The 1,153,433-nt window shown below is 39.1% G+C and overlaps 5 protein-coding genes, 3 long non-coding RNA genes and 2 pseudogenes across 17 annotated transcripts; 5 read left to right on the top strand and 5 right to left on the bottom strand.

Annotated features, from left to right (window-relative positions):
• Positions 1-127,004: 127,004 nt before the first annotated feature.
• Positions 127,005-484,187, top strand: NR3C2 (nuclear receptor subfamily 3 group C member 2). Of its 4 annotated transcripts, none has more exons than XM_086704130.1 (9): positions 127,005-127,779; positions 135,797-137,555; positions 303,447-303,598; positions 381,362-381,478; positions 412,691-413,038; positions 414,771-414,915; positions 440,616-440,746; positions 446,333-446,490; positions 481,445-484,187. In XM_086704130.1, exons 2-9 carry the CDS (start codon positions 135,799-135,801, stop codon positions 481,598-481,600), a joined length of 2,964 nt encoding a protein of 987 aa, XP_086560256.1. In that variant the 5' UTR covers positions 127,005-127,779; positions 135,797-135,798; the 3' UTR covers positions 481,601-484,187. The 4 variants fall into 4 exon arrangements, with proteins under 4 accessions (XP_086560256.1, XP_086560257.1, XP_086560255.1 ...); XM_086704131.1 differs by lacking the exon at positions 127,005-127,779 and adding an exon at positions 129,271-129,410; XM_086704129.1 differs by lacking the exon at positions 127,005-127,779 and adding an exon at positions 129,714-130,097.
• LOC147581716 (uncharacterized) lies at positions 181,679-189,626 on the bottom strand. Its single transcript, XR_015250181.1, has 2 exons — positions 189,513-189,626; positions 181,679-181,881 (listed from the first exon to the last, which is right to left on the bottom strand). It is a non-coding gene; the product is annotated as an uncharacterized LOC147581716 (long non-coding RNA).
• Positions 484,188-490,418: 6,231 nt separating the features above from the next.
• On the bottom strand, positions 490,419-815,657 carry ARHGAP10 (Rho GTPase activating protein 10). Of its 3 annotated transcripts, none has more exons than XM_086704135.1 (23): positions 815,306-815,655; positions 733,616-733,711; positions 733,481-733,542; positions 710,509-710,580; positions 702,189-702,290; positions 695,523-695,633; positions 693,155-693,259; positions 682,167-682,296; positions 678,833-678,939; positions 676,544-676,638; positions 647,769-647,850; positions 645,764-645,809; positions 642,877-642,942; positions 622,491-622,565; positions 615,432-615,519; positions 606,376-606,434; positions 594,771-594,876; positions 592,945-593,104; positions 545,420-545,570; positions 519,590-519,749; positions 501,402-501,554; positions 500,149-500,240; positions 490,419-490,641 (listed from the first exon to the last, which is right to left on the bottom strand). In XM_086704135.1, the coding sequence occupies exons 1-23, from the start codon at positions 815,457-815,459 to the stop codon at positions 490,553-490,555; spliced, it is 2,361 nt and encodes a 786-aa protein (XP_086560261.1). In that variant the 5' UTR covers positions 815,460-815,655; the 3' UTR covers positions 490,419-490,552. The 3 variants fall into 3 exon arrangements, with proteins under 3 accessions (XP_086560261.1, XP_086560263.1, XP_086560262.1); XM_086704137.1 differs by lacking the exon at positions 815,306-815,655 and adding an exon at positions 736,708-736,800; XM_086704136.1 differs by lacking the exons at positions 693,155-693,259; positions 695,523-695,633 and having other exon boundaries at positions 815,306-815,657.
• On the top strand, positions 563,332-564,353 carry LOC112858196 (L-lactate dehydrogenase B chain-like; annotated as a pseudogene).
• On the top strand, positions 814,754-909,761 carry PRMT9 (protein arginine methyltransferase 9). 4 transcript variants are annotated; one of them, XM_086704133.1, is made up of 13 exons: positions 814,754-814,871; positions 874,513-874,661; positions 879,265-879,501; positions 880,366-880,533; positions 882,763-882,865; positions 885,522-885,628; positions 889,148-889,340; positions 891,472-891,655; positions 894,510-895,227; positions 897,675-897,731; positions 904,916-905,069; positions 908,160-908,282; positions 908,581-909,761. In XM_086704133.1, the coding sequence occupies exons 1-13, from the start codon at positions 814,776-814,778 to the stop codon at positions 908,794-908,796; spliced, it is 2,505 nt and encodes an 834-aa protein (XP_086560259.1). In that variant the 5' UTR covers positions 814,754-814,775; the 3' UTR covers positions 908,797-909,761. The 4 variants fall into 4 exon arrangements, with proteins under 4 accessions (XP_086560259.1, XP_086560258.1, XP_025777795.1 ...); XM_086704132.1 differs by lacking the exon at positions 814,754-814,871 and adding an exon at positions 871,491-871,922; XM_086704134.1 differs by lacking the exon at positions 814,754-814,871 and adding an exon at positions 872,472-872,849.
• LOC147581717 (uncharacterized) lies at positions 828,109-855,542 on the bottom strand. The gene is made up of 5 exons (XR_015250182.1): positions 854,231-855,542; positions 835,624-835,697; positions 835,266-835,509; positions 829,084-829,125; positions 828,109-828,360 (listed from the first exon to the last, which is right to left on the bottom strand). It is a non-coding gene; the product is annotated as an uncharacterized LOC147581717 (long non-coding RNA).
• LOC112858845 (large ribosomal subunit protein eL42-like) lies at positions 858,496-859,118 on the top strand (annotated as a pseudogene).
• An 828-nt stretch (positions 909,762-910,589) lies between the features above and the next one.
• On the bottom strand, positions 910,590-936,170 carry TMEM184C (transmembrane protein 184C). Its single transcript, XM_086704138.1, has 10 exons — positions 935,459-936,170; positions 928,758-928,888; positions 928,623-928,659; positions 927,677-927,882; positions 917,887-917,961; positions 916,409-916,502; positions 913,675-913,787; positions 912,212-912,311; positions 911,565-911,736; positions 910,590-911,354 (listed from the first exon to the last, which is right to left on the bottom strand). Exons 1-10 carry the CDS (start codon positions 935,675-935,677, stop codon positions 911,089-911,091), a joined length of 1,413 nt encoding a protein of 470 aa, XP_086560264.1. The 5' UTR covers positions 935,678-936,170; the 3' UTR covers positions 910,590-911,088.
• A 101-nt stretch (positions 936,171-936,271) lies between these two features.
• Positions 936,272-973,013, top strand: LOC147581718 (uncharacterized). 2 transcript variants are annotated; one of them, XR_015250184.1, is made up of 3 exons: positions 936,272-936,468; positions 937,717-937,871; positions 972,292-973,013. It is a non-coding gene; the product is annotated as an uncharacterized LOC147581718 (long non-coding RNA). The 2 variants fall into 2 exon arrangements; XR_015250183.1 differs by lacking the exon at positions 972,292-973,013 and having other exon boundaries at positions 937,717-940,172.
• A 40,741-nt stretch (positions 973,014-1,013,754) lies between these two features.
• EDNRA (endothelin receptor type A) lies at positions 1,013,755-1,073,203 on the bottom strand. Its single transcript, XM_025921467.2, has 7 exons — positions 1,072,701-1,073,203; positions 1,044,082-1,044,209; positions 1,029,178-1,029,376; positions 1,025,928-1,026,080; positions 1,019,897-1,020,030; positions 1,019,362-1,019,470; positions 1,013,755-1,016,186 (listed from the first exon to the last, which is right to left on the bottom strand). Exons 1-7 carry the CDS (start codon positions 1,073,118-1,073,120, stop codon positions 1,016,046-1,016,048), a joined length of 1,284 nt encoding a protein of 427 aa, XP_025777252.1. The 5' UTR covers positions 1,073,121-1,073,203; the 3' UTR covers positions 1,013,755-1,016,045.
• Between the last annotated feature and the right edge of the window lie 80,230 nt (positions 1,073,204-1,153,433).

A 1,153,433-nucleotide genomic window follows, 5' to 3' on the forward strand; every position in this document is an offset into this window, starting at 1 on the left:
CTTTCTAAAAGTATCAAACCATCCTTTGCTGGCATTAAATTCTTCAGCTTTAGTTCCTTCACCTTCGTTTTGCTTCAAATTGACATATAATGACTTTGCTTTTTCTCAAATCGTATTAGAGTGTGTAAGTATTCCTTTCTTATAGTAACCCTGCACCCACATAAAAGCTGCATTTTCAGTATGAGATAAAAAATATTTCACAAAAAGTACAAGGTTTTCATGTCTGTTGGCAAAACTGCAGTGATGGCTTCATGAATTTTCTTTTTTCTTTTCTTTTTTTTTTTTTTACAATGGTCCTTACACTGGATTCATTTATTTTGAAATGGTGGGCAACCACAGTTACAGATTTCAATTTATGGCTACATATCAAGCAATCCAACATTTTCTTGTACCGTTGCTTTTCTCTGTCTCTTGGGAGAACTTCTAGCATCACTAGTGGCACTTCGTATGTGTCCCCTGGTGTTATTCAGTGTTTACAGTATTACACTAAACGTGGTGAAAAATACATGAGAATTGTGAGAGATCACTTTTTACTGCAATATGCAATTTACTTGAGACAAACTGCTTAGGTGAGGATGATTAGTATCACATGGCATCCTAAGCAGACACTTGGACCACCTGGGCTTATGACAATAGCATCGGCAGGTGTCTAGTAAATTATTGTAGTAGCACTGTAGGTACTACAGTTGAATTTATGCAGTTATCATATGGTATCTTCACATTTCTTTACACTTTTCTCAACTGTGAATGGTGTCATATATGGTGTGTAAGTGTTTTTAGTGCATAAGCTTTGATTAACTTTTTATAATAGATTCATATGCATTTTATGAAAGTAAATGATAAAACAGACTAGTATCTACATATATTTATGCATTCATGCCATACCTTTCTCTTTATTTTTTTGACATGTCGAAGCTATGTGGTTCATCTGTGAGTTTTTTCAAATGATCACAAATCTCCAAAATAATTCCAATATTTTGTATGAAATTATACATGTATAATTGGACCCATGCATTTCAAACCCATGCTGTCCAAGAGTCAACTGTATTTGTAAAAGTGATTTCCCAGGCACCTGGGTGACTCAGACGGTTGGCCGTCCAACTTCAGCTCAGGTCATGGTCTCGCAGTTGGTGGGTTCAAGCCCCACGTTGGGCTATGTACTAACAGCTCAGAGCCTGAAGCCTGCTTCAAATTGTGTCTCCTCCTCTCTCTGCCCCTCCCATGCTCATGCTCTGTCTCTCAATAATAAATAAATGTTAAAAAAATGTTTTAAGTGATTTCCCTTTTTGTATCCTAAGTTTCCATGCTTCTACAAATGGGTAGGTTAATTGTATCTAGAACTTTGTAATAAATTGGTCGAATCTTTCATTTTTTCCTCCTTCTGCAGATGTTAAACACATGGTGTTCAGATGTGAATTTTCCTTTGACATACAATAATCTTCAGACATTATGACTGAAACAAGAACTTTTTCATGTTTCCATTTCATAAAGTAAAGGCATTATAAGACTCCCTGGCCATTTGAAGCTCTTTTACACAATGAAATGAGTAAAATGCTGTGGGTTAGGGATTGCTAGTTGATTTCAACATACAGTTTAAGCTATCATAGCTACCTTATTCTGACTATGGTATTTCTGTTACTACATTTTATATTCTTTAAAAATAACAGTGCTGAAAGACAATGAAAACCTTTTAGCAATGCATTCTTAAACTCCCCCATGCCTAATATCATAATAATAACCTATTTGTTTGAACTCAGAACTCAAGCTTCCTTTAATTCTTTGCTGTACCATTTTAATTTCCTATACCTATTTTGTTAACCTGTCAGGAGTTATGAAACAGATAACATAGAAGAGATGAGCATTAATAATCCATTTTTATAGATGTGCTTCTCTCTATTTCATGAGCAGACTTAATCCCATACAACTTTCCATAGAAAAACCACATCTCAATGAATTAGACACCAATATTAAGTCTATCTTACAGAAAAAAAAGTGCATATTTTCTCCAAAAGTTTACTTATCTAGTTATTTCCCATTTTCACAGTTATGAGTATGATTTATCTGACTATCTAGGTGATACCTTTGGATCTAAGAAACTCAGAGTGATAGGTAATGGAATAAATCTTCAAAGATACAGGCCAAGACATATAAGCCAGACTTGTAAACTGATTGTTTAAGACAATGACTAGGAAAATAACAAGGACAGATTTCACCTAATTCACAGTTTTTTGAGACTATTGGTAGTTATTAATAACTGTTAGTGTAACAACAAGTCCCTCAGAGAGGATGGACATATTAAACTTAGGAAATCAGTGATGTGATGAAATGAACACACCCTTTTTGAAGCTCTGACTCCAGACTTCGATCTATCACTTGTCAACTATGTGACCTAGGACAAGTTATTGAGCCTCTGTTTCACCATCTGCCAACTGTGGGTAGTAATATCTACCTCAGAGAATTGTGAAAATTAAGTAATGAAGCACACAATATCCAGCACATCATAAGGGCTCATTGAATGTTACTTTTTTTTATAAAAATCTATTTTAATAGAAAAAAATCCTGCATTTAGAGGGTTATTCAAGATGATTTCTTAAAGCCCTCCAGTTCTCTTTCTGATTCTATGATTAGAAACAAAAACAGAAGAATCAGGGAAACAATTCATGCTTGGCTCTTATGTATATGTTCAAATGCCACCATACATCCCATCTACACCATGGTGCTCTCCTGTACTGTTGATTTCAGCTTATACAGAGCAATTTGACCATGTAGTGTATTCACTAGACCACTGGGACAAGAACAAGCATTCTAGTTAAACAGACTTTTCCTGGATTGGAATTACAGTCCCTAAATTCAAACTTAACTCCCAGGATATATCCCTTTCCAACATGCCTGAGAACACAAACTAATCAAATCCATATATCTCCTACCTTAAGGGAAGCTCTGCTAACAACTTTGTAAATACTGCTTTATACAAATCTTAAAAGTCAAGTTTAACAATAAAATTAAATGCATACTCATGGGAGATGCTGATGGGAAAAAATGATAATGAGATTGCCTCTAGGCCACCTCCTGATGGAAAGTTTTTAATGGTTCTGTCTGGATTTACAGTTGTTTTGTTAAAGCCTGTTCTGTTTCTCTTATATTGTTTTTGTGGGGTGTCTTTTTAATTTTTAAAAATTTTTTTTAGATAGCGGATAAGAGCAGTATAACAATTATGTTGTACATGAGATTACTTGATGTTTCATTGGATGCCATTGGGTGTATGTTTTAAAGAGCACTGCTTATTAGTGCCTTATTAACCTGGTTTGAATTCTAATCTCTCCAGTGCTAAGTGACCTTCTACAAAGGCTTACCATCTAAAACCTTAGTGTCCTTATTTGCATAAATATGGAATCACAGGTAATTAGTTCAGAAAGAATAAAGTGAAAATAGTGTGGTAGGTGGCACAAAGTTCTTGCTTCCCATTGCTGTATTTCCTCTGTATTACCATCATGAGAATCCAACAATGCTTAATAAAAAATATTCTCTCATCTCCTGCCTTCATTTATATCGTTTACAATTTTCTCTGTTGCTTCCATGTTCTAACACCACTAAAAAGACAGCATCAATGAAAAGCAAGTAAAGACTAAATTAAAGGAAATTAAAGAGTCATGACAATTAAATGCAACATATGATTCTGGATTGCATCCTGAAATACAAAGGGCATTAGTGAAATAGTTGATGAAATATAAATTAAATCTGTAGCTGTAATAGTACTTTATCAAATTTATAAATAGTACTTTATCAAGGTTGTGACCATTGTAATAAAGTTATATAAGATAATGTTCTTGTTTTTAGAAAATACACACTAAGATATTTAGGACTAAAAAAGTATTACATGTGCAACTGACTTTCAAATGTCTCAGTAATGCGTGTGTGTGTGTACACACACACATACATATATGCCTACATATAGTCAATTCTAATTATTCATGGGTTCCATATTTGCAAATTGATTTAATTACCAAAGTTTATTTGCATCCACAAAATAATACTTGTGGCACTTTTGCAATCATTCATGGACATACGCAGTGCGTTGAAATATCTGAGTCACTCTGCACACTTCCCAGTTGGTGTCAAACAAGCGATGTTCTGCCATCTTCAACTCTCATACTGTAAATAAGTGTCCTTTTCACAGTTAATTTAGTGCCATGTGCTTTTTGCATTTTTGGTTTCTGTTGGTGATTTTACTGTTTAAAATGGCCCCAAACATACTGCTGAGGTGCTGTCTAGTGTTTCTAACTGTAAGAAGGCTGTAATGTGTCTCATGGAGAAAAGATGTTCTTAGATAAGCTCCCTTCAGGCATGGATTATAGTGATGTCGTCTGTTAGTCCAATGTTAATGAATCAACAGCATAAGTTTTTTTTTTTTTTAATTTTTCTTTCAACGTTTATTTATTTTTGGGACAGAGAGAGACAGAGCATGAACGGGGGGAGGGGCAGAGAGAGGGGGAGACACAGAATCGGAAACAGGCTCCAGGCTCTGAGCCATCAGCCCAGAGCCTGACGCGGGGCTCGAACTCCCGGACCGCGAGATCGTGACCTGGCTGAAGTCGGACGCTTAACCGACTGCGCCACCCAGGCGCCCCTAACAGCATAAGTTTTTAAAAGTGTCTTAGGGGCACCTGGGTGGATCAGTCAGTTAAGCCTCCGACTTCAGCTCAGGTCATGATCTCGAGGTTCATGAGTTCAAGCCCCCCTTCGGGCTCTTTGCTGGCAGCTCAGAGCCTGGAGCCCATTTTGGATTCTGTGTCTCCCTCTCTCTCTGCCCCTCCCTGCTCACTCTCTGTCTCTCTCTCCTTCAAAAATAAATAAACATTTAAAAAAATTTTTTTAAGTGTCTTAAACAGAAACACACATTAAACAAGATTTTGTATTGACCAGTTGAGGGAAACGTTGTGGGCAGAGGCTCATGGGAATCTAATCCTACATTTCCCCCAGGAGCTCAGTATTTGCTAATTCAGTGTTTGTTGTGACTATACAGAACAAACATACCTTGAATAATGACAATATAGAAAGAGTGGAAATGAGAGCAAATGATAAAGCAAAAGTGGCAAAATGTTAATTTGGAGAATCTGAAAGAAGACTATAGACGAATTATTTCTACTACTTTTTTGTAACTTTTTCTATGTAAGTCTGGAGTTTTAAATGATGTTTCAAAAACACTGAACCCTTGGTCTAGAACCCTTTTTCAGGGCCAAGAATAATCTAAGGACACTGGAAGAGGGTGAGAGAGGCTAAGCCAAGAATAGGATGTTGAGAGGCGGATTTACACAGGATGACCATTGCAGCATGGTTAGGAGGGGATAGTCATGGTCAGAAAAGAGAAGGGATACAAGAGATGTGTAGATTCCTGAATGTGAGAAGAATCATGGTGTCAGAAGCCACTCAGATTTGCAGGAAATTGGGAAGCAAGATTTGAAATGGATTAGAGAAGAACTCCAGGTCTGAAACCTTAAACAATGCAAGGTCTTTCGAAATTCTGCTTTTATGGATACTGCTTACATGGCATTGGGTCAGCCTGATAGCTGTAAAAGAAGCAGGCAATAACAATACTTTCTTCCTCTGCATTAATAGTCATCTTTCCTCAACATTATAATTCTTCCAGAGTCATTTGTCAAAACCTCTTTTGGTAAAAAACAAAATTAGGTAAAGAAAATAATTGATGAACAGCAAAAACCATCTGTTCCATCTGAAGAAAAATATTTATTTGTGTACTGAAATTGATGTATGTGTTTATTTGGTTATGTGATTGGGAGTGGTTTTTGCTTGCTTGTGTAGAAAATAAGTAAAATTAACAAGAATATATCCTGAACACATTCTTAACTGTATTTGTTGCCAGAGTGTAACACAGGCATAAAAGAGTTCATAGATCATAAGCATAAAGCTTAATAACTTTTCACAAAGTGATCAACAGAGAGCATCATCAATACTGCATTGGCCATTTTATTCCTTCCCATTCATTATTTCCCCTAAGGGCACCACTATCCCAACTTCCATAAATTAGTTTTGCCTATTTTTGAACTTTATATAAATGATATTATACTGTCTATACTCTTTCTTAGCTGGTTCCTCTTTTTAATATTATCGTTATGAAAGTCTTCAGTGATTTTCTTTGCAACAATTCTTTGTTCTTCTCATTACTATATAGTATTTTATTGTTTGGAGATACCAAAATTTATTTATGCAGTCTACTATAGAAGGATATTTGGGCTATTTCTAGTTTGGAACTATTATAAATAGTAATACTACGTATATTCGTGTTTTGGTACACATTGTCCATAGGGCTTAGACTTAGTTGTCAAATTGTTGGGTATGTGTATATTCAGTGTTGAGCTTTAATCTTTTAAATAGTTTTCAAAGTTGTTAAACCAGTTTATACTTTCAAAGAAGTGTATGGAAACTATCCTGGAAAACTATTTATTATTACTTTCTTTCTTTATTTGATTATATTCAGAGAACGTGCTTTGAAAGTGTCTACATTTTAAAGGGAAAATAGTTTTTGTGACCAAGTGCACAGACAACTATTTAAAATATTCCAAGGACATAAAAGAAAAATCATACAATCTATGTTTCTTTATACATACACACATTCACAAAATTGAGACCTGAATAACTTTGGATACGTAGCATATTCCTAGATACAGAGACAATATCATACAAATGTCAGTTATCCCTCAAACTAATATATAAATTTAATGCATTTCCCAATAAATTACAATAAGGAATTTTTGTAATATAAAAATTATATTTTTAATTTCATATACAAAAGCAATTATGAAAAACTGATAGTAACTAAAAATTAAAAATAAAATGGTAAAGGGATGCTTGTCCTACTAAACACAATGCATTACTATAAAGTTACCATAATCTTAATAGAATATGTTGGCACAGAAATAGTCATATGGGAGTCTACCAAAAAAAATCAAGAGTTGGACGCTTAATGGACTGAGCCACCCAGGTGCCCCTGTATAATGCTTTTGAGATTTACCTCTGCTTCTGTGTGGATCAGTAGTTTGTTCCTTTATTATTACACAGTATTATTCTATTGTGTGGATTTACCAGATTTGTAAATCTGGTAAATTAACAGATTTGTTAATCTGTTTACCAGTTGATGGACATTTTAGGGTTTTTCTTGTTTTGGGCTATTACAAATAAAACTGTGCTAAATGTAGGGCGCCTGGGTGGCTCAATCAGTTGGGTGTCCGACTTTGGCTCAGGTCATGATCTTAGAGTCCTTGGGTTTGAATCCCACATCAGGGTCTGTGCTGACAGCTTGGAACCTGGAAACTACTTTGGATTCTGTGTCTCCCTCTCTCTCTACCCCTCCGCCACTCACACTCTGTCTCTCTCTGTCTCTCAAAAATGAACAAGCATTAAAATATTTTTTTAAGAAATTGTGCTGAACGTGTCTGGCTCCCAGATAAATTCATGCAAGGGGAAATCCAGTACTTACAGCTCTTCTCCTTTGAGCGTTGTCTCCCTACCAGAATCTGTCAGTTTTTGTTCACTCAGCAGTGCTTTCAAGCAACCTGCTTTTTTCATTTTTGAATTATGTACTTGTATTATAGTTATTTTTTATTTGAGAGACAGAGAGAGAGAATAGCTCATGAGTGGGGGAGAAGAGCAGAGGAAGAGAGAGAATCCTTAGGAGGCTCCACACACAGTGTAGAGTCTGATGTGGAACTTGATCCCATGACCCTGGGATCATGGCCTGAGCAGAAATCAAAAGTTGGATGTTCAACCCACTGAACCAGCCAGATTCCCCATAGTTGTTTTTTGATCTGTTGGGAAATTAGTTTGCCATTACCTAAAGTATTTGTTCTCATAATGATGATATTCTTAATAATGATACTATTTCATTTTCATTTATAATTTTATTTGTTTAATATATATTTTTTACCAAAGAGTCAACTCCCACATATACTATTTAAATACCCATTGGAATGACAGGATAAATGCTTGGTTCTGCCTTTTTATTTACCGTTTTCAAAATGAATTGAATTCTAGTCATCTCAGAATATACTAATAACTTTCCAAAACAAAAAGCACAGGTCGAAATGGGTTCACTGGTGAATTCTACCATACATTTAGGAAAGAAATTATACCAATTCTCTCTAATCTCTTCCAAAATAGTGAAACAGAGGAACACTTTCTAACATTTTCTGAGTACAGCATTACCCAAATTCTAAAACCAAGGACAATAGAAGGAAAAAAACCTATAGACTAATGTCTCTCATGAACATACATGCAAAAATCCTCAACGAAATAGTAGCAAATTGAATCCAATAAGATATAAAGAGAATGATATACTATGACCAAGTAGAATTTATCCCAGGGATGCAAGCCTGAATCAATATTTGAAAATTAATTAATGAAATCCATCATACCAATAAAGAAGAAAAATCACAAGGTCATATCAATAGATGCAGAAAAAGCGTTTGACAGAATTGAACACTTATTCATGATAAGAACTCTCAGCAAACTAGGAATAGAGAACTCCCTCAACTTGATGAGGAGCATCTGCAAAAAAAACCCAAAAAACAAACAAACAAAAAAAACCTAGAGCTAATTGTGAGCAACTTGAAGCTCTCTCACTAAAATCAGGTAAAAGGCAAGGATGACCCCTCTCACCACACCTTTTCGACATTATACTGTAAATCCTAGCTAATGAAGACAAGAAAAGGAAAATGTCATTATGAAATCATGTTTTTAAACATATGCACTGAGTTTTAATACACTGCAATTCTAACTTACTGAAATTCAAAATTTCTATCTTTGGATAGTGGACTCTTCTTTAAGCTGGCTCTTATAAATATATAATAATCCTGTTTTTAATAGTCCTATGCTATCTGGTACATGTATATACTACATGCTCGTTTTGTTCATCTCCTTTTTGACCAGAATCAGTTAAGTTTCAGGAAGCACCACCCCTCCAAGCTTTTACTGGGAAATAGCATTTCAAGGCTACAATCTGGGTCCCCATTGATGCTCTTTGTTGCTGGATTGTTTCTAGACCTTTTCAGTAGACATTTAGGACACACACACAGTTAAAAAATACCTCATATGTTTTTAATGATATTTTTGATTAAGATTCAATACAACATGGTTTTTACTTAATCTGGTCTGTATTATACTGCTATATATTTTTTCTTATATTCTGAAAACCCTGTAGAGTCATAGGAAATACTATAATTAAAACATCCCATTATTATTTGTTTTACTCTAAACGTATGAATTTTATAAAAATACTAATACTACTACCACTAATTATGGTTACTGGAAATATTTTAAAAATTTTTATATGCTGTCTTACCCTTTATCTCTTTATAGTTATAATACATCTACATGTGAGATGTTTATTTAGAATTAGTTCTATATGTATTCATATATTTGTTTCTTACATTAGTCTTTATGTAAATGTCCCTTTGGTCATTACGGTTGCTTTAAGTCATCTTTCTAGCAGATTTCTTAAGAAGTTCTCATGGCAACAATAGTCTCTGAATTATTGGTTATTGATAATAGCTAGTGCTTTTTAATTTTAAAGATCCCTTTCACTGGATAGAAATTACATGGTTCACATATTACTTCCCTGACTACATTAAATATATTACTTTATTTTCTTCTGGCATAAAGATAGTAGAAATTACATGGTTCACATATTACTTCCCTGACTACATTAAATATATTACTTTATTTTCTTCTGGCATAAAGATAGAATGACAAAATTCTGATAATAATATACTTTTATACTTTTTATAAAGTCATGTGCTTTCTTCTCTTGAACACCAAAGGTTATAAGTTGTCTATTATAAGCATAACAATTTCACTAGAATGTCTTGGTTTGTTGCTCTGAGTCTATATTCTTGAGTACACATTATTTCAATATACAGTTACAAAATTTTTTTTATTATTATTTTAGGTAAGTTTTATAAACTTTTAGTTATGTTGCTTTTCCTTGTTAGGACTCCTCTTATCCATATATTGGATTTTTTTTTTTTTTTTTTTTTTTTTTTGCCTATCTTTAAATGTGTTACTATCTGAAATCTTTCTTATTTCCTTTAGATTTAAAAAAGTATTTCCTCCTTCTCATCATTTATATTTAAAGATAATTTTTCTTCTGTTAATTAATTCCTATTTCCTTCCAGGTTAGTTTTTAGTTCTAAAATGATTTTATATCTTTTTTCTAATTTGTGAAATTTGTCATCTCAGTTTTGGATTCTAATATTGAATTATACTTGTTTTTCATATTTTGTACATTTTCTTAATGTTGTTTAGTTTGTTTTGAAATAGTACTTTAATATTTTTTACTGTCTTTTGAATGTGTCTTTCTAGCAAGTCTTTATTGGCTATGGAGATGTCATTCTGGTTATTATTCTTTTTTTTAAGTTTATTTATTTATTTTGAGACAGAGAGAGAGCAAGGGAGGGGCAGAGAGAGAGGGAGAGAGAGAATCCCAAGCAGGCTCTCCATTGTCTGTGCATAGTCTGTCATAGGGCTTGATCCCATGAACCTTGAGATCATGACCTTAGCTTAAATCAAGAGTTGGACCCCTAACCCACTGAGCCACCTAGGAACCCCTCTTATTTTTTTTAATGCAGTATTTTTGAATGGGATTTGATTTCAGTAATTTATATTGCTCACCATAATATTAATAATTTCAGTTCTTCTGAACTTTTATGAGGAGCCTGGCTTATTTGGCTTTCTGTTTTCACAAAAGTTCCTTTTCTGCTTTCGTATAGTGTTAAAAATATGACATAATGCTTTCTAAGATTTCCTGGCTTCATTCACTTTGTTCATTTTTTCTTTGGCCTCTTCTCTTTTCTTTGTCCCACTTTTCCCAGTGGTATCAGTTTTCATTTTGTTCCCTCCATTTTTCCTGTTTGTGGCACTGTCCTATAAAGGAGCCCTGCTAATTCAATTTCAAGAGTTCACAGCCAGGGGCCAGCCTGCTCTAAACTCTCTAGCCCCAACCATGGCTCTTCACGCTTATATACTAAGATTGCAAAACCCTTTCTGGATGTAGCTACTGTTCTTAAACTGGCCTCACAGAGTTTAGTTTGACTATTCTGTGTTATACAGTTCTTAGATCATTAAGGTGTAATCTGGCTCCTCTCTGCTTTCTCTCATACAAATGTCAATAACATTTAGATCTTGTAGTTGTCGGTGGTTTGTCTGTATCTGTATTTTGGGATTCACTTATTATTGATTTTGTTGTAAATATTTTGTTTTTGCTTTCTAGTTACTTACTTGGGTTGTTTTCACATAAGAATTCAGAAATATCCAAAAGCTGTGCTATTGCCATCATTTTCTCAGAATCCATATTTTTTCCTTCTTAAAACACATGGCCAGGGTGGCTCAGTCATTGAGTGTCTGACCTCGTCTCAGGTCATGATTTCATGGTTTGTGAGTTCGAGCCCCATATCGGGCTCTGCACTGACAGTGCAGAGCCTACTTGGGATTCTCCCTCCCTCTCTCTCTCTCTGTCTCTTCCCTGCTTGCTCACTCTCTGTCTCTCTCTCTAAGAAGTAAATAAAATTAAATTGTGTGGTGGATATCCTTCTTTTAAAAGTAAAAAGCATTATGTAATGTTAGATAAGACAAATACAAAAGACTACATAGTGTATGAGTTCATTTATTTAAAGTTATAGAAAAGGCAAAATGATAGGATAAAAAGATCAGTGGTTTTCAGGAGATGGTGGATGGGTACAGGAGGTATAGAGAACTTTTTGAGGTGATGGAAGTGCTCAGTATCATCATTGTTATAGTTTCTTGGATACACATTATCTATCAAACTCATCAAATATCACATTTAAAATTGGTGAATTTTATTGTATATAAATTACATAACAATAAAACTGATTTAGAAATAAAGGAAAAGCTGTGGAGTACCTAGGTGGCTCAGTCGGTTAAGTGTCCAACTTTGGCTCAGGTGATGATCTTCCGGTTCAGGAGTTCAAGCCCCAAGTCAGGCTCTGTGCTGGCAGCTCAGAGCCTGGAACCTGCTTCAGATTCTGTTTTCTCTCTCTACCCCTCCCTCACTCATGCTCTGTCTCTCAAAAATAAGTAAACGTTAAAAAAAAAAAAAATAGAGAAAAAGCCAGACTTCATGTACTTCATGCTGAAGAATTCAAACCATTTCTGCATTTGCCAAAGTTCTTGGATGTGAGTCTGAGTAAGCCTCTTGATCCAGCTTTTATTTGAAGAAATATAAAAGACAAATGACTGTGTTAAACTGGACAAATATTATAAAATCAACAAGATCCAGGTTATGAAAACTCTACAGGTCAAATGACCAGGATTCTTTAACAGAAAATTTTTACAGACTTAAGACATATCAAATTGGGACATTGGGAGAAACAAGCTTGGTCAATAGTGTATAGGGAGGGGCACCTGGTGGCTCAGTCAGTTAAGTGTCTGACTCTTGATCTCATCTCGGGTCTTGATCTCAGTGTCATGAGTTCAAGCCCTGCATTGGGCTCCACATTGGGTATGAATCCTACTTAAAAATTAACTAATTAATTAATAATTATGTGTAGGGATTCACAGTTGGGTAATAAAAACATAAAGCACATTCCCAGATTCCAGTCCAACATGTAAGAAGCTTAGAAGTCACCACTCCATCATAACAACAAGTAAAAACTTGAACCAACTGGAAATTAAACAATTCTTCTTATATCCATCAGAGAAGTGAGGTCACAGAACTGTTGCCTCCAAATTGAGCGACAGATAGGCATATACTGGGAATCACAACTTACTAGAGCAGAAACCCATGAGCAGAAATGTCCAGAGAAACTAGTGCTGGGGCACAAACATTTAGACTGTAAATGACAAGTTACTGGAGGCTCAGTGTGGATAAGTCTGAGAGTTCAAAACTCCAAGGGACCCAGTCACAAGGCAGCCTTCACACTTTTATGAGTTTCATCTCTAAGAGTTCTACAAGGTCCTCACAGTAAATATCAGAGAAAAATCCCCTCTGTGCTTCCATTATGAAGAGGGGAAAGGTAACCATCTTGCAGTATGCCAGAGCATTCTGTTCTTTTTTAATAACCTGCCCTCAGACAAAACTATTTTACTAAAGTGTAATCTGCTAGAGTTTAATCAGAACCTAACCAACCTGGGAGAAGGGAAATACCCAACTCCGGCTTCCTTTGGCCATCCTGTCCCACCTAAGAGGAGAAAAACAACTGAAGAACACTGGTGAAGTTCACATTCCAGAGGCCTGCTCACCAAAAGACTGAGGCCTAATCACAAGACTATAGAATGTTTTCCTTCCCCCCATAACTTATGACTACATTATTAAAGGCCTATTTGTCATATTTCTTTTTACTCAGAACATCACATCCATTTTCAACAACAACAAAAAATTACAAGTGATATTAAAAAGCAAGAAGCACAGTTTAAGAGACTGAATAAGTATCAGAGCCAGAGTCAGATATGGCAGGAATGTTGAGATTTCCATACCCTTAATTTTTTTTAACTATGACTAAAATATGCTAAGGGCTTTAATGGGAAAAGTAGACAACATACAATAACAAACAGATAATATAAGCAGAGAGATGGAAATCCTACAAAAAAGCCCTAAAAGAAATGCTAGAGTTAAAAAACATTGTAACATAAATGAAGAATGCCTTTAGTGGGCCTATTAGTAGACTGGATAGGACTAAGGAAAGAGTCTCTGAGCTTGAGGCTATGATAGTACAAACTTCAAAAACTGAAAAGCAAAGAGAAAAGAAGCTGAAAAAAGACTACTGAATATCCAAGAACTGTGGGACAACTATAAAATGTGTAACAAGTGCAAAATGGGGATACCAGAAGAAAAGAAGCTAAGAACAGAAACAATACTTAAGACAGTAATGATTGAGAATTTCTCCAAATGAATCTGACACTAAACCACATTTCCAGGAAGTTGGGAGATACTAAGAAGGATAAAATGAAAACAAAACAAAACGAACAAACAAAAAGTATACCTAGGCATATCACATTCAAACTACAGAAAATCAATGATCAAGAAAAAAATTTGAAGGAAGTCAGAGAAAAAAAGCACCTCCCTCACAGAGGACCAAAGGTGAGAGTTGCACCTGATTTCTTCTCAGAAATCATACAAGAAAAAAAAAATTGAAATATTCAATGTTAAGAGAAGAAAAAAAAAAAACACCAACCTAGAATTCTGTACCCTGTGACATTTAAATTGCAAGAATTTGTTGCCAGTAGATCTGCCTTGCAAAAAAATGTTAAAAAGATAAGGTCAGCAACACAATAGGGATGTCCACTGTCACCACGGTTTTTCAACAGAGTACTGGAAGTCCTAGCCTCAGCAGACAACTTAAAGAACTAAAAGGGATCCAAATCAGCAAGGAAGAAGTCAAACTTTCACTCTTTGCAGATGACATGATATTCTATGGGGAAAACCCAAAAGACTCCACCAAAAAACTGCTAGAACTGACACACGAATTCAGCAAAGTCACAGGATATGAAATCAACATACAGAAATCAGTTGCATTTCTATACATCAATAATGAAGCAGCAGAAAGAAAAATCAAGGAATTGATCCCATTTACCAAAAGTCATAAAATACCTAGGAATAAACCTAACCAAAAAGGTAAAAGAGCTATACACTGAAAACTATAGAAATCTTGTGAAATAAATGGAAGAAGACACAAAGAAATGGGAAAACACTTCATGCTCATGGATTGTAAGAACAAGTATCGAAAAATGTCAATACTACCCAAAGCAATTTACACATTTAATGCAATCTCTATCAAAATAACACCAGCATTCTCGACAGAGCTAGAACAAACAATTCTAAAATTTGTATGGAACCAGAAAATACCCTAAATAACAAAAGTAATGTTGAAAACTAAAACCAAAACTAGAGGCATTACAATTCCGGACTTCAAGCTGTATTAAAAAGCTATAATCATCAAGACAATATGGTACTGGCACAAAAACAGACACATAGATCAATGGAACACAATAAAGAGCCCAGAAATGGACCACAACTGTATGGCCAACTAATCTTCAACAAAGCAGGGAAGAACACCCAATGGAAAAAATACCAGTCTCTTCAGCAAATGGTATTGGGAAAACTGGACAGCAACATGCAGAAGAATGAACCTTGGCCACTTTCTTACACCATACACAAAAACAAACTCAAAATGGATGAAAGACCTAAATGTAAGACAAGAAACTATCAAAACCCTAGAGGAGAAAACAGGCAACAACCTCTTTGACCTAGATCACAGTAACTTATTAGACATGTCTCCAGAGGCACAGGAAACAAAAGCAAAAGTGAACTATTGGAATCTCATCAAGATAAAAACCTTCTTCACTGTAAAGGAAACATTTAATAAAACTAAAGGCAACCAATGGAATGGGAGAAGATATTTGCAAATGACATATTGGATAAAGGGTTATTATACAAAATCTATAAAGAACTTCCCAAACTCAACACCCAAAAAACAAATAATCCAGTGAAGAAATGGGCAAAAGACATGAACAGACACTTTTTCAAAGAAGATATCCAGACTGCTAACAGACACATGAAAAGATGCTCAACATCATTCATCATCAAGGAAATAACAAATCAAAATCACAATGAGATATCACCTTAAACCTGTCAGAATGGCCAAAGTTAACAACTTAGAAAGCAACAGATGTTGGTGATGATGTGGAGAAAGGGAAACCCTTTCACACTGTTGGTAGAAATGCAAACTGGCACAGCCACTCTGAAGAACAGTATGGACGTTCCTCAAAAAATTAAAAATAGAGCTACCAACAACACAGCAATTGCACCACTAGGAATTTGTCCAAAGGATACAAAATGCTGATTTGATGGGGCACATGCACCCCAATGTCTGTAGCATGCTATCAATAATAGCAAAATTATGATAAGAGCCCAAATGTCCATCGACTAATGAATGGATAGAGATATGGTATACGGGCGCCTGGGTGGCTCAGTTGTTGAACGTCTGACTTTGGCTCAGGTCATGATCTCATGATTCATGAGTTCGAGCCCCATATCAGGCTCTGTGCTGGCAGCTCAGAGCCTGGAGCCTGCTTCAGAGTCTGTGTCTCCCTCTTTCTGCCCTCCCCACTCACACTCTGTCTTTGTCTCTCTCAAAAATAAATAAACATTAAAAAAATTTTTTTTAAGATGTGGTGTATATATACAATGGAATATTACTCAGTGATCACAAAGAATGAAATCTTGCCATTTGCAACAACGTGGATAGAACCAGAATGTATTATGCTAAGCAAAATAAGTCAGTCAGAAAAAGACAAATATCATATGATTTCACTCATAGGTGGAATTTAAGAAACTAAACAGGTGAACATAGGGGAAGGGAAAGAAAAATAAGATAAAAACAGAGAGGGAGGTAAATCATAAGAGACATTTAAAGACAAAGAACAAACTGAGGGTTGCTGGAGGGGAGGTAAGTGGGGGTAATGGGATAAATGGGTGATGGGCATTAACGAAGGCACTTGTTGGGATGAGCACTGGGTGTTCTATGTTAAGTGATGAATCACTAAATTCTACTCCTGAAACCAGTATTACGCTATATGTTAACTAACTTGGATTTAATTAAAAATCAGTCAATCAACCAATAATGAAAAAAAAATATTTTTTTAAATTAAAAAGAATTTCTTCCAGGAGAAAAAAATTGAAATGTCAGAAACTTGGATCTACATAAAGAAAGGAAGAGCACTGGAGAAGGAATAGGTAAAGGTGCTTTGGATTGAACTATGGAATTGTTCAAAAAATAGACAAATCGATCAATGGAACAAGATAGAAATCCTAGAAATAGACCTATAAATATAATCAACCGGTCTTTGAAAAAGAAACAAAGACAATACAATCAAGCAAAGATAGTCTTTTCAACAAATGTTGCTGAAGTGAGTGGACATTCTCATTCAAAAAGAAAAAGAAAAGAAAAGAAAAATCTAAACATAGGCCTTACACCCTTCACAAACATTAACTCATTATAGACCTAAATGTAAAAGACAAAACTATAGAACTCTTAGAAAATAATATAGGAAAAAAACTAGATAGCCTTGGGTATAGAGACGCTTTTCAGATACAACAAAAGCACGATATGAAAGAAATAATTGATAAGTTGGACTCGATTAAAATTTAATACTTCTGCTCTGTAAAAAATGTTAAGAGAATGAGGATACAAGACACAAACTAGGAGAAAATATTTGCAAAAGACATCAGGCAAAGGACTGTTATCTCAAATATACAGAGAACTGTTCAAATTCAACAATAAGAAAATGAACAATCCAATTTAAAAATGGACAAAACACTTCACCAAAGAAGATATGTAGATGTCAAATAAGAATATACAAATGTTCAGGGGCACCTGGGTGGCTCAGTTTGTTAAGTGTCCAACTTCGGCTCAGGTCACGATCTCTTGGTTCCTGGTTTCGAGCCCTGCAATGGGCTCTGTGCTGACGGCTCAGAGCCTGGAGCCTGCTTCTGATCTTGTGTCTCCCTCTCTCTCTCTGCCCTTCCCCTGGTTGTTTGTTCTCTCTGTCTGTCTCTCTCTCTCTCTCTCTCTCTCTCTCTCTGTCTCTCTCTGAAAAATAAAAATAAACATTAAAAAAAATGTTCAACTTTCTATGTCATTAAAGAATTACAAATTAAAACATGCAGTTCCATTACACACCTATTAGAATAACCAAAATCCAAAACACTAAAAACACCAATGCTGGTCAGAATGTAGGGCAATGAGAACTCTCGTTCATTGCTGGTATAAATGCATAATGGTACAACCACTTTGGAAGACAAATTTCTTACAAAATTAACCGTTTCTTGGCAAACGCAATGCAGACATTGTTCTCCGTGGTAGTTACCAAATGAATTAAAAATTTATGCTTACACAAAAACCTGCACACAGATGTTTGTGGCAACTTAATTCATAATTGCCAAAACTTAGAAGCAACCAAGATGTCCATCAGTAGGTGAATGAGTATATAAACTGCAGTACATGCAGATAATAGAATATTATTCTGCACTAAAAAGAAATGAGTTATCAGGAAAAGACATGAGGAATGTCACGTTTTTAACATGTTGCTAAGTGAAAGAAGCCAATCTTAAAAGGCAATATACTGTATGATTCCAACTATATGATATTCTGGAAAAGGCAGAACTACAGAGATAGTAGAAAGATGGGTGGTTGCCAGGAGTAAAGGGGCAGAGAGGGATGAATAGGCAGAGCACAGAGGACTTTTAGGGCAGGGGAAATATTCTTTGTGATACTATAATGATAGACACATATCATTATACATTTGTCCAAACCCAAAGAATATATAACACCCACACAGAAGGAGCCCAAATGTAAACTATGGACTTCAGGTATAACTAATGGAATATATCACTATGGTGCAGGATGTCAACAGTCAGTGAGTTTGTGGGGGTGAGAAGGGCAGGGGTTACATGACAACTTTCTTGAACTTTCCACTCAGTTTTGATATGAATCTAAAACTCCTCTAAAAAATAAGTTTATTAATTTTAAATATAATATAGATGAGGATTTTACTGACATGGAAACACACTATGTTGTGGCATGTACAAACAGTGTGTCCAAAATGATCCTAATTTGTTTAATAAAAAATATGTTCATGAGAAAATAAAACACAAAGCAACACAAGAAAGTGATTGAGAGTCAGGATAGTGGTTACCCTGGAAGGCTGAGAAGAACTCTTGTTAGAAGGGGCTACACGGAGGGTCTTGTCAGTGGCAGCAGAGTTCTATTTTCTCTCCTGCCTTGTGTTTATTAGATATTCATCTTATAAATAACTCACTAAGCCTGAGGTTCTCCAAGTTTTGTCCCAGATACACAGCATCAGTATCACCTGGGAACTTGTTAGAAATGCACATTCACAGACCTTGTCCAGGCCTATTGAATCAGAAACTCTTGAGATAGGACAAGAAATCTGTGTCTGGACAGTCTATCCAGGTGTTCAGATGCATGTAAAGTTTGAGAATCATTGCATTGAGCTCTACATTTGTTCTGTGCAGTTTGCTGATTCTACATTTTATTTTACAATAAGAAGGTTAAAAGTTGTTTTTTTTTTTTTTTTTTTTTAATTGCAGAGTAAAGTGTTTTTTAGAAAGTCAAGGATGGGTAGCACCTGGGTGACTCAGCCAGTTAAGCTTCTGACTTTGGCTCAGGTCATGAGCTTGCAGTTCGTGAGTTCAAACCCCGCATCAGGCTCCACACTGGCAGTGGGGGTCTCTCTCTCTCTCCCTTTCTTCCTCTCTCTGTGTTCCTCTCTTGCTTGTGTTCCCTCAATCTCTCTCTCTCTCTCTTTCTCTCTCTCTCTCTCTCTGTCTCCCTCCCTCCCTCTCTCTCCCTCTCTCTCAAAATAAATAAACTTTAAATAATTTTTTTTTCAACGTTTATTTATTTTTGGGACAGAGAGAGACAGAGCATGAACGGGGGAGGGGCAGAGAGAGAGGGAGACACAGAATCGGAAACAGGCTCCAGACTCTGAGCCATCAGCCCAGAGCCTGACGCGGGGCTCGAACTCACGGAGCGCGAGATCGTGACTTGGCTGAAGTCGGACGCTTAACCGACTGCGCCACCCAGGCGCCCCAAACTTTAAATAATTTTTAAAAAGTAAAGGGGTCGGGGGGGAACTTCTATTATATAGGTAGTTACAAGTTTTATATGTTGATATGCTAAGAATATGAAAGGGCATACATCAAATCCTTAGCATTGACTAATGCAGGGAAGTGGAATTAAAAGAGATACTTTAATTTCTTTAAATTTCTATCAGGGATTTATTAATTTGAGCTGAATGTCACTTTAATAGCTTAAAAGAATTATAAGATTTAGAAGATTAAAAAAATTAACTTTAACTTATGCATTTTTTTAATTGTCTTTCCTAGAATACTAGTATCCTACCTTAGGTTAATAGGTATTTCAAGTAAAATGCTCAATAGTCAAAAAATGTATAAAGGATATCTTAGAATTACAAAGTATAAATTAGTATTCTAAATGCTACAAGAGTTCTCACATGTTTCACCTAACCTTAATTCTCTAAGTATTTACCCAGTATTTCCCATTTTTTTAAAAAAACTATGAAAGCTTTCTTTCCAAAATTCCTGTTAACACCTAGCAGCCATGGTGTATTCGAGCCAGCTTGTGCAGAGATCCAACTGGGCTCATCTCTTCCCAGCTCTGTGTCCAGTGAAATTGGGTTGGCAGCTTGAAATCAGCTATGGTGAGAGTATGTATGCCATAGAAATCAGCAAGCATTACAAATCAAGACTCCACCTATCCCCCCCGAGCCGGTTGTGAAGCAACTTTCAGCACACCACCCTAGCAGATTCAACATGTTAGGGGGCACAGGAAAACTCTTTACATTATTTTTTACATTATTTCAAAATTATTTACATTATTTCCTTTTATTGGAATCTGGTTGTCCTCGATAATTTTAAATTTGTTATCTTCTTCATTTCTAATCCATAAAATCAAGTCAAAATTGTATTACTCCTAGCATACTGGAATTTATCCATTAAGAAAATTTTAAAACACTGAAAAGAATGTTGGGGAAGAGTAGAAGTTGAGAAAGCAAAAGAAGTAGAAAGGCATCTCCCGCTGTGTTGCCATACAAGTGTAGAAATCTGAGGGTAGAAGGAAACATTTCTAGCATTTGCAAAGCAGCAGAAGGAGACAATTTTAAAATTGTATGTTTCTGCCATACTGCTTTTCTTAGCTGGCATAAAGTTCTAATTACTTTTTTCTCCAATTGCAACAAGTGCTGGTCCCATCCGGGAGAAACAGTTCCACTTCCCCACAGGACAGCGTATCAAAGTAGTTCGAGATTGGTGTGCTTTTGGCTAGGATGACCAGGGTCCTAAAGAATGTTGTCCCATCCATGTCGGAGCAGTAAGCAACTTCTTCTGTCAGACTGGGCTGAAATACAGTTCCCGTAAACACCATCCTTGCTGGCACATACGTCATTCCTTTATCCGCTCTCAACTACTTTTACACGGACTCTTCAGAAATTAAAACATAGTACACCAGCAGAAGAGTGGGACAGGGGCCAGTGGTTGGAGATTTCTGAACAGGTGGTGGCCTGCCAGAGTGTGACACTTAAAGCTCATCTGTATAATGGAAGATTCATATTATTCCTTAACCTTATAACAAAAGAGACAGATGTTATATAACCAACGTCCCCCCTTGCCAAGCCTGGATTGCTGGCAGCCACCCTCCTTAAACAGAATTAGAACACACCACACAGATAAACTATGTAGCATGCGTCTCTGAAAGCAGAAGTGGGAATCCCAGCAGCAGGAAAACAAACCCGTTGCCCAGCAACACCGTGGCCATGTGCTGTACAGTAACATCGAGCCCAACCCTTGAAGCAGGACTCCAATTCCTCATCCATGGAGTCATGCATACCAGAATTACAGGCTTGCATGCCATAGGCTTCTTAGTGAAATAGGAAACTCTGATTGTGAGTTGTACGCTGGGCTTTCCTCACACACAGTAGTAGAAACTGACCATGAGTTCAAACAGAATTCTCCTTCCTACATGACTGTACAGGGATGAGGCACCCGCCATTCACAGATACATGGTAAATCACAACACACACATAGATACAAAGTATATTACCATGTTGACAGTAACATTTACATCCTTATTATATTTATATTATCTTATTTTCATAAATAAATTTCATAAATGTTATAGACACTACATCATATTTACATGTGATTCTGGAGAACATTAAATAAACAGTTGGGTTTTTATAATTCAACCTCCTTATAACACATACACACTCATAGAGACCCACAGAAACCATGAAGATGAGTGAGTGCTACCAAAAGTAAAACCCACTTCTAGTCATTTCCTCTACTGTCAAAGCATCTTGGACATATAAAAGCTCCATTTGTTTTCAGTAATTATCCTGGATGTCTCCCTGCTGACAGGTGAACTTCAAACATCTTTTCAGGCTTATGTGAGAAGCATACATCGATCTTATTTCATAATGAGACCCACAGGAGTTGAAAATTCTCCAAGGAATTCTTAGGACTTTTTTAAGTCCCTGATGTCTACCATTTGCCTCCAAACTTTAACTCTTTATCTGACTCTTAAAAATAAAGCTATCTACATCCAAATTTCACAAGAGAGAATTTTCTAATCTTGGTGACATTTTGCCTTCATTATAATAGCTACCAGGTACTGTAGCACCTTTTCAGGTACTTTATTTACATTAGTTTATGTATTTATTACAACAACCCTATGGATCCGATAGCTTACAGATAAGAACACTGAAATTCAGAAAAAGTACAGAACTTGCCAAGGGATGCATGGTCAGCAAGAGGTAGAGCTAACATTTTAACTGTCTTCCTAAAACTGGTCAATGTCCCCATTTCAATATCCTCCCTCAACATGACACCAAATATCCACTGCTCCTCTTAACTCTTGCTTCTTTCATTTCCTGAGTCAGCAAGACATAGGCACTGTATTCAACCGTTCTTGTGAAAATCAAGAACATGAAAATAAGGATCCTAGTTTGTTTACAATCTTCTAGGGTATCCCTGCTGGGAAGGAGCCCAAGGAAAAAGGACTGAACTGCCTCCCAGATTCCCTTCCGAGAGTGTAGTTCAGAGGAAGGCAGCCATTGCTGTGTTGTAATTGAGACGGGCTGACTTTTGTGCTATCTCTGTGAGATCTGTCCTGGCACTCACATTTCCTGGCCCTTAACTTGATGAATGTTGGCACAGCACAGTGGCCGTTGCTTGCAGGAGCCTTAATGAATGATTGCATTCTGATTGACTTCTAGCCCAGATAAAATGCTGAATATACTCACTTTCAATACCCAGTGGCTCTTCCATTAATGCTTGGCTGAGTTTTATATGTAGACCAAACTCCCTAATAAATGTAGCATTAGATTCAGTCACAAAATTGCACACCATCGGATGTGACTAGGGGCATGTAGAGAGACATCAATAAAACAGGTGTAGTCCCTACCCTTCCATTTTTCTGTGAATCTAAATCTGCTGTTAAAAAAGAAAGTGTCTTTTAAAAAATAATAGGTGTAAGTTTACAACTGTAGGTCGATTGTATGTGCCTCGAAATTGGTAACCAAATGAAAATTAAAACAAAAGGAATATGAATTTTTCTTGGTAACCAAGAAAGTTTGTATCACTAATTTTTATGATATATCACGCCTAGGAATAAAATGTTTCTCCATATTTGTTAGGTATGTCTACACAATAGCAATACTTGTGTATCCTAATAAACAAGAAAAACTGAATCTGAATGAAAACTTCAGAGAAAGAGGTACTGAGGAAAGTGCAGTGTGAGGAAGTGTCAGGGGCACTTTCAAATACCTGCGTAAACAGTGCAGGTGGAATGCTGGAAAGAGTCCAGGACTTTATCTGTGTGTCCTTGGGCAAATAACTTATATCTTATGAGTCTCTTTTCTCACCTGTAGATTGGGGGATAACAGTATCACTTTGTTCAGGGATTGTTGTGAAAGTTAAATCAGGTGGTAACTGTGGAAATATTGTCCAATATCCAGAGTCCTATATAAATTCTAATATTTCTTAATATGATAGGGAAAACTTGTGGTTATTTGGCTGATGCTCCAATTTTTCAGTCATACTCAGTGTTTTTTACAAGTCTTAGGGAAGGAAGACAATAGAGTAGTCCATTTGTTTATAGGTATTATTTAATGACAAAAACCTAAAGAATACTTCAGAAAAGGTACTTTTCAAAGGATTCCATTCTGCACACCTGTTTGCCAATACTCTCCATGCTCTTTCTTTTCTAAATATTTTTTTTTAATTTAAGTAATATATACTTAATGAAAAATTAGAAAACATACAAAAGAGAACATGAAAAATCACTCCTGATACCACCTAGACATCAACAGTATTAATAATTACCATATTTAGTTTTAGACATTTTTCTATACACTTCTATTTTTTAAACCAAAAAATAGAACCATACTACTTATTGAATCTTGTGTAATAATTTTCCTTTATAATAGTAATAAATATTATTTTTCTTTTTCCTGTGTCAAACAATATTCTTCAAAAATATTATTATAGATAATCTCAAGTATAACATTTTAATATGTGCAAAATCAATTTCCCTAACCATTTTTCTACTAACGGATACCTTATTTACAGTATTTTTCTATCATAGAATTATGCAAAATTTATATATTTCTAACAGATGTATTTTGGATATTATATTTATATATATATATATATTTATAACAGATATATTTTTGGATATTAACCTCTTATCAGATATATAATTTGCAAAAATTTTCTACCATTAGGTAGGTTGTCTTTTTATTTTATTGATAGTTTCCTTTGCTGTGCAGAATACTTTTAGATTGATAGAGCCCCTTGTTTAGTTTTGCTTTTGTTGACATTCTTTTGGTGTCAAGCCCAAAAAAGCTCCTGTCATGATTGATGTTAAAAGGCTTACAGTCTGTATTTTCTTCTAGGAATTTTATTTTCCAGGTCCTATGTTCAAGTCTATAATCCATTTTGAGTTAATTTTTGTGTATGTTGTAAAATAGTGGTCTAGTTTCATTCTTTTGCATGTAGCTGTCCAGCTTTCCCAACATCATTTATCGAAGAGACTGTCCTTTCCCCATTGTACATTCTTGGTTCCTTTGTTGCACGTTAATTGACCATATATACAAGGGCTTATTTATGGGCCTTCTATTCTGTTCCACTGATATATGTGTCTGTTTTTATTCATATACCATACTTGTTTTATTATCATAGCCTTGTAATATATTAACTAGTATACATTTATTGGTTTAATTAGTCCTTGGTCGTACCTCTACCAATATGTATTTTCTTTTTATTCTTCTAAAAATATTTTCCTGCTGATTTTCCTCTACTTATTTTCCCTACGTAGAAGTTTGGTTGGGGGGGATTGGGTGTTTGTTTTTGTTGCTGTTTATATCTTTGACTTACAAAGAAAAATATCTATACTTATCCCGTAAGTAATTACCTTAAACTTTTCAAAGACAGTTATAAGATGATATTAAAGTAACCATAAGAGTTAGATCAAAATAATCATTTGTTAACTGCCACTGACAGAGAAAAAAATGTTTTGTGCCTTGCTTATGAATATTCTCCAATTTCTAGATTTTAATTTCATTTTTTCTGCATTTTTATCCCTTTAATACATTATGCAATGAAACGCAAATTTTGTAATCCATGTGGTACGTTAGACTAAATTATAAGTCTAATCATTTTTACCAATAATTTAGACTAGTTGCTTTTTGTAAGCACTATTTCCTTTGTCAAGGAAACTTTGACACTATTTACATTGTTATAACTCAGATTTTCAAATTATGTATTTATGTTGTCAGGATAGCATATTTTTAATTCATACATACCAAAGAGTACCATTCTGTTGCTCTCATACATTGATAACTTCACTGGGATTTTTAAGGATTGCACCAGAATATGTGCAGTTTTTTGGTTCTGTTTTCATAAAGGTGACCTATAATTTACTTCAATAGATTCTATCTTTTGAGGATGAGGTCATCCTTTTTGCCATGATGGAGTTTTCATTTTTCCTTTGATCACTGCTCTTGATTCATTCTTGCTATTTTTCTATTTATAGAATTCTATTTTATATAGGTCAACCTTTTGATGGGTCATCTATGTCTCATTTTTCTCCTCCTTAATCTCTGAATTATGGGTGAATATATTTAATTCATTTTTTATTTCATCAATTCAACTTTCATCGTTTTGCTTCTACTGATTCTGTTTTATCTATTCATTAAACAATTAGGTTTCCCATATATATGCAATATTTCCAGAACATAGATTGTTAGATTGTTTTCTCTTTCCATAATGCCCCCATATCCATATTTCATATTCTCTCTCTCTCTCTCTCTCTCTCTAAGCTTCAATGATTTTTCATAAGTCTTATGGTTTTTCTAATTATTCATCCTACAGAGAAGAATCCATTCTCACTTAGTAGCAGCTTATAATCAAATACAAGACTGATAGAATTTATATGGGTCCCTGCTTAAAGCTTTTACATTTTTAAAGACCATAGTTTAAGGCAGAATAAATTAAAAAATAAAGGGGAAATTACGTTTAAAGTAAATTTGCATAGTATGTTCAGAGATTCGGAAGTCTAGAGGAAGGGGGGGTGGGGAGGGGAACTAGAGCCATAGACAATTATGGCAAAGACCTTCATTTCAGCATTTGTATGGATGCCCTCCCGGAAAAGCAGGCTTTGGCATCACCAAATCTCTTAAAGGTAGCAGCTTCTGGTATCCGAAACATGTCCTATCTCAGTCACTTCCAACAATTCACTGTTTCTTCTACCTATCACCTTGCTCACCATCCACTCCTGCAGGATCTTCCTATAATTTGCTGAACACTGAACTAATCACTAGCAGCATGCTGGAGGGAAGCAGACTTTTCCTGCTCTTGATGGACTGGTGGAGGATGCATGCTAAAAACAGTGTGTTTCAATATTATATGACAAGGTCTATGATATGTAAATATTGGTACTTTGATAGTTTAGTGAATGCACACATATTATCAGGTTGTAATATACCACATGTAAGTAAAACTATTTATATAGAGTTACTAATTGAACTCACTTTGATTGAATTGATCTTTGAATATGTTGAGACCAATTTATTTGCTGGTTTGGTTTCACTTTTTTTTTTTTGAATGTCATTAACCATCAGGTTATTTTGTTCTTAATAAAATGTCACCTCTTTTCTACTTTTTCAGACATCTTATACCAAAATCGGGGTAAGAAACTGTTATTTTCTCCTTATATCTTCACCTATCTACATATCTCAAAAACTTATTTAAACAGTTGCATCCTGTGAGGTTGGAAGGCCAGAGACAAAACAATCAACTTGTTCTACTCATACATTGATTGGTAAAGCAATTTGCACAATGAAACAGCCATTATCACCAAACTGTATCTAAGGCTAGACACCATCTTATTATAGTTTGCATAGCCTTGAGAAAATTATTTAGTAAGTTAAACATGAATTTAAAATTTAAAAAAATTTTTTTTCAACGTTTTTATTTATTTTTGGGACAGAGAGAGACAGAGCATGAACGGGGGAGAGGCAGAGAGAGAGGGAGACACAGAATCGGAAACAGGCTCCAGGCTCCGAGCCATCAGCCCAGAGCCTGACGCGGGGCTCGAACTCCCGGACCGCGAGATCGTGACCTGGCTGAAGTCGGACGCTTAACCGACTGCGCCACCCAGGCGCCTCTAAAATTTTTTTTAAAATATTACCTGGTTTTATATATATAATATCTTCAATATTTAATGCATTAAAATATATACATATTTTGTATATAAACTATCTAAGTATATAGCTATAATAGCATCTACCAATATAAGATACACACACACACACACACACTCATATATATATATGTGCATATAGGTCAATGTCAGTTTGAAATTGACAATTCATTGGTGAGAACATGTGTATAAGCATTTGCAAGGGAAATCTATTCACTATGAAAACCATTACCCCTACATGACAATAAGGCAGATACCAGAAGATAAATCAGAAAGGAAGAACGAGGATGAAAACTCAAAGCCTTGACAAATCACTGTAATAAGAGATTCTTTTTTCAATTTGCTGATGGTCTGTTTCTCCAGATTAATAGTAATCCGATACCATATGTTTAGTTCAAACCCTTTAGCTTTTAGTGCAGGCCTCTTTCAGATTCAGGCTGCCAGGTCAGCGGCTTCAGCTGCTTTTGGCAGTGTTTTGATTTTTCACAAGAATTGTTACAGTAACTCTGAATCTAACAGAGTTTCTTAGATAAACTTTGAAGCTAAGTGCTTTTATCTCTTCACTAGGGTATAAGACGGCCAGAGAAGCCAACAGTGTTCATGCGTATTTATATTTATTTACAGATACTTTGAGAGTTTATCAAGAAGTTTGAAAAACTGTCATTCTACTCTGACATTTGTATTTATGTGTCCAAGTAAATTTTTTGCATTTTTTAACCAATAATTTTATTTGGATTTTTAGATAGTATCTAAATAAAGGTAGGCTCTCAAATGCATAGAAAAATACCATTCTCTGTACATTTCATCATAAAGTCAAGTCTTTTCATAGAAACAATATTGGTTGCTTTGGGGGAGAATAAGAGAATCACATGCGAGTAAGTGAAAGACAAAGTAAATGAAAAAAACAGTCCCTAATTTATGAAAAATGTGCCTGATTAATTTTTAATAAGCAAAAGAGTCAATAAAATGGATAAGCAAGTGGACAGCTAGAGAAGATTGTTTTAGAGTTCTCTGGAAGACAATGGATAGTCTCAATTTATAAGTATGGCTTTCTAGTCTGTTTAGAGTTTTCTAATTATTTTTTTTCCAGGTGAGAAAATAACACTGTATAGCTTTCCCTGAAAATGGTGTAGACCATGACTTCAATGTTCTCAGGGAATATTCAACCTCAACTTTTTGAGAGTGAACTGACTCAGAAAGAGATTCTCTGGGACAGTTTTTGCCAACTCCTGGGGTTGAAAAATACTGCTCAGAGAAGTCTACTTCTTATATTATCTCTAATAATTCATTTAGGGAAAATGACCTTGTTGTGCAACTCTGGAACTGTTAATTAAGATTAATGAGGATCTTGCTGTTTGCACTGGCTTGTTTCTTCGATCAAGCTAGTTGAATCCGGACTGGTCTGACGTCCTGCCTGGACAGGGCTGACATCTTGCCAAGGAGCCAGCAATAGGCTGGGGAAAGGTTAAAACACAGAGCTGGCAAGTAGCAACATTTTGAAAGTTGAATTTGGGGCATGAACAACAGAAAGGAGGCCTGGCACCCAGAGGTAAAGGTGACAGAATCTAAGTTGAAGACACCTCTCCTTCTTTATCAGAAACATTTATGCTTTCTTCAGTTATCAACTAAAAACTACCCACAGACATTTAGAAAATCCCAACAATTAGAGTTACCACTGAAAAACATGCAGAGTCAAGAAATTCTGAAATATTCCATGCCAGAGACCTGCACTAAAGATCATCTATTTGCCTGTTCTACATTTTTTTACATTTATTTATTTATTTGAGAGAAAGACAGGATGAGTTGGGGAGAGGGGAGAGAGAGAAGGAAAGAGAGAATCTCAAGCAGGCTCCACTCTGACAGCATAGAGCCCAGCACAGGGTTCAAACTCATGAACCATGAGATCATGACCTGAGCCAAAACTAAGAGTCCCACACGTAACCGACTGAGTCACCCAGGCACCTCTACCTGTCCTACATTTTTAAAAATAATAAACTACATTTTTTCCTGTAAGTATCCCAATTTTTGATTTTAGCAGTAGGGAGTATTTCACTTTGGAAACATATTTTAAGAAGTAATGACTTTTTTAACAACTTACTGTATTCCATAAAGACTCACAAATGATATATAATTTATATTTGGCAGGTACAGATATTTGATCACATAGGGGAAACTAGTAAAGTTTGAGGGAGCAACAGCAAAACTCAAATATCATTGTTTTCTCCAGACCAAGAGACACTATTTCCTCCTCCTAGGCAACAACACAAGGTTGTATTACTTTGGTTGATACTTATATGCAAACCTGGGAAACAAGCGTTTGCAATTTTCTAACTATGCTGGCACACTTTAAAAACATGTCTTCCTTTCATTATATTGCTTATGTTCAGTCCCTCTATGTGATGACTACAAGTGATAAAACAAGGGGAATGTTGTTACAATGTCAGTCTTCCCCCAAAATATGCTATAGAGTCAATAGAATTCTAGTTAAAGTCCAGCAAGATTGTTCTTTGGAAATCCTTAAGCTGATTCTAAAATGTATATGGAAACATAACAATAACAATTTTTTTTACAAAAGAACAGAGTTGAAAGGATAACAGTACATTATTTCCAGATTTTTTATAAAACTATAGTAATTAAGACAATGTACTGGAGAAACAATAAGCATGTAGTCAAAGGAACACGGTAGAAAGTACAGAAACAGACCCACACGTATATGGTAAATTGATTTTTGAAAAAGGCGTAAAAGCTATCCAATGGTGAAAGGATATTTTCAACAAATGGGCTGGAACAATTAGCTATCCATTTTCTTTTTTGTTATCTTGATATACACCTTGCACTTCATACAAAAATTAACTCAAAATGGATCATATATCTTCCAGTAAAACCTAAAATCATAAACGTTTTAGAAGAAAATCTTTGTGACCTGGGGTTAGTCAAAGATTTTTAGGCATGACACCAAAAGCACAAACCATAAAAGAAAAATGACAAATTGGACTCCATAAAATTAAGAACCACTTTAAGAGAATGAAAAGCTTGGCCATGTCCTGAAAGGATATGTTCATAATACACATATCTGATTTGAAAAAAAAAAAAAAAACAAAAAACTGTGTGGCACCTGGGTGGCTCAGTTTGTTGAGCATCCAACTTAGGTTCAGGTCATGATCTCATGGTTCATGAGTTCAAGTCCCGCTTCAGCTCTGTGCTGACAGCTCAGAGCCTGGAGCCTGCTTCAGATTCTGTGTCTCCCTCTCTCTCTCTGCCCCTCCCCTGTTCGTGCTCAGTCTCTCTCAAAAATAAATAAACATTAAAAAAATTATTACAAAACCAAAAACCTGTATATGCCTAATATAAAAAGACGTCTCAAATTTCAATAATAAGAAAGCAAATAACCCAGTAAAACAAATGGGCAAAAGATTTAAACAGATATCTCACCAAGGAAGATATACAGATTCAAGTAAATACATGAAAAGATGTTCAGCATCATTTATGACTAGGGAAATGCATTAAAGCTACAATGATAAAACACTAAATACCTATTAGGATGGCTAAAAAGTATTTTTTTAGTATCAAGTTCTGGTGAGAACATGGAGGAAATAACGGTGGGAACGCAAAGTAGTAAAGTCAGTATCTAAAACAGCTTGGCAATTTCTTAAAAAGTTAAACATACACTTATAATAAGAGTCAGTAATCTGACTCCTAGGTATTTACCCAAGTGAAATGAAAACCTTTGTTCATACAAATAGCTCTATGCAAATGCTTATAGCAGCTTCCCTGTAATCACCACAAACACTGGAAACAACCCAAATGTCCCTTAGCTAGAGAATGGATAAACAATGGTGCAGCCATACAATGGAATCCTACTCAGTTATAGACAGGAATGAACTACTGATACCACAATTTGATTCTCAAATGCATTATGTTAAGCAAAAGAAGCCAGACTTAAAAGGCTATAAATGGTATGATTCCATTTATATGGCGTTCTCGCAAAGTCAGAACGATAGGGAAACAAAAGAATTCAGTGGTTGCCAGAAGCTGGAAAGAGGGAAGAGAGGCTTACTGCAAAGGGCCATGGGGGAATGTTGAGGGTGATAGATTTTATATAGCGACTATGGTGGTGATCATTGTCCACAGGGATGTATGTATTTGCCAAAACTTGCAGAAACACTACACTATAAAGAGCAATTGGGGAGTGGGGGGATGTGAGGAGAGATATTCCAAAAAATAGCAAGATGGAAGGCCAAATTTAGAGCCATTAAGGAAGCATGAAGAATAGTGGAACTAGGTGCATGGGCCACAAAGGCCAGGGTAAGAATCTGTGTCAGCCATTTGTGACCTTTGTCTTTTGATATATTGTTTCTTGAGCAAGTTACTTAACCCCTCTAACCTCCATATCTTCTTCTATGAGATGCAGGCGCATAAGATCCACTTCATGGGGAACTGTATGGCTAGATAAGAAAAAGCATATGCTTTGTCATAGCACAGTGGTACATAATGATTATTCTAAGTAAACTAGAAGATACCTCTGGTGCTTGGCATCTCATCCCCTAGGCCCCTCTGATTTCAACCATAGATGGGATGGACAGATTTATGTGTCTCAGACTCAAGATGCACTGACAGCATCCCATCTCAGGAAAGTGCCTCGGATCTTTCTGCATTCTGCCCCAGATCCTGGGAATACTGCTGGGCCAGCCTGAAGTGCAGCCTGGAATGTAGGGAGTTCAGACCCCTGAAATAACCCTCGGCAAACAGCTGATAGTAATTTCTTGTCCTTCAGAAGAACTGCGGAGGTTCCAGCAGAATAGAGACCCCTTGCCCACAGCAGCTGTCCATAATAATGTACCCTCATATTGTCTTCCTCCTCCCCATCTCATACTTCTTACTCCCTCTCTCCAGATTTCTGAGATCACCTCTCAAATCAACTGTCTCTCCCACTGCCCCACTTCTACTTCTGCTTTCCAGAGAACCCAGACTGACACACAAGCTTATCACCAGAAAGCTGCATTTTTAAATTGATGCAATGACTTAACAAAATGTCCATTCCTTTCCTTATCATGTCCTCTTCCACAAGTGATATTTAAGCTATGATGTGCAACTTGCTAAATACCTATATCCATGTTATCTCACTCTGCAATGTCACCCAGGTGTGGAGTACAGAATTTACAGATGCTGCCTGTGGCTTCCAGTCACAGTTCTGTTCCCCTCTGGGCCCCTACAGCCTTTGCTATCCAACAGAAAAATCTCTGTTCAACAGTGAAGGGGAGGGGCCCTGTTCTCCCATCTCCAGTCCCGCCTTCTTCCCCTCCCATGTCTTGCTTCTCCACATTCATGACACCATCACATCATTGAGCTACTCTGTAAATGGGGTCCTATGGATACAAACTTAGTATCAGCACTCACAGGAAGCTTTCACAATCCATGCAGAGCAGAACAGTGGAAAGAACTCAGGTAGAAACGGCTGCCCCATCCCAAGAAATTAATGCTTTGAGGTTCTCCACACATCTTCTGCTACTGTTTCCTTTACCTCTCACCCCCATTCGTAGTTATTTGGAAAACAGCTCATAGCTATGGGCAACACTATTACAAAAGAAAATTTATCCCAAGGCTGTGTAGCAAATAAGTCCCATTGTAACAAGATTTAACAAACACAAATGCTGTCTTGAAATATTGTTGTATTCTTTAAAATGAAATTATTATCTATATATGGCACTCCACATCTGGTTATGACACCAGGCTGTGCTTTAGATGGTTTTATAGCCTATACCAGTGCTGTCTAACAGAACTTGCTGAGATGATGGAGAGGTTTTCATCTGCATTGGCTATTGAGCATTTAAAATGTGACTGTGGCCGGTGAGACTGAGGCATGGAACTTGAAACTTTATTTAATTTTAATTAATTTTAATTTAATAGTCTCACTTGGCCACTTGGGAATACTGTATTGAACAGACCTATAGTTTCATCACCAAAATTAACTTCTGTCTCCTAGGAGAATTATTTTTTGTTGGTTTTTTTCTTTTGTTTTTTTTTTTTTCTTTTGTTTTTTTGGTTTTTTTGTGTGTGTTTTTTGGCTGGGATTGACAGAATATGATTTTTTTGGGTAATGCTGGCACTTGAATTTCAAGTGTAATTTTCAATTACCATTGAGTGTAATTATAAGTATATAGAAAAACTTTCATGCTTTTAGATTTATCCACATCCCAAGAATCATAAACAAGCCATATTTCCTTTTAAAGCATTTCAAGAACACAACAAAAGCTAAAGGCCTCTTGGACAGGAAGACTTTCCTCAAAAACTGAATATATGGTTTGAGAGCAGACTTCACTTACTCTCTGTCTCCCTTAGGAAGAATAGTTTTAAGCAGATGATTAAATAACTCTAAGCCTCTCACATTATTGTTTCTCTAATCTGGGAATACAATGAATCCCCAACAGTGCCCTGCCCTGCTTCTTTATCTATGGTGCCTATCATTGTTGAAAGCCTGAAGACGTACGTGATATTTTTTCTAGACAACCTAGCCTACCTAGAAACGAGCAGAATGTAGGCAACTGATGGCATCAAGTAACTTATTGTGATCAGTGAAAATGTAGTCTAAATTAAGGTCTTAATCTACCTGTTTCCTAAAGCTGTACTCTCCGGTGTCGAGTGACTTTGTAAGGACAATACACTGATCTGCATGCAGCCCCTTTTCTCTGTGTGCTCTTGCAACATCACATAGTATCAAAGACATCTTCCTTCCTGGTCTTCTCTTCTGCCCCGCCTTCCCATAGTGCATGCTCTTTGTTTTGGTCCTCCCTTCCAGACCATTCTTTCTCTTGTTCTGTCTGGGTTTTAGTCTGCCTCCACTGTTTGGTTTTCTCCTTATTCTCCCGCCCTTCTTACTCTCTGTCTCTGCAGAACTTAAGTTGCCCTTATCTCTAGTCTAGCTCTCAGCTCCAAGCTGATGACTCCCAAAACTGAGCCCTTCTCATAAATTTCAGACCATGTTCTGCAGTCCTGTGCCCAGACATCTCAGTGCTATGCCAGCTCTAGAATTTGACTCGTCACCTGCCTCCCATAAATAGGTCCTCATTCTGACAGTCATCTAGACCAAGAAAATGGCTCCTCTTTGATTCCTCTTTCTTCACCTCTGATAGCTGACAAGTACAGCTTCCTATCATCCTCACTTTGCATCAGTTTCTAGACAAACCACAGCCTCCTCATTTAGCTCCAACTCCACCTTTCCTCACTTCGACACAACTTGTCCTGTTACCATATACATCTTCCCAGTTTATTGCTTTTAAATCACTCCCCTTATCCAAAAACTTCAGTGGGTCCCCATGACCTACACAGTATTGAATCTAAACCCCTCAGCTTTGCACTCAAGAACCTTATTCTTGACATTAGTCCTCCCCCTTTAGCCACCATAACTTCCTTCCTAATATAAATTCTGTTCCTGCAGACTGCAGTTTCCCACCGCTAAGTTTTTTCCCACAGAGCTTCTCCCCATCTCTTTGCCCCCAAATGCCTTATCTCCTCATGCTGTCTACCCAATTCTGGCTCATTTCTGCTCCTAGCTCATCCACCTTCTCCATGTGACTCTTCAGGTGTTAGGCCTCTTCTGATCTTAAAAAACAAATATCACTCACATCACTCACATGTCGTTTATTGTTAGGTGACTGTCTGGTGTACATATCTGTGTACAAAAGTCAGAATACATGTAAAGAACTTAGCATGGTTCCTGACACACACAATAAATGTTCAATCACTGTTAGCAGTTATCAGTATGAGTATTCTTATTATTACTATTACTAATATTATTTTCATGGCAATGACCTACCAATGCACTCTACAGGGTCTAGCATTGTGTGTTGGAATTAGTATGTGCTCAATAAACATAAATCCTATGAAGTAACTTTTATGCATGGATGCTTTGCAAAGCAATTCATAGAAGCGTAGAAAGAAGTGAGTGATGGAGGGGGCTTAACTAACTATTATGAGTGTGGAAAATAGATTTTTGCATTGAAAATTCTTTTATGAAAATCTTTATCCAGTCTGTGTATACATCCAAATTATAATATATTTAGTCTCTTCTCAGAGATAACAGTGCTCCTCCTACCCATCTGTCATGTCAGGTTGCACTGAGAAAATGCTAATTTACCTTTTTGATATACCATTTGACAATTTCTGGTTTCGGATATCACACACAAGGTTGCACATCAGTGAATCAAATTTGAATCCATATTGTCAAGTTCATATTTAGAATAAAATTATGTTGCATCTTTCATATAAACTTAAAAGTGAAGTTGTATATCAAACGAGTGTGTGCATGTAACTTGAATGCAGAAGATAAAAGTAAGGCAAAGAAAGACATTATTATCTTATTGGCTATGAAATTACTGAACCAACTCAGTTGATTTATGGAAGAAGGTTTAACCAGCTTCAGCTGAACTTTTGCAGTGCAACTTCTGGATGCCCTTCCATTAATTCATTAAATAAAAAGAGCATTCTTTTCATTCTAATTATCTTAGCTACACATGTTAAGTATGCTAAAAGCTAAACACAAGCAATAATATTCCTGTCATTTTTTTTCATCTGCCAACTCCTCAGAAATAATTAAACTATATTGAGAGAAGTAATTCTTCACTCAAAATGATTTTTTTACCAATGCAAAAGAAGCAGCATGCAATAAAAATTCATATAACCTAGTCATTCGGTATAAAAATAGAACTGGAAAAGCATTAACAGCAATTTAGTTCAATAGAAAAGAGAAAATGCTGTGTTTACTTTAATTTCATAAGATAAATATGTATTTCAGATTTTCCATATTCTTAAGGAACTTTGAGGGGTTTTGTGACTAATTCTATTGTAATCAGAGGTATTAGAGATTTTAAAAATTTTGAATCAAGAATATCAATTTTGAACTTATTTGAATCAAAAAATACCAACATGGTTTCTGAGCTCCAAAGTAAATAATAGAGGCAAAGAGTCACAGATATGAGAAACAGCTTCAAGCAATAAAAGATCCAAATGGGAGTTCTAAGGTGCTACAGTGACAGGAGGGATCACAGTTTTCTGGGCACTGAGAGGGAAAGACTCATTTTAGGAACATCATCAGTCTCTCATGCTCTGTAGATATGTAGATAGGTAAGTGGGTAACTAGGTAGGTTGACAGACCAACAGACAGATGATAGACTTATGAATGGATGGATGATAGATGGATGGGTGGATGGAAGGAAAGAAAGTTACAATTCATAGATTCTCTACAATGCCACAGCTTGTACACAAAAGTCATCTTGTTTCATACATGAACTTTCTCATCCCCTTAACATTCTGTGTCACTGAGTAACAACAGTTGAACACAATACAATAACACAGCTAACTGCAGCAGGCTGCAAACAGATACAGTACTATGCCCAGTGAAACAAGCACTATCTTGGAAGCACTTGGTGGGAGGTCTTTATCGTCTTTTTTGCAAAACCTGAAATTGTTCTTCAACCTGCAGCTTAACTCTCTTTCCTTATTTCCATAATTCAGATGCTTCGACCCTCCCTTACATTCACCTCCACCCAGATTCATCCACCTTTTATGCCCCAAGGGTGAAATCTAAAATGTACTGTAGTGCTCTTTTTAAAAAAGTATTGCATATCTTTTTAACTGAAATAGAGTTTGTAATTAGTATTGTTATTTTTTGTTATGCACAAGTTGTAAGTTGTACAGGTTTGGAATGACCTGCCCCAATTCTATTTTTCCATTAAGGCTTTGTTATTTTTCAGAGATGATTTTGCCAAACATGAGGTTTTTCAGAAAAATGTGTATCGTTCAGTCGCAGAAGAAATATCTATATTCTCTTATAGAAGTTCTCAGTAGTATATTTTATCCTTACCCTAAATCAAAATCCTTACTCATCAAAAGGGTGATTATCAAAAATTATTTTTCTTAAAAATATTATTTGATATTAATTGGTTAAGTCATTAAAATTTTCTACTCTACCAATAATCTGTGATTTACAATGTTCTACCTATCTAATTACAGCACTGTGACTCATCTCTTCTGTTTCATTGCACAAGACTTCTTTTAAAAGATAAAAGGTTTTTGTTCACCTGTCATCTCTCTTTTCACTGCCTTCTCTTCGTTCCCCATGTTGGCCCCAGTCATGTGGACTTTGGGATGCTAGTCACCTGCCTGCTATCTTTCTGACATATTTTTGCAAGTATTTTTGGAATATCACGGTGCGCCACGCTTGCCCTTTCTCTCACACAGGCTACATACTTTAGCGCTTTCCCCCTCCACTGAACCCTTCCATCTGTCTAATAAGCAATTAATTCCCTTGGCAAAAAAAAAAAAAAATAGGCACGGTGGTAGCTTCTAATATACTAGTTTTGAATACATCAAGAGAATGTTTAGGTCCAATTCAAGTGCTACTTCTTGAGCTGTTTTATTCTTTTATTTTGGTTTTTTGTTGTTGCTTTTTTTTTTCAGATCACTAGAGGTTTTTTGTTTTTGTTTTTGTTTTTTGTGGGTTTTTATTTTTATTTTTTTTTCAAACAGTAGGAGTACAATGTAGAAGAACGTGAACTTTAGAGCTAAGCTTTGGAGTTCACATTCCTTTCCACTATTTACACACTCTGTCATCAAATTATTTAACCCTCCCCCCCCAGCCTCCATTTCCTCAGAGAGTTGTGGGTGTATTTAAATGAGTACGTATGGATAAAGTGCTTATAACATCGCCTGGCATGCAGTAAGACTAAATAAGTGTATGTTGCTATCCCTACAACTGTTATCTTGCCATATCACTGCTTTTGTGTGGTGTCATTCCTTGGCGCTCTTATACTGCGTATTTGCAGGGGCTGAGATATGAAGTATACTTTGAGATTCACATACCAAGATGTGGCAAATCAAAGTTAACCTCTTCAAACACACACACATACACACACACTCCCTACATCCCAGACAAGAACATCTTAAAATCTTATCAGCCACTGTACAACATTGACACATTGACCAGAAACTCAATGCATTAGACAGTTGGTAAACTGGGATCTCACATCCTTGGCAGGTTCTTCCTAAATAACTATCAACTGGGGCGCCTGGGTGGCTCAGTCGGTTGAGCGTCCGACTTCGGCTCAGGTCACGATCTCACGGTCCGTGAGTTCGAGCCCCGCGTCGGGCTCTGGGCTGATGGCTCAGAGCCTGGAGCCTGCTTCCAATTCTGTGTCTCCCTCTCTCTCTGCCCCTCCCCCGTTCATGCTCTGTCTCTGTCTCAAAAATAAATAAACGTTAAAAAAAAAAATAACTATCAACTAATCTGTAACAAGAAGAAATATGGATTTGAATTATACTTTGTAAGTGACTGGTGTGTGAGAAGGCATTTCATTAGATCATTTATTCACTGAGTAAACAGTAGTTCCCATCCCTTGCCAAACACAGTGCAGGTTGCTGAAAGTATAAATAGGACCAAAGAGTTCATGGGTCTTATTGTCTCAGTGTTTATAATCTACTAGAGAAAAACTACAAGGAAAGCAATAACATAAGAGTGAAAATGCAAAGTTTCATGAGAGTGGATGAGAAGGGCAGATACGTTGAATTTGTGGGTCAGAGGAAGAGTCATCTAAATGGAGACATAAAGGGTAAATAGAAATCAGTGAACGTCGGGGTGAGAAGTTTTTGAAGCAGAATGAATAGCGAGTGTGAAAATTACTGTATCTGTTCATGGCATTAAGCACATAATTGTTCTCACTGTATGCATCCCTTCCTCCACTAGATTCAGGGCAGATCTGTCTGATTAGTGTACTGCTGTACCTACCTCCCAGCAAAGTGTATAGACAGTGATATCTAGTGGGAGCTCTATAAATATTTGTGGAATGAATTAATCAATTCAACACAGCCCTGTTATTTCTGCTTATGGCTTCCAACCAGGAACTCTGGTGAGTTCAGTCTGATGGTTAAACTTGAGGGTTTGCAGTGGTATCATGTATGCATGTCAAGCACCTACTGCACAAGTAAGAGTATATGACATCCTTGTGTTCATATCAAATCTCTGGCTTATTTTTCAGTGTTATTAAAGGACAAAGAGACAATATTATACTTGTTAAGAAAAAATGATACTAAAATCTCTTATCCTTCCATGAGTGTTATAAACTGCCTTTAAGGTTCGCATACAGAGGCACCTGGGTGGCTCAGCCAGTTAAGCATCTGACTTCTTCTCCGGTTATGATCTCGCAGTTTGTGGTTCCAGTTCCACATCGGGCTCTGTGCTGACAGCTCAGAGCCTGGAGCCTGCTTTGGATTCTGTGTCTGCCTCTCTTTCTGCCCTCCCCTGCTTGCACTCTGCCTCCCTCTCTCCCTCCCTCTCTCTCTCTCTCTTTCTCTCTCTCTCTCTCTCAAAAATAAATAAACACTAAATTTTTTTAAAAAGATTTGCATACAGATACAAGTGTGGGTATGTTCAAACGTCTGTACACTAATATTTAAGGCAGTTTCTCATCTGCCCTCCCATCACAATCATAGAAAAAAATGGAGGAAAGGAACATCCAATGTCTTAAATACTGGTCAGAAAATTTGCATTGAATATGAGTTAAAAATGCAACAATAGAGTCAAGATAAGAATTTTACCAGAGTTTCTGAGTGAGTCCTAGTCTTCCTGAGGAACTGCAGTAAAATGCTGAATTGAAGTAGCAAATGTGAAAGATAGATGAGCTCCATTCTAAGAATCAGTAATTCTGATGCATGCATGGGGGGAACTGGGAAGCAACCAGTCCACTTCTAGAACCTTTCCGTTTTTCCCTTCAGAAACCTTTGCCTTCTCACTGCCCAAGCCAACCCCCTGTTCAGTCCCCACTTAGGGGTGATCCTTTCAGGCAACACCTCCAGTTCTCCACTTCTATCCTTATGCTCTTATCTTTCAAAAGGTCAGCCAGATTGGAGATTTCCCTTCTGTGTATTTGAGGTGTACATGAAAGACAGTCTGACCCAGTAAACAGCACAGTTGAAAGCCCAGTTAAATCACCTACATGCTGTGCAGTCCTGGACAAGTTACATGAGGTCTCTGATTCCTCATCAGTTATGATAGTGTGCTGTAAAAAGAAAAAAAAAAAAAAAAAAGGAAAGGAAAGCCCTAGTTGCTATCTCATTGGGAAAATGTAACCAATGATTCCACACCGGGCAGTTAATAATTAAAATACTCAATACATCCTTCCAGAAATACCCACATGTTCAAAGGACATAAGACCAAAGGAAGAAAATGCTTACAGGAAATTTTCTGGCATCAGAAAAAAGTAGTAGGGATAAAGACCTTCCCAGAGAACTTTAACCCACATTTCATGGACAGCTACCTACTCCACCCATTCCAACTGGTATAACGTGGTACACATAGAAGATTACAAACAAATAGAAATTTCTAGATAATTAAATGGTTCTAGTCCAGTTATGGACCAGGATTTAGCCCAGAACTAAGCATATTTAAAGTGCTTAGTTAATTTATAATTCAGTTATAAAACTGAATGAAATTGTCCGATGCTTTATATACTTTAGTGTGCAGTATGCCTTTTGAGTATATTTGTATACTTTCAATAGTGCTAGTACTATTCATTAATTCTACAATGTATATTTTTCCTCACTTTTACATCTCTGAAGTTAGGATATTGCTTCCAATTCATTGAAATTCATTAGTATCTTTCTTCTTTCTTGATGGAAAATTGATGGAATCTTAGATTCCGGATCACATATAAAATTCCAGACAATGAACACTCATTAAGTCCTGAATGAAAGTCAAATAGCAAATATGCAGTTTAGTGGACCAGAGTGATCTATTTTATTTCTTGGATTTTAGTCTCTGAGTATCAACTTTAGGAATATTTAAAAAGACAGCTTTGAATATGTACATGTGTAAAAAAGAGTGTGCTTCAGACTGCTTATTGCACAACCTCCAATAGATTAAGACACCATTCAAGCTTTATAAAGAGTTGACATCCTAGCAGTTTTTGTTTCACATCTTATTTTTAAACAATTAAGATAGGTACTTGTAAAAACTAAAGTTAATTTATATTCATCTTATTCTGAAATTTGTTCACACCCCTTGAAATAATTCTATATTACCTAGGTCATCACAAAACCTGAGTTTGAAAATCAGTACCTCGGATTCATCAATATTTATTTTTTTTATGTTTATTCATTTTTGAAAGACAGAGACAGAGCACAAGCAGGGGTGGGGTGGAGAGAGAAGGGGACACAGAATCCAAAGCAGGCTTCAGGCTCCTCCGAGCTGTCAGCACAGAGCCCAACCCAGGCTCAAACTCAAGAACCGCAAGATCATGACCTGAGTCAAAGTCGTTCGTTCAACCGACTGAGCCACCCAGGTGCCCCAACCATCAATATTTATTTTTAAATGCCCAAAGTATTGTGGTTCTTTTAAGCAATTTCCAACTGTTTATTCTACTCAGGTGACTTAAGGGAAATCATAGAAGGAAGGAAGGAAGGAAGGAAGGAAGGAAGGAAGGAAGGAAGGAAGGAAGGAAGGAAAGGGAAGGGAAGGGAAGGGAAGGGAAGGGAAAGGAAGGAAGGGAGGAGAGGGGAAGGAAGGGAGGACAGAAGGAAGAAAGGAAGGAAGGTGGGAAGAGGGGAAGGAAGGAAGAAAGGAAGTCATGCATTGACAACATAAGCACGGCAGGTTGATATTTAATTTTACAAATCTTCCATTATTTAGGGTTAATGTAAACATAGCCTTGTGACACCCCCCCCATGGCATAATTAATATTCTTGTATAGTAGAAAGGTCAGTGTTGACTCTCATGTATTCACATTCTCTAAGAAATTACTTGTTTTTAAAATGACATTTCTGTGTCTGTTAAGACTCAAACACCCTTATTACCTTGATATGTTTTGGTTTTATATTTTGATTTTCCATCTTGGGTGTAGTCATCCACAGATCAGATGAGAATATATTATGTAAAAACATATAACATAAAAATTCCAGCCTCACACCACAATTTCACACATCTGTGCCAAAGACTATAATCAAGTCCAGATGCTCTGGTCTAAGATATTATCTGTAGTCACAGAAAATACCACACTAGACAGACCTGTTATACCACAGATTTTGTGCCACCTGACAAAATCTAAATTGCTTATCACAACATCCAATATACCTTTATATTAAACAATTCCCATGTGAAAGAAACGATTTAGATAAAAAACAAGGATAGATCAATGAATCCAAAGAAATTTCAAAAGCAAAATAAAATCCTATAACTACTAAAACAAGCAGGGTATATTCTTTGCTTTTCTCTAAAGCTTGACCGTAGACAATAAACATAAAATTGACAAAAATCTATTTTAGAATGTTACCTTTACAAAAGTCAGTGGAAACAATCCACATGTCCATCAATGGTGAATGTACAAATATAATATGGAGTACCTACACAGTGCCATAATTTTTAGCAAGGAAAAAAGGAATGAAGTATGATACATGCTACAACATGGGTGAACCCTAAAAATATTTTGCTAAGGGCAAGAAGCCAGTCACAAAAGGCCATGTAGTACATGATCCCATTTAAATGGAATGTCCAAATCCATAGAGAAAGAAAGTAGATTAGTGGTTACCTAGGGTTGAGGGTAGGTGACAAATGGGCGTGACTGCTTATAGGTACCAGCTTCCTTTTTGCAGTGATGAAAATGTTCTGAAGTTAGGTTGTGATGACAGTTGCACAATTCTGCATATACTGAATCATGCACTTTAAACTGTATACCGTTACTGTAAGTGGGTGAATTGTATGGTGTATGAATTATATGTGAATAACACCATTTCAAAAGACAATAGCTCAAAGGCAAAACTTTTTCCTCCTAGTAAATGGCAAAAACTTTCTCCATGGGTAGAGATGGAAATGCTCTGCTGCAAGTACTGAATAATGAAAATTTGCAAAAGAAAAGGGGAATCTTCAGCAGAAATTTACTGTAGAAAGCTCAAAATGGAGGCAGTTACCCAATTCTATTATCTGTGTTTAAACAAATGATTCCAGTAACCAGGAAACAGTTCTTGGGGCCTGAGTAGTGTTGCCAGATAAAATACAGGAAGCTCAGTTAAATTTGAATTCCAGACAATGAATAGATTCTTAATATAAATGACGCCAAATATTATATAAATATTAAATCAAATATTATAAAAATATTACATACCTGGGGACATACTTATAGTAAAATATGATCCATTGTCTGCTTGAAAGTCAAATTTATCTGAGTGTCCTGTACTTTTTGTTGTCTTTATTAAATCTGGCAATGTAGGCTGGTAATTTTTTTTAGAGTACTTTCTTACCAAGAGCTTAGAGCAGTTGAAAACAAAACCAGGGTAGGTCTAGATAAGAATGGAAGAAAATTGTTCCAAACCTTATGCCACCCTTTCATTTATTCAGTGTTTTGTATGCCCCACACTAAAGATACTACAGTGAGCGAGATGGACTCAGAATGTAGAATCTGGCCAAAGAAGACAGAAAAATGAAACCATGGTAACAATGTAGTATGATAAATGATCAAAGATGACAAGCAGACAGCAAGCAAAGACGAAAAGTAAGAAGAAATGGGCAAAAATTCAGAGATCAACAAGAATAAGGCTAATGCAAAGAAACAAAGAAGTTCCATATAAAACAAAAAAATACGGCAAGGGCAGAATGGAGAAGAGATTATTTTAAAGAGGGATAGAGAAGTTACACCATGGAGGGTTGGATTTTTTTAATAGATTTTATTTTTGAAAGCAATTTTGGATTCACAACAAAATTGAGCACAAAGTACAGAAAGTCCCCATATACCCCTGTCTTTACATACCACAGCCTCTGCCACTATCAACATCCCATAGTTTACCTTAAGTTTCACTCCTGGTGTTGTACATCATATGGGCTTTAACACATGTATAATCACATGCACACACCATTATAGTAACATACAGGGTAGTTTCACTACCCTAAAAATCCTCTGCACTCTACCTATTTATTCTCCCCTCCCCCTTAACCCCTGGCAACCACCTATCTTTTTACTGTCTCCATAGTTTCACCTTTTTCAGAATGTTATACCATTGGAACCATACAGTATGTAGCCTTTTCAGATTGTCTTCTTTCACTTAGTAATATGCTGAAAGTGAAAGTTTCTTCCATATCTTTTCATGCCTTGTTAGCACATTTCTTTTGAGTGTTAAATGATGTTCCATTGTCTGGATATACCCATGAAGGATTTTTAAGTCATCTTAAAAGTAATGACTTTAAATAGGAGAGAAACAGTATGATGTTGTTTAAAAAAAATCACTTTGGTTCTAATTGGAAACTAGACTGGAGGGATATCAATTAGAAGACTATCGTAGTAATTAGGAAGAGAAATGATGGTGGCCTGAAATGGTGTGTTAGTGGCTGTGGAGAAAAGTAAGCATAATCAAGGCATAATAGGCAGCAGGATCCTAGGATTTGCTGATAGATTGGTTGTAACCATGAAGGACTGGGAGGGCTTATGTCAGAATCCCAGCTTTCTGGTTTGGACTGTAGTGCCATTCACCAAAATGAGCACTGAGGAGAAAGGAGAGAGTTGTGGAGAAACACACTGAGATCATTTAAGAGCACACTGAACTTAAGTCATCTCCAAGATACGTATCTGAGCAGTGACTTCCAATAGATAATTAGTATACTAACAACTCAGGAAAGAGGTCTAACACAAAGATGTGCTTTTAGGAGGCATCATCCTATTCCAGAAAGATAAACTGAAGCTGAGATGTGGATAGCCTCATCCAGTGAGTGAGGTTACAGTGAGAAAAGAAGACAGGTCAAAAGAAAAAGAAAACCCCAAAGAACACCAACATTTAAAGTCCCTGCTGGGGCACCAGTGGGTTAAGTGTCCAATTCTTGATATCAGCTCAGGTCATGATCTCATGGTTTGTGAGATCAGGCCCCACGTCAGGCTCTGCACTGACAGCATGGACCTGCTTGGGATTCTCTCTCTCTCTTTCTCTCTCTCTCAAAATAAAAATAAATAAATAAACATTTAAAGCATGAAACCAACACATATGTTTAAATTAAAATAGTTTCTTTATAAACTTCCAATGGAAGAATTTAGGTAAATTCAACAAAGCTAATTTTCTTCGATTTTTCCTTAATTTGCAAGAGCCACAAGCATGTGCTTAGTCTATTTGTTGGATAATCTTATTCTGTTGAAAGGGATGGTTAGCAGTATTAAACGTTCAAGACAATAAAATAAAAACTTCAAAATGTCCATTGGCTTTAGAGACCAAGGATATTGGTAAAACCTTGACAAGGCCTTGACAAGTTTAAGTAGAGAGATGGGTCAGAATTCGTAACGAAATGAGTTGTAGACTAAATAGAAAGTAAGTCAGGACAAAGTAAATGAATATATACAACCCTTTCAAGAAACTTGGCTCAAAAGCAAAAGAGAGAGTTAATGCAAAAAGTGGACTGGCATGTGAGGTTACAAGATGGGACAGTCTTGAGTATGTTCAAATTTTAATGGGGAGACACTGAGGTCTGGAGAAAAACAGATTCTAGACAAAGTTTCCAGGTTAGGCTTTAGAGAATGGACTCCTCCTACTTTGTGAGAGGAAAAAGAAGACAAGAAAGAATATAGTTCCTAAAAAGTAATCAATCTCATGTCAGGAAGTTAAAAGTGTTTGTTCTAATAGCTTTCTTTTCTTATAACACAGAAGGAAAAATAATTTCCTCAACATAAAGGAAAAAATGGAGCAGTCAGTAGTTCAAGGTGAATAGTTGAGAAATGGGCTGCTGGGAAGAATGAGGATGTTGACTAGGAATCTGTTGTATTTAGGGAAGAAAGACAGTGTAACAAAAAGTTAATGATATAACTCTTCTTTCACTGAGTGGATATTCTTAAAGTAATATAAGACCACTTTTATACATATACATACATTGATGATAGAAATATCTTCTTAACACTACTCTTGATGTATTATAAAGACGCAAATGAAAAGAACTCCATTTATAGAAGATAATCTCTCTTTCAAAGCAGAATATTCCAAAATGAGAGTGCAGGAAAGTCTATTGCTACCACCCAGCTGCTTATAAATGCAGAGAATCAGGTTCAATTTACTAATCATCTACAACTCTATTACCCATGGTTAGATGCTAGAAACATTGACCTGAATAATCAAAAACAGCAGATATCCCAAAATGATTTAAATTGTGTTTTGAAAAACATAATTATTTACATTAAATTTACATTCCTAATTTACCTCACTTAGGAAAATATTAAAATTAGTTTAAATTTTCTAGGAAAATACTCAGTGGTATCAGGCTAGAAGAGGATTAGAGTTTAGAAAGAATCCCACCAGACATCAAGAGTTGGCCACCAATAATAAAGAAAATAAATCCCCTCAATTGTGATGAGACAAATGCCTAACAGAGCTCCTTTTTCAATTATAAAATAACTGATAAATGGCCTCAAAATTTCAGAACCAGAGCTGTTCCCATTCTCAAACTGACCTTCATTCTTACACTCAGCTCAATCTTGACTTAAACTCCATGTGCATTCCTTCCAACACCCAGGCTTACATAATTTACTTCTGAATAATAAATAGTTCTACCGTGTGTGGGGTGGAAATATAGCCAGGGCAGGTGGACAACTCTAATCTAATTATACTCTCCTCACATCCTTCATTAATTGACTCATTCATTTAACCAATTCATTCAATCTCAAGATGATCCAAGTAAATTACCAGTTAAAAACTATGAGATGTGACTTATGATAGTATGTACCACATAAGGGAAAGCAATGAACCACCCACCTAAGCCTGGGGTTAACTTATGAATACTTCCCAAGGAAGACAGCCTTTGAGTTCTTAAAGAATGAGCAAGAGTTAATCAGGTGGAGAAGGAAAGGGATCAGGAAGGATAATAAAGACGGGGGATCCGTTTGGACAAAGAAGTGAGAGATGTTATAAAGCATCTCCGCAGTTTCCTCTGATGGAGCACAGGGGTCAGATCCTGGAGAGATTAGTAAGCCAAGATAAGGAAGTGGATCATATCCTGAAAGTTATGGGGATTTTTTTTTTGATGGAAGGTTTGGAATGACATGATGAAATTCACATTTTAAAACAGTTTCTATAGATCTTGGATTTTGAAAACATAATTGTTTACATTAAATTTACATCCCTACCTTGTTTGAATTCTCTAGCAATTCAATGGATTGGAGGCATTTGCAAAAAAGTTGAAAGCAGATAGATGAGCTGAGGACTCTGATTGGGACAGATGCAGTGGAACCAAAGGAACTGAAATCCAGAAATATCAAGGGGGCAAAACCCACTTACCTGGTGATAGATGAAAAGGAGGCAATGATGGGAGGGAAGGAAGAGCCTCAGCTAATTCTCCACTCTCTAGTTTGGACATGGAATAAATTTTGACATTGCCATTCACTAAGTTAGAGACTGCAGTAGGAGAAAAATGTTTGGACAGATGACAATGAAATCAGATTTGGACACGTTGAGTTTGGAATACCCCTGGGGAAAGCCCTCTAAGGATAATCAAGGAGTCAATTAATTAAATACCTCTGTCACTCAAAGGACAGGTCAAAGTTGAAGATATAGATTGGGAATTATTATAATATAGGTGATGGTGTGTAGATGAAAGTAGAGATCATTTAGAGTAGAGCAAAGAGAATAAGCAAAGAAAGAACAACAGAGACCTATACACATTATACCAACTAAAAATTATGTTCTACTTAGTGGGGCTGAAAAGGCTTTACCTTAGAGCTAAGGCAGGGTTCAGCTTTTCTTTATCCTAACCAACTTGCCCTGATTATTCTACTCAAATAATTTTTAAATGTTTATATTTTTTTCTTAATGAAGTATGTTTCTTAATCTCTAATTATAAGTAAATGTTACTTTTCAAAAACACCTCATAGGGGTGCCTGGGTAGCTCAGCCAGTTAAATATCTGACTCGATCTTAGTTCAGGTCATAATCTCAGGGTTCTTGAGTTCGAGCCCTGCTTGGGATCCTCTCTCTCCCTCTGCCCCTCCCCTGCTCATGCATAGGTGATCTTCTACTCTCTTTCTCTCTCTCAAAACAATAAACAAAACAAAACAAAACAAACAAACAAAAAACACCTCCTAGATAAGAACCTGAATCAATCTACAAATAATCTAACATCTACACAATCTTATGCTCATTGGCATTAATTCACAGAGAAGAGTAAAACTTATTGTAGAACACTGTACAGTAGATTACAAATAAATCACTACAAATTCCCCCCATTCCTATAAAAACACCCCTACACAACGTGACTTGTTTGTTCCTCCCAACAAGGGGGAGAATCTTTACTCCACTCCTTGAATCCTGGGCTGTTTGTGGCTTGGGGTTTTTTACTTGGTTTGGTCAAAAAGCCATCAGCAAACATGAATGTGGGCAAAGACTTGAAAAGGACTTGTTCCTTGGGACTTGCTCTCTCTTGCATCAGGGACATTTTCTACCACCATGTGAAGAAGCCCAGGTTAGCCTACTGGAAGATGAGAGACCCTGTGGACAAAAATGAGCCATCCCAGCTGAAAGGCTCTAGTCTAACCAATCTTCCAGCTAACAGACATGAAAGTGAAATGATCCCAGATCATTTAGCTTCAGATAAACTGCCCATTTACTGTAGAGATTAATAAAGCTGGCTCAGAATCAAAGAACCTCCCAGCCTACCTAGAAAAATGTGAGCAAATAAAATGATTATTATTTTAAGTCACAAAGTTTGGGGATGATTTGTTAGGCAGCAACAGATAACTGACATTACCATCTATTAGAGATGAATAAGACATCATTTAACTTATTTTAAATAATTTGTAAATTTTAATCTATGGTAAAGGAAGAGAATCTCACATTGGGCAAACATTACCTCCTCTATGACTTTAACCAGAAAAACATATTCCACTTATGCACATTGTAGAATGCATAGACATATTCTAAATCATGACAATTAAGTATCTTAAATTTTAGTTAAATAGTTAATAGCCTGGATTAAGTTTGAGTTAAAGGACAAGCAGCTCTAACAAGTTTTTACCCTATAGCTAAACGATTTTAAACTTCATAATTATAATGAAGACACATAATCAGGTTTTTCATCCAAATAGCACATTGATGCATATTACTGACCTTTTGCTTTATTTTTGTTTAAAAGGCAATAGAAGGGCACCTGGGTGGCTCAGTCAGGTAAGCGTCCATGATCTCACTGTTCATGGCTTTAAGCCCTGTGTTGGGCTCTGTGCTGAGAGCTCAGAGCCTGGAGCCTGCTTCGGATTCTGTCTTTCTGTCTCTCTCTCTGCCACTCCCCCACTCACACTCTTTCTCTCAGAAATAAATGAACATTAAAAAAAATTTTTTTAAGGCAATAGATATTCTAAAAACTATTTTGAGAAGGATGTCGTGGACCTTTCCCAAAAAATCTAGGATGAACATATCACATAATAGATATTAATATTGCCACAGAACCTTGTAAGAATTCTCTTAAAGTACCAATCTCACAAAATCAAACTAGTTTTCTTAGGATATTATGGACAAAGTTTATGAATTATTCATCTTTATATGACCTATAATCCTTCCAGTTTAGGAGGTACTGGATACGTGTTTGTTAAGTGAGTGAGTGAGTGAATGGTTAATAGGCCAATTGCGTTGTTTCAGGCTTTATTACATGTGGATGTTTTACTTCAGGAGGTGTGATTTGACCCATGATATAACTGACTTGATATAATTAATGATTCATTCATAACAAGGTTCTTCTGGTATTGTACTCATAAGTGAGCCCACAATAAATGACTCTGAAAGAATCATCTCAATGAAGAGATCCCTCTACATGATGTTAGATTTACCAGTTTCTACCCAGGGTCTATGATGGATTGTATTCTTTGTTAATTTTTTTTTTTTTTTTTGAACGTTTATTTATTTTTGGGACAGAGAGAGACAGAGCATGAACGGGGGAGGGGCAGAGAGAGAGAGGGAGACACAGAATCGGAAACAGGCTCCAGGTTCTGAGCCATCAGCCCAGAGCCCGACGCGGGGCTCGAACTCACGGACCGCGAGATCGTGACCTGGCTGAAGTCGGACGCTTAACCGACTGCGCCACCCAGGCGCCCCAATGGATTGTATTCTAAAAGAGCAAAATCAACCAACCTAACTTCCACTTAGTTTGCAAGGTATGTATATTGTTATAGACATAGATATATAAAATATATATTTATCTTTACATGCAGAGATACCAGTGCTGGCGATTGCTATCTGCGTGAACAGGTGTGGCTGAAAAAACCTTTGCCTGACCAACTGTTCTTTCCACACTATACACACATAAAGGCTGTTCTGTAGTTGGCAGCTGTAGCCTTATTTGCAGAGCCCAGAGCTATTCGTGACTCTACAAATTAAAATCATACTCTGCCCATTGCCATTATTCATATATAGCTATACTTCTAACTGATGCAAGTAAAGATGTTCTGCCTGTTATCACTTGGAATTCCAGAATTACACTGAGTCATATGAAGTTTTACTTCGTGGGATCTTTACAGTTTTTCTTCCGCTCACTCTGTTTTTGCTTGCCATCCTCCAGCTTGGCAAACAGCATCTATGAGAGTCTCCTATTGTCATATATTCTTCACACCTGCCCAGTCTCAAAGCCTCCTGCTTCTGTAAGAATTACATACACTAAGTTTAGGTCTTCACTGTCTGACTTGCCTACTTTAAGGTAAACATCACTCATATCAGAGGAACTGATGAACCTATTCAAGAAATAATTTATTCGTTTACTTAGTGCTTATTTATTGGAGCACCGAGCTGTTCTGAGTGATGAGAATACAGAAGAGAACAGTCCCTTCCACAGTGGAGCTTTTTTTTTCAAATATAATTTATTGTCAAATTGGGTAACATACAACACCCAGTGGTCATCCCAACAAGTGTCCTCCTCAATGCCCATCACCCATTTTGCCCTCTCCCCCAGGCCCCCATCCACCCTCAGTTTGTTCTCTGTATTTAAGAATCTCTTGTGGTTTGCCTCCCTCCCTCTCTGTTTATAACCATTTTTTTCCCTTCTCTTCCTCCATGGTCTTCAGTTAAGTTTCTCAAGATCCACATATGAGTGAAAACATATGATATCTGTCTTTCTCTGACTGACTTATTTCACTCAGCATAATATCTTCCAGTTCCATACACGTTGCTGCAAATGGCATGATTTCATTCTTTTTCATTGCCAAGTTGTATTCCATTGTATATATAAATCGCATCTTCTTCATCCATTCATCAGTTGATGGAAATTTGGGCTCTTTCCATAATTTGGCTATTGTTGAAAGTGCTGCTATAAACATTGGGGTGCATGTGCCTCTATGAATCAGCACTCCTGTATCCCTTGGATAAATTCCTAGTAGTGCTGTTGCTGGGTTGTAGGGCAGTTCTATTTTTAATTTTTTGCGGAACCTCCACACTGTTTTCCAGAGTGGCTGCACCAGTTTGCATTCCCACCAACAGTGCAAGAGGCTTCCTGTTTCTCCACATCCTCACCAGCATCTATAGTTTCCTGATTTGTTCAGTTTAGCCATTCTGACCAATGTGAGGTCGAATCTCAGTGTGGCTTTGATTTGTATTTCCCTGATGGTGAGTGACGTTGAGCATCGTTTCATGTGTCTGTTGGCCATCTGGATGTCTTCTTTGGAGAAGTGTCTATTCATGTCTTCTGCCTATTTCTTCACTGGATTATTTGTTTTGGGGATGTGGAGTTTGGTGAGTTCTTTATAGATTTTGGATACTAGCCCTTTACCTGATACATCATTTGCAAATATCTTTTCCCATTCTGTCAGTTGCCTTTTAGTTTTGTTGATTGTTTCTTTTGCAGTGCAGAAAATCTTTATCTTGATGAGGTCCCAATAGTTCATTTTTGCTTTTAGTTCCCTTGCCTTTGGAGATGTGTTGAGCAATATATTGCTGCAGCTGAGGTCAAAGAGGTTGTTGCCTGCTTTCTCCTCTAGGGTGTTGATGGTTACCTGTCTCACATTTAGGTCTTTCATCCATTTTGAGTTTATTTTTGTGTGTGGTGTAAGAAAGTGGTCTAGTTTCATTCTTCTGCATGTTGCTGTCCAGTTCTCCCAGCATCATTTGCTAAAGAGACTGTCTTTTTTCCATTGGAAACTCTTTCCTGCCTTGTCAACGATTAGTTGGCCATACATTTGTGGGTCCAATTCTTGGTTCTCTATTCTATTCCATTGGTCTATGTGTTGGTTTTTGTGCCAGTACCATACTGTCTTGCTGATTGCAGCTTTGTAATAGAGGCTAAAGTCTGGGATTGTGATGCATCCCACTTTGGTTGTCTCCTTCAATATTACTTTGGCTATTTGGGATCTTTTGTGGTTCCTTAAAAATTTTAGGATTGTTTGTTCTAGCTTTGAGAAGAATGCTGGTACAATTTTGATTGGGATTGCATTGAATGTGTAGATTGCTTTAGGTAGTATTGACATTTTAACAATAATTATTCTTCCAATCCACGAGCATGGAATGTTTTTCCATTTCTTTGTGTCTTCTTCAATTGCCTTCATAAGCTTTCTATAATTTTCAGCGTTCAGATCTTTTACATCTTTGGTTAGGTTTATTCCTAGGTATTTTATGGTTATTGGTGCAATTGTAAGTGGGATCAGTTTCTTTAATTCTCTTTCCGTTGCTTCATTATTGGTGTACAAAATTTCTGTACATTGATTGTGTACCCTGCAACTTTGCTGAATTCATGGATCAGTTCTATCAGTCTTTGGATGGAGTCTTTCGGGTTTTCTATGTAGCATATCATGTCATCTGCAAAAAGTGAACATTTGATTTCTTCTTTGCCAGTTTTGATGCCTTTTATTTCATTTTGTTGTCTGATTGCTGATGCTAGGACTTCCAACACTAAGTTAAACAACAGTGGTGAGAGTGGACATCCCTGTCATATTCCCGATCTCAGGGGGAAAGTTCATAGTTTCCCCCCCATCCACAATGGAGTTTTAATCACAGTAATGTATATTGCTCTTCCCACTGTGGAAAGATAGCCTCTCTTCTTTAAATCACCTAGACAACTCTTTTACAGCTAATAAGTGCTTAATATATGTTGATAAGACAGGTCAGAAAGCCTCATTTTATGCTAGAGTCTGAATATATATGTATATTCACATATGTATATGTACACACACACACACACACACACACACACACACACACCTTACCTGACAGTAAACCTTGGAGAACACTAGACTTCTTTTTTGTTTGTTTTTTTTTTTTTTTTTCGTTTAAATTCCAGTTAGTTAACAATGTGTAATAATGGTTTCAGGAGTAGAATTTAGTGATTCATCATTCATCTATCACACCCAGCACTCATCCCAACAAGTGCCCTCCTTAATGCCCATCACCCATTTCAGTCCATCTTCTGCCCACCTCTCTTCCAGTAACCCTCAGTTTGTTCTCTGTATTTAAGAGTCTCTTATGGTTTGCCTCCCTCTCTGTTTTTATCTTACTTTATTTTTCCTTCCCTTCCCCTGTGTTCATCTGGTTTGTTTCTTAAATTCCACATATGCGAGAACACTGGACTTCTGGTTGATTCCACTTTCCACACCTGCATCCTGGATCTCATGGATCTCCATGCTGCCTAGGTAACAAAAATCATGATGGCTTTTAGATATCTATCCCTTATTAATCAAAACAAATAACTGGCTACTTTGTTTTCTCTCTTTAAGCTGGGATATGACTGTTCTTCCCAGATTTAGATGCTAAGTCTGTGGTCCTATATGTATTCTGCCAAGATTTCCATGTAGTTTATTAGCATTTTTCCTGAGCACCTCAACTGTATTCTAGGAGTGCAAGTATGGGTTCTTGACATGGACTTGTCATGGAGGCTTGTACCAGGCTTAACATGCTCCCTCACCTTCCCTCCATGTTTTTCAAATACTAATATTTACCAGCACACCCACATCAGTTGGTGACACATAACAAGTGAGTAGTAAACACAAACATGAGTCTAGCATTCATTTACCTTCTTTCTATGCCCTATGGGCTCAAGCATCTTAGAAGTTTGTTGGCCAGTTGGTTATTTATTCCCCAGACTATATTTTAGGAATCCCCAAAAGAGCTACTGACATATTCCTACTATAAAAGTTCTTTGACAACGCCTACTTATACCCAACTTCATGTTTCTAACTCAGCAAAAATCCTCCCCCCAAAAAGGACTTGTTGGTTATATTCCTAAATTTGGATTCAAAAAGGTTAAACATCTTATTACCCAAGTTTCATCTCCCTTTGGACTTTTTATAAATACCATATTATTTTACAGCTTTTGCCCTCTATTTAGGCTAAGACAAAGTTGGAGTGGGAGGGAAAGAAAACTCAAAAATGTGTTAACAACTAACAAGTATACTAATGGATAACTAGGAATAGAAATTGTGTGAATTGCTTGTGTCATGATTTGGACATTAGAATGTACGTGAATATATTTTTTTAAAAAAGAGTTGATCATGATCTCTGTCCCTCAAGACTCAAACCATAGAACACAATCAAAAGACAAGCATTTATTTTACACTTCTCATATTCATAGCAATATACTAGTTCCTATGAAAAGGAAAAGATTATTATCCTCTCCCAAGGATCTCTAAAATTTTAATGAAGAGAGAAACCCAAATAATTAAACACATGGCCACCGATAAAATGGAATTTCATACTATTTTAGCAAAATCACAAACATCATTAAAAAGGCAAAATCAATGGCTCATTGAATGGTACCACTAATGAGTACTAAAGGAATTTAGAAACAAGGAGGTACTGAGTAGTTTAGGTGCTTCATGCAGAGCAAGTACTCTCAGAAGAGGAACCACATTTATACAGCTGCACCCAGGGTGTGGGGCCTTTTGTTGGCATACAATAATATGAGGCACTGAGGCAAGAATTAGCATGAATATGACAGGTGGTAGAGGATGGGAGGACATTTTGTTACACTTCTATGGCTGTCCAGGAACTTTTGAACACACCCTCTATATTGGAGAGTCTTTACCTCCCCCAAGGAGAAACTAGAAAATTGCTTTTCCAACTTCACTCAGATCTAGGGTATGGGCTCGTGACCTGGGCCTCTCCAGTGCACCTCATATAAAACATGAGTTTGGAAAAAGGTGCAGAGCGTGATGGAGTGCAGTATGGAATTGATGCTAGCAAGGGGCAAAGCCAGCCAGCCTTCAGAGGCTGCAGTATCACTGTCCTACCTCCTAGGGTCCCCTGCAAAATTCAGAACGACAGCAACTTGCCCCGGGAAGTGGTGCAATAATGCAGTTTGGAGACTGTGAGTGCAAGGCCATCAAGCTTGATTCCCTGGCCATTGCCTAGATTCCGTGATGTAAAATTTATCCTTTGGTACGTTTCTTATTCTGCAGTGCAGAATAGTGCAGGTGGGTTCTGTTGTTTGCAGCTACAAACCTTAACAGAGACAAAAGTGGTGAAAGCAGAATATGCCTCTTGAGTCAGTACTTGTCTAGAAACAGAAAGAACATGAAAATGAACATAATTCATTGGAAGACTCAATATTGTAAAGATGTAATCTCTTCCCCAATTTATCTGTAGATATAACGCAAGTACAATGTAATTTCAATCAAAAAGTTAAAAAAAAAAGTTTTTGCTTGCCCTGGAAATTCTGACAGGGTGAGTTTCTATTTATGTGGAAATATAAAGGGTCAAGAATAGCCAGGATATTCTGAAAAGAAGTATGGGAGAGCTACATGAGGTATCAAGACTCACTATAAAGCCATAGTAATTAAAATAGTGAGATATTGATGGCAGGATAGATGCAAGATGGCGAATAGAATACAGAGTTCAAAACTTATCACAAATAAGGGTGTCTGCATGGCTCAGTTGGCTAAGCATCAGATTTTAGCTCAGGTCATGATCTCACAGCTCATGAGTTCTAGCCCTGTGTCAGGCTCTCTGCTGTCGGTGGAAGAGGATCTGCTTCAGATCTTCTGTCCCCCTCTCTCTCTGCTCCTCTCCCACTCATGCTCTCTTTCTCAAAAATAAATAATAAATCATTAAAAAAAACTTACCACAAATATATAAAAATTTATATTAAAGGTGCTTCTGGTGCAGCGAGAGTGGCAGAAATGGGAAGAAAAGCCTTTTAACATATAGTGCAAGATAGATTGGATATCCAAACGGAAAAGAAGTGAACATTTATCTTAACCTACTTATTATTGATGCAAGAAAAAGAATTATGAATAGTTATATTCAAGAAAAGGAATCTCCAATGTAAGACCTCCCTAGAAAGAAATAGCCAGGTCCAGTGAATGTTCCAGATATTTAAGGGAGAAATATTACCAATAGCCAATTACAAGGCCACTACAAATGAAAGGATTGATAGGCTAATTTCACTCAAGAACATAAAGACAAAAATCCTAAACTACAATATTAGCTGTAAAAATGCCACAATACGTTAACCATAGAAAACATTAACATCATGCAAAAAATAAATTCCAAATAGATTGTAGACCTAAATGAGAAAGGTAACCTGATAAAGCTTCTAGAAAATAACATGGAGCACATTTTAATGACTAAGATATTCCTAAATAGGTTAAGACCCCACCCCACCCCCAGGTTTATTGACATATAATTGGCATATAACATCATTTTAAGTTTAAGGTGTTTTTTTGGTGCACTTACATTTTGCAATATGATTACCACTGTAGCGTTAGCTGACACCTCTATCACTTCAAGTAATTGCTGTTTCTTTTTTGTGGTAACAATATTGAAAAATTACTCTTTGTAACTTTGAAGTATATAATACAGTATTCCTAACTATGACCACCATGCTATACATCACATCCCCAGCACTTATTCATCTCAAAACTAGATGTTTGTACCTTTTGACCAACAACTTCCCATTTCCACTCCTGCCCCCAAGCCTCTGGTAATCATCATCTTTTTTAAGTTTATTTATTTATTTTGAGAGAGAGAAAGAGAGAATGAGCAAACGAGGGGCAGAGAGAGAGGGAGAGAGAGAAAGAAAGAGAATCCCAAGCAGGCTCTGTGCCATCAGCACAAAGCCTAACGCAGAGCTCCATCTCATGAACCATGAGATCATGACCTGAGCTGAAATCAAGAGTCGACGCTTAACCAACAGTGAGTCACCCAAGCACCCCTGATAATCATCATTCTACTCTCTGTTTCTATGAGTTTTTGTTTATGGATAGTCAATATAATTGTTTTTCTTTGTTGGGGGACAGAGGTCAGCATTTCCTGTGTTGCCATTTTTGCTAAGATTTCTTAAATAGGATGTAAAAAGCCCTAACCATAAAAGTCTGATAAATTAAATTATATTAAAATTAAGATTTTTATTCATTGAAAGATATCATTAAGAGAGTGAAAAATTATGAACTCGAACATAAAAATAATAAAGAGTGCTATAGGTAACATTCACAATCCCATGACCCAGCTTATGAATAAGTCTTTATATGATATATATTACACATATAGTTACTATCTCTGTCTCCTGTTCACCATCCTCCAATGTAATAACTCTCGCTGTCTTCCTGTCCCCTGGGATTAGCCACTTTTTAGAATACTGTGTTTATCTTTTCCCTGCAGGTCTTTATAGTTTTGTAAGACATGTACCCCAAATAATTTATATTACTTTATTAGTCAGGATACCAGCAGAAAACTGATGGCACACTCAAATGGGTAAATGGTAGAGACCTTATAAAGAGACTCTTTGGAGAGGTATGATATATTGCAGGTAAACTGGATGGATAGGTAGTACTCTGGGACTAGTAGCTTTGGAGTTCCATTCCTATCCCTACATTTCAACAGCTAAGAAAAATTATCAAAAAAAGGATGTGGGGAGAATGAGGCTGTCTTACTAGAACCTAGCCCTTTGGTCAAGGTAGGCTTCCATCCATGAGACCTTGCATGGAGGGAGCCAAAATAGAATGGACTTCTCTGTTCTCACACTCCTGCTTCATGATGCTTCCAACAGATATCCAGAAAGCAGGGGGCCCAATGATGCAGAGGACAGAAGTCAGCCTCCCGAGGCACAAAGAAGTGAGAGAAAGGAGAAGAGTGCAGCAGGGAATGTATTCCCCTGTCAAATATGCATTAACACCTTTTACATATTACACTGTTATATTAAATTTATCATGTTTTCTTTATATCCTTTTGCCACTTGCTTTTCTCCTCAGTTTTCTAAAACTTGTTCTGAACTTAGCATTTTTACTAATATGTATTTTTCTTTCTTCTTTCTTCTTTCTTTCTTTCTTTTTTTCTTTCTTTCTTTCTTTCTTTCTCCTTCTAGACAAGTACTGACTCAAGAGGCATATTCTGCTTTCACCACTTTTGTCTCTGTTAAGGTTTGTAGCTGCAAACAACAGAACCCACCTGCACTATTCTGCACTGCAGAATAAGAAACGTACCAAAGGATAAATTTTACATCACGGAATCTAGGCAATGGCCAGGGAATCAAGCTTGATGGCCTTGCACTCACAGTCTCCAAACTGCATTATTGCACCACTTCCCGGGGCAAGTTGCTGTCGTTCTGAATTTTGCAGGGGACCCTAGGAGGTAGGACAGTGATACTGCAGCCTCTGAAGGCTGGCTGGCTTTGCCCCTTGCTAGCATCAATTCCATACTGCACTCCATCACGCTCTGCACCTTTTTCCAAACTCATTGTACTTGCGTTATATCTACAGAAATATTGGGGAAGACATTACATCTTTACAATATTGAGTCTTCCAATTAATGAACATAAAAAAAAAATTTCCAGGGGCGCCTGGGTGGCGCAGTCGGTTAAGCGTCCGACTTCAGCCAGGTCACGATCTCGCGGTCCGTGAGTTCGAGCCCCACGTCGGGCTCTGAGCTGATGGCTCAGAGCCTGGAACCTGTTTCCGATTCTGTGTCTCCCTCTCTCTCTGCCCCTCGCCCGTTCGTGCTCTGTCTCTCTCTGTCCCAAAAATAAATAAACGTTGAAAAAAAAAATTTAAATTAAAAAAAAATTTCCATTTATTTAGCTCTTTATGCCATCTCAGTGATGTTTTATAGTTTTACATGGAGATTTATTTCCATCTTTTGTTAGATTTATTACCGGGTATTTGTTGCTTTTGATGTTATTGTCCATGGTATCATTTTTTAAATTTTCTTTTCTCTTTTTTTTAAAGTTTATTTATTTAAGTAATCTCTGCCCCCAAAGTGGGGCTCAAACTTACGACCCGGAGATCAAAAGCCATATGCTTTACAGGCTGAGCCAGCCAGGCACTCTTGAAATTAATTTTCTACTTATTTGTTGCTAGTATATAGAAATAAAATTTATTTTTATATTAACCCTATTATATCCAGTTACTTCACTAAATTCATTTATTAATTCCAATTTATGTGCACATTCTTTTGAATTTCTATACCATTTATTATTTTGTCTATGAATAATGAGAGTTTGTTTCTTTCTTTCCAAAGCATATGGTTTTTTCTGTCCTTCTTTCATTGTCTAGCACCCCTGGTGCAAGGTTGAATAGGAGTAGTGACAACAAATATCTGTCTCCTATCTTAAGGAAAGAAATTTAAATATTTCATGACTATGTATTATGCTCCCTGTAGGATTTTTCTGTATGTACTATTTTCAGATTGCAGAATTCCTTTTTCTGTACCAACTATTTTTCAGTTTGAGGAATTCCCTTTTATGTTAGGAATTTTCACCATAAACAAGTATTGATTTTTAGAAAAATACTTTTACTGCATCTATTGAGATAATCCTATGGTTTTATATAAATCCCATTTATTCTGTAAATGTGATGGATTAAATTGACTGATGTTTGAATGTTAACATTATTTTCCCTTCTTGGAATAATCCAACTTGGTTATTGTCTTAGCTTGGGTTCCCCACCCATAGCTGACCCAGAGACAAAGATTTGCTTGCACATAGTTTATTGAGGAGTTGAAGAAAACTCTGATAAGGGAATGGAGAAGTGAGGCAGGGAAGAAAAGGAAGTCAACAAAGGGTGAATTATCAAGCCAGTGGCCATGGTAGGTGACTAGAGCTTAAGTCTACCAAAAAACTCTGGGAAATGGTATAGGCACATGTCTCAGAGCTATCCCACCTGAGAGAAGAGGGAACCGGAATATTTATAACCCAACCCCTCCCCATCAATCAATCATTTGTTGAGAACCATTTCTGGAAAGTGTTAATCCTCTGGTATCTGTGGCCTCCATGCCTGTGTTCCAGAGAAAGCCCTCAGGCAACAAATGAGTATACTGGAAGGTAACCTTGACCCTCCCATAGGCCACATCTGCAACACTGGTGAAATATCATCCTGTTAACATATTGTGGGATTCTTTTTGCAAATATTGTGTTTGGGAATTTTGCTTTTATGTTTATGAGTGACGTTGACCTATTGATCTTCTTTTTGTAATCAACTGATAATTTGCTATTGGTAATATTTTTTCCTTAAATATCTGGAACATTATTAGTGGGCCTGGATACTTCTTTGTGAGAAGATGTTTAAAATTTATTTTTTTCTTTATGAGAAGATGTTTAAATTTTACTTTTTTAATGTTTTTTTATTTTTGAGACAGAGAGAGACAGAGCATGAACGAGGAGGGTCAGAGAAAGAGGGAGACACAGAATCTGAAGCAGGCTCCAGGCTCTGAGCTGTCAGCTCAGAGCCCGACATGGGGCTCAAACTCACAGACCGTGAGATCATGACCTGAGCTGAAGTCGGAAACTCAACCAACTAAGCCACCCAGGTGCCCCTATGAGAAGATGTTTAAAAAGGGATTCTATTTCCTAAGTAGAATTATTCACCTGTTTTCTTACATCAGTTTTAATAAGTTATAATTTTAAAGGTGCTTATTTTTTCTGATTTTTCAAATTTATTGTCATGACATTTTATCTATAGTATCTATATTGATGCAAGAGAATTTTTTATCTTCTTAAACATAACACTAGACATCTCTGAAATAGGTAATGTCACTATCATTCAGAGCCACCCCAAGATTAAATTAGCCCTGTATTTGTGTAACTTAAGAAAGCAAAGATCTGCTCCATAGTGAATATCTGCCTCCATAAATAAAAGCTATTAGTAACTTTTCAATGTAATTCACTCACTGGAAACACAATTAACTCTCACCTCACCTAGCACTAATTACACAAGTTATAAACACGTAAGAAGCACCTGGAGACTCAAGAATGTAACTCTGATACCATATCAAAGCAAGAGATTCAGATTTTGAGTTAAGAAACTAGAAATAGTAGTAAAAGCCATAAGAAAGAGTCATATTCCATGGGACGCCTGGGTGGCTCAGTCAGTTAAGCATCCAACTCAGGCTCTGGTCATGATCTCACAGTAGGTGGGTTCGAATTGTGCTCTGTGCATTGGGCTGTGGGCTGACAGCTCAGAGCCTGGAGCCTGCTTGGATTCTGTGTCTCCCTCTCTCTGTGCCTTCCCCACTCATGCTCTGTATCTCTCTCTCTCTCTCTCTCTCAAAAATAAATAAACATTAAATTTTTTTTTAAAAAAGACAAAGCTCATATTCCAGAAAAATGTAGAGAGAAGAAAGTGCCAAGTTTGAAGAGGAAGTAAAGTGGAAAGAAACTTAGCAACAAAACTTAATTAGGAAAGGTGAAAAGTAAGGGGAAGAACCAGAGTGGTGATGTTGGACATGTCAAAGAAGGAGAATTTCAAGAGAGAAGCATTGATTAGCCAAGCCCAATATGAATAGTGGTCTTAGAGAATGAGGACTAAGGTCATTTGCTTTTGAATGACATTTGAGAAAGTTGTATTAGTAAATATAGATAATGCATTGTTACACTGGTTTCTAAGAAACGCCCATACTGAATAGCTATGGTGTCTAGTAGTCAAAGATTTTTAAATGTTTCTGTGCAAAAAAAAAAAAAAAAAAAAAGGAGGAGGGGGAGGGGGAGGGGGAGTTCTATACCACAGCCTCACCAGTTGAGATGCAAAAAGGACAAAAAGCAGTTACAAGTGAGCCAGGTCTAATACCCAAAGGTCAAGAATATTTCAACCAAAATAACAACCCTTTTTTCCAGAAACCTGATATTTAAAGTCTCACAAACTTTAATATTTTTTAAAAAGCACTGCTCTTCTTCTGTCGCTTTGTATCACTTAAAGTGTTTTAGCACTCTCTATAATAAAAGAAAAAAAAATACAACAATCCTGAGAGGACTCATCACACTCTGTCATTTTAGCTGTTTACATGAAACAGAGAAGTAATATGCACCCTGGGAATCTAGGCAGAGTGAACTCTGTTACCCTCACCCTCTTCTTAAGGACAGTCCAAACTTAAGTGATTTCTGGAAATTGTAAACATGTAGGACCCTCCTAATTCCAGAACCTCAGCTAGCACTTTGATAAGTCTAAAGATTCTGATAGCGAGAGTATTGCCCAACCCTACTCCAAAAATAAAGATTTTTAAAAGAAGACCCTTACTTTCAGGGGGAAAAAAATTCTTGTCTCTTGGAAACAAGATTTTCTAAAGAAAATCTTTTTTAGTTTTGGTACAAGGAAGGAGCTTGGCACATAAAAACCAGGGCAAGCCATCTCTTCAAAAAAGATATTTCTCATGTTCTTACAGAGTAACCTCAGTGCCTCAAAGGAGTGATCATACTGCATATAAGCATAGAGAGGCTGGGGTGCCTGGGTGGCTCAGTCAGTTAAGCCTCCAACTTCAGCTCAGGTCATGATCTCAGGGTTTGTGAGTTCGAGGCTCACATCAGGCTCTGTGCTGACAGAGCCTGGAGACTGCTTCGGTTTCTTGTCTCCCTCTCTCTCTGCCCCTCCCCTGCTATCTCTCTCTCTCTCTCTCTCTCTCAAAAATAAATAAACGTTAAAAAAAATTAAGTGTAGAAAAGCTAGCAATTTATAACAAATCTTTGTTAAACACCTATGAGTTGCAAAAATACATGCATTTCAACAGGTCCAGTCTCCTACGGTATTTTTTAGCTCTCCCCCACATTTCTTCTCTAGAACAGAGGTGGTAGAGATGAGCACATCTTCCTAGGACTGATGTTGGAAGGGGTAGCAGAGAGAATAGAAGAGGGGAATCCTCAGGACTCTACCCCCTAGACAGGTTTGGTGATTCTAGGCACCCCTCCATCCCAGCTAGAATAGTAGGGCTCATGAACTGGTAAGATCACTTCTCATTTTCTCACCTCAGTCTGCTGAAATCATGGTTTCCTAAAAATGAATATATGCATTAAAGTGAAGTATTGAATAGAAAACTTTTCCCTAACGCTATGCTTTGCTCTTTCCTGAACAACACAAACTAACAGTCCTGGGCCATGTGAGTTACACTGTCAATGTTGTAACACTGTAGAATTAGAAGGAAATTTTTAAATGTCCTGGCCAAAATCCCTTATTTTACTGATGAGGAAATGGGGACCCAGAGATGGGTAATTCCTTGTCCAAGGCTACACAGTTACTGAATGATTAAGGATTGAATCTAGTTATGTTCTACCACACCAACCTTTTCTTGCAACAATAAACAACACATATCATTTTCTCTTTCTCCCCCCTGCCTTCCATCCCTGTTGCTCGCTCACCTACTTGCTTGCTTGCTTTTCTCTTTTCTTTCTTTTTCTTTCTTTCTTTCTTTCTTTCTTTCTTTCTTTCTTTCTTCCATTCCTTTCTTCCTGTTTCATTCCTTTTTCTTTTTTTTTTTTTTTGCATTGAATAGGTATTAAAACCAAAGATTAAATGTATTGCATTCTCTAACCCACCACACTGTCTACCCCTCCAGGCACCATTAAGAAGCCTCCAACAGTTTCTTTGAACTGAAACTTGACATACAGGTTCTCAGCCTAGACACAACCTCATTATTTATTTTTTTGTTTTTTGTGGGTTTTTTTGTAATTTGAAAATAACTCCTTATGTATTTTATCATTATTTAACTTTGCAAAACTGGGTTAGTCTCTGTATTATCTGTTTTAGTATTGGTGTCTCATATGTGGATGGCCAACACAGCCATTAAAGCCGTTTCAAATGTCTCCACTGAAACAGTGAGTGAAATTTTGTGACGCAGGTCAACAAAATTTAGCAGTTTCATGGATCCTTGACCTTTACACTAATTTTACCTTGGCCTTTACATTAATAGAATTTTAAAGTTGAAAAACATAAACTTGAACACTAATCTACTTTTATGAGTAGCTGTTACCCAGAAGAGTTAAATGTCATACATGCCAAGGTCCTATAGTTAATTAACAATGGAGCCAGCACTAGAACCTAAGGCTACTAGACGAATTACCAGTTCAATTGTTTATTCTACCGCATCACATTGCCTCCCCAAAAGCAGCTTACAGATGAACACAATTATTTGCATCTTTCCCATCTTAATGTTCCTAAAATAAACTTTGAGTTTTTCTTCAATAATCATTCTTTTTATTGAGAGGATGTTTTGATTCTGTCTTCCTTTGTTGGATTCCACCTTTCTTTCATCTGTGGGCCTTTGCTGCAGTTGCCCTGCTGAAATGGTAAACAAACCTCCAGGTTCTTGCCTGATATCATCAAAGAAGAAATAAAAAAAGAAGTTCCTTGCACTTATGAACAGGTTTCCTTCCTGGTTGGCACAAGCCATCATTGCTTATGAAAGTAGCTGCATCAAGAATCTGCTGTACAATTCCTTAAGAATCAGGGCATAGTGAGTTTTTGTGTTTCAACTTCTATAGAGGCTGTATAAATAACTTCATTCTCACTGTTGTCTTTTTCACCAACATTGTCTCCTCTTAGTCAACTCTAAATCCCACCCCCATGGCTCCCAGAACATTGAGTTAGTCCTCAAATTCCACTGTTTTGCTTTCTGAACTCTCTCCCTTATCACTCCCTTTGAGAGTGGAGTTTCAGCAGCACTATTCTAATCCAGATTCAGTTCAACTCTTTGAGACTTAGACTCTTCTACTGCCCCCTAAATGTTTCCCTACTTGTATAGTCTCCTAGCCTCAATCCTTCCAAAATGTGTCCACTTTACTTGAATGTCTTTACAGCATAAGACCTTTGATCACTATTATTCTCTCCTTTCTTTGACTACAAAACCAACTCCCTCTCTTGGGTCTCCCCCAACCCTCTGACTAATCCTTAATCTTTGCAGACTCCTCTTTCTCTGCTAATCTCTTAAATATGATACCTTCCTCTCTTCTCAGTATGTAAGTTACGCTGGTCAATTGCATTTACTCATCCAGCACCTAACTGATCCCTCACAAAGCTAATCTATAGGCCAGATTTCTCTCTGTCATAGCTGACAGACAAAAATCTAGAGCTACTGTGTCTAGTACAGAAGCCCTGATACGCGGAGCTACTCAAATTCAAATTTAAATTAAGTAAAATTTAATGTAATTTAAAACCCAATTTTAAGTTATCACATTAGACAGCACATTTCCGGATGTTCAGATCCAAAACATTTTCATCAATAAAGAAAGCACTATTGGACAATCCTGGTTTAGAACTTTCTACAAGTGATATCAAGAGAAACCCACCTCTACCTTAAAATATCTAAAATTTCTCTTATATGAATGTTTAAACCTCCTCTTCCATATAAATTTCCTTCCTGCCTCCTCTACACTAACCCTATTGCTGTTGACTTAGTTGCCATAAACTGTGCAATAGTCTCTTAATTAATCTCCCTGCACACATCCTTGCACTCCCTGCTCCCCACCGAAATTCATTATTGCACAGTGCAGCCAAGGATCTCTTTCCAAAATGTAAATCTGGCTATGTTAAGTTCCTAGTAATAAGATTCAGTGGTTTCCTAGTATCTATATAGGATAGCCCCATAATTTATCATCTAAACCCAAACAATTTTGATAATAGGGGATGTTATTACTAATTATGTTGTTACAATAGGACTAAAATGGTACTCTTTCAGGTAAACCAGTTTGTATGGTCACCCTTCATCCACAGTCTAAATTTCTTAGCTTAGTTCATGAGCTCTTGTATAATCTGGCCCTGTGTATCTCTTCAGCTCTGTAGATCTACTTGTCATTCACCAAATGTAATGTCCTGTTACACTTCTATGAATTTCATTGTTTTGGTCCCTGGGTCTAGATTTCTCTCATTTTCATGCCTACTAATAGAATTTTAAAAGATATATCTAAGCACTGTATACTCTATTATTTTTAAATATATGTATTTCTTGCTTATGAAATGATACACAACTCTCAGAGTAATCTGAAAAATCTAGAACATTTTAAAAAGAACAAAACATTCATAGTCTTACCAGTGACATACAACTATAGTTAATATTCCACTGTGGATTTTTCTCTATCCATGTGTACACACACAGTGTTCTTTCAAAAATCTAATTTTTATTACTTTGTAACAGACTTTTTCATGTAATATATTATTTATTTTTTCACGTCATCGTATTCTGTTATGAGTTTTTAACGACTGGATATTAATTCATTGTAAAAAGATAACACTAGTTTAGCTCATCTTGTGTTGGGTATTGCTTAAAATTTATAAAATTTTTAAACAAATACATTTTCTCATAACAAGCAATTCATACTCACTACAGACTTTTGGAAGGAAAATACATAAAAAAGAAAAGAAACTTATCTTTTTATCCTGAAAAAGTAATTGTATATTTGAAGGATAAGTCTGTGTGAAACATAGTTCTGAAATTGCTATTAAATCCATAGAAAACTACTGCATTTCTAGAAATATGGACATGCAAATTTTCAAGAAGGCAAATATTGCATAAAGGTAGTTTTTTCACAGCTATGAATATTTTGTAAACACATTTTGTATACATACACATGCTAAACATGTTTGTAAGAAATACTTCTTAAAAAATGTAGCAGCATTCCAGAAATTCTACCCATGAACATTAAGGTGGAATGTAACCTTTCCAAAAATTTCCGCTGCATTTATAATCACAGATGAAATAGAGAGAGATTCGTTTTTTAAAAGCTATGTAAAATTTCTGACCTGGGAATTTTTGAAAATATCAATTATTTCTCCGAAAGATGTTAGACTTAACCAAGCATAATTGGATCTGAATTTGTGATTCTAGCAAACAGAAATATGATTAACATATCACAGATATAGTAACCATTTACCATTTCAGCAAGTGAAAGGTGGACTTGTGAATATATGAATATAAGAACATGTCCCAAAATGCTACCATAATTTTATTACTTGCTGCTGTTCTGCTAATTTTAAAGTGACTTCATTCAATCTGATTAAACTTTTAATATGCCACATCTTGGTACTTGTTTGGCAGGAAAATGTCACAAATTTATTCTAGTGATCTCTGCACGCTTACCTATTGCAGAAATGTTTAAGTCTCTCCTTTCAAAAAAAATATCAAAATATTTAGAAAAAAGAATGCCACTAGCTAGGATCCATAGGGACTGACTAATATTAATATGCAATTGGATTTTGGAGGAAGTAGTTCAGAACTATAAAAATACCAACAATTCTTCTCTACTCCAAGCCCTAAACATATACACAGTGGAAGACTCAGAAGTCATGGTCAAGAAAATACAACCTCCAGAAGGGCAGAATTTTAGCAAACTCATACCCATATGTGAACATAGCGCAAATCAGCACCCATGTTTGCCTAGGAGAAACAAAGAGGCATAGTGGCACTTGATCGTTCTGAACTGGCCTTGAAGAAGAGCATGAAACTCACCTCTCTCTGAGGGGTCTTGGTGTCTCTGGGAAACATCAGGGGTGAGAGTGCAGCCTGCAGCTAAACACACTTGCACAAATTAATGATAGAAATGCAGAAGTGCCAAAAACACAGCTGGGTGTCTTTGGCCAAAGAAGGAAAGAAAGCTAGCCAAGTGAATGCCTCAGAGCAAAGCTGAACACACTGCAAGATCACTGGTTATCTGAGGGGATGCAGCCTCTGTATGTTCACTGGTGAATCAAGTATGACATGTGCCAACACACGCACGAAAATAGGTACTAATCCTCACGTTTAGGAGATGGACCCAAATCAGCGAAAGTAAATTACTCCGCCTTAGTGTTCAGTTCAGTTGAGGTCATTTCAGACTGCCAATATATTGATAGGAAAAGATCCAAACTAAAGTTTGTGATAGGTACATGCCAAGAGTCTCACTGTTTTTCACACAACAGCAGAGGTAGGAGCAGGTGATGAGTGATAATAGAGCTGATACCATTTGGCTGGGCTACCGAGATTAAATACACAGCTGTCTTTGCACAACTGAACAGGCATCTCCTACACCCTACACTTTTCACCCTGAAATGTGTAATCACTCCCTTGACTAAGGCATAATGCTAACCTCTACCTCTACTTCATTTGTAAACATGCTTCTCTGCATAATTGTTCACACAAATGCAGGGGTTTTTTTTTCTCCTTTAGCTGTAAATGTTATAGACAAAACAAATATTTGTGTAGATCAAACCATTTTCCTTGGGCTTCCAAGATGAATTTTGTGGATGAGGTTCTTAAGGCACATAAGTTAAGCTGGTGACAATCACAGGCAAGTAAAAGGTGTCATACAATAATAATACTCTACGGTTGGATAGGGCTTTACAGGTTTTAAATCACTTTCATATATATTACTTTATTTCATGCTCACAATAACCTAAGAAGTAGGACAGGAGTTATTGCCATTAGTGTACCATGAATAAACTAACCCAGGTTTAGAGATATTTCATGTGTTGCTTAAGGACCCATGACTAGTAAGTGTGCAGGTTTTCTAACTCAGAATCCAGCGTTCTTTCCCCTAGAATGTAAACTAAATTGGAGTACTGCCATATTTTTTTCAAAATTCATATATATATATATATATATATATATATATATTTCTAGATAAATTTCTCCATAAAAGTTTGTCATATGTTTCTGTGCATAGACTCTAGATAAATTTCTATATGTGTTACTTACATACAGATATTTCTAGAAAGGAAAGACTTTGTCTAAATTCTCTAATTCCACCCCTATTCTAACATGAGGAGGAAACAGGAATGTAATATTTCCTTTGAAGTCAGGGAGGACTGAGAGGAGAACCCTGTCTGCTCTGGCTACATGGGAAGAAATGCAGGAGGAACTAACTCTCCATCCTGGAAATACACACAGCATGAGTCATCTATTTTAATATAGTGACAATAGTCTCTACACTCTGAAGTTACTTCATATACTTGGAGAAAGTTCGCAGAATAACCTCCAACCTGCAAGTCAGGAACTTGGGCTATTGAAAGTTGTATTTAAATGACCTTTCCCTTTAGCAAAGTCTGAATGTGAGGCTTCCTTCCATTCCTACAGGCCTCAGGCTATAAGGAAAACAGGGTATTAGAGGGAAAAAAATGTCATTATGTGTTAAGTCAATAATGAAAATGTTGATAATACCACAATAGATAATGTCCAAAAGACAGTTAAAACATGAAAATATCAAGAGAAGTGAAGGCAAGATTTCTCTTGGGTCATTTGAACTTCCAAATCTCTTAGGAATAATTTTCATTATCTGCAAAATCTTAAATATTTAATTGTATTTGTGAATGCAACATCTATTGGAGCTTATGTCCTGTTTTATTTGGCACTTTAGTAAGGCACTTTTGCACAATTATGTCAACACATTGAGTTAGCCTTTGTCAAGAAAGGCAAGCATTTGAATCCTTGTCAGTCAAGCATTTCATTTTTAAAAAAGGATCTAAGAGTCAAGAACAATAGGCAACTATTCTTGGCTTCATTAGTGCCTTTATTTTGATCTTTTCCTTTTGACATTCTTTCTCAGGCACATCTGGGCAAGTCTGGTTACACTAAACCTCATTTAAAGGAAACCAAAAATTCCACAATGAAGTTCTCCACTTTACTGAGAGATTTTTACTTTCAGGAAGAGTGGAAATTGAATGTGATTATCTTTCACTTTGAGATTCATTTATAATAGGAACAGGTGCATCAAAGTCAGGTTGGGGTTAGTAATGAATGGGGAGAAAGTGCAGCAAGTATTAGATTCAACACGCAACCAAATTTAGCAGGAGTAAGGCAGAGAGGTTGACAGAAAGATGAAATCAAGAATAGATTAAATCCCATAAATCTCATTAGTCCATACCTAAGACAATGCATAGTGGAATCTGTTACATTCTGAAATGAAATAAAACACATTGGGGAGGGGCCATAGGTTTTAACTAACTAGATACATAAATGTTATTGTTAATTAGTTCATTTTTCCCAAAGTAAATAAACACTCAGAGATGATGTTTAATTCTTTGCTAATTGATATTAATGATGGAAATGTTAAGCAAAAAAAAAGTCAGTTTCTAGAAATACTGTACCTTTGCCTTTCATTGTATCTGTAGTTTTTAATGGCTTCTTTGTAAAAATAGAAATATTCTTAATTATTTTTAATTCTAGATGTAGTCAGAGACCCCATATCTTGAGAAGCAGAGTTAGGGAAACTACCTATGGTGAGTCTTCAGAGGAATTCAGTGTATACATTTACCTACAGAGCGATGACTTTATCACTATTTTTCGAAAAGGTTGAGCACCACTAGGTATTTACCCAAAAGTACTGATTCAAAGGGATACACGCACCTGCATATTTATAGCAGCATTATCAGCAATAGCCAAAATTATGGAAACAGCCCAAATGTCCATGGACTTATGAATGGACAAAGAAGGTGTGGACACATACATACATACGATGGAATAACACTCAGCCATAAAAAAGAATGAAATCTTGCCATTTGCAATGATGTGGATGGAGCTAGAGTGTGTAATGCTAAGCAAAATAAGTCAGAGAAAGACAAATACCATATGGTTTCACTCATATGTAGAATTTAAGAAATGAAACAGATAAACATGGAGGAGGGGCAAAAACAGAGGCAAACCACAAAACAGACTCTTAATTATAAAGAACAAACTGAGGGTTGCTAGAGGGGAGGTGGAAAGTGGGATGGGTTAAATGGGGGATGGGTATTAAGGAGGGCACTGGTTGTGATGAGCACTGAGTGTTACATGTAAGTGAAAAATCACAAGATTAGTGTAACTAATCTTACACTGTATGTTAACTAAATGAAATTTAAATAAAAACTTGAAACAAACAAAAATTAATTAATTAATTTAAAAAAGAAATATCTCTGCTACCTTCAGAGACAAAATTCAAGAATCAAATTTTTTTCATAATTCTTATTTTTCTTAAAGCACTTGGAGACTTAACATAGCACCTCTCAATAATAGCCATTGTTTTTCTCCTTGCTAGAGTAGTAAACTAATAAACTCCTCCACAAGATAGTGAAAGTCCTCATTGGTAGGGGCCCCTTGTTGGCTGTGTTCATCAATGTAGACTCATCTCTTATCACAGTGCCTGGAACATAATAAAAGTTCAAGAAATATTTGTAGAATAAATGCATGAATTATACTGTATATTCAAACTGGCCTCTTGAATACCAAACATCTCTCTACACCTTCAGAATGTGTATGATGAAGAAGGAGTGTAGGCTTTATAGGTAGGCAAGACTGGATTCTAATCTAGGCTAATCGCCAAATGAACTGAGCCTCAATTTCCCCTTCTATAAAATGAGACTTACAATGCTCACTTTTCCTGGTTGTAGTATAGATTACAGATGTTGCACACACACACACACACACACACACACACACACATAGGGTCCAGCAGAATATCTGATATTTGTTATATGTTCAATAAATTGAAATTATTTTTACCATTTAATACTTAGATCATCTATTAAAATAAGTTTAAAATGAAAAGCTTAGCCACAGGATAGTGCAACCTCTCATAAATGAGAAAAATTAGTCTAGAAATAACAAGTGGTTTGCTGAAGAGTCAAAAATTAATGCTCTTCAGAGAAACGGGAGTCTGTACTAATTCCTGCTAACGGATTTGAGGGCAGATTTCACTGGATCTGTCCTCTATTTTTTTTTTTATTTTTTTTAAATTTTTTCTTTAACGTTTATTTTTGAGACAGAGAGAGACAGAGCATGAACGGGGGAGGGTCAGAGAGAGGGAGACACAGAATCCGAAACAGGCTCCAGGCTCTGAGCTATCAGCACAGAGCCCGACGTGGGGCTCGAACTCACGGACCGCGAGATCATGACCTGAGCTGAGGTTGACCGCTTAACCGACTGAGCCACCCAGGCACCCCCCTCTATTTTTAATTGTACATATATTTTGGCACAATTCAGCATATCTTTTCTTAGGCCCCACAAAGCTTAATATATGTGGATAAATTACCATAATCTCTTAATATTAATCTTAATTTCTTATATTTTTATAGCTCCTCTGTCTTTGAAACCAGATAAATAAACTTAGAAACCATGCATGATGAATCAGTTCTCCAAATGACTGTTAGCATATACCAGTTTAGATTGTCATGAATATTGGTTCAACCAGATTATTTCAAAATTTTTTGACGTATCACTTGAACTTTTTAAAGATTAATTAAGAGTAAAATAATGCTTGGTACAATACTCCCTTACCGTATCAAAATACCAGAAAAACAGTCTGTGCTAAGGCAAGGCATGATGCTGTTAGGTGGCATCATGCCACTTTACAGAGGCCTCAAATCATGCTATTTTTTTAGCAAATTTAAATTATCCTAATGGCTTGAAAACATCTGGAGAAGCCTTAGGCTCATCCACTTCTTAGCTTCCAGCACTGTGGTCTCCTCCTGTGTCTGCTTCCTCCATCGGAACTGTCTTCTCCACCATCACTGTGTGTTTTATTCCTGCCTCTCTAATCACTATGTTCTTTTTTTTTTTAAGTTTTTTAATGTTTATTTTTTTTTATTATTGAGAGACAGGGAAAGACAGAGAGTGAGCAGGGGAGGGGCAGAGAGAGAAGGAAACACAGAATCTGAAGGAGGTTCCAGGCTCTGAGCTGTCAGCACAGAGCCTGAGGCAAGGCTCAGGCTCACAAACCGCCAGATCATGACCTGAGCTGAAGTAGGACGCTTAACTGACTGAGCCACCCACGCGCCCCTCTAATCACTGTGTTCTGATCCACTGTGTGTGGTTAGGGGTCTGAACCATCAGCATATTTGTCTATAGTCCACTGTAAAATCCAGCAGTGAAACACGCTGAGCAGTGGAACCACAAGGATTCGGGACAGAATCTGTTTGTATCCTTTCATACGGAGGCATAGGCCTTGGCCACACTTAGCATCTTTGAGGCTGCCTCATCTCTATGTGAGGGTGGGGAAGACATGGACTGCTGCAGCTCCCTAAGATTATTCAGAAACCCCAAATCTTTTTTTTTTCAATATATGAAATTTATTGTCAAATTGGTTTCCATACAACACCCAGTGCTCATCCCAAAAGGTGCCCTCCTCAATACCCATCACCCACCCTCCCCTCCCTCCCACCCCCCATAAACCCTCAGTTTGTTCTCAGTTTTTAACAGTCTCTTATGCTTTGGCTCTCTCCCACTCAAACCTCTTTTTTTTTTTTCCCTTCCCCTCCCCCATGGGTTTCTGTTAAGTTTCTCAGGATCCACATAAGAGTGAAACCATATGGTATCTGTCTTTCTCTGTATGGCTTATTTCACTTAGCATCACACTCTCCAGTTCCATCCATGTTGCTACAAAAGGCCATATTTCATTCTTTCTCATTGCCACGTAGTATTCCATTGTGTATATAAACCACAATTTCTTTATCCACTCATCAGTTGATGGACACTTAGGCTCTTTCCATAATTTGGCTATTGTTGAGAGTGCTGCTATAAACATTGGGGCACAAGTGCCCCTATGCATCAGTACTCCTGTATACCTTGGGTAAATTCCTAGCAGTGCTATTGCTGGGTCATAGGGTAGATCTATTTTTAATTTTCTGAGGAACCTCCAAGAAACCCCAAATCTTTAAAAACATTCTGAAAACTGTAAGTGCTCCCCAAATATTGGTTGCTTTTAGGATTATTACCAAAAGATCTCTTCTCCCCCAGGTTTACTTGCTAGAATAAAGTGGGGGTTGAGAACCACTAAACTGATGAGATACAACATGAGTGAACTCAAGTACGCAGAAGTAAAGTGTCTTAGTCAGCTCAGTGTGCTAGACCAAAATGTCATAAACTGTGTGGTTTAAATAGCAAACGTTTATTTCTCACAGTTCTGGAGGCTGGGAAGTCCAAAATCAAGGTGCCAGCAGATTTGGTGTCTGGTGAGGCTCCTCTTTCTGGTTTGCAGTTGGCTACTTTTCTTGTTGCATCATCACATGGATGGTGCATCCATGGGGAAGAGAGAGAGCTCTGATCTCTTCCTCTTCTTGTAAGGACACTAATCCTACCATGCGGGCTCTACCCTTGTGAACTTACCTAAGTTTAACTGCTTCCTAAAGGCCCCACCTCCTAACACCATCACACTAGGGGTTAGAATTTCAACATATGAATTTGGGGGGCACATGTCCAGTCAACATAAGGGATCAAAATATTTTGAAATATCTGGGACACCACAATGTGTTAACAATGCACTGAGCTGGAAGTTGGGTATAGAATTTAAATTCCATTTCTATATCTTACTCTATAAACTAGGAAAGTCACTTAGCAAACTAGCAATTAATTATGTGTCGCATACCATATTAGGTATGTAATTCACATACATTATTTCTAATCTTAAAATATTATAGCAAGGTAATTATAATTATCCTTGCTTTGCAGATGAAGACAGGGAGACTCACAGTGGCTTAGTAGCATGCCTAAGATTACAAATATGCTAAACAGTAGCCCCAAGGCACAGACCTACTTCTCTTTTTAAAATCCCTTCTTCATGGGAATCTACCCCCCAAAACCAAGAGCACACTGTATACACTGTATGTTAGCTAACTTGACAATAAACTATATTAAAAATAAATAAAATAAAATAAAATAAAATCCCTTCTGCCCTCACTCTATCATGCTATCACTTTCTTCCTTGTTTGTCTTATCTGTGCATTGAATGATCACCCTAAAAGTTTTCTTAAGTCCCATTCAACTCTAAAATGTGATAATTGACTGTAGAAGATGAGTATTTAGAGTTCTTAGATGAGCTATGAAAGTAGCTCAACCCGTGTGCCTATGAATAGATTGTAAGTCTCCCAAGATGCTAATATTTTTATCTCTCAGGTCTGTGGGGCAGAGACAAGGGAGGCTGGAGCCCCAGGACCCATCACTGGGAGCACCTGCTTCCATTTATTCTAGTTTGCCATACGACTAAGACAATTTTTGTTGTGTCATGACCAAAAGTGTTTAGGAAGCTCTTCACTAAATGAACCATGTGGCTACATATAACAGAGAAAGTGCTTTGTAGCTTGAAACCATAGAATGTGTATCATTCAAGTCATGTTGTGAGTCTGGAAATGACTTGGTTTCCCCCAGAAAAAAACGCCACAGCATGATTTATACATTCTCCAGCTTATACAATTGAGGCAGCAAATAAATTGCAGAGGCAGACACTGATTGAGCCAAGAAAACTAAACACTGATCTTTTGAGCATTCCTAGATTACCATATTTATGTAAAAGTTTATTTAAACTAATAGTTGTGCTACATTTTTAAGACTTTATTAAGTAAACTAGAACATACGTGCCAAGTTCGTCTTCCACTGCTGACTAAAATGAGTTTTGATTTCGAGATGCAATATGAAATTATACTTAAATGGCTCTAATCTTTTCTTTCCAATGATTCAGTAAATTCTAAAGTATGTTGCATTGTAGAACTATGCAAAGCAGTAACCACAGAATATACTCATTGACCTAGTTGATGTTTAAAAGTTTATCAAGAATGTACATCTTTGAAATATTAAGATTAGAGTTCCTGGATAAATTATAAAGCCAGGACTTCCTCTTAGTTTAGAGGTCAGCTTCTACATTTTATAGCCAGAAACTGACCTTGACCCTCTTCATGAAACAGAACAGTGGAAGTATATGTCGTTGTTCCTACAATGCCCTTCTTCCCAGGCAGTCTTCCAGGAATGAGAAAGACATCAAGGGGCAAGGGATAAAGATTCAAAAATACAACATCCTGTGGGCAAAACCTCATCCATGCCATTAAGTAACACTGCAATCCCTTAAAGGGACATGTGCCCCCAAAACCAGTTCTTCCCAAAAAAACAAAAACAAAAACAAAAACAAAAAAACAGATATTGCAAAGTGCAAATGTACCACTTTAGTCTAAGACAAATAAGTATGCTCACATTGCATGCAGAAGAAACCAAACCTCTCCACTGTTTCTCTCGCTAGTCCTTTGCCAGCCTACATCTTTGTTTGGGATATTACGGCTTCACATAAAAATTTTCAAACTTGTCTTCTTCACATTGAAAGTTAGGAGAAAGGTGGATTTTTTTTTCTAATGGACAATAATAAAATCATTGGTTTCATTTATGAGTCATATATCACATTCTCTTTTAAATGCAATTCATTATTTAGGGAGTCCTAATATTATCTAACAGTTTAAAGCTGGATGCTGCTATCTGTGAAATTTAGAAAAGAAAACCAGTGATTCATGGATATTACTATGACAAAGTTTTCCTTTCCTCATCCAAACTCAAATTATTATCTCATTTTATGTGTTGTCTTAAAAATGAGAAAGTTGATTGGGGACCAAAGTTTACTATCCTTTAGAGCTTGGGCAAATTACAAAATTAAAATAAATTAGCTTTATATAAATATAAAAATATCTCTAATTTAGTTTATTTTTAAGTATAAATATTTACTTTTAAAATATAAAATACAGGGGCACCTAGGTGGCTCAGTCAGCTAAGCATCGACTGTTGATTTCGGCTCAGGTCATAATCTCACGATTTGTGGGATTGAGCCCTGCATCATGCTCTGTCTGGCAGCACAGAACCTGCTCAGGATTCTTTCTCTCCCTTTCTGTCTGCCCCTCTCCCACTCATGCTCTCTCTCTCTGTTTCTCTCTCAAAGTAAGTAAAATAAACATTTAAAAAATAACATTTAATATAAAAGTAAAATATAAAATATGATAGCCTTTTGAATAAAGTCTCCAGATTTATAAAAATCTTAATTGAGATTTTCTAGGCTAGAACATGAAAGTTATACCCACCAACATTTCTAAAAAGTAGAATGTCTATTCAATGCCTTTACAAAGATAATAACAAGTCAAACAGCTGACAGAAAAAGCTCAATAAAAAGTAACCACTATGTCACTGGACATTTGCTTGCTTTTGTTTTCTCTTTTCAGAGAAAAAAAGAAATGTACTGGGGCTCTAGTAAACTATGAGGTTTGTTTGAAGTATTCCCTGAATGTGTCATGCCATATCATGCCTCAATGCTTTTCAAAGTTGGTTCTTTCTGTCCTGAGTGCCCAGCACCTCCTTCTCCTGACAAATCTAGAGCCATCATTTAAGGTCCAGTTCCAAAGTGACCACCTCAAGAAAGCCTCTTTAAGTACTGGTTAAAATGGTCCACGGCTTTGGCACTGTGGCCACTCTTTTCCAGCATTTCTTATACCATTGTGAGACTTCCCCCACAAGCAGAAACCAAGTTAGACTTTGTTTTTGCCATGAGTTTTTGGTAGGATTAAACATAACAAATGAAACCACCTAGCACAAGATTATATGTTTTGTCTACACTAAACAAGTGCTTTCTGATGTTACTGCCATTGTTATGATTAGGCTGCAGAGCCTAGAGGACACAGCTAACACCTAGCCAACGTGGATACACTGGGCTTGCGTATGTAGCAGCACAAAAAGGTGACTCCCACATCCCCCTGTCACCCAGGTCCTTCTCTCCCCCTCCTGTGTTCTGATTGTACCATAACACACAGGATGTTCTTATGGTATGTGTCAGAGAGAAGAAGTAATAGATTAACGAAGGGAACTTTACCCAACATTTTATTTTGCAGACGTAGAATCAGGCAATTTGGTTCAATTCTCACTGATTCCTGGGAGAATCTTGTGTTTATCTGAGATATAGAAATAATGGTTTTCTTTTTGTTTTAATTCATGACATACGATACTAATATAATGATATATACTAAGGTATGACAAATTGTATATCAAATTATCATATTACTAGGTTGATGTATTTAGGAAACTTAGACACTACTAACCTTTGCTAGTATTTGCTCTTAAATAAGGAAAGCTTTTCTTATATCAAATATTTCTCCAAAAAGCAAACCAAAAGGAAAGTAAATATGTGAGGTGAAGGATGTGTTCATTAACTCATTTGTGGAAATCGTTTCACAGTGTATGTGTGTATCAAATCTTCACGTTGTACTCTTTCAGTATCTTACGATGTTATTTGTCAGTTATACCTCAATAGAGCTGGTGGGGAGCGCGGAGCCAACCAATTAAAAAGTGACCAATTAAGACCATCTATTTTTCTGTTCTTAACATTGTTTAATACCATAGATATTTGGAAATACCTACAAGTTCAGGAATACCTACATTTGCGCAAGTATATTGGCCTAGCTAAAGGCTACTCACATATTGTCATTCATATACAGTATATAATTGTAAAGTGATGAAACTAATTTCACATGTCACATGCAAAATCTAATCTTTTTTCTCTAGTCATATTAATTGCATGCTTTTCTCTGCATACACTAAGCCAATCATAAATGCCAACTGTGTGTAAAATAGTGTGTTTGAGGATCTTAAGGTTACAATGCTATAACCTTGACTTCTAGAAACATATAGTTTAGCAATAGGTATTTATCTTTGTATTTTTCCTATTCTCTCTCTCTCTCTCTCTCTCTCTCTCTCTGTTTTTTCAGTGCACATGAAATTTAACTAGCAATTTTAGAGGCTTATAAAATCATTAACAGATTGACTCTCAATCTTTAAAGATGTTAAGCAGAATTATAATAGCAGTGTATAGGCAAATATGGGAGAAAGAAAGTAACTTTTGTAAGTTAATATTATCCCCTGGCTAACTACATATATTCAGCAATTTCATACTAACAAAGGTTAATGTGATTCTAGCATTACCACGGTATCTGGGGAAAGCATTTCCCATGAGACTTAATGTGGTCGCATCTCCCTTGCAAACGCACCTTGTTTTTAGTAGTCACTGTTAGGGAGGCATTCATTGTCTGTATGTTTGGTCAGTGGCATCCAGTATGTTCTGTGGCCCCTCGCAACACTCTTTTCAGAAAGTGAATCATTTTGCCCGGTAGAGTGTAAACCAGTTCCACTCAACAGTAGGATTTCTATTAGGATACAATCTCACTAGATTTTCTCAGAGAATAAGGACCTATATATGAAAGTATTAAACATGGTACGTTAGTTGGCCAGGGCTGCTAGAAAAAAATGCCACAAGGTGAGTTGTGTAACAACAGAAATGTATTGTTTCATAGTTCTGGAGGCTAGACATCCTGAGGTCTCTCTTCTTGGCTCGTAGATAGCCGCCTTCATGCTGTGTCCTCACAAGGCCTTTTCTCTGTGTGCACGCTACTGGTGTCTTTCTCTCTTCTCATAAGGACATCAGTCATATTGAAATAGGGCTCCACCCTTATGACCTCATTTAATTTTAATTTTCTCTCTAAAGTCTCTGTCTCCAAGTACATTGGGGGTGGGGGTTAGGCTTCAACATACAAATGTTGCGGGGGGATTGAGCTTCAACATAGGAATTTAGGGAGTAGGTGGAGGGACAGGACACAGTTCAGTCCATAACATATGAAAAGAACAAAACTTCAAAATCATAAATCCCATTAAAAGAAAGTTCCCTTAATATTTCAGAGGATTCTTTCAAGTCCTCTGAGAAAGTAAATTAGGCAAAACACAAAATGCAGCTCTCATGAATTTGACTTCACATCTCACATCTCAGAAATGCCACGTTTGTCATTTTTCTAAATAATGTTTCTAAATAATCTAATCAACAGGCTATAGGAAAACTGATTTTGGTTACTAGTTGGGCACTATCACCACTACCCCCACCCCTGTCCAGGTTCAGTGTAGATCCTGAAAGTCTTACATGACTGAGAAACCCACTGTTTTTCAGCCCACACTTGCCATTGTCCCTGCTTATTGTCCAAAGCACATGGTGGCTCCAGAGCTGAGATGCAATGTGGGGCTTTGCAGACACTGAGAACCTGACACCTGGGCCCTGCCTCCCGAGGACGGCATGAGAGGGAGACAATAGCGCAGAAATTTCTACTACTATACTCATTGAGCCTCCAAACCACCCACTTGCACTTCTCAGATTCAGAGAAAACCTCTACATCTTCTTCCGGACTAGCATTTCTAATTCCCTCATCATTTGCCCTTCTACAGAAACTCTCCCCTGAGTGGGCTTTAGAAATGCATTCCTCTCTTTACATCAGTCGTTTTTTTTCTTACGATTACAAAAAACAAAAATAACAAAAGGCCTGAACTGAGCTGTCTTGTAGGTTGGCTTATTCAGTAAAGATGACAGCTGAAGTCTACACAATCCAGGAAAATGAAAAGTTCCACATGTGTCTCATCATAGCAACCAGGAGGAGATTATGAATCCTAAGAGACAGTGAGAGACATCAGAAACTAAAAAGATAAAGAAGTTGAATGAGTTTCATTATAGGCTCTTTAAATGTCTTTTAAATTATCTTGTGTTTTACTTTCTTCGCCTGCCCTATCTTCTAAGTTTGTTAGGATTATCAAAATGAGCTTTCAGTGTCTTTCATTGCAGGAGGAAAAATGACATCAAGAGAGAGTTGAAGAGGGAAGAGGTGTGACTTTTGCCACCAACACATTCTTCCCCATTAAATATGACTCTGTTGTTCTAATTAGATCCAAAGAGCTGCGAAAATCCTCACTTAGGGAAGTCTCAATAATCTAATGACTATTCTGGAATCAAACAGATACTACTTATGTATTGCTAAAGAATTGGATTGGCAGAATAGAAATGTATGAGTTAGGTAAACAGGGTTGAAAATGTTTTCCAGCACAATCAGCAAAACTAAAAGGCAACCAACAGAATGGGAAGAGATATTTGCAAATGACATATTGGATGAAGGGCTGGTATCTAAAAACTATAAAGAACGCACCAAACTCCACACCTGAAAAACAAATAATCCAGTGAAGAAATAGGCAGAAGACATGAATAGACACTTCTCTAAAGAAGACATCCAGATGGCCAACAGGCACATGAAAAGATGCTCAGCGTCACTCATCATCAAGGAAATACAAATCAAAGCCACAGTGAGATACCACCTCACACCGGTCAGAGTGGCTAAAATGAACAACTCAGGAAACTACAGATGCTGGCAATGATGTGGAGAAACAGGAACCCTCTTGCACTGCTGGTGGGAATGCAAACTGGTGCAGCCGCTCTGGAAAAACAGTGTGGAGGTTCCTCAAAAAATTAAAAATAGATCTACCCTATGACCCAGCAATAGCACTGCTAGGAATTTACCCAAGGGATACAGGAGTGCTGATGCATAGGGGCACTTGTACCCCAATGTTTATAGCAGCACTTTCAACAATAGCCAAATTATGGAAAGAGCCTAAATGTCCATCAACTGATGAATGGATAAAGAAGATGTGGTTTATATATACAATGGAATACTACTTGGCAATGAGAAAGAATGAAATCATGCCATTTGCAGCAACATAGGTGGAACTGGAGGGTATTATGTTGAGTGAAATAAGTCAGTCAGAGAAACACAGATACCATATGTGGATCTTAAGAAACTTAACAGAAGACCATGGGTGGGGGGTGGGGGGGAGGGACAAACAGAGAGGGAAGGAGGCAAACATAAGGGACTCTTAAATACAGAGAAGTGAGGGTTGATGGGGGGGGGCGGGGGAGAGGGGAAAGTGGGTGATGGGCATTGAGGAAGGCACTTGGGATGAGCACTGGGTGTTGTAAGGAAACCAATGTGACAATAAATTATATTTAAAAATAAGTAAAAATTAAAATTAAAAAAAAAAGAAAATGTTTTCCAGCTAAAACACCAGATCAACATTTGTATTCGTTGGCTATTTTACTTATTCCTACCAGCTAACTCTCAATATTTGAATAAGATGAACAAGATTATTTTTTTATTTTTTTAATGTTTATTTATTTTTGAGAGAGAGACAGAGCACAAGCAGGAGAGGGGGCAGAGAGAGAGGGAGACAGAATCCAAAGCAGGCTCCAGGCTCTGAGCTGGCAGCACAGAGCCCAACACAGGGCTCGAACCCACAAACCATGAGATCATGACCTGAGCCAAAGTTGGACGTTTAACCAGCTGAGTCACCCAAGTGCCCCAATGATTAATTTTTACTCTTTTTTGCTATCACTCAGGATTTCTATAGTCACAGTTTTTATAATATAGAGATATTTCACATGAGTATTTTTTGTAAAATTTAATAAATCAAATGTCATGATTTTAAAAATTCGTCATGTTAGGGGCGCCTGGGTGGCGCAGTCGGTTAAGCATCCGACTTCAGCCAGGTCACGATCTCGCGGTCCGTGAGTTCGAGCCCCGCGTCGGGCTCTGGGCTGATGGCTCAGAGCCTGGAGCCTGTTTCCAATTCTGTGTCTCCCTCTCTCTCTGCCCCTCCCCCGTTCATGCTCTGTCTCTCTCTGTCCCAAAAATAAATAAATGTTAAAAAAAAAAATTAAAAAAAAAAAAATTCGTCATGTTAAAAGAGTTCTCATTAAGTTTTTTCCAGATTGAGCTTCTTTCATCAAGACTTACTTTGTCATATTTTAAAAAGAGTAAAGGATGAAATAATATGATCCCTGAATTTGCTTCAAAAAAAAATCCCAAGTTGAAGGACAAATGAAACAAGATTGGCCATGGACTATTGATTTTAGGAGCTTTGGGATGATTACATGGGGGTCCATCACATCCTTCTCTCCACTTTTGTATATATTTTAAATGTTCTATGACCAAAAGTTGAAAATAGCAACTAAAACTTAAAAACCGAATGTCATACTCCTTACGAAACACAAAGACCAACAATAAATATGATAGAAAGGTAAATATAACTTTACCAGAGAGCACTAGACACGTGTCAGGATGATTTGGGAAATGTCAACTTTTTCTCCTGTTAAAGCGTCCTGAGTCCCCAGGGAATGGAGCTCTTTTATCTTCTGTCATTATTATGAAAGCTGATGGGTGTGTCAGTCACCTCTAAGCGTAGTGCTTTGGGGAATAGCATCGCTGTGTCAGCTATTGCCAACTGGTGCTTGTGCTGTTTTAATATATCTGAGGTCTTGTCAGTCAGCAGCTATACTGAGAAGAGTTTAAAACCAAGCCCCAGTGGCAACTGTCCTTGCCCTAATAGTCTAATAATGGGGTAGAGAAATAGTGAGCGGCGGTTGGCTGGGTTTTCCCTCCTTTGACCTTAATTTTGTGGTTCCCACTGATGAACAAATATACTTATTCTAGAATGATCTATTAGTTGGTGTAGGAAGCCTTGCCATGTGTTGCAAGGGATACACAAAAGCATCAACCATTCTCTCTTCCGCCAAAGGGCTTACAAACAAGTTATAGTTGGGACACATAGGGTAAATTAAGTTAAAAATGCAAGGCAGTGTAGAGTATACGCCCAATGAATAATACAGATTCCAAATACTGTAGCATTTCAAAGTAGGGAAGGGCCCATACTTGAGGGAGTAAATTGGAAAGACTTTCCTGAGATGATGGGATAAAAATGGAGATTTAACCATATCCAAATTCACAGAGTCAAGAACTGAGCTAAAGGCACATAACATAGTATGGTAGTAAGAGCAAGGGAACTGAGTCAGACAGATCTACCTTCCAACTCCAGCTGTTGTCTCTGAGCTCTATTCTTTTGTTTGTAAATCATGAGCATTTGTTATAAGAATTTAAAATACTAACATTTGGGAAAATGCCTATGGCTAAATAGATCCCCAGTAATTGCTTTTGTGTGTGGAGCATGGGGGAGCCACAGGATAACAATTTGTAAACAAAAACTACAGCCACTTTGTAGAGACCTCAATACCAGACTAAGGGATTTAGACTTTATTCCATAGGTGTCTGATGGCATTAAGCAGAGAAGGTATTGGGGAAAGACTATTGCAGTAGTTATCCAACCTGGTTGAGGGAGGAGACTCGATCCAGAGAAATTCATTAGAAGGTTAATGCAATGATTCGAGCACTAAGTATTAAAGGCTAGAATTAGGGTTGTGGCCAAAGATGAATTTACCTGAAGCTAATGAAACTTAATTTTTGGCGTCACACTTGCATGAGCCTCCTATAAGGCCTCAGAAATACCTTCGCATAGTCAATCCCTTCACATAGTCAAGTGGTTTGGTGAACTTTGCAAAAATGAGATATTGATTGGTTAAGACCACTCTCTCTTTCCACCTTCTTTTAGTCACCTTGGGCTGCCATAACAAAATACCACAGACTGGTGACTTAAATAACAAACTTTTTTTTCTCATAGTTTTGGAGGCTGGAAGTATGAGATCAGGGTGCCAGCTTGGCTGAATTCTGATGACAGCCCTCTTCCTGGTTTGTAGATAGCCCCGTGAGGTGATATGTGGTCATATAGCCTTTCCTCTGTCCTCATGGGGGACGAGAGAGAGCTCCCTTCCTCTCTTACAAGGACACTTTTAAGGACTTCATCCTGAGGGCACTATGTTCATGACCTAACCTAACCCTCATCACCTCCCAAAGGCCCTACCTCCTAACACCATCCTATTAAAGTTTAGGACTCCAACATGTGAATTGGGAAGGGATACAAACTTTCAGTCTATGGCACACCTCTATTTTCCTTCCATAGCACTTTCCTTCTGTTGTTCTCTGGAGAGGCCGTGGACATTATAGGAATTGGACTAAGAGCAATTTGTGTTGGAGAAAGATTTACCTTGGGTTTAGTATATTAAATGGTTTTCACTCACTGCCCTGTATAGTCAGGTTACTACTGTCTTTTCCTGCACAGAAGTGGTTTCAGAAATACTCCTATGCCCCAGTGCCATCTTACCTGGAGTCTGGACATGAAGATGCAGGGACACAATTTGTATTACAACATGATATGTCTTCAGAACCTTAGGCCCCAAAGGTGTGGGTGGTAAAGGAGAAATGCATTTTGAAATATGTGGAGTTGGAAGCCAAGTCTGTGGAAAATTCTACCAACCATCTGATATGTAAAGTTAGAAGTGGAAGATTTGGTTCTTTTTTTGTTAAGGTTTTTTTTTTAAGTTTATTTATTTATTTTGAAAGAGAGAGAAAGAGCATGTGAGTGGGGGAGAAGCAGAGAGAGAGGAAGAGAGAGAATTCAGAGCAGGCTTCATACTGTCAGCAGAGGGTCTGAGGCGGGGCTCAAACCCACAAACGCTGACATCAGGACCTGAGCTGAACTCGAGAGCCAGATGAGCCAGAGAGCTTAACTGACTAAGCCACCCAGGCACCCCATGGAAGATTTGGTTCTTATTGATAACTAATCAGAATAGATGTCCTCTCCTTTTTGGAATGTATTCAACAATGCAGCATATGCATTGTAACTGTTTAGCTGTATTATAATTTTAAACACCACACTTTCTTTTTAAAATGAAATCGTATAAAAGTTTTCAGAACACTTAGCTTTATAAAACACATATGTGCTTCTAGCCCCAGTTCACAAAAAGTTTAAAGCAATTGATTTATGAGAAAAAAATTAATAGGTTTTTTCATTAGTTGGAGGCTACAACTGAGAACTATTGACATGACATCCCCAGTAATCATCTGTGATGCTGAAAGAAATGTTTCTAAACTATTAGTAATTTTTTAAATTTTAATCCACCAAGCTGGAGAAAGACTGAATTGTCTTTTTAGTCTCTATAAAAAAAATATTACAGGGCGCCTGGGTGGCTCAGTCAGTTAAGCATCCAACTTCGGCTCAGGTCATGATCTCACGGTTTGTGAGTTCAGGCCCCACGTCGGGCTCTGTGCTGACAGCTCAGAACCTGAAGCCTGTTTCAGATTCTGTGTGTGTGTGTGTGTGTGTGTGTGTGTGTGTGTCTGCTCCTCCCCCACTCACACTCTGTCTCTCTCTCCTTCAAAAATAAACATTAGGGGTGCCTGGGTGGCGCAGTCGGTTAAGCGTCCGACTTCAGCCAGGTCACGATCTCGCGGTCCGTGAGTTCGAGCCCCGCGTCAGGCTCTGGGCTGATGGCTCAGAGCCTGGAGCCTGTTTCCGATTCTGTGTCTCCCTCTCTCTCTGCCCCTCCCCCGTTCATGCTCTGTCTTTCTCTGTCCCCAAAAAAATAAATAAACGTTGAAAAAAAAAATTAAAAAAAAACAAAAACAAAAACAAAAATAAACATTAAAAAAAATTTTTTAATATTACACAATCCTTAACTTATAAAGAGGTGATCAACAAATACGCAGCCAAAAATATATATATACCAGGAAAAAAAATTGTGGTGAGGTATATGAAGCAGTGAATTAATAAAAACGTCCTGTTATTTTTATGGATTTAGTAATGCCTGTCGTATTTCTAAGTGATGATTCCTTTCACCAGTCTAAACACAAATTAACTTCCATGTCTAATTTTGTATTTGTAATGTTTGACGTTTTTTTCTAAAATGGGGTTTCCTAAGCCTGGATCTATCCCCTGATGGTGGCAATGAGAATAAAACAAAAGGGGCAGATGCAGACATTAAGGAAGCTCAAAACAGTGAGCTTCAGTGAATCATACTTATTCTGTAGGAATCACATAGAAAAAAAGAACTTACTCCCCTCCTACAGAAGGTTATTTTATTGGCCATGAAAACATTTACCACCCCTCTTCGGGTGCTACACTTTTTGGAAGAGTGCTCTAATGACACAGTTTGAAACACTCAAGTGTGGTATAAAGTAAACAGAAATTCACCACATGCGTTCAGCGTCCCACTGCCATTACCCACACCACATTCTTTCCCACCTGCAGCAAACTACAACTCATTTTTCTCTCTTTGACCTTATCACCACCACCCAAAGCAATTCTCCAAACTCTGGACAAATTCATCTCTCCAATATGCAAATCAGGTTATATTGCCATCCTACTAAAACTCTATTACCTTTAGGAAAATTACCAGTTTTTAACATACAGATTTAAGGACATTGGAGAATCCTTTCTCAAGTAATTGTTCCCATTTGTCTGTATGGCCACCGTGAGAGCTGCATTGTTACTGTAGCCATAGTTTCTCAGTCTCTTCCCCTGGGTTTTAAGACTTTGGGACTAAGGAAGTCAGTGAACCTGGTTTTTGTTGTTGTTGTTGTTGCTGTTGTTGTTGTTGTTATGTGACCCTTAGAATCAGAGGTGTCAGCAGAGAGAAGGTAGATACACAAAGATGAACTAAATCAAGAGAGTGCTGATGCCTTGAGTGCATTCGAGTTTCTGGTCTCAGATGTCCCTGTAAACTGGTCCCACCCTTATCTTTGGGCTCTATAGATGGTGCAGCATATTTGTGATAAAAATCATCTCCTTTAAGTTGGTCAAGTTATGCTCCAGACCCTTGCAACCAAGAACCCTTATAAAGGCAAATGGTTTACAAGGCCTTTCATGATATAGGGCCTATTTAACCATCCCAACTCATATCTGGCTATTTCCTGCTTCATCTTTAATGTTCATTCAATACCACAAACATGTTAGGTCCCTCTCACCACCAAACCCTTGCTTTGATATGCTCTTGCTTCTGTCTGTTCATCTTTCCAGTCTCCATTAAGATGCTTCTTTCCATACAGAGATCTTTCCTGACTTATGTGCCTCTCATAGCTGCTGTCCTCCTGTGAGATGATTTATTTCACTAAGTATGTCATTTTCTGTTTACTTTCTTCCTCCACTACGTATTTCTTCACCACAAACACCTTCTGAAAAGGTGGGAACCATACATGACTATCTTATCATTCTATTCTTATGGCTTAACACATGTCAGGCACTTTCTAGGCTCTCAATACATGTTTAACATGGACAAATTAACACTAAATTAATAAAGGGTGGGACAAGCACCCATGAACCCATCCCCTACCTCAAAAGTAGAACAATATTAGAACCTAGAAACTTCCTGTATATTCTGCTTCATCCCTTTATCTTGCCATCTAGAACCCTCAGAAGTCCCCACTATCCTAAAGTTTTCCTTTTTGCCATTGGCTTGTTTTTTCTTTAGGGTCATATCACATGTGTAGATAAACTTAAACAATAAAAATGTCTTGTTCATTTTTAACTATTTTAAACTTTTAAAAAAATGGTAGCATACTGCTAAGTATTCTGCAACTTGCACTTTTAATAACACACAGTATTTCTAAGCTTCATCCATGTTAATGTGTATAGCTATGGTTCATTGATTTTTATTACTGTATAGTATTGCATTGAATAAGCTTACTACTACTGATGTATCCATTTTGTTCCCACTCTTCCAGCCACGCCACTACCTAGATCCTGACAGATTTTGTTTTCCACAGATGGTACATCAATACTCCTCATACCATGCACTCTTTTACTACATGTCTTTGCCACTATCTCATGAGGAAATGTAGTTTAATTCTCTTCTCTTTGAGTCAAGGTGGGCTTTGCTTCAACCAATAGAATATGGCAGAAGTGACACTGTGTGACTTCTGAGGCTGGGTCATAGTCTTATGATGATGCAACTTCCACCCTATTTATTGGAGCATTCATACTTGGAGATTGAGCCACCATGTAAGAAGTTCACATACCCTGAGTTCACCACATTGCAAGTAAGCCTAACTACATGGAAAGGCCATGTCTGGGAATTTCAGGTAGCAGTTCTGGCCCTAGAAGTGGTGCAATTCAACTGCCACACATGAGTGAAGGACCCAGCCAATGATTCCAGACCCATCCACTGAGTTGCTTGAGTCTTGACAGTTGAACTCCCAGGCATTGTGGAACAGGGACAAGCTAGTATCCATGTGCCCTATCCAAATTCCTAATCCACAGACACAATCAAATGGGTGCTGTTTTTAAAAACTAACTTTTGGGGAAAAAACAAAAACAAAAAACAAACCAAAAAACCCACTAAGTTTTGGGATAGTTGTTATATAACTATAGTAACTGGAATAACTGTTAAGTAATTGTCCCTCCTCTGGGCCCCATATCTTCATGATGAAAAATCATTACCCTTGCCTTCAAGGCTCTTGTAATTCTGATCAATCAATGTCCTTTTTTCCTGATACCCACCATAGCTCCTTCTAACCATGTCAATTCATAATTCTTTATTAAGTTTTTATAAAAATTATCTGTTAAATTGACTGTCTTTTTCCCATTGTATAGTTATTCTTCCTTTGTCAAAGATTAATTGACCACATAATTGTGAGTTAAATTCTGGGTTTTCTGTTCTTATTCCATTGATCTTTATGTCTATTTTGTATGCCAGTACCATATGCTGTTTTAATTACTACCACTTTGTAATGTAACTTAAAATCTGAAATTGTGATACCTCCAGTTTTGTTTTTATTTTTCAAAATTGCTTTGGTTCAATGTCTTTTGTGGTTCCATAATAATTTTAGGATTGTTTGTCCTAGTTCTGTGAAAAATGCTATTAGTATTTGATAGGAATTGCGTTAAATCTGCAGATTGCTTTAGGTAGTATAAACATTTTTAACAATATTTGTTCTTCCAACCTATGAACATGGAATGTCTTTCCATCTCTTTGCATCATCTTGAATTTCTTTCATCACTGTTTTGTAGTTTTCAGAATACAGGTCTTTCACCTCTTTGGTTAAGTTTCTTTGTAGATGCTTTATTGGTTTTGGTGCAATTATAAATGGGATTGTTTTCTTAATTTCACTTTCTGCATTTCATTATTAGTGTACAGGAATGCAATGGATTTCTGTACATTGATTTTGTATCCTGAGACTTTACTGAATGCATTTATCAGTTCTTGTAGTTTTCTGGTGGAGTCTTAGGGTTTTCTATATATAGTATCATGTCATCTGCAAATAGTGGGAGTTTTACGTCTTCTTTAACAATCTAGATGCCTTTTATTTCTTTATGTTGGCTAATTGCTATGACTAGGACTTCCAGTACTATGTTGAGTAAAAGTGGTGAGAGTAGACATCCTTGTCTTATTCCTGACCTTAGAGGAAATGACCATCTCTTCAACAAATGGTATTAGGAAAATTAGACAGCTACATGCAACAGAATGAAACTGGACCACTTTCTTTCACCAAACACAAAAATAAATTCAAAATGGATTAAACACCTAAATGTGAGACCTGAAACCATAAAAATCCTAGAAGAGAATATAGGCAGTAAGGTCTCTGATGTTGGCGGTTGCAACATTTTTCTTAATATGTCTCCTGAGACAAGGTAAATAAAAGCAAAAATAAACTATTGGGACTACATCAAAATAAAAAGTTTCTGCACAGAGAAGGAAACAGTCAACAAAACAAAAAGGCAACCTATGGATTGGAAGAAGATATTTGCAAATGACATATCCATAAAGGGTTAATATCTAAAATATATAAAGTACTTATATAACTCAACACCAAAACAAAACAAATAATCTAAGTTTAAAATGGGCAGAAGATATGAACAGACATTTCCCCAAAGAAAACATACAGATGGCCAACATACACATGAAAAGATGCTCAACATCACTCATCATCAGAGAAATGCAAATCAAAACCACAATGAGATATCACTTCACACCTGTTAAAATGGCTAAAATCAAAAACACAAGAAACAAGTGTTGATGACCATGTGGAGAAAAATCTTCTGGTACTGTTGATGGGCATGCAAACTGGTGCAGCCACTGGGAAAAACAGTAACTCCTCAAAAAGTTAAAAACATAACTACCTGGCAATCCAGTAATCACACCACTATGTATTTACCCAAAAAATATAAAAACACTAATTCAAAGGGATACATGTATCCCCCCCATGTTTATTACAGCATTATTTACAAAAGCCAAATTATGGAAGTAGCCCAAGTGTCCATAGTAGATAAATGGATAAAGAAAATGTGGTGTGTATATACAATGGAATATTACTCAGCCATAAAAAAGAGTGAAATCTTGTCATTTGCAACAACATGGACAGATCTATAGAGTTTAATGCTAAGTGAAATAAGCCAGTCAGAGGAAGACAAATACCATATGATATCACTCATATATGGAGTTTAAAAAACAAAACAAATGAGCAAAGATAAATAGATGATACATAGAGAGATAGATAGATGATAGATAGAGAGAGAGAGAGAGAGAGAGAGAGAGATAGACCAGGAAAAGACTCTTAACTATAGAGAACAAACTGATGGTTACCAGAGGGATGGTGGGTGGAAGGATGGGTGAAATAGGTGATAGGCATTAAAGAGTACACTCATCATGATGGGGAAAAAATGAAATAAAATGTTTTTTAAAAATTACCTGTTGAAATAATTTATCCCACCAATTTCACAGGACTCCCAGTCTCTTGCTCAAGCAGAACCATGTATCAACCATTTTTCTCTCATTACAAGATTCAGCTTCTTTAAAAACTTCTTTACCTTTGAGTAAATTTGTCTAAACAGTGTTTCTCACAGTGTGGTCCACAAACCATCTGCATCAGAAGCACCTGGGTCCTTATGGAAAATACAGATTCCGGGCTGCACCCCAGACATGCTGAATTGAGATCTCTAGATTTGTAGCAAACACTCCAGGTGTGGCTTAATACATTCAAGTTTAACAATCATGAGTCTCCTGGGAAGGATTTGGTGGGTTGGGGGGACGGGGAGCAGCACTTGGCCTAAACTTGAGAAAAGCAATCTGGGAGAACTCAGAAAGAAATCCTTTTCTCTTTGCCAACTAAAGTAACTAAAACCTTAGTGTTCTACATCTCCAGAACCTGCTTCTTTTCCCAAGCACTATGAAGCAATGACCCCAAAGCTATACAGCAGATGCTTAAAAAGCATGGCACATCTGGAACTTAAGATGACTAAATAAATGCATAAATGAAAGACTGTAGAACCTATTGCCTGCAACTCATTACAAAAAAGTTCTTATTTTGAGATCATGGTAAGGGTTAGTGTTTAGGTGGAGGAATATATTTTAAATTTTTCAATGATACTTAAAATAAATAATGACTATATCTATAAACATGTAGGACTAAATATTGTGACTTACTCTGGGAATGGGTATTTCAAATAATGCTAAACAACTCCTTAATGGAGTTTCTCTCTCATTGTGCACCTTTATGAACATTGTTTCAATTCAGTTTTCAAAGTTAGTTGTTTACAGGTTTGTCTGTACCCTGCCTCACTTTACAAAAATTTTTGAATATTTGTTCCATGTGTATATAGAAACAAATACAAATATTTGTCAAGAGTACTTCCGTGCTCAAGGCAACTGTTCTCCAATATCAGAGGAGCAGAACCAAGGAGCCATCTTTCTTTTACTCTGTTTATCTGCAGAAATTATAATATTTCTCTGCTGCTTAACTTGTCGTGAAAATATCTAACAGTGTTTGAATTTAACATTAAGAAATGTGTTCTTAGCTGTATTCATGTGAATGTTTTAAGTTCCTCCTTCTTAACCACTATTTATTGCTTGTGTTCTTCTTGTAAGCCACCTCAAAGTCTGTGTGAAAAAGGCAGGAAAAAAAAACAAGAAAAGATAGAAATAAAAAAAAGAGAGAGAGGAAGAGCAGGAAAGAGACAGAGGGTAACCTGATTTAGAGAAAAGTGTTCCTAAATAGAAGAACCCATCTCTTATGTCATAAGAATCTTAATTCTCTCTTTTTTTAATTTTTTTGTAATGTTTTATTTATTTTTGAGAGAGAGAGAGAGAGAGAGAGCATGAGCAGGGGAGGGGCGGAGAGGGCAGAGAGAGAAGGAAACACAGAATCTGTAGCAGGCTCCAGGCTCTGAGCTGTCAGCACAGAGCCTGACACCGGATTCAAACCCACGAACAGTGAAACCATGACCTGAGCTGAAGTCGGATGCTTAACCAACTGAGCCATCCAGCCACCCCAAAGAATCTGAACTTTTGAATCTCAGAGACTGTTTGCTAGATTGCTTCATAAGCCTGGCACTTGTCTTGCATTATTTTTTCTTACATTCTGTTTTTTTCCTACAGATTTCATCTAGTAGTTTCTAAATTCTTTGAAGATAGAAATGAAGTGCATTTTCACCAGTGAGCCTCAAGCTTATGGTATTCACTACAAGTCTTTATGAATTTCTCTTTTAAAACAAAATAGTTCATTTTGCAAAAAGAAGCTCTATGCGAAAATACTAACTACAACAGCAGTGAAAATTAACAAAATACTTAACAATATACAAGTCATGTATTTTATTTCATTTGATCCCCACAGCAATTTTATAATGAAGGTGAAAAACCAGATTCTTTTTCTCAGGCTTTTTACATATCTCCCCCTTCTTCCTGAAATGCACTTTGCCCTGATATACACATGGCTTTCAGCCTCACTTCTTTCAAGTTTCACATAAGTGTCACCTATTCAGAACCCTTCCTTCACTACCCAAACAAAATAGTATCTCACTCCCCACTTTTCACATCTGACAAAATGTGGTTTTTGTTTGTCTTTCTGTACTTGAACATAAGCTCCATGTGGATGGTAATTAATTTGGTTTGCTACTATTTCCCCAGTCCTAAAACAATCCCTAGCACATAGTAGATGCCCAATAAATACAGGAATGCATTGATCCCATTTCATAAATAATGAGCAGTAGGCTTAAAGAGATTTGACCAACTTGGCACATCTCCTGAGTGGCAGATTAGGTTCTGGGTCACAGGTGTAAATTTTAAGCCCTACTATATTTTCAGGACCTCTAGAGAGACATTGTGGTAACTTGATCTACACTATTAACCTCAGAGGCATTAATTTCTGAAACAGTGTGAGATCTGGAAACTTCTTTTACAATTTCATGAGTGTTACCTGGGGCCAAAAAAAAAAAAAAAAAAAGCAAACTTAAAGCAGGTTACATTTACTAATACTAGACAGGATGGTAGGAAAACTTTTAAGCTGTGGTATAGGTAGAGCTGTTGACACCACACTGAGAACTAATACACATTTCTTGGGCGCTAATCTTACACGGTCCCTAAATAAACCCTTTGTGAGCCATTCCAAAGTACTCTTTGTCAATAAGCAAATAGTATTTCTGCTACAATAACAGCATCTTGAGAGATGATGCTATTAAGATAACAAAAACTACCAGCTACTCTCAATGGTAAACCACTTAGCGGCGAGACAGGGATGTGCTAACGCATGAGCGCTGGAAAGGGGAACAGCCTTTGCAAATGGACCCAATAATTGCAGTGCTTCAGTCCGATCGTAAATATAGCAATAAAGAAGACTTTACATAATTTTAGATAGTACTTTCCCCTGGCTTTTAAATATCACTAACCGACTTCCGATACTACCCACAACTTTATTTAACTTAACTCACTTAGATATAGTAAACTCACCATTGACTGCCATTCTATCCACTATTAACTAGCACTTTCAAACAAATCCTAGAAGTGAGTGTTAAAATTCTAAGAGGCATGAGAGCTCTTCCATTAAAAGCCCTTCATTTTAAAGGTGAAGAAATTTAGGCTAAATTGTCTTATCAGTCATATTCAGCCAGGAAGCAGTGCAGTCAGAACTTGAATTCCCCAGTGCTCTTTCTACTACACACAGTTGGATCACATTTTGCACAAGGTCTGCCATTCCCAGTTAAATGGATGGATTCTGAAATTCATGGTCTTGAAGCATGGTGACACTGCAAAGTAATTTTCAGTGATTTGTGAATCATTATGAGGAATACAGATTCAATGATTTTCATTACACTTTTAGTGTTCTTTGGATAGTGGTCTGTCTCTGAAAATTATAATGTCAGTAAGTCTTATACATGAAAAATAGCATTCATGAAAATATTTGGTTAAGCAATAAAATCAAATTCCTGACCAATAGTAAAATTTGTTGTATGACCATATGATAATCATGTTTATTTTTCTTGAATTACCATGTTGAAAGCCAGTAAGAAATCTGGAAGGCAGGAATATCAGTATACACTGGGCTCAGCTAATGGTCATTCTCTAAGTTAATTCACTCTCACATTACAAACATATATACTAACCATATCCCATGTGCCAGTGTGGAAGACATTCACTAGTTGTTCACCAAACCATATCCCTTTTCCTTCTGGGCAGAGCAAGACTACTGTTTTCAGCCACCATTACAGTTAGCAGCACCCATGTGACTGAGTTCTGGCCACTAGGTTGTCAGCCACAGTGTCATATGCCATAGATCCCTCCCATGTGCGATCTTCCATTTATCTCCCTCATCTTCCAACCAGATGCAGTGGAACCAGTGGAATTCTCTGAGTCCCAGGAGATGGCAGAGCCACAAAATAAAAGGAGCCTGGGTCGCTGAGTCACCATTTGGAAGAGAAAAATAAATGCTATGGGAATGCATTGGAAAGTTTTAGGAAAGGCCTTTCAGAAGTCATTGTATCAGAGATAGACAGTGAAGTAAGGTTTCAATTGGAAGAAAAAAGCAAATTCACCTTGGATAGAGGAAGAAGCATACACAGAGCTTCAGATGTGAAAATCGTGGGTTAAGTTGCAGGAACAGCAAGTTGTCTGATGTAGCTCCAGGTACATTAAAAAGTTTTAAAGTTGTGGAGTGACATAAACAAAACCCTCCCTTAGAAGGTAAACTCTGATGTAGTATGAGAAACCGCTTGGAAGAGGAAGCAAATATGACAAGGGAAAACAAGTTACCAGACTACTGGAAAAGTGTAGGCAAGAAATGATGCAAGGTCTAATCTAGACTGCATCAGAAGAAATTGCTAAAAAACATACGAGAGCATTTAGAGGAGGCATTCCTAAAGCATAATGTTCAAGTAGCTGTTAGGAATAAGAAGTTAAAGTAACATTAACTGAGGTAGGGAACACAAGAGAAGGTTAGAAGAAAAAGATGATGAATTTGTTTTTAAATATGTTGAATTTGGAGTCCAAATTAGAGGAACTATCCAGTGTGCAGTTTGCATTACAAATATAGAACTCAGAAAAAAAAATTCAAAATTGGAATTATAAATTCGGGAGTTGGCAACATAGAGATGATGGTTATGCCATGGGAGTGGATGAAATCTGCCAAGAAAAGTGTATAGAGTGAGAAGCGAAGGAAGAAGAGATTTCACAGGATACTTGAAAGAATGGTTAGAGGAGTATAAAAAGCATCAGGAGAGAAGAGTATCATGAAAACCAGGCAAGGACAGGCTTTAAGAGTCCCACCCACATAGAGGAGTTCAGACCAAACCCAGCAGGGAAACCAACATGATATCTAGTCATAGAGTAGGATTATAGATCTTGGAATTACATCAGACACCGTGGGCATGTTCCAAAGATTTTCCAAAGAATGCCAATCTGTCATCAGAGTCAAGTGATAAATGGTGGCTATAAATCAGAGAGGGAGCAAGAGGTCAAACATCAATTAAATGCACAACTAGGGAGGTAGAGGAGTAAGACTGCAAAATGGCAAAAAGTCCAGAATTTTTGTCAGAGATCCTTATCAAGTTCTGGCCAGATGTAGACTGGGTATGACTAAACACAAGAGATGGTAAACCATTTCCACTAACAAGGGGACTGAAAGGTCACCAGGGATTTGCAATTAAGTATTGAAGTGATTTTGTTAGTTTTGGGAGTAGATGCCACATTGCATTGGGGTGAAGGTGAGGTTCGTGATTGAAGGCAGTGAGTGAAGATATCTTTCTCAAGGTTGCTGATGTTAAATGGAATTATGTGATGGAAGCTTGAGTGGTAGACAGAGTTCAGAGAAAGCTTGTTTAGGGTCTTTGTTATGCTAAAGGTAAGACTCTGTTGGAGGCAGAGAAGCGGAAGAGTGAAAGAGCACATAATTTAAGGAATCAAGTAGAAGTCCGAGGAGATGGGACCAAAGTACGTGTGGAGAAGCTAGCTGGGCAAAATATGTCTTGTCTTGCTTGATCTTGCCCTTGCCCTAGAAGAAGAAGAAGAAGAAGAAGAAGAAGAAGAAGAAGAAGAAGAAGGAGAAGGAGGATTAAGTGTGGATGAATGATGAAAAATATTGAGGTATTTCATAACTGACAGCCTTTATTTTCCTTGTGAAGCCAGACTGGATCATTCAATGAGAGAGCAGGTAAAAGCCTGAGAAGAGAGTCAAGTTTTGGAATGATGGCTGCAGAGAAAGAGGTCTCTGTCTGGAATGTGTGAGAAATTAGATTTGCACTGAAGACCCAGGTGAAGCAAGGGATCATAAGGCCCTAGGATGTTCTCTAGCAGTGATTAGATCCAGAAAGTTTCAGGACAGAGAAAATAACCAAAACCAACATTTTTCCCAGTGGAAACAAAGGAAAGAAAAAGAGATGAAGAATCCAAAAGTGTTGGTGAGTATGTGAAGAAAAGGACTAAGTCCACCCTGAGCTGCTTTGGGGCTGAGGTAATGACCTGTCAGGATTCCCACCACGGTGCCCAACACATAGAAGGCACTCGAGAAATAGGGAACGAAGGAACGTATGAATGAGCACACACTTGGAATTCAGAGGGGTCATGTGGGAGATGAGGAGGGAGGATGTTCACAAACTGAGAGACTAGGAAGGATTGGAGAAGCAGTAGCCGTGGGCAGTAAGACTAAAGAACAGGTTTTGTGGGAAAGAGTTTGAGAAGAGAAAGAATACAAAGGTGTGGGCAGAGAGAGTTGTTTCAAAATTCTAATTTTCAAGGAGCAGTTCCCAAATGAGTAAAAGGTCCAAAGTGTGCTTCTGTAAATGGGATTACTAAAGTAGAATGGAGGTAAATGTCAATTGTGAGGGCAGGCTGTGGGATGGCTCATAGGTCTATATCATAAAGTCACTTAAGATGACAGCAGCTGCTGGAGTAAAGAGAGAAATGGTGAGCTAAGTTCCATAGTCCCTGACGATTAAGAAAAAAATGACCCAGAGGTAACAAGAACAAGAACATGGATATTTCATCAACATAATATTGGCCCCCCCATCACCCAGCATTCTTAGGAGGATGAAATAAAAAGAAATTATACACATTCTTGTTGGGAAGTAAGAGATACCAAGAGCCAGGATGTCCTTCAAAGGAGGAGAGATTGTTAACTGAAAACTACATGAAATTTTGCCAGAAGTTGCAGGGAGCCAGGATAATGCAGAGTCCTCTTCCAGAAGCCAAAATATAGGAGCAACACCTAGAGTATTGTGGGGAAAGCAGTGTCACAAGAAGTCTGAGTTTCGGGAAAAAGAAACAGGAAAAGAAAATCATTTAGCTATTAATTATGTGCTAAGTGCTGAGAGCTTTATCTATACCATCTTGAATTTCCACAGCAGTCATGCAAGGCAGATATTATTTCCTTCAAATTACAGATGAGGAAACAGGACTGTTGTTGAGTAACTTTCCCAAGGCTGCACAGTTACTAAATAGAGTAATCAGGATTTGCACCCAACGCAGATAAAATCTCATTCCCTATCCACTCCACTTCAGTACATTAAACCAGTGTTTTATAGGGGAAATGAGAATATAAAACACTGGGATGATGCATGAAGAAACAGAAGAGGACAGAGGCAAAAGACGAGGAAAAAAAATGAGGAGGAGGAGATTAGAACATGAGCAAGGACATTTGGCAAGAGGGGACTGCCTACTACTGATCGATGGCACTGGGGATGTGAGAAGTTGGGAGATGGACAGGAGGAAAGCAAATAAAACCAACCAGCCTTGAGTTTCAACTGCAACTTTGACATTCACTGGTTGTGATGTCTTTATGAAGTCAATTCCCACTAGTTAAAGGAATGCTTTTTTTCTTTTTTCTTTTTTCTTTTTTTTTAATATACATGAACAGTCAGGCAGCTATCTTGCCACTTTAACAAGCACCCATGAGGAATCAATTAAAAATTCCCACCTCAGAGGACTTACATATGTACAGTAACAGCTTGGGTTAATTTACTAATTCATCTAATCAGCCTGCCATATTATTAGCCAATTTCCGTAAATCTTGTTAAAATTCATGCATTGAAAAGGTAATGTCTTCCGATTACCTCTCTGCAAAGTTAGAGAAAACATATACATACAGCCTTTTAGGTCATTGGTCATAATTTTAAGGTATTTATTAAGGACCATTGATTAAATCATGTTCCTAAAGTATTTAGGATGTTTGAAAATTGCTCTTTCAAGCATTTTGAGTGTCATTTTTATGATCTTATTTGTACCATTTATTTCCTTGACAAACCCTTTCTTTACATATAGCATAGAGATATACATCAGCCAGGTCCCAAATGGCTCATCAAAAATTCTGAGTTAGGGAATTTAGAATACAGAGGACTGTTATTTAGTATAAATGCTGCACAGGCAGCCTTCACAGCCAGAGATTTTTAGACATGCAAGGAATCTTATGTAACCCAAGTATGACTGGGCTTTTGGGGGCAGCTTCTTTTCTCACTTCCAGCCTGTGTTGGAGCCCCCAGGTGCACTTAGCTATATTCCTCAGGCTGTGTCCCCCACTTCCCCACCTGTCCAATATTACAACTTTAAAAGTCTTGGTGGGGAGAAACTCACATACCATACAAAACAAACTTCCCCAAATGTCTAGTGACATCTCCTCTCTCTCTTTCCTCACTTGACCTCTTGAAAAGCCTCTCCGTAGTCCTGTGCAATTCAGCATTTCTTGGCTATCTTGTAGAATGCAAAGAGGAATTAATGTTTTTAATTGCCCTCCCATGCACGGAAGTCTTATATACCAAAGCTCTCATTTTACTATTAGATCAAAACTCTCAGCTAAAAAAGGTAACATGTGACACAAGTAGGAATAAAATCGGGTTCTGCATATAATGTTGTTTTTTTCACCAACACATTCAGTAACCTCTGAAGTTCCTTCTAACTTTAAAATTCTATCATTTATCTACTCTGTGGCTCATGATGAATTTGGGGATTGATCTATAATGGCCTAAATAAGGTTATAATAATATAAAAGGTTTGGTTGGAGAAAAGGGACCTGTGATAGAATGGTCCTTGACTGCTCTGAAAATGCCCAGAAACAAGGGAGCATTGATGAGCTTTTATAATATCATGTACATATACATGGCCGACTATACATATACTGACTTTACCGTTTGTTTTTTAGTAGGTATGTGGGGCTTCTTAGGTTCATCTCTTTTGGGGTTTTTTGATGTTAAATTATTTAGTATATGAAATATGCCAACCAATCAAGCATGAATACACTTGTTTTTGGATACTTGTATACAACGTAAAGAACGTAAATGTATTTTGTATGGTAAACATTTTTTTTTAAGTACCAAAAGGCAGTGACTATCAATCTAATTTGTGTGTTGCCCTGCAAAATAAAATGTCAACAGATACGTTAAAAATGACAGTCCAGGGGTCCCTGGGTGGCTTAGTCAGTTATGCGACCGCCTTTGGCTCAGGTCATGATCTCATGGTTCTTGAGTTTGAGCCCCACATCTGGCTCCACGCTGGCAGTGTGGAGCCTGCTTGGGGTTCCCTCTGTCTCCCTCTCTCTGCCCCTCCCTGCTGGTGCTTTGTCTCTCTCTCAAAATAAATAAATAAATAACTTCAAAAATGTTATATTAATTAATTAATTAATTAATTAATGAAAAAGTAAAAATGACAGTCTATATAGAGATGTGGCTAAATGTGTTTATGTCTTTAGGCCCTGACTTTATTGATTCAGTTCTTAGGTGGCACATCACTAATTGAGGACAATGGGGTATTATCAATTTACAGTATATTTTTATCAGCTACCTATTTATTTAGCTCCAGGAAATTTAGGCTGAGCTCAGCTGGGCTTCTTCATGTCCTCAATTGGCTGTAGATCAACTTCAAGTTAGATCTGAAGCGTCAGGTCAGGTCTTGATCTTGGCTGGGTTCCCTCACGTGTCTGGGGCCTCTGTTAGGACAACTGCACTGACTTTGTTCTGGTCCCAGTGATCTTTCATCCCCTGGCTAAATAGCCAGGGCTTGTTTACCTGATGGAGGAAGAAGTTCCAAAAGAGGGAGGATAGGGACTCTGTCTCTTAAGGAACAGATCCGTGAAATCACATGGCTAAGAGCATGGATACAGGGTGGGTATGAAAATGACACCAGTAGACGACTGTAAGTACCCAGCAGAGTGCTTGGCTTCACTGACAAAAAGCGCTTGACTAGTTAATTAATCTTACCACTCTAGGGTTACCATAATCAACCAGGTGAACCAAACTAAGTAAATTCTTCACTCCTCTTAAATCTATTTTATAAACACAGAGTTGAAATCTTAGAGAGGGGCGCCTCGGTGGCTCAGTTGGTTAAGTGTCTGACTTCAACTCAAGTCATGATGTTACAGTTCATGAGTTCAAGTCCTGCATGGGGCTCTGTGCTGACAGCCCAGAGCCTAGAGCCTGCTTCAGATTCTGTGTCTCCCTCTCTCTCTGCTCCTTCCTCACTCGCACTCTGTCTCTGTCTCTCAAAAATGAATAAATTTTAAAAAAAGAAATCTTAGAGAAAATGCGAATTTCCCATTTCCTCAGACTTTGGGTAGTTGGTTTGTTTTGTGCTGTTCTGAAGGCAGTGCAGAGAAAACAGTCAAAATATTTAATGTGATATGAGTTTGTCTCTAGAAACTTCTAGGTAGACCACCACAGAGGGACTCACTCAGCCTCCTCCTATAAGATGGTCCAATCATCTTATCAACTAACTGGAGGTTGAAATAATTAAACTAGCTTCAAAAACACTTCATTGTACCAGAAAATGGGATCTCTGATTCTTCATTCTGTGTTTTATACCCTAAATGCTGTTTGAAACCAGTGTTTCATTAACAGCGCCAATGACAAGTAGTTTGTTCAGATTAAGCTTTTGACTTATTTTCATTCACATTCATATGATGAGCAAGATAAAACTTGAACTCAATTTTCAAGAATCTATTTCTGTACCGTATTTATGCCTTACAGAGATGTTGAGCTTGTGATGCAACAACACAAATGTCTATTTACCTGCTGCTTGAAAATGATGCATTGCTTTCACTTTTCACACAAAATTGTGAACTGTAATTTTTCTAGGTAGTTTGTCTTATAGCCTTGTCATTTTTGAAATCTCAGGCTATGAAGTTTTTCGGTTTGTTTGGTTCGTTGTTTCATACGCTTATTTTTTCAAGTTAGGATTTATATCTAATGATGCTATACTTAATAGCCAGATTTCTTTCCTAGATATATGCACATGTCAGAAGATATGGTGACCTTTTTTTTGACTTTTTTGCTTATAAATCAGGAATGGAGAGTAGCTGTTTCGCTGGGTCTTTAATTAGCATGGCATTCATCGCCTAGTTGTCTTAATAATTAAATGCCATCTTATTTAATATAAGAAGTTTGCCAAACCGGCTGCTTATTTATGAATTTACAAATGTATTACAGTCTTTTACCCTTAATAAAGAAAGCAGTAAACTATATTTATTACAGAGCTAAACTTTGATTCTTTTTACTTTGAAAATAGTTGCACTATTCTTTTGAAAGTAGTTGCACATACATATCAGATATGTAATATTACACAAGAGACACTGAAAAATCAAGTATAAAACAAAACCCGTACTTGAGAATTGAATATTTAATGTACGGGGGTATCTACAATTCAGCTTTTAAAAGACAATTTAATTTTTCTTATCTTCTTGCATGCAGTATATTTTAAGAAAAAAATAAGAGATTAATTTCAAAGTAATATTTTTCAATATTTTTCAATTTCAATTACAATTTTATTTTAGAAAGAAGAGTCTCAAAATCAAAATCAGAACCTTCTAAAAATTGTCACTAATCTCAAACTGTAGCAATAAGGGAAACTTTTGAGCTCAGCATAACCACTGTCTCTTTTTCAAATTGGAAACCTGGCTCTAGTAAGTGGACCAGAAACCTCTGGAAGTTGGGAGGCTGGGAGAAGCATTGTTGGGGGCTGGGGAATGAAGGTGTTAGAAATGGTGACTTAGTGTAAGCACTGATAATCCAACTAAAGAAACTAATTACTTCAATTTACAAATAATGAGGTTCACATTTTTAATTCTGTGGAGAACTTTTTATTCTGGCTTCAAGGCAATAGGAATGATTAACTATAGTGATAAAAATAATGCCCCACTCCAAATCTCAGCAGTCAGCTCTCACAATTTAATTACAACTTCTTATAGACAGGATATTATTTGATATGTAACCTAAAAGTAATTAATATGTTTATGATAACATTGTGAATTTTATTCTTGAAAACTAGCTTTTTGTTTTGATGGCATCACACTTCATATAGAATACAACTTCAAGTCGACATAAAATATGCAGATTTCTATATGCCAGAGATAAGCCAACTAAACAATCACAATGACTTTGAACTCTTCATCCCAAAGATGCATTGGGTGCATTTTTTATAAATTGAAATAATAAATAATAGATTGGGTCTAAAAGTAATTTGTGTTTTTGCTGAGCCATCTACTCCCAAAATATCTGGATTCTGAGTCTCTAATACATTACACTGTGAATTTTATTCCTATTTCAGACTCTTACGTGTGTAGGCAAAAGCAAGAGTTTGGTAGTTTTGTATTTCTTTTAAAGTTTTGTCTTTTCTTCCTGTCGGCTAAAATAGTTTCCTCTTCATTCAAAATACATAAAAAGGAAGAGGAGGAGTTTAGAAATTATCTAACATTCTGCTCCATCCATTCCAGGCTGTCGACCATTTAATTTATTAAAATATGGAATTTTCATTCAAAAGACGTAATTCCTTAATTCTAAATTCTGTAAGGGAAAAAAATTATAGAGGTGCAGGCAGCCATCTGCTCTATCTACCTCGTCATTCTGAGTGCGCCATTTTTGTCAGCCAACAAGCAGTGCTATAATTTGCTACATTGAGAAGGTAGACAAGCAGACATTTTTTGACTTTGCCCTACTGGGAAACTGGCTAGTATTCTTTTGTTTTCTGATGCCATAATGGAAATATACAGAAATGTTAATCACCCTAATTGTGCGTAAGATTTAAGTTCTCATACATCATACCACAGGTAAGAGATTCAGAATACTATCAAAGAGTGAGTGGTCTATGATTCAGTGAATCTTTGATTCTCAGATCTAATACATGGAATGTAGACAGCGTGCTGGCTCTCATTATGTGATCTTAGATGTCCTCAAGGTTCTGTCTTCACTCATTTGACAGCGATTATATACTTTTATTGTTTTGCTTTCTATGTGCTTACATATTATGTTTGCAAACATATTACCATCCCTAGGTGATTAAGGACTGCATATCCAATACATCTATGTGTTTTCTAGACTGTATATCCTATGTGTGTGTTGATTTGATCTTCCTGCTATATATATAAATATATATATATATTATATATATATATATATTTATATATATAAATATATATAAATATATATATATATTATATATATATATATATTATATATATATAAATATATATATATATATATATATAAATATATATATATATATAAATAAAAAATTCCTGCTAATTTAATGTTTGCTTTTTTTTTTTTTACAAGCCACTTCTATTTAAATTGTACATTTCTAAAAAGGCTTTTAGTTCTCGAACCCATCATAAAAAATCCCCAGTGCCATTCTCTTCACTTCCAAGTAGACCTGCTGGATGTGTTTAATTTGGAATGGAAAGAGGAAGATTGCTTAGGGCATAGTTTCCAAAAACGTGTTCTTCTGTCAGATGTTAATAGATGTTATTTTTAGGACTCCATAGTCAAATGAATTTGTGAAATGGAAGATTAAAATTAGTTAAAACAGGTTTCTTTCTGAAAAAAAAAAAACTGCTCTGGAAATTTAATATACTAATGGGCAATTATAAATCCCTGAAAAAGTGATAAAGTATGTGGTTTCCTACCTACTTGACCATAAAAACCATGATTTTAGAGGGCAACTCATATGATAGTTTTTTGCAGAACATATTTTGTGAAACCCTGATCTAGGAAACAAGACAAAAAGACTATTAATTAAGTATATATGGTAAGAAGAAGAGATCAAAGATGGCAAAAATTTGCAATCAAGACATATGGAATCAAGAGGTGGTATGAGTTGGGATACCTACTTCATTACATTACAGTGACCAACAAACAAACAAACAAACAAACAAACAAAAAACCAACCCAATAAGTTAGTGATTTAAAACAGACAGTGTTTACTTTTTGTTCAGGCCTGATGTTGATCACAGGATGGCTGAGAGCACTGCTCCACATTGTCTTCACTCATACATGCAGGTGGAAGAGCCTCCACAGATCTACAATGTCACAGATCACCATGACAATGGGAACAGAAGGTGGAGGATCACCTGTGGACTATTAAAAGTTTCTACCTAGAAGTGACCCATACAACTTCTGCTTCCGTTCCACTTGGCCAAAGCATGTAACATGGCCATACCTAACTCAAAGGACACAGGGAAATATAATGTTACTATCTGTCCTGGAGAAGAGAGTCAGAATATCTGTGTGAATGTTCCTAATGACTACACAGAGTCTGAGGAGAACTGCCTCCTCCAAGACCATGCACCTTCCCATATCCAGTGGGATTGCAGGCATGTAAAGGCCAGGGCCCTCATCCAACTCATGACAACTCTGAGGGGCAATCTTAGTTTCACAGGTTTTCAGAGGGATTGACTGAGGCCATTGTTAAGACTGGATCATGGCTTGGGGGCATCTGGGTGGCTAAGTCAGTTAAGTGACTTCAGCTCAGGTCATGATCTCACCGTTTATGGGTTCGAGCCCTGCATCAGGCTCTGTGCTTACAACGCAGAGCCTGGAGGCTGCTTCAGATTCTGTCTTCCTCTCTCTGCTCCTCCCCCCCACCCCCACTCCCTCTCTCTCAAAAATATATAAACATTAAAAAAGAATTAAAAAAAAAAAGACTGTACCATGGCTCGAACTCTCCTGCCCAGTCCTGCTTCCTTCACCTCCTTTAGGTAAGATTATGCCCAAAAGCACTCCCAAAAGAAACTTCTGCTTGGTAATCTCTATCTCAGGACCTGCTTTACAGGGACCCCAGTCCTCTGTGCTATACACCATATGTTTTTGAATAACATGAAATATTGTTTTGTATGTTTTAAGCTTTATTTTACATACTGTTGTGTTATACATATTCTACAATGCACCTTTTTCCTTTAAATTATGTTTCTGAGGTTTATTCATGTTGATTCATGCAGCTCTAATTCATTTATTTGCACTGATTTTTGGAAAATGCCACAATTTATCTATTCCCCTATTAAGAAGAATTTGGATTTTTCCCATTTTTTCAATATGAGAATTTTGCTGAGATTCTTTGCAAATATCTGCTTATTCACATATACTTAAAAATACATGTATATCATATATATATATATGTATATATATAACTAAAATAAGAATTATAATAAAATAGGGTATTTACACTCTCAATTTTATTAAATGTTATATTTCCCTGAATAAATGGCCATTTATTTTTTTCTGGGAATTTTCTATTCAACTCCTTGCCCATTTTTTTTCAGTTAGATTCTTGATTTTTTAAAACTGAGCTTTAAATATGCATGATACCATTCTTTATCAGATATATGGTTTGAAATATTTTTCCAAGTCTGTAACTTCCCTTTTAACTTTTTTAATGATGTCTTTTTTAAAATAAATAAGCCTCAAATTTTAATGTAGTCAAATTTCTTTATCGTTTTTTCCTTTATGCCTATGCATTTTGTGTTATATACAAAAATTTTCCTTCCGCCAGGTCTTAAAATATTCTGGATTTTTCTTGAAGGCATTTATGGTTTTTCCTTTCCACATTTAAGCTATTAACCCAACTGGAATTTATTTTATATTTGTAGATGATATAAAGATATAATTCTTTTTCATATGGTCAATCAATTGTCCCAAGATTATTTTGTCCAAACTAATATCCCTAATTCTTTATAATGTTTTTATTTATTTTTGAGAGAGAGAGAGAAAGAGCATGTGCACGTGCCCACAAGTGGGGGAGGAGCAGAGGATCCAAAGCAGGCTCTACACTGACAGAGTCAGCCCAATGCTGGGCTCAAACTCACAAACTACAAGATCATGACCTGAGCCACCTAGGTGCTCCAATATCCCTAATTTGTAATGCCACTTCTGCGTATATGTATGTGCATGTGTGCACATGTGTGTTGGACCCTCTGCCCTATTTATGAGTCTATTTGTCTGTTTCTACACCAACATCATCCAGATTTAATTACTATGGCCTTACAATGACTCTTGGTATCTGAAAAGTCTTCTTTAAAATTACCTTGGCCATTCTCAATTTTTAATCCCAAGTGAGTTTTAGAATCTACCTGCTAACTTTCACCAAATGAAATTCTCTGTTGGCATTTAATTGGAATTGCATCATATTTGTATATGTTAATTTGGAGATAATCGGTATCTTTACAATATTAAATATTTCCATTTATGAAAATGGTATATCTCTAAAGAGATTCTTTTTTACCATATACATGTTCAAGTCCCACTTTTTCAATATTGTGATGCATCCAAGGGAGCATGGAAGTAAAGGGGCAGGCTACACATATGCATTGCTCTCCTGTTTTCTCTTTCAGAATAAACAGTTTAAATTTGGCACAAATGTGACTCGAAATAAGTGCAGCACTTTAAGAATGACTGATGTCATATGAAGGAGCTACATAGCACCATTTGAAATTATTTGAAAGGCTGAGAAATCCAACAAAGGAAGTACAGTTATAAGGGTCAAGAGAGTTATGTCAAGGCCTTAAACATGTGCCAGAGAAGACAAAGTAAAAAGACTGGTGTTCCCTCCTGGGAGTCATAAAGGTTGGCAGACCAATAGTTATTCATTCATTCATTCATTCATTCATTAAACAAATATTCATTGAGTACCCACTATTTTCCAGGCAATGTTCTGGCATTGGGGAAAGAAGAGAAAACCAAATAAATCCCCTGCTCTTTGTGAATCTACTTAGGGAAGGGACTTCTTAATCACTTAATAGTACTGAGCACCCATTGTATAAAAAATGTAAATCACTCTTTCAGTCCTCAAGGTGCTTATGAGAAGATTAACCACCATTAAATCACAAGAGCAATAATCAGTGCTATGTGGCATGGTCCAAACTATAAATGCAATTAAAGTTCTGAGCAGAAAGATACTTGGAGATTGGTTGAGAGACACAATAGGTTTTCTGGAGAAACCGTGTCTTGTACCAGAATTTGAGGACCAGTAGGATTTGATAGGTAGAAAGGAGACTGGGAGTTTTGGTTTGTTCTTGTGTTTTTGTTTTAATGTAGGCTTCATGCCCAGTGTGGAGCCCAACAGCGGGTTTGAACTCATGACCTTGAAATCAAGACCTGAACTGAGATCAAGAGTCAGATGTTTAAACAACTGATCCACCCAGGTACCCTGAGACTGGGAGTTTTTTAGGTGAGGACAACTGCATTAAAAAGGCATTGAGATGAGAGTCTCCATGCCTTGTGGGTAGACAGAGAGGAACTCAGCATTCCTGGAAAAGAGATTATGTCTGACAAATGGAAGAGAGTTTGGATAAATCAGATGAGGTCAGATAACAAAGGACTGTGACCTTTGTGACTCCAGCAATGGAGTTTAACACGGCTGCTGAGACCAATTACAGACTCTTTTCCTCCTTTCCTCTTCCTTCTCTTCCTCCTCCTTTTTCATATATCAGGGAACTGATACAATAAAAGGAAACTTATAAGATTTATTAGCCTAACATTGATATAGAGGAAGCATTGGAAAGTGAAGAGACAAAAGATGGAAACTACTACCATGGGCTTGACACAGCATGAGAGGCTCTGAGACAGAAGACAGGATGGTCTACATCATGGAACCTACAATCAACATGGGAAGGCAAGGCTAATGTGTCTACTACTAAACTAATAAACGCTTATAACCCAGATGTTTGCCCCAGATGTAACCTTTTGCCCTTTGGCTTGAACCCCCAAATCCACACCTGATTGAATTTCAAAACTCTTTTCATACTTTCTGCAAATCCCTAGGGGCTCATATCTTTCAGGGTCACTGTCTACAGCACCTGCATCCATGTGGGTCACTTCTGTTTTCTTCCTTGACAGCCTACACCCAAAAGTCTATCCTTTCACCAATTTCCATAAAATATGCATGCTCTCCAAGCATCTAATGAGTTTATTTTAATTTCCTGGGCAATTGAGGATCATGGGAAATGATCCTATTGGGCTATGTACAACTTTCTCCTGCTTCACTGCTTTACTCTCCCTTCCCTCCCAGTCTCACCCTCTGCTCTCCATTTCTCCTTTTCTGAAATGCTTGCAAGAGCCTCACAGTCTCCTCTTCTTTTTTTATGTAGACCAGTGCAGTGTTCCCTTAATCCTCACCCCAAACTCTCATACCCAAACAAATTAAAGTGCCAACAAACAAAGGGGGAGATACCATTTCTTAAAAGTAGTTAAGTTTGGGAGTAATAAACAAACCAAAACATTACCTTACACAGAAAATATATAAGAGAACAATCTAAGGCAGAAAAATAAGTGTATTTTAGACAGCATCGTAAAAACTGGGGAAATAAGGGCTACAGTAGTTCAGAGAAGGAAAAGATCAATCAAGAAGTGTTTTAATGGAGGAGACAGATCTTGAATTGGACCCTGAAGAAAGGCTAGAATTAGTATTGCAGAGAGAGGAGGCAAGAGGTCATTCAAGGTAAGGAAATAACTGTAAGAAAACCACAGAGCAAAGAATGAGCCTGGCATCTGGGAGATGGCAGCTCTCAACTGTGAATTTAGAAGCAAGATAAGGCTGACTGGGTGCTGGAAATGCTGTATTGTCAGGCTCAAGGGCTTGGATTTAATCCAACAAAAATCAAAAGAAGCTCTAACAAAATGCCTTGAAAGGCAGGGGACGAGTGAAGCTTTGGGGCAGGGGTTGTGGGGGGGGTGGGTCCTCGGAAATAAGAACGAAGGGTACAAATGCCATCAGAATTCTCTCTTTGTTTCTGATCTCTGCTTCTTTCTGTAGGTTGGCTTCAATCTCTTCTCCTGAAAATCAGTTTTCTCTACCCAGTGAGTATGGTGATTCAGCAGATTCCTGGTTTACCATCCATGGAGAAAAGACTCTTACCTCTTGCTCCAGCTCCAAAATCCAAGAGAAGTATTCTGTTTGGCTTGGCTTAAAGCAAGACCCCATGCCTAGAACCAGCATTGCAGTCGGGAAGGTAAGGTTGTGGAAGAAGATGGTAGTTTCTAATGTGTCGCATAATAAAGCATGGCCAGATTTGGGAAAGAGAAAAAATAGGGAGTTAAAGAAGGGGTATGAAGCATGGTTGTCATCATTGTGAGAGTTGTGAGTGAGGAAACAAATACAGTTTGTCTATGATTGCACCCATTGACAATGCTTATGTAAAGAAAATTGATTTATTTTTCTGCAAGCATTTACTGATAACCTACTATTTTTAAATTGCTATCGCATCTCTCTTTGCTTTTTTTTCTCATTTTCTTCTAATTTAAGACATCAGCCAATATTTTGTGTCCTTCTAAGGCATCTTAAATTCTTTTTGGGAAAAATAGAAATAAAATTAAAATCAACTGCTTAACAGCTGTTACGAACCAATTATTATGTTAAGACACAGTTCCTGTTTTCAAGGAGCTCTTAGTCTAAAAGTAAAAATACCATGTACGCAAATAGCTCTCACAGCGGATAGAAAATGATAAATCCCACTAAAAAAAAATGGATAAAACTCTATGAGTTCAGAGTTTATCTTACTATCAGAAATGGTATTATTGAATCAGTATTTTCAAATAGAATAGATCAAATTAAGACAGGAAGATATGGCAATGAAAGACTTTCTATAGAGAGGAACAGCTTGAGACTAGAATAGAATGGGAGTAATAAAGAACAGAATATGTTGAGTAAACAGTTTATATCTGACGGGATGGACCTGATCCTAAAAGGGGAGTGGGTTAAGAGAAGTATACCCTTCCAAATCTGTATTCAATCAACACAAGGTAGCCTTGGGAAAAGTGACCAAAAAAAATACATCTAAAAATTTTTGTAGAAAAATGTATGGGACACTGTGACAGGGTGATAAAGAAGCAGCTGAGAGGGAAAAGCAAAAGTGACAGATTTTGAGGGTGATGGAGCTGAAGAATTAAAAGTGTCCTGGGCAGATTTGTGTTACGTATTAAAGACCATTCACACCATGAGAAGTGATCGGCTCCCTTTCAGGAGGCCCTAGATTCCAATCGTAACATGCTGAGAGATGTGGAGACGAGTCTGTTTTCAATATTAACCCTTGCCAGAGTTAGTGGTGCCTCCACGTGGCCTGTGGAGCCCAGACACTGTAAAACCTCAGAGTACCACTAATTAATGGTGCCACTGGAAAGTCCTTGCCCTGGAGGATACAGATAAGTTGTTCAAACCTACAATACATTCCTTTTGGAAATCCAAAGATTTTTGCACAATCCATGTTGTGAATGTTTACCTTGGTTCCAAGGTGCCATTTCCTTAATTAAGTGACCTTTCCACATGAGCTGTCCCATTCTATACTGTGTCAGCCCAGCTAGGGAATTCATTCCCTTCTTTGGTACCCACAAACTAACTGCTCTCACATGGTGTTGTTGCTTACAATAGATTTTATTGAAGGTTTGGGAAATGGAAGGGAGTTCATATAACAAAAAACGGCTCCAAATGGGATTTTAGACATATCTGTCTTTTAAAAGCCTTCAACTGTCCTATGACTAAGAATTTTTCAGAGGCCACCTTACCTCATATTGTGCTCAACCTTGCACTATCTCGAAAGCTCCTTCTACCCCACCCCAAAGTTCAATTTTACTTCTTCCATTCAGAATTTATCCCCAAGATTTTCAAACTCTTTCCAGTAAGTTTTTCAGCCAAGGGTGATTTGCTCCTTTGGGGTGATGTGGCAATGTCTGGAGACATTTTTGATTTTCAAAGCTTGGGGGCACGTTTACTACCGGCACCTGGTGAGCTGAGACTGAAGATGCTGCGAAACATCCTAGTTCGCAGGACAACCCCCAACAACAAAGAATTATTCAATCCAAAATGTTAATAGAGCCAAGGTTGAGAAAACATGACATACAGTAAGTCTGTTCTCTCCAGCATCCATACTCTCAGACTCCATGTCTTCCCATCTGAAGTCCGTAACCTATGAGGTGGTTCCCTCCATTAAACTGAAGGGGACTGATACAGACACAGGAGCAACAGAGACCCTGAAATTTCCTTTAACACAAGCTGCCCTTCTTAGAAAAATTTGTGGTTTTCAATAGAATCTTTCCTTAATCCATAGAGAATAAAGTTCTTATCCATACTCAACTCTACTTACTCTGCCAGAAAGAGAAAGAGAGAAAGAGAAAAATGTAAATAGTGTGGGTGATTCTGTTCCACGTTCCACTAGAGCATATGCCCCGAGGAGCGCAGGATGGGAGATGCGAATCTGATGTTCCCTCAGTTGGTCTCAGTTCCTGAATTGCTCTCATAGAATGAGCATCTTACCATGCTGAGTGTGATTCAAGTGTTTTAAGATACTTTTTTTTTTTTTTTTTTTTTTTGTACAACATGGCCCCTAAATGCAAGCCAACTACTTCATCAGGTGTTTAGCTGAGAAAACAGCAATCTGTTCCAATGCTGGAGGAAAAACTGGCTGAGTTGGATGCTATATCAGCCTCAAACATGCACAAAAATGGCCATGTAAATTATACTTTAAGGGATTTTTTTTTCCCTAGGGTATTTCTGACTTGGTATGATTTTTCACCTTACTCACTGACTTAAGAACAAAACGCTCTGTAAAGTGCAACTCCACATTAGAGGAGAGGTGACAGGGACGCAGAGGTCTTGGGATGGAGCCTTGAGGGAAATTAGAGTTGGGATGGTGGGAAAAAAAAGAGAAAAGAAAAGAAAAGATGGTGAACGAAGATCAGAAATGCAAAGAAGATGGAGAGAGCACACAGCTACTCTTATCAATTTTCAGGCACATCTATCTGCTCATTGAAAGGAATTTTACTAACGTTATAAAAGGGAAGCTATGCCACAGAAAGCTTAGTTTGTTGCAGTATTGATCTTTTAAAGATGTTACTGTGCAATGTAGGATCAAGGTCTGCAAACTTCGACTAATACCTATTGAATTGTTAACTCTCTTGTCTTGCATGCCTAATGTAAAATGTTGTCGTCTTTGTCATTTAATTTAATGAGTTTTGGGCTGGCTTGTTTCTTAATTTAAAAAGCCAGAAAGTATATGTCATAAATTCTAAACAATTTGTTTAAATATTAAACAAGTAACAAGGCAGTTCTCGCAGGTGTGCCTTTGAAGTCTGTGTTTATACTGTGTGTGCAAATGGCTTTTTGTGTGTGTAAACAGTGAGGTTGAAAAATAGGTGGTCACCACTTATCTCTGTCTTTGCTGGTGCACATTCTGCCAATGGCCCACACTCAGCAATTTGAAATGGAGGCTATTCTTCTGATTGTTAAGATGAGATGGGGAAAAGGAAAATTAACTCATAAATATTGCATGGGTCAAACATTTTATGTGAGGCTTGAAAAGATAAATTCTATAGTAATCATTTCAGAAATTCCCATTTTAATTAAATACAATATTTTCCAAATTGTGCTGTGGTGCATGGCATAGGCTTTCTAAGTTGGGAACTTTCTGAATAATGCACTAAATAAAGGGGAAATTGTTCTCTACTAAGTACTATTTTCAACACATAAAATTTTGTAATGATTTTCTTTTATTTGGGCACAAATTAAGGATACAGATACTTTCTCCAGACCAAATTACTACCTTTTATTGTCAAGATTTTAGTTCAGTGCTGCTATGAAGTACAATTTATGAAAAACAGTTTAGAATGGAGAATTTCAGAAATTAAATACTGGATTGGAAATATTAGAATATTGGAAAGGATACAGGGTTGGAAGATAGTTACCTAATAGGTTTTAGTTGACTTACCCAATAACACTATTAGAAAGAAAATATCACTTTGATTCCAGAGAAAGGACATATTAAAGTCAAAGTTACAACTGTTTGAGATAAAAATCAGATTTGGTTCTGGGGATTCTATAATCTATATCCTTTTCTCCACAATATTCTGCTGCCTAAATAATCAATATAGGGAAACATCCTAGTATAAATACATTCAAACTTTATTATATTACTCCCTGTGGGCTTATATTCTGTCCTATCTAAATTGATCAGGGCAATGCACCCAAATTTCATGGAATGCATACAATAAAAATTGGTCACTCACATTCCAGTACAACGCAGTTCAGGCAACTCTCCGTAGTAACTTTGCTCCAAGGAGTGTCTCAGGGATCCAATCTCCTTCCATGCTATGATAATGCCATCCTAAACTTGAGACCTCCCAGGCATTCATGGTAAGGGAAGTGACAGTTTAGACAATCAGTGAAGGGGTCTTATGACCAGTGGAGCACATCACTTCCACTAATGTAACATGATGGAAACCAGTCATAGGGACCCAACCGAAATGCAAGGGAAGCTGAGATCTGTAGCCTCTCCGTGTGCTCAGAAAATAAAAAAAGAGAGAATGAGTGGAAGAGATCAAATTTGGAGAACCCATAGAATTGTGTCTTCTACACTATTTAAAGAAATTTACTTCTTCAAATAACATAAAGACTCTATAAATATTATGTGAAAGTCAAGGTCAAGTCTATGCCATGGAACACTAGGTTACTATAGGAGGAGCGGAACTGTGCCAGGAGAGTTGCATGTTTTGTGACAGGAGGCTTGAGATATGAGAAGAAGCCAGGCAGATAGCTATGAATATCAAATAAACCAGTAAGGAAAATACAAAAAGGGAGAAGAGATCCAATAAGATCAGATGTCAAGTTAATGGACAGCAGGAAAGAATATGGGTAGAGTAATGGGTAGGAACAAACGGTTTAGGATTAATAGTATGAAAAATATCATAGTTATTGTTAATTGTTTACTACATATAATCCATTTTATAGGTTGTTAATCCCCATAACAACCTTATGAGGTAAGTTGTAGTATCTCATTTTATAGGTGACGAAACTGAGGCCCAGAGTCACACAGCTACTCAGGCAAAGCTAGGATCTAAACCCAAGCTAAATCTGGCTCCAGAGTCTATGCTTTTAACCTTTATACTTTATTGCCACTCTAAAAGACAAACCCTGCTGGATTTCCTCTTCTAAGTGATACTTGGTTTATGACATAGAGGCAACTTTTCAAAAGAAAATGTAAAAGGCTAGATGTCAAAGTTCCAATGTACTTTATCACCCACTGATTCACCAGGCTATATTGGGCCTTTCTTTCTTCCTGATCTCATTTCCTCTTTGCAAAGTAATTATTTAAAAGGCTAAACAAACTGATGGATAGCTTATCCATCACCCTGCTTACAGACCCCTGCCTTTGCCATTTCAGATCAGAGGAAATGCTACTTCTAAATTTCTCCAGAGTAGGAAGTCCACAACTTCCTCTGTAATCTGTCTCAACATTTCACATTCTGTAAGTAGATACATGGCATCTGGAATGTATGGGGAATCTAGAATGCTTCATCAAAATTCCAGAAAGGTCAGTAAATTCTGAATAGCATATGAATCAAAACTAGCAAAATGTATGCTTTCTGCAGACCTTCTACATTACTAACTCAAAGATGGATTGACAGATCAACCTGGGTGTTGTCTCTTTTTTTTCTCTATTTTATCTATCCTATATGAAGAGTTTTTGCAGATTGGAGAAGAAACTCTACCTTTTTTCTTAAGAACCTTTTTCCTGGGCCATTGTAGTTTGATCATCTCTCAAGGAAATTTTGAATAGTCTTTAAAAGTTGTTAATATTTAATGACATGTATGGCAGCATTACCAATCAGGCATGGGTATCAGCCAATCAGCAGGGCCACAGGCTGTAAGCAAGGAATTGTCCTGGTACTAACCCACTGAACATCAGGCCTGCTCTTAACCTTGTGCTGTGGTGCTCTGGCAGCATGCTAAAGGAGATTGTAATCTCCTGCACATTCCCCCTGTGTGTGCTAATATAAACACTGGGGGCCACATACTAGCTCTCTATTTCTGTGTCATGTGCAGGTTAAAATCTGAGCTCTTTTGGCTTTCTATGGAATAGTATTACTTGCATTTCAAACTCTACTGATATATCTCGAATAGCTAAAATTCTCATTATATTGCAATGATTTTTTTTTTTTTTTGAGATTGGTTTGTATTGGATATGTTTCTTCTCAGTTTAAAAAAATCATTAATTGAATCTAGCATGTTCTATAAATTTACCACGTGGCTTGGTGAAAGGTTAGCTCATCTTAACTAGAATCTTTGGTTACCACTGATTCCACAATCTAGGTGTATTGCAAAAGATGGCCCCTTTGATTTTGAGAGTATAAATCCTGATCCCAGTATCTACATCCTGGCCCCTGACCTTGCCCACCCTTCCACACATCATTTCTTATGGCATCAGCTATAACTTTAGATCTTTCTGCCACAGTTTAAGCCTGTCTCACTTTCTTCTCTGCTCAGTGGAGTTGATCATCACATGACAAAGGCTGTTAATTGTCCCCTGTACTTATTCTCCCCCTCTTCCTTTTAGTAGTAGAACTATAGTTTTGGCAGGGGTATGGCCAGTCAATCTTTCTTGAAAATTGCTCTAGCTAGTGAGATGTAAGCAGAAGTGATGTGTACAAATTACCTGGTCAAAAATTTTGGTTTTTAATAGAAAACTGTGGATATGATGCTGGTGACACAGTTTCCACCATATAGATGAGGACAACACTCTACAGAATTGGGGCTATTGGGGAGAAAATATTTTTCTTTGTCTTTCAAATTTCTCCTGGCTACTCTAAGAATTAAATTGGCATGAGACAGATTAACAGGAGAAATACCAACCAAAGTTCAATAAAATGTATATATGGGAAAGACCTGGGAAAATTAAGTCTCTGAAATGGCCAAAGCTATCATTGTAAATAGCTCCAGCAAAAGACAAAAGATGTGGAGAGTCAGTTATGGAAGGTTACCAGGAAAAGCACAGTAAAGAAGGGTAATGTTACATGGATTTAAATCCATGCCTTCTCCACTGATAACAGTTTCTAGAGAGTTAGAGTTATCTTGGAATAGCCAAGGAGACACTTTCACAAACGGACATTTCTGTTACACATGTAAATGACTTCTACAAAAAGGTAACTTCTAATTGGTTTTCAGAGATTCTCTTATGTCCACAGTTTCTTAAAAATAACCAGCTTAAAATAATCAATATGTCAAAAAAAATAATATGTCAAAGAGGCATATTTTGGGGTGGTAAAATTTGCCCCCATAAAGAGGTTCCTGAAGACCTCATGTAGCAAAACCACCTATCTACCCTGGACAAGGTTCATTTTTCTTGACCTTATGTGATATAGAATTAAACTTCTTTCCTATCTGAGCCACCCATTTATGGGAGCTTCATTTGTACCTAATACATTAGTACTTAAGAACTTAAGTTCTAAGAACTAGTACTTAAGAATACATAATACATAAGTACTTAAGAACTAGCTTGAAGGGCAACATATTACCAAATAAAATGAGCTAAATTGTGGTTAAACTCACTGAATTCCTAAGCCTTGTTGGTTTGGTCTGAATGTTTGTGTCTCCCTAGAATTCATAGGTTGAAACCCTAATCCCCAAAGTGATGATATTAGGAAGAGGACCTTTGGGAAATGATTAGGTTATAAGGGCAGAGTCCTCGTGAATGGGATTAGTGACCTTATAACAGAGTCCTCGAGGAGCTCTCTGACGTCTTCCACCACGTGAGGATACAACAAGAAGCCTGCGATCCAGAAGAGGGTTCTCATGTGACCATTTTGGCACCCTGATCTTGGATTTCCATCCTCCAGAACTGTGAGATATAAATTTCTGCTGTTTATAAACTATACAGTCTGTAGCATTTTGTTATAGAAGCCCAAACAAGCTAAGATACCTGCCCAGGTTGGACTGAACACTTTTCTCTAGGATTAGAGTCAAAATATTTAGCAATTCATACAGCATAGGCAAACCAATCAGAATAGTTCTGGTAATGAGTTAAGTCAACATGCAATGGATTATGTGAGTCTTGCATTTCATTGAAAAAAAGGTGATTGGAATCAATTGGGCTAAGAAAAAAAGATGATTAAAAAGTGACTCAAGAAGTAGTACCATTGAAATGAACTGAACTTGAATTGCTCTGTTCCAAGGATCAGTAGTCTCTGAGGTGGGCAGTTCTCATTGCCCTGAAGTCATCTTCATTCTTGAGGATCTCAGAGAGAATAGTTTGACTTTTAAATCCCTTCCCTCAATTGAAACCATGAGCTGGGATTATCCAACAACCCCACTTGGAGTGTTGTTTGCATATATTAAGAACTAATTCCCTCTTAAACTCTTGGGCCAAGAGTGCAATACCGAGGGTATATAACAGTGGGAGTGAAACTCCCAGGTGATGAAAGCCTACCCTCTATACTTTTTGGCTCCTTCCCTCTCCAACAGTAACCCCTATCAAGAAATAGGAATGTATCACTCCCATGCAGGTTTTTATACTTCTGCAGCAAATATGACAAATTGTTCCCACCTCATGATATAAAGGTGGTTGGTGACTACTTAAAGTCTGTAGGCTGTGATTATTTTTTTGGTATGCTTGAAATATTTCATGAAACATTTATAAATATATAAAATATGTTATACTTTATAATATTATAATTAAATATTAATATAGCAACATTAAAAAGCAGTCAAAAACTCTAAGTGATTTTTATAGTGGCAAAAAATAAAATGAACTCAATGGGTTACCTAACTTGTTATGAATCGTTTTGTATGATGTCACTATCTACTAGATTAAGGAAATCCAATCATTTTAATTTTTTCATGTATATCTTACTTTCAAAAACTGCTGCTGACATTAGGTTTTCTTTCTGAATTGTTTCCACAACCCATGAATGACGTAATGCTCCAATTGAGGTCCATTGCTAACTATAACACCAAGTTTCCTCCCAGATACATATTCTACTTTGCCCTTTTTATCTTGCTCATTCCAGGTCAAGTTTGATTTAAGTAATGCTAGGAATGTAGCATTATTTTATTTCTGTTGGCTTTACTTGCTTGTTCTTTAGGTGCATCTCTATAAATATAGGAATTTCATCTTTTCTTTTTTTAAGTTTATTTATTTTTGAAAGAGAAAGAGAGTGTGTGTTCAAGACGGGCAGAGAGAGAGGGAGAGAGAGAGAGACAAACACAAGCAGGCTTGCACTGTCAGTGCCCAGCCCCATGTGGGGCTTGAACAAACTCATGACCTGAGCTGAAACCAAAGGTTGGACACTCAACCGACTGAGCCACCCAGGCACCCCAGGAGTTTCATCTATCTTGATTGGATTTTATTTTTCAGCTTCTTGAGGACAGAAAATCCTACAATGACAATATCATTTCTTAATAAAGTGATAACATTATTATAGGTATAAACAGTAGGCCTGAGTTCCTGAGGAAAACATTAGAAATTTCCTGATACCATATTTGGTTAAAAACTAGGAATGAACCGTTATGACTTTATCAAAACTTGATCACATCCAATTGATCTAATATTCCTTTATGATAGAATGAAAACTGAAAAAAGAACTCAGTTAAAATCTAACTCAAGAGAAATGAACCCATCTTCATGTCACACTCAGAATTGAGAGGGAAAAGTGATCTGGACTTGACTACAATGAACTGTGTGCAATTAAAAGAACTGGGCTATCAATTCTCAGCTCCCCCAAATAAACCAAAGTTAGTGCCTTAAGATAATACAATAATAAACTAATAGGTACTTCAAGAGTCTGAAAGTGATAAAGTACTTCCCAAATACTGATTCAGAGGAGGAATCCAGAGGTCTAGAAAAATCAACATACAGTTCAAGGGCTGTGTATTTAAAGAGAAAGTCCTCAACAGCAGCTAGTCAGTCTTGTTATTCCGATAATTATGTGATTATGAAGGCCACCCCTTACCCCTACTCTTTTTTTTTTTTTTATCACTACCTGACACTTCCTTTCTTCTGTCCCCTACTTCCTGTTTCTCATCCCCACCCCCTACACTCCCAGTAGCAGCTGCCAGCAAAGGGAGCAGCCCGGAACCAATTGTTTCATTCACTGTCCCCTAGGGCAGTGGTTCTCAAAGAGTATTTTCCTGATTAGCAGCAGTAGCCTCAAGGGGGGAACTTGTTAGAAATGTAAATTATTAGGCCCCACCCCATACCTACTAAACGAGAAACTCTGGGGGGTGGAGCCTAGTAGTCTCTTTTAACATGCTCTCCAGGTAATTCTGATGCATGCTAAAATTTGAGAATCTCTGTTTTAGAAAAGAGAAGTCTCAGAAGTCAAATGCTTGAAGATCTCAGGTGAAGCTCTGATTCTCAAGGGTCCTTGAAAATCCTTTGATTGGAAGCAAGATCTTTAATTCTCCAGAGAATCAATCTTGATTTTTCTATGACAAACCTCCAGAGATAGATATTTAGCATTTTTGAGAGCACTTACTGGATCCAAGTACTATGTTAAGTACGTATCGTGTTATGGTATCAATAATCTCATTTTACAAATAAGGAAAACTAAATTTAGAAAGATTAAGTAATTTGCACTGGGTCATAAGTTTAGTAGGTGATGAAGCCAGAATTCTAAGCCATGTAAGCTGACTCTACAGTAATGCTTGATTTGCTGGTTCTATGAGAAGGGGTAGTGAAGTATAGTTCTAGACAGATCATTTTTGCTTGGATTTTTCATTCAAGAAGATTGAACTTCGGCTCTTTCTTGTACCTTGGACTTTTTGAAATATCTGCAGAAGTTATTGTTTGTTTGAATTTCCCAGTGAATGCACTTGCTGTGATTAATAATCTTGATTTAGCTATTGGGTCCATGGTTTGTTAATGTACCAGTAGTTGTGTTTTAGTATTGTAATCACATGGGGCGATGGAAATAACTTATAGTGAATAAAAAGATATGCATAAATGATACTGTATTATGTTCCTTGGAAGTTTTTATTGAATTATAATAATATATACATTTACAAATAAAGATAATTTAAAAATTAATTGTATTTTCAAACAAAACTTTAGTTCATGTGATACTCAAATTGAAAATAAAAGCAATAATTTATAAATGAATAGGGGAGTGATATATGTTGAAATGATGTAATTATAATAATTTTCCTGGAGATTTTTCTTTTTTGAGGCATACAATTATTATAAAAACATGTGCTTTTGTATTACCTCAAACAATACATTAAATATTACATTCATGGGGTGCCTGGGTGGCTCAGTTGGTTGAGTGCCTGACTCTTGATTTCAGCTCAGGTCATGATCCCAGGGTCATAGGATCAAGCTCGGAGTCAAACTCTGTGCTGTGTGTGGAGCTCCTCCTCCCTCTTCCCCCTCTTCCCCACTCATGCTCTCTCTCTCTCTCTCTCTCTCTCTCTCAAGTAAAAAGCAAAACAAAAAAAGTTACATTGATAAATATTAGAAAAATCTCAAGACTCTAGGTGCTTATTTGGTCCTTTACACAAGAAAGCAATCTCTACTGTCATTGTATAGAGGCATTATAAGTCTACTTGACTTTGGGGCCCCTGGGGGGCTCAGTCGGTTGGACTGGGCATCTGACTTAAGTTCAGGTCCTTGTTTGTGAGTTTGAGCCCCACATTTGGCCCTGTGTTGACAGCTCAGAGCCTGGAGCTTGCTTCTGATTCTGTGTCTCCCTCTCTCTCTGCCCCTTCCCCACTTGCACTCTGTCTCTCTCTCAAAAATAAATAAACATTTAAAAAAAATTTTTAAATAAGTCTACTTAACTTCTACTTAGAGGACATGGTTTTACTACATTCATGGCAAAGGCCATTACAAAACTTTTTTTTTTTTTAAAGTAATGAACTAGTTGAAATGGAAACATGTCTACTTGTTTTGCTAAAATATTAATGTCTAGCTATAATTAGCACTAAGCACTTCAAAATAGATTGTGGTTTAAATATTAATAATTTATGTGGCATATACCTTCCATATAGAAAGGGTTTATAGATGTTTCATTTTTACACATGGATATTTAATGTCCAAAATTTATGCACCAAGAAAACCATATAATGATCTGTGAAAAACTGTTAACACCAAAAGATTTGCATCTGGCAGGGGTTGGTGCTGGGAAAGAGGAAAGGATATCTAAAGTTTTTACTAAAGGATATCTCAGTTTTTACTAAAGTTGCATATATCTGTTGGAAAAAAAGTCCTACCAAGCAGTTAAAAATGCTTCATGTAGAAAGAGCTAATAGATAAGTGTCCCCAAAAGGATTAGAAAAACAAATGCAGTAATATAAAAATATCATTCGACATAAGAATGCATTAATTCCCTCACTGTGCCAGCTAGATGAAGTGGGAAATACTCAGCTGCGTTAGTTGGGACAAACTCAAAACTTGGATTAGGTCCTCAAAATGAGTAGATGACCTCTAAATAAGATGATTCAGTAGGCTGCTTTAATAATATACTATTACCCCTACTTGCCTTGGAACAGAAATCACTTGGGGAGACTATGGGTGAAAGGAACATTTGACACTTGCAGAGATTTAGTTTTGGTTTGCTTTGTAATGCATTACCCATAGCAAATTTACCTCTATCTTTAGGAAGAAAGATGACATCCACCATGAAGCTTCTTACATTTTTCTGTCTGCTATTTCCAGTGTCATATATCTGACATATGATAACCTCCCTTTATAAACTTTAATGTTGAGGAAAGATTTTATTCATTTTGGGTGCCCACATGGCTATTCTTGACCTACTTGCAAATATATGACAAGATACGCTGCACATTCTTATTCTGACGTTTCTATTTCTGACATCGAACATACCTTTTAAGAATAAAATAATCTTTATTATGTGTACCTAGGCATCAGAAAATTAAAATTTAAAAATCTACTTGGCCTCATTTTGTATGGATACCTTATTACCTGCCCTTGAGGTACTATTAACATTTTATATCGCAAAAAAAATCTTCTTTATTGTGATTTTTCATAGCTAAACATTGAAATCCTAAAAGATTTTGCTTCTTTGTAATCATCTTTGTTAGAATAAAAAAAAAATGGTGTTGATCAAAATGTTGTCTTAGTTGTTACTGACAGCTGTTAAAATGCTGCTAAAAATATAGTGCCAACTACTGAAAAGCTAACTGCTCCTGTGAAGTCCTAATGAGAAATTCTAAATGAGTTTTCATCAAGTTCAACAGAGACTCTTCTGTTTCTCACACCTGACCCACTGGATTGTTTCACTTTTCTGTGGTTGTTATTGCATGTAATATCAGAGAAACAGCATTGGTATAGTCCTAATGTGCAAACAAACCATGAATTTATTTATGTAAGGTTAGCACAGTTATTTAAAGGTGACGAATTTCCTGTACTAAAGCAAGAAAAAGAGGACAGAAAAAAAATATCTTTATTTTTATTAAAATATACTGCTCTAAGTTCCTCTCCCCCTTTTCAACTACTGTACATTATTTCTAAATTTAGAACATCAGTGTAGGCACAGTGAAATCTGATTTGCTTCTAATAATATGGCATACTAATTGTGATGCATGTGCTGTTGGGTGCTCTGTCATCTCAAAATCTGGCCATAGAAATGTATTAGGTTTTTATATTTTTATTTAAAATGACTACAAATGAAATTAAGGTAGATAGTTAGGTAAACAAATACAGAAATGGATGAATAACAAAGCTAATAAAAATATTCCAAGTAGTCTAGAAAATTGAGCTTGGTCTATTTTGGATATTAACAAAAACACTGATATGTTTTCTATTTATCTTCTGGTCCACAATTTCTTATTTGCTTGCAATGTTTATAAACTGTAACATGTGTGTTTTGCAATAAACAAGGAAAAAGCTCTATCTTATATTATTCCCCTATTTGTCTTTTCTCTCCAACACCCCCCTCCTTTCTTGCTGATTCTCTCTGTCTTTCTCAACTCTTTCCAACAGCTGGTAAGAGACAGCAGGGAAGGTGGGGAGCCTAGCTTTTTAGAAAGAAAAAAATGCCAGCATGGCTAGGCTTATTAATGACTTTAACTATGGCCAAATACTTAGCCTTTAACTTCTAAAAATTATTGAATACAATTAAATTATATGATACCTAATAGTCTTTACTTTCTTGTAAGTTAAGACATAAAGGGAGGTATTTAATACATTTCAAAATATATTCAAAACAATTTTGGGGGTGGGTGGGTAATGATTTCATGGCTAAAACTACTCTATGCCTTTTTTTCTTCCCCCAAACAGTCAGCTGTTTGAAGAAATAGGACTAGGATCAGGGAACTAATGGGTGGCTCTGCTAAAGCTAAAATAAAGAGCAAGGGAGAATTTTTCCAACACAAACTTAGATGATATTAGGCTTTGTATCTGAAGTTATATAATAGAGGATGTGATGTCACACATGTAAATTGCAAATGCTGAGTCTTGCATTTTATGGTGGCAAACCTCAGGGAATGTGACACTAATGGGATGAGGGAGGGAGGTGTCCTAAGGTACAGTGACTGTGGACCTAGGTGATCTATTATCAAAAGGGTCATAACTATTGCTGCTGCTTTAAGATTTAAGACTGTATGGCACTGGCAAATTGTCTCTATCTGAAGTTGTTTCTTTTCTGTGCTTTTCCTTTCTTAATTTTTATTTAAAAAAACCACATTTTCATCCTTTTGCAAAGAGAAAATATGCTTATCTAAAAGGATGAAAAGAACAAACTTTCTTGAGACAGCTTTAAAAACAAGCAAGTAAGGGCATTTCTAGGCATACACTTTTTTAAGGTGATAGGACTCTTTATTAATGAATATTGGCATAAAGAATATTCCAAACAACCAGAACACCCTGCATCCCCATCTTTGGTGGAGTCTCTCAGAGGCATCATCGTGGGGTGATTCCAAGCAAAACAAGCCTCACCTTCTCTTCAGATGACAGAGCCAAGATCTTATCCTGGAGATGTTCTCCTTACAGGGTGGCACAGGACCACCTCTTGTCTTACAGACAGCACAACAAAATAAAAACATGAAGAAAACCTAATTGTTCAAATGTTTGGGCAAGTATGTAAATACTCAGATATCCCCAGAGATTTGCCTGTCAATAATTGCAAGATCCCCTAACATCCCTCCCAGAAGATAAAAAAACTGCTATATATGGGCATATGCTCCCCCCCACCCCCCAGCTATTTTGGTGTGGAAAAGTTTCAAAAGAATATTTATATATGCTTAAAAACTCAATCTTAGTTTTATAATACCAAATGGTTTTAAGGCAGGGAAGATAACATTTTGAGAACGGTCAAGAAAAAACACAGGAAGAAATCTTCTAAATTTCTAAAATGTGGCACTTATAATAACCTTCTTTACACCATAGTCTGATCTCTAACAAGTTGTCTGTAATGGAAATTGATTAAAATCATGGTGGAGTATCTAGGTAAAGAATGTTTATGGTAAATCATTTTTTTTTAAAAGAGAAAGGAAAAATCAATAGCTAATTTACTAATTTTGTAAACAGAATTTATATTACATAGGTTACCTTAAATAAGAGTTTTCTCTAATATTTCATTATGTAAAATTTCAAACATGCAGAAGAGCAGAAAGAATTTTACAGTGAACACCTGTATACCCAACAACTAAACTCTACCATTAATATTGTACTAGAGTATATACATTCTTCATCACATATCTATCCATCCTTTGTGCATTTTACCAATCCATCAGTGTCAATCCATCTTATTTTTGATGCATTTCAAGATTCAGGTTTTGCAGTCAGGACACTTCTAAGTAATTATTAATGTCAATTTTGAAAATATGTTATTATCATCTTGATTTCACTTAAAACATAACACCTTAAGAACTTCACATTCCCTATAAATAAGGAAACTGAGGCAAAAAAGGTTTTATTAGAGGCCAAAATGCCACCTTCAACTATCTAACAACTGAGCAGTGCCAACACTGCGTGGGTGATGGACGCAGAGGGAAGCTCGATTTTCGGACAGTGGGAATGTGTTTGAAGAAAGGCAGTGATTGTTTTAACAGGGCAGCTCCGTGTTTAACACGGTTTTGTGTGGGAAGAGATTAGCAACTTTCACAGCTATTTAGGAAAGAAAAAGGGAAAGAACCCAGAAAAGGGCGGGGGTGGGGGCGGGCGGGTAGGGTGGTGGTCAAGAGATCCTTTAGGAAGAGTGTTAAACCGGGAAGGGGGTGTGCAGGGTCAGTTCGCGGGATTTAAGTCCTAAAGGACAAGAAGCAAGGAAGCCTGTAAGTGGTAGTGACAGTCACAATGCACCCCCATCCCCCCCCCCAATTTTCCACCAAAGGTAAGTGTAACGGTGCAGTGGGAGAGTCTGTGACTGAACGTGTATCTCACACACGTGAATGCACGTGAACACGCACACACACAAACACACACAAGCGCACACATATCCCCTGATTGGGGGGGGGGGGGGGATCTGTGTGGCAGAGAGTGACGGATGTGGGACTTTGGGCAGGCTGCGAAGCCTGGAGGCGGCAGACTGCTCCTCAGGGCAGAGGGAGTGGGAGAATCCCGGGACCCCGGGCCACAGCTTCATTCTCTGCCCCCTGCCCTGCGTCAGCCTACCCCGCTGCTTCTCCCCCCTTTCACTTTCACGTCTGCGTAGGTGTCTGCCCCGGCTGGCGCGAGGGCTCGGGGGCGCGCGGGGCGGCGCGGGGGCGCGCAGCGCTCTGCGAGCGGAGGGGGAGGGGTCCTGGCGCTGGGCCCCTTACTCAGCTCGCTCCGCGGAGCCACAGACGGCCGTGTGTCAGCCGCTGTCAGAGCTAGGGGACCGGTCACGGCCGCCGCTCCTCACCACTCTCCCCACACGCCCCCACGCGCAGACACCGGGTCCTTACCCGGCGTCCCTCCCCCCCCCCCCACGGTGGGGGTGGGGCAAAGGCGCCGCGAGCCCTGGAGAGGGGGAGAGGAGCAGCTTCACTGGGTGGGCGGCGAGGGAGCAGGAAAAGAAACTTTTCACTCCCGCCCCCCGCGCGTGGTCCCCAGCCCGCGCCGCCCCCCGCGGGTGGGGACTGCACCTGAGGCCAGGGCGGGAGCTCAGGCCCAGACTTTGGGGGGCCGTGGGAAGTGGTGGAGGGAGGGTTACGTGCCTGGGGGGGGTACCGTTTTCCCTCGGCCTCCGTGCGGCCAGGGGCCAGGGTGAGAGGGCAGCCAGCCACTGGCGCCCCCATCCCGATTTCCCACCAGCCGGTGGCTGGACGCTTTGCAGCCTCCTCCCGCCGCTGAGGGTGTGACCCGGGGAGGGGGCCGCGGCGCCGCGGGCTCCCCCTGCGGCCGCCCCCTCACATACACACAGACACACTCGCTCCGCCGCCGGAGCTGTCACCGGCCACCCCAGGCCCGAAGAGGGGGCGCGGAGAGCCGCGCTGCGGGGCACAGGCGCGGAATCATCCCGCTGTACTTCCCGGCTTCCAGGGCCGCCGCCGTCAACGCCTGGGAGACCAACAGCCCCGGGAGAGGGGCCGGCTGGAGGCCGGGCCGCCGCTGCTGGGGGCGGGCAGGCGCCCGCGTCCCCTTCTGCGCGATTTGGCGCCGCCGCCTCGCCTCCTCCTGCGGGGTAACAACACTACTGGTCTATTGCTCTACCCACCGTCAGTAGGGCGACTGCCGGGATTATCTTCTTCTCCATCCTTGCCGCCGATCTGCTAATATTGGACTTGCTGGTGGCGGCGGCAGCGGCGGCGGCGGGAGTCTCGCTGTCCTCACCCCCACCCCCCCCCCCGCCCCGCGCCCCAGCTTCCCCACCATGTCCTAGAAAAGGTGAGTGCAGCGACAGTCACTTTGCGCTGACAGCGGCGGGAGGGGGCCCGGGGAGCTCAGAGGCGGCTCTGGGAAAGGCAGGGTCCGCGTGGAGGGCGCGGGTGGGCGAACCGAGGCGGGCTGCAGGCAGGAGACCAGGTGCCCGCCGGGCCGCCTCCGGGCAGGGGTGCTGGGCGGCGGGCAAGGGATCGCGGCGGCTGACCCTGTACGGTTCTAACCTAGATTTTACAAGAAGCTGAGATCCAGGGCAAGACCGGCCCTCCGTAAGGGAGGTAAAAACTTAGTAAAAGACACACGTCCATTGCTTTAATAATGAATAATTTGTCAACGCGGGCTGCGCCGCCGCCTTCTCGCTTGCCCCGGCGCTTGGTCCGGGACTCCCTTCGTTCCTGCTCGCCGCCCGCGCTCGGCCCGGGTGCGATCGATGCCAGACTGCTCGCTTGGTCGGGAGAGTGCGCGTGACGGCGGGCCCCGCGGGAAAGTTGGGACACTTGGCGGGGACTCCCGGCTGCGGGGTCCCGGGGGCCTCTCGGCCGCTCTGCGCAGGGGACTGCTGAGCACCTAGTCGTCCCCGCCGCCAGGGAGTTCCCTACCTGCAGCGGCGGAGAGTTCGAGTCTTCCAGCGTTCGGGGTCTGGAATCCCGAAGCTTAATTATTGTAAAGAGAGGAGGGGCCTTTGGGCACAGCCAGGGTGAACCTCCCCCGCCCTCCGACTTTGGCGGGTGCAAGACAAGGGTGAGGCTGGAGGCTGCACAGCTGCCGCCACCGGGCTGCGGGTCGCCGAGGGCCGGGGGACCAGATTTAGGTGTGTACGTCACTGGTGCTGACTCCCGGCCAGCCGGGAGCCTAAAACCGAGAGTCAGACGCGGAGCTTCAAAGTCCTTAGAAATCAAAGTTAAGAAGCCCATCCTTTTGCTTAGTAACTAAAGCGTTCGGGTGGGCGAGAGGAGAGTCAAGGTGGGGGTGGTTGGAGGGAAACCGAAATTTCTTCTTGCAGACACTCGATCCTTAGAAAACTGTTTGATTCCATACCCCTCATGTATGTTTCTCCCAATTATGTGCAACCCCTCCCACCCATTATAAAGAAGTGAATATCCTTGATGGTAAGCTTTCTTTCAAATTGAGCTAGTGGAAAAATCCAATACTAAACTAATAAATGCACCAACAAAATCATAAAGGAGACCATCAGCTTTTGACCCTGGCACTTTTTTTTTTTTTTTTTTGGTGGGTGGGGGTGGGAGAGAGGCTGCGTTTAAAGGGCTTTGGCTGCATTGAAATCACCCACTTTTCCCGCACGGTTAAAACAAGGAAATTCAAATCGAGTGGGAACGTGATCCTTTTGCTCGCTGGCAGCGACGCTGCGGCTGCTCGGCTGAGAGGTAACTCGCAAGACCGAGAAAAGGGGCGGGGAGAGGAACCTCGGGGGTCTGGTAAAGCCCACTAGGAGTCCTCCCCTGCGCGTGGACGCTGTGGGCGGTGCCTGGGCCAGGACTGCCGCTCACCTGGCGCTGCAGGTGGAGAGCATGAGGGAACAACACCTTGACTGGATCTCGGGAAAACCGACTTCTTCCGCGTCACCACACTTTTCACGTCTTTCCAGATAGCCTGAGGTCGGCCAGGAGGAGAGTCAGGTGGGAGCGAGCAAGTTTGGGGCAGTGGAGCGAGAGGGGCTGGGGTCAGAGCGTGGATGGTGCCCAGTACCCAGTGTCGTAGCTTTTGCCCGGTACCCCAAGCACCCGCCGTGGCTGCGGCTTTAAGGGAGCTGCCGAGTCTAGGCTGTGTCGCAGCAACTTTGTATCAGTCATGTCGCCCTCCTGGTGACTGACAGCCACGATTGTCCAATGAGAAGCCCGCCTGACCTGTGCAGCGTGGAGCCTTGCTTCCCTCCGGGCCAATGGGAAGGGCTCAGGGGGGCGGGATAGCAACCTGAACTTTATCTGGACATGTGACCACCCCGGCCCTGGAGCTGGCCCACTCCCCCTCCGGGCTTTCGCCCGCCCTCTCTCGCTCTTTCCCTTCCCACTTCGCCCGCCCTGGCCCTGGCCCTGGCCCTGCCCCCTCCCCCTCCTCTCCGCCTCTCCGCGCCCGGGGTGTCATTGGGCCGGGGAGACGCAAGCCAACTTCAGGCTGCTCGGAGGAAGCCCGTGCAGTCACCTGGGTGCAAGAGCGTTGCTGCCTCGGGCTCTCTCGCTGCAGGGAGAGCGGCACTCGCTGGCCTGGATGTGGTTGGATTTAGGGGGGCTCCGCAGCAGGGGTGTCGTGGCGTTGGCGAGCGCTGCAACAGGTAGACGCCGAGAGACGGACCCCGGCCGAGGCAGGTGTGTAGGGGTGCGCCGCGGGGCGCCGCTTGCCGGACTCGGCTTGCGGCCGCCGCACGGGAGCGTGCACTTTGCAGGGAGAAGTGGCTGCGTAATCCGGAGGCACAGTCAGTATGGTGCTGTGTGCTTGTTGTTTTGTTTTGGTTTTCCACTTTTTCCCCCCTTTGGCCGCCAGAGGACTATTTTGGGAAAGTTTGGCCACTTTGGATAAATGCCCTCTAACGAGCAGCTTTCAACTGCCTTTGGCAGTGGGAGGTCTACCACCCTTCCCTTTCCCCAAGGATGAATTTCGGATCGTTTTCCTTTTACAATTTTTAAAGGACGTTTGAATAATATTTCTTTCCTCTATCAATTGCGGAAGCACCCAGATCTTAGTTGGAGGTGTAGCGGAAAAGGGCAGTTGAAGGAGATACAGAATCCTGATGGAGCCTGTATGAAGGGGGCTCTGGAAATTCGTGCATTTACCGTCCCCTAGTATTATAAAACTCTTGGGAGAGGCAAATGCTTTCTGTGGCATCAGTTGCAATTGTAAAGGCAGGGGAGAAGGGATGAAGCTTCTTTTGATGTCATCCGTACCCTACTACTGAATTTAGGTGCATGGCTTTTCCTACTGAATTTTAAAAGACCAGGTTTGAATCATAATGATTTAGGGTACCATCAGTTTTAACTATTTATTATAACCTAGAAGTTAGGAAAACTTTTGTTTGATAGCAGACAAGTTTTGGAAACCGCCGAATTCCTAATACACTAATTTGCTTCTTAACATTTGTATTGCCATTTCTCCAGGTGCTGTTATTGATGGTATTTACATAGTAATGATAACAGCGTTCCCCATCTGTGAAGTTCTGTGAAGTTTTAATTTTATGTTTGAGTTCAGGGCACACTGTCGCTGAAATGCCTGAGGATAGAAGTTTAAAAAAAATAATCTAAAGGAGACTTTTTCCTTTAAGGGAGAAATAGTGTGGCTTGGGGATTTTAGAAAGATCAGGTGGCTGAGTGAATTAGGTGAGTGAATAGAAATCAGGTGTGCTCAGTTCTAACTGGTTCTCCAGCACTCTTAGGTGACCTTGGGCAGGTTTCTATCATTTACCTCCTCTATAAAGGAGGGGAACATCATAATAGTTCTGTAGTGGGGGTGACATAAAAGTAGTTAAGAATGGCAAACTTTTACAACGATACAACCAGTGAAAATTGTGACTTTAAGATTCTGTCTTTAAGGTGCCATATTATAGTGAAATAACTATAGAAAATGATATGTTTTAAGTGGGACTAGGTTGGGGGGGATATTAAAAGTGAAAGTTTTCAGATAAAATATAAATTGGCAAGAATCTTTGTTAATATTCCTGAAAAAAGCTATTTCCTTATGGAAAAGAACAATTTAACACAGACTGTAAAACATAAAATTTTAAAGTCAGATTTTTCCTTTGCAGAAATAGTGTTTAAGAGCATATGCGTAGCTTAAGGTAGAACTTCTATCAGTGCTTTTTCTTTTGTGAAATTTCCTTTATGTTTTGGGGGGAGGTCATTTGCATGAAAATTAAAGGATCTTTCTGGTTCTTGTCTTTGTCCCAAGAGCGCCTCTGTTATAGTTTCCGATGTAAGGGAGACAAGTCTGATTCTATATAAGCTAGATGTGTATACCAGTGTCTGCTTCATCTTATACTTCAGTAACAAAAACTTTTCCTTTACCCTCTGGTTATTAAGTTCTATGAGGCTCATATTCATCAACTAAAATTATCATTATTTACTAGTACATTCAGGTTAACTGAAATTCTGATCAAGCCATGGTTATTGTGCCAATTCCAGAAAGACAACCTAGGTTTCTTGGACAACATAGGAAATAAATGCTTAACCTAATCTTTTTTTTTTTTTTTTTTTTTTTTACAGAGAAGACTGATTAAAGTAATAGGGGGAACTCAGTATAAAATATTTTAATAATCCTAAATTTTTAAAAAAACTCTGATCTTGAAAAATGTTTGCAGTAGAAGCCATGAAGATGCTAATGTCCTCTAGTCTTGTGCCTTACTGTTGCCAATCTTTATTTCCTTTGTTGAGAAGTGCATTAAGTTGGTAGATGAATACGGTACCTTAAATAGAACTAATTTAGATTTCAGTAAAGCCTTTTGCAAATTCTTTAACGATAGCCCTGTCAATAACGTGGTGAAATGCAGGCTGTTTTATGTTATTATTAAGGGTTCAAGGCTAGCCAAACAGGACTTGGAAAGTTGTGATCAGCTGCATATTAGCTGATAAGGTGCTTCCTTGTAGAGTGCCTTAAGATTGTACTTGCCTGCTATCTCCCATGTCGATTCTCTTCAAATCTTCATACAGCCTCACAAGTCTTAGATTTGGCTCCTGCTTTAAGGCAGTATGATGAAAGACATCCCTTAGAATATTAGTAGGTGTTGTGAAAAAAGGGGGCAGTGGCCAAATTATTTAGAGGACATTGGATTAGAAAGGAAACAGGTTTCTGTACTGGAAAACTTCTCAGGAGTTTAGCAGGCAGATTTACAGTGTGAAACTTCAAAAAAGCAGTAAGTGATCATCCTTTCCAAAAAAACGTTTGGAGGATGGATTTTGGAGAGGGATCTGGAGGTGGGGATTCTCCTTTCAGACTCAGGGTAGATAGGCCTGTTGCTTGGAGTGGGGGGGGGGTGTGGGGGTGCAGATGAATAATGCAGCTAGGTGGAAGGTGGGGAGGCTGGAGCCTTTGGAGGCCTTTGGCAAAGGTGCCTAGGCAAGGGTAACCTGCAGTCACTAGGGTATAGGGTGGTGCAGTTCACTAAGACAAGAATGTGGATTTAGGGACAGGGTTCCAGGAAAGGGGTGTGATACACAGAAGATGTTCAGTTTTGTTTTTTTTTTAAGTTTATTTTTATGTATTTATTTTGGGAGAGAGAGAGTGCACATGAGCTAGTGGGAGAGGGGCAGAGAGAGAGAGGGAATCCCAAGCAGGCTCCTCACTATCAGTACAGAGCCCTATATGGGATTCAAATTCCTGAACCATGAGATCATGACCTGTGTCCAAGTCGGATGCTTAACCAGCTGAGCCACCCAGGCACCCCAAGATGTTCAGTTTTGAACATGAATAGACGTGTTTCTTGTGGTGTTTAATGTATTTGGACCTAAAACATCTATACCTTAGATATGCATCCATTCAAGTTTGGTATGGGGTGGACAGAATATTCTTAGGTGGAAGTAGAAACACAGAATACTTGTAGTTTTCAACTTAAGTCTGTTTTTTTTTCCTCAACTTGTCTTTCATCCATACTAAATTTTTTGGCTGGAGTTACCAGATAAACAACTATTGTAATTTGTCATTTTCCCCTGTTTTGTGATTGACTTGTGATTAAGAACTTATAGAATGTTCTATAAAAAGTAGGCTACATACCGGAGTTTAATCATCACAAATTGAGTATCGATTATATTATAATGAAAGATTTTTTATTTGTACTAGGTATCTGCTTAGGATGCAGTGGTGAAATTGATAGTTTTTGCCTCTTAACTTCAAATCAAGTGTAGAATACAAAGAAGTAAGAGGTATTTATGGTACTCAGACAATTTAGGCATTAAATGTCATAATACAGCTTTGTGATGTCTATTGCCAATTTATTTAGTAGAGCCATTCTCTTATTTTTCTCTGTTAATTAACATAAGTTCTGTGGCCTGAGGACTTCCTGGTCTCTTTTTCAGGAGAAGCTAGGGAGGATGGAGGTAGTGCATGGCCAAGGGGGTGGGGGTGGGGCGGGGAAGGATGAGAGGGCCTAAAGTAATGTTGGTGTACAGATCTGCAGAAACTGCACTGGACTTTTATTTGGGTCATGGATCATTTACAGACCTGAAAGGATTTGAAAAATGTATACATAATGACTTCAGCAGTTTTGTATATTAAAATGTACAAATGAAATTTGTACTGAGAATGAGTTAATTTTCTTTAAAATATGTTTGTTGAGAGTGGTGGGTCTCAAAGTGAGGAGTGAATATTGCCCGCCCCCCCGCCAATGGCCAAGGGGCATTTGGCAATGTGGAGACATTTTTGGTCGTCACAGCTGGGGATGGGGAGTGCTACTGGAGTCTAGTGCGTAGGTGTCAGAGATATTGCTAAACATCTTACAGTGCAGAAGGACAGACCTTCACACGAAGAATTATCAGGCCCCAAATGTCGGTAGTGCCGAGGTTGAGATACCTTGCTGTACAGAGACCTGGGATTACATTTCAGCCCTGCCGTATAGCTGTGTGGCCAGAGCCTCGGTTTCCCCATTGTATCATTTGGATAATAGTTTTACTGACCTTATAGGGTTATTAGAGTAAATAAGAGGCTTATAATGTTGCATTGAGTTATATAATGCATAGAATTATGTAAGTATAGCCTATTATAATGATTTTGTCTATGAAATAAATTTATATAGAGAGTCAGTGAATATGATTGTATATCTAAGAAAAAAAAAAAAAAACAACCTTTGGGCTCCCTGAGGATGAGGACTGCACCTGTTTTGTTTATCACTATAGATTCAGTGACTCTTTATAGGCCTAGGATGTAGCACGCACTTGGTAAATATTTGTTGAATGAATGAACACATAAATTGTCAGGACTCAGACTTCCTCCATTTGCTCTTGAAAATAAAACTGTCTTTGCTAGAAGTCTTTATAGCAGAGGTACCACTAAGTAAGGATGCATGTTGAAGTCCCTGTCAGTATTGAAATACAGAGAATCTGGTGGTGACATTCCCAGCTTCTCATACTGCCTGTCTGAACTATGGACCATCTTAGTTAATCAGGATATATGAATCTTCTTTTTAGAACTGATACGGGATTATCTTCATCACTAACACATTTTAAGAAAATCTTATTTTTTTAAAAAAAAATCTCAATTATTTTTCCTGCAATAATTCACTTGATAACTTTATTTTTTAAATTTTTAAATTTTTTTTTTCAACGTTTATTTATTTTTGGGACAGAGAGAGACAGAGCATGAACGGGGGAGGGGCAGAGAGAGAGGGAGACACAGAATCGGAAACAGGCTCCAGGCTCTGAGCCATCAGCCCAGAGCCTGACGCGGGGCTCGAACTCCCGGACCGCGAGATCGTGACCTGGCTGAAGTCGGACGCTTAACCGACTGCGCCACCCAGGCGCCCCGATAACTTTAATTTTATATTGAGAAATGGTAACATTGATTGCATTTCCATATGGTTTTTAATAAAACCATGTAGATCTGGAAAGCAGCTTCCATATGCTGCAAGACTCCAAATGTTTTGGAGTCAGAAGATTTAGTTTTAAACCCATATTCATCGCTTATTATGTCTTTGACTTTGGGCAAATATCCCATATGACTGAGCTCTCAGTTTCCTCCTTGTCTGCCTCATCAGTCCCCAGGATTACTCTGAATATTACGTGAGTTGACATTTGTGAACGTTCTTTGCAAATTCTAAAACATGTATTATAGCAAATATGTTACTTTTACTTACATGCAAAATAATTTTGTATGCTTGCTGCTCATATTCTGGCCTCTGGACAAGTTATACTCAGTACTCTGTTATAGCACCCCAAAAAGGTAATAATTTTAATATAACTAGAAGTACTGTTTATAGTAAGTAGAATATGCATTTATACTTTAATAAATACAACTTTAGAATGTCTTCTAGGGTGATATGGCTATAAATGACTCTAATTCGATTTTTTAATATAAATTTATTTGTTAGCTATGGAGACCAAAGGCTACCACAGTCTCCCTGAAGGTCTAGATATGGAAAGACGGTGGGGTCAAGTTTCTCAGGCTGTGGAACATTCTTCCCTGGGACCTACAGAGAGGACCGATGAGAATAACTACATGGAGATTGTCAACGTAAGCTGTGTTTCCGGTGCTATTCCAAACAACAGTACTCAAGGAAGCAGCAAAGAAAAACACGAACTACTCCCTTGCCTTCAGCAAGACAATAATCGGTCGGGGATTTTAACATCTGATATTAAAACTGAGCTGGAGTCCAAGGAACTTGCAGCAACTGTAGCTGAGTCCATGGGTTTATACATGGATTCCGTAAGAGATGCTGACTACACCTATGATCAGCAGAACCAACAAGGAAGCATGAGTCCAGCGAAGATTTATCAAAATGTTGAACAGCTGGTGAAATTTTATAAAGAAAATGGCCATCATCCTTCCACCCTAGGTGGTGTGAACAGGCCCTTGAGATCCTTCCTGTCTGACTCTGGGAGCTCTGTGAATGGTGGGGTCATGCGTGCCATCGTTAAAAGCCCTATCGTGTGTCATGAGAAGAGTCCATCCGTTTGCAGCCCCCTGAGCATGGCCTCTTCAGCTTGCAGCCCTGCAGGAATCAGCTCTGTGTCCTCCACGTCTGCCAGCTTTGGCAGCTTCACAGTGCACAGCCCTATCACCCAGGGGACTCCGTTGACATGCTCCCCTAATGTTGAAAACCGAGGCTCCAGGTCGCACAGCCCGGCACATGCCAGTAATGTGGGCTCTCCTCTATCAAGTCCATTAAGTAGCATGAAATCCCCAATATCCAGCCCTCCGAGTCATTGCAGTGTAAAATCTCCGGTCTCCAGTCCTACTAACGTCACTCTGCGATCCTCTGTGTCTAGCCCTGCAAACGTCAACAACTCAAGGTGCTCTGTTTCCAGCCCTTCCAACACAAACAACAGATCCACGCTTTCCAGTCCAACTGCTAGTACTGTGGGATCTATCTGTAGCCCTGTAAACAATGCCTTCAGCTACACTGCCTCTGGCACCCCTGCTGGATCCAGTGCAGCCCGGGATGTGGTTCCTAGTCCAGACACCCACGAGAAAGGTGCTCACGAGGTCCCCTTTCCTAAGAGTGAGGAAGTAGACAGTGCCATCTCCAATGGTGTGACTGGCCAGCTTAACATTGTACAGTACATAAAACCGGAGCCAGACGGGGCTTTTAGCAGCTCATGCCTAGGAGGAAATAGCAAAATAAATTCTGACTCCCCTTTCTCGGTACCAATAAAACAAGAATCAACCAAGCATTCGTGTTCAGGCACCGCTTTTAAAGGGAATCCAACAGTGAACCCATTTCCATTTATGGATGGTTCATATTTTTCCTTTATGGATGATAAAGACTATTATTCTCTATCAGGAATTTTAGGACCACCTGTGCCCGGCTTTGATGGTAACTGTGAAGGCAGTGGATTCCCAATGGGGATTAAACAGGAACCAGATGATGGGAGCTATTACCCAGAGGCCAGCATCCCTTCATCCGCTATTGTTGGTGTGAATTCAGGTGGACAGTCCTTTCACTACAGGATTGGTGCTCAAGGTACAATATCTTTATCACGAACAGCTAGAGACCAATCTTTCCAACATATGAGTTCCTTTCCTCCTGTTAATACTTTAGTGGAGTCATGGAAGTCACATGGTGACCTGTCGTCTAGAAGAAGTGATGGGTATCCAGTTCTAGAATACATTCCAGAAAACGTATCCAGGTAAGTTGGCTTTTCCTCCTTTTTTGAAAATCATGGCTTTATAAAATGTTGAAAAAGTATTTACAGTTGGTAATTTTAAACACATTTCAGTTTACTGTTTTATGTTTGCTTTCAGGATGGTCATTGAGTGCTCCCCTCTTTGCTTGCTAGTATAATGTTACTGCTTTTTTGAAATAGAGGAAAAAAAAAAAAAACCTCTTAAAATCTTTTAGGAAATACTGGTGTTGATTTTCAAGGAGGGAGCCTATATGGGTGTCCCCTCTCCCGCTTCTGCATTGCCTATTGTAGGTGTTTGGGAAAGGCTTGTTTTGTACTGCCTGCTACTGTATTTACTTTAGCAGACTAGCACTAGACTGTTTCTTTAGCTGTATACCAGTTCACTAGAATTGTTTTAAATTCGTTTCTTTGTGGTTTTAGTCTTTTTCCTTAGCTTTTTTTTTTTTAAATTCATCTCTTCATTGGTTGTGAAATATGAAAGTGAACTCCAAATCAGTTACCCACAAGCTCTGCACCCTCTTGGTCCTTTTCTAGGTAGGTTAATTGTATGTAAGTTATGGTTTTCAATACAAATAAATCATTTCCTTAACTGTGAGGGCTTTTAAAGACTCAGCACATCTAAAATTACTAAGTGGACAGTCTTGTTTTCTTACTCATATTGGAAGTAAACTATGTCACAGCAGTTTTGAATTGGTAGATTTACAACTTTTATGATCTGCAAGAGGACATGCATTACTTGCTGTAAAATATCTCTTGACTTTCCTTTTTGCAGATGGCATATTGTGTATGTTTAGAAAAAAACGAGGTTTTTGGTATGACTGTAAAGGGTGGTTCTAAGTTATGTAGTGAATACTTGTATTGAACTTTGCTTCAGTACTGTTTTTATTACATGGTTGTGATAAATGATCCCTTTATTGAACATATAAAAAATAGATTTCCTAGATGTAGTTCATTCCTTTGGCATTTAGGAATACACATATTTTCCCTAAAAATTTATGTTATGGGAGATACGTTCATCCCATTAGCAACAGAGGGCTTACATGTATTTCTGTATCTTTCTTCTTCCGTTCTGCCTTCCTTATGAGCCAAAAGCTAAAACTTTAATTGGTGCACTCCTTTCCTTGTCATTGATGCACACCTTGCTCCTCTGGCCTTTATGGAAGCAAATATTCCATTTAAAGGATACGTTATAACAATTGTCCATAGCACGAACTGTCATACTGGGATCCTGCCTCTGTCTCTTAAATTCTAAACACTAATGCAACGTAGCCTAAGACAGCATGGCTTTCATCAGAAACAAACTCAGCATGTGGTCTACTGCTAGTGCTTTGTTTTACTTTCAGAGAAGGAAATTTTGCACATGATGTTGATATTTTCGTGACTGATGTTTTTAGTGAGTTAGTATGAGGGAGTGTAGCCTGGTAGTGGAGGGCATGCTGCCATGGTCGAAATCTCAGCTGTGCCACTTAATTGCTTTGTGTCACTGCCCAAATCCCTTCACCCCTGGGCTTTGGTTTTCTCCTCCCCGGGGAGGGGGGGGGGGGAGAAAAAAGGAAAGAAAAAGAATTCAGTAGTACCCATCTCAAAGGTAGTTAGGATAATTGAGTTAATTTATGAGAAGCACTTTGCCTATCATCTGGCATGCAGTAGGTATTATATACATTTTAGCTATTCCTGTTAACATTTGATTAGGTTGCACAATTTTTAGTTTTCATTTCTTTCAGTTTTTTGTTTTCTTCATTATATGAAATTACATAAAATATTTTGAAGAAATATTTTATACATAGTTGAAAGAAATATTTGTTAATTCTTATGATTGAATCCTACTCTGATTATTATTATTTTTTATGGTTAGGCACCATACATTTGCCATTATGTTTCTTTTTTTTTTTTTTCAATGTTTATTTATTTTGAGAGAGAGAGAGTGTACACCTGCACGAGCCAGCATGAGCAGGGGGAGGGGCAGAGAGAGAGGGGGAGAGAGAATCCCAAGCAGGTTCCATGATCATCACAGAGTCCCACTAGGGGCTCCATCTCACAACCAGGAGATGATGACCTGAGCTGAAATTAAAGACGCTTCACCGACTGAGCCACCCAGGCACCCCTGCCACTACATTTCTATTTATGCTTTATTAGTTTTGAAGGCAGTTGCTTTAGGTAATGATATTCTGGGTAGCAATAGTAGAGATATAGTAGATAAAATCATCATCAGTTCTCTGCTCTGTTTTGTTCTGCATCCTCTTTCCACTACTTTAATCGTAGTTTTTACACTCCTGAAGCCCCTCCCGATGTTCTAGTGACCCATAGCCTTAAACATGTTAATGTGAATCAGGACCTTGAGCCTGCTCTGTGTTTGTGGGCACTGGAGGTGTTGTGAATTGTCTCTTCAGGAGGATTCCAGAATTCTTCACGTATGTGTTAGCATCATCAGAGGGGATTCATTTTGTTTACATGCATGTTAGTGTTGTTGCTAGTTTGTAGAAGTTTCCCCCAAACTTTTAATAACAAAGCTTTATTGTCATTTGAAGCCACTTATAGCCTGCTGGTTCTTTACAGCCTTTTCTGGTGAATATTATCGAAACCTGCTATTTTGATCATTCTCAGAATAAAGGCTCAAGGATCAGAAGATATTTAGATTTTTTTTCTAGATTGCAGTCTACGTGTTATAATATTTAACCTCATCTATGCTTCATCTCTGGTCTCTTGTGTCTTTTGGATCAAAATCGAGCCTTTTTGTCTATACCTTAATGTGGGATGATGATACCCTGTTCTGGGGGATGTGGAATAGATTAAAGAATTACAGGTTGTGGAGGATCAAGGCGGTGTGTGACTGTTCCTAGGTTTTGTAATAATCATTGTCTTTAGATTGAACTGGAAACTGTTTTCTAGTAGGTGTCAAAGTGTTGTTTGGGATTCCTGAGACCCTTTCAAGGAGGGTTGTGAAGTGAAAGATCATGCATCGGTAAAAGATCCATTCAAAATGGAAGATAGACCAGTGCTAGTGTATGAAAAATTTACTAATAGGGTTTCAGATTCTACATTGCAACTAACCTTTAAGAAACTATTCACTTGCAGTTTTCAAGGTAGTGTCAAAGAATCACATCTGCATTTATCTCCAATGATCGTTAAAATGCTCCTCCTTTTTCCAACAACATATCCGTATGAAGCCAGATTTTCTTCATACTCTTGAACCAAAACCTGTCGCCACACATTGAATGCACAAGTAGATATGAAAATCCAGCTGTCTTCTATTGAGGGAGACAATAGACTTGCAAAGATGTAAAACGGTGCCTCTCCTCATTCAAGTTTTTGGGGAAACATAGTTATTTTTTTCATAGACATATGCTTATGTGAACATGTAATGGCTTCTTATTTTTAAATGATTTAAAATGAGCATTAGTTTTAAATTCTAATATGGTAAATACCATTAGATCTAGCTGACCTAAACAAAAGCTTTTTGGAATCCTCCATACATTTTTAGAGTGGAAAGGTGTCCTAAGACCCCAAAGTTGAGAATTGCCTGTCTCTTCTATTCTCTACACCCTTTGGCAGTGAATGAAAAAAGACGTTATTACTTTATTTATGTTAGCCTTCCTGAATATGATGCTGAGGAAGGAGTGCCCTATTCAAATAAGAAAAATGATTCTCCTCTAGTTAATTTTTCAAGCTGATAGAAGTGAGTAATGGCTGTGAAGTGTGTGTTGTCCTCCTCTCTGTGGGCATCCTGTAAGAGCGGTGACGAAAGCCATCTGTCTGTTAATCATTTCCAGTGAGTGGATTGCCTGAGCACCACAGTGTAAAGTAAATTATGACACAAGCTGAATGTAAAGCTTTGAGGATGGACACTGGACCTAGTTGTGTCATGTCGATTGGAGTTTCCCTGTCATCTAGGACACAAACAAAACTGTGACCATGGTGAGTCACAGCTTCTCTTGGCCTCAGTTTCTTCATTTAAAGTGGTTGTGTTGAACTCGGTGCTCTCCTGAGGGTCTGCCAGCAAAACCATGGAGTGGCTGTGCAGTTTCCTTGGAGTTCTGTTTGTGAAAAATCAAGAGTATCCTTTAACATATTTGCTAATCTGGTTTGGAGTATATTTTAATGGCAGGTCCAGATCTGTGGTTTCCAGGGTGTCCTGGATACAAAAATATTATTGTAATTTTGCCATTTGTTATTACTATTTTTTAATGTTTGTTTATTTTTGAGAGAGAGAGACAGAGCATGAGTAGGGAGGGGCAGAGAGAGAGGGAGACACAGAATCCAAAGCAGGCTCCAGGCTCCGAGCTGTCAGCACAGAGCCTGACATGGGGCTTGAACCCACGAACAGTGAGATTGTGACCTGAGCAGAGCCAAATTGGATCCAAAGTCAGATGCTTATCTGACTGAGCCACCCAGGTGCCCCACCGTTTACCATTTAAAAACAAGAAGCAGTGACTTATTTCAGTTTGAAAAGCAGAGGTTTTTTAAAATCAAATCTTTTGTAAAATTTGATACTCACTATGAATTTATTTTTCTTTTAATTTCACCATTTCTTTTGAAGACAGGGTTTTTCTGTTGACACAACATTGATGTTTATGGTGATGGTCATAGTCACCCTGATAGCATCATAACATGCGCTAACATTGACTTAGACCTTTGAATGTAAAGTTCACTGTTTCAAAGGGCATATTCTGGTAGGTTTCAAGATGAATGATCAGGTGTTTATCTTATTCTATGCTGCATTTTTTTTTCCATGATAGAGTGAAACAATTTAGTAAATAACCTATGGTTATTTTTTTTTTTTCAGTTGTGCCTAGAGTTTTTAAAAACTTACCTTCTGTAGTACACCAAAAGGTTTAGAATTCAAGGAGTTTGTTAGAATAGTTACCTGTCCCTTAGCAGACTTTCTGAGTAAACCAGTGAGATCTAAATATGTCTATGTAATGCAGAGTATGAAAGACTGATGGGTTGTTTTTTTTTTTTTTTTTTTGGAGGGGAGGTGGAATTGGAGTGATTGAGTATTCATACTTCCTATAATAAATAAATCCATTAAGAATTACTTAGGTCATTTGGAAGTGAAAACCTGGAACTTTCTTTTTCTTATTATTTGTCTTACAATATTTTGATTTTGAAATTGCTGGTGTACCTAGAATTTCTCCCGGTTAGTATTCTAAATAATATTTTTAGAAATGATTTCACAATGAGACTTGCTTCTCCTGATGATTCATCCACTTTCATTCATTTATGGTATTTCTGGTAAGAGTAGTGATAATTTTATTGAAAAAAAAAAGAAGAAAACCCTTAGTGGTTTTTAACGAACAAATCGCTATGTACAGTTTGATAAATTTTGCTTTTAACATCATAAGTGTCCTAGGTTTATATGTCAGTATGTCTACCTTTTATTAAGTATTAGATATACTTAATATACTTAGAACTGTTTACTTCATACTTTAAAAATAGAGATAAAAGCCCTGCTTTCAGTTAAATAAACTCAAATTATTCAACTTCAGACTATTCAGGCTGTTTGCATATCCAGCAGTGGTGTGCTAGAACTAAGACCAGGGGATGTAGCATTTATGGATTTGATACCTTTTGCAGGAGTAAAATTCTGGATGTGTGTGACCTTTTCTATACTTGTAATGTTTAGAGTGGTACCAGATGTTATGTTGATCACAAGCAATTTAGGAGTAACACTTCACTTCCCCTAATGCTTTGATGGCATTAATTTTTTTCTCCAAAATAATATATTTTTTTTCCAGGCTTTCAACTGTTGCTTTAGTTTAATACTACACATCTACTGATAAAATTTCAGCTCTCCTGCTACATAGTGTATCATTTTCTTTCATTTGCTAAATTCAAATCAAGAGAAAAATATTAGCTTTTATATGGAACTTAAATATAGTCATTAAATTGTATATTTTTGTGGACTGCATTCCAAAGTTTGTTAGTGAAGACCCAGGAAAAAGAATTGTGTTAAATGTGTTGGTATTTATCTTAAATTTTAGAATTTCTAGTTTTAAACTTGTCAAGTATAGGCTTTGTTTTCAGTTTTAAGAGTTTTAGAGGTAATGATGAAGTTAAAACATAATTACATATAAGCACCTGTTACTTAATGGATGTCTGGAAACCTCTGGATTTATTATTGTCAGTGGTAAGGCCAAGGCCAAACTATCTATGTAGAAAAGAGGTAGAAATCACTTGTATTTATGCAAGAAATAGAAAACTGTAGCATAAGGAAGGAAAAAGGACAAACAAAAAGTAATTTGAATACCTAAAAAGTTAATTCACTAGGGAGGGAGAGTGAGCTAATAACTGGCGATCTGAATATGTAACCATGGCTGTGACTTAATTAATGATGATATCTTCATTGTTATGTATCCTTATCTTATATATTAGGAGTTGTTGAGACTTACAAATAAAAATTATAATCTAAAACAGTGAAATAAGATTTACAATGGGCAAAGTCAACTTTGGGTATTCTGACAGTATAAGATTATCTAGGCAAGTTTTGGAAAATGAGGAGTGGGGTGGTGGTGGTCAGAGTGGATATTTATCCTTAGTCTTGAAAAATTGGCAGAGGGTAGGAGTGGTCATTTCCTGATGGAGGGAGTTACGTGAGCTAAACTTGGAGATTGGCAGAAAACACTGAATGTGTCAAGATGTATGGCTGATGTGACAATAGCGAATGAGGAGAAGAAAGGCTGTAACAGATTAGTTCTTTGGAACTAGAAGGGAATGGAACTTGAAAGTCACACTAAGAAATTTGTACTTAATTTGGTAGGTAATGAGGAACTATTGAAATGTTGGAGCAGGGAAGTGGCATGAGCTGAAGTGCACTTTGGAAAAACCTTAATTAGGCAATGGCTGTGGGGTGGAGCCTTGTTAAGAAATTTTTGCAGCAGTGCAGGGGAATGGGAACTTGGTTCTCTGGAGCAAGGATGTCCAGGGTAATGGAAAAAAAGAGACAGATGTGAGACATTACAGAAGAAGCCCTTGTAGGAGTTTGTATAAGGTTTTTATTTTGAAATAATCACAAACCTACCAAAAAAAAAAAAAAGTCCATTATGAACTAAAAAGAAGGACATTCTCTCACATAACCGCAATATAACCATCAAAATCAAGAAATTAACATTAAGTTACTTGCTTTAGGCCCATCTTGTGCTTTTTCTGCCCCAGTCCTGGAGTCAGCTATTTCTCCAAGGACTGCCCCATCCTCGCAGATACTTTCCTGTCTGCCTTTGGGATCTAACTCAGTATTCTGGGTCACAGGGCCACACTCCCCCCAACAGATGCCCTCCTTAGCCCACTCCAGCACTGACTCCCCCTGCTGGGCCATCCTCTCCCTGCTTGGGCGCTGCTCTGCACTAGACCATGTGAACGCATAGACACATGCATGCTTTCCCTCCGCCCCCCCCCCCCCCCCCCCCCCCCCCCCGCATTGGGCATCAGAGCCACCCTTGGGCTTGGTGCCCTACAGTGGGCCAAGAGACCTGTTCACACCCTACCCCCTACTGTGGATTTTTACTTTGCTATGTCTTGCCTAATGGTTTTAGGACTGAATTATTAAGAGAAAGGAGAGGACTAGATACTTAGGTAGAAATGGAGGGTAAAGTATGTGGAAAATCAGCGAAAACTCAAGTTGTGAGTTTGACTGTCATGGATAATGGTAAGCAATTAAGGGAAATGGAGAGGTCAAGAAGGAATAGGTCGGAGAAGAAGTGATGATTTATCTTGGTTCCATGAGTTTTAAGTTCCGTACTACCTCTGACAGTAAGAGTCCTCCCTATAGGTGGAAATGTTGGTCTGGAGATGTGGGAGGCCTCTTCATAGAAGTGGCAGTTGAGGGTGTCAATGTGGGTGCTACTGCCCAGGGAGAGAATGTATGTATGACTCAGGTATGGCTTACAGTGCATTGTGAGAGGCATTTGGAGGAACAGAACCCCATTTAGGAGATGAGCAACACATCCTAATAAAGGAGACAGAGTTGTTTGGAGAATTAAGATAGTGCCGAGTCATGGATGCCAAAGGGAAGAATCATGTAGTCTTAGACTTTCCAAATTAGAAGGGCTCTAAGGCTATCTGTAAATCCAGGCCTGGAACTAAGGTCCAGAGAGATTACATGCCTTTTCCAATATCATACAAAGCAGTTGGTAGCAGAGCTGGGAGTAGATCCTGCCCTTTTGTCTATTACGTCATTCTTTCCTTCAGTAGGAGGTGGTGGTTCAAAACCTGGTGATGGGGGTGAGGAAGACTAGAAATTAGACTGAGTAGTTGGCGCTGGTGATTTTTCAAGAAGGACTTCTGTAGAGGGGTAGGAATGGGAATTAGACCGTGATCGGTTAAGGAATAAGTTAGGAAGAGGAGAAACTTAGGGGAGGTGGGCACAGGATTTACCCTTGGGAGGCATCTGTTCAGTGGTAAAGAGAAAGGGTGAGAGAACAGGTGGTAGCACAAAGGAGCAGCAGGATCCGAGTAAGGATTTCGTTGGACAGGTGAGATATGACGAGGGTGGTGGAGGAGACTGTGCTGCGATTGAGATGGAAAATGTGAGAAGGAGGGCAGAGAATGACGAGGGCAGTGTCTGGGGAAGCTGAGAATAAAAGGGAGACTACGGTTAGCTGCAGGGTCAGGTATTTAACTGCCATATCGAACCAGTATATGTAAGCAGTTGCGGGCAGCCAGCATCACTGTTTTTAAGATAGGGAAACTGAGGCTCAGATGGTATTCGTGATTTGCCTAAGGCCACATAACTAAGGTAAATGAAGAAACAAATGCTTGAGATAGAGAAGAAAACTGAATGTCCTAAGAAAGATGGAAGTTTTTTTTTTTTTTTTTTTTTTGGGACAGAGAGAGACAGAGCATGAACGGGGGAGGGGCAGAGAGAGAGGGAGACACAGAATCGGAAACAGGCTCCAGGCTCTGAGCCATCAGCCCAGAGCCCGACGCGGGGCTCGAACTCACGGACCGCGAGATCGTGACCTGGCTGAAGTCAGATGCTTAACCGACTGCGCCACCCAGGCACCCCCGAGATGGAAGTTTTAAAAACAAATTATGTGGCCGATATAAAGCCCTCTGGCTGCCTCTCATTGCAAGCAGCATAAGGTAAAATAATCGAGGGTCTGAAAAGCACTGAAATATCAGAGCTCTATTTTATTTAATATCTGTTTTTCCCTTCTCATTCTGCACACTGACCTTTCTGTGACTCAAACTAACCGAGCCCCCTACCCTGTGGGGCCTCCATACTTACTGTTCTCCCCGCTGAGGCTCTGCCTCCAGATTTTGGTTGCCTGTTCCTTCTTGTCACTTGGAATTAGCTTAGCTTAAGTGTCACCCTCTCAAGGAGGTCTTCCCTGACATCCTATTTAAAGTGGTGACTCCACCCCCCCACCTTCTAACAACACGTCACAAACTTTTGTTGTCTTCATAGCACATACCTATCAGAAGTTATCTTTGTTTACTTCCTCCAATTAGAATGTAAACTTCCTGAGAGCAGGAACCTTATCTGTCCTGTTTGCCAGTGTATTTGTCATACCTAAGACAGTGCCAGGTACGTTGTTGATGTCCAGTAAATTCTGAATGAATGAATGAATGAATGAATGAGTTGCTTTGCAGAGGGACTTAGGGGCAGACATGTATCTGGAATGACTGGATAAGTGTTGGTGATTGTGTAAGACTCCTACAATTATTGTCAAATAACAGAATTGTGTTGTTAGCGAAAAGTCGTGACCCATGAACATATTTTTAAGGATTTTCACAAAAATAATCAATAGGTACTGTTCTTGTTGTATCCAATCTCAGCATAATAAGGTAGTTGGTGATGTATTACAGGCTATATAGTGACATAGTCTTTACTTACGAGGTCATTTATTTATTTTTAATTTACAAATGGTAAAATTCATTGTTTTGGGAGAAGTTTGGCCAAGTGAGTAGTCACATAACCACCATGCGTTCAAGATAAAAATAGTTCTATCTTCCACTAGGATTCTTTTGTGTTGTCCCTTCACTCCTCTTCACTACCAAACCGAAGTGACCATTTATATGTTCCCCATCATTGTAGATCTATTTTTTTGTAGATTGTCTTATAAATGGAATTACACTTTTTATAGCCTTTTGATTCTGGCTTCTTTTATTTAGCATAATGCCTTTGACATTCATCCATGTTGTTGCCCATATTATTAGTTTCCTTTTAGTGCTGAGTAGTATTCCATTTATGGCTGTACCACACAGTTTGTTCATCCACTCACCTGCTGATTGACATTTGGGTTGTTTCCAGGTTTTGCTGTTACAAACAAAGCTGCTGTAAATATTCACATACAGCTCCCTGTATGGACATAGGCTTTATTTTTCTTCAGTAAATGCGTACATGTAGAATGGCTAGATCATATGGTAGGTGTAGGTTTAATTTTTAAGAGACTGTCAAGCTGTTTTCTGAAGTGATTGTACCATTTTTACATTCCCACCAACACTGTGTGAGATCTGGTTCCATTACATCCTTGCCAGCACTTGAGAGAGTCAGTCTTTTTAATTACAGACATTATGATAGGCGTGTAATGAAAACTCATTGTCATTTAAATTGGCATTTCTCTAATGCCTAAATGAAACTGAACATTTTTTTTTCCCATGTGCTTCCTTGCCATCCATATGCCTTCTTCTCATACCTGTTAACCCTTTTGTCCATTTTTATTGGGTTGCTTTCTTCTTTTTGAGTTCTGTTATCAGTGGATATTAATGTAAACGTTTTGACAGAAGATCTAGAATGAAGATAAAATTAGCTATTTAAATTTCTCGGGGCGCCTGGGTGGCGCAGTCGGTTAAGCGTCCGACTTCAGCCAGGTCACGATCTCGCGGTCCGTGAGTTCGAGCCCCGCGTCAGGCTCTGGGCTGATGGCTCAGAGCCTGGAGCCTGTTTCGGATTCTGTGTCTCCCTCTCTCTCTGCCCCTCCCCCGTTCATGCTCTGTCTCTCTCTGTCGCAAAAATAAATAAACGTTGAAAAAAAAAATAAATAAATTTCTGGATTAACAGTGGGAAAAATAATAGACAATTTTCGGATTATTTAGTACCCGCTGTGTTCTTAATGTGGTCTTCACTGTATTCCTTTCTAGCTGTGGAAATGACTCACATGAGTATATACAGCTTTTTTTTTTTTTTTTGTGCGAGGGGGCTGGGTAGTAGTTCTGTAATCATGTGGTCCATTGAATGATGCAGGTGAGAACTGTTACCAAAGATTAGAAAGGAAAGAGTTCTCTGTGGGCTGGAATAGCCAAGAAAAGCTTCATAAAGGGGATGAGATTTCAGGCAACAATTGAAGATTGGTGATGTTTGGTGAGGAGTAGAGATGTATTAGAGGATAAGCATCAACACAGGTCAGGTGTGTGGACAGAGGACGAAGCCCCCTTGGGTTGCTTTAATTGTATTTAGGGAAAACTAGATTATAGAAAATCCGAGAGTGCCAAAAAGAAGTGTTGGGCACTTTTAACATAGCATTATTAAACATTCTTTTAACCGGGAAATGACATAAAAGGGTAGATAGGGAAATCTGATGAGGGAGATAAGAAATAGTGAATGAAACAATAGGAACAGTTGAAAGGCTATTGTATTGATAATTCAAACCTAGGGGATAAGTGCTGAGTGGTTGGGATGGTGGGCTGGGGATAGAAGTTCGAGTGTGAAGGAAGAAATAATTGAATGCCAGATCATCTGACCCAAAGCCTTTTCTTTTCCACTATACCACTAAGCCATATGTGCTAAACCCCACAAGACGTAGATTGCCACGGGGTATAAGGAACAAAAATAGTAATAAGGAAGACATTTAAACATAATTATGACTCTAAGAGAAAAGAAGTGAAATAATTTTATGTGGATGAAGATAAAACCTGATCATTTCGATACCAAAATAGAATACTTTTTTATTAGACTGTGGAGGAAAAAAAAATACCCCTGGGAAATGGAACAGGAAGAGCTGAACAGGTTTGGCAAAGTTGGAAAACAAGCTGGTAAAAGATGATATAAATGCATCAGAAGTATTATGGATTTCAGAGGTGCACACAGGTCTGTAAATGAGCAGAATCCTAGCTTGTTCGGAAGCCCGTTTATTGTGTCCCCAAGTAACTGCTGTTTGAATTAGCAGGGCTCATTCCGAAACTGGGCACATGGTTGTTTTCCTCCATCACATGTTACAGTTTGTATTTACTTAATAAATGTTTTTCTGATAAATTTGAGAAGAGATTCCAAGGACAAAGTTTGGGAGTGGAGAGATTTCATGGGAGCAGATCTCCAATTTGCTCCAATTTGGATTCTTAGCTGTATTTTTGAAGTGCAGATTCTGTTCAGAGCAGCTTTTGTTCTTGGAACTACTGTATGATGGCAGAATAATATATGTTCATCGAATGCAAAGTATTTTTTTCTTGGTTTCTCCATCATTTTCAGACCCAGCTGAGGTAAATGTGCATGTGAGGTATTCCTTTGAGATTCCTGGAAGCATTTGAGTTTTCTGTATGTGGTAGAAATATGATAATTTTGTTGACATATACCCTGTATTTTGGACTTGGTTGCTATGATTCAGGTGCAAACAGCACTTTTCCCCTGTCCTAAATACTGTTTTTTAGCAAACTGAAGAAACTGACAGATGGGTAGAGTAAGGGAAGGAGAGGTTATAAGCATGGTAACCTTTCGTAGTGAAAACCTAGACCCGAGAGCTCTTATATTTATATAACTTTTTAACATTTTTATTTTTATTTTTTTCACTTTTTTGGGAGAGAGAAAGAGAGAGAGCCCAAGCAGGGGAGATGGGCTGGGGGGGGGGGGGGAGGGAGAGAGAGAGCAAGAGTGAGAATGAGAGCGAGAGCAAGAACGAGAGAGAGAATGAATCTCAAGCAGGCTCCATTCTCAGAGCAGAGCCTCACATGGGGGTCGATCCCACAACCCTGGGATCATGACCTGAGCTGAAATCAAGAGTTGGACATTGAACCAACTGAGCCACCCAAGCACCCCTATTTATATGAATCTGAAATGGCTTCATGGGAGGGTCTTAGGTGTCCATTAGCAGGTACCCCTTATTTTTGAGCTAATGTTCACTTAAAAAGCCAAAGATTTTTATGATGAGTATAATTGTGTCAACTGTGCATTTGTTAAAGGATGAATTTTTGCCAGTACCTGAGAGTAGAAGAAGTAAAAAAAAAAAATATATATATATATATATATATATATTAACTGTGAACATGGCCTCATCTTTGTGATGTCATAACACTGATGCAATATGCTTTTTAAAACTTTTTAATTCTTTCCAACTTTTACTACAGCAGAAATCATCAAATCTGGTATCATGAGGGTTTTAAGGAGAATAGACATAAAACAATTAATGTTGTTTTAATGGGAAAAATGGCTAAATTTTTGTGAATATGTCAGAGTCTATACAGTCTGTCTCTTCCACACATGTAATGGATACTAAGCATGATAACCTGAGTTATTCAGGGCTTTTAATCAATGAAGAATGCTGAAAGTTTGCTTGTCATGCTGTTTTTAGTGTTGATACTTCAGTTGCTTGGCTTTAAAAGGGGGTGCTCTTCCCTGGTCCTTAGCCCAAGAGAGGGAAGAGAGATGATTACAAGACAGAAGACGTGGAGATTTTTCAAAGAGGAATGCACTGCCACCTATAAATAACTAATATCAATTCTATTTATTGAACTCCCTGGAATCTGTAACAAACAACAATGCACGTTAAAGGCACTTAATCCGAAAAAGTTCTGGAGAGGGATGGTGGTGATGGCTGCACAACACTGTGAATGCACTTAATGCCACTGAACTATATACTTAAACATGGTTAAGAGAGTAAATTCTGCATGCGTACATTTTATCACAAATAAAGTAGCACTTAATCTTGACAAAAATGGGAGTACCTTGCGTTGATGAAATTTGGCATCCAGAGATATGGAGGTGTACTGAAAGTCCACTGTGTGAGCCCCTCCGAGCAGAGACTAAAGCAGGGACCATGTCATCCTTAGCTTTGATCTTCTGGACTACTAAGTACAGCATCCCATATGAACTGTGTTCAATACTGATTTTCATTCAAGAAGCATTTATTAAGCACTGGATTCTGTCAAAGCATGATCCTAGGTGTGTGGTCAGAGCAAAAATGAGAAATTCCTCATCCTTTAGGACACCCGGTCAAGATACATCCAAGATCCAATTACAAAGTAGATTGTGGCAAGTTTGTTTGTTTGTTTTGGAGGTAGCAAACAATATTTTGAGCACACGGAGAGGGAATACTTCGGAATTAAATATTAATTTCACTAATGAAATTATATAATGCCCATAAGTGAGTTTCATGTAATTAATGAGAGGTCTTGGTTTGTAAACAGCACAGGAAACCATCTCTGACTAGCTTCAAGAAAACGGAATCTCTTGGCTCACAAAATGGGAGAAGTTCAAGGGGCAAACCTCAGGCTTGGCTAGATCCCAGGTTTCACATGGTGGTGTCATGAGTTTCCTTATTTCTCCATCGATTGCAGTTTTTCTCTTTTCATTCAACTTTGTTTTTCGAAGGTATGGTCGGCCTCACTCTGGGCTTGCATTTTCATTAGTTTTTTGATCCCGGTGAAAGGATCAGCCCTTTTCTTGATGGATTTTGACTGGCCTGGCTTGGGTCTCACCACAAGCTTGGAGCAGAGATAGCTCTTGTGTGCACATATGTATTGCGGGGGTGGGTGCTTGGCCTTGCCCAGCACAGTGGGCTAAGAACACAGGAAGATAGTTCTCTAGTGTTCAGGCAAACAAAAACGGTACTCTGTGTCAGTAATTTCAAAACTGATCATATAGTCAGTTATTAGTTACCCTGTATTTAATTAGAAGCATTAACTACAATGCTTGACTCTCTGTGTATTATGATTAATAAGACTTTACTATTATTGAAGTAGACTATCTAGTTGTATTGAGAACTTGTGGAGGACAGAAAATTGATGATTGGAAAGGCCACGGTGACTTTTTTTAGAGAGATCTGATAGTCTCTTTTGTGGAGTACATTTATAGATACTTTAATGATGATAAAATTTAGTAGTAACCAGAATGTGTTCCAAGAGCAGTACACTGCAGATTCAGTCCCATTCTCTGATACATATGGAAAATCAGCTTTAATGTAACACCAAAAGGCTTATTAAATTGACCCCATTAATAAATATGGCCCTAGACCATCCAGAGATGGTCTCCCTAAGAGCACCTAAGAAGTGTCCATCTTATATTATTATTTTCTTTGGTCTGTTGATTGAGAGCCTCTTCAGTTCTTGGTGCAAATGATATTTTCTTAGTGTGGGAGGATTACTAAGGAAATGGACTTCTACCTACTCACCAGCACAAATATGTGCATACTTACAATATTTTGCATAGGGCTTCAGAAGATTCACGCACCATTTTATGAACTCCCTGCTCCAGGTTAAGAACTATTTCTCTTGGTCGTTGTTAAAATATAATTGTATAACAGAAAGAGAACCGTAGTGATCCACTACCAAGAGAACATTTATAGTTGAAAATGCGGTTTGAATTGTTTGTTTGCTAGTAGTGCTAGGTTATATGTTCAGTCACAACATCTCCTAACACGTGGTAAATACTTATGCAAGATGGCTATTTGGGAAAAAGAATCCTGTGAAAGGGGCACCTGGGTGGCTCAGTTGGTTAAGTATCTGACTTCGACTCAGGTCATGATCTCACGGTTTGTGGGTTCGAACCCTGCGTCAGGCTCTGTGCTGACAGCTCGGAGCCTGGAGCCTGCTTCAGGTGCTGTGTCTCCCTCTCTCGCTGCCCCTCCCCTGCTCATTCTCTGTCTCTCCAAAAATAAATAAACATTAAAAAAAAAAAAAAAAAAAAGAATCCCATGAAATACGGAGTACTGAGTGGCCCATATAAACTGGCCAGCATTATCAGTTGATCTGATTAGTTGGTATCTGATAAGTTGAAAAGATAAAGATCAATATTGTAGATATTGTAGGTACAGGTAGCATCTTTTGGGAAGGGTATAATCAGAAGCCCGCATGGTCTTGGTACATTGGAGAAAATGTAACAAATGAATGTATAGGAGAAGAGTGGTAGATGGGAACGCCAACGTTGGGAATGCACTTCTACTTGCTTCTTGTATATTTTTAGGCAAGTTACCTAACCTCTCTATCAATGAGTTTCCATATCTTAAAACAGTGACAATAATAGTCCTTACCCTTATGGCTATTGGGAAATTTATCTGGGCTAGTCCATGTAAAGTGCTGGCATATAGTGACAGCTCAGTGAAAATAAAATATTAGTTTTTATTCTTGTTGATTTTTATTATCAGTTTCAATTAGAATTGAAATAGAGGAATAGAAACAAATAGGAACTACATGGGTAAATAATTGCTCATAAGAAAGTATGACCTAAGAGATTCCATTGTGAAAAGAATTAGCAATGTAGATTTAATAAATTCAACCACAAAACTAACATTATTTTAGAGAGAGGAAATCCTTCCAATTCTTTGTGCCCTCATGAGATCCTTAATTGAGAACTCATTCTTTTCTGAATTCCAAAAATAGAGATGATTATGAAGATAGTTTAGACTAGGGATTCTCAACTCTTTTTTAGAGCAATACAAATGAAGATTAATATTCACATATATCACAAACTCAGTGGCAGATTTGATTTAGAAGCCTTGTGTGGGTATGTGTGTGTGGGCAGTAAAGCAAATAGCACCATGAGCTTTTTGTTTTTGTGGTATTCATAAAAAATCAATACTCGGCATAAAAATATTATTCACTAAGAATTGCTTATTATGGGCTGTTGCTTAGGAATATAAGCCGCATGGTAATATACAGTAATGGCTTTAATTTCCAGTTCTTCTCCTGCTTGTGAAAACGTGAGAATGCAAACAAGTAAGTGGCTTTACTATGGGAAGAATTGTGAACTTGTTTTGTGGTTCTGTTTTGAAAGTAATTTACGAACATCAGTATCATTATTAACAAATTACTTGGCACACCACTCACAACTGATCATGCCCTATTATATAGTTCTCTGATTTAGAGGGTACCCTGAGACGTCAGTAAAAATGGCCAGACCCTTCCTCCTCCTCCACACAATTAAAATCACTGTGTAATCATGCTATTCAAATATAAAAACGATTGGGGCTCCTGGGTGGCTCAGTTGGTTAAATGCCTAACTGGCTCAGGTCGTGATGTCACGGTTCATGAATTCGAACCCCACATCTGGCTCTCTGCAGTAAGCACAGAGCCCCCTTCAGAGTCTCTCCCCCCACCCACCTCTTTGCCCTTGGCCTTTTTTGCGTTCTCTCTCTCTGTATCTCTCAAAAGTAAATACTGAACACTAAAAAAATATGTAAGAACTGGTAAGCCAATGATACTAAATATATAGTTGCTTTTTCCTTTGGACAACAGAATAAAACAAGAAGAAGGCCTGTTAGGGATTCAGATGAGCTATGAAAAATCTGACTTTTTATATTGAACATTGGGCTAGAATTATTGTTCAGGGAAGGCCTGTGACAGCTTTTACTCTGTGGGTTTTTAAAGGTAAGAATGATTTTCATGTTTGAGATGTTTTTGATGTGGCTGTAACCAGAATAGAAGTGTCTTAAATTATGGCTTTTCCTCATATTGAGTAATTCTGTTGTAATAAGTCAGCATATGTTGCTGTCTAATCTGAAATCTACATAAGGATAAAAAACATATTATGTAAAACCACCTATAGTAGCAAATCTTTACACTTCCACTATGCTTAAGATTTAATGCCAACACCATACACCAGATAATTTCCAGATGGTTTAAAGAGAACCTTGGTCAAGGAAAACATTTAGTTGAGTGCATCTCTGACCCCAGGAGAGAGAAGTGCTTTCTAAGATTAGAGGGGAGGAAGAAAGTACATACACATAAACTAAAACTTCTGACTGTGTAAAAATTCTAGATGCCTATATGCCAGGTAAAATTAAGACAAAGATGGGAAGTTGTGATTAGGTTAACTATGTTAAGAGCTAATACAAATCGATAAGAAGATCATGAAGACTTCCAGTGGGGGTGGGGAAAAACACAGGCAAAGAACATGAACAGGCAGCTCATAGAAAAGCATGTTGAGTCATGCTAGTAAATAGAGACCAATGTAAGCAACAGATAGCATTTTTCATCTATCAGATTTTCAGAGAGGGGAACGATGGATGGATGGATGGTGCTTTGGAAAGTGGGGAGTTTAAATAAAGAGAGACAAGTAATTTGACAGCATAAAACACCAGAAATAGTATGATATAGTTCTTAAGCATGAACTCTACAGCTAAATGGATCTGAGCTTTGTTTACCACTTACTGGCTGAGTAACCTTGGGCAAGTTACTTAACCTCTATGCCTCAGTTGTCCCCATTGTAAAATGGAGAACAATAATAGAATTTACCAACTGTTCTAAGGGCTCATTGAGTTAGTATATGTAAACTGCTTAGAAAAGTCCTGGACCTATAGTAACCCTACGTATGTGTATTTGCTTTATTGTTATTAGTATTATTATTATTGTCTGTACCTCATAAGGTCCAGTTTCTAGGACTGTATCATAAGGCAATTATTATACATGTGCTCAGAGATTGGTGTATAATGATGTTCATTTTAGCATAACTTATAAAATTTTAAATAGATGTTTTATCAGGGTGCCTGGGTGGCTCAGTTGGTTAGGTGTCTGACTTGATTTCGGTTCAGGTCACGATCGCACAGTTTGTTAGAGCCTTGCATTGGGCTCTGCGCTGACTGTGTGGTGTCTGCTTGGGATTCTGTCTGTCTCTGTCTGTCTCTCTCTGCCCCTCCTGGTTCTTTCTCTCTCTCTCAAAATATATTTGGAAACTTAAAAAAATAAATACCTTTTTTTCAATGGATTGATAAATTTATTTATTTTATTTTTTTTAATTTTTTTTTCAACGTTTATTTATTTTTGGGATAGAGAGAGACAGAGTATGAACGGGGGAGGGGCAGAGAGAGAGGGAGACACAGAATCGGAAACAGGCTCCAGGCTCTGAGCCATCAGCCCAGAGCCTGACGCGGGGCTCGAACTCACGGACCGTGAGATCGTGACCTGGCTGAAGTCGGACGCTTAACCGACTGCGCCACCCAGGCGCCCCTGTTTTTAATAATATTGTGTAATATAGGCAGTGATTTCTATAGAGAAAATTAATAACATGGGGAGTCATTAAAATCTAATTTTTTCACTTAACATTATATATGCAACTGCATCTACAGAATTTTTGCACATTTATGTGTGTGTATTTTATTCTCAGTGGAAATAAATGAATGTATATATTTTGTTCTTAATGGAATGGAAATTGCCTAAAAATCAATAGTGGTTATCCCCAAATAATAGGATTACTGCTCTGTTAATTTTTCTTTCTTGTATTTACCAAAGTTTTTACAGTGAGACTGTATTATGACTACTACAATAAATTATTAAAAGAGCACCAGTAATGATTTCATTTGAGAGTGGAGTAAATCTCTCCTATAAGAACAAGATCATCTTTGCCTCCAGGTGGCACTACCATTTTCAGAGAGAAATAAAGAATTCTGGGCTGTTGTGCATTTAGAATCTGTGCTTGAAGGTTATGTTTGTCTTGCTTTCTAGACCAGTCTGGAAGACCTGGTGGGTGTCGAGGGAGGACTGTGTAGGCCTGCACCTGCCTCTCAGAATATTTGCTTTGCCTCTTGGGAGGTTCTGCCTGCTTCTAGATTCTTTGAAGTTGTAGGGCCATTTGTTGTAACGTGTATCAAAACTATCTGAGAGTTAAATTGTTATGTTTATAATTATCTGAATAAGCACGCATGATGAATAAAGCAAAGTTTTCATAATTTGGTTTATTTCCTAAGCTAATACAGGAACTTAAGAGCTATTTGGGCAGAATAAAAATAGTGCATAAAAAAATCCATTATCCTCATATTTACTTCTCTACCTTAATGATCTCTCTTTCCTCTTGTTCCACCATGGGGTCTCTGTTTTATCAGGCCTGAAATCTGACCCTTTCAATTCCTATGATTGTGTAACAGTGGTTCTTTGAGGTACTTAGATTAGATGGACAGCCTTTTGATTTTTCTTTAACTTATTTTTAAAGTTGAACTGTTCTCACATAATGGTCCTTTACCTTAATGATATGAAGAGAAGTTTTAAATGTGAAAAAACAGGAAGAATTGTATTATTTGATATTGGGTGGATCGTTGGAAACCTTGCAAGCCTAATAGATTTTATTATATTTTTTTAAATATATAATATTATATATCTGGGCTAATCTGTTGCCAGATGTTTAAAGATTGGGTTTTATGTGTAATATGAAATTCTTACTATTAAAAAAGTGCCTAACATTGTTAATAATGTTATGGTTTGGAATTGGTATGCTGACCAGATATTTATATTCATTGAGCATATGATGACTGTGGAAATTGTGCCTTGTCTAGATTTATATTTATAGTTATTCTGTTGTTATTCCTAAGTAATATTTCTTTATAGGAAAAAATAAGTTTTTCATTAAACAAATTAAGGACAAATTAATGTATTTTTTTCCAGAAGTTATCATGTTTAGCATCAGTATATATGACAAATTATCTTCCAAAAGACCTTAATGTAATTAAGTTTGACCTATTGGTAATAATGTTATTGGCTGTGTTTTTTGAAAGTGGCATGAAATTCAGAATAGAATTACTGAAGGTAGATGGCAGTCAAGGTAGATTACCATTATTTTCCAGGAAGCTGAATCAGTCGAACCAAACAGAGGCTAAATCGTCTAGACAGGGATTAGGAATTTTCACTCAATGCCTTATTTGTCCTTTTTTTATTGTTTTTAAAATCAAACTGCCAAAGGCCAAAATAATATTCATATTTTGCCACCCAGAGTTAACACATGTTAATTTCTCATTTGTTTCAGATCTTTATTTAAACTTGACACAAAATATTACAGATGAATTTCAAGTCCCATTTGAATCCCTTCTCTGCCTTTCCCTTACTGTCTGTGCAGAGGCAAAGTCAAGAATGTCCTGTGTATCTTCTGCCCATGTTTTTATCCTACACATGTATATGTATATGCACATATTTAACAATTTTACAGAAATGGAATCTTAGCCTTGTAAAACATTGAGCAATTTTTGAGTTCTATGTGTGATGCATTTAGATCTAGTTCATTCCACTTTAAGTGCTTTATAGAATTTTGTTACTTATCTGGTTCCCTACTGGTGGACATTGAGGTTGTTTCCAATTTTATTACTAATAAAAATAGTGCTGCAAAGACCAATTTTATAAATGTCTCCTTATACACATGAGCAGAGATTTCTCTAGGATATATAATTAGAATTTCTGGGTAAGGGACGATGTATATATTTTAAATTTTACAAGTTTTGCGTGGTGCTTGGCAATGTGTTTGTACTGATTTACATTGTCAACAGCATGTGTGAATTCCTGGTTTCCTCAGGTCCTTGCTGACACTTTGTATTATGAGTAGGAAATAGTGCCTCATTTGTGGTTCAAATGTGAATCTCCTCATTACTAGTGAAGTTGGACTTATTTTATAGGTTTATGAGACTGGGTTTCCTCTTCTGTAAATTGCTATTCATATCCCGTTTACCCACATTTCTTTCGGCTTGTGTTCTATTTATTGATTTATAAAAACAATCCATACATTAAATCTTTGGTTATGTGAGTTGAAAATATATTCTCCCAATCTGTGGCCTGTTCTTTAACTTTGTTATGGTATTTTTTTAATAATTCAAATTTTTTGATGTAAAGTTTCAATTTTTTTTAATGTTCATTTATTTATTTTTAGAAACTGTGAGCAGAGGAGGGGCAGGGGCAGAGCAAGAGGGAGAAAGAGAATCCCAAGCAGAGTCCACTCTGTCAGCGCAGAGCCCAACATGGGACTTGATCTCATGAACTGTGAGATCATGACCTGAGCCAAACTCAACGGTCGGATGCTTAACTGACTGAGCCACCCAGATGCGCCTCAGTTTTTCTTTTTTCTTTTTTTTTCTTTTTTTTAATGTTTAAATGTTTATTTATTTTCGAGAGAGAGAGTGAGAGACAGAGTGCGAGCAGGGGAGGGACAGAGAAGGGGAGACACAGAATCCAAAGCCAGCTCCAGGCTCTGAGCAGTCAGCACAGAGCCTGATGCTGGGCTCAAACTCATGAGCCTTCGAGCTGTGAGATAATGACCTAAGCCGAAGTCGACTGTTCAACTGACTGAGCCACCCATGTGCCCTGCCCCTCAGTTTTTCTTACATTGGATGCTTTCTTAAAGAAATCCTTCCCTACCTTATATTCATGAAGATATTTTTTGATCTGTACTTCTATAGAATTTGTTATTCTTTAAGTCTGAACACTTTTCATGGTAGTAGTTGATAAAAGAATTTAGTGTTCAGAAATGAGGTTACCCTAGGAAGTGAAGTATTGCCACTACTCTCCTCAGAGCTGATCTTCACATCAATAGGAATAACTCCCTATGATATTGGTGGAGCTAAGAACCGAAAACTGTTACACACTGACTTAACCAAGAGTGACTGCTATGTAGCTATTTAGAAGCATTCAATAAACACAAGATAAAACACAGAAGTCAGGGTTGTTTATTTGTTATTTGGTTTTGGTATTCAAATATTTGTGAAAATCCTATGCTGGTGTAAGAAGATGAAAGAGAGGAAACTTCTCATTTTGATGATCGCAGTTATTCAGTGTAGATTTAGATTGTTATCTTAAGTGCCTTCGGAAATAAATATAAGACTACCCAGATGGAAAAAGCTCAAATGACACAAATTTGTACTCTGTACTCTCAACAGCATTTGCCACCTGAGGTGTGACAGAAGCACTCAATGGCCCTTTGGGGATGATTCCTGGATAGGGGGTGGATATTCATGTGGTGTGGTCTGGGTCAGAGATGGCTTCATCACAGATTGAAAGATAAAAATTACACATTTTTAGAAACTGTAAGTAAGAAAAAGAATGTTCATGAGACTGGAAAGTGCTGGCAGTTGAGTTTTTGAAGCCACAGTTGGTGTTGCCATTATAAGGCTCTCAGACAAACCCTATTTTTTCTTCCTAAGAAAGGAAGGAACATTTTTTACCCTTTCTCTTGCTTCTGCTTCTTTCTTCAATTTAAATTACCAATAGACGCTGCCTGCATTTTATCATTGAAAGGCTAAATCTGAATCCCGTAACTGTGACTACTTAGCCAAGAAAGTAGTTCGAATTCCAGCTTGATCTTTTTTTATTTCACTTACGTATTCTAACACAATTTCAGTCTTTTGAAATTTAACTAATTTAAACTGTACTTTTAGGAATGTCAGTCCCTAGAAAATAAGTCATTAAATGTAAAGGATTCATCGCTTTCTTAGCAGTAAGCAAGGCATCACTGCCGCACCCCCGCCCCCCCCCCCCCCCCCCGTGGAGAAGAAAGCCTTTTGGATATACGAGCAGCCGTTTGCAGCCGTGGAGCCGTGGTCAACCATGGCTTCATCACTGCCCATGCGCCAGTCTTAGCTGCCCTGTGCTTTCCAAGCATTAGTCTTTGTGGCAACTGTCTAGGAGACAGGTGTGCTAACTCTTGCTTTGCTTATAGGGAAACGGATGCTTTGAAGTGGCTGAGTAGCTAGATCATGAACTTAGCGAATGCTGAACTGGGCTTACAACCTAGCTCTGACAGACTCTGAAAACCCTTTTCTTACCAGTACTGCTGTCTTAATTAAAATTAGCAGTGGTTTCATAATGGTTTGACTTTGTGTCTCGGCATGAGAGGATTTTTATATTCTTGAGTAGAAGAGGAGTCGTGGGGTTTCTTCATCTTGCTATGTACCTGCAGAGGAGTTAAGTTGAGGGAAAAGAGAGTATTTATTTTAGCGACACTGAAGACTAAGTTTGCTTGTCTAGTAGTTAATGTTAGAGCTTGTCCTGGATGTGTATGCAGATGGTACCCTATGTAAGTGTCTTGTGAGGTGACGGTGTCTGAAGGCAACGTACAGTAGGACCACACGGTCCGGAATGTGTGAGAATGGGCCTCAGCAGCACTCTGTTGAGTTAGGGGGAAAAGAAAGAAAGAGAAAAAGCAGGTTGTATAACAATATATATCGTGTGATGCCATTCGTATACAAATTTAAAAGCACATAGAATATGTCCATTTATTGTTTATATGCGTGCATGATGGAAGTATAAAAATATGGAACAAAGACATCAACCAAAGTTGCTTCCAGTTTTCTGTATATGAATTTTTTTTTTCACTCAAATAACCACCACGGCAACAAATGGCCACAAGCCAGGGGGATTTGCTGGTAATTACTATACTTCCAAACAAAAATATTTTGGAACCTAGAACTAAATCGTTTCTTTAATCCTTTGTTTGAGCCATTGAAACGACAAGAAGCCTGATGCAAGCAGCCAAAAGTAGCTCTTCTTGCCAGAACTAAAAATATGTAGTTGGGAAGTAGCAAGAAACTGTTGTGTTAGGACCCCCAAATTGGATAAGGTGACACCGACTTGAGAGTTGGAATATCTGAGGCTTCTTTGTATGCTTGGGTTTGGTTTGTGTCCTTGGTAGCTATGCATGTTCTGTATGTCTGTGAATTCTGCCATCTATAAAGCATCCCTTGTCACTCCTCTTGTTGAAATACTGTGTGCCTGTACTGTGCTCTGTGGGCATATAAATAATAGAAGTACAACCTCAGGTATTATAGGTAAAGAAGTCTGAATGGCCAGTCTACGAGTACTCAGTGCTTGGAGTTACTTTTTTCTCCTCACAGTCTAAGATGTTCAAGAAGACTCAACAGGTAAGAAAAATAATTTGAGACACCCTGCTTCTTTGAAATGTAGTGAAAGGTCTCGTGTAGGTACATCACCAGACACTAACTTGTATTTTAATTTTATTTCTGTATCTTATACTTTGATTTACACTTCTGCAATTAAACTAAAATGTGGTGTTAACAGGTCCCTGAATTAAGTCTATAAATTTAAAACCCATAAACTCCTGTTATTGCTCAATTAAAGGGGAATATGCTATGAACTGAGGATTTGAGACAAGCTCATTTGTTATCTTTTGGAGGTTGGTCTGGTTTCTTGGAGCCTTCTGTGTCCATTCCTCATTTTGAGAGTAGACTTTTATTTAAAACGTTTTAAATAGATAATTTAAGCACTGTTTCATTTATTGGAAGTACAGATGACCTGATTTGGAATAGTATGGGCAAGAAGTAGCAGCTGGTCTGAGATGAGCCTAGTTCAGAAAGTGATTTAGTTACTACTTAGTATTTCATAATAACAGGAAATTCATACATATATGATTATTAGCATACTTTTCTAAAATTTCAGATGTATTGTTGAATGACAGTCTATCGATTGAGAAATGAATGAATATAGGTTGTCATTTAGAGTTTTCTTCAGGATGCCTGGGCGGTTCAGTCGGTTAAGCATCTGATCTTGATTTTGGCTCAGGTCATGATTTCCCGGGTTTGTGAGTACGAGACCCACACTGAGCTCTGTGCTGACACACGGAGTCTGCTTGGGATTCTCACTGTCCCTCCTCTCTCTGACCCTCCCCCACTTGTACTCTCTCTCAAAATAAATCAACATTAAAAAGATGGTTTTCTTTTACATTAAAAATGAGATAGCCCTTAAAAAAATTTTTTTTTCAACGTTTATTTATTTTTGGGACAGAGAGAGACAGAGCATGAATGGGGGAGGGGCAGAGAGAGAGGGAGACACAGAATCGGAAACAGGCTCCAGGCTCTGAGCTATCAGCCCAGAGCCTGATGCGGGGCTCGAACTCACGGACCGCGAGATCGTGACCTGGCTGCTGAAGTCGGACGCTTAACCGACTGCGCCACCCAGGCGCCCCGAGATAGCCCTTTAGAAGTACCTATATTTTGGGGTCCCTGGGTGGCTCAGTTGGTTGAGCATCCAGCTCATGATTTCAGCTCAGGTTATGATCTCCCAGTTCGTGAGTTTGAGCCCCGCATCAGTCTCTGCTCAGCCTACTTGGGATTCTCTCTCTCTCTTTCTTTCTCTCTCTCTCTCTCTCTCTCTCTCTCTCTCTCTCTCTCTCTCTCTCAGTTTCTCCCCTGCTTGTATTCTATCTCTTTCAAAATAAATAAAAAATAAAAGTACCTAAATATTGATGTGACTTTTACTTAATGGTTTTTGTTGTTGTTGTTTTTAGAAAACATTATATATAATGGTAGTTTTAGGAACTTATATAGAGTTTTTTTTTTTTTTAATATAAGATAATTTAAAGGACTTTAGAGACACATGTCATTTGGACTCATAACCTCGTTCTCTTGTGATGATAGGGGCATTCTTAAACCCTCCATTATGTACAGGGGAACTTTTAGTAAAGGCAAAGTATGTTTTACCTAAAGTCCTGAGGAAAAGCACTGGTAAAAACAGAATTTAGGGAATGTGGGGTGGGAGAAATGGGTACAAGGGGGTCAAAAGGGACAAACATCCAGTTAAAAAAAATAAGTCATGGGATGGAATGTACAGCATGGTGACTGTAGTTCATAGTACTGTATTGCATATTTGAAAGTTGTTAAGAGAACAGATCTTAAAAGTTCTCATCACAGGAAACATTTTGTAATTGTGTAAGGTGATGGATTAATATCACCTAGACTTATGTGATAATAATTTCACAGTGTATACAATTATTGAATTGTTATGTTGTACACCTGAAACAAATATGAGGTTGTATATCACTTATACCTCAATTTAAAAAAAGCAGCATTTAGGACTAAGTAGATTACTTTCCTTGCGATGTTTTACCATGAACTTCTGTAAGACATGATAGTTAAGAGGACCACCTAGGTAGTTAAATAAAATCATGTAATCAAATAAAATTTAAAAAATCAAATAAACATCATGTAAAATCACATTTTTACATAACTTTTAAAGATAAATGTGGTTATATTTCAATTTTAGTAATATGTTTCCAATTTTCAGTATCTTATTATATAATGTTCTCAAGTCACAAAATACTAACCTAGAAAGTGACTTCTTGACTTAATTAAGGATAATTTTGTAGGTAATTCTGTGGAAAATAAGAATAAAATTTAAAATAACATAACTATAGAAAAGTTCCATCAAGAAATGATGAAGTCTAGGTTTAAAAGTTTTGACAAAAACAAAATTGTGGCAATAAAGATATGGCCCAAGTCTAGTGGCTAAATACTTGGGAGTGTATAGCTCTTCCTGAAGGCAGAAACTCCTGGGTTTCTGAAATCAGGTTCTGAATAGTTCATGGTTCATGATAAGGACACATAGGAAGAATTTTTGTAGAGAAAGAAGAGAAAAGGATATTCCTGGGATAAGATGTTTTACCTTACTTAATATCAAAGAAATAGAAATTAAGACAATAATATTTATTGCTTGCTTTCTATATTGACACATTTTAAAATAAGTTCTGTTTTTTGGGGTTACCCAGGTGGCTCAGTGGCGCTGAGTGTCAGACTTCAGCTCAGGTCATGATGTCACAGTTCGTGGGTTCGAGCCCCACCTTGGGCTCCACGCTGCCAGTGTGGCGCTTGCCTCTCCCCCACTCACACTTTCTCTCTTTCTCTCAAGAATAAATAAATAAACTTTAAAAAAGTTATGGGTTTTTTTTGTTTGTTTTTTTAAATAAGAGATACATGTATGCTTCTAACAAGAGCATGGGAGAGGGATGAAGGGCCTTTTCTGGAGGACAGTTTGGCAGGATGTTAGTAGCTTTATTCCTTTGCCCTTTGGTCCAGTTTCTCTACTTCCAGGAAACTGTCCTGAGAGAATAATGAGAAATGTGGATATTTACAAAGATTCATCACAGAGTTAATAGGACCTAGGTTTAAAATGACAACTAAGAGGTGAATTATGAAACAAAGTTTGCTATATTCCTATTATATGGGGCTTTCTAACTATAAATATTTAAATATTTTCTAATAACTTTGAAGACCTAGGAAAATATTGAATTAAAAATGGTATAAAACAACATATTCAGCATGATCTTTTCATATATCCATATATGCAAAAATATACGTTCTCAGACATACTTACAGATGAAATAGATTTATAGATGAAATACACTGTTTCTCTGGATGGTGATATTATGAGTGATTTCATTTTTCTTAATGCTTTTATTCTGTTTCCTGTAGTCAGTCTGTTGTTTTTATAAACAGAAATTAAATTAAGCAGCTACATTTTATAAGTAAACATACCGCATAATATTTTAAAAAAAGACTCTCTTTTGGGGTGCCTGGGTGGCTCTGTCAGTTAAGCATCAGACTTCAACTCAGGTCATGATCTCACGGAAGCTCAAGCCCCACATTGGGTTCTGTGCTGACAGCTCAGAGCCTGGAGCCTGCTTCGTATTCTGTGTCTCCTCCTCTCTCTGCCCCTCCCATGATCATGCTCTGTCTCTCAATAATAAATGTTAAAAAGAATTTTTTTTAAAAAATACTCTTTTGAATTGTAAAGTTTTTGTGGGTGATTTGGTTATTTCAACTGTCTGTAATTACTGAGTTTGATGCTGTGGAAGATGAAGAAATAAGGTATGATCTCTGCCTTCCTGGAGTATAAGCCTTAGTGGGAGAGGCAAGATAAAACTTTTCTATAAGTCCTACAAATAAATTCTCTGGGTTTTCAGAAACTACCTCTGAAGTGGAGGATGGAAATCCAACTTACGTCCTTATAACTACCTGATAACTGGCAGTGATTAGTAGAATTAATGATTTTGATTATTTACTCTAATTCATTAAGGCCTGGTTTGGCCCATCTGTACCATGCCACTCCCTGTCCCCCACCTTTTCCACGTTCAGATTAAAACTTAAAAAACAAAATAAAAAAGTTACTTGCAGGTGTTGGGTCCCTGCTAGTTCATATGTGACAGGTAATAAAGGAACCTTTTAATTTTTTAAGGATATTAATTTGGCCACATGTCAGGTTTCCTCCTGCTACTACACAATAGCAGAAGGAGGGCGGTGGGAGGGAGGATTCTCAAGGTTTTGTTTTGTTTTGTTTTTTTTAATATAAAAATTGTTCCGTTTTAATTTCCAGGAAGGTGCTCCTGAGGGCCTGTCACCAGGTTGTTGGAATTCTCTTTACATTCATTTGCTAATATAAATTACCTAGAAGAAAAGACTCTAATATTTGTGCTAACATTCTAGATTGAACACTATTCCACTAGCAAATAGTGATGGGGCGAGGATACTTGAATTTTTATAAAAATGAGTGTAGCATTTTATAATCCAGTAAATTCTAGAATAGTTAAAAGAACTGCTAACTAATGTAAAAATGGAATGGCGAACTAATTTTTTTTAGAAGAATGTATTCCAACGAAGTGGGACCACTTGATAGATTTGAGTGATTTACAATTCATTTAGATTCATTATGTGCATATGCTTGCAAATCATATTCTAGCACTGTGAAAAAAATGTATTGGCGTACTTGGAAAGTCTAGTGAAATCCTGTCTATCAGTAGTAATATATGCGGACGTTAACACTGTTTTCTTTGAAGAATAAGCTGTGTAATGAATGGATCAATACAATTTCACAAAAGTAAACCATTCAATCAAAACTAATTATATGTTTGGGAGACATGATAAAATAATTTTAATATGGGAAATGATGTGAAAAGAGATATATTTTTAGGACCATGCAGTTTATGGCCATAGCCTCTGATTTTAAGACTTTGTTTAGTTGAAGAAAATATAATCAAGTGGATTCTACACGTAATGGGGTTTTTGTTGTTGTTTGTAGGCATATTTGTCTTGTGTTCTAGGTACCATCTTCCTAACAGGTATCTATGACTGTTGGTATGGTGTACTGGTGGGAATTGAAATCGTATCGACTTACATTTATATTCTGATTCTGGATAATTGCTAGTATTATGCCCTTGGGAAAGTTCTTAATTTCTATAAGCCTCAGTTTTCTCCACTTTTGATAATCTATTTAATTCACTGGGAATTTGTGAGGACCAAATAATACGCGCACAGAGTCCTTACCACAGTGCTTGGCACTTATGTAAGTGTTAACTCTATGCACATGGTTGCCATTAGTTAATTAAGATACATATTTTTTTTTTTTAACTGCTTGGTATTACGTTTTCTTAGACTAAAACCTGCAACTTAAATTTGTATCTTCCTGGGGCTGTCAACTGTCAGATTCCAACACTGAGATATATACCTATTTTGTGTTTTATAGATCACATATCCTGAAGTTCAAGAAATTAAAAAAAAATTTTGACAGTTATTTTGTATCATAACGAATGGTCTTAGTTTAACATTCGTTAAGTTTAGTATTTGAAAAATCCTAAATGTCAATATTTAGGAGCTTATCAGTCAGGATCCTTAGTTCAACCTAGTTCTTATGTGCTGAATTTCTTCCAAGTTTTCCAACAGTATGTACTCTCTTCTGTGGGCAGTTTTCTATCTCCAGGGCAGTTCTCTTTGCATACCTCCCAACCACCACAACTGCCTTGCCTCATGAGTCTGCCCTGCCTGTTAGTACTGCAGGGCTCAGCTTAAACATTTCTCCGTGAAGAAGGCATTCCAAACTTTGTGACCTTAAATTTTCCTTCTGTGTATTCATATGGCTTTTCATAGTTCTTTACCAAATATGTACATTATTAATATTGCAATTATTACTACTGCTACTGTTTTATAATTTTCTATAACCTATTGAACTATACCTCCCTTCTAGAATGCATGTCCCATTAGGATAGTGCTGGATCTCTCTTACTATTCTTATAGAGATTATTATTTGAAAGTTGGAAAGCCTGGGAGTTGGCAAATAGTGTCAAGGCCAGCGAGAGCTGCTGGAGGTACTGGGCTTCTGTTGGACAACTGTTATGTCTGCAGGTGCACATACAGGTGCTCTGCTGCCTGCCCTTTGAGTATGAAGCAGGAACTTGCCTTTAGAGACCTCTAACTTTCCAGTAGAGACCACGCATCTGTGAAGTGCTTTATAAATCCAAAGCTCTCTCAATTTTTCTCAATACAGAGCATTCAAACTTTGCTAGAAAGGGGCTGATTCCTCTTGTTGTAGGTAAACCCCAGTTCAGACTAGTTCAGGAACTGATCAGCATTTTGTAGTGATGGAATTTTGTTACATTTAGTAACTCCCAGAAGTATAATCCTTTGCCTGGGAGAAGTGAATGAAGTCTTTGCACCTCTGCTATGAATGTATCTGTAAAAAGAATTGATGTGGTTCTGGAAGTTGATGGGCACTATTATCTTGCACCTATTCCCCCTTTCCTAGTCCCAGTTTGTGAATATATGAGAAAGGGGTGTGTATGTGTCGTGTGTGTGCTGCACATGTGTATTGGTGAAAGATTTGCAAGGTATTTTTACTCTTGAGAATTGGAGAAAGATGATGGCTATATATAATGCAATTCATACAGACTTTTGGAGAGAATAGTGTATCTTTCTGTACAGAGGCATATTGCATGTCAAATTGTCACTGCCATGACTTGTCATTTCTATCTACTAAGTTTTCTTTAAGCAAAATGAGTCCATTTTGGGTTTCGAATATTATAGGAGCAGAAAACATTTCTAAAACATTACTATCTTTAAAAAAATTTTTTTTAATGTTTATTTCTGAGGGAGAGAGAGAGAGACAGCATGAGTGGGGGAGGGGCAGAAAGAGAGGGAGACAGAATCTGAAGCAGGCTCCAGGCTCTGAGCTGTCAGCACAGAGCCCGATGCAGGGCTTGAACCCACGAACTGAACCATGAGATCATGACCTGAGCTGAAGTGAGACGCTTAACTTACTTAGCCACCTAGGTGCCCCTAAAAAATTTCTGTATATTTGAATGTTTGAAAATTTATCAGTCCACTGACCTTGTATGCTGAAATAACTAGCTAAAAACTCCAGTACATGAATTTGGAACTGTTTAATTCCTCACATGCGTTATAGTTTATAAGCTTAGGAAATTCTAAATATATGCTTTTATTTCTGGTTATTTTAAGTCAGTTAAATTTGATTATAATATTTTCCTTCAGGTAACATTCTGAGAAGCAAATATCACAAATAAATTGTGAATGTAAATGAAAAACATCACATAGACTTTCATCATTACTGAAAGTATGCCCCTAAGTACATTTCCTCCTTTTTTATTATGTTTTCTTATGCTTTGATATTATGTTTTAAAATCATTTTATCATTTTCCTTCCAAAAAATTCATCAAGATCTATGTATATTAGTTTGAATTTGAATTTCTAGATGAGATGGTAGATCATAAGTGTTCAAAAACGATTCCCTGAAATTAACAGAACATTATACTAGCATGATACTTATGCTTATAGCAGGAGACCTGAAATAATTTCTGTTTGCGTTTTTGTGTGCAGAAGCTTGTCTCCCCATCACCATACAGACAGACAAACAGAAACAAAACAAGGCTCTGGGAGCCTTGAAATGGTCTTTGGCCAAAACCAAAACTTTGACTATTAAATATTAATATACTTCATTTAATAAATGTGTTCTTATTCCTCTTTTGTGAACTTAAGTTTCCTATGTCACATTTAAGGTTTACTCAGAATAACTTTAATTTTACTTTTTTATTTTTTTAAAGTTTATTTTGAGAAAGAACGTGCAAGTGGGGGGAGGGGCAGAGAGCGAGGGAGAGAGAGAATTCCAAGCAGGCTCCCTCCACACTGTCATTGTAGAGTCCCACAAACTGAACTGTGAGATCTCAACCTGAGCCAGCATCAAGAATCTGATGCTTAACTGACTAAGCCACCCAGGTGCCCCAGAAGAACTTTAATTTTAAATGAATCTTATTCTAAAGAAAAATATTATCTAATGTAAATAATCCGTGAATAATTTCTACCTTGAAATGTAAATTTTTATAAACTAGAGTTTTCAGCTAGTCTGTGCAGGTGTACCTGCCTTTAAGCCTGATGTATAAAATGAAATGGAGATAACTTAGATCTGAATGTATAATTTGCAAAGTAGTTCCAAGTGGAAAGCATCAGCACAGATTTGTGAAATCCAAAATATTTGAGTTTAAAATTTGACCCAGCTCTCTGAGCCTGAACAGAAGATACAACTGTTTTCACTCTTGGATTCCCATACAAGAAATGGGGATAATACTTAACAGAAGAGTAGACAGATATGTAAAGCTTATAGTGGAATGTGAAACTTCATATAGTTAACAAATTATCACTGGCCTCCTCTCAGTAGATAAACAGTTCCTCAGGTACATTTAAGATAGAAAGTATATAAAACAGAACATGAAGTTTTTGGCATTTGAAAAGATTTCAGAAAATATACCTTCATTTAAAACATAAAGAAACTAGCTATCAGAGGAAGTATAAAAAGTGCTCATAATTGGTAGAAACCTTGGGCTTCTATACCGGTACCTACTTTCCACTCTGTATTATTTAGAACACTTAAATTTTCAAATTACTATGATCAAATCTAGTGCAGTGAAAAGTTTGTCTTAATTTCATGGCCTTATTTTTCAATCAGTATCTGGCTCTGTATAAAAATATATTTTCTCAAGCACAAGAGTAATTTGGAAAGCATATTCTAAAATAAGATTGGGTAACATTACATGGAGAGGGCAAGCATTGAAATCTGCTAGAAGTCGATATTTTCCTTTCAATCATTAGAAAATAGAACATCTCCCTAAATTTCTGTTTTCCTTTGGGCTTCAACACTTGACTACTTAAAAAAAAAAAATTTAACGTGTATTTATTTTTGAGAGCGAGTGAGCGCCAGCGGGGGAGAGGGAGACACAGAATACGAAGCAGGCTTCAGGCCCTGAGCTGTTGGCACAGAGCCCGACTCAGGACTCGAACTCACGAGTGGTGAGATCATGACCTGAGTGGAAGTTGGACACTTAACTGACGGAGCCACCTGGGCACCCCAACACTTGACCATTTTCTAATGGAAGATTTCCTTTGGAAGCCGGGGGTGGGGTTCCCCTGGAGTAAAGATATTGTTGCCCAGTAAATGGAAAGACGGTAACAAAGTGTAAAAATTAAGGACTGGTGGAATAGAGAGAACTCTTTTTCTTTTTCAGCATCCCATATATGATTGGGTACTCAAATAGTAATTTATTGAAACATACAATTGAAGCTTTATAGTTCTATGAGAAGTGAAATGTGAGGATTTCATACTAAACACTTTTTATTTTTGTGCTTTTGGTTTTGTGAACTGATTTATTTTCATTTAGATTACTCAGGTAGTTTTAAAATTCATTTAATTTCTCTTTTACAGAGTACGTGTTTTAAAAGTATGTGTGTATCTTTATATGTGGTATATATGTATATACATACAAATACATATGTATATATGAGATAATACAGAATTATATAGACCAAAAAGTTCTCTATTGATTACCACTACCACCAACAACAATAACAACACAAAACCAAAAAACCCACCATTAAAGCCAAAGGAGCCACTATTTGGTGTATATCCTTTCAGAGGTTTTTCAGTTTTTTTAAAAATTACTCATTGTCTGTCTGCAACTTGCCATTTAAAATTTAATAATAAAATTTGGACTTATTTCCATGTCAGTCAGAAAAGCCTTTTAAGCATATTTTGTTTTCCATGGCATGTAGACATTTTAATCTTAAAACTTAAAACTTTTGGGGTGCCTGGGTGGCTCAGTTGGTTAAGCGTCTGACCGGCTCAGGTCATGATCTCGTGGTTTGTGAATTCGAGCTCCACGTCGGGCTCTGTGCTGACTGCTCAGAGCCTGGAGCCTGCTTCAGATTCTGTGTCTCCCTCTCTCTCTGCCCCTCCCCTGCTCATGCTCTGTCTCTCTCTCTCTCAAAAATAAATAAGGCATGTACAAAAAAAAAAAAAAAAAAAAACTTAAAATTTTTAAAGAAATAGTTGAGCGATTTATTTTTTCATAAAATAAATACTTATTGAATGTGTATCATTTGCCACATAGGTACTAGGGATATTGAAAAGTTATAGCTGCTTGACCTCAAGGACTTCAAGAGTGATTTTTGTATTGTTTCTGTACACAAAAAACGATACAAATGTCAAAGATGTTTTCTAACTGCAAATTAAAGAGCAGTCCATTCCGTCTGGGGTCTTTACATCCATCTTTGTGGTGCTTCTCTCTCAGATATGTGAATTTTATATCTCTACAAAACCTGAAATTCACTTAAATAACAGCTTATTGGTTTAAGAATGACAATATCTTGGCCAGATATTTCATATTCACATATCCTTTGCTACAATGCAGGTATGGTTCCTGATGATGTTCCTTTATTAAATATTAGATGCTTTTGTTATTAAGAGCTTCATCATGATTAGTTCCTCTTCCTCCTATCTCCCATTATTCCTAGTTCAGAATAATTACTGAAATGTAATTTAGTCTGGCAGTTTATTGTTAAGAATTCAAAGCCCAAAAGGTAATTTTTGTGTCTGTCTACTGTTCATGAGGCTTATTACTATACATATAGTACTGACCACTCCACTGGGCTAAGATTAAAAACCTGCACCAGTGTCCCATTTTGGAACCTACAGCCTGGATACTTCCATACTTGGAAAATGCTAGGTTAGGTATTAGAAAAATAAGTGAATAATAAGATGGTAAGTTATGGAATGACATTTAGTGGAATATTATCTTGCCATTTTTGCATAATCATGAAGCTCATACAAGTACGGAAAATGTGCACTGTAATATAAAAGCAGAATAATCTTGTATGTTTTCTGAGTATAAGTAGACATACCAAGACGTTTACACAAAGGCCTGGGGCAAGAGTAGGCAGGCAGTTTTAAGGATGGAAAGTGGTTCTGAATGGATGACAGAGCATAGAGGTTGAGCTGGGCAGTTTGGCAAGAAAATAAGCCTGGAGAGATGACCAGGAGGTGGTTTACAGAGCCTTGTCTGTGCCACCCTAAGTGTGTACATTTGTTCTTTTTTGCTAGAATGTTCTTCCTCTATGGAAATGCCTTCTCTCACGTGGTGGCTGAACAGCTAACCTCTTCATCAAAGGCCTTCCCCAGACACACTCTGAACTCCTTGGCGTCCTGTCACCACATGCACACACACACACATATGCACGTCCATGTATGTGCGTGCACACACACAGACGCACACAGAGTTACTCTCCCATACTCACCCACCATTGTATTTCTCTAGGTGACAGGTAATTGTTGTCAATTTATTAAGTTCTTGTCTCCTTAATAGAATGTAAATTCCATGAGGGAAGAGATTATCTGTTACGTTTACAGATCTGTGGCCATTCTGTATGGAACATTCACTCAATATCCTGAATGAATGAATTAGGAATTTGATTTCTAGTTAACTGTGTGGGCTATGGGAAAATTATTTAATTTTTTGAGTCTGTTTTTCTCATCTATGAATTTGGAATACTTAACCTTAGGTTCTTGTCTCCGATTGCATAATGTAGTTAAAAATGTGACGGTCCATTTTAATAGCTATCTAAGATTGGTCGCTATGTATCTGTTATACAGTGGTTATCTAACTGGTCCAGGCTGTATAGTTCTTGGGCTGTAAGCCAGGATTTAGAGCCCAGGACTACAGCTCCAAAAGCTTTCCTATTTTTACTACCTGAAGCTACCTGAAATGGGATCATGATGAAAGCCCAAGGGTTCAGGGTCAGGAGTGAGGCTGCCTGCCCTCAGGGGTGCAGAGCCCAGTCTGGTAGTTAGGCAGCCAGTCAGGGTGAGGGAAAAGGAGGAGACGGGTCCTCACTGGAATTTCCCACCATAGGACCCTGGAGGGATGTGCAGTGATAGCAGCAGCTTTGCAACATGGGATGTGATCGATGAAGTCAAATGCCAAAGTAGCTGTTCAAACTGTAAATCTCATTGGGGTTTTATGTGGCACATTTTGATATTGGAACTTCTAGAGAATATTTGTAAATGGTAGTTTACACTTGATGCTTAAAACCTTCAAATTCTTCCAAAAGAAATGTTCTTTAATGTCTGACAGAAAAGAAATGAGCACAACATCAACTTCTGTAAATTGAATTGTCCTTTATAAACAGAAGTAGGGGTTGGAGAGAACCATGTTCTTTTTTGTAATGTAATGTTGTAAGGAAAAGTTTGGAAAGTTAATGAAAAGATCAGAAATTGCTTTAAAATTATTCAAAGTTTATTAGAGTATATTAAGTTTTCAGCTAATCGAGAGTATATTTTACTTCATGGAATACATTCAGATGAGCTATTGTATGATTTCTAAATGAATTAAAAATATTCTTCAGTGCCTGCAGTTGTTTTCCAAGAAGGCAGTTTTATGGGAACCTGTTTCCAGGGACTTAAACATTTTTGTCCCTATTTTATCATTTAGGTTGAAAGAATATCAAATTCATGGTATGAAAGTTGTGCTTCTTTTTTATAGTTTAATGAAACTAACGTATTCTGTTAACTGGAAGAAAAATAATTTCTTTTGCAATTAAAAAATTCAACTTAGGCTTCAGTTATTTTTCTAGTCTTTGTTAGAAGTGCTTCAGTTATATACAACATTGAGGGTAATTTAGATGTATACAGAATGGTTGGATATAAATTTTTCTCAAATTGCCTTGAACTTTTAATGGATAAAATGAAGAAACTTTGCCCCAGGGAAAACATAACTATTTCAAGTTTTATTACTCATAAGTACTAACATATGAATTTTTAGTCTCTGTTTATATATGTAATTTATTTTATGTTCTGCTTTATATTTATAGGAGGTATCATGAAATATTGCATATGATATGTTCAGTACAACTTTGGCGTTGGGATCATTCCAGAGCTGAGAGTTTGCTTAAAATTCAAGACTGTTTTGTTTTAGACATTTGGAATAGAAGTCTGTCTAAAATAAATTGCCCGTTTTCCTGTCTTAAATAGATTGTTCTGAGCAAAAACCTTTCCTTGATGAATGATCAAACTATGGTTTATTTTAAGCTCCTTTGGAGCTTGGTTACTTACATAAGCATAGTAGTATTCCATATCCCTAGCCTAGTATGACTACCATTTCTACCTGCTTGTAACTACACTGAGGGCCAGATTAAGATTCTTAATCCCTGGCACATAACAAGGCCCATAGGCACATGGTCAGTTATTTCAGGTGAATGAATGAAACCATTATGGCAAAATATGATGCCCTTAATACCAACTGATATTTTTAGTGTACTTTGCAATCAGAATAAATGATCTCAGACTGCTGTCACTGCTTCCTGCTTTGGGGCTATAATCTTATCTAGCTTGTCGAGCTCATCCTCAATACCTTATGCCCTTTGTCATGAGTCAGGAAAATTTAATCGAGTGTGGTTTAGTATTATGTACATTGAGAGCAAGTATGCTCCAGGTAACAGCCCAACTGCCTCTACCTGTACGGGAGCACTCTCAGCACATGGATTCCAGGTCATCTGTTTTAATTACAGAGGTCTGTGTTCTTCAATTTTCCTGCCATTTGCTTTAGTCTTTTGAGAAGTGGATATGTGAGAGTCGGGATCACCCTTGTGGCACAGTTGTAATTCCACAGCAGCTTGTCACGCTCCTCATCTTGTTGGGACTTCTCATGGATGCCAGGTTTCTAAACCATGTGAAGTGAGGCTCACCTGGGCGGGGGTGGGGGGCTCATCTCCCTGAAGCTTCACTTTTTCCACCGAGGTACTCCTAAAGTGGTAGAAGGAAATAAATGCCTGTCCCAGACGATTTAGGGATGTATCCCTAACCACTAGTCCCAAGAATCAAATATCTTTGAAGTCTCTTACATTGTGTCTTAAAAAGTAATGCCAACTTAGAATCTATACGTAGTATATTTATATTTATTTTGATGAAAAACGATATTTTAAATAACTGATAGAAAAACATGTCTGCTCACACATGTGCATGTCTGTGTAAGTATATATTCCGTTTTTCTCAAGTATTACCTCTCCTTCCCTCCTCCCACGCACACAGTCATGTTGGTTATCTATAACTTTGAAAACTTGGAGCATGAGAGACAGGTTTATTTCTAACTCACCAAATCCTGGACTCTCTATTTCTCCCCGTTGCCCCTCCCCCTGCCACATTCCGCTTGCAAACTGAACAATTTCTTTTTTAGCTCTTCTTCTTTTTCTGTGCCTTTATCATAAGCGGTTTAAGGAAACTAAGTTATATTTTTGGTCTTCCTTCTGGGGTGGTCTTAGCCGCCTCAATGAGTTCATTAGGCACATTCTTTGTCTTTCAAGTTATCGGAGGCAAAATGCTATCAGTTACTTCGCCACCACAGGCTGCCGTTTCTCCAGTCTTTAATCATTGTTTCGTAATTTTCCCTGCTCCTGCCTACCATTCACTCCCAAAACTGACGCCACCTCTTTCGAGTCTTTGTTATTTTTATGGCGGTTGCAGTCTACCTTCAGTAAGGTGCCTGTAGCATTTTTCCATTTCTGCTTAATCAGCCTCCCCAAGCTTAGTGGCTCAAGCAGTAACTCTTTGGACATGATTCTGCATTTTGGGTGGGTTGAGCTGGGTCCACTCAGGCAGCTGTGGTCATGTGATAGCCTGGCCGACTGGGGCTGGAGAGATGATCTCTTCATTCACGCACTGGGGCCTCGGTGCTATGTAGCAGGTGGGCCCTCCGCTCCATGTAGTCTTTCATTACTCAGTGGCCAGCCTCACGCATGCTTATGTGGCAGCAGGGATGTTCCGAGAGGATGGAAAGCTGCAAGGCCCCTTGAGGCCCTGGCTCTGGAACACTAGACAGTGTCACTTCTGTCTTGCTCGAAATAAGTCGCCAGCCAGACTCATGGGGCAGGTAAATAGACCCCACTGCTTCTGGAAAGAGCCGCAAAATACCGTAGCCATGCTTTTTCAAACTGCCACCCCAGTATTATATACCCTTCTGAGTATTCCTGTTGAGAAGCAAAAATTATTCAACAGTGTTGATCTTACAAACCAAGGATTACAAACTGACTGCCAAGGCCTCAGTGTGATCATCGGTGTGTTTAAACATTTAGGACCCAAGAGATTTTACGTTAAACTGAACCTGAATTTCTTCTCTTTAACAAAATGGAAGCCCTGGAATACGAGGCTTGCATCCACAAGTCCCCAAGGGGCTGGAGCTAAGTAGACTGCCTCTTCAGATAGGGGGTGTCTTTTCTGGTTTGTCATAGTCCCCACCACTGCCCTTTCCCTAGTTCAGATTATCTATCCAGCTCCCAGGGCCTTTGAACCTGTGACAGCTCATCATCAACCAGCACTGTGTGTCAGAACCAGCTGTGAAGCTTGTTGTTTAAGTTTATTTATTTTGAGAGAGAGAACCAGTCAGGGAGGGGCAGAGAGAGAGGCAGACAGAAACAGGCTCTGTGCTCCAACTCATGAACCATGAGATCAGGACCCAAGCCAGAGTCGGATGCTTAACTGCCACCCAGGTACCCCAGAACCACCTGTGAAGCTTTTAAAGCTGCCAGTTCCAGGGCACTACCTAAGACCTATGGAACACGATCCACTGGGAGGCAGAGCCTGGGTATATGCAGCGGCCCATAGCTTCACAGGTGCTTCTCTCCACACCCATCATTAAGAACCACTGACCCAAGATAAGGCTCTCACATATTTGAATGATACTGAATAATCGAAAAATGGCTATGCTTTGAATATACCTATTTTCTCTACTTAACAAATGTTACATGCTTTCACACTTAATTTTTCCTCACAAGTTCTCTGTGAAAAGAATAGGTGATGAAATAAGATAGGGAAATTAATTTATGAATTGCTGGAAAATTTAATTTTGTCTCCTGAAACTCTACCTTCTTCATATTAAAAAACATCATTTATTACAGCTTGAGGGATCTTCTACTTATAGGAAACTCCAATAGCAGCAATAAATTTTGGTAGTGATCCTTTTACTAGCACTTGAATCTGTACCTATTGAGAGATGTCTTTATAAAGATGGGGGAGAATTGTGAACATTAACAGTTGATTACCTATAGAAAATTCTGTGGAGCTAGTACCATTTACCTTGAAATTAAGGTAAAGCCTTAATTTATTAAACGGACTTAGAAGCACACAAAACGTGTCTTCCTTCTGTCTCTCAGAAAGCAGCAGCTTTTATATTATTTTATTTTAGTAAAGTACTTTTATTTTACAATAATAAAATTACATAATTTTTTAGATATGGTCAGTGCTTACTTGAGATTGCTTTAAAAAAAAACAAAACAAAACACCACCACCATGTTTTGTGGTCAGGCTTTGTTTTCCTTGACCTGCCTTCTCAGTTTTGTTAGTCCAGTCTTCTCTCTCTGTAGGGTACAGATTCACAGAGTCATAAGCAAGTGCTACACTAGATCCTGGCAACACCAGTCAGACACGCATGCCCTCAGTGAGGAGAAGGTCAGGGGGTGATCGTTGTCATAAGTCTCCTAAGAGAGGGTTCCTGCTGGCTACTCTGGAAGTCAGCAAGAAATACATGGGTTGAATCTTGCTTTTGGCAAACATTTCAGAAGCACAGTAGTTTCCCAGAGTGAATTCAGTGAAGTCTGAACTTTAAAAGGGGGGTGAGCACATTATTGTCTTTCCTGTTTCATGCTTTCAGGTATTCATAGAAAATCTGAACTGGTAACATAACCTGGAAGGAATTAGGGAGTGGCTTCATTAAAGTTTTTTTTTTTTTTTTTTAAGTTTTATTTATTGTGAAAGAGAGAGATCGTGAGTTGGGGAGGGGGCAGAGAGAGAAGGAGACAGAGAATCTTAAGCAGTCTCTCCACTGTCAGCATGGAACCCGATGTGGGGCTTGAACTCCCGAAACCATGAGATCATGACCTACGCCGGAACCAAGAGTACAGATGCTTAACTGACTGAACAACCCAGGCACCCCAGGAAGTGGTTCCTTTAAAACGTCCACCAAGGTCTGTCTCTTTTGATTCAAGTCTCTCTGTTCATATTTGGTAAATGCATCTTATTTGGAAAATTATTCACTTTCTTGAGGTACCTAAGCTTCTTTGCCAAAGTTTTTTTACTATTTTATTAATTGTAATAGTTTATGACATTTAAAAAATTCTCACATGGTCTCTAGTAAAGGAGACATTTGCCCTTTGTTTAAGTAGTATTCCTTTCCACTATATGGTTTGTCAGCATCCTGCTAAATTTGGATCAGGGCTATGGAATTCTTTCATCCCTTTGGGGAGAAATCTCTTCTTTACTTGCACCAACTATTCAGTGGATGGACAAGTTTAAAAAAAAATATTGTCGAGGCCAAAGACAATATTTTTATGAATTATACAATATACTATTAAAAGATTTTCTAAAATTAAGAAAATCTTGATTTTTTCTTGCATATTATAGTTCACTTTAAATATGTAACTCCCCAGTTGTGAATAAAGAAGTAGAACAGAAAACCATTTGTGTTAGGTTTTCATGCATTGTTGCATGTTGTGGTTTTGTGAAAAAGATTTTATAAGCCTTGGGATCTAATAAGAGGCTGAGGCCCTGTTTGGTTTATAAATATGTGTGATATATTTTTTAGGTCTTCAGAAATAAAAGCAGAGAATCATTTCCTTATGTTATCAATTCCTCTATGGGAAAGCATATTAAAATGTAGAGAATATAATAGTATATAATTTAGCAACATAATATATAATGTGGGTTGAGAGACAATTACAGTGTTTTATTTCCCTATATTTTCCATTTTAACTGAATGCATTTTAGCAACAATTGGTTCCTGGCTGTAACATTATTTTAGCTGTTTCATAAAGCTTTACAGCAAATTACTGTGGTGTACCAGATAAAATAAATTCCTGACTTCACTCTTAAAAGTCATATTATGAGCAGGCATAATTTTTTACTTTTATAGGTAAGCACGTATTTTATAACCATTTTTGCATGTGTGCTGTCAAAATCCCAGTTGAAGATTGTTGTTCTTAACACTATTTCAATGGTTTCCTCTGTGTTTAAGGTTTTGTTTTATGCTAGCAAATCAAGCATCTTTTCTCTTTGGTTCTTAGTAAGCTGATATATACAGTACTGAATTCTGGGGTCACACATCACCAAGTAAACAGCATCCATTGTTTCCATTCACACAGTGCCTTTAGTGTACTGTCTCCCCAGACAGTCCTACCTTGTCCTCTTTTCAGGTGATTCGGCGCAACTCTTTGACCCTTCTGCATATGCTTCCTGCCACTCTCTCCAGTTCTTACTGCAGCCTGACACTTCTTACCTAACCTTAGCTACATCCCATTTGGTCATATTTTCTTCTGGGAATGTTATAATTCCAAGATTTTTTTTTTCATGCAGAAACGACTAGAAAATAATTGAACACACTAATAAACAGTCAGGCATTTATTTCTGATTTAATTGTCAGCATTTTGCATATTGACTGCAGATCTTTCCCCCTTCCATTTTTTTAAAGGAATGTGTAATTGAAGGGTTCCCTAATTATATTTCCTAATTATATATCCTTACCCAGATATGACCATTCTTGTGTGCCCCTCTCTAGTACATGTGTTCTTTTACCACTTTCCTATTTACCTACAAACAATACCTATTGCATTATATATTCTTAAATTTGTATATGTAAAAGGCAGTGATATTAAAAATTGAGGCATAGTGTTACAAGTGAATTTTTTAAAGACTTTGTTTTCAGAGTAGTTTTAGTTTCACAGCAACATTAAAGGGGAGGTACAGAGATTTCCTATATACCCGCTAGTTTATACATGCATAATCTCACCCATTATCAGGATCATTCACCAGAATGGTAGATTTGCTATCAGGGATGAACCTACATTGACACGTCATCATCACTCACTTCTGGTGTTGTACATTGTATGAGTTTGGACAAATGTAGAATGAGATGTATCTGTCATTATAGTATCATTCAGAGCGTTTTCACTGGCCCCTGATTTTCTGTGCTTTGCCTGTTCATCCCTTCCTTGCTCATACCAACCCCTGGCAACCGCTGATCTTTCAGTGTCTCCATAGTTTTGCTTTGTCCAGAATATCATATAGTTAGAATCATAGAGGATATAGCCATTTCAAGATTGTCTTTTTTTCCTTATTAATATTCATTTAAGGTTCCTCCATGTCCTTTCATGGCTTGATAGCCCTTTTTCTTTCTAGCACAGAATGATAATCTGTTGTCTGAACGCATTACACTTTATCTGTTCATATACTGAAGGACATCTTGGTTACTTCCAAGTTTTGGCAATTATGAATAAAGCTGCTGTAAACATCTGTGTGCACACTTTTGGGCAGATACACATTCTAAGTTCTTTTGAATAAATACCAAAGAGCACGACTGTATGCTAGGAGTGTGTTTAGTTTTGTAAGGAACTGTCAAGCTGGCCTCCATGATGGCTGCATCATTTTGCATTTCCACCAGCAGTGAGTGAGAGTTCCCGTTGCTCCCCATCCTCGCCAGCATGTAGCATCGTCAGTGTTCTGGAGTTTGGCCATGCTAATACGTGTGTAGTCGTAGCTCGTCGTTTTAACTTGCGTTTCCCTGTAACATAAGATGTATAAATGAAAGTTTTTCAATAACGTTATTATATTCGGGGCGTCTGGGTGGCGCAGTCGGTTAAGCATCCGACTTCAGCCAGGTCGTGATCTCGCGGTCCGTGGGTTCGAGCCCCGCGTCGGGCTCTGGGCTGATGGCTCAGAGCCTGGAGCCTGTTTCCGATTCTGTGTCTCCCTCTCTCTCTGCCCCTCCCCGGTTCATGCTCTGTCTCTCTCTGTCCCAAAAATAAATAAACGTTGAAAAAAAAATTAAAAAAAAAATAACGTTATTATATTCTTTACAATTTAAATTTCTTAATTCATTTTTTATAAAGTAGTAGTTTGCGAATCTAGGTTTTTTGCCTGAGCAATATCCTTTATCCTTTTAGTATTTTTGTCCTCCATGTTTTATAATTAATAACCAACAGAATGCTTTCTGTATATTTAAATGAAATAACATACATGTGAGAGTGGATTCTCTCAGTCATTATGAAATGTATCAAAGATGCAAGATACATCTAGATCAGTCCAAGGAAAGTATTTTTTTTTGTACAGTTTAGTTTTTGTAATTCACAAAGGTAATACTAAGATCTAAATAAGGAAAGAAAGACAAGAGCAAAGGACAAGAAGACTTCTAAAGCTACAAAGCTATGTATTTTTAAAATATACTATGAAAAGGACAGGCACATTTACCAAGTTAGTAAATAGTACATTTACATTGGAAACTTCTCTGTTAAATCCTGCAGCTGAACCACCTTTTATCTGTGCACTATAGGATCATGGCAGAGCACCTGCTATCCTCTTCATAATACAGATAGACCAAATTCTCTTTGCAGTGAGCCTTTTTTTTTTTTCTTTTTTTTTTTTTTAAATCTTCAGCTTTGCTCTTTCTGCAAGATGTGGCCAGGCCCCTCATTGCTGTTGAGTACAAGCTGAAATGCTTCAAAGACCTGGAGGTGTGGCTGAGATGGGCTTTTTTCAAGTCTTAGGAAGAGCCGTGTATAATGCTTTGGCAAATGAAAGTGGAAACCTTAGATGAAAGACCTTGAAATTGAATGTTGAATCAATTGAGGTACAACATATGTCTTTAAAATACTGACATGTAGTGCAACTTAATTATGATGCAGTAGCCAGGCAGAGTTTTCTCTTGTGGAGCCAGCATGCTATAGGGAGTCCTGCAGAGCCAGTGTCTATGAGTGAACATGTCCCTTTCCAGCCTGCTTGCCATGGATGTGTGCCACCGAAGTCCCCTGACTAAGCTTAGCTGAACGGTGGGGGGGCGGGTGGGGGGGATTGGGGGGAGTCAGAGAAACTCCTCTCTTTCTGGCCTGACTTTCCTACAGCCCCGTGACTAAAGAGTACCTTTCAGGCCCCAGCCATTCCCTACTAGTTCTTCTACTTATTACTCCTTTGTTAGTATTGGGTCAAGACAGTGACTGAATAGTAAGCATTTTCAAGAAATGGGTTTGTTTAGTTCCAAATAAGTGACCGTGTCATGTTTTCCTACTTATATCTAAGCATTTTGTCATTTTCTGTCTGGTTTTATATGTTGAAATTGGTATTGATGGCTGATAGATTTTTATGTGAAGTTGTGATGTGACATAAGTATACTTTTTTTTAGAGCAAAATTTTTACAATTTAAAATTTAGAAGAGGTCATTGCAGCCTCACAATACTTTGTCCAGGTATATTGGACTTTTAATTTACTTGCCTAATATTTAGAGAAAAAGTAAAGAAAACTACTGTAGCATATAAATTGTTTTCTGCAGCCATTTTCTCATTTCAGCTTATTAGAATTTGCAAGTGAGAGAAGAATAAAAATGAGTGTGTGTGGCAGAGGCAGACGTAGTAGCAGTCCAGAATTCTCGGGTGGTCTCGGGAATGACTCTGGACATAGAAACTAAAGCAACTTATCAGAAATGCAGGGTAGGTGGCCAGGTTTTCAGTAGTGTGCGCATACACTGTTTCCGGCTGCCAAGTATTTGATAGGAAATGGGGAACCAGATACCTATATGTTCTTTGCGCCGCCTGTAAAATACTGCTTGCTCTAAATTTTGGAATTAAGACATTGAGATATTAGCCGTTTAGAATAAAAACACATCTTTCTCAGTAGGAGGAGTTCATGCAGGACATGTTGTTGTCACTGTTAAATTCTTAGATCTTACCACAATTTACGTCAACTCTTCCTGGGATACAACCATTTTTAATGCTTTATACATCAGGTGAGGATATTTTTGACAGTGGGACGTACCAATACCTCTTCTAAGAGTGATCTCTCATCCCAGCAATGTTGCCCCGTTCGTCCAAAAAAAATATTAGCATTCAGGCAATGGTTGATCTAAACACACTACCATTAAAAACGTGAAGAATACAATTAAAAATATACATTTGTGATTTTCTTGTTCATGGTGACATCCAGTGATACCTGGTACATGAATCAGCAATCATTTCAGCTGCACATAACAGAAAATTAAAGCCACGGTGGCTTAATCAAACGAGTCTTCTTTTCTGTCATCTAGAGGGAGGCAGCCTGAGCCAGATAGGTAGCTTCACAACATCATGAGATCTGAGGAGCTTCCTGACTTTCTGTTCAGCCCTCCTTTTTGTTGTCCAGTTTTCATCCTCATGCTTGCTGCCTCATGATGACAGTGTCGTTGCTGGACCTCCACAATCCTCCGAGGAACAAAGAAGGTGAAAGGCAAAGAGCACAAGGCACAAACCAGTCAAGTATCCCTTAAAAAAACTGGGAGCTCCAAATGGTGCCTTCTGCTTATATCTCCTTGGCCAGAGCTAAGTCTCTTTGCCATCCATAGCTGAACCAGAGATTGGGGTATATAGTTTGTTAGCTGGGAACTGCTGCTGTGTACAAAGCAGGGGTAGTGTCACTAAGAATAAAGGGGGGTAAACTGGAGTAGGTAGGTAGAAGGATCCAGCAACCCTGTGTGTAGAGATTTCTATGGCAGAGACCCAAGACAAAGCCCAGGAAAATGGCAGATAGAAGAGAACTGCTTTTTTTTGTTTTTTGTTGTTTTTTTAAAATCCTTGATTTAGGAATGAGGCAAAGCTCTAAGGAATAATAGAGTAAAAAGAAGGTAGCCTTCTACAGTCCTTCTCTTTAAAATTGACTATAGGTAGTTCTCAAGTTAAAGCAGTCAGTAGTGCTGTAGAAATGCTACAGACCCAGTGTTTGGAGACCACAGGGTCTGGCCCTGAATCTGCTGATGTCTGACTTTGTTATGCTCAACAAATCACTGCATTCTTCTTGGCATGAGGGCTTCCTCCTTTCTTCTGTAAAATTAGGGAATTGAATGAGTCACTGTGATCCCTCTGAGGTAAAAGACGTTTTGATTATCTGGGTCTTTTGCTCACAGTTTCCTCAGTTTGACCCCAAATCTAGCTCCCTTCTGCATCCCCACATGTGAAGTTGATTAAGCGTATATAGTATTGGTGGTCATTTTTATGAAAAATTGGCATCAGGTTACTTGCTAGGGCTTTCGTTCGTATGGAGAGCTAGGATAGGCTGTTTTTCAGGCATGTCACCCCTTTGAGACTCAGCTGTAGCTTGGTTTGGACCTGTGACCACACATGCGAATGGTCCTGTTCATTTTGATGCCGAAGTAGGATTTTTTTTTTTTTTTTTTTTTTGACTGCTGTTCAGGGCTGGAGAGAGAGAGAGAGGAGGGAATTCCTCAATTTCATGTGAATGAGGGAAACCGCTTCTCAGATGTGCATCAGGGCGGTTTCCGGCTTGCAAACACCAACAACATTCCTTCATTTGCGTGGGCATTCAGCACAGACCAGCCCCCGGCTCCTCCAGCAGAGAGCACCTGTGGCAGTCCAGCCTATCTGACACAGACCATCAGCCGATGACAGTAGCTCTCTCCGTAGGGGTGGCAGGTGCCTGAAAACAGCACAGGAAGCAGTGGCATCACTGATGGGCAGCCACGCAGAAGTGTTTTTAGAAGGTGCCCTAGCAATGCTTCAGCCAGCCTTTCAGGCTGCAGAGGGTCCTGGACACTGAGAACGCCACAGGGCGAGGGCAGAACGCAGGCGGGACGGAGGTGGGGTGCGTGCGCAGCTGAGGTGCAGAAAGGATCATGATGAAACAGTGTGTCTGTCTCCCTGTCTTCTCTTTTTCTCTCTGTCCCTTCTCTCTCTTTCCCTCTGTATCTTTCTGGCTTTAATTTAGCATTTTATTCTAAACAAGTATAGCTCTGTGTTCAGTTGGAAATAGTGGATAGAAATTTGGGTTCTTAAGGCATTTGCCCTTGAATAAGGGGGAAAAAGGGGGATTTCAGATAGAAATCTGAGCAACCTGAGGTTTCTGTATGGAATATAAGAAGAGTTGCAATGAATAATTAAACAAGTTATAGCTAATAAAATATACAGCACCTTGCTTCAAACTAAAACATTCTAACTCTGCCTTAGGGATGAATGCTTTTCATTATTTTTTAATTGTTGCCAGGGTTGACCTTGAAGGTCTTTTCTGGCAGATAATTTGTTATGGTAAGAATGAGATCACTAAGCATTTTAGCACAAGCCGCATGATGCATAGAGTTTCTTCCTATTATATAATAGTGATGTGATAAGTCTGTTTTCCTGGGAATTTGTTCCTCCGTTTAGGTGGTAGCTTATTTCTCAGATCCTGCCTTTGGCAATCTCAGTGTTGCTGGCCCATAGGAGGATCTCTGGGGTCTGATGCAGGCCCCTGAATCCGTGTGCTATTCCTACTTGACTGTCTGCTAACCTCTCAAGGCCCATGAACACCACAGGAGTGTGCCTCCATTTTGATAAAATGAGCATGGCAAGGTCTAGGATCTCCTTTCTCTCCTCAGAAAACGGTGTCCAGGGAGATGATGCCTCCATGAATAGAGTTGGACAGATTTTGCCCTGATGGCCTTTGACACTATTTAGTGTTCCTTTGTAGTTATTATAAGACCCGTAATTGCAGATTGGTTACCAGTATGCCTAGTTACTGGTGTTTTGACAACTGATTTCAAAAAGAAACCGTAAAATGCGATTGAATATTTTATTCAATTGATTTGCAGTTCTCCATTTATGTTATATCTTAGGAAGAACAGATAATAGAACATCATGGCTACAAAATTGATAAAAGCATAGAAAAAAAAACTGTAGTTTTCACCACCAAAGAGAGTAAGAAAATCCTCTGTATTTGATTGGGGAATTAAGTATAAATATAGTTTCTTGTTTGTTTAGAGTGTGTACTGAATTTTGGACTTGAGTGATAAGTTCAAAACCACATGGTGTTGATGTGCATAATATTAGTAGGTTCTGTGTATAAAATTTTAATTAAAGAAACTTATTCAGTTGATTGGACCATATGGCATGTATTTTGTGTGTGTGTGTGTGTCAGTAACATCTAGAAAAAATACATTAGTATTACAATTCTCACGGTACTTTCTTACAAAGCAAATCCAGTGTGCTTTTAAATAAATATAAAGATTTATACTATATGTGAAACATATGTATAAGAATAAGATCTAGAATTACTACCAAGTATTCTTATGTTGTAAAAAGTTTTAGCTTCTGTTACATGTAGAAGATATTTGTTTTTACATTTTTAATATTTTTGGTAATAGAAAACATGAATTATTTATCATACATGATCATTTAATTTCTGTTTTGAATATGGTGGAATAATACATACCAAGTGTAATCTACATAAATTTTTTTTCTTTCCAGAAATTGCCGGTGAATCTTGGTTCATAAAAAACAACACAAATTCCTATCATTTTACTAAGCATATAGTTCCTTATTGCTGTCATTCAGCTTTAAAGGTGCTTATTTATAGACTCTGTGAAGTCAAACTGTCCTTGGCTTATTGCTTTAAAGTTGTAAACTCAGGCCCTTTGCACTGGTGATGTTAGTTTACATTTTGGTATGGTAAATCCCTAGTCAAACAGCTGTTGTTTAACATTTATACAACTTCATAAAATTGTGGCAAAGCTGTCGTGTTTAATTTCAGATACATTCAAAATATAGAAAACCCATAATTGTTAACCAAAGGCAAAAGTATGAAATGATTCTAAAAGAAATAAAGATCTATTGGAATTTCTAGGCTACTACAAGCTGGACTATAAGAAAATTATAACTAAGTTGTCTTGATTTAAATGAAGTTAAAATGCCTCTTACTACAGTAGATTTATCTCCATCCTCATTGCCTAAGGCTTATTTTTTTCTCAGCTCAGAAAGGAAAATGCTAGAAAATGATTCAGAATTACTGCCTCAGTTCATATTATTATAGCCACTTTTTATACAATATAATGAAACATGCAGCATGACGATATTTCATTCTACCTACAAGTTAGTATATAATTTTCAGGTTGTGAATATTCTAACTTTTGTAATAGCTTATTTTTGAGAATATTCTGAGTATGTTTACTTATTGTCTAATTTATACGTTGTCTTATTTACCCTTTGGATAAACGAACTTGTGGTTATAAACTGGATTTGAAATACTGTCTCTGAGTAAATTGCAACATTAACCATTTACATTTTTTTAAGAATAGGAGTACGGAGCAGGGGTTTTTTGTTGGAGAGAAGGGGTAATATTATTTCACTGCTTTACGTGCATTCCTCCTTTATTTATAAGATCTTACTTGTGTCCTGCTTTTAATAATACTTAGAGTGACTTTTATGGTTTTTTTCCATAGTAGATCTCTTGGTTGGCAGTAGGAAGTTAGTTACCTATAAACAGGTTATGTTGTAAAAACTCTACTAAATTGATGACTGCCATTCATAGCGTATTTTAAAAAGAGACGATGTTACAAATTAGAATAAAATATCCAGGCAAGCTTATTTAATGTATAATATCATGGAAACTGTAGACATTACGTTTACATGCTATAAATGCATAATGATTGCATCTGCATAATATTTATTTTATACCTTCCATATGCTTTTCAGTGGTTGAGCTGCTTGAGGCATTGAAGTGGGTGGCTTTGGGGTCGGACAGATCTGTCTTTTGATCTTGGCCTGAGTACTGGTTGGTTTGTGAGCTGGGACAGACCATTTAACTTCTGAGTTTGTTTGCTCTCTGCAGTGAGTACAATGGCAGGGTCTTTTGTGAAGATTAAAAGTAGTAGTGTGGGAGCACCTGGATGGCTCAGTTGGTTAAGCGTACAGCTCTTGGTATCAGCTCAGGTCATGATCTCATAGTTCGTGGGTCTGAGCCTCGCATTGGGCTTTGTGCTTATCAGCATAGAGCCCGCTTGGGATTGTGCTCTTGTTCTCTCTCTCTCTCAAAAATAAGTAAACTTAAAAAGATTAAAAAATAAATGAAAGTAGTAACGTGGAAGTGGAGCAACTATTACAAAATAAGTGCTTGATAATATGAGATATTTATTAAGTTCATGGGCCATCTTCTTCTTTTTATCCTTAGCACCTAGGTCAGAGTCCGGTCGGGAGGAGGTAGAATAGGTAATAGCTAACTCATCTAGAGATCCTAGAGAGGATTGCAACTACTTTTGTGCCTTGTAATTTGGTGACGGTCGCCTTTGACGTGACTCATACCTTCATAAAGGTTTATGTGGAACAGGTTGTGACTGTCTACACGGTCAGCCAAACTAGAAACTGGGAGTCATTGTCAGTCCTTCAGAATCCAGCTTCTTTTACCTACCTGTGAATATAATTGCCCTCACTGATACTTGGTGTAACTGCTCAGTGGAAGGAGCAGTCGGGACGTCTCTGTATCCAAGATGGAGCCTCTGTTGGATCTGGATAGATTGCAGTGGTGACGAAAAGAACACTGGGGAAAGGAAAATTCCAGACAAGGAGACTTACACAGACAAATGTATAGAGGCTGGAAGTATCATATGGGGGTGGGGGGTGGGTGGGGGAGTGGTCAGACCAGAACATTTAAAACACACACAGAATGTTCACAGCTCACTGGGCTTGGTTCTTTCAGTGGAAAAAAATCATGGTGTCATTTACTAAATGATAATGTGGGCATCTTCCAAATGAGTTAAAAAGTGATCGTAACCTAAGTGAGTTAACGGTTGCTATCAGCAGTACTTTTGAGTTTTTGGTTCCTTGTTTTAGGTTTCTAAAAATAGAAGCATTTTGTTTGAATTTTCCATGTTTTAAACATCAGGTTCCATACTTTTATTGTACAGAGGTCTTAAATGTCACAAGTGTGGGCAGTAATATAGTTTGTCATATGACAGAGTATATTTTCTAGTACTTAATAATGAAATGTTTCTGAATATAATTTAATATTTGGTCTAGCAAATAGAAAGGTCACAGAAGTAAACTTGAAAGCAATTTAGAAACTTTTACAAGTGATGAAACGTTGTAGTGATTATTTAGAATCAGTACATTTTTCTAGAAAAATAATAAATGGCTTTTAAACAACTAGGCTTATTCGCCTGCCACCATTTGCTACTTTGCTGTAAGATATTGAACTGCTTTTTACAGACTTTATTCTTACCCTAACGATCCTTTGATCAACCATTTTTGCTAAAGGACAGTGTATTATTATACGTATATAAATGTATAAAACCTTGTATCACTGTATGTAATTTTTTAAGATTGACTTCTTATCTTTTACTAGTTTTCTTATTCACAGAATATTCACTGATTGTACGTAAGTCTACTTAGTGAGGTCTAACGTAAAAAAATATATGTGAATTGAAAAATTATTCATTGTTACTGTTACAGCATTTGTTAGATCAGTCTAAACTATATGGAAAATTCTTATTGTGAAAATCTGTGTGCTGAAAAGATGCTCAACATCATTAGGAATTAGGGAAATGTAAATCAAGACCACAGGGGGATGTCACTTATGCCTACCAAGATGGCTATAATCAGACAGACAATACCAAGTGTAGGTGAGGATGTGGTGAAATTGGAACACTTATGCATTGCTGGTAGGAATGTAAAATGGTGCAACTTTCTTGGAAAACAGTCTGGCAATTTATCAAACAGTTGAATGTAGAATTACCATATGACCCAGAAGCTCCAAGAGAACTGAAAATATACGTTCACACAACAACTTGTACATGAATGTTCACAGAACCATTCTTTTATAATAGCCAAAAAGTCAAATGTTCATCAGCTGATGAATGGATAATCAAAATGTGGTATAGCTCTACAGTGAAGTATTATTGAACCAGAAAATGAGCTAATACATGCTGCAACATATATGAAACTTTAAAAACATTATGCCAAATGAGAGAGGCCAGCTACAAAAGGCCACATACTATCTGATACCATTTATTTGAAGTGTCCAGTATAGGCAAATTTATAGACATAGAGCATAGATTAATGGTTGTTGGGGCTGGAGACAGGCAGAAATGGGGCATGGGTGCTAATGGATACAGTGGTAAAATATTTTGGAATTAGAAGTGATGGTTGCACAACTTGGTGAATGTATTAAAAAATCACTGAGTTGCATATTTTAAAAACATGCACTATATGGCATATGAATTATATTTCAATGAAAAAAATTGGAAAAAAGATTGCGTGCATGTGTAGTGCCGTTGGTACTATATTTGCCCTAAATCATTACATTAAAAAAAATTTTTTTAAGTTTATTTATTTTGAGAGTGACAGCATGAGCAGGGGAAGGGCAGAGAGAGAGGCAGAGAGAGAATCCTAAAGCAGACTCCGCACTGTCATCGCAGAGCCTGACTTGGGGCCTGAAACAGTGAGATCGTGAGCTGAATGGAAACCCGAGAGTCAGAGGCTTAACCAACTGAGCCAGCCAGGCGCCCCTAAATCATTATATTTTTTCAAAGATAGCCTAAGTTTCCTGTATGCCTTTTTGAATAACATAAAAAGTCATTTAAATCTATTTTTGTGAACTTTTTCATGTAATTCTCAATTTTAGTTTTCCAAATTAGGTGAAAATAGAGTATTGGTTGGTATTAAAGTATTTTCATGCTGAAATATGGACTTAATAAGAGAGCATCTATGAGGGAGAACAAGGACAGAGGCCAGGTTGAAGGTTATCCTGCTTCTTAATATCCTTAAGGTTGTTGAAGTAGATTTCCAAAGTATTCTTTGAACCTTTTGCTGCGTCTCGTCTTTCTTTTTATCATTGGCATCATTAGAAATCAAAGTTCCTTATTTAGTAAATAACATGGGAGAATACTATAAAATTTTTCTTTGATTTTAAATTGGCCTGTTATCTCTTATCAACACTTGTTTCTGAGTAGTAGCTTAAGTAGTTTTTATAAAGTGATGGTGTCTTAGACCCCTTTGAAAATCCCACTTAGCAGCTCTCCTGGCGCCTTCTTGGTGCTTCTCCAAGATCTCATTTCTCAACGCAGAGACAGCCTTGCTTGTCAGCTGTGTGACTCTGGCAGGGAGGGTGGGCTCACTGCACATGTTGCTGTTAGGCTGTGTGTTCTGCTCTGCTCATGTGCACACCAGGGTCTGAATCTTTTCCTCTCTTCCTCACACGGAGGTGGGGAGGAGGTCGATCTGCCTAGATTCATTGATGAATTCCTAACCACTTCTGTTTGAGAACTTCTGTTATAAAGGATACTTGGCTTACATCCTTAAATTGAATTTTTAAGTAAGAATTATTTTAAAATGACATGCATACTCTGAGTTATCTAGATTTTCTAGAGAGTTAAATTTAGACACATGATTAAATTGAGATAAAGATTCTTCATCCTGTATTTTTCATTTATTAGTTGCTTAATCTCTTTTGTATTGTTTTCCAGCTTTTAATTTTCATGTAATATACTAGGAATTCTTTTGTAGCTTACTTTATCTTTTTTTTTTTTTTTGATCTTTTGCTTGTACAGGGTGATTCAGTGAATTTTTTTTGCATTGCCACATCATATTGTAGTATAATGAGCATAATTTCTTTTTGATGAGAATTCTTTGTAATTTTTCATTTCAAACCTTAGCGCATTGAATGTTTTTTGTGTTTCCTTGTGCAAACATACAATGGCACAAAGGTTTTTCTGAGTATATTCCTGTAAATGAAATTGACAGGGCATGGTGTATGACTATCTTTATTTTTCCTCCTAGTTGTTGCCAAGTTCTACAATTTGTAGTCCTACCCACAGTGTCTGAGAGTCCTCCTTGTTTCTCACTCTTAGCAACCCTGTTATCAGTGAGTTAAAAGTTTTTGCTGTTCTGATAGGCATGAGTATTTTCTTTTTGTTTTTCAATTGCTTTTTCTTCTTTCTAAAGAGCTCCCAAGCAACCAGATTGGAGGGAAATTGTATCTTTCTAGCTCATACTCATTATTGTTCCTCTAGCCACCTCCATGGCCAATGGGAAGGACCCAGCAATTGCACACACAGTAGGACATTTGAGGAGTTCCTCTGGTTGTCCATCTACACTTTCCCCCATATAGCTGGTGTGTCTTACCACCGGGGTCCTGTAACCATATGAAGTGACACTCAGCTGCCACGCAATGCCTTGCCTGCCTGGTCTCTATTTGCACCATGCACCCACTCCTCTCTCCTGCTATCTCCTGGGCACCAGGAGGCTCTATAGCCTGTATCCCAGAGAAGTTCTCTCCTTCATTTTTTCCCCACAGGGAAGAAACAAAACAATGGAGACAACAAAAAATAAAATCTCGGTAAACTACCCTTCTGTAGAAGTGTCTGACATTGTCTCTGGGATTCTTCTGCTTAGCTGCTCGGACTCTGACGAGAAGCCTCTTCCAGGCTGCCACAGTTTACAGACTCTTCACAAGTGTCTAGCGTCTAGCTATTGTAATAATTAGTTTTAGGGCACTAACTTTTCTCTCAACATCATTATCACCTGTCTCTTGCTTTGCTTCTCCCGTGTTCATCTGCTCTTTCAATACACCTTTTCTCCTCATAAACTTTCTAGCTGCTGGTGTTCCTTCTGACCCAGAGCCAGCTGCTTTTCTTGTTTTCTGGACAGCATCTATGTTTAGATGAAATTACCTTTGTTGTCCCCCCACCTTTGAGAAGAGCTTCACAATAGTTGAGAATACTTACATATTCCTTAGGAAACCCCAGTAGAACGAAATGTCAGTGAGAAAACTAAAAGTTCAATCAGAGATGTGTTGTCCTTTGTGTCGGTTTAGGATTAAAAAAAAAAAGTTTGACCTTAGCAAATATGTAAATTTCAACACAATTAAATTTGAATTTACAATATATTTGGGCAAAGTTTCAAAAGAAATATAACTTTGAGGGAAAAGAGTTTTTGCTGATTTTAATACTGCAGTCATAAAATTGTACCTTTAAATTTTTATTTTTATCTGGAGATAAACTAGGAATGCACTATATTAAAATAGTAATTGAGTCCCTAACATCATTTTCCTTGGTGTTATTCACTCCACTTATTTGCTAAAAATTTCTAATCGTATAATGGAAGAAATATATATTAAATCTCACTAAGAAAATTGTACCCGGGGCTCTTTTTCAGGGTTAGCTATTCTTGGAAGATAGAATTACCTATATTGTTAAACATCACGTGCTTTTAAAGCTTTTGACTTTAAAAGTTCAAGCTGAATTAATAGGTTGTATTTTTAAAAGTAAAAGAAATGGTTGTTAAAAGTTTAAGCTAAAACTCTTAGGGCAGTAAGCTGTCTCTTGCCCTTTTGTAGACTCTGACCATGTTTTGAGAGTCCTTGAGGAGAGACAGAGCTACAGAAAGCAAAGGGTCTGTTGCACGTGGACCTGCATTCCTACTCTGTACAATGTTTGAAGCACACAAAACCAGCAGCACTACACTGAGTCCTTTGTTCTTCCTGTTGGGCAAAACTCTGATAGCTTACTGTAAATATGGCCGACCGCCAAGCTGTGGCGCAGATTCTTTTTTTTAAATACTGTAAACTGGCACAGGCTCAAGAATTACAGTTCTTCCTTTTATTTGCCTTCTCCTTCCATACTGAAGAGTTTCCTCTATCGTAGATAGAAAAACAGTTGTTGTGGTCAAGGGAAAAAGTGCCCAAACAGTCCATTTTTTTTTTTTTCCTGCCTTCCTCCTTGTCTTGGATACGTTTCTGCTGAAATAAGCAGAAGTACTTTTATTACTCTTAAATTTTAAAAGGACAATGTCCTCTCATGGTAATGAAAAGAACTTGAGTAGAGCAGTGTGAACTGAGTTGAATTCAGAACACTTAACACTGTGTTGACTTTAAAAATTAATTCAGTGTTGGTGTTTCCTACTTTTCTTTGTTATCATGGTTTTACTTCCTGTTGTCCTAGAATCTTTTTGGTTTTAGAATCTAGTTTGAATGTGCCTGCTTTACTTCTGACGTTACCAAGTCACTTTCCCCTTGTGTTGGAATTTGTGTGGCTGCTGCTGAATTGAAAAGAGGTAGAGGGAAATGAAGGGTGTGTGGTTCTGCCTTTCAACTACAGGGTGTGTCCCTTTTGAAACTTTTTCTTTTAAATGTAAGAAAAGGCTTGGAAATGTTATATTTGTGGAAGGATTATTTGCTCATGATATTAAAAAAGAGATGCCAGGAAGAAGTAGATACTTTCTTGATAGAAAAATCTTGTGAAAAGTTTTAATTTTTGCAGTTCTATTGATCTTACACGTAGAAACTTCTAGACCTGAGTAGAAATGAAACGTATATTGTGATTATTTATCAAAAAATCAAGCGACAATTGAATACACTATTCTTCCTTACTTCAGTGACATTAAAATTATTTTATACAATAGACACATGTCAACATACTTTTTCTTTTGGTTCATTAATCTCTGTTTCTTATAAAAAGACAACTTCGCTAGGATGTAATTAGGGGATATTTGTCTTGTTTTCAGACATGGTTAAAGGTAGAGGAGATTATGTTTATCATCAGATAGGTTTTATGACAGTCTTTTTAGGATATGTGGAGAATTTAAGAAGGAGGAAAAGATCCTGCTTCTACAGAGATGCTCTGTCAGTTACTGTGATGAATTTTCTTTATATCCTAATATATTTTTAATATTTTGAGGGGGGATTTTCACTAAACTGATTGAAAATAATTTTAAAAGTTGGGCAAAATGATATTGGCTACTTTGGCCTCAGTTTCTTCATAAAATTTAGGTTGTTAAACTAAGGCCTAAGTATCTTGAGGTTCTTTTCGTATGTTCCTACTTCTAGTGCTTCTCTAGAAATACGTATAGAGTTCTGCCAGTACAGTGGGAAAGCAGTTAGGCTGAGCCTCAGGAGGCCAGGTTCTCATCTTTGCCTTCATTTCATGATTATATGACCTAGAGCCTCTCTACTCACTCTGGGCCCAGTTTCCTCATCTATAAAGTAGTGAGTAGAACGGGATGATCTTAGAGGTTCCTTTCAACATAAAGAGTCCAGACAAAATTCTATGGTTATTTTGCTTTTTTTGTAGACTAGAAATTAATGAATAAGTGAGAACACAATATGCTAACATAGGGAATAGCTCATTTACGTTTATTGAATGTAGATGTGTAATTTTGCAGTGTTGTATAATTCGAAGAAATTTTTACCTCCTTAGTACCCAGTCATTCCTTTTCCTTCTACTTATTATATAGGCTGCTGTCATTTGATGTCATTCACAGGGCGATTGTGAGTAAAAAATGGCATATGGATTAGGGCATTTGGTAGTTTTGAAGAGTTCCAGTGCAGATAAAACCTTCTGGGGGGTGGAATTCCATTTTGTACCTTGAGAGGCCGCTGCCAAGCACCATGCTGCAGGCCTTTGAGCCCAGGCTGTGGGTTTCAGTCCTGGTTCTATTACCCAAAAGTTTTGGTCCCTGGGATCATGCATTAAAATTCCCTGATTCTGAGTTTCCTTGTCTCTAAAAGGATAATTTAAGACAGTTTCACAGATCTGCGTATTAACTGAGTTTTAAACTAGGTTTTGTGTGTGAATATCCTTAATTTAAGTTTTAACATTTTAAAAACTCATCATTCGGTTCAAGTTGGCAAACCTTTTGTTGGATATCTAAGGTATGGTGCTCAGGGGGCACACGCACACACCTGGGTAACAGGAATGGAAGGCATAATGTGGAAGGTTAGTTGTAAAACAGTGAATGGGAGTGTAATAATATAGATGTAACAATGGATTTCAGCTGGTAATGTTTTGTAAGAGAAGGTGTAGCTGAGAAGGTGGATTTGAGCTGGGCTTGAAAGGTGGGTAGGATGTTACCAGTAGGAGAAGAAGGAAGAGCCAGGAGGAACTTCCAGTCAGGAAGAAGAGAGCCATTGAGGTTGGGGGATTTGATGCATGGATGGAACCTGGTTTCCCTAGGAAAGAAAAAACAGAAGTAACTCTAAGAGGAAATCAAGTATAACATTGCTCTATGTAGTAAGAAATAACGTTTAACCCCATTATGTATTGGAAACTTGCATTGAGTGCTGGTTTATCCTAATTCCTTATCAAAGACCTCCCTACCTTCTTCAGATACTTTTTCCAGATCATATAACAAATAGATAATGCTGAAAAATCTTTCAATTACAAGTGGCATATAAATTCCTTTAGTAGTAGAAAAGTATTATAATCCTGAGTTTTGAGTTTTTGGACAATTTAAGAGCAAAGGTTCTGTATTTTTTTTTATTTTTATTTTTTTTTAATTTCCTGCCTCTGCTTTTCTTTCTTTTTTTTTAATTTATATATGAAATTTATTGTCAAATTGGTTTCCATACAACACCCAGTGCTCATCCCAAAAGGTGCCCTCCTCAATACCCATCACCCACCCTCTCCTCCCTCCCACCCCCCATCAACCCTTAGTTTGTTCTCAGTTCTCAACAGTCTCTTATGCTTTGGCTCTCTCCCACTCTAACCTCTTTTTTTTTTTTTTTTTTTCCTTCCCCTCCCCCATGGGTTCCTGTTAAGTTTCTCAGGATCCACATAAGAGTGAAACCATATGGTATCTGTCTTTCTCTGTATGGCTTATTTCACTTAGCATCACACTCTCCAGTTCCATCCACGTTGCTACAAAAGGCCATATTTCATTTTTTCTCATTGCCACGTAGTATTCCATTGTGTATATAAACCACAATTTCTTTATCCATTCATCAGTTGATGGACATTTAGGCTCTTTCCATAATTTGGCTATTGTTGAGAGTGCTGCTATGAACATTGGGGTACAAGTGCCCCTATGCATCAGTACTCCTGTGTCCCTTGGATAAATTCCTAGCCGTGCTATTGCTGGGTCTTAGGGTAGGTCTATTTTTAATTTTCTGAGGAACCTCCACACTGCTTTCCAGAGCGGCTGCACCAATTTGCATTCCCACCAACAGTGCAAGAGGGTTCCCGTTTCTCCACATCCTCTCCAGCATCTGTAGTCTCCTGATTTGTTCATTTTGGCCACTCTGACTGGCGTGAGGTGATACCTGAGTGTGGTTTTGATTTGTATTTCCCTGATAAGGAGCGACGCTGAACATCTTTTCATGTGCCTGTTGGCCATCCAGATGTCTTCTTTAGAGAAGTGTCTATTCATGTTTTCTGCCCATTTCTTCACTGGGTTATTTGCTTTTCGGGTGTGGAGTTTGGTGAGCTCTTTATAGATTTTGGATACTAGCCCTTTGTCCGATATGTCATTTGCAAATATCTTTTCCCATTCCGTTGGTTGCCTTTTAGTTTTGTTGGTTGTTTCCTTTGCTGTGCAGAAGCTTTTGATCTTCATAAGGTCCCAGGAATTCACTTTTGCTTTTAATTCCCTTGCCTTTGGGGATGTGTCGAGTAAGAGATTGCTACGGCTGAGGTCAGAGAGGTCTTTTCCTGCTTTCTCCTCTAAGGTTTTGATGGTTTCCTGTCTCACATTCAGGTCCTTTATCCATTTTGAGTTTATTTTTGTGAATGGTGTGAGAAAGTGGTCTAGTCTCAACCTTCTGCATGTTGCTGTCCAGTTCTCCCAGCACCATTTGTTAAAGAGACTGTCTTTTTTCCATTGGATGTTCTTTCCTGCTTTGTCAAAGATTAGTTGGCCATATGTTTGTGGGTCTAGTTCTGGGGTTTCTATTCTATTCCATTGGTCTATGTGTCTGTTTTGGTGCCAATACCATGCTGTCTTGATGGTTACAGCTTTGTAGTAGAGGCTAAAGTCTGGGATTGTGATGCCTCCTGCTTTGGTCTTCTTCTTCAAAATTACTTTGGCTATTCGGGGCCTTTTGTGGTTCCATATGAATTTTAGGATTGCTTGTTCTAGTTTTGAGAAGAATGCTGGTGCTATTTTGATTGGGATTGCATTGAATGTGTAGATAGCTTTGGGTAGTATTGACATTTTGACAATATTTATTCTTCCAATCCATGAGCAGGGAATGTCTTTCCATTTCTTTAAATCTTCTTCAATTACCTTCATAAGCTTTCTATAGTTTTCAGCATACAGATCCTTTACATCTTTGGTTAGATTTATTCCTAGGTATTTTATGCTTCTTGGTGCAATTGTGAATGGGATCAGTTTCTTTATTTGTCTTTCTGTTGCTTCATTGTTAGTGTATAAGAATGCAACTGATTTCTGTACATTGATTTTGTATCCTGCAACTTTGCTGAATTCATGTATCAGTTCTAGCAGACTTTTGGTGGAGTCTATCGGATTTTCCATGTATAATATCATGTCATCTGCAAAAAGCGAAAGCTTGACTTCATCTTTGCCAGTTTTGATGCCTTTGATTTCCTTTTGTTGTCTGATTGCTGATGCTAGAACTTCCAGCACTATGTTAAACAACAGCGGTGAGAGTGGGCATCCCTGTCGTGTTCCTGATCTCAGGGAAAAAGCTCTCAGTTTTTCCCCGTTGAGGATGATGTTAGCTGTGGGCTTTTCATAAATGGCTTTTATGATCTTTAAGTATGTGAGCAAAGGTTCTTTAAAGAGATTAAATTGTCTGAAGCATACTCAGAAATCAGTGGAAAGATTGGCATATTTTTTAAAAAGTTTATTTATTTATTTTGAGAGAGAGAGAGAGAGAGAGAGAGGCAAAGAGAGAGGGAGAGAAAGAATCCCAAGTAGGTTCCACGCTGTCAGCACAGAGCCTGATGTGGAGTTCAATCCAATGAACTGTGAGATTGTGACCTGAGCTGAAATCAAAGAGTTGGATGCTTAACTGACTGAGCCCCCCAGGTACCCTAGGATTGGCATATTTAATCTTGGTTATTATCCCTTAAAATCATGCTATGACTGAATAACTTTTCTCCGAAATCGATGCAGCAAATATTTGACTTTTAAGTGTTAATAATTTGGAAAAATAAAGAAGCTATTGACTTTTTCTTTTCATGTACCTTTCATTTGGCAACAGACCATTTGAGATACTATTTCATGCTAGATTATTTAAAATAAGCTACAGTGAATAAGATTGCTTATAGGCACATTGTATATCTGGTTGCCAGTAGGAAATGTGTTTCTAAAACCTTGAGTCACATATTTTCTTCCATGTTAAGAAAGCTTCTTTGGTATTTGGCATCTGTTCATCTTTTGGGTATGCTGAGATTATCCGTTACATCACCTCCAGGGGTATGAATAGAATCACTGAGAAGTAGTGGTCAATAGTAGCTTTTGTTTGAAGAACATATTAGTAGCACAATATCAGTGGGAGGGAATATAGCATGTTTTTAAAATAAGAGATCATGGTATTGGATTTAGAATTCTGTTTCTGCCATTGTCATTACTTCAGTAGGAGATTTTCAGGAAGTGAAATGGCTTTTTGCTTTGGTTTCTTTACCCACAACACACTTTTTAAGGTGGAGTGTGGTATTTAATGTTATATTTTAATGCATCTGAACTTAAATACTCTTTATTTGCTAAAACATACAGGTGCATTTTACTTTTACTTTTAGATCTGTTGTACTAACATTATGACCATGAGCTTTTTGTATAGGAGCAATATTCATCCTGTGTTATTTCTTTTCTTTCTAGGGGGCCAGCAGTAGTTGGTGTAGGGTAGTCACAGATGTTTGCGGAATGAATAAATCATTTCCATGGGAAAAAATTGGAGAGTTGAGTTTCTCCACCTTGTTCTTTTAATCTTGTATCATTTGGGTGCTGTTACTCACTAGCTTATGATTGTAGGCAATGACCTCATTTAATATATCTAATCTTTAGTTCCTCCTTTTGCATAATCTCTATCACAGTACCTATATCAGGTTAGTGAGTACTGATAATGTTTTCATTTTAGTGAAATTTTAAGGGAAGTGTTTAGTAAATTTGTTAGGTATCCCTCCTAATAAGTTCTTGGTGCTTTTGAATGTCTTTTCCTTCATTTTTTTCTCCTCTGATAAATTGGAGACTATATTTAAAGGGACTGCTTACACACAAGGTTATTGTAAAGGTGTACAATTTTTTACTTTCTATAAGGTGGGGTATACCTGTTTAATTTTGTGGTGTAGTAGTGTCTCTGGGAGTCTCTGCTGTCTCTGAATATTTATAGAATTATAAAATTGTAAAGCCATCAAGCCAAGGGGTCCTGGGGCATTTATCTAGTTCCCTTTGCAGACAGGTCCAGAGACATTTTTACCAGCTGTCCTGTCTTACCGCATGATTATAAGATTAAAAGTAATGAAGGGAACTTAAGATTCATAACTTATTCTCTAAATAAAATGCTTACTGTTAAGACTGATTCTTTACACCAGACTGAGAGGGTGCTTTGTTTTTTCTGCATATCTAAATTTCTGCATACCCTTCCATTCATGTTTCAAAATTTCATATAAATTGCATGGGTAGGGAAACTCCTATCTAAATCTCTTGATTTTGACAGCATCCCGTATGATTTTACCCAAAATAATAAACATCCGTTTCTTTCATGTGCAGACATAGTGACACACAAATACAGTATTGAAAAAAAAAGTTAAGACTAATTATATGATTCTTCTAACCATACCACTTTCACGATTACATTCACAAGAAAGACTTTAGCAAAATAAATTGACTAGCAATGTTTTCGTTGCTTAGTAAAGTGTTTATTGTTGTCGTTGTTGTGTACTGTTGAATTATTTTAATTGGTTTGCAATGAGGTTCTTCCAAATGTTGATCCATAGGAAAATAGGTATTCAGTAGACAGGAAAAATTGCCCTCGAAGTCTTATGTTGGCTTTTTTGCCTTAGTCTATCTGACCAGGTCAGTCATGGGGTTTGTGGGGCCCAAGGTGAAGGTTTCCTTCCAGAAGAAGCAGGAATTCTGCTTTGTTAGCTGGTCAGATTGCATGGCTGACACTGGCCAGTTGTCTTGCACCTGTCACCGGCCATCTATTCCCATGGGACAAATCTTCTATCCATCATCACTGCTAGAAAAATACATCAAAGCACGTGCCTCCCAGTAGGGAAGCTGGCTGCATCATCTTGGTATACAAGAAAGCATGTTGTTACTGATTTAGAAAGTTGCTGCTTCTAAAAAGGAAGTGTTTGGTTCTAACTCCTTAGTGCCATTAATTGTGTCCGATTTTGTGTGGTTCTCTGCCACGTATGGAGAGACTGAGACAGCCAGGATAGCTAACCATGAGCTCAGAGGCAAGTCTTGCTACTTTTTGCAATGTAGCTCATCTCTACTGCTTTTCCTTTTACAAAATTATTGTTTTGTCTTGTTCTCTTAATTAATTAAGATCCCTCCAAGGAAGTAGATCGGTATCACTGGGTAAAGATTTATATAATTACATTAGAGTGGGCACAATCCGTTTGCCATACAGAAACAGAAGCTTATGCTTTAAAATTTAGAGAAACTGTGAAGGGTTTAAGAGAAATGGTGAACATGATGATTATATGCAAAGTGCTAAGGAAGTATTTAAATGTCAGTTTTCAGATCTGTTATCAGCTAAGTTCTGTCAGTTCATTTTTTTAATCCAACTCAAATTATTCATATTTCAAGTGAAGTATGTTTCTGCTAATGCTGCTATTTGGGGCATTTAAATTTCTATGGACAAATGCTGTAGTCCTAAAACGTGTGGGGGAAGTGGAAATAAGCATTGGAAGGTGGCTTATATGTGTCACTGTGAAATTGTATTCTAATATATTTTTAATTCATGTTATGGGCATCTTAAACTTTTTATCCGTTGATAGCAAATGCTTCAAAACCACATAAAATCACTAATGCCATGCCATGTATAGAATCACAATTTAGATACTTGCCCTAATAATCCATTCTGGATCATCTTTGCATAAACTCTATTAAGGGAAATGATTTTTTCCTTTGCTAACAGGTAATTGCCAAGTGTGACCCACCCTGCTGCTTGCAAAGAATTCTGAAGTGCAGACTGCATTTTTACAGAATGTAGTTAATGGCAAAAAGCTGTAGAGGGGTAGAACCAGAAAAGAACTGAAGGCAACAAGTTTAGAAAAGGCCAAAAAGGAAAGTTAGTGAGTACCCAGGAAAATATCCCCAGTATGATATAAACGAGCTCGGTTTCCACAGGGCTGCACCTTTTGGGAAATCATGCTGGGTAAAGTGGAGCAGAGACTTAGGAATTGAGATTTCTTATGAATTGAGCCCCGCTTTCTGGGATGTCTCTGTGGACATCTCCTAAATATCCCTTTGTGCCTTTTATATTGTCCTAGCTTTTCTTTTACTCTCTCCTTTCCAGTGCTGGTTTATATACTGATCCAATGTTGAGATCCCTTTCTGCTGCTTCCTCTCTCACCCGCATTTAGAAAGCTGAACGATTATGTACTGATAGAATGTAGAGGACTCTTCTTGTGCTCAGTGTAACTAGAACCAGGGAAGGATTAAAGACATAATTGTGATGTTAAAGTATCCTTTCATTTTATTAATAATAAAATACCACTGTTGGTTTTTTATTATTATGAATAGTGATGATGATACAATAATAACAGTAGCAGAGACCAGAAGTGAGGGGTTTGGTGGGAGCTAAATATCAATCCTGACATTTAAAGCACCACTGCACAGCTCAGAATTCTGTCCCCTTCTCTTGATTCTCTTCTTTGACTATGTACTAATTCCTTTGAAACACTTTCTTCTTATTAGAACACATCCAACCAAAGAAGCGAGTACCTATTTTTAGAGATCTTCCTCCTCCCACAGGAAGTAACTTGTAGGTGAAATAGGAAATACAAGGCTCAGAGACCCTGCAAGAGTCTGAGCAGGTGCAGTGGTGTCTGAGGAAGTGAAGGAGAGGAAGACAGGTGACTAGTGGTGTATGGGGAGAGGTGGGCCCACTACCCCAGCCAGGGCATCAGGCTCCCTATCTGTGAGACACTGAGGTGGAATCAAAGGTGAGTGATTGGTGAGTGAGGGTTTGGGGAGGAGGGGATATTCAGAATGATGCCCAGGACCTGGTTTGGGCATCTAGATAGATGGTAGAGGAAATGTAGCAGGAGGGCAGGTCTTGGAGGAAGATTGAGTGTTGCTATGGTGTATCTCTCGGTGGAAGCATACTGAGTAATTTGCAGTTTTTTGTTTTTGTTTTCTAAGGATACATTTCTGTTTTTCAATATGTTGGTATGGAACCTAAGAGAAATAGGTTTTTAGTGCTTTTTCAAAAGTTCTTCCTCAAAGATTGTTCTAGTTTTTTCTTCGCTGTCTCTAAAGTAATGCTGAACATAAATCCTTCATGATGTGAATAATGAAAAATTTGTGTAGTTCTCTAAACTTAGGAGGTACATTACATTTGCCTTTGTGACTTTATGGATATTAGGTTTGGATTGTGGTTAAGCTAATGAACTGAAGAACTCAAGTTGATGGTCTCATCATTCAATCCAGCAGCTTGTGTTAAATTTTAGGCTAATATCTATGTTTTTACATGATTGCTTAGCTAGAATTCTTTTGGTACGTTAACATTTTTCATATTAAACCCAAGCTGAATTTTAATAGATATTTTTTCAGTTTATTTGAGAGTATCTTTAAACTTTTTAATATTTTATACCTTCCACTTGAATGATGACACTGTTGATTTAATGTTATAGTATTTATGTAACATGATATAGGCCAAGAGGACAATTAAACTGTATAGGCATACCTTATTTTTATTGACCTTCACTTTATTGTGCTTCACAGATGAGTTTAAAGGGGTTTACTGTTTGTTTTGTTTTGCTTTTACAAATTGAAGGTTTGTGGCAACCCTACATTGAACCAGTCTACTGACACCATTTTCCCAACGACATTTGCTCATTTCATCTTTCTGTGTCACATTTTGGCAATTCTGACAATATTTCAGAGTTTTTCATGATTTCGTTTGTTATGGTGACAAATCCATGATCTCTGATGTTACTATTGTATTGGGGTGTAAACTGTACCCATATAAGACAGTGAACTTAACTGATAAATGTTGTTTTTGTTCTGACTACTCTACTGACTGACCATTCCCCCATCTCTCTCCATCTCCTTGGGCCTCCCTATTCCTTGAGACACAACAATATTGAAATTAGGCCAGTGAACAAACCCTACAGTGGCCTGTAAGTGTTCAAGTGTTCAAAGGAGAGGTTGTACATCCCTCACTTTAAATCAAAAGCTAGAAAAGATGAAGCTTTAGATGAGAAAGACATGTCAAGGTCAGCATAGGCTGAAAGCTAGGGCTCTTGTGCCAAACAGTCAAGTTGTGAGTGCAAAAGAAAAGTTCTTAAAAAGATGAAAAGTGCGACTCCAGTGAACACACGGATGATAAGAAAGTGAAACAGGCTCATTGCTGATAAGGAGCAAGTGTGAGTGGTTTGGACAGAAGATCAAACCAGCCACAACATTCTCTTAAGCCAAAGCCTGATCCAGAGCAAGGTCCTAACTCTTAATACCGTGAAGGCTCACGCAGGTGAGGAAACTGACAAATATCAAAGAGGTTGATTCATGAAATTTAAGGAGAGAAGCCATCTTTGTAACAGAAAAGTGCAAGGTGAAGCATCCAGTTATCCAGATCTAACTAAGATCATTAGTGAAGGTGGCTACACTAAACAGCAGATTTTCAATGTAGATAAAACAGCATTATACTGGAAGAAGACGCCATCTCAGACTTTACAGAGGAGAAGTCAGTGCTGGCTTTCAGGTTTCAAAGAACAGGCTGACTCTCTTGTTAAGAGCTAATGCAGCTGATGACTTCCAGTGAAAGCCAGTGCTCATCTACCATTCCAAAAATCCTAGGACCCTTAGAATTATGCTAAATCTATTCTGCTTGTGCTCTATAAATATAACAAAAAAGCCTAGATTACGGTACATCTGTTTCCAACCTGGTTTACGGAATATTTTAAGCCCACTGTTGAGACCTATGCTCAGAAAAAAAGTATTTATTTCAAAATATTGACTGCTTATTGACAGTGTACCCGGTCACCCAAGAGCCCTGATGTTGTTTTCATGCCTGCTAACACAGTATCCATTCTGCAGCCCATGGATCAAAGAGTAATTTTGACTTTCAAGTCTTATTTAAGAAATAGATTTTGTAAGGCTATAGCTGGCATAGGTAGTGATTCCTCTGATGGATCTGGGCAACATAAATTAAAAATTTTCTGGAAAATAATTCACCATTCTAGATGCCATTACGAATATTCATGATTCATGGGAAGAGGTTGGATACCAACCCTGACAGGAGTTTGGAAGAACTTGATTCCAACCCTTGTGGGTGACTTTGAGAGGGATTCAGGAATTCAGTGGAGGAACTCACTGCAGGTCTGGTAGAAATAGCAAGAGAACTAGAACTAGAAGTGAAGCCTGTAGGTAGGACTGAATTGCTATGATCTCATGATGAAACTAACAGATGAGGAGTTGCTTCTGATGGATGAGCAAGGAAAATGTTTTTTTTTTTTTTTTTTGAGATGGAATCTACTGCTGTGAAGATTATTGAAATGACAGTAAAGGATTTAGAATATTCCATAAACTCAGTTGATAAAGGCATCAGCAGGGTTTGAGAGGATGGATTCTAATTTTGAAAGAAGTTCTGCTGTGGGTAAAATGCTGTCAGATAGCACTGAATGCTCCTGAGAAATGGTTTGTGAAAGGAAGAGTCCATGGATGTGGTAGACTTCATTGTTGTCTTATTTTAAGAAATTGCCACAGCCGCTCCCAACCTTCAGTAGCCACCACGCTGATCAGTCAGCAGCCATCAGCATGGAGGCAAGACCTTCCACTAGCACAAAGATTATGACTTGCTGAGAGTTCAGATATGGTTAGCAGTGTTTTTTTTTTAGCAATAACATATTTATTTATTTAATTTGAGGGTGGGGGGTGGGGAAGAGAAACACACATGGGAGGGATAGAGGCAGGGAGAGAGAGAATCCCAAGAAGGCTTCACATTGTCAGCAGGGCTCGACATAGGGCTTGATCTGTGAACTGTGAGATACCTGAGCCGAAACCAAGAGCTGCACACTTAACTGACTGAGCCACCCAGGCACCAGCAATAAAATATTTTTTAAATTTTGTTTTTAATCTTTATTTATTTTTGAGAGAGAGAGAGACAGAGCGCGAGCAGAGGAGGAACAGAGAGAGAAGGAGACACAGAATCCGAAGCAGGTTCCAGGCTCTGAGCTGTCAGCGCAGAGCCCGACGCAGGGGGCTCGAACCCACGATCTGTGAGATCATGACCTGAGCCGAAGTCGGACGCTTAACCGACCGAGCCACCCAGGCGCCCCCCACAATAAAATATTTTTAAAGCGTGTGCCTTAGTTTTATTTTCTTTTAGATTTAATGCTGTTGTATATTTCATAGACCAGAGTATATACAACTATTATATGTCCTGGGAAACCAAAAAATTAATTTGACTCACTTTATTCTGATATTTGCTTGTTATGACTGTCTGGAACCAAATCCACGATACCACTGTGGTCTGTCTGTATTGAAAATTTATGTATAATATTGGATTGCTGTATCAGCTCAAACAAATTCATTCCTTAAGATCACCTCTTAATTTTTCAGCAGCGTTTCAGATGTAGTGAAAGCACACAATCCTATGAAAATTCCATTTTATTATATATATTTTTTGAATACTGATTTTCAAATGTAGAGTTACTGGAACCTTTTTGCATTTTTAAGTGAATTCTCTTTAAAATGGGTAACCTTTGAGATGACAAAATTCAAGACTGGTTTCATAGAGTATAATATACTTCATTCTGAACTTTTTAAGGGCTGTTTTTTAACTTAAGAAGAGATTGCAAAGTGTTAGCATATCCCCATAGAAAATAAATCCCCATACATAAAACCTAAGAATGAATTATTTTTCTTGTAGGTTGGCATGATTGAAATCACATTGCCAGTGTAGTTGTACATGTAGCTATTGTTCATAAAATTCAAACATAGCTAATAGATCATCTTTCACTGTTTGATGATTTGCCATTTTAGAAAATTCCTTTCTAGTAGAGATTTTTTTCTTTTTTGTAATTTTTAGCTTTTGATACTCAGAATGGAATGTAATCACTCAGGGTTTAAGTATGTAGGAGGAAGGAGAAATCAGAAATTTTTGATGATTTGATAGAGATTTATTTCACTTCTTATGGGAGAAGGCTTGTGAACTGATAAGGAAGAATAGAGACATTGATTTGGTATATCAATTTAGATTTTTCTAAATTAGTCCCAGTGTCTTCAAATTTATAACTGAATTTGAGGGCCAGTAACTTTTTTCTCTAGTATATCTTCTAGAATATTGCTGTGTTTTTAAAAAAAACAAGCATCTAAAACAGCAGCTGAAATTACTTCAGAAATTCCTGAGCACTTCGGTCACATAATTGGCAGAAGTCTTCCTAAATCTCCTTTATTGTGCAGTGTGTAGAGTAGGCATGTGTGCCAATTATGGTATAGGAAGGTCAACCTTATCTCTAGAGAGAGAAAGAACTTGCCTATATGTGCATTATTATGTTGCATCTTACGGATTTTCCAGGAACCTTCTGATATCAAGTATTTTGTCTAATTGTTTCCACAGATAAACTTGTCAAACGTGTTTCCTTATTTAGGGTTTAGAAACCGTGCTCCTTACTTGGGGCCACTATGAGGTCTCCCTCCAGGGGGTACTTTCCTGCTAGGTAGAATTGTATATGATATCACTGAAGTCAGGGAGCAAGCAACAAGTGCACTAAATTGTGGGGGAAAGGCACACAAACAGTGGGGGGAGAGCACCCTGGGAGGCAGGGAGGGGCTTGGAAAAGGGCATGGAAACAAGTGTTCCCTACCCATGATTTTTTAACATTCTTTTTTTTTTTTAATTTTTTTTTTTAACATTTATTTATTTTTGAGATAGAGAGAGAGAGAGAGAGCATGAACAGGGGAGGGTCAGAGAAAGTGGGAGACACAGAATCGGAAACAGGCTCCAGACTCTGAGCTGTCAGCACAGAGCCCGACGCGGGGCTCGAACCCATGGACCGCGAGATCATGACCTGAGCTGAAGTCGGATGCTTAACCGACTGAGCCACCCAGGCGCCCCGATTTTTTAACATTCTTATGTGTGGTTACATATACTGTGTTGTTGTTTCTTTTGATTTGGAAGCCAAAGTAAGTTTATCCAACATCTATGTTTTCAGCAGATCAAGTTTTTAAGAATTCCATATTTCCTGAAATCATTTTAGAGATTTATATTAAGATTTGGAATTTTAATGTTGGTGGAGGTTAGGAAATAATAGTTTTGAATTTTTGAAATTTTTTCTGGCTTTTTTTTTGGGAGGGGGGAAGGTTTCATGTTTAGATTTTGACATTGTTAGTAAGGATAATTTTTTGTCATTAATCGAAACACTGTAAGATTTCTGTGGCTATTTTATATATTGGTGAGCTTTGTTGTGAGAATTTTCAGGGGACCCACTTGGGTCAGTGGCCAAAATTCCCCGGAGTTTGTGAGCCTTCATGTGGAGAAAATTACTCTTTTATTTTCACTAGTATCTAACTGAAATTTGGCCTCTCCCTTATTTATGAATGTAGGCAATAAACTCTAGTAGTATTGGCAGCCTGTGACTTTGCCACTGATAGAAATCATATATTTTCATCTTACATTATAGTTGTTACAGATATCTCAAAATATTGAAGCTCATCACTACTTTAAAATTACAGCATTTATTAGACTCACAGCTAGAGCTTGTTATTTAATACGTTAATAAAGCAGTACATTATTATATCACATTTTAAATATTTTGATAACTGTCAATCTGATGATTTTCTTCGTAGTCTAGTAACACTCTTAAACAACATTCTAAGAAGGGGTCTGTAGACTTCACTAGACTGCCAAAGGTATCCATAAAACAGGGTCCCTGGACAGGGGAACATTGCAGGTGGGTACTGTGCTGCTGGTTTTACTATTACCTCACTGTGTGTGACCTTGGGTGCCACTACCTTGGGTAGTGGCACATGTGTGCCATATGATGACGATACCCATTGACTTGGGAAATTAATTGTAAAGATAAAACAAAGGAAATAGTATTAAAAATTTTTAGCGTTATGCATACAGAAGATGTTTATTATATGAATTTTTGCTTTTCTAAGAACAAGGCATGTATGAGTAATCATTAAGAGTATAAGCGAGGCATCTAGAGGTAATGTAAATTGTGCTTTCGTTCTCCAGTTTCAGTGTGGCTCAATGTCATTACACTTTACGATGAATTGCTACAGGAACATGCCAATTTCATTGTAGCTCCAAAACATTACCAGTCGTGGAAGAAAAGAGGATTACTTTCCTCTAAATATTTCTTTTAAAATTGATTTCTGTATTCTCCAGTCCTCTAATCCAAACTGATGGGCTTCGGTGCTCCCCAAAGCAGTATGTCAGTCAGGCAAAGCACGAGAGAAGAACACATGTTTCTTTTGCAGCAAAAACCAAAGTGTAGCAGCGTGGCTCTGTTCCTGTACCTAGTATAATTAATCAAGAAGTAAATAAATAAGAGATGGAAGAACAAAGATATTGAGCATTGTATTTGATGTTTTATGAACGTTCTCTTTTTATGACAGCCTTATGGAGCTCATCAATATTATACAATTTAATAGATGAGTCAGTTGGAGTTGGTGTCAGTTTATTAAGTGGTCACGTTACTCAGAAGCTTTAAAACTTGGATTCATATTCAAGACTAATTGTAAAGCCATATGATTGAGTTAAAATATAATTACTGAATAAAATGAATTAGGCATTAATTTTGAAATGTGATCTTTCTTTTTAGAGGTTTTATCTTTAATGCATCATTGATTTTCTTTTCATTGATGCTTGAGATTGACTGCAGTTTGGACAAGAGAGTATTTTTACCCTTTTGAAATTATAGGTGAGACTGGGTATAGAGATATATGAAAAACCAACTTTTGCTGTTAGGAGTAGTGCCCTGTTTTCATTTTTAAAATGCTATCCCCTAATGCCCGTGACTTGGATACATAACACACACAGTTTGAAGGTCTGTTCGGCGAATGAGTGACTGAAAAATGGTAGGAAGACATGTTGCGTTCTGACAAGAAGGAAACAGAAGGTTGGCTTGGGATATCTGTCCATTCTTTTCAGAGAACGCTAGCAGCAGTAAGGAGATCACTGAATGTAAGAAAACCGAAATTATAAGAGAAAAGAAAAATGTAGTGAGAAAAATAAGTTTGCACTGTTAGGGAATCCTGTAATCAAGAGTTTTGACATCTGTTACTTCACATACAGTCCTGATTCACAAGAATGAGGCACCTGGGGCACATGTCTTCCCCATCTTACAGACTGAGCCCAGGAAGATGCTGTAACTCTGTCACCTTTACAGATGAGATCTCAGAGCTAGATCTTTGGATTCAACATCTGGGCATCTTTGGGGAGGGAGGGAGAGAGAATGGAGAAAATGGAAAGCCACAGAAAGAAAGGTAGAAAAATAGAGCGAACAGAAACAGTGTGCGAGCCTTCAGTGCTGTGCCTAAATGGGTATTCCTCAGACACCCTGTCCAGCCTCCCTCACTTTCTACCCATCTCTCTGCCAAATCTGGTTTTCCTGTGGTAGGATTCACTCTCGTGCCCCACAGCAGTTATCACAACTGGTAATTATTTGTGTGGGTAATTTTTTGTGTGAAATGGCTCTTTCTTCGTCAAGCATCTGGATCGTAAATTTGATTGCAATGGGAGCTATGCCCATTTCTTCCCTGCTTTAGTCTCAGAGCACAGTGCCTGGTACTCTGTAACTCCTGAGCAGGTGAAAGCAGGAATGGCTGTATGCTATTCTATACAGGGATGGAAATAATAGAAAGACCAGTGTGGAGATAAAGACTGCAAGAAACTTCTCATAAAAGGAAATCGTGCAGACAGCTTGCAATCTTACGGTGTGCCGTGTATCGTTAACTATCCAGGAAATCTATATTTTAAATATTAATCTAGTTTTGTGGTTATGTCTCTCTGTTTTTGATTCTGAAAATTCTGGTCACCTATACCTCAATAACAATTAAAGGTAAGTCATGCCTTATAGGAATGGAAGGACAAGGAAAGGCCCTGAAGGTAGCGGGTGTTCATTCTACCTCTACAGTAGACTTTTGTACGTGGTGTTAATGCAAAATGAACAGCTGAAGACGTGGTGGGCCAAAGAGATTTAACGTGTCCAAGATTCAGATGATAAAGCGTCGGAGCTAAGATTAAAACCAGAGCCCATAATTTTCCATTAATTACATCATATTTGGGGAGGACGAAAAAGGACAACTTCAGAAGCCTCTCGGGGCATCGGCTTGCAAGACTAGGGCTGGGGCAGGTTTCCATGTGGTTCTGTCATTCTTTGGCTTATGCCATCAGTAGGTGCAGCTACCTGCAAAGTTCTGTATAATAACTGGTGTTCGCAATAATTACTGTCATTGGAAGGATGCAAATTATGTTACATTTAAGAGAAAAAAGAATATCATAGTTTAGAGATTTTTATTCAAAGTGATTAGAGGTTTAACACTTTAATTTTGTTACTGAGAATTCTCATGTATAAATTGATCCATTGTATAAATTATGGCTGGAGTCATACACTCCAGACTTGGAACCCCAGACTTCATGAGTCAAAAATATAATTGAACATTACTGTTTCTTGCCAATCCATATTTAATATTGTATTATAAAAGATTTCAGCATTATATAATTAAGGTGAAAACTTACATGAAATCTCCTATTAAAATGCCTGGCACATAGCACTTAAGAGTTTTTAAACATTTTTTTTTTTTATAAACCTAGTCAATTACTATGTGATTTGGAATATTCCAGAATCTGAGAAATCATGTTTCTAGCAGCAACTCAATAGCATGATTTTGTTTATAACCCAAACACATCCTAAATCCAAATAGGGATTATTAATCTTTAGTTAATATGTCAGATGCTTATAAGTTTTTTTTTTTAAGGGAAGAGTGGGTTTGTTATTGAAAATGTAATTCTAAATATAATACAAGTTTTGTAATGCTTTTGGCTGAGTATGTTGCCTTTTCTGTGAGTCCTTAGCTTCATTGTAAGACCCTTTAATACTTATAGCATAGAGAAGAAATTAATAAGCATACTTAAGTGTAGTTACATAGTGTATGGATCTAGGCCTACATTAGTATGATTCACTTTCAGTTTGGTTTTGTTTAAAGGAGAAAGGACACACTATTAAGTGGAGAAAACATTTATACAGCATGCTTAGGTGTATGTGTTTATAAATTGTGTTAATTATATAATTTTTATTTTTATAAAGTTTTTCCCTATAGTGCTTAATGCTAAATAAGCAAAATAATAATGAAGTGTGAAGCAAGGGGAGATGAAAATACGCCTTTGTAATCCCAAGATTTTATTAAATGACTTATGATATCTCTGTTATATTTTTGTGTTTGAACATGCTGCCTTGAAAATTCCATTTCTTTCTAGCTACTGTCACCAAGAACCTCTTCCACTTTAGTTTGCTACCTTTGCTTCCTGCTTAGAAGTAAACAGAGTACATCCACAGACCTTGCCATACCACTGTATATCAGTTCCCCATTCATACCTACCTGCCTTATTCTCTCATTCCCAACACTCACCTGTCTCCAGCCCACATAATCAATTACACAGGATGATTGAATCAGTTGTTTGTGTGTAAAGATACACAGCTCCCTCCCGTACATGATACTGCCATTTTAAAAGTTTTAAAGCCTTAATTTGGGAGCTTTTACGGCTGCTTGAAATCATACCTAAAATTTGTTATATATGTACATATGGAAGAGAAGTGGGTACATAGCTGTTTCTCAGAGGGAGTTAGGACACCAAAAGTATGGGGAAAAACTGGGAGCTAACTCTTAAATTTCCACCATTACCACCATACCTTCTCTCTCCCCCTCTCTCCCTTTTTACTTCTTCTTTCCTTCCTTCTTCCCCTCTCTTCCTCCCCCCACCCCCATTTTTAAGCTAAACTCTTATTCTTAAACAGTAGTGCAAGATACAGTGGTGACTAATTTATTTTTGGCAAAAGGTAAATTTATTGGTACTGTTTTGTTTCTCTTCCAAGTTTCATATATTTCTACATCTGCCAGTTGTGAGTGGTAAAACCAAAGATAGCTAGAATCCCTTTGTTTTGGGGAGATCCTTGTGTATAACCCAAGTGGATATGAAGAAGTAACTTCTGTTGGGAGCCTATTATAACCATGAGGTCCAGTAAAGTCTAAAAATTTTATCTAGGTTATAAGGTGTTCAAAGTATTCTTTTTTTTTTTTTAATATGAAATTTATTGTCAGATTGGTTTCCATACAACACCCAGTGCTAATCCCAACAGGTGCCCTCCTCAACTCATCACCCACCCTCCCCTCCCTCCCACCCCCCATCATCCTACTCTCCCCCCCCCCCATCAACCCTCAGTTTATTCTCAGTTTTTAAGAGTCTCTTATGGTTTGGCTCTCTCCCTCTCTAACTTTTTAATAGCTATATTGAAGGCAGGGCAGAGAAACTAAACACATTTGGTCAAAACTGGCTTGTGATCTTTTTGTATGATATCCAAGTTGAATGGTCCAGAAAAGAAAAATTAATAAAGAGACAGAACTGTATAAGGAAGTTGGGCCAAAATTAAAGATTAGCAAAAGCAATTTTATTTATCAATTCCAGCACATGTATTCTTCCTTTAAACAGTTCAGTTCTGGCATGATGATTCAAAGAAATGATGCTTGAAAAACAGATCTCTTTTATGACCTAGCAGTGAATTATATATGTAGTATTTTGGAATGTGTTTTGTACTTTGTTGTTTTTGTGAATTGTGGGTTAGCTTATTTTATGTTATCATATTTGTGTTATTGTAGATACTTTCCCTTTTTCGAGGTCAAACTTGTCTTATGGAAATACTGCTATTGGTATGCTATTATTGCAATTTAAGTAAATTACCAATTAAATATCATCGTACTAGCCAAGTACTCTAATGGGTCACTACAAGCACAGCTATGAGTGTCTTGAAAATGGAATCTTTTTTTTTTTTCCTTGAGATTCTAAGACCTACTACTTTTAGAACCTCAGTGATTAAGCAGTTTCATATAATTTAAATTTAGCAAACAAAGAACTGAGGCATGGCATTTTAATAAGGGGTTTACCTTGTATTTGGAACACATAGTTGAGTAAATATAGCCCTTTTGAAAGAGGACACTTTCAGTGCATTTTCATAATTTAAAGATATTTGTGGTTTTCTTTTATACAATACTCTATAAATTGAGAAGTAAAAGTTTCTGATCTCAGTGTGTTTATCCCTTTTTTGACTTGTTCCTCATCTTTGTAAGCCTATAATTTTGATTTTAGTATGTCAGGAACTAAAGTGGCTTATGCTTCTGTTAAATTTTTTTTAATGATAATTGGAAAGAAGATACAATGGGGATTGATAAACAGAGAAAAAGGAATATAATATGGTGCAATTTAGCAGAAATCACTAGAAATCGTTAATGTTACATAAATAATGAGCCTTTCATGGAGATTCCTTTGTATTTAACATAAAAGCTTGTCATGTTAACATTTCCCCAGATTCTTCTGGGAAGAAATTTAAAATCTGTAGGTATCACAGAAATGTTTTATATTTGGAGTAATATGTGTGTATATCATATTTGTTTTAGCTTGATAAAGTTATGATTTGGGAGAGACTTCCATGTTGTAGCTACCATGTAAAAAGACTCACACTCTAGTCATTTAAAAGTACATGAATTTACGTGGGGAAATATACCTTAGATTCAGTCCTCTCCAGAGGATGATGATGTTTTTGGCATTTATAAGCATAGATCTTGTTTCCATACATGAATGAACTTGTATTTATATTGACACTTTCAATACAGAAATGAATGCATCCTAATTTTAAAGATTTATGAGTGAAGATTTGGCCAGATTATTTGTTCCTTTGGCGTTGAGTTGTATGAGTTCTTTATAATATGTTTTGGATATTAATTTCATCAGATATGTCATTTGCACATGTCTTCTTCCATTCAGCAGGTTGCTGTTTCATTTTGTTGATGGTTTGTTTCGCCGTGCAAAAGGTTTTTAGTTTGATGTAGTTTCGATGATCTATTTTTGCTTTTGTTTTTCTGGTATGAGGAGATATATCCAGAAAAATGTTGCTAAGACCAATGTCCAAGAGATTACTGCCTTTGTTTTCTTTTAAGGAGTTTAAAGGTTTCAGGTCTTACGTTTAGATCTTTAATCCATTTTGAGTTTATTTTTGTGTATGGTGTAACAAAGTGGTCCCATTTCTTTCTTTCACATGTATCTGTCCAATTTTACCAGCACTATTTACTGAAAAGACTTGTCTTTTCCCTGTTGTATGTTCTTGCCACTGTTGTCATAGATTGACCATATATAGGTTTATTTCTGGGCTCTCTGTTCTGTTTCATTGATCTGTGTGCCTGTTTTGATTAATAGAACTTTGTAGTATATCTTGAAACCTGGGACTGTGATACCTCCAGCTTTGTTCTTCTTTCTCAGTAGTGCTTTGGCTATTCAGGGTCATCTCGGATTCCATACAAATTTTAGGATTATTTTTTCTAGTTCTATGAAAAATACTCTTGATATTTTGAAAATGATTGCATTCGATCTGTAGATTGCTTTGGGTAGTATGGACATTTTAGCAATATTAATTTTTTCAGTTCATAGACATGGAATATCTTTCCAGTTGTTTGTGTCATCTTGAGTTTACTTCATCAGTGTCGTATAGCTTCTAGAGTATGAGTCTTTCACCTCCTGGGTGAAATTTATTCCTAGGTATTTTATTCTTTTTGATGCAATTGCAAATGGAATTGTTTTGTTAACTTCTGTGTCTCCTACTTCATTATTAGCATATGGAAGTGCAACATATTGCTGTCTATTAATTTTGTATCCTACAACTTTATTGAATTTGCATTTTTTCAAAGAAGATATACAGATGGTCAATAGAAACATGAAAAGATGCTCAGCATCATTAATTGAGGAAATGCAGCCAGCCAAAATGGCTAGTATCAAAAAGACAAAAATCAAGTGTTGGCAAAGATGTGGAGAAAAAGGAACCTTCATTCACTGTTGGTGGGACTTTTAAACTGGGATAGCCACGGTGGAAAACAGTATGGAGGTTCCTCAAAAACCTAAAAATACAAATATCATATAATCCAGTAATCCCACTGCTGGGTATTAAAGAAACTAAAAACACCAATTTGCAAAGATATATGCAACCTTGTGTTTATTTGCAGCATTATTTACAATAGCCAAGATATGGAAGCAACCCAAATGCCCATTGATAGATGAATGAATACAGAAATTGTGGTACGTATATAGAATGAAATATTGCTTAGCTGTAAAAAAAAGAATGAGATCGTGCCATTTGCAACAACCCAGGTGGACATAGAGGATATTTTGTTAAGTGAAATAAGACAGAACAGGACAAATACCATATGATTTCACTTAAAGTGAATCTAAAAAACAAATGAACAAACAGAAACAAACTCATAAATAGAGAACAAGCTGGTGGTTTCCAGAGGGGAGGTTGGAAAAGGGTGGGTTAAATAGAGGGATTCAGAGGTACAAACTTCTAGTTATGAAGTCAATAAGTCACAGAGATGAAAAGTACAGCATAGGGAGTATAGTCAATAATATTGTAATAACTTTGTATGGTGACAGATGGTGATTACACTTGGTGAGCATTGAGTAATGGATACTATTGTTGAATCACTGTTGTCCACCTGAAACTAATATAACATTGTCAACTGTAACGTGTAAAAAAAAAAAAAAAAAAAAAAAAAAAAAAAAAAAAGACTTGACCAGAGTTATAAAGTTACAACCAGAGACCTGTAGGGAAGTGCAATTTTTATTTTGGTAGCAAGACTTTATTTTTACATACATATACATATGCTCCTGTGACAGTGTTTTTGTAAATGAGTCTGTTCTTGGGCTATGTGTCATATTCATAAAGTTACTTTAAGAAGTGGTCTTTTTTTATTTAGTAATATATGTGTCTTAAGTTTCCCGGTAGCAAATTCCAAGTTATAGTGGATAGTTTTATATTAATCTCCCAATAATTCACATGTAGAAAATTGTGGCTCAATAAGCTACAGCTTAGATATATAGCCTTTATGGGGGAAAGTATGAAAAATAATTCCTTTTTATTCCGAATGTCTATTTCACAGATGTTTTCCTTTTTTTAAATTTTGTTTAATGTTTATTTCTGAGAGAGAGAGGTGGGCAGCATGCTAGTGGGGGAGGAGGAGAGAGAGAGGGAGACACAGAATCCAAAGCAGGTTCCAGGTTCTGAGCTGTCAGCACAGAGCCTGTCATGGGGCTCAAACTCATGAACCATGAGATCATGACCTGAGCTGAAGTTGGATGCTTAACTGAGCCACCCAGGTTCCCCACAGATGTCTGTCTTTAAATAAGAATTTACCATTTGTACATATTTGTATCACTTTCTTCAAAGTTATATTGTGTGTGTGTATATGTATATATATGTATGTATATACACACACACACACACACACACAGGTATACTCATTTTAATGAAACTACATTTACAATGGATTTAAGTTTTCATTAGTATTTTAGTTATCATTGGTATTTTAAGTACTATAAATGAAAATTTCTCAAATATACAGAGAGCATACTTTCATTATTACAGCAACAATAGCTTTGGTTTAATAAGTATAACATATAAAATGTTTTCAGTAGGTCCGTTTTCATTCTGCTGAATGATGATCATTTTATTCTGTATATCCAAAGTATGCACATGAACATTATGAAATTTTCACTTTCAAGATCTTGACTTTCAAGATAGCGGCACTCAGGAAATGCTAGGTGCTTGTTGGGTCCCATTGCTAAGAATGTTATGCACATGGCTCATTTTATGCACACTCTGATCCAATGTGGTGGGATTTAGCCCTGCTCCATTTTAAAGCAAGGAAATACAGAAAGTTTAAGTAATTTGGCCAGGGTCAGGTAGCAGGACCAAAATTTGATCTCCAAAACCTCAACTTTACCTTTCCTCTTCAGATAAGATACATTTTTATCCAAAATGTTAGCCTTAACCTTGTGCTGAGCTTTTTTAGCAGGTAGCCTACCAGTATCTTCCAGTGATCATGGTGGACCTCCAAGCTTTAGATCAGGTTGTATATTTGTTGTTTAATAGTAATGTGTTCACAATACTGAGGGAGCATCCCTGCCCTTCCTCTGGTAGGGGAAACACCTATGATGCTGCCTGGTGGCAGATGTGTGGGCCATCCTGTTCTAGGGTGCCTTAGAAGTACTACCCCAGAGGGGATGCCACGTAGGACGTTAAGGATAGTTTTCTTCTGACTGTTACACCAACATTGAAGTTATTAGTCATTAATCTGGAAAATAACTGGAGTGGGAATAGAGTAGGGCGTTCAGAGGAAAAGATGGAATATGCAGAGACCAGGAGAGAGAAACATTATGGTGAATGCAGGGCTCTAAGCATGCTGGTGCTTTTGTCTAAGATACTTTTCTTTGAAGCATTCCACTCATAAAGTTAAAAACCTACGGTGACATGCTATAGTTTTCTTGGGATTTCTGATTGCTGGCACACCTAACTTACCCCAAAAGATGTATGAACTTCACCTTGAGAAGTTTGGTATAGGTATCCTACTGATAAATTGTGAATGGAGTGGGGCAGCAAGAGGAATCCTTACTATGTGTAGGACATTTGCATCTAGGCAATTTCTGACAATAAGAACAATTCATTTTAAACTTAAAAAAAAAAAGAGTTATTTTTTTATTATTTTTAGCGAACGAGCAGGGGAGAGGGGCGGAGAGAGAGAGAGAGACAGAGACAGAGACCGAGACAGAGACAATATATTAAGCAGGCTCCATGCTCAGCAGGGAATCCGACAAGGGCTTGATTCCATGACCCTGGGATCACGACCCGAACCCAAATCAAGAGTCTGACGTTCAACCATCTGAGCCACCCAGGAGCCCCAAAACTTTTGATTATTTAAATAGGTGGTTGTTTAATTTTGCTCAATTCCATTAAAAACTGTTATTTTATTGTTCCCTTCATGGAAATAATTTAGTGGTATTATGTGATAGAGGCATTAATTTTTAAGAACAATAGCATAAACTTGGTAAAAAAAATCAAATCGTTTCTTAATTTCCATTGTTAATTTGGAGTATTATGATTTGTTCTCATTTTATGTTTTTCCTGGTTATAAGATGAATCTATGTTATTCATAACTAGTACAGTTTTTTAAATATTTTTCATAAAAATAACTTCATGAACTGTGTTCTTTTGGAACACAGTAACCAGTAACTATATAAAAAAATATATGTACCAGTAACATATAAAAAAATCTGTCTTTTATCATAATTATTAGCATTATATCATTGTTTTGTAATAGGATCTTTTATTTTAAGATACCTTGCACAGGCTTGAAAAAAATGCCTTTATAACTATTTATCCTTCAGAGCAACATATTTATTTTCTAATACACTTCTTCAGAAAATGCATTTCACTTTTTCCTTTTTTCAGTTATTTTTCTTCATTGGGGTGAGTTGTGTAGGTTTAAAATAATTTTTACATGTCCAGATAAATAACTTAGGATTTACAATTTCTGTAATCATGTTTACACTGTGTAATACTATTTGTAAGAGATGGTGAATGAAAATTCCCATTAGGTAGAATCCATTTCATATGCAATGAAACATCACTAGGCTATGGTTCCTTAATTACAGTACATGAGTCTACCTAGGGTGAAACTTTGTTCTATAAAATAATAAAATCTTTTTTTTCCATCATATAAATTTATTTTTATTTTTTAATATAATTTATTGTCAGATTAACTTACATACAATACCCAGTGCTCATCCCAACAGGTGCCCTCCTCAATGTCCCTCACCCCTTTACCTCTCTCCCCTACACCTCATCCACCCTCAGTTTGTTCTTTGTATTTAAGAGTCTCTTATGGTTTGCCTCCCTCCCTGTCTGTAACCTTTTTTTCCCTCTTCCCTTCCACCATGGTCTTCTGTTAAGTTTCTCAAGATCCACATATGAGTGAAAACATATGATATCTGTCTTTCTCTAACTGACTTATTTCACTCAGCATAATACCCTCCAGTTCCATCCACGTTGCTGCAAATGGCAGGATTTCATTCTTTCTCATTGCCAAGTAGTATTCCATTGTATATATAAACCACATCTTCTTTATCCATTCATCAGTTGATGGACATTTAGGCTCTTTCCTTAATTTGGCTATTGTTGAGAGTGCTGCTATAAACATTGGGGTACAAGTGCCCCTATGCATCAGTGCTCCTGTATCCCTTGGGTAAATTCCTAGCAGTGCTATTGTTGGGTCATAGGGTAGATCTATTTTAATTTTTTGAGGAACCTCCACACTGTTTTTCCAGAGCGGCTGCACCAGTTTGCATTCCCACCAGCAGTGCAAGAGGGTTCCCGTTTCTCCACATCCTCTCCAGCATCTGTAGTTTCCTGATTTATTCATTTTAGCCATTTTGACCGGTGTGAGGTGATACCTCAGTGTGGCTTTGATTTGTATTTCCCTGATGATGTGATGTTGAGCATCTTTTCATGTGTCTGTTAGCCATCTGGATGTCATCTTTGGAAAAGTGTCTATTCATGTCTTCTGCCCTTTTCTTCATTGGATTATTTGTAAAACAGAAAGTCTTGATACAACGTATGAAGTCAGTAATAAGAGTGAGAATATATCCTCTACTCCTCTAACAGGAACTCTGTTGTTTTGAGTAGCAGTGATGGCTTTTTTTCATATAGGAAGATAATCATAGGACAATTATACATTTTTCTAGAAAGTGTAATTTTGTACTTTTTAAAACACATTCATTGTAGAAAACTTGAAATTCCAGGATTTACTTCCACTCTTCTTTGCCTGGGTATCCATATATTTTTTTTAAATAAAAGTGGTATAATTTTGTGCAAATTGTCTTTTTTGCAACTACTTGCATTAACATATCTCATGAAAACTTTCCCATGTTGTTATATATAATGAATATTTATGCATATATATAGAAAATTTATATATAATTTCTGTTTGTGGATGTAAGCAGTTCTCTATTATTAGACAAGTTGTTTCATATTGTAGTTTTGACGAACTATAGGTTTAGCTGTGGCTCTTGGATTTCTGTAATTCAAAAATTAAAATGAATTTGTATTAATGAAAATATATTGGTGCTTCAGTTGTATATTTATCAGGGTTTTGGAATTAATGTAACTAGTGTTTTTAATATAAGCTTCCTTACATTTTTTAGAATAAAGCAGGACATAGATAAATTTAAAATATGTTATCTGGATCAATCATATCTTAGGGGCATGTTGAAAATGAATCTACAATTATTTAGGCAAAAGTAGAAGATCTTTCTAGTTTTGTAAAAACTGATACCTTGCCATAACATGAGTACTTAATTTTTTTTTCTATGTGTAATCTATGTACACAGTTTTGAAGAATTTTTTAAAATATTAAGACCTGCTTTATTACCACTTGAGTTCCCATTAATGTTTATTCATTCAGTGTTTGACTTTTATTTTACATTATTTCAGAAAATGTGCTAAGTAACTTGTTAGCTGCCCTACATTTTTATACCGTGTTATATAAGAATCTTTATTCTTCAGGAGTTTTCTTTGTAGTTTAGCATTCACACTACTTACATATCTGTACTTAAAAAAAAATCAGAATAACCCGGTTGTTTAGCATTTCCCAAACAGTAAGATACCATCTTAGAAACATGAAGACTCTATAGTTAGCTTTTACTGGGTTTCATTGTGGAAGAAGCTTGTTGCTGATTGATGTTAGGACAAAGATTAATAGAGATCAATGACCAGAATTTCTCATCCTTTTCTAATGACCTGCTGATGCCAATAGGAGAAAATCCACAGTTTGATATTAGGAAGAAGGGCCTTTCATTTCCATGCAAGCAGCCGCCTGCAGTGAGTCACTCTGTGGTTTGCACCCCTGGCTGAATAGAATCTCAAAGATGCCAAGCAGCATTTTGGCTAGATGAGCAAGGATACATATTGTCATAGTTCTATGTAGGGTTAAGATTTATTATTTCAATTAACACAGAAAAGAGAAAACAAATACTCTTGAGTGACCTCAAAAATAAAGTATAAAGTAACATCCCATAAGTATCACTCCACAAATTACTTTTTCTCAAAATGACTTCCAAAAACTGAAAGAGAAATCCAGAACAATATTTTCAAGTGTTTCTTTGCTGGAAAATGAGTAGGACACTGTTCTTCCAGAACTAATGTTGTAAAATCCATCTCATGGCTTAAGGAAGCTTCCAAAGAAGCAGATCTGATTTATCACCCCCTCCTTCCTTTGGCAAGTCAGAAAGATTGAGTCACCTATAATTCCATTGGAATTCCAAAATTCGTTTCTTCTTCAACCACAAATTATCCACCATTTCATTGTCCTGAACTTAGGTACTTGATCAACCAAGGCTTTAAAAAGAGAATGGAGACCGACGTAGATACAGACCACACCTGGGTGATTACTAGAGGTGAGAGTGGGAGAGGTGAAGGTGGACAGTGGGCAGAATGGGTGAAGGCAGTCAGAAGGGCCGAGTGTCCACTTATAAGATTAAGTCCTGGGGATGCAATGTACAACATGATCACTATAGTTAACAGTACTGTATTACAAATTTGAAAGTTGCTAAGAGGGTAGATCTCAAAAGTTTTCATGACCAGAAAAAAATTGTAACTGTGTGAGGTGGTAAGTGTAACTAAACTTACTCTGGTAATCATTTTGCAATATAATATTTGATTATATATACAATATTTGATTGTATAATCAAATCATTATGGCATATACTGAAAACTAATGTAATGTTATTTGTCAGTGATATATATAAAAAAAATGAATGGGGACTGAATTTTGAGAATGTCTCCTATGACGTAGTAATACTACCTGCAAGATCTAATGACACATTTTTAGCTAAAACATTTATTACTCTTTCATGACTGAGGAGACCTAGACTCACTCACTGTGAGTCAATTTATTTGCTCTTTTATTCCCTCATTTACTCAACAAGCACTTGCTGATCACCTGGCAACTGCCTTGGGAAGATGCTGGGATACACAGTGACCAAGGGTCTGTCCCTGCCCTCAGGTGGTTGATAGCCTCCCCAGGGTTGTCCTTAGCAGTGGGGCCAAAGGGCCCTACAGGGCTCTTGCCACTGTGCCACTGAGAAAGGTAGAGGGTAGGGTGTTAGGGTGAGGTACTAGATGTTCCTGAGGAGCGAGAAGAAAGAAGGAAATTTACATATTAGAAAAGACAAGTTAGCCTAGAACATGAAATGGATGTTAAAACAGATTTGGATTTCTTATGCAACACCTTTTAAGTGTTACCTGAGGACATTGAAACATAAAAACAGGAGACTGGTAAGGATTTTATAGTTGTTTTTTTATTGAACACCTACACACCAGATACTTTGGCATTGAGAGATATGTACAATATAATTGTATATATGTGTACAATATAGATGTATACAATATAGTTATATATATATACACACACACATATGTATATTTGTATACATATATAGTTGTATAGATGTATACAATATAGTTGTATAGATGTATACAATATAGTTGTCTATATATATACATATGTATATTTGTATACATATATATAATTGTATAGATGTATGCAATATAGTTGTATAGATGTATACAATATAGTTTTATTCAACACCTACACACCAGATTCTTTGGCATTCAGAGATGTATACAATATAGTTTCAGGATGGAAAAAGGGAATAAAAAACAAAAAAAGAATACAAGGATAGAAGAATATTTTGTACCAAGTTTATGGCTATTAATTTAATTAATCTCTGTAAACATTGATTGAGCGAGTAAAACTTGTTAGTTTCCCACCCTTGAGTTCACACCCTTTTTTAAAAACTTGTTAGTTTCTTACCCTTGAGTTCACACCCTTTTTTAAGACAGGTGAGTGATGGGAACCAGCCACTAAGGGCTCTACATCCCATGCCAAGGAGATTAGAGTGTTTCTGTAGTTGATGGGAATCTTACAGGCTTTTAAGCAGAGGAGACACAGTTTTAAATTTGTGTTTTAGATATTTTACTGTGGTAGCTATGTAAAAAAAAAAAAAAATTTTTTTTGAGAGGATCAGTTAGGAGACTAATCTAGTAGTCTGAGAAAATAGCATGGCCTATGAATGAGGGTATAATTTGGATAATTGAGTTTAAGAATTAAAAAATAGCCATTTAGAGAGATTTCTAAACCTTTGAGCTTCTTCCCTTAATGCATTAGGGCCAGTTATTTGAAAAGTTAAAGCATACGTAGCCTGTGTGTGTGTGTGTGTGTGTGTGTGTGTGTGTGTGTGTGTGTGTGTGTGTGTGTGTGTGTATGGTCTATCCAAACGTATAGCAATTAAAAGTCTTATTCATATGTTATGGATATAAACATAGGATTTCATTCCCACCATCTGCAATTCTTAGAAATTCTCATATTCACCAATGGAAGGTCAGGGTACAAATAATTTCAAAATGGTCATCTGTAAGTGCACTAACTTTGGATTCAAACAGACCTTCTTCTGTACTTTGTAATTATTTCTTGAGCAATTTAATCTCTCTCAGCCTCAGTATTCTCATCTATAAAATGGGCATAATGTCCAATTCCCTGGCCTATAGAGTTAGTAAGGATATAACATAACACCTTTAGCACAATACTAGCTCACATTCTAAGCAATAAGTAAATGTTTCCTATTTTTATTTATAGTAAGGTACTTGTCTTTCAGGAAAGGAAATTATATTGTAATTTGGGGCCTCTTGGTTTATTTTCCCACTTGTATAATGGGACCCTTGTTTGCATATTTCCTCAACTTTATGTTTATATATCTGTTCTTCCTCCTCCAGACACTTTCCCTCAGCCTCATAACATTACATTGGGAGCAGTATACTGTAGTGTTATTTGATACCAACAATATACACTATAAACCTTTCTTTTACACTTTTCTGGGGACTCAAAGAAATTTAGCAAATAATGGAAAATTGTCTGATGGGAAATGAAGCCATGAAATTAACTAGGATATTGCATGTCATACATTAACATTGACGACAAAAAAATCAAACGTGTTGTAAACACTAAGGAAAGTGGTCATTATGAACTCCTTTCCCAAGCAACTAACATAGCCTTCACAGAAGGGAGACATTTCTCATTAACAGGTTTGTTCAGCTCTAGAGCAGGATGCATCTCTGTAGGCATTTGTGATCCCTTTTTGCAGGAACCCTGTGGGGCTACACTAAAGAAGATGATAAACATTCATCATACACCCTTCTCTGAGTACAATTTCTGTTATTTTAGGCTGGTTTTCTAGCTGACCTTAACATTTCCAACAGTCAAAATCATGAGGGGTCCCTGGAAAGTTGCTATATTTCAGACCCAAGTTATAGTACAAGAGAGACATAATGAAACCAGAAAAAAAAATGTAGAGAAAGCCAAATAAAATGATGAGCAACAAAGAGGACTCTTGTGAGGGAGAACACTTTAATACCAGGAATATGAAGGATTATGTAGTGGAATTTTCTATACCAAAAAGTGACACATTCGAAACTGTTGTTTTATCCGTGTCAGGTTCCCGGTTAATAGTGGTTAATAGTAAGGAAGCATTTCCTCCAGGCTTTTGGAAGTTGTTTCCACTTCTAAATAATAATTGGGTAAATTAGTTTAGTGTATGTTCGGCTATTTCGTTCTCTTTCTAGTTGTTTTCTTTGTGCTTGATATTATTGCTATGAATGCAGCAACGATAGAGTAACAAGTTAATCTTAAGGCTTGAAACAATCTGAAGGGAGAGTGCAGAGAAGACATTCTAGTCTTTAAAATAGATATAACAAAATGCGTTAAAATTCATGCCCTTTTCATAAAGTCAGTAAACAAGTATCAGGTTTCTTGGATTATCGTATATTTGCAGTAAATTAGGGGATAAGAACAAACATATTGGAAGTGGTAGGGTAGGACATTAAAACCCATACAAGCACTTAGCATAGCAATTAGGGAGCTATCTGTTATCCAGGCAAACGACCCTATAAACCTCATTAGCTCCCCAATGGCATCACTGCATTTACAACAAAGTACAAAAATTAGAGTTTAGAATGATGACCCTGGGAAGTTACAGTTACATTTGTTCTGCCCTATACAAGAAGGCAGATGAGAATAAAAGATTTTTCTTCGGTGAAAATAAAAGTTCGGGCCTGAACATGAATAAATTTCTTGGATTTGGGAAGTTTACTTTGATTCATTTAACTAGTACTTAATGAGTATGTTCCAGATATTTCTCTAGGTCTGAGGACATAAAAACATACAATCCCTGCCGTCATGAAATGTCTAGAACAAGTAGGTGACTCAGACACGAATCACGTAGTGTGAGTTACCACCATGATCGGTGCTGTTCAGGGAGGACAGAGCCTTGTAACATCAAGTTCAGACTTGATACAGCTGGGGGGGGGGGGTGGGGGGATATAAATTAAAGCCTAATCAGGTGATTAGATTTACTTAGGCAGAGTGTGGCTTGGAGGAGAGGCTGCTTAGTCTTGAGTTTTTTCATATTTAAAATAGACCTGAGTTGGGGCGCCTGGGTGGCTCAGTCGGTTAAGCGTCTGACTTCAGCCAGGTCACGATCTCGCGGTCCGTGAGTTCGAGCCCCGTGTCAGGCTCTGGGCTGATGGCTCATAGCCTGGAGCCTGTTTCCGATTCTGTGTCTCCCTCTCTCTCTGCCCCTCGGCTGTTCATGCTCTGTCTCTCTCTGTCCCAAAAATAAATAAACGTTGAAAAAAAAAAAAATAGACCTGAGTTGATTGTGAATGTCATATAAATTAATTGGTGTAAAGGGCTGGATGGTGCAATGACTGACAGTTGGAAGCCTTATAAACCACTGCTGCTATGATGGTTGTTATTTGTTATTATGATACTTGTTTTTTGTGCCACAGATTGGAAGCTCACTGGGGGTAGACAGTAGGTTCTCAATAAATATGTGTTGAATTAAATGCTTTGGGAAAGTCAAATTGGACAAAAATGTGCAGACATGTGCTTTTTTCACAATGGGTGCTTTTAGTGAGGCCACCATATCTTACAGGAACACTGATTTTATTGAGGATGGAATGAAGAATTAATGCGGATATTAACAAAGATGCATATAATTTTAGAATTTGGAGAATTTTGTAGATTATCAGTGATGATATGGTGATGAACAAGGATGACTTAGTAGAGGAAATATGTGACTCATGGGGCAAAAGGAGCTTTAGTTTGAAAACAGTAGAGTTTTTTTTCTTCTAATCTTTGATTTGTTTTCAGTCATCAGGGATTTCACATAATACTGAAGGAGCATTTTGGGGGTGGTGGTGACAAGGATAGGTTAATAAAAGGTGAAAACCTTTGATTTAAAAGAATATGCCATTTGGAAGTCAATACAGTAAGAATTTGAAAATTTGTGGCAAAATATACAGAAACTCAAGAAAATTAAATTATAGTAATACAATTATGGGTTTTTAAAAAAAAATTTTTAACGTTTATTTATTTTTGAGACAGAGAGAGACAGAGCATGAACAGGGGAGGGGCAGAGAGAGAGGGAGACACAGAATCTGAAACGGGCTCCAGGCTCTGAGCTGTCAGCACAGAGCCCGATGCGGGGCTCAAACTCACAGACCGTGAGATCATGACCTGAGCCGAAGTCGGACACTTAACCGACTGAGCCACCCAGGTGCCCCCAATGATGGTTTTTTTTTTTTTTAGTAAAGTAGTATTTCCCATTTATTCTTCTGTGTTCTAGTTGAAATATGCTTTTCAGTCCTTGTCTGACTTGACTACCCAGCAGAATTTGACCCTCTTGTGCAATCTCTGCTGGCCAGAGAGCCTGTGCTGGTCTTGCCCTCGACTGCACCACATTATCCAGCTTGATCCAATTCATGTTCTCTCTCAGCTCCTCTTCATCCCACTCATCTTACGTGTGTTGAATCCTGCAGCTTCAACAGAGACCGGACTCATTAATGGTCTTCCTTACTCTTCTAATTAAAAAAAATATTTTTAATGTTTTTATGTATTATTTTTGAGAAACAGAGAGAGACAGAGCACAAACGGGGAGGGGCAGAGAGAGAGAGACACACACAGAATCCAGAGCAGGCTCCAAGCTCTGAGCTGGCAGCACAAAGCCCTACTTGGGGCTCAAACTCACTAACAGTGAGGTCATGACCTGAGCCGAAAGGCGGTCGCTTAACTGACTGAGCCACTCAGGCGCCCCTGCTCTTCTAATTTTTTTTAATGCTTATTTATTTTTAAGAGAGAGAGACGGAGTGTGAGCAGGGTAGGGGCAGAGACAGCGGGAAACACAAAATCCAAAGCAGGCCCCAAGCTCTGAGCTGTCAGCACAGAGCCTGACGTGGGGCTCGAACTCATGGACCGCGAGATCATGACCTGAGCAGAAGCCGGACGCTTAAACAAATGAGCCCATCCAGGTGCCCTGACTCTTCTAAACTTCAGTTACTGTCTATACCAGTGCTACCCATAGAAATAGAATGGCAAAACTCCCATATAACTTTAAATTTTTTAGTCGAGCCACATTATAAAGGTGAAAAGAAACAGAAGATGGTGATCATTTCATAATGTATGTAAGTGTTGAATCACTATATTGCGCACCTGAAACTAATATAATACTGTATGTCAACTATCCTTAAAAAAGGAATCCATTTTAATTTTATTTCAACTGATACATCACAAATCTTATCCATTCAACATATAATCAATATAAAAATAATTAACGAGATCCTACATTTCATATAGATTTCTCTTAAACCTAGGATTTTTTTTTTTTTTTATAGCACATTTCAGTTTGGTCTAGTGGCATCCCAGGTGCTCCATAGACACATGTGGCTAATGGCTGCCATATTGGACCCTAAAGATCTGGCTCACAAAGACCAAATCCTCCTCTTTAGCCCTCAACTTTTTCAGAGCTCTAGACCCTTTATCCATGTACCTAGGAAGCACCTCAGACTTAACCTGTTTAAAGCTAAGCATATTACCTTCCTTTCCTAGTCCCAATCTGCTTTGCCTCCAATGTTCACATCCCATGAAGACACCTTCATTTACCAAGTTGCCCATGCCAGAATCCTGTGCATTTTCTTTGACACTGCTCACCCTCACATCCAATGTTACCATATGTAACAAATAGGTATTGTTGAATCTGTTTACTCAGCCATCATCAATGCCATTTCCTTGGGCCATGTCACCATCATTTCCTAACTGGACCATGGTAATAGCTTCCCCTCTGATCTTCCTGCCTCCATTCTCTCCATTAAACAATGTTACCCACATTTCCTGAGCCAGTCTAAGGATTGCTTCAGAGCTTAAGATCTTTTAATAGTTTCCATTGCTCATGTGATAAAATCCACACACGCCTAATTGTGTTCATTAAGGTCATTTCCTTGCCTTCTTTTGCAGGCTTCACCCTTCTCTGCCTCTGTTTCAGCCATCTTGGCTTTTCTTCACTTCTCACTCACACTTTGCTTATACATACTTTGCTTATACACACTTTGCTTATATAGCTAACTTCAGTTTTTCCCTCAGGTGGTTTTAGTAGAAAATGTCTCTCTGCCTCCAGCGTAGGTTTCTTTCCTAATCTTCCATATAGCATTCATCATGTTTGTAAATGTTTGTATTTCATCTTCCCTACTGGACTCTAGGCTCCAGGAAGGCAGGAGCTAGGTCTGTCCTTTGTGGTACATATAGTGTGCGGTAGGTAGGTAGGGTACCTGGCATTTAGTGAGCATTTCATGAATATCAAGAAAGATGAATGAATGAACAAATCCAGAAGAACACAGTGCGGTAGTCCCAGGTTTAATTAACCTTTATCTAGCATGTGAATTACCTTTGGAACATCCCAGCTTCTGCTTGAATACTAGTGATGGAAATCTCGCTAATTAGATAGGCATTTCTTCTTGTGAACAAGCCATTAAAAAGCTGTTTCATTATATGGAGGAAGAATTTGTCTTACGTAAAAAAGTGGTTTGTGAACACTCAGGGAATGTGCTCTCCAACTTACACCCCCCCCCCCAAAACAAAAAGAAAAACAAAAACCCATAAGGTAAAGGTTGTATTATCCCAGATATTCTGTTTTGATTTAGTGTTGTTGTTGAGTTTGGTTAATAGTTGCATCATGAATTTCATTTTCTTTTGAAAAACAACAGTGTACATATATTTTTTTACTCTTACTAATTAGTGTCTACAATGAAGAGAAGTAAAACATGTGTCAGTTCATTTTCTGTCTTGTTTACATGCATCTGTGTGTGTATGCATTCATGTGCACATGTGTGTATATGTATTGTCTGTTTCTTGCTGGAAAAAAAGAAGTGATCTTTCTAACTATAAAGCATCTAGTGTTTTCCATTAGGTCTCATTTGTTACACATTTCTGCTTTTAAATTACTTCTGAACCACAGAATCTGGCAGGCCTCATAGGAAGGCATTTGAGGATAACTACTCTATCTGGAATCCAGCCATTTACAGTATTTGAAAGCAAAGAACAAAGCGAAGCAAATTGAGATTATTTCACTGAATGTTTAAAAGTTTTGGAAAGAACAATTAAAATTAAAAAGAAATCCTTCACTGGTGCATGCTTTGAAAATACCAAGTTTTCTCAATCTTTAATTTTGTGCATCTGAAAACCAACTTGAATTTGTTTGTCTTTAATCCTTTGCTAATCAGTGGAAAGTAATCTGGAAGAATTGCTAATCCTGTATGGCCTTGGAATAATGTTAAAAGGAGCCAGCTTGTTTAATGGGTTAATTACTCTTCTTTCCATTCTTAGAGTCAGATTCAGATCCAGCAGAGAAGCAAATCTTGATCATGTGTATTGTCCTGGTTCTTCCTCAAGAGAATTCAGATTTCATCATCTAGTTTTAAAATTTCTAAACCTCTTAATTATATTAAGCGTGTTGAGCAATAGTGGCAGCGTGGACCTCAGACTAATACCAGAGGCTCAGTGGAAACACTGGGATTTTAGAGATAGACAAGATGGACTCAAATCCTGGCTGGCCACGTTCTGTTGTCCAGCTCCTGCTCTGAGCAGCCAGCACTTACTGAATGCTGACGAGGTGCCAAGCACAGTTCCATGTGCGTTAGGTATGTTCTGTCATTGGGACACAGTGGTAGCTCCGTTTTATAAATTAGAGATTGAATAACTTGCTAAATTTGTGTAGCTCCCGGTGAAGTTTGATCTCTAACCCTGGTGTCTGGCTTTAAAGCTCATGCTTTTTCCAGCCACGTTGCCTGTATGTTGTTTAGATTTCTTGAGTTACTAGCTTTGATGTTACTTAAAATTCCACTATTGCAGCATATTACATCTATAATTCAAATAATATTTTAATCAAACTGTATATGAGGAATACATTTGAGTATTTTTAGCAAGTTTAGAAACTCTAGGTGTTAGTATTTGTGAAGATCTAACCCTTCAAGTAGCCATTGGTAGTACTCGAAGAGAAATGGAATGGAAGTTTCTCTGCCTTGTTGGAGTAAAGTCAGTCTTAGAAAAAAGAGTAAGGGTTTTAGAGCTATTCTTTGTGAAGTTTTCAATAAAACATGGGTCTGTCATCCTTTTCCTAGATGTAGCTTATGGCTTACTTGTCATTCAGTTAATTTAAAGCTATATCAGGAGTTGTCAACAACTTTACTCCTTGGCCCAGCAAACAGGAATGCAACCAGCCTTGTAATTTTTGTAGCTGAACCGAGTACCACGCTGCCTCCTGACTTTGCAGGGAGAAGTCATAATTTAAAATGCCCCAACCACAAAAAGAGAAGACTGTGAGTTAATTATTACATTTTCTTTTTCCTTTGCTTTTTTTTTTTTTTTTGGACTGTGTGTGTATGTGTTTGTGAGTTTGTCACTTAGTGACTTTGGCCCTCTAATTGATGTTCGTTCTCATATACCTTTACAGTTCTTCTTTGGGGGAGTTTCATTGCTCATTCATAGGAAGTTTTCATCCTATTTTCCAAAAGCTTAGGTTGGAATTGTCTACAAACACACGGAGAAAACTGGGCTTCATACCATCCAACTCTACCGCAGACCTTGAGGGTTAAAAATAATCCACTCAGTAAAATTCAGGGGACCAACAGCATGCCAGTCAGGGCTGATGTCAGCAGGGAGAAGGCAGCCACTACTCTTACCTCTCTAACACTGGAGTTTGGGTAGGTCAGAAAATGGGGATGCCCCCCTACCACCTTGGTGCTTGATTCAGTGAGCTGCAGAGACCCTGAATTTGGGCTGAAGGGTTCAAACTTCCTTATGGCTTAGCAGTTCTTGTTCAGTGACACAGAGACTGATAAAGGCAAATAACTGATCCTGAGATTAAATAAGGACTTGAAGACATAAAAGGAAGGTGGTGGGGGATAAGTTACTCATGGCAGTAAGGAGTAGAGTACCGTGAGTTTTGCTTCAGAGCCCTGCAAGTTTTGGCGTGGTGAACATATGTTTCTGCTTTGCAGCTTGCAGAATTTGGGCTGCTTCGTAATCTTGCCTCAGTTTGACTAGGGAAAAAGCTGTGATACTTGGTTTAATAATCACCACGGAGTCAAATGAACTCCTTTCTGTGCCCAACTACCATATTAATCTCCAAAATGGGTTCTATTTTTCTTTCCAGGAATGGGCTGAAAATCTGCCCTTGTCTTTAGTAAACTAAAGAAAGATTACTTTGTATCTTAAGTAGTTGCATTAGTAATGGATTCATTCCAGGTACTTTGAAGTTTCTCATGGCCTATAAGAGATGCCAATTAACCTTATAGCTGAAGTAATTTACAGTAAAAATACAGACAAAATGACTGAAATAGTATTTCTGTGAAAATCCTACTGTTACTCTTTTAGAAATAGTGAGATTTAGAAATAAGATAAGGTTTTTCACAGTTCTTTAATGCTACAGCATGATAATTGTATGTGTTAATAATAAAGGCATAGCAGGGGATTAGAAGTTTTAGTCACTGCTAATAGCAGTTTAAAAAAATCCCACAGCAGGTTCAGATATGTGGGAAAGGATTATAGTGAAAGCACAGCTTAGCTCATAAGGGGCTTATTATGGATCAGCAAACCAGGGCCTCATCAGATGTGAAATACAGGTGTATTCTCAGAGTTGTTTTATTTTGTGCCATTTGATACCTGTCACAGTGCATGTATGGAGCACTCTAACAGAGAACTTTCTGCTGTGCTTTTCAGTGTTCAGTATCTTGCTAGTTGGTGCTTCGAGGTAGCCATGACATTAAAGAAATGATATGATAGATTTCCTCTATAAGCCTCTCCCTTTTCTCCCCCTTTCAGCTGTGCTTTCTCTTTTCCGTTGACAATTCCAGTGTTTCTTAATTTGAACTGTACTCCTTATTGCTCTTGATGGCTCCTTGCGTATGTCACAAAGCTTGACTCTGGGAAGAGTTTTATTTTGCGTGTACTGTAGTCTTGTTCTTGGGCTTTTAAATTTTTTTTTTTTTTCAACGTTTATTTCTTTTTGGGACAGAGAGAGACAGAGCATGAACGGGCGAGGGGCAGAGAGAGAGGGAGACACAGAATCGGAAACAGGCTCCAGGCTCTGAGCCATCAGCCCAGAGCCCGACGCGGGGCTCGAACTCACGGACCGTGAGATCGTGACCTGGTTGAAGTCGGACGCTCAACCGACTGCGCCACCCAGGCGCCCCTTGTTCTTGGGCTTTTAAAAGCCAAACTTAGACTCATTCTAAGTGATAGAGGAAATGCTCTCCTCACCTTAATGTTTAATTCACTTGAAATCTAAAACTCTTTGGAGTAAAGTAAAAACAACAAAAATTTAAAAATGAAACAGAACTCTATGTAATAGTTAGTGAAGACTTAGAAATAACTTATTTAAAAAGTCACCTACAGATTTTTTACTTCTAATTTTCAGTAGCTCATGTCTTCTCTAGGCTTAGGAATTATGTATTTTAGAGAAATAAATAACCACACCTTAATAACAGAAAAAATGCATAGCATCAGTTCTTAAATGCCAACTCACAAGAAGTTCAGAACAAAACCAGGCATCTCTGGTTTCTACAGTTCTTTGTGTGCATTGAGCTGAAGGTTAATTGCTGCTTCTTACTTCCTAGACACTAGTAGCTAAGAGGGAGAGGATAAAGCCTCTTATTTTCATGAGAATGTGCCATCAGCGAACAGACCCTTTATTAACATCTAGTCCATCTACACAAACATTTTGACCATAGTTACTGCCCCCAAGCTTTATTTGAGTGATTGCTTATTGGAGCAAACTTATTTTTGATCAATTCACTGATAGCTAAAGTCCTTAAACATCAGATTTTTTTTTCTGTAATTTGTTATCTGTAGTCACAGTTCTGATTTGAAGCAAAACCAAACCCTTATCTCTACCATTAGGAACTCTTAAATGTTCACAACTGATTTTCTGGATAGCTTGAGTGTTTAACCTCTTATGGAAAAAACAGACCAGTTTCAGAATTATGAGGCATGTCAGAGATGTAGACTCACCTACACAGAAACATCAGCTCTTAAAATAATTCTTACCAAGTATTTGCAGTGGCCCAGAGCCCTGCACATAATAGATTTCCTATAAATGTTTGTTGAATTAAACAGAGATCTTTCTGAAATGTAATGCTGATCAATTATGTATGTTTGTCTTAAGAACCCAGACCATGAGAGAGAGAGAGAGAGAGAGAGTGTGTGTGTGTGTGTGTGTGTGTGTGTGTGTTGTATGTTATTTATAGTACTAGTTTGAACTGTTGTGCTGAATAGAAAAACCACCACGTCCTTTTAGTAAAGACCCTTGTAATACTCTGAGCTCCCTGGGTCATATTGGGCAACATGACCCTTCCACAAAGATCTCAGGCTGTGACATTGGCTGCTTGGAGCTGTCACCCTCTGAGTCTTCCAGTTATCCTCATTCTTACCCTGAAATCTGTGATCAATGGGACTGTCTTCAGCAGCCCTACTCCACTGGCCAACTCATTGTAAAACATGTAAATCGAGAGTAAGAAAGTTAGGAGGGGGCAGCACTAGAGATTTCCATGTAAATCCAGTGCACGGATTTGTGACAACAGTGGTTTTCTGCTCAGAAGCTGCTTTGCTGGTTGGTTGACTTTGGACTACGTGTGCATGGGCAGCATTTTAGGGATATTTTGATTACAGATATGTGAGTTATTACCCTAGTTTTCAGGTACTTTTTCTTGACTTAAAAAATAAGTAGATGCATTAAAATGGATGTATGTATAATTTTTTTTCTGTTTCAAACATTCCCAAAGGATGTTACTGAAAATGTTTTAGGTGATTGGGAACACTTACATCATAGGTCACAAACTGGCACCCAGGCCAAATTTGGCCCTGTGAAGTGTTTTGTTTGGCCCCTACATTTTTGTTGTTGTTGTTTTTAATTAAATTAGTTCCTAACTCTTAAAATGGAGTTATTTTCTCATTCTTTATGGGGGGTGGCGGTGGTGAGACCAGAATGTCTGGCACTCCTGGATTTGAGTTCTGCCTTGTCCAGAGCAGCGACCTTCTTTTGATGGGACACCTCTTTAGGTCCTTGGATTTGCCACTGTTCCCTGTTACTCCTTCCTGCTAAGATGAAGGGTTGGTTGCCCTTTAATGTCAGGCTGAGCATGCCCACCCTGGCTGCTTTCCTCCTTTATTTTACCTGCTTAATATCTATAAACATTTGAGTTTTGACGCCTGACTTTTACATGAATAAACCAATCCGAGTAAATCATGAGAAAGCCTTTTCACCATAAGCAAAGTAAAAGGTACTGATAAGATGCCTTCATCTCACTGTTTAAAAATATAAACATTTTAATTTTGCCTCTTTGGAAAAAACATAGTCTTTTAAAAATCACATTACATTTAACTCTTAGATATCCTGCTTGGAATCCTACTTTGAACATTAGTCTATACATGCACTGTCTGAACTTAATACTTTTGGTAGACCAGATGTATTAAAACTTACAGAGCACTGGATCTGCTTAATTTGCTGCTTAGCATTTCTTTCTCAGTTAACTAGATATTAAATACTGTAGTCTAGTAAAGAGAAACCAGTCTATAACTGAGTGCATTTTCTTCTAAGGTAGTTTTTAATACTATAAGAAACAACTGGGAATTTCTAAACAGAAAGTGACTTTTGTGAGTTACATTACAGTTTTGCTATTGCCCTTAATGAGGGGAAGCCTTCCTTTTTTTTTTTTTTTTTTTTTTTTTTAAGCTTATTTATTTAGAGAGAGAGGGAGAGAATGCCAAGCAGGCTCCACTCTGGATCTCACAAATCATGATATCAAGACCTGAGCTGAAATCAAGAGATGGATGTTTTACCTACTGAGCCACGCAGGTGCCCTGGGAAACCTTACTTTTTGAGACCAAGTCCTGTTTCTGAAAGGATAATCACAGTAGAGTCATATATTGTTGGGTGCTCTTTGGAGCTCATTTTGCACCTGTGTACTTCTACATATAGTATTTAATCCTCACAGTATCTCAGTGAGGCCAGTTCTTATATTATCCCGGTACTACAGATGGGGAAAAAATGAGGTATGTAAAGTGTAGAAAATATATAACTGGTCACAAAGCTGGGGAGAAATCCAAGATACAAATCCAGGTTTTCTATCTTTATAAGCACTAACCACCATGCCGTTTCCCAAAATTAAGAGGAGAAACATCCCTCTCTGAAAAACCAAAGAACAGAAAATGAATTCCCATTTTTCATATTGAAATCATTGCGTTATAAGTATGTTAATGAAAATACTGATTTTCTTTGACTGAAATGTTAGCTTAATTTGGGTGGTGTACCATATATTTCTACTTTTCTGAAGGAGCATCTCAAACATTGATTTTTTTTTCAGTTGTTAAAAGATTGTCAAACCTATATATTTACCCAATACTGAAACCAAAGATTTCTAGATCAAATTAAGTCCTTTATAAAAACAGATGTTATTATGTTTTGACTGGTTATAAGTAGCAAATCTTAAGTAAATTCTTAAGTAAATTTGAAAGTTCAAATAAACGTAATGAAAAAGACCTTTTCTTCCTAATGTTTCTACTTTGTGGTATACCTGCTTAAAATCCAGTAAACCCACCACTAAACTATAACTTTTGTAACAACAAAATTTATCATGAAAGTCAACAAGGCTACATGAATCCAAAATCGACTTAATGTAGGTTTGAAACGAAAGAATGTTTTAGTCATTTGTGTTTGTTTTGAATCATTTTTCCATTTTGGCAGTACTATAACCATATCATAGAAAAAAGAAAAACAATATTCCCTCTTCCCAGGCCTCTGAAAAAGAGGACGCAGCAGCTATTGGCATTTTGATGTATTTCCTTACAGGCGTTTTTCCTTATATGCTTTAAAACAACACTATATATATATGCCATCAGACTTTCGTATATTTTTGTACTCTGCCTTTTCCCCACAACATTACAAATTTCTTCACATAATTGTAATGTTCTCATACCATTCTAATGGCTAGGTAGGACATATGATTCTTAATCTACAAACTAGGGGATGCAAGAGACTTGTACTTTTTTTCTCCTTCTAAATCTAGGAGGCTGCTCTGACAGGTTAGGGAAAGGGGTGTTCAGTTTCTCATCTATAGCTTTTTCTTCCCAGGGCCTGGCAAAGATCCTGTAGTATGTATAGGGGGGTTACATACCACTATGGAGATCCCCTAGTTAGGAGTTTTTGTGCCATCACCTCTAATAGCTCGGTAGCAAGCCACTACGATCCTCCAAAGTTTGAAGGATCTGTACCTTCACTGTCGTGTGGAGTATGGGAATCCTGGCAAATCTGTGGCCACTGGATCTCTGCAGAGCCCCACCAAATAACCCTTTCTCCTACCAGGCCACCCACCGCCATAGGGCTCCCTTGTTCCTGGCTTGGGTAGGCCTCCCTGACGCTGCCAGGATCTCACAGCTGTCAAAGGCATGCTTCTCTCTTCCATTCCCACCGACAAGAACACTTGATCTAATCCCATTTAGGAGCACAGGCTTCCAGAAGGTGTGAGGAAGTCAGATTGTCTGTAAGCAATAGCTGCCTCTGGCCTTCTGAGACACCATCCCCAGAGGCAACAGGGGGACACACACTGTCTACTCACTCTGGGAGAGCGAATAGGGGAAGCGACACAAAAATCAGTAACCTCATATGTTATTCAGTCCTAGCTGCTTAGTATTACCCTGGTGATGCTGTAGTTGGCTGACCATCTCCATTACTCACACAGTTGTTGTTCATTACTTTCCAGTGTTATAAATAACACTGCGGTGAACATTTTTATGCATAAACTTTTTTCTCTATTTATGATTTTCTTAACGTGAATTCTCAAAAGTATCATTACTAGTTATGAATTGTTTTAATGACTTTTTAGATACTATATAGCCATATTGCTTGCCAATGCTGAATTTGAAAACCGAGTGGACCATTCTGGGGAGTACAACTGTGTAGTGAGTAGAGCAGGCTTTCAAAGTCATTCTCCTTTTCATTTCAGGGTTTTCTAAAATGATGAGTGACCATTGCTAATGCTTTTAAATGTTTCCAATTTCACCAAACTCACTGAGCACAGGGAGATACTTGAGAGGACCCAGTGTATTCAGTGGATGAGTAAGTGGCTGCTGTTGTGTTCAGGCTGAATAGTAGTTCTAGTCATTACCACTAAGAGCTCTCAGCTAACTCAGTAGTTATTTGTGATCATATGATTTGTAAATTCACACGTTTCACAGACATATATATATATATAAATACAAATACAAATCAATACCAGATGGCACAATCAATTGTTAACATCCTCTTACTTTCAGAGAAGCTGACCTCTCACCAGTTGTTAATGGGTTGAGTTGTATTCTGCCAAAGTTCATATATTGAAGTCTTAACTCCTCAATGCCTCCAATGTGCCCTTATTTGGAAATAGTCATCACAGATGTAATTAGTAAATATGAATTCATACTGGAATGGGGTGGGCCCCTAACTCAATAGGGCTGGTGTCCTTAAAAATGGGGGAAATAGGGCACAGGCAGGTACTCACAGAACGAACGCCAGATGGAAATGGAGGTGGATCAGAGTGGTGGCAGCGGAGGCTGAGGAATGCCAAAGATTGCCCGCAAACCGGCGGAAGCCAGGCCAGAGACCTGGAGCCCTCTGTGTATCTCAGCACTCAGAGGAGCCAACCCTGACGACAGCCTTGGTCTTGCACTTCTGTCCTCCAGGACTGTGAAACAATAAACTTACGTTGCTGAAGCCACCAATTCATGGTACTTCGTTATGGCATTTTCAGCAAGCTAATACATCAATTCAAGAATGTTTTACAATAGTCTGATAACCCAAGGTTACATTTTTCCCCCTTTTAGATTGGTTGCACCTTTTCTTTGTCTTCTAGAACAAATTGTGGTCACATCAATGCCAAAGTTTCTGTTGTGCGCTGTTCCCCATTTTTGCTCATTCTGTTACGAATCCTTGAAGGATGCTTTATGCAAATTTCTATGTGCTCTTTTGCTTTCTCTAAATCACAAAACCTCTTACTTTAGCCATAAATGTTTTCTAGCATTCTTCATAATTTTCCTGACGGTATGCATGACCTTTGTGATCAGGTCAGTTGTGGCATTGCATGACTTCTGGTTGTTGCAAATGCACCTCGTTGTTTTGTGTATTTTCCCTTGTTTCAAGTTCACATTTCTGTTTTCTCATTATCGAGGCACATTCCCTGTTGAAAATAAATTTAAAATTATTTTGATTTTTAAAGCATACAGTCAAAAACAGAAGCAAAACATTGTGGGGTTTTTTGTTTTGTTTTGTTTTATCGAGTTTTTGTAAGTTAGTTTCAAAGAAAGTTAGCTGTGTGGGCTTCATAGGGGACTGGACCTGAAATCACAAATTCTAGCTTTCTGGTTCCTTCTGAGTAGGACTGGAGTAGGACTGGTGCAGTGGGGCGGGGTCCAGGCCCTGGGCACAGTGTGTTCTTGCCACAAAAATGTATCTGTTTTACTTTGAAACAGTCTTCACATGAATAGTGCCTGGCTTTTCCTGATTTTATTTATATTGTCTGGGTTTACATTTAGCTCCACACACAGAAAGTAATGGTTTAAATGAGATTTCCCTCTCATGTAAAAGAACCTAGGAGGTGGCTAGAGCTATCACTGGTGGTTCTGGATAGTCATCAGGAAGTCAGGAGATTTAGGGGTCCTCCCAAGTTTTCATTCTCCCATCACTAGGAATATTTTAAGGAGACTTTCTGAAAGTTCCCTGAGATAGTTCAGCTCATGCCTCATTGGCTCCAACATCCAGCTGCAAATTAGACTTGGAAGTGTCCTTTGGGTAGACAGCATTGTATGCAGTTTAAACGCAGTTATTTTTACTATTAATTATCCAACGATGGTACAGAAATGCCAATTTTTCGGCCTGTTCTCAGCATATAATGTTTATTTTTCTTTTTTAATTCTGAAGGTTTTTTAGATGAAATAGACACAAAATGAGTACGTTTGGAAAATTAAGTTCCTATCGATTTTATTTGTACTGGTGCAACCAAAAACAAGACAAAACAAACAAGCCCTCCCCCCCCCCCCAACAATCCTTTGGAAAAGAACCAACATTTTCTCCAAAATTGAATAAAATTAATACTCCATGAAGATGTATCACCATATCCATGGCTATCTAACATTCCATGGTACTGCGTGCCCTTGGGGATACCAGTATCCTAGTGTGAGAAGAAAGGCTTTCAGGTCAGATGGCAGCCTTACCCTAGCCTTGCTGTAGATAATGTGACGTTTTGACTCAGATGTTTTACCATGGATATTATCATACTAAGGACAGTTTGATAGCTATTTTCATATAGGGTATTTTGATACACATCAAAAAAGCAAACGTGTTGCAGATAACCATCGCTAGCAAATTTTTGTATACGTTCTTACAAACGTGATAAATGGGTATGTATGTTCATGTAGGTATCACCTAAGTATTAAAAAAGACACTCCCAGTGGAATTCTGCCTCAAAGGTTATAATAGTTTAAATATTAAAGCATTTTTTTGAATGGCCTCCTAAATGGTTGAATCAGTTTACTTTACCGTTGGTAACAGGCATTGTAAGTATTGTAATCTTGGGCAAAAGGTGGTAATTTTTATTTGCAGGGTTTTTTTGCCATGATTGACATACATAGATTTTTTTTTAAGACCTTCCTTTTTTCCTTCCTGACTTCCTTTCTTTCTTCTTTCTTTTCTTTTTTCTTTTCATCTGCGGAGTTTGAAAGATAATTCAGAGACCATACAATTTCCCTACTTAAACTATATAATTCAGTGGTTTTCTGAATTGTATATTCACAAATGTGTGTATTCACAAATGTGTGTAATCATCACTACCACATTTCTTTTTTGTATTTTTTTCTAACATTTTGTATTTCTTGTTCAACCCGATTTGAAAAAGCTTGGAATGTAATCATAATTTGTCACACTTATACCTTTTTCAGGTTTGTAGATTATCAATATTTTTAAGTGCTTTTTCTTTTTTTAAATATTTTTTTCAGTTTTAATAGTACTTAAACCAATGCAATAATATATTCACATTTCCAAAACACAACACAATAAACATTTGATTTTATATTTGTAAGATGTGCCACAAAAAAATAGCATCCCATTATCTTGTATTTTGAAAGTAAAACTAATTAACATTATTGTGGTATAATTTCCATAAAAATACACAAATTTTAGGTGTATACTTTGATGAAGGGTAAAAACAGCTATAACCTTGGAACTGTCATCTTAATATTATTATTTTTTAATTTAATTTAATTTTTTATTTTTAAAAATTTACATCCAAATTAGTTAGCATAGAGTGCAACAATGATTTCAGGAGTAGATTCCTTAGGGCCCCTTACCCTTTTAGCCTATCCCCCCCTCCCACAACCCCTCCAATAACCCTCAGTTTGTTCTCCATATTTATGAGTCTCTTTTGTTTTGTCCCCCTCCCTGTTTTATATTATTTTTGTTTCCCTTCCCTTATGTTCATCTGTGTTGTCTCTTAAAGTCCTCATATGAGTGAAGTCATATGATATTTGTCTTTCTCTGACTAATTTCACTTAGCATAACACCCTCCAGTTCCATCCACGTAGTTGCATATAGCAAGATTTCATTCTTTTGGATTGCCGAGTAATACTCCATTGTATATGTATACCACATCTTCTTTATCCATTCATCCATTGATGGACATTTGGGCTCTTTCCATACTTTCGCTATTGTTGATAGTGCTGCTATAAACATGGGGGTGCATGTGTCCCTTCGAAACAGCACACCTGTATGCCATGGATAAATGCCTAGTAGTGCAATTGCTGGGTCGTAGGGTAGTTCTATTTTTAGTTTTTTTGAGGAACCTCCATAATGTTTTCCAGAGTGGCTGCACCAGCTTGCATTCCCATAAGTGCTTTTTTTCTAAAGTAATAATAGCCATCAGCCTTTATGATTTCTAATTTAGCAACAAACTTGGAGAGTTCTTTCCAACCCAGAGTTCATTGGACAATTCTCCTAAATTTTCTTCTGATATTCTTAGAAACCATTGAGCTTTCAGGTTCATCTTTACCAAGTAATATGCAAAGCCAGTATTCCTACCCTGCTCTCCAACCTCATGAAGTGGAGATGAGGAAGAATGAATGAGCCCCAAGGTGAGAGTTGACAGTTGTACTCACTATTTAGTAATAAAAGATGATGTTTTTTATTTGACAGGGTCAGGAAAGATGGTATTTTATACATGACAAGGTCAGATATCCTCCACAAAATGTCATGTTTCATTTCCTCACACCCTTTGTTCACCTGGATGCAGGATATCAGAACGTATAGACATTGTTCTCTTTGGAGCACCACTACTGCCCTTGTACTGGGAAGTTACTTGTCTTCTTTTGTTTCTAAAGTCAAAGTGTATCTTTATATATTTATGAAAATGGTAGTATTTCATAGGATTTCTAGAAATTTTATGTAAGTGTGGAAGAAAAGCTTAGGTTTAAGTTGTTACTTGGGAAACCTTGTAGATATGTCATTGTATAACTTTCACCGTGGAGGTACCTTTAAAGTGTAAAAGTTTTCTAATTGTCATGTATTTATTTTTTGAATTAGAGTTACCTTGGCACTTATCTAATGTGATATTTCTATTTGAAAGACACTGTCACCTCTGTGCTACCCCTTAGGTTGATATGTATAGTGCACTGAGGGGACTTTATCGGCTGGTTCTTTCCATGTTTGGGGCAATCTTTTCTCATGGTCATTTTAGTTTTAACCCATCTTTTTTGTCATAAGAAGTAAATTCTAAAGACTACTAGATGTACCTTTTGCAAGTAGAAGAATGACCTTTTCTTTTTCTTTTTTTTTTTTCTTTTGCACCTAGGGAGAAACCTAATGAATGCCAAAGATGAGGTTTAGATCTACTTTCTATTGACTGATTTTGGAGAATATATGTGTATCATTTATATACTATGAGTGAACGTTTGAATATAAAGTGACATGGGAGACAAGAAGTGTTGGCATTTTGCATGAATGTGCACATATGCCTAAAGCTTGGAGTTAAAAAAAAAAAAAGCAAGTAGCTTTTTCTTAAATCTTTATTTGCCAAAATCAGAGAAATAAAAATATTATTAACAGTATATAAAAATTTTATATTCAATAAAAAAATTAGACTTTGATATCTAAATTGGGTTATAACTACTTGAGGCATGAAGGACGTTGTTTTCTGGGATACCGTGAGCTCGGAGACGATGGAATAGCCCAAAGGAACTCTAGGAGACACTGATGTCTGATAAATTGATGAGAGAGACCCTGTTGTTTCATCAGGACTCCAGATGGGCTAGTTGTGAATCTAGGTTGTATTTCATAATGTTTGTGGGTTGAGGACCTCATCAATTTTGAAGCCATAACTGTCTAGTTTATAAATGCCCATTGAGAACGAATCCGATCTTATGCATATTATGGGGCTTTCACTAGGATTAATTAGCTAATATTTGTTGAGTTTTATGAAGATAAAAAGCACATGTAGATGCTAGGAGGAATATTAAGTTTTTCCACGTAATGCCAAAATATTTTCATGGTCTCCCTGGCTAGTCAGAAATAAGAGATGATTAGTGACCAAACATGTAAAGGTAGGAGGTGATCATAGATTGAAAAGCTATTAAGTCAATTTGTGATTTAGGTGTCAGGTTAGACAAATGAGTTAAATAAAACATTTTCCAATTAACAGATGGAAATTCATGAAGAATCACTAGGTATTTTGAATTCAAATTTAACTTAATTTTAAAATTCTCTTTGTTAATTGAATTGTTGACTTTAGAATTGGTCAGAATTCAAATCTAGTCTTCTCTACCTTGGGCAAGTTACTTAAACTTTGTCACCCTCAGCTTCCTTGCTTGTATATAGAGAAGTTTTTATAATTTTACCAGGAGTTGCTTGAGGTTGGTGTATGTAAATCTGTTAGTGTGCTACCTAGTACATAGTAGGTATTCAGTAAAGAGAAGTTGCCTTTCTACCTTCTCCTTTTTACTTTACTTAAAAGACTGTCTTTTTACCAAAAAATCTCTTGTGATGTAAAATTGGTATTGTGGAAGAAAGGGACATGAAGTTTTAGAAGAAGGAACCAAAAAGTATAGGATCTAAGCAGTGTAGATGAAAGAAATCCTAATAGGTCCTTGGGATTGCATGTTGGATAGGACTTAGGGCTGGGGTTCCTTCATTAAGCACAGTTTTTCATTTCCTCATTCATGTGCCCGGTCTCCAGGCCCCTGAAGGTGTTTGCATTTTTGACCCTGATAGGCCTTCATCACATCCTCTTATTTTCTAATATCTTATAACTTTAGAGGTTTTAAATTTCTGCAGATACAGAGAATGAAAAGGGAGAACATAAAAACTAATTATATCATTAAGCAGTCTGGCAGAAGTGTGGTTAGAGATTGGTTGAGACTGTATGTCAAAGTCAGATTTGAAAATACAATTCTTTTGGTATCAGAAGACCCAGGTTTATAATTTGTGCTCCACCATTTATTGGCTGTGAGGCCTTGGATAAATTCTTTGAGCCAGCACAGTGCCTGGTTCATTGGTGGTTGTTAACCTGTTATTAGTTTCTTCCTTCTGTTAATTGAGACTTAGAATACAGTTCTGTATTAATGATGCCCTCTTTACTCTTCAAACTAATGGATACACATGTAAAAATCTGCATTGGCTGGGTGGATAACTCCTGAAAACTGAGGACAGGTAGCTTAGTTGCTATTACTGGGGAGAAGACTTGTTCTTTTTTGGGGAGTGAGAGGGGTCTACTCCTCTTCCCTTTACACTGTCCAAAGTTGTCGTCATTTCTGTTTCTTTGGCAGAGGAGACAAAGACAAATGCTAGGATGTTTTTAAAGGCAGGGCTTTTGGCTCTGTGTCTTTTCTTCGTTGGGAGCGGATTCTGTGTCCACCTTTGCAAGAGGTAGAATTTGTAGAGTGTTCAGGTGGGGAGCAGGTGCATTCTGTGCCATGAGAACAGATTCCTCTCTTTTCCTTAAGCATCTTCCTCCCCATGCTGATTCTTCTGCCTTCAACTTCTCCCCTCCTTCTACAGTGGGAAGTAGAACATTCCATCTTTTGCCCCACCACCTCTCTCCTTATCACTCTGGTCATTTCTATAGCAAATGCAGCCCCAGCTACAGGTGGCAGAGCTCTGGCAGGAAGCTGGTGTTGAAATAAACAGCCGTAACTGTTGGGGCCCACCATTGCCTCTGGAAAAGGACAAGCTGGGGCATAATATTAAGGCAAGAAAGGAAACCTGCAATGACCAAAATCCCCCCACAAGAACTAAGAGGTTTTAGGGGCTGGGAATGGGAAAACACTTGGCCATTAACATGTTGGTTCACATTCTTCTGCCTGGCTGAGCCATGTTCCTTTGCATACAGGTGAGACAATGCATGTGAAAGGAAAAATGTATAGGTGATGGAGAGAAAAGAGTGAAGTCTAGCAAGTAATGTCTGTGCTGAGAAAGGAGATAAGACTAATAGGCAAATACTTTGACTCCTGTAACAGAGCACACCCATCCTGCCCCTTGTCCAGTCGTATCCATGCCTGTCCCCTTGCTGTTTCTACTCCCTTAGATGAAATCATCATTAGGGTGTCAGAAAAGGGACTTTGGGAGCTCTAGTACACTGAAGTTATCAGCTAATTATTGACTATGGGAAAGAACAGGAACTCCAGAAGCCATCATTATAGTATGTTTGGAGGGGCTACAGACTATAGATAACGTTTTTGCCACAATAATAGCCCCTAAGATCCAACAGTACTATAAGGGATCACTGTGGTGAGTTTGAAGGGTACATGAAAATGTCCATGATTAGCATGTTTTCCAGGTTTTTTTCCTCTTCTTCTTTTTTCCTCCTTCTTCCTCCTTTTCTAAACCTTTCTTTCTTCTTTTTTTTTTCAGATTGGAACTATACAAGGTTGAACTTCAATTTGCAGATTCACATATCCTCAACTAGATTAGCTACATATCCTCAATTTTAAAATGTGCTTTTTCTCTCTCTTCTACTTTTTGGGCTTCCAGAAATTGAGGTGTTTCTTTTAATCAGTAAGAACACGTAATGTAGGCTTTTCTCTACATCAATTAGTGCAGAATCATACCATCAATCATGACTTAGAATTGCGGAAATTAGATATTTTTATTTATATTCCTGTTGAACCACACTGATTGTTGAAGATTAATGCCCTTACCCAACTGACATCTTTTTCTAGTTTAATTTTAATTTCTTCCCATTAATGTATCTTCTTCTTATGTAGACCTGAGAATATAGAACTGAATTATCAGATAAAAATAATTCTTACTCAACTATGGACTTATCTTAGATGGTGTATCTGTAAAGAAGTAATTAAAGTAGTGGTTTAGATCCATTTAAGTTCTGTTTTATGAGTATAATGATTTGTAGTGGTATTTTATTACTGTGCTTTTACTTCTTCTAATTATTTTTACCTATGTGTTAATTTACAAAGCAGATGTTCTTTTAGAATATTTAAACATTTAACATATTTATATTTAGTCATAAGCATTAGACAGTGAGATTTCTCAGTTGTAAGCATTAGACGGTGGGATTTCTCAAACAGCAGGCTCCGTTTTTGAAAGGTGACCATTGTTAGTAATGGTGAAGCTTCGTTTTCACAGAGGTTGACGTTTGTCAGTCCTTGTTCTAAATGTATGGTTTAAATCTATTTGTTCCATAGACAGTTGGTGTCAAAATCCTTCAAGCCCTAAAGAAAAACAAACAACCCTGAGAATCTAAAGTCTTTGAAAGATTGACATCTTGCATACTGGAACAATAGAAATAATGGGTAATAATAAAACCTTTTCCTGGACCAACTAAAGCTATGTGTAAGCTAAGGAGTTTACTCTAAGGAGTTCTAAAGAACTCATCTTGGAATAGTAATGTTAGAAAACTTGAAGTTTATAAAGGTACTCTGAAAAAGATAAATTAAAAAAAGGAAACATCTGTAGTTCTTACAACAACCTGGGTCCAGTGATCTTGCCTCTTGCTGGTTGAAGTTCACATCTAGAGTGAATTATAAGTTAGAAACAAAGTGTGTTTTTGAGAATCAAACTTGCCCAAACAGTTGTTAACAGTGGTATGATTCACTGAACAAAATAAAACAAAACTAAAATCTTGAATCTTAAACCCTAAAACTAAAACAGAATCTTGATAAATGCAAGCCAAACTCATACATGTATGTATATATGTATCTCCTACTTACAGACAAAGTAAAACAAGATCTTAGATACTGTCTACTACTGTAAGGGTTCATCTCTGAATATCTTAAAGGATAATCATTTGCTGTAATTATTACAGGTAGGGGAAGTACTTGGCTTAGTTGGCATAGCTATTGGAGAAAACTTTCTTTTATCATTTGCTACCACTTGCTTACTTAACTGCAGTAGTAAAAGTCAGGGTTGTCTCTCCCTGGTGAGTAAATTACCCCTTATTTAGATCTGTTTTGATCTTACCCTTTTCGTGCTGTAGCTCCCTTGATAGATGACAATCACACGTGTGAAAAGTCCACATCTGCCGTCGCGAGAGAATACCTAGATTTCATGCAGGGTTACTGTACTTCACCTCATGACTTCCTGCTTGCCCTAAGACCAGTCATCTCTTTCTCATTGATATGTAGCACACCTGTGTGTGATGACATCTCTGCTGTTAGAGAAGAGGCTAACAATAGGGACAGTGTACTGGAGATAAAAAAAGAGAGAGAAGCTAAGCCATACATATATACACAGATGCTGCTTTGCAATGTTAGTTACTTGGTCTGCTTACCTCCTACAGTTTTAGTGTATTGTAATATATAGGAAAGATGTCATTTTATGGATAAAAATACCAAGACCCAAGCTATCTTGCTCAAGGTCACAAAGCTATTTGGTAGCAGAGCTGAGTGATTTTTGTATGATGAAATTTGGCGTTGATTATGGTATCCCGTCCCCATGTATGCACACAGCGCTCGTATACTCAGTCCTTAGGCACAGCAGCAGGCCTTGTAATGCTTGTTTTGGAGAATTTGTGCTTAAACAAATGATTCCATAACCTGGACGTGGCCCTGCAATGATGATACTGATTTTCTTTTTCATGCCCATGTAATATTTGAAGTAACATTTGGCTTCTGTCACAGATAGTTTGCATGTCTTTAATTTGCTGGACTGAGGCAATTAAACAACAGCAGAAGACTTGCCCAGTAGTTGTTAAGGCAGATAGGATGATTCTTTATCCAGTTAAAGACAGCTGATCTTTTCTGAGCTATGCTATTTTCTTTGGTTAGTAATGGGGATACAGGAAGAGAATGGGCCGGTGGTAGATGCTGGTCTCACCAGATGGTTGTCATTCTGCACTGAGATTTAGGTGTGTTCTTGTCAGAGCTGTGTAGACTTTGGAAGTGAGTAATTTGTGGAATGAAAACATATGCAGACATTTTAAATTATGTAAGGTTTAGAAAGATCTTGGTATTGAAGACTTTTGAAAAAATGAGGCAGATGTAATTTTTACTTGTTTTTCCTACAGAACCATTAGGTTTTTATTTTTTATTTTTTACCACAACTCCTCTCCTTGTACATACATTTAAAATAATGCCTAAATGATTCATGATGTATCCCACAAGGAAAATTAAAACTAAATACCATTTTTCTTTGAGATCATTTTTTGCAATCATCAAATCCCCATACCCTCTCTCTACATTATAACCACGTCAGTTGTATTTTCTTTTATGTAGCTTCTATACTTTTTATCAGTTGTTCAAAATAGGTACAAAGCAACCTGGTTGAGTTATATTTCATTAAGTAACTATAGTTGTGAATAAACTGATAAAATGATAATGTCTTAATTTCTCTAACTGGAAAATTTTAAAATACTCTTCCACTCAGATAATTATCTTAAAATTTTTTTTAAATATTTATCCATTTTGAGAGAGAGAGTGTGAGTGGGGGAGGGGCAGAGAGAGAGAGGGGACACAGAATCTGATGCAGGCTCCAGGTTCTGAGCTGTCAACCCAGAGCCTGACATGGGGCTCGAACCCATGAACTGATCATGACCTGAGCCGAAGTCGTTTGCTTAACTGACTGAATCACCCAGGCACCCCTCAAATAACTATCTTTTATGAGACTCCTTTAAATAAATAGATTCAATTTCTAGTCTCTTAAGTATAAATTAAGGCATTAATAGGACTATGATTTCTCTTTAAAAATACTAGTCAACATTTAATTTTTTTTTTTTAACGTTTATTTATTATTTTTGGGACAGAGAGAGACAGAGCATCAACGGGGGAGGGGCAGAGAGCGGGAGACACAGAATCGGAAACAGGCTCCAGGCTCCGAGCCATCAGCCCAGAGCCCGATGCGGGGCTCGAACTCACGGACCGCGAGATCGTGACCTGGCTGAAGTCGGACGCTTAACCGACTGCGCCACCCAGGCGCTCCTCAACATTTAATTTTTAAGGGGAATATATTGGACCCCAGAAGGCATGTTTTGTTAAAATAATGTGAAGTATAAATACATAGTATCAAATTGGAGTCACAGCCATAAATCAGTAATCTATATAATTAAGCATAATTTTTGGCTCATTATAAAAATTTCATTCTTGAAACAAATTGAGAAGAGAAAATTTCACAAATACCTATTGAGTATTTCTCATAATTCAAAGTGACACTCTGTATGTTAAATTATACCAGTTTCTTTATCCCTTCCTGTTTGTAGACCTGTAGAAGATAATACTTTCCCTTAATGTTCCATAAGAATTGACATTTGTATTGGGGTACCTGGGTGTCTCAGTCTGTTGAGCGTCTGACGTCAACTTAGGTCATGATCTCACGGTTCACAAGTTCAAGCCCCACGTTGGGCTCTGTGCTGACAGCTCGGAGCCTGGAGCCTGCTTTGGATTCTGTGTCTCCCTGGCTCTCTGCCCCTTCCCAGCTCGTGCTCTGTCTCTCTCTTTCTCTCATAAGTAATAAAACATTAAAAAAAATAAAAAAGAAGAATTGGCACTTGTATTAAGTCACTGCCTTACAGAAATTTGTGTATAGCAAGTTAAAGCTATGTTTACATGGGTTGTGGCTTCTCAGAAGGTAAATAATCTCATTTTCCCCCTTAAAAGAGGGGTTAAAAATATTATATGCTCACTATAAATATATACATATTTGTATCTTAAGTTATTATGCATAATAACTATATATAACTACATATTGGGTAAATTAATATTCTCAGCCACACCAGACGATCACTATGAATATTTTACATATTTCCTTGTAATCTTTTCTCTCTGTGTGTGTGTGTGTGTGTGTGTGTGTGTGTGTGTGTGTGTACTACTTCACATATATTGAATGTAAATGAGATATATTTTTTTTTTTTTGCTTTTTTCATTTAGCATACCATAAGCATTTTTAGTATGGAAAATATTTTTAGTGCTTGCAAAAAACATATAGCCTATATCATGTGTCCTTTGTTTACATTTTCTTTTTTTGACCATTCAAGTTTGTGTTGGTTTTTTCCCTCCTCATATGACTCTCGTAATGTGCATATTTGTACTTAAATCTTCATTTGAATGCTGACACTTTAAGATGAATTCTAAGACAGGGGATTTATAAGTTCGAAGAGTGAGAATTTTTGAAAGTGTAGGTCATAAGACTTTTTATAAATGTAGTAAAACTTCCATTACAATCAGCATTAATTTTCAATTCTAATGAAAACAAAATATCCTTAAAAGCTACATGAAGAAAAATTTTCAACAGGTATCGCAGGATGTTACAATCTGAAAGCATCACTGTAACGCCACGTTACTGACTAGTCAGATAGGCAGGGGTTCAGAGCTTTCCAGAAGAGTTTGTTTTTACCTTGCTCAAATTGCATTTAGGTGTTGAAGAATCGGGGATAACAGCTAAATGCGGTTGCTCTGAGGTGGCACTGCAGATCATTTTGCCTGACAGGTGGGCCCAGACAGGGTGACAGCTTCGAACCCCAAGAGTGGTTGTGGTTTGCAGTGGAATGAACCATGCGAGGAACTAAGAACCGGGCCGGCCAACCTGGGAAGAGCCTGCTAGATTTAGGGAGGAATTGGCAGATCATAGTGACGGGATAGTGAGCCATGATGTAGGAGGAAATCTAGTGCTGGCCCTAACTATTCTGGTCCCATGACATACTGCAAAAGCTGCTTTTTAAAAATAAATTCTCATGGCAACTTTGATACTGTCAAAACATTGGTTATTTAAAACTTCTATTTGCCTGAATTACAGATAATCAAGAGTTTTCAATGTTAAAAGTACATAATTGTCATTTACTATACGATGTTTACAAAACTGTTTTCAGTGTTAGAATTTTGCATAATAGAGATTTTACATCATTTTCATTGTATAAAACACTCAAATTGTTTAGCATGTTAATTAAAGATTCCGTGTAATTACTGGATGTATGTTTTCTTAGTTATGAGAACATTATGGTAATTTATTTTGCTATCAGAAATAGGTGTAGAATTTGCCGTTGTTTTTACAAAGAAGTTGTAATTGAAGGCTTTAGATTTTAATTTTTCTTTTGAAATCTTCTGGATTTGATTAGGCTTCACCTCAGAACCAATGCGGACATTAAGATACTTCTAAAATGAGTTATCCTTTTTAGGAAATTATAAAACTATTTGTTAGTGATTGTTAGTAACCTTAAGATCATGTTTAAAATATGGACATGCAGCTGGTTTTCTAGTGTTTCATTAAACGTTGTATTGAATGAAGGCCTTTAGGTATTCGGTTTTCTGACTGTGTAAACTGTAAATAATAGATGTAAAATATAATTTTAAAGCAACCAGACCACTAATTAGGAAACATCTATAAAACTATGTGCATTGTAAACTCGCAACACCTTCTCCATGACTAAGACCAAGGAAAGCTCTTAAATGTTACGAAGGCCTTGTATTTGAAACATGGTTATAGATCTGAAAGAATATTTTTCATAGAACTAAAAAAATGCCCAAGTCTAATGCTGTGCTAAAAATAGTGTACTTGCATCTGACATGACATTGTGTTGATTTCTGGTGAAGTGTGGAAAGGTGGCTACTTCACCCCCCTCATGTCACACTTGCTCTTCCCTTTCATTTCCACCTCAAATGATGTGATTGTGTTGCTTATGAAGATCTTTTCCCCCATACAGTCCTTTTGTTGTTCCTTGTAATGGAATCCATTTTTAGTAGCTCTCTTTAGAATTTGTGATTCCTTAGTCAGGGTTGGAACTGCAGTATCATGCACTTGCTGTTACAATAAAATATACCTCTTTCAAAAGGAAGTTGGATGGGGCGCCTGGGTGTCCAACTTCAGCCAGGTCACGATCTCGCGGTCCGTGAGTTCGAGCCCCGCATCAGGCTCTGGGCTGATGGCTTGGAGCCTGGAGCCTGTTTCCGATTCTGTGTCTCCCTCTCTCTCTGCCCCTCCCCCGTTCATGCTCTGTCTCTCTCTGTCCCAAAAATAAATTTAAAAAGTTGAAAAAAAAGAAGTTGGAGTATTTGCAGCTTCTGTAAATAAGAACCTTCCATTACCTGCTTTCCTCCTAGCAAAAGTGTAAGGAACAGGTATATTAGCCATTTTCAGAAAACCTGCAAGTGGGTGCTAGCAAAAAAAGCCTTGCCATAGGATTTGGGGATCTTAGTTTTTACTGTTGAGCTTAGTGAGAAAGTTGCTATGCTATTTTTTCAGAATACGTACAGGAAAGGTAAAGCCAGCCTGCAGTAGGTAAGGCCAAAGCAAATAAAGTTTAAAAACTTGATATATGACGAACATTTGAAAACCCTGCTTAGTATGATAGAGAGAGCAGAGAATTCAGAGTCAAAACCTGCATCCCATTTTCCCACGTGACTAATAACCATAGAGGCTTGGGTAAGTCACTGAAACTCAGTTTTCTTTCATTTTTAAAATGGGGAAAATAATATGCATATTGCACGTTTGTCCTTGGCATTAAAAGGATTTTAGTATTTTGCTAAATTTACGATAACAGTGTTTAATTGGTTTAGTTTTCAAAATGTGAATTGAAAGGTTCTTCCGTCAATTCAAAATCTAGTAGGAGCCATACCAAACTGTAGTGTTGTTGTTCATCAGCTAAGTTTTCTCACAAGTGTAACACATTGGATGGCTTAAAATATTTTGTGTATCAAAATTTCAGTTAGTGAAATGGACTTGTTACAAATTTGAAGTTTTTCAGGACTAAGTATGTTAAAAAGTGATCATGTTTTATGGTGTTTTTTTTTTTAATGGATTTTAATAAATCTGCTTACTGCTCACAAGACAAATGTTATTGGACTGCAGCCCAAGGACTTTCTAAAGGCTAGCGTTTCCTTTTTCTGGTATATTATCCATCACGTTTTATCTTACTTTTGTATGGCATATTCCTTGCAGTTGGTAATAAAAGAGAATCCTCGGTCACTTAAACAAGTAATTAAGAGCATCATTTACTATTTCTTGCCTTTGAAAAGTGTTAATTTTATTTGTTGTGGGTTAATGATGCATTTATTGTCTATGCTTACAACTTATAGTAGTTCAAAGGTGAATCATTCCAATAGTAAAAAAAATTCTGTAACATTTAATTGCATTACAGATCTTTAACTAAAGATATATGCTTTTTTTTTAAAAAAAAACTTTTATAAATTTGCTGAAATGCGATACTAAATGAAACTCTGAAGCAAGGATATATTTATTTTAAAAGTATGATTATTTGGGAAAATGCCAGCTACAGCCAGATTGAGTCATCATTTTATGAGACATTTATTTGAATTAATGTGACGTTATTTAATAGAATACTATATAAAACTGTATATGACTTGTCAAATGAGAATGCATTATAGTTTTTGCAGTTTCTTTCTTCTCATTATACTTCAGCAAGTGACTTTCAGAGAAATTTATTCTCTCTTCCCTTCAATATTGTAGTGCCTACCATATGCTAGGCACTGTACGAGGTGCACAGCTACAGTAGAGTCGAGTCAGACCATCAGTGCTGTGCTGGTAACAGTAAATGTTTAACAATGGGCTTTCCTTCTGGGAGGAAAGGCCCTGGCTTTTAGTGGTTGTTGCTTTTTATAGTGTGAATACTGCCACCACCCTGATCTCAGTCTACAAATGTGATGTGATTGAATGTGTTGCGAAGGTGCTAAGTGGCACAGTTGTTACCTTCTTGATAGAACAAATGTAAATACCTAAAGGACACAGAGTAAAATAGGAAACAATAACTTTTGAGCATTTATTATTCTTTTTAACAAAATTAAATTGTAATGTTATAGAAGGTAATTTTTAATAATAGCTGTAGTTTAATGACCGATTTGCAGAATTCCTACAGATTTAAGAACTGGCTTTCCTGAGCCAATACAGGCTATCTCCAATACAGTGCTAAGGGGTGAATAAACTTTAAAAAATAAAACACATGTTAAAAGGTGACGTGTGACCAAAAACCAAAGCAGAAGCGGGAACAAGGAATTGCCGTGTTTGTGTGCACATGCACGTACCTGTGCTGTTCTGGAAAGGCTGGTCAGTAGAGGCTTTGCAAATGCCACGGGCTGACTCTAGCTGATGTATGATTTCTAAGGGACAAGGACAGAGGTATGGAAGCCTGTTGGAGGACACTCTGCAGTGATTCATGTGATGGTCACTTGGGTCATGGCGGTAGTGCTGGAGGTGATGAGACATGACCAAATGCTGCATCTTATCTGCTCGTAGAGTCAATTGGGTTTGCCAGTATGAGACATGGGAGAGAGGGAGGGTGACTCCAAGGCTGGTGCCTGAGCAGCTGGAGAAATGGAGTTATTATGAACTAAGATGAGGGAGACCACTGGAGACTTGGGGAGACAAGTATGTTTATTTGCCTATGTTGTGTTCTGCGTGACCGTGACATATTTAAGTAGATCTGTTGGGTGGGCAGTCGCATTTAGGAAACTGGGGAGAGGTTTGGGTTGGAGATACAAATTTGGGAGTCAGCAGAACAGAAGTGGATGAGGTTACTGAGAGAACAGAGAGCTAGCTGTCCAACCCAGTGGGAAGATAAGGATGAGACGGTTAAGGAGCCTGAGCAAAGATAGCCTGGGTGTTAGAAGGGAAACAGTGTCTGGAAAACAAGTCAAGTGCATGTTTCAAGGACAGAATGATCCAGTATGTCTGAAGCTACGGGTTATATAAGTGAGAACTAAGAATTGTTTCGGCCTTGGAACGTGAAGGTCCTTTTTGACTGTGGTGAGTGTGGTTCTGCTGTGGCTGGCCGTGTCCAGAGACTGGTTTAATGAGAGTCTGGGAGGAAAGAAACTGGAGACGGAGCGTGGGGAGTTCTTTCCATGGTTTTGCTGTGAAAGAGGACAGAGAATTTGGTGAGAACTGGCTGAGAAATGGAGTCAGTGTTGTTTTTTTTTCTCTCTAGAAAAAAAAATAGCATACTTGTATACTAGAATTGTTTTTTTTTCTTGTAAAGTGTTTCTAAAGCCCTCTTCCTCTATGATGCAGAGTTTATCTTTACCCTCACTCTTCTCCCATCCGGGCGTTTATTGAAAACATTTTCCTTTCTTTCAGTAGGCCCCCCTGTACGTAGGAAACACATTTGTTGTCACCTTTTGTCACTTGATTCCTGCCTTTGGGGAACAAGCTTGTTCTCCGTGTTTCTCAGCTAAGTTGGGCGTCCGCCCCCAAAGCACTGCTGGTACCATCTCTAGATCCGTATGCATGTTAAGTAAATATAAACACGAGCTCCCGAAGCAAAGATCCGGTCGTGTTTGGATTTGTGATTTGGAACGGCATGCACAAGGTGTACGTTCGTGGTGATTTTGATGTGAAGGACGTTTTAGTAGCACCGTGTCGCACACATCTCATGTTTTCTCAGTGTCTTCATTTGTCAAATGTTACTTCCCAATCTCATTTCATCCTGTTGGAAGTCTGTAAGTCAATACTTGAGGCAACCATGTTGCAGAGTCTCTGATAAAGTCTGATGGAAATATAATACAGAATAACTGATTAATTCCTTAACTCGCCGTTTTGTTTTCACTTTCTGATACACAACACATTTTAGTTGCATTAGTAAGCTGTATCTGAAATCATCAAAACTGATGGCTCCAAGAGAGAATTCAACAGAGAAAACAAATCATAAATAGGAAAATTCCTTCAAAGATGATTGCCATTTCTCTTTGCCAAGTTTTATCTTTTTTGCATTTTTTACCTAACGTAATGTGAGATAACTATATGTGTATATAACTATATATAGCTTGGTTTTTTATTAGTGAGGTAGAAATAGAAAAAAATTTAAATCCCAAAACCCTAACCTGTCAAAAAAAAATTTATGTTAAAGGGAAAAGCCTTTCCTCTTATACTGTGCTGGGATATTAAGATGTAAATTAAGGAAATAATCTTAATTGTTATTTATAAAGCTGTTCCATTTAATCCATTAATTCTATTAAAAGGGACACATAGTTGTAAACAAGTATGATCTCTTAATTATGAGCTTATCCACTACAAAATTCCTTTCATCATTTCATTTGCCCCATAAGGCATATGTGCTATAATCTATTTTTAATGTTTTGCAGCATATTTATAGGGTGAAATTATGCATTTAAATCTTTGGTATGTGTTTGGAAACCATCTGTTATAACTTACTGGAAAATAGGAACTTCCTTCATTAATGTGTTCCCTTATTTGGGGGACTTAAATATTTAATAATATCCTTCCTAGTTCACAACTGAAAGAATGAGAAACATTATTGAAAAGTAGTTTTATTTATTCCCGCAGGGGGATCCAAACTTTACTGCTTTGCATTCTGTCATATTTTAGAGTTGTGTTATAAAAATAAACATTTATGATTTACTAAGGCAGCAAAAAAAGTGGATCCAGTTAACAGTAATTTAAACTTTAGGATGTGTTCAAGGAGTATTCATGAGAGACTTGTCCTCACATAGAGAAATAAAAAGTTATTATTTATTCGAAAATATGCTTGGGCAGTTGGAGAAGGTGACATAGGGGATGGATTTGAAAATGAATACAAGAGTCCCAGATTTCAAGGAAGTTTAATAGAGTAGTAAGATATGCATAATAATTCACGAGTCTGAAAACAGGGGTAGAAGAGGTTTGTACAAATTGGTCACCTCTTGTTTTGTGTAATCAGTTTACAGGTAATTGCTTTATGAAAGTTACTCTACTTCTCTCTTTTATCCCTTTGCAAATGTATGATCATTATCAGATGTGTTCTCTCTTCTCTCAGTTTTTCTTTCTTACTATCTAAGACATTTTACCTTTTTAAAAATGTATATCAAGCCCCTCCCTTCCCCAGATTGTAGAAATGTTTATATGACTTTCGATATTAAAATAAACACACTTCCTCAAGAATTGCAACTGCAGGGACGCCTCGGAGGCTGAGTCGGTTGAGCATCCGACTTTGGCTCAGGTCATGGTCTCACAGTTCGTGAGTTCGAGCTCCGCATTGGACTCTGGGCTGACAGCTCAAAGCCTGGAACCTACTTCAGATTCTGTGTCTCCTCTCGCTCTACCCCCTCCACCACTTGCGCACGTGCGCTCGCTCTCTCTCTTTCTCAAAAATAAGTAAATATTAAAAAAAAAAAGAATTGCAACTGCACATATCTCCTTGCCTTCCTGTAAAAGTTGAAGAGTGAACAGTGAAGAGGCTGTTCCAGGTGTAGGAACCCTCAGTGCTGCCTCCGCTGTCTCGGTAAAATGGTCAGCTGAAGAAGGAGAGAGACACAGAGAGCACCCTGGGTTCCAAATCTATGTTGGCACGGTTTTCTCAACTTCACGTTGACATCTTTGTAAGTGAAATACACGTATGGAGGTGCTATAGAGAAAATGATAAAATCCACCTGGGTCAACAGATCTTCAGTGCACAGCTCAAAGTAAAATTCTGTTTTCTCGAATTCACTAAAACCAAGAATCCACTATCCCAGACTTTTCCACTTAACGGTCACTCTGTCTCCTCTTTGATTAGTATTCTTCCCATATTTCTTCTGATTTTCTGGTTTTTCCATGTATGATTTATTAGTAGAAAGGAAGGTAAGTTAGAGAATTTCATTTTGCTTGTACCACAGTTTAAGACAATCAAGTTGTCAAACAACAATAAAAGCAGGAACATCATAAGAAAGAGATGGTTGGGTTTTAGCTTGAGTAACAGAACTTCGAGAATTCTCCTTTTTAGTAGGCTTCATCTCAGAATTTTGTTTCCCCATGGATTTGGAAATATAAACATGTTATTTAACTTTTCTTTCTTTATCCTAAACAATAACAATAACAACAAAAACAAAAACAAAAAAAGTGGGGAATATTCAGAAAATTAAAGAAGGGAAGTAACCAGGATTTGGTCTTCAATACAGTGAGTTGGAGGTTGACAGACTGACATCATTCCTGGTCCTTCTCCAGCGATTATTTGTATAAATAAGTCCTTTGAGGTGAATTACCTTGCTGTTTACTTCATTAAAGCCAATTTCATCAGTTGGCAAGTTTTTACTTTAAAACCTGCAGACCTTAAGCATGGGGTCTGGCCCTGTGTTTCTGTATGGGATGAATGTTAATGCAAGCGGCTTAAATGTGTTCAGTGCATAATTATAACAGAATCTGAGCTAGAAGGCAAGGGATATATACTTGATACTAAATTTTTTGTTTAAAGTTGCTAATGCATATCATCAGTGATGGAATACTCTGATATGATGTCTCCTGATAATGACACAATAAAAAACAGTATCACCTATGTAGTATTCTTGCCAAAGCAGTTTATTGTAGGTCTAAATATGAGAAAACAAGACAAATTTAGAATGTAAACCCGATTTAAAAAGTCTGATTCTTAAAAAAAAAAAAAAAAAGATTTTTCCAAATGCAATAAGTAGACCTTGATTAGATCCTTATCAAAACAAAGTATAAAACATTTTGGGGATAACTGCAAGAATTTCAATTTTTTTAATGTTTTATTTATTCTTGAGAGATAGAGAGACTGTGAGCAAGGGAGGGGCAAGGCAGAGAGAGAGAGTGAGACATAGAATCCGAAGCAGGCTCCAGGCTCCGAGCTGTCAGCACAGAGCCTGATACAGGGCTCGAACTCACAAGCCGTGAGATCATGACCTGAGCTGAAGTTGGATGCTCAAGTGACTGAGCCACCCAGGCGCCCCATTTTTTAAAATTTTTTAAAATGTTTTATTGACAGTTTTTATGTTGATTATATTTTATCTAGTATTGAATGAATGCTAGTTTTCTCAGGTGTGATAATAGAATTATGTTCATGGAGGGGAATAGTCTTAATCTTAGGAGATACATATTAATGATAGATGGTGTAAGATTGTATGATGTCTACATGTATTTTTGCATGTTTCAGTAGAAAGAAAACTGTATATATTAGGATTTTCCAGAGAAATAGAGCCAATATAATGGATCTATATCTATGTTTATATCTGTCTGTTGAGAAATTTATTTTAAAGAATGGTCCTTGCAGTTACGGAAATTGCGAAATCTAAAATTAGCAGGATGGGTCCCCAGGCTGGAGACCCCAGGAGGACCTGATGTTAGAATTCAAGTCTGGAGGTCTGCTATCAGAATTTCCTCTTGCCTAGGGGAGGTCAGTCTCTGATCATATTTGGGCTTTCAACTCACCAGATGAAGCCCATCCACATTATAGAAGGCAATTGACTTAGAGTCCTCCAATTTAAGTGCCATCAAAAAACACTCAGAGAAATATCGTTTGACCAAGTATGTGGGCACCATGGCCCTGTCAAGATGACAATAAAATCAACATCATACTATTTCTATCCTATCTATGTATCTATAAAGAGAGAAAACAAATGTGGGAAAATGCCAACAGTTGGTTAATCTCGGTACAGGGTTTACTGTGTATATGCATCATTCAGCTTTTTTGTAGGTTTGAGCATCTTCAGACTAAAGGGTTGGGGAGAGCAGAGACAAGAGGAGTTGTTTATCATTCCCACACATTTCTTTGTGATCTAGGCTTTTGGATACCCATGGCATCTTGTGCCCCCAACTTTTCTTTTTTGGCAGAAAAAAGTTAAAGTGCTCCAGGCATCTATCTTAACTGTTCAACAAAAGAGGCCATCTTCTTTCCCTGAGTGCCAGCATACCACCAAGAGTCCCCTCAGAGGTATGTGAATGGAAGTCACACACAACAGAAGGAAGAACATTCTGTTTCAATCCAGAAAAAGCCTGCACATCCAAACCCCTGTTGTACCTCTTGCTTCCTTGGGTGGTTAGTTTTGCCTTTTTAAGAAGATGTAGGTGAGGTGATAGGCTGCAGAAGAAGAGTTCACTTTACAAAAACATGCCTTGGGGCGCCTGGGTGGCGCAGTCGGTTAAGCGTCCGACTTCAGCCAGGTCACGATCTCGCGGTCCGTGAGTTCGAGCCCCGCGTCAGGCTCTGGACTGATGGCTCAGAGCCTGGAGCCTGTTTCCGATTTTGTGTCTCCCTCTCTCTCTGCCCCTTCCCCGTTCATGCTCTGTCTCTCTCTGTCCCCAAAAAAATAAATAAACGTTGGAAAAAAAAAATTAAAAAAAAAAAAAATAAAAAAAAAAACAAAACATGCCTTAAACTGTAACGTGCTGCGCAGAAACTACAAGGTCATGGCACGGTGTGCAGTGGTGGTCAGAGGGCTGTTGTGGGCTGTTTGACTTTAAAGTGGAATCAACTCTTGTCCTTTCATTAGTCTGTCCTCAGAATCCCTTCCATGGCCTTCAGGCTCCCACAAGTCTTTCCTTTCTGAGAACTCTGGGAGCAGCTGCTTGTTTGGCTTCATATGTAAAACAAATACAACTGGAATAGCCCAGGACACATACTGAATCTGTAAATTCTCTGAATTATTATAAACTATTCATATTCCTGAGAGGATGTCCACCTGTTTTAATAGTTGTAACATTTCTTCGATTCCACATCCCCAAAATGAGTTACCTGCAGGCAAGCCCCAACTTTTCCCCAGCTCCTAGGTCCTGGGTGTTCATTCATCCACAAAGCACTGCTTTGCCCAGTCGATCGGAGGGCAGCCCTAGATGTGCACAGCCCCAGTGACGGTTGTCCCCAACTTCCCCCCAGATCATAGCCTTTTCTTCCTTTTGGAGATTTTCAGAGGAATTCTGGGAGTTGCAATTTTTCTTTTCTTTTAAAGAATGGGATACTTGACAACAGGATCGAGTGGCATCTGCACTGTTCCGTAGCCCAGCCCTGTGCCCCTTGCTGTAGCCGTGGGGGGGGGGGGTGCTCAGCACGGGGCACGGCACATGGGACTCTAGTGCTGCTGGGAAAGCCATAGCCTTAGCTTCTGCCAGTCATCTTGGGTTTTTATTATTATTACTATTCTTTGAATATAGTTGACACATATGTAATTAGTTTCAGGTGTACAACATAGTTACTTGACAAGTTTATACATTATGCTGTGCTCACCGCAAGTGCAGCTGCCATCTGTCTCCAAACAAGGCTATTACAGTATCACTGACTGTATTCTCTATGCTGTACATTTTATTCCCATACTTATTCCTTCCCTAACTGGAAGCCTGTCTCTCCCACTCCCCCGTCCCCCATGCTGCCAGCTCCTTTTCACTGTTGCTGCTGCCTTTCGTAACTGGCTTTAGGAGAAGATTTGTGTTTTATATTGAGGGGAATGGAGAAAGAGAAAAAGTGTTTTAGTTAGCCCTGGATACCAAAGATATTTGGTCTAGAACAAAACCTGAGAAAAAGCATCCAAATTACTTAGACGGAAAATGAACAGCTTCATGCTTCCCTTTTCATCGTGTATCTACCAGAATGTCAAAGTGTTCCGGCGACACAAAAAATGCTTTGCGCTTTTTTCATTATTTTGTAAATGAGAAAGTTTTTGTTTTCATTGATCACCCAAGAACTGCAAGAAATGGTAAATAGCACATAAAACTAAATACGTGTTGTTTATTCATTAAGGATAAATTCCAAATATGAAAGCCTTAGCTTATGGAAGACATGGCATATATACGATGGCATTGTAAATTCCAGAATAACTGGAATTTCTGTGCTTTGTTGAATGCAAACGTTGGATGAGGGACCAACAAGGGGTTGGAGTTCTGCAGAAAGTACTCTTCAGTATCTGCTATCGTTTCTAAGACCTCCACAGAAGTCATTTGATCAGCATATTCATTCATAGGTCAGTGTTTCAAGTTGCTGTTAGTGATTTTTAAATTAGCTATGCCTTTGCTGGTAAAGAGGAAGCTAGATTAGCAATTAATTCATTCTAGTCCCTTATTTCTCGTTAAAAAGACTATACTTTCTAAAAGTAGCAATCAAGATGCAACACATTCCGTCACCCGTGCCACTCTCCTGCCTGGCTGGTTCCCAGAGTCAGTCACTCTTCTGGCTTTTGTGTTGCTTTATTTTGTTTTTACCTTAGGTTAGTTTTGTATGTTGTAGAGCTTCATATAAGTGGAATCATGTAGTATGTTTTTCATTTACTTATCATAATGTTTTCGAGTGTTCTCAGGTATTTTTTTTTTTTTTATTGCTGTATTGTATGCTATTGTCAGAGTATACCAGTGTGTCTCTTCTATTGATAGACACTTAGAGGCTCTTTTCCAGTTTTTGGCTATTAAGAATAAAGCTTCTATGAATGTTCTCCTACATGACTTTCTGTGGACATGGTTCCCCCCCTGCTGCCTTGGGAAAATATCTAAGAGGGGGAATTATTGGATCATAGAGATATATGTTAAGTCTCAAATAAACTGCCAGACATTTTTCTTACAGTGTAGTATCTGAGGGTTTTTTTTTTTTTCTTTACTCCTTCATCAGTGTTTTAGGTTATCTGTGTTTTTAATTGTAGCCATTCTGGTGGGTGTATAGTGTGTGACTTTTTAATATCAAGGCAAATTTCTCAGAATTCTAAGGTCAGTTTGAATGTTATGAATTACTCTAAGTTATACCTACATATTTTAATTAGAAAATGTGGGCTCTTTTTAGAATTGCCCAGGTATTTTTGTTAATGGGTTTGAATTGAGAAATTTAACAATTTAACGTAATAGATAATGTTTAAGGATAAGGTAAAAGATAATGAAAGCTAACTAGGCAATTATGAGCATTCATCACATTTGAGGTGAAAACTTATGTTTTTTTAAATATTTTTAAATTTTTATTTATTTTTGAGACAGAGACAGAGCATAAGTGGGGAGGGGCAGAGAGAGAAGGAGACACAGAATCCCAAGCAGGCTCCAGGCTCTGAGCTGTCAGCACAGAGCCCGATGTGGGGCTCGAACTCGTCAACCGCGAGATCATGACCTGCACCAAAGTCGGACATTCAACCGACTGAGCCACCCAGGCGCCCCAGAAAACTTATGTTTTTAATAGGTTGGTTTGTTCATTAGCTAAGCCATTTATTTTGTTTACCCATTCATGAATACTTCTTAATGGAATTGCCTAACAACGCTGTCCAGTAGAGTTTTCCATGTTGATAGACGTGGTCATTCTGTGCTATTCAGTATAGCTGGCCATTAGTAACATGGTTATTGAGCACTTGAAATACGACTAGTGCTACTGGGCAGAGGATTTACAGTTTATCTTAATTATGACTTAACAGCTACTGCATTGAATAGTGCATGGCCAGGTAAATATATTCAGGTGTTGTCTGGTCTTATATTATAAAATAACAAAAGTGTCTGTCTCCTTTATATACTAGAAAGTGCAAGTCTGGCTGTAATCATTGCCTTTAATTCACTTAAGTTTTTGGTATTTGGAATTTTATTTCATATTCTTATTATTTTTTGAAGTTTTCACTGTGATAACTTTAGATACATATGCAGTTATAAGACTTAATAAAGATCCCATGTGTCCTTTACCCAATTTCCTCCCTTGATAACATTTTGGAAAACTATAGTACAGTGTCACAACCAGAACATTGATGTAGATACAAATACAAAATTCCTAGTATGTGAAATTACATTTTCTGTATACTTAATCTAATGCTTAGATTTAGAATAATAGCCACCGGTAGGAAATTCTTTCCACTGGTCAGTTGTTTCTGTGCATGAATTGAAATGGGCAGCCGATGCAGACCCCTTTACGTTTACGGGATTAGAAACTTTCTCATCTATTCCATTTATGTTATAGACACATGTGCTTTTTTTAATTGGTTAGATCATTACTGAGCAGATTGAAGTCATAAAGACAATGAATCATTAAAAACAATCCAGTTTTCTTAAGAATAAAGTCATTTGATTTCAATGATTATGTGATTATGAAAGGTATAATGTCTTGGTGTGAAGAAGGAAAACAAATAAAAGATTCTAATTAGACAGCAGTCTATTTTACTACTGAACCATAATGGGAGAAAATAAAATATTACTTGTTTCTGTTTTTTCCAATCTAGAATCTTTTATAGGAGTAAAAGGCATTCTTAAGGAATAACTGTGAATGCTGCTTTTTTTGGGTCAATTCCCAGAAATGTGGTAACATTGTAAGTGATGCTGGAGCACAGTTAAGTAAGTTGACAGTAAAAATATTACTATAGTCCTTCAAAATAGTCTTTTATAATAATAGGTGTTAAGTAAGTGGGTGCTGTGATAATTGATTTCGATAAAGGATATGAGCCCAAGAAGATATTTTGTGACCTTCCTAAGCTTATCCTACATCTGCCTAGTCCTGTCTTATGACACAATCTTCTTCTCTTTTTCCCTCTCTCTCAGCTCATACTAAGGGTCTCTCTGTTTCAAGGAAAGTATTAACTTGAGCAAAAGTATTAACTTGGAACAAAACTGTCCTGTGTTTTCTGTGCTTGCTGTTTTTCTGGATGAAATGGGTTGATTCTGAAATAAAAATGCAACTTTTCAAGGTCCTATCAGGCTGCAGATTATGTGTGTCGTGAGTTGTATGGAGATGAGAAGGCAGCACAGCGTTAAAGCTGTTGGTGCTTTATGCACGTGCCTCTCCTGGGAGATGTGGTGAAGTGAAGATGAATTAGGCAATAGGACTATTTCTTGTCTTTATTGAGCTTAGGTTCTAATAGAGGGTAGACATGTGCCAGATGAATTCACTGTAGTGCCAACAGTGAGGGTATGAGAAAGAGCCCTTTGCTCTTGGTGCGTGGAGGTGGCAACATTTGGGCGTGGCCTTAGAGGATTAACAAAGATGGTGGGAGTAGGCATTCATTCTAGGTGTAGGGGATGACATAGATAATGGGTCACAGACCACAAATGTTTGTGCATTTAGTCTCCAGAGTAGAGGGGACATACGGGAATTAACAAGGGGATAGAAGGGAATTAGGTGCTACAGCTGGAGCCTTATTGTGATGATTCTGAGTCAGGGCTGTGGCTTTTTGGACTTTTTGGGGGGACAATGCTTACTTTCATACTGAAATGTAATTGTCAATACATTCCGTTTTCTTAATTATACATCCTAAAATGTATAATTATACATCCTAAAATGTATCTTAAGGGGAAACTTTTCATTTTGTGAAATGTCTAAAATCAGGTATAATTTAGTGACCCTCCTCCTCTGTTTTCTCTTTTAATTTTTTCTTCTTTATGAATATATTTAAATAAGTTTTAAAATGTTTAATAGTTTTGTCAGTATTTAATACGAGAACACTTATTTCATAGTCATTTGATTAACAGCGTAACAAAGCAGCATACTTTTTATATCAGTGAGGAACTCTAAAAGGAATTCTTGAGCTGGAATGAAGGTAGAGGTACTATAGTACTAGATTAAAATTCGGATTGTCAACAGTTAAGGTCCTTGGACTAAATTACAATAGAACACAGGATAAAGGGCTATTCTGGGAGGGAGTGGGTGATGATATGCTTAAAATGTTTTCAGACAATTTAAATACTGTTTTGTCAGAAGCAGCCACGCACAGGTTGTCTGTATATGGAAAACACAAAGTGGTTTTATGTATAATGTAGCTGAAATTACTTGGAGCTCATTAAATATAAGAGGTGGAACTGCCACTCAGGACTTTTCCAAATTTACGGCCTGGAATTGAAGGTGAATACTGAGTGCTGACCATGTTCCTAGTACTTTGCCAAGCATTTGTCCCTGTTAATCCTCAAAACTACAAAGCGGCTACCATCCCCATTTTATAGGTGAGGACACTGTGGCTCAAGGTACCACATACTTAATTCAGAATCACTCGTGGCTAAGTAAGGCACTGTGATGTGAACCTGGCTCTGTTTGCCTGCGGATCTGGTGCTTGCCACCACCAGTAATTTCACTGGATCAGTTTTTGAAAGAGTATGAAGGTCCCTAGAAGAACACCCAAGAAGCCAAATCCCCTGTTTGGGGAAGGGTACTGGGAGAAGAGGGGCTTTGAGAACTAAAGGCCACTTTCATGACCTGGCGTGGATTACGGACCTTGTTCCCGGAGAGAGGGTTGTGCTCCAACACAGAGACCAGGTCAGGGGCAACCAACAAGCCAGGGTCATGTGTTGGTAGGAGGACTTTTGTCACTCTTACCAGTGAAAAATCTGAAGTGATGATCTCTAACAGGTAGATCACCAGACTGACCTCTTACACCATTAGAGGCAGTACGTGTCTTCCTTTTCCCCTTGCCCCGGAAATGTGTTGTGCATACAGGCCAGACTCTGAATAGTTGACAACAGACACAGAAGACCCTCAGATAGAACACACATTTCTCAGAATGAAGAGCAATATCAGTTCTGAATGTAAGAAATTAACTTAAATGTCAGCATTTTAGGTGAAAATACATTGTCATTAAGGCATTTCCAATCAGTAATGAGTTGGAGGAGGGAACTGCACACCCACACTTTACCAGCCTCAGCATCGTAAAGCAGAACCAGCGTCTGGCGGTTCCCAAACAATCTCTGTCTCTGGATTTCCAGAATGTTCACAGCATGATCTGATGAGATGAAATGCCATTTCATCCTTTAAATTCTGATGCAGAGATAGGTCTGAGGACTACCGTAACAAAATTATTTTCCTGCATGTGCCCAAGCAAGGAATTTGAGCTTCTAAATGAGTGGTTATAAATCAACTCCACCTTTTTTTTTTTTTTTTTTTTTTTTTTTTTTTTTTTGAGAAGGGTTTATATCTGGTTTGATCCTCTGTGATCAATCTTCTGATATTATCCATATTACATATGAATAGTGGATGTTATATATATGTATTATGTATTGCATTTGTTGAACAAGGGTTTACATTTTTACACATTATAATTCTGAGTTAAATAAAAAACAGAAAAAATGCTTGCCATAAATTCAAGTGTTCTTATTTTGAGATTTTTCAGGGTTTTTAGCCATGGAGTTAACAGTTAACCTTGTTTCGTATCCTGCATTCTTTCAGAAGCTCTAAATAGGTATATGTTTTAGTGTTCTGTACAGCTGTTACTCAATATCATCTCTCTGTCCCGTTCACCTATCTATAGCCCTGAAGTCTAGAAGCCAGTGAGTACACTTTGAATTGCTTATTGACAAGAGAATATAGGGGTGCCTGGGTGGCTCGGTCAGTTAAGTGTCCAGCTTCGGCTCAGGTCATGATCTTGCAGTTCATGGGTTCAAGCCCCGCATCAGGCTCTGTGCTGACAGCTCAGGGCCTGGAACCTGCTTCGGATTCTATGACTTCCTCTCTTTCTGCCCCTCCCTGGCTCATGCTCTGTCTCTGTCTCTCAACAATAAACAAACATTAAAATTTTTTTAAAAAGTATATGAAATAGATACATTCTAAAAGGTTATAAAATCCTATTTTTCTATAGACTTTAACCTGTCATATCAGCATTATGACTGGTTTTGTTGCCTAGTGTGTGGCAGTAGCCCTGAGTAGTCCAAAGACCTTTGAGAACAGTATTGGGGGTCAGTCAAGAACTCAGCTGTTTGACTTTTTATTTTTTATTTATTTATTTTTTTTACTTTTTTAACGTTTATTTATTTTTGAGACAGAGACAGAGCATGAATGGGGGAGGGTCAGAGAGAGGGAGACACAGAATCTGAAACAGGCTCTAGGCTCTGAGCGGTCAGCACAGAGCCCAACGCGGGGCTCGAACTCACGGACCGCGAAATCATGACCTGAGCCGAAGTCGGACGCTCAACTGACTGAGCCACCCAGGCGCCCCAGCTGTTTGACTTTTTAAAAGGCCTTACCAAAATTCTCTATATTTTGGTCCTTCACACTCATGCAAACCACAGTCTGAGAGAAACCTCATACTCTGACCACCAACCTGGAATGGATTCCTTTGGACTCTAATGGTGGTTGGGCAGGGAACTAGTATGTTTTTTATGTAGCTCCTTTCTTTCCAACTTTATAAGTCAATATAGCAACATGTCTAAAATACTAGAATTTCCTCCTTTAGATCTCTTTTAAAAATATGTGTCTTAAGGGTTTTATAATGTTACCATGGTATCTTCTATCTGTCCTCTTAAAATATCATTATATAAAGCAGTAAATATTAGTAGGCATTACTCTATGCCAGACAGCATTTCAGTGAAGAAACCATGAGAGGTAAATGTAGAACCAGAATAACAATTTCTTATAGTGAATATCAGGATGACTGCTGACTGTATGTGCATAAAGTAGTTTACCCTTTGTATGCTATAAATGACATCCAGAGAGTGGTGATAGAGTATATATAAGAAGGACTTAGAGGCTACTCCACATAAGGAAAAGAGATACATTACTAGGAATAAGTACTACAAAGCAGGGTTAAGAATGACAATGCTACTGTACTGTTTACTCAGTAGGAAACCTATGTTTTGAAAAATTTTAAGAAACTAAAGAAAAAGTAAACATCCCTGATAATAGTGAAAAGGTCAAAGAAAAAAAGGTGAGTATACTGACTTCACTATATGTAAATACAGGTGAGAACTGAATAAAAGGTAATTTTTGTAGGTAAGAATTGGGTTTCATGGACTAATGTTCAGTAACAGGCTGGAATATTGATAGTAACAAGAAAGGGTATGAAAGCTTTGTCAAATCCCAAAAGTAAGATCAATAAAAATAATACATACCAAAAAATAGAGTACAAAGCAGTCCTCTAAGATAGATTTCATCTCCTAAAATGTAAGCACGGAGACGTTTTTGGAAAATAGTGTCATAAGGCTGAACTCAGGATATTGTCTATATTGTTTTTCTGTGTAGCAGAATAGAAATTCTTGCTCTAAAGACTCAAGTGGTAAATCTTACAATTATTAGAAAAAAATTCAAAGTCATAATCTAGTTAGGTTTATAATTAGTAAGGGGGGAAATAAAACCAAAATGGAGGAGAGCATGGTTTTTTTTGGTCTTTAAATAATATGATCATTCATTTTAATTAAAAAGTGGAATAAAGAGGGGCACCTGGGTGGCTCAGTCAGTTAAGTGTCCGACTCTGGCTCGGGTCATGATCTTGTGGTTTGTGAGTTCAAGTCCCGCATTGGGCCCTGTGCTGACAGCTTGGGGCCTGGAGCCTGCTTTGGATTCTGTGTCTCCCTCTGTCTGCCCCTCCCCTGCTCATGCTCTGTGTGTGTCTCTCTATCTTGAAAATGAATAAACATCAATAAAAATGAAATAAAGAGAAGTCAGTCTAGAAAACCATGTTGTTTGTGCACCATCCTTGCAGTAAAAATGCTGATTTACTTGATATTGTTTGCAGGTAGAGAAGTGCTAAAGGCAGGCTTGTATACAAGGTTGAATAAAAGGAAATAAATAATATAGAAATGAAAAAAATCATTGTATTGCTCATTCTAATGGGTTATTATAAATCAAAAATGAAAATATTTTGCATGTATAGAGCAAAGAAGAGATCCTCCTCTCTTGAAACTGGCAAACCTCAAGGTTTTCAGTATAGTGCTTTGATGATGTAAATGCAAGGAAAAGTACCAGAATTAATGATACACTAGAACCTGTCAAAGAGATTTGAAATCAGGAATTGGGGTTTACAAGGTGAATATGTTCTAGGTTCATACGTGAGCAATTATTTGCATTAAAATAATTCTTTAATTTGCATTAAAATGATATTGACCATTTCAGGAATATATGTCTTCATAACCAGGAAAATATGGAGTAAAAATTTGAGCATATTACATTCACATAAAAAGTTTTCATGAAGTTGTTTTTCACTAGGTCCAGATGGTGAATGGTAATAACTATTTGACCTGGTATATTAGTTATCTGTTGCTGCATAACAAATTACTGCAAACTTGGCAGCTTGAAGCAACACTTATTCTCTCACTTTTTGGTTTTTTTTTTTGGTAGATCAGGAATCCAGTGGTAACTTAGCAAGGTCCTTTGCTTTAGAGTCTGTTACAGGCTGAATTGTATGCTGCTCTATATTCCTCTGTTGAAGCCCTAACTCTGAATGTGACTGCATTTGAAGATAAGGCCTCTGTAGAGGTAATTAAATTGAAATGAATCAGTTAGGGTGAGTCCTAATGAAATGTGACTGATGTCCTTATAAGAAGAGGTAACTTTCACACAAACATGTATGTGGACTGAGGAAAGTAAGGTAGCCATTTGCAAGCCAGGGAAAGGGGCCTTAGAAAAAAAACAGACCTGCATATGCCTTGATGTCAGACTTCTAGCTCCAGAACTATGAGAAAATAAATCTCTATCGTTGAAGGCACCCAGTCTGTGGTATTTTGTAATGGCAGCCCTCGCAAGCTAACACAGGGTCTCACGGGCTGCAGCCATCTTAAGGTTCTACGAGGGAAGGGGTTGGTCCAAGCCCACTCATGTGGTTGTTGTCAGGATTCAGTGCTTTGCTGGCTTTTGAGCTGGGGGCCACATTTCCCCATTATCTGCTCTTCTGAGGCCATGTGGGGCTGTGTCAGAGCAGCTTGCTTGCAACAGGGCAGCTCACTGCATCATAGCAAGCAGTCAGTCTCAAGGCTGAGAGGAGGGAGGGAGTCTGGAAGTTGCAGTCTTCTACAATCCAGTCTCCAAAGTGACCTCTCATCACTTTTGCTCTGTTCCATTGTGAATTGAGTCTCTAGTTCCAGCCTAGTGCTAAAGGGGAGAGGATTATGTAAGGGTTGAATTTCAGGAAGTGGGGCTCATTTGGGGTCCATCTTAGAGGCTGTCCCACCACACTTGGTTATAGAGTCTTTGTAAGTATATACTTGCCATGAAGTTTATCTGTATAACAGGAAGATACCAGAACATGGGTAGAAACACCATGCAGTAAAGATTATATGTAATTTATAAGCCATCTCTTTTCTTTATGGTGGTGAGTCATTTTGATGTTTTATTAAATGCTATAATAGGATTATATAACTTTTAAAGTACAAAACAAACAACCCGTATATAGTTTTAACTTGTGCAGCTGAACGAAGTTTGAGGCATGTTAAAGCCAATGAATGCTAATAGGCATTGAGCGTTTAAAAACTTTTTTTAATGAGGTATATCCAACTATCGAAAGTCAAGAGAAACATATAATTCACCCTCATCACTGAGGTTTCACAGTTCTCAACTGTCATATTTATATCATCTTTTTTTTTTGTGGCTGTAAGCATTTCAAGTATAATTACACACATCATGCTTTTTCATCTCTAAATATTTCAGTACTCTTCTCTTACAAAGGTGTATTTTGCTGCATAACATATTATCATAGTGATACATAATAAAATTAATTATTGTGTACCCAGATCATTTTTAAATTTTCCTTGGTTGTCTCAAAAATGCCTGTTTATAGTTGACTTGTTCAACTCAGGATCCTATCAAGAACCATATATTCCACTTGGTTTTTCTGTCTTACAAGTCTCTTTTAGTTGAAAGAAACTCTCATTTCCTTTTCCTGACATCAACTTGTTAAAGAATGGGACATATTTTAACTTGGTCCACCCCCCTGCCCCCCCCACAACATTCCTTGATCAGTAAAGTTATTTATTCACACCAACATCTTGCAACTGGAAGCCTCGTATGTTAAGTAGAAGGCATCAAACAGATAAAATAGAGACATCTGTTCTAATTGAGGCAAGGCTGAGAGACCTGTCCCCCCGAGCCACGCCTGTCCCTACTCTCAGTCACCTTCTTGGCTACACCCCTGTGTTTGGCACAATTTGAAGCTACTGTTTTAAATTGTAGATGGTTGAGACTGAAAGAGTAGAAAGAAAAGAAAGGAGCAGACAGAGTGAACAAGAGAGAAAAAAGTGAAGCAGCTGGGCAGGATTCAAATCTTGCAGCCTTTTGTATGCCAGAGCAACTGGCTGGTGCCCAGGAACTATGTGCTGAATGGAGGGGTGAGGACAAGTTGGCTGAGGGACTATTCGTTGGCATTTATGGCACAAGCCAACCTCTTCCTGATTATTCCTACTAGAATGACAGCTCCACGTGGCCAGGGCCTAGGACAATGCCTGGCACTTACACATGCTCAATTAATATCGGCTGAATAAATTTAATGATGAATGAATAATGAATGAAGTAGCATTTACAAATCACCTATTTTATATCAGTTATGGTTTGTGCCGGTGACATAATTTGTAAGGTATTGATGTGCTTACTAATAGATCCTTATGAGGTAGGTTATTATTGACATCCTCTTACATATAAAAAAAAAACCAAAAACTGAACTACAGACAAGTTGGAATTTACCTAAAATTATTCAAACCAGGGTCCAGCAAACTCTAAAATACATATTACTGGCTTTGGTGGAACTAGAAATAGCCATGAGAGCTGAATTTTAATTTCAGCTTTTCTACATGCTATTTACAGACTATACTGTTTCATTTTACGGAAATCATTTTGGTTTTCTATTCTTCAATCCCCTTTATGAAAAATGTTGGTAATTAAATATATTTTCATGGATTACTTACAAAGGTAAATTTGATATAAGGAAGCAAAAGTGTGCTGGGAAAAACTCAAGCTTTCCCCCAAGGTATCCTCTGCTATCTACTATAATGTTTAGCATGTAGCTGGCTTTTTAACATTTTTTGTTTGACATTAATAACTTCTAAATGATAGTTATTACATGTCATTTTGTGCATGCTATGTTTCTGTAAGGTTTTGTAACTAAAACCATTATACACTTTTCCAGGAGTTACTATGTATAACTAACATAATACACAACCAAGGAACTGTGTGGCATATTTTATATTAGAACTTAATTGAATATAATAGTAAACCTAAATGAAAATAATATGGTACCTGATTATTTTATCACATAGTTTTCTTGTAATGGTATTTGCCTTAATAGAATTTGAATTTTTTAAGCATAGTAATTTTATAGGAAAACTTTGACAGTTTAAGTTGGCAATTCCAAATCAGCCCACTCATTGTGCTCACTAAAGTGTTCTTCCAAAAATAAATGAGTAGGCTGGCATTGTGTTTTAAACATCAAGCTAATTTTGGTTAATTATATAAATCTAAAAGCCATGGGCAAGGCAGCAATTCAGTCTTACTAGATGATGATCAGTGAAATTGTAAGACAGCTTGCTGAATGGTGCACATCAGGCTAATAACCTGAATGCATTGTGTCCAAAAGGACAGTGCCTGGCAGAGCATCAGATAGGAAGCCTTCCCAGCGCTTTAATAAGGGGCTTGTGAAAGCTTGCAAAAGAGGGTACAAAGTTAGAAACAGTAGTAATGGCTCTGATCAGAATTCAAAAACATTGGAGAAAAAAATGGTTACCATGCATAGCTAATAATTCTCTGTTAAATAATGGAAAGCTGGGTTGAGCAGCCTCATGGGCCATCCCTTACTTGCTCCTTATCGCTAGTTTTTGTTTAAATAGAATGAGAGTGCCACATTCTGTGGGGCTTTCATTTAAATTAGCTGAAATTAGCATTCTGCCACAAGCAAGCAGGAAATACAGATGCAGAATAAGAATGTGTTGCGGGCAGGCAAGTTTAGTGCACTTGACTCCCTAAAGACTTCCCCATTCAGAGAAGAATCATGACTCTCTTTGTACATGATTGTAAAGTAATAATGGACAGAAGTTATGTTAGATTTTTGCTGTCACTGAGTTCAAGTGGTGGATTTATGTTGCTGTCTGTTAAATAAGCTGAATTTCTTAAAAAGCTTCTGTGATTACACATAGATGTCTTTACCCCTGTATTCCATCTGATGCCTCGAAAAGGCTGTGTACAACTTGAGAAAACATCTTTGCACTTGACAGTTGCAGGATTTCCGTATCTGGGTTGAACAGTCTGTGGTGGTTTTTTGGATTTATTCAGGAAAGAGGTTCGTCCCTCCTTCATCCAGATTCTGTTGGATGGGCCAAGAATGACTGTTCAGGCTATTCTTTTATTTCATAAAAGAATAGATTTGACTGAACTTTCTTTTTTCAGTGACCATATGGTCATTGTGAAGGTCTGTACCATTATTTGTAGAAATGAATCACAGAGAATTTCTGTTGCTCTAGAATCCAAATAGTTGATTCCTATAATCAGATTATTTTCCTTAGCTCTGTACAACCTGATTTTTACTGACCTATACATTCAGGAGCAGTTGAAAGTACCCTAGAAGACAAGAGAGACGGACTTAAAACCATTCATGGTAGCTGAGTCTTTTAAAGTGATTGCTGGTTTGCTCTGTTAATGTTATCAATTGGCTTTAAAATATAATCTTAACAGTTCAGCGTACCCCCAAAAAACTGCATTTCTGTTCATCGTGGTCTTTTATAGAATTTGAACTGCTGGCAGAAATTTAATTAACAGAATTCTTTGTGCCGCACACCTAGGCTTGGCCTGCAGTGTCACTGTAGATGAGGCAAAATTTCTCCAATTATTCTGGTTTAACACATTGTTTTCCAGCCCTCCTAGTGGACTGTCTGTTAATTATAAAACAAATGATGTATAAAATTCCTTTTGTTTTTAATCTTTTTAAGAACACATGGTAACATCATTCTTTGAATAAAACTAACATGTTAATGTTTTTCCCCTAGAACAAATTCTGTGACAGATAAATGTATTTTATGACAGACTACATTTTAAATAGATTGATAGAAATTATATAAGAAACCATCAGGCTTTTTAAGGTAACAGTATATTTGACTCGGCCCGTCACCACATGTGAGAGACAGTAAACCAACTGTAATATTTGCCCATGGAGGGAGGAGGTTTTTAATTTCAAAAGATGAAATATGCTTCCTCTCTTGCCTCTTCCATGAACCAGGCTTGTTGTTTCTCTCATTGGTTGCACTACACTGCACAACTTCACCCTCATTCTTCAGAAGGGTTGGTTTTTCTGTGTCTTCCCTAATGTAAGTTATGGATTAGACAGTCCTGAGCATTTTTTTAATATGATCATTCCATGATAAAGGCTGCAACAAAGGGGAAATCACTTCTTTCTTGGGGCACAAAACATTCTGGATTCTGGTCTCTTTTGACATCCTCAGTTCATTTTTTGACATAATGTATAAGCCTGACAGTTCTAGAGTAGGACTCTCTTGCTCTGATGCGACAGCTTACATCAAGGGAGCGGGGCTCTGGACATGAACGACATGTTATATAATCCTGGGAGATGGAAAGAGAAATGGCTTTGGAGTCTTACTAACCCAAGTTCATGTCTCCCTCTGCCAGGTACCTGCTCTGTAACCAGATAGTAGTTCTATTTCACTTTTCCTGGGCCTGAGTTTCTCATCTATGAAGTGAGAACAGTAACCGATAGCAGGAAGATTTGTCTGTAGGATTAAATAAGAGAATGCATGTAAAGTCTCTAGACCCTCAGTGCTTTTGGGTTCAGCACATGTTAATTGCCTTCCTCCTGCCCTTGAAGGTCAGAAGGTTTGGACAGTGGCCTGGGATTAACAGTGCTATAGGCCAGTGTGCCATCTGATGGCAGAAAGCACTAATTGGAGCTCTGCATGTCAGTATAAAATAAAGCTTGGTCCACAAGACAGGAAGTCATGGATCCTTTCACCTTCCTTGCTGGTCAGAGGCGGTACCAGTAAGTATTCTTGACAAGATAGATTAGCAGGAATCCTTATAGTAAACAACCTGAATGTATTTATTCATCTACCTGATTTCTTGCAAAATGAAACAACTCTGTTATTCTCCTAGGTAGAAGTCAAGATCTCTGATCAGTACCTAGACTTGGTTCTGCCTTGAGCTGTCAATGAAAACTCAGACACCTTCATTTGTTCTTTGGTTCATCTATTCATGCACTTATGTCTGCAAATCTGTATGGAGTATTAATGTATGCCACATCTTTTGCTGGGGACCTAAAAATTAGAAGGCCAGTTTCTACTCTCAAAGAGTTGATAGGCTTCTGGGGGATACATATGTATGCAAAGAGTACCCCAGAAGAATAAATACTAGTAGAGGTCTATCCACACGAGCCCTCCTCGCTGCTCCTTTAGTGCCCTGGCTCTTCAGTGCTGCATTGTCTCATTCTTCTTCACAGGCGTCTCTCTCACATGGTAGAAGGTCAATAAAATATTTCCTAAAGTGAATTTAATTGGTATGAGAATATCTTGGAAGTACTAATTACTCCCGTGGGTAGGGATAGGCTGTTAACTATCTTCATCCTCAGTTGTCTCGAAGGTGACACAAGAGGGTTCATGTCCTTTTGGATTTCTGTCGTTGCTACTGCTAAAGTTTGAATAATGATTTACCAGAAACTGATGTAATCAAATATGAATTAATGAACTAAGTTACTTGTTGTCTAAGGAGCAGTTATGAATTAACCAAGAATTGAATTACAAGTTGTTGTTTTTTGTATAGATTGCAAACTTTTTAGCATTTTTCTTGCTGGATTCTAAAAATGGAGAAAAAATATTTAAGTGCCTTTTGCCAATTGAGTTACAGATTGCCAATTGAGTTACAGAAAGAGGTAGATAGGAACTGAATATAAAACTGTAAATCCAATTCAAGTGAAAAACAATCATCTGAATTTGAAGTAGTTAATACCTAAATTTCTTGATAGTCATTTAAGATTCTTAAAACATCCGTCACAAGCAATCACAATGGGAAAAACACAGAGTTCTTGCGGTCAGTGGTGCTCTTGTGTTTCTCTTATCAATGGGTTCTTCACAAAAATACTCCTTGGCCTGAAGGAAACACAATTTATAAACCCTCAATGTTATCAGCCTGGTATCATTTATTTAAAAATTTAATACTCTTTTGAAAACACTCCTCAATTTTGCAATGTTATAATTTCTGTGAATGTAAGACTGTGACAGCGGTGCTGAGTTTTCTGATCCTTTCAGTTGGGTGTAGTGGCTAAAATTGGTTTACCTGACCATAGTTTTTTTTTTTTTTTCCATGTTGATTTATTTTTGAGGGAGGGAGAGAGAGAGAGTGAGCCAAAGAGGGGCAGAGAGAGAGAGGGAGACACAGAATCCGAAGCAGGTTCCAGGCTCTGAGGTGTCAGCACAGAGCCCAATGTGGGGCTTGAACTCACGGAGTGCGACTGCGACTTCGACCTGAGCCGAAGTCAGATGCTTAACTGACCGAGCCACCCAGGCGCCCCTACCTGACCATAGGCTTAAGCAAAGTTACTCAGGTTTTAATTACTAAAAGTTCTCTTCTTCCCTCTTCTTCCCTCTTCTTCCCTCGTGCTTCTTCTTATCTTTAAAACGACCCAGGTATTCTTATTGTCTACTTCTTTCAAGTGCCAAGTATTTGTACTCGTAGCACATAGGACGTTTAAAATAATTTTTCCTTGTAGTGTGCTGGGTGTGCTTGTTTGTTTTTTCCCCTCAACTAGTTGTTTCCTTCCTTTTCCTTCTAACCTCCTCCCTCATTTCTTTGTTTTCTTTTTCTCTTATTGTCAGCACAGTCCCTCAACTCTTGCCCTTCCTGAGCATCCCCTTTGTGTCTCTTCTCAGTCTTGCAAATCCTGTTCTTCCTGCACTGCCCTGTTCCACCTATGTCCATCTTGTCTCCCTTCCTTTCTTTTCTTTTTACCTACCCCTGTCTTTCCTTGACTTTTGTCTTCCCTCCCTCATTGCCACCCTTGAACTGTTTAGACTACTCCTGCCAAATGAGTTTTAGGCAATTTCTTGGTATTACTGTCCCTTCCGGTATCTACACCCACACATGTGCATATACTATGTTTAATTTGGGACTTTCTTGTTTCCTTGCTCCTTCCCAGCAAGGACTTTGTCACCATCCCCTCTGCATTGTACTGACTTTTGCTTAGTGAATGTTTGTTGAAAGAATAGCCTACTTGACTTTTCTACTTTTATCCCTACTCTACATACTTTTAGATTGTAAGATACGGTAGGCTTGCCTGCAGTATTTAGCTTGAACAGAGTTCCTTTTAATTTTGCTATTACAGAAAATGGTTCTGGTTTTTTTTTGTTTTTGTTTTTTTAAAAAAAAAATTTTTTTTAACGTTTATTTATTTTTTTGGGACAGAGAGAGACAGAGCATGAACGGGGGAGGGGCAGAGAGAGAGGGAGACACAGAATCAGAAACAGGGTCCAGGCTCTGAGCCATCAGCCCAGAGCCCGACGCGGGGCTCGAACTCACAGACCGCAAGGTCGTGACCTGGCTGAAGCCGGACGCTTAACCGACTGCGCCACCCAGGCGCCCCAGTTCTGTCTGTTTTTAATTGTTGTCCAAGCCTACCATATATATAAACAAATAATCTAAAAGGGATATTCAGAAAGTTAATGAAAACTTTGAGGTGTTAAAATCTTACCTGTACGTCAAGGCCCATCTTAAGTATTACTGCCTCTAAAATGAATTAATCTCTTCCTATTTTATTTCCACGATACTATTTCTATATATATTATAGCATTAATAAATATTATATATGGCTATCTTTACATATGTTTGTGGAAGGACAGGAATCATCTTTACATTTCCCAAAGCATTTAGCATGATGCCCCACATAGCATAGATACTTGCTGAATATTTGTTATACTGAATCAAGAGGTAGAAAGAATATTTTTTTAAAAAAAGGAGATTCCAATGAACACTTCTCTTCATAAGGCATAAGAAACAATGGAACCTAGAGCAAAGATTGGGATTTAAATTGAGCTAGCACAAGGTAGAGGACATATCTCTGAAAACACTGATTTTTAAAGCTTTAAAATATATACTGAGTATATGAATGTTCTGCAAGTGAAAATTCGTAACTGTGAAAGAGAAAATGTAAATAAAAATATTTGGTAATGACTAAAAGTTTATAAGTGTACATAAAGTGTTCATTTTTTTTAATTAGAAAAGGACACAGAGTAATTGCAATAATATATAAAACCATAGAATGTGCTCAATTATGTTGCAATGAATTGAAACTTCTGTTTCAATTAAATATAATTTACCACAGTTCAAACAGGCATTCCTGCATTTGCATCTAACCACAGGCACTAGTTTTATTGAGGAAAATGAAAAATGCCTTCTTTCATCTTTCACAAACTTTTTTCTCATGAGGCCAACCAGCTAGTGTCAGAGACTGTTTCTTCCCATTTGGGGATTATAATTAAACAAGGGGATAAAAGAAAACACAGAGGGGAGGTCACAGCCATGATAGCCTGATTGTAGAGAGCTGAGGAACAAGAAAGAATGAAGTATCAATGGGAGATGAAGGGAGGGACAGAGTCTGAGTGGAATTCTCAAGGAAATGGCTCTAGCCCGTGCCTACAACTCTGGCCTGAGGAGCACAGATAGCCTGGGGCTCAGTTTCTCTTTCTGCTCATTGCTTTTCCCAGCTTGCCTTCACTGCTTCTCTCAAACACATTTTCACAATCAAAAGTTAGCATAAAAGGGGAAGTAATGCACATATGGATCTGTTTCTCTTGCCTTAATAGGAGTTTACCAGAGGAAATATGATATACATGCTTTAAAATAGAACTAACTCTATGACTTGATGCATTCTGTGACTTGAGGTACAAGACTTTCAGGCCTAGTATATCTGAAAGCCTTATCCCATTCTTGAGAGAGGCATACCCCAGATACATTGCAGGTTTGCTTCCAGACCACTGCAATAAAGCTAATCAAATGAATTAGGTTTCCCACTGCAGGTAAAAGTTATGTTTACACTATACTTTAGTCTGTTAAGTGCACAATAGCACTATGCCTTAAAAGAACAAAGTACCTACCTTACTTAAAAATACTCTCTTGCTAAAAAAAACACCAAACATCATCTAAGCTTTCAGTGAGTCATAATCTTTTTGCTGGGGAAGATCTTGCCTCCATGTTGAGGCCTGCTGACTGATCAGGGTGGTGGTCAGCTCTGGCTGAAGGTTGGTGTGGCTCTAGCAATTTCTCAAAATAAGATGTGAAATCTGTCACATTCATTGACTTCTTCCTTTCACAAATGATTTCTTAGTAGCATGTGATGCTGTTTGGTGTCCTCATAGTAGGACATAGTAGGACTCATAGAAGTCCTTCAGAATTAGAGTCCATCCCCTCAAACCCTGCTGCTGCTTTATCAACTCAGTTAATGGAATATTCTAAATCCTTTGCTGTCATTTCAATAATCTTCACAGCAGATTTCATCTCAAGAAAACCATTTTCTTTGCCCATCCATCAGAAGCAACTCATCTGTTAGTTTCATCATGAGATCACAGCAATTCAGTCCCACCTTCAGGCTCCACTTCTAGTTCTCTTGCTATTTCCACCACACTGCAGTTACTTCCTCCACTGAAGTCTTGAACCTTTAATTTGTAAAAAGCGCAGTATCTGCAAAGCGCAGTAAATCAATGTGCACTAAAACAAGGTATGCCTGTATTCCTAAGTACATTACGGTTTTCTTTGCTATAATTGACATCCTTTCTGGTATTATTCGTAACTTTCTTTCCATGTTAACTCTTCTAAGTGAACAGGTAACTGTATTTTTAAACTGAAAAATTGCAGAACAAGTTATTTTTATTTTTCCCAGGACATAGGATCATGTTAACTGATAGTAGTTAGTCAAAAGTGCACTTCAGAAAAATTGTGAGGAGACATTATGCTTTAAAATTTCTTTGAACAGTTGTTGAAAACTAGATTTATTTTCCCATAGGAAAATATATAAACCTTTATGTAAATCTTGCATAAAATGCATATTTTTGGTAGTTCCTGCACTTCCAATAACAGAAAGAAAAGGAATTAAAGATAATGCTCATTTAACATTTTACTCTCCACCAAATTTGTCTAGTTTAATCACTTACTATATTGTTTTAGAATAACAATTTCTGAAAAATTTCCCCATGCCATTAGGGTGTGATTTAGCTGCTTCACAAGGCAAGAAATCAGTCTTGAATTTTTTTTTTTCCCTTTGACAGCTCTTGAGTTCACAATTCAAGATAGACTTCCAAGGCCAGAATGTTAAAGAAAAAAATGAGTAGTTTTCATTTTGGTTAAAGAATACATACTTTTAAGTATCACTGAGATATAGACGTCTACACATGTTATGTATGTGTGTATACGTGTACTTTAAGTTTAAAAACACAGTGCATTTCTTACCAGATAAGTTTCTTAAGGAGGTATTTCCTGAAAAGTCATAAGGAAAATTGAGCTTTTTTGGGAGGTGAAAGGTTTGGGGTGTGGTAGGGAGAACCAGGCATATACAAAACTTTAAAAAATATGTTGTTGTATTTACAGTCATAGGTTCATATTTAGTCTTCCCAGGTTGTTTGTAAGCAGACCATGGTCCCCTGAAAAATCTTACGCGTCATTTTGCAAATCTAAAAGCGAGTTGTCTTCAACTTAGAAAATAAGTATTTCAAAACTTGATTCTGTAACCCCTCTGAAAGGTTTCCTGAAAGATAGTTTCTTAACTAAATAATGTTATTCGTAGCAGAGTTACATCTTTGGATGCTAGGAATCTGTTTTCATTTCCTTCGAAGAAAACACACTTTGGCTCCCAGGAATTCATACAGAGATCAAAACTGTAGGCATTTCCTCTCCTGAGGTCCTATAGGTGTAGATCTGCCTATACTCTCCTGCCCATCTCCTGCCTTCGTGAGTCTTGGCCTTGGCAGTTGGCCTTAGGTGCTGATGACTAGTGTAGCTGCTGCCACAGAGCTAGCAGACTTTCTGGCATGAGTGCTGGGGTGGGGTAGAGGTAATGGGAGCAGCCTTCCGGAGGTGTGGATTATTTTAAATTCGGGCACCATTTGTAAAACTTTTACTTCCTGTTATTCACTTGAACTTCACAGCACAAATAAAAGAACACGTATAATTTTGATGTAGATTAATTTGTTAGAGATTTAGGTACTTTATTATAATATTTAAAGTCATGTAGTACTTCATATGCCTGTGAGGATGACCCATAGCCATGAGGATTCCAAGGCATATTATTTTCTATACAGCGATGATTCATATCATTTTAATAGTCTTTAAATGTCTTCTTTGGGTACTTATTATCTTGCTTAATACCACAAAGTAACAGACTTGAATTTTTTAGAGCTGAAATGTAAGCTTTTATTAGAAGATCGCATTTTGTAGGATTTCATGCTAATATTTACCCCAAAAAATTAGGTGATGCTGATCTTCAAGTTGCTACTATATATTTGATTCCCCTAGAATGTTTGATTTTTAACGTATAGCACAGAAGATCCCATTTATGAATATTTTGATTCCTTTCTTAAATTGAATCTTTGCTTCTAAAGATCAAGTGAAACAAATAATATTAAATGGTATTATCAAGTCACTGAACACACAGTAGGTTGAGTCTTAACCTTGCTTGAAACAATATGCAAACAAATGTAATCAGTTACTTTAACTAGAATATAAGCTGCCAATACTCTTGAAACCATTTATATAAAAGAGAAATTTATCACTGGGTTATGGTATTGGTGATTGGCGTTATAACTTAGTGAATTGTTTCAGTAGTGTGAAAGAAAAATAGTAAAACGATTGCCTTCCCTTATGCCTCTGTAAGTGTTACCCCGAATTTCACTTGAACAAACAATAGGAAATTGCGGTACACTTTTGAATGATTGAAATTTATTTCTCAGGAACAGCCTATTACTAATTGTGGGGAAGGGAGGGTACCCATATTCATCTGTTTTCATCCAGCTCCACTTGATAAACACCTTACTGGAACCGTTACCAGACCGTGGTCCTTTATCTAGTTTTGGGTAAGGCTTGTTGAGACTCTACTTATCGTTAGGAAGAAGAAATCCCTGCCCCAATAATACTGTCATGACATTATTTGTTTAACTCTCACACAAAGTCTTTTAACTTTGTGCAACTGTGAGTAATAAGAGTAAATTCTCCCGTCTTTGGCCTTTTCATTCCTATGTTCTGGGTCTACTTCAAGGTCTATAAAATGCATGCAAGACCCACTACATCAGACTTGTATTTTAAAAACACTCCAAAAACCAACTATTAAATATATCTAAATTAATCAGAACCTGCACTTACTAATTTGTATGCAGAATTCAAGTAGTTACTAGGGAATCATCAGGAAAGTAGCACCTTACGCCTATGTGCCCCTGCCCTGTGCACACACTCCCCACCTCCCAATCCAGGAAATGTTCTTAGGTCAGATGTATTAAGGCTGCCATAACATGTTCACAGTGAGGATTCTAAAGCTGTGAGGTGAAAATCTTCATTAGGTTCACTATATTCTGAAATATTTTAGAATGATTTTAATACTAGTTTTAAGGAAGAGATCAGAGTTTTGAGTTATACTCAAGTAGTATCACAACATTTCATAACACAGATTATCCTATTTTTATTACAATCACATTTTCTATTAATCATACTTAATGTGCCTATTTAAATAAGCCTATGGTGAAATAGGTTTCCCCATTTCAGGAATTGAATTAAAAATCTGTTCTGTGTTTGGTATCTGTTGACTCTTAGGAACTCCACATTTTCTTCCTGTTAGTTGTGTGACTTGCATATGGCGGTATCAGTTATTTCCATTATATTTAGTTTTTATATGGATTATAAAAATTAGGCTTTATCTACTTTATTAAAAAATACGTTGCCTCACAAACTCCCTTTTTACTTCCATTTTGAAAATAAAGGGAAGCAAAAATTTTTGGCTTAATTTTAGACCTCAACAAATTATTTTCTTACCCTGCAAGTGTCCAGAAAATTCCTTCTTCTGTCCTAACCAGTCCTTTCCCTACCTTTAATTGCTTACACTTACCATTTTCTAATGACCTTTCTATTTATCATGGCTCTAATTATTTCAATGAATAAATAGCCCTCTCTGCTCAGAAGGTAAACAGTGAACTTGGATACATCCTTCAGAATTATTTTGCCTTTATGACAAATTTATTTCTACCGTTATTTCCCTGTTTCCTTCTTGGAAATGCCTGCCATTTTTAGGCAACTTTTCTGACTAAGCTTGTATGTATCCACCTTTCTAGGAGTCTGATAAATTGCCGTTTGTCTCCTTGAACACCATCTGTTCTCAACAGAAGTTCCCTTAAAACACTTGCCATATTCGGAAAGTTGATGCTGCTTCTAGCTACCTCAGGTTTTTTTTTGAAAGGTTTATTTTTCTCCCTTTCCTTTCTCACCTGCATTAACTTTACTTTTTTCCCATGAACTGGCTTTCTATTACCTATTGAATGTGCTGGCCTGTTTTTTCTGCAGGTGAAGTGGTCGGGGCTGAGCACACCCAAGGTCTAGGGTGGGGCTTCAGTGTCCCTGGGCAAGCTGGGGAGGCTCCCTGGGAGAGAAGAGCTTCCAAATTCATCTGTCTCCAACATTGGTCTCTATGCCTGCCCCCCAACTCGACCCAGCCCAGGCTGTCTTTTGCCTTGGAGCTTAATGGTGTGCTTCTGCCCAGATGGTCATAATTCTGTTACCTGGTTTCCAAGGGCTTGCTGACTTGGAACCTTTCCTTTATAACTTTGGGCATCTCTGCCTTTACTGGCTCAAGCTGGTTGCCCAACATTTTCCCAGTGTGCTTTCTCTGCCTCTCATTCTTTTCTTTTGGCTTCCTGACCGCTTCATGTCTCAGCCCTGTGTTCCTTCTCAGGTGTACACGTGGGCTCTTGTAAGTTGTCTCCTTTCTCTGTCTCTCAGTGTGTTGGAATCGCAGCACCTCTGGGTGCTTTTCTTTTCTGGGTCTTTAAAAATGATCAATTTATATAAGTCTTACTAAATTAAGGGATGAGGGTAAAGGCCAACATGCCATCTGATTCCTGAACATTATTTTACTGTATTAAAAAAATTATATTGCTGACCATATTCTTCAAAGCATGGTGAAATTTGCCTAGATAGAAATACATGTATGTACACACACATGCTTTATGTTCCCTATGTGTGGAAATATTTTATATTAATCTCTCTCTGCCACAGAGCGCATATAGCATATGCATATTTGCATTGTTTCAAACACTAGAAAGAGAATATTGGTATAGATTTCAAAATTTATATTGCAGGCAGGTGTTGATAGTACAGTTTCAATACAGGGCCTAGCAGGGTCCTTGAAATCAAGTCAGGACATCTAGCAGTTTTCTGTGACACTGAAATTAAACATAGGAGGTTTAGTGCATCTTATTTTAGGCATTTCCGTATATAAGATAGAAAAAGGCCGGTCGCCCTCATATCTTTGGTGGTAGGTTATCAGGTTGGTATCAGTTGACTGTCCTTCTGTTTCTCATCTGGCAGCAGTATAATGCAGGAAGTCATTTTTGAAGCAGAGTAGATCTAAGTGACTTCTACACCACTTCTTGCCTTGTTCCATTACAACAGAAGGAATGCCCTTTCTCAACTTCTTCACCATCTTTCATCACTATTTACAGGTACACTGAAATCCTTTTTCCCCCCACAAACTCCATTGGAACTACTTCTGACCACTAAACAATGTCCCATTTGCTTTGATATCTATGCACTTTGCCTTGTTTTAAAAACCTTTTTCATCTTTTCTCAGATCTTTTCCAAAAGGAAAAGCCTAACTTTTAAACCCTTTGAGAGAAACCTCCATAATTTCTTTTAAGAACATCAGGGCGATTTTGATGTTTAAGTTAACAATTGTCTTTAATAAGTACAGATTTTTTTTGCAACCTTGGAAGATAATTAAATCTAGCATTAAAGCCAGTAGTAAAGAGGAGTACCTTTTCATTTGAGGGACTACCGTATTTCACTGAAAGCAAGGAAGACTGGCATGTTTATGTAAATAAATGCCATGGGTATTTACACACAACACACCCAGGACTCAGCGGTACGAGTATGGATCCAAATCCTGTTTATGACTCAGTACTCTTGGGAGTGTCTCCTTGAATCTCTGTGATTCACATCTCAGTTATAAGAAATAGAAGTCACAGTGAGTTAACTGAATCTAGAGCTGTCATTTTAGTTTTTCTTGATTTGAGGAAGGGGCTGTTTTAAGCAGACTTGATGTATTTTTTTAAGAGGAAAGTAATAGAAAATTGTTTCAGAGGTTATTTTACATAGTAATATTTCCTCACTTTCCAGTAGGGATTTATCTGCACTGCTGGGCCCACCACCTCCATTCTGACACTAGAATATGGTGTCCAACCGTCAGGGACTTTAGTGTATTTTGTTTGCGGGTATGTATCAGAAGAGCGTCTGGCATGTGCTAGGTACTCAGCAATGGTATTGGGTAAATGCTAAGAGGGACAAACACTTGTTCATAGCACACAACTATAGGCTCGGAGAGCTACTTGGAGGTGATTCTCCTTAGTACTTAGTACCAGAATAGCACCAGAGGTAAGATGAGGAAGGAGGTTCAAGTGAGTAGCTGGAAGAACACTGAGCCCTGATTAGTTCTCCCTTCTTCCACTCTCAACTACTGGCAAGTATCTAAATGGCCCTTTTAATTTAAATTTAAATATTTAACGAATTTTAATGTCTGCTCTAATAAGGACCAAGTATACCCACACCTCTGATTATAGTGGTAGCCATTTTCTCAAAGTCAAAATATGCGGGAGAGTGGAGTTGGGGCAACAGAAGGTGGGGACAGGGATGAGAAGAGAAAGGTAGAGAAAGGAGGAAAAGTATTGGGGGGATTTTTTTTCTTGATTTGTCCTTAAGTACAGGATAGGGTATAAGATATCTGGAAAAGATGGTAGCTAATGAAGTAAATTAATACGGCATTTGTATGTACCCTTGTGTTGACTGCGTGGAACAGTGCTAATTCAGTGGCTGTGTGTTATCACTCATGTGCCCATAGAATCTTAGCTAACCAATGAACAACCTTTCTGCAACCTTAGGTTTCAAATATTTGTAGACAGAGGAAACAGCCCCAAACTTCAAACCCTAAGAAAAACAAAGACCTAAAGAAAGTACTCAGGATTCTGCCATTGTTCGGTTCATGCCGAGTCAGGAAATGAGTGTACACTTTGGTTTATTAAAGTTATTTTTTTTTAACATCGCATTTTCACTTAAAAGTAAAAGTAATAAAATTGATGAGAAAAAAATGAAGAAAAGCATATTGCCAGAAATTTGTAAGTCTTAGCCAAAACTGGTGGAGAATGTGGTAATAGAAGGGAACTTAGCAGTGTGGGGTGGGAATAAACAATATCTAACTTCACCTCAGTACTTCCGTGTGTTACCTTGAAGGCCCAAGTCCACCATACTTAGCTGTTGCCCACATGATAGTAAATGATCATTTTATTGAGTTGGAACTGCTGTTCAATGGCAGACCCTGGTTTTATCATTAAAGCCAGAGGCCAGAAAGGTGTTACATGGAACCATAACAAATTCCCAATTTTTCAGGTCAAAAACCGTTGAAAAAAACTATTTCATATGGCTTAACCTTACAAATTATGCTTGAGTGGGAGAATTTTAAAAGAAGAGTTCTATGGGGACCTTAAAGGTGAACACAGGCAACTATTGATAGAATAGAACAGCATTGATACATCAACCCCGAAGGGCATAGGAATAAGGTAGAAGAGGTGTCTCTGAATTACCCTGCAGACTCCGCCATCTAATCCTGCTGACCTAGTGCCTATAGTTGCTCCCACTTAAAGCCTCTGCTATTTTCTTCCCAGGAAATTCTTAATGAAAAATACTTTGAAGAGCAGCAAATCATGACACTGCAGAAGATTTTTGCTTGTGTGTGTATGTGTTTCCTCTTCAATGTGTGTGTTAGTGCACACCTTATTTTCAGAGCTTACCAGTGAGGCTGGTCTGTCCCCTGAGTAGCATTTTGCAGTGTTGACCAAATCATTCTCTTTGGTGATGACTGCCACCAGGATCCAGGTACCAGTCATGCTGCCCTTCAGCACAGTAAGGACAGGGTTGCTTTGTGTGTGTGTGTGTGTGGTTATAGTGTCGGCTTCCATAAAGAAAACCCCTGAGGACTAGAAAAAATTTATTCATGTTTTGGAAAGGGACATATTTTTTTACCTGTTACAAGCTAATGTGTGATTAGGAAAGATTTTTGTTTTCTGATTCCTTACACCTTTACTGAAAGACCATCTCAGAGTATTAAGCTGACCTGAAAGCATTAATGTTATTTAAAAATAATAGAGGGATGCCTGGGTGGCTCAGTTGGTTTAAGTGTCTGACTTTGGCTCAGCTCATGAACTCACAGTCTGTGAGTTCGAGCCCCGCATTGGGCTGTATGCTGACAGCTTAGAGCCTGGAGCCTCTTTCAGATTCTGTGTCTCCCTCTCTCTCTGCCATCCCTTACTTGCACTCTGTCTCTCTTGCTCTCAAAAATAAATAAAACATAAAAAAAATTAAAAATAATAGAATTAACCCTAAGAAAATATGGTTATTACTTGGGCATTTTTTTCTCAACCTCTAGTTTTCAAGTGACACCTCATTGATTATTGAAAACCTGAATTGTCAAAGAATGAATTTAGCTAATCCCATTAATTAGAACCACTCTTCAGGAATTTTAACATCACATGAAGATGCTAATTTTAATATTTTTAAGGGTGGTATCTCTGCTCAAAGTCAGATATTGAGTAGGTTTAAAGTAAATATGGCAAGATGTCATGTCAGTGAAAGTACTATGACATTGTCATTAATTTGTAGATTTTGGAATGAGCTTCTCTGAACCTATGATATGTATACTGATGAAATAATGAAGGATAGCCTTTTATCCTACATGAAAAAAAACTTAGTATAAGACAGGTAGGAGGATGTGAGTTCATACAAAAAAGCCCTGTAATATTATGTACGAATCTTGCATAGTAACAGTGATAGTGGAATTGAGTTGGTGAATCAGAGGGCAATACCAGCAGCAAGGAAAATGATTATTTCTAGGCTGTAAGAAAAACCACTCTGGGAAAAAGCTGTTCGGAGCTTTGATAAATTATATTTCTAGAAAGAAGCTGTATTCTACTGCACAGAAAGTCCATGGTGAAGCATGTTTTACATCAACTTTTTGAAAATGTGGTAAACAGAACACACTTTGATCAGTAATTTCTAAATAACTCGGGTTCAAGGTCCATACCTAGGTTCGGTACCCATTAGTGCTCAGTGTCTCATGCCATCTGTATCAGCATCTAAGTCTGCATCTTAACATAAGGGTAGTTAACATTCAGGGGGAAAAGGTAAGTCATGTGTACTATATATAGTATGTTTCAAAAGCAAAATTACTGTAATTAAAAACACTCAAGCAAGCATTTTGTAGTAATCTTCTTAAAACCCACTTTATATGCTCAAACAAGCATTTAGAAGTAATCTCCTTAAAACACACTTTATAAAGTACTGACCCGCAGATGATGTGATAAGTTCTGGAAAGATTCCTTTCCAGAGAATTCTGGATAACTAACTTATGATGTATATAAATACACTCACATATGCCAGGGATCACAGAGGCAAAATAAAATGTGGAGGCATCTTTTTTAGCACATATATTTGGTCATTGTCTTAGCAACCACTGATTGACATAGAAATACATGCTCAATAAATGTTTCTGGAGATAATTTGACATTAAATCTTTTTACCGACTCTGCATATACTCAAGGATAGTATACTACCAGGTATAGTTTTATGACAAGGGCTACTTCTCTGAATACGAAACTCCTTAATAGAAAGATGTGGAATGCTTTTCACTTCAATATGGCTTATATGTGCATCTTATTTTTATAAGTTTATTTATTTTGAGAGAGAGCATGAAGCAAGAAAGGGGGATGGAGGGAGGGAGAGAGAGAATCCCAAACAGGCTCCGTGCTGACAGCACCGAGCTGTCTGATTTTTTTATTGACCCTCCACTCAGAAGCTAGGCCACCTCCAACCTCCAGCCTCCACTCAGTTCTCCATTTGGAGGAGTCCTCCCCATTTCAGAGTTATTAAGAGACACTCCCTGCCCATCCCCATCCTTCCTACCACATCCACCAAGGTTGTCAGCTTTGGATCCTTGGGGTCGAGCCCCAAGGAGGGTTTACTAAGGGGTCTGTAGGTTTGTGATTAAAATAATAAATGCTAGGCGTGTTTGATGCGCTTTTAACTTTGAAGAAAAAAAAAAAAAGATCATGATGCAGGACATGATCTCATGAACCGTGAGATCATGACCTGAGCTGAAACCAGGAGTCAAAAGCTTAACCAACTGAGCCACCCAGGTGCCCCTACATGCATCTTATATATGCATAAAAATGACCATCACTAAGGTCAGTGGTGTTAACCATGACAGCATCCGAGTGGTCAACCTTAAGTCTTGCTCTCTCAGTGGCATTTGACACGGTTGACCTCCCATTGAATCTGCCCTCCCTTTGATTCTAAGACTGCATTATCTTGTCTTCCTACTTCTTTGTGTACCCCCTGCCCTCCTGCCTCAGGTTTATTAGTGAGTTCGTCTTTTCCTGCCTAACCAAAAACGTTCATTTTCTATAGATTTCCATTTGAGACTTTCTTTTCTCCTCATTTCAATTTCTCCCTGGGTGAATTCATTCATTTTTCCGTAAATAAAATCTAGAGTCCTTGCTCTCCCAAGAATAACCTATCTTTTAAGTTGTGTTGCACCCTTGAATGTGTTTTTTGTGCTTATACTATCTAGCAGTGGTCCTTACTCTTCTTCCGGTTTATTGCATCTTCTTGTTTTCATTGTCTGTATTGTACACATTAAAAACTGTAAACTGGTTACTTTTATTACGACCTTTAACGTAGATTTTTATACCCACCTCCATTTTCCATGCCACATTTTCAGTTGTCTACCAGATGTTTCAACTCCTTGTCCTACAATCATCTATAACTACTTAATCTAGTATTAGAGACTCTCCATGGTTTGGGTTATTTTTCACACTTGTCTCTAGAATGCATTCCTGGAGTTTGGACCGTGGAGCACTTTGCCATTGTCTGGACTTCTTCTTCTTCTTCTTCTTCTTCTTCTTCTTCTTCTTCTTCTTCTTCTTCTTCTTCTTCTTCTTCTCCTCCTCCTCCTCCTCCTCCTCCTCCTCCTCCTCCTCCTCCTCCTTCTCCTCCTCCTTCTCCTCCTCCTTCTCCTCCTCCTTCTCCTCCTCCTTCTCCTCCTCCTCCTCCTCCTCCTTCTCCTCCTCCTCCTCCTCCTCCTCCTCCTCCTCCTCCTCCTCCTTCTCCTCCTCCTCCTCCTTCTCCTCCTCCTCCTCCTCCTCCTCCTCCTCCTCCTCCTCCTCTTCCTCCTCCTCTTCCTCCTCCTTCTCCTCCTCTTCCTCCTCCTTCTCCTCCTCTTCCTCCTCCTTCTCCTCCTCTTCCTCCTCCTTCTCCTCCTCTTCCTCCTCCTCCTCCTCCTCCTCCTCCTTCTCCTCCTCCTCCTCCTCCTCCTCCTCCTCCTCCTCCTCCTTCTCCTCCTCCTCCTCCTCCTTCTCCTCCTCCTCCTCCTTCTCCTCCTCCTCCTCCTCCTCCTCCTCCTCCTTCTCCTCCTCCTCCTCCTCCTTCTCCTTCTTCTTCCTTTTGAATTTTGATTTATTTTTAAACCATGGATGATTCTTACCATGTAATGACTTTAATATTTACCAATCTCCAGGTCTTATCTACCCTGCTCAATTTTAAACTTTGAGAGTAGAAGCCATTTGTTATCTTTGTATTCTCAAAAGGACTGTCACATAACTTGTATTTAGTAAAAGTCATTTGATTAAAATGATTCATTAATAATACAAAGGCCTATAATTATATTTGACTGTTTTCTTTGTTTTGTTAGAAAATACGTTTTAATCTTGATTAAGATATTTTTGCTTATTTTCCAAAAAATAGATGTTGCATATTTTGATCAAATGCTAATTTGTCTAGCTAGTTAAGGAGAAAAAGTTACTCAAATGCCCTCCTAACATAGATCCTTATTTTTAAAATGAAATTTGGGTCACCTGGCTAGCTCAGTCAGAAGAGCATGAGACTCTTGATCTCAGGGTTGTGAGTTTGAGCCCCACATTGGGTGTAGAAATTACTTAAAATATATATATATATATATATATTTTTAATGGAATTCTACATGTCGTAGTGTGGGCTTTAGTTTGTTTTGATCCAAAATATTTTTTTTTTCTTTGAGATCTGTGTCAAGATACTTTTTTGCTGTGCTAAAGCTATGCTTTCTTGATTATGATTTTAAGTCTTTTACTGGCAAATTTCTTTCACTTAAATGAAATTTAGAGTGTAGAAAATGCATACCTCTTTAAACAGAGCCACTCTAATATTATTAATGGTATAAACTATTATGAAAACAAATAAAAAAGTAAAGTGGAAAATACTAATCAGCCAAGGCTGTGTTTTAAATTTTAATTTCCTAATCCAGGTATATCCTTGAATTTTCTGTATATAATTTTATTCATAATTTTTCATACAACTGAAGTTGTAAGATGGTATGCCAATTTTTATCTATGGTGCATTATGAATTGCGGCTGAAGAGGATAAACTCTATTTAGTGATGAATTATCCCCCCAAAACACTAATGATTTATTTATCAACAAAGATAAGACCATAAGGGAAAATATACCACAAGTCTCACTCCCAAATATTCCCCCTAAATAATAGGAAAACTAGGATGAGATAGCACAGGTTAAATATTGTGATTCAAAATATATGCTTATTGGAGCACCTGGGTGGCTCAGTAGGTTGAACATCCCACTCTTGATTTTGGCTCAGGTCATGATCCCAGAGTCATGGGATTAAGCTCCACATTGGGCTCCATTCCAAGTGTGGAGCCTTCTTAAGATTCTCTCTCTCTCCTCCTCTGCCCTTCTCCCCCTCTTGCCCTCTCACGCTTTCTCAACAACAAAATATGTTGTTGAGAACAATACAAAATATGTATTATATTTTTTTATCAAAACAAAAGGAAATAGTCTACAAAAAGGGTTTTTCTTTTTGTTTTTTTGCTTATTTTATGTGTTGGTGAAAATAGGATTTTAGTAAACAAGTTGGTAAAGGTTAATTTATACTCTTGAAATTTTTTTTTGAGTGTTTTCCAGATTCTTATGTTTCTTAGATTTAGTGTTATTTATATAAAAGAATATATATTTGAATCTCAGTGATTATTTATCCTAATGATCTAATGTGGCTGTTTCCAAGTTGCACATTACAGACATGAGAAATACTTAAATCCATATTCACACAAAACACTAACTGCAGTAAATAACACAACATAGCTATTGTAATACCACTATTTTATAGTATATTTGAAAAAAAATTTTTAGTGTTTATTTTTGAGAGAGAGAGAGAGAGAGAAACACAGTGTGAGCTGGGGAGGGCCAGAGAGGGAGGGAGATAGAGAATCAAAAGCAGGCTCCAGGCTCTGAGCTGTCCAGCACAGAGCCCAGTGCCAGGCTTGAACTCACAAACCACGAGATCATGACCTGAGCCAAAGTTGAATGCTTAACCGACTGAGCCACCCAGGCACCCCTATAGTATAATTTTTAAAAACCTTTCTTTTGCTGCTTACCAATGTTATGCCTGCTTATAGAAATTAAAAGCAAGGGGCGCCTGGGTGGCGCAGTCGGTTAAGCGTCCGACTTCAGCCAGGTCACGATCTCGCGGTCCGTGAGTTCGAGCCCCGCGTCAGGCTCTGGGCCGGTGGCTCGGAGCCTGGAGCCTGTTTCCGATTCTGTGTCTCCCTCTCTCTCTGCCCCTCCCCCGTTCATGCTCTGTCTCTCTCTGTCCCAAAAATAAATAAACGTTGAAAAAAAAAATTTAAAAAAAAAAAAAAAGAAATAAAAAAAAAAAAAAAAAAAAAAGAAATTAAAAGCAATACAGAAAAATATAATATAGAAAAGTGGAATTACCTGTAGATCCACTACTGTGGCAGTCACTGTTAAGAATTATAGATCCAACAGTAATACTGATTAATAATCACCAGAATTTAAATAACACTGAAGGTGCGTCCGTGTTCTTAGTGTGCTTACATATATGGAGTAATGTAAGGTAGGAGCTTTGTTATTACTACTTTAAGGATGAGGAAACTGGCCCAGAAAGGTTAAGGAAAACTGGTGTGGATCACTCCCTGTCTTTCCTATGAGTAGACTATCTTTTAATTTAATCGTTACTATATTATATACAAAAGTAGACTATAACGTACCAATACTGTCCTACTGTGAGATCCAAAACAGACCCTACCTTGCCAACCTGCTCTTTATCCCAATCTTATATATTTACAGCACTGATGTCCAGTTATGCTACAAATCCTGTCACTGCTATCTGTGTAAAAACAAAAAGTCACTTCTCACAGTCTTTACTAATTAAAGCTTAATCTGTAGAAGCCATTGTCCTCTCCTAGCTGGATAATTACAGGAGTCTCCTTTGCTGTTTTCCCTGATCCCAACACCACCCCATCCTCTGGTCCATTCTCTATACAACAGTCACAATAAGATGTTTAAGTGTCAATCAGATCATGTTACCCTCTTGCTGAAAACATGTCAATATTCACGTTATGTTGATGGCACTTAGAATAGTATCCTGACTCTTTACTATAGCCTTCCAGGCCTGTGTGGTCCATTTCCACCCTCTTTTTGGGCGTCACATCCTATCACCCATCTTCCCTTCTTCCTTGTTGCCTGAATTTGAGCCACAGTGCCCTCCTTTCTGTCTCTGGAAGGTGTCACATTTATTCCTGTCTCAGGGACTTTGCACTTGTCTCTTTGTTTGGCATCTTCACAAAGCTAGCTACTTTGTCATTTCAGTCTCCCCAAAGATGTCTTCTCAGGCTACCTTTCTAAAGAACCCTATGCTCCACCACCCCATCCAATCTCAGTCTGTTACTTTCTTTCTAGCACTTATCACTTCCTAAAATTATTTGCTTACGTCTGTGTTGTCTACCTCTCTTATTACAGTAGAAACTCCACAAGAATAGGAACTTTCTCTTCCTCATCACAGTGGTGCCTATAGTAGGCCTTCAGTGAATCACCTCATTAATGAATAATTTAAACGCACCAGCATGTTCAGATACAAGGATGCTTACTGAAGTATTGTTTGCATATTCCTCAAAATTCTCACCCTGCTCTAGATAGCTGACTGAATACTGGAATTGATTACACATGGAAAAAATGTTTTTAGTAGCTGCAGGTGATGGTAGAAGCATACAGCTGATTAAGTGGCAGTACAAAAGATAGGTTTGTCAATTCATACTGAGTGAGTTTAAGAAATGAGACGGGGGGCGCCTGGATGGCGCAGTCGGTTAAGCGTCCGACTTCAGCCAGGTCACGATCTCACGGTCCGTGAGTTCGAGCCCCGCGTCGGGCTCTGGGCTGATGGCTCAGAGCCTGGAGCCTGTTTCCGATTCTGTGTCTCCCTCTCTCTCTGCCCCTCCCCCGTTCATGCTCTGTCTCTCTCTGTCCCAAAAATAAATAAACGTTGAAAAAAAAAATTTAAAGAAATGAGACAGTATTTTCATACGAAGAGTTTCCTATCACTGAATAGTGGATCAGTCACCACTGTATTGTTATATAATTGTTATAAAGACAGTGAAGGGTAGTTTTACATGTGGTAATTCCTGGAACAATGTGGTCCATTATAGTTTCTCAGTGAGCTGGTTTCCTAGTCTTGTTTTGATCAGTAAAAATCATTTTTTCTCCTATGGCTTCTTCCTAAACATCGAACCATTTCAGGGAAAAAGAAAGATAGCTCAATTGTTTTTGATGATTGGCTAATTTATCCCCTCCCAAATGTCACCAGAATTAATGTGCACCTTGAACCTTTGGTTAATCTCTTCAGGCTCTTCACTGGGTCATTAGAATTACTATATTTGGCACAAAAATAGCTGCATCTCACTTGTGTTTCCCTAAAAGAGACACTGTCTTTACAAATGGAAATATAATTTTCACAGATTTCTGCTTTTATAATATTTTAACATTTGTATGAAATCCTATGAACTGCCTTTGTTGATTATAAACTTCTTTATGTGAACATTGTTTCTTTGATTACCAAGACCAAAAATGATCATTTTGGGTAGTTTTTTACATCAATATTAAAATGTTCTTTAGGGGGTAAAGTACCATTTTAATGTGTACATTTATAAAGAAATTTTAACCAAAAACAGCATAGATACAATCGTGAAGATGTAACAAAGTTTTAAATGCTGTATGAATAGCTGTTCTAGAAAGAATAAGTTTTTACATACATATGCTTTTATCCTTGATCTAGATCAGAAAGTGGTTATTTGTGGTGTGTAATACATTGTCTTTAATTTGAGCTTGAAATTCGATTTGTATAAAACTTGATCAGGACAGGCCGTCCCATTTATCTTTCGTATCCATCTTTAACTTAAAAGGATTTCTTAAAAATAATCTTAGAGATTTTCTATTTAACCTTTTCATGATGAGAATTATCATCTAAAGAGAGGTGGTTTTGCTGTGGTTTCTCGCTCGGAAATGACTGAGCTAGAACTGGAGCTGAGGCCCCCGGCTCGAGCCTCTCTCCCCGCCTTTGCCCCTGCATATTTGGCCCTACAGTGTGGGCCTCACATTCTGTGTAGGTGCTTAGTAAATAGATTATACTGTAAAGTTGAATTTTGATCTACAGAATCACTGAGTAAACTTTGTATTTTCATAACACTCCGTGTCTAAGAAGTGAGTTCAAGGTCTGCCCCCCTGTCCTTCTCTCCCTGTCTCTCTCCTTCCCCTCCTCCTTCCCTACCCACCCCCCTTCTAAAATGTACTGATATATTGCTTAAAACTAGATATGTAACTTCCCAACACATGCCGTAGTTCAGTTTTAAAGATAACCACACGATAAGGTGTCAGTAGAGACTGGCATTTCCCTGACCCATCCACGCTCTGTGGCTTGTCTTCTGTGTTAATAATGCATATGTTTGTGAGACAGCTGGCTGAGCTTTTGAGAGAAGTCTGTGTTCCTGGATGTTTTTTTTCCCCCTGTGCAAAGCTAAATGAACCGCATGGGAATTGAACCTATAACCTTGGCCTCATTAATTTACCTTCTGTACAGTCGCCTTTTGGAAATTTATGTTCTACTGTAATGAGATTAAGAGTGCGATTTCATTCATTCAATAAATAGTAGCAACCATCCACTAATGGCAGCAGGGTGCACAGAGATGCACAGGACAAGATTTTTGCCCTCCAGGGATTAGGATAAGTGCACAGGTCACTAATGTGAGGCCCAAAGTGGTGTCTGCTGAAAGGGGGAGGGGAGGGTAGCGCAGTGCTGGGGTGAATCGGGGGAGGGAAAGCGGTGCTTGCTGCTGGGAGAACACCAGGGCTCCTAAAGGATGGATGTGCTACGGGGAGTGTGAACAGGGGTGAGGAAGCAGGGTTGTGTCAGTGCCAGTGTCCGCACCGACAGGGAGGTCAGCGTCATGCGGCCTGCACGAGGCTGGGCATGTGAGAGGACCTGCAGGGGAAGGTTGAGAGGGGGGAAGACTGAGCTGTCCTACCGAGGTCATCATTCATGGTGGTGTTGGTGGGACGATGGAAGTAATGAAGTCAAGCTCTTAAATAGGAAAAATCATTTGTCAGCCAGTGTGGAAGGAATTGGGAGGAGAGGCTGGTGACAGGGAGGATGCCTGAGAAAGTGAGAGACAGGGACCTGGATCCCTGTTCACAGTAGCCGGTGAGGCCGAACGGCAGACCTGGTGACTGTTAGATTTGCCAGTTAGGAAGGAGTCCAGGGTTTGAACCTGGGAGGTTCACAGATGGCAGTACCCTTCCAGAAGTGCATGGAACACAGATGCAGAGATGTTCTATAAAGGAAGTGAAAACAGGCCGTTGGACATGGGGGGAGTGTTTGGAGCCGGATGGGAAGATTTGGGAAGTCATTCACCAAGAGAGCTGTTTGAGCCGGGAGAGTCAATGAGATCATTAAGGGACAAAGTACAGAAATAAGGAAAAAGATGGCCAAGGGTCGAGCTCCGAAGAAAAGCTACATTGATGATCTAGAAAATGAGAAGGAGCCTGAAAAATAGAGGAGGCGTGTTAGGGAGAACAGGCTCAGTACAGTGTTACAGAAACCCAGGAGGCAGAGGGCTGCTGAGAGGCGTGTACAGGCAGATTTGCTCTAATGTCATTGAAAGATGGTAGTGAACAAGAGGGGAAAAGGGTTCGTGTTTGCTTTAGTTTTATAATGAAAAAGAAATGTTTTAATTTGAATTTCACAGTGCATCCTTTTTATGCTAGACTTTCTCTTCAACTTTTCTTAATTTGGTTCCACTACATACATCTCACTCTCAAGATAGTTAAAAACAAATCTCATTCCTTCATATAAGGACTGTGGGAGGACTTCAGAATTGACGATGGGATGGGTTTTATGGTGTCTGTTGCAATAATGCCAGTTATTCAAAATCAGTCATTTATTCAAGTGCTGACTGGGGTCCTGGTCTGCCCCAGGTACTAAATGGTCCAGGAACTGGGCACACGATCGTAAATAGCAGAAGAAAATCCTGGCTCCTATTGAGTTTACTTTTTTTGTGTGTCTGAGGAAGACAATAAACAGAGTACAGAGGTAAAGAGGACAATATATTCGATGGTAATTTGTTCCGAGAGGAAAAATAAAGCAGAAAGGGGATAGAGGGTCCTAAGGAAGGAGGCATTTTCAGCAGTGTAGTCAGGCCAGACTGAGAAGGTGACATTTGGATGAAGCCTTGAAGGAGGTGGGCGGGACTCTGTAGATATCTAGGTGAGAGGGGAGAGCAAGTGCAAAGGTTCTGAGGTGGGAGCACACCTGGTGGTTTTGGGGGCCACTGAGGAGGCCAGTGTTGCTGAGTGGTATAGGCAAGCAAGAGAGGTTAGAGAAGTCTGGGAGGCCAGATTTGGCCCTGCGGTAACATGGATAACTGACTTTTCTTTTGAGTGTGAGGGAAAGCCCCTGGATGGTTTTGAGCAAAGGAGTGAATAAAGATGATTCTGGCTGCAGAGGAAGGAAGGGGTGGCAAGGAAAAACAGGAAGATCACCTAGGAGGCTTTTGCAAATCCCTGCGAAGAGGTGTTGACAGCTGAAGCTTAGTGGTACGAGAGGAGGTGTGTGAAGTGAGTAGAATCTGGATGTATTCTGAAGGCAGAGTAAATAGAATTTAGCAGATTGGATGTGTGGAGGGAGAGAGTAAAGAGTCAGAGATGAGTCCAAGTTGCTGTTTTAGTTTGCCAGGGCCATGGTAACAAAGTACCACAAACCGGGTGGCTTAAACAACAAAGATGTATTGTCTCACGGTCCTGAAGACCCAAAGTCCAAGGTTAACGTGGGAGCAGGATTGCTTCCTTCTGAAGGCTGTTAGGGAGAATCTGTTTCTTACCTGTCTCCAGCTTCTGGTGGTTTTCTGGCAATCTTTGATGTTAACTGGCTCGTGAAAGTGTCACTGCCTTTACCTTCACATGGCATTCTCTGTGTGTGTCTGTGTCCTGATTTCCACTTTTTAAGAAGGATGTGGGTCATGTTGGAATAGGGGTCCACCCTACTCTAGAATGCTCTCATCTTAACTAAGGTATCTGCTATGACTCTATTCCCAAAAGAGATCACACTTGGAGGTTCTAGGGACTAGGACTTCAACATGGGAATTTTGGAGAAGACACAGCTCAGCCCGTAACAGTTGCCATTAACCGAGATGACAAAGTCTGTCTGTAGGAGGAGCAGGTTTGGGGCAGGGAGAAGATCAGCGAAGTTATGGACATGTTAAGTTTGAGGTGTACCTCAGACACTCAAGTGGGCATGTCAGGCAGGTGGATAAATGAGTCAGAAATTTCAGGAGGTGTCTGAGCTGGAGATAAATATTTGGAAGCCCTGGGCATATCCATGTTGTTAAAGCTAAGAAACTAGACAAGAGCACAGAGAGGATGGGTTTGACAAGAGGAGGAGGGTTATAAAAAGTGAAGTTAAGAGATTATTAAGTTTGGAGACCAAGACCAAGGCTCCCATAAATGTGAAACACAAGTCCTACCTACGCTTGTAGTTGTGAAAAAGCAGCCACAGTTAACGACGATTGTAAGTTGCATTCTAATTGTTTATGAACTTGCGATATTTCCCTGTGAGGGGTAAGAGAGGTAAGAGGGTCGGACAGAGCATGGGTTGAGTTTCTCTGACATGCTGAAGAAGTTACTGGTGCTGAAATGGAATGTTTTGAATGCCATAAAGAAGTCAAAGGACACTAATAAAAATAATAAAGAGCACTTTTCTCGGAAGGAGAAACAACTTTGGAGAACATTGTTGCAGTCCTTGATTTAAGAAGTCATTTTCTAAAAAGTCAGTCATGCTGCAGTGCTCCAGCAGCTGAATACTTTGTTCCTTCTGTTTTTCGTGAGAGCATAGTGAAAACGTCTTTAAAAAAAAAAAAAAAAAATTACCAGGACAGAATTAATCACGTTTTAGCTAATTTGGAAAACAGAGAAAGCATCACCGTGACATAACCATTCTAGTCTTCTAATGTGTTTTCTTTGAGTCTTTTCCACATGTTCCTGCTGTTTCACATGGAGACTGATGTCGTCGTGACAGCAAGGCGATGATGGTGACATACAACAGTTCTATTCAGAGTCTTCTGAACACATCCATCTGGCATTTCCCTGAGCCGTTGCACCTCTGCTTCCCCCGCACCTTTTCTTTGTCCAGCTCTCATCCTGTTGTGCTTCCAGATTCAGTTCAGTGGTCACCTTTGGGGAAGTGCTTCCCTACTGGCAGAGTCCCACCCTTCCCAGTATGTGCCGCCATACTACCCCGCACCATAGCACTTACCGTAATTGTTCAGGTCCCCACTCACTGGAGGACAGAGACTGGCTTTGGGTATTTATTTCCTTAGTACCTTGCATAGGGCCTGTGGGTACATATTCAACAAATACATGTGGACTACAAATGAATAATGTCACCTTCTTTGCCTGTTCAGAATACGTCTGTCACTGAACTGCGATGCCTTATTAGAATGTAAAATATTCTTGTTTAAATTAGCACAGTAATATAGAATGTATCACAGTATATATGAGAAGATTCCCCTTTAAAAGTATTCATAGAGGGGCACCTGGCACATGAATAAAAGTATTCATAGAGGGGCACATAGAGGGGCACCTGGGTGGCTCAGTCCGTTAAATGTCCGTCCGACTTCAACTCAGGTGATGATCTCACGGTTCGTGAGTTTGAGCCCGTGTAGGGCTGACAGCTCAGAGCCTGGAGCCTGCTTTGGATTCCGTGTCTCTCTGTCTCTCTGTCCCTCCCCTCTTCGCACTGTCTCTCTTTCAAAAATAAATAAGCAATAAAAAATTTTTGTAAGTATTCATACAGATTTTTGTCTAAAGGGCTGAATTTTCCCCTAAAAACTGATGCCCTTCATTTTCTTACCAGAAAGATACCTGAGATATTCACCACATAATGGCTTTTGTTTTTTGAGTATTGACTGTGTCCTTTTAGTAAGCAAAATGAAGTGATTTGAACATACCTATATAAGGTAACACGGAAAAATGCAGAAGCTTGGAGGGGTAGAATTGCTGGCAGTCAAGGCAAGAATTTTTACATTTTGATTAGTGGATTGTTTTGGAAATAGGAGAGTTTTTTATCTGGCATAATTGAGATATATAATGTGAGTCTGGGTGAAGAGAGTAAAGAAGTATTGTAATAGCTCTTTGATGCCAAAAATACTTCCATAATGACTCAGCTCAAGATTCTCCTCCTCCCTGCCCACCTAGAATGCAAATAATTTTTTTGGTCAACTTTCTCAAAAATAGCGGGGCCGGGGGGAATATTTATGTGATTATTGTTTCTTGGTATTGAGAAAAGGCTTTGCTGCATAGAATTCTGGATAGCATTACTCCACTGATAGGGTTTTACCTTCATTTTCTAGGTCACATCTGTGACCAGTAAATACTGAATTCATTTATGAAACTGCGAGTATTGACAAAGTTTGAGCTAAGCTGTACAGCATATCAAATTTGCTATTGTAGCGTATTTATTTAAATCTTGATTTCTTTCCCCAGCTCTACTTTACGAAGTGTTTCTACTGGATCTTCAAGACCTTCCAAAATATGTTTGGTGTGTGGGGATGAGGCTTCAGGATGTCATTATGGGGTAGTAACCTGTGGCAGCTGCAAAGTATTCTTCAAAAGAGCAGTGGAAGGTAAATGTTCATGTGGGTGTTCCTTTTACACGTTTTCTTTCCTGCTGCATAGTTTGCGTGCATAGTTAACTCTAAATCACTACTGGGAAATAGATACAAAATACTTCTGAGGCAGTCTGTCAGTGATAAATAGTAGTAATGTCTTATCTAAAAACCACCTGGAGATTTTCCACTGAGTGCTGTTGAATGGGCAGAATTTGAAATTGGGAATTGAGATCTGTCAGAAAGAACTTTTTTGTTTTTATTGGTCTTTGTTTTTCAGTGAGACTTAGAAAAATAATTCTCCATAAACTTAATTTAAATGATGTGCAAGAGCATTTTTACTAGGCACACATAGAATGTGTCACGTCTTTTCTGTGTTTTTGTATAAATATATGTGTTTGTGGCAAATTGAAATTTTAATATCAGGATCGTGTCTGTGAGTTAAGTTGTGTTCCATGCAGAATAATTGCATTGAACAGCTGCTTCAGATTCCAGGTCCCTGCTTCAGTCCTACCGTTGTTCTAACTGAAGGTTTCCAAACCAGTACACTAAATTAAACATTTGACTGAGATTCTCTAGGTATATTTAGGCTAGCTTTGCTTCTGTCCAAGTAATTGTACTTCCTGAGGAGAGGTAGTCTTTTAGATTGTGTTCTCCTTCCTCCGTCCTCACTTGTAAGCCATTAATTACCATCAGACTTAGATGGTTTTAGTAATATTGACTGTATGATTGGCTGAAGTGTAGAAGTTTTGCTCTTAGTAGCAGCATTATTGCATCATTGATGCTTATTTTATGGAGGAGCTCAACACTAAGACTCCTGTAGGTTTATTTCTCGGGCAGTTTTCTGGGGGATGAACTACTGCTTCAGAGACTTAAAGCACTTGAATGTTTCATCCTTGTTTTGCTGGTGACCACAGGAAGCTGGTGTCCTCAGTTCTGGATGGAAAAGCTGACCAACTCGTTATTTCTGTGCTTCTAGGATTGGTTTCGTGTTATTTAATTAATATTACATGATTTTACATTATTTACACTATTAATTATTTAATAGTCCCGAAACTCAGCATTGAATTGGTAATAGGAGTTCTGTATTTCTCAGAATATGGGCTCTTGGTTACAGGTGACAGAAAATCAACACAAACAGGCTTAAGCAGCAGTGGAAATTCATTGGCTCACATAACCGTAAAGCCCTGGTGTAGGCTTGGCTTCAAACAAGCCATGGTTGTAAACCAGGTGGTTAGAACTCCATTGTATTCTCTGCAGTGCTTGACTTTGCTCTGACTCTGTTCTCATCCAGGTTCTCTCATGGTGATAACTACCAGGACCTCATTAAAAAGAAGTTCTCTGTTCCCAGCAGTTCTTAGAAAAGCTCCCAGTTAAATCTCCTCTAAGACTGCACTTGGCTCCCATGTTCCCCTCCAAACCAATTACAGTGACCTGGGAATGCAGTGATCTGACAGGCTAGTTCTGGCCAGAGTCAGCCAACTTAAACTACCTACACTAACAGTGGGGAAGAGCATTTCCTGTAGGAAACCATGGATTCTGTTACCAGGAGATTGATTTCTGGAAAATAAATTTGTGCAGTACTGAGATCAATTTATTTTTTAAGACTTTCCTCACCCACCACTCCCCTCTTTCTATCCTTAACTATATGATTGGCTCAGTAGAAGATAAGATAATAAGGTAAAATTACCTTTGGTACCTTCCTAATGCCACTTTGTACCTTCCAATATAAGGACTCCCCTCTTAGGCTCACTAATTAGTGAACAAAGTAAGGCAATATATAACAATAAAGCAGTGTAGAGAGGGCATTTGGAATGGTACCCTCTGTGGTACCCTGCCTGTGGCTCAGCCTTCGTATCAGAACCCAAGTTGTGGCTGTTTTTGGAACCTGGACTTCTCTGCTTCTGAAGCAAATGGCTTTCCCAAAGGTTTTGCTTAGTTTTGTTGTTTTAAGTAGTTTCTATGGAAGTAGCTGAGGAAACAATTGTTTTTGTAACTGAGGTATAAATAAATATGGAAAAACCTTGATGTCTAGACATCCTTTTCTTCCATTGGAAATTTGATCGATAATAGATAATGAAACTTGATGAGCACCTTTTAAGACTTTTATTAATATAGCTTAGTCCTGGGGCGCCTGGGTGGCTCAGTCGGTTAAGCGTCCGACTTCTGCTCAGGTCATGATCTCACGGTTCCTGAGTTCAAGCCCTGCATTGGGCTCTGTGCTGACAGCTCAGAGCCTGGAGCCTGCTTTGGATTCTGTCTCCCTCTCTCTCTCTCTGCTCTTCCCCTCCTGACACTCTCTCTCTCTCTCTCTCTCTCTCTCTCTCTCTCTCTCTCTCAAAAATAAAATAAACATTAAAAATTAAAAAAAATATAACGTAGTCCCTATTTTGGGGGGAATTCTGATTTGATTTGACTTTACTTTTTTTAATATGAAATTTATTGTCAAATTGGTTTCCATACAACACCCAGTGCTCATCCCAACAGGTGCCCTCCTCAATACCCATCACCCACCCTCCCCTCCCTCCCACCTGCCCATCCAGGAAGTAGCGACAGCTAACAAATTGATCAAAAACTACTTAAGCAATATAACGGAACAAGAATTTAGAATAATAGTCATAAAATTAATTGCTGGGTTGAAAAAAGCATAGAGGATAGCAGAGAATCTATTGCTACAGAGATCAAGGGACTAAGAAATAGTCACGAGGAGCTAAAAAATGCTATAAATGAGGTGCAAAATAAAATGGAGGCAGCCATAGCACAGATTGAAGAGGCAAAAGAGAGAATAGGTGAATTAGAAGATAAAATTATGGAAAAAGAGGAAGCTGAGAAAAAGATAAAAATTCAGGAGTATGAGGGGAGAATTAGAGAACTAAGTGGGAATTTTGATTTTAGAGCTCACCTGAGTGAAACCAGACCATAAATTTTGAAAATAAACTTGATCAGAGTGAGGACTTACTTGTTTTTATTTTGTATTTGTATTTACTGTTTTATCATGTGTGTATGAGAGAGAATATGTGAGAAGTTGGACTCTGTATCAGAACTTTTTTGATTTAATAAAAATAAATTATTTTTATAATACTTTATAGTTGGAAGCACTAGTTTCATAAAATTATGGTATATGGATATATTATTCTTCCCCTTTTATAGATGAAGAAAGTTGGGATCAGACCCAGTTTATCAATCTATTCAGAATCATTAGACCAAACTTGGACCTGGATTAAAGTCTCAGGACTCCACACCTAGACCCAACCCAGCATCTCACAACTCTGAATCTCTCAGTCTACTTCTTTCATTTTCTATAATTTTCAAGCTCATGGAAACTCTACCCTATATGTCATTTGTTCATGCCTACTTGGTGATAATGGTGTGGTGTAAGCATTGAGAAGACATAATTTGCTCTATATTATAGTGTATCTAAAAATATATAATACATATATATAACACATAAATATATGTAATACGTGTATATATATATACACACACACACACACACACACTGTGTGTGTGTGTGTGTGTGTGTATAGATAGATATCAGGCTTTCCCTGATAACCTTAAGCTCTTCCTTAGATTATAAAAGCAGAGAATTCAAGAACCAGTAGATAGAGGGAGCTGGGATAAGGGGAGTCAGGTAAGCTGAAAAGAGCTAACCACACCAAGCGCAGAACTGGAAGCATCCACTAGAGTGGAGGCAGGAAGAAAGATGGAACAGTCTGAGCTCTGAGTTTACTGGTTTAGGGCTTTATGCCCTAGAGCACTCCACTCTAAAGCTTGGTATAATAGTGTAGTAGTAACGGTGTAAGGAGACTGCAAATCATTTGTTAAAAGTATAAATTATGGGGACACCCGGGTGGCTCAGTTGGTTAAGCACCTGACTCTTGATCTCGGCTCAGGTCATCTCATGGTTCATGAGATTGAGCCCCACATCAGGCTCTGCGCTGACAGTGCAGAGCCTGCTTGTGATTCTCTTTCTCTCTTTCTCTCTCTCTCTCTCCCTCTCCCTCCCTCCCTCCCATCCACACACTTTCTCAAAATAGGTAAATAAACTTAAAAAAAAACATTAAAAAATGTGTAAATTATGTTCTTTGTGTTCTGTTTAATGGGACATATATATGTGCTTATTTTTTTTATCTTAAACATTTAATATAAAAAAACTTAGAAGTCTCATCCAGAACAGCTTATTTTCCAATAATGTCAGTTAAGAGCCATATTATTGTATGTTACAAATGGAAGTTTATAATTTGTTTTTAAATTTGAATTGCTTATTTGCCTTGAAGTTTTGTCAAGATCTTTCTATCTTAAAAGGAAAAAGAATATGGGGCGCCTGGGTGGCTCAGTCGGTTAAGTGTCCGACTTCGGCTCAGGTCATGATCTCGCGGTCTGTGAGTTCTGGCCCCGCGTCAGGCTCTGTGCTGACTGCTCAGAGCCTGGAGCCCGTTCCAGATTCTGTGTCTCCCTCTCTCTCTGCACCTCCCCCATTCATGCTCCGTCTCTCTCTGTCTCAAAAATAAATAAACATTAAAAAAAAAAAAAAGAAAAAAAAAGGAAAAAGAATAAACATTTATATATTTGTATTTTTTAAGTAGGGTTCTCCCTTGGTGGAAACTGGACTGGTTTTAGGGTCAGAGGATTTAGTTTTTTTTTGTTTTTTTGTTTTTTTTTTTTAATTAAAAGAATCTTTATTTATTTTTTTTTCAATATATGAAATTTATTGTCAGATTGGTTTGCATACAACACCCAGTGCTCATCCCAAAAGGTGCCCTCCTCAATACCCATCACCCACCCTCCCCTCCCTCCCACCCCCCATCAACCCTCAGTTTGTCCTCAGTTTTTAACAGTCTCTTATGCTTTGGCTGTCTCCCACTGTAACCTCTTTCAGAGGATTTAATTTTAATTTCTGGCTCTGTCACTCACTAGGTATGAGAGTAAGACATTATTTAATTTTTTTAATTGAAAAAAATTTTATAACATGTCATTATTTAATTTGCCTATATAATTTCTTTATATCTAAATAGGGAAAGTAGTATTGCCCTACCTAATGCTAAGAAAAATAAAATGGAAACAAAATGTTTTTGCAGATTTTATAAATCATCAAGTGGCATCAAAATATTAGATTTATTCTGTAGAATCAAATGCTACAGTTCTCTGGTTAATGTCTTTAGAGAGAGGTTGTGTAAGTGGTACAATAATGTGGCACTTTTAGGTTTTTGTTTTTTCTTCGTTAGGTTTTTATTTTTCCTGTAATACATTATTTTCTTCATAGAGCTCCCTTGGAGGTTGTAAGATTGTTCTAGCCTAGGAGTTTTCAAAGTTCTCAGAGGGCATGTGGGAGAAGTGGGCAGAGGGTCTGCCAGAATTTTCTGGAGAGGCTGTCCCACATGTTCCAACTCAGCCTAGACTGTTGATATTTACCCCATAATTGACCCTTTGTCACCCATGCAGGCAGTCTTGCCTTTGGAAGTTGCATAGTGAGAGAAAATATTAAGAGCCACCAACCTACTGGACCTTCAGCTCCTCTGTGAGATGTCTTTAGGGTGAGACAGTCTTATCTCCAGAACGGAGCAAGACTATAGATATAGAGTAGCCACCAAATAAATGTTTGAATGTACACATGAATGTTTACACGTGGCATGAGAGCAGTTGAGGTTAAGTGACTTCCCTGCAAATCAGGAAATTAGCAATGAAACCAGCGCAAGAGTTGGTGCAGGCTTTTGACCTTCTAATCTGCAACTTGTAATTATAGTCTGAGTTTTTACTCTCTCTTTCCAACTGTAAATTGCCATTAGTTTCATCTCATGTGTATTTTATTTTGTGATCCCTCAGTGAACAGAGGCGACTACATTCACTACACTATTTTATAACCTAATTTCCTTTTTGGATACCCAGTGTACAAGCAGTGTCTGGAAGACACAGCTACCACAAATCACTGAAGAGGTACAAGGCTAGGAAAGGACAGAGCTCATTATTATGTAAAGTCAACTGGATTTATATTTTTGCAAGCAGACCTGTTAGGCTAAAGAGTGCGTATCTTGGTAAGGTCAGCCAAATCATGTGATGTCAGTTTCCATACTTAGACATTTCCTTTTAAGTAAGAGACTTACAAACCTATTTCCTGAAACAAAATAACTTTAAGAGGTACAATTGCAGATTAATCAAAAGATTCCTCAAATAGGCAGAATTTTAAGGTAACCAAGCCTCTGAACATGTATTTCAGTCTTAACATATGTAGTTCACAGCATGTAGATTTGAAAATCTTTATAGTTTATTCTTTGAAAAAAATTTTTTAAATGTTTATTTTTGAGAGAGCATGAGTGGGGGAGGGGCAGAGAGAGAGAGTGAGAGAGAGAGAGAGAAAGAGAGACAGAGTCCGAAGCAAGCTCCAGGATCTGTCAGCATAGAGCCCGATGTGGGTCTCGAACTCACAGACTGCGAGATCGTGATCTCAGTCAAAGTCAGATGCTCAACCAACTGAGCCACCCAGGTACCCCTATACTTTATTCTTTGAGGTAACTGTTGTTAAGGAAATGTGATGGTTGGTTAATAGTTAATTTCCTTTGCTTTATAAAATTAATGATTAAACTGAACAGGTCCAGAGGAACTTGTCTCACTGTGTCATATACCCACATTAGCCCTATCACTGCAATGTGAGCAAGTGGGAGGTGCAGGGGGGTGGGGATGGGCACAATACAGTTGCACCCCAAAATAGAGAACTTGAATTTAGTGGACACACATTATTCAGGGTGGCATTATATAATAATTGAAATATAGGTATTCCCTTATAACTTGAAATATAAAATTAAGGAAATGATAATGCAAGGAAATAACATATATTTATTAGATGTCTTCAGTTCATGCTACGATACAGCCCTCAGTGTCTCCATGAGCCAGGTACAGGGAGCTAAAGAACATCAAAGTCCATTGTCACTTACAGAACTGCTGAGTCAGAGATAGGAAACCAAGGACTGTTCTGGCTTACAGTTTTCTCATAAAACTCTTTAAAGATGATTTCTTTCCTTTACCAGATGTTAGGAAATGGATAACCTGGTTCTTTCTACTCACTTATTTTAAGAGCTTAAATAAATATCTATTTAGTAGATTATATCTACGGTTTTTATGAACCCTCCCTTCCTCCTTGTATAATCATAAGGCTTTAGTGTTAATTGCACGTTTGCCCAGATTTTTTGTAGCCCTTGAGTTAGTTGCTATGGGAACATGCAAAGCCATGACATTTAGGCTAACCTGGAAGGTCAGGGAAGGCTTCTTAAAGAATTGACCCCCAAACTGAATCTTGAAAGATTAAAATTGGCCATGGTGAGGAGGAATAAGGATAGTCTGTCTGCACAGGGCACCAGAAGCAATTTTGTGTTAACCACTTTGAAAATTGAGATGTGAGTAGAAGGTGAAGCTAAGTGTGCAGATTGGGTCCAGGTCTTGGACTGTTAGGCAGGGCCTGAACTTATCCTTGGGCAAAACAGAACCTCTGGATGTTTTCAGCAGAATGGCAGGCTCAGTTTTGCAGTTAATATCTGGATTTAGGGTGTTATGCTTATTTAAAGAGTTCTGGTGGCTGTTTTAAATCACTTTGGTAAGAGATGTCCAGGGAAAGAACTAGACCATCAGTGTTAGGCATTGAGAGGGGAGGGGTAGTTAACGAGACTATCTGGGAAGGAACATTAGCAGTTCTATATTGGAGGTAAAGAAGCAAAGATCTAAGATGATTCCCTAGGCTCAGCTGCTGATATTAGTAACACTGGAGAGGGAGTTTATTTATTTGATATCTACTAAATGCCAGACACCATTCGAGGCATACCTAGACATCTTGAATGAAGGGACATCTGAAATGAACAAAGATCCCTGCCCTGGTGGAGCATACATTCCAGTGAGAGGTGGTGGGGAGATTAGACACAATAAATGAGTTATTTATGTAGCACATGAAAAAAAAAAAAACGGTGGGGGGGAAGGGGCATTGCCAGGATAAAGGAGATTGGAATGAGGTTCGATTTAGGACATTGAGTTTGCAATGTCTATAGGACATTCAGGTGTGCCTAACAGAAAGTTGGAGATGAGATGCAGAAGGTTGGGGAACAAGGTAGGATTGAAAATAAAGATTTTGGAGTCATCATCCATGAAAATAGATGCATTTGCCCAAGAAATGGGTGTTTAGACAAAGAATGTGCCATGGTTAGAACCTTACAGAATATGAATGTAGGACATCGTGTGCGTGTGTTGTGTGTGTGTGTGTGTGTGTGTGTGTGTGCGTGTGTGTTATACATGTATGAGTAATTTTTTCTCTAAATTGCACACAGAAAGCCCCAGTTAACTTGGTCTCTGTTTATTCCAAGTTTAGCTAGACATCAGACATTTTTGCATATGTGGAATTTTCAATCCCAGTTTTTGTTTTTTATTCATCATTAAGCCTTGATTATTATTGAATCTCAGTCCAGAGCTCACAACTAAACATGATGTAAAGGGGATTTGATTTGTTAACCAGTGCAGAGATGATGCCAAACATGTAGCAGGTGCTCAAGCAACATTTGCTGGTTGACTACTTGATAACTATTTGTTTGTTTGTTTGTTTATGTTTTTTATTTATTTTTGAGAGAGAGACAGAGCATGAGGAGGGGAGGGGCAGAGAGGGAGACAGAATCTGAAGCGGGCTCCAGGCTCCGAGCTGTCAGCACAGAGCCTGATGTGGGGCTTGAACTCACAAACTGTGAGACCTTGACCTGAGCTGAAGTTGGACAGCCAATCGACTGAGCCACCCAGGCGCTCCTGATAACTATTTAAATCATATAATAATATAATATAAGTATGTATATATGTGTTTTATATATATATAGATATAGATATAGATATAGATATATAGATATATATATATATGGTATATATATGATTCACCCTTATTTCTGTCACTGTTTCTCTGAAGGAGAAGGAATTTATTAGAAACTGATTTCAAGTAAAGACATGGACAGGTGGGCCAAAAGTTAATTCACATTATCCAAGGAGAGCTTCTTGTAACTTAAAATTTAAGTTAAGGTGTACTTTACATAGCAAATTTGTAAAGTATAAATTAGAAGCCCAGTAATTTTCAAATGTTGATGTGTTTGTTTGCCACCCATCTTGTTTGAGAAAAACATCCAAAGGAACAGAAAACTTTATATAAGTTAAAATGAAATTTAAAATAAGAGATGAAAAACACGACAAAGGGAAGATAAGAGCAAGAAAGGGAAAAATAGAGCCAGGAATGGGGATAATACAGAGAATATATGCCCTGAGGCCTTTGTAGAGACTGGCCACTTATTTGGCTCTTGGTTTTACAATAAGCAACCCAAAGGCAACAGTGAGTCACCTCACCCAGGATGTTCTTCAAAACTGGTTTAGAGGATTGCCTGTTTATAAGAAAATTTTCCCGAACATTGGTTTCAATTTTTTTTAGTGTTTATTTTTGAGAGAAAGAGATACAGAGTGTGAGCGGGGGGAGGGGCAGAGAGAGAGGTAGACACAGAATCCAAAGCAGGCTCCAGGTTCTGAGCTGTCAGAATAGAGCCCAACACAGGGCTTCATCAACTCACAAGCTGTGAGGTCATGACCTGAGCCGAAGTCCGGCGCTTAACTGGCTGAGCCACCCAGGCACCCTAGCGAGCATTGGTTTTAATGTGTCTGTTCCTTCCACACAAATTATAATCTGAAATTTAAAAAGTAACTCTCATTTTTGCTGTTAATGGAGTGGTTTGGTTTAAGGAGCAGTGCTTTAAAAAAATGCTTTATTCTATCCCATCTACTCCTATAATATAGCTACCTTTTACTGAGCAGTTACTAGATGTTTATCCCATTTATTCCTAATTGTTTTTAATGTTTGTTTATTTTTGAGAGAGAGAGAGAGAGCAAGCAGAGGAGAGGCAGAGAGAGAGGGAGACACAGAATCCGAAGCAGGCTCCAGGCTCTGAGCTGTCAGCACAGAGCCTGACATGGGATTCGAACTCACAGACCATGAGATAATAACTTGAGCTGAAGTCAGACACTCAACCTACTGAGCCACCCAGGCACCCTTATCCCATTTATTCTTCATGCCAGCCTTCTTAAATCTGAAAGCTTGGTGAGTTTTGAAAGGTAGTATCTTTAAATCTGAACTCTAAGCAGTTGTGACAAAGAAAACACTGAATGTATTTTAACTAGCCTTTTTGGTATGGTCCTTGAATTTTTAAAACTAAGAGCAGTCATAGTAAATATTTGAGTACTTATTTTGTGCTCATTATGCTAATAATTTTATTGTATATTCTCGTTTTAATCCTCATAATAACCCTATGAAATAGGTATGATAATTATCTGCCCTCATGTTAGATATCTGCCATCTGAGACATGATGAGTAGTCATCATGAGTGAGTAGTCCAAGATCGCTCAGACTGAAGGAAGTGGGATTGGAACTCAGGAAGTCCAGGCATTTTGACTCTGTGTACTTAACACATAAACTATACTGCCTCTCACAAGAGTTACAAAGATCCCAACTATTTTTACCCACCAAAAAGTAGGGCAACATCTCTGGCTTCAGAACACTTATGAAGAGCACATTATAATTTAACAGTTATCTCGCTATACTCTAAATAATTAACTCCTAGCCATTTCAAGTTGAAACTCTAATTTGAATTTCTGTTGCCCTGATGGGAAAGAAATTGGGTAGTCTCTATTTTTTTCTTAAGGAATGATCTCCATACTTTAAAAAAAAAGTCACCATTACCATCCTGAAGTACCTCTTTAACATCTTGATATTAATCTAAAGCTTTATTTAAAAATTTTATCTTCCTGTGTTTCATTTCCTGTGTGTGATAAAAATTAGATGTAGCCTATCAGGTTCAGAGAATCATTGTGAGAATGGCCTTCCTCATACAAGGCTGAAAGCTACTAATTCCTCAGGTCTTGTTGTCTTCTTTATGCCTAGTGGCTCAGAACCATACCCAAATGCCATAGGACACAGAGCTGCTGTCACAGAACTTGCACTCACGGTGTAATCAGGATCATACAACTTACATGATGTGATACTTTGACACCGGAAATATGAAAATTGCTAAACTGAGTGCAGTCAAATGCCAAAATAGCATCCTGGAAGGATGGGGAGTATGAGGAGGCGTTTAGGCATTAAGGAGAAGTGGGCAGAGGAGGAACAGGAAGGTGGAGCCTGAACTTGAGCCTGCTTGCTTGCACAGGCCCAGATCAGGGGACAGCCTGGCCAGAGCAGGCAACTGAACAAAGACACAAGGGCCGCATTACGTAAGGCCCTCAAATTGGAATGAGAAATCGCAGCCCTTCTCCTAAATACATCAAGTCTTTTAATAAGTTCTTCACAGTGGAAAAAAATCAGTGTAGTGGCCCAGGCAGTTTTGTCCCTTGGTGTGGTACAGTGGCTTATGGCAGGTGCCCTCTAGAGGATGGATGACAACTGAGATGGGATTGTGGATGACAGAGTAGAAAGCACTTAATTTGGGACAGCATTGGTGCCCTTGAGCAAAAGGCCTGATTTGAGTGGTGACAGGGAAGAATTGGCAGGAACCGATGGTGGATTAGTTTGGGGAAGGAGGTCAGAGACTGGAGAAGGAAACACTTTAAGAACAGAGACGATGAACATTGGGGTGCCTGTGCCTCTTCGAATCAGCAATTTTGTATCGTTTGGATAAATTGCTAGTATGCAATTGCTGGGTTGTAGGGTAGTTCTATTTTTTAATTTTTCGAGGAACCTCCATGCTGTTTTCCAGAGTGGCTGCACCAATTTGCATTCCCACCAACAATGCAAAAGAGACCCCCTTCCTCCGCATCCTCACCAACACCTGATGTTTCCTGTGCTGTTAATTTCAGCCATTCTGACCGGGGTGAGGTGGTGTCTCATTGTGGTTTTGATTTGTATTTCCATGCTGATGAGTGATAGTGATAAAAAAGAATGAAATCTTGCCATTTGCAACAACGTGGATGGAGCTAGAGTGTATTATGCTAAGCAAAATAGTTTGGCAGAGAGATACAAATATCATATGATTTCACTCAAGTGGAATTTGAGAAACTCTACAGATGAACATAGGGGAAGGGAAGGAAAAATAAGATAAAAGCAGAGAGGGAGACAAACTGTAAGAGACTTAAATACAGAAAAGAAAATGAGAGTTGCTGGAGAGGAGGTGGGTGGGGAGATGGATGGGTTGTCCCATCCATAAATGGGTTATGGATCTTATGGATAAATGGGTTATGGACATTAAAGAAGGCACTTGTTGGGATGAGCACTGGGTGACATATGTAAGAGATGAATCACTGGGTTCTACTCCTGAAGCAAAGACTACACTGTATGTTAACTAACTTGAATTGAAAAAAAAAAAAAAAAAATAGACATGATGGATAAGTGGAGTTGAGAACTGGTGAATCTGTGGCAATCAGTTCTCCAAAAGGGATAAAGCAGTCCAGGTAAATAGGAATGGAAAAGCAGAGACAAAATTCTGAAAAAGTTCCCTTTCTACCTGGAAATATTTTCTTGAAATGTTTAAAACAAACGGCATAGTTAAGTATTAAGCATATTGGCAGACGGCCTTAGTTTTAGGTAGTCGATGTCAGTGGCTGCTCTGGATGTTTGGTGCAGTGTGTGGGAAGCTACACAATGAAGTTGAAAGGCTGGCGAAGGTGTTGGGCCCACAGCACCTATGGAGCAGGCTCACTGGCTGTAGTGATCACTGGGGGGACTTGTGCTGTTGTTACTTCTCATAGTAGAGGTACTAAATGATGATTTCAACAGCTTAGGGCCCCATAGGGAGCCACAAATACATGAAGCTATTTATGGTTGAGAAGGCAGAAAAATTCTGTAGCAAATAAAAAGATGCCAGTGTTTCAAGTCCCTAAAACTTTTCCTGTTTTTGCTCTTTAAAGACAGACCTATCTAGTGTAGTGATTTTTTCCCTTTTCACCTTATTCCTTGGTATCTGTTCACTGCCCATGCTGACTTCGTAGGTGGGAAACAGAGAGAGGCCGATAATGATTTTTCTAGAGACAAGTGGACAGGTGTAGCACATACACACTTCCAGAGCTCTGCCCCACCTCCCTTGATCACCCAGTGATTGCTGTTCCTCAGGCTAAGGAGCAAGGGAAACCCCGAATGTCAAGAAGAGGACTTCAGAACCACCTGGAATTGTCACAAAGCCCTCTGTGCACATGCACACATTCTCTCACACTCAACGCACCTCCTTCCAACATCATAGATCAAATCCACAACCGGAGAAGAGCAGATTGATGCTCCGGAATGGAGCTCACAGCTCTTCATGAGCAATGTAGATTGTTTCCATTTTGCCCTTGGGTTGGCCCCGTTTGAAGCTCTGCAATAAATGCTAGCTCTTGGAATTTGTTGACTATAAGGTTCCATTTACAAAGGCATCACCTTCCTGTATGTGCTGTGTTGCTAATTAACAGTGAACTTTTATACCTCACAGAGCAAAGAACAATCCCTAAGGGAAGAGTGAGAAATGTATTTTCTTTTTACAGGTAGAAGACTAAAGCCTCCATTAAATCACTGGCATTTGACAACCTAATACATGATTACAAAAATGTTTTGTTTACTTTTCTAAAGGTAAAACATGAAATAAAGCAAATGGAATAAAACAACAGATTAAAGGATATAAATCTAGAAAGGAATTGTAACTGTCAGCAAGAACTGAAGAGTCACTTCTAGCAAATTACCTGAGGAGTAGACAGGGTGAGGTTTTTAGGAAGTTCAATGTAAATTTTAAATTACATGTATCATTGTAGTATAGGTCAGGTGCATTAACTTATATTCTTTTATTTCAGTAGATCAAAACTATATAATTTGAAAACTGAAAGGGAGATATCTCCTCCTCCTCCCTTCTAATCCCTTCTTAAATTTGATTTTCTTCTCCAATTCAGGAGGAAGAACCTGGGCTTGAGTTCCCAAATTCACAACACCCTCTTCCAAGGCATCCTGATCACTTACTGATTTTTTAATTGTTGTCATCCCACAATTTGCACACTTACTGTGTGAGTCCTCTGGTAAGAGGTCGTATAATAAAACCTTACCAAGATAGGTTTTAAAGTCCATTTTTTAATGGAGAACGATAGAGCAGAAAGAGAATTAGCCTGGGGTCAGACAAGGTGGACTTGAGTCCAGAATGGTGCTACTCACTCTGACACTTTGAGCAGATAATTGAACATCTGTTTCCTCTTCTATAAACAAGAGAAATTAAATCTTGAAGTATCAGCCCTACCCATCCCTCAGAGTTAGGAAGATGAAACCGAGTACATGTATGTTTAAACTGCTTTAGAAACAATAAAGGCTCGCTTTACAAACATTACATTTAAAAAAGAATTTTCTCCTACTTAGGAAGCAATTTAATCAATATACTTTGGTTCACAATAAAATGCGGAATATGTAAACTGTAGCTACTTTATGTACATGTTAAATATTTGCTTTGAAGGAAAAACCAGTAAAAACTAAAGTGTCTATTACTTTAGGCAAGACTAGGAGTTTTGACCTCTTTGTCACTAGTTGAGGCAGATCTATATTGTTATGAGTATTGTATGCCAAAGGGCGGTGGTGGGGAAACCTTTGTGTTTAAGGTCAGGATTTAAATGTAATCCACCTGAATACAGAATCAGAGAACAAAGGATATTTCAACATCTTAACCATTTGCAAGATCCCAGCTACTTTTTACTTTTTTTTTTTTTTATTAACCATACCAAGATTTTTAAAACATACTGCATTCTCTTACTCTCCCACTCTTGACAAATGACTTAATTGGAAAACCAGTGGAGAATTAGTCTAGGTTGATTATTTTTCATCTGGCCTACACCATAGCATTTTCCCAGTTGAAACAGGCTCAGCAATTTGATATTGCTAGCATTACATAAGTACTAATTGTTTTGTTTTTCACTATCTCATATGAACTAGAGTTGAATTCAGAAAAAAAAAAAAAGAATGGAGTACTGGTAGCCATTCATTAGAAATATTTTTTAAAAATTACTGTTTTTAAAGATGAATAGATGAAGAAATAGTTACAGAAAATGCCATTATTAAATGATACTAGATAAAAAAAATTCCTTCAAACAACTTTCCCTCTCAATTTTTAAAATTAAATGTGCTTCTGACACATCTGATTAGGATTTAGATTTATTTGAAGAGCTTTAGTTGCTCTAATTGGTGATAGTTAAAATTCAAAATATTTATGTTATGTCTCCCAAATACTGAAATAGCTGACCTTTGCCTAATTGATTTAACCAGCATCTCACAGGACAGAGTTGTAATAGTGACTGAGGTCAGAAATCACTGAAATGTAGAAAGGTCCAAAGCTTGGAGAGCAGGTGAGGAGAGGGCAGGGCCAGAAGCAGGGACCCAACAGGGCCAGAGCCAATGAGGGATAACGCAGTCGTTGAAAATGGAAAGGAAAATGCCCCACCTGTGGCATAGTGTAGAGTCGGACCTCAACCCAGGCACCTTCATTCAATGCAGCAAACACTGTCGAGCGCTTACTATGCACCAGGCCCTGGGGGTGTGCTGCAGTCCAGTCCTATTGATGAAAAGACATGAGGATCCCAGATACCACCTTTTATATCATTCTAAGCAGTGTTTTGTTCTGTTTTGGTTTTTTCCCCTCTAGATTTTGAAAATTACCTATAAAGCAAACTAGGGGCACCTGGGTGGCCCAGTGGGTTGAGCATCTGACTCTTGATGTCACCTTGGGTCGTGATCCCAGGGTCCTGGGGTTGAGTCCCATGTGTCAGTCTCCGTACTGAGCATGGAGCCTGCTTGGGATTATCTCTTTCTCCCTCTGTCCCTTCCCCCTCCCCCACACTCATGTGTGCTTGCTCTCTCTTTCAAAAAAAGACAAAATAATGATGAGCCTTAGGAATTAACTTTGTCTTTCCCAGTGAAGCTGTACAAACTGTATAAAATTCAAATGGAACTAGTAAAGATTTCCTTTTTTTTACAAAGATTCTCACTGTTGAACTCCGTTTACTAAGCAGAAAATTGGGGTTTTCAAATACTGGTAGCCATTTAAGAGAGTAAGTTGTAATTTATAGTCATGATCCACAGGGAGAGGATGAGAACAAAATAGAAATTATTTTAGTATCAAAAATTAACCTCTATTGAGCCATTAACACATCTTTTGTAAAAACAAGTGAAACATTTAAAGCAATTTTAAATTATCTTAAAAAATCAAGCAAATTATCTTTACTATAGTGAGGGGGGCATGTCAGAAGTGTAACATAAAATACGGATTTTCTTTTTTTATTAGGTTTACTTATTTTTTTTTGAGAGAGAGCGTGCATGCGCATGCACGTGGGAGAGGGGCAGGCAGAGAAAGAGAGGAGAGAGAATCCCGATCAGGCTCCACACTGCTAGCACAGGGCCCGATGCGAAGCTTGAAGTCACAAACTGCGAGATCATGACCTGAGCAGAAATCAACAAATTGACCAACTGAGCCACGCAGGCACCCCTGGGTGTTTTCATTTATGTAGAAAAATGGAGTAGACTTTCCTATTTTGTATTTACCATAACTTACCATTACATAAGTAGTAATTGTGCTTTTTTTTTTTTACCATCCAATATGACTTGATATTATAATTTTAAAAACAATAGTAATTTTGTAAGAGTATTAATAGGCATTGATAAAAATCCCTGTTTTTAAGAGAAAATAGAGAAATACCATTATTAACTGGTTTTAAATATAAAATTACTGCAACTTTTCCTTAAAAAATTTTTTTTTTCAACGTTTATTTATTTTTGGGACAGAGAGAGACAGAGCATGAACGGGGCAGGGGCAGAGAGAGAGGGAGACACAGAATCGGAAACAGGCTCCAGGCTCTGAGCCATCAGCCCAGAGCCCGACGCGGGGCTCGAACTCACGGACCGCGAGATTGTGACCTGGCTGAAGTTGGACACTTAACCGACTGCGCCACCCAGGCGCCCCTCCTTAAAATTTTTTAAATGTGTTCATGTCTGATTATGACTTTTTGAAGAACCTCAATCATTGACTAGACTACAAGAGGAATATTGTTTCAGATAGTCGTGACTGTGGTGCTTCCAATAAAGATTAAAAAAAAAAACCTGTGTTAAATTTTTTTTTCAGTTACTGAGATATGTTTAAGATTTAAGTTGAAACATTTTTCAATGTATAAATAGTTTTTCCTTTAGTAAATGCATTATGACCTCATTCTGTTATGCATTATAGATGACTTGTTTTTAGGAAAAACAACTTCTAAGGGAAATGTCATTGGGACACCTGGGTGGCTCAGTCAGTTGAGCATCCAACTCTTGTTTTCAGCTCAGGTCCTGATCCTAGAGTCATGGGATCGAGTCCCAGGTAGGACTCCATGCTGAGCATGGAACCTGCTTGGGATTCTCTCTCTCCCTCTCCCACTCCTTTTCCCTCTCCTTCTCCTTCTGTCTCTCTTCACCACTTGCACACACTCTCTCCCTCTCTCAAATAAAAAAAATAATAATAAAGAAAATGTCATTATGTAGAGAGGTGTGTACTGTGATGCATTCATGCTGCCTAATGAAGAGCAGTCTTTTTTAAAATAGAAATTGCTGCCTATAGAATCACAGAAAGAGCCTCTGCTTTCTTTCGTATTTTATAACAAGGGGACAACCAACCATTTTCTTATATTCAGGTTTCTAGAACACATTGCATGTACCCACTCATTCACATTAAAGATCTATTTAAGGGGCGCCTGGGTGGCGCAGTCGGTTAAGCGTCCGACTTCAGCCAGGTCACGATATCGCAGTCCGTGAGTTCGAGCCCCGCGTCAGGCTCTGGGCTGATGGCTCAGAGCCTGGAGCCTGTTTCCGATTCTGTGTCTCCCTCTCTCTCTGCCCCTCCCCCGTTCATGCTCTGTCTCTCTCTGTCCCAAAAATAAATAAACGTTGAAAAAAAAAAATTAAAAAAAAAAAAAGAATTTTTTTAAGAATCATTTGGGGGCGCCTGGGTGGCTCCGTTAGGTCATGATCTTATGGTTCATGGATTCAAGCCCCGCATCAGGCTCTGTGCTGACAGCTCAGAGCCTGGAACCTGCTTTGGATTCTGTGTCTCCCTCTCTCTCTGCCCCTCCCCCCACTCATGCTCTGTCTCTCTCGCTCTCAAAAATAAGTAAACATTAAAACAAAACAAAAAAATGGGTTAAGCCATGACTTTGGCTCAAGTCATGATCTCATGGTTTGTGAGTTTGAGCCCCGTGTCCAGCTCTGTGCTGATGGCTCAAAGCCTGAGCCTGCTTCGGATTCTATGTCTCCTTCTCTCTCTGCCCCTTCTCTGCTCATGCTTTGTCTCACTCTATTTCTCAAAAATAAATAAATGTGAAAAAAAAAAATTTAAAAACAAAGAATCATTTGAAGGGGTGCCTGGGTGGCTCAGTCGGTTGAGTGTCTGGCTCTTGATTTCGGCTTAGGTCATGATCCCGGGTCGCAGAATCGAGCCCTGTGTCGGGCTCTGTGCTGAGCATGGAACCTGCTTGAGATTCTCTCTCTCACTCCCTCTGCCCCTCTCACTTGAGCGTGCTCTCTCTCTCTCACACAAAAATAAAAAGAATCTATTGGAAATCAGTTCTAGGCAATGATTTATTTTATATTACACAGGTAAATCATAGAATAAATACTTTGTTTAAGATCATATAATAAAATACTTTTATTGTCATATGAAAAATATGTCATAATTCAATTTCCTTAAACAAAATTTCCATCTAAGACTATATTTTCAGATTCAGTCTAATAAAGCTTAATGTTGGTTTTTGTTTTTTTTTTTTAATTTTTTTTTTAACGTGTTATTTATTTTTGAGACAGAGAGAGACACAGCATGGTTTTTGTTTTTATTGAGGTAACATTATATGTTACATATATATATATATATATATATAAATTTTACATATTATCATTTTTAAGTGTAAGTTCAGAGGTATTAAATACTTTCATGTTGTTTTGCAGTCACCACCATCCATCTCCATAACTCTTTTCATCTTGTTGAACTGAAAATCTATACCTATTAAACAAGAACTCCCCACTCTCCCCTAGCCCCTGGCAACTACCATTATGCTTTCTGTCTTTGTACGTGTTTTTTTTTTTTAAGTTTATTTATTTATTTTGAGAGAGATGGAGACAGCGCAAGTGGGGGAGGGGCAGAGAGAGAGCAGGCCTCATGTGGGGCTCGAATCCATGAAGCCATGAGATCATGACCGGAGCCTAAACCAAGAATCGGACACTTAACCAACTGAGCCACCCAGGCACCCCGTATGTGTTTTTTTTTAACAAGTGCTTTTTCTTTCTTTCTATTTTTTTTTTTTTTTTTACTATTTTTATTAGTTTTTAATGTTTATTTTTGAGAGAGAGAGACAGAATGTGAGTTGGGGAGGAGCAGAGTAAAAAGGAGACACAGAATCCAAAGCAGGCTCCAGGCTGAGCTGCCAGCACAGAGCCTGACATGGGGCTCATACTCACTAGCCGTGAGATCATGTCCTAAGCTTACCTGAGCCACCCAGGCACCCCCTACAAGTGCTTTTTCTTAATTTTAATTATAATTGAAAATAGATGATAAGATCCCATTTTTCACATTCAGTTTAGATGTATGATGTTACAGTCAGCATAGTAACCTTTGGAGCCTTGTGTTCAAATTCTAGTGTTACTGTACACAGTATATTCATCACGGTTAACATTTACTAGCTGCCATTATGAACTAGGCACCGAAATGGAGATTCTGTGGTTTTATTTCTCTACAGTTTTTATACGAATTAAGTACTGTTCTTATTTGTGATGAGGTTAATCAGAAGAATTAAGTAATTTGTCCATAGTCACACACTGAAGGAGAGAGGTAGGAATTGCATGCAGGTCTTTCCGACTCTAGGCTCTCTTTTGTTTATTTTTACCATTATGCACTACTGGCCTTGGGACCTGGGGAAAGTTATCAGCCTCTCCCTGATTCCTAGCTGTAAAATGAAGACCAGGTGATTCCTAGTTTAGCATGGTATTTTGGCAATTGGAGGTGATGTATGCCAATTACCTGGCATGTCGTAGACATTAAATAAATGATAGCTTTTCAGAGTGTTCTTATTACTTGTCAGACTAGACATAGACCACAGATTATGCAGAGCTCTCCAAGTACTACCTTGGCAGAATAGTACATAAAATGTCAGGGGAACAATAATTTTATATGTCAGATTCCACCCCCTCCCCACGTGTATTAAATATAAAATGTGTATTCAAAACCAGTAAGAGGCTTCTTTGAATCCTGGTGAGAGTAAATACCATTGGAATCAAATGCAGACCTAGGGCAAGCAACTTTTCAATTGTTAAAATAGCTCTGTTTTATTATCAAATAGGGTGATGGATGACATTAAAAGCTATAATAGTACAGTAATACTATTTTGTAGAAGAGATTCACTGCATGATATTAGGTAAGGGCACAAATCAAAAGTCCTAAATTGTACTTTTTCTAAAAGGAGACGTTTAAGTTCTAACTTTAAACAAAAATTTTACTAAAATTTAGTCCACATAGTCCTAATACGGAAGTATTCTTTTAAAAAACTTGAGAAGAAAGAGAAGGAAAAGCAGTAATTGATGAAAAGAAAAAAATATTAGGCAGTTTCTCTCCCTTCAAGACCAAGTCTTCAGAAATCCAAATACTCTGCAGCTTAGGTTAAGAAGCTGTGAGCTTGCTCCAAAGAAGAAATACACAGCAAAGCTCACTTCCATATCTTCATGTACAAGTGTGATAATAACAGCTTATGTTTGCACATGTCTTCATACCAGTAAACACTTGGAGTTGAGCGGCTTAGGCAGGCTCACACAGCCTAGTAAATGGCAAAGCTTAGATACAACACTTGGAGTGTGACATATTGGAGAAAAATGGAGAGGGGGTGCCCCTTGGTTAAAAATTTTAGCCTGCAGTTGATTTACATTGTCCAAAAATATTTTTTTTTAACTTCTAGTGGTTTTCCCTGGAAATACCAGGTATGCCTACCTCTCTTATCCCAAAGTCTATAGCTGACCCTCTATAAGCAAGTATATAAGCTAATATTAAGAGGGTCCTGTTTACTGAGGATGGCTGTTGTGTCACTGGCCTTTTTTTTTTTTTAATTTTTTTAAATGTTTGTTTATTTTAGAGAGAGACAGAGTGCGAGCAGAGGAGGGGCAGAGAGAGAGAGGGAGGGAGACACAGAATCCAAAACAGGCTCCAGGGAGACACAGAATCCAAAACAGAGCCCAACGCAGGGCCCAAACTCATGAGCCATTAGATCATGACCTGAGCTGAAGTCGGACCCTCAACCGACTGAGCCACCCAGGTGCCCCATGTGTCACTAGCCTTTTAAACCAACGGGAAGTCAATGAATGTCTCAATATGTCAAGCTGGTAGTTTTGTCTGTAGTTAATTGCCAGTTCCACCTGTATGTGTGGCTAACCCTATTAGTACGTTTTAGCCAGAATTTACTATAATGTAAACTTATTCTCTTACATAAGGGATTGTCTCTCAAACCTACCCATCTTAATACCTTTGCACAGTGCCAGTTGTAAACCATCTAACCACAGGAAACTTTTCTGTTGCAGAAATTATAGTAGGAATCATACAACACTTTTCTTCAATAAACTGGTACCAAAGTCATACTTGGCTCATTGTCAAATCAAAGATGATTTGCTTCCCAAGACTTCTAAATGCTCTACACCCTCGTAAGACATTGCAATGGCTTCATGTTTTTGACCTGTGATTAAGTCATTTAGATTTTCTTTGACATATTCAGGCCACAGGGAGCTAGTCAAGAACACTGTTGAGAGTTGTTCAAGTGTACCCCATTTAAAGGAGGCCCACTGGGGGGCGCCTGGGTGGCTCAGTCAGTTAGCGTCCAACTTCGGCTCAGGTCATGATCTTGTGGTTCATGGGTTCAAGCTCCACATCAGGCTCTATGCTGACAGCTCGGAGCCTGGAGCCTGCTGCGGATTCTGTGTCTCCCTCCCTCTGCCCTTCCCCTGCTCGTACTCTGTCTGTCTCTCAGAAATAAACATTAAATAAACAAGGCCCACTATATGGAGGTCTGTATTTGTTGAAATGAAGATGATAAAAATGAGTCTTCCCATGGTATATCTTCTATCTTCTGTCTTACTCCTGTGTATCAGGAGGTGCCATGGAACCCTTTAAAATCCAGGAATATAGGTCTGGTCTTAAACAGAACTCAGAAAGGAAACTCGGGATCCTGGAAATCCTTTTTTAAAATGAACCATTGGGGCCTGTAAATGAAGGAAAATTAGCTTTTCTTTGAGTTGTTTTTCATGATACATCAGCTTATTAGTGATACTTGAGATCCTGTTTATTATGGAACCATCTTTCCCAGAGTTAAAGAAATGCCTTTATAGCAAACTCCCTATCTTAGTTAAAATGGGGGGAAAAATCTGGAGAAATCCTTCTACCTAAAATGGTAACCTTCTTGCAACCAATTAATTAATGTTCCTACTTTTATTAGAATCATTTTAATAGCGTTTCCTTTGTGCCTTAAGTTTGTCTCTGAGTAGATACGTTTTTGATGCGCAGTATATTTTGGGAAATTAAATGTTTGAGGTTTAATGTGATTCACTCCTATACCTCGGCATCTTAAACATAAGAATTAGTTGTCTTTACTTTGTAACAGACTTTTAGACTTCTAATCCTGGGGGATAGTTGATTTGATGGTAAAATTGCATCAGTTAACCTGCTTTTTAATAAGTAGTCTTTTCCCCTGCTTATGTAAGAAAATATTTTCTGCAAAATTTTAGGAAAAAAGAATGAAGATAGAATAAATATCTGTCCTTTGAGCATAGCAAGGGATTATATGAAAGCCAGTTGGTGTTGTGATATTTGCTTTACTTGCCCAGTAAATGCAAGGCCCACAGGAATACAGAAATATATATGCTATGGGCTCTTGCCATGTGGAGGGAGAATGCTTCCAAGATTTTTCCTATATACGTCCTTATATTTATTACATCTCATAGGTCTCCAAACTAAAATTTCTTAATCACATGAGGATTTTGATTTTAGGAAGTGTTTCCAGGGATGCCTGGGTGACTCAGTTGGTTAAACATCCAACTACCACTCAGGTCATGGTCTCTGGGTTAGTGAATTCAAGACCCGTATCGGGCTCTCTGCTGTCGGCACGGGGCCCACTTCAGATCTTCTGTCCCCCTCTTTCTCTGCCCATCCCCCAGTCATATGTGCATGCTCTCTCTCTCAAAAATAAATGAACATTGTTTTTAAAAATATTAAAAAAAAATAGTGTTGCCAGATTGCTTTCCAAAGGTGGCCATAATTTGCATTCTGACCAGGAGTGTATTTCCAGCCTCACCTGTAATAGGTGGTAGCACACTCTTTACTTTATGCTAGTTGGATAGGTATCGGTATCATTGTTACCCTCTTTAAAAATGGTGGGAAAATACACCTAACATAAAATTTACCGTCTTAACCATTTCAGTGTGTGGTTCAGGGATGTTACATGCATTCACGATGTTGTGCAGCCGTCATCACAGTCTACCTCCATTCATTCCCCAGCTCGAACTGTACCCATTAAACCATGACTCCAGGTTCTCCCCTCACCCCCCGCCCCCAGTAGCTTCTAATCTACTTTCTAGTAGATTTGACTACTGTAGGTTACCTCATGTAAGTGTATTGGGTATTTGTCTTTTTGTGACTGGCTTATTTCACTTAATGTCAATAAAAATATATTTTTTATGATGAAAGAGAACTCCTCAAGAAAGGATTTGTCCTAGTAGTTACTGATAAAAATCTGTATTTGGATGACATTCATTTATTTCTGTAGTCATGAAAATTTCAAGCATCTCCTGGGTGCCAGATGCTATTCCAGGCACTGGGGGCAGAGCAACACTTTGGCCCCCATAGATAGAATGGTTTAGTGGGGAAGACAGGTTATTTACAAATAAACAAATAGGTAAAGTAAAGGGCCCCGCCGGGGGGGGGGATGGTGAAGAATTCTGAGATGGAGTATCTGGGTTGCAGGGGAAAGGTTATGTTAGTGTGGTCTCAAAAAGTTCCCCAGAGAAGTAAATGGGACTTAAAAGTTTGGGGCGCCTGGGTGGCGCAGTCGGTTAAGCGTCCAACTTCAGCCAGGTCACGATCTCGCGGTCCGTGAGTTCCAGCCCCGCGTCAGGCTCTGGGCTGATGGCTCAGAGCCTGGAGCCTGTTTCGATTCTGTGTCTCCCTCTCTCTCTGCCCCTCCCCCGTTCATGCTCTGTCTCTCTCTGTCCCAAAAAATAAATAAACGTTGAAAAAAAAAATTAAAAAAAAAAAGTTTGAAGTGGAAATAAGCCCTCAGTGTGCCCTGGGTACAGTGGAAAGAGACTGGAATGATAGAGGAATAGGCAGTGGCCCTTGTGGCTGAAGAATGGGCAAGAGGAGGATGAAATGAGGTTAGTGTAGAATGAGGGCACAGAGGTGACACCAGATCATGTAGGACCTCAAAGACCCCTGTTAGGAGGTTGGATTTTATTTTTGTAAAGGCACTTGGAAGCAAGACATGGAATGGTTTTCACCCATCACAGTTCCAGAGAAGTACAGCATTTTATCCCTAACAGTAAGTCCAGAAGGAAGGGAGAGAAATCACAAATTACCACTCTGACAGGCACAACACTTGGCATCTATAATTTTTTCCCATTTTATAGGTGAGGTAAGGAAAGCCTAAGACTTTCTTCCCAGTGTCTTTCTGTGGCAAAGAGCCAGATACATACATTCTCCTGTTTCCAGGCCTTTAGTCTTTAAAAACCATTTTAAGATGCAATTGATGTGTAAAAAGTTGTATCCGGACCTTTAGTTGTAAACAATAGGAATGAATGGAAAAGGTGTTTTGGAAAACAGAACTTAGCAGATCTTACATCTGCAATAGCTCTGTTCCTATAACTGGGGAGCTGATTTTACTTACTTAAGTCTCCCACCTGTGCTGAATCACCCCACCCCTAAGCCGGCCTCCATCCCTATTCAGTTCTTCCACTGCCCTTGGGCATTTGGGCAGGAGCCCAATGAAACTACCATCTCCTGGCAGTGAGAGCCTCCCCCTCATTCTAGGCTAGCTACTTCTGCCATGAGAAAAATGTCTGTGTATTCTGACGGCCTTATGGTTGGTGGCAGATGGAACGTTTCAGTAAAATATTCTGGACCTTCACTGTCCAGTATGGTAGACACCAGCCACATGGGGTTTTCGAACACTTGAAATGCGGCCAGTCCTAATTGAGATGTGTCGTAAATGTAAAAAACATACCAGCTTTTGAAAACTTAGTATAAAAAAAAAAGAATATAAAATACCTTTCATAATTTTTATACTGACTCTATGTTGAATAAATAACATTTTGGGGGAAATTGGGTTAAATAAAAGACCATACTAAAATTAATTTCACTTGTTTATTTTTACTTTTTAATGTGGGTACCAGGAAATTTCAAGTATTTATCTCCGTGCCTTTTAACTGTTATTCGCTGCCACCTCCCTCACACACATGCCCGTTTATGCACAGGGGACCTCGTCCCATGCTTTCCCATCAGACTGCCCTCTGCGTACTAATTGAACAGTATCCTCACGAGAGAAGAGAGGGGTGGCTCCAGATCCCATGTACGCTGTCTTCTCTGGAGCTTCTAGAGTTCGACCACAGAGAAAAATAAAACAAGCTTGGAAACGTGTCCACAGAACTTTGAAAGGTCCCACAGTCTCCCAAACAATGGAGGGAGTCTCTTCTCACACTTCAATTTTTACCTGGTGTTTTATCTCCCCAATTTATCAAAAAGCAGCCAGACCTACTAGACTTACTAGCAGGGGTTAAGAACCGTGCCTTCTGGTGCTTGTGACAATGACCCAGTTGCCCATCCTCTGCCTCTGTGTCGTTGTCCTGGTACTCAGCACGTACTAGGAATTTGGAGAGCACAGAAGACTCTCCACATTCCATCTTCACTGGGCCTTCCCTCTCAGTAGTCCAGACCAGGGGCAGACTCAGATGGCCTCAGAGGATAAGCAGCCAGGTAAAGGGCAAGGTGAGCCCCAGAGCTGAACTGAAGACCCCCTGCATCAGACCCACAGGTACCAAGTGCCATGAACCGGGTTGACAAAACTCCTCTTGCCACCTGTGAGCCTGGCCTTCATCAAAAGATGCGTGACATTTAATACCGTCACAGAGACACCACTTTGAATTGCTGTGTGGCGAGGGTGGCGCTGGGGAGCAGATGACAGAGGGTAAGTGAGTCCACCCAGCATTCCCTCTTCCACTTGGCTTGTTGCCTTTTCAGGGTTCTTCAGCATTACGTATGAGCTCTGGAACCTGCCTACCTCTCTAGCTCTGTCGCTCTCCACTCATGCATCAGAATCCGTTCTGCAGCTGCACTCAGCTTAGGAAAGTGTCGGTCCCTCCCGTGCGTCTGTCTGGCTGCCCCCTCGCACACACGGCCTTTGCACACGCAGTTCCCTGTTGGATTACTCTTCTGTCCTCCCTGTCTCTGAACGGTGCCAGCCGGCTGCTCCCAGGGCTTCAGTTCTCATTTTAGAGGTGGCTGCTTCCGGAAAGCTTCCTTGACTCCAGCGTGTCTTGTGACACCTGAGCTTGCCCCACCCCACATCTTCACAAGCTCTGTTAAACGTCTTATTTGTGTCTTCCCGCTGGACTGCTAAGAGCAGGGATCGTGCCTTGTTTAGTCTTTTATTTCTGCAAGTAACACAGTACGTAGTACATTGTAGGGGAAGGAAGGAATGAGCCATAAACCCAGATTGCCAGGGTCCCCTCAAAGTCATATGTAGTTGTTGAATGTCTGTCTTGCATCAGATCTCGGAAAATACAATATTTAAAATTTTAACTATAGGAGAAGAATGGAAGATTATTATCTTTTGAATTGGGTCTCTGCAGTTCACTGTAATTCAACACTTAATGATGGTCTTTTGATGCAATTTATATCTATTACTCCTTTAAAATTGTTCTCACAATTTTGATAGCTTACTTCAGTTCCTTTTCTGTGTTGGTTTCTCTGACCTCTCCTTTGTCTGCCAAAATGACTTTTTTTTGTTACGGGTGTTAGTCACAGTGATTTGTTCAAATTTCTCACGTTCTTACAGATGACATTAAGAGACTAAAGTCATTTTTGACATACAGGATTAGTCCAATGGTAAAATTCAGCTGAGGGAAAACATTGTTTTGGCTTTGGGAAACAGCTATCAAGGATAAATTTGAGTTTCCATCTGTGACTGCATAGTCTTCCCTGTTAAAGTACTTCTCAAGTGGCTACATGTTACCTCCTCCCTCTTCTGGATTCAAGTACTGAACATGCCAAGTGGCCATGCCTGAAAATAGAGACTCTTGCAAATATAGTTTGTAATTTTAAATAAAAATATAAAATAGTACTAGCAGATATTGTAGTGATCACTTAGGGAAATGGATGGTATCCTCAGATGGTTTGCTCTAAATATTAGTAGAAAAATTTTACTGAGGTTTTCCCATTTGGGATCCTAACAATGTGTCTGAATTTCCCCTTGTGTTGTCTTGTATAAATGCAATAAACTGTCAGAATCCATATTTAAGCTGGTATCGTCTTAATATCAGAGTGTTTAAATGAATGATGCTAATAGTTTTGGAAGTTCACTCAGAAATAGTTTGAGCATGTATTTTGCTTGTTTCTTAAGATAGAAATTCACGTTATTATTCACTCATTGTAACCCTTTTAGCTTCACAAAAAGCCTATCACACTACTCAGCTTTGTATCATGTATCAACTTTATGCATTAGTATACTTAACTTGATTTCTTAATACCCTGTATTTTATTCTGTGATTTAATTTTTAAATGTAAGTCATTCTGACTTCTGCATAAAAAGCAACAAGAAAAAAAATTCCCATTTTGTTTTTGGGCAGTGCTCTGACTTACAAAGTTACTGAAGTGCTGCAGAATGTAAATTCATTTAGTTGGACTAATAAGTTCATAAAATTGTGCCACACTTCATTATAATCTCTTTACCAGAGGAGAAAATCCTTCTGGTTTATAAATTCCAGCTGTTTTTAATTTTTTAGTTTGATTTGGGTTTTAACGTTCATGGACCTAAATGCTGCTGAGAATGTTAATTATGACGTTTTTAGTGTGAGGAGACCTTAAAAGAAATTGAAATGTTATTCAAATTCTAGGACTATCCAAATGACATAGCTAGCTGTGGGGAGTACCGCCACGTTCATTCTTTTTCTGTACACTCTGAGTCTCAAAATTGTCATTGGTATTTCATAGTGCTAGCAGGTTTTGGCAATATATTTCCAAAACAATTAAATTATCTAATTGGGAAATGAAAGCGTCTTCCCTAGAATTGGATGTTGGTTTCAAAATTTTACAGTTGGGTGAAAAAATCTTTTTTTTTTTTTTTTTTTTTTACAATTGGATGATTGTTGTAATTGTCGTTTGATAAGTTTTAATGTTTTGCTATGTTTAATATTGTTCATTAAAGTCCATAGTTCATTGACATGTATTATAAATACAAAGATAAGGATATTAATGGTACAGAGGTAAAATATCAGAGTCAAAGGATGAGATTTAAAAACAGATTCCTTTTAGCTTTTCCCATATTGGTGGCTAGAGCTTTCCAAAGGGTAGAAGTTTGAGAATAACTATTGTAGAAACTTCACTATAGACCCCAAAGAATTGGGAATTGTAGCTAAGTCCAGTTAATCTTGAATGTTTTTGCATTGACTTGCTTATATCTAAAGTGATCATGTGTCCCAGGGATAGTTTTGTTTTGTCCCAGGAATAGGATAGTTTTTTTAGTCCCATTTGCCTGGGATAGTTTTGGCTTATGCCTGTTCCTGGTACAGTATTTAACAGCACCTCCTTTCACACCCACACGTGTTTGGATAATAAACTGTGCGGCTACTCTGTTTGATGCATTATTAATTATGACTGTGAGTCTTCAGGTATATGCAGCACTTCCCCAGAAGTATTTATTTCTTCTAAATATTCAAAACAATGAAATTTGAGCATTATGACTGATTATAAAATGCCGCATATTTTATTTATGGTATCTGTAAATCTTCAAAAAAAGTTTTCTAAGCTTTTTTTTTTTTTATGTAAAGGCTATCAGTTGCAAGTTGTATATATTAATGGGGTGTGTCCAAAATGAATTATCCTAATATTAAGTTATCTTTTCACCCACATGAAAAGCCTATATAATATTTTGTTAGAAAAAATCCATTATTCTTTTTTCAGTTGAGACTGGAAATTTAAAGTGAAATTACAAACGCCAATTCCCAGAGCTGCCAGTGAAGTAACATAGAGTGATTTGTATAGAAACAAATATCAGGAGCCATTGTTAGCTAAATGATAACCGGCCTCAAGCCTCTAAGACCCGGATAGAGATGATGGTGGAGCAGGAACAAAATTGGCTTACCTGACAGCACTGTGCTGTGCAGGCCTGTGTCAGTGCATTCAGGTTTTCTTTCTTTTCCTGAGAAGTGAGGAAGATAAATTATATTCTGCTCTTCCCAAGGGGTCCTGGATTAGGGGGTGGGAACCCTCCCCAGGGCTGCCCTGGTCTAGCTGTGGAAACACAGGAGAGCCAATTCAGATCTCGTGTTTGCCCGCTGCTAGTGCTGTGGCAGTCTGCCAACAGGGAAGTTCTATGGAAAAGGGGGGTGGTTGGGGGGAAATGTGTGTTTCTTCCTCATAACTTGGCAAGGAGAAAATATGTCAGTAAAGATAGAGGAAAAAAGATGGCTTTAGTCTCAAAATCTAGTTGTTGATAAATACTGTTGTTGTTGTTGTTGTTGTTTTTTAGGATTACTGATATTTCAAAAAGAGAAAAATAGGCATGTTTCTAAAGCATAACTAAGCTGTTATGATAACCAGTATTTAAATAGAACTTTGTTTCACAACAACAAAAAATAAAAAATACTCCTTAACTGGAAAAAAAAAATTCTCCTGGCTTAAAATCGAAATCATTGTTCTGATGGTTATACAGTGGTGTAAGCCAACTAAAAGTCAATAGGCTGTGTGCTTACAGTGGGTGAATTGTATGGATGTAAATTATACTTAGTAAAGCAGTTAAAAGTTAAATAAAATCCTGTTTCAGATTAGTTTCGTTTTATCCTTAAACTAAGAAAGAAAACTAAACCATTCTGCTTTAATTCTTTCTCTCTTAAAATAAATTCTTTTAACTTTATTATGGAGAATTTTACATTAAAAATGCATGAAATTGTATAATGAACCCTCATGTATTCATCACCCAGGTTCAACATTTATCAGTATGTCCCCTTTTCTACCTCACTAGATTATTTTCAAGCATGTCTGGCATCCATAAATTCTTCAATATATATCTTTTAGAGATAGATCTCTTTTAAAAAATGTAATAAAATGGCCACTTAAAAGTGTTAAAATTGGGGCGCCTGGGTGGCGCAGTCGGTTAAGCGTCCGACTTCAGCCAGGTCACGATCTCGCGGTCCGTGAGTTCGAGCCCCGCATCAGGTTCTGGGCTGATGGCTCAGAGCCTGGAGCCTGTTTCCGATTCTGTGTCTCCCTCTCTCTCTGCCCCTCCCCCGTTCATGCTCTGTCTCTCTCTGTCCCAAAAATAAATAAACGTTGAAAAAAAAATTTAAAAAAAAAGTGTTAAATATAATTATCATTAAAAGAAAATCATTGAAATTTTCTTCAGTATCATATTATAAATATCTTTTGTATAATTGTTCACATCAGGAACCAAGCAAACTCTGCAGAGCTTAATGTCCTAAATAGCATACAAGTAGGATCTTGGGGGCCAGGAGTTGTAATTTTAAGTGTGATTTATTAACGATATCAAAGGTCTTGTAAATATTTTCATGATATCATAAAACAGCAGATGTGGTTTAGCCAAGTATCCTGTGAAAATATCTTCATACAGAGCAGATCTTTCTAGTTTATTTTAAAAGTCATTGGTGATTATGTCTCCTTCCCAAAATCTAAGGTAGAAACACTGTACACATTGGTTCAGCGTATCCAGTAGGCAGGATACTTTAAGACTCTTGACTAAACATGGCAGAAACCAAACTTGCATGTAGAAATTGTTTTTGGGGGGTTGCTTGTGAGTGATGGTCCACCTTGTTACTCAGTAAGTATGGGCCATTTATTTCAGTGATTTATAGGTAGGTTATTTCATCCTTACAATGATTATACAAGTGTTTGTTGGTGGGTGCAGCAAGTCTTGCTTACATTTTGCTTTTTAGAGCAAAAGAGCTGAATTTAAGAAGTTTCAGTTTGTTGTGCAAAATCATTAGTTGTTCATCTGGACCTAGAATCTAGCTCTTGACTCGCAGTAGAGAATTATGTCTTCCAGAGCATGGTACTCCGGTTGTCACATTAGAGCACTATGCTTTTAGCAGGATACTATTTGAGATGATTAATTTGTCATAGGAATTGGAATACTCACCAAGGGGTGAAAATTACCTTGACAAATAGGATCTAAGACATCCTTTAGATGGTACTAAGAATAAAAATCCATCTTTCTTGTTAGGTTGTGTGACTACCGTGCACATTTATGAATTTCACATTTTAGAATTCATTTTGAGTTTATATTACAAGCGCTTATTTTCGGTAACTGATATTTAAATTTTGAAAATTTGCTGAGCACATCTTTCTCATTCTGTGCTGTTGCTAAACTTCAGTGTGACACTGGGAAACCACACGGTCTGCTGAATCCAGGATTGAGACTTAAAAGCGTAATTACATTCTCCCATCATTCACGTGAAACTTGAAGTGTGCTTACTCTTACTTCATCCTACTATGTGGTTAGAACTGAACATGCAAGCTTAAATGAAGTGTAAGAGAAAAAATAGCTAAGACAAAGGTAGGATATTCTATCACTTAGGATGCTTTTGTCTGTGATTAATTTTCAGAAATTTAATGCAAACGGACTTCAATAATACAAAATAATACTGGCTCACATACTGCAAATCCAGAAGGAAGGCAGGTGTCAGGGTTGGCTAATACAAGAGAATAAAAATACCAAGATACAGGTTCTTTTCTTCTCTCTGTTCTCTCCTTTAAGTGTCTGTTTTACTCCAAGGCTGGCTTCCAGAAGTGACTGCAGTTATGCTTTCTCATCTATGCACTGGAAAAGAGAGAATTCTCATTTATAAAAAATAATAATAATAGTAAGACAGGTTTGTTTTTCCAGACATCCTCAGCAAACCTTTGGCCTTGGAGTTATATGCTCACTTAAGAACAGTTGTTGACTGGTGGGGGGATGTGGGGTGGGAGGTGGGTGTTGGTGTTACCCTGTAGAATTAAGAATTTCCCTAGGGCCGAAATTGGAGTTAGTTCCCTTGAAGAGGGAAGAGGTGCAGAGGGGGTATATTTACAGTTCTTTGGGGAAGGGAGAAGAAGGAAATGGGTAAAGTACAATAAGGCCCCCTACAAGGTCTTTTCAATTCTAGGCAGCTCATGAAAAAGAAACTTTAAACTTCTGACTTTAAATTGGCATATTTGGCCACAGGTCACCCCGGTGAATTTCATTTTGGTGTCTCTTTTCTTCACTGTGGCAGGTCTTAGAACTAGAAGACCTCAGTGTCATAGGACTTTCTGTGACCTGTCACGACATGCATCTATGAGCTGAGGATGTCCATACTCTGCAGCCATTATCTCATCCTTTTCTACAGGAAAGCCACAGCCAGACAGGATTGGTTTTTTTAGTCAGGCTCTCGAGACCCTTTTCAGGCCCAGAATTGGTCATGTATGCTGGTCTCACTTGCTTTGGCCTGCTTTCAGCACAAAGCTAAGAGATAGCTTCTCAGTCTATACCTGGTCTCTTTGCTCAATAGTGTTTCTCATGGAGTCTGGACCAGGTGTTTCTCTTAGTCCTTCCTTCTCTCACCATAATTATTCATCTCATCCATGCCCCCTGGCTCGTTTATCCTCTTCTCACCCATGCCTCCAGCTCATGTATCCACAGGGTACAGAAGTTTGGACAATGTCCTGACCTTTCTCTCTTGCCAGCAGTCCGGCTGCAGTGACAAGATACTGTCTGTTTCTCCAAAGCTGTTACTGCATAGGCTTGAATACGAGGTTTTCTAAACTGTATATAGTTTGCATATTTTCAAAAAATAAGTGTTCAAAGTTCAGTAGCTCTTCAGAGTTTTTAAAGTCTTTTTCTGCTTTACTATCTTTTCATCAAAAGTTTGAACTTCATCAAACTCTAAACTCTGTTCATCAAAAGATACTGTGAAGAAAATGCAGAGAGAAGTACAGAATGAAGTAAATATTTGTGATACATCTTACACATTATGTAAATAAGCTAGAATGAATACATATAATAGATACGGCTTTTAAAAAATACATGTCACCCAATAAACAAAATGCAGAAATTCATCGTAGCTTTATTTGTTATTATAGAATATTGGAAACAACCTAGCATCCATACGGTGGAGAGTGATTAAATCAACCGTGGGTACATCCTGCAATGGAGTACAATATGGCTTTCTGAAAGAATGACAAAGATCTCAGACTTGATATGGATGACGTTTTGTTGAGTGGAAAAAACAGAGTACAAAAGTACCTATCTATATATGCTACTGTTAATTTGAGACAGATGAAAATACAAGATCTAATATACACATATGTGCATATTTATGTTTATTTGTACAGGAAGGATAAACCAGAAACGGATTCCTTATTTGTAACAAATAAGGAGTAAACCCTGTGGTATTGGGTTGGAATTGGAAATAGCAATATCAACTCATGATTTTTTTTCATAAAAAGTAATTTTTAATAACTCTGAACTCACCACTACACAACAGATGACCTGCTATTTCACATAACCACAAATCCTATCATTACTGCTAGAGAAAAGGCATATTTTTAAATGATATAAGTATAAAACATTTTACATAAATCATATAGTAATTTGTATCCTTATATTGAAATTAAAGTGACAATGAAAAAACCGGATTAAAAACAAAACTGTAGGGGCGCCTGGGTGGCGCAGTCGGTTAAGCGTCCGGCTTCAGCCAGGTCACGATCTCGTGGTCCGTGAGTTCGAGCCCCGCGTCGGGCTCTGGGCTGATGGCTCAGAGCCTGGAGCCTGTTTCCGATTCTGTGTCTCCCTCTCTCTCTGCCCCTCCCCCGTTCATGCTCTGTCTCTCTCTGTCCCAAAAATAAATAAACGTTGAAAAAAAAAATTTTAAAAACAAAACTGTAATAAACTTACATAGGGATGATTTAGGAATTCTGTGTAGATGGAGGACCAAAGTAACCTATAATAGTTACAAAAGTTAATCGCTTTTGCTCTAATAATCTTTATCATGTTAAAACCAGGTAGAGGTTAAGGTATTTTTTTTTAAATTTACATCCAAGTTAGCATACAGTGCAATAATGATTTCAGGAGTAGAATCCAGTGATTCATCCCCTACATATAACACCCAGTGCTCATCCCAACAACAAGCTCATCTCCTTGCCCACTTAGCCCATCCTCCCACCCCAAACGACCCCCAGCAACCCTCAGTTTGTTCTCTGTATTTAAGAGTCTCTTATGTTTTGTCCCCCCTCCCTGGTTTTATACTATTTTTGCTTCTCTTTCTTTATGTTCATCTGTTTTGTATCTTAAATTCCACATATGGGTGAAGTCATATGATATTTGTCCTTCTCTGACTAATTTCACCTAGCATAATACACTCGAGTTCCATCCACATTGTTGCAAATGGCAAGATTTCATTCTTTTTGACTGGCGAGTAATATACCATTATACACACACACACACACACACACACACACACACCCCACATCTTCTTTATCCATTCATCAGTCAATGGACGTTGGGGCTCTTTCCATACTTTGGCTATTGTTGATAGTGCTGCTGTAACATTGGGGTGCAAGTGCCCCTTCGAAATAGTCACCTATATCCTTTGGATACATACCTAGTAGTGCAATTGCTGGATTGTAGGGTAGTTCTATTTTTAATTTTTTGAGGAACCTCCATACTGTTTTCCAGAGCGGCTGCACCAGTTTGCATTCCCACCAGCAGCATAAAAGGGTTCCTTTTCCTCTGCATCCTTGCCAACATCTGTTGTTGCCTGAGTTGTTAATTTTAGCCATTCTGAAAGGTGTGAGGTGGTATCTCATTCTGGTTGTTTTTTTTTGTTGTTTTTTTTTTAACGTTTATTCCTTTTTGGGAGACAGAGACAGAGTGCAAACGGGAAAGGGACAGAGAGAGACGGAGACAAAGAATCCAAAGCAGGCTCCAAGCTCTGAGCTGTCAGCACAGAGCCCGACGTGGGGCTCAGACTCACAAACTGCGAGATCATGACCTGAGTCGAAGTCAGACGCTCAACCAACTGAGCCACTCAGATGCCCCTCATTGTGGTTTTGATTTGTAGTTCCCTGAGATGAATCATGTTGAGCATTTTTTCATGTGTCTGTTAGCCGTCTGGATGTCTGCTTTGGAGAAGTGTCTATTCATGTCCTTTGCCCATTTCTTCACTGGATTATTTGTTTTTTGGGTGTGGAGGTTGATAAGTTCTTTATAGATTTTGGATACTGGCCCTTTATCTGCTATGTCATTTGCAAATATCTTCTCCCATTCCATCAGTTGCCTTTTAGTTTTGCTGAATGTTTCCTTCTCTGTGCAGAAGCTTTTTATCTTGATGAGGTCCCAATAGTTCATTTTTGCTTTTGTTTCCCTTGCCTCCAGAGACATGTTGAGTAAGAAGTTGCTGAGGTCAAGGTCAGAGACGTTTTTGCCTGCTTTCTCCTCTAGGCTTTTGATGGCTTCATGTCTTAGGTTTAGGTCTTTCATCCATTTTGAGTTTATTTCTGTGTATGGTGTAAGAAAGTGGTCCAGGTTCATTCTTCTGCATGTTGCTGTCCAGTTTTCCCAGCACCACTTACTGAAGAGACTGTCTTTATTCCATTGGATATTCTTTCCTGCTTTGTCAAAGATTAGTTGGCCATATGTTTGTGGGTCCATTTCTGGGTTCTCTATTCTGTTCCATTGATCTGAGTGTCTGTTCTTGTGCCATTACCATACTGTCTGGATGATTACAGCTTTGTAGTATAGCTTGAAGTCTGGGATTGTGATGCCTCCTGCTTTGGTTTTGTTTCTCAGGATTGCTTTGGCTATTTCGGGGCTTTTGTGGTTCCATACGAATTTTAGAATTGTTTGTTCCAGCTCTGTGAAGAATGCTGGCGTTATTTTGGTAGAGATTGCATTGAATATGTAGATTGCTTTGGGTAGTAACATTTTAACAATATTCTTCCAATCTATGAGCATGGAATATTTTTTCATTTTTTTGTGTTTTCTACAATTTCTTTCATAAACTTTCTGTACTTTTCAGTGCATAGATTTTTCACCTCTTTGGTTAGGTTTATTCCTACTAATTTTATGGGTTTTGGTGCAATTGTAAATGGGATCAATTCCTTGATTTCTCTTTCTGCTGCTTCATTATTGGTGTATCAAAATGCAACTGATTTCTGTGCATTGATTTTATATCTTGTGACTTTGCTGAATTCATGGATCAGTTCTCACATTTTTTTTTTTTTAAATTTTTTTTTTCAACGTTTATTTATTTTTGGGACAGAGAGAGACAGAGCATGAACGGGGGAGGGGCAGAGAGAGAGGGAGACACAGAATCGGAAACAGGCTCCAGGCTCTGAGCCATCAGCCCAGAGCCCGACGCGGGGCTCGAACTCGCAGACCGCGAGATCGTGACCTGGCTGAAGTCGGACGCTTAACCGACTGCGCCACCCAGGCGCCCCTCACATTTTTTTTTGGTGGAATGTTTTGGGTTTTCCACATAGAGTATCATATCGTCTCAGAAGTGTGAATGTTTGACTTCCTCCTTCCTATTTGGATGCCTTCTTTGTATTGTCTGCTGAAGCTAGGATTTCCAACTCTATGTTGAATAACAATGGTGAGAATGGACATCCTTGTCGTGTTCCTGAACTTAGAGGGAAAGTTTCAGTTTTTCTCCATTGAGGATGATATTAGCAGGGGGTCTTTCATATATGGCCTTTATGATCTTGAGGTATGATCCTCTATCCCTACTCTCCTGAGGGTTTTTATCAAGAAAGGATGCTGTATCTCGTCAGATGCTTTCTCTGCATCTATTGAGAGGATCATGTGGTTCTTATTCTTTCTTTTATTAATATGATGTATCACATTGATTGATTCGTGGATATTGAACCAGCCCTGCATCCCAGGTATAAATCCCACTTGATTTATTATTCATCGTGGTGAATATTTCTTTTAATGTTTTGTTGGACCCAGATGGCTAGTATCTTGTTGAGAATTTTTGCATCTGTGTTCATCAGGGAAATTGGTTTGTAGTCCTCCTTTTTAATGGGGTGTTTGTCTGGTTTTGGAATCAAGGTAATCCTGGCCTCATATCAACTCATGATTTTTAATAGGTGTACATATATATAGATAGGGAAGCAGATTTATATGCCTGTTTACATATGTATATACACATTTTCTTGTTCTGTCTCGTGAGAATGTCCAGAAACAGTGACACCCAGTAGCAATAAGGGCATCTAACATCTAGATCTTAATTTGCAACAAAAAGGTCACAATCTTTGGAGAATGGTTCCATTTAGTTCTGGGGCAAGGAATGTATACGATGATCCTGGAACATCTTATGGCACCAGAAAGGTGGTCTTCAAAAAATAAATGATGGGGGCATGTGCAAGAACCAAGCTGAAGGACAGCCTAACAACGAGATAAATGGATGATAGTAATGGTTTACGGCCCCTTGCATGAATTAAACATCCATAATTCCATACACAATAAACATACAAATGAGGGAAAGGGAATAATTCTTTCTCATAGTATAATTCCTTTAATAAATATTGAAGAAATGAGGGAAATAGAAAACCACTACTTGGCTAACACTGCAGTAATGATTGTTACAAGTAAGAATAATTAATGGGTACTAAATTAGTGGGTGAAAATATAAGAATCAGAATATTTGCCTTGTCTCGAAGTATCTCTCCCCAAAATATTTATTAATTACAAAAGAAAAACCTAATGCCACCACAGTGGAGAAACCTGGCAGACATCACCTTAAGTGGTTAAAGTTAATATACTTAGTAATGAGAAATGTCACCATCACCTGGTGTGATGCCCTGAGAAGGGTACAATGTTACTTTTTTGATTTTCTTGCCAAAAATAAATTTAAACATAAGGCAGTATCAGAAACATTCTACAGAACAACTGGCCAGTCCTCTTCCAAAGTGTCAGTGTCATGAACAACAAAACTGAGTGACTGTCTTCCATTGGAGGAAAGAAACTGAGCGGACCTGACATCTAAATGGAATGTGGAATCCTAGACTGGATCCCAAAGAAAAGGACCTCTGTGGGATAATTGGTGAAATATAAATAAGGTCTGTGGATGAGTTAATAGTATTGTAGCGTAAACCAGTGATAATTGTACTGTGGTTATGTGAGATGCCACCATTTGGAGAAGCTGAGTGAAGGGCTTACAGGCACTCTTGGGACTTTTTTTCAGCTTTTTTTTCTAATTCTGAAATTATTTCAAAATTAAAGTTAAAAATGTTAGCGAAAAGACTTGAACACACACTCTGCAAAAGATGCTGAGTTGGCACGTGAAAAGATGTTAGCAGTCAGAAAAATACAAATTGCAAATTAAAAATCAGTGAGACTAGTTGGCATCTATAAAATTTGATGATAAAGATGGACATCACCAAATATCAGCAAGGATGTGGGTTAGCTGGCACTCTTACAATCTGGTGGGAGCATAAAATAATACAACCACTTTGAAAAACAATTTCTCGGTTTCCTGTAAAGTTATATATGCCCTGTGCCTATATAACAGGCATATATATATATATATAACAGGCCTATCTAATACATACCTACCCTCCAACCCAGAAATTCTGCTTCTGGGTATTTATCTGAAAATATAAAAACATATATCCACACAAATATGTGTACATGAATATTAATAACATCTGTGTTAATAACAAACTGTATTCATATAACAGGATAGTCAGTGAAAAAGAACAAACTAGTGATGCATACAACATGGATGAATCTTAAAAATTGATGTTGAACAAAGAACTTAGCTCACTGCCTGTGAACTTCCATTTGTATGAACTTTGAGAAAAGGCAAATACCAAACTGTGGTGATTAAAATCAGAGCAGTGATTGCCCAGTGGTGTGTGGGAATTGGCTGGAAGACGGGGCATAGGGGTACTTTTTGGGATGATGGAGATATTCTGCATATGAATTTGATGTGTGTGTGTATTTACCCAAATGTAATGAATTCTACAGTAAACTTTATATCATTTGAACACAAGGCCCAGAATGGAGCAGACTGCATGGCATTGAATAATAAGCTCTTAGTAGAAAATTGAAGGATTTCTAACAGAAGCAAGAATGGCATGTGTAAAACTGGAACCACAGTCACAGTCTGTGGTAGATGCCTTAACAAAATTTTGCACTATATTATTTTTTCTAACATATTATTTTTTATTAGACATATCTTAGGAATGCATATTTATATTTTATCAAAATTTCATTAATCAGGGCACCTGGGTGGCTCAAACATTTAAGCATGTGACTTAGGCTCAGGTTATGATCTCACGGTTCATGGGTTCAAGCTGTGTGTCAGGCTCTGTGCTCACAGCTCAGAGCCTGGAACCTGCTTCAGATTCTATGTCTGTCTGTCTGTCTGTCTGTCTCTCTCTCCCCCTCCCCTACTTGCACTCTGTCTCTCTCAAAAATAAACATTAAAAAATTAAATTTCATTAATAAATTCTATACTGTGGATTGCAGACATCTGAAAATATCTACTCTTACTTTGGTAAACTGTATAAAGCTAGGACACTTATTAGTCATAAATGTCCTTTTTTAAATGTTTTATTTATTTTTGAGACAGAGTGCAAATGGGGGAAGGACAGAGAGAAAGGGAGACACAGAATCCAAAACACATTCCAGGCTGTAAGCTTAACACAGGGCCCGATGCGGGACTCGAACCCAGGAACCACAAGATCATGACCTGAGCTGCAGTTGGATGCTCAACCGACTGAGCCAGCCAGGTGCCTCATAAATGTCCTTTTCGAAAGGGAGAAAATGACCCAGTGAGAAAGAGTTAGAATGCTAGATGTGTAAGTAGCTTAAGTTAGAGTGTAAAAATATTAGGAGTATAATCTGGGCGAGTCTGCCATTAAATGCCTTGCATCCATTTCCTATGAAGACTGGGTTTTGTTAATAAAAATGGTTTTGGTGTGTTTTTTTAGTGTCGTTTTTCTGGAACCGAGTACATCTGTTGCAGTATAGAAGTGATATTGGTATTTTCTTTTCAAAAGGGCTCTATTTATTTCAAAATTAGTCAAGTTTTAATATTCACAAATTCTGTATAATTCATTAGGAGGTGATGGGAATGGATAATTTCTAAGTGAATAATTGTGTCAGTTTCAGCAGAGAAAATATTAAGCTACAGGATTCATAAAATTATTACATATAAACTTTTGAAAACAAAGTTCTGGAGACAAGGGAATTTATATTTTTATATCTATTGAGGCATTATTTTGTTGTTTCATAACGAATTGCATTGGCAGACATGAATTAGTATTTTGTGATACATAGATAAACTTTTCTGGAAACTCAAACAGAATTTTTATAAGTTTATTTATTTTGAGAGAGTGCTTGTGTGAATGGGGGAGAGGCAGAGAGAGAGAGAGAGAGAGAGGATGAATCTTAAAAATTGATGTTGAACATGGGGCGCCTGGGTGGCGCAGTCGGTTAAGCGTCCGACTTCAGCCAGGTCACGATCTCGCGGTCCGTGAGTTCGAGCCCCGCGTCAGGCTCTGGGCTGATGGCTCAGAGCCTGGAGCCTGTTTCCGATTCTGTGTCTCCCTCTCTCTCTGCCCCTCCCCCGTTCATGCTCTGTCTCTCTCTGTCCCAAAAATAAATAAACGTTGAAAAAAAAATTAAAAAAAAAAATTGATGTTGAACAATCAATTTGTTCAACATCAATTGAGACAGTCCCAAGAGATTAAGAATCCCAAGCAGGCTCCATGCTGACAGCGGGGCTCAATCTCATTGAACCACGTGATCATGACCTGAGCTGAAATTAGGAGTTGGTTGCTGAACCGACTGAGCCACCCAGACGCCCCACACAGCATTTTTTAGACTCTAGTTTTGTTGATCATTCAGCAGAAGGTTTCTGTAAGGTGTCAAGCTTTACCAGAAATTTCTGGATTTTGTGACAGGATTCTCTTGAATCTTGTGTCAGCTGGGGTGGGGGTTGAGGAGATTCTAGTTAGAAGAGGAGGCCTTTAGGAGAGAGAAAAATAATTGGTGTTCTGTCAGCAATATATGTCTTTATGGCCTCTAGTCAGCCCAATGAAGATGTAAGGTTCCAGTTTTCTAGATGATACCCTTTTTAAAGTTGTAGTTTTTAATACATAATTCCCAGTAATACATCCCTCTTTGTTCAGCAGTTTTGTCTTGATTCAGCAGGAAGAGGAAATACTTGATTAAAATGGAAACAAGATGCTGGAATCTCAATGCTAGGAGTTTTTTTCTGGAGGTAGTTTCCCTGAAATAAGAGGGAAAATGAACTTTTTTTTTTTTTCTTTGAGTCAGGCCCTCTCACTGTATCTTACACTAACATTTTTAAATAAGGACATTGAAGTTGTTACTTCCAGAAGCTTCAGAGTTTTAAAATAAATGGCCAAGTTGGTATTCTAACCCATTTTGTTCACCTCCAAGTCCCAAACATTTTCCCACATGTCACATAATCTCTTGAAGTTTAGAACTGAAATCAATGCAAAAAACTTCTAAATGATCTCCAGCTATGGAATGGACTCACTGTATACAGGACTCACTATAGAGCTGAGAGTCTCATTTTCCATTGTCGGTATAATCCACAACGTAATGCTTCTTCACTATTTGTAAGTTGGAAACGTTTTTGCATGTTTACATGAACACTTATTCACTGTTTTCTTTGAGCTTTACTGTGAGGGCTGAAGAAGTGAAGGAGATAAAATCATCGTGCTTTGAATGTCATTCTAATACATTCCATTTTGACCAGCGTGTGTGTGTCTGTGTGTGTAGTCTTTCATAAAATCCTTTCACTAAAATTCAGTATGCCCCTTAATCATAAAATTCTTGACTGTCCACCTCAATTAAATGTGTTGCAAGATAACCTATACTTCTTCCCAAGATCAGGCAGTCCATGTTGTCTCTGCTTATTCACTTTTCCTCCCCACTTCTTTTTGTCTTTTCGTTCTTCCTTCATATTCTTCCCACATAACTTGAGGTTCTTGACTCTCTGGTCTTTTCCTTTTTTGACTTAATCTCTTTGGTGTATTCAGTCAACATATGCTTGTGAACACTGCCAAATCAGCATACTCAGCTTCAATTCTCAGTCATGTTCTATCTGTTCATTTGCCCATAGGATCTTTGTATGCATGGATTTTGCAGATGCCTAAGACAAAACAAGATGAAAATTTAACTTCCAGCCCCCTGCAAACATGGCAGCTCTTTCCAACTTCCGCATTATTATTAATGATAACGCCATTATTATTTTAGGCGCTAAGGTTTATAACCCTAAAGTCATTTGGATATATCTCTTGCCTTTGTTCTTTAAGTAAAATCAGTCTCTAACTCTTTAGTAGCTCTTCCTTCAAAGTATCTCTGCCTTCTCTTCTCCTGTTTATTCAGATATTGATTTTCTATCAATTGGCAGACTCTTCCCTATCCCCAAACTAACCATACTATTGCTCAGCTGGTATCTCCCCAGTGCTTATTTCCTTGTGCCTTTCTCTAATAAGAGCTTATCATAGCTTAATAGCAGTCTGACTTTGCTCATAAATCAGATTCTACCTTAATCAACTACCAAATATTTATTGAAAGCCTGCCAGGCGCTGTGGAGAATACACAGATTTGTATAACACGCAGTCTATGTGCTCAAGCAGTTTATGGTCTAGTTAGAGAATTAACACATATGTGTGAAAACAACACTAACAATAGATGGTAGTGCTTAATGAGGGCCAAATGAGTGCTTCTTTATGGGTCTTAAAGCTGAATCTTGGTGAATACTAAGAATTATAGATGCAGAGAGTAGGGATCTCTGGGGACAAAGAATGAGTGAAGATCTGAAGAGGACGTAAGGAATATTTGGAGCTTAATGCATAGCTCTAAAATATTGCTGAAGGGGGGATGCCAGTGTAGGGCCGAATGGATGGATAAGGTTGAAAAGTGGGGCTGGAAGTAGAATACTTTACACTTCTGTAGCTATTCAATTTCTAGCCCCTTTTTAATATTCTTTCTCTCTATAGTATTTGTAAAGTATTCTAGTTCACATTCTTTTCTTTTACCCAATTGCCTATTTTATCTTTACCACACATTTTTACCCTTGATATCTTTCTCTTTATGCTCTCACACATTGATGTATTAGATCTTGTCACATTCAATCTATTCCGTGAACTCCCAAGGGCATAAAATGTTATCTGAAATGTCTTCGTATTCCCATAGTATCTAAAAAGCTGGTGGGCACACAGTACATGATCAATAAAAACTTATGTTATTGGATTGCAGTAAAATAAATGGCAAAATTTCTACCTTCTCTGCTCCTTCCTAGTGAATATTTCACATGATGAGCTATACAATTATCTGAATTAAATAAGGAATCTTAAATAGAACGTATAACTTGTATTTTAAATTACGTCACTTTTATTATGTTTTATTAATGTCCTAAATGCTACCATTTGTAATACAGTATACTGCAAATTTTCGGTTATTGAGTGGCAGAGTGGCTGTTGAAAAAAATATGAATTTGACCAGCTTTTCTTTAGTAGCATTGGATAACCAGGGTGCAATTCTTTCAGGTGAACATTGTAGGATAAAGTGGGCTTTGGCTCATTTACTAAATCAATAGGGTGGGGCGCCTGGGTGGCGCAGTCGGTTAAGCGTCCGACTTCAGCCAGGTCACGATCTCGCGGTCCGTGAGTTCGAGCCCCACGTCAGGCTCTGGGCTGATGGCTCAGAGCCTGGAGCCTGTTTCCGATTCTGTGTCTCCCTCTCTCTCTGCCCCTCCCCCGTTCATGCTCTGTCTCTCTCTGTCCCAAAAATAAATAAATGTTGAAAAAAAAAAATCTAAATCAATAGGGTTTTGTGTACTTAACGCCCACCTCCTAAGAAATAGGAGTACATTGAGGAATTTTACTTGTTTATGCCCCCTTGCTCTTATAATTGCAAATAATGGAATATTAGTCATTTTATATGGTGTTTTATGACTCTTCCTACAGTATATCCTAACTGCAGTGATGTTTCTTTTAATTTCAAGATAATATAATGATGATGTTCCATAGATTAAACAGACAAAAGTCTTACTTGGTATCAGTGAGTTTCCTTTTGTATTAGTTACAATCATAATAATAGCTAACCCTTACTGACTGCTTAGTCAACTATTAATCGAGGAAGCAAGTAAGCTGAGTGATTGACAGGCACAGTTTTAGCTCTTTATAGATTATATTAACTCATTTATTGCACATATACACACACAAATCTGTTATGTTATTATAATTATTCCATATTAGAGTATTAAGATTATAGTACTGTTTCCAAACTGACTTTAAAATGTAATTAAGATATGTTTTACTTTGGAATAAATCTTCTAGTTATTAGAGGTTTTTTTCATTTCTAATCTGAATAATGGAAGAAAATAAGTAAACTTTAATCAGTTTGTTTTGAAGAAGTTTACCTAACTTACTCAGTTCTTTCTTTTTCCAACTTTTATCTTCCATTTTTTCATTTGTAGTATTTGATGACATATTATGACTAGTAATTAAACATAGTCCCCTTCAAACTCCAGGATATCTGAGAATAAATTATAGTGATTGAGAAAGGATGACTCTATGAATTGTACATCTACTTCATATGACTTTATAGTGCGACTTCTCTGGAAATGTTGTTTAAGATTTAGCACATGTATTACAAAGAAAATTATTGGTAGGTTTGCATAATAATAAGAACCTACAATTTACCTTTCAAACCTTCAGCCACTGTCTTCTGACAAGTGACCCAGGAGGCAGATGATCAGTTTAACATTGCATTAGCATCATGACCCAGAGGCCATCTGTTTTAGACTCATATAATACATAGAGTTTAATAGGTTTCAACAATAATCTCATCAGAAATTTGGTCTCACCTTCAGATATTCTTTGCACATATTTTCTTTTTTTTTTTTTTTAATTTTTTTTTTTCAACGTTTATTTATTTTTGGGACAGAGAGAGACAGAGCATGAACGGAGGAGGGGCAGAGAGAGAGGGAGACACAGAATCGGAAACAGGCTCCAGGCTCCGAGCCATCAGCCCAGAGCCTGACGCGGGGCTCGAACTCACAGACTGCGAGATCGTGACCTGGCTGAAGTCGGACGCTTAACCGACTGCGCCACCCAGGCGCCCCTGCACATATTTTCTTATTTGCTAGTGTTTCTATTTCACTCTTCAGCATGTGATGGCAAAGGCCTCAGAGCGTTTAAAAACATTTGTTGGATCTGAAATAAAGAAGCAGATGTTAAAAACCTGGAATTTAATCAGAGTCCACTCTGTGTATTCTTTTACATCAACCCAGTGCTGTATCCCCATGCTCCCCTATCCCTTCCACCCCAGTCCAGATGAGGGACAGAGATCCCTGCCACCACGTCTGCCCAGGAGTGCACTCAGCCTCTCCATATTTGAGCCACTTTCTTGTTTGTTGCCCCTCAGCTGGATTCCATGAGGAAATTCTCCCTTTGATTATAGATTTGGTGTGCCGGACTCTGGCATGTGAAAATGCTTTCTGGTGACCTCTATAATCATCAGTCACTCCAATATTTTCTTGACTTATGGTTTTTCTACCTCAGTGGTTCTCAAGTTAGGTTGCAGGATTCCTTGACGCATTTAAGAATAGTGAAGATCTGGGGCCCTTGGGTGGCTCACTCAGTTAAGTATCTGACTTCGGCTCAGGTCATGATCTCATGGGTCGTGAGTTCAAGCCCCGTGTTGGGCTCTGTGCTGACAGCTCGGAGCCTGGAACCTGCTTTGGATGCTGTGTTTCCCTCTCTGTCAACTCTTCCCCCACTCACACTGTCTCTGTTTTTCTTTCAAAAAAAAAAAAAAACAAAAAAAAAAAAACTTTTGCTTTTTTTTTTTTTTTAATGAATAGTGAAGATGGGGCGCCTGGGTGGCTCAGTCGGTTAAGCGGCCGACTTCAGCTCAGGTCACGATCTCACGGTCCGTGAGTTCGAGCCCCGCGTTGGGCTCTGGGCTGATGGCTCGGAGCCTGGAGCCTGCTTCCGATTCTGTGTCTCCCTCTCTCTCTGCCCCTCCCCCGTTCATGCTCTCTCTCTGTCTCAAAAATAAATAAAACGTTAAAAAAAAAATTAAAAAAAATGAATAGTGAAGATGCCAAAAACCTTTTGTTCATGTGAGTTATATCTATTGATATTTTTTGTGTCAGGAACTAGAACAGACATTAAAAAATTAACTTCTTTAAGAATAACAATAAATCCATTACATGTTAACATACATTATATACTTCTTATGAAAAATAACTGCTTTCTGGAAAAAAAAAAACAGAAGAATGTCATTGGTGTATATTTTTGAAAATCTCCCTAATGTATGGTTTAATGGAAGACAGCTGGAGACTCATGTTGTTTTGTTTGAGGTATTTGAAGAAAATCTGGCTTTACACAGATAAATAGTTGAAAAAGGGGAAAAGTATTTAAGAGCCTTTTTAGATAATTGTGAATACTTCTAGTCTCTGGAAAACTCCATTGTATACTCATGAAAGAATGAGAATGAAAAGGGCAAATAATATTCTGGTATAATTATGACAATGCTTTGACCTCTTGGACTCTCTAAAATAGTCCTAAAGGGGCGCCTGGGTGGCGCAGTCGGTTAAGCGTCCGACTTCAGCCAGGTCAGGATCTCGCGGTCCGTGAGTTCAAGCCCCGCGTCGGGCTCTGGGCTGATGGCTCAGAGCCTGGAGCCTGTTTCCGATTCTGTGTCTCCCTCTCTCTGCCCCTCCCCCGTTCATGCTCTGTCTCTCGCTGTCCCAAAAATAAATAAACGTTGAAAAAAAAATTTAAAATAGTCCTAAAAACCCTGGATCACAATTTGAGATCCCCTCCTCTAGCTCAACAAATGAAAGTTTAATTTAGAGTTCCAAGCAAAATTAGACATTAGTTGGGCACTTGTGTCTAGAATATGTAAAGAACCCCTAGCACCCAATAACAAGATGACCGACAACTCTTGTAAAAATGAACAAAAAACCTGAATAGACATACACCAGAGAAGATACATGAATAGCTAATAATTCCATGAAAACATGTTTAGCACAATTAATCATTAAGGAAATGAAATTTGAAGCCACAGGGAGATTCCACTTCACACTCATTAGAGTGACTGCAATAAAAATATAAAACAGATAATATTAGGTGTCAGGATATGGAAAAACTTTGAACCCTCTCACATTGGTAGTGGAAATGTAAAATGATATAGCTAGTTGGAAAAGCAGTGTGGCAGTTTCTTAAAAAACTAAACAAACTTAGAAGAAATTCCGCTCCTAAGTATCTTACACCCAAGAAAAATGAAAATATAAGCCCACACAAAGATTTATAAACAAATGTCCACATGAACATTATTTGGTATAACAACAATGTAAAAAGCATCCAAAGTCAATCATTTGGTGAAGGAATAAACCATGTGGTATATCCACATAATGGAATACTTTTCAGCAATTAAAAAACAAACAAACAAACAAAAAAAAGCCTGGCCACTAGTGCATGCTGCAACGTGGGTGAACCTCAGAAGCATTGTGTTGAGTAGAAAACACCAAAAGCAAATTATTGTCTGTTATGATTCCATTTATATGACGTGTCCAGTAAGGCAAATTGAAAGAGACCAAAAATAGATTAATTGGTGATCAGGGTGGAGGAGATGAGAAGTGTCTGCACATGAGCATAAATGCACCTTTCTGGGGTGATGGGAATGTTCTAGAACTGGACCGTGGTGATAATTACACAGGTCTGCAAAATAATAATCACTGAGTTATACACTTAAAATGGATGAGAAAAATATATTTTTGTGTTTTAAAGAATGCGTACTTGAAAAATAAGACACGGGAAACCACCAAAATATTAACCAAAGCTAGAAAACCATGAGACTAATACTGAACTCTTGTTAACCTATGAGAGGGCATGTGGTTATATCCTGTAGTCTTTTAGATTCCTTAAAACATAGCACTTTCTATGATTCTGCAGAATCCTGCGTCATTTGTATGATGGACTATTCAACTATGACACGTTTTTTTGCTTGGGGATCTCTTTGGACCGCACTCTCAAAGTATTATTTTGTGTTTGCCAGTCTATTTTTTTATATATATTTTCAATGTATTCATATATTCTTGTTGCTGAAATCTTTTCTTATTTTCATTTTTTCTCATTAAGGTAACACTTATTAATTGTAACTATGATATTTACCCTTGTTTTTGTACTTAAGCTTGTAGCAAATTTATAGTCTTAACACACTCCAGACACTGGCTCCAAGTGTATTAAAAAGTTAAGATCAAATGTTGGTAACTTTTTCTTTTGTACTGCTTTGCTGAAGTTACAAGGTACTCTTTAAAAAAATTAAAACAAGACAACAAAACTATTTATCTGATTGAGTAAACCTCTAAGCAAGTAAAAGGCATGTAGCTGCAGTAGATTTGCCCTGGTTTTAAGAGGCTTTCATTGTCTTTTATATTCAAAGGTTGCCATTGTTGAAGTTTCCTGCCAGTGGCAATAGACATTCATTACAAGAGCTACAGTTCATTACATATACATTCTGTCTACCCCTTTAGATAGACAGTTCTTTTTCATATCTGTCTTCATTCTTTGTAGCTCTAAGCTTCTTGAATACTTGATAAGCAGCAACAACTCAATCCCAGTGAAAGAGTGAAAACCTGTAGAGTACTCTGGGTCACAGGGTCCTGGACCCACATTTGGTGTCAGAGCCAAGTTAAATAAAAAGGAAGGAAAGATTGCCTGATGTCAAGAGACAGTGGCAAGTGTATCAGCATGGGTCATCAAAAAGAAAAGATGGGTGGGGGGGCGCTTGGGTGGTCCATTCGGTTAAGCGTCTGACTTTGGATCAGGTCATGATCTCACCATTTGTGAGTTTGAGCCCTGCATCGGGCTCTGCACTGACAGTGTGGAATTGCTTTGGATTCTCTGTCTCCCTCTCTCATGGCCCCCCCCCCCCACCCCCAGCAGTGAATAAATAAACATTAAACAGTTTAAAAAAAAGAAAAAAGTTGGAAGGAGGCAGAAAGTCCATTGCAAGGTCAAGTCACAGTAGGAGAATGAATCTGCCCCAGGAAGACCTCAGTAAGGACAGTCACATCATTCAAGTGAGTTCCATATAATCTGTTGTACTGTTGACCTCTGACAAGGGGAAATTCAGGCCCCTCGCCTGTCCCCAGGTTGAAAATCTCTGAGGTGTATAGGTTGGATTCTCTGGACCATGAGAGATTTTTCCTGTGCATGTCCTAGGAGTGTTCCATTATTTTTGTTCTAAGGTAGAGGCACATTCCCTGGGCAGGTTACATTCTTGTGAGGTTGCCATTGGGATAAATCTAGCAAGGGAGATCACAGCAGCTTCCTATGGTGAATTCTCTGAGGCAGAGGCTTAATTACAGGAGTTCCCAGAGCTATAGGGGAGAATTCTGACCACTAGGAACCCATTGCAGTCATGCACATAAAGGCTTTGCCCCAAATCAGGTTGGTTTATCTATGCCTATCCTATTTAAATGTATTTAAAGTTCTTATATGATTTGTATTGCCTTTTCTAGTTGTCTTGCCACTTTTTGCTCTTGATATGGTTTAGGCATACAGTTTTAGTTCAACTTTGGCTCATCCCCAGTTCTGTGGCAGTAGTTTTCAGCAAATATGGCTTTGGTAATAAGACTCTGGGCACCATCTGGGACTTAGCTTCTTGTGAGCCTGATCTATAATTTGAAGCTTTTTAAGAATTTGCCTATGATTATGAACATGAACTAAGTAACAGGTCCAAATAGGGTGGTTTACATTCAAGATATGTACGCTCTTTATTAGGAGGACAATGTCTGATAGTCCTAGGCATATAGTAGGTCTAGGCATATAGTAGGTCCTCATTATATCCCAGAACTAGTGGGAAACTATATTTTGTTGACATCCAGATGCCTTGGTTTCTTCATGTTCAGTGATTCCAATCTGGTAAACTGGGATGCTAGGGAAGCTGGGGGCAGGGGGTGAATCTGGGTATCTGTATTTTTGAAAACTCTCCAGTAAGATTCTGATGCCCACCAGGGTTGAGAACCACTATGGCTTATGGCCCTCAGCGTGGAACCCACAGTCTGTGCTTGGGTTCAAATCATAGCTTCTCACTTCCTGTCTGTATACACTTAGACAAGCCTCAGCATTCTCATATGTAAAAAGGAAACTAAAAGAATATTTCATAGGGTTGTTATCCCAGTTAAACGAATTACGGTAATTGACCAGGAAATATAATTTCCTCTTGCTTGATTATTTCTCTAGATCAGGGGCCAGATTTAGCCCACTGACTGATTTTGTATGAGCTAAGAATGGATGGAAAAACAAAAGGAAAATAATAGTTTATGATACATAAAAAAATACATGAAATTTACATTTTGATGTCCATAAATAAAGTTTTATTGGAATACAGCCATACTCATTCATTTACATATCTTGCGTTGTTGCATTCACACTACAATAGCGTAGTTGAGTACTTGTAACAGAAGCTATATGTCTGTCCCACAAAGCCTAAAATATTTAGTTTGGCCCATTTACAGAAAATTTGTCTACCCCTTCTCTAGATAGAGCCTTGCAGTACTCAAAGCTTGGCAGGGTAATCATACCTTCTCTCAAATAGGGTACAGAATGAGGAAGCCCTCTTGCCTTGATATTCTTGTCTTTGATGCCCGGTGTTACTTACCAGGGTATGTCAAAAGAAGCACAAATTTAATAGCTATTTTAATCCTGATGTTACAGATGCATATCTTTGGTCATGTGTGGCATTACTGATATTTGAGTTAATAAATGACCTCCACTTTCTCCATATTGTTTATCTACAGTATTTGCTTCCTCACGAGGAAGGCCTGGATCAGCTTCTGTAAGCTTGCTGAGCACAGTCTCCACCAGCATACAGCAGTTCGTGGATAAACGCCTCAAGGGCATTTAATAACATTTGCAGCTTAGTGAACTGGAATGGCTTTCCCGAGAACTGAGAGTCAATTTGAATGTTTTTCCCAATGCTCTATGAAACACCAGAGGCATATAGCAGTGAATCCCAAGGACATAAGGGTGACGAAATTCAGGGACATGCCTCTGTTCTAGATGCCCTGTTTTCCTTCTCATACCCTGGACGGGGTTTATATTATCTGTCCTAATGCCAGTTTCCAGGATTTGTTGTGAATTCTTAGACATAAAAATAAAAATCCAGATACAGAAGGCCAGATTCCTGCCCAGCAGCATTTCGTTTGCTTCTCGTTCCAAGCCCCATCTAGTTATTGACGGCTGCGTGAAGCCCCAGCCCCCACACCTGGGTGTTCTTGTCCTTGTAAGGGTCTTACCGCTGATTTCCTCAGACTGAAATTCAGCTTGCTGAGGTGTTTCATTCGGCCTATACAGTATTTCTTTTTGAATTTGTGAGTTCGTTGCCAGCATTTAGGAGTCGGGAGATTTCACATAAAATCTGGATGCCCAGCTTCTCTTGAAGCAGTGGAGGATCTGGCATCGGTGCCCCTGCATTCCCGCATGCCAGCACTTGGCACGCCCGTGGTAGCAGCTGTAGCAGCTGCTCTTTCCTTGAGCCAGGGCCTGCAGTCTCCTGCTGTTTCACGAATTTCAGTATCTCATGGCCCCAGCCTCATCTCAACGTGCCGGGCCCCACCGTTCCTACATGGGACTCTGGCGGTTCTTCAGGAGTACTGTCTAGTCTTCCCTGCTTCCTTAGTCACAGGCAACCTTCAGTGATCCACCCGAAATGCTAAGTGGTCACAGAGCCAAGTGCATTCATTTTGAGCTAGCCTGTGATTTGGGAAATCTTTTTGTTTTGTCTTACTTTGTTTCTAGGGTTGAAAAACAGCTCAAATTGTAGAAAGTGGGTACATGGTTATTATATTACTCTTTAGTTTTCTGTGTGTGTGTGTGTTTAAGGCAGAGCAAATAAAAACAGCCCAGACCATATGGTGAACTGACAACCAGGAGGTCTTGCGTGGTTCAGGGCTCAACATTATAATCCATATTAAAAACTAAGCTGGTACATACCTATTCTGCTAAGCACTATACTTTGCACCTTAAATATATTTTTCCCCTGTCCTTTACAATACTCTAGCAAGGCAGATTATATTTTTACAAATGTACAGGTGAAGAAACTCACCCATAAGAAGTAAAGGAACTTGGCACCTGGGTGGCTCAGTCGGTTAAGCATATGACCCTCAGTTTTGGCTCAGGTCGTGATCTTACAGTTTGTGGGTTCAAACCTGGCATCAGGCTGTATGCTACACCATGGCGGTCTGCTTGGGATCCTCTGTCTTCTCCCTCTCTCAGCCCCTCCACCACTTGTGCTTTCTCTCTCTCTCTCTCAAAATAAATAAATAAACATTATTTTTTTTTTAAAGTAAAGTAACTTGTCCCCGGTCACACAGCAGGTGATTAGATAAGTTTGATTTTAAACCTAGCTCTTCTGATTTAAAGTCTCCCATCTCTCTGTTATCTCTGTGACCTTGGTTAACCCCTAGGTTGGAAGGAACTATTTTCCTCCAGTTCTAAAATTATATAATTTTCTACAATAAACAAAAAAACTATTGTCCTCTAGAAGGAACAAAATCCTCAATCTAATCATTGAAGGTAGTGCCTAGTATTCAGAGTTGCAGGAGAGCCATTTGTATGGCTTCCCCCTTCCTTTTTAGAGTTTAAGAAGAATTTACACAGAGGACTGTGTAAGTGAAAAGTATTCTACCGGCGGCCACAGTGACTGCAGTTTCATACCGCATTCATTATATGGTTTTCCTGGATGAAACAGAATCAGATTACAAAGATCTCATTTGCAAAAGTTCTAAGAACCTTGCATGCCCTATTGAAGAAGATTTTATTTTAACTTTAATCAGAATTCAATTTAAATAATTTAGAGTGTTTTTAGGCAGAATGGCTGTCTGAGATGTAATGTCTTCTTTTCTTAAACGATTGGATTGTATTGACTTAAAGGTTGAGTACATGTGAAAGACCGTATCCTTTGAAAGTGCTGCATAATAATACTCAACTTTAATTTCATACGAGATAAACATATTCAGTTCAGAATACTATAAATATTAAAGTGGAAAACAGATTCTTTAGTAAGTTATCATGTAACTTCAGACCTACAAAAGCATTTCATCGGTTTTAGGGGTCAGTTTCTCACCTTTTCTTGGACATCTCTTGGACTTTTAGAATCATGTCTGTTGATTTCTGTTTTTCCCTTGGCTTTAGCAATATGATTGTCTTTACTAATATTTTTTGATATCTTTATTATCCTGATTTTAAAATTAATTCCATGACTTCATTGAATTTCACCATACACTTATGCAACTGATTTGTTCGGAGTCCTCTGTGGAAGGCACTGAGTGTGCTGTGAGACCATGTCATGGCAGCTGAGGCCCTAGATGGACAGGTGTGATCTTGTCTGAAAGCACCAGTGTCCTTCCCTCTTCTTTCTCAGCTGGGGAAATTGCATTTCTCCTTTGAGGTCCATATAAAGGTGACCTCTTCATCAAGCTTCTCCAGTCACCACTGGCTATCTCCCCTCCTTCCCTCAGTAATTTCTTCCTCCTCTGTGATCTCATAACACTTTTCTCCCCAGACTTATTGAGGTAAAACTGGCAAATAAAATTATAATACATTTAAAAGTGTGTGATGATTTGACACACATACACCTTGTGAAAGAATTCCCGCCATTGAGTTAATGAATAAATGCATTACCTCATGTATTTGTCTTAAAAAAAATTTTTTTTTCCTTTTGTGAGAACATTTAAGTTCTACTCTCTGAGTAAATTTCACTTATACAATACAGTATTATCAGTTACGGTCACCATATTATATATTAGATTTTCAGACCTTTTTCATCTTCGTACCCCTTTATCAGTTACTTCCTATTTTCCCATCTCCTAGCCTCTGGCAACCACCATTCTGCTCTGTTCCTATGAGTTTGACCTTTTTTTTTATTTTTTTAATTTTTATTATTATTTTTTTTAATCCCACATATAAGTGATACCAATCAGTATTTGTCTTTCTCTCTCTGGCTTATTTCACTTAGCATAATGCCCAACAGTTTCATCCACTTTGTTGCATACAGGCTTTTTCTTAAGGATGAATAATGTTCCACTGTGTGTATCACATTTTCTGTATGCATTTATCCATCAGCAGACACTTAGGTTGTTTCCGTACCTTAGTTTGTGAATAATGCTGCAGTGAACGTGGAAGTATAGGTAATTCTTTGAGACAATGATCTTAATTCTTTTGGATATATATCTAGAAATAGGATTGCTAGATCATAGGGTAGTTTTATTTTTGATTTCTTGAAGAACTATTTTCCATAGTAGCTCGTACCAGTTTACATTTCCACCAACAGTGTATAAGGGTTTCCTTTTCTCCACATCCTCTCCAACACTTGTTAATAACAGCCATCTTAATAGGTGTGAAGCTTGTAACACTTTTATACACAAAGTGCATTTTACTATGTATGTATGTATGAAGTTCTTTGTGAACAACTTTGTACTTTTCTTACACCCCATTGTATGTCAGTAAACACAATGCCTGTCACACAGGTGTTTATAAAAGGGACAGAGGCTGAAACCATAGAATTAGAAAATATTTTTGTTTTATCACGGGTCATTTTGTATCCTAAGATTAAACTTTGGTTAAATGAGAATCTATTTTTCAAAATCTTGTTGTAGACTACTAAAAATCGCAAAATGTACTTTTTGTTTAAATTTCGCTTTCATTCAGGCACCTGGGTGGCTCAGTTGTTTAAGCATCTGACTTCAGCTCAGGTCACAGTCTCGCATTTCGTGAGTTCAACCCTGCATTGGGCTCTGTGCCAACAGCTCAGAGCCTGGTGCCTGCTTCGTATTCTGTGTCTCTTTCTCTGTCCCTCCCCGGCTCACTCGCTCGCTCACGCGCTTGCTCTCTCTCTCTCTCTCTCTCTCTCTCTCTCTCAAACGTAAATAAAGATTAAAAAATTAAAAAAAAAATTTTCCTTTCATTCAAATGAACTTCTCATTCACTTTCAGATATTTTCTTGCCCCCCCCCCCCGTGTATATTTGTTTTATTATATGGTGACACAATAACCACTGACTCCTCTAGTGCAAGACTTTAAATGTTAACCCCTACAGCTCTGCCAGCCAGGGCATTGAGAAGTTTGGGAGGAAACTGCCATTATCACAGGGCATGTGCATCAGCTGAGAAGACAGAGCCTCCCTGCCCCAGACACTAGTTTGGTGCCAAAGAAGAGGACCACACTCTTCTGGGAATGGTATAAATGCATCTTTAACACTTACCATGTACTCTGCACCATGAGGCTCTCTACCTTGAAGGTTTTCTGATACAGATACGAAGAACTGGCTCACAAACACCCAGCCTTCACATAGGGAAGAAAGCAGTAATTGCCAGTGAGAATTTGCCAGGGCAATAAGAACAACATGAAATGGGAATAATTTTAATAGTGTATGGTATTCTTACAAATCTTAATTAATGCAGCACTGTGGGGCCCAGCTCATAACAGTTCTCAGCTAATGTAAGCTAGATCCCTGAGGTTCAAATAATGTGTGAGGATGTTTCAGAGAGAAGATGTATGTGTCCAAGGTCAGTTAAGTTTGCAGAGAATGGTGAGGTTTAGTCAAGACCTTAGTCTCTAGAAAGGGAGAAGGAATGGGCTGATGATAATGTCCAAAGCCTCCATTACATAAGAATTTACACAAATCCCATTAATTGGTGGTTGATTATTTTTATGGGTAATAAAACTTAAGTCCCCCAGAGGATTAAATCAGTCCGGCTCTATTCGCATTGCTGGTATCTGATGAATGCCATCCACCTTATTCTGACAGATGGAATTCTGAGCTGGGAAAAGCTAGGCTATTTTTGGCCTACAAGCTGTATTTTGTTTGTTCACCATGCTGCTTCATATAGGCATATTATGCCACGTTACTTGATCTGAGGTGTTAACCACAGTATAACTCTTTCCTTAATATTCTTCCAGGGAAGCCACAGCTTCTCAAGTATCATCATCTCTGATTTTTCTCTGACTTAGAATATTACTTCTAGACTTTTTGCCAACGTGTTTTATCAATTTTATAGTTGCAGCATAAAGATAAATACATAAACACAAGCAGCCTCCCTAAAAACTTGTAGGGGTGAGCACAGAAAATGAGGGAGGAGGGCAGATCTTCCATTTCTGCATTTTTTAAATCTTGGAATACCAAGTGAAAAATTCTAGATTTTTTTTTAACATAGCGTCAAGATTGTAATGTGATGGCTTTCTCACTTTCAGCAGTGTTACAATTATTTAAAATGGATGGATGGATAGATATCTATATACATATATACACAATCTTAAGATTTTGTTTGCTTTTTATCTCCTGGAGTACTTTTTTTTTTTTTTTTTTTTTTAATTTATTTTTTTGGGACAGAGAGAGACAGAGCATGAACGGGGGAGGGCAGAGAGAGAGGGAGACACAGAATCGGAAACAGGCTCCAGGCTCCGAGCCATCAGCCCAGAGCCTGACGCGGGGCTCGAACTCACGGACTGCGAGATCGTGACCTGGCTGAAGTCGGACACTTAACCGACTGCGCCACCCAGGCGCCCCTGGAGTACTTTCTTTAGAAGTATTTTCAAAAAAGTAAGTTCTGTTATCTTTGACTAGTCGCCTTTCTCATCAAAGGCCATAGTGGCTGCTTTTGAATTCTTTTAACTAATTTGCAATTCTAAGACTCTTGTGTGGGATAAGGACAGTGGTTACAGCTCCCTGTCCTGTCTTTAGCACTTTGCTCTTAGTTTGGCTTTGCCAATTACACTGTGTATTTACATAGGCCACAGGGTAAGGCTACATTGCCCTATTTGCTGCTTGTTCTATCTAATGATGACTTTGTATCTTTCCTTCAACCTCAACCGTTGCTCTTTTCAGAACCATAGAAGCAGCGATAGAGCCACAGTCACAATGCAGATCATCCAATTCCATGTCTACATTGTAAAGTGAAGAAGAGGGATTTAGAAAGGCTGTCACTTGACCAGGACGACCAGCAAATTAGGGATTTACAAAGATTGCTGAAGAACTTCTATACAAGATTATTTAACTTATTAAAGTAGTCATTTTTTGGCACTGTGGATAGAAAAGGTTTAAAAACCACATTATGATTTCTTTGCATTTGTTATGTCTCCAGATTTCTTCATTCTCACCACATGGCACTGTACCAACAGCATATCTTAGGACAAATAGGAATGAAGTCAAGAGTCAAATGGGTACAGCATTCCCCAGCCGCAGTCCAGGCATATGGTTGGTATGAGGCTTCAGGGACCATGTAGCAGATGGACAGACAGGGCGTAAGAGTAAGAACCCACGTAGACAGTTGGAATGTTGGAGTTTTGCCCATGGTTCATGGAGCTTAAGCCATGTGGTAGAGTACAGTGATAAAGCGTAGGGAGTGCTGAGGACACACCAGCAATATCAGACAAGTGCCTGGGAAAACAGCTTCGATGGGGGATCAAGACCAAGGCCCAACCTGCCTCAAATCCCAGGTCTTTTTCTCTCCTTAGGGGTTATGCATAAGGAACCCTGGCAAGTGGGGAAGCAAATTGCCTTGATCCAGTGCACTGGGCTTGCATCTCGAGAGGATATTAGAAACTCAGCCAGTCAGGTGTCACACCAAAGCTGGCCTCTGCCTGCGTACTTTCATTCCGTATTAACAAAAGAGGGTTACCATCTGGAAGCTGACCTACCCAGACCCTCTGAGGAGAAGAGGACACAGCATAGAACTTGCTGACTTGGGACCCGGGGTCCAGTAGGGAAATTAAGGCGTGGGAAACTCTTGTCTAGTGAGAGAACATCAGGCAGCAGGGCAGCTCTGGGCCAACTCAGGAGACCAGCATCATAGATGTGGAGTAGGGGGTAGGAAGGGCTGGAATGTTCTGTCAACTTTTGGCCAAAAGTAGTATCCACCCCAAACCTGTGGCTGGATGAGTCCTGGAGATGGCAGACTTGGAAGAGTGGGGAAAGGCCCAGACTGGTAAGGGCTGTGAGCGAGCATCCCAGGCCTAATTAGATTGTCCAACTGAGCTAAAAATCAGCTGGCCATTTTCCAGCGACTTGGGCCACTGAAGTGAATGTGTCTCTGTGATTTAAAAATGACTACAGTGATCATTAGGCAATCAGTTTGTAAATCTGCATGCTTTCTTAATGATCGAATAACACAATTGTTTTTTCTATTCCTCATGACAGGCTCTTGCTTTTTGAGAGAGGGAAAAAAAGCACCGTATAGTTGCAAATAAGCTAGATGCTTATTTCTTTGTCTTATCTCTTCTGTGTAACAGAAATGGTGACAAGAATTAAAGAATATAGATCATTGGTGAATAAGTAACGGTGGGGCAAACTAGAAAGGCCTGGGTTATGAAACTGGACCTGCTCACCAGTGCGGGACAAACCAGTGTGGACACTAATGCTGAAAGAAAATACAGTCCAGAAGGCAGAGTGCAGAAGCCCCTGTGGTCTGGGCAAGACATCATGAGAGCCTCTGGGTGCAAGAGGAGCCAGGTGGGCTCTCGAGAAACAAATGTCAGAACCTCAGTCTTGGAGCTTGACTTTGGAGGGAGCCAGGGTGTTGGGAATTTTGTTCTATAAGAATTGAGGGTGCTATGCAAGCCAGAGAACAGAACAACGGGACACAGGGGAATGAAGACATAAGCCCAGTTAGCAGAAAGTGAACCCAGAATACAAATATAATTAGAGATTATATTAGACTTCACACAGAGATCCCAGGTTTAGAATAGAGGGACTAGTTCCTTCCTGCTCAAAGTCAACATTGGCCTGGACAGGGCTGCCCTAAGGGAGAGGTACTGTTATTCTTCCCATTTTATAGGTGGGGATCTGAAGGCTTCGTGAGGAAAACCAACCAGCCCTCACAGACAGGGCATGGTGAAGCAAAGTGGGAGCCAGGCATTCTGCTCCAGGAACAGTACTCTACTCCCCTATCTCCCATCTCAAGGGTATGACCTTGGAGGAGAAGGTTTTTGGAGCACCAGTTGTGTTCCAGTCATGGTGCTAAACATACTATTGCATTTCCTCTTTATAATCCCCCATGAGATACATTTGGTTACTCTAACTTCATGGATGAGAAAATGTAAGGTTAAATGGCTTCCTCAGCATTACACAGCTGATAAGTGACAGTGTCTGGATATAACCCACATGTGTCTGACCTGAAAGCCCATCACTACATTAGGAACTATAGTTAGGAACTTTTCATATCCTGGGTTTCAGCTGTAAATAAGGACTAAGCAGTTTTCTAAATGGGAAATTCTTTGATTTCACTCAACGTAGTCAAATGATCAAATGTACAAGGTTAAAATGTGTAAGTACAAAGCTTTCTTAGAAGGCAAGAATGAGCTACTGTTGTGCCTCTTAAGATTTCAGGACTGTTTCTGAGTGACTCACCCAGCAAGCATGGGTTTTGTCCGATCTGGATTCAAATCCTGACATCACCACTGGCCATGAGAAGCACCATGGACAGCTGCTTAACTTATTTCCTTGTCCAGAATGTAAGGATACTATTACCTATCAAAAAGGTTATCATAAATATTGAATATGATTATAATATAACTTTCCCAGACTAGTAGCTTAGAGCATAGTAGTTCCTTACCAAACGTTAGCCCTCTGCATTTCCATCTCATGCTATTATTCTCATATTCTCATGACTGTTCCACACACTTGTGAGCCGGTCTCTCATCCCCCCCCCCCCCCCCCCCCCCGCCCTTCTCATTATCAGCCAACAGGTTGTCTTATTTCTCAGGGCACTTTCCCACAGTTCCTCCACTCTCCTTTATCTGATTCTGATCTTCAACACCAAGTGGTAAAATAATCCTATGCAAAGTCCTGTTGTATGCAGATCTATGTCCTTTACCACTTCTTTCTCATAAGCACAAGAAGTTTGGCTCAAACCTAAGATTGTGAGTCATTTCTTTGGGGAATAATTAGATAAAGGGGGAACTTCCCAATTTAGAATGCTAAAAAAGAAAATACTCCTCTACTTTGGCAAGGTAAGTAGGTAACCCAAAGGCTTCCATTTTTATCTGAAGCACACATATTATCTGTTTCTTTGAGACAATGATGGAACACAGGAGGCAGAAGTCAACAACTTTGAATTATACAAGGTGTGGAATATTTGCATGGAGGACTAGAAATAAATAATTTAGCATGGCTTCAACTGTTCTCACTTGGATGATGAGTGGATGTTGAAGCAACTAAGATATAGAAAAATACATTTGGGGCTGAGGAGTAACAGGAGGATGACTAATTGGAAATTGTATCTCCTAATCACCCTCTTAAGGAGCCATACAAATTCTGAGCTTAACCAGTCTCTTCACTATACTCTGGATATTTTCCACTGACCTACCCCCTGGATTGGCTTCTCCATTGCCTAAAAATTCCTGTCGAGGCTCCACAGCATGGCATGGCAAATCTTTACAGTCTTATTTTGTACTGACTCCACATACATTCCCTGTGCTCTAGCCACGCCAAGCTCACCCATCCCTATATATGATACTCTTCGACAACATTTTTTTTTAAATATGGTGTTCTCCTCTAATTAGAAAACTTCTCTCTTTTTCCATCCAACAAACATCCCTCAAGAATCTGGCCTAATATAATTTTTTCTAGGAAGCCTTTTCTGACTTCTGAAACAACAGTCACCAGTTCCATGTTCCTATAGCACTCTGCCCACATGCTGTTCTTGTTCCGGGGTTTGATTTGCTAAGCACTCTGTCTCCCACACTGGACCATGTATGAGTCCCTCAAGGATAGAGATCTTCTCTTATTCATCTCTCGGCCCCTGTGCTGATCATAATAACTGGCATGTAATAGCCACCCAATAATTATTTGTTGAGTTAATTAGTAAAATAACAAGCAGACATGTTGAGTTAATAGTGCCTAACTCAACAAATGATATATTCACTGTGCTTAAAAAACATGTGTCCTAGAAAACCTTTGGAATGCTACAAAGACATTGATAACAGTGGTAGCCTCTGGGGAAGGGAGCTGGGTGTAGCCAGAGGATAGTGTAGAGAGAGAGAGAACCTTTACACCATATGACCCATAATGCTGCTTGAATTCTCTACCATGTGCATGCATTATATCATTATATACCCAAATTAGTTTAGTTAATTGTGTGTGTATGAGCAAAACAACCTCATATTAAATAGTTTCATAATTTCTTTTCTAGCAAAAATTTAGATTGTCAATATAAGTTTAGGATACAATTGCTCTCTGTTACGAAGACAGCTCTCATCTGGGTTTCAAGCCATAAGGGTCTTTAGAAACCAGGCTATGCCTCAGATGGCACATAAGGACCCACTGAGCTGTGTTGAGACCTTCCAATCTTAACAAATAGTTTGAGGCCAGGGTGGCTGAACAAAACCCCTTCTCTCTGCCAGGCCTCATTTCTACTTTTAAGATCTTAGGGAATTTGCTGGTTGGGCAAAAGTGAATGAAATCTGATCATTAAGAACCCAGCACACGGATTCAGTTCTGAAAGACTGTGGATTTGTTTGCTTCAAGGTCTGGGGTTTTCAGGTACATTTGAATCCGGAAGAAGTGGTTGATTAGGTACTATATAAGTTTGCCATGCTATGAAATAATCATTTGAGGCTCAGAGTTGTAGGTTCGCCTAAACTCATGCCTTTTCCCTTCCCAAGTGTCAGAGCAGTTAATGTTTTAGTCTCCTAAAACTTATCCTTTATCTGGTAGCCTAAATGTTTCTCAGTGCAGAGATTCTCTTTCTGTCCCATTTTATCCTCTAGGTACAAATATCTTACGGATACTTCTAATATGTGTGGAGCCATAGAGAGAGTAATGCAAAAACACCAAGTAGAAACCCCAGCTAAGCGAGCCACATGATTTAACCTCCCTATGTGTCTTCGTTGACAAAATGGAGAAAACATGACCAATCTCACAGGATTCACCCCATAGGATTTTAAATTAAGGATTAAATTATATGATTGGTAAAGCACCTGTCACATAATAGGAATTCAACAAATGTTAATTCCCTGCCCAGTGCCCTGAATAACTTATAAGTTTATCAAGATAACAGATGTTTTTACATAGTGAAGTAACAACTATGCTAAATTCCAACTACTGAATGTGTGTAGGACATAAGTCACTCCTCCTGAAAAAAAACCTGTTTCTTGTCAATAACATACTTGTCTTCTCTTATTGCACATCATAGTAAATGTTTCTCAAGGTTAAAAACTTACTGCACTTGGCTTTTGTCATATATTTTCTTTGATTATCTTTCACCAAAATATACAGAGTGCCTACAATGTAAGTCACAATAATTAGAAGTTATATTTTTTTAATGAAAAACTAACACCTTTCACACCAAGAAGAATGTTTATCTGGGAATTTTGTGCTTACCCACATGGGAAGAACTCTTGAAACACCGCAGGGAAAAAAATAAGTCCAATCTGACTTCTAAATTAAAATCTTAGAATCCTCAAAACATAACTTCAAAAGCTTTGTGTTTAAAGGTGGCAAAGGCAACCTATACTTACTTCTCAAGTGAGTTTTTTTTTTTGTTTTTGTTTTTTTGTTTTTTTTTTTAACCCCCTGGCATCTTAAAGCATGTTAATCCAGGCTCACTCATAAACGCCAGCAGCAGGGGATCATTGTTCATTGGTTTATTATGGGCAGACCGGACTGGTTTAAACTGAGCAGAGGAAGTTAATTATCAAACGTTTTAGCTGGCTCTAACAATGAATAACCAGTTCCTGTCGGACACCGTCTTATTCACTGTGCAACATTATAAGACAGGGGGCCAGGGGAGGCGGGGGATGGGAAATCGCCCATCAGAATCTGCAATGAGGGAATTTGCTGGGACTGCCCTAATCTGTTTCCCAGGTTGTTCAAACCAGTTCAAGAGCAGTTAAACAAGGTTATGTAAGTGACATGTGATGTAGCCCAAAATAGTGACTGCAAACACAGGCTGCTGTTGCTGGGCAGTTGTCAACTGCTTTAGAAAAAAAAAAAATCCTCCAGCAGGATAACAAATGGACCTTTAAAAATGAGAAGGAAATTTAAGCAAAAAGTTAATTCTAAGAGGGATTTGGTGAAATTGCCTTTCTGAAAATGAATGCCTTTTTTTTTTTTTTTCCAGAAAAAGGAAAACCACATTGTACGTAAAGTCTGGATAGTCTAGAGTATCCATCAGGGGTAGTTCAATAAAGAGGACTCAAAAAGTTTGTTTTTTGCTAAAGCAGAGAGTTCTCGGGTTTTAATAACAGCAACAACAAAACCATCAGATTTGTTAGTGGTTTTGGGCATATAACAAATTATTGAGCAGTGAATCTTTCAGATGGTGATAAATATTAAACTATTTTATTACTGCCCGCTCTTAAACTCTCTTGTAGTTTCAAGGTGTGACAAAGAAAACTACATTTCACATGACATGGTAAGTGTGAAAATAAAATTTTAAAGGAAAATAAGATTCTTTGGTGAAATCTCTTTGACAGATTGTTTTTAATAGGAAAACAAAAACAATAACAGAAAAGGATCTAAACTTGACTGTCATCAAGAGGTTTGCACCATGACATTTGGGTTCTCACATGACCCTATGCTCTGGGTTCCCTGCCTTTTAACATGTTGCAGGTCTGGGGAGTCAGGAATCAGGGAGCAAGATTCCATGGAAGTAGATGGAGAAAGAGCCGTAGGATAGGATCTTTGTTACAGGATTCACACAGAGGGAGCTCATGTGGTATCATATCCCTGTTGTTGAGATCTTAGTCTCAGGGACTCTGGTGTTGGATTTTCTCTTCATCTCTAAGAAACCTGTGAACTAGCACCATGTTTCCCCACCTGGATTCTGAACAAACTAAGAAATAAAGCAATAGTTGATGGTAGGTAAAATATCAGCTTGTGGGGAGTTGGGGGTGGGGGGGGATAAATAAGTTGAAAGATGTGGCTTAAGAGCAAAAAAAGGAGGACTGCTACCTGAGACACAGAATTAGAGACAGGTACAGGCAAACGCTGGATCAGGATATGCTTCCTCAAGGCTGGAGACTGCACGCTGAGGGAGTTCTCCCCCAAGGGGAAGATGCTGAGGCAAAGAAGTCAGATTTATTCTTCTCAGACTTACTGACCAAGGCAGAGTGAGTAAAGGAGAAAGAGACGGCCGGAAGTGTGACGTCTATAGAGCAGTCTCCCCTGGAAGGAAATATCAATGGGGGAGGGACGGGAGTGTTCCTCTCTGGAAGGCGCAACCTGAACGCCAGGCACAGCTTCTTTGGGGGGTGGTGAAAAGGGATCTGGGTGCTGAGGCAGGGGAGGAGTTCATGTTCAGTGTGTCCTTAGTTTCTCCAGTCCCCCGTTTGTAAAGGGCTATGCTCCCCAAGTGTCATGATAAGTCAGTTTCTCAAAATGTAGAACTTGGGACATTCTGTTAGATCTAGAATCACTTTAATCCCGTCACATTAAATACCTGCTCATCAGATTGAATTCACCTACCTCCTTCTTTGTGTATCTTTTTCAAACATTCATAAAGGTGTTTATAGGTGTTCAAGATGTTCTAAGGGCTTCTAGAACCTGATTCTTTCCACATCTAGTTTTACCTGAGAACTTTAGTGTTTTACTTGATATCAGCCATGCTTATGGCCCAGCTCCCAGGCCATAAGAGAGGATAAGAGAAGATAGTGTATTTGTTTTCACATGTAATTAGAGGAGCAGAACATTGCTGGGAATTGAAGGAGATGTGTGTGTCCACAGACACCACTGAACATGAAATTAGTTGAGCCAGAAGCATAAATAGGACTCCTTCCTAAGGTCAAAGCAGAGAGGTATTCGGGAAGATGTGCCACAGGTGCAGCCACAGCCTAGGGCTGAACCTCAGCCAGGATCAGACAGGCAAGGGATACTCGCTGCACACCGTGTTACCTGTCTGCAGTTTTAGGATTTCGCAAAGGATGGTATATAATTTGGGACCAGCCTGTGTGCCTGTACCTGCGAAGAGAGATACAAATATACAGTGACCAGTCTTCTGAATTTTTTCCATTTTGTTAAAATAAGCCACCAGATACATTGTCTTTCATGCCGATAATAGCAATAAAACGACAGTAAAAACACCATAACTAAACACCAGTAAAAATAACAGTCCGGTTTTACGGTATCCGATGCCTCTGGTCCCAGCTTTGCTTACTTTTCCTGAAATAGCAGTAAGTTTTGCTGAGCACATCTTTGAGCTCTGCCTACCCCTGCCTCCCCTTTTTGTTCCCCAGTGGCTCAGTGTCACTTGAATAAGATACATAAGAGTTTCGACTTGAAAGTTTAAGGAGTGAAGGGCCCTAGAAGGCTTTCAGTCAAAAGGATGAGATTATCAGATTTGTGATTCCAAAGGATCACTGCACAGCTCTGTGGATGATGGAGGCTCATGGCTGTGACTGTGTCCTCAGAGGAGCCCTGGTTTTCTAGTGAGTGGAGTGCCTCCTGGATCACTGACAGATACAAAATGGGGAGCAGCTCTGGTGCGGGGGGGGGGGGGTGGGCAGGGGGGCTTATGTTCATTTCCACCAGTCACTCTTCCCTTCATATTCTAAGATACTGAGATCTGTTAGAGTAATTTCTTTTAGACAGCTTTTAAATTAAAGTTTAAGAATCATTTGATTTAGAAGTGGAGACATAGTAGAGGCAGGATAGACTAGTTATAATAATAGTAATATGCAGTGCTATATGATAATAGCAATGATATCATGATAACAGTTACCATTCACCAGGTCCTTGCTGGATGCTAGTGGCTGTTCTCAGGACTTTATGTATTGTATTCGTCTTCCAGATAATTCATGACATAGGCACTTTGATAATTCCTATTTAACACAGAAGGAAACTGATGTACAGAAAAGTTAAGTAACTTGTCTCAGATGACACAGTAAGCAAGGGTTCAAACTCTGTAATTCAGAAATTTAACCAAGAGAGCTTTGAAATCAGGAGAGAAGGTACTGGTGGACATAGATGGGATTCAGGAGAAACTCAGGGGAGAGAATCGTCAGGCCCTCATGGCCAATTGAATATTTAGGATTGCAAGGGTTTGCAGGGAGGTGGGTGGGATGTAAATCAACTGTGACCCTGAAGCTTCTAGTTCCAACAGCTAGTTGTAGCTTTCACAGTGGGGGAATATAGGAAGTGCATTACGTTTGGTTTGTGAATATGGAGGATTTGAAGTGTCAGAGACGTTCAGGTCGGGATGTCCTCTGAGTTAGGTGGATGCTTGGGTCTGAAACCCAAAAGAGAGGGCCCAGGAGCCCTCGTAGCATTGACAGATCCCTGGATGTCCTCTAGTCACCAAAATGTGTAGATACAGCTTGTTCCTTCTCTGGACCCCTGTCTTTCTGGGCTTCAATTGACCAGACCAGTTGCTTCCCGCATATTTAACTGTGTCTCTGCAGTTCCCTGCCCCCATCCTCTGCCTGGGATGCCTGTATGACTGTCCCCTCTGTGTTTCAACTCCACAGCATTCTTCAAGTCTTACCTCTGATGCTTGCTTTCTGCATAAAGCCTTCCTCATCTCTCTCTTCCCAGTATAATCACCTCCTTCTTTAAAGTCCTACCACATCAGGGGCGCCTGGGTGGCTCATTGGTTAAGCTTCCGACTCTTGGTTTCAGCTCAGGTCACGATCTCTGGTTTCGTGAGTTTGAGTTCCACATCAAGCTCTGTGCTGACAGTGCGGAGCCTGCTTGGGATTCCCTCTCCCTCTCTCTCTGCCCTTTCCCCACTCATGCTGTCTCTGTGTCTCTCAAATAAACTTAAAAAAAAAAAAAAAAAAAAAAGCCGTACCACATGAATCCCACATGATTTACCTTAAGTTTCCCTAGCCTCATCCACCCTCTAGAAAGTTCGAGGAGGGAATGGACTATGTTTTGCCTTTAAAATGTGTGCCTACTTACTTTTAAGAGTTTTGATATTGAGTGATACTGGAAAACAGATAAAGCAGGTGAGGAGCAACAGTACAAGGCGGTTGTAACTTTCCAGAGTCTTCTACCACGCTTAAGGTCTTGGGCCCCAGTCTAGAATTCTTAGCTGAGTTGCAGACCAGAATCCCAGCATTTTGTCCTGTGTTTACCCTAAGGATATCGCTCACCACTCTCACATCCTTGCCAGTTTGTTGAGAAAGTCAAGGCTTGAAGATGAGATCAGAACTGAATGGTATTTGTCTCTTCTCAAGTGGTCTCTGTTCATCTACAGGTCTTCCTCATTCAGTGGTGATATTCTCTTCCCACAGGAAGTTCTTTGCTGATGTATTTAATTAAGAGTTGACTGTGTTTGTTTTTTGGATTTTCAAAATCCTTCCTTCCTTCCTTCCTTCCTTCCTTCCTTCCTTCCTTCCTTCCTTCCTTCCTTCCTTCCTTCCTTCCTTCCTTCCTTCGCTAACCAAAAAAATGATGGGTACCATCACTATCACCATTTGTGTTTTTTTGTTTTTTGTTTTTTTGGTTTTTACCTTCGGCCTGGCTTTGTGCTTCTTGTTTTGTGTATATTAATTGAATCCATCTGACAGCCTACAAAGCAGGTGTTACTGTGTTCACATCATGGATCAGGAAACTGAAGCTCAGAACAGGTTAAGCAAAGTGGCCAAGAATCTCACAGTTAAGCAAAGTGGCCAAGAATCTCACAGTTCCCTGTTGACTGAGGTAGGGTTGGAAGCCAGGTGTGTCTGGATACAAAGCTGTGCCCTTCCCACTGTGTCTCCTTCCCCCACCCCGCCTTCCATGTTTCCACTCTTTCCTTTCTAGCATTATTGATGCTTTAAGGCAAGACCCATATGTCACCCAATCTGTATTTTCTCATTTGGGACCAGCCCAAGTACAACAAAAACTTGGTTTTTGATTTCAAAGTAATTGAAAATTTTACATGACAATTTTTTTTGAGTTCGGTAACTTTTAAAATAATGACATTAAGTTTTAGGTACTTACTGAATTATTCTATAGTTAAAAGCAATACCATAGTTGAAAACAACAGGGGAAAAATGACACTTTTGATTTTTTTAATTTTTGAACTCAAACTTTGTTTTTTAAAGTCCATAGGCATTTTCCCTTTGATTTTTGTATTTCTGGTTACTCTGTAAACCCGTGAATTTATATTACATATGTACTAACTAAACTTCCTGGTACCCCCTTCAGTTTTACTGTAACCTTGGCAGCTTTCTGTTTGCTAGAATTACTGCCTTTTCTCCAAAAAGCTGCCACTTCCTCAGGCAGGAGGTACGTTGAACTAGTACACACAGATGGATGAGTGACTAAAGTTCCCTGAGCCCTACTGAACAGATTTTCATTCTTAAAACAAGATGCTTTCAGATGCAGATGGCTCTGTAATGGCTACAGTTACAGGCAACCTAAGGAATTTCAGTGGCGCATAAAGCGGGTCTCCTGGGGGGAGAATTACTTAGGACCTAGGACACCAAGAAGGCACACTCATCCCCTGTGGGATTCTGACCCTGGTTTAAGTTTTGCCTTTCACAGAAGTCTCTGCTGCTTCCTTGGAAATCCTCAGAGCTCTTTTTCTCAATTGGTGTGTGTGTGTGTGTGTGTGTGTGTGTGTGTGTGTGTGTGTGTGTGTGTGTGTAGGAGAGTCTGAAAGGTATGATGCTGGAGATAAGGCAGAAAAGATTTATATGCATCTGTCTTTTGTAAGCCAATTACCTAGGAGCCAATAAGGCCTTCTGTGAACATTCATTACTGTGGGTTTGTCTGCATATACAACACACTATATGAACGTGTACATTCTGTATGTTGTACATGACTTAGTTTATCAGAATGATTGCATTCGTTCATTGATCCTTTTATTCAGTAGCAACGATGGGCCAGGTAGTATGCTGTTTGTGCTGTATCTCTACTTTCTCCATTAGCTGGTAGGCTATTTCTTCACAGAGCCTAGTAGAATGCCATAGATGGATGCTCAGAAATTTTGTACAAAAGTTTTATTTTAAAGAACTATTTTTCTGAATCTTCAAATCCTATCCCATTTACTTGAACCTTCTATTTCCCTCCATGTTGTGGAAACGTACCTTCTTTTCTTTGGAGAATCCGTTACAGTGCTTGCTACCAACTAGCCAGATGGAACGCTCTCAAAATTTTTATGAGGAAAAGTAATCTATTTGAAAATGGTAGGACATTTGCACTTCCCATGTAAGTTTTAATTGATTTCATTTCCTTTTTTTTTTTTTTTTTCAGTACAAATTCTTGAGTACATGTGCATATGAGTATACTGCCATTGACAAAATAGGCTGTGGGTGTTTGGACTTGGGCTTGGTCACTGGAATACATTATTTATTAAAATAGTCCATAGATGCTTCTTTTCTTCTAAAAGGAAATGTAGTACACACTAGTATCTTCTCATTAACATTTTGAAAAGTTCAGCTATTTATGGAAAGGACCCTCAACATTATTAAAGTTAATTTGTCCCATAAAAAATAATGTAAATCTAACACTTCAGAGAAGAACTAATACAGAGGCTGAATTTTATGTTCTGGTTTCCCCTTCATGGAGGTAGTCCTCAGTTATGTTCCCCATCTGTTTCCATCTCTTTGCCTTCTGGGCACAAGGTAGGATTCCATTTCATGCCTCCTTTGTGGTTGAGTGCTATCATTGTACTAAATCTGAGCAATGAATAGTGAGTTGCCCTTTCTGGGCTGGAGCATTATATTTCCTAAGTCATATTCTACATCCTCTATAGCATAAGACTCACAATATTCACTATGATGACTCCTCCCAAAGTGAGAAGACATGGAACAGAATATCCAGCCTATCTGCTCTTGACTAATTCATTAATATCTTTACAAAAAAAGGTACATTTCCATAACATGGAGGGAAATAGAAGCTTAAAGTAAACGGGATATGATTTAAAGATCCAGAAAAATAATTCTTTAAAATAAAACCAACTTTTCTCTTTGCTGATTTTTTTTCTATTGCTTGTCCTTGCCATTGATTTCTATACTATATTGCATTCATTCTATTTTGCTTTGGGTTTAGTTTTTATTCTAGCATCTTAAGGTAGAATTCTAGATCATCAATTTTAAATATTTTTTTTTCTAATATGAGGATATAAAGCTAAAAATTCTTTTGTAAGTACTATAGCTGTATCCAACAAATTTTGATATGTTGAATTTTCATTATCATTCAGTTTGAAATACTCAGTAATTTCCATTTTGATCCCTTTTTTTGTCCCATAAATTATTTAGATGGGTGTTGCTTAATTTTCACATATGTGGGGCTTTTTTAGATGTTTTGTTATTGATTTCTAATTTAGTTCCTTTGTGGTCAGAAAACATACTATGCATGATTTTAATCCTTTTAGAAGTTGACACTTTCATAGCTCAGGATATGCTCAATCTCACCAAATATTCTATGAGCACTTGAAAAGGACACATGTTCTGTGTAATTGTGTGACTAAATGTTAATTAGGTCAGGTGTTTGATAATATTGTTCAAATCTTCTATATTGTTACTGTTTCTCTACATAGTGGTTCTGAGAAATTGTTACTGAGAGATGGGTTCTTAAATCTCCAACTGTGATTTTGGATTTATCTTTTCTCCTTTTTTAGTTATGTCAATTTTTGCTTGATTTATTTTGCAACTCTGCTCTTAGGTGCATTTTATAGTTAGGATTGTTATCTGTCCATTTAATCATCATGAAATGACTTTGTTTCTTTGTTGATATTCTTTGTCTTAAAGTCTACTTTGTTTCATTTTAATATAGCTACATCAGCTTTCTTATGTTAACATTTTACATTGCATGTATTTTCTCATCTTTTAACCTTCAAACTGCCTGTGCCTATATATTGAAAATGCATCTTAACACATACCTCAGTCTTCTTTTAATCCAGTCCACCATCTTTGACTTCTAATCAAAGTGTATAGACCATTTACATTTAATGTAATTATTTGCTATATTAGATTTATATCTGTTATCTTGGTGTTTGTTTCCCTTTTGTTCCATCTGTTATTTGTTCCTTTGTTTTTCCTTTACTTTTTGGGTTAAATACTTTATAGTATGCCATTATATATCTCTGCCATCTTTTGAGCCATACTTCTTAGTGTTGTTATTCTAGTGACTGCCTCATGGCAGTCTTGCAGACATTAATATGAATTAGAATCACCTGAAGTGTTATATAAAACACAGATTTCTAGGTTCTGTTCCAGAGTTTCTGAGTTAGTAAGTCTGAAGTGAGCCTGTGAATTTAAATTTAAATTTCTGATAAGTTCTTATGTGATGTTAATGTTGCTTACCCAGGAATTACAGCATGTACTCTTAATTTATCATTGTCTACCTTGAATCAATTTCAGGTATACCATTTTAAGGATAATGTAAGAAACTTAACAGCAGTAGAATTTCATTTATATCCCTCCTTATTTGTGCTATGTTCTCAGGTATTTCTCTCATACATATTTTATAAATCCCATAATACATTTTTATTATTTTTTCTTTAAACAATCATTTGACTTTTAAAGAATTTTTAGAAAGAAAATTTCTTTTACAATTTATCATCCATAATTTCCAGTTCTTGTTTTTCTTTTTGATGCATCCCAATTTCTATCTGGTATCATTTTCTTTCAGCAAAAAGAACTTTTTTTTTTTTCATACCTTATAATGTAATCCTACTAGCAACAAACTCCCTTAGCTTTAATTTATACAACAATGTCTTTATTTCACCTTCATTTTGAGAAATGTTTTCATTGGTTATTCTGAGTTGATGGTTTTTAAAGAGATGTTGTCTTGTGTCCTCAATTGCTTTGATACGAAATCATGTATTACTCTTTTCCTTGTTTCTTTTTATGTAATGTAATTTGTTTTGGCTCTGGCTGCTTATAATTATTTTTATATTTGTTTTTCAGCAACCTAACTGTATTGTGCCATAGTGCTTTTGTTTGTATTTATGTTTTAAAGGGGGCATTTGCTAAGCTTTCTAGATTTGTAAATTTTCATATAGTTTTCTGACCCATTTTCTCTCTCTTACTGGGATTCCAACTGCACACATATTAAATTGCTTAATGCTGTCCTACAAGGTATTGGTGCCTTGTTCATTTATCCTTTAATCTTTTCTCTTTATGCTTTAGTTGGGATGATTTATATTTCTTTAATTTTAATAACCCATTTTTGTTTAATGCCCAATATGTTATTAATTTTAACCAATAAATATTTTATTTTATATACTATATTTTTAAGTTCTTGAATATCCATTTGTTTTTATTTGTTTTATAGTTTCCTAACCTCTTCTGATAGTCCACAATTCTTAACTCCTGTTAATGATATTTTCTTATACAATCTGACATATCAGTTTTTAAATCCTTATTTGTTAATTCCAACCTCTGGGTCTGTTTCTATGGACTAATTTTTCTATTGACTTTGGTTCATATTTTTCTGTTTTTAAATATTGTATTCTAGACTTTCTGGAAAATCCAGATCCTGTTGTATTTCTCTGAAGAGTATTGAGTTTTCTTCTAGTAGTCAATTAAATTACCCATCACCTTAAACTTGTAGAGCCTTTGCTTTAAACTTGTTTAGGGTGATGTGCCTGGGTGGCTCAGTTATTTGAGCATCTGACTTTGAGCCCTGCATCGGGCTCTCTGCTGTCAGCACAAAGTCTGCTTTAGATCTTCTGTCCTGCTCTCTCCCTGCCCCTCCCTGCTGTTTTTTTTTTTTTTTTTTTTCTTCTTCATCTATTCTCTCTCTCTCAAAAGGAAAAAAAAAAACTTTTTTAGGATAGGTCTATTTTGGTTGTGCCTTTAACTGTAGGGTAAATGCCTCAATCCTGGAATACAGTATTTCCTCTTAAGGCAGGGATCTTCTGGTATTTCAATGGAGAGCCTGAGTTATTTAGTGAGTCCTGATTTAGTGGGATTCAGACTTTTTGTGGTGGGCAGAAGCTGAAATCATCTGCTCAGCCCTTTCAACTTTAAATTCTTTCACCCCTTGATGCTTTGGAGTTTCATGTTCAGTTTAGGGATCAGCCAAAAATTTGAGGAGAGTTCATATGTACATTTTCTCTCCCTCTACCCCCCCACCCCTCCATGACACTCGTCTTTCCAGAATGACTTCCTTCAACGTCTGGCTGCTCTGGCAGTCCCCAAATCTGTTCTCTGCCTTCTCAAGCCATTAAGACTGAGGATTTTGCTTAGTTTCTATCTACCCTGCACTGAGTAGAACACAGGCTCTCAAGGAAAAAGCCATTCAGAGGTGAATATTGTTTATGGTGATACTCTTTTTTTTCAAGAATCCATTTTCTTCCAGTTTCTGCCTGCTTTTGGTTGCTCCCCATTGCCTTTAAATCTTTCTTTCTCTCCTTTCGTGGACAGTTTATAAGTGTTATTTGTAGGAGGTTCATCTGATTCAAGCTCTTCTGCCACTACCAGAACTGGAATTCTCTCCATAATGGACATGTAATTTCAATGAGAAATCTTTGATTTTTTTCTTAACTGCAGGATTATTCCTGTTCCTTTATAGTCTGACAAAGATACAGCTACTAATTTGCTTGGAGGCCATGTCCGAGAACTTTCAAGTGGACTGTTAATAGTGTCCCCTACTTCCGTTGTGTCTATCTAGTATATCACCTTCAGATTAATGTTTCTAAAACACAGCTCTGGACTTGACATATTGTAAGCAAGATTCTTCGTTGATATCCTATAACCTGCCGAATAAAATTTGAGTCCCTTAGCTTATCATCCAAAGCCTCCACTGTCTGGTCCCCAGAACTCTGGTTGTCTGCCCTGTCATAGCATCATAGTAGAAAACCATTTACCTGAAAGAGCCTGGGACGTGACTTGCTGAGGATTAGCGCTCTTAACACTAGGAGAACACAGTGTTTAAATAGGATATGATTAAAAGTTTTGTAAATCTTCTAGATGCATTCTGTTGTTTTCATTGTGGGTTTTGTTGTTGTTGTTGTTGTTGTTGTTGTTGTTATTACTACTTTTATGTTTTAATATAGATTCAGGGATGGGACACACATTACATATTTGTGTAGCTACAGTTTAAATCTTTAATGTTTGCACAACTAAAAATATAAATGGCAGGGAATTATCTGAAAACCCTTAAGACATTCCTGCAGCAGTCCCTTACATTGCTCTCATCCTATTTTTGGAAGATGAATTGGTGGCAGTGACCACACTGTTGGTAGAAACCAAATACACAATTTCAAATATTACTGCAGGAAGGAAATTATCCTGCAGCTATTAATGTAACATGTATTTTTAAGGTGTGTTCACTTTTTTTGAATTCTTATAGAAATATCCCAGCTCAGCACAGAGCCTGCTTGAGATTCTCTCTGCCCCTTCCTCCCGCATGCCTTCTCTCTCTCTTTCTCTCTCTCTCCCTATTTCTCTCAAAAAAGTAAACTTAAAAAAAAGAAATATCCCAGCTTTTGGAAGTTTCTGTTTTTGAACACCCAAAGAACAAAGTCTTCTAGTGTGTACGTAAGTCAGTGGTGGTCATTTCTTACGCATTTTCGTATGCCTACAATCTCAGAGACTTAGTCACAGTTTATTGCACATTCACAGAAACGGAAAGAACCTTAGATTACCCCAACTCCTTATGCAAAATTTTGGCAGCCTTCCACACATAGTGGGTTCCCAATGAATACTTGCTGAATTAAAACCAATTAGGGGGCACCTGGATGGCTCAATCATTTAAGCAACTGACTTTGGCTCAGGTCATGATCTCATGGTTCATGAGTTCGAGCCCTTCAATCGGGCTCTGTGCTCACAGCTTAGAACCTGCTTCAGATCTTCTGTCTCCCAGTTGCTCTTGTTCTCTCTCTCTCTCTCTCTCTCTCTCAGAAATAAATAAACATTGAAGAAAACAATTAAAATTACATTTAGTTTTCTCTTTGGACTTTAAAGTTTGTTCAATAGGAGTTACAGATAAAATCTGTGGTTTTGTGTTCAAGTTCACACCATGCAAAAGGCAACACAACTACATGGTGCTGGTTTCCAGTGAAAATAGTGGCTGATAAAGTAGAATACTCCTCATTTAAATAATGTTACTTTGCTTATTGGTTCCAAAGAGTACTTTTAGCATCCTGTTGGACCACCAGTAAATTATATTGCAAGTTGATGTTTAAAAAAGGCTTCTGGCCTTAAGGCACACGGATACTGTCAGCTTTCCTGAATTCTTCCAATTTCACCATTTGGGGAAGCCACTTTACCAGCGCTAGCATGAATTTTTTATTTTGAGTAAATAGCAATAATAATAATTTCCTTCTGTACCGTAGGGTTGTTACAGGGCTTAAATAAGATAGTGCTATAATAGGGCCTTAAACTTTTATTTTAAAAGTGGTAACCAGTTACCTAATAATGTATGGCATCACAAAATGTTATATGAATCAGGTATTGTCTTTACCAATGGGTATTGATTGCCTTTGTGTAATTATCTATACCTACTTACACTCCCTAAGAGTCTTCATTTTTTAAAAAAGCCATTAGATTATTATAATGGTAGATTTCCATTTCTTTACTTTGATAGATTTCCCTATTCTGGTACTGTTTATTGTTGTTATTACTAAGATTTACCATAATGTTACCGAGAATGTGCTCTAGATTAAATTATTTTAATTACATTAAGCAACACATATTATTTTTATTGAGTATTTACTGTAATTTACTTAGTCTCAACCAAGAGAGCAGGAGAGTCCTAGTCTGAAGGGAGTGCTTTAGAGCTTGTTCACTGCTTTACAGTAATCAGTGAAACCCCTTCTTTCCTTTATCTGCATGTTTTCAATGACCCATGACTCAGTCCTCGGACCTCTTCACTTTTCAGTCTGTGCTCACTCTCTGTATGATCTCATCCAGTCTCATGGCTTAAAATAATGACCACAAGCTGACTACATCTCCAGCCCAGACCTCTCCCTGACACAGACCTGTGCATCTAACGGCCAACTTGACATATCCACTTAGATCCCTCTCAGGCATCTCAAACTTAACACATCCAAAACTGAACTGGGGAAGTTTCACATAAACCACATGCCCTTAAATGGCAGTTCCATTTTTCCTAAGGGTTCAGTCCAAGAATCTTAATGTCTCTAACTCCTGTTTCTCTCTGGTCTATGAGCAGATGCTAACAGTTCTGCCTCTAAGATGCATCTAGATTCTGACCACTTCTCACCACTGTCACTGCTACCACACTGACCAGAACCACCGTCATCTCTCCCCTGGATTGTGGTGGTAGCCTCCTACCCCGGATCTCCCTGCATCTGTTGAGTCAGTTGTCAGCATAGCAGCCAGAGTGATCCTGCTAAGTGTAAAGCACATCAAGTCATTTCTCTGCTCGAACCTTTCTGTTACACTCAGAGTAAAAAAGTCCAAGTCTTAAATATGATCTTTACTATGGCCTCATATGTCTGGCTCCCATTAGCTCTTTTTCCTTACCTCTTACTTTCTACTCATGCTTTCTACTCTTTCACACTTGGCTGTACCTTAAACATGCCAAGTATCCTCCCCAACCCTACCCTTCCCTCTTTCGCTTTTCCCTCTGCCTGTTTTCTCCCCAAGATATCCATACGGCGCCTTTATTTCCTTCCGACTTTTATTTAAAGCATCGTTGAGTGAGGTCTTCCCTACTCTTTTTAAAATATCAATATCCTCCCACATCCTCCCACATCTCCACCACGTTGTATGCCCCTTCTCTTCATGTCCCCCTAGCACTTAACTGTCCAACATTTGTATATTTTACCTAATTACCTTGTCTGTTGACTGTCTCCTCCCAATTGAATGAAAGTTAATGATAGCAGGGACTTCTGAGTGCCTTTCTCATTGCTGTATCCTCAGTGTTTGTTTGTTTGTTTTTTTAAGTTTATTTATTTAAGTAATCTCTACACCCAAGATGGGACTCAAACTCACAAACTCAAGAGTTGCATGATCTTCTGACTGAGCCAGCCAGGCACCCCTCTCCTCAGTGTTTCTAATAGTGCCTGGTACTTATTTTTGAAATTAATAAATGAATAATAGAACTAGGCTACAGTTTTACATTTTGCCAGCAGATGCCTCTCGCTAAGCATATTCCCACATCCGAATGTTTGAAGTTACAGTTTGGTCCACAGTATGAAATAGTTAAACATTTGCAGTTGTATAATTTAAAAGTCTTCCCACTGAAATCACACGTGTAAATGGTGGGCAGGCATAGCTTAAACAACTGCAAGAGGGCCTTCGAATAATTCACTTTGCTGCTGCTGTGATATCTGAATGAAAGTTGCACCATTGCCTGTGAGGGCTTGTGTAGCTATCAAAAATTTCAGAGAGAGGGAACGTGGCTGTACGTATATGAGAGTTGGAAATAAATGTAGTATTAATCTTATCTGTAATATAAAGTCTATTATGTTATGTTATTTTAAAGTGACTCTGTTATGTCTGTGTTAGGTTAAAGTGTTATGCCTATATTATCTGTAAATCATATTTCTCATCTATTTTTTAAAAGAAATTTCAAGGCAGGAAAGATGAAGTTTCATATTCTGATTATACATATTAGTTTATATTAGTGTAGTAGTCTTTGTTTTAACCATTTTTTTTTTTTTATTCAGGGCAACACAACTATTTATGTGCTGGAAGAAATGACTGTATCATTGATAAGATTCGACGAAAGAATTGTCCTGCCTGCAGACTTCAGAAATGTCTTCAAGCTGGAATGAATTTAGGAGGTAAGTCTTGTGTTTTTAGTTAAATAAAAATTGTTAAGATGGAAGCTCTGTATACTCCCAAAATTTAAGATGAAGCTAACATGGAGCAAAGATTCCTAAAAATCTTAACAAGTTCTATACTCATGCTAAAACATTTTAGTATTTCTTTCTTAGCACCAGTTTAAAAAAAGTATGTTATGTGGCTGTAGTCCTAGTGAAGTTTTCAACCCTGAGTTTGCGAAGGTTTCAAAACCTGGGAACATAACCAAAACCAACACAAAAATGAATGACTTTTTATATAAAACCATAACTAACAGTTTTTATTACAATGTCTGTTTAGAAATAAGCCCTATATGTGATAACACTAATCAGATATGAATACATTTCTAATCTAAGAATAAATGTAATAAAGGAAGACCTGTATTTAAACAAAAAACAAAAACAAAAAAAACTTTGAAATATCACATGAACCTGCCAAAAGGGGGGTAGGATGGGTGGTGGGATGGTAAAAGACTTGAACCAAACACAAAAGTGTACAGTGTCCATGAATGGGAAGGTCCAGTGTGCTAAAGGTATCAGTTTTCCCTGAATTAATTTATTGCATGTAACACAGTCCTAACTAAATTACCAATTGGTGATTCTAAGTTCTTAAACAACAGGCAACAAAATTCTGAAAAAGATAAATATTAAGGGCAACTAGCTCTACCAAATAATAAAGCATATGATATAGCTATAGTCATTAAAATGGTCTGTTTGTTTACTGATTGTAAGATCAACAGAAAGTCAAGAAAAAAACTAACATGAGATTTTTGTATATAGTAAATTTGGCATTCCAGATCAGTGGTAAAAGGATAAATTATTCAACAGAAATTATTGTGACAACTGGGAAGCAATCTGGGAAACAAGAAAGTTGAATCCAAACTCATAATCTCCACCCAAATAAATTGTAGTCTTTCAAAGTTTTAAACTTGGAAATATAACCATAGAAGTACGAAAGGAAAACATGGATATTTCTTTAATACTCTTCAAGTGGAGAAGACCTTTCTAAGTATAAAACTCAGAAGCTATTAAAGAAAAGAATTGAGGAAGTCAACACTATTTACAAATCAAATATTGCTTCAAAGGCAAATAATAAATAAGCTGGGAAAAAGTACTTGCGACTTATAGACAAAGGGTTTATTTCTTCATAAAAAGCTCCTACAATTTCATAAGAAAAAGAAAGTTCCTATAAAAAATGAGATTGAACAGAACAAGAAGATGAACAGAACACTTAAAAGAAATACAATTGGTACTTGAAACACATGAAAAGAGTCTCAGTCTAAGCATAATAAGAGAAACGCAAATTTAAGATATTTTTTACAAATGTCAAAAATAAAAAATGTTTATGATATATTGTTTGATCATACAGAAATAAAGTAAAATTCAGTGGTGATCTTATGCATTTGAGGTGGAAATAAGGTGATACAGCCCCTATGGAGAGGAATTTCGCTATTTCAGTAAAATGGTAAACATTTGACTCAATAACTCCACTTTTAGGAATTTATCCTAAGTATATTTTTGCAAGTAAGACATGATAAATTCATAAAATAGTTATTATAACATTGTTGACCATCAGAAATACATTATTCATGTGGTCAAGATTGATTAAATAAATTACAGATACTCTTCAGACATTAATAAGAATAAAGGAAGCTCTATATGGATTGATCTCCAAAATACTGTTTATTGAAAAAAATCAGGTTGCAAAATAGATGTTTTGTCTACTACTAGTGGTATATCTGTTTCAGAAAAAGAATATATATTGTATCAAACATTTCTGGAATAGTATCCAAGAAACAAGAAACTGGTCATGTTGTCTCAGTAGAAAGGATTGGGTAGCTGAGAGACAAGGATAGGAAGCAGAATTAGTGTCATTGTATTCTCTTCCATGGCTTTGAATTTTGTATTCTGTTTAATGCATGTGTTATGTACACATGTTGCCTAATTAAAAGAAATAAAGTAATATGAAAAAGAAATCAAATGAGACTTCATCCTTTGATGAATGAACCAATAGGCTGCTAGTCGGGACTGGTGAGTAAAATGGCAGGATGGAGAGCAGAGAGACTTTTAGAAATCCAGAGGAGTATGGACTGTGGCCAGCTGAGACTGCTCATGTCAGACTGTGGCCTGAATATGTGACACAGTAGCTCAGCCAGAGAGGCTCTTGCTGGTTAAGAGGATGGGCTCTGGAGCCAGAATGCCTAGGTGGGAATCCAGCTACTTCTTGACCGTGTAACCTCAAGGGAGCTACCACCTTTTCTGTGCCCATGTTTCCTTATCTTCAACTTGTAGTGATCAGCATGTCTGCCTCATAGACTGTGATGAAGATTGAATGAGTCAGTGTGCAAAGAAGAGAAAGCACTCAGTGCATGTTCAGTGGGTGGAGGTAATGCTCATTGTGATTTCCATAGCGCCTTCACACATGATCCGAATGATATTATTGCCCCATGTTTTGGTGATGGTGAACCTCAGGTGCCCAGAGAGGCTAAGTGACTTGCCCAGACATGTCACAGCCGGTAAAATGGTCTTATATCTCTAGGCTTGTGGTCTGGTGTTTCTAGTAACCACACTGTTCCCTTTTTCTGTTATCTGAATCAGTGCAAATGTGGCACAAAAGATCACCTTCTTAAGCGTGTGAGTGAGAATCAGGAGATATGAATCATTTAAAATCTAGATGGCACAAGGGTACAGCCATTGGTTATAAAATAAACTCTGAATCAATTTTGTAAAATCCAACATCTGAATCTAAATATACATACACACAACTGAAGTATCTTTTAAAGTGTCTATATGTAAATTTTGTATAACTTACAAATATTTACAAATATTGTAAAACTTTACTATGTAAATATTACTATAAATATTATATAACCCATTCTATAAAATATAAGTACTATTAGTTACTATAACAAAATAACCACATCTATAATTCCCTACCTCATAGTGTATTGTTAAGAATGAACTGAGCCCATTTATAACCTTTAAAACAGGGTTTCTCCCCATGGGGGAGGGGAAGGAAAAAAAAAAAGAGGTTAGAGTGGAAGAGAGCCAAAGCATAAGAGACTCTTAAAAACTGAGAACAAACTGAGGGTTGATGGGGGGTGGGAGGGAGGGGAGGGTGGGTGATGGGTATTGAGGAGGGCACCTTTTGGGATGAGCACTGGGTGTTGTATGGAAACCAATTTGACAATAAACTTCATACATTGAAAAAATTATAAATAAAACAGGGTTTCTCAACCTCTGCACTGTTGACATTTTGGGCCAGGTAGTTCATAATAAGGAACCGTCCTATGCATTGGTATATCGGCATCCCTGGTCTGTACCTACCAAATGCTGATAGCAACCTCTTCTCCCCAATTTGTGATAACCAAAAATGTTTCCAGACTTCACTAAATGTACCCTGGGTGGCATTAAAACCCACTGGTTTAGCTATAATAATAAATAATTGTAAGCACTATTCAGTTGTGAGATATTTTCTGCTAGACTGTAAATTCCATCAGGGGAAGAATTTTCGTCTATTTCGTTCATTGCTTTTTCCCCAGTAACTAGAACAGTGCCTGGCACAAAGTAGGTGTTCAGTAACCATTTATTGAATTAATTGAATGAATGATTAACTGGCATTTTTGAAGGCTTCTGTGTTCTCAGCATTTTGCCAAGACTTTATATGTGTCATCCTTTTTAAACCTCACATAAAATATGTGATACATACTTTTAATCTGTCCATTTTGGAAGTGAGTTCATGGAGGCACAGAGAGGTTAGAGGAGTGGCTTAAAGCCACAGGGCCAGGGGATGGCAGAGCCAGAACTCAAATCTCTGTCCCTGGCACCAAAGCCTGTACCCAGTGTCACTCTGCTGTATGACATAGGTCCACTATTTGTAGATTGGCATTTTTATTTATTTTTTTATTATTTTTTTAATGTTTGTTTGTTTTTGAGAGAGACAGAGCGTGAGGGGTGGGGAGGGGCAGAGAGAGAGGGAGACACAGAATCTGAAACAGGCTTCATGCTCTTGAGTTGTCAGCACAGAGCCCGACGCGGGGCTTGAACCCACAAACTGTGAGATCATGACCTGAGCCAAAGTCAGACACTTAACTGACTGAGCCACCCAGGAGCCCCTGTAGATTGGCATTTTTAAAATAGCCCAGATTATCTATTAATGGCAGCAGCAGCACCCTGCTTTTTTAATTGTGTCTGTAATGATCTGTAAGTGAGGTTTGGCACAGTACCGAATATAGAATTCACATAGTTTGTTGTTGGTTTCTGTGTATGAGGCATAGGTTTTGTGAGTTTTGGTAAAACATTTTACTAGAGAGAAAGCATATTTTGAATCTCGAGGTCATTGCAAGTAGTGAGTCAAAAATGGGAAGAGTAGGAAATAATATTTATGAAAAATACTCTTTTCTTCAGATTCAAGTTATAACTTAACCGTTTCTGGCTCAGAGATTAAATCCTTAACTTTTATTAAGTGTTGAGTTGCAGTGACCTACATTGTAATCTTTCTTTTTCTTTTATAATTTATTTTGAAGCCTTGCTTTTAGTTTCAATTTGGGCAATAGGAAATGTGAGCAATTTTATCACATTCAAAAAGGATAATGTAAAGTTTAACCTTTTAATGTGAAGCAATCTTAAAAATGTGAGTTAAGTGAAACCTTTTTACACATGTTCCAATCTCACCCGTTGTCCTAATGAAGCAGGACTGTGCAGTTTCTTTTGATCCACCCTTCTTCCCCGCTACCTCTCTTGGGGGATAAGGCAGCTGCCAACCCAGTGTACTATTTGGCTGGCATTTTGTGTCGGTGAGTGGTCATCACTCTGGGAACAAAATTAGCCTTCCCCTTCTGAAGACTTCAGGAATCCAAAATACTTGACAACGGTTTTTTTCCTAGCTTATCATCTGGTTAGTGTATAATCCTAACTGTGTCCCCACACTAGCATCTACCTTAGAAAGTGGGAGGAAGGAAGAACAAGTCGATTTTTATGTCTCGGAAGTTGAAGCCAGAAAATGTGCCTCTTCCCTTTTCTCTAGACCCACTCCCTCCTTCCTACCACAAGTACCATTCCTTTTCTTTAAAATCCTGCTGCGCTTTAGGCTGCATGCAAAGGAAAATATAGCAGAAGATGTGAGAATGTCAACAGAGAAATTGAAAGGAAAATAACAGCTTTTCTGGCCCCAAGCTGGGCCTGCCATGCTTGCTCTAGCCCCTATCAGTAGATCTAAAAAAGTCTTGGTTCCATATGCATGAGAATTTACTGCTTTACATAGCTTTCTCCAAAGAATTAATCACTTTTACATGCCAGTGTTCTGATGAGGATGATCTATATACATGTCTTTGAGAGCTTCTCCTAAAATGCATAAAACATCATTAAAGCCAAGTGGCCCTCAGACCAAGAGTAAATTTTGAGGAGCACTTCACTTGACTGCACTCTGGCCATGGCATATAGAGGAGATCTTCAAGATTTTTCTATTCCAGTCCTCCCATTTACAGCAGAGGAACTTGGAATCTAAGATCGTATCATCAGAGACTTAAAAAATGCAACGTAAGAATTCTAATTCCGTTGTCTTCCCTCTTTTCCAGAACACACCCCTCTCTTATTTCATTTCTCATTAAATAGGCTAAGTCCCCTTTCACTTTCCTTTAATGAAGCCTCTAAAACATTAAAATCTTGCTCCCTGTAGCTTTAGAAATGTAGACTTTACAAACCACAGGGCATTTCTAACCTGGGTTCCAATTTACTTCCAGCGCCTATCTGCAGCTTTCCTTAATGCCAGCAATCACTCTCACTGGGTTTAGCCAGAGCCTTCCTTTAAAGGGTGGCCGTATCAGGCAGGGCTACCTCTTCCTCCTGGAATGGATCATGTCATGTGAGAAGAGAGGGATGTCAGACACAGGAAGCAGTAGCAACAGTAGACATGATGGTTGCTTTCTGGAGACAGAGAGGAGGCAGCTCAGTGAAAAAGGGAGGGAAGCAAGATGCTGACACTAGCAGTGTTCAAAGATACACTCTCGTATATTACTGATGAGGATGGAACCAAAGAGAGGAAAATCTGTAAATTAAAATTCATCCACATAATGCAATATTAATCAGCCAATAAAATTATGGCGATGAAAATTCAGAGCAATATAGAAACTTTCTAAAAAAAGTAATAATGAAAAATTAGCATGCAAAATTATTAAAATTTTACTTATTCTGTGATTCTAGCTATATAGGAAAAGACTTGGAGGAGTCAAGAGACTGAGGAAGAAATGTTCAAGTACCAAAAGTGGTTGTGTCTTGTTTTTAATAATATGAACGTTTTATAATAAAACTTTAAAAATAGAGTTCACAATTTTGAACTAAAAAGAAGGGAAACATAAGAATAATACTGCTACTGAGCAGAAGAAGTAAAGAATTCTACAGATAACCAAAGGAGTTTTCCCTGAACAGAAAGGAAGAAAAGGGGGAAGGAGACGAGAGACATCAGTAAATCAGTCTCTTGCTGTGAAATGCTGTGAGAACTGAAATGGAGAAGTGGGTGAAAAACAAAAGACCCAAAGATCCTAGAGTGACAGAATCATAACTGATTCTCCAAGAAAAGGGATCTTTTCTACTTGAGGTAAATTGGCTTTACCTGCCAGCAACTTTTGGTCACCTGCAAAACTCACACGCGGTGTGGGTCTGGTGAGAGAAGTTATAGGATCAACGCCAGTGAAGAGTAGGTTTAATATCTGAAATCCAATAAGGAAAACAATTTTTATATCTTTAAGGGTCTCCTGAGGCAGGATATGCAGTAGTCTGTATAAGTTTAGAAAGCCCAAGTGTACTGAGTTTTATGAAGAAATACCATTGCTTGGATTTTTTTTTTCTTTCCAATTCCTCTTGCTTGGAGACAATAAGAATTTCAGTGGGACTTTTGAACAGTAAAGTGCAGAGGGAAATAACACATTTTTATAAATCAGTGCAAGTATGGTTTTTGAATCTTCACGTATAAGTTACGCCATATTCATTTTCTTAGTAATATGATTTGAGTTAAACAACTGGTATTTTTACCTTGCAAAATTCCAAAGAGGAAAGTTCAGGATTGGTCCCAAAGCAGACACAATTTCAAGATTTACTATTTTTCTTCATTTCTGAGACTTTTTTTTCTTCCAAAGTTTACCTATTATGATTATAATTTGCGATCAGTATGTGCATTTAATTTTTATTAGTTTTTTTTTAAAACTCTTAATTATATTGGTGTCTTATTTGGTGACAGATGACATCTTAGCAATAGAAACATTCGATTCAAAGATTCGTCCCTCCTAAGAACATACACATTTGTAGGCACATACTTATGTCTGGGTGGGCTTACCCAGGTAGGCCGCTTTTCTTGGATCTTTTAAAATATATGACCCAGAGATGTTTGGGAAGTTCTGCTTGGTATACAAAGGCCCCTTGTTACTTCCATGCATCCTTTAACTTTTTTGTTTGCAGTCTGTCCTGGTAGGTTGTCATCCCTTCTACTTAATGGGCAGGAGAGCTTAGCCTTTCTGACCTTTTGGGGCCAGGATAGCTTGTCACTGGCCCTGGTGATCTCCAGAGACCTGGCATCAGAGCCAGCCTCTCTCCTTCTGGGCACCACCTCGGATGTACGGTCCTCTTTTGTCTGGACTCCAGCAGCCTTCCAATTCCACACACTCAGTGCTGTTTTTTGTAATACATGATTGTTTTCTAACTCTCTGATAAACTGTGGGGAGCTTTTGTTTTTGCTCTGTTCGCAGTGCTTCCTATTGTTGCACTCTTTGAAAAGTTACTTCAGATGATAGAGGTTTATTTTTATTTTTATTTTTATTTATTTTTGAGAGAGAAGAGAGAGAGAGAGAGGGAGACACAGAATCTGAAGCCGGCTGCAGGCTCTGAGCTGTCAGCACAGAGCCCGATGCAGGGCTCAAACTCACAGACCATGAGATACGACCTGAGCCAAAGTTGGACACTTAACCAACTGAGCCACTCAGGCACCCCAGATGATAGAGTTTTATTATAAGAATATTGATAATTTCACAATTAGCCATTGGGAAATACTGGGATGTTGCTTGGGACACATCAGATTTCAATTTCTAGGGTTTTCTCTTAGATTTGTTTTCCTCTTTTTTTGGCTTCTTTTCAAGCAGGAAGCTCTCTCCTCCCTCTGTTGGTGTTTTTGCTTACTCATTATTTTCATTATACTTGTTTCTAGGCACTACCTTCTGTACCCCTTAGTTTCATTGTCATCTGAGTGTCCTGGAGTCAAACTTCCAAGAGAGGGTCTGGGCTGATTGGTTGGTCAACTATCAGAATGGAGCTTCTGATTGGGTGGAATCCTCCAGAGGATATAGACACATGGCTGCCTTTGCCTCTGCTGCCCCTACCTTACCCAGGCTGGTGTGGCAGGTTATAGATCCCTGTGCTGCAAAGTTCGATGATCTTTGACAAGAAAGATTTTGATCCCATTTTTCAGGAAGGAGCTATAAGTATAGATAGCAATCAGAGTATAATAGACTCAATGTAAACTCATTAAACAGTTACAATTAACTGTTAATTGTAGAGAATCCCTTAAATCATAGTAATTTTTTCAACACCCTGATTTTTATTCACATGTTATAAGTTACCCATATATTTAAAAGTAAAACATTTGTTTTTAGCAAGCAAATTGACAAAGGAAAACAATAACTTCATGATCTTGGAAAAAACTACTAAGGCTTTATTTTGGAGTTCAGGGCTTTTTGATATAGCTCTTCAGAAAACACACACACACACAGACACATACACACACACACACACACACACAACATAAATAAAGCAAATCTTAATTTAAAAAAAATCACCAGTTAATGCGTAAGGTAGACATTTTCTTGTAAAACATCTCTATACTAAGATAGTTCTCTGTCCCTACATGCCACGCTCTGGACAAAGGATGAGCTCTAGGATCATGGGAAGGGTAGGGAATGAGGGCTAAGGAAATATTAGGGAAGAAGATGAAACCACTTAAAATTAGGCATCATAGGTTTACCATAGTCAACTTAGAAAGGGTGCTCAGTCATTCTAGCTAAAGTCCCTGTCTGTTCTCTAGGATTCATTGCACTGTCTACCTCAAATTCTGATTTCCCACAGTGAAAATCTTGAATTCATTTACTTTTAATTAACAGGCATGTCCACTAAGGAATATAATTTAATCTTTTTCATTTGAAAACCTAGAGACTAATGATCATCTGCTTGTTGCCTTTCTGAATAAACATCTTCTTCTCCTTGTCTTCACAGTAAAATGTTATGATTGTGAAGATGGGGAGAGGAAGCTATTTATATTACAATAAAGTCCTCTGTTCTCACCTCTAGGACATACAGAAAACCATCCAGCTAACCTGCCAACAGTCTGTCAGCCTTCAGTAGTAAATATGTATGATATTTAATATCATTAGTTTCTGTTAAGGTGATGATTTTTCTGGCACAGATAACTTACCCTTTAAAGGCTAACCCAATTCTGGGGTGCCTGGGTGGCTCAGTCGGTTAAGCGTCCAACTTCAGCTCAGGTCATGATCTCACAGTCTGTGATTCGAGCCCCATGTCAGGCTCTGTGCTGACAGCTCAGAGCCTGGAGCCTGCTTCAGATTCTGTGTCTCCCTCTCTCTGCCCCTCCCTTGCTCATGCTTTGTCTCTTTCTGTCTCAAAAATAAATTAAAAAAAAAAAACATTAAAAAAAAAGAATAGTATTAGAGTAAGAATATTATAAAAAAAATAAAATAAAGGCTAACCCAATTCTAACAGATTTTTTAAAATATTTTTATTGATTTATCAAATTATACATACTTGCTACAGCAATTAATAAAGGAAAGTAATAGTTCTCTGCAATATATTGAGGGAATAAAGATGGAAGATGAGTCAAGACGTTTGCCGAGCACTTTATTTACTGATGAAAAAATAATCATTTACATTCTGGCAGGGAGGCTCTTAAAAGCTGAACTAGCAGAGCTAATAAAAATGGTTTCTTCAGAATGTGCTGCTTCATTATTTTGAAAAGAAGATCTATCAACAATAATATAAAGGCAGTTGCTGAGTTAGGTCAAAGAAGTCAGAAACTCCAAAATGTAATTGTGCTCTGTTTCTCCTTCAGTGTTTGTACAGTATTTGTTTTGAGAGGATGATAATATGGAACATGTTTAAATAGTGAGGAAGATAAGCAGTTGCTCAGTTACCAGCTAATTATTTTTTTTATATTAAGATTAATTTAATTTGTATAGGAGGGGGTCATACTGTTCCAAAAGTGCATCTCTGATGAACCCATTCGTTGATTTGTTCAGCAAATATCCATTGAACACCTCTGAAATTCCAGATGTTCCACATGATGTTGCCGATGTAGCAATGAGAAGACAGGCACTGGCCTTGTTTTCAAAGACCTAATCTTTAAGAATGAAGAGATTTATTTTGGACCCAATAAGCATTAAAAATTGCAGCAGGGTACTTAAAAAACATCCTTACCATTGATAGCGGCCCAAATCCCTGGAGTTCTTTCTCTCTGCCTTAGAGTGGTACCCATAGCTTCTTGACCTGTATTGATCAAAGTGGTGGCACCTCAGGATGACTTCCCATGACTGTGTCCCTTGATATTTGGTTGGTTCATCTTGCCTAGTTGCTTCCCATGCGCGCTGATCCCACCAAACGGCCCTGTGGCATCTGCTAATGCTTGCATGGGACATTGTCTAGAAGGGAGCAGCTGTGCAGTGCGAACTCCTGCAGAATGACCATAGCTCCTTCCCAGTTCCAACTACAGCATCTGTCAGGAAATGGAATTCTTCACTTCCTGTTGCTCCCTCAACTCAAGCTGTGAAAATAAGCTCTTCACATTCTTGCTGAAAAATTGAACTTCACTATGAAGATTTGTGGCCACCTTAGAGGTTTCTAAGTCATTTCTGGTCTTAGGACAACTGAAGCAGCTCTGGTTGGTCTCCTCAGAACATGTGCCATGTCTCTGTCTCTTTTCACTCTTGTAACGGATGCTAGGAAACGTGTGTGAAGAAAGGCTGGAACTTCGGGAGCCACTTTCTAGGAGCTCTCTCTCAGCTCCCTTCAGTTCTTGAACCACCATAGCATGTTACTATTTCCCTCAGAAACTTCAGAACTCACCTGCAGCAATGGCCTGAGAAGCCAGGAGACAAACTTGTGTGAATAATATTTTTAATGTTTTTATTCTTGAAGACCTCTCCACACAAAGTTTTCTTAATCTAGAAAGACTCAAACTAAGCCATTGCTAATTCTAAAATTAGTTCACCAGTGAAAACTCAGTTTCATCTTTATTTGGCATTTCATGATAATGACTTAGAAACATTTGCATATGTTAAGTAGCTCACTTTTTTTTTTTAATTTTAAAGCAGACACTTAAAGCCTATAGAATAAAAACACCTTTCCATTCTGTATATACTCCTATTTTTCGATAAATTGAGTTAAGTTAGAAATTTTAAGCCAAATTCAAAAGACAATGCAAAGGAACAACAGGAAGCCCAAGAGGACTGTGTAATTAAACGATCAGTCATTCTTGGTTCTCACTGTATATCACGTTCATCTGTCAAGTCTTTGTTTTAAACCCACTCACCCGTGCCCTACTCCCAGAGACCCTCATGCAGTAAATCTGAGGGAGCACGGGCATCTTTACTTTTAAAATAGTATGCATTGTACATCAGTACACTAGAGCCAAGAACATCTGTTCTAGGGGTTACTAGAACACTGGCAGCAGTTTTCTTAGGATAAGAAAGCCCTTTCATTGTTTGTTTTTTAAATGTTTATTTCTTTATTTTTGAGAGAGAGCGAGCATGCACATGAGTGAGCTTGTGGTTCGGGGAAGGGGCAGAGAGAGAGGAGTAGTTGAGAGTCCCAAGCAAGCTCTGTACTGTCAGCCCTGTCAGTGCAGATCCTAATGTGGGGCTCAAACCCACAAGTGGGAAATTATGAACTGAGCTGAAGTCAAGAGTCAGACCCTTAACCAACTGAGCCACCCGGGCGCTCTTTTTTTTTTTTTAATGTTTATTTTTGAGAGAAAGAACATGAACAGAGGAGAGGCAGAGAGAGAGAGGGAGACACGAAATCCGAAGCAGGCTCCAGGCTCTGAGGCGTCAGCACAGAGCCCAATATGGGGCTTGAACCCATAAACCATGAGATAATGACCTGAGCCAAAGTCGGAGGCTTAACCGTCTGAGCCACCCAGTCACCCCTCATTGTTTTTTTTTTTTTTAAAGCACCATTGTTTTATTTATTTATTTTTTTCTACTTAGTATTACTTTTCTCTTTTTAAGTAAATCACTAATCAGCATTTGGAAAACATTTCTTTATCAGGAGAGGTCCCCTAAAAATGATATTTGAAGTTAATATATATTTGTATTTTCCTTGTCAACTCTAACAGCCCTTCAAAGGTCCATGTTAGCTTTTAGTCCACTGACTTTATTGGTTTGTGCTTTTCTAAGCAATAACTTTTTAAATTTTACATTTAAATGCTACAAATATTTGGGGACAGAGAGTTCAGAATGCAAAGATGAAGGAAGGTTTCTTATCGTCAGAGAGGAAAAGTCTGAAACAGTGACCCTACAGCTCTCTTCTGGGGAGCCAAGAGTGAGGAAAGAGATGAGAAGGCTGAGAATAATCTCAGGAAGGAAACTGGGGGGTGAGAGAGTCCACGGAAAGGTTTGTGATTTTTTACGAGAGAAGAAACAGATTTAGAAATGCCATCTTAGGTGTCACCTCACGTTTGTTCATTTGCTCCTACCTCATACCCTGGACATGTGTAGACATTTGCCCCCACTGAGGAGAGAGAAAAGGAGCTAGGTTATATCTCCTCTCCTCACTTAGAGTGCCCCCATGCCAGCACTGTGGCTGTCCCCTCAAGCTGGTAGTCAGTGGGTCAGATGTTTGTGTATGTGGTGTCGTCCAAGACCTCAAGTGGGTCTGTTCTCCACACTGTTCTTCAGAGCAAAGGACATCTTGACCCACTTCTCCATTCTTTCCCAGTAGAGATGGTTTGGTCACATCATTAAACTCTTTTCAGATAATATTAGTGGTGACATATTGTTGGCTTTCCAGTTGTTTCATGATTAAACAAAAATCCTTATCAGTCTTTAAATATTATATAAGAGATTTGATTAAAATACTCTGGAGTCTTAAGATTCAAAATAAAACTTAAAAGACTTAGCTGTATTTGATTTATTTACTCTAAGGTTCACTAACTGCCCCATTCCCAACAAGCTTTCATATCCAGTAGGTCAGTTTTTTTCAAAATGTTTGACTCATTTTCTTCTTTAATAAACAGAATCTGAAGCCTCCCCTTAGGTTATTTGAAATTCAAAATAAATAGGATCCCGTGACTGAACATAACACAGCGAACACAAGGCTTGGTTTGTTTTCAACTCACATACACCCCTTTCGCCTCTACCTGCTTACCCTGCCCCTTGAAAGGTTCTGTGCCACTCCTAGGCTCTACCCTGTGTAACTAGTCCTTCCAGCTGCTCCAGTGTGCCCTCCACACCGCCGGTGACTTCTCCCGCCCACAGCTCCCTCTGGTCCTGCGCTACAGAGAAGTTCCTGCCAGTCAGTCTCAGTGGCAGAAAACCACCTGTATTCCTATGTGTACACGTTTCCCATCAGTGCTATAACAAAGTACCACAAACTGAAAACAACACAAATTTGTTGCCATATAGTTCTAGAGGTCAGAAATCCAAAATGGGTCTCACTGAGCTAAAATAATATGTCAGCAGGCTGTGTTCCTTTGTAGAGGCTCAAGGAGGAAATCCATTTCCTTGCCTTTTTCAGCTTCTAGAGTCTGCCCATATTCCTTGGCTCATGACTCTCTTCCATCTTCAAAGCCAGATTAAAGGCATCTCTCCTACCTTAATGTATTTCAATCTGTAGGGTCCCTTCTGCCCTATAAGATAACACATTCACGTGTCTGCCCTATAAGATAACACATTCACGCGTTCTGGGCATTAGGTGGTAAATGTCTTTGGAGGACCATTATTTTGCCATCACACTATTAACAACCTATACCCATCAAAACACACTGCTGCTTTGGGATTTCTGGATTGCTTCCTGACTTGGGCCCTCTACATACTCACCCAGCTCATTCCCCTCTCCCCTTACCCCCTGGCACCACTTCTTTCCATGAAGCCACTCTGATTTCTTGCTCACAACTTTCTGGTTGTGCCTTTGTCCACACAATTCTTAAATGGCCTACATATTCCTTCCATATGCTAATTAGTCTCCATCACCCACCCCAGGCCTGCTTCAAACACTGCATCACCTCCACATTAAGTGCAGCCCTCACAGATCAATCTTTTACACAGTTGGAAAGAACTTTCACTCCCTTTTAGGCTGTTCCAGATATTATATATGTATGTATTTTATTAAGACTTCTTGTATAGAGTTTTTTATTACTTCCTTAGATGAAGTTAATTAGTACCTCCTCTATGCTTCCAAAACCCCTATTGTAGCATTTATCAGTTTTTATTACAATTATTTGTTTATAGGTATTTCATGCCAACTAGTCAAGAATTTCTTAGGAGCAAAGTTGTCCCTTTGTCTTCATATCTAGAGCACTTGGAACAAGTCGGTTAGTGTTTAATAAATGCTTACTGAGTAAATGAGTGAATGAGCATGCAGTTAAACCTTGCACATACATAGCTAAGCTGACTTTAGCAAAAAATTGTAAGTTTGGTTATATAGTTATTAAAGGCACAGTAGGCTTCATTTTGTAAACAGTCCCATAACAAAGATTCCAAGGATGATATTTTAAGAAATTTCTATAAATATTGTTGTTTCCATCCCTTTACCAAGAAGGTACAGTTTCCAAAAAAAACATATAAGTCTTGATCATAATGTTGACTTATATAGTATAATTTGGCAACTTCTTAAATGATAACATATTGCAAAAAAGTTTTTGTGTATGTCTTCATTTACTGATGAGGAATTTTATGTGATTTTTGAACTTCCAAATTATGCTTATTTAACCACAGTTTTTGTCCCCAACATGAGAGAATGGCCATCTTGGGATAGCTCTTGTAGCTATTAAGGTGGAAATTCTAGCCCTGGTCTGGTAATTTATAGTGAAGTTTAAGTTTAAGGTCAAGAGAGGCTAGTTTGAGTTGACCTGGAGTGAAAGGGCTAGAGAAATGAGCCCCCAAAATAAATCTGAAAAGACAAAGCCAAGAGGTAATGGAAAGGAAACACAGGAGTGAGGGAAACCTGAGATGAATAGGTTAAGATGAAGATTTAGTTGAGCAGCTTAGTGAGATCCTAAATCCCAGGGATCATGAGCTACATCAGTGGAATCATGGTTTCCAGAACATTTGTAACCCAAGGTCAAAGTCAGGTATATGTACTGATTTCAGGTGAGAGAGGGACCTATCTTCCCAAGAATTTCACCAAGATTGACAGAAACAAACGCTCAGCCCATGTTTGGATGGCCAGTTGAGTAAAGCAGAAATAAGCAATGCTGTGTTCATGACCATAAACATGAAGACAGTATTCTGGCTCCATTTCTGGGAAATAGAGAAACCTACAAGCTGAAGAAGGAGAATGTTATCACACAGTATCTGTGAGGCCTCCACCCATTAGGAAAATGTGTGCCTACCTAACTGAACAGCATGAAACCACACTCATGATTGAAGTAACTCTGGGCAGGTTATACCTGGAAATTCCTTCACACAGTAGTCAGGTTTAATTGCACACTTAATTTGGCTGGGCGCAGGGCTAGCATTCATGGGATGGGGAAAAGGTGCAACTTCCGAAGATGAGAAACAGGCTATAAACCTAGGGGTGTGCACCTTTTTCCCTCCAGGTGGTGTCAGCAGGATGTTGCCCATGGGGAGCAGTGCCAGCAACACAGCTGAAGGAAGATTATGCTTTGTTTCATTACAGGAACAGATATTCTTTTAATGGATAGTTAGTAAGGAAGCCTATTGTATAAAGCCCAGCTTGAATTTTAATGTGAGAATGTTGAAGTCAGTCAGTCATTACTCATTTTTTTTTATGAGTGTAATAACCTACAGGATATGCACTTGTCAGTCAGTACACACACCCTTTGGGCGTGGTAGGGCACTTGGCCATGCCTTTTAAATTGTAAACCTGATGCTGTGATTACACTAAGCTGCAGGAACTTCTCTAGTGCACCTTATGTTGTGCCCATGTTGCTCGTAAAATATGTTTGTGGTGTGGCACTGGTAATAAGACTTGGATTTCCAGAAAACTAAACGTAAGTTTTAAATGTATGGATAGGTTCCAATCCTTTACAACACCGGTGACACAAATAAGGAATTCTGTATAGAATTCACCTATCTGTAGAGAGCAGGAGAAAACCTTCAGTGCTTCATCTGAAAGGGCATGGCCAGCTCTCAGCTCCAGACATTTGTTGCCATGGGAGAAAACAGGCAGATCTTGCCAGAATTTAAGATTTCTTTTTGAGATATCAGAAATACAATTTTTTTGTGAAATATGCCACATTCTGAATGATGAAAATGAAGGGGTTTTTTTTGTTGTTGTTGTTTTTTTAATTTTACTTAGCTTACTTTCCAGTTTGTGACTTTTGCTATCAAGGAAACTAACTTTAGGAGCATCATAAATTAGCATGCTGCTTACTTCAGTTCTCATTTGCTTGTTTTTATGTAGTCTAGGAATTTAATTATCTTTCTAGCTTACTGTTCCTGTTTTTATCAACTTCCGTAGCGTAGACCAGTGGTTCTCAATCAGCAGCAATTATATCCCTTGGAGGGATATTTGGCCAAGTCTGGAAATACTTTTGGTTGCCACAACTTAGAGTGAGAGTGTGCTACTGGCCTTTAGGGGAGTAGAGGGCCAGAGATCCCGCTAAATTGCATAGGCCTCTACATTGCATAGGACAGAACCCAACAACAAATAGTTTTGTGGCCCCAAATGTCAGTGGTGATACGATTGAGAAATCTTCATGTAGACCCTGTTTTTAATTTCTGTGTATCCCTCCTTCCCTTCTTACTTGTCTTTCTTTTAAAGCACTTTTTCCCAGATACTCTGTTTCCTCTTCCTGGAATCTCATTCAGAACCTTTAGGTTGGTAGTTCTCAATTTCAGAATGTAGAAAAAATCTACATGGGAGTTTCTAAAAAATGGAGACTCTCAGCCCCCACTTGTAGATATTCTGACATGTGGATCTGGGGTGGGCCAAGATTCTGCTTCTTGAAATAAGCAGGTGATTCTAAGGAAGACCGTGCACAGACCACAGTGAAAGTGGTAGGATAGTCCTCGTTTTCATAATATCTGCTTCTCTCCACTTTTTTTGGATCCTTTATTAGTTGAACTCCTTAACTATATTGTTACTTTTACTAAGCCTTTAAAAATTGCATATCTTTTAATAGTTATTTATACTTTGGGAAATAAACTAAAATATGGACAATCAGTCATCCAAGTAGCTGAATAATATATCTTACAGAGTTTCTTTCCAAAATTTCTGGTCCTTTTCTCTACTTTTTTTGTAATATACTATATGTCTTTTCACTGGTTGATAGTGCTTCCCTGAAAATAAAAGATTAAAAACTTGAAAATATTAGAAATAATCCATGTAAGTGATTCCTTGACCAAACTGATGCATATGAAATATTACCATGTAGTTGTTCCATGGAGGCAAAAAGGGGAGGGCATTTATGGCACATAAGAGCTATTTCTCCTAATGCTTCCTGGAACTCAGGAAAACTACATGTTTATGCAGATACCTGCCTTCAGGAGCTTCAGCTCATGACTGGCATCCCATGTATTATAAAAATTGAGTTCAAATCACAGGACTTTGATAGGTCTACAGCAGTTATTCAGTGTCTTGTTGAAATTTATAATTAGAAGGATATGTGGCAGTTATTTGGATCATTTATCAAGGCATAGCCTCTGGGATGTCATTACCAACACAGATGTCCTTCCACACAGATAAGACAACTTACAATCGTTGTAAGTTGCAAACATTGTTGGTCTGCTAACCAGCTTGCCACCAAGGGTCATGGGTAACTTTGTTATCCAACTTTGACCACTTCTCATCATAATCCCAAAGAAGCTATTTTTAAGAAAGCTGGAATTCTATCTGGATGGCTTTGTGTTTATTGGCAGATATTAAAATAGTTATCGAATGTCCTGGGGAGAGGTCATTAGCTTCTCCCTCATAATATTCATCAAATGTTTTTCATAATAAATAAATACAGGTAAATGTCTTGCTGAGCAAATGTGTTTTCACGGGTTTCCCTGAGCCCCTCCTCTGTAAAAATCCTTATGGCTGACCCTACCAACAGGCTACTGTACTTGAAATGATGAGGCCATGTGTAGAAATCCCCTTTACCAGTTGGAATCTCAGTGAATTCATCTTCCTGGAACTTTATTTCATCTGACTTAAAATGAGGAGATTAAACTGGCTGATTTGTGATGTTCCTTCTTGTTCTAGAAGGCTATAACTCTGTTAGAGTGCTCACAATATAGATATCCAACGTTGAATCGTCGGGGGTCCATCTGTGGCAGGAGAAGATCACAGCTTTTCTCTGCATCCCTACCCCTTCCCCAAGGATGTGTCAGGGTCAAGGGCAGAATCATTTCCCATGATTGCATCCACAGAAAGGAAATCATGCTGATGTGTCAAACTCAGCAGTACAAATTGGACCCTAAGATTAGGGATGGAGAGTACCTCTTTCCTGGATCCTGTCTCTAGTCTTGTTATTCTATGAAGTTAAAGAGGTAAAACACTTATTTTTGGCTTTTCCCTTTTTCATCTCTCATTAGACTTTCTCAGGGTCAGAAGTGGCAGGGCTGCCTGCCCTCTCCTACTGTACTTGGCTTGCTGCTTCTTGGAGGGCACCTGACCTGCCTTTGTTATCATACCAAGGCTTCATTGAGCCCCTGGCTGCAGTTATTTTCTGGATAGACTAGCCTAGCTCATTGGGGCTTGGGGTGAAACCTAACATACTCTCTATTTCCCTTAACAGCTTTGTTAGAGAATGGCAACTGTAGTCCTCACGTTAAGACATATAACCAGTTTTTGAATGTCAGCAAATCATTCATTTATTTATCTTCCCTTTTTTCCTCCTTTATTGCTGTGCAATAAAATGCTTAGACAAGTTCTGAGCATGAGAATACAGAAACCAAACAAATGAATGTAGAGTGTATCATTATTCTGGGCATATCTCATGATCTTTTATTCTCTGTGATCATGTCTGTAAAGGGAGAATAGTTGAATCTAAAAAATTTTTTTTAATGTTTATGTATTTTTGACAGAGAGAGACAGAGCATGAGTGGGGGGAGAGCAGGGAGAGACGGAGACACAGAATCCAAAATAGGCTCCGGGCTCTGAGCTGTCAGCAGAGAGCCTGATGTGGAGCTCAAACCAACAAACTGTGAGATCATGACCTCAGCTGAAGTCGGATGCTTAACCACTGACTGAGCCACCCAGGCACCCCCTGTTGAATCTAAAAAAGAATTTCTAGGGTTGCCTGGGTAGCTCAGTTGGTTGAGCGTCTGACTCTTGATTTCGGCTCATGTCATGATCCCAGGGTCATGAGGTCAAGCCCTGTGTTGGGCTCTGTGCTGAGCGTGGAGCCTACTTAGGATTCATATTTTCTCTCTCCTCTCCTCTCCTCTCCTCTCCTCTCCTCTCCTCTCCTCTCCTCTCCTCTCCTCTCCTCTCTCTATCACCCCCCCATTCCCCATTCCTCCCCCCTTGCGTGTGTGCTCTCTCACACACACACTCTCTCTCAAATTGAAAAGAAAAGAATCTCTAATCCTAACTCTGGGCCCAAAGAAATTGCTATTAAAGAATACAAATTCTTTGCAGGGAAGGTTATAGGCTTGTATCATCCCCATTCAGTTATGGAAGTTAAAAATTATTATGGACGCTAAAAATTGTGTTTTACATGGTGTGTAACTTAGAACCACATTGTCTGTTTGAAAATCCTAGCATGAAATTGGCGCTAACCCAAATCAGCAATGAGGAACTGACTCCTAGCAAAGACCTCTGCTCTGGGGTGACAGCCGTGGGCTACCCTATTACACTAGAAGAGACTTGTTCTAACATCAGCAAAGCCATCAGTGAAATTTATCATCAAAGACACCATGAATTCTTCCCAGTTACATATAGAAGTGTTAAAAATCACAACATGCTAGCAGACTATGTTTTAAATGAAGGGAAACCTATCTTTGGAACATAAGCAGAATACCAATAGGAAAATGGTAGGCAATTTGTGAGAAGAAGCCCTAAGTGTTTTTGTTTAATATCCTTATTGTAAATGTGACATTACTTTAAAAATTACTAACAGTGGCATAAATATGAATTACAGCACAAAAGGAAAACTTCCAGAATGGCCCAATTATCCTTCCGGAACTACTTAAATCGTCTCCAGAAGACCTCCTCAGGGCAGCTCATCTTCTAGCTCTGGCAGAGATGGGCTGACTTGTTTTCATCTAAATCTACTGTTCTTTCTCCTCTGTGAAGGCAAAATAGATTATAAGGAATCACTCAATATAAAAAGGGATCTAATGTTTACTTCTCCTAAAAGTTTCTTTTTGATGAGTTAGCATCATATTTATTAACAACTTTCTTAAATGCTTTCTTGGACCTTTTGCTTTTAGTGTAGCTAAGTGATATACATTTGAATAATATTTTTGAAACTTAAGTGGAAAGCATATTCTTTTAAAGACTCTTTTTGTCCAGCCTGCCGTGCTGAATTAGGTTTTGAGAGAGTCACCAAAGCTCTGGAATTTACACTGTGGCAGAATACCAGATGAAAAAATAGCCGTTCATCTTCTAAACAGAGCTGCGAGGTCAGGCATGTGTGTCTGCCCCCACCCTGGCATGGCTCTGCTCACCACCAGGCAGCTGAGAAGGCCTCGTCCTCAGCAGGGACCTGAGACCTGCCAACACAAGACATCATCAGAGCGCCTCAAAATGTTTTAGTACTAACTCTGTGTGCAGAGAAAAGTTGGAATGAAACCATGAGAAGCAAATGTAAGAGAATCACTTATTCAAAAAAGGCCATTTGGTTTGGCTCTGCTTTATCTGGGAGTTTCCAGACCAATTCAGCCTGTATCCTGAAGAGATCCCAGCCTAGAAAAATAATTTTTTTTCAAGTACATGCATCATTGGTTACTATTAATTCCTAATTTAGACTTATTCTGATAATGTCAGTGGAATAAAATGTAGAGTAATATTTATTTAAAATGCATAAAAGATACAAACATTGACATTCTCTCTTCCCTCAGGCCTATTTAATTGCCCCCCCCCCAACTTGAGTGGCATCCTGTTAACTCATTAACAAGTACTTATTACACTCATCCTTTTTTTATATTAGTCTTAGCTTCTAATATGAATATATATTTTTTAATTCTGCTTGGCTTCTTTGTCTTGCATTTTTAAAATGTTAAAACACTAGACTAATAGTAGTCAGAAATACAGAATGTTTTCTGTGTTATGCCAGTTGTGAAAAGTACGTGTCTATATCAATTCATGGTATTATTATTCTGTGTTTTGTTATCTAGTTTAGTTCTTTCTCTTGCTAAGTTTCAATAATATTTAATCATTCAATTATAATCTCAACATTGGTAGTCTCGACTAGAACCTAGTCAGTTTACTTTTCATGTAAATAATGTAAAGTGTTACTTATAATTTGCTTAAAATTGAGACAATTTTATATAAAATATGCTGTTAAGTAATAGTCCATAAAAGATAATTAAAAGTATAATGATGTGGCTCTAAGTAATTCTTTTACAGAAAGAGTATTGAGCTAAGGATAAAATATTTTGAAAAAAACTGGTATTGGAGATAAAACTATTCTCTTAGTCTGCATATTTTTCCATTCCACTCCATAGTTTTTAATTCTCAGGTACACAAATAGTAGTCATAAAAAAATCTGAAATTGAATTTAGGCATCTTCCCTCGTTGCATTAGAATTCTCGAATACTTGCAAGCCGTAAGGTCACTGGGTACAATTAAAGGGTCCAAGACGAAGAAGCCATTGCAATGAAGTGAGAGCAGATGCTAAGAGGGAAAAACGGAATAACTGAAACCTGCCTAAATGTGACACTCAGGCAAATGTTAAAGCATTATATTTTAAATGTGTTCTGAGAGCTTATTTACAGAATGTTTTGCTGAAAATATTATAAAGAAAAATGCCATTAACCTAGGGTAAATAACCTCCTAGTATATCTATTGGATAAACTTTTATAAATACATACATGCAACTGCTTAAGGTAGATCCTATTTAGCAGACTTGCTGGTTTGAGGAGGTGTGCATGGGGCCCTTTCTATGGGTTTTCTGCCCAGCATGTGTTCTAGCATCTGACCAGTTCTTTTTGGCCTGAGCCTATGGAGGATCGTGCTGGGGCTCAGGAAGGCACAGTAAATTAAGCTGTGCACTGTAGTCTGTTTCCAGGTCACTGCCTTCTGCCTCTTTCTCATACCTTATTCACCCTTTGACCTTGTTAGAACAGTAATGTTTCTTCATAAAACATCCTTAATGAGACTATTTACCTTGCATACCCAATGAGATCATGCTTTGTGTAATAAATTCTGTGCTCGAACATGTGCCAAGAAGGCAACCCTTGCAGCTGTTAAAGAATTAACTTTTTAACTGAGGGAGGGAACTTTTGCTTGGTGTCCACAGCTATCATGGCTCTGTTTTTCTTATTTTAAGTATGTTATAAAACTAGATGGAGGTTTTCTCTACTTTTTTTTTTTTTTTTTTTTGCTTATTTGTGTTTTGTTTTGCGTACACAGTTGTATCAATCTTGAGCATGGCATAGTTATTCCTAAAGAATGCGAATTTACAAAGCAGATAAATAATGTGTATTTTCTTAAGAATGTTCATTTGAGGGGCGCCTGGGTGGCGCAGTTAGTTAAGCATCCGACTTCAGCCAGGTCACGATCTCGCGGTCCGTGAGTTCGAGCCCCGTGTCGGGCTCTGGGCTGATGGCTCAGAGCCTGGAGCCTGTTTCCGATTCTGTGTCTCCCTCTCTCTCTGCCCCTCCCCTGTTCATGCTCTGTCTCTCTCTGTCCCAAAAATAAATAAACGTTGAAAAAAAAATTTAAAAAAAAAAGAATGTTCATTTGATTTCAAATATCTATTTGTGCAAAGAACTCAACTCTCAGGTGCAATGGAACTTAGGAACTTTATTTTTAATCAGAAGTAGTAGGTTCTTCCCCCATGAATTCTATTTTTCATACGAGACCAGTTTGAATTCTGCCTCTTGGTATCTCCTTCCATCAGGATTACGGTGTCTTCACATGGAGCAAAAGCATAAAGCCTGGGTTGCCTGCTACAGGAGCAGCCCCCGAGTCCACAGAAGTTGACTGTTCTGCCCAAGGAATTAGGAGAGAAAATATCTTGTGGATTGGTACAGGTTGTTATATGCCTCCTGTTAAAGAGATTAATAATCTCTTCAGTACAGGTAACCTAATGGTAACCTTGCCAAAAATTTAAGTCATTTGAGGGCTTGGCCCTTTTTCACACCCCTTTGGCCTCTTGGTTTGATGTCATCTGCAAACACAATGGGGTTTCTCTCTTCTGTTTTTCCATGTCATTACAGTAGCCCACCACCTGCTGACTCTGCCACAGTCACAAGTGCCATCCTTGTGACCCCCTGCGAACCACTGCACCCCTCTGTACGATGGGGATGACAGTAGTACCTACCCCACAAGGCCCTTAGGTGGATTAAATGAGATATTTTTAAAAGATGGTGTCCTAGCACTTAACACACAGATCCCCAATCAATGGTAGCTCTTTACTATTGCTTTTTCCCCACTAAGAAAATTACATAGTCTCAGGATTAGAAGAAAACCAAAGAGCCCATTTTAAACACAGAACTAAAGCAAACAGTCCTGTAGCTTATAGTGGTGAAACTGTTTCTAACAAGGTGTGACTGCTGGGGGATAGGGTGGAAGAGAGCATAGAGGACTTGACGTGTTTTTTTCCATGGTGCTGGACCTTCTTCCAGGCATGCATTCTGACATCGCAGTATTTGTCTTTTGAGCTTATTTTGGAAAAATACTTCTAAATTTATTTCTTACCACATTTATAGGGGTAAGGGATTTATTCCTGTTTCTCAAACAAATATGAACCAGAGAAGTTCCTTTCAGACAAATGAAAGGCCGGAACGTACAGTGGAGGTCTGATTTTCTTCCATTGTGGGGCCACTGGATCTCAGTAACTCATTGAATCACGTTTTTCTACCTTTGGACAGAACTGCACTCAGGCAAGCAGGATGCCTGTCTACCTATTACTTTAGAGTTTTTAGAAAATAATATTACGTGCTCTTGCTGGTAATTCATTCCAGGCTCTCTCCATAATGCATTCCAGAACACTTGAAGGAAATTCTCCTGATATCTAATCTCAATCCCTTCTTCTGCCCTTTAAACCCTTTATATCTTATCTTAACTTCAATGGGGATAGAAAGCAGATCCTCACCAGGGTTTGCCACGTGCCTTGTTAAGTTTTTGAAATTGCTATTTCGTCTCTCACGTCCCTCCTCACCCTCTACTGTAGAATAAGTCGATCCCAGTCTTTTCCCACTTTTTTTTTCCTCTTCACTAAGCATTTTTTGTCCAGGGCTTTGTGGGTAAAAGATTTGTCATTTTGTTGTTCCCCCTGAGACTTCCTTGGGGCATGTATCAGCACATAAATGGCAAGGTGCAGCTAGAAGGTGTTCCATGTAACCAGCCCACAGTCCACCCCAGCTGGCCTTGAGGTGCCGGCTACGTCCCTGCCCCACCACTGCTTACAGTTCTGCGGGCGTAGGGCCCCAGGGGTGCCACGGGCATGGTTAAGCGTATGACTGTCCGTTTCGGCTCAGGTCATGATCTCACAGTTCGCGGGTTCGAGCCGCATGTCAGGTTCTGTGCTAACAGTGCAGAGCCTGCCTGGGATTCTCTCTCTCCCTGTCTGTCTGCCCTTCCCATTCTCATACTGTCTCTGTCTCTCTCTAAATAAATAAATAAACTTAAAAAAGAAAAGAAGTCGTGCCACAGAGAGCTTTGGAACTACGATTTATGCTCAGCCCTGCCACTCAATCCTATGGCAGTCTCTTGCTTTAATACGAACCTACCACCAAGAGGCCATTTCTCTGACATTGTTTCCTCTTGTAAGATTCTTGCGTGATTTAAAGTAGTCTCAACCTGGCCAGACCTCGAAGACATGCTGCTTCACCTTCATAAGTCTGGCTGTCTATCTAGCCCCCAGAAGTACCTCGTAGGGAGGTGCTGCTGACTTTGCACCTTTCTGACTTTGTACCTCTGGCAGGGAAAGTGTCAGAATACGTCATTGGGGGTTGTCTTCAGAACCTTGTTACCCTCTCTGCACAATTAGTGGACCCCTATTCTGACTGCCTCGGATTCCCCTGAGTCTCTCTTCTGAGATTTGGCTTCTGGTCTGAGGGACTCCCCTCTTTAAGGGGAGGTCAGTTGTGCTTAAATTTGGGTGGATTCCCAACACAGGAAGGTGGCCTGGTCCACATGGGTCTTCCGTAAAACATGAATCACACTAGAAGCAAACCAGGACATGGTGGGAATTAATGGCAGAGGGGTATTGTAAATTGTGACCTCCCGTAGAAAGATACAACAACTTCTCCCTGCCATTGTCTGACCCTCCATAAATATATTGTCAGTACCACCGACCCCAAACTTATCATTGCCCGCTTCATAGACCTAATTACTTTCTTATGTATTGATCGAACGTCCCCCAGATTGTTATCTCTTGTCTAGGCTCAGATCTTGTTACTCAACATTGCACTGCTCACAAAAACAGCATACCTCTACACAGTGGGTGGATATTGGTTACCTAAGTAGTGAATAAATATATTCTACGGTAGCCACAAAATTATATTTATTAAAGATACAAAGATGTCTATAGATACCCTGTGCACATATTAAAATTAAACATATGGAGATCCACTCATTCAGAATGTCTTTTTTCCTCAGGTTTATTGAGGTTATGATTAACAAAAGAAGATTATATATATTTAAGGTGTACTACATGGTATTGTGATATAATGTGCATGTATAATGATTACTATCACCTCATATAGTTATCATCTGCGGGCCTGTGTAATGTGGAAAGTCTTTTAATGTGGTCAGAAGTTAGGTTTCAGTTTGTCTTAGCATGTGTTCTATGCTAATAACATTGATAATGCCTGTTAATTTATTAAATTTTGTACATTAACATGAGACTATTCAGAGATACTTTTTAAAACACTGTCTTCAAGTTCTTTAACCACTCAAGGAGTATTTATAAACAGTTGAAATGCACTTTTTTATTATCCATTGAGAAGCTAATCATTTATTCCTAAAGCAGTGTAGGCACATTGCCCCTGGATGGTCGCCCCACTCCCATTAGTATGTACTGCCTTGGGAACAATATGTGCTCTTTTTCCTGTTAGTACCAGTTAGAGAGGTTTTGCTGCAAAACTATTAAACCTATAGAATGGTGACATTCCTTCCTTTGGTTCTATGACACAGAAATACTCGGTTGTCCCCCTAACTCTCTGAGCATGTCTTCTCTGGCAGTAGGAAAGCAAAGAGAAGCCACGCAAACAAAGAGGATGAGGAGGATAGGGCAAACGGGAGCAAGGCGAGGGTGGCAAGAGAGAAGAGAGAGGAATGGGTGGGTACTGTTACTGTCCTGTGGCTTCAAACCAGAAATTATATTTGGCCCGTGAACAGAAAATCCATGTTTTTGTATAACCTCAGTCTATTCTCTCTAATGTTTACTGCCAAGACCTAAAACTTCAAGACATTTCTAAGATGACAGAATTCTCACTTTAAATTTCTCCAGTGAAATGTCATGATTGAAAAAATCTCATACTAGTCTTTTATTCTACCCCAGAAGGGGCAGGGGGAAGGCTGTCTTAATTACCCATTTCTTGAACTAAAATATCTCTAATTGAACATACTTGAGAAAGATCACGATGAAAGTAACATGAACCATGGGAGAGTCCCATCCCACCATCTTACTGTGAGATGAAAAAATGAAATCATTCCTATCCAGCCATCATTCTTCCACACCAGTAGTTTGTCAAAAACTATGTTACAGGTCCTGTCCACCTTGGGACATAGAGTAAACCACAAAGGAAGACCTGCCATGCCATGTCTCAAGGCCTTTGTGAATCGTGAGATCTCAATGGGAATTCTTCACACTTTTTATAAGGTTCCACCAGATGCGCCCTGCTTGCTGTTCTGCATATTGGTCAAGATAGGAAGAGGGCCTCCCCACTGCACAGCTCATGGGGTGGTGGGGGGTGGGGGGAAACAATCGTGGAGAGCCTGTAGAGTTCTGGCCTCCAGCAGTGCCGGGGAAAAGTAGCTGCCCAGATGTTGCTGGTAATTAAGGACTTGGCAGCTGAGGGCAGCCAGGAAGCACAAACTAGTTACTGTAACATCCACATAGAATGAGTGAAACTCCTTTAGGTCCAAGTGGGACTGGGACATGTTTAAATTCACATTAATGTACCCCTCCATGCAACCTCCCCCCCCCCCCACACACACACACAGCTGTTGCTGGCACTTAAGAAATGAAGTGTGGCTGTGGCCACCTGGGAGCATGGGTCCCCAAGCCCAATGCCCATTAACTCCATGTTAATTTAGTAAGGTGGTTTGTAGGCAGTGCTAAGACCCCCAATTTATGTTCACTGATGCTTTGGATAATGGAAACATGCTTATTAAGGATCTTTGGCAAAAGATTTTCCTGTGTAATTAGCAAACATCTTAATTATACACTTGGATTTGAAGCTGTGGCTAATCTTAAAGTATAAAAATAATGCAAATTAGATAAAGAAAGAAGGATTAGAAGGGAAACCATATAGCATAACTCCATTAATAGAGTATAATAATTTATTAAAGTTTCTCAAAATGTGAATTTGAAATAAATTCAGCATTTATTAAGTACCCATAAGCATAATGGAAAGGATGTTTTAGGAATGTGTAAGACACTATTACCAACTTTTAGGAACTTTCATTTTAGAATATAACACGTATTAGAAGAGCAGCATAAACTTTCCAAACACTTTAGAAAGGCTACTTCGAGTAATATAAGTATAACTAATTATGTATCTCCCCGTGCTTTTAGAAAAGATATTGGATGGATACACATGGCTGCAAAATCTACACACTGAAGATATTTATTACCTTGAGCTGTTTAAATAAATATAGATTATTACTCAGTTCCAAGCGTGTCCCACATATATTCCCAAAATCATAGGCTAAAGTTAAGTGTAACTGAAATACCAAACATAATGTTGATAATCTCTTCAATAGGTTATGCTACAAGCCATAGCCTTGTGGATAAGTGCTAGAGAAAATGTTCATGATATTTTGTAGCATTGACCTTAAGTCAGCCATGAGAATAAACACAGCAGTATAGACCTAAGGCCAAAAAGAAATATGATTTTTACAATTAATTTGCAAGCAAATATCACTTTTAATAAAATTTGAAACTATAACCCTTGGCTGTTGCTACTCAATCAAATTACAGTTATCATCAGATGTAGTCTTATAAAGAAGGAGGACATTTTAATGAACTGGAATATTTTTACTATTTGAAGAATTATGGAAAGAATGGGAGTAACACTGAAATATTACTTCAGGTGTCAGCAGTAACTTTCAACATGTTTTTATTTTTCTTATCCATTTAGCCCTCTGTGACATAGGAGAGGGGAGCCTTATCGTCTCCATTTCTCCTTGAGGCTTAGAGAAAAGTTTATGTGACCCAGGCAGTTCCCAAGTATCTAATTCCCCAAATAATCAGTATGCTATCGATGAGGCACTTTGCTGATTTTTTTTCTTGGTTGGTAGCTCACTCATTTGTTTGTCAGAAGCATCTTAGTTACATACCATAAGTTTAGCACTACTGTGCAGTACTTTGTCGACAGCTTCCCATTAGCACATGTGAATATGATACATTTGCTTTTCATTAAAACAATTCCAAACATCAGATTTTTTCTGCCAGAAATCTTTTATTGATGGAGGTAGTCTGTAAAGAAAAGAAACGATTTGAAATGACTGCTTTAAAATTGTTTTGCTAATTTTAAAACTCCTTAAAATATAGGAATTCTATCTTTTAAGCCCAGTTCCAGTATTTAATAGATGTGTGGCAGGTAGATCTATTGTTGGCCAGTGGCTTGTCGTTCATCTAAATTGGTAAGTGTTTCTGTGATGAATGTGGTAAAGATTAATGGCCATGATTGTAATCATGAATGGTTATTTCTAAAATCAAGCTAATTAGTGTGGCATATTTCTACTCTACATTAAACGTGTATGCTAGAAGTCCCTCACGTGTTTGAACTAAGTAGAGTTTTGAAATTCTTCAGTGAAATTGAAAACCTTACAGGCGGGCCTTACAGGATGGCTCAGTCAATTGAGCGTCATACTTTGGCTCAGGTCATGATCTCACAGTTTGTGGGTTTGAGCCCTGCGTCAGGCTCTGTGTTGAAAGCATGGAGCCTGGAGCCCGCTTTGGATTATGTGTCTCCCTCTCTCTCTCTCTCTGCCCCTGCCCCTCTCGCACTCTGTCTCTCTCTCAAAAATAATAAAAATAAAATAAAGAAAACCTTATAATTGCAAATAAGTTATTACTGTAGCTCTAAGCTCAATTTGGCATTTCTAAGCTTTCTTTTCTTTTTATCCTTTAAGTCATACATCAAGGGGCACCTGGGTAGCTCAGTCGGTTAAGCATCCGACTTCGGCTCAGGTCATGATCTCACGGTCTGTGAGTTCGAGTCCCACGTCAGGCTCTGTGCTGACAGCTCAGAGCCTGGAGCCTGCTGCAGATTCTGTGTCTCCCTCTCTCTCTGCCCCTCCCCTGCTCCCCTGCCCCTCCCCTGTCTCTCTTTGTCTCGAAAAACAAACAAACAAACAAACAGTTATCTGTCTACCCATTGACCCCACACACCTGCCATCCAAAACCCAACCTCCCATCTACCTTCCAGTCTCCCTTACATCTCCCCATTCTTTCATTTCTCGTCTATTTTAAGTGCCCTTGAGAAAAATGAGAAAGAAAAGCAATTTCTGTTAAAATTAATACTTTCTGATCCTTTGGTTTTAATTAAAATGACCACATTATATTTATTGTCCAAAATATGTCACTTGTAAGAATAAACAGGGCATTATTGGTAATCATGCTGGGAAAACCAGCATAAACCAGGACTGTTCTGGGTAAATCAGAACATAATGTCACTCGTACATAATAAGTTCTCCTAAAAATCTGAAGTGAGATTCTAATATCGTAGTATGATATTTTTTAGTTAGATTATATGATATGTGAATTGTTGATTTGTATTCAAAATATAGAGTGGGTCAGATTTTTAAATATTGTATATGTGTGCGTTGGTGTAATTTAAACATGGTTTTTTTCAGCATTAATTCCTATACATGTAGTTAGGTTAGTAGTTAGCTCTCCAATTTGAAATCACCTAGATATTTAATTTGTTCCATCTTGTTGCCTTGCTTTGGGGTTGATTGCTCTCCCATTAATCCAGTGGAAATCTATAAATCACTTTCTCCAGGTATACCATTCACCAGCGTGCCACGGGGGCTGTAAACGAGGAGGAACACCCAGTCTTTGTGTTTCAGTGGTTCACAGTGTAACTGGGGATTAGGGCTAGCAGAATTTATGCCAAATAACCGCATAAGCCAGAGATGACACATGGACCAGAACAGGAAGAGTAAGTGGTAGAGAAGTACAGGAACTAGGAAAGGGGCCAGCAAAGCTAATTAGAGGGAGCAGAGACTGCATTAGAATAAGACCCATTCTAGCACTTGTTGGCAACCTGGTGGAAAATAGGCGGGAGGTACTGGTTTATCTAAGATTTAATGGAGACATATGTAACTTATTAGCATATGAAGTAATTTTACCTTCCTCTGAACGCTCATCTCTATCATGTGTTCACTGTGTGATCTTTGACCTACCTATTTTATTTCTTAACCCTTCTGGCCTGTTTCCTAATTATAAAATAAGAAACTTAATGGTGCCTACTCATAAAATTGTTAAATTGGTTAATTAATATAAAACATTTAGGACTGTGCCCGATATTAGAAAATCACTGAGAAGGCTCTATTTCTGTTACTGTGACAAGACATCTTTAAAAGAAAAGTAGTCAACTAAGTCAATGTTTAATTGTAACTTACCTCATGTAAGGTATCCCAATCCTAATTTAAATTTGCCCTTATTATTTACAATTTCTTTTACAGCTCGAAAGTCAAAGAAGTTGGGCAAGTTAAAAGGTATTCACGAGGAGCAGTCACAGCAGCAGCCCCCGCCCCCTCCCCCACCCCCCCAGAGCCCCGAGGAGGGGACAACGTACATAGCTCCTGCAAAAGAGCCCTCGGTCAACTCAGCGCTGGTTCCTCAGCTGTCCACAATCTCACGAGCGCTCACGCCTACCCCTGTTGCGATCCTTGAAAACATCGAGCCTGAGATCGTGTATGCAGGCTACGACAACTCAAAACCAGACACAGCCGAAAACCTACTCTCCACTCTAAACCGCTTAGCAGGCAAACAGATGATCCAAGTCGTGAAGTGGGCAAAGGTACTTCCAGGTAGGCATGCCTCTCCTTTCAAGGTCTGCATCCTGAAGAAGAGAAGTCAGGGCAACACATTTCACCATTTCCCCAGGAGTGCAGTTGGAGTTAGCTTTCTGTCAGGTCCTCATAACCAAATTTTGTAATCGCTACCAAACTAATCAAGTGTGTAGGGAAAATCTGTCAATGTGCTCATTTCTCCTGAGCTGTTAGGGCTAAGGGTTCTGTTGTTAATCTACGTTTCTTGTGCTGGTGATTGAAATAGGACATTTCCACCTCGAATTATCGATAAGGTGAAATACAATCTGTTTGTGAAAATGCAAGTTGAGCCCATTATTAGCAGCTCATAACCAGGGCTAATCTTAGCATAGACCAGTAAACCATGACCTATCAAGTAAGTAGTAGGAGATCCTGAAAGACTGTTCTTTCTGAAAATATCATCTTGCCTCCGGCACCCTTTAAATTGTCCTTGAAATTCCTACTGTAGTCACTTTTTATGCTATAGAATTTTATTAATAAAGTCCTTCTTAATCTACAGAAACATCACTTAGAATTGTTATCACATTGCCCCAGTTCGTTAATCAAAGCAGTTTCTTGGGGCGCCTGGGGGGCTCTTTCTGTTGAGCATTTGACTGGATTTTGGCTCAGGTCATGATCTCACGGTCATGACATTAAACCCTGTGTCAGACTCTGCACTGGGCATGGATCCTGGTTAAGATTCTCTCTCTCCCTCTCTCTCTGCCCCTCTTTTCCACTCGCACTCTCTCTGTCTCAGTAATAATAATAATAATAATAATAATGTAATTTATAAGCAATTTCTTGGATTACCTATGGTCAGCCAAGAGGCATAAGAAAAAAGATTGGGGAAAGCTCTGATGATTGGGTCTGTGAAGAGGAACATGTCCTGGTGAAACTCTGCAAACAGAAGAATACCATGATGTCCCTGGAAATACAGGGGGTGAGAAAAGGAACAAAAGATGGGCTGATGTAAGCCCAGAAATGAAGACTGTAAGAGAGAGGAGGACAGATGCCAAAGACACTTACTCTACTTTATATCTTTGTTGAAGTCCAGTATTCTCCCAGACGAGGGGAAACAAGGAATAGTACTTTTTCAACCACTGCAAATTCACAAAAGTTAACTATAGATATGTAGGAGTTGACAGTTATTAAAAGTCTTTATTTGAATGTTAATGTGAATAGGATGAAGCAAGTTTTACAAGTTAACACAAATTCTTTCAGTCTAACCAAAGGTTTTAGACCATTACCCACAGTGAAGCTGTCTGAACTCCCTGGTTTTGTTTGTTCTGGCAGTTCACCCTCATTGAAAGTTTAGGGTGAATTTAAAATGAAACGTTGGAGAGTCTGGGTGGCTCAGTAGGTTAAGCGTCCAACTCTTGATTTTGGCTCAGGTCATGATCTCACGGTTCATGAGATTGAGCCCAAGTGGGGCTCTGCACTGACAGGGAGGAACCTACTTGTGATTCTGTCTCTCTCTGCCCCTCCCCTGCTCGCACACACATGCATGCATGCGCGCGCTCTCTCTCTCTCTCTCTCTCTCTCTCTCAATAAATAAACTTAAAATAAGACGTTAAACAGGGCCATGCCCATGGTGGGTGCTCCTTAAATGGCTATTGAATTGATCTGAGTCTGTTAGAGAAAGGTGACTATTTGGGGTTGCCTTAAGAAGCGTCTTCCTGGAATGTACTTAAATGCTAAGTGTATTTCTGTGATTAATTGTTCTGTTCTTCAGGATTCAAAAACTTGCCTCTTGAGGACCAAATTACCCTAATCCAGTATTCTTGGATGTGTCTATCATCATTTGCCTTGAGCTGGAGATCGTACAAACATACAAACAGCCAATTTCTCTATTTTGCACCAGACCTAGTCTTTAATGAGTAAGTACCTATTAATTAGCCTTCATAAAATAACCTGCAGAGTTATTTGTTATGCTTTTTTTTATGATTTCTAAACATAAATCATATGTATATTTGTGAAAGAATCCACTGACACTAGCATTTTTAAGAGTAGAAAATCTATCATTTAAGAATTTAAAAATTACTTTTTGCAAAATTATAATGCACATGTCTGCGTATATATAAATCAGTTTATATAGATCTCATATATTATGTGGGAATTGTCCCAAAAGAAAGATGATCCAGTTGGCTCTAAAAACTTGACTGGTACAAAGCCACGATTAATAGAAAACAGTCTCTTTTGGTATCTACTCCAGTTGAGAAGACTATCTAATTTCTAGGAAATGTGAATGTATGAAGTGTCAATTTTTACATGCATTCATACAGTGGTTCTTTTGTTAACAGTATACAGCTGCTCAATGTGTTTTCATGACAATCATAATTATCCTTCTTTGCAATCATAAAAGAAGCCGAAATGTTGTTCTGTAGTGAAACGTTTTTAGTTTTATGACGCATTTTAAAAGATCAAAAGAACTGTAAGAGATATTTCTTTGGCCATGAATTCCTTCCTATGTTACGTTTACATTTCAACGCCGTTCTTATTCCACGTTAGCACATTTCGCATATGTTTGTTTCCAGCAGTGCTTCTTTGTAATTGTTGGGTCAAGAAATACCTAAAATAAAAAGGAACATTTGAATTATGATAGTAACCACATCACTATTCTAACAGATGGCTCTGTCTAGAGATAGGAAAATAGGGGGTTCTGGTAAGGAAGGAAGCGCATAAGAAATAGATTGGTGATAAGAGCAATGCAAAAGATTGATAGTGGACACATAGTGCCGAGACACCTAAATGGTACCAGAGCAGTTTACCTAGGAAGGCCAGTTCACTCAAGTATGGCATGTCACCAAGACCATTTCATCCCAGTATAAATTGGGAACATCCACTGTTGGTTCCCAAGGTGACCCTCCTTTTGGTGATTAGTCAGAAAGAATACTTCTACTGAACATAATTTTTCACCAAAAGAGTGAAGCAAGGCTAAACAACCAACATGCACATTTTCATTTACTTGTGTTCCTCATTAATCAGTTGATATTATATAGCAAGGCTTTTTTTTTTTTTTTAATATGGTCTATAAACCAAAAGAAAAACACATTAAGGGAGGTCATTGTTTTAAATTTGTTTTACTGTCTATTTATTTTTGAGAAAGAGAGACAGAGTGTGAGTGGGGAGGGGCGGAGAGAGGGGGAGACACAGAATCCAAAGCAGGCTTCAGGCTCTCAGCTGTCATCACAGAGCTTGACATGGGACTTGAACTCATAAACCGTGAGATCATGACCTGAGCCGAAGTCAGGGGCTTAACCAACTGAGCCACCCAGGCATCCCAGAAGGTCCTTGCTTTAAATGGAAGTGTGGGTAAACAAGAATTGCTACTCGGGCCATCCAGCATGTCTCCATTTGACTTTAACAGGAGTTTTAAATGATCCGTTCAGTCCTATTTAGCACATATATTAGAAGTTTTTCTCATAAAATACATATAACTTAAAATTTTTCCATTTTAATCATTTTTAAGTATACAGTTCAGTGGCGTTAATTACATTCACAGGGTTGTGCGACCATCGCCACTGTCCGTCTCCAGGATTTTCATCATCCCAGACAGAAACTTTCAACCCATTAAACAGTAACTCCACAGTCTTCCCTCCCCCAAACACCTCATAACCTCTAGCCTATGAATTTGCCTTTTCTAGGTGTTCCCTATAAGTAGGGTCATACAGTATGTATCCTTTTGTGTCCAGCTTATTTCCCTTAAGACTCATGTTATCAGGGGTCACTCTTATTGTAGCATGTACCAGAATTTCATTTTATGGCTGACTATTATTCCATTATATATAGAATCAGTCCTTATTTGTAGATTCTGTATTTGTGAACTGACCTTCTGACTACATTTCTTTGTAACCCCAAAGTCCATACTCAGAGCACTCCCATAGTCCTTCGTAGATGTGCCCAGAGCAGCAATAAATTAGAGTTGCCCAGTGTGTACATTTCAGCTGAGACTCTCTGCCTTTTTGTTTCAGCCCTCTTGCTGTGAACAAGTGGCCTTTTCATGGTCTACTTAGTACCATGTGGGGTTTTTTTGCATTTTTGTGCTGTTTTTTGGTGATTTCATTGTTTAAAATGATGTCTAAGCATAGTGCTAAAGTGCTATCTAGTGTTCCTAAAGCAAGATGGCTATGATGTGCCTTAGGGAAAAAAAATATAGGTCTTAGATAAGCTTCTTTCAGGCATGAGTTATAGTGCTGTTGGCTGTAAGTTCAGTGTTATGAATCATATGTATATATATGTGTGTGTATATATATGTGTATATATGTGTGTATATATGTGTGCATATATATATAATAATATATATATATATTAATAAGGTGTGCTTAAACAGAAATGCACATAAAACAGGATTATATATAAATTGGTTGATAAAGGTGACCAGTGGCTCTCGAGAACCTATTACCCTTAGGAGGAGCAGTTCAGTAGTCACTCATTCAGTATTTGCTGCAACTTTATAGAATATAACTACCTTATTTATTTTTACCAAATAGAGAACATTGACCACATTTTATTTATCCATTCATCTGTTGATGGACACGTGGGTTGTTTATACCTTTGGCTATTGTGAATGTTGCTACTATAAACATTTGTATATAAGTATCTATTTGAGTCCCTGCTTTCATTTCTTTTGGGTATATACCTAGGAGTGGAATCTCTGGAGCATATTGTAATTCTGTGTTAAACTTTTGAGGAGGTGCACCCAGGTGGCTCCATCAGTTGGGCGGCCGACTCTTGATCTCACCTTAGGTCATGATCTCATGGTTTGTGAGACAGAATCCCTCACTGGGTTCTGCGCTGATGGTGGGGAGCCTGCTTGGGATTATCTCTCTCCTCTTTCTCTGCCCCTCCCCCACCAGCTCTCTCTCTGTCACTAAATAAATAAATAAACATTAAAAAGTAAAAAAAAAAAAAAAAACCTTTTGAGGAAACACCATACTGTTTTCCACAGCGGTTGTAGTGTTTATATTCCCACCAGCAATGTAACAAGAGTTCCAATTTCACCACATCCTTGCTAACACTTATTTTCTGTTTTTGGGTTATTATTTTTTTTTAATAGCCATACTATTAGGTATAAAATGTTTTGGGGTGGGATTTTTTTTTTGAAATATATTGACATATAACATTGAGTAAAGGTAAGGTGTACCTGTTGATTTGATACATTTATATATTGTAATATGATTGCCCTTGTAGCCATCTTAGTACCTCTATCAAGGCACATAATTCTTTTCTTTCTTTTGGTAGGGGTAATTAAGATCTAGTCCATTTGCAACGTTGAGGATTATAATATAATATTTTATACATTCACTATACTGTACACTAAACCTGCAGAACTTAGTTATCTACTAGTTGCGGGTTTATACCCTTAAAACGGCATCTCTCCTATTCCCTCCCCCTCACTGCCCCCGTAACCACTATTGTACTCTCTGTTTTTACAAGTGAGCCTTTTTTAGATTATACATAGAAGTGATATCATACGGCATTTGTCTTTCTCTGTCTGACTTATTTCTTAGTAGTTGTGAAGTTGTATCTCATTGTGGTTTTGCTTTGCATTTCCCTAATGACTAATGATGTTGGGCCTCGGTTCATAAGCTTATTGGCCATTTGTAGATCTTCTTTGGAGAAATGTCTATTCAAGTCCTCTTAGTCATTTTTAATTGGGTTGTTTGTCTTTGTGTTCTTGAGTTGTAGAAGCCTTTATGTTTTCTGGATATTAAACTCTTCTCAGAGATACAATTTGTATATTTTTCCCATTCTGTGGGTTGTCTTTTCACTCTTCATAGTACCCCTTTAAAATTAGAGTTTTTAATATTAATGAAGTGCAATTTATCTTTGTTTTCTTTTATTGCCTATGCGTATGGTGTATTCTGTTAATTTGTAATAGTACACACATATCCAAGTGTACAGATTCTGAAAAAAGTACAGAATTGTAAGAATCCTTTTTAACAAATGAGATGTAGGGGAAAGCAGCTTATATTTTAAATCTAAATTAATGTAATTAAAGCATTTGGGAAATAAATAAGAAGCCCAAAATAGAAAAGGCCATATATGCTTTGTGTGCATTTGTTTGTTCTAAAAAAAAAAAAAAATCAAGACAAAATGGAAACACAAAGATTGTTTTCCAATGTTATAAACAGTTACATGTTATTATATAATTATTAGACTGAAAATTTTGTCCCTGTTCTCCAAACTTTGACCTCAGCCCCAACCTAGAGTTCTCTAGTTTTCTCTCAACTAAAGAGCAGGGGAGGCCTGTGTTTTTCAAAGTTGAGAAGGGGGAGAAGTGCCTCTCAGAAAACATTCGGAAATGACCTACAGCCTTTTGATCAGATCACGCCAACAAAAAGAACTTGGTGAGTGACTCTGTCACAGAACCTGTGTTTTTTCGGGAGACTACTAGGGTTAGAAAGAATGGCCTGCAACTAAAGTCTGAATGCATACTCCTGCTTCATCCTGCATTCATTCAGGGAATACTTACTAACTGCCACCCATGTTCTGAGTGGTGGTTCTCAAATAGGGAAAATACATGTATATAGTCCTCGTCTCATGGAACAGTCTAATCAGGTAGACAGATATTGACCTGAGAATCCTCAAATTCCAATTCCAAGTATTGAAAGGGAAAGTACTTTAAGGGCAGTTAATGGGAGGTATTGATCTAGTCAGGAAAGCCTTCCCTGGGATTGATTAAAGTAGTGTGAACCAGGTGTAGGGAGTCCAGGAGGAGGGAAGCTGACCTAGACTGAGGGACCAGCATGTGCAAAGCCAGTGGCAGGAAGGAACTCAATTCAGAACAGTGTGAGGATGGGACATAGAGGGAAATGCAAGGATGTGAAAGGCAGAATCAACAGGAATCACTGGTGGTCACATTCAGGTAGAGAATGGAAGGGAGGAAGTAGTGGGTGTCGGGGATGACCTCCAGACCTTCACCTTCAGTGCCAGGTAGGATTTGGTGTCATTCCCTGGGATACGGGAGCAAAGGTAGAGGACCAAACTTTGGAGGGGAAGAGGTAGGGAGTGTATGACGCCAGTTTTGAACATAAGATTGAATTGCCTTCCAATTATTCAAGAAGAGATATCAAATAAGCAGTTATTATAGACATCTGAAGCCTAAAGAGAGGAGCCAGCTGAAGATACAAATTTTGAATTCATTTTAGACGCAGTGGTTAAAGGAAGCAAGACAGGGAAGTGCTACACATCACAGATCCCAAGAAAAGTGAGGGCTTCAAGAGAGACAGTATGGCTACTAACGTTAAATGCCATGTGATCTGAGTGAACTGGAGAAGTGAACCACAAAATAGGAAGCACGTGTCACTGGTCACCTGCCAACACTTTGCACATTCATGTCTGCTGAACGTGTCCCTATACTTTCCCTCAGCCAGTTCCTGTACTCCATACCCTTCCAGCAAGTGAAGTAAGGAACTGGCATTTTGTGTAAGGGAGTAATATACGCCATTCAGCTGAGGCTAGAATGCTGTGATGTGATCCCGCCTTGCTCTCCCACTCACTGTTTTAGGCTACCTCTCACCTGCACTGGCAGCTCTTTTTCAGGTATCTGTATCCCCACTTTGTTTCACTGGTACCTCCTCAATGAAATCACGAACTTTGTCTTAATTGGTTTTTAATTTCCAGCACCTGGCATAGGCCTAGTGTCCAAGGCAAAGGAGGAACTCTATAAATATTTGCCGAATAAATGAATTATTGAACAGATGAACCAAACAATCTATTAATCAGTCTGGAAGACACTTTCTAAGTTATCATTGCTAATTATGAGGATGACATTTATGATAAAGAAGTATGATGGGGGTGCAGTTTTCATGAACAGAGGCTTTGCTGTTTAAAATGGTGAACAAAATTTTAACGGTTGATCCTTTGTGTTTGCCTTCGCCTGTGAAACAGATCTGAAAGTTACCAGAGATCTTATCTTCAGCTGTGTACTGGCTTTATTGGAGTTGGAAGAAAGGTGGGGAGCAAGGAATAATTAAGGAAAACATTCTTTCCAATATTTTTTTTATTAAACATTGGGGTGAAGATATGAGTTAATACTTTAAATTAGCATAGAACTTTTCTTATTATAAATGCAAAACTTTTCAAATATGTATTAAATGATTAATTATTCAATTGTACCTTGAAACAGCTTATCATATATTGCTACAGATAGCTGCAAGTATTCAAATTTCTTATCAATTCAGTACACATATTAAAACTCCCATTTAAGCCTGTAATGAAATTTCTTCCAATTTTTTTTTTTTTTAATTTCTGAAAGGCAGATTTAGTGTTACCACTATGTTTTAAGTCATGGCCAGCATTTTAGAATTAAAAATATATTTAAAAGGATGCTTGCATTCCCTCAAGTGGTAGCCCAACAAGAAATGTTTTTTGAATGATCTTTGACTGTCTTTGTGGTTCTGAACCATTTGTGTATGTATATATGTATGTATGTACGTATGTATGTATATATTTTTGGTTCAGAGACTGTTGGTAGGAGCAAGAGTTTAAGTCTGGGTACCACTTTCTGGACCCCTCCGAGTGAGTGCCCTGAGTGTGCCAGACAGATGCGTTAGCCTCAGTTCCTTAGTGATGGAAGATGAACCCCCGCCACTCCCACACCCCGGCTGTGTGATGGCAGCACCAGGAGGGAAGTACAAACTCAGTTATCAGTCATTGTCTGTTTCATGGAGTGCTGCCTGTCCCTGCTGTATCCCCAGGGGGGACCACTGTGCTGCCATAGTCCAGTTGTCCTTAGTGAGGGGCCCTCCCCAGTGCTCTCAAGGACCCTCTGCACCTAAGGTCCTAAAGCTCTAATAGGCCTGGCTCATACCCCAGCCGTGTGTTCCAAGGCCGTGTCATTATTGTTGGGGTGTCTTCATGAAGGCAGGCACAGATGGAGTTAGAACATGGAATGCTCCACCCACACCTCCCAAGGCATCATGGTCAGTATTCCTGAGCCACTCGAGGTGGATTCTGTGCCTGGACCCTTGCTCCAGCTGAGAGCCAGTGATGGATGAGGGACAGGAGTTCTGGTGAGAGGAGCCAGGGAAGTGGGGTGAGCCTGGATAAGCTTCCCCTTTACTGGCTGCATTTGCTTTTCCTCCTCTCTCCCCAGTGGCTCTTCCTCCTCTGTTCCCTTTCTGCTGCTTTCAGACAGGATTTCTTACTTCCCCTGTGCTCACTGGGGCACTGTTCTGTGTAGTTTCCAGTATCTGACCTCCACCCTTTCCCTTTTCCTTCCACTCCCTCTCCCTTCCCTCCTCCTCCTTCTGCTCCCCCCTCCTTCCTTCCTCCCTCTCCGTCTGCTTCTCTTTCTGTGCCTGTCTTACACACACACACACACAGGCATGCCTACCTCCTGTCTGAAAAACCAGCAGCCTTCTGAGATTTTCTCTATTTGGAAATCTCCATTTGGTCAGTATGAGGAAATAAACTTTGAAAGAAGAAAAAGTGTGCCTTATCTTTCCCTCGGACCCTGTGGAAACCAGGCCCTATCCTACCAGTTTGAGGGCCAGAGTCTGCAGCAGAATGGTGTGGCCATTTTGTGTGTTGGACGGGAGTTGAAGCTCCCCCTTTCCATGGTGCTTGCACTGCCCTTCCCCCCATGGTTCCCACCACTCCCTGCTGTTTGCACCTGGCCCTCTTCACTCAGGAGTCTGACACTCCTAAATAGAGAAAAACAATGTCACAAGTCAGCAAATGGTGAATCCTTGTCTACAAGGTTCAGAAACATGACGGAATGGAATTACCTTTCTTTTGCGTAAAGTTCAGGTGTGGAAGACACTGTGCCACCTGAAGGCGACTAGGCAGAGGGAAATCTAGGGGAAGGTACAGTGAACCCTGAGGAGATCTTATAAGCTACAAATGAGAGATAATCATCTAGTCCTATATGGGAGCAGAGGAAAGGTAGGTACAGAACTCAAAACAAGGGGTATTTCTTCCCTTCTTTTTTTTTTTTTTTTTTTTTTGATTCTTTTAAAAACAGCTTTTCCTCCCCATAATCAACCTACCACAATGATAGGAAGTAGAGTCGGAGCAAAGAGTTACTTGCAGACATTTCCAGCAAAGGAGTTTAGAGGAGAGAAGTTCTTAAATAAATGGGTAACCGCTATGGATGCTTCTGCTGAGTTCCTGCTCATCAAAGAAAGTTCCCAAGGTGAGCCCGTAGGGGCCGGGGACCACCCTCACCTGAGAAGGGTGAGAACACTGAAGAGTCCTATAAGGACTGGCACCATAGGTAGGCTTTCTAACTCACTCCTTGACACGTCTTCTTTTTCCCCAAACCCTGCCTTTCATTTTGGACTGCTCTTGGGTGAAGGAGATATGTGATATTTATTCAGTCCATTCAGCAAATATTTCCTGAGCGACTTCAATACACCAAGCACTGTTCTGGGCACTGGAACAACAGGGAACAAATGGAATTCACACTCTAGTGGTAGGTGGGTGGGGTGGTGGAAAACATGGAGGCAGCATGAAGAAGTCCCACCTGCTGTGTCCCCATGGCTCAGGTAGCATACCATCATCCTTGTAAACAACCACGAAAAAGTGGCATTTAAAACGATAAGGTGCAGTTTGGATCCTCTCAGAGGATATACTAGCACCCTTGATTAGCCACATTGACCTCCTGGTGGTGCTTTGAAGGATCTAAGTCCACTCTTGACTCAGGCCCCCTTTATACATGCTATTTGCTCTGTGCAGGAGGATGGTCCTTTCTCACCTTCTTGTCTTAGCTCAAATATTCCTTATTCAGAAGTCTGACCACCAGATCTAGAGAGACTCCTGTAGTCATTCCCTCCCCCATTATATCACACATTTATTTTCTTTGTAGTAGGTCTCCTGCCTGCATGATATAAACTCAGGGAGGGAAGGCCTGTCTGGTTTATCTTTGCATACCCAGCACCTAGAATACTGTCTGGCATTAGTAAGTGCTTGATAAACTAATTAATTTTAAAATGCTATTTTCAGCATTATTTCCTGCTGCTTCTTTGCATAAATGCTATGTGAACCAAATTAACCTTTCTCTTTTCTTAGTCCTATCTTTCCACTGCTGTGCCTTTGCTAACATTTTCCGTTTTTCTCCCTCAAGCCCAACCCAAAGGATGCCTCCTTTCTAATGACTTCTCTTCCCTTCAAAATCAGAAGGGACTTTTTTCCCCAAAAATCTTTTTTTCTTTTCTTTTCTTTTTCTTTTTTTTTAATGTTCATTTTTTTGAGAGAGAGCATGTGTGCACAAGCAGGGGAAGGGCAGAGAAAGAGAAGAGGACAGAGGATCCAAAGCGGGCTCTGTGCTGACAGTAGAGAGCCCCATGCAGGGCTCAGACTTGTGAACCACAAGATCATGACCTGAGCCAAAGTTGGTCTTTGGCCGACTGAGCCACCCAGGCACCCTAAAAACCTTTTATCCATATTACTTTCTTCTGTATCAGTTGTTTGCTGCTTTTTGTGTTTTATATACATTTTCACTCCAGATACACTGAAATTTCTAGAGCACAGAAAGTATACTTGAAAAAATTTTCCTTAATGTCTAGCAAAATGCTTTTTACATAATTGGCACTTGGTGGCTATTTTTGGTTTGTTAATAAGTACTCTTTCTAGCACAAGCATCAGATGCAAGATCCCTGATACAGGTTTACTCTGCAGTGCTCTTAGGGCTTGGCGTGTGAACTTCATGAAAAGGATTCATTTTTGTAGGGTTCTCTCAAATTTTACTTCAGGAACATTGTTATATATTAATATTTCTTACATGTTGCTTCTTGTAGCGTACCTGAGAAATTTCCTGATAGTTAATGAAACTGGGAAATTTCCAGTTTAGTATGAAATTAAAACAAAACATAAGAAACTGCAAAGAGAATGCACTGTTGAAGCCATGTGGAATCATACAGAGACTGCACAGAGTAATAATGATGCAAGAAACATGTCTAAGATTCAATCTGAATAACTAGAGGGAGCGGTTTTTTATTTTGAATAAAAGTCAGAAACAGTTTAATATGACATGTTATCTGTAAAAGGCTTAGTTAGTGTGGCTAATGCTAGCATGTTGCTTTTTATTTCAATCAACGTGCCCAAGGACTTTTGTCTCTCCAGCTAAAAATATTCTTCCTTTCAATAGAAAATAAAACCACTAGAGTGAATTTATTTTTTAAAAAATTTAATTTCAATGCAGTGATTATTATTGCAGGATTGGGGCAGGTGGTGAGGAATGGCTTAGTCAGTTACAAACAAAGGAGAGCACTAGGCTTCCTCCCTTGACACAGGTCATCCTGTGACAGAGGACGTCTGTGTCATCCTCAGACACAGATGGTGTCTTTGATCATGCTCCTCTAGGTTGTAGGAAGAGAACACTTGAATGTGTCTTGATATACAAAGTATTCACTGAACTTGCATCTCTAAACAGTTTTAGAACCAAAACCGAGCCACATAATTATCCATTTTTATCGTATCATACATGACAGATGATTTGGTTTTAATCCCTCACTTCCACCTATGAACCCTAAGCAAATTAATAGAGTTGTGTACTTGGAGAGCTCTGAAGAGGTTAATTTTTGAGGGGTGGTTCTGGGATTGATACTTTTCTGAAAAAACTAGTAGGGAAGGAAAAGAAAAAAGAGACGGCCATAGTTGGTGACCTTCAGCCTTCTTAGTAAAGCTCATCTGTGTTTCTGTAGTAGGCGTACTGCCCCAGACAGGGTCCATATTTACAGATGTGGCGACCATCGTTTAAAGGCCCATCATCTGTGCTTCCCCCACCTTGAAATGACCACTGTCTCAATAGAATCAGAGGAATTATTAGTATATAAACTCCTAATTTCCTTTTTGCTACAGGTATAATGTCACTCTCTGTTTCAGTCACCTTGGGCTGCTGTAACAAAAATGCCACAGGTTGGGTGGCTTAAACAGCAGGCATTCATTTCTCACAGTTCTGGAAGCTGAAAGTCTGAGATCTAGGTACCTGTATGGTCATGTTCTATGAAGGCCTTCTTCCTGGCTTGCAGATGGTGCCTTCTAATTTTTTTTTTAACGTTTATTTATTTTTGAGACAGAGAGAAACAGGGGAGGGGCAGAGAGAGAGGGAGATACAGAATCTGAAACAGGCTCCAGGCTCTGAGCTGTCAGCACAGAGCCCGACGCGGGGCTCGAACTCATGGACCGTGAGATCATGACCTGAGCCGAAGTCAGACACTTAACTGACCAAGCCACCCAGGTGCCCCACAGATGGTGCCTTCTTACTGTCTCCTCATGTGGTGCAAAGAAAAAGCTCTGGGGTCTCTGTTGCTGCTTCTGCTGCTGCTTTTTTCTTCTTCTCCCCCCCTCCTCCTCCTCCTCCTCGTCCTCCTCTCCTCCCACCACATCTTGGGGGCTGTGCTCATCTAAACCTGTTTACTCCCCAAAGCCTCACCTCCTACTGTCATTACCTTGGTAAGGTTTAGGACTTCAACATAGGAATTTGGGGAGTGCAGGGGACACACATTCAGTCTGTAGTATCTCCATTTACATGCATACTATGTATGGTACAAGGGCAGTCAATAGTCAAGTGGTTTAGAGGGGAAATTTGAAGGATGATGAGCTGGTGCTTTTAGAGCTTTTGTTTATATAAGTTGTAGCTATTGGTATTTACCCATATTAGAAATTAAAACAGGGGCACCTGGGTGGCTCAGTCAGTTAAGTATCCAGCTCTTGGTTTCAGCTCAGGTCATGATCTCAGAGTTTGTGAGTTCAAGCCCCACCTTGTTAGCATAGGGCCTTGCTTGGGATTCTCTCTCTCCCTCTCTCTCTGCCCCCCCCCCCCGTCTCCTTCTCTCGCTCTCTCTCTCAAAATAAGTAAATAAAATTTTTAAAATAAATTTAAAAAAAAGAAGGACAATATAAGTGAATATCCTGATCACTTCCCCTAAAGTGAAATTTAAATCTCTTAATTGTTTAGCTAAAAAAAAATGATTAACAAAGACTTGGATTTCATGAGTCATTAATAAATATGGAGAATACCTACAATATGCAAAGCACCACCATGGCTGTTGTAAGGACAGAGTTTCCATTCTCTGGAATATTTTATGGTGTGGTTTGTGAATTAAGACCTAGACATATGTGTAGTGGCCCAACAGGACGAAGACCACATGACAAGTGACAAGTTTTATTTAAGAGGGGTGTTCCTGGGTGCTCCAGGAGTTTAAAGTGAAGGTGATTCTCTTGGGCTGAAGTGATCAAAGAAAGCTGCCTAGTGGGATTGTATAATTTTAAAACTGGAGTCGGCCTCCAAAGGAGGGTGAGAATTTGGATGGGCACAGTGAAGACAATGCTTTACGGTCCACAGGTGAGGAACTGTACCTGAGCAGGAAAGGGGGTGAGTCTCTGACGTTCACAGCTGAAGTTCTCCAACTGCTCATAGGTCAGGAAGAGCTGCGGACTCACACTTCAGAATGGAGGGGGCTCTTTCGCACTCTCCTTTTCTTCTCATTAGTTCTGATTTCCCAAATCTCCTTCCCTCCGCAGCTTTTTGTTTTTGTGTGTCTTGTCTTGTCCCTCCACTTCTGCGTGACTGTTGCTTCTTCCAATTTTTCTCTTCCTCTTTTTCTCCTCTGTGTTCATCCCCCTGTGGCTCTCCAGCCCTTCACTGCCTCTCATCTATCAAATAAAAATATTACATCCCAATGTCAGCTTAGTTTTTAGGTTGAGACATAATTGACATGTAACATTGTATTAGTTTCAGTGTACAACGTGATTTGATATTTGCACATATTGCAAACGATCACCACAGTAAGTCTAGTTAACATCTGTCACCATAGTTAATGCATTTTTTTTTCTTGTGATGAGAATTTTTTTTTAATTTAATGTTTTATTTATTTTTGAGAGAGATAGCATGAGTGGGGGTGGGGCAGAGAGAGAGAGGGAGACACATAATGTGAAGCAGGCTCCAGGCCCTGAGCTGTCAGCACAGAGCATGATGTAGAGCTTGAACCCACAAACCCTGAGATCATGACCTGAGCTGAAGTCAGACACTTAACCGACTGAGCCAGCCATCCAGGCACCCCATCTTGTGATGAGAATTTTTAAGATCTACCTTCTGAGCAACTTTCAAGTTCTGAAACGAGATGTGTTCAGGTTTTCATACACCTTTGCAGGGGGAAGAAAAACAGAAAGAACAAAGTTGCTGTTTCACTTCAATATGACCTTTCTTGCTCTCTTGTTTGGAGTGGTAACCCAAAATGGGAAGCTTTTTCACTCGCGTTCCACCCATCTTGGTCTTGGTCTTAGTCTTAAAATCATTGAAATTGTTCCAGAAGCTACTTGAAGAAGTGACTTTGCTTTTCTGATTTTTATTATATTTTGTATCCTTCCTGACCACTATCCTTTGTACTTGTTGCAGAAAAACACTGCTGTCAACTGGCTGCCCGGCCCCACCCCCAGCCCTTTGTGCTGAGCAGTAGTGAGGGAGGGGTTCGAATCACAGTCTCTTTCCAGGTTGTGAGGCCCAGTGTCTGGCTGGGAATGGGGTCCTGCCTGCTTTTGAAGCATCGGCCTCTACCCTCCATGCTTCTGGTAGATGAACCCAAAAACTCCCCCCAAAATCATTTGTTTGTCATTAAAGACTGCATGGCCATTTTGTTCTGATTAGCGAATGTTCGGAAGTTCATAGAATTTCAGAGTATAAGGGAAGGTTAGGAACATCAGCTGTACTCAGCTATCTTGACTAGCAGTTTTCTGCAAGTGGGTAAAGAAGATGAGAAACATTTAGGCTGTGCTTTGAATAAGCGTTGTGTTCATGTCACTTCATGCACATGTGTAGTATGGTTTCAGTGTTGCTGTTTTACAGAGGAAACAGATGTCACTACGGGTATAGTGGCCTGGTAGTGTTATACTCACTTCACCCAGTCATGAATGATGCAGTTGTTCATAATGTCCTGAACAAAATCTGCTTTGTGACAGATGTTCAGAATAATAAGAAAGGACACGTGGCTAATGTCTAATAAATTAATTGAGTTGAACATCATCTTTTTTTATCAGTATTTAGGCAGATGACTTACCAGCTTTTAGAATGATTCAAACTCAAAAACAAAAAAACGTTTCTTCCAAAACCATGGCACCCAAAAACATTTTCTAGGACCCAGTTTGATTAATGAATTGAGTAGTGTCTGTGATAACAGTCTCTGGGGGTTCGGCTGTTTTCTTCTCGCACAGTAAGCCTTTGCAGGTAGAAGGAGGAGTCCGCGGTCCTGTCATGCGAGCACAGTTGCTTTCTGCCTTCTGTAGCCCCACTCTCACCACGCGCACACTGGCGGGCACCTCTGTGTGAGCCACACTCTGCCGTTACCTTGGAAGCCTAACTGAATACCTGGGCTTTATCGGAGTAAATGACCTTCCTTATAACCTGGGCCAGGTCTGTGGCTAGAATAATGTGACTTTGGCTTCAAGAAGACCATGACTCCATAAGTTGCGATTTAATACAAATCTTTTATTGTACTAGCAAAAGTGCTTTGCTGTCACCCTTTACCCACACAATAGTCTAGCCACACTCCTGAATTCAGCAATGAACTTTGTTGACATTCTTGAAATTCAGTGGTTATCAAGGAGAAATCTAGCCTTTTTACGGCTCCTTTTCACAAGTGAGGAAACTGTGGTCGTTTATTGAAAGTAAGCCATGTCTTTAAGTCTATACCTAAAGTGTCCCGGTTTGAGGCAGTAATAGCTCACTGAAGGTTTTCTGTCTTCTGTTGGAACATCTGTGGTCTGCATATCATTAAATCTGCAGAAATTTAGTGTTAAAGTCTACATCCTACAAAAATGAGACTTTGATAATTAAAAAAAAAAATCCTTTACCAGAGAATATTGGTTTTTTGTATCCTTTCTATGTGTCGAGCAATTGAGGTGTTAAATCTTAACATGGTTTGCATTTTATTAAGTGCTCATGAGGTTCTAAGCATGCTATTGGGTATTTTAACCTTAATATAGCAGGTAAGAGGAAATTTTCACAGTGGGTTATAGCTTCCTGTTTTCTTTCCTGTACCACAAATATGTGTCCTTGTACCAAAAGAAATTGTGCTATGTAAGTATTTTAAAACCTAAGGTACAAAAGAGTGTTTTACAAAAAACTGTACCTAAAATATATGGTGAAAAGAATTTTTTTCATGATTTCTAGGACTGTCAGTGGCAAATTATGGTCATGTAGCCAAGCCCTTTCTCAGTTTTTAGATTGTCAAATATGATGTGATCTGTGTAACATCTACTGAAGTCAGTGGCCATTTGTGATGCTTAGGTTCAAGGGTACTTCTAGAAAAACACATCCCTTCTGGAACGTCACTTAAGGTGACAAACAAAACACTGAGTTAGCTTTTAACTCTTACTAGAGTTGGCCATGTACAATTAATAGAGAATTGATGAATGTCATAAAGACCCCTGGGATACCACTCTCTGGCTCACTAGTCCAGAAAAGCAACATTCTCCAGCAATTCCTAGACCAAAGTGACTAAGTTCTGCCCTGGCTGTAAATAAATGACGTAAATACTATAACAGACATCAGAACTGCAGCTAGCCTAATGGTCCTTTTATGGATACATCTTGTTCATCGGTTAAGGAAAAATCTGGTAAGACTATGAAAAAAAATGTATATCATACACTGGAATAATTTGGATCTTTAAATTGAGTTCATTTTTATTTTAATTAAGGTTGGGGGGGGTGGGAAACCTGTTTCTGCATGTTATTTTTTAGGGAAATAACAAGCCTAAGACAGGGACCATCTGTTAACACTGACCACTTAACACGATGTTACATTTATTTGGACATAATAATGTGGTCTGCAGCATCAGATGTAAGGTCTGGTCTTTCAGATCGGCTGTGATTGTGCGTGCACCACACCACTGAAATTATTTCACTCTCTGTGTAAGACTGACAGTATTACAATGTAATACACACACACATTCCTAGGGGCAACTTATAGAAGTAAGAGCAATGTTAGCAAACTTGCTTGTGAAGTCTTGAGGCTCCAGGGAGCCTGGCCCTGAATGAGCCTTGCTGGGTGTTGTTGGTATCTATATTTTACGAGCAACTCACAGTGTGTGAAATCCATTGGATTTACCTGTTCTCAGTGGCTACCAGGTATTTATTCAGCACTGGTGTAATTTGGGATCTACACACATACAAAAATCAACCACAGATGATTATCCAGGAGAACACGCGCCTTCGAAGTGATGAGAGTTGCCTGTTGCTTAATCCATGGGCTAATGTGAAAAGTTTCTTTTTGTAGCTCCTTACTAAATAAAGTGATGTTTGACACCCCTGAAAGGTATTTAGGTGACCAGGGTACACTTTAGTGCAATATTGCTAAAGAATTTTAAGTTAAAAAATGTCACTGTACCTTTCATAGACTCCTGTAGTTGAAAGAGCTGGGGACCTTTTATGCTTTGGCATTTATAAAATCAGCCAATGTGAAGGGATTATGTTTATTAAATGTAAATTCTTGGAAAGAGAAAAGAGTGATAAAGGTAGTTGTATTTTCCCTTCTCCCTCAGGGTCCCAGAACTACAACAGACAGACCTTTGAGGAAGTGTTTCTGACTGACTTTCTGAAATTATGGTTTATTAAAGAATTTTTACTCTTACTGCTTTTAAAAAACATTTAGCACAGCCTGCAGTAAAAGTACATACAGTAAGATTAAAAATCCATCAAGACACAAAAAGGTGAAAGGCAAGTAGCAGAAACCGAGAAGAAAAGAGATTATTTTATATATTATAAAAGAAGAAGAATGAATGAAAAGCCCGAACCCTAAGAGAAGCTACATAATTAATGCACATCCTAGTTTCTTAATCTCAATCAAAGTACAGCAGATAGGATCATGGGCTGCAGAGAAGCCTTTTTGTTTCTAATAGAAATATTTTCAATTGTGATAAAAATACTCATAACATAAAATTTACCAACATAACCCTTTTTAACTCTATAGTTCACTAATGTTAAGTATATTCACACATTAGGTAAATAAGTCCTCGTTCCTTCCTTCCTCCGGCCCCTGGGAATAGCCGTTCTACGTTCTGTTCCTATGAACATACCTGTTCTGTTCCCTCCACATACCTTATATGAGTGGAATCACACAGTATTTGACTTTCTGTGACTGGCTTATTTACCTAACGGAATATCATCGAGGTTCATTCATGTTGTAGCATCTGTCAGAATATCCTTCCTTTTTAAGGCCGACTAATATTCCATTATATGAAAATAGCCCATTCTGTTCACCCATTCATCTGTCTAGGGACACTTGGACTGCTTCCACATTTTGGGTATTATGAATAATGCTGCCGTGAACACGGGTGTACAAATGTCTCTTTCAGACCTTGCTTTAAATTTCTGCAAAGATTCTTTAAGTAGAAGTTAGCTTGTGTTCTGTCTGTAGATAGCCACAGCATGAGAAGTCACAGGAGACATTCGGGCTAATACTTAGAGCTCCTGAATTCTGCAGATGCCCATAGTTTGGAATGTTTTGTAGCTTGGGCTTATCAAATATTTACCTGTAACAGAACAGAAGATAAATATGATTGCATTTAGTTTGGGTCAATAATTTCCCAAATCAGCTGCCTCCAGATAGACCTCCAGATAACTGAATGACTAAGCTTTTCATATACTTTTTTAGTAGTGTCTTGGTAAACCGATACTTGAATACCAAAACAAGAGTGTTCCTTAATGGCCAGTGGCCAATAGGTTCAAAGGACTATCCTCATAATGTAAAATAAGGCAATACTGTTAACATAATAATGGCAAGAAGGCATGGGTCCTATAGACACAAAAGTTGTTCCGATTATTTACTAAATTAAAAGCAGGAACTGGCATATGAATCATTTAAATTGTGAATGTCTTTAATACTCTGATTATAATGGGACTTTTTCTAATTCCCACTGTTATCATGAAAGTAAATTCCATTTTCAACCTCAAATTCTCTCAAAAAGCCAGGAAAAAAATATTTTCTAACTCTTGAATTATTCACTTTTGTTCCAAGTTATTAATCAGGTTTGGAGACATTAGATTATTTTAATATTTTAAAACTATTTCCAAATGACCGTATGATTTTATGGACGTTCTAAGAGAGAACCAGATGAAGTTATAGCTCTGAATAAAATTGGTTTCTTAGTTTGAGAAAATTACAAGTTTGCAAAACTATTGAAATACTTCTTTTATCTTTTTGAAGTGTTTTTTAAAAAATATTTTAGAACTATTATTCTTGTAGATTTTATCCCAAGGTCTTTGGAATCGGAACAGGTCTCTATGCCCATTTTGGTTATTGTATTTATTTATCCAAAAATAGAGTTCATTCTGTTCTGCAAATGAGATGTTTATAAACGGATGACATGTGCCCACTGTGGAGAAGGCTGTCAGTTATTCAGTCCTGACATTCACTTTAGTACAAGGATGTTGCCGACTTCAGTAATCTCTTACTGCCTTTGTATTGGTTCAGTGTTCAAGGGTGACTTTTGCATTTACTTTTATGTTTTAGGAGCATTATACAAATTTTGTCTTTTCCCCAAAGTTGCTCATGTATTTTTACATTACTGAAAATGAGGTAAGATTATAAAATGAATAAAAGCACGTAGCAAAGAGTACTTCTGTGAAGTAATATTGTAAAATTAATACCAGTATCGTGCCAAAAAGATTGTCCTTGTTTCAGCTTCTGTGGATGTACATTTCTGTGCATTTAATCTAATTGTGCAAAAATGATGTGTTGTAAAATGTGTTTTCAAGATGGCCTATTTTCTTGAGATTTCAAGCTATATTGAGTACCTGGTACTCCTCATTTGGAGAACTCAATTTCATGCAGTGGAAACAGCAGCGGCATTTGTAAACACAAAATCTTCCCACATAATGGAGGGCAAAGGGTAAACAAATGAGCGTATGTAATAACAAAACATATGAGTTACCAAATATCTCTTCATAGTTGTGAAGAGATGCTCTGGAGAAAACAGCTAAAAACTGTTGGGCCACTGGCAAGTGCGGAGAGAGATAAACGGCCTGAGTTTGAGATGGAAAACCTGGGGTTGGCTCCGGGCTGCATCGTGTACCTGTATTTCCTTATCATGAGCATGAGGATCATTCTTCACAGGGCATCGTGAGAATTGGCAAGAATAAGTTTAGCCTTGGTGTACAGTAGGCAGCCCATGCATGACAGCTACGAAGACCATGGAGGTTATTCAGGTAATAATAATACCTCAAAGGAGTTAAGGAGATGCTGTTCAGACTGAAAGGGCAAAAAAATAAAAATAAAAATAAAAATAAATGCTTTCTTTAGGTGTGCACACATTGATCTTCTAATCTGTCTTCTGGTAGAATCTGAGGTCTCTCTTTACCCTTAAATCTGTGCATGGATGTTTTGTCAACACATCTGAGAACAGAAGCACTTGAACACGGAGGTGTTTAGTCCTTATGTTCTTCTCCAGGCACGTTCCTTTTACCTTCCTGAAAATCGGCACTCTCTCTGGTTTTTCTGCATTATCAACCTACATGTAGAAATAATCATGATAATACAATATTATTTTCCTATAAAGTCATTTTAAAAATTTGATTATTGCTTGGTTTGTTTTAGGCAAAATGATCTTGGGTCTCTCAGAAAGCATTTTGTTTTCTTATACCAAAAAAACAAAAGAATATAAGAGTTGTACAGTACTTTATAATTTAAGAATTTCGAGGGGCACCAGGGTGGCTCAGTCGGTTCAGTGTCTGACCTCGGCTCAGGTTGTGATCTCACAGTTTGTGGGTTTGAGCCCTGCATCAGGCTCTGTGCCGACAGCTCACAGCCTGGAGCCTGCTTCGGGTTCTGTGTCTCCCTCCCTCTCTCTGCCCTTCCCCACTCATGCTCTCTCTCTCTCTTTCTCTCTCAAAAATTAATAAAAATTTTTAAAAGGTTAAAAAAGAATTCCCATATAATTGATTCCTACATTTCTGCAAGGTTGAAATTGTTATTAGTATCCCAGTTTGACATGCAGTAAGTCTGGGTCTCAGAAACAGAACCATCGCAGACTCACAAAGCCAGCACCCGGAAGGGCTCATGGGCTGCACATCTCCTGACCCTCCTGAGGTGAGGCCAAGGATGGCTGTGCTGTCTCCAACACAAGGTGGCCTGAGGAATCAAATGCATAGAGTCTGCTTTTTAACTTGTATAGTGTCAAATGCATGTTGTGCTGTATTCCATGGATATCCTGATTTGTAATCCACTCCACCCCATTGTACAACCTAAATCTCTCCTCTTTCTTTTTTAGAAAGTTTTGAAGAACTTCACAAATGCCATATCTATCTTACTAGACATTTGATCTTCCTTTGTGTAAGTTTTCAGTATCATCTTGCTCTAATAGCATCATCATATGCAAATCTTCATTTGGTTGTCTTCACTTTTTTCTTTCCTTCTCTCTCTCATTCATTCATAGAACATACATTGAGCAAAGATTGACACATGACACTTGGCTCTCATATTCTATTTAATATTCAGAAAGGTTAGCCAGACATGGATCCTGCCTTTAAGAATCATAATCATCATAATGGGGGAACTGAATTGAGCCTTTTTTTTTTCTCTAAGCACATAGAAATTCTGCATTTAAAAAAGAAGGTCTTAGAGGGACGCCTGGGTAGCTCAGTCAGTTGAACATCTCACTTAAGCTCAGGTCATGATCTCGCAGTTCGTGAGTTCGAGCCCCGCGTCGGGCTCCGTGCTGACAGCTCGGAGCCTGGAGCCTGCTTTGGATTCTGTGTCCACCCCCACCCCCACCCCACCCCTGCTTGTGCTCTGTCTCTCTCTGTCTTTCAAAAATGAATAAACATTCAAAAAAATTTTTTAAGTAAAAAAGAAAGTCTTAGATATATAGGCAAGCTTAAAAGGGAGAACAAACAGGTGCAAGAAGAGGGAATTCACAGCCAGAGTGGTTTAACTTGGACCCAAAGCTATAGTTGGCGCACAGACTAGTGGATGTAGATGAATGCTTTTGACAGAGAGGGTGGATATTAGGACACAAACAGGAGACAAGAACATAGACTCTGGCAAGGCTGGGGCCTAAAGTGGAGGCTCTTGTATAAAGCCACAGCTCTGCAAAGATTTCACTGTCTACTAATAAGGACAGTAAAACTCAACACACCAGCCAGCCAGCCCAGGGACATGGCAGGGAAGCTGAAAGACATAAGAAACACAAGCCTGTATCACATCAAATGTGGAGTCTAAATTTAAACTACACAAGTCTTGCAAAGAGCATGTAAGCTAAGACATTAGCATAAAAGCTGGTCCAAAACAAGTGAAATGTTTATACCCCCAACAGTCATAAATGCTGAAACTTCCCTCAGAGTCCCTTCCACAAGGCAATGCCCCGAGGATTCACCCAGGCCAGAACAGTGCTCAGACATGCATATTAGCATCCCAGAAAATTGAACACCACCACCAAAAAATCTGAAGGCAACTAGGAAACACACATGTTAAAAGTATTCAGGGATGTAGTAAGTAAAGGTGTAATTTAGGGAAAGAATATATAATAACCACAAAGTAAGAAGTACCTTATGGGAAATAACAGACGTTTGAGGAAGAACTAAGTAGTTATTTCTAGGCATCTAGACATGAAAAATGTTGTCATTAAAACACTGTAGACATTAAACATATCAGACACACAAAACATATGTATAGTTAGAAAGTGAATCTGAGAAAATCGCCTAGTTACGGTCCAGAGAGATAAAAAGATAGAAATATGAGAGGGAGGTTGATATGGAAGACATAATGAGAAGATCCAAGGCCCTGTGAATAGGAGTCCAAAGAGAAAAAGTAACAGGAAAGGGATAGGGGTGATACTTGAAGAAACAACGTAGAAGGACATTTTGGAACTGAAGAAATACCTACATCTTCAAATCAAATAAGGATATTGAGTCCTGAGCAGGACTTAGGTCCTTCATAATGAAACTGCAGGCATCAAATAAATGGAGTTTTTGGTAAGTTACCAGAGAGAAAATGGAGGCTACCTGCATTAGAATGACAACTAGCCTAACAAGAAATCTCCCCAAAGCAGCTGCTATTAAGGCCCAGCTACAGTGGAATACTATCTTCAGAGTATTGAGGGAAAGTATCAAGCTGGAAAATCTCTAACTTTTTAATTTTTTTTTAACATTTATTTCTAATTGAGAGACAGACACAGAGCGTGAGCAGAGGAGGGGCAGAGAGAGAGGGAGACACAGAACCCGAAGCGGGCTCCAGGCTGTGAGCTGTCAGCACAGAGCCCCACAAGGGGCTCAAACTCACAAACCGGGAGATCATGACCTGAGCTGAAGTCGGATGCTTAACTGACTGAGCCACCCAGGTGCCCCTCTAACTTTTTAAAGAATGAAGGTAAAATAAAGGCATTTTCAGACAAATCAAGACTGAAAGACTTGAACTTTCAGTGATTGACCGCTGTTGAAAGAATTATGAGAAAATATTCTTTAATATGTAAGAAATCGAACCCAGAAGGATGGAGTGAAGTACAGGGAACAATGGGGACCAAAAAAACACATCAAAATGAGACAGACGGGCATGTGGGTGTGAACAGAGATGGGCTGATTTCAGGGGAAATGTGAAAAACGGTGTAATGTAAATTCTAAAGAGCAGTAACGTGGAGGACTAGAAGCAGTAGACCAAAGGTATTCTACTTGTTTGTGTGTTTCTCATGGAAAAGCTATGGATTAACTTTCAATTTTTAAGTATACAAATTCACACCATGATAATTAAAGAGTAAAAATAAAATGTGTACCTTCTGAATCCATTCCTGGAGCACAGGGGGATTTTTTTTTTTTAATGTTTATTTTTGATAGCACAAGGTTGTGGCGGGGAGGGCAGAGAGAGAGGGAGACACAGAATCCGAAGCAGGCCCCACACTCCAAGCTGTCAGCACAGAGCCTGTCCCGTCCAGGGCTTGAACCCACGAGCTGTGAAATCATGACCTGAGGTGAAATCTGAATAACCGCTTAACCAACTGAGCCACCCAGGCACCCTGCAAAGCGGGATTTTTTTTTTTTTTTAAGCCGGATCAATTCAGTAAAAGGAAGGAAAGTGGCAAGAAAGAGGGAAAAGAGGAAAGTTAGAGTGATAGAAAAAAAAATCGTAAAACATCAGTAATCTTGATAAAGGAAAACAGATTAAACTAAGTTGTTAAAATACACAGACTCTCAGATTTTTTAAATCCTTTTTTCTTTTTTTTTTTTTTTTTTTTTTTGCTGTTGGTAAGAGACATGTGAAATATAATTAGGGTCTACCAGGGAAATTCTAAAGAGAGAGCAGAAGAAAATAAGAGACAGGAAAGGAGAAAGGAAGAAACAAAATTAATATCAGAAAAAAAAATTTAAGGCAAAAAAAAATACTAAGAATAAAGGTAGTGTTGCTTAGTGATAGAAGGGGAAAAAGCTTAACAGTAACATGGATAAAGATATGGAGAGACACATCACCAAACAAGAAACCCAAATGGTCCAAAAGCATTTGAAAAATGTTCAGCGGACTGGTGTTAATGGGAATGCAAGTAAAAGCACCAATGGGGCTATCCTTTCAACCCCCATCAGTTGGCAACAAATTTTAAATTAGATAATGAAAAGTATTGCCAGGGATGTGGAATAAAAGGAAATTCTTATCTCTTACTGGTTGGAATGGAAGCAGCAGATGTGTGCTTATCTGTGACTCAGCAATTCTGCTGTCATTGTGCATCCTAGATTAATGCACAAGGTATACCTTGGGCATCATTCTTGATAGTGATAAAGAGGAAACAACCCAAGTGGCCATTGGCAGTGGGATGTATAAGTAAATTGTAATATATTCAAACAAACAAAACTTGCACCAGTGTCAATGAATTAAATTACAGTTACCTGTATTAAAATAGATGCATCTCAGAATTACAACATTGAATGAAAATAAGTTGCAGAAGAATGTGTATATCTAATCTCAAATTTACATAAAACAAATCAGGTACTGTATGCTGTTTTTACAGATACATACATGTGGTAGTAAAATATGCACATCTGAGAGGAAACAGTAGATCCCCCAACGTGCGCGAGTGCCCTTCTTGAAGGAAGATGAATGGGAACCAGAAGGAAGACAGAGCAGGCTATAACTCCGCCATGTTTAATTTTTAAAGATCTGAAGTAAATATGACAAAAAAACATTAGCATTTATTTACATTGTTAGTTCTGGATAGTGGATGCCTAGGCTTCTGCTATTTGTGTGTGTGTGTGTGTGTGTGTGTGTGTGTGTGTGTGTGTGTGTGTTTGAAACATCTATTTAATTAAGAATATCTTCCAGCTTCTGGGAGACAAAAGACATATAATAATAATGGAGAGAAAATGTTCTGTGTTCCATTTTGGGTTCTGTGCAGGTGGCTTTCAGAGTTGAGATCAAAGGGTTTCTGCCAGTGAGGGGAACCCAGGAATGCATCCTGGGAGCTGTATCACAATGTTGCTGTCCCACAGACTCCTACCTGCCATCAGTCACCCTTGGAAATCTATCAGCCATCATTGACCTTTTTTTTCTGTTTCTTTGGCCTTTGTCAAGTCTGTTCCCATTTTTCACTAATAGTCTCTTTTTCTGTTGTTAAGTTCTGGTCATCATAAAGCAATAGTTACCCAGGCCCTCCCGAAAGATTTATGACTTTGAGAAGGAAAAATCTTAAAAATGAACTGATGCTTGCTTACTTCTCATGGAAAGGGACAATGGTGACTTCTGTTGTTACATAATGTAGATTTTTAGGGAAACATTTGGATTTGGTGGAAGGAGAAGATTGGTTGTTTCCATGAAAATGTGCATATATTGCCCCAAACCCCCATCTTGCTTTTTGCCTTTATCAGAAAGATTCTATTCAAGGTTCTCACATTTAAAAATTTTGTCCAGGGGCGCCTGGGTGGCGCAGTCGGTTAAGCGTCCGACTTCAGCCAGGTCACGATCTCGCGGTCCGTGAGTTCGAGCCCCGTGTCAGGCTCTGGGCTGATGGCTCAGAGCCTGGAGCCTGTTTCCGATTCTGTGTCTCCCTCTCTCTCTGCCCCTCCCCCGTTCATGCTCTGTCTCTCTCTATCCCAAAAATAAATAAACGTTGAAAAAAAAAATTTATAAAAATTTTGTCCAGTTTCCTTTTGGAATGTACTGCTGCAAACAGTTAACCGTCGTGTTTCATGACCTCCACGAGGATGGTCCATGTGGAGACAGGACTGATCATCACTGTCCTGTGTTCACAGCATCTAATACAGTTTATCAAAATGCTAATAAGCACTTGGTATCTCAAAAGGAACGGAAGTTTGTGGGCTTTACCCCACATCACAATGGCCTCTCTGCTATATAACACAACACAGTCATCCTTACTCTTGACATAAAATTATATAATGCCACCCTTCGAAAAAGTTTGGTTTCAGTGCTTCTGATACATGGTTGCAGGGTACTAGTAAATGGGATGGCAGTGTTGGCCTAGAAGCAGTTTGCCAATCGGTGTGAAATCTAACTTGTCTTTCAAATACCTATCTGCTCCATGTTGAAGCCTTTCCAAAGGAAAACTCTGAGTCATATCTCTTATTAAGCTGCCTTGGGCCACCAGTCTGGGTTTGATCATGAACCTTGTATTCTCAGACATTTTCTTCATTTCCTTTGCAGAGAGAAGATGCATCAGTCCGCCATGTACGAATTGTGCCAGGGGATGCACCAAATCAGCCTTCAGTTTGTTCGACTGCAGCTTACCTTTGAAGAATACACCATAATGAAAGTGTTGCTGCTTCTAAGCACAAGTAAGCTGATGTCCACTTGGGCCCTTTTTCTACATTATTCAATAATCTTACCTTTAGGAGATTAACCTGTTTACAGTGTCAAGTAGTAGGTATAAAAAATTTTCTGAGGAGGTGGGAGAGGGGCTTTGGTCTTTAGTGAATGAACTAAGTTACATGGAGAGTATGAAGCTTTGGGTAAAGAAGGAGCATATTCCTTCATCCACCTAACTACTAAATATATATTAAGTGTCTGTTATATATGCATGGGAGGATTAGGCAGATCAGGAACTACAGGAGTGAATGAGGTGCAGTTTCTGCCCTCAGAGTTTTACTATAAGATAGATTCAAAGATAATTTTAATACACTGCAGAAAGGGATACTCCAATCATTATAGAAGATAAAAGAATGTCGTGATGGCTCAAAAAAGGGAGAAGCATGTTTTGTTCTGGGGACCAAGGAGCGAGTCACGGTGAAGCTGAATCTTGGAGAATCCTTGGCAAGGATAATGAATTGGATATGAGGTCTGAGATGGCATTCCCATGAGGGGATGATGTGAGGGATTGTGGAAACGTGGGAAAGCATATCCAGGCAATAGAACTTAGTTTTGGAAAAGTTGTTTTGCCAATTAAGTTCTAAATTTCTATCTTATTTCTGTATTAATTTAATTAATTTTTCAAGGGGTATCAGGCTATATTTGGTTGGAGAGGAGTGGGGAATAAGGTTGGGGTGTAGGTTGGACCAGAATATTCAATGCCTGTGGAAGCCACCTGACCTTATTGGGTGGGCGGAGGAGTGCAACACCACAGGCTTTGAGCAGTGGGATAACGTGGCTTAAGCTGTGTTTTGTGTTTTTATGAAGATGTATCTGGCGCTAGACTAGATTAAAGGGCAAAGTTAAGGGGAGGCCGAGAAGCAAAGAGAATTTAGCCAGCTTAGAAGAACAGAGACCTGCTGTGAGCTGTTGAAATAATGACCTAAATGATGATGGTATGATGGACAGGAGTAAATGGATTCAAGAAACACTGCAGAACTGGCAGCTGACTAGAAGAGGAAATAAAAAGGATATGGATCAGAAGTGACACAGGTTTTGAGCATGGAGAAATGATTAAGACGGCAGTCATACCATTAAGAGGAACATGTTTATGTTGGGACTCAGAGAAGATTTGCTGGAGTTTTATAAACTGAGTTCTGTTTCAAATGGGTTAATTTTCAGATGTATCCTAATAGGCCAAAAGATAAGGAGAATTGGGGACTGGAACTCAGAAGACAGATTTGGGGATCGAGATATGAATGTGGAATTATCCTCATAGAAAATTGTCATCTAAAGTAAAATGGGGAGTGGGGTTGCTGGGGCACAGAAAGAAGAGGAATGATCCAGTTGACTTACATGAAAGGAAGATGGCAGGACCAAAAAGACAGAGATGGGACTGTCAGAGAAGCAGAGAAACTGGGATCCAAGTACTGGTTTCCAAAAGGGGCATGACTAAGAGCAAAGCTTCCCCAAGAGAAAACTTGAGAGCTCAGAGAGAAGCCTACTAGAGTTGACCATTAGACATCGAGCAGCTGCCAGATGGCCAAGGACTTGCAGATTGATGGGAAGCTTTTCTAGGCTTCTGGAACCAAGTAAGAGAGAAGAGAGGTTGATGACATAAGGTGCCAGAGAGACAACACAGGACAGGATTAGCCTTGGCAAAGATGTTGAGTACTTCTTCCTTGGGCAACGACACAGACATTTTCAAACTGAGGGGATAAAACTTGAGTAAGTTTACATCAGATGAGAGCGATGGCAGGAGACAGTATGGAGAAGAAATGTCTAAGCCAAGTGCTGTGGCCGCTGGGGAAACAGAAATGTTCTGGATGCCAGGGCGAATGACATGGACTTCAAGGGATGAGAGATTGTTGAGTGACCACCTGGAAGCAGAAAAGAGAATCCAGTGCCTGCCCAGCACCACTCCCCGCCACCTTGGTCCATGAATCAGGGACATGGGAGAAGGGGCAGTTTTGAGTAGAGTCATTTGGGAGGAAGTGGCATCACTAGCCAAGCACAGAAGGGGTAAGACGAGGTGTTATTTCCAGCAAAGAGGGACTGGATCTGAGGAGGAGTTAGCCTGAATCAAGTAGTGACGAGCAGGAAGAGGGGATGCCACGGTGACTGTGGATAAGCGTCTGCTTCCCTATGGTTAGCACCTTGCAGTTGTTGAAGTGTTCGTGTATTATCTAGTTTAATGCTTCACACAACCCTCTGAGATTGATGGCCCCATTCTAAAGTTAACAAAAAGGAGGCACACAAGTGTTTTTGTTCAGTATCCTCTGTGAGTTAGAACTCAAACCCATGGCTTTGGACTTCACATCCAGTGTTGTTCATGCTGGCCCCCAGAGCAGGGAGCAAAGGGTGCAAAGGCAGGCTGGTGGCATAGGGGCGTGGCAGGAAGAGTGGATCGGTTAGTGGGCCAGACTCAGGCTCCCAGGAAGGGGGCAAAACAGCAGCCTGGTAGGGAGGTGGGACCAGCACTTCACAGCTGTGTTTTGTTTGGCCTGCACAGGAATTTAGGTTGCTTTTGGCCTTTTGTCTTGTTTTATTTTCATTGAATTTGATCGCCCAGGGCAGGGCATGCTCTCTCCTGTTTGCCGCAGGCCTTACCATTCCTCACTAATTACACTCAGGCAGTCTCCTGTAGGGTTGTGTTTGCAACCCTCCTCTGCAGGGTCAGTAGAACCAGGCTCTTTCTCCCCGCTCTGTCCTTCCTCGAGATTTCTGATGTTCCTGATTTATCCTTTTGGAATATAACTGGAATCTATAAGTTCGGTGACTGTGATTTTATTCCCCTTTCCAAGCAAGGTCATTAACCATTACTGGCTTGAAAAATGTTTTAGATTGATATAGATGTAGATATAGATATAGACATAAATATATAGATATAGATCAAATGGGTGATAGAATTTAAATATTTTTTTCTAAAAAATGCTCATGATACCAATTCTTTACAAATCCTGACTACTCAATCTTAATTGGTGTCTTATCCTTTTATACCATTTAATCAGTCAGCCTTTAATCAATTCTGATACCATTTGAACCTACCCAAATTAATTTATTAGCTTCCAACTAGCTCAATACTTTCAATTCTAGGTTTTGTAGATGCTGGAAAAGCAAAATAAAAAGGCAAGAAAACATAAGTAAAGAATTGTATGAATCATAGAGCTGCAGGCTTTAGTAAGCTTATTTTGCTAATGTATGACAGAATGTGTGAAAATTGTTCTTCTTATTTAGGATGTTAAATTGTACACCTAATGTCCAGTGTATCAAGAATGTCTTTACCAATGACATTGAGAGAATCTTGTGTTCTTAATGCTTATGGAGGAAAACAGACGACCCTCTATCCCAATTGTCTCTTTGCTCTTCTCCAGCCCATAGATTTTGGATGATTTCCAGCAGCCCTGCTGTATTTAATAAGTAAATTCAGAAAATCTGGGCCGACCTCCAAAATTTGAGGTTTTGCTTAAGTTCTCCTTATTTGTGGGTTTGCTTCAACTCCTAAAAAATCTGGCTGGGAAATTGGTACAATATATTTCAGTTACAGATAATATATAAGTAATATTTGACATAAGTTGTTTATAATCTTGAGAATTTCCGATACAGGACTATCCATATGAAGGTCTTGGTGGATTTTAGTGGATATACCAAATAGTAGTGAAATATAGTAGTGAAATTTATTCACTCCATTCTAATTTTAGGTAGTTTTTTAATGTATAGGATGTTATCCATAAATATTTATACTGAAAAGCAAAAGGTTTACTCCATAATATTTTATAACTTAATAAATGATAACCTGTGGGTGGGCACTGTTTGCAAAGTATTTGCAGACATTCAGTGTCTTTCAGAAAGTTTTAAGTTAACATTAAAAGTTTGGTAGAAAGTAGATCTAAAGTTTGACTATTAACATCCTGGTTATTACCATCCTTCATATTTTTTATACTTTTAAAACAAGGCTTTATTTTTAAAGAAAACAAACTATTTGTTATATAATGGATGGCATTTAACTTTTGACATGAATGTCAAATATTTGAAACCACAGCCACTCTTGTGGCAGTCTCGGGAATTTGTGCAATTACTATTAGGGATTTATTTTTTCCCCACAAAAATAGACTTAGATAAACCACAAACCAAAGCCTCAACAATTAAACTCGAGAAGACTGTTAACATAATATGTGAATTTAATTTGCAAGATAATCCATATTTTTGTACGGGACAGCCAGGGTTTAATTTGGAAGCAGCAGTATTTCAGATTTCCAGGGTCCTCATAATACTCAAAAATGTACTTAGCTGTTCTAAAGGGCTGATGACCCAATTGAATTATTATTTATCCCAGTTATGATAAATTAACAAACATGCTGTATAATTAAGAAGTGAAAATAAGAGCAGTTTCAAACTCAGAACATTAATTTCACAAGATGAATTTTCTTTAGATCTTCATCTCCTAAAAATAAAGTCCTAAGTGATTTCATTTTTCAAAGTTAAAGCATGCATATCACTATTGGCTATAGTAGAAAGAAAGCAAACACGAAAGTAGATTTTCAAAGGGAGTACTTTAGTTTACACTCTGCCCTACGTACACCTCCTTCCAGGCACAGGAGCGCCTTTCCTCTGTAAAGTGCTTTCACGTGTGTCCTGGGACAAAGCATCTCCCTTCAGCAGGTCACAGAAACACTTGATATGTTTCCAAGCCCTGAATCCCAAATAAAAGTAAACACCAGCCACCACACAAAAGAAAATGTGATGCTTCATTTTCCACATCATCACAGATAAGGTGAACGTGGTTTATTCTCCGAAAAGTTTTCGATTCTGCCTTGCACGCAGAGCCACCGCTGTGTTACTCCTTTGCACACGCAAACCAGTGCACAGCACCACCACCAGGTTGTCTGGAAGGCCACGCGACCATGCCCAACTGCTCATAGGATCCTGGTACAAAGAAGATAGAAAGCACTTCTCAGCATGCCTGGCCTCCCCCTTGGTAGATGGCCAGTATCCCCAAGTGTCTTTGATATTTGAATATGGATATGGAGATGTTGCTTTCTAATTCTAGCCCCGGCTTAGACTGTTGGTGGCTCTTCCAGTTGTCCTGGAAAATCAAAGTGTATTTTCTTACCTATGAAGTACTTGCAAGTTAGGATTCATAAGAAACTTTGATGACAGGGCACAAGGCAGTGTAGCATTGTGATGAGGCAGGCTTTGGAAATTGACCTAGGTTTCTGTTCCTTCTCAGCCATTTATTTATTGTGTTTCTTGGGCAGGATTAAACCTCCAGTCTTCAATTCCCTCATCTGTAAAATGAGAATAATGGTTATGTCATAAAATTGATGTCAAGATCAAGTTAATATATGCAAGGTGTATATTAATATACATCCAATAAATAGCAGTTACTATTCTTTCATATATGGATGTGAACAAGAATTCACCAATAGATAACTGCCATATTTATTTATAAGTGCAATTAATTACGATTCAGTATCAATCTAAAAGTATGAGCCTAAAAACCCCAAAATATTCTACACCATTGTTAGAGCTGTTTCCCATCCTGGGAATTTACATGTCTGTATTCTTAAACACAGTTCCAAAGGATGGCCTCAAAAGCCAGGCTGCATTTGAAGAAATGAGGACAAATTACATCAAAGAACTGAGGAAGATGGTAACTAAGTGTCCCAACAACTCTGGGCAGAGCTGGCAAAGGTTCTACCAGTTGACCAAGCTTTTGGACTCCATGCATGACGTAAGTAGAGCCTCTTGGTGCCTGTTAAATGAAGGATCAACAATCACACACACTGTTGACCAAACAGTGGAGAGGGGAGAAAGAGTTCTCAGGGCTTTGGGAAGAATAGAGGTAAATTATCCAGTGGGAGGCAGCAAGAGGTGAGAACTGATTAGAAAGGAAATTTCCTTCAGATAACCTTTGAAACAAACCTCATTTAAAGTAAACGGTGTGGCTCTTTTCCATTCTGAGCAGGGTAAGAGTACTATGGACCATAATGGCAAAACCTCTGTGTCCTGAGCCAGGGAAAGCCCTCAGATTTGCTACAGGTGTCAGATCAAGTTTCACATTTCTGCTTACAATTTAGGAAATGTTTGGTTAATAAAAATGTTTGCTTTAACATTGCACAAATAGCGTCCATCTTCTACAACTGTTAATCTAATAACCCAATCTTCCCAAAACATTATTAGTGGTCTAGGGCCAACTGGGATCATCTCAATCTTTGCCAAATTTTGAATCCTATATTCATTCCTCACGGGAGTCACCTTTCTTGTCTTACGTAAATATAGAAAGTAAATTCTGAGCTTGTTTCTAAATCAATCAATTATAGATGTAGTCGAGGTGTTTGTTAGCAGTTTCTACAAAATATCGATTTGGATAACTTGCTTTGTTATGTCACTTGAAATATGCTTCTTGTTTCACTTTGTGAGCAGTTTTCTCTAGTTCTGGCTCAAAAAAAAAAGTTGTACACAGTCATGCTGATTTAGTTTTTGATATTTGTGAGGTTTTCATACTTTCTTCTGGAAAAGTTATTACCCAAGTTCAGCCCATATGATTTGTATAAGAATTCAAATATTTCTCCGTTGTTCAGAAAAATGTTGCCAGGCCCCATGGCTGGTATTATAACAATACTACTATTGAAATAATGAGTCATCCTTTAAAATTTTGTTTATGCCAGTGGAATGTGGTGTCTCTGTGGTTTGATTGATAAAGAATGTCATTTTCCGGTGTTTTACACCAAAGACTCCATACATATCACATTGATTTTGCTTTCTCTCAACTTTTCATGTGATGGGTCACATTCCCACAAGGTAAATTCAGTGATAATTTTGCTAATTGTCAGTGGCCTAAAGAGCATGGCCTAATGGAAAATCTTAGGACGAGAAAATGATGGCAAACACAGCTCTAGAGAACACAACTCACATGGGGCACAGAGAAAAACAGTGCCTGGAGGGCAGGTCATCTGCACAAGAACCAGTAGTACATTTACTTTCTTCTGTCAGTTTTGTTGAAAGTCCTTTCTAGTGCACTCCGAATGGGTTTTTGTGGTTCCTTCTTGATGAATTCTCATATGTGTTCAAACGTATGGACAGGCACAAGTGCAATATCAAGATTGGTATGTAATGTGTCATCATTGCAACGTATGATAATAGCTGATACATTTTGAAGCAATTTGCGTGTAAGGAGACTGACGACCAAAGTTAAAACTTGCTTATCCACAGCCTTTCAGAGTCTGTGTGCCTTAAGCAAAGTGGCCTTGTGGAAACACTTAGAGTCCACCCCAGTGGTCAGTGTGTCCAACTGTCCTCTGCCAGCTTGGTTTTCTCAGTGCCATGCTTGGCACAAGATCGGAACTCAGTGACTGCTTGACCCAAATGGCTATATCATAAATGATGATATTCTGCAAAATTCCCTGAGGGAAAAAGCGTCCTTTTAGTATTTTTTTTAATCAAGGTATAATTGATATGCAGTAAAGTGAACATTTTTTTAAATGTTTATTTTTGAGAGGCAGACACAGAATCTGAAGCAGGCTCCAGGCTCTGAGCTGTCAGCACAGAACCCAACGTGGGGCTCAGACTTACAAACCGCGAGATCATGACCTGAGCCAAAGTCGGACACATAACTGACCGAGCCACCCTAGGCGCCCCTAAACTGAACATTCTTAAAGCGTGCCTTTGGGAAATGTGACACAGTATACACCCATGAAATTGTCATCACCATCAAGATAACAAACATATTTATTACCCGAAAAATTTCCTTGTGCCCCTTTTTTAACCTTTACTTCCACCTCCTGCTCCCCAGTTGCTTTCTTTTTTTTTCAAAAATTTTTTTTTTTTTTCAACGTTTATTTATTTTTGGGACAGAGAGAGACAGAGCATGAACGGGGGAGGGGCAGAGAGAGAGGGAGACACAGAATCGGAAACAGGCTCCAGGCTCCGAGCCATCAGCCCAGAGCCTGACGCGGGGCTCGAATTCATGGATCGTGAGATCGTGACCTGGCTGAAGTCGGACGCCCAACCGACTGCGCCACCCAGGCGCCCCTCCCCAGTTGCTTTCTGTATTGCTTTCTGGCAAGTTGGACTTCTATATTCCCAAGTCTCACATACATGGAATCATGCAGTATGTACTGTGCTTTTTTTTCTTTTTGTCTGCCTTTCTTCACTTAGCATAATTATTTTGAGATTCATCCATGCTAATGCACGTATCACTAGGTCATCCCACCATACAGATATTGCACAGTTTGCTAGTCCGGTCGCCTGTTGATGGACATTAGGTTGTTTCCAGATTAGGGACTGTAACATAGAAAGCTGCACTGAAATTTGTGTACAAGTCTTGTATGGACATTGCTTTCTTTTTCTTGGGTGAAGAGCTAGCTAGTAGTAGAATGCCTGGGTCATATGGTATGTGTGTTTTCATTTTTTATGAGACTGACAAACTGTCTTCCAAAGTGCTTGTCCAGTTGTACATCCGCTTAAGACGTGTGAGTGCAGACTACTCCACTTCCTTGCTGGCAGTTACGGCTAGTCTTTCTAATTTTAACCATTCTAATAGCTACGTGGTGGTATCTCACTGTGGTTTTAATTTGCATCTCCCTCATGATTAGTGATCTTTTCGTGTGCTTATTTGCCATCTTTATGTCATCTTCTGTGAGTTGTCTATTCAGCTGTTTCACTCATTCTTAAAAGTTGGATTGCTTTCTGATTGTTGAGTTTTAAAAGTTCTAGATACGGGTCCTTTATCAGATTTATGATTTGCAAGTATTTCCTCCCAGTCTGTGGCTTATCTTCGTTTTCTTAACAATGTCTCTTGAAGAGCAGTTTCCCATTTTTTTTTATAGAGTCCAAGTGATTGTTTCTTTCTTTCATGAATCTTGTTTTTAGAAGTCTTGGCCCAGGCCAGTGTCACAAAGCTTTTCTCCTGTTGTCTTCTAGAGATCACTCTCCTTCATTGACAGATATGGAGTGTCTTAAAAACCATTTTTTTAATGTATTTCTCAGAGCATTTTTTTTTTCTTGTGGAAGGGTGAATCCAATCCTCCTTATCCCACCATAGCTGGAAGCAGAACTTTCTTTGGGGAATCACTGCTGTCATTTTAATTCTGAAACCCTCGTTTTAAATTATCAAAAATATCTGCTCTTAGAAGTAGCCCAACAGAAGCATCTTGAACGCTCTATTTATATTCCTGTTCTAGACAGAACATTGAAAAATGCATTGTAAGTCTAGAGGGACCTTTCTAACATTCACGCTTACTCAGACTTGAGACTGCCTACAGCTTTTTCATTAGAGTAAATTAGTGAATCAACATTTGTGGAATTTTCTTCCAGGGAACAAAGAGCTACACAATGACTGGCTCTGTGCTCAAGCCTAGTTTTGGTCACCTTGTGGAAAAAGAGCATTTGTTCCTGAGGTTCGCACAAATAAGAACCCTATGAATCAAATCAAAGTTCTGCTTAAATAGCGTGCATAGCATGCCACCCCTCAGGACACATGTCCATAGATCTCAGGACATGTGGATTTCTCCCACATGGTGCACACGTGTGTTGGCAGAATGGTGCCAAGGTGAGTGAAAGGAACATTCTCTGAAAAAATAGGTTGGCAGCTATTTGAATCGGTCAGCAACTTTAATGAATCATAATCCTCCTGAACATCAGTCTTTCCCCAAAGAATGTTTCAAAGAAAGCAGCTGTGGGCAGGCGGCTAGGAATAGATGTATTTTTGCATTGTAAATGTTTGGGTGGTATTTGTAAAGCATACAGATTTCTTATTCTTCTAAAGAGAATTGATCATTAATAGTCATTCTCTAGCTATTGCTAAGACTGGTGACTAATTTTCTATGTGAAAGAAGCACATTTCTGATAAATTTATTGGTAACTTCTGTTCATTCATAGAGGTCAAGGATTATATTATGATCTTTGTGTAGAACTGTTAGTAAATGTTAAATGATATTAATAGTACTTTTTAGAGGCCTTTTTCTATTAGTTTCAAGGTCATACTGTTGTGATAACTTTATTTCAACATATATACTAGAAAAAAAGGGGCCTGGTGCCCAGCAATATTGACAGGGCTACAGGGGATACAAAATAAATACATGACACCAACCCAACCCTCAGATAGCTTAGATTCTAGGCAGGTGGCTGGAGCACAATATGCATGCAGCAGAAAGTAATCAGGCACCAGAACTGGCCATCTGGGCAGTAGAACCTTGGAGAGCACATGAGTTGCATTCTTTCCTGTGCCAGTGAGTCCCCACCCTGTTCTGGAACCGCAGGTGCAAGTGTGAATAGAATACCTGTCCTTAGGAATCCCATTTGTTTGATGGGGGAAGACGTTCCACTTACTCAACAAATGTTTTCATATCTGAAAGTGCAAGGCAGCGTACTCAGGGGAAGAAACCCAAAGCCTGACCTCCAGGAGCTTGTAGTCTGCCCAGGGCACCCAGACGGCACTACACAGGCATTGTGTTTGGGAGCTCCGATGAGGTGAGCGTGCCATTAGTTGTGGATGTGGACTCACTGCAGTTTATTCTGAGTTGATAATAAGTCTAATTGAAAAGTTACAGGAGTCAGCTGTGCCACACAGGCGTCCTGGAAGGCTTGTGGGGGTGGGGGGGGTGGGGGGGGAGATTTCAGAGAATCTTTATTTCATAAGAGACAGAGACCCAGAGAGTGATTTTGCAGGGTCCATAGGTAGCCAATGCACCTGAGCCCTCTTGACTCACTGTCTAGTACTTTTCACACCACCGTCATGGTGAAGGAAAGCTTCAAGCTCAGAGCAGCTGCTCAGTTTTAGGCCGGTCTGCATCTTTGCAGATCAGAAAACTAGCAACGAGGGGCGCCTGGGTGGCGCAGTCGGTTAAGCGTCCGACTTCAGCCAGGTCACGATCTCGCGGTCCGTGAGTTCGAGCCCCGTGTCAGGCTCTGGGCTGATGGCTCAGAGCCTGGAGCCTGTTTCCGATTCTGTGTCTCCCTCTCTCTCTGCCCCTCCCCCGTTCATGCTCTGTCTCTCTCTGTCCCAAAAATAAAATAAACGTTGAAAAAAAAATTAAAAAAAAGAAAACTAGCAACGAGGAACATTAAAAACAGCTGCACCGCGCTCCAGCTCTCCAGACTCGTTTGGATCTTCCCTGGCATCTTGTGGAATGCGTTGTTTTCGTGAGGCACGCGGTTGCATCTTGAAGGCAGTGAAACCTGGCGCTGTATTAAAGTGGCACGCATGTTTAGCAGTTCCCAAAACATAATGTTGGGTCTGCCTCAGTGTAAGCTGAGCAGACTTAAGTGTGGAGGCTTTTGTCTCTGCGGACGATCGTTAAATCCAGGTAAGAACCTGGGCAGGCACTGGCATATCACTTAGAGGCTGTTCTCTGTGTGACAAAAGGAAACACTCTGAGGGCCATGTTGCTGAATAATTGCCTTCTGTGGTTCCAGAGAGAATGCTCAACAACTGAAGTGGCTTTTCTCTCGGAGCCAAGGTTTTCCTTCTGCGAGGTGGGGGGACGAGGGGGGGTGAGGAGCAGAACATCTGGTGATACAGTAAATGCTACACGTGCACACTGGGGAGACTTCATGCTCTACATGAAGAGGGCGTTAAGTTTCAGTGACACAGTCACCAACAAAAGAGATATTGCTGCAAGCAGTCGAGACTATTAGCAAATTATTTTGAGATTCTCATTGCTCATTTAATTAGTGGGTGCTTTTGCATCCGGGCTGTGGTAGTGGTAATTTCCATCATGATTACACTATAGGTGGTTTTGAGATCGACGCAAACCTATTTTCAGCATTTCTTACCGCACGCTGAAGAATGCCAGCCACAAGTTTGGCTCGGTCCACCATTTGGGCAGCCCACTTTCTTTCACATTTGATTCTGGTTTACATCTTCCCAATCAGCTTCTCCTCGGGAAGTGTTCTGAGACCAAAATAGGAGCCCACCACAGAAATGGAACCCCTGGGGATGGCCTGTGGTGCGGCACCACCATTTCACTGAGTAAACTTGGGCACTTATATTTTCCACCCTCAGTTTCTTCAACTATAAAACAGGAATAGTATCCACCTTATAGGGAATTTTTAGGACTGAATGCAATAATACAGGTATTGCATAAGGCATTTGCCACATAGCAAGCACCAAACATTCATTCACCCCTTTGCATCCCCTTTTCCCATACTTTGTTAGAATTTCCTCAAAAGCATGTCTCTGTACCACCAAAATCCTTCCATCAGGCAGTTTTAATTTACTTGTTACTTTTTTTTTTGTTTATTTTTGAGAGAGCAGAGGAGGGGCATAGAGAGGGAGACAGAGTATCCGAAGCAGACTCTGTGCTGACAGCAGAGAGCCCAATGCGGGGCTCAAACCCACGAACCATGAGATCACGACCTGGGCGGAAGTCGGTCCCTTAACTGACTGAGCCACCCAGGCTCCCCTTAATTTACTTTTAAATACAGAAACACCCAAACCTTTGAGACATAGCATGTACCTTCAAGGAAATGACAGTCTAAAAGTTGGCCAGATCAAGCAGGGAAATAGGCAGTAAAGATCATTCCACAGAATAGGGCAGGAAGCACAAAAGTTATCTGGTAGTGAGTTAATAGAATTAAGTCAGTCCTAAAGCATTTCCACGGTACTTCAGGTCCTGGTGCACACATCAGCTACACATTTACCGGGGGAGATTGGTATTGTTACAAACGTGTTGGGGTGTGTTTGAACCACTTTCTGATTCGCTAAAAGGATTAAAGGTATTTGATGATGGAATGATTGCTGTGAGGTGACCATGAGGATGATTGATCCTGGCGAACCATAAACCCTTGCCTCAGGTGTTAACCAGAATACTGCTAACAATGAAAAAAGGCTGACCATGCTGCTGCAGCACGAGGAGAGAAATTTCCCTCTCTTCCTGTTGCTCAGGTGACAAGGAAATGACACTATTTGATTCTCTATTTTTTTTTAATGGTTATTTATTTTGAGAGAGAAAGATCACAGGGTGGGACAGAGAGAGGGGGAGAAAAAGATCCCAAGCAGGCTTCTGGCTGTCAGCACAGAGCCTGACATGGGGCTTGAACTCACGAACCATGAGATCATGACCAGAGCTGAAATCAAGAGTCAGACAATTAACCAACTGAGCCACTCAGGCGCTCCTGATTCTCTATTTGTACAGTACTGGCAATAGCACACCTGGGTGTGTGCACGTGTATGTGTGTAAGAGAGTTCAAATTCAAAGCCACAGTTCTATTTCACTGAGCAAAACTTAATTATTTAATATAATTGTTAGCAGTGTTACACTGCCTTCTCCTTTGACAAGACCATGACTAAGAAAGTTTCTAAATAAAGGAAGAATTGTTTATTCCAGAGTCAGAGAAGGGAGCAAAGCCTTGTGCACCAGTGGAGGGAGGATACAAATTATGCAAAGACCCTCCCCTTTTGAAAAAGAAGTCTTCATAAGTAAAGGTTTCAAATTAAATGAATAATTGACATGGCAAATCTTACTCTTTGTCTAGTTGGTGAAACCAGTGGAACAGTTATTAATGGTTTACAACATCTGTTTCTGCACCTCTATATAGCATGTAAGGACTGTCATTTGCCTTTACAAATTTTTAATTTAAATTTAATTTAAAGAGTATAGCATGATTCAGAATGCTTTGTCCTGGGTGAGTTGTGCCAGTGAGTGCTTATTTTAAATATTCATTTAGAACATGTTTTATGTTCGTAGAGTTGAAAAAAAATCCAACGGATATAAGAAATAAGAATGGGGGGAAATGGAAAAAGATAGGTCAGAATATTCTAGTATTTCAATGTTGTGGATAAATAGGAATTTGACTTTGGGTGTGGTATAGAAAGGTCTGGGCGGTTCAAGGTTTGGCCATGAAGCCCAGATAGAAGATATAACTCCCCACAGATATGAAGGATGTCTTTACCTGTTCCTTTTTTGTTCACACATGAATTAAGGGCAGCGTCAGTGGTCATGACTGTGACTCTCCAAGCTCCCCTAGGGTTTCTGATCAGTTCATATTGTGAGAGGCAAAAGAATAGCTGAATTACTGTCTTCCTAAACCTGTTGGAAAGAGGATTTCAATAACCAGGACACTGCATAAGAAAAGATATCTTTCGATGTCTCATTGTTTTAGACCCTGTGGAATGAGACATCCCTATGTCAGTTACACTTCCTGTTTATCATCTCCACAGAGGTATGCAAAGGAAGTGCTGCTTAGGGGCTCTGCTTCAGGGACCCGAGGTCCCAGTAGAATAGGCACATGTACAGCGGCCTCCACCAGGCCAGGTACCGTACTGGTACGGAGGATACAACAGCAGCAAAGGAGCCTTGGTCCTTGACCTCAGAGTGCAGTATGATGGGGAGTATAACAATCAAACTGGGGATTAAAATCCAGCATGACAGGTGCTCAATATGGGCTGTAAGGCCCATAGTTGGAGTATCTGGAAGAGGAAGAGGCACAGTGGAGAAGGCCCAAGGCATGAGGTGAGGGAAGTGATTGCTGAGCTGAGCCCCAAAGGCAAAGTAGGAGTTTGCCAGACAGATGGAAGGAAGCTGCTCGTAGCCAAAGGAGTTAATATCCCAAGAGAGAGACAGCATGGTGATTTTGAGACATGGAGAATTTCATTGTATCCAAGAGCATTGGGGAAGAACTGAGAGAAATGAGGATGGAGACAATGCAAGAAACTGTGAATCACCTCAAGGGAGCTATTGAGGGATTTTGAGCACATCTGTGGAGAATCTAGACCTGCCCCTTTGCAGTGCAATGACCATTAGTCACATGCGACTGTTTACATGGAAGTTAATTAAAATTAAGTAAAATTTTAAGCTGAGTTCCTCAGTTGCACCAGCGACATTTCAGATGCTCAGTGGCCACATGTAGTTAGTTGCCACCATTTGGGGCAACGTAGGAAGTCTGACAACTATCCATTATTGGACAGTGCTGATCTAGAGAATCTATTAATGGAGGGCAAGAGAAACAAAGGGCCAGTTGGGGTGCTGGTGCAGTGATCCGGGGAAGGGATGGGGGACTGAGTCAGAGCTAGGGAAAAGGGACTGAGGAGATATTCATGTGGTGGAATGGACACGGAGATTGAGAAAAGAAGATGCCCCTTGGGAATTGGACATAGGTGGCTGGATGGGGTGGAACCAGAACTGACCAGGGGCCTGAGCAGGAGGAGCTTTGGGAGGGGATATGATAAGCAGGTTTTGGGTGTACTGATTTGAGGTGCCCTTATTAGCATATCCAGGGAGAAATGTCAGGTAGACTTTGGGCTCCATACAGAAGGAGATGAGGCGTGACAGTGCTGATACAGACTGGGGAGGTGGCAGCACATGGCAGTCATGAAGCCTGAGGGCAGATGGCACTGCCCAGGCATTGGTGTGGAGAACACAGGGCCTGGCACCAAACCCAGAGGGAGAAATGGCCAGTGGATCCCAAGAAGGAAGTTTACTGAGAGGCTACAAAGGAGCTGCTGCTGAGCTAAAAAAAAAAAAGGAGGCAAAAAGAGGTACAAAGGGGACAAACCAGAAAACAATGTATCTCCCACTGTGCAAATGAGGGGTCAGAAGCTGCAGAAAGGTCAGTCAGCAAACAGTCTGAAAACTTCAATAGCCAGAGCAACGAGGAGATTATTGTGAAAAACTACTGATTGATTCAACTTGTGTTAATGTTCTGTAGTTTCTAGTAACCAGTCAGAATCCACAAAGCAAACTGGGAAAATATTTTTGTAAAAAGAAGAAAATTCAAGGTATTTTCCAGTAAAGCTCCTTAGAAAAAATTGCTGTTATAAATAGGAAGTATGAATCTTTCTGTCATGTGAGAACATGTGTGTAAATGAGTATATGTGGATGAAGGAACCTGCAGTTTTTGTGTTTGAGTACAGCAAAGAAATCACAATGGCTTTGCAAACTCTATCTTTGTGAGTAACCCCAAAACAAACTATTACAGACCTCAATCCAGCCATATAGGAGTTAATTGTGCATTAGTGAAAGCTTTACTAGATAGTATATACATATACATGTATTCTGTACACTAAATATACATAGACATACTGCACAGTATATGGATCTAGACAGAGACAGAGATGGAAGGCGGGCATTGAAGGCAGCCATGGTGCTTCAAGGCTGATTTTGCATTTCAAGTCGATTTTATCAGTGATACTGCTCTTGAGTCCTTTCTCACCCATCACGTTCATATGAAACCTTAGTTACAGTGACAGTTAATTTCCACATGCAGCCACAGAACTTTATCTCCTTTGGTGTTTCATGGTTGGCCGTGGTTTCCTGTGACTGACTTAATGTCAAATCTGTGTTACTTCCTTACCTCTTTGGAAAAGGTTGATTTAAAACATTGAATATTTTCAGTGGCTAATGTTTAGACTATGGCAATATTTACCAACTGCTGGTCTATAGCCAGGCAACATTCTGAGATGCAGTTGCTTTCAGTTATAGAGAAGTGAGGAAAAAAATTCCATACAGGGTTTTGTCATTGCTTTTATTTTAATTGTGGTAAAATACATAAGCATCGAAGTTACCACTTCCACCATTTTTCGCTGTACAATTTACTAGTGCCGGGCACACTCACATTGTTATACAACCAATCTCCAGAACTCTTCAGCTTGTAAAACCAAAACTCTGTGCTATTAAACAACTCCTCATCCCCCTCCCCCAGCCCTAGCAACCTCTACTTTTTATCTCTGATTTCGACTACTCTAGGTACCTCAGATGTATAGAATCATACAGTATTTGTCTTTTTGTGACTGATGTATTTCACTTAAGTTATCCTCCACGTCCATCCATGTTGTGTCCAAATTTCCTTCCATTTTAAGGCTGAGTAATATTTGTTTTAAGTATGTGCCATGTTTTATGTATCTGTTCATCTGTTGGTGGACACTTGAGTTGCCTCCACCTCTTGGCTATGATAAATAACGCTGCTGTGAACATGGGTGTGTAGCTACCTCTTCAGGACCTTACTTTCAATTCTTTGGGTATATTCCTAGAAGTAGAATTGCCAGATCATATGGTAATTCTATGTTAATTTATTGAGGAACCACCAAGCTGGTTTTCATAGTTTTTTACATTCCCACCCACAGGGCACAAGGATTCCAGTTTTTCTGCATCGTTACCCACACTTGTTATTTGCTGTTCTTTGGTTGCTGTTTTGCTTTTGTTTTGTGTTTGTTTGTTTGTTTGTTTGTTTGGATAGTGGCCACTCTAGTGTGAGGTGGTATCTTGTGGTTTGATTCGCATTTCTCTAATGATCAATGATGTTGAGCATCTTTCAGGTGTTTATTAGTCATTTGTATTTCTACTTCAGAGAATTGTCTGCTCAACTCCTCTGCCCGTTTTTTAAATCAGTTGTTGTAGTTGTTGAGTTGTACGAGTTCTTTATTCTGGATATTAATCCCCCATCAGATACATGACTTGCGAGTATTTTCTCTCATTCCATGGGCTTTGTTGTTTATTTATTTTGGTGTCAGAATCTTTCCCCTATGAACTTATAATGATAACAGACAGCAGTTTGTGTCTTTTAATCCTTAACTGGAAAAATTAAAAGTTGTGTCTGATCCTAATTTATTTAAAGAAAGGGGGAAAGGTGTATTTTCTTGCAGTAATAACTACTCCTTTGGCTTCATTAATTAACATTTTAAAAGTTGCAAAGCCATAGAACATGTGCCATTGCTCACATTTTTGCAAGAATGCTGGGGGGGGGGGCAGGGGGGAACCAGGATCTTGCCTTGTTTGAGGACATATGAAAGAATAGTGCATTCCATTCCTACCTGATTCTATAAGACTTTTGATGCTAGAGGGTGAGCTTTCTGGGAGGAGATAGATTAGATAGATAGATAGATAGATAGATAGATAGATAGATAGATAGATAGATAGATAGATAGATAGAGATATATAGATATATAGATATAGATATATAGATATAAATATCCGGTAAAAAGAACCACTGAGGGTCCTAGAAGCCATGCTCATAGACAATCACGTTGAAATCTAACCAGACACATAGGCATCTTTTCTTAATCTAAAATCTATCTAGGGAAGATTTGGGAAAACTATCTCATTGTCTAACACCTGTGTCAATAAATCCCCACCTCTTATGCAGCCTAAATCCCTCTTCTTAAAATATAAAATAACTATATAATACCTGGGGTTTACCTAGTGCCTTTCTTTCATAAGTCCTGTCATTAAATCCTTCTACTCCCTCCATGAGGCAAGGATGAGTAAATACTACTATTTACACTTAATCACCTCATCCTAATTCCTTTCTCTATAAAAATTCCTTTCTCTATACTTTTCTCTATAAAAGTAATATTTACTCATTTTTTAATGTTTTATAGAGAAAAAATATTAAAACAGGGAGTGATTAAGTGCCCTTTCCCAGGTTCATAAATGAGGCAGGACCAGAAGGCAGGGGTGCAGGAGGGAAGGGAACATGTGTGAGAGACGTCAGTGTAGGGCCAGCCCTGTACCTGGGTAGCTCTGTTAGCCCTGGTAGATTAGGGATCACTTCAGAGCCCCGCACATAGGAGGGTCCCACTCTTGGCTTAATATTTTGCTCTCACCATCTTGAAATGTGTAGCAAACTTTGCACAAGGGGCTCCCCAAATAATGCAGCCTGTCCTGGGCATAATATTGTCCATCTAAGATCATGTTGATTAGAAGAGATGCTGAGTATGAAGAGCACTTTGCAGCCTGTGGTGCATGGTGCACATGTGTCTTTGAAAGGAGGCAGCAGAGGTTATGAAAGGCAGAAAGTTTAAAGGAAGCAGGGTATGAGAACTGAGGGAAGTAAGAGACTTGTCGATACACTGGAAAGGAGCCTTAAACAGCTAAGGCCCAACATGACACAAAAAGAAATAGTGGAGAAATTTCATAAGGGAGAGAGACATCGTGAAGCAATAGAAAGGGGGAATGTTATCATCATGTGCTGTTTTAGATGAGGGTGGATCATTTTAAATGACTGAGCTTGCAGGGACCCGGAAGATGCCAGTTGATCAATTTTGTTTACCAAGGTCATGGTTAAAGGACCTGGAAAGTGTATGTGGTTTCACACACAGTTGACTCTCATTATTTGCAGATTCTTTATTTACAAATTTTCCTACTGGTTAAAGTGTATCTGTAAACCCAAATTCCATACGGAACTTTTGCAGTCATTCACAGACATGCAACAAGTAGTAAAAATGTGCACGTTCCCAGCTAAGGTCAAACAAGGTGATATTCTGCCTTCTTGTTTCATCTCTCCTATAGCAAAGAAGTGTCTTTTTCATGATCTGTTTAGTGGCACAGGTTTTGCATTGTTTTGGTGATTTTGATGTTTAAAATGGTCCCCAAATGTAGTGCTCATGCACTGTGTCATGTTCCCAAGCAGAAAGAAAGCTGTGATGTGCCTAATGGAGAAAATAATTGTGTTCAGTAAAACTCCATTCAGGCATGAGTTATAGTGCTGTTGGCCATGAGTTCAACGTTAAAGAATCAGCAATATACATTAAATAAGGTCTTTAAACAGAAACCCATAAAACAAGGTTGTGTATTGATTGTTGACAGTGTGACCAGCAGTTCATGGAAACCTAACCCTGTATTCTCCCGAGGAACAAGGGTTCAGGATCTGCTAATTCTGTTCTCCATGACATAACAGAATGTAACTACCGTGAATAATGACAAATGGAAATGTATGTACCTACAGGGACTATAGACTCAAAGGGAAATGACTCCTGAAAGAACAGCCAGAAATGGAAGACAAGGGTGACAGTGGTTCTCCATTCAAATGACAAATTCTGGAGCCTTTAAGCTAGACAATGATGTTATAGGGATTCTTTGTAAACCCTTTCCTAAAGGCTCAGAGAATCTGGAGAGCATTTGGAAACTCAGCTCTAGCTACCAACCATATTGCTTGGTTCACTTTTTTTTTTCTTTTACATTTCAATATTTCTGAAATCAGGAGACATCTTATACTTGATTTATATATTTTAACAACCCACCAAATCTGTTCTCCCATAAACTTACAGAATCCTTGGCATGCCTTCCAGTCCAGGGCCACAAGCTTTTTCTGTAAAGGGCCAGATGGTCAACACTGTAGGCTTTCTGGGCCCCACAATCTTGCTGCAACTGCCTGGCTCTGCCATTGTAGCAGAGAGCAGCCATAAATGAATAAGCCTGGTGGTGTTCAAGTAAAAATAGTAAAATTGCTATTTCTATCATTTCTGTATGTCACAGAATACTCTTCTTTTGATTATCCTTCAATCTTTTAAAAGTATAAAAAACAGGGGTGCCTGGGTGGCTCAGTCGGTTAAGCGTCCAACTTCGGCTCAGGTCATGACCTCACAGTTCATGGGATCAAGCCCCCCGTCGGGCTCTGTGTTGACAGCTCAGAGCCTGCAGCCTGCTTCAGATTCTGTGTCTCCCTCTCTGTCACTCCCCCACTCATGCTATACCTCTCTCTCAAAAATAAACATTAAAAAAAATAAAAATAAAGTATGAAAAACCAAATGAAAAAACACATTAAAAAAAAAACAAAACAAAACAGTTCTTAGGCCAGATTTGGCCTGCAGGCTACAGTTGGCTAACCCCTGATTTATTCGGTGGCATAATAGAAACAAGGGAATGAATGAGACCCCTTGGTCTCAAGTGTTCTTAGTTGGATCAAAAGAGGTTGCCCCTGCCCAGTGGGGGTCTGCCCCTTGTTCCTTAGTGTTCCTTTTCCTTCAGAAACTGAAGTAAGGATTTTAATGGATTTAACTCTTGAGTTAACCTGATATTAAAGTTGGTAACTTACCAATACAAGCTGGTTTAGATTTTTACGTGGCTTAGTACAGTGTATACTGGCAAAAGGATCCTAGGAAATACTGAAAACAAAATTAAAAGTTCATACTTCTATATACAGTAACATGCCAATGCATTTCAAACACAGCCCTTTCCTCAGATTCCCTTTGTTCAGCAGTGTTCTAATTATCCCTTTATCTTTAAGCTCTCCTTTCTCTGTTTCCATTGTGTCATTTTTCTTTGTGTTTCTCACATGTACAATAGACCTTATGCACAAGAAGGCGGAGCTGCGATCCAGAATGAGGCTTGTAACACAAGGAAACTTAAACAGGGTGGAAATTAAATAAATTTAAGTCCAAAAAAATTGGAAGGAAATTGAACCCATCTTGCTTAGCATAGCATCCAAACAACATATTTTGAAGATACAATATTCATCACTGACCAGAGATCAGTGACTCTACTGAATTCAATATAAAAATGATAATGAAGACAAATTAAAAAGTAGCCTGAGATAACAGAGTTACTAGAAAGGCCCTTGGTTTTTCATAAGATGTGGAGCAGCTCTACTTCCCATCCCAGAAGCCAGCCTCTTTTCCTCTTGGGCACCTGGTCTGGCCCAAAATGCCCAAGCCTGCACCAGCCTAGGCTCTGGAACTATACCGTGAGGCTACACAGGACAACCCTGCCTCCTTCACTTCTCCAGGCAGCCAGGCCTCTCTGGAAGCAGAGCTAGAGGTGCCCATCCTGGCCTGGAGCCCTGGCTTCAGCCACCCTTGCAGGGGGTCCCCTTACCTAGAATTTGCAGGCAGATCTCATGTGAGAGCAGCAGCCCCATGGAGCCTTGTCCCCTGCTTCAGGGACACACTTGAACCCAATGCATTAGATCTGCAGGACTGGCTTACTGGATGTGATTTTGTACCCTCCGATGCCTCCTCAATTCTCCCACCCTTTGGAAACCACCATTCTATTCTCTGTTTTTATGAGTTTGGCTTTTTTTTGTTTGTTTTTGGTAGTGTTTTTATTTGTAGTTCTCTGTTCCTTTTTTCTTCTTTTGCTCTTTTCCCTTATGATTGATGACTTTCTTTAGTTTTCAGCTTAAATTCCTTTCTCTTTATTTTTGTGTGTCTGTTACAGGTCTGTGGTTACCATGAGGTTCACATATAACATCCCAATTATATAGCAGTCTATGTTGTTGATGGTTGGTTTAGTTTGAACACATTCTAAAATGTGTTCACTAAATTTTTACTAAGCACTAAATTTTTACTCCTCCCCTCCATGTTTTATGAACCAGATAATCATATTTGATATCCTTTTATTTTGTGAATTCCTTAACTGAATTTTTAGATGTAATTGATTTACTACTTTTTTCTTTTAATCTTCATTCTAGCTTTATAAGTGATTGACCTACTATTTTTATTGTATGTTTGCTTTTACCAATGAAATTTTTTTGCCTTTCATAATTTTCTTTTACTTAGCAGCCTTTCCTTTTCTGCTTTAAGAAGTCCCTTTAACATCGGTTTAGTGGTGAAGAGCTCCTTTAACTTTTGTTTGTCTGGGAAACTCTCCTTTGTCTCTGAATGGTCATTTCTCGGGTAGAGTATTTTTGGTCTTTTCCCTTCAGCCTTTCAACTGTATCGTGCCACTCCCTTTTGACCTGCAGAGTTTCTGCTGAGAAAGCTTAGCTGATGGCCTTTATGGGGTTTCCCTGGTATGTAACATTCCTTCTTTAATTTTTGCCATTTTAGTTATGTATCTCGGTGTGGACATCTTTGGGTTTATCTTGTTTGGTGCCTCTCTGTGCTTCCTAGACCTGAGTATCTGTTTCCTTCTCCAGATTAGGGAAGTTCTCAGCTGTTATTTCTTCAGATAAATTTGCTGCCCCTTTCTCTTTCTTCCTTCTGGGATCCCTATAATGCAAGTGTTAGTATTCTTGATATTGTCCCACAGGGCCCTTAAAATAGCCTCACCTTTATTTTTTTTTTTCCTGTTCAACTTGAGAACTCTCCATCACCCTGCCTTCCAGATGCTGATCTGCTCTTCCACATCCTCTAATTTGTTGATCCCTCCTACTGTATTTTTCATTTACATTATTCTTCAACTCTGATTGTTGTTGTTGTTTACATTTTCTGTCTGTGTTGACATTCTCGCAAAGCTCATCCTCTCTTTCCTCAAATCCGGTGAGCATCTTTATGACTATTACTTTGAACTGTTCACCAGGTAAGTTGCTTACCTCTGTTTCATTTACTTCTTTTTCTGAAGTTTTGTCTTACTCTTTTTTTTTTTATTTTTTTTAATCTTTATTTATTTTTGAGAAAGAGAGAGACAGAGTGTGAGCAGGGGAGGGTCAGAGAGAGAGGGAGACACAGGATCTGAAGCAGGCTCCAGGCTCTGAGCTGTCAGCACAGAGCCCAACACAGGGCTCGAACTCACAATCCATGAGATCATGACCTGAGCCAAAGTCAGATGTTTAACTGACTGAGCCACCCAGGTGCCCCGTGTCTTATTCTTTAGTTCAGAGCATATTCCTCCGTCTCCTCATTTCGTTTGACTTTCTGTTTATTAGGTGAAACCGCTACCTCTCCCAGTCTTGATGGAGTGACCTTATATAAGAACGTCCCCTATGTGGACTCTGTATGCCTGGCAGCTGAGGTTGGCTGGCTGGAGCTGGAGCTGGCACAGGCCGGAGGGTCCCAGGGTGTTCTGCACAGGGGGCACCCTGGAGGGATGGCTGGAGCTGAAGTGGGTGCTTCATGCCGGGCTGGCACTGGACACCTGGGGCTGAAGTGGCCACAGACCAGCGGGTCTCAGGCTGCTTCATACCAGGGTCACCCTGGTGGATGGCTTGAGCTGGGGCAGGCGTGGACCGGGGCATTTTGCATAGCAGGAACCCTGGCAGGATGCCAGAGCTGCCCTGGTGGGATGGCCGGAGCTGAAGCAGATGTGGGCCATGCTGGGGCAGCCTTGATGGAATGGCTGGAGCTGGTGTGAGCTAGGGGCTCAGAGCTTGCTGAGGCAGCAGGCTGGCTAGAGTACTGGGTCCCTGTTCCTGTCTGTGCTGTCAAGATGGAGAGTGTAAACAATGGCTCTTGCTGGCACCATTGACCCCGGAGAGAGTTACAGCAATTCCCCCACCATATGGGAGACACTCAGGATTAGTACATGGGTTTCCTTCACTTACAGTCTACTTGCCTTTTAAAATGATGGTTTTGTTTGTTTTGTTTTGTTTTTTGCAGTGCCTCGGGTCAGATGAATCTGTACGTGGCACATCTGTGATATCCCTTCCCTGCTGTAGGTTGCCACATTAGGGGTGGGGTTCCCATCATTACTGTGTCTCCCTCTCTCCTGCTGTTCTCTGTGTGGCACCTCAGTGCTTTATTGTGCAGAAGCTGTTCAGTCAGCTTTCAGTTCTTCCTTAGGAGGAATTCCTGTATATGTAGGTATAGATTTGATGTGTCCGTGAGAGGAGATGAATTCAGGATCTTCCTAAGTTGCCATCAAGTTCAGCTTTTTTAGATTCTACATATATATATATTTGTCTTTCCCTATATGCCTTGTTTCACTTAGTATAATGGCCCTTATGGGCCATCCATGCTATTACCAATGGCAAGATTTCCTTCTTTCTCATGGCTGAATAGTAATATCCCTTTGTGTGTATGTGTATATTTACCCCATCTTCTTTATCTATACATCTATTGTTGTTTCCATACCTTGGCTATTGTGAATAATGCTGCAGTGCACATGGGAGTGCAGAGATCTCTTCCATATCCTGTTTTCCTTTCCTTTGGATTATATATCCAAGAGTGGGGTTGCTGGATCACATGGTAGTTCTGTTTTTAATGTTATGAGGCATCTCCATACTGTTTTCCATAGTGGCTGAACCACTTTGCATTCCCACCAACAGTGCACCAAGTGTTCCCTTTTCTCCACATCCTCACCGACACTTGGTATCTCTTGTCTTCTTGATGACAACCATTCTAACAAGTGTGAGAGGTATTATCTCATTGTGGTTTTGATTTGCATTCCTGATATTTAGTGATGCTGAGCATCTTTTCACATACTTGTTGACCATGTGGATGCCTTCTTTGGAAAAATATCTGTTTAGTTCATCTGCCGTGTTTTTGTGTATGTGGTTTTTTTGTTCATTTTTAGTTTTTATTTTTAATTGGATTGTTTTTTTGTTATTGAGATGGATGAGTTCTTTATATATTTTTGATAGTAACCCCTTCTCTGGTGTATGATTTTGCAAATATTTTTCTCCCATTCAACAGTTTGCCTTTTCTCTCTCTCTTTTTATTGTTTCCTTTGCTGTGCAGAAACTTTTCAGTTTTATGTAGTCCCACCTGTTGAACTCTGTTTTTGTTATTTGTGATTTTGGTGTCATATCTAAATTGCCAAGACCAATGTTAGGGAGCTTCTTTCCTATATTTTTTCCTAGGAGTTTTTTTTTATGTTTATTAATTTATTTGAGAGAGAGAGAAAGCACAAGCAAGGGAGGAGCAGAGAGAGAGAGAGAGAGAGAGAGAAAGAAAGAGAGAGAGAGAGAATCCCAAGCAGGCTCTGTGCTGTCAGCACAGGGCCCGAGGCAGGGCTCAATCTCAGGAAAAGTGAGATCATGACCTGTGCCAAAATCAGAGTCAGACGCTTAACCAATTGAGCCGCCTAGGTGCCCTTTTTTTCCTAGGAGTTTAATGGTATCAGGTTGTATGTTTAAGTCTTCAACGCATGTTTGTGTATGGTGTAAGATAGTGATCCAATTTTCTCAATACCATTTGTTATAGAGACCATCCTTTCCCTATTGAGTGTCCTTGGCTCCCTTATCAAATATTAGTAGACTATAAATGTAGGGGTTTACTTCTAGGCTCACTATTCCATCGCTCTATTTGCTATATTTATAATAGCCACATATTGAAATTACTGCATAGCTCTGTAGTATAATTTGAAATCAGGAAGTACAGTGCCTCCAGATTTCTTCTTTCTCATGATAGCTTTAGCTATTCAGAGTCTTTTATGGTTTTGTATAAATTTTAGGATTTTGAAAAATTTCTATGAGAAATGCCATTAAATTTTTAATTGCAGTTGTGTTGAATCTGGAAATGTCTTTGAGTAGTAAGGACATTTTAATAACAAGTCTTCTGATCTATGAACACAGGATATCTTTGCACGTGTATCTTCGATTCCTTTTATCAAATTCTTGTAATTTTCATTGCACAGGTCTTTCATTTCCTTTGTTAAATTTAGTCATAATTTTATTGCTTGAATGCTATTGCAAATGGAATAGTTTTATTTCTTTTTCCAATGTTTTGTTGTTATTTTATAGAAATGCAACTCATTTCTATACATTGATTTTATCTCCTGCAAATTTACTGAATTCATTGATTCAGTTTGAGGTTGAGTCTTTAGGGTTTTCTATACATAAGGTCATATTATCTGCAAATAACAATTTTACTTCTTCCTCTCTGATTTGAATGCCTTTTATTTCTTTGCCTTTCCTAATTGATATAGTTAGGACTTCCATTACGATGTTGAATAAAAGAGGACACCCTTGTCTTTTTCCTCATCATAAAAGAAAAGCTGTCAATTTTTCACAATTGAGTATGTTAGCTATGGGTTTGTCATATGTGGCTTTTATTATGTTAAGGCATGTCCCTTACAGAACCAATTTGTTGAGGGCTTTTATCATGAAAATATGTTTCATTTTTTCAAATGTTTATTCTGCATCTATTTAAATGGTCATGATTTTTATATTTCATTCTATTAATGTAGTGTAACACATTTATTGATTTATGTATGTTGAACCATCCTTGCATTCCTAGAATAAATCCCACTTGGTCATGATGTGTGATCCTTTTATTTTTTATTTTAACTTGTTTTATTTTTTATTAATTTACATCCAAATTAGTTAGCATATAGTGCAACAATGATTTCAAGAGTAGATTCCTTAGTGCCCCTTACCCATTTAGCCTATCCCCCCTCCCACAACCCCTCCTGTAAACCTCAGTTTGTTCTCCATATTTATGAGTCTCTTCTGTTTTGTCCCCCTCCCTGCTTTTATATTATTTTTGTTTCCCTTCCCTTATGTTCATCTGTTTTGTCTTTCAAGGTCCTTGTATGAGTGAAGTCATATGATTTTTGTCTTTCTCTAATTTCACTTAGCATAGTACCCACCAGTTCCATCCACATAGTTGCAAATGGCAAGATTTCATTCTACTTGATGCTGAGTAATACTCCATTTTATGTATATATGCCACCTCTTCTTTATCCATTCATCCATCGATGGACATTTGGGCTCTTTCCATACTTTGGCTATTGTTGATAGTGCTTCTATAAACATGGGGGTGCATGTGCCCCTTCAAAACAGCATACCTGTATCCCTTGGATAAATGCCTAGTAATGCAATTGCTGGGTCGTAGGGTAGTTATATTTTTAGTTTTTTGAGGAACCTCCATACTGTTTTTCAGAGTGGCTGCACCAGCTTGCGTTCCCAGATGTGTGATCCTTTCAATGCATTGCTGATTTTGGCTTGCTTTTATTTTGTTGAGAATTTTTGTATCTGTATTCATCAGGGACATTAGTCTATAGTTCTCTTATAGTGTCCTTATCTGCCTTTGGTATCTGGGTAATTCTGCTCTCATAAAATGAGTTTAGAAGTGTTCCTTCTTCAATTTGGGAAGAGTTTGAAAAGAATTGACATCAGTTCTTCTTCAAATGTTTGGTAGAATTCACTCGTGAAGACATTTGGTCCTGGAGTTTTCTGTGTTGGGAGCTTTTTAATCACTAATTAAATCACCTCATGTATTGTCAGTCTGTTCATATTTTCTCTTTATTCCCAATTCTCTCTTGGCAGGCTGTTCCCAAGAATTTATCATTTATTCCAGATTATGCAATTTGCTAGCATTTAATTTGTTCATAGTAGTTTCTCATATCCTTTGTATTTCTGTAGTATCATTTGAAATGTCACTCTTCCATTTCTGATTTTATTTATTTGAATCCTATTTTTTTTTAGTGTAACTAGAGTTTCTCAATTTTACTTTTTTTTGAAAACCGGCTCTTAGTTTCACTGATTTTTTTTTTTTTTCTATTATTCTTCTGGTCTCTGTTTCATTTATTTCCGCTCTAATCTTTGTTATTAATTTCATTTGCTAACTTGGGGCTTAGTTCTTCTTTTTCTAGTTCCTTGAGATATAAAGTTAGGTTTTTTTCAGATCCCTTTAGTTTCTTAATATATGCATTTATAACTATAAACTTCCCTCTCAGAACTGCTTTTGCAGCATCCCATAGGTTTTGGAACAGTGTGTTTCCATTTTCATTTGTTTTGAGATATTTTATTTCCTTTTGATTTCTTCTTTGACCCATTGGTTGTTCAGGAGTATTTAATTTTCATGTATTTGTAGCTTTTCACATATTTCAGCTTTCCTCTTGTTTTGATTTCTGGTTTCATACTGCTTTGGTCAGAAAGGATGACTTGGTATGATTTCAGTCATCTTAAATTCGCAAGACTTGATTTGTGTTCTGTCATGTGGTCTATTCTGGAAAATGTTCCACGTGCACGTGAGAAAAATGTGTATTCTTCTGTTGGATGGAATGTTCCACAAATCTTTGTCAGGTCCATTTGGCTTAATGTGTGGTTCAGGCCCAATGTAAATGTTGGTTTTCTGTCTAGATGATCTATTACTGAAAGTGGAGTATTGGAAGTCCCCCACTATTATTGTATTGTTGTCTGTTTCTTCCTTCAGATCTATTGCTTAATACAGTTAGGTGTTCCAATATTGTGTGTGTGTGTGTGTCTGATTGTTATGTCTTCTTGATGAATTGACCCTTTTCTCATTATATATTGACCTTTGTCTCTTGTTACCATTTTGGCTTAAAGTCTGTTTTGTCTAATGTAGGTATAGCTACCTTACTTTCTTTTGTTTTTTACTGGCATGGAATGTCTTTTTCTCTCTCTTCACTCAGAGCTATGTATGTCCTTAAAGCTGAAGCAAATCTCTTGTAGGCATCATATAGTTGAGTCATTTTTTATTCATCCAGCCACTCTGCCTTCTGATTGGTTAATTCAATCCATTTACATTTAAAATTATTGCTGTGTAAGATCTTATAATGCCATCTTACTGTTTTCTGATATTTTGTTTTTCCATTGTTTCCTTTCACTGCCTTTGTAAATGCATAATTTTCTATGGCGGTATGCTCTGCTTCCCCCTTTTCTATCTTTAGTGCATCTACTCTAGGTTTTTGTTTTTGTTTTGTGGTTACCGTGAGGCTTACATATGACATAAATAAAACAGGCCATTTTAAACTGATAGCAACTTAACTTCAATTGTCTATAAACACTTTGCCCTTTACTCCCCCTTGTATATTTCTGGTATCGTTTACCTCTTTTTATGTTGTATATTTATTAAATTATAGTAGCTATAATTATTTTTAATACTTTTTTCCTTTGACATTTATACTGCAGTTAAGTGGTTAACATCCATCCAAAGTCTGATTTTGTACCTTTACTAGTGTGGTGTATACTTTCGTGTATTTTCATGTTGCTGATTAGTGTCAGTTTATTTCAGCCTGAAGAACTTTCAGCATTTATTACAAAGCAGATTTAGTGCTGAAGGAGCTCCTTCAGCTTTTTTTTGGCTAGGAAAGTCTGTTTCTCCTTCATATCTGAAGGATAACTTTGTCAGATATAGCATTGTTGGCTGGCAATTTCTTTTTCTTTCAATTCATATTCTTTGAATATGACCTTCCACTCTCACCTGACCTGTAGTGTTTCTATTGAGAAATCTGCTGACAGTTTAATGGTGGTTCCTTTGTAGGTTACAATATTTTTCCCCTCGATACTTTTAGCATTCTTTATTTCCAATTTTTTGATAGTTTCATTATAATGTGCCTTGCAGAAGGTGTTTTTGCATTGAGATAATTGGGTGATTTTCTATAGCTCTGTAAACTTGGATGTCCAGTTCCCTTGCACGTTTAGGAACTTCTCAGTTCTTACTTCTTTTTTTTTTTTTCTTTTTTTTTTTTTTACGTTTTATTTATTTTTGAGACAGGGAGAGACAGAGCATGAGCGGGGGAGGGTCAGAGAGAGAGGGAGACACAGAATCTGAAACAGGCTCCAGGCTCTGAGCAGTCAGCACAGAGCCCGACGCGGGGCTTGAACTCATGAACCATGAGATCATGACCTGAGCCGAAGTCGGAGGTTTAACCGACTGAGCCACCCAGGTGCCCCAGTTCTTACTTCTTTAATAGTATTTTAAAATTTTTTTAATGTTTATATTTGAGAGAGAGAGACAAAACGTGAGCAGGGGAGGGGCAGAGAGAGAGGGAGACACAAAACTCAAAGCAGGCTTCAAGCTCTGAGCTGTCAGCACAGAGGCTGATGTGGGGCTCACACTCATCCACTATGAGATCATGACCTGAGCCAAAGTTGGACGTTCAACCAACTAAGCTACCCAAGCATCCTATCAGCTCTTATTTCTTTAAATAAACTATCTGTCCTCTTCTCTATTTTCTTTGTGTAATCCTGATTCTATGTTCTTTTGATGAAACCCCATTAGATCATCTAGGCTTTCTTCACAGTTTTTCCTTCTTTTTTTTTCTTTGTTCTCTTCTAACTTGGTTATTTCAAAATTTCTTTTCTCTAATTCACTTACTCTGTCTTCTATTTGCTTTACTCTGCTGCATTTGTCATTTCATTTATTGAATTCTTCAGCTCCAGAATTTCTTCTTGGTTCCCTTTATGATTTATAGCTCTTTGGTAATATCTCATCTTGAATGCGCATGCTCACGTGTGTGTGTGTGTGTGTGTGTGTGTGTGATTTCAACTGTCCTTAGAGTTTTTTTGGTACCTCATTGAGTTTCTTCAATACTGATGCTGAATTCTTTATCCAAAATCCTATGTCTCTGAGCTCTGTTATTTGAGAATTATTATTTTTTGGTGATGACACATTTCCTTGATTTTTCATGTTCTTTGTAGTTTTGCATTGCTGCTTTCACATTTGAAGTAGCAGCCACCTCTTTAAATCTTTGCTTGTTGCCTTCACATTGGGTATTCAGCTCATTAGTGCTATTGCCATCTAGGGTTTTATTGGCCTTTGTATGGGTACACCTGTTCCACTCTTCTTGCTCCCTCTTGTGGCAAAATTCTTAAGCTTTTACATCTTTGGTTCTTACAACTCACCAGGCTGGCTATTGGAAACCTTTGTTTTATTTTGCAGAAGACGGTGCTATAGCTCAAGTTTGTGGTTTCTCCCTAGTCCACAGACCCTGGCCTGTTTTTCAAGCACACTCCCAAGGAGCTTGCTCTTGCCACCACACTCAGAAGTATGTACAAGGAGCCACCTGCAGAGTGGAGGAAGGTATAGATTTAGTCCTTGGGGCATTAGGGTTGCCCACAGGCCTGGTAGGGAGATCCTCAGGTGTAGTACTCTGAGAAGCTCATGATCGGACTTGCCGCTGTGTGCAGGCAGCAGGCCCTGAGTCCCTTTAGTGTCCTTTGATATTCTTATCTTTCTTTCCTCCATCGTGGAGATCCCACCTAGGTACTCTGAGTGCTCCTGGAGAGGAATGGGTTCCTCCAGCTGCATTCCATACCACTGTGGGTAGCTGGACACTTATTCACTGCTCTTCTTTTTCTCTGTGAGAGAGGTCACTACCACCTGATAGTTTAGCCCAGTGCAATGTTGCTTTGGTGGGGGTGAAGACAGCGTTGGTAAAGTGCTTTTTACCATCTCCGCTGTGTCCAAACTTGTTTTTTGCTCCATTGGCGTGCTGGAATCTCCCTTCATAAAAGCTAGGCTTAGGCACCTTCTCTGTTGTCCGTGGGTATCAGCTTAGATCAGCACTCTCTAGGTTTTTTCATGACTATGTCAAGAGGAGTTGGGGCAGGCCCACTGCTCCACGGGTTCCACCTGTGCCCATAACTGGATGCACAGGTATGTAGACTCCTCCTGAGTTCCCTGGCCTATGGTGCCAGATCCTGCAGCTCCCACAAAGGCACTTTTGTTCATGGATGGATGACTCATTCTTCATTGAAAAAGAGGGACAGAAAGGTGCCTTCTGTCACTGTGGTGCTAATGTCACTCCCTGATATCTTCTCAATCTTCTCTCTCGGTCACATCTAAGAGGCCTTCAGGACTGCTCCCAAACGCATCCTGTAGGTGAGCCCTCCAAGAGCACTCAGCAGAGTATTGGCACTGTGGGGCCTGGATTTCTAAGAGGAATCCACAAGGAAATGGTAGTGTAAACTGTGTTGTAAAAGGTTATATTGTCTTCTGGGTATAGAAGCTAATGCTACTAAATTTGGGGTGCTATTGTTACTCTTGTACGATGTTACCATCAGGTTTCACCGAGGCATCACCAACCAGAGAAAAACAGTCAGCCCTACATGGCCACAGGCACCCACCTGCGCACATGCAGGCGTCTTTCACACTGCTTGCACTGGGTGGAGAGTGGGGTTTTGAATGAAGGCCAGACTCTTTTTTTTTTTTTTTTTTAATTTAAATTTTAGTAAGTTACCATATAGTACAATATTGGTTTCAGGAGAATTCAGTGATGCATCACTTATATATAGGGCTCATCACAGGTGCCCTTTTCAGTGCCCATCTCCCACCCCCCTTCCCTCCATCAAACCTCAGTTTGTGTTCTGTCATTAAGACTTGACTCTTGTGATTTGTTTCCCTCCCTTCTCTTTTTCCCCCTTTTCATGTGTTCATCTGTTTTGTTTCTTAAGTTCCACATATGAGTGAAATCATATGGTATTTGTCTTTCTCGGACTTATTTCACTTAACATAATACATTATAGCTCCATCCATGTCATTGAAATGGTAAGATTTCATTCCTTTTGATGGCTAATATTCCTACACACACACACACCCCATATCTTCTTTATCCATTTATCAATCGACAGACATTTGGGCTCTCTCCATAGTTTCGCTATTGTTGATAATACTGCTAAGAACACTGGGATGCATGTTATGTACCCCCTTCAAATCTATATGTCTGTATCCTTTGGGTAACTACCTAAGAGTGAAATTGCTGAATTATAGGGTAGTTCTATTTTCAGTTTTCTGAGGAACCTCCATACTGTTCTCCAGAGTGGCCATACCAGTTTTCATTCCCACCAACAGTACAAGACGGTTCCCCTTTCTCTGCATCCTCGCCAACACCTATTGTTTCTTGTGTTGTTAATTTTAGCTATTCTGACAGGTATGAGGTAGTATCTCATCATGGGTTGATTTGTATTTCCCTAATGATGAGTGATGTTGAGCATCTTTTCATGTGTCTGTTGGCCATGTGTTCTTTGGAAAAATGTCTATTCATATCTTCTGCCCATTTCTTCACTGGGTTGTTTATTTTTGGGGTGTTTGATAGGTCCTTTATAGATTTTGGATACTAACCCTCTGTCAGATATGTCATTTGCAAATATCTTCTCCCATTCTGTAGGTTGCCTAAGTTTTGTTGATTTTTTCCTTCACTCTGCAGAAGCTTTTTATCTTGATAAAGTCCCAGTAGTTCATGTTTGCTTTTGTTTCCCTTGCCTTTGATGACATGTCTGATAAGTTGCTGTGGCTACGGTCAAAGAGATTGCTGACTATGTTCTCCTCTAGGATTATGATGGTTTTCCTATCTCACATTCAGGTCTTTCATCCATTTTGAATTTATTTTTAGGCATGGTGTAAGAAAGTTGTCCTGTTTCGTATTTCTGCATGTTGCCATCCAGTTTTGCCAGCACCATTTGTTGAAGAGACTTTTTTCATTGGATGGTCTTTCCTGCTTTGTCAAATATGACTTGACCATATAGTTGTGGGAAGGCCAAACTCCTTATACAATCACTGAGCAACATTTTCCAGTATTCACAGAATTATTGCAGGAACACCTGGAGTAAATAGGTGCTAGCCATTTCTATGAGTGTCACGGCATTTAGAGGTGAAGCTCTGTATCTTTTGCCTCTGACCCTATTAACGTAGCTGGCTACAATTCTGATCTTGAAAATAAACCTTTTAACCTACCCCCGCCCCAGTGCTTATTACAGGCTAAAAGCTTGATCCTAATTGGGGGAAAGTTCTGGAGTCATCAGATATCTCATGAGAAATGAGCATGCTGTTGAAAATATGTGGGACCCTATTTCAGAGAGGCTGTTATCATTCAAGTGTTCTGTCATCACTTAGTGACTCTATAACCTTAGAACAGGGCTGAGAGGCCATTGCTTGTGGTGGGAGTGGCCGTGCCCCTGGTGATGAGATGGAACTTAATGGCTTCATCTTCAGTGTGAGTAAAATACCACCATTACCTTGAGACCTTGTCAGGCTCCTCCACTGCCCTGATAGCTGTGGCCCTTCAGGCTGGATAAATTATGCCTGGCATCTAGCTAAACTTCTGTGATCCCCACAGATACATTTTGTGTAGAATGAAAAGTCAGTGCACAGGACTTTTCTCTGATTCCTAATAATGTGAGACTCATTGCTGATTATAATTAGGGTTCTTGCCTCTCCCTCTAGCCTGGTATTTACCAGGAACGGCTGGTGGGAACCAGTATCAAGGCATCAGGCCTTTCTTCTCATTGCAGTTAGGGCATTCATGCTGACAGGCCAACAGGGTAATAGAGCTTTTATCTCTCTAGCTGTGACCACCCCCTTCCCTATGCCTGTCCCTCTAATCACAGTGAGCAGTGACTGGGGCTCCTGGCACCTGTGGCATAGCCTACATATGAAGTCACATTAAAACCCAGCAATAAATGAGTTGAAGGAAATCAGACTCAGAGAGAAAGATGAAAAAGGTTAGCTTTATGTCTTGAGTCCTGCATTATTTACTTAGTGGCACTAAAGTGAGGATGCCTATTTAAAGTGCCCAGTTGGTGTTTTGGTTCATTGATTAAAACCAGCGACACGTTGCCCTAAGAAAACACTGTTGAAATTCATTAACTCTGAGCACTTCAGAGTTTGGAAGAAATCACAGAAACACAGGAGCAAGGCCACAGCAACAGTAGCTCTGGTCCCTGCAGCCCCTCACCAGGGCTGCACGGAAGGAATGGGAAGGGGGCCTCTCCGGGATGCCGTGGGGCTGAGTAGGTAGGCGGTCCCTGCCTTCAGGGAGCTTGCAGGCTGCCTCGGGACCTGGAAATGTGAAAAGTTACATCGATAGGAGATGTGATCCACCAGAAAAAAGAGAAGGTTGTGTCACCCGGCTCCATGGCTAATTATCAACTTAGAAGGACAGCAGGTGGCATCTGTGAGTTCGGAGGAGAGGAAGGCTCCTTCAGGCTGGGGCTCCAGGTAGGCCTGGGCCAGGGGTGACTGCAGGGAGCGAGGGGTGTGGAAAGAAAGAACCCAGAAAACAAGCAGAAGAAGCCAGTACTCACCTCGCTGGAAAAGAGAGAGAGTGACACTTTTGAGAAATGATTCCTTACCAAGTGAATATCCAAGGGAACTGCTGGATTATCTCTTGAAGGGCTGTCCACAGTTGTCTTGAAGTAATCTCACGTTAAAGGCCACTCTTGAGACGGTCTGGCTCTCCCCACGTGGTGCACCAGAATGGGAGCAGGTCGTGACAAACAGAGCTCTTCCCTGGTGGCTTCTGCCTTCATAGTGGAAATGGTGGTTTGAGGTTCAGACGGAAGCTATGTTCACTTAGTGATACACAACCTCCATGCAGGGCCAGCTGCCAGGTGTGACTACGGCCTCCCCCACCAGCTCTGTACCTGGAACAGCAGATGGTGTCTGAGGATGGCATGTGCGTGGTGCTTGTCTGCACCCATGTTTCCTGGCTGCTCTGGGCTCAGGCGGGGGCCTTGCCCTATTGTGTGTGCGTTGTACCAGGATGACACTTGGGAGACACCTGTGCATGTGAACAGCAGGACTGCTAGACACGTGGCTGTGACACAGAAGTTTGGCTCATACACCTGTGTTCATTCTGACTGGTCAGCATCCCTGCCCACCTAGCTGTTTGCTATGTAACTCCTGCTTAGCTGCCAGGGCCCAGTCCCCGCTTCCTCGCGCTCTGACCGCACGCAGCTTCACCCTTCCTGTGCCCTGTGTGCTCCAGTACGTGCGCTGCCCTTGTACTGCAGCAGCCCACCTCAGACACCTGTTAAGGGCCAGGTACGCATGGGTCCTGTCCTAAAAGCCCCTGACCCACAGGGTGCGGCAGGCCAAGGCTGGGGAGGGCGGTGGGAGGGCTTTGTGGGCCAGTGAACACTTGGCAGGCAGAACCTGCAACCTGGATCAGACTGGCCCATGTTCTCCTCGCCCGGCGACCAGGAGCACCTGGCTTCGATTCTCCCAAAGAACCCTTCACCTCACAGCCATGGTTAGTTGTTGGCCCAGGTCCTGCTGGGTTGAGGCCTACAGAGGTCTTCAGCTTTGCCTCAGGAGGAGTGGGCCAGGCAGACTCCTGAAGCAGCCAGCGCTTTCTGGGCGCTCCCGGCCCCATGGGCATCTTGGCCGCCTCAGCAGCAAGGGGTGAGCCCTTTCCTGAGAGAGTGATGGAGTCCCCTGACTCCCAGGTGTTCACAGGGCGAGATACCCAATCCCAGGCTGCCAGGCCTACCCCCCCCCCCCCCCCGTGCCCCAGGAAAGCCCTCATCCCTCTGCAGCTGGCTGAGGCGTTCGCTGTAAACAGAAGCCCTGGGTGTCCGCTCATGACAGGAAAGGAACTGCTGTCTCAGTCTGTGGAACAGAGGCGGTTGTGAAATGCCAGCCCCAGGTAAATATGCATGGTTGGTTAGGGACACCTGTCCTCAGCCACCCTGTCAGGGATGACAGCTGAGCCCTGGGCTCTGGTCTCTCCCCTCAGCATCTCCTAGGTGATGCTCATGAGGTGTTAAAGGTAGGTGTGTCCCCATTAACAGGGTCCCAGAGATGCTCCCGTGTGTGCTGCCTGGTGCTCAAGACCTGATTTACTCTGCTTCTCATCTCCTATCGCATATGTGACTTGGCATGTTTACAAATATAAACCCTAAGTGGCCCTGGCCCTGCCAGGTAACTTGTTTCAAATGTCAGCTGGTCACTTAACAGGTGCCGCTTCACGAGCTTCGCACTGCTCTGAACCCTCTGAGCGACCCCACACCCACCCTGATGGCTGTATAGCTCTGCTCCACCTCCTTCAGGTCATCAGCCACCACCCCCTTGGCACTTGGATCACCCTTCCAAAACTGGCACCTCCTCTGTCCCTTCTTGCACTGCCGGCACCTGACCGCATTTATCATTTCCTCTCAGGCAGAACAGAACATAGATACCCTGAGACCAAGGCTTTGTTGTGTTTGTCATGGTTTCTCTGTGCCCAGCCCAGAGCAGGTGCTCCATAACCTGGATGGACACACACGGAGGATGACTTAAGGAAAAGGACCTCCACCTCCCTGAACACCCTGTGGCCCAGGGACAGGGAGCCTTCATCTCTGGACATGAACTAGGGCCAACCCCAGAGAAGTGAAAAGGGCAGCAGAGCCAGCCTAAGGGGGGGTTGATGTTGCCTAGAAAGTGAGTGGTCTCCCTTTTTTTTTTTATTGAAGTATAGTTGGCACACAATGTTACATTAGTTTTGGGTGTACAACGTAGTGACTGGACAAGTCTGTATGTTATGCTGTGCTCGCCACAAGGATAGCTACCACCTGTCACCATGCAGCGTTGTATTGACGATACCAATGACTGTATTCTCCATCCTGTACATTTCATCCCCATGTCTTACTCATTCCATAGCTGGAAGCCTGTGTCTCCCGCCCCTCTTCATTCTGCCCGTCTCTCCACCGTGTTGTGAAGGCTACTGTCAAAGAGTACTGCCTATGTTTTCTTCTAGGAGTTTTATGGTTTCAGGTTTCACATTCAGTCCTTAAATCCATTTGAGTTCATTTTTTGTGTATGGTGTAAGAAAGTAGTCCAGTTTTCCCAGCACCACTTATTGAACAGACTGTATTTCTCGTTGTATATTCTTGTCTCCTTTGTTATAGGCTAATTGACTATATAAGCATGAGTTTATTTCTGGGCCCTTTGTTCCATTGAGCTATGATCTGTTTTTGTGCCAGTACTGTATTGTTTTGATTACTGTAGCTTTGTAGTGTATCTTGAAATCCAGAATTGCGATACCTCCAGCTTTGTTCTTCTTTTTCAAGACTGCTTTGGCTACTTGAGGTCTTTCGTGGTTCCATACAAATTGTAGGATAGTTTGCCCTAGTAACGTGAAAAATGCTGTTGGTATTTTGATAGGGATTGCATTAATTCTGCAGATTGCTTTGGGTAGTATAGACATTTGAACAGTATTTTTCCAATCCATGAGCACGGAATATCTTTCCATTTGCTTGTGTTATCTTCAGTTTCTTTCATCAGTGTTTCATAGTTTTCAGAGTACAGGTCTTTCACCTCCTTCGTTAAGCTGATCCCTAGGTACTTTATTCTTTTTGGTACAATTTTATTTTTTATTAAAAAAAATTTTTCTAATTATTTATTTTTGAGAGACAGAGCATGAACGGGGGAGGGGCAGAGATGAGAGGGAGACACAGAATCCAAAGCAGGCTCCAAGCTGTCAGCACAGAGTCCGATGCAGGGCTCGAACCCACGAAACATGAGATCATGACCTGAGCCCAAGTCGGTCGCTCAATGAGCCACCCAGGCACTCCCTTTTGGTACAATTTTAAATGGAGGTTAACATTCTTTAAAAGGAAAAATCACCCTCCTTTATAGCCCTGCAGGCACCACACAGAGAGACCTTGGGGGCAGGATGGGGGGAGGGATCAGGATGAACTTAAACTTGGTTCTTTGTACCGGCAGCTGGTGCACAGAGCTCTGCTGTCACCCACTGAAAGGCGTTCTCTGCAGTCGAAACTACTAACTCATTCGTGGCACCACACCTGGAGAGTGGCACCCAGCTTTTAGCTTTCACGGGCCACTAGCCCACTGCCTTAAAAAAATTAGTAAGAAATCTGGGATCCCAATTCTAAAAATCTCTCTCCTGGAAAGGTAAAACACAAAATTCTCCTGCGCCTCAATTTATAGAAGGGGGGACCCGAGGATACAAAATTACACAAAGATGACCCAGAGCAGATTTTGCAAACTGTGTCCCATAGAGAAAAAGGATGTTTTATGGCTTAGAGAGTTTGGGACCACTTGGGAGGATGGAATCAGAGGGGTTTTACCAGCAGTACCTGTCAACATCTTGACTGAGAATTGGCATCCATATTGTACTCGCTTTATGGCAGTTCACTCATTCCATCCTCTTAAACAACCCTGGGAGGTGGATACCCCATTTTACAGATATAGAAACTGAGAGCATTCACAAAGCAAGTGCAGAGATGTGAACGTGCCCAGACTGGACAGTGGCTTGTGCTGTTTTCCAGTTTATTTGACCCCAACCTTCTGTGAGTGAATGAGACTTATTAAAGCTCTCACAGTCCTTGGAACCTCATTAGGGTAATGTCCCTCTGCAGACAGAGGGCATAGACAGGCACAAACAGAAGCACCAGATACTTTTCCTGATGACATTTTTTTTTTTTTGTATTAAAGGCCTTTGCCATACAGTTATTTACTATTCTTAAGATTGTAAATTGAGTTTAAAAAAAAAAAAACCCTGAGGGAAAGTTATAGATGGTATTTTCACTACCATCATTTTATTAAGACTACAGAGTTCTTTTATGACCTGTAATATTGTCTGCTTTAATACAGTGGGAAATGGCCAAAAATTTCCTACAGTGAGGTATGGAAATAATGGTATATCGCATTTGTGGATAATTGGGTTTTTTAACTTACAGAATTGGGAGTGGTTCAGGTCCTGGAGGATGGAAAAGGTCCTTGGGTCACCAAGTAGGAAAAATAGCTGGACAGGCAAGTAGGCATGGAGGTGGCCCTTGCTGTTTGCTGTCCACAATCAGCCTGAAATAGAAAGCGGCTGAGAATGGAGAAGAAATACACAAACACACAGCTGTGAGAAAGTTGGAAGTCCTGCTGTTTGCAGTAACATGGATGGATCTTGAGGCTATTATGCTAAGTGAAGTCACACAAAGAAAGATTATACATCCTACTGTATGACATTACTTATATATGAAACCTAAAAAAAAAACCCCAAACTCACAGAAACAGAGAATGGAGTGGTGGTAAGTAAGGAAAGGGGAAATGGAGAGACGGTGGTCGAAGGGCACAGACTTCAGTTCTAACAAAATAAGTTCTGGGAGTGTGAAATACAGCATGATAATTATAGTTAATACTGTATTTGTTACTTGAAAGTTGCTGGGTAGATAGAGCTTAAATTTCCTTACCACAAAAAAAAAATGGTAATTATACGACACAATGAAGGCGTTAATCATTTTGCAATATAGAAGTATCAGATCAGCCCATTGGGCACCTTAATCTTACATAGTGTAGCGCATCAGTGACACCTTAATAAAGCTAGCGGTGGGTACTGAGAAGTCTCAACCCTGCCCCCCGGCTCAGGGTGAGAAGCCAAAGGAGAGAAGAAGGTGGCAAGATGAAGGCCAGCATGTGGCCACAGCCCCAACTGACAGGGCCCACCCGGGACTAGAGGAAGCATGACTCATGCCAGCAAAGGCCTGGGCACCACCTGCCCCTCCACCTCAGCCCACCTTATAACCTGGGAAGGCCCATCACTACCTTATAGAGATACACGTACACACCTGCTCCACCAAATTCACACGTTTATGAACGAGAACTTGGGGAGAGCGATTCCGTGTCCCCACCACTAGGACCTCTGTAACTGACCCTGTTCCCACTGGTATATTCAGTATTGCACACTCAGTTCTCAGCTGGGATCAGTTCTGCACGAAAGGCATGGTGACAGGAGACATGAGCACCCCATGCTCCCCCAAAACAGATGCCTTAGCCAAATTAGGCAGCTTCACGGCCACGGTTTCCTGGTCAGATTTCTGCAAGTCTCTTGAGCTTACAGCAGGGTTAGGACACAGAGGGGCATGGGGACGGAGATGAGGCCTCACTGTCCTATTCCCCGTCTGTGTTGCAGCTGGTCAATGACTTGCTGGAATTCTGCTTCTACACCTTCCGAGAGTCCCAGGCCCTGAAGGTCGAGTTCCCCGCGATGCTGGTGGAGATCATCAGCGACCAGCTGCCCAAGGTGGAGTCCGGGAACGCCAAGCCCCTTTACTTTCACAGGAAGTGACGGAAGACGTCTTACCAGGAGAGCTTTGCCTTAAGTTTCCCCATGTTATTCTACACCCACGAAGGACCCAAGGAATCATATTTTTGACATGTGATGGTTGATTCATACTTGTTCAGCAGTTTCTCAAGTTGAAAATCACGTCAAGGGTTCGGAGCCGGGAAAGCAGTTTGACACGGATTTGGCAAGACCTGAGCGGTCTGAAGGATTCTTCCCTGTCCAATCCCCAGCGCTTAGAAACATGTTCCTGTTCCTCTGGATGAAAAGCCATATCTAGTCAATAACTCTCTGATTTTGATATTTTAACAGATGGAAGTTTTAACTATGCCATGTAGTTTCCGGTATCGCTTGTTTTAAAAGGGTTCAAGGACTAACGAACTTTTTAGAGCTTACCCTTGGTTGCACATAAAACGTATAGTCAATATGGGGCATTAATATTCTTTTGTTATTTAAAAAAAAACACACAAAAAAAAATATATACAGATTCCTGTTGTGTAATAACAGAGCACGTGGAGTGAAGAGCGGCCCCCTTGGTGGCGGGGGGCTTATTCGCCCGCGTTCCTCTGCATCACTGGTATACACACCCTTTAGCGTCCATTTATTTAATTAGAATGGATAAGATGTTAAACAAATGCCTTGGTTTCAATTTCTAGTATCTATTGTGTTGGCTTTACAAATAATTTTTTGCAGTCTTTTGCTGTGCTGTACATTACTGTATGTATCAATTGTGAAGGACCTGAAATAAGGTATAAGGAAATTTTGTAAATGAGACACATACAAAAAAAAAAAAAAAAAACAAAAAAAAAAAAAAAAAACTTTAATGGTTGATAGGATGAAGGGGAAAGTATTTTTGAAAGAATTCTATTTTGCTGGAGACTATTTAAGTACTATCTTTGTCTAAACAAGGTAAAAATTTTTTTTGTAAAGTGAAATGTTCTGCATGCATAATGAACCGTTTACAGTGTATTTAAGAAAGGGAAAGCTGTGCCTTTTTTAGCTTCATATCTAATTTACCATTTTACAGTCTCTGTTGTAAATAACCACACTTAAACCTCTTTGGTTGTCTCTAAGCCTTTCTACCTTTTCTGTACTTTTGTTTTGTCTCTGGTCTCCCGCTTGGGGTGTTCTTGGGACTTGAGCACGGTTTCTGGCTTCTGCTCCATCCTGCTTCCGTCCGGGAGCGACAGGCTGTGGTGCCCGCAGCTCCTCCAAGGGGTCACCTGACAACACACGTGCGAGAGGGTGTCCGGGAGTGCCGCAGCTTTAGGAGAGTTGCCTCTTTTCCTTTCTTCCTCACGAAGCAGAATCAGAATCGGCTCCAGGAGAGTGAGACCGGAAATGCCATGGCCCAGAGAGCTGAGTCTCATCCCATTGTAGAAAATTGGATTTTCTCCTTTGGGAAAGAAATTCCATGCACTCTCTACATCGGCGGAGGTGACACGTTCACTTCTGGTCTTGGAAAGGGGTTTTGCACTCCCGGAACTGGTCATGGGAACACATAGGCCATTGCAGGACGCACTGGGAAGATGCATTTTGGCACGGTTCGGTCAGAGTGGCGTGGAGACCGCACGATAATTAGAGGGTTTTTAGATTTTTAAAAGGTAGGTTTTAAAAATAAATTTTATACATAAACAGTTTTGGGAAAAAAAATACAGATCATATAAGCAAGACAGTGGCACTAAAATTTTTAATTCATTAATTTGTTTGGCACTGATGCAATTTATCGCTTTTCTCTTGCCCCAGATCACAAACCTATATATCTTTGGGGAAACTTAACAATATGATTGCACTAAATAAACTACTTTGAACAGAGGCCAAATTAGTCTTTTAAAAGTGACGATAATCATCAGGTACTCAGTGAAATTACATTATTTTCCAGAACATAAAAGCTGTAGCTGGAGAAGCCAGGAGAAGGCAGCATTGGGATCACCACTTTACTCCAGGGTTCACCATGCAGGCAACATTACCTTGTCTTTCAGAAGACACCTGCCTTATGCAAGGGGAAGCCTGTGAAAGCTGCATTCAGAGGGAGGACTTTTTCTTACATAATTTGCAATTTCAGTAATTTAATTTATAGGCAGATCTTTAAATATAGTCAACTTACATGCACAGCAATATGAAAGCCACACTTGGAAGGTGATAAGTACTCAGCATGCAGACTGGGAGTTTCTAGAAAAGAAATGGCTTACAAGAGCAGCTTTTAGCTCAAGACTTACGTTTTATGAACTTGGAATTTCACTGTAACCAGGTTTGGGATGGAGACAGTCTGCATCAGCTTTTTGTATTAACAAAGTTACTGGCTCTTTATGTGTCTCCAGGTAACTTTGCTTGATTAAACAGCAAAGCCATATTCTAAATTCACTGTTGAATGCCTGTCCCAGTCCAAATTGTGTGTCTGCTCTTATTTTTGTACCATATTGCTCTTAAAAATCTTGGTTTGGTACAATTCATATTTCACCAAAACTTCTTCATATAATTAAAAAACACTAAATTAGTTTAAAATGAAGCAATTTATATCTTTATGCAAAAACATATGTCTGTCTTTGCAAAGGACTGTAAGCAGATTACAATAAATCCTTTACTTTAATCACCTGTTGTTTTGGAAACATTTCATTTGAATGTCCGTAGGAACACCTGGATTTTTGTGTCCCTCTCAATCTGATAACTTGCACTTCTGCCTACATCCAAGATAGCGTAACATTTCTGCCCCCCTGTGTTAAAGCCCCCCCCCCCCATTAGCCACATGTCCATTATATTCTTTTGGGACTAATTAGATGCTTATTTCTCAGTGCTAATATTTGGGGTCACTAAAACAACCTGTAACAGTTTGATAACAATAACTGCTACTAAACACTCTGTGTACATTGCCTCCTTTATCTTCACAGCCGTAGGAAAGCTCGATCATTCATTTTTCAGACTTTGAGACTGACCTGAGTAGACCAGATGCCCCACCTGACTCCAGAGTTCTTCCTCCATGCAGTTCTGCTTTGCTCCTTCCCATTAGATCCTCTTGGGCCAAGAGACTTGGCTCCCCACTGGCCATAATGCTTCTCACACTCCTTACAGGCTGCTCCCCTTAATTTCACACATATAATATGGACCACAGAAGAGCAGCAAACAATTATCAGCTCATCTTAAAATTAGAAAACATATTTCCCACCAGATAATTTCAAGTTCATTTTTAACATGTCATTTAACTGGTAGATGAAACTATTTGCTTCCAGAAAGAGAAGACTAGTTGAGCATTAAACAAATTCAACTTTGTTCTAACATGATAGATTTCTGGAACACAACATGGCCATTAAACACAGAACGGGAGAGAAACAGTTTTCGAGTTGTAAGCACAAATTTGTTTCTAAAACATCTGTACATGCAGTTAATTTTATATCTTAAAGCTAACAGAATTTGACCTACTAGGGACCAAGGCTTTTCACCAAGAGCCCCTAACTTTAAATAACGGCCACCCCAGCATGCTCCCTTTTAGAGTGGGTGTCCTTTCTGAATGGAGCGGACTCATTCTTGGGACAAGTGTCACTCTATTTCTGAGATTCTCTAAAAGTGTTCTCAGACCCAAAGAATCCAGCTGCACGTTTAGGAATCCTTAGCTGAGAACGAAGACTCTTCCCCTGAGACAGCCAGCCACTGCACACCAGAGCAGTGAAGATTATGCACAGTGATGCATCTATAATTAGGGGTTTGTTTGCTTCTGTGTGTTGAATGCCCCTCAATCAAATAGAAAACATTGTCCCTCTATGTTAAAGTCAGCTCTAACATACTTTTTATAAACTGTGAGTGTACACAGACTAAAATGACTTGATTACAAGTCTCCCTGGCACTTTAATTTCAAGCCCTCCAATTGTCAGTGCAGCAGTTTTCTTGGAAGTAACACTGTGGCTTTCCCAACAACACTGGATAAGAGAAGATTAGAATATGATCTTAACGGTCAGCATGGACCAAGACTATATCCAAAGCAAAGCAAACCACGGAGCAGAGTAGCAGGTGGGTAGCTGCAAACCACCCCAAAATGTAGTGGGGTTTGAATCAACCACCGTTTGTTATTTCTAGTGAGTTTACAAATCAGCTGGGAGGGTTCTGCCGACCTGGACCAGGCTCGGTGGAATCTGGCCTCATGGGGCATCTGCAGTTAAGCAGCAGTCCGACTGGTCTGGGATAGTTCTGCTCCACGTGGCCTCTCATCCTCCAGCGGACCAGCCTAGGCAAATTTTCATGGTAAAGGCAAGGCTCTAATAAGAAAGGAGTGGGAAGGTATAACACTTTTCAAGCCTCCGATTGCATCAAGTTTGCTCCTATGCCATTGGCCAAAACAGGTTACAAGGTCAAGTCTAGAGTCATCGTGGAGGGCTCCACAAAAAGGGACATGGATTCAAAGAGGGGTGAAATTTGGGATCATTAAATCAATCTACACTGGCAATTACCCTGATATTTTTCATAGAATTTACATCGCCAGGATAACAGTTTCCAAGTTATCCATGGTCACAGCTACAGAAAGGGTCACAGCTACTACAAAGCCGTGTTGGAGCGTGTTTCTCCTGCAGTGTTTCCTCGCTGCTGAAATCCTCCATGGAAGAAGAAATCTAGACACCAGCACATGACACTAAGCTGTCTAAATCAATATTGTGCATTTACAGCCCAAGTTCAAAGTGCAGGTCTCTTGCTAGACAAAAAGCAGAAGTCTGCTTTCCAATCAAGTTGATCTTTTCTGATAGGAAAGAGTTCTCGGAGATATTCCTCCAACCAGTAGATTGAGAAACTTTTTGTTTGCGGACATGAGCATTAGGAGACTATGCCAGGTTACCCGAGGAGGGTGGCAATAAATTACTGCCCTGGCCAGTCAAGGAAAAAGAGTGCTGACAGGCACAGTCAAGGAAGACATTTGCAGAGCTTGGAGCAGGAAAGCAGTTTGAGGACATGCTCCTGGAATGACATCTTTGGATAGGAGGAAGGAAGGAAAGTTATGTGGCTCAGGAAGATTTAAAAAAGGCATGGAAAATATCTGGCTGAGAAAGGAGTCATCAAGACCAGCATTGAGAGATTGGAGGGAAGAACAGTCAGAAGGTGAGAAGGGGGCCAGAACCGAGGTGAATAGGGAACAAAGACAAGGGCAAGATTACAGAGGCAAAGTATGCCCTTGGGAAGGAGAGGAAAGGGCAGACCATGTAGAGGGTAAGCCGAGGAATGGCCTTTGGAAAAGTACCTGGACGAAAGCAGTGAGTGGCCAGGAGACAAGAAGGGGGACAGAGACTATTCCCACCACCAGGGTACCCTGGTGTTTGCCTTCTCCCATCTCCATTTACCAAACTCTTTCCCGCTGGGCACCCTTCAGGCACTTATCTTTTGTCACAACATCTCAATGAGGTTGGTGCTGTTCTCTATTGCACAGAAGGAGACTGAAGCATAAAGAGGCAATTTCACTTGCCCAAGGTCACCAAAGTATAAAATAGTAAAAAAAAAAAAAAAAAAAAAAAAAAAAAAAAAAAAAAAAAAAGGATTTAAAATTGGTTGTTTGTAACTCAAAGCTCACACTTTTTTTAGCCACTGTCTTAGGTCCCTGGAACTGCTGTAACAATGTGCCACAAACCATCGGCTGCAAGTCCAGGAGCGAGGTGTTGGCAGGGCTGGTTCCTTCTGAGGGCCATGAGGGAGGGATCCGTTCCAGACTTCTCTTGCTTGGCTTGTGGACGACTGTCTTCTCCCTGTGTGTCTTTTCACATTGTCTTCCCTGTATGTGTGTCTGTCTCAGTGTCCAAATTTCCCTTTTATAAGGACACCAGTCATATTGGACTAGGGCCCCACCCTACTAACCTCATCTTAACTAATTACACCTGCAACCATCCTACTTCCAACTGAGGTCACGTTCTGAGGTGCTAGGGGTTAGGATCTCAACATACGCATTTTGGAGGGGAGTGCAAATCAACCCCAAGCAGCCATTGTCCCTTATTGGCTCCCAGAGGCAAGATGGTACAGCAGAAAGAACATGTAGTCAGCTGACTGAACCTGAGCAAGGCTCTTTGTCCTTGAGAGCCTCCATCTTCCCATCCATAAAACGGGATAAATTCTCCTGGCTCATTCGATCACTGTATGGCAAGAATGAGTTAACCATCCTTCACTGGCAGAGTCCACTGCTTTCCCTGCCCATACCTGCAAGTGCAGATATTTTTGCTACATAAAGGAAGGGGGAAAACCAGTACAAGGTCTTTAGCTCTGATCTCACATGGCATCTTCTTATATGGTCTGCAGAACAGGCCCTGGGCGATGAAATCAGATGCAAGCCCCACAGCCAGCCCCATGGCAAGCAGAAACGCAGCACCTGAGTGTCTGTTTTCATCCCCAATCCCCTTGGTGATTGTCTATGAATACAAGCTGGAGACCCGTTCTGAGCGGCTGCTGGATGAGGTGGGCTGAGGAGCCAGAGCCCTGCGGACGCTCAGGGGATTGGCCACATCCATGCAGCAGAAACGGAGAAACAAATATACCCTATTTCTCTTCTGGGGAAACGAAGATGATCTGCCAACGTAAGAGCACACCTCCTGATACCCTGGGCCAGACCCAGAGGGAAGCTCCCTACCTGAAGGCCTTGGCAAGCCTGGCCACACCGGTCCTGTTTGCAGAGGAAAGCACCCCAGGTCCCCTCTGGCGTTCCTCCCTCGACAGCCACAGGAGGGGACTGCAGGGCTTGGTGCTGTCGGAGCCCTTGGATCCAGCATGTTCTGAGGCTTCGTGACCACCACACTGGCATCCTACAGAACACAGATGGCCCTGACAACAGAGGTGCAAGTGACGGTCATGGTGGGAACAATACAAGGAATAGCAGCTCCCATTCACTGAACACGTACTACATACCAGGCATCCTACTTGCATTAGATCATTTCAACCCAAACCTCTGGGCATCATTTTCTTTTTAGGAGGAAGAATCACAGAATCAATTTAATTTAAACTACCCAAAATCACACAGGTAGTCACACTTTGTAGCAATTTCCTTGATCAAGCGTGTGGTGGTAAACACACTTTGGGAGTTGGTAGTCTGACGGATAACTGTGGGTAGGGGTGCACCTCACCGTGAAAGATGGAAATCTCCAAGCAAGCAAATAAATCAAGTCCTGGTGCAGTGGGTCTTATTGTCAATGCCCTACAGGGATATACCAATTAGGAAAACTGCCAGGAAATCACTCCCAGTGCTGTACTGAGCCCACTCCAACTGCCCATACGTTTGCATTTTCCCGCAGAGGCCTTTTGTAAAGTGGGACACGTCAGTAACTCCTTCTCATAAGCCAAGTTTCCCTTCCGCATCCCTTAGCAGTGGGCATGTACAGGAAGTGATAACTCAGAAAACAGGACACCGGGGCTGGCTGCTGTCGGGCGGCCCTGGGCTCCTCGGCAGTCCCAGGACTTTCCCAGTGGACAGTTCAGTACTGTAAATTACGCTGCACTGAGACTGTCTTGATGTAAAACATGGATACTTTTCAACAGGCCCATTCCCCTGTACACCCGTCACCCTAAACTGAACACTCTACATGGTCCGTGTAGGTGAATTCAGACCTGAGAGCCAGCAAACCTTGTATCAATTCATCTGGGGACGATGCGGACACATCTTTCTTGTGACAAATTATTAGGAGTAAACGTTTGACAGGCTGAGGAACCTCCTGTGGGGAAGAGAGACATGCCACGCCCCCACAGCAGGCTCTGTGGTGGGGCTGGCTTCAAAATGATGAGGCTCCTAAAAATGAGTCCCACACTCCACAGGACTCCAGAACAGAGGACAGAGAGGAATTCGGCTGAATCTGTGCCTGGAAAGAATGAGGAAGCATCACAGTGTGGCCCACCCACAGGTGGGGCACCATAACGTGTAGGGTCGTGGCTGAGGCCTGACAGCCACCCTGCGGCCGGGCTTCAGGCAGATGGAGAGACTAGTGCTGAGGCCTGGAAGACAGAGGGAACACAGGGCAGGGTGGGGACAGACTTGCACGGTGAAGCTAGTCAGCGGGGGGCCGGGGGTGGAGTGGGGTGCAGCCTCAGCCCCACTCCTGCTTGGGAGTCACATGGGCCATGGGGGAAAGGCCTGTTCCGGTGGCTGGAGGAGCCCCTCCAGGATTTCACACGTCAGGGAAGTCTGCTGCCCTCAGGAATACGCCCTGCTATGAATAAGCAAGGCTCCTTGTTAATAAATTCTACCTGCGTGTGCCAACGTCAGAGGAAAATGAGTTTCTATCCACTGGATGCCAAATCATAAAACGTTGCAGAGGGAATGAATTCCACCATCTCTTCCCCACATTATGACACAAATCAAATAGTAAATTACATTTTATTTCATTTACAGAGACCTTGGGGCAAAAAGGTGGTGTTTGGGAAAGAGCACACAGGTGAGAAGCACCAAGGAGAAGCCTGTTATAAATATGCCAGTGTGCTCTAAGTAGAGTGAATGTGGGTCCCAGCGGTGGCCATCTAGGAAGGAGCGTCTTTCTGCTGCCCTGTGGGTTTGGACCAATTCCCCGCCTGCCAGCGGCAAGCCCCCTCCACACCACATCAACCAAAGAAAGCCAAGAGCACAGCCTGCAAACAACCACGAGTAAGTGCAGTTCCCTTTTACATCTCAGCAGCACGTGTGCAGAGAAGTGCCTGGTGGGATGATCACCAACAGGGGAGGCTGGGCAGGCAGAAGACTGGATAATTAAAAATCACAGTCCAAAGTCCCCAGGCTTGACAAATGAAAAGTCCATTCTGCGAATCCTGCTACTCTTCTCCCACTCCACAGATCTACGCAGTTCTGTGCGGTGTGCCCGCTCCCCCCACCGCTGGCGGGATGTCTCCCTCCCCTCCCCTCAGGTGCCAATCCATGGTCTGAAGTTCCCGTGTCCAGGGGCCTGTGGGTCCCGCCCTGGAGGAAGAAGGCAGGTTCCCAGGAGCCAAAGGTCCATGTGGGGCCTCGCAGGCCGGACACTACAGCAGCTTGACATAATTCTGTGGAATCAGCCCCCTCTTGCCATTCAGAGTCCCTTCTAGCCAGCCAGGTTCCCTCGAGGTTTGCACTGAAAAGGAAGAGAAATTGCTTTTTACCAAAATGTCCCCAAGTACTTGCTCCCTGTGGAATTCACTGTACTGCTGGGTGTCTTAAAGGATCAACCAGAAGAGAACGGGGCCCATGTCTGGGATGTCTGGTTACAAATCTGCACAAGGGCTATTTATAGGACCTGCCCCTTGGCCACTACAGACCTCATGCAGCCCCTCGCGGCAGCCTCCTAACCGGTCCCCGAGCTTCCAGCCTGCCTGGCTCATCCTGATCCGCTATGCATAAAGGAGCTCAGTGAACTCTCTAGAACACAGAGCTGATCATGTCCCCCCGCTTAAAGTCCACTGTGTCCAGGAACAAACCCAAGCTTCTACTGGTCTGATGCACAGACACCCAGCCCACCCGAATCTCCAGTCTCCCCTCACTCTCCCCACCAGTGCCATGCCTTCCACCTGAAATGCCTTTCTCCCACCTCTTCACCAGGTGATTCTTCCTCTTCAGAGACCTTGAAATGCCCCATCCTCTGGGGAGACTCCCTCGACCATTCCCAGCACTCATCAGGCCTCACAGCGTCATCTGGGCACTTGTGTGTCTGCCACACTGGATGGGGTGCTCCTGAGGGCAGGGCCTAGGCCTAACACCCTGGGCACGGTGCCTAGCAAACTGCAGGTATCCATAAATATCCATGACGGATACAGTAGAAAATAACCACAGGCTGGACAGCAAAGGGCATCACCAGGGTTTAGAAGTAAAATACAGACGCATCTAATAACCCCCGAGTGTGGGCAAGCCGCCACTCAGGCCTTGACCACAGCAGGCCGTGTGCGGAGAGGCGAGGGGAGGTGTGGCCTAGGCCAGCACACCAGCCCAGGAGCTGGCTGAGCAATGCAGCTGTGATGGCTATCCATAAGAAGAACTACTGGGCATCAGAAGCCGGCATACACAGACATGTACACAACACACAAAAGCTTCATCAAACAACACCTCCCTCACTATGTGCAATGCACTCTCTTTATTCTATTATTCTGAAATGCTGACTGCAACTCAGGAAATGCAGTTCATAAGCCACTAACGTGTGGCAGCCCACAGTATGACCTCCGCATAGCTGTTCATTCAGCTCTGACGCTCTCCTCCCGGCCTATATATGCCTGGACAATGCCTCCTCACCCTTCAGATATCAGCTTGGGTGTCCGTCCCTCTGAGATCACTCCTAGTGCTCCAGACTAGGTCAGAGCACCCAGTTATACACCATACGTGTTCTGTGTGTGTGTGTGTGTGTGTGTGTGTGTGTGTGTGTGTGTGTGTGTCAGAGAGACAGAGGGAGGGAGGGGAAGAGAGGGAGAGGGAGATGGACTGTCTCCCTTCTAGTCTAGGTTCTAACATGAGACAGGGACACCGCACCCCGAGCACCATGCCCAGCACGTGAGGATTTGTTTGAAGGATGAACAGCGAAGGAACTAGGTACGTGCTCTCCAGGCAGTCTGGCAGCAAGTCCCCCTTTGCCTCTTTGCTCCCTCACTGATTTCCAGCCTGACGCTGTGCCTCAGAGCAGCATTTTTAAAGGCTCCCACTTATCCCAAACCACCCAAGCTGGCAATACTACCAGAGCAGCCACCAGCAGGGGAGGGGACTGGATGCCGTGGGAAAGACCCCCAGGGGTTGTGCAACATGGGGACCTCAATGGAAAGGGGCCCCAGGCTCAGGACAGAGGGCCTGGAGGGGACTCCCAGCTGACAGGTGCTAACCAGGTGCGCCTGGGGAACTACTTAACCCTCAGGGCCCCGCTCAGCCTCCTCACCTACAAGATGGGGTTACAGCACTTGGCCTGTAGGACTACTACAAGGAGGCCGTCAAATAGTTTATGGAAGAACACCTTGGATGTGCTCATCGTTTCTTCTCTGATACACACACACCAACGCCCACTCTCACACGGAGTAGGATTAACGGACACGGGCTGAACAGAAGAGAAAGAAAAGAAATTTCCCATAAAGCTAGGGGTGAAGGAGGCCCGCACACAGGAAACCAGGCTAGGTCGGGAACCCTGTACCCATCCTACCGCTAGACGAGGGGGTTTACCCATACCTCATCTGCTTCCTCTGCAGCTCTCAATTCCCCGAAGTGTAGGAAAGAAATGTCACCAACTTAGGGGACTGAGAGGACCTCTTACAGTATCCAAGAGCTTGGAAGTGGCAAGGGCTGACAGGAAGGCAGGAACGGGTGGAGGAGTGCAGAGCACCCGTAGCTGGGCCTCCCCAGGCACAGGAAAGTGCCTCGGAGGTTTCAGATGAGGCCGGTGAGGGTCTCACCACGCTCCTGGGAGCGTCAAATCCCAAAATGCCCATCCTAGACTCCTTGCTGTACTTCACTGGTCAAACCATTTCCTCCAATGGCAATGTGATAGTTTCACGTGTCAACCTGGCTAGGCCATGAGACTCACATGTTATTCTAGATGTTTAAATGTGATGAACAGGGAAACCAGCAGGCTTTGAGTAAAGCAGATTACCTTGCATAATATGGGTGGGCCTCATTCAAGAAGTTGAAGGCCTTAACAGAACAAAGCCTGACATCCCTCAAAGAAGAGGGAACCCTGCCCTTGGACACAGACAGCAACTACTCCCTGGGTCTCCAGCCTGCTGGCCTATCCTGCAGATTTTGCATCTCCACAACTGCATGAGCCAATACCTATCTATCAAAAGCGATTCACTCATTCACATACACACTCACATCCTATGTGTTCTGTTTCTCTGGAGAACCCTGATACAGGTGGTTTTGGAAATAAGAATCTCATTTTGGGAAGATTTTGACTCCTAGAGGCAGTGAAGCTAAGAGAAATGAGATGCTGGCTGAACTCTGGCTCCCTAATGACTGGGAGACCCTGAATGATTTACCTCCATCTCTCATGACCTCCATGCTCCTCATTTCTAAAAGACAAGAAGCGATCTGAAGTTGCTGCTGAGATTAAAATGAGACACTTTACATGAGATGTGATGCCAGGCACACACCATGTCCATGCCCCTGTCCAATGCAGGCAAGTAAATGTGTGTGGGTCTCAGTTTTTGTCATGCCCCTGGTGCCCGTCCCTGAGGGCTGTACACTCCCTGCCTGTCTCAGTCCAAGAGCTTGGCTCTCCTTCAACTGTGGAGCCCCTGTCAGCCTCATGCTGGGAGAAGGCCATGGGTACAGGGCGAGACAGGTGTTATGAGCTGCATGCTTGTGTCTGCCCAGGATTCATGCATTGAAACCTTAACTGCCAGCAGGACGATATTAGGAGGTAGGGTCTTTGGGAGGGATATGTGTTAGCTGACTCATGAAGGTGTCATTCCATGATGGAAGTATTCTTGTAAGAAAGGACAGGAGACGATCACTTCCTCTCCTTCCAACCTCCCTACCACTACTCCCCCCGCCCCCACACACACACACAAACCATGTGAGGAAACCGGGAAGAGAGCTCCCACCAGAACCCGACCATGCTGATGAGAATTCCCAGCCTCCAGAATGGTGGGACATACATTTCTGCTGCTTAAGCCACCCAGTCTGTGGTATTTGTTACAGAAGCCCCAACTAAGATGAAGGGTAGGGGGCCAGGGACCCCAACTAGCATTGAAGAGTAGCAAATACCTTCCTCAAATGCTCCCAAAGCCACTAAGCATGGGAATGGAATGGGGGGAGTGAACTAAAGATAGTTCCACCAAATTCCCTGACGTTGGGCTGCCACCGGCCACAATTCCCTGTCGGGGCCAGGTCGGCAGCTCCAGCACTCAACCAAGAGGCCGTGGAGAGGCAGCTGCTCACTGAAGACCCCCAGGACACAGAGGGAGACAGTATGGCAGTCACTCAGCAAGCACTGGAGAGCACTAACTATGTGCCCGGTGCCGTGGAAGGGCCTCGGCCACACCCTGTCCTGCCACATAGAGCTGTGTGGTCCTGGGCAAGTCACACACCCTTAAGAACCCAATCAGTACGTGATGACAATTATACCAATGCTCCCTAATATGTGTGGGTTTTTTTAACTGTTGTAAAATATGTAGCACTTAAAATTTACTATTTTAGTAATTTTGAAGTGTGCAATTCAGGGGAATTAAGAATATTTGCAATGTTATATAACCATCGCCACTATCCATATCCATTTCCAAAATTTTTACATCTTCCCAAACTGAAGTTCTATGTCCATTAAACACTAACTCCTCACTCCCCACCCTGAGCTCCTGGGAGCCTCTATTCTACTTTCTGTCTCTAGGAATTTGCCTATTATAGGGATTTCATATAAGTGGAATTCTGCACTATTAGTCCTTTTGTGACAAGCTTATTTCACTTAACATAATATCCTTAAGGTTCACCCATGCTGGGGCATGTATCAGATTTTCATTCCTTTTATGGATGAATATTCCATTATACATATATATATATGCCACATTCTGTTTACCCAATGAACACGTGGGTGTTTCCACCTTTTGGCTATTGTGAAAAGGCAGCTGTGAACATGGGTGTACAAATACCTGTTTGAGTCCCTGCTTTCAATTCTTCTCTGTATCTATCCAGAAGTGGAATTGCTGGATTCCATGGTAAATCTGTACTCAATTTTTTTCCATACTGCCTTCCAACAGCTACATGTAACATTTTACATTCCTACCAGCAATGCACAAGGGTTCCAATTTCTCCATATTGTCCCCGATACTTGTTACTTTCTGAGGTTTTTTGTTTTTTTTTTTTAATTTTTTTTTTAACGTTTATTTATTTTTGAGACAGAGAGAGACAGAGCATGAACAGGGGAGAGTCAGAGAGAGAGGGAGACACAGAATCTGAAACGGGCTCCAGGCTCTGAGCTGTCAGCACAGAGCCCGACGCGGGGCTCGAACCCACGGACCACGAGATCGTGACCTGAGCCGAAGTCGGCCGCTCAACCGACTGAGCCACCCAGGCGCCCCTCTGAGGTTTTTTTTTTTAAAGATTTCTTAATGTTTACTTATTTTGGGAGAGAGTGTGCACTCAAGCAGGGGAGGGGCAGTGGGAAAGAGAGAGAGAGAGAGAGAGAGAAAGAGAGAAGAGAGAGAGAGAGAGAGAGAGAGAGAGAGAGAGAGAGAGAGAGACCCAAGCAGGTTCCACACTGTCAGCACAGAGCCTGATGTGGGGTTCGAACTCAAGAACTGTGAGATCATGACCTGAGCCGAAATCAAGAGTCAGACGCTTCACCGACTGAGCCACTCAGGTGCCCCCAGAGGGTTAGTTTTTTTGTTTGTGACTTTAGATGTTTTTTTGATTAACAGCCATCCTAATGGATATGAGGTGAAATTTCACTGTGTGTTTTCCATGTCTTCGTGAATTACCACCCCATAACAACAGGGGCACGAGAGCTAGAGACAAGAATAATTTGTAAGAAGCTTCCTCCAGAAGAGAATATGGTGGGATTTTTTCTAGCATAATAAAAACAAGATGTAAGACAAATATTCAAGTCACTGAAGCATCATCATGATATAGTGAATACCCAGAACCCAGGTAATGTGTGACTGATACAGAGGCCTTGTCCTAGGCTTGTCCCTATGCCATCCCCTCACCAAAGCCCCTTCCTACCCTGAGGTGATCAGGAGCTTGAATGTTCTGTTTCTCATTCTCTTACCCTGGCTCTGGTTAAAACACAATCTCATCCCATCTGTTCATATCTCTAAATAATAGACTATTTATTTTGCTTATTTCCAAGCTTAGCCAGAACCACATTATATACTCTTCTGGCACTCCCTTTTTTTACTTCATATGTAAAGATTCCTCAAGGTTAGGAATAGATCTAGGAGTACAACTGTTGGGTTGTGGGTTCTGTACAGATTCAACCTGCCAAGATAATGCTAAATTGTTTTGCAAGGATTACTCTTTATATATTTGAGACCTTTAAAAGGAATCACCAGAAGCTTCACAAGATCAACCTGGGCCACACCTGCTCTCCAAAGCATTGGATCAATCACGTATCCAAGTGTAAATGAACAAAGTCTAGGAAGCGCGTCTGAGAGATGGCCAGCTCCTGGAAATCCTCCCACCAGGGGCCCCTCCGGTCCTGCCCGGCAGCCTGTGGAGGGATGCCACTTCCCATTGACCTGGAGGGTCTACCAGCTGAAGGGCCGCCTACCTGAAAAGAGAGCAAGACTAACTGGTCACCAGGCTAAAGTGTTTCTGGAGTTCCCAGGCCAAAAGAAAAGGGAAGGTCCATAGGACAGTCACAGGAATATAGGCTGCTCTGAGACTTTGCAAACACTGCCTTCCCTGGGGGATAGGGGAGGCATTTCCCCTGAACAATGGTTAAGCACTCATGTGTCTACCATACAGATCAATCTTTAGCCTAGAGTTTAAACCCATAACTTAAGTCCAGGTCCACACAGTAAGAGCAAAGAGCAAGGAACAGCTATCAAGCTACTTAATTACTACAGATCCCTTTCTCTTCCACACTCTGGTTTAGGGTTTCTTACTGTTGTATATATTACAAACCACATAACTACTGACAACGTGGCTCAGGGGCCATTTTGACCTGGATTTTGTCTTTACCGAAGGCCACTGAATGCCATAAACCAATTTCCTTTGTTGCCCATATGAGGGACAAAAGGGGATTATTCTGCAAGAGCATTTAATGACAGCTGCAAGACTCCAGTGGACAAGTGGACACAGCAAGAGCGTCTTGGGCATTTTAGGGGCCTAAGTATTGCTGGTGTGCAGAAAGGGTGTGTTCCCGGCCACATTCCTGTGGGCTGTGCTATAATGGTGGCCACCTGGAGCTCAGCCTTGCTCCACAGAAGCTGAGGCTGGATGAGTTGCCTATCTGTCCTATTTTGTGTCAGTCATCAGAAGGGAAGACCCCAAACCAGTCAAGGAAGTGCTTCCTTAGACAGTTTCTGAGCAAGCACACAGTTTTAACTAATTATAAATTCTCTGCAAAGAGATCATGCACAGCGATGAAGGTGCAAACACATAAAAAAGAATAAATCCTGTTCAAGGGCCTTTGATTTTCTGTACCCTTTAAGAACCAGCCCTAAGACACAGCAAGTCTGATGGTGGAGGCTCTGAATGCATTCCACTGTGCTTATTTGTACCACTACCAGAAGGTCACAGGGAGGCACGTGCAACACAAGCAGCTCACATAAAATAAGATGCTCACACGCTCGTGTAGGGAGACGGTGTCGACCCATCTGCGGAGCAGCTGGCCTTCAGGAAGAGACAGAGGAACAACTGAGACACCCTGGGTGCCCCAGCCAGTGGTCCAGACAGGGCTGGACACCAGGACTACAGAGCACTGAATGTGAGGGAGACAGGCCTTGGCTCAAAGAGGAGCCCGACCACGGCACACCGAGGTGTGCCAAGAGTGGCTCCCTGGTCGGCATCGTCCTCCACAGAGGTCTGTGCTGTTCTCAAAGCCCTACCTACCCATGGCCCCAAATGCTGTCCTACACTGCATCACTCTTGTAGACATCCTCGAAGATTCGGATGGAGAATCTGATACACAGAGAACTCAAAGAACTTGCCCAAAAGCACAGAGAAAGTAGAAAGGCCAATCTGCTCTCAGGCAAAATAACTGCAGAGTTGGCAATGCATAGATCTCTGCTAACTCTCCTCTTTCTAAACACAATGAGATACTGGTATGTGTGTACACACATGTATACGTGTATATACATATGTGTGTGTGTGTGCGCACGCAGGAGGTGTCCCTGCACCCAGTGTGGTTCAGACTGCCCTAAGTCCTTGCCAGTGATGGGTTTAAGGTGGGCACATGACCTTGTTCTGGCTACTGAAACATCAGAGCAGGTAAATTAGGAAAGAAGTTCTAGAAAAGTTTTTCTTTCTTTCTTTCTTTTTTTGAGGGCGGGATGGAGGTAGAGAGAACAAGAGTGAGTGGGGGGTGGAGAGGGAGAGAGAATCTCAAGCAGGCTCCATGCTCAGTGTGGAACCCAATACAGGGTCCAATCCCAAACCCCTAGAATCACGACTAATTGAAAATTGGATGCTCAACTGAGCCACCTCCTTCTATTAGGGTCGATGACTGGGCTGTGGCAGCCATCTCATCCCCACTGGGGATGCTGGCCAGAGGCCCCTGCCCACAAACTGTGACCACAAGAAGTTCAGCAGAGATGGATCCACTGTGGTCTTGATGATATCTTTGAGAATGTGAATTAACCAACCCTTCCGGACTTATCATTATATGAACTAATCCATCTTAATGACAATTTAGCCATTTGTGTCAGTTTCCATTACTTGCAGCCAAAGGCATCCTAATAGATAACGCCTTCTACAAAGGTAAATATCTCTCAAATGATACAGTCTAAAGGATTTCAGAGGCTCCCAGTCAAATCTAATCACACGATGGACAAATTCACCATCATTTCTCAGATGAGTGGGTTTCAACACTACTGTCTCAGCATTCCCTCATGCCATATGGTATGCCAGTATGTGACAGGGCTAGAGTAGGTGGCTATTGTACCACGCCATCCTGGCAAAATCACAGGTATGTATGTTATGGTGATAGAGGAATGATCTTGCTTCAACTCCAAGAACAAAAGTTCTCCATAGAGTATAATTCTTTCATATGTAGGGTTTTGGTGGTGGTGTTTGTTTTCTGACACTATCTAGAGTCCCTGGCTCTCAAGAGTACATGTCCTTCCTATATATGCCTCTACAGGAGACAGTTAACTTCCTTTCTAAAAAATCACCACGAGCAAATGCTACATTACTGACAATATACCACTAGGCGTTGTATTCCTATATTCCATATATTCCACACATTCTGGCTAATCGACCATTACATTCCAGGCATCTAAGACCCTCACTGTCTCCACAGAACTCTTTTGGGCAGTCCCACCCCCACGCATCACTGTTTCCACAGCAACCAATGAATTTCATGATGAGCAGGGCTGTTAAGGAAGATATCAAGAGACTGGGGGAAAAGAGATAAACAATGAACCATAGGAGAAATCTGTGAAATATTAAGCTGGGCACAGATCCTCCATGCATGTGTATGAATATTAAAGACTCGGATAAAATCCATACCCTTGTTTCAATATGCAGAGGCAATACTCAAATCTAGAGATTCACACACTATTCAAATGAAAAAAATCATGTAAAGCCTAAGAATGGTTAAGAGAAACTATAAACCAAATTTTTCGACAAGAGTATACTCTTCTGTAACTCATACTTGGCGAACCTGAAGCACTTAGGAGGCTTGGCGGGGGACTCTGGGAGAAGCAAACAAAGGATGCAAATCAGAAGTATCCAACTCCCAGTGGCACTAGCTTCTTTACATCAGGAAAAAGATGTCCTGAACGAAGATACGCAAGAGTTAAAAGGGTTGGAGAATAAACAAGATGAAACCAGAAGTTGAACTCCATAGCCCCCCGCCGGAGTTCAGTTCCTGGCAGCCAAAGGGGCCAGCTCTCTCCTGTCCAAAGTGTCAAGGGATAGATGTGTGCTCCTGACAAACCCACAACCCGAGGCTGGATTACAGACATTCTGGGGAGGACAGAATACATGCTACTACCAAGCTCCCGCTAACACTCACCATCCTCAAAAATTGCTCCTATTTCAAAAGATAATTCTGAGCTGTGTTCTGCTTCACACGGATATACTGCTCGAGCCTTCCGGTTGACAACGCTGAAAAGGGAACGTGCAAGACACAAATTAAAATATGAGAAACCGGGAGGGGGAAACCTCACCTTACCCCAACCCTCCCTTCCCAAATCTCATTTCTATAGCACCAGTGGGACAACTCCTTCCAAAAAAGAAAAAGAAAAAAAAAAATAGCAGGGAAGTGAACAGCAGGCGGAACTCCAGCACTTGATTTTCAAGTAAATGATGGGTTTCAAATTCAAATCTTTCTTCGGGGAGCTTCTCTGAGAAGCTTTCGATGAACCTCTCCACCTAATTGTCCTCTCTGCCTGGTGGGATGCCCTTTCCTCTCAGATTGTCAGAGCCACAGGGTGTGTTTATTCCTAAGCCCTTAGTTTACCTATTAAGGGAGGCACTACTATCTTGAGACAGAAGGCCAGGCGGTGAAGGGCAGAGGCGCACACACACCAAGTGACTTCAGCAGTGTGTTGCCGACATCAATCTGGCAAGACTGACAGTCTGCTTCCCACGTCACTCTGGAGGGAGCCTGTTGTTCTGAGTTGGGTCTCCCCTGTTTGACCCCCTCCCTTCTGCCTGAAAAAGGCATTTCAGGCTCAGCTTCTCACCGCTCATCAAAACACCCTCTGTGCCCTTCTGGGGAAAGAGCACACAGGCGAGGATGGAAAACATGCTGTTTAGCCAGATGCAAACTGCAGCAAAGGAAGCGTCCCACCTCACTGGAATGGGGGGAGCCGCTGATGATAAGAACTTCAGCCTACCCCCCAGGAAGAAGAGCTTGCTGGGCCAGCACCTCTGGCTCCTGCACAACTGGCCCACTAAACGGCCACGTTAATTCCTGTTCCCAATGCCCAGTTTACTTTCCTTTAAAAAACAGCGTGTGTTTTATATTCATGGATGAGAAATTCTTCCAAAATAAGCAGTTTCATAAATGCACAACAGGCACCAAAAAGACAGAGTAGGACAGCAGGTTCGAGCAGCACTCACATAGAGCCAATTTCTCCTAACAAGCTACTTGCTCTTGAACCAACACACAGTCAGAGACAAGGTTGTCGATGTTGTCCACGAGGTCCAGGAGGCCGGGAGATCCTGAGCAAGCCCCCCACAAGGAACACAAGAACCTGCTCAGGTTGGTCAAGCCCTTTCTGCGTGCTGCCTGTCTTCCACATCGTTTTCCAAACCCCGTACCTTTCAGGAGGCTTGTCCACTATGGTGGTGGGAAGAGAAACGGGGGAAGGCGGTGGCTTGGGTGAAGGCGGTGTAATCGCTGGGCTGCAGCTTGGGGTGGTCGGGGACTGCGTGTTAAGCCACTGGACCATGGGTGATCGCGTCTGGCAGGGGCTACAGGTGGAAGTTGGAAGAACAGGATTAATAGTAATAAAGGCAATAGAACACCAAATACATGAAACTGCATTCCTAATTGGCTAAGATGATAGCTTCCTCATCTCTCCTGATGACCAGAAGAGACAGAGTTCTCATTGTATCCTTCCTGGTCTTGTAGCCCCAAAAGCCACAACCCAAAAGTAGAGATGCCTAGTCCTTCTCCAGGTTTGTGGAGATCGAGTCTTGCCCATCCTAGCACCAAATCAGTTCACTAATTAGGACACCAGAATCCAATTGCCAAGACTAGCTGCTTGGACTTTTGAGATACTCGTGTTTTCTGCTTTTAAGGAAAGTGCCAGAATCTACAGTCAAACTCATTACCTGTAGCTCCAAAAATTCAAGACATGGTCTATTAATGTTTAAAGCCTTTTCATCTGGTTGTGTACATGGAACAACTCAGAAAAAAACTGCAGCCAGGAATCAAGATTCCTCTAGAGCAGACCACAGACAGCATTTGAGACAGAAACCCATGAGCAGCAAAAATCTTTGATGACCTTAACGTTTCCATTTAACTCTCATTTGCAAATTTAAAAAAAAAAAAAAGCTAACATATAAAGGTCAGTGAACAGACTCATGGAGGGGCCTAAATGTAAAAGAGAGTTCTATAAATATGGGTTGATTGGAATTAAATTATGTTTCAATTATCTCACACTGGAGGCTTGTGACTTAGTATATGAAGCTTACTTTAAAAGCACAGCGATGGAAGTTTCTCATTTCAATTACACTCTCAACACACATGTATTCAATGGCTGCTACACCCAAATGCTCTTCACCTCAAATTCACCCTCTTCAGCTAAAACCAGTTTCCATGAGCAGCTTCCTTATCCTTCCACATTCCTGAGCATTACCTATGGTTCTTTCTTCTGTAGCACAGCTAACATCGAGTTCTATCCATTTTTACTTCCAAGAGCTCCCATGCTATTCTCGTCTTTACCTCCTCCTCAGTGTCAGGAGACTCCCTTTCTCATCGCTTCATGCCTGTGTCACCTCTGTGGTCTCCTGACTAAGCCCCCAGTCTAATTCCTCCCACTTAGCTGGCTCGGCCAGCCACCCTCAGCCACCTGAGACCCAGTCTGCCCCATCCGCCTACCCAAGAACTAGTGTGCTCCCCAATGTACCCCCTCCATGTCTGCTCCCCCAGTGGTCCCCCACCCTGTGCCTCAGGTCTCTCCTCACCAATCAGGCTCCCCAACCCCTCTGCCAGCCCTGATCTGTCCCTTCCCTGGCTCAGCTCCAGACCTGCCTGCCCAAATGCTTCTCCTTTGGACTAAATTACAGATCTTCTCTGAAGGCCCATCCTTGTTCTGTGACTGTTTCAGATATTTCTCTTGCCTTTGGGTTATAATCAGGTCTTTAACTCTTTCGGTAGACCTTACAGATCCAGGCAGAGTGCTGGGCACATGAAGTCTTCCACGGACATCTTAACAACCAATTCAGACATTCTACAACTAAAACTGGATTTTATAAATCAAGTACATGAAATATTGCATTACTGACCTGATAGGTATTTAGTATGCTAGAAGGTTTCCTACCCTTTGCCCAGAAAAGGGGACAGGGGCTCACATTTAAAAAACATTATTTTTCGAACAATTTATTTACAATCCCCCTATCCAGCCAATTCATTTGGAACTCATAAAACCTATTTCATACCAAGCAAAGAAACCTATAAATCTCAGATGATCTGTACTACCAGCAGCAAAAAAGTCACTCAATTCTTTATCAGAAAATGAACCTTAAATGGTGTCTTACTAATCAAAAGGGAGAGGATGAGGGAAGGTCTGACAGAGAATTTAAGACCACACTTAGCCAAACAATTCCCATTTCATCTCCCAGCAATTATTCAAGGTGCTTCTGGGGTGGTGGTGGTGGAAGATGAGATGTTTTACCACACCCCCATCAACTCGTTCAGGTCATAAATAGCCTAGTGATTAAATGATGGCCATCCATCTGCTGAGAGGGAGGACAGCTACAGGATGAAGATAAAGTAACAATGTGACTATATTTACAAGGCTCTTAAAAAATAAAGATCATAAATTTTATAGCTATTATCTACTTAATCTTTACATATTATTTTTTTTTAACATGGCTTTGTTTTTTTGGTAAAGGAAAAACACTCCTTTTGGAAAGTGAAAGAACTGTTGGAACGGCAGGTGCAGAAAGTTTGGGCCTATCCCTTTGCTCAGCTTTCTCCATCCTGTCCCAAAACAGGGACTCAGAATCAGCAATCCTGGCTCAGGGTCAAGTTCTCAACATTAACCTTTTTGTTCCTTTGTTTTCTGTGACCCTTTTGTTGTCCTTCAACGTATAGATGTGCTATGTGATCCAGCACTCAACAGGCCACCAAGATAACCGTTCAGACTTCCCATTCAGACTTACATTTCTGTATTCAATTTCCTGGGTTTTCCCCACAATAGCTCAGAAGCCTGACCCAGTTACTTCTCCTTTGGATTTCAGAATCCCACATGGCACAACCTTTGCGAGGTGGAATATCCCTAACAGGCAGCAAAACCCAAGTCTGGGAACAATCTCTATGGAGAGGAGGCATAAGAAGTTACCTGGAGAATGGGAAGTCCTATGAAATAAGAGACCTATGTAGTAAAACAAAGTTTGGAAAACAAACAGAGTAGATGCTTGGCTGGATACAAGAAACTTTTCACAGGCTTCTTCCACAAGGAGGAGTGAGGATAAGGCATAAAGTGATTAAATAAATAGAGTCCTAAAATGAGTTCTCACTTTAGCCAACAGAGGTCAGATAGCAATATGTTTCATAGGTGTCTCCCAAAAGCACACTGTCCGTATCTTTTTGAAAGCAAGAAATGATCAGCATAAGCTGCTTTACCTAAATCACCTCCTACTTTTCAGAATTTGGTGTGGGGTTTGTTTGTTTGTTTTGGGGTTTTTTGTTTTTGTAATGGGGATCAAAAACTTTTCTTTAACTACAGTTGACCCTTGAACAATGTGATGGTTAGGGGTACAGACCCCCATGCCGTCCAAAATCCACATATAACTCTTGATTCTCCAAAAACTTAACCCTCATTAGTTGCCTACTGTTGACCTTTGGAAACCTTACCAATAACAGTTAATTCACACGTTTTGTATGTTACATGTATTATATGCTGTATCCTTACAATAAAGTAAGCTAGAGGAAAGATGTTTTTAAGAAAATTGTAATGGAGAGAAAAGACAGTTACACCACTGTACTCTATTGAGAAAAATCCACACCTAAGTGGACCTGGACAGTTCAAACACACCTGTTCAAGGGTCAGCTGTATTTAATGGTTAAAATATACTACTTATATTTTCCCAAAAAGCAATGAAGGAAAATATTAGCTTTTAAATTAAATTTCTGATAGTCTCTTTCTCTTAATACATTTGACAGAAACACTGGGCATTTTGGAAATGGCAGCCCCCACCCCCCCCTCGCCTAGACAAAGGACTCCGTTTTTCTTAGCCTGAGCCCTAGAAGAGAATTAAGCCCTAGGGCATCATGTATATCAGTCACATCTCTCCTATATATTTAGAATAGTTCCAGCTACCTATGTGGTAGGAGACAATTCTTGATGGGTTTCTTGTGTTCTGCACTTCTTACGACTGTTCTGCACTTCTGCCTTTGTCCTAGACTATCTTTACAAGGATGTCTATTGGGCAAACAGCCTGGGAAGACAGAGACTGGGTCTCCTCCTAGAGAAAAAAGCAGGCTTTAATAACCACCATGAAAGATCTGGGTTTCCTAAGCTCTGGGTTCCTCTTGTTTTTTTTGTTTTGTTTTGTTTTTGTTTTTTTGTTTTCGTTTTGAGAGAAAGAGAGCGAACGAGCACGCATGCATGGGGAAGGGGCAGGGGAAGAGAGAGAATCCCAAGTAGGCTCCACACTCAGCACAGAGTGCCACACAGGGCTCAATCTCAGTACCCTAAGATCATGACCTGTGGCAAAATGAAGAGGCAGACACTTAACCAACTGACCCCCGTCCTCTCTTAGAACACTCTATGCAGGTATCCTCCACCCGTGGGGCACCACCCTTTGTTAACTGAAGGTCAAAGAGCTGATACTGTGAGCATTGCTACCGCTGTAATTAGTAGTCTTTTCACCACGAGTCCCGTGTCTTCTGCCAAAATCCATGAAATCATAGCAGACAAATCTGGTAGCTTGTAAGCAGAGTACGATTTCAGACTTTTTTTTTTTTTTTATTTTTTAATTTTTTTAAATTTTTTTTTTTTTAACGTTTATTTATTTTTTTGGGACAGAGAGAGACAGAGCATGAACGGGGGAGGGGCAGAGAGAGAGGGAGACACAGAATCAGAAACAGGCTCCAGGCTCCGAGCCACCAGCCCAGAGCCCGACGCGGGGCTCGAACTCACGGACCGCGAGATCGTGACCTGGCTGAAGTCGGCCGCTTAACCGACTGCGCCACCCAGGCGCCCCCGATTTCAGACTTTAAAGTTCTTGACATTATCATCCTTGGGAGAGTTGAGAAAACACTCATCCCCTCCCTTTTTTTTTTTTTTTTTTTTTTAAAGTCTGTGGTTCAGAGGAGAATCCTAGTTAAAAAAAAAAGTCTTTTGGGTTAAACCAAAAATGATGGGTAATCTAAGAATAAAAAGCTTAGTACCTGCTAAAACATAACGAAATATTTTGAGTTAAGCATTAAAAAAAAATTATATTCTTTTTCCTGCTGCCCCTTTACAAATTTTTGATGAGTAAGACTGGCCTGATCACAAACCACCAATTCTATTTAATGATGAGCTGCTACCAATTTCAAAAAAGTACCTAAATGCCACATATTTCCTGAGAGCCAACTTGTGGTTTGCAGAAATGGAGGCCGAAGTCAACTCTTCCTGAAAAGCTCAGAAACCACATTTACCAAAACAGAAATAAATTAAAGAGAAGTACTAATATCTGTCTGTTTGCTATCTTCCCAATTTCATGCACTAAACTGAAAGAACCTTCTTCCAAAAGTAAAACTCTTCTCCTTTTTCAGTGCACAGGAGCCAATATCCCCACCTTCCTCTGAGGAGGAATGTTTCCTTCTCAAAGAAAAGGAACAAATGGCAACAAGAGTGTTTCACTAAAGACACATAAAGGTTTCATACTGCTCACTCAGAACCTCATTCCTGAAACTATTTAGGCTGCAAGTCTATCTGGCTATCCCTAAGGCAACAGAGAAGTCTGTGCCCTGGTGGGGCGGGTGGAGGGCTGGAAGACGTAGCAGAGAGTAGAATGTGCATCTGTGAAAGGGACGAGAGCCTTCTTTCCATTAAAAAAAAAAAAAAAAAAAAAAAAGAAAGAAAGAAAGAAAAGAAAGAAAGAAAAGAAAGAAAAGAAAGAAAGAAAGGAAAGAAAGGAAAGAAAGGAAAGAAAGGAAAGAAAGGAAAGAAAGGAAAGAAAGGAAAGAAAGGAAGAAAGAAAGAAAGAAAGAAAGAAAGAAAGAAAGAAAGAAAAAAAGAAAGAAAGGAAAGAAAGGAAAGAAAGGAAAGAAAGGAAAGAAAGGAAAGAAAGGAAAGAAAAGAAAGAAAGAAAGAAAGAAAGAAAGAAAGAAAGAAAGAAAGAAAGAAAGAAAGAAAGACAGAAAGAAAGAAAGAAAAAGCCACACTGTTGCTTTGGAGTCTGTATTGCAGGGAAAGGCCCTGCAGCTTTCACAGTGAGGAGGAATAAACCCTCAAACACATAACATTATGACAGTAGCTGTGTATGTATCCACTTTACAGTTTATATTTATAAACTGCAACAAATCAGCAGTATGTGCCGCTTCTGATTCAAACTGTGACCCGATCTTTTCCAATACCAGACTCTACGCTCCATGCATATTAAAAACTTTTTGGCAGCAGCAGAACACAAGCATTTCAGAAATGGGGGAGGGGAGTCAGGACCTTAACTGTTAAAATTCGACAACAGCTGCACCAGTCACCAGAGAACGTCTGTATCTAATGAACATTTCTTGCATAACATAGACAGGTCAGGCTTTGGGCAGCGTGGGAGATACAAGTGCCTGATTCCAGGCTCTTGGAGCAGTGACAGAGGCCATAGAAAAGGGAGAACACATATCAAGAAACGATTGCTTGTGTGAAGTGATTAAATCCCCCAAGTACCAAGATATTTGACTATGATTATATGATGTCAGAATCACATCAGAAGTTTGTGTCAGAATGAAAGATTTTAAAACCTCATTTGCAAGGTCTCCGAGCAGAAGCTAACACATTAGTGAAATGATCTTTCATTCCAGCCTGGGAAACGTACAGCATAAGTCTAGAACAGCTGTCCTGGGCAAAAGTGTTTGAAAATGTTAATAAAGACAGAAGGAAATATTGTAGATCGGTATATTATGGGAAATCTCTGTTCAAATAAATGCCATCATTATTCCTTAAGTGCCAGAGAGGGAGAATTCCACAGCCAGTACGTTTTTGGTTCCAAATGAGCATACTGAGGGGGACAGCAGTGAGAAATGCAAGCGCCTATGACAAGAGAGTCACCATTATCCAGTGCTGGGCAAGGAGGCCTTCACTGCCCATTAGGAGAGCTGGACATGGACCTTGTTCACTCATCATTCACGGTCTGAGAACTACCTGTCAGGCCCCATGCTAGGCCCTGGGGACACCCAGGGGACTGTGACATCTGCTCTCCATGAGTGCCCAGTCAAGTGAGTAGAGAATGACAAGCTGATAATCATAACACAGTGTGACGAATGCCATGCAGAGAGTTGCCCAGGGTCCTTTGGGAGAACGGAGGAGGAAGCATCTAACCATCACGTGGGCACTGGGAAGGCTTTCTGGACGAGGCGGCGTCTGCCCTGAGCTGATGCTGCCAGTGTCAATATCATCACCTGTCCACACCCAGGCTCCTGCTAGGCACAATCTGCATATGCTGATTCACTTACTGCAAGGTATGCTTCCATTCCACATGAGACGAATGAGAAGACCATCTCAGAAGGCTAAAAGGGATTCACTCAAGGTCATGTTGGTGCTCTGGGCACCTGGGTGGCTCAGTCGGTTGGAGGTCCAACTCTTAATTTCAGCTCAGGCCAGGACCTCATGGTTTGTGGGATCAGGGCCCAAGTTAGAGCCTGCTTGGGATTCTTTGTCTTCTCTCTCTCTCTCTCTCTCTCTCTCTCCTGCTACCCCTCCCCTGCTCGTGCACTCTAACTAAACAAAAAAAAAAAAAAAAAGGTTGGGTCACCTGGGTGGCTCAGTCGGTTGAGCATCCAACTCTTAATTTTGGCTCAGCTCATGATCCCAGGGTAGTGGGACTGAGCCACATGTCAGGCTCCACGCTGAGCACGGAGTGTGATTAAGATTTTCTCTCTCTCTCTGCCCCTCTCCCCTGTGCATGCGCTCTCTTTCTCTAATTAAATAAATTCATTTAAAAAAAAATTTTGAAAGAGGTCATGTTGCTGCTCAACTCCGTTTTGACTAGACTGCATGGAGCTCACACCCTCACATTCTTCTGGGTGGCTGGAACAGAATACAAGGAGAAGAACGAAGAAGGAGGCGAGTCAGACCTACTCAGGGCAGGACCGTGTGCTGAAGCACTGTGATTACACCAACTGCAAGTGCAGTGAGTGCCACCATTCCAAAGAGGGACCTGGGTTCCAAAGCCAGCTGTGGCTAATCTCCTTATGCTTTCTCCTTTTTCTGTAAACACAGACGACACTTCTCACTCGCTAGAGGCCGTGGCCAGGAGCAAGAGAATGACTTCAGAATGCCTGTTGGAGGCTGCTGTACGGTGGCACTGTTAGCCTTGGCTGAGGGTCACCCAAAACTAAAGCTTGCATGAGTGTCACACTCCCTGGTCTCAGCTTCCTTCACTGAAAAGAAAGGAATCATTAACAGGTGAAGTGGCCAAAAGACTTGAGTGGGATGCTAGGTGGGAAGTACTGCGCAGGGCCAGGAGCAAGTGAACACTCAGGAAGTGAAGCCTGTATCACCAGCATCAGGTAGTTTGCAGGCAGATCTCACCTGTGCTTTTCAGGGTTCCATCATCACTAACAAATCATTTTCTTTGCCTGAAGACAACGTATAAACTATATCAAAGAGAAAAAACCCACAGATATTAAGTGGATGTCATCATTTAAAAAAAGTTGCTGAATGCAATATGGTATCCTGGAACAGACCCTGGAAGAAAAGGGCATGAGTGGAAAAACTAGTGAAATCCAAAGAAAGTCTACAGTTAACAGAATTGTACCAATGTGAATTTCTTATTTTTTTTTAATTTTTTTTTAACATTTTTTTGTTTTTGAGACAGGGAGAGACAGAGCATGAACAGGGGAGGATCAGAGAGAGGGACACACAGAATCCGAAACAGGCTCCAGGCTCTGAGCCGTCAGCACAGAGCCCGACGCGGGGCTCAAACTCACGGACTGTGAGATCATGACCTGAGCCAAAGTCGGCCGCTTAACCGACTGAGCCACCCAGGCGCCCCTGAATTTCTTATTCTTAATAAAACTACCGTGGCTCTGCGTAAGATGTTAACAGTAAGGGAAGCTGGGTGAAGGGTCTAGAGGAACTCCGTGTAGCTTTTCTGTAAATCTAAAATTATTTCAAAATAAAATTTTTATTTTATTTTAAAGGTTTATTTATTTTTGAGAGACAGCACAAGCAGGAGAGGTGTAGACAGAGAGGGGGAGACAGAGGATCTGAAGCGGGCTCCACATTGTCAACACAAAGCACAATGTAGGGCTCAGACTCATGAACTGTGAGATCATGACCTGAGCCGAAGTAGGATGCTTAACCGACTGAGCCACCCAGGTGCCCCTAAAATTTTTATTTTTAACAATAGTTTGTAAAAAATAAAAAAGAACCCCAAATAAACTCTTGATTCAGTCAAACACTAAAGACCTTTTGAAATTAGGATCACACTTTGAAGACATCCAAAAACCATAAGGAAACCTTTTGCTTGGTTAAGTGACAAGAAAAAATTAGTAAGGGTTACATTTAAAAATCACCTGCACTGCCCATCTTAAGGCAGTTAATCTCACTTGATACAACTGGGGTGTTTTTTTCTTTTTCTTTTTTTTTTTTTTTTTTTTTTTTTTTTGAGAGAGAGACAGAGGCAGGGCTTACCTGGAGGGGGCTCATGCTCACGTGATGTGGGACTCGAACTCATTAACCATGAGATCATGACCTAAGCCAAAGTCAGATGCTTAACAACTGAGCCACCCAGGTGCCAGAAACTGGGTTTTAAGAAAAGTTCTGTTTTTTTTCCCCAAAATGATTTGTTTTATTTATAGATTAAAGTCAACAAACTTTTTCTGTAAAGAGCCAGAGAGTAAACACTTTAGTGTTTGCAGGCCATACAGTTGGGTCTCTCAACTCTGCCATCACTGCTGTGCAAAAGCAGTGACAGACAAAACGTAAGTGCCGGGGTGGCTGTGTTCCAATAAAACTTTATGTATGAAAACCGGTAGAAGTGGGCCACAGTGTGCTAACCCCTGCATTAGATGAGCCACATGAGAATCCACTTTGGAGTAGACAGCTAGGGGAGATGAAAACAGTGATGGCAAACTCCCCAGGCTTGAGAAGCCCCTGCTCCCTGCCCCCTCCATCTCCACTGGCTGTGTGGCATGGGGCTCCCAGGTGTGCACCAGAAGCTGCTCTGCAAAGGCCCAGGGCTTGCCCGCAGCAGCAGCTCTCCTGACGAACTGCTCATGATCGCCTCCCATGCACGGGGGAGACAACAACACATCAAGCCAGCACATGAAAGCAATTAGCTTGATCAAGCCTTGAGTAGAAAGTTTTTTGCAGGAGGGGTGTGGGCAGGGAGAGGAGAAAGAGCACCACAGGAAATCACTGGAGCATAGATAAGACAAAGCCTTTTGAAGTTAGACACGGCCACACTGAACACTCAGTCCTCCCCACTGTGGGATACTAAGGCTTCTGGAGAGTTCCCTCCTTAAGGAGAAAGACCACCACCACCTGGTCATCATACAGCTTACAAAGGTCACTCCAAGGGCGATCATTTTCTTGGGATTTACTATAAAAGAACTGTCTTAGAATTACATCTCTAACTATTCTTTTGCTCGAATAGTGTTCCTTGAATCCCATTTGTCTTTCTTCCGGATGATCACTGGAATCAGGTAAGAAGGTTGAACTTTAGCTTGATAGCTGAACAGAAAAGGAACTGAAGCTTCATTTCAGAAAATCATGGGGCATTAGAGGTCTCGGCACTGAGGTCCTGCAGGATAACTGACAAAAATGTTTCTGCCAGCTCAATTCTTACGTGGAAAACAGCTGCCACCCAATGTGAAGCCTGAACATATAAAATGGGAGCTACCAAGCGCAGCTCCAAAGGGGTACAACATTACCCCGCTAAGAAAAATCCTTCAGTTACTTACAAGCTGTTTTTATGAGTAATGTGTTGTGATGGGAGAGCTACCCATAGTGCTCAAAATAATCTACAGAATGACTGGGTCCCAGCAGGTGCCCCATGCCTTGGTCATGCAATACGCAAAGGCCCTTTACAGAGCACCTGGGTGCCTCAGTCGGTTGGGTGTCCGACTTCAGCCCAGATCATGAGTTTGAGCCCCGTGTTAGGGCTCCTCGCCCGCTCATGCTCTGTCTCTCTCCTTCAAAAATAAATAAAAACACTACAAAAAAATTTTTTAATTATGCTCAGAAGTTGGCTCCTTTCTGGACTCTCTTTTGGGGGATTGGGGACTTAGAGGGAGTAGAAGCTTTTTTTTCATCAGTGGCTGGTGCTTAGAGGCTGTAGAGAAGGCTTGATTGGGTACTTATTCTCTTGCATTTCCCAGGAGGACAAAGGAGCATTAATTACTGGGGACCACCAGACTTTGTTTTAGCCACTTTATAAAATGGTATTTCATCTTAATCCTTACATTAACCCAGTCAGGTAGATATATCTTCATTTTTAAAGATAGTGAAACCAAAGCATACAGAGGTAGGAAAATTGCCCCAAGCCACAAGACTAATAAGGGACAGAGGTAGAGTTTGTCCCTGAGCTGTCTGCCCCAGTGATCATGGTGCCCTTAGACTTACTGTAAGGGTTGAAATGACCTCGTTGCATATGCGAGCATTGTTTGAAGTGTGGGTTTCCCCTGGATCTGAAACCCAGTGAGATAACAGTGGCTGTGCCCTTGTTTTGAAGAGGGAGCACTGATCCCACATTAGGTCAGGTGGCTATGGTTTAGGATTATCTGTGGGGAATAAACACTTGAATCTGATTGCTGCATGTTCATCATGCCACACCTTTTGCCGAGATTTGGGGAGGAGGGCATCCCTTCCCACCAACAGAACTGAGAGGCTTGGAAATCTGAAAGTCTGCAACAGAGCAGCATTCATAATTTTTTAACGAGTAATGTGATATCCAGTTGTCTCTTTAACTTCAGTAAAGGTCTTGAAGCTAATCACAGGACCCACATACTTGACCACCAGCCATAAATGTCTGCTCACATTCATTTTTGGGGGTACGATTTTTGTCCCAGATATTTCCTTGAATCTTCTCTCCAAGTCTGTACAGAAATGATGCCATACCAACTGCCTAACGTGCTCACATCCTTCCATACATATCCGTGTGTCTTCCTAGGATATTTTTGGTATTTGTATTGTGTACTCGGATTTGCATGTGGCCTAATTCACATCTTCCTTTGTGCTGTCACTTATAGGTACTGAAATCCAAAGGTTTCATTTTCAGTTGATAATGTTGATTACTCACATTAACTTTAAAGGCCCATAATGAAAAGTTGACTTTCCAAAATGAAGACACATGTCTGAATTTTGTTATAGCTTTTGTCCTGCTTAACACTCAGAGAAAACAACGAATTCCTCTCATTATTATTTCATTGGTTTTTGTTGTTATACTTTATCATTTTCTGTGCATGGACTGGTTGCCTGTGCCTTAATATCAAAGTGTAGTCAGGGACGTCCTGAGTTCTCTGTAAATTGGAAGAGAGTTTAGGCTGGTAAAGCATTGATTTTAGAGTTAGGATGGGCTTTCATATCCTCATTCTGCTCTTAGAACCTTGGAGACTTTATATAAATTATTTAAACAAATCAAGGCCTAGCAGGATTATCTGTTGAAAGGGAATAACAGCATCTGCCCCTCTGGGTTGCTGCGAGGTTTCAAGGTATCACATATACTAAAACCCAGTTCCCATTCCCCTTGGAGCTCCAGGTGGCCCCCTGTTTGGATTTTCCTTCCCTCTGAGAACCTAATTTGATATTCTTAGTTTAAGTTGACCGGACTTCCTGGTTCATCAGTTACATAAGCTCCTTACTAAATAGCTCAGGGAAATAGCCTCTGTAGTCCTGGGGAAGCCTTAGGGGTTGGCCTGAAGTTGTCTTATTACTCCTAGTTACTGTGTTTATTCCAAGGGGACTCAGTTTGGACCTCCTCTTCCTCTCAGTGTAGGAACCTCTTTTGTAGAAGCCTCTGAGAAAAGGGCCTTTATTTTTTTTTAATTGTTTTAAATGTTTATTTTTGAGAGAGAGAGAGAGAGAGAGAGAGAGAGAGAGAGAGAGAGAGAGAGAACACAAGGAGGGGAGGGGCAGAGAGAGAGGGAGACACAGAATCCAAAGCAGGCTCCAGTCTCCAAGCTGTCAGCACAGAGCCCGACTTGGGGCTCAAACTCACAAACTGTGAGATCATGACCTGAGCCGAAGCCGGACGCTCAACCGACTGAGCCACCCAGGTGCCCCTGAGCATAATTTAAAAGTCTGCTGTGGGCTCAAGGCAAGGCCACATGCTCCCCCTGCTCATTTGGCTCCATTCTGCCTTCACTTGAGCCATCTTATCTTAGGCTTCAATCTTTCTGAATCCACCCGGGGACTTTGCTAGTCACTTTGGTAAGGAGAGGGGAGAGGGGGGAGTGGGAGGGGGCCTGGCTTCCAGTTCACTCCTCACACTACGTGGCACCAAAAAGGACACCCTTCCATATGAAGGCACTAGCTATCCTAGAGATCTCAGTCAATGTAACCTACCATGTTCTATTACCAGGGCCAGCCTACAGGTAAGCAGAGGAAAGCAATGCACTTATTAGGATACAATCTCCCCATTAACCACTAACAATGCTGGAAATTCCTATGATGGGCGATTTGTCCTTTGCCAGATCTTTTTAAATTTACAGAGCTTTCTTCCCTTTGCTACAAAAGTACTCTGTGTTCATTTTAGTCAAGTCAGGGGAAAAAAAAAAAAAAACAGATGTGGGGGGAAAAAAAAGTTTTAAAAGATAAATTCCTTATTTTCTTTTTAAACAATGATCATTTCAAGAGAGGGAAAAACATGAGATACCAATTTCTAGGGTGAACTGACTGCCCCTGGCCCAAGAAGGGTTGGGAGCTGTAAAATCAAGAAGTGATGGGGTTGAAGTAGCCCCTCCCTGAAGGGGTGGAAAAGACAGTAAATGGGAAGAAAATGAGAGGAAGAGGAGGTGGAGACAAAGCTTACCTATGACCGCGATCTTAGAGTTTCTAGGTGTATGCCAAATTTCACAGACATCTGTTAAAAGTTGTTTTAAGGTGATTAGTTTTCCAAACTTCACACAAATCACTCATGGTTTGTCATGGTACACCAAGGCACAAATCAAACTTCAAAGGTACTGTGAGATCGCCCACCAAATATTTTCATCAACTTCCAAAAAGCAATCATGGAACCAACAGTCAAGTAATTTAAAATGCCAAGTAGTTGTCTATGGGACCTCTATTTGCACAACTCAAACGAAGCAAGTGATTTCATTGATAAGAATACAAATGGTTACCAGCGAGTGCAACACTAAGCCTACAGACGACATGCAGCCCAAGGCTGTAAATGAGAGTGGGAATCTACTGTCAGATGGTTTCAAGCAACCAGCATCAAGTCTGGGTAGGCATGAATCTGTTGCACAAGAGGAGCTCTGGGCAGCAACTGGGAAAGATGGGTTAGGACTTTCTTAATATTCAGCATAAACTAAGCCAAGCCTCTAATCAGATGGGACAGAAGGATCTACTGCCCGGCTGGCCTGCCAGAGCACACAGTGAACCATACCTTGGGATACCAACATTCCCAGCTACAAAAAACTATTCTATGATGCCGCCATCTTGAAGGTGGGAAAGTGCGGGCACAAAAGGAGTTTGTTCCTTTTCATTTGAAATCTTGGGGGAAGCAGATAGCAATGGCTGCTATTTCTTACAAGAGAATTTCTTTTGGGGCTGGGAACCTAAAAGGATTACTTGTCAAGAACCTGTTCCATCATTTACAATGGAAGAAAATCTGTTTAGAGAAAACTACTTTATTGGAAAAAAAAAAAAAAAAATGACTTCGGAACATCTGAAATACCTTGACCTATGATGTAATGTCCCCCAAGGAGACTGAGCTAGCAATTCTTCACTGGCAATGAAGTCACCCATCACCTTACTGAGTGTACAGGTAAGTAATAGCTCCAGATTGATTGACTGCAATGAATAATACCCACAAGTCATAAACATCAGCAGAAACCCAAGAAATCCAATTCTGCTGTATTGTTTTCTACCTGTCAGAGGCTACTGCTGTATTTACACACTGCCCCGATCAGAATCTCTGCTGCTGTAGCTTTCCCTCTGCAAATGTGCTTTCCGGTGGCTAGGGTCATGGCATTTCTTTCCAGCCGAGCTACCGGGGTCCTATGTGATCCATATACAGTTGTCGATTTTTCAGAACATGAGATTAGGCAAGTGTATGTTTTGTAATATAGAATCACTACCCTGGATTAAAACCAGGCAGTCCAGGCATTGCCTCCTTTTTTAAAGCCCTCGGTAGAGGTTTAATGACCCCACAGCAATTTTAGTTTCATTAAAAGGAGTCTTAATCAGTATTTACTCAGAGCCTATTCTATTCAATACTGTATAGTTTGTGTGCAGAGATCATGGATTGGAAAAAAAAAAAAAAAAAAAAGAAACAAAAACACCACACAATGAGAAACAAATTTACAAATGGTAAGGAAACAAAGAAAAATGCTCTAAAGAGAAAATGGTGAGATTAATTCTGTGAAATTCCTGGAGGAAGAGCTGTTAATCTCTACAAGGAAGAAGGAAGATGGAGCAGAAATGAAACACAGTTACTTTACATTCAGTGATATACAGAAAGAAAGATTTCCAAAAGGAGACCATTTTTATAAATGCATAATGTTCTATTTCTTACTTTAATAACTACGTTAAGATCACTAAAAAGTTCGAAGAGTATAAAACTCAATTTCTATCATCAATAATTTTTATAATCTATCTTGGAATGAGGGAAAGATAGTACTGTGGACTGAATGTTTGTGTCTTTCCAAAATTCGTATGTTAAAATCCTACCTCCTCACATGTGATGCTATTAGGAAGTGGGGTCTTTGGAAAGTAAGTAGAATTCAGTGATGTACTGAGAGTAGAATCCTCATGAATGGAATTAGTGTCCTTATAAGAAGAGTCACAAAGCCAGCAAGCACTCCACAAACTGGAAGCAGGCTGTCACCAGAACCCAGCCATGCAGACACCTTGATCTTGGAAATCTAACTTTTAGAACTGTGGGAAATAAATTTCTGTCATTAAGCAGAAGTAAATAAATAAGCTCTCACAGTATTTTTGTTATTATAGCCTGCACCAACTAAAATACATAAATGGGCAGGCAGGCAGAGACACTGTTGTGAGTATATAGATACGCATACACATACACATATACCACTTAAATATCAACTAACACTAAAAGGTAAATATTACCTAATACTAGAAGGCAGTATTTTCCCAATGTCCATTATTGGGTATAGACAGAGAAAGATATTTAGAATCTTCCTGTAGACTACAGAGCTAGAGAAAGCTTCTTTAGAGTGGAAACTAAATTAGACCCTAAAGATAAGTCAGATTGCCTTGAGCAAAGAAGGGGGGAGATATTTCAGGCAAAGAGAATGAAAGTATGGGGGAGCCACAGAGGGGGACCTGAAGACAGGAACACACCATCCCAGACGACGTAAAAGAAAATAAAGTGAAGAAGAGGTATCACTTATCCTGATTGCACTCCTCAGGGAAGCTGTTTACAACCACACATGCCTGGAACCAGGGGGACATTTGTCTGTTTCACCTGGCATTCTGCTAGAAATGCATGCTCAGAGATTGGCCCTCAAACCTCAGGGTCACTCTGGGAAGGGGCCGGCAGTGGGGGCTTCACAAGCCCCCCAGGTGATCCTGATGTGTGCTCAAGCTTGAGATGCATTCCTTGCTTCATGATCAATCTGGACTGAAATATGCTTAGAAGAAAATCCCTCAAAAGACACACAAGGAACACTCTATATAATTCAGAGAAATATACATACATTTTATCCACTACACAGAAAGAACCAAATTCTTGAAGTAGGAGGAAGTCCAAATTATAACACAAATCTTTCCAGACTTGTTTCAGCTACTTATTTTCTCCCCTGCTTTTTTGGCCTCTCAGTGTCGGAGTGCTTTCCATGACATTTTAAAATTTGTATGAATAGGAAGCTGGGGAATTCACTCCTCATTTGATTTATGACCAAAAATATCAAGCTCTTCATGTTTCGGGCATGAACGTGCTATGAATTGAGCATTGGCTATATCATGGCTTATAATGTCACTTTCCCACAGAACCACTCCGGAAGAAGTAGGACTAACTAAACTATTCTCCACTATGATACACACTTACTGAAAGAAATAACTAGAAATCTGGTTTTTGCTTAAACACATGCACATGCACCCACACGCACCCATGCAAATTCTACCCCCAGAGTGCCCAGGATTAGATTCTAGGTTCCTATGTAACCACTTTCACTGGTGCTTGGAGCACTAAAGTGAAAAGAGTATTTTTATTCTGGAAAAAAAAAATAGTAAAAATGACAAGCATGTTCGAGTACTTTGCAATTTAAGTCCACAATACACAGTCTTCGGCATTTAAATATATATGTGTTACAATCTTGGGGTGGGGGGGATAAATCTCATCTGGAGAATGCTTCCATATTTTGAGTTCCACATGGACTTTCAGTTACATTTTCAAAGTCTTTAGGTCACCCCAAAATTTTAGCATACCAAATGTCTCCCAGCCTTTTAATACTTAATAAGTTCATAATGATTTCATGTGAATCCAGCAGTAACTATAAAAAGCCGAGTAATGTGAGGAACACTTTCCAATTCCATTTAAAGTCCCAAGAATGCCTAGCTAGGGTCAGATGACATCATTATCTCTGACTTATTTTAGGCAACTTTGATTTAAAAAAAAAAAAAAAAAATGTTTTTTAACTTTGAAGACAAGACGCCCAAATACTCTCAAGGCTGAATTGTAAAATGTATTTTCGGATGTAATGTGATTGACTAATCAAGTAATGGCATGTAATTATTAGTGGGATTCTTTTTTTGTTTTTGTTCTCTGAGCATTTGTTTGTAATTTGACACTCTTTTGATGTCCCATCCCACCACCAATCCGCATTTATTCCACAGCTTGGTCAACGCAGAAAGACAAACCATGTAGTCAAACCAGGACCATGGTATTGTTTGTTTTGGTATATTTGTCCTAATATACCTGAGCTGATCTGCACACGCCTGGCACTAAGCCAAACTGAGATGACAAAATCAGATATTTCATTCACCAGTTGTCAAGTATGCAGCATGTTATGGAGAAAACAGAGAACACTGGCATAAAGCTCTTGAAAATTCAAACAACTAAAATATCATTCTACTGACAGTTTCAAGAGTCTATTGATCACAATGCACACACTATCCTAGGTCTAAAAGTTTACGCTGCTGGTGAGAGGACATCCCGAGTATCTGAGCAGGACAATAACAAATTTCCTCTGTGTAAGCCAAAACTGCCACAAATTAAACTCAAAACAGATCTGAAACAGCTCCTATCCACTTTTCCACATGGGGAACTCAGAGAAGCTGTCAAGAAAGGCCTTTTTCATGTGTCCTGCTTCCTCAGGTGGTCCCACTGATTAGAGAACAAAGGTCCTCAGACCCAACACTTCAGTACCGATGCAGCACATAAACTTCAAAATGAAGGTCCCAGTCCTCCTTCCCTCAGCACCAAAGAGACACACAGCTACTTACACAGGGGATGCCCAGTCCCCAAAGCTGCCCCCATCTGTGAGAAGGTGGTTTTTGTCTGGTCCAGGAGGCCCGTGGACAGCTGCAGTCGTGGGAGATGGGGAGGAAAGTGAATCTAGATTACTGGTAGGAGTGTCCTCCTTAGGAAGGTTAGGACTGTCACCTAGGGAAGAAAAAAAAAAAATAACATGAACTTCCAAACAAATACACAGAAGATTGAAAAAAAACAAACCACTCCATTAATAATTATATGGCATCATTTGATTATACAATCAAATTAAATCCAAAATTATATTTATAATTTACCCTGAGATTATTCAGGGGTCCTATCTTTAAATTTTTTGTTTTTGCTTTTAACCAAAAATGCTTAAACTAAATCATGATAATACATAGAGAAGGGTGTTTCCCCCACAAGAAAATACAATAAAATCAGTTCCAATGAAAGATGAAAACCTCAGTTGTGGCCACAATGACTTCCTAATGTCTAAGGAACACAGTTGTAAATCAAGGATAACCTCAGGAACAATTCAGAGCAGTACACCAGCCCCAAAGTGGCCAACCTCTCACTTTCCAGTCACCTGAAGCCTCTTTAAGACACTGCTAGTCACCACTTAGTGCATAATAAATTAAACAACTCTAAAGGGACCTTGTCTTCTGAGCTGGTGTCTTAGATTACAACCTAATAGTTCAATTTATTAAAATCCCAGACATAGAGAAACTTCCATCTCCCTGTGAAGATTAGGGAGGATGTTATATAAGAATCAGGCCTCTGCAGTGACTGCAGGGATGACTTTAAACCAAAACTAAAAAGCATTTTTTAAATGGATTGCATGATTTATTCATTCACAGAGGACCATTTTATGAAATACATTTAGTATCGTTTGCACACATTATAGGCTGGGGTGGAAAAATGGAGAAGATGAAAAAGAGCTCACATCAGCAGCTGTTTTCCTCAACTGGTCTTCTTACTTTCACGGCACTCCCATCTACCATAACGTACCTGAACAGCACCTATCAGAGCCTGGACCCGTCGGCCACATTCACAGTCCCCATTAAATATTAACTGCTCCAGGCTGCCTTGCAGAGGCAGAAATATTCTACTAAGAGGCACTGATTTTGCCTTGATTTTATAGATGATGGGTCACAATAGTTGATCAACAACTATCAAGCAGATGATACACAACCTGGAGGGCCAAAACCCAGCCACGGTCCTAGAAGGAAAGCCTGCGTGAACGCCAGGAACAGCAAGGATCTTGCTCTCAGAAAACCATCTTAGATTTCAATCCTACTCATAATGAAGTACAAGAGAAATTCTGGCCTCTGATTAAGCTAGATCCCAAGATGCTAACCTTGAAAATTGATTGTAAGAGATAATTCTTATTTAACTCTGACCCAGCTTACAACTCAGGCGAAGAGAGAGAATCTTAGAAATGGAGAGCTAGAAAAGTTGAATTCAGGAAAGTAGGAGTTACAGATGGCAGTGATGGCTGGAAAAAGGAATTCTTTATGGGGGCAGTTAGGAGGGAATGCCAGGATTATCATGGGCAGAAGATTCTGGTAGAGGAGAGTTTTCTGAGCTTTTTCTTTCCTAAGTGTGTCGTCGAGAAAGGTGCGTTGAAACAAGAGATAAATGCAAGCTCTGGCGGCAGGTCTCCTCCTTGGTCTAAGTGTCCCTGTGAAGCCGTGCTCAGTGCCCATTCACAAACGCGGAACGTAGAAGGCTGGAGGATTCCTCTTTGAGTGAAGTCACTTTTTCCACAGCCCTTCACCACAAAAGTGTCTAGCTAATTGGAGTAACTCAGCCCCACATACGTGGGCCAGTTTTCAGGCAAATAAACCATAACCCGCTGATAGACCACCAGGATTTCCTTCTGATTTATTTTCATTCTGGGACACAGTCCACTTTGAAACTAAAGCTACTTCTCTTTCTATGTCTGCATAGTTCAGATCCATCCAGTTCTGTTCTGCAAATATGCCCAAGAATAAGGGGCTGGAGCTCCAGCTTCCCTGGGAACTCCTGAACATGTACCTGTACGACAGCTGCCAATTCAAGGCTTGGCTAGAAGTAGCAAAATAGGATCAGTTCTGAAGCAGAACAGGATAACCTCAGCAGTGAGTCAGACGCAAGCAGCTTCCTGGCTTCAGGAGGCTGGATCCTGGCCCTCTGCTCTCTGGGCCTCATGCCCTGTCTCTAGGGCACCGCATGACATAGCAAAAGCAGCAGCAAATGAGAGTCTGGGGCCAGTTATTCCCTGATTCATTCCTACAAGGAGAAACATTTCAATGAGAAGCAACTTTGGGGAAATGGAAAGCAAGGGTCTAGTGTTACTTTCAAAAGATGCCTGAAATGTTTTTACAACCAGATACACTAACTCATCTACATTGCTTCAAATTCTTTTCCCAAGCAGACTGACACAGCACCAACGGTCATTCAACATATTAAATCACATTCTATTAAGAGAATTTCTTTCTCCCTTCCTGCCAAACAGTAGCAATCTGAACCCTCAAGTGAAAAGAATATTGGTAGAAGGGAATATGTTTACACAAACTGATCAAATGAAGAGATACCTCACCCTACTTTCTGTGCACACAGAATTCCTTTCTCCTCCACTGTTCCGGAATGAGCTTATCTACTGGAGAATCACTGCATTTGAGGAAAAAGGCACATAAGCATTAAATACTTACAACCATTTCTGAAGCCTTAGTTCCCCCAAATCAAACTATGACTTTTTAACTAGTATGAATATAATAAAACTTATTCCAAAAACAAAACAAAAAAAACTCTCCGTTCAATGATTTCTGGAATAAAGGTTTTGAATCCTATGAAACTAATTTGTACTTGAGAATTAAGGTTGGATACTCTCATTGTTTCTCGCCTTCCATTTCTTTGGAGTGTCACACACCTGTTCCCTTAGGTGTTACCCTTTAACAGGCACCTACAGGCAGACAAATCACCTGTGAGTAACAAGACTGTTCCGGTAAGTGAGCAGAAATGGTGCTGAAGGGCTTGTGTTATGAACAGACTCCGAGATAAGAAACTCACCAGAAATAGAACTACCACCACCTAGAAGAGAAAATGACTTCTTCACAGCATCCAGCTTAATTGTCACCTTCTCCACAAAGCACTTGCCAACTGCCTTTTCTGCCTCTTCTCTCCTCTCTCACAACTATCAGCAGCAACCAAGTTGGCATTCACTAATGCCACGACCTGGTTTTAATTCCCCATTTCCATTATGCATGTTTTGAGGGTGGAGACTAAGGCCTCAGTCTTGGTAATCCTTAGAGAACATAATGCAGGGCCAGGCAAACCAGAAATCTTCAGGAAATACTGTGGATTCACTGCCATGTGGAATATTATGAATACGGAAAGCCAGTGCCTCTAGGAATTGAAGAGGAGAAAACCAAATCTGCAAACCTCAAAGCATTGTTAAAAAAATCAGCACAAAGCTTCCAATTATCATCTTCTCCCCTTTCAAGCCACAGATATCTTTCACCCTCTTTATTCAATCAACAAGCATTTACTAGGCTTCTACTTATATACAAGGCACACCACAGATGCTTAGTTATAAAGGTGAAGAATCAGGGATGCCTGATTTGCAGCAACGCGGATGGAACTGGAGGGTATTATGCTGAGTGAAATATGTGAGTCAGAGAAGGACAGATATCATATGTTTTCACTCATATGTGGATCTTGAGAAACTTATAGAAGACCATGGGGGAAGGGAAGGGGAAAAAACAGTTACAAGCAGAGAGGGAGGGAGGCAAACCATAAGAGAATCTCAAATACAGAGAACAAACTGAGGGTGGATGGGGGGTGGTGAGGGAGAAGGGAAAATGAGTGATAGGCATTGAGGATGAGCACTGGGTGTTGTAGGTAAGCAATGAACCCCAGGAATCTACCCCAAAATCCAAGAGCACACTTTACACATTGTATATTAGCCAATTTGACAATAAATTATATTTTAAAAATAATAATAAAATAAAATAAAATAAAATAAAATAAAATAAAATAAAATAAATAAAATAAAATGTGAAGAATTAGTCCTTAAACCAAAGGTGCTCACAGTACAGTGCAGAAGACAGTCAGGTAAAGACAAACACAACAGGAGGTGGTGTCGGTCGTATTATGATTGTATCAAGGAGCTTTGAGACCCAGAAAAAGAAGTTTCCAAACCTGCCAATGGTAGAGGGAGAAAGGCAACAGGAAAAGGAAGAAATTATTGCCAAGAGACAATATTAAGAAAATATTAAGAGAAAATATTAAGGTTGAAAGCATAGAAACAAGAGAGAATGTGGCAGTTTCCAGAGCCACAGGTAGCTGGATTTGGCTGGAGAATAAGATCAAAGGCAGAAAATGAGAGTACGAAGTGGGGTGTTATATATAACCTTAGGGTATCTGACTTTGTTCCATAGTCATTGGGAAGTTACTGCAGGAATGAAGCAGGGAAGTGACATGATTCAGAGAACGGACTCAAGAGATATTCAGTACTGGGGCACTTGGGTGGCTCAGTCGGTTAAGCCTCCAACCCTTGATTTCAGCTTATGTCATGATCTCATGGTTCATACGATTGAGCCCCATGTCAGCTCTGCAGTGACAGCATGGAACCTGCTTGGGATTCTCTCTCTTCCTCTCTCTCTACTCCTCCCCCACTCACACACAAGTGCACATGCACATGCTCTCTGTCTCTCCCTCTCTCAGTATAAATATTAAAGAGAGATATTCAGTAGTACAGTCACTAGAACTCTGTGAATAAAGGTGAAGGGTGAGAGAGGAGCCTAAGATGACTCTCAAGTTCTTGACTTAGGCAACTAGATGAATGGTAGAATTATTACCTGAAATAGGGAATAAAAAGCAAGGAGGGAATTGGGTGTGAGAGATCATAAAACTAGTTGCAGACATCTTGGGCTGGGCTGGAGGTGTCAATAAAAAAATCCAGGTGAAAATAGCCAGAGAAGAGTTGGTTATACACTCCAGAGCTCAGAAAAGAGGTCTGCGACAGTTACTGTTGGAGTGTGTGGGTGTGTGTGTGGGGGTGTGTGGGTGTGCGCGCGCACGCGCGTGTGTTCTGAGTGTCATGGAGGTAGAACTGAAGTCATGGTATTGGAAGAGGACAAAGGAAAGCTGCAGAAAAGTAAGAGAACCTTGGAGGAACCTCAGCTGTAACGATCAGGCTTCTCCTTAAAGCAAGATTACTGGTGGTGGTGGTGGTGGTGGTCATGATTGTTGCTGTGATTATTAAGATAAATACAGAGAAGTGTTACTTTGCAAATATTTAGGATTCCCTCACAGACATATGTTTTCATTAAAATTGGGCAAAATAGCATGTAAGAGGACATACCTTTCATGATAGACATTTCACTATTAGTCTGATTTTTTTTTTAATGACCCTGAGTACATGAACAAGGGTTTTACTTTCATGATAGACTAAAACTTCAAAGACTGGCAGAAAATTAGAGCTAGAGGAGGAAACAAGAACTTGATAGTTCTACCATATCTAACAACATAAGAGGACGCTCATCTCCTTAATTTTAATAGATGGGTAAGCTTTTACTTTAGTGGTTGAACTTCCTTGTTCTGACGATGACAAATGATTCTCTCCATTCATCTCTGGCCATTTCACTTAATTAGAACTGCTTCTGTATTGTTGGAGGGAAAAAGGCTTTGAGTTTTCCCTTCCATTTCATTTCCCTTTCATTTCTTTTTTGTCTTCCTCTCAAACGGATTTTGTAACTGTTAAGAAGTCAGGGATAGTTCCCTTTGAATCTCTTACCTGCTGTTTTCCACTTAGCCTAAAATGTTTGCATACATTATGAAACCACAGAAACTTTGTTATTCCTCAGAAATGGATTGTCTCCCTAGTAGCAAGAATATTCCACGTTTTTCTTGCTTAAACATCCTGGTTTATGTATTCGCAGATAAGAAAGAAAAGGAAAGGGGGACCGAAAAGAGGAAAGAAAAAAGCATAGAAAGAAAAGATCCAGTATCCTAACCGAACTTGAACTTAACTCCAGCAAGCCTCACAGTTGTGCTTCTGGGTTACCTGCCACCACCACAGCTACACAGGTACACAAATATGCCACCTGTCAGTCAGGATAGTCACAGGTGCTTCTAAGTCTCAAACAGTTCATCACTAGGATCAAAGAAACATTTACTGAGAATAAAGTAACTATACTTTTAACACCACAGTAATGCTTCTACAATGAAGGTCAGTCAGGAAATTTCCAGGTAAGAAGACAATGAAATTTTAAGTAGAACCCACCCGTCCCTCCCACATACACTGCTACCACCACCACCAAAATGATAAAATAACATTTTAAAAATATCTAAATAAAAAGATATACCTGCATTCAAAAATATGTTAAACCTATCTATGAAACAGAATGGAAACAGAGCTTCAGAGGTCAGTGGGAGCATAAGCCAAAGGATTACTGACTCCAGGACCTACTGACACCAGCAGAACCAGACAGACATTTAAATCCTGTGGTGTCCTAAGTACAACACACCTACGATACACCAGGCATGGGGCTGGAACCAGGTTCTCCATGTGGAACTGGGGGTTAGGAGATGTTCTCCAAACTATACGGAAACAAATAATCTATGACCAAGTTACCCACTCAGCAGGGAAACTAGATTTGACATGCCTACCCCTCCCAAATCCAGGATGTGATTTATGAGCAGGGATAATAAGACCTGGTTCTGAACCAAAGCACTTAGGTTGAGGCAAGAGCCAGAAAGGGAGTAGGAAAAAAAGGAGCAGAAAGAAGGAGGTTCCAACTCATCACAGCCACGAGTACACACACAAAATCCTCATTCACAATGGACTTATACAATTTCTAGAATGCAAAGAAAACTAAGATAGCAAACTCAACAAATAAAAAAATTCAGATATTTAGAGATCTGTAATATAGAAAAGAAGTGAAATTGCCAACACCCTGGTCGCAAAAGAAGAAATAAATCGAGATTTAAAGAAATAACCACTGGGGCGCCTGGGTGGCGCAGTCGGTTAAGCGTCCGACTTCAGCCAGGTCACGATCTCGCGGTCCGTGAGTTCGAGCCCCGCGTCAGGCTCTGGGCTGATGGCTCAGAACCTGGAGCCTGTTTCCGATTCTGTGTCTCCCTCTCTCTCTGCCCCTCCCTTGTTCATGCTCTGTCTCTCTCTGTCCCAAAAATAAATAAACGTTGAAAAAAAAAATTAAAAAAAAAAAAAAATTCTGTTTCAAAAAAAAAAAAAAAAAAAAAAAAAAGAAATAACCACTAATTCCTCAAAATTAAAGGATCTTCAGAGACCTCAATTCAAAAAATTCAGAGTGCCAAACAGGGGAATAAAGAAAATATTGCACAATGGAAAGACATGCCATGCTCATGGATTGGAAGAACAAATACTGTTAAAATGTCTAAAAGCAATCTACACATTCAATGCAATTCCTATCAAAATACCAACAGCATTTTTCACAGAGCTAGACAAAACAATCCTAAAATTTGTATGGAACCACAAAAGACCCCAAATAGCTAAAGCAATATTGAAAAAGCAAAGCAAAGCTGGAGGCATCACTATTCTAGACTTCAAGTTATATTACAAAGCTGTGACAATAAAAAAATATGGTACTGGCACAGAAACAGGTACATAGACCAATGGAACAATATAGAAAACCCAGAAATAAACCCACAATTATGCATTCAATTAATCTTTTTTTTTAACATTAATTTTTGTGAGAGAGAGAGAAAAAGAGAGAGAGTGTGCACACGCGAGTAGGTAAGGGGCAGAGAGAAGAAAGAGACACAGATTCCAAAGCAGGCTCCAGACTCTGAGCTGTCAGCACAGAAACTGATGTGGGCTTGAACCCACGAACCGAGAGATCATGACCTGAGCCGAAGTCAGACGCTTAACTGACTGAGCCACCCAGGTGCCCCGGTCAATTAATCTTTGACAAAGCAGTGAAGAATAGCCAATATGCAAAAGACAGTCTTTTCAGCAAATGGTGCAGGGAAAACTGGACAATAACATGCAAAAGAAAGAAACTGGACCACTTTCTTACATCACACACAAAAATAAATTCAAAATTCATTAAAGGCCTAAACATAAAACATAAAACATAAAAATCCTGGAAGAAACCATAGGCAATAACTTCTGTGACATTGGCCAAAGCAACTTTTTTCTAGATAGGTCTCCTGAGGGAAGGGAAACAAAAGCAAAGATAAACTATTGGGAGTACACCAAAATATAAAACTTCTGCACAGCAAAGGAAACAATCAAGAAAACTAAAAGGCAACCTACAGAATGGGAGATTATTTGCAAATCATATATCTAATATATATAGAATATATAAAGAATTTATAAAACTCAATACCCAAAAAAACAAATAATCCAATTAAAATATGAGAAAACATGAAACATTTCTCCAAAGAAGACATCCAGATAGCCAACAGACACATGAAAAGATGCTCATCATCACTTACCATTAAGAAAATGAAAATCAAAACCACGATGAAATACCTCACACCTGTCAGAATGGCTAAAATCAACACCACAATAAAACAACATGTGTTGGCAAGAATGTGGAGAAAGGGGAACATTCCTGCACTGTTGGTAGGAATGCAAACTGGTGTAGCTACTGTGGAAAACAGTATAGAGGTTCCACAAAAAGTGAAAATCGAACTACCCTACAATCTAGCAATCACTACTGGGTATTTACCCTATGAATACAAAAACACTAATTCAAAGGGAGACATGCACTCCTATGTTTATAGCAGTATTATTTATAATAACCAAGATATGGAAGCAGTCCAAGTGTTCATTGATTCAGGAATGGATAAAGAAGACATATATCTATAACTATAGATACCTATATATTTATATAGGTATATTTATATATATTTATATATATTTACATATGTTTTATATATATTTATATATATATATATCTGAATATATATGTATATATCTGAATATATATATACATAAAATGGAATATTATTTAGCCCCAAAAAGAGTAAAATCTTGTCATTTCCAACAACATGGACACAGCTAGAGAATATAATGCTAAGCAAAGTAAATAAGTCAGGGAAAGACAAATACCGTATGATTTCACTTTTATGTGGAATTTAACAAACAAAACAAATGAGCAAAGAGATAAAAAAGGGGGAGAGAGACAAACCAAGAAAACACTCTTAACCTTAGCAAACAAACTGAAGTTGGAGAGGGGGTTGGGGGATGGATTAAATAGGTGATGAGCATAGGGTGTCGTATGGAAGTGTTGAATCACTATATTGTACACGTGAAACTAATATAACACTATATGTTAACTGGAATTAAAATTAAAACTTAATAAAACATTTCACATAAGATACATTTTTGCAAAACTTAAGAGTATCAAATACAAAGAAAAAACAAAAAAAGCATCCTGATAGAGCAGATTATACAAAAAACAAACCAGATTGACATCAGAGTTCTCAACAGCAACTCTGAATGCACAATAATGAAGTAATATATTTTTTCATGTTTATTTATTTATTTAGAGAAGGAGAGAGAGACAGAGAGAGAATGAGCAGGGGAAGGACAGAGAGTGTCTCAATCAGGCTCTATGCTGCCAGCGAAGAGGCTGACATGGGACTCACACCCACAAACCATGAGATCATGACCTCAGCCGAAACTAAGAGCTGGACCCTTAACCAAGTGAGCCACCCAGGAACCCCATGAAGTAATATTTTTAAACCATTAAAGAATTTTGAGCAAGTAATTATATATTCAAAATGCCAAACAGCCATTCAAATGTGAGGCCACAATAAACATATTATTATACATAAAAACACCCAAGGTTTATCACACAAAGAACTACACTGATAACATTCTTAAAGAAAATACTAAAGTGTTTAAATCAAAGAAGTAATGTGAAATGTTCAACAAACTTGATAATGCTATTGTTAACTTTTTAAAACTCTAGGACAAAAGAAAAGTTAAAAACATAATGAAAATGATCCAGAACAAAAATTCTGGAAAATACCACGTGGTGGGGGGAATGTAGCCCAGAGCAGAAGAGAGTGCATTAAATTACTTGTCTTATTAGGGGTAGAGAGAGCAACACATATAATTAAGTATAAGAAACCAAGAGATAAATGAGATAAGTCCCAAAATAAGAGCAATCACCTTAGCAACAAAAACAGAATATTGGAAACAGAAGAACATTTGTGTGTTTTTTGGGAGGAAAAAGAAAGAAAAGGCATATCAAAGTTTATTAAATAAAAATTATAAAATAATAGAAATCCTAACACAGTGGTAAATACAGTAACAGAACTGGATTAAAATTAACAGTTAAAAGACAGTGACTTTCAGGGGCACCTGGGTGGCTCAGTTGGTTAAGCACCCGACTCTTGATTTTGGCTCAGGTCAGGATCTCGCGGTTTTTGAGTCCGAGGCCCTCTGCTGACAGTGCAGAGCCTGCTTGCAATTCTGTCCCTCCCCCTCCCCCGTGTGTGTGTGTGTGTGTGTGTGTGTGTGTGTGTGTGTGCGCGCGCACGAGCGCTCTCTCTCAAATAAACAAACTTAAAAAAAAAGAAAAAGACAGTGACTTTCCAAATATATTTTTTTATCCAACAATATGTTGACTACCAAAAAAACATGCTTAAAACAAAAGGTTGAAAGTAAAAAGTATTAACATGTGCTAGGCAAATATTAAGACAATGATCTTAAATTACATGAGAGACAGAGTCATGGTAAAGGGACAAGATGATCCAACAAGAAAATAAGCACCTAATGATATAAGCCTTAAGCAACAAGTAGAACTGTAAGGAAAAACAGAAAAAGCAACAATTGTTATTGGAGACGTTAACACACTCCTCTCAGGTCTACTATCATCAGGCAGGCCAACAACAAAAACAAAACAGAGTCAACATTACAAAGGTGATCTGTTACACACACACACACACACACACACACACACACACACACACACACACTTCGCAATAAGCAGAGGATACATATTCTTTAAGAACACATATAATAACAACAACAAAGCAGGAATAGACCCATAAATACAACTGATGGTTGCCAGGGGAATGAGGTAAGAGGATGGGCAAAATGGGTGAAAGGGAATAGGAGGTTCTGGCTTCTGGTTACAGAATGAGTAAGTCATGGGGATGAAAGGTACACAGCATAAGAAATACAATCAGTGGTATTACAATAGTGATGTAATGGGACAGATGGTAGCAACACTACTGATGAACACAGCATAATATGTAGACCTGTGGAATTACTAAGTTCTATACCTAAACTAATGTAACATCGTGTATCAATGATACTTCAATAAAAAAAAAACACATAGAATATTTTTGAAGGAAGATTAAAGTCTTAAATATCAAAGATTGAATATTATATATACTGTCTTCTCAGATCAAAATTGCAAACTATTTATAACTTCATAGACAAAAGGACAGATTTTAAAATTTCCATATGTGGGAAAACTAAATATGGTTAAAAAAGAAAATCCTAATGGAAATTTTGGAAAATTTAGAATTCAATGATAATAAAAACATTTCGTATCAAAATTTGTGAAACATGGCAAAATAATATCAATGAGAACTTTATAGCTCTAAAATGTTTACTGGGAAACAAAAAAGGTTCACAATACTTTTATGCCGATTTTAAATAGACATTTTTCCAAAATAGTGATAGTCAACAGTCATGACTGTTTAAACGGTCAAACTAAATTTAGTTTGGGTAAACTCTCAATAAAACTAAAATTTACCGAAATATATTTGTTGTATTTTCTTTATTATACTGCACTGATTCAACAAGGCTCACTTATATATTATAATTAATGTAAACAAGGTATACCAAAAAGTAAAAAGCTAATATTCTTAACTATTATTGTCATTAGTTATTGGCATTAAGACTTTCTGGGGGTAAAAAAATCTCCAAAGTCACAGTGGAAATCAATGAGAAAATGTGACTAGACAAATAAAAACTCATCCTAAGTACAGAGAAATAAGACTCATGACTAAACATGATCTATTACACTTTTGAGGGTGACTTTAATCAAAATTAGGTGGACTCTTTCAGCAGAAGGGGGTGAACAAAGCTGCTGTAGTTAATATCCTTCTCTTGGGCCTGGATCCATTTTCTTGTCATTCTTTATTTTCTATCTTTTAAAATAGGGCTGCCCAGTAATAAATAACCAGTATGGTCTTGCTTAGAGTATTCTGACATCTTTTCCCAATTGGTGTCTCTTCTCTAATGACACTGTACCCAAGGAAGACTTAAGAACCAAACATGCAGGCTTTATGACCGACGCTGAGGAGGGCTGAGCAGGTGGGAAAGAGAGAAAAGATATCCTCAAGAATAAACACCTGTCACAGATGCAGACAGACAACAGCTTTGGGAACTAAGCTGTTGGGACAAGGCTGAAAGTGGAAGGGAATTACAAATGCTGCAGTAGGAAGTTTCGTTTGTTTGTTTTGCTAACTTATATAAGCCTGTTCAAAACACAACCTTTGAACGAAGCAGGGGCATAGTCACGCCGCCCTAGTTTCCAACATGTGGCAGATATTATGACATCAATAAAATCCCTTTCGAGCCACAGACATCTTTCCTCCTAATGTTACACAGGACGTAAAGTGTACTGAAAAGGAGAGGGATGCCCTGTATCAAATACAGTACTCCCAAATCTATTTCCAGTATTTTCTGACATAATTCCTACTTCATTAAAATAGTCTGAGTTGCTATATTTCACCATGTCAAAAAACAGATTCTAATGCTGCCCTGACTGGTGTAAATTAGAATAAGCCTAAATTTGGTTTCCCTCCCCTCAGGTCAGTATGCTGTTAGACTTGGCATTGTAAATAAAACCTAACGCCGAACAAAAAATATGGAAGTGACTTGTATAAATAAAGCTAAATAAGTCCAGGAGCTGGTGAGAAGCTTCAGATATATGAAACAGTAGAAGGAAAACATTTTCCACTGATTTTCATAAAACCAACATAATAGATGGAAGGGGGACCAACAATGGAATTTTAAGGCCAAGAGCAATCAAAGAATTCATTAATGATTCAGTGCAGGGGAACAGTTAGCATGCATTAAGCAGAGCTGTTCTCTGAAAAGTGTTAAACACAGGTTCAAACTATACTACTTGACTCATGAGAAATAAGACGTCCTAGAATTGCATACTGGATCAGGATAATGACCCATCTAGGATAGAATTCTACTTTTAATAAAGACAGCCAAAGACAATCTAGTTGTCCACGGCCTCACATTTTCTATCCAAGTCTTAGAAGTACATCATTATGTCTACTTGCTCTCAGACCACTGGGTGAAATCATTGCAGACAGTGAAAAATCCAACAGTTCCAGCTCTGAGTAAGGAGTGTGACTTCCAGAGTGGTTCACTCTTACATTACTGCTCCAAAGGCAGGATTTTCAGTTTCATCCAGTGTTTTTTTGTTTTTGCACCTTGTCCTTAGCACTACCATTCCCAGAATTATTGATTTGCAGACATCAGGGTGGCAAGATACCCAGAATAATTACATCATATTATCTTATACATTAGCTTTCCTTAACTGGAAGAATAGACACACGCACACACACAGCTCCTTTCTTAAACTAATTAGAATAATAGAGATAGGTTAGGAAACTCAAAGTTTGACTTTAAAATTGAACTTTTCGAAATGCTAATGTAATTGGATATTCTTTTTAAAAAGAGCAAATCCACCCCTACCTTTCAAAGGCAATTCTTCTTAACCATCCATAGAGTGGAAAGTGGTAAATGATTACTGTTGGTAAAGTTTAGGTTCTTTGATCAGAAAAATCTTCCCTAAGTCTTACATTAGGGAAAAAGGGGGAGGAGGCCTAAGAAATTAACCGTGCCAAATGCCCATTAAGGAAAGAAAAGCTAATTGTGTTTCTCAGCAGTGGGAGGTGCACTGAGACAGGTTATAACTGCCAAGTGGAAGGAAAGGTTCCTCAAGTCCCACTTACCCAAGTTCTTAGTTCTGCTACAAGTTAAAGCAATGTCATGCTGGGTAGGGGGCAAGATGTCCCAATTCCTCTCATTTCATTTTGCCCTCGTCCAACAAGACAAACGATAATGGGAACGTTAATGAAGCTAAATAACATGCAGATTAATGACAGTCAGTGGCTAAATGAGAAGAAATAACTTGGGTAATACAATTTCTTTATCTGAAACTGTGTCTAGGAAAGGTTATCTCAACAGAATAACCTCCTACTCTCAATCCCAAAAGCAAAACAAAACAAAACTACATACAGATATGCATCTCCCAAAAAGATTACATAAGAGGGAAAAGGCAACTCCTGAACTCTAAATTAATGCATCACATTAAGGCATAAAAAGATGTAATGAAGTGGCCATAAAATTATACAGCAAATTTTATTTTCTCTTGCCCAAAGATTTAAAAAATGAAGTATGATGATTGCCCCCCAAATCTACCACACAGCTAAGATACACCAAACGTGTATGCCAGGAGAAGCTCATGAGGAAATCAGCTGTGTTAATATCACATGACATAAAACATAAGACCCCATTATAACGTTATAGCAGCAGCTAATAGGCATTAGGTTACAACTCCAGGAACCACCTCTACCACTTGCAAAGGTCCATGGAAGTCTGTAGCAATTCAATTATAAAGTGAATAAGACCGGTTCAGTTGCAATGTCAATAGAAGTCAAAGCAAATTGCTTTACTCTGTAAAGCAGAGAGCATTTTTACAACATCATCACAGTCCTGAGGTATTATTTACAGACTCAGATTTCTGCCTACATAAACAAACAAAAAATATAACAACCATGTACTATTATCCTTAGGAACCAAAAAGTAATCAGATACTGAATCAAACTGTCTTCCATAAACTTCTGAGGAAGCCTGACACTTTCACAGCTCAGGAAATTGACATCACTGCTCAGAACACAAACTCCAGTCCAGCTGAGACAATGAGGGCTGCTGGACTCCTGGCTATTTACCTGTCTTCCTCCCCTGCCAGCTGCCTCACCTAAGGAATGTTAATTATCATCAAAGGCCAAATTAAGACACTAGAAACCAATATGCGTAGGCATTATGCTTGACAAAAATAAAAGACTGAGTTACATTTTCTTTCAAAGTATACTGTATGTGAAAATATATTTGAAGCCCTCTACTTCATACATGAAGCCCTCAACAAATAAGCTCAAATTCTTGAGTATTTACAAAACAGTGGGTGGTTTACAACTCTTAACTCATATATTCTTGGCAAAAAAAAAAAAAAATCACGTGAAATTTTATTGCCCCAAACTTGTGAGGCTTGGGGGTGAATTTGCCATGATCATAAAACAGAGAAAGCACACGGATTTAAATCCAGCTTACTTAATTTTTTTTAATGTTTTTTTTTGAGAGAGTGAGACAGATGCAAGTAGGGGAGGGGCAAAGAGAGAGGGAGACACAGAATATGAAGCAGGCTCAGGCTCCGAGCTGTCAGCACAGAGCCCGATGCAGGGCTCGAACTCACAAACCATTGAGATCATGACCTGAGCTGAAGTAGGTGGCTTAACGAATTGAGCCACCGAGGCGTCCCTAAATCCAGGTTACTTTAAATCCAAACTTCACCACAAACAATTCTACCAGTCAATACAACTCTTTGCTACCTAAGTCTTTCCAGTGATAGCGATCCCCAAGATGCTAGGACAATGTGGCTCTGAGACAGCAGCCCAGGTAGAAGGTGAAATATATTAAATCAAATGGGAAACCACTAAGCAGCAAGAGCCCTCCATTCTCACAGTGGCACCAGTGAAGTCTGTCCAAGTCAGCTCTTGCCGGAACAATGGCATAGGAACAACAGCATACGCTTCTTGCTAGGGAATCTGCTTCATTCTTTCCACTTCAAATCTTAAACTTACACTTAGCACACTAAATACCGAGCACAGCTTGCATCAGTGTTAAGCTGAAACTTCTGTGACTTCAACACATAGATATTTATATATTTATGTGGTATATACTTATGTGATATACATGTATATTCATGTGTTTATATGCATATGTGTGTATAACAATATGGTGCATAAAAGTAATATGTACAAATATGTATAACAATATTTGTGTATGACAAGTAATATGTATGTGTGTATGACAAGTAACCAGTAATACAGGAAAAAGAATTACAGGTATGTATAAAGAAGAAAACCATGGCTCTCATCCTTTAAGTATAACCACTGTCATAACTGATTAATATGCTTCCAGATTTATTTCTATGCTTATACATGTACTTACACAATTTTTCCTCTAGAAGTGAGATTATTCTGAAATTTCTGTTTACAGCTTGCTTTTATTCACTTGAAAGCATACCATGTGTATTATCTTTTTTAATAAATTTTTTTAATGTTTATTTTTGAGAGAGAGAGAGAGAGAGAGCGAGCGCACGCGCACAAGCAGGGAAGACACAGAATCCAGAGCAGCTCCAAGCTCTGAGCTATCAGCATAGAACCCAACGCGGGGCTTGAACTCATGAACCATGAGCTCACGACCCGAGCCAAAGTCAGCCACCTAACCAACTGAGCCACCCAGGCACCGCCCCATGTGTATGATTTCTGGGAAAACATTTTTACTATCATCTGAAGGCTGGAAGTGTGTGTGGTTAGTAAGGGGCTTCCACCATATACTTGAGTTGGGCTATAGAACACAGGGCCCTCTTAGGAATACATCTGTACAACAGAACACATAGAATACTATATAGCAGTGAAAAGGGGGGGAAGGAAAGCTCCCTGTAGAAACATGAAAACCAACAATGAGTACATTATAATTTTTTTTTTAATTCGGTACAACTGGCTGTTGGGTGAAGAAGGTAAGAATATATTCATATCTGCTTGTAAATACATAACGGATTCTGGAAAGATGGGTGAGAAACGACAGGTTAATCATGTGAAACCACTGCTCTGCAATCATTTCTGATGCACACAAACAGCAATTTCACATGGTGTGATCCTACTAACGGTGGTCAGCAATCCAATTTGATCTCAACTCTGAAATGATTTAAGAAACTGTAGGTTGAACTACATGAAATTCCTGATGCTTTAGTACTTTTGACTTAATGAAAAAAAATTTTTTTGAAATTGCTGATATTAGATAACTTTGGAACCCAAAGATGGCACTTCCATATGGCTCAAGCCAGTACTGTCAGTGATTGCAGATGCCCTGTGCAGGTGCAGCCGGGTGAGGGGAACAAGCTGACAGGGTGGAGCAGACACTTGTCACTACATCATTGTATACTTTTTTGGGTTTCAAACCAAGGAACCTATTACCTATTGTTGTAATTTTTTTAATAAAAGGAAGAACAAAGAGGGAAAAAAAATACCAGCAAAATCCAATATATTCAGGCAGCATCAAATTGCTGATTGCATTCCCTTTACACATCTCTAACAACCCGCTGAAGCACCAGGTACCTGAGAGATCTGCATTACAGCTAACGCAAGAGCAGGTAATTGTCCATTTTGGTAAATGGTTGCATAAACCACATGAAAACAAACATGTCACTGAAATAAAATGACTGCTCCTCCCTCTCCCCCTCCCAGAAAAATGAGCACCCCCTTTTCTCTTGGAGGGCCCATTTCTGTCACCGTGCATTGTGCCCCAGGTTTACAACCATACACATCTCTGGCTCTCTCTTCACCTGCATCTCCTTCAGGAAGACCATTATTCTGATTCCAGTACTTTCTTACAATGAGAAAACTAAGAATCATTCCTAAAATTAAAAAAGAATAAACTGACATACTGTTTGAAATGCAGAGCATCTCTGAAAGACTCAGGGGCAAACAGGCTATGTCTACGGACTCCAGGGAAGAGAAGATGTCACTGCAGCACTTGTGTTCAGCACACTAGCAGCATGGAAAAGGGGCCAGGCTGTGGGATTTCACTGCCTGGGTTCAATCCTGGCATTGTCACTGGCCAGCTGTGAGACAGGTGACTTACTGATCTCTGGGCCTCAGTTTCCTGAACCATAAAATAGGGATGATCATAATACTACCTCTCAGATGGTTATGAGGATTATCTATATCTAACGAACATTGCTAAAAACAGTGTCTGGCATATAGTATGGTATAGGTCACTGATCACCATTATCAACCCTCCAAATTCTGTATCCTGTTATTGCATTAACTATTAAAATTTTTAAGAAAAGGAATATACCTGTCAAATAACTGAGTTAATAAAGACTTAATATTATTCTATTCTGACCCAAAGAGAAAAATAAAATCATGACCATAATCACATTTGAAGCCCAAAAAATCATGCTGCTGATTTTAATTTTTTTTTTTTTTGAGAGAGAGAGGGAGACAATATACGTGCAAGTGGGGGAGAGAGAGAGAGGCAGAGGGAGAGAGTCAATCTCAAGCAGACTCCACACTTGGCACAGAGCCTGACGTGGGGCTCGATCCCACGACCCTGGGATCATGACCTGAGCAAAAATCAAGAGTCAGACGCTCAACCAACTGAGTCACCCAGGCACCCAATGCTGCTGACTTTAGAGAATACTAGTATCTGCAAAACGTCAGCCTGATAATTCATTTTAATAGGTTTGAAGAATTCTTTTCATCCAAGAATAACATTCAACTTCCAGATACTGCTCGGAGGGTACACAGCAATGCCATGGAAAGCGGAATGAGCCCTCAGAGGGAACCAAGCTGCAAAGTTGCTACCCAGAGTTCACAGAGGGCAACTAGAGGGGACTAGTTACAGGAGTATTCTCCATTATTGATTCAATCTCATTCTTTTTCGTCAACAGCTGGTAAGAATTCAGTAAGTAAAAATGAGCTGCCACTGGTTTGTTTTGTTATATTAATTGTAGACAACACCCTCACTTAGTGGTAATTTTTATCACGGTTCAAAAGAGTTTCTTCTGGGTAAGAGAAGTTACCTGGAATTGGCCACATTGAGATAATACCTTTCCCTCTTTAAGATTTCTGCTCATCTTCCTGGCTATCAAAGAAAACGCTTCAAATCACTCACTCTTGACAGCCTTAAAAATTCTATTTCATTCAGGATAAACAATACTTTGGTTGGTTTGAAAAGATGTTTCTTAGACAGCCCAGCTACCTCCTACGCTGTAGGAGTTTCAAAAACGGCTATAAAGAGAATGACAGCTGCTTGAATTCAGAACTAGAAATTAAAATAAAAGCTATTAGAAGTGAAGAAAAAACCCACACCACAGGGAGACAAGCTTTAAAGAATTTTTCTCTCTTCTATAAATTCTAGTTACCTGCCATGAACTTATTTTCACCACAGAAGCAGCTATGTATTTTTTTGAAGGCGTTAAATAAGCCTTTTCCCTCCAGAGAAAGGGGGAAATGTTCATCCCACACAGAAGCATAGTTAAGATTATATAGGAAGTCATATAAGAAGTTGCCGTGTGCTTTGTCGCTGACATTAGGGGGGGCTGAGCTTCTGGGAGGCTTCTGGGGAAACGCCAATGCAGGGGAGGCAGCTTGCATGATTTATGGGTACGCCACAACTCAATTACAGCCCTGAAATTTCTGGCTGCCTTTTCCATCCCATTGATCTCATCATTGTAACAGTGAGTTAAGAAATAATCTGTCTACATATACTGTCACTGATTCAAGCCTGGTCTTAGATTTAACTTCACAATACAGTAATTCCATGTCAGGGAATCATAACATTGCCCCGAAGAAATGGCAAGGGGCCTTGGCACTCAGGAAGTTATTATCCAGCGTCCTCCCATGAAGTGTCATGCCAAAAAAATGATAAGAATCAAGGGAAGATCGCCAAGCTTGAGCCGAAGATCTGTTTGTGCCCAGTTACTTAGGGTTGGTTATAATTCTGTGTCAAGCCGATCAGCTTATGTCTACAAGAAAATGTCAATAGCTGTAGAATGTCACTGAAAATTCCCATCAGCAATGGTTTTACTGTGGTTCTTCTTACATTGTGGGGATGACAGGACAGTTACAATTCACTGATAAAAGCATGTTTTCATGAAGGCAATTTCTAAAGATGCTCTCTTGGGAACTGAGATTTGAGAGTACAGAGCTGCCATGACTGTCTGCTATCCACCCTTGACTTCTACTGAAATGATCATCTTTTAGTTTGGTGGTTGCCTCGCAACCTTTACCTTCCCAGCACATGAGTGAATGTGGATATAGGTCTGTGCGGTAAATAGGGGAAAAGAAATGAGCTCTCCATTGCTCACGGTTATGAGACTGACTATTCTTTCTCTAAGAAGACATACCATTTAGTACTATTTAATATTTTCCTCTTTCCACTGACTTTCCATATATACTATTTACACTAATACATTGTACACTATTTTTATTAAACCTATTTTCCAAAGCGGTTACATATTGCACTATGTATTGAAGATGCTAACAAAATGAGGTATTTCCTTCCTTTTGATGAAAAGGTGGTCTAAATATTAAAATATGGCTGAAGACATCGTTTTGATTATCTGCTTTCATTCTCCACATCGAGTCGGTTAAGAAGTCCCAACAATTTGCTTTAACACCTGTCCCAGATTTATCTTCTATTCCTAGTGCTGGTTCAACACCATACCAACCTAAACCTAAACTACTTAACCAGCCTTTACCATGGCCTTTCTGATTCTGACAGACAGATTTAAGTCAGATTAAACTTCCTTTAATATTATTTTCCATGTGACAACTCTCCCTTGCTGAAAAACAGTAACTTCTCTTATCATTCTATATATAAGGCACGTTTCTCTGTCTTTAATAATAATATTGAATAGCAGAAGCTAGGATTTGACTGTTTACTATATACCAGACACTATATTAAGCATATTAACCACCTAAACCTTCTCAACCATCCTCAGTAGCACACATTATAACTACTATTTTGTAGTTAATACGATAGATTTAGAGAGGGTAAGCTATCTGAGTAGAATCAGAATACAAAGTCCTCAGACCAGACTTCTAACCATCATTCCTTAGGCTGACCTCCCCTGGTTTGGCAACATCTCATTGGGTTCACTGGTCACTACTCTTCAACCCTGCCCCCGTCTGACCAAGCTGGCCTCTTCTTTACCCTCCTGCCTTATTCTTACTCACCATTGCTGCCGGGCCTTCATTCAAGCTAGTTTCCTCACCTGAAATCATGCCCCAACCAACTGCCAAAATGGCTCCACTCAAGGAAACCATGACACCTTTCTCACCTACCGCAGCCCTGGGGTTGCCTTCCTCAGGGCCCATAAGGCCGACAGCCCAGCACTGGGCACTTGCTACCATGCTGTCTCATTCTTTTACTGTATAGTGACAGAAGGAGAGTAGAATATCGACGCCTTGAAATAGAAACCATGTGTAAACATGATGCAGAGTTTATAAAAACTCTTCAACAGATACACAGAATTCTGATTTTAGTCTCTAGTATGAGAAAAATCACTAATTAATGATAGAGGCAGAAAATCTCCAAACTGCCAGGGGCATTCCATACTTTAGGATTAAAAATCTACATTTCAAAAGACCTTCCAAGAGCCTCCTTTTTAGCTTTCTATTCTCTTGCTTATGCCTCATTCATTATTCAACAAGATTCTTTCCAAATACCAAAGGTGGCTCTCAGCATCACTCTCATTGATATGGAACATTTAAATGTTAGGTAATCATTTAAAAATCTACCTGGGTGTCATTTCGGCTGAAAGGACATCTACATACAACTTATTTATGCTACTCTGATTTTAGAGACTGATCCGTATCACAGTATGTTCCTCCTTAGAACAGAAGGGAAACGATCATGCTTCGTTGTTTATCTATCTCCCTTTTAACAGTTACATTTTCACTTTATGCTTATAAGGCTCTCCATCCTTGTCACACTGTAGGACTACAATAACACATGTTCAACAAAATGTGCTGCAGTTAGCACATCCGGGATCCAAGTGTGAGAGTGCCAACCCAACGATACCCAAGTAAGACCTACTCTATAATAATATTAAATCTTGCCAACTGGCTTGCAAGATGATTCTGTTTTCAACTTGCTATAAATCATATTTTTTAAGTTGCCTAAACAAATAAACTGCTAGATCATGTACAAAAGAAGATGGGCAACAGAATACGTAACTACTCAAGAAGATACAAATAAAAACTAGTCCTATGAATGCCTCATTCTGTTTAAAATTAGAACTAGCATAAAGAAAGAGCTTGGTCAAAATTTAGATGACCACCATCTTGTCTCCCACTCCCCAAATCTCTTTTAAAATTTTTCTTTGGCCTTGAATGAGAATAACAAAGAATGTATCTCTTATAGCCTCATGAACTTCCCCTGTACTTGGGAGAATTACAACAACAAAAAGGTGTCTCTTTACATAAGAGGTAGTAAAGGACATAAATATGGAATGAGCAGGAGAAAATGAACATACATTATAAATTTGTCTGGAGTTACTTTATTATGAATTCTAAGAAAATAAAAACACAGAAAGATCATTTGAGAATGAAAGCAAACCTCTGATTTTTAGTTATCTTTTTAGCACTTTCCAGCATACCTCATATTTTTCTATTTCACAACAGACCCAGCCAAACTTCTCAACTTTGAAGTTCATGAGATTATTAAATGCTATATAAAAATGAACAATATGGCTTCTACCAAATAAAGATAAGGACTTTAGTAAAGATTTAATAGCTGCTTATTTAAAGAAATCTAGCCAGATAGTATATCCATTTCAGTTCGTATTAATCATCAACAAAGATCCTTAAGCAACTAACTAGAATTTTAAAGTCTTTCGCAAATAATAAGTTTAATATCATTTAATCATATATTACAAAGAAAAATAACGAGCACTGTGTATATAATATGGATAAATGTGCCAAAGCCAATTAAAGTCTTTAACAAAGTAAAGACACTAGGCGTCTTTAATTAAACTGGTCACCTCTCAATTGGGATGGGAGTGGGGTTGAATATATCATAATAAAATTCACATCTAACAAGCAGAGGGTTTCTCTCTCATTTTACGCCAGCTTGGATTCTCTGCTTCCAGGCCTATCCTGCTTCAGCTCATGTAATAGGCTTGCTGACTCTGTTAATAATGACTTTTTGATCTGCCTGATGTTAAATTGAAGCCAATTCTGACTGTTTTCCAGGGTTGGCTATTTGGTACATCACTTAGTTTCATACCCTACTCAATGTAGAAGAAGATAACATATTACAAACACTTAACTCAAATACCAAATCTGTGACCAAATCATAAGGCTGAAGAAAATCTCTGATCATCTAATCTAGCGCCTTGGATCTTGACAGATAATCCACCTAAATTTAAACAATAACTATTTGTCCTATATTTCATTAAGTCAAGATTAATTTATACTACACTGCATCAATGGGAGAAGGACACATCTACATTTAAAAATCTCTATCACATTCATCTAAGCTACAAAATTGGGAATAATCCACCAAAGTTGACTGTAATGCATATCTTCACCAGACCTAGTGAAACATAGGAAATTGACTCTACTACCACCAATAAGAAAAAATATTAAGAAGATTAAACTTTTTGAAACCTTCAAGTTGACAATTATAGAACTCAGGCTACTGAAAAAAAAAAACATTTAAGTACTAGGGACAACAGATTTTTTTTGGGGGGGAGGGGGCAGAGTTTTTCAATATGCTAAGTATAGTCAATAACACAGTTTTTTAGTATGCTTCCCCTGTATGCTTCCTTTCAGAAGCTCTTCTCTTCATTTTTCCTCACCACCCTGCCTTTTTTGGAAAATATAATATGTAGACCCTACTCTGTTCTCTCTGAAATAATTCTTTTTCACACAACCTGAGTTTCACTAAAGCTTACCTACAAATAATTGGGGGGGGGGGGGAGGAAATAACTTATAGTTTTTAATTGCTTTATCTTATGACCTCTAGATAAAATAAAATTACTCTGTGACAAAATCATGGACTTTCCTGATTCTGACAATTTGCAACAACAACAAATTCCAAGGCTACAATCAAGACAGATTAATGTAAAGTTATAAAATACAAAACGTAGAATAAAACACCATATAAATAATGAACATAAAAACAGACTAAAGGAATTGAATATTTCACAATCTTTTTTCCCTTATAATCAAATAATTAAGAATTATTATATGATCTAAAATCTAGGAAAGCTATGATTATATGCCATCGTGAGCATTCCCATAAAAGATGTACCAAGCACCACTTCAGCAACTTCTTACCCATTAATAATCACTTTCCAACACAATGGTCAAAAGATCAGTCACCATGTATACTGATTGGATATTATGATTCAATTCTTTAAAATACCAAAAAAGTAGATGTGATTCTAAGACAAACAGTCACTCTGGTCATTTCCTTTATGAAATACAGCCAATTTGGTTTTGCTCAGGGCCAGTGAGCCAGTGCAGATTTTATTCTACATCTCCTTGACTTCTTTTTCTCTTCCTACTTCCCAACATTTGCCTCCTTCACTATTTATTAACACTTCCACCAGAGGACAAGTGAGATACAAGAAAAGGTGCAATTCAAACCAGTCAGTTTTACTCCTTATTAGCAACTCCGCTGAGAGAGAGTGAGAGTGAGGAAAAAAAGAGAACAAAAAAAAGTTAGGTAGGATCAGAAGTTGAAACTAAGGTCTTAAAAGGAAGCTCTGAAATTATAGGTTGATTTTAAGGATTCATGCCCTTCCTCTGGAAAATAAGGATCTGATTGTAAAACTAATAGTTGTATCATATGATGCCCATCTTAAACGATGTGAAAGAATACCGGCACACGTTAGCCCCCCCCACCGTGTTATTACAGGAAGCATTCTGAGGCTTCCTGCAGAGACTCCCTAATCAGTTGTCACTTGCTTGCATGGATCTTTCGATATTAGCTACCTGGACATTTGACTATATAGCTCCTTACGATGAAAGGTACTGCATTTGTTTCTGTCTTCATTCCCTTCCTCCTTCTGACAATCACCTCATACTTCCAAACCAATATAACTTCAGTAGCTTGCAAGGATAATAAATGAAAGATGCAAAAAAGAAAAAAAGGTTATAACAAAAAGAAGAACGAAGATTAATTACGAATTCAGGAAATGTCCTCAAAAGGTCCCACAACCAAAGAGTCACAGTTTCAGACATGCCTGCTGAACTAGAGGTTCTTAGAATCACCTTACCCCTTCCATGCCAATAACCGCATGATTACAAATCGGCAGTCAGTAATTTCTACGTGACACATCGTCTTGTTTTGTAGAGATCAGTGTATAAAATTCAAATTTCCAAGCTTTCTTTAAAAAACTAGGCAATCTGACGATACTGAGACAATGTGGCCACGTGACAAGTAACTGGAACATGTTAGCCAGGACAGGACAGCAGAACTTCCATTCTGCCAGAGTCCCACTGCACCTTAGTTCACTGGGCCTGACCCCTGAAGGCAGGTCACTTCGCCAAGCCTACTGTACGATGAGGCGCCAGCCTTGCAAGAAAACGTGGGCCAAATAAGATGCAGAAGCCCTAAGCTTCAGTGCAATAGAAAACTATGCCTTTAATCTAGATGTATTTAACATTAGACTATCAGCTCCTCTCAAAAGATCTGCTTTAATTTTAGTTCCTCTTCCATTTGTCTCAGAGTTATGTAACCTCACAGGAGGTCACACAAGTTTCCCAAAAAAAGAAATTTAAGCTGTCTTTTAAAAATAAAAAAAGAAACATGCAAAACAAATAACAAACACAAACCTGAAACTCGCATTTTCTCTCTGACGAGAAGGCTTTACCCTCCTTGTTAATCTCAAAAAATTATCTTAAGGTGAAAAGAAATTAAAACACAAAGGAAGGAAAAGAATGGCCTTCCCTGAGGACATATGATATGCCATACTCTCAACATGCTGTCAAGCAGAAAAATAGAATCAACATCTTACCATCTTCCAGCTCCAGACAAAGATTATACACGGCCACGGGTCTCTTCGTCCTCTGGCCTTGTCTCTTCGATTGTCTTGGTGGAGCATTTGGGGGTGATGTTGACAGGGAGACTGGCTCCAGGAATGTCGCATCGGGCGGGGTCCTAAAAATCTGCCATCGAAGCATAAAGGACATTAATTGTTTCCCATGAACAGAAACCTGTGTGTTGCAATAGTAAACCAGTATCAAGCAACATTTGATTTGGAGCTCATCCAAAACAGGCTGGAGCCAAAAATCCATTCCTTCAAATCGTGGGTACAGGTCGTAAGTCTTTCATTTATTTTCTTAACAGAAGATTTCAAAATACAATTTCTAGTTAAAATTAAGTAAAAGCAATGTCCAATCATTATATTTCAAAATAAATTCGTTCCAAAACTAAATATGTATAATTAACTTTACCAGGTATAGACAATACCACAGCTATTCACCCACAAAGAAAGTAGCCAGGATAAAACATTAAAAGTAAATATCCCATTTAGTTTCATACAGGGTTATGTTTATGCCAAATGCTGGTCTCAATTTTTTTTCAGCTACATAAACAGAAACATATGACTGTAAATATTTTTTACACATTTAAAAATAGCTTATGCTTATGAAATTACCTTTCAGATTCCCATGTACATTTTTCATAAAATACTTTATAGATTTTATCAATTACTGCCTTCCAACTTCCCTTAATAATTTCCCTTCCATTTATGAAACCTAGAATATTAGCACCTTGATAATCTACAGTGTCACTCATATATCAGCAATAATAACATTAATTAAAATGTGCTGCTTCTTTGCTTAACAATTTTTTTTTTCTTTTGAGAAAAGCAATCTGTCCCATAAAGGGAAGCATATCATGCAGAGGTAATTTATAATAGACCTTCCACAGCTGCCAAGACCTGAGTTCAGAGGTTTCCTGTCCCCAACAACACTGGAGACCCTTCAGCCTTCAATGAAGTCATAAAATAAAATATTTAGACACATCAACCTAATAGACACTGCATCTCCAAGAGGCCTAATGCTCCCCAAGTGAAAGCAGGAAACAGGAAGAAAGCTTGCTACCATTAAACAAAACATAAATATAAAACTCACAATAAAAAAGGCACTGTGGGAAAGCCCCACTGCTGCAAGGAAATGATTATTTATGCATTTAAATAAAAAAGGCATGTGACCCGTGTATACGAGTGAGGGGATCACATATGCATATTACATTTAACAACTACCATGTCAGAGTTACGATCGCAGAGTCTAAAAGTTCTCACCTAGAAACTATTATATACCAATAAAAATAGACAATTTCAACAGAGCATTTGCTTTATATAGTACCATACTGCCCCCTCATGCGTAAATGGGATACAAAATGATTTAAATTACTGTGGACAAATATTTGCTAGTGAAAATTTAATTTAGTGCTCCAACTGGCAACCTGCTAACACCATATTTCCACAGACTCTGTGTTCCAATAGGGCACTCCAGCAAATAGCAAACTACTTATCTGCCTTAAAAAATCCTCTGCTGTCTAAACGACTGTCCACAGCTGGATTTATTACCATCTGTCACTACTCAAATTAAGGAAGGTTGTGGAGTGGTGGGAACAGGAGAGAAGTTAGGTTGAGAAGCGTATGACAATGTGAAGGAGAGAAGTTGGGAAAACTTACTTCCATTGAAAGAAAACAGCCAGTGTGTGGCCAACTGTTGGAATAGCTTCTTACCTATGTTTGATCTTTACAAATATGGGAAATGCCTCTGGGACAGTACTGGAATAGGAAACCAAACAACACACAGAGCCAATACACCCAAAGCCTAAATAAACAATGGGAAAGTTACATCCCAGAACTGATTCTGCATAGCTGATAATCTTCTGAACAGATCTTCCTCTAAGACCCACCCCGATGACTGTTGTTCCCTCCACACACACCTCAGGGTAACAAGATGGGTAGGAGTGTGGGGGGTAGGGGGGAGTTGTGGGGAGCGGCTCAAGCGTTCAGAGCCATACTGCAAGCCACCAAGCAAGGCAGGACCTGAGAGTGCAACTCCAATGCTCTCAGGGGAAAGATCTGAGACATCCCAGGGCTAAGTATGGAATTCTGCAAGCCTCCAGAATACTTATGACATCGTTTATATCAGAATATCTGCGAGAATATTATTTAGCCATAAAAAAAACACAAGGAAATCTTGCCACATGTGACAACATGATGGACATGGAGGGCATTATGCTAAGTGAAATCAGACAGAGAAACACCAATGCTTCACGATCTAACTTACATGAGGAATTTTAAAAAACCTAACTAATAGGTTAGAACAGATTGATGGCTGCCAGAGGCAGGGGGATGGGAGTAGGGGGCAAATGGGTGAAAGCAGTCAAAAGGTACAAATTTCTTCCAGCTAAATGTATGTGAGGTGACGGGCATTAAGCAAACTGATTGTGTGGTAATCATTTCACCATACATACACGTATCAAACCATTATACTGTACACCTCAAACTAATACACATTTTTTATGTCAATTATATCTGAATGAAACTCGGGAAAAATTCTATCTGGGAATGGGGACTGGGCTTCAGGTTTATTTGCTTTTCTTCGATCTGCATTTTAAAGCTTCCAGGTGATTCTTCTCTGGAGCCAAGGCTGAGAAATACCTATTCAGACAAACATTCCACAGCATTTTATACTTGTGTTGGATGGACCACAGTCAAAATCAAAACACCAGAAATATTATCTCAGAAAAACTGGCACTGAACACACACAATCGATTCCTTGGACCCGCTCAAGTCATAATTAGAGCAAAATATTTCAAAGATGCTAAATACCGACCACTTCCTCAACAAACTCCACGTTGTATTAACATTTCAAAGAGTTATCCTGTCATCTGAATTTGGTGGTACCAAGGCACATTTGCTCACTTGAGAAGGCACTATCCTGGCTCTTAAGTCTTCTCAGCTATGAATGTATAGACTACTCCTTAAAACATGTGTAATGAGGGCCATAACACCTAGATCTCATGTTATTACAGACATTAAATGAGAAAATGTTTATAAACTGTTTAGTACAGCACTTGACACATCATAACTAGAAATAAATGGGAGCTACTGGTATTTGCAATATGATCACATGTGATAATAAAAATGGATTTAGACCTTCATTACTCTGCTCAACCACTGTTTTGAGAGGGCACTAATTCTTTAAAGTCTTGAATATTCCTCAAATTCACTGTTTAGTTATTCTAAACACATGATTCTAAAATGTTTTATGGAAGAAGCTCATCAAGCAGTGGGGGTGAAAGGGAAGAAACAAATAGAGCCCCTTATCAAATTCCCAAGTCAGCTAGAATCACAAAATTATTTTGTGTATTCATTTCTGCACTTCAGCACTGAAATCTGAGATTTAAATTACTTCGTCTTTCATTAAATACATTTAACATTTAAAAGCACGTACTAGGTAGTAGGCTTTCTTTCTGTTTAATATTCTCACAACTTTTGAGGGAAGCATTGTTCCCCACATGAACATGTGATATAAGCTCAAATGATAAAAACTCAAAGATTAAACAATTAATCCAAATGTCCAGTTTGAAAATGGCAGAGTTGGTATCTTTGCTCTCAGTTCTGATTCCAGAGCCCCTACTGCTAGTTTAAAAAACAAACAAAATATAATCATTAAGGGGAAAAAAATCACCAACTATAATGTTCTATATCTGTTTAAAAAGAGTAAAACTGGAGATTATCGGTATAATTTCAGATTATATGTAAGACTCACCATCATTGTGCCATGACTTCCTAGATGTTTCACGAACACATCACTTTGTATATGCATCTACCTTATTTGCCAATGCACAAGACTCAAGTTCCCAATTACTTTTGTTTGTTTTTTAAGCTACAAAGCTATGTTCTTATGGTTCTCTCTGAAACACCAGAAATAACTTTTTTTTTTTAATATTCTTTTTAAGTTTAGGAGAGGAGGAAACAATAAACTGTTTACTTTACAATTTTGTCCTGTTTCCTGGCCATCTGATTCTAGAAGTTACAAATTTACTTATCTTGCTCTATTATGGCCAAGATGTGCGTCATCTTCGACTATAATACTGACTTCCCAATTCTAGAACCACTGCATGGATGCAAATGCCTTTGCTGCCCAGGTCTCTTGCCAAAGTCTCTTGACTCTCCTAACTTCCCTAGCATCTTATTACCTTTGTTGTAGGGCAGATGAACTCATCTTCAACAATACTAAAAGATCAAGTCTACTCAAAACATTTGTTTCAGGGTAGAAAGTGTCTTCACTGCACCTACGTATTTTACAACAAAGAAAAACTCAAACCAGACAAGACAAAGACAAAACACAAAACTCCACACATAGATATGTCAGGTAGATAAGCGCTTATTCAGATCTACTAAGTGTTAGCACAAACACAAGTCTGGCACCACTGTTAAGTCACAGATTCTGCAGACTCAATAGACTCACCAGACTCACATTTATGCCCGTGGGACTCAGCCATACATATAAATACCTCCCAGAGTCCTTCAGGCTCTGCTACCAGGGGCCACATATGGTAATGATTGGGCCACTTCTGCCAGAAATGCTTTGTAGATAACAAGAAATAAAAATGGTCTCTGAAAATTTTGCTTTAATACCCAACTCAAACCTTCAGCATTTGATTCAACTAACTAAACAAACAATATGGTTAAAGGAAATTAAGGGGGATGAGATAATTTTTTTTACATGTTTCTACAGGAGAATCCACTGGTCTTTACTGTGATAGGGAGATTACTAATATGTGTGCATACTCCCATCATCTTGAATAATAATAGTTGCAACTATTGGGTAGTTGAAATATACCTGACATATTCCTATGACCAACTGGTTGACCTACGAAGATTTGAACCCAGATTTCCTGATTCTAGTGTGGATGTGTTAGTCAGTGTGTTGCCCTGTCTCCAATGTTACCCAATCACATTAAGCCCCATTCATACTCTGTCCTCTTTGATGGTGGCCTAGCTCACATAACTATACTATCCATAAACACAAAGAGATTTAGCCAGAAGATGGTTGGAAACCAATGCCTACTCCCCTTAGTGAACATTTAACATACAAGGAGGAACAAAAATAAAATTTCCAATCTTCTTTCCACAATATTTAGCTACGAAATGGCCAAATATTCCTTTCAGCTCCAGAGTCTATAGTGTGCTTAGACCAAGGTTATATGACTCTAAGTTGGCACCAAGGTAGCATGAACCTTCCGTCTGTAACATAACTTTAGAATTCAGCTACTGTGTGAACAGTACAAAAGAACTCTGAAAACTTTCCAGCTGTCTGTCTTCGAATCAGCTCTACCCCATGACTAAATATGGGTCTATTACAGAAAATTTAACTAGAATCGATAATAGGGACTGACAGTGAAATACCAGTCAGGTTCAGTCTAGACGCTGGAAATATACTAAGGCTTCATGTTTGTTCTGGTTCATTAAAACTCAGACTCTCAGAGCGAAAAGTGTCCTACCTATCACTTAGGCCAAGCCCTTTTCTCACAGTTGAACAAACCAAGGCCCCTGTGGTTAAAGATTTGCTCATATTTATACCACTAGTTAGTGGTAAACTCAAGCTTTATTCCCAGACCAAGGCCTCAACGCCAACTGCTATTTCCCATCTGGCTGGCTCTGAACCTTTCTTCCCAAACACTATTCTTTATGCATGTGCCTCCTCATCAGGGGAGATTTTGCTTAATAGCTGCAACTCCTTGAAGTGCTTTCATATGCATTATCTGATGCAAACCTCAACACTTAGATCTGTGAGGCTGACGTTGGACCCTGCTACAAGGTTTTGTTCAGAGTCCACCTGCTACCCATCAGCATGAGGCTCCTTCCATTATGTCACAGCAGACACTGAGAAGGGCAGCCAGGAAAAATGGGATGGGAAAAGGAAGGCAGGAGACGTTCTCAGTCCCAGCCTATTCATCCTACAGGCTCAGGCTTTCACTATGGCCCTGACTTACCATGAGCTTTTTGAAAAACAACTTCAATGTTGCATTACAAACTCCCTCCCTGCCATGACCCACCCCTCCCCCCCCAAAAAAAAATAAAGCAAAGCAAAAAGTGTACTTTTTGGAATTTATCAGACTGCTAGGGTTCATGTTTTTCTTCCTTTCCAAGCTTTTAGCTTTAATTTCTAGAGACATTTTCAGACATCTTCCCAACTCCTAATGGCGTATACCGCATTAATTTCTTCAGCACTCCATGTGCTGTAAAACATAGAGTAGTACATAATTGACTTTGGTTTTTATTACTTCAAGATTTTAGTAAATGACAACTTTTATCTACCAAACAGTATTAATGAAACACACCCCAGAACTACCTACCCTAAACCATGGGTATTTTCAGTGGCATTAACTGTGTATGCAACATCGGTGCCCTGGTATTTCCAGTGTTCAACAAAAACTGACAGAGGTAATAATAATAATTAACAACTCTGATACATCGGTAAGCAAATGGCATTAAGTAAAGGTTCACAGGCTCACTAAATAGCTTTCTCTCTAACCAATTCATAAGGTAAACTCCTGATTAAGCTGAAACTACATGCTCTTACAGTCACGGTGTGAACATACATTCCCAGTTATAAAATGCTGTGTTTTCTGGTTTGCAAACCCTTAAAAACACTCCAGGTGCAGTTGTATCAGTTTGCACCTGCAAACATTTGGGAAACACAAGCATACAAACTTCTGAAGTCAGAAGAATACATTTTCCCAAACACAGCTGTAACTTTGACTTTCAAAACCCAAATGTCTACAAATATTCTTAACTAAATAAAAACCCAATGCCTACCTAGAATTTTTTTTTCTATTTGTCTTTTGCTCACATACAAAAAGTTTACATTACAGTATAAAAGTCCAGAATAAAATTAACTCCTCCTCCAATTTCGGTGTAGAACTTCTTCCAATTTTTTTTTGTTCTTTTTCACCCTTTATCTTTCCAAAACTTTTCATTCCCTTAGAAATCACTTGGTCCTAGGGTGCATGGATGGCTCAGTTGCTTAAGTGTCTGACTTTAGCTCAGGTCGTGATCTCATGGTTCGTGGGTTCAAGCCCCGGGTCGGGCTCTGTGCTGACAGCTCAGAGCCTTGGAGCCTGCTTCAGATTTTGTGTCTCCCTCTCTCTCTGCCCCTCCCCCCACTTATGCTCTCTCTTCCTCTCAAAAATAAACAAACATTAAAACAAAAATTTAAAAAAAAAAATCACTTCGTCCTAACAGTAGTACAGAGGATCAGAACACAAGAAGCCTACCATTTGCAGTCCCCAAAGGCCTGGGGATCCACAAGGAGAGACCTCCCCAACATAGGACTAGCTCTAGCCATGACAAAAAGCAGGACCCTCCCTGAATGTTACCTGTGAAACTTTATATCAAATATAAGTAAACATATTCAGAACTCACTGACTCATCATTTTTTTTTTTTAATTTTTTTTTTTTTTCCAACGTTTATTCATTTTTGGGACAGAGAGAGACAGAGCATGAATGGGGGAGGGGCAGAGAGAGAGGGAGACACAGAATCGGAAACAGGCTCCAGGCTCTGAGCCATCAGCCCAGAGCCCGACGCAGGGCTCGAACTCACTGACCGCGAGATCGTGACCTGGATGAAGTCGGACGCTTAACCGACTGCGCCACCCAGGCGCCCCTGACTCATCATTTTATGAACATTTCAAGGTGAATGACATTTTTCTTTTGGAATACAAGCTATGACCCCTCCTCGTTTAGTAGGCCACAATGACCATTTCCCTAGAAAGAAAGAATAAGCCATGGATCTATTTATTCTCTAATAGGAAATGTGTGAATTTTAATCACAGTGAAGAAAACATCTCCTGAAGGCATGTATATGATTGTATTTATCAGAATCATCTAAAACCTCAAGTATGTGTGCCCCCAGGTATGGCCTACATATTTAAGAAATAGTGCAACACACTTTTTTTCCTCCATTTTAATGCTCATAAAAATGAAATGCCTAGGGGCACCTGGGTGGCTCAGTCGGTTAAGCATCCAACATCTAACTCTTGATTTCGGCTCAGGTAATAATCTCACAATCATGAGGTTGAGGCCCATGTGGGGCTCTGCACTGACAGTGTGGAGCCTGCTTGGGAGTCTCTCTCCCTCTCTCTCTCTCTGCCCCTCCCTCTGCTTGCTTGCTCTCTCTCTCTCAAAAAAAAAAAAAAAAAAAAAGAGTAAAAAAAAAAAAAATGTCTAAGCAAAACCATGTTTTGAAGGTGGTCAATGGTAATTCTTTATGAGAAGCTGCATGGTGGGGGGACAGGGGATATTTACCAGCCTTCACATTAAATCAATAGCTTTAGGGGTGCCTGGGTGGCTCAGTCACTTAAGCACAGACTTCGGCTCAGGTCATGATCTCACAGCTTGTGGGTTTCAGCCCCACGTGGGGCTCTGTGCTGACAGCTCAGAGCCTGGAGCCTGCTTTGGATTCTGTGTCTCCCTCTCTCTCTGCCCCTCCCCCACTCACACTGTCTCTCTCTCTCTCTCTCTCTCTCTCTCAAAAAAATAAATAAATATCAAAAAAATTTTTTTTGTTAATCAACAGCTTTAAAATTTATAGGAATAGTTTGGTAATAATGTAGGGGTCAGGGTACTGATCTCCCTTCTCCCATGCAATCAAAAATCCACATAGAACTTTTGACTTTCCAAAACCTTTAACTACTAATAGCCTAGTATTGACCAGAAGTCTTACTGATAACAGTTAATCAACAAATATTTTGTGTGTCATATGTATTATACATTGTATTCTTAGAATAAAGTGAGCTAAAGTAAATGTTACTAAGAAAATCATAAGGGAAATACCATACTGTATCTTAAAAAAAAAAAAACCATGTGTAAGTGGAACTGCACAGTTGAAACTCATATTGTGCAAAGGTCAATTGTATAATTTATTCATGTTACAAAAGTGATAACTAACACATTACAGTCCTTGTAGAAGTTCCGGTAAACTCAAGGGAAAAAAAACCTCTTTAAAGAAGATAAAAACCATCCATCATCCCACACATAGGAACATTTCTGTTAAAATTTTAATGACTATTCTTCAGAGTTTTTTTTTTCCATGTAACATTTGTCTCATTTTATTTATTATTTTGGAGAGAGAAAGAACGTACAAATGGGGGAGAGAGGGAGAGGGAGGGGGAGGGGAGGGGGAGGGGGAGGGAGGGAGAGGGAGAGGGAGAGGGAGAGGGAGGGAGGGAGGGAGGGAGGGAGGGAGGGAGGCAGGGAGAGAGAGAGAAAGAATCCCAGGCAGACTCCATGCCCAGCGTGGAGCCAGATGCAAGGCCAATCCCACGACCCTGGGATAGTGATCTGAGCAGCAATCAAGAGTCGGGTGCTCAACTGACTGAACCACCCAGGCGCTCCCCATTTATCTCATTTTAAAGAAGTTAATATAAGATTGTAAAAATATATGGACCACAGTCTCCTAGAACTTGCCAGTATTCAGTCCATAGTTACACATGAGAGGTGGTGACCTCTGGCACAGACATCTGTTAGGAATAAGTTTTGGGCAAGATTCGATTTCTAAACACACTGGGCTACAGCTAGATTTCACCTCCTAACTAAACGTTTCTAATTAGCAATTTAGAAATTATTATGTATAACTTTAGGAATATTCCAAGCAGCTCAATGTTTAGACCTTCACCTGCCAATTCAAATCTCTGTGGAAGTCACACATGCTGGCTACTAACACCATCTCCTTCAATATGCACTGCACAATTCATTTGAATAAGACTTAAATACGATAAAAGCATAATCTTTACCTAGTTCTTGCACCTTCAAAGGTGAGGCTCAAAAGGTTAATGCTTATATTTCTGAATTACACATCCGTTTGGAACTTGCTAACTCTCAGTTATTATAGCTACGTTTGAAGTGCAAAGGAGAAGATCTGCCTCAATTGATCTTACTTCTCTTACCACCAGTTTTGACACAAATGCCTTAAGTGCGTTCCTTTGATTGGAAAGAAAGGATAAAACAGCAACAGAACCACATACAGAGAACAGAACCTCTTCATGTGTATTTCTGTTGACATTCTAATAATCAAGTGCTTGTTACTTATATCCGCATAAAATGTTTAGTACTTGTCAAATCGGGTCATGCAAGCTTATCTTTGTCACAAGATTATTCAAGAATCCAACACTGTCATCGTTATATGTTTATTTACTCAGAGATGAGTGTATTATGTTTAAGATTTTTATGTAATTTAAATTCCAAATCATAAATGTAGAGGAGTCATCAATGAATACTATCACTAAAGGATGAAAGTCTACTGTGGAACAGGATTCTTAAATATTCTCAGGCTATCTCCTAATGGATCACCATTAATGACAAAGAGGAAAAAAACCCTATTTTTACAATTAAGAAATCTGGCAATCATCACTTCTGGCAGTTTTAAAAATACAACCACAAATTCATGGACACTCTTCCATCTATGTCTCTTCCCCTTGAATCTGGGCAGGCTCCTGACCTTGCCAACCAACAGCATATGCATTAGTGATGCTAGAGGAATGTGGATACTAGATTATAAAAGGTCCTACCATGTCTGCCCTCATGGATAGAACACTCCCTTAGGCTGCCATGCCGTGTAAGGAAGCCCAAGCTATGTGAAGAAGCTTGTGTAGGAGATTCTGCTCACTCGTCTCAGAAGAGCCTTGCCTCTGAGTTACCCTAACCCAGGCACCAGATGTAAGTACAAAGCCTCCAGATGATCCCAGCCCGTAGCCATTCAAATGTCCCAGCTGGTTTGCTTAGAATAATCAAGATCATTTACCTCCCAAAAATACATAACCTGAATATAACCATGAAGAAAGATTAAAATTAAAGATCATTTTATAAAACAACTGGTCTAGACTTCCAGGGAAGATGGTGGAGTAGTAGGATCCTAAGTCCACCCCATCTCACAGACAACTCAACTCAAAAAGACCCACATGAGGGCAAATAAACCAGAAAATGACCCAAAGACTGGAACAGACTTCACAGCTAAATGTAGAGAAGAAGCCACATTGAAAAGGGTAGGAAAGGCAGAGACATGGTCGGGAATCAAATGGACCCACAGGACTGTCCACAAGAGGAAGAGACATGATGGGCATGGAGAGGTTAGAGGACTAGACCCCACCACACCAGGTACCCCAGGCATGGGGAACATACACTGGGAAAAGGAATCCCTGTAACATTTGGCTTTGAAAGGGCCTGGCTTCACAAGTTCTTACAATTGGTGGGGCTTAGCATCTGGAACTTTAAAAATTGGTGGGCTCAGCTCTGGGAGCTGGAGGGTGAGGAAACTGAGTTCCCAGCCTTAGCACAACAAACAGCCCTGCTGCGATACAGCATAGAAGCAGCATTGTGAAGAACACCAGGCGTATACATGAAAGAAATGTATTTACTAATCTCCGAGCAAGTGCTGCAGAGGGAAGAGATCTTTGGGAGACATCTCCAAGAACAAAAGAGCTACTGGCATACCCTCCCTGCTTCCCAATCCAGGTATACAGACACTTGCTGGAACCAGCACAGGGCCAACATTCTCCACCTAGCTTGCTAAAAGCACCTCTGCCCAGTGCACTTCTGTGGATATACTCCCCCACAACCCGGCTGGCCTCAGCAGGAATTTTCCCAAGCTGCTGCAGGCCTTCTCCCACTGTGCACCAATGTGGACCTTGCTGCCATTGTGCACCCTGCCCCCATATCATCCTGCAGCCCTGTCCCCTCCAATAAACCCTGGGCCAGAGCCCATCCAAAGTGGTGCCATATAAGCCTGGCACTGGGCAATCAGCCCTGACAGTGGCCAACACCACTCCAAAGCGACCCCTGCCCAGGGAGAGGGGAAGATTACTACATACACTACTCTAACTGTGGCCTGAGTAGTGGGCTGGGGCAGACATTACATCTAACTGCAGGATACGTCCACCAACAAAAGCTTCACAACGGACAAGTCAGGGAAGGTGCCCTGTAGTTTGGTGGTACTGTATCTCTGGAAAGTGCATGGGCTGACTCAACTCAAGCCCAAGGCAGCCTCAGACTGGCCCACTAACAACACAGGTACAAAACCCTGTCCACAACGGGGATGACTGTATTGAACAAAGGCAAATCAGCCACAATAGTAGGTCACAAACAACACACATAGGATGCACTCATGAAGCGCCAGGTCCTGGTGAATAGCAGACATTGCATTTCAGGGCACTACAGGACCTCTCATTCATAGGCCATTACTTTCAACAACAGTAGACATAGCTGACTTGACTAAATACACACAGAGAATTAGACAAAATGAGGACACAAAGGAATATGTTCCAAGTGAAAGAACAGGAAAATCACAGCAAGAGACCTAAGGAAAATGGAGACCTAAGGAAAATATCCAATAGAGAATTTAAAGTAATAGCAATAAAGATACTCACTGGACTTGAGAAAAGAGTAGAAGACTTCAGTGAAACCCTCAACAAAGAGACAAACATAAAACAACCAATCAGAGATGAAGAACTCAACTGAAATTAAAAAATACAGTATAGGGAATAAATAGTAGACTAGAGGAAGCAGAAGAACAGATCAGCGCCCTGGAGGACAGAGTGATGGAAAGCAATCCACATAACAGGAGAGAGGAAAAATAATAATAAATGAAAATAGACTAAGGGAACTCAGTGACAACATCAAGGTTAATAGCATTCATATAATAGGGACCCTGGAAAGAGAAGAAAGTAAAGGGGGACAGAAAACTTATTTGAAGAAATAATAGTTGAAAATTCCCAAATCTGGTGAAGGAAACAGAAATCCAGATCCAGGAGGCACAGAGAGCCCCCCAATAAAATCAACCCAAGGAGGTTGACACCAAGATACACAGTAATTAAAATGGCAAAAAGTGCTGATAAAGAGAATTTTTAAAGCAGCAAGAGAAAAGAAACAGTTACATACAAGGGAAAGCCAATAAGGCTATCAGCTGATTTTTCAGCAGGAACTCTTCAGGTCAGAAGGGAGTACCATAATATATTCAAAGTGCTAAAAGGAAAAAAACTTGCAACCAAGAATTCTGTACCCAGAAAAGCTATCATTCAGAATAGAAGGATAGAGAGTTTCCCAGGCAAAAAAATTTAAAGGAATTTATGACCACTAAACAAGCCCTAAAAGAAATGTTCAAGGAGACTCTTTGAGTAGAAAGGAAACACCTAAGTAGGAGTGTGAAAAGTAGGATGCACAAAGCAGTAAAATTAAATATATACACAAAAATTCAGTCAAGGGATTCACAGAATAAAAGGATGTAAAGTATGACACCGTATACCTAAAACATGGCGGGGGGGGGGGAAGAAGAGCGAAGAATGGGTTCAAACTTAAGCAACCATGAATGCTTATGTGCACAAGATAGAATGCTTAATATAGAATATAGAATGCTTAATATAGAATGCTATATGCACAAGATGTTATATGCAAACCTAATCAAAACCACAAATAAAAAACCAGTAATAGATATGCAAACACTAAAGACAAAGGAATCCAAATATATCACTAAAAAAAAATCAACAAACCATGAAAGAGTGCAAGAGAACAAAGTAACAGAGAAGAACAATAAAAACAACCATTGAGCAAGTGACAAAATGGCTACAAATACCTATCAATAATTACTTTGAATGTAAATGGACTAAATGTTCTAATCAACAGACATAGAGTGATAGAATAAACAAAAAAGCAAGACCCATCTATATACTACAACAGACTCATTTCAGACCTAACAACACAGGCAGATTGAAAGTGAAGGGATGGAAAAGCATTTATCATGCAAATGGAGGTGGAAAAGAATGCTGACATAGCAATACTTATATTGGACAAAAGAGCCTTTAAAACAAATACTGTAACAAGGGACAAAAAAGGACACTATATAACATAAAGGGAACAATCCAACAAGATGTAACAATTGTACATATTTATGCACTCAAAATGGGAGCACCCAAGTTTATAAAGCAGCTAATAACAAACATAAAGGAAATAATTAATAGTAATACAATAGTAGTAGGGACTTTAACACCTCATTTACATGAATGGATAGATAGACCAGACAGAAAATCAACAAGGAAACAGTATCTTTGAACAACACATTGGACCCCATGTATCTAACAGATATATTCAGAATATTCAGTCCTAAAGTAGCAGAATACACATTCTTTTCAAATGCACATGGACCATTCTACAGATCAGATCACATATTAGGCCACAAAACAAATCTCAACAAAGTCACAAAGACTGAACTTAGACTATGCATCTTTTCTGATCACAATGCTATGAAACTAGAAATAAACCACAAGAAAAAATTTAGAAAAAAAAAAAAAAAAAAAAAACACATGGAGGTTAAATAACATGCTACTAAACAATGAGTAAGTCAACCAAGAAATCAAAGAGGAAATCAAATAATATATGGAGACAAATGAAAATGAAAACACAACACTCCAACATGTTTGGAATACAGCAAAAGCTGTTAAAGAGGGAGGTTTGTAGCAATACAGGCCTACCTCAAGAAGCAAGAAAAATCTCAAACAACCTAATCTTACACTTAAAGGAACTAGAAAAAGAATAACAAACAAAACCGCAAACCAACAGTAGGAAGGAAGTAATAAAGACTAGAGCAAAAATAAACAAAATAAAAACTAAAACAAACAAACAAAAAAATAGAACAGATCAATGAAACCAGAAGCTGGTTCTTTGAAAAGATCAACACAACTGATAAACCTTTCGCTAGATTCATAAAAAGAAACAGAGAGAGAGGATTCAAATAAACAAAATCAGAAATGAAAAAGGAGAAATAAAAACCTGACACTCTGAAATACAAAGGATTATAAAAGAATATTATGAAAAATTATATGCCAACAAATTGAACAACCTAGAAGTGGACAAATTCCTAGAAACATATAGCATCCCAAAACTAAATCAGGAAGAAGAAAATTTGAACAGACTGAATACTAATTACCAGAAATGAAACTGAATCAGTAATCAAAAAACTTCCAACAAGGGGCACCTGGGTGGCTCAGTCAGCTAAGGGTCTGACTCTTGATTTTAGCTCAGGTCATGACCTCACAGTTCATGAGTTCAAGCCCCACATCAGGCTCTGTACTGACAGCACATAGCCTGCGTGGATTCTCTCTCTCTCTGCCCCTCCCCTGTTTGTGAGCATTCTCTCAAAAATAAGTAAATAAACAGTAAAAAAAAAAAAAAAAAAAAAAGAAAAAAAAGAAAAACTTCCAACAAATAAAAGTCCAGAACCAGATACCTTCACAGGTGAATGCCATCAAACATTTAAATAAAAGTTAATGCCTATTGTTCTCAAATTATTCCAAAAAATAGAAGGAGGAAATCTTCCAAATTCTTTCTATGAGGCCAGCACTACCATGATACTAAAACCAGATAAAGATACTACCAAAAAAAGAGAACTACAGACCAATATCTCTGATGAACACAGATGCAAAAATCCTCAACAAAATATTAGTAAGCCAAATCCAACAATACATTTAAAAAAATCATTCTCACACACATACACACAATCAATCACCACGATCAAGTGGGATTTATATCTAGGATGCAAGTGTACTTCAATATTCACAAATCAATCCACATAATACATCAACAAGATAAAGGATAAAAACCATAGTATCATTTCCATAAATGCAGAAAAAGCATTTGGCAAAGGACAACATCCATTCATGATAAAATCCTTTACAAAAAAAATTGGTTTAGAGGGAACATATCTCAGAATAAAGGCCACATATGAAAAACCCACCGCTAACATCATCCTCAATGGTGAAAAACTGAGAGCTTTTCCCCTAAGATTGGGAACAAGACAAGGATGTCCACCCCTACTATTTTTATTCAAGATAGCACTGGAAATTCTAGCCACACCAACCAGACAACAAAAAGAAATAACAGGCATCCAAATTAGTAAGAAAGGATGAAAATTTTCACTACTTGCAAATGATATACTATATATAGAAAACCCAAAAGACTCCACCAAAAAACTACTATAACTGATAAATGAATTCAGTAAAGTCACAGGATACAAAATCAATACACAGAAATCCATCCACTGCATTTTTATACACTAATAATGAAGCAGCAAAAGGAGAAATTAGGAAAACAATCTCATTTAGAATTACACCAAAAATTATAAAATACTTAGGGATAAAACCCAACCAAGGAGGTGAAAGACCTGCACTCTGAAAACTACAAAACATTGATGAAAGAAATTGAAGACAACACAAATGGAAAAAATATCCATGTTTGTGGATTGGAAGAACAAATATTTTTTAAACGTATTATCCAAAGCAGTTTACACATTTAATGCAATCTATATCAAAATATCAACAGCATTTTTCACAGAACTAGAATAATCCTAAAATTTGTATGGAACCCAAAAAAGACTCCAAACAGCCAAAGCAATCTTGAAAAGGGAGAACAAAACTGGAGGTGTGGCAATCCCAGATATCAAGATGTACTACAGACCTGTAGTGATCAAAACATTATGGTACTGCCACACACCTAGGCACATAGATCAATGGAACAGATAGAGAGCCCAGAAATACTCACATGATTATACAGACAATCTTCAACAAAAGAGGCAATATGCAATGGGAAAAAGGCTCTTCAACACATAGTGTTGGGAAAACTGGACAATTACATGCAAAAGAATGAAACTGGACCACTTTCTTATACCATACACAGAAACAAACTCAAAATAAAGATCTAAATGTGAGACATGAAAACATAAAAATCCTAGAAGGGAGCACAGGCAGTAATTTCTCTGACACTGGCAATAGCATTATTTTTCTAAATATGTATCCTGGTAGGAATGCAAACTGGTGCAGCCACTGTGGAAAACAGTAAGAAGGTTTATAAAAAAGCTAAAAATAGAGCTACCATATGATCCAGTAATCCCATTACTGGGGTATTTGCCCAAAGAATACAAAAACACTAATTTGAAAAAATTTATGCACCCCTATGTTGACTGCAACATTATATATAGTAGCCAAATTACAGCAGCAGCCCAAGTGTCCATCGGTAGATGAATGAATAAAGAGGTGGTATATAAATGCAAAATGGAGTATTATTCAGCCATAAAAAAGAACATGGATGGATCTAGAGGGTATAATGCTAAGTGAAATAAGTCAGAGAAAGACAAATACTATAGGATTTCACTCGTATGTGGAATTTAAGCAACAAATGAACAACAACAACAACAACAACAAATAGAGACAAACCAAAAAACAGACTCTGAACTATAGACAGAACTAACTAATGGTTACCAGAGGGCAGGTGGTTGGCGGATAAATAAAATAGGTGACAGGGATTAAAGAATACACTTACCATGATGAATTCTGACTAATACGTAGAAATGTTGTATCGCTATATTGCACACCAACCAAAACTAAGAGAACACTGTATGTTAACTATATAGAATTAAAATTTAAAAATCAAAACATAACAACTGGTCTATACTCTTCAAAAGTACTAGTATCATGAAAGACAGAGACTGAGGAAATATTCTAAATTAAAGGAAACTATGGAGACATGCCAATTATTAAACACAATTCAATACACTGGACTGTATCCTGCATGGATGAAAATATTTCCACAAAAGGTATCCTGGTGGCACCTAGCTGGCTCGGTTGGTAGAGCATGTGACTTTTGATCTCAGGATCATGAGTTCAAGCCCCATGTTGGACCCAGAGATTACTTAAAAAGAAAAAAAAAGCTATCATGTAACAACTAATTAAGTATGAATATGGATTGCTCAGTCCAGTGCTTCTCAAATATTCATACACATACAAATCAGGGGTCTTCTTAAGTACAGATTCTGGGCAGCTGACACTGTCTTCTTCGCATGGCTCTTAACAGCCACTTCTCTTTGGGCACAATGGCAATTCCTAAGGAAAAACTGATTGCACCAGTTGCAGAAGAAGAGGCAACCATCCTAAACAATAAGATCACTCAAGTGGGTGTTGGACAAGTTGGTATGGCATGTGTCATCAGCATTCTAGGACAGTCTCTGGCTGGTGAACTTGCCCTTGGATGTTTTGGAAGATAAATGCAAAGGACAAACGAAGGGTCTGCAACATGGGAGCTGATTTCTTGAGACACCTAAAATTGGGGCAGATAAAGATTACTCTGTGACAGCCAATTCTAAGATTGTGGTGGTAACTGCAGGAGTCCGCCAGAAGGAGGGGGAGAGCCAGCTCAACCTGGTGCAGAGGAATGTTAATGTCTTCAAATTCATTATTCCTCAGATAGTCAAGTACAGTCCTGATTGTATCATAATTGTGGTCTCCAACCCAGTGAATATTCTTACACGTTACCTGGAAGTTAAGTGGACTGCCCAAGTGCTGTGTGATTGGAAGTGGGTGTAATCTGGATTCTTCCAGATTTCACTATCTTATGGCTGAAAAACTTGGCGCTCATCCCAGCAACTGCCATGGATGGATTTTGGGAGAGCATGGTGACTCAAGTGTGGCTGTGTGGAGGGAGTGAATGTGGCAGATGTTTCTCTCCAGGAACTGAATCCAGAAATGGAAATAGCCAATGACAGTGAAAACTGGAGGGAAGTGCATAAGATGGTGGCTGAAAGTGCCTACAAAGTCATCAAGCTAAAAGGATATACCAACTGGGCTGCAGGACTAAGTGTGGCTGATCTTATCGAATCCATGTTGAAAAATCTATCCAGGATTCATCCAGTGTCAATGGTGAAGGGACTGTATGGCATTGAGAATGAAGTCTTCCTGAGCCTTCCATGCATCCTGAACACTCAGGGATTAACCAGTGTTATCAACCAGAAGGTGAAGGATGATGAGGTTGCTCAGCTCAAGAAAAGTGCAGATACTTTGTGGGACATCCAGAAAGACCTAAAAGACCAGTGACTTCTGGATTCTAAAAATTTTAAACTACAACATGATGTACGGTGAGCCTTTAGTTTTTTCATCCATATATAGGGATCACAGTTTGCTTTTATCCTCCTAAATATGTGAATCTGGGCTCACAGAATCGAAGCCCATGCTTTGTTTGGTGCTTGCAATATGAACCCTTGAGCAAATAAAATTAATTTTCATAGTGTGCTTCTAAATAAATAAAACATTAAATAAATAAGTGCATATTCTGATTCAGCAGGCCTGGAGTAGGGCCCCAAATTCTCATTTCTAACAAATTCCCAGTTAGTGTCAATGTGTTGGACTGTGGGTCACCCTTAGTGTCACAATACATTAAATAACAATATAGTGTCAGTTTCAAACTTCCTGAATTTTTCCTTGTTTTTGGAAGACACATACTGAAGTTTCTAGAAATGAAAGGGGTCATAAAGAAATCAAACTTCATCTCAAATGGTTCAACAGCAATAATAATAATAATAATATAATTACACTGTATGGGGACAGGAAATACAAATGTTTATTGCATCATGTTGCAACCTTTCTGTGGATCTGAAATTTTTCAAAAGAAAGGCTATTATGTAAATTAATATCAATAACCCTACAAAGTTGCTATTTTTATTTCAATGATATAGATGAGGAAACAGAGATGCCTAAAGAGATTAAATAACTTGTGTACAATCATATTACTAGTAAAGGGCCGCAAGGTCATAAAGTTAAGTGATAATGTTCCTTGCTATTAAATATAACATGACCTTGGGAAAGCAACACCATTATAGGCCTGTTTCCTGATTCAGCTAAATGCGGTCTGGTTGCACCAGACCACATGATGTCTAGCATCTCAAACACCATCACTCCCATAAGTCAATGCACCCTTCAATCACTAATATCCTCCTACACTTCATCTGGGCAGGTCTTTATCTCCCTCTACCTTCATGGTAGAATGAAAGAGCAAAGGGAAATGTATCTAAAAAACATATCCATATGACCAACACCAAATCGCAGACATCTATGACATTTTGAATTGGTTAGCCATATGAAATAGAATTTCAAAAATTTTAAAAAGTTCAGGAGGTGAGCCACACATTCTCTCCAAGGAATAGCACTGTCCCTTATCTGAATACCAGACTTAGGTTTCAGAAAGGAGACTTCAAAATATTCCACATAAAGTAATGTATGCTTCCATCATTTGAGGTCCTGAAAGGAAAGCCTTCTCACAAGGCCAAAGATATTTTCAAAATTTAATCTTAACTCCACAACAAAACAAAAACATAGTATCCATGAATGAAGCAAAGGAACTGAAGCAGAGGAAATCCTTCTGACAAATGGAGATCCCAAAGTGCACTCAGATTTACTACTAAAGGAATGGTGATCACTTGGAGAAGCAGACAAGGGATAACTAGAAATTACCACAAGTTAACTAGGAACCTGCCAACTAATTTCTATTCAGGTTGGGAAACATAAACACTCTGTATATTTAGGTTCTAACGAGGTCTTTAAAACTGTCACTCGATACAATATCCTTGCATATACAATGAAGAAATGTCACCTAGTCAGAAGTTCTTAAAATTCATCATCTCAGGATCTCTTTATACTACAAAAATTACTAGGATCCCAAAGAACTTTTATGTCTATTGACATTCTTAGTATTAGAAATAAAAAATAAAATTTATGAGAAATTTTAGGGGCGCCTGGGTGGCTCAGTTGGTTAAGTGTCCAGCCTCAGCTCAGGTCATGATCTCACAGTTCATGGATTCCACGTCAGAATCTGTGCTAACAGCTCAGAGCCTGGAGTCTACTTCAGATTCTGTTGTCTCCCTCTCTCACTGCCCCTCCCCCACTCATTCTCATTTTTTCTCTGTCTCTCAAAACTAAACATTAAAAAAATTCTTTTGATTTTTACATGCATTATTAGTTGATTAAAATAATATGCCAATTACATATTAACATGTTTTATGAAAAAATAACTTTTCTAATAGAAAATAATTTAGTAAGAGAAATTGTATTGTTTTCAATTTGGAAAATCTCTTTTTTAAAGTTTATTTCTTTATTTAGAGAGAGAGAGGGAGAGAGAATCCTAAGCAGTCTCCATGCTATCAGCACAGAGCCAGACAAACTGTGAACTCACGAACCGTGACATCATGACGTAAGCCAAAATCAAGAGTCAGATGCTTAACTGACTGAGCCACCCACATGCCCCAAAACTCTCTTTAATGTCAGATGTAAAAAAAAGGCAGCTAGATTCTCATATCTGCTATTGCATTCAATCTGTTTCCATATTAGATGTCACGTCACCTCTGGAAAACTCCACTCTACTCCACTCCACTCTGTAAAAGAATGAGTGGAAAAGGCAATCATCATAAAAAGAGCTCTGACCTCAGAGACCCCAAAAAGGGCCTCAGAGGACCCCCGGTTGACCCTTTGAGAATCACTGTCTTATGTGCTAATGTAATAAGTCTGATTAGCAAAATTAAAAATATCATACTCACCAGACACTGTTTCCGACAACCACATTAATCTGGACAAGGACTTCTCAACCTCAGCACCCTTGACATTTTGGGTCTGATTCTTGTTGGAGGCACCATCCTATGCATGGTTAGCAGTACCTCTGGCCTCTACCCGGTAGATACCCATACCAACCCCACTCAGTTCTAACAATCAAAAATGTTTCCATACATCGCCAAATGTCCCCTGGGAGTTGAGATCCACCACTATAAATCTAGAGAAATACTTCTAGTGTTATGCCTCAGAGCTCTAACTCAGTATTTGTTGTCTTCATACAGGACACAAAACTGGAGAGATACTGAACAATTTCCTGTGCAAGAAGTATGCCCAAGCATTTTTCAGCAGGTTGGAATCAAACAGACCAGCAATACAAGATTCCAAAGAAAAAACTATCTGGGAAGTTCTTGAACCTGTATAAAAAGCAGCCACACAAGTATAGTATGAGAACATATGCCTCAGCCACAGTGGTGAGTAAAGTCAATGTGTACAGGAAGGCCAGAGTGAGGACACACATGTCATGACTGGCAAACTGAGAACATCTCAAGTAGAATTAACACATCCTACACCTAGAACGAGGAAGATGTTGATCCCAACTGCACACCTTACTGACCAGACCACATTAGGGCAACTCAACTCAATTCTGACAATATCCAGCCAGAGATGGCATCAGATCCCACAGGTTAAGGGCTTAGTCCCACAAGACTGTCCCTCAACCCTCTCCCCCCGCCCCGCCTCTGCTTCAGATACCAACTGTAAGACCAGATTGTTACATGGGCTTCTAACTGGCTATAAATCAGAGGTTCTCATGACCCAGTCCTTGGATTCAATTTATTTGCTAGAGCAGTTCACAGAACTCAGTAAACCGGTTTAATCACTAGATAACTGGTTTATTACAAAGGATATTAAAGGATATAAATCAACATCCAGATGAAGAGACACATAGGGTGAGGTGCCACATGAAGAGAGTTTCTGTCCTCATAGAGTCTAGGATCCAGCACCATGGAATGTGGGAACCCTTCTGGTTCCCCAAACTGGAAGCGCTTGGAAACCCTCTGCTTTGGGGTTCATTATGAAGACTTCATTACATAGGCACCACTGATTAAATCACCAGCCACCAGCAACTGATTTGACCTCCAGCCTCTCTTCTCCCAGCCAAATCAGGGGTAGGACTGAAAGTTTCAATCCTCTATTCACTGTTGGTTCTCTGGCAACCGGCCCCCCATCCTTACGTACTTTTTAAAAGGCACCTTGGTTACATAAATCCAGTCCTAGTAGAAAAAGCTTTTCATGAATAACAGGACATCCATTTCACCTGAAGCAATTCAGGAACTGAAGACAAGAGATCAAATATAACAAAGATGCTCCCATTGCTCTTATGGCTCAGGAAATTCCAAGGGTTCTGGGAACTGGGGGCCAGGAACTGTGGATGAAGACTAAATATGTATTTCTTAGTATAAACCACAGCACAATGTGACCAGGAAAGTGGGAAATTCAAAGCAAAGTCATGCAACTTGCCAATTCTAAAAAACCGATTCTAAAAAACCATCATGTGAAAGAGATATTCACCTTGTACTGGGCCCAGAGATTAAAACCAGGGCTAATGGGTGAAGAATGTAAGAAGGCATATGTCAACCAAATATAAGGGGGAAAACCTTTTGAACTGTGTGAAGTTACACAACTCTTGGGCAGTTAATTTGGGAGAGAATGAGTTCCATGTCACCAAAGTTTTACAAGGTAAGACTAGGAGCATTCCAAAAGAGGCTCCAACACTACATGCAGGGCTTGAATAGTTGACCCATGAATCTATGAATAAGAAAATATATGCCCATCCCCCAAAGCCTGTCTCACTCACCAAGCTATGTGAGCCAAGTGACTGACTCCGCAATACAGAAACAAGCTCTGTCAAACTGACCTGCCACCCTTCCCTGCAGGACAGAGTAACCTCTCCCCAACCCCTGATAAATACACAGTGTACCATGCTGAGACATGAGCTCCCTTAGTTTCTGCTTCAAGTCAGGCATACTGTGGGTTCTGATTATACCCAAGATGCACAGTTAACATGACAAAGGGGTGGCCCTGACTATTTAGGGAGTAATCTCATTTTACCATCCCCTTTATTCTGGTTTTCCCTTTCCAAAGGAAGAATGTGTCAGATATTAATAAATACGTGACAAAGATTTGTGAACTGTTACCATTTCATAAATACACTCATTGCAAATAAAGTCATCCTTATTTGACCCCTGAAACGGTGATCTTACAGTTCCATGGACATGGATAGAGATGTTTGCTGAAGAGCATGATGATTGGCCCCCTTGAAGTTTCCTAAGAACCACAGCACACCAATAGGTATTTTAACCTTATTTTCCTATTTCCTAGTATGCAAAAGTATGTCAACAAAACAGAACGAAAAAACTAGATAGGTACTATAGCAGTAATACTGAACACTGCTCCAAAAGAGGCCAGAGTCCCAGGGATAAGTAAAGTCTGTGTTGGGGAAGAATGAGCAGGGGGAGCGCAGGGAGGCAGAAACCTCAGACAACTGGCTAAAGCTCTAAAACTGGGGAAAATAATATGAGAACTAATTACCTGATTGTGCTCTGTACTTTCATTTTTAGAATTTTTATCATATGAAAAGATGCAGATAACGTGTTGCTCTTTAAATATATAACCTTTAGGAGCAGTTTGGTGGCTCAGTAGGTTAAGCATCTGACTCTTGATTTCGGCTTAGGTCATAGTCTCATGGTCATGGGTTTAAGCCCCACATAGGGCTCTGTGTGGAGCATGGAGCCTGCTTGGGATTCTCCACCTCCCTCTAAACAAACAAACAAACAAACAAACAAACAAACATTAAATATATAACCTTTAAAAATATTTCCTTTTCTACCTAAAACACCCCCCCTCTGGAAGTCAATAGGGACACAGAATTCACTAAACCAAAATTCATGTTCAGTGAAATAATGGGATATTCCTTCCATTCACTGCTATGTAACCTCTCCAAAACTTACTGGTCTCAAACCACCACCATTTTATTACGCTCACAATTTTCTGGCTCAGGTATTTGGGCATGGCACAGCAGGAATGATCAGCCTAAGCCAAGGTCAGTCAAATGGGCGTGGGTGGGACAGTGACTGGGGACACATGTCTGAAACCCTAGTTTTGGTTGTCATTTGGGTTCCTCACTTTTGTCCGCTAGAGTCTGGGATGACCACGCTGTTTTTCCACACATCCTATGCCTGGGATGAGAAGACTGGAAGAACTAAGTCTGGCTGTGCATATCTCTTCCTCCCTCCTACACAGCCTCCCTACATGATAAGCATGGGCTTCCTCCCAGCTTGGCACTCTCAGGGTAGCTGGACTTCTCTACAGCGGCTGCCTTCCCCCAAAAAGAGCATCCCAAGAGGAAGGAAATGGAAGCAGTCAGCTCGTCAAACTATAGTCAAGAGTGACTCCTGTCACAGTCTAATGACCAAAGCAACACAGGGTCCACCAAGATTTAAGGAGACAGATTCTCTTATCTCTATGGAAGGAGTATAGAAGAGTTTGTGGCCATCTTTATTTACTCTGTCACAAAGAGACACATTTATTTCATTTCTTCATCTGATATCATGTACAAGCAGATGATAGTCTGGATATGAGCAAAATAACCGTTCCCAAAGTGACTTCAAAATATAACCACTTCGTAGTAAATGTGCTCAACAGATCATATATATAAATATTTCTCTCACTACTGCTTCAAGTTTTTGTCATCTAAGGACAAGACAGCCATACAAGGGCTTCATTCATCAGAAAGGAAAGACATCAAAGAATGTAAGGGGCTCAAACTCAAAAAAGAATCAGACTCATTGTTAAGTTTCTTCAAACTGAAGCCTGATTTCTTCAGCAATTTCCAGTTTCATCCAAAAAATTAGTCAAACTGACAGATATTTTTACACTCTGAGATAGAGAACTAGAGTGTTTATTCTGTAATGTAAATTTAAGTATGTGATAGTTGGCTTTTTTTAAGTCAAAGAAGAAAACTATAAATGAGCCTTATCCTAATAACACTGTTGATGAGGATACTGACACACAGAATACTGGAAAAATACTGAGTCCCTTCCAAGGTAATTAATCATTGTCAATAGTTTCTTTGATTTCTTCTAAGGAAATTTTAAAAGTTGCCTATGCCTATGCATGGGCATACACACACACAATTTCTAGGTACGTATTTTAATACACAAAGGATCATAATAGAGATACAGTTCCATGTCTCAATTTTTTTGAATTATTCAACTGTTAACTGAATGCTTTTTACGGGACCTGCAATGTTCCGGACATTGGAAACAATTAAGTGCAAAGGCCCTGGGGGAGAAATGTACCTTGCGTATTCCAGGAATGCCAAGGAGGCCAGGATGACTAGAGTTTAAGATATGAAGGTATGAAAGAAAAGTTGGGTAAGTAGTAGGAGATTTTTTAAATTTAATTCAGAGTGAGCCAGTATGCCAGTGTTTTAGCTCTCATTCAGTTTTGTGTGCTCATTTACTATTGCTGTGTAACAAATTCCCATAAACCCAATGCCTAAAAACAACACGTTTACCATTACTGTGTTTTCTGATTCTTGACGGGCATAAGAAAGCTATCATTTATCTCCTACTTTCCGTGTCAGGAGTCCAGGCACATCTTCACTGGGTCCTCTGCCCCGGTCTTCAGCTCACAGAGTTGTAATCAAAGGATCAGCCAGCCTGTATTATGGAGGCTGGACTGGGGATAAATCTGCTTCCGACCTCATTTGAGTTGTTACCAGAACTCATTTCCTTGCAGCTGTACAACCGAACGTTCTGACTTTCTGGTGAATATGAGATGGAGGCCCCCGCAGTTTCCTCTCCAAAAGCAGTTCATAACATGCCTATTTGCTTCTTCCAGGCCAGTGAGAGAACCTCTGCTTCCAGTCTGGTCCCGGGGAGTTTTACATAACAAAACAATCATGGGGAAAACATCCATCACCTTAGATTCTACTGGTTAGAATCAAGCCATGGGTCCCACAGGCACCCAAGGGCCTAGATGACTGGGCCACCTTAGGATGTGTCCACCAAGATAGGTGTTCATGTTTGTGAGTCTACTTCATTCTTTTGAACAAGCTGCTGAACATTTCTTCTCATAGTCATGACATAATTTGGATGAGAGGGTTAACCCTCTCGCCTGCCACTGAAGGCTGTTTGTGATTTTTTTTATTGTGTATTTATTTATTTTTGAGAAAGAGAGAGAGAGAGCACAAGGAGAGGAGGGGCAGAGACAGAGAGAGGGAGACACAGAATCTGAAGCAAGCTCCAGGCTCTACACTGTCAGCACAGAGCCACACGTGGGGTTTGAACCCATGAACCATGAGATCATAACCTGAGCTGAACTCGGACGCTTAACCAACTGAGCCACCCAGGCGCCACAAGGCTGTCTGATTTTTGCACTGAGAGATACAGTAGACGTCAATGGCAGCAAACACGCTCTACATTTTTGCAAAATTTTGACAGTATCTGCAGAGTACTTTGTACTAGAGAGATGGCCTTCAGGACAGGGGTGCATTCTACACCTTGCGGGACACTGCGAACAGTCACACAAAGTCCGTTCCAGTTCACACACACTTGTTTCCTCCTCCTAGAGACTTCCCTCATCTGGGAAAGTCCCATGGGTGGAACTTTATAACTTTCTTCACATAGGTGCTCTTCATCTCTTCATTTAGGCTCACACGCCAGTGATTTATCTTTTCTTGATTTAGGCTTACGTTCAGGTAATTCATCTTTTCGGATAACACTGATAATCATGCCTGTTCTCCCGCTGTATTTTCTGATGCCCTGCGGTATATAAGGAAGCTATCGATTTGGTAATTACTTTTAATCCTTCATCCCAATGAATCATTTTAGTGTACCTAAGAGCTCTTCAATCTGCTCTCTGGGGCTATCCACGTGTACAAGCATCTGTAAATAATGCAAACTCTCCCCCTTCTAGTTTTCAAACTAGCTCTGTTTTGTTTCTTGCTTTTCTTATATCATAATTCTAGGACAATAGTAACAGTGAGCCATGTCATGATTTCATCAACCTTTTAAGCATTTCAACAATTACATAGAATATGAACTTAAGGGTTAAAATATACATTTTAAATCATTTTAAGGAAGCATCCACATTTTCTGCTTTACTAAAGTATTACGTTAGGAATAATGTAAAAGCCTACAGCTTTTAGGCATCTGCTGTAAGATTTTCTCCTTAGACTTATTAATATGGCATATTATTATATTAATGTGTTTCCTAATATTGAACCACCCTTGTATTTCAGGGGTGAATTCAACCTAGACTGAAATATTATCCCGTTAAAATACTGCTGTTACTTTTGATGTATTATTTAAGGTCTCTGCACAATATGCATAAGTAAAATTGATCTACAACTTTATCTCTGACAGACTTTGGCATGAGTGCCCCACCAGCATCATAAAAAGAAGTTGAAACTTTCCTCTGCTATAGTGTGGACCAGTTTAAATACTAACTGATTAACCTATTAAATGGTTTCTTCCATCTTTAAAATTCACCTGTGAAAATATCTCTGCCTGGTGCTTTTTTTGGGGGGGGGGGAAGCAGGGGATGGCAGTTCTTTGAACGTTTTCTGTTTATTAGTACACTAATTTTATTCAGATTTTCAAAATTCTGTGCACTGTGTATCTATGGTTATTTTCACATTTGTTTCTTTTTATGTATGTGAGCCTTCTCTCCCACCCCTGTTTTTCTTGACTAGCTTAGCCAAGAAAATCTGTTTTATTTTATGCTCCCCAATCTACCAAAAATGCAAGAGGTTTTATAAAAACCACCTTTTTCTTTCCTAATTAATTTCAACTTTCATATTTTCTTCAAATTTCTGGGGATGTAGGTGGGTGGAAATTTAACTTATTTCATTCTTTCTGGCTTGGATATGCAGTTATTTAAGTCTATACATTTCCCTTAGAACATAATTTTTGCACTATCCTTTAAGTTTTGATAAGCTTGTTTTCATAATATTTTTCTAGGCATTCTACAACTTTTTTATTTCCACTTTCACCCATGAATCATGAAAGTCTTTAAACTTCCAGATGACCAAGGACTCTTTTTTTTTTTGGCTTCTAATTTCTAGATTTAGAATATTACCGATCAGGGGGGGAAAAAGATGGTCTGTGTTATTTCTGCCTTTTGAAATTTGGGATTTTTCTTTGTGGCCAAAAATAGATACTCAAGACCTATAAACACTGCTTTTATTGTCTTCTGAGTTGCTGTAGGAAAATATGAGGCAACCAGATGTATCCTCCCAGTGTTTTTTATTTTTCCTTAAAATCTAATAACTGAATCAGTTTGTCTCTATACGGATCATTCTGAAGGACTTACTATTCAGACTGATGTTTTCTGAAATTCAGCGAACATTTTGATCAGATTATGGTCTCACTCTGATTCAGAAAAAAGTTGTTTTATCATCAAAATTATTTCTGTTCCTTGTATTCATTCTGTACTCCTGTGATGACTTCTGATGGGTCATTCTTGCCCTCTGTGTCTGTTTCTTTGACTTGTGTCTCTCCTTTCATTGAATGTGACTGTTCCATTAAGGAGGGTAATTTGTTTTTTAATTTTTTATTCTATTTTGGTATTTTTAATTTGTTCGTTTTAAAATGTTGTACATGTGTCAGTCTGTTTCCTTAGCTCAGCAAGTATCTTTAAAACTCTTCCATCATTTTATTTTTTTTAACTCCCATTTCATTAAATATTTAATTCTTCTATAGAGATAAATTTTAGTAAGTTCCTTTCTTCTCTTCCTTAGACCAGTAGTTCTTAGATTTTTCAACTATAGTTCACATTTTCTCCTCTCCTGCTGCAATATAGGCTCATTGACTACACGCTGGATATTTTTGGTTGTTTCATTTCAACCATACTAGTTTTTAAATGGGCAGCTTTGTCAACACTTTATTCACACCACGACACCACGGGTGACACGTCCTTGAATCTCTTCCCATGTTGTGGACGTCTGTTTTCTTCTACACACTACAGCTTTGCCTGCCCAGTGTTCTGTCGCTGGAGAATGGTGTGTTCATCGGCTTGGGCTGCCACAACAGAACACCACAGACTGGGCGGCTCCAACAACAGAAATGTGTGTTCTCACAGCTCTGGAGGCTGGGAATCCAAGACCAAGGTGCCAGCAACGATTGTTGCTCCTGAGGCCTCTCTCTTTGGCTTGCAGATTGCTGCCTTCTTGCCGTGTCATCACACGGCCTTTCCTCTGTGCATGTGCATCCCTGGTGCCTTTTCTTCTTCTTATAACAGTCCAATTGGATGAGGGACACATCCTTATCACCTCATTTAACCTCGGTTCCCTTTTTAAAGACCCCATCCCCAAATAAGGTCACATTGGGGTTAGGGCTTCAACATTTTGAGTCCATAACCAATAAGGATGGGGAGGACAAGGACGCAGCCAGGGCTATAAGCAACCTGCTCTCTCACTTCATCTCTCTGGTTTTGCCAAAACGCCTGTGCCTGTGTTCACTCCCTCTGCCTGGGCTATACAAACTCCAGGGGAGGCCCCGGGCCCTTCAGCCCCTGCCAGAAGTCTCTGTCCTAGCTGGCCACTTTATCACCACTTCCCACCGTTTACTAGACAGAAGCTGGACCAGGTAAGAGACATGACTTCTAGATGTTCATGTTACAAGTTATCAGGGTGGGACATGGGATTCCCCTCCCTACTCTCAGGGTTCATTCTTCCCAACTTTTTCTCTTATAGAAGCTCTTTTTTAAAATTTAGTTTTGATTCTGAGGTTTTCTTTCTGATTTTCTGTTTACTGCCAGAGATCACTGACCCTGCAGTGTCTATGAGAGGAAGTCACATCCCACCTATTCTCCTTTCTCTGGTGGGAGGCTAGGATGGTCAGGAGGAACTTCTACCTTTGTGGAAGTTGCAAGTCTTACCCAAAGCTGCCCAAACCATCTTCTCCACCTCCCTCCCAAAAGGGATTCTGAGGATTACATATGCATCTGTTCCGTATCATGTCTGTGGAAGGTTGAGTTAGGAGTAAAACAGATATGGCCCATGCCAATTTTTAAAAACATCATTTGCTGATCCCTGGCCTTTTCCTCAATTTGACTGATACCAAAGTGTTTTTTGTTTGTTTATTTTTTTGTCTTTTTCCTTTAACCTATTTTTAGTTTATATTGTAAGATTTTTGAGCTCTGTCTTTGATATCTTAAAACATGTGTTTGAGATATCTGTTTTAGATAATAAGTGGACAATAAATACTACTGGTAAAGCCATAAGTAAAAGGTAACACACTATCACATGCAGAAACCTGTAAGTTGCTAAACTTCGCTAGTTCCCGCACTCCCGCATCGTAAAAATGGGCCACATATTTTTATTAAGTTATTTCAGTATCATCCAAGTTCATTTCAGCAAGGCAGGGTTCCCAATTGAGGTCTCTTAGAGAATTCAGTATTAGTGTATACCCTCAAATTGTATGTAAATGGTCCATATGCATTTGTATTTTTTCAATGAGATTGTTATCTTTCATAAAATTCTCACAGACCTATGAAACATAAAAACTCGTTAGGAACCACTAACCTATAGTAATGAGCAGGAAACCTGCCAAGAATGGGAAACAATGGAAACTTAGAAACCATTTACAATAGTTTGGATTCATCTGAATAATAAAGTCAAGTGAAAGAGTTTTCTTTTAAGCTACATAGAATTTGGATAAAGCCCAGAGGACTTCCAAAAAAGTTCAGCTGCAGGTATTTGTGGCCCTGGGCATGGCAGGTAACACCATCCTGCAGAAATTGTAGAACAGGAGTACACACAAGAAACAATGATCATTCCGAAGACCCTTCCACATCAATCCATCAGTAACTACAGCTTACTCTGTGAGCTTATTAGCACATTAAGCACAAATGACCTAATTCCTTCATTAAATTTTGAAAACGATGACTAATCCTCTTAGTGGTCATGTCCACCATTTCCATCTCAACAGAAATGACATTCGAGAGAAATCAAGGGTTTGAAGGCTTTCCTGGAGAAAAAAATGTCTCCACTTCTACTCATTGCTGAGTTAGGAAAAGAAAAACAAGTACCTTAAAAAAGGCAGAGCCTTTTCTAAATAAAATATAAATAAACTCTACTCTCAATATACAAAACAAGCCAAGTTGATTCAGCAACAAATTAAAGAGAACAGGAGGCAGATATTGAGAATCATATACTTGAGATTATGATCCAGATTTTGTGTGAGTTTCTGATGTACACTGTTTCTTTATATGAATATATACAGCACGGCTATCATTTACAAAGGATTATAAATCTTCCCCAAAACCTATTAGTTCGACCACTTTAGAGGTTTGGTTTGGCACAATCTATAGTTTGCAGCCCATGTGCACTTTTGGTAATTAAGAATAAGTAATAATGCTGGCAAACAACACACCAGCTGTGCAATGATTAATAAGAACTTTCTTGTACACACAACCAAGCACTGACATGTGTGGCTCAAGCAACTATATAAAGCTCATGACTTTATGAAATCGAATACAGAGATTTCCTTTCTGACTCCTACACATTCCAACAGAGACATACGTAAGCACTTTTGTAAAATTCAAACTTGGAGCTATCCATGTAGTAATACTGCCTGAAACACTATGAATCATTGAAGCTTAAAAAGAAAAAAATATGGTCTTGTTTTTCTTGGGACAGTAGAAAGACCGCAAGGAATTTTCTAACTGTGTGGCTTAACTGCCTGAAATCCTTTTTGGACCGAGGCAGGCTGTAAATGAATAAAGCAAGCTGTGTGACCTTGGGTAAGTTAATTTCAACTCTCCAAGCTTCCGTTTCTTTCATTAGTCTGTAAACTGCAGAAAAAAAACACTACTATCTAAAAGAAAATGAAAAAACAAAACACACAACCAATACTATCTACCCTCTCAGGGTTGACGGGTTGATCCGCGGTTCGTCTGAACGAGAGCTGGCCAGTGGTTGGAACATCGGGTGCTCAAGAAGCCCTTAGTGCTGACCCTCTTCCCTAAGCAGACTAACTAAAGTGCTTAGGGAAAGGAAATCTGAATTTTATAATTATGTCCACTAGATCTCCTATAGGCCAACACACCGCTGTGAATGGAATATCTTCTGAAGAAACAACTGGGTTGATTCACAAAGGAATGCCTACTACATTTAGTCTTCAAAGTATAGCAATGGTCTTAACCTGGCTTTGGACAGAGAAAGCTACCGGCTTCCTATAGATCCAAACTCAAACACACACTCTTCAGGCCAGGTTACTGGATTTCCACTGTGTCAGTTAGGTACACCGTTGTCTTTCTTACTAAATGCTGAACTTCCGGAAAGCAAGATCTGCTTTTTTTTTTCTTAAGCTTTTGTGCCTGTCCACAGAGTGCAAGGCATGAAAGAGCAGCTTAACAGATGTTTGCTGAATGAATTGATAACTGCATAAAAAAAATGATGCCAACACCAAAAATCAGATCATATAACTTCATCATGAATAATATGAGATACATAGATATATATAGATAGATAGATCTATATATATAAATACGTACACACACACACACACAAGTAAAAAGTAATTTAATAAACTCCTAGGGGCACATCACCTAACTACCTCAATCACTAACTGATGGCTAGCTTAATTCATCCAAGTCCCCAGATTATTTTGAACCAGATTCAAGACTTAGCACAGGTGTTTACGGAGCTTTAAGTAACTAGATTTTACTCTAGAATTCTAGATGCTTTTATCTCTATAGTAACTAGAAAGACACAATACTATGCAAAGATCGACAGAAGCCATCACTACCTGGTCAAGAGACGAGCTATGACACAAAAGGAAATCAAACTCTTCCCCTAAATCACTATGGATTAGAGGGTACTGGTGGCATGATTACATGCCAGAGAGAGAGAGAGAGAGAGAGAGAGAGAGAGAGAGAGAGAGAGAGAATAATTCTATAAATATCTGCATGAAAAGAAATAATGACTTGGGATAGCTCACAGGAGGAGGAAGACAGCATTAATACTGGATGACAAGCTCACCTAACAAATCCTGATTGAAGGATTTAACTTTTTTTAACCTTTTAATAAAAAAAAATTAAAAAAAAACTTTTTAGAGAAAAATCCAGAAGGGTAAATAGAGGAGGGAGCAGATCTGAGGAGGGTCAGTGTCAACCAGATACTACAAAGCCTAGGCCAAGCTGAGGAAGGGGGTTTTGACCAGACGCCAAGGACAGAGGGCAGGACAGACAGAGCAGCACCTTGATCCTTGAGAAAATGTGGGGCCTCCAATGACAGCGCTCAATAGAGCTGAAGGGTGAGAACAGAAATAAAGCTGACAAAACTGATTCCTGCCCTTTGGGGTCACTCTCAAGGAGAAATCAACCAACCGGAAAGTTAAAACAAGGAGAGCTTTTAAGGGACTTTTCATCCTGTGCCAAATTAGTCCAGCAACATAAGGCTGCATGGCTTGAAATTTACTTGACCTGCACTGACCACATTCATGTCGATTCCCATGCTCCTCAATAAAGTTAATCCTGTACTTCCTAATAGGCCTGACAACACACACTTCCCCAACAGAATGGAGAAGACACTTCCCAAGCAAAAAAAGAGAAAAGGCTATGACTCCCAAATACAGAGAACATCACCCCTGCCCTCACACTCTTCACACCAGCAGTTAGAAGAGGCCCAGTGAGGGGTGCCTGGGTGGCTCAGTTGGTTGAGCGTCTGATTTCTGCTCAGGTCATGATCTTGCAGTTCGTGAGTTCGAGTCCTGCGTTGGGCTCTGTGCTGACAGCTCAAAGCCTGGAGCCTGCTGTAGATCCTGTGTGTGTGTGTGTGTGTCTCTCTCTGCCCCTCCCCTGCTCATGCATGGTCACTTGCTTGCTTTCTCTCTCTCAAAAATAAACACTTAAAACATTTTTAAAAAAAGAAGAGGCCCAGTGTATAGGAGAGAGTAAACACAGCAGGCCTAAGATGGCCATCCTTAGAAAGGCCTGCTTGCAAAGTCAGCCCTTGGTTGGCATCTGGGAACTAGGCTGGTAAACAGTTGTTTAAATGGATATAAAACAGTCCCTTACAAGTTAGCATGGCCTACCATGCCTAAGCTGTTTGTACATAAATGTGCATATGCGGGGGTTATATGGAACACCTGCTTTCCTTCTGGGAGTCTGGAATCCTGGTATACAGTTGGCAAAGCATGCCTATGTGACTACCTCCCAATAGGCACTGGTCTCTAATGGGCTTTCCAGAACAGAAGTATCACAAGTGTTGCTGCATTTTCAGTGCTCGGGGAAGAGTCTGCTCTGTGTGACCCCTCCTGAGAGGAGAGAACATAAGCAAAACTACATGTGGATTTCTCCAGAGTCCACCTGGTTTGTCAAATTCTTCTCTGTGTGTCCTTACTACATCGCTATGAAGAAACTAGCTGTGAGTACAAGTATATGCTAGGTCCCCTGCCCCCTTCCAACACATCCCCAAACATGGGGGTGGTCTTGAGGACTCTAAGCACACCCAGGAAGGGCAGGCACTATATTTACTAGGAAGACTTCTATTTGGAGGGCACTATGTAGTAGCCTGCTTCATCAAATAGACATTTTATCCACTCTGACTTTAAGTTCGAGAATTTGTGGAAGCCTAGCAGAAATAGAACTGTTATGCCCCAGTGTGCATGAGCTAAAACTGTCAACCCTTAATTTAGCCATTTTTCCGGCTACCATTCATTATTCAAAATGTTTAGTTAGGTGGGACACTAGTGTTTGCCATGCTAAAGATGCAGGGACTAAAACACTAGTGCGTGGTCAATCACCGACCTAGTGCAGCAGTGGTGTCTCAGAATGGTTTTAATATCAGAGCAATTCAGAAGAATTTAAATGAGACAACAAGGTTGCGGTGTGAAAACCTGGCCGGGACAGAGGTGCCTTCATCAGACTTCCCCAAGTCAGTTGCCTTCTTCTTCCCACTCAGGCAGAAATCTGAACATCACCACATCTCAAAATAATGGAAAATGGCTGTCGTCCAGTATTTTAGCACAATGCCTTTCAGTGTGGGCTCCTTCTTTCCATAGCCAAACTGAGCCATTACTATTTTTTTTTTATTTTTTTTAATGTTTATTTATTTTGGGAAGAGAGAGAGAGAGAGAGAGCGAGCGAGCAAGCAACAGAGTGTGAACAGGGGAGGGGCAGAGAGAAAGAGAGACACAGAACTTGAAGTGGGCTCCAGGCTCCGTGCTATCAGCACAAAGTCCTATGCGGGACTCAACCTCACAAACCACGAGATCATGACCTGAGCCAGAGGTGGATGCTTAACCAATGGAGCCACCCAGGCGCCACCCATAAGTATCTCAATAAAGGGTTTCTTTGGTGGCTGGCCCCACAGAAGGCACACAAACAATAAAGTATCACTGATGAACTAAAGCAAGAATCTGAGATGAGTAACATCCTCACCTGTTCCCTCCCAGTTCCTGAGCAGAAACACAGAAAATAAGTCAACAGCAAAAGACAAGAAAGGCTAAGCCAGAAGACAGGTTCTAGACCCTAACTTCTCATGGATATACGGCAGCTCTTGGTTTCCCCATGGTTCTAGGTTCTTGACTTGGGAGTCCCTGAAATTCCTAAAATTGTACCCACGTTTCTTTTGTGTATATATAATATACTTATTTGCTGGGAACAGGACCCAAAGCTTTCATTAAACTTTCAATTGAGTCCTAATGTATTAAAGCTTCAAAACTATTGCTCTAGATAGAGGAAAAGTATGTCAGATGAAGGAGTAGACTTTAAAATGACTGACTGAATGGCAGACCAGAGGCCCAAACAGCCAGGAGACATGTAAGAATGCAACGGGGGATGAAATGGGTCTATCAGGTTGGAGAACAACAGCTAGGAAAACAATTATCTAGATAAAAGACACTTCTGGTTTAAATACTGGTCTGAGAAAAGTGAAGAAAGTTAAAGAAGCTCTAGTTAAAACCACGGGAATAGAGCAACAGGTTGAGATTTGGGTGACCTCGAAATACCCGTTTCCATCTGAAATTCTACTGACCAGATGCACCTGATCCATTTCCATAAGGACTGGGCCTAAGTAGCAGCCAGCCTCAAGAACATGCTGGAGCTATGTGACGGCACCAAAATATAAACTGAGTTAAATCAAAGTCGATGAATAAATTGTAGGTATGCTGCACTGTGAATTTTCTCACACTGTCCAAAGATGACTTGGTTATAACCAAAACTGACCAAACTGACATAAGTAAAAAGGGATTTATTAAAAGGAATAAGCAGGAAGGACAAAGAGCTGAAACAAAAGTGCTCTGAATTAGTAACCTGAGGCCATCAAGAGCCAACCAACAATTCTCCATTTCTCACCTCTGCACCCTTCCTAATTGTGTTTTTAATCTTTATTTCTGAGAGAAAGAGTGCAAGTGGGGTAGGGGAAGAGAGAGGGAGAGAGAGAGACACAGAGAATCCAAAACAGGCTCCAGGCTCTGAGCTGTCAGCACAGAACCTGATGCAGGGCTTGAACTCATGAACCATGAGATCATGACCTGAGTTGAAGTGGGACACTTAATCAACTGATCCAAGCACCCTCTTCCAATGAGACTCCCCATCCTTTCCAGCGCTCTGCCTTCTCCACCGGGCATCTGACCCACTACTGGGGTTCCTTCAGTCTGAACCCCAGGGGCAATCTCACAGTAACAGGCTGGGTTTCTCCCCATCCCAATTCCACATCTCCAGAGGAGAGACCGTGACTCAGCCCAGACTCCAGAGGAACTACTCTTGTGTGTATAGCCAGTTCTTGTCAGCAGATCGAGATTAGAGTGGCACTGAGTCTTATGAGAGGGATGAATTCCACAGTGAGCAGTTCTCAGAGATGCTGAGCTATCTTCCAGGACATATATGTACTAAATCACTGTGGGGCAGTACAGACGAGAAGGACCCAAGAGAGGTAAAAGGGGAAGAGACAGAGGTCAGAGTCTAGAAAAATACCCTTTTCCCAGCCCATCTTGTCTACCAAGTAGCAGGACATCTTTCCAGGAAAAGAAAGGGAAAAAAATTTTCCTCTGAAGGTATCCTAGTCTGATGCAAGTGGCCATATTATCACTGCACAGACTTCAACAGTATGCATACTTTATTAATATAAACATCTATTGTTTTTAATTCTAAAGTTTTTTGCTAAAAGCATGTAGCCTATTCTCAATACTCTGGATTAAAGTTTAGAAAAATCAGTTCTTTACATATTATTGAAGCAATACTTCACGTTTATATTTTCCCACTTACACTATTTGGTGTAATTTTGGATTTCTGAAAATTTGGGACACTAAAACATTCTGCTTTTAGTGATTTAGTTCAATCTTCATATCCTCTAGATCTGCTGTTGCTGAGGATCAGAATGTAGTTGTCTGGCCTATTAGGCAGTGACCACACAAAAACCTTCCACTTAAAGCTGTTTAGAATTGACAAAGCAGCAGTATAGTCTAGGCCTCCTTAAGAGTCCCACCTCCAGAGGCAGACAGTCCTGGGTTTAAATCCCAGCACTGCCATTTACCAGCTGTGCGACCTTAAGCAAATTCTTACCCTAAGCTCCAGTTTCCTCATTTGTAAAATGAGGATGAAGATAATATCTACCTCACAGAGCTGCTGAGCAGGGCATTAAATCAGATCATGATATAAAATACTTCGCAGTATGAGAACTTAGTGAATATTAGCCTTTCTATTATCATATATTAATAATCCTGATGGTGATAAACACAAGGAGAGAGATGATAACAGAGCTTCATTAGAGTTTCTGGCAACCTTGAGCTGAGCGGCCTGGCACAGCCTGATGACCCCAAAGAGACGACATGTCAGAAGCAGGCTGCCTGTCATGTGCGATGTGGCAAATGGAGAGTGACCTGAAGAAGGGGGGAGATGGCCAGTTGAGAGCAGTCGGCATTCCTGTAAAAGCCCGCCAGGTACAATGATCATATAAACCCCTTGGATCTCTCAAAATTCAAATAAATCAGCACTAAAAAGAAATAAGCTATCAAACCATGAAAAGACATAGAAGAACCCTAAATGCATATAACCAAGTGAAAGAAACCAGTCTGAAAGGCTACATACAATTCCAACTACATGACATTCTGGAAAAAGCAAAACTATGGAGATAGTTAAAAAAAAAAAAAAATCAGTGAGTGCCGGACCTGGGAAGTGGGGGGCAGTTGAGGAAAGAGACGAACAGGTAGAACGTGGGATTTTTAGGACTATGAAAATATGCTGATAATATTAAAATGACGAGTATGTGTCATAACACATTTGGCCAAACCCATAGAATGTATAGCACAAGAGTGAACCCCAAAGAAGCTCTGGACTTCAGACAATAATGACGTGTCAGTGAAGACTCCTCGACTGTATCAATGTACCACTGAGGTGGAGGGATGCAGATACCAGGGAGACTCTGTATGGGGAGGTGGAGGGGGAGACAAGGGGCATACGGGAAATCTCCATACTTCCCTCTCTGTAAACTAAAAAACTGCTCTTAAACAAAGTGAAGTCTTTTAAAAAATACAAATATGTCATTAGAGTTTAATATAAAATGTGTGTATTTATTTGTGTAATGTGTATTTATACATACATTAGCAGACAGTGACAGTGTAGGGTTAAGGGATAGGCCTTGGAGACAAACTGGGTTGAAATTCCAGCTTGGCCACTCTCTCTGGGACTATGACCTTGAGCAAATTACCGAGCCTCCATGGGCCTCATCTTCCTTATTTGTAGAACAGCAGGGAGAGGAGGAGCTCACGTGGGTCAGCTCACCTCATCTTTGTGACCACTCTAGTGAACGGGTACTTCAGTGGTTTCTATTTCATACAGGAGGAAACTGACAATGAGAGTCAAGAGGGTGCCCAGGTCACAGAGAAGTCACATAACTTAGTGGAGCTGAGATGCCAACACAAGGAATTTCATTTTAGAGCTCACTATGTATGCTACATTATGTGATACTCTCCAGAGTATTTCAGTAAAATGTCAGAGAAGGAGCTAAGCCTAGTGCCTAGTGCTTTGTCATCCCTTTGTCAATATTGACTATTATTGCTGATCTCAATTTTATATCGAGAGATGTGGCAGAGATAGCTCTGAAAGCTTTTGGGGGGGGGGAGTTATTTTATAAAAGAAAATAAAAGTGGGCATGTCCCTGCAAATAGTCCAGCCCATAAACACCCCACACTATCCTGTCCCCTAAGAAAAGGCATCTGACGGCACCTTCTCCATCACTCACCTACCCATTCCCCGCTACCCCCCCACCCCCTCACTCCTCACTCACCCCATCCCCTTATTCTCTCTTCCAAGAACTCTTGGTGTTGCTCCTAAAGGAGAGATGAACAAAAGGATCATATTCCCCATCGTTCTTAATTCTACAAATACTGATAGAATGCCAAGTTCCATGCCCCAAGCTATACTCTGAGGACCTGTCTTTGTAGCTCTGCGTCTCCAGAGACTTTGGCAGAGAATCTCTGAGTGGGCCAGACCTCCTAGGCCTGCTCGCTTTCTCCAACTCCCCAGTCTCCATCTCCAACATGAACACATTCTCATCATCAAAAATATTATGGGGGCGCCTGGGTGGCGCAGTCGGTTAAGCGTCCGACTTCAGCCAGGTCACGATCTCGCGGTCCGTGAGTTCGAGCCCCGCATCAGGCTCTGGGCTGATGGCTCAGAGCCTGGAGCCTGTTTCCGATTCTGTGTCTCCCTCTCTCTCTGCCCCTCCCCCGTTCATGCTCTGTCTCTCTCTGTCCCAAAAATAAATAAAACGTTGAAAAAAAAAATATTATGAAGTTCTTCCTTCTACTGAATCAAAAACTCACCTCCTAGCAAGTTCTGCTCGCTTATACTAAGCTTTCTTAGATAACAAAAAATAAATCTACTTCCCCTTCCATACTGCAGCTCTTCAATTTTCTTGAGATAGCCCCAGTGTTTTGTCTACACCAGACACTAAATGCTGCAGAACTTAAGAACTGTATCTCCCAAATTTTCTCTGATCAAACCACGCTAGTACCATGGGAAAATACTACCTACCCCAGAGCCACGCTACAGTGCAGAGAAGGGACTTCCTGTACCATAGCAAAATGAAGAGAGAATTGAGAAGATAATGTCATTATTATTTTATGACTCTCCTTCAAAAAAGGAGGAAGGCAGACAGAACGTTTTTTGTGGCTCTAAAACTTCTTTTTAAATACTCCAGAGAGAGGGGAGGATGGGTGATGGTCATTGAGGAGGGCACCTGCTGGGATGAGCACTGGGTGTTGTATGGAAACCAATTTGACAATAAATTTCATATTAATAAGAAAAATAAAAATAAAAAATAAACACTCCAGAGAAATGTAAGGCCCTGCTGAGAAAAAAAAAAAATCTAACAGTAAAGGAAGTCTCCACGGCTATGCCAAAGATGCCAACATTCAAGAAAACTGGAATAAGGGAAAAAGCCATCCCCACCCCCTACAATTTGTCAGATCCTCTTGCCATAAGGTTTTAACTTCTGTACTGAACCATCACTACTCAGGCAGCCATAAAGCTTTTAGAAATTTTGGAGTTTTATCATTGTTGCTGTTGTTTAAGATATTTATTTTTCTCTCATATGAAAACTGGTGGTGCCTAGCAACCCTGGGCCAGCAAAGCTTTATCAAGAAGCATTTTAGGCTGAATTTTTTAAAAAGAGATTTTTTTTCCCCCTGAATGACAGGCATGTTTTAAGACTAAAAGGTTCTTTGCACCTCAAAGAAAATGGTTGGCATACCACTCACTCGGGCCCCCTTCATATTCAAGGATGACAGAGACCAACCTGCAGAAAGGCCAGGATGTGCCTTGTCTTTGCGGCAACAGGAGTGGAGGAGTGGGCTGCCCCAAACCCAAACCAGTCCACGTATGGCTGCTTCTGAACTGCAAGTTGGGACTGAACAGGGCATCCCTTCCACCATGGAACCTGGGGGCAGAGACATATTCTTCTAGCTTTTGGCAAAGACAAGGGTGTAGGTCCAAAAGTTTGTCCCAAGGTTAGTAAGAGTAATGCAATGTGCCATTTGATACTCTTTATGTGTGCGTGTAATTTAATATTCTGAGTGTGCTGCACACCTGAGAGAAAACGTACATGCCCGTCTCACCTTGTCTCTTCTGTGACTAGAGCGACACTGGCTATCCAAGGATTTTGCAACAGATATTACAGGGAAGGTTACTGAAACCTCAGAGCAGGAACAAAACATCAGCCTTTTCCACAAACCATGATCATCACAAAAGGCCTCCATTTTCTCAGGAAAAAGGAGACGCAGACTGCCTGAGTATCTATTTCAAAGACTAAACTGCTTATTTTGACTAACTTTTAAGAATCCTCACCAAGGAAAAGTTTTATGCCAATAAAATGTGATTATCTCTCAGTACCTTGTGGTCCACAGAAACTGTAGTATATAAAGGCTAACACTAGACAAAATCTTCATGACCCACTGGCCATCACAGAATCAGTGAAAATCAGAGCAAACTGAAGCATCCCACAGAGCTAAAAGCAAGGAGGGCACCACATTTGGCATATCACCTTGAAAATCCAATTATAATCCTTAATAAGATAAATATACAGGCATATCTCAAAGATATTATGGGTTTGGTTCCAAACCACTGCAGTGAAGTGCATATTGCAATAAAGCGAGTCCAATGAATTTTCTGGTTTCCCAATGCACGTAAGAGCTGTATTTACACTGTACTGTAGTCTACTAAGTCTGCAGGAGCATTATGTTTAAAAAGACAATGAACTTACATTAAAAAATACTGCTAAAAAATGCTATTATCTGAGCTTCCAGCAAACTGTCATCACTGATCACAGATCACCAGAACAAATATAATGATGAAAAAGCCTGAGAGATGGGGAGAATTACTAGAATGTGAAATGTGACAGAGACACAAAGTAAAATGCCACCAATGGACATGTCAACGCAAGGCTGCCACAAACCTTTGATTTGTAAAGAACACAGTATGTGTGAAGGGCAATAAAGCGAAGGGCAATAAAACAAGGCCTGCCTATAATCTGGATTAAAGTTCTATATACTATCGGGACACTGGGGGGCTCAGTCGGTTAAGCGTCTACTCTTGGTTTCAGCTCAGGTCATGATCTCAGGTCTTCGTGGGCTCAAGCCCCACATCGGGCTCTGTGCTGACAGCGTGGAGCCTGCTTAGGATTCTCTCTCCCTCTCTCTCTGCCCCTCCCCAACTCATGCTGTCTCTGTCTCTCTCAAAATAAATAAATAAACTTTAAAAAAAATTCTATATATTATGTCAAGTGATTTGGTTGAAAGTAACAGATTTCTTACTTTACATGAATTGCCAATTTAAGTATTAACATGAAATAAGATAATAAAACCGCACCAATATTAATGTTTTCTTTGATGATTCCCAAAGGTTCTTCATAATCTTCCAGGGCCCTCAGGGACTTGGGGAGAGACAAGGAGGATGTTGCATTATCAACACAAATTTCTTTTATGACACTAAAAATGTATAAAAGAGCAGAATGAGCTCTATTTCAACAAACTGTTAACTCCCAGGAGGGTTCTTTACCCACCTGTCTAACTAAGCTCCTCTAAAGAGCTCCCCATCCCAGAAATTAGCTAACAGGAAGTTAGAATTAAAAGTGATTAGCAAGCTGTATACAATTCAAGTGCCAGCAGTCCTCCCCTACTCTTTCCCATCCCTGTCCTGTCTGCTCGGACTTTTCCTCCTGTCTGTTCTTGTCCTCCAGGAAAAAACACATGCAGATCTCTACTTGCTATCACCCATTCCTGAACACACACTCATTTAAACCCTTACAAGTCAACTTCGGCTCTTGCTCCCAACAGACATTTTACTCTTGGAGTCAACAGTCGTACTCTCCCACAGGGACAACATCCGGCATCACTGACAATGCCCCTTGACAACCCTAACACTGAACTTGCTTGGGTTTCTTCTGGTTCCTGTTTTATCACTAATAGAAAAATCTCAGTGTTTTGCTCAAAGATATTGTTCTTAATCTTCTCCTAGTGATGGGAAGCAAAGGTTTGGGGTCAAACCATCCTTAACTCAACCCAAGCATTGCCACTCACCAGCTGTGTGCCCACAAGCAAGCTAATCTCTCACCCTTCAGTTTTCTTACATGGTATAAAGGGACGTATGTGTAATAAGAATTGTGTATACATACAGGCACACTATTAGGTATATATGCAATACTTTAAATATTTTTTTACTTTATATATCCATTTTAAGTGTGTACATACACACACATACACACATGTAAACACTAGGGTTACAGGAGGTAAGTACCCCAGGTAGTAGACCAAAAGCATATAACACAAAGGGCGCCATGCCAATCTCTTGCCTCTTATACTTCCTTCCACTAAATTCTCTCACAAGTTTGAGCCCCACATCTCCAACTGTTACACATCCAGATGAATAAAATTCAGCACACCGTAAACTGAACTCTTGCCCCAAACCCAATTTTTTTTTCTTCTTTTTATTAATGACATTAATATTCTTCCAGCATTGGGTCCTCAGGTGTGACTTACTGACCATGATTTATGACACATTCCTCTGAGATGGCCCACAGATCCAGACCGTGGATTGTGTCTACTGTGCCTCACAAGATGATGCCCGCCACCCTTGAACTTCCACTGTCACAACCAGGTCCTCAACTACACGCCGCGCGACCCCTCACCTGGTCTGTTATTACTCTACTTTCTACTCGCTAACCCTGCTGCCAGATTAAGCAGATTAACCCTGTTTCCTGAAGCAGTTTCCTTGAAAGCCAGGAGAGGCCCTGGTACCCATAAAGTGAAATCCAAAAGTCCTATGGTGGCATTCCCAGCCTCCCTACACCTGGTCCAAACCTCTTTCCAATCTCATTTCATACCACTCACCTATGTTCCAACAGGAGCCGCATTCCCATAACACACACCTACTCTCTGTGCTTCTGTGATTACATGATTTCCCCATACCTGAAATGTCCTCTTAAAACATACTCCACCTGTTCAAACTCTCTTCTAAAACCTATTCAAACCACCTAGTCAGGAAACGTTCCAGATTCCTCACAGTTACACATAAATCCGCCTCTGAAGTCTCAGCAACTTTCTCCGCATCTCTGTGAGAGCGCTTATTCTCCACCGCATCCCGCCATTACTGTTGGACAGACCTTTCCTTTTCCCTGCCGGACTCACTGCCCTCATTTCCCCCACATCTCACATCCAACTCTGAGAAGGCACCCACCACGAACATGCCCATTAATCCATAACAAGTATACTTTGTCAAGAATGAAACTTAGGCAAACCCCATAAATTCTAAGGCAAAATCCCAACTTGAAAATCGGTGGGAATTTCACAGTACCCTTTTCCACCTGGGAAATGCAATTTTCTGGTTTGCACGGGAAGAAAGACCTTGATGATATTTTTGGCCCGTGAGTGCTTCTTTTAAAACAACATCTTAATGTACTGTGTGGGAAGGAAGCCAAAACATGTCGATTTAAGTTTCCTATAGAGTACATATGGGTTTTATGAAAACAGCAAAAAGGCTAGGATAAAATGTGATCTCCAAGGCAGATTAACTCAGGCCTTTTTCTAACTCCAAAATTAATCTAGTGTTTTCTTGCTTTAATTATATGCTGAAAGTTTCCTCTTCTGCTTTGGTGACTTTCCTGGTCAGAGGCAGCATTTTTCACATTCCTAGGATGGAAACATAAGTGAGGAAAAGAAAATGCCTTCCTTCTATTGTCACTTTCCCCTCTGTCTGTTCTCCTTCATAGACACTACTTAAGTCTCTTCATTCTCTCTCATTGCCCCTCCTTTCTACCCCCCTGTCTATTATAATTCTTTCCTCCCCCAGAAGACTCTTCTTTTTAACCCTTCTACCCTCCCTCCCTCTCTTTTATTTTGTTCTCAAGCATTTACTAAGAGGAACCATATCCCTCCCTCACAATGTTCAAGTCAAAGACAAGATCTCTGGGTGGTAAACATGGGTCTGTGGCCAAGGAAGCCTCTGGCTCCCGTGGGTCCATGCGTCCATATGAAGTTTTCCTGCACAGCCACCCTCTTCGTAGAGATATCCTTCCTCAGAGCTGGGCCTGGGCTTTGAGAGGAAGTCCAGCTGAGTGGGACAAAGAGCTGGCAGTGAAAGTGGACACGGATGAAATCAGAGTGAAAAGAGGAGGAAACGGGGAAATTAAGTTCTCAGAAATAAAAACTAATCCAAGCTAACAGCTCCCCAACCCAAGCAACCCTGTACATCCAAACCTAACCCCATGCACACAGTGAAGAATCTGAAACTCAACAGCCCCCTACCCCCTTCTTGATAGGAAACTCACTGCTTCAATTCACACTGGCTGTGCATTTGCAGCATTATCTATCGTAGCCACAGAAAGGCAGAGGGGAAACCTGCAAGCCTTCTACTTAGCTCTAGGAAGCTTCCTCTCTGAGAGTTGGTTCAGTTTCATCCGCTGTAACCATTATAATTGGCTCACCAGCGCCACTTAGAAATTCCTATAAGGTCTGTTAACAAGGTGGAAGCAGCACAATCTACTTCCCAGCAGAAAAATCATGAACTTACCTTCTCAGCTTCAAATAAAAGAAGAAAATAGGACGCTGCAGCATTAAATGGAGATCCTTTTATATGAGAGCAAGACCCAGAGCCAGTATTTTCACAAATAAACTGCATGAAAGTTCCCTAATTGGGAGTTCACCTAATGATAGTTGTACCACTAAGCATTGTTTCAAAGCCTGTGGGTCTAATTATTTCTTTTTCTAAAAATGATTAGTAGCCATCTTTCCTTGAGGCTGTCTGGATAGCTTAGGGCACCACAAACAAACAAACAAAACAAAGCAAAACAAAAACCCAAACGTCTTACACCCATAAACAAGCTGCTTATGCTACACTGGGAAAGAAAATCTCTGACTAGGTTTCACCCTTAACTCTTCAGTGGGAACCAGTATTCACACAAGCTAGAACTGCTCTAGCAAACAGCAAATGCAGCAAGGCTCTCGCTGTGCTTTGCTCATAGAGCCTAACACCTCTGTCTCCTTCCCGCTCCTCTGCCCCCTTCAAAATTTATTGAGCTCATTCATTCATCCAAAAAATATTAACTGAACATCCAACATGTACCAGGTATTATTCTAAGTGTAAAAAAAGATCTCTGCCCTCAAGGACCTGGCAGAGAGAAACAGGTAACTATGGCAATAAACAAATTACATAACATGTTAGACACGGATAAGTGCTATAAGATACAGGTCCCCAGACGGCCTGTACCCCACATACTGGGAGCTGCTTTCCATCAGGGACTGTAATGTTCGTCTTCACATCCTAGCACCTAATATATGCTCGGCACAGAATACAATCTCAGTTGAAAAGAACCAACAAATTAAAACAAACTTTTAATAAGCAAATGAGTAACCAAGGATTTTAACAGTTTTCAAATTCCCTATCTTAGAAGAAGTGAGGACAATTAGAAGCAAGGTCCTCATCTATAATGAGGATGAAGAAAAATTACATAAAAGTTCTTGAAAGAATCTATCGTATTTTCAAAAACCCCATAGTCCCCTGATTACAGAGAAACAAGTGAGCAGATGTGTCACCAAAGCGATTATTCATTTTAAACCAGAGATTCTTAATCTGGGGTTCCCAGAATCAAGGATGCATATGAATCCCCTGAAGTTGTTAGCACAATTTGGGAGACAGGGGGAGTTTCATGTGTGTTTTTCTAGGGAGAGTCTGACACAGATTGGCAAAAATATTTTCCCTGTGTGACAGAAATAGAATTTGAGAAATCCAAGGATAGGACTGAAGGCAGCAAAAAACCTGAAGATTCCAGTATTATATTGCAGATACTCATTTGCATCTGGGTTAAATGCTTCTTCCTTAAACTACTGAGGCAACAGAAGACCAAGTAAACTTCAGATTTATGGAAAGCCATCAGAAGACACAAGCTCAGTGGGAACTTCTCAGAACCAAGCTCATCATCAGAGTAATATCATCATTTAATGAGGGAGGGAGGATCTTAGAGGACAGTTTCATCTGGTGGTAAAGCCAAAAACAGGAATTTCCTTAAGGAGAAAACAACAGAGAGTTTACCTTTTCATGGTTTTCGATTAAGATTTCCACAACGATGTTCTGAAACTTCAAATCCATGATGGCAGCAACAGTTTCTTCCTGGGGCCTCATCAAAGTTGGTCCAAACACCACTCCCAAATTTGCCACAGTCATTAAGTTCTGCTTGGAGTGATGTGAAACACTACATAGACGTGGGGGGAAAGATAGGTCTCCAGTTAAAAGAGAGGCAATAACTGAGGAATGTACATTATTCTCCAACTCTGTATTTCCTTAAAAACAAGGAGTCAAGAAGGGGTGCCTGGGTGGCTCAGTCGGTTGGGAGTCCAACTTCGGCTCAGGTCATGATCTTGCGGTCAGTGAGTTCAAGCCCCACGTCGGGCTCTGTGCTGACAGCTCAGAGCCTGGAGCCTGCTTCAGATTCTGTCTCCCTCTCTCTCTGCCCTGCCCCCACTTGCACTGTCTCTCTCTCAAAAATAATACAATACAATACAATATAATACAATAAAAAAAAAAAAAAGGAGTCAAGAGACTCCATTGTCCTCAATGTCTCAATGTCTGAAATAACAGGATCTGACAAGACCCTAGATGATGAGGCCCCTGCCTACCTTCCTATTACTCTCTTTGTGACACCCTGCTCTAACCACAATGGCGTTCTTAACAAATCTATGTTTATGCTAGGCTTATGCCCCTCAAAGATCTTCATTTACTGTTGCCCTCTACTTAGAATATCCTCTCCTTCCCCAGACATGTATACCCTTGGCTTCCAGTAATGACCAGACTGTATGGCACTCTTGCAAGAACTGGCTTCAGAAGCACCCAGAACTTGAGCACCCGCATTCACCCCTTTGGCCCAATACATTGTGCACTGAGCAACCTGGACAACTGTTCTCACAAGCCCTGACACTTAATTCAGACCTCAATTCAAAGGTCTCATCCTCCAGATACCTTCCATGATAACCCTCTTTGTAGTCTTACACCCAATATATATTCTCTAACCCCTCGCTCTATTTTGTTTTTTTTAATCACTTATCTGAAATTATTTTGTATTTTTATTTGTAATCTGATGATGATTTTTTTCCTCTTAGAAAGAAGGGACTTCATGAAAGCTGGGAATTTGTCCATCTTTGTTCGTCTATGTATCCACTAGCACCTAAAAAAGGCATTCAGTAAGTATATGTTGAATGAACGAATGGCTATACCAGTAGTAGGACACTTGGCAGGTCATAATATTCCCTGGCCTTCAGTTTCTTTTTATGTAAACTAAAAATAAATAACAAAATAAAAAAATAAATTCTAAAACAGCATTTTTCAGCTTCCACTTACCTCTAAAATTCTATAATTATAGTGATCTAAGAATCATTTATATTTGAAGAAAGGACTAATTTTTCCACTGAGTGATTAGATTTTGCTTGCTTTTTAAAGAAGGAATAAAAAATAGAATGGATCCTATGAAATTACTACCTATTACTGGATTAAACAAACTTCAAGGACATGTTCAAACTTAGAGTTAGGTAGGTGTGAAACCAGGCTAAATTCGCTGACAGACTTATAATCACATTTCCAGAATCTGTGTACAGGGAAGTGTATAATATTCTCTTCTTTTACTTCCAATCAAACCCCAAGTTGCTGGCAGTGATGTTAAGAAAATAATTATACGACTTCACGAAAGCATCATATTTCAATGGTCTTGTCCAAGACATACACAGTGAGTCAAATGTCCAGCCTGCCTTTCCAGGCGTGGCCCCCGGTATTGTGTAGACAGCCCCACTTCCAACTGTTACAAATCCAAGAACCCTTCACAGCACCCAGAGTGAAACAGAAAAAGTTAGAAGGAAAAAGAGGCTTACTTTGTTAAGTGTTTCACCAAAATATCCAGCATTTCTTTATTTTTCTCTGGCAGTTTGTGTACCAAGAAATGGATAGCATTGACGCGAGATTCTGGGCTTCCACTTTCTTTAAAAAAAAAAAAAAAAAAAAAAAAAAAGAAGAGAAAGAAGAAAAAAAAACCAGATTACTCAGAATCAAATACAGTCCTAAAAATCAACCATTACAAAGGTTCATCTGTTCTACATCTTTAAACAGAGAATTTAAATGTATTTTGCCACTTCTCGAGAGAAAGAGAGAGAGAGGAAAGCTATCTTTTGCCTTATTCTCCTTAGTCTCTGAGCCTCTCCTATGAGGTAATTTCCATGCGAACGCAATTAGTGCCTCTCCCTGGGGTGATGTTTGAGAATAGAGGGCTACTCCAGCTTCTCATCCTGGCACGCTACACTTCCAGTCTGCCTGTCACTTGAAGGAGTTCAGTCACTGGCTCACTGCCCCCACGATGGAATGCAAGTAAAACATCAGCAGATAGATTCTTCCCACTTACCGGTTGCATTTTCTCTCTCCAAAAGATACACTGAAGCCCTAACCTCCAGCGGCTCAGAACATGCCTGTTTTAAAATGTGCGTGGGTTTTGTTTTCACCAGGTATGGTAAGACACACAAACATAGAAACGACTGACTTCAAGGAAGAAGTTTATACTCACACATCCCTAGAAACAGAAGGCACAGGACACCACATCGGGCTGCGCCAGGGTCAGGAGAGGGGCAGAGGGAAGAAGGGGAAAGTGCGGTCAAGGGGCTTTACTGTGGTTTCCATGTGAAGGAACAGGTGAGGCAGAGTTAGAATGACTGGTTGGCTTGAATTCTTTCAGCAGGCTCTGAGGTACAGGGGCTGTGCTCAGATGTCTGGTACCTGGCCCTGATTAGGGCAGGAGAATACTGACTTGGAGTGTAAGAGCCCAAAAGACAGAGTTTGGAAGAGAAAAGGGGCTCTGGTTTGGTTGGCATATGGAAAACATGCTCAGTTTCCTATCTCAAGGAATTGGTTAGCCCCAGGAGAGAAGGCTCCCCAGGGTCAGTAAAGCCCCAGATGCCAAAACATCAGAATAAAGAGACATGCTTAACATAATGACCTTATTTGGGAATAAGGTCATTGCAGATGACATCAGGTCAGATCAGACAGATCATTTCGGAGTAGGGTGGTGGTTTCATCTGTCTGGTGCCCTTGTAAGAAAACAAAGACACAAAGGGAAGATGGCCATATGATGGCCAAAGGGGAGAATATCATGTGACAATGGAGGCAGAGATTGGAGTGATGTGTCCACAAACCAAGAAATGCCAAGGGTTGCTGCAAACCACCATATACTGGAAGAGGCAAGGAAACAGCCTTCCCTGGACCCTTTAGAGGCTGGCCCTGTCAACGTACACCTTGATTTTGGACTTCTATTCTCTAGAATTGTGAATGAATGAATCTTACTTACTTACTTACTTACTTACTTACTTACTTACTTACTTACTGATTGATTGACTGACTGTTGTAAGCCATTCAGCAGCCCTAGAGAACTCACACATTCACTTTTTCCCTTAGACTTTGGAATGGATTATCCACAGCTTTTATCAGCAATGTGCCCAAATTCCCTTTATTGTGTTCTTAACCAAAAATTATCAAACAAATCAATAAAATGCTTATTATAGAGAATTCCACTGGTGTTTTCAGGGATGTCAAAGAAGTGACTGATAAAAATTCAGTGATCAGTTACTGCAGCAGAAAGGACAGTGACAGACTGCTTGGAGGTTCACAGAGAATTGACTGCAGCAGCAGAGGAAGGGTTTCAGGTAAGGGAGAACATTTGAGTTGGGTCTTGAGCGTTGAAGAATTTGAGGAAAAGCAGAACTGAGGCATAAGGGGCACATTCCAGATTCTGCAAACAGTATGAGAAAATACACAGCCTATTGACAGAGAGCACTTCAACCTTATAAGAAGTCCAACACCAAACTTTGGTTTATAAAAGCAAATTTGAAGAATCCATCTTCCTGTTGGTTCTAAAGTAGTCACTGTGAGTAAGGCTGGGAAAAGAGACAAACAGTTAAATTTGGGGAAGACATACCTGACATTTTTTGGAAGATGGATTAGAATGGGGTAAAAAAAAGCAAATTAGGAGGGAAATGCTATCTGAGCAAGAAGTGATGAGGCAGGAAGGGGGACGGGAAGTAGAATTACAAGGAAGGAAGTAGAGCAAAGAAGCACAGCCTGCAAGCAGGATTTAGAACTGCTTCTTCCACCTGACAGAAAGTGGCCATGAGCAAGGTACCTAACCTCTCTGGGCCTCAGTTCCTCCTCTGCAAAATGAAGTTAACAATACTATCTCAAAAAGCCATTATAGGATTCAGTGACGTAACACCTGCAAAGCACAAAACTCCACAGGAACAAACAGGCGCCATCATCTCTTGTTTGTATTACTCTTACTGAGTGAGAGCTACTACGGAAGAGGCAGAATGACAGCATCTAGCCTCAGACTGGCTGCAGATCAAAGGAAGAAGGCAAAGATGACCACTGTTTCACGCCTGGGTCATGTGATAGTATGGTCAGTCCCACTGACAGACAGGAGCAGAGGAGACGTCGCCGGTTTGAGGGGAAAGATGATGGTTGGGAGTGAAGGAGGAAGGGATGTTCAAGGGCCTGGTATCTAACTGGGAGCTGGGAACGGTAGGAGGTGTTAGAGATAAAGGTAGCAGTGTTCTTCAGAGGGAGTGGCCTCCAGCACTCGGCCAAGGCTGCCCAACCACTCCAGAAAGCTAAGAGGGCCCTGCTGGGAAAACATCTCCAGAGGGGTGCACAGGAGATGCCAACTGGGGGCTAAGCAAAGCACAGGAGGAAGAAGAAGAGGAAGGACCAGGAGGTTCACTGTCATTAGAAACTGAAGTGAGAAGAAACGTGCAAGGCCTGGGTAGCCAGTGGTATCAATAGTTAACAAGGGACTAGGGAACAGAAAGACCAGGAGGAGAGCCCAGACACCCACCTCTAAGTTTGCCAGTCGGGATCCCCTCTTTAGTAACACAAGAAGGCTAAAACATGGGTGGCTGGAGGGGACAGAGAAAGCAGAATTTCAGACCACTCGTTCAGAAAACCAAGAAATGGAAGGGAAAGGGGAAGAAAGGTAAAGCAGATCAAGAAATAGGAATTTGTTTTTTATCGAGATATAACTGAGACGTAACATTATGTTAGCTTCAGTTATACAACATGATTTGATATTTGTATATAATCCTAGATATCATCACAATATATCTAGTTAATATCCATTACCACACAGTTATAAATCTTTTTATAAGGCGCCTGGGTGGCGCAGTCGGTTAAGCGTCCAACTTCAGCCAGGTCACGATCTCGCGGTCCGTGAGTTCGAGCCCCGCGTCAGGCTCTGGGCTGATGGCTCAGAGCCTGGAGCCTGTTTCCGATTCTGTGTCTCCCTCTCTCTCTGCCCCTCCCCCGTTCATGCTCTGTCTCTCTCTGTCCCAAAAATAAATAAACGTTGAAAAAAAAAATTAAAAAAAAAAAAAGTTTAAAAAAAAAAAAAAATCTTTTTATAAGAACTTTCAAGATTTACTCTCTTAGCAACTTTCAAATATGCAGTATAGTATTATTAACTGTAGTCACCATGCTGTACATTCATCCCCATGATTTATTTTATAACTGAAGTTTGTTCTTTTTATAACTGATGTTTGTTTCCTTTCAACTCCTTTAACCCATTTTGCCCACTCCCCAGCCCCCACAGCAACCACCAATCTGTTCTCTGTATCTATTAATTTGCTTGTTTTCGTCTTTTCTAAGATTCCTCATATAAGTGAGATAATATGGTTTTTGTCTTTGCCTGATTTAGGGAATTTGCTTCTTCAAAATGATAATGGTTTTACTCTTTGCTTCTTGTAAAAACTAAATATTCGCTCTGTTAAAATGTCAGAAAATGTAGATAAAAGAACTTAGTAAAAAAAAAATCACTAATAATTTGAAATACATATGGTTGAGAAAGAATTTGCAATCAGACTATGGAGAACTATCAATCAATCAGAAAAGAAAGAGACAGCCCAAAGAAAAATAAGCAAAAGACTGGAGGAGGAATTTCACGAAAGACATTAGCCAATAAACCAATAAAAATATGAAAAAGTGCTAAACCTCATTATTTATCAGGGAAATAAAAATAAAACCACAATGAGCTACTACTTCTCACCACCAGAATGGCTCTAAATGAATAAAATACTAAGCTCTGGCAAGGATATGAAGTAACTGGACCTGTCATACTCTAACTACATGGGAACAATGAAATGGCACAATCACTTTGGAGAACTCTTTGGCTATGCCCCCTGAAGTTGAACACACACATTCCAACCCACAGCCCAAAAATTCTATGCAAAACCAGGAGAAATGCACATAAATTTTCACTGAAAGACACACATTAGAATGCTCATAGCAGTAACACTCTTGTTAACCCCCAAAGTGAAACCACTCAAGTCTCCATCAACTGTAGAACAGATAAATGCATTGTGGTTATGTTCATACAATGGAAACCGGTACCACAAGGAGAGTGAATGAACTGTTGATTCACCCCACATGGATAAAATGTCACAAGATGAGCAAGAAAAGCTGAATGCAAAAGAAGAGATTCCCATTTACACACAGTCAAATGCAGCAATCCTAACCTATGGAACTATGGTATCAAAAGTCAGGGGCTGGGCTGCCTGGGTGGCTCAGTCGGTTAAGCATCCGACTTCGGCTCAGGTCATGATCTCACAGTCCGTGAGCCTGAGCCCTGCATTGGGCTCTGGGCTGACAGCTCGGAGTCTGGAGTCTGCTTCAGATTCTGTGTCTCCTTCTCTCTGACCCTCCCCCGTTCATGCTCTTTCTCTGTCTCAAAAATAAAAAAACATTAAAAAAAATTTTTTAGTAAAAAAAAAGTCAGGGGAGTGCTTACATGCCATAGTGACTGTGTGAGTATTAGGAAGAGCTTCTGGAACTATGAAATGTCTTACTTCTTAATCCAGGGCTGATAACATGGCTACCATTAATTGGTAAAAAAAAAAAAAATCATTAAGCTATATATTTATTATTCATGTATATTTCTATTATGTTTCAACAAAAAGTTCACTTATATTAAGCTACTCATAATAAATGTCATCCTTCCCAACTTAGGCTGACAAATTTTAGGTTTATACCTTTCATAATTTTGTTTTTGTAACAAAACGTGCAAACAGCCTATTTCATTTAAAATACCATGGACATCTCTCCATGTCATTAAAAGGAACACAACACCATCAAATTCTATGAACACAGGAGTTGCTTCTAGTGATTGTAAAGGTAAGCCTGTGCCAGTTTATACTTCCAACAGTAATATTTTAGAGTGAGGAATGAGATTTCACAGCACAGGACACAGTTATTGCTAAAGACAAAGGAAGCAAAAGGCTAAGAAATGAAAAGGCACCTGATAAAGTAGAAAATAATCAAATCATATTACATAATAAAAACTCTTAGATACAGACTAAGTTTCACTGAAAACAAAAGTATAACTATCTAAAGACTTGGGTAAGGAGTATCACTCAGTCTTGAAAAAGGATGAGCTCATGTCATGTGCAACAACATGGATGGACCTAGAGGGGTGAACAAATCAGAGTAAAACAAATACCATATGATTTCACTTAAGTGTATAAACTAAAAAACAAAAACAAACAAACAAAAGATGCAGAAACAGACTCATAAACAAAGAGAACAAACAGGTGGTTTCCAGAGGGTGAGGGGGTGGGGTGGGAGATGCGCAAAACGGGTGAAGGGAAGTGGGAAGTACAGGCTTCCGGTTATGGAATGAATAGGTCACAGGGATGAAAGGCACAGCATAGGAGAAACAGTCAATGGTATTGTAATAACATTGCATGATGACAGATGGTAGCTCCATTTGTGATGAATATAGCATAATGAAGAGACTTGCTGAATTACTATGTTATATAATTGAAACTCACATCACATTGTGTGCTAACTATACTTCAAAAAAAAAAACCCCACAAATTAGGTGATTAATTACAATCAAGTTTCTTATCTAGACTTAAAACCAAGGTAATGCCTTATCAAATCAAAACTGGAGAAAGATGAAATGAATTTTTAAAAAATAACATTTTCCTGGGGCACCTGGGTAGCTCAGTTGGTTAAACATCAGATTCTTGATTGCCAGTCAGGTCATGATCTCATGGTTCATGGGTTCAAGCCCCACACTGGGTTCTGCACTGACAGCACAGAGCCTACTTGGGATTCTCTCTCTCCCTCTTTCTCTGCCTCTCTCTCAAAATAAATAAGCTATGAATGAATGAATGAATGAATGAATGAATGGATGAATGAATGTAGGGGGGGAAAAACTAAAGTTGGGACTCTGAAAAATAGTAAAAATATTCCAAAGGAATAAAAGGATAACCGCCAACAGTAAAAATTTTATACATTCAAAACTGAAAATTTTCCAAAATTTTGCACTAAAAAAGCTACTTCTAACTCATGTTGTCTATTGCGTCATTAATAATCTTTTTTTCCCAAAGAAAATCTAATTTTAATATTTGGGGATTTACTACTTATTCAGAAACACAAGCTACAGAAATCATTTCCCACCCTCTCAGGAAAAGGTTCTTCATTTCTAAAAATAGAATTGGTTTTGAAATTAGAGTTAGAGCCTTCCACTTCCTTCTTTGAGTGCTCCTCCCACATCCATCTAATTTGAAATCACACACACTTTTTTCAAGTATGCTTTTTTTCCTCTTTCAAAAAGAAGAATATTTGGAAGTAAGGCTTTTAAAGTAAAATTACTTTTTTCTCAAAACATTGCTTCATTTTGACATTAATCAGAAATCTCTACTAAATAGGCATTTCATTTCCAAGTGGCTACAAACTAATAATAACTAAGGTACTCAAGAAAAGCTTTCTAAATGATAAATTATATAATTAGATAAATTATCTTCAGTTGTTTATGCTCTATGCATTTCATTATGTTTTAACTTATATAAACTATATAATGAAAAGCATACCATTTTAAAAATCTAGAATACTGAATTAATCATAATACCAAATTCCTAACATATGCCAGGAAATTAGTTTACTGTAATAGCAAAAGCATTTTTTACAATTGTGGAGCTAGAAATCAGCATCCACAACACTTAAGGTCTATGTGCTTAGGATGCTGTGCCAACAAAAGAGACTGAAAAAGACAGGATCACAGCTTACTGGAGCTTATCAAAGCTACCCAGGCAGATAAATGTTAAATTATTTCAATATTTAAATGTCATAAGTCAACAGTACTGTAATTTTAGGAAAACATTAGCAGTAAATATGCAAACACTTCTCCAGGTGCCTCACTCAACAGACATCAAGTATTCCAGTTCTTCTGTGGGAGACCCTATCCACTGAGAAATGAATATATCAGGCTAAAATAGCTGAATATCATTAGGCATTCAGTTCCTTTAATGTCCAGGTTTCAAGTCTTTCCCAACCAAGACCACATGATTTTCCTGCTTCCTATGCAAGTTTATCAACAAGAATAGAACATTCCAGTTAGGCAAATACCAGTGTCCTGGATCCCGTAATAGTTGTATTTTTCATCATAAATGACTTAAGAACTTTGTGATTATGATTGTGCTTCCCAAGTAATCTGACTACAGAAAGAAAACATATAGAACATAGCAAGACAAGTGTTCTTGTTCGGGGGTAAATATTTTTGTGTGATGCCATATTAGGCATCCAAGCTACAGCTGTCATTCTCAAACTAAGCTTAACATGAGTCCAATCCAGAATGGGTCCAATTTTTATCAATATGATATAGCAAGGACTCTGAGCCTGGAAGACTAACACATAGACCATGGACTGCAACCTTCCCAGAAGTAAGAAATGCCATAGTTAACACCTTCCGGTAGACACCCCAGCCTTCCCCAGGTGGGCACATCTTTTGCATTCCTGCACAGACCAAGTAAACTGTGTTTTCATCTTACGAATTTCTATACTAAAAGCTTATTACATTTTCTCACAAGATAGATGTTGTGAAGTAATAAGAAGTATATATATTAGTCTCTGTTTCTGATTCTTGACATAGAGCTTCTGAAAGCCTTGTAAATACGAGTGCTCAGAGAATCTTCTAATATTTAGTCTTTGATGCTAGTTCCTGCCACAAAATTCCTACAACCCCCGTAATTTCTTAAGTGATAGGAATATTTGAAACTGAGCTCCTATGTCCCTTGGAATTTCCTGGGTGCTATGATCATCTTTTGTTCTAATGAGGTGACTTTTGGTGGGCTCCTAGATGGGGGCTGGTAATCAGAAAGACCAAGCTATAACATGAAGCTCAGAATGTTCAGCCCCACCTCCCATTCTCCAGAGAGGGACAAGAGGCTGGAAGTGGAGTTCACAATCCATCATACCTACATGATGATGCCTCCATAAAAACAGTAGAGTCTGGAGAGCTTCAGAATGGGTGAACACACGTACATGTCCAGAGGGTGGAGCACCCCAACTTCTCAGGGACAGAAGTCTCTGCACTCAGGACACTTCTGGATCTCATCCTATGTATCTCTTCACCTGGCTTTTCATCATATCCTCTAGCATATCTTTCATTATATAATAAGCTGGAAAATATAAGTTTGTGTTTCCCTGAGTTCTGTGAGCCATTCTAAGAAATTATCATACCAAAGGTGGAGGTTGTGAAACTCTGATTTCTAGTCAGTCAGAAGTCCCGTGGAAAACCCAGGAGTTGTGACTGGTGTCTGAAGTGGGGCAGTCTTGTGGGATTGAGCCCTGACCCTGGGGGATCTGACACTACCTCCAAGTAGACAGAATCTGAACTGAATTGTAGGATGCTCAGCTGATATCACAGAATTGGTTGGCCTGGGGAAAATATCCCACACAGTTGGTGACCAGAAGTGTCAGAAGTGAAGTATTGCATGCACAAGCAAAAGCGAAACAAAGGAGTGGTTTCCCTAAGACCGATAAACTCTAGTTCCTTTCAGCAATTTCAGTTAATTCTCTCAGCTGAGAGGGTTTAGTTAACTCTCAATTTTCTCTAAAAAAGAAAAAAAGAAAAAAGAACAAGAAAAATTAATTTCCTAAGGCATCCAACACTGAACAGTCAGTATTTTTTTAAGAATGAAGAACAAAAACTGTTTGTCTTTTGTGGTGACAAAAATCAAATGAAATTCCTATTTGTATCATGTACTCCAGAAATTAACCCATGGGTTCTGAACAGAAGTCTACAGGGAAAAAAAAAAAAAAAAAACCGAGAGGGAGAAAATAAAGGGACCGAGGAGAAACCTTCAGAATTCTCAGCAGGGAGGGCAGAAGAGACCATCTCAATAGCATAGAACAGATGGAAACCACCGCACATGACTGGAAGGAATCAAAAATTAGTTTCTGTGCTGGTGTGAGAGGCGGTAACAAAGACTGGCAATGCTTGGTAATTTTAGCAGTCAGCTCTGCTAACAGACACTTTCGCACATCAAGGTAATCTCTGCCGTTGTCAATAGAAAATGATAACTTGACCGCAATCCCCATTTCCCAACAATATTCAGAAGAGGAGACTAATTTTGGCCACCTGACTTCTGTAACGGTTTCATGCAATACTTGAAAGTAGATGTGAGGAAGATTAGAGACTTTGTGCGCACACTCCTTCCTAAATGAGGCACTGTGAGTAAAGAGAGGGGCACTCACAGAGATTCAAATAACAAAGTCTACACTGGGAATGTTGGATACACCCATTGAACACATGTACTTTTTCTCATTAAATAAGGTAACTACAGGTCCCGTTCCACCTGCAATTCCACTTGGGTGAAAACACATGCCAATAATTACAGCAGCTACAGTACTTCTTTGAAACAGGCCTGTTATTCAAATCATTGTCAAGACTCTTTTACAGCATCCCCAGAAAGTCAGGAGGCAAAACACAAGGTACAGGTCTACACAAGGTACAGGTCTAGTAGGGGATGATACAGTTTATATTTATGCAATCTCTTCTACCACATTGTTCAAGCACAGTCTCGACAAACTCCTTAAACTCATTTCCTGCCACCATAGACTTCATTACCACTCCTAAGTCCTCACCTCTTAGGAAGACTTCATCTGGCAAACAACATTGACATTAGAATTTCAAACACACTGGCTTCAATTATAAGGCGTGATAATCATAATGACACTAACTTGTGGTAATTTAAAACCTTTTTCCATAATCACTTTATCTTTCTCCAATTCTCAAAGGAGTCTAGATTAAAACTGGCACTCTTCTGCTCTTTCCAGTCTCTAAGGCGAACAACATGAAACAATTGTCCTCCAACTAGAGTTTAATTTCTCTTTCCCCAGTTTGCCAAAAATGCCACAGGGAAGAAATCAAAACAACTAAGTCTTTGCTTGAGTTTTTGCCAAGAAAATTTTCCCCCACTTCCTTGATCATACAAATTCTCTTAAAAAAAAAAAAAAAAAAATCCTCTTCCACGTGAAAACAAAAGTGAGTAGAACCACATTTTTGCTTTTTCCGAAGGCCTATTTTATATGTACAGTCTAGCTGGGCCTACACATTGCTTCCTTCTGTAACACACTAGGAACCTTTACACTGGCTGGACCAAAGACCTCACAAGAAGATAACATTTAAAGCAATGTTCGGGCAGCAGTAACATAGGACCCAAAGGGATTACTCTGAATTTTTCAACAGATTAAACTATGGAATACATCCAAGGGGGGTGGGGGGGTGGGGAGGAAATGAAAATACGATTATAGCTACTGTCGGTGCACCTGTGAAAACCAATACTGCAGGTTTTAGCCAGTGGAGCTTGGGTTTTGAATTTTAAATAAAGATCCCTATAATCTGGCAAGTTACTTAACATGTCTCAACCTTCATCTCCTTAACTATTAAATACCTAGCACCAATGTATTTCAGAAGACTTTGATGATTAAACACCACGTGTCAAACACAAAAACTTAAGTGTATGAATAGAGAGAAAACAAGACAGCTTCAAATGATTATGACTCACAAAAAATTTAATCACAAATTAAAATTCTACCGACTATAGGCCTTTTTTATTTAACATTTGATCACATATAATTCACTCTCTATCAGATACTGTGTGGGCTTCTGGCATTATCTCATAATACTCCTTCTGCCTGTAATTTCCATCTAAATATCTTTCTATATGAAGCCATTTCCAACCTGCTAATCTCTCCAAATCTGCTAATCTTCCCCAACCTTCTGCAAGTTAAATACTTGTGTGTTCCCATAACGCTTTGTTCATGCCATTACTATATGTTTTATGGGACAGTGGGAGGTGCGTGTGCCCAAATACTTGCTAGAGAATTGACTCCTGAGGGCAGAAATCCTTTCACGGTTCCATGTACCCAGTATCTACCAGTGATTAGCACACAGTAGGCAATAAATAAATGTGAATGAATGAATGAATATATTACTTGTCCCTCTTTTTCACCCTCTAAAAGAACAAACCAAACATCTTCTGAAGTGATTTCTATTTTTAACACAGATTACAAGAACACGAAGTTAGATTTTTCACATGGAAATTTTAGTTTAAACACACTGTCAACCATCCAACTGTCTCTGTACCTCTACATCATACTTACTGGCTGGAACAATGAAATCTCCGTGTAACTCATAGGTCATAAGAGGCTCTGGAAGACTCCTGTATGAAAAGGACAGCTCAGAATTACCAAACAGGTCACTATACCCTTTGTGCTCATTTTTTATAAAAGGTTATAAGTATGATATGCATTTATCATTTACTGTGTAAAATTTCCCTAGGAAACATTTTTACATATCAAAAAGATACATAAATCCAATGGATTACCTTATAAAGCACTATTTGCATCAGGTACTACCAAAGCTTAAGCAGCCACAAATCCCTATCAGATCTAAGCACATAATATTTCATATTTAATCTTGGAAAGTACCTTTATAAATATCTGATTTTTTACATAAAACTTCCTTCCACATATTAGCTTATTTAGAGACAAACATTCAATGCAACCAAATGTAAGCATAAAATTCTGAAAATCATCTCTAGAATATTAACTGAAGACGTTACAAAATATGTTAAAAAGTTTAAACAAGTATCATAACCTCTCCTCTTACATATCTCTAGTATAGAAACATGATATCCACTTTTGGCTTATGCATATGAAACAATAAAAGATATGATGTAAAATACATGACAACTTGAAAGTTACACATATAATTTTAATTTTCTACCAAGCAGATTACACAAATGGTAGTATATTTTATCCTGTGGTCAAAAGAATGCTACAGTTCACTCAACTTTTATACATTATCTTAAATTTTAGAAGACCAGATTTCTGTACTCTATAAAAACACTTCAAGAACACTAAGACAAGTATCAATCTGCACAGTCTTTCTGGAGGGCAATCTGGCAAGATATTAAAAATCTTTAAAAGGTTTAAATCGTGTAACCCGGAAATTCCTCTTCAAATACTCAAGAAAAAAAAAAAAATCAAAGACACACACACACACACACACACACACACACACACACACACACACAATTTAAGACATTGACAAAAGATAAGAAAAATGTAGGGATAAAGAAGTTCCTTTCATACTTATAAAAAGGACAATTAACAAGACAACAATCCTAAATGTTAACAAATCTAATAACAGGAGCTTCCAAATACATGAAGCAAAAACTGAACTACTAGGAGAAACAGACAAATCCACAACTATGGCAAGAGATTTAAATACCTCTCTGTTTTAATAAGTGATAAGACAAGTAGACCAAAAAAAATCAGTTAGCTTTATTCACATCTTCTGTATCCTATCAACCAATTTTATCCAATTGATATGTCCTTCACCTAAGTGCTAGTCCATCCAAAAGCAGCAGTAAACACATTCTTTCCCAGCACACATGGAACATTTATCAAGATAAACCATTTTTTAGGCCATCAAACAAATCTTTCTTGATAAATTTAAAAGGTTCAATTTACACCAGCTATTTCTCTGATTACAATAAAAAATGAATTAAAAACCAGTAACAGAAAGATATCTGGAAAACCCAAAAGATAGGGAAACTAGAAAGTATTTTGAGCAAAATGAAAATATAACATCAGAATTTAAGGGACGTTATTAGTAAAGCAGTATTTAGGGGTAAATTTATATCATTCAACACCTATATAAACAGAAAGATCTTAAACCAATGACTTCACTTTCCATCTTAGAGAGCTAGAAAACAAAACAAAACAAAAAAACAAGAGTAAATTAAACCCCAAATAAGCAAAAGAACAGAAAAAATATAAAGATCAGAGCAGAAATCAACAAAAAGATAACAAGAAAAATAGAAAACATACATGAATCCAAAAGCAGTTCTTTGAGGTAATCAATGAAAATAATAAATCTAGGCAGAGTAATTAGCAAATAAAGGAGAAAACACAAATTACTGATGCCAGGAATGATGGAATGGTAGAGATAATTGTAAAACCACTGTAGGCTCTAAAGATAGTTAAAAGAAAATAAGGGAATAGCATGAACAATTTTATGGCCACAAATTCAGTAATTTAGGTGAAAGAATAAATATCTTGAGAGACACAAACTACCAAAGCTCACTCCAGAAGAATCAGGTAACACATCTACTGAAGAAACTGAATTTGTAGTTAAAAATCTTGCCAATAAGAAAACCCCAGGCCCAGATGACTTCACTGGTGAATTCTACCAAAATAATAATACCAATCCTATGCAAATTCTATGCAAATTCCAGAAAATGTAAGAAGGAATACTTCCTTACTCGTTCTTTGATGTCCCCACCCTAGTACCAAAACTAGAGACATTACAAGAAAGCAACAGACCTTAATACTTATGAATATAGATGCAACTATTCTAAATAGAATCAGCAAAGTTCAAATTCAACAAGATACATAAAAGGATAATACATCATGACCAAGTTGGGTTTATGGCACAAATGCAATACTGCCTTAATATTAAAACAAAACTCAATTCAATTTGCCACACTAGCAAACTAAAATAAAAAAAAAACTGTATGATCATCTAAATAGATAATTCAGGGGAAAAAAAGAGCGCTTTTCCCACAAATGGTATTAGAATAACTGGGCATTCATATTCAAAAGGGAACTTGGATCCATATATCGTATCTTACATAAAAATTAACTCAAAAAAAATCACAAATCTAAGTGTAAAACCTAAAACTATGAAACTTCTAGAAGAAAATAGAAAAGAAAACCTTGGTGACTTTGGATTAGGCAAAGATTTCTTGACACATCACCAAAAGTACAGTTCATACAAAGAAAAACTGATAAACTGCACCACATTAAAATTGACTGCCCTTTGGGGCGCCTGGGTGGCGCAGTCGGTTAAGCGTCCGACTTCATCCAGGTCACGATCTCACGGTCCGTGAGTTCGAGCCCCGCGTCGGGCTCTGGCCTGATGGCTCAGAGCCTGGAGCCTGTTTCCGATTCTGTGTCTCCCTCTCTCTCTGCCCCTCGCCCGTTCATGCTCTGTCTCTCTCTGTCCCAAAAATAAATAAACGTTGGAAAAAAAAAAATAAAATAAAATAAAATTGACTGCCCTTTGGAACACACTATTAAGAGAATGAAAAGACAAGCCACTGACTGAAGAAACATTTGCAAAACACGTATCTGAGAAAGGACTTGTATCCAAAATACATTAAAAAATTATCAAAACAGAGCAAATGAACAAATAACTCCATTTTTTTTTATTGCATGAAAGACACAGACACTTCACCCAAGAAGATACAGAGAATGCAAATACACACGTAGAAAAGCTTGACATTATCAGTCATAATGGAAATGAAAAACAAAAGTACATGAGAGGGGTGCCTGGGTGGCTCAGTCAGTTAAGCATCTGACTCTTGATTTCGGCTGAGGTCACGACCTCATGGTTCCTGACATGAGCTCTGCATCAGGCTCAGCACTGATAGTGCGGAGACTGCTTGGAATTCTCTCTCTGCCCCTCCCCCACTCATGTTCCCTCTCTCTCTGAAAATAAACAAACATTAAAAAAAAGTACATGAGCTACCACTATACAGCTATTACAATGGCTAAAATGAAGAAGACTGACCATATCAAGAGTTAGCAAGGGTATAAAGGAAATGGAACTCTTATTCAACCACTCTGGAAAAACACAGTTCGTCAGTTTCCCAAACTGTTAAACATATATCCAACATACAATCTAGATAGACATTCCACTCCTAGGCTTGAACCAAGAGAAATATAAATCTGCTCAAAGATTTATACAGAAAGGTTTTTGGTAGCTTTATTTGTAATAGCCAGAAGCTACAAACAACCCAAATATTCATCAGCAAGGGAATGAACTATAATAATCTGTGGTGTATCCATACAATGGAACACTAGCAACAAGAAGGAATGAACTACTGGACTTGCCACAACACAAATGAATCTCTAATTATGCTGAATAAAAGAACCCAGATTTTTTTTAAAGATGTATTTTTATTCCATTTATATGAAATTATAAAAGAAGCAAATTAATAATGTACAGTGAAAGAAAGCAGGGCAGTGGTAACCTAGGAATGAGGGAGTGAAAGGGAAAGGTGGGAGCGATAGATTCCGAAGGTGCATGAGGAAACTTTGGGGGCTAGTGGTTAGGATCACTATCCTGATTAACTTGACTGCTTTACAGGCATAAACACATGTCAAACTTATCAAAAGGTACACTATAAAAATGTTCTGTTTATTATATGTCAACTTCATTTGAATAAAGTGGTTTATAAAGCAAATAAAACAGGTGCAAAAACATATTTACAGGTTATATTCCCTACACACCGCTTAGGAAACATATGCACACACACACATAACAACTGTAGGCACATTAACTAAAACTTAAAGCCCTAGTGAGGAAAAGCTGTTTCTTATTTCCCCTCTCCCTCCCCTTCATCTCCTACGCTCTCATTTAAAGAAGAAAAATAAAAGCAATTATACCACAGCCTCAATAAAAAGAAGTAAACCTTTAGGTTTTTTTGTTTCAAAATACGGAAGTAAAAAATGGCAAGGAAGGAAAATGACGGCTTGGCACAGAAGGAAAGCTAAATGGTACTGGGAAGAAAATGGGGGAGGGGGGAGAGAACATTTGGAAAAGCACGGACAGCATTGCTTTTCCAATAAAAATGAACTTGTACCTAGGTATCTTCGACGAGCTACTTCTACCATTGCCATATGTCTGCTAGTCAATACAGCATAAATAGTAAGTATTAAATATTGTTGAAGTTCGGGAAGCAGTAATAAAAATGACACGTTCCCCACACAAAATGTATTATACTGAGTCACTGTATCTCTCAACTTGCCATCCAACATGTTTTGAGCTACTGCTCTTTGCCACCCCTTGGGATCTAAGAACATAAATCATAATATTTATCTAAGCAGGCATTTTCTTCCCCAAAACTTCCATTCTAGTTTCCAGGCTTTAAAAGTTCCCTCTGGGTAAAATCAGTTTACTAAAAACCTCACAAAATAGCTCATCTGTCCCCTCGCCATGGGAACCCATTCTAATGAACACGTGGCTGAAAATCTAAATTATGGTCTGAAAAGATAGGCACTCAATCAGAGAGCTGGTATTCAGCCCTCTAAAACACTCAAGTAAAGAATTTTTGCCTCAAGTCAATACAAGAAACAGGGAGATGCCATACACGTATATGCTGCACATCTTTATCTCTCTCCTAGGGTTTGAGGGGTTTGGCTATTTCCCTTCTTCCACCTCCAGCCTCCCATCCAATATGATGGCTGGGTTATTTGCATAGAGAAGAATTCAAGAGCAATAGCTTTTGTGGTGAGAAAAGCTATATTCGACTTGTGCTATGGCGCCTTCAGTGACAAAGCTGGGATTCCAACCCACGCAGGCTGGCTCCAACCATGCTCTTGACCATCACGCTGTATTACCTCTTGTACTGAAAGAAATGCACACGCTCAGGCCATAAGCAGATAGCCAAAATACAAACTGTTTTCTCCCATTTGGTGCACCACCAGAAAAAGTATTACTTAAATCCTAATTACTGCATTTTTAGTTGCTAAAAATAACACAGGGGAAAGAACAGCAACCTAAGTTTCAAAATCTCCCAAGGCATCTGCCATTTTATGATAATCACTTTATCACATTCAGGCAGACTGTGTATATTGTTAGGAGTGAAGTTATATAATAATAGCATCTCATAATGTTGTTCTCTAGGCAATGTTTGCTTAAAAGCAGAATTCAAAAGGATAAAGCAACGCAAAGAGAGAAAAAGGCAGAAAGAGCAACACAAGACCAAGAGCGATAAGGGACTAGCTTCAGTAAGTATCAAGAACCCAAAAGAAATTTTACTTACGGTACTCAATAAAAAGATCCTCTAAGTTTATTAAACTACTTATCCCAGAAGGAAAAAAAACAACTGGTGTGGAAAAGGGAGAAAAAAAACATGCAATTTATTACAAAAGAACTGGATTTTTGCCCTTAGTTTCCACACCAATAACTGAGTCACCTTGGTTAATCCCTTTAACTCTAGTAGCCATGATTTTACCAAACAGTAAAATGGGTTTAAAGCTCCCTCCTGGAGCGGCAGCATCCTTTGCACATCAAGTTAACATATGCAACTCATTGTATTTTTATATCCCTCTCCCTCTCCATCTATTACATGCTTTCTCAATCTCAGCACTATTAACTATTTTGTACATACGGGAGCAAGGGTGGGTTGTCTCCTGCACTGTAGGATGTTTAGCAGCCCATCACTGGCCTCCATCCATTACATGCCAGTAGCACCCCCTTTCCAGCAATCATGACTACCAAGAATATTTCCAGACATTGCCAAGTATCTCCTGGGGGATGCAAAATTTCCCCAGTCAGGAAGCACTGTCTCTGAGTGACAGGTACAGCTCTAGATGCTGGGGACACTGCAATGAACAAGACACATATGGTGCCTATCCTCAGGAAGCTTACATTCTAATCCCAAAGTGGGAGCTAAGGAGATTAATTTTGTCCATAATGCTCATCCAAGCCAGTTAGTCACCATCAGTGGCAGATAGGAAGACAGCCATAAGCACATAGGTTTAGCCTTAATTTTATCCCTTTATCAATTAGGGATATTAAGTGCAATTCTGTACTTAATACTTTAAGGGAAAAAAATTAAACAGTGGTTAAAAATATCTTGTCGAAATAAAACACTCAAAAATAGGTAATACACGTCTGAACCCACTGATAAATTTTAATTTCATTAAAAAGTGGGACAACCAGATAACACAGGCCTCCTGATATAATACAGGAAAAATATGCCACCACTATACTGTATTCTTGCAATAAATCTTTTTTTTTTTTTTAATTTTTTTTTTCAACGTTTATTTATTTTTGGGACAGAGAGAGACAGAGCATGAATGGGGGAGGGGCAGAGAGAGAGGGAGACACAGAATCGGAAACAGGCTCCAGGCTCTGAGCCATCAGCCCAGAGCCTGACGCGGGGCTCGAACTCACGGACCGCGAGATGGTGACATGGCTGAAGTCGGACGCTTAACCGACTGCGCCACCCAGGCGCCCCAATCATTTTGTTTTTATAAAAACTTAACCTGGATCTAATAAAGCCTATAGATTTAACTGTTAGTTTACAGGAAATATGATGGCTAGAGAAACATGTTAAATGACACCATGACACAACCTACCCTAAGATGTAGAAAATTCTATTTAAAAATGACCCAGGTTCATAAGCAAACAAACAAGAAAACGCTGAGGAAGAAAGCTGGGCAGAGGAAGGAGACTATGCAGATTAAAAGTGATTTAAAACACATCAATCAAATGAAATGTGTTGACATTACTCAAACCCTGTCGGAATTTAAGTAAATATAAAAAGACCTTTTGGAAAAAAAAATCAGTGAAAATTCAAACATGGACTGAGTATTAGATGGTATTAATTTCATTGGGTATGGTAACTATTTTTTTTGTCTTTCTACACTCTTTTTTTAAGTCCTTATCTTTTTCTAAGTATATACTTCAATATTTAGGGGGGAAGCAATAGGGTGGTTTAGAAAATCTTTCAAATAGTATCCAAAAAAAGTAGCAGGTAGGGAGACTGAAGAAACAAGAAGGGTAGAGTGTTGGTAACTTCAGAAGCAGGATAATGGAGCCATGAGGATTCAGTATACTTAACTGTGGTTGCACAGACTTGGAATTTTTCAAATAGATGAACTACTCGACATATAAATTATACAGTAACATTTCATTCTATGTGCTCTTTCAAACCCAAATATTATCTACCTAAAACACGATCCTACATGTTGGTTAAAAAGAAACGATGCTAGGGGAGCAAAGCCATTTGCTATTAAAATCCCCAACAGAACCGCAGCATAAGAATTACAGTCGTGGGTCGGGGCACCTGGGTGGCTCAGTCGGTTGGGCAACCGACTTCAGCTCAGGTCATGATCTCACAGCTCCTCAGTTCGAGCCCCGTATCAGGCTCTGTGCTGACAGCTCAGAGCCTGGAGCCTGCTTTGGATTCTGTATCTCCCTCTTTCCCTCCCCTGCTCACACACGGTCTCTATCTCTCTCAAATATAAACACTAAAAAAAAATAAATAATGAAAATGAAATGAAATGAAATGAAATGAAATGAAATAAAATAAAATAAAATAAAATAAAATAAAATAAAATAAAATAAAATAAAATAATTACATTCATAGGGCACCTGGGTGGCTTAGTCAGTTAAGCATCTGACTCTTGGTTTCGGCTCAGGTCATGATCTCACAGTTTCCTGAGTTTGAGCCCCACATTGGACTCTGTGCCAGCAGCATGGCACCTGCTTAGGAGTCTCTCTCTGCCCCTCCCCCACTCACGCTCTGTCTCTCTCAAAATAAATAAACTTTAAAAAATAAAAAAAAGAATTACGATCATAATTTTTTTTCATTCTTTCACTCACTTTGTATTGTTCTTCATCTAACCTCAAGGTTTCTATCATTAAGTTCCTTTCTTCTTTATAAAAAGGGTAATCACCCATAGAGATGCTGAGCCCTATTCTAACTCTGGTCCTAAATATTTTCTGTAATAAATGCAAAACTTAAGTTTATCCTAAAACTTCAAATAAACTTCTTTAAAAATAGCTTTGTATTTATGTGTTATCATTATAAGCCTCTAGGTGCAACGGTTTATCATTTTTTAAGGTTATTTATTTTTGAGAGAGACAGAGAAAGCAAGAGCAGAAGAATGATGTGGCACCCAGCCTCACGGAACTGTGAAATCGTGACCTGAGCCTAATTCAAGTCAGAAGCTTGACCATTTGAGCCACCCAGGCGCCCCTAGACTCAATGGTTTAAATTTAAACCAAAAAAAAATTCTTCACTGTAGCCTAAAACATAAATAAAAGGTTCGATAAAAATTGATAAATGGCCTTCTTCCTCATTGCTTCATAACATTTAATTCCCAAAACTCCCATCTACAATAGACATCTACTTCACACACTTTTGTCTTTTCCGATTCTGTTTTGCAATTTACCTAACAACAGACATTCAACTACTACTGATGGCACTTTCAGAGACACAGATCCATCATGAATGTCCTCCTGTTCTGTAAGGTTGAACTCAATGATCGAGATCTCCAGGCAGCGTTGGCATCTACCACACGTTAGATACCCAAGAGCCCACGCCTCCCTCCTGTTACTGAGAGGAGCTTACCTCAAATACTGTTTCAGGGCACTTGTTATTGTCTTCACTTCCCAATCTACAGAATTCTCCAGGTCCACCTCATTGCATGTTTTTACATCTGGTGAGCAAGCAGGCAAGAAAACAATAATTAAAACCTTGGACATCCAAAGGTCTTCTTGACTGGTTCACAAAGCTTCCATTTTTAAATGGCCAAACCACAAATAATTAATTCTGGGAGTCCTTATAAAAACGTACAAAATTTCTTCTATTATAAGCCATGTTCTATTATTAGACATCTGTAAGCAACTTCGGAAAACCCATAGTGAAGATCAAGGTAAAGGATTAGATGGGGCTGGGAGGAGGGAAGACCTAGGCATAGCAGACATTTCAATATTCACAACTACAAAGCATACACAGCTGTGATGACCGCCACGGTGGTAGTTATTCTATTATTAAAGACACTACCCCACAGTCAGGGCTTGGGGCATGTGGCATCTACAGTATCTATACATTTTACCATGTTTCAGGTGGCATTACTGTTATCACGCTGTGTTATGACAAGGGAAACAGGCAGCCCTGTTAATGGCAAAATGACAAGTCAGTGGGAAGAAAGGACAGGAAGTTTGGTCCCACGCTTCTAAGATCTGGACTCAATAGATTATCTTTCTGAAGATTAATGCATGATCAACCAAAATAGCAATATGGTAATACATAAATTTAAACTCAACTTTGACATTAACATTGTAATTTATACATTCATCTAAGAAATATTTATTGGAAGCCTCTGTGCAACGCTTCTGACATTCATTCTAACTAAAACTAGTTTTCTTTGTCCCGAAAGGGTGTTAATGATGTGTTTCTTCCAGATGCCCTTTCAAATAGCTAATAAACTCTACAGAAAAAGACGTATGGCTAACCAAACAAACAAACAAACAAGGGAGGGGAAAGGAGACAGTAAATTCTACAAAAGAAGAAATGAGGGGGGCCTGGGTGGCTCATCGGTTAGGCGTCCAACTTCTGTTCAGGTCATGATCTTGAGGTTCGTGAGTTTGAACCTCGTGTCAGGCTCTGTGTTGACAGCTGGGAGCCTGGAGCCTGCTCTCTCTCTCTCTCTCTCTCTCTCTCTGCTCCTCCCCTGCTCGCTCACTCACTCTCTCTCTCTCTCTCAAAAATAAAATATTAAAAAAATTAAAAATAAATAAAAATAAAAGGGAAGAAATGAGTCTTGGTTGAAATAAAAGGAAAGGAGGGTGGGAAACAGAAAGGGAAAGGCCAGCACTCTGTATATGGTGGCACCTTGATCCTTACAAGGCTGGGCTACTCCACTCAACTGCAGCTTGGCACCAGAGAGGAATGAGTGCAGCATGTTCTCACAAACCTGGGCTTAAATCCTCACGGCCACCCTAAGCAGCCACACCACTCAAACCAAGTCACATCCACACCGGTCTGAACTCCGGGTTTTCATCTACAAAGCAGCGATCATGTAAACACTCTCACAGAACTACAAAGAGTAGCAAAGCAAATAAGCAATGTGTACCTTGTTTAAATGAGTAGGCAATTACCACAACCGAGTCACTAAAAGTATAAGCATTCAGTGGTGGTTCCTACTCAAAGGGAAGTGTAGTAAATGGGTTATGATGACAGATATTAAATAATCAGTAGAAACTTGCCTCGTTTTCTACACCCCATCATCCAAAGGAAAAAAATCAGACATTCCAGGAAAAGACTTGATTTCTCCCTCACTCCAGAATGATGTTTCAACTAAGAGCCAAGAAAACTAGTTGTTTCAGACTTTTTTTTCCCTCTCTTACACTGTATTTATCTATATAGGGGAGGAAACATCTTGTTAGTATTTCCTCTTTAAAGGCACTAAAAAGAAAAGCCTGTCAGAACGGGACCACTGCATTCAGTCAGGCATGTCACTTAAAAAACTTTAGGCTTGGGCATGAGGAAGGATAGGTGACAACTCACCTATCTCAAACTATGCTATTCTCAAACTTTCCAGAAACAAAGTAAAACAGGAAGTGATGGTTATTTCACAGCCATAACATCATACATATGAAGTCAATTACTCAAAAGTCTGGAGACTTTTTAAAGCACTTCAACAGTTCTTGATTACAGCAACTGACAGCAACATGCAATAAACTACAACAATGGCAATTGACACTGATTACATTTTGATCAGTTCCTACAATTCAGAACTCATTTGTTACCAAGCTTGTCAGACAAGCCACAGATACATTCAAGAAATCAAATTAAGCACCCTGATTAAAGGTGCAATCCTTTATAACTGGGACTAAATAATTCTGTTCTAAAGGCTTTGCCAACCCATTACTTCAGTAACTGAATATTCTCTCATTAAATCAATTATTTAAATCTCATTTTAACGTACAAGTCAGATAACATTTTCAATCAATTCGCTCCCGGCAAATCAGCATTTTAAAATCCAGGAGGCTTCTAAAGGAAATCTTTTATTTTCATCTTTCTACCAAATTATCATTCTATATTTCGAGAATCATAGCCTTTCTATGGAAAAGTAAGCCACCCTTTGAATTCCTGGAATAAAAAGTGGCTGTCACATCAGAGGCTAATGACTACATAGTGTCTATGGTACTAATCCCCTATTAAATTTTTACTGTTTTCAAATAACTCAATCATACCTAGCAGTTCTTTAGAATCAGTGGATGCACTGGGACCAGGTAAATTTGCTAATAACTTATTTGGGATTCAAACTTATAAATGCATTTGAGTGTTCAATCAGAATATACATTCTACTGTAAATAAGGAAGGGATTTTGCTCCCTTATTGACTAAGAGACAACACCTTTATGTACTAGTTAAAACTAACAAGCACAGATACAAACAGTTAACTGTTTATTTGGGTGAATGTTTCATAATTACATAACCAGTATTTTTTTTTTTTTTGAAACTGGAAATTTTCAGCCCCACCTAAATGCAAAGCACCTAAATGCAATATTCCAAAAATTGACCTGGGCCCCACTTTAAATTAAAGTACTTGAGGGGCGCCTGGGTGGCGCAGTCGGTTAAGCGTCCGACTTCAGCCAGGTCACGATCTCGCGGTCCGGGAGTTCGAGCCCCGCGTCAGGCTCTGGGCTGATGGCTCGGAGCCTGGAGCCTGTTTCCGATTCTGTGTCTCCCTCTCTCTCTGACCCTCCCCCGTTCATGCTCTGTCTCTCTCTGTCCCAAAAATAAATAAAAAAAAAAAAAAAAAAAAACGTTGAGATAAAGTACTTGAAGGAGCACACTGATTGAATGAATTTTGAGAATATACATTATAAATCCAAAATCATAATTTTCACCTATATTAGTTTACTTTGTTTTCCCCAATGTATATGAAAAAGCTGTCTTACAAACAAATAAGGTGATTTTTTTTAAGTAAAACTTCCAAGTTAGCTGTATCTCTTGTTTTCTATGGTTCTGTGTCTAAAAATAAAATCCTGCCTATTTTGCAAGTTAAATTTAGAAATAACCACCAAATTCACCAACACACTTAAGCTGCCACCACATTTTCTTATAATTTCCCCTCCCTGCTCTGATGTTTTCATTCTTCAGTGGTGAAGTGGGAGAACAATGACAACTCTAACCCATCTGAGTTCTAACCTGCCAATAACTATTGTAATTAACCTGCTACATTCTCACCCCATTTACTAAAAATCCATGACTCACCCAAACACACCTCATCCGGTATTTCTCCCTTCCCTCCCCAAGTGCTCTAAAGTTACTACGTAAAAAACAAACATAAAACTTTTACAAAGTTACATGTCTATGTGTGTGTGCCCTCTGTTAGAGGAAAAGGGGAAGAAAAACACCTGAAAAGGGGAGGAAGACAACTGCTTAGTTGGACTTTGTATGTATGTATGTGTGTATATATACATATACATATATATGTATATATTATGTATGTGTGTGTGATTTTATTTATATATATATATATATATATATATATATTTTTTTTTTTTTTTTTTTTTTTTTTTAACTTAAGAAGTGTGGTCCAGGGAAAGAGAGCTGAGCACTACCTTCTGGCTCCCAGGATAGAAGACAACTAAGACAACAACTCCCATCACCTGACCTGACCTGGAGGAGTAGATATGACATGTCTATTTAGAGGACTGTCTGTGGTCAACTACCATTCGTACTCCTTCTTGGCAGAGGAGAGAAGAAAGGGGTGGAGGAAACAGGGGTGTGGGGGAGAAGAAGATGGGGAGAGATGAAGAATGGGAAGAAAGATTTTTCTTTATTTTAATCTTAAATATGAAGAGTGAAAACACGCCAACAAGTGAAGAAAACATGGAAGATACTAAGCATTCATCCTTTCTTTAGAAATCATCACAAACTTCTACACAAGAGTAAATACTTAAAACATTTCAAACAAACAATACACACGTTATATAAAAATGACAGTAATAGAAAAACATCCAAGTAAATAATTAGTTCTCAAGAACTAAAGAACCAAGTAAACAGAAGTTCTTGTCAAAAATACTAAATGCCTTGGAATTTTTTCTCAGACATTAAAAAAATGGATTATTTCTCATCTCTACAAAGAAAAATTCAATACAAACAAATTGTACTTTGAAAAATCCAAATTTGAAATACACATTACCTGGAGGAATAGCAACTTAAAAAAATAACTGCCTCATACTGGGGCACCTGGGTGGCTCAGTCCATTAAGTGTCCAACTTTGGCTCAGATCATGATCTCATGGTTCCTGAGTTCCACATCGGGTTTGTTGCTGTCAGCACAGAACCCGCTTCAGATCCTCTGTCCCCCTCTCTCTCTGCCCCTTCCCTGCCTGCACTCTCTCTCTCTCTCTCCAAAAATGAATAAATAATTGCCTAATACCAAATGGGCAAAATCATCAGGACTCCTGGGGCGGGGAGAGTGGGGACACTGGTCTAAAAGAGCAAAGCTAAAAATCTGGCAGACTCATCCGGTGTTTTTTTTTTCTCTTTAAGATATAGAACCCTAGAACAACATAGGGAGGTGAGATAAGATGGAAAGAAAGAATATCCAGTGGATAGGGTATACACAACTACACAGAACTCTTAAAATCCTTTTTTTGGAAGAGGTATAAATTATTTATTTGAACACTTAGTGAATGGGATAGAAGGAAAAAGGTATCTTAAGGGAATTTTAAATTAAGATTCAGTGAATAAATCTATTTTGTCAAGACCTAAAGTTTGAGTTGGTAACAAAGTAACAAGAACGCAGTATTAATCCTAATAAAAAATCCAAAGTTTGTGATTGACAATCTTCAATTTCATACTAGGAATTATTGTAAAATAATTATTGTGGTAGTGCCCAACCCCCCTTTACAAGGAAATAATCAAGTCAGTGTCATCCCTCTCATCAATTCTTCAACTTCCTGAAGAAATGCTTCTTGGGAAAACAAATTTCCTTTGTCAGCAACTGAAATTAGGTTGTATCGCGCTTGTATCCTAGACTTCTCTGCTCTGAGTCTCATGGAAAGTGAAAACCGTTTTCCAGGTCATGAATTTTTGAGGGTTTAGATATTTTAAAACACCTTGCCAGTACGGGATTATCTTGAGACATTTCCCATGAGCAGAGGAAACTACCACCTTAGTTCAGGGATGCAGATCAAGAGGGATTTTATGAGATTAAGAACAAATTTTGAGACAGCTTAACACTTCCCCGTGACCACAGAGACACCCTTGTTTGAACTTCCCTTGAACACGAACAAGAAGACAATAAAAATAATGCTGGGATCCTTAGGACCAATTTACTGCCAAAGTGTGCCTTTCAGCCAAAATATCCCCTTCTGATACCAACAGCCTTCCAATTCTAATCATTATTACACCATCTTGGAAATGAGCGAAGTGTTTCTAATTTTAAAATTAACTAAAAGCAGATGCTGTAGCCCCATTAAACTCTTCCAGCTGCTACTGAACCACTGGCAACCTGAGTCTATTTAATTTGGAGACCACTAATGGTAAAAAGGAAAATCTGACTGCCAAAATTGCACACCCAAGTTAAACCAGAGAGGCAGAAAATGAAAACAGCTCATGAAAGCGAATGCATTCTAAGACAGCTCTCCAACTGATGATGGGCAATTTTTCCTGCAGTTAATAGCTAAAAAAAGGTTATTGCTTATTAAATCCTTAATTCAAATACAGCCAAACAAGCAATCCTATCTGTAACATGTCAGTTGATTTTATTCATCTTGGTTTATGCTTCCTAAAAACGAGTCCTTCCCACAATGCTTTAAGATGCAGACAGGTTTTAAATGCATCTACAGCATACCTGAGGGCATTGTTAATACTGATTAATTAAAGTGAGATATCAAGTTAATTAATATTTAGCAAGGTCAAAATGACAGATTGGTTTGACATACAGGCCCTCAAGCCTGATGAGTTATCATCACTCCTCAAGAGGCAGCCAGCTTTGGGGCAGGGAGAGAGGCAGGACACCTTATAGGTGGCACCGAACCGACAGCGGTGTGTCATGTAAAAGCGCTTTGTCATTCACGCAATGTCTGGGGTAATGAAATGAATTCACTTGCTGGCTTCCTCTAGTCTGTGGTGCCAAAGAACACTGTGTTATCAGCACAGATGGAGCATGCATGGTTCTGGAGAAGAGCCTGGTGCAAACTACGAACAAGCCACTGTGAATACCAATGAGTCCCCAAGAATCGGATCCTTGCTGTCAAGTGACAGTTTTGGAAGCAACATAAAAATGAGTGAGTCCCAGTGGTCTTGTCCAACCAAATGTACTGTCAAGACTCTGGACGGGCAATTTGGAAGCCATGCAAATCACAGAGGCCTGGCTGCTACTTTCCTGTGAGAAGCAAGCACAAGACGACATTCACCCATGAGCTGCATTCTTTTCTTTTCTTTTTTCCCCCCATTTACTAAGAAATGGAACACAAGGTAAGAGGGAGTGGAAATCTGTGCTGAGACAAACACTAATCTACTTCTCAGCATCAACTACCTCTGCTCAGGAGAAAACTCATCGAGGCACCCAAGTGTGCTGTATGTTACTATGAAATATTAAGTTGTAAAGTCAATTAACATAAATAAACAATGCATGGAAAATGATTAGAAAAGAGGCATACCCATCAACATACTCAGAAGTCTCTGGACCTTTGAACTCACCCCCACAACTCTGTACAATCCTTGGTCATTTATACCTATTGGAAGAGACAAAGTGTTAGCAAAATATAAGACAAGTCATATTTTAAAAGCTGTCAGCAAACAATTGTATTCAGAATCTTTGCTAACTCACATTAGCAGCATTCCTGTTGACTATAAAAATAAACGTTTGACAAAACCAAGTGTTTACCAACTTGTTTTAGCAGCTTGGTATTCATGAGTTATGGTTGGAAAATAATCTCATAAAAACAGTGTTCCATGTGCACAAAATGTAATGAGTCAATGTTAATGAAATAAGTTCCTTAAGTAGTACTCATGTGTACCAATGCATTTTGTAAAGATGCATTCTAACTTTCACGTTGTTTTTCTTGAAAAGTTCAGCCTTTTAAAAATAACATGGTGCTGATTAGTACACAGAAAGAAAATCATTATTTAGATGATTCTTTAAGGCCATGGAAATCCATTCAAAACTAAGGCAGAACTGTTTTTGTTTTTGGTTAAGAGCTGTTACATGCACTGTCCAGCAAGGAGCTCTGAAACTCCCAAGGAACATTACTACAAAGTATACATCAGAATGAGCCAAATCACAGCATTCTCTCTCTGCAGAGCTGGGGAAACAAAGTATCTCTGGGCACAACAGATGAGAAATAAAGGCAAGAAAATATATTGTCAAACAGAATTTAGTATATTGAATACATGGCAATATACACAGCATATTGATTTGAATAAACCAACTGTAAAAGGGCATTTTTGAGGCAATTGGGAAACTCTGAGTGACATTAAGAGTATGTCAGAAAATGTCCCTATTTTTTTTAAGGTACCTACTGAAAAGAGTGAAAGGAACCTATCTGAGATTTGCTTTAAGAGCAAGGAAGGGATAGATGAAGCAATTTTACCAAAATCTTAAGTGTTGAGCCTGAGCCATAAGAATATGGGAGTTCACTGCACCACTCTCTCTACTCTTTTTATGCTTGAAAGCTTTCATGATAAAATAACAACTTTGAAAAATCATGACTTCTCAAAAGAGTTGCAGCTTGCTGCAGGTGTTTGTTTTCTGCACAACCAATGTTAAAACTAACAAGAACACAACTGGCTGAAAAGAAGATGATGCCTCTAATCCCCAAAGTTTCCCAAACACAACAACACCAAAAAAGCCGCGGAATTTGCCTAGGAGAGCTTACTTTCTTTTCATCTACTCACATGGGTGATGAAAAGACCAGACAGGGTCCGAAGGGCTGGCTTCCAGTCAAGACTCAGTCACTCCTGAGCTCTGAGATCATGGGCAAGATGGGAGACCTGAGTCTCGATGATGTATCTGAGATCAAGGACAGCACCTTGCACTTTGTGTTTGGTGGGGGGAAAACACTGAGATGATACCAAGACATGTACTATCAATTGTAACGCATGGCACACATAAAAGCTCTTATCACTCCTTGCAAAAGCAAGTCTTCATTTTCCTTTTCTCTATTTTGCCTTTCATTTATTTCTCCTTAATAATTTTTTAAGCTTCTCAAATGTCCCATTTGTCTTGTATATGCTACATTTTGCATCCCCCCAAAATCCATATGTTGAAGTCCTAACCCTCACTACCCTCAGAATTTGACCGTCTTTGGAAATAAGGTCTTTAACGGAGGTAATTAAGTTGAAATTATGTCATTAGGGTAGGTCCTAAAGCAGTATGTTTAATGTTCTTATAAGAAGTTGGGGGGGCACCTGGGTGGCTCAGTCAGTTAAGCGCCCAAGTTCAGGTCATGGTCTTGTGGTTTGTGAGTTCGAGCCCCATGTCTGGCTTTGCACTAACAGCACAGAGCCAGCTTGGGATTCTCTCTCCCTCTCTCTCCCCCCTTCCCTTGCTTGCTTGCTTGCTCTCTCTCTCAAAATAAATCAACACTTACAAAAAAAAAGAAGTCGGGACACACAGGGAGAAGATGGTCACCCACAAACCATGGCCCTCAGAAGAAACCAATCCTTTGGGTGCTTGGGTGGCTCAGTCGGTTAGGTGTCCAACTTCAACTCAGGTCATGATCTCATGGTCTGTGAGATCGAGCCGTGCATCAGGCTCTTTGCTGATAGCTGGGAGCCTGGAGTCTGCTTCCAATTCTGTGTCTCCCTCTCTCTCTGCCCTTCCCCCATGCATGTTCTGTCTGACTCTGTCTCTCAAGAATAAATAAGAAAAAATTTTTTAAATCTCCCTCTCAAAATAAATAAACATTAAAAAAAAGAAGTTGGGACACACACAGAGAGAAGCCAGTCACCCACAAACCAAGGACAGGGGCCCTCCAAAGAAGCCAACCTACTGACACATGGACCTCAGATTTCTAGCCCCAAGAATTCTGAGAAAATACATTTCTGTTGTATAAGCCACCCAGTTTGTGGGACTTTATTATGGCAATCCAAGCAAACACATACACCTTGTCTCTCAATTATCTCAACAGAGCTCAAAGAACCAGAACAGCAAAGGCTAGCCCTTCAGTCTACACATATCTGTTCTAAAGATGCTTTGAATGCTAAAGAATCAAAGCAGCAGAGAGGCACCTTCCTGATGGGGAAGCTCACGGACTCCAAGAGAGGGAAACAAATTCAGGTCAGCCCTGCCAGGAGTTGGTAAAAAAGAAAGGAAATTGTCAAGAAACACAAAAATCAGATTTTGAGCCTGCTACGGGAGAAAAGACTGGGCCTCATTCCTTCCTTCTCCTAGAAGCCAGAAGGCCATGTCCAGAGTTTAAAATATCAGAGGACTGTTTTTCAATACTACTCCATTTAAAAAACCTAAAATAGTTTGACCTCGGTGCCAGAAGCCAAAAGAGCAAGTCATATTCTGCAGTCAAGCAAACGTGCATCTTTGAGACATGCCTGAAATGCACAGAGAAATGAAATAAGAATGTTACCTCAGCAATAATCATCACTCTGTGCTGGTAATTACTATCAGATAATTGATCAAGTTCAAATTCATCAACCTGAGAGAAGCTGAGTTAATTGCTAATGCATAATGAAAGGTGCAAGGGGGAATTGATGCTACTCAACACAGTTTCTACATTTTTAAGATGAAATTTAAATAAACCTCATATAAAAGCAGCTTAGAAACAGCATGTAACACACACACACACGTCACATAGGATTTTGTTTCTTGTTACAACATCCTTAAAAAGGTCTGAATTAAGAAAACTGAAACATACTTTATATCTCTGAACATACACATATCATTTAAAAGACAACAAATAAATACATTTGAAGAATAGGAACCAATCCTTATGCCAAGTCATATGAGTGAGTTTATCAGTCTCTCCAGCTTCTCTTCCACATTTTCCCCTTTCAGCCCAAGGAGTCACTATTTCTAATCACCACGTATTAGAATTTGGAAATTTTCTTTGACTTCCTCTCTGTCACTTTCCAAATTCACTAGGTCAATGTGCACAATTTCTTCACATTCAGACTCATCTCTGCTTCTTCAACACAGTCTTGAGTTTTATACACACATATTTATTAAGACACCCCTGTAGGGAAGCACACACGACTATAATTCATTCTGAACATCATTTTTTCTTTTTCTTTTCCTTTTTCAAACCAGACTGATTATCTAAATTATCTGCCATCTCCATTTAAGAGTAAGCCATCACTCAGATCCAGTCTAGATTCCTCTGTTGAGGTAGTAGGTAAGGCATAAATACACAAATATCTACAATGGGCCCTACCTCACCTACCCATATTTATTGTGGAGTATTCACCTCAACCAGAGCAAACCCCAGACTATCACCCACAAGTCACCAAATTCACTCCCTTCACTCCTCCCTCCAGGTCATCTCCTCGGACAGAAATGTTCTTCCGCCTTCTCTCCACAGATTACTCATCTGTCAAATATTTATTCATCAAATATGTGCCTGGTGCCATTCTAGCTGCCAGAGGTTCAACAGTGAGCAAATTGAATCCCATCCAGACCTTCAAAACCAGATAAAATCCCACCTTGTCTAACACCAGCCTACAGTTGATATTCCCTTTTCCTGAACATGACTCATAACTAATTCCTCTGAACACTTGAATACATTTTAAAACAAGCCCACAATCTCTTATTCACAATTCCCAAAATCAAAGTCTGAATGCTTGACCTGACATCAGATTATTTACGTTTGTATATTCCCCCGCTCAGTGTGAATACTCCTAATTAACTATGTTAGAAGTATGTCCACACATCTGGAGATGTGACATGCAGTATACCTTACGTCCCATATGCTTTCTAAAACACATCCAACCTCATGATTTTCAGATTAAGAATTGAGGACCTGTGTTCTACCTTCTCTTTCCAAATACACAGAGACATGAAAAGATACTAGGTCAATCTTGGGTTTGGTTTTTAATAGCTTTCATGGTGCCTCACGTGGAATAGTTGAGTACAAAAAAGATATGGCTAGGGTCTTGGAATTAATTTGGAACTACAGATAGAGACTGGCCTTGGGCCAAAACAGACATTATAATTAGGAGCTAAAAACAAAGTTAAAATATCCAACTTACTACGATTTTTCTCGGGTAGCAATATTCCCTGATGTTATTACTACAACACTTTTTAACTTTTAACAAAAATTTTCATCTGGTCAAAGTGCTATAGGCCCAAAGTTTTATTTTTGTGTTTTTTTTTTGTTTTTTCTTTTAATAAATAAGGCTGTTTCTGATCAGGAGGGTAAGTGCTCTCCATTACAGTGATGAGCAGCTGATGACAGCTGTCCCTGGGCAAAGTGGACAAGGTGAAATCAAACGTGTCTTACTTCCTACCGCCTGTCTCCTCCAATCTCACACAGTCCTGTCACTGAGTACCAGCCACATCTTTCTCGAGGAGAAAGTCAAAAAAAGGAAATGAGTCAACTTTCATCATCATCTCTGCCCCACAGTCTCCCTCTTGGAACCCAGATGATGCTGCCAGAACCAGTCTATTCCACTCCACAAAACACCTGCACAGAACTACCTAACATCAGTGGGCACTCAGAGGCCCTGGCAGGTGGGCTAGAGAAGCAAAAGAGAAAGTAAGATGCTCTGGAACAATAAAAGAATTAGATACAAAAGGAAAATAAAGCCAAAGAGGGTGGCTAAATTCAGTTAAACAACAGAGGTGGGGGCAAAGGCTAACATGGCCACACTGGCAAAAAAATTTGTTGAGTAAGAAGAAAACAGGAAGTGGCATTTAGAGTAAAGGAGGTAGAAGACAGGTAATCAACACACACACACACACACACACACACGCATGCACACACAGGAAAGGTCAATGAAGAACAGAAGGAAGGAGAATTTGGAAATAAATGAGGCGATAACAGGCTAGAAATTGTGTAACATTTAAATTCCTATTAATTTCATAAAAATTATCGTGTACTTATATTTTAAGCACTGAGGTAGAATACAGTGAAGACAGGATAAAATTTAAAAGACAATTAAAATTAAAAGAAAGAGCAACTTGGGAGACAGCAACCAACCCAGCCACAGCGTCTCGTCTTTCCTTTCTGGCTTCGGGAACAGAACCCATACCTGATAACTCAGGGACTCTTAATATCTTGCATGATCCTCAGTACATGGTATACATTTAACCAGTGAATCAGATAAATTAATGGATAAACTGAATATGTCATTCATAAGTTGATAAGTGATTAGTAAAAGGATATAGAAAGAAAATAAAAAGAGACAGAAAAGGTTATTTGTAAGTAGAAAAGACAAATATAACATTATAAAGGAATAAGACTCAAAATGAAACTTAGACTTTTGATGGCGATACGTACAAAATTATTTTAAAAAATTATCCAGGTATATGATTCTACAGAAATCAGTGACCATATGCTATGGGTCCATAAACTAACATTCAGTCAGTTCTCATCTAGTAACCAGTAGAGTGCTTGGCATGGAATGAGATAATTGACCAATATTTGTGGCAGGACTGAATCATTTATTTGCACTTTTGTCTGTCTACAACAGGGATGAAAGGTCGTCAATGGTCAAGTTCATATTCACAAGATTTACATCAAAAGTCTGCCACATGTCATCAGTAATACAGCACACACACATAAACACACACACACACACACGCATAAATGCAAATTTGTTTATATATCCCACCAGCACTGCAAAGACAAATTCTCCTTTGAGCTATGTAATGAACACACAATTTTATGCATAAATATCAATCATAATTGTAAATGTTTTATAATAATACATTTATATACAATTATAAATATTAACTAACCTGGAGTGGGTCTTGAAAATAAAAGGAAGAAAGCACTATACGTAAAATGATCAGGAAAAGCTTATGAGAAAATAACCCAGCAACAAGGCTAAGAACGAAATGCTATAAAGTGGACTCCAAAAATAGCAAATGATGAGGCTCATGAATATTGCTTCAGGTCATAGGTAAATGACAAAGATTTGATAATGTGTCCTTTATGTATATTTATAACTAATCCCCAATAAACATTCTATTTACATGTCTGTGTAAATACAATCATCACTTTCCAGACTATCCACTGCACTGAGTTACACAAAAATAAACAGGTTCATACACAAAGACTACCTTCCAAGATACTGGACAATTCATAATATTCTAAGGTTCTATCAAAAATATGCATTTAAGTTAAATTATTTTTAAGTATAGGCAGACAGAACCAAGCATCATTTGCTCTATTCCATCAAAGGGACATAACATTCAATACCATAAATTAAGGTACTGTATTTAAAGAATTCTAAAATTTTGGAAGAAGAATGTATTATTTTTAATACTTAAAGTGTATTAAATACTAGGAAAAAACAGGGTAAGAAACAATTTTTAAGCCCTGAAACAGAAGATTAACTGCAGATGATATTAACATTTCAACATTTCTAGATCTTAGTCCCCTCACTTCAAAAAAAAAAAAAAAAAAAAAGTAGGGGCACCTGGGTGGCTCAGTCAGATAAACATCTGACTCTTGATTTTGGCTCAGGTCATCATCTCAGGGTCTATGAGATCAAGCCCCACATCAGGCTTTGTGCTCATGGCGTGGAGCCTGCATAGGATTCTCTCTTTAGCTCTCTGCCCCTTCTCCCATTTGTGCATGCTCGCTCTCTCTCTCTCTCAAAATAAATAAATAAACTTTAAAAAAAAAAGCATATTCAGTAAACACATCTTTGTTAAATTTGTAAGATATAAATTATTACAAGTTAAGGTTACTCATATCCTGGAAACTTCCAACTCTGCCACCTCCTGGTTGTACAACCTGGCAAGTCACTCATTCTCTCCCTGCCCCAGCTTCATTACCTGAAAAATGAGGTTAATGATGGCATGGGATTGTCATGGAAATCAAAGGACACACCGTATGTAAAGCGCATGAGCCTCACATACCAAGCACTATTACAAACTTTAATTGAGCATAAGATTCAAAATTAGTATCAAAACAGCTAGGTACACTACATATACAAATTGCCCTAAGTCTACAGCCTAATTTATAAAATAAAGCACATGTTGAGTGTCAAAATTTATTCAATATGAATGGCTCACAGAAAATATGACATTTCTGTTCGCTGATAATGTTTGGAATTTCTCCCCTAGATGATGATTATTTGGGCGGCAGATATAAAAATATTATTGACAGTTACTATGTGTCAGGAACTACTCTGCACTTTTCTTTCCTATGAAGTCTTGCTTCCACTTTCATGTTGGCCTCTACATGTTCTTTTTAGATTAACCCACTTCTGTATTACGATGGATAGCCTCCTCACCAGCAGGCACTCTGAGGACAGGTCTCATGATTTCATTCACATGATCTTCCTATGCCCAACCAACCAGAGAGCTCAGAACTCCAACAGTTTGGTACATGAGGGCAGCTGTGCCCACTGAGTCTGCCTGTCACATCACTTTCGTTACTGCATCCCATCCCAGCATAAGTGAAAAGTAGGGACAAAGTACAAGGCAAATACCCAATTCCAGGTCTAAACCAGTATTTTTGTGATGAAGTTCTCATTCCAGGACTTTTCAGACACATCTAGGCTTGACTCTAAGACTCATTCTTTCATTCCAAGTCACAAATACAAAGGGTTCTTGGTTTATTAGCTGCTACCTTGGTATTCGGGTCAGAACAGACTGTATATTCCCAGCATTCCATGCAGCTAGCCCACATGAGAGGAAAGCATTTTTGCTTCGGACCAGACAACCCCTAGACTTGCTGCTATTTCTGGTATAAATTCACCCAAGCCAGTGGGCAGGAAGCCTCCAGCAGGGCTAGTGAGAAACTACTGACTACCAGGAAGTTTCCTCTTCCATTAATAACACTCAGGGCCCCAAACTCTCTCGAGGTCTGATGTCTTTCTGTCCCACATCTAACAGATCTACCACTCATTCAATGTGCCCTTCGATCTTTCCTCTCAGTGTAAACCTTGGGGAAAGGAGTGTGTCACAGTCCCTGGGCCTCCTAGCAGAATTCAGCTCCCCTATTACCACTAAGTGGAGTTGTCAACCAACTCTTCCTCTCACCTTACACTCCTGCCATGGGTGAATTCTGACGTTGAATATGGAGACCCGGTTCCGAATCCCAGCTCTGCCTCTTTATAGGCTGTGTGAACTGTGGCAGGTTTACCCTTAACGTTCCATGCCACAGATCCCTCAGAAACAAGATAGATCTCAACCACCTACTGAGTTTTGTAGGGACTGTGTGAGCTAGAATACATGAAATACTCAGAAAATATAAAATGCCATTTGTTATTAGGAATTTAAATACGGTCAGATTTAGATTCCACACCGACATAATGTTTTCTACAAAGAGACTTTCCAAGGTATTACATAGATTCTCAGCAAAGGGGATAAATCTTTCTTGGGCTGATGGTGCCCCTTCAAAGGTCCATGATGGAGCCAGTATGGAAAGAAGAAGGTATGACTTTAGAATGGCTTCATCTCAAGTCTGGAGGAGCACTTCAGAGAATGACATTTAAGTCTTCCCTCCCAGCTTCCCTTTCCTACTGTCTACAGTTTCACACTTCCTCTATTCTTTAAGTATTTGTCTGTATTATATTGTTCATCTCCAGCATCCTCCAAAATCAGCCTATAGTCTCCATCTCCTCGTGTTCATTGATGTTGAGAGCACCAGCATTAAAAACTCAGCCTTGGATTTGAGTTGTAGTCTGATACCTTCTAGGTGAGACTTATACAAGTCAAATCATGTCTCTTGGCTTCAGATGCTCATGGAAAATGGAAAATATCATTGTCTCATAGGGTTCTTGTGAGAAGTACAACCTGTACAGCCTGGCTATTCTCCAGCTTCTTGCTTCCCAGTCCTTAAATGGTTTTTTTTTTTTTTTTTTTTGGTCCTCCTCCTCCTCCCTGAACTTTGTAGAGCAGGTGACACAGGTATGACTTCCTCCTCTTTGAAATTATCCCTCTTCTGGATTCCTTTACACCACACTGTCTTGGGTTGTCCTCTGACCCTGTAACTGTGCTATGTCTCCTTATTCTTTTTCCTCATATTCTCTAAAGGCAAAGATCCCCAAATATTCTGCCCTTTGTCCCCCATTATTTTCTTCCCTCACCATCCACCTGACAAGACTTTTTGACACTCAAAACTTGACCTCTCGGGGTGCGTGGGTGGCTCAGTTGGTTAAGTGTCGAACTCTTGATTTCAGCTCAGGTCACTATCCCATTGTTTGTGAGAGTGAGCCTAGCGTTAAGCTCCATGCTGGGTGTAGAAGCTGCTTAAGATTCTCTCCCTCTCTTTCTGCCCCACCCCCCACCAGCTCATGCTCTCTCTCTCAAAAAAAAAAAAAAAAAAGAAAAAAAGAAAAGAGAAACAAAGAAAAGAGAAAAGAAAAAAAAACTTCACCTCTCTAAAAAATGATGCCCATCTCTTCTGTTGCCTTCATTTTATTTCTGACAGAAATGTCAAAGGACAGGCACTCTGAATTCACAATATCAAAAACCAACCTATATTCCTCCCAAACCTACTGCTCCTCTTGCATTCTCTGTCTTGGCTAAAGATGTCTTCAACTACCTTGGTTGGGAAGCTTACAGTTTTTATCTTCCCTTTTCCCTACCTTCTATATTCAACATGTCATCAGATTCTGTTTTTCTGCCAAGTCTCTCATCCTATCCATCCCTTCTTTCCACTATCAGTGCCCTAGTTTAAACCTCCATCAGCTTTATCTGGATTATTTCTAAAATCCAGCCAGCCATCTTGCCTGCCATCTCCCCATCCCACCCAACTCCCATTAAAAGATCTGAACATACCCCTGCTCAAATCTGTCAACGTCTCACCTCTGCCTATAGCACTGAGGCAACATGCAGCACAGTGCCTGGGATCTACCACACTCTGGCCTCGACTGCTCACAAAGCATCTTAACACATCATAGCCATCCACCCCCTCTGCCAGCAACACCCCAGGGCGGGTGAACACCATCTGTTCCAGTATCTCACTCTAGAGCAAAGAACAGGTTTGCTTGCAGCCTTGGAAAATAGAGATAGTGTCTCCATCTAGAACAAAAGCCAGGCATACTTGTCAGCCATAATAAGAGTCAAGTTTCCTAAGCTCAGAGTTTTTCTCTTGTAATATGACCCATTGTGCGGGCAGGTATCACCTGACCTTCTCTGCAGTACCCTTAGGAATTAGAGACCAACATAAAATTTATATTCTGACTACTGAGAGTAATAAACTGTCTTTCATCTCTGGGTCTTCTACTAGCATGCATGAAACTATACAAAATAACTTGTTCACATGAAAGCATGAAATTAGAGGCCTTCACTGCCTTGAAACTAGATTGAAACTAATCTTTAAGAAAAAGGAACCATATCTCCACCATTTTTTCCTCCAATATATTTCCTGTAGGAAACACCCAAAAAGAATTGACTAAAGCCCATGTAACATGTGCATGTCGAAGAATACGTAAATATTAAATAAGCTGGAACGGATGAGACAGCTAAATAAAAGTACATTTTATTTTTAAATTCAGTCATGTAGCTCCAGCTTAAGTGGTCACAAAATTTTACTTAATGTAAAACAGAAAAAGAGACTCAAACTCAAGGCAAAGTTGGCTGTCGTTTTTTGCCACTCTTTTTCTTCCCTTCTCTACAGAAATCAGAACATCAGGAAAAGTCTGAGTCTCACTGCTGCCATCGGTCTCTCCACCTCAGAACAGCTTGCAGCATCAGGAACTAAACCAATTCTAGGCAACTCCGGGCAATCTCTTTTTTGGGGGGGCGGGGGGCAAGGAGGGGATGTGGAGGGGGAAGCTTGACGTAATCCAAAAGCCATGGTCTTGTTCCTGAGCATCCTTCCTTTCTTCACCCCCTCCTGGCCGTTTTCTTGCTCCAGTGTCCACAAGACACTGAGGAACAGAAGACTGAAATTCCAAAGCAGTTACTTTTGCTGCATGTTGCAAGTGCCACATCAAATTGCTAAAGTGAACTCAAGTGATTTATTTCCCTATGTAAATTACTATTTAAAAAAAAAAAAAAGTGTTCCCAGAGCCTTGAATCAATAACGGAACTACTTAATTGTGACTGGCCTCAATTAACAGATGGATCTCTAAATAAGTGACTCACATTTACTGAGCACTCAATAGGTGCCAAGGTCCCAAGCACTCTCTTTTCATCCTCACAAGCCCGCAAAGGAGTTGCCACCATTATCCCATGAGACACATGATAAAATCAGGTCACAGGGCGTCAAGTAACTAACGTGCCATGGTTGCAGAGCTAGTAAGTGGTGAAAGAGATTCCAATCCAGACTGACCTTTGGGCTCATGCTATTCACCACTATGCTAAAAGTGTTGACAGAGCCTTGCAATAAAAATGCCATGGACCTCGTCAGAATCTGAACTGAACACACAAAATCTAGCATGCCTACTCTCTAGCAGGATAGTTTAACCATTTTTCCCTATTAACTGTTGTCAACCACTCATTTGGAAACTAATAGCTTTGGAAGCTTACTTGTTCTTAAAACAAATAAGATTACTAATTAAGAAAATGAATAATCCTGACTCGCCTGAATTTAGGATTTCAGTTTTGCATTTGCATTTCTGCAGACACCACAAGACTCTCTAATTCCCTCCCACATAAGACTGTCCTCTTGTTATCCACCCACTCCCATCTCACACCCATTATGATTAAAAAAGAGACAGTGAGGGAAAAATTCAAGTTTACTTGCTGTAAATTTTCTGGGGACAGCTGTTCTTTATTTTCTCCATTTTTGCATGTAATTTGCCCTCAGCAACTTAAGATTAATGTGCAGTAATGGTAAAATATGCTGCAAGTTCATCTTGGGCATCTTCTTTCCTACTGAAACTATACAGTATCATCTTCTACCAGGCCCATCTTGAGACCCCCACACAATTCCAGAGGTGTTTCAGAAGTGGAAAAATCCTCAAGCCAACTTCAAAAAGATTTTCCAAAAACCTAAAACTTTGCTTTTCAAAGAAAGAGAATCTCACTTTTACATACGACAAGTCAAAGACTGACACGTCTTAGACGTGGCTTCCTACTTCTATCCCATGAATTCACAGCTTGTTACAGTGCTCAACTGGATAACTGACAGCTTGCCTAGACCGATATTTTAATGCCATTCTCTAGAAATTAAAGTGAATATTCAAATTATTCACATATGGAAGATCTTTAAAGAGAAACTTCCTAAACAAAAGTGGCATACAAATTTAGTTTCAAATCACGATGACTATTTAAAAAATAGCAACCAGAAGAAGTTTTTAAGCTAGAGTCTTATTTGTTTTTGTATATTTTACAATGCATGCTTCGGCAAAACCAGACGTCATGCAGTTCCAGAAAAAACTCAGTGTACTGGTCATGGGAGTTGGCCCCTCTATAGGAACAGGAGTAATTTACTTAAGGAAATCATGGAATTACTCTTCAAGCTCTGAAACCAGAAAATTCTTCAACAGGTAACATGACGTATCTATGTCTAAACTACTACCTATAATTCAGAAAGATGCCGACATAAATTTGCAAAGAACAGAAATCCAATCCTACCTATGTTACTTGAAAGTACTAATCCTAACCACAGACAGAAGAAGAAATCCTTCCAATAATTTTGCCAATTGCTGGAACACATAATGTGGCTTTTAGTCAAATCTCTGAATACTCAAGCAAAACACAATTGCTTATTGAGTTCTATGTATGAAAGACACAGACTATACTGAGAAATAAGAAGAGGCAAGCAAAGGCAAAGCAGAAATAAGACATTTTCTTCACTCCAAGAAAACCATAAAGTTCCTGAAACAAAATAAATATATCATATAACTAACAATATCAGAGGGGAGCATGGGTGGCTCAGTTGGTTAAGTGGCCAACTCTTGATTTTGGCTCAGGTCATGATCTCACAGTTCCTGAGTTCGAGCCCCATAACAGGCTCTATGCTCAGCACAGAGCCTGCTTCATATCCTCTGTCTCCCTCTCTCACTTGTGCATGTGCTCTCCCTATCTCTCAGAAATAAATAAATAAATGTTAATTAAAAAAAAAAAAAAACAATATCAGACAATACAACTCCCAAATGAGGAAATTGCTTCTCACAAGGAAAGCACTTCAAGGGAAGGATGGAAAGGGGAAATTGAAACAATACATTTAATAAATGTTCTACTATATAAAAAAATTAGCTCTAATCCTCACAAACGTGGGGGTAGGTAAGCAGTGTGAATGAACTTCCTAGTCACATTCTTTTAAACTGAGGGTCCAAGGGGTTAAGAATCTTTCCAAAGTGCCTATTTCACTGCACCATTGTGGAGTGTAAGCCTGACAGCTCCCATCAGCCAACAGAGAGGTGCAGCTTCTGCAGAGTAATCAAAGTACCTCTCTTCCTCCAGTCTTGCCAAGGATTTCTAGGGCCCAGGTGCATCATGTTCTTTCAAACATCTACACTTCAACCCCACCTTTTCCTCTGCCAAAATCCTTCCTGAAACCCTACACCCATGCATCTGGTCAATTCCTCCCTCATCCTTCAGAAGGCAGCTTATGCGCTAAGTCCTCAAGGAAGCCCTGAGTCAATGGTGATTCAGAGATCCAGGAGGGGCAAAGGAGAAGAATGAGCCCATCATATTGTCCATCCTGAGGGAGCCACAGACACATGGTGGCTGCATGGTTTTCAGCCCAGACAATGGAGGATATGTTGTATAAAACTATTTTGAGAATAATCAGGTGCTTCCCACAAAGGAACAAACTGCTACAGGGCACTAGGCACTAAGGCACTAAGGCACTAAACGAGGCATCATCTGAAATAGGTAGAGAGACTGGCGATGAAGCACAGGATGATGAGCGACAGGTGCCATGAATACTTCAGAATATGCCTTGGATCCACCTACAAACTATGTGAAATCTGAAATACCCTTGGCTTCTGACACAGAGACTTGGCCACTATGAGCCATTTTGCTATTTCTTCTCTCAACCCCTCTTTTTAGGATGCAGGTCTACCCTACATCTGCTATGCTCACTCTCATGATCCCAAAAGCTACATGGATCCATGATCCAGGGCCCTCATAAACTCTCTCAGGAAACCATCATGGCTTCTCCTACTCTCTAAAACCAAAAGATGAGAAAATTCCTCTCTCCACTGGACTATTCTTATTGGAACTCACATTGTCTACAGCAGAGGCCCAGTTACCAATGTGATCCTGACACATGTCAACATGTCTGCCATGGACCCATAAGTTTCCTTGATATCCTTTGCTTTCCAAACTAAAATCTGAAGGTGAAATTCCTTACAGAACTCTGATCCTGTATGTATGACCAACTGCTAAATGTGACGATCTGCTAACTTATTTGGATGCATCAATGCTATCTGACCCCACTGCCCAAATCGACCATCCTAAATCAGCTACCTCGTCTACTGAATCCTCCAGCCTAGACAGAATTCTGAGGCTCCTGTGCACTAAGTCATCCCACACACGGCTGCCAATACTAATTTTCATATTTATCTTTCTAAGCCTCCTACTCTGCTATCCACCACCCTCTAGCACTTACCCAGCTCCTTTACAATTAAATGCAAATGCCTCAGTACCGCTTTGATGCTATTTCTTCATGCTTCCTTTCTTTTGTTTAAGTTAGTGAACATACAGTGTAGTACTGGTTTCAGGAGTAGAATTTAGTGATTCATCACCCATATAGAACACCCAGTGCTCATCCCAACAAGTGCCTCTTTAATGCCCATCACCCATTTAACCCATCCCCCCATCCTCCCCTCTAGCACCCTTCAGTGTGTTCTCTATATTTAAGAGTCTCGTATGGTTTGCCTCCCTCTCTCTTTTTATATTATTTTTCCTCCCCCCCCCATTCATCTGTTTTGTTTCTTAAATTACTCATATGAGTGAAATCATATGACATTTGTCTTTCTCTGACTTTTTTTGCTGAGCATAATCCATTCTAGTTCCATCCACATTGTTGCAAATGGCAAGATTTCATTCTTTTTAATCACCGGGTAATATTTCATCGTATATATAAACCACATCTCCTTTATCCGTGCGTCAATGGACATTTGAGCTCTTTCCATAATTTGGCTATTGTTAACAACACTGCTATAAACATCAGGACGTATATGCCCCTTTGAATCAGCATTTTTGTATCCTTTGGATAAATACCTAGCAGGGCCATTGCTAGGTCGTAGGGAAGCTCTATTTTTAACATTTTGAGGAACTTCCATACTGTTTTTCAGAGTGGCTGCACCAGTTTGCATTCCCACCAACACTTTCATGTTTCCTTTCCAATCAAATTTGGCTTGTTTCTGTCATACTCTGTCTCCACAGCTTTGCAAAGATGTCTCTAAATTCCACAATATACCTTCCTATCCTTTAAATCTAAGGAAGCCTATTTCTAACCACAGTCCTCAATTATATAACATCAAGTACACTTCATCCTATCAACATGCATTCAAATTCTCTTAATCCTTGCAAACTTGTAACACTTATTTTATCACCTGTTATATTTACATTACAAATCTCTGTTTACTATTAACATATCCAGCATTATATGTAAACAACCTTAATGTGTCCCAAAGGACTAGAACAAAGCTATGTACACCCTGTGATTGCTCAATAAATAAATACTGCTCAATAAATAAATACTAACCAGTATTTATTAATACTGGTAGAACTAGGATTTAATGGTGGTAAGTCACCTGTTACTAAGGGAAGGAAAAGAACATTATGCTATTTTCTGCAGAACTTTTCTCTTTTGTTTGTTTGGGTTTAGGTTGGGTTATTTTTAAAAAGAAGTTACAAAAAAAGCTCCCCACATAGCTGGAGACTATAAACATAAAGATAACAATTGTGCAAACTATTTCTTCAATACCAAGCAACCCTTCCATTAGGACAGTGGTTCCCAAACTTCGCTACATAGAATCACTTGGGGAACATTTTAAAAAATCCCACTTCCCAGGGGTGCCTGGGTAGCACAGTGGGTTGAGTATCCAACTCTTGATCGTGGCTCAGGTCATGATCTCACAGTTCATGGGTTCGAACCCACATCGGGCTCTGTGCTGATAGCATGGGGCCTGCTTGAGATTCTGTTTCTCCTCTCTCGCCCCTCCCTCGCTTATGTACTCTCTCTCTCTCTCTCTCTCTCTCTCAAAATAAAAAAGTAAACTAAATTTAAAAAAAATCCCACTTCCCAGTTCATACCCGACAGCCAGGAAGTCAAACTTGACTGGGGGGGGGGGGGTGGGGGGGGGGGGGGGGGTGGTGGTGACAGCCAGGTTATAGTCTTTAAAGATCCCAGATGATTCCAATGTGCAGCAATATTTGAGAATAATAGCTTTAGGAAATCATTCAACTTGGTATATGTACATAAGCAATAATTTCCTAGAGGTAGTCAGTTGGCCTGAATTGATTAAGAACCAGTACATATCAATTACAAATATTTGGTAAATGGTTGAAAGATCAGTTGATCTGACTCCCACACATACCCTCACTTCATGAGCAAACAACTCGATGAAAGTGACAAGTATGATTTGTTAACTGATGCTGATGTTGTAGAGAAATGGGATTAGTTCTCGTCTCAAAAGTAGAGTAACTGCTTAAATAGTCCCACTCAGGTCAAGATGTCAGCATCTGTATAGGTCAACATTTATTGTACGTGTTGACATAGGTTATCATATATTTTATTTGTGTCATATATTACTGTCCTATGCTAGTGTCGCACACATATTAGTTCCATATGTATTGTGTATGTTGTCAAAGATATGTTAGTACACTAAAAATGTTAACTTTCTTAGGATACTGCAGATGACACTAAATTTTAGACATTTGTCTGATGCTTTCAAATATTTCAGTGAAGTCACAAATAAGATTGATGACAATAAAAATGCCAAAAGTCGTTTTTAGAAAAACATATTTGGAAAAAGGCACACTAATGGTTTTAACCCACACACATGAAATGGGCAGTTTTCAGAAAATGATGGTCATGTTTAAAACACTACAAGCTGTGATTCGAAATACTTCTTCAGTCAGATCTCATTAAAAGCCCCTGGTCTTTAGGCATGTAGATCCACCAGGTACACAGCAGTCATTAAAGCTATTCCCCAAAGATTTCCAGCTCTCTGTGTGTTTTCCAGTCTCCTGGTAGGGTTGCTGAACCTAGACTCTTTGGGGTCGAGTATGACCATGAGGCTTCTAGTGACCAATTAGTTATTAGCAAACCTAACTCGCTTCAAGCCCAGACCACTTTGCTTGGAGGTCCAAAGCACTCCAGAATTGTTTCCCTCTGACAAGGCAGCCAGGATCCCTTGACTTGTTTGTTCACAAAAACAACCAGGAACCTTCAAGCCTAAGTATTAGTGATGAGCAAAACCCTCCTACCAGTGCTTGAGTGAGAAATAATTCTTATTGTTTTCAGACACAGAGACTTGTGGGTTTCTTGTTACAGGACATAAACTAGCTTTATCCTGATGAAAAAATAAGTATGGCAAATCATGCCTATAGCATAAGAAAATCACTAGTCATGCTAGCTGATTTGCGGGAAATCATTGACAACAATATTCCTTAAAGGAATTCACAAATTTAGTATAAAAGCCTCAGAGATTCTACAATGTTTCTCATCATTTTTGATAATATAATCTGACCACTGATTCTTTGAACACTATTATTAGTCTATTATTTCACTAAAAGTAAAAGGCTTCATTCAGGAATGGAAAACTTTTAAGAACAAAAGATTTGAAAAAGAAAAACATGGGGCACTTGGGTGGCTCAGTCAGTTAAGCGTCCAACTTGGGCTCAGGTCATGATCTCCCAGTTCAGGAAGTTTGAGCCCTGCGTTGGTCTCTGTGCTGACAGCTCAGAGCCTGGAGCCTGTTTCAGATTCTGTATCTCCCTCTCTCTATGCCCCCGCCCCACTCGCGCTTGGTCTCTCTCTCTTTCTCTCTCAAAAAATAAACATTAAAAAAAAAGAAGAAAAACATATGCTTTTAGTTTATTTTTAAATGATAAAAATCTAACTTAAATTGTGTAGACTAATTCTTCTGTTAAAAACATCCAATAATTATATATTTATAATAAAAATACATCCAATAAAAATACATTCAATGCAGATTCGTGTGTATGTATGTATATATATATATATATTCCATTCAATGTATAGAACATTCCATAAAACTACATATACCAATCAGAAAGCATTCTAGATAGATTTTAATCTGTTCAGGCAGAAGCAAGTATGTATAAAACATATCCTTTGGGGAAAGAACATAATTTATCAAAATAATAAACACACAAGTGATAAAATTAAGGCCCTTCACTTCAGGAACTCAGGAGAAACAGAAACATGAATGATGAAGTGAGAGATATGAAAATCACAGTATTTTTTCCAAATTTTGGAAATTTGTGAAACACTAGGAAAATGAAGAAATTTATCAGCTCAACTTCAGGGCAGATGAAGGAAAATCTGCCACAGACCAAACTGCCACCATAAGAGAGTGTATGAGAAAAGGCTTTCTATGACTAGGGATTTTATTATCGATGCACAAACCCCTAATCATAAAAGGGCTGGTACTTCTCTGTCATCCGACACTTTTATTTCTGACATGGCTCCATGACAAAAATCCTGTTTTGACAGAAAGCATGAACACAATGCTTCATCCACAAAGTCATCCAAAGTGGGACCGGGATACTCAATACATGAGAGTGAATGAAATATCCATTTAACCATACTTCACTCGGTCTCTAAACAAAGAGAAACTCCACCTCCAGAAACAGCCTGTTTTGTAATGTTTAATCTTTCATTTCTCCAAAGTCTGCTGCAATGGCTGCAAAGCAGAGGGACCCTGTTTTGTTGGGTTTTGGGGGGTTTTTTGGGGTTTTTTTTTAGGGATTATAAAGAAAAAACTTTCAGTGGGGGAGGGATTAGCTTTCCTTAAATTTAAATGGAAACAACGCGGGGCGTCCGGGTGGCTCAGTCGGCTAAGCGTCCGACTTTGGCTCAGGTCACGATCTCGCAGTCCGTGAGTTCGAGCCCCGCGTCAGGCTCTATGCTGACTGCTCAGAGCCTGGAGCCTGTTTCAGATTCTGTGTCTCCCTCTCTCTGACCCTCCCTCGTTCATGCTCTGCCTCTCTCTGTCTCAAAAATAAATAAACGTTAAAAAAAATTTTTTTTTAAATAAAATGGAAACAACCCAAATATTTATCAACAGGTGAATGAATAAAGAAATTGTGGTATATCCATGTAATGAAATCCTGCCTAGCAGTAAAAAGAAATGAACTAGGTATACACTCTGCAAGATGAATCTCAAAAGCATTATGCTACATAAAGAAGCAGACTCAAAAGACTCTATACCGCATGATTCCTTTTATATGAAATGGTTTTTAAAAAAGAAGGAACAAACTAAAGTGATAGAAAGCAGCTCAGTGGTTGCCAAGGGCCAAGGAGGGAGGGCAGGCAGATTGACTGCAAACGGACATAAAGGAACAGGGAGAGGAAAGCCAGGAATCTTCTATGATTATGGTGGCAGCTACAAAACAGTACACATTTGTCAAAACTCACCAATTCCTACAGTTAAAGTCAGTGAATTTTACCGTATGTAAATGACACCTCAATGAAGCTGACTTTTTAGAGAGAGGCCAAGAAGACAATGGAAGATGAGACTACCCTAATGGTGAACAAAAAAGGATTCAGACTGGCTGTCCAACACTGCTGATTCTTCAAATAGTTCTCATTTCAGCAATGACTTCAGTGCTGGGGAGAAATATAAATGTAAACACAAAGGAAAATCCCATGCTGTCATAGTAAATGGACAGCTCAATCTCTGACCCCCAGAGTACATACACATTTTGCACTGACGTCTTCCATTCTACAACACTTAACCATGCAACAGGCACTTTAAATACTCTTAGATTTTACATACCTATAGCTTTTCATGAATAAAATGATTCTATCATGTTACCTCGTGTTTCAACTGCACTGATGCATTTTCTGAGAATTGTGAATCCCATCTTATCCAACTGTGCGCCTAAAAGAAATAGTGTTAAAATATTAAGGGCACGATGAATTATTGATGTTTCTCTTCTTTACAAAAATAGAAAAAAAATTATTTAAATTTATTTCACTATTAAAAGAAAGCTAAAGGCCATGTATTCCCATGTATTATAATGTAAATGAGAATTTCATATATTTAGAAAAGCACTTATTGGAATATGACACCAATTACCAATAATTTATAAATTTATAATTCATAATACGAAATAATTTTTATACTAATACATATGACTTATTTTAAACAGTGGAAAAGAAAGTGCTATAAATCTTTAGGGATATCTATCTAAAAATGGGTAAGATACATTTTGCCAAAATTCCAACAGCAGCTCAGAATTCTTTTTTAGTTATACAGAGGAGTGAAGTAAATTACTTGACAGTTGGAGGGAGAATTAACACAAACCTCTTTTTTTATTATTACTATTTTTAATATTTTTATTTATTCTTGAGAGAGAGAGAGAGAGACAGAGGGCAAGTGGGAGAAGGGCAAAGAGACACACAATCCGAAGCAGGCTCCAGGCTCTTGAACTGTCAGCACAGAGCCCAACACAGGGTTCAAACTCACAAACTGCGAGACTATGACCTGAGCTGAAGTCAGACACTTAACCAACTGAGCCACCCAGACACCCCACAGAAACCTTTTTTTTTCTTCAACTATAGAAAAATTTAAAAAAAAAAAAATTTTTTTTAATGTTTATTTCTGAGACAGAGACAGAGCATGAGTGGGGGAGGGGCAGAGAGAGAGGGAGACACAGAATCGGAAGCAGCCTCCAGGCTCTATCAGCACAGAGCCTGACGCGGGGCTTGAACTCACAAACCGTGAGATCATGACCCGAGCCGAAGTCGGTCGCTCAACCAACTGAGCCACCCAGGCACCCCCAGAAAAATTTTTTAAAACACTTCTTAAAAGTATTATTTGGCGGGGGGGGGGGGGGGGGGGGGGGGAGGGGGGGAGTATTATTTAAGCCATGAGCTTGAAGAAGAATTTCACATTTCATACCATGCTCTAATGTTTAATGCTTTATTATTTTCATAATGAATTTAAAACAGATGATTCGTATAGCAGAAAAGATTTTTAAAATTTCCTATTTTTTTTCCCAATATAAGTGCTTGCCTGTGATTAGGCTGGCACATTTGAGTATCCTAGTAAAACATGATTCTTGTTTCAAAAATGAAATCAGGGAAAGTGAATGCTTGAGTCTGTATTTAGAACTAGGGAACAGTAATATTAACACTTATCTCTCAGGGGGGACAGCATGAACAATCCACAAATATAAACTGTGCATGTTTAATGCTAAGTTTGAGGAGAACTTTAATGAGGAAAATCAGGCAATGGTTTACTGTTTAAGGATCTACAATTCATATTTTATAAAATGTTTAGCAAAACTATTTTTCAAAAGAAGTGGCAGGTTTTTATTTCTCTATAAAAAATAACTGAAAGGAAGGACAGAAGGAGAAAAGGAGTTGGGGGAGGAGAGAGGAAGAGGAGAAAGACAGAAGGGAAGGGAGAAGGAAGTAGGAGGGACAGGTAGAGATTAAGAAGGTGCCTCAGTGCAAACAGTTGAGCATCCGACCCTTGATTTTGGCTCACGTCATGATCCCAGGGTCGTGAGATCAAGCCCTATGTCTGGCTCAGGACTAGACGTGGAGCCTGCTTATGAGTCTCTCTCTTCCTCTCTCTCTGCCCCTCTCCCTCCATGCTCTCTAAAATAAAAATAAAATAAAATAAATTTTTTAATTTAAAAAAAAAAGGCGCTTCACATAGCTTTACAACTGGCAATTTCCAATACCAAGCAGGCTAGAGAGGTCTTTTACTCAAGCACTGGCTCAAGTGATATATACACATCATGATAATTTGGAAATCATGTGTTAAAGAACATAAACTTTCCAAACTGTATACATTTGATTAAGGTAACCTTAATTTAGCCAAAGATATCAAAAGTAAATTAATGAAGAAACCAGCAACTCTGATCACATTTTTATCTCCGAAAAAATAAAGATTACAGAACTAGGCAGTGCTCCCACATTTCTGGAGTACATATGATACATGGAAGGTGACTGCCCTAAAATAACTGAATATGTGTGAATGTGATTTTCTTTGTTGTTTATTTGAGAGATTGAGAGAGAGAGACAGAAAACACATGCAAGCAGGGGAGGGGCAGAGAGAGAAGAAAGAGAATCCCAACCAGGCTCCAGGCTCAGTGCAGAGCCTAGCACAGGGCTGGATCTCACAAACCACAAGATCACAACATGAGCCGAAATCATGAGTCAGACGCTTAAATAACTGAGCCACCCAGATGCCCCAATTGTTATTTTCTAAGGTGCAATAATTTATTACTTCTATAATCCATACTCAGAGAGTTTAAGGATAAAAAATATCAAGGGTGGGGGTAAGGGGGTTGCAAACAGGGGACCTGATAAACAGTTCCCACCCATAGGAACTTACAACTTAGGAAGCTGAATGATGTACACCTGGAAGTCTTAGGTGTTTATTTATAGCTATAAGAATAAATATCAATGAGAATTGTGGCGGAAATATTTTGGGCTTTGTTGAGAAAGTAATTATAGAGAAAGACTTTAAAAAAAAAAAAAGCTCAGAGATAGAAAAAAATCAATGAGGATTACAGCAGTCCAGGAAAATCTGGGTTGGTTGCAGTAGGTAAAACAGAATACATATATACATTTGGAGATCTAGCTTAGAGAGGATACAGGGCACACAGCAACAATCTGACATCAGGAATGAAAACTAACTCATGAAGAAAGACAACAAACAGTCCTTTTTATGAATCAGCACTTACTTCCTTCTGGTCTTGGGATGATGGCTCTATTAAAACTATGTAACAGCTAGTAAAAGAGAAAAAGGGAAAACAATATTTTTAACATATCAATATAAAGGTTTCAAGTAGGCATGCCTATGACCATGCAAAAAAAAAAATTGATATTGGCTAATTATATGCTCGTATGTGCTCAAATGCTAAGATAAATAACAATCAGGGGCACCTCTAAGTCTACTTTGTCTCTTGCAGAGAGGTACGCCATGGTAGAAAGAAATAAGATGAAGGAGCTAGGATTCTTGAGCAACTTACTGGAAGTTTATGTAAATTTGAAATGCTCAGCCTTACAGTTACAGAATGACAAAGAAACTGCTGCAATAAGATGAAGCTCATTTTCTCACCACTATTTCCAAGATCTGGTATTTACTTAACAATGAGAGGACTCCTGCTCATAATTTAAATAGCTACATCTGAAGGAGCTAGGTGATAATTCTGGGCTGCCTCTAAGAACTTCAGCACTGACCCATTATTTGCAAGTCATATATATAGCACCTGGAAAAAAAAAATGCTACTTTAGGTGTCCTCGCATAAATACATAGCTAAATGTTTTCTTCTGCAGACTTGCCTTCGTCTGTGCATCTCAAATTAATTACTTGCCTCTTTGTGCTAAAGGAGAGGTTAGGTCTTCAAGGTTACACTGCCTTTGACAACAGACTTATTTCTCAAAGACTGAGTCATGTGATCTTTTCCCTGGGCAAACTCACTTTCCAAAGCACTTGAATGTCCGGGGAGAGAAGTCCTAGTTGCTGCATTGCCTTTACTAGAGAGGATTAGTATAATGTATTTTGGATTCTCAGTAACCATTAATGCTGTAAATACTCTAGATTCCCAGCTAAAATTTTCAAGGACAAATGAAGACTAGACAGAAATAAAAGGAGGGAGGCCAAATGTAGGTCAAATATAATAAAATAATACACAAATCTGATTACCACTTTTCCCCCCCAAGCGTGATACATTCTCTTCTATAGCATCTATTTTTAACATGTATACTTTGGGTGTGCATTTTTCCAACACTGAATCAAGACTGCCACGCACGCCAGGGCCCAGCTCCCTGGCCCCTATATTCCACCAGTGTGTTCTCTGCTACCGTAAGATAACATTATCTTCTGCCAGTTTCACAACTCAATTCTGACACCTCTCCTTTTACTATACATGACCCCTCCTTCCCTTTGCAAGCCACTCTCCTTCCTTTTAAACCCTGCTAAAATGACAAATGTTTTCCAGTTAAGCCCACCTGGTACCTGCACTGTCAGTTTACTTAGAGTCGTAATATTTGCAGGAGAGTTTATTTTAATGGGTTCTATGGTGTTTTCTATAATTATCCTTACTAACTCCCCAATTCAATACATGATCTGCCAAATTCTCAATTCCCAAAGGCCACCAGTCCACTGAAATGAAAGCAGTACTTAAAGCAGCAAACAGGCTGAGTGTGTGTGCCTCTGGATCTATACCACTACCTTTAATATAATCCTCAAACCAATCGTACAGAGGCCCATTCACTAAGGCTACCTGATATTGCACACCATAAACCATTAGTCTAAACCACAAATTGTTAAATCAAGCAAAATAACTACAGCAGTCACTTATAATATTGCCCTCACTGCCTCATATTTACTGTTCCATCTCCACTGAGATCAAAATGAATTGCAAGCATTTATTGTGTTCATCACCCAAAGAACTGTCAGGCAGGAAAGAAAAAATTGAGAATTTAGATGACTTCCTCAAGCAAAGCAAATCTGAGAGGCAGAGTCAAGAAAAATCAAAAATAAAAACTAATGATACACCTGTCTTATATGTGTTGCTGCTACCTCAAGCCAAATTACTAGAATACTGAATGCTTCCAAGATGAATTCAAATACCAGTTTCAGCAGGAAACTTTTTTCAAATACTATGAAACAAAAACAACATAAAAATGAATACAAGTCAACTCTAAAGGATTTGACATAAAACAACCATTGATTATTCTTACAGCTTCTTTTCCACCCAGAGCTTCCAACCACTGCTTCCTTTCCTCTTCTGAAAATGCCTGCATAGTCAAGGAAACGCCAGGCCTGAAAGACACCAGTAATGGATCAGGTTATCCCTCGGGCTGGTAAAACAAACAAACACAAACAAACAACAACAACAAAGCCTGCTTTACCTCTTTCTAATGTTTTGTTCTGGTGATTAAGTTGGGTTTTTTTTAATTGTGATAAAAGACACGTAACAGAAGATTTATCATCTTAACTTTAACTGCACAGTTCGCCATGTTAAGTACATTCACATTATTGGGCAACCCATCTCCAGAACTCTTCATCTTGTAAAACTAAAATTCTGTACCCATTAAACAACTCCCTGTTCCCTTTTTGCTCAGCCCCTGACAACCTCCCTCTACTTCCTGTCTTGATGAATTTGATTACTCCTACGTAACTCTTATAAGTGGAATCATATAGTATTGTTCTTTTTGTAACTTGCTTATTTCACTTATCATGGTATCCTCCATTTTCATCCATGTTGTAGCATGTATGAGAATTTCCTTCCTAAGGGTGAATAATATTCAACTGTGTATGCAATACATGTTGCTTATCCATTCATTTGTCAATGGACACCTGGGTTGCTTCTACTTTTTTCTATTCTAAACAATGCCGTTATTAACATAGGTGTACAAATATCTCAAGAGCTGGCTTTCAGTTCTTTTAGGTATATACCCAGAAGTGGAATTACTGGATATGACATAGTAAGAAATAATGTATTTGGTCTCTGACCCTGCTTCCTGGCACAAAGCTCCTAATACCCTTGCTATCTCCAAAATAAATGTCAGTTTATATTCTAATGCGATAACAGGGCTGCAAGCTCTAGGACAGTCTTGGGATGGAGCTGGTTACCAAGAGAACCATGTGACTAGGGGACTGGAACTTCCAGCCCCACCCCCACCCGTTCCAGGAGGGGGAAGGGGCTGGAGATTGAGTTCAATCAGCAATGGCCAATTATTCAGTCAATTATTTCCTATGCAATAAAGTCTTCATAAAATACCCTGGGTATGAGAGAACTTCCAGGTTGGTATAAACATGAAGGTGCTAGAAGGGTAGCATGTCCAGAGAGGACACGGACACTTCAAGCCTCTTCCCCTATATCTCTCTTCATATGGCTGTTCATTTATTTCCATTAAAATATCCTTTGTAATAAATTGGCAAAAGTATGGGGTGCCTGGGTGGCGCAGTCGGTTAAGCGTCTGACTTCAGCCAGGTCATGATCTCGCAGTCCGTGAGTTCGAGCCCCGCGTCGGGCTCTGGGCTGATGGCTCAGAGCCTGGAGCCTGTTTCCGATTCTGTGTCTCCCTCTCTCTCTGCCCCTCCCCCGTTCCTGCTCTGTCTCTCTCTGTCCCAAAAATAAATAAACGTTGAAAAAAAAAAAATTGGCAAAAGTAAACTGTCTTCCTGAGTTCTATGAGCTGTTCTAGCAAATTATCAAACCCAAGGAGAGAACCAGGGGAACCCCCAATTTACAGCCCAAAGCAAAAGTGACAATCTGGACTTGTGGCTGGCATCTGAAGTGGTGGGGGGCAGTCTTATAGGAGTAAATCCTGAACCTGAAGGGTCTTCACTAACTTTAGTTAGTGTCAAAATTCAGTTCAATCAGGGTCTGCAGAGAACTGGAGAACTGCTGGGTGTGGAAAACCCCACACATCTGTAGTACAGAAAGGAAAAACAGTTCTGCCTCACAAGGGGCCAATGGTAATTCTATTTTTAATTTTTGGAGGAATTGCCACATCTTTTCCACAGTGGCTGCACTGTTGTGCATTCCCACCAAGAGTGCACAAGGCTTCCAATTTCTCCATCCTCACCAACACCTGTTACCTCTTTTTTTCAAAAGTAGCCATCCTAATGGGTGTGTGGTGCTAGCGATGATGACAATTTAATAAAATAGATACATGCTTATTGTTACCCAAGCATGGACAGAGTAAAACCAGAAAATCATTTTTCACCCCATCCCAATTCTACTTCCAAGACGGCAGACTACTAACGGTTTTGTGTTTCCTTCTTATTTTCCTGAGCCCTGTGTTGGTCCTCTGGGCCACATAATCTTTCTCAGTTCAGTTAATTCAGACGCTCAGGGATTGAGCCAGAAAACTCTTTATACTGGGAAGGAATACTAGGTAAAAAAGTCATTAATAATACCTGTGAGTGGTTTCTCACATGAAACAAATGTTGAAGATTTGGTTCAAATATTAGAAATTAGTATTAGAAATGAACTTTTCTGACAAAGAATTTAAAGGCAAAACACAGAAAATTGGAAATGAAAGTAGATGGTTGAAACGAAAAGTATAATAATTAATACTTGCAATATTTAATTCCCCTTTGATACTGAATATACTTTTTTTAAGTCTATTTTTGAGAGAGAGAGTGAGCAGGGGAGGGGCAGAGAGAGAGGGAGAGAGAATCCCAAGCAGGCTCAGCACTGTCAGCACTGGGACCGACGGAGGGCTCAAACTCACGAATCGTGAGATCATGATCTTAGCTGGAATTAAGAGCCAGATATTTACCTGTCTGAGCCACCCAGGTGCCCCCTGAATACACTTTTTAAAGTTATCACTCCCATGACAGTATCTCCCCTCATTTTTAACTAATGGATTATCTTTTTCAAATAAAGCAAGCAGTAATAATCAACTATAATTCAATAATCATTACAATTTTTATAAATTACTGTAAAGTCAAAAGTCTTCCAAAAGCACAGAGACAAATGTGAACAAGCGGGGCTCCCAACACTCACTCCCAAAGGTATTACGCTTTCTCCCCACATGATTGTTTGCTTAAGGTTCACTACAAAGTAATTATAGCTACAATTGATAGGCTCTTGATGACAACCATGTTCTCCAGACTGAAATTTAAAGGAAAAAAAAAAATCACCAATAATCCCCCACTCCCACCCCTAAATAGCAAAATGGCTCTTTATTGTCTACCCCACACTTTTTTTTTATTATTTTTTTTTAATGTTTATTTATTTTTGAGAGAGACAGAACGCAAGTGGGTTAGGGGCAGAGAGAGAGGGAAACACACAATCTGAAGCAGGCTCCAGGCTCTGAGCTGTCAGCACAGAGCCCAACATGGGGCTCAAACTCACAAACTATGAGATCATGACCTGAGCCGAAGTCAGATGCTCAACTGACTGAGCCACCCAGGCACCCCAACCCCACACTTTCTTATACTGGCCTCACTTTTCTATCACCTCGGCACTGCACAGTACAGACCCAAGGTCCCACCTCCTCCCGTTCTGCTACACACAGCATCTTTTTGGATCAAGCATCAAGGCAAGATGCCCAGACAACCAGTCTGTTTTAAGAAGTTCCTTGACTGGGACGTGAAGATTTTGGCCCTTATTCTTAGTAACCCACACTGGGCTCAAGGGAGTTAATTAAAATTGTGAGGGAAAACTTCAGATGGCACAAATGTTTTTCTTTACATTCTTTAAGTGATAAAACAATATTTACATATGGGGGTCTCACGTCTGCAAGAATGCTCCATTCTTGTCAAGAAGAAAAAATATCTAGTTACCTCTCTAAAAATTATATTTATTCAAACATTTAGTTATGTACTTAAATGAACAAAAGTATAAAACATAAAATAAGATGTGGTAGCGAATACATAATACAAAACTGACAGCTTTTCTAGTCCTGGAATGGCAAAATTAGCAGAGAAAATGGGACCCAAGGCAAAACATGGTAACTTCTATCACAGGAAGACAAACATGGAGTTTACAAACATTTATTGAATACCCTACCATATGCAAGGCACCGGGCTGGGCATACCACACACAAAGGGCTTACTGTCTATCAGAGAAAGCAGAAGGTTAAAAAAAAAAAAAAAAAAAAAAAAAATTACAAATAATCTATTAATTAGAATTGTACAGAGCCCTGCAAAAAACAGAATTGTACAGAGCCCTCCAAAAAGCCAGCTACCTTGGAGAAAGAGAGGTGACAATAAAGACATCAAAAGGTGCATGCCCAAATACAAAGGCATTCAACCTCAAATATGTTAAACTGTTGTCAAGACTTGTCTCTGGGCTAATTCGGCTGCCAGTCTCGGGAGGAAATGTCACATTCTTACTATGGGGACTAAGAAAGAGAAAGGTCTGACCTAGCCCTGGAAGTCAGGCTTCCCTAGGAAAGGAACATTTAACCTAAGGCCTTAAGGATACATGAGCCTTGTCAGAGCACCAGGGCTAGAGGTATTCCCTAAGCCGAAAAGGCACAGAGGAAGGAAAGAACACAGCCTCATCAGCCATCTTCCCTGCAGAGGCAGCCAAGGGATCTAGCCACAAAGGGCTCCTTGGCTGTGCGAAAGATCTGATTTATCCTACATGTCACAGGTTTTTAGTAGGGAAATAACATGATCAAAGGTGCAGGTGAACAGTGGATGCTGGATGGAAATGGACTGAAGACAGGCAAGAGTTGGCTGCAGAGACTTGTTAACAAACTAAGAGGATGAGATCGAAGGGCACAAATGAATTGAAAAAAATGCATGAACTCAGAAACAGGCAGGAGGTTGCTTCTACGCGCTATGGGCGACAAATACTGAGTAAGAAAGCTGCCACTCCAAGAATCAAGAGTAAAGAACAAGTCAATTACAATGTTTCATCAATAACTAGTAAAGGGAATCCATGAAAGCCAAAAACAATTGAAGCAAATCAGGACTTAATATACTTACACCCACAAAATTAGACACTGAACCAGATGAAATTCCTGCACTTTCTAGTTCCTTTTTATTTTCCCCTAAGGTTCTCCATTAATATGTGAGGAGAAAGAATATTTACCACACAGACATGGTTGGATATTCACATACAGTGGCAAACAGAGACACAGATAAGAGAAAGAATGACTGGTTCTGGTGGTAACTTGAAACACAAGAAAAAAGTGTTGAATGATGAAGAGTCTAAAGAGTTATGAACTAGAATTATAGATAGCACAGTAGAAAAAAAAAATTGTCAGGCTTCAGATGAAACAGCCACAGTACATCTGGATAAAAATCCAATGTGGCATAAAAACTAAAGTATATGCCTTGTCTCCAAGAACAATGACTCAGACTTGAGCCACCTAGCCCTTTATGGAATACAGCAGAGAAAAAGCAAACTTATTGAAAGATGAGAGATTAAACAGAAATATATCAGCTATAAAGAAAGAATTCTATTTCTGTTTACATTTGCCAAATGATAACATGGTAACTCAAAACAATTTCCCTTTTGAGAATTAATTCATCACAGGACACATTTTCATAAGACTTTATATGTACAATATACAGGGATCAGTCACTAATATTATATAAAGCCGAGTTCCCATCCCATCACAGACTTGACTCACACTCATCCCCCATTTGCTTCACCCCCACTTCTAAAACATTAGTGTAGGAAAAAAACAATGCACTACAACGTGTTTCAGGGGTAACTCGGTGGCTCAGTTAAGCAGCTGACTCTTGATCTAGACTCAGGTCACGATCTCATAGTTTGTGAGATGGAGCCCCAAGTCGGGCTCTGCACTGACGGCACACAGCTTGCTTGGGATTCTCTCTCTCTGCCCTCCCCAGTGCACGCATGCACTCTCTCTCAAAATAAATAAATACATTTTTTTTTTAATTTTTTTTTTTCAAGGTTTATTTATTTTTGGGACAGAGAGAGACAGAGCATGAACGGGGGAGGGGCAGAGAGAGAGGGAGACACAGAATCGGAAACAGGCTCCAGGCTCTGAGCCATCAGCCCAGAGCCCGACGCGGGGCTCGAACTCACGGACCGCGAGATCGTGACCTGGCTGAAGTCGGACGCTTAACCGACTGCGCCACCCAGGAGCCCCAATAAATACATTTTTTAAAACAGTTTTAAACATTCTTAATTTCTTAAGTTTCTTTTTTTAATAATCAATTGCTAGGAAATCATTTGGCAAATATGAGACTTTAGGAAGCATTGGACACATTTTAAACTCCAGTATTAACAGCATCTCATTGTTAAACCATAAAAACTCTTTAGTTTTTGAGACAAAGACATGGCTTACTCATGAAATTTAATGGATACATAGAACGACATGGTGAATATATGGATAGCCAAGAATAGAAAATTTTAGTGTGTGAGATAGATTATTCACAATTATATAAAAAGAGCAATTATATCTTCAATAACATTAGTGACTCCATTAGGTGACAACATTAGGTAACAACATCAGTGACTGCGTTGGAGCTGGAACTAGAATGGACAAAGTTCTAATTTTTGGTAGTTAGAGCCAATATTGCTGCAATGCATTACACTGGTTCACAGAGGACACAACATTCTCTTCCTCATCTGATAATTCATTTCAACCAAAGTAACATCTGAGTACATACTGTGTGCTAGACATTGTGCTAAACTCTGAGTAATTTATCATCATGCACAGTAAGCAAAACTAATTCTTAGCAAATACAAAGTCAACAGCAGGAGCTCCATGAAGAAAAAACAGACAAAGGAAAAGAGAGCAACTTGCCACGATAGTCTATCTTTCTTTTCTTAAAACCATAACTGTTGTCTGTAGAGCACAAGGTACAAAACTGAACTCTAAAGAAACACTTAAGTGGCACCTGGGTGGCTCAGTCAGTCAAGTGTCCAACTTCAGCTCAGGTTATGATCTCATGGTTTGTGGGTTCGAGCCCCGCATCGGACTCAGTGCTGACAGCTCAGAACCTGGAGCCTCAGATTCTGTGTCTCCCTCTCTCTCTGCCCCACCCCTACTTGTGCTTTCTCTTTCAAAAAAAATAAACTTAAAAAAATAATAAAAAATAAACACTCACTTAAGTTAAAAAAGTTCTTGTTAAAGCAATTCATCTTTTCTTCATTCACTCATTAAAAAAAATAGGCACTATTATGCACTATTAAGCACTACCAAGGTCCATACATGAGAAGCAGTCTAGAGAGCTATTATCTGTATTCTACGTTTGACCCTGTATTCTCTTTCAACTCCATTTTTTATAGTTCTATCAAAGCGGTGGAAGACATGTGTTTTCCTTATATTCTACATGATAGATCAATGAGTCCGTAAATTAAGAAACTATGAAAATAGAAAGAAATGTTCACAAGGCATTTATGAGATATCAATTAATGTGATATCATAAACAGGGAAATTAAGGAAAAAAATAAGCAGCAGCTATCAAAACTTACTATGGCAACTATCAGGAATATTCTAATGTTTTACTAAAAGGAATATTGAAAAGGAAAAGGAAAAAAATTAGACCAGCATGTTGTAAATCATGCACTAAATTTTACTATGTGAAGGGGAAACTGGCAAAGCCAAACAAAACAGTCTAAAGTTATAGAAAGGTAGCTGTGATAATCAGTTTCACAGAAGGATTGCTGAGGAAAAAAGTTTTTTAAGTACAAGTCTATGAGTCTTACATGTTTCCAGAAATGACCAAAGCAAGTTGCCTGATTTTACTGAGGGTAAAGACTATAATAACTTCTTTCTTCTACCCACCAAAAATAATAATAATAATAATAATAATAATAATAATAATAAAAAGGTTTCAAATAGAGCAGTTAAGCAACGATACAGTAAGAAGTAGGATTATTTCCTCTAATAAAAGCTAATTCAAGCCATTAATCATTAGAGAACTACTACTCTAGAACTAAGAAAGTTGTAAGAGAACATAGTTCTACCCCAACAACAGGATAGAAACCCTACAAAATCATAGTGCTGAAATACAGATCAGAGAACTAAAATGACTGAAAAACAAACAACCAAACAAAAAAAACAACAACAAAAACACCCTAATGAACTATATGCATGTTAAAGGATTCAGGACAAGAGATGGCCAACATGCATAAACTGATGGAAATTTCAGAAAAGAAATGAAAACCATTTAAAAGAGACAAATGGATATGCGTGAAATGGAAAATAAAGGAACAGTGATAAAAAATTCAGGAGGAGGAGGACACATTTCAGATACAAACCAACCAATCCTGAGTCTGTGTCTGCAACCAACTCTTTTATCTGACTTTCACTCACAAAGGCAGTGTTTCCTCTGCCCTAAGTCACCCCAGGACAACCATCTCCATAGGAAAGAGCCCGCCACTACTATTCAAAGTAGCCAATCCTAAATTGCTTCCCCTTCTCTGCCTGGCCTCTTTTGCAGAAACTCCAGTAAAGATTGGTCTAGGATTTTCCCTCACTTCTTCCTGACTTCTAACCAAAACCTGGCATTCCCCACGTGGCCCCATATGGCGTGGCAAGTCCTCTTCTCTTGGAAACTATAATTAATAAAGTTAGTCTTCGACTGCCATTAGTCTCTCCTTGTCATCTCTCAATCGCTTCCATAAATCAAAATCCTGCCAGTACAACCAAAACAAATTCCAGATGGTCAGAGACAATGTAACTGTAACTCCAGAAAGTGAAGAAAGAGAAAATGGGGCAGAATAAATATTTGAAGAAATAAGGACTTCGATTTTCTAAACCTGCTATGAAACATCCCACATATCCAAGAACTTCAAAGAACCCAAAGCAAGATGAAACAAAGAAAGTCACACCTATGCACACCGCCAAAAAAAAAAAAAAAAAAAAAAAAAAAAAAAAAAAAATTTAGAAGCAGCACAAGACAAAGACAACATATAGGGGGATAGTAAGAAAGATGGACCATTAATCATGATTTTAAAAATAGGAGGACTGAAGAAAATGAAATGACTTCTTTGAAGTGCTAGGGAAAATAAAACCTATCAATCTAGAAATCTGTATCCATCAAAATGGAGGCAAAATAAAGACATTTCAGACAAAGGAAACATGAAAGAATTCTTTTCCAGCAGACTTGTATTACAAGAAATGCTCAGATTAATGAGCCTAAGGGACTTAAGGCAAATGGCACAAGATAGAAACTCAGTTCTGTAGGAAAAAAAAAAAATGAAGAAAATAAAAAAATGGACAAATATATTGGTATTAAAAAGGACAAGAAAACCACATATATATATGTAAATAAGATACCTAATATCTTTAAAATTACTAGTTACTGATTTCATAAAGTGAAAGTAGTTGTATAATTTGGATTCATAGCATACATAGAATTAAATATATATAATAATAAGGGCACAGAAGACAAAAGGATGGTAATTAGAAGTCTACTGTTGTAAGGGTTTTATATTGTTTAGGAAAGGTAGATACTTTAAGAATTTAAAAATGCATGTTAAACTCCCTAAGACAACTACTTAAAAAGGCACATACAACGAGGCATAACTAAAAACAGAAAATAGAATACTAAAAAAAACTCAATTCATTAAAAAGAAAGCAAAATAGGAACAGAAGAACAAAGAACAAATTAGACAAATAGAAAACAAAAACTTAGATGGTAAACATAAACCCATACAAATCAATAATTACATTATACATAAATTAAAACCCTGATTAAAAGGCAAAGGCAAAGAGACTGGATTTAATTCAGGACTCAGTAATATGCTATTTGTTATAAAGAAAGTTTAGCACAGGTAAAAGGAAAAAGATTAAAAAACATATGTCAAGTAAACACTGAGCATAAGAAAGCCAGGGTGCCTACATTAATATCAAACAAGGTAAGTTTCAAAACAAAGATTATTAGAAACAGAGATTTCATAATGACAAAAGGGACATTTCATCAGAAAGACTAACAATCATAAATCTGCACACACACAAAATTCCCAAATATGTAATACATGGAATAAAAATTGGCAAAATTAAAGGGAAACAGGCAAGTTCTAACCATGGAGATTTTAACATCCTTAGTTTAGTAACTGCCAGAACAATAGTAAAAAATCAAAACAATTTAGATGATTTGAGCAACACTATTACTAACTTGCTCTAATTGACATTTAGAGAAAACTACATCCAACAACAGCAGAAAACTCACTGGTCTCAAGTGCACATGGGACATTTACTCAATAAGACCACATTTAGGACAGTGAAGCAAGTTTAGTAAACTTCCTAGTAAAATAAAGTATGTTCTCTGACCAAAAGAGTATTAAAGAAAAACAGAAAATAACAAAGTAATAGAAAAACAATAATAATACACACAGAAAAAAACCCCAACCATTTGGAACTTTTAAAATATATTTCTAAATAATACTTAGGTTAAAATTTGTCCAAATCACACACACACACACACACACACAATTTTAAATATTTCGAATGGAATTATAATGAAAACACTGCACATAAAAATCTGTAGAATGCAGGGGCACCTGGGTGGCTCAGTCAGTTAAGCATCAGATTGCAGCTCAGGTCATGATCTCATGGTTCCTAAGTTCAAGCCCGGCACCAAGCTTTCCACTGTCAGGCTCTCTGCTTCAGATCCTCTATCACCCTCTCTCTCTGCCCCTCCCCTGCTTGTGCTCTCTCTCTCAAAAATACATAAACATTTTTTTTTAATTTTTAGAATACAAAACAAATTGTAGGATGCAAACTAAAGCAGTCCTTATAAGGAAAAGTATAGATTAAATGTCTACATTCAAAAATAAAATGGAAAAATCAACACTTCCATCTGAAGAAGCAATTAAAAGAAAAACAAATTAAATCCAAAGTAAATGAAATGTATAAAAATAAAAGCAGAAACCAATAAAATATAAAACAGACAACATGGGTTATCTGAAAAAAAAATTAACAAAATTGGTAAAGAGCTAGGCAAGATATCACAAAACAATGAAACAAAAATCCCCAGGGGTACCTGGGTGGCTCAGTCGGTTGGATATCCAACTCTTGATTTTGGCCTGGGTCATGATTCCAGGGTCCTGGGATCAAGCCCCGCATCAGGCTCCAGCTGAGCACGAAATCTGCTTAGAACTCCCTGTCTTTCCCTCTGCCCCTCCACCCCAACGCTCTCAAAAAAAAAAAAAAAAAAAAAAAAAAAAAAAAATCCCCATATGAGGAATTAGAAATGAAGTATCAGTACAGATCCTACAAATATGAAGTAATAAGAAAAGGATATTATGAAGATATACATACTAATAAAGTCAACAGCTTAGAAGAAATAAATCTTTGAAAACCACAATTTAGCAAAACAGGAAAAACAGAAAATCTAAGTATCTCTTTACTCACTAAATTGAATTCAAAATTTTCAAATTTCACACAAAGAAAATGCCAGACCAAGAGGGCTTCACAGGTGAATTCTCTCAAACACTTAAGGGAGAAATAATACCAGTATTATAGAGACATGTTCAAATATCAGGAGCATGGAAAACCTTCTAACACTTTTTGAAGCCACCATAACCCTGACATCAAAATAAGACAAAGATATTGCAGGGAAAACAAACAAAAAAAAAAAAAACATAACACACACTCTCTCTCATGAACATAAATAGTAATTCAACTTGATCAAAAGTAGATGTTCTTCTAATCAAAAAGCACTGTTAAGAAAACAAATACGCAAACCACAGGTTAGAGAAAATATTCAAAACTGATATAACTGATGAAGGATTTGTATCCAGACTGCTTAAAATAATTCCTACAATCTAATAACAAAAAGACAAACAATATAAGTTTTTAAATGTGCAAAAGATTTGAACAGTTGACAACAGAAGAAATATAAATGGGCAAAAAGCACATGAAAAAGTATTAAACATCACTAGCCATAATTAGCTAAAATGAAAAAGATAAGATAATCAAAGGTTGCTAAGAGGGTAGAACAACTTGAACTCTCATATATTGCTGGCAGGAGGATTAAACTACTCTGAAAAACTATCGATTTCCTAAAAAGCCAAATATAGGTAAATATATATGTACACACACCCCAGCAATCCCACTCTAAGGTATTTAACCAAGAGAAATGAAAATATGTGTCCACAAAAACCCTTGTATACAACTGTTCATTATAACTTTATTCATAAAAGCTAAGAACTCTTCTATGATTCACATTCCAATGTCCTTCAGCAAGCATTTTAAGAATAAATTCATATTAATGTCCATTTAAAGATTGGTTCGTGAGTTTGAGCCCCACATCAGGCTCTCACTAACACAGCTTGGAATTCTCTCTCCCTCTCTCTCTGCCCCTACCTCACTCATGTTCTCTCTCTCTCTGCCCCCTCCCTCCCTCTCTGTCTTAAAATAAATAAATAAACTTTAAAACATTTAAATATTAGAACCCGTATAAAATGTCTTTCAGGGGTGCCTTGGGTGGCTCAGCAGGTTAAGCATCAGACTCTTAATCTCGGCTTTGGTCATGATCTCCCAGTTCAAGCCCCACGTCAAACTCCACACTGAGTGTGGAGCCTGCTTGGGATTCCCTCCCTCACTCTCCTTCTGCCCCTCTCCCCTGCTGGGGTGCTCACTGACGCTCTCTCCATCTCTCTCAAAAAGAAAACAAAATGCCTTTCAGTATGCCACTGTCAACTACAATCCTAGAGCAAAGTCTTACTCTGTGAAAAACACACGGCCTATATACAAAACTTGTTTCTAATTCTATGCAATCCATTTTCTAACAATTCCACCTAAATTCTTTTAAAATGAATTCCATTTCTATTCTCTCTACACTGAAATCTAAGCATTCTTGAACTATGCACCAGCACTGACAGGATAAAGCCACACAGATCCCTTCACATTCTGGCTTTATTCATCCCCTGCTCTATAACCAATTAAGCTGTTAACACTTTTTTTCATTGAAATATAAATCTCATAGGAGAGCCTGGCTGGCTCAGCCAGTTAAGCATCCGACTCTTAATTTCGGCTCAGGTCATGATCTCGTGGTTTGTGAGATCAAGCCTCACCTCAGGCTCTGCACTGACAGCGTGGAGCCTGCTTGGGATTCTCTCTATGCCTTTCTCTCTCTCTCTCTCTCTCTCTCTCTCTTGCTCCCTTGCTCTCAAAATAAATATTTAAAAAATTTAACAAAATATACATCTCATAAATATATTCATGTAAAAAAAATTGCATTCGATGGCACAAATGTGCTGGAGTGGTCTTTTCAAAGGCTTGAAAGCAGAGCTTCTCAACAGCGACACTCCCAACATACTCAACCAGATGATACTTTGTTACAGAACATGCTACATATTTAGCACAGGGGCTGGCCTCTATCCACTAGGTGTCAGCAGTGACAATCACAGTTGTGACAATCACAATGTCTCTGGGCACAATTTCTTAGTTGAGAACCGGACTTAAAGGATTTTCTCATTATGTTTTCTAAGACCTCCTAGGATTCTTTCTGCCTTGGGCAACCCTTCCTCTGAGTTTCCAAACTGTTCTAGTAAGCTTATGCAGCCAGCCCTACTCCTACTGCTTCACAGCTCCCAAAGTACCTTAGACCTCTGAACTGTTATTTGTTTGTAAACACTCTTGGTCTGTGAGTTCTCTTCAGGTCAGGCCTTTTAGTTTCTTATTCTCGCATCCTTGGTGCCAAACAGTCTATGATTGCTTAGCTGCCTGAGTGACATGCTCTATGAGATACTTACAAATATTACTACAGTTAATGTACTACAGAAACATTATTATTCAGCTCAACTGCATGGGCTTCTGGAGCAACATGTTCTTAACTCACTCTTTTAAAGTGACAAACAATAAAGTGCCACGCACATAGCTGCTAAATAAACTCTTTGGTGTAGCAGCATTATAAAACACATACTGCTCCAGATACTTAGGTCACTGCCTCCACCCCCTGCCATCGTGAAAACATAAATGAGTGAATTATAAAAGTAAAAAGTACAGGGGCGCCTGGGTAGCTCAGTCGGTTGAGCATCAGACTTCAGCTCAGGTCATGATCTCGCAGTCCGTGAGTTTGAGTCCTGCATCAGGCTCTGTGCTGACAGCTTGGAGCCTGCTTCGGATTTTGTGTCTCCCTCTCTCTCTGCTCCTCCCCTACTCGCGCGCTGTGTCTCTTTCTCTCTCTCTCAAAAATAAATAAACGTTAAAAATGAATTTAAAAAAATAAAATAAAAAGTAAGAAGTTATCTTGCCATCCTGCAAGAGTGATACACTGGGAACCGGGCAAAATCAAACCAAACAGAATATCCAAAATGTCAGGTTGAGAGCAAAATGGGAAGCCTTTTCTTGAAGCAGTGCCTGAATGTGATGTGTGGGAGAACCTCACACAATGGTAATTATTTATCAAGCAAATGTGTGGGGGTCACAGTATAGTGTGGCATGTTGTGAGCTTGCGAAGGAAGCTCAAAGCACGTTATGTAACAAAACTGTTGGGGCAGGAGGAAGGGGACTGTGTTTCATCCTTTAAAGAAAGCTGCCTCTTCTGACAGACTACAGCTTGCCATAGAGAAAGTAACTGCACAAAATCCTCTTCTCCCACCTAAAATGAGTGACGTGATCACTTCACAGCCCGTGGTATTTGACATGTGGCTGCCATGAAGTAGGGAGTGTTTATATCATTTTTGAAGGCTTTCTTTCTTTATGGTCTTCATTTGCAGCTGTGTTCCTTTTAATAAGCTGTACTGAAATATAATTCACACTGTAAAATTCACCTAGAGTATATAATTCAACAGCTTTTAATATATTCAAAGAGTTGTATGACCCTCACCAAAATCAATTTCAGAACTTTTTCATCACCTCCCCCCAAATATTCCAAACCCATTAGCAGTTAGTGTCCATTTCCCTTGAAAACCACTGCCCTAGGCAGCCTCTAATCTACTTTACTCCAGTAAAGATTTGCCTGTCCTGGATGTTTTATATAAATATAATCCTATGATATACAGTCTCTTGTGACTCACTTATTTCACTAAGCATGCTGTTTGCAAGGCTATTCCACATTACAGCACATGGTAGTTCTTCCTTCCTTTTTATTACCAAATCATATTTTGTTGTATGAATAGAGCACATTTTATCTACCCATTCATTAGTTGATAGACATCTGAGTTGTTTCTACATTTCAGCTATTATGAATAATGCTGCTATGGGCATTCACATGCAAGATTTTTATGCAGACAATACGTTTCCATTTCTCTTGCATATATAACTAGAAGCAGAATTTCTGAGTCACATGATAACTTAATGCTTAACTTTTTGAAAAGCTGCCAAAATGCTTCCCAAAGCGGCTACACCCTGTTAGATTTCTGCCATCAGTGTATGACGGCCCCAATGTCTCTGCATCCTCACCAATACTAGTTATTATCTCATGTCTTAATTACAGCCATCCTAGTGAGTGCGAAGTATCTCACTGCGGCTTATGCCTTAATGGCTAATGCCATTAAGCATCTTTTCATGTGCTTATCAGCCATTTGTATATTTTCTTTGAAAAAAAGGTCAAATTTAAATCTTTTACCCATTTTTTAACTGGGCTACTTGTCCTTTTATTATTGAGTGGTAAGAGCTATTTATATTTTCTGGATACAAGTCCTTTATCAGATTTACCATTTGAAGTATTTTCTCCCATTCTGTGGGTTGTCTTTTCACTTTTTGGATGGTATTCTCAGCACATGTGTTCCTAAATATTCTTAGCTGAAACAGTCAAAGTAAACTGGTGAAATGAAAGGAGGAGAATGAAGCACAAATCCATTTTACACTGATAATCAAAGTGGTAATGGCTACCTGGACCCCCATCCTCAACCATTCTCTCCTTCATTGTCAGTGATAGATTCCCCAAGTATTACAATAGCACATGGATGTTGGTAACAAAAGACACAATTTCCCTGCTTCAGCATTTCCCAGCCTCCCTTGCAACAAGGTATAACCATACAACTCCATTCAGGTTAGTATTATGTGATCAAAAGAGCTACGTTCAACCTCTGGAAAATGTTCCTACGATAAAAGACAGTGCTATATAAGTGAGATCAGGCATCCTGGACCTCAGGTGACTGGGAAAAAAAGTCATGCACACGAAGGAACAAGATCTGACATCAGGAGACATGATGCCCGCCCTGATCTAAACTCCTCTGTTTTCCCAAACGAGAGAAAAAAATACTACTGCATTATTTAAGCCATCTTGAGTTTTTTCTGTTCAGTGCAATCAAACCTGATTCAGACTCACACAACAATTTCATGAAAGCTCTTGATTTGTATCTACATAAATCAAATGCAAGCCCAGGCTCCATTCTGCAGTTTATGAAGTATTACCTGTTGTCACAATGTTACCTGACTGCTATTCTGATCCAAGAAATAAAAAAAAAAAGCAAAAACCAATACCAGGAAAGGACACAAAATATGTTTATATCAGGCATATGCAATAAACTATGAAATTTTATATGTAGGTACCCAACAGGAATTGCCTACAAATGGGTTTCCATCAGAAACCCATCTATGACACCCACCTGCTCCAAAATGGGTCAGAGCTCACAGCATTGCAGTGTGGTACAGAAGAAAAGGATGGCTAACTGACAACAGCTTGATTGAATCTAATCCCAGTTCTGCCACTTCTAAGCAACAATTCAATTTCATTTAATTCAACACAAATTTGGTGAATGCCCACCACACATAAAGCATTGCATTTGGTATTGCAATACCAAGTGATCCTAAAACAGGGTTTCTACCCTCATGGAATTCATAATCTAACAGACAAGGAACAAATTACTTATAATTCCCAGGAGTCTACTTGGCCAGGAATCGGAGAAATAGACAAGAGAAGAGCCTACCTCATGCAAACTCTTCACTAAATAAGCTTTTCAAAACCCCAGAATTAGGGTAGAGGCCTCAAAGTACACTAACTCACCCTCCAGATTTTGCTCCAGAAGTGGGAGACTAATAGTCACACATTGACACAGGGGTTGGCAGGAACCTAAGGGCGCGGGCCCCACAAATACTATCCATTGGTAACATCAAACCTGAATAAATGTTTCCCTGTTTAGAAATGAGGAACTAAGCAAAGACAATGGGAGTCTATAATTTAACTCAAAAGAAACATAACACTGAAGACTCAAGGAGACACAAAGACAAAGTTATTTTCCAAGTTAACCAAAAAGCTTTAAAAAAAAAGACAATAAGTGTGTATTACTTTAAAAAATATATTTCTATGCTATTGGTATTTACATAAGATTGAATACACCTATATAAAATGTTGGATCCAACAAAGAGATCTTTTTTGTCCCAAGAATTCTTGAAAGATTAAAAAAAAATATCTCCCACCTCTGCACTGTTAAAAATGCTTGTTAGACATCCCAAAAACAATACTGAGTTTTCAGCTAGATAAGAACCTCGAGTTCAGGGAAAAGATCCTGGTAGAGATAATAAATTCAGGAGTTACTAACATAAGGATGGAATTTAAAACCATGAAGCCAGACAAAATCATAAGGGTTAAAATGAGAAGAGCTCCAGGATGAACATAAGAGAACCTGAATATCAAGAGGTCTGGGAAATGAGAACTGGCAAAGGAGTCTAAAAAATGAAAAGTCAATGAGGGGATAGAAAACAAACAGGCAGGCATGATATTTTGGAACAAGTAAAGCAAGTACGTCATGGAGGAGAGTCTGGCCATGTCAGAGGCTGCTGCCAGCAAAGAACAGGGAGGACAGGAGAGCTGACTATTGGATGTAGAACATGGAGATGATGATGATTTGACAAACACAAGTGCAGTGGAGAAGAGAGGCAGAGGCCAGACTGGAGTAGGCTCAGAAGAGAACAGAAAGAAGGAAATTTGAGACCTTAAAATAACAGCTTTTGAAGAAGTTTTGTTGCTTATGACAGGACAGAAATGAGCAGCAGAGAAAAGGGAAGACTGGTCAAAACAAGGGTTTTTCATTGGTGATGGCAGGAGCATTTTTTCAAGATGGCTGAAAAAAGAATATTTTGCTTGCTGATGAGAATAATCCAGTAGAAAGGGCAACCTTCATGTTAACAAGAAAGAAGACTGCTTGAGTGGTATCGGAATAGCAGAGACAGGATGAGAGAGAGACAGGATGAGAAACAACTGAACAGAGAGACTGGCCTCAGGAACACAGGTCACACAGTGACGAAGAAGGGCAAGGTGATGGAGGAGTGTAAAGGCAGTGGGTGATCTCTTCTAATTGCTTCTACTTTCACAACTAAATAAGACACAAAACTATCAGGAAAGAGACAGTGTTGGAGGCTTAGAGAGAGGAAAATATGAAATATTCATCAACCAAGAGAATGAAGGAACTAAGAAAACGTTCACACAATTAGTGGTTAGAATTAACAGCCCATGTGGGGCTAGTGATCATGAATTTGAAGTGATCCCAGTGAACATGGTTAAATATGTCTCTCTAGGAAGAGAGAAGGCAGAGGTGAATCTTCAAAGTTGAGGTTGTACCAGCAAGTCTAACAAAGATAGGAGTAACAGAGTTTATTTAAAAGATAACTATGATGATTGTGAAATTAAACTAGGTGAAGAAGGAAGTGAGGGTGTATGGAAACTGACAAACAACAGGCTCAAATGATTAGAGAGAATCTAAGGATAACTTACCAGAAAAAAAAAAAAAAACACTAGAAAGTAGTGTCAGAAAGAGAAAGGCTTGCAGTTGAGATCCAAAAGAAGTTGCCAGTTCTTGTAATGATAAGATCTAAGCAATGACTGTGACAGTGAATGGCTGAGGTAGGGTAAAGGAGAAGATGACTGAAGGAGAGGAGTTCAAGGAGTCAAGAAGCAAAGCACTAAAAGGATCATCTCAAGCAATACCAAAATCACCAAAAATTATGAAAGGAGTAGAATTGGAAATATACCGTGTAAGGAGATGGAGATTCTAAAAGCAGTTCACACCACAGAAAAAAAGAAAGATACAGTCTATAGAGTGATACACCTTGAGGATGAAACCATGTGAATGGACAGAAAAAGAAAAGACAACCACAGGAAATAACATTTAAAAAGTAATAGCTGAGGGACACCCGGGTGGCTCAACTGGTTGAGTGTCTGACTTCGGGTCAGGTCACAATCTTGGAGTTTATGAGTTCAAGCCCCACATCAAGCTCTCTGCCCCCGTGTCCCTCTCTCTCTGCCCCTCCCCTGCCTGAACCCTCTCAAAATTAAACAATAAAAATAAATAAATAAAACAAAGGGGCACCTGAGTGTCTTAGTCAGTGAACAGTCCAAGTGTCGATTTCAGATCAAGTCGTGATCTCATGGTTCGTGGGATCCAGCCCCGTGTCAGGAGCCTGCTCAATATCATCTCTCTCCCTCTCACTCTGCCCCTTACCCACTCATGAATGCAGTCTCTCTCAAAATAAATAAGCATTTTAAAGAAGTAATGACATGAAATGAAATGGAAAAAAAATAAAATAAAATAACCAAAAGCTGAATATGGAGAGGTTCAAGAAATTTGGGGCAACCACTATGATTCAGTCATGGAGGTCAAGGGATAGATGATTTGCAGGAGGTAGAAGGTAAGTACCAAGTCAAATGCTGCTAAAGCTGCCAAGTGCTGTGCCCAATTTCCCACTGTATTTTTTATCTTTTAATTTAAATCCAAGTTACTTAACAGTCTAATAATAATTTCAGTGATTCATCACTCACATAGAACACCCAGTACTCATCCCAACAAGTGTTCTCTTTAATGCCCCTCACCTTTTTAGACCATCTCCCACCAAACACCCTGCCAACAACCCTCAGTTTGTTCTCTGGTATTCAAGAGTCTCTTATGGTTTGTCTCCCTCTCTGTTTTTATCTTATTTTTGCTTCCCTTCCCCTATGTTCATCTGTTTTGTTTCTTATTCCACGAGTGAAATCATGATATTTTTCTCTGACTTATTTTGCTTGCAAATGACAATATTTCATTCTTGTTGGTTGCCTAGTAGTATTCCATTATGTGTGTGTTTACACACACACACACACACACACACACACACACACACACACCTTCTTTATCCATTCATCAGTCAATGGACATTTGGGCTCTTTCCGTACTACGACTATTTGTCAATGGTGCTGCTATAAACATTGAGGTGGATATGTCCCTTAAAATCAGTATACCTGTTCAGTATCTTCTGGGTAGATATATGAGAGTGCAATTGCTGGGTCACAAGGTAGTTCTATTTTTAGTTTTTTTTTTTTTTTTTAATTTTTTTTTTTCAACGTTTTTAATTTTTTTATTTTTGGGACAGAGAGAGACAGAGCATGAACGGGGGAGGGGCAGAGAGAGACGGAGACACAGAATCAGAAACAGGCTCCAGGCTCCGAGCCATCAGCCCAGAGCCCGACGCGGGGCTCGAACTCACGGACCGCGAGATCGTGACCTGGCTGAAGTCGGACGCTTAACCGACTGCGCCACCCAGGCGCCCCTATTTTTAGTTTTTTGAGGAACCTCCATACTGTTTTCCAAGAGTGGTTGTACAAGTTTGCATTCCCGCCAGCAGTGCAAAAGGGTTCCTCTTTCTCTGCATCCTTACCAACACCTGTTGTTGCCTGAATTGTTAATTTTAGCCATTCTGACAGGTGTGAGGTGCTATCTCATTGTGGTTTTGATTTGTATTTCCCTGATGATGAGTGATGTGGAGCAGCTTTTCATGCATCTGTTATCTGTCTGGATGTCTTCTTTGGAAAAGTGCCTATTCATATCTTTTGCCCATTTCTTCATTGGATTATTTGTTTTTTGGGTGTTGAGTTTGATAAGTTCTTTATAGATTTTGGATACTAGCCCTTTATGTGATATGTCAGTTGCAAATATCTTCTCCCATTCCATTGGTTGCCTTTTAGTTTTGCTGATTGTCTTCTTTGCTGTGCAGAAGTTATTTATGTTGATGAGGTCCCAATCATTAATTTTTGCTTTTATTTCCCTTGCCTCTGGAGATATGTCAAGTAAGAAGCTGCTGCGACCAAGGTCAAAAAGGTTGTTGCCTGTTTTCTCCTCTAGGATTTTGATGGCTTCCTGCCTTACATTCAGGACTTTCATCTACTTTATTTTTGTGTATGGTCTAAGAAAGTGGTCCAGGTTCATTCTTATGTCACTGTCCAGTTTTCCCAGCACCATTTGCTGAAGACACTGTCTTTATTCCATTGGATATTCTTTCCTGCTTTGTCAAAGATTAGCTGGCCATATGATTGTGGGTCCATGTCTGGGTTCTGTATTCTGCTCCGTTAATCTATGCATCTGTTCTTGTGCCAGTACCATACTGTATTGATGCTTACAGCTTTCTAATACAGCTTGAAGTCTGGAATTGTACTGCCTCCAGCTTTGGTTTTCTTTTTCAGGATTTCTTTGGCTATTCGGGGTCTTTTCTGGTTCCACACAAATTTTAGGACTGTTTGTTCTAGCTCTGTGAAGAATGCTGGTATTATTTTGATAGGGATTGCACTGAATATGTAAATTGCTTTGGGAAGTATCATCACTAACAATATCTGTTCTTTCAATTCATGAGCATGCAATGTTTTTCCATTATTTTGTGTCTCCTTCAATTTCTTCCATAAGCTTTCTATAGTCTTCAGTATATAGATTTTTCATCTCTTTGGTTAGGTCTATTCCTAGGTATTTTATGGTTTTTGGTGCACTTGTAAAGGGGACCGATTCCTTAATTTCTCTTTCTGCTGTTTCATTATTTGTGTATAGAAATGTGACCAATTTCTTTACAATGAATTTATATCCTGCAACTTTGCTGAATTCATGAATCAGGTCTAGCAGTTTTTGGTGGAGTCTTTTGGGTTTTCCACATAGAGCATCACATCATCTGCGAAGGGTGAAAGTTCCACCTCCTCCTTGCTGATTTGGATGCCTTTTATTTCTTTGCATTGTGTCGTTGCTCATGCTAGGACTTCCAATGCTATGTTGAATAACAGTGGTGAAAGTGGACATCCTTGTTGTGTTCCTGACCTTACAGGGAAAGTTTGAAGTTTTTCTCCATTGAGGATGATATTAGCAGTAAGTCTTTCGTATATAGCCTTTATGATCTTGAGATATGATCCTCTATCCCTAATGTCTTGAGGGTTTTTATCAAGAAAGGATGCTGTATTTTGTCAAATGTTTTGTCTGCATCTATTGAGAGGATCACGTGGTTCTTATCCTTTCTTTGATTCATGTGATATATCACACTGATTACTTTGCAGATATTGAACCAGCCCTGCCTCCCAGGTATAAATCCCAATTGATCGTGGTGTATAATTTTTTAATGTATTGTTGGATCCGGTTGGCTAGTATCTTGTTGACAATTTTTGCATCCAGATTCATCAGGGAAATTGGTCTATAGTTCTCCTTTTTAGTGGGGTCTTTGTCTGGTTTTGGAATCAAGGTAATGCTGGCCTTGTAGAAGGAGTGTGAAAGTTTTCCTTCCATTTCTATTTTTTGGAACAGCTTCAAAAGAACAGTTATTAACTCTTCTTTAAATGTTTGGCAGAATTCCCCTGGAAAGCCATCCAGCCCCAGACTCTTGTTTGTTGGGACATTTTTGATTACTGATTCAATTTCTTTACTGGTTATGGGTCTGTTCAAATTTTCTAGTTCTTAATGATCTAGTTTTGGTAGTTTATACATTTCTAGGAATTTGTCCACTTCTTCCAAATTGCCCAATTTGTTGGCATATAATTGCTCATAATATTCTCTCATTATTATTTGTATTTCTGCAGTGTTGGTTTGATCTCTCCTCTTTCAATCATGATTTTCTTTATTTGGGTCCTTTCTTTTTTCTTTTTGAGCAATCTGGCTAGGGAGTCATCAATTTTGTTAATTCTTTCAACAAACCACTTCCTGGTTTCATTGATCTGTTCTTTTTTATTTCAGTGTCGTTGATCTCTGCTCCAATCTTTATTATTTCCCGTCTTCTGCTTTAGGGCTTTATTTGCTGTTCTTCTTCCAGCTCTTTTAGATGTAAGATTAGGTTGTGTATTTGAGACCTTTCTTCCTTCTTTAGGAAGGCCTGGATTACTTCCCTCTTATGACCACCTTTGCCATATCCGAGGTTTTGGGCTGTCGTGTTTTCATTTTCATTGACTTCTATGTACTTTTTAATTTCCTCTTTAATTTCTTGGTTAGCCCATTCATTCTTTAATAGGATGTTCTTTAATCTCCAAGTATTGATGGTCTTTCCAAATTTTTTCTTGTGGTTGATTTCAAGTTTCATAGTGTTATAGTCTGAAAATATACAAGGTAGGATCTTGATCTTTTTGTATTTGTTGAGGGCTCATTTCTGACTCAGTATGTGATCTATTCTGGAGAACATCCCTTGTGCACTCAAGAAGAACATGTATTCTGCTGCTTTAAGATGAAATGTTCTGAATATATCTGTTAAGTCCATCTGGTCCAGGGTGTCATTCAAAGCCATTGTTTCCTTGTTGATTTTTAGTTTAGATGATCTATTGCTATAAATGGGGCATCGAAGTCCCCAACTATTATGATATTATCATGTATTAGTTTATGTTTGTGATTGATTTATATATTTGTGTGCTACCACTTTGGGGCATAAATGTTTACAACTGTTAGATCTTCTTGGTGGAAAGACCCCTTAATTACAATATTATGCCCTTCTTCATCTCTTGTTACAATCTTTATTTTAAAATCTAGTTTGTCTGATATAAACATGGCTACTCTGGCTTTCCTTTGATGATCATTAGCATGATAGATGGTTCTCCATCCCCTCACTTTTCAATCTAAAATGAGTCTCTTGTAAGCACATATAGATGGATCTTGTTTTCTTATCCATTCTGATACCCTATGTCTTTTGATTAAAGTGTTTGGTCCATTAACATTTAGAATAAGTACTGAAAGATACGAAATTAGCACCATTGTGTTGCCTGTTGAGTTGGTATTTCTGATGGTGTTCTCTGGTCCTTTCTAGCCTTTGTTGCTTTTGTTCTTTTTTGTTTTGTCTTTTCTCCAAAGGGCCCCCTTAAAATTTCTTGCAGGGCTGGTTTAGTCATCACAAACTCCTTCAGTTTTTGTCTGGGAAATTCTCTGTCTCCTTCTATTCTGAATGACAGCCTTGATGGATAATTCTTGACTGCATATTTTTTTCTGAATCAGCACGTTAAATACATCCTGCTACTCCTTTTTGGCCTGCCAAGTTTCTGTGGATAGGTCTGCTGCAAACCTGATCTGTCTTCCCATAAAGGTTAAGGGCTCTTTTCCCCCCTTACTGCTTTCATAATTCTTTCCTTGTCTGTGTATTTTGTGAATTTGACAATGATATGCCTTGTTGATGGTCGGTTTTTGTTGAATCCAATGGGAGTTCTCTGTGCTTCTTGGATTTTGAGGTCTGTGTCCTTCCCCAGATTAGGAAAGTTTTCCACTATAATTTGCTCACATAAACCTTCTGCCCCTTTTTCTCTCTCTTAATTTTCTATGATTCCTATGATTTGGATATTATTCCTTTTTAATAAGTCACTGAGTTCTCTAAGTCTTGTATCATGATCTTTTACCTTTGTTTCCCCCCTTTTTTCCTGCTTCATTATTCCCCAAAATTTTATCTTCTAAATTGCTGATTCACTGCTCTGCTTCACCCAGCCTGGCCACCATGGTATTCATTCAAGATGGCATCTCGGTTATAGCATTTTTAATTTCATCCTGACTAGCTTTTATTTCTTCTATCTCCACAGAAAGGGACTCTATGCTTTTCTTCAACCCCAGCTAGTATTCTTATTATTGTGGTTCTAAATTCTAGTTCAGATATCTTGCTTATATCTGTGTTAAGACGCTGGCTGTCATTTCTTCTTATTCTTTCTTTTGGGGTAAATTCCTTCAATTTGTCATTTTGGAGGAAAAAAAATAATAAAAAATTAAATTAAAAACAAAACAAAAATCAAATAAAGGAAGACGGATCCTACATGTTTTGCACTGCTTGTTGAAAGAAGCTTGACAGAATACAGAAAAAGAAAAGGGAAAAAAAAGTAAGAAAAAATTTAAAAATTAGAAATAATTATATAACAGAATAAAATGAAGTAGAATTTAAAAAACTAAAAAGTAAAGTAGTAAAAATAATATTTTCTTTCTGTATCCAAGAATGAGGAAGAAACAGAAAAAAAGAAAAACAATTAAGCAAAAACAGATGCAAAGAAAATGAACAAATAAATGAACCAGTGAACAGAATGACCCAGTTTCCCCTAGAACTGAAACTATGAAGCCCTCTATAATCTGTACACTAAGTGAATGGAATGACTTGTGCTGGTCTTCTAGAGAATGTGCTTGGAGGGAACAGTTCAGTGGGACTTTGTGTAACGAATCCATTCTCCACTAAGTGGTGCTGCTCAGCTTACTGGAGTGGATCAGTGTGGTGCGCCTGCGCAGGAGAGGTGAAAATGGTTTCTCCAGCTCCCTAGTCTCTGGCACAGGAACTCTCCGCTCTCACTGACCCACAATCAGGCACCCTTCCTTTGTCTCAGGCCTCCATCTAACTTCCCCCTCTACCCTGTCCACGTCCAAGCCATCCGCCTGCTAGGCGGCACCTCCCTCCAGAGTTTTATCTCAGATGGGGTTGTGTTTCAAAACCACATGCTTCAGAAACCGCTGGGGCTTGGACCCATGCTCACTCTCTAGGGGAGGGTCTCACTGAGCAATGGTTGGGTGCCGGCTTGCCCCACAAAACATTCCTGTGATTGTGCAGTGTCAGAGGTTCAGAGATTATGGCAAACCACAGCACAGTCAGTGCCAGGTTTCACCTCACTCTGGCATCTTTGTCCCAATACCAACAAACGTGGCTGCTCTCTGGGGTCCACTGGGACCTTTGCCTGTGGGGAGGTTTATGGCCTCTACCAAATGCACTGCAAGCAGGGAAACTGCCTCTCCCCTTATGGCACACGGACCCCACAGACTCCAATGGCTGCTCCTGGGGATTCTCCCTGCTTCCTCACCAGAGCAGCACCAGGCACTGAGCTCCAGAGCTTCAGACTCTGCGCTCCACTGTTTGTAGAATCCTGGTGGTACTGAAACTCTCTGCTTTCTTCTTGCCAATGGTTGTGGGGAACAGACTTCTTATTCAGTCCCCTGTGAGTGTTTTCACTCTTTCTCTCTCTCTCTCTCCAGCTGCTGTGGGGGGGGGGGGGGGAGTGCTTTTCTTGCACAATCCTACACACCACTCTCTCCCCCATTCTCTTTCTCTATCCTCTGTCTGCAAAAACAGCTCCCTACCCTCTGCAGCTTTTCTCTCCCCCAGTTCACCTTTCTGCACTGTGTACCTGCCAAGTTCTGTGGCTCAAGTTATGCAGACTGTTGCATTAATCCTCAGATCAATGTCCTAGGTGCCAATGGATTTCTTACTGAATGACCCACAACAATCTAACTCAATATGACCACAGCTGAATTCATCATCCTCCATCCATCCCTGGTCCTCCTTGGTTTTCCATCTTAGTAAATGGCACCACCTAGTTGCTTAAGCCAGAAACCTTCCCTTCCTTCACTTCCTTTACTTCACTTCCTACTCCAACATCCAATTTGTCTCTAAACTTAGCTCTAAACATCTCCCTCAAATGGATCCCTTAGCTTCCATTTCCACATCTACCAACACTAATCCAGGGCCCCTATTGTTGCCATCTTTGAACCTGTCTCTACTCTGCCAGGGTGAGTCTTGAAAAATATAATGTATAATGTATCACCTGCTACTCTACTTAAAACCATTTAATGTATTAAGCTAAAATACCTCAGGCCCTTGCCCCCATCTCAAGCTTCTTCTTCCACTCTTCCTGGCTGCTCCAGTGTCATTGGTGTCTCTGGGGATGTCAAATGGGCCACGCCCTCCCTTGCCTACAGGCCCTCAGATATGCCATTCACTCTGCCTGGAATAGGAGTGTCAACCCCAGCTGACTCCAAATAATTCATCAGTCACCAACTAGACATCAGATCCTCCGTCTGCCTTTCTTCAACCATCTATCTAGACTAGCGGTACCCCTGCCACAGAAAGCAGCTCTGGGTGTCAGCAGAAGCAAATTAGAGATGTCTGCAAGAAGAAGGAAACTGAAAGAGTACAGATCCAGGCCCCTTGCCCCACTTTAGTAAGGCAACTTTTTTGTTTCATATACATATAAATATAAAATTTTATTTGAAAAGGGGGGTTCCCTATAAAAACAGTTTAAAAACCACTAGAACAAATCACCTCTAAAGTCTTCCCCAGTTCTCAGAGTCTATTTATAAGGCATTATCTTTTGCTTTATAAATGAAAGTAACTCCACAGTAATCCCTCATCGATCACTGGGAAGAGTGGGAAGTGCTTACAATCATAGTAAGCATCATCGTTGACCAAGTGCATTTGGCATGGTCAGGTCTTAGAAAAAAATACAGGGTTAGGCAAAAACAATACAAACTGGAATAAAACAATATACGAAAGTACTAGGAGTATCCTGCTTTCAAAGCAAATCAGATTAACTACATTTACATATTTTCTAGTAGACAGCACTGCTGATTCACCTTTTTCAATTATTTAGGGAATGTCACAATTACATGGTAATACTCACTTACAACATCGTGGCTAAGAAGCAGCAGGGGCTCTAGAGGCAGAATGCCTCTCAGAAATCTTCAGAATGCCTCAAAATCTCAGCTCCTCCACTTACCAACTACATGCCCTTGGGAGAATCACTCAAGCTCTCTATGCCTCCAGATTCCCATCATAAAATGAAAAGGATAATACCTACCTGACAGGGCTGTGATGAGGATAAAATGAGATAAAGCATGGAAGAATGGAGAGCACTGTCTGGCACTTAGGACTCAGTAAATGCCCACTATGGGCATATACACACATATGTTCAAGTTATACTAGACAGCCTGAATGTCTTAAGGTATCTGAACCAGCCCTTGCTGGCTTGAAATTTAACATCTTCCGCAATGACATCCTCTTTCATTTTTTTTCCCACTCTTGGCAAAACGCTTATTAAACTACCTGCCTTCTTCATGGTGGTACCAAATTTATCATGGTGCTTAACGGCACACTTTTACACACCTGCTCTTCAATCCATTTATTGGAAAGTAAAGCATAGCTCTTCCCTCTCTGCACCAACCCCATAGACTTGGTCACATCCTCTAAGGGAAGGGGAAGCATTAATTACTTTTGTATCTGACCTGAAATGAACTTTTGTTACAGAAGTCTCATATTGTAAACTTTTACTATACAACTATGAAACAGCCTTAGCTAAAGACCAGTATTGACAAAACCAGGACTGGCAAGGAACCACCATACTGTGAGACATTACAAAAGAAACATTCTCTAAGTACCAGGATTTTCCTTAGTACAATCGGACACAGAAGTAAATGCCGGACAAGTAGTAATGTTATCGGACGAACTTTTTTCTGTTTTTACTTCCTCCTCTCTAGCAAAGATTTTTTTTTTTTTTCAACGTTTATTTATTTTTGGGACAAAGAGAGACAGAACATGAATGGGGGAGGGGGCAGAGAGAGAGGGAGACACAGAATGGGAAACAGGCTCCAGGCTCCGAGCCATCAGCCCAGAGCCTGACGCGGGGCTCGAACTCACAGACCGCGAGATGGTGACCTGGCTGAAGTCGGACGCTTAACCGACTGCGCCACCCAGGCGCCCCGCAAAGATTCTTTTATAATAACTTAAAGTCATATGACAAGGGAAATAATAACTAATCTTTGAATAGTTTGCCTACAACCCTCCATCACATACAGAATATACACTGAAAATTCCCACACACAAAAATGAATATTGTTCTGTATTAATAGACCACTATCTCTTGTCAGCTATGTCACCTACTTCCTCAGTTTCATTCATTATTCTTTCAGTGCCACCAATCAGGCCTGGGTCAACGATGAAATGCTCCAAGGTAATTTTTTAATTACTGGTTAGAAGAACTCCAACTCCAGCCGAGAGCAAGCTATCACTCCACAGCTAAACACAGGGACAAAGACTAACAAGTCAAAATGAACACAAAGCCTGGAAACGTAACAAGATAACATTCTTTCAGGCCAAGGAAACCTCAGTTTCAATTAACCTCCATTCTTTAAATCATTTTTTATAGGCTTCTTTCCTTAAGTGGCATGATTCTAATAACTTACCGGTCAGCAGCTTCCACGTCAAAACAAAACCTTCTGTCAATGGAGTCAGTATGCCTCTTGGTACATTCTTTCAAAAAGAACACTTCTCCATCCCCCTGAAAATAATCATTTTTAACATTTTCAAAAATACAATATAAACATAAACATATTGAAGAATCCTATATTGGGGTTGGAGGGGGCACAAGTTTCAAGATTTTAAGTCCATTTATCCGGTTCTCTTTCAAACGAGTTTAAACACTATGTATAATCTTAATTTTCATCATCCTCTTTTCCTTAAGGTTTTCTAGATCTTTCTCTGATTACAGTTAACACTAAACCAGACCTCATGAGCACTGATTTTAAAGGGCAGATTAACGATATGGTTTCCAAATGCTAGAATATTTGTTATTCTCTTACTGCACTTTTTAAAAGAATAATTTGTTTTTAATTCGCATTATGTTACACTGTATGAAATAGTCAATATGTGACCATTTTTGACCTACAAAAACTTCAATTCCATATGAATCTACCTAAAAAGTATAATGTATCAAAGGGCCCTAGATCAGCTACTGTGATCATCAAAAGCTAGACCACTCAATGTAGGTTTTGTTTCCTTAGTGAATCACCCTGAATTTATCTTAATTTGTTTTAATACAGTACTATTTTACCTCACTAAACCATCCAAGGGAGACAGAGGCAATGCAGGAACATGGGTTCTGAGTAAAAACTGTTAAGAACTCTGAGTATATACTTCTAGACTATTCTGACATTTTCTAAAATACAAGAATCTCCAAATAATACTAAACAAACATTCAAATATGCCAATATTTTAAATATTAGCAGCCATTATATTCTAAAAGTATTTTTTATTATTTGGTGGTTTAGCAGAAAGGCATCTCATATCTTAGCATTTGAGTTAGTCCTGACTCGTGACTAACACTCAACCCTCATGCTCAATCTTAACCCCATCAGCCTTTTTAGAGTGATATCCTGGGGGCACCTAGGTGGCTAAGTCGGTTAAGCGTCCGACTTCAGGTCAGGTCATAATCTCGCAGTTCATGAGTTCGAGCCCAGCATCGGGCTCTGTGCTGACAACTCAGAGCCTGGAGCCTGTTTCAGATTCTGTGTCTCCCCCCCCCCTCTCTCTCTCTGTCCCTCCTCTGCTCACACTCTGTCTGTCTCTCTCTCTCTCTCTTTCGCTCTCTCAAAAATAAACAAACATAAAAGAAATTAAAAAAAAAAAAAATGATATCCTCACAGAGTCCCTGGGTAGCTTAGTCAGTTAAGCTAAATCTGACTCTTGATTTTGGCTCAGGTCATTATCTCATGGTTGGTAAGTCTGAATCCTGTGTCAGGCTCAGCACTGACAACATGGAGTCTGCTTTGGAGTCTTGGGATTCTCTGTCTCCCTCTCTCTCTCTGCCCTTCCCTTGTTTGCAAGCATGCACTCTCGCTCTCTCAAAAATAAATAAACAAACATTAGAAAAAAAAAAAAGAGTGATATCCTCTTCTCCACGGCCCTGATTTTCCATGTTTATTACATAACTATGTTTATATTATAAGCTGCTTTAAACATTTTTCAGAAAGATGCAAAGTATACGTAAATAGAAGTGAACCTGGGTTAATTCTGTATTCACCAAAGCAAAATCATACCCATCCACCCAGATAAGCAATGAGTTCACCTTTTTTTTTTTAAACTGTAAATTGGTGTTACCAATTACATTCAATACTGGTGGAAGAGCTTTGTCTCCAGACTATAGATTATTGCTATGAGTTGCAGTTTCTATTTAAAACCCAAATAATGATCATCATTTTTACACAGCAAACTCCTAAGGTTTTCTTGCTATCACGTGTTGTTTTGCTACTTATTTCTGTGGGAAATAAATGGGAACTGCCTAAGTGAGAACTTTGTACATCTAAATGGAAAACAATATGATTCATTATAGATTACCTACTGTATAATGTTTTCAGGCTGTGAATAACATGTGCGCACATCCGATCTGTGTGAACACTGACCTGGCAGAACACTGAGTCGTGAAAGCTTCTCGTAGGTGTTCACTACATCCTCTAATAATACTGGACATAAAAGGATTCTAGTCCTGACCATAAAAACCCACACATACAATTCAAAAACCACAAGGGCTGTTATTTATTGGCCTATTTCATTTAGGAACAAAAGAAAACAAAGATCTGAATCCTAAAAACAAGATACAGTATATTTACCATTAATGAATATATACACCATTAAAATGTCAGCCTCAAAAAACTACCTGTCACACAGAATACAAAAATACATAATCAAATACTTACAAGCTTTCCCCCAGATCTGTGCTCAAATGGGATTATGTTAAACTTCTTGGCTGCTTTCCGATACATGCAGTAGTGTTTGACCCAACTGGAACCAAATGGAGCAGGCCCTTCAAGAAGAAATAGATCTTTACCTTTTTCCTCATAAATAAGCAGATACACAGAGTGCCAAACGCATTACTATAGAGGAAAAAAAAAAAAATAAGCAGCAAGTAACACAGCTCAAGGAAACAAACCAGCAACGATGTGGACTCCAATTAAAAAAAAAAAAAAAGTAGGGCAAATAAGCCTGAGAGAGATCATTTGAGAGAAAATGCAATACTTTTTAGCAACAGAGCAGTGAGTCAAAGACATACTTCTCAGTTTGCCACACCATTATATCTCACACCTAAAAATGTCTTAATTGTGAACTATATTTTTTGTTTATTTCTAGGTATTAAGAGTTCACAAGGGTTTCAACAATTCCATTCAATGTATGTGATAGTTCTGGATTCGGTTCTGGCCTCTCAATACGATACAATCACAGAACCTAGCATCTCAGGAGTTCTGAGTCCACTCTAGCACCCTGGTAGGTAGCTGCCCTTACTAATGATGCTTTGTAAAGGTAAGCTTTAAATTGAAAAATGAAGAACGGAGAGGTGCTATCTACATCTGACCAGAACATTCTCAGAACCACTCTTTACCCCTTGTAGAGTCGATATTATCACCATCAGAGCTCTTAGAAGACAGTGGTCTACATAAGGAGTACCTAGCAATCTTGAGTTTCACATGCCAATAAAAGTACAATTATAACACAAGTTAGGTCACCCAGAGGTTGACTATTTTGTCTTTTACCAAGTAAAGACATTAAAAAAAAAAAAAAAAAAGCAAGTAACAGGGCTCTTGGGTGGCTCAGTCAGTTAAGCATCTGACTCTTGATTTTGGCTCAGGTCATGACCTCATTGAGCCCCACATCAGGCTCAGTATGGAGCCTGCTGGGGATTCTCTCTCTTCCTCTCTCCCTCTGCTCCTCCCTTGCTCTCGTGCTCACTCACATGCATGCGATCATTCTCTCTCTCTGTCAAAATAAATAAACTTTAAAAAAGTAAGAGGAAGGGGGGAAAAGTTACAGAGATGGAGGGAACAAACCATAAGAGACTCTTAAATACAGAAAACTGAGGGTTGATATGGGGTGGGGGAGAGGGGAAAGTGGGTGATGGGCACTGAGGAGGGCACTTGTCGGGATGAGCACTGGGTGCTATATGGAAACCAATATGACAATAAATTATATTAAAAAAATAAAAAGTAAGTAACTTGTGTTGTCACCATAATTTCATCTACAAACAAGTAAACTTTCTATATCTAAAAATCAAGAAGGACAAGCTTAGGAGGGAAAAAGGGACTCATTCAAAAGGAATCCACCAAGCTTTAGAAAAAACTGACCACACTGTCTTGGGGACAGTACAGGGTTGAAAGGGGTTACCAGACCACAGTAATCCCACCTCAGACCATCATGAGTGCAAAAACCAGAATTCAGGAACCACTGGGGTGTGTGTGTGTGTGTGTGTGTGTGTGTGTGTGTGTGTGTGTGTGTGTGTGTTAGGAATAGCTAGCTTGGTATCCTATTCTATGGTTCAAAATATATTGTACAGATATTTCATTCCTAAGAAAAAAATGTTGAGGGAGGATGGCGTATTATCTTTTTAATAAAAAAAAAAAAAATTAAGCTTAGACCAAATGCCCAAGAAATGACAAAGCCTAACCTCAAATCCGAGTCTCTGGCCCCACATAACAAGGTCTCCCCACTAATTAAGCCAGCATCCTTTCCTGACTCCCATCTGACCCAAGTATATAGGCTTTTCACACCGTCCATGGTCCAGATAATACACTAGAGAGCACGACACAGACAGACAATGCCAGCATTCAGACTTGTATGATCTAAAGAACATTATTTACCTCTCTATTTTCTCAATGGTATTTTCATTCTCTCAATGGTAAATGGGGCAATAATAGCCCCATACACTTCATAGGGTTTTTTAGTGGACTAAGTGAGGTGTATAACAAGCTTCGCACAGTGCCTGGCACACAGTTAACAAGAGGAGAATTTTGCCACTGTTGTTTTCATTCTGTTTTTCCAACTAGTTTCAGCCCAATTCCTCTCAAAGCCAGTTAAGCTGGGCAACAGTTACGAATCTAAAAATTAAAGTTTCCTGTGATTTTCACTTGGGCATATAATACAAAAATTCTATCCTTCTGTCTCTACCCTACATGTTAATTTAGTCCTTTCAAATTCATTGAACAAACAGATTAAAAAGCTGAAGTGTCAGAAAAATAGAGTTCTGCTCATCATGTAACTCCTCTTCATGAGACGTGAAGAGTATGGAGGTCCAGATTACATAAGGACAGAGAGAAAAAGAACAACCACTCTGCCGACTACATATGCATTAGCTTCAACTTGAAGCACAGATATCCCATAGCTAGCCCACGAGTATGCCCTCCTACTACAGTGGTCAGTTTGAAAGTCCTGTAAATCAGCCACGCTCAGTGAAAATTGTTAAGTACTCTGACAGCGGTCAAGGGTGGGGAGGCAGGAAGACAGCAAATACAGAAACCTTTTCACATTCTCCTCCTTTCTACCACATAGTACTCGGGTTCTACAGTTGAAGAAGTAAAGTTTAAGAGCTGAACAGTTAAAATAAGACCAAACTGTCAAAAGTTTTAAAGAATTTTTAGGTGCCTTAATTTTCAAAATAAGGACACTCTATGCACTGCATATTCACTGAGAGCAACAATACTAAAAATGCAGTGAGATAAGTTAGGATGCCACCTAGGAATATTTTGTATAGCCATCTGCAATCACCCTGATAATTTTAGCAAGAACAAATGATCTCAGATTGGTGTGGAAAGCAATGACGTGAAGGAATAGGAGGAATATGTCCCTCTTGACTTTAACATGGAAAAGGAGTTGTGGGAGGAGGAGGGTGTGCATATGTATATGAATGTGCCTATGTGTATGCGTAGGTGAGAAGGAGGGGGGTGAAGGGAAAGGAGGAAAAAGATAATACCTCGCCTTGCTTTCAGCCTTATACCATGTTCCGGCATCCTCACAAGCGTTAGCAAAGTATGGTACAGAATTTGGGGGTGCAGCTAGAAAACAGGGTGCATCTTGAGTTCTTCATTTCAGGGTCCCCTCCCTAGAGCAGAAATGTGCTTTCCCCCCAAATATAAAATATACCTTCTAGGACAGGAGGGGGCAGAGGAAGTGGTAGGAATAATTATTCCAAAAATCGAGTAATTACAGTAAGAGTTTTAAAATAATTTTTCATCAGTCATTCATCATTGCTTGGGGTCCTCTTACTTTTTTCCTGTACATACAGGTAGCCTTCTGCTGTGAACTGACTTGCTCGTTTGTGGTCCTTGGGATTCTGTCTGATTTTGTTCATAAGTTCTTCCACTTCTGACCTTGTTCCTTCAAAACGATTCCGTGTCTGAAATAGATAAAATATATATATATATATATGTTTTCAGTTTTCATGTGTTTTGGATGTACATTTTTAAGCCTCTGGATAAGTATAATTAAATTTGTAGAATTTTTCTATAAACTTCTCAAGGTATACCCATCCCTTCCAGTGTGTCTCTTTAAGATTGTCATTCAAAGAAAAATATTACTAGTAAAATAGCTAATAGGAGTCTAATAAGCCAAGTAGGGATTACTTTCGAAGCTTTCTAACACCAAGAATAATTGTGTTATTCAATGTAAGAATTCCTACCTCCATGTCTCACAATATTACTAAATCTTAGATTTAAAAAAAAATGGGTCATAAAATATATTGGAAGTCTTTCCTTTGCACAATCAACCTGACTCTTTGTTAATATACCAGCAGTATTAAGTACTCAGAATCTGAAAAACTTAATTCTGCTCTGCAAACTAATAAATATGAGGTCATCTTCTCCAGGTCATGGCAATTGCAGTTGAAATGATATTTCTTCTCAGATAAAGGAAGGGGGGGGGGGCGGAATTTCATGTACAAATAATGTCTTTGCTATCTGAAGAGACAAATCACATTTCTGAAACCCAGGAGACTCAGCATGCCAATATCTCTGTCAAACGGCTACCCTGAAAACGTATATGCAAGGTGAAGTGACAAAATTACCAAGGCAAGCATGATGAGTCAGCACCACCAAGTTTCTGGACATTTCTTTCATCCACACTCTAAAATAATTGTATTAACACCAAAAAACTGCTGATGTGAAACTGTGGACAAGCAGAGATAAAAAACTTTTATTGAAATTCCTCCCCTCTCCTCCCTACAAGGAAAGAGGTTACCGAGGGTCCTAGAATAGAAAAATGGTAGAATGGTACACATTCTTTAGGAGAAGAGGAGTCTGATAAATGCAGACTGCAAAGGGGAAAACTTATCTTCAGAAGTTTGTTTTAAAAAAACAAGCTGAGAGTTAAAAAAATAAACTTTATGTGCTAGAACAAAACACAGGATTGCAGGGAGGGTGGAACTCATTTGTTAATGCCAGTTCTCTCTTCCCTTCCTGTTTCTCAAGCCTCCAGGATTTCTTGTCCCCATTTTAATACTCATCTTACCCTGATTTTATTTATTTGCCTCCTTTGTCACTTTGCTTAGTGACAACTCCCAACGCTCACTTCTTTCTGAAGGTGCATCTGTGTGTAGAATATTTATACACATAAATACCTCTGAGATATTGTGGGTTTGGTTCCAGGCCACTGCAATAAAGCGAATATAGCAATAAAGCAAGTCACATGAATTTTTAGGTTTCCTGGTGTATACAAAAGTTCTGTTTACACTATGCTGTAGTCTATTAAGTGTGCAATAGAATTATGTCTTTAAAATGTACATATTTTAAATAAAAACCACTTTATTGCTAAAAGAAAATGCTAACCATCTTCTGAGCTTTCAGTGAGTCAATCATTTTGCTGGTGGAGGGTCTTGCATTGATGTTGACGCCTGCTGACTGATGAGGATGGTGGTTGCTGAAGGTTGGGGTGACCGTGGCAATTTCTTGAAGTAAGACAACAACGATACATGCCACATCAAATGACTCTTCCTTTCATGAAAAATCTCCCTGAAGCATGCAGTGCTGTTTGGTACCATTTCACCCACGACAGTGCTTCTTTCAAAACTGGACTCAATCCTCTCAAACCCTGCTGCTGCTTTATCAGCTAAAGTTATGGAATATTCTAACTTCTTTGTTGTCATTTTAGCAAATCTTCATAGCAGCTTCACCAGGATAGATTCCATATCAAGAAACCATTTTCTTTACTCATACATAAAAATAACTCCTCTGTTAAAGTTTTATCATGAGACTGAAGCAATTCAATCCCACCTTCAGGCTGTATCTACTTCTAATTCTAGTTCTCTCACTATTTCTGCCACATCCGCAGTTACTTCCTCCATTGAAGTCCTGAACCCCTCAAAGTCATCCATAAGAGTTGAAACCAGCTTCTTCCAAACTCCTGCTTATATTGGTATTCTGACCTCTTCCCATGAATCACAAATGTTCTTAATGGCATCTAGGTCTCAACAGAGGGCTTAAAACACTCAGTAAATTATGCTGTAAATAAATGTGCTGCATCTGGCTTTGTTGTTCCGTTTACAGAGCACAGGTAAGACTAGAATTAGCCTAATTCTTAAGGGCCCTAGGATTTTCAGAATGGTCAATGAGCACTGGCTTCAACTTAGTCACCAGCTGTATTAGCCTCTAACAAGAGAGCCAGCCTGTCCTTTGAAGCCAGGCATCGTCTGCATTGAAAATCTGCTGTATCACGAGGCCACCTTCATGAATTATCTCAGCTGGACCTTCTGGATAGCTTGCTGCAGCTTCTCCAGCAGCACTTGCTACTTCATGTTGCACTTTTCTCTTATAGAAACAGCTTCTTCCCATAAACTTCGCAAACCGACTTCTGCTAGCTTCTGACTTTTCTCCTGAAGCTTTTTCACTCCTCTCACGCTTCATGGAATTGAAGAGAGTTAGGGCCTTGCTCTAGATTAGTCTTTGGCTTAAGGGAATGTTGTAGCCAGTTTGAGCTTCTGTCCAAACCACTGAAATTTCCTCTGTATCAGCATTAAGACTGTTTCACCTTTTTTTCCCCCAATAGGCTTCACACCCAGCACAGAGCTGAAAGCAGGGCCTGAACTCATGACCCTGAGATCAAGACCTGAGTTGAGATCCAGTCAGATGCTTAACCAACTGAGCCACCCAGGCACCCCACAACTGTTTCACTTTCGTATTATTCATGTGTTCAGTGGAGCAGCACCTTTAATTTTCTTCAAGAAAGCTTCCTTTGTGCTCACAACTTGGCTGTTTGGCACAAGAGACATAGCTTTCAGCCCCTGTGGGCTTTTGACATGTCTTCCTCACTAAACTTAAACATTTCTAGCTTTTGCTTTAATGTGTGATTCTTCCTTTCACTTGAACACTTAGAAGCTATTATAGAGTTATTCACTGACCCAATCTCAATATTGCTGTGTCTTGGGGAATAGGAAGGCCTGAGGTGAGGGAGAAAGATGGGGGTGCAGGACAGTTGGTCAGTGGAGCAGTCAGAACACACAATATTCTTCAAGTTCGCTATCATATACAGGCACAATCTGTGGCACCCCAAAACAATTATGACAGTGACATCAAAGACCACTGATCACAGATCAGCATCACAAATGTAATGATAATGAAAAAGTATCAAATATCACAAGAATTACCAAAACCTGAGACAGAGACACCAAGTAAGCAACTGCTATTGTAAAAATAGCACCAGTAGACTTGTGGGACATAGGTTGCCACAAACATTCAATTTGTAACAAATGCAGTATCTGTGAAGCTCCAAAAGGCAAAGCACAATAGAACAAGGTATGCCTGTACATAGATACACACATATATAGACATGTGCATGCCATGTACGCACAGATGCCAGCAGGGACACACACATGCACACACGTATATTCCTATTTATGTCGTGACTTGTATCCAATACTCTCATTAATTATATTAATGCCCAAATTTCCTACATTTGACCAGCAGAGGCCCCTTCTACCTGACCCCTGTACCTTTTGATATGTCTTCTTGAGTGATCCCCTACTTTCTGGTTCAAAAAGGAGTCCTGGGTCCATCTTATACTTTTCTCTGTCCCAGTCCTAAAATCAGTCATATCCCCCAAAGAAGCCCTTATTCCTTTCACTGGAGTGTAGTATTTAGAAACCAAAATCTGAACACAGTGTGCTCACAGCTAAGGGGTTGTCACTGCTTCTGGGTCTTCTTGGCAGATAGAAAAACTATACAGGTGTGTGTGTGTGTGTACACATACATACGTGTTTTCACACACATACACCTGTCATTTCTATATGTCTCTATATTGGAAAAACCCACATGTTCATACCAGTAAATCTAATTCCAATCCAATACTTCCAGTCTCTTTCTAGCCTATCCCTTCCAAATTTTGCATATTTCTTTTCAGATAGTGAGAAATCTAGTTCCCATTACTCTCAATCTATTTACTTATTTGCTCAATTAATACATTTGCTCAATGCAACCAATCTCTACTCCAGCCACCTCTTTTTCAGGCTGCCTCTACACCCTCCCCACTCCCACTATACCATCACCCCCACTTTCCCTGCTGCAGGGCTCTCCATGGAGTACTCCCTGCCCTCATCGTCCTACTTCCTCAGATGCTTATGACTGTGCTCTGCGAAGGGAGGGAAAGGATTTTACCATTTTAAGTAAATTATGAATGGCAGTTAAAATTGTATTTTTTAAAACTTTGAACATAAATAATAGAATGGCTAGAACCCAGTAATCTCCAATTCTAAATTCCGGTGTCTATTAAAAGATATCATCAAATAATAACGTTAGGCTGTAAATTCTACAGTAAGTGACCATGACAGTGTTTACACTGTGACTGGCACTACTGAAAGCACTTTTTGGTGTTTTATTTACTTTCTTTAAGTTTATTTATTATTTGAGCGAGAGAGAGGGAGGGAGGGCAAGAGAGAGAGGAAAAGAGAGAATGCCAAGCAGGCTCCACGCTGTCAGTGTGGAGCCAGATGCAGAACTCAATCTCACAACTGCAAGATCATGACCTGAGCTAATCTAAGAGTCGGACATTTAACTGACTGAGCCATCCAGACGCCCTACTTTTGGTGTTTTAATCCTCAAAATAACCTCTAAGTTAGGCTAGTGCTATCCATTGTCAGCAATATACCACTGTATTATTTCCTTTCCTTGCATGCTTTGCTAAATAAATTTCTAAATAAACCAGTCTTAAATAAAGTCTTCTAAATTAAACACTTTATTACATCACCTATTTGGGAGAACAGTTTGGGGACTAAGATGGAATTCAGACCCATCTGAGTATGTCTGGAAAACCGGTGAGTCAAGATTAGCACAGGTTCAGTCCCATATTAAGGGGAGAAGGAGCTTTTCACAGTATTATACCCAGAAATAAAGCTTTCAAAGCAGAGGTAAAGGCTGACTCCAAGTACCAATAGCCATTTTAAGTTTTCCCATCCTAGCCCCATGACCTCACTCAGAGAAGAAAAGAGTCAGTTAGTTATCTGACTCTTGGTTTCAGCTCAGGTCATGATCCCAGGGTTGTGGGACTGAGTCCCACATCCGGCTCCACACTGAGCATGGAGCCTCTTTCTTTCTCTTCTTTCTCTCTGTCTCTCTCTCTCTCTCTCTCAGTGCCTGGGTGGTTCAGTGGGTTAAGCAGCCAACTCTTGATTTCAGCTCAGGTCAGGATCTTATGGATCGTGAGTCTGAGCCCCAAGTCAGGCTCTGCACTACCAGTGAAGAGCCTGCTTGCAATTTTCTCTCCCTCTTTCTCTGCCCCTCCAGCATGCTCTCTCTCTCTCAAGTAAATAAATATTTTAAAAAAAGATTATCTCTCTTTCCCTCTGCCCCTCTCTCTGACTTGCATATTCTCTCTTTAAAATAAAATAAAAATTATGAAGAAGCTTTCAAGAGGTAGTTGTAAAACATCAGGGTGGGCCCCATGAAGCCCTGCTTTAGTAACTTTGCAAAAGAACATAACATAAAGGGGTAAGTTCCTACCTACACACACACACACACACACCCTCACTGTAATTCTCATATCGCCCCTCATGTGAGATGGCAGAAAAAGGAATGTTATGCAACAGACCCCAAGTGAATAGGTGATCGAGTCTAAATCCATATAAGACACCTTCCATGGGGGTGAGGGGAACACAGGTTAGAACAGGTGCGAGGTAGGGGTGAGTTGAGGTGCAACATTGGGGCCTAAATCTGAGTTCTTATAATTAAAGGGACTCCCATGTTACCCACAAGTTGCTACGGTGTAGGCAAGCAAATGGCCATATCAAGAGGTTTCCCAGCTCCTGTTATTTACTGACCCCAGAAATACCATGAGTGACCCATGTGTATCCGAGTACAGAAGCTGAAACTAACCACCATGACCCCCTAGAGTGATTCTGCCCAAGTTCCAGTGTCAGCCCTGACCTTAAGGTATGATATCAGGAAGTTATTATCCTCATTGTCCTCATCTGTAAAATAGGAATAAAAAAAAAAATCTACATCATAGAACTTTTACAAAGACTAAATGTGTATAATCCAAATAAAGCACACAGGTAATACATGGCACTTGGTAACAAAATTAATTTAGCTGCCATTACTACTACGACTACTACTGTTACAAGTAAGTCACCCAAGAGTCACAATTATTCTCATCTAACAGAGGATAAAAGGAAATCTTCACTATCAAACTGACAATTTATTGTTTTAAATCTTATTGGAAGAGGGGCGCCTGGGTGGCGCAGTCGGTTAAGCGTCCGACTTCAGCTCAGGTCACAATCTCGCGGTCCGTGGGTTCGAGCCCCGCGTCAGGCTCTGGGCTGATGGCTCGGAGCCTGGAGCCTGTTTCCGATTCTGTGTCTCCCCCTCTCTCTGCCCCTCCCCCATTCATGCTCTGTCTCTCTCTGTCCCAAAAATAAAAAAATAAAAACGTTAAAAAAAAAAAATTTTTTTTTTTAAAAATCTTATTGGAAGAGAAACTGTATTTTTAATTTTTTTTTCAGAATACAAAAACTAATCCACAAGATTTTAAAACAAAGAGGGAAGGGCACAAACTACAAAAAGAAAAGGTTCAAAAGCAATTAAAAGGGACTATAAACCTATTTCTCACAACCACATTTGTATTTTTTACACAATCACTTCCAATCTCTTTTTGAAAAAAACATAGTTTATTATTTTAGTGCTCTATTTTTCTCACAACACTGTAACAAAAATATTTGGGCATATTCTTAAAATCTTCTTAACTATTCTTAGTATTTTCTGGGGATTCTCCATGAATCCTAAGATTTCTCACATTAAATTTCCTTCTAGGAAGAATTCTATTCTAGTCTCTCTTTCCCTACATTCTTCTGGGGATAAAGATAACAAAAGTTTAAATTTAGTTTTTTAAAATACCCTTCAATTTTGATCCAATTTATATTTTTCCAGATATAGAAGTCTACTTTTCTAGAAATAGAAAATCTATCTTCTAAAAGCCATCTTGCTCTGTTTTCCTTTCCATGTATTACTCTGGATTATGGAAAGTGGATGAGGAATAAGTTGCTTCCAAAATAATAAAAAATAAAAGAGGTATGATCATTTTTACAATAGGAAAGGTGAAATCAGACGAAAAGTAGCTTGTTTTCATTTTTAGATAACATTTACCTTTTTTCTGATTATAAAATGATTCTGCGATTTTTTTTACTATAGTAAAATACTTACAAACCAACCAAAATCATCCATGGCATTATAGTGCAGAGATAATTGACACTATGATTTGGTTTTAATATTTGGGTATATGTCCTTTAATACACAAATATACAGAGCATAAAAATAATATGCCTTTTTGTAATTTGTAGTTTTATATAGCCAGCGTTTTCCCTTTTTTACACTAAAAGCTGCTATCATGAGGGAATGAGAGAAATGGCCAAGAAATGAGCAAATTACAGCAATACAGTAAAAATGTTCAGCAGGTAGCACAGAACAAGTGCCATGTGTTTCAAACGTGCAGGTATTTCTGAAGGGAAAAGAATTAGCTTAAAGCAAAAATGAATAGCAAAGACACCTTGGTCAGGTGTTCTCAAAATTGCCAATGAGGCACAAAGAAGAGGCTCTACTTGAAAGAGTTGCAGGAGCAGACTCAGAAACACAACAAAATAAAGAGATAAATATTTAGAGAAGCAGTATCAGGGCAATACTGATGACAATCCTTAAATTCCAGAGGATACAGAAAAATTTTCCAGTAAACTGTTCTTTGCCCACTTCTCTATGGGAAAGCTGTTCTCAAGTGTGTAAGTTAACTTCTGAATATATTTAACCAAGTTATTTTGTGAACCTTTTTTTAAATATTTTTTAATGTTTGTTTATTTTGAGAGAGAGAGTGAGCATGCAGGGGAGGGGCAGAGAGAGAGAGGAAAAGAGAGAATCTCCAAGCAAGCTCCAAGCTGTCAGCACAGAGCCTGATGCAGGCTCAAACTCAGGAACCGTGAGATCATGATCTGACCAGAGATCAAGAGTCAGATGCTTAACCCACTGAGCCACCCAGGGGCCCCTTGTGAACCATTTTAAGTGATAGTTTGTTTTTAAGTTTTGCTTGTAATATTTCATGACTGAGTATTGGCTCATTTACATTGAAATATTTAATCTCTCGAAATTATTTTGGTGTATGTAAGGTAACTAGATCCCTCTTACAATACAGGCTTGTTACAAAAGTACTTCCATCCACAAGCAAGCTGTGCATGGACAGTTTCAGTGAAGCCCACAGGAGATGATAATGTGTCTATCCCACCTGTCACCCAAGACACTAAGGCACAGCCAGTTTCATGGGCATGTAGTCTGCACAACCACAAAGAATCTTGTGCTCAGAAGGTCACACACTTGGTTTAATGCTCTGTTGTCAGAGACTTGAAATTATTCATTTTTAAATAAGGGCCCTGCCTTCCCATTTTACATTGGTCCCACAAATTATGGATCCAGTTCTGCCTGAAGGTTCTCACCCAGGCCAGCCCTACAGTTAACAGATGATGTCCACACAGAAAAAGTACATTTCCACACGTTATATAGGCAGTTGGTACAAGAAAAAAATCAGGAGTATAATTTATCTTCTACACTAACTATGTAGTGTTCTTTTCACAACACTGTGTTCAGCTGTCTGCAAAAGTATTCTGAAAAATCATAGCAACATTAGGCTATTTCTACTACCTATAGAGACAATTTCAAGTTAGAACTAGGGGCAACTGGTTGTAAGTCAGTTGAAGGTCTGACTCGTGATCTTGGCTCAGGTCATGATCTCATGGTTCATGCGATCGGGCCCCACATCCGGCTTTGTGCTAACAGCACAAGCCTGCTTGGGATTCTCTGTCTCTCCTCTCTCCCTCTCTCTGCCCCTCCCCTACTTATGCTCACTCACTCTCTCTGTCTCTCTCAAAGTAAATAAATAAAAAACTAAAATAAAATCAGAACTAATCAAGGCACTTGGGTGGCATAGTCAGTCAAGCATCACTCTTGGTTTCAGTTCACGGTTTCAGTTCACATCATGATCTCACAGTTCATGAGTTCAAGCCCCACATTGGGCTCTGTGCTAACAGCCTGCTTGGGATTCTCTCTCTCCCTCTTTCTCTGTCCCTCCCCTGCTCGCTTGCTCACACACTCTTTTTCTCTCTCAAAATAAATAAAATGTTGCTTTATCACAAAAATAAAATTAGAACGTATCTATACATATGCATTTTGATATATTTTTAAATTCTGTTACATTATAATCACTGACAGTGGGGGGGGGGGGGGAGGGTTGTACTCTTTTAGTTATTTAACCCAGCTCAATGTCCAAATAATCTACAAATACAAATTGACACATGATTTACAAAAGAAAAAAGAAAAAGAAACTTCATTATCTACATTTCCAAATGTGGGGAACTATGCAAAAACAAAAACTTGGAAACAAAATCTATACAAAAATCATTCCTCCTCAGTCTCAAGATATCAAAGTGAAAGTCAGGCAACAACAGCACAGAGAGTCCCATCTTTCGTGTGTCTTTCAGCATGCGCTCATATGCATGTATTCCAAAACTCACTCGCTTTTTTTCCATCAAGGTCTAAAATTATACTAAACATAATCTGAATAGCATTCCAATGAGGACACTTCCCAAAGTCAACTCAAGTGTTAAGAGAAAAAACACCCACCACCTTCTGATCAAAATCACATATGTTGTAATAATTTAATAAATTAATAAAGCTCTCCTAAATCTCTTTATCCAAGACCTCTTTGAAAGCATACATTTTCCAGGAAAATAATACGGACCAACTGCAACTGTGAACTCAATACATTAGTGAATATGCATAAACACAGGAAAGAAATTCCTCTTGAACCAGCAACCAAAAATCAAGTAAGATACACAGAAGAAACTGAGATCATTAGAACTAAAACGCCTTACATGTAATGTGGAGTGCTCTTTTGTCTGTTCCCTACATGGAACACTGAAAGTTACATAACAAAACTTACCCTTACAACTATCCCACAAAGTGCAATATGGTGACAGTTAACACTACTGTAGGACATACTTAAAAGTTACTAAGAGAGGGGCACCTGGGTGGCTCAGTCAGTTAAGCGTGCGACTTCAGCCCAGGTCATGATCTCACGGTCCGTGAGTTTGAGCCCCGCATCGGGCTCTGTGCTGACAGCTCAGAGCCTGGAGCCTGCTTCGGATTCTGTGTCTCCCTCTCTCTCTGCCCTTTCCCTGCTCATGCTCTGTCTCAAAAATTAAAAAAAAATATATTCCAAAAAAAAAAAAGTTACTAAGAGAGTGGATCCTAAGTTCTCATCACGTGAAACAACATTTTTCTGTGACTACATGAAGTGACAGACGTTAGCTCAAGTCTTCATGGTAATTGTCTTTCAATATGAATGTCAAGCCAATATGCTGTACAATTGAAACTTATAATAGCACTGTGTGTCAATTAAATCTCAATAAAACTAGAAAAAGAAAAATATAATCTATGTGACTCCTGATTTAAAAAACATACCTAGTGACTTTTCTGAAAGGCAAGAAAAATAAATTCATAAAACAAATTCATTAATTTAAAAAAAAAAAAAAAAAAGAACCGCCAGGTGGCACAATTCCCCGAGCCTCACCTCCATGAAGAACAGTTTGTTATGCTGAGAACTGACCAGAAGGTGGCAACGTAGCCTCAGTTTCTCAGCACCAACAGCTCAGTCTGGTCTTAGTTTAAGGTTTTTCATATACCAAATCAAAAATACACATCTCAAACATCCTTTATACCAGAAAGCTTTCATTTCCTTACATTCTGAATGTTGATCTGTAGTTCCATTTTGTAGTGATTGAAGTCTTTGGCAAGTTCATGGCCCTGATGATAGAAAGTAAACATTCCCTGAAAAAATGACAGCATCTAAGACAAAGGGGGGAAAAAAATGACATTAGCACAAAAAAAAAATCTCAGGGGGAAGAAGAAAGAATAAAAAACAGCCACATTTCCCCCATCCCACTGCAATTCTACTGAAATAAAATTAAAAGAAGTCACCAGAAGTCAATTAAATCTAACCGCATATTATTTATTAATCTGTCTCTTTAAAAAATGAAAGATTTGTGATTTCTCCTTAAATATCAGAGCCATTAGATAGCTTTTACAGTGCACTGTACTGGAGAAATGATACAGCACCCATGTGTTCTTTTTTTTTTTGAAGAGAATCTCCATATCCATTTATAATTGAAACCTTATCACCTATGGTCAACACAAACTGTAACAAAAAGTGAAATCACAGAATCAAAGAGCTACAGGCTCTCTCCAATGGCATTTAGTGCAGCACAACCTCTCTCTTTTGTCTACCAGGACAGTCAGTGACTGGGGCAGAGACAGGTAGAGACAGGGAGATAATTAAGCTCTGAGTTCTTACCAACCCTCAACCTGCTCTTCTTGATTAGAGGGCACCTCCTTCCGCCCAAACATGAGAGTAAATTTAAAGTGAGTACAGGGGCGCCTGGGTGGCGCAGTCGGTTAAGCGTCCGACTTCAGCCAGGTCACGATCTCGCGGTCCGTGAGTTCGAGCCCCGCGTCGGGCTCTGGGCTGATGGCTCAGAGCCTGGAGCCTGTTTCCGATTCTGTGTCTCCCTCTCTCTCTGCCCCTCCCCTGTTCATGCTCTGTCTCTCTCTGTCCCAAAAATAAATAAACGTTGAAAAAAAAAATTTTTTTTAAAAATAAAGTGAGTACAAGCATAATTTGGGATAGGAATTAAGAAAATCCTGAAATTCATTTTCTTTATAATGTCACATAGCATAATGGCTAGCAATCTGGGACTCTAATGTCAAGTGGCCAGCAGGGATCAATCCCCAACTTCAGCTATGTTATGAGACCTTGGGGAAATTAATGAAATTTTCTGTACTTCTATTTCCGTATTTGCTTAGTGGGATAATAAAAATATCTCCTTCTGGAGTTCCTGTGTGGAATAAACACATGAGCACGATGAAGTATTAGAACAATGCCTTGAACAAAGAGCACTGTAAATAATGTAGGTCATTATTATTTTACATAAAAGAAAGCTTTAAGGAGATGAATTGTTCCCTAATGGTTGAAATTAGGTTAATCTATTATTCCAACTGGACTATTGCTTCCATGAATGCCAATTTTAAGTTAATCATTACTTGGTTATTTTTTGTTTCTCAAAATCACATACAGTGGATAACTGTATAGCATGTAAATTTTATCTCAGTAAAACTGTTTTTTAAAAAACCACATGCAAAAAAAAACACCTATATTAAAATTAATCTTGAGAATCATGAATTCTAGTGTTTCTTGTTTTCACTAAAACCCACAGTATGAATTATTACTTTACATATCTTCATATACATCACATATATATAACATCTATATAAGCACAAACACAAATCATATGTCTCTAAAATAAGTATAAAGAACTGCCAGAGTAACTCACAAAATAGTTTCAAATGCTCCATATGCTGGTTCTTAACCTCGGCTGCCATGAGCATACAGTTGCGTTAAAAATAATTTGTTACAGGGGCGCCTGGGTGGCGCAGTCGGTTAGGCGTCCAACTTCAGCCAGGTCACGATCTCGCGGTCCGTGAGTTCGAGCCCCGCGTCGGGCTCTGGGCTGATGGCTCAGAGCCTGGAGCCTGTTTCCGATTCTGTGTCTCCCCCTCTCTCTGCCCCTCCCCCGTTCATGCTCTGTCTCTCTCTGTCCCAAAAATAAATAAACGTTGAAAAAAATAATAATAATAATTTGTTACCAAGAACTGTTTAAGGTGCTAAAATTTGGATTTGTGTACTTGCTTCAGAACTCGAGAAGAGTGAAGATTATCCATCGACACCACTGCTCACTCTCCCATCCTAACACTTCTTTCACAGGGTTTTCTTTTAAAGGGTGGGTCTACAATAGGGTGGCAGAAATTGCACCTGATTGCAGTCATTGAGAAATAATATTCACTATATGTTGCTGTGCAAAGGCCGAGAACCACTGAACTGTGAAGGTGGTTCCTTGACCTCATCACGATCTGGGTCCACCCTTTACAATTCATGATGTCTTGCTTCCTGTGTAGGTATCCTGGTCCCCAGGAACTGCAAATTTCATCTAGAAAGAAAAATGCTTCTAGGATATCTATTAAATGTAACAGCAGAACAACTTTCTATGATACTTACAGGTTCCACAAACTCAAACTTCTTTCTTTCTTGGATCTCCTGAAGCTTACATACATACTCAAGGGACAGTTCATAAAAGTGCTGCCGGTTTTGCTCCACTTGCATATCTGCCTATGTTAAAGTAATAGAGGCTGGTTAAATCAGAGACGGTAAGGAGTGAAACGCTTGACCAGAGGTTGGCAACCTGCAGCCTGGTTTTCTACACAAAGTTGTCCTGGAACACAGTCATGGCTACTGGTTTATAGATCTTCTATAGCCACTTTCCTGCTAGAACAGCCAAACTGAATACTATGGCTGCCACAGGGACCTTAGAGTTTGCAAAAGTATACAGCGTTTACTATCTGACTCTGCAGAAAAAGTCTGCCAACGCTTGCTCTTTATGATGAGATTGGCCCCAAAGGATTAAACACTGAAGGATGCCTCTTCACGAAAAACTCACCCCAACCACAACGGACACCCAAGGTTGAACCATACACACATGATCAAAATCACATAAACATTATTTCCGTTGACAAATCCTGTAAGAATGCAGTGGGCCTGGGAAACTGTAGTCACTTCAGCAGTCATGAGTGAAGGCAGCAGGTGAAGAAGTGGTAGCTATGGTACCATCTCAAGAACCTGGTTCTTAAATACCATACGATCTGGTAATTCCACTTCCGGGTATAACCCAACAAAAGCATTAATTTGAGAAGACGTGAGCACGCCTATATTTATGGCAGCATTATCTAGAATGGCCAAGATATGAAAGCAGCCAAGTGTCCACCAACAGATGAGCGGATAAAGAAGATGTGCTATATATACAATGGACTACTGCTCAGCCATAAAAACAGATGAGCTCTTCTCACAACAACCATGGATGGACTTAGACACTGTTAGGCTAAGTGAAATAAGTCAGACATAGAAAGACAATACCATATGATTTCATGTATACGTGGAATCTAAAAAACAAAGCAAAACAAAATAAACAAAAAGGCAGAAATAGACCCATAAAAACAGAGAATGAGACGACGGCTGCTGGACGGGAGAGAGGTGAGGAGGATGGGCAAAACGTGTGAAGGAGAGAGAAGGTACAGGCTTCCAGTTGCGGAATGAGTAAGTCACGAGGATGAAAGGTACAGCATAGGGGATATAGTCAATAGCACCATAACAGTGTTGTTTGGGGGCAGATGGTAGCTACATCTATGGTGGACACAGCATAACGTTTAGAGCTGTCAAATAACTATGTTGTGCCTGAAACTAATGTAAAATTGTATGTCAACTGTACTTCAGTCAAAGAAAAAAGAAAAGAGCCTGGTTCTCAAAAGTTGGGCCAGAGCTTGAAGCCCATCTGTAGGCAGTCAGGCTGTTAAGTCCTCAAAATGTCTCATCCTCTGGGAGTAAACAGGCACCAGATGGTCAGGAGACTGTTCAAAAAAAAAAAAAAAAAAAAGTTCCAGCTTATCTGGTCTAACTAGAAGGGCACTATGGGAGGAGCAGGGTTCCATGGAGGAAGAGCAGGGAAAGAATGGCCAGCCTAGAAACCATTCTTACAAGGCATCACATAATATATTTCTTAATTTGGCCAATTTTACTTTTAAAGGTATTTATCTAGACATTTCTCCAAAGAAAATATATAAATGGCAAGAAGCACCTGAAAAGATGCTCAACATCACTAATCATTACAGAAATACAAATGCAAGATAACACCTCATGCCTATCAAAACAACAACAAAACTATTAAAAAAAAAAAGAAAGAAAGAAAGAAACAGGGGCACCTGGGTGGCTCAGTCAGTTAAGCATCCAACTTCAGTTGAGATCACGATCTCATGGCTCATGAGTTCGAGTCCCGCGTCAGGCTCTGTGCTGACAACTCAAGAGCCTGGAGCCTGCTTCAGATCCTGTGGCTCCCCCTCTCTCTGCCCCTCCCCTGCTCACACACTCTCTCTCTCTCTCTCTCAAAAATAAATAATAAAACATTAAAAACATTAAAACAAAACAAGTATTGATGGGGATATGGAGAAACTGAAACCCTATGCACTGTTAGTGGAAATGTAAAATGATGAAGCTACTCTGGAAAACAGCATAGCAGTTCTCCAAAAAAATTAAAACCAGAATTATCACGTGACCTAGCAATTCCATTTCTCGGTATATACTCATAAAAACTGAAAACAGGGACTCGAAAAGATTTATCTAACCAGGTTCATAGCAACATTATTTTCAATAGCTAAAAGGCAACAGCAAGCGAAGTATCCACTGACAGATACATGGATAAACAAAATGTGATATATATATACATATACAGTAGAATATTATTCAGCCTCGGAAAGGAAGGAAATTCTGACGTGCTACAACATGGATGAACCTTGAAAGCATTATGCTAAGTGAATAAGCAAGTCACAAAAGGACAGATACTCTATGATTCCACTTTTATAAGCTACCTAGAACCAACACAGAAAGTGGAAGGGTGGTTGTCAGGAGATAGGGGTAGGGAGCTGGGGAAGTTTTATTCAATGGGCACAGAGTTTCAGTATTAAGAGATGACAAGAGCTCTAGATGTGAAGGTAGCGGTGGTCGCACAACAATGTGAATGTATTTAATGCCACTGAACTGTGCCCTTGAAAATCATTAAGTGCGTATATTTTATGGTATGGAAATGTGACAACAATCTTTTTCATCTTGGAGGGAAAAAGTATCTATCATGGCAAAAAAAATTTTTTTAGCATGAAATGAATTTTCAAGTAGAGTGTTATGTTACTAAGCTACTAAGCTAAAATGAGAATTTCTACTTAATACTCATCAAAATCATCTTTTTTATGCCTCGAATAACCAGAGTTTGAAAGTTCAGCCACCAGTAGCTAGCAGACACAACTCTGGGGCGGGGGCGAGAGGGATGCAATTTTGTTTCGTATTTAATAAAATGAAGATGTGAAGAGTTCCAGGTAGATTCCTCATGTTTGGTTACTGGGAAATGTCCTTCAAGAAAATTACACAAGGATCAGACTTAGCCAAGTAGGCTCTTTATTTCAGCAGATTTTCTCACCTGGTTGTCTGTACTATTCCAATCACCCTGGCATTCATTGATGGTCAACCTCTATACACACCCCTAGTATTCTGGTTATCCATAACCACTATGCCACGCACTGTGTGATTAGATCACCAAAATCCCCAGGGTTGCCCATAACCTGTCATTTACAACAATGCCAAGGGCACCCTAATGATATGGAGCAGCACAGTCCTTTAGAGCCTGACTCAAGTCTGGAAGGCAATCACTATATGTGGAATAAAGCACAAAGCTTCCAAAACCTTTGGAATTTCCTGAGAGATGGGAATATCTTTTGCCATACATAAAGAGCCTCTCCGGAGTTTATGCCACTGAGATGACTTAGGGTGGGGCCTCTAGATAGCACCAGAAAGACTAAATGATCAGAGGGCTAGAACTTTCAGTCCCACCTACTGACCTCTGGCAAAGAACGTAGGAAGTTCTGTAAAAACGCTTGAACTTCAAGGTCTGTGAGCACATGCATGTGCCTGGAGAGTAATACACCCCAGTTCCATGGGGACAGAAGTTTCTATGCTTGGGACCCTTCCAGACCCCACCGTGTGTACCCTTCCATCTAGCTAGTGATCTCAATCTTTTATTCTATTCTTTACGATAAATTAGTTAAGTAAATGTTTTATCTCAGTTCTGTGAGCCACTCAGGAAATGAATCAAACCCAAGGAGGGGGACATAGGATCATCTAATTTATAGCAAGTAGATCAGATGCACAGGTAACACCTTGATTTGCAACTGGTATCTTAAAAAGGGACAGTGCTCTGGACTAAGCCCTTAACCCCCTGGGCTGATGCCATCTCAGGTAGATAGTGTCAGTAGCGAGCTTATTGCTGGGCAGTGTGGGAAAACACACATTCAGACTGTACTTTTTACTAGATCAAGCAAAAGTGACGTTTTTAACAAATTCCAATTTGACCATCACCCAATTTCTGGCCATTCCTTCTATAAGTATTTGTAACAAGAACAGACCGTTCTCCTGCAAAGTTATTCACAAGATCTACTCCTCCAGTCACATATACTGAAATATAATCAACTGACCGCTCAAAAAACAAAAATATACTTCAAAAATTAACAGAAATAGATTTTTCTCAAATGTCTGATACTCGTTCTAGTGTAAATATTAATTAGAATTTAGGGAGGGGGATGGAAATAGAAGGTATTGTGCTCAATAAACATAGAACTACAGCTAATGGTCCTAACAAAATTACCAAAATAGCCAGCCTGGTGTTTGCAACAATCGTCTCCTGTTACTTTCATTTGAGACAAAGAGAAAGAATAAATGATGCAAGTTTCTATGCCTTTGTTCAGTACCACTCTCAGCAAACTTTATAAACCTCTTGAGCACCTCAACTCAGTTCACTAAAGATTAGCAATACATAAGCCAATGCCAAAAGCAACGAAAATCCAAATCTAACTTTTTCCCTTTAAAGAGCATCCCCCCAAAAAAAGGCCTTCATGTTTGCAATAGAAAGCTGTTTCAAGTGGGAGTTTGTATGTTTGTAAACAGTAAACAGCAAGATAGGGCAGAATGTACAGTTTAAATGAAACTAAAATTATTCATCTTGAGGGTCTCTTCAAATTGCTGATCTGGAGTCTAATTATCTTTGGAAATGATCAAATGGATGGAGCCCTAGCTCACTATGCAAGCAACTTCATCCTTCTTCATTCAGTATTTATTGCCTACTCCCTGACTAGTACTGTTCTAGGTGTAAAGGACAGACTACTGAATAAAACAATGTCGCTGCCTTCAAGGAGCTTACAAGATAGTGCAAGAAGCCATGTAACAACCAAATATTTAGTATGTCAAATGTTTGTAAGAATGTGAAAAAATTAAAACAGCATAAGGGGGACACTTTAAATAAGACGGTGGGGGACTTCTCTAGTAAGGTGAACTCTGAGCAGAGAGTACATGGAGGAGTGAGGCATACAGGTCTGGGCTGGAAACGTACCAGGCAGTAGGACAACAAAAAAGCAATGGCCCTGAGCGCAGAGGATGCTTGACCCAACCCAGCCAGAGCAAAGCAGCCCGTGTGGGTGCGAGGACAGTAGGGTGGGCCCTGGGCCTCTGCAGATAGCTATTAGTGGGGGGTCTGGGGAAGACCAGCAACATCAAGCCTCAACCTGCTTGCTGTATAGAAAATAAACTGTAGGAATATCTTGGTGGAAGCAGGGAGACCAATTAAGAGGGCTCTGCAGTAATCCATGTGAGAGATGCCAGCCGCATGGGCCAGGGTGAGATGGGGCCTGGGGTGGGGGGGTGGCGGGGGGAGTAGAAGTGGCCATATTCTGAGAATATCCGGAAGCTACAGACAATATATGCCAACAGACTGGATGTAGGGTAAGAGAGTAAGGGCCAAGGATGGCCATAAAGATTTTGCCTAAGCAACGGCTTGAATAAGATACCTAATTAACCAGTGAAGACGGAAATTTACTTACAGCATGAAATTCCCTTCAGGATCTCTGAAAAGAGAGATAAGGGGAAAAGACAGGTAGAATGCTGCTGGCATTAGGAGAGTCTATAAAAACAACAGCTGTCATTTCAAAATGGGCAGAGGGAGCATATGGAACAACTGGATGGTTTTCTACACAATGTGGAATGAGGAGAGACTGGAGCCCTACCTACCTACAGTATTGTAGTGAGGATTAAATGGTATAAAAGCTCCTTTCTCTTTTATAAACTTCCAAACGCCATCCAAATGTCAAAGTTATTAAAGAGGAAAAAGTAAATGTGACATGTGGGGAATGTCAAAATGACCACACACACACATAGTGTGCAACTAAATATCTGACATTTAAATATAAACCAGCTCTATACTAGAGCCAATGTTATTAGCGTCATTTTGATGATACTTCAGTAAAAGTATGTTATAATGCTATATTATGCCCAGATTCCTTAGGTGTTTAAAAATAAACAAATAAGAAAAAAAAAAATCACACTGTTGTGGGATGAGTCAAGATCCCAACAGCTGCAAAACAGCATTATTTTTAATGAAAACATATGTTCCAAATTGCAAACCACTGGGTTTCCATTCAAGTGTGTGAGTGAAAAAACACAAGAGCCAGGGAATTTAGAAAAGAGAAAGACAGACAAAATGAGAGATAAGATATAAATTCCTTTCTCCTTACACATGGCTCCCTCCAAAAAAAAAAAAAAAAAAAAAAAAGAGTCTATTACCACAAGTAAAGCAGATGCTCTTTTTCCAATGAAGCTGAACTTCCTGAATCTTCAGCATTACATAAGATTAATGCTGCCTTCACATAAAAACAAAATGGTATATGAGCTTATTAAATTCATTTCTTCAGTCTTGAAAGCCAATTAATGAATCTATTCCCCCCAAAATAATATACCCGTTCTTCAGTAACGCTGGATAAAATTGTTCCCGTGAAAATATACTCAGAATCAAAAATGTTAATACTATGAATCTATACTGAATTAATCACTGTAAGATGTATTCATTATTTTGCGTCTTGTTCCACAAGAACTTTTTTTTCCCTTAATTCATGGCATTACCTCTTCATTTTTTTTTTCATCCCTAGATGAAAAGTTCACAAAAGAAAAGCACACTTTAAATGGAAAAAACATGCACTGCTCATTGAATTTAGGAACAAATTAACAGAAAAATAAAAACAATACCTCTTGTAAGTGTGAGTCTTTCTTTTTGGCTGATAAATTCAAATGCTTATCAATTAGACTATAGTTCTTTTCTGTTTCTTTGTCAAACTTCTTTTTTTCTTCCTACAAGTCAGAAAACACAGACAACTATGATTAAACAGGAGGGGAAATGTATGCGCAAAGTTTATCTACTAGGAAGCTCAAGATATGAATAGTATCTAAAAATAAATAAAGTACCACCGAGTGTGAGGAAGCTATCTGAAAAATCTATCTGTACCCATGCCACTGATTACGAATCATCAAAGCAGCGTTAGGATTAAAGAGTCACTCATCTTTTCTTTTTTTCCTTTAATGGGCTTTTTACCGAGCACATTAGTTTTCAACTCTTCATACTTAAGTGCTTACAATTAACACCATGTCACTTGTCCCTCGTTAAAAGAAATAATAATAAAAAAGAACACAGGGTTAAAACAGCAAACTTGTGCAGATTTTGGCATAGAAATGGGATTCTTTTAAAACTGAGTAAATTTTAGTCTACATAAAAAAAGGAAGCATCATCACAATTGGGGGGAAAAAATCTTGGGAAAGATTTTAATTGTCCAGTGTGAATTTAACAATAAGACCCTCTGATCAGAAACATCATCTCCTTTCCCAAACTTTCCCAGTGATTTCTGTTACACTATTCAGAATATGTATCAACAGATCAGTCTACAGGGCATAAGGTAAACACTGACACCTTTGTACTGAGACTCTGTGATTAGCATTACAAACATCCCTCAGGTACTGCCTAGAACCAGCATTTGCTTCCTTTGTCGATAGAAGCTTTTTGAGAAAACAAGTATCCTAATGGTTAAATACAGAAAAGATAGACGATCTCCTCTGCCAATTTAAGTGGATTTTTAATAAACATTTCTGAGCACCAACGAGAGCACACTATGTCCTCATGCCCTCAAAATGTTTCCATTAACTTCAAACTCTCCCTAACTCTCCAAGGGCTCCTGGAAAGGAACATTCTCTTCCCTATTTTCCAACTTCTATTTTCTAAAGCAAAAACGAACATTTCCCATCTTTTCTGATATGATCTTTTTCTTATTAGGCAAAGAGACTGAACAAAGCACATGAGAAGTCTGTTTCTTCACATTTGTCATTATTTTTTCAGGACATGGGACTACAAAAACTGTGGGAACCTAGGACAGAGCCTCTGCTGGCTCATCCCACACGGAGGGAAGACAGTCAGTCTCAAGAACGGATGTTTCTTCCCATTTCTATTCCAAGTTGAATTACAAATTAGCTACACAACTTTGAAAAAAAAATTCATAACACAGAACTTTAGTTTTCTTACTGAAGAAGTCAGGGATTTTTTTTTCGTACTTGCTCATTTTTAGATCCAATCCTAAAATTCTGTGACCCTATGGATCACCTACGTGTGACAACAGTCACACTTTTGTTGACACAGAGGCACTTTTTCTTTATGCTCTCTAGGTTTCATTTACAACTATTTAAAAAAAAAGCTTAAGGCATGAATACACAGTTACTCTCTTTTCTGCTTTTTATTACTACAGTTTTCATCAACTATTTTGGTGACTCACAGAAAAATAAAGTAAAACAAACATATGGCCACTGTTTCAGAATCTCCACTATTTTAACAAGCTGACAGTGTGGAATGCATGCTGGATCTGGTGTGAGAAAACCAGCTCTCGTCCTGGCCACTTAGGACTGTGACTGCACCAGCCTCACAGCGTTCTCTGAGCATGTTTCTCACGTTCAAACAAAACAGGAAGAGAAGGCATTCCGCTACATTCACCACACGGTTACCGCAAGGCAGGATTGTGTAGTAAAAAATGCTCCCTAGTGCAGATTCGTACTTACCAGGAACACTGAAAATATTTTTACGCATTTGATTTCATCAGATTCACAGAACAGGACAAAGGAAGCAGTGATGCTAAAAAGAGCAGTCAAAACACCCAGCACACTCAGCAGCAGTGGGGTTTGTAAGTTAACACGTGGGTAAAGTTGAGAATGAAAGAAAGCGGGGGTATCAAAGGCTTTATGCAGAAAGAATTCAGCCAAGAAAGAACATTCCACCCACCAACGAGAGTGGAAATGCGTTCGTCCACATGTGGTATGGCGTTATACAAATGCTGATGTGTTTTGTTTTTAAATCTTAAGACCTAAATAAAATTATTTCTTCTTGCATTTGTTCTCAATGCCATTACAGGGTAGTATTGTTTCTTTGTGCTCATATGGCTTTTGTGTTACACATGGGAGTATAGGCTAGTATACAAGCCATGTCATCTGATTTTTCTGGAACAGCCGAAAAACCCAGTGATTTTTAAATAGTGGCTACCGGGCACCTGGTTGGTTCAGTCGGCTGAGCATCTGACTTCGGCTCAGGGCATGATCTCATCAGATGATGAGTTCAAGCCTTGTATTGGGCTCTGTGCTGACAGCTCAGTGCATGGAGCCTGCTTCAGATTCTATGTCTCCCTCTCTCTCTGCCCCTCCCCTGCTCATGCTCTCTCTCTGTCTCAAAAATAAACAAACATTAAAAAAAATAAAATAGTGGCAATCGTTTTTTTTTTGTTTTTTTTTTACATTTTAACATGAGTAAGACAAACAAAATTATGTTTACAGGTTAACTATGATTCACTGAAAGTCAGCTTGTAATTGGTTACAAAACCTATGCCCATGCCCCACGACCCCCTCAACCCCCCCCCCCAAAAAGTAAAGAACAGTTATTACTTAAAATAGTGTAACCAGGGCACCTGAGTGGCTCAGTGGGTTAAGCGGCCGACTTCAGCTCAGGTCATGATCTCATGGTTCATGAGTTCAAGCCCCGCATCGGGCTCTGTGCTGACTGCTCAGATCCGGGAGCCTGCTTCAGATTCTGTCTCCCTCTCTCTCTGCCCCTCCCCTACTCATATTTTTTCTCTCTCTCTCTCTCTCTCTCTCAAAACTGAATAAACATTAAAAAAAAAAACAACAACAGTGAAACCAAATAAGGTGTATGCTGTATAAATGGTAAAGGGAATTCAGAAACCTAAGAAACAAAACTTAATATTTTAAATATATTAGAAGTAAACATACTTTTTAAGGTTGTATCATAAATCACTGGATAAAAAATATTATTCAACTAATGGTATTGGTATAATTAGTTAACTACTTGGAAATAGAGAACTATGTCTCATATCAAAATTAATTCCAGATGGATTGAAAGAGTCACGAGTAAAAAATGAAGCCATAAAAGAGAACAGTTTCATCAGATCTCACAACAGACAATACTTTTTAAGCAAAAAAGAAATGGAAGAAGCCATGAGAACTTCTAAATATCAAAAAATACACAACAGACAAGCTAAAAGACCAACGACAAAGCAGGGAGAAGATGCAATTAATATGTAAGAAAAGTAAATATTCCTAATACATAAAAACACTCTTAAGATTAAGCAATTTTCTGCTAAAATTACATATTAGTATTTCCATGGAAAAATGAATAAGGAATATATAAAGAATTCACAAGAGCTTGAGATTGTGAATTGTCCACATTTCTTTAGAGCATTAGAATTTGCTTTGGAAAAAGGGGGGGGGGGGGAACTTTTTAAAGTTACCACATAACTTTTTAAAAATGTTTTGGTTATTTTACAAACTTCCTGGGATGAGGAAATGAAAAAACTTATTTTACAACGATAAACATTAAAATAATAAGGCGTGACTAGTCTGGAAAACTAAATACTTTGAGATTCCAACTCTTCCTCCCTTATTTAAGTAAGGAGATGCGGGGGGGGGGGGGGGGAATACCACCCATGCAAGAAACAAGATTCATATTACACATATACTTGGCAGGAACACCTTTTAAACTGCAATCCTGATGTCCAAGCCTGATACCCAAGAGTTCTGTAATCTCTGTTCTTACCCTCCCCTGGTCTACCAACATCCTGCAAGCCCAGATAAAAATGCCATCTCGTCCATGAAGCGCCCCCTTACCACTCAACGGTGGTGAAAACAGCACACCCTCCCTTAACTTCTGCACCAAATGTCACCTCTCCCTGTTTGACAACTCACTTGCCTTATCCAACCTTACTCTCCGCCTTTCTCTAAGTCCCTGCAGCCTACCCAAAGAAATGAGAATTCAGCTTTCCCTCCCCCACAGAATCCAGCACCTAACTCCACACCCAGGAGACATCTGTCAGAGGATGAGAGAAGGAAGCCTGTGGCTGCAGTGGCACCAAAAATGACAAAGTTGACAGGTACCCTCAGCTACTGTGCAGGGTCACCTATCCATCATCTTCACACTACCTGGCCAGGAGGGTCATAAGCCACGGTACTCTGGCATGTCACCTCTGAAGCTTGCGGCATGCAGAGAGTAGACAAAAACCTGAGCGGTTCTTGTTTGGCAAGTTGACACAGAGCAAGCCATAAATGGGATAATAAGATAAACTGCAACCATGTAGGCCAGGCCCCTCTCGAGGCATGGGAAATACACTATCAAGTTCATTTAATCCTCACAAAAACCTTCTGAGACAGGGGTCATTAGCCTCATTGTAAAGATCAGCAAATTGAGAGCTGGAGACCATGAATGCCCGAATCCACACAGCTAGCTTAGGGGCAGAAATGGGATTCAAACAAGAAGGAAGCAGGTCTTCCTGAAAGACTTTCCTGGCACTCCAAGTTGAGACAATAGGGCATGTTCCAGAGCACCTATGCTTACCTCAATTATAGCACTTTTTAGTGTTTTGTTTTGTTTTGCATCTCCCCCACACCCAGAGTTGACCATGTCTTGAAGGCCAACTAGTGTTTTAATTCATAGTTGTATACTGGGACTCTTCCCTTACGATAGGTGCTGGTAAGTGTTTTATAACTAAAATGAAAAAAATGTAATTAAGTCAACATTTTTTTCTGCTTTGTCAAACATAATTTGAGAAATTATTTAAGTAGATTTGCTTTTCACTCATATTCACTCACTGCAGTCATTTACAGAATCTCAGGAAGTCAACTTTTATTAAATATTTAGTCATTAGATACAATCTTGGAAAGAAATATAAAAGAAATTTGGCACAAGGGTCTCTGAAAGGCTGAGGCTGTAAGTTATAATATATGAAATGAACATCTTTTTCAACCCTTCTGGTTACATTTTTTTATTCCAGTGAATAAAATAGTAATTGGCTCTTTCAGACTAGCATTTGAGTTGGCTCGATTATCAGTAGTTTAGTTGCATCTGTTTGATATTTGCATGCATGCTGCCACCTGCATGAGGCCACATTTTCATTACTGGATTGTTCCAATATCTACAAGAGAAATCTTACATTCTCCCAATGTAAGTCATAGCAAGTTGGGGTATTTCTTACAGAGTTTACACAACGGCCTACTAGGCTCCTCTGTCGTTCGGTGCCCATACTAGTTTCCTAATTTGACTAAGTGGCTAATTCGACATTTAATGAGCAATGGCTCTGGATAAAGTGTTGTGCAGACACTAGGGTAAGTGACAAGCCCCTGGGGAAAGGAAAGAGCTGCAGAGGAAGTAAAAGCTGAGTGAGGCTGTGAAGGGAACTCTGAACAGGAACCTCATGTGACACAGCACAGAAGGACCTGTGTCCTGCGACGAGAAATGGAATTTTCCCAACAGACAGGAGAACCTGGCAAGCATGGAAGAAAATCAGCAGAACCTCCAAGAACCAAGGAATGAGCCCAAACCAAACAGATATGACGGAAGGAGAACAAATCCAAATGGAGGCCAACAGTAGAAAAGAATAGCTCAGGGCTTTTAAAAAATCCAGCTTGCAAAAACCTAGCAGTTCAGACATATTAAAACCACAAATTAAACACGTCACTGAGATTCTGGAAACCCGAGAAACTAAGAGTGAACAGAACGGAAACAGCTCCAGTTGAAAGGCAGAGGGTAGGACACACCAGGTGGGGAAGGAGAAGAGAAAGAGAAGATCCACATTCTAACAAGGAGATCTGAAACATTCTGCTGTGGTCAACTTTTAAAGGCTTTTTTTTTTTTTTTCTTTAATCCCCACATAAAAACTGCTTTTTTAAAAAGACCTTTAACTTACATAAAGTTATTTTTAAGTGTCCCAATTAACGAGTGAATAAAAATATAGGTTTGTCAAAACATGATGAAATATTCAAGAAGTACAGATGTAGAAAACCAAGGATCCAGATTACAAACCTTTATACAAACCCTCTTCTAGAATTATCAGTGGAATAGGTTATTTATCAGATACTTTATATATTAAGACAAGAGTGGAGGCCGGTAGTAAATAAAAAAAAGCACAGCCTTTTTCTCTTCAACACAGAACAATCTAGATTTAAACACTGAACGTCTAGAGACAGATGCTTACATAGCACTATATAACCTAGAACATCACCATTCTCTATTCTTTAACATATAAAACTTTGAAGAAAAAAGGCCTTCTCCCTGTGACCCACAAGGACTTGCCTCCTCAAATAGTATCCATAGTATGACAGCCAACACACATACTGTACTGAACAAGAACATATGATAAATCCTTCACAAACTTAAAGACAGTGAACAATGAAGGAATAAAAAAAAGGGGGGACTTCAGGATGGAATCTGGCCATGAAACAACTCAAGGCATAGACTAAAATTATTAAAATAACTTCTTTTAACATGGCAAGCTATTCTGCGAGGTGCTTGCTGGAGATATACTCTGAACAAGTACAACATCAGAAACAGGAAAAGTTTTAGAGGGAGAAGGAGTCAGTCAATAGAAAATTCAAGGTTAGAAATTTATAAAAACTCAGTAGGGGGGCACATGGCTGGCTCAGTTGCTAGAACATAGTCTATCAGGGCTGTGAGGTCAAGTCCCACATTGGGCATGGAGCCTACTTAAAAACAAACAAACAAAAAACAGTAGGGTGGATGGCAAATAAAAAAGAAAATATATCAAGTCATATTCATTTTCCATTTCCATAATATAATCCTCACTCACCACCACCATCATCCAATTAATAAGAAACAGACACTGTTTACATTCAGTACCTGCTAATGAAGTGTTAGAAAACAAACAGTCAAGGTGTTCGAGCTTTAAAACAGCCTAAAGAAGACAAGATCAGAGAAAACAGAATCATAAAATACAAAGTAGAGCAGTCAAATCCCCAAATCTCTCTTTTTACAGATAAGGAACTATAAAGCCAATTATCTGCCCAAGGTCACAGGTGTGAAAGCAGACCTCCAGTGTCCTGCTGCAAATCCAGAAGACACAGTCAGCTTCATGGAACTCAGCAAACAATCCAGGAAGAGGACTTAGAGGGTGCCTGACTAATCTCCTCTGAAAACATAGCCCTTCATTAAAGAGGTAAAATAGTATGCTAAAAGGAAATGTATCTAATATTTCAACAAGTCACAGGAGAAATGATTCTTTAAATAGCAACTAAAAAGCTGGCACTCTTTGGGCCCATCTGTATAGCTACAGTCATTGAAGCCACAAAGTTTATTTGTACAAAACCATTTTAATATTTTGCTTAGGAAGATGAATAAAAAAAAGCTTCACAACCCCAAGCCACTGGTGGGGAGGAGGCAGAATCCAAATGTAAAAACTCTCTTCCCTACCTAAAAGTGATGTTATTCTCTTCCGGGCCAAGCCAAAAAGAGTCAACACATGATTGTTACTTTTTGTCCCTCAGGTGAATGCACAAAATTCAGGAAACGTTGGTAGAAATTATTTCTCTGGGATAATTTCAAAGCTCATTAGTATTGGAAGTTGCTAAATATATCTCAGGCTCCCTGTGGTAAAGTCACCAAGTTGTTCCCAGAAATCCTGGCTAACTTCCAGATCCTTGAGTGCGGGCTGTGGTTCACCCACCTCTGAATCCCCAGCACCTACCTATAACAACACTGGCGTGTAAGAGAAGCTCAGTAAATCTGTGTTAAATTGAAGGAAATTATGTCCCCAAAACCTAATATTCTCTTCCTAGTTTCAATGGCATCATGGTGTAGCAGCATTTCTAATCTTAAACCCTCACATAACGCTACACTCCTCCATAAAACTGAGGCGTATGAGGAAATCAGTGTACTCCCCACAGAGGTAAGATGCTTCTATTCCGAGTGCATGTGAGGTCTGGTTAAAGATATTTTCAAACCTCTATATGGGAAGGTGTAGCCAAAGATTGCTAGAGGTTTTACTATCCCGTCCAGGTGTTTTTGTTTGGTTTACAATTTCATACCCCCCAAGGGGAAAAAGCACATTTACAACATAAAACAACAGATGGTTTACTCCAGCATCTCCTTCCAAGCCGCCAAATGCGAATCAAGAGTACAGTGAAGCAGCAGAGGGACGTCCATGTTCCACGTACAAGTGTGCTCAAATTAGACACAAACCTTTACGGCTCCAAGTTGCTCTTTTCTGAATTTTTCCAAAGGTTTAATCAGGGTTTCAGTTACACTTAATGCCTAGAGAATGAGAATGATAACAAAAGAACATCGTATTAGGTTTCCAAAGAGGAAAAAAAAAAGTCAGTATTTCATTTCCCTCTTCCACCCCACCCAGAAATAAAATGAACAACATATTTTAACTACTTTATCTCACGCTGCCAATGCAACCATCAAATGACTTCTAAATTTATTAACACACTGGATCTCCATAAATATTTTCAGGGAAGAGGAGGTGGGGCAATGTGCCAGGGAAATGTGCAACAGTCCCAACACAGCTCTTTCTTCAGGGAAATAGCAAGCCGGTTGTCTTTAAACAACAAAGGGGTCTATCACATTCATTAACAGAACACTTCTGTTGGAGATTTTTTTCCCTCCCCCTCCTCAGAAATTTACAAGTCAATTACATTCCTTTACTAGTGATCAGACTACATTATGTAAGGACTCAGTTTGTGGCTACAAGTTTACACACTCAGTCTGACTGAAAATTACTCATAAGGATTGAAGGTGTATATGCAAAGCAGAGTCCCTGGAGCTCACAACAAAGTAAATACTGGGTATGCTGGCAAACAGTACAGAAGGAGGTCAATGTGGTAGGAGCCATATACACACTCCAACCACTCGTTCTTCTATTGGCTGCTTTGGGGCTTTTCCTTTGAAGACAAGAACATGCAACAAACAATGCTGAAAATGAAAATCACAGGGAATATTTACCGAACGAAAATGCACTGAAGAGTATGCAGGTGAGTAGTGGTCTTCTCACCCTGTATTTCCGGAAGATCAGAAATACCCAGAATAGAAAAGGAAACTTCACAACACTTTACAAGGAAGTTTCATGCCTCTTTTTACACACACACACACACACACACACACACACACACACACACACACACACACAGGCTTCCAGAAATCCAAGCTTTAAATTACAGAAAAACTAAGTTACTTAGAAAAGTAAAGGATTCTGAATTTAACCAAAAGCTCCTTTGCAATATTCCATTAGATAAGGATTTCTCCCAAAGAAATCCTCAAAAAATGACTATGCCTACTCAAGATAGGGAATCCTCAAAAAATGACTATGCCTACTCGAGATGCCTAGAGTTCAAACTCTCTTCCCCAGGCCACAAATTAGGTTCCACTCACTCCCACTCTGAGAATTTATAACTTAACTATCAAGGCGCTGGGCAACAGAGAACTAAAAGAAAGAAGAGCAACAACTAGTCAGGGGAAAAGGATCACTTTCAAAATACTACATTCATTTTATCCTCCCTATGTTGTTGACCATGTGACCTACAACAATGGCAAACCAGAAAGTCCTTTGTCCTAAAGAACAGAGCAGGGACAAAGCACATGCCAGGAATCCCAACTACTCAGAACAATATGGAATGCCTCCAGCAGATATGAGAAGTTCTGCCATACGTTTTTAAAGGGATCCATCTGACACACAACATCTCACAATAATTTAAGGCGCATTTCTATTAGCACCAGTGTCACTGCCTAGCCTATTCCTTTTCCGAATAAACCTGTATATAAGTATGTATATAAATACATTCTCCAGGGTGGATGGTCCACTCAAGAAAGAAGTCAGCCCAGCATGACAGTGCTGGGAACACAGAGGCTAATAAGTGCTCAAGTTCACAGAAGATAGGGGCAGAGATTCAAAATCATGTAAGTCCAAGCTTAACCTTAACCAATGTACAATATTGCAATGAAGTACCAAACAGGACTTCCCCTTTCCAAGCAGTCATCCCAATAAACCCTGTATTTCATGAAACAAGTATCTGCTGAGCATTCAGCACCAGGTACTGGAGACACAACTATGAACAAAGTAAAGTACAGTCCCTGCCCTCCTGGAACTTACTGTCTAGCAGGGAAGACATGATGCATACGGGAACATGTAAGGAAACGTGTAGCTGCAAATTCTAGTAATTCCTTCGAATGGTGAAAAGAACTAAGGTGAGGAATTTAGTAGAGGATTTATAAGGAAAAAACTACCCAAAGAGAGCTCCATCCAAAAAATGACATTTAATGGCACAAAAACAGACACTCAGATCAATGGAACAGAATAGAGAACCCAGAAATGGACCCACAAACGTATGGCCAACTAATCTTTGACAAAGCAGGAAAGAATATCCAATGGAATAAAGGCAGTCTCTTCAGCAAGTGGTGCTGGGAAAACTGGACAGTGACATGCAGAACAATGAACCTGGACCACTTTCTTATACCATACACAAAAATAAACTCAAAATGGATGAAAGACCTAAATGTAAGACAGGAAGCCATCAAAATCCTCGAGGAGAAAGCAGGCAAAAACCTCTTTGATCTTGGCCGCAGCAACTTCTTACTCAACACGTCTCCAGAGGCAAGGGGAAAAAAAGCAAAAATGGGACCTCATCAAAATAAAAACTTCTGCACAGCAAAGGAAACAACAGCAAAACTAAAAGGAAACCAACAGAATGGGAGAAGTTTGCAAATGACATATCAGATAAAGGGTTAGTATCCAAAATTTATAAAGAACTTATCAAACACCACACCCAAAAAACAAATAATGCAGTGAAGAAATGGGCAAAAGACATGAATAGACACTTCTCCAAAGAAGACTTCCAGATGGCCAACCAACACATGAAAAAATGCTCAACATCACTCATCATCAGGGAAATACAAATCAAAACCACAATGAGATACCAGCTTACAACTGTCAGAATGGCTAACATTAACAACTCAGGCAACAACAGATGTTGGCAAGGATGCGGAGAAAGGATCTCTTTTGCACTGTTGGTGGGAATGTAAGCTGGTGCAGCCACTCTGGAAAACAGTATGGAGGTTCCTCAAAAAACTAAAAATAGAACTACCCTATGACCCAGCAATTGCACTACTAGGTATTTATCCAAGGGATACAGGTATGCTGTTTGGAAGGGACACATGCACCCCGATGTTTATAGCAGCACTATCAACAACAGCCAAAGTATGGAAAGAGCCCAAATGTCCACTGACGGATGAATGGATAAAGAAGATGTACACACAATGGAGTACACACAATGAAGTATTACTTGGCAATCAAAAAGAATGAAATCTTGCCACTTGCAACTACATGGATGGAACTAGAAGGTATTATGCTCAGCAAAATTAGTCAGAGAAAGACAAGTATCATATGACTTCACTCATATGAGGACTTTAAGACACAAAACAGATCAACATAAGGGAAAGGAAGCAAAAATAATATAAAAACAGGGAGGGGGACAAAACATAAGAGACTCTTAAATATGGAGAACAGAGGGTTACTGGAGGGGTTGTGGGAGGGGGCTAAATTGGTAAGGGGCATTAAGGAGTAGATACTCCTGAAATCATTGTTGTACTATATACTAATTTGGCTGTAAATTTAAAAATTGAGATTAAAAGATGCCAAAAAAAAAAAAAAAAAGGCAGGGAGGAGAAATGACATTTAAGTGCATATATGAAAGATAAGAAGGAATTAGGGGTGCAGAGAGCAAGCGAAATTGTTTTCAGCCTGAACCGTAAAGGCTTGAGGTGAGAAATTTGTATATTACAGGAAATAGCAAAAGGCCAGTGTGGCCGGGACATAAAGAACAAAGAAGTAAATGGAAAGACAGGAGTGAAGGCAAGGGACCAGAACATATAGGACCTTGAGAGCCCAGGGAATGAGTTCTTTTATTTTGCGTATGATGTAAGCCACGGAAGGTTTTTAAGCCAGGCACTAACACAATGATTATTTAGATCTTTTAAAGATTACTCTGGATTCTCTGAGAAAAAGAGATTAGAAGTGAGGAAATATGGAAAGAGAGAAACCTGCCAAGAGGCTCCTAGAATGGTACATATAACGGAGGATGGGGGGCTGGAATAAGGTCATGATAACAAAAATAGAGTTTTCAGAGATATCTGCAGATAGAATCAAAATAACTGGTGATGGACTGAATGTGGGAAAGGTGGGCGTTCCCAGGATCACTCCCAGATTTCTGGCATGAACAACTGAATACCAGAAATACTATTTATTGAAATAGGAAAATTATGAGCAAAAGCAGCTAGGAGCAAGCACTAAGGAATTATGCTAAATCTAAGACACTAGGAGACACCCAAAAGATAGTAAAACATCTAAATGCCCACATCAAGAATCCTGAAAAGATGGTTCCAAATTTCTAAGGTGGGAGGAGATGAGATGGTGCCCATGCATGGGTGTTGACCTGTCACAGGAGGAGGGATCTGTCCCTCCCGTGTAATAACAAGTAAGAACACAAGTACTGTATCAATACAAATGAGTGTGAAGATCTCATGAAGAGAGGCTGGGGAGTTGCTACCTGATGGTTATTTTTTCCATGAAATACAAGGCAAGATCACTTACAAGAGAGGTTGAGCATGGGAAAAAGTTTGAATAGTGAGGAGAATGAAGGAAAATATCATTACGAACCGTGAGCAGAGCACTTCCTAGAGAAACACGAACATTACTAGGCAGGGCTACAGGCCATTTGAAGTAACTGAGCAGCAGTTTGGGAAGACATCCATCTGCCTTGCTGTGCGATTTTCTCTAGCAATGCAGGGAGTGAGTGAGCAGTTAGGTTTAACCAAGGTAAGAGTATTTCCAGGACATGTGAACATATCAGCATAGTATTGATGTGGTGTGCACAGCACAGGCAAGTTGCACAGGTGAGGGAGCTGACTGGGTAAAAGAGATTTCTGGAAGGGGATAAAGCAGAGCCCGAAATAGGGCATACGAGTTCTCCAGGCAAAGAGTAAGGATACACTTGATCTTAGCCAAAAGGCCAAGAAGCGATGGCAAAGAGTAAGGATAAAGGGGAGAGGAAAACAGCAATTTCAGAGCATACACCTGCAAGCAATTCAGTGTCACTAACGCAGCTGAAAATCAGCAGAGGAGGCTGAAGAGATCCAATGGGCCCCAGGAGCCATCAGAATAGGATCTAGGAAATGTTCAGTAAATGCTAGATACAGGCATTAATAACACAGACACAGAGAGGCCTTTTAAAATGTAAGTCCTAAAAGTTCATCGTGTGGCATAAACACCCTCCTTTACAAAAGGGGGCCCACAAAGACTACACACAAGTAATTTTAGGTCATTAGATGGGTCCTTCACTTGGATAATTAACGTGATGCAGCATGTGTCTGACTCCCAAGGTCTAACTCTTTTTCCCAAGGAAAACAGCATGAGAGATTTCTTACTGTTTGCAAGTTAACAAGCAAATTTCCAGAATAAGAAAGGAGTTGTTGTCTTATCACTATGTCCAACTCTTTCATAAAACTTTTTTGATTAAAAAAACCTTAATTTAAAATCCATTACCAATTTTTTCTTTTAAAATCTGGTTATGTACCTTCTGAACTGAGCCTTAAGCATTCTATTCAATAAACAAAACAAGAGGAGCTACTCAACGTTTCAGTAAGGCACTGGTGGTTGAGCAAGAAGGACTGTTTTCTTCTTTCTCTCAAAATAGACTAGACACTCCATGGAATCTCTCAGTTCCTTTTAGAAATTTCACAGAAGTATTATATAATATTTGTTAGGAATAAGTGTTACTGAAATGTTCTAATGCCAAAACGTGATTCTTCCCCAGAGACAAATGAATACCAAATCAAGGATGGCTCCTAAAACCCTAAAGAAAATTTCTGGTGGTAACAGTTCCCCAATTTAAAAGAGACAGCTGAAAGTAATACTATGGAGAAAAGCTTTCAAATACTAATACAGTAGAAATCAGGTAATTTAAAGAGAGAAAGAAAAAGCAAATAGAGAATGTGATTTTATACTCCACCTATAAGATTATGTAACCATATTATTCCCCATAAAATACTTGAACTAGCCACAATAAGAAATCAGAAAAGGCTTTGACTAATGAGCCTTGAAAAGGATTTTGGATAGTCTTGCTTAGAAACAGAATGCATCTACATGAATGTAAAATGTGTTGATTTACCAGTTGCTTTCACCTTAGGGCAGGAGTCAGCCAACTTTTTATATAAAAGGCTGGGTAGTAAATACTTTAGGCTTTGCAGTCATATAGCCTCAGTTGCAACTACCCAACTCTTCCATTGTAGCCCAAAAGCAGTCATAAACAGTACATAAGTGAATGAGCACAGCTGTATTCCAGCAAAAATGTATTTACAAATATAGGAGGTGAGGTGGGCTTGGGCCATGGCTGGCTCAACTCTGCCTGAGAGAATCATCTTGAGTACATCCCAAGATGTTCTACTTACTCTTCTCTGGTTGCATATTTCTTTTCTTCTTTTTTTCTTTCTTTTTTTTTTTTTTCTTTTTAAGTAGGCTTCACTCCCAGTGCAGAGCCCAATGCAGGGCCTGAATTCAGGAACCTGAGATCAAGATCTGAGCTGAGATCAGAAGTCGAACTTTTAAATTTTTTTTTCAACGTTTTTTATTTATTTTTGGGACAGAGAGAGACAGGGCATGAACGGGGGAGGGGCAGAGAGAGAGGGAGACACAGAATCGGAAACAGGCTCCAGGGTCTGAGCCATCAGCCCAGAGCCTGACGCGGGGCTCGAACTCACGGACCGCAAGATCGTGACCTGGCTGAAGTCGGACGCTTAACCGACGGAGCCACCCAGGCGCCCCCAGAAGTCGAACTTTTAAACAACAGAACCACCCAGGCGCCCCCATGTATATTTTAATATACATTTACTATATTTGCAGGGGAACAAAATTTGGGAGGAAAGGTTGAATGTTGCATGAGAGAATCACAGTTCAAGTAGCTGTCCAGCTGAAAAGAGGGATTTACAAGTGAGGTAATAGATTTGCCTGGGATAAGCAAGCCAGTGGGTTTCAGCGTTGAAAAGCAACTGTGCAAGCATTAAAAAAAAAAAAAAAAAAAAAAAAAAAAACTATCTTAACAATTTATATGAATTTATAGCGGGCTTTAATAAGGGCTTCAGTCCCTAAAAATGAGTTAACTGAATGTTCAGCATGAGTCAAAAGAGTCCTAAGTTGCCCTAGAAAAGAATGAACTCATACATTGGCTATGTTTAAACCAAACAAGCCAATCATTCAACGGTGTCCCGTGAGATCAGAATCTATCTCAATAGTATGGATATTGCATTTTAAAAAAGACATTTGCTAACTGGGGTAAAGCAAGAATGTGCCCAGAATGTTAAAACAGTGTAGGAGGAACAAGAAAACCAGAGGTATTCAATAGAATTGGGGAGGAAGAGAATATTTAGAGGAAACATGAAAGCTGCCTATAAACATTTAAACAGGTGCTAAGTGAAAGAAGGAAAAAAGCATTCTGATTTGCTTAAAGAAGACAAAACCAGGTCTAATGGGAAGAAGCTATAATGCAGATTTGTGGTTTGCTCCCAAGGGGAGCTCAGTAAGACCTGCATGGACCAGGCAAAGTCTGACCTCTAGCTCCTTTCCCATCAACAAGTACAATCTAGGTGACCAATGCCCATGGACACTCTATCATAGAGGCCTGCAGGAGGAAAAACTGGCCTAGGAGACCTCTGGGGTCTCATCCAGCTCTAGGATTCTATGTGAGGTGGGAGAAGCAGAAATGCAAGCCACATTTCAGTGTTGAATGGCAAATCACAGAATCCATTAAAACTTCACAATTCAAAGTAAAAGAATGAGACTATTTTATAACAGCCTGGGGGATTAAAATATTTCCAACTAGTCAGGTCTGAAATCCCTTTCGTTAGACATCTGGATGTGAGAACTTCAATGGCTAAAAGGAAAACAGAAGGTAAGGTGATATCTCTGCCTGCCCCCACAGTTCAAGCAGTAGCTGAGAAATCTGTTGGCAATGACAACTACCCAGCAGACCATCAGACTCTACTTTGGGCTGGGGAAGAACCTCTGCTGCTGTTTTAAGGCTGCCCATTTGAGGGCAGGCTAAGTTCTGATGTTCTAATTCTAAACAGAATGGGGCTTGGGGTTAGAAACCCATATTCAGTGAAAAGGCAAAACTACATTCTATGAGATCTTTAACAGTTTTTTAAAGTCTCAATCTAAATAATACAATGAATATGTCAGTGTAAATACTAAACCACGCCCTTCTGATCACTTAGTACTAACAAGGATAGACTGAGTCTAATGAAACAGAAGGAATTATGTCTGTTCCCTATGGCCCTTGTTATTTTAAGCCTAGATTCCAAGTGTTCTTGACCCCAGAGGAATGCATAATCTGAGAGCAAAGGAGAATTTCCACTATTTTCTCCCATGACCTTCCAGATACTTCCCATTTCATTAGACTAAATGGAAAACTCTACTTTCCAACTCCAATATCAAGAATAACAGCAAAGATACATCACAGACATGTTTCTTACTTTTTCTTGAAACAGAACCTCAGGATATAACACTATATATATAATATATATATATACATATATATATATATAATTATATTTATATTTCTGAACATAAGAAATATTTTTCCCAAAATTGTCAGAGGGACTTAACCCTACATAAGAATTCTCAGAGTCTCCTTAAGGAGTGTGCTTTCCATTATTTTGATCAACAAAGGACTGTTTGAGGAAACAGTCCTCAGCCTGAAACAGCCCCCATCACACCTAGTTTCAGATACTTGCAGTTTACAAAGAGTTCTGGGTTACAAAAACAAGTGGAAGCTAAGAAATTTAAGAGCTTTAGTTATTCTGGAGAAAACCTCAAATTCTAAGTGTTTGGTGTTTTTATAAAGATCACTTCAAAAGAAACAAGGCAGTAGTTAATAGTAAGTCATGAAAATACATCTGTCTTATAAAATCTGTAAAAGGTATCATCCAAATGTGCTTGCTACACATGGGTATCTGTAGCTTGAGATAAAATATTGAAAGAAAGCAGCAGAAAGAGATTTTTCAAAGGTGCTGTATCAGAAAGAATTCAGACAGATGTGGCCATGACATACTCTGGAAAGTTGTGCCAAAAGATTCAGAATGTGTCAGTGATAAACATACTAATGTAAAAGTCATCAAGACTTGGAATAACTTTTTTATGAAATAAGTGGGGGAAATTTTTCCAAAGTATACATTAATCATTTGATTTTAAAATATAGCCACATACTTAATCCACTAAATAATGAAAGTAGGCATGTGATTATCTAGTAGATATACACATGCATACCTACAAGTATGTACATTCAAGCCATCCAAAAACATTTTTGTTTCATCTCCTCATGGGAAAATGATGTTGCATACAGTCAGACATAAACGTTATATGTAGTGGATCTCTGTCCTTCTGGGATACGCACCACTTGAAACACCTTCCTATGTTTGAGAATTCTCCTAACATATGAGGCACAGCCCAGCTTCCACTATGGAAGCTGGAAATGACAGACACTTGCTCTCCTAGCCGTCTTGTAGTGAGGTAGCGGGAACTGGCCAGAGTGCCACTAATCAGATCCTGCCAGCCCAGACTTTGATTCGGAAGCCAGTGCTTACAGAAACTAGTGACCAGAGATTCTGCTGAGTAGTAGCAACTCATTTGCAAAAGTAGAAGTTCTACAACCACCACCAGGGACAGCGGTATGGTTGGTGCATGCTCTGTTGTCTACACCCTGTGGCAAGGGTGGTGACTATCTTCTCCAAACCCAGCTCTGCAGTGCAACTCTGGGCATCTTTCTCAGTTCTCAGAACCATATGAAGATACCACAAGCTACTGAACAGTCTTTAAATAAATTCCCTTTCTGTTCAGAAGACTCAGACCTTGCTACTGAGGACAGACTAACACAGGATTCACATTTCTTTAAAATTTCCGAACTGTACGCAATCGTGTCAAAATGCTTTCAGTACTATCCATCTCAATTCCCAAACAAGATTTTTCTCCTGATTAAACCAAATAATTTTTTATTAATTAGATTATTTCCCATTCACACTCATCCTTTGCTACCTCCCTTTTTCTCTATCTAGCCAGTCTTTCTCTGGACTGTGCTTTCTCCCATCAACTCAGACTCAAGTTATAATAGGAAAACTGAAATGCACAATAAAGCCCTCCCATTTTTTAATACCTAAAATTGTAAGAGAAATAAGTCAGAAGACTCTGATGCTGAGAAAAAAACAAAAACATTTCATTGGTGTGCTAAAAGAGCCTGGCCACAGTGACAAATAAGAGGCCAACATTCTCTCATTTGGGCTCAGACCCAACCATTTCTGTTTTTCGACCATAAAAGAAACAATTCTCTTTTGTTACCTGAATATTCTCAACTTTAAAGAAAGAATAATGCTTGTTCACTCTACCTACTTAACACAAGCAAAAAAAAAAAAGGAAGGGAATGCCACGTGAGAAGCAATTTTAACTTCCAAATAAATCCCTGGATATTATTTTATTTGTGAGCACAGCTTAAGCTAAGCTAATCCTTCTGGTAGAAAAAATTAATGTAAAAACAAAATTAAATTTTAGAGTGTTGATACCTCAAACTTATCAGCTAAGAACTGGTAAGAACCTTAATAAACCCATGTACAAAGGTCTAACTGAGACATAGGTACAGAGGTGCTATAAATTAATTCTACAGAGTTTAAACCTGAAAATTAAAAGCCAATTAATATAAAATGGTTCCTTGAACATCCGATTCTTTTAAACCACAGCAGTCCAATTTAACAGTCTGGAAATTATAATTTGTAAAATATATATTCCAAATTCACTAGATCAGTCACTACACTTTTGTTTTCTTCTGAAAGGCCAAGAATAAAAAGTCCTCCAATGAGAGTTTTTGTCAACTTTCAATTGTAAACTCTGAACAGAGCCTTAATAAAACAAGAGTATTTGAGCTAAGTTCTGACAATTTCTGCTCCCTGGCTTAATTCCCTGAATATCTGGCCATAAACTGGCTCTCAAAAAACAAACAAACAAACAAAAAGTTAGGCCACTGAATCACAAAAAATTTAAGCTTCCCTTAATGTCTATATTCTACAAATGTATTAGTGTTTAGCTGAAGAGGGAAAAAAAAAAAAAGGAAGCTTGCATCAATTGTGAAGGCCTTTCATTAAAGGTTGCCATTTTACTCCAATTATTTAAATCCAGTAGATTCAACCAGTAAAGATTTGTATTATTCTTTGGAAAAAGTAAGAATCTTCAAACAAAGATTAGGTATATTAGGAATGAGTTAACCTAATAAGGACATGCAGAGATTTAACCTTTATCTTCTTTCCCTCTGTGCATGATGGACAGTAAAGATCTAGCTTCTTTTTTTCTTTTTTTTTTTTTTTTTTTTTTACTAAATACTTGGGCAGAACATTGTGAGAAGGAATTAGACACCACAAAAGCAAGTGAAATAGGAGCCTGACAGAAAGCTGCAAAAGTATCATGAGAGAATTTGAAATTATATTTTTTATCTTTAAATGAGAGAAATTGTAATTTCTGAAGCGAATGGTACAAGTCAGTGGCATAGCTAGAAATGGAACCTCATGAATCAGGCAATAAATTTTCAATCAAGAAAACATGAGAGGGGTGCCTGGGTGGTACAGTCAATTAAGCTTCCGACTCTTGATCTCAGGTCATGATCTCACGGTTCACGGGTTCAAGCCCAGCATCGCGTTCTGCACTGATGGCATGGAGCCTGCTTGGATTCTGTCTCTCCTTCTCCCTGCCCCTCCCCTGCTTGTGGGCACACACACTCTCTCTCCGTCTCTCAAAGTAAATAATTGAACTTAAAAAAAGAAAAGAAAACCTGATAGAAATAGAGAGAAAGAGATGGGTGGGGATCTGTTCAGAAAAGAACACCTATACATTTGGCCAAAGGCAAAGACACTGATCTCCGGCCCTTCTGTACCTGGGCTACTTGAGTGGCTGAGAGAAGGAGGGTGTCAGACAGAAAGGCTCTCATTCTCCACTAAGCAGCCAGCAGCTGAGCACCTCATCCTGATAAGTGCCTAATCCCTCACTAACTCTAGCATTCTCGGGTGCTAGAACACTGCCCAGCTCCTAGGGCACCTGGGTGGCTCAGTCAGTTGAGTGTCCAACTTTGGCTCAGGTCATATCATGGTTCATGGGTTCGAGCCCCATGCGGGGCTCTGTGTTTGTGTGGAACTTGCTTTAGATTCTCCTTCCCTCTCTCTGCCCCTCCCCTGCTTGTTCTTGCTCTCACATGCACACGCGCTCTCTCTCAAATAAATAAACAAACACTGCTCAGCTCCCAACATTCAAAAATACTTGTTTTATGAAGCAGTAGGATTCTCATACAAATTTAGATAACGTAAAGAATAGAGTTTCTATATGAATTCCACATTCCCTGCTGATGGCAACAATGGTAACTATGAACACCTATGCTGCGTCTCCTGTACATATTATCTTCATTCAAAACAGTCCGTTTCTGTGTTACACCAGGTCCTTTAAGAACCAGACACCGCCACAAGATTAGAAATGCCAGAAATTTATTAGGGGTAATGTCTGTGAGAAAAAGGGGGGGGGTGGTAATCAGGGAGACAGTGATGCAGATCTCATCCCAGTGGAAGGAGACAGGGAGGGGAGGAAGGCTTCAAGGTTGGATAGACATGCATTAGACTGCAGTGCAGTTCGAAGGAAAGTTCAGCAAGGCCATCGGGGCTGCCTGTCAGAAGACTCCAGAGTCCCCAGCAATGAGCTGCTTTAGTACCCCCGCTGTCTCGGTCCTGGCTGGGGGCAGACTGTAGGAGGTGTGGCCTTCACTCTAACACAGTAATGGAACACATAGCAACAGCTAGGCCCAATGGTCCTTACACTCCCTGCAGTGGGCGATCTGAGAGGTGCCCATCTGCCACTGCTTCCTAAGTCCATGTTCTTCCCACTATATGGCCATGGCCACTAGTTTACTCCTGGACCTCTAGTAATGCCCACCACCATTCAAGTTCTGTATTTCATTCAATCTAACATGCCACTAAGAAGACGGCACTCCACTTTTCTATATGGTCTTATGGAAAAAATATGGAAACCTTCATTTAAACTTTTACATTTATTGAAAAAGTTCTTTGACAGATTTTTATCCTGTATCCCTCTTGTGTATACATAAACAAAAAACAAAATATATTTAAGATATTTCTAAAACTTCTTCAGAGTCCAGCTCTCCTGAATCACTTTTCATCTCACTCACTGATATCTAGTTTTGCCCACACATTGTTCTTTTTTCCTTTGTGCCATCAAGAATAGTGGAGGATGCCTTATTTCTTGAAGTGGTACTCCACTATAGGACCCAGAATTTTCTTCCAAGATGATAGCATCCACTTTCTAGGTATTTCCTGATGCTGGAACTCCTTTGACCTAACCAGAAGGCCTTAATGGCAGGTCTTCTAACCGTTACCAGGATTCATATTTCTTCCTCAAGTGACCAAGTGGTTTATTGATTGAAATGTTGAGCTACAGTTATCCAAACAGCCAGGAGAAATAACAACAGGAGCACCTGGGTGGCTCACTCGGTTAAGAGTCCAGCTCTTGGTTTCGGCTCAGGTCATGATCTCATGGCTTTGTGGGTTCAAGCCTCACATTGGGCTCTGCACTGTGATGTAGAGCCTGCATGGATTCTGTCTCCTATCTCACTGCCCTTCCCTCACTTGCGCTGTCTCTCCCACAAATAAACTTAAAAAAAAAAACAAAAAAAAACAAAAAAACAAAAAACAAAGAAAGAATAAAATTCACATTTCTTCAAGACTCCTGCCTGGCAGACAGCAGATAGAAGGATAAATTTCCATTCCCCGCCATGTTCAAAGGTGGAAGGAAGGCTGGTAATCTTACAAGGAGCTACAGGCAAAGAATAATGTTGCTAGGATACCAAGAGATAGGAAGATAGGAGAAAGATTCTCTTTTCATCACTGTCACCAACTTATGTTCTAAAGTGACATGGATCAAATCACTTTACTTCACTGAATTCCAATTTGTTTTGTTTGTTTGGTTTTTTTTTTTTTTTTTTTTTGGTCAATAAAAGGGTTAAAAGTTTCCCTAAGTTCTCTCTCAGCTCTTTGTTTTAGGAGCCAAGGCCATACCTTTGAGTACTTCATGACTGGATCTGACAAAAATATTTTCCTCATGCAACTGCAGACTCAGCTGAACTTAATTCTCACTATTGGAACCACTCCTCTAGATAAGACAATGAAATGAGGGGGCTGGTCACATTCTGGTGTCTGTTGTTGGTGTGCATGGATGTGTGCTGGGGATGGGTTGAGGAGTCCTTGTCTACTCTGCTCTTTCGTGTCAGTAATAAGGGGTTTAATCAGAAAAGCGGATTCCTCAGAAGCGGACAAGAACAAAGCCCAAGATATGAAATACAGGAAACATAAGTTTCAATAGGGAAGTAGAATCTGACGATGACAAGGCTTTGAGACCACAGATGACTATGAGTCACCAAGAAAGGGCACTGAGTCATGAGCAAGGCCTCCCACGTAATGGGGTCCACCAAGGAGCCCAATCCTCTTGCCTAAATCATCCTCACTCATTTTAGAATTCTGATTTATTCGAGTCAGTTCTGACTATAACCTCTATAGGATTCTGAGTAAAAGTCCAACTTTCAAAAAGTATATTCCTAGGAAACACGTTTCACAATGACATCTGTATCTGATTGAATTAATAATGAGTTTACAAGGGTAAAAAACGGATTTATGTGAACAAAACAGTGTTGTCAAATTGTAAGGGTCAGTTCCAAGGAGAAAAATTCTTTATAAAGTTAGGTCACTGACAACTTTTAAACTAAACTGAGAAATGTTCTCACAAAAGTTCAAGACGGATTTTTTCCCCACCTGAATATGCCTTCCAATAGAACTGTGCGTGCATGCGCGCGCGCACACACACACACACACACACACAAATGTCACTTTAACTGTAAAAGAACTGGTTAAAATCAGTTTGATATACCATATGAAATATAGTATTTACAGTAAGATTAAACTAAAGGCACAGTCTTTCCAGTGGCACGGAATGCCTTAGGTGCCCAGCACATTACAAGAACTCAAAGTAATGCTAACACGAACACTAAAATTCCTAACAGCAGAAACCTATTTAAAAAAAAAAAAAAAAAAAAAAACACTAGATATAGTTCAAAATCCTCTGGAAACGGCATATAAAAGCTGAGGTTTTTAAAGTCTATTTTATTTTAACCTCCTGGTAAACAGAAAGTCATCAAAAACCAATTTGTAGTGTTTCCAACTTTCAGACATCTCTAGCTCCAAGGTCAGGAGGTTCCAATTTAAGCATGCTTCACAATAACCTGGAGGGGTTATTAAAACACAGACTGATGGGCTGTACCCCAGAGTTTCTGATTCAGTAGGTTTAGGGTGGGGTCCGAGAGTTAACATATCTAGCATGGTCCCAGGTGATGCTGATGCTGCTGGACCAGAGACCTAGCTTTGGGAACCACCGTCCTCTGGTACTTAAGACAAAAATAGCATGAAAATTTCTCCCAAAAGGTAAAAGATATTTAGTTCATTTTAACCAACACACGTCATTTTAAGAGTATCAGGAAATACTTTTGAAAGAAAAAAAACAAAGTTTTAGAGCAAAAATCAGTATCAAAAACCCCAAAAGAGCTAGAAATCACTTAAGATACTTGACACAATGAAAGACCAATGAAGGAGTGATGCAAATTGGCAAGCACTGAGGAAACATCCATTGTGTCTTGCCTGGAACCACCTAAGCTATTGACAAAAGCCTTTGGTACTGAGAAGCCCAGTGCCTTCTTTATTGGGGCATAAGCTCAGGGCAAATCACCTAGCAAGTGTTCCCTATCCTGGTGTTTTCACACAAGTGAAATCTATGGTGGAGAAAAACATGGGGAGGAGGAAGGAAAAGGGGGAGAAGGAGGAAGGAAAAGGGGGAGGAGGAGGAAGGAAAAGGGGGAGGAGGAGGAAGGAAAAGGGGGAGGAGGAGGAAGGAAAAGGGGGAGGAGGAGGAAGGAAAAGGGGGAGGAGGAGGAAGGAAAAGGGGGAGGAGGAGGAAGGAAAAGGGGGAGGAGGAGGAAGGAAAAGGGGGAGGAGGAGGAAGGAAAAGGGGGAGGAGGAGGAAGGAAAAGGGGGAGGAGGAGGAAGGAAAAGGGGGAGGAGGAAGGAAAAGGGGGAGGAGGAAGGAAAAGGGGGAGGAGGAAGGAAAAGGAGGAGGAGGGGGGTAGCAGGAGGAGGAGGGAGAGGAGGGGGAGGAGGAGGAGGGGGAAGAGGCAGAGGAGGAGGGGGAGGAGAAGGGCAGGGGGAGGAGGAGTAAAAGCAGGAGGGGGAGCGGGAGGGGGAGGAGTTCTCAAAAGCCTACAGAGTCTAAAATAATTGATTAAAATAGGTTTGAGGGGCGCCTGGGTGACGCAGTCGGTTAAGCGTCCGACTTCAGCCAGGTCACGATCTCGCGGTCCGTGAGTTCGAGCCCCGCGTCAGGCTCTGGGCTGATGGCTCAGAGCCTGGAGCCTGTTTCCGATTCTGTGTCTCCCTCTCTCTCTGCCCCTCCCCCGTTCATGCTCTGTCTCTCTCTGTCCCAAAAATAAATAAACGTTGAAAAAAAATAAAAAAATAAAAAAAATAAAATAGGTTTGATATGCCATATAAAATATTTTTATAGTCAGATGAAACTTTATAAAGGCACAATCTTCCCAGTGGTTTGAATACCTTAGGTACTCATCACATTTCAGGAAGTCATAAGTAATGCTAAACACAAATTAAGTAACAGTAAAATTCTGAACAGAACAGGGTCATCTTGCTCAAGTAGGGAAAGGATGCAGCTGGTGGACAAGATGTCTCTTCACTGTTTGGCAGCCCAGTCAGCACCCAGCCCTCTCTGGATGAAAGGGAGGTACCTTTTGTGCACCATCTGGCAAGCTCTGCCTTCTCTCTCAAGGCATCCCCTCTTCCCTGAAGCTTTCCTCAACCTCTGGGCCTCACGCAACTGCCCTGATTTCCCAAAATCCTGAGAAACTGAGCAGTCGTGTTCAGGAAAAGGACAAAAAAAAAAAGAAAAAGTTATGATAAAAGAAGCATATAGAGAGGTAAATCCAATATGAAGGGTTTTTAAAAGAACATCATAAACGCTGCAGCACTATTTTAAAAGCCCTTAAATTCTTGGACAGCTGCCCACCTCAGATCAGTACGCCATGTCCTGCCATGCCAGAGAGAACATCTCCAGAATTCTGGCAGTGAAACACCACACAGTACTTTCCTCAGAGAACATGCACAGAAGTGAGCTCAGCAATTCTGGCCACAAACAGCACTCAGCTCCCAACTGGAGTTGGTCAATTTCACAGTCAAGGCTGGCAAAATGATCAATAAAAAGTATTCACTTGAAAACACTATTCCAAAAAAGTCAATATTGGCCTTGTAAAGGGCATGACACATTCATTCACAGAAATTTCATGCAGGGGCTGGGGGGAGACACTCTGCCTTCCTGACCAGCCTTCTTTCCAGTTCCCTCCCCAACAACTGGCTTTAATAGCTATGTAGCTAGACACTGGTGGGAAATAACACAAACAGATACCTCCTTCTTCCCCAAATTCTGTCTGCCCGGAAGAAACTAGTGCTTCACTTCTATCTTTCCTTACTTGGATAACCCCTACTCATCTGTCAACTGAGGTCTGAAAGGACATCTCTACTACGCCTTCCCTGAATTCCCCAATAACTCTGTTACCACAAAGCATGCTTTGTGTAATCTCTCCCAATGGACGGCTAACTACGCAAAGGGAGGAACTATGCCTTTATCTTTATAGCACTTGGCACAGTGTATGGGCACACACAGTATTTGTTGAACTATTTATATCTAAGCCTATTGAGGTATACAGATTAGTCATGTGTGTATACATATTCCTGATGGCTCACAACCAACAAAGAACTTGTTCCTTATTGTTGAGCTTCCAGTCTGATGACTTTATTCCTAAAACCCAACATCCTATTTTAACATTTATTTAAACATTTATTAAAAAAAAAAAAAAAAGCTTTTAAAAAAAATTTTTTTACCCTGGTCCTTGCCTTCTAAAACACAGATCAAAATATTTTTTCACATTTTAATGACTCAGTCTTAATTATGAACATCTAATTATTACAGTGCAACATTTAATTTAGGACTTCAGAAAACACTCATTGTTTTTGGTTTTTTGGGTTTTTTTTTTTTTTGAATATTTATTTTTGAGAGAGAGAGACAGAGCACGAGTGGGGGGAGGGGCAGAGAGAGAGGGAGACACAAAATCTGAAGCAGGCTTCAGGCTCTGAGCTGTCAGCACAGAGCCCGACACAGGGCTCAAACTCACAAAGCATGAGATCATGACCTGAGCCGGAATCAAGTGTCAGATGCTTAACCAACTGAGCCACAAAGGTGTCCCAACACTAACTGTTTTTAAAGATTAAGCGACCACTAAGATTTTGTTAAATTCTTAGAACCAAGTTTAGAATATTTCAACCTCTATGTTAGAGTTGTGATTTTGCATTCCTTTTTCTTAATATGTAGCTTTTTGCTGCTGATGTGTAATAATTATAAGTGAAACAAGAGTTTTTAAAAATTTCCCAGAATGCACTGGCTTCTATTTCAGCTACTTAAAGACTTTCCTCATCTGTATGTCACGTGTTGGAGAGGTATGAACTTGTTAAACCACACAAAGGTCCTCCTTTGTGTCTCTGCTCCACAAACTCCAGCTCAAACACAACTTCTTCCACAAAGTCCTTCCTGATAAGCAGACTTAACCTCTTCCTACTCCATGAAACCCCACCTAACTTTGTGTTATCACAGGAGAATAGACTTTTTGTAAGTTTATTTATTTTGGGGGGGGGGGATGCACACAAGTGGGAGAGGGGCAGAGAGAGGGGCAGAGAGAATCCCAAGCAGGCTTCATGCTGTCAGCACAGAGCCTCACTTGAGGCTTGAACTCGCAAACCATGAGATTATGAGCTGAGCAGAAATCAAGAGTCAGATGCTTAACTGACTGAGCCACCATGTGCCCCAGTAGAATATATTGTAATTCATTTTTTACCAGTTATTCTCCAAGGCCATACTGAGCACTTCCTAGGGGAGGTATCTTTTCTTATTCAAAAGTTTAAGGCTAGTGTCTAGTAAGGCATCAAAGTTTTTTTTACTAAGCGTTCAAAGTTATTTAAAACAAAGGTAGCTAGGGGCGCCTGGGTGGCTCAGTCGGTTGAGCATGCGACTTCAGCTCAGGTCATGATCTCACGGTTTGTGGGTTTGACCCCACATCGGGGTCTGTGCTGACAGCTCAGAGCCTGGAGACTGCTTCAGATTCTGTGTTTCCCTCTGTCTCTGCCCCTCCCCTGCTCGCGCGCGCTCTCTCTCTCTCTCTCTCTCTCTCAAAAATAAACACTAAAATATAAATAATTAATTAATTAAAAAATTCTAAAAAAGGTAGCTGTGATTCCATGCAATTTTCATGGTTACAAAAAAGTGAGACCCCTGATGATGGAGATTAGACAGAAAGACCCAAAGAACACCAATATGGGTTAAATACTAAACATTTTCATTTTTATTATTAATTTTGTTATTATAACTCATTGATAACTCAGGAAGTAGTACTATTTTAAAGGTCTTTTAAGGCTAATAGAAAAGTATCAGAAATTCTTAGTAAGGGAAAAAAGGAAGAAAAACCTACAGATTAAAAGAGACTTAGAAACTTATCTATCAAATGCAATGTGTTTGGATCCAGATTCAATCAAACCAACTGCTGTGGGGGAGGGCAGACTTTAAATGAGTATCAGAGAATTTTGAATACAGCCTAATTCCTTGTAATATTAAGAATGACGATTTGCTTGTCTTTAGGTGTGTGAAGGACACTGTGGATCAGGAAGAGAGTTAACCTTTTAGAGCTCTGTAGTAGGATATTTATGCATGAAACAATATAATGGGCTTTCTATCAAATTGTGGGGGCACGGGAGTGGGGAGAAGTATAGGAGAAACAAGATTGGCTGTGTGGCAATGGTTACTGAAGCTGGATACTGAGTACATGTCGTTTAATTATATTTCTCTCGGGGCGCCTGGGTGGCTCAGTCAGTTAAGCATCCGACTTCGGCTCAGGTCATGATCTCGCAGTCCGTGGGTTCGAGCCCTGTGTCGGGCTCTGTGCTGACGGTTCAGAGCCTGAAGCCTGTTTCAGATTCTGTGTCTCCCTCTTTCTCTGACCCTCCCCTGTTCATGCTCTCTCTCTGTCTCAAAAATAAATAAATGTTAAAAAAAATTTTTTTAAATCATATTTTTCTCTCTTTTTGTACATGCTCAAACTTTTCCAAGCTAAAAAGCTTTAAAAAAAAAAAAAGAAAAAAAAAAAAGCACGAGGTGTCCTTTTAATTCTATGGTTGGTCATAGCTGCTCCCTACCCCCCGCCACCAAACTGCCTTCTGGCTTTGAATAGTTTCCTGCTATGCAGGAGTCGCTGTTCCCACAAATGTGTTATAACATACTGTCCCATTCCTCCCTGAGGTTCCAGCCTTATACAGACAACATCCTATTTCTACTTCTACCCTATACCAGAAACCCAGCCCCATCATCCCCATCCTATCTAAAAGACCCTATCAACCCCCAACACAGCTGAAGATTACACCAAGATGCCAGCTATTAATAGCCCTGAGAACCACACTATCTGCATCTGACAGCCTGGAGCTAAGACCACATTCCAGTTTTTTGACCTAGTCAGTGCATCTCAAAGAACACAAAACAGAAATAGGACATCAAGACAGGAAGTAGTCACACAGTATTTTGGTGGTGATAAAATCCAGCACGGGTCCACCTAACACTCTTCCCCTAAATGTCAGGATGCCTCACATAGTTCTCAGCTATACAAGCCTCTCCTCACCACCCTACATATAGGAGTACCCTGCCCTACTCTCTGACTCTTTGGCTACTAACTTTCCTTCACTTTGATTTTTTTTTGTTTTGGGTTTTTTTTTTTTTTTTAGGTTTATTCATTTATTTTGAGAGAGAGCAAGAACGCACAAGTTGGGGAGGGGCAGAGAGAGAGGGACAGAGAGAGAATCCCAAGCGGGCCCTAAGATGACAACAGAGAGCCTGAAGCAGGGCTCGAACTCACAACCCACAAGATCATGACCTGAGCTTAAGTCGGACGCTTAACTGAGCCGCCAGAGACCCCTCTTTATTTGATTTTGTAGGACTTATGCTACCTGACCTATAGTACATGTTTATTTATCACCTTCCCTTCCTAGAATGCAACTTCCATGAGGAAGCTTGCTTGGTTTTCCTTTGTGTGCTCATATTCTAAACAGTAATTGAAACACTCAGAGATCAAATGTATATTTGCTGAAAGCTCAGGATCCCAGGAGAAATACAACTAAATACCAAAGAGGGCTGGGAACAAAAAAGTTGATACTATTAAATACATAAACTGAGTACACACACTTCCATCACTACCCACACACCCAAATGTAGTACAAAGGTGATAGCATTATTTTTACCCACTATCACATTTAGACTTTCTTAAATGGCTGAAAAATTAGTGACTTGGGATCACACAAATAATGGCTGAAGATGTCAGTCTGTGCCAGAAAAACCTAACAGGACCACAGTACCTTCACATGCCCTCTACAGTATTCACAATATAAACAAATCATCTCAGGATATAGGGTACAATGCAAATTATATTGGGGTTTTTAGAAGCCATATGTCACTGTCACTTTTAAATCAAAATCAGTGTCCTCCCACTACTTCTTTGCCTACTGCAACTACACTAGACAGAAATCCCACCACCGCCACCACCAAAGAGATTAATTACAGTAACATCTAGGAAGCTGACCAAAATGGTGGGTGATTCAGAGTGCCTGGTTCTGGCTCTACCTCTCAGCTACCATGTGATCTTGGGCAAGGTACTATGGCTCAATTTCAAGTGTAAAATAGGGAACAATAAAAGAGTCTCTATCATAGGTTGATCATGGGGTTGATATCCCTGTACCAGACACACACTAAAGGCTATCTTAGTCATCATGTTCAATATTATTATTATAAGCACTTCTGAACCCACTGGTACACTTATACTTTAACATAATTCTAGGTAGGACTCATTCTCAAGGATACAAAAAAAGCCAGTTTGTCATTTTTTTTAACGCCTATAAAATCTGGTGAGAATAGATAATATATAATAATCTGGGAGCAATTCTCCTATAAATCTTTATTGAATGAATGAATCACAAACATTAGGAAAGAAGCTTTTAAGAAAAGTGAGAAACTATTACTCAATACCCTCAAAATCCATTGCTGAGCATTTTGTTAAATAAAATCATCCACTCAACGCACTCAGCATATAGCATCAAGCATGTGGAGAGCACCCAATGGAAAGTACTTATTATTCTTACTGTTGTGATCATGAACCTCAAGGCAAAGAGGGATTCTAAGGACTTCCTGGCCCAAATTCTCTCCCTCCACACAGCCTAAAAATCTATAAAAATATGATTCAGACTCTAACATTGCTCTGCTGTCCCTCTGCCTCTACATAAGCTTTTCTGCCTTGATCTTCTAGTTACATCAATGTTCTGCCTGAGACTCAATTTAAATGAAAGTGCTCCACTGCTAACAAAAATCTAGAAAGCACTGCTATAGTCCAACCCACTACTTTATGGATAAAGAAACCGGGCCTTGGTCTAGAGGTCCAGCAACTTGTCTAAGATCTCACCACAGTCAGCACCACTGTGGAACTAGAAATCCAGGCTCCTGAAACCTCATCCAGGGCTCTCCACTGCTAAGTGTTACTTCATCCGCAGATAAATGCATCAAAACTTCTACCAGAACCAGCTTCTAGACCCAGATTTTCTCTGCTTGAAGTTCAATTTATTTTAAATTTTTTTTTTTTTTCAACGTTTATTTATTTTTGGGACAGAGAGAGACAGAGCATGAACGGGGGAGGGGCAGAGAGAGAGGGAGACACAGAATCGGAAACAGGCTCCAGGCTCTGAGCCATCAGCCCAGAGCCCGACGCGGGGCTCGAACTCACGGACCGCGAGATCGTGACCTGGCTGAAGTCGGACGCTTAACCGACTGCGCCACCCAGGCGCCCCTGAAGTTCAATTTATTAATTCACATCCCGCAACTCACCATAATTTCTCTCTGTTCTTCCAGATTCTTCAAAAAATTAGAAAATTCACGTAAGGAAGCATCTATAAAGACAAAGTTACGATTATTTGGTAGCCAAAGCAAAGGAGAATAAACCAAAACCTCACTGTTACATACCTATGCAGCGTTCATCATCTGTCTCTGCGTCACCGATGAACTCAAATTTAAAGTCTCGGAGTGAATGTGCAAACTTCCGCTGGGCTGCTGAAAGACCTAGGAAGAAAGATTTAATGATTACCTGGGGCCTTGTTTTCAGTCCAGGCTTAGAAGAAATGTAATCATCCTAAGGTCACTAGAGCTGTCGGGCTCTTCACCCAACCCAAGAGGAGGCACAACCCAACTCCTTTGCCAAGGGGCCCATCACCCTCAACCTGGCATGCTCTGGGATGTTTCTGTCTTCCCTTCTACACTCTGGCACAGAACAGGTGCTAGAGACATGTTTACTCCCTCCCCCACCCTCTTCTTCCTCAGAGATATAACTGCTTCACATTGTTCCCCAAAGCTCTTTCTCTTTATCTGCTCACTCAGGTCAGAACTTGCCCGATTCAAAAGTTCAGGCTATGATTAGGAATACATACACCTGATGGTATCTCCCAGCGCTGAAGGAGAACTGGCTGAATGCCACGGTTTCAAATATAAAAATATCAAAGCTCAAAGTCAGCCGGCCAGATGCCCTTAACTGACTGGCAAACTCCAGCCAGAGAAGCACAGAAGTATCAAAGAGTTTTCATAGCAAACAGCATCAGGAGGTAGCTGAAGGCCAAGCTTAAATGATGGAAAGAATTCATTCTGCAAAGACCTACACATTCTTATCTTTTTTTATTGGAGATTAATAGAAAATAGTAGAAAACTACATTGCAGTATCATTTACGATAGCCAAGATACGGAAGCAACCTAAATGCCCATTGGTAGAAGAACAGATCAAGAAAATGTGGTATGTATACACAATGAAATATTACCCAGCCATAAAAAAGGAAGGAAATCTTGCCACTTGTGACAACATGGAGAAATCTAGAGGGCATTATGTAACATGAAATAAGTCAGACAGAGGAAGACAAATACCATATGATTTCATTTACATGTGGAATCTAAAAAACAAACCAAACAAAAAGCAAAACAGAAACAGACTCACAGATACAGAGAATAAAGTGATGATAGCCCAAGGGAAGGGGGTTGGGAGAAGGATGAAACAGATGAAGGGAATTAAGAAGTACAATCTTCCAATGATGAAATAAGTAAGACACAGGAGTGTAAAGTACAGCACAGGCAATGTAGTCAATAACATTGTAGTAATTTTGTATGGTGACAGCTAGTAACTAGGTGTATTGTAGTGACCATTTCATAATGTATATAAATACCGAATCACTATGTTGATACTAATCCAGTTATTCCCCAATTAAAAAAATTAAATAAAGGGAAGTATATACAAAGATAGAAAAAATAAGAAAATGATGGAAAATTCTACTTCTAAAATAGGGTAACATTTATTTTATGGGCCATAGCACATGCTGTGTATATCTCATTCAATACTCTTATATAAAATAAAGATTATCTTCATTTTACAGTGGGGTGCTAAAGCTCAGAGATGTTAAACAATTTACACAGTTGCACAGCTACTACAACAGCAAAGGCTTGATTCTATTCCAGAGCTATTTGCACAAAGCCATGCCCTGGCCTGGATACAATCCTGCCACCGGTCTAAAGCACCTTTTAAGAAGCTGTTCCCTGACTCCCACACCGTGAATATCGACAGACTGTGTTAAAGTTTCATGTCAAGCAGATTAAGAAGTTGAAAAAAATAAAACACAATCTATAACTGCTGGCCAGAGTACTCACACAGAAGATAAATGTAGACAAGAAAGAGAAGCCAAGAATGTCAAAACTGAGGACTGTTTTTAATGAGATAGAAGCAATTTTCTCTTTTAGTCATTGACTAAACAAGGAATAAAAGCAAAAGATTCTTATTTTTACATTATAAAATGCTACCTGATTTTTTTTTCTTTTACCAACTCTTTACCTCAAATCATTAAGTACAAAGCTCCCCAATACCCTCCTGGACAAGCTGCTTTCTCTCACTTCCCAAACTTTCTGACAATGCTCCCCAGCTCTTTCAGCTACTGTCATGGTTTGGTTTTGCTTAATTTTCTTAACAGACTATATTTTTTAGATAAATTTTAGATTCCCAGCAAAACTGGGCAGAAGGTACAGAGACACCTTGCCCCCACACGTGCATAGCCTCCATCATTATCAACATCTCTCGCTATCGCGGCTTTTCAAATGTCATTCTTCCTCTATCTAATTCATGTTTAGTTCGCTTTTCTCAAATCCTTTTTCTCTTTAAAATAAAAAACTGAAAGACCGAAATGCAAAAGGTAAAAACCACAACACCTTTAGAGGATGATACAAGATTATAACTTCTTACCCTTAGCATATGGAACAAAAGCACACACCATAATGTAAAATGTGATCGACTGCAAGCATGGTGACAATTCTCCACCTGTCCCTGTAGGCACCTCTCTTTTCAATGTGGACTCTGCAGCTCCTCCAGCAATAGGTAGAGTCTCTCTTCCCACACCTTGAATGTAGGCTGGCCTTAGAGCCAGCAGGATGTGGTGAAAGTAACACTGTGCCAATTGAGAACCTCCATCTCATGAAATTTTGTATACCTCTACTCGACTCTCTTAGAACCCTCTGGCTTCTGTGTGAACAAGCCCAAGCTAGCCTGCTAGTTGGTGAAAGACTAGTGGCCCAGTGTCCCCACCCCCCCCCGCCCTCCCCCAACTTACTGCCCCATGCAGGCAGCCAACCTGCAGAAGCAAAGCTTTCCTGCCTTTTATGAAGGAGGTAATCCAGATGAACTTGAGTCCAGACTAAAATAAATAAATGGCTGCTGTTTAAGCCACTACGTTTGGGGATGATTTGTTACAAGGCAACAGATAATTAATACAGAAAGGTTAGTAAAATTTGACTGTGTTAAACTTGAAAAATGCTTAAGACATTAAAAAAGTGAAGATAAGCACACACCCAGGAGATGTAAGTAACAGCTATAAATCAATGAAGGCAGAAATTCTAATTAAAAAAAAAAACTGAACAAAACACTTCAACAGGCCCTTCACAAAAGGAACTGAAGGAAATCTAAATGGCCTATAACCACATGAAAAGGGTGCTCAGACTCATTAGTGGTAATGAAAATGAAAAGCTCAACATACCCCAATACACTTACCAGACTGGCAAAAATTAGTCTGGTAAGTCCAGGTGTTGGTGTAATTCTGTGTTTGGAGCAACACAAATCCTCACATACTGCTAGCTAAGAGTAAAAATTGGTACACTTACTCTTTAAGTACTTTGGCATTTTCTAGTAAACTTGATGATACCCTACAACCCCAAAATTGTCCTTCTAGGTAAATTCCCAAGAAAAACTCTTACACATGTGCACTTGTAGACATATACTAGAAAACCCATAACAGAATGATCATAATAATAGCAAAAACTGGAAAAAACAAGTACCAAGTAACAACAGAACTGAAAATTATATTACATTCATACACCATAGAGTAAAAATAACTATCAATTCACAAGTCAACACACATGAATCTCACAACTTGGACAGAAAGAAGCAAGTCACACAGAAAAAATGCACACAGTATGATTCTCTCATAGAAAGTTCAAAATAAGCTACACTAAACTATATTCTGGGTTGCATATATAGGTCACAAAATTATAGAAAAGCAAGGGAATCATTATCTCAAAAGTCACACAATGTTTACCACTGGAGGCAAAGGAGAGCAATGCAAAGGGACGAAGGGATTGAAGGGATTTTAGCTCATAACCTAGGGGTGAGTCTACAGATACTTGCTTTAACATTCTTACTTAAAATGTACGTTTGTTTCACTTTTGCCATAATTTCACAATTAAAAATAAAATCTTTAAAACCATAAAAGAGTAAAACCTAGCAATTTAGTCCATTCCAAAGTAACTTTTTTCCATCGTCATCCAGGCAAACATATAATTATTCTCCAAGGCTTAACCACACTGGCGTGCTCTGGGTCACACATGCCAAACTCACTCCAGTCTGACACCCTTAAAATTGCTACTCGCTCACCTGAAACACTCTTCCCCTACCCCCACCCTCACCAGGCTGGTTCTCAACCCTGATGGCTCAGTCCATCTGTCTCTGATGGAGCCATCCTCCCTACCATTCTCTCCAAAACAAGGTCACCCGTGGTGCTTAATCCCTCTCTATTCTAATGCTGCTTTATTCTCCTCGTAGAACTTATTATCTGAAACGATCTTATATAGTCAGAACTCACTCAGGATTATCTATTTTCCCACTGTACAATATCACGTCGTGTCCCTGAAGCAGTAACTGACAGTCTTGTGCGTCACTATATCCCTAAAACAGGGACCACAATAGGATTTTTCTTTTGTATCTCATGCACCTACTTCCAGATGTTAATAGTGTGTGGGTTTATTACCATTTTTAATAACTTTATTATTCCATTTTACTAACGTTTGCTTTGTCAGTTCTCAATAGGGGCGTGTACATTGGTTCCATTTATGTGTATATATACATATGTGTTTATATGTGTATATTTACTTATACATTATACCATTTTATATAGATGATTTATTTTTTTTTAATTTTTTTTCAACGTTTTTTATTTATTTTTGGGACAGAGAGAGACACAGCATGAATGGGGGAGGGGCAGAGAGAGAGGGAGACACAGAATCGGAAACAGGCTCCAGGCTCTGAGCCATCAGCCCAGAGCCCGACGCGGGGCTCGAACCCACGGACCGCGAGATCGTGACCTGGCTGAAGTCGGACGCTTAACCGACTGCGCCACCCAGGCGCCCCTATATAGATTATTTATATAATATGTACAAACACTGGCATAAGTTATATTTTTCCCCTCTGGAGCTGTTTCCTGCGGTATTTGATCCAAATCACTAAGTCAAAATATACTTTGAAGACCATGTTTCATATGGTCATGGCAGGAGGCTCTCTAGAAAGTAAAAAACTTAATCTATCAATTTTTTTAATATTTCATAATACCTAATTTCATTTTAGCTTAAAATGTTTATAACAGCAGATTAAACTTGGGTTCATTTGCACAGCCAATATGATATTTCTCCCTGGGTAAAAAGCATGCTTTTCTCTCATTAAGTGCTAAGTATTGTAGTTACGTTAAAACTTTATTTTAAATACATACATACATATTTTTAATGTTTGTTTATTTTTTTGATAAAGCAAGCAAGCAGGGGAGGGGCAGGGAGACAAGGAGACAGAGGATATGAAGCGGGCTCTTAGCTGACAGCAGCGACCACAATGTGGGGCTCAAACTCACAAACCACAAGATCATGCCCTAAGCTGAAGTCACACATTCAGCCGACTAAGCCACCCAGGTGCCCCAATACTTTATTTTAGAATAAATCATTTTTCTTTCTGTTGACTTTTTTCTGGTGTTATTAGAATTCATGAGGCAAAATTTTTATTGTTTAAAAATTTGACCACACCAAACTCCATTCCATTTAAGAATCACAAATGTATCATGTTTATTTAGTATATTCTAAATGTATTTATTCTCCCATATAGTTTATACCTCCATAGACATCTTCTGCCTTTTCAAACATAATATGAAATCATGAGATAGTTCGCTATATTTAGTACAGTCCCTTAAAGAAGCACAAAGATGTTTTATGCAAAGGATAATGTTTTCTCTTTCTCGTATCACTGCACATAAATCTCAACCAGTCTTTAGTTTTCAAGTTACAAAAGTTAGCAACATTCCTCTATTGGGGGAAGATGGTGAGGGGCCCACTGGATGGGAATGCCTTTACTGAGTGCCTACTCTTTGTTAACTGACTTACAAATATTACTTCATTTACTCCTTATCATCAGCCTGGAGAGTAGGTGTTGGTGTCACTTTTTTTAAGTTTACTTTATTTTTGAGAGAGAGAGGGAGAGAGAGAAAACACGTGCAAAAGTGCAAGTGGGGAAGGGGCAGAGAGCGAGGAAGACAGAGAATCCCAAGTAGGTTCCAAGATGCCAGTGCAGAGCCTGATGCAGGGCTCAAACCCATGAACCTTGAGATCATGACCCAAGCTGAAACCAAGAGTTGGACGCTTAACCAACTGAGCCATCCAGGTGCCCCTGGTGTCACATTATTTTACAAATGTGTTAAGTAGGTTCAGAGACAGGTTAGCGACTTGATCAAGGTCACAGACCTCTTTAGACTGCTAGTAATAAGTCCTGGAGGCAAAGGATCCCTTCCCTAGTCTCTCAAGCTTCTACCAATGTCCCTTCCATTACATCATTCCGACTTTCAGAAGACAGAACATTATTCTCTTGTCCAGATCTCACCCAATTATCTGAACAGCTCTAATGCAGATTCTAACTAAATGGAAAACTCACAATCATGTGGCTCCATGCCCCCATCCTTTCCTGTCTACTAATTCCTCACTACTGTGAATGAAATACCTTCAAGGTGTGAAAGAAAATAAAGCACAACTAATGTAAAAGAATTCATGTGATTTGCACTCTTTCAAATGAACCTGGGCTCAGAGTCATCCAGACTAGAATTTTTAGGTCTTCAATCCACAGACAAATAGGAAGAAGCAGAGGCATATAACTCTTCCCAGGGCTAAGAGCAGTGTGAGAAATGAGGAGTTACATTTGAGATCTCATGAATTTGAGATGTAGCACACGTAGGGATCCAATCACAGTTTAAATCCAGGTTTGGAGAGCCTCCAGACACTGGCCCAAATTGCCAAAGCTCACCCTTGCTGATGCTACAGATGAGAAAACTATCTTTTGCAGAATGCCCACCTATTAACCAGTTTTCAGTTATGACCGTGAACTCTGAGTCACATACAGGAACTTCGAAGGAGGTGAATGGGAAAACTCTCTGTTCGACTGCTCTACCTGACCCAGCCTGGCTCTGGTAATAAGGTCATAACCACTATCTCCAGCAACTCCCCACACTGTCAACCGAAGCACGAATGGGGACGCCTGAGGAAATGTGGCATGTTCTCTAATTCTGGGCTTGAGAAGAAAAATGAAACAGGAAACAAATGTGCCTTTCTTACTCATTAAATTTGAAATATAAGACTCTGCACAAGCCATATCGGATGCTAAAGCCTTTTTTCAAATAGGCAAACTGCACCTAGATGTTCACATTCCTTTGCATGTAGAGACCCAAGTAACTAGTTTATCAAATATGCAAAAGCTCTGCCAAGAGAAGCTCTGCCACCCATTCTGCACATCAAAACACGTACCAAAATTCTTCAGTGTTTTATTTAGAGAGGAACAGGGTACAGACTCTAAGAACTTCATATCTTCCATGCCAGATTCATGCCAAGGAAATAATGCCGATGTTAACCCAACTCAACTTGGAAATGAAACAAAATTCCTCTAGATCTGTAAACTGGCTTCATATTTTCCTTCTGTTTTCCAGATTTACAAAACTGGCAGCAGCGCTACATACTAAAAAAGCATTATGGCCTCTCTATAGGAGTCAAATAAGAAGGTTAACGACTCTCTTTGTAGATTTTTTAAAATAATGCAAACATCTCACAAATCCAAAATGCAGCCCTGAAGGCCAAATCACAGGCTGTTCCAGCAACAGCTCAAGGGCCAGCCTGGTCTCTGGAACTGTTACATTAAGACATTCCTGGCCCTAACTCTCCAATTCCAGCCCAACTGGAGTGTCTATGTAGTAAGGTCTTCTTAATCGTAGGAAAAGCACCATCTAAAGTCACTACAATATTCTAGACCTAAATTGACAAATTTATGAAGTCAAGGAAAATAAGGTGAGTCCACAAAGATGCACGTGCCTCAGGAAAAAAATGCACAAACTTGGAGCGTAAGACTCAAGACCCAACATGGCACATTAACAGACAGCCAGATTCTGTTAGCCAAAATAATTACAAAGAGAGTACTTTCAAAGGGAGGGATCTGAACACTGCAAAGAATCCCACAGGCAGGTCCACACTGGAGACCACCACCCCAATCTTCGCTACACCTTCTTCCAAGCTTCAACTGCACTGCACACATTCAGCAGTGCAAAGGGTCTACTCGGGCTAGGTTCTGTGTACAGAGAGAGTACCTGTCACTGAGCAGAGATTGCTAGCGATCACCCAGCCTACCAGTTTTCAAACTGTCTTGGGCCACAGAATTGGTTGTTCAAAGAAAATCTTATAGTGAGAACGGAACAATTACTTGACACTTAAATGTATGAGTTTTCTGCTGCTGCTGTAACTAATCACTATAAATGTAGTGGCTTACAACACCACAAATTTATTATCTTATAAATAATAAAGATTTTTTGGAACCTTTGGCCTGGACGTCAGAAGGCCAAAACGGGTCTCACGGGGATGCATTTCTTCTGGAGGCTCGAGGGGAAAACTGTTCCCTCGCCTTCTCGAGGCTCTAGAGGTGCCCAAATTCCTTGGCTCACAGCCATCATCCCCCAGTCACATCATTCTGACCTCCTTCTGTCACACAGCTTCTTGGACTCTTAAAGACCACCATCCTAACCCAGGATAATCTCACCACCACAAGGCCTTTCATCTCATCTGCAAAGTCCCTTTTGCCATATAAAATAACATACTCACAAGTTCCAGGAATAGGAAGAGACCTCTTTGGAGGGCCATTAATCTGCCTGCCATACCTTATAATGTCAGGTACTCTCCTGACCACTTTACATTTATTGATTCCTTTAAGTTGTCCTTCATCCCATCTGCCTTCATCTCATTCCTATACTTCCAGGAATCCAAGTGGCCAGAATTCCAGTGTTCCTTTCTCAGCGTCCCCGTTCTTCATTCTACACGTCCACATTCTACTCATTTACCCAAACATTTGCCAGGCACGGTGTTCTAGACACAGAGCATACTGCAACAAATAAATCACACCAACTGGAGTGAGAGTGGGTGACAGGCCAAAGTGAGAGGGGGGAAGTTGAAGGGGAATAGAGAAGACAAATAATAAAACATAAATTACATAGGACATTGGTAAGCAGGTAAGAGCCATGGAGAAAACTGAAGAAAGGTTAGGAAAATGGGAACATCTGGGGAGAGCTTGAACAGATCTGAGCAGATGGCACAGAAAAGATGGTATCGAAGCAAAGACTTGAATGATGCAAGAAGCAAGCCACATGGATAACTGCAGAGAAGACTTTCCAGACAGAGGGCACAGTCATGAACAGACCTGGTGTAGGACAGCAAAAGGCTAGTACTGCTGATGCTGACTGAGGTGGGGTGGCAGAGGGGGGGCGGGGGGACAGACAGAGCAAAAGGCAAGAAGGTCAAAGACAATGGGGAGCAGTTCAGAAAGGACCTGAGCATCTATTACAAGCAAGAGGGGGAGCTTCTGGAGGGGTCTGAGGAGGGACATGATCGAATTTTTAACAGCATCACTCTGGATGCTGTGTCAAGAACACATTGAAGATGGACAAGAGGGGAAAAGGGAAAACAAGTTAGGAGGCTACTGCCCGATCCAAACAAGAGATGATGGTACTTCTTTAAAGAATTTCTGGAAACTGTGCCAACAATTGATAAGATTTCAGGGTCTCAACCTAATGAGTTGAGGGGCCCACGTGCAAAAATATCCCCAAGGATAGCAATCACCTTCAAAACTTCTTGGCTTCAAAGTGAAGAAAGTCTGCTTTGTAAGTGCTTAACATCAGTAGAGCATTTTCATTGCCCCGTGTTAGGAGTTCAATTGTAGCCCACCCCTGCCCCGTTTACATAGTATAGTCCTAACCCTCCGGATCTCAGAATGTGATCTTACTTAGGGAGTCTTTACAGGTATAATCAAGTTAAAGTGGGGTTACTGGGGGCGGGAGGGGGGGCCCTAATCCAGCATGACAGGTGTCCTTACAGAAGGGCAAAGTTCGAACACACACACACACACACACACACACACACACACACACACACAGAGGGAAGATGAGGTGGCGAGGCAAGGAAGAAAACGGCCATCTACAAGCTAGAGAGGAACGCCTGGAACAGAGGCTTCCCTCACAGCCCTCAGAAAGAACTAACCCTGCTCACACCTCGATTTTGGACTCCCAGCCTCCAGGGCAGTAAGACAATAAATTCCTGTTGTGTAAGCCACCCAACCCAGTCTGTGGAAGTTTGTCACGGCAGCCCTAGCAAACTAATACATCAGGATTCTTTTTTTTCTCTTTTTAGAAAAATAAGGTAGCCTTGGGGTTAAGATACAGGCATGAAAACACTACTGGCAAGGATTGTTTTTACAGATCAGGGATGTAAGCTCAATGACAAAGCAATATTATCCAAACATTCTGGTACTGAATATAGTAACTTGGCATTCAAACTGGTTTCCAAAATGTTCTAAGAAAGAGGAGATAAAAAGAAAAACAAAACCATAGACAGGGGATAATGTCAAGACAAGCTACCGTGTTAACCACAGTATATGCTTAAGGCCCAAAGTAAATACTAGTAAGGACTGAGGTGTCAGGTGTTCATCTGGCTAATGAATGTGAGCTTTCCCGCCCTTTTGCCATTGGAGCATCACCATTTCACAGCACAAACGAGAAACTTAGCTGCCAACCAAAGAAAGCCAAGAGTTACTATGTGCCTCTCATTTCTCTCAAATGCTTTAATATTTATTTCCTTTAAAATAATTTTTTTAACATTTTTTTTTGAGACAAAGAGAGACAGAGCATGAGTGGGGAGGGGCAGAGAGAGAGGGAGACATAGAATCTGAAGCAGGCTCCAGGCTCTGAGCTGTAAGCACAGAGCCTGATGTGGGGCTTGAACCCACGAGCTGTGAGATCATGACCTGAGCTGAAGTCACACTTACCCAACTGAGCCACCCAGGCATCCAAAATAGTTCTTCTTAAAGTAAAACAAGACTCAGTCTAAGGAGGGGCTAAAACCTCTTTTTTTGTGTCCCAAGATAAACCAGGATCACAACAGCTGAAAGAAATGACACAAGAAATGCCCCAGGACTTGCATCTATCATTCACTCAGCACAGTCCAACGTGACATATAACACACCAAGATATGACAGTTGTCCTAAAAGGTCTGTGACCTCTAATGGAGAGAGGTCACCATCACATCACATCTGGCATATGAACTGAGGGGTCCAGATTACACACTCCACAGGAGTCCAATGGAAGACAAACTCAAAACAAAACAAAACAAAACAAACAAAAAACATGTTGAAGTCATCAGGAAAACACAGCATGCATGGAATGTGGGGCCTGAATAAGGGCCCAAAAACATAAGCTAAATTTATATCAGTGTAAACCACAGAGAAGACCTTTGAGGCATTGGGAACAAAATGAGGGAAATCCTTCAGAAATGAGAATGAGGAAGACTATATACACTACACAACTTATATAAACTAGGGCCTTCTGAATACAAGAAATGAAGACTCAAATAATGAGAATACAATCAGAAAGAACTCAGAAAAGAAAAGCAAACAATGTGTGTCACAACAGAGAATTTGTGGCATAGCCCAACCAACCTGGGATCTTCTCTCTGGACCATCGCCATCAACGCAACTTGGATTCTGAGTGTTTACTTTTTTCTCTCTCTCTCACTTTCAACTGCTCTGTTTTCTTTTATTTTGTATCAATTCTTGCTGTCAGAACCGCTGCTTACTCAGAAGGTTTGCTGCCATGTCACTGACTGGTGGCACCCTTTCACTGTCCTTGAATCAATTATGTCATTCTTTCAGCTGGAGCTCTTAACTGCTTTTCCCTTATTTCCCAAATTAAAATTCTTCAGAGAATCAAACAGGTCCAGTTCATCCCCCCCCCCCCCCCGCCAGAAGGCCATGAAAGAAGGAGCTTCTAGTGTCCCACCCTAACCAAATCAGCCAGCTCGGGGAGATGAGAGGGGAGAGGTCACATGGTCCTCAGAGAACTTTCTCCTCAGCAGAGGCTATGAGCAAAGCCATTTTTCCTTATAGGAACTGTGAAGTAGTTAGCAAATGCCAAGAGAGACAACTTGGGCCCAAAGCCAATGAGTAAAATGCATTCTTTTAAAGGACAAAATAATTTCTGAAGACTTGACTATATCATAAAATTCCACAAAATGCCCTCTAAAGGCAGAAACTAGTCTATCTAGAAGACTGAAACAGGCAGGGCCTCAGTCTATGAGATGGGCCATTTTAACACAAGGAATTACGTTCAACATAAGGAGTTTGAACACTCATATTTGACTAGAAAATGGTTTCAAATCCAGTGCTTCCAAATGGTTTAAATGTGTGCAATGACCATCTGACACTTATTTAGCACTATGTATGCACTGGTCACTCCAAGGAAGTCCTCTGCATATATTAGTTCATTACCCAATTAGGTAAGCCTTTTTTCCACTGTATTTTAGAGGCAAGCACCAGGATACACAAAGGGACCACACTGTGTTAAGATGGCGGAGCAGGGGCGCCTGGGTGGCGCAGTCGGTTAAGCGTCCGACTTCAGCCAGGTCACAATCTCGCGGTCCATGAGTTCGAGCCCCGCGTCGGGCTCTGGGCTGATGGCTCAGAGCCTGGAGCCTGTTTCCGATTCTGTGTCTCCCTCTCTCTCTGCCCCTCCCCCGTTCATGCTCTGTCTCTCTCTGTCCCAAAAATAAATAAACGTTGAAAAAAAAATTAAAAAAAAAAAAAAAAAAGATGGTGGAGCAAAGATTTGAACCTTGAAGCCAGCTTTCCATCTAAATGGTCACAATATGCTGCCTTCCCACAAGGAAAACTGCACAGGCCATAGGTGGGCCACAATTTCCTTACAATGTCCTTATAAAATGTATGTAAACCATCCAAATCTCTTGATTTTGTGGAAGTGTTAGAAGAGAGTCAAGAATTTTCTTAAAAGGTTTTGTGGGCATCTGTAAACAATGCATGGAGGGCAAGCTGGCCTTTGCCCCTATAATCATGCCTGCAGGAGCTTGCTGGGGGACCCACACCATTCCTGGGAGGTAAATGGCTTTGGCCTCTTTGGGATCTACGAGTCAAACTTTGACCACATCAGAGGCACGAACACTGAGGAGTTCTGTGACCAGGGGGAACCAAGGACCGGGAGCTTCTGGACAGGGTCCTGCAGGATGGGATGGAGGTGAAGCAGCTCCAACAGTGGAATTTCTACCAATACCACTGCAAGCAGGGAATGTGGGGCACACAGCTGGAAAGGCTCGCCCACGGAGGGACCTTGAGAAGGCGATCCCTCCCAGTCCCTGGCTGCAGTTATGTGGTGGTAGCTGAAGGCCAGGCGCTGAGCCTGGTCCTTGGGGACCCAACAGGGCTTATCACAGGGGCACAGCCACCACCTGTGCCTGGCTACCGGCTCCTTAATGCCCCTCCCCAGAGAGGCAGCCTTCACAGCTGGTTTGGGCCCAGGCTTGGTCTCCACACTCTGTGCAATGATTTCTGTGAAATTTTGCCATAGCGATGACATTGTTTTCAGGATATCCGAGAGTTCTATCTGTTCCGTCTTTTATTCAGAATGAAATAAAAAAATTTTTTTGGTTCTAGGGAAGAAAAAAAAAAAAGCTTTTTTGGACAGCCCCTAGGAAAGCAAAGTTGCCCAGGAAGAAGGACAAGAAAGGTATGCTGAGGAGCTCACAGCCAAGAGGAAGAAGGAAAGAGAGTAAACTTGGAAAAGCTGCTCTTAGAAAAACAAGTACCACCTGGGCAGTGAGGTCCATGAGGTCTGCTTCTTGGTTCCACACTTCCTCAAGGGCAAGGTCAACATATACCAGGATCCCAGACAGCAGAATCAACACAATCCAAGCCTCTTATAAGGGGCATATGGACACAGGTCTGGGCCTCCTAAAAACTAGCCATATTCAAACAGGAAAGAGGTGTTATATAAATAAATAAGCTACATGGTCAACTTGTAAAATCACTGAAAGCATAAGTCAAGTATGTAAGTGCACATAAGACAGTTGAAAAGTTAAGCAACACCCCCTCGCCAAATCTTAACCAATGATTCTTTTTATGTTCTATTTTTTATGTTCTATGAATTTAGCATAAATTACTTTTATAATCAGGAAAAAAAGTAAGTTAAAACCAAAACAAACAAAAAAAGAATGGATGATATCTGATCATTAGAATAGGCTGTGCTGTAAGACAATGTGGCTATGATGGCTAATTTTATGTATGAACTTGAATGGGCCACAGGATGCCTAAATATCATGTTGTGTTATTATTTCTAGGTGTCTGTGAGTTGCTTCCAGAAGATACTAGCATTTCAGTTGATAGACTGAGCAAAGCAGATGGCTTTCCCCACTGTCAACTGACATCATCCAACCACTAATAAACACACATTTTAAAAAATTCAAATTCACTAGTAACGAAAGAAAATTTTACATGGCTTTTCACCTGATGGCCCATACTATTTTTAATAATGAATTTCAGTATGTATTTGCAAACATATAGGTAAATAAGCCCTTTTATATATTGGTAGGGGAGAAGAAAATTAAGAAACCTGCAGTCACTGCTGTCACTCCTCTCTTCTTCCCCTAAAAGAGGGAAGAACATGAATAACCAGTCACGGCAGGTCTCCATAAAAAAGATAATATATGTGCAATATTTTCAGAGAAAATGCTCAGATGGTTAATATGACTACTGTGAACAGCTAAGGTCCCAATGTGACATACTTTTTACGAAGGAAGGTTAGTTGTTCTTCAGAAAAGCCTCATCACAAAGCTCCTAGCACAGTCATTGAGAGTTAATGACAGTGATGGGTTCTGGTGTCAGACTGACAGGATCACACACTAGGGTCCCCATGACCAGCTTCTAGTGACCCTGAGCAGGCGACAACCCTTCCAAGCTCCAGCTTCTTCACCAACAACTTGGGAATAATACTGTATTTTATATAACAAATTGTAGTAAAGCAAAATAATGAATCAAAAGATTACTAAGTTATCCTGTTTGGGTGACAGAATGGCGGAACCGTATTTTTTGTAAAGGGGAAGTCAAGAGAGGAAGCCAATGTGAGGTGAAGAAACAACTGAATTTTAGGTATTTCACAAAGTAGCAGATTAACTAAACAGAAATTCTGAAAGCAGCTGAAGACAAAAGTCACGGACAGGGATTCTAATCATCACTTCTGTGCTGAGAGGTAACTGAAGTGAATTTTCCTTGTTAGAAGGAAAAAGTGTAGAAAATCTGGAGCTGAAAATAAAGAAGTAAACCATGGTGGACACCCATAAAAGGAGAAAGGGTGGGTGGGGGGTGGGGCGGGCAGAAGAAGACAAGACAGAGAAAAGACAGCCCAAAATGAGGTACAACGGGTGTGCAGAATCGGAGAAGACACAATACTGAGAATGCTCAAAAGTGCCAAATGGTTTGCAAGGCTGGAGATTGGGCAAGAAGTACTTTGACAAATCAACCTGATTCCTCCCTTTCCCTTCACCCACTACACATCCAACTCTACATCCAAAATATCCCATGGATCTGCTCACTTCTCTATCTCCACTGTTAACACAGTCTCTCTGGTCACTCTGCTTCCACTCATTCCCCTTCAACCCAATTCCTACAAGAGCAGCAAAATCTAACTAAAAATATAAATTGGATTTCCTTATTCCCCTGCTTACCGCTTCAATATCATTCTGTTGTATTTAGGATAAAACCCAGACTCCTCACCAAAGGTCTCAAATACCTTGAGTGATTTCCTCTCTGCTCAGCCCTCCAGCCTCATTCATCCCCTAAGCTCACTCAACTCCAGCTTCATCAGCCTCCCTTCTAGTCCTGGGAGAAAAAAAATGCCAAGTCCTCTCCTTCCTTGGGGTCTGTGCACATGCCCTGCCTTCTGCCTGGAATGCCCAAAACTCAAGTACAACCTACACTAGAAGCTACCAGAACCCCATCAAGTCCCAGCAGGACCCCTCTGCCTGCCTTCATAACTGGGCTCCAGTTATCAGATGTATGTATATACAGAAGATGTATGGAGCTGTAGTATATGAAATCCAGTTCCTGATTTCAAATGGTCTGTATTCCAAATCAGTAATAATTGAAAAGGAAACACTAAAACATATAACAAATACTCAGCTGTATACTGATTGAAGATACACATGCCCCTAAAAAGCAGATTTTCCAGTTTTTTATTACTTTCATTCGAAATTTAAACACATTATTGATCCACCCTTCCCCAACCCAAACTACACACACGTAAAAGCAAAAGAGGGGGAAAGCCCTTTAGGAACACTTCTGGCCCATTAATAACTTCCAGGCTCCAATTCAAAGGACACTTAGAAAGAGCTCAGCTAACATCCTTCATTCGCCAAGTTGTGTTACAGAAAGTAAATGTATCACACGCACAGTTAGCACAGAAGGAAAGAAAAAGCTGAATCAGAGGGGGAAAGCTTCCAAAAGCAAACACTGGATTTCATTTTCTGCAAACTGATAAAGCACAGACTTTATATAATTATGATAAATTTTAGCCCCTAGAAATCCAAGGATCAAATCTTGTAAGTTGTAAACTTACTGACAGAGATCTTCGAATCCAGCCTAAATCATCCCTCAGCACTTGACCATGACTTCATAATACCTGGAAGAAGGTAACAGGTACGTGGGAGTTCACTATTCCATTAGCCCAGCTTTTTCTCAAAAAGTTATTTCTTTGTACTTTCTAATCTTAATCTTTATTTCCTTCATCACAAGTATTTCTATGGTCTAAAGTGCCATGAGTGTACTGTCTTTATTTTCTCTACTCCAACAAGTTTGATATATAACTTCATGTTAAATGTTTTTCTTTCTTACCTGTGTGGCCTCCTTTTTGGATTATGATTTTGATTTTTGTATCTTCTTAGGTAGTCAAATTTTACCATTTTGAAGAAGCTGCTTCTGTCATTTACTCACTTTAAAAGCACCCACCTATTTACATCCCTGAACATTTTAGAAGAAAATTAAACTGAACATTTCCAATTATTTAAACTTTTTTAAGAAACCTAATTCTGGGAACACCTGGGTGGCTCAGTCACTTAAGCTTCAGACTCTTAACTTCGACTCAGGTCATGATCTCACGGTTCTATGCTGACAGCGCGAAGCCTGCTTGGGATTCTCTCTCTCCCTCTCTCTCTGCCCCTCCCCCACTCTCTCGGTCTCAAAATTAATAAATAAGCTTTAAAAAAAAAAAAGAAACCTAACTCTGGCAGCTCCGAGTTATTCTGTTCCTTTGTCTCTCCTTCTGTGCATTTTAAACCACAGTCTCACATCATACTTTTTACCTAATACAACCAATCATCCTATTATTTTTTTAAGACCTTATTTATCATTTCAGAATTATTCCTAAAAGCAATAAATATCTACTATTCTGTGGAGTGTTTTATATAAAAAATTACCCCTAGACTCCTACTACAAAGATAACTATTACATATTCATTTTATAGACAGAGGGGAGGTGGGGAAACAGAGAAGTGAAATCGGTCACACAGCAAAACCAGAAGTAAGCCCAGGTCACCCTGATTCCCAGCTCATGATCTCTTCATTCCTAAATTCTGCTGGCAGAAGTACTTGCTCGCACACTAAGTGGCACCGGGCTACGAGATTTAACTGACATATCAAATTAGTGTGGCACTGCCTTCCCTGGTTTCAAATATACAGAGGCTTGGAAATCTGAGAGCCACACGCCTGAGAGCTGGTAGGTGCCAAAGGAAGGTCTGGGGTGCCCACAGGCAATGCTACTCAAGGTGCCAGCTCCTGAACTGTGGGTCAGAGGGTCCCTGAGAAACAAGGAATTTGGACAAAATGTAAATTAACCGAGTCACTGAGCACACCTGTTTAGTTTGGCTGACTTTTCTTTATAGCAAGACTTCTTGCCTCAAGGAAGTCAACTCCTATTGTAACTAACAGTCTGCAGACTAGCACAGGTCTACAGGCCCCACTTTGAGTAGCACTGACCTACAGCAGCATTTTTCAAAGTACCTAGAGCAGCATTTTTCAGGGTGCCATATGTGACTTAGTGGGTGATAAAAATCAGTACAATGAGCTATACCAGCATTTTTTTTTTTTAACGTTTATTTATTTTTGAGACAGAGAGAGACAGAGCATGAACAGGGGAGGGGCAGAGAGAGAGGGAGACACAGAATCGGAAACAGGCTCCAGGCTCTGAGCCATCAGCCCAGAGCCCGACGCGGGGCTCGAACTCACGGACCGCGAGATCGTGACCTGAGCTGAAGTCGGACACTTAACCGACTGCGCCACCCAGGCGCCCCATACCAGCATTTTTTAATAGCAGAGAAGAGAGGAAATAGGGGGCTCTGGTATAGTGAATTGAAGACAGGTAGGGGCATTACTGTAATCCGGTTAGAAACACTTCTGAACAAAACTGGTAGGGGTAGATGAAGATTCAAGTTCAGAAATGTCCCTTTGCATGTATGGTATTATATGGGGCATAAAAAATATTTATCTTTTTTACAAGCTTGCTTTTATGTTTTTATTTTTTAGGCTTGTTTTTTTTTTTTTTTTTAAAGAAACAACATTTCCAGCTGAGTAAGAAAACTTGGGGCACTGTGTTTAGTTTGCACTACATTTTAAAGAGACACTGGCAAAACCGAACATCTAAAAAAATGTTATCAGGATGATGAGGATTCTAAAAACCCTACGAATTAAGACAAAAATCTTGGGGGTGGCGGTGACTGGGTGGCTCAGTCAGTTAAACATCCAACTTGGGCATAGGTCATGATCTCACGGTTCATGAGTTCGAGCCTCATGTCAGACTTTGTGCTGACAGTGCAAAGCCTGGAGCCTGCTCTGGATTCTGTGTCTCCCTCTCTCTTGGCCCCTCCCCCCACTCATGCTCTGTCTCTCTCTCTCAAAAATAACATTAAAAAAAAAAAAAGACAAAATCTTAGGACGGTTTCTGAATTGAGGGATATTAACTAGAACGGTTCTTACACTCAACCCGCGTGGTGTCACGAGACTCATCCCAAAGCCAGTATAGGTAGAAGCTAAAAGGAACAGATTTGGTTTCAAGTAAAGCAGAACTTGCTAACTAATACAATGTGCTGCCTCGCCAGGCAGGCAATTATGAGCCATCACCACTACTTATATGGTAGGGACACCCTGCTGAGGGTGCAACTTCAGTGCAGGGGTCCAAAAAGGTCCTGCCCCATGCTAACATTTTTTTATTCTAAACTAATCAACAGTTGGAGAATTATTGTACTGGCACTAATATTACCTTACCTTTAGCACATAGCTCAAGTACATACAAAAGACAGGTTATAGATTGCCTATACAGGAGTCTTATTATGAGTGACAGGAAAAGTTCTCCAATGCCCAATGTGAAACTCCTCTCTTCGGTACAGAGATTTTACTTTCCAGAAAGACTACATAAGTAGGGAAGATGAAGAAAAAACAAAAGCAGAAAGAGAGGAACTAGTACACCAGGGAAGAAGGGAGGCAGTGACACCCCCTCCTTAGACCCCTTCAGTCGTCTTACCCAAATGACATTAAACAAACTCAGTGTTTAGTCCTACTCACTGGACCTCACTCTCCCTGTGCCTCAGGGAGTCTCAGGGGAAGAAGTACATACTTCCCATCTCTGATCTCAAAGACTTCTGGCATCCGTTCAGTTCTGACCCTTTTTTCTGTAAAACCCTGGAGACTCCAGAAAAATTACAAACAACCGAATAGTTAACATCTGGGTTTCTCTATTCCTCCAGTTGCGATACAGGAAAAAGCTTCCTGGGGAAATACTGTGAGAAATATCTACGGTCTGTGGAGTACGCAAAGATTATCTGATAAAAAGCCACAGAGAAGGCTAAGTTATGACATTAATTTGTTTGGGTAGTGCCAGCAATCTTAATTATATTGTTTACTCTCTTTGAAGTAGACTATGAATGATGATGATAACAAGTGATAGAACTTTTTGCAAGAAGGAACATTTTATAAGGTCACTTAGGTATTTTATAGGAAAAGCAGAAGGTATGTTATTTTAGACTATCAAAAATAGTATTAAAATGGGGACAAATATACAGCATGTCATTCAACCCTAGTCAATATAATTTAATTTTTTTTTAACGTTTATTTATTTTTGAGAGAGAGAGAGAGAGAGAGAGAGACAGAGCATGAACGGGGGAGGGTCAGAGAGAGGGAGACACAGAATCCGAAACAGGCTCCAGGCTCTGAGCTGTCAGCACAGAGCCCGACACGGGGCTTGAACTCACAGACCACGAGATCGTGACCTGAGCCGAAGTCGGCCGCTCAACCGACTGAGCCACCCAGGCGCCCCTAGTCAATATAATTTAAAACTGGATTCTTGTACTCTTACACTCTGATGATAGGCGTTTCATTTGAGGTATTAATTCTTTAGTGTGCTAATGTTATAAAGTCCAAAACTCTACTGCCTTGCAAAGTTCTCTTGTTTTATCTTCCAGATAACTCTCTGCCTTAGTTTCCTACAATGAGCAAATACTGGATTCCTCACCAGGAGGCTAGTTCTAATCTGAATTCTGCAATTAAATAGCAGTGGGACCCCCTCAACCAGTCACTTAACCTGACTGGGCCTCAAGTTACCTTACCTATAAAATAAGAAGGCTCAACGACATGATTTGCTAAAGATAGAAAATAAATGCTAACCTTCTCTCACATTTGTAATCGCTTTTAAAAATCCAACATTTAAGAATGAGTAACAAGAGACAAGATAGCATAGACTCATTTCTCCCTGTTCCTTTTCACTAAGCACTATTCACCCTGGAGATAAAGCAAGAGGCAACCAAAGAACTCTGAAAGGTGGTGAGAAAAAAGCAAACCAGTCTGTGACTTCAAGACTGGAGGAGAAGCACAACAGAGGACAGCTCGCATTCCTGCCACAAAGAAGGCAACCATTGGGACCCACCATTTCCCAGAGCAGCAGGCAGAACATGCAGACTCATTCCTACCCCAGATGGAAGGAGAGTCCCTCTAGAAACATCTGGCAAGCCCTACACCATCCAAAAGGGGACCTATCTGAAGTCCCACCGACAATAAGCAACTATGAGAGCCAAGACATACGCCTAAGGACAAGCCAACCCAACGAGAGGTACCCAGACACATGTGGCCCAGGAAGGACTCCCTACTTTTCCTTGCGCAGAAGACCTCAGAGAAGCCATGGGCACCGGTAAAAAGATCTCATCTTGACAAATGACAGGATCAAGGAGACTGTCTGTCCCCCACAGATTGGGGGGGGGGGGGGGGGAATCTACCACACTCAGGGAAGCCCAAGTACACAGGAGCCTGCATCTACCTGCCCTCCTCAACTGACACCCGGTGCCCCAGCCTAGGGAAACTCCTTCTTCATCCACAGCCAGTGTAAGCAGGGGGCAACGGCAGCTCCAGTAACAGCTAATCAACAAAGCAAACTAAAACACCACCATAGAGGCTTTGAAAATTAGCTGCCATTGGAATCCTGGCCCATAAGTGTAGGCCAGGGCTTGTGTGCTAAAACTAAACATGCTGACTGCTAAAAATAAAAGATTTAAAATGGGACCCAGGATATCCTAATATAACCAGGCAAAACAGATATAATCAAATATCATCCATCATATCAAGAACCGGGAAACCTATAGCTTGAATAAGAAAAGCCAATCAACTGATGCTAACCCCAGAGATAAATGTTGGAATTACCTGATAAGGATTTTAAAGCATAAAAGTCATAAAAGTGCTTCAATAATCAATTATAAATTCTTTTGAAACAAATGAAAAAATAGCAATTCTCAGCAAATTAATAGAAGTTACAAAAAAAAAGAACCTCACAAAAATTCTATAACCAGGAAATACAGTAACAGAAAGTAAAACTCACTTGATGTGCTTAATACTAGAATGGAAAGGACAGAGAACAGAATCAGTGAACTTGAGGAAAGAAGAGAATTCACTCAATCTGAAAGACAGCAAACACGCTGAAAAAATGAACAGAGCCTCAGGGACATATGGAACAACAAAAGATCAAACATTTGTATTATCAGTGTCCCAGAAGGACAGGAGAAATGAAGTGAGGTCAGAAGTGTATTCAAGGAAACAATGGCTGAAAACTTCCCAAATTGGTCACAAACATACAGATTTAAGAAGCTGAGCAAACTCCTGAACCAGGATAAATTTAAATAAATCCATGACAACACGAGGGTCAGTGGTAAAATATCAAAACATCTTAACTAACCCTCTGAAAACCAAAGAGAAAAATATCTTATAATCAGCCAGAGAAAATTGTCACATTATCTATAGGGGAACACCAATTCAAATGACAGTGTATTTCTCATCTGAAACCATGGAGACTAAAGGAAATAGATTTTTCAAGTGCTGAAAGAACTGTCAATAACAAATTCTATACCCAGCAAAAGGGTATCCAGGAATGAATGGCAAATACAAATTCTCAAACAAAGGGAGCTGAAAGAATATGTCACTACAGACCTACCTTTAAAGCACAACTGTCGAAGGGCACCTGGGTGGCTTAGTAAGTTAAGCGTCTAACTCTTAATTTGGGCTCAGGTCATGATCTCATGGTTCATGGGTACAAGCCCCACATCGGGTCAGATCCTCTGTCTCCCTCTCTCTCTGCCCCACCCCCTGCTCACTCTCTCTCTCTCTCACAAATAAATTAAAAAATAAAATAAAAAACATTTTTTAAAAAAAGCACAACTGTCTATTAAATAAGGAATTATAGATTTCAAGAGAGAAGATTCATGACTGTCTGTGAGAAACCTCTAACTTCAGACTTTATACTCTAACTAGGGTAAGATGATACATACACAATAACAATACAAATAATGACAGCAAGTATTGTGTAAGTGCCACAGGCAAGGGCTAACAAAGATGGTTTCGAGGTAAGTGCCAATATTATGAGCTGCCATGATCAAAGACAATTTCACAAACAAGATATTACTTGCACTGGCCCTTGAATAATGCACTACACTTAAGGAGAGCTGCTAAAGGGTGCCTGGTTGGCTCAGTTGGCTAAGCATCCAACTTTGGCTCAGGTCATGATCTCACTGCTCATGGGTTCGAGCCCCAGCGTCAGGCTCTGTGCTGACTAGCTTGGAGCCTGGAGCCTGCTTCAGATTCTTTCTCCGTCTCTCTGCCCCTTCCCTGCTCACTCTCTGTCTCTGTCTCTCTCTCTCAAATATAAAACATAAAACATAATAAATAAATAAATAAATAAATAAATACACACACAGATACATACATACATACATAAAGCAAGCTGCTGAAAGGGTGTGTCCATGAAAATCATGCAAAGCAAAACCAAAGCAATGTGATAGCAGCAGGTGTTTTTAAGGGACAGTACAGGCAGGACCTATTCATCTGACAGGTAACAAGCACCTGACCAAAGGACAAAAAAGAATCAGACACAACTTCAGGTCCTCAATCTAATGGGAGAAACACAGAGGAAAAGAGCTACCATAATTGATTGTAGAAATGCAACAAGAGGATGAACTGGACAGACTTCAGGGAACCCAGCAGACAGTGCAACCAATTCTTCCTAGGAAAAGCAGGGGAGGTTTCACAAGGTTGGTGACAGCTGAGCTGGATCTTAACACGTGAGACAAAAGTGACACATCAGCAAAGGGGAGGGTACATGGGGCCATGAGAATGACAAAGAACTCCAGATGTGCTCTGACACGTGGTAGCATGGGGCGGGGGAGGGATGGGAGGCACTTAAAGCAGACTGAGGTCAATGGTAAGGACCTGGGCTGAGAAGGTGCATTTCCATCTTGGAGGTAATGAGGAGTCATGGAAGAATTTTAAGCAGCAGGGTAAAACCCAGCACAGGATCAAAGGAAAATAAAAGAGATTAGAGGAAGGAAGACCAGTTACAGATCAATCTTTTGGTTCAACAAAGATTTGAATCTAGTATGTGCCAGGCTCTAGGTCAGATGCTTAAAGCAGAAAGATGAATGATTTCCATTCCTGGTCTTGCAAAGAAAGCAGGTTATCGATGTGAGGATGGGAGGGAAGAGGAAGCAGAAACTATACTCTGAAGCCATTTCAGAGCTAGAATCGACAGCACTCTGAGAGAAGAGCTGTGTGGTGTCCTGGAAAAGACAACAGTGAGGTTTTTACATTAGAAGGGGTAGAATGACATAACTATGGGCAGCACTACCACTCTAGAAATAAGAAAGGAGTACCATTTGGATGGAAGACTGAGTAGGAATCTGTGCACTTTCCTTAAGATTCAGTGCTCCTGTCGTATCTTCCAAGAGGACCTTCCTTTCAGCTGCTCCACTGTGTTCAAAACAAACCAACAAGTAAAAACTAGTTCATAGCATAGTTCATAGCGGATAGATAGATAGATAGATAGATAGATAGATAGATAGATAGATAGATAGATATACCACAATGCATTATACCTACACCTGTGTTTGGCTCTCCCACTAGATTCCTCAAAGCAGGAATTATATTTATCTTTGTGTCTCTATTGCATGACACTCAGTAGGGTTTCAACAAGTGTTCAATGAATGAAGAAAATATAAGAAACTTCATGCTGTAACAAAATCATCACAACCTTATTTTCTGTCACATTCCTAAATCGCTCTTCCTCTGCTATCAGAACAGGAAAAAAAAAAAAAAAAAGGTTAAACAAACTAGGTAATCTAGTTCTGCTTGAAGAGCCTAAAAAAATTAATCCATATTCCCCCAAAGCATCAATCATCACATCATAAAGGTCAATCAAAAGAAAACCATCTAAGGCTCTAGTGGGTTGTCATTCAATCACCTCACATTTACTTAGTACACACTACCTGCCAGGCACCATGGTGAAGAATACACAGCTCCTACCTTCCAGGGGCTCACACTCTAGAAGTTCCCTTTGTGAATCACTGCACTAGAGAATGTTTCATGGAGAACATTTCATGAAGTCCTTTGAAGGGCTGACCCACAGAGAACTTGTTGCATAACACATCAGCAGGCCAGAGGGAGAGCTATCCCTCAGGCAAAGGGATGTACTTCTGGACTACAGAACAGAGATACTCTAGTGAGAAGTTTTCAAGGGGAAATGGGGAGTAGGAAGAAGAAGGCATAAATATGTCAAGAGGAATAAAGCAAGGCCACCACACACTCTTACAAGACACTTCCAAAAGGCAAGTCGACCACATAAAAACTACAAAAGACACCCGTGACTGGCAGCTGCTCTCTGAGCCACAGAGGAAATTCATGTTTATTACCTGCTATACTTACACAGAACTGATTATAGTCAATGGCAAAGTAGCTGGAAACTTAGAAACATGCTTTAAATATTGAAATTGATTTTCTTGTCTTTTATGGTAGAGTATAAGTGAGGACATGTTGTCAACAACCCAGACAACCATCAGAAGGGGACTAAATTAACTGTGCTATATACTCACATGACAGAACACCAGAACGTTAAAAATCACATTCTGAAAAAATGTCTAGTGGCATTGTAACATGTTCATCGCTAGTTGCATGCTCTTGGGTTACTCTGACCTCTCAGTCTCAGTTTCCTCATCTGTAAAATGGGGATAACAGAATACTAGACAAGAACAGGAATGAGCCGTCCACAACCATACACAATAGCACACAGCAGAAGCATACAAGTTATAGGATTCTGTTTCCAGAAAATACAGAAACAGGAAAAGAAACATTGCTATTGGAAGTCAAGGGGGCAATGGGGGGACTTCCAGAATGTCTGTAATGTTCAGTTTGTTCTTGCTCTGGGTACTGGTCACACAGAGGTATACAATTCATGAGAGTCCATCCAGTTTTACACATATGAAAGTATGCTTCTCTCTATAAATACTAAATTCCAATAAATAGTTTTAAGAATGAGGATAATTATAGGATCCTCTTCATAGGGATGATGCGAGAATTAAAATTGTGTTATAGAGATTAACTGCACATAAAATGTTTGCCACCTAACACATGGGTGAGCACACAATAAATAGGTTCTCTTATAATCCTCCCAATACTGACCACATGAGAAGCTCTACTAAAATGTTCACCAGATGATTCAAGCCCCACGTCGGGCTCTACACTGATAGCACGAAGCCTGCTTGGGATTCTCTTTCCCCCTCTCTCTCTGACCCTCCCCTCCCTCAAAATAATAAAATAAACTTTAAGAAAAAAAAAATGTTCACCAAATGAATAAATTCCTCAGGTGAAATGAAGGAGTGCCAACCTCTGCAATCCCAAAACTACTTCGAAAATTTACTAAAGCATTTATTTTGCACTTTGCACCATGACCGTTGGTGTTTAAGCCTGTCACTCCCCTGTACTAAGAACAAAGCATATGGTAGTCTTTGTATCCTTCACAACACACAGAACTGCAAAGGTGTTCAATGAATGTCTGCTCATTCTGTGATCTGCAGAATGTTCTAATGGCAGAATGATTTTGAAGGTTGCAGTAAAGTTTAATTGCAAAATTATATCCCTTGTAAGCTTTATTTTTTAATGTGTTGAAAATTCACCTTGTTGGTGAACTTGATGTTCTATTAAAAATGCCCATGTGGTTCCACTGTTCACTTATTCATTCATTCCAAAAATACACTGAAGTGCAAAGCTGCATAAGATCACCTATGTTCCTACGTTCCAAGAAGCTTACAACTAAGGCACAGATTTGTTTCTGTAAGGCATCTCAGCAGAGGAACATCATTAACTCTGGAGTGGTTTTTAAGCTCACTTCTTGACTTGGGGACTCCTGGAACATGTGGGTAGTATACATCTGAACCCTAAAATGTAAGAGAACACCTGTCCTTTCTAATTTTAAGACTGGAGTACTTTTATCCTCTACCCAGAGCCCAGGTTGAGATGGACTTTTCTTTGTATTTCTGTGCTGGTGGGCAGACTTTTTCTCATCTACTCCTTCACCAAAAGTGCAGCCATTGGAGGATCCTGGCTAACTAGATTTAAGGGGAGATCCCAGGTCCAACTTTTTGTTCAAGGCTTCATTTTCTACCCCCTGTATTGGTGTTAAGACTCCCAGCATCTCGTTTCTGATGCTGCTGAGAGCTCAGCTCCTAGTGGACTCTGCTAGGGAATTATGTCTTCTCTTCACTGTCGAACTCTGGAGACTTTCTATACTTTCTTTTTACAATCACTGCTGTGCATTTAAAAGCATGTGTGCTGTATTTTACCCAATATGGCTAAGTATTTTGTCAACTGAAACCCCTATTCTCTCTATATAGATTTTATTTTAGAGAGAGAGAGAGCACAAGCAGGGAAGGGAGGCAGAGGGGAGAGAAAGGGAATCTCAAACAGGCTCCATGCTCAGCGTGGAGCCCGACATGGGGCTCAATCCCACGACCCTGGGATCATGACCTGAGCCAAAATCAAGAGTCAGATGCTCAACCCACTGAGCCACCCAGGCGCCCCTCAACTCTACATTTTTAATACACCTTTGACCAAGTATCCCAGGATACCCACAGATAAAGTTTAATTGAAAAGGAGCTCATGGGGCGCCTGGGTGGCTCAGCTGGTTAAGTGTCCATCTCTTGATTTCAGCTCAGGTCATGATCTCACAGTTCATGGAGATCTAGCTCCTGCTGTCAGCACGGAGCCTGCTTGAGATTCTCTCTTTCTCTCTCTCTCTCTCTCTCTCTCTCTCTCTGAACCTCCTACTGTGCTCTCTCTCTCTCTCTCAAAATACACAAACATTTTGAAACAAAAGAAAAGGAACTCACCATCTAAAACTAAAAAGCACGCAAGGAAAAAAACTGACCGTGGACAAAAGAGAGTAGACACTACAGAAAAGCAGAGATTGGACCCACTGTGAATTTTAAATAACAAACCTATGAGATAGACTATAAAGTTAAAATGATTACAGACATAAAAGCAGGAATCAAATACGCATGAAGAGAGACGCTGCAAACTAACCTAAGCCCACTTGGCAATCCAGCAAACGTCACGTTCTTTTCATAAACACTGATGGCCTCCAAGAGCAGGGCAGGCTTATATGCTCCTCTTGCACCCTTTTCATACCAGCTGGCATATTAAATTTTTTTTTTTCAACGTTTATTTATTTTTGGGACAGAGAGAGACAGAGCATGAACGGGGGAGGGGCAGAGAGAGAGGGAGACACAGAATCGGAAACAGGCTCCAGGCTCTGAGCCATCAGCCCAGAGCCCGACGCGGGGCTCGAACTCACCGACCGCGAGATCGCGACCTGGCTGAAGTCGGATGCTTAACCGACTGCGCCACCCAGGCGCCCCCCAGCTGGCATATTAGAAGGAAACCAAACCTTACAGCCCGATTCCAGCATTCCAACAACGGTTTTACTAATGAGAATCATACACACAAAGAGAGGTGCAAATTGTGCCAAAGCCCTAGAGCAATCTGATCCACTGCCTATGGGAATATAAATGGTCTGTCTGTGAGGGAAAACAGCATGAGCTAACAAAGTTAAACATCAGAATATCTAATCCCACATTTTCAGTAGGATGTAGTATTCAAGAGATTGCTTTTTTAATATTCAATTTTGAAAGAGAGAGGGACAGAGAGAGCACAAGCAGAAGAGAGGCAAAGAGGGAGGGAGAGAGAGAATCACAAACAGGCTGTGTGCTGTCAGCACAGCACCCAACATGGGGTCAATCTCACCAACCGCAAGATCATGACCTGAGCCGAAATCAAGAGTCAGACGCTTAACTGACTGAGCCACCGAGGCATCCTAAGAGATCATCTTGATCATGGCCAGCAAGATTCACATATACGAATGCTCATAAAAGAAGGGTTCATAATTACAGACAACTGAAAACAACCCAAAAATGCATATCCGAAGGTAGAAACAACAGAAAAATAACAATGGGGGAAATGTTACACTGCACTGAAAATGAATGGACTAAAGCCAATGCAACAACTTGGATAAACCAGGCTGAGAACAGGGGAATCTGAAAAGCCAGGTCCAGACGGAAGACCACATACAGAACTAGATGACAACGAAGGATGAAGTCCAGGACAGTAAGTACAGAAGAGGAGTCAGAGGGACAGAAGGGTGGGGAGAGGCACGGGTAGATGTAAATTGTTGGCAGTGGTTCAGACCTTCATGAGTTCCTGTATACATTATATTAAAAATATGAACAAAGAAGAGGGTCGTGCAAAACCCAATAATGAGAACATGTCATGAATTCAGGATTATGACAGTTCCACTTCTCTGCACCTGAGGCCCACGGCTCCCACCTGTGAAGAGGTGGGGCTACATGATGAACAGGCAATTCACAGAAGCAACAGCCTGAAAGGCCAACAGACGTGTAAAAAAGGTAATCTCACTTCAATCAGGAAAACACAGCATTAAAGCGAGAAATGAAGCGTTTCACTTCACAACCAATGGATGGGTAAAAGCTCAAACATTTGATAATACCAAGTATTGGAGAAAACGCAGATCAACGAGATCACTGATACACGGTAGGGGGATCACAAACTGGTTACTGTGTAGAGTGATGTGGCACTATCTAGTATAAGCCTTGGGGCTGAAGACACTCACATCCTATGATCCAACAATACCACATTTACCTTTGTCCCCAGAGAAATTCTCATTCACGCAGGAGAGAGGTACTTGAATGTCCACAGCAGTGTTATAGATCGTAATGAAAATCTCAAAACACTCCAAAAATATCTGACAAGAGAACAGACTAATATAATGTAGGATAATCATACAATGGAATATTATATACTGTACATCTGTTTTTTTAAAAATGAACCAGAGCTATATATCAAGGGGAATGAATCTCAAATAACGTGGCTGGTTTTTTTTCTTTTTTTTTCTCTCAGGGTACAGGAAAACATATAGTTTGCTATTTTTTCCTTAACGCTTTAAAAATTATATACAGTCTGGGGCGCCTGGGTGGCGCAGTCGGTTGAGCGTCCGACTTCAGCCAGGTCACGATCTCGCGGTCCGGGAGTTCGAGCCCCGCGTCGGGCTCTGGGCTGATGGCTCAGAGCCTGGAGCCTGTTTCCGATTCTGTGTCTCCCTCTCTCTCTGCCCCTCCCCCGTTCATGCTCTGCCTCTCTCTGTCGCAAAAATAAATAAATGTTGAAAAAAAAAAATTTTTTTAAAAAATAAAAAAATAAAAAAAAAAATAAAAATAAAAATTATATACAGTCTATTGCTCATAAACTCATACATACATAATAAAAGTATAAAAATGTGCACAGTAATGACATACCCCAAATCCAGGCTGGTAGTTACTTCTAGAAAAGGAAAGAGAGACACAGGACAGGGAGGAGCATATAGGAATCTTCAATTCCCAGTGATGTTTATTTCTCATATTAAAAAAAATATTTTGACATGTTACCTTCAAATATTAAGATCCGATAAAGCCATAAATATTTACATATTCATTATTTACATATTAAGTATTTTTATAATATTTCATATGAAAAATAAACAGGACAAGAGTGGAACCTGACAAAATGTATTTGAAAGAAGACTGGAGGAAAATAATTGTATACCATTTTCATGTTAGCCACCGAATGGCTCAAGGAAGACAAATTGCTTTATCTTATTATCCCTTTGGGCTACACACAGCACAGGGCCCGACTCATAAAATGTGCTCAAATAAGCATATGCTGAATAAATTGGACAAGCAAGTTGAAAAAAGTCAAATTATTAACCCGGCCACCTCTGGATATTTTAAATACATTTAACCATGTCTCTGAATATTTGTGAGTATGAATAATAACTACCGATACACTGGATCATCTCCTAAACTGAAAACATAATTTTCAGGGCACCTGGGTGGCTCAGTCAGTTAAGAGTCTAACTTTGGCTCAGGTCATGATCTCACAGTTCATGAGTTCGAGCCCCCACATTCGGCTCTGTGCTGACAGCTCTGAGCCTGGAGCCTGCTTCAGATTCTGTGTCTCCCTCTCCCTCTGCCCCTCCCCTACTCATTCTCATTCTCTTTCTCTCTTTCTCTCTCAAAACTAAACATTAAAAAAAAATTTTTTAAACATACTTTCTACCAGATAGCCTAGTTAAAAAAATAGCATCCCATATATTATGGACTGAATATCTGTGTCCCCCTTAAAATTTGTATGTGGAAGCCCTGATCCCCTGTGTGATGGTGTCTGGAGGTGGGGCCTTTCGGAGGTAACTAAGTTTAGATCAGTTCATGAGGGTGGGGCCCCATGATGGGATTGGTGCCCTTGTAAGAAGGGGGAGATCAGAGCTCTCCCCCTCCACTACCCACTACTTCAGGACCCAGCAAGAAGGTGTGCAAACCAGGAAGAAGATTCACACCAGGAACGAATCTGCTGGCACCTTGATCTTGGACTGGGAGCCTCTAGAACTGTGAAAAATAAATGTCTGTTGCTTAAGCCACTAGCCTATGATACTTTGTTACAGCAACCCAATCTCAGATACTAGGATAAAAAAACAAAACAAAAAACCTTCCCGCTAAGAACACACATTCATTGCTAATAGAAAGCACCTGCTGTGAGCCTTCACCAATCCCTGCCAAAGAGAGGGGATGAGACTTCCATTCTATCATTTTGGTCCTGTATCCCTGACAAACAGGAATGATCTGATTTTAAATGACTTCCATCATTGTTTTACACAGAAAAACCTCAGTTTATTGGGGGATGCTCTAAATAGGAAGGGGTGAGGTCTGACACAGCTGGGTGACACTAGCAGACTAGCTGATCTCGAGTTAGCTGACAACCTTATCTAAAACAGGAGACTGCTCCAGGGGACCAGAGGCTCTTCAGTTTCAGAATTCGGTATCTCACTAATTAGGCATTTGTGCACCTCTCACTTAAAATTATGTGGAGACAGGGGGCGCATTGGTGGCTCTGTCAGCTAAGCATCTGACTCTTGGTTTCGGCTCAGGTCATGATCTCACAGTTTCATGCATTCAAGCTTCAAGTCCAGCTCTGCACTGACAGTGCGGAGACTGCTTGGGCTTTTTCTTTCTTTTTCTTTTCTTTTCTTCCTTCTTTCCTTCCTCTCTCTCTCTCTCCCCCCCCCCTTTCTCTCTGCCACTCCCCTGCTCATGTTGTCTTTGCCTCTCTCAAAATAAACTTAAAAAAATTTTTTTTGAAATATGTGGATACTGAACCCAGTGGCCTCAGCCCACGTACACAGAAATATACTTGACAAAATACTGCTTAGACCATCACTATGCCTGGCTGAATTTAAGAGTATAGTTAAAGTGACTTCCACAAGATTGAAAAGAAAGCAAAATAATGCTTACAAAAAGAGCCTCTCTCCCAGTCTCCCTCCCAAAGGCAGTTGGAGCTGCTACGAGGGGAGGCTACTCTCAAAATAAGCAGTCACCACCTTGCAGTTTTCACTGATGGCCTCAGTCCAGTGAATAGTCATTGGCTGAGTAAAGGTGAGTAAATTTTGCTATTGCAAAAACTGAATGTATTAATGGCACCAGCATCACATTCATGGTTATTTAATAAATACTACTGACATTTAACTCGCACCTACCTTTATTCCATATGAGTGAACTTCTAGATGGTTTCAGCTTGTAAACAATGAAGCACGAATATGCTCTCAAGCAAAAATCCTCTCAAGCAAAACTATCTAGCTCTCCTGATGTCACAGGAATCTACCAAAGCCTTCAGAATCAGAGTTCTCTCTCTACAAAATTTCATAATACTATTTTCCCCATTTCTAACAACAAAACCTAGCATCGATATCATTTATTGATAATGCAGACTACTGCTGCTTGCAGCTCAAATCGTACTCTTGAAACATTCCCAAATGTGTAGACTGGCAGAGGTGAAGTGAAGGGCACTACCCTTCCTAGCCCAGGGTGAGGGATTCCCCCCACTCCACCCTGGTCCTCACCCCCAAGCATACAGAGGTTTGGACAAACAGAAGCCCTTTCAAAATTTCTCCTTCATACTTGCACTTGACTTCACAAGTACTCTTTTAAAGAAAAAGAACAAGCTATTATGGTATCAATATGGGGCCCAAGGGTGCATTTGATTCATGGATATAGGAGGAAGGAGGCCTAGAGAGCAAGAGCCGATAAACTCTGAAGCAAATGCTCATGATTTTTTTTTTACATATCTGAGAATTATCTGGATTTTAAGACAAACACTTGGCCCTGATTTTGCCCTAAGCCCTTACTCCTGATCCAACTACCCACGGCACCTGTTTCACAGCCTCCCTCACTCTTGTTCTACATCACAGCCCTTCTCACCCGTACAGACCCAGTGCTTCACGTGAACTCTAACCACACCGCTGCTGTGTGTCCACCAGGTAGCAGGACTTCTGCTAAGGTTACTATAATGGTATCTGTGTTATCAGGAGACCAAAGTTAAGGCTGTACCTTGATATACTGTGCATGCAAGTTGATAGGAATTCAACGGTCACTGGTCATGGGACAAGGTGGCTCAGGTAAAGTGACCAAAGGACAACAGGACAAATGGTCATAAGGCCTGAGCCATTGCAGTGCAAAAGCAGCATGGTAGGGCTTGCTCCCCTCCCCCCCCCCCCACCCCAGGGGGCAAGGAGGGGAGGTGGGCAAAATGCCTGTGAGGAGTCCAGAAGTGAGGCTAACGTAAGGTTTTTCTCAAGCTAATCCCATCTGACAAACTGCTGCTGAATCAGTCTTCCCAATTCCAACAGCCTCTCCTGCTCAGAATCCTTCCAGTCCACCCACTGCCTAACAAACACAACCCGAAATTCCTTGGCTATTATTCGCAGCCTTCCAAAGTCTTGGCAAGAATGTACACTGACTGTCCTCGGGCCCTGAGCCCTGCCATCATTCCACTGCAGCCGAGAGAATGATTCATTTTTACCTTCACCAGCTCCATCTCCCCCTTGCCCATGCTGCTTCCTAAATTAAAAGTACTTATCCCTCATCCACTCTGTTTCTTTAAACCCTACCTTTATTCATTCAAATATCGAGCCCCCACTGTGCCAAGTGCATCTCAAATGCCATTTAAGAAAAAAAAAAAAAAAATCATCACTACTTCTACCAGGAAATCATACCCAACCCTCCAGTTTCCCTCCTGTCTTAAGGGTGTACAGCACCTTGCATTGGTATAATACAACCCTGATCTTCTAGCTTCCACCTTGGTCATTCCCTGGGGAGATAAAAGTAGTAAATAAGAGACTAACTTTTGGGGCACCTGGATGGCTCAGTGAGTTGAGAGTCCGACTTCAGATCAGGTCAGGATCACCTAGTTCCTAGTTTGTGAGTTCCAACCCCGCATCGGGCTCACTGCTGTCAGCTTGTCAGCACAGAGCCTGCTTCAGATCTTCTGTCCCAATCTCTCTGCCCCTCCCCCGTGTGTGTTCTCCCAAACATAAATAAATATTTTTTTAAAAAAGAGAGAGACAAACTTTCCTCAGCATTAGGATTAGCATTCCAGGCCCCTTCAGAAAGGGGAAGGGAGTGCTTCAAGAACAAAGGAGCGGCTTACAATGTATCAAATGCTGCCAAGGGGTTAAGACAAAAAAAGAAAAAAAAAAAAAAAAAACCCATCCACTACACTGCGTCCAAAGGGATCACAGGTATGACCCTGGTGAGGACAGCGATCACTAGACAGAAAAGAACTACAATGGTTAAGCAATGAAAGAGTGGGATATAAGGAAATGCAGACTGAACACAGATTCATTTTTGTATCTACTTTTCCTCCATCCATAAGCCCAAATATCTTTAACAGGTCTTATGTGTGCAAGATACCAATAATTGAATAAGTTAAATCAAACATAAAAACTAATCTGTGTCATCCAGTTTACACGCTCTGCGTTCTAGCTACCAATAATTTAAGATACCATTTTATCCTGTTAGCCTTTGAAATATGACAAGTTTTCTCCTCCCACACTGCAAATCAAAATGTTTCATGGATTTTTTTTCCCTCTTTTGCTCCTACAGATGGGAAAGCATCTCACTTAAGGGAATGACTTAATGGGAAAGAGGAAGAAGAAAATCCTTCCTGTCAACTTTTAAAGTTTTTATTTAAACCTTCCTTTAAATTTTGAGTCATTACCTTTCCCTGCCATCGGTAGGAACTGAATCTTCTATAAGGAGGGATCCCTCAGTACCGTCCTACACTCCCCATTGCTACATGGCCATTACCCAGGGGGTCGCACAACTAGAATGCTGGTATTGCCTGATCCTGGAAACAAATACATTTAATGACACTGCCTGGTAACATTGATGCAAATCAGTGATTTGATATGATGCAGCTGCTTAAGAGAGGCTTGCAAACTCTCCCCGCTGACGGATCAGGCCTGTTTAAAAGTTTCACAACTCCTTAGCCTAGTGTCTGCTGCTGCCTATCTTTAACCAAAAAACCAACCCTGCACGTGTAAAGAAAAGAAACCAATAGCTTGTAAATGACCCATCTCAGAAAAACTCTTATCCACAAACATGAACACACCCACCTCAATTTTCCTAAAATCAGAAACAAGTTTACCCTGTAAAAAGAATTCACAGGTTCAGTTTTTCACTACTGACTTGGGATATAAAAAACATGTATTCAGTGATAAAGTATGAAAACAGGGAGTGGCTTACATACCTAAAGGATTGAGAAAATGAGTTTCATTTAAGAGTCATCTATGAGCCAAGCCTTTATAGTTATTTTTAAACCCACTGTATTAAAATCTCATAGAGCGCAACCCTTCTTAATTAAACGAAACGATTGCTGAAAACCCACAAGAATTGGCCAAAGTCATGGCCAATGATGACAGAGGGAAAACCAAATTGATGTCCTCCTAGTGACTACCTTCAACAGGCTTAGCATTACATCTTAAGAATAAAGACCTCAGATACGACCATGTTACAGGTGGAAAAGAGATGGCCTGGATGACTTTTTCGAAAGCATAAACTGCATGTGGTGTGTCTCCTGGATATCAGGCACATGCATCATTTCAGGGATGTCCAAGGAATACAAGGAGGTGCTTAAGATATCCGAAGCACCACCTCTGTAATCCTCAACATTCTAAAAGTAACAGGCTATTAATCCGAAGGTCACCACACTGCTTCCACTTATGCCTAGCACTGTCAAGTTGTCTTTCAAAAACAACTGGAGGGGCGCCTGGGTGGCGCAGTCGGTTAAGCATCCGACTTCAGCCAGGTCACGATCTCACGGTCCGTGAGTTCGAGCCCTGCGTCAGGCTCTGGGCTGATGGCTCAGAGCCTGGAGCCTGTTTCTGATTCTGTGTCTCCCTCTCTCTCTGCCCCTCCCCCGTTCATGCTCTGTCTCTCTCTGTCCCAAAAAATAAATAAACGTTGAAAAAAAAAAAAAAATTAAAAAAAAAAAAAAAAAAAACAACTGGAAACCTGAATCAGTGAATGTTAAATCTGGGGCGTGAGACCAGAGAGAAGCAAAATGGAGCACTGGATTACAGGCACAGCAAAAGGTACAAAACACCAAAGGCCATCATTAGAAAACTGGGAAATCTCAGAAGGCAGAACTCCAGCACTGTGATTTTATTTTTAGGTTTAGTGATAACTTCCAAACGCATTACCTCCCATGCTTCACCCTTAAGCATAAAGGCTCTAGGAGCTAAACAAGTCAATATTCAAGATTATTCCTTCCTCTTAGCTTAGGTATTATTATCTGGGTGTCATGCTTATATTTATTTTCCTGACTGTCACAACATAATCACCCATATACTTCAGCACTGACAGTAGCCTATCGTCTTTAAAATACCAGGAAGTCGTTCCTGGGTCTTCTAAATCTTTAAAGGCCGGTGGAACTAGAAACTTAGGAATGCTCTCTAACCAGGAAGTCCTCACACATTAACCCTCCAGAAGTTTCTTCGTTTCCTATTTGCAAACTGGTCTGGCCCCTCTGAGCAAGTTGTAACACAGCCAGTAATCAGCACCTCAGACATAGCAGACGTAGATAGGGCTGGCATGCTGCATTCAGACACTGGCAATGACTGAGCCAATTACCACACAGGCTTTACAACAAAGCACCTTCACTTCATCTGACCTACTGATCTACACACAGTTCTCTCAAAGCTGATTTCTCAGCTCTAATTCTTGCTGAGGTAAGGAAGACTTTTTTTTTTTTTTTTTTTTTTTTTTTTTTTTTTTTTGCTGACAACCACTCCACAAAGTAGTATTCTGTAACTAGTGGCTGACTGGTCAGCTGCAAAGCTGACTCATACTAGAAGAACCCACTCCTGAAAATGTGCTAGTTTCCTGCTTGTGATAAAATGCATATAAGCCATGTGAAAAACGCCACGGGCACTCCATAATGTTATCCAACTGTCATCACAGACACAGAGAATCATGTTCCTCATGGAAACTACAAATAGCTAAACACACCCAACATTTGATCTTTCAGCCATATTGTGCAAACTATCAATAAAAACATTAAGGATTTTCATAGTCAGATATTTCTATGCCCACACCGCACACACCCATCAGAGTTAACTTCAGTAAATCCAGTCTCTTTGAGACATTCACTCCACAGCAATGTGAAACACGTTATATTAGCAATAAAAGTGTTTTCTTTATTCAAATGTTGCTTCACCTTATTGCACCTTCCTCATCCCCATGTTACAACAGAAATGCTAAGTGACAAAAACTATTTAGTGCCTTTAAAAAAATTGTCTATTTTGCACCACTTCCAAATCAGAGCAGCTCAACTATCAGAGTTGTTTTTTTTTTGAAAGAGAGAGAGAGAGAGAGCACATGGGTGCAAGTGGGGGAGGGGCAGAGAGAGAATCCCAAGCAGGCTCCGACTGCCAGCAGAGAGCCCAGCATGGGGCTTGATCCCACGAATTGTGAGATCATGACCTGAGCCAAAATCAAGACTGAGCCACCCAGGTGCCTCTCAGAGTTTTTCAGTTTAGAAATTCAGATTTAAAATAAATGCCTAGAATTTAGCAATACATATCTAGAACTATACAATCTGACCCAGTTATTCTATTTCTAAGAATTTGACTTTTATGAAAGTACTGAGACATACACAAAGAATTATTTGTTTTGCTATCATTCGTGGTAGTTAAGTAGCTGGAAAGGAATCTACTTTAGTAACATTATGCAATTAATGAAACTGTGGTACATTTATCAGATGAAACACAACTACCCACGAACAACATTTTCAGTGAAACAGTATACCAAAACACTCCTAATATTAAAGGGGCTTTATTTCTTTTTTAAGGGAGAACAAAAAAGTTAAAAGTATGACAACAGTTTAGAGCCTTGGGAAGGAGCTACTTAATATATAAAAGCAGTTCCCAGATTTTGTTTGTTTTAATGTATATGGAACCTGAACATCTCCAGTATCTAGAGTGATACCACATCCCGACTTGCCAGACCCAGTCCCGATGTAAATATTAACAGTGGCCAGTTTGGTCAACAAGCTCAATGGTCACCACACCTATATCCCAATCGTTTCCAGGTCCTAGATAAGGTCGCGAACAGTTATTCCTACGTCTGCAGGAACAATGGCTCCTACTGCCAAATACGAGACTCGAGCCCTTGCTCTTTCCCCTCTCTCTGGAGTTCCTAAAGGTGAGAGGTGGAGCAAGTGTCTAACCTACACAAAAGTCAGGTTGCTCTCTGGGCCTCTGCGTCTCTGGGCTCCAGGTGCTTTTCTCCTGAGCCCACTTCACTATCACTGGACCCCATCTCGGAGGAATACACTCTAGCACCACCCCCTTAGGCCTCTGCTCGCCCAGCTGTGCCTTAAGTTCTGTCACGACCTGCATCTACCGTCATCTGCAATGTCTCACTCCATGGCTTGGGTCACCCACAGGATGAGGCTGACCGGTCACTAACCTCAAATGTTTCCTTCTCTCTCTGTGCTTCATCGGCAAGAAACTTCCCCTTCTGAAGTCCCTCTCTGTGGATCAGGCCGGGGGAACCCCACAACAGAGCTGCATGGTTCCTGCTGTAACATGGCTAATTCAGTCTGTTTTCCCCAGCCCTTGAAGCCTCAGGAGGACAGATCCAAAAGAAACTCAGATAAGCACACCATCATCTCATCGGAGATACAAACGCTGCCCTCTTCACCCCAAGCCCTGCTTGCCAGACTCCTTCCTCTCCCGTGTCAGCATTCTGTTTCATTCTCAGGGGAGCTATGGTCACTCCAAGTAATCTGGCCCCATACAAAATATGCGGGGTAGCCAAATACAAAGGTAGAGGAGAGGGAGGAGAAAATCTGTCACTCAACTCCACACACTGGCATACTGGGCCCCAGCTCTGACCCAGACAGGCCCAAATCTACTGCTTAACACACATGCACCCATGCAAAGACTGAGTGAAATAAGTGAAAATGTTAAAAATACAATTTATGGGTAGCTCACAACTGATTCCTACTTTTTATTATATATTTATGTTCCGATTTTTTATTTTTTTAAGTAATCTCTACACCCAATGTGGGGTTCAAACCCACAAGATCATGAGTCACATGCTCTACTGACTGAGCCAGCCAGGCATCCCTGATCTATAATGAATATGTATTACTTTGAAAAATGAGGGGGGAAAAAGTGAAATATAAACCAATTCATGGGTGTTCACAGTGATCAAATGATTAGAAATTAGTAACTTACAGAAAAATTAGAGATATACCACAACCCAATTAACGTTTTATTGCTAAAAACACAAATGACTGACAACAATACACCATTTCCCTTTTACTTAGGCAAGACTATAAGGATGTAAGAGTCTAGAGGAAAAATTACAGTGATATCGCTAACAGATTTTTAAACAATATTCTTTCATTTAAACCTCAGGATTTTCACAAAAGGAAGTTATTTGGGGAGACAGGTGATCACATATTTAGAACCACAAAAGCTTAGACATTAAAGAAAAATATAATTGGAAGGCATGGAAAATTATATAGACCCTTCAGTCTGAAAACAGGATAGACAATAATCTAGAAAAGATACAGAAAAGAAAATAAGATAAACAATTTAAACTCAGTTTAAAAATAACTGAAAAAAGGGGCGTGTGCGTGGTTCAGTCAGTTAAGCATCTGACTTCGGTTCAGGACATGATCTCGTGGTTCATGGGTTCGAGCCCCACATCAGGCTCTGTGCTGACAGCTCAGAGCCTGAAGCCTGCTTCAGATTCTGTGTCCCCCTCTCTCTCTGCCCCTCCCCCACTCATGCTCCCAAAAATAAACATTAAAAAATAAATAAATAAGAAAAACAAAACAAAACAAAACTGAGAAGTTTCCCGAAAAGCAGCCACCGCTCTGATTTCCCCTTTATGTCAATGTGAGCACTACTTTCCAAGCTCTCAAGCTGAAGGAAATGTTGGGTCACCTTTTATTCTTCCCTTTCTTACCTTCCAGATCTTTCTCTAAATCCACTCCTAAAATAACCCATCCCCTGGACACTGCACTACCCTCCAGCTTGTCTTACCATGTCTGGCCACTTCCCCCCCATCCTCCCCCCACAACCCTTTCCCCTGCTACCAAACTGTGAAAGGAGATGCCAATAATACCACACTGATAAAATTCTCCTATGGCTTCTCACTACCCACAATAAAGCGCCAGCTCCTCAGGCCGGCACTCCAGACCTCAGCACGAGTGTTGCCTTGCACCACCTCAGAGCAGAGCACACGTGGCAATAGTGATCCCTGCAGCTGGGTAGCAGGACTGCCCCGGCCACCACCTCTGCTCTAACAGGACTCCACCAGCACACTGTACACGTTCCCCACAGCCGTGGTTCTCAAGAGCAGGTCTTGGACCAGTAGCATCAACATCTCATGGGAACTTGTTAGAAATGCAAATTATAGGGACCTACTGCACACCTACTAAAACAGAACTTCAGGGACGGGGCCCAGCAGGGGATAAAGTAAAAACCACTGCCCCACAGAAACCCTCTAAAGCTACCATACTGACTTATTCACCATTCCCAGACTACGTTTGTACTTTCCTCTTCTGGCCCGCAGTCAAAGGACATCTATCTAAATCCTGGCCACTTTTCATAGCACAGACCAAGTCCTTTTTCCGCCATAAAATCTTTACTGATCACTCTAATGAATTCTTGCTTTTCAAATGCCAACAGAACTTACTGTCCCTACCACTCACTTAAATCTTATTAAAATGCAACAGAACAGAGAGATGACAATACCTCAAACTTCCAGGGTGGGGATTACAAACTTCATAAAATGTGCCAACTTTAAGCAGAAAGTAGTGGCAGCCAGGAACCATGTGTTAAGAAAGATTCCTCAGCTATAGCCAGGTAGGAAAAGAATATTTCAGTGAGCAATATCCCTATGAGCAGATTTCTTGGGAGAGTGGGAACAATCCAATAACATATGGTTTTAACCCAAAAGGACATAGAGGACAAGAAGCAGGATTTATTTTGAAGCTCACATTATCTAGACCAATGCCATACACAGACTGTAATAAAAGGTAACTACACACTGGCTGGACCTACAAACTCCTTTCTAGTTTTAGAGTTCCAATCTCTCAAGACATCTCCCCATCTATAGGAAACAAAATCTAGTTTTTAGAAACTGAGGTCATTAAAAACACAACATTTATGGTATGATAAGGGCCCCAATGTATAACCTCATGTATGTTACTCAAGGTAATAAAAAGCAGAGTGCACTCCCCCAACTCATATTACTGTTTAGAGACACAAACTGTCCCTACCAGAGGTATAGGAAAGACACAGTCAGAAAGGACACACCCATGAATCACCCTCGAAGCCCAGTCAGCGTGACTCACAGATCTGCCTGTCTGACAGAAGAGTTACATCTCTAAGCCTTAGGTTCAACACAAGGCCAAGTTGGAAAAACACACCCTAAGCAGACAATTCTATCCAGCCACACAGACCTTCATTCAACTGGCACAGCAAGAAGATGAAATCTCCTAATGGTAAACAGACACAGATATGTAGTTGAAACTCAAATCTGGCACATCCATCTTACAGCAGCTTATCATCAATATACACTTAAGTCCAAAAGAAGAAAACTGATCATGACAGCTATCAGCAACGCACAGTACTTTCCACTGCCAGGTCAAACCCAGCCAGAGTTTTTCTGGACTAGTCAGTAACAAATATAGGCAAACATCTACTCCCCAGAGCCTCAATGTGACTGCAGGCCACTCAAGAGGAGAGTAGATAGATGCTCTTCTTTCACAGCAGAGAACCTACCCTAAAGCTTTTACCAGGCCCTGGAAAAGTCCCCAAAACCCCAACAGGATCAGAATGAACCACATTATGTCATCTGAACCTCACAGCAGCTAAGGGAACAGTCCATGCTCCACTGTGAGTCCTGATGCGTGAGCTTCTGATGCTACCCCGTGACCAGGGCAGCTGCTCCCTATCAAACCTTATCTCAATAGCAGCAGAGCTCCCAATCAACCTGGATGAAGAATGCAAAAGGGGGGTGCCTGGGGGGCTCAGTCAGTTAAGTGTTCTACTTCGACTCAGGTAATGATCTCACGGTTCATGGGTTCGAGCCCCACATCAAGCTCTGTGCTGACAGCTCAGAGCCTGGATCCTGCTTCGGACTCTGTGTCTCCCTCTCTCTCTCTCTCTCTCTGCCCCTTGACCGCTCATACCCTGTCTCTGTCTGTCTTCCTCTCTCTCTCTCTCAAAAGTAAATAAACATTAGAAAAAAATTTTAAAAGGTTGGGGGGAAGCAAAAGGGTTTGGAGACTTTCTTTTTCACAAATTTATCAAAAGTTCTAGAGTAACGACTCCTAGCCAGCTTGTTGTCTGTGGAGGTGCCACAGGTGGTGTCCGAGAAATACACTTCACATTGAACCAGAACAACCACTAAAACTTCTTAACATCTGCAAGAGGACATTTTTCTCATTAGTAGGTTGTATCTGTTGTCCACTGGTAGGTCTACAGAAAGTATATGTACCAGCCAACAAACTGCTATGTCGAGACTAAGAATTTAGAAAGATATTTACTGTATTTTGTAATATCAAGTCTCAGAAATCATCAAAAAGTTACATGCCAGGATAACTGCGGAAGGCAATGTTTGAGTTCCTGGATTCAGATCTGAGCTTCAGTACTAACAACTCATCTGTGCCTCAGTTTCCTAGTGTGCAAAATAGAAATGCTGTCAGAGTGAGGACCAAGTAACCTAGTATTTGTCACATCTGAGGACAGCACCTGGTACACAGCAAGCCCTGCATCCGTGTTAACCAATATCACTACTGTCTGGACCAGCCAGGTGTGCTGTGCTTTGCTTTTTCACACCATAACCCTGAGCAAGAAGAATGAGAACCCCTGTTCTCCACAGGAGGAAACTTGGGCTCAGTTTGAGTTCTTTTTTGTAATAATATAGTGAGTAAAAGAGAAGAATTCAAACCCAAGTCAGCCTGACCCACAAAGCCTATGCTCGTTCCATATTCCCACTGCCTTCTGAGTGAACCAAAGAAAGACAAAAGACAAGGGCACCAACAATAATCACCCTTCACCATCCGACCAGGCCACATAACAATACACCAATGCGGCATATGTGAGAATAAGCTTTAGACCAGGACTTTGATGCAACTCTGAGAAAAAAGCCTTCACCAGCAATGGCTCTCAGGCCAGCCCTTGAGACAACAGGCATTGCTTTCTTCCAGCAGCTTCCCACCTGCATAGCTCTGCCGTTGCAGAGAGGCCATCTCCTTCCACCTGAGACAAAAGTCAGGCAGCAAATAGCAGGGGCCCACCTAAAGCCCCCTTTATTTCTACAGGGCTCCAGACTGGCCAGGAGGCGGGATGCAAGCTTTACACCTGGACTCTGCAAATGAGGATGTGGGGGGGTAGGTAAGCAGCATCAAAGGGGAAAGAGCGATGGCAGAGTCTTAGCATGGAGAAGTCACAGGGCAAATACTGCTTATGTCGACTCGGAATTCCACGGGACTCAGTAAACACCAAAGTGTTTATATCTCATCTCTGCCTCTTGAAGCCCGGGGAAAAAAATAAATAAAACACACGCAGGCGGCTGGGTAAAAGCATTATGTGAATGTTATACAATCTCCCATGGCACACAGGCAGCAAGTCCTCTAACCCCTGGGTGGTCACCATTCCACAAAATAAAGTCACAGGAAATAACGAGGCTTTACAGGTTAAAAAGAAAAACTAAGTACGTTACAGAGTCGAGAACACTAAGAGGACAAAAAGATTAAAAACAACAACAAAAAAAAAGCCTCTGATCTCGAAATCGCCCTTCTAACCCTCACCTAAAGACATACTTTTAAACCCTACAGACACAGCCCAGGTCATGTGCACCACCAAACCAAACCTGTCAAGCAACATCAAATACCTGCAGAAACTAATTCTCGCATGAAGATTCCACTAAGAATAAGAACTCACGGTTACCTAGCCTGGGGATTACAGAGTTTAGCTGGAGAACCCAGGATAAATTAGGTCAGGAATGGACACCGATGCTGCTAGGTATCCACCTGGTCTGCACGCGGTCAAATACGGGTATTTAATATGTGCTAAGATAATATGTGACTGCTAATAGCAGTCAACACTTATTCAGGGCTAGCCCTGTGCCAGGCACTGCCCCAAGTGCCCTACATATGTTAATGCATTTCATTCTCACAGCAACTCTATGAATGCTATTATGATACCCATTTTATAGCTGAGGAAACTGGGGCTCAAGGAAGAAGGAAACTTTCCCAGGATCACATAGCTTGAATGGCAGGACCCGGTGTGACCCACCCAGGCAATCAGGTTCTCAAGACTGCGTGGCTAACCAGAAATGCTGCTTCATGAATGACTTCCAAACATACCTCAGGCTATGCTCTAGAACTGATCAAGGGCTCAGGCTATGCTCTAGAACTGATCAAGGGCTAAATGGCTGAGAAAATGAAATAATCCTTTAAAGGGGCTTCTAGGAGCTCTAAAATATGCCTCTGTTTCTGAGTTGTCCACTTTCTTACTTGTGCTGATTCACATTCTGAAGACCTGAGGTGGAGAGCCAAGAGCCCTCTTTCCCTCTCTAAGGGATTCCTTATCATTCCATTTTGATTTATGGCTTGTATTATGGAGAGCACATGCTTTTTAAAAGACTGTTTTAAGCTTCACCCGTGAAAAACAGTTCATTGTTTTTAAAGCTTGACTTACGACATCATGGCAACCCTGGATACCACATCCTAGAAAACATTACAATGCCACTTTATGTCATAACTCAGAATGTAACATTCAAGCCCACTTATGGATTGGGGTTGATTCCTAACACAAACTTTAAAACATAACACTGCTTCCCAAGCTGTCACTGGGCAGCTGGAATCCTAAAATATGAACCTTTCTGTTGTCCCCCTTTGTTACACTGGGTAATGTTCCAAGGGATGTTTATATTAGCCAGCCCAAAAGCTACTTTCCACTCAATAAATATAACTGCCCTTCCCAAGTGGTGTTTGGGATAGAGCAAAACTCAAATTTGTGGTAAACTGAGTGGAACTACAATAAAGCTTTGTAAAGTGTTTAGAAGAAAAAAAAAAATAATGTCTCGAACAGATATATGAATCATGAAAATAAGGTCACACTGACCCATAACAAACAAGCATCTTTTTGGAAGGGAAGCGTGTTATTTTAAATATTTTCAAAGAACCCTATCTTGACAACAAGTATTAACGGTTTCTTAACATAAAGAAAAGTCTCCCTTCCACCAACCAAAAGAGAAAACCAAAAAGAAATGCAGAAGACGTTTATTCAGATACCTAGTACTTAAAGCGTTCTTTTTACCACTTAACTCCAGAATGTAGGACTTCTGTCACAAATCTCTCCTAGTAAATTCCCAAAGAGTTCCACCTAACCGCCTGTATGTATCGCATTTGGAATTCTAATCAGTTCCGCCCACCCAATGACTCACACTGAAATATTAAGATATGAACAGCTGCACTCATCCAGCACACTAAGAATAGTTTTCAGGAAACCAAGCTCCAGTTGGAAAACGACATTTAGAAAGCCTTCTTCTCAACTTGAGAGAACACTGTGGGAAACTCCTCTACAGTTAATAATGAAAATGCCCGTCAAAGATTTTTAAACACTTACAAAGCACATATCTTCTCCTACAAGTACACAAGTGAAATGATTTTGTGACCAATTAATACCCCAGGATTTTAAACTGATGTGTGTTTATGTGAAACTCTCTGGATGATAAATGCTGGCTAATGCCTTGTCAAACATCATGCTTCAAGAGAACGTCCTCAGAGGAATTACCGCTCACTCACCATGAGGCACAGGCCACATGGCACCGGTCTGAACAAAAACATTAAGTCATTCCAGGCCCGTGTTTAGTTTTTCTTTCACATTGCTTCCTCGCTCTTCTGTCCCACCCCGCCTTACACCTCTGGTCTGTGTGTAGAAATGTGGTTGTGGTGGGGAGCAGGGTACTGCTAAGTAAAGGGGCGAGAGGGGGAAGAGCAGGTCTAAAAAACATAAACCGTGATGTGTGAAAAGTGTCAAATGGCAGAAACACACTACTGCCAGGTGGAAACACTGAAAGAATCCAGGGAGAGAGGGAGTCAAAAAAGTGCACTGCTGTGCTTGGGAGAAGCCTGACATTCCTGCCAACTGGGAGGAAGGAAAGCCTTGCTTCACTGAAAAGTGGAGATGATGCCCTGCTGGGCAGGGAGCAGAAGCAGAGAGAACTTCTCAGAAGAGAACACAAGCACCTTGGACGCACATCATTTGGTTGCGTGAAGGGGGGTAAAGGAGGTAAGAAGCTTATGGAAAGACACACCTAGATATTCAAAGCACAATTCCACCAAAGTATACTTTTATGCTTGGCTAGAACACAAAGAAAACAAAGATTCCATCCACCCCCAGTACAGAGTGGTTAATACTGAGTATGCACTGGGGCGCCTGGGTGGCTCAGTCAGTTAAGCATCCGACTTCAGCTCAGGTCACGATCTCACAGTCTGTCAGTTCGAGCCCCGCATCGGGCTCTGTGCTGATGGCTCAGAGCCTAGAGCCTGCTTCGGATTCTGTGTCTCCCTCTCTCTCTGCCCCTCCCCTGCTCATGCTCTGTCTCTCTCTGTCTCAAAAATAAATAAACATTAAAATACTGAGTATGCACTAAGCTAGTACTCAGGCCAGGCCTTGGCATATATTACTTCATTTAATCCTCACCACAACACATATTATGTTCACAGCTATTATTATGTTCATTGCTGAATTGTCTCAACCAAAATTCATCATGTTGGTGTCTTAACTCCCAGTACCTCAGAATGTGATTGTATTTAGAGACAGAATCCTTAAAAAAGTAATTCAATTAAAATAAGGTCTTTAGGATGGACCTTAATCCAGTGTGACTGGTGTCCATATAAGAGAAGATTAGGACAAATAGGCCAAAGACCACATGAAGACTCGGGGAGAAAGCAGCTATCTAAGCCATGAACAGAGGCGTCAGAGGAAATCATGCAGATACCTTGATCCTGGACTTATAGTCCCAGACTTGTGAGAAAATAAGTTTATGTTGTTTCGGCCATCCAATCCGGGGTATTTTGCTACAGCAACCCCAACATATTAATATAACTGTTACACTGAAAAAGACATTGAAGTTCAGAGAGGCTAAGTAACTTGATCAAGGTCACATAGCTAGTATGTGGCATCGTTAGAATTTGAATCTAGGTCAAAACACAAACTACTCTTTGCAAGTTGAATACTTAGCCGGGCCCAAAGTCAGTACTAATAAACAGTGACCACTCTATTTATACCAAGTGACTAACCTGGAATGCAGGATCCAGAGATATAGCCATAACATAACATGATGAGGGCTGTAATTCCTGAGTGCAATGACAGACAATACTATATATCAGCAATTTAACGGACTGGAATTAAGTTCAAAACTGAAGCAAATTCCCCAATTACAAGATTGATGAAGTAGCACAAGTGAGACCTGATAATGACTTGGCCCAAGGAAGTGACAAGGTTAGGAGGGAGTAGCTACCCATGAACACACACTACATCTCTACGATCAACGGGCACGGCTTCATAATACTCTTTCCCCTGCTTTCCTTGGGGCTCTATGTTGTTATCTGGAATAGGTGCATGAACAGTAGGAGGACTTTTCAATACCCATCTTTTAATCATTCTTAGCCCAAGGCTGTACTCCATAGCCATGGTTAGGAAAGTAGAAGTCACTTCAGGCTCCTCTCTGAACCTCCACAACATATCTCTTAACTACAGCCACTGGTTTTTAAACTAGGGTAGCAAAGGAAATCAGGTTGCGCGATAGCATCCCACAGTTTCTTATGTGAAATGATCAAGAAATGGGGCATTCAGCCAAGAGGGGAAAAAAAAACACAGATTCTCAATTTTCAAACAATTAAAAGACAATAAGTGTGTGGCATTAAAGCTATACTGAATATAATCTTTGGTGATTCAAGAGGATTTTGTGGATCCTCAGGGTAATCATTCTAAGTATTAATCATCGCTGTAAAAAGAACCTCTTAATATATGGAAATTCCAAGGTAGCAGAACGTTAGCTAATAGGGAATTTACGATGTAAATAAAGAAAAGCACTGTGAATCCTATTTGAAATAAATTTTTGATGCATGGTTTAATTTTAATATCCATATTATGAGGAAAACAATACAGAACAGAGACATATAAGAACCTAGATGCCTACAAATGCCTACAAATTTACTCTTACTTTCTAGTTAGGGGTTTACCTTAAGTTTTAAAATTATGGGCCACAATGAATAACTTCCATTTTTTCCTCCTTCTTCAAGAATATCTACTAACTTGGGGCACCTGGGTGGCTCAGTCAGTCGGGCCTCTGACTTCGGCTCAGGTCATGATCTCGCAGTTCATGAGTTCGAGCCCAGCATCGGGTTCTGTGCTGACAGCTCAGATCCTGGAGCCTGCTTTGGATTCTATGTCTCCCTCTCTCTCTCTCTGCCCCTACCCTGCTCACGCTCTGTCTCTCAAAAATGAATAAACTTAAAAAAAAATTTAAGAATATTTACTAACTTCCCTAAAGACCATATGTGGTCTACCACATGTGGTGAGAAAATGCCTCATTATGGAACAGGTTGGTGCTACCTGAAGAATTATCCAGTTCTGAAAGCAATATGGGTATCACCACTGCATCATTTATTTCCCCTTCATTTTTAAGTAGCAACTAGCATTTAAATCAAATTTTTCAAAAACAAAAGCTGACATCAAACTCTTGCCATCTCTACAGTTTCTATCATCCATTTCTACTGGGTTGGCAAAAATGTTTTCGAAAAAAAATGGAAAATTTGGCAAAGACTCATAGAATGACAATTTTATTATGAGACCATGCTAAAGCCTCTTATTCCTGAGAAAAGTAAAATTCACTAAATCCAAAATGTCAAGGACTTTTTTGTAACTAGGGAGACCACTGTGATAGGAATAATGAATTGGCAAATCACCAACAAGTCTTCATGTTGACATTAACAGTGGATTCCTCAGGACTATTTGGCAGTAGGCTTACAATGTTTCCAGACACTCAAACCACTTCTATTTCTTATCAGAAAGTGTTTCACAATACAATAAAGCAATATAAGTACTCACATGCTCAGTTCCATGATTCATTCAGTCTGATTAGGCTAGCAGTAGTAGGTAGCAATAATGGAGGGAGGGAGGGGTTGCAGGAGAGAAGATCCAGAGAAGAAAAAGTGCCACCCAGAGGAAAATTACGTTGAGAAAGCAACTCCCACCAAAATTAGGAGCCTCTCAAGAGCAGAAGCCATATCCTAACCATTTCTGAATATTCAGCAGCTAGGGTACTGGCCAATTACAGATGTTTATTTAGTATTTCATATGTGATCTAAATCAATTAAATATTTGAAAATCTTCCTGAATTAATCTATAAACTATTAAGAAGGAATAATCCATAAAATACACCATAATTTTCTTGCCTTAAGATCTATACCATAGGGGCGCCTGGGTGGCGCAGTCGGTTAAGCGTCCGACTTCAACCAGGTCACGATCTCGCGGTCCGTGAGTTCGAGCCCCGCGTCGGGCTCTGGGCTGATGGCTCAGAGCCTGGAGCCTGTTTCCGATTCTGTGTCTCCCTCTCTCTCTGCCCCTCGCCCGTTCATGCTCTGTCTCTCTCTGTCCCAAAAATAAATAAACGTTGGGAAAAAAAAAAAAAGATCTATACCATATGGGAGGGGAGGTTACTTCCTAGTGTATTTGTATATTCATATATAATATCTTCCATAAGTCTATATAATCCTTTACCTTTGCTCCTTCATACATAAAGCACTCTAATTTATCTACCCTGTTATTTAAGACCCATTCTCTTGATCATTCAAATACAGTATTCCCTGATCCTCTACCCTTATCAGTATTATTTTCAAATTTGCTAGTTATACTGAGGAAAGGACTTCAATTGAGCAAAAGGCACAGGTTGTTAGTGGAAGAAAACTATAAAAGTTTTGTTTTATTCTCAACGTGATTCTTGATAACCTTTTCATTACAGCAGTAAATATGGCCATTTTTTTTTAATTTTTTTTTTTTAACGTTTATTTATTTTTGAGACAGAGAGAGGCAGAGCATGAACGGGGGAGGGGCAGAGAGACAGGGAGACACAGAATCGGAAGCAGGCTCCAGGCTCTGGGCCATCATCAGCCCAGAGCCTGACGCGGGGCTCGAACTCACGGACCGTGAGATCGTGACCTGAGCTGAAGTCGGACGCTTAACCGACTGAGCCACCCAGGCACCCCAATATGGCCATTTTTAAAAGGTACTGTCGAGGCAAAGCTCGGTCATCTCAGAATGCCTTTCAAAATTCTGACCCTATTTCTGCAGAGAGACTAAATTCTCACCCAGAATGCCGACATAATTCATTCCAGATGGGTTTTCCAAAAAAGCAAATTCTGCAGCTCACACACATTAAGCGTTCACTTATATCTCATGCGGCCAACTTTGATAATAGTAAGCTAAATTACTATTTCACAATATTTATCTTTGAGAAGTTAAAGAGTGTTTTGAGAAGAGAGAGCCTGATTAAACAAACTTAAGAATCAATAGGTTTAAGCAAAGCTAAACAGGTTTCTTTACTGCCAGACTTCCTTTAATATAATCACATGTGTAGTGTATCTCCCAGACAGGATAGAACATGTCATGTGTTACAGAAGGACTTTGTCTTCAGAGACTCTTTTCATGGAGCTTCTTTCTACCAGAAATAGCAATCCTCAGAAAGCACACTGGGGATTGCTAGATTAAATCCTATCTTGTGTTTTACTTCAGGAGACCTAACAACAGACCAACTCAATACTCTGCAGTCTGTCAGGAGGGCAAATGGATGTGGCACACTGAGAGAGACACACACACACGCACACACCTGTTCCAAAGCATACTTAATTACAGTACTAGGATATGCAAATACTTTGGTTGTGGCTTATGCAAACTTCACTCAAAAACCATTTGCTACATAGATGCTAAATTACTCACAGGTCACAATGATTTATAGTGAACAATTAAAAGAACAGAAAATGTCACAAACACCTATATTTCTCCACTCCTCCGAAATGCACATGACATCAAAGTTATTCCATGGTCTACTCTAAGTGTTAACTTGAAGTCTGTGAATACCTACACAGGTTATAAACTGACTTCACAGCATTTAAAAGCCCTAAATTATAAGTAAGATTACACGTATCTGTGCATTTTTGCGGAAAGGCAACACTTGCCTGTACTAGATATTCAAAGGTTTCTGTGGCCCAAAATACATTTTTTAAAAACTCTCAATGAACAGTCTTCCAGCATTACTCTGGTAATATTTCCAACACAAAACAACTGTATTTGTCAAATCAAGATCATTGAAAACACTGCAAGTTATCCTGATTAAAACATTTCCAGGGGCGCCTGGGTGGCTCAACTGGTTAAGCCTCTAACTCTTGATTTTGGCTCAGGTCATGAGCCCACAGGTCATGATCTCACAGTTGTGAGATGGAGCCCAGGGTCAAGCTCTGTGCTGACAGCACAGAGCCTGCTTCAGATTCTCTCTTTTCCTCACTCTCTCTGCCCCTCCCCCTCCTCGAATGTATGCACACTCTCTCTCTCAAAATAAATAAATAAACCTAAAAAAACACAAAAAAACATTTCCAGTAAGTCCTGACCAGGATATTTAAATCTGTGAACAAATGAAAGTCACAGTTGCTATTTTCCTCCATAGTCTGATGGGTTGGGATCTGGTGAGTTTGCAGAAATTCTATAAACGTGTTACCAACAATGAATTCTAGTATGTTATTAAAAATAACATGGGGGTGCCTGGGTAGCTCAGTCAGCCAAGCATCCAACTTCAGCTCAGATCATGATCTCACGATTCATGAGTTGGAGCCTTGCACTGGGCTCAGTGCTGACAGTTCAGAGCCTGGAGCCTGTTTTGGATTCATTCTCTCTCTCTCTCTCTCTCTCAAAAGTAAATAAACATTTTTTAAAAAATTTTTTAATAATAACCTATTGGTCCTCAGCATATTGGTCACATAAAAGGCACCTAACAAATATTTGCCGGATTAATTTATTCCAAATTTAGAGTTTCTTAGTTCAAGTGTCATCATTTTATTACTTCAGCAGGCCGATGTGAAATGAGACCATACTTCCTAAGTCACCTCCAATACAACAATCACTTCCCATAGTGCCAAGGACACCTATCCTCTGGGTGTTGTTTACTGACCTAGCTTGCTCAGGACTGGCGAAGGCCATACTCTCCAAACTCAAATCTCTCCAAGCCTAAAAATGCAAAATGTAAGCTCCATAAAGTGGCACAGAAGGCTTCTACCTTGCAACCTCATCTCCCATTACTCCCCGCACCAAAACCAATTCTATCTATGCCCCAATATACCTTTTACTCTCCCACCCATTGCTCTTCTGAATCCTGTGCATTATTCACTTGCTCATGTCCCACTTTACATGAAACCTGTCCAACCCTATTCAGTGCCAAGTGATCTTATTATCCAATATTCTATACCTACCATCATGTTTCTCAAAGGGTGGCCCAAGACATTGCCTCATACTCCAGAGAGAATCTGAGTGGAGACCAGGAAACCACACTGTTAATAAGCACCCTAGGTGATTCTGATTCCCACTAAAGTTCAGGAAACACTCCCTTCGTAAGGCTTAATTCACCTCTATGCCAGTTATTCTCTACCCTGGCTGTACATAAGAATCGCCTCAAGAGCTCTCAAAAATATCAATGCTCAGGCCATCTGGGTGGTTCAGTTGGTTAAGCATCCGACTCTGGCTCAGGTCATGATCTCAGGTTCCAGAGTTTGAGCCCCACATTGGGCTCTCTGCTGTCAGTGCAAAGCCCGCTTCGGATCCTGTGTCTCCCTCTCTCTCTACCCCTCCCCTGCTCACTCATGAGAGCGAGCTGGCTTGCTCTCTCTTTCTCAAAAATAAACATTAAAAAAAAAAAAAAAAAACAATGCCCAGTCTCCATCTCAAAGCAACCAAATAAAATCACTCAATCCTTTTATAAGGCATCAGCATTTTTTAAAACATTCCTATTTGATTCTAATGCATAATGAGATTGGAGAAACGCTATTCTATAATATCTAACTTGCAATGAATCTTACACATACTTACTATAGGTCTTTTTATATTGTATCATTAATTGGTTATATCATTCTTGTTTTACTTTCCTTGTATTTGTGTCCTGTCACAGTTTATGTCCTGTCTCAATTACTAAAATCTGTTGTTATCCTTCATAATTCCCAGCAAACAGGGCAGAGAGTAGGTGAGTAGCAACAACTAATCTTTGATTAGTAACAATCCACCCTACCCCAGTCCACTTGGTCACAAAGAAATAAACATAACATTTCATTTGTTTGGCTATCTCACTAAACTCATCAACACTCATCTTCCTTTTCCTACACCTAACCCTATCAGGTTATCATTCTATGTCTGCTTCACCTTACAAAGGAGATCAGTACTGGCGGTAATAACACACGTATGTATCAAATCACACTGTACACTTTAAATATCTTACAATTTTGTCCGTTATACCTCAATAAGCTGAAAGAAAAAATATCATTGCTAAAGACTGTAATCCATTAGGAGATAAGAATACATTAATTGATATCACATTTACATTTCAAAAGGAGGAAGTTTCTGCTGGTGGACAATCTGCAGTTTCTGATCTAGGCGTAAGCATAAAAACCAGAGTCCAGAGAACTGAACACAAGATACTGCTGCTGCTCAGAACAGCCAAAGAAAGTGGTTACTCATTTAATTCAACTCATTTAGTCTTCTTTCTTCTTTTGTCCTGCAAACCCTTCCTAAAATCACCTTGGAAGTTGCTTACCACTAATTAGCACAAAACCTTAAGAGTCCAGCACTGTGCAAGGTAAACTAGCCCACATACCATGGATGGACAGATCTTCCAATTCACACTGTTCACTCTTATTTGGTTGCAGAATTCCATGCAATTGCATTTTATAGTGGATAAATGCAAAGGCCTGAAGGAATGGCTAGGTCCCCAGTAACAGCCTTCCTTCCATTCATGAAAGACTTCTGTTGCTCCTCTGGAGAGGAGGGAAAACAAACCCTAACATGAGTTTTCAATCAGAGAGGAACCACTAAGTCATGTGGCAGATTCATGCGATTTGAATTGAATGCTGTTGCCACACACACCCAAAAAGTGCCAAAGAAGCCATCTACAAATACAAAACATGCATGGGACAGACTTGTGGGCCAGTGAAGACATTATTGCTACAAAGGGGGAAGCCCTGGAGAAAGCTTCAACAATTGTAAACAATTTTAACTCCAGATTACTGTAAAGACAATAATCTGGGCCACCTGAAGGGCTCAGCAGGCTAAGCATCAGATTTTGGCTCAGGTCATAATCTCACGGTTCATGGGTTCAAGCCCTGCATCAGGTTCTGTGCTGGCAGTGCAGAGCCTGCTTGGGATTCTCTTTCTCTGCCCCTTCCGTGCTCTGTCTCTCAAAAAACAAAATAATATAATAAACTTAAAAAAAAAAAGATGATAATCTTATCAAATAAACTGCCTCTCAGAAATAACTACCCATAAACAACTCCTTTCCAGTTCTCAGGCGAAGGTTCTTCACGCCCAGGCTTTTGTTTCCATCCATGGTTTCCACCTGGAGGCTCCCATCACCCAGCCCTGAGCCCCAACCACCACCCCACCCTGCCACAGTGTTCCTATCACCCCTGAAAGAAACTAACACAGCCCAGCATCTAACTGGGGTCTTGGGAAAATGATCACAAATGACAAAATCTTTTCTTCAACTAGTTTTGTACTACCAAATATTTTTTTTTAATGTTTATTTATTTTGAGAGAAAGAAAGAGCAAGCGAGCAGGTAAGGGAAGAGAGAGAGGGAGAAAAAGAATCCCAAGCAGGTTCCGTGCTGTCAGAGCCTGACTCGGGGCTCAAACTCATGAACTGTGAGATCATGACCTGGGCCAAAATCAAGAGTTGGACAATTGCCACCCAGGCACCCCATCTACTACTAATTAACTAAGTCAGAAAATTAATAGACCTTTTTCTTACATTGTTTCTTTGCCTTTTTAAGTTATTTATCATGAAAGGGATGGAACAGGGAACTTCCAGGGGAGAATTTGGGGGAAACAAGAGTCTCAAAATGAACCCAGTCTGGAAAAGAGAGAGAGAGAATACAAATGAATTAGGGTTCAGCACAAGTGAACATGGGAGGGGTCAAAATGAGCAATGGTTGAAATCAGCAACAAAGAACCTCTAGGTTTCTCTAACAGACTGAGTCTCTCAGAAGGCCAGGGATGGACCTCGGTGACAGACAAACCCTTTATGCTGAAGGACTAGCCCAAGCCTCAAGTGAGCTGCAGTCTACCCCTGACCCTACCAAGTAGAAACCTTGTGCATCTGGACAAGGTATTAAGCTCTTGGGATCTCCATATCATCATCCGTAATATTTCTATGCCAACTGGACAGGTACCTGATACAATTACCTCTTCTGGTTCTTGTGAAAATCTAAGCAGCTAAAACCACAACACTGGCGGCTGGAAGCCTAACAAATCAATTTATTAATCATTCATTCATTCAGCAAATATCTGAGTACCTACCATGTACTGGATATTTTAAGTCAGGCAAAAACCACTGCCACAAAGCTTACATTCTGAGAAAAGCAGACAGACATACATATAAAATATATCAGGTTATATGGGCTCTGGTGTATAACAGGCAGGCAAGGGGGAGAAAGAATGGGGAAAGAGTGCTAACTGAAACACTGTGGTCAGAAAGGCCTCACCTTGTGGCGCCTGGGTGGCTCAGCTGGTTAAGGGTCAGTCGGCTAAGTGTCCAACTTCAGCTCAAGTAACGATCGCTTTGTGGGTTCGAGCCCTGCATCAAGGTCTGTTCTGACAGCTCAGAGCCTGGAGCCTACTTCAGATTCTGTGTCTCCCTCTCTCCACCCCTCCCCTTCCCACACTCTGTCTCTCTCTTCCAAAAATAAACAAACATTATAAAAAATTTAAAAATATGCCTTCACCATTTGATTGTCCTATAAAAAAAAAAAGGCCTCATACAGCAAAGGGCTGAAATGTAGAAGCATGTTACACATTATTGGCCACAAAAAAGAGGAGCCCAATGGGGTCCAGGGCTTCTTTTAGAGGTGACTGTGGAGATGGCTTCATATAGGTGAACATACTAAAAACCACTGAATTGTACACTTCAAATGGATGAATCAAATAGTGTGTGAATTATAATTCAACAAAGTGAATTATATCTCAATAAAATAAAATATACCAAATAAAAATGTATTAACCAAAGGCTCATGCATACGTAACTGCACCACAGTCTTCATAGAATGAGATGGAAAATAGCTGCCCTTCATAGAGGATTACAAAACTCACAGCAAGCTGTAGCATCTGTACTAGTTTCGCACTTACATCGTGCCTGCCCCTCCATCAGCCGACCCCTCCTCTTCTAGGCACTGGTGAGGTGGCAGGCTTGGGCAAACCTGCTCTGTATCCCAGGTCACAACTGGCTGGAGGGACAGGCACCAGATCCAAGAGCAGACAACTGACAGGGGGGTCAGTGACCTCCCAAGAGTTGTTGCCAGACAACCTCTCCCCAAACAAGGGCAATATCATAGGATGCTGACTTAAAAATATGGAAATACACAGATGTACAGTGGAGGACAGTGAGGCTGCTAGAACACTTAAGAGAAGCAGCCTGTGAGTGAGCCAAAATTTGAAGGAAGCAGAAACTATGAACAAACAGAACTGATGGAAGTGGATAAAAGGAAGTCAAGATGGTGGACACAGAACAACCTAGACTGTGAAGACCAGCTGGGTCACAAAACCTTTTGTTCAAATTAGACTGCTCTGGGCTTCTGGTGGACTTTCTGGTTCTGGTCTCTAATTTATTCCTAGCCCACCAAGCTGAAGGCAGTATCTTTGCTTTAGCTTTCTCAGCAAATCTTAGAAGCCACGAGTCCTGCTAACTTTCCTTTGGCATCACTCATTTCCCTTTGGTGCTCTCTCCCCCTCCAATTGCTCTGCCACCAACCTGGACCACAGTCCCAGTTCTGAAAGTAAGCAGGACAGCCCTCCACAGTCTTTCCTGGCCCCAGGTTCTCCCTGATCCATAAGGGAGTGCCTGATTATTTTCCCCTTTAAAGAGCACATCTCTGTATTTCCTACTCCCAAACCACAGCTACTCCCAGTTCTGTTTTAAGGCAGAAGTTATTTCCACATTCATCCTTCCCACAGACCCTAATAATTTTCCACTATATTCCAAATAACCTTGGGTATTCAAGACGTTCCCCCTTCCCAAAAATTTCTATCCCTCCCATCAGCCCATCTTAAGTCAATGCTACCTTCTCCATGGAGCCTTTTTAATTATACCATGTATCCATGAAGGCATCTCTTCTTAAAATCTGGTGAGAAAACACAGCACTTAATTCCATAGAACCTTTTGTTTCATGTTTGTTTCCATAACTAGAGTGTAAATTCTAATAAGACAATACATTATATTTTTGTAGCTCTCTCTCATTCACTAAGACCAATAACAACAGAGTTCACATTAACAGTGTTCAGTGAAGACCTATCGATTGAAGTTGATAGAGAAACACGACTGAGATCCTAAACTGTTTTTGGTTGGTCCAGAAAGTGTCTCATTCAACAGGGATTCCAATCTTCTCTTCCCTCGCCTTCCTCAACAACCCTTTTCCAGACTCCCTTGCAGTGAGGGGAAGTCACATGAAAGCAGAGGCCAACAGGATATAAGTAGAAGCTAATGGGAGGTTCCTGGGAAAGCCTCTGATATACACTTTGCTTCCTATTACTTCTTCCTCTTCCTGTTCCCCTAGAAAGGGGGGTGTCATGGCTGGGCCATACTGTAACCATGAGGAAATGGCCAAGAAATCTGTAGAAACCTCAGTCTTGACAACCAGCCAGCAACCACATACTATTGACTTACTTTGTGAGAAAAAAAACACCAAGGGGTGCCTAGGTGGCTCAGTCGGTTGGGCATCCAACTCTTGATTTCAGCTCAGGTCATGATCTTAAGTTTCCTGGGTTTGAGCCCTGAATCTTGTTCCTCCGCTGTCGACACAGAGCCTGCTTGGGATTCTCTCTCTCCCTCTGCCCCTCTCTGCTTGCATACACACACTCTCACTCTCTAAATAAATAAATAAACAAACAAACTTAAAAAAAAAAAACACCAACTCAGTCAAGGTTTGTCTACTGGCTTTTCTGTTACACGCAACCAATTGTTACTCGTGCATTGCTTCTCAAGACACAAGCAGGACGTGGGGCACCTGGGTGGTTCAGTCAGTTAAGCATCAGACTCTTAATTTCTGCTCAGGTCATAATCTCACAGTTCCTAAGATCGAGCCCCAAATGGGGCTCTGCACTGACAGTCAGGAGCGTCGTTGGGATTTTCCCTCTCTCACACGTGTGCTCTGCCCCTCCCCCACTTGCTCACTCTTTAAAAAAAAAAAAAAAAAAGACATTAGCAGGATAAATACAGCAATATAAACCAAAGACAAAATACACAGCAAACAGCCACAGAAGCTAACTCACAATGTACTACACACACATCCATATACGTAACATCCCTACCTATATAAGCATAAGAAAAGAACAACAGGGCAGTTATCTATTTGCGGTGTTTATAACACCAAAAGTAAAGCTACTCCTTAAAATACCTTATCCACAGCTTGACAAAGAAAACCCTAACGTTAATGTTTTCAAAAAGAGCTGTTACTTTTTGATAACGTGGCACTGATATTCCTATAGCTAGGATCCCTTCCTGTTTACAGTCAAATGGAATGGGATGCCTTGCATTTTTCTAGGAGAAATTAAATGAGAAGTGATGCTATGAACACAGAACATCCAGAGTAAGTTTCAAAGGTTTCACATGAACTGGTTATGTAAGAAAAAATTTTAATAAGGAAAAATATGACATTCTGTTCTGCTTAAAATAACAAGTACTTCTAATATCACAGCTTTGGTTTTGCTTAAGTAAGATGTTTGCTTGTATTTTATCAGTACTTTCTGGGAATTTTTTTTAAGTCCTTATTTTAATCACCCAGTGTTCATCACAACAAGTGCCCTCATTAATCCCCATCATCTATTTAACCCATCCCCCACCCACCTCCTCTCTGGTAACCATCAGTTTATTCTCTATAGTTAAGAGTCTGTTTCCTGGTTTGTCTCTTTTTTCCCCCCTTTCCTTCTTTTGTTTCTTAAATTCTACACATGAGTGAAATCATATGGTATTTGTCTTTCTCTGATTTATTTCACTTAGCATTATAATCTCTAGGTCCAAATCAGTGGTTGCAAATGGCAAGATTTTTTTTTTTAAGTTTTTTTTTTTTTAACATTTATTTATTTTTGAGGCAGGGAGAGACAGAGCATGAACGGGGGAGGGTCAGAGAGAGAGGGAGACACAGAATCTGAAACAGGCTCCAGGCTCTGAGCTGTCAGCACAGAGTCTGACGCGAGGCTCGAACTCACAGACCACGAGATCATGACCTGAGCCAAAGTTGAACACTTAACCGACTGAACCACCCAGGCGTCCCTTTTTTTTTTTTTTTTTTTTTTTTTTTGAGACAGAGTACAAGCAGAGTAGGGGCAGAGAGAGAGAGAGAGAGAGAGAGAGAGAGAGAGAGAATATGAATGAATCTCAAGCAGGCTCCACACCATCAGCACAGAGCCTAATGCACAGCTCAAACCCACGAACCATGAGATAATGACCTGAGCTGAAATCACGAGTCACATGCTTAACCAAATGAGCCACCCAGGTGCCCCGTTCTTTTTTATGGCCAAATAATATTCCATTGTCTATACAACACACATTTCTTCTTCATCCATTCATCAATCGATGGACACTTGGGCTGTTTCGATAGTTTGGCTATTGTAAATAATGTTACTATAAACATAGGCGCACACGTATCCCTTTGACTATTTTTGTATTCTCTGGGTAAATACCCAGTGGTGCAACTGCTGGGTGGTAGGGTAGTTCTATTTTTAACTTTTTGAGGAACCTCCCTACCTTCCAGCATGGCTGCACCAGTTTGCATTCCCACCAACAGTGCAAGAGGGTTCCCTTTTTCTCCACATCCTCGCCAACACTTATTGCTTGCACTGTTGATTTTAGCCATTCTGACAGGTGTGAAGTGATAGCTCATTGTTGTTTTAATTTTCCTTTCCCTGACGAGGAGTGAGGAGTGATAAGCATCGTTTCATGTGTCTACTGGCTACCTTAGGTCTTTAAAGAAATGTGTGTTCATTTCTTCTGCACATTTTTTAATTGGATTATTTGGTTTTGGGGCATCGAGTTTTAGAAGTTCTTCGTATTTTGGGTACTAAACTATCACATGTGTCATTGGCAAATAGCCTCTCCCATTCCACAGGCTGCCCGTTAGTTTTGTTGATTGTTTCCTTTGCTGTGTAGAAGCTTTTTATTTGGATGTCGTCCCAATAGTTTATTTTTGCTTTTGTTTCCCTTGCGGCAGGGGACATACCTAGAAAAAAGTTGCTACAGCCCATGTCAGAGAAATTACTGCCTATGCTCTCTTCTAGAATGTTTGTGGTTTCAGGTCTCACATTTAGGTCTTTAATCCATTTTGGATTTGTTGTTGTGTATGGTGTAAGAAAGTGGTCCAGTTTCATTCTTTTATATGTTGCTGTCCAGTTCTCCCAACACCATTTGTTGAACAGACCATCTTTTCCTGTTGGATACTTTTCCCTGCTTTGTCAAAGATTAATCCAGCGCATAATCGTGGGACTACTTGGGACTTTTTCAAAGGTATAAGTTTGAAAGGATTTTAATACTTTTTAGGGACCCGGTTCTATTATAAATCTAATAAAAGAATGTACAAGTTGTACTGTGCAGCAAAATTGCTATTTTTGTCTTTTTCCTGTTACTTTTCATTATGTGAAACAAATTAAATATGAACACCCTATCTTCACACATATGTAACAGTGAAAATTCACCCACACTATCTCTACATGGAGACAGACTAAAATAACAAAAAACTGTATACAACTTTCAGCTTAAATAGAAACAAACATTGACAATAAAAGGTCAACCAAAAGAAATGCACACTTCTGATAATAACCACCCTGAGCTTTCTTTCCATCTAGAGACAGTTTGAGGCCCTCTGGAGAATTTGAATGCTATCCTAACTGCACCCTAACTCCTCATAAGCCAGTCTTCAGACTCCAAACGTTTATCAACTGTGAAAGCCAAAACAACTTTCTAACCAGATTGTACCACCTCTGACACTATACAAAGTTACAAAAGGCACTTTCTGTCTCACATCAGTGGCTCAGAAACTGGACAGGAATGGAAGGCTCTGGATTCTCACATTCTTATCTGTGTCTTTCCTGGTGTCACGTAACCTCTCCAGACTTCAAGGACTTCCAACATTCCAGGAGCCAGACAGGCATTTACTCACAGCAAGTTATTAATCCAAAAACCTAAGAACCAGGCACTATTCTAGGTACTGGCAAAGAATAGAGAGAAGATACCACCACCCTCGAGGGGGCTGAAAGTGTTGGAATCCAGCATGTGAGCAAGGTGAGGGGCAAAGCTTCCAGAACGTTCAGTTTTTATTAGACCAGTAGCGGCAGATGAATGGAAATCCCAACCACAAAACAATGTCACATCATCTTGATTCATTAACTTCCCTACTTCAATTTTAATGAAGCATCAAGAGGAAGAGCTTTCATTCATGTAAATTAAATGGTTAAGTCTCAAATTTTTCGCTCATTCACATCTAAGTTTTCAAGGTACACAATTATGATGTAAGCACCATGAAAATGGTTTCAAAAGGGAAAAAAATCACCCTTTAAATATGATTCCCACATTTACTTGTTCATTAATACTGCAAATAAACAAATTCAAAAATGACTTCAGGGGCACCTGGGTGGCTCAGTCAGTTAAGCGTCCCGACTTTGGCTCAGGTCATGATCTTGCAGTCCATGAGTTTTGGGCTCTGTGCTGACAACTCGGAGCCTGGAGCCTGTTTCAGATTCTGTGTCTCCCTCTCTCTCTGACTCTCCCCCATTCATACCCTCTCTCTGTCTCAAAAAAAAAAAAAAAAAAAAGTTAAAAAAAAATGACTTCAGTGTAAACTCAACACTGTAAGTGAACGTCAAGAAACCAACAGACAGGACAAAGCAGATATCTTAGAGGCCACTTGGGATGTGTTTCCTCATTTTTAGAATACAGTGGTCAGGCATTCCTTCCAGCTCCATGGCAAGAGTTAGGAGACCAGGACTTTAACTGAAATTCATTAGATTAAAGATTAAAAAGCCCCAAAGTATTTTTTAAATTAACTACAATGTCTTTGTCTATGGCTCTGGACAAAATTCTTTTTAATTTTTTTTCTAATGTTTATTTATTTTTGAGAGAGAGAGAGACAGAGACAGAGAAACAGAGTGCAAGCAGGGGAGGGACAGAAAGAGAGGGAGACAGAACCTGAAGCAGGCTCCAGGCTCTGAGCTGTCAGCACAGAGCCTGACGCGGGGCTAGAAGCCATGAACTGTGAGATCATGATTTGAGCCAAAGCTGTATGCTTAACCAACTGAGCCACCCGGGCACCCCTGGACAAAATTCTTAAACTTCTGGAGAGCAAGTTCCTCACAGATGAACCAGGAAAAAAATCTATTTCAGGGTAAATACATTCAGAATACCATCACCAAAAAGGATGAAAATACATCCAGAAAGAAAAGAAATGGTCATTACTTGTGAAGAAAATAAGAGAGCAATACAATTTGGGGCATGAAATAAGCAACAAGTTTAAGCAAGGAGGCATTACTGGCATAAACAGTAAAGCATCCATTTCACAAAACATGTCTTTCTCTTTAAGGGAATAAATCCTCCAGATCTTTGGAGGTCTCTCCAGGTCTCTGCTTATCATGGTAAGACAGAGAAGCTGAAAATGGCAACCCTAGCAAGCTGTCAGGACACAACAAACCTACACACCCTTTGGATCATTAACCATAACATTACTTTTCAAATTCTGCTTTGGTTAAAGAGCAAATGACCACAAGCTTTATAGCCACTATTCCAGATCATCTAAAAATGACTTCCTTTCCTGCGATTTTTAATAGCTTACAGGAAGTTCTATCACCTTCATAGAAAACTTTTTAATTTCCTAAGTGCACTTTGCAAACGTAACTGCTCCCCCACCCCATGTCTTTACACAAGATAATACTGTAAATAAGGCTTGTGAAATTCTGTTATCAATGGCAATAATGTATGCTCTTCTAGAAACTAAAGGCTTCACAGTCCATGTGCAACTGGCAGGGGGCACATACCTTTCTGGGTAAGTGCCCTTGGGCAAGAAACTCAACCTATGTAAACCCAGCTTCTTAAGTTGCAAATGGTATTTACTATAAGAATGAGCACCAGGGCACCTGGGTGGCTCAGTCAGTTGAGCCTCTGACTTCAACTTCCCCTTGGGTCATGATCTCACGGCTCGGCTTGTGAGTTCAAGTCCTGCGTTGGGCTCTGTGCTGACAGCTCAGAGCCTGGAGCCTGCTTCGGAGTCCGTGTCTCCCTCTCTCTCCCTCTGTCCCTCCCCCTTCCTCCCTCCCCCCCAAAATAAACATTAAACAAATTTTTTTTTAAAGAACAAGCACCAAATAAGACTGTGACAAGTAAATGCTAACCCATGTGAAAAGCTTATATAGTTATTCAGTAAGTGCTAAAAAAATTAAATAAAAACCTATTATCCGCTACTACAACCACAATTATTATTATTCTTAGAAACTTATAAATATGTTTTAGTACATCTCAGATAATGTTTTCAAAAAGCTCAACTGATAAGTAGATTATCAGGCAAATTAAAACAAAATCTATTATCTCCAACTTAAAACAATAGTAATCTACTCACTGCTATTTTAAATTGAAGATATTTTATATGCACCTTCATTTAAACAAATCCAACAGCTAAAAATGGGTATTCACATACACATGCCAAAAATAGGTTGGGAGATGACTATTCATTTTAAAGGAATCATCACTGATCCCTCTTAAATAATAAGCATAGTTTAGTCACATGTAAAATATGATTAGATTACACACACACACACACACACACACACACACACACACACAGTAGAAGCCCACAGAGCTGAATACGTATCGATTCCATTCCATTCCAACTTTTCTTCCTAATATAAATTCTCAGTTTTGGTACACGTCATTCAAAAAGGTGCCCTCCAGCACCTTCCAAAGCTCAAACAAATGCTCACCGATGCCACTAGCTTCCACCATGGAACCCACTCCCGCCCCGTTCCTTTCTGTTTTGTTCTCACTGCATACGTGAAACTGAGAGAGTACATTTACTCACAACCACACGTTCAGCTTTAAAGCTTGTGGAATGAAAACTTCAAAGTCACAAAATGTGAAGGTCTTTACAAAGTTGCCTCTCTGTTCTCTGGACAAAGCAGCACTTTTTAAAACCTTTTGTTCCATGATTGTCAAGGTAAATCAGTACTGCAGACACTCTGGCAGATGCTGCCAACAGGCACCAAACCATCTTACAGCAAACAAAAACCTGTTAACTGTGGTTAAGTGATACATCCGGTTTCTGGATGTCAGATGCTCACCAATAGTTTTGCATAGACATACGAGCCTGTTAGATGATGTCAATTAAGACAAGCAGTCAACTGTCAAAGATTTCAGAGTTCACAACATAAATATTTAATTTAACCGCCACAATTCTCCTAGACTGGCAATGAAAATAGTCCAAGTAGGTCATTTACCTCCTTTCACATCTCTGCTCTAGATACTATCCAGCATTCACAATAAAATGGACACAGGGAAAATATTTCCATTTCCAGAAACCATCATGCAATTCAGAAGAAAATGAACTTACGTAGACAACTTTTCTACATGCTTACAGGATTATCTCAACCTTAAAATTGAGGGAATATACATGAATGGAAAGGAAAAAAATCTGCTCTGATTTCTGTTCAAAAAAAGTTTCTTAAGTTTATTTATTTTTGAGAGACACAGAGTATGAGTGGGGGAGGGGGGAGGGGGAGAGGGGGGGGAGAGAGGGAGAGGGAGAGGGAGAGGGAGAGAGGGAGAGAGGGAGAGAGGGAGAGAGGGAGAGAGGGAGAGAGGGAGAGAGGGAGAGAGGGAGAGAGGGAGAGAGGGAGAGAGGGAGAGAGGGAGAGAGGGAGAGAGGGAGAGAGGGAGAGAGAGAGAGGCAGAGAGAGGCAGAGAGAGGCAGGGAAAGGGAGAATCCCAAGCAGGCTCCTTGCTGTCAGTGCTGAGCCTGATGCAGAGCTTGACTGCATGAACTCTGCACTAATGACCTGAGCTGAAATCAAGAGTTGGATGCTTAACCAACTGAGCTACTCAGGTGCCCCCCCTTCTATTTCCTTCTTCCTTTAAAAGGAAAAAAAGAATGTAAAATTGCTCAAGCCACAGTGCAAGATGAATTACACTCACAAACATCAGTTTTTCTTAGCAATACTTTATTTCTCCAAAACTAAAGAGAAGCACTGTATCAGTGTCAGAAATTTAAGCCACCAAATCACTATTTAATTTTTAAAATATTTTCTTGGATGATCACAAATTAAAATATTATAAATATTATTAGCTATGCTGATCTACGCTTTTTCCACAATGACCAAAAAAAGTGTCAGTCGCTCCATACTTTGACGTTAAACGCTGGAAGGCACAGACCCCAACTACTACATTGTATCAACAACCTTAACCTTGTACCCAGGCAAGTCACACAGACCCCAGCCTTCATTTCCACCCTCTCATCTCTCCTAACCTTCTCGATTTTTGTTAAAGGGAATTAACCAAGGGACACCTGGGTGGCTCAGTCAGCTAAGCGTCCAACTTTGCTCAGGTGCTGATCTCCCCAGGTGAGGATCTCCCCATTTATGAGTTCGAGCCCTGCATCAGGCTCTGACAGTGTGGAGCCTACTTAGGATTCTCTCTCTCCCTGTCTCCCTCCCTCCCTCCCTCTCTCTCTCTGCCCCTCCCCAACTTGTGCTCTAAATCAAAAATAAACTTAAAAAAAAAGGAATCAACCAAGCAATGGGAAAAAAGACACGGCAAACTTACCTGACTAGTAAGTCATACTGTCCTCATTTGTCACATAAAGCCTCTAGGTCCAGATCAAAACAGGTCTAAAAGTCACTTTCAAATATGTGAGTTCTCTTACTTATTAGATGTCTGCTTTTCTTCCTATGTTCTACACATCCCTTTGCTGTGAGTCTTAGCATCCTGGTCACAAAGATAATCACTGGATGCCTGCTTCTTCAACCCGGTGGCAGGCACATCATTCAGTTGGCCAAAGTATACCATCTGCCATGCTCAGAGACTGGGCCGGGACCGACAGGGCCTTTAGGGTGGACAACCACATGTCCAGGTTTACCCGGGACAATCCCAGTTTATCCCTGTTGTCCGGCATAATTTCACTCTTAAAAGCATCTTTAATTTTTTTTTACATTTATTTTTGAGAGACAGAGCATGAGTGGGGGAGGGGCAGAGAAAGAGGGAGACACAGAAGCAGGCCCCAGGCTCTGAGCTGTCAGCACAGAGCCCAATGCGGGGCTCGAACCCATGAACCCTGAGATCAATATCTGAGCCAAATTCAGATGCTCAACTGACTGAGCCACCCAGGCGTCCCCTACTCTTAAAAGCATCTTGATAGGGACTATATGGTCTCTCTACCTCTAAGGCAGGGTTTCTCAGCCGCAGCACAAGTAACTTTAAGCTGGATCATTTCTTGTTGTAGCAGGCTGTCCTGCACTTACAGGACGTAAAGCAGCAAGGCATCACTGCCCTCTTCTCACTAGATGCCAGTAGCACTTCCCAGTTATGACGACCAAAAATATCTCCCAGGGGGTAGATTCATCCCTTTGAGAACAACTCCTCTCAGGAAAAGGAGTCACTGTTCTCTGCAATTACCAGGCAATAAGAAAGATGCAAGACTCGGGGCGCCTGGGTGGCTCAGTCGGTTCAGCGTCTGACTTCAGCTCAGGTCATGATCTCGCGGTCCAGGAGCCCGAGCCCTGGGTCAGGCTCTGTGCTGACAGCAAGCTTTGGATTCTCTGTCTCTCTCTCTCTCTCTCTGCCCCTCCTCCGCTTGTGCTCTCTCAGAAATAAATATTTTTAAAAAATTTTTTTAATTAAAAAAAGACGCAAGCCTTAAGCTCTCATCACCGTGCAAGAGTGCCAGTCTCAGGGTGGAGCCAACTGAAGGAAATGCTAGAGATGCAAAGACAGACATGTCACTGTGGGAACCCCTGGATTCAGGTGTACCTAAGCAAGCCCCCCTCCTCAGACTTCGCTCATAGGAGCCAAGAAATCCTTTTGCTTCAACAAATTTTAATCGGGTTTCTCTCACTTGCAACTGAAGGAAGTGAATGAGGATGTAACGCACGTTTTATGTCAAAAATTCGAACTGTCAAGAAAGGAAAAGGGCGCAGATTAATTCTGAACCCTATCTTGTGCTTTCCACAAAAAGAGGACACCAACTCTAGCTCTAGGGATACAAGTGGGGAACTTCTCCACTGAACTCCTAGTCTCTCCCTTTGAAGAGCCTGAAAGCCTCTGCCCTTCATCTCCAGGCAGGTAGGGGGGGCGGGGGGTGGTTTCCAGCCAGTGCAGCCAGGGCTAAAGGGAAGAGGGGTGCCATCTGCACACCCCTGCATCTGAAGAATTACAGTCATCGTAAGCATTTCTTTCTTCCGGAGATCGTTTCTTAAACTTGTTAGAACCTAAGTAGTTAGCCAGGAAAGAGGAAGGAGAGATCTTTTGAGCTCGCTGATAGTTTAATACATTCTAAATTCTCACAGGCTCTTTTCCTCCTCCTCTCTTGGACAAAGGGGTAGAAATCTAAAGGCCTAAACATCTAAATCAGATGTTGCCAGAGGCATTTTCTTCTCTGTAAACATCCAAAGGGAACCATCATGATTCCATGGAGATAAAAACAGAAAAATCAGCAGTGTTTTCATTTACTTCTTAAAAAAAAAGATTGAAGACTGTTTGAATAAAGTATTCGACTTTCAGTGCTAACACAATAAAGTCTGGAATAGAGGCACTTTCTTAATGTACTAGTGATTGTCTGTCCAGACATCTTATTCCCACCTTTTCTCCCCACCTCCAATTACCTATTCTCAGTTTAACATCCAGATTCCATCCACTCCCCCCATTTCAAACAGACTGTGAAACAAAAGTCTTACAAGTCATGTATTATTTATTAACCAAAGAATGTGGTGGGGAAGAAATTAAAACACAATTAACTATGGAAAACTATCTTGCCACCCACCTCACAGAGAAAATAAATCTACTGGTAATAACATCCTCAATGTCCTGACACAAATCTCCAAATGTGCCTGAGTGTTCACCCATCTTCTCCACCCCTTCTAGGAGTGAAGTAGATGAAGGGCATGTCCCCCCTTCACCTGGAATCTGAATTCCATCTTCTACATTCAGAAATACTTTGTACTCTGAAATATTCCCAGAATATTCAATCCCCTCCTCTCCACTGGATACCTTCATTAGCAATGTCCAAATCTCACTCATTAACCAATACTTTGGGAGGCTCCTTTATTTTCCTCATACCCTCTGCAGTCAGGCTCCCATTCCTACTGTGCCATAAGCTAATCTCCCAGTTATTACCAATGTCACCGCCCTTTTTTTTTCCCCAGTAAAACTAACATGCAGTGTTACATTAGCTTCAGGTGTACAATATAGTGATTCAACACTTCTACAGATTACTCAGTGCTCTTTAGTACAAATGTACTTTTTTTTTAATGCTCTTATTTTGAGAGAGAGAGAGAGAGAGAGAGAGAGAGAGAGAAGAGAGCGAGCATCCACGCACAGGGGAGAGGGAGAGAGAGAGAGTCCATGCTGCCAGCACAGAGCCCGATGCAGGGATCAATGTCACCAACCAAGAGATCAAGTCAGAAACAACCAACTGAGCCACCCAGGCGCTCCAAGACAAGTGTACTCTTAATCCCCTTCACCTGCTTCACCCATCCCCACCCACCCAGGCCCCCCCGCCTCCCCCCACACACACACACACTCACCTCCTCTCTGGTAACTATCAGTTAGTTCTCTATAGTTGAGAGTCTCTTGTTTTGTTTGACCAATGAACTGGCTTAATGCAATGTCACCTGTATTGCTAGAACTGGTCCTCTTTGTAAGGCGACCTTGTCTCCTCTCTCCTACTTTGTCTGTGACTTGTGCGATCCTAGCAAATTTTCCACCTTCTCTTCTTTCCCCCACAATCGTTACTGCTCTCAAATCTCCCCCTCAAGCTCTTCTACCCACCCTTTAACAGTTGTGTTCCCCAGGATTTGCCCAGCCACGCTGCCTTCTGCGTCTACATCTCTCTCCCAGCAGGTTTGCTATCCAGTTGCATGGTGTCATTTCCTACCTATATAATGTGTCTCCAGAATCTTTGCCTCTAGCTTTATTCCTTGTTCTTGAAATACATACTCAAAAAAGGAAGCAAAGTACTGAATGTGTCCACTGGATAGCTGAGAAGCACCTCAGCTTCAACATATCCAATCCAAAAAACGTATCCTCTCTCCATAAAACCTGTTCCTCTAGCTGGACTACCTCCGTGAATAGCACTCAACTGCCCAGGGCAGGAACTGAGGAATCCTCCTGGGTGCCTCCTTCCTCAACCCCCACACCCAATCACCCACCAAAACTTGCAGCCTCTGTATCCTGACCCCTCCTAAAGAATCAGCCTCATCTGCTACCAGAGTCTCTGGCCTAGGTGAGTGACCTCCCAACCTCCAGTTTCCCTCTCCTCAAAGGCATTCTCAAAACCTCTGCCTGAGAAACTGTTCTAAAATGCAATTCCTATGATGCCAAAGTCCTCTGCTCAAAACGTTTCCATCACTCCCTACTGTGTTACAAACGAAGCCTGAAGTCCTTACCCTCCTTCACCTGGCCCTTCTCACTCCTGCCCCTGTTGGGTCTGCAGCCCCATTGCTCTCACTGGGCAGGAGCTGTGGCCTCTCGCCCTGGCTACCAGAGCTGTCCCTCCAGCCCTATAGCACAAGATCTCTCCAGCCTCCAGGCCTCTGGCATGCATTTAACTGTGCTTGGAGAATCCTTCTTCCCTACCCTCAGCATGGAAAGCTCCTAGCTTTCCTTGTGGCCTCAGCTTAGAAGTTACTACTTTCTTGAAGTCTTTGACTCCCTAGATAGTCCTCTTAACTATGGCCATAGCATCCCAATCTTACTCAACAATATGAATGACAATGCTTAATTAATCCTCCATCTGCCCCACCGGAACTCTGACTTCTGCATGGATACACAAGATCTCTGTTCACTGTTAAGCCTCTAGCAACTTGCCCACAATAGGTGGAGTTTAACGACTTGGGATGACACTTTGTCCCCGCTGTCATGAATGAAGTTATTATAGTGATAACTGTGAAAAGATTTTTAATTTATTTTCCCATGTTTAGCAAACACATACAGGGGTCACTATGAATCAGTTTTCAAAGTACTTTAGAAATAACTACTTCTAGACACATTTAGGGAGAAAAACCACTATCCACATTTTACACAAGAGGAAATCAAGGCACAGAGGAGTTAAACAAATTGCCCAAGGTTACACAGTAAATCTGACACCAAAGACCATGCTCTTCAATATTTTTGCTATGCTTCCTTTGACCTGCACTTCACAAAGAAAAACAAAACTATCTGTCACAGTGACAGAAGTACCATCTGCCAGATTCTGAAATAAAAGTAATGACAGGTCAATGACACTCCACTCCCTTGTACTTCTTTGGCTTTGTCCCCAACACTTTCAAGCAAAGAGCTTCAGTAATATGCTGGATTTCAACACATTATTACAGATGGTTTCTTCTCTTTAATAAATGAGAGGCCTATATTCAGCACTATACTTCAAAATATTAACCTGACAGAGGAAAAAACACATGTTCACAGACCATTTCTACTATCTGTACTGGGTAAGCCACAACTGTGTCCAAGTTCAACCAAAGGAAGTCAGAATGGCACTCTTGATGATGGGGACGATAATAGCACCTACCATAGGCCAGGCACAGTTCTGAGATCCTTTAAACTGTAACATTAGGATTAAATCATACCACCCAGTAGGCAGAGTTCTTACGATCTCCATTTTACTAACAATGAAACGGAAAGTCAGGCACTGAGGGTCTAAGTGATTTGCCCAAAGGCCAGCAGTCTACACTGCTGATAAGTGGTGGAGCCAACTTTATAGTCAGAGATAAAAACACTCACCTTCTTAAAGAGTACTAAACATCCTGTGTTCAGACCTGAAGTGACATTACTCTGGCCAAATTGGTTTCCTCAAGCCACACACCTCACCATGACTCGCTACCAGATGATGATGGAATGCATACCTTGACACCCAAGGGCAGACAGTGCCCATGGGTGAACACGTCAACAAGGAAGGAGAAATCACACTCACCGTTGAAATATTAAGTAGCACAGGATTAACATCTTCCTCAGGAAACACAAGGAGGAAATTCTAGTTCAACCAGGGAGGCAGGCTTCCAGGGCAACAACACGGGTGTGATACCCGTGAAGCTTGAGACCTACATGTAAAGCGTCAGAGATTTTTCTGTGTGTGTGTGTGTGTGTGTGTGTGTGTGTGTGTGTAAAAGAGAAGGATGTCAAGCCTTCCTCATTACAAAACCATCCCCTTGGCAAGTCTACAAATCACGTTCCTATATGAGGATAATCAAATACAGCAGGCTGTGGTTGCTGCTTGCTTTGTGTCCTGTCACAAAATACTAACCAATCCCTGCCTAAAAATCATGTTCATCTGACCTAACTAGACTGAAAGGTACCAGATTTCTTAATGCACATTGTGTTTATGAATATTAACATCATTTTTTTCTTCTGATACCAATACAAGAAGTCTAACTTAATGAAGTGAAAAGACTAATTTTTGTTTGTTCTTGATTCAGACCAGCAACTGACACTTAAACTGGTTTCCTGTGATCATCCACACTAAGCTGATAATTTATCAAAAAAATTTTCACTAAGGGACTGCAAAATTCATGGGTACGTTACTTTAATTTTTATTTATTTATTTTGAGAGAGAGAGCATATGTATGCAAGTGGGAAGAGGGGCAGAGAGACAGGGAGAGAATCCCAAACAGGGCTCTGCACTGTCAGACGTGGGGCTTGAACTCATAAACTGTGAGATCATGATCTGAGCCGAAATCAAGTCAGATGTTTAACTAACTGAGCGACCCAGGTGCTTCTCATGGGAACATTATTTACAGATTGTTGTCAAAGCTACTGGTTTAAAGTTTTTAAAATTAATTACAATACTTTATCATTTCATACTACATAAATTCACTAATAAGTTGTGTAGCAATCAAAAAATGATGAATATATGATACATCACAGAACATCTTATGTTTTTATAGAATATCTATAAAACATCAATTAACAAAGTCTTTTTAAATGCCACTTGTAGGAAAAAGAGGTTGAACTAAATGAAATAGAGCTATTACATGTATCCACATGGATAAATCTCACTAATATGATAGGGGAGGGGGAGTTGCACATATAGTTTGAAAACCCTTATATAAAGTCTAAAAACATGCTATTATTTAGGAATTTGTACAAATACATTAAAGTGGGAATAATAAATGCTGGTTTGAGACAGTTGCTACCTCTTGGGGAGAAGGGATAGGTTGCTACTGGGGAGAGGCAGACAGGAACAATTTTTTCCCAACCTGCGAGGCTACTAATACAGAAATGTTTATTATGAGATTTTATATATATATACGCACACATATATATGCTCTTTACATATACATTCTTCATATACCTTTATGTAAATATATATAAATATATATGTGTGTAGCATAGTTTACATTTATTTATTTTGAGGGGGCCAGAGAGAGAGAGACAGAGAACTCAAGAACACAAGCAGGGGAGGGGCGGAGAGAGGGAAAGAGAGAATCCTAAACAGGCTCCACACAGTCAAAACAGAGACCAACGTGGGGCTCGAACTCACAAACCATAAGATCATGACCTGAGCCAAAATCAAAGGACGCTTAACCCACTGTGCCACCCAGGTGCCCCTCTATGGTATATAGTTTTAATGAGCTAAGAACAGAGCTATTCCCATATGCTTCTCCACTAACATTTACAACCATTTATATCTTAATGAGAGAACATGTTACTTGAAAGACGATTTATACACAGTGTGCTTTCAATGAGTTAAGGACACAGCTATTCCTATATGCTTCTGCATATATATTTACAAAAACTTGCATCTTAATGAAACAAGTAGTGGAAAAATGCAATATCACACTTGTAGTTATTATGAGATTCCCTGTATCTTTTTATATTTCTAAATTATTTCATAATTTTGGCAAAGCAAAAAATACTAATGCCAAAATATGAGAACAAAATGAAAATTTACTCTACCAAAGGGTGGAAAGAAGGAATGGGACACAAAGGAAGAAGGAACTTGGGGGGGGGGGAGCACAGTAGAGATTAAGAGACAGAGACTGAGGGGAAGGAAATGATACTCTTTTAAGTAGAGATCTGAACCTAACTGATCCTAAATCAACAAATCTCTGAATGTCTATACTTCCTATACAAACAAGCAACCAGTTTTATTTACAATAATCATCCTACAGGGCCTTAAATTTTCTTTCAGTCATGGTCCTTGTACTGAGCTAATAAGAACTGTCTCCCAACTAGATCATGAAGTTTACACACATTCCAGATAACCAAGATTTATCATAATCACTTCCCCTAACACAAGACCGCAGTTACACCCCATTATGGAGACAGCTAATGATTGTGGTTAAGGGTTTTAGAGTCAGACAAAAGTGGGTTCACATTCCAGCTCCTCCACTGACAAATTATGTGATTTGAACAAGCTTTCACACTGTTCCTATTCACTGCGACATACAGTCAGCAATCACTTAGAGTACGATTTATGGTAACTTTGCAGACTACCCACCATTTTTATATCCTTCATAATTCTTGCCTCTCTTATGACCCAAAAAACAAACAAAACCGTAAGGTAGTCAAGAGCTATTAGAGTCACAGACTCAAAACAGCTTCTTTGGGGATTTGAGGATTCTTTCATAGATGACAGGATGTACTCTTAGGTACATCCCTCTTAGAGATGTCTCTGGCTGCCTTTTCTCATCTGGAATTTCTCATTGTGAATTTCCCTTAGCAAATACAAGCACTGTCCATTAGTTGTCAAGGTTTCCTTCAGGTTAAACACTAACATTAATGCCCTTTAAAAATATCACTGTAATTTTTAAGTATCTGAAGGCTCCATGAGATGTTATCATCTCAGTACCTGGAACACAACTCTTTCTGTCACCTTCAACCCCCACCCCCTCCCCCCATCAGTCCTCTGGACAGAGGCCTCCTGCTGACTGCTGGACTCCCAGCTGCAGGTGGCTTGCTAGATATACTGCAGCCTTACTGACACCTTCTACTTCACCTTCAAATGTTTGTGAACTGGAAATAAATTCTGGAGAATGTTTTCCCAAGATACCATTTAGCTTCGATTCATCAACTTACTTGCAAGACTTCAATATCCTGCACTACATTCAAACTTTAGAAGCCTTCCCAGGGCGCCTGGGTGGCGCAGTCGGTTAAGCGTCCGACTTCAGCCAGGTCACAATCTCACGGTCCGTGAGTTCGAGCCCCGCGTCAGGCTCTGGGCTGATGGCTCAGAGCCTGGAGCCTGTTTCCGATTCTGTGTCTCCCTCTCTCTCTGCCCCTCCCCCATTCATGCTCTGTCTCTCTCTGTCCCAAAAAATAAATAAACGTTGGAAAAAAAAAAAAAAATTAAAAAAAAAAAAAAAAGAAGCCTTCCCAGAGTTTGTCAAATTTGTCTATCTTCTTGGTCACTGGTAATGAGGACATGAATGAATATACTCTTAGGGGTAATAAGCACTGAAAGGTTAGCCAGTAGTCACTGGGCCAGAACAGAGGTTTCTCAGGCAAGAAAAGGCCCAAATATTAAAACATGTGCCTACAATTTAAAGAATGACATCATACGTGTTAACATTTCACATCTGAATGCTTATTCTTAATGCTTTACATGTATTAACTTATTTAATCCAACTAGCATGCCTATACGGGGGATAGCATTATAATCTACATTTTATGGGTGACAACACAGATAGAGAAAAGCTAGGGGCACCTGGGTGGCTCTGTCAGTTGAGCTCATCTGACTCTTGGTTTTGGATCAGGTCATGATCCCATGGTTGTAGGATTGAGCCCTACATCAGGTTCCATACTGGGTGTGGAGCCTACTCAAGATTCTCTCCATCTCCCTCTCCCCAGCTCACATGTGCTCTCAAAAAATAAATAAGCCAAACAACTTGACTAGGTTCCACCATCAGTGAGTGGTTGAGGTAGGATATGGACCCAGATAGACCAGTACCCTCAACTTGCACTCTTAATCTTCTATGCTACACTGTGTCGTCGGCTATTTTAAAAATTAAAACACAAAATGCCTGTTTTCTCCTCTTCCAAAAGTCAACAATGCTCCCTGGTCCCCTCCAAAAAAATAAGCGAAAAAAAAAAAAAAATGTTCAAAGGAACCCCAACAGATAAATAGGAGGACAGGGAAAACGCAACGTGTAAGATACTGAGCACACCGGATGACTGACCCATAAAACATTCTAAATGAACACAGATGGCTAGTGGAGAGCTCTAAACAGAGACTATTCTAAATGGAGTCAAGGACCACCTGCAGCAAATAAGGTACTTGAAGCTTTTAAAGGCTGTCTAGGTCCATGTCCTAGCTCCAGTCGGACAGTATTTTTATCGAAAGTCTACATGCATACTGGAGACCAGCCCACTGTAGTAAAACTCCAAGAGAGAGTTTAAGACTTACCCCAGGTGATGCCCTGATTTGTCAGGGGTCCGTGGTGATTTGAGGCAAAAAATACCTGAATCTTCTTTTACATTCAGGGAAAAATAATATTTGTAATTTATCAACGTTTTCAATAACATTTTATTTCTATACTTCTCTAAATTCCACTCAATCCCAGGATCAGCATGAAATTTAGAATCACATTTCTCCATCAATATTGGGACGTGAAGTGGCAGAAAACACAATTCAAACTGGCTTAGGTCATTTAACAATATATCCAGAGCTGGGCTTTAGGCATAGAATAGTCTGTGGCTCCCACAGTGACATCAAAAACCCAGATGCAGTAAGCTGTCTGCTCCACGCTCTTTACCTTGGCTCCACTCAGTCCTCCCAAGATGGTAGCAGCTCCAGGCCACACAACCAGATACCACAGAAGAGTAAAGAACCCTTTCGGTGAGTCTCCTCACACAAAAGGAAATCTTTTTCCCAGTCTCCAGCAGACTTCCTATCACATCTCCATGACCAGAACTGAGAAACATCCTCATTCTGAAACCAGGTTACAAGCACAGAAAATAGGTTCACCATAACGGAGTTAAGAGTTCTGGGACCCTTAACCCTGAATGCATGTTTTTATCACTGCCCAGGTGATTCTAAAGGTCAGCTAGGATTGAAAAACACTGAGTTAGACTAATCCGCAATGCCCTTAATCATCCTTCCCTGAGTCACCTGGGAAAAGGTAGAGACACCTGAACAAAATTCAAGCCAAAGAGAGAAAAGTAATGTTGGCTGGGCAAACAATAGAGTCTGCCCAACACTTAAATGCACGTTTGCAAAACACTTTCACACCATTTTACTCAATCATCAGGCTGGGCTTTCTGCAACAGTCCCGTTTTACAAATAAGGAAACTGAGGCTCAGGATTACGAAGTGAAATTCTTTTAAGTCTTCCAAATTTCTATATGTTTCAATGCAATAGCAACTTGGGAAATTTCCCCCGAAAGGAATTATGGCATGAACTATCTGTCTGAAACATTAATGTAAAGAAAGCAAAAAAAGGGGCGCCTGGGTGGTTCAGTTGCTTAAGCATCCGACTTCAGCTCTGGTCACGATCTCACAGTCTGTGAGTTCAAGCCCCACGTAGGGCTCTGTGCTGACAACTCAGCAGATTCTGTGTCTCCCACTCTCTGACCCTCCCCCACTCACAGGGGCGCCCACACACGTACACTCTTTCCAAAATGAATGTCAAGAAAGAAAGAAAACTCTGATGTCCTGAAGTAAACAAAACAAAAAATCAAGTAAATATTAAAGCAAATATTAAAATATCAAGGCCTAGGGGCGCCTGGGTGGCTCAGTCGGTTAAGCGTCCGACTTCAGCTCAGGTCACGATCTCGTGGTCCGTGAGTTTCAGCCCCGTGTCGGGCTCTGGGCTGATGGCTCAGAGCCTGAAGCCTGCTTCTGATTCTGTCTCCCTCTCTCACTGCCCCTCCCCCATTCATGCTCTGTCTCTGTCTCAAAAATAAATAAAGGTTAAAAAAAAATTTTTTTTAATAAAAATAAAAAAATAAAATATCAAGGCCTAAAAAAAGTACTAAAACCAAGACTTGGAAGACTGAAATTCTAGTCCTGGCTGCCATCAGCACCCTTCTCCAGGTCTGTGATAAGAGCAGGTTCACTCAGAGGGGCCCTACAGCTTAACTAACACACACCAAGAAAGCTAGACAATCTAACCTTACTAAACAGCATTTTATGTAACTATGTAAGTGCTTAATAACTGTAAGGACTATTTGTTTAAAAAATATATTTTTTTCCTCTAAAACAGAACAAGTTCGCCCAACACTGTCTAATGTAAACTTTGTGAGAAAAGCATATATAGCTCATTTCTATTTCTGGCAAATATGCTATACATTTGTATGAATCATAAGCATCTTAAACTATATAGATATCACGTGAAAGGCTTACAAGAGAAAAGACTGTATTAAGAGAGGACACTGGTTATTCTAGGAGAGGCGTGAAAAAGAAAAAGGACTAAAAAATCCATTTAAACAAAGACTCCATTGAATTGGGTGAATGATCTCCAAATGTACCACAGAAGTCAATGATCCCAGACTTCTCTCTGGAGCTCCCGCCTACCCTCACTGCTGTGTCCAAATCCGCCCTGCACACAGATGTCAAATTCTGTCTCGAAACCATCTCTTTCCCATTATGTCAGCCTTTTGCTGAACACCCTTCAGTGATTCTCCACAGGATAAAGTCCACATTCCTGACCTCACTTTTACGACCCTCCATAATCTGAAACTGACCTCTCCCTTTATCCCATTCCAAGCTGGTCTCCTCATGGCCCTCAAACACTGTGGCAGTCTAGTTTCTTTTCAGCTGTTTTCAATCTGACCAAGTTCTACAAGGTTTTATTCCTTACTTAAAACAATGAGTTCCCAAACTCCCAAGTCACATGTCTTCATTCTGACCTACAACAAACTCTTGTTTCTGGCAAAGTTAGAATACTTGCTTGTCACTGAATTTTTAACCTTTTAATATGTGTGTCTGTGTATCCTTTGTTTCTTCAAGAATTTAGCACAATGTGGGGGCACCTGGGTGGCTCAGTCAGTTAAGCGTCTGACTCTTGACCTCGGTTCAGGTCATGATCTCAAGGTTTAGTTTGTGAGCTCCAGCCCTGAGTCACTGACAGCACAGAGCCTACTTGGGATTCTCTCTGTTCCCTCTCCCTGCCACTCCCCTCCCCCCACTCACACACGAGCACCCTCTCTCACTCAAAACAAACTTAAACAAAATGGAATTTAGCACAATGCTACAGGTGTTCAAACATATTCCTTAGATTGAACTGAATTCAACTACAGGATGATAAACTCAAGGACAAGGGCCTTGGGCTTATTACCTCTTTGAATCTCAATCCCAATATTAAATGAATCATAGATGTTAAATATTTGCTGATTGCCACCATCACTGAACCCAGCAGTAAGCCTTCAAGTCCCACAGAGCCACCTCCAACTTCTTTAAATATTTATGGAATATTCAAACATCAAGACATCAGAACTACATAAATCCAACAAGTATCTAGTGCGCGCAGGAGACATCTTACAGGGCAATTAAAAACAAATCACTTAAACTCACAATTCTGAAAATGCACCAAATGCTGTTTTTGCACAACAAAGTGTAAAACATCCGAAAATTTAATCAGTCTGACCTAGTTGATTGTTATTCTTTCTGCAGCAACTCTCTCCACCTCATGTCCTCCCTTCACTTCTTGGCTCTCAGATGTTATACAGAAAGGCTCAACTGGTTAGGCAAACAGCTGACCTACACTGCAATTTCCAAACACTGCAGGACCTTACCAATGCCTCTAAGAAGTAGGACAAAAGAAACTGAACACAAAAGAATTAAGTGACCTGAGCGGCTGTCATGTAGCCAGGCCCTCACAGTAAAGGTAATTAAACTCAGGTGCCCTGACTTAAGTCCTATTGGTGCTTGTAGTCTTTGATGGGAACTAGAATTAAAATTTAAGGAGTGGGCTGGGCAAACACAGGGTCTTCCTAACTTGCCTAAAGCAAGTGAGCTAAAGCTGTGGGTTTTTTTTTTGCTGTCTTCTGGGAAAGAATTTAAGTTAATCAGGGGCACCTGGGTGGCTCAGTTGGTTAAGGGGCCAACTTCAGCTCAGGTCATGATCTTGTGGTACGTGATTTCAAGCCCCACATCGGGCTCTGTGGGGACAGGTCGGAGCCTGGAGACTGGAGCCTGCTTCGTCGGATTCTGTGTCTCCCTCTCTCTGACCCTCCCCTGCTCCTACCTACCCTGTGTGTGTCTCTCTCTCCCAAAAGTAAACAAACATTTAAAAAAAAAAAAAAAGAATAAGTTAATCAAACACAATGAGAAAAAAATATACTTTCTGGGGGCTCTTAATCACGATTATAAATTATGTTTCTTATGGTAAAGTACAAGAATCAAAAGGAGTAAGACACCAGTTCACAGAAAGTCTACATTCTGGGGAGGAAGGCTGACAGCTGGCCCCCCAGATGTACCAGCTGCTGCTGGGACACCAGGCATGTGTCCTGTTGGCAGAAAAGGGAACATGCAGTCACATAAATAGCTTTCTACCAGTGGCCAAACTGGCTTTGCCATCTGCCTCTCCCCATACCAAAGCCTCCCCCCTCATCTTCCTAGCTCCAGAGGGAGCTGCTAAGGCCAGTAAGAGAGGAGAACGTACACTCCCCTGGCCACTGACCCAAGCCACAGAAAGGAGTCCTCTCCCTCACGTTCATTCACACATACATGTACACCCTGCCCTCTCCTCCCTCCTTCCTACATACTTACAGACTCTCCCTACTTCCCACCCAGCACACATACCTAATCCCAAGGCACTGGACAAAAATCATCCAAATAAACCCACACATCCCAAAGTGATGCCCAAGCTTCATTTTGCAACACGAACAAGGTCAGAGAACCAAAAGGAACCCTGGACATCATCCAGAGAAGTTGACTGACCTGCTCCCAAAATTACAGGGGTGGCTCACTAAATTCTTCCTATTAAAACTTAGTTCAACTCATTCGTTAAATGAATATTCACTGTTCCAGGCACTGTGCTGGGTTCTTGAGACAGTTTGTTCAGTAGGTTTTAATCTTTCTTAATGCAAAATTGGGCGGGGGGTGGGGGGGAGGGGTGGTAGGGAAGAGGGTGATATAGGGTATTTTTCCCCAGAGTTGATATCTACAAACAAGTGTACAAGTGACTAATTCCCAAAACTGGGAATTACCGAATTGAGAAACTAGAGAAAAGATAAAGACCCCAGCAACACAGACTTGTAGATGCTGGATACTGCCCTGTCCCCTGCCTGCTATCTTAAGAGGGCACTCAGCAGCATCCTCAGAAGGGCTATGGGCTACAGGTGTGGTCAGGCCACCCAGCTCCTCACTGGAGCTAATGCCGCCCCATATCCAACAGCATCACCAACTCGGTGTTTCAGCATGAATTTTAGCCTTTCTCCCTCCTAGAAAGAATCTCCTCAGATAATAGATATACCTACAGAGATCTATTTCTCCAGTGGCCATTTCGTAGTTTAGGAAAAAAAAAAACAAAGAACAAAAAAAACAGAGAAGAACCAGGGAGGTTGGCATGAAGCCTGACCAGGGTGAAATTCCCTATTTGCAGGCACTGCTGGTTCCAGCCAAAGGGTAGGCAGTCTGCTCCCCCTTACAAGCCGCAATCTTTGAACCCTCGCCGGCGCAGGAGGTCAAGAATGTGCGGAAAGCAGCACAAGGCCAGGTGGACTTTCTGGTTTGGCACAGGGAAGGACTCGGGACGAGACGGTCCGAAACGATCAGAAAATACCACGGTAAGAGTGTCGTTTCAGGGACTTTTGAAAAATTCAACGCCCAGCAGGTTTTCAAAGAATCCCCAGAAAGTCCTCAGGAGAGGTCACGAAACAAGGCGAGTGAAACTGATGTTTCTGTTTCAGGAAAGACCGGGCAGCTTTTAGGGTGCAATCCAACCTGACCTCGGGCGGGCCGGGCAGGGAACGCAGGCACCAAGGGGTGCCGGGCTGCCGGCGACGCGCTCCCACGCACGGCTCCCGGCTCTGGCCGCTGCCGAGGGCGAGGGGCGGGAAAGGGGACTCGCCGCCGGCTGCCTGCGGAGCCGGGCAGGAGGGAGCCCGGGGCCTCCCGGCTCCACCGGCGGCTGAGCTGGGGCGCGCGACTGCCCTTCGCGCTCCCGCAGAGGCTCCTGCCGGCCGCGCCGCAGCTCGCCCGCGCCCAGGTCGCCGCTTACTTTTGGTCGCTGCGATGAGGTTCTTCCCGTCCTTGATGAGCTCCTTTATGAACTTGTTGGTCCTCTCCAGCTCCGCTTCGTGGGCGCGGATCCTCTCCCTGAACCACGGGCTGTCGAGGTAGCAGTCGCTGAACTCCAGGGGCTGCAGCCCCATGACTGCTGCGGTCCGCCACCCGTCCGCAGCGCCCTGCGGAGATCCGCGTCGGGCTTCGGGGCAGCGGCCAGGAAGTCCCGGAGAGGCGCGCGGCGAGCGCGGCGCGGACGTGTCCCTCGGAGCGGAGCCTGGCGGCCGAAGCGAGCGAGAACCGCGGCGCCCCAATCCCGGCAGCCCCCGCCGATGCCCGGGCGCCCGCAGCCCCGCCCCGCCCCGCAGACCCTCCCCGAGGCGCCAGCCGCCCCGCCCCGCCCCGCCCCGCCCCGGGCGCCCGCCCCCGCTCGCCCCTTCTTTATCCGCCTTCCTTCTTCCTCCCTCCCTTCCCTTCTCTTCCTTTTTCCCCGGCAGCCTCTTCCTTCTCTTCCCCACGCGCAGTTGCCCCTCCTCTTCCTTCCGAGCCTCCTCCGATCTAGAATTTCGTCCCGCGCTTCTCCTCCACCCCAGGGGCGCGTGCCCATCCCTTTTTTCGGCTCCCCCACTTGGGATGACTTCCCGCGGGCTCCCGGATGCAGAGAACTCGACCTGGGCAAGGAAGGGGAGATTTAATTGCAGTCTATAATCCCCGCTCTGCCAGCGACTGCACGCAGAGGTCTGGCCTGCTAGGGGAAACGATGGACTCCTTGATCTCACTTATCCTGGGAGCGACCCTGAGCTGTGAAAGTTTCTCGCACGCAGGGCTCGCTTTTCCTTATTCCCGTTCCCCATCTGCAGTAAAAATGCGTGCTGAATCTCCGCTTTAATTGAAAGCTTTACATGAGCAGGGGTTTACATGAGTAAAAAAAAAAAAGCTTTACATGAGTTTGGGGGCCGAGAGCTCTTATTACACCATGCTGCGTATCCACACTGAACCACTTGGAGGGAGGGAGAGGGGTGGCTAAACCACTGAAAAGTTGTCTCTGTTGTATTCAGCAGATTAAATTTGCTTGGGTAGGTGGAGATGATCTTTATTGTTCTAAAAATAACCGACGAAAACAAATGCCAGGTTTCACGAGGTGCGGGGGTGACGATCAAATGAGAATTTGTGTCAGCACACATGGAAAAGTATTTTGTGTTCTCTGGCAGAACTCGGATGTGTCTCCCAAAAAGTTAAGATATTTTAAGTTCCTGAAATGTATTTCCAAAAGAAATCAATTGTTCATTACAGTAACTTTTTATAATGGCAACTTACCATTTATTAAGCAATTATGTGCGAGGCACACACCAGGAACTGTGCGCACATTTTTTGCAAGCTCACAACACATGTTTACATATATAGGTTTACTAAAGATGTTGCTATCCACAAAGAAACTTCAAAGCGATTCTCTAAAACTTTCAGACTCAGCTCTAGGTAATTAAGAATCTGTTTGGACAGCATGTTGTAGGAGCCTAACCCTCAGGAAGAAGTTAAATAAGCCTCCTACTCAATGAGCTCTTTTGTTACAAAATAGCACCTCCAGCGTGGGGCTAACCCTCAGAAAAACAGATAAACATTATTACTTTAATGTCCATCCTCCAGAGAGTTCCAAATGTTTTACAAATAACGTTTAGGCATTGAAAGCTTCAGTTCCTACTAAAATCAGCAGGGGGCTGGATTCTTCAGAGAAGAGAATAAAAGAGGCAAATAGAAGGGGAAAGAGGCAAGAATAAAAGGGATGTAAACAAACAGTGAGGACCTGGCAAAACAAGACAAATTGACAGGCACTCAATCCTCTAGGCCATGGGGTGCCTGGGTGGCTCCCTTAAGCATCCGAATCTTGATTTCAGCTCAGGTTATGATCTCACAGTTCCTGAGTTTGAGCTGTGGAGCCTGCTTGGGATTCTCTTTCTGCCCCTTCCTGGCTTGCATTCTCTCTCACTCTCAAAACAAATAAAAATAAATATATTTTTTTTTAATTCCTCTGGGCAAAACCCTAAACCTATCCTCATAAAGAGGGGCTGCTGATACTCCTCAATGCATTAAACATAAATTTAACATGTGAGCCAGCAATTGCACTCCCTAGGTATGTACCCAAAAGAAATGAAAGCATGTTTGCACAAATAAATACTTGTTCATAGTAGCATTGTTCATAATAACCAAAAAGTGGAATCAGCGCTAATGTCCATCAACTGATGAATGGGTTGATAAACACAATGTGTGTATCCATACAGTGGAATATTAATCTACTAATGGAATATTAATAGAGAAAGATTAAGGACTGATGCATGCTACAACACAACCTTCAAAACATAATGCTAAGTGAAAGAAGCCAGTCACAAAAAGCCACATATATTATTCAACTCATGTGAAATGTCCAGAACAGGGAAATCGATAAGAGACAAAGTAGATTAGTTATTGCCAGAGGCTGGATGGTGGGGTGGGGGGTAGAATAAGGGTTTCCTTTCGGGATGATGAAAATAATTTAAACTTAGATTTTGGTAATGATTGTACAACTCTGTAACTCTACTAAAAATCATTAAATTGTATACTTTAAATGGGTGAAGTTTTTTTGGTATGTGAAATACCTCAACTATAAAGTTTAAAAAGGAGGGTGGGGTGGGGGCTGCTCCAGGAGTGCCTCTTCTTCCTTACCACTTTCTACTTGCAGCCACAAAAACTCTGGTTCAATGTGGCCAGATATTTAGATATTTTGAAACAAAACAATTATACAATTATACAATTGTTTAAAACAATTATACAACATCATGAAAATACTGTTACTTGTGTCTTTACACATACACACACACACACACACACACATACACACACACACTCCCCAAAACAATTTAAACAGCAGGTGAATATAAATCTTAATTCAACATTAAAAAAAAATTTTTTTTTTAAAAGGGGGTGCCTGGATGGCTCAGTTGGTTAAGTGTCCGACTTCGGGTCAGGTCATGATCTCATGGTTCATGGGTTCGAGCCCCACACCAGGCTCTGTGCGGACAGCTCAGAGCCTGGAGCCTGTTTCAGATCCTGTGTCTCCCTCTCTCTGTGCCCCTCTCCCACTCACACACTCTCTCTCTCCCTCAGGAATAAATAAACATTAAAAAAATTTTTTTAAATCTTAATTCAATACTAAATAGCTCTACCAATGATCACCAAGAGCGGAAGGCCCTAATTAGTTTTATTCAGTTACACCTTGTACCTGGCCTGGTAGAAATGATCAGTAACTGTGGAATGAATGAGAAGTATGGCCAAGTAAGGGAAACCCTTATGGTACAATGGTACCATTTCTCCTAAAGAAATTTAGGAGCTCCAGGGCACCTGGGTGGCTTAGTCAAGTGTCCGACTTTGGCTCAGGTCATGATCTCGAGGTCTGTGAGTTCAGGCCCCACATCAGGCTCTGTGCTGACAGCGCAGAGCCTGGAGCTCGCTTCACATTGTGTGTCTCCCTCTCTCTCTGCCCCTCCCCCGCCTCAAAAATAAAAATAAACATTAAAAAAAAAAAGAAATTTAGGAGCTCCTAGTCAGCTTCCCTACTTAGTAGTTGTACCAGCTTGGCAAAGGAAAATCTCTAAATCTCAGGCTTACCATCCATGGCATGGAGACAATGATGCTGCAAGTGCAAGTTGGTTGAGAAAACTTAATAAAATTTTTGTTAATAGTAATTTTTGTTGTTGTAAAGCACCTGCTGAAAGCAAGAATGCTGATGGTCAGGAGGAGGCAGAGATGAAGATTACATTCCACCAGTATGTGAAAAATGGGGGAGGGGGGGCAGGGAAAACTGTCCTCCTAAAATCATAGCATTAAACCATGTAAGACAGAATTCAAGGAAAGTGATCACAAAAGCAGATGCTCCAGAGTTCCTAGGCCCCATTTTTGTTCATTAATCAATTCATTCTTCCCACAAATATCTGTGAAGTTTCTATATGTATTACGAACCATACTAGGTGTTGGTGATACAGCAGAATACAAAACAGTGTCTATCCTCACTGTGCTTTTGTTCTCTAGAGGGAAATTGGCATGGTACCAAACAACAGCAACAACACAACAAAACAAAACACAAAACCACACATAAATATATATCTAATTTAAAATTAAAGTGCCATACAGTTAGAGTAAAGGATGTGTGAGAGATTCTAATCGAGAGCCTGATATAAATCAGGAGTAAGGTCAGGAAGACAATGACTTCTGGTCATTTAATCAGTGACCAGAAGAATCAGTACAAGTTAACCATTAAACAGGGGGCTTTGAGAACAGAGTAGTCCAGGCAGAGAACCAGCCTCTGCTAACCTCTGGAATGAGAAAGAGTTGTACATTCAAGAGACTAAAAGAGGTTAGGCAGCTGAAGCATAGTCGTTGAGAGATACTGGCTCAGGCCAACACAGTTGGTGGAGGACAGGCAGGGGCCACACCACACAGAGCGTCATAGGCCATGTGAGGATTTTGGATTGTACCATAATGCTATTGGGAGCCTTTGAAGAGTTTTCAGCATGATGATAATGTGATCTGGTTTGTGTTTTCTCTATAGCTCCTGTGTGGAGTCCAGAGGGAAGGCTTTTGGAGTTGTCTGGGCAAGAAATGGCATAGCTTCACCCTCTAAGTAACAGTGCAGAAATGAGGAGAGTGTCAAAGATGGCCCCCAGGCTCCTGTCATGATAGGTTAGATGGGTGGAGATGAACTTTACTGAACATTTCACTGAAAGGAAAACAGGGGATAAGAACTTGATGTGTTGACTGGGATGGACAAGATCAATTTCAGCTTCAGACTCATTAAGCTCTAGGTGCCTAGGAGACATTCAACTCTGTGTGTCAGGTAAGCATTTTTAGGCTTTGCTCAGTGCCTGGATTAGATAAGGATTTGAAACAATGCAAATTGGTCAGGTTCTAGTCTAGATAAAATAGAGGTTAATACAGATGAAACCTTCCCTTTATGTAGGTTCCTCTACATACCATGTTGTCTTTCCCTGATGAGTAGCAAAGTTGCCACCTATAAAGTTCAAATAAGGGTTCTACTCTATTCTTTGGATATGTTTCAGGGTGAGTCAGTTAAAATTAGGTCCAGACACATTATAACAGAAAATCCAAAATAACAGTAGTTTAGACCACAAGGAATTTATTTCTCTCTCACGTAAAAGAAGTCCAGAAGTAAATAGCCTAACGTGATTCCAGGGTCCCCAGGGAAGCATTGGGTTCCAATCCGTTTCACTTCATAACACAAGGTGGCTCCTACAGCTCCCTCTGTGAAGGAAGGGAAAGGATAAGAGTGCCTCCCCCCAGACTGAGTCAGCACTGTTTTCAGCCTTCCTGCAGGTCTTAGACATTTTTGGTTTTTGTATCATTAGCCAGAACCTAGTCACATGGCCACACTTCCCTGCAAGAGAAAAATATGGTCTTTTTAAAAAATGTTTATTTATTTTTGAAGGTGTGGGGTAGGGGCAGAGAGAGAGGGAGACGGAATATCCAAAGGGAGCTCTGTGCTGAAAGCAGAGAGCCTGATGTGGGGCTCGAACTCACAAGCCATGAGGTTTTTACCTGAGCCGAAGACAGAGGCTTAACCAACTGAGCCACCAGGCACTCCAAAAATGCGTGTTGAAAGAAACTGTATTTTCTTACAATGAGAAAAAGGACAATAGATTTTGAGCAGGAACCTAGCAGTCTCTGCTGCAGGCTGACACCTATATGAGTGAGGTACATAAATTATTGCTATGGCGAAACATAAATGATATAATGAGAGGAAATATAAGATAAATCTTTGGGTGTCTTCCAAACTGCATCAGGCTGTTTTCTCTCACAAGTATGGGGGGAGGTGCCAAAATAGTATAAACAAGAAATTATTGGACCATATCACTAAAATCCTCCCTGAAGAGCGGGGACACGCTTCTGTAGATTTATCACCACTCCAGCTCATTTGTCTGTGATTTTCTCAGCTCTGCCCCAGCTGAGTATTGACTTCAGCCCTTTGGAAGTTTCCTTTGTGAGAATCAAATGGCTTCACCGTTTCCAGATTTACCTAAAAACAATGCCACTTTCTACACTGGAAAGATGCCCCCGTATCACAACTACTTCAATCTGAGCATCAAGCCTGTTTAGAGGACTGCCATGCCCTATCTCAGTTAAACCTGGAGGCTTTCCCTCAACTGGTCATTGAGGCAGAGGTGGGGGTAGTGCCAAATAGCTTGGGCCACCCAAGTGGAGCCACTCTTTGTGCTGGGGGTGACCAACGCAGGTGGCCAGCATCTAGTCCATCAGGGGCTGGAATGAAAAAGGCAGAGGGAGGTGAATTCTCTCTCTCTCTCTCTCTCTCTCTCTCTCTCTCTCTCTCTCTCTCTCTCTCTGAGTTGGGACGTCCATCTTCTCCTACTGTCAGACATTGGTGCTCCTGGGTCTCTCCCCTTCAGACTCGGACTGGGACTTACACCACTGGCTTTCTGGTTCTTCAGCTTGCAAATGCCAGATCATAGGACTTCTTGGGAGTGTATATAGAGACGCTTTGAGCTCAAGGTGGGTTGAGCCACTAAGATTCGAGGATGCTACACAACAGGTTTGTCAACTAGTAATCTATAAAATATAATGGTGATGGTTGAACAACAATGTGATTATACTTAACCCTGCTAAACTGTATGCTTAAAATGGCTAAAATGGTAGCTTTTATGTTATATGTATTTACCACAATAAAAATAATACATCTATTTATACCACAGTAAACATATGTTTTTATACACCCCATTGGTTGGTTCTGTTTCTATGGGAAGCTCTAATACACTCTGTGTCTTCCAGGAGTGCAGTGGGTACATGTATGTGCTGTGGAGAAACTATTACTCATGCCTCCAATGTTTACGAAGCACTCACTATATACCAGGGAGGACCCTAGAACTAAGAAGACAGTAGTGAACAAAACAAGCACTTCTGTGCAAGTGAACACTTTGTGCCTTCATGAATTAATAGTCTCCAGTCAGAGAGAAAGAATATATCGAATAATTACAACATAAATATTAAATGAAATCACTGATAAGTGCTAGGAAAGAACTGTACATGATGCTATATGTAGTAGGAATGTGTCCTTTTCTGAGATGTTAGTGAGGAATTAACAACTGATCCAGATCTGAAGGATGAGGAGTTCAGTGGGTTCAGGTAACATGGATATGATCTAAAGTGGGAAAAAACATGCCCAGTGAAAGCTTTGTCAAAGAGCTAGTTCAAGAAACTGAAAAAGGCCATGTGGCTGGAGCACTATGGGAAGGGATACAGTCCTTGAAGAGGGAGCGAGTGCCCATCCATCTGCATCTGCACCAGGCTTAGCTTCTTTCCCCCAGAACATTGAGCATGGGTTTAGAACCCCTCCAGGCTTTCCCGATTGTTCTTAGAGGATGCTCACCTTTTCCAGCACTTGGAGACATAACTTGGAAGAAATTGGGACCCCAAGAAAATACTAGAACTATTCCACTTACCTAATGTTATTCAGCAAATATTGAGTACCTGGAAAGAGCAAGGCACTGTGGAAACTTCTGCAAGGAATGCCAAGGTGAGACAGTTCCTAATCTCGAGGCATCTACAGTCTGGTGTACTCCAGCCATGGGGAATAAGCGACAGAGGGACGATGATAACACAAAGCACATTGCTGCTTAATCCAGCCAGCCTGGCAGCCTGGCTAAGAAGCAGACATTCCCAGTGAACTGGGGTAGGGAAATGGGGAATGGGTGTGACAGGGAAGGAAGGCGGGATTTTCCAATTCTCTCACATTTAAATGAAAATCCTCTGAAGAAATCTAGGACTCTTCTCAAGTTTGGAGTTAGAAGAACCTGGCTCATGAAGATGTGGGTCAAGTGGAGCACGCTGTCATAGTGAAATGACTCCTTTTCCTGCCCCCAGGTTTGGAGAGACTTCGCATGGAGAAGAGGGGGCTAGGTATATCATATTATGTATGCTGACTTATATCAGTAGGCACTCCCCACTGCCCACAGATCCCTAAGGCAAACGCTGCCCTCTTTTCTGTAGTATGTGAATCAATTGACCAAAGCAGAGACCTTGCACTTCATTTTATCCAGATAGCAATATATATAAAAAATGTCAGAAGGAAAGAGGAGAGCTCTAAACAGTATGCTTTTGCCAGCACCACAAATGCCCCTGATATGACCCAGAGAGAGGTTTCCACAGGGTGACCTTCAAACGGGCAATTATCCAGTTCTAGATAGGCCAATCTAGAAGGCACTGGAAAGCCAATCTAGAATGATTAGAGGCATACCCTCAGAGTTCATTGGCACTTCAGTAAAATAGAAAATGAAAAAAGTTTAAGTACTCACTGTTATCTTTTGACCCAATATTTCCAGACCTAATAATTTGCCCTAAATATATATATATATATTATTATTATTAATTTTATATTTATAAATATATGTATATATTTTAATGTATATGCTTAGGGCTATTTATTGCAGGGAGGAAAGAAGGGCAAAAAAGGAAGCAATCTAACAATTGGAAAATAGTAAAATAAATCAGCACATACCAACTCAACATATTCATAAGTACTCAGGCTTTGACACCATTAAAATAATCACTCTTGGGGGTACCTAGGTGACTCAGTTGGTTAACGCACCCAGCTCTTGATTTTGGCTCAGGTCATGATCTCACAGTTTGTGGGTTCAAGTCCCACATCTGGCTCTGTGCTGATGGTGCAGAGCCTGCTTGGGATTCTCTGTCTCCCTCTCTCTTTACCCTTCCCCCACTTGCACTCTGTCTCTCTCTCTTTTTCTCCCTCAAATAAACTTTTTTTTTTTTAATATGATCACTTTTTTTGCTGTAGTGGTAGATACTGGGATCTTTGGATGCTGAGCCTTTATTCTCACTTGCCAAAAGCACCCTGACTTTCACCTGAGTAATTATTTTCCCACATAGCACATAGTCTTGGTAAAATTCATGGGCCTAGCTCATACTAGGGAATCCAAAGAGATCCCTGGAGCCTCCTGCTAATCCTTCCTCTTAAGCCTGCCATTGCCAAGGGCAGGGTACATGCCCTAAGCTCAGCCAACCAGACTCTTTTTCCCAGGACTTTGAAGCATAGTAAAAAACTGACAGAAAAAACAAAGTTCATCTGTTCCAGCCACGACTGTCAAGAGACCTGCTGCCTGGCAGTCTACCCAGCTACTCATTCCAAGGCTGGTTTTCAGGTTTCCTTTAGCATCCCACATACTTCAAATGAAATGCCTTTTTGCTTAAGTTGCCAGAATCAGGGTTTTTCCCCTTGCACTCAGAGATTAATTAATACCTAGACTGATTAAATAATACTAGACCCAGTGCCTGCTAGATTGGCCTATCTAGAACTGGATAATTGGCAGTGGACCTTCATGGAAATTGTGGGGCATATTTGGAATTAGTTATTTGGTGAAGATAAAACAAAAAACAGTAACACCCTCCTCCTTTATGTTCTGAGAGAAAATCTAGCAGCCCATGGCACAAACAAGCCATTAGGTTATCAACTTTGATCACTTAGCTCTAAGTCACATGACCTTAAGTCCTCTCTGATGGTTTTATGTGCCAACTTGACTGGGCTAAGGGATGCCCAGAGAGCTGGTTAAACATTACTTCAGGATGTGTTCGTGAGGGTATTGGAAGAGATTAGTATTTGATTCAGTAGACTGAGTGAATAGATCTACCCTCACCAACATGAGCAGGCATCATCCAATCCAATTCATGGAGAGCCCAATTACAACAAAAAGGCAACGGAGGGGCAAATTCCCTGTCTCTCTTCTTCAATTGAGACATCCATCTTTTCCTGCCCTCAGGCATTGGACATCAGCCACTGGGGCTTCTGATTCTTGGGGCTTCAAACTCCAGGGCTTACACCAACAGCCCTCACCCTGGTTCTCAGACTGAATTACACACCACCAGTTTTCCTGATTCACCAGCTTGTAGATGACACACTGGGGGACTTCTCAGTCCCCATAACCACACAAGCCAATTTCTACAATAAATCTCCTCATCTATATCTGTACATATTTTGTACTTATTCTGTTGGTTCCGTTCCTCTGTGGAACCCTATTATATCCCCCTTTGACTGTAACTGGCCTGCTTTACACCTTTGGAATCCCCTCCCTTTTACAATTTTCCCCTGAATGTGTCTTTTTTTTTTTTTTTTACTTTTTTTTTTTTTGAGAGAAAGCAAGAGAGAGAAAGGGAGAGAGAGAGAGAGAGAGAGAGAGAGAATGCATGTGAGCAGGGGAGGGGCAGAGGGAGAGGGAGAGAGAGAATCTCAAGCAGACTCCACGTAAAGCTCCATGGGGCACTCCATCTCACAACTGTGAGATCATGACCTGAGCTGAAATCAAGAGTCAGACGCTCAACTTACTGAGCCACCTCAGTGCCCCAGATGTGTCATTTTTAAATGGAGTTTTACTATAAATAATTGCATTGAAAAGATTTTTAAAAAAACTAAGCCAAGATGGATTCCTGGACCTCTACCCTGTATTTAGTCTCCAGCCATGGTCTCATCTAGTAGTACATGAGACACATAAGCAGTGAACAGAGTTCTTACTTTGACAAGTAGAAAACCTGAAAGGTGACTAAGGATAACGTACCTCTCTTTTACTGACCTTTCCAGAAGCAGTGTAACCAACACACTTTCAAGAACCACATAAAGGGCACCTGTGGGTACAATGAAACCCCCCAGGAATATGATCAGGTGGGAACAGTTACTCCTTCCAGTGGCCATAGGAGAAGTGGTTTTACACTGCTACTCTTGCTGGCTATTTGATGTGTCAGTAGAATGGCCCATGCAGTAACCTGCAAGATGAGTGAAGTTGTCTGGCTATCGGAGTCAACATGAAGCATAAACACTTACAGGTTGAGTGTAAGGTATAAAAGAAAATGAGGGTGAGTAGAGCTACTATCGAACATAGAGTAATCCAAACTCCACACCTACAGTCATTTGTCCTTTATTGTGCTGTACAAATGTATGACTATGTAAGTACTTTACTGATTGGTAACTTTTTTTTTTGTACAAAAGATAACTTTTGGCAGGAATGAGCTGAAAGAAAGAATGCATGTTTAATGAGAAATCAAGTACTGATTTCCCATTTCTTAAAAAAGTTGCTAATGAACTTGTCAAGTGTTGGTCAATATTTATCATCCTCCATGGTGCGTCCACAATGACATGCCTAACCACATGAAAACCAGAGGGCCCAGTGCTACTAAAAAGTTCAGCATGTACTTCAAAAGTTATAATTTGTTGGGGCACCTGGGTGGCTCAGTCTGTTAAGCGTCTGACTCTTGGTTTCGGCTCAGGTCATGATCTCACAGTTTCATGGGTTCAAGCCTGGCATCAGGGTCTGCGCTGACAGGGCAGAGCCTGCTTGAGATGCTCTCTTTCCCTCTCACCCTCTGTCTCTACCCCTCCCCCATTCATACTCTCTCTCTCTCTCTCTCAAAATAAATATATAAACTCAATTTTTTTATTTAGAATTTATGAAGAAAACTGGGCCCAAAGATGGCAATTTAACATGTCAGCCACAGCAGTGTTTATATATTACTCTGTGATATGTGACTTGTCACTTAGATCAAATTACTATTCTTCTAAATTAACTGTTTTCACTTATTCCAGGATTTCTTGTGGCACTACATAAAGTAAAACGTTAACGTGTGGGCTTCACTAATAGGAAAAAAATGCAAATAGTTAAATGAGGCCAATTTTGTATCAGGGAGGGTACAGATGAAGATGTAGAGACCACATACCCAGTTCTCCTCTCTTTCAGATAACAAGGAAGGAATGTACGTGTCCCCTTCCACCGTGTTACCAGGTCTAACAAAGTTCTTACAAGTGGCATGTGCCATTTCCAGGCTAAAGCATTTGATTGCTGGTTCAAGGCTCTACAGCACTTCCTTGCCCTGTCTTGGTAACCTTGAAGGCCTCATGTTCCAAACTCTGAAGCCATGACATGATTGGGTCTCCCTTAGCCTGAGCCTCTGAAAGACTGAGAAGCAAGTACACTCACTGGCTGGTGTAGACTATGAAACTTGAGTAAGAACTGAATCTGTTAGCCATAGGATTTGGGGGTTATGTGTTACCATGGTACAGCCTGTCCTATTCTGACTAATACAAAAGAATTCTAAGATATTAGGAAGGGGGAAGAGTATTGCTGATGGGATTTAATAACATAAAGCAAGAGAATGGTAATATACTTTTTAACGCTTATTTTTGAGAGAGAGAGAGAGAGAGAGAGAGAGAGAAACAATATGAGCAGGGGAGGGGCAGATAGAGACAGAGAGAGGGGAGAGAGAGATGCAGAATCCGAAGCAGCTCCAGGCTCTGAGCTGTCAGCACAGAGCCCAATGCAGGGCTCAAACTCACAAACAGATCATGACCTGAGCTAAAGTCAGAAGCTTAACTGACTGAGTCCACCCATGCACCTGGTAATATATTTTAATATATATTTTTAAGTTTTTGTTTAACAGGTTTGGTATCTGTTTGGGATGATGAAAAGTTCTGGAAATAGTGGTGATGGTTGCATGTTACAAATATATTTAATGCTCCTGAATTGTGTACTTAAAAGTGGTTAAAATGGTAGGGGTGTTCGGGGGTTCAGTCAGTTAAAACTCCAACTCTTGATTCAGCTCAGGTCATGATCTCACGGTTTGTGGATTCAAGCCCCATGTTGGGGTCTGCACTGACAGCACAGAGCCTGCTTGGGATATCCCTCTCTCCGTCTCTTTCTGCCCCTTCCCACCCCCCCTAAAATAAGGTAAAAACATTAAAAAATCTTTTTAAAAAGTGGTTAAAATGGTGAATTGTATGTTGTATACATTTTACCACAATAAAAAAACACAAGTATAAAGTTTTTCTACCAAAATCTTCCAGTAATTATAAGGGTTAGAAAACCAGTCATTCATATATTGTTGTTGAGAATATAAACAGGTATTTCCTTCTGGAGGCAGTTTTGGTGATACTTACTAAAATTTCTTTGAAATGTGATGCCATTGATTCATTTATTCTCCTTGTGGGAATTCAACCTAAAATTAAAAAAAAAAATAGTGATTTATAAAGTTTTATGCAAAATGATCTTAACCTTAGCATGGTTTTTAAAAGCCAAAAATATGAAATTGTCTAAACTTGACCATGGTGGATTGATTAAACAATTTAGGGTATATTCATACTTTGAGCACTAATTTTAGCTATCTAAAATTATAGTACAGAAGACTATTTCATGAAAAATATTAGAGAAATACTCCAATATAATGTTAAATGAAAAAGATACAAACACTAGGTCTTAAGTTGAATAATAAGTTCTTAGATGTAAGGTTAGTTTGACAGTGTTGATTCATTTTTAATTTTTTTAAGTTTGAAAATTAAAATTTAAAAATACATTTATTTATTTTGAGAGAGTCAGAGAGAGCATGAGTGGGGGGTGGGGGGGTAGAAAGCAAGGGAGAGAGAGAATCGCAAGCAGGCCCCATGCTGTCAGTACAGAGCCCGAGGCAGGGCTTGAACCCATGAAACTGTGAGATCACTACCCAAGCGGAAACCAAGAGTCAGACACTCAACTGACTGAGCCACCCAGGCACCCCTGACAGCATTGATTCTTAATGAATCTATGCAGACTATGTTTATAAAATTATTTTCTGTGATTGTTAACTGTGGTTACATGATTACAACTACAAGTCCTTTAAATATCTCAGGATACAATTTATCTGGGCATAAAAAAATTCAATAAAAGAATTAAATTTGCTTCTTACCTTCCTTGAATTTATGTTTCCTCCTACCATTATTCTTTTACCCTTTTCATTTGAAGGTAGTTATTGAGAGAAGAATGGAGAAAAAGAGACTTTGGTTAGTTCTGCTTTCTCTGTTATCTATTAAACATTACATCATTTTCCCCAGAGTCTTTATGGTTTTGTTCTTGCCATGAACATGACCATAAAAGGGCAGTCCCCACCCCCACCCCCACGCCCACCCTTTTTTCTCCTTTTTTTTTTTTTTTTAAAGTTTTTTTTTTTTTTAACGTTTTTTTTTTATTTATTATTTTTGGGACAGAGAGAGACAGAGCATGAACGGGGGAGGGGCAGAGAGAGAGGGAGACACAGAATCGGAAACAGGCTCCAGGCTCCGAGCCATCAGCCCAGAGCCCGACGCGGGGCTCGAACTCACGGACCGCGAGATCGTGACCTGGCTGAAGTCGGACGCTTAACCGACTGCGCCACCCAGGCGCCCCTCTCCTTTTTTTTTTTTTTAACTATGTTTCACATGTCTAAGTTCCTTCTGGATTCTGCTTTCCCTGATATCATTAGTCAAGGTTCATGCTGCTCTCTAGTATTTATGTAAATGTACACATCTATCTATCCTTTCATATTTTGGGCTCATAAAGGAATATCTCTGTAGTTACTTGGTGTTTTAAGATCTCCCTTTTTTTCTTCCCTATTCAAATTATTTAAGAAAGTAGTCTTCAACCTGAGTTATAGGAACCCCCAAAAGTTTGTGAATACTTTTCAAGGAGCACTGTTGGCAGGAAAATTGTTATTTCCAGATCCTCAACTTCCAGTTGTCCTTTATCCTAAAATTTATCTGAAAAAAACCATTTTGCAAGTTCTCCTGCCCACCTCCCCTTTCACAGTGACTCTGTTTGCACGGAAGAGGAGAAGGTAGAAAAGCACACTGCAAGTTCATTCATCTGCACACTTGTCCCAAGATGTAAAAATCTCCAGGGTACCAAGGGGACAATTTGAAATATTTTTGTCTGGAAGCCTTCTACAATGATTAACCCAGATGGTGACTATTGTCTTTCCCTGTCTTATGCACATTTCTTTTTTTTTAACTTGTTTTATTTTTTACTTTTTTAAAATTTACATCCAAATTAGTTAGTATATAGTGCAACAATGATTTCAGGAGTAGATTCCTTAGTGTCCCTTACCCAATTAGCCCATCCCGCCCGCAACCCCTCCAGTAACCCTCAGTTTGTTCTCCATATTTATGAGTCTCTTATGTTTTGTCCCTCTCCCTGTTTTTGTATTATTTTTGTTTTCCCTTCCCTTATGTTCATCTGTTTTGTCTCTTCAAGTCCTCATATGAGTGAAGTCATATGATTTTTGTCTTTCTCTGACTAATTTCACTTAGCATAATACCCTCCAATTCCATCCACGTAGTTGCAAATGGCAAGATTTCATTCTTTTTGATTGCCGAGTAATACTCCATTGTATATATATACCACACCTTCTTTATCCATTCATCCATCGATGGACATTTGGGCTCTTTCCATACTTTGGCTATTGTTGATAGTGCTGCTATAAACATGGGGTGCATGTGTCCCTTCGAAACAGCACACCTGTATCCCTTGGATAAATGCCTAGTAGAGCAATTGCTGGGTCGTAGGGTAGTGCTATTTTTAGTTTTTTGAGGAACCTCCATACTGTTTTCTAGAGTGGCTGCACCAGCTTGCATTCCCACCAACAATGCAAAAGAGATCCTCTTTCTCCGCATCCTTGTCAACATCTGTTGTTGCCTGAATTGTTAATGTTAGCCATTCTGACAGGTGTAAGGTGGTATCTCATTGTGGTTTTGATTTGTATTTCCCTGATGATGAGTGACGTGGAGCATTTTTTCATGTGTTGGTTGGCCATCTGGAAGTCTTCTTTGGAGAAGTGTCTATTCATGTCTTTTGCCCATTTCTTCACTGGATTCTTTGTTTTTTGGGTGTTGAGTTTGATAAGTTCCTTATAGATTTTGGATACTAACCCTTTATCTGCTATGTCATTTGCAAATATCTTCTCCCATTCTGTCGGTTGCCTTTTAGTTTTGCTGATTGTTTCCTTTGCTGTGCAGAAGCTTTTTATTTTGATGAGGTTCCAGTAGTTCATTTTTGCTTTTGTTTCCCTTGCCTCCGGAGACGTGTTGAGTGAGAAGTTGCTGCGGCCAAGATCAAAGAGGTTTTTGCTTGCTTTCTCCTCGAGGATTTTGCTGGCTTCCTGTCTTACATTGAGGTCTTTCATCCATTTTGAGTTTATTTTTGTGTATGGTGTAAGAAAGTGGTCCAGGTTCATCCTTCTGCATGTAGCTGTCCAGTTTTCCAAGCACCACTTGCTGAAGAGACTGTCTTTATTCCATTGTATATTCTTTCCTGCTTTGTCAGAGATTAGTTGGCCAAACGTTTGTGGGTCCATTTCTGGGTTCTCTATTCTGTTCCATTGATCTGAGTGTCTGTTCTTGTGCCAGTACCATACTGCCTTGATGATTACAGCTTTGTAGTATAGCTTGAAGTCTGGGATTGTGATGCCTCCTGCTTTTGTTTTCTCTTTCAAGATCACTTTCGCTATTCGGGGTCTTTTCTGGTTCCATACAAATTTTAGGATTATTTGTTCTAGCTCTGTGAAGAATGCTGGTGTTATTTTGATAGGGATTGCATTGAATATGCAGATTGCTTTGGGTAGTATCAACATTTTAACAATATTTGTTATTCCAATCCAGGAACATGGAATTTTTCCATTTTTTTGTGTCTTCTTCAATTTCTTTCATAAGCTTTCTATAGTTTTCAGTGTATTGCATATTTCTGTTACAGGTGAAGAATAGCCTTAGAAACCTCCCTGTTGAGATATGCTGAATATGGTATAGGGTGAGACGGGTAGGAGTGATGATAATTCCCCTTTATTAACTTGCTTCTCCCATCCTTAAATATAATTAGACAATACATGGTTCTTGAGGAAGAGACTCATGAAAGCAAATAAACACAATGTCTTTAAGAAACATTAAACTCTAAAAATGGCTCTCCTTATCTCCTTTTTGAAAATAAGCTCTTTTTCCTTTTTCGGTGTCTCCTCAGGATTCCTTCTAGAATGTGCTGTCAGCTGAAAAGAAAAGCACCCTTGAACAGATTAGTCATGCTGATTTATTAAAATATAACTGGAATGTATAACTGTGATTTTTGAGACATGATGGATAAAGCCTGTGCAGAAAAAGTTTACATGATTTATTTCAGAATGAGTTTGCATTATTTTAAAAGGGAGTTATAACTTATTTCATAATTTAATATCATAAAATAGTTATTGATTTACTGAGTTAAGCTTTCTGTGCCTCAGATTCCTCTTCTGTAAAATGGGGTTAATAATAGTACCCCTCCATTGAGTTGCTTTGGAGATTAAATGAGTCAACCTATAATCTATGCAAATCACATAGAAGAGTGCCTGGTGCATAGTAAGTGCTTTTCACATCAGAATGCTCTCCTCCCTGGTCCGAACTCTTCTGTTTGTCTGTACTCACTCCCTTGGTAATCTCACCCAGTCTCCTGGCTTCAAATATCTGTATGCCAATGATGCCCAAATTTATATTTCCCATACCTGCTCACTGCAGAACTCTATACTCATATATTTAATAGCTTATTGGCCATCTCTACTTGGATACCTAATAGACATCCCACTCTCACTCTCTCCTAGCTGAACCCTGTTCTTTCCTCTCCCTCAATCTGCTCCACCTACAGAATTTCCCCTGCCACTTGATGTCAATGTCATCCTTCCAAATGCTCAGTCCTCCAAAACTTGGGAATAAGTCTGCACGCATTTCTTTCTCTCATACTCTACATCCAATTGGTCTTCCTAAAAAAAATATATATATATCCAAGAACAAACAGAGGGTTACTGGAGGGGTTGTGGGAGGGGGTATGGGATAAATGGGTAAAGGACATTAAGGAATCTACTCCTGAAATCATTGTTGCACTATATGCTAACTTGGATCTAAAATTAAAAAAATAAAATAAAAATTAAATATATATATATCCAGAATCTGACCACCATTCACTACCCCTACCACTGAGCCCTGCTGTAAGCTACTCTGATTTGTCTCCTGTATTACTGCTTATAGACTCCTAACTAGGTTTCCTGTATGTATACATACATTGAAACCCATAAATATTATTTTATTCTAAAAAGATTGTAAAAATATGCATCAAACTGTTGGCAACGGCTATCTTAGGGTGGTGATCATTTAAAATATTTGCCTTTTTGGGGTGCCTGGGTGGCGCAGTCGGTTAAGCGTCCGACTTCAGCCAGGTCACGATCTCGCGGTCTGTGAGTTCGAGCCCCGCGTCAGGCTCTGGGCTGATGGCTCGGAGCCTGGAGCCTGTTTCTGATTCTGTGTCTCCCTCTCTCTCTGCCCCTCCCCCGTTCATGCTCTGTCTCTCTCTGTCCCAAAAATAAATAAACGTTGAAAAAAAAAATTTTAAAAAAAATATTTGCCTTTTTGTCCAAAAATATTATTTTTGGGAATTTATCTGTAGGAAACAATTAGGATGTGCCTAAAGATTTAAGTTCAAGGATTCTAGTTACAACAGTATGTATAATAGGTAAGAATAGGACATAGCCTAAGTATCTAACAATAGAAAAGTAGGGTTTTTTCCCCAAGTTTTTATTCAAATTCCAGTTAGTTAACATACAGTGTAATATTAGTTTCAGGTGTAGGAGTTAGTGATTCATCACTTACATGCAACAACCAGTGCTCTTCACAGCTGCCCCACTTAATCCCCATCACCCACTTAACCCATCTTTCCCACACACCACCCCTCCAGCAGCCCTCAGTTGGTTCTCCATAGTTAAAAGTCTGCTTTATGGTTTGCCTCTCTCTCTCCTTTTTCCTCCTATGTTCAACTGTTTTGTTTCTTAAATTCCACATATGAATAGGAAAGTAGTTTAATAAATTATGTTATAGCTAGGTGATAGATTGTCTTACAAGGTTGAATATATTTTTCAAAAAATTAATAACACACCATTAGTGAAAAAAGTAATAAAATAGCAAGTACACAATGAGATTAACTTTGCAAAGTAAAAAAATGTATATGAAGAGAAGAAAAGGTAGGAAGGATATACACAAAATATTAACAGCAGTCACCATATAGGAAACACACATAGGTGGCCATGGTCTAGAGCTGAAGAGTTGTGAAAAAGGCACTGCTTCTCCATTAGCAAACCTGCTTGGAATTCACAAACTCAGAACAAATGTGCAAATTCTAATCAACACTTCCTGCAATGTTTTGCAGTGTCAGCTTAAGCAACCATCTCATTTATAGGCTACGAATGCACTCATAGAGCATATCACATGAATAAAAAGATATTTTAACTCTGAATTTGTTGTCACAAAAAATGATTCTCATACAGCATACTTAGCAAGTAGAAAAAAAAAAATCCCCTAATGCTTTTAGGAATGTAGGCCTTTTAAGTCTTTGCCAGATTAGGATGGGTTAACCTATTTTTTGCAATGACCGATAAGAGTTTCCCAAGAGCTTCTTATCAGTTTTTAACCTGTTTGAAAAAGTAGTTAAAAGAGCAAGAAATAAGTTTGCTTGGCATACTCAGTGACTGACACCCAGTTTTTAACTCATAATTTTTCTTAGTTTTTAACAGTTGAGCTTAAACGTTAGTTCTCAGAATTTTTTGTTTCATGTGTTTCTTGTAACTTACAGAATGAATCAAAAGAAGAAAAATTCTAAATTCACAACTGTCTCTTCTATTCAGGCCTATCATTTTTACCAGAGGATATTAATGTGATTAAGAAGTCTAAGAAGCCTTCTCTCTTTATTTTTTACTTATCTAAAGCATAGATACCATTAGAACTACCAACTCATTTCACTGAAAAGTAAAACCAACAAATAAAAAGCAGAATGCAAAGCTCACAAGCAATGAAATGCTATCAAGACAAGGCTATCAAAATGACCTGCAAATCAAGCTTGAGGTTTTTTTCATGAATCAAATGATCAAATTCAAATACAAAAGGTGTCAGGTATGTAATCACCACATTTCTTTATCACTTACCCATAAGACTGCCCTTAAGAGCCCACATATTTAAAAATGAGAACATGAAATTTTACAGGACTTTGTTGTAAAACTGTACGTGTACTAGAATACTGCCACTTTGCTCTTTTGGAACATAAAACACAATTTACCAAACAATAGTCCCCATAAGAGACGGAAAGATCTGATTATGTGCTTAGGAGAGCTTAAGAGCCTTTCTTTCTTTCTTTTTCTTTCTTTCTTTCTTTCTTTCTTTCTTTCTTTCTTTCTTTCTTTCTTTCTTTCTTTCTTTTCTTCTTTCTTTCTTTCTTTCTTTTCTTCTTTCTTTCTTTCTTTCTTTCTTTCTTTCTGACTATTTTGGTATTCTTTGAGAACAAGCTGAAATTCTCTTGTGTTCTGGAGAGAGAGAGAAAGGCAAAAATTACTAATGTAAAACACGAACTTCTTACCAGTATCAAAACAAAACAAAACAAAACAAAGCAAAACAAAACAAATCAACTTTAGGTTTACCTGGAATGAGTGTGTGCAGTAAGAATCCCATTTTGGTCACATCTCTACAGGTGGGCTGTCTTTATAGCTTATGTCTAGCAAATTTAAAATCTGAATGTTAATGACATCTAAATTAAAAAACCCCTACACGAGTGTGAACAAAGAGAAAATCATTACTTCTAGATATTTAGTCAAATTTGAGGTAGAATTTCTCCCTGGATTTACACTATGGTTCTCAATTTAGGAATTGTGATGTTTTGGAAAATGTTTCAAGAAAACTATCCTAAGGTGTGAACCTTTGTTGTTTTCTTAGTAGCAGTTAATTTTATTTATTTTTCTTCTTATTTACAAATTCTATTTTTTTTATTGAGGTATAGTTGACACATAATGTTACATAAGTTTCAGGTGTACAACATATTGGTTCCACAACTCTATGTACTATGCTCCCCATGAGTGCAGCTACCATCTGTCACCATACAAGACTATTAAAATATCACTGACTATATCCCCTATGCTGTACTTCTTATCCCTATGACTTATTCATTCCATAACTGGAAACCTGTACCTCCTAATCCCCCTCACCCATTTTGCCTATCCTACTCTCCTCCCCTCTGGCAATCACCAACTTGTCTCTGTATTTATGGGTCTGTTTCTGCTTTGCTTGTTAATTTGTTTTGTTTTTTAGATTTCACGTATAATGAAATCATACGGTTTGTCTTTCACTGACTTATTTTACTTAGTATCATACCCTCTAGATCCATCCATGTTGTTATGAATATCAAGATTTCAAGACCGAGTAATATTCCATTGTGTATATACCACCTCTTCTTTATCTATTCAACTATTGATGGACACTTGGGTTGCTCTCATATCTTGACTATTGTAAATAATGCTGAATTAAACATAGGGATGCATGTATCTTTTCAAACTACTGATTTCACTTCTTTGGATAAATACCCATTTGTGGAATTACTGCATCACATGGGAGTTCTATTTTTAATATTTGAGCAACCTCAAATAGAGAACAACCATTGTTCTCTACAATGGTTTCATCAATTTACATTCCCACAAACACTACATGAGGGTTCACTTGCCTCCATATCCTTCCAACACTTGTTATTTTTTTCAGTTAATTAATTCATTCATTTATTCATTCTTTCACTTTTTGATTCTGACAGGTGTAATGTAATATCTCATTGTGGTTTTAACTTTGCATTTACCTGATGATTTATTGATGTTGGGCATCTTTTCACATACCTGTTGGGTATCTGTATGACTTTGGAAAAAGTCTATTCAGGTCTTCTGCCCATTTTTTAATCAGATTAATTTTGGTTTTGTTGTTGTTGTTGTTGTTGTTTTGGTGTTGAGTTGTATAAGTTTTTTATATATTGTAGATACTAATCCCTTATGGGAGATATCATTTGTGAATATCTTCTCTCATTCAGTAGGTTGCCTTTTCTTTCTTTCTTTTTTTAAGTTTGTTTATTTTCAGAGACAGAGACAGAGAGAGAGAGAGAGAGAGAGCGCGAGCATATGAGCGGGGGAGGGGCAGAGAGAGTGGGTGACAGATGATACCAGGCTCTGTGCTGACAGCAGAGAGCCTGATGCAGAGCTCAAACTCATGAACTGTGAGATCATGACCTGAGCCAAAGTCAGATGCTTAACCTACTGAGCCACCCAGGTGCCCCAGGTCGCCTTTTCATTTTGTCAATAGTTTCCTTCACTCTGCAAAAGCTTTTTTATTTTGGTGTAGTCTCAATAGTGTCTTTTTATTTTCTGGTTTTTTGCTTTTGTTTCTCTTGCCTAAGGAGACATAGATAAAAGAATATTGCTAAGGCTAATCTGTAAGAGATTACTGTCTATGTTTTCTTCTAGAAGTTGTATGGCTTCAGGTCACACATTTAGGTTTTTATTCAACTTTATTTCTGTGTATGGCATAAAAAAAGTGGTCCAGTCTCATTCTTCTGCATGTAGCTGTCAAGTTTTCCAAGCACTATTTATTGAAGAAACTGTCTTTTCCTCCATTGTATATTCTTGCCTCCTTTGTCGTATACTAATTGACCATATAAGCATGGGGTTATGTCCAGGCTTTCTATTCTATTAATTAGTGTGTCTGTTTTTATGCCAGTACCACCCTGTTTTGAGTTTTATAGCTTTGTAGTATATCTTGAAATCTGAGACTATGAAACCTTCAGCTTCATTCTTTTTTCTCAAGATTGCTTTGGTTGTTTGGGATCTTTTGTGGTTCCATACAAATTTTAGGATTTTTTGTACTAGTTCTGTGAAAAATGCTGTTGTTATTTGAATATTAACTATTCCAATCCATGAGCATGGCATGTCTTTCCATTTGTTTGTGTCATCTTCAATTTCTTTCATCAATGTTAAATAGTTTTCAAATTACAAGTCTTTTTCCTCCTTGATTAAGTTTATTCCTAATTAGTTCATTCTTTGGTGCAATTGTAAATGGAATTGTTTTCTTAATTTATCTTTCTGCTACTTTTTTTTATTAATGTATAAAACACAATCAATTTCTGTACATTAATTTTGTATCTTGTAACTTTACTGCTTTATTTATTAGTTCTAATAGTCTAATAGTTTTTAGGTGGAGTCTTTAGGGTTTTCTATGTGTATCACATCATCTACAAATAGTGACAGTTTGACTTCTTACCAATATAAATGGCTTTCATTTCTTTTTCTTATCTGATTGTTGCAGCTAGGACTTCCATTACTATGTTGAACAAAAGTGGCAAGAGTGAACATCCTTGTTTGTTCCTGATCTTAGAGGAAAAACTATCAGTTTTTTTTACCATTGAGTATAATGTTAGCTGTGGGTTCGTCATATACGGCCTTTATTATGTTGAGTTTTGTTCCTTCTAAACCCACTTTGTTGAAAGTTTTTATCATGAACAAATGTTGAATTTTGTCAAATGCTTTTTCTGCCATCTATTGAGATGATCATATGATTTTATACTTCATTTTGTTAATGTAGTGTATCACATTGATTGATTTGTGAATATTGAACGATTCTTGCATCCCTAAAATAAATCCCACTTGATCATGGTGAATGATCCTTTTAATATATTGTTGGAAAGGGTTTCCTAATATTTTATTGAGGGTTTTTGTATCTATTTTCACCAAGGCCACTATATTAGCCTGTAGTTTTCTTTCTTTGTAGTATCTTTGTCTCGTTTTGGTATCAGGGTAATACTGGCCTCATAGAATGTATTTGGATGGGCGCCTGGGTGGCTCAGTCAGTTAAGCGTCCGACTTCAGCTCAGGTCACATCTCCTAGTTTGTGGGTTTGAGCCCCGCATCAGGCTCTGTGCTGACAGCTTGGAGCCTGGAGCCTACTTCGAATTCTGTGTCTCCCTATCTCTCTGCCCCTCACCTGCTCATACTCTGTCTCTCAAAAATAAATAAATGTTAAAAAAAAAAAAAGAATGTATTTGGAAGCTTTCCTTCCTCTTCAATGTTTTGGAATCGTTTGAGAATAGGTGTTAACTTTTCTTTAAATGTTTATAGAATATGGAGTGTCTTGGTGGCTCAATTGGTTGAGGACCCAACTCTTGATTTCAGTTCAGGTCATGATCTCATGGTCTTGAGATCAAGCCCCGAAACAGGCTCAGTGGTCAGGATCAGGGATTGGGCTCAGTGTTTGGGGTCCACGCTAAGCATGGAATCTGCTTAAAATTCTCTCTCTCCTTTTCTCTCGGCCCCTGCCCCACTCGTGCTTGATCTCTCTCTCTCTCAAAAAAAGTTTTTAATAATAAAAAAGAAATAAATGTTTGTAGAATTAACATGTGAAGTCACTTGGTCCTAGATTTTTGTTTGTTGGGAGTTTTTGATTACTGATCAATTTTGTTACTAGTTATTTTTCCGTTCAGAATTTTCTATTTCTTCCTGATTTGGTATTGGAAGATTGTATGTTTCTAGGAATTTATCCACTTCTTTTAGGTTGTCCAACTTGTTGACATATAATTTTCCATAGTATTTTCTTATAATCCTTTATATTTCTGTCGTGTTGGTTGTTACTTCTCTTTTATTTCTGATTTTATTTGGATTCTCTCTCTCTCTCTCTTTTCTTGATAAGTCCAGGCTAGAGGTTTATCAATTTTATTTATCTTTTTAAAGAACCAGTTTTTGATTTTGTTGATTTTGGTTTCGGTTTCATTTATTTCCGCTCTGATCTTTATTATTTTCTTCCTTCTACTAACTTTGGGCTTTGTTTGTTCTTTTCTTTCTAGTTCCTTTAAATGTAAGTTTAGATTGTTTATTTTTTTTATTTTTAAAATTTTAATTCCCGTATAGTTAACATACAGTGTTATATTAGTTTCAGTATAGGTGTACAATATAGTGATTCAACAATTCTATACATCACCCAGTGTTCATCACAACTAGTGCACTCCTTAATCCCCTATCACCTACTTCACCCATTCCCCTACCCATTTCCCCTCTGGTAACCATCAGTTTGTTCTCAATAGTTGAGCGTCTGTTTCTTGTTCTCTCTTTCTTTGTTGTTTTTTCCATTTGCTCATTTATGTCATTTCTTAAATTCCACATATGAGTCTAATCATACCATATTTGTCTTTCTCTGACTGACTTATTTCACTTAGCATATACTCTCTAGGTACATCCATGTTGTTGCAACTGGCAAGATTTCATTCTGTTCTGTGCCTGAATAATATTCCCATATTATGCTTACATAATTTGGCTATTGTAAATAATGCTGGTATAACCATAGGGGTGCGTGTATTCCTTTGAATAAGTGTTTTTGTATTTGGGGGGTAAATATCCAGTAGCACGATTACTGGATCATAGGGTAGTTCTATTTTTAACTTAAAATTTTTTTTTTTAATTTGAGAGAGAGAGAGCACACAAGTGGGGCAATGAGGAGAGGGGGGGGGCAGAGGGAGAAAAAAGAGAGAGAGAGAGAGAGAGAGAGAGAGAGAGAATCCCAACCAGGCTCCATACTCAGCATGGAGTCTGATGCAGGGCTCAATCCTAGGACCCTGGGATCATGAGCTGAGCTGAAATCAAGAGCCAGATGCTCAACCAACTGAGCCACCTAGGCATCTCTATTTTTAACTTTTTGAGAAACCTCCATACTGTTTTCCAAAGTGGCTACACCAGTTTGCATTCCCACCAAGAGTACAAGAGGTTCCTTTATCTACACACCCCTGTCAGCACTTGTTTCTTGTGTGTGTGTGTGTGTGTGTGTGTGTGTGTGTGTGTGTGTGTGTAAGACATTCTGAGAGGTGTGAGGTGATATTTCATTATAATTTTGCTTTGCATTTCCCTGATGATGAGTGATGTTGGGTATCTTTTCATGTGTCTGTTGGCCATTTGGATGTCTTCTCTGGAGAAATGCCTGTTCATATTTTCTTCCCATTTTAAATTGGATTGTTTGTTTTATGGGTGCTGAGTTTATTGAGTTCTTTATATATTTTGAATACTAACCTTTTATCAGATATGTCATTTGCAAGTATCTTCTCCCATTCCATTGGTTGCCTTTTAGTTTTATTGTTTCCTTTGCTGTGTAGAAGCTTTTTTTAAATATAGTCCCAATAGTTTATTTTTGCTTTTATTTCCCTTGTCTCAGGAGACATATCCAGAAAAATGTTGTGATGGCCAATGTCAGAGACCTTACTGCCTGTGTTCTCTTCTAGGATTTTTATGGCTTCAGGTCTCACATTTAGGTCTTTAATCCATTTTGAATTTATTTTTGTGTATGGTGTAAGAAAGTGGTCCAGTTTCATTCTTTTGCATGTAGCTAACTGGTTTTCCCAACACCACTTGTTGAAGAGACAGTCTTCTTCCTATTGCATATTTTTTCCTGCTTTGTCAAAGATTAACTGACCCTATAATTATGGGTTTATTTTTGGGTTTTCTGTTCTGTTCCATTTATCTATGTCTATTTTTATGCTAGTACAATACTGTTTTGATTAATACAGTTTTGTAATATAGCTTGAAGTCTGGAATTGTGGTATCTCCAGCCTTGCTTTTCTTTCTCAAAATTGCTTTGGCAATTTGGGGTCTTTTGTGGTTCCATATAAATTTTAGGCTAAAAAAATAGACACTTCTAATTACACATTTGTGATTCTAGTCATCTGTGGGGTGAAAATCCCCATCCTCACTCCCAATTCCAGCTACGTGGGTACAATATGACATCATGGTCTGGCTGTTGGTGAAGGGGTAAAGGTGAGTGCAGGGCTGGCCCATGGATCTTCAAGAGAGGGAGCTTAGACTATGGTTGAATTTGCATTGCTTCAGGGCCTGCTCAAGCCCTCATTCAGGGACAGAGTACTCTGACTGGTGGAGCAGTCAAGGAGCTGCTTGATCTCATAAGCCCAGCACCCCATCTGCAGGGGCTAGGGGACAGAGTGGGTGGGTGCCTGCTGAGCAGCAGGCTGGGTGGGCTCCGAGCCTCCCCCACTGAAAGCTCCAGTCGGGGTACTACCAACAATGTGTCCCACAGCTGAGCCAATAGCCACCCTATTAGCCATGAACACCATCTGCCCCATTGGGCAAGGTTGGCCAGAGAGCAGACCAGTGTGGCAACGAGGGCAGCGGGTGCATGGGCAGGTGAACAAGGGTGAGGCAGTGTACCTGACTGGGCAGCCATACTGGGGCTCCTCTGGGGCATGGTGGTGGTAGTGGTGGGAATTGGCCAAATGGAGTCAGAGAATGCAACAGTAGCAGTGGTTCTCAAATTTTAGGATTTTTTTGTTCTACTTCTGTGAAAAATGCTGATAGTATTTTCATAGGGATTGAATTAAATGTTTACATTGTTTTGGTTAGTATAGACATTTTATTAATATTTGTTCTACCAATCCATGAGCATGGAATGTCTTTCCATTTCTTTGTGTCATTAGATTATTTGAGATTTTTCATATTTCTTGAGGTACGTCTATATTGCTATAAATTTCCTTCTTAGCCCTGCTTCTGCTGCATCCCAAAGATTTTGGGGTGTTGTGTTTGCATTTTCATTTGTCTCCATGTATTTTTTTATTTCCTCTCATTTCTGTGTTGACCCATTGGTTGTGTAGTAGCATGGTGTTTAGCCTCCACATGTGTGTGTGTGTGTTGTTTTTTTTTCCAGTTTTTTTTTCTTGTAACTGATTTCTAGTTTCATACCATTGTGGTTGAAAAAGATGCTTGATATGATTTCAATCTTCTTAAGTTGATTAAGGCTTATTTTGTGGTCTAACATGATCTATTCTGGAGAATGTTCCGTGTGCACTTGAAAAGAATGTGTATTCTGTTGGTTTGGGATGGACTGTTCTGTGTATATCTGTCAAGTCCATCTGGTCTAAAGTGTTGTTCAAAAATACTGTTTCCTGAGGTGCCTGGGTGGCTCAGTTAGTTAAGCATTTGACTCTCAATTTCAGCTCAGGTCATGATCTCACAGTTCATGGGATCAAGCCCTGCATCTGGCTCCATGCTGACAGCATGGGGCCTGCTTGGTATTCTCTCTCTCCCTCTTTCTCTGCCCTTACTCCACTCATGCATGCACTCTCTCTCTTTCCAAATAAATAAATAAACTTAAAGAAAAATATTGTTTCCTTATTTGATTTTCTGCCTGGATGATCTATCCACTGATGTAAGTGGAGTGTTTAAAGTCCCCTACTATTATTGTATTAGTGTCATCTTCTCCCTTAATGTTTATTAATATTTGCTTTATGTATTTAGGTGCTCCAAGGTTGGATGCATGGACATTTACAAGAGAGATCTTGTAAATAGTACTTGTACTCTTGTACTCTAGTTGGATTGATCCCTTTATCATTATATAATGCTTTTTTGTCTCTTGTTAGTCTTTGTTTTAAAGTGACAATTAATTACAAAATTACACTATTTTGAGTGACAGTTATTTTTAAGCTATAGTTCATACAAAATAGAGAGTAAATATTCCATTGATTAAAAAATGGATTCCAGCTGAAATATCTCATCCATTGATAACAGCAAAATTAACTGATCTTCAACCTCTATATAGTTAGGGGCTATTTCAGTGTTATTTCCAATCACAGTGAAGTAAAAGGAGCATTTGTCAATAAATAGTCATCAAAGCCACACAAATAGTAAACCCTGAACAAGAGAAATAGCTGATATTTGGCATCTAGGTAACTCCCGCAAATTTAAGCAGCAGGCTTAAGCAAAGAGGGTGTAAATATTCATTACTGTATTGAGGATGAATTTCCTGGGTTCTTTATGTCTTTATTACTGCACTTAGTTGCTAGGACCCTTTTCACTTAACAGCCAAAACTTGACTTTCTATGTAAGTTTTTCAATTTATAGATTTCAACTAGTCAATCCAGGGGTTTGACCCTCTCGCTTTCCTTCTCTTCTTCTGGGGATATATATGTTGTACTGACCTCAGAGGCACCTGGCCCCAGGATCTGCTGGGATGCACAATTACGTCTAACCTTTGATTGTCAACTCCTTTCCCTGCTACCCCCTGTCTGTATTCATCTCTGTTAACCTCAACCTGACCACAAGGCCCCTCCCATTCTGTCACACCATTCAGCCACTCTGTATTGCCTTGCGGAGCTCAGGAAACAACTGTTGGATGCTCAGCATCCTGGAGGGTGGGTAGGAGCATCTCAGTCATTCTGCCACAGATGTGTGGTGAGCAGGGGTCTTCTTGAGAGAGATGAAGATCCTCTCTGCTCTTAAGTCTTTACTCTCTTCTTCCAGGAAATTTCCTGTCCTGTCATCTGACTCAGAAGAGTGAATAGGAGATATAATTCCTTTCTTAGGCATCCATCAGCATCCAAATTATAGTCACAGGCACTCAGATTCTCTTCTCCTTCCACCAGTCCTTCTGGTGGACAACTTCATACCTCCTAACTCTTTGGCTTATAGTGTAAACAATCTGCCCTGAATTCTCCAAGCTGTAACTGTTTTAGAATTTTAAAACCCACGTTTCCTCTTTTGAGAAAACTGCCTTTATAATAAAAAGCCTATTGTTTTAGCTTTGATTTTAAAATCCCATTCAGATTTTCTCTGGAGATCTTAAAGTTTTGAAGAAATTGACTGTAAAGTATCAGAGAAAAATAAAAGTCACTTACTTGAAGATGAAAAACAAACAAACAAACAACTCATTCAGAAACTTAGTTGTCTTGTTTGTTCCTGGCTATGTTTACCCTCATCTTGAAACTATGAATGTATTGATTCAGTGGGTGAAGGGGGAGACCTGGTGGTGGGAGAGGAGAACCAAAATACCTGTGAAGAGAGAAACATTATCTCCAAACTGTATCCCACTACATCCATCAGGAAGTGTTTATTAGTGAACATGTGACAAATGGTAGTCAGGGGTGATACAAGCCCCCTAGTGGGAACTTGAAAATGTGCAGGACATATTTAGTCATCACAGTGATTTGGAATTTACTGGCATTTGGTGGGTGGAGGGTAGGGATGATAAACAGCCTGAAAAGTTCAGGACAGTTCCATACAAAATGCCAATAGTTCCCAACTGAAAAATACCAAAGACATTCTTATTTTCTGTTGGGCTTTTTCAGTCCCTGACCCCATCCATGTTACTATCTAGTACAGCTCCAAAGGCCCTCCTTTTAGGCATCAGGCCCCCCTTGCTTACTTCTCAAGCCTGAATCTTTTCCTCTTCACAGCTCCATGGGACTAGCCTGACTACCCATACAGTCTTTGCATGTCTCCAGCCTGAGCTATCATGGGGAGGAGCTAGGTACTCTATCAGGAGGTATTATTTAGGTGTCCAATCCCTTAACGTCAAGTTCCTCTTCTGTCCTAAAGTACCCATGGAGTGGTTTAAGGATTTGGCTCAGACTTGCTTAGCCACTTTTCTATAGAAGAAATACATACCAGTTCTCTTGCTTCCCATTATTGTTCCTATCATTTCTATCTAAAAGAAAAAGTGTGAAAGATCCTGTATTTTACTGCTGTCACTAACTTTGGGCTAGTCATTGAGCTTTCTTGGCAGCTAAATTTTATTATTTGCAAAAATGAAGGAATTGGGCTGGATGATCTGAAGGCATTTAAGGTCTGTGCTTTTATGAAAAAATAGCATTTGTTCTGATTCTGGCATATTTCACCTTTCTTCCTTCACTTACGTCCTTTAGTCTTTTTGTTCATAATTTAGAAGTCAATGGGATCTTTAGCAAAAGAAATGGTAATAATGAAATTAGATTTTCATGCCATTTTGAGGCATGGGTTGGTTAGTTATTTAGCTACGTGCAGTAAAAAGAAATACATTCTAAATTATTATTGTTTTCTATAAAGAATTAATCTCCCTTCTGTCCTTGCTTTACTAATACATTTAGGAAATATTTATTAATCATCTATTGTGCCAAGAACCCTTCTAGATAGAATAGTGCTGAAAATCTAACAGTGAACAAAAGAAACTCACTGCTTTTATAGAGCTTACATTCTAGATCATCAGTTTTCAAGGTGTGGTCTTCAGATCCCTGAGTAATACCTCAGAGGGTCCAAAAGGTCAAAAACATTTTCTTAATAATACTAAGGCATTATTTGACTTTCCCAGTGTGTTCACATTTGCATTGATGGTATGAAAACAGTGGTAGGTTAAATTGCAAGTGACTTGGGGCACCTGGGTGGCTCAGTCAGTTATGCATCCAACTCTTGGTTTCAGCTCAAGTCATGACCTCAAGGTGGTAAGATCAAGCCCTGCATCAGTCTCTGCACTGGGCATGGAGCCTGCTTAAGATCCTCTCTCTCTCCCTCTACCACTTGCTCCCTGTCTCTCTCTGAGAAACAAAACAAAACAATTGCTCTCTCTCTCTCTCTTTAAGAAACAAAACAAAACAAACACAAACAAAAAAACAGCTAAAATGTGGAAGCAACTCATATGTTTACTGACAGATGAATGGATAAGCAAAATTATATATATATATGTATATATACATACATATATATATATATATATATATATATATATACATACATACATACAGTGGAATAATACTTGGCCTTAAAAAGGAAGGAAATTCTGACATGCTATAACATGGATGAACATGGAGGATATTACACTAAGTAAAATAAGACAGTCACTTAAAAACAGTAGAAGAGCAGAGTAAAAGCAGAGCAGAAGATAGGAGAATGGTGGCCTCCAGCAGCTGGGGGGAGAGTTATTGTATAACGGGTATAGAGTTTCATTTTTACAAGGTGAAAGAAGTTACGGGGATAGTTTGAGGTGATGGTTGTACAACACTATGAAAGTATTTAATACCACTGAACTGTAACCTTAAAGATTAAGGTAGCAAATTTTATGTTATGTGTATTTTAACACAACAAACTCCATATGCACACACTGAGGAAAGGCCATGTAAAAACATAGTGATGAGGTAACCACCTGCAAGAGAGGAAGAGAGCCCTCACCAGAAATTAAACCAGCTAGAACCTTGATCTTGGACTGCTGGCCTCCAGAACTGTCAGAAAATAAACTTCTGTTCTTTAACATTTCTACCACAAATCAATAGCTATTGAGCTCTTACTATATCAGTCCTTTTATTATTCTCATTTTACAGAAGGGGAAAGTGAAGTAAAAATTTTCCCAAAGTCCATATTTACTCCTTCTTTGCTTGTCTAGTACATTGGAGAATGTCCCCAGGTTATTGAAAAGTCCTTTGACAGCATTATATATTCATTTGGAAAAAAATGAGGCATTGCTTCAATAATGCTGAAGACATACATTTTTAAAATGTTTTAAATTTATTTTTGTGGGAGCATGAGTGGGGTAGAAGCAGAGAGAGAGAGGGACAGAGGATCCAAAGTGGGCTCTGCATTGACAGCAGTGAGCCCCAATGTATGGCATAAGATCATGACCTGAGCCGAAGTCAGATGCTCAACAGACTGAACTACCCAGATGCCCCAATAATACTGAAGACTTTTAAACTGAAGATCACTTGATTATGCTTCTCTAGTCCTACTATTTCACTGGAATTGGATTTACTAACTGTAGCTATCTCAATATTGTCACATCTCTATAAGTTGTCATTTTTTAAATTTCAATTTTTCTCAGTTTATTTTTTTAAGGTTTTTATTTATTTTTGAGACAGAGAGAGACAGAGCATGAGCAGGGGAGGGGCAGAGAGAGAGGGAGACACAGAATCTGAAGCAGGCTCCAGGCTCTGAGCTGGCAGCACAGAGCCCGATGCGGGGCTCACACTCATGGACTGTGAGATCATGACCTGAGCTGAAGTCGGACACTTACCCAACTGAGCCACCCAGGCGCCCCTCTCTGTTTACTTAATTGTCTGATGATTCATTTTTACTCGGTTCTTTTCTTCATTACCAGCAATTTGTTTCCCGATATTCTTTCTATCTTTGTAACAAAACCCTTTTAAATCTCATTTACTCCTATTTCTAGAACTTTAATTATCTCATGCCTGAATTCTTTTAAATTCATCTTGCAACTGATGTCAGACTAATTTCCCAGTATTCCAGAAATGTGAATTCTTTTTTTAAAAAGTAAATACACACACTATCTTTTTTATTGCCTTCAGAGTCAAGAGAGTTTCCCTTGTATTATACTCTACTTTTCCATGATTTGGACTTGTTTAACACTCTTGATTTTATTTGCCACTGCTACTCAACTTCAACAATAAATAGTTTTCTGTGGGGACAGCTTTCTTTATTCTCTCCAGCATCCATTTTCACCTTTTTGCTTCTGCTTTGCTGGTCTCTTCTCCTGGAAAAAATACCGTTCCCCTTATCTGAGCACATCCTAAATACTACCCATTCTTTAAGACCTGGTTCAAGTCCTATCACCTTCCTGAATGTCTATCCACTCATTCTAGCCATTTAAATGAGCTTACAATGCAATTTTTAGAGGAAGCCACAAGAACTGAGGTGGGAGGATGGGGAAGATGGCAAAATAGGAGGATCCTGACCTTACCTCATTTCACAGACTCACCACAGCTACAATTACATATAACACAACTCACTCTGAAAACCACCTAAAAGACTGGTATAACAGCTCATCTACAGATAAATATATAATGAAAAAGCCACATTGAAAAAGGGTAGGAGGGGCAGAGATGGGGTCAGGATCCATACCTCTAGTCCAGCAGCCCCCAAATGGGAGGGGTATCATAGACGCAGAGGTCCTCCAAGGGGACCAGGGCATCAAGCCCCAAATCAGGCTCCTCACCATCCTGGGTATCTGTACCAGGAAGATAACCCCCCTGGCTTTGACATCTGGCTTTGAAAATCAGTGGGGCTTAATTCCAGGAGACCTATAGGAAGCTGAGACTGTATTCCTATTTATTTTAAGTTTATTTATTTATTTTGAGGGGGGTACAGAGAGAGAGGGAGAGAGGGAATCCCAAGCAGGCTCTGCACTGTCAGTGCAGAGCCCAACATGGGGCTCAAACTCACAAACCATGAGATTATGACCTGAGATGAAATGAAGAGTCAGACGCTTAACCGACTGAGCCACCCAGGTGCCCCTGTATTCCTATTTTTTTAAGTTTATTTATTTATTTTGAGAGAAAGAGTGTGTGAACGTATGCATGTGAGTGGGGGCAGAGAGAGAGGGAGAGAGGGAGAGAGAGAGAGAGAGAGATAGAGAGAGAGAGAGAATCCTAAGCAGGCTCACTGCTGTCAGTGCAGAGCCCAATAAGGGACTTGATCCCATGAACTGTGAGATCATGACCTGAGCTGAAATCAAGAGTCAGACTTTTAACCGACTGAACCACCCATGTGCCCCAAGACTCTATTCCTATTAAAGGGTCAGTACACATATCACTTGCTCTGAGACCCAGCACAGAGGCAGAAGTTTGAAAAATGCCTGAGTTATATATGAAGGAGATGTATGGACTAGTTTTTAGGTTTGCAGTAAAGTGGCAGAAATTTGTATGAAATTTCTCCAGGAATAGAAGTGCTAGTAGGAACTATTTTTATTGCTCTTCTTCAGTCTAGCTGGCCAGACACTTGTGGGAGCCAGTTCTGACACTCTCCATCTACCTTGAGAACACCTCTCCTTTGCCCTGGTGTTCCCCTGTGGTCCAGTCCCTTCCAACCTACTGACTTTGGCAGACTTCCTTCCAAAGCAGCTCCCACCATGCCATACATGGCAGACAGCTTTGGTCAGGACTGGTGTCCCTGGAATGCAACTACTCTCCTGCCATACCCAGCAAATAGCCCTGGCCAGGACAAATGCCCATCCAAAGCACTGACTCCCCTGGGTTGGGGAAGCAGCCCTATCTACCAGCACAAGTGAAGCAGCTGTAGCCAGGCCTCTCAGTCCATCATGCCAGGGGCCAGCCCTGCCCACCAGTGCACCCAGAGTAGACATGACACAGTCACAACCAGAGGCTACACATAGCTCATATAGGGAACACTCCTGGAATGCTGGGTTCTGGTGACCTAGGGGATTGAGCCACTGCACACTACAGGATGCCTTCTACAGAAGGCCACTGCTTTTAAGACCAGGAGGTATTGCTGACCTAATACACAGAAAAAACACAGAGCATCAGGCAAAATGATGAGTCAAGGAATATGTTCCAAATGAAAGAACAAGAAAAAAAGCTCAGAAAAACAACAAAATAAAATGGAGACAAGCAATTTATTTGATAAAGAGTTCAAAGAAGTTGTCATAAAAATGCTAACTGGACTTGAGAGAAGAGTAGATAAACTTAGTGAGAATTTCAACAAAGAGATAGAAAACATTAAAAAGAAACAATCAGAGCTGAACAATATAATAACTCAAATGAAAAATACACTAGAGAAAATCAACAGCCGATTAGAGAAGGCAGAAAAATGAATCCGCGATCTGGAAAACAGAGTGGTGGAAATCACCCAAACTGAAGAGCAAAAAGAATAAAGAATTTAAAAATTAGGGTAGATTAAGGGGCTTTTGAGACAATATCAAGCATAACATTTGTATTATAGGGACAGAAAACCTGAAAGACTTCACCAAAATACTATTAGAATCAATAAATGCATTCAGTACAGTTGTGGAACACAAAATTAATATCTAAAAATTGGTTGTGTTTCTGTACACCAACAAAGTAGCAGAAAAAGAAATTTAAATATAGTTCCAAGGGTGCTTGGGTGGCTCAGTCAGTTAAGCATTTGACTCTTGATCTCAGCTCAGGTCTTGATCTCAGGGTCATGAGTTCAAGCTCCACTTTGGGCTCCACACTGGGCACAGAGCCTACTTAAGTAAAAATAAAAATTAATAATTAAAAAAAGGGAAAAAAATGAAAATCCACTTGTGATCACATTAAAATGAATAAAATACCTAGCAATAAATTAACCAAAGAGGTGAAAAATCTGTACTCTGAAAACTATAAGACAATGAAAAAAATTGAAGACAACAAAAATAAATGGAAAGATATACCATGTTCATGGATTGGAATAATTAATATTGTTAAAATGTCCACACTACCAAAAGCAATCTACAGATTCAATGCAGTCCTTAATCAAATACCAAGAGCATTTTTCACAGAACCAGAACAAAGAATCCTAAAACTTGTATGGAACAACAAAAGACCCTGAATAGCCAAAGCAATTTTGAGAAAGAAGAAGGAAAGCTGGAGGTATTACAACCTAGATTTCAAGATATACTACAAAGCTATACACACAAAGTGTGGTACTTGGCACAAAAACAGACACTCAGATCAATGGAACAGAATAGAGAACCCAGAAATGGACCCACAAACGTATGACCAGCTAATCTTTGACAAAGCAGGAAAGAATATACAATGGAATAAAGACAGTCTCTTCAGTAAATGATGCTGGGAAAACTGGACAGCGACATGCAGAAAAATGAACCTGGACCATTTTCTTACACCATACACAAAAATAAACTCAAAATTGATGAAAGACCTCAATGTAAAACAGGAACCCATCAAAATCCTCGAGGAGAAAGCAGGCAAAAACTTCTTTGACCTCGGCTGCAGCAACTTCTTACTCAAAATGTCTCTGGAGGCAAGGGAAACCAAAGTAAAAATGAACTATTGGGACCTCATCAAGATAAAAAGCTTCTGCACAGCAAAGGAAACAATCAGCAAAACTAAAAGGCAACCGACAGAATGGGAGAAGATATTTGCAAATGACATAGCAGATAAAGGGTTAGTATCCAAAATCTAATAAGGAACTTACCAAACTCAACACCCAAAAAACAAAGAATCCAGTGAAGAAATGGGCAAAAGACATGAATAGACACTTCTCCAAAGAAGACATCCAGATGGCCAACCGACACATGAAAAAATGCTTAATGTCGTTCATCATCAGGGAAATAAAAATTAAAACCACAATGAGATATCACCTCACACCTGTCAGAATGGCTAACATTAACAACTCAGGCAACAACAGATGTTGGCAAGGATGCGGAGAAAGGGGATCTCTTTTACACTGCTTGTGGGAATGCAAGCTGGTGCAGCCACTCTGGAAACAGCATGGAGGTTCCTCAAAAAGTTAAAAATAGCACTACCCTACAACCCAACAATTGCACTACTAGGTATTTATCCAAGGGATACAGGTATGGTGTTTCGAAGGGGGCACATACACCCCCATGTTTATAGCAGCACTATCAACAGTAGCCAAAGTATGGAAAGAGCCCAAATGTCCATTGATGGAAGAATGGATAAAGGTGTGGGGTATATATATATATATATATATACCCCACACCTTTATCCACTCTTTATACATACATACAATGGAGTGTTACTTGGCAATCATATCCGTTACTTGGCATACATATCCATTCTTTATACATACATACAATGGAGTGTTACTTGGCAATCAAAAAGAATGAAATCTTGCCATTTGCAACTATGTGGTATTATGCTAAGCGAAGTAGTTGGAGAAAGACAAATATCATATGATTTCACTCATATGAAGACTTTAAGATCCAAAACAGATGGACATAAGGTAAGGGAAGCAAAGATCATATAAAAACAGGGAGAGGGACAAAACATAAAAGACTCTTAAATATAGAGAACAAACCGAGGGTTCCTGGAGGGGCTAAATGGGTAAGGGGCATTAAGGAATCTACTCCTGAAATCATTGTTGCACCATATGCTAACTAACTTGGATATAAATTAAAACAAATAAATTATTAAGAAAGAAAGAAAGAAAGAAAGAAAGAAACAGACAAAAAAAAAACCCAGTGTGGTACTGCCACAAAAATAGACACATAGATCAATAGAACAGAATAGAAAGCCTAGAAATAAACCCATGCTTATATGGCCAATTAATCTATGACAAAGCAGGCATGAATATATGATGGAGGAAAAGAGAGTTTCTGCAATAAATAGTGCTGGGAAAACTAGACAGCTGCATGCAAAAGAATGAAACTGGACCACTTTCTTATGTCATACATAGAGATAAACTCAAAATGGGTTAAAGACCTAAAGGTGTGACCTGGATCCATACAACTCTTAGAAGAAAACATGGGTAGTAATTTCTTTGATATCAGCCTTAGCAGTATTTTTTTTGGATCTGTCTCTTCAGGAAAGGGAAATAAAAGCAAAAATAAACTATTGGGACTGCACCAAAATAAAAAGCTTTTTCTATTATCCAAAGGAAATGAAAACACTAATTTGAGAAGATATATGCATCCCTATGTTTATTGCAGCATTATTTACAATAACCAAGATATAGGAGTAACCTAGTGTCCATCAGTAGATGATTGAGTGAAGAAGTGGTATATATGTACAATGGAATTTTACTCAGCCATAAAAAGGAGTGAAATCTTGCCTTTCCCAACAACACAGAGAGATAGGCAAGGTATTTTGCTAAGTGAAATATATCAGTCAGAGAAAGACAAATATCATGTGATTTCACTTACATGTGGAAATCTAAAAACAAAACAAATGAATAAAAGAAATAACAAAAGAAATTGAAGCAGACTCCTAAATACAGAGAACAAACCGGTGGCTGCCAGAGAATACCTAATTCATTCTATGAGGTCAGCAGTACCCTAATACCAAAACCAAAGACATCACAAGAAAAGAAAATTATAGGCTAATATTTCTCATGACACAGAGCAAAAATCTTTAATGAAATATTAACAAATAAAATTCAATAATATGTTAAAAAATTACATGCCAAAACTAAGTGAAGTTTACTCCAGGTATGCAAAGCTGATTCAACCTTTGAAAATCAATTCATGTAACCCATCATATCTATAAGTTAAAAAAGAAAATTCACATGATCATATCATAGATGCAGCATCTGACAAAATCTAATACCCAGTCATGATAAAAACTCTCACCGAACTAGGAATAAAGGGGGAATTTCCCACCTTTGACTTGATTAAGAAATCCACAAAACACCTAAGGTAATGTCATACTTAATAGTGAGAAACTAGAAACTTCCCTGCTAAGATCAGGAACAAGGTAAATATGTCCCCTCTCACTACTCCCTTTCAACCTTGTAATGAAAAACTTAGCTAATGCAATAAGACAAGAAAGGGAAATAAGAGGTACACAGATAAAGAAAGAAGAAATAAAACTGTCTTTGTTCACAGATGGCAGGATTACTTATGTAGAAAATCTGAAAGAATTGACAAAAACAGCTTTTGCAATGAAAAAGCAATTGTAGCAAAGCTACAGGATATAATGTAAATATACAAACAATGAATATATACTAACAGTGAACAAGTAGAATTTGACATTAAAAACATTACCATTTCGGGGCGCCTGGGTGGCTCAGTCAGTTGAGTGTCCAACCTCAGCTCAGGTCATGATCTCGCGGTTTGTGAGTTCGAGCCCCACGTCGGGCTCTGTGCTGGCAGCTTGGAGCCTGGAGCCTGCTTTGGATTCTGTGTCCCTCTCTCTCTCTGCCCCACCCCTGCTTGTGCTCTGTCTGTCTCTGTCTTTCAAAAAATGAATAAACATAAAAACAAATTTTTTTAAACATTACCATTTGCATTAACACCCCAAAATGAAATAATTAGGTATAAATTTAACAAAATATGTACAAGATCTATTTGAAGAAAACTATAAATCTCTGGCGAATGCAATTTAATAACTAATAAATGGAAAGATACTACATATTTATGGCTAGGAAGACTCAATATTATCAAGATGTCAGTTCTTTACAACTTGATGTATAGATTCAATGCAATCCCAGTAAAAATCCTAGAGAGATATTTTGTGGGTATCAACAAATTGATTGTAAAGTTTAAATGGAGAGTTAATTAAGAGACTTAGAATATCCAATACAATATTGAGGGAGAAAAACAAAGTCAGAAGATTGACATCATCTGACATAAAGACTTGTTATAAAGTGTGGAATTGGCAAAATAACAAATAAATCAATGGAACAGATTAAAGAGCTCCAAATTAGACCCAAGTAAATACAGTCAACTGATCTTTGAAAAAGGAGCAAAAGGCAAAAAAATGGAGCAAAGATAAACTTTTCAACAAACGGTGCTAGAACAACTGGATGTTCACATGTAACAATACAAATCGAAACACAGACTTTATACCCTTCACAAAAATTAACTAAAAACAGATCACAGACTTAGTATAAAATGCAAAACTATAAAATCCCTAGTAAAAACAGGATAAAATCTACATGACCTTGGGTATGGTGATGACTTTTTAGACAGAACACCAAAGATACAATCCATGAAAAAAAGAATTTGTAAATTGGACTTCATTAAATTTAAAAACTTCTACTATGAGGGGGCGCCTGGGTGGCTCAGGCGATTGAGCGTCCCACTTCGGCTCAGGTCATGATCTCGTAGTTCATGAGTTCAAGCCCCGCGTTGGGCTCTGTGCTGACAGCTCGGAGCCTGGAGCCTGTTTCCAATTCTGTGTTGCCTCTCTCTGCCCCTTCTCTGCTCATGCTCTGTCTCTCTCTGTCTCTCAAAGATGAATAAATGCTAAACAAAAATTTAAAAACTTCTACTATGCAAAAGACACTATCAAGAGAATGAGAAAAGAAGCCACAGAGTTGGAGAAAATATTTGTAAAAGATATATATGAAAAAGGACTGTTGGGGCGCCTGGGTGGCGCAGTCGGTTAAGCGTCCGACTTCAGCCAGGTCACGATCTCGCGGTCCGTGAGTTCGAGCCCCGCGTCAGACTCTGGGCTGATGGCTCAGAGCGTGGAGCCTGTTTCCAATTCTGTGTCTCCCTCTCTCTCTGCCCCTCCCCCGTTCATGCTCTGTCTCTCTCTGTCCCAAAAATAAAATAAACCTTGAAAAAAAAAATTAAAAAAAAAAAAAAAAGAAAAAGGACTGTTTTCCAAAATATACAAAGAGTTCTTACAACTCAACAATAAGAAAACCAATGACCCAATTAAAAAAAAATGGCAAAAGATATACGAACAGACACCTCAGCAAAAGAGATATACCAGATGTCAAATAAGCATATGAAAAGATGCTCCTCATCATACGTCAAAAGGGAATTTCAAATTAAAACAGCAATGAAATACCACTGCACATTTATTAGAACAGCCAAAATTCAAAATGCTTACAATACCAAATGTTGGTGAAGATGTGGAGCAACAGGAATTTCATTCATTGCTGCAGGGTATGAGAAATGGTACAGTCACTTCGGAAGACTGGAGGCTGCTTAAAAACCAAACATGGTCTTAACATAAAATCTGGCAATCATGTTCTTTGGTACTTATCCAAAGGAGTTGAAAACCTATGTTCACACAAAAATTTGCATTCAGATGTTTATATCAGCTTTATTTGTAATTGCCAAAATTTGATGTCCTTTAGTAGGTGAACAGATAAACTGTGGTACATCCAGAAAATAGAATATTGTTCAGCTCTAAAAACAAATGAGTTATCAAGTCATGAAAAGGTATAGAGGAACCTTTTATATATATGAGTAAGTGAAAGAAGTTAATCTGAAAAGGCTACATACTATGATTCCAACTATATGGCATTCTGGAAAAGGCAAAACTATGGAGACAGTAAAAAGACAAGTGGTTACCAGAGGTCAGAGGGGAAAGAAGGGATGAACAGGCAGAGCACAGAAATTTTTTAGGGTGGGGCACCTGGCTGCATCAGTCAGTGGAGCATGCAACTCTTGATCTCAGCATTGGGAGTTGGAGCTCTACACTGGGTGTAGAGATTACTTAAAACTTTAAAAAAAAAATTTTTTTTTAGGGCAGTGAAACTATTCTGTATGATATTATAATGGAAGATATATGTCATTAAACATGTGTCAAAAGTCATAGAATGTACAACACCAGGAATTAACCTTAATGTAAATATAGACTTTGGGTGATAATGATTATATTAACTCTCCATTCCCTAGGATTTGTTGATATTATCATTTATTGTAGTTGTTATTTTTTGTTTAGTGACTTTCTTTTCTAATTTTTTTAAATTTTATTTTTAAGTAATCTCTACACCCAACACTCAAACTTACAACCCAGAGATCAAGAGTTGCATGCCCTATCAACTGAATTAGCCAGGCACCTGTTTAGTGACTTTTCTGAACTAATTCTGCAGTCTGTTCTTTGTTGTATGTAGCCCCTGAAGTATCTGTTATGGTAGCTTAGTGGTCACCTAATGATTGGCCACAGATTTTCTTAAATACTTGGAACCAAAAGATATCCCAGTCTTTGGAGAGAACCTATGTATATTTGTTGTGGCATGCATTCAACATTCACCAGTCACTTTACAACTCTGCCTTAGCCATCACTTCCTTCTTTCTTAGAACCTCAAAGTCAGGAGGGAGTGAGTTTAGGGCTTTCTTGAATCTTTCCTGAGCATCCACACTTCCCTGAGCATGCATTTAGCCTTTTAGATTTTCAGCTTTGTAAGCTTACAGGACACTCATAGCCCAGCCTTTCTGATTAATCTATTATTTACCCCAGCTATTATCTATCACAGCAGGAGCAGCAACCTAAGACATTATACTGTAAATGTTTTCAATAAATGCCCTGTGGGAAGGAGCTTTAGCCTGAGGCTAGTTTGGAGTTAAGCAAAATAAAGACAAGCCTATATTTGAGGCAGCCAACAGACAGTTTAGAACAAATACAGTTGACCCTTGAACAACATGGGGGTTAGGGATGGTGAACCCCTCCATCTCCCCCTGTTGGGAATCCAGTTATAACTTTTGATTCCCCCAAAACGTAACTACTAATAGCCTACTACTGGTGACCATAAGCCTTACCAGTAACATAAACAGTCAATTAACCCATATTTTGTATATGTATTATATACTATATTCTTACAACAAAGTAAGTAAAAAAAAAAATTAAGAAAATCATAATGAAGGGGTGCCTGAGTGGCTCAGTTGGTTGAGCGTCTGACTTCAGCTGAGGTCATGATCTGCGGTTCTTGAGTTCAAGACCTGCATCAGGCTTGCTGCTGTCAGCCTGTCAGTGCAGAGCCCCCTTTGGATCCTCTGTCCCCACCACCACTCTGCCCCTCTCCTGCTCACACTGTCTTTCTCAAAAAATAAATAAAACTTAAAAAAAGAAAAAATCATAATGAGAATACATTTATACTGTACTGTATTTATTGAAAAAAAAAATGTGCATGTAAGTGGTCCCATGCAGTTCAAGCCTATATTGTTCAAGGGTGAACAGCAATGAATTACAATTCTTTGCTTATGAGGTATGTTTTGCTCCCTCTGGTATCAGGAATGCAGACTGTTATTTTTACAGCTACCACTGATCTGAGGAGCAAGGGATGGGGCTGGCATAGGTTAAAACACCATAAATTTTATAGTTCTTTAATAAAAAACAGCCATTTCTCCTGAGTATTTGACAAGTTGCTACAGGCCTTTCGCTAATTTCCAAAATTACAAAAAAGTTGATTCTGACATTTTTGCCCATTTTTCATTTCCTTTATGGCGGGGGGTGACATTTGGAGTATACTACTGTGCTATTTTCACTGATATCACCTCAGGTCATTTTTAACCCCGATAGTAGCTAGTCAAGGACTAAACACAACGTGGGTGACTAATACATCTTTTAGATCTTTTTGAGATTTAACTGATCAGAAAGTTCAGTTTTGTGTCCAGAAGTCAGTTCTTTATAGAATTTCTATCTTTCAGCATCTTGAAAAATCCAAGTTTATGGTGGCTGTGCAGTAAGTACTTGTCCAAAAATAGGCTGTACAGGTGTTCTAGGCAAGATCAAATCCTGATAAATTTCACCTCTAAGATGATCTTCAATTTTCAGATTCTTAAATTCTAAATAGTTAACTTACTTTCTATGCTGATAGTGCTCTTACAAACATGGTGAACATTCCTAAAACCTGCGGACTTTCTGCAAGAAGTGTGGCAAGGACCAACCTTACAAGAAAGTACAAGAAAAGCAAATATTCTCTTTATGCCCAGGGAAAGTGGCATTATGACAGGAAGCAGAGTGGCTTTCGTGGGCAGACTAAGCTCATTTTCCAGAAAAAATCTAAAACTACAAAGAAGATTGTGCTGAGGCTTGAACGTGTTGAGCCCAACTACAGGTCTAAGAGAATGCTGGTTATGAAGAGATGCAAACATTTTGAACTGGGAGGAGATAAGAAGAGAAAGGGCCAAATGATTCAGTTCGAGGCCTCATATTTTGCTACATTATGAAGACAATAAAATCTTGAGGTTATGTTAAAAAATAGTGAATGCAAATTCTCAGAAATGATTTACACCAACCCAAGTCAGTAAAAAAAAACCCCTTAATTTATAAATCATAGTATCAATTTGTTATTTCATAATACAAACTATTTCTGGCAAGATAACCAACATCAGTCCATTTTTTTTTTGGGCGGGGGGGGGGGGGGGGTAGGGGGCACAGTTTCCCAGTATATTAGTGCCCTTGGAAGAAACCAGGACAAAGAATTGCTTGGTGAGCATAGTGTAGAATAATGTAGTTGGGTGTTCTTGTAAAATATTTCTTCTAGACAGGGTATCAGAGAGAACTTCCATCCCTAACTCTGATCCTCATTTGTGAAATGTTAATTACAGTACCTGCCTAAAAGTATTTGTGTTAGGATTAATGAAATTACACACATCCATGAACCATGATATCACTACAAATGACAAAAACCAATTCCATTTTACCTTAGACAAAAAGAAAAACGTCATAATTTACAGAACCCAAGGAATGGATGGACAACCAAACCATAGAAAGAGCAGAGATGCCATAACTTTCTCCCCATCCTTGTTTAACTTTATTCTGTGTGTCAACTCTGTTCCCTGCCACTACAGCCTGGTTTTCTTCACTTGTTGAAGAATATGGTCACTGACAACTCCTCCTACGCACTACATTTTATAATGTGGCTACTGGAGATTCTTTTTTAAAATTTTTTTCTCAATTCTTGTTAGAAAGTAGAAGGGTTCTGTTTGAATTAGTTATATGCTCAACTCTGACGAAATCAATTGTGGCCAAAAAACTGGGAATATGTAAGAACATGGGCATTTTCCCACAAAAGCCACAATGTTTAAGCTGACAGAGGAATAATGTGGCCAATTGTATTATTAACTTATTTGCTGCTCCCTTTCCATGTATATGTATATGTGACTTGAAGTGTCCCTTTCCTTGTTAAGAGTATATATCCCCAATCCATCAAGGTTGAGCTTAGTCATATGATATCTTCTAGCCAATGAAGTGAAAGGACATGACATACAACACACTTGTGCAGAAGCTTTAAGAAGTATTGTGATTTTGGGGCACCTGGGTGGCTCAGTCAGTTGGGCGTCCAACTTCGGCTCAGGTCATGATCTCACGGTTTGTGAGTTCGAGCCCTGCGTCGGGTTCTATGCGGACAGCTGAGAGCCTGAAGCCTGCTTCAGATTCTGTGTCTCTCCATCTCTCGGCCCCTCCCCTGTTCATGCTCTGTGTCTCTCTGTCTCTCAAAAATAAATAAACGTTAAAAAAAATAAAAAAAAAAAAAGAAGTATTGTGATTTTAGGGGTGCCTGGCTGGCTCAGTCATAAGGGTGTGCGACTCTTGGTCTCAGAGTCATGATTTCAAGCCCCACCTTGGGCCTAGAGATTAAACAAACAAACAAACAAGCAAACAAACTTAAAAAAAAAAAAAGAAGAGGGGCGCCTGGGTGGCGCAGTCGGTTAAGCGTCCGACTTCAGCCAGGTCACGATCTCTCGGTCCGTGAGTTCGAGCCCCGCGTCAGGCTCTGGGCTGATGGCTCAGAGCCTGGAGCCTGTTTCCGATTCTGTGTCTCCCTCTCTCTCTGCCCCTCCCCCATTCATGCTCTGTCTCTCTCTGTCCCAAAATAAATAAACGTTGAAAAAAAAAAAAAGAAGAGGCATTGTGATTTAATAGCAGCTTTCCCCCATCCCTGCCATGAGAATGGGCAGGTCTTCTTCAGCCTGGAATCAGGATGAGACAAGACATGGTGCACAGCAGAGTCTTCTAAAAGCCTGAAGCAACACTGTAGGCAACTTATGATCTATACGTAATATAAGCAAGGAGGTACTTTGTTTTGTAAACCACAACTCCCAGTTGTTTGTTATATAGCATAACTCAGTGAAAGTCGACAAGTATAAGCAGTTCCCAGAAAAAGAGAGGGGAGATGCTGGCTGGTGAAATATTAAATCACTTAAACATTAAGTTACTTAATGCATTCAATAGACTTCCCTGGAGAAACACCAATAAATTCCAACTTTCCAACTCTCACTTTCAGTAAGTTACAAAAACTCCTCATAAAGATGAATTATAATATAGCTTCCTGCTACTATCTGAAAGCAGAATGTTCCTATGAAAGCTGTGTAAGCTGAAATGGCATAAACTGAAGAATATTCCCCGTTTTCCAAAAGTCTGTGTTCCATCACTTTGCTTTTAGAAAAGACCTACATTAGTACCTATTTTCACAAACCAAAAGAAATCTGAAGAGGAGTTTATACCAATATGTTGAGAAAAATATGCCATTCATATTCCTTATATTTATCTATTCTATATGCTATTGGCCCAATTGGATTTGGGAAAGACTCTGGTATTATTTATAAACCATTCCTTCGAATAGTGCTTGTCTAAAAAACAATACATCTTACCCAGGATTTTATTTTCCTTCACTATTAATTTCAGAGGATTCTCCCAATCAGAGTCTTGGCTGTTCTCTTCTCATTCAACATTTTTATTTGGGCACTTCTACCCTCTGCACACTTTCCATGTAGAATAATAACCACTTACATAACTCAACCTACCAGTAGAATTAAAACCTCCAAATATAATTCTAGACCAGATCTTGCTTGTGAGCTCTAAATACAGTTTCTTACCTTGTCACTGGACATCTTCACTTGATACTGATTGATATCTCACATACAGCCATTAAACTCATGTCTTTTTCTTCAATTCTGGTTGTTGTTGTTGTTGTTGTTGTTGTTGTTGTTATTGTTGCCTGAACTGCCTATCCTGGTTACCAGCACCATCATGTATCCAAGTCCCTATAGCTAAAAAGTTTTGGCATTCTCCCCTTTCCTTATGTCTTTGGTACTCCTATCATATAACTGTTTCAAGTTGATTAGATTCTGTTCTCTACACATCTTCCAAATCATCCTTTCTCTGATCTTCCTACTATTGCCCTTAGCTTAGTTTACCACATATTTAATTGCTTTTTAAGTTCTAGTCACTATCTGAATGCTGGAGATAAGGAATGAATAAAGGTATACTTCCTAAGGCCTAGAACTCACTTTTTAGTCAGAAAGACAAACATATCATTTCACTTATATAATTGGGTAAGTGCTAAGATAGAGTTATAGATGGGAGATCATAAGAAATCAAAGAAATATAGGGGAGGGACCAAGATGGCGGAGTAGCATGGAAGTTTTTTGCGTCTCTCATCCCTGAAATACAGCTAGATCAACACCAAACCATCTTGTACACCTAGAAAATTGATCTGAGGATCAACTCAACAATCTACATAACTTGAACCACAGAAGTCAGCAGGTACACGGCATGGAGAAGTGAACTGGGAAAGAGAGAAGCTGCAGAGGGTAAAGAGCTGTTTTTGCTTTTAGAGAGAGGATGGAGACAGGGGGTAGAGTACTGGAAAGGCATTTTCCCCTACCCCAAAAGCGGCTGGAGAGAAACAGAAAGACTGAAAACACCCTAAGAGAATTAACAAGGGAGAAAGAAGAGGGTTTGGATACCATTAAGACTATGAACAGGGGAGTGCAGAGTCTGAAACTCTGCAGCTCGATACGTGGTGGAGCTCTGGTGGGAAGGGCGAATCCCCAGGAGCAGAAAGTGAGGTCCAAGGGCCACACGGGGAGGCAGTTCCCTCCTGGGAGGACATTTGTGTGTGGCCTCCCCACAGGCAAAGGTCCCAGAGGACCCCGGAGAACGGCCCAGAGCAAACGGAGAATGTTTGCTGGTGTTGGAACAAGGACATTAAGAAATGGTGAAGCCAGACACCAGATGTATATTGCAATTTACCATAATCCCTGAAAGGCCTCTGCTATGCAATTGCATGAAACTTTTCTGGGGTGGACTGGCACCTGGCCCCAGTCTGGGCATCTTCAGTGGTGCAGTCATGTGAATATTCCTGGGGTGGGCCAGCCCCGGATATTGTTTGGCAAGACCCTCCTCCAGAGGGTCTGAGCAGGTTAAAGCCACAGGGCCTCAAAAGTGAGGAGTTTGGAAACATAGCCCCATCTGAGATAAAACTCAGGAGGAGGTGCCACCTGGCAGGCTGACGACTTGGTTACTAACAGGGTAGAAGTGGGGAGTGGATGAAAGCCAGAGACAAAGGAGGGGTGCTTGATTGCTGGTTGGCAAGAGCACAGAATTCTGATACCAGACACTGGGTAGCTGGGTGACACCATTTTCACCTCTCTCATGCATATGCATACATGCATACATGTGCCACAAGATACAGCCCCGGTAAACAAAGCAGGGCCATCTAATGGAGAATGGAGTCATTACACCAAGCCCCATCCAACCGGACCAACCATGCTCTAGAGGAACACCACAAGTCTCTCTGCCTGCTTAGTTTACAAAGTGCTTCATAGTTTGACATCTAGGGGAAACTGGATGTAATTTCAATCATATTCCATTCCATTCATCAGTCCATCTATTCAATTGTTTTCTTTTTCTTTTCCTTTCTTATTGTTGAATACAGAGGAGAAAAAATATTTTTATTTTCCTTTTTAATAAAAAAGATTAGTGAATTTTTTCAACAATATTTTTTACTTTTTTGAAAATTTTATTCTATTTTACTTTCATTTCATTTTATTCTATTTTATTGTATTCATTTAATAAATTTTTTTTTAATGTTTATTTTTGAGAGAGAGTGCAAGCAGGGGAGGGGCAGAGAGAGAGGGAGACACAGAATCCAAAGCAGGCTCCAGGCTCTGAGTTGTCAGCACAGAGCGCGAAATGGGGCTCAAGCCCACAAGCTGTGAGATCATGACCTGAGCCAAAGTCTGTCACTTAACCAACTGAGCCACCCAGGCACCCCTATTGTAGTCATTTTTTAAAAATTTTCAAATGTTTTTTTCTTTTCTTTTCTTTTCTTTTCTTTCCCTTTTCCTTCTATTCTATCAAGCTTTTTTCAACAATCAGATGATAACACACCTAGGATCTAGCATCCTTTAGCTGATTTTTTTGTTCTTTTTAAGTTTAATTTTATTATTTTTCTTCCTCCAAAATGACAATACAAAGGAATTCACCCCAAAAGAAAGAACAGAAAGAAATGACAGCCAGGGACCTAATCAACAGAGATACAAGCAAGATGTCTGAATCAGAATTTAGAATCATGATAATAATAATACTAGCTGGGGTTGGAAAATAAAATAGAATCTCTTTCTGTGGATATAAAGGAAGTAAAATTTAGGCAGGACAAAATTAAAAATGCCATAACTGAGCTGCAATTTTGAATGGATGCCACAGTGGCAAGGATGGATGAAGCAGAGCAGCCAATCAGCGATACAGAGGACAAACTTATGTAGAAAAATGAAGCAGAAAAAAAGAGGGAGACTAAGGCACAAGAGCACGATATAACAATTAGAAAACTCTGTGACTCATTAAAAAGGAATAATATCCAAATCATAGGGGTCCCAGAAAATGAAGAGAGAGAAAAAGGGGTAGAAAGTTTATGTGAGCAAATCATAGTGGAAAACTTTCCCAACTGGGGAAAGACACAGACATCAAAATCCAGGAAGCACAGAGGACTCCCATTAGATTAAACAAAAACCGACCATCAGCGAGGCATATCATAGTCAAATTCACAAAATATACAGACAAAGAGAGAATCATGAAAGCAGCAAAGGAAAAAAAAGTCCTTAACCTACAAGGGAAGACAGATCAGGTTTGCAACAGACCTATCCACAGAAACTTGGCAGGCCAAAAAGGAGTAGCAGGATGTATTCAACTTGCTGATTCAGAAAAAATATGCAGCCAAGAATTCTTTATCCAGCAAGGCTGTCATTGAAAATAGAAAGAGAGATGAAAAGTTTCCCAAACAAAAACTAAAGGAATTTGTGACCACTAAACCAGCGCTGCCAGAAATTTTAAGGGGGACTCTCTGAGGGGAGAAAAGATGAAACAAAACAAAAAAGTAACAAAGCAACAAAGACTAGAAAGGACTGGAGAACACCACCAGAGACTCCAACTCTGCAGGCAACACAATGGCAATAAATTTGTATCTTTCAGTACTCACTCTAAATATCAATGGACTAAATGCTCCAATCAAAATACATAGAGTAACAGGATGGATGAGAAAACAAGATCCATCTATATGCTGTTTACAAGAGACCCTCTTTAGACCTAAAGACACCTTCAGATTGAAAGGAAGGGGATGGAGAACCATCTATCATGCTAATGGTTGCCAAAAGAAAGCCAGACTAGCCATACTTATATCAGACAGTCTAGATTTTAAAATAAAGACTGTAACAAGTGATGAAGAAGGGCATTATATCATAATTAAGGGGTCTATCCACCAAGAAGACCTAACAATTTTAAACATCTATGCCCCAAATGTGGAGAATCCAAATATATAAACCAATTAGTCACAAACATACAGGAACTCATTGATAATAATACCATGATAGTAGGGGGCTTCAACACCCCACTTACAGCAATAGATAGATCATCTAAACCAAAAATCAACAAGGAAACAATGGCTTTGAATGACACACTGGACCAGATGAATCTAACAGATATATTCAGAACATTTCATCCTAAAGCAGCAGAATACACATTCTCCTTGGGTGCACATGGAACATTCTCCAGAATAGATCACATGCTGGGACACAAATCAGCCCTCAACAAGTACAAAAAGATTGGCATCATACTGTGCATATTTTCAGACCACAACGCTATGAAACTCAAAATCAACCACAAGAAAAAAATTGGAAAGACAACAAATAGTTAGAAACTAAAGAACATCCTACTAAAGAATGAATGGCCTAACCAAGGAATTAAAGAGGAAATTAAAAAGTACATGGAAGCCAATGAAAATGATAACACCACAGCCCAAAACCTCTGGGATGCAGCAAAGGCAATCATAAGAGGGAAGTATAGAGCAATCCAGGCCTTCCTAAAGAAGGAAGAAAGGTCTCAGATATACAACCTAAACTTACACTTTAAAGAGCTGGAAAAAGAACAGCAAATAAAACCCAAAACCAGAAGACAGGAAATAATAAAGATTAGAGCAGAAATCAATGCTATCAAAATTAAAAACAACAGAACAGATCAATGAAACCTGAAGCTGGTTCTTTGAAAGAATTAATAAAATTGATAACCCCCTAGCCAGTTTGACCAAAAAGTAAAAGGAAAGGACCAAAATAAATAAAATCAAGAATGAACGAGGAGAGATCACAACCAACACCACAGAAATACAAACAATAATAAGAGAATATTATGAGCAATTATACTGCAATAAATTGGGCAATCTGGAAGAAATGGACAAATTCCTAGAAACATATAAACTACCAAAACTGAAACAAGAAGAAATAGAAAATTTGAGCAGACCCATAACCAGCAAAGAAATTGAGTTAGTAATAAAAAATCTCCCAAAAAACAAGAGTCCAGGGCTAGATGGCTTTCCAAGGGAATTCTACCAAACATTTAAAGAAGACTACTCTCTGTCTCAAAAATAAATAAACGTTAAAAAAAAAAAAATAAAAAAAAAAAAGGGGTGCCTGGATGGCTCAGTCGGTTAAGCGTCCGACTTCGGCTCAGGTCATGATCTCGCGGTCCGTGAGTTCGAGCCCCGCGTCGGGCTCTGTGCTGACTGCTCAGAGCCTAGAGCCTGTTTCGGATTCTGTGTCTCCCTCTTTCTCTGACCCTCCCCCATTCATGCTCTGTCTCCTTCTGTCTCAAAGATAAATAAACATTAAAAAAAAAATTAAAGAAGACTTAACACCTATTCTTTTGAATCTGTTTCAAAAAATAGAAATGGAAGGAAACTTCCAAAATCTTTCTATGAAGCCAGCATTACCTTAATTCCAAAACCAGACAAAGACCCCACTAAAAAGGAGAACTACAGACCAATTTCCCTGATGAACATGGATGTAAAAATCCTCAACAAGATACTAGTCAATGGATCCAACAATACAAGAATTATTCACCACGACCAAGTGGGATTTATACCTGGGATGCAGGGCTGGTTCGATATCCACAAAACAATCAATGTGATGCATCACATTAATAAAAGAAAGGACAATAACTACATGATCCTCTCAATAGATGCAGACAAAGCATTTGACAAAATACACCATTGTTTTTTGTATTTTGCACACAGGGCATAAGAAGGGGGCTATTATAAAATCCTAACTGTAGTAAAGTAAGAAAGATTGAAGAAACTGGGAATATTTAGCAATGAGAATGTATCAATGTAAATTTCAGTGGTCCATGGCTGGTAGTGCACTGTTGATCCAATTATATATTTTTTTTCTCCAACAAGTAATTCAATAGGATTCTATTCTTTATCATATAGCAATCACTTCATTCAAAAGAATAGAGAATCTTCACAAATCTTGTGAAGCCAGAAATAATTGTTCTACTCCCTACATTGCCTTTATACTGCATACCTTAAATACTTTAAGTATATCAGATATAATAGAAGCTTGCACCATACCCCCCCACCCCTACCACATATTTTAGACTCACTCAGAGAACTTTTTATTTATTTATTTATTTATTTTTATTTATTTTTATTTTTTTATATGAAATTTATTGTCAAATTGGTTTCCATACAACACCCAGTGCTCATCCCAAAAGGTGCCCTCCTCAATACCCATCACCTACCCTCTCCTCCCTCCCACCCCCCATCAACCTCAGAGAACTTTTTTTTTTTAATTTTTTTTTTTTAACGTTTTATTTATTTTTGAGACAGAGAGAGACAGAGCATGAACGGGGGAGGGGCAGAGAGAGAGGGAGACACAGAATCGGAAACAGGCTCCAGGCTCTGAGCCATCAGCCCAGAGCCCGACGCGGGGCTCGAACTCACGGACTGCGAGATCGTGACCTGAGCTGAAGTCGGACGCTTAACCGACTGAGCCACCCAGGCGCCCCAACCTCAGAGAACTTTTTAAAAGAATTCATGCCCAGACCCCACCAGGCCAATTAAATCAGTATCTTTAGGTATAAGGCCTAGACACTGTTATTGTTTAAAAGCTCCTCAGATGATTCTAAAATGCACAGCGAGTTCAGAACAAGGCTCCAAACTACAAAATTGTAAAACAAACTAAATCACACAAAAAGATATGAATCTCCACAGAAAGTATAAACATGAGATACTTGTGCCTGGCAAGCTGTTTATCTCTTCTTAATGAACTTCCTGTGAGCCTTTTTTTCCCCGTTAACTTTCAACTTTTGCAAATTGGAAAGTTGACTGAGAGACTTTCAGTTGATTTTGCTTCCTTGTTTGGCATGTGTGGTTTGTGGACAAGCTGCCCAGAACGTGGTCAAAAACAACCACAATTAAACCTGCCTCTGAGTCAGCAGTAGTTTTCTAATCAGTGGGTTTTTCTTAGAACCCTAAAAAGGGTGAACTAGAACACATAAATGGAGGAATCAAATAGACTCTCTAATTCTAAAGATTAGTTTTGGTTGTGAGATGGGAGTGAGAGGAAGGGTATTGTGAACAATGGAGCGATACCTTCAATATATTTTTTTAACGTTTATTTTTGACAGAGAGAGAGAGAGAGAGAGAGACAGAGCATGAGCAGAAAAGGGGCAGAGAGAGTGGGAGACACAGAATCCGAAGCAGGCTCCTGGCTCTGAGCTGTCAGCACAGAAACCTACACCAGGCTCGAACTCACAGACCGCGAGATCTTGACCTGAGCCGAAGTCAGATGCTCAACCGACTGAGCCACCCAGGTGCCCTGATACCTTCAATATTTTTAAAGAAAAACTTAAGGATCAAGAAGTAAAATCTACATTCTATGATTGTTTTGCAACATACTTTTGAGTTTTTTGTAATGGAATATAATGCCTTTTCAAAAGGACTGAAAGAATTACTATAAATACAATTAACCTTCAATAAATATGAAAAATCTAATTCTAAGTCTTAATTAGGAATGAGGTAATAAAAGAAAATAGTAAAATATATTTTATTCCATTTTTCTTCCATGTTAGTCTTGTGAGTTCATTTTTTTCAAATGGCTTACCCTATATAGTGTCTAAGGTATAAACTACAAAGAAATGCAAATAACTTCTGATTTCTCCGTGTAGATAAATCACATCAGAACTCAGTAAACCTTAGTAGCTCACAAAGGTACCTGAAGTATTTTACAAACAGCAGGTAGCATCCCTTGTACTTTTTTAGCAGTGGTCACTGACCACAGGTTGATACTGTAGGTGATGATGCAATAGAAGTTGGCTCCTTTCATTTTTTCTCTGCCTTCTCTTCACTTCCTGCCAAGCCCCTTCATTTCTTAGCCTATATTGGTAACATTTGTCCACCTTAAGCTTCATGTGGTCTAGATGTTTGAGATATGCAGGTTATCTCAATAAACCAACAGATCAAAAAAACAAAACAAGTAAAATAAGACAAAAGAAACCTTGTCCCCGTGGAATAGGAAAGCATGTCCTGAACCACAGATAACCTGTTAAGTAAACTAATTCAGCTGAATGGTGGACTCACAGAGATTATTAGAATGATGAACTCTAAGTGATTCCCCATTGACCCAAATCTCTGCAGAGAAAGCTTGGGAGGTTTCCCTTTGGTTTCTGAAGGGAGATTCCAGCCAATTACATTAGACTCTTAAATGATATGAGTTGCACCATTTCCAATCAAGTGCTTAAAGGTGTTTGTGACATAATTTTCATTTTAATAATCCAGATAAATTTTGGGGCACCTGGGTGGCTCAGTCGATTAAGCGTCCGACTTCAGCTCACGTCATGATCTCGTGTTTCATGGGTTCGAGCCCCGTGTTGGGCTCCGTGCTGACAGCTCGGAGCCTGGAGCCTGGTTCGGATTCTGTGTTTCCCTCTCTCGGTCCCTCTCCCGCTCCCGCTCTCTCTTTCAAAGATAAACAGAAAAATAAAAAATAATCCAGATAAGTTTTAAATAACTCTAAAAGTAAACAATGCCTAGCACTAAATATATCTTATATATAAAATGCTTTTACACATCTCATTATCTCATTTGATGGTTATATCAATCTTATGTCCAAAGTAGGAAATGTAGCTTTGTTTGGCCTTTTTACAAATAATGCTTCTTAAGGAAAGGTTATTGGAGGGGCAGAAAAGGACCAAGTTTGCACTAGAATGTACTTTTTTGTTTTGTATTGTTCAGTGGCCTTTGCATGTTCTACTACATCCTATTGGGACTAGCATTTCAGGCTTGTTAGGGAAAAATCATATAGTTAAATCTTAAATTGCTTAGTACAAAAAGTGGCAATTCAGAAGGGGAAAGAAAAAAGGATGTGAACGATGGGGAAAATCTACAAGTGAAACCTGGTAGTGGAATGTACTTTCCATTAACATTAAAAAAATTTTTTTGAGTCCTTACTCTGAACTAGACTCTGCTAGAGGTAAAGCTTACAAAAATGGTTAAGAACAGTTACTGCCTTTGAGGAACTTTCTGACTGCAGGAGGAGATTATAATCTAGTAACCTGGACTTTGAAGAACTGATTAGGGTTTACAGTGGTAAGTGCTCAGAGGAAGAGTGGTTCAAATAATCAGATCAATAGAGAAGGCAGAAAATGGTAGGAGCCCCCCAAAGTTAGATATGCAAATGGTCTTATTTTTTGTTAAGTAAAATGTTCACTACTGAGATGTTTGAAAATGAGGACAAAAATGACTTCTTTCAGCTGTAATTTCCACGCGCCCCCCCCCCCTTTTAAAGTTTTGAATCCATCCCTTAGGGGCCACACTTGAAGGTAGAACATTTTTTCCTATGTTATTAATATAGCCAGTATACAGTGGTGACCCATCGAACAGTGAAATAAATCCTAAACTAAACAGAGAGCTTGGGTTTGAGTCACGCCTTTCCCACTACCCAGTTTTGTGATACTGGGCAAGTAACTTCTCAGAATGTCGCCTTTGCCGCCTTTAAGATTGTGATTTAGAAGCCCACCTCACGGGGGTTTGTGAGGATGATTTTAAATAACGCCTGTGAAAGCATTTGCTCCACTACATCTAGGGTGCGTTTGTTAACTTTGGGCTTTTTTCAGTCTCGCCATTTTGAGATCTGCGGCATCCCGATCCAAAGATCTTAAACATCACCACAAATGCCTGACCTCCTCACTGCCACCCATGTCCCTCACGGTCGGGTGCAGCTTCGCGCTGACTGCATCTGCAGAGTCGGGTCTTGCAGTCGAAGTCACACACACACACTACACATACACACACACTTCTGACGGCCAGGAAGAAGGGACAGAAAACGCCGGTTTCGGCGCAAGGGAAAGCGAGGCGAGGGAGAGGAAGGCAAGAACCTCAAGACCGTTAAAAGCGCTGCTCTCCGCGCAGGCGCCCCGTCCACCTCGCGCCTCCCTTTCCACGGGGAGGGGGGCGGACCGCGGCGTGCATACGTCAAGCGCACTGACGCTCGCTGGGCGTGCGCCGTGGGCTGGTGTCTGCAGTTTGCCGGGTTGACTCGCAGACCCCGCCTGGCAGGGAGGAGGCGGGGCTTTTGCCTGGCTAAGGTGGGCGCGCACACCCCGGGTCCAGGCATAACTTTACGTTACCGGTTTTCGCGCTCTGTTTAAGTCATTTGGAAGTGTAGCCAACGGGACCGTTTTCTCGTTCCGTTTAGTAAAACATCTTCACTTTGGTTATACAAGCTTAGGTTTCAGGGCGGTGACTCTGTCATGCCGAACTCTCGGCCCAGGCCCCGCCGGGGAGCCCGGAGTGGCGCCGGGGCAGTCGGGCGCGACCGGCTGGTGTCGCGGTCCTTGCAGAGCGCAGAGCACTGCCTGAGCGCCCAGGACTTTGGCACCGCCTATGCCCACTACCTCCTCGTACTCAGCCTGGCGCCGGAGCTGAAAGACGACGTGAAGGTGAGGATGTCCCTTTTTTCACTTGCTGGCAGATCCTGTGTTTTTCCATTGGGAGGGGTGGCTAAGGTTAATGGCTGGTGGTTGCTGTTAATATTTACTATTCATCCTTGACATGTCTTTTGTTCACACCCACAGCCAGCCCATCAAAAAAATCCTCTCTGCTCCATATTTGAAATGTATCCAAAATCTTAACCATTTCTCACCACCTTCTCCTTTACTACCCCTGTTCAAGCCTCAGTCATCTGTCGGCTGTTGGTGTAGGCTCATAACTAGGCTTCCTCCGGCAACCTGTCTCAACACAGCCTGGGTGAGCATTTCATAACAAGTCAGACGATGCCACTTATCTGTTTCAAAACTTCCACCTTACTCAGAATTCTAAAGGCCATATTGCAAATGAGGCCGAGGGTGATCTCCTCCTCCTATATCTAATTCTAGCATGCCCCTGCCTCAGCACCTTTGCACTTGTATGCAGAAGGAATGTCGTGGGTATCTGTAATTGAATAAAGTTGGGAATAAGCTACTATAAAGTAGTCATTTGATTGATGATGCATTAATTTAAGCTTCAGTTACTGGATTGTGATCGTTCTATATGTAATAGATAAGTTTTTCCAAGTTATTTTAGAGTCTAAATTTATAAAAATTATTTAACTAAATTTTGTATTCCGTTTTCAGCCTCAAGCTACTTTGCTTTTTTTCACCTAGCGTTTCTCAACCTCAGCGCTGTTGACTTTTTGGATGGAATGATTCTTTGTTGTGGAGGGCTGTCCTGCGCCATTGTAGAATGTTTACCCGCATTGTTGATATCTATCCACTAGATGTCAGTAACCTCTAGATGGTTGTAGTTAACATAAACTTAGTGTAAATTTCAGGAGCAGCTGGTCCTAAGGAGGAGAAAGTGCTATGTTGAGATACAGTTTGTTCTCATAGGTAGGCAGCAGTAGAATAATAATTGATCAACCCAAGTGCTGTTTCTTTAATTCTTTGTTCCTAAGGTTCCTCCTTTCTAAAACAGTGACAGTATCTTTTTAAATAGATATTTAATGTGTATTAAAAGTATATCTAAACCCTGTATTTGAGTGCCTCGTGTTCAGTAGGGTTCAGAAACTAGTTCTGTTTCCTGTAGAACAAAGTCCATATTCCTTCCTGTGGGCATTTGTGAAAGAGCCATTTCTTTAGTCTTATTTCCTACTACTCACTCTACTCCCTATGCCCACACTTCAGTCACACCAAGTTATAAATTCTCTTATCCATTTCATATCATCCGTACTTTTTTCTCCTGATACTTTAGGTCTTCCTCCATATCCTTTTTTCTTTAGTAAACTCCATCAAGATTCAGTTATAAGTCTCAACTCTTCTGTATAAATCTCTGAAGATGATGTAAACTGTGTTCATGATAAAACTGGAATGACTAAAGCCTTCCCTTTTTTCCACTGTGTTGTAGTATGGAGAATGGCTGGAGAGAAGTGAGATTGGAGCTAGGGTGACAGAGGGAATGCTGTTACTGTAGTCCAGAAAGTATTATAAGGGCCAGACTGTTGTAACAGTGGGTTGGAGAGGAGGTGACATAGTTAAAGATGTTGAGACGGAATTGACTGGGTTTGAAACTAATTGTATTGGAAGTTAAGGTAGCATTATAAGATGACTTAGTCATTTGAGGTTTGGTAGTACCTTAACCTTATATCCTGTGTGAGCGGAATATAATAGGTTCAGTTTAGAGAACCTATTTTTAGGTTCTCTAATTTCTAGTTTCTCTAATTTCTAGTTCTTTAATTTTTAAAAAAAAAAAAAAATTTTTTTTTTCAACGTTTATTTATTTTTGGGACAGAGAGAGACAGAGCATGAACGGGGGAGGGGCAGAGAGAGAGGAGGCACAGAATCGGAAACAGGCTCCAGGCTCTGAGCCATCAGCCCAGAGCCCGACGCGGGGCTCGAACCCACGGACCGCGAGATCGTGACCTGGCTGAAGTCGGACGCTTAACCGACTGCGCCACCCAGGCGCCCCTAGTTCTTTAATTTTTAAAGAACTGTATGTTAAATTTCTTTCTACATGGCTTCTGTGAGGATAGGAATAGGATTTATGTTGTTCATTGCTGTATTTTAGCCCCAGTTCTTTGCATACTGATTGCTCAGGAAATATTTGAGTTGTGCTGAATTTGAGGTGGCTGAGGGTGCAGTCCCTTGTTGAGATGACTAATAGGAAGTCGTGTCTGTGTGTCTGAGATTCAGAAGAGAGGGTCTTGATTGGAGATGTAGATGTAGAACAGGTGATAGAGATGGATGAACAAAGAGAAGAAGGCAAAAACAACTTCTAAAACATAGAAGCCCACAAAAGAGAGGTAGGTGGAGAATCTGATATGATAGAGAGTTTAAAGTGCTCAGATTGTCTAATTCTGCATGTTATTGCCACATAAGTGGTAAAATTCATTTATGCGTTTGTTTATTTAGCAAACTGTGTACTAAAGCTAAACAAAATTTGAAGTGATCAGTCAAGAGTAATTACGTTCTGTTCTCTGTGGAATCATCAACCAGTGTTGTATATTCTTCCATCATTTATATTATTGACTAAATTACTGTTTTCTCTTTTACACAGGAAACTTTTCAGTATACACTGTTCAGATGGGCTGAAGAGCTCGATGCTCTCAATCGAACACAAGACTTACTTGGTTGTTATGAGCAGGCTTTGGAACTGTTTCCTGATGATGAAGTGATTTGCAATAGTATGGGGGAACACCTCTTCAGGTTTGTAGTGATTTCAGTGTTATTTGTTAAGAATTACTCTGTATCAGTCTTGATCAGAGATAAATCACACAGTAATTTGAAAGGGAAAGTTTAATATAAAGAATTATTAACTGTGACAGGAGATCAGAGTAATGAAGGATTGGCTGGTAAAAAATAAAGAGAACTCAGAAGAATATAAGAATCACAAATATAACATGTAATAACAGAGCATTTTTTTATTACACCAACTTTTGTTTCATATAAGAAAACAATTGTGAATGTACCCATAAGAAATGACACAGATAAGGAAAAGTAATAAACATTATACAGAAAAAAGTCAAGATGCTCAGGAACGTATGATTATCGAAAGTGATCCAGATTGAATATTCTGATGTATTCTTCTCAGTCGATGAAAGTGTTTTTATTCCAGCATATAAAGGCAATTGATCTGCAATCAACATTTCTCTTATTTTTTTTAAAAAAAAATTTTTTTTTTTCAACGTTTATTTATTTTTGGGACAGAGAGAGACAGAGCATGAACGGGGGAGGGGCAGAGAGAGAGGGAGACACAGAATTGGAAACAGGCTCCAGGCTCTGAGCCATCAGCCCAGAGCCCGACGCGGGGCTCGAACTCACGGACCGCGAGATCGTGACCTGGCTGAAGTCGGACGCTTAACCGACTGCGCCACCCAGGCGCCCCTCTCTTATTTTAAATATAATTTATTGTCAAGTTAGCTAACATACAGTGTATACAGTGTGCTCTTGGTTTCAGAATTAGATTCCCATGATTCATCACTTACATACAACACCCAGTGCTCATCCCAACAGGTGCCCTCCTCAGTGCCCATCACCCATTGCCTCCTTCCCCCCACCCCCGCCCCATCAATCCTCAGTTTGTTCTCTGTATTTAAGAGTCTCTTAGGGTTTTTCTCCCTCTTTGTTTGAAATTGTTTTTTCCCCTTTCCTTCCCCCATGGTCTTCTGTTAAATTTCTCAAATTCCACATATGACTGAAAACATGTGATATCTGTCTTTCTCTGTCCGACTTACTAACAGAACAGTTTTAACATTAAATCATATACTACACAGCCACTGCCCCTAGGGCTAGGATATAATATTCAAGGAAGAGTTCCCTCCACCTGGCTAAGATTCAGACCTTGTTGGAGAGGACACAGCCATGGGTTGCAGGGTGGCAGTGAAGTCACTCTGATGCCTTGCCAAGGAACTTGTAATTCTGTTTTCTGGATCTTGCTGAAAACTTGCCATTGGAATTTCTGCCTGTTCTTCATAGAAACTGTGTAATTAGGAAAACTGATGAAAACCCAAAATTTTTGTATTGGATTTGTTTTAATAAATCTGGTGTCACTTCTTTGTACAAAGTAAAAGACTTCTTATTTACGAAATGCCATGGTAATGTCCTACTGTATATAGTAAGATAATTTTACATGTTCTAGCAGTTTCCTCTAGTATTACTGCTTTGTTCATCTTGTCATGTTAAGTTTTAGTCAATGAAAAGTTACACATAAGAAATGCCTTTATCCAAGTGTGTTAGTCTCAGAGAGGTAGCTGCTATATGGTTTAATAGTCTTAATCAACATGGCCTGGGAAGTGAAATGAGTACTTCTTTAAGAGATAAATATTTGATAGTTTCTAATTGTAGAGTATGATAATAACCGGGAAAATAAGGCAGATTGTCAACTGACGCTTGTTTGTTCACACTAACAGCTAACCTGATCCTGTTACATAGACTCCCATCTGTATTAATTAGCAACTACTTTTCCTTTAATTTTTTTTTTTTTAACATTTATTCATTTTTGAAGGACAGAGAGAGACAAAGCATGAGCAGGGAAGGGGCAGAGAGAGGGAGACACAGAATCTGAAGCAGGTTCCAGGCTCTGAGCGGTCAGCACAGAGCCTGACGCAGGGCTCAAACTCATGAACTGTGAGATCATGACTTGAGCCGAAGTCGGACACTCAGTCAGTCACCCAGGTGCCCCAACTAATTTTCCTTTAAATGAAATTTAGTTTAAAAGATTTTTTTAAGTTTATTATTTTTTTAAAATTTATTTTGAGAGAGAGAGTCAGGAGGGGGATGGACAGAGACAGAGGGAGAGAGAGAATCCCAAGCAGGCTCTGTGCTGTCAGCACAGGGCTTGAGGTGGGGCTTGAACTCATAAACGGTGAGATCATGACCTGAGCTGAAACCAGGAGTCATTGCTTAACCGACTGAACCACCCAGGTGCCCCATTAATTTCAAAGTTTTTTTAGTTCTTCAGTCCATGAAAGAGGAGTTACTTTATGGGATTCAATTTATTTCCAGGTAATGCACATGTTATTATCATAACATCCTAGAACTTATCTTTAAGGATAAACTCAATTTAACAGAAAATTGGAGCTCTACACACTTTTGACAGATTTTAACTTGGTGACCTGTTGTTGCAGGATATTAGTCTGAGCAGTTACCAATTCGTGAGACAAAAAAAACAAAAAAAACAAAACCATGCTTGTTTGCTTTTAGGAGATATAATTATGCAAAATTTCTAATTTAGACATTGAGATTTCATCAGTTGTGATAGTGTGAATGCGGCTTTTGCTACATAGTTTATCTTTGTTCTCTACAACAGTAGCTCTTAGCTTTTGTCCTACTTTCCTCATCAAAGAGTGGATCACTCACTTCCCACTGAAAGAATCACTGCTCCAGGAGAAAAAGATTTCCAGAGTAAATGATAGCTTCCTTTCCTTTATTCCTTTTGTTTATTAAATGAAATTTGTGTCTGGAATGTCTCAACTTTACAACCTTATGTTAGTCCAGCAGCATCAGATCTAAACAAAACATTTAAGTTCCTAATTGGGAAGGTAATTTTTTTTTCTAGTTAAAAGAAAAGAGGTGGTTTCATAGTTTGTTGATACTGACACATTGTTGAGTCTATCAGTATGAGATATATTTTGAGTGTACTATACATTTTTCAGATTATCGTTACAGTTTAAGAAAACAATGATATATTAAGAATCAAACTTCAGGGAAGCATAAACCCCAAGAAATTATTAGGGGCAGGTGTGGCATTGATTCAATAGATTGTTGATATTTAAAAATTTAAAATATCCATTGCTAGTGTTGTCTCTCACCAAGCAGTGATTACATACAATGTATTTTGTATTGTACTGTGTGCAATGTCAGTTGCAGATTAAGATAGCTCTGTCTAGCAGATACTAATCTTAAACGTTTTTATTTTAACCTAAAACATGAGTGCGTATCATTTGACATAGGGCCATTGCCCATGCAGTTTCCTGTTTGAAATTCCAGAATGTCTTTTTTTATGTAAATCATACATAGAATTAATAATCTGATTTGGTTTCTTTAAAATTGACAGAATGCTTAAAGGTTCTTCTGAAGAAGTATGAGTGTAAAAGGGTTTTACTAGCTCAGTTCTCTTCAGCTTGTGGACTACATACTTGTGCTGGTCCACAAATTATCAGTTAGTGATGGATAAGTATAGAAATTGAGAGGAAGTGTTTAGAAATGTATATAGCAGTTTGACATTGCTGTAATCCCAAGCATGTGATCATGAAACTCACTTCTTGAAAATAATGTGGACCAGTTTGGGTGAAATCTGATGTGTGAGTTGCATACTAATTACGTGCAGTGAGACTGTATTGGTCTACAAATATTAGCTATTTAGAAAAGGGGAGATGAGTTCCTCACCACAGAATGTTTAAGAAGCACTTTTCTAGATAGTTTGGAAGTTTTCTCCCTTTTTATTGATGATTTGCTTACATAAACTTCAGTAGCAGCTTTTTGGGTGATTTGCCTCTGATGTTTTACAAAGCATTTACTAAGTGTCCTCAGAAACAGTGGCTCTCTTTTTGCAGTCATAATTTATTTAGTTTCTGTAATATTTAATTAAAATATGTAATTATAATAACAAATACAACTGGTGTAAACTGGTCTGACAGCAAATACAACCGACTCTTTTATTTTAAATTGTTTTTTAATGTTTATTTGCTTTTGAGAGAGAGAGAGAGAGAGAGAGAGAGAGTGAGCGCAAGGGAGCGGGGAGGGATAGAGAGAGAGGGAGACACAGAATCTGAAGCAACCCCCAGGCTCTGAACTGTCAGCACAGAGCCCAACGTGGGGCTAGAACTGACGGAGTGCAAGATCATGACCTGAGCCGAAGTCAGACACTTAACCTGAGCCACCCAGGTACCCCACAAACACAACCGACTCTTGATAATTCATTCAGTTGCTGAGAGAAAAGGTATGCAGGCACACCAGCGAGGAGCCTACTAGCTATAGACATTGATATGTTTTACACAGGGAATGGTTTTTAGAAAGCAATCGTGTTTTAGTGGGTTGGTTAAATTGAAGAGGACTATGAGAGCTTCTACTATACTTTAGTTACAATAGTAATTTATAGTCTGTCTCCTAGAATGCATAAATACAATAAGGGTTCAGAGAGGAAAGAAGTGATCAAGGATTGCAGTCCTTACAAAAGGAGATGGTGCTTGGGTTGAGTAGGATTTGGGGTACTGGAGAGGGATTCTTAGGCCAGATGAGTGCCATGGATAAAGGCACAGTAATTGCTATCATAATAATTGAATATTTTCTCTGTCATTTTTTACTATAGAATGGGCTTTAGAGATGAAGCAGCTGGGTATTTTCATAAAGCAGTGAAACTAAACCCAGATTTCAATGATGCAAAGGAGAATTTTTATCGTGTTGCAAACTGGTTGGTGGAACGCTGGCACTTTATCATGCTTAATGACACCAAACGGAATACAATTTATAATGCAGCAATCCAGGATGCAGTTTGTTTGGGGTCCAAGAGTGTTTTGGACATTGGAGCAGGAACTGGAATACTAAGGTTTGTCGTAATTATGCTTTAATTATATACACATATACACCAAGGTAAATTAAAGCTTTTGCCAAATATGGAAAATTTAACAGTGGAATTGAAACAGAGTTTACTTTATATCTAATAATCTTATGATTATTCATGCAACTACTATTATTGTATTTTTTGCTGTAACTTTAATTTATCAAGAACTGGACATAACTACTAAGGAGAATTTGAGGTTGTGATTGAAATTTTGAATGCCTTTTTAGAGTACTTTTTGCATTAATATTTTGGTTGAATCTAGTTCTCTAAGTTAAAACCTATCGATATTTTTCATGCCAGTTGTATCTTCTTAAAAACATGAATGTCATGATTTATTGTATAGTTTGTTTCTATTTTTTTTTTTAAAGATTTTATTTTTAAGTAATCTCTCCACCCAATCTCTTACAACCCCGAGATCAAGGGTCACGTGCTCCATTGACTGAGCCAGTCAGGTGCCCCTGTATGATTTGTTTCTTAATAAGAATATTGGTTCATTTTGTTTTTTTAATGTTTATTTATTTTTGAGAGACAGAGAGACAGAGTGTAAGCAAGGGAGGGCCAGAGAGAGAGGGAGACACAGAATCCAAAGCAGCTCCAGGCTCTGAGCTGTCAGCACAGAGCCCGATGTGGGGCTCTAACCCATAGACTGTGAGATCATGACCTGAGTCAAAGTCAGATGTTCAATCAGCTGAGCCACCCAGGCACCCCTGGGTCATTTTTTTAATGTGGAATGAATAATGGTTGTATTACAGAATAAAGAAAAACCCCATGTTTAACATTATAATTCCATTAAATTTGAAAAACCATAGTGGATTATTTTTTCTTGATGGGGCACCTTTTTCCTTGCAGCATGTTTGCTAAAAAAGCTGGAGCACACTCAGTATATGCTTGTGAGTTATCCAAGACCATGTATGAACTTGCCTGTGATGTAGTAGCAGCAAACAAGATGGAAGCAGGAATCAAACTCTTACATATGAAGTCACTTGACATAGAGATTCCAAAACACATTCCTGAAAGGTACTATATAATATATATCATTTTAGTTTTTATAATCCACTATTTTATTTAAAAAAATTAAGATATTCACATTTATAGCTTCTAGCCCAAATAAAAATGCTAAAACCCTTATATTGTAAAGATAGCGATATAGGATCATTTAGCATAAGATAATTTTCATAATGTCATATTCTTGATAAAAAATATTTAAAGATCTTGAAAAAATTTTGCGCCAAGCGATTTAACAGATAAACTTGACCTTTAGCAAGTTACCTTACTTTTGTTAATTTCAATATTCTGTTTGTGAAAATGGATAATACTTCCTGTATGGTCAATAACTATTTAAAAGTTATAGTTAAAAATAATACGTGAGTAGATCAAGCTTGATGGACTTCTCACATTTTGTGTTATCCTTGGCTAAAATGAAAGCTTTGGAAGTGTCAGCTGTCCATGTATTTTGGCCTGGGTTCTTCAGATGCTTTGAATATTGTCTCATAAGTCTTGGCTTTTTAGTATGTCATCTTGCTTTGATCTATATCACAAGGCTGATGGCATTTTAGAGCTAGAATGGATTTATATATCATCTGGTCCAACACTATTTTAGAGACAGAGCTTTCTTTATGTAGCACTTGCTTTACTACCTCTCTTGGGTGGTCTGTCTTCTTATCTTAAGTTCAGCTTATATTGAAAGATGACTTTTTTATCATCTGTTGTCATTTGGACTATGATTTTTAAAAGTCTTCTTCGATATGTATAATAGTATTTTTGTATACATAATTCACTTTTTAATGGGCTCTACATTTGTTTGCATGAAAGAAGTCTTACTAGATTGTTGTGGCAGAAATCAGCAGTTTCCTGAATTATCTTAGTCTGCTTGTTGCCCTAACAAGATACCAGAGACTAGGTGGCTTAAACAACAGACTTTTATTTTCTCACAGTTCTGGAGGCTAGAAGTCTGTGATGAAGGGTGCTGGCAAATTTGATTTCTGGTGAGAGCTCCCTTCCTAGCTTGCAGACAGCTGTATTCCTTTCCTTTCCTTCTGTGCATGTGAAGAGACACAGAGAGTGCCTGTGTCTCTTCCGCTTTTATAAGAAAACCAGCCCTGTCACATTAGGGCCCCACCCTTATGACCTCATTTAACCTTAATTACCTCCTAAAGACCCTATCCTTAAATGTAGTCACATTGGGGGTTAGGGCTTCAGCATATGAATTTTGGTGGTCCATAATTCAGTCCATGGTATGAATCAGTTGCTTTAATTTAACCTTCATTTCTCTCATAGATAGTGTGGTAGAAGGACCTACAGCTTTGAATTAGGAGATATGGATTCTAATACTGACTCTGTTATAATTTATTTTGGCCCTGAGCAAATCTAGAGACATCAAGATGTTGGACTAGATGATTGGGATACCTTCAACATTCTATATGTTTGCAGCCTTTAAATATTGAAAATTTTGTGGACTTGTATAATACTGGCTTTAGGCCCTGTAGAGGATACCAAAGTTATTTCAGTCCTCAAGGTGCCCACAATCAAAAGAGGAAGATAAGGAATATTCATGAAGTTTTTCTTTATCTTCTAGCTATATAAATAAATGATACTGGGAATAAGTGCTAAAGAAGTTCAGAGAAGAGAGAAACTATTTTGGTATGTCTTTGAGTGAAATTTTCTAGAAAGAAAGAACAGTCAAAAGATCAGAGCTCTGTGGCTCTTCTGTGATAGTAGGTAGTAGTAGGTGAAGCAAAAAGAAGCAACAAGAGACCTATGAATATATAAGAGGTAAACATGAGTAATGAAGGAAGAGAAGGATTTTGAGAGGGAGGCCTTCTCATATACATTACATGTTTGTAGATTAAGGAAAATGAGACCTGAGAAAGAATCATCTCGATAAGTAAGGGAATTATTTATGACAATATTTTTATGGAGTGTTGACATCAAGGAGGGGACTGGCTATGAAGCACTCTTAAGGATTTAAGGAATGAAAGAAGAGCCTGAGGAGGTAGCAGGGTCAAGGGAAGGTTGTGCGTCTCTCCACCCCCAGAAGGTGTCAGTGGAGAACAGAGGAGCCTGAGGAACAGTAGAGTCAAGTTCCTTAGGATTTGTGGGTAGAAAATAAGAAATGAAATGTATTAGAAAATTTTATATATGGACTGTTTCTGTAATATACTCTTCCTTTCTTCTCTCAGCTTTGAAATCTTTACATAAATAGCATGATATTTTACTTACATATATCTTTAAAAAATCATTCTATAGAGTGTCCCTAGTTGTAACAGAAACTGTCGATGCAGGTTTATTTGGAGAAGGAATTGTGGAGAGTTTAATTCATGCATGGGAGCATTTACTTTTGCAGCCAAAGGTAAGCAGCATGAAAACACTTAAATTTGATTAAGAATTCATTATTTCAATAGGTATTTATCGAACCCCTCGTGTATTTGCAAAGCAGTATGACATACAGTAAAACCTTGGTTTGTGAGCATAATTCATTCCAGAAACATACTTGCAATCCAAAGCACTTCTATATCAAAGTGAATTTCCCCATAAGAAATAGTGGAAACCCAGATGAGTTGTCCCACAACACAAAAATATTCATACAAAAACGATTACGTTACTGTAGCATAATACAAAATAATAAAGAAAATACAAAATATAAAGAAAAATAACCTGCACTTACCTTCGAAAACCTTCATGGCTGGCGTGGGGGAGACGAGAGAGGAGCGTTATTGTGTAGGGTGCCTTTCATTGTCAGTAATGGTATCACTGCTATCTATTGGCTCAGTGGTATCTTTTTCTGCATGGGAGCCATTGTATATGCTCATACAGATGTTGACTACAGTATCAATAAACTCTTGTCGTATACTGTATTTAATGTAACTGGCAATAAGGCAACAGAGGAAAGGGTCTATATCTGTAGGCATCTTGACCTAGAATGAAGGAAAACATTCCTAAGCTTACTCTTGTGTGGAAAAGCAAAGGACTATCCATAGGTGCTTTATAAAGTGACAAAAAATACACTAGTGCCAGTTGTGGACACCTTCCAACGTTCTGAAAAATTACTGATTTCTGCCAAACACTGCGGCCTGAGACGGAGCACCTGAGCATGGGAGACGATCACCCATAATCCCGCAGAGAGAGAGAGCAAGAAGAACCATTGGCTTAGTTGTGATCATGTGATGTTCGGTGTCATGTACTACTTGTGTTACAAGACATTGCTCATTTATCAGGTTAAAATTTATTAAAAATGTTTGCTCATCTTGTGGAACATTCACAGAACAACTTATATGCAATCCAAGGTTTTACTATACATCCTGTCAAGGTGTATACTTTGTAGGTGGAAAGAAATCCATGCAAAAACCACATTTAATCATATAACGTATGCTTGTGTACCCAAATGGGGTATTCAGGCAAAAACACTCCAGGAAGGAATTCATGGTAATTAAGCTTACATTGTGGACCGGCATTGTGGAATTCTTGAGTAGGGTTGAGAAAGGGAAGTGCTTTCAGTCTCACAGCTCTCACTGATTGGAGTTTGGCAAATTATCAAAAGGGATATTGGTAACTGGCTTTGTATATGTTTTACGTACCAATTGATTGGACAGGACCAACTCTTAAAATTGCCAACTTATGTTTTGCAATGAAATCCTCTAATGTGGCCCACAAATTGTCGATTTGGTTTTTGTAATAGGTAATGTGAATGAAAGGCTTTTAACAACAATTTACTATTTACAGAAAATGATTTGAATTTAAAATACCTAATTAAAGTTTAAAAAGAAGGTTGTTTTTCAACTAGGTAATAATGATTTAAAAAAAAATTAGTGATTTTGGCTTCTCTGTTAGTCATACCCAGCAGTTTGTTGCTGTATACAGACTTCCTAGCTACCCTCCTTTTCCTATTTGTACTGATGAAAAAAATTAATGTATACACGTACATATAGCAATGAAAGTAAAATAAGCTTAAAAAAAATAAAGTTAGTGTTAACATGGGATCCCATTCATTGTTTTTGATTTTTTTAAATACTGTGTTTTTATTCAAATATAATTAACATACATACAGTGTTATATTAGTTTCAGGTGTACAATATAATGATTCAGCAATTCTATACATTATTCAGCACTCATCATAATAAGTGTAGTCTTAATCTCCTTCACCTGTTTCACCCATCCCCCCCCCCCATTTATCCTTTGGCAACCACCAGTTTATTTTTTGTATTTAAGAGTGTTTTTTTGTCTCTTTTTTTGTTCTTTTGTTTTTTAAATTCCACATATGAGTGAAATCATACGGTATTTCTCTGACTTATTTCACTTAGCATTATATCCTCTAGACCCGTCCATGTTGTTGCTAATGGCAAGATTTCGTTCTCTTTTATGGCTAATATTCCAATGTATGTGTACATATATATACACACATACATTATATATAAACACACACTGTATGTGTATATACATACATAAACTTCTTTATTTAGGTGTGATTGACATATAACATTACATTAATTTCAGGTGTAGAATTAATGAATCAAAACTTGTATATATTATGAAATGATCACCATGAGTCTAGTTAACAAAAGAAACTTTTAATTACATTCTTTAAAAAGATTTCATTTTTAAGCAATCTTCTGCACCCAACATGGGGCTTGAACTCACAACTCTTGAGATCCAAGATTCACATGCTGTACTGACTGAGCTAGCCAGGTGCCCCACAAAAGAAACTTACTTTTTTTTAGAGAGAGAGTGCATAAGTGGGGGAGAGGGGCAGAGGGAGAGAGAGAGAGAGTCTTAAGAGAATCCCAAGACCCTGGGATCATGATCTGAGTCGAAATCAGGAGTTGGATGCTCAACCAACTGAATCATCCAGGCACCCCAAAAGAAGCTTTTTAAAGAAAAAGTTCCTTAACTTGTTTATCCTTACCCATTGCTTTTAAGGTTTTTTAAAAATTATTTTTCTTTCTCATAATCATGCACACATATTTTTGCATACATATAACTGAATATAATTTTTATTGTTATATTTTTAGACCAGAGGTGAAAATGGTAATTGTGAAAAGTATGGGAAAGTTATACCAGCAAGTGCTGTTCTATATGGAATGGCAGTAGAATGTGCAGAAATAAGAAGACATCATAGGTAAGTGATTATTTAAGTAGTAAATATTAGAAAACAGTAATTTTAAGGAGTAGACTGTATTTGAAAGGTTATTTAGGGAATATTTATTTGGATGAGAATTTGTAGTTTTGTGACCTTTAAATTCATGATGTTTATTCCAGTCTTAATTCCCTTTTTGCCTTTTTCTTTTATTTATTTAAATTTTTTTTAAAGTATTATTTTTTTAATTTGAGAGAGAGTGTGTGAATGTGGGAAGGGCAGAGGGAGAGAGAGAAAGAGAGAATTCCAAGTAGGCTCCACTCTCAGGATGGAGCACGAGTCGAGTTGGGGTTAATGCAGGGCTTGGTCCCATGACCCTGGTATTATGATCTGAGCTGAAATCAAGAGTCAGGCACTCAACCCACTGAGCCACCAGCTCCCCTTTCTTTCTTTCAAAGAAAGAATTAAAACCAGCTTTAGATTTTTTAGTGGAAAATTAATTTTGATACAACTTAGTATCCTTTTTTTTAAGTTTGTTTATATTTAGAGAGAGGGAGAGAGAGAGAAAGCATGCAAGTGTGTGAACAGGGGAGGGGCGGAGAAAGAGAGGGAGAGAGAGAATCCCAAGCTGAGCCACCCATGCACCCCAAATTTAGTATCTTTTTGATGTGTGATAGATTCATATAGAAAAATATTAAGTTCAGACTGATTTCAGATGAAAATGAAATAAAAATTTCTAGTGTGAAAATAATTTATTTTAATTTATTTCTATTTCCCTCTTCTTAATAACTTTATTGATATTATAATGTTTTGTGGTTATGTAGAATGAAATTTTAGGAAGTTTCTGCTCTGGAAATTCTAAGATTTACTTATCAAACATGACACAAGTGAAAATGTGATATTAAATATTTTTAGTCATAGAAGCCTCTTGGTTATTTTTTTTCTTGAGCATTAAAAAATATTTTATCTTGCTAAAATACTGATCCTTATTTTATTAGGACTTTTTAAGGAGGCCCCCTTCCTATAACTTAATAGTAGTAAACGTAACATATAATTATTTTAAGAAATAGTGATGAGTAAAAGAAGAAAATAAAAATTATCCTAAACTCCTCACCATTAGAATAACTACTGTTCATCTTTATTGTATATTCTTCCTTATTCTCTATGCATGTTACGGGGTGATAAGTAAAAATGTTTAGTGGTTGGTAGGGCATAGAGCATCAGCCAAACAGTGGCCTTAATTAGCAGATTGGCTGAATTAGTGTGCCTGGTTGAATGTCAGCTCTGTAAGTAAATGTGTATGTGTGTATAAATTTAATTTTGTTTCAAAAATATCAATAAGTATATATGGTTTTTCTTTGTGAGCCTCTTCATGTTAATAGATATGCTGCATGATTTTTTAAAACCAATTTCTTATTGGGATGCTTGGGTGGTTCAATTGGTTAAGCATCCAGCTCTTGATTTTGGCTTGGCTCATGGTCTCATGGTTTGTGAGATCAAGCCCCACATCGGGCTCTGCACTGACAATGCCAAGCCAGCTTGGGATTCTCTCTTCCCTCTCTCTCTGCCCCTCCCCCCCCCCCCCCCCCCCCAGGAATAAATGAGCGTTAGATCATGACCTGAGCCAAAATCACGAGTTAGATTGCTTAACTGATTGAGCCACCCAGGCATCCTGTGGTACGGTTTTTTTTTTTAAGTTTATTGATTTATTTTGAGAGAGAGAGGGAGAGAAAGAGGGAGCGAGAGAGAGAGAGAGAGAGAGTGCACACACACACACACCCGAGCAGGGGGGAACAGAGAGAGAGAGGGAGAGAGAATCCAATCCGGCTCTGTGCTGTAAGCTCAGAGCCTGACAGCCTGACACAGGGCTTGGACCCATCAACCATGTGATCATGAGTTTTGATAAATTTATATTCATGTATTTTATAAGAAATTAAAAGGAAGTTGTCATATCCTTTTTGTTTCTGTAGCACTTCTGAGTTATTAAAATCATTAATAGTTTCATTCATCTTTTGAGAGTATAATAAAATATTTTCTAGAAGTACACAATTCAACCTCAACCCTATAAGGGTAGATAGACCAATAAATGAATACCTCTGAGATGAGAGAAGATTGGAGTTTTGTTTTTGTTTTTGTTTTTGTTTTTTTGAGAGAGAGAGAAAGAGCAAGAGTGAGCCTGTGCAGGCAGGGCAGGGGGAGAGGGAGAGGAGAAAGGGAGAGAGAGAAACTCAAGCAGGCCCCATGCTCAGCTCAGAGCCTGATGCAGGGCTCAATCTCACGACCTTGACCTGAGCTGAAATCAAGAGTTGGATGCTTAACCAAGTGAGCCACTGGGCTCCTCTGGAGTCTTTCTTTTTCATAAAATTGTGCTGCTAAATGCTCATGAAGTGTTCTTTTCAGTGTAAACTTTTATCAACATCAGAACATTGTTATAGCAAGTGCATAAACCATAAATTTATGGTGTGATGAATTTTCATGAAGTTGATGCACTTGTGTAACTAATGCTCAGATCAAGGTTCAGAACCTTACCACCACCCCACAAAGTCCCAAGGTAGAAACCCGCTATCCTGACTTCTGACACCATAGCTGCTATCCTGACTTCTGACATCATAGATTATTTTGCTTGTTTTGAATTTTGTACAAGTGGGGTCATATAGAATGGTTTTTTTGTGCCTGGCCTTTTTTCAGTATCCATATCCACTGGTGTGTAGCTTGTTCATTCTCATTGATGTACGGTATGCCACTGTACAAATATACCAAGACATTTGCCCATTTTACTGTTGATGGATATTTACATTATATCCAGTTCTTTGATTATTAGAAGTAGTACAATTATAAACATTCTTGAACAGTCTTTTTGTGATTGTATACATGAATTTCTGTTAGCTGTATTCCCAGAAGTAGAAAAGCCACATACCTTCAGGTTCCTATATTAAGAATGAATCTAGAATGGGTATGTTCAGCTTGAGTAGGTACTAAGAAAAGTCTTCCAAAGTGGTCTTACTAATTTTAAACCCCTACCAATAGTGTATTAGACTTCTAGTGTAGATCCTAGTGTGTCTTCACCAACACTTGTTACTGACATTTCCCTTTTCCCCATTCTGGTGGTTGTGTAGTATGTTAACTTCATTTCCCTGGTGACTAGTGACATTGAGCAACTTTTTGTATGCTTTTTGGCCATTTAGATATGCTCTTTTGTGAACTAAGTCTTTTGCCCATTTTTGTTTTTCTTTTATTTGTAGAAACTTAAAAATATATTTTGGATACGAGCCCTTTGTTGAATAGGTGTATTATAAATTGCTTCTACTCAATGTGCCTTTTTACTTTCTTAAAGCTGAGTATTTTTTGATGAACAGAGTTCTTAATTGTAATGTAGATCTATTTTTCATTTGTTTTCCTTTATAGTTAGTGATTGTGTATGTATTGTGTTTAAGAAACCTTTGCCAATAAAGTTTTTATGTCATTTTTGTTTATTTTTTCTCGACTCAATTCTAAAAACAAAAAAACAAAAAAACCCACCCCATCTTTCTCCCTTCCACTTCTCATTTTCCCTCTTACCAGGGTGTGTACTAAGGATGTTGCTGGGATCTGTTTACCAACAAATGTGAAATTTCAGAGTCCAGCTTGTTCTTCTGTGGATACTGAAGAGACAGTGGAACCATATACAACTGAAAAGATGAGTCGAGTTCCTGGGGGATATTTGGCTTTGACAGAGTGCTTTGAAATTATGACAGTAGATTTCAACAATCTTCAGGTAAAAAAAAAAAGTTACAATTTTGAGCATTAAATTTCATTCATTGTTTAAAGTACTACATAGAACAGTCTTATTTTATGAGTTTGCATGGGATTCTGTTTACTATATGTAAGGAAAATGATTAAATGGTAACCAGTATTTTCTCCTGAAATTATTTACTTTAAATACATAGGAAGAAAATCCCTAAAGTTTGTTGGGAATGTATAATGTGCCGGGTGCTTTCACATGTGTTCTTAGATTGCTTTTACAACAGTGTTGCAATATAGTTATCCTTGGGCTGTACAGATGAGAGAACTTTTGTTTACATTCATTTTCCTCAGATTATGCACGTGTGAATGCAAGAGTTATAACCTAGAGCTTTCTGACTTTTCTCAATGTTGTACTGCCGTTTTAAGTTAACAGTATTCCTTGAAATGAACAGTAATCCAGATCTCTAGATTGTATGTGTATTAGGGCGAGCACCCATATCAGTTTGCCCAAAAATGAGAGATTCCCAAGGCGCGGGACTTTCATTTTTAAAACTAGAACAGTCTTGGGGCACCTGGGTGGCTCAGTTGGTTGAGGGTCCGACTTCGGTTCGGGTCATGATCTCGCAGTCCCTGGGTTTGGGCCCCACTTCGGGCTCTGTGCTGACAGCTCAGAGCCTGGAGCCTGCTTCGGATTCTGTGCCTCCCTCTCTCTCTGCCCCTCCCCTGCTCGTGCTGTGTCTCACTCTGTCTCTCTCTCAAAAATAAATAAATATTAAGAAAAATTAAAAAAAAAAAACTAGAACAGTCTTGAGCAAACCAGGACAAGTTGATGGCCCTAAGTGTCTGTGTGTGTGTATCGGTGGGTGGTGGGAGGCTGTGCTACACAAAGGAAGTGCCTAAGGAAATGAAAAAAGGTCACATCGAGTCCTTCTCTGAAGGTCTTTAAGTCAGATTAGATGAAACCTGCGTGAGCACAGAACACTTTGTGAAGGTCATTTTAGCCTAAGATCTTTATAATTTAATACATTTAATATAATTTAATCCCCTATTAGTTGTTACTAGATTTTTCTTGAGGTGGTTTGGAGCTACATTAACACTTTGACATTGATTACTGAGACTGAGCTTCAAGATCATTTCTTTTCTGATACAACTGTACAGTAGGGATCAACATGATTATAGTTGCTAAATACCCCAAAGCTGTCCTTATTTTGAGATTTTCTTATGTTAATTTTTCTTTGCCACAGTTAAATTTCAAGTAAAATCTGCTTGTTTTAACACTTTCAAGTAATACAGAAGAATAGAAGAAAAAGTATATGTCTTCCTTTTTAATTTATTTTATTATTTTTTAAGCTTTATTTATTTATTTTTGAGAGAGAGTACACACATGCATGCTGCTGGGGGAGGGACAGAGAAAGAGAATCCCAAGCAGTTCAGAGCTCCAGGCTGAGCGTCCAAAATCAGGAGTGTGACACTTAACCAACTGAGCACCACAGGCATCCCTTCCTTTTTTTAAATCTAGGTCCTACTTTCTCAGGTCACCAATTTGAAGTATATCTTTTCAGACTTGCTTTTCTGTTTTTCTACACACACACACACACACACACACACACACACACACACACACACTCATGTGCTCATGTTTTCAAAAACAATCCCTATTTCTTTGCCATTCACTTCCTTCGTTCAACAGTATATCCTGGATTTGTCTCTACATCAGTATTATGTATGTGCCTCATTTTATTTTTAATGTTTATTTTTGAGGGAGAGAAAAAGCACACACACGCTTGTGCACAGCGGGGGAGGGACAGAGACAGAAGGGGACAAGGATCCAAAGCGGACTCTGTGCTGGCAGCACAGAGCCCTATGCGGAGCTCTACTTGCGAACTGTGAGATCATGACCTGAGCTAAAGTCATATGCTCAACTGACTGAGCCACCCACTCACTCTGCCTCATTGTTTTTAATAGTTCCACGGTATTCCACTGTGGTAGATTGGAGCTTCTCATTTAGTATGCCTGAAATGGCTATAGGTGTGTCAAGATACTGATTCCCCCAGTGATGCTGGGCAGATCTGAGAACTTACAGAAATGGAAAGAGATGTAGTAGTAGGGCATGTATATATTGCATATATAAACTGCTTTCATTCCTTTTACATTTTTGTCAGGAATTAAAAAGTCTTGCAACTAAAAAATCTGGTAAAATTGGTATTCCTGTGATTAAAGAAGGCATACTAGATGCTATTGTGGTTTGGTTTGTACTCCAGCTTGATGATGAACACAGTTTATCCACAAGTCCTAGTGAGGAAACATGTTGGGAACAGGCTGTCTACCCCGTACATGACCTTGCAGGTATATCTTGTCTAATTTTTGTTTGTTTGTTTGTTTAGTCTTGTTGCTTTAATCTTCTAAGCATTTCAATCAGTGTAAGAAAATTTACTTTGAATATGAAGTTTCCAGTTGAGGGAGATTGGTTAAGTTTTTCAGAACTTTCTTTTTTAAAAAGTAGTTTTAAATAGTTAATATATATAGTTAAGAAAGAGAATAAAACATAATTGCTGCATACCATTCAACAATGTCTATCGTTAAATCATTTCTTCAGCTCTGATTACTCTGGTTATCAGCAGATAATAGAATGCTAGTCCATTTTTTATAGAACATGGTAGAAAAGTACTAGTGCAGGAGTGCTTCCTGCTTTTAGGATCTGATGGCATTTGTGGAGCCACGAGTCATGGAAATGCACACACACACATATAAACAACATTTTACAGTTTTAGAGGGCTCATAAATTCATGGACTTCCTTAGAGAAGTTCTATGTTAAAGATATTTTTCTGTAGAAATTTTTTTGCCAGCAATTTGATGGGTTTTAGTGTAGTTCACGTAAGTTGTATTACATAGAAAAATTATACCTGTTTTAAACTGGGAGGTAATAAGTTTCTATTTCTGTTTAGTCTTCTAGTCAAGGATTTAATTTGGCAAGACCATTAAGTCATGGGATGAGTATAGTGTTGTGGCTAGTATGGTGTTTTTGGAGTCAGTCAGGTAGATATGGGATTCAAGTCTTAGCACTGCTACTGACTCTCTGGCTAGCCTTGCTGGTTATGTCTCAGAGCTGTTATTATGTGATGTATAAAAATGGGATGCTGCTGCCTACTTGGTAGGATTGTTGTAGGGATTATCAGTGATAATGGATGTAAAATGCCTATCATAGCAACTGGCACTCAGTAAGTGGCATTTTTTTCTTTATTTGTTTTATTTTTAAAACTATAATTCCAGTATAATTAACATATCGTGTTACATTAGTTTCAGATCATCAATGTGATAATTCAGCAATTCTCTATTCAAGCTCATCATAAATATACTCTTTTTTTAATGCTTATTTATTTTGAGAGAGATTATGTATGCATGTGCATGCATGTGAGTAGGGGAGGGGAGGAGAGAGAGGGAGAGGGAATCCCAAGCAGGCTCCACGATGTTAGTGCAGAGCCTGATGGAGGGCATGATCTTAGAAACCATGAGTTCATGACCTGAGCCAAGATCAAGAGTCAGATGCTCAATGCACCGAGCCATCCAGGCACCCCATCATAAATATATTCTTAATTCTCACCTCCTATTTCACCCATCCGTCCACCTCCCTCCCCTCTGGTAACCATAAGTTTGTTCACTGTAGTTAAGAGTCTGTTTTTTGGGTTGTCTCTTTTTTTTTCTTTGTTTGTTTATTTTGTTTTTTAAATTCCACGTATGAATGAAATCATGTGGTATTTGTCTGTCTCTGACTGACTTATTTCATTAAGCATTATACTCTGTAGATCCATCCATATTGTTGCAAATGGCAAGATTTCATTCCTTTTTATGGCCGAGTAATATTCTATTGTATGTCTATATCACATGTTTTTTTTTCTAAGTTTTTATTTAAGTTCCAGTTAACATACAATGTAATTATAGTTTCAAGTGTATGCTATAGTGATTCAACACCTCTATACATCACCTGGTGCTCATCATACCAAGTGTATTCCTTAATCCCCATCACCTATTTAACCCATCCCCCAGCCCACCTCTCTTCTATACCACATTTCTTTATCCATTTATCTATCAGTGTTCTCTTGGGCTGCTTCCATACCTTGACTATTGTAAATAATGCTGCTATAAACATAAGGGTGTGTATATCCCTTTGAATTAGTGTTTTCGTGTTCTTTGAATAAATACCCAGCAGGGGTAATTACATTTTTAATTTATTGAGGAACCTCCATGCTATTTTCCACACTATTCCCACCCACAGTGCACATCTTTGCCAACACTTGTTTCTTGTGTTTTTGATTTTAGCCATTCTGACAGGTGTGAGGTTATATCTCACTGTGGTTTTGATTTGCATTTCCCTGATGATTAGTGATGTTGCACATCTTTTCATGTGTTATTTTGTTTATTCTAACTTTCTTATAGTAACTTAGATGGGCTTTAAAAATTTTAATCCTTCTTAGGGAAAGGACATTTTAAATGTGTAAACAAAAGAATAATTTGTATTTTCAACCATCTCTAAATGCTGATAAGAAGAAATTGTGATTATACGTGCACATTTTAAAGTTTTACCAAGTTTGAAAGTTCATGGATAAGACCATGATACACTCTTTATTGTAGGACTTAGTCCTTCCTTATATTATCAAATTCCTAAACATGAAAGAATGTTTAAATATAAACAGAAATATTACTGACAAGGTTCTATTGAATGCTGCCTTGTTCTTTTTGGAAATTGCTGTTAGAGAAAAGAATGCCCCTTTAAGCTAAAGTGAGATTTGGTATTGATCCCTGACTTTTATTTATCTTTGTTATTCGCTTCACTACTGAAGAGGATTGGGAGTCTCCTGTACCCCTTTCCCCACTCCATAATATGGGGACATGATATCTAGTGATTGCAGTAAAGGCACTATAAAACTAATAGTTGGGGTCCAATAATGGAGCTCTTGAGTCTATTATGCCATTAGTTAATTGAATCTTCAAACTTAAGTTTTTCACTAAGTAAAGCTGTAGGGATTTTTCCTAGTTTTTTTTGTAGGACATGAATAAATTCACTTAATTCTATTAAATCAATAGATGTAATCTTTCCTGTAGTGATTTCAAAATGAGGGGAGAGTGGAAGTATTTGTATGATTCTTAGACTTATAAATATATTAATTACAATTTTTCTTTCTTTCTTACTGTTTTATGGAGACTACTGGATAAAATCTGGGGACCAGGTGATGATGGAAGTGTCTTGTCAAGATTGTTACTTAAGAATTCAGAATATCAGTGTTTTCAGTTCAGAACATGAAATGGATGTTGGAAAAGATTTTAGCAAGGATAAAGACTTGTTATCCTTAGGAAGTGAAGCTGAACTCTGTAGTGCCCTGGCTAACCTTCAGACCAGCAAACCAGATGCTATGGAGCAGACATGTATATTGGAATCCACAGAAATTGCTTTGCTTAATAACAACCTCTATCATGAAAGCTTTAAAATGGCAATGAGAAAAGTCTTGTCTTCATTGACTCCAGAGAAACTGTGTCAGGCCATGGATACTCACTGCCAGAATAATGAGATGAGCTGTGGAAGTGGACAGAGTAATTCAGAAGAGAGCATCCCTGAACCATTCTATGTGTTAGATGTTTCTGAAGGCTTCTCCATTCTGCCCATAATTGCTGGCACACTTGGGCAGGTTAAACCTTACAGTTCTGTGGAGAAAGACCAACATCGTATAACTCTGGACCTCATATCTGAAGCCAATCACTTTCCTAAAGAAACACTTGAGTTTTGGCTGAGACACGTGGAAGATGAATCTGCTGTGTTGCAAAGGCCAAAATCAGACAAGTTGTGGAGTATAATTATACTGGATGTCATTGAGCCATCTGGGCTCATTCAGCAGGAAATAATGGAAAAAGCTGCAATATCCAGGTAAAACACAAAATGCAACTTTCGTATTTTGAGCTTAAATTAATATAAATTGGTTTAGTTCTTCAGTGGCATAACTGCACAGATGAGTTATGATCATAGTATGTTCTAAGCATTGCTTTTCAGGACATGTGACTTTATGCCTTTCTCTTTGTGTGCATGTCATTACTCGTTGTTTTTGGTCTAAAGGAATCCCTGCTCTGTAGGTGTGAAGAAGAGAGCCTGCTTTGAGATTGGACTGTCTATGTATGATATAGAGAATTAAGTAGAGATCTATAAGAACAGATAAGACATTCAGGGTAAATAAGGAAAAATCAAATCACATCTTAATAAGACGTATCTTTGAGAGATATATAATACACAGTTGATGATATGTTGGGAGAGCAGGGTGCTTCTTTAAAAAAAAAATTTTTTTTTAATGTTTATTTTGAGAGAGTGTGTGTGTGCATAAGTGGGGGAGAGGCAGAGAAAGAGGGAGAGGGAATCCCGAGCAGGCTTCACACTGTCAACACAGAACCTGACTCGGGGCTCAGTCTCACAAACAGTGAGATCATGACCTGAGCAGGTATCAAGAATCAGATGCTCATCCAACTGAGCCACCCAGGTGCCCTGAGCAGAGTGCTTCTTATGAACAATCCCAGTCCTCTTAGGTCTTAAAATCTTTATTTTATAGTACAGTTTGTCCCTAAGAGATTTTCCCTTCAGTGTTGTTGCTGGAGGCAAACTTGACCCTAATATTTAATACAGAAAGCAAATTTGGCTAAGCTTCAAAGTCCTTTGGTCATGCTGCTCAGATCTGAAAAGATGGCAATATTTAACATTTGGGGATCCAAATTTGAGTAAAATGAATGTTAACAGATTTTGAATTTTGTGGTATATATATGGGTTGTTTTGTAGTATAGGAAAAGCGGTGGGAATACAGACCAGATTGCAATAGCAAAGGCAGATTATCTATTGAAGAAAAAAACATTTGACAAAACCAGGAAAAAGTGTTTGATTCTATGGGTAATTATATTTTAGGTTCTATATACATTTTCTTTTGTTAACCAAACTCTTCTTATGGAGTAACAAATAAAAATCACCACTTTTTTTTTTCTTCAAAACAGTTTTGTACGTATCACAAATTATGGGGATACAGAGATTTGACACAAATACATACATACATGCACATAAAATTTTAAGCAGATATACTCGATAGTTTAGAACGTGGTGCTTAACCGACTTTTTTAAAATTTTTTAACATTTATTTATTTTTGAGACAGAGGAGACAGAGCATGAAGTGGGGGAGGGTCAGAGAGAGGGAGACACAGAATCTGAAACAGGCTCCAGGCTCTGAGCTGTCAGCACAGAGCCCGACGCGGGGCTTGAACTCACTGACCGCAAGATCATGACCTGAGCCAACGTCGGCCGTTTAACCGACTGAGCCACCGAGACGCCCCAGAACATGGTGCTTAAAGGGTTCAGAGCTAGTCTCACATTTGTTAATGAATTCCTGAAGTAGTGAGATTTTCTTTTTGTTTTTTTTAATTTTTTTTTTTTTAACGTTTTATTTATTTTTGAGACAGAGAGAGACAGAGCATGAACGGGGCAGGGGCAGAGAGAGAGGGAGACACAGAATCGGAAGCAGGCTCCAGGCTCCGAGCCATCAGCCCAGATCCCGACGCGGGGCTCGAACTCACGGACCGTGAGATCGTGACCTGAGCTGAAGTCGGACGCTTAACCGACTCAGCCACCCAGGCACCCCTAGTGAAATTTTCTATAAATCACAATATATACTCTCATCCTCAGTTTTCCTCATCTGTAAAATGAGGGATATTGCATTAGCCACCTTGGAAGGAATTTCAGCTCTATGAATTTTTAACACAAATGAAGTTTGACTTATTTAGAAAGACACTTTACCTAATGGTTTATTTTATCTTCAGTTTTAATTCTTTTTCAAATTTTTTTTATTGTGGTAAAATGCACATAACATAAAATTTACCATCTTAACTATCTTTAAATGTACAGTTTGGTGGTATTAAATATTTTCATAATGTTGTGCAACCATCATCACCTTCAATTATCCCCATAACTCTTTTCATCTTGTAAAACTGAAACCTTATGCACATTAAACAATAACTCCCCATTCCATCCTCTCCCCAGCAGCTAACAATCATGATTCTAGTCTCTGCTTCTATGAGTTTGACTACTCTTATGACCTCATATGACTGGAACCATACTATATTTATATTTTTGTTACTGTCTTTATTTCACTTGGAATAATGTCCTCCAGGTTCATCCATGTTGTAGCATGTGTCAGAACTTTTTTTTTTTAAGGCTGAATCATATTGCATTGTATGTATGTATTACATTTTGCTTATTCATTCATTGATGGACACTTGAGTTACTTCCACCTTTTAGCTATTGTGAATAACAATAATAATGAACATGAGAATGCAAATATCTTTCAGACCCTGCTTGAAATTCTTTTGGGTATATACCCAGAAGTGGAATTGCTGGATCATATGGTAATTCTAGTTTTAATTTTTTGAGCAACTGCTATACTGCTTTCCACAGTTGATGTACAGTTTTATATTCCCATCAGCAGTACACAGGGTTTAAATCCTCACCAGCACTTGTTATTTTCTGTTTTTTTTTTTTTTTTTTTTTTGTAGTGGCTATCCTACTGGGTGGGAGATGATGTCTTAATGTTTTGATTTGCATTTCCCTATTAATTAGTGTTGTTGAGCTTTTTAAAATAAGTGCTTATTGGCTGTCTTTATATCTTCTTTGGAAAAATGTCTTTTCAAGTTCTTTGCCAATTTTTGAGTCAGACTTTTTTTGATTTTTAGGAATTCTCTATGTATTTGGATATTAATTCCTTATCAGATAATTTACAAATATTTTCTCCAATTCTGTGGGTTGGTTGCCTTTTTACTTTATTGAAAGTATCTTTTTGGTTTTTTTAATGTTTATTTTTGAGAGGGGCAGGGAGGGGCAGAGAGAGAGAGGGAGACAGAGAATCTGAAGCGACTCCAGGTTCCATGCTGTCAGCACAGAGCCTGAAGTGGGGCCGAAACCCACAAATCACAAGATCATGACCTGAGCTGAAGTCAGATGCTTAACTGAGGTGCCCTGAAAGTGTCTTTTGATGTGCAGAAATTTAAATTTTTATACAGTCCACTTTTTTTTTTTTTTTTTTAATTTGTTGCCTGTGCTTTTGGTTTGATATCCAGGAAATTATTGTCAGATTCTGTGGCCTAAAACTATTCTCTCATGTTTTCTCTAAGAGTGTTTATAGTTTTAGGTCTTACATTTAGGTCTTTGATCCATTTTAACTTAATTTTTGTATATGGTATATAGTTAGGGCTCAGCTTCACTCTTATGAGTGTGGATATCCAGTTTTCCAAACACTGTTAATAGAAAAGACTGTCTTTTCCACATTGAATGCTCTTGATACTCTTGGCAAAAATCATCTCACCGTATATGTCAAGGTTTATTTCTGAGCTCTTGAATTGTTTCATTGATCTACCTGTCTCCCTTTATGCCAGTACCATCCTGGTTTGATTACTGTAGCTTCATAATAAGTTTGTTTTTAAGTAACTAATTCTTTTTTTATGTGGGAAACATTCAATTTAGCATCTAAACCATTTTTAAGTATACAGCTAAGTAGTACTAAGGTATTTTCACATTGTAACCAATAGGTCTCTAGAACTTTTTCATCTTGCAAAACTGAAACTTTATAACCATAAAACACTAATTCCCCTCACCCCACAAGCCCTTGGCAACCGCCTTTCTAATTTCTATTACTATTTTGTATTATTTTGAGTACTTTAGATACTTCATATGTGGAATCATATGGTATTTGTCTTATGTGACTGATATATTTCACTTACCAGAATGCCCTTGAGGTTCACCCACGTTGTAACATGTAACAGGATTTCCTTCTTTTTAAACTGCATAATATTCCACTATATAAATCTATTGATGGACACTTGAGTTATTCTACCTTTTAGTTACTGTGAATAATCTCTGAGATTCTGCTTTCAGTTGATTTTTCAGTTGATTTATTTATCTTTGAGAGAGAGAGGAAGAGTGCAAGTAGGGGAGGGACAGAGAGAGGGGGAGAGAGAGAGAGAATCCCAAGCAGGGATGCCGGGCTGGAACTCACAAACCATGAGATCATGACCTGAGCCGAAATCCAGAGTCTGATGCTCAACCAGCTGAACCACCCAGGCGCCCCTGCTTTCAGTTCTTTTGATATATATTCAGAGGTGCAATTAACTGAGTCATATGGTAATTCTATTTTTAATTTTTTGAGGAATCTCCAGAATCTTTTTTATAATGGCTGTACCATTTTACATTTCTATCAGCAGTGCACAAGGATTCCAGTTTCTCCACATCTTTACCAACATTTGTTTATTTTCTGTTCTTTTGATAGTAGACATCCTAATGGGTGTAGGCTCATGTTTTATGGTTTGATTTGCATTTCTCTTGTGATTAGTGATATTGAGCATTTTTGCATATTGTTGTTGGTCATTTTTATATCTTCTTTCAAGAACTGCCTATTGAAGTCCATTGCCCATTTTTTAATTGGATTTTTGCTGTAGTTGAGTTATAGGAGTTTGTTATATATCCTGGATGTTAACCCCTTATGAGATACATGATTTACTGATATTTTCTCTCATTTCATAGGTTGCCTTTTCACTCTGTTGATTGTGTCCTTTAGGCCTTTGATGTGCAGAATTTTTTAAGTTTGATGTAGTCTCATTTGTCTGTTTTCGAATTTGATCATTATGTCTGGTCAAGTCTCTGTTGAATCCCACTAGTAAAATGTTCAATTCAGTTATTTTTCAGCTCACAATTTGTTTGGTTCTTTTTTATAGTTTCTATGTCTTTGTTGATATTCTCTATTTATGCATCATTTTCTGCATTTCATTTATTTGAGCATCCTAATGATAGTTAATTTTAATTCTTGTATCTGTTTCATTAGGGTCAATTTCTGGATATTTAATGTCCTTTGATTAGGCCATGTTTCCGTGTTTGTATGCCACGTTAACTTTTGTTAGGACTTGAGCTTTTAGAAGAACGCCTAATCTCTCTCAGTTTTTGTACAGGGAGGCTTTGTACAGGGAGGACCTTTACCATTCAGCCTGACTAGAGATTCTGAAGACCTCGCAAGCCTTTTCTGGGCATGTAGCTTCTTGGGGCTTTTGTGTGTCAGCTAGTTGAAGTCTTGCTGGTTTCTCCTCAGGAGCTCCCCTAGTATCGGTCTGAAGTACTGCAGCTCCCTTGGTGCTATAGCAAGTCATAGTACCAGAGCTCACCCTGATGACTGTCTGTGGAACTGCAGACTCTCTGGTCTTTAAGCCAAGTGATCGCCTTTGTAATCTACCAGAGGGCCCCAGCCTGGCGCCTATTTTTTGTCACTTAGATTTCATGTGAGACAGAAACCAGTTCCTTGGGCAGCACTCCCAAAAGTCATAGTGTTGGATGTACGTTCCATTTCTTCTGTTTCTCTCCCCAACAAGAAGCTGGGAATTGGGGGTTGTCTCTTGATTGTACTGTGCTGTAGCTGGGGACTGTGGCAAGTAAATGCAATACACTTTCCCATCACCTTCCATATAATTCTTTCTGGCCGTGTACTGGCTTGGAGTACAGGAACCACTTAACTAGTTTCTAGGTATCTCACAGAAACAGTTTAGTCTGTGTGTTTTTTAGGTTTTTGTTTTTTTTTTTCATGTTTATTTCTGAGAGAGACAGAGAGCTCAGGTGGGGGAGGGGCAGAGAGAAAGGGAGACAGAGAATCTCAAGCAGGCTCCACACTACCAATGTAGAGCCCAAGGTGGGGCTCGAACTCAGAAGTTGTGGGATCGTGACCTGAGCTGAAACCAAGAGTCAGATGCTTAACTGACTGAGCCACCCAAGTGCCCCTAGTCTGTGCAGTTTTGGGTAAGTAAGTGTCTCTGTGGGAAGAGGTGAATCTGAGGCTTCCTTTTCCACCATTTTATTTATATGGTCATTTTCCCTGTACTTTGTAGTAAGTTTTGAAATCAGGAAGTATAAAACTTCCAACTTTGTTCTTTTTCAAGATTGTTTTGGCTATTCTGGATCCCTTGAAATTCCATATAATTTTAGGATGGGGTTTTCTATTTTGGTAAAAAATGCTGTTGGGATTTGAAAGGGACTGCATTAAATCTGTATAGCTCACTTTGGGTAGCTCACTTTGGGTAGCAACAGTATTTTCTTCTAGTCCATGAATGTGGGATGTCTTTTGATTTATTTGTGTCTTCTTTAATTTCTTCCAGCAATGTTTATAGTTTTCAGTTTACAAGTCTTTTCCACCTGCTTGGTTAAGTTTATTCCTAAGGACTTTATTACTTTGACGCTATAGAAAGTGAAATTGTTTCCTAAATTTCCTTTTTGGGTTGTTCATATTAATTGCAGAAATACCACTAATTTGTGTGTGTTGGTTTTATGTCCTGCAACTTTGCTGAATTAATTAGTTGTAATATTTTTATGTGGAATCTTCAGAGGCTTTTACATATATGATAATGTTGTTTATGCACAGAGATAGTTTTACTTCTTCATTTCCAGCTTTGATGCCCTTTATTCTTCTTGCCTGATTGCTTCACCTAGGACTTACAGTGACTACATTGAATGGAAGTAATGAAAGTGGGTGTCCTTTTCTTGTTCCTGATCTTTAGTGGAAAAGCGTTCAGTCAGTCACATTTTATTTAAATGTAACCTTTAAAGGATTTTTAAAAAGCATGTTTGGTTATAAAAACAATTGAGCAGTGTGTTCTGTCTGAATGATTAGTTATATTAGTGGGAAACATCTTATATAAAGCTACCAACTCCTTTTCCTGGTGTTTCTTAATTGGGGTGGGTGTCCTATTGGAAGTTTGGGTGGGACAGTTTTGGTTTAATTTTCTTATATAGGATTGTCCTATGGATTGCAGAATGTTTGGCACCTCTGGTCACTAAATGCTAGTAGTGCCCATGATTATTGTTTTAACCAGTGTTCCCTCCCCTCCAAATACCTACCTCCTGAGTAACAGTGAAGAACCAGTGCTTCTTTCCTTCAGCCCAAGCTATTGTTCAATCTCCTTACCTGAATGGGCAGGCTTTTCTTGGTTCTGGGGACAGAGGTATGCAGATACTTCTCACACAGGCCTCCTGTGTGGTCAGTGTTTAACAGAGGGGAGGTCTCATGACTGGTGAAAGAGGGTGAAGTTATATCTGGGATAAGGGCATCTGTCTCACTAGAACTCCTCTGAGCACCCCCAAACAAGGCAAGGGAAAATGAGCCATTTCACAGACTTAAATATTTAGATTCTAGCTACCTTTCTTTGTAGTCATTGTTTTAAAATCTTCATTCTTAGACTTTGCTCAGTCATACTAGATTAAAATACAGGAAGAAGTTTAAAAGCTTGGTACTTTTTTTTTTTTTTTAATTTAAAACGCATTTAAAAACATCTTGTGTTGGGTCACAAGGAAACTGAAGAGTTTCTTCAGAATTTTTGCCATTTATGGTTAGACTTTTGAGTTGGAACGTATTTTCTCACTGCTGAAGGCACAGATGGTTCAGAAGTATTATTTGGCTTTGCAGAGGGTCCATCGAGGAGTCTGGCAGCTGCAGTGGTGTAAGTGACAACAAAACAGTGTCAGTAAAGCTAAGCAGAGTTTCAAGGCAATTACTCTTTTATCTAAACATAACTAAGGAGCATTCCTGTTAGTGACAGTAATATTGAGTTAAGGATTTGTGTGACATTTTATTTATTTATATTAAAAAATTTTTAATGTTTATTTACTTTTGAGAGAAAGAGAGAGAGAGGCAGAGAGAGGTAGAGAGAGAGGGAGACACAGAATCTGAAGTAGGCTCCAGGCTCAGAGCTGTCAGCACAGAGCCCGATGCGAGACTCGAACTCACAAACTGTGAGATCATGACCTGAGCCGAAGTTGGACGCTTAACCAACTGAGCCACCCGGGTGCCCCATTGTATAACATCTTAGATTAAAATAGTATGACCATGGTCTTTTAAAATAATTATCATATACTGCCTTTGTGTATAGTATTTATCTCTAGCACAGTTGTTAGTACTCTAGTCAGCCTGTTCTGACTTTTTAGGGTTCAGAAGATAAAATTTTGATATTTTGTTTAGTCTAATTTTCTGAAATGATTTGATGTAATGCCCTCCCTTCCTTTTCCCCATAGATTTTTATGGTTAGAAGGTTGACTTCTAACCCTATGTGCTTTTTCAGCTTGCGAATTTCATAGAACAGTACCCTCTTGTGGTTACTGGGGATGGAGGGAATTTAGTCAAGAGCATAAAGCTCTGTGGCTGGTCTGTCATTTGAGAAATTGTGATCTTAAGAGTGATTATATCTGGCTCTATTTAAATGGATCACAATTAGAGATAACTTCATCATTTTTTCAGAAAAATTAGTGCCATGAATTATCAGGAATAAACCTGATCCATTTGAGCAAAACAGGTAGATTTCTCCAGTTTTTTAGGAAGACACATTTTTTTCTGGTTTGGTAAAGACATAGACAGGAATTTTGTTAAGAGCTGTGTAATTTTATTAATTATAGAGATTAATTTCTACTAGACTTTACCTAAAATACTAGAAGTTGATAGGAAAGCAATAACAAAAATGAGCAAAGTACTGTGAAGTCCTTTTTTAGGCTGATCTATATAATATGTAGGACTTACTACAATGTAAATGATGATGTACTTATATTTATTTACTGAAGAGAGATTGTCTTGGTTTAGGATCATGACTTGTCTCAGTCTAATGGCATTATACTTAGGAATCCTCTCTAACTTCTCTTGCTGATTCCATGTTCATCAAATGACCCAGTTATGACTTGGCTTCCAATGACCTAATCTTTAGTGAGAGCTGTTACAAGAGCAGTCTGTTTACTTATCATAAAGTTTTCCATCAACTTTTTATTTTGAAATATTTCAAAATTTCAAACTTAAGAAAAATTGCAAGAATAGTAACAATGAACATAAGACTATTGTTTTGTCTTTTAACCTTCACGGTTTAACATTTAGTGTGTATCTCCTTAGAACAAAGGCTTTCCCTACATATCACAATAAAATCACATTCAGGAAACTTAACATTGATAAAGATACTATTATTTAACATATAGTCTATATTAAACATTTTCCTATCCCAGTAATATCCTATATTCCTTTTTTTCTCCCCAGTCTTCCTCAGTTTTCTTCACAGAAGTTTTGTCACATTAGGAGGCATATAGTATTGCTTTATCCCATGATTGTTGATATTAATTTAGGTCAGTGTGTTTTAAGTTGTATTCACTGGGTTTTTCCATAGTAAGTTGCTGTTTTTCCCTTTGTAACTAGTAAGCCATTTGTGGGGACGATACTTGGAGACGATGTAAATATCTTTTTCCAAATAAAACTTTCACCCACTAGTTTTAATATCCATTGATTACTCTTCCTGAATCTAAAGACTTACATCCATCAAGCCAACTGGTTGTTTTTCTCTTTCATGGATCAGCGGCCACTTTGACTTTTTGGGAAATTATTTCCAGTGGTTTATCACTCTGAACAACCAGCCAATAACATACAGTCTATTAGATTAGGTACAATCTGTAGTTTACCAATTCATTATGAATTAGTTATGGTATTTATAAAATGTAGGGAATCAAGATGATTTTTAAAACATTTTTCCTTCTCTAGGTGTTTGCTGCAATCTGGAGGCAAGATCTTTCCTCAGTATGTGTTGATGTTTGGGTTGCTTGTGGAATCACAGACACTGGTAGAAGAGAGTGCTGTTCAAGGAACAGAACGCACTCTTGGATTGAATATAGCACCTTTTATTAATCAGTTTCAGGTAAGTGTTTAGAAGAGAAGTTCCATCAGGTGGCTGTTACCCACCATCTACCTTATCTTTCTCCATAGTTGAATACAGTCACTGTGTTTAGCTGGATCAGGGTGGTAATCAGTTTCCTAGAGCAAAGGAATTTATGAGTGAAAATCAACATAGCGATTAGAATCGCCAAGGAATTCTGTTGTTCCTATTGACAAAAGTCTATAGATATTCTTCTGAACCACTAAGTGAAAATAGGGTACTAGGTTTAGTCTTATGAAAAAGGGTGCTTCTTGTCTAAAGCAGAAGCAGTCAGAAAAAGACCTGTGTTCCAAACTTGAACCCTTTATTACATTGAAACCTCAGGCTGGCAGGTGATAGATGTAAGCAGCTAGTGTATAGACAGTCAGACTGCTGTGGGTAAGAATATAGGAGCCTAGGAAACTGGAGCGCAAGGCAAAGGGTTTAGTTGCTATTTGGGAAACAAGGAGTCAAGATCTAGTGCTGGCAAAGGTATTAGCAAAATACAGATTTGCGGATTAAAATTGTGTGAGTGGATAGAATGTCTAAGGGAAGAAGTTTGGGTTGAAGACAGAGGCAGGAAGTACCTACTGATGCGATACTGATGTGTAAACCAAAGCTGAATTTTTGGGAAGTAGGATTTGGGTACAGAATTCAAGAAGTGATATCTAAAACTTTTATTTGAAGGCTATACATAGTAAACCCTTGAAGATGCAGTTAGATCTCATGTGAACAGTACTTAGCAAATATAAGTTTCTTGAGAAAATGCTTTTTTCAGGGCTGGCTAACAAGTTTTAGAGTTTGTTTAATCTCAGATTTTTTGCAAGTTTAATAAGGAGAATACACTTACCAGAAGACAGAAGTTTAGGGGCACCTGGCTGTCTCAGTTGCAGGAGTGTGTGACTCATAATCTTGGGGTTGTGAGTTCAAGCCCCACATTGGGTGCACAGATTACTAAAAAAATAAATAAACTTAAAAAAAAAAGAAGACAGAAGTTTAAATTGTTTGTGTGGTTCAAAAATACCACCATCTCCTTTCTTTCTAGCTTATTCCCTCTTGATCAGCAAGCAACTCTTTGGTCCCATCAGAATCTATTAAATTTTGACCTTGCCATCTTTTCACTGTACTTCCTGTCTTATATCCTCCCTTCCTTAATAGTTTGTATTCATGGTCTGTATACTTTTCATATCCCTTCTCTTCTGTTTTTTTACTGGCCTAGGAAAATAAGAGATAAATTCCTGCATTCATGGAGCTAGCACTCAAATTGGCAAACAAGAAATAGATAATAAACAAGTAAAAAGATTAGTATGATAGATGGTTAGAAGTGCTATGGACATAAAGCAGGTTAAGAAATACAGGGAATGGGGGTATGTGATACATACTGTTTCATATAGGTAATGACTAAGGGAAGGACTCATGGGTAAGTGGTAGTTAAGCAGGGAGCTGAAGAAATAAGGAAGCAAATCATAAACAAGTCAAAGGATCAACACATGCAATGGCCTGAGGCAAGAGCATGATTGGAGTGTTCAGAAACAGCAGGAAGATACCATGAGGTGAGTCAGATGAAAGATGCAGTCAGAAAAGTATTAGGAACCAGATCTTATAGACCCTTTTGGTCATAGGAAGACTTTTACTATGAAAAGGGTGGAAAACACGTGGAGGAGTGACATGAGGTATCTTGTTTTGAAAGGGTTACTATGGTTAAGGGGTTAGAAGTAAGCCACTTGTGAGAGCAGGCAAAGGCATTATTGCAGTAATCCAGGTAAGAGGTAGTAGTGACTTAGGAGTGAGTCATAGCAGTGTGGAGACGGTGCAGAGTTCCAACTGTAGACATACTTGAAGGTGCATTGTGTGATAGATTGGATGTGGGTAATGAGAGCACCTGGAAGGATAGTTACCATCTACTGATTTGGGGAAAATAGCAGGAGGATTAGGTTGCATTTATGTGTTTGCAGGATCATTTATAAGAATTCAGAGAAAGATACAGGCTAGAGATAAAATGTGGTAGGTGATATTTAAAGCCCTAAGTCTGAGTGAAATCACCTTGGGCATATATAGAAAGAACTGAACTCTAGACAACTCATGAAATAATGAGCTCTAGATGGGAAATGTGCGAAGAATTAACACAGATGACAGGGATGGCCAGTGGGCTGGGTTGAGAAATAGAAGTGAGGACAGGCTATGAAGGAGTAGAGTGCCTGTGATGAGAGGTAACAAAGGAATTTAGGGCTTCTTCTGGTGACTGATACAAATGAGGGTAAAGGGCATAATCAGTCTTGGAAATGGCATGGAATTGCTGTTTTTATGGTGAGGGAAGCTTGGATGCCTTCAGGATGCCCAGGAAGAGGTTGGTATATCTGTGTCCACTGTTTCACCATGAACAGTTGCTAATATTTTACTCAAAGGAAAGAGGGCACTTTTAAAACAACAGTTTCCTTTCTGTTTCAAATTGAAGAGGCTAAAGTTACTGGTAGGAAGGTTCTATTGCTGCTAAAATTGATGGAACCCATTATAGCAGTGGCTCTCAACCTTGACTGAACTTTCAGAACTATCGATACTTGGCTCCCAACTCCAGATTGATCTGAGGTATGGCCTGAGCAGTTGAGGCTTTTAAAAAGCTCTTTAGGTGATTTTAACTTGCAGCCGAAGTTGGGAAACATTGCTTTCTAGAATTAAACTTTATTTTACAAATGAAATCCACTATTATTTGGTATTTTCTCAAACAGTACAATAATATTGTACTATTTGCTAATTAGTTCATCTTTCACACATAAGCACATCTGTGTTTCAAATTTTTGGAGCTATTTGGCTTAAGTAAAAATTTAATCTGCTTTCATCTAAGAAAAGAATTCATAGATAATTGAAACCATAACAAATTATGTAACCTGCCTAAGCCTTGGTTTGTTCATCCTTCTTATAAAACTGGAATCATGAAAATCCTTATGCCTTAAGATTGATATGGGAATTAAATTAAATGAGATATTAGGTGTAAAAAGCATTGTATCATACTGATGCAGGTACAAAGTAAGCACTTCAGGGTCATTGGGCCACAGAAAGAATTGAGTAAAAGTGAAAAATTTGTACTTTTTCTAGGTACCTATACGTGTATTTTTGGATCTGTCCTCATTGCCCTGTATACCTTTAAGCAAGCCAGTGGAACTCTTAAGACTAGATTTAATGACTCCATATTTGAACACCTCTAACAGAGAAGTAAAGGTAATACAAAATGATTATTCTTGTCATAGTCAGAATTTTCTTAAGCTAAGTAATACTTTATATACACAAAATAGTATTAGTCACTTTCTTTGAAGATTTAAATGTTAGGTTTTTTTTCTAAACAATATTCAAAAATGAGCTTGGTAAATACTAGTGAATAAAATAGGTTGATATTTGGATTGGGTGATTAAATCTTTATAAAACTTGGAGCTAAAATTGACTAAAAAGACAAGTCTTACTTATTCAACTCTGTTCTATTTACTCTGATGAAATTTTCATAATTTCTTAATTTTCATAGGTACACATTTGTAAATCTGGACAAGTGACTGCCATTCCCTTTTGGTATCATATGTACCTTGATGACGAGATTAGGTTGGATACTTCAAGTGAAGCCTCCCACTGGAAACAAGCTGCAGTTGTATTAGATAATCCCATCCAGGTGGAAATGGGAGAAGAATTAGTACTCAGTGTCCAGCATCACAAAAGCAATGTCAGCATCACAGTAAAACAATGAAGAGTAGTTTTCTAATGAAAAACTGTTCAGGTAGAGCAGCAAGTATGCAGTTCTGGTCTGAATTAGTAGTGGAATTGTATTCATGAAATGGGGGTATAAAGATTTAATTCCTTGTAATGGTTAAATATTTTTTAAATTGATTAATAAAGTATATTTAAAAGATTTTAAAGAGGAGCGTTATTATAAAAATATTGCTGCAGACTTCTTTTTTCAAAAAGGCTGTCATTTTCAAGTAAGTAAGCTTTGTTTTTATTGCTTGGTTGTACTTACAATGGGTTCAATTTTCCTAAACACTTTAGTCTACATTCTAAATCTATAAATATAAGGGATTTGAGTCCCGTCTTCATTGTCCTGTGTAAGCAAAGCAAAACTTTTAATTTTTTAGGCATCTTGAGTTTTTTAAGTCTAAACTTATAATTGGGATATATCAGAAAGTTGGCTTCAGTTGAAGACAGGGTTATGGTTACTTATAAATTCCAAGCTTGCTTCTTTTAAATACTTAGTATGTTTCTGAAACTCCTTGGGTTTTGTGTTTGGAGAATGCAAACCTGAGTAAGAATTTATAGCTATAAGCTAAATCTAATTATGAGAGTTAAAGAGTTAAGGATGAAGTAAAGTTTTAAAGAGGCAGCCTTTTTCCTGGTCTACTTTGGCAAAGAAAATGAAAAAGATGGTAAGTTCAGGAATGAGGTAAACCTAAATCAGTATTTTTTAAAGTTTTGATCCATATGTGCAGTAAGAAATATATAATAATTGGTCCAATTTTTAAAGACTTGCAACAGGAAGATTAATAAGATGTGCCTTGTAAATACTGTGTGCTCTTTGTAAGTAAGCCACAAAGAAAATAAGACATACCTTCTCTCTACATTGCCTGTTCTTGTTGCTCTAGTATTATACTACCCAGCTTTACTTTCAATAGAAATGTTTATAATAGTGGACAGAATAAAGACTCCAATTACAGTGAACCAGTGTATGTATGTGAATGTGTGTGTGCATAAATATATAAAGCAAAGATTTTGAGAAATAACATTTATTGCTATTTGTAACATACTACTCTGGCACTTTCTAGATTTTATTTGCAGTATATAACCCAGTTGGTTGTGATTAGCAATTTGAGAAACTCCATCTTAAGTAAGAAGTGTCTCCCAAATAGCACCTACATGTCTTCTGACTATGGTTTAATGAATAATTAAGACTACTCAGCCTAGATTTATTTGCTGACACCTGTGACAGCATTGAGGAAAAGTAGACTCCATTGTTATCATAAGTGTTTTTTTTTTAATGTTTTATTTATTTTAGAGAGAGACAGAGTACAAATGGGGGAGGGGCAGAGAGAGAGGGAGACAGAATCCACGAAGCAGGCTCCAGTTTCTGGGCTGTCAGCACAGAGCCCGATGTGGGGCTCAAACCCGTGAACCATGAGATTATGACCTGAGCCGAAGTCGGATGCTTTAACCGACTGAGCCACCCAGATGCCCAATAAGTTTCTTATTTATCCTCCCAATCTTCTATCCAGTTTATTCTTTTCATCTGAAAATCATGGGTAACTTACTAATCTATTAGTAGTGTTGCAAATAAGATTTTTAGATAGTAGTTGTTTTAAGATTTATATTAGGTCCTATTTCTTCTAAAAGGAATAGAAGATATAGGTATCCTTCATTGTAGGTGTGTAATCTTTAATCTTTAATTTTTTTGCACTTATTTCTTTTTTGCTGTGCCTCTAATCAAGAACTTTTTGAAAAAAACATTAAGAGTTTATGTTGAAGTAATGAGAGACAAAAAATTGCAGAAAATAAATGATAAATTCTTATTTATTGAAAGACATCCAGTTGAGAAATAGAGAAATAATTGTTAGGTAGGCATATATGGCACATGATTAAGTTCCACTAATTCGCGTTTCCAAATTATACTTTCTGCTAAATTCCAGAGCGTTCTATTCATGCAGCAGTGGTAGAAGCATTGATTTTTTTTTTTTTTTTTTTTTTAATGTCCATCCTCCTCATAAAGCAATGTAACACCAGGAACATTTAGTAGAGTCATTTTCTACCATTTGAGTATGTGATACTCTAATGTTAAGAAATAAGTCTAAGTCTAGGATATTTAGACTGATTATTTGTGATATACAAAACTCAGTTATATAAATCCAGTAGTTGTACCTGGCTTTCTCACCTTCTTTGTGTTGAAAACTTTCCATCATTTATGGCTTGTCCCAAGCACAAAATCCTGAGCAATGGGATACCAAGTGATGAAATAACATGGTAGAAGGAGCATAGTTTGCTTCTGCACACTTGTTCAGGAGGCCACAGATTTATCTGAAAGTTCATTTTTCTCTCCTGTAGTGTCATTATACATTTCATCAGGTATGTTAGCCATAGTAGGCGTAGTCTGGGGAGTCACAGTGTGTCCAAACCCTTGGTAATGACCCATGGGTGAAGGTGGTACAGAAGAGGCAACAGAAATTGCATCTTGTGATGATGACGATAACAAGCTTGTATGTTCATTTTGATCTTGGTCCTCAGGAAAAAACTTCTTCCTAGGATGTCCCATGACTGTCCTCCCTTTAAAGTAATAGAAAGGTTTTCAAATTAGCCAAAAGTTATTTTTATCACTATAAACTTACCATGCTAAAAATAAGTTCCACCTCCCCACCCCCAATTTTACTGGTACTGCTTTAAACAGTCTTTTCATCTCTTAAAAATAGCTACAAAATTGCCCTAGTATGAGAACTCCAATAACCTGTTTGGATGAATGAAATGGCTGGTACTTACCAACATGCCTTACTTGCTCAGAAATATCATCCCTAATATCTGAAACATCCCACATGGCAAGAAAGGAATCAAAGCATGAGCCCTCTTCTGCTTCTTGGACATAGGGTTTATATGAGAAAGTGTAGTGATGAGCAATAGCAGCAAGGAACATCTCAATACAGATGATAAAGTCCTACAACAACAACAGCAACAAAAACATCAGCCATCTTTGAGCTTAAATCTAGTTTTGTAAATAAAAGCACTATCTTTCTTTTCAAAAAGTATTTAAGTATTGACATCTGTTTTTCCCCGTATTATACTCATTTTCCAAAATAACTGTCTCTGACCTCAAAAAAAAAAAAGGCAAAATGGCAAAAATCTAAACCTCCTTTATACTCCCCAATCAAGTATATCTTAAAGTACAGTGCATTCTCAATCCACTGCCCAAGGACTAAAGACAAATGCACAGAGAAAGAAGGAAAAACAAATTCTAGGTTCTATTCCTGGCTCTACCACGAGTGATGATGGCTAGTTTCCCTACACTTCCCCGTTTCCTCATTTGTGAAGTGAGAATAGTAGCCCCACAGCCTGCTTGCTGTCAGGTTTCAGAGATAATATGTAAAATGGGTAAATAGTAAAATCGTATTAAATTCACAGATAGCACTAACCTGGAGTCCTGTAGCCACAGCTTCTACAGTCTGCCATTCCCATGTATGCTTTTCAGAAATAACGCCAACTTTAACCAACAAAGCAATAACTACTGCTTGCCTATATGTTAGGAAAAGGTAAACGCCAAATCTATATCAAGCATAAAATGAGCAGTTGTTTTACAAATATGCCATTTAAAAAAGTTAACCCTCACAACTTGTGGACCACCACCACCACCCTGTCTTCATAGCATATTATATTATAGCATATATCTATATTAAAAACATTTATTTGCTTTACAAATTTATTCTTCTAGTATAGTTTCATTGTATGAGTTTTCATTATGTATTTTTAAATATATGTAACTTCAGTATTTGGTTTCTATGTCTTTTTGTTTTGAAAGTGTGTACAAGCAAATGCTTCCTATACATAGACAATGCCTAACACCTTGTATATCAGGCATTTAAAATAAAATACAGGACAGATACTTCAATGTTATTTACACCTGTCTTAATTATCCAGATTATTCTTTAAAACATTAAAACCCATCTTGTTTGAAGTGCTGGAACTAGAGACAAACTCAGAAGGTGTCAGACTCCCAAGATGGAGTCACACTGAACATTTCAAGCACATCTATGGATATAACCCTAGGTGAAATTTAGACAGCTAATAATAAGATAGTAAGATGAGTTTTCATATTTCTGCATATAAGAATTTTACTTCAATATTGCTTGTAATGGTGAAAAAATCAGGAACATACTAAATGTCAATAGAAGATTAGTTAAAAAGTTACATCCACAGAACAGAATACTTAGCAAAACCAAAAAACAAAACAAACCCAAACAACAAGAAAATTATATCCTCACTTTATAGACTAAGAACTATATACACAATATACTGAATATATCATTGAATTCTACAAGTTTTTATAGTATGAAACCATTTCTGTGGAATTTTATATGTGACATTATGTGCACCACAATGTTAATCATTCTTTCTGGGTGGTAGAGGAGTTCAAGGATTATTCTTTTTCCCCTTTTCATATTTGTATGTTAGTATATTTGTTTCTAGGTCCCCTATCACCCACTCTTTCACTAAATTGGGACCATGAACAGTTTTGTCTTCTGCTTTAAAGAATGTATTTTACTAATGAACATTATACCTCACAGTATTAAATATTCTATATTTATCTTCCAAACTGCAGACTATTCTCTTATGTGAAAGGACCATGATATATTTTAATGATTCCTCTAGTGTTGAGACATTTAGATTGTCTCAAATTATTTTCTTGTAAATGTTATGCTAACTATCTGATTATTTCTTTATGAAAAACCAAGAAGGGCTAAAAGGATGAACTTTTTAAAAGGTAAGTAGAGACATTTTAATTCATCTTCTACATTAAGACCATTTTGAAAATCCTCCCTAGTCAACAGTATTATTACCCTGTAGAAACTAAGAACATTTAAGAGAAAGCAACACTTACCAAAAGGAAACAAAAACCACCAGCTTTACACAAAGAAATTTGCCAACAGGTTGAATTGGACTCAGTTCTTCCTTCAGTACTTTATAAAATAGCAGCAGACAATACATGGCAAACTAGAAACAAGATTAACAGTTAAACTTCTTCAATAAGAATAATTAAATATGGTAACAGAAATCATACAGTTAGTTATAAACCAGAACCTGGTACACAGTCATGGTTCAGGCAATTTTTTTTTAGGTTTTCTATTCTGTTATTTTTAGATTAACAACAAGCTTTTATAGTTTACTGGGGATGAAAATAATGATATGAAATTTCTAATAAGAGATGCATAATGTCTTCCCTGAAAGTGGCTTTAAGTGTTCACTTACTGGAACCCATAAAGAAAACAATGACCAAGTGACTGTCATGAAAGGAAGAAAAGGCTGTCCCTCAGCCAAGATAAAAATATATCGATCGGCTTATTAATTGCTTTTATATACAAATTATCATTAATTTTGTAAAAGTTAAGTTTGACTAGTCTACCTTACTCTATTATATATATGTTATTTATAAAACACAGTAAATAAGTACTATTTGAATAAAATTTGCCCATGAAAAATGAAAGTAAGGAATCAACAATTTTTCTTGAGGGCAGTATGTTAATCTGGCTGAATTTACTTTTTTAAAATAAACGCTCAAGACAGTATTAACTATTTTTTAAAAATCAATTGTAATAACGTAGTATAGTGTACATAGCAATAAACATTTCCCTAAAAGTTTATTTTTTCCCATTACAGTCATAGAAAATGTTTCTTTGAAATATTTTAGAATATAAAAGCAGTAAAGTAAAATATAAAGTTGTCTATAGTCCCATTGTCCAACCATTCCATTCTACATATAGGTGGTTTTTAACAGGTATCACCAACTGAAAATAAAATTTGGTTGCCTGATTTTCCCTCACTTAAAGTACCTTACTTTTTCATATATTTCATAAGGATTATTATTATTACTTTTTAAAAGATTTTAAGTACTCTCTACACCCAACATGGGGCTCCAACTCACAACCCTGAGATCAAGAGTTGCAAGTTCCTCCGACTGAGCCAACTAGGTTGGCCCCTCATAAGGATTATTTTTAATTACTGCCTAGTATTTTGACCAGTGGAAGGACCATCATACATTTAACCAGTCGTTATCACTGGGCTTTGAATGGTTTCCAGTCTTTTGCTATTACAAATAGTCTGTATATACAAAGATATTCAACAAACCAAAAACACAACTATTTCTTTTTTTTTTTTAATGTTTATTTTGAGAGAGAGCACGTGCATGCATGTATGAGCAGGAGTGGGGGCAGAGAGAGAAACGGTGAGAGAGAATCCCAAGCAGGCTCCACGCTGTCATTGCAGAGCCCCATGAGGGGTTATCCCACAAACCATGAGATAATGACCTGAACTGAAACCAAGACAGATACTTAACTGACTGAGCCACCCAGGCACCCCCTTACAACTACTTCTTGAGGATTACATTCCCATTAATGGAATTACTGGTTTTAAAGAACATGAACATAAGGGAAAGCTTTAAATACACAGGCATATAATTTTTTTTAAATGTTTATTTTTGACAGAAAGCACGAGGTGGGGAAAAGCAGAGACAGAGGGAGACAGAGGATCCAAAGTGGGTTCCATGCTGAGAGTGGGGAGCTCAGAGTGGAGCTTGAATTCATGCACCATGAGATCATGACCTGACCTGAGCCAAAGTTGGATGCTTAACCGACTAAGCCACCCAGATGTTCCCACAGGCATATAATTTTTATTATAAACATCTAATAACACACGTGCATGTCATTCCACCTATTATTTTGTTGAAAACATTAAAGATTTAAATGAAGTGCAAGTTCTTAAGTTGAAAGGATCGGACAATTATTTTTTTAGAGCATTTCAGTTTCTAGAACATTTTTTTTAATTTTTTTTTTTTTTAACCTCTATTTATTTTTGAGAGAGAGAGAGAGAGACAGAGCATGAGCAGGGGAGGGACAGAGACAGAGAGAGGGAGACAGAGAATCTGAAGCAGGCTCCAGGCTCCAAGCTGTCAGCAGAGCCCAAAGTGGGGCTCAAACTCATGGAAAGTGAGATCATGACCTGCGCCAAAGTCAGAGGCTCAACCGACTGAGCCACCCAGGTGCCCCTCTAGAACATTTTTTTTAAAACTTGGCGTTCACAATTTTCCTTTAATTCCAAATACATAAGAGTATTTTATTCTCCCATTTTTATTCAAACCTTGTACTGTCATAATCCAATTAGATATATTCTCTTATTGAGTATGCCCTGGTTATGTATATTTTAAGGAGAGCATTGTGCTTTTATTTATGACATATCCACACAACTATGTAGTGACTACCACAACCAAATGAACAAACATGATCAACAGGTCAAGGTAAAAGTCACCAAATAATTAACCCAAAGATATTATATCTTTATATATGTATAAGGACATGTTAAAATTTCTTCAGGTTCTTTCCTATAAATGAAATTTCAAGATTAAAAAATAACAAACTTCATTCTCAAACTTTTCCTAAGAAAATTTAGAGTCACAGATACTAATTTAATACAGTTAATATTTATTGGGATACCTGGCTGGCTTAGTCAGTAGAGCTTGTGACCCCTTGATCCTAGGATCTTAAGTTTGGGCCCCATGCTGGATATAGAGTCTACTTAAAATAATTTTTAAAAATAAATAAATAAATAAAATATTTACTTACCAATTGTGACATGTTGTTTATTATAACCAAGTAAGTCCAAGCATTTGAAAAGCTAAAGTTTCCTTCATCATATATACCAAGCAGCTCACAGATTCTGAAATGGTAAAAATAAGATCTATGATTAAATCAAATATATATTTTAAAACATAGCATTGACAGAAATATTTAAATTTAGGAGTCAGTTTATTTAAAAGACCCTGTAGATAATCACTTGATTTTGGTCATAGAAGTGGTTCAAAATTAAACATTTTTTAGTAACATTACCAAATGATTATTTCTGCATCTTAATTCCAAAATAAGATACATGCACTGAACTAGAAAGGATAATTACTAGATTAAAAAAAATTAGGTTGCCTAATTTTCAAAAGCTTGATAGTTATAGGGTTATAATCCAAGTCTATAACTACAAGTATAACTTTTCCTACAACTTGTCTCGGGAGGTAAATTTTATGAATACCCATATCTAAGTATTAGCTTATGTGATTTATTACCCAGTTTCTAAACTGCAGGCAAATAAAGCCTGCCATCATAAACAAGTTAATTAGTTTTATTTTATTTTAAAAAAAAAATTTTTTTTTTCAACATTTTTTATTTATTTTTGGGACAGAGAGAGACAGAGCATGAACGGGGGAGGGGCAGAGAGAGAGGGAGACACAGAATCGGAAACAGGCTCCAGGCTCTGAGCCATCAGCCCAGAGCCTGACACGGGGCTCAAACTCACGGACCGCGAGATCGTGACCTGGCTGAAGTCAGATGCTTAACCGACTGCGCCACCCAGGCGCCCCCAAGTTAATTAGTTTTAATTCTAAGGTAAATACTGCTAAAGAATTGCTAGGTCAAAGGTAGAATAAGGAACTGAATGCTTCTTTCACCTTTCTTCCCTCTTTCTCTGAAAATGCACAATATTAGTTATGATTAGCAGATAAAATATGCAATCTTCTCACTTTAAATTATCTGATGTTCTTAAATTTTTAGGGAATAGTTTTACCAGATAGCTTAATGATATACCATCTTACCTCATCTCCTAAGCCTTGACAGAATTCTTAAATAAGAAAATTATGATTTCATCCTTGGAATATAGTAGTCATAGTCTAAGTTAACCATATAAAAAACAAAACCATATAATGAACCTAAAGTAGTATACTTTAACTTCATGTAATCGATGTTTCTGTAAAGCTGTGTGAATATTAATATTTGGGGAAAAAAGTACCTTAAAAATGTTTTCCAGAATGAACTAGAGAATGTTATTTAGAAGAATTCCATAGTGATTCTCTGCCTATAAATGGTCACCTTATTTTTAAAAGTAGGGTTTTCATACACGTTGCTTTTTATAAGAGTATATATATATATATATATATATATATATATATATATACATATATATCATAAACAAGTAAATTAATGCTCTTGGTATGTCTACTCAATTGTTCTCAAGAGCATGAGAATGAAAAGAAAAATAATGAGTTCTTTGTACTTACAGAGCAACAATGGTGGTGAATGGTCTGACGACTGTATACTGCAGTACACCCAGTTTGCACCTAAACAGCAATACTCTGCCAAAGAACAAAAAACTTAGCATTTCGACTACTCATTTAAATAGTATCAGATTTTCTCCAAAGCCTCCTATATTAAAATCCTTTTTTTTTTTTTTAATTTTTTTTTCAACGTTTATTTATTTTTGGGACAGAGAGAGACAGAGCAGGAACGGGGGAGGGGCAGAGAGAGGGAGACACAGAATCGGAAACAGGCTCCAGGCTCTGAGCCATCAGCCCAGAGCCTGACGCGGGGCTCGAACTCACGGACCGCGAGATCGTGACCTGGCTGAAGTCGGACGCTTAACCGACTGCGCCACCCAGGCGCCCCTAAAATCCCTTTGACAAATGATGCCATATTTATATTTAATTCTTTTATTAAAAAAAATTTTTTTTAGGTTTATTTATTGTGAGACAGAGACAGTGTGAATTGAGACGGTACAGAGAGACCGAGAGAGAGAGAGGGAGAGAAAAGAGAGAATCCCAAGCAGGCTTCGTGTTGCTAGCACAGAGCCAGACATGTGGCTCGAACTCACAAAACTGTAAGATCATGACCTGAGCCGAAACCAAGAGTTGTACCCTTAACTGACTGAGCCACCCAGGTGCCTCTATATTTAATTCTTTTGATTTAGTCATTCTAAATGGCAATTGGGGAAGAATGTGGATGATAGCAAACAAACTGTTTAAATGCTGTTTTTTAAATTATTTGACAACTACATCTTCTGAAAGATCCCCCTTTCTGTGTTCAGTTTCAAATTCCTGAATAGCGCAGCACAGAAAGAACAAAAACGTGTCCCTGTATGTTTCTGGAAGAAAGACAGTAACGGATGAATTGTGTGCATGTATATGTGAAAGCGTATTCAGAAAGTATTATTTAGGGGCACCTGGGTGGCTCAGTCAGTTTAAGCATCCAACTTTAGCTCAGGTCATGATTTGCAGTTTGTGAGTTTGAGCCCTGCTTAAGGTGAGCTTGAGCCCTGCTTCAGGCTCCATACTTTCAGTGTGGAGCCTGTATGGGATTCTCCCTCTCTCCCTCTCTCTCAAAACTAAACTAAAAAAAAAAAAAAAAAAAAAAAAAAAAGTATTACTTATTTACATTTAGAATTCAGTTTTCTTTCAAGTTTGGAATTTAAATATCATTCCAGAGAGTATCACTAACTAGATTTATGAAAGGACAAAACAAAGATCCTGCATAAATGTAAAATTACTCAATGTAGGGGAAAATTTACAAGGGGAAAACAAAAACAAAACAAAAACGGCTCTACCTGTGTTGTGCAAGCCTTCTTAAAAGACCAAGTTGCTCTGGAGTGCCTGGGTGACTCAGTGGTTAAGCGTCTGACTCTTGATCTTGGCTAAAGGGCTCAGGTCATGATCTTGGTTCACAAGATCAAGCCTTGCACTGGGCTTAGAGCCTGTTTGGGATTCTCAGTCTGCCTTCTCCCTGCTTGTGCTCTCTTTCTCCCTCAAAATAAACTTAAAAATGAAACAAAAACAAAAACAAAAAAACCAAGTTGCTCTGAGGGCAAATGCTTTATTTAGCACTACTATCAGGAGAACTGATTATCAATGTAATGTATTATGAATCCCCTAATTTAAGAATTGCATTAAGACTGAGAAGATTCGGCATACAGGTCTTGAGGTGTTGAATCAGGACTGAATAAAGAAACTGTTGAGGTTCTATGTGCTGAGAGACTTCTCTGTGCTAAGGTGGTTCACTCCCACTTACAGCTAAGTGTGCCTCCCTGAGGGGGCCTAGGGAGTGCACTTGGGCTTGTTTCAAGACCTCTTGAGAGAATGCCTTGGCTGTACATGCTGTTCTTCCTGTCCTATACTCTTTACAAATGGATTAGCCAATTAGATAACTTTGAAAGCTGCAGAGAATAAATGAACTGAAGATGAATTTGAAGAAACTGCCTAGAACGTAGCAAAGGCCGAGACAAAGAAACAAATGTGAAAGAGAGTTACAAAGAACTGAATAGAATCAGAAGGTCTGACATATATTCATAGTTAAGACAGAGTAAAGATAAAATCACAAGAAGTTATTGCTAGGAACTTTTCAGAACTGATGAAAGATATGAATCTGTAGGTTGAGGCACTCTGTAAATTAAGGAGGACTAAAAACAGAAACAACAACCTAGATACTTCATAGTGAATCTGCAAAACATCAAAGACAGGGTCTTAAAAGCAGTTGGAGCTAGGTCATCTATAAGGGAATAACAATTAGGTTGACAGGAGAGGCTTAATAGTAACAATGGAAGCCAGAATCAGGTAGAATAAAATCTTCAAAAGGCTTGGAGAAAATTCCTGTCAACACAGAATTATACATCCAGCAAAACTGTCTTTTAAGAATGAAGGCAAACCTTTTGGATAAGTACATCTGAGAAAAATTACCACTGATACATTGACACTAAAGAAATTTTTAAAGGTCATACTTCAGAAAGAAGTAATGGATCCCGAATTGCTCTGAGATACAAGGAGTGAGGACCTTCTAACACTTGTAGTTAAATCTATAAAAGACTTAAAAGTAGTCACGTTAAAATTAGTTAAAGATGATACACTGTTTTGCCACCATATAACCTGTGAAAAAGCTTTTGGCTTTCAAGGGTTTTAAAAAATATTTTATAATCACCAATAAGGAATGATGGACCTACAATATATTAATATTTGTTAAATGTGGGTATTATAAAATAGATTTGTTTATATTTGTTTGTATTCCTTTAATGTTTGGAAAACCTTAAAATTATTTATTAAAATCTTTATTAAAACGTGGATTCTTGAATTGGATCCTGGAACAGAGAAAGGGCATTAGTGGAAAAACTTGAGAGATCTGAAGAGTCTGCAGTTAATAGTATTATACCAATGTTATTTCTTGGTTTTGACGAATATACCACGATTACATAAGATGTTATGTAACATTAGGGGAAGCTGGGTAAAGGGCGTATTAGAAATCTGTCTTGTCTTTTGCAACTTTTCTATAAATTGAAAATTATTTTACAATAAAGGCTTACTCAAAAAAATGCAATCAATGAAAGAAGAAAGTGAGACAAAGAGGAAATAAACAGATGGCAAGATTTTAAATGAACATATCAACAACCACAAAAATGTAAATAGCCTATTATTAGATTAGAATTTAAAAAAATACTGGGGCGCCTTGGTGGCTCAGTTGGTTAAACGTCCGACTTCGGCTCAGGTCATGATCTCACGGTCTGTGAGTTCGAGCCCCAGGTCGGGCTCTGTGCTGACAGCTCAGAGCCTGGAGCCTGCTTCGGATTCTGTCTCCCCCTCTCTCTGCCCCTCCCCGACTCATGCTGTTTCTCTCTTTGTCAAAAATAAGTAAACATTAAACAAAAAAGAATTAAAAAAATACTAAACTTAAAAAAAAATGATACATCTAAAACATAAGGAGATGGAAAGGATGAAAGTAAAAGACAGCAAAAGATAAGCCAGGCAAATACTAAACAAAGGAAAGATGGGATACCTGGTAATATCAGATAAAACAGCTTTAAGATAATAAAAAATTAGTTGGAGTAGAAAAAGCATCAAAATATATAAACCAGATGACCAAAGTACAGGAAGAAAGTGACAAATAATCAGTGGCAGAATTTAAACAATCTCTTTCAGTAAATGACAGACAAGTAGTCAAAATCAACAGAAATATAGAAAAGTTGAATAACATATTAGATTGACCCAATGGACATGAATATATAGCAAAGCCACTCATTAATATAGAATACACATTCTCTTCAAGCACACAGGGAACCTTTATAAAAACTGATCATGTACTAAAGGGCATGAAACAAATCTTAACCAATTCCAAAGACTGTCAGAGATTCTATTCTCTGACTGCAATGCAAATCAATAAAATGAAATCCAAAACCCTCCCCAAAAAGTCCTGTTTGGAAATCTAAAAATACTCCAGAATAATTACAGTAAAGAAGAAATCCCAATAGGAATTTAAAAGCATTAAATGGGATGACAATAAAAATATAAAGTTTGGGATTTGTGTGGTGATGGATATTAACTAGATATATTGTAGTGATCATTTTGCAATATATAGAAATACCGAATAATTAGGTTGTATACTTGAAACTAACATAATGTATGTCAATTATATGCCAATTAAAAAAAATAAAAAATAAAACAACAAAAACTGGGATTCAGTGAATGTAAAACTTGGAGGGAAATGTACAGTTTTAAAGCAGTAGTAAAAAAAGAAGAAAGGCTCTGTAAATCAGTGAGCTAAGACTCTAACATATTAGGAAAAGATAGTAAACCAAAACAAATGGGAGGTAGGAAGTAAAAACAGAGCAGAAATTAATCAAAGAGAAAACCAGTATATTACAGAGCCAAAAGTCACTTCTTGAAAAGATTAGTAGGTATAGGCAAACTTTTGGCAAGATTGTTCAAAGAAAAAATAAAGATATTAAATTTAACATCAGAAATGGAAAAGGAATCGTAACAGATCCAGAAGAGATTGAGAAGATATAAACTAATGTATGCCTGTACATTTAAAAACTGTTTATTCTGCCTAATTCCTAAAATTATATTAAAAAATGATTTCAGAAACAACAGGAAGCCTAAATAGTTCTGTAACTGTCCTCCCACAAAGTCCAGGTCTAATCTTTCAAGCTATAGTATATAATCTCTTCCTGTGATACACAAGTAAAAGGCAATACCTATTCAGGCAGTATAACTTGGATATGAAAACCAGACAGGAACAGTGTAAAAAAGAAACTTATAGTCTAAACTTACTCAAGAGTATAGATGTAAAAATTCTAAACAAAGTATTAGCAAATCAAATCTCATGATGTAGAAAAACAGATAATACATCTTAATCACATCTCAAAATGCAAGGAAGTTTTAACATTAGAAAAGTTATCAATCTAATTCACTAAATTAACAGGTTAAGGCAAAAACCAACCATCTCAATAGATACAGCATAAGCATTTGATGCAATTTAATCATTTAGTCATGATTAAAAATTCAACAAGCTATGGGTAAAAGCTTATTTTATCTGATAAAGGATGCCTATAAAACACCTTTAAAAACATAAAATTCAATTATATTTTATAAGAATTCCCTTCAAGATCAGGAATAGTGCAAGAATATCTTGAGATACCAGCATGGTAAGAAGAGTAATTTATAAGTATAAAGACTAAAAATCAAAGAAATCCTTTAATTGAAGAGGACATCTTCACAGGGAACTTAAAAAGTCTACAGACTAAGAAAATGTAACAAGATTTTTGGATATAAGGTTAATATGCAAACCCAATGTGCTTTTATACACACTAGAAGCAGTTAAAATGATTTTTAAGATAGATTCCACTTATAATAGCAATAAAATACATTTATGAAGTCAACAAAGATGTACAAGGCTTCTATGAGAAAAATGTACTTTTGAAAGATAAATGAAGAGCTAAATATGCAGAAACCTAGACCATATTCATAGGTAATACTAAAAAAATCATAAAGATGTCAATAAAGATTAATTACAATAAAAAACCCCAAGAGGTTTTTCAAGCAACTTGACAAACTTGTTTCTACATTTTATATGTAAGAGCAAAGAATCAAAAATAGCAAGATAATAGGGTCGGGGCACTTGTCCCTCATTTTAAGGCTTATTAACAACCTGTAGTGATTAATGTATGGAATTGGTCCAGCAATAGAAAAGTTAACCAATAAAACAGGAAAAAACAAAAACAAAAACAAAAACAAACCCAAAAAACCAAAATCAAAAAGCCACAAACAGACCCATACACATGGAAACTTCACACACAACAGAGATGACCAGAGAGGTGAGTGAAGTAGAAGGGACAGAATGATGCTAGGGAAATTAGTCAATGGAATAAAATGAAACTGCATTCCTACCTCACACAACATACACACAAAACAATAAGTGTTTCTATGTCTTAACAGGAAAATTTTGAAATGTTTACAAGAAAAGCACAGGACAATGTTTTTATAATGCTGTAATTGGAGATAATATTTTGAATGAGACACAAAAAGTACTGACTATGAGATAAATTCAACTATATTAAGATCCAAAACTTCCATTTATCAGAAGATTTAATAAAGGTGACAGATATGCCAAAAACTGGAAAAGATATTTTCAATACACACTAAACAAAGAATATCTAAATATATAAAGATCCCCTATGAAGCCACAAGACAGACAACCCATTAAAAAAATGAGAAACAGAAAACAAGCATTCCTCAGAAAAGGAAAACATAAATGGTTAATAAATACATGAAAAGTTGCTCAACTTCATTACTAATCAGGGAAATCCAAATTAAGACCACAGCAATATACCACTTTACACCCTCTTGATATACAAACATAAAGAAGTCTAGGTAATTCCAAATGTAGGTGAGGATGTGGTTCAATTAGAAGTGTGTTTTTAAAGAGTTTTTTTTAAATGTTTATTTCTGAGAGACAGAGATAGCACGTGAGTGGGGAAAGGGCAGAGAGAGGGAGACAGAGAACCCAAAGCGGGCTCTGTGCTGACAGCAGAGAGCCTGACGCAGGGCTCTAACTCACAAACCCCAAGATCATGACCTGAGCCGAAGTCAGACCCTTAACTACTGAGCCACCCAGAGCCCCTAGAAGTGTTTTATACTGTCAGTGGGAGACTAATATGGTACTGCCACTTCAGAAACCAATTTACCATTGGGGCACCTGGGTGGCTCAGTCGGTTAAGCGTTGGACTCTTGATTTTGGCTCAGGCATGATCTTGCGGTTCATGAGTTCGAGCCCCAAGTCAGGCTCTGAGCACACAGTGTGAGCCTGCTTAGGATTCTCTCTCCCTCTCTTTCTGTCTCTCTCCCGCAGTCTCTCTCAAAATAAATACTTTAAAAAAAAAAAAAGGAAATTTACTGCTAACAATGCTGAACAAAATCTAAAGACCTAGCACTCCACTACAAGGTATATACCTTAGAGCAATCTTAAACAAGAGGAAGAGAATATGTAATACGGATTAGTACCATTTCATGAAAACATTTGCTTCATAAGTGTACTAAATCATTAGATGTGGGAGATGCAGGAGAAGCATCAAAGGAAAAGACTTCAAAAGGGAAGGGCTGGAGAAGGTGCAAGGCCTTAGGACACGTTTACACAGCTGAACACTAGAGCCATTAACATTGTCCAGGGCCGGATCCTCCTTCACACCTGACCCTTCCTAGTGCTATAGAAACCAATTAACTCGAAATTCAACCTTGAAAAGCTAAACCATTAGATTGATTAACACACTTGCTTAGCTGACTTTATGTATGTAGTCTTTAGCAATTATCCTAATAAAAAGAAGCTTCATTTTTGAGTCAGGACCTTTACTTAACTGCATTTTGTTTGCGGACTCATCTTTTGCGACTCTGGCCATACTCCCTGCAACAATTAGGTAATCTATTTTCCCTCCTCTCATGAATATACACAAAATTTAATGTTCATTAAAAGAAAACTCATTGTGCTGTTTATGTTACAGCAAACAGAGTATAAAAAGCAGACTTAGTTTTTATCAATTAACAACTGCAAACTTGCCATTGTATTTACATTTTATAACAAATGCATTATACTGAATTATCCTAAACAGCAATAGCCTGATTAATGATCAGATTTGTAACACTAGTTATCTACTACAGGGAGACTGGTAACCTACAATGTGGTTATACACAACAGACGTTTTACTATTACTAAAACCATACCTCCAAACTGTATGACTTGGTAAATACTGAATATCCTCTGAAAGAAAAGAATACCTGAACTATGGATGCATTGCTGACATTATTCAGGAAGCAGTTGTCAGAATTCAAGGGTATCAGAAAAAAAATGAAACCAACATGAAGAGATTTAACAAGAATAAATGTTAACTGTGTGATTAGGAACATATCAATTACACAAACACAACACAGGGGAATTTTGGCCAGTAGCATGGTCTGAAAAAGGTTTGGGGTTTTAGTTAACAACTAGCTAATTGTGATGATACAGCTAGAGCCTCATTTTAGGTTCTGCAGTATTAGGAGGAGAGTCCTGATCAAAGCTGAACTATCATCATCATATTTACTGGACCACTGCAATCTCTTCCATCCTTGCCCACTTGCTCTACCAAGAGCAGTAATCTTTGAAAATGAAATTGGCATACCAGGGCCTCTATTTAACATCCTATAATGGCTTCTCATTTGACAACGACTCTCTCCTTGAATGAACTTTAACAGGACTCCTCTGAGCTCTCTTTTCAACTAGGTATCATTCTCAGGCCTTGGCCTTGATCTAAGTCAGTCTCAGCAAAAAATACTGCTAAGTCATCCTACCCTTGATATCTGATTACCTTTGATATTTAATCAAGCTCCTCATCTCCCATTCTTGATGTGTAAGTGCTTGGCCTGCCCTTAGTAAGAATTCGATTATGTCTATTGAGAGAGAACCCCTACTCTTGATGTCTCCTCTTAGTAATTTTCCATCCAGTGACCACCTCAATCTGCTCATTAGCTATAAATCTCTGTGTTGTATTTTTTGCTAAGCGCAGTATCTCTCCCCTGGTCCCCAAATTATAATACTTCTCCCTTACTATCCTCTTTCATACACTATTGTTCTTTTCCCTTCAAAGCATTTCTTGATATAAGTAACTCTATTATTTGTGTCTTCATTTAATTCCAAACCTCTGAGGCAAAATGTTGGTTCCACGAGTTCTACATCTGTTATGTGCATTAAGATATATCCATATACTGGCACACACTAGGTGCTCAATACATACCGAGTGTGTTAATGAACACATTAGGAGCTTATTACTTAAAATAGCTAGGTAGCTCCCTGTCATTTCAAATGTGTAAACTAGAGACCTATTTAGTCCCAATGTTGTACAAATGGTTCTGTATCTCATGGGAGGCAATGTAGGTACCCCTAGGTTGTATATCTACATTGATTACTATAACTCCAAATCTTTCCAGTTACCTTGACTTTCAACTTTCACCTTATTCTCCATTATCAGTGATCAACTCCTACCAGTCCTTCAGTTTCAGTCTCTTTCCTTTCTATTCCAATTTCATTCCTCCTTTTCAGCTTATCTCACAAATGGACCACTGTAATAACCTTCTAATTTATTTCCCCATCTCTGGAATCTTCCTCCCTCTAATATATCCTGAATAGTATTGCAAAATTTATCTTTCTAAAATGGCATTGTCAAATGTTTCCTTGTTGAAAAATATCAAATGGCTCATTCATGTAAAAAATGCAATCTTAGCTTCAACTGAATTTGTCAGGCTTTATTTTCCTTTACTGTCCTCTATGGATATATAATAAGGCCAATTAACCCATTATTTAGTACTGGAATAAATACTATTTGTTGCTCCTATCTCATATACTGTTTCCCCACCTAGACTACCTTCTCCTTGGGTCTTACACCTGATTTTGCCATTAACTATCTATGTAATCTCAAGTAAGTTAATCTCTATAGATCCTGGGTTCCAATTGTAAAAGGATGTTGATTAAATGATTTCTAAGGTTTTCTTCCCCTGCAATGTTTTAAGTTTGCTATTTAGGATGAATAATGTATGAGAGTAATTTGTATGTGTGGATTATAAATATGTGTTTTATTATTCTTTAAACTTGATTATGAACTACTTGAGGGTAGGAACTCTTCTTAACTTTTTGTCCTGCTCATAGTACTTAACACACTTTGCAGAGAACTGACTGATGCTTAAAAATTCTGTTTAAATACATAAAAAGACTAAAACCAAACATACTTACTCTCCCATAGTCCATGGTGGACAACAACACAAAGGAGGGAAATGTTTTTGCTGATCTTTGGCTTCAAGAATTAATACCAGATTTGGATACCGGTTAGTTAGATAATTGGTAAGGAATCCCATAAAGTTGTAAATGACATAAGCTTCATAACATTCTCTGCAGGTATCCACATATATTGCAATGCTGGGATATTTCAAAGCTATCCACTATGAAAAAGCAGAGAGGTTAAAAATAGTTGGAGCTAAGATAAAATGAATTGCCATTCCAATTCATAGTATTCACAATGCTAATTTTTAAACTTGAGATGTCTTGTCACATATTTCCATCTAACTTTCTAAAATTTATGAGGGCTACCAGACAATCTGTGAAATGAATTTTTAAAAGCAATAAACATATTGGATACTGGTAAACAAAAACATTCATGTAAATAGTGAATATGAAGAAAGAAGCTAAATTATTTTGTCATCGGGTTCTTTAATATAACATGCAATTTTTCTTGAGATGATCACTGAAAATGCAATTAAAGACATTTCCTTTAATTTAATTAAATTAAAGCAGTCATCTGTGACAACTGCATGTTGTTCCCCAGAATCCACTGGGGAAGGGTTTTTTTTTGTTCCCCCCCCATAAAAAATTTAGTAAATAAAAAGGATGTAATGTAATTTTAAGTATTACATTCTTTAAAGGACTAAGAACACATAATCGGAAATTTTAAAAGATACAGCAAAGAAAACAGCTATAGATTTTTTTTTTAAAACACCCGTCTTTTCTACTGTCATACTTCATCTTTTTTATTAACATTAAAAACAAGTGAATCTTTTCACTTTTCTTATTAATCTAACCCCTACTGTCGAATAATAAACTTTCATTACCTTAAGCATTCTGTAAATATTGTTGTATCATCAAACAAGTTCTTAACTAATGAGATAAAATGAAACATACTTACACTATCTAAACTGTATATGGGTACCATCCAAAGAATCCTATTTGGAAAGCAAAGCATAAATTAAAAACCTTTTACATCATATTTATGAAACAAGCAAACACAACAGTAAAAGAATCACAATATGTTAAGGTTTACCTTATTATTGGTTTCTGTAATTCAGGTTGTGTATAATGCACTAAATGTTGTAATATCACCCAGAGTGATATAGGTATAGTCAACAGCAAAAAAATTCCAGCAATAAACCAAGCCTTTGTGTGTATTCCAACCTAAAATAAAAGAACATATTTAAAATAAATCCTCTGATATTAAAATGAAAGACCTAAATAAAATATTTTTTATTTCTAAAATTTAGATTTATGTAATTACTAATGAGGCCCAACATTTTCCAAATAACTAGTTGCTTGTTTTCTTCTTCTTCAAAAAACAGCCTAGGGGCGCCTGGGTGCTCAGCCGGATAAGCACCAGACTCTTGATTTTGGCTCAGGTCATGACATCACAGTTCATGGGTTCAAGCCCCACATCGAGCTCCGTGCTGACAGTGTGGATCCTGCTTGAGATCCTCTCTCTCTCAAAAATGAATAAACCTAAAAAACAAAAAAAACCCCAAAAACCAAAAAAACACCCCAGTCTATCTGTGCTTTTATGGAGGGAGGAGGATGATTTTTCCTTATGGCGTTGAGCATTTTTCCTTGTGAGGCCTTTTGTAACAACGCTGTATACATTAAGAATATTAACATCAGATCATTTTCCCTTAGCTTGTTATTTGTCTTTTATATTTGATTATTGTGCTTGGGGATGTACAGAAGTTTTAAAATTTTTCCACAAGTTCTAAAAATCTTTTTATGGTCTATTCCTTTGCTTTTATGTTTGGAAAGTAAAAATTCTACCTGCATTTTCTGTGAATTTTACTGTTACACAACATGTTACTGAGTATTGCCTAATACTTTGCTAAGTTTTTTTTTTTTTTTTTTTGTATACATTATGTCTTTTAACCCTCCCATTTGGTAAGTATTGCCACAACCACTGTCCAAGCAAACAGTGTTAATACATGCTACCCCTCTTACATATAACAATATCAACTCAGGATACTACATTTTAAAAAGCTCTAATTTCTTTTTTTAGGTATCTGATCAATATTTTATCCTATAAAAACTCAATTTCTAAAAATACACTTTCAACTATCTCATCTTAAGGTAGAGTTGAAGTAATTCACTTACTTTCTGCCAAAAAAAAAAAAAAAAAAAAAAAATTGAACCTCTGTTCTGTCCGTGGGGCCCTAGAGAATGAATTTTATATTAACTTGTGAATTCACTCATCAAGGCAGGGGTACATTAATGCTAATGTTTTAAAGGAAAAAAGGTGGGCATTTAATTTTGGTACTTTTGGGATCTGAACACCTAATTAAAATAGAGCTGAAGTCTACAACTTCTAGTTTTACTGTTTTGAACAAGATTTTTTTTCAACAGGGGTCAAAGATTAAAGAAGTAGAAAACAAAAGTATAGAGAACAAATGTCAAAAACCCATATATAATTTTTGACTTCCCCCAAACTTAACCACTAATAGCCTAATGTTGACCTTACTGGTAACATAAATAGTCCATTAACACATATTTTGTATGTTACATGTACTATATGCTGTATTCTTATAATAAAGTAAGCTAGAGAAAATGCTATTAAAAATCTTAAGAAAAAATACATTTACACTGTATTTATCGGCAAAACTGTGCATATGTGGACCTGCAGTTCATACCCATGCTGTTCAAGGGTCAACTATACAAAAAGTCTTAAACTCTGGATATTAATCAAAATAGTTAAGTGAAAAGTGAGTATGTGCAGAAGAAGATCCTAAAAGGAATGTCTTTATAATCATTTTTCAGGGATTTTTGCTTGGTTCAGTTTCATTTATTTTTTTAAATTTTTATTTATTTATTTTGAGTGTGCACAAGCAGACATGAGTGGGGGAAAGACACAGAGAGGGGGAGAGAGAGAATCCCAAGCAGGCTCCACACTGTCAGTGCAGAGCTGAACCCAGGACTAGATCCCATGAACCATGGGATCATGACCTGAGCTGAAATCAAGAGGTGGATGCTCAAACGACTTAGCCACCCAGGCACCCCTGTTCAATTTCATCTAAAATTGAGTATAGATGGTCCCAGACTTACACAGTTCAACTTTCAATTTTTTGACTTTACATTGGTACAAAAGTGATATGCGCTAAGTGGAGACTATACTTTGAATTTTTATTTTTTCCTGAGTTTTTCGCTGTGTGATATGATACTATTCTGATGCTGGGCAGGGGCAGGGAGCTATAGCTCCAGGTCAACCACACAATCATGAGGGTAAACAACTGATATAGCTTCAACTTGTGATGGGGTTACATTCTGATAAACCTATCATAGTTGAAAATACCCTAAATCCGAAACTGCATTTAATGCACTTAACCTGCCAAACATCATAGCTTAGTCTAGCCTACCTTAAACATACTCAGAATATTTATATTGGTCTACAGTTGGGAAAAATCATCTAACATACAGCTTACTTATAATAAAGTGTTGGATATCTCATAGCTCATGTAATTTAATGAATGCTATACTGAAAGTGAAAAACAGAATGGCTGTATGTGTACAGAATGGCTTTAAATGTATCAGATGTTTACCCTCATGGTTGCATGGTTGACTGAAAACTATGGCGTGCTGCCCCTGCCCAGCGTCATGAGAAGAACATTATACTACACAGCACTAATCCAGGAAAAGATCACAATTCAAAATCTGAAGTACAGTCTCTACTGAATGTACACTGCTTTCACACCATTGTAAAGTCAAAAGTTAAAACATCATAGTTGAGGGGTGCCTCGGTGGTTCAGTCGGTTGAGCGTCCGACTTTAGCTCGGGTCATGATCTCACGGTCTGTGAGTTCGAGCCCCGAGTCGGGCTCTGTGCTGATGGCTCAGAGCCTGGAGCCTGTTTCGGATTCTGTGTCTCCCTCTCTCTCTGCCCCTCCCCTGCTCATGCTCGGTCTCTGTCTCAGAAATAAATAAAACATTAAAAAAAAAATTTTTTTTTAAACATCATAGTTGAGACCCTTCTGCACCCATAGAGCTATTGTTTTTCACTTTTACTACAGTATCCAATTACATGAGATATTCAACACTTTACTATAAAATATGCTGTTAGAGGATTTTGCCTCTATAAGCTAATGTAAATGTTATGAGCAAGTTTAATGTAGGCTAGACTATGTCCCTATGATGCTTGGCAGGTTAAGTGCATTAAATGCATTTTTACTTATGATATTTTTAACATGATGGGTTCATCAGGATGTGATCCCACTGTAAACCAAGGAAGATCTGTATCCATTTTAATGATGACCTAAAATAGTAATAATAATAGCATATTCTAGATCTTCTCAATTATAAGGTGATAATGAAGAACAGTATTGCCAAGTAATTTTAATGCCCACATTTGTTTTTATAATCGCCTTAGTGCCAACTTGGTGGTAGACCTAAGAGAAAAATGATGTGCTTGTGACTAATAAAGGCCAAGCATCCTCAGTGTGCTGTAAAAAAGAAAGTTCTTTTCAAATGATCATAAAACGAGTGACTAGAGAACTGAGTCATTTCAGTATAGATACCAAATTAAAAAATACCTTGCATCATAGAGTTAGTACCATTTTTACATTGCAAGGGGTAGTTTCTTAAAACCATCATCTGTCCACATTAATGCCATTAATTTGAATCACTGGTTTTATAGCTGTTTTAATTTCTGAGGTACCTAAAAAGCTATATGCATAAGAAATTAAAGCTATTTTGGGTATCCACATATTTAAGTAATAAAATAAGTAAACATTAGGTATTTGTAGAAATCATTATTACCTTTATTTTAATTGACATTTATTTATTTATTTATTATTTTTTTTATTAAAAATTTTTTTTTCCAGCGTTTATTTATTTTTGGGACAGAGAGAGACAGAGCATGAACGGGGGAGGGGCAGAGAGAGAGGGAGACACAGAATCGGAAACAGGCTCCAGGCTCTGAGCCATCAGCCCAGAGCCTGACGCGGGGCTCGAACTCACGGACCGCGAGATCGTGACCTGGCTGAAGTCGGACGCTTAACCGACTGCGCCACCCAGGCGCCCCAATTTCTAAATAAATTATTCACACTTGAGACACATTGATATGAGGCTATCGTTTAACATTATTAAACTTATTAGCCATAAGCAGGGTTGTTTTGGTTCACAAGACAAGGAGGAGATAAGTAGCACAATTTTTCCCCCCTAAGGTAACTTGAAGTAGAAAAAACCATTAAAGACAAGCATCCAGGAGTGGGTTAACTGAACCTGAACCAATTGAAAACATTTGGTTCAGAGTGCAATAAGAGTGTGCTCTGTGGGCCCAATCTTCCTGAGGGGAAGAGAGGAGAACTTACAGAAAGAGTAGCTACTCAGGGCATAAGTGCACATAAGGCAGGGTAAAATGACTGCAGAGTGAGTAGTGTGACATTATGTGTGCATTTCACTTACTTACCTTCCATTACACATGCTCAGCCAAGTAAGAGATAGAAATAATTTAAGGAAGGCATATGGTCATCTTGCCATTCCAATAAATGAGTACATGCCCCACCATGGGCATGGGATGGGCTCTTATGAACTTCTTGTTTTCTACAATCTCAGTTCCCACTGACTTCTCAGTGTGAGCATTGTGATTCTAGTGTTTAAAAGACAAATGTTTTTCATATAAACCTGTCCCTAAACATGTAAACAGTTTACACATCTCATTTTTACAGTTTTGTTTCTTCACTGCCAAGGATACTTAAAAGTCAGTTTTCCATCTCTATTTCTGCTATTCTGATTTGGGCCATAGTCATTGTAACTCAGGCACCCATGACCTCGTAACTACCATAAACAGCTTTCTAACTTTCCTTCACTTCCACTTTTCTATAGCTGGTAGTGGTCTTTTCAAGATGCCTGCTGGTTCATTTATTAGATCTTTTTTTAGTTTTTTCCATAGCCTTTTTTTTGTTGTTGTTGTTGTTGTATTGATCTCTACCACTAAGTTCCATGAAGGTGAGTGCTAGATTTCTCTCTCTCACCATATAGAACACAAGCCTGATTTATCACTGGGATGAAGGAAAGCTTGCAATTTTTTTTTTTTTTTAATTTTTTTTTTTTTTCAACGTTTATTTATTTTTGGGACAGAGAGAGACAGAGCATGAACGGGGGAGGGGCAGAGAGAGAGGGAGACACAGAATCGGAAACAGGCTCCAGGCTCTGAGCCATCAGCCCAGAGCCCGACGCGGGGCTCGAACTCACGGACCGTGAGATCGTGACCTGGCTGAAGTCGGACACTTAACCGACTGCGCCACCCAGGCGCCCCGAAAGCTTGCAATTTTTAAACAGAGTAGCAAGGTGACATTCAAGTAAAAGACCTGAAGGACATAAAGGAATGAGAATACCATCTAGGGGAAGAGAATGCCATAAAGGGGGAGCATTTAATGTAAAGGTCCTAAGGCGATAACATACTCCCACAGGTTAGAGCAAAGTCCCCGTGGTAGAAGCAAGGAATTGAGAAGAGAAAGTCAGAGGGGGATTGGGTGGGGTAGTGTCAGATTATGTTGGGCTGTAATGGCCAGAGTGAGGGATATTAGCTTTTAATCTGGACTCGGGAGTGACTGGAAAACTTTGAGAAGAACAGGACTTGTTTTAATTCGATACTTTGGCTGGTGAATTGAGAATAGTTCAGGCAAGACATGAAGAGAATTTGGTTCAGGGTGTTTGCAGTAGAGATTGTAGATTAAATTTTTCCTTAAAAGTTGGCACTTAAAAACTATAGTTAACCAACAACTAAGAGAAGTCTTAAAGTAGGTTGATACTACACATATTAGCCTTAAAAGTAGTTCCTACACCACACTCCAAAAAAATACTTCAAAGAAATACTTATTTGTAATAAAATGTCTGTACTTGAATTCTGGTTGATAAATCATGAGAAACCTAAATATCTAACAAAGAGGAAATATTTAACGTAATGGAATATTATATGAACATTAAAAATAACTACATGGGCTATGCCAATATGGGAAAGTCAACAAAATATAACTTAGTGAACATACAGGAAACAAATGTATATTAAAATGCATTTTTGTTTAATTATGTAAAAACATTTCCATAACAAAAAGCCTAAACTAGCTGTTGTCTCACCATTGCTCTTATAAAATAGGTGTTGCTAAATAAAAGTACTTGCTGGTTTTTATTAACTTAGAATTTAAAATTCATTATACAATTTTTATAAAGTACCTATCTTAGTTGAGTATTTACCTTGGGGTTTTCCAGTTTGTAGTACTTTACTGATGTCATAATAAGAATATGACATCAAAAAATATACAAGGGACGTTTGCAAAATCTTTATTGGTTAAGAGCTAATTTCTAAGTAAAAACAAACAACAAAGTTAAACCAACTAGAACCCTTTAATTCAGGAAGCTAGTTAAATGCTAATAAAATTCAATACATGGTTTTCAAGGTAGTCCAGTATCTGAACAGATCAGATTTCAGCAATAAAATTATCTTACTTTCAGGGAATTGATGGAATACTTGCAAAAGAGTGCTCTTCTAAGCAGCAATCTTAATATATTCTATTTTCTCGACTTGGCCCTCCTTCCACCTGCAGCACGCTTTGAAAACCAGTGAACAAGAAACCAGACAGGTTTATGAACTAAGACTGGGCTCATTTACATGCCCTGATTTTCAGGATATCAAGTTTGGGGCATCTAGGGTAAAAATGGGCAACCTTAGACGGGCAGGACGGTAGAAGAAAGGGTAGAGGCCAATGGTGAAACACCCTCTTACCTCCAGCTTCTGTAATTCCCACACGCATAGGGGAACCGCAACCACTATGGACACCAGGTAGATGACAACCGCTAAAGGTCGAATCCACTGTCTCCAATTCCTCCAGGTACAAGTGCAAGGCATGTTTCCGCATAAATCAGCTCCCAATGGCAAGGAAAAAGAGCTCGACAGAGATTGTAATGGGGAGCCCTGTTCTTTGGTTGTTTTGTCAACTCGCATGCTACAGAGAAACAGCTGTTGGGCGACTTTACCAGCAGCTCGAGCCGCCTCCTCGGCCCGCGTTGTGCTTTCTGCTGCTACTGCTGCCGCAACTGCGGCCACTCAGGGTGCTACCAGGGAGCAGTGCGGGCAGCATCCTTTCTTCCCCACACCGCATCTACCCAGTTTTCGGTGGTGGAATACCCGGGCGGAGCCGCTGCCCTCACCTGGGTATCGCCCAGAGCACCGCCTGCACCATGGCCTCGAGGTGAGCGGCGCCGACCAGGACCGGCCCCTAAAGACCCTGCATACAGTTCGGTTCTGCCCCGCCGCTGCCTGCCCACTTGCTCTTTTCTTGGGCGGTAGAGCTTTCTCCCTCCCGCGTCTGCAGGCGTCTCTTCGCCCGATTTCGCTGGCAGATTGGAGGTGAGGACTCAAACCTGCCGGCCCCAGGATTTCCTCACTCACTCCCACGGGACATCCCCACAACGGAACCCAAAGCCAACCCAGGGCTTCCGTTTCCGCCCCCGCCGTCTGAGGTTGCTGATTCGTCGACAGCTCCAAACTGGGCCCGCCCCATCCGCCTCACTTTACACTCTCTGATTGGTCATTTGCGGGGGGAGGGGCTGTAGAGAGGCGTAGCAAGGTTAGGAGGTTGGTAGGAGAGGAGATGGTTAGGAATTGTTGGAGTTGGTACTGGTTGCCCCAAAGGCCCGTGAACAGGATTCTGGAAGCTGTAAGAATTGATGGAGAACACTTGAGGGACACCTGCTATGTTCTGCTGACTGTATTCCAGCATTAAGAAAGACTGGGTAAGACCTTATAACTGAGCCATTTATTTGCATAGAAATTTCCGGTTCTCTCTGTGAGTGGACAGGGGAGCGGGTGGAATAAGAGAAGAATGGAAAGCGTCCTCCTAGTTTTCTATCAGTTGCTAGAAACTACGGGAGGGCTACTTAATTATTTCTGGATTTTGCAGAAAATTCTAAAGGTAGCTGAATTTTAGAAGCAACTGCAAATACTGAATATCCTTTCCGCATTTAGAACTCGTGTGAAAAACTCATACATTTAAGTTTCAAAAGGTTTTGACGTTCCAACTGACAGCTTTTAGCTAAACCTATACAACAAATGGCAAATAGGATCTTAAAGCCTTTTAAAACCAACAAAGCAAACAAATATCTAACTTCTCAATTAGATATACAAATGTGTCCTCTATTATAATTCTCATGTTCTGAGGGGCAGGCATTGTACTAAATTCTTCACCTACATTATATTAGTTAATCTAAATCCACAAAAGTAGCTGTTCTCCATGTTACAGATGAAAAAAAAAAGTTTCAAGTGGTTAAGTAATTTGCCTTTGTTCATTGAGCTAGTTAGTGGTAGAGCTGAAATTCCAACTTTGGTCTCTTGATTCCAAAGGCACTGCTAAGCATTTGACTTGTCAGACACACCTGCCACCTGAGAGTTTCTGACTCATGACTGTGGACAAGAAGGCCTCAGTCTGAGTACACCTAGCCTAGAATTCTAACAGAGGCATTGAGGGAATGTTATCTTCCCCAGTGTCATCTGCCCTGGCCAAAGTCTAGAGCTGCATTTCTGCATCCATACTCCAGTCTTTAACATCTCCATTTTCCAACCTGGCCTCTTTTAATACAAACTGCTTTCTCAAAGGGAAATAGACCTTTTGTTTCTTCTTCCTAAGGGTAATCTACAAAATCAAAATAATTGTGTATTTCCTGATCATTAAATTTATGCATATTCCAGTGTTAAATTTCAGAAACTAGAAGAATATAGAAGAGAAAAGTAACCCTTGCTCTACAATCAAGTATAACCACTACTTACTTTTTTGATTCACAATGTATCTTCCTTGGATATACTGCATACGTAGATTGTCTCTATGCTTTCAGTCACAGTCACTGCCAACTTTAATAGTCTTCCTCATTCTTTCCCAGGGGCAAACCTTTTTCAACCTAATTTGTGAAAACTTTCTTGATTTTGTTCCCTGTATCCTTATGGCATTCATGTTGTGTTTTAATTACTTATTTGTCTGTCTTTCCTAGGAGCAACCTAAAGTTGTAGAACTATCAGAATAAAGTAAGAGATGGAAGAGACCAGAATGTCAGATGGACAAGTAGTTTTGCACACCAGTTTGTGAACTGGGGTTCATCTATGGTGAAGTTGCTACAGATCAGCAGAGAAATAAGAAAAAAATATAGTGAGTTTTTCATTTAGTTAAACTCACTCTTAAGGATTGTGCATTATATTGAAATTGTTCATTCTATTTCTTTTATCCAATGACAGCTATAGAGTAGTTATTTTCTAAATAATTTTCTTTGAAGAAATATTTGTTGCTAACTTTATTTGCTCCCATTTGGTTTATTTTATTTCTGAAATGTTTCTTGGTCCACGAGATCCTAAAGTCTAGCAATTACTGAGATAGAGAATGGCCACCAATTTCAGCAATCATAATGCTGGTGTGATTCTAGTCTACTTACTTTATCTGCTATATGTATTCTCTGTATTCTTTCTGGATATGACTTAGTCTAAGCCTGAGGGTGGATCTGAGCTTGATGGTGTTTGGAAGATAAGAAGTGGTTGTAACTGGCAGATGGTACTAGGCCCCAAAGTAAGACATTATTCATTCTTGATGCAGTTTATATAGATGAAATGAAGTTTCTGTTTGTTACTGTATTACATGAAAATAGGTAGATGGAATTTTGCCATCCAAGGAGAATATGTTTGTGTTAGTCTGACTTAAAATAATAAGTTAATAAAATTCACTTTGAGGGAACGTGGGAGGTGGGCACTGCTGTCAACCTTTTGGTATGTGTCTTCACATCTCTCTATACAAATATGCCCTTGGTGGTTTTAAAATATGGCTGTGACTTCTTTGATGTCCTTCCCATGAAAAGGTATACTTTGTGTCTTCTCCTCTTAAATCTGGATGGGCTTATGATTGATTTACACAAGAGAATATAGAGAAAGTGATCATAGTCACCATATGTGACTTCAGAGGCTAGGTCATAAAAGGCCATGCAGTCTGTTGAAACCCTTGCTTTTGCAGCTCTCAGCCATCATGTAAGAAGTCTGACTACCTGAGTCCCATGTGCTGTGAAAAGCCCAGGGCAATAGGGAGACCCCTTGAATGTACTCTGATTGACAGTCACAGCTGAGCCCAGCCCTCCAGTTAGCCTAGGTGCCAGATATGAGAATGGAGAAGCAGATTCCAGCTTTCAGCCATTTAGTTACCCTTCAGCCTTTTCAGCCTTCCCAGCTGAGGACCTAGACTTGTGGACCAAAGTGAGCCTTTCCTGCTCTGTCTTGTCCTAATTCCTGACCTGAAGAATCCACGATTTTAAGAGAATGGAAAACAAGACACAGACTGGGAGAAATATTTGCAAAAAAAAATACATCTGATAAAGGACTGTTATCCAAAATGTTTAAAGAACTGTTAAAACTCAACAATAAGAAAACAAAAGCTCATTTAAAAAATGGGCCAACACCTTTACAGACCTCACTAAAGAAGATATACAGATGTAAAATAAGTATATGCCAAGATGCGCCACATCATATGCCATCAGGGAAATGCAAAGTGAAAAAAAAAAAATGACTTACCACTGCACATCTCTTAGAATGGCCTAAATCTAGAAATTGACAACACCAAATGCTAGTGAAGATGTGAAGCAAAAGGAATTCTCATACATTGCTAGTGGGAACACAAAATGGTACAGCCACTTTGGAAGATAGTTTGGAAGTTTCTTATAAAATGAAACATACTCTTACCATGTGATCCAGCAATTGAACTCTTTACTATTTACCCAAAGGAGGTGAAACCTTATGTCCACACAGAAACCTGCACATTGATGTTTATAGCACCTTTATGCATAATTGCCAAAACTTAGAAGCAACCAAGATGTTTTTCATTAAATAAATGGATTAATACACAATGGTACATTCAGACTACAGAATATTATTTAGCACTAAAACGAATTGAGTTACCATGCTATGAAAAGACACGGAGGAACCTTAAATGAATACTACTAAGCTGAAAAGGCTACACACTGTGATTCCAAATATGTGACATTCTGGAAAAGACAAACTATGGAGACAGTAAAAAAAAAAGCCAATGGCTCCCAGACGGGGACAAGGGAGAGATGAATAAACAGAGTATAGAGGATTTTTAGAGCAATGAAAATACTCTATAATGTTAATGAATGTATGTCATTATGCTTTTGTCCAAATCCATAGAATGTGTAACACCAAGAACGAACCCTAAGGTAAGCTGTGGATTTTGGGTGACTTTGATGTGTCAGTGTAGATTCATCCTTGATAAAAAATGTACAATGCTGGTGGACAATACTGGTAATGGGGAGGCTATGCATGTGTGGAGGGGCTAGGGGTTATATAGGAATTATCTGTATCTTTCAATTTTGTTTTAAATCTAAAACTGCTCTGAAAAAACAATAAGTTAAAGTCTTAAAAAGAATTCATAAGCATAATAAAAATGATTATTTTACTTCTCTGTGTAGGGTTGTTACACATCTTTTCCAGTGAGTAGATAACTGAAACCATGTCTCTTGTCTCCATATTTATGTGCACTCTATCTTTTGGAAAAAGGCTTCTTGCTTAGAGTGATTTTTTTTTCTTTTTTTTTCTTTTTTTGCCTAGAGCTGACTTTGAGCCTTCATAAGGTGTCTAGGGTTTTCTTTTTTAGGAGTATGTTGCCTTCAGAATTTGAGATTATGCTAACCAATGAAAGAGTGTTGCAAATGTAGGGAAGGGATATGAGCAGGTCTTTACATTATGCTTGATTTTGTAATGTACCATTTTCTCTTCTCCCCTAAATGGGAGGGAAAATGGTCTACTATGTACCAAATGAATGGGGAAGAAAATATAAGTGGAACTAGCTGTAATATCCAACTTAAAATCTGAACTTTGAGTATTTTTTGCCCATTAAGTTTCAGCTTTACCTACCACATTGTTCAGGCTACGTTTTAAGCTTTGTTAAAGACACCGTGGTTTATTTATTTATTTATTTCTATCTCCTTTATACCTCCCTACATCTATAACAGGTAAAGCTGTACATATTACATGTAATACCTGATTTCTATGTGTATGTCTATATGTCCTTATATACATTTTGATCTCGTCTTTTTTTTTTTTTCAATGCTTATTTATTTATTTAGAGAGAGAGAACAAAAGCAAGCATAAGTGGGGGAGAGGCAGAGAGAGAGGAGGAGAGAGAAAATCCCAAGCAGGCTCCAAGCTGTCAGCCAGAGCCCAACTCTGGGTTCTATCTCACTAACCGTGAGATCATGACCTGAGCTGAAATCAAGAGTTGGACACTTAACTGAGCCACGCAGGTGCCCCAATGTGGCATCAGTTGACTTCATCTTAAAGAGACTTCTCTCAAACATTTACTGGCTACACTTACAAGTTACTGGGTACACTTATAATTTGTTAAGTGTAACAAATATATTAAATGTGAAAATCTGTTTAACATGTTCATGTTGAAATAAAAATGAATTACAATGACTTCAAAAAAACTTCTAAGTATTTCATGTCATTTTGTTCATTTTGTTTAGTGGGTCTTATGATTCAGAGCAAACTGTGGCCTGCAACCCAATTACGGTCTCCAGTCTATTTCCATATGGCTCATGAAGCTAAGAAATGTTTTTACATTTTTTGTATTGTGGTAAAATAACATAAAATTTACTATTTAACCATTTTAAGTGTACAGTTCAGGGCATTATGTACATTCATCTTATTATGAAACTGTCACTGCTATCCATATCTAGAATTTTTTCATCATCCCAAACTGAAACTTTGTATCTGTTTAACACATTGCTCATTTCCCTTTTCCCCCAGTTCCTGGTAATCACTATCCTACTTTCTGTCTATATGAATTCATTCCAGGTACTCATGTAAGTGGATTCATACACTATTTGTCCTTTTTACATCTGGTATATTTCACTTAGCATAATGATTTTTAAAGTCCATTCATGTAGCAGGTATCAGAATTTCTTTCATGTTTAAGGCTGTATAGACTACATTTTGTTTATCCATTCATCTGTCAACGGACATTTGGGTTTCCACCTTTGCTTGTTGTGAATATTACTGTTGTGAACATTGGTGTGTGTACTTTGACCTTTTGACTTTCTATCCCCTAATGGTGTCCAGTGCTGCGATGCACACGGGTATACAAGGGGAAATGGGGAATTATTATGTTCAGTGGATGGAGAATTTCAGTTTTGCAAAATGTAATAGGTCTGGAGATTGGTTGACAACAATGTGAACATACCCACTGCTTTCAGTTAGCTCTTACATTTTTAGAGTTGTAAAAGAAAGAAAAAGAAAAAAGAAAAGAATATTTAAAAATACTATCTGACTTTTTATGGAAAAAGTTTGCCAACCCCTAATTTAGAGTAAATTTTAAAACTTCTATAATGGACTATTATTGCTGAATGAATCTTAAAGTTCATTCATTTCTTCACTAGAGAAGTATTTAAATTTTAGTAGACTTTCTCATACTAAATATTTGGGGAACTTTAGTTGTTTGGTCCCCAACCAACAATGAAAAATAACGGTTTTGGTTTTGTTACTAAGAGTAAGATTCACTGATTTACAAGCAAGATTCATTGATTTTGAAGGGATGCTGCAGTAAATTCAGAGTAATAGGGTACAAGGTTCCTTTGTTTAAAGCTACAGTAGAGTGAAAGGCCCTACCATGTATAAGGAGGCATGCAGAGGCTTGAGGCGCTGTCCTTTTTACTTTTGATCTACTTTTCTTTTCTTTTCTTTCTTTTTTTTAATGTTTATTTATTTTTGAGAGAGAGAGAGAGACGGAGAGCGAATAGGGGAGGGGCAGAGAGAGAGGAAGACACAGAATCTGAAGCAGGCTCCAGGCTCTGAGCTGTCAGCACAGAGCCAGATGTGGGGCTTGAATTCACAGACCGCGAGAACATGACCTGAGCCTAAGACGGACACTTAATGGACTGAGCCACCCAGGTGCCCCTGATCTACCTTTCTGGTTCTACTCTAGGCAGGCTATGTCTTTTGAACCCTGGTATGTCCTTAAGGCAGAGATTCCCAAACTTTCTTGTTTCATAGCATTGTTGGACTTTTTTCATAGTGTCTTGAGCCTAAGAAATACTGTAGAGTTCCATTTATTAAGTAATTAAGTCCGAACAACCTAATCATAGACATTCATATGATGTCTCACAAACGTCTCTGTGTTTCTCTGAAACATTTAAAATATCTCATGGTGCCTTGTGAGTTCACTCCAGAGTCCTATGCCCCTGAGCACACAGTTTGGGAATTACAGTCCTAGGATCTTCTACCTGGGTTTCTGATTTGGAATTTGTCTTTGTCCTTGGCCTTGTTTCTTATTTTATCCCAATTACAACTTCCCACATTTCCAGGGCTTGCCTAACAATAATTTCTGATGGCTTTCTTTGGTTACAGATTTAATTTTTACATTCTTGATTCACGTTTCTTCCTTTAGTACATTAACTTTTATGTTGGGTTTTCCTTATAAAGGCTCTGTGTTTAAACTACAGAAATAAATACTTAAGTGAATAGAACATTTGCCCTCATCTTCAAAAGTGTGTTACTAGAATTACTGGATTAATGACTGTAGGGTTCTTTAGTTTTCTCACAAGAAAGGTGATAAAGTATCTTAAGCCACCTGATAATCCTTAGTTGTATATGTTGGCCTTTGTCACTCAAGTGAAGAAGGTGCTGTGAATGGTGCCAACAACTTGCACAGTAAATAATAAATTACCTTTTCTATAAATTATTACTCACTAGATTAACTTTCCAGTAGCTCTGTCTGGTAGGAAAGTTGTTTTTCTCTTACCTCCATGGATGTTTTCTTTTCAGGCTGATTTAAGTGACACTTCTGAAATATCAAGTTACAGTCTGAAAGAAATGTGAAAAACCTTAATGTTAAGTAACAGACTCAAGACTAGATAATTCAAAAGATTTGGGAGAGAAGGTATTTCTGGTTAGGAAGAATATTCTGTGGATTATAAAAATATGGGAAAATAAAATGTTTTTATATTGAGAAATTCTTTTAGGATTTAAACAAGAATCAATATGTCATTCATTTGTACATTAAGATGTAGACTATGGTGATCCCTATAGAAAGAAGGCTTTGACAAATTACATGAGGTAAAGAGAATACATGGGAGGATTTTAATCTACTGTGGAGGAATAGTTTTCTTCTTCATATGTAAGGAGAGCTCTCTATGGAGTAAGGTAAAACTCTTACTTTTCTCATATATCAGGCTGTGAATTGCGCTTGTGTGAACTCACGTAAAGCACATGTCTATGTGCTTTTACATAGGTAGGATATGGGGGTGGGGTGAGAATTATACCTCTCCTGCACTGTTGAGCCAATCAATATTCTGTGTACGCATAGTTCTAAATGGAGTCCCACCAGGCTTGGGCCAGTGTCCTTATTTATGTATCATCTTTACTATTTAGAGGTAGAACTAGACTTTTTTGCTGCTATTGTGCAAATCCTATGATGTATGCTTTCCAGTTTTCTCGTTTTGATTTTTCCCTTCCTGCTTGATACTCTCCCTAGAACCTTTTCTCAGTCAGGATATAAGAGTCAGGCAGTTGTCCCGGAACTGACATTTTTCAACTCCCCCTAATCTCAGGGACTCTGGTTTTATAATAAGTGTCCCCAGGAAGGAAGACTTGTGTGGCAAAAGTACCTTGTTTGATTTATTATTGTTTTTATTAAAAAATGTTTTTTGTGATGTTTATTTTTGAGAGACAGAGCATGAGTGGGGGAGGGGCACAGAGAGAGGGAGACACAGAATCTGAAGCAGACTCCAGGCTCTAAGCTGACAGGACAGAGTTCATGACCTGAACTGATGTCAGATGCTTAACTGACAGAGCCACCCAGGCACCCCATACCTTGTTTGATTTATTTTCTGTTGTTGCCATAACAAACAGCCACAAATTTAGTTGATGAAATAATGTATATTATCTTAACAGTTCTGGGGGCATGGACCTCAAAGAGTTAAAACCCAGCAGTTGGCAGGGTAACATTCCTTTCTGGAGGCTCTAGGGAAAATATCTTACCATGCTCATTCAAGTCATTGGCTGAATTCAGTTCCTTGAAGTTGTAGGACTGGAGCTCCTGTCCTTGCTGACCATCAACCGAGGGCTGTCCATAGCTTCTAGAGGATGTCCACATCCTTGGTTCATGGTCTTCTTCCTCTGCCTTCAAAGCCAGCAACAGTGGGTTGAGTTCCTTTCAAGATTCCTCACTTTTTTCTTCATCTTATACTTTTAAGGACCATGTGACTAGATTGATACTACCCAGATAATTTAAAATAATCTCAAGGTCCTTAATTACATCTGCAAAATCCCTTTTGCCGTGCAAAGTAACATATTCAGAGTTTCTAGAATTAGGACATGGACATCGTTGGGGCCCATTATTTTCCTATCACACCTGATGTTTTTAGTAAATGACCTGACACTGGAATCATCTTCAACTTTTAGTCACTTCACAGCTGTCAATTTCATACATTGCAGATTGATATCTCGAGCTTCCTTTCCTATGCTGAATTCAGACTTTCTTACATCCACCGATAACTAAGTATTTGAGGACAATTCTTTCATAATATAGAACTATATAGAATAAGGAGGTGGAAATACAGGGGGACATAGAGATGAGGGAAGGGTTTTGTTTTTTAATCCAAAAATGAAATAAAACAACAGCGACTTGAGCATGTTTAAATGCTAATGGGAGGAAACCAGTAGAGGAGAGTGAAGCATGACAGCCTGGAGGTAATCCTCCCACATCTGCCTGGTCTTCCCTTCTGCCATAGGAGAAGACTTGTGATCAGGGACATAGCCACCCAGCTAGACAGTACATTTCTCAAACCCTTTGGAGCTAAAGTTCTGTAGTGATTAGGTTCCTCCAATAATGCATTCTCTGTTACTCAGAAGGCAGAATGAGGTGTTCAGCATAGCTGTGGTCTTCTAGCAGCATTCTGGGGTTCTGTGAAGAAGCTGGAGGCAGTGGCAGCCTCTTGATTTGATTCTCCAAACCCACTATGCCCTCTGGGAAAGCCCAGAGGCCACTTCCTTCACCAAGCATTGGGTAAGGGAACAAGAGAGCATCTCTGTGGGACTCTGTCCTGAAACCCATAGAAGACAGTGGGAAGTGCTACAAAAATTGCATTTCCTGGGGCGCCTGGGTGGCGCAGTCGGTTAAGCGCCCGACTTCAGCCAGGTCACGATCTCGCGGTCCGTGTGTTCGAGCCCCGCGTCGGGCTCTGGGCTGATGGCTCAGAGCCTGGAGCCTGTTTCCGATTCTGTGTCTCCCTCTCTCTCTGCCCCTCCCCCGTTCATGCTCTGTCCCTCTCTCTGTCCCAAAAATAAATAAAACGTTGGAAAAAAAAAAAAATTAAAAAAAAAAAATTGCATTTCCTGATTACAGTGGGAAAATGGAATTTCAGAGGGTAGAGGCTAGGTGGTAGATCCCAGCAAAGATCTGTTTAGTCTGGTCAGTCCAATGAATCAACAGAAAATAGTAATAGGTGTGTTTTGAAACAACTGGGCAGCCTACCCAGGTTCTGCTTTACATAGAAGGAATACTCTGAGCTCAGCTGGGGAGAAACTAACCAGACATCACTGTTTGGATTCATGTCTTCTTACCAGGTGCCCAGAACTAAGCCAGTGTGTAGATCTGAAGCCCCTCAACAGAGGTGGAGGCAAGAGAGCCTCTGAAAAAGAACACTGCAGTACAGCCATAGGTGTATACAGTGCATTTCCTCCACAGAGTGGAGAGCTTTCCACAGAGTGACCCGTAGCTATTTACCCAGGGGATTGTGCACTGAGGAAAGAGAAATATCCAGAACTTCTGGGAACTACTGCATACTGATGCTAATTTTACACTGATCCCCAGAGACCCAAAACGCTACAAAAGTCCACCAAAGTAGATGCTTATGGATGTCAGGCTTTAGATAAAGTCTTGGTTCAAATTCAGCTAACAGTGGGTCTAGTTGGAACTATAGAGCACTAGTGTTTTATTACAATTATAGAATATATGGTGTTTATTATTACAGTTGTAGAACATATGGTGAGAATCCACACACACATATACTTGATAACTAACGAAATGCCATTCTCTGGTTCCCTTTCCTTCGGAATGAGGGCTCTGGAACTCTTCCCACACAGTACACCAGTTGGTAAGCAATACTTCTGAAGGGATTGTAGAAATTACCACTGCCATAAAAACCTTGAGAGAAGCTGGGATAGTGATTCCTATTATATCTGCATAAAATGTTTCTATGTGACCAGAGCAAAAGGCTAAAGGGCCTTGAAAAATAATAGATTATTGCAGACCTAATGAGATTATGATGTTAATTGCAGCTGTAGTTTTAGATGTATATTGACTGGAACAATAAACTGTGATAGTTAAGAGCCTTGGCCCCCCAACTCTTTAAAGTTTATTTATTTATTTTGAGAGAGCGAGTGAGAGCAGGGGAGGGGCAGAGAGACAGGGAGAGAGAGGGACAGAATCCCAAGCAGGCTCTGCACTGTCAGCACGAGTGGGGCTGAAACTCATGGACCATGAGCCAAAATCAAGTGTTGGATGTTTAACCGTCCCAGCTACCAGGTGCTCCTAAGGGCCTTGCCACTTTGATGAAGTTTCAAGGGGTCCAGTGATTCGGAGCATATTAGGTGATACCTTCTACAGAGAGATAAGTGGCAGTACCTTGCCCCAACCACCACAAAGAAAGAGGCACAGTGTATGATGCTTTCCGGATTGTGGTGACCACCTATACCGCATTTGGGCATGCTGCAGCATGCAGCAGATAACCCATAAGCTGCCAGTTTTCAGTGGGTCCTAGAACAAGAACTAGCTCCGTAACAGGTCCAGGCCGCTAAGCAAGCTCACATGCCTGTTGGGCCTTACAGCCTAGCAGATCTAATGGCAGTGGAAGTGTGCCTGGCAGCAGAGATGGGGTCTGGAGACCATGGCAGGCCCCAGATTAGACAAGGTTTTGGAGGAAGTTCATGCTATAACTGTTCTTCATTTTGAAAAGCAGTTCATAACTCGTTATTGAGTCCTGATGGAAACTGAGCATCTGACTTCGGGACTCTTAAGTGACTGGACAACCTAAATCACCCATCACAAATCAGCTATTATGTGATCACTGAACCATAACGCTGGGCATGCCCAGTAGCATTCCATTATAAAACATAAGTAGCAACTATACAACCTGGCTCTACTAGGTCCAGAAGACACCAATGAACTGTACTAGCAAAAGGCTCCTGGGAGGGAGCAAAGAAATAACTAACATAAAACAAAGCTGTTGCAATCCTCCAAGTCGAGGATTTCGGGAACTGTGGTTCTGGTAATGGTTCAGGAGAAATGAGAGAGGATGCATAGCCAAGTGGGCTGTCCGTCAGGGTGCATAAATAGTTTGTGATAGTGTAGCTCTTCATCAATTGTGGCAGCCCTGACTCACCTGGTGTGGTGCTGACACATACCCAGTTTTCTTCTCTCTCTCCAGCACCCTGAAAGATTATACTTAGCTGTCCCCCTTACAGGAGGAGGCATGTGGTTCTGGCCAACAGCTTATAAGCAAAAGTCGTGTGTGTCATTTTCAGGGTGCGATATTTCATTGCTGGTATAAGACCCTCTGGCACTCTGTTCCCTTCAACAAATATTGCTAATTGGAGCAGCTAGAATAATTCTAGAGAACCAAAGCCTGGACTCAATGGGGCCACACTAGATGAAGTCAAGGTGTAAAAATTCCCTTGGCATAATGTAGAGGGAGGAATCTAGAGACCCTGGGACTAGGGGTGCTAAAGTGAATTTTTCATGTGCAGTCCATTCAGTCCCCTACCTTCTAACTTTGTCTCCCTCAGAAGGGGTGCAGGAAAAATACATTGGTAAAATAAATACCACCCTCTTTGGAAAATGCTTTCATGGCTATCATCTGTAATTGTAGCTGCCACTGAGGAATAGCACACTTAACATAGGTTTCCTAATTTCACTGAGGGTAGGGGGGATCCAGACATGATATAAGCCAAGTAGCAGTACTTAATGATCAGAGGAAAAGTGATTACAGTTAGTATAAAAGGCAGCAGGGCTGATACAGAAATACGTGGCTTCAGGATGGTTGCTTACTGAGACGGTGTCACCAGCTAGACCCCAAGTCCTGCCTTTTACTGCTCACCTGCTTGTACCCACGACCTTTGTCCTGCATTTTTCCTTAAGCTCTTCTTTCCAGCTTATCTCTTAATTCAGGCAAAGACCTGAGGCACATAGCATCTTGTGATGGAACCGGAAACTACCCTCAAGCAATAACAACTGCCCACACAAAGTTCTACCCAAGTGGGCCCAGACCATCTAGACCAGTTTTTTTGTTTTTTGTTTTTTGTTTTTTAATGTTTATTCATTTTTGAGAGAGAGAGAGAGACAGACAGACAGAGGATCCGGAGCAGTTCCATGCTGACAGCAGGGGCTCAGACTCACAAACTATGAGATCATGACCTGAGCTGAAGTTGGACACCTAACCGACTGAACCACCCAGAAGCCCCCCATCCAGATCAGTTTTAACTTAACCTTAACTCACGCCTGCACAGATGGAGCATGGAGTGACCAATGGTTACCTTTACCTCATTATGAGACCAAAATCTCCATCGAAGGAGGAGCACAAACCTCCTTTACATAACATACAATATGTATGTATAGGCATGTTTCCTTAAGGAACATGTGCCACCCTATGCCCACCTTATGATGACATAGGCTCTTCTATGTAAATATTCATCCTAACCCTAAATAAAAGGAACCCATTCACCCTTGCTCAAGGAATCATGGCTTTGAAAGTTATTCCACAAAGTTATTGCACAAAGTTATTTTGCTGCAGATAAAGTTTACTTTGTGTGACAACTCCACCTGGTGTAGTTTCTGTGACTCATCAAGGAGTGAATTAAAGTTAGTTCCGTTACAGTGGGAGTCCTTGGACTGTTAAGAGCTGTGAAGGGTATAACGTTTTTACCCTGTTTGCAGACTAACAGATTAGCCTGCCATAGTTTTGTAGATGCCAGTAGAAGATATGAGGTATCTTGGTCAGAAACAAAGGAGACAGAGACAACTTTTCTACTCACAGCACAGTAGGCAGTGTGAGTTGCATATATGCATTGGTTCCCTTGCCTTCCAAGTCCTACAAGTGAGGTGGAAAGGTGTGAGTGTATGCTGTGAACGAAGTGGGTTTGCATCACAGATGGGGAACTCCAAACTTAGAATCCCCCAATGTCTTATAAGGGCCTGCATGCAAACCTGCCTACCTTCGCCCTGGAGGGAGACCTTGTCTTTATTATCCTGGTCAGGAAACAAGTGTGCTCTTTTCCTGAAAGGAGATATTATCTCTACATTCCAAGGCTGTTTGACTTAGAAGGCCTTGCAAAGGTAGTTGAGAACAAAAGCTGATAGAAAGCAAGCAGAAATGTTATGAATGAATTGTCTCCTAGTAAAGATTAAACTAGATAGCCAGACATACTTGATTTGTATCACCAAAAAATTGTACATTTGATGAATAGAGGCCTGGCTTAAGTCAACCTGACAGAATTACTTGCTTTCCATCCCAAGACAGCTGTTAGACCTGGAGCCACATACCCTTGAGGCGAGGCCAACATGCCCTTGAGGAAGGTCTGAGATAATACTGAAGGTGTGTTCCATGAGTCTTGTCTCAGGTTTATCAAGGAAAGTATGCAAAAGGTAGAGGGAAACTGCCACACCCGTTGTTATCATCAGACAATTATTTTGAATAATTGTCAAGGAGTGTGGAAACCAGTCGGGGTGGTTCAGTAGCAGGGCAAAAGGGAGGAAGTAGTTGCTGGAACCTGAAGACAGAGAGGCTGTGTGGAACAGGCCATCTAAAAAGAGTTATGACCTTCTGTGGAGGGATGACTTCATTAAGGGGAGCTGAAACAATGCTCAACCTCACTTTCCTCCCTTTCTTTGATCTTCCACTCATGCCCTCTATTGGCCAAACTGGAAGCCAGAAGACAAGGAAGCCTGTTGATGTAGTCCAAACAAACTAGCCTCCCAGGGCACAGACACAGTAGAGAAGGGCAGAGGATGGATGTGGAATGACAAATGGAAGAAATCCAACCTAGCATAATGAAACAACATTAAAAATAATACTTCAGCTTAAAATATTCTACCTCCCCAATGCTTCCATAACTGGCTAACTTTTTTTTTATGAGAGAGAATGAGCTGGAAATTAGATGTTTGGGACATAAATCTGCCTAAATTTATATGATAAACAGTGTTGTTTATTTTTATTCCATACCTATATAAATACTAATAATTTACATCATTTTAGTTGCTAGTGTCCTTCGGAAATTGGCTGATACTTCACCATCATCACTCCTATTTTACCCACAGTATGATCTGTTATGATTTGTGAATATGCCCTCATTTTTATGTGACCACTCAACTGGCCTGCTGTAGATTTGACCCAATTATTTCAGCCATTTTCATGATTGATTCTCATCACTATGGGGTGCATGCACTGTGTGGCCATCTACACTGATTATGAAGGGGTTACAGTGATGGGATTCCAGGTGCCATAGCCTGGTCATTCTGCATAGGAACATTCTTCTCAAGAATCATTTTAAAAAATCAGCAGAAGGGAAGATGCTGAGACTTTCAAATTCTTTTCCATTTGACTTTTCAGCTACACTGTCACCAGAATTTTAATAAGCTAATACAGTAGGACAGGTGTCCTGAAGTAAGTGCCCTGCATCTTTCCAAAGAGCAAATGGGGGACAATATCCAGATCTGAAGTTTACAGCAACACTGAACTGACCATACGAGTTAACCCAGGGAGCCCCAAATTGTGCAACATATATTTTCTGAAAGAAGTGAAGCAAGGCAGTGAGAGCAAATTTTGAAACTTGAAGACTAGTAAAATTTTATGCAAAATATACCAAAGTGAATCTTGGTGGTCCATTTTTCTTTCTACTTATAGATAATCCTTAAAATTTCTAATAATGAACTATTATCCTATATCTCATTAGCTATACTTTTGTCATCTTCACTCATGGTCTTAAAAAATTTTAGCTTTAAGAGGGGACTGTGGTTTCTTAATTGGATTATCTTAAATTTGAGAGAGTGTATGTGTGTGCAGTTACAAATTCTTACATATAGCAGCATTTTGTTTTTGTTTATTTTTCCCCTAAGGTGGTTTATTTATTTTTGAGACAGAGAGAAACAGAGCATGAATAGGGGAGCGTCAGAGTGAGAGGGAGACACAGAATCTGAAGCACGCTCTGGGCTCTGAGCTATCAGCACAGAGCCTGACGCGGGGCTCAAACTCACAGATTGTGAGATCATGACCTGAGCCGAAGTCGGACGCTTAACCGACTGAGCCACACAGGTGCCCAATCCCCTAAGATGGTTTATAAAGGTAGACATTTTCTTATTGTGGAAGCTTGTTGATATAAACTAGTATTTCTATTTATAACATTTATCATATATAATACAATAACATTTATTTTATATGTATTTATATTTAAATTAGTTGTATTATATGTAAAATTATATAATAATACATATTATATATGGTATATGTTATATACATACATATAATAATAATAATTACTGTGGAGGCTACATAATCCAGTTTACCTCTGATTTAAAGAAAAAGATGTTCTTAGTCTTAACTAACAACTCTTTCTTCCAGAAAAGGTTAGGAATCTTACAACTGACCTCTTTGCTGAGATTTTCATCACATTTTTCTTTTACTTTTGCTTAACAGGAACCCATTACTCATGCTTCTCCAGCTTTTCCATACAGTACCCCTAATAGTGTAGAAGAGTTAACATATGTTTCCCAGGGGTCTAAGATAGTACCTGAAGTTACCACAAGGAAGAAGTTTCTCTCATTTTATGTTTTTAAGTTTTTATTTAAATTCCAGTTAGTTAATGTAGTGTAGTATTAGTTTCAGGTGTACAATAGAGTGATTCAACACTTGCATACAACACCTGGTGCTCATCACAACAAGTGCCCTCCTTAATCCCCATCACCTATTTCACCCATGTCCTTCCATCCACCTCCCCTCTGGTAACCATCAGTCTGTTCTCTTTAGTTAAGTCTGTTTCTTGGTTTCTTCTCTCTCCCTTTCCCTTTGCTTGTTTGTTTTGTTTCTTAAGTTCAACATATGAGTGAAATCATATGGTATTTATCTTTCTCTGGATGACTTATTTTGTTTTGCATAATACCCTCTAGCTCCATCCATGTTGTTGCAAATTGCAAGATTTCATTCTTTTTTTTAATCTCATGTTTTGTTTGAAGAATTTATTGAAACTTTGCAATCTAGTTATATATGTGTATGTGTATATATGTATATATGTATACATATATGTACACACACACATACGCTCCTATATAATGTGGAAAATTGAAACAAATATATCTACATATATGTTTTAATTTAAATTAATGTACCAGTAAATCTGGTAAAGTTGTTGCTATTTTTTTCTTGTGGCTTTGAATGTATCCCAAGACTTTGCCACTTATTTTATGGGCTAAGTTTGGGATGTGTTAGGCTTGCAGATTTCCTAAATATCTCTCAGTCAGCCAACAAATATTTACCTATTATTAATTGCCACTAAACTAAGCACTTGAATTACTATGGGGAACATGGCATCCTGCCTTCTGTCTCTGCACCTTCACCTGTGCTAGCCCCTCGTTTAGAATGCCATGCCCAATCCCCTTTCTTCTTACCTATTCAAGTCCTATCTGTGGATCTATTTTCCCATCCCACCTTACTCTGATTTCCTACAGTGCTGAGAAGATGGACTATTTCTCACCTGGATAAGGACGTTAACCCTGCCTAGCAATAAGTTGGCTGAGCAAGGAGGGATATAAATTTCAAGGTCTCTTTTGAAACTGGTGCTGATATGCAAATTAACATTCCACGAAACGGTGTTTCTTGTACTAGCTAGACTGAATTTCTCAAATCAGTTGAATAATTCCTGCCCCTTTCATCACTTCCATAAATATACAAGGTGGCAGAGGATCCATGTCTTTTTCCTGGAGCACAACCATGGGGTGACTGGCTGTGCCCCTTCCAAGTAGCTGAATGGTAAGTAGCTGAATGGTGCATACTGTTTTCCTTGTCCCATTTCTTTGAGGCTACTCTGTGCTACAGTCCTAGTTGTCCTCAACAAGGCCTATTTGGGCACTTATTCTTACAAAGAATTATCTTATTATTTAAATGTTTTCTGTATCTTTGTAGACAGTGATGGGCTATCTTTTACTTCATTTAAAGAGGGATCTAGCACAGCACTCAGAAGGCAAGACATACTCAACAAGTGCCTGGTGGGTGAGAGAGTGAAGAGTACACATTTCAATTGTACTATTGATAGTGGAATAATGTCTCTTCTGATTCTCTCATACCTCTTTCCAGCCTAAATACCATTGCCCATTTACTCTTACATGTATTAAGCATGATGCTCAACTCAATAAATATTGAATGAATGAATGAATGAATTGTAGGAATAAGTGTTAAAGTCCAAGCTTTCAACTCCTATCTCCCCTGAGGTACCTTTTCTGACTGTTCCAGGCTTCAGTGTTACTCCCTATTCCGTATCACTCATTAGTGGTTAGAAGGCTACCATAAATAGTTGATTATATTCCATGTTTGTGTTCTATCCACTCAACCAAATTTAAAAGGCTAGGACTTTCAGATCTTTAATCCATTTTGAATGTATTTTTGTGTATGCTGTAAGAATGTCGTTCAGTTTCGTTCTCTTGCATGCTATTGTTCAGTTTTCCCAACACCATATGTTGAAGAGACTGTCTTTTTCCCGTTGGATATTCTTTCCTGCTTTCTTGAAGATTAATTGACCATATAATTGTGGGTTCATTTCTGGGTTTTCTATTCTGTTCCATTAATCTGTGTGTCACTACCATACTGTTTTGATCACTATAGCTTTATAATACAAGTTGAAGTCTGGAATTGTGATGCCTCCAGCTTCGATTTTCTTTTTCAAGGTTCTTTGGCTATTCAGGGTCTTCCGTGGTTCCATACAAATTTTAGGATTTGTTCTAGTTCTGTGAAAACTGCTCTTGGTATTTTGATAGTGAATGAAACCACAAAAATGCTAGAGGAGAACACTGGCAGTAACCTCTTTGACATTGACTGTAGCATCTTCTTTCTAGATATGTCTCCTGAGGTAAGGGAAACAAAAACAAAAATAAACTTTTGGGACATCGTCAAAATAAAGAGCTTCTGCACAGTGAAGAAAAACAATCAACAAAGCTAAAAGGCAACCTACAGAATGGGAGAAGACATTTGTAAATGACATATCTAATAAAGGGTTAGTACCCAAAATATATAAAGAATTTATAAAACTCAACACCCTAAAAATGAATAATCAAAAAACAATGGGCGCAAGACATGAATAGATATTTTTCCAAAGGAAATGTACAGATGGCCAACAGACACATGAAAAGATGCTCAAATCACTCATCATCAGGTAAATATGAATCCAAACCACAATGAGGTGTCACTTCACACCAGTCAGAATGGCTAAAATCAACAACACCAAGGAAACAACAGGTGTTGGCAAGGATGTGGAAAAAGGAGGACCCTCTTGCTCTGTTGGCAGAAATGCAAACTGGTGCAGCCATTCTGGAAGACGGTGTGGAGGTTCCTCAAAAAGTTAAAAATAGAATTACCCTATGATTCAGCAATTAACACTACCAGGTATTTACCCAAAGAATACAAAAGTACTAATTCAAGGGATACATGCACCCCAATGTTTGTAGTAGCATTATCTACAGTAGCCAAATTATGGAAATGGAAACAGCCCAAGTATCTATTAATTGATGAATGGATAAAGAAGATGTGGTCTATCTATCTATCTGTGTATCTATCTATCTACACACACACATACACAATAGAATATTACTCAGCCATTTGAATGAAGTCTTGCCATTTGCAACAATATGGATGGAGCTAGAGAGTATTATGCTAAGTGAAATAAGTCAATCAGAGAAGGACAAATACCATATGTGGAATTTAAGAAACAAAACAAATGGGCAAAAGGTAAAAAAGAGGGGGAGAGAGGCAAACCAAGAAACAGACTCTCCACTATAGAGAACAAATTAATAGTTACCAGAGGGGAGGTAGGTGGGGGGATGGGATTAAAGAGTGCACTTGTTGTGATGAGCACCAGCTGTTGTATAGAAGTGATGAATCACTATATTGTACACCTGAAATTAATATTACACTGTGTTAACCAACTGGAATTTAAATAAAAAAAGGGCTAGGGCTGTGTTTTACATGCTCAATTTTTTCTATTATGCCTGGTAAGTACTTTATAATAGCATGCTCAATATTTATTAGTTATTGTTGATAATGAAATTCTGGAAGGAAAACAAACAATGAACTTGCAAGCTATTGTTCCATTTTGCTTTGATATTTATCTGCATTAGAAGGTTCTTGAGTCTGAAGTAGTGTCAGTAGCAATTTATGTGATTATATCAAGTGTGGGTTTTATTTTGATTATGCTAAACTAAATGAACTTGAGAGTGAACACAGCTTTTCTCTTGCTACAAGAAATTAAAAGTAGCTTTTATTGTATTTACTGCAGTGGATGATCAAGAGTGCAGAAGCTATGTGGAATAGGAAAAAGAACTCTGTACCAAGAGTCAGGACTTTTCTTTAGATGTGTATTGTAGGTCCTCATTTTGTGTCTCTGCTACTTGTGAAATGGGAAAGGAAGGTAGTACAATATGGCATAGTGGTTTTTAAGAACGTTAAACAAATGGTAAGTTTTGTTGAAATGCAGTCTTGGGGGAAAGCCCATCACATAATGACATTCAAATAAAGCTACTGGGGCTCCTTGACACATTGGAAGCCACTGGTGTGGTATTTGGAGTGCAGACCAATCTTACAACTTATGAGTTCTAGGACTTTTCATAAGATATAATCTCTCTGAGCCTCAATTTCCTTATCTGTAAGATGGAAACAAGAAGGAAAGCAACCTCAGAGGGTTGACGTAAGCATTAAATGAGATAACATGTGCAAAGCTCTTAGCATAGAGCCTGTTATATTATAAGTACTTCCCCATGCAGTGGATACCTGTTTTGAGCTGTTTTGCTCAAAATACTCTACTTTCCTCTGGAAACTTCTTCCCTCTCCATCCACATGGTAAAGCAGGAGCAGCGATATTATAACATGACCCAGTCCACTGGCCAATGAGTCCTTTCCCAGCATGTCTTGGATGAGGCACCAAGAGATAGAGCTAGGAGAGTCCCTCCAGTTAATACATTTGAAGAAACAGTAAGAAACAAAACTCAGGAGTTGTCAGCAGTTGGCACGGGTTTCCTGCAGGACAAGTCAGTCTGTGGAGAAGCAGATAAAGAAGCAGGGAAGGAGGTGCCACAAGGGAGACAAGACACTGAGAGAAGTGATGGTGTTTGAGTTCCTGTTTTCGAGTATTCCTGAGACCTAATCTCATTCCTGTCTTCAGTTCTTTGAGGAACCCTAGGTTCAATAAGTTCCTCTTTTTTCCTAGCTAGTGTGCTGGATGATGCTGTGCCTTCTTGTTAAGCTAGGAATTACATTTCCCAGAGTCCTCATCTGTGTCCAGTTTTCAGTGAGAGTTGGTCAAAGAGGAACTTCCAAGAGATTTGGAAATTTGAAGAGAAGCAAAGACCATTATTTTCAGTAGGCCATCCTGGTGAGACAGACAGACGCAGAGGTGCCCTGGGTCCCACCTGATTCTTGTTCTCCTCCATACTGTCCGGTTTCCAACTGCTGGACCTGCTCACCCAAAGCAGACTGTTAGCTCTACAGAGGGAACATCTTCCCTTTACGATCCCTGAAGCAGCTGGGTGCAGTTGCCTCTCAGATTTCCCTGCAAGCTCCAACTTACCCACTCATGCCAGTGCTTTTCGAGAACTAGTTAGTGACTCTTTCTCAAGTCCTTTGACCTTCACTTTCTCAGCTGCTCCCACATTAGTGTGTGGTCTATTTCCTCTAATAAATCTCTTATTCCCATAAAACGCTAGTGGCTCTGTTTCTCTTATTGAAGCCTGATTGCTACAGCCAGTTTATTTTTCTTTCTCTTGCATATAAATCAAAAGGATATCTTTTTTTTTTTTTTTTTAGATTTTTCACATTCCTTAAACAAAAAACCCCCCACAGAATAAAGAGAAATATCAAGGTAACACTTTTGAAAAAATTATAGTTTTTGAAGCAAAAATCTTTTAAGTTTTCTCACATCATTCTTTTTTATATATAAACAATGGGTTGATGATAAGTCATGGTGATTTTATTAAGATAGCCTGATATGTCCTGAACCTCTTGAGCCAAATTGAGGAATATAGGTATGATTTTGCCTCTTCCAGAGATGTAGGTAATAACACTTTGAGGAAGGTAAACTAGGAGGACACTAGGACCTGGGGCAAAGAGAATATACCTTGAACATGGAATTAGTGACAATGACCTCTCCTTCATCACTATGGATTCAACCAGAGAAGCAGAAACACCAGGACACACACACACACACACACACACACACACACACACACACACACACGCATGTAACAAAGATTTGACCTTATTCAATTGTGGGAGCTGGTTAAACAGTTTTTGTAAGGCTATTGTCTTTGTGTCTGAGGCTGCAGCTCAAAGTTCCAACCCCCTTCAGCCTCTAGACACCTCCTCTGCAGTATGCCAGGAAAGTTCTTCAGGCAGAGGGAAACTATAACCTCTTTAAGCAGAGTTGGAAGAACTGCTTCTCTTGGCAAAGAAGGCTCAACAGAATATATAGGTGTTCCTGGGGCACCTGGGTGACTCAATTGGTTAAGTGTCCGACTTTAGCTCAGGTCATGATCTCGTGATTCCTGGGTTCAAGCCCCACATTGGGCTCTGTGCTGACAGCTCAGAGCTTGGAGCCTGTTTCAGATTCTGTGTCTCCCTTTCTCTCTCTGCCTCTCCCCTGCTTATGTTCTCTGTCTCTCTCAAAAATAAATAAATAAATAAATAAATAAATAAATAAATAAACAAACAAACAAACAAACTTAAAACAAAAAAAGAATATAGGTGTTCCAGCTACCCAGCTTCATTGGAATCTGCCCATATGTCTCCATTTCAGTTTTCTAAGGTCCTAGTCATTTAGGACATTTTAAGTTACCTCTTCCAAGGTGAAGGAAAAGTTGTGCCTGGCATATGTCAGTTTTCTATTGCAGGGTAACAAATTACCAGAAAGTTAGTGGTTTACACTAACCCAGGTTGATTATCTCACACTTTTGATAGTTCAGATGGCTGGATTCTCTGCTCAGGTATTTGCTGGGCTGAAATCAAGGTGTTGGCTAGGGCTACAGTTGTTACCTGGGCTGAGCCATTGCTGCTTTCCTCTTTTTGGAGACTTTTCTGGAGATCCTCCTTTCTTAGTGGTCACATGTGGGAGGGTGTGCTGCTAGAACTTTTAAATGTTCTTCAAAGTAAATGCAAATAACTAGGTGTGGGAGGCAGAGTTGAGAGGGAGAATAACACACCTAGGGTGGCCAATGAAGAAACTTCAATAAAAGATCTCTAAGATGATGTGGGCTGTTGGCACAGGCAGGACACATTTTAGTAAAAAGCTAGTAAGTAAAATTAACTATATAAAAACTTTTTTTTTATTAAAAAAATTTTTTTTAACGTTTATTCATCTTTGAGAGACAGAGGGAGACAGAGCATGAACGGGGAAGGGGCAGAGAGAGGGAGACACAGAATCTGAAACATGCTCCAGGCTCTGAGCTGTCAGCACAGAGCCTGACGTAGGGCTCGAACTCACAAACCGGAAGATCATGACCTGAGCTGCAGTCGGAGGCTCAACTGACTGAGCCACCCAGGCACCCCAAACTTTTTTTTGGTAGTAAGTAATTGAAATCTAATTTCTTTTTCTCAAAGCAAAAAAAGAGAATTTGTTGATGTAGTTGGAAAGTTCAGAAGTTCAGCTAACTTCAGATATGGCTGGACCCAGGGGTCCAAACAATTTTGCTGAGACTCTGCTTCTCTTATCTCTTTCCTAGACCTCCTCTCATCCTTTGATCTTTAACCCTTAATTTTTAACCCTGAATTCCTACTATGGACCTTAATTGTAGCAGAAAGAAGTCTTTTCTTTTCTTTTTTCTTTCTTTCTTTCTCTTTCTTTCTTTCTTTCTTTCTTTCTTTCTTTCTTTCTTTCTCTTTCTTTTTTTCTCTTTCTTTCTTTCAGCAAGAGAGAGCAAAAGGGCACAGGGGAGGACAGAGAGAGAGAGAGAGAGGCAGACAGACAGACAGACAGAGAAAGAATCACAAGCAGTCTCTATGCCTTGCTCAATCTCACAACCCTGAGATCATGACCTGAACTGAAATTAAGAGTCGACCACTTAACAGAGCCACCCAGGTGCCCTAATTCCTTATTATTTCTTAATAATAATTATAATTAATGATTGGCTTGGCTCCAGCCACATGCCTGTTCCTGAACCTGTGCTGTGGAGCGGGTACAGGGTGGTCTAATTGGCCAGGTCTGGGCTATGTGCTTGTTTTTGTAGCTGGGCTAGGGGTGGGTGGGGTTGGGTGAGGTGGAGTGAGGTAGGGGTGGGGGGGGGCGGCATTCAGGCCCTCCTGTACAGCATGGAATGAGTCTTTTAGTGGGAAGACAAATGCCATTACCAGATGAATGGGGAGGGGGGTGGAGTGATATTGGGCAAACAGGAACAACAGATGTCCTCTACAGTTAACAACTGACTGATTGTGGTCTTAGGTGCTAGGCAAGGTCATGGGTGGAATAGGGAGGATAGAGAAGAGATAAGTGCCTCACCCATAGGCTTGAGTTACTTTTGTGTAGCTGGGGACATAGTCAAAATTCCAGATCATTCAGAAAATCTTAGAGTATAATTTTTAGAGAAATGATCATACCCTGAGTGAGCTGGTTTGCTTATCCTCTTATACCCAACTTCCCAGTTTCTTGTTCAGGTGCCATTTCCCCTATACCCTGGTGCAGTAAAGGAATTTTCGTTATTCTTTTTCTCCCTGGCCCTTCCATGACTCAGATTTGATAATTCCTTCCTTGTAGCGCTGTCTGTACCTTCCTGTTTATTATTCTTATTTAGGTCTTTATTATCATAGGCATGAACTGTCAGGGGTCTACTAGATAGTCTTTCTGTTTCAAGCTAGCCTGCCTGCTACTCCCAGATGACATGATAAAATCTTCTTTTGATCATGTCAATTTTCTTCTTTTAACGACCTTCATTTGCTCCATGTCAGCCTTTAGAAGAACTCCATATTTCTTACCTGGCATTCCCAGGCCTCTACAATAAGGCCTTGTCCCCTATATCCTATATCCTCAGGCCATCCGTGTGTTTACAGTCACAGCACACCTGCCCAGTGCTGCTTCTCCACTGAGCCCATCCACCCCAGAACGCTCTCCCTGCCCTTCCTCTCACAGCTGAAGCTAACCTATGTGCTAAGACGCAGCCCAGGTTTCATCTCCTGTGTGAAGATTTCCCTGCTGTTCACCCTCATCCGTCTTTGGACTCCGGTAGGACTTCCTCTCTGAGCTACCTGTCATAAACTTCCACCCACTGTCTTGTGTTTGCAGTTAGCTCTTCAAATGTAGATCGTATGTATTCTCAACTCACTTAAGCAAAGGAAAAGACAGTCGCCATGGCCATGCGACTTCAGAAAATCTCTCTGAGCATCCACTTCCCCATTTGCAATTTGACAATAGGTAGCTACCATGCAGAGTAGTTGAAAGGATTAACTAAGCTACTGTAAAGGGACTCTACCAGGGCCTGGTACAGGACAGGACTTTAATGATTGGTACTTGAGGCAGTGCTAAATAAAGGAAAGAAGTTCCAGCATTATTCGTCCCCATGCTCGTCAACATCTGCTATCCTCCCCAAAATCTTAGTACCTCAGATTGCAACAGTGTTTGGAGATAGAGCCTTTAAACAGGCAATTAAGAGAAAACGAGGTTACTAGGATGGGCCCCCTAATCTAATATGCTTGGTGTCTTATAAGAAGAGGAGATTAGGATACAGGCAGGTATAGAGGGAAGACCCTTGAGGACACCATCAGAAAACAGGCATCTGCAAGCCAAGGAGAGGATTCAGAAGAGACCCACTTTACTGACACTTTGATCTTGGACTTCTAGCCTCCAGAACTCTGAGAAAATAAATTTCTGTTGTTTAAGTCACCCAGTCTGTAGTACTTTGTTATGGTTGCCCCACTAAATGAATACAGTGTATGTGACAATATTGCATGGGACAAATTTATATTAAATAGCTTGTTGTTTATCTGAAATTCAAATTTAATTGAGTGTTCTAATTCAGGGGCTTAAGGAATAAGAACAGAGCACACAGTGTCTGCATTTATTGAGTATCCACCATGTGTTTGGAGTAGCATTTATTGTGGAAATAAAGAATTAATGAATAAGTCTCCATACTTTGCTTACCTCTCTCTCAGTGTTGTAATTAAGCTTGAATGAAGGATGTATATAGACCTGCTTCGAAGATTATAAAGTGCTACACAAATGATACAAAATTATTCATTTTTTTTTTTACTAATTTCCTAACACTTCCAGAAGAGTATGTGGTACATAGTAGCTGTTCAACAAATATTTGCTAAATCAAATGCAATTATTATTATCGGCAGTCAATAACTATTTACTGATTAATGTCATAAGATTAAGGCAAGGGTGTTTTAATACCTTCCCAGAACCCAGGCATGCTTATTTTTGGAGACTCGCCTCAGACCATTCACAGTAAAGTACATATCTCACATAGTAATCAAGAGAATATAGATAAATGTAAATAAGTATATGTACTGAATTTTTCAAATTTAAGAATTGTTTTATAATTTAGTTTTTGAAAAGACTTGTCTACAGGTAATTCTTTTTTTTTTTAATTTTTAAGTGGTATTTTTTTTTAATTTATTTTTGAGAGGGAGAGAGACACACACAGAGTGAGTGGGGGAGGAGCAGGCAGAGGGGGATACCCACAATCCAAAGCAGGCTCCAGGGACTTGAACCCATGAACCGGGGAATCATGACCTGAGCCGAAGTTGGATGCTTAACTGACTGAGCCACCCAGGTGAGGCACCCCTACAGGTAACTCTTAAGATTAGACTGATTTCAGGCACCTGGGTGGCTCTGTCGGTCTGACTCCTGATTTTGGCTCAGGTCATGATTCAGTCCTGGGTTTGTGAGTTTGCATCCTGTGTAGGACTCCCTGTTGTCAGTGTGGAGCCTGCTTGGGATTCTCTCTCTCTCTCTCTCTCTCTCTCTCTCTCTCTCTCTCTCTCTCTCCCCCCTCTGCTCCTCCCCCACTCGTGCACACACACATGTTCTCTCTCAAAAATAAATAAATAAACTTTTTAAAATAATTTAAAAAGAGTCTCTCATGGTTTCTTTCCCTCCCCCCCCCATATGTTCATCTATTTTTCTTTAAGTTTACCTATTTTTGAGAGAGACAGACAGTGTGAGCAGGGGAGGGGCAGAGAGAGAGAGAGGGAGAGAGAGAATACCAATGAGGTTCCACACTGTCAGCACAGAGCCCAATGCTGGGCTGGAACCCACAAAATTGTGAGATCATGACCTAAGCTGAAACCAAGAGTCAGAGGCTTAACCAACAGAGCCACCCAGTTGCCCTGTTTTGTTTCTTAAATTCCACATATTAGTGAAATCATATGGCATTTGTCTTTCTCTATTTCACTTAGCATAATACACTCTAGCTCCATCCATGTCTTTGCAAATGTCAAGATTTCATTCTTTTTGATTGCTGAGTAATACTCCATTGTATATATATACTACAACTTCTTTATCCATTCATCAGTCAATGGACATTAGGGCTCTCTCCATAGCTTGGATATAGTTGATAATGCTGCTATAAACATTGGGGTTCATGTAGTCCTTCGAATCTGTGTTTTTGTATCCTTTGGGTAAACACCTCATAGTACAACTGCTGGATCCTATGGTAGTTCTATTTTTAACTTTTTTTTTTTTTCTTCTTTTTTTTTTTCAACGTTTATTTTTGGGACAGAGAGAGACAGAGCATGAACGGGGGAGGGGCAGAGAGAGAGGGAGCACAGAATTGGAAACAGGCTCCAGGCTCTGAGCCATCAGCCCAGAGCCCGACGGGGGCTCAAACTCACCGACTGTGAGATCGTGACCTGGCTGAAGTTGGACGCTTAACCGACTGCGCCACCCAGGCGCCCCTCTATTTTTAACTTTTTGAGGAACCTCCATACTGTTCTCCAGCGTGGCTGCACCAGTTTTCATTCCCACCAACAGTTCAAGAGGGTTCCTCTTTCTCCACATCCTCCCCAACACCTGTTGTTAAATTTAGCCATTCTGACATACGTGAGGTGGTATCTCATCATGGTTTTGATTCATATTTCCTGATGATGAGTGATGTTGAGCATCTTTTCATATGCCTGTTAGCCACCTGGATGCCTTCTTTGGAAAAGTATCTATTCATGTCTTCTGCCCATGTCTTAACTGGACTATTTGTTTTTTGGGTGTTGAGTTTGCTAAGTTCTCTATAGATTTTGGATACTAGCCCTTTATCAGATATCTTATTAATATAACAATATCTCTCTTACCAATAGAAGTCACAGATAATTAATTTATTACAGTAGTTACAGATATCTCAAAATACCATTTATATCAATAAGGTAGTTATTAAATCCGCCACTAGTGCTATTTTCATTATTGAATGGATTCATGAGTACATATATTACAAATTAGTTTTTTAAAAAATATTTGAAAACATTTTATTTTAATTTTTAAACTATTTATTTATTTTTGGGAGAGTGCAAGCGGGGGAGTGGCAGAGAGAGGGGGACAGAGGATCTGATCTGTGCGCTGACAGGCTGTCAGAACAGAGCCTAATGTGGAGCTTGAACTCACGAACCATGAGATCATGACCTGAGCCGAAGTCAGATGCTCAACCGACTGAGCCACCCCTGTGCCCCTGAAAATATTATTTTAAACAGTTGATTTCCCTTTTAATATATTTATTAAGATTATTTTGGGACGGGTCCCAGGAGCCTCACTGGACTTCCAAAGGGACCTATGGCACAAAAATTATAAAGATGCTGTTAGTACCTCATGAATAAAACAGCTTAGATGTGAGACTCAGGTGACTCTGGCCTGGTATTGCTTCTTTGTGTTTTTCTGGAAAATAGAAGCCACTTTGCAGGCTCAGAAGAGTATAATTACATGTAGATGCAAGAGAAAAGTCGAAGTATGTCTAAACTTTACTGGAAAAATTACTGGATGGAGAGTCAAAAGACTGGATTTAGTCCAGGCTAACTTTTCCTATCCTGCAACAGGTGCATATATTCACTGAGTCAATCAACATTTATTGAGGGCCTTCTATGTGCCAAAGCCTGAATATGGGCTTTGAAGAGTTCAGTCCCTTCTGTCACTCATTAGCTGAGTGACCTTGAATAAGTTATTTTATCTCCCTAAGCCTTAGTGTTAATACTCTCTGAGAGGGTGAGACTGATCTTAATTCGATAGAGTTGTTGAAAGGATTAGATAAGAGATTGGATGTAAAGTCCTAAGAACACATAATAAACTATTATAGTTATTGTGAATCACCATTTTGTCTACAAGGTTTTACATCAATGGTGTTGTTAGCTGTTAAAGAAAGGCATATAAAATTGTCTTTGCTTTTAGGGGAAAAATATAAAAAACACATTTCTTTTTTAAGAATGGAAATGAGTCTAATTAACTTGTTGTTAGCTAAAATTTGACAGCTCGGGAAAAATCTTATGACAAGTGCATCTTTCTATTTTGGTCTTTTGATGGTGCTTATTGTACTTGTGGCACGAAGCAGAAAAGAATCCTCCCAGGGCTGGTAAAATATTAGTTTACTTTGCCACTTATTAAAGATATTTTTCCCCTTAAAAGCATTTGAAACAGTGTTCAGAAAATTGGAAAAGTCATAAAAAGGGAGATTATTGTGAAAAAATATGAATGTTAAAAATTGTGTCGGGGCGCCTGGGTGGCTCAGTTGGTTGAGTGACTGACTTCGGCTCAGGTCATGATCTCACAGTTTGTGAGTTTGAGCCTCGCGTCAGGCTCTGTGCTGACAGCTCGGAGCCTGGAGCCTGCTTCCGATTCTGGGTCTCCCTCTCTCTCTGCCCCTCCCCCTCTCATGCTCTGTCTCTCTCTGTCTCAGAAATAAATAAACATAAAAAAAAATTAAAACAAAATTGTGTCAATTTATGTCAATGACTCATCAGTAACCATTATTACGGTATATTATTTTAGAAACTATAAGGACATCTATCCACAATTATGATTTAAGAGAGCCATTCCACATTCTTTTCCCCAATACTTTATTTTCTAAAAGCTAAACACTAGGCATTCTCTATTTTGGTTTGTAATTTTGGCCATTTACAGACATACACCACAAGGTTGCGCTGTAGTTCCACAATGGAAACAAACAGGCCTAGGGTCTGTGAAGAATTCTCAGAGGTCTTAGTTAACTATAGTATTTCCGTTTTTTGAAGCACAGAGAGGTGGAGACAAATATTTAAAAGGAAAAAAAAAGATCTTGCTGAAAATAAAGAATTTTAAATTCACTATGATTTAAAAATTGGTATTCAGCAGAAAAGATGTTCTCTGAGAACATTGTTATAGTTACTTTTAGAAAAATTGCATCAACCCAGTCCTGATAAACTATTTTCCTGATGGAAAAATAAATTTTAAAACGCTGTTAAAAATTTTGTTTCCTATGTTCTTTAGTTGTTGATGGATGAAACTATATTTTAAGATGTTAAGATGAGGTATTTTTAAAAATTATATCAATATCTTTGATATTAATCAAGCTTTAGAAAATATATGAACATTTTAACTTGAAAACAACTTTTTTTTGGGGGGGGAGGTAGAGCTCTTTTTTCTTTTCTGCGCTTGTTTTTCCCAAACGTCAATATTTATGAGTCAGGGTTGTGGGAAATGTTACCTAGGGCTACTGGGGCCAGAGTTTGCCCTCTTCCATCCCGGGGGAGTTGAGTGTGAGTGCCAGAGGGCAATGTTTGGCTGGAAGGACCCAACCCTTCTTTCTCTGTACCCTGTGGTATGTCCTTTGAAGTGAAAGAAAATTCTGTACTCAGCTCAGCTTCATAAGATGTCAATTTAAGATGAGCAATGCACACAAGTTTCTGAATATCCTTTTAAGCATGAAGCCAGACAGAGGCTTATAGAAAACAAACCAAAAACACCAGCATTGGGCAAGTAATTTTGAGATTTTGAGAACTCAGATAAAATATTCACCAGTCTAAATTTCTGAATAAGACATTTTTTTTTTCTTTCTTTCTTTCTTTCTTTCTTTCTTTCTTTCTTTCTTTCTTTCTCTTTCTTTCTTTCTTTCTTTCTCTCTCTCTCTCTCTTCCTTCCTTCCTTCCTTCCTTCCTTCCTTCCTTCCTTCCTTCCTTCCTTTAACATATCACTGTCAAAACATCAGCCACTTCAGGTTTAACCCCTTCTAGGAGCTTGGTAGTTAGTGTTAGTTTGGGTGATGAATGGTAAAGACAGATGACAATGAGCATGAAACCCTGCAGAAATAAGGTAAGACCCTCACAAAATATTAGTAAATTATGGAGCTTACATTTATTTTGGAAATGGATTGTTATCCATCAGGGTAATTACAAAAATTTATTACTCAAACCAGGTGCTTTATTTTAGTTTCTTTCCTTTCAAATTGTCAGTCAATAGGGGTTGAACAAGAAAATAAAAGGCAAAAATGAACAAACTATATGAGGCAAAATAAACTGGGAGATAAGCTAGAAAATCGAGGCCATTGACAATAACAACAACAAATCAGAAACACTCTTAAAAGAGTCACCAGTAAAATATGTCTCTAAGGTCAAATGAAACGTCCTGATGTTGATTCTCAATTTCCTTTTACATTTTATTTGAAGGATCTGCTCTTTATCCTTTTCATAAGTAAAATGTTTAACCTATTACCCCTATAGATGATTAAGGCTGCTAGTGTTTTTGAACTAAGGATCGTGATTTTTTTTCCTTTGCTTTATTTGCTTCATTTGCTTCAACAATTCTTTATTTAGCTTGCTTTGTTTTTATATGTCCCACCCAAACACTTAACTGGTTCAAGCACTTAACTGGTTTCCAAAGGCTCCTTGTATAAATAACATGATAAAAATTCATAGAACATTTTATTTTCCCAGATTAGGAGGTAATTGCGCTATTTCAGTTTGCAGAAAAGTATGACAAAAGAATTATTGAGATTAGTGAAAAAAAGATGATGGGGAATGATAACATCAGTGTTTTTGGGGTGGGGGGAAATGGCTGTGACCTTTGACTTCTATCTCTGACCATGGTCAGCTAATTCTGAGTGTGTTTTTCCCACTTGCCAGTGATGTGCCAGTGTTCTGCTGTTTAAATTCCCTAAGACTTGGTTTCTTTATCTATAAATCTGGATAAAAGTATTTAGCTCAGAGATGTGGAGAGGATTAAATTCGTAACATGTTCAATCCTTGTGTATAATAGGTGCCTGGTGTGCAATAATTTCCCTCTTCCTTTCATCATCAATAAGAATACAAAAATAAAACACAGGTTTATTTGTATTAAATATCTCTATGTGGGTGAAATACAAAACTTGTTTAAATCGATTTGTACAGTGCCTGACATTCTGGTATATGCTGTTCTTGCAACCCAGTCACAAACAAACATGCTTAATGAAATTAGCTTTGGAAACAAGGCTTTGAAACCAAAAGTATAAATTCTAGAGGGTAGAACTAACTTTTAACATTTTTGTTAATATTCATATGTACATTCAGTATATGTTTATTGGTTGCACAGAGTGTATTTATTGACTTCCAGATTGTATATCCATATGAACATTTTGGTTTGGAAGATATCACTAAAGCATGGTTCAATGAAGGTATTTCAGGTTTTGTACTTTGTTCACTCCAAAGATTGAATTGTTAAATTATATCCTGTAGTAAGCTGAAAAACAGCCAACTCTCTTATCTAGTCACCAATAATATGGGGTTTCTGTGAAAATGAAACAAGGCTAGCCTATTTTTCTTAAAAATAAAACCCTCCAGGGTGCCTGAGTGGCTCAGTCAGCTAAGCATCCGGCTTTGGCTTATGATCATGATCTTGCTGTTTGTGAGTTCAAACCCCTCATTGGGCTGTCTGCTGTCAGTGCAGAGCCTGGTTCAGATCTTCTGTCTCTCCCTGTCTGCCCCTCCCGGTTTGCAATCTCTCTCTCTTAAAATAAATAAACATTAAAAGAATAATAATAAAACCATCCATATATTCAATTGAAAGTCCTCCTTTTCAGTGGAGTTGCTTTGGAGGTCTAGACACTTCTTTCACCATACTGCTATCATTCTATTGTTTGATGAACCCTTTTTCAAATTACTGTTGAAAATAATGTAAGGAATCATATTAAAGAAAAAGCTAGTCTTCTATTTTAGTCCCTTTTTTTTAGGCTAAAGCAGTTTATTCAGTCAATTGCCATCTGCCTTATTGAGTGACTTGTTTTTTTCTGGAAATGAAACTTCTACTGATGAGAAAAAGATTTTTTTTTTTAACCATTGGGGACATTCAAAGTAATCCCCTCAGTGAGTGAAGGAAAGCAGTTCCTAACTGGAGTTCTAAAATCATTTTAAACAATAACAATATCCTTGGAATGTTGCTACCTATTTGAAGGGCACATATTTATTTTTGTGGATAAATTCAGGTATATTTGTGAAAATCCAGTGACCTGGCCTTGTCGTCATGTCTTTTGAATTAAAAAAAAATTTTAAGTATATTTATTTATTTTAAGAGTGGGGGAGGGGGGTGAAGGGCAGAGAGAGAGAGAGAGAGAGAGAGAGACAGACAGAGAGAGAGAATCCCAAGTAGGCTCCACACTATCAGCTCAGAGCCTGATACAGGACTCGAACTCACAACATCATGACCTGAACTGAAATCAAGAGTCAGACACTTCAGCAATTGAGCCACCCAGGTGCCCAGGTAGTCATATCTTTTTATTTATTTATTTTTTTAACTTTTTAAAAAATGTTTATTCATTTTTGAGAGAAAGAGAGAAAGACAGAGAGACAGATCATTATTGGAGGAGGGACAGAGAGAGAGGGAGACACTGAACTCTAACCAGGCTCTAGCTCCATGCTATCAGCACAAAGCCTGACACAAGGGCTTGAACCCATGAACCGCGAGATCACTTTAGCCGAAGTCAGATGCTTAACCGACTAAATATCTATCTTGTAACACAGGGATCATTTTGGGCGGACGGACCCCATAAAAAAAGAAATGATGTTATTTAAAAAGGAATTGTGAACTTTTAACCAGGGTTCAATCTGTTCAGTTACAAACCTCAGAAACTACTGAAAAGAAGGAGAAAAGTATAAAAGCTTTCATGCTCAGACTAGGCCTACATCTTCCTTTATCCTCACATTGTTTAGTGAGCTACTGAAGCTTGTGTATATGATTAAATCTAAGCTAGACATCATGAAATAAGATTATAAAGACTATGTGGTCCATATTTTGAAATAGAAGCAGGAAAACAACATGAACTGATTTGAAGATGAATCTAGACTTCGATCTTGGCAAAAATATAAGTAGTAACAGGGTAGAAATCAGCACTAAAAATATTGGTAGCCTCTTTGTGTCTGGTTATTAATAAAAATAGGAGATGAGTAAAAAGGAAGAGCTGAGAAAGTAAAGATGCTGCTTAGGTACGTTGGTTAGGCCAAATAAAGCTGTGAAAGCTCGCAGCACATAAAATCTGTGACACAGGCTGAAACCCGCAAGTGGGGCCTCCAGGGCTTAGGGTTTTAGAACAACTCCTGCGGCCCAGGCCCTTCTGGCATGCCATTCTCAGACCCTTTAGACTGGGGGGTTGCCAAACGGCTCGTTTCCCATCAAACTTAGCAGACTCGTAGTCTGGGCTGGCCATCTGCACAGCACATTCCCAGTAAAGCTGTGTATCCTTTCAAATCACCCACATTGTAGAAATCAGTATCTCAGCAAACCTGGGATCCTTTGATAGTTCAGTAGCTGTGCTGTGTGAACTGTGAATGCAGTCTCTTTCACTCACATTTGATTAAAAATGTTCTTTTTTTGGAAATGATTTTTGGAATTCAAGTGATGTCCATTTTTTTTTCTATAAATGCTTTCTTTTTAAATAAAGCCCGTGAATAATTTACTTTGCAGCCAGAGATGTGCTTGCGTTTATTTTCATCAAGACCTCAAGTGTCAGTGGGCAAACATCCTTTTATCCCCCAGGGCTGTATGACCTTCTGACTCCCATGGTTTTGCCAGGTCACTTGCAGAGAAGGAAGGCCTCTCTGATGGGGGTGAAATGAGCCCTCTGAGGTGTCCTCACATTCTGCACACTGGCCTGATGCTAGCTTATGTTTGGCTGCTTCAAACCTCCATGGAAAGAAAGAATAACATAATGTCTGGGGCAATGTCTGGGGGAGATGGGTCACAGATGAGTTCCCTAAACCTTGGTAAAATAATTAAATAGAAAGTTGATGTGATTTTAAAGATACCTCAAAATGTTTATATCACAAAATATATTCTATTTTCCAATTTCACCTTCTAACATTCTTCCTTAGCTAAGTGAAGGAAAGCCCGCAGAAAGCCACATGGTGTATAATTCCATGTATATGAAATACCCAAGAATAGGCAAGTGCATAGAGACAGAGAGCAGATTAGTGGTTGCCTGGGGCTGGGGGGCTGGGGAGTAGGGAGTGACTATTTACTTATTGGGTATGGGGTTTACTTTTGGGGTGTTGCAAAGTTCTGGAAATAGTGGTGATGGCTGTGCAACATTGGGAAGGTACTTAATCTCACTAAATTGTACATTTTAAGATGGTTAAAATGGTGGGGCGCCTGGGTGACTCAGTTAAGCATCTGACTTAGACTCAGGTCATGATCTCACGGTTTGTCAATTGGAGCCCATGTCAGGCTCTGTACTGACAGCTTAGAGCCTGGAGCCCGCTTCAGATTCTGTGTCTCCCTCTCTCTCTGCCCCTCCTCGGCCCATGCTGTCTTTCTTCCTCTCAAAAATAAATAAACATGAAAAAAATATTAAGATGGTTAAAATGGTAAATTTTATGCTATATGTATTTTACCACAATACAATAGGAATTTTTTTCTTCCTTAAGGAGAAGTTGAATGCAATAGACAGTATAATTGTTAAATCATTTGCACTCATCAATAGCTTAGTAGTAATTTTTAGGGCAATCAAGCAGTATCTTAGAAAGGCTCTGATTATTGGACAAAACCAGAATATTGTGATAAACAGGTAAAGCTAGAGTTAAACGTGTGAAGAAAAGACAAGAAACCAGGTCAAGGTGGATTGACTTGGTGTGATGCTTAACTTTATGTGCCCACTTGACTGGGCCCCAAGATGCCCAGATATTTGGTTTAACATTATACCCAGGCATGTCTGTGAGGATGTTTATGAATGAGGTTAACATTTGAATCAGTAGACTGAGTAAACAGATTGTCCTCCATTTTTTGAGTGAGCCTCATCCAATCTGTCAAAGGCCGGAATAGCATAAAAAGGCTGAGTAAGAAAGAATTCTCTTTCTCTGCTTCTCTTTTAGGTGGGACATCAGTCTTCTCTAGCCTTTGGACTTGGACTCAGAATGGAACTTACACGTTTGGTTCTCTTGGGTCTCCAACTTGCCAACAGTAGATCTTGGAACTTCTCAGCCTCCAAATAGCTAAAAACTTGGAAGATACTTTGACACTGGGTAATGGGAAGAGGCTGGAAGAGTTTTGAGGTGCATGCTAGAAATATGGACATTAGGGGTGATTCTGGGAAGTCTCAGACTAAAAGGAGGAACATGTTATTAGAATATGGAGGGAAGGTGATCTTTGTCATCAAGTGGCAAAGGATTTGGCTGAACTGTGTTCTAGTGTTTGTGGAAGGTAGAACTTGTTGAGTGATGAAATTAGATATTTAACTGAGGAGATTTCTAAGTGAAGTGTTGAAGGAGTGGCTTGATTCCCACGACTGAAGAATGAGAGAACAGAGAGAGGAAAGAAGAGTAAAATGAGAGAAGAGATGGATGAATTGCAGAAGGAATTGTTACATAGAAAGGAACCAGACTCGGGAATTTGGATAATTCTCACTTGTCCATATTGCAAAAAATGATAAAGCATGTTCTAAAGAGAACACCAAGCTCATAAATGCACTATCACTCAATAAAGTTATGGGATTGTAGAAGAAACACTGCCAGTTTGAACTGAAGGGTCAGAGTTGGGACAAAATGAAGAAAGTCAGCCAGACTTCTTGGATTCTAGAAGACAAGACCATAGGCCTATTTGGCTGTGAATGTGTGTTTTTGTTCAAAGAAAGAAAGGAATGACCCAGAAGGAGATCCAGAGATTGTGAGGACTGCCATGTTCACCAGTGGTCCTGAGACAGGCTGTCTCTTCCTCAGTTTCAAAGGGTAAGGCTGCCTGTCTTGTGGACCAGGAAGATCCCACCCATGTCTCAGGAGTACAGCTGCCCTGTAGAACCTTAGGAGCCCCACCAAACCCCAAACATTGGGGGTACATTAGGGGTGCAACTCCTATCTAGCAAAGCCTTGGAAGTGTGGCTACTGCCCCAGTTCTGAAGGCAGAGCATCAAAACAAAGAGGATTTCTCAAGTCTTAAGATCTTATGGAATTTGCCTTGCTAGGCTTTGGAGTTGCTTAGGACCCACCACCCTTTCCTTCTTTCTTCTTTCTTCTTCTTGGAATAGGAGTGTCTATTTTATGCCTGTCCCACCATTGTACTTAGGAAGCATATCACTTGTCTGGTTTCATGGGTTCACAGCTAGAAAGGAATTTTGTCTCAAGATGAATCATCTCTCAAGTTTTACCCATATCTGATTGAGATGATTTTTTTTTTGAGAGAGAGAGAGAGAGAGAGAGAGTACAAGTAAGGGAAGGGCAGAGGGAGAGGAAGGGACAGAATCCCAAGCAGGCTCCATTCTCAGCACTGAGCCCATTGCAGGGCTTGATCTCACAACCATGAGATCATGACCTGAGCTGAAATCAAGAGTTAGACGCTTAACTGATTGAGCCACCTAGGAGCCCCCAACTGAGATGATATTTATTTATGTATGTATGTGTGTATGTATGTATGTATGTTTATTTATTTTAGAGAGACAGAGTGCAAGCAGGGGAGGGACAGAGAGAGAGGAAGACACAGAATCTGAAGCTGGCTCCAGGCTCTGAGCTGTCAGCATAGAGCCTGATGTCGGGCTCAAACTCACGAACCATGATATCATGATCTGAGCTGAAGTCAGATGCTCACCTGACTGAGCCAAGTAGGTGCCCTGATATAATATTGAAATGAGACTTTGGACCTTAGACTTTGGAGCTGATGCTAGAATGAGTTAAGACTTATGGGGCCATTGAGATGGAATGAATGTGTTTTGCATGCGAAAAGGACATGACTTTTGAGGGACTAGGGGTGGAATGTAATGCACTACATATTTGTGTGTCCCCTGATTCATATGTTGAAGCCTTAACCTCCAGTGTGATGGTATTTGGAGTTGTGGCCATTGAGAGGCATGTAGGTTAGATGAAGTCGTAAGGGTGGGGAATTTATGATAAGATTAGTGCCTTTATAAAAAGGAGAAGGAGATCTCTTTCTCTTTCTCTCTCTGATGAGCACAGTGGAAAGGCCATGTGAAGATGTAGCTCATGGCAGCTGTCTGCAACTCAAGGAGAGAGGGCTCTCACCATGCATTTACCCTGCTGGCACCTTGATTGTGGTTGCCAGCCTCCAGACTGTGACATTAAGTTCCTGTTAAGCCATCCAGTCTATGTATTTTGTTATGGCAGCTTGAGCTGACTGAGATACCTGGTTGCCTCAGTGGGGAAGGAACAGAATGAGAACGAAGGTAGGTATGAGATGGGAGCATGTTGAAGGCAAAACTACTATCTTGAGTCTCTTCAGAGCTAGTTGTGCCTTGGAGCATGGAGATTTTAGATTCAGGCAACTGTGTGAGTTTATCAAGGTGGCAGTCCCTCTTTCCAGGTCTCCTCATCATAAGTTGACCAGGCATGGGAGGCAAGCCCTTGCAGAAAGTCTGGTGCTAGTCATTAAACATGGCAACTGAAGCATTACCTGTTCATATTATCGCCCAGGAGACCAAAAATCAATCAAGTGCATATGTATTTGAAATTCCTTGACAGAAAACAATCATGTTCTTAGATCCAAATTCTTGGGTTGTTAGTGTACCATAAAGTATTTGGAGTTACTGCAACTATGCATGTTTACTTCTACTGACGATTGCTCCATTTGTTCTTGATGCTGGAGGGTGAGGTGTGGGGAGAGAAAGATGATCACACGTTTGCATAGAGAAAAACAAAAATTCCAACTACACATCTATTTTCCATAGACATACTTTCCAGCAAATGTTTAGGGTCGAATGTTGTATTTGTCTCTGGGAAATGCTATTGATTTGAATGAGTACCTCAAAGGGGAAGTTTCAGACATCACATCACCATGTTTTGTTGAATTATAAACTAACAAGGTAGCAGATCTGACAGAGATTTCCTTTTGTGAGCTCCCTGACAGTACAGGTGGCAGTTTGGCCCTTGTATTCTAGCTCTCCCTTATCTTTGCAGGCTTGCCCTCTCCTAATGCTCTCTGCCTCCCCCTCCTGACCCTCCACAGCCCCCTTACTGCAGCCACATCGAACGACTTACTCCCCATGCTCAGAACACTGGGGTCCTTTGAAGGGCCCATGCTTTGCACATGGATTTCCTTGGCCTAGAAGTTCTTCCTGCCTTTTTGTTTGGCACAATTCCTTCAACCTGCAAATACCCCATGACATTTTATGAGCCATAAGAAAGCTTAGAAATAACATCACACTGGCCAGAAGTTGCTGTTAGAAACAAATCTTTGGAGAATCTAATTTGGCTTTCTTCCTGGATCTTTTCTTTAGATAGAAAAGATACCATTTCAGTTTTTAAGTGAACTTGGCAGAAAAACACACATGAAAGCATTTTGTAAGAGCAGATTCCCTGAGGATGACTGACCTCAAGGACTCTTGGTCTGTTGTGTGAAGCACAGGCAAAGAGTCAGGAACTTCTGAGTTCTGCTGCGCAGACCTGAGCAGTTGTCTATGTAAGCTACAGTGTGATCCTCAGGATGTGCATTTCCTGCCCCAGCTGGGGAAGTCTGAGTGTGATGCTGGCAAGGGAAACAAAGAAGAGAAAAGAACGCCCATCACTTGTGCTATTATTATCTACCCCTGGGTGAAACTGAGTAGTGAGATCGAAGTGCTTTGTTTGTTCAACTAGTTTATTTCTTAGTGAAGTGCTTGTTTGTTTTGTTTTGAGGTAGTTCTTTTGGAGGGATTAATGGCAAAGCAGAGTGGAAATTCCTTGTTTCTTCCATGTAATCCTATAATAACTACAAGTTTGTTATTGTCTTTTGGTTCCCATAAAGAGGTTTGTATTCGTGTGTGTATGTGTGTGTATGTGTGTGTGTGTGTGTGTGTGTGTGTGTGTGTGTGTGTGTGTTTATCGGGATGTGGGGAGACAGGAAGCTGAATATCGAGGAATCGAACCTTGGGAAATTAAGAGAAGGAAAATAGGCCCAGCTGTGGCAGAGAGTGAAATAAAGGGAACCAAATACAGCAGGTCCTGGGGAAAAGGACAAAAAACTCACAAAAGATAGTGGGGAGAACACCTAAGGGCATGTAACACAGTCAATCATAAGAAGTCAGAGCTGAGTTGGATCTTGAAGAATATTGAATTCATCCTCTTTATCTCAAAGATGAAGGACCTGAAGTCCAGGGAAGCTGTGTGAATTAACTCACTGGTTAAGGTGAGAGCTAAGACCAGCATCTGGGTCTCCAGTCTCATGAAGTGCATGCCTGTGTTGGTGAAGGTCAGAGAGAGAGTGCTCCAAGCCAAAGACAGGACAGTGATGTGATTTTCCTATTCATTATTGTTAAAGAATATTTCCAAGTGGCAAAATCCTGCCTCTGATACAAATATAAAATGAACATGCATCATGGATTTTATTTAACTTATTGGTTTATTTTTTTTTATTTTTAAAGTGTTTATTTATTTTTGAGAGAGAGATAGAGACAGAGTGCCTAGAGGGGGAGGGGCAGAGAGAGAGAAGGAGAAACAGAATCCTAAGCAGGCTCCAGGCTCTGGGCTGTCAGCACAGAGCCCGACGTGGGGCTCGAACTCACCAACAGCTAGATCATGACCTGAGCTGAAGCTGGATGCTTAACTGACTGAACCACTCAGGACCCCGTAACTTAATAATTGTTAAGGGCACCAGTAAGATGTTACTGGTTGAAAAACTCTAAGGTACCATACACATATCGGCAGATAAAAAATAATGAAATGAATTGACAAATCAATATGATATGGCATAGATTTTCACTCATTAAGTACTGGGGGAACTTGATGAGAAGTTATAACTGGTTGAAAGGTGAATTCAAAGTACCACACAATTATATAAGAAAGCGGGAATGCATTCTTTCTGACACAACTGATTTGTATTTGTATGGAGAAGAATCTCTGGTATTATTTCCAGCTTTCTACAAATTACTGAGTTGTAAAATAGCTCAAAAATGATAAAAGGCAGAGATAGCTGGGAAGAGTACATTAAAGAGGACACTCAAGGGGCACCTGGATGGTTCAGTCAATTAAGTGTCAGACCCTTGATTTTGGCTCAGGTCATGATCTCACAATTCGTGAGCTCTGTGGTGATGGTGCAGAACCTGCTTGGGATTCTCTTCTTCCTCTCTCTTTTTGCCCCTCCCTGCTCATGCTCTCTCCCTCTCTCTCTCTCTCTCTCTCTCTCAAAATAAACAAAGAAACGAACATTTTATTTTATTTATTTATTTATTTAAAAAAAATTTTTTTTTCAACGTTTATTTATTTTTGGGACAGAGAGAGACAGAGCATGAACGGGCGAGGGGCAGAGAGAGAGGGAGACACAGAATCGGAAACAGGCTCCAGGCTCTGAGCCATCAGCCCAGAGCCCGACGCGGGGCTCGAACTCACGGACCGCGAGATCGTGACCTGGCTGAAGTCGGACGCTTAACCGACTGAGCCACCCAGGCGCCCCAGAAACAAACATTTTAAAATTTTTTTTTTTTTTTAACCTTTATTTATTTTTGAGACAGAGGGAGACAGAGCATGAATGGGGGAGGGTCAGAGAGAGGGAGACACAGAATCGGAAACAGGCTCGAAGCTCTGAGCCATCAGCCCAGAGCCCGACACGGGGCTCGAACTCACGGACCGCGAGATCGTGACCTGGCTGAAGTCGGACGCTTAACCGACTGCGCCACCCAGGCGCCCCGAAACAAACATTTTAAAGAGGACACTCAATAATCTTTTTTTTTTTTTTCCATTCCAAAGTCTTGCAACAGTTTTTCCCAACAAGAATACATCATTGGAGCTAAGGGAGATGTTCCCTCACCTCTTTTGTCTTGCAACACCATTAGCAGTGATAAAACCAGGCTGAGAAAAGGGGAGGATCAAGCAATACAACCAAGGTCCTGCTGTAGGCACCTCTGGTCAGAGTGCTACTCCTGCCACTGCCTCTGCTGGACACTGCCGCTTGTCTAGCATTGCTAGACACCCCATCTGTCTGTGTAACCCTGCCTTTTTGGACTACACCCTCAAGGTTCAAAGTCTAGGTGTAGGCATCAAGTTGACCCAGGCACCATGCTCTCCCTCCAACTGCTGTGGGCTACGGAGAAGGAACTGTCTGGACATTTGGTTTCATTATGGCAAGCCAAGATTCACACATTGGGGATTTCCCTCCAAGTAGGAAGGATATGTGATATGTTGGGTAGTAAAAAAAAAAAGGCAAATATTTACTGAAAATACTATGCTAGGAATACACAAAACAATTGGAGAATATTGAAGCTTTTTCTGGAGAAACAATGTAATAAAGTGGAAAGAGTCAAAGCTTTTCACCCAGGTGGATATACCTAGGTCTATGCCAGCCTCCATCATCTACTAGCTAAGTTGTGGGAAAGTTACAAACCACTCTGAGCCCCAGTTATCTCACTTAGACACTATTACTATCATGTCACTATTACTATCATTATTTTTACGACCTTCTCTCCTACTGCATTTGCCTTGCTAAAAACTCAGCCCCAGCCCCACTGACTTTCTTGCTGTTCTTTGAACACGCAAACATCCATCTGCTTTAGACCATTTGCACTTCTGATTCCAATGCCTGAAAAATGTCCCCCATATGACTTGTTCCGTCACTTCCTTCATTCAGCTCTATTATCAAACGTTACCTTGGTTTTGGTAATGTCTTCTCTGACAACCCTACCAAAAATTATGATCCCTTCCAGTTGTACTGCCTCTGTCTCCTCCCTGCTTTATTTTTCTCCATAACATTTGTTACTTGTCTATCTTCCTTCTCTAAACTGTAAGATCCATAAGAGCAGGAAATCAAGTCTATTTTTACAAAGCTGTATCCCTAGCACCCTGAATAATATCGGGCACATAAAAAGTTCTCGATAATATCTGTTGGATGAATAATTGATTGCCAAGTGTCTGGAGTACAGTAGGCACCAAATAAATGCTAGTTATTGCTATTTTTTTTTTCAACGTTTTTATTTATTTATTTATTTATTTTTATTATTTTTTTTTTTTTTTAATTTTTTTTTTTTCAACGTTTTTATTTATTTTTGGGACAGAGAGAGACAGAGCATGAACGGGGGAGGGGCAGAGAGAGAGGGAGACACAGAATTGGAAACAGGCTCCAGGCTCCGAGCCATCAGCCCAGAGCCTGACGCGGGGCTCGAACTCACGGACCGCGAGATTGTGACCTGGCTGAAGTCGGACGCTTAACCGACTGCGCCACCCAGGCGCCCCAATTGCTATTTTTTTTTATCAGACTCCTTTCTCTTCCCATTTTCGGGCCAATCACTTCCAGCCTAACTTATTTTCCCAGAGAACTTCTGATCTAGTAATAAAATTTTACCACTCCAGGAACTTAATCTCCATATTTCTCAGATGATCAACATAAGACAGCTGGAATAGTACAATATTCATTTTAGCAATGACTTTTGGGAGTTCATGTTTATTCTACTCCTTTGTTCTTTAATGTATATGAACTATGGTGATGGCACTAAATGATTTATGTTGACATCTGGGCAAAAGCTCATAAAATTTCCTTGAATGTGCATTTTGAGATACCTGAGAAACACAACATATGAACATTAGGAAAGGTCACTGTATTAGGATTCTTCAGGGGATTAGAACCAATAAGGTATTCATTTATTCATTGATTAATTTATTTATTATTGGACATTGACTCACATGATCATAAAGACTGGAAAGTCCTAAGATTTGCAGGATAAACTGACAAGCTAGAGACTCAGGAAAGCCAATAGTTTAGTTCTAGTGTGAGTCTATATGCCAGAGAACCAGCAGATTCATTGGTATGGTTCTAATCTGAAGGCTAGCATATTGGAGACACAGGAAAGCTGATATTTCAGTTTGAGTTCAAAGGCAGGAAAAAAAATTGATATCTCAGTTTCAACTGTCAGGAAGGAATTCTTCTCTTACTTGGGTGAAGGTTAGTATTTCGTTTTATTGAGATCTTCAACTAATTAGATGGGGCCCACCCACACTAGGGAGGATAATCTGCTTCTTTCAAGTATGTCAATTTAAATGTTAATCTCACCTAAAACTCTCTCACTGAAATACCCAGAATAATGTTTAACCAAATAGCTGGGCACCCTGTGGCCCAGTCAAGCTGACATATAAAATTTACCATAGTTACTCTATCTTTTGTATATGTCATTAATTCTTTAATGTCATTGTATAGTGTTATAAAGAAACAGTGGGCAATAACAATATCTTGAGTAAAAACAGGTGTAGGTCAGCAACCTTGTATAGGTCAATCCCATTTAGTGTTTGTGTGAGCCTCTTAATGTTGAACTTGGCATAGAGAGACCATGAGCAAAATACAAGTAAAATTGCAGTAAGTTCCATGGGGGCCTGCATTCTAATCATTAACTAGGGAACCGATTTTTAGCTATTTATTTAACTTTCTGGAATTTGCTTTCCTCTTCTGAAAATGAGGGGGTTGGACTAGATGATTTTTAAAAAATCACGTTCAGCTCCAGGATCTTGGGTTTTAATGAAAGAATGTAAGGGAGGCCCTGTGTGTTAGCTACCAGCATTGTGCATATGGGCACATCTTTGGAGTTATGTACACAGTGTCATCTATGTTTGCAATTGAATGACAAAAATAATTTGGCCTGGCTTTTATTTGTTCTCTGTTGGCTAAAAATAAACAAAGTTTATTCTGGGAAACATCGTATCTTCATGAATTTCCTCATTTCAAGTCTCTTCTTGCCCAGGGTACCCTGCCCTCATACATATTCGAAAATGGCTTCCCATCTTACCTGATTACACTTTTATTAAAACATATTTATGCTGCAATATTACCTCAGCCACACTTTCGGAAATGAACCTCGTTATTTCTATTTCCGAAGTGAAAGACAGCCCTGGTTAAAAGAATTGGCAAACTGGTGAGAAAATGAGGCTCTGCAGGCCCCAGAAATTACATTTTATTTAACTCACTGGATCATGAAGACTTGAATACCAATTTTGCTTTGCAGAGTGAGAAGAAGGAAGGTCAGAAGGACTGGGGCATAGCTTTGCCTCTTCTTATCCCTACCCCACAGTGAGGATGGGGGTGAGGAGCTCCCTCACACGATTACAAGTGGAAGAGCCATCTGGAGGTCAGGAAATAGGACATGTGTCTGGGGCATGTGACCCTCTCCCTTCCTCTCTTACCCAACTCTGTCCTCTGCTGCCTCTCCCCAAGGTCCTCACATATGTTTTGACACAATTGTACTCCTTTTGAGTTTCAGATGGTTAACTTTTCTAAGTGTCTTTTTTTAAAAGAGTGTCTTTTTAGAGATCCATGGTTCTATATATCCATTTTAAAAGTTTATTTATTTATTCATTCTGAGAGAGAGAGAGAAGGGCAGAGAGAGAGAGAGGAGAGAGAGAATCCCAAGCAGGCTCCGTGCTGTGCTGTTTGTGCAGAGCCCAATGCAGGGCCCTAACCCATGAGTAGTGAGATCATGACCTGAGCCAAAATCAAGAGTTGGACCTTAACTGACTGAACCACCCAGGTGCCCCAGATCTTCTTATATTTTTTGAACTGTTGCTGTATGGTTGGATCGTTGGAACATATTCCTTTTATCAGGGAAGTTAGAAAGTCACTATTGCTAAATATATATAGAAAGTCACTATTGCTAAATCCCCTAAAAGGGAGTCTGCTTGCTAAAAGGAGTCAGAGTTCAAAAGAAAAGTATTGAATTTATTGGAATGTTTAAAAATCAGCTGAAAAGTTTACACAGCAAGTTGACATTGCTTATCTCTGGTATTTTAATTTTCATCTGCACTTCTCTTTATCCCCTCTATAATAAGCAGAGGTTATTTTTGTAAACAGGAGAAAATAATATTAAAAACTTATAAAACAAGCCATTTTATTTTAAGGGAATACACATCACAATGAAAACTTTGTGGAAAAAAATCAAGAACGAGTTTGCACTTGAGAAGATATTGCACATCCATTTTCACAGAGCTGCTGCCCCAGAATTGAGAAATTTTGACCCCTTGAATAAAGCTTATCTTACCTCAGCGTTGAATAAGAGATTTTCTTATCATAGATTATGAACTTTATTACTTTTTTCTTGCTTTACATAAGTTCTTAGAAATTGAATATTTTATTAAGTAAGTGGGATGTAGTTTGCAAATTATTTTCCTTACTAGGAAAGACCCAATTTCCTTAAATAATAAAGTAATTACCAGGAAAAATCAGAATAGCTCTGTGACAGAATATACTGTGACATAATTTTCCTTACTTTGGCTCATTTTTAAGGGAATTGTCTAGGTGCCCAGGATTTTCAGTGATTTCAGAAGTTATTGTATACCAAATTTCTGATGATAGTAAGAACAACAGTGACATATGATTACAACAGCAGTAACATGTGCTAAGTGTTTTATAGTTTACAGGACACTTGTATGCATATTCTCAAATGATCCACAATATCATTATATCCAGATAAGGAATCTGATTTTGAATGGTCAAGAGGTCAACCCAGTGTCAGCAATACATGATGTACTAAAAAAAGATTGTGCACTTTAGAATTAGACAGACTTGGATTCAAAACCCAGGACAGTCATTTGCTAACTGGCAACAGCCCATTTATCCACTCCAACCCATTTTCTTTCTGTTTCCTAAGGGCATCTTAAGATAATGAATATAAAGTGCCTACGAGAGTACCAGGCACATAGTAGGTTCTCGGTAAATGTTCATTCTCTTCTCTCCCTCTTTTTACTGCATCCTGGGTTCAGGGCATCGTCTGGGAAATGGTAACTACAACCTTCCTCCCCATACTCCAGGAATGGTAGCCTCTGATGTGCAGCGCCCTAGCCAAAGTGGTGGAGGTGAGATAACGAATAATCCTCATTCAGAGAGCTGCCAGCGGGAACTGTAAAAGGAGGGGTTTCTGAAGGTGTGTTTCTTCATCCAGGCCCTGTGAGGACTGAGGAAAGGAGAACTTTTGAAATCAAAGAGAGGAGTTTTCAATCTGGGGGCTGAGTATGTGGATGGGAAAAAAATTGCATTTTTATTTTGCACTTCCAACTGATAATTAGCATTTCCTTCAATTATGAATAAAGGCAACACCTCATAGTAGTGTTAGCTGTACCTATGGCCTTATCACCAATAGAAAATCCCAGATATTTTCACATCATATTACAGTTATTGAAAGATCTCCCAAGATATCATCTATACTTATCACCCCTTTGACATTATAACAGTTGTTTGACCTGCCACGAGATTTTATTATTTAATGTGTTAGTACAAAAGACATATATTGCCCTATCACAAAATAAAAAAAAAATACTCTGATAACTGTATTTTTTTGGGGGGGGAGAATGGAGTGACAACTGTATTTTAATGTAATGGGCATTCTTATAATTCTATGTATTTTATTTTATCATTTATTTTTTGTTTTTTGTTTTTTTTTGAATGCAGAGTTGATACCTAAACTGTAATTCTATCTCCAGTACTGTTTACTGTCATATGTATGATGGGTATATGTGGGTGCATACATACACACAGGCATGTGTATTGTAGCTTTTCTATTTTTCCCAGGAATATATATATATATATATATATATATATATATATATTTTTTTTTTTTTTTTTTTTTTTCTTGAGAGAGAGAGAGATGGGGGGAGGGGCAGAGAGAGAGGGAGAGAGAGAATCCTAAGCAGGTTCCACACGGAGCCTGACGGGGCCTCAATCGGGGCTCCATCTCTGAGATCATGACCTAAGCCAAGACCAAGAGTCAGATGCTTACCCAACTGAGCCACCCAGACACCTCATTTCCGGGGAACATATTCTATGCATTTGAAAGAATTCATTAAGAGTATTATTCACTAGACTTCCAGAGAGGTCCATGACTCAAAAAGATGAAAAGCCCCTGCTATGGTTTGAATGTTTGTGTGACCCCAAATTTATATGTTGAAGCCCTAAACCCCGTGTGATGGTATTTGGAGACGAAGCCTGTGGGAGGTATTTAGGTTTAGATGAGGCCTTGAGGGTGGAGCCACTATGATGAAATGAGTGTCTTTATAAGAAAAGCAAAACAGCCTCCTCTCTCTCTCTCTGCCAGGTGAGGATACAGCAAATGTGACCATGTGCAAGCTGGGAAGCAACTCTCACCCAGACACTGAGTCTGTGAGCACCTTGATCTCAGACCTCCCAGCCTCTAGAGCTGTGAGAAATAGCTGTCTGTTGTTTTAGTCACCCAGCCTGTGGTATTTTGTCGTAGTAGTAGCCCAAGCTGATCAAGCCCCTCTACAAGAAGAGTGTTGCACTGAGAAGTATTCAAAGGGGTGGAATTGGTGGCACAGTGCTCATTGAACAAAATATCATTTATTCAGGTCTCTTTGCAAAATTGTACTACTGCTTAGCAACCTTTTGATATCAGAACTGTCCCCAACTACCACTTTCCCCTATATCAGAGTCAGTTAGTTTTAAGACATGAGAATTAATAGGTTAAGCCACTACACTATTTAAGAAGACACAACAAAGTGCTTTCTTGGGAGCGTGACTTTAGCAAAAGCTAACTGATCCATTGACTCACATGCCTTGGCTTATTGACAGATAATTCCCCGCTTTGGTGAAGACTCTAAAGACGCATAAAATGGCTTAGTGTCTCACTTCAAAAAAAACAAAAAACAAAAACGTTCCATGTGTTTGTGAGGAAGGACGGCTCTTTCTTTAAATGTCAATTTATTTATTTTTTCTCCACATATAAACAGTTCTCTTTGGAGAGATCAAAAGATATAAATTATTATTGATTTATTTATATTGAATGCTTTTATTTGGCTTTGTATGTATGCTCAGTGCTCACAGAAGGTATTAGATTAATGAGTCTGGAGACTAAAGTCTTCTGTTTATCCACTTATTTGGGAAACAGAAGATCTCAAAGTCATTCAGTATAAACTTGCCTGCACTTTGTAGCTCATTGCCTCAAACTTGACCCAGGAAACTCTAGAGCTTTATCCATTAGTCCATCATAGGGCCATAAAATACTACCTACCACTCTAAATCATTATAGAAGGACGTCCTTTCTTCTTCTTCTCTTTACCCTTTCCCCCTCTCCTCTGGTATTACCAAGAGGCCATAGATTGTTATTTTTGTGTTTTTCCTCTCCTTTTTGCAACCAAATACATCAGGTGGCCATAACTATCTCTTCTCCAGCCCTTTTTAAATTTACCTTGTTCTTCTCCCTCTCTCTTTTTAAATGTTTATTTATTTTTGAGAGAGAGAGAGAGAGCAAGGGAGGGGCAGAGAGAGGGGGAGACTCAGAATCTGAAGCAGGCTCCAGGCTCTGAGCTGTCAGCACCAGAGCCCAATGTGGGGGTCAAACCCATGAACCAAGAGATCATGACCTGAACCAAAGTTGGACGCTTAACCAACAGAGTCAGCCATGTGCCCCTACCTTGTTCTTCTCTTTACCTCTTCTCTTAGCCCCTATGTACTTATTTTACTGTTAGCAGTACTTATCACTTGCTTCCTGAACTAAACAGAGAAATGTAAAAGTGGATTTCCAATAGTATTCTGTGAAGCTCCTTTCCTCATGATCTGATCCAGGAGCAGGAGACCCTGGTCCTGTAAGCTCCACTTCTTTCAGAACAGCTTTAATCCGTTATATTTATCTGAACACACTTAGTTAACACCTGTTTCATTTGAACAAAGGGTTATTTGGATAAAGGAGTTTAGAAGCCACTGAACTAGAGAATGTTCTTGGCATGGTTACCACTGTACTTTAGCTCTGGCACATGCAAGGAGAAGACTTTGATGGTCCAGTTGTCCAATGATGCAAAACATGATAAATGTGTAATAATTTCTACTCTCTTGGCCCCTGAAGCCACATATCCATGTGGCCAAAAGAACAGAGCTATTTGGTTAGTTATTTGTCTTTGGAGACTGCCCTGTCTTGAAGAGTGTTCCTCCCTGCCCCCCCCCCCCAATCCATGTCCACCAGGAACCTCAGAGTATTACCTTATTTGGAAATAATGTTTTTGCAGTTGTAATCAAGTAAAAATGAAACCATGCTGGATTAGATTGGGCCTTAATCCAATAGCTGTTGTTCTTATAAGCAGAGGGAAATTTGGACTCAGATACATAGACACACAAAGGGAAGACAACATATGAAGACAGAGGCAGAGAATGAAGTGATATATCTACAAACCAATGAATGCCAGGTATTGTCGGCAACCACCAGAAGCTAGGAGAAAGGCATGGGACGATTTTTCCTTTAGAGACTTCAGAAGGAAACAACCTTACCAACATCTTGATTTTGGACTTGTGGAATCTAGATAAATGTTTGTAGTTTTAAGCCACCCAGTTTGTGATGTTTTGTTACAGCAGTCATAGGAAAGAAATACAGAGCCTTTAACAATTTCTTCTTAGTTCCTTGTTCCTCTCCATGATACCCCACCATTCCCTCCATGCAGTCCCTCCCCAGCCCTCTATTATGATCTCTTCTAGGTTGTTCAAGCTTTGGATGGGCTCTGTCAGTTTCCGCCCCAAGGGATCTTGCATTTGAGGTCTCATTTCCATTGAGTGAAGGTCATTTCCAGCATCCCCAAGCTGTTGGAGGTCCATTGTTTAGTCACAAAGGCCTTTTCTGGTACCTTTCTGGAAGTGCCTGCTAGAAGTGAACACTTACCTCTACCCCTTTATTAGACTTGTTCTGGTAGTGAAAAGCCCTGAATAAGAGGCCAGGGGATTGATTATGAAGAAATGTGTGCTTTTAAGACATTTCTTAGGTTCTATAGAAGTATTAAGAGCAAGAAGAATTAACATCCTTGGGAACAACCCTCAACTAACAAAGGAGTGGGAGCTGGCATATAAATATGCCAGTTTCCTGTTCTTTGGGAGAATAATCCTGAAGTGCATTTACATGATTCCTTTAAGAATCCACAAAGAGATTGAACCCTAATTGCCCACCACTTAAAAATTTACCCTTAATTAACTTTCCCTCCTTTGCTTTCTCTCTCCTATTCCTTTACTCTGCTTCCTGAGATCATTTCTGAAGTAGACTTGCACTCAAGTCTGTATCTAAGACAGGGAGTACAAAGGTGGTTCTAGAAAGTAGACATTCAGGCTGGAATTGTTTATTAGGAACGAATCACTTAACAACCAGATGACAACAAAGCCTTATTGTTGGTGATAGTAACATTGCAATAATTAAGAGTCTCTGAGAAAGTCTTTGCTAGGCCAATGAGGAGCCCAGGGCAAAGATTACCCATCAGAGGAGTCCCATGATGGACAGGAAAGGATAAGCTTCTAGAATGCTACTATAGTAGGCGTGCCTGGGTGGCTCAGTCAGTTAAGTGTCCGACTTCGGCTGAGGTCATGATCTCATGGCTTGTAGTTGGACCCCCACATCGGTCTCTGTGCTGACAGCTCAGAGCCTGGAGCCTGCCTCAGATTCTGTCTCCCTCTCTCTCTGCCCCTCCCCTGCTCATGCTCTGTCTCTCTTCCTCTCTCTCTCTCCTTCAGAAATAAACATTAAAAAAATTTTTTTTTAGAATGCTACTATAGCAGAAATTGAATGCCTGACAATGGAGGTATCAAATAACTATGTGATTGAAACTGCCTATCAGGAACTTTGTCATGAGTTGGAGCCCCCAAATCATAATGTTGGAAAGAAAGCTGCAGTATTATATGATAATATAGTACATCTGGGAACTAATCAGAGGGCATAAAGTTACAATGCTAACTAGCCCTGCCTTCCATGTTACCTACTTCTCTTGCACCCATACCTTTCCCTCAGCTCACCCCATAGCTTCTTGAGGAATTCTCTATGACCAACCAAAAACAGGAGAAAACCATTCAGCCTGGTTCATGGATGGGTTGGCTCAATATGTTGGTGATATCTGAAAATGGGCTTCTGGGACTATTGTCCCTCCTTGGAGTATACCTTATAGGGCAGTAATGAGATGAAATCCTCCCAGTGGGTAGATCTTTCAGCAGTACACTTCTGTTATTTTTGTATGACAGAAATGGTCTGAGTATTGGCAAATGTCTTGGCTTGTTGGTCAGGGGCCTGAACAGAACAAGATTGGAAGACTGAAGTAAAAGATCTAGGAAAAGAGTGAGGCAGATAGAACTATGAGTGTGGGCACAAAAAATCTTTGTGCTCTCCAGTATCTGCTAGGAAGCATCCATGGCAGAGGAATCACTTGACAACAGAATGGACAAATGCATCTGGGGGATGTTAGCCAACCTCTGTCAATGCTTGTGCAATAGGCCCAAGAACGGAGTAGCCATATGTTTCAATGATCTACTGCAATGTAACAGACCATAACAAAAATTTAAGGGTTTAAAACAACAATGCTTCTGGGGCGCCTGGGTGGCGCAGTCGGTTAAGCGTCCGGCTTCAGCCAGGTCACGATCTCGCGGTCCGTGAGTTCGAGCCCCGCGTCGGGCTCTGGGCTGACGGCTCAGAGCCTGGAGCCTGTTTCCGATTCTGTGTCTCCCTCTCTCTCTGCCCCTCCCCCGTTCGTGCTCTGTCTCTCTCTGTCCCAAAAATAAATAAACGTTAAAAAAAAAAAAATCTTTAAAACAACAATGCTTCTTTTGTGTTGTTTTGTTTAAAAATTTTTCATGATTCTGTGGATTGCATAGGTAGTTCTTCTGCATTACTTGATTCTTTTTATTCTCTTGCTCGCTTGCCTGCTTGCTTTTTTGCATTACTTGATTCTAACTGAGCTAGGACTATTGGCTAGGGAGTTTGGAGCTCCTCCATAATGCCCCTCTACTTATTAGCTTGGGCTTCTTCATAGCATAATGGTCTCAGAGTAGTCAGACTCTTTACATGGTAGCTGGCTTCTAAGAGGTAGCATTCCAAGAGCACGAAAACAGAAGCTACTGGCTTCTTGCAACTGGTAAGTCATCCCAAAACTTAGTGGCTCAAAACAAAAATGGTTTATTATTTCTTACCATCCTCCGGGTCAGGAATTTGGGCCAGGCTGGGATTAAATGTTTTGCTGCACATGGGGTTAGTCACTCATTTAGCTGTGCTCAGCAATGGGCTGGTCTGGTTTTGTAGGTCCAAGAAGCCTTTCTTTACTCATATGCTTGGCACCTCAGTGCTTCAGCGCTTCTCTATGTGGCCTTTATTTTAGTTCAGACTCAGGCTCATCATTCATTTTGTTTAGCCCACGCTTTTTTGTTTTGTTTTGTTTTACAGCAGAACATGGGTTTATTTTCCCTTCCCACAGTGCTTCTGCCCTTATGAGTGTCTCATGACCTACTATACTTGACTTACTGACATAGATCCTCTGTAACCTTACCTTGGACCAAGTGACCTGTTTTGGGGGCAAAGGATGTATAACCATGGATGGACTCATGACCACAAGATCCATGAGTACTACAATATACCATATCACTTGGAAAGTGATATATTATAGAAAGTGATATAGTATAGAAAGTGAATAGCTTGATAAAATGTTGGAATGTCCTATTAAAGTCTCAGATACAATTGGAGCAAGAGACAACACCCTGTGGGCTTAGGGCTGTGTCCTCCAACTTTGAGATGCACAAAATCAGGTTCTTCAGAGGGTCCCCAGCAGTACCACACCCCAGTTACCTATAGCTCAAAACAGACCATCTGTTGCTTTTTTTCCCTTCTCTCTCTTAATCTTCCATCTCCTTTACTGTTTCCTAGAGTCACCTTTCAAATAAGCTACCTGCCTGAATCTGTGTCCCAGGCTCTGTTTTAGACGGATGCCATACTCAGACATTTCTTAGGATTTACTACTTTTTCCTATTATGGAAAAAAAAACCCTGGAAATTCACATCTTTAGCACATAACTTGCTTCTCAGATTATTTTTGGGGTAGATTTCTGGAATTGGATTTGGTGGATCAAAATGTGTGGGTTGCCTTTAAGGCTCTTGTTCTGTCCATTGAAAATAGTGTATCGACTTGTATTTTTTCTAGAAAAAATATGATATTATTATGTCTCACTTTTCTGGTCAATTTTCATTTCTGTAAGTTGCAAGAAAACAAGCAAATTTGTTTCACAAGTCATGAACTGGTGGACATGAGTGACTTTTAGTAAAGTGCACTTCTCCTTAACTGATGGAGTATATAGCAGAAATATTTAGGCACACAAAAGAAAATACACAGAAAAAACTATGTTCATGTAAAAGGAGGTCTTAGGATGCTGAACACTTTCTGATAAGTCATTTCAATAAAATTGCAGTAGGTTTTAGAGGCAAGTGAAAATCTCTTCTTACTCAAGGGCTTTACCAGGTAATGAAGTATCAGTTAAACCTTCCGTCTTTTGATGGGGGTGGAGTTTGTAAAGATGGGCATATAGTAGTAAAAAATAATAAGCTAAAATCAGAAAATTCCTCTCCACCCATCAGATTTATAGCATCATTCATCTCTCTGTATATAAACCATATCTTTTGGCTGAAAAAAACTGGACTTTAAATAGTTGACTTTTTTGGTAAAGTGACGTTCCTTTGTATAATGGGAAACTCCCACCAACTTTGAAAACTGACAACTAAATTGATATCAAAGGTTATTTTTTAAATGAATTCATATAGGAAATAATGTTAATTTTTTAAGCTTTTAAAAAAATGTTTATTTAATTGAGAGAGAGAGAGAGAGAGAGACAGAGTGCAGGCAGGGGAGGGGCAGAGAGAGAGGGAGACACAGAATCTCAAGCAGGTTCCAGGCTCTGAGCTATTAGCACAGAGCTCGTGGGGCTCGAATCCCCAAATCATGAGATCATGACTTGAGCCAAAGTATGACTTGAGCTGAAGATCATGACTTGAGCCAAGCTTAACTGACTGAGGCACCCAGGTGCCCCAATAATGTGAAATTTTTAAAGGATAAGTACAAAAGTGCCCCCATAAATGTATTATTTTAGTATTTCTAAACTTGAGCTCTGGGTCTACTGGTTAATACTTAAGCTCTGGCACTATTAAAGTTAATAAATTATAGAGAACTGGATGGTTTTAATATCAGTTTACCACCCGTATATTTATGGTTATTTGTCACTAAAAGAAACCAGGTTTTGGTTTTTGTATTTATTTATTTATGTATTTATTTTCTAAATTAATTAATTATTTTTAATTTACATCCATTATTTTAGCATATAATGCAATAATGTTTTCAGGAGTAGATTTCAGTGATTCATCCCCTATGTATAACACCCAGTGCTCATCCCAACAAGTGTCTTGTAGTTACTTTTTGTAATGTTTATTTATTTTTAAGGGAGAGGGTGCAAGCAGGGGAGGGATGGAGAGAGAGGGGGACAGAGGATCTGGACTCTGCACTGAGAACAGAAAGCCCGATGTGAGGCCTGGACTCATGAACTGTAAGATCATGATCTGAGCTGAAGTTGGACGCTCAACTGACTGAGCTACCCAGGCGCTTTAACCAGGTTTTGTTTTAAATGGACATCTACTTCCTCTTCTTCTCAAAGTTCCAAAAAAATAAAAAATCTGCTTTATAAGAGAATAAAACTAAAAAATCACTGGAAAGAAAGGAAAAGTATCATCAGCAAACCAGAAGATTTGGGGAATTCCTGACCAATAGAAAGCAAAAGGTGTTGAATTGATGGAAAAAGCTGAACAGTAGAAAAACAAAACAATGGTAATGGCAAGGAGTTTAAGGGTATTTATTGGTAGAACTTAGAGAAATGCCCAATGGCAAGTCAGAGCCATCTTCATAGGCATGTAACCTGTATAGTGGCATAATGCCCCCATGCTTAGAAGTGACCTCCACTTGGTTTAATGGTCTGTCATTGTCGGGAAATTCTTAGTAATTTTTAAACAAGGGACCCTGCATTTTCATTTTGCACCAAGGCCTACAAATCATATACTGGGTCCTACTTGCTAGTACTATTTTTCCATGCCCTAAATTGGGCTGTGGGAGCAGTTGCTTTACCCTTAGGCCCAAGTTAATAACTGCTTTCATCCAACAAGAGGCTTGCATGAGGCTCCAGGAGAGAGGTTACTGAGAAAAAAGTAGCATAGAATTTAAGATAACTCTAGACATCTAAAACAAAACAAAATGAAGAAGAGGGGCGCCTGGGTGGCTCAGTCGGTTGAGCGTCCGACTTCGGCTCAGGTCACGATCTCGCGGTCTGTGAGTTCGAGCCCCGCGTCAGGCTCTGGGCTGATGGCTCAGAGCCTGGAGCCTGCTTCCGATTCTGTGTCTCCCTCTCTCTCTGCCCCTCCCCCGTTCATGCTCTGTCTCTGTCTTAAAAATAATAAATAAATGTTAAAAAAAATTTTTTTAAAAATGAAGAAGAAGAGGAAGGGAAAGGGAGGAGACGTAGAGGAGAAAGTTTTCAGGGGTACAATACACTAAACAGTCATAATTTGATATTTGGAAGAGTTCTTGGCTAATCACCCATGTTGGTTGCCTGGAAACACAACTCTGTCCACCTCTCTACTGTCAGTTTTCAAAGGAGAGACCACAGGAGAAGTGGGCCTACACAAATAGAGAGAAAATCTGTTTCAGTTCCTGGTGTTAACCTGTATCATCCATTATTGATAAATGTGAATAGGTAACAGTTCATCAGACATAAGAGGAAAGCAAAAAAATGTGAAATGGAAGATCAAAGTTGAAATAATAATTGATTATGGAGTAAACATAATCCAGAGAACAAAAGAGAATTTTAAAAATTCTAAATACTATCCACAGAGATATTTAAGAAAATATTGTACCCATCAGACAAAACAAGGCTGCCATAAAAGGAGACAGCAGAGTTCAAGAAAGAATACACAGAAATTTAAAAAAGAATGGTGAAATTAAAAAAAAAAAGTATAGACTAGCTGAATTACCAAATTGATGGGGAAAAAGATCAAGTTGATAGCCTAAAAGATAAAATGAGATCATTAGAATTGAGAGCTGAAAAGAAAAAGAGAAGAAGAGAATGGAAAATAGGAGATAACTTTTCCTTTAACTCTTCTATCTTAAATAAAGTTAAAAAAATAATAATTAACCCATTTCTGTAAATTTTAAGACTCTAGTTTTTGGATGGACTCAGCAGGGCTCACAGAGGCCCCAGCTATGAAAACAGACAAAACAAAAACAAATGAGAAAACAACATTTTAATCTGTTTTGTTCATAGTTTTATCACTTGCACTCTTGTATCACTTGTTTCAGTAAAAATTTGTTCAATGAATGAACAGATTAAAATATTTCATGCAGCCTCAAAATTCTAAGGAAAAGGAGAAACATCTCAAATGTGACCAGAGAGAATTAAAAAAGAACAGGTTACCTCAAATGAATAAGCATTTAATTGTTAGTAGTTGTCTCTTCCACAATGATGGGTACTGAATACAAGCAATACTGTCAACATTTTGAAGGAAAAGAATTTGTACCTAACATTTATTACGAGTCAAATTATCATTCCGGTATGAAGGAAAAATAAAGACATTTCCAGTGCTTGTAAAAGAAAGACATTTTCTTCCATCTGAAACAATTATCCAAGGATATTCACCAGTTAAAAAAACAAAAACAAAACAAAACAAAAACTTAAGAGGAAGATACAGAATCCAGGAATGGTAGAGACCAGAAGTCCAATGTAAAGCAATTACAGGAGGGCAGTTGCATAGAGGCTTAGAAAGCAGTAGTTCATAATGGAGAGGAACTGCCTGACAGGGTAGGGAGGCATCAGAAGAAAGAGGCTACAGGGTATAATGCCAAAAGCAGAGTTGGGGAGGGATGGTGACAAGATGTCAGCTGGAAGGTGAAATAAGTCAGGAAATAGTATAGTTTGGAGATATTTATAGTTTTGTGTATGGTTTCTGTTTATTAATTCTCCCTATGAGCACCTGCCACAACAGAGGATATGGGCAATTAATGTTGTCCAAAGAAGAGCCACCAATATGGTCTAGACAAGAATTTCTTTGTGACTTTCTCTAATACCTCCTATTCCTTCCCCTGCTCCTGGATGATCGAGCAGCAGGAAGGGAAGAGAAGGAGTGAGACCATTCTGCCTCTCTCCACTGCTGCCCTGAGCTGGACCAGGCCTGACCTGGAGGAAGGGAAAAAGTTTTAAAATGGACAAGAGGTGAAAATTTTGGTTCAAACTGGAGTAACATTTCAAAATCCAAAAACAAGACTTTCTAATAAAAGTGGCAGGATAGCTATGAGATCTGTTTGGGATATTGGTTAAAGTATGAAGAGGACAAATCTGATGCAGCATTATTTTAGAATGTAGGTTTTATTATTATTCAAATATGGTAAGGCAAACAGAGCAGGAGATGATTGACATTGAAAAGACAGTTTGTTGTACTTACAACCCCCAAGAAGAGGGACCCTGCCACACCATGCAGGGCACACAGAGAAGCACAGTGTCCATCAGCAGGCTGAGGGAAGGGGTAAAATGTGGCCTGAGATTCATTGTGGTTTCTGTGGGAAGGGAAGGGTGAGGAATGATAGGTTTAGAATTGGCTACCTTTAATAATTTTTAAATTTTTCAGCTTTTTAAAAAGTTTTTCAATGTTTATGTATTTGTTTTCAATATATGAAATATATTGTCATATTGGTTTCCATACAACACCCAGTGCTCATCCCACAAGGTGCCCTCCTCAATACCCATCACCCACCCTCCTCTCCCTCCCACCCCACATCAACCCTCAGTTTGTTCTCAGTTTTTTTTCAACGTTTTTTGTTTTTTTTTTTTTTTTTTAATTTTTGGGACAGAGAGAGACAAAGCATGAACGGGGGAGGGGCAGAGAGAGAGGGAGACACAGAATCGGAAACAGGCTCCAGGCTCAGAGCCATCAGCCCAGAGCCCGATGCGGGGCTCGAACTCACGGACCGCGAGATCGTGACCTGGCTGAAGTCGGACGCTCAACCGACTGCGCCACCCAGGCGCCCCTGTTCTCAGTTTTTAAGAGTCTCTTATGCTTTGGCTCTCTCTCACTCAAACCTCTTTTCAATGTTTATGTATTTATTTTTGAGAGAGACGGAGAGAGAGAGAGTGCATATGCAAGAGAGAAGCAGAGCAGGAGAGAGAGAGAGAGAGAGAGAGAGAGAGCAGGGGAGGTACAGAGAGAGAGAGAGAGAGGAATAGAATCCCAAGCAGGCTCCGTGCTGTCAGAGCAAAGCCCAATGCAGGGCTCGAACCCACAAACTGCAAGATCGTGACCTGAGCCAAAACAAGAGTTGTATGCTTAACCCACTGAGCCACCCAGGTGCCCCTATTTTTCAGCTTTATTAAGATATGTTTGACATAACATTGTGTGAGTTTAAGGTGTAATGTGATGATTTGATACACTTACATATTTTGAAATGATTACCACAATAGGGTAATTTAAAACTTCAAAAACCTCACATAATTACATTTTTTATTTGTGGTAGGAGCATCTACTCTCTTAGCAAATTGCAAGTATAAAATACAATATTGTTAACTACAGTTACCGTGCTAAACACTAGATCCCCAGAACTTATTCATCTTATAACTGGAAGTTTGTATGCTTTGACTGACATCATCCCCTTCCCCCAACCCTCAGCACCTAGTAACCACCATTCTGCTCTCTATTTCTGTAATTTTGATGTTTTTAGATTGTACATGTGAGTTATATCATATAATATTTATCTTTCTCTGTTTTGAGTTACTTCACTTAGCACAATGTCCTCAAGGTTCATCATTGTCATGAATGACAGAATTTCCTTCTTCCTCATGGCTAGATATTAATCCATTGGGTATATATACCACATCTTAATCCATTGATCTGTTTATAGACACTTAGGTTGTTTCCATATTTTGGCTACTGTGAATAATGCTTCAATGAACATGGAAGTGCAGATATCTCCTCAAGATCCTGATTTCATTTCCCTTGGGTATATACCCAGAAATGGGATTGCTGGATCATGTGGTATTTCTATTTTTACTATTTTGAGGAACCTCCATACTGGTTTCCATAGTGGCTGTACCAGTTTACATTCCCACCAACAATGCACAAGGGTTCCCTTTTCTCCACATCCTTAATCTCTTGCTTTTTTTTTTTTTTTATACTAGCCATTCTAACAGGTATGAGTGTGAGGTGGTATCTCATTGTGGATATCTTATATCCCTGATGATTAGTGATGTTAAGCATCTTTTCATGTATATGTTGGCCATTTGTGTGTCTTCTTTGGAAAAGTGTCTATTCAGGTCCTCTGCCCATTTTTATAGGAGTGTTTGCTTTTTGGCTATTGAGTTGTATGAGTTCCTTATATACTTTGGATAATAACCCCTTAGCAGATATATGGCTTCCAAATATTTGTTTTTACCATTCCTTAGGTTGCCTTTTCATTTTGTTGATCATTTCTTTTGCTGTGATAAGCTTTTTAGTTTGATGTAGTCCCACTTCTCTATTTTTGCTTTTGTTGCTTGTACTTTTGCAGTCATATCCAAAAAGTCTTTGCCAAGACCAGTGTCAAGGAAATTTTTCCCAATTTCTTTTCTAGGAGATTTATGGTTTCAGGTGTTATGTTTAAGTCTTTAACCCATTTCAAGTTAATTTTTGTGACTGATGTAAGATAGAGGTTCAATTTCATTTTTTTGCATGTGATTAACCAGTTTTCCCAACATCATTTATTAAAGAGAATATCCTTTTGCCATCGAGTATTCTTGGCTTTCTTGCCAAATAATAGTTGACCATATATGTGAGGATCTATTCCATTTAACTGGTTTATATGTTAATTTTTATACTAGTACCATACTGTTTTAATTATTATAGCTTTGTGATGTACTTTGAAATGAGAAAAGAGGATGCTTCCAGCTTTGTTCCTCTTTCTTAGGATTGCTTTAGTTATTTGGGGTCTTTTGTGGTGCCACACAAATTTTAAAATACTTTGTTCTATTTCTATCAAAAATATCATTGAAATTTTGATAGGGATTGTATTGAATCTAAAGATGGCTTTGGGGAATATGGACATTTTAATAATATTAGTTCTTCTGATCCATGAATATAATATATTTTTCCATTTATTTGTGTCTTCATTAATTTCTTCATCAGTCTTATAGTTTTCAGTGTACAGATCTTTCACCTGCTTGGTTAAGTTTATTCCTAGGTATTTTATTGTTTTTGATGGTATTATGAATGGGGTTGTTTTCTTTATTTCTTTTTCAGATATTTAATTGTAAGTGTATAGAAACACAACTACTTTCTATATGTTGATTTTGTATCCTACAACTTTACTGAATTTGTTTATTAGCTCTAACATTTTTTGGTGGAGTCTTCAGGATTTTCTATATATAAGATCATATAATCTTCAAACAGATATAATTTTACCTCTTCCTTTATGGTTTGGATGCCTTTTATTTCTTTTTCTTGCCTAAATGCCCTGGCTAGGACTTCCAGTACCATATTGATTAGGAGTCATGAGAGTGGACACACTTGTCTTGTTCTTGATCTTAGGGGAAAAGCTTTCAACCTTTCACTGCTGTGTATGGCAGTAGTTGAGGGCTTGTCATATATGGCCTTTATTATATTGAGGTAATTTTTCTCTATACCCAATTTGTCAAGAGTTTTCATCATAAATGGATGTTGAATTTTTGAAAATGCTTTTTCCACATCCATTGAGATGATCATGAGTTTTCTCTCTCATTCTATTCATGTGGTGTACCAACATTTACTGATTTGCATATTTTGAACCATCCTTGCATCCCAGGAATACATCCCACTTGATTATGCTGTATGATCCTTTTAATATGATGTTGAATTTGGTTTGCTAATATTTTCTTGAGAATTTTTGCATCTATATTCATCAGGAATATTGGTTTGTAGTTTTCTTTTCTTGTACTGTCCCTATCTGACTTTGGTATTCCTGGCTTCATAAAATGAGTTTGGGAATGTTTCCCGCCCTTGAATTTTTTTGGAAGAGTTTGAGAAGGACTGGTGTAAATTCTTTAAATGTTTGGTAGAATATCACCAGTGAAACCATCTGGTCTTAAGTTTTTCTTTGCTGGGGAGTTTTTGATTATTGGTACAATCTCCTTACCTGGTATTGGTCTGTTCAGATTTTCTAGTTCTTTATGATTCAATCTTGGTAGGTTGTATGTTTCTAGGAAGTTATCCATTTTTTTTTGTAGATTATCCAACATGTTGGTATATAATTGTTTATAGTAGTCTGTTAAGATTCCCCCTATTTCTGGTGTATCAATTGTAATGTCTCCTCTTTCATTTCTAATTTTATCTGAGTCTGCCCAAACTTACTCTCATTACTATTGTGAGCACACATGGGGAGCTGACCACAGGTGGTGTGTGTGTGTGTGTGTGTGTGTGTGTGTGTGTATGTGTGTGTGTGTGTGTGTGTGTGTGCGTGCACATGTGTGTGTAAGGTACATGGAGCGCTGGGGATGCCATTTGGGAAGATCTGAGGGCAAGGGGTCCCTGGGGTTTGTGGGTGAGCTTCTTGATATAATCTGTGACATGGGTAGTAGGATCTGCTTCTCTTTAATGCCCTCAAGAGTCCCATCTACCTCTTTCCTAGTCACTCCCTACCCCTGAGTCATGTAGCTCATAATTTAACTTGGGTTAGTGAGAAAGAGAAATGGGCCTCATTGGCAGCATCCTGCATAGCTGGGAAAGCCAGCTGTTTACCCACACATTCTCATTTTACTATCCCACCCATGCAGAAAAATCATTCTCTTGGCCCAACCTGTGCTGCCTTGGGGGAGGGCTAGTGCTGATTAAGTCAAACTATTCCTCTTATGTTCTCCAATGCATCCAAACTTTGATATTTTTTTTCTCCAGTGCTCCAAACTGGAACATCTCTGCTGTAAACGTGGGCTCCACGAAGATCTCTCAACTGTGAGTGATTGTCTAAGACAGTGTTCTCCAGAGCCTCCCAGACCACCACCAAGAGAGACTGGAGCTGGTTCATGGTCCACTTCAGGGTCCACAGCTGGAACCAAGGTCTGTATGCCTGTTACTCATAGCATAAGGGTGGGTGTGGGATGCAGCAAGACTCCTCCCTGGTCCCTTGGCATATGGTGTTGAATCCCACAAAGACACTTTTGGGAGCCAAAGATACTGTGTATAGATGCCAAATTGTTGAGGTGAGGGAGATATTAATGGACTTGTCTTATTTGGCCATATTGCTGCTATCACTCCTAGTCTGAATAATTTTGAAGAGCTCTGGGGTAGGGGTTGTCCCTAGTTGTTTGGCACCTGGCCCTGGGATGAGTAGGGCAGGGGACTAATGGCCTTAAGTTGGATAAAGGAGGTGGTTGGGGTATGTGCTATGGATTGATTGGTTTGCATATGAAAGGTGTGCTTGTAGGCCAGTTGTTGGCTATTTTAGTAATTTGCTAACACTGAGAGGGGCAGACCAAACATGTTTGAAGGCAATAGAAGAAGAAAAAAGCTATTCTCTTATTTTGCCCAATTAAGTTTATCCTATTTAGTAAACTGATGAGTTCATATGGTGTCATTTGGGATAGTAGGCCTAGGTTGGGGAGAGAAGATAGATTTTTTTTTAAGAGAGGAGAGAACATGAGTGGGGGATGGGGCAGAAGGAGAGAAAGAATGTTAAGCAGGTTCTGCCTTGAGCATAGTGGTCGATCCCAATACCCGGGGATCATGACCTGAGCCAAAATCAAGAGTTGGACGCTCAAACAACTGAGTCACCCAGGCATCCTGGGAAGATAGAATTTAATTTTTCCTTTTATACTTTTATAATTATTATCATGTTCATGTATGCCTTTTATAAATCAACAAGTATCATATCAAGAGGAAAGAAAATCCTCAAAAAGAAGTATAAGAAAGAAAAATAAAGGTTGTAGAACGCTTGTTTTTGGGTTTCCCAAAGCAGAACCCCCCCCAAAAAAAACACAATAAAAATTGCTCCTGCATGTATTTGATGAAAATTTTGCACTTACTCTTTCTCCACTATTTACTTTAGCATTGATCAGACTTTCTGCACAGTGGGAAATAGATTTTGTTTTTCTTCTTCCTTTCCTTCTATTGTCTGCTATTTCTCACTTAGATTTTCAATGATCTGAGTACCACTGGAAGTAGGTCTATCATAACTACGGTAATAAGTAGGGTTATAATCTTAACCAGGACATTTGAATGTGAAAGTGAGCACTACTAATAATTACACTGGGACGAGCATAAACTGCAACAGTCTTGGTCAAAGTGGGACATATGTTGACCCCAAGCAAGGCTCTCCTTCATTAGATCCCCCTTACTTGAGGGATAAACTTGAATGTCTTCAGAAGGGCACACAGCCCTATATGATCTGGACCCAGGCCATCTCTCATGGAACTCCATGCTCCATTGTATACTTGGGCAAGATGTAACTGCGTGTACAGCCACCTGACCCCCTGTACCATCCCACCTGCAAGCTACACTCAACCTTATGCTTGCTTCTAGGACTTTGTCCATGCTCCTTTCCACGTGGAATGAGCTCTCTCTCCCACAGACATCCCTATCCCTACCTTACAATTTAAAAATTTTCCTTCATAAAGGCTTGCATGTCCTCCTGTGTAGCCCTGTGCTACCACGTGCTTATTTTTATTACCCTCTGTCACAGTGTTTATACTTATCTATGTGGTTCTCTGTCCCTGCACTGGAGTATGTGCTCTTCCAGGGACCAATAGCTGCCTTTGTCTGCTTCTGACACACTACCAGACACTTAGATGTTGTGTCTGAATGAATTAGTAAATGAGTGAAGAATGCACTCCAGATCCACCTTCTTAAAAACACAGAGAGTTTTTAGATGGTAGAATAACTTATTTTTGGCTAGAAATTCAGTGTATCTACCTGGAACATCCTTTTTACTTTTTCTTTTGATCTTAATGTTATCATTAATATAAAACATGCTAGTCTGAGTAAATAGTTATTTTGAGATATTGGGTTTTGGAAGCATTGTGGTCTGAGGCTTGGTTTTGAAGAGCAGTTCTTTCTTTTATATATCAGTGTTCTTTACTGGTTTCATTTTTTTGACACCCCTTCAGACAGGGTGACTTAAGGCTGGAGTTTTGAGTTTTAGTTATATGTTTTTTGTTTTTTTTTTTTTTTCCCCTGACATCTAGCAGTTTGCATTGCAATCTGCTACCCAGAAGCTGAGTTAGCTATGTATAGATATGTGGACACTTCCTGGATTTAGAAGTAGGCTTAGAATTGCTTATGGAAGATGTGAAGACAGGAAAGGAATTATCATAAGAATGATAGAAATAAGTTCTTTCAGTTTATACTAGAGGGATATTGCCATATTGCCCAGTTTTTTTATCACTCAAAGGGAATTTAGAATTCTTCTGATTTAATAGAGTACATAGTCTCCAGAAAGGAAAAAAAACATAAATATCCATCAGTAAGGTGCTAGTTAAGTAAATGGGAGCAAATTCATACAGAGGGCTCTAATGTAGTCATTAAAATTAATAAGCTAGACCTATAAGTGCTGACATGGATATAGGTATAAAATATATTAAACAGAAAAATGTAGGATAATATATAAAGTATGCCACTATTTTTTGTTAAACATATATAAATATGACAAGATACAGACATTCAGCTGTTCAAATTATTTTTTTAAGTTTTCATTTTTAGATAATTGTGGAGTCTCACACAGTTGTAAGAAATAATATAGAGAGGCCCCTCCCTTATGCCCTTCACCCAGTTTTGCCCGAGGGTAACATTTTGTATAACTATAGTACAATTTTGCAATCATGAAATTGACCTCAATATACTCCATTGACCTTACTCAGATCAAACTATTTTAATTTACTTTTTATTTTTATGAAAATTATACATATACATGCTAAAAAATTAGTACTAAAGACTTACTACTCTTGAGGACTAAAAGACTTAGTTTCCAATTATCTATTGCTGTATAACAAACTACTTCAATATATAATGGATCAAACCAATAATAATTTTATTATATCTCAAGATTTTGTAGATATGGAATTCAAGCAGGGCTTGGCTGGCTAATTTTTCTGTGCCATGTAGCATTAACTGGGTGTGTTTGGCTGGTGTCTGGTCTGGTCTGGTGGTTCCAAGACAGCTTCATTCACATATCTGCTGTTTTGGTGGGGTGGCTAAAAGGTTGGGATCAGCTGGTTACTTCTCTCTTAATTCAGTCTAAAGGCGTCTCCATGTGGTCTTTCAAGGGAGGTAGTTGGTCTTCTTACAGGTTGATTCAGGGATTCATGAGACCACAGTGGAAGCTTCTAATCCTCTAAAAAACTAGGACTGGAAATGACAGAGTGTCAAGTCCACTGGTATATTATTGGTAAGCAGTTATAGGCCAACCCAAATTCATTCATGGAAAGGGGAAATAGACCCTTCCATGGGAGTGCTGTCAAAGAATTTGTGACCATCTTTAATCCTCTATAGCTAATAATGAAAAAAGGAAGCCCCTTGCTTTTGCCTCTCTTGATACCTGTCCCCCAGAGGCTACTGCTTTCAAATTTTAGATTGTTTTTACTGGTATTTAACTTCACCTCTTTGAACAGTGTGCTCACACCATCATTTCCGTGGATTTAACAATTTTACATATTATATTTTGGCTTCTTTTCAGGGTAAATGAGGTCTTCTCTCAATCTCTCCTTCTCTTTCTCTTGCTCTTTTACACACACATGCACACAGGCACAGTTTCCCGTTTCTATGATTCTAGTGATTCCCACTAGAACAATGTTACAATTTGGACACTATTAGACACTCTACTAGTTCTATCTCATTATTCCCCTGCAGATAAGCTCTGTTTTCTCAAGCTTTCTCTCCTCCTTCTTTGATTTGGACTGCTTGCTCTAGGCCTGCTGCTGATCTCCATTATTCTGGGAAGTTTTTTGCCTTTCTCCTGTGTTGGAACCTCTGTTTTACTGGATCCTATATTTTCTGTGTTTTTTTTGGTTAACTACCTTTTTTTTTTTTTTTCATTTGAATTGATCTCTTCTGTCCTCAAAACTCATGTTGGGTTTGCCTTTTCTTTTGGCATTTTTAGAAGTCATTTGACTTAGTGGGAACAAGAGGCAAGTAGTAGTGAATGTTTGGGCAACGTTTTGCTGCATGGAAAATAAAGCTCTCTCTTCCCTTCCATGAGTGGGAGATCTGAAGAAAGGTCTTTCTGCTCCTGAGGAGAAGGAACCGATACTATGGGGTCCAAATTTAGTGGATAATCTTGGTTCTACCTATTAGCTCTTAACAACTACTGTGTTGGAAAAAAAGAGAAAAAAGAATTTTTTTTGTAGTGAGGAGAGGAGAGACATAGGTTTAATTGGGAGAGGCTGAGGATGTGAGAAGTAGTGTGTCTGGAAGTGTAGAGGTCAACACAAATGCTGGGAGAGAAGGGTCACTTCCAGAGAAGTTCAAAGTCACACTATTGATGTCCTAGTCTTTACTGGGAATTTAATATTACTGGCCTCAAGTGTCCTGGCAGTAAGTCATACAGCCACTGTGGGTATGAAAACAATACCCAGCTAAGTCTCCTTTTCTTGACTCTATAGCAAATAGAGGGAGCTGCACTCTTACTTGTACCCTACGTTTGCCGCCAGGGCAACTATAAGACCAAAGGAATCCTTGGATACCTAGTGTGGAGGTTTGTGAGTTGAATAGAACATGCTCGAGCATCTCAAACTGTAACATTAGAAGTGGACACTTAAGCTATATATAACACAGTAGGGTCAAAATTGAAACAATCTAAAGTATGTATTTCTATAATTGATCTTATGTTACTTTGGAGCTACTTAAATTCCTGATGATTGTAGAAATTAATCATTTAAAGCTTATTATTAGAAGGTAATTTCACCTATTCTAGATTATAATTTGGTTTTTATGGGTTTATATATACCCATATTCAAGCAATTTAAAATTCATAAGCATCACCAGAGTTGTTTCTCTTCTGCAGAGTCTCCCTTCCTTCTCCATATGCCCAAGATGGTGTCTGGGTGCAAGAAGGAGCTTACTTATCCTTTATGGACAAAGGTTCCTTGCCCTGGTGATATCATTCTGTTTTTCTGTTGATCACCAGTTGAGATACATATTTACCTCTGCAGTGAGTGACTTCTGTCTTCACTGCATCCACTGCTGAAATGTCCAGTTTTGTCCTCTATTGTCTCTCTGGCCTACCCTGTCTAGCCTATGGCCTTTAGTGTCATCTCACCTTTCTATATAGTAACCCAAAGGTAGGCTCTCTGGCTCTTGACTCTTGGCTGGTTTCCATGGCTTTCTCTGGGAGCAAGTAGGAATGTCTATATCTTTTCCACATTGCATGGGAAAGTATGGGAGACTTGAGGATAGCTAATAAAATTCTCCATGTCTAATAGTTCATGCTTATTTCTCAGTAGCTGAAGACATGTTGGTTTAGGTCAACAGGTGCTCCGTGAGACAGTCTGTTCATGTTTTCCAAATAGAAACAGTAGTGTACAAGCCTTTTTCTAAAAAGGGCACAATTTACCAGTTTTAGGCTTGTCTCTCTTCTCTGCCTGATTTCTGTCTCTGCAATCAACCCTTCAACTGGCTAAATCTTAGGGATATGGGGTGGGAGCACTGAAATCCAAGAGAACCCAGGTGGGATGTTCATAGTGTTCCTTCTTAAGCTTCCCTTCTGCTCAGTAGAAGAGCATATATTTTTCCTAATCTGGTAGAATCTTCTCTCATCATGTTTTCACTGGGGACTTTTATTTTAGGTGTTTTCTGCCATCCCTTCCCTTTGGGTGATTAAGCCTTAATTGTGTAAGGAGCTTTAGGGGAAGAAATTCTGGATTATGGAAAAGAAAAATGTTCTGAGAAGCACTGAAAATGAATTTTCTCATTATCTCTTTTAAACCCACTCTGGAGATATGCAATAGCAAATAGAGTCCCATACAGTCCCACCAGTCCCATTCCTGTTCTCTTGTTGGGCCAATCCCATATTTTTTTGGGTTGCTCTTCAATAGTTATAAAGCTCTTTTTTTCACAATAACAGTCTCATATCAACAATAAAACGTTCAGGCCATTGTAATAATCAAAACCTCATACTCTTATCTGATTGTCATATAGGTTTCATCTCCCAGAAAGACTTTCTTTGACCATCCTATATTAAAAGTAGCCTCAAGGTAACTTCCTAGGCATTTTTTTCTATTGTATCACCTTGATTTAATTAATTTACTATATACATATTGAGGGCTAACTATGTGTCATCCAGAATTATTTCAGGCATTGTGGATATTACAAAAAATAAGACAGACCAGGTCCTTTATCTAGTGAGAGGTGGCATACAATAGACAAACTTACCAAACTGAAGACTCACTTAAGTTTGATATGTGTTATGCAGAGAATTAAAACCAAATAATATATGATATGGTAGAGTGACTGAGTAATTTACATTTTGTGGTCAGGAAAGGTCTGAGGAGGCGACATTTAGGCAGAAATCAGAATGACAACCTTTTATTTGTTGCATACTGTGTAATCTACCAAGGCAAGAGCTTGTAAAATTGTACATTATGCAGCATAATTCCTAGATGAGAGTACTTGAGTGTAACCACAGTGGTCCCTGGAGTACTGGGGCAACCTGGTGGAATGCTGTGTGATCTCACGCATGGTCAGAAGTTATACCGTTATTTTTCCCAAACCAATTCATGGTTCAGTAGAAAATTAAGTTCCCATGACCCTTCTCCATTTTCATTGAAAGAGATTCTGGATGCCAGGCTGATGACAAAAGTGGATGACTGTATCTACTAACCAAGCCCAAGAGGTTGTGCAATTGGTTTAGCAATACAATTGCTGAATATCTGTAGATGACGTAGAATCTGAGAAAGAGGGTCAGTGTGGAGGAAGTAATGAACTCAGGCTCCCTTCTGCCTGATGAATTTTGGGCCCAGGGTAGTTTGGAAATGGAGCACTCAGTGAAGGGGGAGGAGTTAGAAAACAGTCTACCATTTTATAGATTCTCTATGGACACACAGGGGAAGGCAAGGTAGGCACTTTAGACTGCTTCAGAGCTTAATCTCCACCAGCTACCCTGACTGATAGATTTGGAATGGTGAGAAAGACTCTTTAATGTGGAACAGCTATGTGATTGGGAGATGTTTATAAAATGAAAGCTTTAAGGCACAGTTATGTACATAGTATACATCTCCAGCTTATTGGAAATTTATTTTCTCTGATCGTTTCTATAAGAAAACATAAACATGTAATGAAATGATTTTGGTTTTTTCTTGTGCATTTATTGTATAACTGATGACTGATTTTATGTGTCAATTTTATTTTCACTTTTCAATTTTATTTTCACTTTTCAATTTTATTTTCACTTTTCTGGCCTAAGGGGTGCTTAGATAGCTGATAAAATGTATTTCTGGGTATGTCTATGAGAGTGTCTCTGGAAGACATTAGCATTTGATTGAGTAAAGAAGATTGCTCTCACCAATGCAGGTGAGCATCACCCAATCCATCGAGGGCTTAGAAAGAACAAAAAAGTGGAGGAAGGGTGAATTTGTCCTCTGCTTGAGCTAAGACCTTTGTCTTCTGCTCTTGACCATTGGAGCTTCTGGTTCTCAGGTCTTTAGACTCAGACCAGAACTTATGCAATTGGCCCCCTGATTCTAGGGTCTTTGGACTTGAACTGGATGATAGGATGATGCCATTATTAGTTTTCTTGGTTCTCCAGTTTGCAGACAGCAGATTGTGTGACTTTTTGGCTTCTATAATCACATAAGGCAATTCTTGTAATAAATCTCTTATATACTACTATATATGTATATTCTATTTGTTCTGTTTCTCTGGGAGAACCCATTGGCTGTTAAACTGAAGAAAGTTTAACACTATTATCAAAATCAAAGATAATTTTTCTGTATTTATTTACATACTCTGATTACAGAGCAAGGATCACATGTTCATTATAGAAAAGATTGTACAGGTATGGTTTTCACTGGCACCTATAGATAGCCTGGAGTGTGGGTGAGGCCATTCTGAGTCTAGCTATAGGTCAGTCTTCTCTGAGTCCCTCTAGCTAGGAGCTGACTAAGGTGTAGCATTCATTCATACAGGTGCACTTGGTATCTTTCCAGGATGTTCCCGTAAGGTATGATTTAAAAATGATACTCTTCTACCTATAAGAAACAGGCTCTGTTCTTGTCTGTAAGCCTAAAACATATACAAAGGACATTCATGAGTAGGAAGATATACAGTGTAATCTTGTTTGTGGTAACAAAGGACTGGATAAATTAAATAAGATATAGGAAATCACATGCCTGAAGAAATAGATGCTATTGATTAGTCAGTGAGGAAGAATCAACCTCCCTTCCATCTTTCCTTTCCTTTCCTTTCCTTTCCTTTCCTTTCCTTTCCTTTCCTTTCCTTTCCTTTCCTTTCCTTTCCTTTTCTCTCTCTCTCCCTCTCTTCCTTTTTCTTTCACTTGCATATAGTTGACATCCAAAGGTTTTTAGTTTCAAATTTTTCCTTTTAAAGCCTGCCATATCTGACTCCTCAGATCATCTCTGGGAGCTTGATCCATCAATTATCTTCTTTTTTTTTTTCTCACACATCCATGATCTCTTCCTTTCACTGGCCTCAATTCTTCCATCTTAATGCTGAGGTTGCTTTTCTCTTAAAGAAACAGAAGCCTTTCCTTTGACCCTGATGTTTTCTCAGGCTGCCATCCTAGTTCTCTGGTACTCTCATTGTCAAGCCCAGAAAAAGTGGTCTCTGCTTGCTCCCTGCACTTCCCAGTCTCCAGCTGACTAATCTTGTTACCTCTCTTATTGATTTCCAGCTTCATAAATGACTGACACCTTCATCTGTCAGACACTTGGGAGAGGCATATTCTCCTAAGGGCAAGTGTAGTAGTATCCCGTTAGATACGCAGAAAAACTTAGAGCTTGAAATGGAGCTCCTAGAGTGTTGGGTGTTAGCACCCAACAGAAAAGCCATGCTCTTTCATAGCCAATGGGACCGAAGTAGAGAGTGGGGAAGTTTGGATGGCCAATTAGTAGAGGCCCATACATCCTAAGAGGCCCTGGAGAGAGAAATTAAGAGTAGCTTCAAATAGGAGCCCTGATGCAGTATGCTGAAGAATCTAATATTTTCAATGTCAAAATTTGCCAATTACATTCAGCAGTGAAATAAAAACACGTGCTAGCTTTGAGCAGACTCTTCCAGAAATAGTCCTTGAGGCAAGGATTTGGGTGTAAGTGGTTTCTTAAGGCACAGCCCCAGAAGCAGAAACCAGTAAGAGAGTAGAAGCAGCAAGTTGGGAAAAGGGAAGACCCTAAGAAAGGTGAGCTTTCAGGTGAAGTTGCAGCCCTGTCTCCTGAGGTGCTTGGTGTTTGTCCTACCTGAGACACAAGAGCTGCACTTTTGTGCTCCCACACCAGGAGGCCGTTGGCCCACAGGTGGGAGTTGTAGGTGAACCTAAAAATCCCACACACTTCCACTTCTCCTTACAAACTAGGAGGCTCCTGTGTCCAAGGGAAAGCCACTTTTAAAGTTGTAGGTACAAACAGTAGCAAAAACACGATGCTAGGGATGGGTGAACAGAGCTGGTGCAAGAGATCCAGGAGGATCTAGTGAGGTCTCTGACAGCATCTGTATATCTGCCGAAAGGTATATGGTCCTCCGGTGTGACAGTGCCAGTGTAAAGTGGAGCAGTTGCAGGCCACTCAGAGCCCCGAGTAATAATAATGGCTCCACTCAGACCTGGTGGGGACAATCTGCAGTATGTAAGGGTATTAACTTGCAAAACCCCTGTGATGGAGCAGCAATCCTACTCACCTGTAATTGTCTCAGAGAAATCACACAAGTCTCCATGAAGACTAGTACAGAGATGTACAATGTAGCCTCGTTTGTAGTAGCAAAAGACTGGATAAATTAAATGTAAGATATACATACAGATGGCTATCTGTCTGTATCTAATATTTATAGCTATAGCTATCTATCTATACCTATATATCTTACATTATATTTAAAATCCCATGTATAGAAACTTTCTCCCCTTGAATACATGGATCATTAATTATTGTTTTGTTCTGAAGGGGCTTTAAATATATTATAGATCTATTTTTTATATTGTTTTTATAATTTGAAGAACAAAAATTCTTTTTTTTAAGTTTATTTATTTTGAGAGAGAGAGAGAGAATGGGGAGGGGCAGAGAGAGAAAGAGAGAGAAAATCCCAAGCAGGCTCTGTGCTGTCAGCATAGAGCCTGATGTGGGGCTTGAACTCGAGAACCATGAAATCATGACCTAAGCTGAAACCAAGAGTGAGACACTTAACTGAGTGAGCCACCCAGGCCCCCTGCATATAAATTCTTTTTAAAGAAAGTAATAGAAATGAAAGAATTAACTAAGCTACAGATGTGAAAAGCAGCAGAAATAAGGAGTAGCAGGATGTATGGACAATATCCTCAAACAGGAAAAAAGGAAGCGATGCAGCTGTTCCTCTTCCTCTTTCTAAGGCCATATGGGTTTTCCTTTGGGAAGTCACCGTCCCCCGCCTGCTCCCTCTGAATCAGCCCTGCTTGGCTTAAAATCATCAGAGAAATCCTTCCCTCCCAACAAGGTCTTGACTGCAAATGAAGAACTGTGCTCCAGGCCTAACCCCATTAGATTTCATAAAATAGAGAAAAGACTAGACTAAGAAGTCAGTTTTATTTCATTATGCACAGATGTATGCCTGAAAAGCCTAAAAGCACACCTGATTGTGTTCCCTTCACCTGATCACTTTTAGTTCCCTTCACCTGATCACTTTTAGTTGATTTTCTCATTTGAAGATATTTTTATTTATTTATTTATTTTTTAAATTTTATTTATTTATTTTTTTTAATTTTTTTCAACGTTTTTTTATTTATTTTTGGGACAGAGAGAGACAGAGCATGAACGGGGGAGGGGCAGAGAGAGAGGGAGACACAGAATCGGAAACAGGCTCCAGGCTCCGAGCCATCAGCCCAGAGCCTGACGCGGGGCTCGAACTCACGGACACGCGAGATCGTGACCTGGCTGAAGTCGGACGCTTAACCGACTGCGCCACCCAGGCGCCCCTGAAGATATTTTTAGAAACAAGAATTTAACTGCAGTTAATCCCAGGTGTCACACTTTAAGATAAATAATGAGCTATCGTTCATAGAGAAATGGTTTTTTATTCTGTAAAAACTTGCATAAATGGAGTGAGTCAGGGCTGTGCCCTGTAGGTGACTGGGGACTGTGATTTGGCTGATCATACGATACTACACAGTCTGGGCAGCGTGCATTACTGTCCCCCATCTGGGACAAATCTGTCACACAGCACCAAATATACAATTGTATCTATCATCATAGAATCAAATTCAAATGAAAGATGGTCAGTTCTATGTAGATAAATTAGGAAAGAGGACTGTGGTTTAGGGCCAAAAAGGAAAAATTTGTGGAATATTCTATTCCCTTAGGAGATTCCATGACTTGTCTTACTATATCTACGCTTGGCATTGCTGTTCCTAATTTATTACCTCCCAGGAAGAAACAAAGACATCTACTGAATAATATCGATGTGAGAAGCTTGGGAAACCATGAGATATTAGGACTTCTGGCTTCATCAAATCAAAAGTGAACTATGCTAGTTTGCTTCATGGGGAAAGCCTGGCTTTGCAGTTACAGTGTTAATTTTGGTTCTTGATTATTCCCTGGTTCTAAGAACAGTGGCCTCTCTCAAAACAAAAAAGCCAGAGTATCAGTGCTGACCAAATATAGACACTGGTTTGTCTTTGTAAATACTTAGAGGAAAAGTGTCACAGAAACTTCTCCAAATGTAAGATTGTTAAAACAACAAAAAAAAAATCCATGGGGGGGTTTTAGTATGAAGACCCCACTGGAATTTCAGAAACTACTGCATATGGTGGACTTGGGCCCTGATTTAACTTTGCCGGTTTGAAGTATGGAGAAAGGTCAATAAATACACTGCTGTGCAAATAAAGGAACCATGGTATTAGAATTTCAGGCCTGGAGAGGCTGGGGAATACTGGTAGTGCACTTTCCTCACTCCATACCTATATAGTGTTTAATGCTATATTATGGACTAGTAATACTATTAAAAATAATGATAAGGATAAGAGATTAGGAAAAGGTTAATATTTGTCTTGGCAATTTCCTGGACTTAATCTCCCATTTGTTTCATTACCTTAATAATTTTAAAGGCACAGATATTTGGTTTATTTTTGAGTGGAAAGTGACATGTATTTACAGCTTAAAAAAGCTCATAATGTAAAGACAATAGTCTATTGCTTTTTATTATGTCATTCTCCTAGCAGTGACATATTTTTGCATTGAAGTAAGAATCGTAGAAGGGAAAACCTTTTCGCTGTGTTCTCTAATGTCACCAGTTGAAGTTTAAAGAATCTTGACTATTTTGTGCCTTTACCGGCTCCTATGCTGGCATCTATGAGTCACCACTAAGAATGTCAGTGCATTTATTTATTTGTTTATATATCTGGTTTTGTATTCCCAGCAACTCACACAGTGTAATAATGGAGGGTGTTTACCATATCTGTATTGGGTGAAAAGATAAATCAAGAAGGAGAAGGAAGGAGGGAAGAAAAGGTAGAGCATAGGGTATTTTGAGGGCAGTGAAACTATTCTAAATGATACTATAATGGTGGAAAACTGTCACTATACATTTATTAAAACCCATAGAATGTACAAAACAGTGAAACCCAATGTAAACTCTGCACTTTAGTTAACACTCTTGTATTGGATCATCAAGTATACCACACTGACACAAGAGGGAAATAATAGAGTTGCATGCAGGCAAGGAGGGGAAGAGGACATGTGGGAATTCTCTGTACTTTCCAATCAATGTTTCTATAAACCTTAAACTCTAAAAAACATAAAGCCTCTTAATTTAAACAAGAAAAGAGAAATAAATCAAGATAACTTAGAGGAGATGTTCTTAGAATGTATGGATTGTAAGCAACAAAAACCCAATTTATTAGCACAGGCACAAGAGTAAATATATTAGTTTGCTTACTCAAGCCATGGGAAAGCATCAGGGAAAACTGGAACCAGGAGCTTATATGCTCTTTTTCATCTTTGTAACAGTCTACGTTGACTTTCCTCATAATGCCCAAACCATGGTGGCACAGCTCCCATGGTCATGTCCTACCAGGTGTGCCACAGTAGGAAAGGGCTCTTTCCTACTTCAGTTGTTACTAGAAAACTCCCCAGGGGATACTGGTCAGCTTAGCTTGGAAATGTGAATACCTTTAGACCGTTTATAGGGGTCGAGAGACAGGCTCCAATTAGAGTATAGTGTTTAAAAGGCTGGAAATGATAGAAGCATTGATAGCAGGCGTGATAAAAACATGATAGAATTCTATTGTGATTATCCTGGCAAATGGCATTGGTGGCTCAGAAAAGGGAAGTAGAAGCAGAGAAAGAGAAGTAGTCAGATTCTGAATATATATTGAAGATAGGGCTGTCAGGATGTATTGAGGCATTTAGTATAAGACAGGAGAGAAAGAATGGGCAATGACTTCAAGGTTTTTATCCTGACAGCTCAAAGAATGAAGCTGTCTTTAAATGAGCTATGATGGTTAACATTATGTGTCGACTAGGCTAAGAGACATCCAGTAAGATATTACTTCTGGGTGTGCCTGTGAGGGTATTTCCAGAAGAGTTTAACATTTGAATCAGAAGCTTGAGTAAAGCAAATAAATCTGCTATCACCAGTGTGAGCAGGTGTCATCCATCTGTAGAAGGCCTGAAAAAAACAAAACGGCAGAGGAACAGTGAATTCTGTCTTTTCTTGATGAGGGACATCTATCTTCTCTTGCCTTTGGACTTTGGTACTCCTGGTTCCTGGGCCTTGGACTCTGGGAGTTAACCCTAGCTCCCCTGTTTTTTTCAGGCCTTTGGACTTGAACTGAATTATATCACTGGCTTTCCTGGTTCTCCAGTTTGTAGATGGTAGATCATGGCATATTTTAGCCTCCATAATCACATGGAGCCAATTCCTATAATAAATTTCCTCTTTTATGTATTATCTATCTATCTATCTATCTATCTATCTATCTATCATCTATGTATTATCTATCTATCCTATTGGTTCTGTTTCTCTGGAGAACCCTAATACATAAGCAGAGAAATATTATGGCAGCACAGGCTAGAGGGATATCAGGAGCTTAGTTTTAGATATAGTATGTCTGTTAGCCATTCATTTGGAGATGTTAAATAAGCATGTAGGTATATATGAGTATCTTCCTCCAGATATCCACCTGACACGCTATTTATTGTCCAACTCCCTCCTTTGGAATGCAGGCTCCATGAGAGCAGGGACTCTGCCTGTTTTGTTTGCTGCTATGTCCCCCAAACCTAGAAGAATGCCTGGTGCATAGTAGATGCTTAAAACTTACTGGAAAGGTGAATGAAGGAATTAATGAAAGAGTTAAGTGTTTAGTATAACAAAGTAGGTTGAGAATAGGAAGTACCTATTTGAAAGTTAAATTGCTTGCCTGGCTACTACTAGGGAGAAGTTTGCAACAGGCATCACGTAATCAACATTTTCTATGTAAAACTATGTAAAAATGAAGAGACACTTGCAAGTCTTCTGTAAACTTTTATTTTATACTTATGGGCCACTGCCAATGCAGGGGCCTTGGCCTCTGGCTCATTTCTACAGATCTACTTGGAAAGATGTGGTAAAGGTAGAAATTGGAACTATTCCTGTTAGTAAATCATGGTTACTTACTGGTCCATAAATTAAATGCACATTGAAGTCTGTGTTTTATTCAGAAATCTATGACTCTCTGAACTTATAAAATGCATTTTTAATATGCAAGAGACAAAATATCTTTAAAAAGAAGACAATTGTCTAAACAAAATGATGTGAACTATGGCTTATATTATAGGTATATATCACTGTATGTGATTCACCAGTATAGTAACGGAATTTGACTGCTCACACATAGAGGAGGCCTGCAATGGCACAAGCTGGAACCTGATATCATTTTATACATGACTATGCTAAAATATAGCCCAAAAATCAGCTTAGGTAATTTATCATCAGCAATCTATCTGGTGAAGTCTGATAGAAACATCAGACCTCTTGTCAGTCTCATCAGCACATTGAGTTGAGGAACCAGGACAATATACTACTTCAAAATTGAATGATTTTTGCTCTAGCACAGGAAAAAGTATAACCCCAAATACTGTTTTATCAAACCAACCAACCAACCAACCAACCAACCAACTAATTAAACAAACCCTATTGTCAACCCATGGTGCATCCTCTTTCATGCTGCCTCTCATATTCCATTTGTAATGGCAACATGGTCACAAGGATTGTGAACACAGATATATCAAAACTAAGGCCAGTTGTCATGATGAACAACCACTAGATTCCACCCACTCAGAGTGTGTGCTGTAGTACAACTACAGGGCATTATTATTAGATTTCATTAAGTCCATACATACTGTCACACACATGCATATATCACACACACAAGTATATTCCATAAAGACAATCACAGAAAAATTGGCTAAAAGAAATGTACAGTTGTTTATATATATTTATATACACACAGTAAAAGGTTTTTTGCCGTACTCACAGTCTGTAAACATCTTGGAAAATGCCCAGCAAAAGTCACTGTGGGCCCTTTGAAATGGTGACCATGTGAGGAGCAGGGGTGGGGAGGTGTTTCGATTCATACTGGAAACCCAGGGAAGTGAAGAACCGTAAGTTCATGGTGGCATTTGGGGATAATTATATTTCACTGACATGATAAACTCAGTTGGCCACCTTGAAATTGTTTCTTATATGGAAAAGGGAATGACCAAAAAAGTCTTACTGCCAGTTAACATTTTAAGAGAAATCAAGAGAATATGAGGTGATATGTATAATGTATATAGATATGCCTACATCTATATACATTATACATATATGTATATGTACATCTTATATGCACATACATACACACACATGTTACTATGACCAAAAAAACAAAGTCTCAGTGAAAATTTCCAAATCTTCAAAAAAGATTCAATCTTTTTCTATGAAGTGTGCTTTAGACTTCAATACATTCCACTGAAATTCTTGGGTATAGTTGAATGATTTGTACATTTACATTTTGGTACATGACATTGGTTTTACACAAAATATCTACATTTTAAAAAGATTGGGTTTGCAAAAAATAGAATTATTTGATTCAAGCATTATTTTAAAATTTAACATAAAAATATGCTCCAGATCTCCTGTAATGAAACACCATTAAAAAAAAAAAAATATATATATATATATATATATAGGTTCTTAACAATTCTTTGAATAGCAGCTATTAAACTGCCACATGTGGGTATCAGTCTGTGCTTTAAGTGGCTGTATTTGTTGCAGCTTGAGAATTGGTGTGTTAAAAATAAAAAAAGTGACATGAAAAACATTAACCTAATTGCTCATCTTACTGTCTTTGGCCAATTAAAAAAAAGAAAACCTTGTCAAGATTGCAAAATTTTCATTATGACCAGTTCTCATGGAACATTCCACAGAACTGCCATGGAAGCTGTTAAGTACTCGGAGACTCTATTTTCATGCAAAAGTAGCAAATATCCTTCTGGTTCAATTGAACAGTCTCCTTTCTCCCTGCTAACTCCCAACATTTTTTGGTGCTGAATATAACATGCAGAATATGTAAATTAGATAAATTAAAGAAGAAAGATCCATTGAATTTGTGACTATAAGCCAGTCCACCCTCTGATGTTTTGGAAAGCATTTTTCTGGGGTTGGGGTTGCATCATGGGAGAAGACTTGGAGAAAAGATTTCTGGAAACACAGTTGCTGTGTGATTTTTTTTCTCTTCAACAGACTTTGAAGGAATATTGATTAATGTTTCTTAAGCTGTTTAGTTAATACTGTCCTTATGGCTGCTCCTCTCTGTGTTGTGGTTGTTTTGTTCGTGGTTCTTCCATTGTATGCTTGTTCCATTCATGGGGACCGAAGTCATCAGACTTTTGGACTGGTAACAGCAGCAGCAGAGGCAAGACTGGGAGAAAGAACAGATTCTAAATAACATGAGCCTACCAACCCATTCCCAGCAGAACACAGAGGCCTTGGCTTCCTACCAACAAGGGGGAAATGTCCATACAAATTTGAGGACAGAATGTGAGCCTGAACAGTAATCTAGAGTATGGAGCCTATAATTTCTAGGTAGAAGTTAAACTGTCCATTCTAGTGCTGGAAAAATAGATCCCTTGTTTCTTGTTTTAATTTATTCACCAAGTCAAAGAGGAAGAGAAGGCAGTGTTGGCCTGAGGGAGATGTTCCATGACTTGGGGTAGGCATGGATGGAGAAGAGTCCAGAGGGGCCTGGCATTTCCACAGTGTGCACCATCTGCATGGGGCACCTCATCTGATGTTCATAATGACCTTAGGTGGTAGGTGCTGTTTTCCTCATTTTATTAATGAGGACAGGGAGGTTTAGGGGAGAAATAGGCAGAACTGGAATTAGAACCCAGGACTCTAGATTTCTCCAGCATATGCTACCTTTTTCTGCAGATCAGTCAAAAGACATGTTTAATTTCTGAGAGTTTGTACATTGATTTTTCCTTTCCCTCTAATTAGTATGTAAATTAATCAAAATGATGTTAACTCCAGATTATATATTATCATGACCAGCATTTTAGTCAATCCTTCTTTGGGCAGAATCTTTCTTATAGCATTTCATGACTTGTAAACATTATCAAGTAGACTTCAAAAAGGTGTTGGTTAGAACTTCCATGCCAAGATTCATTTATTTGTATGATTCTTTGGTAAATATATGTTTGTCTCCTTCTAGATGGCAAATTACATGAGGGCAGTCATTGTGGTTTTCCTCTCTTCTCTACCCCTAATAATAATAAACTCATACTGAGAGCTTATTATTGTCTTAAGTGCTTAACATATATTAGCCCACTGAATCCTACCCATGAGATAGATAATCTATAAAATCAGATGATCAAACTGAGGAGGCAGGAGGGGTACCACCTGGACCTGAGTTAGACAGTTAGCAAGTACAAAGCTGTGGTGTAAATCAAGATTGTTTGCTTCCAGATCCTGCAGCCTTGACCTCTACCCTACTCTTCCTAATATGTGCCATAAACTGAAGTTAAACATCCTGGCCAAAGAGAACAAAATCCAGTTAGAATTAACTGTATGCTAAATCATCCCAGGAACTGCAGAAATGACACCTTGGTAAGAAGTGCATGGAGCTTCTGGAGGACGTGGGTTAGCTTAGCTGCAAGGAAGTTTGAAGAACATAAGGAAACTGATTTTGAATGAAATTACATTAGTTCAGATTTCCAGGGCAATAAGCATTTACTCTCCTTGAAGAGGCTATTATTAAATATAGTATTAAGCAGCATTTAGCAAGATTGTTTTTAACAACAGAATTTATATTTTGTTGGAGACTGTGGTTAAAGTCTAAGATAATGAAAAGCATGAATAGGTTTTATGTATTCTATGCAGCCTGGAGCTCACATTTGAGCATTCCTTTAAAAAAATTTTTTTTTAATGTTTTATTTATTTTTGAGATAGAGACAGAGACAGAGCATGAGTGAGGGAGGGCCAGAGAGAGAGGGAGACACAGAATCTGAAGTAGGCTGTCAGCACAGAGCCCGATGCGGGGCTTGAACCCACAAACTGTGAGATCATGACCTGAGTCAAAGTTGGATGCCCAACCAACTGAGCCATCCAAGCACCCCTTGAGCATTCCTTTAAAAAATTTTTTTTTTTAAAGTTTACTTATTTGAGAGAGAGAGCGAGAGCGAGCAAACCTGAGAAAGATCAGGGGAGGGGCAGAGAGAGGGGGAGAGAGAGAATCCTAAGCAGGGATCTCTCTGACTCAGAGCTAGATCCCATGAACTATGAGATCATGACCTGAGCTGAAATTAGGAACGAGATGTTTAACCGACTGAGCCACCCAAAGGCCCCTTGAGCATTTCTTTTTAAAACAGTGTATTTAAAAAAATTTTTTTTTTAATGTTTATTATTTTTGAAAGAGAGAGAGACAGAGAGTAAGCAGGGGAGGGGCAGACAAAGAGGGAGATACACAATCAGAAGTAGGCTCCAGGCTCTGAGCTGTCAGCACAGAGCCCAATGCAGGGCTGGAACTCACAGACCACAAGATCATGACTTGAGCTAAAGTCAGCTACTTAACCGACTGAGCCACCCAGGCGCCCCTTGAGCATTTCTTTTTAAAGCAGCATACTGAATTAGCATATTATTAAGTTAGTCTTTTTTATACCTCTGAATATTTTGTTGTCTGAACTGATCTTGCTTTTCTGACAATTTTTCTGACAATATTGCTTTATTTTTTTAACTTTATTTTTTATTTTTTTAAATTTACATCCAAATTAGTCAGCATATAGTGAAGCAATGATTTCAGGAGTAGATTCCTTCCCATCCCCCCTCCCACAACCCCTCCAGCAACCCTCAGTTTGTTCTTCATATTTATGAGTCTCTTCTGTTTTGTCCCCCTCCTTGTTTTTATATTATTTTTCTTTCCCTTCCCTTATGTTCATCTGCTTTGTCTCTTAAAGTCCTCATATGAGTGAAGTCATGATTTTTGTCTTTCTCTGACTGACTAATTTCACTTAGCATAATACCCTCCAGTTCCATCCACGTAGTTGCAAATGGCAAGATTTCATTCTTTTTGATTGCCGAGTAATACTCTATTATATATCTACATATATATATGTATGTGTATATATATATATGTATGTATATATATATATATATGTATATATATCTCACATTTTCTTTATCCATTCATCCATCGATGGACATTTGGGCTCTTTCCATACTTTGGCTATTGTTGATAGTGCTGCTATAAACATGGGGGTGCATGTGTCCCTACAAAACAGCACACCTGTATCCCTTGGATAAATGCCTAGTAGTGCAATTGCTGGGTCGTAGGGTAGTTCTATTTTTAGTTTTTTGAGGAACCTCCATACTGTTTTCCAGAGTGGCTGCACCAGTTTGCATTCCCACCAACAATGCAAAGGAGATTCTCTTTCTCCGCATCCTCGCTAACATCTGGACAATATTGCTTTATGCTAACAATCTGACTCTCTAGGTAACAGAATATGATTTTAACTTCTCTACTAGAATTAGCCATGCTTGTTGGCTACTTAATATAACCATTTGGTTGTCCTTAAAAAATACGTGCAAAACATTCTTACCTGGAAACAATTTTTAAATTTCTTGCTCACAAAGTATAGAGCTATTGGGTTTATACATGAATTCATGGTTGCCAAGTTAATACCGATGTAATCCATGAGCAGCAAGAAACTAGAACAAAAGAAAATAGTGTAGAATAATTAGAAGACAATGTTTTTAAATCTGCTAGCTAGCATTTATCCCTAGAATAAGCATTTTTCTTGCCCAGGAGCCATTTCTTATAGGTGGCAGTCAGAATTTTTTTAAAGTGCTTGTTTAAATGGCAGTTTCAGTTCTGCAGAACATTTACAGATATACCTGCCACTTGGTTAGCTCAAACCATTATGCACAGCCTCAGGAGGGGAGCCACAAGCCAAGCTATGGCTTGCACAAATTTGGGGATCAGTCATGGGCTATGTCAGCTCAAGAAAAATAATCAACTTGGCAGTTTTAATTTTCACGGCTAATGAGGCTATAGACTAGGTGGTTTGGTAAAAAGTATTATAAGTGTGCAAATTAGGGAAACTCCAATTTCCTAATGAGTACACAGGATCATACCTAAGTAATTCACATCGGTTCTTGTCCATCTCATCATACACGGTTTTCTTCAAAATACGGCTTAAGTGAAGAGGGAACCAGCAAAGAGCAAAAATTACCACCAAGCAGAAAACTGTTTTTGCCACTTCTCGACGCTAAAGGAAAGTGAGGGGAAAAAAAGTACAATAAGTTTAGTGTTTTTCTACCAGAGGAAAGAACTATACAAAGGAAGTTGTAGATAGCAAAGAAAGAATTACTTAAAAAAGAGCCAGAACAGCATACCTCACAGTGCCTCTATCTCTTCAATATTTAGAGTCCAACTTTCTAATCAAGGAGTTGCTAATGATTCTTTTGGGTGGCTGCCAGGAAGGATGGTGGCCTGAAACTGGTTATTAGGGTCAGGATAGAAATTAGATGTCAGGGAAATGGGAACTAGCTGGAGCCGAGCCAACACTGTGGCTGTGTGTGTATATGTGTGTGTGTGTGTGTGTGTGTGTGTGTGTGTGTGTGTGACTATATGGGGGAGATGGTTAGCTAAAAGCCTCCATAATGGGTAGCTAGCATTAATGGCAGCATGGCAGTCAAAGTGACTGAACCTAGCATAATAAAGAAGGAACAAATCTATGAAGATATTTGGAAAACGTAAGTAGGAAAAATTGAAAAGGTCAATAGCAATGTGTTTCCCCCATTTCTTGCTGTTGAAGAAAGCTAGCACTGGGAGTGTTTTGCTTCTAAAATTCTTTTATTAATGACATATAGCTTCCAACGACATCTTGTTTGCAAACAGAGGGATGAGGGTAAAGGATTATCAGCAATGATGATTAGAACAAGTGGGACATGTTGACCCTGGACTGACTTCACTTCGAAGGTTTACATACTTTCGAGTTTGTGTAGACCAGAAAAATCATAGGTTAGGAATTATCTGCAACAGTCATTTGTGTGCATTATGCTTCAGCATTAAAACGCATGCATTTGAAAGCCTAACTAGGAATATAAAATGCAACTCGTCTGTAACTGGGATCAGTTAACGTCAAAATAAAATTGATTGAAAACAGGATTTGGAAGGGTAACGCTGGTTCAACCCAAAGCATATAACATTAAGTATGGGAAGCCTACAATAAACGCACATGATTAATAGAGCCATTTAAGAAGATTTCAAGGCAGTTGTCACAAACTGCTGCTCTAGACCAAAGGACTGGAGTTCTTTAATCTTCCAGAGTTATTGGGTGGGATAGCTGGGATATGGCTTCAGAGAACATATAAGCTAAGCGATGGTTGAGAAAATAAAGAGTTCCAATCTGTAGGAATAGGGGATTATTTTAAAGGGTCCTTTGGTGTACACAGGAAGACAATGTGACCAGAAAAAGAGAAAAGGAGGGTACTGGGTACTGGGGGAAAGGTTATCTCCCTTGAGCACATCCTCAAAGAGGATGATCATTCGAAAGGTAATATGTTGTATGGTAGTCTGATATTTGCTTAACCAATATCTATTCTCCTGTTTTCCTTACTATCAGTCAGAACCGTGATTTTATTATGTCAGCAGGTGAGCCTGGGCTAATCATCTGCATGGCCACCTGACACAGTCGGACCACTGAGATCAAGTAGAAATCATTGTAAGAGGTTTCTGGAAAAGCTACTTAAAAGTGGAGGGTACTCCTTCTGATGCACACACACTAATATGATCTATATTCTTTCCCTTTTTGCTGCCTGGAAATCTGATATAGGGGTAGAGTTGTAGCTACTGTCTTCCAATACTAAAGGAAAAGTCAGCAAAACATCAGACCCCTGGCTTCTGAGTCCCTTGAACACTGAACCAGTGACTTTTTTTTTTTCCTGTGGGAGAAAGAAGAAACCTCCACTTGGTTTGCTCAATGTTATTTTGGGTTTTCTGCTACCGGCATCCAAACACAATCCCTAACTGATAAAAGATGTTGAAAGAATAATACAGAGAAATTCGAGGAAACCGTGCAGAAAGCAAGACCAGAGCTATATAGGATACTAGTTAAAGGGTGGCATGGTCTTTCACTGAGAGCTAGCTCCCTACAGCCCCCATGGAAAGCCTTCCAGTAGGCTTGCTCTCCTGCTGTTGGAAACTGCTACAGCTTTGGGTGTGACAAAGGCAGTGACTACTGTAGGAGGACCAAGTCTTTGCTTTTAATTTCCACTTGGATAAGCCAATCGCTTAACCACCCTTATGCGAACATCTACCCTGCTTATATCTCGGGGTGCTTGGAAGAAATCAAATAAGCAAATGACATGCTCTTTGGAAACTTATAAAATGCTATGTAAATGTGAAGGAGCATCCTATTATTGTGACCAATCCCTATTCAGTTATTTTCAGAGCAGGTACCATTCAGCTTAAACACTCAATCATGGTGCTAATGAAAAAGTCAACACTGAAAAACACTATGGGGTTTTGTTTTTGTTTTTGTTTTTTATAAATCTATTCTAATTAATTACCTCCACTGCAGGAGTGAAACACAGTAATTGCTTGATATATTTTACATCTGGAGCACTTGAAACATTCATGCCTGAACAAAGTCATACTAAATTTTCTCAATATAATTTTCCGTTACATTTTAATAAAAAATATAGCTACCATTTTTATGGCATGTAAGGATTTTACAAAGTACATGTATGCACCTAATGCCTTTGATTTTTGTAATAATATTGATTCATATACAATTATGCCCAATTTATAGATAAGAAGCTGAAGACTCAGAAAAATCAGTACAATAGTTGAGAAGAGTTGCTGATGAAGAATGTTGCTTTTGTATGGTAATTGTAGAGAGCAGATTTACAGGCTTCATCAACAATTCATTATCTTTTGGTGCGGTTGGGTGTTCTTATCCACTTCTCTGCTGAGACAGAGAATTTACCTGTAGTCCTAGTTTTACTCTTTGAATTAATATATATCAAACATTTTCTGGGTACTTACTATGAGTTGGGCTCTATTAGACACTGTACATGCATTAGGTAATCCTCTTGATGTATTATTATATACATTTTGTTTAATTTTTTAAAAGTAGTCTCGGGGCGCCTGGGTGGCGCAGTCGGTTAAGCGTCCGACTTCAGCCAGGTCACGATCTCACGGTCTGTGAGTTCGAGCCCCGCGTCAGGCTCTGGGCTGATGGCTCAGAGCCTGGAGCCTGTTTCTGATTCTGTGTCTCCCTCTCTCTCTGCCCCTCCCCCATTCATGCTCTGTCTCTCTCTGTCCCAAAAAATAAATAAACGTTGAAAAAAAAAATTATGGCACAAAAACAGACACATAGACCAATGGAATAGAATAGAAACCCCAGAACTAGACCCACAAACGTATGGCCAACTCATCTTTGACAAAGCAGGAAAGAACATCCAATGGAAAAAAGACAGTCTCTTTAACAAATGGTGCTGGGAGAACTGGACAGCAACATGCAGAAGGTTGAAACTAGACCACTTTCTCACACCATTCACAAAAATAAACTCAAAATGGATAAAGGACCTGAATGTGAGACAGGAAACCATCAAAACCTTAGAGGAGAAAGCAGGAAAGGACCTCTCTGACCTCAGCCGTACCAATTTCTTACTTGACACATCCCCAAAGGCAAGGGAATTAAAAGCAAAAGTGAATTCCTGGGACCTTATGAAGATAAAAAGCTTCTGCACAGCAAAGGAAACAACCAACAAAACTAAAAGGCAACCAACGGAATGGGAAAAGATATTTGCCAATGACATATCGGACAAAGGGCTAGTATCCAAAATCTATAAAGAGCTCACCAAACTCCACACCCGAAAAGCAAATAACCCAGTGAAGAAATGGGCAGAAAACATGAATAGACACTTCTCTAAAGAAGACATCCGGATGGCCAACAGGCACATGAAAAGATGTTCAGCGTCGCTCCTTATCAGGGAAATACAAATCAAAACCACACTCAGGTATCACCTCACGCCAGTCAGAGTGGCCAAAATGAACAAATCAGGAGACTATAGATGCTGGAGAGGATGTGGAGAAACGGGAACCCTCTTGCACTGTTGGTGGGAATGCAAATTGGTGCAGCCGCTCTGGAAAGCAGTGTGGAGGTTCCTCAGAAAATTAAAAATAGACCTACCCTATGACCCAGCAGTAGCACTGCTAGGAATTTATCCAAGGGACACAGGAGTACTGATGCATAGGGGCACTTGTACCCCAATGTTCATAGCAGCACTCTCAACAATAGCCAAATTATGGAAAGAGCCTAAATGTCCATCAACTGATGAATGGATAAAGAAATTGTGGTTTATATACACAATGGAGTACTACGTGGCAATGAGAAAAAATGAAATATGGCCTTTTGTAGCAACGTGGATGGAACTGGAGAGTGTGATGCTAAGTGAAATAAGCCATACAGAGAAAGACAGATACCATATGGTTTCACTCTTATGTGGATCCTGAGAAACTTAACAGGAACCCATGGGGGAGGGGAAGGAAAAAAAAAAAAAAAAAAGAGGTTAGAGTGGGAGAGAGCCAAAGCATAAGAGACTGTTGAGAACTGAGAGCAAACTGAGGGTTGATGGGGGGTGGGAGGGAGGAGAGGGTGGGTGATGGGTATTGAGGAGGGCACCTTTTGGGATGAGCACTGGGTGTTGTATGGAAACCAATTTGACAATAAATTTCATATATAAATAAAAAAAAAAAAGAAAAAAAAAGAAAAAAAAATTAAAAAAAAAAAAAAAAAAAAAGTAGTCTCTATGCCCAGTGTGGAGCCCAACATGGGGCTTGAACTCACAACCCTGAAATCAAGACCTGAGCTGAGATCAAGAGTCAGATGCTTAATTGACTGAGACACCCAGGCACCCCTATTTAATTTTTTAAAATTTAAAACTGAATAAGTATTTGTACAGAAAGGTACAGATATTATTGCATATATTTTATGAAGACCCAGAGATTCAGAGAGATTAAGCAATTTGCCCAACAACACAGAGCCAGCAAGTATAAGTGTAAAGGTTTGCCCTCTAAAGTCCATGGCTGTACATGTTCTGTTTGCTTCCTGGTAGTGAGGGAGGGGAGGGGAGGGCAGGGAGGGAACCAACAGCAGCTTCCTATTGACATGTACAAATTTTGGGGCTATCCAAAATCTGACCTCTTTTTATGTACCCAGTCCCATTTCCTATCCTGAGTCTTACCTTGGATGGTTTTCTAGTGAGGTTCATCTCTTTTTTCCACTCCCCAAATGCGTGGTGCCTGTGCCATGTTCTAACTAGACTCCTGTCCTCCCACTTGAAATGCCCTCTGTCTTCTTCTTCCCCATCAAACCCATTTATCCTTTACGAACAGTTCGATCTCCCTCATCCATGACAAGCGTCTTTGTGACTTTGTCTTTATATCATCCTTGGCTTTCTACAGCATAGGCTACTTTTACCATATTTGGTGATTCTATTTTCTAATTTTTTCATGTTGTATTTTATTTCTACACCAAGACTGCAAAGCCTGCTAGGGGAGAAAGTCCTATGCCTCTTTGTGTCCTGGCACAGTTCCAAGCCCAGTTCAATTCACAGACACACAAACACACATGTTCAATATACTCTTGGCAAACTAAATGAATAGTTCCTCTCTATTTGGCCCTGCCTCCAGGCCACCTGTTTTACAGGCAGACTCTCTATTTCACCAAAGAAATTCCTAATACTGGGGCGCCTGGGTGGCTCAGTTTTAAAGGATCTGACTTCATTCTGCTCAGGTCATGGTCCCGTGGTTTGTGAGTTTGAGACCCACACTGGACTCTGTGTTGATGGCTTGGAGCCTGGAGCCTGGAGCCTGGAGCCTGGAGCCTGGAGCATGCTTGGGATTCTGTATTTCCCTTGCTCTCTGCCCACTTGTGCTCTGTCTCTGTCTCTTTCTCTCAAAAATAAAAATAAAACATTAAAAAAATTAAAAAAAAAGAAATTTCTAATACTATAACTATAAATAAAACAGTTATAAGACTTTATTTTTAGCAAACCAGGGTAAATATGCTAAATAAATACACTTATTTATAGGCCTTCTGTTGTCTGGGACAAATAAGTCTTGGCCAAATTTTCACGATCTTATTAGGTTTACCTGTTTAAGGTGTTCACTGAGGGCAATTCTCAAGCTTCCGTTCCTTCTGTTTAACATCTCACAGGTCATGAGGGTGTAGAAAATTGCAGTGCACACCAAGGGCATGCAGAAATAGAACCCGAAGAGCCACCAGTCTTTCACATCTTGGTAAAACTGTAGGGTGAAGAAAGGGAGAGAATAGGAGGTGCATTGTAATCGAAATTTACTGGGCAGTGCTCTGGTAGCTTCAAAATCTTCGTGCTTGTAGATATGTTTCTACATTCACACTTGTGGTAAAGGGCTTGGTGGTGCTCAAAACTCAATGGAAAATCCAAAATCCAATGGAAAATCCAAAAATGATCCTGGCTTTCTAGTAGCACATGAAGAAATTGCACTTAAAAATAATCCTGACAAAGATACTTTTTATAAACCGAAATTGGTTTTAATAACACAGTGGGAGAGCCCTACTCGAGAAGAAGAGTTCCCTCCCAAAGCTCATAAAGCATGATTTTGAGATAGATAGAATATGTATTTATCTTTACTTATTGATGAGCCTCAAAACTTTGCTAGTGCCAAGTTTACTTTTGACTCTTGTGGTTAAAGTGTACTTAATGTGAATATCTTGTGTGGTAACAGCGAAGGTTATGAATGGCTTATCTGTGTAGCTCTGGTTACTGGGAGTTAACCCTTTGCCTGGTATGCTTGCTATGTGACCTTGCAGCCAGCCAGTTAGAGCCATCAATAACCATGCCCTTTCTCGAGCTCTTAATACTTATCACCTGGAAACTATTGAGGCAGAGTATCTTATCTGAAGGCCTATTTAGCATTATCTCTCTGTGGGCAGGATTTGTAAATACTAGTATTATTAAGTTTTATGTCTTTTTAAAGGAGAAAATTTAGTACTCTACAAAATGGAAATTAGAAAATTATATCTGCGTTCTTCCTCCCACTAAATTTATCACCGACTTAGGAAGAAATGCTTTTCCTTATACTCTTTCTCCAGATTGTTTATTTACGAAGGATAATGCAGCCTCCTGTATTATCTCAGTTCCCACAGTAAAAAATAATCATGCTGCTCTGTGAAAAACCGGACAGTTGCTGAATATAGAAAGAGGCCCAGTAGGCTACATTTATAACATGTCTATTAAAATAATCTATAAATGGTTCCTGAGGAAAAAAAGTTCTGGGCAGAGGTTCTTAACTGTTTCTATGCTTTGGAAGTCTGGTGAAGACTATAATCCTTTCTGAGAATAATACTTTTATATGCATAAAATAAAATAAGATTACAGTGGTAGCCAATTATGTTGAAACACAGCTATCAAAATATTAAAATTCTGATCTAGGTGTTTATTAACAAATTAAATGAAAAATCAAATGGTGGCTCTAATAACCATCAGAAGTTGAAATAATGATGAGCAGAAATGATATTTCAAGATTATCCAACTGTTATGTTATGAAAATGTGTATTACTTCCATTAGTGGAAATAAAATGGTTCTGCTAAATATGACTGTGGTTTGTTGCCTACATTCATAATAGAAGGAAATGATAAATTTCAGTTAGAAGTTAGTGAAAATCAATATGTAATTTCTTTTCCATTCAGGTTCACAGACCCCTGAATTCTATCCTAAGGTTAGTGCAAACTACACCAAGGGACTTGGTTTATTCAGATCTGTTTATACAAGTATTTCCCTCTCCACATCACACTGTAGAAAGATTTGCGTACTGAAGGAAACAAAACAAAACACAAGAACAAAAAAATCAGAACTCTTTGTTTAAGTGCACACAAACACTCCTTTAAGCGCTCTCTTCACTTGTACCTCCTTCTTCCAGATGCATTGCTGCCTGGGTGTGAATGCCCTAGAAGCAGCTGCAGAAGGTCTGGAAGCTGACCTCTGAGGGGTCTCAGTGGAGTCCCCTGCCCCCTCCATGGCAGAGGCCTGTAGAGAAAGGGGTCACACGTTTCTTTTGAACTAATGTCATCAGCCAGGGTATGGAGGGACCTCCCTCCATTCTAGGTTAGGGCAGAGTTGAGGAGGAAAGAATGGAACACAAGCTGGGGGAGAATGAGTCTGAAAACTTCAGAGTTGGATGGAATCTAAAAAACAATCAGTGTGAACTCATACTTTTCATTGTAATCCCCTTAGGTAGCTAGCTAGTCTTTGCTTGCCCACTCTAGAAGAGAGACTCGGTTGTTGTGAAGTAGCCCATTTCATTTTGTCTAGTTTCAATTGATTAGTGAGCTCATTCTTATACTAAGCCTCTTCTCTTTAACGCTTTTGTCGGGAATAGCTAGATTGCTTATTCGCACTGCCCAAATTCTGATAACCTCCTGCTGCTACTCTGTTTTTCACTATGGACATCGACTTAATAAAAAGGTCAGTAGATAAACAGAAGACCTTAATTTTAACATCGCCAGTTTGGCAGTTTTCATGAGTACTTTTAATTTTAAAAGAAGAATTTCCAATGCAGGAAAACTGGTCAACTGTAAAACCACTAATTTTGTGAATTTTTCAAGTTAGGAAAACATACCTGGGGATGTCTGTGAAGGATTAAATGTGGAATCTGAGCTGCATGAAACCTACATCAAAGCACTAAATTATGCTGATTTAAGAGAAATGGTTCTCCTTTTCCTCCCCAGTCCACATTTGACTAGTTTGGCAAAGGAAATATGCATTTTAAACATGTTTCCCAATACACTCAGTTATGTAATTAAACTTTTCAAAAAAACATTAATGTGGTCAGATATATCGAACAATAACTGAATTTGTTAAAGAACTAAAACACTTTTTAAAAAGTTCTGCAAATTTGTTATTTGTATATTACATATAGAATTTGTACTAATATAAGTACATGAAGTATAACTTCCTACTTTAAGTTAGTAAATCTATCTTTAAAAAAGTGTGAGGAATGTGCATTTCCCCAAATAACATAAAATACATATTAGCATGCCCATCAGATGGAAATTGTTGTGCTGTATTACTTATTATAAAAACAAATAGCACTGTGTATATATATACTCCCCCCCCCCCCCCCCATCTATCTTTCTGAGTAAGTTTGTTTCAGATGCTGAGTTGTTTGGGGTAAAACTAGAGTTGTGTCTACAATTGTGCTCTAATATAAGAGTGAAAACAAAATAGTTGCTCTAATTATGGGACTGAACTAACAGAGTAAGCCACACTGGGCACTGTAAAAATATCAACAAGTCTTGGCGATGGTAAAGTATATATGAAGACCTCCTCTCCTCCCCAATTTCCTTTAAACTCTCCATACCTCCATGAATCTTGATGTGGCATTGAGCATACAGGTTTTGTGCTGTTCACCCCTGTATTCAAAGGGCACCATGACGAAGCCGATAGCTTCAGGGATAGCCAGGATAAAAGAAAGGATCCAGATGGAGACGATCTCAATGGCAGTGATCAAGGGAATCCCAATTCCCTGGACACGACTCCAGGAGGCAACTGCTCTGTACCTGAAAAACAAAAGCAGGGTGGGGGTGGGGGAAATGGAGGCAGAACCTAGGTGTTAGGAAATTTAAAATTTATTTCATTTAAAAAATAATTATAAATGCTAGAAAGATCCTCCCCTTAGCCAGTGACCAATCACTGGAACTTTCCAATGAGTCCTGGATCTTTCTGTGAGTCCTGATGTGAAAAATAAGGACCCTTCTGTGAGTCCTGATTTGAAAAGTAAGTGGAACCATTAAGAGTTCCACCCCTTTGGGAATCAGGTGTCTGGCAGGCCTGAGTCTGAGGTCTTCATTTGGGATTCAGGAAAATCTTGTGATGGCTTATAATGGGGCAGCATCAGATAAATGTGCCTATGTTTTTTATTTTTATTTATTTTTATTTTTTTTAAAGATTTTTTTTTCAACGTTTATTTATTTTTGGGACAGAGAGAGACAGAGCATGAACGGGGGAGGGGCAGAGAGAGAGGGAGACACAGAATCGGAAACAAGCTCCAGGCTCTGAGCCATCAGCCCAGAGCCCGACGCGGACCGGACCGCGAGATTGTGACCTGGCTGAAGTCGGACGCTTAACCGACTGCGCCACCCAGGCGCCCGGTGCCTATGTTTTTTAAGCTGGGGGAAAAAACTGGATGATGGAAGGTGTAGTGAAAGCTGCTGGTACTTGTTAAGGTAACATCTTACTCCTCTCTATATATTAAAAAAAGAAACTTGAAACATTATTATGAAGTGGATCTAGATATCCTTAAATGAATATGACCATAGATAGCTGATCATTTTCTCCTTTCTTCTCTCACTGTATACCTGGTAGTCAAAGAATGACTATCTCCCATTATGGTCCTGAGCTAAAATAGATAAAGTGGAGTTAAAGATATCTTGGTTCCTAATCTTTAGGGTTTACAATCTAATAGAAAAGAAAGGTTCATAGAAAAATGTAGAACATAAATGTTACTGGACAATCATGTCAATCAAAAAACAAACTGGCATTAAGAAATTGTTTATTTTCTACTTTAATATTTTTTGTGATAGTAATCCCATTTCAATGTTAAGTCTAAAGAAAGTTTGGTTTCAGAAAGTCTGTGTTTCTGACCTGAGGTGATGGTCTGGTGCTAACTACTTTTAGGCTTACTATTAAGATGGGACCTGTGACATGGTATGGTATTTTTGTGGCTTCATTCTTGAAATTTTTTTTGCTGTTGTAATGGAAAGTAAACATTCTCTTTTTATAGCTTTCATTAGATAGTGCCAGAAGAAGACTGTAAAACAGACCAAGGCATTGGGGACAGGTGCACATGGGCTTGTAGGGCACATGACTTAATGTCAAAGATTTGTCAGTAAAGCCAAGGCAAACTACACGTTACCCATAATCACTCTTATCACTTATATTTACTGTGCTGTCTCAGTGCATCTACAAGGTACATCTGTGAAAACACAGGTCTTAGGAATTATGCTACCTAGTTCTCCACTGTAGATTAGAACTTATAGTTTGGGTATGCACGACGATGCCATATGGCACACATATAGCACAATTTGCTGAAGAAATATTTTTTGCAAAAGATTTTTAGGATAAATAAGATTGATGTACAATAAGAATCTTAAAAAAAAAAGTCCAGATTAGTTCAGAATTGAATAAAATACAGCTATGCAAACAAACCAAGAAAATCCTTTTACGATATAGCGAAGATTGCATTTTTAAATTTATGGTTATTTCCAGTGGGATAAAGACTGCTATTTATTTTGCTTTTCATTTCTGTTTACTTTTCTTTGTTGCCTTATTAGACTGGCAGCCTGATGTCCAGTAAAAGCTAAAAGGAATGGAGACAGGATGTCTATATCCCGAGGCTGTCAGTGAGTTATATCTATTTCTTTTCCCCTTCTCTTAGATCAACTATCAGGAAAGGTGCTTTAAATAAAGTGCTTTATCTCCTAAGGGAGTAAGGAAGCAAGATTTATTAGGCAGGATTGGAGATAGAAGGTGGTTTGAGAAGGAAAATGTGGTCAATATGTTCTTATGATGAGTATATTCACAAAGCAGCTTCATTTTGTAATATGCCATGAGTCCTCAAATTATTACATGTCTATAATCTAATGTAAATTCAACATTTTAAAATAAATAGAAGTAGTTTTTAGTGTATAGTGTGGCAAACCCACATGACTGAGAATTAGACTATTTTTTATTTGTAATCACATTGATTTTGATGACATTTACATGACATGAGAAAACAATTGTAAGAGTTAATTAGAAATAATCATTTGTGATGATGGGGGTAGGGAAAGGTGTGAAAGATAAGAAATACCGGATGTTCCAAACATAATTTCTATTTAGAATATAATGATACAACACACATATCCATAAATATATTCTCCTAACTAGGTGTGATTATAAACATCCTTCAATGGAGCTAGTGGACACATATGACATTTTCACTTGCCATAGAAAATCTGCAAGTGTAGATTCAACCACTAACAGCTGATATTCCAGAAATGATGTCTACTTTTTGCAATGGTTTCTTCTCTCGCCTTCTACTACATTTCTCCTGGTCTTTCTCCAGCTGATAAGGCTGGCTATTTCTTCTCATCTCCTTGGCTGGAACCTGCTCACTTCTCAAACTCTTAGCATTGGATTCCTCCTTAGTCCTTGGTCCTCTTTTCTATTCTATCAACACACTTTCTTTTAGTGATCCATCCAGTCTCATGGCTTTACTATCATTTAAAATTTCTATATACTGATAATTAATTCCCAAATTTATAAGTTTAACCGAGGTCCCCGCCTCTAGCTCCTGACTTGTCTTTCCAACTAGTTAACTGATATGGCCACTTGAAATCTAATAGGCACTCGAACTTACCCAAACCAGACTCCTGGTCCCTTTCATGACCTCCACCCTGCCCTCTCTTCAGTCCTTACCATCTCAGGCCCAGAATTTGAAGTTAGCCTTAACTCCTCTTTTTCCCTTTGCTATCACACATCCAATTCTTTAGCAAACCCTGTGACCTCTTCCTTCACGATACACCTAAATGCAACCACATCTCACCATCTCTCCTGTTACCATCCCACCTGGATTATTTTAGTAGCTTCCTAACTAGTCTCCCTTCATCCATTTTGTCCTACTTCATTCTATCCCAAACATAACAGCCAAAGTGAGCCTGTTAACATGTAAGTCCCTCACGTCATCCCTCGGTTCAAATCCCCCAGCAGTTTCCAGCCCAGTGGGAATGCCTACTGGTGTTCTCAGAGCTGCTTCCTCATCTGCTTTACTTTACTCAGGTGTAGCTTTTCATAGGGTCCTTCCCTGAACATCCTGTTTGAAATTGCCAGAATCCCCTACAGACTTACGCTGACCTGCTCACGCTGATTGGTTTTTCTCCATAGCGCTTACCAATTGGTCACCATCAATATTTGATTGATGTGACCAATCAAATATTTTATTTATCGTCTCTGTTCACCCTTGTCTTTAGAATATAAGCGCCATGAGGGCAGGCATTTTATATGTTGGTCACGATACCTAGAACAATAGGTGCCAAATAAATATCTGTCGAAGTAAATGTCTTTGTTTCCTGGCCATGCATTTATCTTTATCAGCCAATAAAGCACACTACATTCTGAGCATTTTCTTATTTTTTAAGGCAGCCTTGACAGACAACAAACAAAAAGCTAATACTTTTAGAATCCTAGAAGCAAATAATTAAAAAACCATGAGGGACTCTTGGGGTGATCTTTCTCCCCTTCATGTTCTACCAGTTGGGAACCTGAGGACTGGAGTGTTACTATATCGTCTGCCTCATCTCCTGTGAATGTGGAGAGCCCGGACTAGGGCTCTGGTCTGCCAACACCCAGGGGAGTCTTTTCCCACGACATCACCTTGTACCCTGTCATGTGATATGCCAAAATAAAAGTATAAATTACGCATTTTATTTATGTAAAGATGTTTGTTACTGTGTATGTCTATATATAGATTTCTACATGTTTCCAAGGCCAAAGGCATTTAATGCATGTTTTTGAATTTTTGAGGTATGGCCTGGGATGGTAAGTAAATTTTAATATATTTATTATTGAATGTACTTTAAAACAGGATGAAATAAAACAAATTAAAAAATACCACTTCAACAAAACCTATTTTTATTTCTTCTTATTCTTTGCCTATTTCTATTCTCACAAGCATAATCTAAATATATATTATAACCATATCAATTACAATTTTATTTTTAGCTTTATCTACTTTTCATGATAAAAAATGGCCTTATGCTTCTACAGAAGCATGGCATTTATTAATTTATAGCTACACAGTATAACTGGATATTGATACAGTTGACTTAAATATTTCTCCTAAGTTCACATCAATTCTAGTGTTTCAAGGTTGTGAATAACACACTTATAAATATGTTTGTATATATAGTTTTTTTTTTCTCTTTTTGAATGATTTTCCTGGATTAATTATCTTGAGGGGAATTATTGAATCAAAAGAAGGAAAAGGTAACTGAAGTACTTTCAGTACTTCAGTAATTTCTACCAAGTGCCTATCGATACTTGTCTACATTGGAATTTATTATTTTCCCTTCCATGTTGCCACTTCCAGTAAGTGTCACTTCTACCCTTACCTATGCACATTGTTAATTAACAGCAAATGCAATCATTTGTAATGTTTCTTTATGATTTATGTATCTTATATGATAGACAAACTAACTTCCATGCAGAGGTTTGGAGGCAAAATACCAGCAGGAAGAATTTTATTTTATTTTTATTTATTTATTTATTTCAGCCGGAAGAATTTTTTTTTAATTTTATTTATTTAATTTAATTTTAGTTTTTTTTAATATATGAAATTTACTGTCAAATTGGTTTCCATACAACACCCAGTGCTCATCCCAAAAGGTGCCCTCCTCAATACCCATCACCCACCCTCTCCTCCCTCCCACCCCCCATCAACCCTCAGTTTGTTCTCAGTTTTTAAGAGTCTCTCTTGCTTTGGTTCTCTCCCACTCTAACCTCTTTTTTTTTTTTCCCTTCCCCTCCCCCATGGGTTTCTGTTAAGTTTCTCAGGATCCACATAAGAGTGAAAACATATGGTATCTGTCTTTCTCTGTATGGCTTATTTCACTTAGCATCACACTCTCCAGCTCCATCCACGTTGCTACAAAGGGCCATATTTCATTCTTTCTCATTGCCATGTAGTACTTCATTGTGTATATAAACCACAATTTCTTTATCCATTCATCAGTTGATGGACATTTAAGCTTTTTCCACAGTTTGGCTATTGTTGAGAGTGCTGCTATAAACATTGGAGTACAAGTGCCCCTATGCATCAGTACTCCTGTATCCCTTGGGTAAATTCCTAGCAGTGCTACTGCTGGGTCATAGGGTAGGTCTATTTTTAATTTTTTGAGGAACCTCCACACTGTTTTCCAGAGTGGCTGCACCAGTTTGCATTCCCACCAACAGTGCAAGAGGGTTCCTGTTTCTCCACATCTTCTCCAGCATCTATAGTCTCCTCAGCAGGAAGAATTCTAAAGAGAAACCAGGCATGGTAGATTAAAATATAGCAGTGAGTACTTTCATACTTCTTCAGCAGAGTCTTTCAGTTGGGCTGGCCTGTGACTGCTTGGACTGACTGAGTAGAGCTGGAAGGATGCTTTGTGGGTTTCAGGCCTGGCTTCCGAGCAGAGCAGCGACTCCACCCTGAAGCCCTGGGCCTGTCTCAGAGAATGTAAGAGGTGCTAGACTACATGAGAGGGAGTTAGGCTCAGACTTCCATTTGTTCTTGCCAAAGGGCTAGTCATGTATCTTGGACCCAAGAGACAAGCTGAGCCACGAGATGAAATCTACCAGGAGACCACAGTCAAAGTGACAAGTTGCATAAGAATTGCCCAAATTCCTACCCCACCATATGGTGAGTTTTGTTAGGTAGGTTAGTTAGGTTTTGTTAGATAGGTTGTTATCAAAGAAAAATAATCTGGATTGCTTGGGTGGCTCAGTCGGTTAAGCGTCTGACTTCAGCTCAGGTCATGATCTCACAGTCTGTGAGTTCGAGCCGCGTGTCAAGCTCTGTGCCAACAGCTCAGAGCCTGGAGCCTGCTTCAGATTCTGTGTCTCCCTCTCTCTCTCTGCCCCTCCCCTGTTGGTGCTCTGTCTCTCTCTCTCAAAAATAAAAACAAAACAAAACAAAAAAAGAAAAATAAGCTAGCAAAATTATCCAGTCACTTGATCTTATCAATAGAATTAAGATAAAAGAACAAATAACTATGTGCAATGGGGAACAGACCCCCAAATATAGAGCCAAATGCTCTATAGTCAGCATTTGGCTTTGTCTGTGTCTTGTCCCTGGGTTCCCTCTTCTGGCTCTTCTTACATGTCTTCCCTATTGTCATGCAGCAAAGGACAATCAGAACAGCAGAAGAATAAGGAGAAACCAAGTCCAAGGTCTAAATAAAACCGGTTTTCCAGAAAACCACTTTCATGTTTTGACTTAGGACAAACCTTTGGGAACATCATAGAGACCACTGAGCAATTATGTAAAATGCTGGGATGAAGAACTGACATTGGCTTTTGAGTTTGAGGCTTATGAAACAAAACTGCCTTATCACTAGGTCTCTGCAACTTTTCCAGGTATCTAATTATACATCACTCCTGGAGCCGTTGTTAAAAGAGTTTTATCTTTTTACAATCTCCTTCCACAGGCAATTTTTAACTACAAGTTGGATCTGTACCCAGACCCTTTTACTGGTCTGACCCTGTCATCTTCCACTTTAAACAAGACAGTTAACTTTACAAAGAACAGCATTGAATCCCTCTTCCCTTCCCTGCCCCCTCTTTTTTCCCCTCAAACAAACTCAAAGTAACATCTGAAATTTGTCACTTATGGCATACAAAAACACCTATTTTAATTGTTGGTAATGGCTCGTGTTATGAGTACACTACCTTAGCATTAAAAAAAATGTTCACTGATAAATCTGAAGAGGGGTCAAAGTTGTTTCTAAATTTCCTCAGTCTTTCTCTGAAATTCTGGTTTTATTTTTCTTAAGTGACTAAGGATGCAAAGTAAAAATCAATAAGAGCTAGATTTGAAGAGGAATTAGTGAACAGGTAGAGCTGAGACAGGTCCATAGTTGATATTAACCATGAAGGCTCATCCTTTCTGGGGCAAGTTATGGGCTTCTTCTCACTCTCTTGTTTATCCTCTGCAGATTGAAAGCTGATAGTGAGAAAGGTAGATTTTTTTTTTCCATCTTTCAGTTTTCTGTATTCACTGAATAATCGATTAAAGTAATAAATCGTACAGGGGCTGCTGGGTAACCTCAGTCAGTTAAGGATCTGACTCTTGATTTTTGGCTCAGGTCATGATCTCTTAGTTTGTGGGATAAAGCCCAGTGTTGGGCTCTGTGGAGCCTAGTTGGGATTCTCTCTCTCCCTCTCTCTCTCTTCCCCTCCCCTACTCGCACGCCTGCTGTCTCTCTCAAAATAAATAAACATTTTTTTAAAAGAAATTGTACAGAGGGAAACAAAAATAATATAAAAACAGGGATGGGGACAAAACAGAAGAGACTCATAAATATGGAGAACAAACTGAGGGTTGCTCGAGGCATTGTGGGCATGGGGGATGGGCTAAATGGGTAAGGGGCATTCAGGAATCTACTCCTGAAATCATTGTTTCACCATACGCTAAGTAATTTGGATGTAAATTAAAAAAAAATAATAATAAAATAAAATAAATAAATTGATTTATTTTTACTAATTATAGTTAAGATGACACCTCATTGTTGCTCTAATTCACAAAATTTGAAATTCTCCTGGAGGCTTAACTTTTGAATAACATTTGATATAGTTCTTCTTACATAACCATACATTCATATTCTTTAACCATGCTTCCACTAGAAAGTAGCTGTTGCCTTTATTAACCAATATCTCTCTTGCGTACATATTTTTGGGCTAAAATTTCTGTTCATAAACATCAGTTACAAGTATCTTTCTCATCCAGTTGTTTTCATTTTATTATTCATTGTTGTGGGAAAACATTTCCTTTATTACTGTATCTGTAAATTATAGATTATTAAATCTGTAAATCAACTTGTGAAATACGTTCTTTATTATATTGTCTTCCCAAAGAAGAAAAAAAAAGAAATTGTACAGAACTTGAATATGTTGTTCTTCTCATCATTTTTTATTTAAAATATATTTAGAAAAGAATGGGAACTCTTCCTGAGCCATAAATTTGATTCAGTTCATAAGAGGAAAGCAGGGATTCCCAAACTGTAAATTGTTTTGTAATAGATTCCAATTTCCCTCTTTTTACTTCTTGTTTTATTTTTATTTTCTTAAAGAAGGATTTTTTTATTTTTTATTTTTAGTAGAATATAATGCAACCAAATCAAGACTCAAAGCAAATAGTATCTTATCTTCTGGAATTAAGTGCGAATGATTCATTCTCTAGTGTGAAAGCTTTTGAAATAGAAATGTCAAAAGAGATTCCCTATATTCAGATCCCAAAACTTAGAGTCAGTACCAAATGAAATGTAAAAATAATAAAGAAAGGACCCAGGGAACAAAGCATTTATTACCAAGGAAAATCTCCTAGGTTAAGGCAGATTTTTGTGGGAGTGGAATTTTAAATGGTTCATGATCTTGATTTGAAACTGAGCCCAAGTCTTAATGAAATAGATGCCTGATGTCATTTTTTTTTCTTTTTTTAACCAAGAACATTTTATTTGATATACAACTGATCATTTGTGATGGAACATTTATTTCATTTTTCTCCATGCCTGAGATGGGAGTGGGGAGGAAGTGGTAAGGTGAGGTGATCCCACACCTTCTCCCCCCCCCCCCCCCCCGTCCACCCCCTTCAGAGGTAGAGTTTCTATTGGGGAGAACAAAGCTGTGCAAAATGGTTCCCTGAGATTCCCTCAAGGAAGAAAGAGAGGGCAGAACAATGTGAACTTGGGAAGGAAGGCAGGGTTTTGAAGATTTAGGTGATTTAGGAATCCCATAGCCTAAATACCTTCATCAAATATTTCATTCTCTCATGTCTCCGGGTTGCCATCTTCACAAGCGTGAAGACTCCTAAGGGACAGCAGCCAGTCCTTATTCATCATGTTTGTCCATCACCTCATTCCTGCCTGAGCCCCTGCTGAACTAAATTATGAATTATGCTTCTCAATCTAGGATAATTTATTATACAATATGTCACTAGGGGATAAGTACCTTACAATATTTTCATCAACAAAAAACTGATGACATAGACTTACATAAAATATAAAAGGGACCACTAAACCATGCCACATAACACTATTCAGAAAAAGACTCTAAATTTTGTAACAAGGAAATAAATCACAAGGATGACAGTGAAACATTTATTTATTTCTATGGAGGTATAATTGACATAAAACATTATATTAGTTTCAGGTATGCAACATAATGATGCAATATTTGTATAAATTGTGAAATGATCACCACAATAAGTCTAATTAACATGTATCACCACACACAGTTATAGGATTGTGTGTGTGTATGATGAGGACTTTTGAGATTTTCTCCCTTAGCAAAGTCCAAATATGCATCACAGTATTAACTACAGTCATCATGCTGTACATCACATCCCCATGACTTATTTCTTTTATAACTGGAAGTTATGAAATAATTTGGACCCTCTGCACCCATTTCACCCTCACCCCTACTGCCCATTGGCAATCACCAATTTGTTCTCTGTATCTCTAAGCTCATTTTTTTCTGTTTTGCTGGTTTTGTTTTTTAGATTCCATATATAAATGAGATCATAAGTATTTGTCTTTCTCTGTCTCACTTTTTTCACTTAGCATAATGCCCTCAAAGTCCAACCATGTTGTCACAAATGGCAAGATCCATCCTTTTTTATGGCTGACTAATATTCCATTGTTTATATATACCACATCTTTATCCATTCATCTATGGATAGACACTTGAATTGTTTCCACATCTTGGCTATTGTGAATAGTGCTGCAATAAAATAGGGATGCATGTATCTTTTCAAATTAGTGTTTTCATTTTCTTTGGATAAATACTCAGAACTGGAATAGCTAGATCATATAGTAATTCTATTTTTAGTTTTTTGAGGAATTTCAATTTTGTTTTCCAGAGGGGCTGCACCAATTTACATTCCCACCAACAGTGCAAAAGCGTTCCTTTTTCTCTGCAGTCTCACCAACACTTATTGTTTCTTGTCTTTTTGACACTAGTCATTCTGGCAGGTGTGAGGTGATAGCTCATTGTGGTTTTGATTTGCACCTCCCTGATGATTAGTTCTTTCCTCTCTTTTGGCTTCTTCTTTTATTAATGCTTATCAGGGGATTATACTTAGATATCTTAAACATTTTTATTATTTATAGGAAACAAGAATTCTCCTTGTCTTCATTTTATTTCTCATTCTTTTTTGTAATATGCTAATCTTATCTAGCTTTGGCTTTTAGTTAGATGTTTCCTCAGAGGTGTAGTTTTCTTTTACGATGCTAAATTCCTCTTTCCTAACACTCATTATCATCCTGGTTTTTAAAGCCTTTGAGACAAAGTTTAATTTTGATATAAAATGCTATTTTTCCCAAATATGATGGTGTTTTTGTAAAGGCAACAATAGGGATGGAAGAGGCTCTGGGCTGGGTATATACATGTGTTTCTCCATGTATACAAACTTCTGTGTTCATGTTTATGTGCCTATATGTGCTTGTGTTTTAGAGCTGCCTGCCCATAGAAAATTAGTCTTGATATAGAACACCAGTCATAGGAATGAGCTGCATAAATGAGAAAAAATAAAATGCATAAAATGGCATAGAATAAATAAGGAAAATGGGTAATAGGTAATAGAAGTAAATAAACTTTCAGATTTTTTTCCTACTCATAGAAGAACATTACAAAAACCTATCCCCCATCCCTAGATATAACTACTAATAATATTTATCATGTTTCCTTTAAGGAATTTTATATTCATATACCTGTACATGTCAATTATATATGACCTCCTTTCCATTGGCCTAACATGGAACAATAAGATTCATGTATTTTGCTGTAAATAATATTGTAAAGAAAATTTTTGTGCATGAATTCTCTGTTTGGAATGTTTTCTCAGAATCAATCCTAAAAATTGTAATTACCAGGTCAGAAGGCAAAAGTGTATACAGGATTTTATCTTCCTGAAGGGCTGTTTATTTTATTTTATTTTTTTAATGTTTATTTATTTTTGAGAGAGAGAGAGAGAGACAGAGCATGAGCAGGGGAGGGGCAGAGAGAGAGAGAGAGAGAGAGAGAGAGGGAGACACAAAATCTAAAACAGGCTCCAGGCTCTAAGCTGTCAGCACAGAGCCCGACGTGGGGCTCAAACCCACGAACCATGAGATCATGACCTGAGTCCAACTTGGACACCCAACCAACTAAGCCACCCAGGTGCCCCCCTGAAGGGGTGTTTAAATCTCTACTCCCACCAGATATTAAGAAACATGTTCTTAATTAGAATTTCTTTGATTACATGAACATTATTCATATGCTAATTAGTCATTCAAACTTCTTCATTGGTACTTTTATATTTGTGCTCTTTTTATATGGAAGTCTTATGATTTTAATGACTATCTGTATGGCCTCTTTAATTACCAAGAATATTAACATGTTGTAGCTTTTGCTACAAGTATTTGCTGCAAATATTTCCCCCAGCTTATTGCTATATTTGTTTTTTAAATTTATGAATGTTTGATATTCATATTTTCAAACTTTATCTCCTGAAATCCTTTTAATAATTATATTCAGAATTTATGCCATCTTTTTTAAGTTCCAAAGCCCTCCTTTTCCAGTGATCAAAAAGATATTAGTCTATTTTCTTCTATATGGCTTGAGTTTTTACATGCTGAAGCATAGTGGTAAAAAGGCAGACCACTTATATTTGATTACTGCCTCCAACATTTGGTAGCCAAATGGACTTCGTTAACCTCTTTCAACCTCAGACTCCTCACCTATAAAATGAGGATAATTACAGTACTATCACAAGGTGGTGTTGTAAGGATTAAGTAAACTAATTTCTGTATTTTTAGCAGGGCCCAGTACATACTAGTACTCAACAAGTGGTAATTATTATAAATATTATTATTGACATACAATACAAGATAAGACTTTAACATGCTTTTTCCCTCAGATGACTAAATAGCACTGTTTATTGGTGATCTTTCCTTTCTCCATTACAAAAGTGATTTCGGCCTGTATTATGTTCTCATACACTGTAACACCTGTTTCTGGCTTTCCCATTTATTTCTCAGTATATTTATATGCACGTGCCACACTGCTTTAAATACTGTAGCTTTATAACATTTAACGCTATTATATAGGAAGAGTATGTACGTAGGAAACATAATTGTTTTTTAAACTATCATGATTATTTTCTTATATCTTTTCCCCATGTGGATTTTAGAGTTATATTATAATTAAAAATTTAATTGAATATTGTAATAAGACTATATAGCTATATCTCTAAATATACAACTTGACAAATACAAGAAAAATCTTACATTAGTCATGTCACATATACAATTTAAATGCTTTAATTTTTAGATAGTACGACACTTTGGATATAAGAGGAAAATGATGTTAGTGGAATGCTAGGGTAGGAGCAGCAGAGTGAGAATTCATTAGTGAATAAAATCAAGATTATAAATGCTTACTCAACTTTTTAGGAGATGGCCACAAGTAACACAGTCTATTATTTAGTCAGGTGGAAGTGATACAGTGGCCACCTGCACCGTGTAAATGTTTTAATACTGCAGCCCTTAATGTCTGATATGATGCAGAAGAAAACTACATAGACCTCAGGTTTTCTTAGAAATTACTGAGAATCCTACTAATAAGGGAGAAGTGATCTCTGATCTTTGTGTTTACCATTGCTGTAGCAGCATTTTTGTCAAACACATCACTATGTTTTAAACTACTAAAAGAATTTTTGTGTTTTAATTTCAGCATTACATTTTTTTGCAAGACATTTATATTTATTTATTTATTTATTTAATTTTAATATTTATTTATTTTAGACAGACAGAGCACAAGCAGGGGAGGGTCAGAGAGAGAGAGAGAGGGAGACACAGAATCCAAAGCAGGCTCCAGGCTCTGAGCTATCAGCGCAGAGCCCCACATGGGGCTCGAACCCATGAACTGCGAGATCATGACCTGAGCAGAAGTTGGACACTTAACCGACTGAGCCACCCAGGCACCCCGCAATACATTTATTTTTAATAACACTACTAAACATTTTGGTTTGTGTTTCACAGTTATTACAGGCTTAAATTTATAATAAGAATACCATTATAATTTTCAACTCCTAATGGAACGAGTATTTTTTATGTTTTATCAATAACAGTTTGGTCCCCGAAATTAATTGCAAATGACAAATAACAGGATATCTGTAAAAACTTAAATGTTCTTTAAGAAAGAGAGTCTTTTTTTTTTTTTTTTCAACGTTTATTTATTTTTGGGACAGAGAGAGACAGAGCATGAACGGGGGAGGAGCAGAGAGAGAGGGAGACACAGAATCAGAAACAGGCTCCAGGCTCTGAGCCATCAGCCCAGAGCCTGATGCGGGGCTCGAACTCACGGACCACGAGATCGTGACCTGGCTGAAGTCGGACGCTTAACCGACTGTGCCACCCAGGCGCCCCAGAAAGTGAGTCTTTTATGTCTATAATGATGGGACTCAGGTGCTCTGATAGAATTATTACCAGAGTGTGAGACAGAAAAAATAGAAACCTCTTCTAAATTAAATAGGTCATTAAAGAACATTTGCATAGGATAATATTCAATATAAAAGGACTCCATAGAATGTATTATAAAGTTCCTAACATCACTTTTTATAGATCCTGCTATGAAAATTAGACGGTAAAGAAAATCCCATCTAGAAGTACTCCTTTAGAGAAGTCTTAACATCCATGTTTGAGGAGAATTCCAGAAAGATATACTTGATGGGTTTTTCAGAATCTGATCAAGGGGTGCTTCTGTTGTTGCCCTTTTTAAAAAAATTATGAAACATTCCAGGGGCACCTGGGTGGCTCATTCGGTTAGGTGTCCGACTTCGACTCATGTCATGATCTCACGTGGGTTCGAGCCCCACATTAGGCTCTGTGCTGACAGCTCAGAGCCTGGAGCCTGCTTCAGATTCTGTGTCCCCTCTCTCTCTGCCCCACCCCTGCTTGTGCTCTGTCTCTCTCTGTCTTTCAAAAATGAATAAACATTAAAAAATAACATTAAAAAATTATGAAACATTTCAGGCATTCAAAGAAACACAGAAGAAGAATAAAACAATATTATGTACTCACCACTCAGCTCAAGTAATCAAGCATTATAAATATAATCGAATGGTATCTTCTTTTTTCTAATGAGAAATCTACCATTGAAAATATAGGATTTGCATGTCCAAAAATCTCCTTTTCCAAAGTTCCTTCCATCTAATATGTTCATTTTTCCTTTGTTGCCATAGGGTACCAAATAGCTATAACTGGCAAAATGCTCTAAATACAAATCCCTTGCACTAAAGATGGCTAATAACCAGCAAATGTGTAAAGCAATTCTCAACAGTAGGGCAAGATTGTTGATATTTTAATTCACTTTAATTATTGATATTTTAATTAACAACTGTCCTGGCCACCAACTCTCAAGGCTTTTTGTCTTCTTTTTGAGAAAATGTTTTTCTAAATGTAACAAGAGTAGAGGGCAAGAACCACATTACCTGTCAACACTGAGAGCGCAGAGATTGAGGACGGTGATCCCCACCGAGGACTTCTGCAAAAAGGGGAACAGCTTGCAAAGAAATACGCCAAAGTCATTGTGATCAAAAGGCCAGCGCCCAGCCAGCAGCTGAAAAAAGGAGACACCACGGTAAGAAATGACAGAGCTGGCATGGAATACATGGACACTTACATATCTAATGATCTTCCAAACTTCTAAATTTCATTATTCATTATGCTTTCCAGTTAGCATGGCAGCGATAGAGTATTATTATAATTAAAAAAAATATTTTAGGGGCGCCTGGGTGGCGCAGTCGGTTAAGCGTCCGACTTCAGCCAGGTCACGATCTCGCGGTCCGTGAGTTCGAGCCCCGCGTCAGGCTCTGGGCTGATGGCTCAGAGCCTGGAGCCTGTTTCTGATTCTGTGTCTCCCTCTCTCTCTGCCCCTCCCCCGTTCATGCTCTGTCTCTCTCTGTCCCAAAAATAAATAAACGTTGAAAAAAAAAAAATTAAAAAAAAAATATTTTAAAGCCGTAGCATTTTTTTAATCTGGGAAAATGTTGAGAATGATAAATACAATAATAGAAGAGATGAACCTTTGATCTTATGTGAAGTAGTCATACTGCCTACTTTTCAAAGAGTAGCAAAAGGTTAGGGTTTGGGTGACAGCTTGAATGAGAAGCAGGCAGTCATTTCTTACCTATTTTTATTAAACCGTGAGTAAAGCTTGTTTTCAAGTAGCAGCGCTGGAAGATTATGTTATCTCCAGACAAGCAGCAAAGGCTCTGAATGCGAGGTTATGGAGAATCCTGGGAGAAGGAAGTGGTTTAGGATGCACTGACTTGTTAGCTGGTTAACACCCTAAAGTCATTTTGAATTTAGCTTACAGGGCTGATTCTGTTTCACTAAGTGTGTCACAAGTGGCCTTTCTTTATTTAGGCTTAAACTTCCCTTTATCATATGGAGAAAGGTGGTTACTGTGATCTGTTTGTGGCATTTGCAGGCAAATCTATTCTATGTTGACAATTTAAAACCTTTGTTGGAAGGAAAGGATGGATACCCTCTAGTGGCTGCGGTAAGTAGCAATAATATAAAGTCCCCTGTGAGTTGCTGATATTTATCTAATTAGGCATTATACCCAAAGCATGGGCTTGAATAATAGCTCAGCTACCTAAAAGGGAAGTCCCTGCTGAATACTTGATGTCTTTTCAAGAGTAAAAATGGTATTGATTTCCCTTCTAATTTTTGCTTAGTAACTCAGAATTGAAACCTACTCCACTCATTAGGAAACACTATCCTACTAACTTGATAAATGGGGCTTTTTTCTCTTTTTTTTTTTGCAAAGTACTTATTGCCTTAGTAACTCTGAGTTGAGCTTTGAATTTCTGTTCTGTCATTTCTAAAAGACTATGTAAGGCTTAATTTCATGGTCAATGTGGCCATTAACATGATACTCATTTTGAATTTAGCAATATAGGGCACTCTAAAATCTTCTTCCTCTTCTTCTTCTTCTTCTTCTTCTTCTTCTTCTTTTTCTTCTTCAAGAGCACATGCACGCAAGCATGAGTGTGGGGGAGGGGCAGGGGGAGAGAGAGAATCGCAAGCAGGCTCCACACTGAGCACAGAGCCAGACACAGAGCATGATCTCCCGACCCTGGGATCATGACCTGAGTTGAAAGTGACAGTAGGACACTCAACAGACTGAGCCACCGAGGCACCCCTAAAATCCTATTTTTATGGCTAAGACCTTGTATGACTTATTCCAGAAATTCTCTCTTAAACACTTAAAACACATTTCCTTTTCTTCTGAATAGTTTGCTGAAAGGAACTTGTCCTTAATCCAACTTTGTCTCTCATCTCTTTTTCCTTGCATTCTGATCAGTCTTGGTGGGTGTCTTCTTAGAATTTCCACATACACTTTTTGTCCAAGAACAATTGATGGGCTCTTCACAGAAACATTGCCCTAAACTCTGACAGTTTTCATGAAGCTAACAAATATTATACCATTGCTGACTGCTGGTTGTTAATGCTGATGCAAGACACAAAACACTATTTCTGAGATGACTCTTCCCCTATAAAGAAAAGAAAACCTGAAAACTACTTTTTATAGAGTTTAGTATTTTGTCCTACAAGTGTAATTCTCCACTGAAGTATTACAGAGATGTAAATGAAATGTGTAGGGATTGTTATAGGATATGCTTTGGAGTAATTTAGCTGTTACAGTTGGTTCATTTCAGAAACAGAGGATCCTGAAATCCACATAGATGGATTTCCCAATTCACACATCCAATAATCAGAGAAAAGGATGTTTCTTGCTTAACAAGGGAGACTCTGAGGTCCTGTGAGGGAATAAATGACAAGTGCTAAGAAAAATGATACAGAAAAAAACACAACTGAGCATGTATTCTTTCTGGCCCTTGAGTTTTTTCCTTTTTCATGCTTGCCAGATGGGGTAGATACAGAGGAAGGACTGAAGGGAAAGATACTATAGAATTGGTGGGCACCAAAGAGATCATAGAATTGTCTTTCTTTGACATAAGGAGATGCTTTGTTATGTATGTTGTTATCTTTTCTTTTCTCCTGGAGTGGACCTTGATTCTTCTTGGGAATTAAAGACAAAGGGAAATGAAAGAAATCATTGGAGGAAATTTCCGGACAATCACAAGGAGACTTCTAAAACCTATATCCACTTCATTCTGAAAGAATGTATGGAAAGTAACTGTCCTAATGTAGCCAGGGGAAATTAGGCCACTGCCTGTGGCAACTTCTTCCTTTTCTGATTAAAGGTGGCTTCCTCAAAGAGGCCCCCATTAACTACCCGGTCTCAAACAGGTTCTGCTTATTAATCTCTTTCTTCATGGAACTAGTGTGGGGGTGATTTTACATTCCAAGTCTCAGCTCACTCTGTTTTAGCAATAAAGCATATACAAAAAAAGAAAAAAAAAAGAGGGAATCAAAGAGGCATAGAGTGTAGCTCACCTATTTTTCTCTTATTTAGAAGAGATATTTTGGAACTTCTGAAAGACTGCTGGGAATGCATCCTTTCTGTTATTTACTAGCATTTAAAATTAAAAACACAAGATTTAAAATGGTAAAAAGCTGTATAAAAACATGTAATGAAAAGCAAGTCTCCCTTAAAATCAAGGCCCCTAAAATCCCTGCCCAAAGGCATCCATTGTTAATTGTTAAGTGTGTTTTCTTCCAGAAAACTTCCTATGCCCTTAAAAAAAAAAAGTGGGAACATATGGAAATAATACTTTTTAACAGTCTTTTATGATCTTTTTTGCCTACTTTTTTGGTAAGCAGTTCTATTGTCTAATTAAAAGGTTTGGATTTTTAAAAGCATATCCATGAAAGAATTTAGACTAGGATAGGAAAAGATAGGCAACTGTATAAGATAAATCTTATAGAGCAAAAGAACTGGTTGATTTCATTAATGTTAACAAGCTACTATCACTTCATTGAAAGAAAAACCAAACTAGTCTGACAAACAGACAAGTTAGATTGGTTCAAGTGTTAACTGGGCACCTTGGGGCAGTCATAGCTTATTTTTGCCATATAAGGGCCTATGCTATTATGTAACCCTCATATTTATAACTTCCAAGGACATCACACAGGTCCTAGCACATAGTAGGTGTTGAATGAATTAATAATCCCAACTCATTAACTGAAGCCAATATTTTCATATTTTTAAATTACTACCACTTTTGCCCTGAAAATACATCCATCTTGTAATTTACTTTCTACTTAAAAGTTGTTTATCAGCATCCCAGTGTAGTATTTCCATTCCTCACGTTGAAAGAAACCACACACCTGTGAATGAGTTGTTTGAGGAAGTGGGAGAATACTGTTCTATTTAAGACTTCAGGTTAAACAGGAGCTGCCAGAAACTCTGTACTTGGAGACCTCTCAGTCTGGGCTGTGATGAGACTATCCAGCCTGATAAGAGCCACAGAGCAGACACTTGAACATGATGTGCGTCCCATGGTCTAATCTCATTCTCAAGAGGATACAGAGGAACACCACAGAACAATCGCTGAAGGAGCAGAGGGCAATCTGCTGGGTATGGATTTTACTGAAGGATCCTTTCCTTGATTCTAGCCTGGGGGATTTTCTACAGTTGAAATATATGTTGTTAAAGTCCCTGATCATCACCTGAAAACTCAAATACCTCTAAAATGGCAGAAATGAATGTATACATTGAATATGAATGTATATGTATGTATGTGTGTGGTTGATTTGGATTATGTCAAAGTCAATATAAAATTGACAGGCTGCATTTTTAGCCTGTCAAAACCAGATTTACCTAAGGACTTGTACCACAAGATATGCTCATAAGCACCCTGTTTGTAGAACGACTAGATCCAAAAGCAGGATCTCTGTCCACCACTATATTTAGTACAAAGCAATGTCTACTGTGTTGGGATGTTTTAGTTATGTGCAATGTACCTGTTTATGTCAGTTTTCTGGAACATAACAAACGGAAAGTAAGCAAAAATGTAAGAAGCCCATTGGTTGATGTGAAATTTATGCCCTAGAGCTCATGTACTTTACTTACAGGCAAACTGCTGGACTCTTCACTGCAGGTTGATTTATTCTTTCTTTATACTCAATGCTATAAAGTTTAGCTTTTATTGTTCCTTAGTCCACTGCACATCCAGAGCACCTCACTACTGGGAACTCTCCAGAGTAATAGTTCTCAGTCTTGCCTGTACATTAGAATGATTTAGGGAGCTTTTAAGAATCCCAGTACCTGGGCCATGCCCCTAGACTAGTACTTCTCATCTTGAGGCAATTTGGCCCCCAGAGGACATTTGGCAATTTCTGGAGACATTTTTGGTAATTACAATTGTGTTGGAGGACAGAGGCTACTAACATCTAGCTGGTAGAGAATAGGCCTCCCCAGTGAATCATTATCCAGCACGCAATGCCTATAGTGCTGAGGTTGAAAACCATGTTATAGACCAATAAGCCAGAATCATTGGGGTTGGGACACAAGCCTCAGTAGTTTTTAAAGCTCCCAGGTGATTCCAATGTACAGCCAAGTTTGAGAATCATTGCTTAGTGTAGTGGTTCTCAAGCTTTCAAAGCATCAGAATTACCTGGAGGGCTCATTAAACCAGATTGCTGGGCTCTATTCCCAGAGCTTTTTGATTCAGTAGGTCTGAGATGAGGCCTGAGAATTTACATTTCTTTTTTTTATTATTTTATTTCTTTTATTTTTTTATTGAAGTACAGTTGATACCTAGCATTTGCATTGCTCATGAGTTTCTAGGTGATGCTGATAGTGCTGTTCCATCAACCAAACTTGGGGAACCACTGCTCTAGAAGCACAGTGATCAACAAAAACTGACAGCTGACAGCCAGATAGGGGAGAAGCAGAAATAGTTTATAACATAAACGTATGAAATTAAAAAATCACAGTAGTTTAGGGACAGCATCCCACTGCCCCTTCACCCCAGTAGTCCCTAAAGGCTTCAGTATGTAAAAGTACAGTTCGGTACCAGGTGGCTTGACTGTTACGCAAGACCCTCATGTTGTAGCCTAATGTTTCAGACCTCATCAGCTTGGCGCTACCGAAAAAGGCTGTTTTTCCCCTAAATTCAACTTAGGTTGTGAACTCAGAGGACTCAGGTTCAAGTCCGAGATCTACCTGTTCCTGTGTGACCTTGGGTAAACCCTGTAAGTCTCATTTCTGTATTTGTTAAATGGGGTGGTTCGCATTCCTCCAACAATGATATGATGACCATCTCAGAGGCTCAATAAGAACAATACATGTGAAAGAATTCTGCAAACTGAATCTGCACTACATAAACATTAGTTACTTTGGACTGCTATAATTGGTAATCATACATGGAAATGTCCCATTTATGCACACCTTAATGAAAACAAGGATAACAGAAATGAATTTACCCCTCTTTATCTATTCCTGATGTTATCTCCTGCCATTTAATGCTATTATTTGGACATTACTTTTGTTATTGTCATGGCTTCTTAATAATGGGATAAATAAAACCGGTGGCACATTGTTCTGTGTGCTAATTTTCCTTCCAGCCCATCCGGTGCGGCTGAGGGATACTTTTCCTCCCTTCACACCACTCCACGCATTCTAGACAGGAGCGAGGGATTTATGAACACAGTCTATAGTAGTTGAAAATATCAAATTAAATATTCTCCTCTCCTCAACATGAATTATTGTAGTGTCACTTGGAATTGAACACGATGGACCAGGTACCAGTGTTGAAAACGTGAGGTCCTACGGTTTTCTTTCTTGCTGGGGGAGGGGCTGGGATGTAGAAGTTGAATAGTTGAATCTGTAGTAAACAAGAATATCTTCCAATAGCACAGACTGAGTTAATTATAATGCCTGTAATGCCCAGGAAAGGCCTTTAATGAAAACATGCTCTCTGTTGCAAATCTCTAATCAGATGCAATAAAATAAATCACTGCATGACTGAGCATGGAGTTTTCTTTTCCTTTATGTTTTAATTGCTTCAGGGTTGGGGCAGAGTTTTCATATAGATAAATGAAGTAAAATCCATGGCCTCTGCTCTATCCATACACATATTCCTTTGACAGGCTCCTCTTCCCTCCTGACCAGCCCCAAACTTGAAGTGTATGACAAATGCAGAGCATAGCAGCAACTCCATAAATGTTCTCAATTCTGGTGCTGGGTGCCCTCAGTGACCAAGGGGGATGGAGAAGCACTTCTAATTAAAGCAAGTGGCCTGGCAGAGCAGTTAAGAGCATGGGCCCTGAAGCTCTCCTTGGACTTAAGGCTCTGCTATGTTCCTGTGTGACGTTGACATGTTGATTAACTTCACTGCTTCTCAGTTCCTTCCTCTAGAAAATGAAGACAGTGATGGCAGCTACGTCAGGGGATTTCTGTGGGCAACAGAAGAGATGATCCATACAGAGGGATTAGCAGAAGTAAGTATCTGGAAATGTGAGATATTTGCACAGCCTATCATTATCAGTCTCTACGTTTTGTCCTGTTTTTCCACGAGAACGTGAAGGATCATCCAGGTCACCAGCTGCAGAGTGCTGGAAGATGACACAAGCTCAAAAGACCTCATTCTCAAGGAAATTATTACCTGGAAGATGAACAGACATAATAGTTCCTAAAGGAGCTGTAAGCAACGTTCTGTGGGAACTCAACAGAAGGAGACAGTGGTATGGCACCATGGCAGAGAAAACAGGCTCTGGAACCCGAGCCTGGCATAATTTAGACAAGTTAACTGTGGCCTCAGAAAAAACTGGACATGAAAAGAGAATCTATGCCATATGGTGCATGTGAGTATGAAATGAACTAATCCACACAAAGCACTTAGAACAGGGCCTGGCCTGTCACAGATCATAAATGTTAGTTCCCATGAGAGACTGTTCCCACTATTCTGCACTTCCATGGGAAACATGGGATTGTTGCTACTCCTCGCTGTCTGTATCTTACACTGTTGAATATTCAGTGTTTCCATTTTTGCTGAAGTCATAACTTTTCTAGAATCTGAGATACATAGCTGTTAACAACAACCAGGTGGAGGAGGGTGGGGGCGGGGAAGAGAAAAAATACTTTTTGAAACCAGAGTTCCAAAGTCACGAAGGTTTTTCCTTAGAAGAAAGATGGTTCCCCCAAGACATGGGCTTCCTATCCTCAACAGCCTCAGTTACCTGGAAGTTGGAATGAAAAGAAATGTCTCTTTTGAATAACTCTGTTTGCTGTAAGGATACCAGTCTAGAAGCAGAGGCCTTGAGACTTCTACTCATTTTGCATGGGTAAAACCAAAGGATAACTATGGAGAATGATGGAGAAGAATTAAAATTCTTTAAAGGAGGAACATTAGAAGGACTCAATATCAAAATTACACACGTTAGTGCCAAATATATGTGCCAATACTTTAAGATTTAATTCATAACAGAGAGAAGATTTATGTTGGAAAAAATGATCCCTAGCTTTTCCTGACTGGAGAAAAGATTTCACACATGTGTTATGAGTGGAGACTTACATTTTCTTGTAACAAAGTGCAAGCATAGTTAATTATAGCCCATAAGTGCTCTGACCTGGACACAAAACAAGGCACAAAACCTAATGAAAATGTTTTATTATTTCTTTTAATCAGCAGTCTCTATGCAAGTACATGCCGGTACTTGTTTAAAAGAAAGCTGCAGGCAAACCAAAGCAGAACAAAGCAAAACAAAACAAACTGGTAGAGATCTCCACATACAGATTTAGGGAGTAGCTACAAAAGACTTATCAAGAATTGGTGATAAGTAGGAAAAAGGGAAAACCAATAGCATATTTGAAGGCATGCAGCTTATTTAATGATTTCATGTCATTCATGAGTTCTTCAAAATCTTAAGAACTGGAGTTAGTTCTTCATTGTCAAGTATGACATGTGGTCATAAGAAATTATCCTATGTGTAGACAGAAACAATGGCCCACCTAATGTACGGTATGCAGCATGAAGAAATGGTACTCTTGTGTCTTTGGGAGGAAAAAAGTTGATGCTGAAGCTGACATGTTACAGTACAAGAGGTTCAGGTGATTTTAAATATTTAATAACAGAAATTCATTAGACAATAAAACTTCAAGATTTCCAGTAGCTGACACATAAAGTGAAAGAGGAAGACATACCTAAGATGTCCAAATTACCAGTCATGTAATAATAACTTCACATACAAATGACATGCACTTTAACAATTTGCCATTAAAGTTTTAGAAGCTTGGCTGTCTTCTGGGAAGTGCTACGTGTGGTATAGAGAGTATTAAAACCGTAAAAGTCATATTTAATGGGAAGAGAGAAGAATGGAACATCCTAAAGGGGAAGTTGGAAATCCTGACTTCCAGCTTCAGCCCTGTCAGAAATCTTTGGGCTTGCTTCCCTCCTCTGCTGAATAATCTACTTCTGGTGCAACATTTCTTATCTCTAAATTCTCTGCCTGCTCAGAAATTGTGTGATTTTTTTTTTTTCACATCAAAACTCCATCTATAACTGGTTTCTCCAAAACTATTATCAACTCAATTTATCCCTAATCTTAGCTTAATCTTTCCCTTCATTTTACATAATTATTTTTTTTCCCAAATTCTCTTTATTTTTCCAATCAGTGACTGTTTCAGTCCTTTTGCCTTTTTTTTTTCCTACCCAGAAGGATTAAGGATGTCAAAACCTGTGGAATCCCATAGATTGAAGCATTGAGACTATTTACCTTGAATGAATCAACAATACTTTATTACTCTCTAGGGAAAAGCTAAAATATACAGTACACTTGTCAGTGAGCTATAAGCATCATATTTTAAATATAATCCTGACTATATATAAAATGCAGGAAAAAATAGTAGGCAAGTAGCTATTTTAAGCTTCCAGTCAAGGGTCTGTTATAAATAGTAGTATAAAATTAGGGCTTTTAAAAAAGTTTTGAAAATGAGTTTGATTATTATTTTGTCTTACTTATAGTTAGTTGGAAATGATATAACATTAGGTTGTGCTAGTCAAGACCAATAGATTATAAGCTAGTTTTGCTTCTAATCTTGATATTTGATATGTGCTGTATCTCTAGTGTAAGCATTTTGTTTATTTTTAGTGCTACCTAGAACAGAAAACATATAAATTTGGAATCTAATGTAATTAGCCTACAGTGACATCAAGATTCCTTTTCTTGATCCTCTTGATTACTTAAAGATGCTTATGCTTGTCTAAAGAATATTAACTGTCATGAAAACCAGCCATTTAATCGAATGCTATTTTAAAATTTTTCTCTTATGATTTTTAAAATTTAAATCCAAGTTGGTTAACATATAGTGTAATAATGATTTCAGGAATAGAATTTAGTGATTCATCACTTACATATTAACACCCAGTGCTCATCCCAACAAGTGCCCTCCTCAATGCCCATCACCCATTTAGCCCATTCCCCCACCCAACACCCTGCCAGCAATCTCAGTTTGTTCTCTGTATTTAAGAGCCTCTTATGTTTTGTTCCTCTCCTTGTTTTTATTTTTGCTTCCCTTCTCTTACGTTCATCTGTTTTGTATCTGAAATTCCATGTGAGTGAAATTACATGATATTTGTCTTTCTCTGAATGACTTATTTAGCTGGAACTTCAGTTCCATCCATGTTGTTGCAAATGCCAAGATTTCATTCTTTTTGATTGCCGAGTATTATATATATATATATATATATATATATATATACCACATCTTCTTTATCCATTCATCAGTTGATGGACATTTGGGCTCTTTCCATACTTCGGCTGTTGTTAATACTGCTGCTATAAACATTGGGGTGCATGTGCCCCTTTGAATCAGCACTCCTGTATCCTTTGGATAAATACCTAGTAGTGCAATTGCTGGGTTGTAGGGTAGTTCTATTTAATCAAATGTTATTAAGACAAGTTTGGTAAACAACATTATCTTAGATTTTTAAAGTTCTATAATTTCAGACTTAGGACAGGTACTTAGAGATCATCTATATCAGTGGTTCTTTTAAGTGTTGTCTGCAACTCCTGAGGATCCCTGAGAACCTTTGTACGATCAAGAGAACACTAGCAGGGGGCGCCTGGGTGGCTAGGTCGGTTAAGCGTCCGACTTCGGCTCAGGTCATGATCTCACGGTCCATGGGTTCGAGCCCCGCGTCGGGCTCTGTGCTGACAGCTCAGAGCCTGGAGCCTGTTTCCGATTCTGTGTCTCCCTCTCTCTGTGACCCTCCTCCATTCATGCTCTGTCTCTGTCTGTCTCAAAAATAAATAAACGTTAAAAAAAAAATTAAAAAAAAAAGAGAACACTAGCAGATTATTGCCTTTTGCCTTGTTGGTACAAAAGCAATGGTGGGGAAAGCTGCTGGTTCCCTTAGCACAAATAGAGACAGTGGCACCAAACTGTTTTAATAGTCATTGTATTTTTCACCATCACACACTAGCAACAAAAAAAATTGCTGCTGCAAGAGTAATGGTGAGGGGTTCAGTGGGGGCACAAGATACAAGAGCAATATACAAACACCAGTTGCATTTCAATATTCCAGCTCTGAAAAATCCAAAAATCCAAAAATGAAATTAAGAGACAACTTCATTCAAAGTAGTGTCAAAATTAGGAATACATTTTACAAAAGAAGTGTACGACATGTACTGAAAGCTACAAAATATTGGAGAAATCAAAAATCTAAAATACATGTTTATTGTATTTGGTAATACAATATTGGAATTTGATAATTCCAATATTGATTGGAAGAATCAATATTGTGAAGATGGCAATTTTCTCCAAATTCATTTAAAAGGTCCATATAATCCCTATCTAAATTGAAGGAAGTGAAAAAGTTTATCTTAAAATTTATATATAAATGTAAAGAATCTAGAAAAATTAAAACAATGTTGAAATGAAAGAACAAAGTAGGACTTACAATATGTGTTTAAAAACTTACTATAAACTATAGTTAATCAACACAGGATGGTACTGGCAAAACAATAGACACAGAAGTCATTGGAACAGAAAAGAAAGTCCAGAAATAAACTCTTAACATTGATCATCAACTGAGTTTTGACAAAGGTGCCAAGGCAATTCAATGACTAGAGGGTTTTCAAAAATGATGTTGGAACAATTGTATATGCCTGTGCAAAAAAATGAACTTAGATGCTTACCTCATACCCTATGCAAAAACTGTGATCAAAGATCTATATGTCAAAAGCTAATACTATAAAACTGTTAGAGAAAAACACTGGAGAATTTTTTTGGTGACCTTGGCTTAGGCAAAGATTTCGTAGATATGACACCAGAAGCGTGATCCATAAAAGTTTGATAAATTGTATTTAGTCAAAATTAAAAATTTTTGCTCCTCAAAAGACACCATTAAGAAAATGAAAAGAAAAGCCACAGAGTGAGAAAACTATTTGCAAATCATATATCTGATGAAGGACTTCTGTCTAGAATATATAAAAAAACTCCTACAATTAAAAAATATAAAGACTAACAAAAATTAAAAAGTATAAGAGATTTAAATAGACAGTTCACCAAAGTATATATAAAAATAGAAAAGAACATGAAAATGAAAAATACTGAACATCTTTAGTCTATTTGGGAAACAGAAATTAAAACCACAATGAGAGACCACCATGCATCATTAGAATGGCTATAATTAAAAAGACCCATAATAAGTGCTGGTGAGCATGTGGAGAAATTGGAACTGTCATGTAATGCTGATGGGACTGTAAACTGGTACAATCATTTTTTTATATTAATATGATCCAGCAATATTATTCATATCCCTCCAATGTTACTCATTTGTATTTAGTTCTATGCAATTTTATGACATGTGTAGGTTTGTGTATCCACCACCAGTCAAGATATAGAACAGGTCCTTCACCACAAGGATCCTTTATGATGTCATCTTAGATCCACACTCACCTCCCCTCCCTTTTCCATTCCTAATCCCTGGTAACCATTTATCTGTCCTCAATCTGTATAACTCTGTCATTTCAAGAATGTTTTATAGGGGCGCCTGGGTGGCTCAGTCGGTTAAGCGTCCGACTTCGGCTCAGGTCACGATCTCAAGGTCCGTGAGTTCGAGCCCCTCGTCGGGCTCCGGGCTGATGGCTCAGAGCCTGGAGCCTGCTTCCGATTCTGTGTCTCCCTCTCTCTCTGCCCCTCCCCCGTTCATGCTCTGTCTCTCTCTCTGTCTCAAAAATAAATAAACGTTAAAAAAAGATAAAAATTAAAAAAAAGAGAATGTTTTATAAAAGAAATCATATAATACATAATCATTTGAGATTGGCTTTTTCACTCAGCATCCAAAATTGTTCATCCAAATTATTATATATATATATCAATAGCTTGTTCCTTTTTAATCTTGAGCAGTATTGCATGAAATGGATGTACCATAGTTTATTTAACCACTCACCCACTGTAGAACATCTGAGTTGTTTCTGGATTCTGGCTATTACAAATAAATCACTACAAACATGCATGAACAGGTTTTTGCATGAATGTAATTTTCATTTCTTTGGAATAAATGCCCAAGAGTGCAACTGCTAAGTCTGACAGTAATTGCATGGTTAGTTTTTCTTTTTTAAATTTTTTAATGTTTATTTTTTTTTGAGAGAGAGAGAGAGAGAGAGAGAGAGAGAGAGAGAGAAACGTGGGGGGAGTGGCAACGAGAGATGGAGACACAGAATCCAAAGCAGGCCCCAGGCTCTGAGCTGTCAACACAGAGCCCAATGCGGGGCTCAAACACATGCAAGATCATGACCTGAGCTGAAGTCAGATGCTTAACCAACTGAGCCACCCAGGCGCCCCTGGTTAGTTTTATAATAAACATCCAAACTCTTTGCTAGAGTGGTTCTACAATTTTTCATTCTCACCAGCAATGTATGTTTATTTTAGTCATTCTTACAGGTGTGTAGTGATATCTCACTGTGGTTTCCATTTTGCATTGCCCTAATGGCTTATGATGTTGAACATCTTTTCATGTGTTTATTGGGTCATTTATATGTCCTCTTCAGTAAAATTTCTATTTGTATCTTTTCCCCATTTTCTACTTGGATTTTTTTGTTGTTGATTTTTGAGAGTTTTCTATGTATTCTAGATACTAGCCTTTATTGGACTTGGCAATTGCAAATATTTTCTCTTAGTCTGTAGGTTTCTTTTCATCCTCTTAAGAGGGTCCTTTGTAGAGTAATCATTTTAAGTTTTGAGGAGGTTCTATTTGTCAATTCTTTCTTTTATAGATTGTGCTTTTGCTATCAAGTCTAAGAATGCTTTGTCTAGTCCTAGATCCCAAATATTTTCTTTCTTTTTGTCCCTAAAATTTTATACTTTTACATTTTCATTTAAGTTCATAGTTTTTAAAAAATTACTTTTTTTTTAACTTTATTTATTTTGAGAGAGATAGCACAAGCAGGGGAGGGGCAGAGAGAGAGGGAGAGAGAGAATCCCAAGCAGGCTCCATGCTGTCAGCACAGTCTGACATGGGGCTCGAACTCACAAACTGGGAGATCATGACCTGGGCTGAAATCAAGATTCGCATGCTTAACCAACTGAGCCACCCAGGTGTCCCCCCAAAATTGTTTTTACCTGTGGTAAAATATACATAACATGAAATTTTCCAAATTAACTATTAGTCATAGATCATGGATGTCTTTAGCAGAGAAGAGATAGTTTGAACGGAATGAGGGGATGCACTGAGGATCAAGGAACCTAAAAAGGGATTGAATGATAGACATTAAGCCCTAAGGCACTTGCTTTTCTCTACTCATTCATTTATCCAAAATTCCTGGCAGAGAAATAACATGTTATTAGATGTCTTCAATTCTGTACCAGTTTTCTCTTCTGGACTATTTCCACAAACTTAAATGTTTATCATTTCATGAGAGTTAGAGTTACTGCAAATAAGTAAAAAATTTCAAAACCACAGTAGAGATAGTCTCTGGTCTATCAGCTGAGAGCTGCTTTTATTATATCAACCTGAACACAAGACCAGTTTGAATTAGTATCTCTGTAAGATTGTAAATAGCTCAGTGTTCTGGGTCACACAGTCAGAACTAAAGATGTTGACTCCTAACATTCTGAGAGTCTCTGCTCCCTGCTTCTCTCCCTCCCTTCCTAAATATATATGAACTGTCTTCTGTCTACCTGATGAATTACATAGTGTCTAAGAGTTGAGTCCCAGGGATGCATCCATCACCAACTCTGTCTTCTTTCCTCCATCCCCTGTAGCACCTTCTTCTTTTCCCCAACAATTGAGAAAAGGACTATATATACAGAGAATATCTGTACCACAAAATTGCACACACACACACACACACACACACACACACACACACTGTATAAAAAAGGAACACAGAGTATTTCTTATCCTTTCTCCACTTTCCCCTTTGTCTATGACATGGCCCTTCATCCATTATCAAAGAAAAATTCCTTGAATTTTATAGAACAGAGATAAAAACATTCATTTATTTTAAAGTATGTATGTAAATTACATATGACCATGTAATTTAAGTGGCATACCAAATAAATATACAGTGATTTTCTGATCCAATAATTTCAAGTTATGTAAAGTTTTTGTCTTTAAAATCTTTAGGGAGTACCTCTTTTTTTTTTGTATGATATTTCCCTAAAATAAATGCAAAAGTCTTCTTTACTTCTTTTTCCTAACTGAAACATGAATGATTGCTGAAAGATCTGGTCACTTGGTTTAGTGCTGATCTTAATTATTTGAAAGACAAGATAATGAACAGCTCTAAGATCATGACAAAGAATTTAAAACTTATTCAGTTTTGATGAGAAATGCATGATTTATCCAATAGGTTTCACGGATACCTGGTCACCAAGACCCTCAATGAGGCCAGAGTTCTGATGTGTGATAACTAAATGGGGGAGAGAAAGAGATAGTAACAGCCCTTGCCTGTTCTTTTTTAATGATTTTATTTATTTATTTATTTATTTATTTATTTATCTTTTAGAGAGAGAGAGCAGGAGCAGAGGAGTGGGGGCAAAGACGGAGACAGAATCTTAAGCAGGTTCTATGCTCAGCATGGAGCTCACTGCAGGGCTCTATTCCAAGACCCTAGGATCATGACCTGAGGCGAAATCAAGAGTTGGACGCTCAACAGACTAAGCCACCCAGGCACCCCGGGTGTTCTTCTAATTGATGTTAGTAGTCACTTCAGGAGCAAGCCTACCATGCATCATTGTGCCTAAGGGGACTCCATGGGATTAGGGTCCCTCATTATTTCGTACAAAAATAATGACTTGAGAGATCAAGTGATTTATTTAAGATCAATTACAAACCATTTAAAAAAAAATTAATTTCCTGGGATTATGCCCATTTACTATTTTGGGAGTTGGAGACATAAGCCACTTAAAAATTTCAAAGGTTATGAAGACATATTAATATTTCTGAAGTTCAGGTTTTGAGCTTTGACCTACTATGGAACAAAATGGAGGAGAGTGAGAGGCAGGGATGAAAGGCAGGAACAGGGTAGTTAGTGAGATGCCACAGGGGTTGATAAACTGTTTTTGTAAATGGCCAGATAGCAAATATTTTAGGCTTTGCAGACCATATGGAGTCTGTCAACATGATTTACTTAAGTAATGGGTATGGCTGTGTTCCAATAAAAGTTCATTTACAAAAATAGGTGTTGGGTTGGATTTGGCCCACTGGTCGTAGACCCACCCCTGGGCCAGAGAATGAGGAGAAAGCAGAAATGGTGAGCACTCAGTGCTTGCACATGAAGCTCTGGAATATCCCTTTTAGTGTATAGTACTTCCAGATTTACTTCCCCTCCTTGATGGTGGCCCAGGAGATGGAGGCAATTTTAAGGTCACTCTATAACACCAATGAAAATATTCCTATGAAGCTATTTCCATGGAACAAAAAGCAGGAGAAGTTTCAACAAATCACCTAAGTTTAAATGCATATTCATAATATTGCAAAACCCAGTGCTCACACACATTTCACTCACTTCTGAATACCTTCTGGGAGTATGTATTATTTGCGCTATAAGACCATTGTAAGTTGCATTTGAAATTGAGTCAGTGGTTTTGACAAATAAAATTTCTTTTTAGGGATGCTGCAATGCAAACCTTGTGGATGATATTATGAGGGATTTTATTCTGTCTTCATAAGCTGCAACTTGGTAAATTTCTATAGCAACCTTCCCTTAACAATCTTATTTTAATAGTAGTAACCAGATTATAACTAAACCTCCAAGTTTTACCTAGCAACTGGCACACCCAAGATATGTCATTTAACAAAAATAACCTCAGAGAGATTGTGTGGAAAATTTCATTAATTCAACTTAAACTCTCATAACATTTACTGTCTGCAATCATTGTTTTTTAATTTGTGTTTCATAGTGTGTTTAGACATTTTATTTTTTTAAAAGTTTTTTATTTATTTTGAGAGAGAGAGAGTGGGAGAAGCAGATAGAAAGGGAGAGAGAATCCCAAGCAGGCTCCATGCTGTCAGCACAGAGCCCAACACGGGCTCAAACCCATGAACAGCGAGATCATGACCTGAGCTGAGATCAAGAGTTGGACACTTAACTGACTGAGCCAATCAGGCACCCCTGAATATTTTTTTTTTTTTTTTTTTTTTTTTTTTTTCAACGTTTTTTTATTTATTTTTGGGACAGAGAGAGACAGAGCATGAACGGCGGAGGGGCAGAGAGAGAGGGAGACACAGAATCGGAAACAGGCTCCAGGCTCTGAGCCATCAGCCCAGAGCCCGACGCGGGGCTCGAACTCACGGACCGCGAGATCGTGACCTGGTTGAAGTCGGACGCTTAACCGACTGCGCCACCCAGGCGCCCCCACCCCTGAATATTTTTAAATAAATAACCATTTATTATAGCAGTAATGGAAAATGCTGAAACCTTATTTCTGTATCCCTTGAAATTAATTTGACTAATTTTGTTTCAGCTGCAGATACTCCTTTGGGAGGAAGAGAAATGGCAGTGTTTCTATTTTTAAAGAAAATGTTAAATAGGTGTTTCACTTTTAAAATGCTTTTCATGTGTGTGCATGTTTGGTGGTCTCAAAAACTTCAACAAAATACCAGAGTATAAGATTACCCTGGCAGTTAGGCTAATTTGATTGTATACGTTTGTATTCTCAAACAGAATGTGTGCCACTCAAAGTCATGGTTATCCTAGATTTGGGTTTTCTATAGGCACTTAGTAAATATGTGAGTTGATGTGGGGATTATCCATTATAGAGGCAGATAACAGATTTGTTTGAAAGCCAAAGAAGAATTACAATGAACACAATTCACACATATGCCACACAGGTCTTTAGAGCATTCAGAATTAGAAAAAAATTCTTGTTTAGGCAATGCTGCCTAATTCTTTTTTTTTTTTTAATTTTTTTTTAGCGTTTATTTATTTTTGAGACAGAGAGAGACAGAGCATGAACGGAGGAGGGGCAGAGAGAGAGGGAGACACAGAATCAGAAGCAGGCTCCAGGCTCTGAGCCATCAGCCCAGAGCCCGACGCGGGGCTCGAACTCACAGACCGTGAGATCGTGACCTGAGCTGAAGTCGGACGCTTAACCGACTGAGCCACGAAGGCGCCCCTGCCTAATTCTTAATAGTGTACCATGCCCTGGTATAGTTTTCCAAAATTACTGATCAAAATTTAGATTAAAGATTTATAATCAATATTTATATAAAAATATATATTTAATATATAGGTATATTTTGATATGCAAATATTACATACATCTTTTTATATATACCTACGTAGGTCATATATGTGTATGTGGGTATATATATTTCAGCATATGTATGTACAGAAAGATGCATATGAGAATTTCCATAGAAGTACTATTCATATTAGCTCAATTTTAGAAACCGTTTAATGCCTACATAGAGTGGATAAATTGTGGCATACTCAGACAAGGAAGTAAGTACTATAGAGTAATGAGAATGGATGAGCTACAACACAACAATGTGGGTTACTCTCACAAACGTAATGTTGAACAAAAGAAGCCATACAGAGAAGAATATATATCATATGATTCTATTTATATAAAATACAAAAATAGGCAAATTCATGCCATTAGAAGTCAGGAAAGTGGTTGCCTTGGGAGTTAGAGTGATTCATGACTGAGGGACTTCTGGGAGCAGGTAATGTTCTGTTTCTTGATCCTGGTTACACATATGTGTTCGTTTTGTGAAAATTCATAGAGTTGACACTTATGTACATTGTTCTGGATGTATATTATACTTCAATAAACTTTTTAAAAAGTTTACACAGTATTATGGCTCTTAAATGATGTAACATTCCCCTAATTTTCATAGGTTTATTTTTTAATTTTTTTTTTTTTTTGGTAAATTTTTTTTTTTAAACATTTATTTACTTTTGAGACAGAGAGAGACAGAGGATGAATGGGGGAGGGTCAGAGAGAGAGAGGGAGACACAGAATCTGAAACAGGCTCCAGGCTCTGAGCTGTCAGCACAGAGCCCCACGCGGGGCTCGAACTCACCAGCCGTGAGAGCATGACCTGAGCTGAAGTCGGACGCTCAACCGACTGAGCCACCCGGGCGCCCTCATAGGTTTATTTTCTATAAGAAAATCAAATTTGGGGAAACAATGGAAATATGCAGAAAAACAGCATTTATGACATAAATGACATTATTTTAAGGGATAATTTTGGAGTGTTCAGGACATTTTTTATTTTATGAAACTAAGTTAAAAATTCGCAGCAAAGATGGTTCTCTCTCTCTCTTCCTTCCTTCCTCCCCTTCCCCTTCCTTCCTTCCTTCCTTCCTTCCTTCCTTCCTTCCTTCCAGGTACAGACATTTAGCATAATTGCCTCATCAGCTAGAAAACTCATGTGGGATGGGGCACAGTATATTGTTCAGTACTTGGCAGAGATGTGTGCCCATCCCATTCCTTTCATACTCTGATAGGCAATGACTTTGGACATTTTTAACTTGTCCAGTAATTATTTGCTTTACTTGTTGCTTTTATAACTAGGGATATTAATAAACTCCTTACTTAGTTTTAGATTCAATGGACCACTTCACAAAATATATACTTCATATGTACATTTTTTTTCAAATTGAAGATTTCTGGCTTCTTTTTATTTTTTTAACGTTTTATTTATTTTTGAGACAGAGAGAGACAGAACATGAACGGGGGAGGGGCAGAGAAAGAGGGAGGCACAGAATTGGAAGCAGGCTCCAGGCTCTGAGCCATCAGCCCAGAGCCCGACGCGGGGCTCGAACTCACGGACCGTGAGATCGTGACCTGAGCTGAAGTCGGATGCTTAACCGACTGAGCCACCCAGGCGCCCCTCTGGCTTCTTTTTAAATATCAGTTGAGACATATTTCCCAAACATCATCCATTGTGTTCCACATTCCCCTTTTAATTCCTGTGCATCTGGTAAACCTAGGAAGGAAGGTCTAGAAATGCAACATTTAGTTTTAGCAATAAAATCTCACATTTCCACCCCAAATAAAACTATGGGCTAGTCACAAACACTCATTTTTGTCTCATGTCCACTGAAAAATTGCCTGGCTCTCCCAGAAATAACTGGGTGAGACACCTATTTAGCAAAATGTGTCCCTCTGAGCAGATAAGCAGATGTATATGTCTAGACAATCAGCTCATCAAGAGCTCAACCTTTGTTTTATTATTTTATTTTCTGGTTCCTTTCTGTCGGTTGACCTCACCAACATGACGAGTATAGAATACAAAAATATGCTTACCAGATGTGCCAATGCAATCTGCAAGATTTACAACATAAATACTATTCTGAAGAACAGTCTCTGTATCATACACATTTTCCTTTATGATGTTTTCCTTCTGTCTTAAATAAGCAACTAAAGAAGTTATTGGATTTAATGGAGGAGAGAAAAGGGTCTGACTTTATCTTTGAACATGGTCTTTGAAAATATATTTCTGTACCAGGGATGGCATCTGGATGACTGGAAAGTTTGCCCTATGAAGTATACGGAAGAGAAGTGGTATGGCTGCTTGTCCTACAGCATGGTCTCCGAGATCAGACTGGATCCAAATCCCGGCACTGCCACTTGCTAGTTGTATAACCTTGAGGAAATCCTTAAAAACTGTATCTCAGTTGTGGTGCACCGTGGGTTTGTTGTGAGGATCAAAAAAGTTAGCCTGACACAGGGCAAATGCTAGTTAAGCTTCAGGGAATACTATTCTCACAGTACATATTGGTATACATAACATATTTTAAGATTGCATATTTTTCCTTCATTGATTCAGGAAGTGCTTCTCAACACAGTAGAGCGAATGCTCTTGGTAAGATATAAACCAAATCATGTCACTAATCTTCTCTTGACCTTCTAAAAGCTTTCTATCTCACTCAGAGGAAAAGGCTAAGGGCTTTATAAAAGGTGCACAGGTAGGGTGACAATGTTTAGGACATGATATTTTTAGGACAATCCATGTTTATGCCTATTGTCCAGATGCAATTATTGATGACAGTGTCTCTTTTCACTCTCAGAGTATCCTGGTTTAAATGATAAAATATATGGTTACCCTATTATTAGGCCCTATGTTGTCTGCTTCCCCCATCACATAGCCTACCGCCTATCCCTGTGACCTCATGTTACTACTGTCTCCCTTCCACTCACCACCATGGCCTCTTTGCTGGTCCTTTAACCGTCCAGACACATTCCTGCCTCAGGGACTTTGCCTTTGCCATTTCCTCTGCTGGAATGCTCTTACCTTAGATAGTGGCATGGAAAGTTTTAGGTTTTTTATTCAACTGTTATCTTGTATTGAGGCATTCTTTAGCCACCACTCTAAAATTAGTATCTTTCCCCCTTTCTATTCCTCTTTCCCATTTTACTTTTCTCCTTATCAGTGATATATGTGAGATATTTATTTATTTAACTTGCTTATTGTCGTATTCTTCTACTTGAATGTATGCTCCAAGAGGGCAAGGATGATTGTCTGTTTTCCTTTACTGCTATTTCCCCAATGACTGGTATATAGTAGGAGCTCAGTAACTATCTATTGAATGGATAAAGGAAGAACATTTAGAGAGGAAAGATCTGATGTCACTGAGTAACCAAATGGCCAATCCACTGCCATCCCCATTACCTTCTAGAGTAAAATAGGGCTCATATGTTTAGGATTCATGTTATGAGAATTATTTGACCAGCTTCCATTACGGACGCTCTTTTCTAAGTAAGTTGTTGGAAAAGTTGAGATGGGAAACGATGTCAACAAACCTCATACAGAGGTTTAAATTCTAAAAGTAACCTCTCAATTTGCACATCCAAAAATAGGATTAAATCTTTCTGAGGGTACACTTGGATCGCTGCTTCCTGAGTCCAGGAACACCGGGGACTTCAAACCTTCCAAGTTTAAGTAAACATTTCAGAGCATGTGGTCTTGTAAAATTTTTGATGTTCAAATTTAAAAATAAGGCTACCAAAAATTAATATGGAGTGATACTTACGTTTAGTCCCGTTACCGAATTTAATCTCAACTATTAACTTTATAATGTAAGAAAGTTTTTCCAAGAAAAGCTAGACACAGTTAAAAATAAAAGTGTAGCTATAGAAAGCAGTTATTTGAACTCCCAGGAGAATATGGTAGCTACAGAAAGCAGTTGTAGAATTTCTGGCAGTATATCAAATTTATTTTGACAGAATTTCTTAGAACAGTCCACACTTAATCACTCTAGTCTTAGAATCAACTTCAGACACAGAGAAGTTGATACCCCACCCTCTTTCATTTTAGTTAGCACTCTCTTTATACCAACTGCATACCCTTGTATGATAATAAAGAAATAACACTCATATCCTAGCAACTCGTAGATGAAGACACGATAGAAATATTTCAGAATGAAATAGCCCGAACATCTGCTTGTACTGCAAGCGCTCGAAGCAGTGCAACATTTACATCCCCTCCCCAGCCCTCACTATTTTATGTTAAATTTAGAACACAGCAGCCTCTTCCATGAGCTGAATGGTTCAATGGGGGAGTATCATCAGCCATGATGCTTCTTTACATCTCCACACCTTCCTAATGAGAACGGGACTGAAACCATCTCTCTCTCCTCAGCCATGGGAACAATCTTGCAGTTATGGATGGTTTCCATCCCCCCACCTCCCTGAAATAGGAATAACTGTGGTGTGAGCCAAATGCTGAGGGTTAAGAGAGTAACCTCACATGAGAATAATTACTTAACATGAGCATGAGAGAAGGCAATGAGGTTCCCAGACACAGGAAACGAAAAGTCAGAATGGGAGGTAGAGTTGGAGAGGGTTCTGAAGCCTTTCCAGACAGCAACTTCCTTATAACAAACAGTAAATTGGGTAATAAATTTATCACTCTGTCATTTTATGTGTACAGATATTCTAAAATCAGCTAGTTAGCATAATGAATTTTTTGCAATGCGCATGTGTCTTAGCAACGCCAGAAACTCAAACTCAACCTATTTCCTGTTCTCTGAAGAGCAAATAAAATCTTTAGTGATATGAATGTTCATTTTGATATCCCAAATCACGTGTAGGTTTAATATTCCAATCAAAACCACAATTCCAAGTATGCTCAAAGAATGCATATTGCACAGAAACTTTGAAAAAAGAGTCCTCAATTTATTATATGTGCCAGAGAGAGGAAGGTAACACAGTGTCCGGACATAGGCAGAAGGGGAAAATGACCCTGTTATGTGCTGCTCTGCTTTGCGCACATTTCCCTCAGATTTATGGACCCCGAGACGTTGCTCATTTGCAAGAAAAAAGTAGAAATTCAATAAATTCAAAAAGGAAGTCAGCTTTTAGATCTTGAATTGCATGGGAGGAAAAACACTCTTATAGAAGCAAGTACCAGTACATGTTCTTATTTTACTCATTCATCAAATATTTTTTAACTTGGGTACAATGCTAGATGCAGGAGATACAATGATAAATGAGAATTATGGCAGCCTGTCTTAAGGAACTTGAAGTCTAGTGGGGCAGACAGGCAAGCGAACTGGCAAATACAACAGAGTGTGCGTTAAATGCTATTTCAGGGTTAATAGAGGGTGTCGTGGGAGCGCATGAGAAAGGCACTAACCCAGTTTGGGTTATAGATACTTGCCAGACAAGGAGATGTTTAAGCTGAGATCTGAAGAATAAAGCAGAATAAGCCAGAGGAGGCCTGAAGGGAAAATCTGCCAGGTAGAGAGACCATCTTGGTATTCTCAGACAGGCCAGGTTAGCTCCAGGAAAGGGAGGTAGAGGAATGTGTACAGAGAGAGGCCCAGGAGGGAAGGCAGAGGCAGAGCTACCCCATAGGAAACATTTAGCTGCAATGCACCAACAAGGGGCAGAGATCTTGGCCAAAGGACACACTTTTCTTTATCAAAATTCAGGGAATATAGTTTTTATCCCTAATTTTATGGTTATAGTACTATTACTGGAGTACATAAGAAGGATATGTTTTTATTTGCTTGATGCTAAGTAAAAGGGAGACACCATCATTATCACATAGGCAATAATCTGGTGGGTAATTTGATCAATTTGGGGGAATAAGATGCGTAGACCACAGATAATTTCCTGTGTCTTGTACATAAATGAAGATTCCCTCTAACAAATTGTCATCATAATCATCAGTACCATCAGTATTTAAACTGGAAGATCTCAGAGAAATCTGATAAGAAGTCAATTTTAACAGTAAAGACCCTGAACAAATCAAGTTATACCAAAAAGCACTTACTGAATGACTACTATGTTTGAGACACACAATCTATAAGTTGTGGTGATTTATTTTTTAGGCAAAAGTTGCCTTGGTGATTTGATGTGTCAGGAGACAACTTTGGTATGGCTGCCCCAACAACAGAATGGATTCCAGTTGCACAAGATGTCAAAGGCTGTGTGAACATGCAGATAACTGGCTCCAAGCAAACGTCTCTGGTTTCCACATTGCTCAGATCCTCTGCCAGAGCAACATATTGAGTCTTGACTTTCCATTGCAAAATATTTCTGATAATTTCAAACAGAATTATATCTGTTTATTTTTCATTGTTGTCCTCAATAAGAGGTGGATGCTTAGAGTGGTCCAAATTAGTAACAAACAATCAGTTACTAGATTCTGCCACTTGCTGGTTAGCTTCTTCTCACAAACCTGCTTTACCCTACATGCTAAAAAGAGACGCTATTCACCTACAGTATCATCTATGACATCACTAGTTTCAATGCCCAGCTCTGCGTGTGACAGATTTCTATGCTAAGTCATTGGACTCCACTTCTTCCCTTGGCCACCATTTTAATCCTTTGCAATCTACTTCTCTCATACACATATTTCCCCACATTCCTGTTTCTACTAAAGGGGCTGAGCTACAGTGTTTTATGGGCATATCTGTGTGCAAACATGGGTGAGCTGTTATCCTGAAAGCACATGATGCCAAGCTTTGGCTGGTTACCCATGCATAAACATCACTTTTAGAGGTTCCCCTCTATTCAAAATTATAACCCATCTCCCTATAGATGGCACTCTATGGCATTAACATAATCTCAAGAATCATTAAAGAGTACAATTATTAGATTCTGCTGTCCTAACCTATATTGGCATTTAGTAGTTGGGGGTTATTTGTATCCCTAAGATACAAGGTTTTAATTGCTTTGTCATTGTAATGGATGTAAACAATTTATACACAGATCAATGTACTGGCTAAATTTGTGCATTTCTTGAAAATTCAGGATATCAGATAATGTAATTTCCTCACACATAAAATCCATCATCAGTTTAGGTGACAAGCATGAGTATTTGAAAGGGTCGGTAACTCTTTTCCCTTCCTCTCTCCTGTTTTGGTCAGTCTTCTCTTATAATTAGTGATATTATGCTTTTTGCATAATTAAGAATTAGAGTAATCCTTTGATAACGTTAGTAACAACTTTTCCCCAACATTGCCATTTGCAAGGCCCTTGCATGCTTGAAAACCAAGAAAGTAACTGGCATTTATTTGCTTCCTTTGGTTCCTTCTGCTTTGGATTTTATTGTCTCAGATTGTCTGATTTTATCACCAGGTAGTGTGTCTGTGTGTGTGAGAGTACAAGCTAGGGCCAGAGGAGACTCTCTCCACTTTTTGGCTTATTTCTTCTTTATGCAACACATGTAACTTTGGACTTATTTTTCAATTTAGGATCTGTTAATGCCTCAGTAGCAGTCCTTCAGTGACTAGACCTAGCCTCTCTGAGAATGTTATTATTTTTTTAAATGTTTATTAATTTTGAGAGAGAGAGAGAAAGCATGAGTAGGAGAGGGACAGAGAGAGAGAGAGAGAGCAAAAGAGAGAATCCCAAGCAGGCTCCCCGCTGTCAGCCTGGAGCCCAACGCAGTGCTCAATCTCATGAGACATAAGGTCATGACCTGAGCCGAAACTGAGTCAGACACTTAATGGACTGAGCCACCCAGGCGCCCCTCTGAGAATGTTATTTAGTTAGGTGCAGTGATGACATTTTGACAAGAGCTGTGCCTGCACATTGGCAGCTGGTAGGAAGTAGGTAAAGTATGGTCAGAGTGGAGAGGACCTCGACTACTAAACATGGAAGCTCCTGGGTGATTTTTATTAAAATGACACTCGGTAAGTAGAAGTGAAGACCAGTATAGGCTGGAGAAAAGAAACCCTGAAGATAGGGAGATTGATTAGGAAACTTTTGGAAATCAGATGTGGAGGGACCCCCTCTTCCATGCTCACAGATCGAGAGCCACTTGGCACTAAACACCATGGTAAAGGGAGATGGACAGCTGCTGCTTCACCTTGCAGCATATGCCATGGTCAGAGGAGTCCACAGGTCTGATAGGTGAGACTTCAAAGCATCAGACTCTTACAGCAGGAGGCAGCTGCAGACCAAAGGCAGGAAGGCCCAGAGCTCACATCACTAGGAAGGATTTCTCTGGACTCTCCTGGGCAGATATCAGGGAAACTACATCTTCTCGTCTCCCAACTCAGAGAAGATGACTGACAGAATGAGGTAGAAATAACCCCTAAATACTGGGAGGCTTTTTAGCTTAAATGTTTTCTTCTTTTCCTCTGGAAGAAGATTGAAATAACTAAAGCATGTATGTATTTTTTTAACCCAAAAGGTTTACTTTCTAAAATTAATGTTGGTTAAATGTCTCATTATGTGAGTTTTAGAAAAACAGTAATTACACAAATGTACCCCTGCGATGTAAAAGCCTGTCAAACTGTCTACATTGTATAGAACTACAATAAAGGATATAAAGTATTAGAGTCCCAAAAGGAAGAACCATTTGGTCAAATGAGGATGTGTAAATTATTATCCATTGTTATATGAATGTAAAACCAAGTTTTATTTGAATTTTCACCAACTGGGGATAGTCCAGACGGTCTGGCTTCGTGTGTTGGTCTGGACTAGAAATGATGTTTAGTCTAGTGACTGGCAGGTAGCACCTCAAAGAGATAAGCGAGTGTCTTTTCCAGCAGTCGCAAATATTGGTTTTCCAAAAATGTTCTTTGCAAATGGTCAAATGGGAATAATTAATTCAGAGATAGTTAATTATTCTTCTGAGGCATGATGGGTTGGTTAACAAGTATATAAGTATGAATAATCAATGTTTAATACTCTACAACATAACTACTAGAGTAAAATTTTGAATAAGAGTCATATAAATACTTTAAATCTATTAAAGAAAGATGTCATGAGAAAGCCTCGTGTTCACACACATTATTTCATAAAGAGAAAATTAATAACCTTTAAAAAAATTTAAGTTCTATAGCATGTGCTAAACATTTTAAGTTAATTATGCATTTTCAGTTTTGCATCAAAGTTCAGTTCTAAAATCCCATTTCAAGTTCAAGTAGAAAACATATGTTTTCATGCCATTCTGTGAAAAGAGATGGCATATAATTTTTTTTATCATTTGTTGTCTAATTTCTCCTATTTTGCCAACAATATACTTGAGTACTTTTGAAATGCTTTTTATTTGTAACGTTCGAGACTGTAATCATTGTTTTCATCTTTACTGTCAGCACTTCATTGTATCACCGCTTTTCCTGGTAGGCGAGCATAGTTTTGCCATAGTTTAAGTGTATTTATTGGAAACCGAGAGACTCTTAGTTAAAATTTATCATGTCTTCAAACAAAACTTGCTACTTAAAGTCATATTTCAGAATATTATTGCTCAGAATAGTTTTGTTTTTATGGATAAGACATAGAAGAAAAAAAAAAGAAAGGCTGAGGAAAGTACTTTTCCTGGGTTTAGAATAAAGACATTCCATAACATCTGGCATAGACCACGTAATTTTACTTGAATTTTAGTTCACTTGAATTCTTGCAGCCATTTTCCCCTCACAACCACTAGACCAAATACGAAACATCTAATTCCTTTGGGCTTTACTTTGTTTTGGTACTAACCAGTCCCTAAAGCAAGATGATCACAGTGACAGTGGGTGAGTTATCTTCCCCTCCCACTGAGGCATCACTTTTGTCATATTTGTCTTGGGATCCTTATTGCCTAGCTCAGGGGCAGGCACATAGTGGGTACTCCACAAATAAAAACTCTGTAAACTGAAGAAATGAAGAAGGCAACAGTAAACTGAGGCCTATTTTAAATGGCTTTAGTGACACTGTTCAACAAGGTCAACACTGAGCTGAGATCACGTGGACCTCACTATCTCCAAGTCACCGAGACAACTGAGAAAAGCCAGCGTACCCTTTGGCTTCCATCATCAATCCAGATCATCAAAATAAAACAGGTACTTTCATTTCAACATGTACCCTGGCTATCTGGCCACTGAATGGCATCACATTAAAAAGGTTACAGAAACTGAAGAAATACTTATTTTAAGTATCTTTTGGGCTCAATAGATCTCACCCTGAAAACTGAGTCTCAGAAAAATCCAGTTTCTTCCCAAGATTGCCCATCCACTCAGCAAGCTCAGGGCTGGCATGAGAATCTGCTTCATTAAAGACCGTGACTTTGAATAGTCTTCCCCAAAACGCGATTTTGTGAACAATTAAGTTAGCAAATAAATGTAACATTTAACAAATAATAAAAATGTTAAAGGCCACCAAAGTTGAAGGCTGCAGAAATCACTCTCCGTAAAAACACAGACTAAAACTCCAAAGGTCTGCAGCAACTCTCTTACTGTGGAATCAGAACGTATGTTCAAACCTGCAAATATAGTTGTGGTTACTTCCTACCTTAAACACATTGATAGGGAGATCAATGACCACATAGATAAGGTCTCCAAGGGCAAGGCTGGCTATCAGCGCGTTGGGGCCATTCCTCATACACTTGTTCTGGTAAATGATCCTGAGCAGAGTTGCATTCCCCACCATTCCCACGATGAAAATAGTACAAGATATCACAGTGTTAATGTATTTGAAAGCTGAAGTAATCTTAGTCTGCTGTGGGCAATAGCTGTGCATTGAGCCATTGCTAGGTAGGGCCAAATTAGTGGGTCGATGAGTGGTAACGAGGAAGCTGAGCTCTGTCCCACGAAAAGTGGTGAAATCATCCACTGGAGTACTTAGGTTTGTGTTGTAGCTTTCAGGATTATCACTGATCACACATCCAACCAGCGCTACCCAGAAGGACACCTTGAGGCAAAAGGTTTCCATCGTGATGCAAATTTGAGGAAATGTCTCTTACTACCTTCCCTTTATACACTTGCTTTTTTTTTTTTTTTCACCTGGAAAAGAAAGGAGGAAAAATAATTGGTTACAAAATCCAGCTGCCAATAATTGTAGTCAATGATTATTTACTGCGTCAGGTAAAAAGTAATATATATTTGGTAATTAGATAAGATCTGTGTAAGGTTATCCCACGGCAGGGAAAAAAGACAAGATCAAAGCTCCATTATGGCAAATTCTCTATCTCTATCTCTATCTCTATCTCTGTCTCTGTCTCTACGCCCCTCTGCTTCCTTCTCTTTCTCTCTCTCATCTCCATCCATGATTATATCTAGATTATAATATGGATGAGGACATATGGGTTCTTCCTTTAGTAGATCAAAAGTTACTTTTTTCTCTCCATTACACTGGCTGATAAAAATCTGAATTGCAAAAATCTTCAAGAGTTGAGATACAAAATTTTATTTATTAATGGAAGAGAAAAGGCATTATTTGCCGAGTAAAATTTACATGGTATCAAGGCATAAAATTGGCAAATTCTGTAACTAACAATTCAATATTCCAAAATGTGTTCTGTTGTACACATGGTAAATAATGAACATGGGGTTAAAATGTAGCACAGGTAGTTATTTAAAGTGTCATAAAATGCTCTTTTAAAATCAGAACTCTGGTTAATACCACCAATACATTTAACAATCTTAGTTTCGATTAAAAATTATGTAATTGATACACACCAAATATTCATTTTATTGAAAATCTTGATGATTAATGTGTACAGTCCACCTCTCTGACAGGAATTTTTTCTCTCTCTCTTCCATTCTTTAGAAATTATTATCCCAATACTTGCCAGCAAGTGAAGCTGGTAATAATGGCTTTCCAGGCCAGGCACAGAATTTGGCTTTCCAAGGGCTATCTGTCTCATGCTTTCTTTGAAACATCCTATGTGGTTACATTTGTCACACCAACTGTGCTGAGCACTTCACATGCATGGTGTTGTCTAATGCACACCATGCCTCTGTGAGGCTGATGCACAGTTCCTCTAGAAACATAGGGGACCAGAGGCTCAGTAAAGGCAAGGAGCCTTCAGGTCCACAGGTGGTAGTGGCAATGTTGATTCTAAGGCAGGTTTGTCCAACTCTGAGCCTAGGCTCTTAGCCACTAGACCACACTATCTCTCTCTCATTCTTGTGCTTTCTTAGTACCTAAAATGTTTCAACAGTCTCCCAGTTTCCATGAAACAATAGATTTGGGAGGGTGATTACTTGTTTCCAAAAGATCATTTGTTTTCATTTTTTGTTTTCTTGTTTGTTTAAGTGACTTGCTGACAGCAAGTGGTCCTTCTTGCTCAGAAGGATACTTTAATCCTTAAAAGACATTGGAAGGGCACCTGGGTGTCTCATTCAGCTAAGTGTCTGACTCTTGATTTCAGCTCAGGTCATGATCTTGTGGGTTCGGGAGTTGGAGCCCCACCTCGGGCTCAGTGCTGACAGCATGGAGCCTGCTTGGGATTCTCTCTCTCCCTCTCTCTGCCCTACCCTCTTCAGTCTCTCTCTCTCAAAATAAATAAATGATTTTTTTTTTACAGAAAAGATGTTGGAGGAAATGAGGGGTTGGTAGTAACACAGTAATCAAAGGTAAATTAAAAATGGCTCCTCCCACTTAAATATTTTGTAAATTTTCTTCTCTGTGAGTTTTTAATGATTCTTTAAATGAAGACCATAACCTCATTAATGCAGTGGCATGTGTCTATGATATATATGGTTATAATGTAGTTTTTTAAAAATTGTGTCCTTTTTCTTGGCCTATTTATAGTTGGTATTAACCGCTTTTAGGAATTTTGACAGTTATGTTGGGAAATCAGTAGAGCTTAGGTTTACTCAATATGTCGATGAAATAAGATTTATTCAAGTTGTGCAGAAGGTCTAAAGTAAGTACAAGGTGTAAATACCATATACTTTTGCCTTCCCCTGAGGTTTTTCCTGGGAATGTGAAAAAATAACATTGTATGTATATTAATAATTTATTATGTATGCATCTGTTATCTGACTTGAACTTTATAACTCTGGTAGGCAGGGGCAATATTCCCATTTTAATCATGAGTTAAGTGGGTCTTGAAGAAGTCTTCATGGCCAAAGAGTGTCAGGACAGGCATAATGCCTCACTTTGCTTTGCTTAATTATAAATAGTTTGCAGTTTTTTCCTGCTTCTTACAGTTTGGAGTGCATACTTGACCGAATACTGTAGATCTACAAAATGCCACTGCTTGCATTCTACAGTGGAGACCAAGATTCTAAGAACAAAGCACCTTGTCATTCTCTTCTTTAGATCATAGATATGAGAGAAAAGAAATCCTTCAGTATGTTATGCTATTTAATGACTACAGCCTCCTACTTTCCCAGTTGGGATGGACCCTTCAGTAATGTTTCCTTGAAAATAAGAAAGAGAAGGCCTTTCCTGGAAATGGAGTGGCTCTTTGCCCAGTAGAGTCCACTAGGAGGATATTTAGTGAACTGACCTGGCTATCATGTCTGTTATGCCAGTTAGGAAAGGTACCACTAGTGTTTGAACATCAGCATGCTGGTTTGCTTGGTCAGCTGATTAGGCAGGAACTATGGAGGCCAAGGCTATAGGTTCTCATCAAAGTGTGAGCTAGCTACCATTAAAGCCACGTTTCTTGTTCTTCTCACAATGATACTGCTATATCATTTATGATGACATCTCCATCAGCTCTTGACACATATTAAGCTGCAGAGCTAAGGGATACTTGCCAAAGATATGTGGGTACCATATTATCATTGGGTGAAAAATGCAAAAGCAAATAAACAAAAAGCCTCTCAAATGCATGTTCCTCCATGGATGAACCTGTAGCACATTTCCGTGGATCCAAGTCATGCTGTGCTTGGAACTCTCGGTCACAAGCAGACCTAGCTCTAGTGAAGCATCTCAGGGTCTACCCTGAAAAACACAGTTTATAGATTCAGCCTTCTTCATATTTGGGGGCTAAGAATTTGACGGAGTTCTAAAGCTATTATTAAGGAAGACGACTGAATCCTTAGGTTTACACTGCAAGCATTTAACATCTTGGATTCTCAGGATTAAAGTTCACCTGTAATTAGTAATTTGGAAATTCCAACCTTACCAAAATGGCATAAATTTAGAGCACGTAATTTACTGAAATGATTGCCAAGATGTTTCTCAATTAGTTAACACAGAGGGGGCAGGAGGCCACGAATATCTACTAGAGGAGAGAAAAAAAAAACCAAACAAACTAGGAACTTTTTATTAGTCTTCTGTGGGTTCTGCTTGCTGGGTAAGAAACTAGCAACTCTCCTTACAGACAACTGACTTTAATGTGCCTCCCACCCCACCCCCTCCGCCGCTACTCTATCCGGGAACTCCATTAGGATGGTGTAAACAGAGGCTGATTATCTAGAAACAGCCCTTGTTTTCTGCACGTGAAAGGCAACAAGTGCCCTTTAAAGGAGAGCGCAGAACACAACGCCCAGACCTCTACAGGCAGGTTTCCAAATTAGCTGCACTGGGGGTTTTCCAAAACACATCAGTCCCTCACACCAAGTGCCCTTGGCTACCCTTGGCATACCCCGGGTGTGCAAGGAGGAGAAGCAGGCGAGTAAGAAAAGGCTGCGAAGCAAACTTCGCAAGTAGGCTTTGGAGCCAGCGACGAGGGCGTGATGTTCCACAAAGTTCTTACATGCTTGGGGGAAAAGGGAGACCAAGGAAAACCGTTGGGTTTCCTCTGACTAAAAATCCTAATCCTGCCTGGGGAGGCTGGGGGCTTTCGATCAGTCCCCCAACCCCCAAACGTTTCCGGAGCGCGCCCTTCCCACAGAGGCGCCCGCCCCGCCACGCGCCCTCGGGCAGGTGGGTGCCAGCCCCTGTGCGGAGGGTCGCCAAGCTGCAGGGCGCCGGGCGAAAACGCTCCCGGCTCGCCAGTCCTCCCAGGTAGCGCCCCCACCCCCACCCCCGCTCGGGTCCCCGAGGAAAGAGTTGCACCGACCGTGGAGCTCGGCGGGCTCAAACAGCTGCCGGGTCCGCGCGCCGCGCCTGGGCGGGAGGAAGCGGAGCCGGCGAGGGTGGGTGGTGGCTGTCCCCGGCTCCCACGCCGCGGCAGCCCGGGAAGCACAGCTGCCTCCGCTTCGGAAAGCTTCCTGGGCACGGCTCCTCCGGGGAGGTCTTCCCGAGCCTCCAGCCTCCGGCCACCGAGTGGGACGGAGCCTCTCCACCGCCCGTCCGCAATCGCCAGACTAAAGGGATGACTGTACGCGCGCGCGCGCGCGCGAAGGCTCGCAAGAAAAAGAAAACTCCAGGGGAACACGCCTCCCGGCTGTCCTCCCTTTCTCCTCGAAACACTCCCAGACCTTCGCCTCCACTCTGGGACAGCAAGAACGTCCCAACCTTCCAGCCCTCCCAGGAGGAAGACACTATAAAGCACAAAGCTGCCGCCCCCTCCCAGCTGCCTCCCAGGCCCTGAAGGGCAACAGCCTTTTAACCATTTCCTTCCAGAACTGAAGTGGGGGGTTGGCAGTCGAAGGAGGAGAATAGTCCAACAGACAAGACTCAGAACTGTGGAAGGCCTTGCTGAAAAACCCATCCCCTTCACGGGCAGATTTGATCCGTGAGGGAAAGACTGCGGCTAGAGCCGGGGTCCAAGCTGGATGTCTCCTCTGTGCTCCCTGCCCCTTTGCTTGGGTTTGTATGCCCCCTCTGAAGCTTACCGCGTCCAAAAACCAAACTTAGCAGTTTACTGGATCAAGTTTTGCTACTACCTTGTCTCTTGCATACCACTTCAAGGCAAGGCGGGAGAGTCTGTGAAAGGCTCCAGTGTGTGGCTCAGAGAAACCTACGATTCCTCAAGAAATCCCAACACGGAGGGTGCAGACATTGCAGAAAGCGGGCATCTTTCCATGATGGAGATTTTTATCCTAAGTTAAGGAGTAGGGGAGGAGATGAAGGACAAAGGCCATTGCCTGTGACATACAAGAGAAAACTGAGGACTCCTTAGAGAAGGCTCTCCCTTGGGGTCCTTCGTTGCACTACTGGTGTGAGACATATTGTGGAAATGTGAGTTTGGAGCACTGGTAACTCTTTCAGACTGTTCTGGTTATCTACTGCAGCTAAAGAAAGTCACCCTAAAACAGTAGTGGCTTAAAACAACGGCAATCATTTACTTTACTCATCAATCTGCAGTTTAGCAGGGCTTGGCTGGGACAGCTCATCTGTGTTGGGGCTGGAGGCTCCACTTCCAGGACAGTTCACTCACTTGGTGACGAATGTTGGTTTTTCTCCATGTGTGTCTCTCTACAAAGTGGTTTAGGCTTCCTCACAGCATGGTGGCTGGGTTCCAAGAAGGAGTGTCTTAAGAGTCAGGAAGTGGAAGCTGCCAGTTTCTTAAGGTCTGGGCTTTAGAGACTGGTACAGTGTCACTTCTGCAGAATTCTATTATCAAGCAGTCACTGATCCCAGATTCAAGGTGATAGGGTTTTGCTTCCATCTGTCAATGGAAGGAGTTTCAAAGAATTTTTAGGGGGAATCTTGTAAGACCATCAAAGAGATGCACGGAATATCACCATTGAATGGGACCTTAATAGTCATCTAGTCCAACTGGACTAGGTATTACCCTGTGCATTAATCTATTCTGTCTACAGCTTTCCATGACAGAGAGTCAGCCAGCCAGGATAACCAATAGCTTTTATAAATAAGTGCCTTAGTTTGCATTGAAAAAAAGTGCCCCTTCAAGCACATGACTTGGCAAGCGGGCAATATGTTCAGGGAAGAAAATGTTATTGCTTCCTCCCAGAAAAGGCAGTTCTATATGAGGGTTCACACCTTGGAAGGTGAAACATGTACTGGATTTTAGCTCCTGCTCACCCTGTGACCAGACACACTTGGAGAGTGCACAGCTTGTACAACTGAACATCTTAGTCTATCCAGTCTTTGGTAGAGCACATCGATCAGCCCCTACATCCTGGGAACAGCTCACCCCACTGTGGCACAGGTCTAGTTATTAAAAATTCCTCTTCTGCACCCATGAGGATGGCTATTACCAAAAAGCAGAGAACGACAAGTGTTAACAAGGATGTCTAGAGATTGGAACCCTTGCACATTGTAGGTGGGAATGTAAAATAGTGCAGTAGCTGTAGAAAACAGTATGGTAGTTCCTCAAACAAACATTAAGTTAATGTATGATCCAACAATTCTATTTCTGGGTATATACCCAACATAATTGAGAACAGGAACTCAAAGAGGTATGTGTGCACAGTGTTTATAGCAAGATTACTCACAATAGCCAAAGGATGGAAATAATCCAGGTGTCCATTTATGGATGAATGGATAAAATGTAGTGCACATATATACAATGAATTATTATTTAGCCTTAAAAAGGAATGAAAGGGGCGCCTGGGTGGCGCAGTCGGTTAAGCGTCCGACTTCAGCCAGGTCACGATCTCACGGTCCGTGAGTTCGAGCCCCGCGTCAGGCTCTGGGCTGATGGCTCAGAGCCTGGAGCCTGTTTCCGATTCTGTGTCTCCCTCTCTCTCTGCCCCTCCCCTGTTCATGCTCTGTCTCTCTCTGTCCCAAAAATAAATAAACGTTGAAAAAAAAAAAAAAAATTTAAAAAAAAAAAAAAAAAAAAAAAAAAAAAGGAATGAAATTCTGATACATGCTACAATGTAGGTGAAACTTGAAGACATCATGCTAAGTGAAATATGCCAGATGCAAAAGGACAGGTATTATATGATTCCACTTACATGAGGTGCTTAGAGTAGTAGTCAAAACCAGAGACAGAAAGTAGTATGGTGGTTGCCAGAAGGTAGGGGGTTGGAGGAGGAATGAGGATGTATTGTTTAATGTGCTTCTGAGCATCCATTTGGGATGAAAAAGTTCTGGAGATAGATGGTGGTGATGGTTGCACAAGGTAATGCCACAACCTTACACTCAAAAATGGTTAAAATGATAAATTTATATTATGTATATTTTGCCACACAAAAAAATTCTTCCTGACATTCAGATGAAATCTGCCTCTGTATAATACCTACCCTATATGTTTATAAAATAAATTTACTGCTTCTTCTAAGAAAGATCTTCAAATATAAATAAATATGTATTACATGGATCACCAGCATAGATATAACTTTGTAACTGATTGGGATTGCCTCATTCTAGGTGAGAACAACATAAACTTTCCTTAGTTGTTGGAGACTTATATTCTTGGCTTCTCTGCTTTACTTTGGGGAAAATGACTCCAGTGGATTTAAATCTGTTCTCCTTTAAATTAACTACTTCACTAACCCCTTGCCCCATTTACAAGGCATTATATACTCACCCCACTTCTTTTTTTTTTTAAGTTTATTATTTTGAGAGAGAGAGAGAGAGAGAGAGAGAGAGAGAGAGAGAGAATGAGCAGGAGAGGGGCAGAAAGAGGGAGAGAGAAAAAAATCTCAAGCAGGCTCTGCACTGTCAGCCCAGAGCCTGACATGGGGCTCAGTCTCAGTATCCATGAGATCATGACCTGAGCCAAAATCAAGAATCAGATGCTCAACCGACTGAGCCACCAGGTGCCCCTACTCACCCACTTCTATATTCCTGCTATGTACTTTAAATGAACATATAATTAATGCATTTGGCTATATTTCTTAATTTGATTTCCAAGGATTCTTTTTTTCCTCTGGAAGGTAGGTTGGATGCAGATTTGCAGGCCTTCTGGGTTTCAAGGAGACTTTCTTAATCACTTGACTTGTAGTTCAAGCTGCTTGTAAGTGGAGCATTACTGTAATGGTAGTTACATTGACTTTTCTCAGCATCATATTATCATTATTGATTTCCTGAATAATAATTGCTGAAAATTAAGAAGTACTCAAGATGGCACTTAAGAGCCAAGTTTTCATGTGTCCTTGGGGTAAAAGTTCTTGCGAATTTAAGTTTCTTGATTCAAATTTGCAAATCCATTTCACAATTGCTATCTCTTAACGATTCTCAAAGTTGAAATGCAATAAAGGATTTGAGTCTCACAGTGTTTGCTAAAAATGTTGTGTTCCCTTTAGGGCCCCCTGGGGGAAGGAAACATGAAGGGGTCAGAGAAGAACCACAAAGTTAAAGAAAGGCTGGGATGCTTGTTGTGAGGGGAGAAACCGGGGAGATGCACATCAGAGACCTGGGCCTGTCACTGCAGCCTTCACACTGGGCGGTGCCATGGTCAAGACTCAACATCACTGGCCTGGAGAAGAAAAAGCAAGCCCGGTGAGTTTAAGTTTCATTTTTAATTGAAATTCACTATAGACGGTTTGCTTGTAAAAGGAAGTATTCCAAAATGCTAGCTTGTAATGGGTTGCGGAAGATTCTAAAGTGTTTTCTCACTGCAGTAATGTTGCACATGGTTGTCAAGACTGCAGGTTGTCTCATCAAAATATACTCAATGCATAATGTAGCCCAGTGTTTTGTAAACTGCTGGTGGTCTCGTTGGAGGGCTGAAAAATCATTCAGTTTTAGCATCACTAATGTTTAGACAAGTAGATGTTAGTTTCCTTTTGACGACATATTCCATCTGGTCACAACCGTTTAACTTAAATTACGGCTTTAGCTCTTCCAGTTTCCAGGAAAGGTAGGAGATAGATATTGTAACAAATGCTGTGAGGAAACAAGTGGACAAATCCAGAAAGTGTGACATTTTACAGGACAACTAGCCCTTCAACAAGTCAGCCAATGAAAAAGGGGTATTTTTCTAGATTAAAAGAGACTTAAAGGAGCATGACAACCAGCTGCACTATCCTGGGTTGGCTTCTGGTTTGGAGAAGTCAACTGTAAGGGACATTTTTTGGACACCTGGAAAAATTTAGATTTGGACTAGATATTAGATGCTGTGAAGAACTTATTAATTTTATCAGATGTGAAATGAACTTTATTCAGTGTGATTATCTTTGGCATATAGAAGAATGGTCTTATATTGTAGATTCTTTTGGGGTATATATAATTTACTTTTAACTACCAAAGCAGAAACAAAAATGACATGAGTAAAAAAAAAAAAAAGGATGTAACGTACCTAGTCTGGCACATCATGGGAGCTCAATAAGTGATAGCTCTTTTCACTTTCATGTGTTCCTTCCTTGTTTGTCCATGAGGAGAGTGGGACAGTGGAAGAAGCAGCTTCACATGATAACATGGGTGACTTTAGAAAGGTGACATAGTACTTGTGACTAAGGCCAAGGAGATCACTGGCATCTGGGGAGCTACAAGGTAAATGCTGGAAAGGGGATCTGATATCTTCAGGTGGCTGTGAGAGCAATCATCCACAGCCGAGCTTATGCTACACTGCCCCAGGGATCCCTTTAATGACACAGGAGGGGCCTGAGAGGTCCCGATTTTGCCAGTGAGGACTAGAGGCCAAGGTGGGTGCTGTGAGGACATCACTGTGACTTTGACTCTTGAATGTTCCTTATGGTTGGTATGGGCTCAGGAACTCTGGGTTGCACATGTAATAAGACAAACTAAATATCCCTAAAGCTTGAATACAGACTCTTAATCAAAAGAGGTGACAGCAGGTGTCTTGTGGAATAACATCAGAACAGGAGAGGTAAGGACAATTAGCTTATTGTTTGTTCTTTAGATATGTCAGGGCAAAATACGTTAGATTTTGAAATTGGCAGAAAAGATCACTAGGTGTCCTGTCTAGTGCATTTTTTTGTGTTATCTGTGCCTTCCATCACCTTTAAGTTCTTTTACAGCTCTGTGAGTTGTAGAAAACTGATGGCGGTACAAGTGATTCTTAAACATAGAAATAACAATTAATTTGGGTTGGTAGAGATGCAAGTGTATGTTGACTAATTATCTGCATCAGCTCAGGCTGCCACAGTAAAATACCACAGACTGGGTGGTTTAAACAACAAAAATTTGTTTTCTCACAGTTTTGGAGGCTGCAAGTCCAAGATCAGGGCACCAGAAGGCTCTGTTTCTGGTGAGAGCTATCTGCCTGGCTTCTTGATATGTCCTCACATGGCAGAGGTAAAGAAAGAGGGAGAGAGAGACACCCTGGTATCTCTTTTTATAAGGGTACTAATCCCATCATGAAGGCACCAACCATCCTCGTGACCTTATCTAATCCTAATTACCTCCCAAGGCCCCATCTTCAAATACCATCACATTTGAGGTTAAGGCTTAATGGGTTCTGATCAACAATTTTAATGTGTGGAGGGTGTGTTTGAGGGTGCAGTTTTCCACACCACCAAGCAGTTCTCCAACACCAGCTAGATGTGCTACAGTTCAACTCAATTCTGACACCATCCTCCCAGAAATAGCATCGGGTTTCCCAGGTTAAGTGCTCGGTACCAAGAGACGTAAGATACCAATCACAATCACCCAGGTTGTTGCCTGTCGTTCTGACTGACTGCCTATAAATTGCCCTCCTGCTTGAGTTTGATTAATTTCCTAGAGTGCCTTACAGAACTCAGGAAAGTTATTTATTCACCAGATTACTGATTTATGACAAAGGACATTAAAGGCTACTATTCAATAGCCCAATAAAGAGACAGATATGGTGAGGTCCTGCGCAAATAAACTTCTATCTTTGTGGAGTTTGGGGCCCAGCATGGTGGAATGTGGAAGCTGTCTGACTCCCCAACTCTCCAAACCTTCTCCTTTTTTGTTTTTATGGAGGCTTCATTACATAGGCATCATTGATTACATTATTGGCCTTTGGAAATTGACTCAGTCTCAGGAAATCAGGCCATGGACTGAAAGTTCCCTTTTTGTGGTTGGTTCCCCTGGTGACTAGCCCCTACCCTTATTTGCTTTCCAAAACTCACCTCTTTAACATAAACCCAATTGTGTTGGAAAGGCGATTGTCATGAATAACAAGACATTCATTTCACCTTCATGGATCTGAAGTATTTTTTTGGCACTGAGGTCAAGAGACCAAATACTATAACAAAGTATGCTTTTATTGCTCAGGAAATTCCAAGGGTCTGGGGAGCTCTGAGCCAGAGGTGGTTAAAGATGAATTATATGTGAGACATATATTTTCGTCATTTGAACGACCAAGTTATATTCCTTATAAATCACAATATCACAAGACTTCAATATCTGAATTCAAGGGGGAAACAAACATTCAGTTTAGAAAATTTTTCCCCTAGACTCCCTAAATTCATGTCCTTCATGCATGCAGAATACATTCATTCTACCCCAACAGCCCCCGAAGTCTTAACCCATTCCAACATTAGCTCTAAAGTCTAAGGTCCAAAGCCTCATCTAAATATCATCTAAATCAGATATGGGTGAGATTAGAGATACAATTCATCCTAAGGGAAAAGTCCTCTCCAGGTGTGAACCTACAAAAACTGTGCTTCCAAAATGCAGTGGTGGGACATGCGTAGAGGAGACAGTTTCCTCATAAGTAAGAGGAAATTGCAAGATTACATCATCTATAGACTTTTTATGCTTTATGATTCTATAATTCATTTCTTGTGGAGCTTACAATCTATGTATCTGAATAGAAACTAGGAGCAAGAAGACAGGTTAGTATTGAAGGGGTTTGGAACAAGTCTCCCCAAAATGTGCTACTTTGGCATGTAGACTATTTTGAGTTCAAGGCAATTAAAATGCAGCAGACTCCAGAAAAACATTGAACTCCCCCTTAAACTGCCTAAAAATTTTTACATAGGGGCCTGCCCCAGAAAGAGAGCTACTACTGAGAGATAGTTTTTTTCTTTTCTTTTCTTTCTTCTTCTTCTTCCTCTTCCTCTTCTTCTCCTCCTCCTCCTCTTCCTCCTCCTCCTCTTCCTCCTCCTCCTCCTCCTTCTTCTTCTTCCTCTTCCTCTTCTTCTCCTTCTTCTTGTTCTTGTTCTTGTTCTTCTTTTTAAATCAGAATGACCTATCTGAATGGCAGGACAAGCATAATTACCAAACATCTGCTTTTCTTACCCTCTTGTTAATCACCCTCCTCCTCTTTGAAGCCCAGGTCCCTACCCCATTCCTCATCTCAAGATGGCATGTAAGTCTCAATTGTCTGGTTTGTCCTGGAGTCTCATTGTCTTTGTGGGGCCCCCATATGTATGTAATTCAAATTGTTTTTCTCTAGTTAATCTGTCTATTGTTAATTTGATTATTAAACCTTCCAAAAAACTTAGAAAAGTAGATGGAAAGTTTTTTCCTTCTTCTCCTATAGTGTGTTATCTCAGTTTAAAGCATGAGGGGAGAGAATAAAGTGGCGATGGACACAGCTTTGGTGGTTTGGTCAAGTCTAAGTAAGGCACAAATCCTAGAGATATTTAAAATGAAGGAGACAAAAATAGCAGCCAGCTTATGCTGTATAACAGCCCCTTCCCCCAAAGAACATATTGGCTTAAAACCACAATAGCTTATGAGCTCGTGCTGTTGTAGGTCAGCAGTTTTGGCTCATCTGTATGGTTCTTTTGTTGGTCTTGACTAGGCTCATTCATGCAGTAGAGTTTTCTCATGTATGTGCAGTCAGGTAGGATTTGATGGCTTCACTCACATATCTGGCTCTTGGCTGGAGCAAGGGATTCACAGGGTCTTGTGTCTTCCATCATCTAGCAGGCTAGCCTGGCTCATTCATCTGGTTGTACTGGGGCTCCAAGTACAGGAAGAAGGGGCAAGCCCCAGTAACCAAGTATTCTTCGAGTGTCCTCTTGCACCATGTTTTCTATCATCCCTTTGGCCAGAGCAAATAAGGTCAAGCCCAGAGCCAGTTTTGGAGAAGACTAACCAAGGGCATAGAAATAGAGAACTATTGCAGCTATTTTTGCAAACAATCTAATGAAACCAAGAATTGTTTGGGGGGGAAAGAGTGCAGAGTGGATCTAGAGGATGAAGCAGGAAAAAGTAAAAAAAAAAAAAAAGACTCTAAATTTTCCTATTGGGAGTTCAAAACAGTTCGCCAATGTTTATTGAGTAAATACTGTGTACCAGGTTCTACGCTAGGAATAGAGATTTAAAAAACCCAATAACGAATAAGACATGACCCTATTCTAAAGAAGTCTAGAGTCTAATAGGGAGAAAGATATGTAAATAGCTTTAAAGTAACCCACTAAGGGTTAGGATAGAGCTATCTGCTAGATAGGGGGTCAGAGAACATTTTCTGTAAAGGGTTATTTACTGAATACTTTGGCTTTGTGGACCCTACAGTCTCTGTCACAATTACTGGGCTCTGCTTTTATATAAAAAAAGTAACCATACACAGTATGTGAACAAAATGGCCAGGAGAGGAAGATTGACCGTGAATCCATTAGGGTACCAGGAAAAGGAAGCCAGGTTTGAGGGGCAAGAGAGGTTTATGTAAGTGGGAAGAAGATGAGTTCAGTTTTTAAGCAGTTTGAAAACATTCAAGTGAACGTCATTGATATCTAAAGACGTATGGAACTGTAGGCCTGGGTCTAGATGAGGCCTTCAGGCTTGAATGAGGATAGTAATCAGGAACTGTAGCCATGAGTTGGAAGCATTTCATTTGTAGACTGAATGTGAAAAAGAAAAGGGCAAAGAAACCAGGATGAGCCTTGTACAAAGCATTCAGTTAGGGTAAGTAATAACCAGAAGCTTGTCAAACAGAGAGGGAAGCATGAAAGAAAGAAGCAGGGAAGGGCAGTGTCTCTGACACAAAGAAAGAAGAGAGTTACAGGAAAGAGTGGGTGGTCAAGAGAGGTCAAAGGGAATGAAGAGGGAGAATGGGTCAGGGAGATGGGCAATAAGGGGGATATTGTTCTAAGGATGTCAAGCTGAGCCTTTAGGCAAACTCTTCTGCTTTACACACATTCAAAATAGCTTAGTAATTAGAAACAGTGCAAAAAGACATGCAGGAACATTGCTAAGTAGTGAGTATAAATCTTTCTGCTAAATTTATTTCTGTAATATGTGGAAGAAAAGTCAACACCATCTACAATTACCATGTACTACGTTGGGCTTTTTTTCAAGACTTCTTGGTAAATTTGGAAAAGGAATTTTATTGAGAAACAATTCCACTTATATTTTTTATACAGAGGTGAACAAGAGACCAGGAAGCTTGCATGTGAGGTAAAGGTTGAATCAAAGCCTCTTCCCGATTTCCCATTTATGTCTTTAGAATGCTGCCAAGATGTTTTTCATTACCTTATCTCAATTCTGAATTAAAGAGAAAAACGATGGAGACTTCCAGCTTTTCATGTATTTTTACTTACTAAATTGAGGTAGTGTTCAATACAGTGTGTTCTGTAGCAAAGCCTTCCAGAGTTTTTCATCTTCATTTGTCAGCCAGAGCTTTAAGACCACTCTTCTGCAATAGATATCCAAAACTGGGTGACAGGTGTAAAGAATTTAGACTTGAGATTCCAAGATTCCATCCTCAGGGTGTATCGCCTTCAACAGTCACCTCTCACGGATATCAGGTTATTTCCCCAGACACTCTTCTGATCCCTCACCTGGAAGACATAGAGGTGGCTCTGCCTGAAGGATGATGGACAGATTAGGCAGCATCTCAAGGACCTTTGTTTACAGCTTCCTGATTGGAATACATTTGGGAGGACATTTGTATTTGCTTGCAGGACTATTGTCACAAAATACCACAAACCGGGTGGCTTAAACAACAGAAACTTATTGTTCACAGTTCTGGAAGCCAGAAGCCCGAGGTGTCAGCAGGCTTGATTTCTTCGAGTCTCCTTGCCTTGCAGATGGCAGCCTTCCTGTGGTGTCACATGGTCTCTTCTGTGTGACTGGGTATGTGTGTGTCCTGATCTTTTCTTCTTATAGGGTCATATTGGATGAGGGTCCACCATATGATCTCGTCTTGCCTTGACTACCTTTCTAAAGACCCAATTTCCAAATACAGTTATGTTCTGAGGTATTGGCAGTTAGAATTTCAGCATATGAATTTTAGGGGGAACATAATTCAGCCCTTAACAACATTTAACACTTGCCCTCTGTGGCTTGAAATGCCTGGATTTTGTGGGCACACTTTGCACACACCACCACACTCCAGGCTCCACAGCTCTGCTCCAACTTGCCGCTTCATGTACTGATCTTTGCATTTGCATGACTTAAAGAAAATGTTCACAGTTGGCTTTATAAATGTGCATATTTCTGTGGAAGTATTTATTTATTTATTTATATATTTTTTAATGTTTATTTATTTTTGAGACAGAGAGAGACAGAGCATGAGCAGGGAAGGGGCAGAGAGAGGGGGAGACACAGAAGCTGAAGCAGGCTCCAGGCTCTGAGCTGGCAGCACAGAGCTCAACGAGGGGCTCGAACTCACGAACTGTGAGATCATGACCTGAGCCGAAGTCGGACGCTTAACCGACTGAGCCACCCAGGCGCCCCTCTGTGGAAGTATTTTAAAGTAAGTTATGGACATCATAACATTCACATCTCAATATTTGATTATCTGTAAAATATAAGAACATTTTCCTGGTAAATTTATTTGTGATTTCACTAAATGTTTATTTTCTTCTCAAACATATGAATTCAATTTTGAGGTTTTCCTGAAGCACTTATTTTTTGCCATCCTCTTTTAATCCAGTGTGCATAGTATCTTCTGTCAGAATGTTGGTGCTCCATCAACATTTTATAATTCGTAAATCATTCTGTGGGTAAGTAACATTAGGAAATGCTGATGTAGGTGAGTCGTAAGGATGTGGTTGTATGTCATTATTCCTCATTTTAGTAATACTATGTTGATATTAGTCACTACAGGTGAAGTTCATTCATGCTATAGTTTTGTAATTTCCATCTAAGTGAGACTTACAAAGAAATCATGCTTTGAGGATATTAAGTTTTAGACATTGTTTTTAATAATATTTTAAGCTCTTTTACTTTGAGGCCTTACTTTATTCTTGGAAATGTTCTTTTCTTCATTTCTGGTCTGTGGCCATGTTTCCCCAAAACATTTCTTTTCTTTATACTTGATAGCTGGTGGGGAACTAACTTAAGTTCATATAAAAGACTCTGCTTCATCTCCTCATTTCTGTCTTTATTAAGTACCAGTTCTAGAATGCAGACAACCACCGTGTTGTTAGCTTGTATTCACACTCACATCCCAGGACCATGTAAGGATTTTCATGATCGTCTACCCTGAACTGCAGGAAACTAAAACTCCTGTCTTCTCTCTCCATCAGCATTGTAAATGGAATTCTACTAGTCTGTATTTATGATCTGTTATGGGCAAGGCCCTGTTTATGAGCCTATGTGCTCTCTGAACGTAGTCAGACAAATACATTTGACCACTCTCAAGCTAGTGCTATCCAGTTTCACCTGTCTGCCATCTGGAGTGCCCCTCACCCTAACCAGAGTAGGCTCCCAGTTCCTTTTCAGAAACACCCACTCATCCTTCTGTGATAGCGGATGCACCTTGTGGGTAGCGCCTTCCAGACTTGGCCAGCTGAGTGCATTTTCGCTTATCACTCCAGGCGTTAGAACGCCTTCCATGGTCTCTGTCTTCTAGATGACTTAAAAGCTTGTTTAATTATATTCCTTTTGTTTAGTTTTCCTTATTTAAGCTTTAAAATGGGAAAGGATGTAATATAGTCCCTGGTCCCAGAAATTTTAAAAGCTAAAAGGATGACCATATACAGTAATCATGCTGCCCATCTTAGGATTAAATATCCATGATAAGAACTGCAGTTTTTTTTTTTGATAATTGTTTGCATTTAATTCACTTAATTTTTTCAAATTGCACTTAGAGTCTATATTTTTATAAGCTTCATAGTGTTCCCGTGAAAGAAGTAGGGCAGGTATAGGCAAATTTCATCTTACCAGTTTCTCTGCAAATTGCATCATAAGGTAAATCATTGTAAGGAGATCCTATTTTCCCCAAAGGAAAAATGGTAAATTTGGATGTTACATACCTTATTAAAGACTCCCACTTACCTTAGAGCTATTCTAAAAAGCATGGTAGGCACTCAATAAAAATACCTGACAAAATGCTTTCACATTTTTTTTTCTCACTGGAAATGTTCTTAAAAAATAAAAGAAGTTTTATCTTAACTCTCCTCAACATCCTCAATTTTTCCAAAGTTATGAATGTGCTTGCTCAATACCAGATGTTTGAAAGCTTCCATCCTTCAAAGACATTGGACCTTCAAACACTTTGTTGACAGATATTAGATATCAGGATTCCTCACTTTATTGGTATTGATAAATATTGTTACCAGGCTATAAGATCAGAATTTAAAAATGGAGCATTCTCAGAGTAGTGCTACAACTGGAATAAGATGGGATCTTAATGTAAGCACATATACTTTGGATTGTGGGAAGTGTGAATGACCAAAGGCTATAAAATTCATGTATGTATTAATTATCATTACATGAATATAGCTAGGAGCGGGGAGAGATTACCTATTGTAACAGGAAAAAAGATTGAATATAGAGGTACAGTAGTCCCCCCTTACCTGTGGTTTTGCTTTCCCAGCATTTTCTGTTACCACAATCAACAGAAAGCAGCTGACCCTCCTTCTGGCGAATCATCAGAAGGTCAATAGTAGCCTCATGCTATGTCACAGCGCCCTGCGCCTTTCACTTCACTTCACCTCATAAAACAGGCATTTTATCATCTCACATCATCACAGGAATAAAAAGCGTAAGTACAGTTCGATAAAATATTTTGAGAAAGAGACAGAGACCACATTCACATAACTTTTGTTACAGGATACTGTTTATAATTGTTCTATTTTATTAGTAGTTATTCTTAATCTCTTACTGCGTATAGTTTAGAAGTTAAAGTTTATCGTAGGCTTGTATGTATAGGAAAAAACAGTATATACAGGGTTTGTTACTATCCATGGTTTCAGGTAGCCACTGGGGGTCTTGGAACTTAATCCCTAGGGATAAGGGGGAGACTAATGTGTGAATGCTGGTAGAACTTGTGGCAAAAAGATGAGAAAACTATTTTCAGATTGCTTCTATTTTCTCATTGAAATAGGACCTGAAGCCATTAGTTAAAAGTGACAGTGGAGAGAATACAATGGAGTAAGCATCACTAAGAGGTTTATTTAAAATGGAGCTGGGAGGACATTGAGGAGGTGGGGCTTATGCACGTCTTTTGTCTGAAATTCTAGGAATTTTGCTGAACTCAGCTGAAAGCCAAAGCATCTGTTATGTGTTAAAATGAACATAAATGAACTTTCTGCCTAACATTAGCCCTAGCAACCAATCCCGTATAGATTAGTGTAACTGAACCAGAACCAATCACGTTTTGTTTGAAACAACTTGTGTAAATTTCCTCTTTCCTCTTTAAAAGCTCTGACCTTCTTTTGTCTCTCTGAAGCCCGCTTTTGATTTTGGTGGAATCTGTGTCTCCCAGTTGCTGTCTCTAAGACCCTAAATAAACGCACATATTTTATTTTGCAGCTTGCAGTTTTGTCTTTTGGTGGTTGACAGAAGTGAGGATTGAGGGTGAATTGATGGAGGTTTGGGAAAAATGGAAGGGATGAAATTATTGTCTTTTGTCTTAGACTCTGGGGGAGTGGTTGACTAGGGTGTGATGCAGGAATGCCAGGGCAATACAGAGGGCCAATCAGAACTTTGTGGTAGCAGTATTGAGATGAGGCTGCACACTACTGAGTAGTCTCCAGGCCCAAAGGAAGCAGATGCCACACAGGGAAATGCTCCACAACTGAGTATTAGATACCCCCAAATTATAAAAGTTCAGATGAGAAATTCTGGTCTACAGGTTCATAGTGTAAGCGTTTTCTTTGATCCTTGATATTGGGTCATAATACTTGTGTTTCTGAAGAATAAAGCCAACTGTGACCCAGGAGGAAAAATAGCTAAAATGTGGGGCACCTGGGTGGCTCAGTTGGTTAACCATCTGACTCTTGGTTTTGACTCAGATCATGATCTCATGGTTCATGGGTTCCAGCTCCACATTGAGCCCCATGTCGCATCAAGCCCTGCATCAGGCTCCAAGCTGATGGTGCAGAACCTGCTTGGGATTCACTCTGTCCCTCTCTCTCTGACCCTCTCCCCCATGTGCCCGTGTGTGTGTGCTCACTCTCTCTCAAACTTAAAAAGATTCTCTCACTCCTTCTGCCCTTCTGCCCCACTCCCACATTCTCTCTTTCTCTCTCTCTCTCTCTTTCTCTCAAAAACCAACAAAACAAACTAAAATGCTCATCTTTAACCAGATTATCACTATTGGGTTTATATGTAAAATTACTTACCAGTTACAAGGCACTTGGTTTTAATAAATACTCCACAGTGTATTTTAAGTGTTTGTGAACTGCACAATTTCATAGATTTTTAGCTTCTAGTGGTTACTCTTGCTGATTGTGGTACACTAAGGATGGACAACTCAGGAAGACTCATTTATTTCCTTGTTTCATATATTTGCTTCACTATTGTGAATTTTGGATGTATTTTGGAGAGAGTGTGTGCGTATGTGTGTATGTGTGTGTGTGTGTGTGTGTGTGTGTGTGTCTACATGTGTCTATAACTTTGTATATGTCTATGTATGTATATTTTTAACATGAATTCTCTGTTTTAATTAACATGGCTTTATAGTTTGTTTTGATGTTTGGCAGGGAAAATTTTTCATCCTTATAATTTTTAATTAACATGGCTTTATAGTTTGTTTTAATTAACATGGCTTTATAGTTTGTTTTGATATTTGGCAGGGAAAATTTTTCATCCTTATTATTTTTCATTCTTAAGCTATTTTTCTAGGCACATTTACTGTTACAATAAACTCAAGAATCAACTTTTCAAATTCCATTGAAAATAGTTTGGATTTTTGTCAGAATCATATTCAATTTGCAAGTATTGGCTTGGCAAAAACTGATACATTTACCAATGGAATCTTCTGATATTAAAAAAAATGTATTTTGGGGCGCCTGGGTGGCGCAGTCGGTTAAGCGTCCGACTTCAGCCAGGTCACGATCTCGCGGTCCGTGAGTTCGAGCCCCGCGTCAGGCTCTGGGCTGATGGCTCAGAGCCTGGAGCCTGTTTCCGATTCTGTGTCTCCCTCTCTCTCTGCCCCTCCCCCGTTCATGCTCTCTCTCTTCCCAAAAATAAATAAACGTTGAAAAAAAAAATTAAAAAAAAATGTATTTTGATACTTAGATTTTTAAAAAGCATTTTCCAAAATAATAATTTTCTTATACTTTTCTGGTTTGATTATTTTAAAATATATATACATATAAAAATGCTAGTTGTTATAAATATGAATTTTTATTGCATTTAATGGATTATTGTTGATTTATAGTAATGTCATTATTTTGGTGTACTTGTATCTTGATATCTCAGAGAACTCAATTCTAATAATTTACATTGATTATCTTGAACTATGACTATGCAAAACATTGTCTACTTCATTATGATATTTATGCTTCATTTGGTTTCTTGTCTTATTACATTATCTAGGAACTCAGAATAATTTTTAATAATAGTGATTATCTTTTTATTAATTCTCTCACCTTTTACCCTTAAGAATGTCATTTACTCTATGTTTTAGATTTATTCTCTTTATCAAATTAAGGAAGTTTTTTTGTTGTTGTTGTTCTTAGCTTACTAAGAGTTACAAAAGAATCAGGAATGGATACAAAATTTTCAGGTGTGTGTGTGTGTGTGTGTGTGTGTGTGTGTGTGTGTTTCCACCTATCAAATGGTTCTTTAATATGCTAATATAGTGAATTCTGTGAATTAATTTTCTGATGATAAACCCTGTATAAGCTCTATTTAGTTACAATGCTTTGCTCTTTTACCCTTTGCTAGATTTGATTTGCTAATCCTTTAGTAAGAATTTTAAAATTCACATTCACAAGTGAAACTGGTCTGTGGTCAGAATAGTGAACTCACATGCCTAAACTCACATGCTTTGCTCTTTTAGCCTTTGCTAGATTTGATTTGCTAATATTTTAGTAAGAATTTTAAAATTCACATTCATAAGTGAAACTGGTCTGTGGTCAGAATAGTGAACTCACATGCTTAAAGGAGTCAAATTTGTTAAAAAATTTAAGTGGAGTAGATGAGGCTCATAAAGAGAGAAGCACATAAAGAAAGAAACACAGACTGTGGTAACAGAATGGATGTTGGGTCTCATAATATCTACATTCAATATAAATATAAAATGAGCCCTGGTGGCTCAGTCTGTTAAGTGGCCAGCTCGTGATTTCGTCTTGGGTCATGATCTCCCTGGTTCATGGGATGGAGCCCACATTGGGCTCTGTGCTGACAGTGTGGAGCCTGCTTGAGATTCTCTCTCCCTGCCTTTCCCCTGCTCATTTTCTCTATCTCTCTCAAAATAAATAAATAAACTTAAACAATACTATGTACACATAATCATTGGCAAGATGGTTGTGGCCCATAGAACCCAGCTAGTAGCATTTGTGTGTGTATATGTTTGTGCCAGCCTTGTGGAAGAAGCAGGGAGATTTTTGGTGTTTTTGTTTTTTTTTTTAATATCTAGGGACAGTTTAAAGTACATAGGGATTATTGGTTTTATTGAGACAAATTTACCCATGAAACAGTCTGGGTCCATTGCCTTTTGGGTGTACATTTATTGCCCTGCCCCATGTATTTAATTTATCTGATGGCTATTGTGCAGTTTTGGCTTACAGCTTTTTTTGGAACTGTGAATATTTATGTTTTCTAGAAACATAGCATTTCATCTAGAATTTTAAAATTTCTGTATAAGCGGATCTGCTTTCTTTTAGAGTATGTTAGCTAGGAGCAGTTGTGCAGAGACCCCCAGGATTGCCAGTACAAGGAATGTTTGGATGTGAAAGGTGGTCCCTTTCTTGTGCGTGTGTGTGTGTGTGTTTTCATTGTGAGTGTCTGGAATGACCTCAGACTCTGCTGTGCTTCCATTTCTTGCCCTGTCCAAGGAACCCTGCCTAGTTACATCCTCTGGAAGCAAATACCCCAGTGAGAGACAAGAAGAGGGACATGGCTGGCTCAGCTGTTTTATGGGTGTTTCCTTAATTTATTATCGTCTAGTCTGCCCTCCACATTTGTAGATTCATAGCTGACAGTTTCTCTCTGATGGAGCCCTTAGAGATGAATATCTCTATCTCTCACAGCCATCTTTCCCACACCTATTGTGTTGCAGTTTTCTCTGGTTTGGCTTTTCTATCCACCTGACTTCATCTACTTTTTATTTCCTCAAGATTTCTGGTCTACTGATTATGTTTTTTTCTTGTTTGCACTGTTGTTAGGGATTAATTTTGTATGTATGTATATATATACATATATATATGTATTCTTTATATATATATGCTTTATATATTTATATATATACTTTACATATATTTATGTTATATATTTATATGTTAACATGTAACATATAAATATATGTTTATATTATATATTTACATATAAAGAATATATATTTAGCATATGTAAATATGTATATATTTATTTCAAATGAGGTTTGTGAAAGAATGAAAAGTAAACGTGTATGTTTAGTCTAGCCTTGAACTGAAAGCTTTATGGGCTCTGTATAGCAATTGCTATTACTTTGTTAGAGTCTTGCTCAGTCTCTTTTCTAACAAGCATACTTTTTCCTTCTCTGTGGATAAGTTAATATTGGAGGTTTTTTTTTATTATTGTTTAACATTATGGTATGAATGCAGTATTGGCTAGAAATATTTTTTGAACATTTCTAAATCTTTAGACTCCTTAATATGTTTGAACCATGAATTTATTTGAACATTGAAAGGTTTTGTTTTTGTTTTGTTTCTTTTGTTTTTTGTTTTTGTTTTTGTTTTTGTTGTTTTAGTAAAAATTCAGTGGTGCTTGTGGGAGTCCATTCAGTAAGGCCAGTCTGGAATTCAGTCACTAAATCAACTGAGAAAGGATTGATATATAACATCTTGTAAATGGATGCTATTGGTAGGTCCACTGTCTTCTGCTTAGATACTCAAATGGAACCTAAGGAATGTCATGAGAGGACCATTGGGTTTGGAGCTTGGAGTTTTGTATTTGGGTTTTGCCTTTAGCACTTAATAGCTGTGGGACCTTGAGCAAGTCCCTTAAATTTCTGAACCTCAGTTTCCTTATATGTAAAATGGCAGTGGTAACACCTACCCATCCCTATCTCACAGATGCCGAGAGAATGAATATGAAGGTCTTTTAAGAAACCAAAGTTAGGTAAGTATAAGTTAGCATTAAGTATTCTCATACTTTGCCAATGACTATCTTCAAGGATTATATTTAAAGAATGAATAGAATTCTTGACTTCTTTAGAGAGATGACAACTTGAATTCAAACATTTATTTTTTTTACTAAAATGAGGACTTTTTGTATGAGGAAAAGACAAATGAAGAATAATAAGTTCTTTGTTTAATAAAGTAGAACAATTCATCAGATCTGATGAAAAGTAGAGGTTTGTTTTCATCAATGTTTTAAAATTATGCTTCCCAAAAGGAACCAATTTGGAGATGTTTTCATAGAAACATCTGGACAGTGGGTTAGAAATGTTTAGAATGTCCTGGTCTAAGTATTTAATTTATTTTGGCTGGCTGAGCTTTACTCTAGAATAGATAATTAGGATTCACCTTTCCTTGGTTAGTTCCTTACAGTAACTAGTGTCAGCTGAAGAGACTCACTTTTTTTTTTTTAAATTCAGAATGCCCACTCTAGCAGTCTGTGTGTCAGTCTTCAGTTTAATACTGCCAGGTAGGGAATTGTAAAAGAAAACATTTTGAAGTCAGGCCATGAAAACTCAGAATTCATCTGTGCCCAGCTAATTCACCAGGGAAAATAACCTGGGGTATATTTATTGCACAAGAAAATCAAGCATTCTAATGATCAGGATTAAGTCTTTAGAGAAAGAGGATTCATTAACAGTCTCTCTTATCCAACCTTCCTGTGACCTGAAGTTATGGAAATAAAATACTGTAAAGAACAAATACTGTTGAAAGTTTATTTGTGATGGTTGCAGGGGAATGGCATTCCACAGAAGTGGAACAGAATAAGAGATACTGAATGGAAGGCCCATGACTCTTCTGTTTTTTGGTGGCTAAAATGTTAAAAATTTAAAAACTGATTTTATTAGTCTAAATATACTTCCTAATATGCCAGACTCTTTGGGATGCTAAATAGATTACACATGTGCAAATTCAAATGTAGACTGTAACAGATTAAAAATGTGGATTAACTTAAAATACCTTAAAGTTTTTATGAGCATCACCAGCTCTCAATTTTTTTCTTGGTGAAACTTTCCATGTATTGGGGGAATATGTTTTTAAAAAGGAAAAAAGAGGGGCACCTGGGTGGCTCAGTCAGTTAAGCGTCTGACTTCTTCTCAGGTCATGATCTCACAGTTTGTGGGTTCAAGCCCCTCATTAGACCCTGTGCTGACACCTCAGAGCTTGGAGCCTGCTTCAAATTCTGTTCAATTTCTCTCTGCCCTTCCCCACTCATTCTCTCTCTCTCTCCCCCCTCTCTCTCAAAAATAAAATAAACGTTAAAAATCTTTTTTAAAAAAGGAGAAAAGATAGGAATATTACTTTACTGACTATTCAGAGCAAATGCAATAATCCTTCTTGACTTCAGCCCCCACCCCCCCAACACCAGTCATACCCTTAAATGTCTGTTCCCATTTATAAAATTACTTGGAAGGATTATCTATACTCATTGACTCCAATTTCTCTTTTCCCCTTCTCATTTAAATCCACTTAATGTGAACCAGCCCAGACTAATTGATCATGTAGAACCATTAGATTCTTTTTGGTAGATAATGGTAGCCACAAGACAGACAAGGTCAGATTTGCTATTCCTCCACCATCTCACACCAGGTTACAATGAAAGCTTGTTTCAGAGCAAATTCTCATACATGTACAACATCTATTAGCAAGCAGGCCCAAAAAGTATATAAAAACCTCAAATCTTTGTCTTTTCAGATGTTCTGCACAGCCCCTGAATGTAAAGCTGGACATGGGACCAATTAGGTATCTTGACTATGGTGCCATTCTGAACTGTACAGGCTACAGGGCATGCCAGACTTTTATACCATCTTCCTGCTTTCAAAGTGGGAACGATTGTTTCCCAAATGTTTTAGGCAATCTACATTGTCATGACTTTCACGAATTTTACCTATGAAAATCCATTCACATCTTCACAATGATTATAAGCAAGTTTTCTGGTGTTTCAGTGATAAAAGTCACTGAAATGATTTCAGTAGCTTCCTTTGTAGAGTAGGCTTTGTTATTTTAGTTGCATCAGAATCACAGAGAGGATTTGTTAAAATACATATTGCTAGGCCCAACCCCCAGAGTTTCTGATTCAGTAGGTATGATGGGGGATTGAGAATCTGCATTTATAACAAGCACCCAAGTGATGTTATTTCTGGTTTGGGGTTCTCAATTAGAGAACGCTTTATGATATATTTTTTAAAAATTTAATTTGATTTGAGAGAGACAGAGACAGTGACAGTGGGGGAGAGGTAGAGAGAGAGGGAGAGAGGATCCCAAGCAGGCTCTGTGTCGCTAGCACAGAGCCCGATGTGGGGCTTGAAACCATGAAATCAGGAGATCACGACCTGAGTTGAAACCAAGAGTTAGACACTTAACCGACTGAGCCAACCAGGAGCTGCAAGAACCCTTTATACTGTGATTGCAAGTCTGTTTCTTCCCAAGTTAATTTTGGTAAATTTAGAAAATGGCCTATTTTATCTATGTTTGGAAACCTAATTCATTAATTTTTAATCCTGATCTTTTCTAATGTATATATTTAAGGTTATAATTGCCCCCTTAAGTCTCACTCTATTGGCATTGTGTAAGTTTTATATGTATTTTTTTTGACATCCACTTCTAAGGATTTCACAATTTCCAGGATACTATTTATTTTTTAAATGAATTATTTAGCAGTGTGGTGTTTATTTTCTAACTGTATATATATATATATTTTACAGACTTTGTTGCTGGTTTCTAATTTTGTTGCATTGCTGTCAGAGAATACTATCTGTATAACATCATTCCTTTAGTAGTAGATGAAACTTCCCTTGGAGTATAGGGCATGGTTAATTAATAAGGTTTCCATAGGATGGCTGGAAACATTTTAAGGCCTCTAGATATCCTCTTCTCTACTCATGTCCTCTCCTTCTGTCCATTCTCTGAGATTCTTGACTAGCGGTTCTCAGACTTTACAATGCTTTGCCACCACCTGGAGGACTTGTTAGAACACACATTGCTGGGCCCTCCTATGGTTGTTTTAGATTCAGTAGGTTAGGTGTGGTTGAGGGATTTTGCATTTTTTTTTTTTAAATTTTTTTTTTTTTTCAACGTTTATTTATTTTTGGGACAGAGAGAGACAGAGCATGAACGGGCGCGGGGCAGAAAGAGAGGGAGACACAGAATCGGAAACAGGCTCCAGGCTCCGAGCCATCAGCTCAGAGCCCGACGCGGGGCTCGAACTCATGGACCGCGAGATCGTGACCTGGCTGAAGTCGGACGCTTAACCGACTGCGCCACCCAGGCGCCCCGGGATTTTGCATTTTTAAATTTCCAGGTGATGCTGAAGCAGTTGGTATAGGGAATTGCATTCACAGAACTGCTGGTGCAACCCACAATGCCTCCTTTATTTCTCATGACTTTGTTGTCCAATGCCCTTGGTCTTGACTTAAGAGTCATTTCTCATCTTTGCTATCCTAACACCTCTACAGGTTTGCTGGGGTTGTTTCACGCAAGAAACTGAACTCTGTTCTATAACCAACTCCAACTTCTAGTTGTTCCAATTCCTTTTTTCCAGACATTGAGCGGTACCTCTACTGATCAATCACAGTATTGGTTAGTAATTTCCAAACCTTACTCCACAAGAGGATAACTGGTGGAGGTTTTCAGACATGGATGTTCATGACCCTCTGCTGGAGATTCTGGGGTATGAAGTGGTCATGTGTGGATTTTAAGTCCTTCATAATTATATCTAATGTATAGCAAGGATCAAGATCTATTGATCATATAGGTTGGCAGTAAAGGTTGCTTTTTTAGGCAACATTACTTCACTTACTTGAGAACAGGTTAATATGAGATGGTGGATGTGTCTCCAAGTGGAAGCCTTAGCACACCAGAGTAGATACTGAACTCAGGAGATAGGTTATAACTGGATATAGATATGGAAAAAATAATTGTGAACTTACAAATGAATATTGAAGTCCAAGAATGGGTGCACTGTCTGTAGGGGAAAGATTGGGAAAGTAGAAAAGAGCATCATGGAGTAAGCCTTGGGAAATACAAAAATGGATTGTCAGATAAAGAAGTAATACAGTGAAGAATCATTCGTGTAGGAAAACCAATAACTTGGGGAAATACAATCAATTTAGTTCATTGTTGTCTTTGTAAAATCAACTCTAATTTCTGTCAATAGTGATATCATATTCCTATTTGTCCAGGTTCAGAGCTATCTTTGATTCTTCATCTTTTCTGACCCCTCAGGTAAATTCAGTTGTGAGATGATACTTCTTTTTGTAATGTTTCTTTTTTTTTTTTTTTTTAATTTTTTTTTCAACGTTTATTTATTTTTTTTGGGACAGAGAGAGACAGAGCATGAACGGGGAAGGGGCAGAGAGAGAGGGAGACACAGAATCGGAAACAGGCTCCAGGCTCTGAGCCATCAGCCCAGAGCCCGACGCGGGGCTCAAACTCACGGACCGCGAGATCGTGACCTGGCTGAAGTCGGACACCTAACCGACTGCGCCACCCAGGCGCCCCTATAATGTTTCTCATTCATCTCTTCCTCCCCCTTGCAAATCTCACTTGTCATGAAGGTCTGTAACTAGTCCTCTAGATATTTGAATCCATCATGCACATTATTGTCAGATTTATCTTCCTAAAGTGTCATTTTGATATGTCCATTTCTTGCTTAAAAGTCTCAGTGATTTTGTTGTTGTTGTTACCAATGGCTAGTCTTTCTAATCTTGTATTTCTCTACTCCAGGCAAACTGACTTTTCTCACCTTTTTGCTTTTGCTCATACCTTTTCCTACTAATCTCTACTGCATTTAGTGAGCTTTTATTCATCCTTCATGATCCAGATTAAATTTTATTTCTTTGGGCCTCCTTTGGGTTCATACTCTGAAGCCAGAATGTGTGGATTCAAATCTCAGGTCTGTGACTCTTACTAATTGTGTTATCTTGGATAGATCACTTAACCTTTCTGAGCTTTAATTTCCTCCTCTGTAGATGAAAATACTGTCACATGTCTCATAGGTTATTGTAAAGATTAAATGAGTTAATGGATATACAGTACTTAAATTATCCTGTGGCATGTAATAAACACTTTATACATGTTAGATATAATGATGATGATGATTATGGTGATGGTGATGATGGTGATGATGTGGATGATGATGGTTTTCCTTAACCATTTTACATCCTTCCTCTCAACTCAGCATTACTCATTTAGTAATTGGCAGAATGATGTTTTTCTATCTGTTGGTAATTGTCTTTTAAACTATTTAAGTATAATCTCCTTATTTAGATGCTAACTTCTTAAGGATAGGTAAATCTGTTTGACACTTCTCTGTAAGGATTTAAAAGAGCCTGAAAACATAGTGTTTGCAGATTGGACTTGGATTGACAGTGGTAACCAAGTGAGAAGTCAAGAAATCTAATTAAAAAATAGAACCAAGTACCTCTGTCATTTTCCTAAGATGAAGTCACTTGAGTAGATATGCCATATGCTAATGTAAAAAATAAACATAACCCAAAATCCTATTCCAAGTAGTTTTTAGTTATTTGGACTCTGAAACAATGAAAAGAAGGGCTGAAACATATTCTTGTACTCTCTATAAATGTTCAACAACAGCTTCATTGGCTGGAACACGTAATTTTTGCCTCATTTTTTTTCCTTTGAGAAATACTCTTTCTGGCTACAATTTTAAAATAATAACAAGGTTATAGGGCACTGAAAAGGATCTCTGTGATTATAGCTTCTAGAATTTGGCTAGAATAAGAGAAAAGGTATCAAGAAACCCTGCTGCCAAGAACTAATGATTCTGGAATTAATTGACATGTCTGGGCTAAATTGTCTTCAGAGACAGTGGTTAAAGTAACAAAGAGGTAGTAATTATATACTCCAAAGAGCTACTTGCTCAGTCTTGGCAGTCTTATAATGAATAAAATATTCAGTAGATTCTTTAGGTTTATATTTAAGTAGAATATAAAACAGTATTCATTAAATTTAGGAGAAAGTCTTCAAGTGACTAGGCCAAAAGTAAGTAAAATATTCCGGTTATAAATTTTGAGAATTCAGGCCAGCCAAGGCTAATGCTCACCCCCTATTTATGTCCATAAATAAATCAGCCAACCTTGTTTGACATTAATTTTCTTTTAAAAAATAACAGTAATATATATACATTTTTTTCCAGAGAAGAGATCTGTTGCAAACTTGCAGTGTGACCTTGAGTTAATATGATCTTGGACTTCAGATTAGTTACCTATAAATTGGATTTGAAATCCATAATCTCTAAGGGGAATTTCTACTCTAATACATCTAATAGTATATAACAGTATGGGTTTCCTCCCGTTACTTATTTGGCTGTTTATGTTTCTTTGAAGTCTCTCTAAGTAGGGATTTCATTTTCCTTCCTTCCTTCCTTCCTTCCTTCCTTCCTTCCTTCCTTCCTTCCATCCATCAATCACTCACCGTCTGTCCCCACCCTCAACCACCCACCCAAACCCTATAAATGCGTTGATCTTTGTGGAAGGCACTGTGCTATGTGTTTTTCACACTGTTCCATTTACTTTTCCTCATAATTTGTTGTTATTCTCATTTTACAAACAAGGAAACCATGGCTTAGAGAAATTTTGTAAGCTGTCCCATATCACAGAACCAGGGATTCAGGTTCATGTGAACCCACCTCCACATCCATGCTCTTTCCCTCTGTGCCACTGCTTTTCATCTTGTCTCTCTCTTTTCTTTCTTATTTCTCCTACTGAATTACCTATAGTATCTATTTCTTTTCTTTCCACTTTTTTTTTTTGCTATGGCAGCGATAGTTACAAGGCTTAAAATTTGTATGTGGATGTAATTATTCTGTTATTTTCTAACATACACTTTATATGTGATATATTCCAGAATCCTAGACCTTAAACTCTAAGTAACCCCTTGGATCTCCAGATTTTCTGTTGTCTCTGTAAGTTGTTTTTCCTTTTACTTCTTGAGTTCTGCTTTTAAAGCAGGATTGTCAGCAGTTTCTCTCTAAAATTAACCTTTTCCTGGAAAATTCACTTGGATCTCTTTCTCGTGCTCTTCATAAGTGCCTTTTGACATCCTTTCCCTTGATATCTGCATTCCCTTGTTTTATCTCTTGGCATGATCCTTTATCTTTCACTTCTTAATCTTTTCTATAGCCTTTTTTTCAGATGCCTGTGGTATGCTTTTACAGAGAAACTTCTCTCCATCATTCCAGGGAAGAAGCATAAACCCATTCTCCCACTTCTGACATTAAAATGGAAACAGAGGTGATTGGGTGGCTCAGTCGGTTAAGCCTCTGACTCTTGCTTTCGGCTCAGATCATGATCTCATGGTTATTAGATCGAGCCCTGAGTTAGTCTATGCACTGAGCATGGAGCCTGCTTGGGATTCTATCTCTAACCTCTCTTTCTGCCCCTCCCTCACTCATGCTCTGTCTCTCTCTCTGTCTCTCAAAAAATGAATAAATAAAAAATAAAATGGAAAGAAACCCACTGCACTCCACAAAGCTCTGACTACAGTAAAATATCCGAGCTCTTTTAAAATCCCATTGGCTCTATTTCTTATTCCATCCTCCTATTCTTTGAAGAATGCTCACTTATTTATGAAGATACAGTTCTTTATACCCTTTAGTAGATTTGAGGATAAAAACCAATTTTCCTGGATGCCACCATGGACTGGCATCTGGCTTTGATTAAAATGGTAAGGTTTGCTTATGAATAAATGACAGAAAGTAAGACTTTAACATATTGTCCATGTTCTTCTCCATTTTACTACAATGTAATTGTAGCATCACCAGCATACATATAAACCTCCCATAGGTAAGAATTGAATAATACATTTATGCCAAGATAGAAAATAGCAACCTTTAAGAAATAAAAATGCAAGCTCCTTCCATGACAGCTCAACTGTTATCAATTACTGTTTAGTGATGAATGCCTTTTAAAAATTTATTACCAGAAACAAAGGTTTTCTCCCTTGAAGCATTTGTATGCTTTCTTTCATTGGCATTATATAACTCACTGTGTTTTCCTTTTGGTCTTGACTGCCAAGAATCTTGGGGCCAAGCATGGAGCTCAGTCACAGTAACTGTATTATCCTTTGTGGTTAAGCATTTGTTTCTTTCTTCTTTTCTGGTTTTAATTTCTATTCCAAGAGCATTTATGCCCAACTTTAACAAAAAGCTACATCAAATTCCCTCTTTGTCTCTCTTTCAAATAGGCACGAAGTAATAATAAATAAACAATAGTGGATTTATTACTTCAGATAAAATATAATTCATTTTGACTTTTTTCAAAGTCGAAAATTTGTTTCTAGGTTCTACCTGTCTGACAGTAATTTAGAACTTGATTTAACTTTGCATTAAAACACACATGCACACATACTCTATACAGCAACCCTGTAACTAAGTCTTTAATTTCTTCCTCTTTATCAGAAAGGAGGTAGTGGTTTTTCTGTTTGGCTCTTTAATTAGCTGTGGCCTACAGCTTTCCAAAGACTCTTCTTCCAAATCAAAGGGCTCGGCTCTTTCCTGCGTCACTTCCTAATGACTGACATCTGGGGGTGGTGGGTATGGGAGGTAGTCAGGACAAGGTACCACTTCCATTCTTCTCTGTATCTGTCTTCTTGGACCAGCCAGGAGAAAATTCACATAGGCAACCTAGTCATTTATTCTTCTCATCAGTTTGTCTCTTTAACTAAATTATTATTTTCTTTTGCCCAGTGAACCCAAACAAGTTCATTCAAAAACTACTTAAGATCTTTCTTTACCAGTATCTTAAAGAAAAGAATATTTTCTTTATATTTTCTTTTATATTATATTATATATAATATATAAAAGTATATAATAAATGTGTATTTTTGTATATTACATATTACACACATACACATATATATTCACACATACATATTCCAAACAATATTAGAATTGTCTAACCTTAAAAAGTGTTCATAGTCCCACTGTCTCAATAAATTATGTATTTTAATATTTCATATTTAAAAAGCCAAACTCTTTTTATATATTTTAAGCCTACTGAAGCAAAATGGGGTAATCTTTAAAATAAAGTTATGAAATGTTACTGCTACAACCTGTGTTAAAAAACATAGGGTTTTTGTTTGTTTGTTTGTTTTGTTTTAAGCAGGCTTCACGTCCAGTGTGGAGCCCAGTGCAGGGCTTGAACTCATGACCCTGAGATCAAGACCTAAGCTGAGATCAAGAGTCAGACACTTAACCAACTGAGTTACCCAGATGCCCCCAAAATAAAAATCCTTTTATGATGAGCAGATATTCATATTGCAGAACCTTGTTTTTGTTTTTGTTTTCCCTCACTCTCAGTTTTCATTGATTTCTTTCCATCATTTGGGTTGGTTTTTTCTTTTCCCTTCAACCTTAAGGATTACTTGGGTTCTTCTTCCAGTTTATGTTCAGCATTGTAAAAAATCTTACGTAGAGATAACAGGTATTTTGCCTCTTATTATCAGATGTATCATTTCCATGTGCTATACATTGACTTAATGTATGTGCTTTCCTTGCCCTTTTCATACCAGATGCCAAAGAGTCAAAAAGTTTTTATGAACAACTTTACCTTGCATTTTGGAACGGCTTTTTTCCCCCCCAGCCTATCATTAGCATGTAACCACAGTATTTGGGTAATTCCCATAAAATGTCACAACATCGAACTAGGCATACTGGTCAGCAAATCTTATCCACGAAAAGTGGCTGCTGCCTGTTGCAGAACATCCTGGACTTTGGTCAAGGAGGTACTTGAACTTTCTCTCAAGATCAACTGTTTCCAGACTGCATATTTTGAGAGCTCAAAAGACTGTGCCTTTTCCTTTCTTCTGGAGAAATGGACAGTACCTTTCCCCCCTCGCCAGAGCAATGACTCCTGCGCGGGTTCTGGGGGCTCCCTCTTTCCTCTATACCAGTGTAGAGTCCTTTCCTTTTACCTGACTTGGAAAACAGTAATTACTGATGATCTCTAAAGGGTTTGGCTTAAAAGTGCAAAGTTTCTGGGGTGCCTGGGTGGCTTAGTCGGTAAAGTGGCCGACTTCAGCTCAGGTCATGATCTCGCGGTCCGTGAGTTCGAGCCCCGCGTCGGGCTCTGTGCTGACAGCTCAGAGCCTGGAGCCTGTTTCAGATTCTGTGTCTCCCTCTCTCTGACCCTCCCCCGTTCATGCTCTGTCTCTCTCTGTCTCAAAAATAAATAAACGTTAAAAAACAAAAATTAAAAAAAAAGTGCAAAGTTTCTGCTGCTAGGGGAAAAGATTCTATGGGAATCTGAATTTCCCTGACACAATAAAGCCAACACTCACAGTCGCACTATCCCCACTTCCTTCATTCCTTGCCTGAGCTTTCTCTGCTCCTACATGCGGAGCTCTTGCTGCCCTCCCACCCCAACCCCAGAATGTCCGGCGTGGAAATAGTAAATGGTAGTCAGTGTTTGGAAATCTTACTTGTAATAGCACTGGGAGTGTGGTCAGCACCTCCACTTCTAAACCAGGAATCAAAAAGACTTGAGTTACGGTTCCAGCTCTGCCATAAGCTGTCTAGGGGACCTTAGGAAAATTATTTAATCTCTGACATTCCTTTTCTTCACCTATAAAATGAGATAAAGCTAACCTGCCTACCTCACAGGATACATATGAATGGAATATGGTAATGTATATGGAAGAGCTTTAAACACAACTTATTTTTGTTATAGTTAGTGGGGGGAGGTAGTCCTAGTTTACCACTTTGCATGTGGCCAGGACAGATGTAGTGGTGGAGATTCTGCTTTCAATAATGGGAAATTTGAGGCCACTCTGGGAGACTGAGTACAAGCTGGTACTTGCTAACGTGTCCCCTTAACTGGATGCCCTGTTCTTTTCTACATCTGTATGTCATTTCTCTAAGGACATTTCGCCCCTGCCTTTGGGGTCCTGTGGGCTAAAGACATGGTGCTGCATCACAGAATCGCTGGGCCTACAGAAAAGCTGTATTAGCAGCTGAGCTGTATTAGCAGCTGAGCTGGGTCTGCGAAGCTGTCCCTCTTTGGAGCTACTTCCATCCCTTTCCATCCCATTCCATCCCATTTCATTTTAAACTTTCATTTGGTATACTGGGGGAGAAAAATGACACACAGTAACTTTTTATGTCAGAGGTCACAATTAATGAGAAAGACACCCAAGTATCCCTAACCGGAAATGTGATAAAGGCTCTAATTCTGGTAAAGACCACGCATTCTGAAAGTACAGAAGCGTAGATATGAATTCTAAGTGATTACCTCTGAGAAGGCTTATTGAAGATAGGGGATTTGATGGTAGGGACCTAGCAGATAGACTTTTGGTCAGTCTATAAATGCAAAAGGATTGGATTAATTCAAAAGGAGGGATGGGATGCAAGACATAGTAGGTGAGAGTATCAGAATAGAAGCCTAGAATGTGAAAATGTGGGGGGCGGGGACTGTAGAAGGGACATATTCTCATATGAATGAATTTATTAGTGTCATTTCCTGAATTTACATTGACTCTTGGAAACTAAGTCACTTTAATTATACACAATTCTTATACTTCCTATGAAATCCAATTATGGTGGGGTTTGGTCCATGAAATCTTTTGAAGTCTGGATCAAGACTGGAAATAAACCAATACTTTTGTGGATTTACATAACTGCATTTTTGATCCTCTTTTTCCGTCAACAGCTGAGATTAACTGGTAATCATGGAGGTTAGTGGTGGCTTGTGCAATAACCAGATGCAGAGAGTGTAGCTTATAATATTATAAGCAGGACTTACAATTCAGAGACTTCTGAATGCTTAGAAAAAATGCCCCAAGGACCATGCCATGGTGAAGGCAAAAAGCTGCAGTTGGATTGCAAGTTGGATATTAGTGCTTGTGACTCATATGGTTAGACTGTGAAATAAGTGATAAAGAAAATCAGTCCAGAAACCTGCTACCTGATTATCTAATATCATTGAAGGGAGGAAGGATTTCCATGGATTTATAACTTAATTTCTGCTTGCTCAGATAACACCACTTCAGGCTATATATTCATCAGTTATGAATGTAAAATCAGGTATAGTGAAGGGCAGAGCAAACTTTCTATTGGAAGTATAAACTTCTATCTCTCATAGACCATGAAACCCATGGTCTGGAAGAATTACTATTATTTTTTTTTTCTGAGAAGGTAAACAAATTTCCTTCTCTTCTATGTACCAAACCTACAGAAAAATTCAAGCTGGGTTTAGAAGCCTGGAAAGGCTCTTTTAATGAAAATTGTTTTCTCCTCCAGTCATGCTTGTTTTTTGAGATGCTCAAAGTAGTTGACAACCATCTCTTTAATTTTCCAGATTTCCCAAGTGGTCGTATAATCTGCAAAACGTAATCCCAAGTTTTAGTATCTTGCGTAGGCTTTGGCAGGGGGCAGTTTGGGGAAAGGAGAAAGGCTAATGCTTATGCTACCCATGTTCTAGAGCGATCCTCAGTGTTGACATCAGGCATCCTATTCTGAAAGTTCATGGAGACTTTGCTATTGTCAACAAACTGGTGTGGGACAGGTGACAAGTGGCCACCACAGCCAAGTTTGCCTTTATTACAGCATCACTAACATTACAGTCTCCACTGGTGATTCTATTGAGTTTGGAGAAAGTAGCCAGAAAGGAAGCTAGTAGGGAGGCCCTAAATACTAGGGACCTGGAGCTAAAGATTTCAGTCTTTATCCCCTTGTGATGGTTACCGTGTCAATTTGGCTAGTCTATGGTATCCAGTTGTTTGGTCAAACACCAGTCTAGATATTGCCATGGAGGTATTTTTTTAAAGATATGATTTTGATAAGACTAACGTCTAAACCAGTAGACTTTGAGTAAAGCAGAATACTTTCCTTAGTGAAAATGAGCGTCAACAAATCAGTTGAAGGTCTTAAAGGCCTTAGGCTTCCAAAGGAAGAAGGAATTTTCATCCAGACTGCCTTCATACTCAAAGCTACATCAGCTCTCCCTTGCATTTCTAGCCTTCTGGCCTGCATGACAGATTCAGACACGCCAGCCCTCACAACCATGTGAGCCAATTCCTTAAATAAATCTCTATTTATCTATCGGCCTATCTAAATCCCTGACTAATACATCCTTTTGTTTTCTTGTTTTGTTTTGTTTCATTTTTGTTATTGTTGCTTTCATTGAATAGTCAGAGTTGAGTATTCCAGATACAGCTGAGCGAAAAATTGTGCTCTACACCCCCACACTTTTGTCTCACTGGTATTAGTTTCCCCATCAGGTCAAGAGATTGACTGATAAAAGTTAAGGGTCATGAACATGGCTTTGGAATGAAGCATGCAGAGCAAGGGGTCTGTTCTGGTTAGCTTCAGCAACTCTGTTACCGTCTTTCCCTTTTAGCCCCTTAATGTCACGTTCCATTTGAGGTTAAGCTGTACTGCCCTTTGCTGGGAAGAAGGAATGTAAGCTGCTTTTATTAATGGGTATCATGTTGTCCTGACCTATTCTTGGAGTTCTTTGTTTTGTTGTTTTTTGTTTTGTTTTGTTTTGTTTTGTTTTTTGAGCAGGGATGGCTGGGGTTTTACCAAGAGCAGTTCAAGATTTCAGTTTTTGATTTGTTTTAAAGTGGAGTAAACCTTATATTCTCTACATTTTTGTTTGGTAACTGAACCATCTCCAGTTCAGCACTGTTCAATAGAACTTTCTATGATAATGGAAATGTTCTTCCATGCCGTCCGTATGGTAGCCACTAGCCACATACTGCTATTGGGCACTTAAAATGTGGCAAGTGTAGCTGAGGAATTTAAATTTAAATTGAAAATTTAAATTTTATTTAGTCATTTAAATTTAAATAGCCACACAAGGCTAGAAGTTATCATATCACACATTATGAATTGAATTGAGTCTCCAAATATCAACTTATAGTTTGTTTTTACTCAAGTGTATTAGTTAGGGTTCTCCAGAAAAACAGAACCAGTAGGATATATACAAATATATACAGGAGGAGATTGTTTTTTGCTTAAAAAATTTTTTAGAGTTTCTTTATTTTTAAGAGAGAGACAGAGCAAGGGCAGGGGAGGGACAGAGAGAGAGGGAGACACAGAATCTGAAGCTGACAGCTCAGAGCCTGACATGGGGCTTGAACTCGGGAATGGTGAGATCATGGCCAAGGCCGAAGTCGGATGCTTAACCAACTGAACCACCCAGGCACCCCAACAGGAGATTTTTATAGGAATTGGCTTAATTGGTTATTTACATTGAGGAGTCTCATCTGCTCTCTGCAGGCTGAAGAATCAGGAAAGCTAGTGGTGTAATTCAGGCCAAATCCAAAGGCCTGAGAATTAGAGGCGGGGAGGGGGGGGCGTGCACAGGGAGGGGAGCAGGGGGACAATGGTATAGTCCCCATCTGAGTCTAAAAACCTGAGGCCTATACCCTGAGGTATAGTCCCTGTCTGAGTCTAAAAACTCTCCTTATGTAGAGAGAGTTAATTTGCTCTTCCTCCACTTCTTTGTTCTATTTAGGCCCTTAAGGGGTAGATGATGTCCACCTGCAGTGGTGAGGATGCTCTTCACTCAGCCTACTGATTGAAATGATAATCTCTTCTGGAAAAGCCCCCCACAGACACATCCAGAAGTAATGTTTCACTAGCTATCAGGACATCCCTCAGTCTAGTCATGTTGTACCAAGTAAAAGCAAATCTCTTTTTATATATCAACTTAGTGATAAGTGATACAAAAATATAATAAAAACTTGTACTACTTGTAACTGAGGTTTTCAGACCAGCAGCATTCACATCAAGTATGAGCTTCTTACGTGTATAAAATCTTGGGCCCCACCCCAGACTTACTGAATTAGAATCTACATTTTAAAGAGATCCTCAGTTCATGGACTCCTTAAAATTTAAAAATTACTGATATAAACCAACCATACAGTCTTAATTCATGGATGGAGGGAGGAGAAAGCAGGGAGGATTTTGTTAAAATTGCTCATGTGACTTCTTCTGAGTACCCTCCCTACATGCCTCCATTCCTGGTTCTGGAAGTAGTAGAATCCCTCAGTATATGTTTTTGATTTTTCAGGATGCTATACTTGCTCACACATGTCTGATTTTTTTTTTTTCTTTCTTGGTGCTGGGGGTAGCATGTCTGAGTATTAGGGCTTCCTTAAAGTGAAAAATCACTGTTCCTAAGTGTGTAGTTAAGCTTTGTGATACCTTATGTGATGTAGGTCATTGATAAAATCTCTCCAAAGCAGAAATCAACATCTATATTGGTTTCTTGTTTATTATCAATCAAATCAGTTGTGTCATATTAATAACATTAAATACAATAAATGTTGAATGCTGTATCCTACTTGTGACTACCATGGACCTAGCTCTGTCTGTCACTAATTGGGGGATTGAAAATTGCAGCATGTGACAGACATTGGAGGTGGTGAATTTAGCATTTCCTTGATTTTAAATTACATCTTTATCACCTATGGGCATTGGTAATTACAACCAGCATGACAGAAGAGTCAGACAACTGCTGTTATCTCAAGGTTTTTTAGTTCACAATCCATGGTCACATGTTCATCAGGTTCTAAAACCAGTTCTAAACTGCTGACCTTTTTTGCTACTATGATGGGTGTCATGTGAAGCAGCATACAGGAGAGCTGTCCTGTCTTTTTAGGACATAACCAGGTAATAGGAAGTAAACCATACTGTCTTAGAGTTTTACTTGGCACAACTCTAAAATGCTGTTTCAGTTTTATAAAAGAGCTGATACCAAGCACATAGAGGGACGTGGTGATGTGTGATTTTGTGTTAGCCTCGAAGCTAGCGCCTTTTCGTGTCCCTACCATTGTATTTGCTTTTCTTTTTCACCTAATTTTAATTCATATTATCTTACTACACTTTATGTATCTTTGTAAGCTACTTTTTGGTAACAAAGTAACAAAGTGGGGCTGTAAATTAAAAAATAATCATTTGGATTAAAAGTCAGCATTTAGTTAATTTGGATCAAAATTAGGAATTGCCATCAGACCCATGGATTCATCCATTCTGTTACTCAGTAAAGTACACATTATATCAAATATTGGTACAATGCTTTCCCCCCATAGGGAGTAGATGGGGAGAAGACAGAATTCTTCACATTCATAGGCCACTGGTTAAAATTTACCTTAGGCTTTGCAGTCTGACGGGTTTGAATCCTGGCTTGGTCATGTATTTGTACAGATGAGATAATGATACTTAACTTGGAGATAGCCCTGACTCTCTACAAAAGAATATGAGGCCTCCCATGCTCCTTCTAGAAGGTGGCCTTGGCAGGTTAGAAGTACCTGGAGTGGGGGGGGGGGGCGGGAAAGAAGCATCTGGAATGTAAGATTCTGGTTACTGAAGCCACATTCAAAGCGTGATGTTATGATTTGAGGGAGATCTGGCCCCAGATGTTTTGTATGTTTCAGTATGTTTCATATAAACACATATTAGTGGCAGGTACTGTGGTTGCTATTCTTTAATAGGTTCAATTTCAAAATGACTTACATGCTGCAGAAGCTTAAAAAGACTCTCCTGTGTTCTGGCTGAAGAACCAGTGTATATCTGACTCCCCCAAAGTACCTGGAGCTTCGTGAGGTCCTTCTCTTGAGAACTGCAGGAATATCATTCCTCATCTGTACTGTGGTTCTAATCATACTCAGCAAAACTCCTGGCACTGCCCCTGTGATGGCCTTCAGTGTGCCATGATTTACAGGTGCAGTTGCTATCCAGACCAAGAGCTGGGATAGAGATCCTGACTTTGAATGCTACTTAGTATCAACTGATGTCTTCTTTTTTTTTTTCAACGTTTATTTATTTTTGGGACAGAGAGAGACAGAGCATGAACGGGGGAGGGGCAGAGAGAGAGGGAGACACAGAATCGGAAACAGGCTCCAGGCTCTGAGCCATCAGCCCAGAGCCTGACGCGGGGCTCGAACTCACGGACCGCGAGATCGTGACCTGGCTGAAGTCGGACGCTTAACCGACTGCGCCACCCAGGCGCCCCAGTATCAACTGATTTCAACAGGGACTTGTCCTAGGCACTTGACAACCATTCAGTAGAAAATTAAAGTTACTTAAAATGCCATTACTCAGAGATAATGTTTTAAATTTTTTTTGTATTTAATTTCAGGTTTTTTTTGGGAGGGCACATTTACACATTCATTCGCGCATATTTACTTGCATATAGATATTATTGCTATTTACCAATATTCTGCTTTTTAAGTAATAGGAGAAAGAAAGTAATAGGGGATAATGAATGTTATTAAATATTTTATGAAAACAGGACTTTTAATGTCTATATTCTTTCCTATTATGTGGATGTTTCATTACCCACTGAACCATTTTCTTATTGTTGAAGTTTGGGTTTTTTTAAATTTGTTGAATTATAAATAGGATGTGATTGCTACTGTTTCATATAATATTCTTTCTTTTTTGTGCAATTTTATTTTGTTTTGTTTTTGCTTATTTATTTTATTTTATTATTTTATTGTATTTTTTCATCATGATAAGTGATGCATTCTTTAATCCCCATCACCTATCTCATCCATCCATCCACCTACCCCCTCTCTGGTAATCATCACTTTATTTTCTATAGTTAAGAGTCTGTTTCTTGGTTTGTCTCTCTCTCTTTATTTTTTTTCCTTTGCTCATTTGTTTGATTTCTTAAATTCCACATAGGAGTGAAATCATACTGTATCTGTCTTTCTCCAAATGACTTATTTAGTTTAGTGTTATACTCTCTAAGTCCATTCATGTTGTTGCAAATGGCAATATTTCATTCTTTAAAAAATTTTTTTTTAATGTTTATTTATTTTTGAGAGATAGAGAGAGACAGAGTGTGAGCAGGGGAGGGGCAGACAGAGAGGGAGTCACAGAATCCATAGCAGGCTCCAGGCTTTGAGCTGTCAGCACAGAGCCCGATGTGAAGCTCGAACTCACGATCTGTGAGATCATGACCAGAGCCGAAGTCGGATGCTTAACTGACTGAGCCACTCAGGAACCCCATTATTTCATTCTTTTTTATTGATGAATAATATTCCATAATATTCCATAACTATATGTATATACTATATATATATATATATATATATGTGCTCTCTCTATATATATGTATGCTATATACACACACACACACACATACACACACACACACACACACACCACATCTTCTTTACCCATTCATCTATCGATGGACACTTGGGCTACTTCCATAGTTTGGCTGTTGTAAATAATGCTGCAGTAAACATCGGGGTGCATATATCCCTTTGAATCTGTGTTTTTGTATTTTTTTTTTGTAAATACCCAGTAGTGTGATTACTGGATTATAAGGTAGTTTATTTTTTAATTTTTTGAGGAAATTCCATACTGTTTTCCATAGTAGCTGTACTAGTTTGCAACAGTGCACAAGGGTTCCTTTTTCTCCACATCCTCACCAACGCTTGTGATATTAATTCTTTCTTAATACATACTGCTAGCTTAAATTTCAGAGAGGTTGTGGCAATTATGTTTCCAGTGGCAGCAGCTGAAAATATGCATCTCCTAAGACCCTTGCAAGCTGAGAATTAACATTTAAAAGATGCCCATTTGATGAGAAAAATTGTTTTAACTGATGAATTGTTTTAATTAACTTTGAATTTGTACTTTTTTTTGTTTTTTAATTGAGGTGTAATAGACACATAACATTTTATTAGTTTCAGGGATACAACATACGGATTAGATATTTGTATATAGTGCAAAATGATCACAGTGAGTCTAGTTAACACCCAGCACCATACATAGCTACAAAGTAATCTGTAATTTTTAATATGGTCACATAGGACTTTACGTTTATTCTGCAAATTTTAAAATCTATTTTATAATTTTTAAATATTGAAGTGCTAAGGTTTTCCTTTAAAAAGAGTTGTATATTTCCTATAATCAGAGTTGTAAACTCTTATTGCAAAAAAAATCTGAAAATGCATAAAATATATAGAAGAAAAGTCACTCAATAGTCCTACCAGTCAGGAGTAACTACTGTTGATACTCTACACTTAGAAGTTCCTCCATATTCTTTCCTATGCCTACATAAACAGAGGCCACACAGCCACCCACACTTTCTTTTTTGTTACCAAAATGGAAACACATATTGTTTTCATAACCTGATATTTCTCAACTAAAAATACATTACGGGAAAAACAGCATGATGCTGTGGTTAGGAACACGGCTATTGGAAGTCAGACTCCCCATTTTGCTACTAATTGACCTTGGGCAAGTTGTTCAATTGCTCTGCACTCATTTTCCTCATTTGTAAGGAAATGGGAAATGGGAATAATTGAGAATAATAATAAATGAGAACCATTCACAATATTCACAGAGCTGTTGTGAATAGCAAATGAAATAAAGCACATAAAACACTAAGGACAGTGTGTGACATGTAGTAACACCCAATAAAAGTGAACTCTGATTATCTTCTCAGGTCAACAATGGGTTTATCTTGCTGAGAGGATAATTGCATTCTATTCTATCATTAGCAATAGTTTATTGTATCACTTATTGTATCTATTTATAACAGAATTTATGGAAACAAATCCCTTTTGAATACTTTTCAGTTATTTTACAAAGATGAATGGTCTGTGGAGCAACAAGGAGTTTAAGAATGTTCTTTTAAGGTTATTAGCTATGTCCCTGTGAATCCTGGCTCTGCTACTTACCAGACAGACTACTTAACGAAGTGTTAGATTCCTCATGTATAAATTAGCTATAACAAAAGTCTTGTAAGGTTGTCTATTAGTTATCTATTGCTGTAAAACAAACTAGTGGTTTAAACAGCCATTTTGTGGTTCATTTATGGTTCACGAGTCTGTGAGCCCAAACTTTTGGGCTGGGCTCAGCTTGGTGGGTCTTCCCCCTCTCCCATCTGGTGTCATTCATGTGGCTAAAGCCAACTGAGAGCTCAGCCATAGCTGGGTTGTTCAGTTTAGCTACCTTCCCCTGTCTGGTGCGTGGTGCTGGCTCTTGACTGACTTTGAGTCTTAGCAGGCTAGGATTTCTTAGCATTGTGGCAAGATTTCAAAAGAAGAAAGAGAAAGGGAAACCCTCTATTTGTGACACTTGCTTATATCTCATTGGACAAAACAAGTGACATGGCCAAACCCAGAGTCACTGTGGAGGGGATTATGCAAGGGCATCGATACAGAGAGGAATGATTCATTGGAAGAGGCCCTTACTGTAATAAATATTCTAATTGTTATAAAAATTACAATTTAGTTTTATCATCCTTATAGATGATAATATTATCTACCTTATAGAATTATCATCAGAGTCAAATGATCTAATACATATGTACTATTTTGCACACATTGTAAATGTTCAGTAAATGCTAGTTATTATTTTCAGTACTTGCCTGCTTATTTCCTTGGGAAATGAATTGAAGTATGTACTTGATAAAGACATTAGATGTCAGTGGCAAATTACATATTTTCCCACACCTTTTTAGAAACGTTGGGTATTATCACTTTTGAAAATCATTGTCACTCCGATGGGTGAAAAATAACTCACTGTTATCATTTACATTTCTTTGATTGCTTATGTTTGTCCATAATTTCCATGGAGTTTGACCATATGCATTTTTTTAGTGATTTGCCTATTCATTCTCCTTGTCCATCTGAAAGAAAATAAATGTTTAGTTTTGAATTATTTTACGTTTACAGAAAAATTGCAAAGATAGTCAGAAAAGTCTTATATATCCTACATAACATTTCACATCACTGTGGTACCATTGTCACAACCAAGAAATCAACATTAGTACATAACTGTTAGCTAAACCTCATACTTTACTTAGATTTCAGTAGTTTGTCCACTATTATCCTTCTGTCCTAGCATCTAATCCAGAGTACCCCACTGCATTTTATCTTCATGTTTCCTTAGTCTCCCCAGGTATGTCTTTGGACATGCAGTCTTTGTTTTTTGACCTTGGATAGTTTTGAGGAGTACTAGTCACATATTTGTGGAATATCTCTCACTTTGGATTTGCCTGATGTTTTCTCATGATTCAGCTGTGATGACAGGATTTGAGGAAGTTTACCAGAGGTGGAATGCCTTGCCCTTCATAACCTATTGAGGGGTACATGCTGTCCACATGACTTAGCACTGCTGCTATTAACCTTTATCATTTTGTTCTGGTGGTGTTTGCCAGGTTTCTGTAAATTGATTATTTTTCACTTTCCATACTCCATTTTTTGGAAGCAAGTCACTAAGTTCAGCCCACACTCAAGGTGGGGCTGGGCTGAAGCACTGCCTCTGAAAAGAGAGGTGTATTAGCTTGCTAGGACTGCCAGAGCAAATACCAGAGACCAGGTAGGTGGTTTAAACTACAGAGACTTACTTCTCACAGTTATGACGGCTTAAGGTCTGAGATTGAGGTGTTGGCAGATCTGGTCTCCCCCAAGGCTTCCCTCCTCGGCGTGCAGATGGCCGCCTTTTTGCTGTGTGTAAACATGGCTGTTTCCCTGTGTATGCACATTTGGTGTCTTTGTGTTCTAATTTCCTTTTCTTATAAGGACACTAGTCAGATGGGATGAGGGTCCACTCTAACACCCCCATTTTAACTTGATTAGCTCTTTAAAGGCCCTATCTCCAAATATAGTCACATTCTGAGGTGTTGCAAGTTATGGCTTCAATGTATGGATTTGGGACAGAGGGAGGACATAATTCAGCCCATAACAGCGAAGAATATCTATATATTTTATTTGGGGTTTTTTTTTGTAGGGAGGATTTCTCTCTTTCCCTCCACTGACTTACATATTCAACCATTTATTTACACCAGTATGGAATCACATATACTTATTTTATACTTTGGATTATAATCTAATACCATGTAAATTTTGTTGCTCAAATTCTTCTTGGTTGGCTACTGGGAACTCCTTCCGTTTCTCTCCTGTGTCTCTTTGACATGACCCCATCCTTTTATTTTTTGAGTACCTCTTTTATGGTTCTGCACAACGATGTAGGCTCATCTTGTATTTTTTTGTGCTCCAGTCTTGGACAGCCACTTCTCCCAAGGAACTCTGGTTCCTTTTTCTGGAGGATCATATTTAAACACCAAGATCTGGGCCTGAGTGCGCCCATTTTTTCCTATGGAAATGAAAAAAAATTCTTACTGATTGGAACATCTCTCCATGTATTAGAGATATTAACTTTTTGCCTGTCTTGAATGTTACAAATATTTCTTCTTTCATTAATCAGCAAACATTTAGCATGTGCTCACTTCATGTTTTGCCTGAGTCAAGATGCTGGAGATGTTACCATAAATAAAACAAATGTCCTGCCTTTCATGGAGCTTATATTCTAAAGAAGGCAATCAGTCAATAAAAGAGTAGGGAAACGAAAATGATGACAATGTCATAGCATAAGACCCATGAAGAAAAATAAAGCATTCTAGGTAGAAGAAATAGGGAGTGCAAAGGCCCTGAGGTGAGTGCATGCTTGCTTTACTGTAGGAATAGCAAAGAGGCTAGTGCAGTTGGAAAAGAATGAGAGAGGCAGTAATAAAAGATGACATCAGAGGTTGTGAGGATCCAGATCATCTTGGGCCTTATACGTCATGATAAGAACTTTGGCCTCATTGTGACTATGATGGGAAGTCATGGGAGGGTTCTGAGGAAAGGTGTGACATAATCAAATTTATATTTTAAAAGATGTCCCTTTGCTTATTGTGCGAACAATTGGCTAGACAGAGCTGAGAGTGGAAGCAGGAATCTCAGTTAAGAGCTGCTGTAGTTATCCATCTGAGAGGTGTGGGTTGGACCAAGGTCATAATGGTGGAGATAGAAGTGGTGGGGGATTCAGGATACATCCGGAAGCAGAACCAACAAAATTTATTGATTAGATGTGAGGTGAAAGAAGGAAAGAAATCAAGAATAACTTTAAGATTTGCACCTTAGCCATTGGGGAATTAAAGATTCTTTTTATTGGGGCACCTGAGTGGCTCAATCGGTTAAATGTCTGACTTCAGCTCAGTTCATGATCTCACGGTTCGTGAGTTTGAGCCCCACGTCAGGCTCTGTGTTGACAGCTCAGAGTCTGGAGCCTGCTTCAGATTCTGTGTCTGCCTCTCTCTCTGTCCCTCCCCCACTCGTGCTCATGCGCTCTCTCTCTCTCTCTCTCTCTCTCTGTCAAAAATGAATAAACATTAAAAAAAAAAAGATTCTTTTTTATTGAAAAGGAAAACTCTGAAGAGAACCAGATTTTCTTTTGGACATTGGATACATATTGACATCAGAGGGGGAGATGTCCCGTTGGCTAATGGAAAAATGAGTCTGGTGTTCAGCAAGGGAGGTCAAAGTGAGAGACATAAATTTGGAAATCAGTGATAGGTATACACACACATACACACACACTCACACTCACAGTTTTAGAGATTACATGGGGTTTAAATACGCACATTTAATTTATATGTAATATTAGTCAATATTTCTGAAGCTAACCACATCTGGGCCTTTTTGGCTTAATTATTTTTAATTAACCCAACATACTATTGCAATTTTTCTATATCTCCTAATTTCATTTCACATGGATAGTACATGAGAAATCATGAATTTTATTTAATTTTTTAAGAGAAGTGGTACTATTTCGTACTTTATCACTTTCTCAACAATTAACAATAGATTCAAAGAATTAAGAAGGAGACTTGGGTATCCATGACATTGTTAATGTCCACTGTATTGGTTAGGACTGTATATTGCAAGTTGTATGGGACCAAAAATCCCATACAACCAAATATACAAGGGAATATTTTGGTTTACTTAACTGGGAGCTTCAAGTGGTAGGTCTGGTTTCAGACATAGTTTGATCCAGGAGTTCAAACAATCTCGTCACCTTTCTGTCCCTGTTGCTATCTCTGTCACTGTCTCTCTCTGTCTTTCAGTATTGTTTGTCACTACTCTGTTTTATTCTTAGGCTCTCTCCTTAGCAACCTGTCCCTGGTGGCCACAAACACTGGGATTCTTACAGTTTGGAATCAAAGCACAAAAGAAATACCCATGTCAATCCCTCGGAAAGGACTTGGACAAACGCTTCTTGGGTTTTTGTATCAGGATGACAAATTATTCTCATTGGTCAGCCTGAGTGTTGTGTCTGCAGGGGATAACAGATGGATGGGCTCAATAGAATCTCGTGGAAAGTAGGAGACATTTCCCAAAAAGAAAACCAGGCCAGACTGGCAGCCTGCCCACAGCTATAAAAGTGTCTATTAGAGAAGAGACTGGGTGGTGTTTGTAATGTAGATAGCAAGGGTAGGGAGTTGAGCTGAGTGAGATGATTTTGAGATCCTCAGAGTGAATCTCAACTCCCAGGATTTTTCATTACTCAGTCAGTTTGGTTTAGTAAATACTTAAATTTATTTTTATGCCCAGATAAAACAGTTTTCTTTGTTTGAAATATCTCTATGAAATACACACACACACACACACACACACACACACACACACAACCACAGAAATAAAGAGGTTTATCAAAGTTCAGGGAGGTAATTAGTGGCAGAGGGAGGACCAGAAAACAAGCCTATTCCTGGCTTTTAGCTCTTATCCCTAGAGGAGTGCTAACCCTGAGGACCAGGGAGCAGGCAGTCATATTTAAACATTGTAAATAAACCTACCTGGTGAATTCAAGCCTTGGAAACCATGAGGACTCCTTCAGGAGTCACAACTAGAGACTTCAGCAAACTGTATATTTAGGGAGGCATGAAGAGAGAGTGCCAGGGACTAAAGTGGTTTCTGAACACTTCACTTTGCCTAAAAGCACCTCAGAGAGGTCATGTTGATTCATAAATTGGGGTAACAAGGAACCCTGGAATGTATCAAGTTGCACAATGCTAAGTTCAGGGTAGTGTGGTTCAGCTGGTAGGCTCTGGGGTCAGGGCGATTTTGTTCATTTCTTATGTTTACTAGTCCTATGAGCTCTGGCAGGTTACTTAACCTCATAAAGTCTTAGTTCCTTTATCGTTTACATGGTGGACAATGATCATATTTACCTCAGAAGGTTGTGGGGAGGATTACAAGTGATAGCACACATCAAGTGCGTAACACAGTGCCTGGAATACAGTAAATGCTCGATCAGTGTTAGCGTTTCCCTATCATTATCATTACTACTGCTGCTGTGCTACTGCCCTACGCCATCATTGTTGCGAACATACCTGGGTTATCTAGGCCTCTTGTCTGTCCCAGAATTAGAGCATTTCTTCTAAGCAGAACTTAAGGTTTAGGACCCTTGAGTTTGTTTGTTTGTTTGTTTGTTTGGTTTGAGGAAGTATGACTCGTGACACTCTGAAGCCAGTACTTTGAATTTCTTGCATCTGATAGACGGACCTTGGTATATAGCTCTGAGCTCTCATAGTTTTGGATAGATGCAGAATATGATTATGACAACTGTTCTAAAATCATATAGATGCACAGTGGGCGGTTAAATCTCTGCAGTCGGATCTGAATGCCTCTTACTCACCAGCTGGCTGTCAGGAAGGGCTGGCTCAAGGAACTTATGAAAAATAAAATAAATTTCCCAATATTTCAGAGTAAGAAACCCCAGTGTTGATGTATTTTCAGGAAAGGAATAATATCTCCTTGCTCTATGTTCAGATCATAACCATTGTGATCTCCAGTAATTATAGAAAAACAAAATTTTAAACAACAACAGGCTTTCAAAGCAACTTGGGCACAAATTGTAGCAGGTACTAATTATGAGCTTGAATTGTCATGGTCATGTTATGACATGATCTGGGGCTCAAGAGCCTATGCTTTCACAGAAGGACATTTGGAGATACTTGTCTCTCAGGCAAAAGTTCATGCCCAGGGAAAACACTGTTATGCCACAAATAGCCCTTATGTTGAGTTGTCAGATGCAGAACAGTTACCCAAATAGGCTCTATGTTTTCAGAACTCTGGCTTCCTAAGTCACTCTTCTGTATGGACCATTTCAGCCCGGGAGGTGTGCTCAGTATTCAGGGTGCCTAGAAGAAATCCTCCAGGAGACAGGAATTTAAGGGTTCTGGGGAGAATTGTCCTCCCATGTAGTATGAGTAAAGAACTACTTCCTGTCAATTATTTAAAAAAAATAATGGGCCCTTAAGGGGATTGCCCAACTACCCAAAGTAGCTGTGTGTCCATCCCTCCCCCCCAACCTGGCTTCAGTTCAGTATTCATACCTTGAATGTAGATGAGCCATCTCTTCCCTTTCTTACTCTCCCCTACTCTCTGTTCAAAACTTTTTGTAATTCAGTTTTAGACTTAGAGAAGAATTGCAAAGTTAGCACAGAGAGTTCCCATAGTCTTTACCCAGCTACCAGTAGTGTTAACACCAGACATAACTGAGACACAATTTGCAAAACTAAGAAATTATATTGATACAATATTTTTAACTAAAGACTTTATTATTTTTTTTTAATGTTTATTTATTTTTGGGACAGAGAGAAAGAGCGTGAGAGGGGGAGGGGTAGAGAGAGGGAGACACAGAATCTGAACCAGGCTCCAGGCTCTGAGCTGTCAGTGCAGAGCTTGAACCCATGAACCATGAGATCATGACCTGAGCTGAAGTCAGACTCTTAACTGATTGAGCCACCCAGGCACCCCTTAACTAAAGACTTTACTATAATTTCTTATTTTCCAAAAGTGTCCTTTTTCTGTTTCAGGGTCTAACTCAGAATCATACATCACATTTAGTTATCATTTCTCCTTAGGCTCCTCAAATATGTGACAATTTCTCTGCCTTTCCTTGTCTTTTGTGACCTTGAAACTTTTCAAGAGTAGTGGTATTTTGTAGGACTCTCACATTTTTAGGCTCTTCAGTTTGAAAATTTTTTGACATTCCTTATGGTTAGATTAAGGTTATGGATATTTCCCCCGTTTTTAAAAAACAACTTTGTTCCTGGCTACTTTTTCTGATTCAACTGATGTTGAATGTTGTAGAATCAGTGTATCACCACGAATAAATACATTGTAATTGCAGCAGGAGAATGGATTAGGCTGGAAAGAAGCTATATTTCTTTTAATTTTTCATTTTGTTTTATTTATTTATTTATTCAAATTTATTTATTTATTTATTTATTTATTTATTTATTTATTTATTTATTTTTTTATGGATAGAAAGCTCTCCATAAAGAGAATCAGTAATTACCTTTAGGCCAAAACATAATTTTGAAAGTGTTTTGGATGTTCTCCTTTGTAAGAATGTTTGGTTACTGAAGGGCAAATTAACCTGTGAGAAATTAACTACTGTTGCAAACAATTGTAGCCCAGGCAAAGGAGGTTTGTAAAGCCATCATGCTTAAGGCTTTTCAGAAATCGTAACTTGGTGTTGGTTAAAAATAGGTGTATTATGGCATCTGTTTCTATTTAAGGCAACATTAAATTTATTCAATAGACATTGATTACCCATTTTTCTTCATTCTAGCATGGTGTTAATCTAGCTGATGATGCACTTAATGTAATATTTGTGGAAAGCATGGAATGAATTGTATATACAGTCTATTCTCATTATTCACAGTAGTGATGGTCTGTAAACTTGCCATGAAGAGTGAATTAGCAAATACTGAACCATTGCTCCTAGGGGAAATACAGGGTTAGGTTCCTATGAGACTCTGGTCACAAAATTTTTATCAACTAATCATATGTAATTTTGTTTTATGTGTGTTTCTGTTTAAAGATACCTTATCAACATACAGAGTTGAGTCATCAACACTGAATTCACAGCCAACAGCACTGTGACTTATGCCTGAATGAAACTTATCTAACACATGTTTTTTTCCTCTAAGGCACATCACAGCCTTCTTGCACTTGGGGACACTGGACAGCACCAGTAATATACTAGGTAGCCATTTTAAATGTGAAATCACTAACAAAGAGTACAGAAATGTGAAAAACATGGCATTAAATAGACTGTAAAAGAACACTTGTTTCCTTGATGAGAATTGAAACAAGGCAGAGTATCCCTTACTCAACCTTGCTGGAAATGTGTGGGTCATGTTGCAAAATTTTCCCTGCTCTGAGCATATCTGTGAGTGACCATGAAAACACTGTATTGATTTTGAGGTTACAAATAAATTTTAGTGGGTAAGCAAATTCACAAATATGGAATCCATGAATAATAAGAATCAACTAATTTCTACATCCACACTGTGTGAGGTATGAGTTGTCCTTTGGGGCGCCTGTGTGTCTCAGTCGATTGAGATTTGACTCTTGATTTCAGCTCAGGTCATGATCTCATGGTTGTGAGATAGAGCCCCACATTGAGCTGTGCGCTGGGCACGGAGCCTACTTAAGCTTCTCTCTTTTTTTCCCTCTGCCCCTCCCCTGCTTGTGTGCTCTCTCTCTCTCTCTCTCTCTCAAAAAAAAAAAAAACAAAAAAACCAAAAACACAAGAAAAAACCCAAAAAGATTTGTCCTTATTTCACAAATTAAAAATCCCTGAGGTTTAAAAGTGTTGAGTTATTTCCCTCAGGCTAGCCAGCTAGTTAGTGACATAGATAAAAGGTAAATAATGCTGCTCTAATCCCAAAGGCAAGGCTGCCATATTTGCGCTATGTATCTCACTGTGTTTGAGAAAGCTAAGTTATCTTCTGGCAAATTCTGGAGTCATCCAGGTGCTGTTCTGTTACCTATAGTAAGTTGTGATAAGTGAGACATCTCCACTTAGATGTTTGTCTCTAGACTGATCTCAAACAGGATTCAAAGTCTATTTAATCAAAAAGCTCCTTCTGAAATATGTTGTATTTCAAATAGTCTCAGTGTATGGATCTTACAAGAGTCAGTATTCTAGGAGAATGGTAATTGTATCATCTTTGTGTATATAGCCTCTTTTTGAAAAAAATTCCCTAAAAAGTTTATTTTTCCCTTGTTATAAAAGTAATTCATGCTATTTTAGTGAATTTTGAAAATATAGAAAAACTCAAAGAATAAAGTAGAAATCATCCACATTTCTTACACAAAGAAACAATCATTATTACTATTGGATATGACTTCTTTCCATTTATTTCCCTCTTGTTTTCTACATGTACATATGTTTGTTATTTTAAACGTTTTTCGTGAAATAATACATTAAAATTTTTTAATGTTATTATATGGATATGCCTTTGTTTATTGAATTATTTAGACTGCTTTCAATTTTTGGCTATTTCAAATGCATTTTCAATTGACCATTAAGATGAATGTTAGCACAGGGGCACCTGCATGGCTCAGTTGGTTAAGCATCTGACTCTTGATTTTGGCTCAGGTCAAAATCTCATATTTCATGAGTTTGAGCCTCGCATTGGGCTCTGCGCTGATAGTGAGGAGCCTGCTTGGGATTTTCTCTCTCCCTCTTGCTCTGACCCTCCCCAGCTCTCTCTCGAAATAAACAAATAAACATTAAAAATAATTTAAAAGATGAATATTAGCACATATTCCTAATTATTATGTGGAAATAAAATTGTTGCATCAAAGTGTATTGACATTGTAAAGACTTTTTGATAATTATTGCTAAATTGCTTTCAGAGAAGTTGTAGCAATTTAATTTTCCCGCTAGGCTATTTCCCTCTCTTCTTATAAACAGGGCATGATTTAGAGACTTTATCTTAAGTTGTCTTATTCTAGGTTGTAAATGCTTTTGTAATTATATCAGCTTATATTTTATTTAAAAAGTAAGATTGAAGTTTTTGGAATGTTCTCTACATGAATTGTTGAAATCATTCAGATGCCCTTTCTCCTAGTAGCAGGCTATATGTGCCATGATAGTGCAAGGAGATGGGCATTGAGGTGGCATCCCAGGGAATACCCACAGTGTAAGTGGGGAGCACAGGGGAAGATGAAGCCATGAAGGGACAGAGACAGGAAGATGCCAAAAGAAGCTGGGGAAGAGGATGTCACAACTGGGTTGAGGCAGTTTCCATTAAGCCGTAAAGTTTCCATTACACAACAGTGTAAATGCTTCTGAAAGTATTCAAAAAGTCAAGCAAGACAAGAGCTAAAAATTGTACATTTAACTGAGCAGAAAGGGAGGAGAGAAATCTGGATTACTGTGGGCTGGAGTGCATGCGTCAGAGACCTGTTTTTTACATGTGCCTGTTTCTGTTTAGTTCCTGCTAGATTTTTTTTTTTTTTTTTGAAGTGTGTGTGCGGGGAGTGAACATACAAACATGGATTATTCTGGAAGCAGTTGGCATAGTTTGCTTCAGGCCACCTGCTTTGGGGGAGCAGCAATTCCATAAATGCAAAGAAGCAAATAATTGCAGATACTATCTGTCTGCTTTTGAGTCACCATAAAAGGCCAATTCCAATTTCGTTCTAAAAATGGGCAAAAGTTTTCAACTGACCCATCATTGATGAGAAATCTTAGAGATGAATTTTTATCTGTGCAGGAGCAATGTCATCTCTTAGCAGGAGGCAGTCAGTTATTTTAGCAGTGAGTCTACCCTTGACCTGCGGCGCTGGTTGTAATGGCACTTACTGTTTCAGCAAGTGGCACAGGTTTACATTTGGGGTTGAATCCTATTTTCACAAGGCAATTTAGAAAGAACTACAGAGACTTGTGTTTGAGCAATTATAGAGCAGGCATTGCTAAAGTTAAGAGTAATACACTGAAGCCTAGCGTGCACTCAGATTCTTCCTGGTGGTGGGGACACTTTTAGGTGAATGGAACAGCTTACAGGCTAAAGTTTCCCTTGGGATTAACCTAGAAAGAGCTGACTTAGAGCTGATAGAGCTTGAGAAGTTCTTCCCATTCTGAGTTTTTTTTCTGACTTTGCCTAAGAAGAGAAAGTGAGGTGATGGAACAATAGTAACAGTAATAATGATAGTGCTGCCATTAATAGCTAATACTCTAGCTCGAGCAATTGCTCTATTCTAGGCTATGTGCAAAGCACTTGACAAGTATTATCTAATGCAGCCCTCCCCACTGTCTTATGACATATGAGCTATTAGGTTTTACAGATAAAAAGGTGAGGTGCAGAACGGTTAAGTGGCTTGATGAAATCACTTGGCTGGTAAGAGGTGACATGGAACATCAAACCCTGGTCTGCCTGACCCCAGGACCCTTCTCTTCATCTGTTGCGACTGCTCATGTCTGTACAGTGCTCTGTATGGCATCTGGCACATAGTAGGTACTCACCAGATGTTCGTTTCCTTCTTTTCTGGACAGTGGTGGGCCATGACAGCAGGCCTGTTCTCTCAGATAGGAGGGCCACACACCAAGAACACCACCCGACACTGGTCAGTCTAGGCAGGAATGACAAGCATGAGAAAGGCAAAGGTTTCAGGGCTCTCTGGACCCTCTGGGGGATTCAAGAACATTATAAAACCTTCTGAGTCATTCTTTGTCATTTTGTGGTAATTCTTGCTCACATTCTTAGCAGTGGTTCATGATTTTTGCTGTTAATGAATTCTTTCAAAATTTTGTTTAAAAAAACCTGGTTTTCTTTATCACTTGAAGACTGATTGTGTTTTGGGGGGGATGGGGAGGTATTTGAAAGGAGTGTTCTTTTGCATCTGAAACCCTAAAATATGAGGTGAGGTTAATGGAAGAATTTCTATCAGCCGGAAGCTGAATCAGGAGCTGCTGCTTAGGAACTAAGTTTTGAGTTGCAGAGGTAGAGGAGAAATTGGCCCCTTTTCTCTTTACACAGAGACATGAAATTTCATTGCTGCTTCCAGTGCTCAGAGGCTTGAAGGAAAATGGAGACGGTCCAAAGAGGAAAGCTAAAGATGATAGTTTCTTACTTTTCTGCTCAGATTTTTGCCTCTGCTTCCTGGGGTGGTTGGTGGTTGGCAGTTCACAGCCAAATCCTTGCTAGATGGTGAGATGGAATGGCGCCCCCTACCGGTCTCCGAGGGGCTGGCATAACAGGTAGCAGAAAGCCACCTCTAGGGTCCTCCAGCCTTTGGTCCTCCCCTTACCTGGCTAGCTGGGATGGAGGGTATTTGACCCTTCCTGAGAGTGTTCATGTACATTTGTCAAAACTCACTGAACTAAAATCAGTTCATTCTATTATAAGTAAATTATAACTCAATAAAGTAGACCTGAGAGGTAGGTGGAGAGTGCATTCAGGGGGCATATATAACAACAGTCCTTTCATTATTGAGAGAGACAGAGCAGGGGAGGTGCAGAGAGAGATGGGGACAGAGGATCTGAAGCGGGGTCCCCACTGTTGACAGCAGAGAACCCAATGTAGGGCTCGAACTCATGAACTGTGAGATCATGACCTGAGCCAAAGTCGGACACTCAATGATTGATCCACCCAGGCACCCCATAACAACAGTCCTTTTGTTGTTGTTAATCTCACATTTGCATTTTATATATAACATGGGTGCCTAATTTTGAACTTACGTGTTGTAATTAAGTTATGCTACCCAGACTTATTTCTATAAGGCCTACAGGGCTTCAAGCATCTTGGGGAATAGCCTGGCAACCACAGAAAAAAATAAACTCTGGAGTTAGACTAACTGGATATGAATTACGGCTCCAATATTTACTGGTTGTAGACCTTGGACAAGTCACTTAGTGCCCCAGTGTCCTCATCTGCAAAGTGGAGCTAATAATACCTACCCCATAGAGTAGTAATGAGGGTTAAATTAATGATAATAATAATAACAGCAACAATAATATTACTAATAAGCAATAAGCGTTATGTAAACATTAGCTATTATCATTTTTATTATTGTTGTTAAATGATACAAAGTGGCATATACCTGGGGTGGGGAGACTCCTTACCAAGACAGCAACAAAAATTGTTTGGCAAGGAAATTAGTTGATCAATCTGTATTCAAACTTTATATAACAATAACGGAAAGTCCACAATGAGATACCACTCCACATCCACTAGGGTAGCTCTACATAAAAACAACAAACAAAATGGAAAAGAGCAAGTGTTGGCAAGGAGGTGGAGAACTGGATGTCTCTTACATTGGTGGTGGGAATGTAAAATGGTTCAGCTGCTGTGGAAAGTAAGTGGTGAAATTGTCTATTTTCTAATAGGTGGTGTTTTCTCAAAAAGTTAAACATAGAATTACCATATCACCCAGCAATGCTACTCCTAGTTTTATATCTAAAAGAATCAAAAGCAGTTGCTCGAATACTTGTACACCATGTTCACAGCAGCATTATTTACAATAGGTAATAGATGGAAACAATCCAAATGTCCATCAACTGATGATTAGGTAAACAAATTATGCTATATACACACAATGGAATATTATTCAGCCATAAAAAGGAATGAGGTACTGGGGTTCCCGGCTGGCTCAGTCGATAGAGCATGCACCTTTTGTTCTCGGGGTTGTGAATTTGAGCCCCACATTGGGTGTAGAGATTACTGGAAAGTAAAATCTTTTTTTTTTTGGCAAAGGAATTAGATACTGATCTATGCTACACTATGGATGAACTTTGAAAATATTATAGTAAGTGAAATAATCCAGACATGAAATTGCATATATTATATTATTCCACTTATATGAAATATCCAGAATATGTTAATCTGTAGAAACAGAAAGTAGATTGGTGGTTACCAAGAGTTGGGGAGGGGACAATAGGAGTAGCTGCTTAATGGGTACAGGGTTTTATTTTGGGATGATGGTAATTTTTGGGAAGAAGATGGAGTTAGTGGTTGTATAACATTGTGAATGTACTGACAGTTTAAGATGGTTAATTCTATGTTATATAAATTTTGCCTCAAAAAAAAAGTGCAAAATGAGATAAGCTGTTCTTGATTAAAGAAAATAATTATCTGGTTCACATTATTTTAAATTTATTACTAAAATTTCCTTCTATGATATGTCTTTTAAAATTTAGTCTACTTTATTGAGTTATAATTTACTTATAATAGAATGAACTGATTTTAGTTCAGTGAGTTTTGACAAATGTATATGAACATGTAACTATAGTTGAACCAAGAAACAAGGATATTTCCATCAACTTAGGGAGTTTACTTTACCTTATTCAAATAATTAGATTAAATTTTGATTGCCAAAGAATGGAGTTACTTGTTCTAGAAATAGAATCTATAAATGGAATCAATATCATGTTCTCTTTGGTATCTGGCTTTTTTCACTCACTATAGTGTTTTTGAGATCCATTTATACAGTTTTTGGTGTTAATAGTTCATAACATTTCATTGCTATAAGTATTCAATTATAATATTATAACACAATTTGCTTATCCATTCACTTGTTGATGGACATTTGGTTTATTTCCAATTTTTGGGTATTATAATTAAGCTTGTTATAAATATTCTTATATAATTCCTTTTGTAGAAATATGCTTTCTTTTTTTCTTGGGTAAAAATTTAGGAGTGAAAGTATTGGGTTAAAGTATTGACTTAAAAGGTCAAGTAAGTATATATTGACTTTTTAAGAAATTGTCTATTTTCTATTTTCGGGTGCTTTGGTAGCTCAATCAGTTAAGTGTCTGACTCTTGATTTCAGCTCATGTCATAATCTCATGGTTCAATTTGTGAGTTCAAGACTTGCCTTGGGCTCTGCACTGACAGTGTTGAGGCTGCTTGGGATTCTCTCTCTCCTTCTCTCTCTCTGCCCCTTTCCTGCTTGCATGCATGCTCTCTTTCTCTCAAAATAAATAAATAAAGTTTTAAAAAATATTTTAAAAAAAGAAAAGAAATTGTCTATTTTCTAAAATGTACCATGTTGCACTGCCAGACATATTGTATTTCTGATTGTTTCGTAACCTTACTGTCAGTTGATATCGTCAGTCTTTTTAATTTTAGCTATTTTGGTAAGTATGAAGTAATATCTCATTGTGGCTATGCTATACTATGCATTTCCCTGATGACTAATGATACTGGGTATTTTTTAATGTATTAATTGACCACTCATATAGCTTAAAACATTTTTTTATTATTCAAATATAGTTGACATACAATGTTACATTAGTTTTTTGTGCAATATAGATTTGGTAATTCTACACATTATACACCACGGTAAGTATAGTTACCATCTGTCACCATTTAATGTTATTACAATACATACTACAGATTACATATTACATATTACAATATTATTGACTATATTCCTTATGCTGTACTTTTCATCTAATTTATTTATAACTAGAAGATTGTACCTCTTAATCCTCTTCACTTATTTCACTGGTTCCTTCATTCTCCTTCTCTCTGGTGTCCTCCAGTTCTCTGTATTTATGAGTCTGTTTATATTTTCTTTGCTTGTTTGTTTGTTGTTTCCTTTGTCCATTTATTTATATATGGACACATAAGTTGCTTCCATATCTTAACTATTTTAAATAAGGCTGTAATAACATAGGCTTGCATATATCTTTTAAAATTAGTGTTTTTGTTTGAATTGGGTAAAATAGTAGTGAAATTACTATAGCATATGGTAGTTCTATTTTTAATTTTTTTTTTTTTTTTTTTTTTTTAAGTAGGCTTCACATCCAGCACAGAGCCCAGTGTGGGACTTGAACTCATGACCCTGAGATCAAGACCTGGGCTAAGATCAAGAGTTTGATGCTAAACCAATCGAGCCACCCAGGCACCCCCTATTTTTAGTTTAGTTTTTTTTTTTTTAAACTCTATACTGTTTTCCACAGTGGTTATATCTGTTTACATTATAGGCATGTCTTATTTTATGTCTTCTTTTCAAATACTTAAGGATTTTCTATGTATCTTATTTTTGTTGATTTCTAATTCAGTTCCACTGCAGTTACAGAACAATTCTTTGAAATTTATTGAAATATCTTAGTGAACATGTCATGTGCACTTTAAAGGGATATGTGTTCTGTTGTTGGCTTTAGTGCTATATAAATGTTAGCTTACTCATATTGGTCAAATTTTTATAGCCCAAGTTTTTTTTCCTGCTTTAATCAACTATGAAAAATGGGCAATAAAATCTCCAAGTATAATTATAATTTTTTTCCTATTTCCTTTGTTCTTTGGTCTTTTGTTATTTCTTTATCTTCTTTTAAGTTAATTGAGAAGGTTTTTCTATTACATCTTTTCTCTTTTTTTTAGCTATATTTCTTCATTAATTTTTAGAGGCTATTCAAATGCTTAAACTATGTCATTTATCCTATCATTTTCCTCTTTAAATTGATATCATAATTTACTAATTATTATACTGGAAACAATTCTCATTACACTCCCACCACCTGTTCTAATGCTGTTATACATTTAGTTCTACATATAGTATATACCCACCAAGGGACTGAAAAAGGCAAGCCATAGAATGAGTGAAGATATTTGCAACATCTATAACCAATAAAAAGCTTGTATCCAGTGTACTTTAAAAGACTACAAATCACAAAAAATGCAGACAACCTAGTATAAAAAGATTTGAAAGGAGAATTTAAAAAAAGAAATTCAAATATTGAATAAACATATAAAAAAGTGATTCATCTCATTAATAATCAGGGAAATGCCTGTTAAAATCACAATGAGATAGCACTACAAACCCAACGGAATGTTTAAAATGAAAAACAACAGGGGCGCCTGGGTGGCGCAGTCGGTTAAGCGTCCGACTTCAGCCAGGTCACGATCTCGCGGTCCGTGAGTTCGAGCCCCGCGTCGGGCTCTGGGCTGATGGCTCAGAGCCTGGAGCCTGTTTCCGATTCTGTGTCTCCCTCTCTCTCTGCCCCTCCCCCGTTCATGCTCTGTCTCTCTCTGTCCCAAAAATAAATAAACGTTGAAAAAAAAAAAAAATTAAAAAAAAAAAAATAAAATGAAAAACAACAAAACAAAACCTCTCATACATAGCTGGTGGGTATGTAATTAGTACGATTTTACAAAATAGATAGGCAATATTTTCTAAAACTGAAGATATCTCCATGACATAGCAGTTACACTTCTATTGAAAGGCATATGCTCCTGCATATGTCCTGCATGTCCAAGAATGCTCATGGTAGCTGGATTCATTATGGCCCCAACAAGAGAAAGCATCCCAAGCTCCTGTTAATAGAAAAAGGACACATAAATAGTATGTACTTATACATTGTAACACTATTCATTAAAGAAAGTGGAAGAACTATAGCTGAATGGGACATCATGGACAAATCACACCATCAGTAAGCTGCCAAAAACATACAAAAGAATGCATACTGTATGTTGCTGTCTTTATGAAGTTCAAAACTTATGGTGTTTAGGGATGTATAGTGGTTGGTAAGATTTTAAAGAAAAGCAAGAAAATGATTACCATAAAAAACAGGAAAAATTTCATTTAGGTGAGTGATGGAATTGATTTGGAATGGTATTTTTTGACCTGTGTGGTGGATACATGGGTGTTTGTTGTATAATGCTTTGTTAAGTTTTTGTTTTATGCATTTTTCTTTATGTGTATTATATTTTACAATAATAAAGTAAAAAAAGGAAAACCAAACTTGGTTAGACTGTTCTCTGAAGGATAACAGTGAAACTTTTCCATCCCCTATCGAGTAGATCCCTTACTTCATAAACTCATTAGCCAATAGATATAAATATAGACTTCTTCCCAGTGTATATTAAGGAGATATATTTTAAAACCTAAGAAATGGACCTTTAAAAAATTTTTAATGTTTATTATTTATTTTTTGAGAGAGAAAGAGAGACAGAGTGCAAGCAAGGGAGGGGCAGAGAGAGGGGAGACAAAGAATCAGAAGCAGGCTCCAGGCTCTGAGCTGTCAGCACAGAACCCAATGTGGGGCTTGAACTCATGAACCGTGGGATCATGACCTGAGCCAAAGTTGGACGCTTAACTGACTGAGCCACCCAGGCGCCCCTGGACCTTTTATAAGACATAATGTTCATCTGAAGAATTTTTGGGTTCGGCCTAGTGCTAAAAATTTTGTTGTCTAAATAAATGAATTAATGAATGGAAAAGTGACCAATTAAAAAATATAGAGTGGAGAGAAAGAAGACAGTGATGAGTTGCTAATACTTTGTTTCTTTCAGTTGGGATAATTCCATGCTGTCTACTTCAATTTTCCCTACTCTGTATTTAGAAAAGTAGTTTAAAAATTTCAGAAAGGGTTCACTGGGATCTTAAAAGTCACTCAGTTACATTGTTGAACACTGACTGATTGACAACCCAAGTCACATAGCTGTATACCTTAAAAGCCCTGCCTTTGAGGTGGTTCATTTCTTCTCTGGACAGCTTTAGATATTTCCATATTCTTTTTGACAAATAGCTACTGTCTATCCTTGGATTTTCAACCAAAAGCTAATTTGAAGATATAAAGAAAAAATACTCTTGTGATGAAAATATATTTAGGAAAAGGTATAAGACTTCTCTTTTAGCATTATTTTTTTATAAGCCCTGTGAACATAAGGACCCTGAATAGTTTGCTCATCACTGTGTGTATCAAAATACTCAATAGAGTCAAATGACCAAAATTTTTTTTAATATTTATTTTTGAGAGAGAGAGACAGAGCCTGTGTAAGTGATGGAGGGACAGAGAGAGAGGGGGACAGAGGATCTGAATCAGGCTCAGTGCTGACAGCAGAGAGCCTGATGTGGGCTTGAACTCATGAACCCCAAAATCACGACCTGAGCCAAAGTCAGATGCTCAACTGACTGAGCCACACAGGTACCCGAATGACCAAATTCTTAACTTAAGTGGAAATATAGATTGTAACATTGATGTGTACCTTCCTATTGTCCTAATTATCCTAATATTTAGTAAAATCCATAAGATTTAGTGGAGTGGCTTATCTGAGGGGCAGGATAGATTTTGTACTTAAACACAGATGAACATACATGTAAAGAGGTGGCAAGAAGCCAAACACATTCCTTTAGGTTGAGTGGAGGTCCTTCTTACACAAAAATGCAGCCAGGGGTACAGAGACTTCCGTCCTATTGCTTGGTCAGACTAAATTCAAGACAGCAAATCCCCAACACACACACACATATAAACACATTCATATCCACCCCTTCCAAGCCAGTGTGCCATCTAAACTCATAACACAATGAATGGTGATCTAAATTAATGGGCATTTGTGTGATGACTGGTCATGAGTTTGGCCTGTTAGAGAGGAAAACCGGCTGTCAGTTACTGTTTTCTTTCTTAGCACTGAATTAAGTGAACTTGGATTAAATTCCAAAAAACAAACTTTCATGAAGTATTGAAAAGATTTTGCATATCATCCCTGTAAGCTATACATATTTTAACTTTAGACCCCAAGCTCTCCCTTAAAAAATAATAATGATGTAAAAAATTTTCACTTGGGCATTTATTCATAGCATAGTAGTTCCACAGTTCTTTTTACTACATGTTCTTTCCCTTGTCAGAAAGGTAAACTTGTTGTAAACTCTGAGTCCTGGCATTAATAAAGAGACAGTTTAATTGGCAAAACGTTACTGACTTGAAATGTGTACACTTGAAATATGTTTGGTTAATGCATTTCTGTTAAAGTGATAGCCAGAAGGCTTCACATTATTGTTAACCTCATTGCAATTGAAACTATTCAAGAAAGTTTATTCTACTTTCAGAAAAAAAAATTTTGTTCTCTATCTTTAAAGGCTAGTCAACAATGGAAGTTAGTATCTTAGAAATTATTCCTCGACTAGAGCCAAAAGCAGTCACTAGGGTTTTGACTCTCTGTTTTTCCTTTTTAGTGTCTTACTTTATGTGAATTCCTAGATACGTGTATACCAGCTGTCAGTCTATATAGTAGTCCCCCCGTTATCTGTGGTTTCTCTTTCCCTGGTTTCAGTCACCCACGATCAACATGTCCCAAAGCGGATGTTCCTCCTTCTCAAGTGTCCTCAGGTCCTTCTGAAGTGAATATTGGCCTAATGCTATGTTGCAATGCCTACATCATTCACCTCACTTCGTTTTATCTTCTCACATCATTACAAGAGGAATGATGAGTACAGTATAATAAGATATTTTGAGAGAGAAACCACAGTCACATAACTTTTATGACAGGATATTTTTATAATTGTTCTATTTTATTAGTATTATTGTTAATTTCTTCTGTGCCTAATTTGTTAATTAAACATTATCATGGGTATGTATTATAAGAAAACACATAGTATATATAGGGTTTGGCAATATCCATGGTTTCAGGCATCTGTCCACTCGGGATCTTGGAAACAGATCCCCCATGGATAAGGGGAAACAGCTGTATAAAAGAGAAGACACATTATGGGCTTACATGGGATGGGAATCTCATTAGTGCCACAACTAGGCCCCATCTGATATTTCTTAGCCTAATATGACAATGGCTGACCTAGTCTTAAAATATCTGTGTGATAGTTGCACTTTTTGAGTGAAAATAGGCACAGAAGTTCTTGTGGTGAGGGGGAAGTCATCATGCCATTTCTGCAATGCAGTTTTTAAGCAACAAAAACCCAGCTATATGCATTTGAGATTAGGTTGAAAAGATTAGTTAGCACACTTAGGTTTTTGCCTGCCAAAGGCTAAGGGTTTGGGAAGATGAATTTGAGTCATCAAATTGCCTCATTTTATCTGAATATTAGCTTAGGGACAGGTTATAGTGTTAGCTTATAAATGGGGCATAAAGCATGTTAAAGCTGGAGAAATTCATTCTGTAGAGGAAATGCTAGGTAATTAAAATTTTGACTCCTTGCCCATAGTGCATATATATATATATATATATATATATATATATATGTACATATACACATATGTTTTTTATCAATGTACCGGCTAAACTTTTTCCATGTGGCAATTTGTCAAAATTGCCTAAATGTGAAGACATTTACATTGGTATAAATTATTTCTCTTTTATTTATTTTATCACTCTTATTACTACTTGTTAAATGTTGGTCATTAAATCTTGAATGTTCTAAATTCTAAATAAAGAGAATTTTTAATTTTTATATTGCTATTTTTGTGAATTTTTAGGTGAACAGGCATTTTAGATTAATGGTAAATATTAAAATTTTTCTCTTCATAAAACAGTAAAATGTACTATATATATGACTATAACAGTTTAAATGATAACAAAAAGTATAGCCAGCTTTTAATTATTGAATTATTAAATTTCTATATATAGCACTAAGTAGAAAAGAAATATTTTTGCCTCCATAAATTAAAAAAAAATGTCAGGCAGCCACTATGAGTGGCTTTTCTTTAGGCAAAAGAGACATCTTTCTAGTTCAGTTTTCCAACATTTTTTAATGTAACACAATTATTTTCTTTGTCTTTCTGACTGTAGAGATTACTCAAGATATACCTATGCTTGATTTATGGCCCATAAATCCTTCTTTTTATTTTTAATTTAGGCATATGTTGTCAGAGAGAGAGAGAGAGAGAGAAAGAGAGGAAAGGATGGGGTAGAGGTAGAGGACAGAGGGGAGAGAAGGGGAGAGAGAATATGCAAATGGAAATGTCCAGAAATTAATCAAGATTAAGCAGAACCAAAGAATGAACTATGTACATTGAAATTTTATACCCAGTAGACTGCAAAAATAGTGTTTGGAATGCATTAAATTGAGAAAACTAAGAATTGCTTGCTTATGGAAAAATCCCTTTATGAAGAAAGAAAGTACATAGCTACTACGTGATGGGTCTCTATTTGTTGGCTTCTATTTAGGAATATCATCTTTTGGCACAAGGAGAGAAACCTAGACATGGTTTCTTCTAGAATTTTCTTTTCTTCATTGTTTGGAGTTTGGCTAAATATAAGGATGAGTATCAAGGATAGAATCTAGTTCTCCAAGTTATTCATCTCCACTGTAGGAGACTGCTGATTTGTCATAACTCCTGGGGTATGTTTAGTGTTAGTGGCTCTGCTACAACTTTCATAGAAACCATTCATTCATTCATACATTTGTTCATTTGTTAATTCATTCATACAGCAAATATTCATTGAGTACTCTGTTAGGCAAATGTCCTATTCTCTAGAAGTAAATTGGTAAGCAAGACAGAGAAGGACCTTGCTCTTAGACTGCTTATATTAGATGGGGAGATAGACAGATAACAGCTAAACAAACAAATGAACAAGCTACTTCAGATAGTGAATAGTGCTATGAAGAAAACAGACCTGCAACGAGAGAGTGATTGCCTTGTTTTGTGTGTGGGGGCGTGACCTGGGAAAGCAGGTCTGAGTGTGATGTGTAAGCTGAGTCATGAGTGACAAGTAGAAGCAAACCATACATCTAACCTGGAAGCAGAGTGTTCTAGGCAGAGGGAGCAGCAAGGTGGCGAGGCCCCCAACAAGAACAAACTTGATTTCTCTGAGGAACAGAAAGGATGGTGTGGTTGGGGAAGAACAATCACGTAAAGGAGTGCTGGGGGCAAGGTCAAAAGAAGGCATGGGCTTATCACATAGGGTGTTGGAGACTATGCTTTATTTTATTTTGGATCTATACAGTACTTTGTGTTTTGTCATTATAGCGTCAACATAAACAGCTGTAGCATGAAAAATCTGCTGTGCTGGTAGTTCTATTCAATGAAAAAAATAAATTTGATGAACTCTTATTGATGTAAAGAATAATTATTAAAAATTACTTATCAGGTGGGCAAAACCTTTGGGTTTGTCTTTATGTTGAAGAGCATAAGAAAAACAATGAAGAATGTAAGTATTTTAAACCTTAATGCATCACCACAAGGAAACTATAAGGCTAGAAGGCGGCTCTTCTTTAGATTCACTGAACATTAGGCATGCCCTTTAGTCAAGTCTGCCTGGGCCAAATAAAACATAAGGCCTAGCTTGCTCAAGAATATTGGAGAATCTGTAACTTCAACATGTGTGATTCATATTCTCATCATGGAGTTGCCATTAAATTTTGAGGCTAGTGAAATGTGGACAAGAGCCCAAGAAAGATCGAGCATGGGCATGTCCTAAGAAAGTAGGTTCTCACTAGTCACATAGAGGAAAGCTCAGAGGAGGAGCTGAGGTCAACCTATTACATGCTAATCAGTTATCAGCATAAGCTGAGGGCTGGTTGGGGGATAGACAAAGTACCTCATTTTTATATAGAATCTTTGACTGAAAAAGCTTAGAGAGCAACCTGTGACTTTATTCAAGTGTCATGTGGTTTCCTCTTCATTTTCCTCAAAGTAGCTTATACTCATCTTTTTTCTTTTTTGTTGACATTTCATGAAAAAGACAGGGAGTCTGTAGGGTTAGTAAAAGGAGGTATTTCAGACTTTGAGACAGGCAAAAATAATCTTTTCCTAATAACCTTTTACTTGTGCCATTTAACTTTGCAATCACTTGATCAACAAATATTTAGAGCAACAAGCTCCATAGCAAAATCCACGCCCTATACTTCTTCTGTGAAGCGTTGCTCTATAATGTAGGGGGTGGAGAATGTTCTGAAGTCCAGCAAAGTGCACTGATGACCATGTTCCACGTGAGATGTTTTGGTGGATTCCATATGGGAAGATGACAAGGAATGGTAGCTATCTGTGTGAGTTCAGACAAGCTCCTCACACTGGCTGAGGAGCCTCTGTTTTGACACTGGTAAAATGGCAATAATACCTATTCAAAAGGTTTTGTGAATTTAAAATAGGTTGTGTGTGCTTGTGCCTATAAATAGAAACTACTTGAAAAAGAGTCGCTGTTACTATTCCATGTAAACTTAATTAGTTGCTAACATTACTGTCTAAAATATTGAGGTCTTTGGTAGGGAAAAATAGCTTTTTCCTTTCTAATCTCCTTTTTTCTTTCTAAGGTAGCATCTCTGTGCTTCTGTACTCTGTAAAAAATAATTTCACATTTTAAATGGGGAGCCTAAGGCATATCTAACTTCTTACTGCAGTGAGTTTTCCAATCTAGTGCAAATCAGTCAGGACATTTCTTTCTTTTTTCTTTTTTTTAAGTTTATTTATTTTGAGAGAAAGAGAGAGAGAGTGCAAATGTGAAAGTGAGGGAGGGGCAGATGGAGAGAGAGAGAGAGAGAGAGAGAGAGAGAAGAGAGAGAGAGGAAAGAGAGAGAGGGAGATAGAGAATCCCAAGCAGGTTCAAACTCATGAATTGCGCAAGATCATGACCTGAGCTGAAGTTGGACCCTTAACCAACTGAGCCACCCAGGTGCCCCAGTCAAGACATTTTTTAAAAACTGATCATGCGGGGCGCCTGGGTGGCGCAGTCGGTTAAGCGTCCGACTTCAGCCAGGTCACGATCTCGCGGTCCGTGAGTTCGAGCCCCGCGTCGGGCTCTGGGCTGACCGCTCAGAGCCTGGAGCCTGTTTCAGATTCTGTGTCTCCCTCTCTCTCTGCCCCTCACCCGTTCATGCTCTGTCTCTCTCTGTCCCAAAAATAAATAAACGTTGAAAAAAAAAAAATTTAAAAAAAAAAAAAAAAAAAAAAAAAAAAACTGATCATGCAATTGACTAGTACTTGGTTTTATTACTTCTAAATTTGGTATCTTGTAGGTAGATGTGATAATTCGTGCACATGGTTTTTGGAAGAATCACAAAAAATTTATTTAAAACAAATTTATCCCACAGGTAAAAGTGATGCAAAACGATCTGGAAACACTTTTCTCTCTAGGCCTGGGGCTAATTTTCTCAGATGTATGAGGTTCTTCCTCCTTCATTGTGAAAGATTACAGCTGTTCTATATGTTAAACTTGTCTGATAAACAACCAAGTGTATGATCCTAGGAAAAATGAGTGAATATCTGCTGAACATAATCCAATTTATTGCACTGGTTAAAAAACATGCAGTAAAAGACCTGTGTCCATTGGTCTTGACCTAAGGATAAAGCCCAAATGTCAAACAGTGACCACCCCCACCCCCAGGCCAAGCCTATCTTTAGAGTTTCATATTTCAGCACTGTTCTTCATATACACTCTAATATTAGGTGTCCGGGCTGGTTGGGTGCTTTCCTCCAAATGTGTTATGAAAGTTTCCACCTGTGCCTTTTATGGACAATGGAGAGGAGGGAGTTCAAGTCATCACATACTTGGTTTGTAGCAAGAGGTAGTCTGCGATAGGCTGGAATCTGAATGCAGGAGGTCAATATGGCCTGAAATAGTAATGAGGGATATTTTAGTGAGGGATAGTTTCGGTTTCAATAGAGTTTGGAATTATTGATAATGAAGTCCAGAGGGTCCATTCAAGGGGTTCCAAATCCTGAATCTAGCCCTTGTGTTAGATATAGTACCTGCCGTCTGTTAGGTACTCAAAAGATGTTTGTTGAGAAATTTAAGTATTCATATATGAGCCCTTTGGACCTCTACTGCTGTCACCCTGGTCTGAACCACTATCACCGGCAGTCCAGAGTTTTGATATAGGTGCCTGACTGGTCTTCCAGTTTTCATCTTTGCTTCTCCTGAGTCTGTTCTCACACTGTGTCATTTCTCTGCTCAAAGCTTCTTTGAAAAAGTTATTTTTTATTTTACAGAGAGACAGAGAAAGAGGGGGAGAGCATGAGCAGGGGCAGGGAAGAGCAGTGATAAGAGAGACAGATAGAGAATTTCAAGCAGGGTTCATACTCAGGGCAGAGCCTGATGTGGGCTCCATCCCACAACTGTGGGATCCTGACCTGAACCAAATGCAAGAGTTGGACGCTTAATCGACTGAGCCACCCAGGTGCCCCTCTGCTCAAAACTTCTAATTGTTTCCCTTGTCACTGGGAGGAAAGCCCTCACAGTGGTCCACGAGGTTCTATATAATCTGTCCCTTGTTTTTTCTCTGTCCATACAATTTGACTTCCCCTCCATCCCAGCCATACTGGCCTTCAGGCTGTGCCTTGAATATGTCATTCCTCCAACTCACCATTCATACTCTAGCACAAGCACTTCCCTTTTCCAAGACAGAGAGTTTCAGAGCTGGAAAGAAGGTCAGATGTCATTAAATCCAGATGTTTTGAAGCCTAGGGCCCTGGGCATGTACTACAGGGTGGCCTTGTCCTTTTGTGTATTTTTTTTAAACCCTCAAAAATTATAAATTTACCTTAACCTGCATGATATCCACAAGACTCACATGACTTATTCCTTTGCCTCCTCCAGGGCTCCACTAAAACTTTGCTTTCCCTAGGAGGCCTTCCTGAATATCCTATCTAAAATTCCACTTTTCTAGCACATGCCTGTCTTTTGCTGCTGTTGTTCTTCAGAGCACTTTGCACTGTTTGAAAGATGTTTTAGTTTTTATTTACTTGTGGTCTGCTTCCTTCAGTAGAGTGTAAGCTTCACGAGGGTGATTGTTTTTGCTGCTTCGTTGGCTTTAGCACTAAAAATAGTTCCTGCACATTGCAGGTCCTCTGTAAGTATTTGGTTAGTCAATTAATGAAATTTTCACCATCCTCCCTAGTCAAAGTGGTTTTGTTCTCTTTTATTTTCCCATAGCACCTTGTCTATTTCATTGTATATCACATATTCCAGCAATGTAGGCTCAATTTGTATATTGCTTATCTCTCCTCCTAGGATGGGTGCCCAGTTGCTGAATATTGCATTTGCTTAATACATTCTTTTAAGGGTTGAATTTATGCTCTTGGAGACATATTATTACCTCTTTACCTTTTTTTTTGTGACCTACTATTGTCTCACATTAAAAAATCAATCTCTTCTTAGATCCCTAGAGTCGTATTCCTCACTGTTTATATGGGCAACCCAGCAAAATATAGAGTTATTAGCATTTACTCAATCTTCCATATTTTTAATTTCTTGTTTTAGAGTGATGTATAGTTGACACCCAATGTCACATTAGTTTCAAGTGTAAAACATAGTGACTCAACAAGTTTGTATGTTATGCTATGATTACAAGTATAGATACCATATGTCATCATACAAAGATATTCCAAGACAACTGACTAGTCAATCTTCCATATTTTTAAGTTATTCTTTGCTTGGGCTTGGCTCATTATCTTCTTGAGAGGCATAAAATGCTTAATGTTGCCCAGAACAATCTCAACTTTCAGCACTGATATAAGTTTAATGAAGAAGTTTGAGGCTCCAAGGTCTGTGTCATAACATTTAAAGTTGACTTTACAATAAAAAAAGGAACAAAAATGGGAAAGAGGATGGAGATGAGATGAGAAAGAAAACAAAAATGAATGTTCAAATTAAGCACTAGGTGCTACTCATTCAACAAATATTTATTTATCTACATGGTCAGTAGGAACTGGAGAATATTTCCAGGTTTCTTCTTATAGATAGCTGCTGTTCACATTGATTAGATTGTGTTTAATCTAATCAATAGGGTGTCATAGCAATGGGGTTCCATTCACATATAGACATGCTTCTATTGAAATTTTAAAATTATTTTATCCTAATTGTTCACTCCAAAGATGGATGATCTGCATATTTTACGACAATTTTCTGGCTTGTGACAGCAAGGAGTTTTACTTTATTAAAGTCAGCATTGGGGGCACCTGGATGGCTAAGTCGGTTAAGCATCCGACTTTGGTCTAGCTCATGATCTCCTGATTCCTGAGTTCAAGGCCCATGTAGAGCTCTGTGCTGACAGCTCTGAGCCTGGAGCCTGTGTCTCCCTCTCTCTGCCCCTCCCCTGATCGCACTCTGTCTTTCTCTCTCTCTCAAAAATAAATACACATAAAAAGAAAAATTTTTGAAAAGTTAAAAAATAAAGCCAGCATAGTGTGTCAAATTTCCAACAGATGGACGTACAGTATCATATTATAACAGAGAAGATATGTATAATTATGCTTTACCTTATAAAAGAGGAATGAGCTTAATCAATAAAACTTTTTGATCCAATAACCTGGGCCTTTAAACAAGGAGCTTCATGAATCGCCTGGGTGACTCAGTTGCCTAAGTGTCTGACTTCAGCTCAGGTCATGATCTCGTGGTTCATGAGTTCAAGCCCTGTGTGAGGCTCTGTGCTGTCAGCTCAGAGCCTGGAACCTATTTCAGATTCTGTGTCTCCCCTCTCTCTCTGCCCCTCTCCTGCTTGCGCTCTCTCTCTCTCTCTCTGTCTTTCAAAAAACAAACAAACAACAAAAAAAAATTTAAAAAAATAAACAAGGAGCTTCTTATTGAATATCTTGGTGAAAATCTTTTTTAAAAAAAATTTTTTTTTTCAACGTTTATTTATTTTTTTGGGGACAGAGAGAGACAGAGCATGAACGGGGGAGGGGCAGAGAGAGAGGGAGACACAGAATCGGAAACAGGCTCCAGGCTCTGAGCCATCAGCCCAGAGCCTGATGCGGGGCTCGAACTCACGGACCGCGAGATCGTGACCTGGCTGAAGTCGGACGCTTAACCGACTGCGCCACCCAGGCGCCCCGAAAATCTTTTTTTAAAAAAAAAATCCACTATTGGTTTTAGTACCCTGGCTTAATGGATATCATATGCTGTAGTTTTTACCATCTGCTATTTGTTTCCTGGACCAAAATTGTACTGCTAAATTTCCAATTAATCTACAAGTTCTTATGACACAAATTACTATGTAATGATTCAATTTCTATTAATAATCTACGAAGTATGTTTTGCATAGATACCAATTAGAGATTACCATGTAACAATTTGTTAATTATGTTATAATATTGGCTTTTTTTTGTTACTATAGAAATGTTGTTACAAAAATTAACCTCTAAAAATCTGGAGACATGTTTTATAATATTTTTAAATGTTACAAATTTTTGAAAAAGGATGCTATTTCCCCTTGGATGTTGAAAAGAAAATTTAAATTATTTATTAGTATCATATAATGAATAATTGGGAAATTTTCAGAAAAGAAAATTAAAGAGAAATTTGGGTTGGTTAAATAAATGTTCTAGAGAAATAATAGGTGGACTGACAGAACAAAAAGAAAAGGATTTCAGAACCATAATTTTCAGCAAAATGGACCATAGATATGTTATTAATGGAGCAGATGTTAATTCCACTTCAGTGTCAATTCTAAATGAAGAATTTCAAGAATACTTTGAAGAGGAAAAAACACAAAAGAACTTATTATACTGAATATTATATTTGCAGATTAGGTTCATGGTCATCTAATTTGAATATGAAACAAAAAGACATACCGCTCTTGTTGAAAAGTATCCAATTCTTGGAAGAAAGGTAAAAATATTTCAGAAATGAGTATATGCAGGTTCTTGCAAATGCCAAAAGTGATTAGAATATGTTATTCTACCTCGAGTCAATTTATCTTTTGTCTCTATCATAAATGCCTTGGGATAGAAAAAAATCCACTAATGAAAGAAAGTGTGAAATGACTATGAGCTTTTATTACATATTCTTAGTAAACATGAAAAAAGGAAAATGCCGGTCAACAGTAATGGAAGTATTCAAAATTGAAATCTTATAGAAAAATGTTATAATTCTTGGTACTAAACAGAGATTACTTGGAAAGGAGAAAAATATTGGCATTCTGTGATGGACCTCTTAATATGTATGGTTCAGGTTTTGGCAAGGCTGTGTCTAGCATTGAGAATTATTCAAGAAACTTAATAAGACAATGGTGATTTGCTGTATTTTTTAGAAACAATAGCAGAAGTTTATAATACCATAGAAGACATATGCGCAGAATACAAACATTGGCAACATATCATACTTCTTAGGGAGTGGAATACAAAGCCAAAATTATAAAATTATAGCAGAAGTGTTTGGATAACAAAAAATGTAAAACACAAGTTAATTATTTTGGACACAATCCCTGATGTATGCCAAATAGAATAAAGAGAAATTACTATTAGATTTGTGGATTCTAGAGATGCATATATTTCTAAATGTCAATTCTTGGTTTGGAATTTTGTTAACTAACTAAAAAATTATGTGCATTTCTTATGGACTAAACAGTTTAAAATACAATTTTAAAGACAAAAATAATTTGAGAATCTTCATAGACCCCTCTGGGATTAGCCTCATGTCTTAAGGACAGATAATATGAAAAGTATATATAGAAAAAACAGATTGCACAAAAGAACCTTTAATCCTCTTATCTGTGAATTCTTTAAACCTGGTAGCTAACAATATAGTTAAAAAATATTTTTGACACCACTAAATTTTAATTATCTTTCAAGAACTAACCAGCTACTTTTTGACTTCAACTGAACATTGAATTGTATTTAAAACCCATTTAGTAAATGTAAAAACAACTTGAAAACCTTTGTGAAATATGTGAGGGAGAATCAACTGACAGCATTGTGTCACTAAAAACTATGTGAGAAGCAGCGTGTGATGCTCTTTGGGAAACTGCTTGATGATGTAATTGGCAATACCTAAATATGTAGATAGATAGAATAATGGTATAGACTTACAAAGAATAATAACATGCAATATTAATTCAGTAAATATAGATCATAATAATACAAAATAATAGCATACAGCAATAGTGTCATAATATAACCATTACTACTAATACGTAATAATGATACAATAAGATTATCATTTTTAAAAGTTTTCAGTATTAGAAGACTATCACAGATGAGCACTGAGTAATCTATAGACTTGTTGAATCACTGTATTATACACCTGAAACTAATATAACACTGCATGATAATTATACTAGAATTACAATTTTTTAAAAGCTAAAAAAGAAAAAAAAGACGATCACAGCCTTTTTAGAGTTCTAGGTCAGGGGTTTGCAAAAGGGTTACATAATAAATATTTTAGGCTTTGTGGGCTACATGGTCTCTGTTCAATTTGTCAGCTCTACCATCGTAGTACAAAAGCAGCCATAGACCCCACATAAGCAAAAGAGCTTGGCTGTGTTCCAGTAAAGTTTTATTTACGGATGCTGAAGTTTTAGTTTTATAAAGTTTTCAAGTGTCATGCAATGCTATTCTTTTAACAATTTTCTAATCATTGAAAAATGCAAAAGCCATTCTTAGCTCATGGGCTGTACAAAAACAGATGGTGGGTCAGATTCAGCTTGTGAGCCATTGTTGGCTAACTTCTGTTCTAGATGACATATATACTTCGAAAAACTGTAGAAATGAATTACTACAAGTACACACAAATTTATAATTGAAATTGACTGATGAACATAGTAAGGAGTAACAGATGGGACATGATTGTGCAGCCTTAATTCACTGCACACCCAATACTTACCTGGTTCTCAGTTTATATTTAAGTCTGTTGGTGGCAGTGGAGAATTTATTCTCAGACTGAAAATTTATTAAACATGGCCTAAGGTCTACAATATCACAAAAATGTACAGTTGAACCAAGTGGCCATTTTTATAGAATGAGACCCAGTTACAAATAAATAGTAGAATTGCTATAATAAATGTATTTACCAAGAAAGCATGTTGTGTAATTATTTAAATAAAATACTAAATTGAAATTAGTTGGCATTATTAAACCTTTTTAAATTTATTTATTTGGAGGGAGAGAGGGAGAGAGGGAGGGGGAGAGAAGGAGAGAGAGAGAATCCCAAGCAGGCTCTGTGCTGCCAGCACAGAGCCGGACATGGGGCTTGAACTCACAAACCACGAGATCATGACCTGAGCTGAAACCAAGAGTTGGAAGTTCAACCTACTGAGCCACCCAGGTGCCCCTTCCTCTAATTTTTATGGAGGCACTGTGTGGAGTAGTGGCAACCAGTCCTTGTTAATAAGAATGAAGAACCACATCTATGACTGTCCCAAGGGAGAGAAATTACAAAGATGAGCAAGACTTGGCTTCTGCCCATCAGGGGCTTCTAGACAGTCTGGAGCTGTATGTTTTTCAGTCTAATATTTATTTAAAAGCAATACTCTGGTTATTGTTTTTTTTCCCATTGTTTGGAGGCAGTAACTTAATGTCTGGGATTTTACTTTAAAACAAAAACAGCAATGTAAAAGAGGATGAAAAATGGAAGCTACTCAGTCAGTATGCTGTTATGTGTACATGCTACATTGTGTGTTTTTTTTTTAATATTCGTTTTTTTTTTAGTTTATTTTTGAGAGAGAAAGAGAGCACATGCAAGTGTGAGAAGGGAAGAGAGAGAAAACGACAGTCTCAAGCAGGCTGCACACCATCAGCACGGAGCCCAATGCGGGGCTGGAACCCACAAACTATGAGATTATGGCCTGAGCTGAAATTAAGAGTCAGATGCTTAACTGACAACCACCCAGGTACCCTACTACATTGTGCGTTTTGATTGTTTATTCTACCTCCCATCGTTAGCAGCATGCGGGTGAAGTTAAGAAGCTTCACAGACCCTACTGGGATTCATCTCATGTTTTAAGGACAAAGATTAGTCAGGTTGACAACTTGTTATTTGTTACAAGACTTGTCAGCTCTATGATCAGCAAAAATGTAAACTGAAGATATCTTTAGGTACAAAAAGATATTCTTCAAAGCCAAAACTGGCTTTTAGATAAAAATACAAAATCCTCTAGAATTGTATAGTCAAATAAAACTTAAAAAAAAAAATAAACTTTGAAACTCATGTAGACTGTTTGAAGACAAAAGAAGAGTTGTTTACGAGCCAATGATGAAAGTGTGTAAAGGGCCACAGGTATTTTGCAATAGACTTCTGGAGATCTCATTAGAATTTGAAAGCACTGTGAGGAAAGGAAGTTCTTTAAAGTAAGAGAGGTTGGCTGAGCTTCAGTGAGGTGAGTCATATCTGGAAGCAAGGATCTGAGAGAAGTTCTTGCCCTGGTAGTGTTGTGTAGACAGACTGATAGGAGTCAGTCCTGAATGTCAATCTAGTTATTGGTTCTTCTTATAAACCTTTCGAAAGCATGGCTATATAAAAGGCAGAGAACCAATGCAACCATCCCTTCTAAATCTTTTACATGACCTTGGCATTTTTCTGTATATTTGAAAGATTTTTTTTTTCAGAATTTGAATGATAAGTAAGTCAGTGATAGAATATCTAGTCTGGCAATTGTTTATTGATTTGTAATTGTCTTAGCTACACCCTGGTCAATTCATTTTCATGTGTTATGATGGACTTAACGACCCTTACAGGAGTAAAGACCAATCTATGCTAAGCAAATTGGATATTATTTGGTTTTCTTCCTATAGGAATGGCATAAGCTATTCTTAAAATATGTTCTTCTAGGGGTGCCTGGGTGGCTCAGTCAGTGAAGCTTCCAACTTCAGCTCAGGTCATGATCTCATGGTTTGTGAGTTCGAGCCCCGCATTGGGCTTGCTGCTGTCAGTGTGGAGCCGGCTTGGGATCCTCTGTCTCCTTTTCTGTCTGTCCCTCACCCGCTCTCTCTCACTCTCAAAACAGATAAATAAACATAAAAAAATGTTCTATAAAAAGGGGATGTACTTGCAAAAGGGGACACTGAAATAAACCTAGAGGATGGAATAAAATGGAAAATGAATAAACATTTAAGATAAAACGTGGTTCTTCAAAATAATGAGTAAATTGGGTAAATTACTCATAGGATTTATTTAAAAACTCTTTTTAAATGGTAAGAAAAGAGAGAAAATATTAGTTAAGATCAGGAATGCAAAAGATTATTTGAGGATATGTTTTAAATTATTTTTATATTATCATTCCCAGTTTATATTAATAAATTTAGTATCAAATTAAATGATTAATTTAGAAATTTATACAAACCAAGTAAGCACAAGAAACAAGGAACATAAAGTGACTATTAAGAGAAGAAGAAAGTTGACAGATGTTCCTGAATATTGTAAAACTGTGAAATCCCAAATTCCCCAAATTTTCAAATGTATGTTCTTTGGAAAATACACTTCTCTAAAATGTGTTACCTGATAGATTTTTTGAAGTAATACATATAGCTTTGAAAATAAAATGTAGTTTTAAATTCAAACATATGAACACTATCAAATTATAAAAGAAACAAGATATTAGACTGCAAAGCTAAAACAAGAGAAGTTTATTTTCTCACAGTTCTAGAGGCTGGAAGTCTGAGATCAGGGCACCAGCTTGGTCAAGTTCTGGGAGAACCCTCTTCCTGGCTTGCAGATGGTGCTTTCTTGTTGTGCCTTCACATAGTGGGGACAGAGGTTTGGTGTCTCTTCCTATTCGTATCGGAGTGCCAGCCCAGACAGATTAGAACTCCCCCCTTATGATTTCATTTAACCTTTATCGATTCCTCACCGGCCCTACGTCCAAACACAGTCACACTGAGGGTTAGGACTTCAACATATGAATTTTGGGTAGGCATAATTCAGTTCCTAGTAAGGGATTCTCTGTGACATGCCTGACCAATACTCCTCAAAAATAAGTCTGAGAAGCTATTACAGTCAAAGAGGAGCCTAAGGAGACATGATGACTGGATGTAATCTGGTATCCTGGATGGCACCCTGGAACAGAAAAAGGGACATTAGGGAGACTTTTGAGAAATCTAAAATAAGCACAGATTTTAGTTAATAAGGATGGATCAATACTGGTTCATTAATTATAACAAATGTACCCCACTAATGTAACGTTTTAGTAATAAGAGAAACTGGATAGGGATATATGGCAATTGTGTACTATCTTTCGTAATTTTTGTACATCTAAAACTGTTCTAGCAAATAAGCCATGTTATAAAAAGCTATGTAATTCGACTAAAAAGAAAACATAATTACACTGAAATTTCAGAAGAATTTATAAACTATTTGAAGAGAATGAAAGACAGATCAGAAGCACTAGAACAAGAAAGAATGGCATCACGCTAATCACTAAATATAGCAGGGACAACTGGCAGTTGGTATAGAGAAGAACTGAATTACTGACAAATGCACCACATATTACAATAAAAACTTCAAGATTTATCAAAAAGTAAAGCACCAAAAAACAAAAAGGACACCAGAAACTTATCCAAACTTTAAGTGTTCTTCTTTAGGAGACCTTGATGTTCTACAACCATTTATATTTTCCCTTGGCCTAATTTCCTAATTCTACTTCTATTTTGACATCATCATATTGTGTGTATTCCTCTGTAAACTTTTTTCTACAAACTTTTGGAACCAGATAGGAAATTTATAATGAGAAAATAAATTCCTGACTATTGAAGAAACCCAAGGATATTATTGTAGATAAGATAGAAGATTCTGATGTAGTCCTCCCTTTTTTTCTAACCTATTCCAAGCTTTTTTTTTTTCCCCTGACAAACCACACAATAGCCCACACAGAGATAAGAACTAGATACAGTACAATTCATCTCAGGCTGGCCCAGACTGCTGCCAATTTGATACATCTCTGAACCCTCAACAACAGAGTGACAAAATGATAGATAAAATTTGTTTCAAAATATATCTGGTATGTACAAGAAAAAACAAAGTAATTTAAAATAATACAAGAATTATACACGTGCTAAATAAATTTATATAAGTGGGTCACACCAGCATTAAAAGCCAATTCAATATGGAGATGAGAAGAAAGTATATATACTCACAAGAAAATAAAAATAAAGAGACTAATCAGCTTGTGACAAAATTGAGAGTATGGATTTGCTCAAAATCGAGTGTCTAGATTCTAAAACAGTATTTAGGAGCCATTTTATACCTATTTAAATATAATAAATCAATAATCATAGCAAAACACAATGGGGGTTGGTAGGCTTGAGAAAGCCACAATCATAGAGAGCTACCAGCATTGTAAATTGCTTTAGTCCTTTTGAGAATGGTCTGGCAAAGTTGAAGGAAAAAAAGAAAAGAAAAAGCTTTAACACTGTTTCTCCATTTTGAGGTGGTCATTCCGTTTCTGGGACTACCTGTGGCATTGATGTTCAGATCAGGCTCTAAGGAGTCCTACAAGGAAAAGAGTGCAGGTAAGGTCAGAGTTTGGAGTTTTTCCTTTGCACTGCAAAGGGTTCAGAAGAAACTAAAATTTAATTGAAGCTAGTGCTCTATGGAGGTATTCCTAAAGAGAAAAATGTGAATTGTATGATGACATTAAAAATAGCTCAGGGTCCCCGTGTGGCTCAGTTGGTTAAGTGTGGGACTCTTGGTTTCAGCTTAGGTCATAAACTCTCAGTTTACGAGATGGAGCCCATATTGCGGTCTGCACTGGCAGTGTGGGGCCTGCTTGGGATTCTGTCTCCCTCTCTCTGCCCCTCCCTCACTCACGTGTGTGTGTGTGTGTGTGTGTGTGTGTGTGTGTGTGTCTGCGCGCGCGCGTGCGCTCTCTCTCTCTCTCTCAAAATAAATAAACATTTAAAAAGTTTAAAAAATAGCTCAGTTTAAGATAGGAGAAAATAAGACAAAACTCCAAAAAGCAAAAAGGGGGGGGCGGTAAACAGAAATAGCATCTCGAAGAAGCACCATGTAAAGGCAAGGATGAGGTTTACTTAGGTACAAGGAAAAGCAGAATACAAAACAATTGAATGCATGATACAATGACATAAAAATGTATTTATGTATGTACAGTGACAACAATTGGAAGATACTTTAGAGAAATAAAGCTTAATGTTCCTTTGTCCCTTTTTCTTCCATAAAAAGGATTAAGGGCAAATTTTAAGAAAATATTCTTTACATACATAGGAGAATTGGGGCTATTTGGACCAACTTTTCTTATATGAGTGATCCAATTAAAAGTATCAATTTATTTATGAACAAGGGCAATATACTAGTTTCTGTAAATTTGTATAAAATTAATTAAAGGCCTCTGAGCATGTTGACAGAATTAGGTGGCATTGTAAGGCCAGGTTCTCTAGGCATTCCCAAGCATATGCTTGTGTATTCAGATGCATAAACTACAAAATAATGAATCTTTTCCATGTGGCAGTGTTTTAGCATTTCAAAGTCAAAAGCAAAGAAACACACAGATGTATATGCAGCTGGAGAACAGACTTTTTTCCTCCCCATTCCGGTAATGACATTTTAATTCTCAGTTTTTTGTCTGGATTGGGTTGTGGATTCTGGCATTGTCTTGATGAACCATGATGTTAGGGTCTCCAGAAGGGTATACATGGTGACAAATTAATCTGACATTTGAAAATGATGAAATACAGTGGGAGAAAACTCTCCAGATAAAATAGTGGAAGTTCTGGTAAGATAACAGAATAATGGTGATAGAGGATAAGGTTAAGAGGGCTTTTTTTTTTTTTTTTTTAATGAAAACGTCTAAAAGCTGGAGAGGCCAAGATGATTTGGCAAGTGCCCGTGTTAGGAGACAAATCTAGGTTCCCTCATAGCAACTGAGGTATCATCTGAGGACTTCATTCCCAGATTCAGGACAGTACCCTGCTGGAGAGGAAAGAATCAAGTGAGAGCTGCTGAGACAGACTATGGACTCTTGGTGAAGAAGGGAGAGAGAAATATTCATTCACTTATTTTCTAGCTCTATGATTTATGGCTAATTACTTCAACGTGCCTTGGTTTCCTTATTTGTGAATGGACACAATGAATGCACCTGTCTCATGGACTTGTGAGGATGAAATGAAATTGTACATGCCGGTTAGAACAGAGTATGTTCTAATGAATGTTAGCTGTTATTATTGGCAGAAATGGGGATTGTGGGACTGCTAAAGACTGGAAAA

The sequence above is a fragment of the Puma concolor genome, chromosome B1 (assembly GCF_028749965.1).
Source record: "Puma concolor isolate L17-30 chromosome B1, mPumCon1.1.hap2, whole genome shotgun sequence".
NCBI lineage: Eukaryota > Metazoa > Chordata > Mammalia > Carnivora > Felidae > Puma > Puma concolor.

Excerpts from the sequence above, each read along its gene's own strand:
- NR3C2 (XM_086704130.1), top strand. The coding sequence starts at position 135,799 with ATGGAGACCAAAGGCTACCACAGTCTCCCTGAAGGTCTAGATATGGAA. Across the intron at positions 303,599-381,361 it reads AGTGGAAGGTAAATGTTCAT|GGCAACACAACTATTTATGT; the intron begins GTGGGTGTTCCT and ends TTTTTTATTCAG. Across the intron at positions 414,916-440,615 it reads CCAGACCTAGTCTTTAATGA|AGAGAAGATGCATCAGTCCG; the intron begins GTAAGTACCTAT and ends TTTCCTTTGCAG.
- ARHGAP10 (XM_086704135.1), bottom strand. The coding sequence starts at position 815,459 with ATGGGGCTGCAGCCCCTGGAGTTCAGCGACTGCTACCTCGACAGCCCG. Across the intron at positions 645,810-647,768 it reads CTCTGGGTGGAAAAGAAGCT|CTGTTACATAGTTTTAATAG; the intron begins GTAAGAATAATC and ends CTCTTTTACTAG. Across the intron at positions 615,520-622,490 it reads ACTTCTGAGTATGTTGATGG|ATGTAAAAACATGCAATGAG; the intron begins GTATGCCTCTTT and ends CTTGCTCACCAG.
- PRMT9 (XM_086704132.1), top strand. The coding sequence starts at position 871,734 with ATGCCGAACTCTCGGCCCAGGCCCCGCCGGGGAGCCCGGAGTGGCGCC. Across the intron at positions 871,923-874,512 it reads AGCTGAAAGACGACGTGAAG|GAAACTTTTCAGTATACACT; the intron begins GTGAGGATGTCC and ends TCTTTTACACAG. Across the intron at positions 891,656-894,509 it reads CCCCGTACATGACCTTGCAG|ACTACTGGATAAAATCTGGG; the intron begins GTATATCTTGTC and ends TGTTTTATGGAG.
- TMEM184C (XM_086704138.1), bottom strand. The coding sequence starts at position 935,677 with ATGCGAGTTGACAAAACAACCAAAGAACAGGGCTCCCCATTACAATCT. Across the intron at positions 917,962-927,676 it reads CCACCATGGACTATGGGAGA|AGTATTGCTGTTTAGGTGCA; the intron begins GTAAGTATGTTT and ends GTTCTTTGGCAG. Across the intron at positions 916,503-917,886 it reads TTCACCACCATTGTTGCTCT|AATCTGTGAGCTGCTTGGTA; the intron begins GTAAGTACAAAG and ends TTACCATTTCAG.
- EDNRA (XM_025921467.2), bottom strand. The coding sequence starts at position 1,073,120 with ATGGAAACCTTTTGCCTCAAGGTGTCCTTCTGGGTAGCGCTGGTTGGA. Across the intron at positions 1,044,210-1,072,700 it reads TCCCTATCAATGTGTTTAAG|CTGCTGGCTGGGCGCTGGCC; the intron begins GTAGGAAGTAAC and ends TCCTTTTTTCAG. Across the intron at positions 1,020,031-1,025,927 it reads TCAGTGAACACCTTAAACAG|CGTCGAGAAGTGGCAAAAAC; the intron begins GTAAACCTAATA and ends ACTTTCCTTTAG.